The sequence below is a fragment of the Globicephala melas genome, chromosome 4 (assembly GCF_963455315.2).
Source record: "Globicephala melas chromosome 4, mGloMel1.2, whole genome shotgun sequence".
NCBI classification, from domain to species: domain Eukaryota; kingdom Metazoa; phylum Chordata; class Mammalia; order Artiodactyla; family Delphinidae; genus Globicephala; species Globicephala melas.
The window spans coordinates 61,490,081-62,643,513 of record NC_083317.1 but is presented as its reverse complement, the minus strand read 5'-3'; the positions used below and the strand labels follow the sequence as shown (position 1 = coordinate 62,643,513).

Below are 1,153,433 nucleotides of genomic sequence, written 5' to 3'. Positions count from 1 at the left end.
TCTGTCCTGTTCCATTGATGTATATTTCTGTTTTTGTGCCAGTACCATACTGTGTTGATTACTGTAGCTTTGTAGTATAGTCTGAAATCTGGTAGACTGATTCTTCCAGCTCCATTTTCCTTTCTCAAGATTGCTTTGGCTATTTGGGGTCTTTTGTGTTTCCATACAAATTGTGCAATTTTTTGTTCTAGTGCTGTGAAAAATGCCATTGGTAGTTTTATAGGGATTGCATTGAATCTGTAGATTGCTTTGGGTAGTATAATCTTTTTCACAATGTTGATTCTTCCAATCCAAGAACATGGTATATCTCTCCGTCTGTTTGTGTCATCTTTAATTTCCTTCATCAGTGTCTTATAGTTATCTGCATACAGGTCTTTTGTCTCCTTAGGTAGGTTTATTCCTAGGTATTTTATTCTTTTTGTTGCAGTGGTAAATGGGAGTGTTTCCTTAATTTCTCTTTCAGATTTATCATCATTAGTGTATAGGAATGCCAGAGATTTCTGTGCATTAATTTTGTATCTTGCTAATTTACCAAATTCTTTGATTAGCTCTAGTAGTTTTCTGGTAGCATCTTTAAGATACTCTATGTATAGTGTCATGTCATCTGCAAACAGTGACAGCTTTACTTCTTCTTTTCCAGTTTGGATTCATTTTATTTCTTTTTCTTCTCTGATTGCTGTGGCTAAAATTTCCAAAATTATGTTGAATAATAGTGCTGAGAGTGGACAACCTTGTCTTGTTCCTGATCTTAGAGGAAGTGGTTTCAGTTTTCCACCATTGAGAACAATGTTGGCTGTGAGTTTGTTATATATGGACTTTATTATGTTGAGGTAGGTTCCCTCTATGCCTACTTTCTGGAGGATTTTTTATCATAAATGGGTGTTGAATTTTGTTAAAAGCTTTTTCTGCATCTATTGAGATGATCATGTTTTTTCTCCTTCAAACTGTTAATATGGTTTGTCACATTGATTGGTTTGCATATATTGAAGAACCCTTGCATTCCTGGGATAAACCCCACTTGATCATGGTGTATGATCCTTTTAATGTGCTGTTGGATTCTATTTGCTAGTATTTTTTTGAGGATTTTTGCATCTATGTTCATCAGTGATATTGGCCTGTAGTTTTCTTTCTTTGTGACATCTTTGTCTGTTTTGGTATCAGGGTGCTGGTGGCTTCATACAATGAGTTTGGCAGTATATTTTGAAAAAGTTTGAGAAGGATAGGTGTTAGCTCTTCTCTAAATGTTTGATAGAATTTGATAGAAGCCATCCAGTCCTGGGGTTTTGTTTGTTGGGATATTTTTAATCACAGTCTGAATTTCAGTGCTTGTGATTGGTCTGTTTATATTTTCTGTTTCTTCCTGGTTCAGTCTCAGAAGGTTGTGTTTTTCTAAGCATTTGTCCATTTCTTCCAGGTTGTCCATTTTATTGGCATATAGTTGCTTGTAGTAATCTCTCATGATCCTTTGGAATTCTGCCATGTCAGTTGTTACTTCTCCTTTTTCATTTCTAAATCTGTTGATTTTAGAGTTCTCCCTTTTTTTCCTGATGAGTCTGGCCAATGGTTTTTCAATTTTGTTTATCTTCTCAAAGAACCAGCTTTTAATTTTATTGATCTTTGCTATTGTCTGCTTCATTTCTTTTTCATGTATTTCTGATCTGATCTTTATGATTTCTTTCCTTCTGCTAACTTTGGGGATTTTTTGTTCTTGTTTCTCTATTTGCTTTAGGTGTAAGGTTAGGTTGTTTATTTTAGATGTTTCTTGAGGTAGGATTGTATTGCTATAAACTTCCCTCTTAGAACTGATTTTGCTGCATCCCGTAGGTTTTGGTTGTCTTGGTTTCATTGTCATTTGTTTCCAGGTATTTTTTGCTTTACTCTTTGATTTCTTTAGTCATCTCTTGGTTATTTGATAGTGTATTGTTTAGCCTCTATGTGTTTGTATTTTTACAGATTTTTTCCTGTAATTGATATCTAGTCTCATAGTGTTGTGGTCAGAAAAGATACTTGATATAATTTCAATTTTCTTAAATTTACCAAGGCTTGATTTGTGACCCAAGATATGATCTATCCTGGAGAATATTCCATGAGCACTTGAGACAAAGTGTATTCTGTTGTTTTTGGATGGAATGTCCTATAAATATCAATTAAGTCCTTCTTTTTTAATGTATCATTTAAAGCTTGTGTTTCCATATTTATTTACATTTTAGATGTGGGTCATTAAAGTCCCCTACTATGATTGTGTTACTGTTGATTTCCCCTTTTATGGCTGTTAGTATTTGCCTTATGTATTGAGGTGCTCCTATGTTGGGTGCATAATTATTCACAATTGTTATATCTTTTTCTTGGATTGATCCATTGATCATTATGTAGTATCCTTCTTTGTCTCTTCTAATAATCTTTAAAGTCTATTTATTCTGATATGAGAATTGCTACTCCAGCTTTCTTTTGATTTCTATTTGCATGGGATATGTTCTTCTGTCCCCTCACTTTCAGTCTGTATGTGTCCCTAAGTCTGAAGTGGGTCTCTTGTAGACAGCATATATATGGGTCTTGTTTTTGTATCCATTCAGCTAGTCTATGTCTTTTGGTTGGAGCATTTAAACCATTTACATTTAAGGTCATTATTGATATGTATGTTCCTAATACCATTTTCTTAATTGTTTTGGGTTTGTTACTGTAGGTCTTTTCCTTCTCTTGTGTTTCCTGCCTAGAGAAGTTCCTTTAGCATCTGTTGTAAAGCTGGTTTGGTGGTGCTGAATTCTCTTAGCTTTTGCTTGTCTGTAAAGGTTTTAATTTCAACATCAAATCTGAATGAGATCCTTGCTGGGTAGAGTAATCTTGGTTTTAGGTTTTTCCTCTTCATCTCTTTAAATATGTCCTGCCAAGCCCTTCTAGCTTGGAGAGCTTCTACTGAAAGATCAGCTGTTAACCTTATGGGGATTCCCTTGTATGTTATTTGTTGTTTTTCCCTTGGCGCTTTTAATATTTTTTTCTTTGTATTAATTTTTGAGTGATTCATATGTGTCTTGGTGTGTTTCTCCTTGGATTTATCCTGTATGGGACTCTCTGCATTTCCTGGACTTGATTGACTATTTCCTTTCCCATATTAGGGAAGTTTTCAACTGTAATCTCTTCAAATATTTTCTTAGTTTCTTTCTTTTTCTCTTCTTCTGGGACCCGTATAAGTCGAATATTGGTGCGTTTAATGTTGTCCCAGAGGTCTCTGAGACTGTCCTCAACTCTTTTCATTCTTTTTATTCTGCTCTGTGGTAATTTCCACTATTTTTATCTTCCAGTTCCCTTATCCATTCTTATGCCTCAGTTATTCTGCTATTGATTCCTTCTAGAGAATTTTTAATTTCATTTACTTTGTTGTTCATCATTGTTTGTTTGCTCTTTAGTTCTTCTAGGTCCTTGTTAGACGTTTCTTGTATTTTCTCCATTCTATTTCCAAGATTTTGGATCATCTTTACTGTCATTACTCTGAATTCTTTTTCATGCAGACTGCCTATTTCCTCTTCATTTTTTTTGGTCTGGTGGGTTTTTACCTTGCTCCTTCATCTGTTGCATATTTACCTCTCTTCCCACTTTGCTTAACTTACTGTGTTTGGAGTCTCCTTTTCTCAGGCTGCTGGTTCGTAGTTCCCATTGTTTTTTTTGTCTGCCCCTAGTGGCTAAGGTTGGTTCAGTGGGTTGTGTAGGCTTCCCGGTGGAGGGCACTGGTGCCTGTGTTCTGGTGGATGAGGCTGGATCCTGTCTTTCTGGTTGGCAGAACCCTATCTGGTGGTGTATTTTGGGTTGCCTGTGGCCTTATTATAATTTTAGGCAGCCTCTCTTCTAATGAGTGAGGTTGTGTTCCTGTCTTGCTAGTTGTTTGGCATAGGGTGTCCAGCACTGTAACTTACTGGTTGTTGCGTGGAGCTGAGTCTTAGCATTGCGATGGAGATCTCTTGGAGAGCTTTTGCCGTTTGATATTACATGGAGCCAGGAGTTTTCTGGTGGATCAATGTCCTGAGCTCAGCTCTCCCACCTCAGCGGCACAGGCCTGACTCCCAGACAGAGCACCAAGACCCTGTCGATGGCTCAGAAGAAAAGGGAGAAAAAAAGAAAGAAAGAAAAAGAGAGAGAGGGAGGGAGGGACGGAGGGGGTGGAGGGAGAGAGAAAGAGAGAGAGAGAGGGAAAAAAAATAAGTAAAATAGAATAAAGTTATTAAAATAAAAAATTAAAAAAGTATTAAAAATATTAAAAAAAGAAAGAAAGAAAGAAGAGAGTGACCAAACCAAAAAACAAATCCACCAGTGATAAGAAGCAGTAAAAACGGACAGAACCCTAGGACAATTGGTAAAAGCAAAGCTATACACACAAAATCACACAAAGAAGCATACACATACACACTCACAAAAGGATAAAAAGGAACAAAAACATATATATCTTTTGGGAAGTCTGAGGTCTTCTGCCAGTGTTCAGTAGGTGTTCTGTAAGAGTTGTTCTACATGTAGATGTATTTCTGATGTATTTGTGGGGAGGAAGGTGATATCCATGTTAGTCCTCCACCGTCTTGAAGGTCTCTCACACCTTTCTTTTCTTACCTGCTCCCCTAGACCTGGAAATTCTTTACTCTTACTTTATTTATTTGTATTATAAAACACTCTACCAATTAGGCACAGTTCATAAAATCAACTCCATCATTAAGGGACAGTGTTTATTACTTCCTTTTTGTTTTACTCATAGGTCAAAGTACCCTGTCACCATAGACCTCTTGAATAGAAAATAAAATTCTTGTTCACATTTACTTTTTTATGGAAAAGTCTCTTTATTATATACATCATATTGATTAAGACTACAAGTTCCTTGGGGACTAAATTTATGTCTGTTTTAACTACTGCATAAATTAGCACATGTGAAACACTTATGTGAATGTGTGCATTTATAGCTTTCTGGGTCTAAAAGGAATCAGATTTAAACTACAAGGCATAGGAGATTCCTGGTTTGGAATTAGAAACACTTTGAAAGTAACATATAGTTTAAAAATTATTCTCAAATATAGGCTTCTTAGTTTCTATTAGTTCTTCTTAATTTTCTATTATATCTCCTTCCCTGTAAAGGAAGGACACCTATAATTTTGTGAATATCAATAATGTATTTTCAAAGAAGTCCCCTCTACATAGTGATAATATCCTGGAAAAGGAGAATTAGTTTGTAGAGTATAAGGAAAACCCACTTCTGCCACTTCTTTTGTTTTGTCGCTGTTGAAAGCCTACAAGATTTTAAAAAGATCTGTCTCAGGGACCCTTTTCACTACATCCTTTTTCTATATCCTCATCTTTTTGCTACTGCTTGAAAAACACTAGCCTAACTTCTGAAACAGACGTAGGTGGCCAAGTCCTCTGATGTGACACATCCCTATTAATAAGCCAGGGTGGCCCCAAGAGGCAGTCTGGCTTCCTCACCAGGACCCCAAGTGCTTCTGCAGCAGTTCAAGTAGATCTTTGTCTCTCCCCCACCTCCACCTAATGAGCTGACTCTTCCCTTTATCTGGGGCAACCTCAAAGCTCCACTCCCCCTGAGCCACTGTGGGGAATGGCTTTCTTACTATCATTTTTTCCAACGAGGGTGATACTTCTACCTCCTGTGGGACAAATTACTCTCTGAGCTGCAGCATTCTGTCCCTTTCTGTGTCTCAGAGAGCAGCAGCTGCTCCTTAGACGCTGGAATCCATACTGTGTGTCACCACCTCTTATAAAGCTAGACATCCCTCCTCTTTTCTTACTACTTACCACTGGCAGTTTAACTTTCTGTCCTGGGAATATTCAGTGGCACTTTCAGTGAGTAGACTAGACAACATAGTCGAGCGATGCAGTGAGAAGAAGCTTTTTCAGTAGGAAATCACACTCTTTAATCATTTCCAAAAGCATATTTTCATCCTAAGAGTTTCAGCCCAATACAAAATGACCTAGCAGGCTAAATAAGCACCCAAAGCCGTGTGTACTTACCTGTGTCATTCTTCTAATTGCCCTGACATTGGATCATCAATAGATGGAATGAGCCCTAAGGTCCTCTTGTCTCAGCATCCTTGATGCCGAATGGAACAAGAGGAGGCAGAGCGCCGATAACCCTCTCCCTCACCACCATCCTTTAACTCTCCCAGTGTAAGGGAACCCTCTGATTTTATGGCTTAATTCATTTTATAAGTTTCTTTTCATTGGTTAATCAGAAAAGGCAACACCATTCCACACACATGTTCTAAATCACTGTAGTAACCGAGCCAGATTCTTAATGCCATTATGCTGATTTGGGTCTACAGAGTTCTGATTGCAAAGATGGTGTGAATGTGTGTGTGTGTGTGTGTGTGTGTGTGTGTGTGTGTGTGTGTGTGGCGGGTAGAGAGAGAGAGAGGGAGAAAGAGAGAGGGAAAGAGGGAAGGGAGGAGGGAGGAATAGAATAGAGAGAGAGAGAGAGAGAGGGAGAAAGAGAGAGAGGGAGAGAGGGAAGGGAGGAGGGAGGAATAGAATAGAGAGAGAGATAGAGACGGAGAAGCATGCACACGCACTATATGCACATACAGAGACCTGTTTCACCAATTCCTGGTTCTCAAGATCTTCAGAAAGTCTAAAGAGTATGGAAACAGAGGGAAATTACTTGGATTTTAATACTGTCACTTGTTTGAAATGTGTTTGAGTGGAGACAAAAAAGTAAGACAGGAAGAAAGATAAAATTACCTTTTATAATTTCTTACCTGTCATGGATAGGAAGATTGAACTGTATCACAGACACAGGTTATAGTTTTGTCTTGTTTTGTTTGTTTATTTTACTTTTCTTTATGACCCTCAAGCTTTTCAATCCACTGACTTTGGTTGGCTTCAAGAAGCCTTCAACTTGTAGGTAATGCATCAGCGGTGGGATTTGGGCCCAGTCCCTTTTCCTTCCTGCTTGCCATGCTCTAATATGCTCAAATTCTGATCAGGGCAAAATTCAGGGGACCTTTCTTTATGTTTGATACAGAACCAAGCTGAACTTGTCTCTGGGTATTGCACTCATGTTGGGACTATGCTTACATCCTTCTGTACTTCTTTTGAATAAAAGACAGCCTATGAGATGCTGTTTGGTGCATGCAAGAAAACATTTAAAGGTGCTTCTCTGATATGCACTGTGATACTGAGGGTCCCAGCTGGCCTGTGTGTGGTAAATTCTTAAGATAATCACTTTAATTTTTTTCTAGGCAGTGATGTATCAAAGCTTTGTTTCTTTCTTAGAAAACTCCTAGAAGCTCCTCATTACTAATGTTGGTTGATGTTTTAAGATGTTAATTATAAATAAAGGCACATATAAATCATAATTTGAGCCTCCATGTCATTCCAGTCATAATAGCAAAATTTTAATTCTTAATGCTCAAAACACTTAGAAGGAAGTTAGCAAGTCACTTTTTACACAATATTTTCTACCCTAGCCCCCTTCCCCCCACAATTGTGAACCATAACATCAAACATATATAGAATTGGGGGCAAATAAAACTGGGACATTTAATGTTTGAGTTAGTACTCAAAATTATATGTGAAATACAGTTGTTTCTCATTATTCACATTCGTCATGTTCTGTAAAATTGCCGTGAACACTGAAGTAGCGAATATTGAACCATTGCTCCTAGGATAAATACAGGATTAGATTCCCACAAGCCTTTGGTCACAACGTTTCCACCAACTGATCAATATATAATCTTGTTTTATGCGTGTTTCTGTTTAAAGACACCATATTGAATGTATGCTGTTGATTCATTAACACTGGACTTAAAACGACAGCATCATACCTCATGCGTGAATGAAACTTGTCGAACTCACATCCCATAAGGCATATCACAGCCTTCCTGTACTTAGGAACAATAGACAGCCCTTCAGCACTACACTTGGGGGCCATTTTGAACAGTGAAATCACCAATAAAAAACACAAAACTATGAAAAATGTGGCACTAAATACACCACAAAAAGAACATTTATTTATAGTTTGAGAGCTGAATCAGGAAGGCAACTCAGCTGTGAAAGTGTACGTGTGTTGGCCATCTCAAATTTTTTGCTGCTCTGTGCATGTCCACAACTGACTAGGAAAGTACAGCAAGTATTGATTTGGGGATTACAAATAAGGTCTAGTGGGTAGGCCAATTCGCAAATAATGGAATCCCCAAATAATGAGGATCAACTGTAACTTATAATTTAGACCAAAGGACCAGATGATGCAGGCTTCTAGAGAATAGACAGTCCCACCCCATAGATCTCCATGACCTACCTGGTCAATCTCCTTTATCTTCCAGAAAACCCTTCCATGGGGCAGAGACTTCTCCAAATAGCTCTGGAGTAATGAAGAAGGTTCATCAAGTATTAAAGATGACAGTGTACCTGGAACTACCGGTTGTTCTGTTGATGCCTTTGGTTGAACCTGATTCTTATAACGTTCAGCTTTTAGCTTTTTAAAATTCTTTTTAAAATACTTAACTTTCAAAAAGAATACTTAACTACCTAAAATCTTACTTATCATTGCATTTCAGGCTTTGCCTAGTGCTATCTCAAACTTGCTTTGCCTTCCTACCTGAAGTAACCAACAATCAGCTCATCCTTCATGCCTCTAGAAGGGTACCCTTCCCAGCCCCAGGACTCTTGGCACCTGAGCCAAGTGCACAGCTTCATCCTTCCTCAGAGCCTTTTTAAATGGAAAATACACATTTAAAGTGGATAGACGCATACCTATAAACATATACATACGTATGTGCGCGTATTAAGGAGAAGAGTTGTATTTGCAATAAATAGCTCTGAGATTTGGGTTTATTTCAATATTGAATTTTAAAATGAAAACAAAAAATCCAGGCAGTATATCAGTTCTTCCTTCTCATCTTAATAGCTGAACTTAATGTAAAAAAATCAAGGACCCTTTAAAAAGATGATAGGCGATAGGACTTCCCTGGTGGTGCAGTGGTTAAGAATCCTCCTGCCAATGCAGGGGACGCGGGTTCAAGAATAATAATTCTTTTCAGACTTTTAGCCTCGGCTGATATTTCTTGAGTGACCTGAACAAAACAAACACCACTTTCTGGATGCCACTGGTCTTGTAAAAATCTGTCTGTGACTTCCTGTTTCTAATCCGTCTAATGCAGTTCTGCTTGGAATTCTAGGTCTCACATACCTGGTCAGGGTTGTTCCTTCCTTTTCTCCAATAGAACTGTTCTGAAACTTTAGGGAGCATCAGAATTACCTGGGAGGCTTGTTAAAGTGTAGATTCCTAGGCCCCAGTCCTACTTCTGATTAAGTAGTTCTGGGGTGTGACCCAAGAATTTGCATTTGTAGCAAGTTTCCAGGTCCTGCTGATGCTGCTGGCCTGGGGACACCACATTTTAGGTACCACTAACCATAGTACAACAAGCCCTTGGATGCTTTAGTACAAGGCCTGCCACATTGTAAGTACTCGATAAATGCTTGCTCTATATCACTTCAATTTCCTTACTCTCCAATGAATATGCCATTTTCAACCTGTCCTTGTTTAGTTGCCCACACTTTATAAATCTGCTTTTAACCTACCTAAATCAGTCTTCACCTACTCAGATCCACCTTGACTAAGGTAAAATCCCAATCAATTTTCTTAAAAACTTTGAAATCATCACTAACTCTCCCTTTCCTGAATACACATTGACCAATGCAGTTATTTTTTTTATTATCTATTGGCATAAATGTGTACTAATTTGTTTCCTTAGTAAAATTGTTTTTCCATCTAAATGAGGAGGGGTGAGGCCTTATCTTCCATATCTGTTCTATCCATCACAGTGTCCAAAATAACTGTTGAACGAACAGGATGGATTATTTGCTTTTGGGTGCTCACATATGCATCTATTTTGAAGTTTTTAGTGAAACTCATAAAACTACATATTTGGGTAATCAGAGGGTAGATGGCGAGTGCAAATAATTATGCAATTTCTCTTAAAGTACTAAAGAGAGACTTGAAAAAAAAAAACTTCAAAACTCAATTCTATTGCCAACTTAAAATTTGCTTTTTTGAAGTTTGAGTGTTTTGAATCTCAAATCCTACTGCATAGCTGAACCTCTTATCTTCATTATAAATATTTAACATAAATATATAGTGTATGTAATTAGTATTAGTGATATATATATATATATATATATATATATACACACACACACATACACACACATATGTGACTTAAATGCTATAGAGGCTTTATTTTGCTTCCCTGGAGTTCTGTCTCCGTGTCTTACTATTAAAATCAAGCAAAAGGCCTGGAGAAAGACAATTTCAAGGAGGCCCTTTTTGCTGCTCCCATCATTGAGGCCTGAAGTACTGTTAGGATTTCTGGGCACCAAGCCATATTTCATAAAGTTCTCCATAATTTTTTTCGAGAAAGTTGAGGGTTTCTAATAAAGGGATTTCTCAGTCTTTTTCTCATATTTTGAACCCTTTCCTTTCAAAAGAGACATACAGGCAATTACCCATTGAATTAAGCAACTTCTCTTCAATAAGTGCTGACTCCTCTGCTTTTCGATGGTTAACTTGTAGTTAATTTTGTACAGAAAGGAATTAACTTGAACACCATTAGATTTATCAGGTATCTCTCAAGGAAGTAACTTTGGTTTAGAAGAAACTGAATTGATTCATTTGTTAATTCATTCAGTAAACATTTATTGAGGTCCTGTGAGTGCTGGGAATTGTAACAAACGTTTTAGAGGATAGACAGATGCATCACATATGGAGTCTACTTTCAATCAGCTTATGCCTGGTAGAAAATATATGTCCATAAAGACCTACATTTTGAGCAGAAAGAATTAAGTGTCATAAAGGAGGCTAGATGTGATACATTTTGAGAAAGAGTACAAAGTCTCCAGAGGATGTTAGGGGAAACTTTACTGCAAAAGCTGTGTTTGGTTGGGTCAGCAAAGATACAGACGATGTGTGGAGTTGGGGAGACGAACTGCTTTTACTAAACCTGGCCACTCTTCACTCCAGTTGAATTCTGGAGAGAGGGACCTACCAGGGATGGAGGGATGTGAAGACGGCTGGAAGAGCTGGCTGGTGCCATTTCAAGGAGGGCTGGCCAAGGAGGGCTGGCCAAGGAGAATGGGTTTATGCTATGTATAATGGGAAGGGAAATCAAAGGAATCAGTCTATACGTGAACAAGATTACTCTGGCAATAGAGTATAAGTTGAGTTGTCTATAATCTCCCTTCTGGTCTCACATCTGTGATTTTGATGAATTGGTCTCTTTATGGACCTTAACCTCTCCCGAACCTTGAGACTTAAAGGAATTTCTTGGGCAGTGTTGCTTTCTTAAATAAAGAGAGGGCCTAGAATCCATGACCACCTTATTGAAAGGACTTGTCTGGAGGATTAAAGTGGATTAAATAGGTAAGCTTTCTGGAAGAAAGCCTATGGCTCAGTTATGTATATGTATACTTCATGACTCAACAGGTATATCATGGACTTCCAAAAAGTATTGAGAGAACAATCAAGAACTGTCAGCACTCTGCAGAAATATGTAGTTTTCAGTAGCAGAGGTGATTTTTATCCAGCCTTAATTGCTCCAGACTGTCTGAGAATGGAAGAAATTAAGTATATGCACAAGGTAAATATTGACATCCTGCAGATAACCTTCGACTCTCCTATGGGGAAGGAGTCCAGCAAATAAATACTCTAGATATATTATTAAGTTATTAGGTGAGATCTAGAGAGTTGCTGTTTTAGCTTTATATTAATGAATTATGAAGGGTCAGGATATGCATTCAAAGTGAGAGAAAATATGTACTCCCAGAAAACATAATTTTCCTTTCACGTTATTCTGTACCTAAACTAAGGTGAGAAATTAATTACAAAACCAATACAGCTCCCATCAATGTATTACGAGGCTGAGAAACTCAAAGTCAGCTTTCTAGGTCTGTTTTTAAAATTGATGCACATTTGTGGAAATTAGATAGGTATTAAAAATTACAGAAAATAAATGTTGATTAACCCTACCCATATACACTGACAAAATTGAAAAGTTACCCCGTTTGTTCTGTAAACCTAACACACTTCATCACACAAAAAGCTTTTGAGTTTTATGTGTGAAATGTCATTTTTTTTTCGTGCTTCTCAAAGTTGTTTGGGGGCTGCTCTGTGTTACAGGTTTTAGATCTGCCGGGCCCACTCTCCCCTGCCTCCTGGCCCCCTCTTTATCCGTGTGCCCCCTCTCTGCAGATGGCTTGGTGGCTCTTTTCCAGAGGCATTATTAGGTAGGGTATAGTTGCAGAAGCAGAGCAATTGCACCCTCAGCTGGTCAGAGAAGTGGTTACATTCTGAGATTATCTGAGCTTGGGCAGAGCAACCCAGGGGGGCTACAAGCATTTATTTTAAGATAGGAAGATGTGCTTTCTTGTGAATTCTAAAGTTTAGCGATTTCCCAAGGCACACTCATTATTGTCGATATTATTACCCCTTCCATGTTATCTCTGGAATTATCAAGGAAGAGAGAAGAAGGTATGCCGAGCTCCTCAAGGAATACTACTTATCACTGGCATTTTCCAGCCTGCCAGATAAATGGAGTCAACAAAAGTTTAAGTTCCTAATAGGCACATCGCAGGCCTATGATAAAAAATCTCTGTACAGGATAAGTGAATGACTCATAACTATGTTTCATTTGTCTCTCTAATTCACCTGTCTGCTTTTTAGGAGGAAATCAGCATTAAACTGATTTAGTACTTTCTAAATCTAAGGATGGAAATAAGCATTTGATGTTCCCTCCTGGCCTCCCCAGACTCAATGTGAAGAAAGGAAATAATTTTCCAGGGCCCAGGCGGGATTCTGAGCACACTGACAGGGGGTGGGAAGGCCCTGGATATGCAGCCTGGGCTGACTTGCAGCAGCAGCTCAGCACCCTGGCGGTGGCCCTGGAGGGTGTGGCAACCGCCCTGAGGCCTGTGGCCAACCTCTGACCCTAGTCCTCATCCTTCAGCTCCCCACCCCCAGACCCTTTATCCTAACCCTGTCCCACTCCAGTTTTCTCTGAGTGTGCCCCCGTTTCCCTGATGCTAGCAAAGGACATGACCACAGGACCCTCTCAGACTTCTGCATGGACACTTCAGGGGAGTGACAAGCCCCAGATGAAAATTTCCATCATCCTGGCTCTTGGTTGTCAGAGGTGAACAAGAGACAGGGATGGTAGGGATGGCAAAACCACCAACTGCGCTCGGTGGTAGATGGGTGAAGATAGGATGCATGATGCCAACCTTAGATGTCAGCTTGGAGACCAGCAGAGCTACGTCTCAGGGACCGGTGGGGGAAACTGAGGCCCAGGGTGGATAGTTCATTGCCCAGTTTGGGTTCCTCTCCCCGCATACCCTTAGCAGGTCTCAATTCCTCCCTGCCCTCCCCCAAATAAATCAAGCCTAGCTATTTTCCCTGAAAAAAAAGCTGAGGGACCCCAAGCAACCATGTCGGTCCCTTCCACCGAGGAGAAGAGCCACATTCTTTCCACGAGGACTCGGAAGGGACAATAACAGGGGCAGAAACTAGCTCTTTGCCTGTGACGCTCAGCTGCTTTGCAAAGGGCATCTCGGGCACTTTCTTCCTGGGCTCATTGGGTGTAACTGGGCTGTCATTAAGAGCAGCTGGGCATTCAGAGTCTCAGTTATTTACATCAAAGTCATCTGTCAATTGCTAATTGTTTTTCTAAAAGCCATTCACAATTTTAACTTTCAAAAGTGCACTTATACCTTAATTCAGACTGCTGAATTACGATGCATTGATTTGGGCATACAACGTTTCCAACTAATTTATGCAGAATTCTGGTGAGCAAGGGAAGAAATGTGGTAGTAGATGTAAGAGGAGATAGGTCCCCAGTTAGAGCTGTTTTTCTAGCAAGACAGATACGTATATTACACTGCAATTAATTGGTCCTGAGGCTGTGATAACAAGCACACTGTCAGAAATCTCTGAAGAACTGGTATATCCAGCTCTGACCTCCCCCTCCTGACCTAGACCCAAACTCACAACCTCCAACAGGCTTTTTTTTTTCTTTTTTTTTTTTTTGACTTGACCCTCTGTTACCTGAAATTCAGTACTTTGTACTTTGAAAATAAACATTTAAAAATGAGCAAAACAGCTTTATCATCTTCCTAGTGAATCCACTCTCCCTCCCGACTTGTGTTTTCTCTCTGTGACAGCCTATTTTCTCAGTAATAGATTCATTTCTCACTACTCTTTCTTTCGAGCATCTGTTTTCCAAAGAGATCTCTATGCTACCTTGATACTCCTTCAATTTTCTTCCTTTTCTCCTTCTTCCACTCACACTCCTACCACTGTAGTTCTGTCCTGATACGTGAGTAGGTTACACGACAGCACTGGGAGGCAGTCTCTCCATCTGTGGTCCATTCTCACAGGATGCTCACCAACCACTGAAGGAAAGTCGATAAGCTTACTGTGGTTTTCAGTGTGTTCTGGAATCTGCCTCTGGTCTTTGCTGCAGAAGCTCCTACTCTGTGATTTTACTGGTCAGTGTAGCTGGTCCCTCGCACATGCTCTTTGTTAGCTGGATTCTAGGCTTTTGCCATGTAGTTCTCTCTGCCAGAGATACCTTCCCTTCACCTTTCACTTTTTCAAACTATTTCCATCTTTCAAGGACAAGCTCACATCCTACCTCTTTTATGCTAACTTCTCTGAATGCCATGCCAAGGAAGAGATCCTAGAGTCCCCTCACCCAGCCCTCTATACCAAAAAAAAAAAAAAAAAAAATGCGTACTATTTGCCATGCCATACATATGGTGCATATGGTATATTTTATCCTTCAAGTATATTTCTCATTTATTTCCCTAGAATACGGGATATTTGGAGCCTCTTTCATCCTTACGACTCATTCATCCTTATATTCTATCAAGTATCTAAACGTTTAGCACTCTGTACATGACTATTTCTGTTGGTAATTTGAAAATATATCTATTTTGAACATATATTTTTAGGGAAAATGCACTTATAGAGAAAATACTTATACTTAATTTTTTCCTTTATATATCAATACACCACGAGTTTCAGCTAAATACCTTGCTGAAAGAAAAATATACTAGCATCTTACACAGTCATAGGTCTTACAGAGTACTCTAAGGCAATTCTTTAGGGCGATTGCTCCAGTGAACAGGTTAAAATCAAATAAAGTTATATAGTGATCATCTATAAGTAAATAGGTACTTTTTTTTTTTTTTTTTTTTTTTTTTTTGCGGTACGCGGGCCTCTAAATGTTGTGGCCTCTCCCGTTGCGGAGCACAGGCTCCGGACGCGCAGGCTCAGCGGCCATGGCTCACGGGCCCAGCCGCTCCGCGGCATGTGGGATCTTCCCGGACCGGGGCACGAACCCATGTCCCCTGCATCGGCAGGCGGACTCTCAACCACTGTGCCACCAGGGAAGCCCCTAAATAGGTACTTTTAAAAATAACACGTGGAATTTTTTTTCCCTTGATTGTTTTTAAACCCATATTCTGACACTTAACAAGAACAGCCAGTTAAGCTTAGCAAACCCTTTCTTTATAAACACTCCATCCAGCCCATATTCAGACACACATTTTGCAATATTAGATATCAAATTAATAAAATTCTTCTGCATTTCTAATCTTACCTGAACTGTGGTCTCCTTGATGCATTTAAATAGAAATGAGGTACTTGTCATTCAAGAAATATTTACTGAGCAACCAATATGTGTCTGGCCCCAGGGAAACTGGTGGTTAGCAAAACAGACAAGGCCCTTGTCCTCATTTCTAAGCTTTATGCTGGGAATATGCCTTTTCTATTCTATTTTCTGTTTGAAATACCATTTTAGGGAAGTAAATAATTGTTTAGAAAAGAATTAAGGAATGTAAACTGGTTAGCTACATTTCTGTCATCTGCTTACTTCCTTCTAACTTAAAAATGACAGAGAATAGTACCATGAAAACTTATTTTTATTTCTGCTTTACATCAGAAAAAAGTACCTGAAAAGAAAGCTTAATCACCAATGTTATCAGAGAACTTTACTGGGTGTCTCCTGGTTGAATGCATGTGATTCAAACTTTTTCGTCTTCCTCCTCTCTTCAAATCATAAAACATACCAATAATGCATGTTTTGGATAGATGGAGAAACTAAACAGAAAGCTTTATAAAAATTTAAATTTAGAGTTGAAAGGGACCTTTGAGAGCATCTAGTCCACCCACCTCATTTTTCCATAAAGAAAAAGAAAACTCAGAAAGAAAATTCCTTTCTCAAGAGTTTGCAGTGAATTAGTAGTAGATCCCAGACCAGAAAGTCTTCAGACACCCCATTCAGTTTTTCTTCCTCTAAACTACATTGTTCCTGACAGCTACTTTTTTCACTTATTCATTCCAAACAAACATTGTTTTTTTTCTACTGTGTCTAGCATTCCTTTGCAATCGCTGTGGGTAAAGTAACAAAAACCCAGTCCATACTATTAAGAACCTCACAACCTAGAGAAGGAGACTGCCTGCTCTAGAGCAGTTTGTTAAATGCTATAATAGGAGATTGCACAGGTTATTATAGGAGCAAAATGGAAGAGCATCTGACACACAGTGGGAGGGCTAGAGAAGGCTTCCTGAAAGAGGAGAAACCCACTCTGGATCTTAGAAAAAATAGATAAATAATAATTCTGACCACGAGGATAAAGCCATGGGTTGATATTCCAGACAGAGGGAACAGTTGTGCAAAGGCTCAGTATGAGATTGCAAGGCAAAGTGTATAGGACGTAGAGTCTGATGGGCATAGTAAAAGATGAATCTCAAAAGGTAGAGAGCTAGATCAAGCGTCTTGGATGCTTTGCAAAGGAATTTTGTGGGGTTTTTCCTAATAGTGATAAAGAGCTTTAAATTTTTTTCTTTAGTGGGAAGTGGTGGGTGTATGCGTATGTTAAATGATTAAATCTTCACTTTCAAGAGATCATTACTGTAGCAGTGTAGAGGACAGAGGTTGATCAGACTGCCAGCAGAGAGACCAGATAGGAGATTGTGGTAGTAATTCACGCAAGTGATGATAAACAAGCTAAATCTCATTCTCATTACTCATGTTGACCCAAAGAAAATGCAAGCATCGGGCGTACAATCCACAACAATACCAGCCCACAAATCCTAGTCTATGAATGGACTTCAGGAGTACATAAGCCCCTGAAAGTGAAAACTGATTTGGTGCGTGTGGGTATGTACATTTCACTGAAAAGATAGGTATAAAATATTTCAAAGAGGTGAGACCTCCCACCCCCCACCCAGTTTTTAACATCTGCTTCACCAGAAGCCTGAAAGAGCTGAGGCAGTTTCTCTAGTGCCTAACACCGCACCTAGAGAATCCTAGTCTTCCTATAGATAATTAGGTCGGGACTTTACATAGAAGAGAAGTCATTTTTTGAGACATGTATCTTTTGGCTAAAATCGATGTAGTAGATTTGTAACTCTGTAAAAGCAGTGGTAATTATCATGACTCTCCCAGCAGAATTTAGGCAACAATTCATAAAAGTTGAGAGAGATAGAGTCTTTTTCATGGTGGAGGTGAAGAAACATTGAAAAATGCACATTTGGTTGACATCCTTTGGTATAATCAGACTTGCTGGAATTTCTGAGACACAACGTAGCAGCAGGATCCCAGTTTATCTTAAGTCTTAATTTAGATTATTGGGATGTATTCTACACTGGTATAACTCTTTCCTTGTGAGGAACCAAAATGCTATGGGTTTCAGAAAACAGTAAAGATAGTCAACAGTCTCAAAATGACTCAGATTGACTTAATCTGGAGTATGCAGTATTGCTGCGTAAATAGTTTATAATAGATAGGACTCTTCGGTGTCAACATCAAGATTGCCTGATCATTATTCAGAAAAAACAATGAAATGTGTATTTCTTTGATATTGGTACATAGTACTAAATGTTGCATACTGGATACTACAGACATTTAGGAAAAGATGTCAACTGAATGAAATAAAATGCAAATTGGGGCATAAATGCTACCTTCCAAATGCAATGTGCTTATTGATTGCTTCCTATAAAATTAGTCTTCAGTTATGGAGAATTGTAACTGTAGTGTCATAAACATACTGTGTTTTCATATTTGGGGGAAATAACATCTATTAACTGAGATTTTACTACTATTTTGCTTTACTTTGTGTTTAATAATTGATTCATGGATATATACATATTTATGTTTATACTCATATATTTATTACACACACACACAAAAATATAAATTACAAAGTAAAATTTGTAACGAATAGCCAAACTAAGGACTGAGATATTGCCCAAATTTGCATCTACCTATATGCTCCTTTCCTGCTTCACCCCCTTTTCTCTCCTTAAACGTAACCACTAAGCTTACCTATTTTACCTATTGTAAAAATACAATAAATTTTGAATGTATTGTTGATTTGCTTTTTGATAAAATATCTATGTTTATATATATATTTATAATATATATTTGAATATGTATAAATATATATTGACTATATACTGAACATATATTTAGAATATATATACTGAAATAATAAATTACTTTGTTTTACTTGCTTTTAAGCTTCATAACATAATATTAAATATATGTAGTTTTCTGGAACTTTCTCTTTACTCAGCATTATGTTTATTTCTCATCAGTTTATAATATTCCATTGAGTGAATATTCCACAAGCTATTTAACCATTTTTTAATCAGTGGACACTAAAATTCTAATGGTTCCAGTATGAATGTTATGTAAATGTTTTAATTGCATTTTTGCAGATAATTTATTATTCTCATTTTCATCATCTAACGTAACAGTGTCTAGACTCTGAATCTACTTCTCTGTAGATATAGACAGTGACACTCTTTGCCTCAGAACTGACTCTAACTTTTGACCTATTATTTTTCCTTCCCGGAAGTATTTCTCCTATCAGCTGACTTTCTGGCCAGTCACTTATTCCCCTTATTTGTGGAGTAAAGAAAGACCAACTGGGGCTTCCCTGGTGGCGCAGTGGTTGAGAGTCCGCTTGCCGATGCAGGGGACACGGGTTCATGCCCCCGTCCGGGAAGATCCCACATGCCGCGGAGCGGCTGGGCCCGTGAGCCATGGCCGCTGAGCCTGCTCGTCCGGAGCCTGTGCTCCGCAACGGGAGAGACCACAACATTTAGAGGCCCGCGTACCGCAAAAAAAAAAAAAAAAAAGAAAAGAAAAGAAAAGAAAAGAAAGACCAACTGTAGGATAGCCTTGGTGGTATATAGGGTAACCTTCCTAGAGAACGATGTATTAAATCAAAGGCCAAAGCATCTTTCTTTTAAGAGATATTTTTGTGATCTAGAAAAAAATATGCTTCTTTATTGGTTGGGCCAGCAATAGTACTTTTTCACCAGCATGGAAATATTTTTATTATCTATAAATCTACAGAGCACAGGGAGGGCCTTCAGCTCCCTCCTCTGTCTCTTTTGCATGGAGATTGTGGATAAGATGTGAAAGAGGAGTGACCTTCAGTCCACTGGACATTTTTATGAGAGTGTTTTGGGAAGTGTTTACCCTGAGTTTGTATCATACATCTAAGCATCACTAGCAGTACAACTCCAGCATCATCACTCTTACCACCTTCGTCAGAATTACCTGTAAACCTGAGACCTGGTAGTTCTCCTGTTCCTTAATGTTCAACTTTAAATAGAATTCTAGACATTAAGCAACAGTCCAAGTTGAATCTTCAATGATACTACAATTTTTGCATTATGAAATATTATTTATAAAAATATTGTATATTTTGAAAAATACCTTGGTCCTCTGATAAATACAAAGAGATGATATCATCAAACATAAAAATGTAAAAAACATTAACATGACTAACTGCTTCCTTATAAGCGTTATAAGCAGTAACATGACTTTGTTCTTTTTGAGTAAATTGATGGTAATCACAAGTTTAAAAAAAAATTGAGCAAATCTGAAAAACATAGGTATTTTGTCCATCCATGAATATGCTCTATAAGCAGAAATTATTACATTATGATTACATTTTCCTAGTACTGAAATTTTGGTCACTGGTGAATTTAGCAAGAAACACATCAGTGGAACTGTGGTAGGTGTAGGCCAAGTTGGAGAGGGATAAATAATGGAAGGAAGGGAGAAAATTATTCATAATTCAAATTTAAAATAATAAAGAACACTGATGATCATGAATGGGGAGTGAGAGAGTGGGGGACAGCATGGGCTTTTTGTGAAAGACATGAAAAGTAAGACTGTAGCTTGAGGGCATGGCATCATAGTCTCAAGGGTTTGTGTTGGGTTGCAGTGTGTGTTAGAATTTATTTAAATGCTGATGGCATTTAAATGTTTGGTGACATATCAGCAAATGATTAAAAAAATGCATGCGCCCACACACTGTGTGTTGTTACTTGCTTAAACCAAAAGGCAGTATGGTTAACTGGCACTTACTAGAATAGCACTTGACAATACCTCCAAAAGATACGCTGACATAGTGCTGGGAAAATGTTCCGGGATAGACTGGGCTCAAAGATAAATATTCTGAAAAACTCAGAACACTGTATTGCAAGGTAGCTGCTAAATATTGCTTAACATTTATTGTATTTCCTTTTTTAGTGCTATATCTTTTGATAATATACGCAAACCAAAATTCTGAAATTACTCACATATCAGCCACCTACAATTTCCATTGCATTTATTTTGCTTATTCATATGGCATCGTTACCTATATTGGAGGCATTGGCATGTGCTTTAATGGGAAAATACAGTGACATAACAACAGCTTTCTCCACAGGCAAAACACCAGCTAGCAAATGGCACACTTCTCCTTGTCTGCTTCCCATTATCTAAACTACAAATCTGCCTTTACTTATAATTTTATTTCTCTCCTCTCTAGTTACTATGGAGAAAGCATCCCTCCTCCTTCCAAAGGTGTAGCTCTTCAAATTTTCTGACTCTCAACCTCGCCCTGTTTCTGAGAGACACTGTTCCATCTGTTATGGAACAACCCACACACACACACACACTCACTCACTCACTCACTCACTCACTCACTCACTCACTCACTCATACGAGCACACATAGAGTCTCCCAAATCTTCACTTATTCTCTTTTTACTATACCCTCGCCATCAGCATTTAAATAAACTCTAACACACGTGGCAAGCCAACACAAACCCTTGAGACTATGATGCCATGCCCTCAAGCTACAGTCTTACTTCCTTCTTGTCTTTCACAAAAAGCCCACGCTGTCCCCCACTCTCTCACTCCCCATTCATGACCATCAGTGTTCTTTGTTTATTATTTTAAATTTGAATTATGAATAATTTTCTCCCTTCCTTCCATTAATTGTCCCTCTCCAACTTGGCGTATACCCACCACAGTTCCATTGATGTTTCTTGCTAAATTCTCCAGTGACCAACATGTTGCCAAATTCAAGAAACACTTTGCCACCCTCATCTTATTTTACATCTAAGCAGCTTTCAGCACATTTGCTTTTGCCTTTCCTCTTGCAACATTGTTTTCACTTGACTTCTATGACCCCAGTCCTCATGATATTATTCCCATCTTTCTGACTGTTTCTCATTTTCCTTTGTGGGTACCTTTGAATCCTCCCAACTAAATGTTGGACTGCCTCAGATCTCAATTTAGAATCCTCTTTCTTTATTATATTGTCTTACCAGGTCATCTCACCCGCTTTTCTTGTTTTAGAGACCACATGTAAGCCAAGGCACTGCACTTTCTTTCTTCAGCTCCCTTCTGAGCTCCAGATTCACACTTTCAGATGTTATGTGACATGGCCACTGGGATCCAGGGGCTTAGCTGTAGGTTACAGGTAAAAACCCTTTTAATATCCACCTCCGTCAGCAACCACATGAACTACATGAGTTTCAATGGTCAGAACTCTTTGGATAATTGAAGATTTCTATGGCAGGTAGATGGCTAGAAGCACTGTGTAATTTGGAGAGTAAATAACACTGACTAATGATAGAGAATAAAGGGAGAATGGTTCTCTTCTTTGTGCAACTCTACCATTTTCCTTCTTCCTTTTCATAATATTCAGCTATGATGCTGATGGAATTTTTCATAGTTAATGGACCAACTAATAACAGTACCTCTCTTGTAGGTTCATACCTTTCTTTTTCTAATTAGTAGAGGTTGTTCTCTAAGAATTCTTCTGATTATATTTTTTTATTCATGGCTCTTCTATCCACTTGAATGTCTGTTAAAGAAAGTGCTGGCATGTACCTCTGTCAGCCTGAGGATGATATTGGCATGGTATTTCTGACAATGATTGCTGCATGAGGGAGAGCATTCTGGGAAAATTGAGAACAAAGGCCTCTCCCACAACAGGCACACACAGACATAGTCACACAAGAGACATAGACACGAGCTGGGGGAGGGAGAGAAGGAATGCGTGAGTGAGCAGGGGAAGAAAGCAGAGGGAGAGAAAGGCAGAGGAGGGGAGAGGAGGAGAGAAAAGGGTCGCATGGAATATAGAGGTTGTATCCATATGACATTGGGAGGCCAAAACCCAGAGAAGGAAAGGTAGCATGTCAGTGGAAAGACCAATAGAATATCAGTATGAGTCAAAATGGATTGGGGATGCCATCCTCTTAATTCTGTTCTCTGTGTCCCAGCTTAGAACAGGTCTTTTCAAATTCATTGCTATGTGGAGAGTACTTCATCCTGCCTTGTTAGTACTAACCTTGGGAGTTAGCATGCCTCTTAGACTAGCTTTAGGCTCTTGCCTTTCTATGTCAGCAGCGCCCCTCATCCTGCCCAGATCTTTAATTAATTCACAATTTCTCATGGCAGATATTCTTGTGGGGTGCCTGACCCCCTTCCCTGATTCTCCTAGTCCTAAATCTTATCCTTGTTAGGGTGAGGAGAAAGTTAGGAAGATACTTTGTGACTTTTGTGCAGTGATAAAATGTCAGAAAATATAATAGTTTCCAGCCAAGCAAGGTTACTAGGTAGATACATCAGCATCGACACATAGTCAATCTATGGACGTACAGCTAGGTGAAGACTTAGATGGATATTAAGAGTGACTGTGGGTTTGAATCGTTTTCCTCTTCATCGGGATCCGTATATAAAGCATGTCTGTGCTGAAATTCTAACCGTGGCAGAGAATCTCTGACTCAATTGTTCTCTTTTAGTTATTACATGTGACTAAGAAAAACAAATATAAAAACTCAAAGAACTTCAAGGAGAGAAAGAGACCATAGGGAGGGAATGGCAGAAAATCATTACAATAGTGAATTCTCCCCTGCCCCACACCACACCCTATCCCCCACGCTGCCGTTTTTAAACCAAACCTTACTAACTTTTATAGATTCAAATATTCTTGAAGCCTTAGGGGTTTCTAGTGATTTGTTTCAGAATCTTGTTTTTACACTCTCTCTCAAGTGCACCTGGTTTAAAAAAATATTTTAAGGAAAAATGCTCAGTTTAGTTCAGTTGAATTCAACACATATGGATTAAGTGCCTGCTACATATTAGGCATTGTAATAAGTACTAGGGATGCCTCAGAGATCAAGGCTAACGCCATCCTTGCTTTCATGGAGCTTATGGTCCAATCTGCAAGACAGCATTTAAGATATAATTGCTAGAGAGATTTATGTTTTCAAGGAAGAAAATTCAGCTCAAGTGAGATGAACTGTAAAATAAAAATGGCTCTGGTATTTATTAAATTAATAACTATTATATACTTTGCCCTCCCCTGGAGAGTTGTGATTCATATTATCATGTTTGAGACTCTAGGAAAAGAAACTGTTGTAGTCCATTCAAGCTGCTATAACAAAATATCATAGACCGGGTGGCTTAAACAACAAACATTTATTTCTCACAGTTCTCGAGGCTGGGAAGTCCAAGATCAAGGTGCTGGCAAAATCAGTGTCTGGTGAGAACTCAGTTCCTGCCTCATAAGGCAGTCTTCTTGCTGTGTCCTTACATGTTGAAAGGGAAAAGTGACCTCTCTGGGATCTCTTTTATAAGGGCACTGATCCCATTCATGAGAGTTCCACCCTCATGATCTACTCACCTCCTGAAGACCTCACCTCCTAATGCCATCACATTGGGGGTTAGGATTTCAATAAAGCTTGACCCTTCAACAATGCAGGGATTAGGGGTACTGACCCTCTGGCACAGTTGAAAATCTGCATATAACTTATAGTCAGCCCTCCATATCTCTTATTCTGCAATCATGAAATCAACCAACTGCAAATTGTTTATTACTGTAGTATTTATTTTACTATCAAAATCCACGTAAAAGTGAACCCACCCAATTCAAGGGTCAATGGCACTTGAATTCTGTTGTTTAAGGGTCAAAAGTACATGAATCTTGGGGGGATACAAACATTCAGTCCATAGCAGAAACCTATTTGATTTGTTAAAGGCTATTACGGATAAAGAGTTATTCTGATGTGAGACAGTCTGCATTTTATTTTTTACTGAATTTTCATTGGCTGTTTTGTGTTTACAGCACCTTGACCCATGTGCTTTCCTAAAGTGCAGATTATGTTATATCTTAAAGCTTCTAGGAATGAAATGTGCCTCAGACTTGCATCCCATACTTTTGATTGCTCCAGATATTACAAACTCCAGAGTTCCAGTGGCAACACACTAATCCAGAGGTTTCTTATTTCTTTCTTACGGGTATAGTGTATTTGGTGCTATTTTTTCAAGGCAGGTTAAGGGCATGAGCTGTGTTCTCTAGGTTCAAGTGAGTCTGAGTCTCACATATTTATTTCTCTGTGTTGCTAGGTAGTGGTCTTTGTTGTGTAATAAGATACTCCAGAAGGGAGAAACATTAACAATAGAATATGTGGATTAACAATAGAGGAGCTATTGAACTCCGATCGTGAAAGGTACAAAGTGAGAAAGCAGCACCGTCACAGCGTCTTCAAAGGGTTGAGAGAAGGGAGTGAAAAAAAGAGATTTGGAGGAGAAAGATAAGTATGTGTTGAATGGCAGGCTGTCCTGGACAGGAAGTACACAAAGGGGAAGTTTGAGTCCAAGATAGATGGCTAAAGATTAGTACAATCAACATCTATTGAACAGTTACAATGAGTAGTACCAGGGATGTCTCAGAGCAGGAAGCAAGACAGAGGCAGGAAACAGAGCTGTCTCTTCTCTATGTAATCTGGGGGGAAATGAGAGAAGGACCCTGCAATATTGTTTCAGTCCTTTTTATAGCCTCTGCCTCTAACATATTGCCTGATCAGAAAAGATAGCAGATAGATACTTGTTCATTTCAGTATAATTTTTCAAAATTAAGACAAATTCAACTCTTACTGTTTTAGCTACTACAAGTCACATGTTTCTAGTTAAATCCATTGACCTGGTCTTATGAGGAGGTTAGGGAATGAAAATGAAACTAACATGTATTAACTACTTCGAGAATAATTTTCTACCGTGTGAGGAAAAGTTATGTATGTACTGACATATATTTTCTTTTTAATTCTCACAAGCCTAGGGAAGCCTGTTACTTTATTTCCCAATATTAAGAAACCAAGGCTCTGAGAAGTTAATAAACTTACCCAAGTAATACAAATAGTAAATAGAAAAATCATGCTTCCGATCCAGTAAGTGGAAAATTGTCATTTGCACTGAGGTCAGTATGACATGAAAACCCCATCCTTAAATTTGACAGCCTAGTTACAGAAATAGGAAGGAAAAAAATCCTAGATATCTACAGTGAACAAGCACAAAGACAGTAGAAAATAAATGCTAAATTATTCATCATAGATTGTTGATTCTAGACTTTCAGCGAACAGTGGTGTGTGTACATGTTAATTAGATATTATCCTTGGTGCTTACTTCATTAGCCATAATCAGACACTAGTCACAAGGAATTAGCAACTCAAAGCGGGTTAGAACTCACACCGGCAACTAACAGTATGTCCAGTAGAGGGAGCCTCCATCTCACAATTGAGTCTCCTACTACAGAAGGTACAAAATCCTGTTTTCTACAGGGGCCCTGAGATTTCCGGGAAAACAAATTATCTTCAAGTGTATATGAGGGAAGAGTTACTACTATTTTAAAGCCGGTCACTGCCTAGATACAAAGAGGAATGCATAAAATTATTTGCTCATCGTCTAAATTAAAGTTACTGAAATCCAATGGAGTGTTAGATGTTGCCTCTGATTCACTGTATTTTTCAAAGTCTAGAAATGGCCAGTGTTGTCGTGGTCATTACTGAGGAATTTTATTCCCCAGGCTGTGCTGTGGCATCTCCTGGCCTCATTAATATAGTGACTAAAGGTGCCAACCAACCTTCAATAGGTCTCCTCCTCCCATATTCTCATTTCATCTGATTCCTAAAGGAGAGAGTGAGATAGATCAGGGAAAAGGATAAAATAAATAATAAATACACATAGTTCCCAGCTGGGTGGAAATTTGGGAATAAAGAAGTATCCTAAGGTCAGGTAGAAAAAACAAATCTTAGTTTATTTACCTTTTAGTTGCAGTTTATCTAGAAGATTCCCTGATAAGTGAACTTGGGGAGTAGACGAAAGAGGGAGACACAGCACATTCTTTTTAGCCTGCATTTTAAGGGGTTGTTGTTGCTATTGTTATTTAGCAGTTTTCATAGAACTTATTTCCTTGTGACATGGTCCCATCTTTTCCTCTGAATTTTTTGTTGCTGTTGTTTTCTCTGCATTTCACTATTCCATTTTCTTCTCTTCTCTAAGACATCTATTATTTCTTTTCTTTATCTAACTGGTTCATGTTCTACCATTTCACACACAAATTAACTTAGCGAGCTTTTTTACAGAAGCTGTCAGTCTTCTGAGAGTATCCTATATTGTACTGCATCAATTCCATATGATTTGCAATGGTGCAAGAAAGGACCTACCCAAATCCCGCATCCCGTTCCGAAGAAGATGATCTCTAAGAAGGCATAGTAGCTTCTGAGCTCAGGTACTCTTACCAAGCGATGGCTGGGTCACTTGCCTTGCCTCTAATTGGGCAAAGTGGGAAATGGACACAGGGTGCTAGAATTTGATGTACATGAACCAGGGCAGGAAGAGAGGCTAAAACAATTAAGAGGAAAAGATGCAAAGAATGTAGGTATCTGATACTTAGAGAAAAAACCTTGCTGATGGTAAGGTTAAAGTTAGTATAAGAATGCTAACTCTCCTTAACTAGCTGTGTTATTTGATTAGGTCTCTTACATTCTCTAAGCCTCAGTTTCCTTATTTATATAATGGGAATAAAAATCTTCACCCCCACAGGTGTGCCGTGAGAATAAAATAATCAATGTGTATAAAAATGCTTATTAAGGAGCTTGGGTATAACTAAGACTATGGTTTTGAAAGATGGTGTGATGATGTTGAAAGGGCATAGGCTTGGCCAGCAGAGGTTCTGGTCTCTGTAGACACTTAATCTCCTGCAGAACTTAGGGGCAGATGCAAAAGCTGCAAACCCAAGTTCTGCTTCTGACATGTTATGGGATCTTGGAGAAGCCACATAAACTTTTGAGTTTCTATTTCTGTATCTAGAAAATGAGCATAAATAGTACCTGCTTTAAAGTTGACAAGATTGAATATGATGATCTATACGGAAAATTGCTGTAGTCAGGAAGGCAGACTGCTTGTCACCTCTTTTATTCTCCAGCACGACAAAGCCTTGACACCCCTCCTGTTGGGATCTCAATTACTTCAACCTGGCACACAGCCTGCTCTTTCTTGTCATAAGAGCTCTCCAAAATCTGTTCTACCCACTGTTCTAGGTTGAATGTCCCTCCATTAATCTTCTGCTGTACAAAGTGTACCAATTCCCAAGCTTGGAACGCAATCCCGTGTCACAATGGCTCTCCAGGTTCTAAATCACAGTGCATCCTGGAAGAAGATGCAAACACTATTATACTCCTGACTCACCACAAATCATTCTGGCCCTATGGCCAGTGAGGCAGCATTATGTTATCTCTAATAGATGTTCTGGAACCTTCATGCAGAGACTGCTGCAGAACTTTCTTGTCAGTGTCCCAATAAACACCACTTTCAACAGATTTAGCTTCCTCCTTACTCAAATGATGGAGGCCATCTGGTGTAACCACCTCTTCTTACTAATAATTCTCCACCTTTGTGTGTGTGTATGTGTGTGTGTGACACACACACACATATACACATACTTTTCTTCTGTCAACCTAATATCTGACCATTTCTTCTCTGTCTCCTTAATTCTGCCTCCTTTATTTTCTCATCACTAAAATGTGGACATTGTTAAAGACTTAGGCATAAATACTTCTATTCTCCTAGTTTCACTTGGATGTTTTAGTACGTGCATCTATTTTTGTAGAGTCAACAATTTCCTTTGTCTAGGTGACTTAAGGTCAGTACCTCCAGCTTCGTTCTCTCTTACAGCTCCAGTGTTTTACATCCAGCTGCCCTCTGGACATTTCAAGGTTACTCTGTGTTGGTTACAAGATGGTTTAGAAAAACAAGAAATGCATTACCCTGTTCTTAGGGAGTTCATTATTTTTCCATTACTGCTATAACAAACCTAGCAGCTTAAAACTACACAAATTTATTATCTCACAGTTCTGTAGGTAAGAAATTCAGCACAGCATGGCTACATTCTCTGCTCAGAGTCTTACTAGGCTAGAATCAAGGTATCTGCTGTGCTGTGTTTCTCATCTGGAGCTCATGGACTTCTTCCAAGTTCACTGATTGTGGGAGAATTCATTTCCTTCTATGCTCTCCAGGTGGCCTTCTTCATCTTCAAGCCAGCAATGATAGGTAGAGTCCTTCTCATGCTTCCAACCTCTCTGATCTTGTTTTCTGCTTTTAAAGGTTCATGTCACTACATTGGACCCAACCTGGTAATCCAGGGTAATCACCCTATTTCAAGGCCTATTTGTTTGTAGTGTTAATTATATTTTCAAAGTCCCTTTTGCCATGTAAGGTAACATATTCACAACCCCAGGGATTAGAGTGGAGATTCTTATTTGGTGCCAACCATAACTGAAGACACATCTGCTACCTTTAACATAGAAGATTAGAGTTGAAAAGAGTACTACGTTCTTTCCCATTGTAAGTCATTACAAGATATTGAATATAGTTCCCTGTGCTATATAGTAGGACTTTGTTGTTTATTTTATATATAATAGTGTGTCTGAAAAGAATATATATGGGGCTTCCCTGGTGGCGCAGTGGTTGAGAGTCCGCCTGCCGATGCAGGGGACGCGGGTTCGTGCCCCGGTTCGGGAGGATCCCACATGCCACAGAGCGGCTGGGCCCGTGAGCCATGGCCACTGAGCCTGCGCGTCCGGAGCCTGTGCTCCGCAACGGGAGAGTCCACAATAGTGAGAGGCCCGCGTACAGCAAAAAAAAAAAAAAAAAAAAAGTGTACGTGTGTGTATGTGTACATATATGTACATATATATGTGTGTGTGTATGTGTAATGAATCACTTTGCTGTACACCCAAAACATTGTAAATCAACTATACAACAATTGAAAAGGAAAAAAAAAAGATGGGAGAAAAAAGAGTACTGGGACCACTTGGTCCAATATCTTTATTTTCCAGGTAAAGAAAGTTGTTCAGTAGTAAATAGACTTGCCAAGGTTGCAAGTGTTAGTGATAACACTAGTGCTCTTCCCACTACTTCCCAAGTGCGGTACTTCCATCTGTTTCCATAATTTCACCTCTTGAAAACCTCACCATTTTGTGTGTGTGTGTGTGTGTGTGTGTGTGTGTGTGTGTGTGTGTGTGTGTGTGTGTGTGTGTGTGTGTGTGTGTGTGTGTGTGTGTGTGTGTGTGTGTGTGTGTGTGTGTGTGTGTGTGTGTGTGTGTGTGGTACGCGGGCCTCTCTCTCTGCTGTGGCCTGTCCCGTTGCGGAGCACAGGCTCCTGACGCGCAGGCTCAGCGGCCATGGCTCACGGGCCCAGCCGCTCCGTGGCATGTGGGATCTTCCCGGACCGGGGCACGAACCCGTGTCCCCTGCATCGGCAGGCGGACTCTCAACCACTGCGCCACCAGGGAAGCCTTCACCATTTTAAAAATTCTGTTGAAATGATATTCAATCATGACTCTAACATCTATTACAATAACTGTCCATCTCAGCTTTGAAATTTTATTGAATGAAACCGTTAATAAAAACATTCACAAAAATTGTTTTAAGCTTTATGGAGACCTGAGTGAATCAACTAGAGAGAAATCATAATGTAACATGTGAATAATAGTATGTGTGGGCATATGCATATTTATACACACACACAGGGGATGTGGAGTGTAAGAGCTGACACAGAAGGAGTCAGGAAAGTCTCGCTGGAGGTGAGTTTTGAAGGAAGATGAAAACATATTGGCAGAAAGTAGAGAAGGTGCTGTTATAAAGGAAGAAGGCACAGATGTGTGAGTTAACAAGTCAAGAGCATCAAGCAGATTGGATTTCATTTCATGAAATGGAAGAACTCCTTTGAGGAATAAGACAGGGGTGGTTTTGGATCCATAAGAATGAACCATTTACCAGAAAGCTTTGCATCTGAGTCCATAGATCAGTTTTTGGAAAAGCAAATTGAACGATGTATTCCAGCTGGCTCTCTGTCATCCATGGGTAGGATGGAGAGAGACACCAGGGAGAACCAACCAGGGAGTGGTTGCTGGAATCCAGACGTGAATTAAGAAATGTGGAGGGCTGTGGAAATGAAAAGAATGAGCAAATCAGTGAAACATGGGGAAGACTGAGAAGGATTAGTTTGCTGATTTAATATGGTGCACATAAGAAAGAAAATAATTCAAGTATAGGATTTTGAACTGAGACGATCTGGAGGATGAATATGCCACTACCAGAGATGGGGGAATTTGAAAATGGCTTGTTTTCCTTCATTATATGTGTTACCTCATTCCAAGGCTGTCATATGTCAACTTGAAAGACATTAAAAATTGTAGGCAATTACACAAGGCATCGCTTTTATTCTTTTTTCTCACAATAATACCAACCATTTACCCCCTCCCAAAAAAATCATTAAAGGATAATATAATTATTTGGACTTTGTGGTAGGTGAGGAGGTTTCTGATATATATAAAATTAGTGTTGGAAGAACTTTACAGAAAATGGAAAATATTCTTTTAAAAGCAGAGGCTAAGGTGTGACCCTCTAGACGTATTACTATATTCTAATTTGTAGAAGTTTCTTTTAAATTATTTTCTCATTGTTGCCCTGCAATGCTCACATTCCCATTACCATCAATGCCTATGCCTTCCTCTTCAATATCACCTTAACTGCATTTCCATAGGGTTGGCAAGTGTATCTCATCAGGGTTCTCCAGAGAAAGAGAACCAATACTTACTTTTTTGTTTGTTGATATGTGTATCTGTTTACTTACATCTATCATGAGGAATTGGCTCATATAATTATGGAGGCTGAGAAGCCTCACCATCTGTGGTCTGCAAACTGGAGATCCAGGATGGTGTAGTTCAATCCTAAAGCCTGGGAACCAGGGGAGCCAATCAATGGTTCAAATCCCCATCTGAGGGCAGAAGAATATTTGATGTCCCAGCTCAAACAGTAAGGCAAAAACAGACTTCCTCTGCCTTTTATTCTATTCAGGCCGTCAATGGATTGGATGGTGCCAACCCAAGTTGGATAGGGTAATGTACCCTACTGAATTCACTGATTCAAAAGCTAATCTCATCTGGAATTACCCTCACAGTCACACCCGGAGATAATGTCTAATCTGGGCACCTCATGGCCAATCAAGTTGACATATAAAATCAACCATGCCAGTGAGTGAATTGGGATAAACTGACTCCATCCATTATTTTTAATAATCTGACAAAAGCTTCCAAAGTGTGAACGACTGGAGACAAAACTGCCCATAAGGTAGGAAAAAGTTGGAAAATGCTGATTTATATTCTGTCCATCTGTTTATCATAATATGATTATCTCCTCACCTCTGGTTTCTACCTCCTCCATTCCTTTGAGTGAATTTCCCAAAATCTTGCTTTAACATTATCACTTTGTTAAAAAAAAGAAAAAAAATCAAACAACTTTTTAGTTGCTCCTCTTTGCCTAAAGTACGTAACTCCAATTCTTAACGTGGCCAGTTGTCTGAGATGGTATTTTGTTTTTTCTCCCAGTTCTTAATGCTCCATTTCTTCTTTCAAGCAAGTAGCCAGACTCTGTTCTCCCTTTTCTCAGGGGAGGTTTGTGACAGTGAGAAGATCAGAAAGTGCCCTCAAGGTGTGTCTTTTCCTGGCTTTTGTTTCTAGTGGGAAGCAGCCTGCGTAGCACAGGGAGATCAGCTTGATGCTTTGTGACCGCCTGGAGGGGTGGGATAGGGAGGGTGGGAGGGAGGGAGACGCAAGAGGGAAGAGAGATGGGAACATATGTATATGTATAACTGATTCACTTTGTTATAAAGCAGAAACTAACACAACATTGTAAAGCAATTATACTCCAATAAAGATGTTAAAAAAAAAAGTTGGAGAAGTTTAGGATAAATATCTTGGAGGGAGAGGAGAAAAGGCTAAAAAAATACCAGGTATGGGTAACATTTAGAGATTTTAACTGATGTTGAAATCAGTGTGAAGTTGGGCATATGGTAGAGTTAAGTACATTCATTTTTGTATAGTCAAAAATCACTTCCACCCAGGTGAATACAAGGCAGTATCTCCAGCTTTGTTCTCTTTTATAAGCTTCTGTTCTTCATATGCAGTTGCCCACTGGGCATTTTGCAGGGGGAGGATAAAGGGGGTAGATATTTTTGAACAAATTCCTAACTTGCTAAAATTTTGTTATAGAATGTTTATTTCTGTGTTTTTTGAGATAATTGCATATTTGTTGTCTTTTAAATCTGGGAATAGAGTAAATTAAGTCTATAAGTGTATTACTTTCTGATGCCTGAGATGAAATCAACTAGATTGTAGTGTATTCTCTTTTTCACATACTTCTGTGAATTTTTTTATTGGTATTTTGTTTAGAAGTTTTGTTCTAAACAAAACTAATCTAAGGTATGATTGAGATTGGTTTATACTTTTCCTTTTTAATATGATCCTTGCTTGCTTTTGGTATCAGTGTTATCCTAGCCTCATGAAATCAGCAAGTGTTCTTTTTCTATTTACTAGAAAAAAATATATAAATTCACTAGAAAAAAAATTATGTATTAGGTTAGCATGACCTATTTCATAAAAGTTTGATAGAGCCTTCTATAAAACTAAGCTAAATCATTTCTTCATGTGAAGATTTTTAGCTGCTCACTCTGTATTTTAGTGATCGATTAGAGGACTCTTCAAACTCTCCAGTTCTTGAATCAGTTTTGATATGTTGTATTTGTATAGGATGTGTCCAAGCTTCTTAAATTTTCAAATTTATGGGCATAAAGGTATTCACATACTTCTGTTACTGTAATTTTAATTTTTTACATGTCTATTTTCTCTATTTTTCTTAATCAGTTTTTACAAAGTTTTGTCCATTTTTAAGTGTTTTCATAGGAATATATTTTGCCTTTGTTGAATGTCTTTATTTTATCATTATTTCCTATTTTATTAATTTATCCTACTATATTAAATTTTTTTTCCATTTCTTTGGGTTTATTCTGATGCTATTTTTCTATACTTTGAACTGGACATTCAGCTCACATGTTTAAAGAGACCCTTGTAATTTTTCTGGAATACAGTTGTATTGCAGTAGAGGGGTCTCTCACAGTGTCTGGTTTTCTGTACCGCCCCAAATGGAAGTCCTTGAAGTAAAATTTATTGAGCAATCGAGGCAAGAGAGTAGCTCTATTCCAGCTACTCTGACCACACCTGAAGTATCAATATTATATTGAATTCTCTTTACATAATTAAACCATACATTAACAAATGTAGAACGCACACTGATATAGGTAAATAGGGTGGTAGAATGTCTGAGATTCATGACATATGAGAAAATACTGAAAGAACTATTGATTATTTAACCTGGAAATTATAACGGGGGAGAGGATGAGAAAGTCTTCAAAATCTTGAAATGCTGTAGTATGAAAGAGAGATTAGATACTTTTTAAAATTCTAAATGACAATAGTTAGTTTACCAGATAAAATTTAGAAACTAGAGCTGTATTCTAGAACTAAATAACTCCTAATAAGCTACCTGATGGTAGGAAATCCATTATGATAGGAATTGTTCAGAGGCTGATCCACCACATAAGGAAATATTGTAATGGAATGTCACGCATGATTTAGAGTTGAATTTTCCTTGGGATTTTATGATTTTAAGCTCATTGATCTTTGAAAGGAGAGCCTGTAACACCTCCTGCTTTTGTTTCCACTACAGGATTCAAAACTCCCTAAATGAGCTCTATGAATACGGAAAATGAATGTATAAATGAATGAGTGAATCAGTCATAACAGCAGCACATATGATGAGCGGTCTCTCGCCTTTCCCATCTTGTCTGTAGTTAATACAACCATACACTTAAAACAGTGTGTGTGTGTGTGTGTGTGTGAGAGAGAGAGAGAGAGAGAGAGAGAGAGAGAGAGGGAGAGAGAGAGAGAGAGAGAGAGAGGGGGAGAGAGACAAGTGGGAGGAAAAGATAATCTGTTAAAATTCAACCCCTGGAAGTGATTTCTTATTCAGGGTGAGTAAAATCCTCCAATGTTTCAACTCAGTGACACCCTGGGAATGTTTTATGGATCAGGTTTCATCACCTGTTAGCAGTGGGACTGAGCAGTGGAGCTGTTTTTGATGGATGGCCCTTCAGAGTCTGTCTTTAAAACAGTACCCTTGGCTCGCCCCTTCTTAACTATTCCTTTCGTGCAGTGTTCTGATAATCTTCCTTCTGCTGGCTCCTGAGTCAGTATAGGACATCTGCTTTCTTCAGTAAACTCTGTCTGCCTTCCCACCTTCACTGTAAATTACTTATCGGACCTGTAATTCTGCCTGTTTTTCCACGCAGGGAGAGAATTGTATCGTGTATTCTCTGATTTCAGTCATCATCTTCTTATGCCCAGTCCTCTTGCTTCCAGTTTTGTCTCTCACCTCCAATCCAGTTTCTGCTCTGCATCCAGGTGATCTTTCAACAACAAAAATGTTGATGATGAGAAAACAAAATGTTGATGATGTAACTTCCTTGTTTACCCTTGTGCAGTGGTTCTGCATTACCAGATAAAGTCCCAAATCTGTAGCGTAGCCTAAGAGAGGCTGCAAAATTTGTAACCTGAGTCTTTCCTCACTAAAACCTATCTACACAGGCTGTGAAGTCTTTGATTCTTTGAGGCGAACCATTCTCTCTATCTCTTCTCTAGGTGATTACGTAAGTTGTTCCTTTTTGCCTGGAAGCCTCACTGATAAAATGAGTTTCATTTGGCAAAAATAATTCGAAATGATGGAGATGTGTGACCAGGGTAAACATTAGTCAACAAAGCATACAAAAAATTATTCCTTTTTTTTTTTCCCATTAAATGAACTTCATCTCAACTCCAGGCCACAATCTTCCACCTTGGTCAGATTTCCATCAGCACCTTACTCATTCTGTTAGCGGGTTTCTCTGATTCCATTACATGGTATAATACATCCTCTATATTTCTATAAGAATACTTTATTGGCGTTTCAAATATAGTTATGTCGTTCCCATCTTTAGATTCATCAATAGCTCTCTAAAGTCAGTAGTGTAAATATGTTGTGGGCTACCAGTTGTGCTCTCAATATCCGTCCTTCCCTTGATCCTGGAACATTGACTACGTAACTACATTATCTCTCAGCATTCCTTTAAGCTACACCTGGCCCTTTAAGCTCAGGACAATGGGATAATGAATGGAAGTGATGGGTGCAAGTATGGTCATCTCAAGTGCAGAGCTATTATGCTACGGAGTATTCTGTTCCCTACTTACCTCTCTAGTCTCATATATTGCACTTCCTGAAAATTTTATACTCTAATCATATCAATTTGTGGTTCCCAGTCGTGTTGTGTTATTGAATGCTTATGAACTTATTACTCCTTCTGCCCACCTAGTATGAAATACCCTTTGTCCTTTCATTATCTTCAACTTTTAGAACTCCATCTCCTCCATCTTCCTATCTCTGTTCTGGTCTGTGTTAGATACCCGCCCCTGTGAGCTCCCACCATACCAGGTATATTGAAATTTTTAATTTATATATCTAGTTTGTCGATTAGGCTAAAAGTTCCTGAAGAAGGCTACTGAGTTGTATCCATGTCTGTAGCCTTGACACCTAGCCAGGTGCTTCTTTAATGACTTTGATATTGCAGACATTCAGATAGCAGAGACCACTGAAACATGATTGGTTGAATGTGTGTGGTAAGGAACTGGGAAGAATAACGCTCTCCAGGAGATATTGGATGTCTCCTTAACTTGGCCATCTAGAGGAAATCAATTTCCGCTGTAAGGGAAAAGGATCTTTGATTATATGTCTCCATTTCTTTCTGCCTTGGGCCTCCCCAGCGGCATTCGGCATTCGTCATTCACGTACCGTTTTTCTCTCACTCTTTGTCCACATTTTCTTTATTCAGCCTTTTTTCAGAGCATTCTGCCCTCACACTTCAAATTTGCCAACACGAGGAATACATTCTTATCACTGTTTCACAAAGTGTTACAATTCCACTGGGCCAGAGAAAGCAATATAGTTTTAATTTTTTATTTGCTTCAAGTACAGAGAAGTGACGAGATTGGTGAGGTGAGTGTGATTGAGGACAGGGGAGAAGAAATGTTTGGGGGAAAAGATTCCTTTTATGGCACAACGTCATAATGTCATGTCACAGTTGTCACAGGACAATTGTCATTTGCTTTTATATCATTTATTAATCTGAATCCCTAGCTGACTGAGTGACTCAGATTGTTAGCAGTCCATCAGGCCTTCCATCAGGCCTTCTGCTCACAGAATTAAGCTTAGAGTTTAAAGGTTGTCCTCCGTGCTCCCTTTCAGAGGCCAGGGGAGTTTTAATCCTTCATTTTTCATCTCCTCAAATATGACTGATTTTTTTTTGTTTGTTTTGTTTTGTTTTGTTTTGTTTTTTGCGGTACGCAGACCTCTCACTGTTGTGGCCTCTCCCGTTGCAGAGCACAGGCTCCGGACGCGCAGGCTCAGCGGCCATGGCTCACGGGCCCAGCTGCTCCGCAGCACGTGGGATCTTCCCGGACCAGGGCACGAACCCATGTCCCCTGCATCGGCAGGCGGACTCTTAACCACTGCGCCACCAGGGAAGCCCTGACTGATGGTTTTAGTGGTTGTTTTGATAACTCTAATAGTATTGGAATCTGAAGCATTTCTGCTTCATCTTCACACAATGGAGACTGCACACATCTAACTTTCCTATATGCAAATTTTAGCAAGAAAGCTGTTCATTCATGCAAAATATATTTATGGAGTGCTTTCTAAATTTGTGCCTTGACTGATGTCTTAAATTCTTATTTTTTTCTTCTCCCCAACTTTTCTGGGTTTTTTTGGTTTGTTTTTTGATATTCTTCTCTGATAGCAGTCTTCCCCAGAGGCCCTGCTAAACTCTCTAGAGCCTTCTTTCCTTTGCCTCATAAGGGGGTCCTGGTTATTTGACTTGCCCCCTGTGGCTCTAACTGACTACGAAGGTACTGACCCAGCCAGGCTTCAGGGCACCCCCCTTGCCTTGATGGAGAACACAGATGCCTCTTCCTTCCATTCAAGATCTAAGTTAACTCTTAGAGTTTGAGGTTTGCCTTTCAAAGACATGAGGCCTAACAGATCCTCCAATGCCGACCAGGCTCTTGAGCCTGAGGAGAACCTTTCCCTCTTTCCTGCATGCCTTGCGATAAAACTCCCTCTGTCCTTTTATTCCATTGCCTTCCCTCTTGTGTGGCTCTGTAATGAGTGCTGGAGTGCTGGGAATTCATGCTAGTAAAGAGTTCTCAAGAGCAACTTTCCCTTTTTTTTTCCTTCTTCTTTCTTTCCTTTTTTTTTTTTTCTCAAGTGGTTAGCTCTGAAAAGAATAATTTATCAAGTCACTTTTATTCAACTTTGGAGGGAGAAGAAAGAGGAAAAGGGAGGAAGAAAGCCCTTTTGCAGTTTTAATTGCTTTGCAGTGTCTGCAGGAGGCTCTGTTCAGCTTATCAAAGCTCACACAGCCGGGGTCCTGCGTCCCTGGCTCAGCGTGACCTCACTGGAGTGGCTGGGCTCCACTGATGGACCAGATAGAGCCTCAGCTATCTGATGGCTTTGGCGCTTAGGAGGTTAATTCAAGTGATGAACTGAAAAATTTGGGAGGGTGGGAGAAAGGGGATAGAGGCTGTTTTCAGGAGTTTTTAAATTAAGATTAAAAAAATAATAAAGTCCTGTTCCTCCCTTCCTGTTTTCCAGGAATTGATGAGTTTGTATATGTAATGGGGAAAGTAAAGTCTTCTTGAGTGCTAAGATCATAGTATGAATTCGAATATATTGTATAGTTTACCATTATTTTTTTCTAATACTCGGGAACATCTCAGCAGTGTATGTCTCCTTGAGGAAACTGAAAATCCAAGGGGACGTTAAAACCTACAGAAGAGAAGCCTGAGACACAATGAAGTATTCCAGTGAAGACATGTAATAGGTTGATTTAAGGAGATGTTGACAAGATGGTCCCAATGTCTAGGAAGGCAGAATATGGGAGCATATAGTCAGGTTCACTGTGAGAGAAACAGATGAGCTGTTGTTAGAGACTTATAAAAGCAAGTGTTTTAAAACTAGTGGTCACCAGTGGGGAAAGAGAAGGGGGAGGGACAATATAGGGGGAGGGGAGTGAAAGGTACAAACAGGTATAAAATAAGCTGCAAGGATATATTGTACAAGACGAGGTATGGCCCATATTTCTTAATAACTATAAATGGAGTGTAACCTTTAAAAATAGTGAACCACTATGCTATATACCTGTAACTTACATTGTACAGCAACTATACTTCAATTTTTTAAAAAGCGTTTTTTAAAACGGGTTTGGGAACAGCTAAATCACTGGAATCATTAAAAACAGAAGGACTTAAAAATTGATATTTTAGCTGGAGAGGGTGTGGAGAAAAGGGAACCCTCCTACACTATTGCTGGGAATGTAAATTGGTACAGCCACTATGGAAAACAGTGTGGAGGTTCCTTAAAAAACTTAAAATAGAGTTACCATATGATCTAGCAATCCCACTCCTAGACATTTATCTGGAGAAAACTCTGAAAGAAAAGATACACTCACCGCAATGTTCACAGCAGCACTATTTACAGTAGCTAAGGCATGGATGGAACCTAAATGTCCATTGACAGTTCAATGGATAAAGAAGCTGTGGTACAGCTATACAATGGAATATTACCCAGATGTAAAAAAGAATGAAATAATGCCATTTGCACCAACATAGATGGACCTAGTGATTATCACACTAAGTGAAGCAAATCAGAAAGAGAAAGACAAATATATGATACAAATGAACTTATTTACAAAAAAGATACAGGCTCACAGACATAGAAAACAAACTTATGGGTACCAAAGGAAAAAGGGGGTAGGGGAGAGATAAATTAGGAATTTGGGATTAACATATACACACTACTACATTTTAAATAGATAAACAACAAGGTCCTATTTTATAGCACAGGAAACTATATTCAGTATCTTGTGATAAACTATAATAGAAAGGAATATGAAAAATAATATATATTTATATAACTGAATCACTTTCTTGTACAACGGAAACTAAGATAACATTGTAAGTCAACTATACTTCAATTTTTTCAAAAAAGCTTATATTTAAAAACTGGTCTTTATAGGCGGGAATGGTAGTCAAAATTAGCTTGTAATTGTTTTCTTTTTTTTTTTAAGATCTTATGTTATCTTGAGGCAGTACAGTATTTCTTTGTGGGGTAGTATAAAAGCCTGACCAAGCACCAACAGAGAAAAAACACACACCTGTCTATGTGCAGCCCTCTCACTGTACTTCAAAACACTCTTGTCTTCTTCCATAGTGGTTAAGAGTGCCAACTTTGAAACCAAGCAGCCTGGTTCACATCCGTGTTCTACCACTTAATAGCTGTGGCACCTTAGGCATGTTACCTAAGCTCTCTATGCTTCACAGTTCTAATCTGTAAAACTGGGATAATTATAATCACGGCAACATAGCGTTGTCATGAGAATTCAATGAGTTAATATTGTAAAGTGATTGGAATGGTGCCTGGCACACAGTAGGCCCTCTGTGATTTAAGCTGTGTCCATCCATGCCAACCCATTGTCGCAGTACAAAACAGACCAGTTCTTCCTCAGTCCAACTAGACTGAGTCTAGATATGAAGCCTCCAAAGTTCCTAACTCCTTGCACGCAGATGCTGTGGCCAATTCACTATTATTGGTGTTACTAAGGGTTTTGCATATTATTATGGTGATTGATTATTAGTACTATTGTCTGTCCTTAGGTGGGTATAGATACTTGAGTCAGGTCAAGGCAGGCCAGGAGCTATAGAGTATAATAGAAAGTGCATGGACTTGGGAATCCCTCAGACCTGGTTGTGTTCTATCTCAGCTTTTTTCTCTGACTGTGAGTGATTTACTAAACCTTTGTAAGCCCCAGTTGCCTCAATGTAGAAAAACTATCTTGAGGATAAAGAGGACAATGGTGCTGATTTGAAATGCAATCCCTGCCATAGTAGACTCCCTTTACAGAGAAATCAGACAATGCCTACTTCTTACTGCAGAGTCTGGTATTATGGGTAGCTGCAAGGGGAAAGGGTTTTGTGTGAAAGATTTTTTTTAAATAATATGCTTAAATATTTTTTGAATAAGATAATTTATAGGTGTTATGTCTGTTAACCCAGTTAATACACATTTAATATTTTAAAAATTTAAAGAACATTTTAACTACTATTTCACTTGTTTAATTGGAGGCAGAATGCAGGCTTATTGCTTGTCACTTATATCTGATAAAGAACCTGTGTTTTCTGGTTAATTCAATTTCAAATAAATCCCATCACTTTAAATATATTAGGAGAAAGGGGGAAAAGCCTTTCTCTCTTGAAAGCAACAATGGAGCAAGCTATTATTAAATGTAGCAAATGATGCTGATGCAACCTGATGGCTGAGATTTCACAGCACAAAAATCAGGAAATTCAGAGTTCTGTTTCCCACAGCAACCATAACTCTTCTCCCCTTGAGCATATGTAACATTTCATCTTACCAAATATGCTCTTAAATCTAAATGATTACATGTGCACAGTGGGGCCAAATTACAGTCACCATGGGCACCAGAAATGTGAAATTCCTGACATTTGTGTACTTGAGAATTTGTTTCAGTGGTGCTTTTCTTTCTTCTTCTTATTTTTATTTTATATTCATTTTTTTAGAATTCTCTTTTGAAATATTGAAAATGTTGCCACTGCCTGCAGCCTTGAGCTTCTGTATATGGTGCAATATATACGTCAGAAAGTTTACGATAATTAGTTCCTTTGTGCATGAATTGGGTATGTACTACATGTAAAACCCAATTCTTTGCTCTTTACTTGTCCTGCAGTTTGTCCTACTTGGCCCTAAAAACCATCAGTCAGCATTGATTAAGTTCAACACCAAAGTCCACAGTTTTTCTGTTTGAAAGTGGTATTTGGAAGAACTCACCCTGAAGTTTACTATAATTAATATTCATAGCCCATGTCCTATCCTAATGTACTTACTTGATTAAGAAAAACATAACTAGCCATTCAGCTATTAAATTACTTTAGGATATGCTTTTCAACCCCTCTACTATGTCTTCATTCCATATAACTAAAATCCAAAATAAAAAAACAAAAAAAGGAATCAAACAATATTAGTTACTATTAAAAAAATCCATGTAATTCCAGTTTTTAATGATATTCTTCTAGATCAGTTCTTTGGTACTAGAAAGCAATCCACAGGGACATGTAGTCTCTTGCCAACCAGAGGGAAAGGAAGTTACTAAAATAGTCGGGTGCTTAGAATCCAACAATCTTATGGATCATTGTATTATAAATTCTGCTTCATGGAATTTGTCCAAACCATCTAATCAGAGAAGGAAACCAAGGTATATGTGCAGAAACAAGCATCATAGCATACATTATAATGTAAAAAGAAAAAAGTGGAGATGAGAAAAATACCCTGTAATAAAGACTGGTTAACTAACTATTGACACAACACTGTAATAAGCAACATTTAACAATGATAAGTTAGATATACGTTTAAAATTTGTCATGAGAAGAGTTCCATAATCCATTGTTAAAGAAGAAAAACACAAATTTCAAAGTCTGAATACATAACATGATCTAATTTGGGAATATGGATATATATATATAATCATATGTATATTCTCCTATTTATATAGAACTTGAAAAAAATGTCTGGAATAATGCCTATAAAACATTGGCAATGATTATCTCTGGGTGGTAGAACTTCAGATAATATTTATTTTTCTCATTATGTTTGTGCATGAATTTTTTCCAATAACTATATTATCACTTTCATTATCAGAAAAATTAATTAAATTGCTTTAAAACAATTATCTGGTATGCCTTATACATAAATATGTATACATAGATATGTTGACTAATCTGATGCCTTTCACTGTATTAGAGAAAATACACAGCAGCCACAGACAAAGACATGGTCAAAGTGCATACCATTCAACACTTGAGCCTTTGCTTTTGGACCAAATCATGGCAGTTAATCAACCTCAAATAAAAATAGAGTCCTACCTAAAGTCACTTGGGTGGGCATCCAAGGATCATAGATTTAAGGCCCAGATTTTCAAGATATGACACTTTTATATGATGCTGAGTAGAAAGGGACCAGGAAGAGTCCTGGCATTTTGTTATAGCTTGAGTGAAAGGGCACTCACAGGGAGCATGTGAAGGTGGGAGGATGTGGTAGAGTGGGTGCTGTAGCAAAGCAGTTCTAGGTGGATGGGATAGAGATGAGCTGAGGGAAGCTTTTTAGTGGGACATGGACATGGTAGAAGATAAGTATAGAATTTAAGGATACGATTTGAATTGATTAGCAGGAAGAGTGGCTGTCAAAAGCCTAGACTTAGACTATAATTCAATCAGGATTTATTGAATGCTTATTCACCAAAAGGCCAGCCAAGCACTGAGGCAGAGATGTAGCCATCAAGAGCAAGAAAAAGGAAGACATCCTAATGAAATGAAGAGATAATGTGTAATGAATGAGCACCGAGGCCATGCCTAGAACACTAAGAGGCAACACCTCAGCAGAAAATCTTCCACTGGAATTTTGCACATCATCTTCCTTTCTTTCTTTCTCACTGCCATAACCCTCATCTGGGCTGTTATTTTTCTTCAGTCACTCATTCATGCAAAATGTTTGTGTTTTCTGCCATTTGTCAGACATTGTGGCAAATATTTGCATCATGATGACAAATAATACACAGCCCTGACCTTGGAAGCTTATAATCTGATGGGAGAAGCAAACAGGCGCTCTTCACATATTTGAAGTGTAATGACATGGAGAGATACAGTGGTAGCAACTAATTCAGACAGGTGAATAGGTTTTTGTTTGTTTGTTTGTTTTTTCCTATCTTATTTCTAGATTCCTTTAGTGGCTTCCTAATTGCTAGACCTTGTCTTCATTCCACTTGAAGCACCTTAATGCTGGTAATAGATTCAAATTTTCTAAAAAAGGAATTGCATTCTATCACTTCTTGTTCACGAACTTACAATGACTCTGTAATTTCTTTTATGCATATTTTAAACTGTTGAGTTCCTTCCACATTCTGATTGTGTCATACTTCTACCCAAACTCATAGTTCTTCATTCATTCATTGACTTAGCTAAGGTATTTGTTTCCACCACTACGGGGGATACTGAGGTTGCAAAGATGAGTAAGACATAGTCCGTGTCTCTAAGAGCTTATATTCTAGTAATACAGAGTAGAAATATATAAAAATGAGTACAATAAATGTATAATTCTATGGTCAGAGTATATACAGGACACAGTGTAAAGGAAGAAGTTATGAATTCTCTCTGAGCAAAGGAGAATAATATTAGTAGAAGAGGTAGAGTTTGGCTAAATCTTAAAAATGAGATGGAGCTTGCAGATTAAAGAACAGCTTTCTTTGTTAAAGGATGAACATGAGTAAGAACATAGATAAATGAAGCAACCTATGAATTAGAAGAGAGGCTGACATTGAGATTGAACTCAAAGTACATGGAAAACTTAGGCTGTGGAGATGAATAAAGGCTATATCATAATAAGGTCTCTTTATTATACTAAGTGGCTTGTAGTCACTGACCTCTACTGAATGTTTGTAAGAGAGAGTGACATGACCAGATTTGGATTTTTTTTTTCTTTTGCACAGTAGAATAGAGGACATTGAGAGGTGAGATGAGAAATAAGACCAATTAAGAGCCTATTGTAGTTATTTGGACAACGGTACCTCAACAAAGGTACTAGGACAAGTTAATAAAGGGAGGAGACTGATACAAGAGCAGGTGAGGATCTAGCAATAAGAATTTGTGGTATAATTTCAAGATTTTTTCACTTGGTAACTGGATAGATGGTTGATATTCACTATAGAAGAGATTATAAAAGATTATAGGAGGCAGCGGAGGTGATGCAGAGATGTGGGGAGGCAAGATACTGAATTCGGTCATAGGTATGCTGAGTTTGAGATGTTTTGGGGTGATTCAAACAGACAGTTAAATATATGGATTTTAAATCTAGGAGAGAGTCCTAGGCTAGAGAAACAAATTTGGAAACCATATAAAAATTTCAATTGAAATCATAGGAGTAGATCCATTTATTCAACAAATATTTAATGGAAGCCAGTTATAGACCACAGTCTTCTAGGTGCTGAGGATTTAGAGTGAGCAAAAATACAAAACAATTCCAACCTCTTATAGTGCTTGCATTTTTTGCAGAGAGAGCCGAATAGTAGTAAGTAGGTAAAATGTATAATATATCAACTGGTGATAAATAGAGCATGGAAGAGGGCACACAGAGTACAGGGGTGGTAATCACAGAGAGGTCTGCAATTTTTTTAAGGGCGGACTTAAAGGAGGACTTCACTGAGAGGATGGTGTTTAATCAAAGACAAAAAGAGAGGCAATAGCTGCTATAGTCATGTGTACAAACGGTAAGGCTGAAACTATAAGAGAGGAGGAAAACCTAATGTAAGTTTGCAAGTCTCTTTTGAATTTAAAAAATGTTCCAAATTTTTCTATGTAGTTGCAATATATGTTTGGTGATACTTTTAAGTTTAAAATGGAAATGTCATCTGAAGAACGTTTTTATGCCTGAAGTGTAAAATGCTGATTAATTGTTAAAATAATGGAAATTACCACAAATTTGGGAGGTTTACTTAAACAGTGAGAAAGGATATATGAAATTGAGATATTTTAGAACATCATTCTAACATGTAGTTTTTATCTTTATATCTAAATATGCATCTTTCCATCAGTATACGTGTTCAAGTAACTTTGGATCATGTCTTTAAGTTCATACTCTGTGTCTCTAACAAGTCTACACTGACCCCTCACCATGGTCAGGTGGTCATATTAGGAAACTCTACTCCACAAGGGCTGAGATGGGAAGATCATAGAAGAGATGCCTAGAGACTTCTAAAACATACTATCTCCAACACCTTCATGGTTTCTGTGTACCTTTTTAACAAAAACCTCTCATTTTAGATATTTAAGTTTACTAAAAACTGTGTGGACATAGTTTAATCTTTTCTTCCTGGTAACAAACAAAAACAAAATTTGTGTTCATTTGTGATTGATGTCCATAGAGCTAGAATAAAGCATTAACCTTTACTATTTATTTACATATGATTTGCCTGTGTCTGACCAAAACAGTAAGATTAGGAATGCCTAACATGGCATTATTTTAATATACCCAGATACTGTACCTCCTGTCCTAACCAGACAAATTGAATTTCTTGATGTAAGAGAAGATTTTCAGATACATTTATCTTTTTTGCCTGAAAGCATTCATTATATGTTATTCATTCCTGTTAACTTCATTCCTCTCTTACTAATATCGAGATATTTATTATTTAATTTGAAGGTCATAATTTTCTCAAAGTATTTGATGTAACCAATGCACACAACCTTTGAATGTGAGTACAAGTATGAATCTCATCCATTCTCACGATTAGAAGAGATTGGCTGCCCATTGTCTTTATCTTTCCCAGAGATGATACCAAATACCCCCAAGATGCCCCTGACCACTTGTGCTCCCTAGAGCTCAACAGTCTTCTACCCACAGACACTCTTTCTCTATCCACAGGACTGTCATTATTATGGAAATCCAGAAATCTCAAAATTTCCCTTTACCTTCAGATGTAAATCTCTTACTCAGCTGCTTATTTCTTTCTGTTAACTGGATTATTTGTGTGTAGATCTCAGTATTGTTATTCATTATTAAAAAAAAAAAAAACCCTCAAATACTCTGAAGCCGTCCTGTTTAAATCTCCTTTTGCTATTTCCCTCTCTCCCTCCCTCTCTGTCTTTCACATAGCACTTATTTTTTGCTCTCTACTTAGTGGTAGTGGACAATTGGACACAATTATCTAGAAACCAGTTTCACAGGCATGAATAAATGTATTCATTATATTTATAGGGTATAGGAAAAAGTTAGATTAAAAAAAAAAAAAGCAACTTTTATTCTTCCCTGTCAGCTTTTCGCTTTAGCTCAACTCTGTATTATTATCTTTATGGGGGGTATATATGTATTTTCCAGTGTACCTTGGGCATAGTTTCTTACTACCAAGCCATATTAGATGTACACTCCTGGAGTCCACAGAATGAGCCCATGGAAGACCATGACTTGAGTTAAACTACGCATAGTGTTTGAACTTCCCTATTAGCACGCCGATGCTGCCCTTCAGTGGTGTGGAAAAATCAAGCGTTAACTGTATTTGCCTTATGAATATTGTTACCGTAAATCTCCATGTTCTCCGCCTTCTCAAATAGTTTAGAGTGCTTCCTCTGCCAGCTAACTGCAGCTTTCACCCTCACTAAAGATTCTCAAGTTCAGGCATGAGGGAACCAAAGATGGCCAGTAGCCTGCAAGCTCAGGATAAACTACACCATAAATGTACGGCAGATCTCTCACAAAGATACAGTAATTATGCAACAAATACCTCTTTGCTAAGCAATGAATTATAGAGTCCAATATCCTGTAATTACAAACCATTTGTATATCTGCTTAAATTACTGTGGGTGCCACGTAGCATAATCACTTTGGTGATTAATCAAACATTATGTACAATATGGAATGCTTCAGAGTTCACAGGTGTGCATGTTTTTCCAATGCTTGCCCTAAAGTATCAAACTGCAAAGTTGCTAACATTTTATTTTCCCCACATTTTGCAAAAGTTTCTATAATCCCACGTTTTTCTTGAACTACCATGGCTTTATGCTTGCTTTGGAGACATTTGGGAATATACCATCTAAGTTTCAATGGTTAAAATGCTTTGTTTTAATACCTACAGCTTTCAGAACTTCAACATGTAGACACTTCAGGGGGTTAAACCAGAAATAAACTCATCTTGCCAAGGATTTGTTTTGGAGGAAGCTTTAGTGGTGCCTTGAGCTTCTGTTCCCCTGAGCTAGACCTTTCACAGCTTAGTCACGGAGCATTCAAAGAATTGGGCCAAGTGCCTACCAAGGTGTTCCTTGGGCAGGGTACAGATCTGCCCTAAGGCTGCGGATAACAGGGATTAGTCCAGGACTGTTGGTCTGAGCTCTTGCATTTTGCGCTGCCAAAGACTTTGGTTTAATCTTTCTGGCAACAGTTAAGTAAGGGTCAAATTGGATTATTCTAAACCGATATGAGGATAATTTGAGAACAATTGCTGGCTAGGGAGAGAATGTCATGCAACTGAATTACAGTAAATTATACGGAGTCTTGCCTTGGAAGGAATAATTTGATCACAAGACCTGCAAGTAACAATTATTATTGATTGCAGCAGACACCCTTCAGCAGCTCATATGAAAGCATCCTTAGGCAATAAGCTACCTGATCTCTTTGGTTTGTACATGATCCAAATACATGAATCAGTCGATATTATATTATATTATGTTATATTATATTATATAATTAACATTTGCTGTGGCAGGTGCTATCCTAAGTGTTTTACTTATATTAACTCATTTGCTCTTCACAATTACTTTATGAGATACATACTATCATTACCCCATTTCATAGGTGAGGAAATTGAGCATAAATCTTTTCAGTAACTGGCTCATGTCTGCTAAGTGGCAGTGCTGGCTTTTCAACCCAGGCAGCCTGGCTTCTAAGTCTGTGCTTCTAAACGCTATGCTATAGGAGCCTCTCTTCAAGTCTAAAATGAGCCCTGTCTGAAGTCATATTATTGATTTTAATGGTGGTTGCATCTCAGCTGTATTTAATCTCAGAAGTCACATTCTTCCCACCAAAGCTTTTACAGAGCTCTTATTTGTACAACCATGCAGGAGCGTCTTGGAGCGCCTAAATTTTATTACATAGTAGTTTGGACCCAACTCACACTGCTGTGTGCTGTGACAGAACAGATCTGGGATAAATAAGTGGCAGTATAACTTGTTGGTAATTTAGTGTCCGGGCTATCAGGTAATTTACTGGTGGTGTGACTCTGTGCAGTGGGCTCTATCAGCTGCCTGCTTCCTTTTTTTTGTCTTCTCCTTTTTTTCTCCCCTTTTTTTTAATTCAAGAAAAAAAGCATCATCCTTAGACTGTAAATATTAGGAAGTTGAACTCCAGACATTAGGAATTTCCTTCTCCAGCATTAAAAAGGCAGGAATCCAAAATTGAAAAGCAACAAACTATTTGAAAAGACTTTTAAATAAATAAATTTGATATGAAATGTTATAGAAATCCTGGATCATAAAAATAACAGAGAAAAGGAAGGTAAACTGAGGGGATGGAGTGCTAGAAAGAAAAGTAAAAATAAGAAAACCACTGTCATCAGCACTAGAATAATAAAAGCATTCATCTTTCAAATGAATTTGTTCTTGCAAGTCTGCTTTTGGTGAGTGTAATAATAAAGCACCTTTGATTATAAGAACATAAAATATTTACTGGGTCACTGTGGACTGGCTTTATGCAAGGCTGAGGTGACAAGTACAGAGGTATGCTCAGGGGGTAAAAGCAGAGAGAAGGAATTTGAAAAGTAGTTATTAGAAAAGCAGAAAGTTAGGAAACATGGGCAATTTTTTAAGAAACATGAGAATTATTTTAGTATTGTTGAGATAGCAAGAGATGAAGAAATTAACTGCCAACAGGCAGGTAGATTGAAAATGTCTTAAAAGTGGAGAGAAACCTCCTAAGGGAATTTTTTCAGGTCAGGCAGGTTCTGGAAAAGAGACTTGATAAATTGATTAAAAGGTTTACTAGGAAACTCTTGACATCAATTTGAAGTTTGAGTTGTACAGATACAGCAATCCAACTCATTCCTTCATTTGTTCATTCAAACAAATGTATTGAGAATTGATAAGATACACATAAGATACTGTGCTGTGCATAGCCCCTACCCTCCAAAGATCAGAATTCAGTGAAGGCAAGAGAAATAACCTCAACTAGAAGTGGTCTAAAAGTGCTGTATTAGAACACACACACACACACACACACACACACACACACAATCCAAGGGGGTATTGCAAAGGGAAAGGAAAAGATGGTTGGAAAAGAATTAACAATAGAGGTAACTATGAATGGGCCTAGGTAGGTATAATTTTACAAGGAGAAAGGGAAGAGTCTAATATAACCTTTTGAGGACCAGGTGTGACCTTGTGGGTTTGTGTAGGATCTACAGTGCCTAGTAGTGATTCTCCTCTGTTAATAAACATGGACTCATTCAAGACATTTTTTGATGATTTATAGTGAATTAGGCCCCATGTAGTCTACAAAGGACACCAAGAAGATGTCTCTGTTTCAATGGGTTCTGACATAGTTGGGGTGAGATAATACACCAGTAAACAGATAAATTATGATACAACAAGATATGACTGTTAAAAGCAGAGAATTAGGGAGTAAAATCCTGCCTCAAAGTGACATTTGAACAAGGCTTAAATTGGTGGGGAGAGTTTGGCAGGCGAGAGAACACCATGTGAAAAAGTCTGTAGTTTTGCTTTGTAAACCGTAATTAGAAATGGATCGCACATCTCACACCCAACTTCCATTGTTAGTTTTCCTTGCATGGGTTGGGTTCCAACATTGAACCCCTCTAAGAGGAAATTATGCCTAGTTTTCCTATCTTCTGTTGGTTCCTTTGCCCAAATTTAGAAAATGGTACCCTATCTACTAGACCTATGACCAGAATCTTCATTTTTCAGCAGAATTGCATTCTACTGCACCTCTTATTAAACTATAATTTTACATAACTTAAGACAATAGTTTTGAAGTCAGCACAATACATTCTATGTCATATACACCATCTGCTTAGCTCTATCTCAAACTTTGTTTTTCCCTCCTTTCTTTGAGCTGTCAATCTGCATCTCACTGTGTGAGTTTGCAGGCACGCGCACACATGCGTGTGTGTGTGTGAGAAAGAGAGAGAGAGATTCTGCATTTCATATTTTTAATACCTCAAACATTTTAGAAAATCTAAAACATTGAAAAGTAGACAGAATCTTATGTATTGATCAAGTTTCAGCAATTACCAATTCGTGAGTAATTTTGTTTCATCTATATTCCCACCCCATCTCTCTTCCAATAATCTTAAAGTGAGTCTTCATATCATTTAATCTAAACATATTTCAGTACATTTCTCTAAAAGATAGGGGCATTTTAAAACATAACCTTAAAACCATTATCACTCTGTTCACTAACAATAATTCCTTAATATCAAATATACACTCAGTATTCACATTTCACTAATTCATAAACAGGCAGGTAGGTAGGTAAATAGCCAGATAGCTAGATAATCACAGTTTGTCCAAATCAAGTTCTAAGTCATTTCCATTTCCGTTGTGATTGGTTAATAGTGTATCTGCAGTCTCTTTTAATCAATAGTAGGGATCAGTAACAACAGCCTATGAACCAAATACAGCTTATAACCTGCTTTTGTAAATAAAGTTTTATTGGAACATCAGTATATGTGTTTTCTCTGGCTGCTTTCATGATACAACTTTAGTGTTTAATAGTTGTGCCCAAGATAATATCACCTACAAAGCTAAAAATATTCACTATCTGTCCCTGGGCAGTAAAAGCTTGCTGACTCCTAATCTGTGGTCCCCCAAACTCATTTTCATCTCATTTGAAATGCAAAGTTATTCAGGATAAGGATCTTATATACTATGAGTACCAAGTCTGGCTGTAGAAGAAGTGCACCCCCTCCCCTGGCTTTTTAAAAACAAAATGGCATCCTACAAACCATGAACAATTTTGGAGGGATGCAGAAGAGAAGCAGATAAAAGGAGATAGTTTGGCTAAGTCTTCACAAAGTGGAAGTATCTTGCAAAGGTCCCCAACATTATACGTCTTTGCCACTGTCCTCAAAGATGATCAAGTCTTGGGGACTAATTCCCACCTCTCTAACTCAACTTCTTGTCAGCATAATAATTTGTAACAACAATGATAAGATTTACATTTAATTGGAATTCAGGTGTATTTCTAGCACTACTCTAAATACTTTACATGTATTAATTAATTTAATTCTCATGCACACACATTGTTATTAACTCCAGTTTATAGAGGTGAAAACTGAATCGTAGAGAAGTTAGTGGAAGTCTCAGGCTGAGCAAAAATTCATGTCAGCTTGCCACTGCATCTCCTCCTCTATTAGAAAATCTGCATGGGGAGCCAGTTACATTAATCAGAAAGTTGCTACGTGAGCATGGAGCAAGAACAGTGCAATTCAGGTAGATTTTTCTTGGTGGTGAAGTACATCAAGATATAATGGTATAATCTGCACTCCATTCCATCAGTAGATATAAATGTGCCAACCAGCGATCCATGTTTGCTCATCAAGGAACCCTCTGACCTCTATTATGCCAAAGATACACTGACATCATTTCCTTGCCACTTGGCTTCCTTTATGTACCTATGCAAACCATTTTCTTTTTTTTCCTCAGGTTGGTTATAATCATGTGACTGGGTTTCCCCTTTCCTTTTCTAGTCCTGTTTTTGTAAGCCTTTGCCAAGCCATCTTACTTAAACTTGGGTACTTCCAAACCTGCTTAGCTTCACATTTTATAAACTCTCTTTGGCACTTCTACAGATGACTAATCTCTTCTAGTCTGTGTCGCTTCTTGCTAATTTCACTCTCAGTGGGTAAACTGATGTCCATATTCTTGGAGGCACTCTACATTACCTCTACCTACTCACTAAACTCTTGAGAGGATCAACTCTGTCCGATGGATTTTTGAAGACAGTTTATTTAATTTCTGAGTCCACAATACTGTATATCAGCATAGTCAGAATTGTGTCTTCAAATGCTAAAAGTTCACTTTAAGTGGAACTGTTTTCTATTGATTCTTACAGATACTTGCACCCTCCAATATTCTGCAAAATGTTGATTGTTTGTATTACCTAACATCCTAAGAATACCTTGTTTTTGCTTACTTTTCCCTAAGGATCCCTAGCAACCTTTGTCTTGCCTTCTTACTGTGTTTCTACCTTCATTTCTAAAACCTAAAAACCTTCATTTCTTAATTGGAGTGCAACAGAAACACAAATCCTTCTCTTGTCCCCTCTGATCCACCCCCACGGAGCAGAAATGTGTATGCTATACATCCTGTGTTAAATCTTAAGTGTCATTCTTCCATCAAGAATGAGATTCGTAAGTTTATGTTCAATTTTGAGTTTTTATTTTCATTTTGACTGCTGGGCTTTTGGTGCTTTTGAGAACTGCTTTGTATAGGGAGAAAAATATGATCACAGCTTTTACTTATGTCTGAAATGTTCTTACACATTTATTGTATAGCTGTCGATATCAGAGGCTACAATAAAACTTTTTTAAAAAATAAATTTGTTTATTTACTTTTGGCTGTGTTGGGTCTTCATTGCTGTGCATGGGCATTCTCTAGCTTCAGCAAGCAGGGGCTACTCTTGGTTGCGGTGCACAGGCTTCTCATTGTGGTGGCTTTTCTTGTTGCTCAGCACGGGCTCTAGGCACGTGGGCTTCAGTAGTTGTGGCTCACGGGCTCTAGAGCGCAGGCTCAGTAGTTGTGGCACATGGGCTTAGTTGCTCTGCGGCATGTGGGATCTTCCTGGAGCAGGGCTTGAACCTGTGTCCCCTGCATTGGCAGGCAGATTCTTAACCACTGCGCCACCAGGGAAGTCCCTAAAGCTTCTTGTTATTATAGTGGCAACAGAAATGACCACTTCTTATTTTAACAATATATGGTGGGTTGGGGGGGTCTATGTCTTGTTATGGGTGGGTTTCATCACACAATTTCTCTGAAGGCACAGCTACAAGAGCAAAATGCTTAGATGCTTTTTGTATCAGGATGCGTAGCCAGGCTGTAAAGGCAAAGCAGGGCATGAAGCTCCATGGAGGTTTCTATATTGTGCTTCTTCCAGTAAAAAGCTGTAGGAAAATAAACTGTTGCCTGTTGCCTTAAGGACCAGTATTGCTTGTGACCTTCATTGAATATCTCTGCGTTCTTTAGCAACATTGCTGAGTAAGAGGAAGGCATGGATTGGGGAAGCATATTCTTGGAGACTATTGTGCACAGCCTAAATAAACATCATAATGCATAAGTGTGAAAAAACACAAAGCTGCCTAATTGTAAGACTTGAGCTGAAAGAGAAATCTGGTGGCATCAACTGGGGCCTTTGGCTTTGGAGTTGTTGAAAAGGTTTTGTGCAGGAAGCACTGATTGGCGTGATTATGGGTCCAGAAACCAAGCTGTCAGCTGTGGAAGCGTAGTGCTTCCGCCATCTTACCTGGGCTGTCAGAGAGGAGACCAAGTGGATGCTGGGACTAGGAAGTGCATTCAGTTTCATAGCTATTAAAGAAGAATAGGAAAATGTCTAGATCAAAAAAACAGTGGCTGAGACACTGCCTGATTGTAGCTTCTTAGAGTCCTGCTGCTTCACCTCTCCAAGTCATATAGCATTGAAATGGCTGATGAATAGACATGGTGTCTCTGTATATGCCCTTGGTCTGACCCTGGCCAATGACATGTAGCAAGACAATTATCCTTGCATTCTCTGTCTCTGTCTGTCTGTCTCCTTTTCTCTTTCTCCCATTCAGCAGTGCTTCTGCCTCTGCCTGAATGACATACAAGAATGATTTCTAAGCTAAACCAGAGACTCTTGTGACTAGAAGTAATGGAAGTGAATACACTAGGCAGCCTTCTCATATGGTTTTGCTCACCCATGCAGTGGACACTTGATATATTTCTTGCAAAATTATGACACAATTATTATGAAAGATGACCCCACTTATATTACTGACTCTAAGCTTAAGCGCCTGACTGTTTTAAGACACTTTTTCAAAAAACACAAATACAGGGTGCACATTATTGGCTTATTTTTGGCATTGAGGGAGAACTCATCCTCATAAAACATTGTGGCTTGCAAACGCACACAAGGATATTTTCATTTTCAGGAATGGATACCTAAGCAAATGGGCATGTTCAGTTAAAAAGGGAATCTGAAATTGGTAGAAACAAGTGTGTGGTAGGAACAAGACACAGGAACCAGCTTTACACATGAGGCACAGACTAAGTCACAAGTTTCCTTATGACCAGACTGAATCTGAGCACACTTTGGGCCTGGAACACTTAGTTAGCTATAGATCTTGGTAGAAACTTTCTTATGATACTCACGCCACTGTTTTGATTCCTTTTCATAACCACCAACTTTGGGAGTCCATGGATCTTGGTAAAGAACTTAGGGGTCAGCACTGTTCAATGTGGAGTCCTTCACATATTCATTTATTAAACAAATAATTATTTGTGATAGAAAGATTACAAAATGGGAGGGAGACAGAGTCAAGATGGTGGTGTGGGAAGACGCGGAGTTAGCATCTCCCCACAACTCGGGTGCCTGCCAGCTGCTGGTGCAGGACTCTGTTGCCCAAGAAGATGGGAGGAACCTCAAAGTGAACCGGTGGCTTATGGGATCTTGGTTCACAAGCCCAGGATCAGTCCAAAGCTCCTGCAGTGGGAGCTCTGAGTCTGCACCACTGGACTAACAGAGAACCTCAGACCCCAGGGAATATTCATCAAAGTGGTGTCTCATGGAGCTCCTCATCTCAGCACCAAGACCCAGCTCTACACAATAGCCTACAAACTCCACTGTTGGAAGCCTCAGGACAAACAACCAGTAAGATGGGAACGTAATGCCACTCATAAAGAAAAAAAAAAAAAGAGATGGCAAAAAAATATATCACAGATGAAGGAGCAAGGTAAAAACCTACAAGACCAAATAAATGAAGAGGAAATAGGCAATCTGCCTGAAAAAGAATTAGAGTAATGATAGGAAAGATGATCCAGAATCTTGGAAATAGAATGGAGGCATGGATTGAGAAAATATAGGAAATGTTTAAAAAAGATCTAGAAGAACTAAAGAACAAACAAACAGAGCCGAAAAATACAATAACTGGAATGAAAAATACACTAAAAGAAATCAATAACAGAATAACTGAGTAAGAAGGAATAAGTGAGTTGGAAGACAAAATGGTGGAAATAACTGCCAAGGAGCAGAATAAAGAAAAAAGAATGAAAAGAATTGAAGACAATCTCAGAGACCTCTGGGACAACACTAAATGCACCAAAGTTTGAATTATAGGGATCCCAGAAGAAGAAGAGAAGAAGAAAGGGTCTGAGAAAATATTTGAAGAGATTATAGTGGAAAACTTCCCTAACATGGGAAAGGAAATAGTCACCCAAGTCCAGGAAGCACAGAGTCCCATACAGGATAAACCCTAGGAAAAACACACCAAGACACATACTAATCAGACTAACAAAAATTGAATTCAAAGAAAAAATATTAAAAGCAGCAAGGGAAAAACAAAAAATAACATATAAAGGAATCCCAATAAGGTTATCAGCTGATTTTTCAGCAGAAACTCTGCAGGCCAGAAGGAGTGGCAAGATATACTTAAAGTGATGAAAGAGAAAAACCTACAACCAGGATTCCTCTACCCAGCAAGGATCTCATTCAGATTCGATGGAGAAATCAAAAGCTTTTCAGACAAACAAAAGCTAAGAGAACTCAACACCACCAAACCAACTTTACAACACATGCTAAAGAAACTTCTCTAAGCAGGAAACACAAAAGAAGAAAAAGACCCACAATAACAAACCCAAATCAATTAAGAAAATGGTAATAGGACCATACATATTGATAATAACCTTGAATGTAAATGGATTAAATGCCCCAACCAAAAGGTACAGACTGGATGAATGGATACAAAAACAAGACCCATATATTTGCTGTCTACAAGAGACCCACTTCAGACCTAGGGACACATACAGACTGAAAGTGAGGGGATGGAAAAAGATATTCCAGGCAAATGGAAATCAAAAGAAAGCTGGAATAGCAATACTCATATCAGATAAAATAGACTTTAAAATAAATATTGTTAGATAAGGAGGGACACTACATAATGATCAAGGGATCAATCCAAGAAGAAGATATAACAATTATAAATGTTTATGCATCCAACATAGGAGCACCTCAAAACTTAAGGCAAATGCTAACAGCCATGAAAGGAGAAATCGACGGTAACACAATAATAGTAGGGGACTTTAACACCCCACTTACAGCACTGGACAGATCGTCCAAACAGAAAATAAATAAGGAAACACAGCTTTAAATGACACAATAGACCAGATCGGTCTAATTGATATTTACAGAACATTCCACCCAAAAGTGGCAGAATACACATTCTTCTTAAGTGCACATGGAACATTCTCCAGGATAGATCACATCTTGGGTCACAAATCAAGCCTCAGAAAATTTAAGAAAATTGAAATCATATCAAGCATCTTTTCTGACTACAACGTTATGAGATTGGAAATGAATTACAGGAAAAAAAAATGGTAAAAACCCACAAATACATGGAGGCTGAACAGTGCACCACTAAATAACCAAGAGATCACTGAAGAAATCAAAGAAGAAATTAAAAAATACATAGAAACATATGACAATGAATGATGACCCAAAACCTATGGGATGTAGAAAAAGACTTCTAAGAGGGAAGTTTATAGCAATACAATCTCACCTCAAGAAAGAAGAAAAGTCACAATCTAACCCTACACTTAAAATAACTAGAGAAAGAAGAACAAAGAAAACCCGAAGTCAGTAGAAGGAGAGAAATCATAAAGATCTGAGCAGAAATAAATGAAATAGAAACAAAGAAAACAATACCAAAGATCAAGAAAACTAAAAGCTGGTTCTTTGAGAAGGTAAACAAAATTGATAAACCCTTAGCAAGATTAATCAAGAAAATCAGGGAGAGGACAGAAATCAATAAAATTAGAAATGAAAAAGGAGAAATCACAAGTGACACTGCAGAAATACAACAGATTATAAGAGGCTACTACAAACAACTCTATGCCAATGAAATGGACAACCACGAAGAAATGGACAAATTCTTGGAAAGGTACAATTTTGCAAGGCTGAAACAGGAAGAATTAGAAACTATAAACAGAACTATTACAAGTAATAAAATTGAAACCGTAATTAAAAATATTCCAACAAACAAAAGCCCAGGACCAGATGGCTTCACAGGCGAATTCTATCAAACATTTAGAGAAGTGCTAACACCAATCCTTCTCAAACTCTTCCAAAAAATTGCAGAGGGAGAACACTCCCCAATTCATTCTACAAAGCTACCATCACCCTGATACCAAAACCAGAAAAAGATATCACAAAAAAGAAAATTACAGACCAATATCACTGACCAACATAGATGCAAAAAATCCTGAACAAAATACTAGCAAACAGAATCCAACAACACATTAAAAGGATCATACACCACGATCAAATGGGATTTATCTTATCGCTGCAAGGATTCTTCAATATATGCAAATCAGTCAGTGTGATACACCACATTAACAAGGAATAAAAACCATATGATCATCTCAATAGGTGCAGAAAAAGCTTTTGACAAAATTCAACATCCATTTATGATTAAAAACTCTCCAGAAAATGGGCATAGAGGGAACTTACTTCAATATAGTTAAGGCCATAGATGACAAACCCACAGCAAGCATCATACTCAATGGTGAAAAAGTGAAAGCCTTTCCACTAAGATCAGGAACAAGACAAGGATGTCCACTCTTGCCACTCTTATTCAACATAGTTTTGGAAGTCTTAGCCATGGCAGTCAGAGAAGAAAAAGAAATAGATACAAATTGGAAAAGAAGTAAAACTGTCACTGTTTGCTGATGACATGATACTATACATAGAAAATCCTAAAGAAGCCACCAGAAAACTACTAGAAGTAATCAATGAATGTGGTAAGGTTGCAGGATACAAAATTAATGCACAGAAATCTCTAGCATTCCTATACACAAACAATGGAAAATCAGAAAGAGAAATTAAGGAATCACTCCCATTTACCATTGCAACAAAAAGAATAAAATACCTAGGAATGAACCTGCCTAAGGAGGCAAAAGAGTTGTACTCAGAAAAGTATAAAACACTGATGAAAGAAATCAAAGATGACATAAACAGATGGAGAAATATACCATGTTCTTGGATAGGAAGAATCAGTATTGTGAAAATGACTATATTACCAAAAACAATCTACAGATTCAATGCAATCCCTATCAAACTACGAACGGCATTCTTCACAGAATTAGAACAAAAAATTTTACAATTCGTATGGAAACACAGAAGACCCCAAATAGCAAAAGCAATCTTGAGAAAGGAAAACGGAGTTGGGGGAATCATACCCTCTGACTTCAAACTATAACACAAAGCTACAGTAACCAAGACCATATGGTACTGGCACAAAAACAGAAATATAGATCAATGGTACAGGATAGAATGCCCAGAGATAAACCCACACACATATGGGCACCTAATTTACAACAAAGGAGGCAAGAATATACAATGGAGAAAAGGCAGCCTCTTCAATAAGTGGTGCTGGGAAAACTGGACAGCTACAAGTAAAAGAATGAAATTAGAACACTACCTAACCATACCCAAAAATAAACTCCAAATGGATTAAAGACCTAAATGTAAGGCCAGATACTATAAAACTCTTAGAGGACAACATAGGAAAAACACTCTTTGACATGAACCACAGCAAGATCTTTTTTGATCCACCTCCTAGAGTAATGGAAATAAAAATAAACAAATGGGACTTAATGAAACTTAAAAGCTTTTACACAGCAAAGGAAACCATAAACAAGACAAGAAGATAACCCTCAGAATGCGAGAAAACATTTCCAAATGAAACAACAGACAAAGGATTAATCTGTAAAATATACAAACAGCTCATCGAGCTCAATATCAAAAAAAACAAACAATCCAGTTAAAAATTGGGCAGAAGACCTAAATAGACGTTTCACCAAGGAAGACATACAGGTGGCCAAGAGGTACATGAAAAGATGCTCAACATCACTAATTATTAGGGAAATGCAAATCAAAACTACAATGAGGTATCACCTCACGCCGGTCAGAATGGCCATTATCAAAAAATCTAGAAACAATAAATGCTGGAAAGGGTGAAAAGGGAACCCTTCTGCACTGTTGGTTGGAATGTAAATTGATACAGCCACTATGGAGAACAGTATGGAGGTTCCTTAAAAAACTAAAAATAGAACTATCATATGACCCAGCAATCCCACTACTTGGCATATACCCTAAGAAAACCATAATTCAAAAAGAGACATGTACCACAGTGTTTATTGCAGCATTATTTACAATAGCCAGGGCATGGAACCAACCTAAATGTCCATCGACAGATGAATGGATAAAGAAGATGTGGCACATATATACAGTGGAATATTACTCAGCCATAAAAAGAAACAAAATTGAGTTATTTGTAGTGACGTGGATGGACCTGGAGTCTGTCATACAGAGTGAAGTAAGTCAGAAAGAGAAAAACAAATACCATATGCTAACGCATATATATGGAATCTTAAAAAAAAAAAAAAGGTACTGATGAACCTAGTTTCAGGGCAGGAATAAAGAGGTAGACATAGTAAATGGACTTGAGGACATGGGATGGGAGGTCAAAGCTGGGGCGAAGTGAGAGTAGCATTGAGATATATACACTACCGAATGTAAAATAGTTGACTGGTGGGAAGCAGCAGCATAGCACAGGGAGATCGGCTGAGTGCATTGCAATGACCCAGAGGGGCGGGATAAGGAAGATGGGCGGGAGGCTCAAGAGGGAGAGTATATGGGGACATGTGTATGCATATAGCTGATTCGCTTTGTTGTGCAACAGAAACTAACACAGTATTGTGAAGCAATTATACCCCAACAAAGATCTATTAAAAAAAATTATTACAAAATGGTTCACAAGATAGACATGATCTCTCCCCTTTTGGATCTTAGAGTCTAGTAGAAGAGATAGATATTAAACAAGCCAACACATAAAATATATAATCTTCAATTACGCTAACTGTACAAACTATACATTTGTATCAGTTGTGCAATAATACAGTTTTTGTAAGATACATAGGACAAATCCAACCATTGTTTTTTAGAGCAAAAACTTGATGTATATGGCATTAACTGTTAGTTGTTTTTCAATATCTATTCTTCCCTTCTTTTGCAGTAATAGAACTTTTCTCTGGGCACATGGCCACCCAGATAAAGAATACATTTCCAAGCTTCCCTTGCAGAAAGGTATGGTCCAGTGACTACGTTCTGGTTAATAGAAAGTGAGCAGGAATGGTTATGTTCAAGTTTGAGGCTGTTTTCTTAAGAGGAGGAGATATGTCCTTCCTCATTCCTTCTAGCCGAAATGTGTTCATAATGATGGAACCTAAAACATCTTGGATCGTGAAATGGAAGCCACATGTTGAAAATGGCAGACTGACAATACCCAATACCCTCGAACCCAAATCATACCAAAACATACCAAATCAAACCACCATACCATACCTAAGTCATCTACCTAGACTTTTATGTAAGGGATCAATTTCTCTGTTATATATATCACTGTATTTTTCTACTTCTTTGTTATAGCAGCCTAACCTGTAGCCTAACTTATATAATATGTTTCTTCTCCTATCATACTGATACCGATTTTCAATTGAAAACTTTTTCATTGCACGAAACCAAAATGGGCATTTTTGGGGGGCATTTTCCCTAGTAAAATTTGGCTAGAATATTCTTATATTTCTAAATTTATATTTGTCAGCATAATTATAACTAAATACTCAATGTGCATGAAACCCATATGATTTCATTTACACAGTGTTCAAAACGAGGCTAAACAAATCTGTGGTGTTAGGGTCATATTAAAGGAAGCTAGCCATCCAAAGACAATCTTCTAAAGATTTTGGAGAGCAGGGAGTCATATGGCATTGAGGAAAGAGCTGAGAAATCAGGTAGATGCAGAATTAGATGCTAGAGAGCTGAGTTTAGACACCATTTAATCTGGTTTTTTAGGGCTGTGAGATGGCGGAAGAACTTTAAGTAGTGACACCCAGGAAGAAGTCTCAGAAGCCCCCTCCCCATTGTGTAAGAATGTTTATCTCTTTCCTCCCATTCTAGACAGAAGTAACTCACTGGATATATTAGAAGCATTAACTTAATTTAATCTTCATAGAAATTACATTCCAGGACAAATTCTAAAAATTTTTGACTTTTCAATTGAAAGTATATTTCATATGTTCCAAATCAGCTGCACTCAGAAATGCTTTATTGTATTTTTACACTGATTATTTAAAAAGAAATAATCGGGTATAGGAATGAGGATTTCTTGGAATAACTGTGTGCATTTAGCTAACCAGTTTAAATGAAACTCCAAATGACAAATAATGGATAGTGTGAAACACAGCCTATGTATCTTTTCCATCTATAGTTCCCATTAGTCTAGTTTACTACTGATATCATGGGAGACATGCTGTCCACTAAGAAAAATAAGCTAAGAATGGAATCTACCACATTCATGTACACCATGTGTTTCTTGTTTAAAATCTTTTATAAAGTTCAACAAGAAAATAAATTAACAACATGAATTTCATTGCTGAGGTCTGAGCACCAGTCACAAAGCCATTGGAAAGTTTTGTACCTACATCAGAAGAGGCAATAACCTTGAAGCTCCACTTGTAAACCTCAGACCTCCCAATAATAGTATTTTGGCAGCGATTAGGGTCCAAATGAACTTTTGGTCATGAATTAAAGTGAAACCAGTTAGGCTAGCTATATGTTTTTGTTACCCCACCTCCTTCCTGGTACCATTTAGCTGCTCCTCCATAAGCGAGTCAAAGGAGACAGATGGGTTCAGCAAGGGGATGGGAGGTTCTGTGAATGAAGGAAAATGGCGAGGAAGAGAGGTAAAGGCGTTAAGGGTGATTATAACGGTGACCCGTAGAATTTCAGACAGATTGTAGCAGAGCCAAACGTAAAACTCTTCTTCCCAAGCTGCTAGTCTTTTTGTTTGCATGTTTAGCCTACCACTGTCTTTTACTGTTTACAGAACATTTTCATGACTTTAAGACTCATTTTTTCAACGCTCCAATCTTCCTTGAGGAAAGATACCACATCCTGTTTTACTTTTGTTGCATCATAAGAATAGGCATACCGTAGGTGCTCAATAAAGTATACCAAATCGGTGAATTACGGATGCAGATCGGGGCTAAACTCATTAAAAGTTCTCCATTAAAATTATCATCCCACTGCCAGAAACTTACCCAAGAAATATTTATTTAGTGTGGGTATTTACAGATACAGTACAGTGATTTTAGTGGGATTTTAATTTAGGCTTCATGTAGTATTCCCAATCCATCTGTTAATTGCACTGATTACATCCTCTGGCTGATTACACTGAAAATTGCTATCCATGCCTCAGGTCAGGCAATGAGAAAGTTGTGGGTTGAGTTGTGAGGGAGGATAAATCGATGTGAATTGAAGTAACAAGCAACCGAAAATAAAGGCAGGGGATGTTTGGAGAGAGTGTGCTGATTAGTTACCATGCTGAGCATTTCGCCTTCAACAAAATCTAACTCTGTGGGCAGATTGAAAGCCTAAACTGCTGACTTACTGTGATGCCACACTGTCCCTTAAAGTTAAGTTATCAACTCTAAATTGTATTTTATGTTATGTTTAGTAGGAACACACCTTGAAGTCCTTCCATGAGGAATGTTTCTTACTGCAATAGCTGGCCTCAAATCATTGTTTAAATTCCCAAAGTGTGAGTCACTTAACTCTCTAATCTGACCTCCTTGAGTGTCCAGTGAAATCCTCTATGTTCTGAGATGTAGTATAGTGTAGTCCAAGATTTAGGGGGTTTAGAGCACGTCTAACTTAGGCTTGAGTCTTGTCTTATTTGAGTATTATCTTGAGTCTTGGGTATTATCTCTAGGCAGAGGAAATTGGAAGGGTGAGAAACCAGAGTCAAAGTGAGGATTCTTTCAGGTCTGGTTTGTTCCCCCAAACACAAGAGCCTTGCTTAAGGCCAGTAAATGGAAGAGAGAAAATAAGAGAAGATGGAGCATTTAAGCAAATCAATATTTGGCTGATGAAATATACTGAAAGTCTCTATCAATCTGCATTTATTTCTGCTTTGAGCCTCTTTCTATTTGGTAATTTCAGCAGTGATTTGGATAACAAAATAGAGGGCCTGCATATCAAATTTTCAAAAGTCAAATTTGTGAGGGCTATCCAGTACCCTGAATAACAAAATAAAAATTCAGAAGGCTGTCAGCTTAAACGGTGAGCTAAAGTGAACAAACTGAATATCAATGGGAATAAACGTGAAGTCCCACACTTAAATTAGTACTTCCATTGCATGAGACAGGTTTAGGGAAATGTAACTTACTATCAGTTTATGGAAAAACAGACATCAGTTGTTCACACAACATCTGATAAAGACTAGACTGATCTTACAATGAGCTAATAGAAATATAGTCTAGAGAATGTGGGAGATAAAAATCCAAACTTACTCTGCACTGAATAGGTTAAATCTGGAGTCTTATGTTTGGCTAATATATTTTAAAAGAGCCGTTGGAAACAAGATGGTAATCGGATGGTTAAAAAAAAAATCCGTATTCCATCATATGAGATGATTAAACTGGGGAAAGGGCTATGCCTTGGGGATATGATAGCCATCTTTTTATTTGAAGAGTTCCTGCATGGAAGTGAAATTGGACTTGCTCTCCAAAGGCCAAAACTTTCTCCATAAATTAAACTTAAAATTTGGTTCCAAATTAAGGAACTACTTTCCAGCAATTAAAGTTGTTTTGTGAAACCAGGAACACTCCTGCTAGAACAGAACGTGGAAGACAGGCCGGTAGGTTGGATGTGAAGGGCACACTGGCTTTCAGTGGGGGGTGGAGTTGGATGATCTCTGACATCCCTATGGTTCCATAAAAGGGAATTGGATTTGAGAAGTTAAATCTTGATAGTGAAAGTGTGTTACTGGGTATTAGCCGTCCTGGCTGTTGAGTCGGGCACGTGGGTGCTGTTTGCTGAGTTCATTCTTGTTTGATGGACAGGAGTTGTTCCCAGTGAAGGTGGCTCAGCTTTCTCTGTTTTGGTTACTTTGAAGCAGAGGGACTAATCCCCTCTGGAGATATTTGCTTGTTTTTGCTGTCAGAGCAGTCACACTTTTCCCTTTCTGTCTCCTGGCTTGTTTTTTGAAGTTTAGCTTCACAGAGAGATAGGCCTCCGGTTTCTTTGGTGATTCACTGGGTCTGGATGGCCCCTCCTTCACCCCCCAAAACAGCCACTGAGAGGTTCATCATCCTGGTTTGCATTTTACCCTCAGGAAGAAGTTCAGAAGACCACTTTTTGGGCTGAAGCTTAAAAATTCCTTGCAAAAGATATCTTTCAGAGGTCAAGACAGGCCAGAGCCCCTTTCTTTTTCTTTTCTTTTCTTTCTTTTTTTTTTTGCCTTTGAGGTGCTTTCTATATGGCAAAAGGAGGAAATGCTAAATATTATCACTTTATATTTTAGAAATTAATGCTTTCATCAGAAACAAATATAGCAACCCCATATTAACCCTGTTTGGTAAAAGTATCAATGGTCTATATTTGAAACCTTTGCCACTAGGGACAAGTTGACCCTTGTGGCTATTCTTCTACAGAGCCCTTTTCTGAAATAGTATTTTCATAAGGGCATGGATTTACAAACACATTTATAAAAACTGAGCATGAATTCAAAGAAGGAAAATGTTCTAACAACTATCTGTAAATAAAACTGTAAATATCTGTGCCTGCTTCATTACCTGAATGTGTTCTGTTAATGCCGTATGAAATGGAGAATGTAAATCAAAAGTAAATTTTCCCATGTATATGGCCAGTTTGCAGCCATTTTTCCCTGCTGCGTGGTACAGTCAGAATGGAAATGCCCTATGGAGTCTTGCTATTCCAAATGTAGTACATGGACCAGCAGCATCAACATCCTCTGGGAACTTATTAGAAATTCAGAATCCTAGGCCCTAGCCCAGACTTAGGATATCAAGACCTGTACTTTAAGAAGATCCCCCAGTGATTCATAAACACATTAAAATTTGAGACATACTGCTATAGAACATATATGCTCCAGAAACTTGCAGCCATCTAAGATCTAACAGGTGGAGCTGGCTCTAAAATAGATTTCACTATTTTAATGATAGCATTTCAAAAGGGGCTGCTATGCAAAAACCATTACCTGCTAACCACTTCCTTATATTTGGGATAAATTCCGTGGTTTTAGAGTGAAGGCCAATCTTCCCCATTTCTTTACTTTCTCTAAGAACAGGACTTTATATGTTCTAGGTGAAGGATACACATTTTGTGTGAAGGTCCACAAATTCCAGGACAAAGCAAAATTTCTAAAAGCTCTTAATTCTACAAGGAAGACTCTCCTGATGTAGTGGGGAGATCTTTGGTTCTCATTACATTATGTACTTTTGGATTGATTCTTTCACTTCTTCCACATGGCTGTTATGGTTTGGGTACCCTGGGTTTCCTAATGGATAAGAAATGCATCCTTTTTTGTTTCCAGCAAGAACTTGGAAAAGGCTAATAGGAAATCACTTCATGGACGAAGGGAAGGGAAAGGAAAGGAAAAGGAGAATATTGTCCAGACTCTGTGCAAAAGGTGTCTTCATAGCTCATACATATTCCAGTTCATCAGTGTCAGAAAACTTCAGTAGATTTAGAACCAACCTCTAGTTAGAAACAGTAGTATTCACACCTGGTTTATTCTCCATGGAGGTCTCCATTACAGACCTAGCATGTGGTAGGTGGTTGAAAGGATTCAGGAAGCTGAAACCTGGCAACAAAACATAAATGACATCTCTTAGCACATTTGAGCTCCATCTCGTTAAAAATTTGATTCTGTTTATGCAATAAATATCCTTGCAAAGGGTGGGATATCATATTAAGTGCATCTCAACACTGCATTAATGAATGATCTGAGGGCTTCGGTTAACTGAGTTAAGGTCTGAAGCTGCATTGAAATCCATCACCCAAGGGAAAGGGGTAACCAGACACCTGAATCAGGGATCATTTTCACACTGGGTCATCTATAGCTTTAAGAGATTACTCACCGCAAAAATTCCCCCTGGGAGCACTTCATATCTAATCTACTCCAAGAGAGGACAGCAAGAAAACAGGTAGAATGAAGACAGGCCATTGCCTAGAACATCACCTTAAATTCTTTATCTGAACTGTGTATGAGTATACTCTAAACTGTATTGGAATTCTGGAATATAGTGTCGTGAGAGTGAACAGATTGTAAACTCAGGGTTAGAGATGTTTTACTTGTGTCTTTCTTGTTTGCCTCAATAGTATGCATTAGTAAACCTCATCATGTCCTTATTTAAGATGAATTAATAATGGCATAAGGTCATTGTGACATTTGGATGAGGTAATGCATGTGAAAGCACTTGGTAAACTGAAAAGGACAGCACACCTATTATATGTACATGTACAAACAAATACTACTTATTCTCTCCCTTGCCATTTTCTCAACCCTGATGGTAACGTACAAACCTGAGATGCCAGTCCTTTTCTTTAGATTGCACTTTGTAATTTATCAGAAACTGCAATTGATGAGCAAACCTCCCCTCTTAGCATCTCTCTCTCATTTATTCACTTCTGTCCTCTTGCTTGGCTTATTCCCTAGACTATTCTAAAAAGTAACACACCATTGTAAAGCAGTTATACTCCAATAAAGAAGTTTTTTAAAAAAAAAAAAAAAAAGAAAAAGTTCCCTGTCTCCTCTCAGTGTTTACATTCTTCAGATGCTTGTAGAAAGTTATCATACACCACCTCAGCTGTTGCTTTGCCAAGCTATACAGATTTCATTCTTTCATCTTTCCTCATAAGTCAGTGCCTCTATCTCTTTAATCATTTTTCTTGCTGTTCTCTGACTTCCATCCAATTTGTTGATATCTTTCGGGTATGGAGGTGCCAAGAACGGAGTGTACAGCGTGATTAAGGAGCCGTGTCCATCACTTCTCAGCCAGATGGGACGGTTGTTAATTCAGAGGACATTTTGAATGTATATTGGGGCCTGAGATAAAGGGAAAGGAAACAGTAAATCTTTAGAAGGTAATTCTACAATTTGTTGTCCCTAGGGAAAATAAAATAAGCATTTAATTCAAAGATGTGTTTCTGGTTTTGTGGCTAGCAGATGCTATTTGGGTGTGAAAGGCAGAAAATGGCATCATTTAATAAAATAAGAAAACACAGTAACATAATGCCACAAATTAGACACATTCTCACATTTGGGGAAACAATGCTAAACTATGAACAATATTATCTTGAGAAGTGTTTTACTCAAATTTAAAAGCAGAAGGGAAATTTGGATCAAGTAATTTAAAACATTTAGCATATTCCTTGTACCATGCTAATGCAGATAATACCCAATTCATAAAATAATAAATTCTGTAAATGTATATATATATATATACTATTAATTTATACTTTTTCTTATTAGTCATCCATTTTATACACATCAGTGTATACATGTCAATCCCAATCTCCCAATTCATCACACCACCCCCACCCCCCACCGCTTTCCCCCCTCGGTGTCCATACATTTTTTTCCTCTACTTCTGTGACTCAATTTCTGCTCTACAAACTGGTTCATCTATACAATTTTCTAGGCTCCACATATATGTGTTAATATACGGTATTTGTTTTTCTCTTTCTGACTTACTTCACTCTGTATGACAGGCTCTAGATGCATCCATGTCTCTACAAATGACCCAATTTTGTTCCTTTTTATGGCTGAGTAATATTCCACTGTACATATGTACCACATCTTCTTTATCCATTCATCTGTCGATGGACATTTAGGTGGCTTTCATGACCTGGCTATTATAAATAGTGCTGCAAAGAACATTGGGGTGCATGTGTCTTTTTGAATTATGGTTTTCTCTAGGTATATGCCCAGTAGTGGGATTGCTGGGTCATATGGTAATTCTATTTTTAGTTTTTTAAGGAACCTCCATACTGTTCTCCATAATGCCTGTATCAATTTAATTCCCACCAACAGTGCAAGAGGGTTCCCTTTTCTCCACACCCTCTCCAACATTTGTTGTTTGTAGATTTTCTGATGATGCCCATTCTAACTGGTGTGAGGTGATACCTCATTGTAGTTTCGATGTGCATTTCTCTAATAATTAGTGATGTTGAGCAGCTTTTCATGTGCTTCTGTATGTCTTCTTTGGAGAAACGTGTATTTAGGTCTTCTGCCCATTTTTCGATTGGGTTGTTTGTTTTTTTAATATTGAGCTGCATGAGCTGTTTATATATTTTGGAGATTAATCCTTTGTCTGATGATTCATTTGCAAATATCTTCTCCCATTCTGTGGGTTGTCTTTTCGTTTTGTTTATGGTCTCCTTTGCTGTGCAAAAGCTTTTAAATTTCATTGGGTCCCATTTGTTTATTTTTGTTTTTATTTCCATTACTCTAGGAGGTGGATTAAAAAAGATGTTGCTGTGATTTATGTCAAAGAGTATTCTTCCTATGTTTTCCTCTAAGAGTTTTATAGTGTCCTGTCTTACATTTAGGTCTCTAAGCCATTTTGAGTTTATTTTTGTGCATGATGTTAGGGAGTGTTCTAATTTCATTCTTTTACATGTAGCTCTCCAGTTTTTCCAGCACCACTTATTGAAGAGACTCTTTTCTCCATTGTATATCCTTGCCTCCTTTGTCATAGATTAGTTGCTCATAGGTGTGTGGGTTTATCTCTGGGCTTTCTATCCTTTTCCATTGATCTGTATTTCTGTTTTTGTGCTAGAATCATATTGTTTTGATTACTGTAGCTTTGTAGCTTTGTCTGAAGTCAGGGAGTCTGATTCCTCCAGCTCCGTTTTTTTCCCTCAAGACTGCTTTGGCTATTCGGGGTCCTTTGTGTCTGCATACAAATTTTAAGATTTTTTGTTCTAGTTCTGTAAAAAATGCCATTGGTAATTTGATAGGGATTGCATTGAATCTGTAGATGGCTTTGGGTAGTATAGTCATTTTCACAATATTGATTCTTCCAATCCAAGAACATGGTATATCTCTCCGTCTGTTGGCATCATCTTTAACTTCTTTCAGCAGTGTCTTATAGTTTTCTGCATACAGGTCTTTTGTCTCCTCTGTAGGTAGGTTTATTCCTAGGTATTTTATTCTTTGTATTGAAAAAGTAAATGGGAGTGTTTCCTTAATTTTTCTTTCAGATTTTTCATCATCACTGTATAGGAATGCAAGCGATTTCTGTGCATTAATTTTGTATCCTGCTATTTTGCCAAATTCATTGATCAGCTCTAGTAGTTTTCTGGTAGCATCTTTAGGATTCTCTATGTATAGTATCATGTCATCTGCAAACAGTGACAGTTTTACTTCTTCTTTTCCAATTTGTATTCCTTTTATTTCTTTTTCTTCTCTGATTGCCGTGGCTAGGACTTCCAAAACTATGTTGAATAATATCAGTGAAACTGGACATCCTTGTCTTGTTCCTGATCTTAGAGGAAATGCTTTCAGTTTCTCACCATTGAGAATGATGTTGCTGTGGGTTTGTCATATATGGACTTTATTATGTTGAGGTAGGTTCCCTCTATGCCCACTTTATGGAGAGTTTTTATCATAAATGTGTGTTGAATTTTGTGAAAAGCTTTTTCTGCATCTATTGAGATGGTCATATGTTTTTTCTTCTTCAGTTTGTTAATATGGTGTATCACATTGATTGATTTGCTTATATTGAAGAATCCTTGCATCTCTGGGATAAATCACACTTGATCATGGTGTATGATCCTTTTAATGTGTTGTTGGATACTGTGTGCTAGTATTTTGTTGAGGATTTTTGCATTTATATTCATCAGTGATATTGGTCTGTAATTTTCTGTTTTTTGTAGTATCTTTGTCTGGTTTTGGTATCAGGGTGATGGTGGCTTCATAGAATGAGTTTGAGAGTTTTCCTTCGTCTGCAATTTTTTGGAAGAGTTTGAGAAGGATGGGTGTTAGCTTTTCTGTAAATGTTTGATAGAATTCAGTTGTGAAGCCATCTGGTCCTGGACTTTTGTTTGCTGGAAAATTTTTAATCACAGTTTCAATTTCATTACTTGTGATTGGTCTATTTTCTGTTTCTTCCTGGTTCAGTCTTGTAAGGTTATACCTTTCTAAGAATTTGTCCATTTCTTCCAGGTTGCCCATTTTATTGGCATAGAGTTGCTTGTAGTAGTCTCTTAGGATGCTTTGTATTTCTGTGGTGTCTGTTGTGACTTCTCCTATTTGAGTCCTCTCCCTCTTTTTCTTGATGAGTCTGGCTAATGCTTTATGAATTTTGTTTATCTTCTCAAAGAACCACCTTTTAGTTTTATTGATCTTTGCTATTGTTTTCTTTGTTTCTATTTCATTTATTTCTGCTCTGATTTTTATGATTTCTTTCCTTCTGCTAACTTTGGGCTTTACTTGTTTTTCTATCTCTAGTTCCTTGAGGTGTAACGTTAGATTGTTTGAGATTTTTCTTGTTTCTTGAGGTAAGTTTGTATAGCTATAAACTTCCCTCTTAGAACTGCTTTTGCTGCATCCCATAGGTTTTGGATCATCATGTTTTCATTGTCATTTGTCTCTAGGTATTTTTTGATTGCCTCTTTGATGTCTTCAGTGATCTCTTGGTTATTTAATAACGTATAGTTTAGCCTCCATATGTTTGTGCTTTATACATTTTTCTCCCTGTAATTGATTTTTAATCTCAGAGTGTTGTGGTCAGAAAAGATGCTTGATATGATTTCAATTTTCTTAAATTTACTGAGGCTTGATTTGTGACCCAAGATGTGATCTATCCTGCCGAATGTTCTGTGTGCACTTGAGAAGAAAGTTTAATCTGCTATTTTTGGATGGAATGTCCTATAAATATCAATTAAATCTATCTGTTCTATTGTGTCATTTAAAGCTTGTGTTTCCTTATTAATTTTCTGTTTGGATGATCTGTCCATTGGTGTAAGTGAGGTGTTAAAGTCCCCCAGTATTATTTTGTTACTATCTATTTCCTCTTTTAGAGCTATTAGCAGTTGCCTTATGTATTGAGGTGCTCCTATGTTGGGTGCATATTTATTTATAATTGTTATATCTTCTTCTTGGATTGATCCCTTGATCATTATGTAGTGTCCTTCCTTGTCTCTTGTAACATTCTTTATTTTAAAGTCTATTTTATCTGATATGAGTATTGCTACTCCAGCTTTCTTTTGATTTCCATTTGCATGGAATATCTTTTTCCATCCCCTCATTTTCAGCCTGTATGTGTCCCTGGATCTGAAGTGGGTCTCTTGTAGACAGCATATATATAGGTCTTGTTTTTGTATCCATTCAGCAAGCCTGTTTCTTTTGGTTGGAGCATTTAATCCATTCACATTTAAGGTAACTATCAATATGTATGTTCCTATTACCATTTTCTTAATTGTTTTGGGTTTGTTTCTGTAGGTCCTTTTCTTCTCTTGTGTTTCCCTCTTAGAGAAGTTCCTTTAGCATATTTTGTAAAGCTGGTTTGGTGGTGCTGAATTCTCTTAGCTTTTGCTTGTCTGTAAAGCTTTTGATTTCTCCAGCGAATCTGAATGAGATCCTTGCCGGGTAGAGTAATCTTGGTTGTAGGTTCTTCCCTTTCATCACTTTAAGTATACCATGCCACTCCCCTCTGGCTTGTAGAGTTTCTGCTGAGAAATCAGCTGCTAACCTTATAGAAGTTCCCTTTTATGTTATTTGTCGTTTTTCCCTTGCTGCTTTCAATAATTTTTATTTGTCTTTAATTTTTGCCAATTTGATTACTATGTGTCTTGGCGTTTTTCTCCTTAGGTTTATACTGTATGGGACTCGCTGTGCTTCCTGGACTTGGGTGACTATTTCCTTTCCCATGTTAGAGAAGTTTTCAACTATAATCTCTTCAAATATTTTCTCGCATCCTTTCTCTCCCTCTTCTCCTTCTGGGACCCCTATAATGTGAATGTTGTTGTGTTTAATGTTGTCCCAGTGGTCTCTTAGGCTGTCTTCCTTTCTTTTCATTCTTTTTTCTTTATTCTGTTCTGCAGCAGTGAATTCCACGATTCTGTCTTCCAGGTCACTTATCCCTTCTTCTGCCTCAGTTATTCTGCTATTGATTCCTTCTAGTGTATTTTTCATTTCAGTTATAGTATTGTTCATTTCTGTTTGTTTGTTCGTTCTTTAATTCTTCTAGATCTTTGTTAAACATTTCTTGCATCTTCTTGATCTTTTCCTCCATTCTTTTTCCAAGGTCCTGGATCATCTTCACTATCATTATTGTGAATTCTTTTTCTGGAAGATTGCCTATCTCCATTTCATTTAGTTGTTTTTCTGGGGTTTTATCTTGTTTCTTCATGTGGTACATAGCCCTCTGCCTTTTCATCTTGTCTATCTTTCTGTGAATGTGGATTTTGTTCCACAGACTGCAGGATTGTATATCTTCTTGCTTCTGCTGTCTGCCGTCTGGTGGATGAGGCTATCTAAGAGGCTTGTGGAAGTTTCCTGATGGGAAGGACTGGTGGTGGGTAGAGCTGTAAATGTATATTTATATAGAATTTCCAAGAAGGATTTTTAGCTTCTCTTTCAAGATTTAGGTTTACTTATAGGATGAATGAGAGATTAAAGTGTAAATATTTGTTATGTGGAATGCCCATAGTTAATATTTTCTAGTGTTAGACTGAAGCGGAATATAGATATTTCAGCCACATAGTTTATTGAAGCTGAGTTTCCTTGCAGCCCTAATTTATCTTTAGCATTTTGCTTTATGCTATGCTTAAAGTTTTACTGTACTCATTGAACTGTGCTTGATCATTAATAATGGCAGCTATCTTTAATGAGATGCATGTTACCCCCTAGCAGGTGGTATGGTCTAATAGTCTAAGAACTGTATTATGAGTCAGAAAGGAAATACTTCTTATACAGGAATGTATTATAAAATGAGAAAAAAAATACAAGCATCTTAAAAATGGAATAACATTTGAATAGGGAGAATTAAAAAAAACAAAACAAAACAGGTTTTCCTGAATAATAGTTATGTCCCCTTATCCCTGAAAGGAGAAATCGTAATTCACAAATTTCTATTATGAAATCTAGCAGAAGCTTGGTCAATAAAGTGCTGATGTTTTTAGTTGAGATAGCCCATCTGTTACTTTGTGCTGTATGGAGGAGGAAGAGAGAGATGGTTACCTTGGAGCATGTACATTGTCTAGCATTAAAGCTGCCAGAGAAAATAAGTATACATGACCTTACTACTTAGAACCCTGAGAACATTTCTAAAGTTGTATTGGCCTGCATACCCATTTACATTTACACCAGTGGTGATTCTTAAATACAGGTCTAGTTAGAGTGCAGTGTTTAATTATTAATTCATATCTTCTCTTTGGTACCTTTATCTTAAAATGAGGGTTTGGAAGATGAGAATGTAAGGTCAAGATTTACAGGCACCATTAGCAAAGCTCTATAATTGGATTCATAGGAATCAAGGTTTAGGTTCAGTTCACCCAGCAATGTGACATTGGGTAATGCCTTTGAGTCTGTAAATGGAGTAATTATCCATGGTCTCTTTAACTCCCGGGGTAGCTGGGAATTTCCAAGGGGATTATTGCATGGGATAATAGTAAGGGAAGTTCAGTACAGAAGAGTAGAATACCTTATTATTATTTTCCATTGTGTGGTAAAAGTAATCACATCTCCTTACATTTCTTTCATCTTCACTTCACGCTTCATTACTAACATATGTTAGTCTAAAAAATGAAAAAGGATTCAATTCCGTAAACACGTCAGTGTTGCTAGTAAGTTTCAGAGTAGAGAATGGGGAAATAGCTTGCACTGTATGAAAAGTAGTACTTACACTGAGAATCTTCCTTCTTAAGAGATATTGTACTGGGAATTTAAAAAAATTTTAGTAGAGATATAAGGGACAGAATATTATTCCAACTCCAGCTGGGGCTCTGTTATCTCACTGTGTGGTTGTTAACCAAGTACATGGTTACCATCACTTTTCTGATCACTTTTCCATAATGTATTTGGGACGAAGAGGGGTTTGTGCCACTTTCTCTCCCACTTGTTTAGCTCCACTATTCTGGTGGCATTTTCTCTTTCCTGTCATATTTTGCTGTGCCATGGCCCACTGTACACGTGTTGTTTCTGTGTCAGAGAGGTCACGGGGAGCAGAGCCCTTTGTATAAAGCTGAGACCCTCAAAGTGGCCTCCACAGGGGTGGAGGAGAAGGCACGGTGGGTATTCTTTTGTTGTGCCCTTGTCAATTACTTCCTACCTACAATAGTATTCTAAAAAATTATATGAGCATGTATAGCATATCACTGAAACATTGGAAAACTATCTTAAAATTAAAACATGTAGAAAAATTTAACTTGTTTACCAAATAGAGTGTCCATTGTTTAAGAGATACATGCTCAAGAAGTTAGAGTTGGCTTGGGGATTTATCTGTGTGTGCAGACTGGTTTATAACATCACTCTTATTCTTTGATTTCTCCACCTTTAGGAGGGGCCTTTCTTGTTTCTTGCTGTCAAACATATCTCCACCTACATTTAGAACACTTCATCCTCTACCCACAGGAGTCAATCTTAACCATCTTCCAACCCCTATTTCTCTAAGTCTTTAATTTGTTTCCAGAGAGACAGCCCAGGGTAGATTTTGATAGCTTTAGTCTAACAGAACAATATAGGGTGTCATGGAAACTCCATCTGTGTTTCCCATGAGGTCACAGATTATTTCATCAATATGTTCCTTTTTTTTTTTTTTTTTAGTGTCTAGCAGTTAGTTGCTAAGTCAGATACACACAGATATATACACACAGCTACACACTCTGCTTGTGCAAGAAGGAAACACTAATTCTCAGAGACTGATCTTTCTAAATGAGAGTTCTCAAACTAGTAATCCCTTAGCCAAACTTAGCCCACAAATATATTTTATTTGGCCCATAGTTTTTGTTTATTTTTAGAAATTGAACCAGTATTGAAAATGGGCACATTTCATATAAAAATTCAGATTTCTGGCTTTTTAAATGAACATTGTAAGATTTAGATACACTAGACCAACAATTCTACATGGCAAAATTTGACTCAACTCAGTAGGGGCTGTCTCCTTTAGTCAGGACCTGTGGTCTTCATTCAGCCACAGTCTCTACTAGTCCCTGTTACTCCCCTCAACATGGAGGCCATGCTAGTTGTTATTCATCACTACGTTGTTCTACTCTTTCCTGCCCACTTCACTCCCTGGCATTTTCTGCCTCTCCATGATAGACCATAGTCAAAACCCATAATTCTAAGTCATAGAAAATCAATGTTATGTTCTGATTCATGACTAAACCTTTTCAGTGGCAGTAATCACTGTTCAAATTTGTCATTTTTTTATCCATAACAAACTTGGATCTGTAGCAAACTTACAGTTTTGGACCATAAAGTGGAAATGATAAACAAGGAGTAAAACTATAAAATCTCCCTGATCAAAATAATAATTTTAAGAATGAAAATAGGATATCTCTTATAGGTGGAATCTAAAAGAAAGATGATACAAATGAACTTATATACAAAAGAGAAATGGACCCAAACTTATGGTTACTAAAGGGGAAGGGTGGGAGGGATAAAGTAGGAGTTTGGGATTAACATATACACACTACTATATATAAAATAAATAACCAACAGGGACCTAATGTATAACATAGAAAACTATACTCAATATTTAATAATAACCTATAAGGGAAAAAATCTGAAAAAGAATATATATATTCATATATATATATGTATATATCTGCATCACTTTGCTCTACACCTGAAACTAACACAATGTTGTAAATCAACTATACTTCAATAAAAATAAATTTAAAAAATACAGTAAAGAAGGGGTAAAGATGTAGAAAGATATATATATACTGGATAGGTGACCATCACTGATAGCAATTTTAAGTGTTCATGTGTTTTGGCAAGGATAAACATATTCTACTTTTTTTCCCCCCAATTCATAATGTCCTAGAGTAGATGCTACAGACAGATATGTGACAATTATAAAAATGGAGTGGGATTCCTTGAGGGGAGAGAAAACAAGGCAAAAGTCTTATTTTCTCAATTCTTCAGTTGTGAGCTGTCTGGTTGTGGTTGAGAAGGAAGGAATCATGGCATATTAAAGCTGGAATGATGCCTACTAACATTATGTACCTTCTCCCACACCCCAACATTTACAGATGAAGAAACTGAGAATTAGAAATGCTGAATGACCAGCCCATAGTCATACTACTCATCTTTTGCAGTATCTGGAACACAGGATCTTTGACCAAGAGATAGTGCTGCCCTTGATCATTAGAAATTCTCTCAGTACATGCAGTTGGCATTGATCTCTTATATCTGCAGGCTACATGATGTACCTGTTTCAGTAAGACTTAAGTTGGTCGGTGGGCAGGGAAGATGGTCATATCATGGACTAGGGTGAATTAAATTAATGTAGTTTTCATTTTTATAAAATGTTTCACCTCTGTACCTGTTAGGCCGTGAGACTTTATGAACTGTGTTTAATCCATTGCTCTTTTTACCAAGGCAACATAGTGGAGAGAAAGGAGCCCTGGTAATGAAAGACAGACAGCTCTGATTTATATTCTGGCTCTGCCTAGTGTTTAAGACCATGACCAGGAAATTTAATCTTTCTGCATCTCAGCCACTTTATCAGCATGATGAAGATAATGCTACTCAGCTTGGTGGACTGTTAATTTATTATTCATTGAACAAATACATATTAAACCCTACTATGTGCCAGACATTCTTCTTAATGCTAGTAGAGAGTCAGAAAAAAAAAAAAAATGTTCTTCCTTACCTTCCAGAGGGCAAGATGGGTGTAAGGATTAAATACATACCTGCAGTGGTTCTTGGCATAGAGGGCATACTCAATAATTTTCATTTTACATTCTCTCCCCTATTCTTTTACAAAACCAAGCCCTAAGATCAGGAAACCCTTTGCTCCCAAGTTTCAGTATAGAAAACAGAAAAGCATGTAAATTGCCAAGGATGGGACTTTGCACATAACCAGCCACAGTCCAAAATATTTTTTTCCTACGTGCCCAGCCTGAATAAGATAGGTGATATTAAACAAAAGGGTAAGTGCACAAGCACCCCAACTACACACTTCCTCATGACAACATATGCAATCTCGTCCTTATAAAATACAGAAGCAGGCCCAACATTACTTGTATTTCAGAATTTTTCTGTGGCTCCTGGGAAAATATCACAGATACTTGCTCTGTCATTGCTTCTTCACATAACAGTTATAAGGCAAAGTAAACTTCTCCTGCCTCTAATTTCCTACACACTAGAAGTGAGGTTGGGGGTAGGTGATTAATCAAGAAACAAATTCTTGTATCTTCTTTTGATCTTCATCTCTGAAAAAAAGAAAAGAGTTTAAGCAGAATTAGGCTGAGGGGAGGAGATCTTGAAGGCATTCGGGAAAACTAATAAGTGAATCACTTATTTTTTTTTTCCCCAAAAGAATCATTTGTTGATAATTGGGGAAAGAAAAGAGAATCAACACTTTGCTGGGCCTCTTCTATATGTTATTTCATTTAATTCTCACAACATGCAACCAACTAATAAGCATAATATATAATTGGTATAAAACACACAGAGTTTAAGTATAATTTTAGATTAGGCATCTTTTGCCCCTATCTTTCCACTGCATCATAAGTGAGGTTCCTCATACCCCATTAGCAGCTGTGATACAGGTCTGTGTTTGCCTGAACTTTGTTTCATTTCAGTCCGAGGTATACTTTAGTATTACGTAGAGTTATTTGATGTGGTGACACCTCCCTAAGATACCATCGTGGGGTAATGTAGAAGATACTAGGTGAATGTCATCAGACATCAATTTCAGGCCTGCTGCTAACTGGCTGCATGGCATGGCTTGGGCAAGTCATGGGATCTTGCTGGGCCTCGGTTTCCTCACCTGTGAAATGAGATGAGGATTGACTCCATTAACTGTAACAGCCTTGTAGCTCAACAAAGCCAGGTTCTCTAGGGAATGTGTGTGTTTAAATTAGTTTTACTTTGAGATATATGGCTGCCTCACTCTTTCAGAATACTAGAAATATTCTGAATTCTCACAAAAGTAGAGTTCACCTCTCTCCTCAGATACATATGTGTGTGTGTGTGTGTGTGTGTGTGCATAAAATTAATTCTAAAATCCTCCCATACACACCTGTCATTGGCACCTGCTCCAGGTAAGCTGATGGAATAGGAAACAGGAAACAGGTGCCTGCAGTTATAGATCTCCTCTTTCAGAAGCCTGGATCCTGAATTATGAGAATGCTGTCTCTTTCCTAGAATCTTCTTTCTCTGCCCTCTTCTCTTCATCCCTAATCTTACCTCCTTTCAGTTACCTGAGATGGCTAACCCGGGCTAAATTATTTTTGAAAGTTGTGGCCTTATACTTTACATGCCTGTATTGTAACAGAAGAAATCAAAGACTAATTTTCAATTGCAATTTCAAGCCGTAGCGGAAGTGAGGATTGTTCTGGAGGATGGGAAGGTAACTTCAGGGAAGCCAAGCTTTCTGAGCAGCCCACATCCTATAGATGACAACAAACATTCATGGATTTAAGAAATGTAAAGCCCCAGTGGAATTCCTGGTACATGGTAGGAGCTGAACACGTGGTAAATCTTCTTATTCTTCCTCTTCAGGTCAGCTTTGCATATTGTATAATCTACTCAGATCCCTGGTAGGCTTGTCCTCTTTTAAAATCCCCTTGAAGCGTTTGAAACCTGGGACAATGTTTTAGAATTTTACCTAATGTATTAGTTCTACAAATGAACCATTTTTCTCTTGTGCTTTCTTTTATCTTTCTCTGGATCTTGCTAATCCTTTATTTTATACTCCATTGCTCTTTTCTCTCCTTCCTTCTTTTGAATGTGTACCTTTTACATCTACAGAATTGCCATCTCCTATTATTCTTATTATCCAGCCCACCTCGCTGGTGGCCATGGGGTAAAGTAAATTTTCTGGCTTGTGAGCAGGTCTAGTAATGTACAGAAATACCATCCCTGAGACAAGAGGAGAATTTAATATGCTTTCTAATCTCTTCTTCCCCTGTGCCCCTCCTCTGTTGTCCCTTGTATCAAAGTACTGAGAGTCGGGCAATCTTTTTTTTTTTCTTTTTTCCGTTTTCTTTTCTCCTGCCTTATTTTGTTTTGTCAACTTGTAGAAGACTGAGAACCAGGGATGTATGATGAAAGAGCCTGACAGTCTGGAAGCAGGAAACCAGCAGAGGGGTGGGAGGAGCCTGCTGTTGACTCCTGCCCATTCCTGGCATCCTTCCACTTCAATGAACCCTATTTATTTACTTTTCTCTAAAAATGAAGTCAACTACCTGTAGGTTTTTAAAATGAATTTTTATTGGAGTATAGTTGATTGACAGTGTTGTGTTAGTTTCTGCTGTACAGCAAAGTGAATCAGTTATATATATACATATATCCACTCTTGTTGAGATTCTTTTCCCACATAGGTCATTACAGAGTATTGAGTAGAGTTCCTTGTGCCATACAGTAGGTCCTTATTAGTTATCTGTTTTATATACAATAGTGTGTATATGTCAGTCCCAATCTCCCAATTTAAAAGATATGGAACGCTTCGTGAATTTGTGTATCCTTGGGCAGGGGCCATGCTAATCTTCTCTGTATTATTCCAATTTTAGTATATATGTGCTGCCGAAGTGAGCACCTGCCTGTGGTTTTTATTGCCCTCCTTCCCAGGTCTTTGTCTTTTTTATGCCTATTGCTTATTTCTCCCTCTACTTTTTCTTTCTCTCTTCCTCTTTTCCTAGATAACTGTCCTCCCTCTTCTCTAGCTCATACTTTTTTCAAGGACGGCATAAATCCTCTTCATTTCATAAAAGATGGGCTAATCATCAATTATGATAAAACAGAAAATGTGTTTTGTTTTATAAAGTCAGATTTTTTTTTCATTTTCACATTTCCTCTAACTCTTGAAATAACCCTGAGAGGTATGTATTACTGTCATTCCCATTTCACAGGTGACAAAACCAAGCACAGGCCCCACATTACATTGAACTATTAGGTATTCTGATTCCTGATAGTATGCCCTTTGCGCAAAATTTTACTGTCTTTCCATTTTAGTGTGTACTGATCTGTCCCTTCTCCGATTTATTTTAGTACTTGTGCCTGACTGTGCGTAATTTAATATTTAATTATATACCATCTAGGGCTATTCTGAAATGACTTTATAAGTCACTTCATATATATCAGTTTATTCTGTCTAAAAAGATTGTTGGCCACACGAAGATGGTCATTCTATCTTATGCTTCTCTTGGAGTATCTGATTCAGTATCAGTCATCTATGTTTAATAAGTATTTTTAGCTGGTTGATTTGAATACAGAAAAGGGAAGATTTATCCTATCTGAACAAGTTTTATATCTCTTGATATGTCTAAAAGTGTGTGGATAGGTGGTAATAATAATAATGATGGTAAGAATACTTCTTGTTCACAAACTGCGTCAGCTCTATTCCTTCATGAGAACCATGGATGCTTTCGCTGTTTGGATTCCCCCCATTTTACAGATCCTGACCATGGAGCAGACAGTGGCAAAACCACTTCTGCATGTGCTGCCCTTTGTCAAAGTGAATGGAGACTGCCTCCCTTTGGGAGGCATATTACACTCTATGTTGTAAATGTGACTAGTCGTGTAAGCCACGGCAGTATTGATCCAAGAGTAAATGAGATTTTTCTGAACAAAGTCAAATGTTTAGAACAGCACTGCAGATCTGGATAAGCTTAATGCCATTGTGTTATGCTACTCTCACCTTCTGTGAAGTGTGATGTTTATTTAATTCCTTTATGGTTTTGAACTTCTAGTTTTTTGTTTTTTTTCTTTTTCTGGTAGAAATGGTGTAAAGGGAAAGTAAAGAGCTGGCTTGGGATGTTTTACTTCTGAGAGGAGGAGTACCTCTTAAAGGAGGAAACAGGTGGTGAAGCCTCTTCTCTTCCTTACCCTTACATGACTTCTTAATTTTCCCGTCTTCCTAGGTGGCATGAGAGTCTGGCTTTCATGGCTAAGATCTACAGGAAATATTTCTTCCTCAGCTGGAGAAATATTTAGACAGCAGTAGAGACAGACTTGAATCCCCCACCCACAGTAGACCTCTGGTCCCATCCAGTCTTGCACATGAGAAAACTGAAACATGCTGGATGCATTTCTAAAGTTTTAAAATTAATTTTAATAATCACAGTACTCTCTTCCTTGGAGACTGACAGTCTTGTTTATTTTTTCCCTTTCACTAGCTTGAGTTTTGCAGAATTTTGTCATTTACTCTTCTTTTCCTCTTTTTTTGAGGGCAGGTAGGAAGTCCCACTCAAGGTTATCATTCAGGTGTCTTTTAAAAGAGGCAGCGGCACAAAGATGCAATGCTTGCTTCGTAGTCTAACTGGGAAGCGGTGGTAAAGGAAAGGATGCTTTCAGGACAGTGAGTTCATTCTTTATCTGAAAAACAGGTCCGTAAGTAATATTGCAAACATAATGAGCTAAAACAAGAAACAAAACAAATGAGATGATGTTCAAGAAATCCCATAAAAGAGAACATGAAGGAGAAATTGGGGGCACATAGGCAGTGTAGGTATTATTGTGGTGGTTTGAGCTTTCTTAAACACAGGAAAGTGCCACCCTTTGTACTCAGAGTGGGTTCCTGGGATAAGCAGCATCTCTGATGAGCTTGTTAGAAATGCAGTCTTCCCCAGCTCAGATCTACTGAATCAGAATATGCATTTGACAAGAATACCAGGTAGCTCTTAGGCACTGCTATAGGCTTCTGCCTTTTTGCATCTGATCCCTTTACCTCTACCTGCCCCTTTATTTTACCATGTTCTTCCTGAGAATTCTGATTTGATTTCTTGGCTGCTGGATCAAGCAGCCTATTTATAATAAATTGTATAATGCCATAGAGGGGATTAGTATTTAGCTAGAAAAACACAATTCTGATGTCAGGCTAACTACCTCTGGGGGTGCTGGTTGTATATGTTGCTGGGTGCTGTGTGGTTAATATATAATTTCATTCTTGAAAGGCAGAAATTAGATCAATATTTCTTCATTTCCTTGGGTTTAAGAGTAACACATGCCAGGATTAATAGTTCTCAGGTTTTTTTCAAAATATTAAAATTTGTTCTCTGTTGACCGAACAATAAATCATTTACTCTCTGAGTCCTTCATGCTCAAGGAGTAGTGAAACAACTACCGACTCTGGTTGCAAGATTAAACCTCTGAAATGATATTTACTGTTACGTTCTTTGCCAGAAAATACCACCATTTTCTTTGCCAGTTACCATGGGTTAATAATGAACTCCTACAACCGTACCTTTTGTTTGCTATTGCTTTATGTGAAGGAAACACAATGAAAGCATCTAGAAAATTCTCACCAGCTATTCTCCCCAAAATGCCATGACACCAGGTTTGTTCTGTACATTACCATATAATTAAGATTCAAACCTGCTTTGGTCCCTGAGTGTGTTGCTGTGGTGTTGAGGTCTTTCTAGCATATTTTTCTTGGTATTCAGTTACAGAAGCCTGTTTGCTGAAGGTCTTACTCCCATCTGATATTAGAATGGGAAAAACTTAGCATGTTTTTTCCTCCATAGTTGACTACAGAGCCAAACTAAAGTATATTAACTGGTGAATTGGGATAATGTCTGATTCAAATCAAAAGAAAAATCCATTTTGCTTGAGTAGGTTCAACTCTGGGAGAATTAAAATTTCTTTCACTCTGTCATGTCTACCACTGTGACTGAATTATCTATGGTGGCCCTAATTCAGCATTTTTAACTTTTAGTCATTAATTGTACAGCAGAGGATTTGATCAGCCTTGCAGAAATTTGAATCGGTTTTTAATAGAATAAAAAATACCACTTTCTCTATATCAGGGGAGCTTCATGAACACAGTAGGTACTCAAAAATACGTGTTCTATTTCTTAGATTCTCGATAAAGATATTGAAATTCTACCCTGTTCAGTAGTTATGCCTAAAATTAAAGAAAGAGAGTACAAGGGGAATTGTTTCTTTTTCTTAATATTGAAGATAATACATCATGCCAGAAGAAAAATTCTAACATCGATAGTTCTTTAATCCATTTCTAAGAGATATGCCTTTGCCTAGAAGTATGTTGATTGACCTTCGGGGTACTTTTAAACCCAAAGCTCCACGTCAGAATTGGAATCAAACCACATATCTTTCTTGCTGAGCACAATATTCTTTTCAATTCAACAAGAATTTATCATGTGCCCAGCATTATGGTAGGCAAGGGAAATCCTAAAGATAGAAAATATGGTCCCTTCTCTCTATACAGCATATTTATTATTTCACGAACTAGAAGCTCAAAGAATATATAAGTTGGAGACTTGCATTTAAAGATTGTCATTATCTGTTTTCACCAAGCTGATGCATGTCCTCTTTTAGAAAGTAGCACACTAGCTACCCAATTCTCAAACTCAGTTTTATCCTAAACTCTTCCCTTTCTCTTCCCACTATACCCAGTCTATCATCATTCACTTGATTCTACCTCCATAATACATCTTTTTTTTTTTTAAACATCTTTATTGGAGTATAATTGCTTTACAATGGTATGTTAGTTTCAGCTTCACAACAAAATGAATCAGTTATATATATACATATGTTCCCATATCTCTTCCCGCTTGCGTCTCCCTCCCTCCCACCCTCCCTATCCCACCCCTCCAGGCGGTCACAAAGCACCGAGCTGATCTCCCTGTGCTATGCGGCTGCTTCCCACTAGCTATCTACCTTACGTTTGGTAGTGTATATATGTCCATGCCTCTTTATCGCTTTGTCACCGTTTACCCTTCCCCCTCCCCGTAGCCTCAAGTCCATTCTCTAGTAAGTCTGTGTCTTTATTCCTGTTTCACCCCTAGGTTTTTCATGACATAATACATCTTGATTCAATATCTTTCTCTCCGTTTGTTTATGCTGCTAATTTAGATTGGCCTGCATTACCTTTGGCTTGGACCATTGCAGTATCCTTTTAACTTTTTAACTGCTCTCTCTGACTCTGGCTTTCTACCTAACCAATTTCTTAAAACATAGATCTGAAATTGATGCTGCTCTTATTAGTATTCTCTGTCATTCACAAGATAGAGTTCAGACCCTATATTCTAAACTTAGGCTTCCAGTTTTGTTTCTATCAGCCTAGATAGTTATACCCTACATTCCCTCCAGAGCACACTCAGCTGTTTCAGCATCTGGAGTTTTACTCATCAAACTCCCCTGCCTGGAATGATCTTTCTTCTCATCTTTTCTCCATTTGACAGCTAACAAAGCACCTTTCAAATTTTCGTATAAGAAAGTATCTTCCCATCATTTTCCTAAGTAGAATTGACCTTCCTCACCCTTGAGTCCCATGTAGATTGGGCACACTTCCATCCTTATTCCCACTATATCTATTTCCATTTGATCGTAAGCTCCTAAAGACAGGATCCAGATATTTGTCTGTCGAGCTCCTGGAAGAGTGAGTAGAATGTAGCAAGTGCTCATCACAAGGCAAATGAGAGCATGGAAGACAAATGTGTGCTAAGAAGATGAATGGCCAAAACGTGATACTCCTCTGGAAGAATGTCTGTGAAGAGGCTCATCCCATGGATGTCTTATATTGCTGCTGTAACAAGTTGGCACAAACTTGGTAACTTAAAAGAGCATGAATGTATCATCTTACATTTCTGGAAGTCAGAAGTCTAAAATGAGTCAATAGGGCTGCATGCCTTCTGGAGGCTGTAGAGGAGAATCTGTTTTCTTGCCTTTCCTAGCTTCTAGAGGCTGCCTGCTTGCATTGGCCTGTGACCACACATCCCTCTGACCTCTACTGCTGTTGTCACATCTCCTCTCTGACTCTTCTACCACCCTGTTCCATCCTTTACTTACCTCATGGTTATATTGATCCCACCAATGTAATTCATGATAGTTTCCCCATCTCAAAGTCCTTAATTAATCACGCCTACAAAATCCTGATGTCATGTAAAGTAACATATTCACAGATTCCAGGGACAAGGGTGTGGACATCTTTGGGGGACCATTATTCTGACTACCACAGCCAGGATCAAGCCATTTCTTGGATATGACAAATACTTTCAGGCCCATTGTTTTGAAAGGAAGATGGAAAATAACCTTGCAGGGAGGAGATGGCTGGTACTGAAGAAATTAGAAACACACCCACAAAGACCACCTGGGGCTCACAGGCAAGTTTACAGGCTGATACTCATGCCCACATTGAGCATGTATATATTCTGCAGGCTCCTTCATATCCAGTCTTTTCTGACCCATCTCCAAGTCAAGGCCTTCCACAGTGCTCCCTGGACTCCACATTGCCCTTGTGCTTTTTCTAAAAACTTTTTCTGAAGATGAACCTTAGCTTGATTTCCTGTGTTATGGTGCTGGATGAAGGTGATTTGCCTTAGCTGCCACCCACCTAAAAAGGGCCCATGTGGGTAAAAGGTTCTATTTCTACAAGCTCACTTCAGTCTTCTTGACATAGCAAGGGACACTCAGATCTCTACTATTCAGAAATCAGTTGGAGTGCTTGAGGGAAGAATGTGAACATCTTTGGTTTGAGATGGTTGTGATTTTCTGAAGAGTTTCTTGCTTTGTTGTTCCTTTGAAAAGCCTCAGGAAAAACTCTGTCAGACTGATTCCAAGACTCATAGCCTGAAATACAACTTGCCCATTGATATATGTCTGCCTTTAAGATTCTCTGTCACTCCTCTAAGGTCACATGTTGTTTGTCTTAACTTTAAATACAGTTTTGCTCCTGAATGACTGAAAGCTTCTTTGATGCTATTGTTACCCCTTCATGTCCTTGGCTGGTAGACAACTGTGAGTAAGTCACACGACTGTTTAAATTTCTCTGCTTCTTTTCCCTTGAGACCTGATGGCCCTCCCTGTCTGGACTCCTCAGCCCTCTAACCCTTCGCTCTACATTCTCTAAATGTGTGTTTGCACACTTGTGCATGTGCATGTGTTGGTATCCTGAGAGTCAAATGCCTTTTCTCTTCCCACTTAACTGGATTCAGACTGTAATAACACCGTGTTCTGAAATAGCAGCACTAATCCCCTTGCCCTGAAGGGGATGGTGTTTAGAATCTTGAAAGTCCTTTATCAGACTAAACTCTATTTCTTTATAGCCAGGAACCTCCTTCTATCATAAATACTTGTCATGAAAGTGCCTTCGGCTGACAAGATAATGCCTTATCAATCATAAAATCCCCAAATTATGCAGATGTCTCCTTCTATTCTGTTTGTATTGTCATTTGTGTAAAAAAAAGAAGTTAGAAGCATAGAAACAGGATTCAATCAGGTCACTTCCCCCATGTGCTTGAAAAGTCAAAGACTTGTTTCTCACTGGATTTAAGAAACAGATTGTCACTCAGGCAAAATCAATTAATAGTAATTAGATACTCACTTTATTAGGGGGCACTGGGTGAGGGGGAAAAAGTGGCATGAGGTAACTTTCTGGCAAATTCAAGTTCTGCAGTGTTGACTGAATCTGATTTTTGTAGAATGGTTAACAACCCGAGGGCATTATCCAGAGCTGTCAGTTATATATCAAGGAGTTCTCTGAATTTGGCTAAGCTTATTAGGGATAGCATTATCATTTATGAGAAAATTCCATGAGGTTTTTTAAGTACATGGAGTCCTCGAGCAATATGAAAGACACACACGGTGAACCAGGAGATAGGCAGTGCTCAGTCTCAGGAGAACGACAGGTTGTCTTGACCCAGGCTGGATTTGAAGCTGAGGTTCACGTTACTGCGGAGTGGAGTTTTAGATCATGAAGTCCCCTCTGGCTCATCTTCTCTGCTTAGTCTGTGTCATTTTTTTTTTTTTTTAAGTACCTGAATTACATTTTTATGTTGCTCTATAAATAAAGTGCTTGCGACATTTTTAATACATTGACAGTTCCTGTAAGTCACCACTCCTTTCATTTAATTGAAAGGCGGATTGGGTCGCTTGAATTTGGTAATGCGGTATCAAATGGAGTTCAGATCCAACTCGGAAATAAACAAGCTCCTTCAAATTTAAGTACAAATGAAGCTTTAGTGATGTTTAAATCATAACTCAAAAGCAACTTTATTCAAGGAACGTAAATCATTATATAATCTGTTAGAGAAACCCACAACCAAATATAATGAAGCGTTAGCTCTGAAGTTAGTCATCTCGTTTTATTTTTCTTTGTAATTCAGGAAGCCAGTAGATTAGCATGCATTTAATTGTCCATTCACCAAACATTAATTTATGTCTGTTATATATCAGGACTGTTATACAGCCTGGAAATACAGAAATAAATATCACAAGTCAGTCTTTTAAGGACAAATGTATAGAAAGAGTTGTGGGACAATGTGGGACAATCACTTTGCCTAGCCTGGGGAAGGACAAAAGATTGCCTAGAAAGATGATTCCTGAGCTGCGCTTGACAGGGAGGAGGAGGTAGCCAAGGCAAGCACTGGGGATTAGAGGGTAGCCATTCTGAGAAGTGGGAACGCTGAACAGGAATGGAGTTTTCAGTGGGTAGAATGGGAGTGGCAAGAGATATGTTTTTAAGAGACAGCAAGGGGACCAGCATGAAAAGCCTGGTATAACACACTGGTAGTTCTGGTTCTAACCTGAAATTCACAGGCAGCTATTGGGGAGTTTTAAAAACAGACCACCATGTGACTTGGGTTTTAGAAGGATGACTCTGACAACATTATGGAAGAGAGATGGATGTTGGGGAATAGTGCAAAACTGGAAGCGGGGAGACCAATGAGGTTTCAGAATCCAGAAGATGGCTGTCTGATCTAGAGAAGGAGAGGTGAGGATGTGGGATGTAAAGAAAAGGGAAGAGTGAAGGATAACTCTTCTTTCTTGCTTGATCAGCTGGGTGGATGGCAATAGTGTTTGCTAAGAGAGGGAAAAGTGGAGAAGTAGTAGTACTTTGAGGAGGAAAAGAGGTAAGAGATGAGTGCCATGTAGTTTAGGATGATGGTACACAATAATAACATAAATAAAATATTCTTGAGCACCATTGCGTTACCTTTTTTCATTTAGTGGCCCATGCCTTTCAGTTCCTTTTAAATGAAATCTGCTTTAACTGTATCATATTAACATTATAACCTTTTGTGCCTTTTTTCTGTACGTCCCATTTCACTCAACCTCTTATCACATTTTTTTCCCTTTTTTGTAAGGTCCACACTTTTCTGGTGTAACTTTGATATCCCACTTACCTCTTGTGTCTTAGTATCCCTGCCTATGTTACAAGGCTAAATTTTAGCATTAGAGATACACATACAGTCTCTTCCAACCCAAACAATCTCTTATTCCATAATCTTGGGTTTTTAATGCTGCTCACCCATATCAGACCTTCTCTTTGCAAATGATTTGATATTCCTTGGTTGATATCAAGTTGATTACAGGAAGAGTCCAACGTGGGAGCATCTAAGCCAGAACAAATTGCCCAAAGCTAATAACTCACCCCTGATTCTGCTGTGTTTTTCCTTTAAAAAGATTAAGAGAAGGAACTGAATGAGCCTTGGGGCAGAAAGAGCAGCTAATGTTCAGCTTACCACCTGTTTCTGAATTGTAAGCAATTTGAGCATTTTGATTGTGCTAAAAAGCAAGGTTTTCTAATAATTGTGCAGCATACACCTTGATCATTACACAGTAGAACCAATCCCATGACAGATCTGTCCAAAATTCCCTCATTATATACATAAGAAAAAGGAGTAATAAGATAAAATGAGGAAGAGTGAATTGTCCGGAAACAAAAGAGGGGAACTACAAATTTGAGAAAAGAAGGCGTACTTCCAGAATGGAACTTTAAACTCTTCAGATCGATAATTTCCCCCTTCAGTCAAAATCCCTGCCATAAGTAATATAACATGCGCAGATGTGCTTTTTAAGTGTACCTATGAAATCAAAGATGGAGTGTGGTATCTGAGTTTCCTCTCCAGATGTCCACTTGGCTTCCTTCCTTACCTCCGAGCAGTGTTTACTTAGATAACACCGTATCAGGGAGGTTTTCCTGACTGCTTTATTTAAAATTGCCCCACTACCCAATCCAACACTCTCCATTCTTTTTTCTTACTTCATTTGACTCCATAGCACTTAAATCCATTTAACAAGCTACATGTTTAGCGTTTTTATTTTGTTCTATGTGCATCTCCCCATGCCCAAATAGAATTTAGAGTTCCTTGAATCATGGATGTGTGTCTCTTTTGTCTGTTGTTCTATTCACAGCCCGAAGAACAGCGCTTGACACATGGTAGACACTCAATAAATATTTGCTGAATAAGTGAGTGGTCAATTGGTTTAGAGCTATTTTGCATCTCAACATTTTTTTCTACGAGATTTAATGTCATCATTTTTTTCTTACATTTAAAAAATGTACTAAAATTGTTGTATGACCACAAAATTATGAACAGGAGGACTACTATCTTAAGAAAGATGAAAAATATCTTAAGTAGTTGATCCTAGAAGATCTCCATTGACTTTTATTTTTTTTAATGGTTCTTTTTTTTTTTTAATATATTTATTTATTTATTTTTGGCTGTATTGGGTCTTCGTTGCTGTGTGCAGGCTTTCTCTGGTTGCAGCTGGTGGGGGCTACTCTTCCTTGCGGTGCGTGGGCTTCTCATTGCAGTGGCTTCTCTCATTGCGGAGCACGGGCTCTAGGCAAGCGGGCTTCAATAGTTGCAGCACGTGAGCTCAGTAGTTGTGGCTCGTGGGCTCTAGAGTGCAGGCTCGTGAGCTCAGTAGTTGTGAGGCACGGGCTTAGTTGCTCCGCGGTATGTGGGATCTTCCAGGACCAGGGCTCGAATCCGCGTCCCCTGAATTGGCAGGCAGATTCTTAACCACTGCACCACCAGGGAAGTCCCGCATTGACTTTTTTTTAAAGGGAGAAATCTGGTTTAAACAGGATAGATTTAAGGTAACTCTTTTATGATTCTTAGCTTTAGAAAAATGGATTTTTAAAGGGTTTAAAGGATTTTCATACTCTTGTGAAGTATCTTCTGGAAATATGCATATAATAGCCTAAGGGGAGGGGGGAGTCATGTGAATATTTTGCTTCTGGCTTTGGAAGCTTTTCATTCTCATTTGAATCATTTGAATAATAGTCTCTCAGTTGTTCCCCCACTATCTGTTAGATTTAGAGGTTTTGGAGGAAGCTCAGAAATGAATGAGTAGGCACAGTGTTCATTGATTACACATATAAGCAGAATAATGTCAATTTATCAATTTCTGGTTCATGCCTTTTTTTTTTTTTTTTGCGGTACGCGGGCCTCCCACTGTTGTGGCCTCTCCCGTTGCGGAGCACAGGCTCCGGACGCGCAGGCTCAGTGGCCATGGCTCACGGGCCTAGCTGCTCTGAGGCATGTGGGATCTTCCCGGACCAGGGCACGAACCCGTGCCCCTGCATCGGCAGGCGGACTCTCAACCACTGCGCCACCAGGGAAGCCCTCATGCCTGCTTTTAAGGGGGTGGAGAATAAAGACATGCTGTACCCAGAATGGGCTGGTTAAATAGGCAGAAGAGGCCCTGTGTCCTCCCCAATTCAGACCTACTGTGTCTTGCTCAACCTGAGAATTCATGCAGACTTTTATCATTAAATGCAAAACCATAAGGCTGAATGAGGGGAGGGAGGAGAGGTAATACAGAGAAGAGGAGATTTCCTCTTTAGTCAAAGACATAGCTTTGACTTCTTCACAAATCTGAAAACTCTTAGATGTATTTTCAATTTTGATATGTTCCTGTGTTCATTCATTTTTTCAACAAACTTTTTTTGATGCTTGCTCTGTATCAGGTACTGTATTCTATCTAGGTAATATAGGGATTCATTCATTATTGAGAAAATATGTTTTGAGTCCCTACTAGTGCCAGGCCCTGTTCCAAGCACTAATGATAGAGAAGTGAATACATCAAAGTTCCTGCTTCCACTGAGTTCACATAACGGAGAATGACAATAAGCAAGTAAATGAAAACAAGAACACGCAAATATTGCCAGGTGCTAGCAAGTGCCACAGTGCCGAATAAAGCCAGTTAAGTGGAACGGAGCAAGGGGTGGGGGAATGGAGATGAATCTGAGATGAAACACAGGGTAATATTACAAAACAAAGGGTAGGATGGTGAGATGGGGGTTGGTGGTTAGGTATCATTATAATTGTACAGGGCAGAGATGGCAGTGACCATGCTAAGGGGCTGGTAGTGAGGTAAAGAAGAATATAAGTAAATAGATATGTCTTTATATGTATATTTATCTATGCATCATATACGTGTATGAATATATATCAGTATCTCTTATTGGGGCTTCCCTGGTGGCGCAGTGGTTGGGAGTCCGCCTACCGATGCAGGGGACGTGGGTTCGTGCCCCAGTCCGGGAGGATCCCACATGCTGTGGAGCGGCTGGGCCCGTGAGCCATGGCCGCTGAGCCTGCGCGTCCGGAGCCTGTGCTCCGCAACGGGAGAGGCCACAACAGTGGGAAGCCCGCGTACAACAACAACAACAACAACAACAACAACAACAACAAAAAATATATATATATATATATGTATCTCTTATTGTATTTATCTCTATAGGAAGAGGGAGAAACCGAATAGAGAAGGTATAAGCTATGTTAAAAAAAAAAAAAGTAGACTAGGCAGAACTCAGCCACTTTTAAAATCTTTATCGGGCAGTTGCTTAATTTGAGCTGTGTGCTAGACAGACATCTCAGACGCACAGTACATGTGTGTAGGTGCACAGTACTTTATGTAGGAAGGTCCGTTGTTATGTGTAAAACAACATGGACTGTGTCTACCTCAGAGAATACTTAGCAGATTCGTGAACTGAGCCTGTCACGTTTTATGTGTCTTCTCAAAAAAGGTAATTACTTTTTAGAGTGTGTTAGTAAAGGAAAATGTATTTCCATTGTAGAGTCATATTTGTATTACATAAACAACTCTTTTCCCTGCAGGACACAAAGCCTGGTCAGCCCTACTGACTGAAGGTAGTAATAAAGCCATCAGACTCTCAGTAAAGAAACAGTTGCCTTGAGGATGAGAAGTGTTAGCTTATAGATAATTCAAAAATTGACGGATTGTTTCCCACTCACACTACCCCCTCAAGAATTTAGCCACCGATTCCATATACACGTGCACACACCCATATGAAGTAATTTTTAAAGAGGGTTCTCTGGCTCTGATGAGTGTCACTTCAGAATGCTTTCTCTTCCCATTAGATTGGATTACTGAGCCGGAGAGTGGAGGGTTTGTCCCTTTCTGACCAGGACACTGATGAGCCTCATGAATTAAAATTTATGTCTTCCGTTGTTGCTGATGTGCCACCTGGCTCTTTTGAATTATCACAGCCACCAAATGAATTTTATAGTCCATTGGGGGCTGTCCATGCTTGTTAAGGTGATATTTCCATCTCTGGCATAGCACAGAATCTCATCTTCTTGGTGAATAATCACGGTGCCAAATGCCCATCAGCCGTCTTCTGCTTCTTGAAATGGTCTCTAAGTTATGCAACCTCTGCTTTGTAGAAGACCAGTCGAAAGATGGAATTATGATCAAACCCTAACAGCCCTGTTGATTATCTCTATTGTATTATCAGCTTCCACTAGCCTCTGGTTTAGTGACGTATGTTCCCTAGATGGGTTTGTTCTATTTCCATCTGATTTTCCCTATTTCTGTTCTTCTGTTACTAGTTTCTACTATTTTCTAGTTCTGTTTCTTGCCTATTCTGTTAAAATCACTTCGGTTCACTCTGCTGGGAGATTTCCTTACATCATTGCATTTAATTCTTTCAAGAATCTGTGAGTAGGTATATCTATTCCTATATTGCAAATGCAAGAAGGTTACCCAAGGTCATGTAGGTAGTAGGAGAAAAAGCCCGAATTCAACTTGTGATTATAAGATTCCAAAGACTATGTTTTTTTTTGTTTTTTTAATATCCAGTACTGCTTCTTCAGAAAGCCATGTATGTATAGTTCCCTCATTCTGCTAAACCTCACTCTGACATTCTCAGTATCTCACAGCAAACTTTCCTGGGAGAGGAGAACAGCACTACAATATTTACTTCAGTGCCTTTCCCGCAGTTTTCTTCTAAGTCATGAAAGTAATATGAGGAGACAAAGAATATAAAATTTGGACTTAGGAAATATGTTTTTGAGTATAATTCTGGCACCAACTAGTCAGGTGATCTGGGCAAATTCCTCTCAAGTGTAAAATTACATAATAATGCCCATAGGATCTTGAGGTTATGGAAGGATTAAAATGAGACTACTTAGAGGTGTCCATGGCCATCCGATTGACCCAAAGACATACAATGGCTGAAGATCAATGGTTTGGATGGAAGGGCCCTAATGAGATCTCTTATAAGTTTCTGCAAATCAGATCCTGGGGCATGCCTGAATCCCTGTCTTTTCTAAGTTATGTTTGTGAAAAACACTCAATATATTGTTCTAAACCTGGGTTTTTCCCTAAAGTGTTCCAAAGTCAAGTTTTGTTGTGTATAACCCAAGGTATCTGATAAATACGATACCCAGTCTACCATTCCCCTGGAGTCTGATGCCCATGGGATCTCAGTGAGACAAGTCTGAGGCCAAAATGGCTAAATTGAGTAGATCATAGGCAAGGAGGTTGCCTGACAGACTGTATGGTTGTCTCATCTATAAGGGTTTGGGTCCTGGTGGTATCATCATATTCCATCCTCCCCTTGAGAACCGGCATTCCTAGGTTGGCATTCCTAGCATACTCACTAGAGGGAGCCCCAGCGCCAGAGGTAACTCAGACCTGGAGTAAGATTCTGAGAGACAGTTCTAGATGATAAGGATTCCCTGAGCTTTCCTAGCTCCATGGGATGCCCATGTTCAGGGATCCCAGAATGACAGTAACTACTGAAATGGATTGGTAAGTGAAAACCACTTTGATCCTCAGCAAGGCTGCCTCTGTTGATAAGGAAAAGGGAGGTTCATGTTCTAAGTCCTAGGTGTCAGGCAAGGCTGGATTGGCAGAGGTAAAGGGTGACTCATTTTAACGTAACAGACGATGCACATTTGTGACGAAAGCCTCCAAGTCTCTACCCTCAAAGGGCATCAAGCCCCGAGCCACTGAGTAAAACAGGGAAGAAAGAGGTAAAGGTTCTCCTAGGAATTTACTATTTCTCTCTATCACAATGTGCCCCATGAGGAATTCTTTAAAACACTTCCTATGAATATTATTTTCTTAGGGTAAACTTTACATTTTAGATTGGTTTTGGATAAAACAAAAGAGTGTGTGCAGGTGGATTTCATTTGGATACAGCATTCTTCCTGGTGCTGGCTGGTCATCTTGTTACTGCTGTTAACCTTGCTAGAGCCTATCAGGGGGTTGAGTTCATGTATCCTAACCATTACTCACTTACCTCATTCGTTATGTGAGACTTAGGTAATTCATACTTTGAAAGAAAATAAAATAAAAGGAAAGATGTTTGAATCACTTAATTGAAAGATGGTATAAAGTCCAGCATTTCATAGTTTGCTTGAAGAAGAAAATATATTCTTGATATAAGAGGGAATGGAGAAAGGGTAGAGTGGATTTTCCATTTGGGTCCAATGACTGCATGGCTCTCATCCCTTGCCTGCAGATTAGAATCACCTGCGATGCTTTAAAAACAACCAATACCCCAGTCACAATCTAGACCATTTAAATGAGAATCTCTGGAGGGGGAGCCTGAGCATTGATAATTTAAAATAGCTTCTTGGGTGATGCTACTCCACACTCGGAATTGAGCACCCTCATAAAATGCCTATCTCAAGTGACTCAATGATGAGTATCACTACCTCCAATGTTACAGTGTTAGCCTTAGAGAACAGAATGCCTTGGGAGAAGATAACACCTGAAGTTGAACATGCAAACTCTGTGTAATTAAACTTAACCTAAAAATTCATAATCACGCAGACACTCTTATTTCCTCCTAGACATTCTTACCTTCTTTTCATACATATAATAATCGATACTCTTAGGTTGTTTCTTTTTTCTTTAACATCTTTATTGGAGTATAACTGCTTTACAAGGGTGTGTTAGTTTCTGCTGTATAACAAAGGGAATCAGCTATACGTATACGTATATTCCCATATCCCCTCCCTCTTGCGTCTCCCTCCCACCCTCCCTATCCCACCCCTCTCGGTGGTCACAAAGCACCTAGCTCATCTCCCTGTGCTATGCAGCTGCTTCCCACTAGCTATCTATTTTACATTTGATAGTTTATATAAGTTTTTAGGTTGTTTCTATGTTGCATTTCCTTTCTTTTTTAAGAACTACAATAATTTCCAACTATTTTAAATCTTGTCATAGCAGTTAATCCTACTTTAGTTCTTTTGGATGGCTGCACAGCCCACCTAGAAAGAAAACAGCATGTTAATTGATGAGACAAATCAGAATTCCAAATGTCTCTTGAGTCAGGAGCTTCTGAAGATTTTGAAAAAGGTCAAATACATGTGTGTTTGTCCACTGAAATTAGTATTAGTGGACACAGCCAGTCCAGCTCTTCCATGTGCTGGTGGCAGCACTGTCTTTGTGTTCCTCTGTACCTTACGAAGCAGGTTCCTCCTCATTTTATCCTCACTGTATCCGTGAAGTAGGATGGAATAGGGATTATTATACACATTTTATAGATAAGGAAATTGAACCTTAAGGTTGGTTAATGGCTTTTGAAGTGTAATTCTACTGCAACATGATGCTGCTGTAATTGGGATATTGTCTTCCTTTGTATTTATACTGGCATTTGCTTGTATGTATAAAAGCTATTTTTTAATGTATTTTATGCAGCTGTAGTTGATTTATAATGTTGTGTTAATTTCTGCTGTACGGCAAAGTGATTCAGTTATACATGTATACATATATATATATATATATACATATATATATATATATACACACACATTCTTTTTCATTATGGTTTATCACGGGATATTGAATAAAGTCCCATGCGCTATACAGTAGGACCTTGTTGTTTATCCATTCTATGTATAATAGTTTGCATCTGCTAATCCCAAACTCCTAATCTATCCCTCCCCCAGCCCCTTCTCCCTTGGCATCCACAAATCTGTTCTCTATGTCTGTAGGTCTATTTCATAGATAAGTTCATTTGTGTCATATTTTAGATTCCGCATATAAGCGATATCATATGGTGTTTGTCTTCCTCTTTCTGACTCACTTCACTTAGTGTGATAATCTCTTGGTCTATCCATGTTGCTGGAAATGGCATTATTTCGTTCTTTTTTATGGCTGAGTAGATTGTACCACATCTTTTTTATCTTTTCTTCTGTGAATGGACATTTAGGTTGTTTCCATGTCTTGGCTATTGTGATAGAAAAGCTGTTGAGTTTTATACATTAACTTTGCACTCACACTCCTATCAAATTTCTTTACTGATCTAATGCTTTTTCTTTTTTTTCCCCCTCCCTGTTTTTGCAGATTATAAAAATACTATCTCTAAATAATCACAATGTTTCTTATACTTTGCTATTAGTGCACACCTTATTTCTTTATCTTGTCTATTTGTAGTGCTAATTAATTACAGAGCAGTGTTAAATATTTGTGATACTGGGCATTCTATTTTTGGTACTAACTTTAATGAGAATACATTGAAATGTTCCATGTCTAATCATGATACTGGCTTTTAGTCTGACAGAGAGAAATCTCTATGTGTTTTTGTGTTTATTATATATGTGCTTATAAGATATATGCATGTATAAAATGCAGTGTTAACAAGTATCCCACTCTGACAACTCAACAACTAAAAGACAAAAGATCCAATTGAAAAATGGACAAAGGACTTGAATAGACATATCTTCAAAGAAGGTATTCAAATGGCCAATAAGCCCATGAAAGGATGTTCAACATCATTAGTCATTAGGGAAATACAAATCAAAACCACAATGAAATAACTCCTTCACTTCCACTAGGTTGGCTATAATTATTTAAAAATGAAAAATAAGAAGTGTTGGTGAGGATATGGAGAAATTGGAACCTTCACACATTGCTGGTGGGAACTGGAAGTGGTGCAGCACTGTGGAGAACTGTTTGGTGGTTCCTCAAAAAGTTGAACATAGAATTACCATATGCCTCAGCAATTCCACTCCTAGGTATATATCTCAACCTAAAGATGTTGTTATCAACTGAATTGTGCCCCCACCACCCCAAATTCATGTGTTGAAGCCCTAAGCCTCAGTGTGACTGAGGACGTAAGGACATTAAAAAGGTAATTAAAATTAAATTAGGTCATAACAGTAAAGACCTTAATTCAACATGGTGGGTGTCCTTATAAGAAGAGAGGGTTAACAGTGGCTTACATGCACAGAGCAAAGGCCATGTGAGAACACAGTGAGATGGTAGCCATCTGCAAACCAAGGAGTGTGACCTCCGGAAAAAACCAGCCCTGCCAGCACCTTCATCTTGGACTTCTAGCCCCAGAACTGTGAGAAAATAAACTACTGTTATTTACACCACCAAATCTATGGTGTTTTTGTCACGGCAGTCTTAGCAGACTAATATAGATGTTTACATAAAAACTTGTACATGATGTTTATAGCAACAATAATCATAGTAACCCAAAGGTAGAAACAACACAGATGTCCACAAACTGATACATGGGTAATCAAAATGTGGTTTGTCCATACAATGGAATATTATTCAGCCTAAAAAGGAATGAAGGATTGATACCTAATACAGCATGAATGAACCTTGGAAACATGCTAAGCAAAAGGAGTCAGACACAAAGGATCACATATTGTGAGATTTCTTTTGTATACAATACCTGGAATGAGCAAATCCATAGAGACAGACAGCAATTAGTGGTTACCAGAGGCCGGGGTTCAGGGGTGGGGATAAGGAATGACTGGTTAACGCATATGGGTTTCCTTACCAACCCTTGGTAATTTCTATCTTTTTCATTTTACTCATTCTGTTTTGTGACTCTTGCTAAATACTGTGGTTTTAATTTGCATTTTAGGAATGGCTAATGAAATTGAATACATTTTCATATATATTTTGGCAATTTGGAGATCCTTTTCTGTGAAGTTTTGTTACATCATTTGGCCAAATTGTCTGTCTTTTGCTTTATTTTTGGAGTTATTTATATATTATGATCACGATTTCTGAACCCTTTGTTATAAATGTATTACACATATCTTCTCTCACTCTATGGGTTGCCACTTTATCCTCTTTTGATGGTACCATATATCATTTATTTTTCTTTTTTCGTTACTGCTTTTATTCTGGGTCAGTTTTGTCTTACATCCAAGTGTTGCAAGTGTCCATATACATTTAATAAAAGCCTCTTATTATGCTTCTTATATAGTTTTCAGTGTCTGATGTATCTGAATTGCTCTCCATTCTTACTTGTAATTCTGAGTTTCTGTAATTTTTTCTCTTTTTTTATTGTCTAGGTTAACTAGTATTGTATCAGTGATTTATTTCTCAGAAAAGTGGTCCTTGGATTTCTTAGTTTTGAATTTATTAACTTTATTTGACTTTTATCTTTATCAATATATCCCTTTTGTTTCTGTTAATTTTGTTGCTCTAATTTCTTGAGTTGAATAATTAATCCATATATTGTCATTCTTTCTTTTTAAGAGATGTAAGAATTTAATTATATAGGTGTTCTTTCAAGTACAGCTTTCTTCATATACCTTGGATAGAATACATAATGTTTGCATAATTATTATTTTATAAAGCAACTGTTTGTTTAACAAGAGTGGGGATGGCAACATTATTTAGGAACACAAAATCTTTAATTCAGGTAGGCTGTATCAGACCCTTTTTCTCATCGAATCCACCAAGCTCTCTGCCAGTATGGCATGTCTTCATTCTTTCAGGCTCTACCTCCTCGACCAGAACATGCTCCCAGTTAGGTTGGCAGATGCACAGCCCTTCTCTGTGGTGGTTTGGCATTTACCCAGCTGTTTTCAGCTGCCTCTTCCCCATCTTTTATTTGTCCACATTCCAACCTGAAACTCATTCTACCTGCCTCTTGAAGAGATGGCATATATCAACCTCCTGAGTGTTGTCAAGCTGCTTTTTGCTTCCCTCATCCCCAAGGACAGGGACCCAGGATGCTCCTGGGGCCCACATGTGAGATATTCCAATGAGAGGTTTCTGTTTGATCTTCAGGGTCATGCCAACTGCTTCTGAAAAAAAATGCTGAAGCCCAATTGGAGTCTATAGAACTCTGAATCGGCTACAATAAGCCTCCCTTGGTTTGGTCCCAAATCTGCATCTTCATAAGTTTTGGGTTGAAATTTTTGCTATCTGCTGTTTCAGAGAAGATGGGGTTTCCTTCTCCATTTTTCATTTGTGTTATAGCTTCCAAGTGGCTCTACGGAGAGCAGATAATGGTCCCTATCGTGCCATCTTCAATCTGACTTCTGTACTGTGTTAGTTTTACAAGTAATTTTTATTAATGTTGGGTTTTTTCCAGTTGTATTGTGATAAAATTGACATAGAGCTGTGTATAAATTAGTATTATTTTTAACAGAAAGCACAACATAATTATTTTAACTGAATGATTTTAAAAGGTATTGTGTGTTTCTACCTGTTATATTATTATTTAATGAAGTTCTGTCTGCCTCCCTCACTGCATCTCTTTATAAAGCAAGATGAAAACAGTACACAGTGTACACGTTTTTTTGAATACTTTTAATGAGGTGATAAAAGAACATTTGATTAAACAAATCAAATGCTTCCTGACAGCATCTAGTTCTATTTGTTTAAATCTTCCCCAAATCACCCAATAGAAGCCTGGTTCTTATAACAAGTCCTTTCTGACAGCCTCTTACTAAGACACCCCATAGTTCCTCACGGCTTAATTCTGTTTTTACAATGAATTGATAAATCCAAACTTTTTCTAGTACAGGTATTTCTGGTAGTTTTTGGCTATAGGATGTTTAGCAACATATTTCTCTTTAATTCATAAATCTATTCAGGACTATTTATTGAGCACATATTATTTGTTTGATATAAAATAAAGAAACCAATAATAGCTAATATTGTTATATTATGTGTATTGAGTAGCAAGAGTTAATTATAATAACGTGAAGTTTATAGAACATTTCTACATATATTATGTGTTTTAATCTTCAACTACTCTGTGACATTGCCTTTCATTGACAGGTACAAAAGTGGAAGTTCAGTGATAGTAATTGGACATGATAATATTAAATACATAATCTATTAACCTTATGCCATGAAATAGATACTGCTAAGATAGCTACTAATCCTTCTGAGTAACAAATGAGGAAACTCAGGTTCAGAAAGGGCCAGTACTTTCCTAGAGATCACATATTTAGCAAGGGGCAGAGCCAAGGCTCATCTCTAAACCTCATTTTTTAACTAGCTTTATTGAGATATAATTGATATATAAAATTATGTAAGTTTAAGGTGTAAAATGTGTTGATTTGATACACTTATATGTTGCAAAATGAACACCATAGCTTTAGCTAAAATGTGTATCACATCACATAATTACCACTTCTTTTCTGTGGTGACAACATTTAGCATTTACTCTCAATAACTTTCAAGTATATAATACAGTATTATTAACTACAATCACTATGTTGTATATTAGATGCCCAGAACTTACTCATTTTATAGCTGGAGATTTATACTCTTTGACCAGCATCTCCCCATTTCCCCCACTCCCACACCCCTGGTAACTACCATTCTACTCTGTTTCTATGAGTTCTGCTTTTTTAGATTTCACATATAAGTGATATCATACAGTATTTATCTTTCTCCATCTGACTAATCTCACTTATACCCTCAGGGTCTACTCATGTTGTTGCAAATGGCAGGATGTCCTTCTTTCTCATGGCTGAATAAAATTCCAGTGGAAATACATACATACATACATATATATATATATATATATATATTTTAATGTATCTCACACCATCTTTATCTGTTCATCTGTTGACAGACACGTAAGTTGTTTCCATGTCTTGGCTATCGTGAATAATTCTGCAGTGAACATAGGAGTGCAGATATTTCTTCAAGATCATCCTATTTTCATTTCCTTTGGATATATACACAGAAGTGGGGTTACTGGATCATATAGCAGTTCTAGTTTTAACTTTTTGAGTATTTTGTATTTCCCTCGTGATTAATGATGTTGAGCACCTCTTCATGCACCTGCTGGCTGTTTGTGTGTCTTCTTTGGATAAACCTCATCAGTTTTGAGTCCTACACTAATATTCAGAAGCTGAGAAGGGAAGGGTGTTGTTCCCAGCAAAAAAAAGAGACTACATGGTGTTTTTGAGGATATGGGATGCATTTATTATTGCTTGAGTAGATCATTAGTGAGAGAGAAGCTAGAAATGGGGCTGGAAAATGAGCATGGCAGTAGTTTGTGTGTTGGGAGGTGGGTGGGGTAAAGATTGAACTACATTTGAAATAAAATGAAAAGCTATTTAAGACTTAGAAAGGGAAATGCCATGTGAAATTGTGTGTTTTTAAAATACTGCTCTAACTGTGAAGTAGAAAATGGATTTGAGGAGACTAACACAGTGATAAGGAGACCAATTAGGAGGGTATTGTTCTGGGTGAAATATGATGTTGCCTTAAATGACAATTGTGACAGTAACAATGGAGAAAAGTAGAAAGATTTAAGAGATTCATGAGATAGATTCCATGAGATTGAGTTATTGATTGGATTGAGGGAGTGGCAGAGTGAATGGAGTCAAGGAGAACAACAAAATATCAGACTTAAGCAAATGGTGGCAAAGTGGTAAGTAGAAGTAAATTTGTTGGGGGAGAAAATTTTAGCTTTGACATGCTGATTTTCAGAAGTGCCTGTGTGTAAGTGCTTAATTAGCCAGTTGGATATTCATGCCTAGAGCTCAGGAGACATCTGGTGTGTGTGTGTGTGTGTGTGTGTGTGTGTGTGAATCATCTGCATATAGTTGGCAGTTGATGCCATGGGACTAGAAAGAACTGTCCTGTGAAGTTTCTAAGAGCAAGAAAAACAGAAGAACCCAGACCAAACTTTGAGAAACACCAACATTTAAAGGGTAAGTACAGGAAACAGCATGGACGGGAGATTTAAAAAGAGCAGCTAGAAAGGGTCATACCATTGGAAGCCATGAAGTAGGAGCAGTTCAAACTAAGACATGGGGTAAGACAAGAATACAGAGTTACGGAGTTGGATTGGTAGGAAGACCTGCAGATGTGGGAAAATCTTCCTTCCTTTTAACGTTTCCATTGAGACAAAGGGCCTCTGCAGTGTCTTCTTGGATCACCCTTTCTTTTTATATATTCCTTCATGTTTTCCTTGGTCATGGTTTCAATTCCCCAGTTCTGCCAACCTGTGCTGGCTCCATCCAAGAAAGCACATCCCAAGGTCTTTGTGGCCATAAGATTGTCCTGGAAGGGAGTGTCAAATCTTTATTGTGCATCTTTGGTAGATGTTTCTGAAAGAGCTAGACTTCAGAGCAGTACATCTATGGACAAAGGCGTCTTTCTCTTGATAATACTGGCCAACTCACATAGCATTACTTCGATGAGTTATGCCAAAATATGTCTGGCTTCTACTCTGTCTTACTAAAGACACCTTCTACTGAAGGAGTGATGAAGGAAGGACAAAAGAATAAAGCAAAAGGAAAGTTCTGTCTTGTCACTCTGAACACATACGTACATACTGTAGAGAAAATGGACTTTGTGGTTAGATGTGTTCATTCTCCTGCTTATTTATAAGCCACAGTGCTCACAGATGTCATCACACTCCCATCTCACCCCATTAAAGTTCCAGGAACCTACTTCAAATTCTACTTTCAAATAAATGTCTGTCATATTTTAAATTAAAGGAAATTTATTATTATTTTTATCATTATTATTATTATTCACATTGGATGTTTTTGCTCCCAAAAAGCAGATTGAAGCCAGTTCTACGTAATTTTCTAATGTCTAGTTTATATGTACTGAAGTTTAACAAACATTTCACACAATGATGATTTTAACTAAAGTAATGGGACTGTTGATGTTGTTTTATCTTTTCACATCTATGCTGCCTCCCCACCCCTTATTTTTCTTGTTTGCTTCATCTAACTTTATGTTCCTTTACCATTCTGATAGTTCTGATAAATGCAGAAGGAGGTAGGGGTGGCTGATATTGCTACTTTTGCTTCTCTGGATCCTGATTATTTCTCATTTTATTTTTCCATTTCATTTCCATGTTTTTTCCTCCTCCTTCCCAGTCTCGACAGAGAGAGAGGGAACTTTTCAATATGTTTAAAACAATCTTTGAAATGATACATCTCTGTCACTGTACTCTCACTTTTAAAATTATAAACTAAAATAAAAATTGGCATACTGATAAAAGTTTCCAAGACTACTTGCCTGCTGCTTTCTGGTGATTAGGTGTGAGAAAGTGGCCTTTCTCAGTTCAGATAGCAAATATGCAAATGATGATATTTAAACCAAAAATGACAGTGTCCTAGAAGAAGGAGGAGCACACTTATTTCCTTTCTTTTCCGCTCTCTCCCTTTTGTATGGCTATCTAGGAAACTGTTTTATAACTTCTTGGATGAGGAGTTGAAGATTCAGGACAAGTTCATTCACAATGGCACACCAGTTCTCCACCTTGGAAAGCAAACATTCCTGACCTTGGTTCACAAATTCTAAATGGTTCCTTCTTTATTCAGATGATGCCTTAGGCTTGGTGACTCTTCTGCGTGAACAGGAATCTAACATGTTCTTAGCACTTGTTATGGGCCAGCCTTTATGCTGAGCTTTTAAATATAACTTTTTGTGTAATCCATACAATAATCCTCTAAAGTAGGCATCATTATCCTAATTTTCACACCTGAAGAAACTAAAACATGGGGATAATACATATCCAACATTACCATATCTAAGATCACTGACTAGAAAGTGATGAAGACTAGGTCTCTTTGACTCTTAAATTATGTACTGTTGTCACCACACAAGAAAAGACAGAGATATGCCCGGAGTGGAAACTAAGGAATGACCAATGTCTCTGTGCATGAGCACGTGTCTGAGCACAGCTGAAGACTAAAATCAGTTGTCATGTCTGCTTTAATGACTCCCAATCATCGGCATGGATACTATCCAGGAGAAAATGCATAAATATTGTGCAGAGAGTGGAAGGAGCGTGCAGATAACGTTGACCTGACATGCACAGGGACTCTGGCCACTCTGTAGAATTTGAATCTGAGCCTTGAATTTCCATCGTTGACTCTGACATATTTACAGTCAAAGTCAATTTAATTTGTCACCCAATAAACTGATGCAATCATAGGTTTTAATATGTATACAGGCCAGGAATTGGGGTTTTCCAGTGTAAACAAGAATCCAGGAACTGCGACTTCACAAATGCTGTGAATGTTTGGAAACTTAACGGGTAAAGGATGAGAGTGTGAATGTAGTTTACTGCAGACCTTGGCTTGCTATAGGATGTGTGAATTTCTCTGCATGCATCTAGAAATGTGTTTCTCTACACAAAAAGAGGCTGAAGGAAGTACAGGAAAACTGGAATGGGTCAAATTTTTCAAACAATAGCTCTACTTGCTGAGCGAAAGGTAGCCAAATGATTTAAATTCTAAATTTCCATTTTTTAGGATGCAGTTAATCTTAAAGTGACATTAACTGGGATTCCAAGGACAGTCAGCTCTCAGGATACAAGCAATTTTCCTGTAAAGCACTGGAGTCACTCACAACCCCTGCTGGATCCAGAAGCAGGCAGGGGAACTCATTTTCTCACTAGAAAATCTGATACTGACTGACCCAAGATTAATTTTTCTCAAGCTTCTGACATGACTTAAAGATTAAATATTTAATCAAAATGTTAGAGAAAGAGGGGGAAAAAGAAAGAGCATGGTGTCACCAAAGGATCTGGTGTTTGCTCCTTTGGCTAAATGGCTAAATGACTATAGCACTGATACTTCTGATGATGCTTTAAAAGGACCACATGTCCCGCTCATACTTCATGGCCTCATTATTCAGCAGCCTTTGATGAAAATGTCCTTTTATGATTTCTTTTCTCCCAAAAGCTCAATCCTTCAATTGGAGGGAGGTAGCAGTCTATCTCTGTACTTTAGAAGAAAATATTTGACTAGAATCGGACATCTGTGTCTTTTCATTTTAGCCATGTGGAAGAGAAAAAACAAGGAGGAGACAGGAGATGTGGATAGCTGGTGCTCTGCCTATTGTGAAGACCATGGGAACCCCAGCAGCTCCCTCTAGAGACAACACATCTCTTTATTCTGTTATCAAAGAGAATTCATCATGTTGAAAAGCTAAACTCCTTTAGTGACAGAGAGACCTGATACTGCTTTTTTGTCTCTCATCACTCACTACTGTTTGATGTAGGAGGCTTTTGAGAGGTAGGTAGCGTGAGGTTAGGAACCTAATACCATGTTCACCCCTGCCCCCTCCCTCTTTCCCTTCCTCCACCCAAATGCTATGGGCAGAATGAGAATGAAGCCTTGTGAGTCTGGAATATGATTCAGCAGGTTTTATATAAGAGAGAAAATGGAAGTAGTCATCAGGTGTCGAGTATAGCTTCATGTTACTGGCCTTAAATTCTCTGTGAGATACAAACAGATGCCATATTGGGGAAGCTTGACCCAGAATCTACCTAACCTATTTCTAATGCTTGTACTGGCAATGAGTAATCTTTTTGAGGACTGAAAGTACAACAAAGTTACAAGGCTGCCACTGTAGCATTAAATACTCAGAGTTAGTGTCAGACTTCACAGGTTTAAGGCTATGGTCCCCAACAGGACTGTCCTTACTTCAGATGCTAACTGCACATAGGGAATTTCCGGGCCACTCACACTTCTGACTGGCTGGCAAAAAGTTCAGGGTTCTTAGGACCCCCTCAGGTTCAGTAATCTACCATAACACCCCACAGAATTCAGGAGAGTGCTATAGTTATAATTAGAGTTTTATTATAAAGGATACAAATTAGGGCCAGCCAAATGAAGAGACACAAAGGGCAAGGTTTGGGAGGGCCTAAAACACAGAGCTTCGGGGCCCTGTCCTCATGAAATCAGGGTGCATCACCCTCCTGGTACATCCATGTGTCCACTAACCAAGAAGCTCCGTTGAGCCTCAGTGTCCAGAGGCTGTATTGGGGTTTCATTACATAGACACAGTTGTTTATATCGTTGGCCTCATGATTGAACTCAATCTCCAGCCTCCTTTCCCTCCCCCAGAGGTCAGGCTGGCTCAAAATCCAACTCTCTAATCATGCGGTTGGTCTTCCTGCTGCCCAGACCCCATCCTGCAGCTATGTAGGGGCCACCACGAGGATCATTAGTTTAATCCCAGGGGCTCCTGAATAACAAAGACACTTCCATCACTCAGGAAATTCCAAGGGTTTTAGAAGCTTTGTGCCCAGAACCCATGACAAAGACCAAACTTTTTTTTTTTTTAATAAAAATGTCAGATCTAGAGGAATCTTAAATATTATGCAGTTATGAGTGTTAGCTCACCCCTGATCACAAAGCCTGTGTGGCAGAAATCAAATGAGCCCAAGAACTGAGGCTCTGTGGCTGCCTACCTTGTCCTCTGCTTCCCATATCTCTGATGTCACTAGCTTACAGGAACATGCCCTCCTAGAAGTGTCTTTATCATATGTATAAGAACAAAGTAATTCAATATGGGATAGGGCTTTCCTCTCTTCCTGTCTCCCTTCCTGTTTAACAGCCAGAAGCCCCATTACCTCATCAGAATGTTGAGACAGCTTCTTAAAGGTAAACATTTTGAGGAGAGTAGAGCTATTGAAGCATATTTAATGCGTGTTTTTTTTTCGGAAAACGGTAGTCCAACATTCTATTGAGAAAAGTTAAGTTTTTGAATGACCCTTGACAGTTTCTTCCATTTGCCGTTATATGCTCTTCTTATTCAAACCAATAATTCCTATGTACCATCCTACATAATGGCTTGATTTTCAAGAGGATATAGAGAAAATGGTTTGTCCTTGATGATGCACTGTTCTGAGCCGTTTCATCTTTCCCTTCATTCTTCAAGGGAGAAAGACGAACACTTTCTAATTTCCGAGAATCCATCAATCTAGTCCAAATGCCTAGATGAAAATGGTACTTAGCTTGCCCTTTCTGGACTTATCTCTCTGCCTGTAAATGAGAAAAAAAATCTACCTCTTTCTGCCGATTCACCTGCAGGAGACACTTAGGAACTAGCCTTGGTGTTTGCGTTCACAAACACATGTGGCCGTGTTTTACACATTAGCTGGATTATGAGGTTCCTAGTGATCATTTGTGCTTGAAGATCATTGATAATTGTGGCTTATATTCAAGGCCAGTTTTGGCTTGATGTCAATTGTTTCTACTCGCCTACCCTCATTCGGATGCTAAGCCTTTTTCTTGTTTCTCTTATCACCCATTCATTTTCCCTTTTCCTTCAACTTTCCATCACCCCATATATTTAAAGTATAGTAAGAGATTTCAGCTTTAATATTATTAAAATATCAAAATGTTTACTCTTATTTACCCTATATAATACTGCTACTTACTTTTTTGGTTAAATATCACCAATCATGTCATTCCTTCTCAAAAATCTTTTATGATCTCCTGTTAATCTTCAATAACTCTAAAATGAAGTACAATTTTGGCCTGGCATTCAAGGTCTTTCATAACAAAATTTCTCGCTAATCTTATCTTACACTATTCCTTCCACATGTATTTGGTCTGCTTCCCAACTGGCCTATAAAGTGTTTCTTGGATCCCTATCAGTGTTTTGCCAATTGCTTTTGTTATCTCCACTGTCTAAAATAACACCTCCTCAACCGATAAAATCTCATCATCTATCAAGATCCAGCTAAAATGCCATTTCTGCCAGAAAACCATTCATTCTGTCCATCTGAAGTTCTATTTTTCTTTCCACAGACAATACACTTGTATTGATGAGCTACCATATGTTAGGTGCAGCATTAGTTGCTAGAAATACATGGTGAATAATTTATCCATAGGAGTTTCCTGCCTTCAGAATTTTTAAGCCCAGGGAGAAGTGAAAGAGAAGCACAACAATCTGCAAAGGTATATGGAGGAGCCACAGGTTTCTATGGGAACACATAGAAATTGAACTTAGCCCAGACTAAAGCAATGAACGAAGGAGTCTAAGAAAAACTGATATCTATGCCAAGGCTGGAATAAGAATCACCACATGTTAGGATGATGAATAAGAAAGAGGGAAGAAGGCTCAGTACAGATGGAAAAGATATGTGAAGGCCCAAAGGTGGGAAAAGACACAGAATATTTAAGGAATACACAGAATTTCCCAATGATCTGAGCATAGAACAAATCAAAGAAGTGATAAAAGCTGACACTGGGAGGAGAGTAAGGGTTTATAATAGTTATGATTGAACTATTGAATAGGAAAGTTTATCCAGTAGGACATTGGATTTACAAGGAAGGAGAGAGAGATAGTTTGAAATTTTAGATTTGATCATTTTCGGTATACTGATGGTCACTAACTCAGTAACAGGGTACAGTATCACTCAAGACGAGTATGCAGAAGTGAGAACCTAAAACATAACACTGAAGAATACCAGTATTTAAGGAATGGTCAAGGAGTCTAAGCAGAAATGGCCAGAGAAGTAGGAGGAAAAAACCAGAAGTGTGTGATAGCACATCAGCAAGAAATAAAGCAAGGCTTGATCAATAGGCGTTTAATGCTCCTAAGAAGCTGTGTATAATAAAGAATGACAAGTGCCCATTGAATCTGGCCAAAAGGAAATCACTGGGAACACTGGCAAAAGCATCTTCAGCAGACTCATGGGTGGCAGAGCAAGACTGCCTTGAACTGAAATGTGAGTGGGAGGTAAAATGATGACACTGCAAGTAAGAACTATTACGAGGAAATTGGCTATGAAGGAGTAGAAAGAAGGACACTGGTAGCTAAAGGTAAACATAGGTTGAAAAAAGATGTTTTAGGTTATGAAAGAGATAATATGTTTACTTAGTACAGAGAAAGGTCCAGTAGAAAAGGTCAAAATTCAAAATACAGAAGAGAGGGAAAGCTCGTTGAGTAAGTCTCTGAGAAGAAGGTAAAGCGTAACCAAGCATTAGCTCTAGACAGGAGGCTAATTAACTGTTTGTAACAACAGGAAAGACGAAGTTAGATGTGGATTCCCAGTAACGTGTAGGTTTGAGGGGCAGGGAGTTGGGGGAAATCCCTTATGGCTTATACTCTCTCCAAATTTCCATAATATTTCACTTGTGGCCTCTTTTAGCACTTGCCATGTTGTCTCTGCGAGCTATGCCAGGTTATGTATGAGTGCCGTCCAATAAAAATAGAATGCAAGTCACTAATATGAGCCACATATGTAATTTTAAATTTTCTACTAGCCACATTAAGAGATGTTAACAGATAGGAAATTCATTTTAATAATTTTTTACCCCAATGTATCCAAAATACTGTCATTTAACATATAATCTACATAAAAAAATTAATGACATGATTCACATTGTATTTTTTGTACCCGATCTTTGAAACCTGATGGGTATTTAACATTACATTAAATCTCAATACAGACCAGCCACATTTCAAGTGATCAGGAGTCACATTTGGCTACTGACTACTGTATTGAACAGTATAGATGTGGATGGTAAGTACCCAGAGAGAAGACACTACTACCCTGTAGTTTTTTTTTTTTTTTTTTTTTTTTGCGGTACGCGGGCCTCTCACTGTCGTGGCCTCTCCCGTTGCAGAGCACAGGCTCCGGACGCGCAGGCTCAGCGGCCATGGCTTACGGGCCCAGCCGCTCCGCGGCATGTGGGATCTTCCCAGACAGGGGCACGAACCTGTGTCCCCTGCATCGGCAGACGGACTCTCAACCACTGCGCCACCAGGGAAGCCGTACTTCCCTCTATGTATATCTCTCTTGCTCAATCAGTGGTTATTGAACTGAAACTATAATACATAAAATGAGAACATCTATCAAAGTAGTCATAGAATATTCAAGAATTTCTTAAAGAATATTTAATTGACCCAGTAAATAAAAATCAGCAGTGCCTATGTAGTGTTTTTCAGGTTTGCTGCTGGAAAAGTAGTCTTTTTTCTCTTCAAAGGCCTTTGAGAAACTGAGCTCATTTTCATGAAGAGAAATGATGCCATGTTAATTTGAGCAGCATTAGATGGGATTAGGAAGCATTGTGACCAAATCAGGCTCAGTTGCTATACCCCAGGCTTTCCAACTTCTGCCTTCCAGAAGAGATTCTAACTCAGTGAATATAGGTTAATACAGAATTCATCTGATTTGGTATTAGAGCAGTTTGTCTTCTTTTCAGTAAACTCTACCATCTCCCTGACAGGTGAGTGGCCTGGATTGGTGGAGGGACTGGGGAATTGCAGGCTCCTCACTATTGGCTAATCACATTCAGGAAGCAAACAAGCATCGAAAATTTCTCTCCTCTACAAACAGTCCTTGTGCAGGTGGAATTCTACTTTTTCTTAGAGATATAGCCTCCGGGAGCACCAGTGTGCTACATGGATGAACAAGTCATAGAATCATAGGATGTTAGAATTGGAAGGGACCATAACGACCATCTTATTCACACTTCTACATCCTCCTCTCCCAACTTTTTAGTTTGCAAGTAAGGAAGTAGTCATAATACTGCATTTCTTCCAATACTGAAAGCAGAATTGAGGTCTTGCATTAGAAACATATTTCCTTTCAGTGTGTGGTCAGACCAGACTGAATGCATACTATACCTACAGAATAATGCTTGGACATGTGGCTTATATATTTGGAAGTGACAAAAAAATCCCTCTGCACAAATTCTCTTCCTCTAAATAGTTAAGCTTTACGTATTCGTGAAGCATTGAATGTGGCCCTTTAAATGGATTCTCCCATTTATTTTAAATTTCCTAAACTAAAAAAGATCCCTGCTATGTATGGGCTCCTTTGTTAGTTCCTGCCACTGTACTCCCAGCTGTGGCTACTGAAGAGCTCCCGACAGATTGCTCAGCTTTGCCTAATTCCTGAATCATTAAGATTCAGGCCTGGTGGTATATTAGAAACTAATTCTCTACCAACAGGAATAAGAAAATTAGTCTGTAGCCCTATGCCAGGTGTCCCTTTTCTTCCGAGGACTGCATCAGCACCAAGCTCAGCTTTCTTTCTCTATTCACACCTTCCCCTCTTCCTTCTGCATTTCCATTCCATGTTACTGAGCTGCTTGCCCTTCTGGGCCCCTTGCAATGACCCCTAAGCCCAGTCCTTGAGGGCTCAGAGCCTCCTTGGAGCTCCTGCAGACCTCTTCCTCCAGGGTCTAGATCCTACTCCCAGCAGCATTCGTCACTGGCTGCTGCCTCCCTTAAACACCAGTGCATCTCCCTGAGAGCATGGCTCAGTTCCTTTACCCACTGCTGGAGATCAAGTCCGTCCTTCTTTTGCCTTCCCTTGTTTCTCTTTTGTTAAATCAGACCTTTTGGAATCCTGGCCTAAACCTAGAGGATTCCCAGTGTTACTGTGAATCTAGCCATTTGGACTTTAAGCTCTCTTCCCTTGGAGTTATCACATCTACTTTAGGATTATTCCTTCGAGCCTAAATTTCCTTATTTCCAGTTAACTTCCTCCTCCCCACTCCTTTGCTGCAAGGCACAGCATGGTTCAGGCTAAAGTTATGTAAGTTGGTCAGATTCTGGCCAATTTTCAGAAACAGAATAATAAATACTGGTTTGTGTTACATTATCTCATTTCAGTGAGTACTAGGAGTCTTTCTGCAGGGTTGTTATACTTTTAGTGTCTTTGATGACTGCCTTACCAAGAAAAATTAATCATCTATCTAATTTGAAACATCTAGTTTAAAAGGCACTATCAAAACACTGGCTATGTATAGGATCTCATAAAGATGAGAAAAGAGATTCTAATGCTGCGAGTTCTGTTTATGTAGAAAATCAGATTCTCGTAAGAATGGAAACACATGTCATACAGTGCTGTTGACTTGTTTTCTTCTCTTTCTTTCACTTTTTTTTTTTTTTTTTTTTTTTTGCTTTTGAGATGCTGAGAAGAAACCCACAGTACAAAGTCAAGATAGATCTTTTTAGGTATAGAAATCTCTATCATCAGAACTGTGCACACCAGAACACACCCTGGTTCCATATATTAGCCTGCGGAGACGTCATCATATATTAGGCTGCAGCAAAAATGTGTTTATATAGCCATCTTGAAAATTGTCAGACAATATATCACTCGAAGGCTGTCATATAAAGTAAAACATTAAGAAGAATATTTATGGGGTTTTTGTGCTGTCCCAGCATTACAACTCCGATAAATCATTCTACAGCACGTACCCCTCTTTCCCCTCTGCCTTTGTAAAAGTTGGGCAGACTAATAGTTGGTTGGAAGTTGGAAAGTCACAAGCCTGATAGAATGCTGACTTGGAGAGTGGTGATTAAACCGCCATCCTGCAGGTTGTTAGTCACCAAACTGTGAGTGTCCAAAAGCTTATTTTCCCTGTATACACTCTACATACTCCTGGCATGAAATTAAAACTAGCTTGTTATGGGAAAATGGCTGCATAATATTAAAAGCATTCCAACTCTCAAACAGCACTAGAAAACTGCAAATTAAAAAGATACCAAGTGGTACCTGTCAATTTGACAATGTACTGACACCGAGCAGTTAGAGATATCACACTAGCAGTCTGGATTCAGGAAGTGCAATTATTAAGTAAGTAAAGAGTTTATCTTAAAGCAGCTGTGAAGCTTTCCTCCCCCTTCTGGTGCTTTCTAGGTCTGTGTTGATTCCTGTGTCAGGCTCCATGCTGCTCTTGTTGAGTGGTAAGAAGTCTAAGCAAAAGTCAGCAGCTTTCATTCTGACAGACGCCACATGTAAGGGGAAAATGAAATATTGAATAATATTTCCAGGTGCAGTTTCTAACGTTCCATCCATTCATATGGGCAACATTGTTGACATAGCATTTGAAAGTACCTTTTTTATGTTTTAATTTAAGCCTTGGATATATTGTGAGATTGCTGCTGGGTACTTAGTCAGCCAGAGATGCTCGTGTATTCACAACTTAGAAGGAAAAGAAAAAGCAGTGGACGTGGGTTTCGAGTACCATTAATATTCAGTCCAGAGCTTTCACAGTGGGGACCCCTGGACGACATGACAGGCAGATGTGCAGGGCAGCTACAAATCCAGGAAGGGAGGGTGCTGCCCAGGTCCCCATCTTCATTTGTATTTCATCTCTGTACATTAAGCCTTTAAAAAGAGAAAATGATAAGTACCTCTAGTCTTTTATTTCCTTATTCTTTTTCCATGTGTAGCGGTTCACTTATACAGAGATGAGAATGAATGTCCTTCTCCTGTTTGAAAATCTCATATCTTCTCATCAAATTTGCTTGGATAGCACGTACAAAAATGGAAAATGTCACCGCAAGAATAAAAGGAAGAAATTAGCATCATGTGTAAAATATAGCTAAATGTGACATAAATATCCATCCCTTATATTTTACTCTGTTGTTTAAGGAAGACAACACATAAATAAACAGTATTTTTCTGTAATGTTGTGAATGAACATGAAATCCAAGCCACAGATTTGCACTGAGGACATATCATAACTAATCTGTAATGCAGTGTAGTGAGCATGGTCCCTACTGCCATGATCCCATATGAAAATTGTGTATATATTTCTAATTGCTGGTTAATATGCTTACTTCCTCAATTAAAACACATTCCTGGAATCTCCAGATTTCCCCTGATAAAGATGTCCTTCTTTTTAAAAAAAGTGTCATGTATTTCAAACCTACTTCCTTAGATCACATTGCGAATTTAGGTAAGTGAATATTAATATCAAATTTATCGACATTTACCTTAAAAAACAAATTGGTGCAACAGAATTTGCATGTGCAATGTAAAACTGTTCAAATAATCTGAGTTTACGTGCATTTACTTAATTTAGGGCCTCCCAACCCAAGGGCCAGATTTGTGATCTCAGAGAATTTCTTTCATTTTTTTCTGAGTTTGTGGGTTTATAAAATAAAACTCTGATAACAAGTACTGCTACTCCTAAATTATTATAGAAGATTGTGTAAAAAATCTGACTAAATTATTGTGTCACGGTATTACCCTCACACATGTCTTCCTAATGTGTGAAGTTCTTGAAGGCAAAAGGCAAAGACCATGCTATATATTACCTGCACCTAGTATAGTGATTGGTATATCATTTAATAAGTGATACAGATTACTGAATTATCTTGGCTTTGGAGTCATATAGACCTAAGATCAAAAATGGGTATGCCGTGTGTGATCTGTGACCTTAAGCAAGTTCCTCAACTTCATTGTGCTTTGGTTTTACCGTCTGAAAAAAATGAGGGAGAAAAGAGCTACTTATAAGGGTAATTTTGAAATTTACATAAAAAATAACTTACTTTAAAAGAGCTGGTTCAAAACATGTGACTGCTTTCTCTCTGCCGTACCCTCTAGATCAATATGGTAGGAATTGGAATTTAAGTCTTAAGTAAGAGGAACTTGCTAATACATGACTCTCCAATCTTTCCAGCAAAGAGCCTTTCTTTCCTTTGATGTAGAGGTATAAAGAGAATTTGCCTGGCATCAGGAAAAGTGAGTAGGTAGAAGGGAAAGGAAAGAAAGAAGGAAAAATGTTGACTTGACCTTTGGAAATTCAGTGGATTGGGGAGATGCTTGTTTTAGTGCTGATGATAAGTACTGTGGATGTCAGAAAAAGCTGTGAAGCAGGTGATATGCGTCCCTGCATTACTTTGCCTCTTCATGTGGAATCATTTTTTTTTAATTGAGGTATAATAGACACAACTTTATGTTAGTTTCAAGTGTACAATGTAATAATTTGATATTTGTATATATTGCAAAACGCTCACCACAGTAAGTCCAGTTAACATCCATCACCATACAAAGTTACATTATTTTTTTCCTCATACTTGAATCTTTGACAGTTGTTGGTGGGAACTGTTTTGGGTCTAGCTGTTTGGGCCTTTGAGGAACTAAAAACCCTAAAGAGGGTACTCGTTCTCATCCAAAATAAAAACAGCTTTATTTACTCTTTCTGGTCATTAAAGCAATCCCTACACATGTTATACTAATATAGATTAACTATAGGAAAAAAATAAAAGATAAAATCATCTCTTATATGATGTCTCTGCCTATCTAGAAACATCCACTCTCAACATTTTGAATTATATGTAGTTTCAGTGTTTTTCCTTACTAACATAGAAGAAAACTGGATTATATAACATATTTTACTCTCCCCCTTTTCAGTAAATATATTACGGAGAGATTTCTATGTCAACAAAGATAGACCTACATCATCACTTATAATGGCTGCATAGATTTCTATTGTGTGTTAATATCATTATTTGTTCAATCACTTCCTTATTAATGATCATTTTGGTTACTCTAAGTTTTATGTTCTTGTAAACACCACTCATGAACCCTCTTAAAAATACAACTTGAATATTAATCTGATTATATTCTGATATATAATTTTGAATTATATTCTTCATTGAATTGTTGGGTCTAAGAGAGTACATATTTAGAATTATGATTCATTTTTCCAGACTGCCTGATGTTTGAACCATTTTTCCTTTCTACTAGCGGAATGCTTAATGGATCAGGTGCTAATATATATATATATATATATATACACACACACACAGTGTTAATGAAACACCCTTTGGTGTTTGTAAAATGCTTTCACATTCATTGAACATTTGGCCCTTATAACTGTCCTGTGAGGTAGGCAGGGCAGCTATAATGTACATTGAGTAAACTGAGGAACTCCAGGATGTGTGTTTCCTTGATTGTCCAACAACTGCAGCTTCAGTTTGCCTTTCATTACCATCTCTTCATGGAGGTAGGATGAGAGTTTAGTATATTTATAGTTCAGATCGATTATTAAAAAAATCTGTGATATTCGTTACAAGAAGCTAGCTGGTGCCAATTGGCCTTTCATTTGCATATCATTTGCATCTAGTTTGGTGGACGTCATTGTGTACAAAAGTCCTTAGTCCTTATTATCAAAAAACACCATTTGGAGTAAAATTAACACTCACACCTCTAAGGCCAGCACTGTGGAGATACTTTATTACGGAGAAAGAGGAGATGAGCTATCCAACGCCACCTTGCCTCTGAGGCCCACCTTCCCCACAGATTTTATTACTATTAATGCTGCCATTTCAAAAATGCCCATGCAACTTGATTTCTCTTTTAATATCCTTGTCATAGCCTGGATAAATAACCCTTCATTTAATGCCTACACCACAGCTGAGGCAAGTCTGGAATAATGAAGCAACACACTATTAAAGGAAAATCAACAGAGAGCATGTCTCGTTGTTGTGCTTTTAGACATTTGAGAATCTAATATAAATCATGGATTCTCTTACTGATTAAACTACCCATAAACACTCATGTAAAAAGTTTGTATATAAATAAAACGCATGGATCTCTAGAGTCCATACATGAACCACAAATAATAATCTTAGAATATCTGCTGGAGATAATGTGATTGAAAAAACATATCTTACTTTCTTGGGTTACTGCTTATTTCTTCCAAAATAATTGGTTCCTTCTTGAGTCTTTTCTTCATCTTAATAGCCAGCACACAACACTACATTCCTACACACCTAGACTCTCTAAAGTATAGATCAGGACAGGCCAACATGTATTATTAACAAATTCAGGCCCCATCCCCAACACTTGATAGTGTCTTCCCTGACCTCACCTATCAGTCAATGCCCTGGTTCTACACAGACATCAGAAGAATAGCCATGTTTCTATATAATACAGCTATCATGACACACATATGACAAAAAGAGACAAACCCATAGAGAGCTTAGGTGGGGAAGACCTGCCAGCCCTACTCTTATTTTTAGTTTCCCTCAACCTGTTTTTAGTGTTTGATTTTGTTTCCTTTTTATTCACTGAAAGAAAGAATTTAAAGTTCTATATTATTTTGTGTACTAAGGGATTCTATGACTTGAAAAACTCTTTCTGTGTGTATCTTAAACAGTTGCTAGGAGACACTAGCTAAACAACTATAAATCAATAAACCTGTGATCTTACGTTCCATGGAAGTAGAGGGATAGTGTGTCCTTGTGCAGCAGAGAATATACTAGAGAGAGCTGGGCAAGCTACTCAGAGACAAGATCTCCTAGTTCTTAGCAGAGGCTGAGAGAGAACAGAATAACAAACATGATTTTCTGAAGCAGGAACTTCTGAGATGAGATAGAAAACGGGTTTGATGCAGAACTTAAGGTGAGAGTTGGTATTAAAAAAGAAATTGCTTTCTATAAAGCCATGTAAAAGTTTCACAAGAGGGGATGAGGGAGGCTTTTGGTTTAGAACATCGTAACAAGATGCTTTTCAGTCTAGTGCTGTGAAGGAAGGAATGCCTCTGTCTCATTTGGTAATTTAGCAGAGCCACTTTCCTCAGTTTCCCTATTTGAAGTCCAGGGAAAGTTTATTCATTTCCACCCCTCAAAAAATAAACCAGTTGTTTTCTGGGGCTTGGAGTATGGGTTCCCTTTTTATTGCCCCGTAGTTTAGGGCTAAGCTCAAGGAGGTTTTTACCTCCATTGTGTGATTTAGGAGCGATAAAAGGACTACACTGCCCTTCATTCTTTTGTGCTCACTCTTTCTGTCTTTGCCTGAATTTCCTCAATCATAGATTCATTTCCTTGCCTATTAAAAAACTGACATGTTAAGCACATGCCATTTGCAAGCAGGGAAGGGAAGAAGGGAGGGAAGAAGGGAGGGAGGGAATATGGACCCAGATAAAAGGTAATACTTAAGTCTTAAGAGCAAATACCTTAGAGGGAATGAGTTGCTACAGTCTGTGCAGAGGCCTTGGCAAGATGAATGTTTAGATGAGGGTTAAGACCCTGAGAGGGGAAATAGGTTACTTACTTGAGCAGTTTTGCCAGAGGTCTATCAGGCCAGACCTCTAAGGATCGTACAAAGTCTGAGAGGCCAAAAAGGGAATTAAGATATCCAACCTGCGAGGTCAAATTGGGCTGGTCACTTACTCCAGTGCAGAATGAGTGCTCTGCAGCTCTGGTCTCCAAAGGCACATTCCACCCCAGTGACCCCTAGTTACCCATGTTTTTAACTCTATGATTTCTCAGTAGTTCAAGCTCTTGGATAGCATCTTTTCTGAAACTATACCGTGGAAAACCCCATTGCCATACAAACAGGAATGACCAGAGCATTTTTCACAGTTGTCTTAATACAAAGGGTGACTGCTTTGTCTTTCTTGCACTTTCAGTGACAGTTTCATAAAGGCCTGCCTGGGCTTGCTGATTCGCAATGACCTCAGCACCCGGACTTATTTGACCCTCAGCCCCAGGAAATCTCCATATTGCTCTGCAGCGTTGGGTAGCAGAGAATAGTGTTGAGAGTTGTAACCTTGGGAGGGAGCTGGATTTTAGCTGTGGTGATGCACTGTCTAACGTTTTAACTTTGGCAGCTCACCTCCCCCATCTGAGACTGAGTTTCTGCATTTGTACAAGGAGCATTCATTCATTTTTATTAAGCAGTAGCTTGCTAAGGACCTACTGGCACTGGGTACTGTGACTCTAGATAATCCTGAACTCCCTTTCTGTTCTATAATCCTCAGGCTTTGTTTTTTAGTCCAGGGCAGGGCTCATCTCTGAGTTCAACTTGCTGCTGCTGATCCTGATAGGGTCTCTGTATCCAGTCAAAAGGTTCCTTATTTCACAATGAGTATTAGAGGCGCTATATCCAACCCTCTCAAAATCCAGTCTCTCAAAGACTGGATTTTTGCTGATTTCCAGTCCCCAAGTGATCATTAATACTGTGCCCCGACCTCTTAGCGCCTGCTTTTTAGCTGCTATTGGAAACTTTTTTCTTGCTTTTTTTTTTTTTTCCTGCTTAAAAACAAAAACAAAACAAAAACCACTTTGGCCTTTGGCCCAGCGTTCTTGAGATTAGCATCCAGCATTCCCTGTGGGTTGATCAGCACCTTGATCCCTGAATGGCCATCATTCCTATAACCCACCCAGCCCGACTTCCACGCCACAGAGAGGCTCTGCTGGGCACTCTCGATGCTGGCTTTCTCTCAACAGAATGATTCTGCCACATTCTAATCCTCGTTCTGACAGACCTCTGATTAAATACACCAACCAAAAAATAGAAAATGCTTATGGCAAATCATCAGGCAAATTCACCGTACTTGGGTTGGTTTGTTTTTGCTGCTTCTCTAAACAGAAACGCCAAACCACAAGCACTGCCTATTCTGCCTGGTTGCAAACCAAAAGGGAGCAGAGCACCACATTTCTGTTGTCACATCATCCCCTTTTCTCTCTTTTCTTTTACTTTTGATTCTGTGTCAAATATCTGTCTGTGCATAGCCTTCTCGCCTCCTAAGCATTGCCTCTCTTTGGAGCTTTGGTTTTAGAAACATGCACACATATATATGCAATTAAATGCAGGCTTTGACTTTTCGCCTGGGAGACTGGAAGGATAAGGTGAGCTAAGCTTTTAATTACAAGTACCCATTCTGGGAGGCAGGGATTCTGAGCTTCCGACAGCCACCGCTGCTCAGCCTAATCCCATCTTTCAGGGAAGAAAAAGAAAAAGCCCACATGTATCTGTGTACAAAAATGTTGACTTAATATATTCAATACATTTTTTACATTTGCTAAAGTAAACTCTGCTTGAAAACCAAAGGGGGAAAAATACTGTTGTTGTTAAGGTGAAAGCTTAACGTACCTATTATTTCTTGATAGATTATGGCATTGTCCTATTTCTTTTTTGTTTAAGGTCATCTCATGATATACAGAGATACTAGTATTTTGTACTTCTATAACTGCTTTCATCCAAAGTCCCATATCTCTTTGCAAATACAAATTACTGTGATCTAATGTCATTGCAAAGTATGCTCCAAAGAGGTTAAACACTTTAAATCCCGATTTACAAATTAAAAACTAGAATGTGGAAAAGCTAAGCTGCATTTGGGGATTTAAATAGGGTTTTGGTTGAAACAGCTAAAAATGACAGCTGTCAACCCAATCCCTTAGTCCTTGAACTCATTTTGATATCCTTTACTTCTTGAACTATCATATGTGTAGGAAGACAGGTTACCATTGCGAAGTCAGACACTGAAGATCTCTTTTCCTCCAAATAATAAACAATACCTAAAAATATCCTGGTAGAGTGGTAGCATCTTTCCAGGTCAAACTTTAAAATATTTCTTTCTTATGGAAGTAATTTTTCCAAACCAGGGGTTGTAAATAGTGAGGTTATTCCTTCCTTCTTTAGCAATTTGTAGATGTCTACCACTTTGATTCAGTTTTGTAAGTTTTTTTAAAAAAAGAGATATACACATATAAGTATAAACATGTGTATATGTATAGGCATGTATGTGCACATGTATATGTCCTATGTATGTATACATATATATCATATAAAAATATACACGCACACAAAATAGGGCAAAAATTACTCCCATTTAACAATCTTGTTGTGAGGAACGAAGAGATGAGAGTCTCATATGTATTATACAAATATGTTTCAAAATACTTCTAGCCTCCTGTTTCTAAAGACTTGTCTAGATTTAGAGTTTTGGTGAAGCAGGAGGGCATAACATTTATACACATGAGCTAATAGTCTAACTTCATCTCAGTATTATCTTATTATATTTTCCTCTCAAAAACTATTGAGCAAGAGGTGTTTCAGAGGCCACATTGTAAGGAGGTACACGTAGATCAGAAACTGTGTCTAAAGAATGAGGCTGATCTTAAAATAGGTAATAGGTGGCAGGATTTTATTAGGACTTTTTTAGGTAAGATGTAAATAGATGTGACTTGAGGAAATATCAGAGTAGAGACTTGGAGAGTGAGAGTAAGAATATAAAACGTGTCTATTGATAGAGAAATTAGAAGACTGCCATTGGCACAATTTAATTTTTACTGGGGTTGCAAAGAAACCTTGCCAGTGCACCAGTCAAGTGTTGTCTCCTTTCCTCTTGAGCTGTATCCTAGAGCATTAGATCCTTTGTGTCTGAATGCAAGGGACATGTTTTCCTACCTGGATGTGAATAAAACAGTATTTTTAGATGATTCCTTTGGAAGTGGCTGGCATTAAGTACAAGAAAAGATACTGGTTGGTGAATGGATGAGAGACCAATAAAACATTTCATTTAGCTGTCAGAATACTCTTCGTGCTTGTCAAATAATTGAAGCAATTTATTTCCTGTTCACAAACATCCATTTGTTAGAATTTATTTTTAAGCTCTCCCAAGTATCCGTCCAGCATAAAGTGATAATTGTACCTCTCTACCAACAGTTTTCCCTCAAAATTTACTTTTGATTAAAGGATGATCTTGGATTTTATGGTCTCATATTCTACACGTGGAATGCCCTTCTCTAAACTGAACTGATTCCTGCCCAGTCCAACATTAGAAAAATTGTTATAGGTTTTCTACAATTCTACACTAGGTTTTGTCACTGTTTGCAGGCATAAATATCCCCCAACCTGGAGCCTGAGGACTCCAGGGTTCAGGTTTCCTGGATTCTGTCTGATAATTGGATGATCTGGACATAGGTTTTGTGTGAGGATTAATGTGAGTTCGAGCTATGTATGGCTGATGTCTGTATTTATATGTTCACATCTCTCTCTATTTATCTTTATTATATGAGTTAATAAATGTAAAGCACATAAAAGAGATCCTGGCCCATCGTAACTGTTTAATAACTTTTAGTCGTTGCTGCTTTTGTTGTTGTTATTGTTACATACATTTGTTGTTTTGTTGTACTTGTTACATAACATGATAACCTTCCCAGTGGTGTGAACTGTGGTTTGAAGGGAGCGTGCATGATTAGCAACTCTTAGATTAGAGCATCACACACCAACAGACATCCTAACTAACTTTCCCCAGACAGCAGTGCTTCATCTCACTTCAAGGACTGGCATCTTCTACTCTAGAAGGTTTGTCCATGATTGACAGCTCTATATCTGAGGCTGTCTCCTGGAAAGGAGCTACAGGCTATTCAGAATGTGAGCCAATATGTATAACCCTTGACTGATCTTTGAACAAGCACTCTCAGTGCTTAGAGCATGAGTTTTTAGTCTGGCCAGGTATTAGCAGGATTCAGAGGGTAGGCTACTAGAAGACATCCCGGTGATACTCACCTGGGGCTTTTCCTTTGACTTAATAAGGCCCAAGCTGACCCTGGAGATTCTGATACTGTCCCAAAGCAGCAGGCCCACATGAAAGCAGGACCATATCTCAAGTTAACCACCGTTCTGATTAGTGTATAGAGAAAGTAAAATTACATCTGGCTCGGAACTAAGCTTTGTACCAGCATGAACTGTGAGTCATACTCCATAAGCCCAGGGCTGTTATCTATTATCACACAGGCAATAACCTCTCCATCATGTCACTGCCTATGCAGCATCTTCTCTAATTTTTCTCTTCACTGCAGTTCATCTCTCCAGTCTCCAGGCTAGGCAGTTTATCCTACCTGCTACCATCAACGTCTCTCCGAAGAGTGTGTATTATTAACGATGAAATTACCTTTGACAAATTCGTTAAATCTCCACAAATTAATAGCGTTGCTTGGCTGTTTAGATCACAGACTTTGGAATCAGTTTGACCTGGCTTTACGTCCTTCTCTAACTTGCTGGTTGTTTGACCTAGAGAAGATTATTTAACCTCTCTGAGTCTTCCTTTCATTGCCCGTAAAGTGCTTATATTAATAATTACTACTTTATGGGGTTTCTGTGAGGACTAAAAACAATTGTGTATGTAAAGTGCTTGGCACACAGTTTGATTAAATGAGATGAACACACAAAATACTGATATGATATTTTAGCATGGATGAACGCTCAATATATCTTAGCTATTACTAAGATTCGCTTCTTAGCCTTTTCTTCCCTCAGGTCCTTCTTCAACCTCTCCTTCCCTTTTCTAGGTTCTTTGGGATAGAAAAATATAGTAATGGATCATCTCTGTCCTCCAGCTGTGGGGTGTGGGAAGGCATCAGGGGTAGGAATAAAAGTATAAGCAAATTAGTATGGGAATTCTGAGTAGGGAGAAATTGATTCTCCCTAGGGAGAGGGGTGTCAAAGAGGACTTCACACAGCAGGTAACATTTGAGCTGACTTTTGAATGACTCAGACTGACTGCTTAATGGTAAAGAATCAAGGAAGAAGAGAAAGACAGGAAATGTGATGACAGTCAAATACAATTGACCTGCTATCACCTGTCCAGGAAGTAAGTGTCAGGTCAATGAAACAGCAACTGTGGGCTGAGACTCTGGATATAAGAGAAGCATCAGTTTGGAATAATCGGGTTAAAAATTCATTTACTGTTTCTTGATCGTGAAAGAGACCTAAAAGTGAGCAAGAGGAAGACTGGCAGTTAAATTCTTATTTTTGTTGTTGTTTAAAGTCATTTATAAAATCTGCAATGAAATAGATTTTTTTTCTCTCAAGAAGCACATTTTTCTGAGTCAGAGATAAGGTGCTTTGCAGTCTTACTTTGGAGGCACCTGCCTCCACCATACAAACAAATCTATTCACATCTGATACATTTGTTGAATCATAAATAACAATGAAAGTATAAACATTTCTCTTTCTGAATATTAATCATGACTAACCAAAAGTCATTTGGGTTTTTTTAAAACATAAGAAAAAATTCCTTCTTGACAATTCAGTTGCTTGCGCTTACACACATATCATTTCAAAGAGCGTTACAAGAGCCAGAGCAGTTGGTGTGAGACTTAGAGGAGAGACTAGCAGGACTCCATTCCAGAAAACTTGCAATGGTGATCACTTGTCACCTTGTCATTACATATAACTCCTATTGGTTTTCTTGCCTCAGTTTCAGCTCGGACTTAACTCATACTTGAGAAATCACTCTTTACCTTTTCCTCTTCTAGAACTCACTTTATTCATCTGACTGGCTGCCACTTGACCCTGACTATCCTATTACCCACCTTCAGGCTGTCTTTCATTTTCTTCCCTAAAGCTAAAAATGTTATATATATATATAACATCTAGAGCATGTATGCTGCTGTATTGAACGGAACACTTCATATGATGCAAAGCATAAGCAAGGTACTAGGGACAGGCCAGCATGAGTAAAATGTCATTAGATCACTCTTAAAAATGTGTTGATAGAATATTTAGAAATGTTATAATCAGTCATGCCAAAATCCATCCTCCCCAAAATGTGTACTTGGATCTTGAAATAAAACTCTAACCTAGATATTATCTTAGAAAACAGATGTTGTCCTTTTCCTTTTTCAATAGTTTCTTGCTCCATCCTGTTTATATCTTTTGGAAAAAATATCTATTTTGCTATATAGTCAGGCCTCCAAATCCACGGGGTTTGCTTTCGTGATTCAAGCAGTTGGGGATAGAAAACATTGGGAAAAAATTCCAGAAAGTTCCAAAAAGCAAAACTATTTACATAGCGTTTACATTTTATTTATAACTATTTAAATAGCATTTACGTTGTGTTAGGTATTATAAGTAATCCAGAGATTATTTAAAGTATATGGGAGGATGTGCATAGGTAATAGGCAAAAACTCCACCATTTTATATAAGGGACTTAAGCATCCATGGATTTTGGTATCTACAGGGGTCCTGGAACCGATCCCCCATGGGTAACAAAGAGGGACTGTACTCTCAAAATGATTTTTATTTTTTTGCTATCACTTGCTAGTTCCTCTCCCATGTGACTATATGACTTACCCGCCCCTACCCCACATCTACACACTCATTTCTTTCTTTTTTTTTTTTTTTTTTTTTTGCGGTACGCGGGCCTCTCACTGTTGTGGCTTCTCCCGTTGTGGAGCACAGGCTCCGGACGCGCAGGCTCAGCGGCCATGGCTCACGGGCCCAGCCGCTCCACGGCATGTGGGATCTTCTCGTACTGGGGCACGAACCCATGTCCCCTGCATCGGCAGGCGGACTCTCAACCACTGCGCCACCAGGGAAGCCCCTACACACTCATTTCTTAATGGAACTTTGACCTTTAAAATAGCTCTATGAAAAAAAAAAATCTCCATATTCAGCACGAAGATGAGTGTTGGACATATAATGAGATCTCAATGTCAATTGAGTGAATGAATGAATGAAAATTAAAAGCCAGGAATGCTGGGACCTATGACAAAGTAGAATTATAATAGATTCTCGTATTATATCCTTTATATATAATTTTATAATATATATCAGTATATATATATATATATATGTTTTGTTTTGTTTTGTTTTTGAGGGGGAGTGTGTGTCTGTGAAGAAACTGCAGAAAGTATTTTGACTAATGCATTAGTAAGTTTGCCAGTACAAACCTAGGAGCAAACTCACAATTTCTGGTTAAATGGTTAACCTTCTAATGACCACTGAGTTTACTTTCAAATGGTTATAGAATACAGCTTTACATTTGAAACACAATTACCACTGCCTTCATTACTCTTTTAAGAAATGTATCCCTTTGAGATGTTCCACCAGCTCTTTAGGTAGCCTCTCTGAGAAAGATCACATTCTTTCCTAAAGTTCTGCAAGAAAAGGTTTCCCTCACTAGTTTGCCACAGATAGCTATAGTTCCACCTTTCAGTTAAGGAATTATCTCCTGATCAAGGTAGTCAGAGGAGTGGTATTAGCTTCCATTATCAGGTCTTAAGAGCTTAGCCTGGATCTATTCATCATAACCTGGGATATCCTTCCTACTAAAGGACACAGCAGACATAAACTTGAATGGATTGACATGTGAAAAGATAGATTAGGAGTTATGTATTTAACTACAAATGGACCAGCATATTAGACTTGAAGGCAGGCCTGGATGTGGAAGTGCAAACTCAGAGTTGTTTAGAACAGGGGATGGATGGATTTGGTGAGCTGAAGAGTGAAGAAGTCATGAAAATTGTGGTTCAAACAGAAAGGGGGACCTATGAAGATACCCATTTTGCTAGGGCTGAACAAAAACGCTTTGGTAAAGTGAATTACACTTGAACTGTACATATTAATAAGATAAATATGTCCTCACCTGCAAATGGTAGCTTGTTGAAAATGAATAATATCTTCTAGGCAGTAATTTCTACTGATTTCCTATTAAGACAGCATTCCTGAGTAAGCATGATTTGTCTCCTACATGACAGATAATCTTCCCTTTCTGTCTCTGAGAATATACATAGCACTCTTTACAATGATACAGTCAAACAGAGCAGGAGTGACTTCTGAGATCTTTGAGTTCTCTGCTCATATTTACTGCTTCCCTAATTGGAATAAAATGTGCACTTTTTTTTTCAATTCAGGTGATTTTTCCTAACATTTTCTACCCACCTGAAATACAGAAGCTTTTGAAACTCTGTTAGAAAGGAAATTTTTACTCTGTTATGAAACTTTTGCCATAATCTAGATGTCAAATGACAGGTATTTATTGATCATCTAGTATATACCTGGGCATTGGCTAAACCACAAAATTTTGTAATCTGCCGGCATTAAGTAGGCCAAAAGTGAAGACCAGAGAATAGTCTATTTATCTTGTACTACTTAATTATAGGATAACCATGGAAGAGAAAAGCTCTAATAAGTAATTGCTCTTTAAAGTACAAATGACGGCCCTTTGTAATGGTGTTATAATTCTTATATGTGGGTTGCTTATGCTGTCTGGTCCTGGAATCCTATTCCACTTTTGCCTTAGGGTTGCATTATCTTTTTCAGTGTCCGGATGTACACACTGCTTTCAGCACAATTATTGCCCTGACTTTTCATGACTCCTCCTCTCTCCTTAGCCACCCTGTGCCCTGCACTCAGAGAGTGCAGGGGACACCCATACCCAACACATGTTTTTTCTCCTTGTGCTCTTTTAGGTCTTTCCATTAGCCTTGGGCTAATGTCCCCAGGCTCTATCATTTGACAAATGACATCTAAACTCAAAGCCAAGAAGTCAGTAAGGTTAGAGTCCCTATTTCACATCTTCCTCTATCCCTTTTTCTTCTGATTGGGCTATACTTTTTTTTTTTTTTCCATTTATTCTAAATTAAACTTCTTTTCAAGCATGGATTTTACAAGAATTCCTCACTTCCTAAATCTACCATTTCCCAAATCCTTAAGCCAAGTGTTACTTGTCAGTTCATTGATTCTGGCTTGAGAGTAGAGAAGAAGAAAAGCTACCCGCCAGATAACTTACTTGTTCTACGCTCTCACTTTGTGAAAAAAGACACGTCCTGAGCCAGATTTTGTTTTTTTTTTTTAAGAGTAGAACTGTTTCTAAGGATAAAAGCTTATAAGGAATCTGAACTTAGAAGAATTATGCCGCATCAGAAGGTACCATCAGTGCATTTTTGAGGGACTTATATGTGCTAGAACTTTCCCTCATCACAATTCACAGTGAAAATAATTTGGTATTACAGACCAAATCTATGACTCTAGCTAAAGTAGATTAGTTGTTTTAAAAATATCAAAACCCCTTAAGTAAACATAGTCTTACCTGCAAGGAAGTTTCATGGCCAGAATCCTGTGGATAGCCTTAGATGTATCATTATATTTATCAAATGAGCTAATGCAAGTACAGGTTAGAACAGTGCTGGGCACATAGAAAATACTCAGTACGTGTGAGTTTCCCTTCTCATTTTTATATTTGTGGCTTCTCTATACCCTCAGGTTCCTCTCTGTCTCTCTTTTATTTTCTCTGTATGTACATATACTTAAAATCTGCTTAAGTATTCATATTTAAGGTATCATAATTATTTTGCTTTGAAATCTGAGGATATTTAATGACCTGCATGTAGTATATGATATGGCTTTATGAATTTCAAACTTCGAGGTGAGGATCAGTACACTGTGACCTAGATTGCATATGATGAAATAGGTAATGGGAAGCGATAAGTCTCACTCATTCAGGTCCTATAATACACAATAATTTCCAGTAACAATTTGGACTTAGAAGCTAGTAGACATTGGCCCTTCCCTTACATGCTTTTTTTATTTTTGTGGTACGCGGGCCTCTCACTGTTGTGGCCTCTCCCGTTGCGGAGCACAGGCTCCGGACGCGCAGGCTCAGCAGCCATGGCTCACGGGCCCAGCCGCTCCGCGGCATGTGGATCTTCCCGGACCGGGGCACGAACCCGTGTCCCCTGAATCGGCAGGCGGACTCAACCACTGCGCCACCAGGGAAGCCCTCCCCTACACGCTTTCGACTTCAGAATCAAGGACAGTCTCAGATAGAACTTACGGTGTGTACAACTTGGCAGGTCACTCAGCCTGCCTTCATTTTGGTAAGCTTCCTTCTAATTTTAAACTCTTCAAAACTGTGTTTCAGTGACTCCTTCTTGCTTCCTACTGTATCTACGGAGTTTCTAATTCAATCCTTACAACTTCCAGGCTAGCTTTTCTTTTTGGTTGTTGAATAAACTAGAAGCATGTGAAAGAATTACTTTTTTCTTTTGCCCTACCCAGGTACGTGGGGACTTTCTTGCCTTTTGGGAGGTCTGAGGTCTTCTGCCAGCGTTCAGTAGGTGTTCTGTAGGAGTTGTTCCACATGTAGATGTATTTCTGATGTATTTGTGGCGAGAAAGGTGATCTCCACGTCTTACTCCTCCGCCATCTTGAAGGTCTCTAAGAATTACTTTTGTCTCAGGGTTTTCACCGCATTTCTATGAAGTGTTTTCATAATATCCTTTACCTTCCTTCTCAAGTTCCAGTTTCATGTCTTTATCTGCAATATCTATCATCTTCCTAAGAGCCTTTCTTTCAATTGCTATCTTTGCTTTGGTCAATTATTTTGCACATTGTAAAGTAGGGCTGAGGTGAAAGGGACCCACTTCTTGCTAAACTCTTAAAGAAAAAAGTGATGGATTAGCTACACTCTAACGGTCATAATTTAATTTAGAGAAGTAAAATAATACATAATTATTTTAAAAATAAAGCTTTTGCACCGGTCCGGGAGGATCCCACATGCCGCGGAGCGGCTGGGCCCGTGAGCCATGGCCGCTGAGCCTGCGCGTCCGGAGCCCGTGCTCAGCAACGGGAGAGGCCACAGCAGTGAGAGGCCCGCGTACCATGAATGAATGAATGAATGAATGAATGAATGAATGAATAAATAAATAAATAAATAAATCTCTAAATAGACTTAAATGTACTTTCGATTCAGATCCAAAATGTTTTATATCACTAAAATTAGCATTATTATATTACTGTGTTATGAACATGAATAAAGCTTGGATGAATTAATAAACAAAACCCTACATGCTTTACTACCTCTTAATTCATTAGGATACAATTAACAGGTCTTTTAATAACATGGAATAAAATCACTTGCAAGGCTATGATAAAGTAATGTGTTTCTCCAGCTAGAATAGTTGTAAATGTTGCTGAATTTAGCTTATTTAAACTTTTACATGGACCACTACCCAACACACAAACTTTTGCAAAACTCTAGCTGCCCTATTATTAATTCCACATTTATGTAGTTACTTATATTTTCATTTATCCATTCTGTTCTTTGGCCATGCAGTCTGTCTTTTTCAGATTTCATAGCTTATTTTAGGTTTAAAAGAATTATTTATATTGAAGTAATGTTTACTCAGCAAATATTTGTCAAGAACTTATTATATAAAGCACTGTTCTAGATACTGGGAATGAAGAAGTATAAATACAGAGTCCCTGCCTTAATAAGCACTCATTCTGCTTAGGAGAAATATTTGGTAAAAATAATAATAATAACAAATAGGTAAATTTTATAGCAAGTAGGGTGGTATAAAGTGCTGCAGAGAAAAAGAAGGCAATTAAGACGAATGGGCATTCTGATGGTGATGGTACTGTGTAGGTGTGTGTATGTACATGCTTGTGTGCATGTGTGTCTGAAGTTATTTTTAATAGAGTTGGCAGAAAAAGTTTCATGATGAGATGCCATTTGGGTGGACACTAAAGGGAACAGTGGAGCAAATTATGAAGCTCTGGAGAAGGGCTTTCCAGAAGAAGAAAACTGCGGCTATGAAGGCCTTGAGGAGTGACTTTTCTTGATATGTTCAAGGAACAGCAGGGCGACCAGAGTGGTTAGAAGAGAATGAAGCAAAGGACTCCAGCGGAGATGAGGTCTGAAAGTAACAAGTAGGGCTGAGGGCAGGAAGATCATGTTCAGACATCTAAGCCCTTTGTAAAAATGTTGACTTCCTTACAGGGCTACATGATCTGCCTTGTGGTTTGTTTGTTTCTTTATTTCTTTTAATATCAAAGTATAATTTACAATAAACAAAATGTACCTGTTTTAAATTTTCAACAGGAGTCTGGACAATTATGTGTTTGTATATATTTGAATAACTACCACCCAGAACAAGATATATCACACCAGAAAATTCCCTCGTACATTTTTCCAGTCAATTTTCTCCTTTTTCTGTTCTTGAACTTTATATAAATGGAACCATATAGTTTGTACTCTTTTGTGTCTGGTATCTCTTGCTCAACATAATGTCTATGCAGTTCAGTCTTGTTACATATGTTAATAGTCCATTTCTCTTCATTGCTGTGGAGTATTCTAATGTTTATTTGTTTATATTGTTTATATATCCATTTTCCTGTTGATGGAAATTTGGGCTATTTCCAGTTTGGGTTGTTATGAATAGGCTGCTATGGTGTCTTTTTGAGGTCATGTTTTTGCTTGTTTGTTTTGTTTTTATTTCTTTTATTTTTTATTTATAGAGGTAACATTGGTTTATAACATGTAAGTTTTATGTATACAACATTATATCTCAACTTCTTTTTACATTACAGCATGCTCACCACCATAAGTTTAGTATTGGGTATTTATCTGAAGAATATGAGGACATGTTTCTATTTCTTTTGAGTATATACGTAGCTGTGGAGTTGGGTCATAGGGTAGATGCATGGTCAACTTTAAACTGCCAAAGAGTTCTTCAAAGTAGTCGTATCTCTTTATACTCCCACCAGCACTGTGTAAGTGTTGTGGTGGTTCTCCACTGGTATTGTTAGTATTTTTAAAATTTTACATATACAAGTGGGTTTGCAATGGTCTGTCTTTGTTGTTTTAGTTTACATTTGTCTGTTGGCTGAAGATGATGAGCACAGTTCCTGTGCTTACTGGCCATTCCTACATCTTTGTGATTGTCAGGTTTAAATGTTTTGTCATTTTGTAAATTTGCCACTTGTCTTTGTATTGTTGATTTGTGGAAGTTCTTTATATATTCCCCTAAAAAGTGCTATTTTCATACATTTGTATTGCAGACATTTTTCCCAGTGTGTAGTTTGCCTATGTCACTTTCTTAATGGAAACTTTTGATGACCAGAAATTTTTACATTTGGAGAAATCCAGTTAATCATCTTAAAATTTTCAGATCTGTACTTTATGTGTCCTGTTTGGTACATTTTCATAGGTTCACAAAGCTTTTTCTATTTTCTTCTAGAAGTTTATAATATTAGCTTTTACCTTTAGCTTTATTTTGTATCTCAAATTAATTTTTGTATATAAAATGAAGTAGGGATTGAGGAGTTCTGTTCTTTTTTTTTTCCCCTCATATAGAGATCCATATGTTAAAAAGACTTTCCTTTCCTCATTGTTTTGGCTCAGTGGCTTGGTTGAACATCAATTGACTAAACAAGCCTTACATTTTAAAAAGATCACTGCTTCCTGTGTTGACAATATACCATGGGAAATGCAGGAAAGAAAGAAGCAGAGTTAATTATTAAAAGGCTATTGAAATAATCCAAGTAATAGGCTTGAACAACAGTGGCAGCAGGTCTAATTTTGGACCCGTTCTGAAGGTAAACCAAGATTTGTTAATAGATTGGATGTGGTTTGTGAGAGAAGAAGAGACATGAAGGAAGGCTCTGAGTTTTCTGACTTGAAAAACTAGTAGAAAGATGGAAAGATAGAGTTGCTATTTACTAAAACGAGGAAGACTGTGCAAATAACTTTGAATGGCAGTATCTGGAGATACACATATGTGTATTTGGTCTCCACGTGGAGATGCTCACAGATGTGACCAATAGGCATTACAGTTTTTTTTTTTTTTGGAAGTCATTTGTGATTTAGCTTTTAGGTAATTTTTTTAAAAACATTTCCTCAGAGACCTTTAAGGAAATCTAGATTCCTGTGTCCAACTGCCTACTTGAGGAGTACTTTAAGACCACTGTGTTTAAAACTAGACTTAACAACTCACCACATCTTTTAATGGCTGGATGCTGTTCAAGTCAAACAAAAACTGTGGAGTCATTCCAGATGCTTTCCTCCCTCATACTATTATATCTAAGTCGTTATGTACCAAGCCCTAGCAACCTGTATATTAAAAGTATACACCAAAAATGACCTTTCATTTATATCTTTTTATAACTCATGCCTAAGAATTTTTGAGATCACATTCATAAAAATTCCCCCAAATTGCTACCCCTTTCTTTTTACTCACTAAGAAAATCTGGCTCCATTGAAGAGTAGTAAATGCAGCACAAGAGTGACCCGAGTTAGAATCAGGCCTCGGTTAGAATCATTGTTCTACCTCTTCCTAGCTGTATGACCAGGCAAATTGGAAACCATCTCTGTAAAATGAAGACATCATTGGTAATGACCTCATAGGGTCGTTGGGTAGATTAGTTACTAAATGTCAACGGGACTTCCCCGGTGGCGCAGTGGTTGAGAATCTGCCTGCCAGTGAAGGGGACGCGGGTTCAATCCCTAGTCTGGGAAGATCCCACATGCCGCGGAGCAACTAAGCTCGTGTGCCACAACTACTGAAGCCTGCGCTCTAGAGCCCTGCTCTGCAACAAGAGAAGCCACCACAATGAGAAGCCCACGCACAGCAGTGAAGAGTAGACCCTGGTCACTGCAACAGGAGAAAGCCCGCAGCAACGAAGACACAATGCAGCCAAGAATGAATGAATGAATAAATAAATAAATAAGTATTAAGAGGTTAGCTCTTGGCGCAGGGCACTTATTAGATGTTAGCTCCTTAGCTCTTTTTATTTTTATTATTTCTAACTATGAAACACCACAACCTCCCCTTAGATTCAACTTCATCATCTCCCACTTGGAATACTCCTTACAGTATCCTCCTAATGGACACCAGGTGGCAAACTCTGTCAGTGATTCTAGAACCTGTTCAATTTATTCTACTAGATAAAAATCTACGATGACTCCAACATTACCCGTATTATAAATTCTAATACACTGAGTGTGGCATTGGTCACATTCTCTCGCTATCCTTCTCTCTCCCCAGTCCTCACTTCATCCTCTTCCAGTCTCATTTCCTATTGCTTTCTCCCATGGTATAGTCAAGTCACACTGCCAGTTAGTCTCCATTCAGGTCCTTAAAAATGCCTGTTTGGCTCTCCATTGTCCTCATCCTAACAAACTACTGTTTCTTCTGCAAGATTCTGTAAAGTCTTTCTCTTTGTATAACTAACCAACTTGGGCACACTTTCCTTCAAGTGTCCCTTCTTTGTAGACTTCATATGACTCTACCACAGCAAAACAAGATGAAGTTTTTATCTTAAGAGCTGGCACCAGTGTTTGTCTTTGCACATGACCATTATTCAGGGGAAAAAAATGAGTAAGCTTCACTCAGTAGAAGGAGCAACACTGAGTGTCTAGATGTCAGTAGGAACCCAAGCAACAAAGAGCACATAAGCTTCTCTGCTGAGAAATTGATTTTTATTTGAAATTGGATCCTGAGGAAAAAAGAGCCATCATGTGATTAGGGACTTTATGGGTGATGAGCCAGTAGACTTGTACTTTTGTAGTGGAGGCTGAAGGGCATTTGAGAACAGATCTGCTAAAAGTTCAGTATGAAGTTGTTTGCATTTCTTGACCCTCTCCTTTGCCTCCTCCTTACATCTTCAAGAAGTTTGCTACATGCTGTCTCGTATACATGTATGTGTGGGGCAGGTGGGTAGGAGTTCAGGGACAATCAAGGAAGAACTAATATTCACAACAGAGACAATTCAGTGTAAATTAGAGACAACATGCACAGAAAGAGAAGCTCAGATGCAGAGGAAGGAGATGCTGGGGGAAGGTTTCAGGCTCGCTTTATTTAGAGCTCAAGGGGTATGAAGGCTCTTGCTGACAGTTACAATGGTATCTATCCCTATTAGGGCCTCTCACTACTCCTTCACCTAATGAGATCTCTCACATTCAGCTCTCAACCTAAATATCCCTCTCTCAGGAAAGCTGGCTAGGTTAAATCCCTGAATTCCATGATTTCTCAACATTTTGTATTATAGCGCTATGGTTCCCAACTTAGGGCAATATTCTTCCCGGGGCCATTTGGCAATTTTGGCACCATATTTGATTGCACAGCTGCAGGGGATTGGGAGAGAGAAGTACAACTTGCATCTAGTGGGAGTGGAGACCAGAGATGCTGCTAAACATCCTATAATATACAAAGAATTATTCATCTTAGAATGTTAATAGTGTTGAAGTTGTGAAACGCTGATGTAGAGTCTATAATTATATTTGGTAAGACATAATTACTTGTTTCATATCTATCCTCCCCTCTAGGCTGTACCCTCCATACGGAAATATTGAGTTGATTTTGTTGAGCAAATATTTCCCCTGCCTAGGCTAGTGCTTGGCACATAGTAGATAGTCAATTAAAGTTTAAGATATTCACATATTTATTGTGCATGTTATACATGTCTGTTTCTGCACTGGACTGCACTCTCACTGAGGGCAGACCAAGTACCTTTCTATCAATGAGGCAACAACACAAAGCACACTGCCTGACACATGGTTGATGGGACATACTTTTTTTTTCCCAATAAATGAAAAATTTTACAGATAGCAATTTTCAAGAGGATGAAATGCAAGGTTAACACATACTCTCTTTCCTCTTCCAAAATCTCCTTGAAACCCAACTTTTTCTACATTCTTAGGCCAAGAAAACTTAGCCCCCAGGAATAATTTGTCTGTAATGATAATTAGTCCAAGACTAAAAGATTTTGTTTTAAGGCAAAAAAAAAAAAATAAAAAATGCTTTACTTCTCTATAAAATAATTATTTTAAGCCTGATTATTTAAGTCTAAAAAATAGAAGGAGGTGGTATTTTAAAGCCAGTGATCTTTTGCATGCTAGGAATTCACCATCTAGCAGGAAAGGCAGACATATAAACAAACAATCATACTACCATGAGAAAGAGAAGAGACTCTGTTGCTGGGTCCTGATTGCCTCGAATAGTGTCTGGTTCAGAGTAGGTACCTGCTAGATGAATTTAAAAAGACCTAGTAAGCCTGACAATAATGAGGTCTAATAAACGGCCACTTTCTCCTAATGGGTAGAAACTCAGCGTGTGTAAGCTTTTTGTGTGTGTGTATATATACTTAACACTTGTATTAGGTCTTGGCTATGTTCACTGAGGGATTAAGGGATCTCCACGTTATGAAGTTTTGCTGAGGCTCAGTCTGGATTTTGGGAAAGAAAGACAATGAAGGGAAAGAAACCTTCTTTCATTGTTTTTTCCCTAGTATTGGCATAGATAAGCACTACCTTCTGTCCAAACTGGACCAGCTTTAATTCCCAGACCTTATCTCATGGGGCTTCAGCTCCATCTGTTTCCTTCTCATGAATTACTTTCCCTTCTGCTCACCTATCAAAATCTTAACTTTCCTCTGAATATCCAACTCAAAAGCCCCTTCTACCATGAAGCCCAGTAGATCTCGCCCTCCTTGAACCAGCATTGTCTTTTTGGTTGCACTCATGACACCTGATAACAGCTGCTTTGAAGTCCATGATCTGAACACATATCCTATCTACTCAGGTGAAAGGAACCCTCAGTAGTGCAAGAGGCATGAGCTTTGAGGCATGTAGATTTGCAGTCTCAGAAAATTCTATAATTTACTTAAGACTCATTTTCATCATCTGTAAAATGGAGATAATAACATAGTGGATTAAATCATAGAACATCTATAAAAATATATGAGATGTTCAGTAAACTTCACTGCTCTACCATATCCTTTCACTAGATTGTAAACTCCTAGTTTCTTCTTTTTAGTCTAGAATAGCACATAACAAAGTCTATGCACAATATTTTTAATAAACTTATTTTTAGATTTTAATGGAAAAATTGTTAAGATGGTAAAACGTTCCCATTTACCTTGTATTAAATTTCCAATTTCAGTTCCACTATACATATAAAGTTGTTTGAGAACTGTTAACCTGTACCCCCATGGGAAGCAACTTTATCGACTTCCAAAGTTACTTAGTTCATCACCTTTTCCCCCACCCTCTTCTATAAGGTGGCTTCATACATTTGTGATACAGTTAGTTTGTTTTTTGTTTTTTTCACATTCTTTATTCCTTCTGGGATCCTCGACCCTCATAAATACATTTTTTAATTTGCATGTATTAAGGTTCATCTTTTGTACTTTAAAGTTCTGTGAGTTTTCACAAATTCATGGCGTCATATATGCACTATTACAGTATCATACAGAATACTTTCACCACCCTAAAAAACCCATGCTTCACCTATTTACCTCTCCCCACCCAGACTTAGAATCCCTGGAAACCACTGATCTTTTTAGTGTCTACATAGTTTTGAGTTTTCCAGAATGTCATATAATTGGAATCATACAATATGTAACCTTTCAGACAAACTTCTTTTACTTAGCGATATGCATTTAAAATTCATCCATGTCTTTTTGTCTCTCGATCACTCATTTCTTTTTATTGCGGAATAATATTCCCTCATGTGGCTATACCACAGTTTCTTTATTCACTTATGAAGAAACATCTTGTTGCTTCTAGTTTTGGCACAGTCATTATTTTTTAATCAAGGAAATAATGGAAAATAGGATTGAGTGAGTAAAACAGTATCTTCAGCCTCGAAGATTTAGAACATGGAAAGAATCTAAGTCCTTTCATTTGTTTCAACCTCAACTTCTCTGCTGCTTCGTCCTTCCTTGCCAACTTCATGCCTACTTAACTGGGAATTTACTTCCAACTGCTTATCACTGAAGAGTGTAGCTTTTGAAGCAAAAAGAAAATTCTGTGGAACTATTATATATAGCCTAGAATTAATTAGAAATCCAAGAACAAAGAAGGCTGTATTATCATACTGTTTTCCTTGAAGAATGTTACAGATAAAGCCCTTTAGACATAAAAGAGAAAAACAAACATACAGCCGTCAAAAATAATTGCAAAAAGATTATCACTACTATATATATATGTATATATATATATATTTTTTTATTGGGGTATAGTTGCTTTACAATGTTCTGTTAGTTTCTGCTGTACAACGAAGTGAATCAACTATATGTATACATATATCCCCTCCCTCTTGGACCTCCCTTCCCTGCCTCCCCCCATCTAGATCATCACAGAGCACCAAGTTCCCTGAGCTATACAGCAGGTTCCCACCAGCTGTTTTACACATGGTAGTGTATTTGCAAATGAAGCAACTGACAAAGGATTAATCTCCAAAATATACAAACAGCTCATGCAGCTCAATAGCAAAAAAACAAACAACCCAATCAAAAAATGGGCAGAAGACCTAAATAGACATTTCTCCAAAGAAGACATACGGATGGCCAAGAGGCACATGAAAAGATGTTCAACATCACTGATTATTAGAAAAATACAAATCAAAACTATAACTATTATATTTTATCTCAGATGCTATAGTTAAAGTTCCCCATTTCTGGACTTTCATGGACCGGGACTTTAAGGTATGAAAGTTGATAGGTACACAGGAGATAAAATAACTGGAAATGATAACTATATGTAAGGATTTGTTTTTAATAGCAGGTTGATGGAAAATGCATATGTTATGGGTTTTTTGAAAAAAATTCTCTGCTCAAGGAGCCTCAAAACCTCTCCAGATTGGAACGCTACACCCTTTTTATCTTGGAAGCAGGATTTGTATTGGGGAACCATCTCTGAAGCAGAAAAGAAAACACACCATTCTCACTGAAGCATGCCAATTCCAAGGCTGATTCACATTCCAAATTGAGTTGTTTTCCCTTTCTTAGCTTTCCTTTGAATCCGTTTCCAAGCTATAATCTGTAGACAAGTTTTCGCCCACGTACCTGTGGCTAGGGCACTGTGAGACAGCTTTGCCCTTATTCCATATTAAATGTAAAAATTACTTTAATGTAGCACTGAAGTAAAAATACTGTAGGCACTCCAGAAAATAAAAGCCAGAAATTTCTAACTTAATGGTCCTGCAAAAGAAAAGTAACAGCTTCATTGTGTATCCTACGTATATCACAATGTACATTTGACATAAAGCTGAAAGATAAATGAGATAAACCATTTTCACCTTACTACTTGTGATGAAGGATTAGAAAAATATATGAAGGGCAAGCTGGGGTCTTACCCTTCCCTGTGTTTTGCTCTTGTGTATTTCTCTGGGCAGGGAATTCTTAAGTTGGATTTCTGAGATGAGTGCAGGAGGAGGGCAGAGAAGAAAAGCATGCTCAGATGTACAACCTTGTTGAATATGGTCTTTCAGTCATGTAAACTATCAACCCCTTTTGCACTAAAATGGTTCAATATTTTTTTTTAATTGTGAAGGGATCTTTCATTAATTATTTACCGAATGCCTACTTTGGCCATAGAATGCTGATAAATTCTAAAATGATACCAAAATTCTAAGGAGATAGGTCAGATACATTACCTACTTGGAGAAAATAGACTTAGGCTCATAGGATGTTAACAATAAGACAGGATATGGTCAAGTGCCTGATACGTGGTATATATCAGTTGTTCCCATGAAAAAGACACTGGTAGGATTGTGTGAGAAAAATAAGAGGATCTCCTCAACCTATTGGTACAGTTGGAATGCCATAAGACTCGGAAAAAAAGAGTGTCATGGGGGCTTCCCTGGTGGCGCGGTGGTTGAGAGTCTGCCTGCCGATGCAGGGGACGCGGGTTCGTGCCCCAGTCCGCGAAGATTCTACATGCCACGGAGCGGCTGTGCCCGTGAGCCATGGCCACTGAGCCTGCGCGTCCGGAGCCTGTGCTCTACAGCGGGGGAGGCCGCGACAGTGAGAGGCCCGCGCACCGCAAAAAAAAAAAAAAAAGAGTGTCATGAATCAGAGTATTTAAGAAAGACATCAAAAGGAAGGCAACAGAACCAAGATATTAATTAGCTTTGGCTGCATAACAGTCCCCACCAAAGCTTAGTGGTTTAAAACAACTAATTTATTTGGTTCATGATCTTGCGGATGGCTGAATAGTTGTTCTAGGCCAGGTGGGGTTTGCTGATTTCTGCAGGGTCTCTTGTGCATATGTGGGCAGCTGGTGGGTTGGCTGATGGCTGGTATTAAGAAGGCCTCTTTCCCATGTCCAGTGGTTTTCCACTGTAAGCTAGAGTGTTCCTCCATCATGCTAGCTTAGGCTCATCAACATGGTGTGCTCAAGGTTCTGAAGCTGAACCTGACACCAAATTAAATCTCAGAGACAGAGTTTTGGGTGAAGTAGAAAAGAATAACTTTATTGCTTTGCCAGGCAAAGGGGGACACAGTGGGCTAATGCCCTCAAAACTGTGTGTCTCGACCTGCAGGAGGTAGTGAGGAATTTTAAAGTAATTGTTCAAAGAGGGGGTGATCAGCTCGTGGACATTCTTCTGATTGGTTGGTGGTGAGGTAAGCAGGAGTCAGCGTCATCAACCTTCTGGTTTCAACTGGTCTGGGGTCTACGTGCTTGTGGGCAGCATACCATTAACTTCTCCCACCTGGAGGGGGCTTCCATATCTGCAAAACAGCTCACAGATATTGTTATGTATATCCCTTGAGGGGGGACCAGGACCCTGCCCCAAGGCTGCACTGTTTTTTCTTTTCACTGTCCCTCCCTTGTCTCCACATTCCCTCCCTGCCCTAATTAGCAACCGTTTGAACCTGTTTGTTGGAACTCAGGGAAGGTCATGGAAGCTGAATGAAGCCTATTTCCTGTAATCAAGAAATGAGGGACACAGAAAGGCTTTTGTGCCCAGGAGCCCCACAAGGTCCTTCTCCGTTTCAGTTCCAAGTGCAACAAGAATGAGCAAGTCCTAGTGCATGTCCACTTTTCAAGTCTCTGCTGGAGTCATGCTTCCTCTTGTCCCATTGGCCAAAGCTAGTCACAACACAAAGTGGAAAATAGATGCCACATTTTGAATGGAGGAACTACAGGTTCACATCACGAAGTGGTATTCACTTGAGGATGGGAAAAGTCTATGGACATTTTTTTCAGTATATCACAGTATATAAAGCAATGAGCAAAGATGTATCTTCAGTGGAGTAATGAAAAGAAGTGAAGAAATATGGTTGCCACTAGAGAGATTTTGCCAGGGGAAAAGAGAAATGACTAAATTAATGTTTTAGGAATATTAACCTAAAAGTTGGGTTGAAAATAGTTTAAAAGAGAAACCTAGAAAAAAAACATTCAGTGTTTGTGAAAGTAGCTAGCAGTCTCTGGTATTTAGCAGGTGCTCACTAAATAATTCCTGTATCTTAACCTGAGTCCAGATGTAAAGTAATAAGGACATGCACTGTGGTAATGATATGAATGTAATGAAAGTGCCAGATGTGGGAAGTAATTTAGAATGAATTATTAACATCAACATCCCTTGAATACTGATGGACTGGGGGTTTAGGGGCGATAAATAGAAGGAAGTTAAAAAGATAGCATCAAGGTTTCAATCCTTGGGGAGAAGAAGACTGATAATACATTATCAGATTCAGAGGAGGAAGGACTCACTGGAGTAAGGTTTGTTTAGACACATTAAGTTTTATTGGATGGCAGCATATCCCATTGATCATGTTCAGTAGGGCATTGGAAATATGGACACAAAGCTTGAGAAAAGGTCAGGAATTTATGAATAAATCGACATTATTGTCTATCTTCTACAAAGAGATGATAAGGAAATGTGATAATTGTATGCGGTGTCTGAGACAGAGTACAGAGAGAAAAGCAGGGTAGAGATGTGAACCTTAAAGGATGACCATTGGAGGAACAAGAAGAGGAAAGAAGTCAGAAAAGGGTTTAAAAAAGAAAAAAAAAAGAGCAGAGGAAATAGTGACCATGGGACTGGGGAGTGGGGATGGGGAACAGTGTCATAGAATGTCAGAGAGGGCAAAATAGGAAAAGGTTTCAGAAACAAGTGCCTGAGTTTTTATCAGGAGTATTAGAATAGAGAGATCAAATTTTGTTGTTTCATAGGAACAATAATAACAAACAAAAGAGGTTGGCATGAGGTTGTTGTCAATGCAAAGGTGCAGCCTGGAAAGATAGCTGAGATCAAATTTCCAGTTGCAAGATACCTCCCCTGGATCAAGAGGAGGATCTAACCACCAAACCCTCTGTGTTTCAGTCCATCAACCAGGCTCACCATTTGCCCCATTTGAAACAAAGCAATTGGTGATAATGTTATATAGGTCTTATGCACATGGACCAATGTTTCCCTAGGATGTATACCTGGGAGTGGACTTCCTGTGTGTAGGGTTTGAGAATCTTCAGCTTTGCCAAAGTGCTCTATAAATTGGTTTTCCCAATGTACACCTAAAAAAATGTAAAGAAACAAAGCAATTGATCATGAAGATAAGAAAATTCTCTGACCTGGACAGATGCATGGGTAGAGTCAATCTTTTCTTCATTCATTTTTTTCTTCTCATTTTCTGCCTTTTAAAATGATGCCTGAGTTTGTCATTACCTAGTGTTGGATGTGTGTCCATGGTTTGCTCGGCTGCTTGTTGATTATGAGTGACAAAGTCTGTGGAGGCAGGCGGGTCTCAAGGGCTCACTGTGTACGTGGTGGCCCCTTGGATAGGGTTCCCTAGAGTTACGCGGCATAAAATGTATGTGACTGTTTGTGGCAGTGTAGGATGGAAGGACATCATTTCTGAATAATTTACACTCTAATGTGGAGGAAGGACAGGCAGAAAGAAAAGACACAGCCATTGGGAAAAATCCCAAAACATTTATTTCATAGAGAGATGAAGGCAAAGGAATCAGTGACTAGAGAGGATTGTTCAGGAGATTCTGGGAAATTTTTGTTTGGAAGAGGGTGAGTAGACAAAATCCTCTGAAAGAGAGGTCGTGTTGGAGAGAAGGCGATGACAAGGTTTGAAAATCAAATGTGGGGCACCACATGCTAGATTATATAGTTTGGATATCATCCCTAGGCTATGTAGAAGTCTGAGGTAGAAGAGCACTTCCAGAAGAATTCAAAGTGAAGAGAAGCAGTTAGGGGATGCTTTCAGGCAGAATACTCACCTTTATTTTTTATTTTAAGTATTATGTGCATGTAAAACAGCATAAAGTCATCTGATCTGCTTAGCCAAGGTAAATATTCTAAGATGAAGTAAATCTGTGTGATAAGCCCTTCACATCTGTTTTACAATTTATTTCTGGATTCCTAGGGATATTTTGTAAACTGAGTACTTTTCACATGAATTCCTATTTTCATCCTTGTAAGAAACTGAAGTATGTACACTATATAACACTCAACAGTTATTAAAAATGAATTTACAGTGATCAATGCCAAACATATTGTCCTCATCTATTCTTATTCTTCTACTTCAAATTAAATGATATAAGTTAAGACTGTCATAATCTTGTTGACTTAATTTGAGAAACAGAGTTGTCATTGAATTGATATGAACAAATCAATGGCTGATCAGTTTAAATAGCAATCATTACTGAACATATTTATGGGAACTTAATTACTGTACAGTAGTGCCATGTCAAGTGTGAAAAAGCATTAAAATGTACTAGGATATGTCAACAGGCAATGTCAGAAAGTACAATGGACTCTGAACCCATTAAACTTTTATATTTTTAAGCACTTTACTTGGACAAATCATCAAATCTCAGTAATAACTTGCGAAATATGCAAATTAGTAATATTGCACTTCCAAGCAAGCCATGACACATTCTTGGCCTATTTGAACATTCACTGTATTTAATACAATTCTCCATCAGGGTTGCTGTTGTTTAGTTCATATTCCCAGAGTCTTTCATCTGAAATTCTGGTGACGATCTAGGCAGGTGGTGGAAACTACACTGTCTGTTTAAGCAGTTTCATCTAGATCTATCTTACTTCCTTGCAATATCTTGTACTTTATAATCTAGCTTATTTTATTGGACAAACCTGCCTTAGAAAACATGCATGACATAGTGGAAAAGCAAATGTTCATGCAGAGGTTCAGAACTCTGTAAGGTGTTTAGCATGGCCAGGAAAGATTGGGTCTGAATTAGAAGCTGAAATGGAGGAGGTCTGTGAGCAATGAAGGGAAGAAGAAAATTCCTATAGAGATATGAGAGTGATGCAAGGAGAAATATGCCTACCTCAGAGTTCTGAAATCAGTTTAGAATCAGAGATCACAAACATATTGATGGTAGGAAATCAACACTTACTGAGAGATGTTTTTACAGCTGTCAGTTCTAATCCATTTCCCTCATTATGTCTCAGATACAGACACACATACCCCACACACTATGAGCACGTGCACGCGCGTGCACGTGCACACACACACACACTCTTTCCTTTCACGGTTAAAGACGATAAAATCAACATTATTGCTACCCTTATCTTTTCACTACCTCTCAGCCCAAATTCTTCTGCTGAGCTTTTATGAAAAACTCTATTTCAAAAGTCAAATCATCAGTTAGGAGGGAAAATATTATTTTGCTATCAAATGAAACCGTTTAACTCCTATTTTGAATCAAAGGTAAAATAGGAAGTAAACTATTATGACTGTTTCTCTAAGTCATTTTTTTCGTACAGCCTGTGAAGCTTGTTGATAACAACGCTTGTGCCTTGAGGGCTTTTGTTTTGCATCTGCTCTTTCCATAGTTTCTGTAAGAGATGTGATGTTTCTATACATCTCTACCTAATTAAAATGGTGCTGGGAAAATGGGAGGTGTAAGGATGAGGTAAGAAGGGTTCATTTTAGTCAGAGCATACATTTAAAAAAGAGAAACAAATCAACTTGACAGGAGAGACAAAAATCAGAACATGGTGATTGGGAAAGTCAGAAGGAACTAGAATACAAAGGTATGCAAGATTTATCCAAAAACAGGACAACTCTGACTGATACAGGTTTTCTGTTTTCAAGTCTCAGCTGTTCCTACATTCACCCAGAAGTTTCATATCCTTTCTGTTCCCCTGGAGAAAAAGAAGAGCCTCTTGATGAATTGATTGCTGTGACAGTTGCACCCTTAATACAAAGTTCTATGCAAATGGCTGGGGATTACAAACTCACAGCCAAAGTTATATTCACCCAACCTCCTGAAAAAATGGAAATGTAACACCATCTCATCTGTGGACTCATTTTTTGAGAAAAGATATACAACTCTGGGTCTGTGTGCTCACATGACCTATGACCAAAGAGTTTAGCTTATCAAGTATTCCCTCCTCCACTCAAGCATTTCCAAGAGTCAGGCTTACAGTAACACTGTAGGGACAAGGATGTATTAGTCAATTCTACTAAACTACTTAAAAATAAAAGGGAAAGAGTAGTGAGAGAATGCAGTCTCACCAAGCTGGCAGTGCTCAGAATCTTGACTTAGAATTCCCGGACAAACACAGAAGTGATGATTTTTAACATCTACAAAATTTTCTTCCATCAAGGATGCACAATGATATCCATATGAATATTACTGTTAAATATGTGATCAGATAAGTGAAGAAAAAAGAAAAACTCTCTGCTAAGTTCAAAGAAAATGTGCCGTAGAGACTGGAGGATATTATAAGTAATACTTCTTCCAGTATTTTATACAGGCAAAGTGAAGGAAGAACTGAAGCAGCTGGATATTGAAAGTTGTTGATGAAAAAGCTCTGAATTATCCATGCTAACTCTCTAATAAATCAGATTCCCTAGAAAATCATTCTTCCTTCTACTTTCCCCTAAAGATCTGATTCTTGTGTTTTGTCCATTTAATAAGATAATCATTCCATCCAAAGGCAAACAAGCTGACCTTAAAAGCTTCAGACTTGGAAGCAGTCTCCACTGAAAGGAGCTACTGCTGTCTCTCAGACCAAACGTAGAACACAAAATCCATACGGGCTCATTAAAATCCTAGACGTCGTCAGGCCCATCTGTAATGATGACAAGTAGTAATCAATGTGATTGCAATATGTACGTAACGCTTTCATGGAGCATGGTTCGGAGAGGTTGGAAATATTTCAGGATTGTTTTGATCTCTTAAGATTTCAGACTGTATCATGATTTCTATTACACGTTGTAATTGAAATGGGTGATGATCTAGGTAAGAGAGGAAAAGCCGCTATTGTGACTTTTTCCCCTATTGTGGGCTTTTGGGGTTTCAGCAGCCCAACACTCTCAGTCCCCAATGTGATATCCAAAGATACTGAACATGAGCCAAACCACTATCTAGTGTTAATACTCAGAGATGATACAACCAGCAAATGTTTCCTTCTGGGAAGCCTCTGAGGATCCCAATTACTCTGAATCAAGAGAGAAGTCAGTCAGGCTTGACGTAAGGGGCTTGCATTTAAAATCAGCAGAGAGGGGAAAGTGTGATGAACGGATGAAGTTTCTTGGCTTGTCAGAGCTGCTGAAAACGATTACTGTCAAACTTACCATCTCTCTCGTGCCCCTCCTTCTCTATGATGGTATTGATAGGAGATGCAATCAGATCCATTCTTCCTCATCTTCCTGCAAGAGCATGAGGTTGCCTACTGACATTCTCTAAATATCCATCTAAGAAGTTATTTTTCAGGACTGAATTCTGAAGAATCCCCTACATCTCTCCTTATTCAGAATTAAAACCCAGGAGATGCTTCTCGGGGAGAAGAAAAGAAGGAATGTCTATAGCTGTGTGTTTGCTGCCAAAGGACTTAATGAAAGATTGCAGGTACCACATCCTCTTTAATTGAGTTTCAGCTTGTTTCACACATGGGAGTCTGGTTGTCACAAGGGAATTATAAACGGACACACTGTCCTTCCTGGCTGTAGAGGCCAGTGTAGTGGAGGATGAGAAGAAGAGCATTATTCACGGAGGCATTATTCACCCCATGCCTCCTTAGATGGGGTCAGATGGCAGGAGTCCTTGAGCAATGAGGCCCTGGAGCTGTGCTTCCAGGATGAATTTGAGAGTCTAGCAGGCCGAATATTACTCATCCTTTAAACATTTGCTCCCCTAGTAGTCAGTAAAAAGTATATGGACTTTCTGAGTAAATAATTTCTTCCCTGGCTTCTAAGACCAGCTGTCTATCTGTATCTTTAACATGTTTAGATATCTTTGGTCAAGTAGCTTTAGTATAGATTTTGTTCTGTGTTGAAAAAAAATTTTTTTTTAATTTTAACTATGGTAAAAAAGAAAACCCCACATAACATAGAATTTATAATTTTAACCATTTTAAGTGTACAGTTCAATAGTGTTAAATATATTCACATTGTTGTGCAACAGATCTCCAGAACTTTTTCTGGAGATCTATATCCACTGAATAACAATTCCCCATTTCCCCCCAACCTCCAGCCTCTGGCAACCACCATTCTGTTTTCCGTCCTATGAGTTTGACTACTTTAAATACCTCAGATAAGTGGAATCATCCAGTATTTTGTCTATTTTTGTGTTTTTATTCAAATAGTTGATATGTAGTTAACACTGGCTTAGCATGAATTCCACACAAATTGAGTTACTCTGTTCTAGCAATTATAGTAAGTCCTGAGAAAAAAGTTTCAACCCTCATGAAGCTTGCAATCTAGTGGAAGAAACATCTTTGAACAGTCACTACAATGTGATGTAATAGAGACCATAATAGATATATGTGCGTAATATTGCTTCAATAAACCATCTTAATGGTTTTCACCAAAATACTTTCTACCATGTTGCGAGATCAGAAAATTTCGCTTGTGTTTTTGTGTATTCACCACAGGTCTTATTTCCTGAAAACTGAGATCATATTTAAATCTTTCTATTAAAAATCCAGGATCACTTTTAATTTTCCACACTTTGTGTACTGATTTATAGTATCTTAAGTCATAAGTCTGTCACTTTTTATTCTTGGAAAATCACAGTGAAAAATCCCCCCCACACACATGTACACACGTTTGTTTTCTCCTTTCTCAATCAACTCTGTAGTTCTCTATTATAACTGATGTTGTATGAGCATTCATTTTCATTCTCTTAACATTTCATGTCTTCTGCCTAGCATTCTTCCCCACTCTGTGATATGTCCTGTATACTTTCTAGAAATCCATATTTTTGGCATTAAAAGCTATCGTTTGTCATGTTTTCATTTAAAAGACCACAGAGTAATCTTCACTTTGAATATCTACATTCAAAAATCTCTTCCAAAACAATAATCTTTAAATTTAGATGAAAATTCCACTAGCACCCATAATTTCTACTCAGATTTTAGAGTCATAGAATTGAAGTTCTTGAAGGGACCTAAGTACAATTGGCATCAATGCTCTCCTTTTGAAAATAATGGAAACAAAGCCTGGACATAGGAGATACCTTGTCCAAGGTCAAAGTCGCTGAAGACACATTCCAGGGTTCCTCTGGCTCAACCATTTGTTCTCACTTGAATCAACAAAGTGGGTAGCAAATGGTGGGTTTGATGAGTCTTGGGAGGCACAGCATCACCCTTGGAGAAGTGCTCTGGGAAAATAATAAACCCCTCAGTCAGCCTTGTCAATCTACATAAAGACACGTCTATAAGTGACTATGTTCCCATCTTTCTCCTAAGGTCTGTGATAAGATGTCTTGAATTTATTAGTGCCTATAAATCCTCCTTAATAAAATGTGGCTCATGGGAGGTAGCTGCTTCTTCAGCTGCTGTGGGAAAAGACATAGAATAGCTTTATTTTATGTAACACAGATTATTTTTCTCCCTGTTGTCTGTCATGTCCTTCCTCTAAATCTCCTTTACCATTCATTCATTCATTCATTCATTCATTCCACAAGAGATCATTGAGCTTCTAATACATTGCAGCCATTTTATTTGGCAGTGGGCATAAAACAATAGATAAGATAGAATACATCACTTCCTTCATGTCTCTTGCTTTCAGAACTGTTCAGCAAGGCTGGTATTTGTATTTTCCACCTGTATTGTTTCTTCTAGGAGACCTTAAAGATACTTTGCTTTGTAAATAAATGTGAAGGTAGAGAAATATTCCTCAAGCATTTTTACTGTGCCTGTGCATTATTAGGACGTCTCATGAAAGTAAACCACTGTGATAGAGACCCTCTAAGGCACTGAAATGATGAGTTCCTTGTCCATTCTCTGAGATCGTACATGAGGCCAAAGTTCTCTACCCTTAGCATACCAGTGTAAAGTTTGAGAGTCAACTGTTCGTTTCCTTTTTCCCTAGTCCTGTTCATTTGTGGGTGCTTATGCATTCAATAACCCATAAGCTAGTTACACAGTCTACAGATATTAACCTATCTAGTGAAACACTATGCATCCACAGTACTTAAAACCATGCCTAGAACTTAGTAAATAGTCAATATATATTGTAGAATAAATGAAAGGAAAATTGAATGAATGAGCTTCAGAAAAGTACTGGTTGTATGCTGGCTGGTCATTTTCTTCCTCATTCCTAGAACTGACATTGACCTGAGAAAGGTTAGAAACTAGCATTAATTTGCATGAACCTTGCTGTAGTTATAGCCTCGTTAAGGAAAAATTGTTTTATGGCATCTTTCCTACAATATTCAGTAATGTTTCTCCCACAGCCTGCTGCTTCCTTTACTCAGCCTCTTTCCCTCAGGTGGTTGCCATCCTAGAAGCCCTGACACATGCCCCACCTGATGGACCCCACCTGGAGGCATCTTAGCAAGGCTTGCTTTGGGGCAAGTGTTGGAATTAGCAAGGAAGCTTTGCTAGTATAGCTACTATCCACTATCTAGTACATACTTCCACTTTGTGCTTTATTTCTTTGCCTGGGTAATGGACTGTTTTCAAAAAGGCATGAGGCAGCGAATAAAAAATGCATTGGATTAATTTTTTTTTTTCCATTTAGTAATTACTGCACTGCAGCAAACAGAGCTGGGTCTGAGTGAACGGTGACATCTAATTTTCAGGTTTTGAATTGCTCAGAGAAAAGCAGATCTTTCTGTTTTTATCTGCTAACTTTTTACTGTGTGGTAATTATGCAGAACAGAGTATGTTCCTGGGCAATGTTTACCATAGGCAGGTCATAACTAGACAGAAAGTGGACCCTTGCTTTTACGATAGGAATAATTAAAGGCTCATAATTTTGGAGGAGCAGTGGTGATATCATTAACGGGCAGACACAGAGAATTGCATGCTTGAAAGGCATGTGTTTTACCATTTTAGATCATCCATAAACTGTCAACAAAATTTGGAAGCAAAGCCTCTTTTCTATAACTCTTTGTCTCTATCTCTACTAGCAAGATTGTGCTTTATGTACATTCTGTTTATTTTGTTTATTTGCAGTTTTATGTGTATATATTTTTTAATAGGTTGTTTTCCTCAGGTTTCAAATGAACCAAGAAATTGGGAAAATGGGAATCTAAATGGAAAGTAGCACAGAATTGGAATCTTAGGAGTGTAAAGGAGTTTAAAGTCATAATTTAATTCCTTTTCTATGCATTTCAAATAGGGAAAATGAACAGTCTTTTCCCTCAGTGATGATACTGGCATCACTGAAGACAACCAGCCATAGTTCAAGGGCCCCTCTCACATCAGAGCTGCTGGCTATAGGTTCAAGGATTCCCATGACCAACCTCAAGTCTGATAACTAGCTAGGATTACTCACAGAACTCTGCAAAGTGTTATACTTATGACTGCAGTTTTATTAGTATAAACAAATATAATTTAGAACCACCCAAAGGAAGAACTGTGGAGGGAGGAATCTAGGAGATTTTCAAAATGTGAAGTTTCCATTGTCCTCAGGGCCATGTTACCCTCCCAGCATCAATGCATAGCAATACATGGAGCATTGCAACCAGGGAAGCTCACCCAAGCTCTGGTGTCCAGAGTTTTTACTGGAGTTTCATTACATAGGCATGATTAATTGAATTATTGCTTATGTAGTTGAACTCAGTCTCCAGCCTCCCACCTATACCCCCTGAGCACCAACCCTTCAATCACATATTTGGTCATTCTGGAGTGGCTAGCCCTCATCCTGAGTCATCTCCTTAGCATAAACTATCTAGGGACCCCCTTTGAGTCACCTTGTTAGCATAAACTATCAGGTGTGGTTGAGGGGCCCACTATCAATAACAAAGACACATCTATCACTTGGGAAATTTGATGGGTTTAGAACTTGCCTCCCAGGAGCTATGACAATGGCTAAATCTCTCTTTAGCTAAGCACAAATACTATGCATACATGCACAGTCCAGATTTGGTTTGGGAAGTTAGAGGAAAGAACTGGATATCAGGGGAATACATCCTGGCTTCTTGTCCAGGATTTTTTTCCTCACTACCCAAAATGTTTACTAGAATATGAAATATACTTTATAGCATCTGTTACAGTAAAATATCTTGAAAAATCCAAAATGTGTAGGGTAATAGAGTGGTGATTATTGATTTTAGACCTGGAGGCTTAGTTTGCATACCATGACCTCCTCCAAGTGAGGGAAGGAGCCTAATAAATCAGGACAAATGTGTTATTAAAGAGGAAGGGGTAAAGAGTAGAGAGAAAGTCCTGTATAGCGCTTAAGGACTCAAGAGGACCAACCCAAGCTTGCATTTTTTTGTTGTTGGAGGTTAAAAAAATAAGGCGGGGGGGAAGGTGGAGGAAATTAGAGAAGACCATTGTGCTAATGAAACTAGGAAGATTTTGAGCAACTGTAGTTGAAGATAAAGCTAAAAAGTAACATATAGTTTGCTTATCTAATTATTAAGAAAATAATCTACAAATATACTAGAGTTGAACAACTGGATCAAAGACTCCAGAATTAAAGAAGAGGTCAATAAGAACTCTCTTCATCTTGTGTTTTTACACATCTAATGTAGGTAATAGGTATTTGTAAAAATAATTAAATAATAGTAGGATACATTTTATCTTTTTTTTTGACTTGTGTCTTATTTACAAGAAGGTTACTATAAAAGCATATATATCACATGTTAATTTTGTTTAAGGAATAAGGGGAAATAAAATATGCATGTATCTGCTTACTTTTACAAGAGAAATACAGTAGACATAACCCAAATAACTTATATCTACAAGGCACTGGCAGGACAGCAGAGTTAGAAGGGGAGGGGAGGAGGTGACACCTCTCTGAGTATAATTTTTTGTACAGTTTGGGCTTTTGGAAGTTTGTTAATGTTCTAAATATTCAAAACTAAAAAAATCAGTAAGAAAAGGAAGAAGAAAGCCAACAACCGGCTCTAACCAGAAACTAATAATCCCAACCATTTTTAAATGAAAAGCACACTTAAAGGAAAACTAAACAGTAACTAATCCAAATATTTTAATATAATTATATACTTACCAAGATATAATTTACATTCAATACAATTCACAGTTTTAAGGATCTACATGTATATTTTGTTTTGTTTTGTTAAATTTTATTTATTTATGCTGGCTGCGTTGGGTCTTTGTTGCTTCATGCAGGCTTTCTCTAGTTGCGGCAAGCGGAGGCTACTCTTCGTTGCGGTGCGTGGGCTTCTTATTGCTGTGGCTTCTCTTGTTGCGGAGCACTGGCTCTAGGTGCACAGGCTTCAGTAGTTGCAGCATGCGGGCTCAGTAGTTGTGGCTCGTGGGCTCTAGAGTGCAGGCTTAGTAGTTGTGGTGCACGGGCTTATATTGCTCCGTGATATATGGGATCTTCCTGGACCAGGGCTCGAACCCGTATCCCCTGCATTGGCAGGCGAATTCTTAACCACTGTGCCACCAGGAATGTCCCTACACCTATCTTTTGAACAGTACGTTGACTTCCCTCAATCTAGACGGGAAAACTGCCATCAAATCTTAAAGTCTTGTTTACCCTTTGGTTTGGTTTTGGTAGTGGTATGGGTGAAACAATTCTGAAAGTAATTTGTGTGCATTACAGGACTGAACAAATCAGTAAATGTGGTGATGTTGGTGATAAAAGGGAATATGGAACGAGGGAAGGCAAGAAGAACCTTTTGGGGTTAGATTGGAATTGGAGATATCAGTAGGAACGTATATTTCCATTGAAAGCACAAGAAGCAATGACACTTCAGGAGTAAGGAGCACACTTAAAGCCTAGATGTTGGATTCTGAATGTCATTCCCCACTAAAAGGACTGGGGCAAACTGAATACATGGTTGAGTCCAGGGCTGGAGCAGGGAAGGTATAAGATGAGTCTGGAACATCTTACTGTGTAAGAAGTGCTTAAAAAAAAGAAAAACATTTTGAAAGAAAATAAGAGCTAGCTTGAAGGGGCTCCCATTGTATGCATCTGGAATAATTTCAGCAACCAAAATTAAGAAGCATAATGTATTATAACTGAATAAAATAGGAATCCATGAATGTATAATTATAAATAATAGGTAAGCAAACAACTAAATAAATGGGGAAGAAAGGAAGGCTCTTCCTAATTGATGCCAACTGATCACTGTGGAGAGAATAGTGAATTGGGGAAAACATTATTTGCAACCATCAGCAAACAGATTCTTTTAGACAAGAATTATCAACGGATACTAAATCTAGAGGAAAAGTTTGATGAAAAACAGAATATTTACATAATCCCCAACTGTTTCCCCACAGATCACTTATCAGTTGCAAGGGGAAACATAGTTATTATAGAGTGGAAAAAATGGGCAACACTTCGACGTGGTGACCAGAATTAACATCACCAATGAGTGGCAGATGGACAAGGTGCCTTCAGATGTGACACCCTACGGACACATCACTTATATAGTATTCCAACCGGGCATATATTACTTGAATGGAAATAAGAGGAAATAGCAGATGTGCCAACTAAATACAATAAATAACTGTGAACTGCTGGATCTTATATTGGAGGGAAAAAATGCTATAAAAGCCATAACTGGCTGTTTTAATAAAATTGGAATATATAGGCTATAGATAGATAAGCATTGCATTATTAAATTTTGTGAATTTGAGATATACATATATACATTTAATATGCATATATTATATATATATATCAACATTAAATTATTTTATTTTAATGAGAGAGAAAAAAAGGTGGAAAAGTAGTACAAATTGGTAAAACTGGGAAAGGGTATACAGACGTTCTCTATACTTATTTTGCAACCTTTTTGTAAGGTTGAAATTATTTTAGAAAAAATTTTATAAACGATAGAAGGGCTAAATTTCCAAGGAATGAGCCCCTAAAGGTGCTCAAGGTAGGTGGGGAGTCGTTTGTTTTTCATTACCTTAAAGATTCCTTTTTAAATAAGTTCCTTTAAACTCTTTTTTTTCACATTAGATCAGCTGCCTTTCTGGATCCTGTCTCTTGATTCCTCCTTTCCTTGTAGTATAGTGTTCCCAGGGGTAGTGTGTGCACTTCTACATCTGCTTCCCTCTGCTTCCCTTGCATCTGCTTCCCTTGCATTGTTATAATCCAAAGGAGGCACACGTGGGTATGTGTACAAATGCCTCACAGGCTGGGGCAGGTTCCCAGGTCATTCCTTCCTCCAGAGACTCTTTTCTCTTTCAGCTGCAGATCCAATTTTTCACTCAAGGTAAGCAACCAGATGGCTCTTTCTGCCTCCAAGGGGCCCCCATGTAATAGGAACTCACTTTACTTCTTCTATAGATGTTGAGGATTAACAATCGTGACCAGCCAAATTACACATTGCCTCATATTTGTGAAGCCACCAGCAGCTAAAAGAACTTTAAGGACATCATTTAATTTACTCTCCAAAGACTGTGAGAGGTAGAGGAAGGGCGTTCTTCAACAGAAAGAACCGATGCCTGGATATGTTATGTACACTGTTCATAGGCCCAGGAAAGCCTTCTCTTCAGAAAAGAAACACTTCACCTCTGTTTTTTTTTTTCTTTTTTTTGCGGTACGCATGCCTCTCACCGTTGTGGCCTCTCCCGCTGCGGAGCACAGGCTCCGGACGCGCAGGCCCAGCGGCCATGGCCCACGGGCCCAGCCGCTCCGCGGCACGCGGGATCCTCCCGGACCCGGGCACGAACCTGTGTCCCCTGCATCGGCAGGCGGACTCCCAACCACTGCGCCACCAGGGAAGCCCTACTTCACCTCTTTGACAGCAAAGTTTTGCTTTGAAAAATCCCTTTGAAGTTATAAGATAAAATAATAATTAAAAGGAAAGAATTAAAAGTATTATTATTATTAATCCACCTCAGGTCACCACTGATGGAATATCCTCTAGCATCTATTAGAGTTTTCATACGTACCTATGACTTCCAGGCTGTGTGTGTGTGTGTGTGTGTGTGTGTGTGTGTGTGTTTATGTTTTAACTCCCCTACTCATGATCTTAATCTGATTTCTCTCTGAGAAAGATGATGAGATTATGGAATATATCATTTTTGTTTTGGATTTTTCGAAGATTAGATGTTTCCAAATGCTGTATAATCATAGAGCTCAGAAGAACTTGAGATACTCCCACACTGAATCCATTTTCTTCTAGCAGCATCCTTTTTACATGAAGATTACACTCTTCCTTATTATTCTAGGGATTGAGGAAACAGTGGGAACACAGTGTAGAAAGGGAGTCATCACCAATATCAATTAGTACACTTAGTATTAGCAAACTTCCTTTTTTTCTGTATATCTCCCTAGAGGTCTCAAGCATTATTAACTCAAAAAGTTTTGATTCTTCATTTTGTTCATAACTTATGAATAGTGTTGACTTTCTCTCTGCCCTCTTTGACATCACTTTCCTCTTTCGCCTTTTCTTCAGCATGATTCAGCTGCCACACACTTTTATTTCTCAAACACTGGGAGTGTTGTCTGACCCCCTGTATCTTCCTGTATTTTCCTCTGCATCTGCCTTTCCTCCTTCAGATTAAAGGCTGAATCTTTGAATTGGACCCTAAGGTCTAGTGTTTCTTCCTCAACTGACAGTTACTAGATATAACAAGAATGCTGTAATCTTGGAGGAACTTCAAGACTTTTATTTCCAAAGTTGTTAAGAATAGTTATTTTGGCAGGGCTTTAACAGTGTAGTCCTTAAATATATTTCCCCTGTATGTTATGTTGTGAATCCACTTCTTATTTTGTGGCCCCCGATTGTTACATTGAGGTTTATTAAAGGAGTGATTGTGAGACGTTGTCGGTGCTCCAAGGCAAATCTTCTCTTAATGCAGCACACTGCTACGAGTGACTGCTGAAGCCTGGGCTCTGGATGTAGGCAAAAATAACTGAGAGAGGTTGGTACAATTCCCCACTTAACTCTCTTCTGCATAAAGTAATATTGCATACGGCCAACCTCCTACTACAGTAATTCAGGGAAGTTATGGATCTTTCAGTGCTAGAAGTTGAACTACTTGTGTCACCCAGTTTGTTACTTCACTTGACAAGTATTTATTGAGCACTAAAATTACAAAGCACTGTTTTAGCTAGAAACTAGATGTAGGGGATACAGTAGTCAATGAAACACTGCTCTCAAGAAGCTTAACTCCCAAAGGAAAAGACAAATAATACAGTGGTGAACAGAGAATGAACAGGGGAGCTCCAGGTAGTAATAAATGCTTTAAAGAAAACAACAAAAACAAGGGGAAGTGTGAGAAAGTGAGGGGCTGAGGGGGTGCAGCGGAGTAGTTAGATCAGGGATTCAAGGAAGGCCTCTCAGATAAAATACCATCTGAACTGAGTCCTGGATCATAAGGGGGCTGCCACGGAGAGTATAGATACAAAAATCCTAAAGAGGTTGGTGTGTGTGAAGAACAGAAGGAGGACCAGGGTACAAAGGCAGCAGCGAGAGAGAGGTATAAGCTATATAGGTCAGAAAATCTGGCCGCGGCCAGTGGGTGTTGGAATGGGAGGCTGAGACGAGGACTTCCACCACTGACGATTTCATGCTTGTTTTGCATCTGTGACAAGATACATTGGAAGAGGGAAGTAATTGTATGGAGGGGATGAGGCAAGCTGAGTTACCCATCCTGGAGAACAGTTGTGTCATTTAGCCTTACGGCAATCTGAACTTTCACTCAAGCCTTTCAGCTGAAACATCTAGAGCAAATGAATGAGGAATTGTGGGACCCTTTGGGGGAGGTATAGGCTGTGGTTGAAAATGTTGTGTCACCATTTCCAGCTCCAGATGGCCTTGTGATAAGCCAGGGTCCAACAGCCTGCCATACCTTTCCCTCAAGAAGTGTCTGTTAGTAGCTGGTAGACTCCAGTTTTACTTAGAGACCAGGACACAGATCTACTCTCCATTTCTTAATCAGCACAGAACGAATTTTCCTGAAAATTCCTCAGAGTAAAAAAGAGTTTAAGAAAATTCCATTCACCATGCTTTTGGAGGGGAACAGTGATAGTGATGATCGCAAATCCTAATTAAAAATTTTAACTATATTTATTTTTTAAGTGTATTATGTTGGTTTGGCATCAGGTTTTACTGTTGTTGAACCCAAGTTTGTGTGCCCAATGCACACTGGAGCCAAGCAAACCTAAACGTTGGAGTTTAGAACTGAGGAAGGTCATCTTACTGGCTGGCCAGGGTGTAAGGTTTTTAAAGGCTACGTTTGGTGGGAGGATTGCAGGGGCCATAACTTTCTTCTGATTGGTTGGTGGTGAGGTAGCAGGGTGGTGCTCCAGGAATCTCAGTCATCAGCCTTCCAGTTCCAGCCAGTCTGGGGTCTCTGTGCCTATACATGTAGTCACCATCCTTCACCCGGGTGGGGGTCACAGTTCCTTACAGAGCAACGCAAAGACTTGTGTCAGATTGTTGTGTGTATCCCTTGAGGGGGAACTAGGACTCTGTATTATCACTGAACTATTGTTCCTTGAGTGTCTTTCCTTTGTTTCTGCATTCTCTCACTTCCCTAATTAGCAGCTGCTTGAATCTCAGGGAAGGCCTAAGAGACTAAAGACTTTTCCTACAAACAAGAAATGGGGACCCAGAATGGCTTTTATACCCGGGAGGACCCGACATGGTCCTGCTTGGTTCCCATCCCCCCTTTTCTTTGATATTCCTCAATCCTGAGGGGCACGGGGGTTGGAGGTGCACAAGAAAAGGAATAAAGTTTTGGATAGAGAGGTTAATCGTAAACTCGGCAAGGGAACTCAGTTTTAGGGAGACTTGGTTTCATTACCTTGTCAACATTGAGTAGTTGTATCATGCTAGCCAAGTTACTTAACCTCCCTAGGTTTTATTTTCCTCTTCTGTATAACTAGAGTGATAATAGTACTCACCTGACAGCATTGTTGTGCGAATTGTATTAAGTGAGATAATATATGCAAACACTCAGGACAATGCCTGTTACAGAAGGACCACTCCATGCAATTACAGAAGTTAGCGGTAATCGTAATAACCACTCACACTTGCATAATGCTCATATTTGACAAGACATCTTCACATGCATGATGCCATTGGATGCTTACAATGAATCTTGCTCAAGTTCAGTCAGCTTTAAGTAGTCAGAGTTAAAGCGTAGGTATTTTTTAGGAGGAAGGAGACAAGGAAAGGCAGGAATAATGACCTAAAGGCCAACTAAGTGGTAAGGAGATTCAATCTAGGGTTAACATTTTTTTTTTTTTAACAATTACTATTTCACGCATCAGCTGATAGCGCTTTATTTGTTTTTGGCTGCGTTGGGTCTTCGCTGCTGTGCACGGGCTTTCTCTAGCTGCGGCAAGCAGGGGCCACTCTTCGCTGTGGTGCACGGGCCTCTCATTGCGGTGGCCTCTCTTGTTGCGGAGCACGGGCTCCAGGCGCGTGGGCTTCAGTAGTTATGGCACTTGGGCTCAGTAGTTATGGCGCATGGGCTGAGCCGCTCCGCCGCGCATGTGGGATCTTCCCGGACCAGGGCTCGAACCCGTGTCCCCTGCATTGGCAGGCGGACTCTCAACCACTGCGCCACCAGGGAAGTCTGGGTTAACATTTTTTAAAGAATAATCGATAAGATAATGTTTCATACATGGGTAATAAATGGAATCCATTTTGTGTATTAATTACAGTGTCATTAATGCCATGCCTTTCTTTGTGTTGGAGAAATCATGTTAAATATTCACAGCCAAATTGTGTTCCAAACTAGATTCACACACTGTTCATTAAGTGATGAAGTTGATCTGGTATATACCCTGTTTTAGACATTTCTCCGACATGCAGCCCGTTCTAGGAAACAACATGGCCCCTCTTTAACAGATACAGAACTACATAAATGCTTCACATAGGAATGGAAGAAGGATCTCATGCCCTCTTCAGATGGCACAGAGATTTGGGGTGACATCACCAGCAGAGATCTGTAGTTAATGTGCTTCTATGTAGTGGATGGAGTACTTGTAATAAACACTGTAAGTTGTTAACCATTCAAACTGAGATTTGGCTAATTCCCTGGAACACTCCTCCTCCAGCACAGCTGCTTTCTCTCTTAGTGTAGGAATAGGGCCACGTGGACCAGAAGTGGTATTAAATGGATTGATAAGGAAATGTCTGCAGCAGAGATGTTTTCCTGTGCGTTGCAGCTAGTAGGGTGATGAGAATGTTGTGTCTTCATTCTCATCACTCTGCTACCTTCAGGCATTCTCTCTCTTTTATTCGAGGGATATGATTTTACAAGAAAGACACCATCCCTGACAGCCTTGTTATGCGGTCAGGTCAATGCCAGACACACAAAGGTCACTGACTTACAAAGGGAAGAACCGGATCTCGCTGTGCCTCGGGCAAAATATAGGGCTGGAATGGCTCAGTGAGCTGCCTTGTGTTTTGTTTTTTTTCCCCAGCCTGAGTTAACCTAAGGCAACACTGTAAAATACCAGTAGCTGAAGTCTGAAGTTGATCGTTCTATATCCCCTTCCTCTTACTTAGGCTTTTTCCTGTTACTTAGGGCCTACACTGTGCAAGACACCGTGGGGAAGATTATGCAAGGTTCAAAGAGTTACCAGATACTGCCCTCCAGAGAAACGTTTGTGATTGAAATAGCTAATGGTACTATCATTTCTGGTGTGATAGTACCAGTTTAAAATGGGAGGGTATTCTCCAAATTGTATGCAGCTGAGGCCCACAAAGCTGGCCTAGGAATGAGAAGAGCACACTAAAAAAAAAAAAAAGAAAGAAAGAAAAATGAGAGAGAGAGATGGCCTTAATAACATGGCCTGTAGTGATTTGTCTTTGGAAGAGCCACTGGACTGACACAACACACTGAATGTCCTTAGACCCTCACTTTTCTCTGGCATAAAACTCAGGAATTGTAAATCAAGAATCATGATTTTAAAACCTCTGGGCATGACAGGAGTACCAAGCTTACAGCACCTGACTGTTCACAATAAATGCTCTCAAATGTCTGTTGATGATTTTGGTCATGAATGCTAGAAAATTCTAACATAACTTGCTGTATCTCAGTTTGATTTATTTATACATGCGTATAAAGTGGCTGTCTCAATGCTTGCCAGAGTTCAAGAAGATGGGTAACTTCCAAATAACAAATAATGGCCCGAAAGTTATAAATGAGATGGACAATCAGTAGTTTTCTGGGGCTTCCCTGGTGGCGCAGTGGTTGGGAGTCTGCCTGCCGATGCAGGGGATGCGGGTTCGTGCCCCGGTCCGGGAGGATCCCACATGCCGCGGAGCAGCTGGGCCCATGAGCCATGGCCGCTGAGCCTGCACGTCCGGAGCCTGTGCTCCGGAAAAAAAAAAAAAAAAGTTTTCTGTACTGCCCCAGTGAGCAGGGGGTTCACACATGGAAGAGGTCACACTGCTGGAAAGTAAGAGAATAAACCCAGCAGGAGTCAGACAGTGATACACCAGAGCTCTGAGCCCACCACCTGTACCCACACACTTGCACCCCTACCTACATTCCAGCCCTCTTATTTCAGTCTATCTTACACGCAGTTTGCATTACCTCCAGGTTTGGAATAGACAGAATTTTCCATTGCTGGTATTGAAGTCGGGACTGAATTCTGGTTGTCCTTTCCTCTTTGACCCAGGTGCAGTGTATTACAGAGGAGCACCAGGCCTGGAATCAGAACACTTGAGCTTTAGTCATGACATAGCCGTTTATTAGCTCTGTGTCCTTTAAAACATTACCTGTCCTCTCTGACCCTTAGTTTCCTTTATTTAGAAAAAGAGGTTAATTACAGCTTGTAAATATTAAGGAAACAATCTGCAGGTATACAATGCATATCAGAAAACTCCCAGAAAACTAAAATTCACATGTTCACATAATTGTCATGGGTTTAAGTTGAATGGAATTCTTGGCTAATGTTGAACCTTTTTACTTGGTGATTAGACTTGAGTGGGGCTCTTGAACAGTATAAGAGAAAGTTAAGTTCACGTGTCAGTTTCATGGGTTCAGTTGCAAGTAACAAAAAACCCATTTTGTGGTGATTTTTAAAATAAGGGTTTCTTTTTCTCATAAATCAAGAAGGCTAGAGGTAGGAGGCTGTAGCTCTTAGTTCAATAGCTGTTGTTGCCAGGGCTGACATATCTGAAGTATTGTTGGGTTTTCCTTTATGATTGTAGGATGATGCCTCAACTTCAGATATTGGGTTCTATTCAAGGCAGAAAGAAGAGCGGGGTTATGCCAGCCACAAATATTCGTTTTCATCAGTGAAACAAAAGCTTTCCCAGGAATCTCTAGCACATATCCACTTCTACCTCAGGGACAAGAAAAAAGATACTATGGCTGTCTCTTAACGCAAAGGGAACTGAAAAGAATTTTCATCTAAGTGCAATGCTGCTCTGAACCTAATTTGGGCTTTTTAAGCAAGGAAGGAAGGGAAAAAGAAAATTAGTTGAGTAATAGACTAATAAACTGCCACAAAGTAAAACGTCAATGAAATACTTTAAAAGTGAATTATTTTTCCCAACCTGTCACCGATGCTTTCTTTACAATGAAACGTCAGTCATCAACATCTAGCATGTGTAAAACATTTCCATTTACCCAAATTTGCCAGTTCTCAAACAGGATGGCTGCACTTGGTGTTAAACTGGCTTTTCTAATTAGTTACTCTAATTGAGGAACATTCAGCTTCTTGGAACAGAAACCATCCAAACCATGTTCTTTTTCCTGATATGTCAGAAAATAGAAGGAACCAGATCAGCAAAGCATTGACTTGTGCACAAATCTAAGTTTACCAACAGTAGCTAATTAGTAATTGTATCTGGATGAATTATAAAGTAAATGGTGAAAACATGGCAAATTAGCAACTGTGACTCCCATGCAGGCAGCTGATCTTATTTGTGTCCATAAATATGGCAAGGACCACTGTTGTGTTTCTTGTTTTTTTTTTTTTTTAGATGTTGGGGGTAGGAGTTTATTAATTAATTTATTTATTTTTGCTGTGTTGGGTCTTCGTTTCTGTGTGAGGGCTTTCGCTAGTTGTGGCAAGCGGGGGCCACTCTTCATTGCGGTGCGCGGGCCTCTCACCATCGCGGCCTCTCTTGTTGTGGAGCAAGGCTCCAGATGCGCAGGCTCAGTAGTTGTGGCTCACGGGCCTAGTCGCTCCGCGGCATGTGGGATCCTCCCAGACCAGGGCTCGAACCCATGTCCCCTGCATTAGCAGGCAGATTCTCAACCACTACGCCACCAGGGAAGCCCCCACTATTGTGTTTCTTACAGGTCTGAAGAGAAAGATTCATGCTAACTTGTGTGCATACAAATTTTTGAAGGTAATAGAGTCATGCCCTTCATATTTCACTGCATTTATCTGTGAGTTTTGACGGTTTCTATCTGTATCCTTAGAGGTAAATGCAATAACATCCATGTGGTAAGTACGCAGTGCTTGCATGACATAGATTCTGCTCTAGTGACATGCTTTAAAGATGATTTTGAGGAAGAACTAGTATTCAAAGCAGAGGACAGCTAGGGGGAAAGAATGTGTAGAGAGATGTTGGAACAGGAAAAATCAACTATGTTACCCATAGGTCTAGGGTGTATTTCTCTAGTTCCCTTCTTCACCAGACTTCTGCACAGGTGTAGAATGGCAGGAGTGACACTGCACGCAGCTTGAGCTTCGGCATTACAGAGAAGTTAGCCCATGATATTACACTTTAGAGTTCTTAATAAGGAGCATGGACGTGCATGTCCCTACTTGTCTCAAAATATTTGGGTATTCGACCCTATGAAAAGTGAACAATCTCTTAGCAATTTGATTCATAAATAGGAACAAATATCAAAAGCTGAAGACATGTAATGTTAGAACACCTTTATCTTTCCATTTTAATCACCAACACCAAAGCAACATCTGCCCGGCTTGGTCTAGTGTGTTAATTTTATTAAAACTATGTCCTATATTGGATATTGTGGGAAATCCCGGTTAGCATCCTTATAATTTTCTGTAGGACGTCATCCATCAGAAACCCATGGAATAACAGAGTAATTTTGACTACAGTTTACTATGTGATTCTGTTTTTCTAAATTTCAGTTCTAGGAATATTGGAAAGACTAATCCACACTCTGCTAATTCACTTTGAAAAGTTCAAAGACCTTTAGAAGATCTAAAAAACTACACCTCTCCTACAAGCTTAGTTGTCCCCAAGAAACTCGCCAAGCCTACTTGATGGGTTTTTGTTCAGCACTGTCGATGCCCAGATGCCTTGTCCCCATAATTGGTCAAGTGGAACACTGCCACAGTAGACCCATCAGTACGCCAGTCCTTACGCCGCTGGACCACAAGCCACAAGAAGCTTGGAGGACAACACAGGAACACCTTCCCTGTGCAGCTGGAAAGCTTTTTAGCTTAATACGGTAATGAACAACATTAGAAACCCTTGAGACATTTCATCAGGGGATTCTATAAACAAAAACCATCTTTAGTAGTTTCCATGCACCATAACATGAAAACAAGCAGACCGCTTCAATGCACAACAGAAGAAAATGGAGGTTGTACACTAGCCTCCTTAAGAGAAAAGAGATACAAAGCATAGTTCCTAGTTGAGATACAAAACCAGGCTGAGTTCTGGACAGTTATAATCTGATTCACCATGTCTGATAAAATGAAATGTAATTTTTCTGCTTGTCAACCATCCCTCTCTTTAAAGAACATTAGTCCATTCTCTTATAACTCTGCTTGCACCTATAGGCCCGGGAGAAGGTATCTGACTCACAACTGGCCAATGAGAACACTGCATCCCCACCCTGACCACAGCGATTGGTTCAGGAGTGGTGAGGGGACCCAGCCTGCTGACCCAGAGTCCTCATGGGGCCGTATATGAAAGCTACGGGGGTGAAAATGCTTCCGAGAACTGGGCCTAACAGACTTTCCCTCTGTGGGGAAACAAAATGTGCCTGAGAATAAAACTAGTGGCGAGAAAAACAAAGCAGAGGGATCGAAGGAGGCAGGGAAAGAGGGACAAAAGGAGAGAGAGGCAGAGATGGAGAAAGAGAAAGGTTGATTGTCAATCTTTGGAGGAGCTGGACCCTGCTATAGTTAATTCTAGATCTATATTTGGACTTTCATTGCCAAGAATTTTGTTTTTTTCTCTGAAGCTCGTCTAAGTTGGGATCGTCTCAGTTGAAATTTGAGGATACTGTCAAATACACAAACTTGAAATTAAATGAATTCCACAAACTAGCTCGTCCTTTCAAAGGTTTTCAGAATACAGCCAAAATGTCATCCTACAGCAAGCCAAACCAGAAGCTGGTCTAGCTGTGGCCTGGCTGTACTGTCAGTGGGAACTGGAGTCTGGGACTGCTAATTGGAGTCTGGGAATTGGAGTCTGCTGTCCTGCCTGGCTCTTAAAGTGATATCATCACTAGTGTTCCAGATCAGGCCGGCAGCCATCTTTGACCTTATCAACACCTTGCTCTAAGACAACTGGCAGGAGAACGCTTTTCACGGTGATTGGAACTCAGAGCCCAGAGAGTGGTAACATTTACCAGGGAAACACTCAGCAGGAATGAGCAGTTCTATGTCTGTAGCTAGAGGTTGGAATTACTTTTGCTAGAAATACTGAAAGTTGAAGTTACTATTATAGGAAAAAAAAAAAATTCAACTAGCATGAGATTAATGGTCACAATATTTGTGCAGCACTGAAATTTTGCAATGGTCCCTGGTTTAAGGCAGGAGATTTCCTGTGTTTATTCTGAGGACTCTAGTTTGAGGGGAGTAAGTCCTTGGCAGAGTTTCGCTTAGAGACCTAAAGCTGAGTCTTATACCATTGCTTCTCTGCCCCAACCATTTAACCATTAGCAGTCCTAGGTGTAATGACTTAGGTACAAATAGCATGAGATTAATGAGAACCCTAAATTGTGAATATATAATAAAGCCGAAGGAAAAACAAAACTATCTACTTAGTTGAAAAAAAGATGACTCGCAATGCTTCTCTGTCAACGCTTTTAACTAAAAAGCCACAGGACAGAAAGGAAAGAGATGCTGCGGACCAGAGGCTAAAATCCTTTCCAGATCAGGTTCCCTTTGCACCTAGCCACTTGATACACATTAGTACAGTGGGTTTTTTGTTTTTTGTTTTTTTACTTAATAAGCATGTTGTGGCGCTCATCTGGAGACCAGAGCCTTGTACACATTGGCTTTTTAACGGCTCCATGAGGGCATTGATCACAGATACTCTCTGGTTTGAACCTCAGAGCATGGGGTGGGCTTAGTTAAGTGCATTCACTGTCAATATTTCTCCTCCATACATAATGGAGAGCACACGCTCCAAGTGCCAACTGGGTAATTTGGATTTCAATACTTAGGAGAGTGAGGGAAGGAAGATCTCACGTTGTGCTTTATAACCGTTGCTGTTTAACACTTAGATCAAAAGCTTTAAGGAAATCACAACTTTGGTGCATTTTACTTTTGCAGGAGTGGCTGGAGGTGATTTATTTCTATTATAGTTTATTCCGCATGGGAAAGGTAGTAGATGAGTCAGTTGGGGGCCAGCTGTTATGGAGTCAGAGGGTGTCTGTAGGTCTGTGGCATTTTTTTGTCACAAACTGCTGTAGAGTCTATACATTCTGATTTGGCACCAACAGATAACATTGCCGCTGTGGTTTCTTCTTTTAATTATTATATATATACACATATATTCTCTGTGTGCATAGCAAAAAGGACTTGAGGGGCTATTTGGCAAAAGCTATTTTGACCCACTTCATTTTCTGAGTCTTAGTTTCCCTTTCAAATGAAAAATAAGAAAAGTTTGTGTTTGGTTTCTTGCTCTGCGTCAGACACTGTGACAACTAAATCTGTGTTCGTCTCATTGAGCTTTGTGGCAGCCTCACGAGGTAGGCATTATCGTTCCTGCTACATGATGAGGGTGCTGAGACACAGAGAGGTGAATTTTCCGTCTGAACTCACAAAGGTAGAAAGTAGTGAAACAGAATTAAACCCAGAAAATTTGACTTTAGACACATTTTGCCCGTATACTTCTGATACTACTAATTTCTTTACAAGGGTTGTTATAAATGCATAAAATTAAAAGTGTCCGTGGAAGCATTTTGTAAACTGGAAGGTAATGCATAGGAGTGGCTAATATATTATGTTTAGTCATAGATAGGAATCTCATTCCTCCTACTCTTGGTTGATCTCCTGACGTTCCCTAGTGCGCTTGAGCCCTATTGCAGTGACTCATTAACTCTTCCCTGTTCCAGTCTTTCAGAATTCTTCTCCTGGTTGAAGTCTAGCAATGCGTTGTCTATGCTCAGTATATTAATAGTATTTGATACATTAAATGCACTCATTTGTCAACTTAATGTATTCATATTTTAATAGATAGTGCCCCCAATACCTCCATAAAAATGGCTTTCTATTAGATAATATGGTAAACCTAAGGGGGAAGACACCTTTAAGTTAATAGTTTCTTCCCTAAACTTCCCATGGAGAAGTCACCTCTGTGAGTAGGACTTCTAAAGGTCTGGCCAACAGATCACTTGTAATCTGTATGTAATCCAACATGTATGATCAGGATTCAGAGTCCCAGGCCCCACTTAGCGATTCTGATTCAGTTACTCTAACAAAATCTTAGTTGGATCTTAAGCCCACTATAGTTTGATAACCAGTGCTCTAGAGTTAATTATCAATCCCACTCTATAATATCTTCTTGTTTTATACACTAGTAGATATTTCCTATGAGGGTTGTCAGGGCCAGTTTGCTCAAAAGAGTGTTAACTGTCAAGGATGAGCATAACACCAACTTGAAAAAATTTGTGTGCATCTTGCATGAAGGAGTAGAGGGGTTGTGAAACGTAGGGAATCATCTATTCATTAAAAGGGCTCTTTTCTTGGGCGAGGGTCAAATAACATTTTCTTGTCTTGGTTTACATAACACCTTTCCTGGAATCAACCGAGAATGCGAACACACACAGCTGCTCCACTTCGCTGCATTTTTTTGGATGGCTAGTTGATTCACTTGCAACTTGATTTCTAATAATTTTTTTGTTTTCCCTGAAAGAAATTTAATAAATGTGCAGAGATGCTTATTTTAAAAAGTAGATCTTTCCAATGAACCTCTTGTGCACCATATGAGGGATAAGAGACAAAAGAAACCTTCCTCTGTGTCTGACCAGATTTTGAACAGCCAGTGAACAGGAGGGGAGGAGTCACTAGAGGAGTATCTCCCTGACATGGTACTGAGTTGTAACACAGGAACTTTGCCTGTGACTGAAAGGACAGGAAAAAACTCAATCGTCCAAGGAACATTGAGATCTACTGAACTGTGTACTCTTAGCAGCCAGAAAAATCTTAAGTCTCTCACTTCAAAGGTGTTGGGAAACTTTCAAGTGCAAATGCCAGAAAGCTAGGACCCAGAGTTGAAAGAGAGGAGAATGTTTTTTGTCTTTATTTTCAAAGGAGAATGGTGTCTTCTGGAATCACCACAAGTACATTATTTGGAGTGGGGGTAGTTTCTATTTAAGAGTCTCTGAGGCCAAGACAAAGTATATGAAGTTGATGGTGACATCCGAAAGCACACTTGCTCCTGAGGCCCTGTCAGTTATCATGTTCCATGCCCATTCTCTCCCTGCTGTATAAATTGGCCCCAGGGTGCAGTATTTGACACAGAAATCTTCAGTCTCAAAATATTTCTCTCAACCCAATTTTCCTTAAAATTGGTCTGGCTATTAAGTTAGAAGACAGAAAATACAACCTTAGTGAGGAAGATACATTCACACGGACATCTGCCACTCAAAGCAACTGGATTTCCACAGGCAAGTCTGTTGTCCACAAAGCACTGAAATGCTCATGTCCATCGAAGAACATAAGAAACATCAAATTCTGGAGACTGTTCAGAGACAAGTTCATGGAATTTGCTGTAAATTCCTTTGTTTGAACAAATTGGGAGCTGCTCCCTGGGGACCCCAGTCATAGAATTTTAAAGTTTTCACTGAGTTACAAAAACAAAGGGAATGATCTTGTGGTTCAGTGGCTACACTGGTAAATCATTTAGTTACAGGGGCTTATGACAAAAACCCCTTAAAAACCCATAAAATATACACTGCATAAAATATGTCACACCTTTTGGAAATCAGTGCCTAGACTAGATCCTCCGCTAATGAACGCACTTGGGCAGCTTCCGGGTTTCAGCAGCTCTTCCTCCCTCCTGGTAGATGTACATACACGGGAGGGACTGCGCTCCAGCGTGGCTGGTGTTCTCAGTAAAGTCCGGAAATCTTTAGGAACACGTTGCAAACAGAAATCAGTCATTAAAATGGAGTTGTTCTTCAAATTTCTGAATGAATGACCTTAGAAATAGTTCTGGAGAAAACTGTTTCCATGGTCTGGCCGAGCCCCTTGTCTAGGCCAAGTTCATCAACTAAGAGTGTTATTAGGATGTTTGATGGATATTTACTATTTCCCCCTTTGGTCTGTAGAGGTATCTTAAGATATTATCATTTTGAAATATGTTTATGCTTTTTCACTGGATGGTTACTGGCTTGCTTCCAGTTTTTTACGCATATGGTTTCAGGAGAGACTATACTATACCCCCCTTTACCATCTATGAGAATCTAGTGTCTCTCTATTAACTGTTCCATAATATGAGGGACATGTGATTGTGCATAGGGTGGCAGGCTCATATTTGAATGAAATATCAGGAAGAAACTTTCATTCAACAAGTATTTTATGGAGTGTCTAATACATGCTTAGCGGAGTTCTGGATGTGGGAGGACAATTGTGACCCAAAGTGACAAAGTTCCTCCTGTCATGGGGCTTACATTCTAGTAGAAGAAGAAGAAAAAAAGAGGAATTAGACTAATATGTAGTATACCACAGGGTGATATAGAGAGAAAATTAAGTGGGGCATAAAAAGCGATGATGTGGAAGTGAGTAAGTAGGGCTATATTATCGTATTTCATCAAACCAAAGACATGAGTAATTGTGAATATGCACCTATGTTTATCCACCAGTAAGAAGAACAGAAGAGCTTCCAGTTATAATGGGAAGATGCCATCAATTGTCAGGTATGTCTAATTCTCAGAGATGTTAAAGTTAAAAAAAGGAAAGTTCATCTTAAATCAAAGAAATAGTGTGTAGAGTTGGTTTTCAGGAAGGGCTTTACTGATAAAGTGATATTTAAGCAGAGACCCAAGGGAATCGAGGGTGAGAGATGTATGACTATTGGAGGAAGAACATTTAAACAGAGGGACTAGCAGATGCAAAGTTCCTGAGGGGGGACATGCTTTGAATGCTCATGCTTGAGGAATAGCAGGCAGGCTGGTGTGGCTGGAGGGGATAGGCAAGGAGCAACCCTGGAGGGCCTTCTAGGCCATCAGAAGAAGTTTAGATTTTACTTTGAGAAGGAAAGCCAGGGAAGATTTTGAGCAGAGGAGGGACACAGTCTTGATTTAGGCTGTCGAAGAATCATTCCAGCTGTTCTCCACTCTGTGGAGAATAAACAGCAGAGGAAAAGTAGTGAAAGCAGAACAACATGGTCGGAAGCTGTTGGAATCATCCATTCAAGAGACGCTGGCGGCTTTGACTAACGGGTAGCATCCTGAAGTTGATGAGAAGCGGTCAGACGCTTGGTGTACGCCAAAGGTACAGTCCTTAAGAGCAAGAAGCTGTATATAGGGGCTTCCCTGGTGGCGCAGTGGTTGAGAGTCCGCCTGCCGATGCAGGGGACGCGGGTTCGTGCCCCGGTCCGGGAGGATCCCACATGCCGCGGAGCGGCTGGGCCCGTGGGCCATGGCCGCTGAGCCTGCGCGTCCGGAGCCTGTGCTCCGCAACGGGAGAGGCCACAACAGTGAGAGGCCCGCGTACCGCAAAAAAAAAAAAAAAGAAGAAGCTGTATATAAACCAATTTTTTAAAGAATATACTGTTCTCTAGGAATGCCAGTCATGTTTGCTATACAACTGAGCTGGTATCTCAGGGTATTTCTTAGACAGGAAAGAGAAAATTAATGGAAAATCCTAGGAAGGAGTAGAATTTAGAAACAAGAAGATGTCAACGTCTAGGACCTCTGGTGTAGAAGCTCAGAAGGATTCTCCATCAGGCCGTAGATACTAGCTAAAAATTACGGATTAAGAAGCAGAATCTCCCTGGAGGGTGAGAATAGCCTGTGTGCCTAAGTAGTGAATATACTGAAGACTATAGTGAAGAAACATAGAACCAGTTGAGATTGATTGAGGAAAAGTCTTGAGATTGGTCATCCATTCACATTGATGATCCCAGCCCACACTGTTTTATGAACTGTCTTCTTGGCAAATCAAAAATTTTAGTCTATTTTTAATCTATGTTTATAATTGCCTTAAGAGTATGTTGCTTAGCAAAATGCCAACTTTTTATTACTGAAAAGTAAGGGGTCCTAGCAGGTGAGTGAAACAAGTTTAACTTTGGGATCCACATACTTGAACGTAGGCTGCAGCCTCTTTTTTTTAACCTCTTTATTGGAGTATAATTGCTTTACAATGGTGTGTTAGTTTCTGCTTTATAGCACAGTGAATCAGCTATACATATACGTATGTCCCCATATCTCCTCCCTCTTGCGTCTCCCTCCCACCCTCCCTATCCCACCCTTCTAGGTGGTCACAGAGCACTGAGTTGATCTCCCTGTGCCATGCGGCTGCTTCCCACTAGCTATCTCTTTTACATTTAGTAGTGTATGTATGTCCATGCCACTCTCTCGCTTCATCCCAGCTTATTTACCCTTCCGTCTCCCCGTGTCCTCAAGTCCATTGTCTATGTAGGCTGCAGCCTTTTGTTTACCTGAGCTTGGGAAATGGACTTAGCTTCTCTGAGCTCTCAGCACCAACCTCTGAATAATGAAGCTAATAACAGTACCTTCCTTATAGGATCACTGTGAAGATTAAAAATCAGTTTTGACATCTAGCACAATGAGTTGCACGCAGTAAGTTTTCAATAAATAGCTGTCAGCATTATTTGTACCATAAAGTTACACAAATATAAAGAAGAACGTAATGCCCTGGAGACCAACATGGTACCAACGGTCATCCTCCCAGATGGAGAACCAAGAGGAAATCTGCTGGTCTCCTATAGACAGACAAATCTAACTCAAGAGAAGAGTTGAGGAAGAGTTCCAATTGTGGCTCTTTTCCTGCCTGGGTTTTCTTCCCTTCACAACACTTTGTATGACGTACATGGCAACATCGGCTCTCAATCTAGGGTCTGTCTTGAGTTTGTGTCTCAAGTTTGTGTCTCAATCTCAGTGTTAGCTGGTGAGAGTCACCTGAGTTAATTAGGGTGGTAGGTGGAAAATCTAGAGAAATTATAGAACATCTGCTATTGTGGGGTCCTTAGGGGACCTCTTTGGTGCTCACCTGGGGATCATCCTTTGTTGTAACTGTGCACAGTTGCTGGTCATCTCAGAGAAGTCCTGCTGAACTGGACTGGGTTAAATCTGTTGAACTCTTTGAACTCAGTTTGCTGTCTCTCCTGTCTGTCTTTGACTCTTGCTTTTTGCTTCTGTTGCCTGTCTGAGTATCATCTAGTTCCTCTCCTGCCTCTCTCCCTTTCATTTCCCATCTGTCTCTCAGTTTCCCCCATATTGGTTTTTCTCTGCACATTCCTATGGCAGCTCTCCCCCCAAATCCTTAGAGCTCAGCATAGTTGTTACTTAGTAGACTGCAGAGCATTCATCATTGTTTTCATCAAAGGACCAATTGACTCCCTGCTGCCCTTCACCAACCTGTAGCAAGAGGCCATGCTGTTCCTGGTTAGTTTAAGGCAGCAGAGAGCTAATTGTTCCTTAGTCAGTGTGGTGGTAAACTCTTTTTAGGATGTTCACAGGTTCACACCCTGCTCTGAAAAGAACCTAGTTTTTACTAAGTTCCTGGCTGATTACTACCCTGCCTGTAATCCACTTTTATGGCACGAAAGGTGCTGTCAAGGCAGCTCCAGGCAAAGTGGGATAGTACAGTGTTTTTTGACACCTTTCAATGTGAGCTCTGGCTTCCTTAAGTAATGGAGACAGCCTGCATCATTATTTTTAAGGAGAAAGATGTCACTGTGTGGCTGAGTTTGTGTTCACTAATGCACAGATTTGGGAGGCCATCGTTTTTTATTTTCCTTGAATGTATTGTCAAGGGATGGATAGAGCAGAGTGGGCCCTGCCTCACGTTCAATGCTGCAGGGCTTCGAAAAACGTGCTACAAAGGTTGCGGTTTACAAACAGTGTGTTCCTAGGCACACGTGCATTTGTTAAGCCGTAGTTAACACCTGTGTGCAGTGTGAACGAGTATTAGAAATATTCGTGAGAAGTGCTAAATGCAGATAACACATATTTCCAAAAAATCTCTGCAATACTTGTGGAAAAAATCTGCATATTCTTGGTATTATGGAAGCAAATGTGTGCAGTAAAAATGTCATCTTGTTCCATAAAGCCCAATTATTGGTTAGCACCTGCTGGTTCTACATGTACAACATACATCCTGTGATAGAGAAAGAGAGATTTGCCTACCACTACTGAATACACTTGGATGTACAATAAAGATTAAGCTCCTACTACTGTAGTTTATTGAAAGATAAAAGAAAATGTTGTAGAATTTATTTACTGACACTACTTATGAGTATGGTGATTGTTTTAGGTAAGTCACAACACACACACACACACACACACACACACACGCACTCACTCACGCAGTCACAATCCTTTTCCTTTTCTACCCCACCTTCTTCATCCCCTTTCTCCTCCTAGCCCTCCTCTACTTCCTTTCCTAATAGCTGTCTTTTCTCTTGGTCCTTTAATATTTTTTTAAATAAGTTATTTCAATTAGTAAATTTGGGAATCTAATCAGTCCCTTGCTTCAATTCTCTCTCCGTCTCTCTCAAATTCAGCTTCATCTCTAATCTTACAGCCTCTACCTTAGCCATTTACTTTGAGTTGTTGGCCTGCGTCTCTCCTACATACAGTTTATCCTTCACACATCTTCCAGACAATCTTTTCTTTCCCTCTCTACCCTAACCCACCAACATGGCTCCTGAATGCCTAATGAGTAACATTTTCACTCTAAGCCCAGAATTGAAGACCCTCTGTCAACTGCCCACACCATTCTTCCCCAATGGCATCACTTGTTACCCTTCCTTTTGGCCTGCCTCTATTCCGGCCAAGTCCTGTTGCCTCGTACCCCTCAAACTATTGACTCATTTCCTTCATGGTGTTTTGGAAACCTTGTACAGATTGCCCTGTCAGCACCCTGCCAGTGTATGGGCTTCATTTCCTTAGGAGTGGCTCAAACCTCTCACCTTCCTGGAAGTGTCTGAAGATTGTCGTGTATCTTAATATGTGTTCTTGTACTTTGCATCATTTTACTTTATAGATCAACGTAGCCGCCAGCTTTCATCTGTTACTCTGTTACCTAGCGGTCCTTCTTGAGGAATTCTGTATGCGTGTTTTCTTTTTTCCTGTTAAATTATAAACTAATGCTTATCGCTGATCTTGTTTACAAAGTGTTTTTGCATTTTGCTATGCCTGGTATAGAATTGTATACATAATAGACACTAGATGAGTGTTTCTTTTTTTAAAATTTATATTGGAGTATAGTTGATTTACAATGTTGTGTTAGTCTCAGGTTTACAGCAAAGTGGTTCAGTTATACATATACATATACCTATTCTTTTTCAGATTCTTTTTCCATATAGGTTAGATGATTGTTTTTTAACTAATTCTTCTCTCACTTTCCTAATGGTGTATTCCTCGTGTCACTGTTTCTTTTCACGTAGGTGTAAAAAAAACCTCCCTAGCTAGATTATAAACCCCCTGAAACTGTAGATTGTTAACACTTTTTTAAAGCTCTGTATACAGTAGGTAACCAAAATTGTCATCACAAAATGAAATAATGAAGTCAATTAATTTAATTTAATTATTATTTTTCTATTATCTTGCTTTTTTGCTTACTGCTTCTGTAATTCATCTTGGTGTACTTTCTGATTGCTTTGAATATTAATATTATCTTTAAAGAAGAGTTGTAAGCTCCTTTAGGGCAGAGACTTTGACTTCTATCCTTGTGTCCTTATAGTGTACAACACTGAAAAAGTTGAGCTGAAGAATAATTTGATGAATGACCTTAAAAGAAACAAGATTCTTCTGTTCTATTCAGTAAACAGCCTAATACAGTCAGTTGTTAGGAACATGGACTTTGGAGCCAAACTACCTGAGTCTTAATCTGACTCTATGCCTATGAGCTGTGTGACTTGGCTGAGTTACTAAACTTCTCTGTGCCTCAGCTCACACATTTGTAATATGGAAATTGCAGTAATGCCCACCTAACAGGGATGTTGTGAAGATTAAATTGAGTTACTGCTGTAACCTACTGATTAGAAAAAAGCCTGGTACGCAAGAATTGCTAAAAGGTATTTGCCAGTATATCTTGCCCTCAAGCACTGTAGTCCAGTTGGGTAGTTTTCAACTTTCATCTTTGATGGCTAAGATAATCACACTCTGCTTTGGACTTTTTCTTAATAATAAAGAAGTGATAATTTCTTAAATTTTAAAGAAATAATAGCACTAACAGTGTCTCATGCCCCTTTTTTCTGTAGAATGGTATTAGTGATTGATCCTGTTAATATCAGGAAATCTAGGAATGCTAGTCTATAAAATAACAAAAAATGAATAATAAGGTCAAATAAGATCTTCAGAGAACATACACCTACAGGGTGTAGGTGTAACTTGTATTTAAATTGCCACAACAGTGTTCTGAGCTCCTGACGTGAAGGATGTGTATCAATGGGCGTTGGCATTTTGAAGATGATGGCTTTGGAGAGAGGTGCACTTTTAGAGTTATCCTTGGGAAATTGTAATTCAAACTTATGCCTTGGGTAGTTAGATGACTCATGATATATCTACCCTTGGTCCAGAATCCTTTCCCCCTCCCATAACCATTTCAAGCTTTCACTTCCCCACCAGGCAAACTCTTATTCATATTTCAAAACTCAACTCAGGTGTCATTTTCTAATTTTTGTTCCTCCGCCTCTACCTCCACTTCCATAAAATGAATCAGTTCTCAAAGCATCGCCCACAATTTACTCATGTTCCTACCATTGTATTTATTAACTGTGTTCTAATTTATTTGTTTGCATGCCTCTCTCCTTTTGGCTTAGTTACTTTATGGACTGTGGCTTAGTTACTTTATGGACTGCACTTTAATAAGTCCCTTAGCCCAACTTTCCTGCCTAGTTTCTAATATACTTTAACTGTCCAGAGTTTTTGTTTTGTTTTTGTTTGTTTAGATTTTATCAAATTTTAAAGGCATTTTTTAAAATGTTGTAGAGTTGTTGAATGGGGAATCAAATATAGAGTACCAAGATGATAAATCCAAAATTGATAAGAAAAACTCTAACAATAAAGTAGGAAAGAAAATGAAAATATAAAGCAAAGAACAGTAAATGAAGCCTATCTCCTGGAAGAGACATGCAGAGCTCTTTAGTAATTCTGTTGTCTATACAAAGAGTTGGAATGACACAAAGCAGAAAAACCTTCAGCTATGTTTACTCACAGAAAACTAGACTTAAAAGCAGAAGTCAGAGAGCAGAATTGGAAGAGTGTCTGCAGAAGAGGATGGTATAGGATGAACTTTAGGATCAGGTGGACTTGGTTTCTAATTGTGGTTCAGCAACTTGTCATGTGGCTTTAGGAAATTTACGTATCCTTTCTTAGCCTCACTTTCCTTATCTGGAAGATGAAACCTACCTCTGAGTGCTGCTTTGAGGCTTAAGTAACCCTAGCTTAAATGTCTGGTATAAGTAACTGCTGAATAAATGTTAACTACTATCATCATTAGAGTAGATAAGATCCAGGTTCATTACTGGAAGCAATGTAGTGATATGACCATTATCTTAGCAGTTTAAATTAGCAAAATTCTTGAGGACTAAATCCACAGAATTTTGTTTAAATATAGTCATATAGAGGTGCTACTAGAATTCATGCACTTATACATTTGATATTTGTATACATTTCATTTTCTCACTGTATACCAATTTATTATTGCATATAATTTGTACTTTTAAGACAGTAGTATCTTTAGTACAGAAAAGACTAAGTCAAATACAGTGACTTAATGGTGCAAAAAAATAATGATGAACTGTTTTTATTTTTTCAGGAAATTAAATATAAGAAGTAGATGTTTTCTGTTTTAAGTTTCCAATGATTAAGTACTTGTTAGGGTTCTAGATCCATAGCTCACCAATACATTAAAAGGTTAAATTCAGGCTTCCCTGGTGGCGCAGTGGTTGGGAGTCCTCCTGCCGATGCAGGGGACACGGGTTCGTGCCCCGGTCTGGGAGGATCCCACATGCCGCGGAGCAGCTGGGCCTGTGAGCCATGGCCACTGGGCCTGTGCGTCTGGAGCCTGTGCTCCGCGATGGGAGAGGCCACAGGGGTGACAGGCCCACATACCACCAAAAAAAAAAAAAAAAAAAAAGGTTAAATTCAAGCAATACCACTCTTTCTATTACCAGTGGATATGCATGGTGAACTATCTTCTAGGTGAACACAAACACACACAACTCAACCTAGTTGCATATATAAGTAAAAGTTTGAACACTCTGTCAAGATTTGACTGCCCCTCTTTAAGTTGATAAAAGTCCTGAATTATGACCATAGCTTTAGAAAACATTAGACTTATGATTTATTTGCATTCTTCCCTTTCCCCATCCTGGACCCTAGAAAATAAATAAGAATGGTGCTTTTGAAAAGTCCAAGAGTTTCAGAATATCAGTAGATACAGAATTTGCATTTCAACTTTTAATAATAAGGTTATTTTTAGGGGAAGACAATTCAGTATTTTGACATGGTTTCATAAGCAATCTTATCAAAAAGTTCAAGGGACTGAACTAACAAAAACAGAGCAAAATCTGTCTTCAGTCATTTTAAATGTCCACTCGATCAAGAAGGTTGAACAATTCTAAACCTGAAGCATTGTGGAGAGCTGACGGACTGAAATAGTATTATGTTATGAAGATCTACCTCCACACAATGTGAGAACAAAATCTCACACAGTCCCTACTTTAGCATGACTGCAGAGTTTTTTTTTTACATCAGATTATTGCTTGTGTGTTTCTTCATAGCACCCCTGTGTGATAGGTTTTACTTCCATTTTCAGAAAAATCAGGATATCGTAAATTTAGTAACTTCCCCAAACTCCTAGGACAGCCAAGGCAGCAGAAGATTCAATGGACAGTGTCAGAGTGTATACTGATACATTGTAAATTTTCCAGTATTTAGCTAAGAGGGAATATCTAAAAGGTAAAGGAAATTTGTTCCCACATATATAAGGATTAGGAGATATTTGGAAACTTGAAACCTCCCTTAATAATGCAGTTGTTTGTGGACACACTCATTTGTATAGTCATTTATCTTTCTCCATTGCCACCCCACCCTTTCTTTATTACAGAGGTTCCCCAAACATAGTTTCCCCATTAAAAACACGGCCTGTGCCCCTCTCACTATTCTCCTGCTTATATACACACTGCCTTGGTTTGAAAGCTAAATCAATTAATCATTACCAGGCTCCTCCTGGCACTGACAGAGAGGCCCTTTCAGTTGGCAGAAGACTAAAAAAAGAGAAAACAATGTAAAAACAAATGCTTTCGTAGATTAATACTTCATTCGTATTTACTCCTCCCATCCCCACTTAGGAACAGAATCAACTCAGATTTCCAACTAACTAAGATTTCCCAGTGGCATAAAAATGACAAACCACTTTAAAATATTATAATATAGTAATATTTTCTATTTCTACCTAATACAGTGCTCATATTGAAAGAATCTAAGGTAGTTTAATGATTTAAAAAATAAACACAATTTCTCACACATCCTTTTCTGTATAACCTTCACTGTATCTAAGTCAGGATTCTGAAATAGAACTAGCTCCTATGTTTCCTATTCTAGTTTTCTTAAGATTGTTGCTACCTCACTTTAAAGCTCACCAGAGATAATTTCCCTTTCTTGGGAGTAAACATTAAATTCTCCCACAAGAACTTCTAAATGATCTCTACTAAAGTTCCAACTTTTTCCAGTATCTAGGGGGATCTCAAAAGCCCCAATTAGTTATAGGTCTTGGATATCTTCAAACTGGATTTACTCTGCTAAACTAAAGACCATAAAGATAGACTGCCTTCATGATAGATGGAGTTGTGGATGGAGAGGTTCCTTCAGTGTGGGACTTGGTGGACCACTGGATTCAACACTGGAGTCAATGCCCTCTCACATCCAGCAAGAAGTGAATATTAATCTTAATAATTACCCCTAAATTCATACTTAATGTAATGTGTTTCTATATCCTTATTTTCTTTTTTAAAAATCATTTATTTATTTATTTATTTATTTATTATTAGGCATTCATTTTATACATATCAGTGTATACATGTCAATCCCAGTCTCCCAATTCATCACACACCCCCGGCCCCCGCTGCTTTCCCCCCTTGGTGTCCATACATTTGTTCTCTACATCTGTGTCTCAATTTCTGCCCGGCAAACCAGTTCATCTATACCATTTTCTAGGTTCCACATACATGCGTTAATATACGATATTTATTTTTCTCTTTCTGACTTACTTCACTCTGTATGACAGTCTCTAGATGCATCCACGTCTCTACAAATGACCCAATTTTGTTCCTTTTTATGGCTGAGTAATATTGCATTGTATATATGTACCACAACTTCTTTATCCATTCATCTGTTGATGGGCATTTAGGTTGCTTCCGTGACCTGGCTACTGTAAATAGTGCTGCAAAGAACATTGGGGTACATGTGTCTTTTTGAAATATGGTTTTCTCTGGGTATATGCCCAGTAGTGGGATTGCTGGGTCATATGGTAATTCTATTTTTAGTTCTTTAAGGAACATCCATACTGTCCTCCATAGTGGCTGTATCAATTTACATTCCCACCAACAAACAGTGCAGGAGGGTTCCCTTTTCCCAAACCCTCTCCAGCATTTGTTGTTTATAGATTTTCTGATGATGCCCATCTAACTGGTGTGAGGTGATACCTCATTGTAGTTTTGATTTGCATTTCTCTAATAATTAGTGATGTTGAGCAGCTTTTATGTGCTTCTTGGCCATCTGTATGTCTTCTTTGGAGAAATGTCTATTTAGGTCTTCTGTCCATTTTTGGATTGGCTTGTTTGTTTTTTTAATATTGAGCTGCATGAACTGTTTGTATATTTCGGAGATTAATCCTTTGATTATTCACTTGCAAATATTTTCTCCCATTTTGAGGGTTGTCTTTTCATCCTATTTATGGTTTCCTTAGCTGTGCAAAAGTTTTTAAGTTTCATTAGGTCCCATTTGTTTATTTCTGTTTTTATTTCCATTACTCTAGGAGGTAGATCAAAAAATATCTTGCTGTGATTTATGTCACAGAGTGTTCTTCCTATGTTTTCCTCCAAGAGTTTTATAGCATCCGGTCTTACATTTAGGTCTCTAACCCATTTTGAGTTTATTTTTGTGTATGGTGTTAGGGAGTGTTCTAATTTCATTCTTTTACATGTAGCTCTCCAGTTTTCCCAGCACCACTTATCGAAGAGACTGTCCTTTCTCCATTGTATATCCTTGCCTCCTTTGTCATAGATTAGTTGACCATAGGTGCGTAGGTTTATCTCTGGGCTTTCAATCCTGTTCCATTGATCTATATTTCTGATTTAGTGCCAGTACCACATTGTCTTGATTACTGTAGCTTTGTAGTATAGTCTGAAGTCAGGGAGTCTGATTCCTCCAGCTCTGTTCTTTTCCCTCAAGACTGCTTTGGCTATTCATGGTCTTTTGTGTCTCCATACAAATTGTAAGATTTTTTGTTCTAGTTCTGTAAAAAATGCCATTGGTAATTTGATAGGGATTGCACTGAATCTGTAAACTGCTTTGGGTAGTATAGTCATTTTCACAATATTCATTCTTCTAATCCAAATACATGGTACATCTATCCATCTGTTGGTATCATCTTTAATTTCTTTCATCAGAGTCTTATAGTTTTCTGCATACAGGTCTTTTGTCTCCCTAGGTACATTTATTCCTAGGTATTTTATTCTTTTTGTTGCAGTGGTAAGTGGGAGTGTTTCCTTAATTTCTCTTTCAGATTTTTCATCATTAGTGTATAAGAAAGCAAGGATTTCTGTGCATTAATTTTGTATCCTGCAACTTTACCAAATTCATTGATTAGCTCTAGTAGTTTTCTGTTGGCATTTTAGGATTTTCTATGTATAGTATCATGTCATCTGCAAACAGTGACAGTTTTACTTATTCTTTTCTAATTGGATTCATTTTATTTCTTTTTCTTCTCTGATTGCCGTGGCTAGGACTTCCAAAGCTATTGAATAATAGTGCTGAGAGTGGGCATCCTTGTCTTGTTCCTGATGTTAGAGGAAATGCTTTCAGTTTTTCACCATTGAGAATGATGTTTGCTTTGCGTTTCTCGTATATGGCCTTTATTATGCTGAAGTAGCTTCCCTCTATGCCCACTTTCTGGAGAGTTTTTATCATAAATGGGTGTTGAATTTTGTCAAAAGCTTTTTCTGCATCTATTGAGATGATCATATGGTTTTCATTCTTCAGTTTGTTAATATGGTGCGTCACATTGATTGACATGCATATATTGAAGAATGCTTGCATCTCTGGGATAAATCACACTTGATCATGGTATATGATTCTTTTAATGTGTTGTTGGATAATGTTTGCTAGTATTTTGTTGAGGATTTTTGCATGTATATTAATCACTGATATTGGTCTGTAATTTTCTTCTTTTGTAGTATCTTTGTCTGGTTTTGATATCAGTGTGATGATGGCCTCATACAATGAGTTTGGGAGTGTTCCTTCCTCTGCAACTTTTTGGAAGAGTTTGAGAGGGATGGATGTTAGCTCTTCTCTAAATGTTTGATAGAATTCACCTGTGAAGCCATCTGGTCCTGGACTTTTGTTTGTTGGAAGATTTTTAATCACCGTTTCAATTTCATTACTTGTGATTTTTCTGTTCATATTTTCTATTTCTTCCTGGTTCAGTCTTGGAAGGTTATAACTTTCTAAGAATTTGTTCATTTCTTCCAGGTTGTCCATTTTATTGGCATAGAGCTGCTTGTAATAGTCTCTTAGGATGCTTTCTGTTTCTGCGGTGTCTGTTATAACTTCTCCTTTTTCATTTCTACTTTTATTGATTTGAGTCCTCTCCCTCTTTTTCTTGATGAGTCTCGCTCATGGTTTATCAATTTTGTTTATCTTCTTAAAGAACCAACTTTTAGTTTTATTTATCTTTGCTATTGTTTTCTTTGTTTCTATCTCATTTATTTTTGCTCTGATCTTTATGATTTCTTTCCTTCTGCTAACTTTAGGTTTTGTTTGTTTTTCTTTCTCTAGTTCCTTTAGGTGTAAGGTTAATTGTTTATTTGAGATTTTTCTTGTTTCTTGAGGTAGGCGTGTATAGCTATACACTTCCCTCTTAGAACTGCTTTTGCTTCATCCCATAGGTTTTGGATCTTCGTGTTTTCATTGTCATTTGTCTCTAGGTATTTTTTGGTTTCCTCTTTGATTTGTTTAGTGATCTCTTGATTATTTAGTAACATATTATTTAGCCTCCATGTGTTTGTGTTTTTTTCCCTGTAATTGATTTCTAATCTCATAGCATTGTGGTCAGAAAAGATGCTTGATATGATTTCAATTTTCTTAAATTTACTGAGGCTTGATTTGTGACCCAAGATGTGATCTATCCTGGAGAATGTTCCGTGTGCACTTGAGAAGAAAGTGTAATCTGCTGTTTTTGGATGGAATGTCCTATAAATATCAATTAAATCTATGTGGTCTATTGTGTCATTTAAAGCTTGTGTTTCCTTATTAATTTTCGGTTTGGATGATCTGTCCATTGGTGTAAGTGAGGTGTTAAAGTCCCCCACTATTATTTTGTTACTGTCAATTTCCTCTTTTAGAGCTGTTAGCAGTTGCCTTATGTATTGAGGTGCTCCTGTGTTGGGTGCATATATATTTATAATTGTTATATCTTCTTCTTGGATTGATCCCTTGATTATTACATAGTGTTCTTCCTTGTCTCTTGTAACCTTCTTTATTTTAAACTCTTATTTTATCTGATATGAGTATTGCTACTCCAGCTTTCTTTTGATTTCCATTTGCATGGAATATCTTTTTCCATCCCCTCACTTTCAGTCTGTATGTGTCCCTAGGTCTAAAGTGGGTCTCTTGTAGACAGCATATATATGGGTTTTGTTTTTGTATCCATTCAGCAAGCCTGTTTCTTTTGGTTGGAGCATTTAATCCATTCACATTTAAGGTAACTATCAATATGTATGTTCCTATTACTATTTTCTTAATTGTTTTGGGTTTGTTTCTGTATGTCCTTTTCTTCTCTTGTGTTTCCCACTTAGAGAAGTTCCTTTAGCATATTTTGTAAAGCTGGTTTGGTGGTGCTGAATTCTCTTAGGTTTTGCTTGTCTGTAAAACTTTTGATTTCTCCATCGAATCTGAATGAAATCCTTGCCGGGTAGAGAAATCTTGGTTGTAGGTTCTTCCCTTTCATCACTTTAAGTATATCATGCCACTCCCTTCTGGCTTGTAGAGTTTCTGGTGAGAAATCAGCTGTTAACCTTATTGGAGTTGCCTTGTATGTTTTTTGTCATTTTTCCCTTGCTGCTTTCAATAATTTATCTTTGCCTTTACGTTTTGCCAATTTGATTATTATGTGTCTCGGCATGTTTCTCCTTGGGTTTATCCTGTACGGGACTCTCTGCGCTTCCTGGACTTGGGTGGCTATTTCCTTTCCCATGTTAGAGAAGTTTTCGACTATAATCTCTTCAAATATTTTCTCGTGTCCTTTCTCTCTCTCTTCTCCTTCTGGGACCCCTGTAATGTGAAAGTTGTTACACTTAATGTTGTCCCAGTGGTCTGTTAGGCTGTCTTCATTTCTTTTCATTCTTTTTTCTTTATTCTGTTCTGCGGCAGTGAATTCCACCATTCTGTCTTATCCGTTCTTCTGCCTCAGTTATTCTGCTATTGATTCCTTCTAGTGTATTTTTCATTTCAGTTATCATATTGTTCATCTCTGTTTGTTTGTTCTTTAATTCTTCTAGATCTTTGTTACACATTTCTTGCATCTTCTTGATCTTTGTCTACATTGTTTTTCTGAGGTCCTAAATCATCGTCACTATCATTATTGTGAATTCTTTTTCTGGAAGATTGCCTATCTCCATTTCATTTAGTTGTTTTTCTGGAGTTTTTTCTTGTTCCTTCATCTGTTACATAGCCCTCTGTCTTTTCATCTTGTCTGTCTTTCTGTGAATGTGGTTTTTGTTCCTCAGGCTCCAGGATTGTAGTTCTTCTTCATTTCTATATCCTTGATGGAGTAAAATAGATATCAGAGTTCTTATAATAGCCTCATGCATGTTGAGGTTGTTTTCATATAGTCTTTTGAGGTATTAGAGTTTTTAGGGATGAGTAAAAATTTCGATCACTGATTCCTTCATTTTGGCACCGTGCCAAATTCTCACCAACCTGGCAGCCCTTGTGATAGTCTGACTGTCCACTACAGGGAATGGCAGTTTTGTATCTCTCTCCTTGGTCCTGAAGCAAAAGCAGTCACATGGGACGCAACTTTAGATTTAGAGCTGACTACCCTCTAACAACAACAACAAAAGTTTACAATTGCGTATTTGGTGAAAGAGTGTGAATTTTTTCAAATTAGTTTATGGGTGTCTAAAAGAATGGGAAAGAAAGGTAGACAAAGAAGCAATAGAAGTTAATTTAGAAGGTTAATTTGACACACATGCAGTTAGAGCAGATGCTCGGTTGGATACACTATTCAGTGTTAGTTTCTACAGTTATCAAAGTATTTTTTAAATGAGAAACATAGAAGGTAGTGCACATATTCCCTAAATTCATAAATATTCAAAGTACAACAATTAGAAAATCAGATAATTTTACTCATTGAGATGTGCAAATTTTACTTTATCAGTCTGATTTCAGAACCAAAAAAAAAGAGAGAGAAAAAAAACTTAGCTATTTTATAATTGTACTCATAATGTTAAGTAACACTGGATTATGACACTTAATTCAAGGTATTCAAGTGATCACACTTACTATACCAGTGGTAGCAATTCATTGATTCTGCTGCAGGAATGTCTAATGTATCAATTTCAATCAGTTCTGTTCTTTATGGAAAGGGAAAATGAAATAGTCTCCCACAGTACTGCTAAAGAGAAAAGTGCATCCTCCTACCCCCTGTCAGATATCCCAGTGAAGCTGAGATTGTACCTGTTTAGTCCTTAAACTGCACCATGACACTGGCTAAAATTGTATTTCCCACTTTGAGGCTTTCCAAAACATCTCTTTAAGTTGTGCTCCTTCTCTTTCCTTGAAATCTACCTACTGCCCGTCTCTTGGCTTGGCAAAAAATGAGTGTGGGTGAATACACAGAAAGCATCTATGTAATGACATAGAAGAGGTGGTGAATGTCTTCAAAGACTAAGCTTTTTCTTCTTTTCTTCAAAAATGTGGTGCTATTCCTCCTTCTTAACCACAACAGTTTGATTAGCTTCAGAGCTGGAGTGGATTTGAACACAAGGCTTCTTTACATTACTAAAGCTCACTGTCAATGTGTAAAGGAAGAATGGTCTCAGATCCTCTCTGACTATTCTGGAAAAATTCCAACCTTCCAGGGATATCACAGTATTTTCTGAAGAATTGCCAAAAGATTTGCCAAAGAATTGCTGGGGGACACTGACATTATTCTGAATAGATCTATAGAGAAATATTATGTGACTTGTTTGAGGATTTCAAAATACTGACGTCATTATTTACCCTGTGTCTTAGAGAAATGTACACATGTTTTAGGTATTCAGGATTTAAAGGAAAAAAAATCTTTTTTTTTTGCATCAAAATTTCATCTGGAAACATTTACACCTTATCTTTTCTCCTTTGGGTTTTTGTGCTTATGCATCTCAGACATAAATAGCAGAGGGATGCTTTTATAAACTAATTTTTTTCATGCCATTAGTTCATGAAACAGTTTTGCAGTGATGTGATGTCTTTGATGACTTGTGATCAATTTTTTTTCTACAATTTCAAAATAACCACAATACTGTTTTTATTAACCATTATTGAAATTTGAGTTATTTTGGCTCCTTTTTTCTACCCACTCTATCTTACCTACCTGCCAACTGCTGCCACTTTTCCCTCCTTTTCATTTATATCTCCATAGAGTAAGCCCTCACTACCAGAGTCCTGAATTATTACAATGGTCCCCAGACCCCTGTCTCTTTCTCTTTTTCACATGGTCTTCAATCTATCCTGCTCTCCACAGTTGGCACTTTACAATCATATTTTGATGATAATTCACCTCACTGAAAGCTTTTCAGGAGATGCTTTCTTTTGGTAGAAGGCTTTAACCTGACATTTAAGGCCCAAATTTATCTGACCACAGCCTGTTTTCCCCAATCTTCCATTTTATTAATTTTCTACATGAGTTCTTCTTTTTGAATAGAGTGTTCTATGGACTGTCTTCTGGACATTCCATCCTCACCCACTGCCTTCTAGATTTTGCTCATGGTGTGTTCAGGGTCTGGATTGCCTACCTCTTCCCCTTTGCTTATAAACATTGAACATAAGCCCTTCTTCCTCTTCCATGAAGCCTGCTCTACCAGAACTTCTCAGAGTAATTCCATAACTCATGCTTTATCATTCATTCTGTCAGTTAATTATTTTCTCTCTTGGATTATTATGTAAGTATTTCCCCTGTATACCACCTAAACTAAAAACTCTTCAACATTTCCATTTCCCTTGAATTCCCAGATCACCTAGCAAAATTCCATGGTGCAATGGAGGGAATGCATAGACGAGAAAAGATTATCAAAAAAGATTTGATAATGAGATACTCTGATTTCCATTAAAACTGGATTTTCATCCCAATAAACGATATTCATTGTTTAGATGTTAAACATTCAAAACAATGTATCAGCAGTGGGAACATGCATTTTGGCTATTTGTACCTTTAAGGTAGCAAAAATTGACATTGGTTCATACCCATGTTATTTTTCTCATTAAATATGACAGTATCACTTAATACATTGTTACACTGTGTTTAAACTCCTCATTATCATACTCCTATAATCACTTTCTATTATTTCTTTCATTTGTTCCATTTCTGGACGATTTCAAGGTATAGTGGTAGTAAATTACTTGGTATGATCACTCTGTGCCCCCCATCCATGATTATTTTAGCCCCATTTTCCATTCTATTCTGTTATGTAGCCTGAAGGTCCAAGACCCTCCCTTGATCTCCAAACCTGTAACTCCCTATGACGGGAGGATCCCACATGCCACGGAGCGGCTGGGCCCGTGAGCCATGGCCGCTGGGCCTGCGCGTCCGGAGCCTGTGCTCCACAACAGGAGAGGCCACAACAGTGAGGAAAAAAACAAACAAAACAAAACAAAACTTAAAAAATGGAACTTAAAACAAGTTATTTTCTGTTTATATAAATGGCTATTTACACTGAGATATTTCCTCCCAGGTAATGGAGGAATAAAAAAACACAGCATGTTTCAGTGCTGCCTCCTGACATCCTAGTCCCATTGGAAAGGACATGGAGAAACCCTTGCCTTAGTTGACATTAAGGGTTATAGTTTCTGTCCAGTCTAGGGCAGTGCATGCTAATGTTAAGGAAGCCAAGAGTCCTCAGAGAGTTAACCCCCTTGACCACAAGTCAGAGGAAAGAAAAGATGTCTGTAAGGTCCCAGGTAGGTAGAATAGCAGTAGCATGGTCCAGGTGTGCATGTATTTACCTCAGGTTGTTTTGGAGAGAAACCATCAGATCTCCCCTTTTTCATAGGGTCAGCACGATATAGTCTTTTATTGTCAGAGGACAGCATTTGAGTGCCAAACAACCTAGTTTCTTGGAGGGTGACCAGATGTTTAGAGGTGTTGGCTGCTCAGGACTCTGAAGATTATAGCACTCTAAGTAAAAACCTCACTAATGTTTTTAAAACATACAGAATTAGTTCCTGAGTTCAAATTATTTCATTCCAAAAAAAAAAATTGTGTATTCCTCCATATTAAATTCCAGTAGCCAGCTTTATATCTAGAATTTGCAGCCTTTATTTCATGGAATCATCTAATGATCAACAAAGAGAGTCATATTAAACATGGTATTTACTTAAAGGGATGAAGCCCCAGAGAGGGCCAGTTCCAGGACTATTGAGCAAAGCATTGCACTGTTGTCCCCACCATTCTGGTTTCTGCCCCTCAATGACCTCATTCCACCAGTGAGCGGGATAATTGTTCTGAAAGTGTATTTAACATGACCAGGAAAGAGGCCATAAATGATATCTGGGGCTGCAACAGTTGCTTGATCCTTCTTCCCTTTGATTCCATTTCCAAACATGAAAAATATGGAAATTATAAATGTAAACAGCATCTGTCATCAGTTGCAAATCATTCCCTCCCACCACAAGAGACTTTCTCTAAAAAGACAAATTTTCCACATTCCACTTTTTTTTAAATTAAAGGAATTAGTGAAGGGTAATATTAAAGAGCTCTAGATTCTAATTCACTTTGTTGATTTCCCACTTTTGTTTAATAAAATGGGCTGTTAACATAAAGGCTAATGAAGTTTTCTGATGACTATAGTAGCCTGCAAGTGACATGACTATCCTCCTCCTTTAGCCCACCCAAATTAGAATGAAAATATCAGCACACTAGAAGTGACTTTCCCAGTAAATATTAAAAATGCCATCTACACTTTCTGTTGTTAAGAAGCTATTAATACTTTTAATAGTGCAACTAAAATATATGAGTTATATACTAATGTTATATTATTAGTGGCACTGATAGCATCCATATAGATCTGTATCTTCTAAATGAAAATTAGAGGTAAATATGTATACATAGGACAGTTGGTACCAAACACTGCCCTGCTCACAAGTGCGGTCTGTAGTATAAATTTTCAAATCTCTTTATCTTTCTCTGTCTCTTTCAGTCTATCTCTCTCAATCTTGCCTCTCAGTTTCTACGGTCTCCTTCATTCTTGATATACTTAATGTAATGTTGATGTACTAATATGAATGAAAATGCCATGCTGGCAAATGCCTATGATTAACCACAGTTGTTCAATCACACCCCTCCTTATACTTCTACATACTCCACTATGGAATAGTGTGTGTGTGTGTGTGTGTGTGTGTGTGTGTGTGTGTGTGTGTGTGTGTGTGTGTTTCTTGGCAGTCATAGAATATGACAGTGTAAAATCGCTGGTCTGACAAATGACTTTATATTTCTCTTGGGCAAAATTTTTTTTAAAAGTGCTCACATTCATGTTCCTTCCATCTTCTGTTTCCTTCTCCACACACCATGTACTACTGAGTGGTGTCTTTGATTATGGTACATGAACCAGAAAAGAAGAATGGGCTCTTGCTGAAGAGAAGAAAATCTCATTGATAACTCTTGGGTTGTTTGCTCACTTACCTGGAAATGGCTCAAAGTATTTCGGTGTTAAAAGGAATGTTGGAATTTTTTCTCCTGTGTTTCCTGAGCTAGGCTAGGGAATATCAGGTTTCTGTAATCATGATAAGTAAAACTGTTGTATTTTGCCCAGACTGAGATTAAATCAGGAGTATAAAATGTGTTCAGGACCCAGCATAATTATCCATAGTCAGTTCACTGAGAAATATAACAGGTTGAGAGTTATTTGGTTTCCCCTTTATATTGAATCTTTTCTCTTTTAATCCTTTTCTCATTGCTAGGTTTTGGAAATTTATACATTTGCTCATTCAGTGCTGATTTATTTTTTCAGGAGTAAACTGTTACTAGTCCTTTATAATGAGAGAAATTTATTATTCATTTTATCTCACCAAAGCCCCCCCACCCCATAAAAATCACAAAGAGTGAATTAATTCTTAACTCCTATTCACTGTAAAAGAAAAGACAATATAATGTTCAGCTGAGTTTTTAAAAACACAACAAAATCTTTCTCTGTGGTGGTGACCAGTAGGGCACTGTGCATCATTTTGTCCTATAAGGAAGTGTGTCCTGAGGTCAGAAAAGACTCAGATGGGACATGAATGACACTACCAGATTAGGCAAACGGATTCAGTATTTATCATAAATTCATAGGGTACCTTCCTGGGGACCTTATATAAGTACTTAGAGTGTTTTATTCAATTTTCTGACCTTGGAGAATTGAGTTAAACCTAGGAAATACTAATATAGATCACACTGGATATTCATAAAAGAAATATCCCGTGAGTTCATATTGTAGACAACTTGTCCAACACTTCTCTCCTTGCCCTCTGCCACTCTCCCCTAATCAGGAGTAATCAGCATAGTTGGATGCTTAGATATGAGTGTGAATTCTGGGGCTTCAGACATTCATGTGGTGTCATTCACCCTGGCTCGGAGCTAAATGGCTTCCTGAGTAGACCAGGTCATGGCCATAGATTCCCACTAGGTGTCCAACTCCCAGAGAGCAGGGAGCCATCTTTGCTTCTCAAGTGCAGAACACAAACTTATTCCTTGAATTTAAGCTGACTTGCTGAAATGCAAGGGAATTTAATAAGCCTTTCATCTCCCTTCTTACTCCTCCTTTTCCTCCCACCTCGGGCTGAAATTCTATTGTCATTTTGTGATGGAAATGTGATTGGATGTTATGTAAACTTTAATGTGTCCCTTATCTGGGAAGACTAAGTTAGTGTCAGCCATAAGCATATTAGCTCACAATAGTGGATTAGATCTCTGATAAAAAGAAAGCCCCCAAAGAGTAGAGCCAAAAGGATAATGATCTTGGACTACTGCAGTGGTGGCTGAGGCAGCTGGCAGGCAAAGGGATTGGGGAAAGAGAAAGAAAGTATGAAGGCCGTGGATGCCCACTGGTACAAAGCCTGGCTACAAAGGGAGAAGGGAAAACAGATGTGACCTAGTTTTTAATTTTACCAAAGGCGGACATCCTTCGGACTTAGTACTGGAGAATATAGAGACTTGAGTCTTTAGAATAAAGTTTTCTTACAGTAAATATTGGAGAGAAAACATGAGTCAGAGAAGGATTGTTTTACAGCTTTATATATTTATATCATATATATACACACATGCATATATGTAACATATATGTAATATATACATGTATATGCACACATGAATAAGTAATGAGTAGTTCAAAATACTTTTCTTTGAATAGGTGAGAATTTAACTGAAAATAAATGCTAACATGAAGAGAAACAATTTTTGATTAGAGAAGGATTTTCTATGTGGAAGCAAAGTGACTCACAATCAAAATCAGCCATTTCAGACCAGACACTGCAAAAGCATAAATAAACAAGGAAATCAATCAGCTAAACAACTATTTTTCATTCTTGGAGTCTGGAGGTCTCAATAGCCCTTGAGACTTTTACAGAAAAAAAAAATGTTATTTTTGAGTTCTGTTGCCAGTTGCTAGGCATTCTAACCTCAGAAAAAGAGCCCAAGCCTGTTTTCATGTTGTTCATTGGAACCATATACGTAGATATATCTGTTACATAAGCATTTATTGAGTGCTGACGATGGGCAGGACACTGAATGCTATATATGAACTGCACAAATTTCCTGCCCTCCAAAACTTCATACATTTTTGGAAGGCAGATGTATAAACACACATATAAAATAAATAGCAGTATGTACATATGCCAGGCTTGCTGTGTGCCAGGCCTCATTCTATGTCTATGTGCTATATATCTCCCCCCCATATGTATATATTCATTCAGTGCTGAGAACAGTCTTATGTGGAAGGAAACAACCCATCTCACAGAAGAAATTCAGGCATAGAGAGATGAAATTAACTTGTCCGAGGTCACACAACTATTAAATGGTGGAGTCAGGATTTGTACCTGGCAGTTTAGCTGCTGAGTTCCTAAGTTTAACCACAGTGCTAGGATGGGAAGACATGTGGGATACAATGAGGATATAAATGAGGGAAGTTCTGGGGGGATAATAAAAGGTATCCTAGGGCTTCCCTGGTGGCGCAGTGGTTGAGAGTCCGCCTGCCGATGCAGGGGACGCGGGTTCGTGCCCCGGTCTGGGAAGATCCCACATGCCGCGGAGCGGCTGGGCTCGTGAGCCATGGCTGCTGGGCCTGCGCGTCCGGAGCCTGTGCTCCGCAACGGGAGAGGCCACAACAGTGAGAGGCCCGCATACAGCAAAAAAAAAAAAAAAAAAAAGGTATCCTAGAGAGAGATAAACCTGAAATAATTCTTTAAAAAAAAATGTATGAATGAAGGTGGGGGGGGGTGAGGAAAATGAGCCGGCAATTTACTTGCCTGGTAGAGTCATTTTTGTTAATGATTTCTCATTTTACTAAACAAGGATTCTGTACAACAGATTTAGTTACTTCCAGTCAATCAACTACACCTAAGTTAAGAATCAGGGAAGGGCTTCCCTGGTGACGCAGTGGTTGAGAGTCCGCCTGCCAATGCAGGGGACACGGGTTCGTGCCCCGGTCCGGGAAGATCCCACGTGCCGCGGAGCGGCTGGGCCCGTGAGCCATGGCCGCTGAGCCTGCGCGTCCGGAGCCTTTGCTCCACAACGGGAGAAGCCACAACAGTGAGAGGCCCGCGTACCGCAAAAAAAAAAAAAAAAGAATCGGGGAAAATATTGGTTTTCCTAATATACCATGCTTAAATAAATTGAAAAGTATGATGGAGTGAGGGAAATAGATACACTGGTTGATCAATTGCATGAAATGGGGGTGGGGGCGGGGCATCATTGATTTAATGTAATGTAGAAGTGATAAGAAAACATCTTGATGTAAAATATTTCCACTACCAGCCTATTTATGCCTTGACGTTAACAGCATTTAAGGCAGCAGATGTTATCTGGAAGGGATAAGCCCTTTGATGGTCATTAACAGATGAGCTCACATTACATTTATCAGTTCCCTAGCAGAGAACAAAAAGGCTGAGTGCTAGGCCAGTGAGGCAGAGGACAAAGAGGTTATGACTGGTAGAATGTGGAGAGAAGAAAACCGGGTAGAATGGTCCACACCTTAGGGGCTGTAACAGGCCAGGAGAGGCAGCAGTGCCTGGGGCAGGAAGCATGGGCAAGGCCAATACTGCAGTCTCAGCTGTGTAGCCAAATGTTGCATTCAAATGCCCAAGGATGTTTACTAGGAAACCGTTCTAGGAGTTTTTCCACAGTTCCACCATTTCTCTTTCCTGTGAATGGGGAGCTGGGACATTAATTGCAAACTGAAGGGGTGGGATAAAGTGGAAACAAAGAAATCTTTGGGTACAGATTTCTTCCTTGACTGATTATTTGTATAGTAGAGAACATAAGACAGTGTTAGAGCTTACAGACCACCCAGTTCCCTCCAGTGAGTGGCAGGTCTGAAATCCAGGGTTACGCTTGTCAGTTCAGTTGTCTTCCCAATGCGTGGTGTAACTGCCACACTTTTACTGCCCTTGATGCCAAACATTATCCTGAAAACTCTGATAATCTTCCAAACAGCACTGGGTACCTTGGTGCTGTCAAACTAAAGAAGGTAAACTGAGGCAAGCTCAAATGATCAGAAATTGCTTATATTCGGTAATAGCAGAGGAATAGCAATTGGGCCAATGCATGCTGTAGCAAGCTACGGGCTAGTCCTTGAAGGTTGGGGGTAGGCTGTATTTATGGTCAAGGAGTGCATAGAGGGGGAAGTCCAGCCAGAGTCCAAGCAGTAAGTTCCCTGGCTTGAGGATAGGAAGAGATTCTTGGTAGATGTTCACTGGTCAAGAGGTAAGTCTTGGTCTTCTATAAATCAGGCATTTAATGGAAATCAGTATCTGGGCTCTTAAGTTCCATTCTTCTGAGGGTGCATGTGTGAGAGTCTCCATTTCATATCCTCTGTTTCCATTTTAGATTGAAGTCTTTTCACACAGGAACATGCTAACACTTAATGGGATAGGTGCCTCAATACTCCCTCCTCTCTTCCATGAAGAATGGCTTTCCCTTTCATTGCTTTGCTCCCTCTCAAAAATAGACAGATGGATCCAGAGAAGACATATGGCAAGGGTTGCCAGGTTTAGCAAATAAAAATACAAAATATCCAAATTTGAATTTCGGATAAATAATGGTACACTTTTGGTATAAGTATATCCCATGCAATACTTAGGACATACCTATGCTAAAAAATTATCTGTTATTCATCTGAAATTCAAATTTAACTGGATGGCCTTATTTTGTCTGGCAACCCCACACATGGCAGAGTGAAAAGAGGATAGATCTTGGTGTTTACCAGAAGAGGAATTCAAATCCCAACTCTGCTACCTAACTGATGGGTACCTTTGGGAAATTTACGTAGTCTCTCTGAGCCTGTTTCTTCCTTTCAGCAATAAAGATAATAGTACTAAACTATCACAAGGTTGGTGAGAAGATTAAATAAACTAATATATGAACTGTGTGTAAAATGCCTTCCAACTGAAGGGTCTCAATAAATGATGACTCCATCTGGGGTATAGCAGCATTCAGGGAGTCCTATAAAAACTGATAACAATGATTTACAATGGAGTTTAATTTCTCACCTTCTGAAAGGGTTTTCTTGTCTAGATGCATGATCGATATCTAATTTTCATGCAAATGTTGATATATTTTTAATTTCTGAAGGATTTGGGGGAGTTGTTTTTTATGTAAAATATTTCAAAATCTAACTGAAAGCAATCAGAGCCAGCGTTCCTTTGCAAATTCATCCTCTAAAAATTTGCTTGTTGCATGGCTATGTTTGATTCCCAAACTACTACTACTACTACTACTACTACTACTATTCCAGCTACTCTGCACACTCTCTCTTTTTATCCCATTAGCGTATGTGAATTCTGCAGTACTGTAACTCCCTGCCACTGAATTCTCAGTCTCTGTGTCTCTCTGTCTCTGTTTCTCTCTCTTTCTTTCTTATAGAATCTCTCTCTCTCTCTCTCTCTCTCACCTGCCCTTGCCTGGGAAAGAGCCCATTTGTCTGTCTCAAAGAGAAGAGGGTAGGTGTTCCAGAGATTTTTTTTAAATGTATTTTCTATTTAGAGAGGAGAGAGAGAAAGGAGGAGGAAGAGAGATAACCCCCACAAAAGTCAAACTATCTATTTATTTAGTTATGTGTTTGGAGTTGCATTTTGCATTAATCGCCACCACACACAGGAGCCTTGCAATTTATTATTGGTGATAAGTGTGGACAGTAGCTATTATTTTCTCTCCCTGTTCTAAAATGTGGCATAGTGGGACACTTACATTTATGGAACATGCATTATTCAAAACTCTAGTTCTGGGATGGCTCAGCAGGAAGACTCTCAGCTATTTCCATAACCTTTTTTCAAAATTCTTCCTCGCTTGCTTTCTTCGTTTTCATATCAGATGTTAGAAATCACTCAAAACTCAGAAGTGGGAGAATTCATCATGGAAATCTATCGGTACAGTATCTTTCACAAATGGGGGTAACTAGGAAACCTCTATTCTACAAAATCCACTGAAAAGCCCTGGAGGAAGAAAGTAGATTTTCATTGGAAGTAATGAGATGAGCACCTAATTCTCTAGCAAATTCCTTAGGTGTTAAAGACCCAAATGATATAGCCATTCCCCCCCAACCCCGCCCCCAAACTTGAGTGTGCTAGTAATCAGAAATTATTCATCATCAGTTATTTAAAGTTTTTTTCTTTCACTCAATATCTTAGTGTTTCATACATGTGCAAGGTACTTGAAAGGAAGAAAAACAAATTAGATATCTAAGAAAGGTATATCAAAAAATAATTAAGGAACAGAAAATATTTAGAAAATAAAGTATATATATGATATACTGTATTAACACTGATATATGTAATGTAAATGAACTCTCAAATATAAATTGTCAGAGTACAATACTTATAAATGCTAATAGTAATCATCTTTGTATGTATATAATTTTATGAGGCTCTATATAAATTTAAATTAAGCATAATTAAAATATATTCAGCTTGTTGTGGATAAGAAATCCATGTGAAAATGGCTCTGAACTAACATAAGAGGTGGAGGCTCTCACAGGAATGAGTTGGGACACCCACCAATGGGAGAAGGCTGAAAGTGGCGTCTGATGCTATGGTAACCTACAATGAATCAATAGGACAATGTAATCATTGGCTACAAGCAATACAAAAGAGAGATAGATAATACAGAGGTGTGGTTAGAAGCCTGATCTCAAGAGAGCTACCATATTGTTCTAATCCTATTTGACAATTATTTCTCTAGCTTTCAAAAGGTTTGTTTTCTGGCTTTCTTCAGATTCGTGACACTATGCATTTCTTAAGGGCAGAAACCGTATTTCACATTCTGTGGTTCCTAAATGCTTAGCTTTGTACCATCATCCACACTCATTTGTTCTTGTGTATGATAAATAACCATTTACAGACACCTGTTGTATGTCAGCCACCATGATATATATATATACATATGTATTTTCCCCAAGATCTTAATGAATTCTTATATCACCCTGAAGAAATTTTTATTAATACCCCCACCCCTTTTATAGGTGCTTAAAAGGTAGGGGGAAGTTTGGGTGCTGAATTCCTAAGGAATTTCTCAATATTGAGGTGAGAGTGAGGCTTTGGTTCACTGAAACCTGCAATTACATGAGAGTTAATGCATGCTTTGTAAATCTCTCAACTAGGGACTTCTGGTTCCAACCCAGAAACGAAATGGGTTCAGACTGGATCTAAGTTCTTCCGTGTGACCTGGACCCATTTCACTATAGCATAATGGTTAAAGACTGTGACTAGACTGCTTGCAGTTGAATCCCAGTTACGCCATTTACTAGAATATGGCCTTGAGCAAGTTACTCAGGTGGGTGTAGTGGCTGTAACGGTATCATGGGTTTGTGTGAGGATTAAATGAGTGAATAACTATGAAGTACTTAAAGCAGTGCCTGGCATGTAATGAGTACTATGTAAGTGTTATCTTTTAATTACCTGCATTCTTGTGTCCTAGGCAAATTGAGACTCAAGATTTCCTCCATTGGTAATAAACAGGGACCTTTAGACAAGTGCAAGGGAGGACCCCTTCCTTTTATGTTGGGATGGAGAGATAAGGTATAACCTTGCCTCTCCACCGCTCTCTCCTCAGGTCAGTTCACGATTTTCTAGGGAAAACCTGGGTGACAATTCAGGCCATTTGAATATGTTATGATTCTAATTGGAGAGAATGAGAACACGCTACCAGTGAGATAAAACTGAATCCAAGGTGACACCTTAAGTGGCAATCTTTTGAGAAGAGCCTCTTCCCAAGAACTGCAATTTTATCCTTTCACAGCTTATCACACTGTGGAATATTCTACTCACCAAGGTGAGAAGTAACCTTAAAATAAACCCTTTTCTTTCTTTTCTTGTTTACTTGATTGGTGTGTATGTATGGGTAGGTGATTCAGGAAAAGTAAGGATCGGTAGAAAAAGGGAGGAAGCAGGACAATTAAAAGTGTTCTGAAAAAGTCACCTCAATTGTTCCATGTTTGTTTTAGAATTCCAGGTGCGACCAAGACCTCTGAGGTCAATATTGGGTTAAGGAGGGTGGTGAATACAGTGGGTTAAAGAACCTGTTCACAGAAAACTCAAGAAAACTTATTGTCTGGCCTGTGAAATATTTAAGAATAAGCTTAATTTAACTTTAAAGCATAAATGAGTTTCAATTATTGGGGAATAAAAGAATAGATAGGCTGGATAGAAACAGCATTTTAAAAATATAACATGTTTTTTCCTGCTTACACTAGTAATACATGTTCATTGATGTATATGCAAAGCATGTATCTAATTTCAACACCCAGATATAACCAATTTTAACATTATGGTATATAGTTTCTGACCTTTTTTCTTTGTATATATGCACTGGTTTTAATAATACTATTTAACAATTACTGTGACAATAAAAATTAATATATAAATCAACTTATAAATCCAAAATTTTTAGATTCCATTTTATTTTCTAAACATATTCAATTGTATATATTACAAATCTGTTTACCAAGTAATATGAGCCATAGTGCTTGATTCACCCTGGTAACCGGATTCAACAGATAACTGGGTTCCTTTGCTCTCTCAGCTGTGATCTTTTGTTTGATACTATTGCCGACAAGGAAAGCTGTTCCAATCTGCATCATGACTTGACGTAGCAAACCCCATCACACTCTCCCAGTGATATTTCCGTCAAAGTCATAGTCACTGGGTGACTGGGCTTCCAGTAGTTGGAGAGTTTTGCTTAACGTCCATTATATTGTCAATGGCACTTAATTCACTTTCAGCTTCTGCTCACCTAACAGAAATTACAATAAAAATAATCTAGCCTTTAACATAATGTTTGATAGTTTTAAAATACAGTAAACACATTTATTATGGACTGAAACACAAGCATCATTTAATGGAAAGCTATATTTGACTAGATGGAACCTACTCTTTCAGTCCAGGCTTGAAGTGGTACAGTGGCACAATAAGAACTAAGATCTGTTGCTAGGTTTCTTGGACTAAAATTCTTGCTCTGCTGTGTAAGCTCTGAATAATTCTCTTTCTCTCAGTTTCCTGATCCATAAAACAAATACTATATCCAACAGGGATGGTGAAAAGGATACTCGCACATGAGGCTTCCACTGGTTCGCAGTGAAACAGACTCTCACCAGTCCCATCTACCCCTTTCAGTTTCCTTTCTATTGTTGGAGTGTTGCCCGTTACATCAGGGTTTGAAACACAGGTCAGTGCCTGTAGAAGCTCACATTATTCCTTTTCATCTGTTCTCCCCTACTTTCTTGGCTTTTCCAGAGTCCAAGTCTTTCAAAGATGGGCAGATGAGCATCAAATAGGATACTAGGTACCTCCAGGGGTTCTGTTGCTCCCATCAGCAACTGGCTGGCTGGACGGCAGGAAGGATTAACAAGCAACAGTGTTTCCCTGGAAGTGTATACCTGAGGCTCCTGCACTAGTGGTCCTTGAGGGGTACGGCATTTGAGAACCCCAGAGCAGTGGTTATTTACCCACCTCTATGGAAGTATCTTGATATTTTAATAGCCACTAGGACTGTATTAGTGTGCTTGTTGAATAGAAACCCTGTACACATGTATATTTAAGCCCCCATGGTTTTATTAATATTTAATACTATACGGTAAACCTTTTTTAAAAAGCCATCTTATTTAAAGTTATAAAGTGGCCAGAACAAAATTTAGGCCTTCTCTAATTTCCTCAATCTTCTCCTTCCTTTTCAAAGTTGTGGATTTGCTCTTTTGAATTCTGGTGTCAAAGGAGTAAGTCTTCAAAACATTTTGAAAAAAAGTTAGGTTTTTATTTTTTGTATTTTCAACTTTATTAAGCACGTCTCTTTTTTGAGACGTGGAGCCTTATTAGAAGCCAGTATCTGCTTGGAGGGAAGTTTAAACAAACTGAGATTGCAGAAAACACAATAATAACCAAAAGAGAATAGAAAACCCAGAAGAAAAGACGCTATAAGTATTGGGCTTTTCATAGTTCCCTCAGTTTAACTTTTGCGTTTTAAATAGGGAGATATTGTCACAGCCTGGACTTACGGTATGCAAATGTTACGCTATATCATTCATTTGCTTTTTACTTATTGGTCATGAATATGCATGCCATTTACCCTGTAGTTAAAATATAGTCTAGTAATTTACACCGGAATTCTATTACAGCCTTAAAATAGCTTCTCCACTAGGACCTTACAAAGTAACTCTGCGTTATTTAGCTCCTGTTCTTATATTGAATAATAATATTGGCAAAGTCTTGGCCCACCAGTCATCCATCCCTCTTGCTACTTCATACAGGCACTCCTAGAGGCTTCTTCCCATGTTTCAGACTCCTTAACCCTAATGTGATATACAGCATGCTTAGTGAACATCTACACTACTTCCAAACTCATTAAAAAAACAAAGTACAATATAATTTTTTATATTTCTCTACCATATTTCTGTGTTAATGTTTATCATTTTGCAACTTATTTTTCCCTTTCTCTCTTCCACTAATACATGCAGTTGTAGGGAACAGATATTTGTCCGTTTCATGTTGTCATCTTTGTCATTAGCATGGTGGCTTACGTATAGCAAGTATTTAAAATGGGTTGATGTGTGAATGAAAAAGCAAGGAATGCAATATAACAGATGCCACAGTGGATAAAAATATTGTTATCTCAGTGCTTATTTTGAATGGTAGTTTAAAAAAGGGTACGAGGGATGCACTTAGGTAGAAGAATATAATCTTGTTTTTAATTAATGTTTGCTTCAAAGTGTGAGAGCTGTATTCTAAATACCTGTAACCCCCTCTTAAAAACACTTTATGAATCTGTCATTCACGATTTATCTAAATTTTTCTCTATCCTGTATCTCGTAGGGATATAAGTTAGAATGTTTACTATTACCTTTGTAAGGTAGCACACTTCCTTTAACTAGTTCAAAGACAGCCTGTTTCAAACCTCAAAGGGAATGGAATTTTGTGAGTAAGCTCACTTTCATCCAATCCAAACCTTCACTGGTTTGGGGCTCACATCCCTCAGCGACCTCATCGTGGCAGCATGAAAAGTCCTTAGAGTTTGGGTCTGCCATCACAATTGCATGCACATCATTTCTTGCTGCCATTCCCTTGATAATTTTAACCACACACGTGTGTGTTTTATTTCTTGAAAAAAAGATGACAAAAATTTAGTATGCCATTTTAAGTGAGAAAAAGTGTGATTTTGTTATATATAAAATTATGATTTGGATTTTATTTCCAATTCCCTTCTAATGAAGATCATTCTCCTGCTGCTTATATTTTTATCCTGCAGAAACACTAGTTCAGATTTTTCAAGGATTAATCAGAACAGGTTCCCACATCCCCTTCTAGGTTGTACCTGTTAGGCTTACACTTAATGAAAGGCCCATAATCTCCTTCTGAGCATTTTTTTTTTCCCTAAAGGTATTTGAACATGGTCAAATACAAGTTATTTATCAGATACTGTGTACATGTGAAATCAACACACAGTCTTTAAGATCTTTCTGCATTCTAATATACAATGAAGAACTTAACCTGTAAACCTGAAATTTCATTGTCCACCCCATATTCCAGAGCTTATAATAACAGTAGTTAAAATAGGATTTACAGTGGGTAAGTCCACTATATTTTTTCACTCAAATGCATGACCGGTTTGTTTTCTATCTTTATTTTACCTACACCTGCCTCCTTTATCATCATTCTACTTTGTTGTTATCGTTGTTGGATAACAACTTTCAGTTAACTAACAGTGTAAGAGGCTTTAAGAAAATCTATATAAATAATTGTTACTGATTCTTCTTTCATCATATGATTATTTACCTTCTTTCGAAAATGCTAGTTAAAGAACACATGCCTTCAGAAGATTTTACTTATTCAGTGATCCTATACTCCGATAGATATTGCAATTGGGATATGTCTTTAGTTTGCTCTCTCTTTTTAAAATTAGAATTAGAAGGGGTATTTTATAATGAAGAGCAATAATATGAACCATAGCAAGGAAAGAATTTAAAGTAATATTAAAAATAAAAGTAATAACAACAATACCAGCTAGCATCTATGTGTTTTTTCCTATGTATCCATTATTTAAAGTGTTTTCTAAGCACTTTAAATGTATTAAATCATTTGATCTTCTCCACAGCCTTCAATGAAGCCCAGAAAGGTTGAATAACTTGCCCAGCTAGTTAATGGGAGAGTCAGGATTCAAATCCAGAGCATCTGGTTTTAGAGCCTGGGCTTTTAACCATTTAGTGACCCTGATTCTTAGCTCATTTTCTTGTGGTAGAATTGATATACAGATATCTTTGAGTGACATAAGAAGGATTTTTTTTTCCCACTAGGGGAGAAGTGAGACACTTAATACTGTTTCTAAATTTGTTGCTAGACTGTTGAGTCCCAGAGAATTCTTTCGCTGTGATCGATGTCTGAGGGATCCGTTTATAAAGGAGTTATCATCATGTAATAATATCTGCCATAACAGATGTACTTTTTTTAAAACTCAGTGAATGACACATGGCAAAATCTAAATACCTGAACATTAACAATATTTTGATTATGCCTTCTCTTAAGTCTTTGTAATTGTTAATCTTGGATTTTTTTCCTGACCCTAATTCAGAGATGTCTGTCAGGGTCTTTTGTACAGTAGGTAGTCAAGAGTATTTTCAGGAATGAATGAATTTCATAAGTATCAGTATTTTTTTGCATTATTTTAGTGATTTCACAGTTTTAGAAACCTATCTCCTTTGCCTCCTGAGATAATACCACTGTTGTTACAGCACTTTATCATGTGTATATATTTATTTTAACAAAAATTTAAAAAATTGTTTGTAATCAGATAGATGTAGATTCAAAATTCGTGGCTGCCAACTGGGTAATAGTAGATAATCAATTTCCACCAGGCTCAGTTTCCTCATCTTCCGTTCATGAATGGTCATAGTAGCTACTCAAGAGTTTCTGTGAGAATTAAATGAAATAATACATGTAAAGTGCTCGCTGCACTCCCACGTATAGTAGGTATGCCGTTATACTATATAAACCACTCTTCAGCAATAGTAACATTAACTGCTTTTAGATACAGTCACTTAATCTTTTCCCTCACAGTTATATTTCTATTAACTAAATTTGACTAGTGTTAACCTTAAATATTTTCTGTGATATAGCATTTTGTTGGTATATGCATCAGGTCATTGATCAAAAGCTTCTTGCAGAGAATACAATTCTAAGTACCATTAGGTTTATGATGTATGTGTTTATTTTTGATGATGAAGAGTAAAAAATGGTAGAACACATACACTATTGTAAGAAAATATATGTTTCCCTTGATCCTGTGTTTTCCTGTGAAGGATCTGTTGCCTTGGAAGATGTGTTCCCCTTCAGTCCCACGCTCTTTGTGAACCCCACCAATTCTACCTTGCTCCTCTGAGATTGAAGGGCTGTCATCATCATTCTAATACTTGCCTAATTACACATAATGCATGTCCAATCTGCTAGTCTAAATGTGGAGAGCTGACATTCCGGCATGTTCATGTGTGTATCCCAGCCAGTCCTCTAAACCCTGCAGGCACCTCTCAGCACATCTATTGAGTAATCCACAAAGAGCTGTGAGTCAGAAGTGGGTGGGTGAAAGTAGTAGGGGTAAGGGACAAAGGAGCATTTACACTGGGGTCTTTGCTCTGATGTGTACGCTTCAGGGTTTAGGTAACTACAAGAAACACCTGGGTAAAGATTATGTTCTTTTCCCATTCCTGAAGATAACACTAATTTGGGGTCAAGGTAATCATAAAGATATTGTGGCAGTATTTGCCATAAAGCATTATAAGAATGGAGTAGAAGCAAGAAGCTTGGACTTCTATAATGATCAAAATAATGAGCAAGGTACTTGCTCATAACAGTCATAACAGTTCTGCAAGGAAGGTTGCATTTGATCCTTTTGGAGGTGAGAGTTCTGGCCCAGAGATGTTAAGTAGCTGGCCAGAGTTCATATAGTTGAAATCTGAAAAAAACGTTTCTGGATCTGAAGCTCTTGAGTGTTTTTAATGTATAACGTTGATGCCACAGGAATTTTGTGGGTAAGGATGTGTGTCAACATTTAAGGACATAATCAAAGTCGTTAGGGATGACACAGTGAGGAAATGTAAATTTCTGTTCTTTAGATGGTTCTAGGATCCCAGCAGAATGAGGTTACCATTGGACTCCTCTCACTAAAGTCCTCAAGAAAGAGGGGTTGATCTGTGAGTCATGATGAAAGGGAAGGGAAATAGTTGAGCAGTGGATAGGAAAGAAATTTGGTCCACTTGACCTTTTATTGAAAGTTCTCACCTTGAAGTTGTCCCAAGTCTGCCTGAGTAACAAGGGCTCTCATGAAGGAAACTGATAAAGACTGAATGTCTGACACTGACAACAATAACATTTCATCATTTGTAAAAATGTTCCACAAGGGACAGATAATATGCCCAGGGATCATGCATGATTTATTCACATAATGGCAGTGGCTCCCATTCAGAAAAGCTTCTGAAGACAATGGAATATGGGTTGGCAAAGTGTTTCCTCTCCATCAGCAAAGACATCTTTGTCCAGCAGAGAAGCTGATGAAATACACTACTTGAATCCTTTTGTGTGTGTGTGTCAAAAGGTGTAAGGATGAAAGTTCAAGGCAGTTGAATGGTCCTGTGTACTTTTGTGTGAAATATGGAATTTGGTGGTTCTTCTATATATTGGTATGTGAAATAGACTTTAAGGAATAAAAAGCAAGACGATAAAGGTCATTTTGTGTTCTAGAACTGATTGTGCAGGGGAGATCCACTTACATCCCAGGTCATGTGTGGTATCCTTTGAAGATTAGCATAACCACCTGTGGATTCTGTAGAGTCCGAGTGTGCAATGCAATGAATATCTTATCTGAAGAGTTTGCTTTACTTTAAACTTTGTGGAAAAGACACAAAGGAGGACAGTGGCTTAGCTTTATTTAGTTGTCCAATGTACACCTAAACAATCAGACAGTAATGTGGAAAATTTTCTTTTGATATGAGTAGAAATGTAAATTGACACAATAATTTTTAAAAACAAGTTAAATGTACTTATTAAAAGGTGAAATGTTTTCTTTGATTCAGCAATTCCTGTTATAATGCGTTCATACAGAAAGTCATACAAGTACACAAAGATACACATACACCTAAAGATACCCATTCCAGCATCCATCACAATCGCAAAAAATTGTAAATAATCTCAATTAATAAAGGATTAATTAGATCAATTTTGGAATATGAATATAATTGGCTAGTATACACTTGATGTAAAAATATCCAATACATATGAACAAATATCCAAGATGTATTGTTAAGTGAAAAGAAACAGAATAGGAGGTATAGTCTTACGTTGTAAAATTTTAAAAAGATAAATGCATGTGGGGTGCACGTGTGTGTAGACATTGTTTTGCAAAAACAGAAAACTGCATTAAAAAATGAAAAGATATATACCAAATAATTGATAAAATTATAGGGGATTTAAATTTTCCCTATTGTACATTTCTATATCTCTTATTTATTCATAATACATAAACATAACATATATTCATATAAACTACATATAACTTTTATAATCGGAAAAATAGGTACGTATTTATGGAAAACTCCAGAGTAAATAAAGGGAAAAAAGCAGAAACCCAGGCCTAGGGAAGCTTTTAAAGCTACTAGTTTTGGCAGAAGTACATGGGTAATACATTTAGGGTCTCCAGTGTGTACTAAAGACAACACCATAAAACCTCAAAAGCACAGGTCAAAAATACATAGGATTTAGTTCTTTGACATTTCCCAGTTCTCCCTAAATAATTTTCTGAGTGTCTTCATATTTCTCTATCCTATTTCTATGTTTCTTGCTGACTGGTGTTCTTACCCAGCTCTTAATGGATCAGAGGATAAGCAGAATGATCCCCTATAAAAAGAAAGTAAAGCTCAACAGTTTGTTAGAGAAGCCACTTGAGGTTTTGATGCTTGTAGTCCAGAAGTTGAGAGAGGCAGGGGTTGAAGTCATTACACATTTTAGATAAATTTTGAGGGTTAGTACTCTAATCAATGTCTATTTATGAGTTGATGGATGGCCAAGGTTGGTAAAAGAAATTTTTTAGAATTAGTAAGAAGAAATGCAAATTTGTATGTATGATTCTTTTCAGGAGGCTAGTTCTAAAGAATTATCTGCTTGGAAACAAATTTGGCTTGCATTTTAAAATTTTTGTAAAATATATACTGGATTTCTAAAAATGGAAATAATGCCACAATATTTGGGTGAGCTTCTGCGAAAATTATTTCTTGAGAGCATGAAACTTATTCCAAAAATGGTGCAAGTATATTTTAACTTCAGCAAAAAAAAATTAGACGTAGAAAAACAATATTGATTCTGAATTCATAGGGACAACTATGGCATATAATTGATTTTTTAGACATTGTACATGTTTAAAGTGCACAATTTGTTGGGGTTTGACATATATATACACCTACGAAACTATCACCACAATCAAGACAACCTATCTTTCCATCACGCTCAAGTTTCCTTCTGCCCATTTGTAGTACATTCCTCTCCCAACCCCCACCCTTAGCAAACACTGGTCTGGCATCTATTAATTAATTTGTATTTTTTAGAATTTTATCTGAATGGTCTCATCCAGGATGTATTCTTGCTGTCTGGCTTTTTCTACTGGACATAATGATGCTGAGATTTAGCTATGTTTTTGTGTGTATCAATAACTTCTTTCTTTTTATTGCTGAGTAGTATTACATGTGTAGCTATACTGTAATCTGTTAGTCACCTATTGATGGAAATTTGGGTTATTTCCAGTTTTAAGCTATTACAAATAGAGCTGCTATGAACACTGAGGTACAAGGCTTTATGTGGACATATGTTTTCATTTCTCTTGGGTAAAATACCTATGTGTAGAATGAGAGGATCATACGGGAAGTATATGTTTAACATCCCAAGGAACTACCAAAGCATTTTGCAAAATGGTTTTAGCATTTTATATTTTCACCACCAGTGTATGAAAATTCCAGTTGCTCCACATCCTAGCCATTCAATAAGTGTGTGGTGGTATCTCATTATAGGTTAAATTTGTAGTTCTCTGATTACTAATGTGTTGAGCACATTTTTATGTGCTTAATGGCTATGTTCAAATCTTTTGTCTAGTGTATTCAACTTATTATTAGTGCATTGTAAGATTTCTTTATCTATTCCACATACAAGTTCTTTTCCTGATATGTGTGTTGCAAATATTTTCTCCCAAGCGGGGGCTTCCATTTTCTTTCTCTTAACGAAATTTTTTGAAGAATAAGTGTCCAATTTCAGTGAAGTTCAATTTAAAATTTTAGTTCATGTTTTATGCTTTTTGTGTTCTATGTAAGATACTTTCAACTACTACAAGGTCACAAAGCCTATCACTTTTATTTTTATTTAATCTGGTTTTGTATTTTACATTTAGGGTTATGACCTATTTCTAGTTAGTTTTTGTAGATGGTGTGAAGTAAGAGTTAATGTTTTTTCCTATATACCCAGCTGTCCCATCACCATTTGTTGAAAGGACGTATCTTTCTCTGTCGATCTGCTTTGGCATCTTTGTGGAAAATCATTTTATTATGTATGTGTGGGTTCATTTCTGAACTCTCTATTCTATGCCATTAATATATATGTCCATCTTTTCGCAAATATCAAACCATGTCGTTACCACTAGCCTTAAAATTAGTTTTGAAATGAGGTATGGCACATCCTTCAATATAGTTCTTTTAGAAAATTGTTCTGGCTTTCCTAGGTCCATCATATTTCCATCGGATTTTAGAGTTGACATCAATTTCTACCAAAAAAAAAAAATCTCTGGAATTTTTATAGAGATTGTGTCAACTCTAAAGGTAAATTTGGGGAAAAACTGCTGTCTTAAAACCATGACTCAATCAATGAACGTGGTAGATTTCTCTATTATTTGGATCTTTAATTTCTCTAATAAATCTTTTGTAGTTTTCTGTGTAGAGAAAGGCTAAACACCTTTCTAAGTGTATGCTATTTTTGGGTGCTATTGTAAATGGAATTTTAAAAGCAAATTACTTTCCCGTTGTCCCTAATTTATAAGAATACAATTGATTTATATATTAACTTTGAACCCCTCTGATACTGCTAAATTCATTACTTGTTATAGAAATTATTTTGTAAATTTCTTGGAATTTTCTATGAAAACAATCATACCAACTGCAAATATTAGTGTTACTTACTTTTATCCAGTCTTTCTGCTTCATACTGTTAATATGGTAGATTGCTTTGATTGATTTTTCATGTTTCCACAACTTTACACTTCTGTAATAAACCTCACTTATTCATGATATGTTAACATATATGTTTTATATATATATGATTTAATTTGCTAATGTTCTGTTAAGAATTTTTATATCTATATTTATGAGTGATATTGGCCTGTAGGTTTTATTCATTATGTCTTTGTCAGATTTTAAGTATTAGGTTTATACTGGTCTCATAAAACAAGTGTCTGTTCCATCTCCATTTTCTGGAAAAATATGTATAAGACAAAATTTTTCTTCCTAGAGTGTTTCATAGAATTCACTAGTGAAAATACTTGGGTCTGGAGTTTTCTTTTAGAAAACGTTTTTGATAACAAATTAAATTCCTATAATAGCTATAAGGCTAGTCACATTTTCTATTTCTTCTTGTGTTATTTTGATAAATTGTGCTTTTAATACATTTGTCCATTTCATCGAAGTTATTTAATTTGTTGCCTGTTGTTATTGCTATGTTGTTAGTACCATTTTTGTGTATAGGATTTTTGGTGATAACTTATTTTTTTAGTGTTGATATTGGTAATTTGTGTTTTCTCTCTTTTTTCTTGTTTATTCCAACTGGGGCTATGCTGATCTTGATGATCTTTTCAAAGAACCAACTTTTGGCTTTTGGAAACTTTCTGTATTAATTTTTTCTTTTACTGATTTCTGCTATTATTATTACTACCATTATTATTTTATTACTTCTACTTACCTTGGGCTAATTTACTCTTCTGACTTCTTCATGTGGATATATAAGTAATTTATTTTAGATCATTCTTTTTCCCCACTAAAATACGTATTGAAGCTTATAAATGTCCCTCTAAGTACTGCTTTAGCTGCCTTTCACAAATTATTGTGTGCTGTGATTTTAATACCTTTTAGTTCAAAATATTTCATCTTGCGATTTCTTCTTTAACCCATGGTATTATTAATTTGCAGACAGTTGGGGTTACCTAGATATCTTATTACTGATTTCTAATTTAATTCCAAATGTGGTTAGAGAATATTTTTGGTAAGTGTTTCATCCTTTCAAATATATATATATATATATACACACACACACACACACACATACGCACACGAAGCCAAAATCCAATAATTAAATTATCACGTAATTATAAAAATATTTAAACCATGCAAAGAAAGGTTGTGTGTGTGTATACATGCACACACACACACAGTTGACCCTTGAATAATGCAGGTTTTGATTGCACAGGTCCACTTATATGTGGAAAATTTTCAACAGTAAATACTATAGTACTACATGGTTTATGGTTGGTTGAATCTGTAGATGCAAAGTAACCGCAGGTACATAGGGCTGGCCATAAATCATATGCACATTAACCCCCGCATCATTCAAAGGTCAACTGTATATACCATTGCTACAACACTGGCAGGGCACACAGTTCTTTCATATATACAATATCTGTCTACTTAGAGTTAATATTGCACTAGTTCATGTAAAATGTAGAAATTTTGTGACCAGAAAGGATAAATGTCCTGTCCTTCCCTTCTGCTGTCTTTTATCTTACTGAGGTGGTATGTATGATACCTATATACATTGAAAACACCACCAGACAATGTTATAATTTTTCCTTTAAGCAGTAATTTGTATTTTAAAGAACACAAAGAATTATATTTTATATCTATTCATATATTTACCATTTCCTTTTTTTTTTAAGTTGAAGTAGAGTTGACTTACAAGGTTGTTAGCTTCAGATGGACAGCAAAGTGATTCAGTTATACATATATATCTATTCTTTTTTCCATTTTAGGTTATTACAATATATTAAATATAGCTTCCTGTGCTATACAGTAAATCCTTGTTGATATCTATTTTATATGTAGCAGTATATATCTGTTAATCCCAAACGCCCAATTTATCCCTTTCCTACCCCATTTCCCCTTTGGTAACCATAAGCTTGTTTTCCATGTCTGTGAGTTTATTTCTGTTTGAATAAGTTCATTCATGTGTATCACTTTTTAGATTACACATATAAGTGATATCATATGCTATGTCTTTCTCTGTCTGATTTACTTCACTTAGTATGATACGCTTCATTTGTTCCTGAAGTTGCAAGTTTCTCTCATACCATTTTCTTTTAGTTTGAAAAAACTTTCTTTAGAATTTACTGTAGAGTAGGTTCTGTCTGAACCAAATTATCTTAGTGTTTCTTTACATAAAATGTGTTTATTTTGCCTTCATTGTTAAAAGATGCATTCATTGTACAAAGTTTAAAGTATGGATTGTTTGAGTTGCCAGGTTTAAAAAGTATTTTAGATATTAAAGATGTTCCACTGTCTTCTGGCCCCCATTCTTTCTTAAAAAATATATCTATTTAATCTGTGTTTTTTGGAAATATTGCTCCCCTGAATAAAACATGTCGATTTTCTCTAGTTACTTTTAAGATAGTATTTAGCTTTGATTTTCATCAGTTTGATCATGATTTTCCTAGACATAATTTTCTTTGATTTAACCCACATGGGGTTAAGGAGCTAACTGAATCTACAAAGTTATGGCATACACAAGTTGGGAAGGTCTAGACCATTATTAATCAAAATATACATTTTTACTCCAATCTCCTTGTACTCTTGCACTGGGACTCCAGTTACATTTTTGATCATTTTGTAGTGTCCACCAACTTAACTCTCTGTTCATTAAAAAAAAAAAAAAAACCTAGTTTTTCTGTTCTTCATATTAGATCATTTCTTTTGAGAGTGGGTCGTTCTTATCTCATTTGATTGTCATGTCTTTTGAGAATGGGTCAAAATTTTTCTGGTTAGTTATATGTTGAGTAATTTTAAATGTGATGTTGTATAGGCTTACAGTCTTGTTATAATCCTTTGGAGAATGTTCAATTTTTTAGTTTTTCAGCAAGCTGGTTAGACTAAGACTATAAATTTGGATTCACTTGGTGGGATGTTGTACATGTCTTAATTCAATTCTCCCAGCCTATGTTATTTCATGTTAGTTAATACATGTGGTTCATGGTCTAGAGTAAGATTTATATGGGTTCTTGTACAGAAGTTGAGGGTCCCCTTTTGTTGTTCTAATCCTTCCAGGATTTCCTCCTTACTCTCCAGATGCTCAAGTTCCATTCTGTGGTTTCTCTGGCTAGAAAGATAGCTGGGTCTTTATCAAAGTATTAGTTGCCCATAGTAGTCTCCAAATGAGGCTGCTTCCTGAGGCAGAGCTATGAGGGAAAAAAAAAAACTGGAAATTATCTCCATGTAGGTTACCTCTCCAAGGTTTGTTGCTCCTTCACATTCTGCTTGCTTCTGTAGTTTTCAACTCCTCAGATAGTTGGGCATTTTTGTTTTGTCAAAAGTTTTTAGTTGTAATGAGTGGGATGGTGAATACCACTGTTAAATCTTGGTTTCAAAATTCATTAGTTTGTGATATTGGGTAAATTACCTAATTTTTCTGAGCCTTGATTTTATTACTTGTAAAATGGTGATAACAAATTCATTATTTTGAAGATTAAATGAGATACTATGTATAAAATATATACCTCACAGTGTTTGGCACATCATTTTCTTATTCTACCTTTTAAATTATTAGGCCTAAGAAAGGCTGTTTTCTGGAGTTAAACTGAAATTCCTAATTGGCTCCTTCAGACAGCTGCACTGCTTGGGTCCCTTCCCAATCAGCCTTCACTTTTCTAAGTCAGGTCTAGTGTGGGCTCTCTACTATTCTTGAAGAAAACTGTCTGCTCTCTTCTACATGAACATACTTAATTTTGAGTTTTGTATCTCTGTATTGAAAATCAGCAAGAAATAAAATATCAGAGTTGGAAGAAATCTTAGGAACCATTTAGTCAGTCTTCACAGTTTTTTTTTTTTTTTTTTGACTTGGGTAAAGTCACAAATTGATAGGTAGATCTAGAGCTTAGTTTCTTTTTTGACTTGATTTTTTTAATTGAATAAGTTCGATGTGTTACATTGTGCAAGTTTAGTGTACATGTTACTTTGATCCATTTATATAGTTTAATATAATTGCCCATGTAGTGATATGTATCACATTACATAACCACAGTATATCATTACTGTCGATAGTTATTGTACCGTGCGCTAGATCTCTATGGCTTATTTACGATTCAGTTCAAGTTTGTACCCTTAAACCGAGTAACCCTCAGTAACAACTGGTAACCACTATTTTGTTCTCCACTGTCTACAGGTTTAGGTTTTTTAGAGTCCACATATAAGTGATATCATATAGTACTTGTCTTTCTCTGTCTGACTTATTGTCTTTAACATAACATGCCCAAGGTCCATCCACACTGCTGCAAATGGGAGAATATCTTCTTTTCTCATGGTTGAATAATATTCCATTGTGCATAAGTACCACATCTTTTTTTTTTTTGTCCATTCAACTGTTGACGGGCATTTTGGTTGTTTCCATAATTTGACCGTTATGAATAATGCTGCATCAAGTATGGGAATGTGTATATCTTGTCAAAATCCCTTCTTTTGGGTATATACCCAGAGATGGAATTGCTTAACTGTATGGTAGATTTATTTCAAAATTTTTGAGGAACCTCTATATTTTTTTTTCCATAGTGGTTGGACCAATTTACATTCCTATAACAATATATTAGAGTTTACTTTTCACCACATCTTCGCCAGCACCTGCTATCTCGTCTTCTTGATGACAGTCATTCTAACAGGTGAAGTGATACCTCACTGTGGTTTTGATCCACATTTCCTGATGATTAGTGATGTTGAGCATCTTTTCATGTGTCTGCTGGAAATTCTTATATTCTCTTTGGAGAAATGTCAATTAGTTCTGATCATTTTTTAATCAGGTTGGCTTTTTTTGTTGTTACTGAGCTGACTGAATTCTTTATATGGATATGAACCCCTTATCTGATACATGGTTTGCAAAATTGTTCTCCTTTTCTGTAGATTGTCTTCATTTTGTTGTTTATTTTGCTCTACAGAAGATTTTGGGTTTGTAGTCCCATTTGTTGATTTTTTTTTTAAATTTTGTTGCTTGTGCTTTTGGCATCATGCCTCCAAAATTATTGCCAAGACCAATATTGATGAGCTTCTTCCCCCAGTTTTCTTATATCAGGCTTTACATTTAAGTCTTTGATCCATTTTGAGTTAGTTTTTGTAAGTAATGTGAGATAGGGGTCCAAAATCATTGGTCTGCATGTGTTTCTCCAATTTTCCCCAGCACTCTTCATTGAAAGAATATCCTTTCCCCATTGGGTATCCTTGATTCCCTTGTCAAATATTAGTTGACCATATATGCTGGGATTTAATCGTAGGTTCTCTATTCTGTTCCATTGGTCAATGTGTCTACTTTTGTGTCAGTACCATACTGTTTTTATTACTATGGCTTTGTAGTATAGTTTGAAATCTGGAAGCATGATTTTTGATACTATTGTGAATGGGATGATTTTCTTTATTTTTTTTTCAGAGGCTTCATCATTAGTGTAGAGAAATACAACTGATTTCTGTATGTTGACTTTATATTCTGCCACTTTACTGAATTTGTTGATTAACCCCAACAATTTTCTTTTCACAGAGTTTTTTGGCATTTTAAGTTTTGTCTTGCCTAATTGCTCTAGCTAGGACTTAAAGTACTATACTGAATAGGAGTGGTGAGAGTGGGCATCTATGCCTTGTTCTTGATCTTAGGAAAAACACTTTCAGTTTCTCTGAATTGAGTATAATGTTAGTTGTGAGTTTGTTGTATATGGCCTTCAGTATGTTGAGGTATGTTCCTTCTGCTAAGTGTTTTTTGTTTTGTTTTGTTTTTAATGAAAGAATGTTGTATTTTGCCAAATGCTTTTTCAACATCTATTAAGATGATCATGTGATTTTTATTTTTCATTTTGTTGATGTGATGTATTACATTTATTAATTTGCATATGTTGAGCTATTCTTCTATCCCAGGGAAAAATCCTATTTGGTCATGGTGTATAATCTTTCTATTGTGTTATGAATTTGGTTTCCTGAAATTTTGTTGAGAATTAATGCATCTATGTTTATCAGGGATATTAGTTTTTAGTTTTCTTGTGGTATCCTGGGTTTAGTATCAAAGTAATGCTGGCCTTATAGAATGAGTTTGTGTTCCCTCCTCCTCAATATTTTGGAATAATTTAAGGAGGACTGGTGTTAATTCTTCTTTAAATGTTTGCTATAAGTTTCCAGTGAAGCTGTCTGCTCTGGAGTTTTCTGTGTTGAGTATTTTGATTACTGATTCAATCTCTTTACTTGTAATTGGTCTGTTCAGATTTTCTATTTCCTCCCGATTCAGTCTTGGTAGGTTGTGTTTCTAGAAATGTACCATTTCTTCTAGGTTATGTAATTAATGTACTGGCAAATAATTGTTCATAATAGTCTCTTATGATTCCATGCATTTGTAGTATCACTTGTAACATCTCCACTCTCATTTCTAATTTTATATCAGTCTTTTTCTTTGCTTAGTTTAGTTAAATATGTGTCAATTATATCATTCTGAAGAAACAGATCTTAGTTTTGTTGAGTCTTTCTATTGTTTTTCTAGTCTCCATTTCATTTATCTCTGCTCTGATCCTTATTGTTTCCTTCCTTCTGCTAACTTTGAACTTAATTTGTTCTTTCTCTAGTTCCTTGAGGCATAAAGTTAGGTTGTTTGAGATCTTTCTAATTTCTTAATATATATATTTATTGCTATAAGCTTTAGTCTTAGAACTGCTTTTGCTGCATCCCACCATATTTGATATGTTGTTTTCATTTTCATTTGTTTCGTAAGTTTTTATTTCCCTTTAAAAATTTTTTTTTTGGTGTATATAGTTGCTTTAAAATGTCATGTTACCTTCTGCTGTACAGCAAAGTGAATCAGTTTTATATATATATCCCCTCTTTTTTAGTTTCCCTTACCATTTAGGTCACCACAGAGCACTAAGTAGAGTTCCCTGTGCTATACAGTAGGTTCTCATTAGTTATCCATTTTATATTATAACAAACAGTGTATATATGTCAATCCCAATCTCCCAATTCATTCCACCCCCCCCTCCCATGGTTGTTTAGGAGTGTGTTTAATTTTCACATACCTGTACACCTTCTCAATTTCCTCTTGTTGTTGATTTCTAGTTTTATACCATTGTGGTCAGTAAAGATAGCTGGTTTGATTTCAATCTTCTTAAATTTCTAAGATTTGTTTGGTGATCTATGATAAGATCTTTCCTGGATTATGTTCCTTGTGCACTTGAGAAGAATGTGTATTCTACTGTTGCATGGAATGTTCTGTATATTTCTATTAAGCTGTGCTTTTAATTTTATTGAAGCATTGTTGGTTTACAATGTTGTGTTATTTTTGCTGTACAGTAAAGTGACTTATATATATATATAATATATATATATATAAAATATATATTTGTTCTTCATATTCCTTTCCATTATGGTTTATCATAGGATATTAAATGTAGTTCCCTGTGCTACACAGTAGGACCTTGGTTATCATCCATCCTATATATACTAGTTTGCATCTGCTAATCGCAAACTCCCAATCCTTCCTTCCCCTATCCCCTCTCCCCCTTGGAAACCACAAGTCTGTTCTCCATGTCTGTGAGGCTTTGTTTCGTAGATATGTTCATTTGTGTTGTATTTTAGATTCCACATATAAGTGATATCGTATGATATTTTTCTTTCTCTTTCTGACTTACTTCACTTAGTATGATGATCTCTAGATCCATCCATATTGCTGCAAATGGCATTATTTCATTTTTTTTTATGGCTGAGTAGCATCCCATTGTATATGTATGCATGTGTGTGTATTTATATATATGTATACGTATATGTGTGTGTGTGTGTGTGTGTATATATATATATATATATATACACACACACACACACACACCACATCTTCTTTATCCATTCATATGGCAGTGGACATTTAGGTTGTTTTCATGTCTTGGCTATTGTAAATAGTGTTGCTATGAACACAGGGGTGCACATATCTTTTCGAAGTATAGTTTTATCTGGGTATATGCCCAGGAGTGGAATTGCTGAATCATATGGCAACTCTATTTTTAGTTTTTTAAGGAACCTCCATACTGTTTTCCATAATCACTGTACCAGTTTACATTCCCATCAACAGTGTAGGAGGGTTCCCTTTTCTCCAAGCCCCCTCCAACATTTATTATTTGTAGACTTTTTAATGATGGCCATTCTGACTGGTGTGAGGTGGTACCTCACTGTAGTTTTGATTTGCATTTCTCTAATAATTAGCAATGATGAACATCTTTTCATGTGCCTATTGGCCATCTATATGTCTTCTTTGGTCTTTGGTCTTCCTTAGGTCTTCTGCTCATTTTTCAATTGGGTTGTTTGTTTCTTTGTTATTGAATTGTATGAGCTGTTTGTTTTGGAAATTAAGCCTTTGTCAATCACACCATTTGCTCCCAGTTCGTAGGTTGTCTTTTTAAAGTTTGTTTTAAACTGTGGTTCAATTCCAGTGTTTGTTGATTTTCTGTCTGGATGATCTATCCATTGCTAAAGTGAAATACTGAAGTCCCCTAAAATTATTTGGTGTTTTTTGCCCTTCAAATTTGTTATTAAAATCTTAATATATTTCAGTGCTTGGGTGTTGGGAGCATAAATATGTATGATTCTTATATCTTCTTGACGTACTGATCCCTTTTTCATTATATAATGGCCTTCCTTGTTTCTCATTACTTATTTTTTTGCTTAAAGTCTATTTTGTCTGACAGAAGCCTGGCTATACCTGCCTTCTCTTCATTTCCATTTGCTTGGAATATCATCTTCCATCCTTTCACTATGGGTTTATGTGTGCCATTAGAGCTGAAATTAGTCTTCTGTAGGCAGGACATAGTTGAGTCTTGTTTTCTGTTTTCGTTTTATTATTTTTTTTTAATCCATCCAGCAACTCTGTGCCTTTTGATTGGTCAGTTCAATCCGTTTATGTTTAGTGTGATTATTAATGTGTAAGGATTTACTACTGACATTTAATTGTTCATCTTCTGGTTATTTTGTCTCTCCATAGTTTCTTTTTCCTCTGTTTCTGTCTACCTTTGTAAGTTGGTGGTTTTCCATGGTGATTTGCTCAGTCTCTCCTTTAAGTTTCATATCTCTGCTCTAGACTTTTTTCCAGTTTACATAAAACATCTCATAGATAAAATTATCCTTTTTCTGCTGATAGCGATGTATCTTCATTTGCCTATAAAGGTTCCATCCTTTTACTGTTCCCCTTTTATATTTTTAATGTCACAAATTATCTTTTTTATGCTATAATTTGTTACTAAGTTGGAGTATAGTTATTTTTAATGCTCTTTTCCTTTAACCTTTATGCTATAGTTAAGAGTTTAATATACTATTCCAAAAAAAAAAAGTTGCAGTATTCTAATTCTGACAATTTATCATCTTAAACAAAAAGATGAAAGCACAGAAAACTCTGATTAAGCTTTAAGAATTCAACATTTCTTATAAGGCAGGTGTAATGGTGTGGTGAACTCCCTCAGCTTTTCTTTGGGAAAACCTTTACTTCTTCATATCTCAAGAGTATTAGCTGGCAGTTTTTAATCAATATTTTAAATATGTCATTGCACTCTTTTCTGGTCTGTAGGGTTTCTGCTGAGAAATCTGTTCATAGCCTTATGGGGGTACCTTTGTAAGTTGCTATTTTTTTCCCCCTAGCTGCCTTTAAAATTATTTTGTTGACTTTTGAAAGTTTTAATATAGTGTGTCTTGGTTAAGGTCTTTTTGTGTTGAGATAAGATGTTCTTTTAGCTTCATGGACTTATATATCTAGTTCCTTCCCCAGGTTTGGGAAGTTCTCAACTATTATTTATTTAAATACACCCTCTGCTCGCATATATCTTCTTCTTCTTCTGGGATACTCATTCCTAAGTTGGCTTTTCTAATAGAGTCAGATAATTCTTGTAGGTTTTCTTCACTTTTTAGTTCTCTCTCCTCTTCCACCTGAATCATTTCTATATTTCTATTCTCAAGCTCACTAATTCTCTCTTCTATATGATCTGCTCTATGTCTAATGCATTCTTCATCTTATTGAGTTCTTCAGCTCCAGAATTTATTTGGTTCTTTTTTAGAATTTCAACCTCTTTGGTAAAATACTCCTTCTGTTTGTTAATTTTACTCCTGAGATCACTGTATTTCTTAATAACAGCTATTTGAAATTTTTTACCAGTTAGATTACAACATTCCACATCTTTGGGGTCAGTTGCTAGAAAATTTTCATTTTCTTTTTGTGATACCATATTACTGTGATTTTTTATAGTGTTTAGCTGGCAGCCTCTGCTGCCACATGTGAAGTAGCACACACTTTTCTTATTTATTTGTTTACTTTGATTCTAACAGTTCAACAGGTTAGTAGTTAGCCTTCCTTTTGTTTTCCAGAAAGTGGTGCTATAGCATGAGTTTTTGGTTTCTCTTAACTATAGCTGACTCACCATTAAGTTTGGTAGCATGTGCATTAAAAAAAAAGGTGGAGTGGTAGTAGAGTAGGGGGAAAGTGTGTACTTGGCACTTGGGGCTTTGGGTATTCCCATGGCCCGGTAGGGGGATGCTCAGGTTGGGGGTCCCAGAGGTCCATGGGTGTTCCTCTTAACTCCCAGGGCAGATAGCAGGAGACGCTTTCCTTCACTTATCTTTGTCTGACTACTTCCTTTGCCTCCCTCCCTCTGTCTCTGCAGTCTCTCTTTGGAGAGAGCAACTGGTCCCTCCAGCTGCAGTGCATGTGACTGACCCCCACTCACCACCTTCACCCTCCATCTCTTCTGCCAGAAAGGTTGTGCTGGCTCATTGCTGGACCAGCTGCCACCTCTGCTCTCACCATCTCTCCTGGTGCCAGCTCCACTGCCACTTACCTCACTCTGCTGCCTCCGCCATGGTCTAATCTATCCCCTTTCAGGTGCACAGGTGGATGGATCTCTTGATCATACTGATATGCTGTGCAGAGGTGTTTTTTTTTTTTTTCCTTCTTCTGGCTATGGATGTCCAATTAGTTGTAAATCAAAGGGGGAGAAGAAAAGGGAGCTATTCACAGTGCCATGATGCTGAATTCACTCTGGGCTTAGTTTCTCCTTACTCTTCCAACTCCTGTGTCTTTTTTGAAAACCAGTATTTATATACTCATCTTGAGATCTTAAAGGGAGGCAACCATTTCCACTTCAGATCTATACAGATGTGAAGAGTTCTTTGTTAAATTTTATCCAGGGATCTCAGAACTTAAACAGATGTGACAAATTTAGGTTAAGTGTTCTGCCTAATGTGTGTATCCAATAATTAACCAAATCCTGAAAGTAGGCCTAAAAATTGTTCCCATATTTTGAACTTCTCAAAACAGAGGAAAGCCTGCTTTTGTGGGGAGGGCATGTTCCTTTTCTAGATACCCAGAAGTGAGACTGGTGGAGCAGAGTTCTTTCTAATTAAAATGCTGCGCTATGGTTGAGTTACTGGCATTATCAGTCTTGGACCCTAGCTAAAACTCTCTAAACGAAGATTATAGTTTTGGTTGAATGTGTAACAGATAGCTTTACCCAGGCTTTCCATATCTAAGTGCCATGTAAAGAGACTTGTTAGGGTGAATGATTTGTGGTAAGGCTGCTGTAAGGACTATGGTAGCTCTGAATTCATTTTTGTGCACCAAGGGTGGGGACAAGTTGTTATATCTGTACCAGACAGACAGATGTTTAAAGGGGGTTATCAATTACTACTCTGACAGGACCATATCATTTTGAACACAGTCACAGGTAGTTCAATTCAACTATAGTTAAGGTAGTAAATATTTCTGCTTTTAAAATACTGCCTCCCAAAATGTGGGCTGACAGAAATAGTATCTGATGCTATATAAATAACAATGTAGGTCATGTGCTATTTTACTGCACACTCTAGCTCTGGCACTACTCTTGTGATTCTTGTCTCTTTTTTCGTCATTCTCCCAGACAGTCTGTAAGCTCCATGAAGGTAGAAATCATGTACTGTTAATCTTTGTATCCCCAGAGTGTAACTTAATGCCTGGCACAAAGTAGGTTCTTTTATTTTTTGAATTAATTAAAAAAGAGTATCAAAAAAAAAAAAGAGTATCAAAGGCTACAACTAAAGACACAATTAGCCAATACTTCCTATAATGAGTCTGGATGGATTGTGGATATCTGATTTATTCTTCATATTTAAAATCTCTACATAACTTTATATACTAACTGGTTAAAACTACCAGGAAGGAAATAAAAGTAATGCAAGTTTTAGTATCTCCTCCTTAGAAGCTACTGGGAATACTATACAAATCTTTTATAGATTTTGTTTAATTGAATTATGTCACATCCTCTAGTTCTTTGGGGAGAATCTAAATAGACTGTAACCTCAGTAAAGGTAGATACCACACATATTTTGGCAACCACTTTATCTTCAGTGCCAATAATGGTGCCTGACACATAACAGATATTTAATTGTTGAATTAATCACTGAGCCTTTCTAAAAATGATATAGGGAAACATATTAATGGGCACAAGTATAAGATAAATGTATAAAAAATAGGGCAAGGAGAAAATGGGTACAAAGAATAAGTGGAATAAGTTGTAAGACAACTGTACAAAAATACAGGAAATGTCTTGTTAGATATGGGCCTCTTTTTTATTCTTTACTCTAAAAATGTCAATACCAAAACAAAAAATCAAACCAGTAACACGGTAATAGATGCTATCAGTGCTCTACCTATATTGCCTAACCCTTACAGTATGTTCCAGCCAGCATTCAGGTGACCCTACCTGACACTGTTCCTAGGACTCTTTCCCCCAGACTTCAGAAGGCAGAAAGAAATGCTGAGAACTTAACACCCCAGAGAAGCCTCAAGTAAAGACTAGCAGTAGTTGGTATACAAATATCCCTACTCCCCCAACATTTGGGAGTGACTATTGTAAGGTATGTGTGTGTGTGTGTGTTTATTCCATATGAATTTTATTTATGTATTTATTTTTTTATATTTAACATCTTTATTAGAGTATAATTGCTTTACAATGGTGTGTTAGTTTCTGCTTTATAACAAAGTGAATCAACTATATATATACATATATCCCCATATCCCCTCCCTCTTGCATCTCCCTCCCTCCCATCCTCCCTAACCCACCCCTCTAGATGGTCACAAAGCACCTGTGCTATGTGGCTGCTTCCCACTAGCTATCTATTTTACGTTTGGTAGTGTATATATGTCCATGCCACTCTCTCACTTCATCCCAGCTTACATTTCCCCCTCCCGATGTCCTCAACTCTATTCACTACGTCTGTGTCTTTATTCCTGTCCTGCCCCTACGTTCTTCAGAACCATTTTTTTTTTTTAGATTCCATATATATGTGTCAGCATACGGTATTTGCCTTTCTCTTTCGATTTACTTCACTCTGTGTGACAGACTCTAGGTCCATTCAACTCAGTACAAATAATTCAATTTCGTTTCTTTTTATGGCTGAGTAATATTCCATTGTATATATGTGCCACATCTTCTTTATCCATTCATCTGTCAATGGAAACTTAGGTTGCTTCCACGTCCTGGCTATTGTAGAGCTGCAGTGAACATTGTGGTACATGACTCCTTTTGAATTATAGTTTTCTCAGGATATATGCCCAGCAGTAGGAATACTGGGCTGTATGCTAGTTCTATTTTTAGTTTTTTAAGGAACCTCCATACTGTTCTCCATAGTGGCTGTATCAATTTACATTCCCACCAACAGTGCAAGAGGGTTCCCCTTTCTCCACATCCTCTCCATCATATATAGTTTGTAGATTTTTTAATTATGGCCATTCTGATTGGTTTGAAGTCATACCTCATTATAGTTTTGACTTGCATTTCTCTAGTGATTACTGATGTTGAACATCCTTTCATTTGTTTGTTCGCAATCTGTATATCTTCTTTGGAGAAATGTCTGTTTAGGTCCTCTTCCCATTTTTGGATTCGGTTGTTTGTTTTTTTGATATTGACCTGCATGAGCTATTGTAAATTTTGGAGATTAATCCTTTGTCATTTGCAAATATTTTCTCCCATTCTGAGGGTTGTCTTTTTGTCTTGTTTATGTTTCCCTTTGCTGTGCAAAAGCTTTTAAGTTTCATTAGTTCCCATTTGTTTATTTTTGTTTTTATATCCATTTCTATAGGAGGGGGGTCAAAGAGGATCTTGCTGTAATTTATGTCATAGAGTGTTCTGCCTATGTTTTCATCTAAGAGTTTGATACTGTCTAGCCTTATATTTCGGTTTTTAATCCATTTGGAGTTTATTTTTATGTATGGTGTTAGGGAGTGCTCTAATTCCATTCTTTTACAAGTAGCTGTCCAGTTTTCCCAGCACCACTTATTGAAGAGGCTGTCTTTTCTCCATTGTATATTCTTGCCTCCTTTATCAAAAATAAGGGAACCATATGTGAGTGGGTTTATCTCTGGGCTTTCCATCCTGTTCCTTTGATCTATATTTCTGTTTTTGTGCCAGTACCATACTGTCTTGATTACTGTAGCTTTGTAGTATAGTCTGAAGTCCAGGAGCCTGATTCCTCCAGCTCCGTTTTTCTTTCTCAAGATTGCTTTGTCTATTCAGGTTCTTTAGTGTTTCCAAACAAATTGTGAAAAAATTTTTGTTCTATTTCTCTGAAAAATGCCATTGGTAGTTTAATAAGGATTGCATTGAATCTATAGCTTGCTTTGGGTAGTACAGTCATTTTCACAATGTTGATTCTTCCAATCCAAGAACATGGTATATTTATCCATCTGTTTGTATCATCTTTAATTTCTTTCATCACTGTCTTATAGTTTTCTGCATACAGGTCTTTTGTCTCCTTAAGTAGGTTTATTCCTAGGTGTTTTATTGTTTGTATTGCAAAGGTAATTGGGAGTGTTTCCTTAAATTTTCTTTCAGATTTTTCATCATTAGTATATAGGAGTGCAAGAGATTTCTGTGCATTAATTTTGTATCCTGCTACTTTGCCAAATTCCTTGATCAGCTCTACTAGTTTTCTGGTAGCAGGTTTAGGATTCTCCATGTGTAGTATCATGTCATCTGCAAACAGTGACAGTTTTACTTCTTCTTTTCTGATTTGCATTCCTTTTATTTCTTTCTCTTCTCTGATTACTGTGGCTAAAACTTCCAAAACTATGTTGAATAATAGTTGTGAGAGTGGACATCCTTGTCTTGTTCCTGTTCTTAGAGGAAATGGTTTCAGTTTTTCACCATTCAGAACGATATTGGCTGTGGGTTTGTCATATATGACCTTTATTATGTTGAGGTAAGTTCCCTCTATGCCTACTTTCTGGAGGGTTTGTATCATAAATGGGTGTTGAATTTTGTTGAAAGCTTTTCCTGCATCAATTGAGATGATCATATGGTTTTTATCCTTCAATTTGTTGATGTGGTGTATCACATTGATTGATTTGCATATATTGAAGAATCCTTGCATTACTTGAATAAACTCCACTTGATCATGATGTATGACCTTTTAATTGCTGTTAGAATCTGTTTGCTAGTATTTTGTTGAGGATTTTTGCATCTCTATTCATCAGAGATACTGGCCTGTAGTTTTCTTTTATTGTGACATCTTTGGTTTTGGTATCAGGGTGATGGTGGCCTCATGGAATGAGTATGGGAGTGTTCCTCCCTCTGCTATATTTTGGAAGAGTTTGAGAAGGATAGGTGATAGCTCTTTTCTAAATGTTTGATAGAATTCGCCTGTGAAGCCATCTGGTCCTGGGCTTTTGTTGGAAGATTTTTTTTTTTTTTTTTTTTGCGTTACGCGGGCCTCTCACTGTTGTGGCCTCTCCCGTTGCAGAGCACAGGCTCCGGACATGCAGGCTCAGCGGCCATGGCTCACAGACCCAGCCGCTCTGCGGCATGTGGGATCTTCCCGGACCAGGGCACGAACCCATGTCCCCTGCATGGGCAGGCGGACTCTCAACCACTGCGCCACTAGGGAAGCCCTGTTGGAAGATTTTTAATCACAGTGTCAATTTCAGTGCTCGGTCTGATTATATTTTCTGTTTCTTCCTGGTTCAGTCTCAGAAGGTTGTGCTTTTCTATGAACTTGTGCATTTCTTCCACGTTGTCCATTTTATTGGCATAGAGTTGCTTGTAGTAATCTCTCATGATCCTTCGTATTTCTGCAGTGTCAGTTCATACTTCTCCTTTTTCATTTCTAATTCTATTGATTTGAATCTTCTCTCCTTTTTTCTTGATGAGTCTGGCTAATGGTTTATCAATTTTGTTTATCTTCTCAAAGAACCAGCTTTTAGTTTTATTGATCTTTGCTATCGTTTCCTTCATTTCTTTTTCATTTATTTCTGATCTGATCTTTATGATTTCTTTCCTTCTGCTAACTTTGGAGTTTTTTTATTCTTCTTTCTCTAATTGCTTTAGGTGTAAGGTTAGGTTGTTTATTTGAGATGTTTCTTGTTTCTTGAGGTATGATTGTATTGCTATAAACTTCCCTCTTAGAACTGCTTTTGCTGCATCCCATAGGTTTTGGGTCATCATGTTTTCATTGTCATTTGTTTCTAGGTATTTTTTGATTTCCTCTTTAGTCATCTCTTGGTTATTTAGTACTGTATTGTTTAGCCTCCATGTGTTTGTATTTTTTACAGATTTTTTTCCTCTAATTGATAGCTAGTCTCATAAATACCAATTCAGTCCATCTTGTTTAATGTGTCATTTACAGCTTGTGTTTCCTTATTTATTTTCATTTTGGATTATCTGTCCATTGGTGAAAGCAGGCCATTAGAGTCCCCTACTATGATTGTGTTACTGTCAATTACCCCTTCTATGGCTGCTAGCATTTTCTTTATGTATTGAAGTGCTCCTACGTTGGGTGCATAAATAGTTACAATTGTTATATCTTTTTCTTGGATTGATCCCTTGATCATTATGTTTTGTTCTTCTTTGTCTCTTATAGTAGTCTTTATTTTAAAGTCAATTTTGTCTGATATGAGAATTGCTGATCCAGCTTTCTTTTGATTTCCATTTACATGGAATATCTTTTTCCATCCCCTCATTTTCTGTCTGTATGTGTCCCTCGGTCCTAAGTGGGTCTCTTGTAGACAGGATATATATGGGTCTTGTTTTTGTAGCCATTCAGCCAGTCTATGTCTATTGGTTGGAGCATTTAATCCACTTACATTTAAGATAATTATTAATATGTATGTTCCTATTATCATTTTCTTAATTGTTTTGGGTTTTTTTTGTAGGTCTTTTCCTTCTCTTGTGTTTCCTGCCTAGAGAAGTTCCTTTAGCATCTGTTGTAAAGCTGGTTTCATGGTGCTGAATTCTCTTAGCTTTTGCTTGACTGTAAAGGTTTTAATTTCTCTATTGAATCTGAATGAAATCCTTGCTTGGTAGAGTAATCTTTGTTGTTGGTTTTTCCCTTTCATCACTTAAATACGTCCTGCCACTCCCTTCTGGCTTGCAGAGTTTCTGCTGAAAGATCAGCTGTTAAGCTTATGGGGATTCCCTTGTATGTTATTTGTTGCTTTTCCCTTGCTGCTTTTAATATTTTTTCTTTGTATTTAATTTTTGATAGTTTGATTAATATGTGTCTTGGCATGTTTCTCCTTGGATTTATCGTATATGGGACTTGCTGGACTTCCTGGACTTGATTAACTATTTCCTTTCCCATATTAGGGAAGTTTTCAACTATAATCTCTTCAAATATTTTCTCAGTCCCTTTCTCTTTCTCTTCTTCTTCTGGCACCCCTATAATTTGAATGTTGGTTCATTTAATGTTGTTCCAGAGGTCTCTGAGACTGTCCTTAATTCTTTTCATTCTTTTTTCTTTATTCTGCTCTGTGGTAGTTATATCCACTATTTTGTCTTCCAGGTCACTTATCCGTTCTTCTGCCTCAGTTATTCTGCTATTGATTTCTTCTAGAGAATTTTTAATTTCATTTATTGTGTTGTTTAACGTTTTTTGTTTGTACTTTAGTTCCTCTAGATCCTTTTTAAACGTTTCTTGTATTTTCTCCATTCTATTTCCAAGATTTTAGATCATCTTTACTATCATTACTCTGAATTCTTTTTCAGGTAGACTGCCTATTTCCTCTTCATTTATTTGGTCTGGTGTGTTTTTACCTTGCTCCTTCATCTGCTGTGTATTTCTCTGTCTTCTCATTTTGCTTAACGTACTGTGTTTGTGGTCTGCTTTTTGAAGGCTGGAGGTCCGTAGTTCCCATTGTTTTTGTTGTCTGCCTCCAGTGGACCAGGTTGGTTCAGTGGGTTGTGTAGGCTTCCTGGTGAACGGGACTGGTGACTGTGTTCTGGTGGATGAGGCTGGATCTTGTCTTTCTGGTGGGCAGGACCACATCCAGTGGTGTGTTTTGGGGTGACTGTGAACTTATTATGATTAGGCAGCCTCTCTGCTAATGTGTGAGGTAGTGTTCCTGTCTTGCTAGTTGTTTGACATAGGGTATCCAGCACTGTAGCTTGCTGGTCGTTGAGTGGAGCTGGGTCTTAGCATTGAGATGGAGATCTCTGGGAGAGCTTTTGCCATTTGATATTACATGGAGCCGGGAGTTCTCTGGTGGCCTATGCCCTGAACTCAGCTCTGCCACCTCAGAGGCACTGGCCTACACCTAGCCAGAGCACGAAGACCCTGTCAACCACACGGCTTTCTTTGGGCTTAAGCCATGTGTTTTTATCATTTCCCAGAGTTTCTCTGTGAGATAAAGTTTCAGTAGCTCGCTATGGTAGATTTTTCATCTCTTTCCATTTTCTATATTACCTCACCACTGGTTTGCCAGTTTTACTCTAATCCTTGTCTCAGAGGGTGTTTCTGGGAAAACCAAAATAAGGTAGACATACATGTAAATCAAAATGAGATTCCAAATATGACAAGGTTAAAATAAACCATTATGGCAGAAAGAACATTATTGTAAAAAAAGCTTTTTCATGGATACTCCTAGAGTGGGCAGGAAATATGGGGATATATGTATATGTATAGCTGATTCACTTTGTTATAAAGCAGAAACTAACACACCATTGTAAAGCAATTATACTCCAATAAAAATGTTACGAACAAAGAACTCTGATGACACTGATCAGACAATGTCTCTGACTCCTGTGTTCCCGATAGCTTCTCACTATGAGAAGAATTTGAGGAAGGAAAAAGAACATTATTTATTCCAGCTGCTAATAGCAAAGCTTCCTACTTTTTATTTAGGATTCTCTACAAATTAGGATTAGGATTATTCTCTTTGCTAACTTGATTACCATTACATTTTCAGCCGAATCATCATCTACTTTTTTCACTTTGGTTTTACTCATTAGAAAGTTACTGCTCATTAGCTACTTTGTTACAGTTTTGTCTGACATGCTGCTCACTTTCCAAGTCTCTCCACACATTTGGTGTCACACACATTTTCTTTGTAAATTTACCTTTTCGAATAACATTTGTCATGCATGATCCCTGTGAAGATTAGCAGCCTTTCCTTTGTTTCCTCCTGAGAAAAGAAAAGAAATAATAAAGGAAAGAATGACATGGCAACACACTGAATACTTAAGCCAGACAGACACTTCATTAGTGTGCCTAGAAGGTTTTGATCAGGAGTCTGAGGGACAGTGCCAGTCCACTCTGTATTTGCTGCCCTTGGATACAACTAGTTTTCATGTCTCCTAAGGATCTGCCATACAATTCTGGCAAGTAACTATGCTTAACTTGTTATATCCCTGCTTCTCTTACCATACCCTAATTATTCAATAAAAACAGGAAAACTAAATTCCAGAAAAGTAAGAGTTAACAAAGAATTGAATGAAATGAGAGATTCAGGCCGTGCTTAGACAACTGAAAATAAGCAGATTGTGCCATAGTTGGTCTAGTTATTTTAGCTTCTTTCACAGCTTGTTCAGAGTACCATGGTCTAGCTGTGATTAATTGTTTGGCTATCACTTGCTAATATGGCAGGGTAAAAAAGGGAAAAAAAAGAATCAACTATGCTGCTGCAGATTAGGCATGTCATATAAACATAGCAAAAACGTGAGTTTGTAGACTCAAAATGAAATATATTGGTGAATAATTAAATGGTGACTAATCGGTGCAAACCATCAGTGTGAAAAATTCAGTATTTCTCAACACCTACCATCTTCTCTGCTCTCCCTTCCCCCAAAATCCTCCTTTTCACACATCTGATAATGTGTTCGCTTTGGTAGGTACCAAAGTTGTCAGCTTGTTTACATATGGTAAACACTATCTGAATGTTAATGGAGAAACAAAAGTTGCTTCTATCTCATTTAGTTAAGTCAATATCATTCAGAATCTTAGAAAGAAGTAGGTTAAAAGAGTATAGTTCCCTGGGGATAGAGGTCAACACAGTGTTGGAGAGTAGGAGGACTATTCTAGAGGATTTTATTAATAATAAACATTCACTGAAAACTCATTTAGTGTTAAACTCACTACTAAGCCCCCTTTGTACCATTCCTTGCTTAATACCCACAATAATTTTGAGGTTAAAAAAATGTTATTGTCCTCTCCAAAAGAAGGAATTGAGGCAGAGAAACTAGTTTCTCAGAGAGTAAATGGTAGAACTTTAATTTTTACTCAGACAGACTGATTACAGAAACAACAACCTCAATAAAGACCCAGTGTTCAGGGGGTCAGGTGAATGTAGCTCATGGATAGCTCACTGCAAAATGAGAGAAGAGAAAGGGGAATCTAGAACTCTTCAGAAGCTGGATCTGAGGAGAGAAGGATGTTGGTTTTAGCACTTCCAGAATTTCTTACGTTACCAAAGAAGAGATTTCCTAGGAACCCCAAAAAGACAAATATTGGATCACAAATGGCTTGGATCTAGGCATCAAAGTCAATTATTCAAGAAAACCTTTTATATCAACTAAGAGAAGAAACCCATACATGCTTGTTTAGCATCTTATGAATGGATTTCCCAGATGTCATTAGCAACTTAAAAATAGATCCTACATTAAGACAGGTCCTTTATTTTCCTTAACACTAGATTGTTTCTGAGTTGTGAACACACTTCTAAAAGGGTAAGAAAACTAAGGAGTAGGGCTAGCCATCCAGACCATGCTTACCGAACACAGGACATTAAGCCCATTGCTTCTTTTTTTTTTTTTTACATCTTTATTGGAGTATAATTGCTTCACAATGGTGTGTTAGTTTCTGCTTTATAACAAAGTGAATCAGTTATACATATACATATGTTCCCATATCTCTTCCCTCTTGCATCTCCCTCCCTCCCACCCTCCCTATCCCACCCCTCTAGGAGGTCACAAAGCACCAAGCTGATCTCCTTGTGCTGTGCGGCTGCTTCCCACTAGCTATCTATTTTACGTTTGGTAGTGCGTATATGTCCATGCCACTCGCTCACTTTGCCACAGCTTGCCATTCGCCCTCCCCATATCCTCAAAGCCATTCTCTAGTAGGTCTGTGTCTTTGTTTCCGCTCTGCCCCTAGGTTCTTCATGACCTTTTTTTTTTTTCTTAGATTCCATATATATGTGTTAGCGTACTCTATTTGTTTTTCTCTTTCTGACTTACTTCACTCTGTATGACAGACTCTAGGTCCATCCACCTCACTACAGATAACTCAATTTAGTTTATTTTATGGCTGAGTAATATTCCATTGTATATATGTGCACATCTTCTTTATCCATTCATCTGTTGATGGACACTTAGGTTGCTTCCATGTCCTGGCTATTGTAAATAGAGCTGCAGTGAACATTGTGGTACATGACTCTTTTTGAATTATGGTTTTCTCAGGGTATATGTCCAGTAGTGGGATTGCTGGGTCATATGGTAGTTCTATTTGTAGTTTTTTAAGGAACCTCCATACTGTTCTTCATAGTGGCTGTATCAATTTACATTCCCACCAACAGTGCAAGAGGGTTCCCTTTTCTCCACAGCCTCTCCAGCATTTATTGTTTGTAGATTTTTTGATGATGGCCATTCTGACTGGTGTGAGATGATATCTCATTGTAGTTTTGATTTGCATTTCTCTAATGAATAATGATGTTGAGCATTCTTTCATGTGTTTGTTGGCAGTCTGTATATCTTCTTTGGAGAAATGTCTGTTTAGGTCTTCTGCCCATTATTGGATTGGGTTGTTTGTTTTTTTGTTATTGAGCTGCATGAGCTGCTTGTAAATTTTGGAGATTAATCCTTTGTCAGTTGCTTCATTTGCAAATATTTTCTCCCATTCTGAGGGTTGTCTTTTGGTCTTGTTTATGGTTTCCTTTGCTGTGCAAAAGCTTTGAAGTTTCATTAGGTCCCATTTGTTTATTTTTTTTTTTATTTCCATTTTTCTGGGAGGTGGGTCAAAAAGGATCTTGCTTTGATTTATGTCCTAGAGTGTTCTGCCTATGTTTTCCTCTAGGAGTTTGATACTGTCTGGCCTTATATTTAGGTCTTTAATCCATCTGGAGTTTATTTTTGTGTATGGTATTAGGGAGTGTTCTAATCTCATACTTCTACATGTAGCTGTCCAGTTTTCCCAGCACCACTTATTAAAGAGGCTGTCTTTCCTCCACTGTATATTCTTGCCTCCTTTTTCAAAGATAAGGTGATCATATGTGTGTGGGTTTATCTCTGTGCTTTCTATCCTGTTCCATTGATCTATATTTCTGTTTTTGTACCAGTACCATACTGTCTTGATTACTGTAGCTTTGTAGTATAGTCTGAAGTCTGAGCGCCTGATTCCTCCAGCTCTGTTTTTCATTCTCAAGATTGCTTTAAGCCCATTGATTTTCATGACATTTTGCAATACTTCAAAAATTGTTTCAAATCTCAGCTTTAATTTGACCCTGTTGGTAAGAACAGAACAACAACAAAAAGTAGCTTTCTTTTGCTGTGTAATCCAGGTAGTTGTAGAGGAAGTAAGAAAGAACATGGTTAGTATTTTTGAAATGGAGCAGTATCGAACAATGAGCAGAGACCATTTTTATAAGCCAGCGAATGGGGGAGAATATGGTAATTTATGTATTATTATTTTTACAGATGCTTTATAGGAAAAGAAACATTTGAGAATGTTACACATCCTTTTCTTCTCTTGGATATTTGCAATGCATAGTTACATATAAAAGCCCTTCAGTAAAGAAATCCTACTAATTTTGTTTAACTCTCTGTATCCCAAACATATTTGAGACCTAGAATCTATTTTTGAATAACGCCTTTTAATATCTAACTGTTGAATCTTAGATCCCATTTAGGGAAAATTTTATATGATTTAATCACTTCATTTTATATAAGAATAAATTAAGGGGTAATCCAGATGCAGACAAATATTATTTGAGTCCTCACTATGTACCATGCAGTTTTCTAGGTACTTGGTAATGACAAAGATCTCTGCCCTTATAGAGGTTGATCTTCCTCTTGACAGGTTGTCTTCTCTGGCCAGTACTGGCAGAGCAGCCTCATTGATAATCAAGAAACTTCATCCTCTTACTTTCAGAGCCTTCCCAAGAATCAAACCGATATTTCAAAGAGATTAAGAACTGAAGGGAACATATCCATTCAAATCCAAAACTTCAGATTTAATGAAGCCTGTATCAGAATGAGATATAAGATATCAAATTACATTTGTTTAGTCCAACATAGACTAATAAATCAGTCACATTTAATAAATGTTTATCTTGTTTTAATCACTATTTAGTATGTTTCAGTGGTCTCATTTGTCTAAATGGTTCACTTCAATATTTATTAGATATTATTTCCATTTCTAAAGAAATCTATACATCTTCATTTTGACAATTCAAATTTACTTGGACCACTTCTGCAATCTTAATTATGTTTTTCTATCTAATTTTGAAATATAAATTCCTACATCTTCACAATTGAACCATTACTAAGTAACATAATTTTGGTGTTTATGTCCTGTAGTACAATAACAAATTGCAGACATGGTTCATCATTGCTGGATTTGGAAGTTCTTAAAGGTGAGGTGATCTTGTTAAGCTTCCCAATTAAAACAAAATTACATAACATCAGTTATAAAAAGGTAACCAACAGTAATTTTATATTATGTATTTGACAATTCTCAGATTTTAATTAGTAAATGGTAAATTAAAATAATAAGCAATTTCAAGGAACGTCATCATTTTAGAAGTCTAGACAAAGAGCATATGAAGGTGTGGATTTTCAGGCACTTCTGAATTCCAATCTGCTCAATAATTTTATTGTTGATATTATTTTCTAATGAAATGTGTTGGATCTTCATTATTTCTGGAGCACTGATCTGCATTAGGAATGTCTAGAAAATAAGTAGCTATTGTGAAATGAAACCAGATTATTGTAAATCACAACCTTTGCTTTAGATGAATAAGCTATCTGAAGACAAATTCTAAATCAACTCTATTTTTTTCCTATTACAGATTATTTATTGAAATGTAGTTGATTTACAATATTAGTTTCAGACGTACAGCATAATGATTCAGTATTTTTATAGATTATACACCATTAAAAGTTGTTATAAAATAATGGCTATAATTCCCTGTGCTATACCATATATCCTTATTGTTTCTTTACTTTACACTTATTAGTTTGTATCTCTTAATCCCATGCCCCCTATCTTGCCCCTCTCCCTGTCCCTCTTCCCACTGGTAACCACTAGGTTGTTTTCTGTTTATCTGTGAGTCTGTTTCTGTTTTGATGTATATATTTGCTTATTTTTTAGGTTCCATATATTAGTGATATCATAGAGTATTTGTCTTTCTCTGAGTAATATTCCATTGTATATATATACCACATCTTCTTTACCCATTTATCTGTTGATGGACACCTGGGTTGCTTCCATATATTGGCTATTGTAAACATTGCTGCTATGAACACTGGGGTGGGTGTATCTTTTCAAATTATTGTTTTCATTTTTTTCCAGATATATACCCAAGAGTGAACTGCTGGATCATATGGTAGTTTTATTTTTAGTTTTTAAAGAAACCTCCATACTGTTTTCCATAGTGGCTGCACCACTTTACATTCCCACCAACAGTGTAGGAAGGTTCCCTTCACTCCATATCCTCACCAACATTTGTTATTTATAGACTTTTTTGATGATAGCCATTCTGACAGGTATGAGATAATCTGTCGTTGTTTTGATTTACATTTTCTAATGATTAGCAATGTTGAACATCTTTTCATGTGCCTGTTAGCTATCTATACGTCTTCTTTGGAAAAATTTCTATTCGGGTCTTCTGAATATTTTTGGATTGCATTTGTTTTTGATATTGATTTGTATGAGCTGTTTATGTATTTTGGGTATTAACTCCTTGTTGGTTGCATTGTTTGCAAAAATTTTCTCCCATTTCACAGGGTTTTTTCATTTTGTTGATAGTTTCCTTTGCTGTGCAAAAGCGTTTATGTTTAACTAGGTCCCTTTTTTTTTTTAATTTTTAGAGTTTTTTTGCTTTTATTTCTTTTGATTTAGAAGACTGATCCAAAAAAATATTGCTACAATTTACGTTAAAGAGTGTCATGCCTGTGTTCTCTTCTAGGAGTTTTATGGTTTCAGGTATCACATTTAGGTCTTTAATCCATTTTGTGTTTATTTTTTTATACGGTGTAGGGAAATGTTCTAATCTCATTGTTTTACATGTAGTTGTGCAGTTTTCCCAGCACCACTTATTGAAGAGACTGTCTTCTCTGTTATATACTCTTGACTCCTTTGTTGTAGATTAATTGACCATAGATGTATGGGTTCATTTTGGTGCTCTCTATCCTGTTCCACTGAACTATGTGTCTATTTTTGTGCCAGTGCCATGCTGTAGCATTTAGTATAGCCTGAAGTCAGGGAGGGTCGTAGCCCCAGCTCTGTTCTTTTTTCTCAAGATTGTTCTGGAGATTTGGGGTCTTTTGTGGTTCCATATAAATTTTAGGATTATTTGTTCTTGTTCTGTGAAAAATGTCATGGGTATTTTGATAGGAATTACAATCTGTAGATTGCTTTGGGTCATATAGCCACTTAAACAATATTAATTCTTCTAATCCAAGAGCACAGGACAGCTTTCCATTTCTTTATATCATCTTCAGTTTCCTTTCTCAGTGTTTTATAGCAGGGGTCCCCAACCCCTGGGCCACACAGCAGGAGGTGAGTGGTGGGCAAGTGAGCGAAGCTTCATCTGCCCCTCCCCATTGCTTGCATTACCGCTTGAACAATTCCCTTCCTCCCCACCGTGGAAAAACTGTCTTCCATGAAACCAGTCCCTGGTGCCAAAAAGGTTGGGGACCACTGTTTTATAGTTTTCAGAGCATAGGTCTTTCACTTGCTTGGTTAAGTTTATTCCTAGGTATTTTATTCTTTTAGATGTAATATTAAATGGGATTTTAAAAAATTTTCTCTTTTTGATGGTTCATTACTTCATAGAATAGCAACAGATTTCTGTATATTAATCTTGTATTCTGCAACTTTACTGAATTCATTTATTCTAATAGTTTTTTTTTTTTTTTCTTGGTGGAGACTTCAGGGTTTTCTGTAGATAGCACCATGTCACATGCAAATAAAGAAGTTTTACGTCTTCCCTTCCAGTCTGAATGACTCTTAATTATTTCTCTTGTCTGACTGCTGTGGCTAGGACTCCCAAATACTATATTAAGTAGAACTGGCAAAAGTAAGCATCCTTATCTTGTTTCTGAATGCAGGGAAAAGACTTTCAGCTTCAGTTTCTAAGCTGACATCCTTATGGGGATTACATTATATATGACTCATTGTTTTTCTCTTGCTGCCTTTAGAATTCTCTTTACATTTTGTCATTTTAATTATGATGTGTCTTGGTGTGGGTCTATTTGGGACCCTCTTTGCTTCCATAGTGGGATATATCTGTTTCCTTTTTCAGGTTACGGAATTTTTCAGCCATAATTTCCTCCAGTACATTTTTGATCCTCTTCACTTTTTCTTTTCCTTCTGGGACCACCTTATAATGCAAACATTGGTATGTTTACTGTTATCTCGGAGATCTGTTAAACAATTCTCATTTTTAAAAGTCTACTTTTCTTCTTGTTGGTTAGGTGATTTCCATTATTCTATCATTCAGATCACTTACGAGTTCTTCTACATCACTTAGGCTGCTATTCATTCCTTCTAGTGTGTTTTATATTTCAGCTATTGAATTCTTCATTTCTGATTGAGTCTTTCTTAGTTCCTTGCTAAAATTCTCACTGTGTTCATCTCTCCTTCTCCCTTATTAACATTCTTATTACCAATCCTTTGGATTCTTTATCTGGTAAGTTGTTTATTTCTCTTTATTTTTTCATGGTTTTTCTCTTGCTCTTTCAATTAAGCCCAGTTCCTCTGCCTTCTCATTTGCTTAACTTTCACTGCCTCTATACTTTTAGGCAAAACAGTTGCTGATTGCGGTCTTGAAGGGGTGTTTTTATGTGGGAGAACCCCTATGTAGACTGCATGTGCACAACCTATGATAGGAGAGCTAGATTTGACATGGACACAAGTCACCTCTTTCCCCTGAGTATGCTGGCAACTATCACTTTGGAAGAAGGTGGGGCTAGAGCTGCGTGTAAGGCAGGACTTACCCTCTTCTCAGTGGCTGTCACCACCCTATCAGGGGCAAGGTCTGATCTCGGTTTGCTGGAGCAGAAGCTCTGAGGGTTGGGCCAGAGTTGGCTCTGTTTCCTTTAAGTGTGTGCTTTCTCCTCTCCCAGCACCAGGGCCCTTGCCTCAGAGTGGGTGAGTAGAGAAGCAAGGCAGGGGGCTGGTTCAGGCACTCATTCATGTTGCCTTCACACAGGGGTCTGAGCTGTCTCCAATGCGCTGCCTATGCAGGTGCTGGCAACTGTTTTCCTCGCTCCACTGAGATGCAGCCTCAGGTCCAAGTCCCCTTTGTTCCTCACAGCCAATCACTGCCCTCAGGCTCCATTATTCCCACCCTGTTGTGCAGTCACACTGCAGGGTCAGGGGTGCTTCGTGGACTGCTGGTATGCTATCAGGGCTGAGCTGTGGTGTCACAGCCACTGACAATCTGGTATGCTTCTGAGCATCCAATTACATGTGGATCTTTCTTAGAGCCTTGATTGTATAGGAGTTTTTCTGCCAGTTTCCAGTTAGTTTTCAGTGAGAATTGTTCCACATATAGACGTATTTTTTAAACATCTTTATTGGAGTATAATTGCTTTACGATGTTGTGTTTGTTTCTGCTGTACAACAAAGTGAATCAGCTATATTCATACGTATATCCCCATATACCCTCCCTCTTCGGTTGCCCTCCCACTCCCCCTATCCCACCCCTCTAGGTGGTTGCAAAGCACCAAGCTGATCTCCATGTGCCATGTGGCTGCTTCCCACTAGCTATCAATTTTACATTTGGTAGTGTACATTTGTCAATGTTACTCTCTCACTTCTCCCCAGCTCACCCTTCCCCCTCCCCGTGTCCTCAAGTCCATTCTGTACGTCTGCGTCTTTATTCCTGTCCTGCCCCTAGGTTCATCAAAACCATCTTCTTTAGATTCCATATATATTTGTTAGCATACAATATTTGTTCTCTTTCTGATTTACTTCACTCTGTATGACAGTCTCTAGGTCCATCCACTGCACTACAAATAACTCAATTTCGTTTCTTTTTATGGCTGAGTAATATTCCATTGTATATATGTGCCACATCTTCTTTATCCATTCACCTGTTGATGGACACTTAGGTTGCTTCCATGTCCTGGATACTGTAAAGAGTGCGGCAGTGAACACTGCAGTACATGACTCCTTTTGGATTATGGTTTTCTCAGGGTATATGCCCAGTAGTGGGATTGCTGGGTCATATGGTAGTTCTATTTTTAGTTTTTTAAAGAACCTCTATACTGTTCTCCTGGCTGTATCAATGTACATTCCCAAAAACATTGCAAGAAGGTTCCCTTTTCTCCACACCCTCCCCAGCATATATAGTTTATAGATTTTTTGATGATGGCCATTCTGATCAGTGTGAAGTGATATTGTAGTTTGATTTGCATTTCTCTAAAGATTAGTGATGTTGAGCATCTTTTCATGTGTTTGTTGGCAATCTGTATATCTTCTTTGGAGAAATGTCTGATTAAGTCTTCTGCCCATTTTTGTATTGGGTTGTTTGTTTTTTTCATACTGAGCTGCATGAGCTGCTTGCGTATATTGGAGATTAACGGTTTGTCAGTTGCTTTGTTTGTAAAATTTTCTCCCATTCTGAGGGTTGTCTTTTTGTCCTGTTTATGATTCCTTTGCTGTGCAAAAGGTTTAAGTTTCATTAGGTCTCATTTGTTTATTTTTGTTTCCATTTCTCTAGGAGATGGGTCAAAAAGGACCTTGCTGTGATTTATGTCACAGAGTGTTCTGCCTATATTTTCCTCTAAGAGTTTGATATTGTCTGGCCTTACAGTTAGGTCTTTAATCCATTTGAGTTTATTTTTGTGAATGGTGTAAGGAAGTGTTCTAATTTCATTCTTTTACATGTAGCTGTCCAGTTTTCCCAGCACCACTTATTGAAGAGGCTTTCCTTTCTCCACTGTACATTCCTATCTCCTTTATCAAAGATAAGGTGACCATATGCGTGGGTTTATCTCTGGGCTTCTATCCTGTTCCATTCATCTATATTTCTGTTTTTGTGCCAGTACCATACTGTCTTGATTACTGTAGCTTTATAGTATAGTCTGAAGACCAGGAGCCTGATTCCTCCAGCTCCATTATTCTTTCTCAAGGTTGTTTTGACTCTTTGGGATCTTTTGTGTTTCATACAAATTGTGCAATTTTTTGTTCTAGTTCTGTGAAAAATGCCATTGGGAGTTTGATAGGGATTGCATTGAATCTGTAGCTTGCTTTGGTACTATAGTCATTTTCACAATGTTGATTCTTCCAATCCAAGAACATGGTATATGTATCCATCTGTTTGTGTCATCTTTAATTTCTTTCATCACTGTCTTATAGTTTTCTGCATACAGGTCTTTTGTCTCCTTAGGTAGGTTTATTCCTAGGTAATTTATTCTTTGTATTGCAAAGGTAAATGGGAGTGTTTCCTTAATTTTTCTTTCAGATTTTTCATCATTAGTGTATAGGAATGCAAGAGATTTATGTGCATTAGTTTTGTATCCTGCTACTCTACCTAATTCATTGATTAGCTCTAGCAGTTTTCTGGTAGCAGGTTTAGGATTCTCTATGTATAGTATCATGTCATCGGCAAACAGTGACAGCTTTACTTCTTCTTTTCTGATTTGGATTCCTCTTATTTCTTTTTCTTCTCTAATCGCTGTGGCTAAACTTCCAAAACTATGTTGAGTAAGAGTGGTGAGAGTGGGCAACCTTGTCTTGTTCCTGATCTTAGAGGAAATGGTTTCAGTTTTTCACCACTGAGAACAATGTTGGCTGTGGGTTTGTCATATATAGCCTTTATTATGTTGAGGTAGGTTCTCTCTATTCCTAATTTCTGGAGAATTTTTATCTAAATGGGTGTTGAATTTTGTCGAAAACTTTTTCTGCATCTATTGAGATGATCACATGATTTTTCTCCTTCAATTTGTTAATATGGTTTATCACATTGATTGATTTGAATATATTGAAGAATCCTTGCATTCCTGGGATAAACCCCACTTGATCATGCTGTATGAGCCTTTTAATGTGCTGTTGGATTCTATTTGCTAGTATTTTGTTGAGGATTTTTGCATCTCTATTCATCAGAGATATTGGCCTGTAGTTTTCTTTTTTTTGGTTACATCTTTGGTTTTGTATCAGGGTGATGGTGGGCTTGTAGAATGAGTTTGGGAGTGTTCCTCCCTCTGCTATATTTTAGAAGAGTTTGAGAAGGGTAGGTGATGGCTTTTCTCTAAATGTTTGATAGAATTTGCCTTTGAAGTCATCTGGTTCTGGGCTTTTGTTTGTTGGAAGATTTTTAATCACAGTTTCAATTTCAGTGCTTGGCCTGTTTATACTTTCTGTTTCTTCCTGGTTCAGTCTCAGAAGGTTGTGCTTTTCTAAGAACTTGTGCATTTCTTCCAGGTTGTCCATTTTATTGGCATATAGTTGCTTGTAGTAATCTCTCATGATCCTTTGTGTTTCTGCTGTGTCAGTTGATACTTGTCCTTTTTCCATTTGTAATTCTGTTAATTTGGGTCTTCTCCCTTTTTTTCTTGATGCGTCTGGCTAATGGTTTATCAATTTTTTTTTATCTTCTCAAAGAACCAGCTTTTAATTTTATTGATATTTGCTATTGTTTCCTTCATTTCTTTTTCATTTCTTTTTGATCTGATCTTTATGATTTCTTTCCTTCTGCTAACTTTTTGTTGTTGTTGTTGTTGTTGTTCTCTTTCTCTGATTGCTTTAGGTGTAAGGTTAGGTTTTTTATTTGAGATGTTTCTTCTTTCTTGAAGTAGGATTGCATTGCTATAAACTTCCCTCTTAGTGCTGCTTTTGCTGCATCCCGTAGGTTTTGGGTCATCATGTTTTCATTGTCATTTGTTTCTAGGTATTTTTTGATTTCCTCTTTGATTTCTTCAGTGACCTCTTGGTTTTTTACTAGCATATTGTTTAGACTCCATGTGTTTGTATTCTTTACAGTTGTTTTTTTTTTTTTTTTCCTGTTATTGATGTCTAGACTCATAGCGTTGTGGTCAGAAAAGATACTTGATATGATTGATTTCAATTTTCTTAAATTTTCCAATGCTTGATTTGTGACCCAAGATATGGTCTATACTGGAGAATGTTCCATGAGCACTTGAGAAGAAAGTGTATTCTGTAGTTTTTGGATGAAATGTCCTTTAAATATCAATTAACTCCATCTTGTTTAATGTATCATTTAAAGCTTGTGTTTCCTTATTTATTTTCATTCTGGATGATCTGTCCATTGGTGAAAGTGGGGTGTTAAAATCCCCTACTATTATTTTGCTATTGTCAGTCAATTTCCCCTTTTATGGCTGTTAGCATTTGCCTTATGTATTGAGGTGCCCTATGAATGGGTGCATAAATATTTACAAGTGTTTTATCTTCTTCTTGGATTGTTCCCTTGATCATTATATAGTGTCCTTCTTTGTCTCTTGTAGTAGTCTTTATTTTAAAGTTTATTTTGTCTGATATGAGAATTGCTACTCCAGCTCTCTTTTGATGTCCATTTGCATGGCATATCTTTTTCCATCCCCTCACTTTCAGTCTGTATGTGTCCCTAGGTCTGAAATGGGTCTCTTGTAGACAGGATTTATATGGGTCTTGTTTTTGTATCCATTCAGCCAGTCTATGTTTTTTGGTTGGAGCATTTAATTACATTTAAGGTAATTATTAATATGTATGTTCCTATTACCATTTTCTTAATTATTTTGGGTTTGTTATTGTAGGTCTTTTCCTTCTCTTGTGTTTCTTGCCTAGAGAAGTCCCTTTAGCATTTGTTGTAAAGCTGGTTTCATGGTGCTGAATTCTCTTAGCTTTTGCTTGTTTGTAAAGGTTTTAATCTCTCTGTGGAATCTGAATGAGATCCTTGCTGGGTAGAGTAATCTTGTTTGTAAGTTTTTCCCTTTCATCACTTTAAATATGTCCTGCCACTCCCTTCTGGCTTGCAGAGTTTCTACTGGAAGATCAGCTGTTAAGCTTATGGGGATTCCCTTGTATATTAGTTGTTGCTTTTCTCTTGGTGCTTTTAATATATTTTCTGTTATTTAATTTTTGATAGTTTGATTAATATATGTCTCAGTGTGTTTCTCTTTGGTTTTATCTTGTATGGGACTGTGTGTTTCCTAGACTTGTTTGACTATTTCCTTTCCCATTTTAGGGGAGTTTTATGCCTATAATCTCTTCAAATATTTTCTCAGACCCTTTGTTTTCTCTTCATCTTCTGGGACCCCTATTATTCGAATGTTTGTGCAATTAATGTTGTCCTAGAGGTCTCTGAAACTGTCCTCAATTCTTTCCATTCTTCTTTCTATATTTTGCTCCCTGGAAGTTAGTTCCACCATTTTATCTTCCAGCTCACTTATCCCTCCTTCTGACTTGTTATTCTGCTCCTGATTCCTTCTAGAGTATTTTTAATTCCAGTAACTGTGTTGTTTATCACTGTTTATTTGCTCTTTAGTTCTTTTAGATCCTTGTTAAATGTTTCTCTATTTTCTCCATTCTGTTTCCAAGATTTTGGATAATCTTTACTATCATTACTCTGAATTCTTTTAAAGGTACGTTGCCTATTTTGTCTTCATTTATTTGGTCTTGTAAGTTTTTACCTTGCTTCTTCAACTGTAACATAATTTTTTTGTCCTTTCTTTTTCTTTTTTTTTTGATGGGTGGTGCTGTATTCTTGTCTTACTTGTTGTTTGGCCTGAGATGTCCAGCCCTGGAGTTTTCAGGCAGTTGGATAGAGCTGGGTCTTGATGCTGAGATGAGGACTTCCAGGAGACCTCACTCTGATTAATATTCCCTGGGGTCTGAGGTTCTCTGTTAGTCCAGCGGTTTGGACTCAGAGCCACCATCACCACAGGAGCTCAGGTCTAGGTCTGACCTCTGGCCTGGGAATCAAGATCCCATAAGGTTCATGTTGTGGTTTAAGAAAAAAGAAAGAAAGAAGGAAAAAAAGGAGCAGTGCCATATCAAAGATTTAAAGCTAAAATAAAATTGGAAAGATAAAAAAATATATTAGGAAAAATAAAACTATAATTAAAACAACTGTAACAAGGTAAAATAAAACCACAACAGAAAAAAGAAAAAAGGGGGGGAGGGGAACAAGCCTAAAGGAGAGAATAATAAAGTATAAAGAATAAAATAAAATTAGAAAAATAAAAGATTTATTAGGAAAAATAAAAATATAAAAGAATCAACAACAATGAATCAACAAGGTAAAAACAGAACCCCAATGTAAAAGAAAAAAAAAAGCCATGGCTTTGTGGGCAGAGTTTAGGCATGTGTGGAACTTAGGCAGTGGCGGGGTTTAGGGTGGGGGTGCAGCCTAGGCAGGGCAACATTCAAGCGTGAGGTGGGGCCTCTGCTTAGCACTTGTGTGGAAGGGGAGAGGCAGCATGTCGAAAGGAGGGCCTCTGGAGTCTGGAGTTCCGGAGTGTGGATGTAGGGCCCTGAGCGAGGGTATGTGGGTGGGGTTTAGGACCAGCTCGTTGGAAGGGGGTCTCTGAGTGTAGAGGTAGGACCCTGGGTGGAGGCGTAGGGGCAGGGCTAGGGCTCTGTGTGGCAGGAGGGAGGCTCCAAGGTCAGAGTATTAGGCCTGGGAGCCCAACAGGCTTCCCGGTGCCTACGTGGACAGGGAAAGCACTGGCCACATTCCCTTCCATTCCTTTGTGTCCCCCTCCCACACCATCTCCCCCAGGGTCTCCCCTATTGCCACTGGACCCCTAACTGTTGGTGAGTCCTCCTGGGAATAGGAACCCCTCCCCTCTCCCAGCCACCCCTCAGCAGTGCCGGTCCCAGAGGTCCAGCCTTTACTTTTGCTCCCCCTTCCCTCCCTCCCACTCCCTCAGGACCCATGCAGCTGGAGGGGCCTTCGTTAGCAGAGGATCAGGCCCGGGATCTCAGCAGGTTCCTGGCAGCACAGGTGGGCAGGGGAAACCTGGCCATGCTCCCTTTTGATCCTCTGCCCTCCCAATGGTTCCCCAATTTCCCCCTTCGGGTGTGGAATCCCTCTGCTTCCACTTCTCCTCCCCCTTCACTCCCCCCATGCCCTATCCAGTTGCTGGGGGTTCCTCCCATCCTCTTAGGTGTCTGTGATCCCCCACCAGTGCCTCGGAGGTGCCCTCATTGTCTATAGATGTATTTTTGATGTACTCATTGGGGAAGGTGAGTTCCATGTCCTCCTATTCTGCCATCTCGATCAATCTCTGAATCAACTTTATTCCACAGCAAGTCATTTTGTATGAATGGGATTTCAGAAACGTTCGTCAAATGAGTGAATGAATGAACAAACCAATTATTTCACCAGTGCATGCAGTAGAGAATCCTGGCCATCTTTTAATACCCCTTCTCCAAACTTCCAAAGTTACAAGTTTATAAAGTTCAGAATTATAAGTTTAGGCTATGGGATTTATTTGTTTCTTGAATTGCTTCGTGCTGAGAAAAGTAGGTAATAATTTTGCAGGATACTTTGTTGAAACTATAGCCCAGAAAATAGCCATTTCTGTTCTAGGGGCAATGTGCCTGAGAAGATCTCACAAATACATTTCACTCATTCAAGTGTTGTTATAGGTGCTCTAGATACAGTAGTAAACAAATTTAAAAATTTCTGCCTTACAGATTTTAAATAAAGTGGAATGTAGTATAAAGTGTTTTAAATAAAAATAAAGTGGGATAAGAGATTTAGTGAAGGGGCAGCATGTCTAAAACAAGATCTTCAGGGAAGGAGTTTTGATAAGGCAGTTGTATGAGTTGAACTCTAAAGTAAAGAAACAAGCCCCTCAAGATACCCGGGAAGAGTTTTCCAAGAGAGAAAACAGTGGGTAAAACTGCCTTGAGGCAGAAGACAATGACTAGCCAAGAGGCCAGTTTGTCTTGGAAGAGAGTAAGTAGAAGAAAATTAATAGGAAATGAGGTCAGAGAGGTAAGTAGGAGGTGACTAATGCGGGACTTTGTTTGAAATGGGAAATCTGTGGGTATTTTTAAATATAGTAATGAGACCTGACATATTTTTAAAGGATTACTCTGGTTTTTGAGTAGAAAATAGCCTCTGGGCTAGGGAATTCACAATAATACAGACAAATAAGATGATGTCTAGGACACGGTTCATAGCTATGGTGGTTGTAAGAAGTGGCCAGTTTGGGGATATATTTTGAGGAAAAGGATAACATTCTGTGCATTGGTTGAACATAGAGTGTAAAAAAAGAGATATTACTCAAGAATTTTCCCATGGTTTTTAACATAAGCAGCTAGAATAATAGGTTTTTACTGAGATTGGAAAAACCAGGGAAAGATCAGGTTGAATGGTGACAGGGATCGAAATGAAGAATTCTGTCTGGGACACATTGCTTTTGAAACAGCTATTTCATGGAGAGATGGCAGTTAGACAGCTAGAAGAGGTAGATAAAGGAAGAGGTGCTGTGTGGGCATATACATTTGGGATTCATTAGGTAGAATTTAAAGCCTAAAGACTGATGACATTATCTGAGGATTAAGAGTAGACAGAAGAGGGCTTCCCTGGTGGCGCAGTGGTTGAGAGTCTGCCTGCCGATGCAGGGGACACGGGTTCGTGCCCCGGTCCGGGAGGATCCCACGTGCCGTGGAGCAGCTGGGTCCGTGTCTGGAGCCTGTGCTCCACAACAGGAGAGGCCACAGTAGTGAGAGGCCTGCGTACCACAAAAAAAAAAAAAAAAAAAGTAGACAGAAGAGAGGTCAACATGAGGTAGACAGAAGAGAGGTCAACATGAGGTCATAGGGTAATTATTAGCACATATAGAATGATGAAATTTAATTAACACAAAACTAGTAGAACTATTACAGAAACAGTTAACACTAGAGAAACAAGATATAAACTCTGTATCTTGGTGCTCAAAATATAATCAATCCAGTGATATAATTTTTTACCAAAGGAAGGTATTGAAGTTAACTACCACCTTTCAACAAGCCAATTAGTCTGTAACTAGTTTTTTTTGGAAGTTCTATCTATAAAGGGTCTTTCCAATTTGTTTCCATTCATTGGAGTCCTAATAATTATTATTAACTAAAATATCAGTTCTTCTTGAGATACTGAAGCTGTGGAGAGCCCAGGATCCAAAGTCAGATATGGGGTAACCCTTCACACAGCCTATCCAACAAGGTTAAGTTTCAGGAACATAACCCTTGATTGTTCAGACTCCCATTGAGGAGGTAAAGAGTCTTGACGACTGACAGAGTCAAGAAATCCCAGGCTCCACCACCTTTTCTTCTTCTTAAGGTAGTGAATGCCTTCCTTTATGTATCTGAAAAGGAGAACCAAGTCTTCTCTGACTTTTCTCATCTGCTCCTACAGGATAGGAGACACTCTGAAAAATCACATTTAGCCCAAGTATTAATTCTAAATATACCTGGGATTTACTAAGAAAGAACATGAAAACACCCTGTCGGAACTGAGTTGAACATAAAGCAGACTGTCTTGACACTGAGGCTGGTTACCATTCTGAAATACATTATCATTTTCTAAAAATGTTAAACACTTGAAGAGGTTGTAGGCCTCCATTTTTCTACAAGGCTTTCAAAATCATATTTCTAGTCTAGAAATGTTTTACATGTAATTTGGATTGAAAGGCAGTGGTCATTCTAAATTTAAATCTTCCAAGGTCTTATCTAGTATGTGATTTTATTATTTTGTTTCCTTGGGGCAGTTTAACCTCATTTACGTTGGATGCGGCAGAAGCTTTCTTCCAGATGATGGTGCAACCGTTAGATGCATGGTATAAAGAATAAAAATAAGGAAGAAAAAAGCAAAGTACAAGAGAATGAACCAAATTAAACAAATAGATTTTTGTTTGAAGTTATGAAAATCAAACAACTACCTTTTCATTATACTAGGTGGGGAGGATTGGGATCTCTGTGGAAAATTAACTGCCCCCTACCCTGGTCTTCTAATCTAGACACAATTAGCTGTTTGTTACAGTATAAAAGGAAAATAAAGTTACAATTTAGGACCCAAACTATGCAAATACTACAGATTAAAACTTTGGAAGTATACTCAGAATGCAGTAGAATATCTCACTGTGCATCACTGATGAGATAACAATGCTGCTCTATTAGATTATGATCATAAAAGTGTAGCATAGCCAAAGAAAGATCTTATTATAGAAAAAGTATTTCCTTACTTGAGACAAATGGAAATGGCAAACAAGGATTGTCTTCAAGAGCTTCAGATACTTTGAATCTACTTCAAAGTTGTGAAATTTCGTTGCAAAAGAAACACTCACTAAGGCAGATTCCCACTGTTTCTTACCCCTACTATTTATGGTTTTACTAGTTAAAAAGTAACAGCTATTCTAACTCTGTGGGTTTGTTTTGTTTTTTTTTTTCCTTTTCTTTTAAGGAAAATTCTTTTTGCCAGAGTCTCTAAAAAGGTTTTTTTGCCCCATTATTTATTGCATCCCTGTTCCCCCTAAGAATTTACAGAGAACAAATAATAAAGATTTACTATGTTTCCTGCACCTCATTACAATTTTAGTTTTCATTCAGCTTTCTTGGTGCATCATTCTAATCAACTGTCAAGGCCAACGTCTCAGAATTTGCAAAATGTACCAAGGGATTTCTGTGTTTATCCTACAATTAAACATTGACATTAGTTGACATAATAGAATAGCCTGTTTCTTCTTCTCTGTGTACCAATAGCATAGCCAGAAAGTATTCCAGACATACAGTCTTAGTAATAGATTAGCTTTCTGGCTTCATCTACCCAGTCTTTCATTAAGTCCTGAACTACCAAATTTAAAGCAGCAGTCTCTTGGAACCACAGAAAAGTCATCATGGAGAGGTTGCTCTTTATGCAACGTCATGGGTAGAAGAGGTCTAGTACCCAAAAAGTTTCACCAGTCTCCGGACCTTCCCTGTTTTCTGTTTCCTCCCTTCCCAACACCCTCCTTCTCCTTTTATCAATGTCTGTCTATCCATCCATCATCTATTTATAGACCCCAGCTATCATCTATCAATCTTGAGTAGTATGTAATATGCATATAAGTTTGGGAACCCCAAAATTTTGGCATTATCTTTGGTACAAGCTCCATAGAGGCAGGGAAACTGAATTCCTGCAGATTCTACTATAGGACATTGTGTGTCTGAGAGAGACAGAAACAGAGTGACAGAGAGATAGTGGGGGGATATACAGAGAGATGAACTTTTCTTCAGCATCTTTACTCCTTGTGAGACCTCAGGGATTCCAATATCAAAAGTATTTCATATCACTCTGAAGTGTAAGGCTCCATATAAGTCATTAAGAGGCTTCATTTTACAGATAAAAAACCCAGGGCCGAGACAGTTGAGGTGACACTACCTGTTAATAGCGGAGCTTACATCTTATACTCACTCTTCCTGATCTTCAATCACAATCCTTTCCCTTCACTCTAGCTAAAATCCAAAAGTTCTTCCTCTATTAAGAGAAACATAAATCAAATATAAATGACTATAAAATGCAGAAATATTAAAAGGAAGGAAAAATGAAGGACAAGTACAGTTTAAAAAGTTGAAGGTTTTCTTATTTTTCCATATTTAATATTTTTAACTCTTGTGAAGAAAAACAGGATGAAAAAAGCATTTTGGTGTGATTAATAATTTGAACTTATTTATGAACAGTTACAGGATGCATTGCCTATCACAGTAGAGTATTTTGAAAACAAGTTGAAAGTCCTTTGAAAAGTAGTTAAAAAAAAGTCACTTAAGCTGAGGTTGATGCAGTAATATCTATAATTTCATGACTACCATTAGTGTGAGACCTTAGACTAACCACAAGAAGATGTGATGGTTTCTCCTTAGTACTGAATAAATACTGTTTACATTAACTTGTACCAAACAGAAAGTTTCTGTATTGTAGATAAAGAAGTGTGTCCCCAGTTTTTAATCTGCTTTTGTCACCTTGTAGCCAAGGTTGAAATGCCTTCTGCAGTGCAGAAGTACCTGACATTTAGGTGATCTTAGGATCATGACTTTAGAATGACTGTTTTTTATAAAATGAGAAGCTTCCTCCCAAGTTCCCAAATTGGATTATCATAGCAACCTCCAAGGGGCCATGCCTAAGTCTGCCTGTGATTCCTCATGGACCAGTGGAACAAGTTCTTTCATAATGCATTAAGCACACATACTGCCTTAATGCTCCCATCCCCCCTGTATAAAGAAAAACCTCGAAGAAGGTAGTTGTTCAAAGACCTCTAGACAAGGTTGCCTTTAGTTTCCTTTACTTTAAGGACACTTCCAATGCTGGAGTACAATGATATGTTCATTCTGTAAAACCACTGAATATAGGAGCCTTTCCTTCCACCAGTTTTAAAATTTAAAAATTTCCTGATTTTTTACAAACTAGTTAACAAAACAATCTGCCATTATTTGGAATCTCACAGTCTCTGTCCGTGAACAATATCTGATGGATAGGAAAGCCTATTATGTTACAAATACATACATTTTAGTTTACAATTTTGATCTTGTAAATTTATCATTAATTCCTTAAGACTGAAGAAACTCAGCAAAATGTTCAAATGTCTTTAGCAGGTAGTGTTCATTATTGCTTTCCTTGCTAAGGTTTTCAAAGGTAGCTAACAGTTTCGTGATCATGGATCACTTTAAGTGCTATATTGCAGATAAGCTGTGAAACCAAATACCATGACATATTCTTTATGTAAAATGAATGTGTCTGAACTAAATTAGTTATTTATTCATGGTGCTAAAAATAAAGGATTCACTTTCTTGGTTCTTTTTTTATGCAGAAAATTAAATAATGTATGATACTGTTGTTAAAATCTTACCCACTAACATTTGCTTTAGACAGGGGAAGGCAAAATACAGCCCACAGGCCAAGGCCAGCCCACCACCTGTTTTTGTAAATAGTTTTATTGAAATACAGCTATATTCATTCATATACATATTGTCCATGGCTGAATGTATGCTGCCACAGCAGAGCTGAATGGTTGGGCCAGAGACCTTATGGCTGGCAAAGTCAAAAATATCTTATCTTAAAGATGACAAAGGGCTTCCCTGGTGGCGCAGTGGTTGAGAGTCCGCCTGCCGATGCAGGGGACACGGGTTCGTGCCCGGGTCCGGGAAGATCCTACATGCCGCGGAGCAGCTGGGCCCGTGAGCCATGGCCGCTGAGCCTGCGCGTCCAGAGCCTGTGCCCCGCAACGGGAGAGGCCACAACAGTGAGAGGCCCGCATACCTCACAAAAAAAAAAAAGATGACAAAGTAGTAGTATGTGAGCTCACCTTTCCTTACAAAAACACCAAAATCATAACTAACTGCTGAACAACCATTGACAGAAAAATGGTGGAACCTGCCAAAAAAAAAATAATCCTACATCCTCAGACAAAGAAGCCACAGTGAGACAGTAGTAGAGGTGCAATCATGATAAAATCAAATCCCATACCTACTGGGTGGGTGACCCTTAGACTGAAAAATAGTTATATCACAGAAGTTCTCCCCACAGGAGTGAATGTTCCGAGCCCCATGTCAGGCTCCCCAGCCTGGGGGAGAAGGCCCCAGAGAATCTTGCTTTGAAGGATAGCAGGGATGGATAGCAGGAATTCCACAGGACTAGAGGAAATGAAAACTCCACTCTTAGAGGTCGCGCACAAGGTCTCATGCATACCAAGACTCAGGGAAAAAAGCAGTGACCTCATAAGAGCCTAGGCCAGACCTATGCACTGGTATTAGAGGGTCTCCTGCAGAGGCAAAAGGGGGCTGTGGCTCACTGCAGGGACAAAAATATTGATAGTGGCAGTTCCAGGGAGTACTCATTGGTGAGCCCTCCTAGAGGCTGCCATTTTCTCACCCAACAGTCTGATTCCACCCAACAGCCTGTAGACTCCAGTATTGGGATGTCTCAGGCCAAACAACCAAGGGGACGGGAAGACAGCCCCACTCATCAGCTGCTTAAAGTCTTCCTGAGCACACAGGTGCCAGCTAAACACACACCCTGACACGGCCCTGCCCACCAGAGGGACAGCACCCAGCTCCACCCACCAGTGGGTATGCACCAGTCCCCTGCACCTCACCAGGAAGCCTGCAGAAGTCTCTTAGACAGCCTCATACACCAGGGGGCAGACAGCAGAAGAACTACAACCCTTCAGCCTGCAGAATGGAAACCACAATCACAGAAACTTAGACAAGATGAGATGGCAGAGGAATACGGCCCAGATGAAGGAACAAGATAAAACCCCAGAAGTACAACTAAGTGGAGTGAAGATAGGCAATCTATCTGAAAAACAATTCAGAGCAATGACAGTAAAGATGATCCAAGATCTCAGAAAAAGAATGGAGGCACAGATAAAGAAGATAAAAGAAATGTTTAACAAAGACCTCTAAGAATTAAAGAACAGAGATAACCAATACAATAATTGAGATAAAAAAAATACACTAAAAGGAATCAATAGCAGAATAAGTGAGGCAGAAGAACAGATAAGTGAGCTGGAAAACATAATGGTGGAAATCACTACCATAGAACAGAATAAAGCAAAAAGAATGAAACGAAGACAGTCTAAGAGACCTCTGGGACAACATTAAATGCATCAGCATCTGCATTATAGAGTCCCAGAAGGAGAGGAGACAGGACCTGAGAAAATATTTGAAGAGTTAATAGCAGAAAACTTCCCTAACGTGGGAAAGGAAACAGTAACCCAACTCCAGGAAGTGCAGAGAGTGCCAAGCAAGATAAATCCAAGGAGGAACATGCCAAAACATGTAGTTATCAAATTGCCAAAAATTAGAGACAAAGAAAGAATATTAAAAGCAACAGCAGAAAAGCAACAGATATCATACAAGGAAACTCCGATAAGGTTATCAGCTGATTTCTCAGCAGAAACTATGCAGGCCAGAAGTGAGTGACACATTTAAAGTGATGAAAGGGAAGAACCTACAACCAAGAATACTCTACCCAGCAAGGCTGTCATTCAGATTCGACAGAGAAATCGAAAGCTTTACAGACAAGCAAAAGCTAAGAGAATTCAGCACCACCAGACCAGCTTTGCAAAAAATGCTAAAGGAACTTCTCTAGGGGGAAAAGAAAAGCCCACAACTAGAAACAAGAAAATTATAAATGGAAAAAACTCACCAGTAAAGGCAAACATACAATGAAAGTAGGAAATCACAAACAAATATGATATCAAAACCAGCAATTGTGAGAAGAGGAGAATACAAATACAGAATATTAGAAATGAAATGAAAAGACCAGCAACTTAAAACAATCTTATGTATATAGAGAGCTATATCAAACCTCATGGTAATTGCAAACCAAAAATCTACAATAGATCCACACACAAAAAAGAAAAAGGAATCCAAACACAATACTAAAGACAGTCATCAAATCACAAGAGAAAAGAACAAGAGGAAGGGAAGAAAAAAGACCTACAAAACCAAATCCCAAATAATAAACAAAATGGCAATAAGAACATACTTATCAATAATTATTTTAAATGTAAACAGATTAAATGTCCCAACCAAAAGACATAGACTGGTTGAATGCATACAAAATCAAGACCCCTGTATATGCTGTCTATAAGAGACCCACTGCTGATCTAGGGACACATACAGACTGAAAGTGAGCAGATGGAAAAAGGTATTCCTTGCAAATGGGAAAAGAGATTTGGAGTAGCAATACTCATATCAAACAAAACAGACTTTAAAATAAAAGAAAGGCTGTTACAAGAGGCAAAGAAGAACACTACAGAATGATCAAGGATCAATCCAAGAAAAAGACAGAACAATTGTTAAATACATATGCACACAACACAGGAGCACCTCAATATATAAGGCAAATAAAACAGCCATAAAAGGAGAAATCGACAGTAAAACAATAATAGTGGGAGACTGTAACACCCCACTTTCATCAATGCACAGATCCTCCAGACAAAAAATCAATAAGGAAACACAGGCCTTAAATGACACATTAGACCAGGTGCACTTAACTGACATTTATAGAGCATTCCATCTGAAAGCAGCACAATACACATTCTTCTCAAGTGCACATGGAACGTTCTCCAGGATAGAGATCACATGCTGGGCCACTAAGTGAGCCTTGGTAAATGAAAAAAACTGAAATCATATCAAGCATCTTTTCTGATCACAATGCTATGAGATTAGAAAACAACTACAAGAAGAAAAAGTGTAAAAAACACAAACACATGAAGGCTAAACAATATGCTATTAAACAACCAATGGATCACTGAAGAAATCAAACATACCTAGAGACAAATGAAAATGAAAGCACAGCAATCCAAAACCTATGGGACATGAAAGAGGCAGTTCTAAGAGGGGAAGTTCATAGCAATACATTCTTACCTCAGGAAACAAGAAAAATCACAAATGAACAACCTAACTTTATACCTAAAGCAACTAGAGAGAGAAAAAAAACAACAAACAAAAACCCCCAAAGTTAGCAGAAGGAAAGAAATCATAAAGATCAGAGCAGGAATAAATGAAATAGAGATGAAGGAAGCAATAGAAAAGATAAATGAAACTAACAGATGGTTTTTTGAAAAGGTAAACGAAATTGATAAATCTTTAGCCAGACTCATCAAGAAAAACAGGGAGAGGGCTCAGATCAATAAAATTAGAAATGAAAAAGAAGTTACAGCGAACACCACAGATATACAAAGGATCATAAGAGACTACTACAAGCAACTATATATATGCCACTAAAATTGACAACCTAGAAGAGATAAACAACTCTTTAGAAAGGTACAATCTCCTAAAACTGAGCCAGGGAAAAATAGAAAATATGAAGAGACCAATCACAAGCAGTGAAATTGAAACTGTGATTTAAAAACTCCCAACAAAAGTCCAGAACCAGATGGCTCCAGAGGCAAATTCTATCAAACATTTATAGAATGTCCTTCTGAAACCATTTCATATCCTTCTGAAACCATTCCAAAAAATTGTAGAAGGAATACTCCCAAACCCATTCTATGAGGTCACCATCAACCTGCTACCAAAACCAGACAACAATACCACAAAAAACAAAATTACAGGTCACTATCACTGACGAACATACACACAAAAATCCTCAACAAAATAATAGCCAACTGAATCCAACAATACATTATATGGATCATACACCATGATCAAGTGGGATTTATCCCAGAGATGCAAGGATTTTTCAATATCTGCAAATGAATCAGTATGATACACCACATCAACAAATTGAACAATAAAAACCATATGATCATCTCAATAGATGCAGACAAAGCTTGACAAAATTCATCACTCATTTATGATTAAAAACTATCCAGAAAGTGGCCATAGAGGGAACCTACCTCAACATAATAAAGGCCATACATGAAACCTACAGCTAACATCATACTCAACAGTGAAAAGCTGAAAGTATTTCCTCTAAGATCAGGAACAATGCAAGGATGTCCACTCATGCCACTATTATTCAACATAGTTTTGGAAGTCCTAGCTATGGCAGTCAGAGAAGAAAAAGAAATAAAGGGAATCCTAATTGGAAAAGAAAAAGTAAAACTGTCACTATTTACAGATGATATGATACTATACATAGCAAATCCTAAAGATGCCACCAGAAAACTACCAGAGGTCATCAGTGAATTTGGTAAAGTTGCAGGATACAAAGTAAATACACAGAAACCTGTTGCATTTCTCTACACTAACAACGAAATATCAGAAAGAGAAATTAAAAGAAACAATTCTATTTACCATTACATCAAAAAGAATTAAATACCTAGGAATAAACCTACCTAAGAAGGCAAAACTCCTGTCCTCCAAAAAGTATAAGTTGCTGATGAAAGAAATTGAATATGACACAGATGATAAGATATACAATGTTCTTCAACTGGAAGAATCAATATTGTTAAAATGACTATACTACCCAAGGCAATCTACAATTCAGTGCAATCCCTATCAAATTACCAATGGCATTTTTCACAGAACTAGAAGGAAAACAATTTTTAATTTGTATGGAGACACAAAAGACCCTGAATAGCCAAAGCAATCTTGTGAAAGAAAGACAAAGCTGGAGGAATCAGACTCCCTGGCTTCAGACTATACTACAAAGCTACAGTCATCAAAACAGTAAGGTACTGGCACAAAAACAGACACAGAGATCAATGGAACAGGATAAAAAGCACAGACATTAAACCCACACACCTATGGTCAATTAATCTATGACAAAGGGGGAAAGACTATACAATGGAGAAAAGACAGTCTCTTCAATAAATGGTGCTGGGAAAACTGGACAGCTACATGTTAAAGAATGAAATTAGAACACTCCCTAACACCATACACAAAAATAAACTCAAAATGGATTAAAGCCCTATATGTAAGACCTGATACTATGTATCTCTTAGAGGAAAACATAGGCAGAACCCTCTGACATAAATTGCAGCAATATGTTTTTCAATCTTTCTCCCAGAGTAATGGAAATAAAAATAAACAATTGGGACCTAATTAAACTCTAAAGCTTTTGCACAGCAAAGGAAACCATAAACAAAATGAAAAGACAACCCACAGAATGGGAGAAAATATTTGCAAACAATGTGACCAACAAGGGATTAATCTCCAAAAATCTAGAAACAACTCATTCAGCTCAGTATGAAAAAAACAAACACCCAATCAAAAAACAGACAGAAAAAACAGGACAGAAGACCTAAACAGACATTTCTCCAAACAAGAAATACACATGGCCAAGAGGCACAACATTTCTAATTATTGAGAAATGCAAATCAAAACTACAATAAGATATCACCTCACACTAGTCAGAACGGCTATCATCAAAGAGCCTACCAACAATAAATAAAGGCTGGAGAGGATGGGAGAAAAGGGAACTCTCCTACACTGTTGGTGGGAATGTAAATTGGTACAGCCACTATGGAGAACAGTATGGAGGTTCCTTAAAAACTAAAAATAGAGCTACCATATGATTCAGCAATCCCACTCCTAGGCATATATCCAGAGAAAAACATGGTCTGAAAGGATACATGCACCGCCATGTTCATTGCAGCGCTGTTTACAATAGCCAAGACACGTAAGCAACCTAAATGTCCATTGACAGATGAATGATAAAGAAAATGTGGTATATTACTCTCCCATTGAAAAGAATGAAATAATGCCATTTGCAGCAACATGGATGGAACTGAAGATTATCATAAGTGAAGTAAGTCAGACAAAGACAAATATCATATGATATCACTTATATGTGGAATCTAAAAAAAAAAAAAAAGATACAAATGAACTTATTTACAAAACAAAGACTCATAGGCTTAGAAAACAAAATTATGGTTACCAAAGGAGAAAGGTGGGGTAGAGGGATAAAATGGGAGTGTAGGATTGACATATACACACTACTATATTTAAAATACATAACCAACAAGGACCTACTGTATAGCACAGGGAACGCTGCTCAGTATTCTGTAATAATGTAAATGGGAAAAGAATTTTAAGCAGAATAGATAACATGTATATGTATAACTGAATCACTTTGCTGTCCACCTGAAACTAACACAACACTGTTAATCAACTATACTCCAGTATAAAAACATTTTTTAATTTACTATCTTAAAACAAAGTTTCTGTACCACAGCCTTAAACTATGATTCAATGGCAAGATAGCTTTTATAAATCTCCCAACATCTTCTGATTAGATATCTTTGTCAAAAAATATTACTTTTGATATTTCATAAACAGGAATCTGAAGTGCTAATCAAACTTTCAAACACCATGATGTATGTAAAGAAGTATTCTCTCTTGAATCCAATGTTATGCAGTCAGCTTGTACATTAAAAAAAGTTTTAATAATGTGAAATTTATTTCCATGAGAATATGTCATTTGCTTATCATTGTTTTTTGCATCACCTTTCTTATTCTTCCATGGCTTTTAAATAAGTTATTGGATGGGGGGTGGGGTGGGCTATGTGATGAACTGCCCATAAAATGAAAAACTTTTTTCCTTGATTAATTTTTAATACATTGGTTTATTCAATTATCCTGAAAACTATCCCTATTTTTAATCCTTATCAGGACACTTTAAATAGGACATAATTCAAGACTTCACTGTTATTACCATGTGATCCTCTATTTTACTCCTTTCTGCAATTCACAGCCTCTTTATTTTCCATGGCACACTGGCTCTTCCCCAGTACAGTGATGTTTATCCTTTGCATACTTAATTCCATTTGAGTATAAGAGATAAAACATAACAATCCAGGCAGCTCTCTGAGCAAATAGTCCTCCAGTTCTCTTGAACTTCAGAAAAAAAATTTCTCTTAATAGGTCTCAGGAGCTTTGACTTTTATTAACTATTTTAAACAAACTTTCTCTATTGGAAAGACACCTAGCCACACTAATAATATTAATCATTGTTAATATCAACCCACTTCCAAGTGGACATGTCACTGGATAATCTGACACCAATGATAAATTAAGGAATGATGTAACTAGGTAAGTAGGGAACAGTCACCTACATTAAACAAGTCCTGATCCAGATGTTGCAGTAGGAGGCTGTGGAGCTCAACCCCCTCCCCTGATAAAAACATCAAAAATACATCTACAACTCTCACAGAAAACTAACTGAAAACTGGCAGAAGAACTCCTATACAATGAAAGCTTCAAGGATGATCTCCATGTAACCGAGTAGGAGAGAAAAAAGGCACTGGGTCAGGACCTGTGTCCCTGGGAGGGATCTGAAAAGAAGGTCCACATGGGCAGACTCTTGTCCTGGGGAGCAAGCAGATGGAGTCACAATCTGAGATATCCAGTCCTGGCGTCCAGAGTGGAGGAGAATAACCCCCTTGGCTGCTGGGACAGACAGAAGGGCTAGAGAAGCCCAGACTTCACTCTCAAGGAGTACACTCATGCTGCCTTGCCAATAATCAGGCAAAGAGAGCCTTGCATTGGAAGCTGCCACCTGCCCACACTCCTCAAGCCAAATGAGGTGAACACCCTAGACCTGCTCACTCCACACCACAGCATAGCACAGGATCTGGGCCAACCAGCCCTGGGAAAAGAAGGGTCTAGCTACACAGAGACAAACCGGGAGGCCTTAAGTGTGATCCAGGTAGAGTGGTGGCAGCCATTGTCACCACTCTCAGAAGCACACAGAGGTTTGTCTTGCAGCAAGAGCACCCTGGCCCAGCCCACTCCACGCCACAGCTTAGTGCTGGATCTGAGGCCTACAGGTCCTGGGAGAAATCTGCCTCAACGACATCCAGAACTCTGGTGGCAGCACAGACACCTCAATTCCTGCAGTTAAAACACCCCAACACCTAGTCCCCATCTACTCCAAACCAAAGCACTGTACTAGATCTGGGACAAACAGTAGGGGAAGGGATGTGATCTTGGGCTGCTTCTGAGTGGAGCTATGGATGCCTACACAGGCAAAGCATAGATCTTCTGTGAGCAATCACCTCCTTTGGGGCAAGGCATGTTCTCAAGGGCAATGGAGCGTGATTGAGCCTGCCTCTAAGGGCTTCTACTTCAACTGAGTAGTAGACCCCACACCTGACAGGTGACACTGTGGAGCAGAGCAAAGATCTGCCTCTGCCTCACATCTTGAAAAGGCTTTAAATCCTCCCCAAATCAATCACACCCCATATCAGGGGGATAATGACCAAGACATCCTGAGGAAAGACGTGGCTGGTGTCCGTATCAAAATTAGCCTTCTCACCAAAGACAATGGACATACACAGTCTACACGGGGATAATCTCACATAAAAACACCCCTTCAAAACTACGGTGGATAACTGTTTCTCTTAAATTCATAGAGACAGAGAAAATTAAGAACACTTAAAAGACAGAGGAACAACTCTAAATTAAAAGAACAAGATAAATCCCCAGAAAAAACAAATAATGAAACAGATCACACCAGCTCTCAAATAGGGGGTAACAAAAATGTTAACAGAATTAAGAAAAACCATCTACAAAAATGCAGATCAATGTAACAAGGAACTAGAAAATATAAAGAAAACCATACAAAAATAGATAATTCAATTGCTGAGATTAAAAAGCAACCTAGGGCTTCCCTGGTGGCGCAGTGGTTGAGAGTCCGCCTGCCGATACAAGGGACGCAGGTTCGTGCCCCGGTCCGGTAGGATCCCACGTGCCGCGGAGTGGCTGGGCCCGTGAGCTATGGCCGCTGAGCCTGCACGCCTGGAGCCTGTGCTCCGCAACGGGAGAGGCCACAACAGTGAGAGGCCCACGTACTGCAAAAAAAAAATAAAAAAAAGCAACCTAAAAGTAATGAAGAGCTGAATAACAAAACAGAAAAATGAATAAGTGATCTGGAAGATAGAATAATGTAAATCACCCAATCAGAACAACAGATAGAAAGACCAAAAAAATTGGGTTAGCCAAAAAGTTTGTTGTGGTTTTTTTTGTCTGTTTTTAAGTAAAAATAAAAGACATTTTTCATTTTCACCAAGAATTTTATTAAACAATGTATTCTCTAACCAAACGAAAATTTTGGCCAATCCAATAAAAGCAAAATATGTGATCTATGGGGATAATATAAAATGTGCCAACCTATGTATAATATGGGTTCCAGGGGAAAAAAAAAAGAGAAAGAAGGGGATTGAAAATGTATTTGATGAAATTATGGCTGAAACCTTTCCAAAACAAAAGAAGGAAACAGATATCCAAAATATAGGAAGCACAGAGGGTCCCAAATAAGATGAACCCAACAAACCCACACCAAGACATGTCATAATTAAAATGGCAAAATTTAAATAAAAAGAGAGGATTCTAAAGGCTGCAAGAGAAAAAGTCATGTACAAGGGAACTGCCATTGGCTATCAGCTGATTTCTGTGCAGTAAATTTTCCTGCCAGAATGGAGGTCTATGATACATGCAAAGAGTTAAAAGGGAAAAATCTGTAACCTAGGACACTCTACCCAGCAAGATTATCACTTTGAATAGGAGAGATAAAGAACTTCTCAAACAAGCAAAAACTAAAAGAATTAAGCAATACTGAACCTACTCTAAAATAAATATTAAAAGGCTTTCTCTAAATAGAAAAGAATAATATAAAGGAAAGGAAAAATCACAACAGGAAAGGCTCACGTATAGTAAGGGTTGAAGATCACTTAAAAAAGCCAATACATAAATTAAAAAACAATTGAAATTGTAAAAGCATTTATAACTACTATAAAAAGTAAAAGGATGGCATTAAGATGTAAAATAGGACATCAAAATCACAAAATATGGGGGAGATGAGTATAAAAATGTACATTCTTTTTAGAATGTGATTGAATTTGAATACCAGTTTAAAGCAAGTAGATATAGTTATGGGTCAACATACTTGAACTCCATGGTAACCACAAATCAAAAATATACAATAGATTCACAAAAACCAAAAAGAAAGGAACTCAAGCAGACTACAAAAGAAAATTATAAAACCACAACAAGAAAAACAAAAGAAGATATGAACAAAGAAAGAAAAAACCCCTGAAAAACAAGGATTAAAATGGCACTAAGTACATACCCATCAATAATTACTTTAAATGCCAATGGACTAAATGCTTCAATCAAAAGATACACAGGATTAAAAAACAAGAACCTGCAATATGCTGCCTATAATAGACTCACTTCAGGATGAAAGACACACACACTGAAAATGAAGAGAAGAAAAAGGACACTTCATGCAAATAGCAACAATGGGAAAATGGGGGTAGCAATACTCATATCACATAAAATAGACTTTAAAACATATGTCATAAAGAAAAAAAAATGAAGAGCATTATATAATGATAAAGGGATCAATACAAGAAAAGGATATTATACTCATTAATATATATGCACCCAATACAGGAACACCAAAATATATAAAGCAAATACTAAGAGACATAAATGGAGAAGCTGACAATAATACAATAATAGTAAGAGACTTTAACACCCCACTGACATCAATGGGCAGATCATCCAGATAGAAAATCAATAAGGCAACAAAAGTCTTAAATGACACAATAGACCAGTTGGACTTAATTGATATCTACAGGACACTACCTTCCCTAAAACCAGAATACATATTCTCTTCAAGCATGCATGGAATGTTCTCTAAGATAGACCACATACTATCACAAAACAAACCTCAACAGAATTAAGAGGATAGAAATGACTTCAAACATCTTTTTTGAACACAACAGTATGAAACTAGAAATCAACTACAAAAAGAAAACTGGGTTCCTAATCCCACTACTGGGCATATACCCTGAGAAAACCATAATTCAAAAAGAGTCATGGGGCTTCCCTGGTGGTGCAGTGGTTGAGAGTCCGCCTGCCAATGCGGGGGACACGGGTTTGTGCCTCCGTCCGGGAAGATCCCACATGCCATGGAGCGGCTGGGCCCGTGAGCCATGGCTGCTGAGCCTGTGTGTCCGGAGCCTGTGCTCCACAGTGGGAGGGGCCACAACAGTGAGAGACTCACATACCGCAAAAAAAAAGTCATGTACCACAATGTTCATTACAGCTCTATTTACAATAGCCAGGACATGGATGCAACCTAAGTGTCCATCAACAGATGCATCGATAAAGAAGATGTGGCGCATATATACAACAGAATATTACCCAGCCATAAAAAGAAATGAAATTGAGTTCTTTGTAGTGAGGTGGATGGATCTAGGGACTGTCATACAGAATGAAGTAAGTCAGAAATAGAAAAATAAACACTGTATGCTAACACATATATATGGAATCTTAAAAAATATGGTTCTGAAGAACCTAGGGGCAGGACAGGAATAAAGACACAGACATAGAGAATGGACTTGAGGACACAGGGAGGGGGAAGGGTAAGCTGGGACGAAGTGAGAGAGTGGCATGGACTTATATATACGACCAAATGTAAAATAGATAGCTAGTGGGAAGCAGCCGCATAGCACAGGGAGATCAGCTCAGTGCTTTGTGACCACTTAGAGGGGTGGGATAGGGAGGGTGGGAGGGAGATGCAAGATGGAGGAGATATGGGGATATATGTATATGTATAGCTGATTCACTTTGTTATAAAGCAGAAACTAATGCACCATTGTAAAGCAGTTATACTCCAATAAAGATGTTAAAAAAATGAAAAGAAAAATGGGAAAAAACTGAAAACGTGCAGTATAAACAACATGCTACTGAAAAAAAACAATAGGTCAATGATGAAATCAAATAACGAATCAGAAAATATCTCAAGAGAAATGAAAATGAAAATACTTTATACTGTGGGATGCAGGAAAAGCATTTCTAAAAGGGGAGTTCATAATGATACAGGTCTTCCTCAAGGAACAAGAAAAATCTCCAACAACATAACGTACCACCTGAAAGAATTAGAAAAAGAAGAATAAAGCCCAAAGTCAGCAGAAAAAAGGAAATAATAAAGATCAGAGAGAAAATAGAGATTAAAAAAATAGAAAAGATTAGTGAAACCAAGAGCTGGATTTTTGAAAACATAAACAAAACTGACAGACTTCTAGCCAGGCTCACCAAGAAAGAAAGAGTAGATCCAAATAAACAAAATAAGAAACGAAAAAGGAGGAACAACAACCAACAACACAGAGATACAAAAAATCATAGAAGAATACTATGAACAGTTATATGTCAACAAATTGGATAACAAGGAAGAAATGGACAAATTTCTAGAAACATACAGCATGCCAAGGCAGAATCAAGAAGATAAAAGACATTCTCAACCGACTGATCTCTAGAAATGAAATAGAATCTGTAATTTAAACAAACAAATAAACAGTCCTTGCACACCGAAGTCTAGGACTGGACAGCTTCACTGGGGAATGCTACTAAACATATAAAGAACTTATACCTATCCTTCTCAAACTATTCCAAAAATTTATAAAGGAATAAACAGTCCCAAATTCATTCTATGAGGCCACCATTACCCTGATACCAAAACCGAACAAAGACTCCACAAATAAAGAAAATTACAGGCCAGTATCTTTGATGAATGAAGATGTAAAAATGCTCAACAAAATATTACCAAACCAAATCCAACACTACATAAAAAGGATCATACACCATGATTGAGTTGGAATCATCCCATGGTTACCGGGATGGTTCAACATATGCAAATCAATGTCATACACCATATTAACAAAACACAAAACCCACATGATTATTTTAATAGACACAGAAAAAGCATTTGATGAAATTTAACCTCTATTCATAAAAAAAATACTCCCATCAAAGTGGGTACAGAGGGAACACATCGCAATATAATAAAGGCCATTTATGGTAAATGCACAGCCAACATGATACTCAACCATGAAAATGTGAAAGCCTTCCCACTAAATTCAGGAACAACACAAGGATGCCTACTCTCACCATTTCTATTCAATACAGTATTGGAAGTCCAAGCCACAGGAATGAGACAAGAAAAAGAAAAGGTATCCAAACTGGGAGGGAAGAGATAAAGCTACTTGGAGATGACATGATACCCTATACACAGAACACTGAAGACTCCACACAAAAACTATAAGAATAAATGAATTCAACAAGGTAGCAGGACACAATATTAATATGTAGGACTTTGCTGTGTTTCTTTACACTAATAATGAAATACCAGAAAGAATTTTTTTTTAAATCATGTTTAAATTTATGTCCAGAAAATAAAACTAAGCAAAGGAATAAAACTAAGCAAAGACCAAATTTAGATCACTAGAACAAAATGAGAAATTGATAGCATGTTTATATGCAACAGTTTTAAGGCATCTGTTCCTATAGTTCTTAATTTTACAATAGAGAAATGATCACAGATTTTTGTTTTCTGGAGGGTCTCCCACTCAATTCACTTACAACTTTCAATTAAATTCTTAACTACCAGGTGTTAGACACCATGTCTTAGACACAATTGGAGATTATGAAGATCTACTCATTCATTCATTCATTCATTCAATAAATCTCTATTAAGTATCTCATGTGTAATTTGCCAAGGTCAAATATGAGAAATGAAAATGGCTACTCTCAAGTAGGTTGTAAAACAGCTGAAGAAATAAAACAAATGCACTAAGGATTGTGGTACAAGGCAACATGTGATAAACATTATTCAATATAATATTATTGATGCTATAATTGATACATTTCAAAAAAAAAAAAAAAAAAGCCCTGAAAGAAAGAAATCACATCTAGCTGTAGGGATGAGAAGCAGTCCTGGTGGAGATGGCACTGAACTGTGTTTTAAAGTGTACAAATCTAACAGATATAGATGTATGAAATAGAAATTAGCATTCCAGGCAAAAGGAATGGCATAAGCGAGGACATGAACTTGAGGAACAGGAATGTGCATTAATGGAACCAAGTGGCGAAGGTGAAAGTGTATTAATGAATCACTTTGTATGCAGGGAAAGGGTACAGGTGAGTTAAGAATTAAAACTGAGAAATGTGCAAGGTAGGGTTAGATTAGGGAGGACCTTGAACGGCAGATTTAGGTATTTGCTCTTCCAGAGTCAAAGAAAGCTAATGGAAGATTTTTAAGCAAAGGATTTAATTTCATAGATTAATTTGGCAGTGTTTGGTAGGAGAGTAAGGGGAAAGATATGCGATACAGAGCTAATAAGATCAGGCCAGCACAGTGGAGAGACTGTAAGAGAAGAGAAAAATAGTCTAAAAAGGAGTTGGTTCAAGCAAGTGACTCTAAGAACCCACATTTTATCCATGTTATATTCATTTAAACATGCTGGCAATGTGAGGAGAGGTAAAGAAAATGTGGCAAGAGAGCCCATGAGATAAGAAAGAATTAATCCAAAGATGGTAGGTAGGGAATTTTTCATTTGGTCAAAAAACATTTTGCCAAAAAGACATATTCGTTTTTCTGAATTTTAAAATGCATTTTAATATGTTTGTTGAATTTAATACTGCCATATATATACATATATGCATATTACATATAGTATATACACATATATATTGTATATGTACACACATATACATGTATATATACATATAATTTAGGACTCTTAATAGATTTGTCTATACTACTAATTTTTTTTCTATTAAGTTGGTATCTTAGTGCAGACTTCTATAACAAGATACCTCAGACTGGGTGGTTTATAAACAACAGAAATGTATTTCTCACACTTCTGGAGGCTGGAAATACTAGATCAGTTTGCCAACATGGTTAGGTTCTGGTGAGAGCTCTCTTCTGGCGTGCAGACTGCTGACTTCTCATTGTATCCTAATATGGCAGAAAGAGAGTGAGCTTTGTGGGCCCCCCTTTGTAAGGGCACTAATCCCCTTCATGAGGGCTCATGACCATCATGACCTCATAAAGCCCCACTTCCTAATAACATTAGATTGGAGGTTAGGATTTCAACATATGAATTTGGGGGTGGGGGACACAAACATTCAGTCCCTAATACTGTTACGGAAAATGCAAAAGTACTTGTTTTCTATAATCAACTGTATTTAGTTAATACCTATTATCTATTGCATGTTTTGATGGTGGTGATTTGATAATCAATTTAAACAAGTGATGACTGAAAATGTACAGATCTGTGTCTGTTACAGAAGTGTTAGACTTCATTCAGTCCATGAATCAGCCTTGTTTTTTGCCATATATTAGTTCTTCAATAAAGATGGCACAATTTTAGCTGAAGTTTTTCTACTAATCATGAACTTCACAGTCTTAATGAATCTCTATCCTCCTTGGATCCTTATCCCTCTTTGCCTCATCATCTTAAACACAATCAATTCATCTGCAGTGCATTTTACTGCATAATGTAAAGTGTCAGTCTACAATGCCCAGATATTAATCACAGAAAAACAGGGATTGCTTCTTCTTCCTGGGGCCTTGCTCTCAGCAATGTCTTCCTTCCCACTGACTCTTTACCCTTCTTTTGGTTGCTTTCTAGTTGTTTTCAGTAAGTGTTAGAAATGTTCAAATACCTCCCTTCCTTGATGCTTTGGGGACTCTCTGCCTGGATTAAATGTCTCTTCCTTCCCATGGATACCACATCTGACCTTTAAAGGCCCATTAATATCCTCCAACATATCCTAAATAGTGTGTGGAAAAGTAAAGTTTTCCTAAAATTAAAATGTGACTAGGTTTTACTTGAAGAGAAAACTAAGTTTAAATAAAAACAATATATAAGGTCAATGAGAACAAAGAATTTTTAGCTAAAAATAGACTTGGCTTATCTTAGGAAATTGTTGTTTTTCCTCATCTCAAATATACAAGAATTTAATGTAGAGGAATACCCAGCTGACTGAGAGACTCAAACAGCTACACCAAGGTTCATTTGGTCTAACCATAAGGATTTTTGTCTTCAGGCTGTCACATAACCTAGATTACATTTTTGTCTACAGGCAGAGCCTCCAGGGTTATCTCTTTCATTCCAGGTTAGGTGGAAGTTCATGCTTTTTGCCAGGCCTTGACCTTACTGTTTGTTATTTTCCTAACGTCAAACTATCTGCTCTCCTTTGGTTCTCTACATTTGGAAGCCCTTACTCATTGATCTTTTTCCTATTTGATTACCTAACCTGCTGATGGGACTAGTCCTACTCTATGGTGTAGCCAGGGGTATTTACTTCTGCATCATCTGTAAGAGCCTTATTTCCTTGATGGATCAACTTCCTTTCTTGGGAGTAAGTTGGCCTCACATCATCATCCTATATTCCCACCCACCCAACTCCCATAACCAAGTTCCTATCCAATGCAAGAATTTGACTCCTAAGAACCAGATATTAAGGCCACATACTCAACTAACATGGTGTTCCTGCCCTCAAGGTGCTTAAAGTTTAGTGGGAGGAATCACTGTATATTTACAATTATTTGGTTTATTATATTTCTATCATATTTTATTGTACTATCTGAATAGCACCTAGATACCTGTTAATTTGCAAGGCAGAAATGATTGATATTTTCCATTTAATCATTAGGTCTTTTTTGGCTCAGGTTACAAGCTCCTAATACTTCCCTGATTCTCTGTGCTGAACTGCTCTTAATTATCTCTAGTGGGATGACTGTCCAGCATCCCATAACCATAACTGTACATACAGGTACAGTATTAAGATTATTTTACATTTAGACTCGAGGTCCTAATGGGAGTCAAAATTTTTCATGGAAAGAAGACAAAGGTCATAAAATGGAGAATCATGGAATAACTATCTTAACTTTAATGTGCTTATATTTTAAAGTAAATATTAGCCATCTTTGCAGGGGAAGGAGAAGTGTCATAATATGAAATTGAACCAATAATAAAAAGATACTGCTATTCCTGATAGTTTTTAAATCGTTTTCTTTATTATCCACCTAAGCAGGCTTAAAAAATATGAAAAGTTTTATTTTTGATTTGTCATTTCTACCCTTTGTCCCATCCTTTCCAAAACTGCTTTTATTTTCTATTTTAATCTAAATACTATATTTCCATTCTGCACATATTCTGAGAGCCTGTAATACACCAGTACTTTTTATGCAAGTCAAACAAAAATATACAGGGTGGACTCCAAAAGAACATGGAGCTGCAACCCTTCCAATGCCTGCTTCCACAAGCAAACATGAAGTCTTTTTAAAGACACGCAGCACACTATCAAAAATATTTATTCCTGGATTACTGTGCAAGATAGCAGAGTAGAAAGACCTGGAGCTCACCTCTCAGAGGCACACCAAAATCACAACCATTTGCAGAAAAAACATTGATAAAAAAGTTGGGAACCCATGAGTAAAGATACAACTAAAGATCTAAAGAAGGAAGCACTACGAGACAGGTAGAAGGGGTGGAGTTGCATAATAGGCAAATTCCATACTCCCAAGTGGGCAATTTATGAACAGGGGAATAACTGCAACTCTGGAGGCTCTCTCAAAGGAGTGAGGTCTGAGCCTGATGTCAGGCTCCCTAGCCTGCAGGTTCTGCACCAAGAAGACAAGCCCTGAGAGCATGTGGCTTTGAAGGCCAGCAGGGCTTACTTTCAGGAATCCTAGAGGGCTGAGGGAAATACAGTGAAGTAAGCCAGAAAGAGAAAGAAAAATACCTTATGATATCACTTAGATATGGAATCTAAATTTGACACAAATGAACTTATCTAAAAAAACAAATAGACTCTCAGATATAGAGAACAGATTTGTGGTTGCCAACTGAGGGAGGGTGGGGGAGGGAAGGATTGGGATTTGGGGATTAGCAGATGCAAACTATTAAATATAGGATAGATAAACAAAAAGGTTCTACTATATAGCTCAGGGAAGTATATTCAACATCCTGTGCTAAACCATAATGGAAAAGAATACAATAAGTCATATATATATATACACACACACATATATATATGTAAAACTAAATCACTCTGCTATACAGCAGAAATTAATACATTGTAATCAACTATATTTCAATAAAATTAAAACAAACAAACAAACAAAACACTGGCCTTAAATAACACATTAGACTAGATGAACTTAGTAGATATTTACAGGACATTCCATCCAAAAGCAGAATACACATTCTTTTCAAGTTCACATGGAACACTCACCAGGATAGTTCACATGGTATGCCACAAAACAAGCCTTGGTAAATTTAAGAAAACTGAAATCATGTCATGCATCATTTCTAACCACAATGCTATGAGACTAGAAATCAACTACAAGAAAAAAATGGCAAAAACCATAAATGAGTGGAGACTAAACAATATGCTACCAAACAACCAATGGATCACTGAAGAAATCAAAGAGAAAATTAAAAAAATACCTACAGACTAATGAGAAATGAAAACACAATGATCCAAAACCTATCAGATGCAGCAAAAGCAGTTCTAAGAGGGAAGTTTGTAGTGATACAAGCTTACCTCAGGAAATAAGAAAAATCTCAAATAAACAACCTAACCTTATACCTAAAGGAACTAGAGAAAGAAGAACAAACAAAATCCAAAATCAGTATAAGGAAAGATATTGTAAAGATCAGAAGAGAAATAAATGAACTAGAGACTAAAAAAACATTAGAAAAGGTCAATGAAACTAACAGCTGGTTCTTTGAAAAGATTTTAAAGAATTGACAAAACTTTAGCCAGACTCATCAAGAAAATAAGGGAGAAGGCCCAAATCAATAAAATTAGAAATGAAAAAGAAGTTACAACTGACCCCACAGAAATACAAAGGCTCTTAAGAGACAACTACAAACAACTATTTGCCAATAAAATGGACAACCCAGAAGAAATGGACAAATTCTTAGAAAGGTACAATCTCCCAAGGCTGAACCAGGAAGAAATAGAAAATATGAACAGACCAATTACCAGTATTGAAATTGAATCAATTATTTAATAACTGCCAACAAACAAAAGTCCAGGAGATGATAGTGTCACAGATGAATTCTACCAAACATTTAGAGGAGAATTAACATATCCTTCTCAAACTCTTGCAGGAAATTGAAGAGGAAAGAATGCTTCCAAACTCATTCTACAAGGCCAGCATCACCCTGACACCAAAACCAAAAAAGGATATCACAAGACAAATACAGGCCAAAATCACTGATGAACAAATATGAAAAAATCCTTAATAAAATATCAGCAAAACAAATCCAACAATACATCTAAAGGATCACACACCATAATCATGTGGGATTTATCCCAGGGATACGAGTATTTTTCAGTATCTGCAAATTGGTCAATGTGATACACCACAATAACAAAGAATTAAAAAAAAACACATCATCTCAAAAGATGCATAAAAAGCTTTTTGACAATATTTAACACCCATTTATGATAAACTCTCCAGAAAGTGGGCACAGAGGGAACACGCTTCAACATAATAAAGGCCATATATGACAAACGTACAGCTAACATCACACTAAATGGTGAAAAGCTGAAAGCATTTCCTCTATGATCAGGAACAAAACAAGCATGCCCACTCTTACCACTTTTATTCAACATAGTATTGGAAGTCCTAGCCCCAGCAATTAGACAAGAAGAAATAAGAGCATCCAAATTGGAAAGGAAGAAGTAAAACTGTCACTGTGTGCAGATGACATGATACTATACATAGAAAATCCTAATGGCACCACCAAAAAACTGCTGGAACTCATTAATGAATTCGGTAAGGTTGCTGGATACAAAATTAACATACAGAGATCTGTTGCATTTCTATACACTAACAACGAACTATCAGAAAGCAAAATTTTGGAAACAATCCCATTTATCATTGCATCAAAAAGAAAATAATACCTAGGAATAAACCTACCTAGCAAGGTAAAAGACCTGTACTCTAAACAATGATAAGACATTGGTGAAAAAAATTGAAGATGACACAACTGTTCTAAGGATAAACTGTGTTCATGGATTGGAAGAATTAATATTGTTAAAATGACCATATTACTCAAGGTAATCTACTAATTCAATGCAATCCCTATCAAAATGCCAAGCGCCTTCTTCACAGAACTAGAACAAATAATTTTAAAATTCATATGGAAACAGAAAAGGCCCTAAATAGCAAAAGCAGTCTTGTGGAAGAACAACAGAGCTGGAGGAATCACGCTCCCTGACTTCAGACTATACTACAAAGCTACAGTAATCAAAACAGCATAGTACTGGCACAGAAACAGGCATATAGATTAATGGAATAGACAGCCTAGAAATAAACCTATGCCTTTATGATTGAGTAATCTACAACAAAGAGGTTAGAATATACTATGAAGAAAAGACAGTCTCTTCAATAAATAGTGCTGGGAAAACTGGACAGCTACATGTAAAAGAAACTATAACATGGTCTAACACCATGCACAAAAATAACAAAATGGCTTAAAGACCTAAATGTAAGACTGGAAACCATAAAAACGTCTAGAAGAAAATATAGGTGGACCACACTCTTTCACATCAATTGTAGCAATTTTTTTTTGGATCTGTCTCCTAAGGCAAAAAAAAAAAAAAAAGAAAGAAAGAAAGAAAAGAAAACTAAACAAATGGGACCTAATTAAACTTAATGGTTTCCTTTGCTGTGCGAAAGCTTTTAACAAAACAAAAAGACAACCTACTGAATGGGATAAAATGTTTGCAAATGATGTGACTGATAAGGGGTTAATATCCTAAATATACGAATAATACATACAACTCAACATCAAAAAGCAACCTGATTAAAAAATAGGCAGAAGAAATGAATAGAAATTTTTCCAAAGAAGACATAACGATGGGCAACAGGCACATAGAAAGATGCTTAACATCCTTAATCATGAGAGAAATGCTAATTAATGCCACAATGAGATATCACCTCACCCCTGTCAGAATGGCTATCATCAAGAAGACCACACATAACAAATATTGGATAGGATGTGCAGAAAAGGGAACCCTCATTCACTGTTGGCAGAAATGTAAACTGGTGTGGCCACTGTGGAAAACAGTAAGCAAGCTTCTGGAAAAAACCAAAAACAGAACTACCATATGACCCAGGTATTCCACTCCTGGGTATTTGTCCAAAAAAAGAAAGAAAGAAAGAAAAAAGAAAACACTGATTAGAAAAGATACGTGCACCCCAAAGTTCACAGCAGCATTATACACCATTGCCAAGATATGTAAGCAACCTAAGTGTCCATCGACAGATGAATGGATAAAGATGTGGTATATCAACACAACAGAATACTACTTAGCCAAAAAAAGAAAGAAATTTCACCATTTGCAACAGCATGGATAACTTGGAGGGTATTAATCTAAAGTAAGTCAGACAGAGAAAGACAAATACTGTATTATATCACTTATATGTGGAATCAAAAAATAAAACTAGGGAATATAACAAAAAAGAAACAGACTCACAGATGAGGAGGAAAAATTAGTGGTTACCAGTGGGTAGAGGGAAGGGGGAAAGGGCAAGATAGGAGTAGAGGAATAAGAGGTATCAATACAAACTACTACGTATAAAATAAATAAGACACAAGGATATATTATACAGCACAGGGAAAATATCCAATGTTTTATAACTATAATTAGAATATAAACTTAAAAAATTGAGAATCACTTTGCTGTACACTTAAAATATAATATTGTACATCAGTCATACTTCAATTTAAAATAATGGAAAAGATGTACGGAGTGTTTGGTTTATTTTTACTTTCAAAAGTTGACCCAAGTACTCCATGCTGCAAGCAGTCCACACATGTAGGTGCTTAAAAAGTACAGTTCTTTGATCTTGGCATCCCAAGTCCAGTGGGCATCTTTGTTCCTTTAGAAGGCAGAGGCAGTGCCTCTCTTTAATTATAATTGCAAGGTGGTATTCCCTCAGAACACAGTATTGCTCCTACATTTGGCACCTACATCTTGAACATTTGGTATGCCTTTAAGTTTCATTAACGAATCAACCCATTTTTTTATTGTTGTCCCTTTGGACATCTTATTGAATTTCACAGAAGTTCTTAGTATGGGGATACTTTAGCATCAACACTTTTGCTATTTAGGGTTCATTCATTGGATTTAAGATTCAGTGGCCAAGTCCCCCACTCTCTTTCCCACCTAAAATAATGTTTCTCTATGCTCAAAGTATTTGAAAGGCCTATTTTTAATCCCACCTAGAAAATAACCCTTGGATAGTTTACCCACAGAATATACAATAAAGCATGGTAATTAAGAGCTCAGTTTTAGAAGCTGGATAGACTGGATTGAAAATTCACCACTGTTCTCTACAAAATATTTGATCTTCAGCAAGCTACTTGATCTCTCCAGTTCCTTCCTCAATAGTACCACTTCACGTTTATTATTTACATTAAATGAGATAATGTTTGTAAAATGGCATAGGGCCTGGTACGGCTAGGTGCTCAATACAAAATAAATATTATATACAGCCAGCATCTTAGTCCCAAAACATGTTTCCCAAAGCCCTCATTAGTACCTCAAAAATCTTCTTTATAATAACTCTTAGGCTTAAGACACAGCATCTAAAAAAATCATTGAATAGTAATACAATATCACCCAACTAATGTGGTTTAATTTGTTAGAATAGTTGGATTTTACCTCACTTTTGAACATGGCCACAAAGTAATCACAAAAAACAGAGAAGCATTTTAATAAAAAGATGAGGTTGAAGGATATAAAAAGCTAAGAACAGAAATTGAGGATGGAAGAGAACAGGACTTGGAGGCAGTATAGCTGCTGAGTTCTGGCAAGTTAACAAGGCCAGGGTGTCTGGAGTGCAGAATTACTTTCCTTCGTATTTTCTACTCCCACGACTTCTCTTGAAATCCATATAGTATTGCCTAAGCCAAAATATTCTCTTATGAAACACAGGACACCTGATGTTTCTAAGTTACAGTAAGATTCACTCAATGTATTGATGACAATAATCATTCTGAATTTTAACAATACATGTAAATGTACGTTATTATGTGTACATTATTATGTTAATGTTAATTACCTACCAAGTCCCCATAAAGAGTAAAATTTGGATAACACAGGACCTAAAATTAGAAATACTTAACTCTAATTCCGGCTCATCCACATGCCTGCAGTATAATTCAGGGATGGTAAAACTGAGCCTCAGTAGTCTCTCACCGTGAACATTGAACAGCATAATTTTTCCCTTGCAGGGTTTTTATGAAACCATGCATATGAAAGCACAAACTGTATGTGAAAATATGTAGGACAGTGCATGACATGCTGTGCTTATCCAACAAATTCCATTTTCCATCTGTGTGATTCTAAATTTCATACTCTTCTCCTTACCCCATGGGAAGATGCACCATTATTGCATCATTGCATCATTTGTACTTTTAAGTTGAAAAAACAGCTGGTCCTCTTGCATCCTCACCTACACCCGGGACTTCTTTTTATCTGTCTATCCATCTATTCATCCTATTCATTCATTCACTTTTTGATTAATTTGCTATTTACAAACCTGCATTACATTCTTCTTTCACCTTATTTTTTTTTTGGTCAAAATACACAGTATTTTCAAAAAGTGGTTATGAGCATGAAAAGATACTAATTTTCAAAATCTTGGACTTACAGTCAATAACAGAATGTTAGGCTGCTAATACAAGCTCCCTATTCAAACCTGGCTCTTCTTGAAAATGTCACAATAAAACAGACAACCCACCAATGGATATTTCCTGCTTTTTACACTTATTAAGAAATATAACCCAACTAAAGATGGATGTGTAATAGGTAGGACATATTAGACTGTAACCGCACACACCTAAATTGCAACAGTAACACAATAGCCATTCCTGGATAGGTATTCAGGTGAGCAGAAAAATTCCACTCCAAGTATTCATTAAGGGACCAGGTTCCTTCTATCTTGTTGTTTCACCATCCCATAGAGCCATGTCATAATAAATATCCAGGCAGAGAAATAAAAAAAGCAATCACAGAGGAGACACACCACATTTTATAATATGTGTTCATAACATTTGCTCATATCTATTGGCAAGACATAGTCATACAAATACACCTAGGTACAAGGGGAGGTTCCTAGTTACAATCACATTATTGGAAGAGAAAACATAATAGAATTCAGTGGACAGTGAGAGATCACTGCCACAGTGTTTAAAAAAAGGTATATTTCAACTGTATTTTTGTTTACTCTAAAGAGTAAACAACAGTACTGTTTTGTTTACTCTAAAACAGTAACTTTCTGGTCTATTAATACTTACCCCGTTTTTGCTAAAAAATCCCTCAAGGAACAATAATTTAAATTCTGCCTGTTCCCAAAAGGATAACATGTTATTTGGGAGTGTGGGTGGGGTGGCATTAGTTGTAGAAGGGGGATGATCTTTCTTAATGCAATTTTAAGTAACAGTCCCAGTTTAGTGCAGCACCAGCAAAGTACTCAATTAAAATCACATTATTAAAATAAAAATTAATGTTCTGTTGCTGAACTGCTTGGCTGCATGCACCAATTAAAAGTTTTCTTATCTTCCTGACCCTCTCTCCAATTTTTTTGAGAGAGACATTCACACAAACACACATGTACAACTTTCTGACTAAATAAATTGAGGTTAGGACTTTATCAGAATCACACAGATAGCAAAGGGAAGAGCGGAGATAGAATAAAGAATTCTGGGGGGATTGGATCAAGATGGCAGAAGAGGAGGACGGAACCGGGATGTGGCAGAATAGGAATGTGGAGCTTACCTCCCCCAACAAACACATCAAAAATACATCTACATGAAGAAAAATTCTCATGGAAAACTGGAAACTGGCAAAAGAACACCTATACAAACAAAGCAGCAAGAAAGATTTACATGTAACCAGGTACGATGGAGAAAAGGCAAAGGGTCAGGACGTCTGCCAGTAGGAGGGATCTGAAATAAAGAAAAGGTCCACACGGGAAGACTCTGATGCTGGGGACCAAGTGGGCTGAGCCAGACTGTGCATCCCAGTCCTGGAGTCCTGTGTGAAGGAGACAAGCCCCCTTTGCTTCTAAAAGAACCACTGGGACAGACAGAAGGGCTGGAGAGACCTCGACTCCACTTGCAAAGAGTGCATAGATGCTGGCTGGCCAAAAAACAGGGCGCAGAGAGCTCTGCACTGGTGGCTGCCCCCTCGCCAAGCTCATGAACCTAAGTGGGGCAAACACCTAGCCCCACTCATTCCACATCACAGCCAGGCACAGGATCTGGGCCAACAGGGCCATGGGAATAGACTCATCTAGTTACAAAGAGACAGCCAGTGGGCCTGGGGTGTGGTCCAGGAGGGGCGGCAGCAGATTGTGTTCGTGCTAGCTATATCAGCACCCCAGAAGCAGCCCAGGTCTCTGACAGCAGAGCAGCCGATTCAATTCCTACAGTTATAACACTCTGGCCCCCAGCCCCAACCTAGTGAACAATCTGGCCCCACCCACTCCACATCACAGCCTTGCAATAGATCTGCGATGACCTCAACAGGGGAAGGGAAGTGACCTTGGGCTGCTTCTGAGTGGACCGTGGGCACCTACACAGGCAGCATATCAGACCTCTATAAGTGCCCGATCCCCATTTACTTAAGCAGTTGCCTCCTTTGGGGTAAAGGCCCCAGTGCAGAGAGGAGGAAAACACTTAAAGGGAACAGAGTCAGCTTGAGCCTGACCCTCTGGCAGGCTCAAGCAACTGGGGAGCAGACCCCATGCCTCACAGGGTGGCAACAACCACAGAGCAGAGAGGAAGTCCTTCCTTATACCCTGTGCAGGCTTTAGATCCTACAACACTAACCACACCCCTTATCAAGTTGATACCAGCCAGCACACCTGAAGGAAGACATGGCTGGCATTCACATCAACCCCCCGCCACACACACACACCTAACACACTGGGCGTATACACTCTACATAGGGATGCTCCCACATAAAAACACCACTTCAAAGATCACAAAGGATAACTTTTCTCCTAAATTCATAGAGACGGAGAAAGCTGAGTAAAACAAAAAGGCAGAGGAACTACTCCCAATTAAAAAGGCAAGCGAAAACCCCTGAAAAAATAAATAGCGAAAGATAATTATTCTACCAAACAATAAATTCAAAAAGGTGGTAATAGAAATACTAACAGAATTAAGAAAAATTAGCACTATAAGTGCAGAATATATTTTTTTTACTTCTTTGTTGGAGTATAATTGCTTTACAATGGTGTGATAGTTTCTGCTTTATAACAAAGTGAATCAGTTATACATATACATATGTTCCCATATCTCTTCCCTCTTGCGTCTCCCTCCCTCCCACCCCTCCAGGCGGTCACAAAACACCAAGCTGATCTCCCTGTGTTATGCGGCTGCTTCCCACTAGCTATCTACCTTACGTTTAGTAGTGTATATATGTCCATGCCTCTCTCACGCTTTGTCACAGCTCAACCTTCCCCCTCCCCATATCCTCAAGTCCGTTCTCTAGTAAGTTTGTGTCTTTATTCCTGTCTTACCCCTAGGTTCTTCATGACATTTTTTTCCCTTAAATTCCGTATATACGTGTTAGCATACGATATTTGTCTTTCTCTTTCTGACTTACTTCACTCTACATGACAGACTCTAGGTCTATCCACCTCATTACAAATAGCTCAATTTCGTTTATTTTTATGGCTGAGTAATATTCCATTGTATATATGTGCCATATCTTCTTTATCCATTCATCCAATGATGGACACTTACGTTGCTGCCATCTCCGGGCTACTGTAAATAGAGCTGCAATGAACATTTTGGTACATGACTCTTTTTGAATTATGGTTTTTTCAGAGTATATGCCCAGTACTGGGATTGCTGGCTCATATGGTAGTTCTATTTGTAGTTTTTTAAGGAACCTCCATACTATTCTCCATAGTGGCTGTACCAATTCACATTCCCACCAGCAGTGCAAGAGTGTTCCCTTTTCTCCACACCCTCTGCAGCATTTATTGTTTCTAGATTTTTTGATGATGGCCATTCTGACTGGTGTGAGATGATATCTCATTGTAGTTTTGATTTGCATTTCTCTAATGATTAATGATGTTGAGCATTTTTTCATGTGTTTGTTGGCAATCTGTATATCTTCTTTGGAGAAATGTCTATTTAGGTCTTCTGCCCATTTTTGGATTGGGTTGTTTGTTTTTTTGTTATTGAGCTGCATGAGCTGCTTGTAAATTTTGGAAATTAATCCTTTGTCAGTTGCTTCATTTGCAAATATTTTCTCCCATTCTGAGGGTTGTCTTTTGGTCTTGTTTATGGTTTCCTTTGCTGTGCAAAAGCTTTGAAGTTTCATTAGGTCCCATTTGTTTATTTTTGTTTTTATTTCCATTTCTCCATGAGGTGGGTCAAAAAGGATCTTGCTGTCATTTATGTCATACAGTGTTCTGCCTATGTTTTCCTCTAAGAGTTTGATAGTTTCTGGCCTTACATTTAGGTCTTTAATCCATTTTGAGCTTATTTTTGTGTATGGTGTTAGGGAGTGTTCTAATCTCATACTTTTACATGTACCTGTCCAGTTTTCCCAGCACCACTTATTGAAGAGGCTGTCCTTTCTCCACTGTACATTCCTCCCTCCTTTATTAAAGACAAGGTGCCCATATGTGTGTGGGTTTACCTCTGGGCTTTCTATCCCGTTCCATTGATCTACCTTTCTGTTTATGTGCCAGTACCATACTGTCTTGATTACTGTAGCTTTGTAGTATAGTCTCAAGTCAGGGAGCCTGATTCCTCCAGCTCTGTGTTTCGTTCTCAAGATTGCTTTGGCTATTTGGGGTCTTTCGTGTTTCCATACAAATTGTGAAATTTTTTGTTCTAGTTCTGTGAAAAATGCCAGTGGTAGTTTGATAGGGATTGCATTGAATCTGTAGATTGCTTTGGGTAGTAGAGTCATTTTCACAATGTTGATTCTTCCAATCCAAGAACATGGTATATCTCTCCATCTATTTGTATCATCTTTAATTTCTTTCATCAGTGTCTTATAATTTTCTGCATACAGGTCTTTTGTCTCCTTAGGTAGGTTTATTCCTAGATATTTTATTCTTTTTGTTGCAATGGTAAATGGGAGTGTTTTCTTGATTTCACTTTCAGAGTTTTCATCATTAGTGTATAGGAATGCCAGAGATTCCTGTGCATTAATTTTGTATCCTGCAACTTTACCAAATTCATTGATTAGCTCTACTAGTTTTCTGGTAGCATCTTTAGGAATTCTCTATGTATAGTATCATGTCATCTGCAAACAGTGACAGCTTTACTTCTTCTTTTCCGACCTGGATTCTTTTATTCCCTTTTCTTCTCTGATTGCTGTGGGTAAAACTTCCAAAACTATGTTGAATAAGAGCAGTGAGAGGGGGCAACCTTGTCTTGTTCCTGATCTTACTGGAAATGCTTTCAGTTTTTCACCATTGAGGATGATGTTGGCTGTGGGCTTGTCATATATGGCCTTTATTATGTTGAGGAAAGTTCCCTCTATGCCTACTTTCTGCAGGGTTTTTATCAAAAATCGGTGTTGAATTTTGTCAAATGCTTTCTCTGCATCTATTGAGATGATGATATGGTTTTTCTCCTTCAATTTGTTAATATGGTTTATCACATTAATTGATTTGTGTATATTGAAGAATCCTTGCATTCCTGGAATAAACCCCACTTGATCATGATGTATGATCCTTTCAATGTGCTGTTGGATTCTATTTGCTAGTATTTTGTTGAGGATTTTTGCATCTATGTTCATCAGTGATATTGGCCTGTAGTTTTCTTTCTTTGTGACATCCTTGTCTGGTTTTGGTATCAAGATGATGGTGGCCTCGTAGGATGAATTTGGGAGTGTTCCTCCCTCTGGTATATTTTGGAAGAGTTTGAGAAGGAAAGGTGTTAGCTCTTCTCTAAATGTTTGATAGAATTCACCTGTGAAGCCATCTAGTCCTGGGCTTTTGTTTGTTGGAAGATTTTTAATCACAGTTTCATTTCAGTGCTTGTGATGGGCCTGTTCATATTTTCTATTTCTTCCTGATTCAGTCTTGGCAGGTTGTGCTTTTCTAAGAATTTGTCCATTTCTTCCAGGTTTTCCATTTTATTGGCATAGAGTTGCTTATAGTAATCTCTCATGATCTTTGTATTCCTGCAGTGTCAGTTGTTACTTCTCCGTTTTCATTTCTAATTCTATTGATTTGAGTCTTCTCCCTTTTTTTCTTGATGAGTCTGGCTAATGGTTTATCTATTTTGTTTATCTTCTCAAAGAACCAGCTTTTAGTTTTATTGATCTTTGCTATCGTTTCCTTCATTTATTTCCGATCTGATTTTTATGATTTCTTTCCTTCTGCTAACTTTGGGGTTTTTTTTGTTCTTCTTTCTCTAATTGCTTTAGGTGCAAGGTTAGGTTGTTTATTCGAGATATTTCCTGTTTCTTAAGGTGGGGTTGTATTGCTATAAACTTCCCTCTTAGAACTGCTTTTGTTGCATCCCATAGATGATGGGTCGTCGTGTCTCCATTGTCATTTGTTTCTCGGTATTTTTTGATTTCCTCTTTGATTTCTTCAGGGATCACTTCGTTAGTAAGTAGTGTATTGTTTAGCCTCCATGTGTTTGTATATTTTACAGATCTTTTCCTGTAATTGATATCTAGTCTCATAGCGTTGTGGTCGGAAAAGATACTTGATATAATTTCAATATTCTTAAATTTACCAAGGCTTGATTTGTGACCCAAGGTATGATCTATCCTGGAGAATGTTCCATGAGCACTTGAGAAAAATGTGTATTCTGTTGTTTTTGGATGGAGTGTCCTATAAATATCAATTAAGTCCATCTTATTTAATGTATCCTTTAAAGCTTGTGTTTCCTTATTTATTTTCATTTTGGATGATCTGTCCATTGGTGAAAGTGGGGTGTTAAAATCCCCTACTATGAATGTGTTACTGTCAGTTTCCCTTTTAATGGCTGTTAGTATTTGCCTTATGTATTGAGGGGCTCCTATGTTGAGTGCATAAATATTTACAATTGTTATATCTTCTTCTTGGATCGATCCCTTGATCATTATGTAGTGTCCTTCTTTGTCTCTTCTAATAGTCTTTAAAGTCTATTTTGTCTGATATGAGAATTGCTATTCCAGCTTTCTTTTGGTTTCCATTTGCATGGAATATCTTTTTCCATCCCCTTACTTTCAGTCTGTATGTGTCTCTAGGTCTGAAGTGGGTCTCTTGTAGACAGCATATTTATTGGTCTTGTTTTTGTATCCATTCAGCCAATCTGTGTCTTTTGGTGGGAGCATTTAGTCCATTTACATTTAAGGTAATTATCGATATGTATATTCCTATTCCCATTTTCTTAATTGTTTTGGGTTCGTTATTGTAGGTCTTTTCCTTCTCTTGTGTTTCTTGCCTAGAGAAGTTCCTTTAGCAGTTGTTTTAAAGCTGATTTGTTGTTGCTGAACTCTCTCAACTTTTACTTGTCTGTAAAGGTTTTATTTTCTCCATCAAATCTGAATGAGATCCTTGCTGGGTAGAGTAATCTTGGTTGCAGTTTTTCTCCATCACTTTAAATATGTCCTGCCAGTCCCTTCTGGCTTGCAGAATTTCTGCTGAAAGATCAGCTGTTAACCTTATGGGGATTCCCTTGTGTGTTATTTGTTGTTTTTCCCTTGCTGCTTTTAATATGTTTTCTTTGTATTTAATTTTTGACAGTTTGATTAATATGTGTCTTGGCATATTTCTCCTTGGATTTATCTTGTATGGAACTCTCTGTGCTTCCTGGATTTGATTAACTATTTCCTTTCCCATATTAGGGAAGTTTTCAACTATAATCTCTTCAAATATTTTCTCAGTCCCTTTCTTTTTCTCTTCTTCTTCTGGAACCCCTATAATTCGAATGTTGGTGCGTTAAATGTTGTCCCAGAGGTCTCTGAGCCTGTCCTCAGTTCTTTTCATTCTTTTTTTCTTTATTCTGCTCTGCAGTAGTTATTTCCACTATTTTTTCTTCCAGGTCACTTATCCGTTCTTCTGCCTCAGTTATTCTGCTATTGATCCCATCTAGAGTATTTTTAATTTCATTTATTTTGTTTTCGTCATTGCTTGTTTCCTCTTTTGTTCTTCTAGGTCCTTGTTAAATGTTTCTTGCATTTTGTATATTCTATTTCCACGATTTTGGATCATCTTTACTCTCATTATTCTGAATTCTTTTTCAGGTAGACTGCCTATTTCCTCTTCATTTGTTAGGTCTGGTGGGTTTTTATCTTGCTCCTTCATCTGCTGTGTGTTTTTCTGTCTTCTAATTTTGCTTATCTTACTGTGTCTGGGGTCTCCTTTTTGCAGGCTGCAGGTTTGTAGTTCCTGTTGTTGTTGGTGTCTGTCCCCAGTGGCTAAAGTTGGTGCAGTGCATTGTGTAGGCTTCCTGGTGGAGGGGACTAGTGCCTGTGTTCTGGTGCATGAGGCTGGATCTTGTCTTTTTGGTGGGCAGGTCCACGTCTGGTGGTGTGTTTTGGGGTGTCTGTGGACTTATTATGATTTTAGGCAGCCTCTCTGCTAATGGGTGGGGTTGTGTTCCTGCCTTGCTAGTTGTTTGCCATAGGGTTTCCAGCACTGTAGCTTGCTGGTCGTTGAGTGAAGCTGGGTGTTGGTGTTGAGATGGAGATCTCTGGCAAATTTTTGCCATTTGATATTACATGGAGCTGGGAGGTCTCTTGTGGACCAGTGTCCTGAAGTTGGCTCTCCCACCTCAGAGGCACAGCACTGACTCCTGGCTGCAGCACTAAGAGCCTTTCATCCACACAGCTCAGAATAAAAGGGAGAAAAAGTAGAAAGACATAAAGAGAAAGAAAGAAAGAAAGATAGAAAGAATGGAAGAGGATAAAATAAAATAATGTAAGATAAAATAAAATAAAATAATTAAAATAAAAAATAATTATTAAGAAAAAATATCTTTTTAAAGTAATAAAGAAAAATTAACAGACAGAACCCTAGGACAAATGGTGAAAGCAAAGCTATTCAGACAAAATCTCACACAAAAGCATACACATACACACTCACAAAAAGAAGAAATGGGGAGAAAATAATAAATCTTGCTCTCAAAGCCCACCTCCTCAATTTGGGATGATTCATTGTTTATTCAGGTATTCCACAGATTCAGGGTACAACAAGTTGATTGTGGAGATTTAATCCCTGCTCCTGAGGCTGCTGGGAGAGATTTCCCTTTCTCTTGTTTGTTCGCACAGCTCCCGGGGCTCAGCTTTGAATTTGGCCACGCCTCTATGTGTAGGTCACCGGAGGGCGTCTGTTCTTCGCTCAGACAGGAAGGGGTTAAAGGAGCAGCTGCTTCGGGGGCTCTGGCTCACTCAGGCCGGGCGAAGGAGGGGTGCAGATGCGGGGCGAGCCTGCGGCAGCGGATGCCAGCATGACGTTGCACCAGCCTGAGGCACGCGGTGCATTCTCCTGGGGAAGTTGTCCTTGGATCACAGGACCCTGGCAGTGGCGGGCTGCACAGGCTCCCTGGAAGATGGATGTGGATAGTGACCTGTGCTCGCACACATGCTTCTTGGTGGCGGCAGCAGCAGCCGTAGCATGTCATGCTCGTCTCTGGGGTCCGCGCTGTTAGCCGCAGCTCGTGCCCGTCTCTGGAGTTCCTTTAAGCAGCGCTCTTAATCCCCTCTCCTCGCGCACCAGGAAACAAAGAGGGAAGAGAAAGTTTCTTGCCTCTTCGGCAGGTCCAGACTTTTTCCTGGACTCCCTCCTGGCTAGCCGTGGTGCACTAACCCCTCCAGGCTGTGTTCACACTGCCAGTCCTCTCCCTGCACTCCAGCCCCGCCCACCCCGGCGGGTGAGCAGACAAGCCTCTCGGGCTAGTGAGTGCCGAGTGCTGGTCGGCACCGATCCTCTGTGCGGGAATCTCTCCACTTTGCCTTCCGCACCCCTGTTGCTGTGCTCTCCTCTGCGGCTCCTAAGCTTCCCCCTCTGCTACTCGCAGTCTCCGCCCGCGAAGGGGCTTCCTAGTGTATGGAAACCTTTCCTCCTTCACAGCTCCCTCCCACTGGTGCAGGTCCCGTCCCTATTCTTTTATCTCCGTCTTTTCTTTTTTCTTTTGCCGTACCCAGGTACGTGGGGAGTTTCTTACCTTTTGGGAGGTCTGAGGTCTTCTGCCAGCATTCAGTGGGTGTTCTGTAGGAGTTGTTTCACGTGTAGATGTATTTCTGATGTATCTGTGGGGAGGAAGGTGATCTCCGCGTCTGACTCTTCCGCCATCTTCCCCCTCTCCGTGGCTTCTGATTTTTAAATTCGCTTTTGTTCTCCTTTAAGGAGCCTATAGACCAGGAAAAACATCATCCTGGGACCCAGGGACGTCAGCAAGACTTAAACCCTAGATAAATCTTGCATACTCTGCTTTACCACTAGGAAACAATTTCTTTTTCTTCACTAGCTACTTATTATGTCATGCTTTTATAAAAGTGTAAGTGGACTTACATGAAGAAAGTATCCAGGAATCAAAACCAAAGCATATAAAGTCGAACACGCATTCCAGCATCGGAGGAGGAAGCTCGCACCCAGGTTAAAGCTCTTCTGAAATGGCCAGGTTCTGTTCGGCGGCAACCCCGATGGTTCCTCTTCCCAGCGGCATGGCGGCCTCTGGCACAGCGTGCGTGTGGGCGTGGTCACAGGCGCCGCCTGCCTCCTCACGGCCGGGCGGGCGATGCCTCACCCACTCCTGGGCCTGGGGGCTAGCGGGAACCCCAGGCCGCAGAGCTGGGTGTCAGGCAGGACCCCCTCGTGTTGGGGCAGCTGCGCCTGGCCCTTGGGGGCAGTAGCCATGACCTCCCAGGTCTGGGCTCCAGTGCCAGCGAAGCACACCCTCTAAAACCCTTGGCTTAATGGGCCTTTTACAGGAAGGTTTGGATCAAAATGACCCGCACCAGCGAGTCTTGCTGGCTGGAGGGGGGGCCACTTCGCTCCCTGCCGCTGCGCCCTGCTGGAGGGGCCACCTGGGAGTGCCATCAGGGCTCAGAAGGTATGGGAGCGGCCCTCCTGCAGCGGCTCCTGTGAGGACTGGTGGTTAGCAAAGGGCAGCACCTCCACTGACGTGCTGAAGACGCAGCTGCGGGCAGAAGCAGAGGCAGATGGACGCCCTGGCCGCGTGCCGGAGGGCCTAGAAGCAGCCCCACGCAGGTGGGCCATTTCTAGGGGCAAGTGGTGTACATCAACAGGCTTGTGGTCACCTCTGCGGGCGAGTTCACTTTCCTTTAACGCCGCACCTGCTAAAGTCCTTATCCTTCAGTTTCTGGATATTGCCCGCCAGCCAGAGAGATGTGAGTGCCCCGATCCTGGAAGAGGAGGGCTTGAAGCGGAGCCACAAGTTTGTCTCCTGTGGGTCCCAGTGCTTCGCGCCCTTCTAGGATACGGCCCAGGAGCCATTTGATGGGCTTGTACTGGTAGGATGAAGATGAATTCCATATTCAGGCCCAGGTTCAACCACTTGAACATCTTCTCAATAAAGCCCAGCTGGGAGAACGCCAGGATCATCCAGTCCTCTGCGGGCTGCTGGATTGCCAAGTTCTTCATGGTGCACCGGTAGTGGAGCTTGGCTGCAGTGTCCTCCTCAGCTGTGTGTAGTAGATGCAGTTGGACTGCACATTCCTCCTGAGGAAGCAGTGATTGAGGTTCTGTTGTCATTTTCTCCTACTTTAAAATTTACTTTGCCACTCTTTTTTTGCAGGCTATTTCATATCCAAGGTCCCTTGTTAACGTTTATATACATAAATGTGCTCTACCAGACCCTCTCACCTCTTGAGAACCCTACTACAGGTGGGTGTGTTTTAACGTTCATCCACCTTGAAGCAGTTTCTTTCTCCTCAAGATCCCTTTGTGGAGGTAAGAAATATAGGATCTTGGGAAGCAATGAGTTTCCCAGTTTGATCTGGCCGCCATATCCCGTCTTGCTTGAGCCATTTGATCTTTTAGGAAGTTAGCCTTTGCGTTCTAGTGGAAAATTCTGCCAATCTTTCTGTGAAGCTTTGTATTCAGATGAACAGTGATTGTACCCCCACTATTTGTGCAGCACTCTGCACAGCAGTGGGAAAACATGGATCATCACAGCAATTGCTGTAGAGTTGCAAACTAGCTTTTGCATTTTATGTGCCTTTGTACATGCTGATTGATACATGTTTTGCGAACTGCAATGAAGTCAAGTCTCCCTTATTTTAAAAGAACTTTCGGCCCTCCAGAAAACCAAATGGCCAGAATGCTAACTGTTGGAAGTTGTTTTTAAAATAAAGCAAGTGGTGTCATGACTAGTCTTAATTTCTAAATTAATCCCATTTGATATACCTCTGTGATGGAGCAACAAGGGGTGAGAAGGTAGTTATTAAAAAATTTTTTAAATGGCACATGCAGACAGCTATCAGGAATCATCTCTTGTCATATCATGGTTTAGAAAGGAGCAGTACCCTCCTAGGAAATTCTGTCTGGAAAGAGCCAATGATACTGTTCATAAACACAGGTGCATATACATACGTACACACCAGGTATACAAACCCAACACTTACACACCTGGATACAAAGACACCTGCATATGAAGACATGCCACACATCTGTAACACTCCAATTAGAAAGAAATTGGGAAAGAAAACTAAGTAGAGGAAGAGGGCTTGATGGGTAGTCTTGAGGCCGTATACTGAAGCTGCTTCATTCTTCCAAACTTTAAAACTTGTACAGATGTCTCTTGGGTAGTGGCTTTATTGAGGCCACAGCCTAGAGAAAATAATCCCTCATTCTAGGAAACTCTAGATTGAGAACCATAAGGACTGCTTGGGATTATAACTTGAAATGCCTGCAAAACAAGCTAATTTAGGGAAAGAGTTTCTTGTCTCCAGAAATCCTACCCATGGTTAATCCCTTATCTCACATGACATCTCTCTCATTTCTGCAAATGGAACATGTCTCTGATCTTAAAAAGTCTCAATTCATATTTTCCTGTATTTTTTCCTGATATGCTTACCAAGAACACGTTCCCTGACACCTGAAGGCAGGTCATGATGAAATTCACATCCAGTTATTTCAGAGAGCATCATTATTTGTAACAGGAATGTACTAGGCCACCAGAGGCTAGGGATGCTTCCTGGTCAGTCTCCCTATCACCACAGTACAACTTTCAGTCCCTAAACAAACTTATCCATCCCTGACGAATATCACCAACCACATTCAGTTTCTCTATTTGGCCATTTGTAAACAGTTAAATGCAGCCTTTCTCAGGAGGTGGCTCAGTTATTTAAGTCAAAATTAATCAAATTACCTTAAATTAATGCACCTTACTCTTTTTACTTGATGAAATTTACAGGAAAAACTCCGTATGAGGCTTTTTTTTAAAAAAAAAAAGTGGTTTCTGTTAGATTATGGATAAATAATATTTTTTTTTTTTTTAAAGCTGTATGAACAGATTGCTCTCCCAGTGGGAATGAACTCCAAATATCAGGGAGAGGGATGACCTAGAATCTTTAAAAGCTGAAACGTTCCCAGGAGGAGGTGGCCTCTCAGGTATTTTCCTTCTAGACTTTGCATAGCTGCTCATCCTTGAGAAGTACACAGTATTGAAATAGGTCAGCATGTGGAGAGATATTAAAGAGGTGTTCTCTCTACTCTGAATTGACATTCAGTGCTTTATATTATCCCAGAAATGGAGGAAAGGCGAGATCTCATTAGAGCAAATGAGGCCCAAATTTACAAGCATGTTTTGACTCTCCTGTGATGGATTTAGCGTGGAACTCAGATTTAGGTTGAGAGGACAGCAGAGGTTGGGGAGTGGTGAAGGGAACTCAGCAGGCACTCGTTATATATACATAATAATTGGGTGAGTGTTGCCTGAGATAAAATCGAGCATGAGTTACAGGTACTGTTTTCAAGGAGGTAGCAATCAGGCAGGAACAAGGAGAAATGTTAATGTCCACATTTAGTTTGAAGAAATATGTGAGTTAAAGCTGTGCACATATCTGACTCAACCTCTGACATTTATTGAAGGGCTTACTGTATCAGGCATTGTGTATGGATTATCTCATTTAATTCTTGCAAAAATCCAATGATTATATGGTTGGTTCCATTTTTCGGATAAGGAGACTAGAGTTAAGTAATAAGCTCAAGGTTGAATCATTTCTGCACCTCATCTCTTCAAAATTTACGTTTTGCACTCAGTTGCCAGAGAAACCTTCTTAAATAATGCTTTGGTCAGTATTTAACTCCTTACTGACTTTTTCCAATGACCCCCACTGCCTGAATAATGAAGTGATGGATTTGAGACCCTAGAGTCACAGTCTTGCTTTGCTGCCTCATTGGCTTCCACTCTGTCACAGGAACCAGCTGCTTTTGCCTTCTTCTCTTGCTGTCTCTCCACATAACGTCAACTTGCCAATATCTGAGCCTTTGCTCCTTGATTTCTGGGTAATTGGGATCCAGTCTTTAACCTGCCACAAGGCAGAAAAGTCAGTCAGCATGGCTGGATCTTTGCCAAGGCACCTGCTATTTTGTTTGGCTTTTATACTAGGCTGTCCTTCTCCTCTGACATCTATACCTGCACCAGTTGTCTACAAGCCATCTTCCCAAGTTGGTCACCTATGTTAGTTTGCTAAGGGTGCTATAACAAAGTACCACAAACTAAGTGGCTTAAACAACAGATATATGTCGTTTTACAGTTGTGGAGGGTAGAGGTGTGAGGTCATGGTGTCAGCAGCGTTGATTGCTATGGCTGTGAGGGAGATTCTGTGCATTGCCCCTAGCTTCTGATGGTTTTCTGGAAATCTTTGTCATTCCTTGGCTTTTGGAAACATCACCTCAATCACTGCCTTCATGTTCACATGATGTTCTCCCTGTGTACATGTCTATTTCAAATCGTCCCTTTTTATAAGGACACCTATCATATTGGATTAGGACCCTTCCCTGCTAATGACCTCATCTTACCTACATCTGAAATAACCATATTCATAAATATGGTCACATCTGAGGTAGTGGGCGTTAAGACTTCAACGTATGAATTTTGACGAGACCCATAACACTGCTCTGTTATTTATCCAGTGCTCTATTTATGGCCTCCTCTTACTTTGCAACCACTGAATCCTACATTCTTATACCTTTGTTACTTTATGCAACATCTTGTAACTTCTGAATCATAGTAGGAATCTGGGAGATGAAAGCAGTTAGAACAGATCCTAGAGTCAGTCAAGTCTGATAGCCCCCATCTAAGCAACTGCTTCATAGGTCAGGGCCTAGCGAGGAGCAGAGAGAGAATTTCTAGTGACAATTATTTGAAAAGGAGTACTTTACAAAATTCAACTTTTTTGCATTTTAATCATGAACTTCACAGATTAGGCACTATAACTGTCTGCAAAGGCAAAGCCTGATCATATAAGATGAAGAATGGCTGAATAGTAAAGCTGGAACCAAGGAAAATGTCATTAAGTCCCTCCAAATGTCATTAAGACAGTTTTCTGTATCAAATCAGATGGATTAAATGTTTCCTTCCTGCCTCTGGAACAGAAGTGCAAAATATAGCTTTTCAGTGTCTCTTTGAGTTACCATGTAATTCTACAAACACATTACTCTACCCATGTAGCCCATCATAGGGCATCCACAATAACATTAGGACTTCATAGTGGCCACAAATGTGGCCTGTTAAACCAATGAGATATTTTTAGCTTTTGGCAGATGTCACTGTGACTGTGTTCAAGAATTGCTTTGTCCTTTTACATTTCAAACCATTTTTAAAGGTAGGGAGAGAAAAATCTATTTTTGAACCAAGGTTCAGAAAACATTTTAGAAGAGCGTTTTGAGATTTTGTAGCTAAGTTGTACAGATCTGCTGTGATCCCTATTCCTAAAGGAAATTTATCAACATTTACTAGTAATTAAAAAGAAAGAGAATATTTTTAAATGCCACAGGAATAAAAAACAGAAGAGATGAGAGCATTACCTACAAGGTAAGTATACCAAGATTAGAAATTAAAAGTCAAGAAACTGCACATGCGAAGGATCTAGGTTGCATGCTCCTTATGAGAATCTAATGCCTGACGATCTGATGCCTGAGTTGGAGCTGAGGCCATCCCATCACCCCCAGATGGGACCTCTAGTTGCAGGAAGACAAGCTCAGGGCTCCCACTGATTCCACATTATCCCTGCAGGATCTTGGTTCCCAGGATGGATGTTGGGCCTGAGCTCCTCTGGTGAGAGCTCCAAGTCCAAACCACTGGACTAAGAGAACCTCAGACCCAAAGGAATGTTAATTGGAGTGAGGCCTCCTGGAGGCCCTCATCCCAGCACCAAGACCCAGCTCTATCCAACTGATTGCAAACTCTAGTGCTGGACGTCTCAGGCCAAACAACCAGTAAGACAGGAATACATCACCACGCATCAAAAAAAAAAAAAAAAAAAAAAAAGAAAAGGAACAACAAAAAAATATGTTACAGATAAAGGAGCAAGGTAAAAACCTATAAAACCAAATAAATGAAGATGAAATAGGCAAACTACCTAAAAAAGAATTCAGAGTAATGATAGTAAAGATGATCCAAAATCTCAGAGAATGGAAAAAATACAAGAAACATTTAACAAGAATCTAGAAGAACTAAAGAGCAAACGAACAGTGATGAACAACACAATTACTGAAATTAAAAATACTCTAGAAGGAATCAATAACAGAATAACCAAGGCAGAAGAACGGATAAGTGGACTGGAAGATAAAATGGTGGAAATAACTGCCAGGGAGCAGAATGAAAGAAAAAACAATGAAGAGAATTGAGGACAGTCTCAGAAATTTCTGGGACAGCATTAAACACACCAACATTTGAATTATAGAGATCCCAGAAGAAGAAGAGAAAAAGAAAGGGTCTGAGAAAATATTTGAAGAGATTATAGTAGGAAACTTCCCTAACATGGTAGAGGAAATCATCAGTCAAGTCTGGGAATCACAGAGAGTACCATACAGGATAAACCCAAAGAGAAACAGACCAAGATACATATTAATCAAACTATCAAAAGTTAAATACAAAGAAAAAATATTACAAGCAGCAAGGGAAAAACAACAAATAACACACAAGGGAATCCCCATAAGCTTAACAGCTGATCTTTCAGCAGAAACTCTGCAAGCCAGAAGGAAGTGGCAGGATATATTTAAAGTGATGAAAGGGAACAACCTACAAACAAGATTACTCTACCTAACAAGGATCTCATTCAGATTTGATGGAGAAATTAAAATATTTACAGACAAGCAAAAGTAAAGAGAATTCAAGCACCACCAAACCAGCTTTACAACAAATGCTAAAGGAGCTTCTCTAGGCAGGAAACACAAGGAAGGAAAAGACCTACAAAAATAAACCCAAAACAATTAAGAATATGGTAATAGGAACATGCTTATGGATAATTACCTTAAATGTAAATGGATTAAATGCTCCAACCAAAAGATATAGACTGGTGGAATTGATACAAAAACAAGACCCATACATATTTTGGCTACCAGAGACCCACTTCAGACCTAGGGACACATACAGACTGAAAGTGAGGGGATGGAAAAAGATATTCCATGCAAATGGAAATCAAAAGAGAGCTGGAGTAGCAATTCTCATATCAGACAAAACAGACTTTAAAATAAAGACTATTAAAAGATACAAAGAAGGATACTACCTAATCAAGGGATGAACCCAAGTAGAAGATATAACAATTGTAAATATTTATACACTCAACATAGGAGCACCTCAATATATAAGGCAAATGCTAACAGTCATAAAAGGAGAAATTGACAGTAACACAATCATAGTAGGGGAATTTAACACCCCACTTTCACCAATGGACAGATCATCCAAAATGAAAATAAATAAGGAAAAACAAGCTTTAAATGGCACATTAAACAAGATGGACTTAATTGATATTTATAGAACATTCCATCCAAAAACAACAGAATAAACTTTCTTCTCAAGTGCTCATGGATTCTCCTCCAGTATAGACCATATCTGGGGTCACAAATCAAACCTTGGTGAATTTAAGAAAATTGAAATCGTATCAGGTATCTTTTCCAACCACAATGCTATGAGACTAGATATCACTTACAGGAATAAAACTGTAAAAAATACAAACACATGTAGGCTAAACAATATGCTACTAAATAAGCAAGAGATCACTGACGAAATCAAAGAGGAAATAAAAAAATACCTAGAAACAAATGACAATGAAAACATGAGACATGACCTATGGGATGCAGCAAAAACAGTTCTAAGAGGGAAGTTTATAGCAATACAAGCCTACCTCAAGAAACAAGAAAAAGATCAAATAAACACCTAACCTTATACATAAAGCAGTTAGAGAAAGAACAAAAAAAACCCAAAGTGAGCAGAAGGAAAGCAATCATAAAGATCAGATCAGGAATAAATGAAAAAGAAATGAAGGAAATGAGAGCACAAATCAATAAAACTAAAAGCTGGTTCTTTGAGAAGATAAACAAAATTGATAAACCATTAGCCAGACTCATCACAAAAAAAAAAAAGGGAAAAAGACTCAAATCAACAGAATTACAAATGAAAAAGGAGAAGTATCAACTGACACTGCAGAAATACAAAGGATCATGAGAGATTACTACAAGCAACTCTATGCCAATAAAATGGACAACCTGGAAGAAATGTGTAAATTCTTAGAAACGCACAAGCTTCTGAGACTGAACCAGAAAGAAATAGAAAATACAAACAGACCCATCACAAGCACTGAAATTGAAACTGTGATTAAAAATCTTCCAACAAACAAAAGCCCAGGATCAGATGGTTTCACAGGCATATTCTATCAAACATTTAGAGAAGAGCTAACACCTATCGTTCTCAAACTCTTCCAAAATAGAGCAGATGGAGGAACACTCCTAAACTCATTCTACAAGGCCACCATCACCCTGGTACCAAAACCAGACAAAGATGTCACAAAAAAAGAAAACTACAGGCCAATATCTCTGATGAACATAGATGCAAAAATCCTCAACAAAATACTAGCAAACAGAATCCAACAGCACAGTAAAAGGATCATACAGCATGATCAAGTGGGGTTTATTCCAGGAATGCAAGGATTCTTCAATATACGCAAATCAATCAATGTGATACACCGTATTAACAAATTGAAGGATAAAAAACTGATCATCTCAAGAGATGCAGAAAAACCTTTGAAAAAATTTAACACCCATTTCTGATAAAAACCTTCCAGAAAGTAGGCATAGAGGGAACCTACCTCAATATAATAAAGGCCATATATGACAAACCTGCAGAACAACATTGTTCTCGGTGGTGAAAAATTGAAACCATTTCCTCTAAGATCAGAAACAAGACAAGGTTGTCCACTCTCACCACTATTATTTAACGTAGTTTTGGAAGTTTTAGCCACAGCAATCAGAACAAAAAGAAATAAAAGGAATCCAAATCAGAAAAGAAGAAGTAAAGCTGTCACTGTTTGCAGATGACATGATACTATACATAGAGAATCCTAAAGATGCTACCAGAAAACTACTAAAGCTAATCAATGTATTTGGTAGAGTAGCAGGATATAATATTAATGCACATTAATCTCTTGCATTCCTATACAGTAATGATGAAAAATCTGAAAGAGAAATGAAGGAAACACTCCCATTTACCATTGCAACAAAAAGAAAAAAAATACCTAGGAATAAACCTACCTAAGGAGACAAAAGACCTGTATGCAGAAAACTATAAGACATTGATGAAATAAATTAAAGATGATACAAACAGATGGAGAGATATACTGTGTTCTTGGATTGGAAGAATCAATATTGTGAAAATAACTATATTACCCAAAGCAATCTACAGATTCAGTGCAATCCCTGTAAAACTACCAATGGCATTTTTCATAGAATTAGAACAAAAAATTTCACAATTTGTATGGAAACACAAAAGACCCCGAATAGCCAAAGCAATCTTGAGAAAGAAAAATGAAGCTGGAGGATGCTCCTGGTCTTCAGACTATACTACAGGAGGCTCCTGGTCTTCAGACTATACTACAAAGCTACAGTAATCAAGAAAGTGTGGTACTGGCACAAAAACAGAAATATAGATCAATGGAACAAGATAGAAAGCCAAGAGATAAACCATGCACACATGGTCACCTTATCCTTGATAAGGGAGGCAAAAGTATACAGTGGAGAGAAGACAGCCTTTTCAATAAGTGGTGCTGGGAAAACTGGACAGCAACATGTAAAATATTGAAATTAGAACAATTCCTAACACTGTACACAAAAATAAACTCAAAATGGATTAAAGACCTAAATGGAAAGCCAGTCACTATAAAACTCTTAGAGGAAAACATAGGCAGAACACTCTATGACATAAATCACAAGATCCTTTTTGACGCACCTCCTAGAGAAATGGAGATAAAAACAAAAATAAACAAATGGGACCTAATGAAACTTAGCTTTTGCACTGCAAGGGAGACCATAAACAAGACAAAAAGACAACCCTCAGAATGGAAAAAAACATTTACAAACTAAGCAACTGACAAAGGATTAATCTCAAAAATATACAAGCAGCTCATGCAGCTCAATAACAAAAAAACAAACAACCCAATCCAAAAATGGGCAGAAGACCTAAATAGACATTTCTCCAAAGAAGATATCTACATTGCCAACAAACACATGAAAAGATGCTCAACATCACTAATCATTAGAGAAATGCAAATCAGAACTACAATGAGGTATCACGTCACACTGATCAGAATGGCATCATCAAAATATCTACAGACTATATATCCTGGATGGAGAGAGTGTGGCGAAAAAGGGAACCTTCTTGCACTGTTGCTGGGAATGTAAATTGATACAGCCACTATGGAGAACAGTATGGAAGTTCCTTAAAAATCTAAAACTAGAACTACCGTATGACCCAGCAATCCCACTACTGGGCATATACCCTGAGAAAACCATAATTCAAAAAGAGTCATGTACCAAAATGTTCATTGCAGCTCTATTTACAATAGCCAGGGGATGGAAACAACGTAAGTGTCCATCATTGGATGAACGGATAAAGAAGATGTGGCACATATATGCAATGGAATATTACTCAGCCATAAAAAGAAACTAAATTGAGTTATTTGTAATGAGGTGGATGGACCTAGAGTCTGTCATACAGAGTGAAGTAAGTCAGAAAGAGTGAAGTAAGTCAGAAAATTAGCAAATACCATATGCTAACACATATACATAGAATCTAAAAAAAAAAAAAAAGTTCTGATGAACCTAGTGGCAGGACAGGAATAAAGACACAGACATACAGAATGGTCTTGAGGACACTCGGAGGGGGAAGGATAAGCTGGGACACAGTGAGAGAGTAACATTGACATATATACACTACCCATTGTAAAATAGATAGCTAGTGGGAAGCAGCTGCATAGCACAGGGAGATCAGCCCCGTGCTTTACGATCACCTATAGGGGTGGGATAAGGAGGGTGGCAGGGAGATGCAAGAGGGAGGTGATATGGGGATATATGTATACACATAGCTGATCACGTTGTTTTACAGCAGAAACTAACACAACATTGTAAAGCAATTGTATTCCAATGAAGATTTAAAAAAAAGAAAATTAAAAGTCAAAAGTTTGTAGGTAATTGGTAGAGAAGAAGTCTAAGTAGCCTTTTATCTATTTTTAAAAATTCTAACCTTTTCTATTTTATATCACAGCTCTATTATTTGCTATAAAACTATGGAAAAATACTTAAACTTTTAGGAGTGCTTACTCAAGCCTGTCCCCTATTCACCTGGAGACAGCCACTGAAATTTTCAGTCAGAATACTAAAGACTAACTTGTTTTGAACATGATATGCAAAATCAGGCTTATATTTTGATATAGCCAGTATCTCGGATTTAGACTCCATCAATGTAATTTATTCCCAGAAGTACCAGTTGTTTTAGTTAGAATTACCCAATACTTTATGAAATTTAGCTGAAGCTGGTCTACAGTACAGTTTGGGGGATTCTGACATTTGCTGTCAGAGATTTAAGATGTCACTATGACAGGGACATGAAAAGTTGGCAACAGACAGAAATAGGCAGTGGCTTTTAAGCCTTTATGTCAAAAAAATTTAGGCTCATAGTATTGAAAAAATAATGTGTATAAGAAGAGGATTAGGAGAAAGGAGTGCATAGCATACATAGATAAGGACACCATGGAAAAATGACAAATGGCAGAGGGAATCTCCACAGACAACACAGGACAGAAATCTAAGAGGAAGGCAAAATGAGATAGTGTGGGGCTATATGGAAAAATAGCTGAGATTGCTGTAATATTAAAACTTTTTATACATTCAGTTAATAATGAAAAGATTAGAGAACTGTTTATAATTACAGAAAAGTAAAAACTGGGTCCTTTTTTTGCTTCCAAATGAGTACAGCATGCTGTTTTTCTCCCAAGAGGAAAGGGACTTTTTAAAGTTTAAAATGTTACATTTGAACCCTTCTGATATACAGATAGGCTCTTCAGCAGTCATTTAAAACTTTTCAATTGCAGGAGAGAAGGAAGAAAACAAAGAGTAATTCAGAATTGGTAAAATGCCAAAAGGAAGTTGAAGACAAGGAGATAAAATTTTCCCAATGGCATGTGTCAGTCAGGAAAAAATGTAGTGTCCTACAAAATGTATGCTATTTTACAACAGCATACCATAACTTTTTACTACAATTCATTATTTTAAAATGATTGTTTTCTATTATTAAAGATGCTTTTGGGCAGGTTTTGTGTCTTTTCTATCAGATTTTATTATCTCGTGTGGTATGTTATACTCGGTATTTAATCGTTTTTTAATCTGTATTTTCCTTAGATTTCTTATCTATAAAGTATAGATAATACTAGTAACTAGCTCTTTGATTAGTGTTGATCGAATGAATTGTTACCCTAAAGGAACTTCAAACATAATAAATACCTGTTGAGGAATAGAAATAGCTCTTACTATTTATAACAATAATCATTTCTTATATGAAGTAAATAAACCAAAAATATTGCCATTCTCTTATAAATTGAATGTGTTTTGTGTGTGCGTGTGTGTGTGTGTGCGTGAATGTGTGTTGTCATCATTTGTATTTTGTTTTTCTGGAGGATGTGGTAAAGATATTTTAAATCTGTGCTTTACAGTTTTCATGCAATATATTGTCTAAAAATGATTTTCTAACCTCTGTATTTTAAAGGCTGTTTTAGCAAAGGCAGTTTGAAAAGACCTCTGAGGAATATGTTACTAAGAAAAATATAAGGTTAATATATGTATATATACATACATACACACACAGACATCAAATACTATTTAGTAGAATATATCACCACTAAAAATTTCTTTTTTTACCTTCAAACATTCTTTATCTATTTTATAAACACATATTTGAACTGAGGGGAAAAATCCACTTTTTTGATTGGCAAAGGCAGTTCTGTTTGTTGTACCAAGACAGTGTGAGATAGTAATTTTGATTCTGAGCTCCTCCATGACATGGATTAGGTATTACTTATCCAGCACAGTCCCTGGCTCATAGTAAGCACTAATTGCATATTTGTAAGTAAATCAATGAATCAGTAATCATTAAGTGAATATATGCGTGGGAGAATGAAAGGCGAAAGGTTAGAAGCAGAGAGCCACAAAAGGAATAGAATAGTGACCATACTTGTCCTTCCTTTTTCACCAGATTTTTCTTTTAGCTACTTAGGGAGGTCCTGGAAAGATATATTTTTAGAATGCTGAGAAACTATTTCTTAAGCAAGACACATGTCAGTCAGAAGACTATAGTGGTAGTTGGCAGTTTAGAGAGAAGCTAGGTGTACTTTGACACCTTGAATCAAGGACCACTGAAAAGTAAGTCTAAGCACACACTCACAGACTAAATTAAAAAGCTGCAAGAGGACTTAATAAAGAAAAACAATCACACTTGTAATTCTTTCTTTAGTGTCTCTTACACTCTAAGCTCCAGGATGGCGGGACATTCTTCACCCCTCTATCCTGGGCACCTAGACGGCACCTTGAATATATTATTTGCTCTTCATTCAGTCAGTTTTTGTGCAATAAGTTAACGAATGGCATTGATATTGGAAAGAGGTGTTGAGAATGATGCAGAAGGTTAGGGGGTTGTGAGTATAGGCTGACAGAAAAATGGATTGATAGAAGTAAGCTGAAGACTGTGCACAGGAAGAAAGGAAAGGCATTGAGTGGGTACGAAAGAAGAGGTTACAGATTCTAAGAGAAAGTGAGCAGCACAGGTTGTGAAAAGGGGTCTTTGTGTAAAGTTATGGCAATATTGAGGTTTATTTTCTCTAACCAAAAAGTGTTAGCAATTTTAGAGAAAAGCAAAATTCAAAAATTCACAACAAAAGCAAGTTATGTATTATGTTTCTCTCCAGACCTCGTAAAAGAGCAGTTTATTCTTGCATGTTCTCTAAATGTTTACAAGAGAGGATGTTTTATGGGCATACGGATTTTAGATTCCTTCCCATCTCTGAGTCTTACCTAATTCACTTAAGAAAACAAAACAACTTTCAACACCTGGCAAGCTGAAAAGACTTTTCTACTGCTGGGGTCTTCTATTTGAAAATTTGAGTTCTGGGTTGGTCACCCTTTCTCAAAATTAACATAATTGAAAAACCCATTTTAAAAAAGGCAATTAGAGTTTGAATAAAGTCAAGGCTAGTCAGAACTCAGTTTCTCCAAAAATCCCAGTATCTCCAGATTCTTGACTTAACTCAAAAGAAATGGCTCAGTGTGAGTACCACAGAATAGCAAGTGAGGGCAGTTATCATGTAGTGGTCAAGAAATCGGGGCTGTCTTCTCCCACAATGAACAGTTTCCCCTTCAAATTTGTAGCTTCATGATAAATAGATATCATCATTAGTATATGTAATATAAATAAAAATAAAAGTAATAAAAATAAAAGTAGTAGACATAGGGCTTAAAGGTATATTGGACTGATAACCCTTGTTTTGCAGATAAGGATATTAACAATAAAAAGGCTACCCAGAGTCGTAAAGCTAGTCACTGACAGAAATGTTAGTAAAACTCAGGACTCCTGATTTCTTTATCACATTTCTTTATCACACTCCTGATTTTCTTTAACACATTTTCACTATATTATGTATCGAGAAAAAAAGTAGTTGATTATGTTGACAATAAAGAGAAGGATTTAGTTGAGTTCTAAGTCCTTGAACAGCCTAAGAAAAGGCCAGTTATTGGATATTATAATTTTACGAGAGTAGAGTCTTGTTAATTACTGTATCTCCAGTGAGTTGCACGGAATCTGGCACTTGATAGGTGGGCAATATATCTATTTTGAGATGTAATTTACATACAGTAATATGCACAGATCTTAAGCATTCAGTCTGATGAATTTTAGCAATTGTATATACATATATAACCATGTACAGAATACAGCTATTCTATATATGAGTTCTTTGTCAGTAATGCATATTATGAAAACTTTTTCCTAGTCTGTGGCTCACTTATTCCTTTTCGTAGTGATGTCATTTACACTACTCTAGAAAATTTCCTCATGCCATTTTATAGTCAACCTCCCTTTTATTCTACCCACCCACGGAAGTGACCACTTTCTTTTTTTCTTTTTTTCATTTTGCTGTACGCGGGCCTCTCGTTGTGGCCTCTCCCATTGTGGAGCACAGGCTCCGGACGCACAGGCTCAGCGGTCATGGCTCATGGGCCCAGCCGCTCAGCGGCATGTGGGATCTTCCTGGACCGGGGCACGAACCTGTGTCCCCTGCATCGGCAGGCGGACTCTCAACCACTGCACCACCAGGGAAGCCCGACCACTTTCTAATTTCTATTGCCATAGATTAGTTTTATATTTTTTTGGAAATTATATAAATCAAATAATTGAGTCAGTATAATTTTGTGGCTTGTTTCTTTTATTACACATAATATTTTTTTGTTTTGTTTTTTGTTTTTGTTTTGTGGTACGCGGGCCTCTCACTGTTGTGACCTCTCCCATTGCGGAGCACAGGCTCCGGACGCGCAGGCTCAGCGACCACGGCTCACGGGCCCAGCCGCTCCGCAGCATGTGGGATCCTCCCGTCCTGGGGCACGAACCCACGTCCCCTGCATCAGCAGGCGGACTCCCAACCACTGTGCCACCAGGGAAGCCCTACACATAATATTTTTGAAATTTATTCATGATGTTGTATATATCAGTTGTTTCTCCTTTTATATTATGTAGTAGCATTTTATTTCATGACAATAACATTTTGTTTATTCATTCTCCTGTGGATGGATGTCTGTGTAATTATGAATATGAAAGTCGCTATGAATACTCTTACAATTTTGGGGATCTTTTTTTGGGGGGGTGGATAATTTTGAACACACTTTCATACACTTATTGGTCATTTGTATTTCTTTTTTGTGAAGTATCTGTTTAGGTCATAACCAATTTTAAACTGGATTATTTGCCTTTTTATTATTGCTTTATAGGAGTTTTCTATATATTCTAGATTTGTGTTCTTTGTCAAATATATGCATTACGGAAACTTTCTCCAAATCTGTTTTTTGCTTATTAATTTTCTTAAGAATGTTTCTTTTAATGAGATGTAAATTTTAATTTTGATGAAGTTCAGTTTATCATTTTTCTCTTTTAGAGTTATTGATTTTGTGGCCTGTTGAAAACATCTTTGCCTACTCCCAGGTTTCAAATATACTATTCTTGTTTTTTTTTTTTTTTCCAACTTTTTTTTTTTTTTTTTTTTTTTTTTAACATCTTTATTGGGGTATAATTGCTTTACAATGGTGTGTTAGTTTCTGCTTTATAACAAAGTGAATCAGTCATACATAAACCTATGTTCCCATATGTCTTCCCTGTTGCGTCTCCCTCCCTCCCACCCTCCCCATCCCACCCCTCCAGGCTGTCACAAAGCACTGAGCCAATATCCCTGTGCCATGCGGCTGCTTCCCACTAGCTATCTACCTTACTGCGTTTGTTAGTGTTTTTCCAACTTTTTAAAATTTTATTTTCTTCTTCTTTTCTTCTTATTTTATTTATTTTTTACATCTTTATTACAGTATAATTGCTTCACAATGGTGTGTTAGTTTCTGCTTTATAACAAAGTGAATCAGTTATACATATACATATGCTCCCATATCTCTTCCCTCTTGCGTCTCCCTCCCTCCCACCCTCCCTATCCCACCCCTCCAGGCGGTCACAAAGCACCGAGCTGATCTCCCTGTGCTATGCGGCTGCTTCCCACTAGCTATCTACCTTACTTTTGGTAGTATATATATGTCCATGCCTCTCTCTCGCTTTGTCACAGCTTACCCTTCCTCCTTCCCATATACTCAACTCCATTCTCTAGTAAGTCTGTGTCTTTATTCCTGTCTTACCACTAGATTCTTCATGACATTTTTTCCCCTTAAATCCCATATATATGTGTTAGTATACAGTATTTTGTCTTTCTCTTTCTGACTTACTTCACTCTGTATGACAGACTCTAGGTCTATCCACCTCATTACAAATAGCTCAATTTCGTTTCATTTTATGGCTGAGTAATATTCCATTGTATATATGTGCCACATCTTCTTTATCCGTTCATCCGATGATGGACACTTACGTTGTTGCCATCTCCGGACTATTGTAAATAGAGCTGCAATGAACATTTTGGTACATGACTCTTTGTGAATTATGGTTTTCTCAGGGTACATGCCCAGTAGTGGGATTGCTGGGTCATATGGTAGTTCTATTTGTAGTTTTTTAAGGAACCTCCATACTGTTCTCCACAGTGGCTGTATCAATTTACATTCCCACCAACAGTGCAAGAGGGTTCCCTTTTCTCCACACCCTCTCCAGCATTTATTGTTTCTAGAATTTTTGATGATGGCCATTCTGACTGGTGTGAGATGATATCTCATTGTAGTTTTGATTTGCATTTCTCTAATGATTAGTGATGTTGAGCATTCTTTCATGTGTTTGTTGGCAGTCTGTATATCTTCTTTGGAGAAATGTCTATTTAGGTCTTCTGCCCATTTTTGGATTGGGTTGTTTGTTTTTTTGTTACTGAGCTGCATGAGCTGCTTCTAAATTTTGGAGATTAGTCCTTTGTCAGTTGCTTCATTTGCAAATATTTTCTCCCATTCTGAGGGTTGTCTTTTGGTCTTGTTTATGGTTTCCTTTGCTGTGCAAAAGCTTTGAAGTTTCATTAGGTCCCATTTGTTTATTTTTGTTTTTATTTCCATTTCTCCATGAGGTGGGTCAAAAAGGATCTTGCTGTCATTTATGTCATAGAGTGTTCTGCCTGTGTTTCCCTCTAAGAGTTTTATAGTGTCTGGCCTTACATTTAGGTCTTTAATCCATTTCGAGCTTATTTTTGTGTATGGTGTTAGGGAGTGTTCTAATCTCATACTTTTACATGTACCTGTCCAGTTTTCTCAGCACCACTTATTGAAGAGGCTGCCCTTTCTCCACTGTACATTCCTCCCTCCTTTATCAAAGATAAGCTGACCATATGTGCGTGGGTTTATCTCTGGGCTTTCTATCCCGTTCCATGGATCTATCTTTCTGTTTATGTGCCAGTACCATACTGTCTTGATTACTGTAGCTTTGTAGTATAGTCTGAAGTCAGGGAGCCTGATTTCTCCAGCTACGTTTCTCGTTCTCAACATTGCTTTGGCTATTCGGGGTCTTTTGTGTTTCCATACAAATTGTGAAATTTTTTGTTCTAGTTCTGTGAAAAATGCCAGTGGTAGTTTGATAGGGATTGCATTGAATCTGTAGATTGCTTTGGGTAGTAGAGTCATTTTCACAATGTTGATTCTTCCAATCCAAGAACATGGTATATCTCTCCATCTATTTGTATCATCTTTAATTTCTTTCATCAGTGTCTTATAATTTTCTGCATACAGGTCTTTTGTCTCCTTAGGTAGGTTTATTCCTAGATATTTTATTCTTTTTGTTGCAATGGTAAATGGGAGTGTTTTCTTGATTTCACTTTCAGAGTTTTCATCATTAGTGTACAGGAATGCCAGAGATTTCTGTGCATTAATTTTGTATCCTGCTACTTTACCAAATACATTGATTAGCTCTACTAGTTTTCTGGTAGCATCTTTAGGATTCTCTATGTATAGTATCATGTCATCTGCAAAGAGTGACAGCTTTACTTCTTCTTTTCTGATTCGGATTCCTTTTATTTCCTTTTCCTCTCTGACTGCTGTGGCTAAAACTTCCAAAACTCTGTTGAATAAGAGTGGTGAGAGTGGGCAACCTTGTCTTGTTCCTGATCTTAGTGGAAATGCATTCAGTTTTTCACCATTGAGGACGACGTTGGCTGTGGGTTTGTCATATATGGCCTTTATTATGTTGCGGAAAGTTCCCTCTATGCCTACTTTCTGCAGGGTTTTTTTTATCATAAATGGGTGTTGAATTTTGTCGAAAGCTTTCTCTGCATCTTTTGAGATAATCATATGTTTTTTCTCCTTCAATTTGTTAATGTGGTGTATCACATTGATTGATTTGCGTATATTGAAGAATCCTTGCATTCCTGGAATAAACCCCACTCGATCGTGGTGTACGATCCTTTTAATGTGCTGTTGGATTCTGTTTGCTAGTATTTTGTTGAGGATTTTTGCATCTATCTTCATCAGTGATACTGGCCTATAGTTTTCTTTCTTTGTGACATCTTTGTCTGGTTTTGGTATCAAGATGATGGTGGCCTCGTAGGATGAATTTGGGAGTGTTCCTCCCTCTGCTATATTTTGGAAGAGTTTGAGAAGGATAGGTGTTAGCTCTTCTCTAAATGTTTGATAGAATTCGCCTGTGAAGCCATCTGGTCCTGGGCTTTTGTTTGTTGGCAGATTTTTAATCACAGTTTCAATTTCAGTGCTTGTGACTGGTCTGTTCATATTTTCTATTTCTTCCTGATTCAGTTTTGGCAGGTTGTGCATTTCTATGAATTTGTTCATTTCCTCCAGGTTGTCCATTTTATTGGCATAGAGTTGCTTGTAGTAATCTCTCATGATCTTTTGTATTTCTGCAGTGTCAATTGTTACTTCTCCTTTTTCTAATCCTATTGATTTGAGTCTTCTCTCTTTGTTTCTTGATGTGTCTGGTTAATGGTTTACCAATTTTGTTGATCTTCTCAAAGAACTTGCTTTTAGTTTTATTGATCTTTGCTATCATTTCCTTCATTTCCTTTTCATTTATTTCTGATCTGATTTTTATGATTTCTTTCCTTCTGCCAACTTTGGGGTTTTTTGTTCTTCTTTCTCTAATTGCTTTAGGTGCAAGTTTAGGTTGTTTATTGGAGATGTATCCTGTTTATTAATGTAGGCTTCTATTGCTATAAAATTCCCTCTTAGAACTGCTTTTGTTGCATCCCATAGATGATGGGTCGTCGTGTCTCCATTGTCATTTGTTTCTCGGTATTTTTTGATTTCCTCTTTGATTTCTTCAGGGATCACTTCGTTAGTAAGTAGTGTCTTGTTTAGCCTCCATGTGTTTGTATTTTTTACAGATCTTTTCCTGTAATTGATATCTAGTCTCATAGCGTTGTGGTCGGAAAAGATACTTGATACGATTTCAATTTTCTTAAATTTACCAAGGCTTGATTTGTGACCCAAGATATGATCTATCCTGGAGAATGTTCCATGAGCACTTGAGAAAAATGTGTATTCTGTTGTTTTTGCATGGAATGTCCTATAAATATCAATTAAGTCCATCTTGTTTAATGTATCATTTAAAGCTTGTGTTTCCTTATTTATTTTCATTTTGGATGATCTGTCAATTGGTGAAAGTGGGGTGTTAAAGTCCCCTAGTATGAATGTGTTACTGTCGATTTCCCCTTTTATGGCTCTTAGTATTTGCCTTATGTATTGAGGTGCTCCTATGTTGGGTGCATAAATGTGTATAGTTGTTATATCTTCTTCTTGGATTGGTCCCTTGATCATTATATAGTGTCCTTCTTTGTCTCTTCTAATATCCTTTATTTTAAAGTCTATTTTGTCTGATATGAGAATTGCTACTCCAGCTTTCTTTTGGTTTCCATTTGCATGGAATATCTTTTTCCATCCCTTTACTTTCAGTCTGTATGTGTCTGTAGGTCTCAAGTGGGTCTCTTGTAGACAGCAAATATATGGGTCTTGTTTTTGTATCCATTCAGCCAATCTGTGTCTTTTGGTGGGATCATTTAGTCCATTTACATTTAAGGTAATTATCGATATGTATGTTCCTATTCACATTTTCTTAATTGTTTTTGGTTCGTTATTGTAGGTCTTTTCCTTCTCTTGTGTTTCTTGCCTAGAGAAGTTCTTTTAGCAGTTGTAAAGCTGGTTTGGTGGTGCTGAACTCTCTCAACTTCTGCTTGTCTGTAAAGGTTTTAATTTCTCCATCAAATCTGAATGAGATCCTTCGTGGGTAGAGTAATCTTGGTTGCAGGTTTTTCCCCTTCATCACTTTAAATATGTCCTGCCAGTCCCTTCTGGTTGCAGAGTTTCTGCTGAAAGATCAGCTGTTAACCTTATGGGGATTCCCTTGTGTGTTATTTGTTGTTTTTCCCTTGCTGCTTTTAATATGCTTTCTTTGTGTTTAATTTTTGACAGTTTGATTAATATGTGTCTTGGCGTATTTCTCCTTGGGTTTATCCTGTATGGGACTCTCTGTGCTTCCTGGACTTGATTAATTATTTCCTTTCCCATATTAGGGAAGTTTTCAACTATAATCTCTTCAAATATTTTCTCAGTCCCTTTCTTTTTTTCTTCTTCTTCTGGAACCCCTAAAATTCGAATGTTGGTGCGTTAAATGTTGTCCCAGAGGTCTCTGAGCCTGTCCTCAGTTCTTTTCATTCTTTTTTTCTTTATTCTGCTCTGCAGTAGTTATTTCCACTATTTTTTCTTCCAGGTCACTTATCCGTTCTTCTGCCTCAGTTATTCTGCTATTGATCCCATCTAGAGTATTTTTAATTTCATTTATTGTGTTGTTCATCGTTGTTTGTTTCCTCTTTTGTTCTTCTAGGTCCTTGTTAAATGTTTCTTGCATTTTGGCTCTTCTATTCCCAAGATTTTGGATCATCTTTACTCTCATTATTTTGAATTCTTTTTCAGGTAGACTGCCTATTTCCTCTTCATTTGTTAGGGCTGGTGGGTTTTTATCTTGCTCCTTCATCTGCTGTGTGTTTTTCTGTCTTCTAATGTTGCTTATCTTACTGTGTCTGGGGTCTCCTTTTTGCAGCCTGCAGGTTCGTAGTTCCAGTTGTTTTTGGTGTCTGACCCCAGTGGCTAAAGTTGGTTCAGTGGGTTGTGTAGGCTTCCTGGTGGAGGGGACTAGTGCCTGTGTTCTGGTGGATGAGGCTGATTCTTGTCTTTCTGGTGGGCAGGTCCACGTATGGTGGTGTGTTTTGGGGTGTCTGTGGACTTATTATGATTTTAGGCAGCGTCTCTGCTAATGGGTGGTTTGTGTTCCTGTCTTGCTGGTTGTTTGGCATAGGATGTCCAGCACTGTAGCTTGCTGGTCGTTGAGTGAAGCTGGGTGCTGGTGTTGAGATGGAGATCTCTGGGAGATTTTCACCATTTGATATTATGTGGAGCTGGGAGATCTCTTGTGCACCAGTGTCCTGAAGTTGGCTCTCCCACCTCAGAGGCACAGCACTGACTCCTGGCTGCAGCACCAAGAGCCTTTCATCCACATGGCTCAGAATAAAAGCAAGAAAAAGTAGAAAGAAAGCATTAGTAGAAGAAAGAAGGAAAGAAAGAGAGAGAGAGAGGGAGGGAGGGAGGGAGGAGGGAAATTATTAAGTGAAAAAATTAAAAAAACAACAATAACAACAACAACAAAAAATCAGACGGATAGAACCCTAGGACAAATGGTGGAAGCAAAGCTATACAGACAAAATCTCACACAGAAGCATACAGATACACACTCAGAAAAAAGAGGAAAAGGGGAAAAAAATCATAAATCTTGCTCTCAAAATCCACCTCCTCAGTTTGGGATGATTCATTGTCTATTCATGTATTCCACAGATGCAGGGTACATCAAGTTGATTGTGGAGATTTAATCTGCTGCTTCTGAGGGTGCTGGGAGAGATTTCCCGTTCTCTTCTTTGTTTTCACAGCTCCCAGGGGCTCAGCTTTGGATTTGGCCCCGCCTCTGCATGTAGGTCGCCGGAGGACGTCTGTTGTTCGCCAAGACGGGACGGGGTTAAAGGAGCTGGTGATTCGGGGTCTGTGGCTCACTCAGGCCGGGGCGGGGGGGGGGGGGGGGGGAGGGAGGGGCACGGAGTGCAGGGCGTGCCTGCGGCGGCAGAGGCCGGCAGGAGTTTGCACCAACCTGAGGCATGCTGTGCGTTCTTCCGGGTTAGTTGCCACTGGTTCCTGGGACCCTGTCAGTGGCGGGCTGCACAGGCTTCCCGGGAGCAGGGTGTGGACCTGTGTTTCTTGTCGGCGGCAGCCTTAGCGTCTCTGGGGTCCGTGCTTTTAGCCGCGGCTCGCGCTCGTCTCTGGAGCTCCATTAAGCAGCGCTCTTAATCCCTTCTCCTGGCGCACCAGGAAACAAAGAGGGAAGAAAAAGTCTCTTGCCTCTTCAGCAGGTTCAGACTTTCCCCGGACTCCCTCCCGGCTGGCTAGCCGTGGTGCACTAACCCCCTGCAGGCTGTGTTCACGCCGCCAACCCCAGTCCTCTCCCGCGCTCCGACCAAAACCGGAGCCTCAACTCCCAGCCCCGCCCGCCCCGGTGGGTGAGCAGACAAGCCTCTCGAGCTGGTGAGTGCTGGTCGGCCCCAATCCTCTATGCGGGAATGTCTCCGCGCTTTGCCCTCTGCACCCCTGTTGCTGTGCTGTCCTCCGCGGCTCCGAAGCTTTCCCCTCCGTCACCCGCCGTCTCCGCCCGCGAAGGGGCTTCTAGTGTGTGTAAACCTTTCCTCCTTCACAGCTCCCTCCCACTGGTGCAGGTCCCGTCCCTATCCTTTTGTCTCTGTTTATTCTTTTTTCTTTTGCCCTACCCAGGTACGTGGGGGGTTTCTTACCTTTTGGGAGGTCTGAGGTCTTCTGCCAGCGTTCAGCAGGTGTTCTGTAGGAGTTGTTCCACGTGTAGATGTATTTCTGATGTACCTGTTGGGGGGGAAGGTGATCTCCGCGTCCTACTCTTCTGCCATCTTCCCAAGATACTATTCTTATTTTTCTTCTGTGCTTTATGAATTTATGTCTAAGATTTGTCTTAAATTAATATTTTGTTATGGAGTATAAGGGTTAATTTTGTGCCAGCACCATTTGTTAAAAAGACTTTCCTTTCCCCCATTGAATGTGCTCAGTGCCTTATCTGAACGTCAGTTGACTTTATATGTGTGGGTCTATTTCTGGGCTCTATTCTTTTCCGTTGATCTATATATTATATCTTTAAGTCCATGATTGCACTGTACTGTTTACTATAGCTTTATAGTAATTTGGAAGTAGATAGTGCTAAGTTCTCTCACTTTCTTTAAAAGATTGTTTTGACTACACTAGATCGTTCTTATTTACCCAGATTTTAGAATCAGCTTGCCATTATCTTCAAAATGGCCTGTTGGAAACTTGATAAATATTATATTAAATTTATACATCAGTTAAGGAAGAAAAAACATCCTTAAGATACCAGGTTCTGTCAATGAGCATAGGTATGGCTCCCCATTTATGTGGGTATTTTAAATTTCTCACCAATGTTTTGTAGTTTCACTGTGGAGATCTTGCATATTTTTCAATAGATTTTCCCCCTATATATTTAATATTTTTGATGATATTATAAATTATTTTTTCATTGCTGTATATAGAAACACTTTTTTTTTTAACATCTTTATTGGAGTATAATTGCTTTACAATGGTGTGTCAGTTTTTGCTTTATAACAAAGTGAATCAGTTATACATATACATATGTCCCCATATCTCTTCCCTCTTGAATCTACCTCCCTCCCACCCTCCCTATCCCACCCCTCTAGGTGGTCACAAAGCATGAGCTTATCTCCCTGTGCTATGCGGCTGCGTCCCGCTAGCTATCTATTTTACATTTGGTAGTGTATATATGTCCATGCCAAGAAACACTTTTGATTTTTGTTAATTGACTTTGAATCCTGCAATTTCACTAAACTTACATATTAGTTCTTGTCCCTTATTGAAGATTTTATGATGTTTTCTACATAGATAATTATTTATCTGCACATTGCACAGTTTTAATTCTTTTTTTTAGATCTTCAAGCTTTTATTTATTTTTCCTGTTTTATTACATAGGAGGGAAATTCCAGGAAAATATTAAATAGAAATAATGAGAGAGGACATTCTTCTTTGGGAAAGTATGGGGAAAGCATATAAAATTTTGCATTTAGGGATCATATTTGCTGTAGGATTATTTTAGATGTCTTTTATCAACTTGAGGAAGTTTCCTTCTGGTCTTAATTTGCTGAATTTTTATTCAGACTGCAATTCAATTTTCTCAAATGTAGTTTTCTACATCAATTTAGATGATTACATTTTTTTCTGCTTTACTCTGTTAGTATAGTGAATTATGTTAATTGATTTTTGAAAAATAGTTTGAATGACATTTGCATACCTGAGATAAAATCCATCTGTTGCATCACTCTATCACTGTGTATGTGTGTGTGTGTGTGTGTGTGTGTGTACGCAATTTGTTTATATTGTTTATTAAGAATTTTGCATCTGTGATCATAATAGATATTGGTCTATAATTTTTTCTTATAATATCTTTGCCAGGTTTTGATATCAACTTATATTGATTGAATAGTGTATCTTCTTTCTTCATTTCCTGAGAGAATTTATGTAGAATTGGCATTATTCCTTACTTAAATACTTGATAAGATTTCAATGAAGCTGTCTGAGCCAGGAGAACCTTGTAGGAAAATTTTTGATTATGAACTCTATTTTGTATTTACAGGGCTAGATTGCCTTTTTCTTACTGTGTCAGTTTAGATAAGCCTATTACTCAAGAATTTTGTCCATTTCATCTAACTTATAGAATTTAATGGCATAAATTGTTTGTCCTTTTATTTTCTGTAGGATCTCTAGTCAAGTCCCCTTTTTGTTTATAATGTTGGTAATTTTAATTTTGTCTCTTTTTTCTTGATAAATCTTGCCAGAAATTTGTCAAGTTTAGTAATCTTTTTAATGCTTCCACTTTTGACATTTTGATTATCTGTTGTTTGTTTTAAATTTGATTTCTTCTTTTGCCTTCATTATTTCTTCTATTTACTTTGAGCTTAATTTGTTTTATTTTGTCTAGCTTCTAAAGTAGAAGTTTTGACCATTTAAATCATTCATATTTTCTACTATAAATGTCCCTCTAGTGCAGCTTTAGCTGAATCACACAGATATTGATATACTGTGTTTTTGATATAATTCATTTTGTAATATTTTATAATTTCCCTTGTGATTTCTTCTTTGATCTATGGACTATTTAGAAATTGGTTGTTAAATCCCAAATATTTTAGGGTTTTCTATAATGCTTTTTAAAATTAATTCCTAATTTGATACCATTGTATATTTTCCAGAATATGCTCTGTAGAATTACTATATTCCAGACAGAATAATATAAAATTATGATTTTAATTCTTTAATATTTTGAGACCTTTTCTATGGCCTAGTATATAGTCTATTTTGGTGAATGATTCATGTGCACATGTAAAGACTCTATAGTTGTTGGGGTAGAATTATGTACATACAGTTATTGGATAATGGTTATATAAAATCTCTGACTACAAATGTGAATTTGTCTACTTCTCCATTTAATCTGTCAGGTTTTGTTTCATGTATTTTGAAATACTGTTACTGGTTGCATACATATTTAGAATTGTTACAATTTCCTGATGAATCAACTCCTTAATAATTATGAAATGTTCTTCTATTTCTCTAGTAATATTCTTTCCCTTGAAGGCAACTTAGTATGATATTAAGATAGCAACACCATTTTCTTAATCTTAGTGTTTAGATGGTATATTCAACAACAAATTTTAATCTTAAAAAATAAGATTTCTCAATCTTAGTGTTTAAGTGGTATAAATTTTTACACATTTACTTTCAACTTCTCTGTCTTTACACAAAATCTATAAAATTAATTCTTTTTTATACGATCTTATTGCTGGCTTTTACATAGAATTTTTAGTTCATTACCATTTAATATAATTAGTGATATAGTTTAAATCTCGTGACTTCATTTGGTTTTTATTTATCTCATGTATTATTTATTTGTTTGTTTTTCTTTTCTGTTTTCTTTGAGGTAAATCACATTTTTACTATTTTTAATATTTAGATATATGTGTTTTTGTTGTATTTTAGTGGTTTATCTAGAGCAGTGCTATCTAAAGTATCTTTCTTCAATGATGGAAATAGTCTTTATCTGTTCAACCTAGCATGGTAGATACTAGCCATATGTAGCTCTTTAGCATTTGAAATGTGGCTAGTGCAATTTAGGAACTGAGTTTTTAATTTTATCTAATTTTGATTATTTTCTACCTAAATTTAAATATGGACATGTAGCTACTGACTACCCTATTGGACAGTATATATTTAGAGATTACAATATGAATGTTAGATTTATTAGAGACTACCTTCAAATAATATGCCATGCCAGTGTAGTTTTTTTGCCTTCTTCCTGCCCTTTAAGCACTTTGTTTCTTGCATTTTAGTTCTACATATGCTAAGAACCCCTCAATACATTCTATATATTGTTATTATTTTTTCTTTTAAGTGCTCTGCAGTCTTTTAAAGATACACAGAGATAGGTATAAGTGTAGATATAGATTGAGAATTGTTCTGTATTTTTCCAGATATTTACTTTCTGTCATACCTTTTATTTATTCCAGCAGATCTGGAGTTCCGTTGGTATCATTGCTCTTTAGCCTGAACAACTACTTTTAGCATGTCCTGTAGTACAGGGTTGCTGGAAGCAAGTTCTCTAAGCTTTTATTCTTTGAAATGACTTTATTTGCTCTCTTTTTCTTTTTCTAAGGGAGAGATAGAGAGATTTATATATAATACTTTTAGGTTGACTTTTAAAAGCACTTTATATTATTGCTTTGTCCAGTAATATATTGTCCAGTTATTTTTAGTTGGAAATCAGCCATGATGCATATTGTTGTTCCATTCCAGGTAATGTATCTATTGTTACTGACTGCTTTTAAATTATTTTCTTTATATTTTGTTTTCAGTAATTTGACTATGAAGAGCTTATGTGTGTTTTGCTTTATAGCACTCTGCCTGGGGTCCACTGAGGATCTTGGATAGGTATGCTAATGTCTTTCAGTCATTTTGAATCATTCTCTGCCATGTTTCTTTAAATATTTTTTTCTATCCTATTCTCTATGTTCTCTTTCTACACTCGTGTTAGGTTTGATATTGTCCCACAGATCTCAAACACTTCTCTATTTTTACACTATTTTTGCCTCAGTTTTGATACCTACTCTTGACATTTTTTTCCTCATTTTAAACAAGAAGTTTATTTAAACAACAAGATGCTTGGGAATGTCCTGGTGGTCCAGTGGTTAGGAGTCCTTGGTCTCACTGCCAAGGGCCCAGGTTCAATCCCTGGTCAGGGAAAACAAGATGCTTGATGTGAAGGGAAAACTATGATTCATTTCTTTCAGGATAATTTATTCCTGTTTAAAGGCAGATTGCTCTACATGCAAAAAAGGTATAATATTGTCCTTGGTTTTACAATGAAAAAGATTAAAATTCTCCAACTGAACAAAATATGCAAGGATTTTTATGTTATTCTTTTTTTGTTAAACAGTGAGTGTGAAATAACTTACTGGAATATAAAGATAAGAGCTGAATGAACATGCCACTAATGGAGAAAGGGGGGTATTTTCACAGAACTAGAATTTTCCCCTGTCTCCTCTCCATTTGGTGTTGATCAAAGCATACCATTGGCCGTTTAGGTTTTTTTTAAAAAATGCAATATGCTTGAGTATATACAGCAGTGACTTTATGTACAGTAAAGGAATGGGGAGGAGGAAAATGAAAGAATAGAGAAAACTGTACTGCAGTAGTCAGGATGTGGTAGGACCAAATTGGGTTTTCTAATTGAGAACATGTCTTTATGTTCCAGAGGAACGAAGTTCTACAGTAAAGTAGCAGATTCCCTTTTGAGTAGACACCTCCTATCTGCTGCTGGAACACATCAATTGCATCTTCATCTTTCATTTCCAACTGTGCAGGTGTGTCTGTTTCATTGATTGGTTACCTAATAGTTTGGAATCTATTCTGCCTCATTGACAAACCCTGTCATTCACAATAGGCTTCATCAGTTTGCTAAGTGCTGTATGCCTCTTAATCTTAAAGTGCACCAAAGAACCATCCATCCCTGCCATCTTCAAATTAGTATGATCATTGTTCTCAATCTTGACTCCTTCCTTGGGCTTTTCTTCCAGCCCTGGTGAGCGCTTCACAAAAGAGGTACCAGGTCCTTACCTAAGGAGGTGTGCTACTGATCTGTCTTCAAGGATACTTTTCTGACTCCAGTCTGCTGTTAAATTCATCTAATGAACTGTTCATTTATGATATTGATTTTTTTCTGAAAATTTCAATACATTTTCTTCAATATAGTATTCATATATCTCTGTTAAAATCCCCCATCTCTTCACTCATGTTGCCTGCTTTTTCTACTAGATCCTTTAGATTTTTCATTTTCATTTATCTTTATTTGAAGTCTGTGACTGATAATTCCACTATCTGGGCCATCTCTGGGTCTTCTCTCTTTGTATATTCTCTCATGATCATGATTTACATTTTCTTGCTTCTTTGTGTGTGATAAATTTTATGGCATTAAAGGCATGTTGTGTAAACACAGTAGAAATAGATGTAAATATTATTTATTTCTAGAAAAAAATCAAGAGTGAAGAGCTAAATAAATCAGATTTCTAGTCAAGATATGTTTGAACTTTGTTGCAAATTTAGTTTGACCACAGGCTTTACATGTTTTGAAAGTGGAATTAGAATTTACCTCTGGTAGGCTTAGGATCTGAGCACTGGTGAGATCCAGAGATCTGTATGCTTCTCTGTCCAACTACTAGCTTTCTTAAACATGAAGATCTCTCAGCTCTCACAGCCTGGCTTCCAGCTCTTTGTGTTTCTGGGGAGTTTTCTTTGTTCTCCTTCAGTCCTCCTATGTTTAGGGGGATCTGTCCTCCCAGAATGCCTCAGAGCACTTTCTCTCAGTACTCTTGTCTGTCTCCAACTCCTAGAAACTGAAATCCTAAGTTGAAATTTATCCCTCTCATTTCTCCTCTCCTACTTTCAAGCCTTTGAGTAACTGCCCCTGAACACTTACCAAGCAATAGAGTTGGTAAGTGAATTCAGATTTACTCTGCCACTGGGGGCTCAGAATTCAAATCTGTCCCAGCAACCCACACACAGGCCTTAAATCTTTGTTAAAGATTCTGCTGATTTCCTGTCTATGGAGAAGTTTTTCTTTTCCTGCTAGTCAGCCAGGGAGGAGAGCAGCTTTGTATTGATATGTTTTCTCTCCTATGAAGTGTTCATCACTGGAGTTGAGTTTGTTTAGAGATTCTTTGAAACGTCACTTTTTTGCGGAGTTCAGGAAAACAGATTTTGTACCTCAGTTGTTTTGTTTTGTTTGTTATGGTGAGAGTTACGCTTTCTCATGACTTCCTACTTCATAACTGGAGGTGGATCCATCACACGATACATTTGTTGATGGAACAGAGGGAAGCAGGAGGGCAGTCTCTCATGTGTTAAGTTTTCAAATTCCAGCTCTCTTTATAATTTACCCCTTGCTGAATTCTTGAGCAAGTTTTTTTTTTTTTTAACATCTCTGTTTTCTCAAATGTAAAAGGAGGGTAATAAGGATGCCTAATTTATAAAACTTTGAGAGGATTAAGAGTTATATGCAAACTACTTAGGATGATATCCGAAACATAGTAAAAATTATATAAGTGTTTTGTTATTTTTATTTGGAATAGAGCTTTTGTCCAGAAAGCATTAGGGTGTGTTAAAAAATCTCAGCAAGATGGAGAGAGGATCAAGATAATTACCCCTGACTTTGTAGAGGGTACCACTACCAATTATTAAAACAGAAGGTATTTCCATAAATAGAGTAGTGTTTAATCAACCTGAATAACACTTTCTAGTTGCTGGTGAGTTAGGTGCTTCATCAGTGAAATTAGGTACTTAGTTGAGTGAGGTAGAAAATATACTACTACAGAAATTAAAATAATTGAAGGGTTAATCACCCCTCTGGCTTTGACGGCCTGTGTACCTCCTGGAGTTGATGGAATGCCCTACAGAGCAATGCACAGCTGATACTCTTACCTTCCCTTGTGCCGTCCCTCGAGCAGCACTGCCTGGCTATGTCTAGGTCTAGGATCCTGAGATTCCCTATAAATGAAAGAAATAAGCTGCAGATGGAATATTTTTTTAGCTTCCAGTTTTTCCCTCTTCTTAGTTTCTTTCTAAATTCTTTTCCTCTTTCAAAGTCTCTATTTCTTTTTTTTTTTTTTTTTCTGTATGCGGGCCTCTCACTGTTGTGGCCTCTCGCATTGCAGAGCACAGCCTACGGACGCGCAGGCTCAGTGGCCATGGCTCACGGGCCCAGCCGCTCCGTGGCATGTGGGATCCTCCCGGACCGGGGCACGAACCCACGTCCCCTGCATCGGCAGGTGGACTCTCAACCACTGTGCCACCAGGGAAGCCCCTCTCTTTCTATTTCTTATTACCATTGTGGTATCTTCCAATTATCTTCCCATTTTCCCTCTCTGTTCTTCTCTTATATATTAAGCCAAAATAACAATAATAATAATAATCAATATATTATTTCTTAGAGAGATGAATACATTATATTCTTCAGTGAGTATATTTTCTTAATTACTCAGGACTCCAAAACTGTAGAAACATTTTACATATTGAAAGAGGTTCTTAAAAATTAAAAAACAAAAACAAAATCCTCAAACCTTAGAATTATCTAAGTCAGGTAATTGCCTCTCAAAATTGCAGTTTGGAAAAACCGTGGCTCTGATTGACAAACTCTTGCAATTCCTGACACTCAGGGCTCTGTTTCCTTAGGTCTTTTCAGGCTGTCCTGGGTCTCTCCAATTATTAAAAATATGATCAGCTGCAAAGTTGTTGTATTTACTACTATTGTGAGTATTGTACGATGCCATTTATCTCCCAGCCTTATTCTCCCCTAAGACCCCCAAACAACACACAACTCTCAATCTCTCTCCCTCCCTCCCTCCCTCTCTCTCTCTCTCTCCCTCCCTCTCCCTCTCTCCCTCTCCCTCTCCCTCTCTCTCTCTCTCTCTCTCCCTCTACCCCTCCATCTGTCTCTCCTCTTTCTCTCCCTCTCTAGCCGCCCCCCACCACACACAGCTGAAAGTTATGCAATACATATATTCTGACGCACTGTCAGGTTCTGTGAGCACTAGTTCAGGGAGGTATTTTTAGCTAAGGGGCTCTTCCAATATAAACAGCAACTTATATGTAAGCCTGGTTCCATTCCTAATGAATTTGCCTAGAAACAAAGGGTTTTTTTTTTTTTAGGATACAGTATGTACAGTTTCTGAAGGAAAAATTGAAAGTGGGCAACCAGTACTCCTCCCATCTGTCCCTGGGCAATCTGCTAGGTGAGCAACCACCATTGGTTGCACAGTCTGGTCCGTCCGCCCCACTGATGGATTGTTTCCTCTTTGCCTTATTTTCAGGGTTGATACTCTCTGAGACAGATAAGTAGGCAGCTGCAGAGGACAGGAGCACAACTCCCAAATCCTGTAGATAATTGCCAAAGGCAGCTGAGTTCAGGAGCCCCACCTGTTAATGAGCTGCCAATTATTTACATGCTTATAAATCATCTTTTAAACACTAACAAGCACTAATAAGCCTTAGCTGCCAGTTACCATGGCAACTGACCAGTCCCAAAAGGGAAGGAGACTACTGACATATGGACTCTGGGTCAATGGTCCAGTATCTCTTGGGACTGATGTTTTTACTCCTGCACATGAAACTGTTCTGTCCAAGTACAAACGAAAATCACACGAACAGGGAGGCACAGGACATGACGGAATGCCTGCTTTTCCCGTGGCAGCTCAGAGTGTCTAAAGGGCATAGAATTGTGTCCAACTCCCCATGAGCTACAGGCACAAGCTGCCCTAACTTAAGTGGCAGTTCCTATGTACAGCCATACAGCTGGTCTACCCAGGCCACCTGCTGTCAGATATTTTATTCCCCAGAGCTTCCTGAGCTGCTAGGCTCCACCAGTCTGAAGAGGGTTTCCTAATACATTCAGTTTGCTGTTGCAAATAGGTAAGATGATAAGCTCTTGTGGGATGCTCAGTAATATTTAGTGAGATGCAAGGAATGGTTTCAGATGAAAAAGAACATATTTTTGCTCCCAGCAAACTGAAGGCATTTTCTTTCTTCTTTTAAAAGCACAGTGAGAAGGCAACCATCCATGACTCAGAACTCTTTATAGTAAAGAAAGAAAACCACCTTCTGTTTTTAACTGGTTTTCCAAACTGGGTATAGGGAAGCTTACCACGTTGGTGTCAGGTATGAGATGACAGTTCAAAGAAGCTGATGGTGACAGGGCATTAGTGAACAGTGACCTAATCAAGCAATAGAGAAATATAAGTTTAATCATTTCACCATGACTGACCCAGAAATGCCTTTTACTATGACTTCTACAAGATGCTAGTTTTCAATAGAAAGTTGAATTACTGATACCATAAAGAAGTTCCTCACCCTTCAGCAGGTGTTCGAATTGATACCTTTAACCTCCCAACTGCCTGTTGCAGGGCAAAGAACATGAGCTTTAGATCAGGATTCATTAGTATCACTACCATTTAAGTGCCTCCACTCGGCTGGAGGATAAAGGAAATGGAGGCAGCTCTTTGTAAATCTTTAGATTTTGATGAAAATGAAAATTATGGCAGTAGTGGGGATATATTACTCCCTCTACCTTGGGCTATTTTCTGGCCTCTGCATCCATTACATTATAGAGGGGGTAAGGGTTCGAAGGCTGTATGAAATTTAATATATCTATATCTTTTATATATCTAATTGGATATATGCACATGTTACCTTGGAGTTATGCATATGCCAGTGCTGGGGAATTTTCCTTCTCCTGACATTGTTACTTTTTTTTAAGAAGTATAGCATCAGAAACCTTTATTTTGAAAAAGACATTTTATACCATTTGTGGTTCATTCATCTTTAATATTGTAGTACTTAAAATTTTTGCTTTATTTAAACTAAGAAAAACCAAAAACAGTTCACCCATTTCTCCCACCACCCCAACCTCCCCCACCTCTGGCAACCACCAATCTGTTCTCTGTATCTATGAGCTTGGAGATAAGATTCCACATATAAGAGAGGTTATACAGTATTTGTATTTCTCTGTCTGACTGACTTATTTCACTTAGCATAATGCCCTCGAGTTTCATCTGTGTTGTTGCAAATGGCAAGATTTAATTATTTTTTTATGGCTGAGTAATATTCTATTGTATGTAAGTACCACAATTTATTTATCCATTAATCCACTAATGGACACTTAGCTTGTTTCCATATCTTGGCTACTGTAAATAATGCTGCCGTGAACATGTGGGTACATATGTCTTTTTTAATTTGTGATTTCATTTTCTTCGATACATACCCAGAAGTGGAATTGCTGGGTCACATGATAATTCTATTTTTAATTTTTTTTGAGGAACCTCCATACTGTTTTCCATAGTGAATGCACCAATTTACATTTCCAGTGCACAAGGGTTCCTTTTCTCCACATTTTCACCAACACGTGTTATGTCTAGTCTTCTTCATAACAGCCATCCTACAGGTGTGAGGTGATAGCTTATTGCAGTTTTCATTTGCATTTTCCTGATGATTATAGGTGTAGAGCATCTTTTCATGTACCTGCTGGCCATCTGTATGCCTTCTTTGGAAAAATCAGATCTTCTATTCAGATCTTCTGTCCATTTTAAATGAAATTATTTGTTTGTTTTTGCTGTTGAGTTTTATGCATTCTTTATGTATTTTGGATGTAACCCTTTATCAGATACATGATTTGCAAATATTTTCTATGATTCAGTAGGTTGTCTTTTCATTTTGTTGATGATTTCCTTTGCTGTACAGAAGTGTTTTTGATCTGATATAGTCCCATTTGTTTATTTTTGCTTTTGCTTTTGGTTACTTTCTATGTAGAGTATCTACTTAATTTGGCTTCTACCAGTCGTTCTTCAAGTCTCCTATGCTTGCCAGTTTGAATACTAAGATAGGAATTAGAATCTTTACAAAGGGGCAAAAGTAATGTCAAAGGCTTTTGTAGCATATTACATAGGGTTGTCCCCAAAATGAAATATTCTTGGATGAGCAGAGTGACTATGTGAGTAAAAACCCAATAGAAAATAAAATGTAGGACTGATGAGAGGTCCAAAAAATATCAATTATGTTGAAAACATTGTCAAAATGTAAAGGCTGCAAAAATGCCTAGATGAAAGGGCAATCAACCATGTGGATTGTGGAGAAAAGATTATGAAGGAACTTATGGCCCTTTGGTCTTGCTTCAGGTGGGTTGGTGGTGAGGTTGGTAAGGTGAGGGAGTAATTTGTACGTTTATGCATGACTGATTTAATAAGGAACCAAGTCATTTGAAATGTCAAGGGAAAGCAGACAAATCTCCCATGCAGGAGAGAATTTAACCCCCCAGCCCCTGCCCCTCCAAATCCTTCTCTTCATTTGGAGTGGTCAAGTGGAAAGACTGGAGCCTGGGAAACAGGGCTCCAGCCCTGCTTGTGCTTCTGCATAGCTGTGAACCATTAGACATGTTGCTTCTCATTTCTGGGTCTCAGTTTTTGTGCCCTCTTTGTGTACTTCGTAAGGATATTTGAGCTTACACCAACATAGTTAATTTGTAAATCTATGAAAGTTGAAAGTAGACCCCAAATATCCAAAGCAATCTTGAGAAAGAAAAACGGAGTTGGAGGAATCAGCCTCCCTGACTTCAAACTATACCACAAATCTACAGTAGTCAAGACAGTATGGTACTGGCACATAAACAGAAATATCGATCAATGGTACAGTATAGAATGCCCAGAGATAAACCCATGTACATATGGGCACCTAATTTACGACAAAGGAGGCAAGAACATACAATGGAGAAAAGACAGACTCTTCAATAAGTGGTGCTGGGAAAACTGGACAGCTACATATAAAAGAGTGAAACTAGAACACTCCCTAACACCATACACAAAAATAAACTCCAAATGGATTAAAGACCTAAATGCAAGACCGGCCATTGTACAACTCTTAGAGGAAAACATAGGAAAAACACTCTGACGTGAACCACAGCAAGATCTTTTTTGACACACCTCCTAGAGTAATGGAAAAAAAAAACAAAAATAAACAAATGTGACTTAAAAGCTTTTGCATAGCAAAAGAAACCATAAACAAGAGAAAAAGACAACCCTTAGAATGGGAGAAAATATTTGCAAATGAAACAGCAAAGGGTTAATCTCCAAACCATACAAACAGCTCATAGAGCTCAATATCAAAAAAACAACCAATCTAGTTAAAAATTGAGCAGAAGACCTAAATAGACATTTCACCAAGGAAGACATGCAGATGGCCAAGAGGCACATGAAAAGATGCTCAACATCACTAATTATTAGAGAAATGCAAATCAAAACTACAATGAGGTATCACTTCACACCAGTCAGAATGGCCATCATCAAAATATCTACAAAAATAAATGCTGGAAAGGATATGGTGAAAAGGGAACCCTCCTGCACTGTTGGTGGGAATGTAAATTGATACAACCACTATGGAAAACAGTATGGAGATTCCTTAAAAAACTAAAAATAGAACTACCATATGACCCAGCAATCCCACTACTGGACATATACCCTGAGAAAACCATAATTCAAGAAGAAACATGTACCACAATGTTCATTGCAGCACTATTTACAGTAGCCAGGACATGGAACCAACCTAAATGTCCATCGACAGATGAATGGATAAATAAGATGTGGCACATATATACAATGGAATATTATTCAGCCATAAAAGGAAATGAAACTGAGTTATTTGTAGTGAGGTGGATGGACCTAGAGTCTGTCATACAGAGTGAAGTAAGTCAGAAAGAGAAAAACAAATACCGTATGCTAATGCATATATACGGAATCTGAAAAAAAAAGTTGTACTGATGAACCTAGTTGCAGAGCAGGAATAAACATGTAGACATAGAAAATGGACTTGACATGGGGTGGGAGGGGGAAGCTGGGGCGACGTGAGAGTAGCATCGACATACATACACTACCGAATGTAAAATAGCTAGTGGGAAGCAGCAGCATAGCACAGGGAGACTAGCTCAGTGCTTTGCGATGACCTAGAGGGGTGGGATAGGGAGGATGAGAGGGAGGCTCAAGAGGGAGGGGTATGGGGACATATATATGCATGTGGCTGATTCCTTGTGGTGTACAACAGAAACTAACACAGTATTGTGAAGCAATTATACTCCAATAAACAGCTATTAAAAAATAAATATATAAATTACTATCAGTGTGGAAGATAATATTACTAGTGATATTAATGGCCCCTTTTGTCTTTTGGCAGTGGACAACTACTCTCAGAATTGAGAAAACAATATTGAATAAAATACATAGAGAAACTAAGACTGTTCTAGACACAACTGTAAAGTCTTGAAAGAAGACAGGAGAATGGGATAATTTTTAAAAGAGAATAAGTGGATGCCAACAGGATGGAAAGAGGAATTAGAAGAATTGAGTTTAGAGTGACAGATGTGATACTTAGTAGATGAGGGCTCCTCTGGAGACCTAGTTCTAATCCTGGCTCTCTCACTAGCTGAGTGATCTGCAACAAGCTACTGAATCTCTCGCAGGCTGGAACTTCTCATCCATTAACAAAAGATCTTTTATCAGATGAAATTGAAAGTGGAACCTCAGTGTATAAAAGTAGCTTTGAGTCTTGTTTCTTTTGTTGAAACCTTTCTTGACATTCGCTTTACTCCCACTCTACACTGCGCCCTTGGGTCACCTGTTTAAAAATCCAAGAATTTGAGGATCCTAGTGTGAAAACCAGGAAAGTGGATGATATCTCATGGTCTTTCTAATAGTATCATTTTTGCGTTTGAGATTCAAACACTCCTAGAGAAGTTTGGATTCCCTTGAGAAGAGAATTAAATTGGATGTTAAAGATTTACTCTGACAGAAAAGGTAGCTGATTGTCAACTAAGCTTATTGTTGACTGACTGGTTTGAAAACAAACATTTCGAAACAATATTCACCATTAAAGAAAGGCAAGTTAATGGGGAAGTAATGTCCCCCAATCAATACTATTCTAAGAAACAGTTACTTAAGAGTAGGAAGAGGAACTGTGACAATACTGCATGAAAATAACTTGGATCAGAAGACTAAACTTTCCATATTCCATGATAGCCAATGCAGTCTGATCAAGTTTACAACCCAGAGGGGCAAAACATCCCAACACATCTCAGCAAAAGGTTTTTAGGGATTTAATCTCTGCCAGTTCTTTTTTACTTAGACTACTTTGTTCCATCCTATCTCCCTTTCCCCAAAGATTCAGTGAAGATTATATAGGGAAATGCTGAATCCAGTGACGTACTCGTAACAAGAGGCCTCTTGACAGGCATCTGAACAGGTTCATTCAAGCTTTTGCAACAACAGATAAAGGTGGGTTTGGAGGCTAGGTAGGGAAGGAGTCCCCTGCCTTTCCAATGAAGTCATCATTCTCTACAAAATCTTTGCAAAATGCTAATCAACAGTGCTTTCGCAAAAAAAATCACACAACTCTTTTTTGAGTTTCAGAATAGGATTGCTATTTTGGGGGGTTTTAAAGTTTTGGGAAAATCCTAAATGTTTCACTTTTTATTTAAGGCTGAAATTCAATTTCCAAATTTGAATTATCCCAGAGGTCTGTAAATGCACTGCCAGATGGGCTACAGAGTTGAGAGAAGAAATGGAAAAATGCCTCTTTGGGTGGGAAAACACATTTATATGATAGTCTTCTGACAGCCCTCATCTCTATATTGTTGATACAGTAACAAGCCCGTGAAACTTAATGTTAAAACAATTTTTTTTTATCTTGAAAAATTTCTGTAGCACCCACTTTTGTTGGTTTTCAGATCAGATGCCCTCAGTAAGGCTTGTAAATTAGCCATTTGGCTGAAATCTCACTTGGGGTGCTTGATGAGCTTGGAGAGTTAGCTTATTGTATGGCTAATATCTGAAGGAGCAAATGATGAGTATGAGGAACTGGCATTCTAATGTTTTTCAGCTCCTTCTTGTCTAAGCAGTTGAAATGATTTGCCCTGTTCAGACACCTTGAGAACAGTCCCACCTTTGTGTCTTCATTCTTCCTCCCGAAGATGTCTATTCCAGCATCTCGAATTTCTAGTGTGCTAATTTATTAGTTTGAGTAATATTTCCTGTTCTACTAAACTATGAGAGTAGAGGTATATCTAATTCTTCCTTGTATCTCTAGGATTTGGCAAAGTACATGGCATCCAGTTTTATATATATATATATATATATAATATATATATATAAATAAAATATATGTGTGTATATATATATACACACACACTATATTATATACTATTTATACTATCATAGTACTATTAGTGTATATGTATATATAGAGAATATATATGTACAAACACACAGTACTGTGAGAAATCTCAGACTTGCAGAAGGCTCAGAGAATCTAGTTACTTGCTGATTAATTGGATTCTGCCTGTGATATGCTGGATTTTAGGACTGGCTGGCTGCCAAGGATACTGCTGAGAGTATAAAGTAGGGAGAGGAGAGTGGATCTAATGAAAGGAGAGAACTCGTGGCTGGGACACTGAGTCTAGAGTGTGAAGAAATGGCAGTAAAAACCAATGATCACATCCTTCCTCTGTTGAGATGGTGTTGGGAATGAGGCAAGCCCGACCTTCCAGAAGGGGGCTTAGAAGAGGATTGAGCTACCTGGGCTGATTAAGGCAGTGTCAATAAAATGAAGTTGTGGTGACTTTCATGGCTTAAAAAACATTAACTTTACAGAATTATTTTCCTAAGGCCTTTGGGCAGATTTTGATTTGATCCAACAGCAATATCTGCTTGGCTCCAAACTGATGGATATCTGCTAATTTTTCTAACTGCTTTAATCATTTTGGGGGCTCTGTTTTAGAACCTCTCTAAATCTCCTCCTTCTCACTAGTGTTTCAAGTCTTCAAAGTCTATGCCAATTTTAATAAAGGTCTAGAAGGATTACCTTATGTTCCAAATTTAGTATTCCTATTCAGTATTCCATTCTTTGTCTCACTTAAAGTTTCAAAATGCAGAGTGGGGATACTTGAATTTCCATGAGCCAATGACTTATGGAACAAAAATTTGAAATTCAATCTAAGATCACACATAAGCAAAAAGCAATTTGTGTGTATGTCTGCTTTACTGACTACAGTATGATGTTCTTGAGGACAAGGACTTTGTTTCAAATTTTCCCCCAGCACTTAGTATTGTATCTGGCTCCTTTTCTGTTCCTTGTGTCAAAAGCAAATATTTAGGATTAGTTTACTGTTTTCATATTCGAACGCTCCTTTAGCAAGAGTGCTTGGGAACTGAAAGCTAACTGGGAAATTAAGAACAAAAAACCAGAAAATGTTTTTAGTACACATATTAGATAATTTTTAAACTTTCGACTCTCTTTTTTTATGGTCCAGTGTGGGACATGAGGTAAAAGGTGAGGCTAAAGGGAAAAAATGTGATAGTCCTAAAACAGATAAAGGGGTGCAAAGAAGGGACATTTTAGGAACTAAACTGATTATGAACCAGAAGTGTAGGGAAGGTGGGAGAGAAGGTAGAAACAGACAAAAGACAGACAGCTGATGATGGTACATGTTAAAACAGGGCAAACTGTGTGAGTGATCCCCTAATTTCCCCTTATCAAAATCTGTCATATTTCAGCCTGGGGAGGTCTAGATATAGAGTTTAGGATAAATGAACTTCCACAATAAGTCACTGGAGACACAGCTGAGCTAGATAGCTGGCTCTTCTTTGTCTTGTCCTTGAAGGTCTCATTCACCTATTCCAAAATTGTAGCCTTCTCTAAATAATCTATTTATGGCCCTACAGAAATAGATATGATAGTTCAGATATTCCCCAGTAGCAACTCTTCAGGCTAGTGAACAGATCATTAACTTAAACATCACCCACTTAAGATGAGGCCTGAAACTTCAGGTTATCTCTGATGACTTTTAACAGAATAGCTATAAATGCCTGAGAAATATCTTCACACAGAAGGTTTCAATAGGTTATGAGAAGTTGCAGGTACTGTTTCCTCAGAATAAGACTTGGTGGGAAATGTACATGCCAGTGTTGTCTCTGTCTTTCAAGGATGTGGTCCATTTCATCTAGGTTATCAGATTTGTGGGCATAGACCAGTGTTGCTTCTGAAAAAATCGTACGTGACCCACCCTCAACATCCCAAAGTTCTTATTCAAGTTAGGTCCTTATACTTGAGTAAAGTGAAGTGCAGTATGACACCAACTGTAACAGTACAATTCTTAGTTAGAGTAATTACTCTGAAAACTAAGGTTTTTGCTCCATTGGTCTAAATTACATCAAGCCATTTCTGCAACCCCCTGTGGAGCACACACCATCATCAAGCACTGCTCTAGGCACCATGCATTCCAAGGCAAAGAGGCTATGATTCCTATCCTTAAGGAATTCATAATATAGTGATGATAGTTCATAATCTACTCCAGTGAAGTAGACAAAAATATTTGCAAAGAACTGTGATGTGTTTGACAATTGTGCTACCCAAATGACTTACCTGCTTTCCAGGAAGATAGAGCAATGGGCACTGCCTGAGATGGAGCAGGAAGGCAGGAAGAGATGGTGTTTGAACTGAGTCTTGATTAAGGAGAAACGATTGGCTGCATAAAGAAAAGTTGGGGGCAGGGGGTAGGGATATTCTACCCAAGGAAGTAGACTAAACAAACGGACGCACGCGTACAAATACACACTTATGTACACACTCATATGTTCTCCTTTATGCTCTCAGCATATTTCAATTAGAGTTCGGAACTGAGAATAAGAAAAAATGCATTCTCATTCTGGCTCTCCTAGGATCTATGGTGTGACCTTGAGCAAGACTTTTAAAATATCTGGATCTTAGTTATTCCATTTGTAAAATGAAAGGGCTAGATTTCATGCTGCCTATGGCCCCATCCAATGAAAAAATTTGGGAGGTACAGCTAAACCTGTTTGATCTAAATTCATGATTTAGGGGATATAAGAATAGTTTATTTGAGGTGATCTAAGCTAGCCTGTTTTTTGTTTCATATAAAGGAAAACATTTTAGATTCTCATCAATAGGAAAAATAATTACAAGTTAAATATTTATTTGCTTTGTATTGGTTTACTATTTGGTAACGCAGAAATCTTAGATTATAAACTTGAATTTTTTCTTTAAAAATAAGGATACTTCTTCTTAAAATTCAGGCAAGGAAAGGCATTGCTAAAAGTTGGGATGTTGACATATAGTACATTATAACATTCTGTCTGGCTCTGCCTAGGCAAGAGATGATGAAGAATCAGTGCCATACAGAGCCCCAAGTTCCAGGTGACAGTGAGAATTGAATGGCTGAAAATACAGTGAGGATGTACCAAATCTCATGCTCATATCTGAATATCTGTTGGATTGCATTTGTCAAATATGAAAACTTGAGCTCAGAAACTACATATAATACCAAAGATAGCACCAGACATATTATCCTTCCTTCTGTAAACATCTCTCTAAGACTTGGAGCTCAAGGTTTCAGTCTTCAGTTCTCTGGTACCTCATTTGCCCCATCTCGAGTACAACTAAGAAGCAAACCTGAAATTTAAATTCTGCCAATTACGTAGTTAGGTTTTAGATGAATTAATAACGAGTTACTGGACAAAAAAGTAACTGTTTAATAAGTCACCCACTGTGCAGTTTTGGGTATATTTGCGGTGGGCATATTTTTGCATGTGTGCCTCTATGTGTGTGGGTGTGTGTGTAATGTTCCATAGCTTTTCAAATTGGATTTAAAGTGTTTCTTGGGGAAGATGATAATTTAGTGCTGGTTACCAGAGGTAATTTTTTCCATTTGTAAAATGTTTGGATAATATCAGAATATCAAACCGTATTTGCACATTGGAGTAACTATTATAAAATGGCATTTTAGGGACTAGATTTCGTTTCAGTTGTTTACTAGAAAAAAACATCAAACATGTATTTAAACCATTCCCTTCATAAAGGTCCATCATCTGCTAATGATGAAGTTAGAGCCTGTGATGTTAGAATTTCTCTTGGGAACATGGAAGTCCCATTATACATGCAGCAATCATCTCTCTATTCATCTGTTGATGAATCTCTCTAATCATCTGTTGAATTAGTGGCAGGCCTAATGGAGCTCTGGATAAGACAGAAGGGAACATTTGGAGAGGATACCACCCCTCTCCTTCAGGGTGTTTGTCACCTCACTGAGTACAGAGAGATGTCCTAAGCTTTTTCTACACTAAGTTCTCATTATCCTTTGATATTGATCCAAACTACTTAGTGATGAATACAGGCAGCACTCTCCTTCTATTTAAAGGTCTTGAATATCTATTATTATTTTTATGTTTATTATCTTAATACCTGCCATTTATAATATCTTTCTTCTAAAGAGCTCTCTGGCATGCAGTAGGGTGTCAAGTGAAGACAAATGAATATGAAAGCACTTTGTGCTCTACAGATGAAAGGAGAGTCACTCCGGACCTGCTGTTTTCCAGGAAGAACTTTCCTTGCTTCTTGTTTTCTTGCTCCAACATGGCAAACCTTACCCAAGGTGCAACTCTTAGACTCTGCTCTTCTTTTTTTTTCTCACACACACATGCACATGCATTTCAACTCTCACCTTTATCATGATCACACCCCAATCTGTGTTTCACTATTGGATCCTTTATTGAAGCCCTGCTCCATATTTATAGCTATCTTTTGCAAATTTCTTCTTTAATATTTAAACAAATCTAGCATTCCCAACATAAAGCTCATTATTTATTTATCAGTAGAGAAAAACTATTCTATAACTTTGTTTGATATTCAAAATGCATTTTGAAAGTACAAATTTTTTTAAAAATGTCTGGCCACCCGTTAGAATAAAGAAAGGTGTAAGAAGATCAAGGGCAAAAGATTATGATGAACAGTCAAATTCAGTGAGCACAGAATATGCTGGAATATTTTGCACTTTCTAAGAATTCGAGGATGCGATCTAGTGAGAACTAGTAAAAAAAAAATAGGGTTATATTAAACAGAAATTTAAGGACAATCAAACTTTAGTGAGTAAGGGCCACTTTAGCCCAGATGTTATGTATATTTTAGATATGTTCCAAAGCATGTATCACATTTTTAGAGTGGACATTAGAGAATTCTTAATGGTATTTTTATGAGTAATTATAAATATAAGCATTAATACCAAAAGGATCATATGGTTTCCTTTTGACATTTTTCCTTTCTTAATTATGCACATCTGGGAAATTCATACCAATTGAGTTGATGCAGCCAAATGCATTAAGGAGCACACTCCCTCCAGTAGCAGTAGCTAACCAAATGGCAGGCCTGATGGTTAGGAGGGATTAGTCCTCCCCCCACCCCCCCCCTCCCGCCACCTCCCCATCCCCAGTACACTCCACTCTGCTTTTTCAACTCCCTCATCTCTATCAATGATAATCCCATCCTCCAGAAACTCAGGGGAATTCACAGGTCTCATTTTGAATATCTTCTTCTTATCCATTGCATATATCCAGTTACTCAACAATTCTTTTTGGCCCTTTCTTTATATCTCTTACATTTATCCTTCTTCTCCACCCCACTGAAAGGTCATTACCTTTCAAGCCTGAGTTACTGAGATAATATCCTATCTGAGCCCTCCATTTTATACAACTGCTACATCTAATGCCACTTTCAAGAACTTGCCCCCTCAAAATAAAATGCTTCTTGTTTACTAATGCATTAAGTTTAGATTTCTCCCTTCTTGTCTTTTAAGACCTTTATAATCCATCTCCGACCACCCCCCTCCTTATCTGAGTTTCCTACTACTCCCCAGCATGGATCCTCTCTGGGTGGGGAGCACTTTCTTCCCTGCCCCCATGCCTTGCTCCATGATGTTGGCTCCTAACTTGACATGAATCCCTTTGTTGGCCCTCCTGAATTTTACCCTATACTCATTTCCAACTGTTAACATCCCAAATATCCCTAAGGACCCCATCCCCAAGTCCTACCTTCTCTTTTAGGACACATCTCAGTTACCATCTCTTTCAGAAAAGCTTCCCTCCAGCCTGGATCAGGTGATGTCCTTTGTGTGGACACAGTACGATGGAGGTACTTGCATAGTTCATACTTATTGTCATTGCTTAACTATTCGTATCTCTTTCCCAGCTGCTCACTCTTTGAGGGCAAGAATCTTTCCCTGGGCTTCTTTGTGACCTCAGTGCATAGTATCCTGACTGACATATAGAAGGTTGAAGTTATCTCGCTATGTTTGAATTTCTTTGCATTTAGGGCACTTTTCTCAAGATTGCAGACTTAATTATATACAATTTTTGAATCACTCACCAATCCATTTGTCGATCTTTCCCCAACAAGTTTGAAAATTTCTTATTACAGAAGGATCTTATCATAGAGACCGTGCTGAATGGTTCCCATAGATCTTTCAGAATACCCACTTACATAGTAGGTGATCAATAAATTACTTAATTAAATAATAAAAAATTATTGCTAATAACATTACAAACCAAAAATAATGTAATCCAAATTGGTAGTGATGCAAAGAAGTTGTGAATTGTCACATAGTATTGCTCCTTAATAGCTAAGTGATCATTTTTGTCCCAAGGAAAATAATTTTATTCAGTTGCTGTTAATATATACATTAAAACAAGCAGCAGCATTAGACTTATCATATCAGCTGATGGATAAAAATGTCCTTTTTTTATGGTCTGTCATTTTTTTTTTTACATCTTTATTGGAGTATAATTGCTTTACAATGGTGTGTTAGTTTCTACTTTATAACAAAGTGAATCAGCCATACATATACATATGTTCCCATATCTTTTCCCTCTTGCGTCTCCCTCCCTCCCACCCTCCCTATCCCACCCTCTAGGTGGTCACAAAGCACCGAGCTGATCTCCCTGTGCTATGCGGCTGCTTCCCACTAGCTATCTATTTTACGTTTGGTAGTGTATATATGGCCATGCCTCTCTCTCGCTTTGTCAAAATGTCCTATTTTAAGAGATAATTTATCACATTGCAAGTTTCCCTTTACTTCCTTACACATTTTCTTCTCTGATGCCTATGTTGGCTCACATTCCCTCTTCTTCACTTAGGGCTGTCACAGTCCAAATATTCACACCTGCTTATCCTTTTCTCTACCCTCCTACCCACCAAAACAGCCTGGTCCTTATATCCAGGCTAGCTATTGCCTCGATCAAAGCTCTACCTATAATCTCTTTTTCCTGAAACAGTGAATATTACTGGTATCAGCCATTCTCAGTGCTTCCAAACAGCACAAAAGGTTTCTCTAGCCACTTACCAACCTGATTCCATCCTACGATCAATACTCTGTCATGCTTTCTTGCAGTAGAAAAAGAGAGCACCACTAAAGAAAAAAAAGACTCTCATTTTGATTTTGCTACTGAAAACAAAAGTGTGAAAATTTTATCTGATAAATTGTTGGATGGGGTATTGGGAATATTTACCACGTGTGTTGGAAATTGTCTACATTTTGGAATTGTTTATATTTGCTTATATCTGTATATGTGTATTATATAAAAGTTTGCTATATTGTTATTTCTCTGTTCCTCACCAATATCTATTACCTGTCTAAAAACTTTTTTTTAATAGGCACAGTGTGTTGAATTGATGGTCTAAACGAAGTTTTCTTCTGTGTGGAGAGATATTATGATTTAATGGGTTAAGATCATGTAGATTTTTTTTTTTTTTAATTTTAGATCTCTTAAGGTATTTTCACACTTGTTGGCCCAAAGGTCTTTATCTCTTGCCAGTAAGAAACAAGAGTTATGAAAGTACTCTCCCATTCAAAAATATCTTCTCTACCTATTTCACCTATTAGAGTTCAGGAAACTCCCATTGTATAATATCCCTTCAGAGGTTGGAATTTATCAGTCACTTCCACACAAATATAAATTATTTTAATTAGCTTTTTTCTTTTCTGCCAAGAGAGAATGGGAATATCCATTAGGAATGGAGAGAAGTTTGGCGAGTAGGATGTCAGGTGAATAGCCAGAGAGCTGTAGTACACTGTCTATGGAAGGCATATAGAGAGGAAGAAGACAGTGCTCCAGGAAGTCATTGGGGAAGGAATTCCACCCCAGCTCTTCTGCTGACACAATCTGTAATACTCTGGCATTCCTAAAAAATCATCTCAAGCCTTTCCTATGGTTCTAGAGCCCCAGACTGGACAGAGCACAAATCTATTCAAACAGCTAATCGAGGATTGGTCTTTGCCTTATTTTCTGTTTGTCCAACTGATGTACATTGCTTTTATTTTTGTTTCTTACTTGCTTATAAGTTTAACATAGATGTGGATTGCTTGGATGCAATGTATAATGTCTAGCCTTAGAGGAATAGGCATTTCTAATCTAGTCTACTCGTGTACATGTTTCAGCTATGATGTAAAGGATTAACATCCTGACATTATTAGTCAGGCAGCATGGTACAATAGAAAGAGCACTTTTTGAGAGTTGTGCTGTCTTGAATACTAATCTCAGTGATCCTGAATAACCGTGTAAATTCTAAGTTTCTGTATTTCAGCTGCAAAATGGGGGGACTGTGCAAGAAGATCTTCTGGGTCTGTTGCAGCTATAACATTATACAATTATTCTAATTACATATGCTTCCTGATTTTCCTTTAATAGCTCTAATTTCATATGAGAGCTTAATGGCTTGAAATCTCAAAATTTTTTCTGACAAGTGGAGTAATGATACTTGTACTGTATATCTCATGGCGCAGTAAAAATAAAGTATAAAATTATGTGTGTCACTACACATTGTGGACGTCAAAGTCCCATACTTGTGCGTTGCAAATTATTATCAGATATTTTTCTTTCTGCTATTACTCTGGTTTAAAAAGACCCATGATACCTCAATGTGCAACCAGCAGAGGGAGACAAGTTCAGATTGTGTTTCTTCTTAAAACAGAATCAGTTAACTGCTATGTGTACATGTTTTTAAAAATCAAAATGAGATTCATATTATTAGAAAATATGTCACTTAGTGCTATATTTATATATTTAAGTTACAAAAACAAGTGAGAAAAAGAAAACACAAGGAAAAATATGGGGGGGGTGGGAATCTTGATTTGGGGGCTTAGTTTATTACACAGCTCAGAGATAGCCCTCTTTGTGAAGAATGTCATTCCTGTGACAGCTTCCTGAGCATGTCCATCTGGAGGTACAGGCTATTTGAGTACCAGTTTAGGAACCAATCCAGAATTCTAAAAGTAGAATTTCTAAATTTCCTCCCAAACTGGCTTTTTAACTCAACTTTCCCATTTTATCAGCTTGGACTTTGAACAACAACAACAAAAAAAGTAGAGGCATCTTTTTCCTGTCCTTTTTCAACTTCCATATCCAATTAGTTGACAAATCCCATCAGTCTCCTGTGAAATTCCTCTAAAAGTCTTCACCTTTCTTCTCTTTCTACTGTCATTGCCCTGTGGCCTGCTTTTATCCTCTCTTGCCTGTTCTGTTTCAGAAACTTTATAACTGGTCTTCCTGACCTTGACTTGTCCCCGTCCATCTTCGACTCCATTGCTGGCTAGTCACCTTCTTAAAACACTGGCCTGATTATGTCACTCGCTTACTCAAAGCTTTCAATGGCTCTCTTTTGCACATAGAATAAAGCCACACTCATTATCGTGCCTGTCAAGACCCTCACTGACCCCAACTTACAAAAACCAGTTATTTTTCATTCTAACTTTTTTCCATTTCTAGCCCCACATAGTTTCCTACAACTTACCTTTCCCACTAATGTAAAGTCTCTGAGGGAAGGAATTCATTCCTCACCATTATTAGAAAGCAATAGTGTATATAATCGATAACGTTCGTCCCTTTCTCATCATGTCACCAACAACTTTAGTAGTCTCCTAACTAGTTTCTCTACTTCATCTTCCTTCTGACCTCTAATTTCCCATTGCCAAAATAATCTCTCTAAGCTGTCAGTGTCTCATCTCACTCCTCCACAATCTAAAGTAGCCTTCTAAGTATGAGATGATGAGATGATGTGTGAGTCTTCATTCAGGCCTTCAGGATTCTTCCTGATGCAGCGTCTCTCTGCAACCTTCTCTCTCTCCTCTTCCATGCTAGTCAGATGCGTCTTCCTCCAGCTCTGTGCTTTGTTTCACGCTGGTTCTCATGGCCAGGCATAAGATGTTGCTTCCTCCATCCTCCTCTTATATATCTGTCAAGGGCAAGGGTTACTTAAAATTCCATTTTTCTCCAAGAAGGCTCCTTCTTGATCACCTTTTCTGAACCATCATTGTGTTTTGATTCTGCTCCCTGATAGCTTAGCTATCAATTACTCCCTGGTCCATATTATTCTCTGTTCGGTGTGTATTCACTTTCCTTCTCTATCTTGGTTGTGAGTTCCTGGGTTCCTGAATGTTATTATTATTATGCAGTATTTCTCAGCACCAGAGAGGATTGGGCATATGTGGTGATTAATTTTGGTCCTGTTTTACAGTGGAGAGCAAGTTTGAAAGGCCTGCCTTATAAGTGTACAATGATGTTGTTTGGCCCTGCTCTACGGGGGGCTTTCATACCCTTCATTAGATTGCAAGGGGGTAGGGTGTCAATTCTGTACGTTATTATTTCCCCATAGCTTAGCACAATGCCTGTCATATGGTAGGCCTCAAAAATATTATTTTAATGAATTGTTTTGTACATGATAACATGACTGATGAGACACATCTTGTGAATCCTCTTCCTCTTGCAGAGGCAGTGCTCCTACATTCACTACTAAAAGCAGAGAGGACTGAGAATGTGATTTACAGACAGTAAAGAAAGATACCTTTAAGCAGGCAAACTTCTGGGACCCTTTGAATAATGTAATGCCTAACACTAGATTTGCCCTGCAGCTCAATATTGTCAGTAAACTCTTGAGAAAACATATTAGTGTTATTTACATGATTTATAGCCTCAAGGTATTTAACTAGGCATTCCATTTAGATTTAGCTGGATAGCTATTGCCTGCAAAATAAACAGAGATATTAGATATGTAAGAGAATATTTAGTAAAGTTGAGCAGTTAAACAGTGTCTGCCCATCTTGTTAGGCACTTCTTAATCTGTAACAAAACACTTTCTTATACTGACTCTTAATTAACATGTAATAACCATTTAAGGGTAAGCAAAGTTTATACCTGAAGAAAAGCACCAACTGGGACACAGTTTTTATTTGTTTATTTTTTCTCACTAGCTGGTAAAATGACAGTCGACTTGGCATTCTGTCAGGTATTATTGGATGGATGAGTGGCAGTTTCCTGCAAGGAACTGTACTGAACTAGTACAGTAAGAGAGAATGCTGGTATGTGAAAAACATCGATCACTTGTGACAGAACGTAGCCTCTTTGGGGAGGGTCTTCTCATCATGAGCAATACGAGGTAACTCAATCTTCTCTCCATTCCTGTTGCTCCCCCCACCAGGCCAAGCCAGTTGCCACTGGATGACTAAGATTTCCTTCTCTTTGTCTCCTTGCTTCCACTATTGTCCTTCTACAGTCCTTCTTCCATATGGTATTCAGAGCAATCTTTCTAAAATGTAAATCAGATCATGTCAATCCCTTGCTTAAAATCTTTTACTGACCAATCAAGTCACTAGAATAAAAACCTAAATTTCTTACCCTGGGATCTCTTCATTATGATCCCTCCCCAGTGTCTAATCTCACCTGCTTTTTCAGCTATCCCCACAACATACACACAGACCACATGCGCCAATTTTATTGCTCTCGTTTTGATTCCTGGTGTATGACACACCCATTCCTGCCTCAGGGCCTTCGCACATGCCATTTCTTTTATCTGGAAAGGTCATTTTGCTGATTTTGCGTGGCTGACTCTTTACATTTCAGACCATATGTTCCCCTCACCACACCTCCAGGCCATTTTCTCTCTATCACACGTATTTTTCTTCATGGCATTTACTCTCCAAAATAACGTTAATATGTATCTACTTTTTTAGCATCTATCTCTGCATCGAGCTTGTAAGTTCTGTGAAAACAGAATCTTGGTCTGTCTTGATTCACTACCGTATCATTAAAAGCGTATTGAGTGAATGAATGAATCATAAACTTAGTGGGCATATCAGTATATGGAATTGCACATCTGCCTCCACTCCTCCTCATTTTTCCTTGGCCTATTTTCTGATTGTAGGAATCCAAGTCATTACAGCAACCACAAATAGAGGATATAATTGCCTGATTACCTGCTTGCGCTAACATCTTGCTATACTGAAGGTGCTGCTACCGCCATCTTTGCAGATGTTGCAGTGCTCTTCCCATATGTGAGGCCTAGATCAAAAAGAGAAGATGCAGCATTACTTGGCAACTGCCACCTCCTTGTACATGGTGGCAGAGTGGGCAGTCTAAAAAAGAGGAAGGTCCATGGGCCAGCGAGTACGTGTCTATGAGATAATGGCATATCTATGAGAGTAAGTTTGTTGCTGGGGGAGGACCCAGGCAGCTGCTCAAGAATCTCAAAGACCTTGTTAAAACTTGGGCAAACCCAAGCATTGATACATACCAAAACAGAATGAGTACAAAAAGAAGCAGAAGACCAATATGATAACAATGAACTACAAAGGCGTGAACTAAAAGCAAACCATGTAAGAGTGATTTTTAATTGTGCAGAGTATGGATTAAATGCTTTACATCACTGAGGTTTCTATAGTTAAAGATTTGAACAATATTTAACTGACTTGAAGCTGATTGATTTTGTTAGGCAGTGAGACACGTGCGAATGAAGCTATTGTATTCAAAGGAGCTGAGTTCCAAAGGAAGTTCACACAAGATAATACCATTGTTATGAGCATAAACCGACATACTTGAATATTGCTAAATTATGATGAAATCATTGAGAATGTCGTAGCAGGAATCCTAAGGAGAAGTATTGACAATTATGCATTTCTAGTTCATATGGAAATGCTAATTTCACTTATGTGAGTAAAGTACAGGCATGGCGTTATTATGATTAAGACCTTACAACTGTAGAAATGTAGAATGGTATATTAATGATATTATAGACACGTTTAGCATAAAATGCAACCAATGTAGCTAAATTAGTTGTACATTCCAGGCTGCATCTGGATTTCCTGTGAGCCTATTACCTTACAAAGCTAAACAGAAGAATAAACCTTTCATGCTTCTTAGGGTGCTCAGACATTAGCCAGTTTTTGGTTTTGCTGCAGCATTTGTCCCTGGAGAGTGCCAGAATCTTCTAAAGCTTTTTTTAGAAAGGCACTATGTTATTTTAAAGTAGTAGCTAAGATCATCTTACTTGGGTGATGATGGCTGTTTCATATGGCTAACAGCCATACTTGCCTCACAAATAACCTGAAAGAATGTTCATTTTCGCCAGCCATTTTGGAAGAGCGTATATAAAATAGCTTGAATAAATTTCAGTAACACCTATTTGTTTCCTACTCGACATTTCTTAGGAAAGCAAGCAGAGGAATTAATATTGGAGTAGATTTGGGGGAGTGACCGTTAGGATGAGATCGATATGTATAGACTATTGGATTTGTTAGAATGTATTAATCTCAGTGAGAGATCACAGAGGAAAGAAAACCAGAAGGGGTCCATGAGGGAGTGAAAAGGGAAAAGACTCTGAGAGAACATAAAGTTGAAACAAAAGTTTATAGTATACCCACAAATAGATTTATTATCGTGTAAATGATGAGATTAACCACTTGAGTAGGCGTGGACATTCAGTCGTTCTTCTGTTCCTATATTCATCAATTATAGAATGCTCCCGCTAAGCTAAGGGTTGGGTTAGAAAGTGGTACTGAATTGCCATCTGGACATAAATGATAAATATTAAATAACTTACACGATAAACTTCATGATTTTGAAATTGTTCAGAAATTCAATCTGAATTATCCAATGATCTAAATTAGAGAATTTAGAATTAGAAATTAGAGAATAAATATTTATTTATTTAGGTTGCACTGGGTCTTAGTTGTGGCATGTGGGAATCTTTCAGCTGGTGGCACGCGAACTCTTAGTTGCGGCATGCATGTGGGATCTAGTTCCCTAACCAGGGATCGAACCCGGGCCTCCTGCATTGGGAGTGCAGAGTCTTACCCCCTGGACCACCATGGAAGTCCCTAAAAATGTCGTCTTCTTTTTTGCGTTTTACTTCCAGCGCACACAGTAAGTCAGTTTAGTTCAATAAAAGTTGCCAAGAAATGGACTTTATCTAATGAAATTATTAAAAAGAAAAAAAAACTTTAATTGCATTATGTGATCTTTTTCTATATAAATATGTACTTATGATTTTATCCTCTTAAGTAAGTTAGGCATTGGTCTATTACAATTCTGATTATAATCCTGGTTAACTTTATACATCCTTTTCTCAGAGTGATTATGGAGACAAACTCCAGATCTGATTGATTTGCTACAGATTTCACATTCCTATTACTTTGGTGTGAATTATTTTGTACACCAATATGTTAAACTTTATGCTTTGACCGAGGACCGGACAAGTCTTACAGGTAACTTGAGATTACAGGTATAGGCAGTAGTCAACAACCATGTCTAGGCATCTACCGCAAACAATATGCTACCACCCCACCATACTTTCTCCTTGCCCTGGAAAAACCTCCTTCTTTCTTCATTCAAAGTATAGTCCGCTGATGCAAGAGAATTTTCACACCCTTGATATATCTGATCCTTCCCCTCAGTATCTAGTTCTCCTTGCAGGGTCATGTCATTCACCTGCCATCATCAGAGGAAACAGATGTTCTAGTAGCCCCGGTCCTTTTTTTCTTTCTTCCTCCTAACATGGGACAAACACCACCCACCCAAAAAAATGTTATATTTAAACCTTTGTCTAAGCCAACCCTTCATTTCTAAAAGCTCAGAAGAATCCTGCCAGGGATTGTGAAGCTTGTTGGCAGCAGTGGGTGGGGATGGGTGCTCTTTTCCTTGCACTCTCGGCATAGAGTTATGTAATCCTCCCATCTCCATTTGGCACTCGAAGCTCATTTTCCCATTGATACTGGGAACCCCAGAATTATGTGTTTTGTTGTTCAACCAGCACTTAACCATTTTTTTTTCCCTTTGGCAAAATGGGTCCCGAGTTTTAAACAGCTCAGTTACAAATTAGTGGTAAAACATTATTGATTTATTATCTGGGACTCTTTATTACCCTCAATATAAAACAACTTGATTTATATAAATTTAATGCGTAGTAAAAACAAAATTAATTGAACTCCACCAATCTTGAATTTGTGACAGTTTGGATTCCAATCCTTCAAGTTCTTTTCTTAAGAAAACAAAAGGTCTTCCTTCCTTTCCTCACATAATCTGTAAGAGTGAATCTACCTTTTAAGTTGATAAAACGTAGCAGATAAATACTTTGAATATTCTGGTGTGGGCAAGGTAGGTGTCAGCACAGTAAGAGCCTCCTTAGGCTTATACTCTGGTGGAGTTTGATGACGATTCCTAAACATATGCCTTTTTTTCAAATGTCCTTAGCTAATCATTTGTGTAAATAAGAGAGGTGAGCATAATATGTGCGTGTGTGTATGTGTATTTGTGCATTTACTTGTATGGACATGGAATATTTAGGGAAAGATGTGTAAGAACCTGGAAATATTTGCTGCTGCCAAATAGGAGAAATGGGTTGCCTAAAGACAGGGATAGGGGGCTTCCCTGGTGGCGCAGTGGTTGAGAGTCCGCCTGCCGATGCAGGGGACACGGGTTCGTGGCCCGGTCCGGGAGGATCCCACATGCCGCGGAGCGGCTGGGCCCGTGAGCCATGGCCGCTGAGCCTGCGCGTCCGGAGCCTGTGCTCCGCAACGGGAGAGGCCACAGCAGTGAGAGGCCCGCGTACTGCAAAAAAAAAAAAAAAAAAAAGACAGGGATAGGACAGATAACTACAATTCACTCTACAGCATTCTGTATCACTTGATTTTCGTACCATGTGAATGCCTTAACTATTCCAGTAAATAAAATGAAAGGAAACAAAAAGTTTTGGGTTGGTCCATTTCCATCTTTTATGCTCAGCATGGGTTCTGAGGGAGAGGTCTAATCGTTGGGGGCTCTCACATGAGTGACTAACACCCTAGGCCCCTGATGGCCCTTATCACTTGGATTGACTCATGGAGTAGAAGGAATGACAAATGATGGTAACCTGTCTTCCATTCACTGCAGTGCTGTATGCAGCCTCAGTGTCACCCTGTAAGTGACAAGCTTTCTGATATACAAATCTCCTTCCTTGCATTTTGAGAAGCAAGTGTCAGTAAAAATTTGGGAAGCAACGGCAACGTGCCATTGAAACAATAATCCTTAATACCATTCCTCATGTGTGGGACTGAGTAAGGGTTTCCTGGAGAGTGAAGTTGATTTAGGGATCAGGGATCAGCTGCTGAGGCTGGCACTTGGAAAAGACAAACCAAGCATTCACACTTCAGACCACTCAATACCAGCATTGTGTCCAATCCATCTTTCATAAGGGGGCTCCAAGAGGGGGAGGGGATAAAGGAAGGAGAGAAAATAAACCTTATTAATCCCGTGAAAGAGAGAGGAAAGAATGAACAAGACGTGGGTATGAAAAGACAGTTGGAGAAATATTTAGTTTTGAAATCGACTTTGGCTTTTCATCTTAGACTCCACTGTCAAGTTTCTTCTGTTTTGCATTCCTCATCCCATCTTTCAGCACTGGTCCCCCTCCACCCCTCAGGCTTTCCTGTCCTTCTCTGTTTCACTCCCTCAGGCTTTCCTGTCCTTCTCTGTTTCACTCCCTCCATCTGTCAAGGTTTGCCTTGGTGTTCTCTTCTTTTCTCCCTTTTCCTTCTTTCTCACTCTTTGCCTCTCCTTCCCTGGACTCTTTCTCCTGTTGTTTTAGAGCTTGAGTCCCTCTCCTTTTCCCCTTTCTCTTGCACGGTACCTCCAAGCTCCATTCCCTCTTCTTAAGGAAATCAGCCAGGCCTCAGATGGAGCTGTTGTCCTGACAACCTAAAGGCGCATCAGGCTTTCACTGAGGCTGGCGGCTGCTGAAGGGGGCAGTTGTGGAAAGCGAGGGGCCACGCTGAGGGGAGGGCAGAGGGGATGACTCCGAGGGGCTGTTGGAATCCGCGGCGGGCGGGGGAGGTGCCAAGCGGAGGGAGGGCGGGAGGGAGGGACTGGAGGGAGAAACAGGAAGGGGAGGAGGGGGAGGGAGACTCTGGGCTGCTGCCGCTGCTGTGTGGGTTTCTTTACACTCGCTGGCAGGCTGGGTGCCGGCTCCCTCGCCCACCGGGAAAGTGGGTTACGGAGGCAAGAGGCTCAGCTCAGACGCTGGCAAAGGAGCATCCAGCCACAGAGAGACCAGAGAACACCTTCTTTTTGGCCGCCTTCTCTTCATCTTTTCTAGAGGGTTTTATATTTTGTACTCTCTCCTTTCAAATTTTGTTTCTTTGACTTTTCCCCACCTCTTCTCGGGTTTCTGAGGGCTTTGTTGAGTCTTAGAGGCAAAAGAGACTGAGCGAGGGAAAGAGAGAGGCAAAGTGGAAAGGACCACAGATTGGCAAAGCCCGTTACGCCTTTGCCGTGGATGAAAGCCCTCCGTTTGTAAAGCCCTCTCGGCGAGCAGCAGGCCCACGCACGTCCTCCAGAGTAGCCCGCGACCCGCACCTCGGCGTGGCCACCATGGTCGCCAGAGTTCAGCCTGATCGGAAACAGTTGCCGCTGGTCCTACTGAGATTGCTCTGCCTTCTTCCCACAGGACTGCCCGTTCGCAGCGTGGATTTTAACCGAGGCACCGACAACATCACCGTGAGGCAGGGGGACACGGCCATCCTCAGGTAGGGCTTTCGGGCAACTTTTCTGTGGCGCTTAAGAGTGTGTGTGTTCTCCATGAACTCCAGCTCCTGATGCTGCAGGCTTGTGCTGTGTGTGTGCGTGTGTGTGTGTGTGTGCGCGCCTTTTACAGACTGGTCGAGGTATCTGCCAGCAAATTTCAAGGGGATTCTGGTCACTGTCAAGGATCAGCAGGGTTGGTTAAATGTTGTTTCGTTCCTAGGATCTTGCTTCTCTTGCTGAGAAAGGCTAATTTCATCCATGGTGTTAGTGACTTTCGGGCAGTATTTTTGCTTTTGTGATTGCAGATGCTTTGTACTTAAGAGTTTTGTTGGGGTTGCTTAACTGAGAAAGAAGAGTTTGTTGAATTATGGCGCTCAGAGAGTGGTACACAGTATTGCATTCTCCGTGGTGTATGTGTGTTTGTACATGTGGATACGTACGGAAAGGCTCTCGCTCTGCCCCAGCAATAGTTTGGATAGGAGACTTTCCGTAAGGATCTTCTAATTGACATGGAGGACAATAAATCAATCTTAGAACTTTGGTTGATTACTGAGCCTTTTCTGGAATGTGTTTAGAAATCAACACAAGAATGAACAGAAGGAAAAAAAAAAAAAAGGAACTTGCCGAATTGCTAATATTTAAGAATAGGAGTGTTAAGCACAGAGGTTAGGAAAGAATTAACCTGGCATTAAATGGATATTTCAAATTGATTATTGACCTCAGCGTCTTATCTCTATGCAGCTCTGTCAAACTCCGAAATATAATTTGGGATTGAAATTTGGAAAGGAAGAGTCCCAAGTCCTTGGAGTTTGACCCCTGTAAGGGACAGTGAGCTGGAGAAACTCAGATGGAACCTAGCCATAATTCTGTTTCTAAAGAGCTGCTAGCCTGTTTTCCTGTGTTTCTTTTCTCTCTTTCCCCTCGCCATCCACTGCATATACTCCTTGTCCTTTTTTATAGCTTTCCTTGAATTTCTATCAGATACTAAAAATAAATAAAATAAATAAAAAAATAAATAAATAAATAAATAAATGAATAATGAAAGAAAATGTTCTCCTTGGAGATCTTTTAAAATCTCATTTCATCCAAATGAAATGACCTAGTGTCAGTCTGTCTGTCTGGCTAATATTGTTCGTTGTGGCAATAAAAAGCAGTATCTGATAGAAAAGAAGCATCTAATCTGTGTGCAAGGAGCTGATAGTGCATAAACCCTGGGGCATCGGGGAGCCGTTCTATAGCAGAGCTGCCTACAGCAGCAAAGTTTTCTTTCCTTTTCTCAGAAATAAATTTGGTTGGCTGTCACAGTGTCCTGCTTTGGGATCTCTTGCCTTGTTAGAGAGGGATGTGTGGGTTGTGTGTTGTGGTGTGTGTATGTTGCTGCGGAGTATAAAAACTAAGAAAATCCTAATGTGTAAGTGCTCCTGTCTTCATTTCCTGAGCATTGCGTGATTATGAATCCCAAAGATCCTACCATCCGAAGCATATTTTCCCTTCTAGCTCTCTCCAGCCCTGTGAAACCTGCATGTGTGATTTATCCACATGGAGTAATAAGATTTATAGAGTAATTTATCTGTTTGCAGAGGGATTTGGACATGATGCAGAAAATATTTTCGCAAACACATAAGCATGCCATGTCAACTGCTAGCATTCATATTCCCTAATGTCATTAACCCTTTACAAGTGAAGCACTCTATATAAATTTATGCTATTCTTAGCAAGATTTGTTTTCACTGAATTATAAGAATGAATATGGGAAAAGTGAATACTCTGGGTGTATAAGTTTTTATGTTAATGTCCATGAAATGAACTTTGTAAGGTCTTTCTAAGTCAGCATCACCTCTATCTTAAGCTATAGTTATCAAAGAGTTAGATAAGCATGTAAATGTTAATTTAGAAGAAAGAAGGTATTCTTATATTTTCGTACATTGTATGCATACAACTCTATGTCTATGAGAGGCAGTCTTACTACATAAATATCTATATATGATATAGATGTGCTTCTGTGTGTCTATGGCTCAAAAGAAATGGAGTTTTTAAGCATTACACTTTAGTAGACATTGCAGTATGGAAATGGGGTGGGTAGTGAGCACAGAGAATAAATATAGAAGCAGTCATTCCCTGGGAAAGAGAAGATAGACAAACAGAGCATGCAGAGAAGTCACCTGTGAGAGCCCATTGCTTTCCCAGACCTCACCTAATGTGCCCTCTTTTTTGTTTCCTTTGCCTTGGACAAGGCTTTATTTCTGGGTTGGTGGAGCTCTATCAGAAGTAACTATGGAGAGAGTTCCCTTTGTTTTTCGTAGCTGACCTTCTTCTCAGTCTCTTTAACTGAATCCAGTAAGCTTTGTGGGTCAGTTTGCTGGTGAAGATTGGCACTCTTGCTTTCTGTTTACAAGTCTAGCCTGGGAAAGCCTTGCTTCCACTTTATTTTTGACATTTTACTGGGAGCATGAGCTTCCAGGGGAGGAGAGGAAGGAGAACTTGATTCGTTGGAAGCCACAGTAGGTGTTTGGCACTGAGAAAGTGAAATTGGCAAGGGGAAAAAAAATCCTGTCTCAGTGAGTCTGTGGCCCTGAATGATCTGAAATGGCAACAGGAAAGAAGGGAGGTTTGTAATTCTGGTGGTCCAGTGACAGAAGTTTGGCCGACTGTCCCCAAAACATTTACCTTTACTGCCTTACTTCCATGAAACAAGTGTTTTTTGGGGGGAATTGATGCTTACTTTTGTATAATTATGATCTTTGATGTAAATGTGTATCTTGATAGGACAGTATATACTAGTCTTGGGGTCTTGCTCTGTAATTTCTATCTTTTGGAAGAAAGAAAAGAAAGACTCTAGAATGAAGGTGATAAAACTAGGTGGAAAGAAAGATAATCTCATGTATACCAACCTAAGCCTGTTGTTTCCCAGAAGGGATTCTAGATCTTTATGAGCACCTTTATGAGATCCTTTAAGAGTTAAAGGAAACCACAGTACTATCTTCCATCTCAAAGGCAAGGGATCAAAGTGTGATTCACAGACCAGTGGCAGCCGCAGCAGCTCCTGGAGTGCCTTCCTAAATCCTACTGAACCAGAATCTTCATTTCCATTTGTTTGCAGAGTAAAGTATGAGACACAGTTACCCACAGGACTTTACTTGTGTGGAAGTCTCAGTTGCTCTTCTGAACAGAGCCCACCTGCCTCACTGACACCCCCGCACAAGTGTAGTAGTTCATCAATTACTGGATAAGTTTCTAGCACTAGTCCTTCCAACCCTTTATCCTTGTACCCAGGCTCCCATAGGGATTCACTTCCTGGTTAATCTTGGCAGCTTGAAACCATGTAACTCTTGTGATAGATTAAGGGAAAAGTGAAAATAGTCTTCCAATCTGACCTTTAAAATTTCATTTTTAATAGTCCCACTAACTATATTTTCAATATTAGCAGCATATGTCTGGAAAGATCATTATAAAATAATCAATCCCAATATATCTGCTCATAAGGTAACTCCAAAAATTATATATACCTGCATATCTGGACATATTGCGTAACTGCATATGTGGTAAAATCAGAGGGTCCACACTAGTGTTGTGACTTTAAATATTTAAAATTGGGGGCATTGAAGTTGCATTTATTTCACAATTCTGACCCTATTTGATGTTTTCAGGATATTATAATACCTTTTATGGTGATAACATTTTTACCATTTAGATGTAAATGTACCTAATAAGTGTTAGGTATAAGAAACTAAGTACCTAAGTTTAAAATAGTTAAATTTTTAGTTTTTCAAAATCTTTGGTCTTTTATTTCCTTGTTTGTTTCTACAGTAGGAGAAAAAGCAAAAACATTAAAAAGATGTGATTATTTGACAGTAAAATGTAAAAATTTTGTGCAACTTTTAAGAGAAAAATGGCTTCTCTTCTTTAAAGCATCTGGCACGCCTACATTCACAAAGAAACTGTCAACAATCAAACAAACTCCTGACACAGTATGTGATTTTTCTACCACTTATAATTATTCATTATTTGAAAACAAACTTTGTGGGCATGGGTCTATAGGGAGAGTTTGAGACAGTTATGAAGTTTTCTTTTTCTGTAGTTAACTCACTAAAGGTAATCAAAATTTATTTAGGTTATTATGATACTTTAAGGACTGTTCATTGCCCATTAAGTCCTTTATCAAATATACGTGGTAAATAATGGAGTAAAGTGTGCTATATCTTGTCTAAGAATATGGCAGATTGTATACGTTTTTAAAAGGATGTTTATGCACTTAATGTCACTTGCTGTTCATTTATGTCCTGAGGAACACAGCAGACAAATCTCATGTGACAAATACAAACTGTGGTAATTTGTGTGTCTCTAAGAATGAAACACATACATACAACACGTGTTAAGGTGGTTGTTCTAGGTAATTTGACTTCAAATGAATTATTTTTAGAATCGTGGAGTGTGAACAACCAAAAATGACTGACTCATCCACTAAATCAGTTGGTGAGGGTTAAACATTTGTGTTTCTTGAGGCTGGTTCCACATCACAGCAGACTCAGGCAGAAGAAGGATTAGTGCATTTTGCTGTAGTCTTTGGGAGCTCCAAGTACAAATGTCTGTGACTCACCTGGTAGGAGGTTGCCTGATTGTGTGCTGGTACCCCTCACTGTCATCACCTGAGCCCAAGAGAGCCTGCCCTTTCAGGCCACAGTTTATGGCCATTGGCCCTGTTCTCCTGTGAATATCCTGCCTGTTACTTTGTACAACTCAGCAAAGCTAGGCTCTAATTTTGGATCTATCCTTGCATGCTACATGACTTTGAGAATGTCTCTTAAATATTTTGAACTTCAGTTTCATTTAAAAAATGATGAAATTACCTATTTTAGTTACTCTATGGGATTGTTTTAAAGAGCCCACAAGAGGTTAAAGTAGTTCACTTTGGTGAATTGTAAACTGCTACATAAAGCATAAAGTGTTAGTGGTTTTCAACTACATGTAGCCAGTTGTTTAGACTTTAGGGGGCTCTTTTTCTTTAGACCAGAGTTTCTCAAACTTGAAGGTGTATCCAAATTACCTTGAGTGTTCGTGAAAATGAAGATTACCTGGCCCCTACCTTCAGAGTTTCTGATTCAGTTCTCCGGTAGGTGCTGAAGTCTACATTTGTAACAAGTTCTCAGATGATGCTGGTGCTGCGGGACCGAGCCACAGTTTGAGAACCACCAACTCTTGCTGCTACAAGTGTGTTCTGTAGATGAGCATCTTTCATATCATATAGTCATTTGCTAAATTCCAAAATCTCAGGGCCTATCCCAGACCTACAAAATCAGAATCTGCATTTTAACAAGATCCCAAATGATTCATAAGCACATTAAAGTTGGAGAAATGCTGCTGTAGAGAGTTCACAACCATGGCTGCATGCTACACTCTACTGGAGGTCTTTTAAAAAACAATGAAGCCACATATTCCCTACTCTCAGAAATTCTGATTGAATTAGTTTGGGGTGGGGCTTGGACATAGGTATTTAAAAAATGATTCTGATATGTACACTGAGTTGAGAACTGCTCCTTTACTGGTTGAAAAATCTCTTTTACAAACCATGTTCAGGGCAGCACTTACTAGACGTGTAGTAAAAAAATATAGTCATGTGTGTGGTTTGGGAAATATTTCAACAGCAAAGATGTGCAAATTCAATTGAGAGAGAGGAAAGAGATCCTCATAGATCCATTTCCTTACCACACAATCTCATCCCTACAATGTCATGGAAAATGGAGTGGATGTTAAAATAATCCATATTATTTTAATGTGGTTCCAATTTACATAATATCTCTTGAAATAGCATTAAAGCTTGACTTTTTAAATCCTGTTGTTTGTGTTCGCTCTTTCATTTATGTTAGGCAAGACACAAAAGATACAAAACAGTTCTAGATTTTCTTTTTAAAGGGAGAAAAGAGACTATATTTAGTCAAGGAAAATATCTTTGGTCTTATTCAAACAGGCTTACTTCTGTGTACTTATGTTGTCATATCTGCCACAAATATGATTTTCAAAATATTAGCTAGCTGTTTGTAGAATTCATTTCAACTCTACATGATGATGTCTACATGAAACTAATAGTCAAGTGTTTATGTCAAAGATAAAGGATTTTTATCAAGGATATAAGTTCAGAATGTTCAACAAGTAGCGTCGTCCCATGGTATCTGTGGGAGATTGGTTCCAAGACCCCCCTCAATACCAAAATCTGCAGATGCTCAAGTCCCTTGTATAAAATGGCATAGTATTTGCATATAACATATGCACATGCTCTAGTATACTTTAAATCATCTCTAGATTACTTATAATACCTAATATAATGTAAATGCTATGTAAAAAGTTGTAAATAAAATGTAAATGCTATGTAAATAGTTGCCAGTGCTCTGGCAAATTCAAGCGTTGCTTTTTGGAACTTTCTGGAATTTTTCTTCCAAATATTTTCAATCTGCAGTTGGTTTGAATCCGTGGATGCAGAATCCATGGATACAGAGGGCTGACTGTAGTCAGAAGACCAAGATCTAAACATCCTGAAATAGTCTGATCTATTAAATAAGTAAAAGTGATAGTTAACTTGGCCTACTACGCATGCAAGCTATTTTTATGATCAAATGAGATACTATGTATCCAAGTGTTCTGTAAACTATAAAATGTAAGCTCTTAATAAGATTATTATCATTATATTCACAGTAGGAAATAACTTCTATAAAATTAGAAAACAATAAAATAAGCTTTTTATTTTTATTTCTATGGTTAAGTTTGGCCATTTGGTCTAAGATGGCCATTTCTTTTCAAGTCCTTTAAAGTCATATGTATCTTATAGCTGAGTTTGTTATCAGGAGTACAGGATGAGTGAACACATTTTTATAGTCACCTGTAATCAAAACATAATCTCAAGTTAATGAGTGATTAACCTTCGCCGAAGAAAACACTTTGCTTCAGAATTTGTTAATTACTATAGGGTAGATTTGTAGAAACTTAGAAGAGGAAAGTCCTTGGAGATCAGGCAGTCTCATCTCACTTTAAAGAGATGTAACTGACAGGAGAAAAATTTAGTTGGTTGTCTAAAGATTCAAGTGACCATTTGAGAACTAGATTCATGTCTCCTATTTCTCATGTCAGAGATCTTTATTCCAAATAAAGAGCTGAAAATTATCTTCTTGGTTTTCATGTTATAACATGATATGCCTTTTTTTGTTTTGAAATTGTAAGCTATTTTTTAATTTCTTCCTCATGCTTTTATGTTTCCAAATTTTCTATGATGAATAAATATTATTTTTAAAGCAAAGAAAGGAAAGAAAATGAAATATGAGTTAGCCAGTGGTCAATAAATATCTACTGATCATCTACTCAATGTCAGGCACTACATCAATGACATTCAATGCAATAGGACTCTCTTCCTGAAACTTTTTTTTTTTTAACATCTTTATTGGAGTATACTTGCTTTACAATGGTAAGTTAGTTTCTGCTTTATAACAAAGTGAATCAGCTATACATATACATATATCCCCATATCTCTTCCCTCTTGAGTCTCCCTCCCACCCTCCCTATCCCACCCCTCTAGGTGGTCACAAAACACTGAGCTGATCTCCCTGTGTTATGTAAATGCTTCCCACTAGCTATCTATTTTACATTTGGTAGTATATATAAATCCAGGCCAATCTCTCACTTCTTCCCAGCTTACCGTTCCCCCTCCCCCTCCCTGTGTCCTCAGGTCCATTCTCTACACCTGTGTCTTTATTCCTGTCCTGCCACTAGGTTCTTTAGAACGATTTTTTCTTTCTTTTTTTTTTTTTTTTTTTAGATTCCATATGTATTTGTTAGCATATGGTATTTGTATTTCTCCTTCTGACTTACTTCACTCTGTATGACAGACTCTAGGTCTATCTACCTCATTACAAATAGCTCAATTTCGTTTCTTTTTATGGCTGAGTAATATTCCATTGTATATATGTGCCACATCTTCTTTATCCATTCGTCTGTCGATGGACACTTAGGTTGCTTCCATGTCCTGGCTATTGTAAATAGAGCTGCAATGAACATTCTGGTACATGACTCTTTTTGAATTATGGTTTTCTCAGGATATATGTCCAGTAGTGGGATTGCTGGGTCATATGGTAGTTCTATTTTTAGTTTTTTAAGGAACCTCCATACTGTTCTCCATAGTGGCTGTATCAATTTACATTCCCACCAACGGTGCAAGAGGGTTCCCTTTTCTCCACATCCTCTCCAGCATTTACTGTTGGTAGAGATTTTGATGATGGCCATTCTGACCAGTGTGAGATGATATCACACTGTGGTTTTGATTTGCATTTCTCTAATGATTAATGATGTTGAGCGTTCTTTCATGTGTTTGTTGGCAATCTGTATATCTTCTTTGGAGAAATTTAGGTCTATTTAGGTCTTCTGCCCATTATTGGATTGGGTTTTTTTGTTTTTTTTTGATATTGAGCTGCATGAGCTGCTTGTAAATTTTGGAGATTAATCCTTTGTCAGTTGCTTCATTTGTAAATATTTTCTCCCATTCTGAGGGTTGTCTTTTCGCCTTGTTTATGGTTTCCTTTGCTGTGCAGAAGCTTTTAAGTTTCAATAGGTTCCATTTGTTTATTTTTGTTTTTATTTCCATTTCTCTAGGAGGTCATGATATACCATTTTTTACCCCCCTAAAAAATTATGCTAGTCTCCTATGATTTGTCCCTCTTGGAGACCCGACTAGCTTCAGTGAGGTTGTGGTCTCAGTTGGCAGGCTCTCCTTTGCACAGGCTCAAAGGGTATTCTACCCATTGCAGACACTGTAGATTATATCAAATTCTGTCAGGAAGGTAGAACTTTTATTTTCTAATTTGTACAAAAGTTACTTTTGGCTAAAATTGGGACTGATTGTGTTAAATTGGGAGGAACTGGAAATAGATCTAGACCTGTCTCTTGAGATGGCAGAGGCCCTGCTGCAGGTGCCTGGGGAGTTTCTGGTGTGACATGCAGGACAAGGTCTCATGAAGCTTTCTTAGCAGGTGAGCGGCGGAGCCAAGGAAGGTACAACATGGTACACAAAGAAAAAGGGCAGAGCACAGTAAGGGGAAAATAACAGGTCAACAGCTTTTCGTGAGCTCCCCATGGAGGCAGGCAGTGTTACAGGGAGTTCTATCAGCTCCTCGTAGAGACTCAGCCTCAAGACTGAGGCTCAGAGAAGAAACAGAGTCCTTGTCTTAAGGGCTGGCTTGAACAGGGCAGAGAACTCAGTAATAAGGGATATTCCTCAGACGTATTACAAAGATAGGTAACTTGGTCCAGGAGTAAAAGAGAGGGATGTAGTCCCTAGAACTGAAGCTCTGTGTCAAAGCTATTGTAACAAGGGGTGACATGGAGATGCAACTCAGAGTGCTGAGCCCCATCTTTTTAAACTCTTGCTGTATAAGTTCAGGATCATAAAACCTGGTCCAGCTTTGTGAGGTAAAGATGAAGACAAACATCTGAAATGAAGTAGGAATTGACACTACTTAGACCTTCCAGACTCCAGGTAGTTCGCAGAACCATGGACCTGAGCTCACCTGACTATCCCAGACGTGTTGTTTTCCAGTATCAATCTAGAAATGTCACCAGATCCTTCAAAGGCTTCTCATCATCTACAACATGAAGGCAGAACTCCTTAGCATGGATAACTCTCCATGACCTGCTACCTCACTGGGTCCACTAGTTCAGAACCACTTACAGTTGGCGCTCATGAGCATGCTAGTGTGTGTGCACACACAATGCTGGTTCTTACGTTTCTTCATGATGCTCTCTCTGCCTGGAACCTCTTCCGCCTCTCCACCCCTCCCACCATACTTCTTTGCTAGGTTGCCTCTTTGCCGCTCTTTCAAGGCTCAAGGTTAGTTCTGGTGCTCTCTAATTCAAGTAATCTTCCGTAATTTTCCCAAAGTGGGCTAAATACCTTATTTATTATTGCTGATAGCTTCTCTGCATACCTCCCCTTCAGCTTAACTGAGATACAGTTGACAAATAAAATTTCGTATACTTAAGGTGTACAGAAGGATGATTTGATATATGTACCAATTGTGAAATGATTACTAAAATCAAGCTAATTGACATATCCGTCACCTCATATAGTTATCTTTGCGTGTGTGTGTGGTGAGAACACCCAAAATCGACTCTGCTAGCAAACTTCAAATATACAATACGACATTATTAACCATAGTCACCATGCTGTACTTTAGATCCCCAGAAATTACTCATCTTATGATTGAAAGTTTGTACCCTTTGACTAATATCTCCCCACTTCTGCCACCCCTCCAGCCCCTGACAGTCACCATTCTACTTTCTGCCTCTCTGACTTTGACTTTTTTAGAGTCTGCATATAAGTGAGATAATGCAGAACTTATTTTTCTCTGCCTAGCTTATTTCACTTAGCATAATGTCCTCCAGGTTTATTCACATTGTCACAGATGGCAGGATTTTCTTCTTTTTTATAGCTGAATAATATTCCATTGTGTGTATATAGATATAGGTATAGGTTTCATACTTTCTTTATCCATTCATACATTAGTGAATGCTTAGGTTGTTTCCATATCTCGGCTGTTTTGAATAATGCTGCAAAGAATACGGAAGTGCAGGTGTCTCTTTGAGATACTAATTCTGTTTCCTTCAAAAATATACCCAGAAATGAGGTAACTGCAGTATATGCATACCTCAATGTAGCATTTACTACACTTAAAAATTATATTCACTTGTATCTTGCTTCAGATGTACTATCAGCCCTTCAAAGGCAGGTGTTTCATCTACTTTACCTTTCCATTCCAGAATTTAGCTTAGTACCTACAGGTGCTCAGATAAATATTTGCTCACTGAATTGAACAGAGAGGGATAGTCATACTATAAATCAAGCAGAGCAGAAATTTATTTATAAAAGAGGAAATAAATTAGGAGACGTGGATGAAGGAAGTTATGTTAGTGGTGAAATCAACCACCCCTGGAGTGATTGTGGATGTGTGGTTGAAAAAGACATAGTAAAATAAGAGATTGATTCTCTTCTGATCATTAGTAGGGTGGATTAGGGGGTTTGGCTGGAGATACTTTGAACATTCCCTGTTGCAGCTACTCTATTTGAGGATGGCTTTCTAGAGAAGGTCAAATAGGGGTTTTTTTTAGGAGAATCCCAAAGCTTCAGTCACAGGGGCCCAGACAAATTATGCTCCTTCCTCTGACAGATTAGCAGCTCTGACAGAGCTAAGAGTCACTCAGTGCTCCTGATGTGAGGCATGTCCACTGTCTGAAGAGTGAGCTCAGCCTCGCAGGGAGCTGTAAGAAAAGGGGTATACTTTCCGGGAACTGCTGAGACTTTCTCCCTCTAGCGGTGGCTGTGGGCTTTCAGGGGCTAAGTTGGGGATTTGGGAGCAGGATTGTTGTGCAACAGGTATATTCACCTGATCTGTTCTACTTTGTTGTGAAATGAGGCAAGGGGCAGATCACTCACATTCATTTGACTCAGAGTAATTATTCGTACTGAACAATGATGCTTACCTGAGATTTGCAGTGTAGGGTTCATTACTCAGTCCTGGAGAAATTCCAACTTGAATGTACAGTAGGCTTTGTAATAATCCCAAATTCCCTTTTGTGCATCTTGCCATAATGCACAAGGGCATTATTTGTATTAGGTCAGAGGGAAAATGCAACCCAGTTTCTCATACAATAATGCATTAATATCTATTCCTTTATAATTTTTGATGATGCGTTTCTATATTGAATGTTTATATCTTGAAGTTATCTAAGTTAGTAACATCCTTTCTCAAGTTGTGCTTTAGACATGCTAATGTTTGCCACGCTACCTTTCTAGGAACAAAAGAACAACGAAAGTGATGCAGTTCAGTACTAAGTCATGAATAGCCAAAATACACGTGAAAATACTAAATGGGAAAAATAATTGGTTTCCTTATATCTAATCTTTGTGTTTCTTCAGTCACACCTTGTTCTACCCTATCTACATCAGGGCTGTTTATTTTATGGGGTTTAAGCCACATACAGCTGCCAATTTCTGGCTGATCTTCATCTTGAGATAACCAAAGATTGCTGTCTTCTTGTGTATGTTCATGGTGCAATTGCGTGAGCATATCTTACGATCAGCATTTTCTGTTGCTGAATCATTAACTTAGCAGATGAATGGATTTTTCTTTGACTTTCTTGTTGACCTCTATTCTTCTGTGTATCTTTTGTGGCTGTAATCTGATGAACTAATATCTAATATCATCACCATGACAAGGAACTGCCTAAAGTCAATAGGATATTACTAGATTAGAGAAATTTCTAGATTGAACATCAAGAGATTTAGACTTTAGTTCCACAAAACCTATTGTCTATAGAAAGTTGGGAATTAGCCTCCATAGCTTCAACTCCAAAATTGTTATAATTCCTACTTGCCTATTAAACAAAGATGTTGGTCTGGTAAAGTGACATTATGTTTTTGAATATGGTTGAGTAAATCAGATGAAATGCATGATGTTATAAATGAGATGATGATATGCTCAAATTAAAAAAAATAATAAACTCCTACATTATTTTATAAATGTCATAGTTTAGGAAACAAAAATATTTTTGCATGAATGCCTTAATTCTTGTATAAAAATAAAACAATTCAAAATACAGTTCTTCTAAAAATAATAGTATGTATTTATACAGAATCTGTTATGTGTAAACAATTTGTGTCACAAATGTACTTAATCTATATTGTATAGATTTTTATTTTATTTTTAATTTTTTCAACATATATTTATAATTATATATAGAAAGTAAAAGCATACATGTGCCTTTTATATGTACATAAAATTTACACAAAATATAAATGTGAATAGTATTGTGAACTTGGGTCATAGCACACTTTAATAGGAACCTAATTAATTTGATGCACTAATAATTGGGGAAGTTTATTTCAGAAAACCAAATTTTCCAGGTTTTCAAGGATGTGGACAGATATAATATATAAGTATCACATGATGGCTTTCTTAATTGGTTTGGTTAATATGTTTTATTTTTAATTAATCATTATGCAACAGCTAAAATTACCTTGTAAGAGAAGCGAGACATAATATTTCTTGTTTCTATTATATCTTTGTTATCATATAGCCCCTAAAAAGTAAAATCTTATAACACTTTTTTCTACTTGTATTAAAGAATAGAAATTAATACTGTCTTAGCTAAATGAGAAATAACTTAAAAAATTAAAATCAATTCTTTGTGATCTCAGTTCCAGACTAAATTTCTATTTTCTTTCATTCTCAGTCACCAAAAGATCTAGTAATCTGTTAACTAGCATTCCTAGTGAAGATGAGAAACTGGCCACTGAAAGAAGAATAAGGATTTAAATTAAATGTCAATTTTTTATCAAGGAAAATTATCATAATTCTGTTTTTATATCCTTTTCAATGTTAAAGACCCAAGGCATATGAAGAAATGATTAGAGTAATATAAACAAGTTCGGCTATAAGACTCATATGTATGAAACCTAGGTCACTAAAATAACTTGATAGCATGATTGTAGAAATACTATTACTAACATCTGAAAACCTGTAGAAAACAAAAACTGTTTCACAGTATTGGTGACATACAATATTGTCTTAGTTATAAGTAAAAGGGGAAAATAATATTAACTCAGCAACAATGACAGCAAAAGTCTAAATGCTAGAATATTTTGAAAAGCAAGCAGTGATCACTAGGAGCCAACCTGGATCCCCTGGGAGCACACTGTAACATGGTCAATCAATTTCTTTAAAACAAATAAAATTCCATATTGGTACATCAGGGAAATGCCATTCACTCTGAGTATCTGTGTTTTGACAGGTTTCTCCTGATAGACTTATGAACAGATTATGGGTCCATAATGAGCTAGATTTTTGTTTCAGTTGATTGAAGAATCATGACAAAAGGACTGATTGATGGTGGTTGTCTTTGGCCATCTTCAATATTTGGATAAAAACATAGGAAGCAAACTTTCTACTATGTGTATGACACAAAGATAAAAGGATTTTCTTTGTTGACAGGATTATAAGGTGAAAATTGGTGCAAGCTATACGGAGGCAAATCGTAGCTTTCTATGAAAAGGAACATTATTTGTGTGTGTGTGTGTGTGTGTGTGTGTGTGTGTGTGTGTGTGTGTTTATACCATGTCTCATTCAAAAAAAGAGATAAAGGAAGAAAGAAAGAAAAGAGAGATTAAAGAAAAGCAAAGAATTTAAGGTAGTTTATATTTTAAACAGAACATCATTTAAATAAGCAAATCAGTTTGAGTGATTTTTAAAATATGACCTTTTTTTTTTTTTTTTTTAATGACATAATGGAAATAACAAGCTTCTGAGCCAGGAGACCTAACTCCAAGTATCACCTCTATCAATTACCAGCTTTGTAAATATGGGCAAATCATTTATCCTTACTGGACCTCAAGACCTTTATTTATAAAATGAAAGGATAATAATAATTTTTACCTTCTAATCACAGAAGGTTATTATAAGAATAAAATAAGAATGATCTCCAGTTCCTGTTGGCTCTCCATATCTGTGGGTTCTGCATCCATGGATTCAATCAACTGTGGATAGAAAATACTTTTTAAAAATTTCAGAAAGTTCTAAAAAGCAAAACTTGAATTTGCCAAAGCATTGGCAATGATTTGCATAGCATTTACATTGTATTTACAACTATTTACAAAGCACTTACATAGTATTAGTTATTCTAGGTAATCTAGAGATGATTTGAAGTATATGGGAACATGTGTGTAGGTTATATGCAAATACTATACCATTTTTATATAAGGGACTTGAGCATCTATTGATTTCAGTACCCACGGAGGGTCCTGGAACAATCCTCTGTGGATACCTACAGACAGCTCTATATAGTCTACCCTTGAACAATGTGTGGGTTAGGGGCCCTGAACCTCAGCAAAGTCAAAAATCCACCTCTGTGTAGTTGGTTCCTCTGTATCTGCATCTGCAGATTCAACCAACCAAGGATTATGTAGTACTGTACTACTTACTGTTGAAAAAATACAAGTATAAGTGGACCCGTGCAGTTCAAACACATGTTTTTCAAGGGTCAACTGTATATACGTATCTATAGGTATATGTGTGCTTATTTTATAAATGTCATTTGCTATTCTGCCAAGTGGAATAGATTTCCTTGTGAAGAAGTAAGATTTTAGTCATTTTGTATTTAAGCAGAGGACAGGTAACCACTACTGAGAAATCTTATTGTTATTATTTTTTTTAAATAAATTTATTTATTTATTTATTTAATTTATCTTTTGCTTTGTTGAGTCTCCATTGCTGCGCGCGGGCTCTCTCTAGTTGTGGTGAGCGGGGGCCACTCCTCGCTGCAGTGCATGGGCCTCCCATTGTGGCAGCTTACCCCGTTGCAGAGCACGGGCTGTAGGCAAGCGGGCTTCAGTAGTTGTGCCACGTGGGCTCAGTAGTTGTGGCTCGCAGGCTTTAGAGTGCAGGCTCAGTAGTTGTGGCGCCTGGGCTTAGTTGCTCCGCGGCATGTGGAATCCTCCCGGACCAGGGCTCGAACCCGTGTCCCCTTCATTGGCAGGCTGGTTCCCAACCACTGCACCACCAGGGAAGCCCCTGAGAAATATTATTACCAAAAAAACCCTTTATATAGTAGAAGGTTGAAGTTGATTTCTCAATATCTCTACTACTACTATTCTGTGATATTCTGAATTTCTACTCCAGTTTATTTTATGTATGTTTGTATTTTATTTTTGCTGGCATCCCTTTAAAGCTTTGATTGCTTATGAAGAATTCCATTCAGAACTGGATTCTCTAATCATTCTTCTATGGGTTTTAAAATTCATACCTTTACTACTTTCTTCCCACTGGAGGATTTGCAAACATGTCAAGAGAGAGGGGCTGCATTTCATAAAAACAGATCTACTCAGGTGTTGTATCTTCCTATGCTGAAGAATATCAAAATAAGATCTGATCTCAGAAAGATACTTTTGTATTCATGAAACTTCATAGAGTTCGATCAGGTCAAATGGTGACCTCACTGTTTACATCTTTTGACTACCTCTATTACTTTGGCATGCATGTTAACATAGTTTTGCCTGAAGTCCACCCTGTGGCCATCTTGCTGCCATCTGAATTTAAAAATTAGGAAAACAAATAAACTTGTTTACAAAACAGAAACAGACTCACAGACTAAGAGAATGAACTTATGTTTACCAGGGGAGAAAGGTGGGAGGGGGTTGGGGGGGGGGAGAGTGATAGATTGGGAGTTTGGAATTGACATGTACACACTGCTATATTTAAAATAGATAAGGACCTACTGTAAAACATAAATAAATAAATAAAAGAAAAATTTCGAAAACAAGATTTTTTATGTTAACCTTCAGATCTTCACCCTGTCTCAAACTCTTGGTCCACATGGCTGAAATTGTTACGTCATTTGCTGCCTCAAAGAGTGAAACATGATTCTACCTCCAAATCTGTGCTTCCTGTTGGCTCTCTTCCTATACCGAGGCCTTAGATACACTAGGCCTTGAACCTCTCCAATCTGTCTGAGCCCTGGAAGGACTCAGTCATCTCCCCACTAGTTGATGTAAAAACCTTCCCTCTGCTGACTCTGCAGTCTCATTAGTGATGAACTCCACTAGAATGGAAGTGGGGTAGCAGTGACCATGGACTTTATTTGCTGATGGGTAAATCTGTTATTCTGAAATTGAGGAATGGTCACTCCCTTACTTTTCATATCAAGTGTCTTCTCCATAAATGATGAAGCAGCAGAACTTGAACGTCTTATTTTCTGTTCTTATAATTCAGATAACGTCTGCTGTCACTAAATATGAGGTCAGCCAACAAATGGCATCTATAGTTAAAACATGCTTCCACCTCCCGCTGAACCTAGTCTCTTTCATCAACTTCAGTATTTTTGCTTTCTTATTTTTCATAGGCATGTTTCCTTATTTTATCCTGTTTTTGTAAAATGACTACCTAAAAGTTCAACTGTTAAAATACATAAACAGCAATTACCAGGGTATGAAACCAGTCTCTTTCCTGTTGAGCTGACAGGTACTTAGCCAATTACTATGTCATTGCCTTAGCAGTATTTATGGTGAAAGAAGCATTGATGCACGGCTTTGTCTGTGGAACCAGATGACTTTTAAATACATAGTGTGGCATTTTGGGTAATAGTTTTGAAAGCGCTCAGAAAGCCCAAGCAAACAAAAGTGGAGATTTAAAGGGAGAAAGGAAAAGTCAGGCACAGGTTAGGGGCAAGCAGATGAGGGAAGGATCAGGTATCAGGATTTCAGTAGAACACAGATAGCCCCATTTCAAAGTGGGTTATCTGTGTCTAAAGGTGCAAGTATTTCCAAGAATGTCACAGTTTCCCAATGGAAAACCTGTGGATGCTAAAATAAAAATGGAGCTTGTTAAAAGATAATGACAAGGGATCCTAAGAATTATCTAACAAAGTCCTAAATATGTCAGAGTTAATTCCTTTTGGATAAAGTCTCAGTTTCATTCAGCTTTGGTGCCAAGAGGAAAGGTTTAGGCAATCAGTTCCCAAGCCCTAGTCTCTTAGGAAACTACATAATCATTGCAAAGTGTCCAGACTTCCATATATACCTTAAGCATTGTGTAGAGACATCCTATATCTCACGTGCGAATAAACTGCTGTTTTTCAGATCTGTTGTAGACTCTATTATAATGAAAAGTGCATTAAAGATTTTCTGAATATATGATAGTTTAAAATTTTGTTTTACTGGACAATTCCTGAGTTACAAAGAGGCAAGAAAATTTGTTTGATGATAAAAGCATCCTCTTATTTAGAAAGTTTGCAGACCATTCTACACTAGCTAAGGATAGGTCTACTGTACTCAGGTACGTTTGCGCATTGGCAAGTGAATCTGAGAACCTAGTGTTCAGAAATGATCTGAGTTACTGAGGATCATCAACTGTTTTCCTATTAGAGGATACTTTCCATAAAGCCTTGTTTTCTATGCCCCATATATTGCCTGGAACAGAGCTGAACAAGTAGCAAGTGCTCAATAATAATTTTAATGGTAGATACAGAGTGGAGTGTGTTTGTTGCTATGCTCCATTCTGTGGATCCTATATGGCCGAAGGTATGGAGTGACAATAGGACATCTGTTGGACATTTTTCCCTGTCATAAGTAACCAAGAGGTAGTGAAACCTGTAGGGCCAATGAAAACACCAAAGGTGAGCAATTCTTTTGAAGTTACTTTCATGATGATTATGGGTGATAATTGCATTTCTAGAGTTGATGACCTGGCAAAACCTTTTTGATTTAGACACACCAGCTCTCAGTGCCAAGCCCCCTCACAGTAGGCAATTTGTTTAGCTGGGCAGACTCCAGTCTCTTTCTTTTCATTAGTGAAGTTGGCCTCTTAGGCATGGCATTTTCAAGAGTAATGCAAATACCTGCTTTCCTATCAATAAAGCTGTGATTTACAGTATTTAATCTAGTTGAAAGGTAAGTAAAATGGAAGTCTGCATATAGGATAAATGAAATTATAATAAAATGGCATACTCCCCAAAGTTTTCTTAATATGTAGAGTATTAACCTGGCACCCAGCCTTATTTGCCGCATACAGAGCTGCATCAATCAGAAGAATGGAAAGCCTGGTTTTCTAAGACCTCTTATTAGGGTATTGGACTTACTAGGTTCTGTAGATTTTATTGGGTAAATAACATGATATTTAATCCACAATATCTCCTCTGTTGTCCTGTGTAAGACTGAATCTCTATGTAAAACCTAGAGATAGTCCTTATAATTTCTGCCTTGTACTCATCTGAGTTTCACGTTTTACGCACACACTGCTATCCTCTGCATCTTTTTATGACCCTCACTCGGTTATAAAACACTCAGCTTTCATGAGTAAGAGCTTTCCCTGATTTTTTCCCTCCACAGATAATTGCCCCTTGGAGAAGTAGGGCTGTGGAAAATTAGTAGTGTTTTGTCATTAGCTTAGAAATGCTGGAATGAAATTTAAATCTTTCCCCAATGAACTATAAACTGTTCTCTCTTTATCGGTCTCAAAACTTGAGTGTGATTTAATGTTCATTCAGCATCAACAATTTACAGCCACTTCAAAAAAGCATTCTGTTTACCTAGCACTCTAAAGTTCTAAAAACATGTCACGTCCTCTCCCTAATTAGTACTCACCAGACCCTAGTGAAGAAGGAAAAGAGGACATGCACATTATCCCCACCATATACATTGGAAATAAAGCTCAGACTCTTTAAGCAAGATAATTGAAGTCACTGGCCATAGAACATGAGTGGAACACAGCTTCCTGATTCATTCTCATCTAACCAATAAATGATATTACTCATTTTTCTCTATTTTCCCTTTTTAAATCATCTATTTCTGCCACCTGTTTTAGACTCTAGTTCATTCTCATCTTACACTTTAGAGAAAACTGATGCTTTTTGATCTCAGTATATTCTCCATTCCTTTGTGCAGTATTATCATCAGTTCATTTCCTATTCCCTTTCTTTAACTTACGATTGCATTTAAACTTGTTATTGTGGGAGACATCACAGGAAGGAAAGATGGTGAAGACATTAGATGTTCTCTCTCTCCCCCCTGCCCAACGCTAGTATCTTCTTTCTCTCTCTGTTCCTGGTGCTGTGTTCAGTGCAGGCTCTCTGTTTTCATTGAGGCTACAGCTCCTTTGCTGAATCACTGCTTTGTATTCAGCCAGGGACCATGGAGTATTCCCAGTGTATTTATTTTCTGTTCCTGAGCTGAAGGCCGGGTGCTTCTTTGTCCTGATGCCTTCTGCAAAGGAGTTTTAAGAGGTGGGGGACGAGGGTGAAAAAGAGAAGGAGGGGGCGGAATGCCAATAAAGCTTCCTGTATCCCCCAGAGGAATGTGCATAAACATCTTTAACATTGCTTCACTCAGTGTTCTCCTCTCTGCTGCCCTTGCTCTTAATTGGATCTAGACTCTAGAGAAAATCACTTTGTTCATGGGATGGTTAAAGAAAAAGAGGTGGAAGTTGGCTGTGCTCAGTTCTGGCAACTTGTCCTCTTTGGGAATAAAAGTCTCAGATGCCAGATCTGGGGAAGTGATTCTGCTTTCCTGATCATGAGGAAATACCACTTGCCTTCTGTTGCATTTTTTTTTTCCTCTGAAAATGGGAGGTTATTTTCTGTGTCTTCTAAAAATACATAAAACTAACTTGCGAAGAAAATGTTGGCCATCTATTTACTTAGCCATTTATCTATTTGTCCATTCATTTATTTCTTCATATATTTGACAAATGGCTGTTAAACATGTCTTTGTGCCAGATACTGTCCTAAGTTGTGAGAATAAAACGGTAAACAAGAGAAATAAAGTACCTGCCCTCATGGGGCTTACATTTCAATCGAAGAAAACACAATAAACAAATATTCCAGTACATAAATAAGAGTTATAGTTTGTGGTCTTGCTATAATTGAAAATCAACAGGATATAACAACAGAAACTATGAAGGGGGTACTTTGGATAGTGTTTCCAGATAAGGCCCTTCTGAAAGAGTAATATTGAAACTGAGACATAAAAGCTGCTTGTACAAGCTTATCAGCACTATTTATTTTTAGCAGTTTTAATGAGGTATAACATATACCATGAAATTTAGTGATTATTAGCAAATGTACAGAGTTTTGCAACTATCACCACAATGTAGTTTTAGAAAATTTCCATCACCCCCAAATGATCTCTCATTCCCATTTTAGTCAATCCCCATTCCCACTCTGGACAATCACCAATCTACTTTTTGTGTCTAGGTGCTTTCCTGTACATTTCACATAAATGGAAATATACAATATGTGGTCTTTTACATCTGCCTTCTTTCATTTAGCATAATGTTTTTGAGGATCATTCACATTGTAGCATGCTTCAGTAGTCTGCTCTTTTTTTATGACAGAATGGTGTTCCATTATATGGACACACCATATTATATTTAATCATTCACCAGCTGATGGACCCCTTGTGGCTATTATGAACAATGTTGCTATGCACATTTGTGAACCATTCTGTGTGCTAACATATATTTTCATTTGTCTTCCTTAGATACCTAGGATTGGAATTCCTGGATTGTATGGAAAATGTATACTTACCTTTTAAGAAATTATCCCACTGTTTTTTAATGTAGCTATACTCTACTCTTCTACATTCTCACCAGCCGTGTGATTATCTAACAAAGAAATTTAAGTAATTATAAAACTAATTTAACTTAAAAAACCTCATTAATCTATTCACTAAACCTTCCAGAAATACAGGAAATAATCTAATTACTATAACTTCCAAATAAAAGCAGTAAATGATTTATTGAATAAGTAGTTAGGGGATTTAAAAAGGGAGGGAATCACTTGTATCTGGCATGGTCAAGAAAGTCTTCAAAGATGCGTGGCAAATAAAGATTCTCCAAGGATAGTAAGATTAACTTTGTACAGATGTGGGAAGAATAAGAAAGTAGGCAATTCCAGACAGTATACTTTCATTTATTTATTCAATTATCACCAGGTAAAATACTAGAGAGAAAGAAAACATAGAGTACTTTTGGAGAATCCTTGAGTCATCTACACAGAATGGGAGACAAGGAGAAACACTGCTGGAAAGATGACATCAATATAGAATATTTAATATTCAAGTAAATGTTAGCCTATAATGGTTAGAAAGACTAAGGACAGATCTTTCAGGATGAGGAAATAGCATATGCAAAGGCAGAGACACTTAAAGATGTGTGGAGAATTCAGGGAATTGAAAGTGGATTGGTATGGATGAAGCATAGTATGAGTGTGAGCATGAGCAATGGGGTACAAGGTGATTTTAGGAAATGGTGAATCTTGTTTGGCAAGTAGGAAGATTGCACAGAGAAGCAGGGTAGATAAATCTGGAAATGTAGAATGTATCAGTTGTGAGTCACCATGAGTACTAGGCTTAGGATTCTGAATTTAATTTTTTCAGGCAAGGGGAAGTGATTTGATAACTATCGTAGTTGTGGCTTGTGAGATAGTTTGAAGGTGGGGAAAGGCTGGCAGCAGGGGTATCATCTAGAAGTGTATTGTAGTAGTACATGTTTGATGATAAAGGGATAAACTAGAGTACTGAGTGTGGTACCAAAGTAAATAATAAGACATGAGAAGTATCTTGAAGAAATGATTAAAAGCATTTGTGGCTGGGTGACTTCACATGGTAAAGATTAATGAGGAGTAAAAGATATTGAAATTTCAAGCTTGCAAAGAATAGGAAATTAAGAAAAGGGAGCATTTTTGGTGAGGAAAAGATGATAAATTAGGTGTTCAGACCTGCTGAGTTTGAGATGACATTAAAATATCTATGGAGCTTTTCTGCTAGCAGACTAAGATAAATGACTAATTCTTATGAGTGAGATCAGTGGTGAAGGTTGGATTGGGAAGTTTTACAGTGCAGTGGAAGAAAGAATAGTACTTTAAAATAAACATAAATGGCATAAAAATGCCTTGACTTCACTGTGGTTGTACAGGAAAATGACCAAGTGAAAATCTAGGTACCAGTGAGAGGGAGAGAGATAGAATAAACACATATTTATGAAACAAATGCTCTAGAGATGGTACAGCTTTTCAAGATTGCATCAGTGATATCTCAGGGGAGTTTAGGTTACTAGAACAACTGTGATTAGTCTCAAATTTGTCACTCCTGTCTCTGTAGGATGTCATATTTTTATCTCCAATGTACAGAAGTGACATGAGTCCTTGCTGTGCTCCCTCCAGCAGGAAATCCACAAGACCTCTAGGGTCCTGGTACTCAGAGACAAAGGGCAAAACTATTTTACTAATGGAACCTGAAAGAAATACAGGAGAGTCATGTTACCCTCTTGTCATCATTTACTTATCATAATCAGGACTGACAATTGAAACAAAGAGACTCACTCCCTTAAAGCAACAGGAAAACCAAGCCAGTTGATATAAAAAAAATGGCCAGTATGTAAGCCAAACTCTCTTTCCCTTCTTTTCTCATCCCCTTGTCCTATTTCTCATTTGGTTTTCTAGTCAGCATTTCCTCCAACGGATCGATTCCTCTTCAGCTAGTCCCAGTGATTTTTAAGCAAAGAGAGAAGCCTACTCTTTGCAGGTGAGAGATAATCAAATTGAATATTACACAGCCCCTGAAGTGCAGGCAGCTGATAACAAGAGCCAGACTCAATATCCTGACAGATGTTGTCTTGGATTGATTAATCTCTGCTCGCTCTCTGGAGTAGCTATCCTGCAGCGTAGACAGCACAGCCCCTTGGCCCCATCCCAAATGGGTTTCCACGTGGCTGCAGCTGGCTCAGAGGAACAACCCTGTTAAAAACACAGTAGAATCTCTTCCTTCTGAGGAGGAAGAAATTAAACCCCAGCTTGTCTACCTCTGATTTGAAATCCACTGTAGTGGAAGGCCATGTTCTGGGCTTAGTTTATGGCACTCAGAATAAAGGAATAACGATGTCTCTGTTTTGCGTTTTTAGTTGAGCCAAAAAGGAAAAAAGAGGGGGACCTTTCCCTCTTGAATGTCAAGAATTGAGGGATGCACATTTTTACGTTAGAAAGAAATATGGGAGATAGAACAAATAGGATTTAAAAAAGGGAAAATAGAAAAGCATATTACAAGGCTGCTCCCAAATGTAAGTGAAGGAGGGAAAAACAGATTCCTTCATTCTTTCCCTTTTCTTCTTGCCTTCTCTCCCTTCCTTCCTTTGCCTTTTCCTTCTCTACTCCGTATTTCCTACCTGCCTGCTTCTTCTTCATTCCTTCTAATCTCCTTCTTTGATGTTCAACAAAATGTATCCTTTATTATTAAGATACTCTCTAAATGCCGAGGAGACCAAGAAGGGTCCTCATCATGCACATGGCTTCAACTTAACAGGGGACCCAGGAAGTAGATAGATCACAGAACAGCAATGTGAGAAGTACAAAACAAAGTACTGTGTACCATGAGAACAAGAGGAAACTGGGGGAGCTTCATGTAAGAGAGCAGGTTTGTCCTGGACCTTGAAGCATGGCTAGGTGTTCACCTTAATGGCAAGGAAAGGAGCATTCCAAAGAGAAGTTAGCATGTGAAGAAGGAGCATGGTGTATTTGAGGTAGCGTGTCAGCTAAATTCCAGCCCCATTAAATAGCCAGGTCAAAGTCAGCATGTACTCCACCTTGAAAACTGCCGCAGAGTCACCACCACCTGCCTTGCTACACTTAATCACTTAACTCCACTGTCTTCTTACTGCCATTTTGCTTCTATAACTCTTTCCAAATGTAGTATCTCAAGCTAGTGATCTAGCGTTTTGTTTCCTCCAGCTCTAATCCTGGTGTTCCCTTAAAACCCTCTATTTAGCAATTACAGGTCACCACAACTGTAAGTAAAAATGCCTCACTCTTTTTCCAGTCCTGGGACAAAAGATGTATAGGCACCCACCAGGGAGGGACTGTGCACAGTGTGGAGAGCAAGCAGTTAGGTGGGTTGAGTCCTGTAAGAGTAGAGGGACGTGAGTCTGGAAAAGTAGAGAAGGCTGGTTCAGGATGGATCTTGAGGAGATGAGCTCAGAAATATACTGAGGCTTGTAGGGAGTTCTAGGTGTAGGGTAGACAAATAGACTAACCAAAAATGTGAGCTCCTTGAGACCTTGTCCTGCCCAGCTTTGTGGCCCCAGCCTCCGCCCAGTTTCTGGCATGTCGAAGTGCTCAGCGAGTGCTTGTCGAATCATTTCTTTCAATAATGCTGACTGAAGGCAAATGGCTGAGAACCATTCCCCACACTACTTTGGTTTTACAGAATAAAGTAAAGTTATAATCTATGGAAATAAAGCCCATGTGAATTATAACTCTGCTTCTTTGAATTTATGTATGATTTCTATGCTTAGAATTGCAAGAATATACAGTGAAGCCTTTGTGAATGTCATCGCTTTAAGGAAAGTGTTTGAATTGGAATAAACATCTTATTTTAAAATTTACAAAATATACAGAATACATTTGCTCCAGCCCTGCTCGTTTCACCCACATCCCCCACTAGACCACCTGTCTTCCTTCTCTGGCTGCTTTTCACATCATCCTTTGCCCAAAGCCCTGTGACATATTTCAGAGTCTTTCATTTGCATTCTCTGCAAGGGCCTATGTTAATTTGACATCAGCAGCATTACAATGCAGCTTGAAGGGTAAAGCACTATTATTATTTATTATGATGCTTCGAGTTTACTTTACCTGTGGGAAGTTTCAAATGCCTGCATCATGCCAGTCTGCAGTAATCATCTATACACATAATTTGAGGGCATGTCAGCTCTTTCTCCAAGACAGAGGAAGAAAACTAAGACAATCTAGGTAACTCTTCCTGCCAACGTTCCAGAGAACGTTTTGTTATATCATTTCAATGATATAACATTTCTATATCATTTTGTTATACATATTGAAAAGCACCAAGGAACCTATTTCTTGGTCCCAAGCCCATTCACCTACCTATATATATTGTAGCAAATTTAACTTTGTCCTCTGACCTTTGTCAGATTGGGCCACTATATCTATAGCCCTCCCTTAACAATATTGTGAAGCAGGAAATATTTGTCATTACCTAATCCAACAACCATTTTTTTGGACACATCTCTCTATAATTCCTTACTCTACTATTTATGACCTCGACCATCATATGACCTCAGCCACCTCTGAGAGCTTCACTTTCTTCATCTGTAAAATGGTCATAATAATAACTACTGCCAAATAAAAGTCAATCTGGACTTAGATAGGGAGAGACTATTTAAAAAGCAAGACTGTCACAATAGGGAAAACACTCTGATCTCGGAAGTCTGCAGGTGTCTCAAAATCAAACAGAAAAAGGTTTTCTTTTCTAGGGTGAAGGTGGGGCAAACAGATAAGCAGAATCTTTGAGGGGAAGCTGGACAAGCAAGGGGAAATGACCACTGAGGTCTGGCAGGAATGCATCCCTCTGTGGTCAGCCAATTCCCAGGAAAAACTGATGAGGGGGCGAGGTCTGCTTTTTTAATGCTGCTCAGGCTTGGAGGTAAGCAGAGCACAGGGGCCTGTGGGAAGGAGAGAAGCTTGAGTAAAGATGAGTCAGGAAAAGACAAAGCAAAGGGCAAGAAATGGGCAGTTGGGAACGCTTGCTCACTATTGCTGAGGGCCATTGGGGTCATTAAATGGCACTGCATGTGCAAGCAGTCGAGCAGGGTGATTGCAGCCAGCACAGAGTAGAACTCAGACATCACTGAAGTTCCACAAGTCAGTAGAAGTAGGACCCAACAATTCTAGTCCGATTCCTCCCAGGCTCTGATTCCTTCTAGCACCTCAAGGCACACTAAAGAGTCTAGTCAGGCTTTCCTGTGTGAACTAGGTGAGTTTTAGCTGACATATAGTTCCCGCTGAGATGAGAAGGACTCAGGGTTGGATGATTGCTCTGTTTGTTCTAAAGAGTTGAGATGTAAGGTCTTTGAGGTCAGGCCTATATTTTTAATACATGTCTGGTGAATGAGTGAATGAATGAATGAATGAATCAATCAACTAACTTGGAAGGCACAGACCCGGCAGCATTATGAAATGCTGAAGGATTTGTGTAGTAAACCACAGAGGATGGATGCATTATTGAAATCCACTGTACTGCTGGGTAGAACATTTTGAGAAACCGACTACTAAGGGAGTGGGAGATACTTTAGGGAAAGATAAAGATTCCACTGACATTTTTTCTGTAGTGAATACTTCTGCTTTCACTGTGTCATTTCAAACAGTAATAACAGTCTCTAGATGAGCCATAAAATTCAGCCTCCAAAAATATAAATTCCCCAAAATGAAAATTGGTGTGATGATCTGACAACGTACAACAGTCAGTTTAAAATAAAGTTCTCTTTAAAAAGAATAATGTATATTCCTTTTATTGGACATTTTTTACCCCAGTCCCCTTCCCTACCTCCTTCCTTTTTCACCTCCTCGATTAAGTATTAGAGATATAAATGCAATATAAAGAATTAAAAAGGACTAATTTCAAAACCAGTTTCATATATATATTTTTTTCTTTTCTGTGAGATTAGTAAGTGACTGTTTCCAAAAAGCTTTTCTGTCCTTTCCAGAGCCTGACCAGAGTTCCCGATTTGCTAGGGAGGCCTTTGCCTCTTTCATTGGACATTTTTTTCTCTTGAAATTTTCTCTGTGTTTACTTACCTAGGATATCCAGAACAACAATTGATGTCTGAGACTTTTTCTGTGGATGTGTGTCCCAACACTCTTTGGTGCAGAGTAGTCTCTTCCTGCTTGCAACGTGGAAACACGAAGCAGGAGAGGAGGAAGTGCAGGATGTCGGTGCCGATCCAATTTAAAGTATAGTGACCTTGCTCGTGGTGACAGAATTATTTGGTTCAGTGAATGTCTAATCTATGAACAATCAGATTAACATCTACATCCTTCATGACAGGCAAGTAAGAGGGCACATAATCACATGAGGAGAGCACTTGAATATCTTGTATAAATATTTTAAGGATTATACAGATTACCTGTAAAGACTAGGACAGTGCCTAGTATAAAGTAGGTGCTTAACAAATGAGAAAGTGTTTATTTGTGTTTTAATGAAATTTTATTAAGCATTAAAATAGTTTTCAGATTTTCCAAGTAAATTGTTTATTCTTTGGAAGAACCTAGATTATTGTAAGTGAAATATAGAAATGTGATGTTATGTATCTCTATATATTTTATAATACATGTTATTTTATATATATATATATATATATATACACACACACACACACATCAAAATTATACTTCTTTCCTCCCCAAAGTCTTATGAATTTGAGGTCACTGGTAGTTTAATTAATAATTAGGAGTTATAATGGGATAGTCCTGAGGTCACTGAAACCACTCTAGTGATTTTCAAACTTTAGCTTACATCAGAATCACCTGGAGGATGTATTAAAACACAGATTGCTGGGCCACACCACCAGCGTTTCTGATTAAGTAACTCTGGATGGAGCCCAATAATTTGCCTTTCTAACAAGTTCCCAGGTGAAGCTGAAGGGCTGTCCAGGGAACCACATTTTGAGAATCAACTCTAGTCAACGCTGATAGCACACACTCCCTGATATTCAGCTACTTTAATTTTTCCTACCTGGTACATGGAAAAGGTTTTAGTATTAACTTCGAAGAGTGAATTTCTACTTCCTCACCAACACTTTATTAAGTGTCTACACTTCAAATTTATAGCCAGGTTTGTCCCTTCATGTTAGGAATAAAAAAAGACTCTCATTTCCCCCTGATATTTAGGTTTATCTCATTTTCTGTAATATTTAGAAAGTTACCAACTCATAACTATGTTAAATAATGAAGATAGTTATACGTCAATTATATCTCAATACAACTGGGCAAAAAATAATAATGTTAAACAATAAAATTCCCTGTGTTTTGTTTTGTTTTGTTTTGTTTTTACATTTGGGGATTTGTTACCCCTTAAGATCTTTTTTTTTTTTTAACATCTTTATTGGAGTATAATTGCTTTACATTTTTATGTTAGTTGCTGCTGTATAACAAAGTGAATCAGCTATATGTATAAATATATCCCCATATCCTCTCCCTCTTGCGTCTCCCTCCCACCCTCCCTATCCCACCCGGCTAGGTGGTCACAAAGCACCGAGCCGAGCTGATCTCCCTGTACTATGTGGCTGCTTCCTCCTAGCTATCTATTTTACATCTGGTAGTTTATATAGGTCAATGCCACTATCTCACTTCATCCCAGCTTACTCTTCTCCCTTCCCATGTCCATAAGTCCATTCTCTACATCTGAGTTTTTATTCCTGTCCTGGCCCTCAGTTCTTCAGAATCATTTTTTTTTTTTTTTTTAGATCCAATATATATGTGTTAGCATACAGTATTTGTTTTTCTCTTTCTGACTTACTTCACTGTATGACAGGCTCTAGGTCCAGCCACATCACTATAAATAACTCAATTTCATTTCTTTTTATAGCTGAACATTATTCCATTGTATATATGTGCCACATCTTTATCCATTCATCTGTCGATGGACATTTAGGTGGGTAACTTTTGCTTGTCTGTAAAGGTTTTAATTTCTCTGTCAAATCTGAATGAGATCCTTGCTGGGTAGAGTAATCTTGGTTGTAGGTTTTTCCCTTTCATCACTTTAAACATGTCCTGCCACTCCCTTCTGCCTTGCAGAGTTTCTGCTGAAAGATCAGCTCTTAACCTTATGGGGATTCCCTTGTATGTTTTGTTGCTTTTCCCTTGCTGCTTTTAATATTTTTTCCTTGTATTTAATTTCTGATAGTTTGTTTAATATGTGTCTTGGAGTGTTTCTCCTTGGATTAATCCTGTATGGGACTCTCAGCACTTCCTGGACTTGATTATTTTATTCCCCATATTAGGGAAGTTTTCAACTATAATCTCTTCGAATATTTTCTCAATCCCATTCGTTTTCTCTTTTTCTTCTGGGACCTCTATAATTCTAATGTTGGTGTGTTCAATGTTGTCCCAGAGGTCTCTTAGACTGTCCTCAATTCTTTTCGTTCATTTTTCTTTATTCTGCTCTGCAGTAGTTATTTCCACTATTTTATCTTCCAGGTCACTTATCCATTCTTCAGCCTCAGTTATTCTGCTGTTGATTCCTTCTAGAGAATTTTTAATTTCATTTATTGTGTTGTTCATCATTGTTTGCTCTTTAGTTCTTTTAGGTCCTCGTTAAATGTTTCTTGTATTTTCTCCATTCTATTCCCAAGATTTTGGATCATCTGTTCTATCACTACTCTGAATTCTTTTTCAGGTAACCTGCCTATTTCCTCTTCATTTGTTTGGTCTGGTGAGTTTTTAACCTTGCTCCTTCATCTGCTGCATATTTCTGTGTCTTCTCATTTTGCTTAACTTACTGTGTTTGGGGTCTCCTTTTTGCAGGCTGCAGGTTTGTAGTTCCTGTTGTTTTTTGTGTCTGCCCCCAGTGGGTAAGGTTGGTTCAGTGGATTGTGTAGGCTTCCTGGTAGAGGGGACTGGTGCCTGTTCTGTGGATGAGGCTGGTTCTTGTCTTCCTGGTGGGCAGGGTTGTATCTGGTGGTGTGTTTTGGGGTGTCTGTGAACTTCTTATGATTTTAGGCAGCCTTTCTGCTAATGGGTGGGGTTGTGTTCCTGTCTTGCTAGTTGTTCGGCACTGGGTGTCTAACGCTGGAGCTTGCTGGCCCTTGAGTTGACCTGGGTCTTAGCGTTGAGACAGAGATCTCTGGGAGAGCTCTCGCCGATTGATATTACGTGGGGCTGGGAGATTTCTGGTGGTCCAATGCCCTGAACTTGACTCTGCCACCTCAGAGGCTCAGGCCTGACACCTGGCTGGAGCACCAAAACCCTGTCAGCCACGTGGCTGCTAGTGTTGGTAGCAGAGGTGGGGGGCGGCTGTGGCTCACTGCAGGGACAAGGACACTGGCAGCAGAAGTTCTGGGAAGTACTCCTTGGTGTGAGGCTTCCCAGAGCCCAACCCTTAGGTTCTTAATTGTGTGACTGCTTCTTTTGATCCAAGCCAAATTGTAATGTAATTAGTGATTTCTAAAGATGCTACTAAACTAGGAACTTGCTGTCAGTGCTTGTTCATTTCTTGCTTGGTAGTAGGTTATGTTCACATTAAAAACCCATTTGAGACAGGCCCTTGGTTTCTCTAAACTTTTCCTATAAATGAGGAAGAGATTTCAAATAAGTTGACAGAGATGTAGAAACAGTGATCAGTAAAGCAAGTATTTGCAATGCTCTTGGTGTGGGTGCCTGCAATATTAGTACTGTATGTATGTCCTAAGGGAGTTCCAGGCAGGCAGAGCCGAGAAAATCCTCTGTGACTTTTCCTAGACAGTGGATCTTTTAAACTTAACATAATCTATCATCACCTTGCCTCCCTGTTCATTTCATGTTTTCACCTCCATTCTCTCTGTTGGGTAGTGTAATCACATATGAACAATTAGGACTTCTAGCTGTGTCCATCCGCAGGGATAGCTCTAGGGGAGCAGATGAGTGGTAACAAGAGTCTCAGGAATATAGCCTTACAGACAGCCACCTATGGCCTGAAGGGATACAGCTGCTCTAGGGAAGGGGGGATCACTGCATGAAGGAAGGCCCTGTGATAAATTGAGAAAGTCATTATACAGCATTTGCTGCTCATGCTTTGGAAATACAAGCTAGACCAGAGAAAGGAAGTCTTGAGAAAACCCCATCTCTTCTAGCAGGATTACCAAGCTTGGGGAGTGGGGCATGAAGAGAGGAGAGCTGATGTGGCTAGGGAGCTGTCTCAGAATTCCCTGGATGGACCAAATGGCCCCCACTGTGCACTTGTCTGATCACATATCATTTTGCTGTGACCTGAATTTTGCTATGAAAATGTTTGGTATAAAAGCATTCACATGTCATTTTGCTGTGACCTGAATTTTGCTATGAAAATGTTTGGTATAAAAGCATTTAGGGAGGATGTTTCAAAACAAAAGCTAGAAATAGAAGAAAGCAAAGGAAACGTGTGCCAAGATCAGAAAAACGGACTAATTCGGTAATCCTACAACGATTTTACAAACCAGCCGTTACTTTTAGAGGTGAGTTCCAGCAGGTGATGGAGGAAGGTTCAAAGAGTTTCCTCTAACACTAATCCTTCTGCTTTGCAGTGCCCTCCAGCTTTGCCAGAGTCCATGGACTAACATGACACTGGAAGTCTTTGTGTGAAACTCCCTTTTATGATCTCCTCTGGGCACTTCAGTATTTAACTAAACCTCCATTGATGGGGGCTAACAATCAAGGGTCTAATAAAAAAATCTGTCCTTGCTATTCCGTACAGAAGTCTATGAGGAGTGCTAAGAATCCTGTTACTTAGATTTATGATTTCGGTGCTGTATAGAGATTTAGCAACAGATGCAGAAGAAATAGTCTTAATGTGATGAAAATCATATCCTGCTATTGAAAACTTAGGAAGGATTGGAAAGTGAGGTTCACTAAGAGATTGTTCTTGAAAGGTACCATTTAAAGAATCCCTGAGTCCTCCTTATCTTAGCACCAGCCTCAGTGAGAAAGTCCTGGCAGAGCAGGCAGAGAGAGTTAGGAATCTGAGCAGATACTACGTGAGAGCTGGCTTTAAACGCAACAATAATTCTCTTTTTTATTCGGTAAGTTTGTAAATAAGTGTCTTCTTCCATTCAGCTTCTCCAGAGCATTTACAGCTCCTTAATTAGACATATGTCTGCTATTTATTACCATTTAAAAGGGCAAGTGGTTAATGTCCCACTGTTGAAAATTCCTAGTAATTAATAATTAACTAAATAAGCACAGCTCCTTCTCTACCTACCTCATCTTTGGTTGTCTCCCTGTATTTATATATTAATATGTAGTAATTAAATGATGGCAGGAAAAGTGCCTCAGAGCTAGCCAATGGTATCAGCATAACAATGGATTTATTGCTCACCCTTCCAGCCTTAATTAGTGCTACTTCTAAAGGCTAGAATGGAGGAAGTTGATTTCACCTGTTACCTTTACTGCTCCATGTTACAGGACAGTTTCCCATATGTTTAATTGGAGCAGGTGACTTTACCTTTCATCTTTAAAAGGGAAGTAGGATGAGTGAAAACTACAGACCCCATCATGCAAAGCAACGTCCTAGCGCTAATCAAAAAAAAAAGGACTACATAAAGAGATGTTTCATCTGCCTGAAATGTTCCTCATTAGTAAAGAGGTACATGACCAAGGTCACTGTAAAGTGCCTTTGCACCAAATTTGGCCCGAAAAATTATGTGTTGTCCACACCTGTCTTACATTGTGCTTGAGGAGTCAAGTGGGAAAATGCTAAACAAACAGCTGGTGGTTAACCATTTACCGTGTCTCATAACAATGTCATTGATAACCTAAACCTTTGTACTTAAAAGTATCTCTCATCTAAGAAACTTGGAGGGCTTTAGGTGTGATAACTTATTAGAGCTCCCAAAAGTCCTCCAAGGGAACTAGGAGTCAACTATGATCTCTGGTGTACAGATGGGGAAACTGGTGTAAAAGAAGGGCAAAAATGCTTTTTCCATTTCTGCATAATGACTCAGCAGCAGTCCTGGGAATAGAACATATGTCTCCTGACTATAGTCTCTCTGGGTAGGCACTGGACCACATACTTAATGAGGAGTTTTCTGTGACAAAGACTCTATTTACAACTAAAACAAAGAAGGATTTGTGCTTTCATAGTTGTGTATCTGAGTATCAGTAAGCTAACTCATTTTCATGCTGCCAGTTGTGATGCTTTTTTGCAGTTATTATGTTTCTGGTTTGATAGAAGGAGCATTGACTTTGGAGTCAGACAGACTTAGCTACTTAACTAGCTGTGAGATGTTGCACAATCTTTCTAACCTCTCTGAGCTAATAAAATGTAGGAAATACTAGCTATCACGCATGGTGGCTACAGGATTACAGGCCCGTTTTTACTATGCCCATAGTCAGGACTGGATGTGTCTCAATGTGTTGAACATAAATATAAAGTTTATACCAGTCATCCAGGTGTGATTAGATTTCTAGGCAGGAAAACTCAATTTAACACCCACTGCTTCTTATCAATATAAAATGCCCAGTATGAAAGGATGCTAAATATCATTCCTCATTCAGATTTCATTTTCTGAGGTTACACACTATAGATTTGCCCATTTCAAATAAATTCTCTAGTTTAGTGAACTTCTCCTAAGGAAGAAACAGACATTTTTTTCCGCACTTACAGGACAAACACATGGTCTTATCCATCCATTTACTTATTTACACTAACTTTTACTACTTTCTGTTGGAACTCTTTATAGAAATCACAATTCCAGTTATAAACAATATATACTCATTGTATAAAATTTAAATGGCACAGATCTATGTAAAGAAGGAAAACATTAATAGTATTTGGTGTTTCTCTTGTAAGATTTCTTCCATGAACATATTTCTTAAAGAGTCCATGTTTTGTCCTTAATTAGTTTATAAGAAATACTATGACAAGAAGTTTATGTGATGGTTACCTCAATGGCTGTTCCCCAATAAATTCACATCAGGCTCTGATGTTAACTTCTTATCCACCATGGTTCATGTAATAGTATATTTTAATACTATATAAATGTAATAAAACTTATTTAGAGTCTAATTATGTTCCTAGAAGCTTATGCTTGGCAGAATGTCACTAGAATGGGTCCCCCTGCTGAATGATAGCTGGACCTGGAGTTAAGAACAAATACCTTCTGTGGCCACCTGGGAAACTGTGCTTAAGTAGGCACTGTCCTCTGAATTGCTCCTGTCATGTTCAATTTACAAATCCTAGCATGCAAATTCATCACTTTCCATGACAGGGCAAATCAGACATGCAAATCATGCGCCACAGTCATGAAGAGCGATACGTGAACAATAAACAACAATATCCTAAGATGGAACAAGCCCAGGCTTGCCTCCATACATTACCATTTGCTTTTGTGCAAATCCTCAGTCTATACTTACACCTTCTTCATAACATAAATATTGGTTGAAAAAGCCCGAAGATAGGGAATATAGCTTGATTTCTCCTTACTGGAAACAAACAAAAGCAAAACTAAACAAAACTAAGTGGCACAGGGGTTATTCAAAGGCTTGCTACCATTGTGAATCACTATTATTTAAGATTTACAATAATCAGTCTTGAGACTCAACTAAGGGTCATCAGTTGATATTGACTAAGGTCTTTTGAATTTGACGTCAATTTTAATTACCTTCACATTTCTAATAGCAAAGCTATTTCTAATAGCAAAGCTATTTCGTCTTTGTCCAAAATAGCCTCACCTCTGTATCTACTTCACATAGGTGTTTGATGGATGCATGGTTGGAAAGACACATACATAAGTAATACACTGGTATAGACAAGTAGATGGAAAATGAATAGAGAGAGGGATACATGAATGGATGATGAACTGATGGGAATGTACTGTGTGTTCCCTTCACTGACAGATATGCTTGGCTATTTTTTTAATCAGTCTTCTTGAAGAACTTGAAATTTAAATATAAAAAATTCAATTAGTGAAGGCAGAAAGTTAAATTGTCTTCATATTCTCACAGCAGATGCTTTGAGAATCAAAGACAGGTGGCTTAAGAATTAGTAAAAAGAGCCATCACTTGTCTTTTTCTTTCTTTATATCCTTTACTTTCCACGATTTCTCCTAACTTTGCTCCCCTCCCTTTTATTTACCTCTTTCTAGCCTTTCTCTTTCTCTTCTTTACACTTGTATATTCTCCTCCTCTAATTTGCTAATCTTTACTTGCAATCTCCCTGTTTCTCTCCTCATTTTTTTTCCACCTAATGTCTGTCAAAAAATGACCAAACATTTATTTTAGTTTTTGCTTTTTATCATGGGGGTGCAGAGTGGAAGAACGGGAGGAGGTAGGCCTTTAGAGAAGAATATGAGTGCTTTCTAAATTTCCCATTTTTCCTCTCCCTCGCAATGGTAAGCATTTTCTACCAAACTCCTAATCAAAGAATGAGAAGAAGATGCAGAGAAATGGGAAGTTAAATATTGATAATAAACAAGAAAGGCAGGAAGCCAATGTATGTGAGAGAATAATAGAGGGGGTTCAGTGAGGCTTGATCAAGAAGGAAAGCCAAAAAAGGATTCATGATGATGTGGATATCATTCCTCCTGAAAGAGAGCCATGGCTCCAAGAATTTAAAGCTAATAACTTTTCAATGCCACTTACTGATTCCAGGATCTACTTTATATTGTAAGCTTTAACCTACATCTATAATGGGATTTCCAAGGTAGAGAAAGAGTAGGATGTTTGCACAGATCTCTCTGTATGTTAATTTATTCAGCATTGGTATTTGTGGCCTCTGCTGGTTCATGAAGTACATTCCTAGAGTCCCTCCAGCCTCAAATAAATGATTGTTCCAAGTAGGAAAGGATTTTAGATACCATGTTGTTTGTTGACCTTTCATTCTTTTGCAGATATACACTTCCAGATTTTAACCAGAACTAAAAAAGAATATACAAAGATAGAAATTTAACTGCCATGAAAAAATTATATCATTTGAATCTGCAGCCAAGTGAATGTAGGAAAAACACAGAAACCTTATAAATTATCTGATGCCTCGGAGTCCAGATAATGTTTTAGGCCCAGATACTAATAAGAAACTCGAATTTCACTTGTTTCTAGTTTGTCCAACATCGTATAGTTCTTTCTGTCCTCCCCACCACGGTTCACACGTACATCCTTTCCAACAGATAGAAAGGGTGAATTCTACTCTGTCTCAGTTATTAATGACCTGCATGATCTTGTGCAGGTTCCATATCTGTAGATTTAGTATCTTCACCTGAGGGGAAAGAAAGGATTATTCTATACCACCTCTAATGAGCCTTATAGATCTAAATACTTGAGACTCATTAAAAAAGTTCTCCTCTTATTTTATACTTAACATTCTTATTGATCACAAAAAGTGTTCATTTGAATGGAGTTTTGCATGCTCTTTACTTGTTCATTTAAAGTCAAGAAGCAATGCCACCTCTAACGATTTATCATATTGGAAACATTTCAGATTGCTGAAATGTTTGTTACTATCAGTGTGTCAGTCAGATAGAACATCTCAAAGAGTGGCAATTTTGAAACCCAGACAGAGGAGTCCCCGCCACTGTCTGTCTCCCAGACAGTCCCCACCTACCTTCTGCCCATATCAGGAAGATAAGTAAATGGCTCATCTTCCCCATACAAATAATTTAGTAGCTTGTCTGTCTAAAAGGTAATGACATAGCATCCGCCATTCCTGCAATTTTGATAGCGTAGTATAATAGGATATGACGCCCCCAAAGTGCAACCCAGACAGCCCTGTTGTTAAGAGTGGTAAATTACTCTGTTCTCCTACTCACGGAAATATCATGGTCAGCACTACTCATCTCTGCTTGCTCTTTAAGTCTTTTGAGCTGCCTACCTCTAGGAAATAAATGCGGTGTTTTTTAAATATGTATTTTGTAGATAGTCCAATTTGAATAAGAACTCTTGGCCTCTGAATTCAGTGGTTTGGGGCTGTTTTTATTACCATCTCCCACTGATTCATCTCTTCTCAACAAATCCCTGTTTTGTACAATGTTAACATAGTTAAAGTCCTGAGTTGCATTATTATATCAACCTCAGATACTAGAGAATGAGACAGTAAGAGGGAGAGAAATAGAATTGCCATATGTTTAAATACTACTTACAAGACAAGGAGAAAATTACTACTAAAACATATGATCTATCTTTCTCCTGTAAATTCTGAGCATGGCTTGCGGAGCACAGGCTTCGGACGCGCAGGCTCAGCGGCCATGGCTCACGGGCCCAGCCACTCCGCCGCATGTGGGATCTTCCCGGACCCGGGCACGATCCCGTGTCCCCTGCATCGGCAGGCAGACCCCCAACCACTGCGCCACCAGGGAAGCCCGAGCATGGCTTTTGATATTTAATCCAACAAATACAATTTTGCCCCCGTCCTTGGAATCATGTGATCTATCTGAGGTTAGCTGATAAGGAGAAAAAAAGTATATTTTATTCAACAAAATTAGAGTACTTCTTTTGTGATCTATAAGGATACAGAGTGGTCCTCCTCCTCCTCCTCATCATCACCATCATTATTGTAATAATAATGATAGAATATTTTCCTTTTGTACAACTTATTTGCATTCATCAACCCATTATCCCTCCTTCCATTAATTTCATGTGTATAGCAAACAACCCAATCCAAAAATGGGCGGAAGACCTAAATAGACATTTCTCCAAAGAAGACATACAGATTGCCAACAAACTCATGAAAAGATGCTCAACATCACTAATCATTAGAGAAATGCAAATCAAAACCACAATGAGGTGTCCCCTCACACCGGTCAGAATGGCCATCCTCAAAAAAGCTACAAACAATAAATGCTGGAGAGGGTGTGGAGAAAAGGGAACCTTCCTGCACTGTTGGTGAGAATGTAAATTGATATAGCCACTATGGAGAACAATATGGAGGTTCCTTAAAAACTAAAAATAGAACTACCATATGACCCAGCAATCCCACTACTGGGCATATACCCTGAGAAAACCATAATTCTAAAAGATACATGTACCCCAATGTTCATTGCAGCACTGTTTCCAATAGCCAGGACAGGGAAGCAACCCAAATGTCCATCGATAGATGCATGGATAAAGAAGATGTGGTACATATATACAATGGAATATTACTCAGCCATAGAAAGGAACAAAACTGAGTTATTTGTAATGAGGTGGATGGACCTAGAGACTGTCATACAAAGTGAAGTAAGTCAGAAAGAGAAAAACAAATACTGTATGCTAACGCACATATATGGAATCTAAAAAACGGTACTGATGAACCTAGTGTCAGGGCAGGAATAAAGACGCAGATGTAGAGAACGGACTTGAGGACATGGGGGGGAAGGGAAAGCTGGGACGAAGTGAGAGAGTGGCATGGACATATGTACACTACCAAATGTAAAATAGATAACTGGTGGGAAGCAGCCACATAGCGCAGGGAGATCAGCTTGGTGCTTTGTTACCACCTAGATGGGTGGGATAGGGAGAGTGGGAGGGAGATGCAAGAGAGAGGGGCTATGGGGATATATGTATACTTACAGCTGATTCACTTTGTTATGCAGTAGAAACTAACACAACATTATAAAGCAATTATACTCCAATAGAAATATAAAAAAAAGAAAGAAAGAAAACATTTCATGTAAGGCACAATGCAAGGAACCTGGTGGTGCTGTCAAGAAGTTTACATTGTTCAAGCCGATTAGGTCTAGTAATAATTCGCTTATTTTTACTTTATTAGAAAATGCAACAGGACAAGAGGAAGTTAATATTTTGTCTGAGACATAAAGAAATAGAGGGAATTCCAGCTTTCACTGTTAGATTATAAGAACTAGATACTTAAATTTGATTTTGTGGGCCCTGAATCTAAAACTTGGAATCAATATAATCATGGATAGACTATCGGTACCCATTCTTGCTATTAAAAATCCACAATAACATTTCACGTGGTAAACTTTTACCATCTATTTCTTTCTTCCTTTCACTATGAATTAAAACTTTGGGAGAAAAACACTTTTCTATTAAATCTCTTATTTTTAACATGTAAATGATTCTAAGCCAAACTTAAATTTGGAAGTTTTCATGTGTTTAATTAGTCACTCATGAGAGACATCCATGGCATCAATCTTGAGAAAATATGTAAAGTAATAAACCCATATGTATTCTAGACAATTTTTTTGAGAGCATAGAATCATTTCAATCGAGTTTTAGCTAGAATTTATGAGTGTGGACTTGGTTAATGCATGCTTTCCAAGTTGTAGACTGATTATAGTTGGACCAACGGATTTTTTTTTTAGTAGCCTTTGAAAATAAACAGAATATTTTTCAGATTAATTTAGCATCAATGGTTGATACATAAGTGTTCAATAAACATGAATTGTAAAAGCAAACTCTAGGGTGCGTATCTAGGTGTCTAAATGCATTTGTAGTGATTTTTATGGAAGTGAAAATCCATTGTTCGTTGTTTGCAACTCTTTACCAATTCCCCACCCCCAGTTGAACTGCCCCCTGGCTTTGAGTGGCTGCCCTGACTCTGTTTAAGTTTAGACCACCTTTTTTTTTTTTTTTTTTCGTTTTCACTCTCCATGTTAACTCACCTGGCTGCTCCTATTGTTACCATTCATGCAAGTGTAGTTCTCCAGTGCTTGTTCTACCTTTCCTGACAGCAGTTATTGAGATGGAAATGGTATCTGTCCTCATGGAGATTTCATTCTGTTACATGTTTTACTCTCTAAACTGTAAGTTACTATCCCCTAGATGAAATGTCTTTCATCTCCCAAATGAGCACCATTATCTCAAGGAGACTGGTTGTTCTTGTTATAATTTCATAATCATTCACATATGCACATAGTTAATACTTGTGGAAATATGTGTTTTTGGAAGCATTTAAACTTTATAATGAAAATTTACCCATTGGTGCACATGTATAGAAATTATTATTTTTTTGTCCATTTTTGTCATTAGAAACTCAGAGGCAGACTGTGAAGTGTTGAATTTCATGCATTTATTGTTTATTAATTCTAGAAGTATTTATTAAATTTTCATTGGATTAGGGATATAAGAAGTGTATTAAGAAGTTTTCTTGAAAGGAGCCACACTCTGTAATGACCTATATGGGAAAAGAATCTAAAAAAAGAGTGGATATATGTATATGTATAACTGATTCACTTTGCTGTACAGCGGAAACTAACATGACATTGTAAATAAACTATACTCCAATAAAATTTAATTTTAAAAAAGAAAGATAAAAGGAGCCACAGACTTCTCCTGAAATGCTGACTATATGCACAATATGAAATAATAAAATCATAATTCTAGAGGGATCTAGAAGAAATGTTACATAAGTAAAGAAAAATAGAAGAAAAGACAAACACCTGAGCTATATGCCTACTTGTAAATATTTGGAGACCCTTGGATAATTAATTAACCTGTGTGGGCCTTAGTATCCTTATCTGTAAAATAAGGGACTTAGCTAGATGGCCTACAATGCCCCTTTTATTTAGAGTTTTGCAGGTAACCAAACCAAACTCCTGCTAGCTTAAGAAAAAATAATTGTCTCTAGGGATATGAATGTAAATGGCTTCAGGATGCAGAGGGATCTAATTTTCTAACTTATGGGCACCATCTCTTATTTTCTTTCTCTCTACCTCCTATCTTCACCTTTTCTCATTTTTTGCTTTTTTCTTCCAGGCTGCTCATTGACTTTTTCTACATATCAGAGGACCACAGTGTTGCTGGCAGTGCTGGGCTTACACCCATATTTATAGAGCTATGAACATAAAGGAGAGAAAACTTTCCATGCCAACACCATCCTGAAAATCTCTGGGAAGAAGGGTACCATTAGTCTCTGTGATCTAGGAAACTGTCTGCAAGCCTCTTGTCCCAGCATAACTATTAATAACACTCCCTTTCACTCTCATTAAGTCCAGTTTAGGCAATAACTTACTTAAGCACCCTACCTTGGAGGAGACTGATGGACTTGGTTTAGGTTTCATGCCCTCTCTGGAGTAATCACTGTGATCAGAGGAATAAGATACAGTGATTAGCCATATCTGGATCCTATGCTAACAGTTGAGGCCAGAGACTGGGAGTAATGTGTTTGGCAGCTTCCACTTGAAACACAGGTGGATAAGAAAGAAGCAGTCCCTGAAGGCAAGAAGTAGATGAAAAGCGTAAAGATGTATTTAATGCACAAGTGAAACACGCATATGTCCACTAAGTCAGGACAGAGTGCAAGGTATATACAGGAATGCTGAATAGAGGCACAATAAGCATTAGATGGGGTTCTATAGCATCTAGTATTTCACATAATGGATTTATTTTTTAAAACTGAAGGTAATCATAGTACATACTGTAAATAAATCAACTCAGTTATATATATATGTACATATATATACACACATATGTATATATATCCTTAATTTGATGTAATAAATCAATAAATAATAATCTAATTACTTAAATAATAATAAATAAACAATAATCTACTTATTTAAAAATAAGAATAATTTATTAAATAATAATCTATTTAAAAATTAATTTAGGATCATTGTTATGTTTATACTTCTGTAAGCAACTAAAATTACTTTTTTGTTTAAACAAAGATCTTAGGGATACTTTTGCTAGTACTTAAAACAAAATTTCCTTCTAGTCATTGAGGTATTAAGACAAGCTGCTCTTAAATTAGAGTGGTGTAAGTAATGTGCACACGTTTTGTTTTTCCTAGCCAGGCCTGTCCTCAGTCAGCAGTTCTACATGATGACAGTTTTCAGGAAGAGGCAAGATCTTTCTTAAATGGAAAATGATCATTCATCATGATAGAAATGCAAACAGTACCTTAACGAGTGGATGTGCTAACGTCTATCCGCTATTTAGACATATTAGCCTAAATTTGGTTTTTAGCCCTAACATGCACAATCACAAATAAAATATATGATTATCACTTTAAAATAGCATCGTATCAGCTGCTTTTATAGTATATGTAGGTTATGAGTCATCAAATGTTTTCCACAATGACAGAGTGAAGTGTATTATTGAAAAATGAGAGTGGTTGAATTTTCTATTTTAGTTTTCTATATTGGGCAATGGAAGCATGAAATAAGATTCTTCATGGAGTGGCAAGTAGTTTAATCCTTTTCATAAAAATATTAACTACCTACTACATGTCAAGTGTAGTTCTAGGCAGTGAGGACACAAAAATAATGACTAAGCCTCTGATCTCAAGATCACAATCTGCAGAGTGAACAGACTTGTACAACTTTATATATATATGTATACGTATATGATATTATATGGCAGAACATACGTAACCTTTACTTGGCCTCCTGTCCATGAATAGTGAATTAATTACTAGGATGAGCTGCTTTACTCTGAGCTATTCAGAGGAAGAAAAACCTAATTCTGCACAAAACAAGAGTCAGGACCTGGTTAGGTATGATTTGCAAGAGAAGATTTGACATGATTTTTGAAGGATTAGAAGGGATGATCAAGTCAGCAAGGGAGGGTGTAGGGTGATGTAAAAATGCAGAATACAGTGCGACAAGCTTTTACCTAACCAATGTTTCCTGGATTTTGTATGGAAGCTCTTGAGATATTCAGCATGTGATAAAGTACAGAGGAGTATTAAGTGACCAATAATTTATTTTAAGCCCTTACCTTGCTCATGTCCCAGATGTCCTGGAGGTCAGGGGTAGCCAAAGAAAATACAAGGCTAGAGCAGAACTATAGCACTGTTATTGGTGAGTTTCTCTTAGAGGACCTATACTTATATAATTCCTTTCTAAAGGTGAGGGTGAAGAGTTGGGACATTATTTGCTTGTAGGCCCATCCCATGATACACAGGTGACTATAGCAATAGGAGGATCAACCATTGCAGAGATCTAAAGAAAAGCAAATAAATTACTAAAGATGGAGTAAAAAATGGAATGTGAAAAAAAATGCGCCAGAAAAAAAGTGGTGTCTAACAGGATCAAGGTCAAAAGTGGCTAAAGTGGTACTGATGTTGGCAAGCTAGGTGTGGAAGAGCTCCCAGCTTTTAGGATGACAGTGTCAAATGTTGAGACATCTCCAGTGGTGAACTAAGGCTGTTGGAGGAGAGGACAATCTTCTCATCAGAAGATTGTATGCCGGCAATGCAAAGTAAGAACAAAATAAATTAGCCAGCTAGTTTCTTCTGGAATATATGGGGAAAGCAAAGAAATTGAAGACCTTTCTTTGAAATTTGTGGAACGTGTTAGTCCACCCTTAATCTTCAGTCCACAGATTTTCCTGAGTAGTTCTGAAGGAATGAAACATAGAAAAATGATCTGAGCCAGAATTCAGCTTTAATACTTTAATTTTGCATCTTTTCTTTACTCTTCTATTTCCTTTCCTCACTTCTGGCCAGCAAGGAACACATACACCCAGCACTCTTAATGCACAGTCTCTTGCCATATCTTGCTAATTCGTTCTACCTAAATGAGTCCAAGACAAAGTTTGGACGTGAACGGCAATGAGATGTCAGAGTTGGTAATTCACATAGACTGGTCAGTAGATTTTGCTCAGTGAGGTACAAACTCGTGGATCAAAAGGAATTCTTTCTCTCCATGACTCCACAGAGCATGTGACTTCAACCCCCAGAGTCAGAAAGGAAGGCCCAGGCACCGTATTTCTCATGGCTAGCTGGGATTATTCCCTCCATACTGACAAAGCCTCTGTTCTATCACCAGGCCTCATCTGAAGTTTTGCTGGATTGCCCATTTCTAAGTGCTGCGCATCTCCATCTGATCCTAACCACTTTGCCTCATTACCTTTCCTCTGTCTTATGTTTTCTACAGTGTTTCACTAATTTCACTTCTTTAACATCTCTCAAATCTGTCCCCCTTGTTTTCCTCCCCTATCATCCCTACCCATACCCAGACCTATGTTATTTCTTGCTTGTATTATTGAAAGAGGCTTCATCTGGCTTCAGTGCTCAGTATTGTCTTGCTAATCTATTCCACGTACTGTAGGCAGAGCTTTCTAAATGCAGATTCTACTTTAATTATATCATTGCTTTTCTTATAATACTTCAATTGTTCCCTATTATTCTTAGAATAAAAATAGAATTTTAGGCAAACATTCTTTGTAATCTTGCCCCTACTTATCCACTTTCCCAGTCTCATTTAAAATAATCTTCTGCCTACTTTCTTGTTTCCCCTCTGCCTTCCTCTTGCTTTCCAATCCATTTGAGATTCAACTACACTGACCTTTGTCCGTGTCCTCCAATGTGCCATTTTCTCTTTCACAGTTCTTTTTCCAGCCCTTAGTCTGTCTAACTCCAGCTCTTCCTTCAGTCTCTATTCCAGCTTTTACTCCCTCGGGGAAGCCTTCCTTGACCCACCAGTGGTCTCAGTTAGGTAATCCTTATATACTCAACACTGTCTTTTGGATTCATTTAATTTCATTATGCTTCTCCCTCTAAAGATTTCCAGTTCCTTGAGAACAGTGATGTTTCATTCATCTCTAGCATCTAGTTCAGAGGCTGATATATAATACACGAATAGTCCTTTTATACTGAGATAATATTCAAAATGCTTACTTTCTAAATTAAAGACCTCTTCTCTGATTCTATCAGTTACTAAATTTTCTTCTTCACCCTTCTTAAATACATGTTTCTAAAGTTTCTGCAAACACATTCATTCTTTCGGTGATTTTCGTATGTAGTATAAGGATTACATGGTCCAAGGACCATCTTTTTTTTTTTTTTCATTAAAATAAACAAAAATTCTTAAATCCCTCTATCCTTCCTGGAGCCTTATGAGGCAACTCAGTAAGAGACACAATGTCCCTGATCACACTTGGTCATCTCATAGCATCTTCCCTCTCCTCATTTATCTCCTCCTGAATGAGCACTCACTCTCAACAGTAAGTTATATATGTTTTTTTTTTTTTTACTGTCTTTTTGTTCAGTGAACATCTATTGAGCAAATACTATGAATGAGTCATTGTTATTTTATTGAGGATATAACCATCAAGCTCAGGATTATCATGTAGTATTACAAAAGCTAATTTGTCTTTATTGTGTGTTTTAAATGTATGGTTCACAGTTCTTGTTTTTTTTACATCAGATTATAAACTTTGGGATAATAATGATTATTTTATTTACCAATCCTGTATCATATGCCCACTACCAGGTTATAGATTGCTATGTAAGAGAGACATTCAACTCTGTTTAGCACTTAAATATTCACAGAGAAGACAGCATGAGAAAAATTTACAAAACAACATATAAAACCCTCAGGTCAAAGGCTGGCATCATAACAAGTTTACGGATATGTACCCAAGGCAAGAAGAATTCCAGGACTTTCCTGAGGTTATGTAGGTAATCAGTGTCTGAGTTTGGCCTGGAGCCTACCACTCTTAGTCTTGGTGGGGCACATACAGCTATCCATGCCAGAGGAGAAATGCACTTTCTTTGAGTAGTACTGTTCTCTGATATTTTTTTCAGAGCAATTCCCATTTATTTTATACTGTACTAATTTAATAAGGACTTACACATTTAGCAAGACTGTATTTCCTGCCTGTTTATTCATTCGTTCATGTCTTTATCAAAATAATTATTGAGCATCTACTTCTTGCCTGGAAATATTCTAGCACTGGGCATTAGAACAGCGAGCAAGACACACAGAAATACCTGCTCACAAGAAGTTTATGTGCTAGTGGAGGGAGAAAGACAATAATAGAAATAAATAAGTAAACATTTTAGTATGTTAGATAACCATAAGTACTGTGGAGAACAAAAATTAAGTGGAAAGAAGTATCCAAAGGTGTACTGCCAAAGGTGTATGTGGGTGCAATTTAAATAGAGAAAAGCACTCCAGGCTGAAGGAACAGCAAATGAAAAGGCCCTGAGGCATAAGCTTGCCTGGACTATTCCAGGAATAGCAAGGAGGCTAGTGTGCTGAAGTGGAGGGAGTGGTGGAAAGAGAAAGAGATGAGGCCAAAGAGATAATGGAATGCCAGGTCTATAGGGATTTTTAGGTCACTGTTAAGACTTTTACACTTACCCTGTTAAGACTTTGATGCAAACTCTGAAATGTGAGGCCATTGGAGGGACTTAGGAAGATGAATGACATGATCTGACTTATGTTTCCAAAGGACCTCCTGGCTCCTATGTTGAGAATGGATTGCAACGTGCAGGATGGAAGCAAGGAGACCAATTCGCATATTGTAATAATATTATAATAGGAGAGAGATGTTAATGGCTTGGCAAAGCAATAGCAGTGGAAGTAGAAGAAGTGATCATTTTTAGAATTTGTTCTGATGATAGAAGTGATATGATTTCATGATGGATGAGACATGGAGTATGACAGAAAGATGATCCAAGGTGTTTTGGCATGAACAACTGAGAGAATGGAGCTTCTAAAAATTGAGATAAAGAAAACAATGTGAGGGGCAGATTTTAGAGGGAAAAGATGGAGAGTTTTGTTTTGGATATAGTAAGTTTGATTACCTATTAGACTTCCAAGGGGAGATGTTGAGTAGATGGATGTATAAAGAAGTCTAGAGTCCAGTGGGAGATGTCCAAGATGGATTTAATGATAGATACTATAGAAAATAGGAAGTAGCTCTAAAATACTGTCTTCGCTTTCTAGAAATGTATAATCTAATAGTTTGACATGATAGATACATAGAAGTAATTAACAAGCAATGCAATCAGTAGAGGTAGTGTATTTACAAAGTATGTGACTACCAAAATGAGTGCTGGTGAAAGTAGGTACAATATATATAATTCCTCAGAGAAGGGAGATGTACATTCAGGGAAGGGTCCACAGGGAAGACAGGATTTGAAGTAGCTTTGAAGCATTTGTTGAATTTTAGTGGTTACGAAGGGGAGAGGTATCCCGGGCCCAGAAGGTAGGAAGTAGGAACAACACAAAACTCTTCTCATGAGATCTTCTCATGTGTGAGATCTTCTCATGTGTCTAGGATGGTTGTATGGAGAGATCTTCTCATGTGTGAGATGAGAAGGTGAGATCTTCTCATGTGTCTAGGATGGATGTATGTAAATCCCAAATTAGGTCACAAAATATAGAACTGCTGAAGAAGTGACGTGAACTTGACCTGGTAAAAAGTATCCATAGAGATTTTTTGAGTTAGTGAATAGCATATGCAATGCACTGTTTTCAGTAAATGGATCAGGTAGCCACGTTGAATTTATTCAATTTTGCAAATTCAGCTTTAGTACTTCCTCCAAAATATCGTCCATCAGAGCCCTGAAGCCTAATTGATTAAAAAAAAAAAAAAGGTGTCTAATTCCATAGCTTTGAAATACTTCCATTGTTTTAAAATATAAATAGACCTAACAAAGGTATATAAGAACAGCTTATATGAAATGATTATCATGTTCTCAAGTTTATACTTGTGGCCATTAGGAAGCATTCATATTAATGTTATGCCTTTGGATAGTCTGGGGCAAAATATATCTTTTTGCTCTAGGAAGGCTGTCTTTCCACCCTGTAAAAAAATAGGCAATTTTCCATTAGCCAGTAAAAACCATCCTGAAGAAGAGGAAGGTAACAGTAGGAACTAAGGAGGTTAACATAGTTTGAAACTCAAAACATATTTGCCTTCCACGAAGTGGCTATACTTGTCCTGTTTCTAGTCACACCTTAGTTTTCCAAGCAGACTATAATCTTAGTCTTTCTCTGGAGATAATGTGGGATGCAGTCCCCTTCAAAGAAGGGATTTGTGCTTGCTGGCAGCTCCTGAAGCTCTGTTCTGTCTAGTAGTTGAGATCTCCAGAGTGGCTTATGGGCTTTGTGTAATTTCTATCTGCACCCAGACAGCTGGACTTCATTTCATTTTTATTTGCATTTAATAATAAGCCTCCTTTCCTTAGCTGTTAAATTGTGAATTATCAGACACTATCAAATCCTCCTTCCCATATTCTGACTACACTTACTTTGAAATAGACCCATTGGTAACATGCTGGTTCCAGGGAAAAGCTGGGCTTCGTGCCATGTATTTTAGGGTGGGAACTACTCTGATATATTTCTTTCGGGGCTAAAAAATGCAATTTCTGATCTAATGTGAACACTGGGAACAGCAGAGCGAGTTTTGTGGCGGATTCATCTTTAATTATTAAAACAGGAGAGATCATTCATGCCTCTTTGAAGTTCTTATTTTATTTTCAGTAAAGGAAATGAATGTACAAGTCACTACATGTGAAGCAGGGTAGAAGTGAGGGTAGAAAGAAAAAAAAAAACAGAATGACAGAAGGAATAGAAAATAGAGGGAAATAGTGATTATAAAGAGGAAAGGGGGCTTCCCTGGTGGCGCAGTGGTTGAGAGTCCGCCTGCTGATGCAGGGGACACGGGTTCGTGCCCGGGTCTGGGAAGATCCCACATGCCGCGGAGCAGCTAGCCCCGTGAGCCATGGCTGCTGAGCCTGCGCATCTGGAGCCTGTGCTCCGCAACGGGAGAGGCCACAACAGTGAGAGGCCCACGTACTGCAAAAAAAAAAAAAAAAAAAGAGGAAAGGAACTGTAGAAATGAGAACAAAGAATAGAGATGGCCCGCTTGGTAGGAAGCTGGTACCTAGCACTCAGTAATATTTGGAAATAAGTGGATTTGAGCTCTCTTTGCTAAGTCATTGTCAGTTGATAAAAATGCAACTATATGTTGGCAGCCAATGGGCTTAGAAGAGCTAATGATGAAGGAAAGGATGAGGAATGAGGGGGAAAGATTTTGCATATTAAATCTTGCTGAGGGATTATGTCTTCTTGCTGTGGATTTGGGAGGAAAAACACATAATTAGTTCAAAAAACTGAGGAAAATGGAATGGGGTGAGGAGTTGCGAGGAAGAAGGTATCACGACCAGAATAAAAAGTCACTCAATATCCAGCATCAAAGATCTCAGTGTGTGGTTTTTCTTTCTTTCTAAAATTGTCCAGTCCTGGTAATTAGAAAGTGAGCATAATGAGGGGGCTGGGCTGAGTCATGCTTTAATGAGTTAAAATTACAGCAGGCTGGCATCCGTTATACGGAAGAATTTGTGTGTATGGGGAGGGCAGGGGGCAAGGTGTCATTTTTCAGGGGAGAACATTACTAAAGCTCTAGGTGTATTGACAGAATTGGTCTTGGGTCCCAGACCAGTAGTAGCAGAGGGAACACAGGGTTTAGTGCATTAATGGACTCTATGATTATTATTCTCAATGTTATTATTATAATTATGGATAATGTGTACACATATCAAAAATTAATTATCATTTAGTTGCCTCTCATGCTTGAGGAGTTTGAGCCTTTTCTGGCTTACAGTGAAATAACCATAAGAGAAGGAGTGGTTCGGGACTAGGGACATGCGGCTGATAAAGAGACCCTGGATGATTGCTGCTGTAAGAAGCTTCCCGCTTATTTGATTGTCCTCTAATCTGATATATCTGGGATTAAAATGAACTTTCCCCAATAACGAGAGGAATATGGAAAGGAAACAAAAACATTTGCATAAGGGGTAACTTAGAGCCCTGAGCACCTAGAGTCAGAGGACAAGATTCACCAGTCCTCCAGCCGTAATAGCATCAGTTTCAACCCAGGACACATTCATGAAACAGCGCTCCAGTGCAAATGTAACAACTAAAGCCTCGCTTCCTTGCTGTTCCAGGCAAAAATATAAGTGTGTAATCTCATCTATTCTTAATGCCACCAACCTGGCAATACACCTTAAGCTAATTAGAAGCAGATTTCCCATTTCACCATGGCTTTATAGTTTATCAATGAGACAGTTTCTCTACAGATTCACTTTAATAGCTCACAGCTATAAATTAAAAGGATATCTTAGGCTGGGGTCCCCCAAAATAGACCCTGAAATGAGGAATTGTGTCAAAGTGACTTATCAAGAAAACATTCACAGGAAAAAACAGTAGAGGAATAGGAGTGTGGGAATTGGAGGGGAAGAATAGCAAGTGAGAATACAGTATAATGCAAAATCCCACAGTGGGTAAGGCATACCTTCAAGTTGTCCTGACTGTAGCAAGAGGACCTGAGTGTTTATATTCCAGCACCTAGAAGCATTGGTTAATGGCTTTATTGGGGGAGGGACAGAAATTCCGGGCCATTTCAAGAACTCTATATATTTGGGCAGAACAAAAACAAAAACCTCTAGCAGCCTGAGGACAGCCCACTGACAAGGAGCCTCAGGTGCTGGCTGTTCTAAGCGCACCTCATTTGGAGACAATATTCGTGAACATGGTAGGGGATACGAAGGGTTATGGGCAGAGCACTGGCAAAGTCTACTGTGGAGAGGATAGCACTTCACGGGCTCCCTGTTGCCTGCAAAATATGGATATTGTCCTTACTTCATAGCATGGTCCTTGCTTTTTTCTTTCTTTTGTCCATTTCCCTCCCCTATTCCTTTCCAAATTTACAGAACTGCTTCATTATCTCAAATGCACCATGTTGTTTCATGTTTCCTTGTCTTTGTACATGGCTTTCCCTCTCTGGAATGCTCTTAACTCACTTCTTCTCTTTGGCTGAAACTCTTGCCCCATCCTTGAAGATCCTACTCAAGTTTTATCTATGTGAAGTCTTCTCTAATTGATCCTGGAGGAATAGACAATTATTTTGTCATAAAACTGTATCACCTTTAGTCTCTATCACAGGATATACCCCACTGGATTGTAACTTTTAATTCGTATGACTGTTTACTTAGGTTATATTATCTACATTTTTATTTATCTGTGAAAACCAGGAACCCTTGATCTATGTTTGGTATGGGATAGTATCAGTAAATGTTGCTGAATGCAACTAAATGTATATTAAAAAAATGAATGAAGGAGACACATGGAAATTTTGACTTGGAGGATCATTTAGAAGTAATCAAGTCTAAGTTCCCACATAGTGTAAAAATCTGTATTAAATCCACACCAGTGGATATTTGGTCTGTTTATTTTATTTAATGAATTAAAAAACATTTTTATTGGAGTATAATTGCTTTACAATATTGTGTTAGTTACTGCTGTATAACAAAGTGAATCAGCTATATGTATACCTATATCCCGGTATCCCCTCCCTCTTGAGCCTCCCTCCCACCCTCCCTATCCCACCCCTCTAGGTGGTCACAAAGCACTGAGCTGAACTCCCTGTGCTATGCAACTGCTTCCCACTAGCTATCTGTTTTACATTTGGTAGTGTATCTGTGTCAATGCTACTCTCTTACTTCGTCACAGCTTCCCCTTCCCCCTCCCCAGGTCCTCAAGTGCATTCTCTATGTCTGCGTCTTTATTCTTGTCCTGCCCGTGGGTTCATCAAAACCATTTTTTTTTAAGATTCCATATATATGTGTTAGCATATGGTATTTGTTCTTCTTTTTATGACTTACATCACACTGTATGACAGACTCTAGGTCCATCCACCTCACTACAAATAACTCAATTTCATTTCATTTTACAGCTGAGTAATATTCCATTGTCTATATGTGCCACATCTTCTTTATCCGTTCATCTGTCGATGGACACTTAGGTTGCTTCCATGTCCCAGCTATTGTAAATAGTGCTGCAGTGAACATCGGGGTGCATGTGTGTTTTTGAATTATGGTTTTCTCACGGTATATGCCCAGTAGTGGGATTGCTGGGTCACATGGTAGTTATAGTTTTAGTTTTTTAAAGAACCTCCATACTGTTCTCTATAGTGGCTGTATCAATTTATATTCCCACCAACAGTGCACGAAGCTTCCCTTTTCTCCACACCCTCTCCAGCATTTATTGTTTGTAGATTTTTTGATGATGGCCATTCTGACCAGTGTGAGGTGATACCTCATTGTCGTCTTGATTTGCATTTCTCTAATGATCAGTGATATTGAGCATCCTTTCATGTGTTTGTTGGCAGTCTGTATATCTTCTTTGGAAAAATGTCTATCTAGGTCTTCTGTCCATTTTTGGATTCAGTTGTTTGTTTTTTCGATATTGACTGCATGAGCTGCTTGTATATTTTGGAGATTAATCCTTTGTCAGTTGCTTCATTTGCAAATATTTTCTCCCATTCTGAGGGTTCTCTTTTGGTCTTGTTTATGGTCTCCTTTGCTAGGCAAAAGCTTTGAAGTTTCATTAGGTCCCGTTTGTTTATTTTTGTTTTTTATTTCCATTTCTCTAGGAGGTGGATCAAAAAGGATCTTGCTGGGATTTATGTCATAGAGTGTTCTGCCTATGTTTTCCTCTGAGAGTTTTATAGTGTCTGGCCTTACATTTAGGTCTTTAATCCATTTTGAGTTTATTTTTGTGTATGGTGTTAGGGAATGTTCTAATTTCATTCATTTACATGTAGCTGTACAGTTTTCGAGGACCACTTATTGAAGAGGCTGTCTTTTCTCCATCGTATATTCTTGCCCCCTTTGTCAAAGGCAAGGGGACCATATATGTGTGGGTTTATCTCTGGGCTTTCTATCCTGTTCCATTGATCTATCTTTCTGTTTTTGTGCCAGTACCATACTGTCTTGATTACTGTAGCTTTGTAGTATAGTCCGAAGTCAGAGAGCCTGATTCCTGCAGCTCCGATTTTCTTTCTCAGGATTGCTTTGGCTATTCAGGGTCTTTGAGTTTCCATACAAACTCTAAAATATTTTCTTCTAGTTCTGTGAAAAATGCCATTGGTAGTTTGATAGGGATTGCATTGAATCTCTAGATTGCTTTGGGTAGTATAGTCATTTTCACAATGTTGATTCTTCCAATACAAGAACATGGTACATCTCTCCATCTATTTGTATCATCTTTAATTTCTTTCATCAGTGTCTTATGGTTTCCTGCATACAGGTCTTTTGTCTCCCTAGGTAGGTTTATTCCTAGGTATTTTATTCTTTTTGTTGCAGTGGTAAATGGGAGTGTTTACTTAACTTCTCTTTCAGACTTTTCATCATTAGTGTATAGGAATGGAAGAGATTTCTGTGCATTAATTTTGTATCCTGCTACTTTACCAGATTCATTGATTAGCTTTAGTAGTTTTCTGGTAGCATCTTTAGGATTCTCTATGTATGGTATCATGTCATCTTCAAACAGTGATAATTTTACTTCTTTTCTGATTTGGAATCCTTTTATTTCTTTTCTTTCTGATTGCTGTGGCTAAAACTTCCAAAACTATGTTGAATAATAGTGGTGAGAGTGGATAACCTTGTCTTGTTCCTGATCTTCGAGGAAACGTTTTCAGTTTTTCACCATTGAGAACAATGTTGGCTGTGGGTTTGTCATATATGGCCTTTATTATGTTGAGGTAGATTCCCTCTATGCCTACTTTCTGGACAGTTTTTATCATAAATGGGTGTTGAATTTGGTCAAGATTTTTCTGAATCTGTTGAGATGATCATATAGTGTTTATCCTTTAGTTTGTTAATATGGTATATCACATTGATTGATTAGTGTATATTGAAGAATCCTTGCATTCCTAGGATAAACCCCACTTGATCATGGTGTATGATCTTTTTAGTTCGCTGTTGGATTCTGTTTGCTAGTATTATGTTGAGAATTTTGCATCTATGTTCATCAGTGATATAGGCCTATAGTTTTCTTTTTTTGTGACATCTTTGTCTGGTTTTGGTATCAGGGTGAATGTGGCCTCATAGAATGAGTTTGGGAGTGTTCCTCCTGTGCTATAATTTGGAAGAGCTTGAGAAGGATAGGTGTTAGTTCTTCTCTAAATGTTTGATATAATTCGCCTGTGAAGCCATCTGGTCTTGGGCTTTTGTTTGTTGGAAGATTTTTAATCACAGTTTCAATTTCAGTGCTTGAGATTGGTCTTTTCATATTTTCTATTTCTTCCTGGTTCAGTCTTGGAAGGTTGTGCTTTTCTAGGAATTTGTCCATTTCTTCCAGGTTGTCCATTTTATCAGCATATAGTGGCTTGTAGTAATCTCTCATGATCCTTGTATTTCTACAGTGTCAGTTGTTACTTCTCCTTTTTCATTTGTATTTCTGTTGATTTGAGTTTTCTCCCTTTTTTTGTTGATGAATCTGGCTAATGGTTTATCAATTTTGTTTATCTTCTCAAAGAACCAGATTTTAGTTTTATTGGTCTTTGCTATTGTTTGCTTCATTTCTTTTTCATTTATTTCTGACCTGATCTTTATGATTTCTTTCCTTCTGCTAACTTTGGCGGCTTTTTTGGTTCTTTTTACTCTAATTGCTTTAGGTGTAATGTTACATTGTTTGCTTGATATTTCTTGTTTCTTGAAGTAGGATTGTATTGCTATAAACTTCCCTCTTAGAACTGCTTTTGCTGCATCCCATTGGGTTCAGGTCATCATCTTTTCTTTGTCATTTGTTTCTAGGTATTTTTTGATTTCCTCTTTGATTTCTTCAGTGATCTCTTTGTTATTTAGGAGTGTGTTGTTTAGCCTCCATGTGTTTTTATTTTTTATAATTGTTTTCCCGTAATTGATATCTAGTCTCATAGCGTTTTGGTCCGAAAAGATACTTGATGCAACTTCAATTTTCTTAAATTTACCAAGGCTTGATTTGTGACCCAGGATATGATCTATCCTGGAGAATGTTCCATGAGCACTTGAGAAGAAAGTGTATTCTGTTGTTTTTGGATAGAATGTCCTATAAATATCAATTAAGTCCATCTTGTTTAATATGTCATTTAAAGCTTGTGTTTCCTTATTTATTTTCATTTTGGATGATCTGTCCATTGGTGAAAGTGGGGTGTTAACGTCCCCTACTATTATTATGTTACTGTCGATTTCCACTTTTATGGCTGTTAGCATTTCCGTTATGTATTGAGGTTCTCCTATGTTGTGGGTGTAAATATTTACAATTGTTACATCTTCTTCTTGGATTGATCCCTTGATCATTATGTAGTGTCCTTCTTTGTCTCTTGTCTTTATTTTAAAGTCTGTTTTGTCTCATATGGGAATTGCTACTCCAGCTTTCTTTTGATTTCCATTTGCATGGAATATCTCTTTTCCATCCCCTCAGTTTCAGTCTGTATGTGTGCCTAGGTCTGAAGTGGGTCTCTTGTAGACAACATATATACAGGTCTTGTTTTTTTATCCATTCAGCCAGTCTATGTCTTTTGGTTAATCCATTTACGTTTAAGGTAATTATCTATATGTATGTTCCTATTACCGTTTTCTTAATTGTTTTGGCTTTGTTATTGTAGGTCTTTTCCTTCTTTTGTGTTTCCTGCCTAGAGAAGTTCCTTTAGCGTTTGTTGTAAAGCTGGTTTAGTGGTTCTGAATTTTCTTACCTTTTGCTTGTCTGTAAAGATTTTAATTTTTCTGTCAAGTCTGAATGAGATCCTTGCTGGGTAAATTAATCTCGGTTGTAGGTTGTTCCCTTTCATCACTTTAAATTTATCCTGCCATTCCCTTCTGGCTTGCAGAGTTTCTGCTGAAAGATAAGCTTTTAGCCTTATGGGGATTCCTTGTGTGTTATTTGTTGCTTTTCCCTTGCTGCTTTTAATATTTTTTCTTTGTATTTAATTTTTGATAGTTTGATTAATATGTGTTTTGGTGTGTTTCTTCTTGTTTTTATACTGTATGGGAATCTTTGTGCTTCCTGGACTTGACTATTTCGTTTCCTATATTAGGGAAATTTTCGACTATAATCTCTTCCAATATTTTCTCAGACCCTTTCTTTATCTCTTCTTCTGAGACCCCTGTAATTTGAATGTTGGTGTGTTTAATGTAGTCCCAGAGGTCTCTGAGGCTGTCCTCAATTCTTTTCATTCTTTTTTCTGTTCTGCAGTAGTTATTTCCACTATTTTATGTTCCATGTCAGATATCCGTTCTTCTGCCTCTGTTTTTCTGCTATTGATCCCTTCTAGAGAATTTTTAATTTCATTTATTGTGTTGTTCATGATTGTTTGTTTGTTCTTTATTTCTTCTAGGTACTTGTTAAGCATTTCTTGTATTTCTTCCATTCTATTTCCAAGATTTTGGATCATCTTTACTATCATTATTCTGAGTTCTTTTTCATGTAGACTGCCTATTTCCTCTTCATTCGTTTCATCTGGTGGGTTTTTACGTTGCTCCTTCATCTTCTGTGTGTTTCTCTGTCTTCTCATTTTGCTTCACTTACTATCTTTGGGGTCTCCTTTTCACAGGCTGCAGGTTTGTAGTTCCTGTTGTTTTTGGTGTCTGTCCCTAGTGGGTGAGGTTGTTTCAGTCGCTTGTGTAGCCTTCCTGGTGGATGGGACTCGTGCCTATATTCTGGTAGGTAGGGCTGGATCTTGTCTTTCTGGTGGTCAGGGCCACATCTGGTGGTGTGTTTCGTGGTGTCTGTGAAGTTAATATAACTTTAGGCAGCCTCTCTGCTAATAGGTGGGATTTGTTCCTGTGTTGCTAGTTGTTTGGCATGGGGAGTCTAGCACTGGAGCTTGCTGGCTGTTGGGTGAATCTGGGTCATAGTGTTGAGATGGAGATCTGTGGGAGAGCTCTCGCTGATTCATATTATGTGGGGCCAGGATTTCTCTGGTCCTTCAGTTTCCTGGGCTCTCCCACCTTGTAGGCTCAGGCCTGATTCCCGGCCACACAACCAAGATCCTGCCAGCCACATGGCTCAGAAGAAAAGGAAGAAAAAAAGGAAAATAATAATAATAATAAAATTAAATAAATAATAAAGTAAAAAAATATATAGAAAATTTAAAAAATGAAAAAAAGAAGGGAGCAACTAAACCTGTAAACAAATCCACCAATGATAACAAGCACTAAAAACTGTACTAAGATAAACACAAAAATCAGAAAAATATCAGTCGCAGAAAGCAAACCCCAAGTCTACAGTTCCTCCCAAAGTCCACTGCCTTAATTTTGGGAACATTCGTTGCCTATTCAGGTATTCCACAGATGCAGGGTTCATCAAGTTGATTTTGGGGATTTATTCCACTTCTCCTGAGGCTGCACAGAGAAATTTCCCCTTCTCTTCTTTGTTCACCCAGCTCCTGGGGTTCAGCTTTGGTTTTGGACCCGCCTCTGCATGTCGGCCGCCCTCAGGCATCTGTTCCCCTCCCAGACAGGAGGGTTTTAAAGCAGCGGCTGATCAGGGCTCTCTTGCTCACTCAGGCCAGGGATAGGGAGGGGTATGGAAGTCTTAATTGGGATGTGCAGCAAGCCTGCAGCAGCAGAGGCCAACATGACATTGTAACAGCCTGAGGTGTGCCATGTGTTCTCTCAGGAAAGTTGTCCCTGGATCACGGGATCCTGGCAGTGGCGGGCTGCACAGGCTCCCAGGGGCGCGGGTGAGGATAGTGATCTGCGCTTGCACACAGGATTCTTGGTGGCGGCAGCAGCAGCCTTAGTGTTTTATGCCCATCTTTGGGATCTGAGCTGACAGCCATGACTCCTGCCCGTCTCTGGAGCTTGCTTAGGTGGTGCTCTGCCTTCTGTGGGTACATGGGGAAGGAATTCCCTCTCCTTGTGCACCCCGAAACAATGGTCTCTTGCCTCTTTGGCAGGTCCAGACTTTTTCCCTGACTCCCTCCTGGCTAGCTGTGGCGCACTAGCCCCCTTCAGGCTGTGTTCATGCAGCCAACCCCAGTCCTCTCCCTGGGGTCTGACCTTCAAAGCCCGAGCCTCAGCTCCCAGCTCCCACCCGCCCCGGTGAGTGAGCAGACAAGCGTCTCGGGCTGGTGAGTGCTGGTCGGCACCAATCCTCTGTGCGGGAACCTCTCAGCTTTGCCCTCTGCACTCCTGTTGCTGCGCTTTCCTCCAGGGCTCCGAAGCTTCCTTCCCACCACCCCCCGTCGTCTCCACCAGTGAAGGGGCTTCCTAGTGTGTGGAAACTTTTCCTCCTTCACACCTCCTCCCAGAGATGCAGGTCCCGTCCCTATTCTTTTGACTCTGTTTTTTCTGTTTTCTTTTGCCCTACCCAAGTATGTGGGGATTTTCTTGCCTTTTGGGAAGTCTGAAGTCTTCTGCCCATGTTCAGTAGGTGTTCTGTAGGAGTTCTTCCACATGTAGATATATTTTTGTTGTATTTGTGAGGAGGAAGGTGATCTCCACGTCTTTCTCCTCCACCGTCTTGAAGATCTCCACTGGTCTGTTTATTTTTAATAACGTTTCAGTTAAAAGTTTCACTTTTTGTTTAGGCAGGATACAGCAGTAATAATCAACTGTGGGAATGCTTGCTGCTTGGGTCAAAACCTCCACACTCTTCTCTTAGTAATTAGAGTTTATATTGTGCCTAAAATTCCTTTTTTAATACTTTAATCAAAATTTTCATAGAGTTCGTAGTACTTGTGTTGACGATCAACACTTTCTATGTTGAAAAGTCAGTAGAGAACATCAACACAGAATATATATTAAGATCACGTGCAAAGTTGACACTATTCCACCACTGCACATTTCATGGACATGGACATTCACTCTTGCTTGTGTGTTTGTCCCCTGATTGTGTCAAGGGAAGGGTCTCCTCTTGCTCAGTGTTTTCCTGTGACCCTGTCATGCATTTGTAAATCATATGACCAAACTTTAGCAATGCAGTTTCTGGCTTTCAATAGTTTAATGTGAAGAAAAATGAAAAATAAATAATAACAGTGTTTTGTTATATTCAGAAGGACAAAGAAATGTAGAAATTGGAGAAGACACAGGCCTGTTTTAAAGACAGAAATCATGGATGATCTAGAAGAGTTATGAAGTATAACTGATATAAAAATGATTACAATGTGAATTTGTCCAGCATCACTGTAACGAAAGCAGGCCTCTCAGCGTGTCATCCTTCACTGTTAGAAAGTATCTTTTCTGCTCTTTACACAACTCTTCCCCACCCACTAGGACCTTTATCTTCCCTTGCCTATCCTACCACAGCTGGAAGTTGGCTAGCTTTTGGAAAAGATACTAGAGAGCCTGTGTTTGAATTTTCACTTCTATGCCATCTGTTCACAGAATGGATTACAGTTGTTTCCAGTTAAAAAGCAGATTGTCTTGGCCCGAGGTCAGGAGAGAAGTCTCAGCATCCTGTCTGACTGTTGAAAATCTCTTCCCCATCTCTGCAAGACTGGAATGTAACATCTGCAATTAGAACTTGGGTCCCTTGACCGGTTCCTCTGACTATTGCCTAGCAACCTTCTACTGGAAATTTACAAGAGCACCTCTTCTTTCTCTGGTGTGGCCTCCTATTTCTTCATCTCAATGTGTTTTCTTTTAGGCTTATTATTATTCTTTTTTTAAAGATGACTGCTGTCGGCCTTGATTTACCTTCAAATGTGCTTTTGCTCCAAACTTTCAGAACTGTGGTCCTGATGGACATTAGAGCTGGTGAAAGACCTGCAGTTGTCTTTTGCCAAGTCATTTTGGCATCATCTTCAGAAAAAAATTGTGTATGCATTCGTCTCTTTACTTTGTTTATTGGATATCAGGAAGAGAGAGAGAAGACAGTGATGCTGAAAATTAAAACCTTTCCCAGATTGCTGGTCCACCACTTTGTAAGAGAGGTAAAAAGATGTCATATATGTAATATGTATATATATTCTATCTGCCTTCTCTTCTCCAGAGCCCTCTGTTGGCATCTAGTAAAAGAGCCCTTATTTTCATTTTAAAAAAGATTTGCAAAAGTCAAAAAGTCCTTTTGTTAGATCCAGCCAATTGCAAAGTAATGCGCCTTTTGGGCAATGGAGACGGCTGCTGGCGTAAATTGTCCAGAGACATAAAATGGGTTGAGTAATTGAGAATCAAATGCTAAATGAAGAAATACTCAACATCTGTCCTGTTACCTCTACCTTCAGTGAATTGACCAAAAGATTCCTTGAAATTCTGAAAAATAGAGTCAGTGTATGTATCTTCCTAATGACTTTCTAATTTCTTAGTCAAGTGGCCTGACTTGTTTTCTTGATGCTTCTGCAAAATTTGTTCTGCTATGACAACCTCTTTTTCATACCTATTCTTCTCAGATGTTTACCTCCTTCCTCCAAAGGTTTAGCTTCCACCTGTCAAAATTCTAGTCAGCCCTCAGGATCCAGAGTAAATGTTACTTCTCCCATTAAGACTTCTCTGATCACATTAGCTGGAGAGGCTCCAGGATGGAAGATGGCATTTTAGATTAAATGAAAAAGAATACATGGCATAGGACTGTATTGGAATACTGTGGAGGGTTAGTGGGCATTAAGAGTGGCAATGTAAATTATAGCCAGATAGTGGGTTACCTTGAATGTCTGCCCAAGACAGTTGAACTTAGGAAGTAAGAGGGGCTTCCCTGGTGGTGCAGTGGTTTGGAGTCCGCCTGCCAATGCCGGGGACACGGGTTCGTGCCCCGGTCCGGGAAGATCCCACATGCCGCAGAGTGGCTGGGCCCATGAGCCATGGGCACTGAGCCTGCGCGTCCGGAGCCTGTGCTCCGCAACGGGAGAGGCCACAACAGTGAGAGCCCCGTGTACCGCAAAAAAAAAAAAAAGAGATGGAAAATCATGAAGATGTCTTTTTTTTTTTTTTTTTAGAACAGAACTTCAGGGAAATTAACTCTATACCTAAGTATAAGACTTATTGGAGATACTCCTTTTACTATCTTAACCACTGTGCCACACTAACTACTGTGTCATTGACACTTATGGTGTGCTAGGGGCTTTAGGGTGTTCAAACAGACCTGGATTATAAACCTGCCTCTACGGCTTTACTAACCATGTGACTCTGGGCCTCTCTCCGTGTTAGTTTACTTATCTGTAAAATGAGGAAAATAATATTAAGAATTTCACAAAATTCTTTTGAGGATTAAATAAAATAATACATGTAAGGTAATCCTATGGTAAGTACTCAGTAATTTGTATCTATTTGTAATAGTATTAGTATTAATATCAATAATAATAAATATTCCTTGCTTGATTTCTTTAATTCACATTTCAATAAGATCCATGTACACATACTGACTAAAATCACTGACTGCTAAGACTTTCTTTGTTTATATAAAACATTTGTTGTTATGGGCTAAATTGTGTCCCCCCCCAATAATAAAAAACAGAACAGTGCTTCAAAATGTGACCTTATTTGGAGACAGGTTATAGAAGTAATCAAGTTAAAATAATGGTCATTAGGATAGGTCATGATCCATATGAATGTTATCCTTATAAGCAGAGGAAATTTGGATACAGAGGGAGGATGTTATGAAGACATAGGGAGAAGATGGCCATCCTCAAGCCAAGGAGAGAGACCTGGAACAGATCCTTCCCTCACAGCCCTCAGAGGAACCAACCCTGCCAGTACCTTGATCTCAGACTTTTAGCCTCCAGAACTGTGAGAAAGAAAATTTCTGTAGTTTAAGAAGAATTTCTTTAAAAAAGTTAAATAGTCTGTTTGTTATAGCAGCCCTAGTTAGCCAATACACACCCAAACAGTTCCCAAGGCATTCATTATCTTTTAAATTACTTGCTCCATTCAATGTCCCCACATGATAATTGGAGAGGGGTGATCTCTTAAAATAGGCAGCCATGTTAAGTAAAGGCATTTCTAAAATGCAGGGAGACTTACAAGAGTCTCTTAATAATCATGAGACACATAGCCTGAGATCCTTGTGAATCCTTAGGTTTGCAAAGATGAGTGCAGAACAGGAACACCCCACTGTTGCACAGGCTGGATCGGCTTAAAGCTTGCCTACAGCACAGCCTCTTTGGACTTGAGATTCAACTTGGCCTTGGCCAGCTCACATTTTATTATATTCCTTGCACCTTTAAGAGTTCTCTCAAGTAGTGAGGACTATAAAAATAAATCTTTTAATGGCAAAGGTCTGCCTTACATTGCTGAAGGCAGCTTACGTGTCCCCTACAATTTGGGGCTCTAAGAAATTTTCTCATAGAATCGTAACACTTTACTGCTTGCTGAGAATCAAAAGAATTTTAATCAGTTTTCTCATGTGGCAGATACGGAAACTGAATCCAGAAGATGGGAAATATCTTGGCCAAAGTTGTGCAGTTCATTTCAATTCTGCCTAATTTCAATCTTGCTTTTCAGACAGATGGAGAGAGAGAGAGAGAGAGAGAGAGAGAGAGCAAGAAAGAGAGAGAGACATATAAACAGAGTACTTCCTCCTCACCATCTTTCTCTTTGGTTTTGTCTTGTATTATTCCTCCTTCTTGAGTTTCCTGTGGAAATAAAAGGATCCAGATTCCGACCCCATGACTGAGTACAGCTCAGTGACTTACACACACCCCTGCTTGTCCTATAATCCGACCAGCCTCGGAGACTGCTTAGCTCCAAGCATCTCAATAATTCATTTCACATATTCTAGTCAGTGTTATTTTGACATACGCTTTTGAAAGTGAAGGCAAGGAAAGGGAGGGGGAGGGAGCTTTGCCCTGGGTATGCATGCTGGACTTCTTCAAATTAGCAAAAGGTAATCACTTATAAAATCGTGTGAGAGAATTGCACCTTCTAAAATATATGACTCAAAATTAAATGTGTTTTCTGTGTGGGTGGACAGGTGGTGTTATGCAAGAAAAGGGTAAAAAAAATCACAAAATGCCCCCTCAACGTTGCTTATTCTCTGCTTAGGTATGTTAGACTGTTCACATATACTGAGAACCATGCACCATCTCTCACCAATATTGGGAATAAGCCAACTGATCTGTTAACTTTATCCCTCTGTATATCCCACATCACCCAGTACTCCAGGTTAATGAATCTAAATATATATTTGAAAATGCAGTCACTCCCAACCCCCACTGTGCATCAGGCTCATCTTGTGAGCTTAACACAAATAAGCAAACACAGATGCCCAGGTCCCACTTCCAGAAATTCTGAGTCATTTGGGATGGGATGTGGACCATACGTCAGCATTTCCTTGAAATCTTTCCGGGTGATTCTAATGTACAGACTGCAGAGGACAACGGATTTAGTGGTTCCATAGGCCAAGGCAGTTGATGACTGAGATGGATGAAATATAGGAATATACCCTGGACCAAAGACAATAAAGTGAGAGGCAGCCTCTTCCTGAATTGAGACCTGAGATAGCAGCAGCAGCCTAGGAAGTAAGCAGAGAAAATATGGAGGACAGTGCTGCTGGGTTTTGTCCTTAAAATGCATGATGGGTCATCTTAAAACGTGTGATGGGTCATGTTAAAGAGGAAGTCGGTGGATTACTGTGCATTGCTGAGCAGAGATGTACCAAATAATTCTCTGGTTTGATTAATGAGTTTCTTCCTAAACAAGTGAAATGGATTTGTATTTATTTAACAAAGTCCCTTTGCATGGCTTATTTTGAGGTTAGCAGGTTTAGATCTCAGATGAAGGAGGAAAGTGCTAGTTAGAGCGCAGCTCTTAGGCACCAATACGCTAACGAGCCAACTGTGGCATGTAATCAATGTGTGAAAAATGGGTAGTTCTCACTAATGCCCTGCTAATGTTTTCATAATGATCTGTCAAAGTACTGGAGCTAATTATTGTCATGGCAGTTTGGCCCAAGTCACTGAGATAATCCTGGCTTTGGTGAATAAGAACATACGTTGCCAGTTTGCCACCCACTTTGAGTCTTTCTTCCTATTTCTCCTCACGTAGAGATCCTATATGTCATTTTCTACATACTTTAAAATATGTACTTACATATTCCATTTTCTTTCATTTTCTTGTTTTCAAAGCTCCATGTTTAATCTTTTCTTCCTATTTCCTTTTTTCTTTTTTATTGCAAAAAATACTGGATGAGAACTCAAGAGCCCTAAGACCTAATCCTGGTTCTATTATAAGGGCAAGCCATTTCATCTCTCAGTGTCTGTTTATAGGAATAAAGGAACCAGATAAGCCATATAAGGGAACTAGGTAAGCGATGATAATGTCCTTTCAGCTTTAAAATAATAGAATTCTGGATTTCCCTTGCATGTCTGCTCTATGTGTCCACGGCATCATTTTTATCAAGTTTATCACCATGATGACTCATTTTTGAACCATGAGACATCTGAGTAAGCAAGGTACCTACTAGTAATCAGTGGCACAGGAAATGGAGTTTACCTCTATAGGGACTTGAAGGAGGAATAGTGAGCCTTCAGATATGAAAACATACTCCAAAGTACATAGCAAGGTGACACTGCCACCTCCAAACTTTCTCCTAGGATAGTTATTTTTGTGGGATAATTTTTCATTAATAATCTCTTAAGTAATATATTATCATAGCAATGCTGCGGATCAGTATAGCATCTAGTGAAGAGCTCAGATCTCTCTTCATCTCAGTTTTAACATTCCTGTGAGATAGTTGGGGAAGATAATAACTATCCCTTCTTTGTTGATGGGAAGCAGGCAAAAGGAGATTAATAACATTTATAGTCAAAATGAATTTGCATTACGCGTTTCCCTTTTTAAGCAGTCTTTCCTTCAAGACTGTCCGTGTGTGTGTGTGTGTCTGTGTTTGTGTTTCAGCAAATGCAACTCAGCATAGTAAAGCACTGTGTCCTTTTTCACCTTTGAGTCAAATTGAGAAAGAGTGCACTTTTTACTCCCCAAAGAGGCAAAAGCTGTAACAAATAACAAGTTTGGAGATTTTTTTAAAAATGAAAAAAATGTTTAAACATTACCTTAAAGCAAAGGTCAGCAAACATCTTCTATAAGGGATAGAGGGTAAGTATTTTAGATTCTGTAGGCCACATGTCACATGTTCTTTTTTTCTTTAATTGCAACATTTTACAAATGAAAAAAAAAAATTTTCTTGAAGACTTAAAAAAACAGGCCATGGGCCAGATTTGGCCCTTGGGTCATAGTTTGCCAGCTCCTGCCTTAGAGTCATGCCCATATTGTGTAGTCCTGAGGCACTTAGGCCAACAGGAACACTGATGTTCATAACAGGGATGGTAACACATCAAGATGCATTAAATTGACATCTAAGAGGTGACCTCTGTGGTAGTCAACTTAACAACCACTGAAAAGAAGACCCATTTCTTAGAGAGAATAAATTCTCCAATAAGCACCATGAAATCTTGAATAGCAGATCTTCAAATTCTGTCAAAAACTCCTTCGGCTCCAGGTATAGCTTGTTGTCCAAGCAATCTCCAGTTTATACAGCTGATGTGTTTTTGAAAAGTAGTGCTAAAATTGAAAATTTGCAGAGTGAATCTTATTTTTCCTTTTCTTTCCCATATAACTTTAATGACAGCTTCCCCTGGGAAAAATATTTTATTGTAAGACATAATGAAGAGTATGCCCATTATAGTACTAATATTTTCTTCATTTTTAGCAATGAACAATTTGTATTCACTTTGTTCTCCTATACAATCTTCAGTGAGAAAAGTTTAGTCAAGAGATAAACGATATACATGTTTTTTATACACATATAATGCACACATGCATATGTGTACATGCACAAACACACAGTGCTAGATGTGTCAGGTAGTTAATACCTGTTTCATCGGGTATTCCCAATGACCCATAGAACTTGGACATCTGCAATAGAGAATCCTTAGTGGAGAGAGAGACCAAAGGAGATGCTTTATAGGAAAGAACTCAGCAACTTATTAATATCCTTCAGTTGTTTAGATCTGATGAAACCAAAAGGGAGACACAAACAAAAAGGGGGTAAATATCTCCTTTAAAATAAAGCAAACATTAATTTCTATAAGAGTTCTAGTGAAGACTGAAAACTTAAGTCCATTTGGTCAGATTTCAGTTCAATGTACCTATACTACATCCCTGTACGATGAAAAATGTAAAGTAGAAAGTAGCATTTGATTTAGCATTCTGATTTTGATGCATTGAGCCTATCAGTTGTAACACTGTAAGTCCATGCTGTGTTTGTTTACTATAATAATAGTTGTAAGAGATAAAAACAAATTAAAAAAAACAAAGCTATAATCCATCCAAATATCCATCAGTAGAGGAATGCTTGAAGATGATACGGTATATTCATGTTATGAAATATGTTTCAGTCTTTGATAAGAGTGAGTTAGATCTGAATCTATTCATGTGGCAGAATGTCCACGATGCACTGGTAAGTCAGAGTCATTTATATAGTGCAGACCCCACTCTCTAAACACTACCCCCATGATAGGTGTACAGGTTAATATGGGCATGGAGGGATATGAGAACAGACATATAACCAGGCTGTTTAAATTGGTTGCCTCAGGAGGGTACCAGTGAGGGAGGCAGGCAAAAATGGGTAGAGACTGTGATACTTTTCTTTATTCATCAAGTCAACAAAGAAAATAAAGATAGGCAAAAGCACAGAGATAAAGGAAATATAGGGCACGATTACATGAATATATCATTAATCTTAGATAATACCAGTTAATGAGGTATACATCAATTATATGCCAACCAAAATATAAGAAACATTAATTGATTTTGATAACCATAGATTTTATAACTTTAATCTGACATATAAGTAATAATATTAATAATAGCTAATTGTAATTTCGTGTGGTTCAAGTCCTGTGCTTAGCACTTTATATAGACTATCTGTTTTCTACCTATAGCAACCCTAGGAGCAACCTAGGAGGTAGATGCTATTGATGACCCCATGTTACCAATGAGAAGATCATGGATAAATGATGCTGAATCAGTTGCTCATACTCATATGGCCTGTATCTAAAGCCCTTCTTCTCAGCAAAATGTTGCTATCACCCAAAGTGTATGGTGGTTCCCTAAAAAGGCTCCAGGTATATAGAGTTTTACAGATGGGGAAGCCAGTGACTACAGGATGCTGAATCAGAAATTCTGAACACAGAATGCATCTGGGTTTACGACAATGATTAGGTTTCTCTCTCTTAATTCTACATTTGCCTGCACATGAATCCAGATTATGACATTGCATCAGGTTATCCATGTATGACTCTTTTCCTTCCTTGTCAGAATCTTTCTTCTTACCCTGGTTCTTCTGTTTATCACAAATCGTTTTGATTGTGCTGATTATTATGGTATCTAACTGTGGTCAGTTTTTTTTTTTCCTCCTATACCTTCTGATTTCCTTTAGAGGATTCTTAAGTATCGTTTTTAGTTGGACCAACTTTTATTTCTATTCCACATGCCCACTTGATCTGAACAATCTTTTAAAAATTTAAGTCACATCATGTCACTTCTCTGCTTAGAACTCATCACAGTCTTCCCATAGCTTTTAAAATAAAATCCAAATTCCTGCCTCGGCCTACAAACGCCACACATGATCTGGCCTTTTCTTAATTTCCAGTAACATATACTTTATTTTCCATGACTCAGACTAGCTGTACTCACTTATTGAAATGTCCATCCCTGGATCTCTGAATCTGGGTCCTTCTTTTCTTTCTCACCTTCTCAGCGAGGTTGCTCTGGCCACCCAGTCACTTTCTGTTCCAGCAGACTGTTTTATTTCCCTGAATGATACTGAGAACATATAAGGACATACCCTTGGTTAGATCAATTAAAAGTGATCATCTTTACTTATAGTTACCATAGCTATTAAATTTATAGTCAATAATACAATTGGGCTGTTCCTTGATGGTGACTTTTATGTCTTTAAAAACTACCTTATGTAATAACAACATTTGAAATTCCTGCAAACACACAAATGCTTTTTTCAATAAGAATGAACTCCTTTAAATCGGGTAGGATTCACTATTTTTTGGTCTAAGAAATTACTGGTAGTAAAAAGGACAGGCCGAATGTAAATCCTATTACACGTGTTAATTCTGTCATCTACACACTATGTGACCTTGACCAAGGTTAATTTAACTTTGTCAAATTCAATCAGCTGTACATTTAAATAATTTGATTATCTTATGGCCATATCTACCATACAGACTAGGTGAGGTGGTCCTCTAACTGAGGGGTTGGGGGAGTTCTCAAGTCAACCTTATTGCGATGTTTACATGATGATTATTTCTATAATTAGTTTAATTTTTGTCTACACAACTAGACTGCAAGTCTCAAGACATCATGGATACCATCTACCTTGTAAGTCTGCGAATCCTCAGCAACTAATTCAGTGCCACAAGAGAAGACCCTGGATAAATATTTATCAATTTAATTACTTAAGTTCTTATGAGGATCATATTTTATGAATTCTAAAATCCCCTACAAATGTACAGTATTAAATTATTCTCTGCATTATTGCAACCTCTTCTCATTCTTCTTCTTACCCACAGAAGGAAGGCCACCCCTAGGGTGAGTGGGTAACGAGAAAATGTTTTCATAGAGCTCTATCTATGTGGCTGTGAAAAGTCCCCCCAGATTAGTGAGTCAGCACCATTCTGGTAGTTTAATCTCATATATCCCTTGAAGGAGATATCACATCAGCCAGCAGGAGCAGTTCACTAACCAGACCACTCTCCTGGAAGTGGGCCTGGTTATGGGACCCCAGGTTGACCCTGTAGTCATGAGCCTTGGTGCCCTTTAGGACATTTGGTTGACTCCACACAGAGGAGGGCACTGTGAAGGGGAGGAATAGCTCTGCCTGGTTTTAGGCCCTAGACAGAAACAAAAATTCTCAGAAAGGCACTCCAAAGTTTAACTCCACCCCCCCACCCCTTGGCATAGAGGCCAGGTCATGGCTCTGCTTTTGGGGTCTGGGGTAGAAGAGGGAGTGGTGTTGATACCTGGGTCATGGTACACTCACAGATGTGCTGAACTGAGTTGCTGGCTCTAATTCTGGTCCCAATTAACTAGCTATTTTCAAGCTAGCTGCATTCTCTGTTACCTTACTGGTTAAAGAAGACCAATGATGTTTTTTTTAATGTATAAGTATTGTATGTGTCTGTGTGTTATAGGTACACGTATTTTTTATGAAGAAGAAAGGGTTCTACAGAATTTAAGTATTATTAGCAGTCATGAAAATCATGAAAAGAAAAGAGGTGAATGGGCTATGGCGTTAAAGAAAATGTAGCATGGTGGCCAATAAATTCAATAGTGAATCTGTGTGTGGTAGGGGAAATAGTATTTGAACTGGTAGGGTGAAGAAAGGAAGAATACAAGGTAAAAGGTTTGAAATTGTTTTCTTATACTAATAGAGAAGACAAATTATATTGCTGGCTGTCTTAAATACAGAGCTAAAGAGTTAGGGTTTATTTATTATCTGTGGAGAGGTTATTGAACATGGAACTGATGGACAAAAGATGTTTTAGAAAGATTGATTTGGCATTAAGTGATGGATTATATAAATATTGATAGGTGCTAATTGACCCCACAGGGGCATCTTTGCAATGTGTTCTCCTTCTTTAATTTCCTTTAAGTTTTATTTTGACATCAGTAAAAATACCTAATCTGGAAATAGCTGAATGTATAAATCAAAACACCGCTTTTGTTAGTTAAATGTAAGAACTGTTAAATGTAAGACAGATTGACTGATAGTAATGTTCTTTATTTGCATAAATCCAAAGAACCATTAACAACAAAAGTTAAACTCTGGTTTTCATGAAGCGTTCGTGTAGTTTCAAGGAAAAACTGCAATCCCACTCCAGTCCCTAATGTAAGAAGTGTTATTGTTACTGTTTGTTTTGTCTTTTGTTTTTGAAACATCAGGTCAGGCTCTGGTGTGGTCTGTGAAGAGAAAAGAGTTTGTCATTGTAATAAGAAAGAATTCTTCTTCATCACACATTTTATCCAAAATGAGAGACACAAGATTTTTGTATTAGAGAAATAGGTAATGAGATTCAAGAGTAGTTCATCATCAGTATTTAAAATTAATCCACCCAGTGGGTGTTTTACCTTATTATGATTGTATTTATCAGAATTCAGAGTATTCCTTGTAGGGAATTGATAAGACACACAGCATTTAATGGCAGCACCTCTCCAACTTACAGATTGTGTTCTAAAAGTTTGTTGGTTCTGAAGTGTAAATCCTGCTATATTAGTAGTAAAACTCCCTGAATATTAATGAACTTAGTGTATAGTTATAGTCAGATAAATATTATAAGAAGTAAATTTATACCTAGTAAAAATATGTACAACAGTTATTATCCTACGAAGAAAGTAGTCACAAATAATACAAGTTCACATAAATGCCTACATTTTTTTTAATGTATATATAATGCGTGTGTATACACATATAGTTTGTTAAATTTATATGTATATATGTTTTTGAGTTTTTTTATAAATTTGTTTTATTTATTTTTGGCTGCACTGGGTCTCTGTTGCTGCACACAGGCTTTCTCTAGTTGTGGTGAGCAGAGGCCACTCCTCACTGTGGTGCTCGGGCTTCTCACTGCGGTGGCCTCTCCTGTTGCAGAGCATGGGCTCCAGGTGCACGGGCTTCAGCAGTTGTGGCTTGCAGGCTCTCTAGAGTGCAGGCTCAGTAGTTGTGGTGCACGGGCCCAGTTGCTCCGTGGCATGTGGGATCTTCCCAGACCAGGGCTCGAACCCGTGTCCCCTGCATTGGCAGGCAGACTCCCAACCACTGCGCCACCAGGGAAGCCCAAATGTCTACATTTTGAAGCGTTTTTATACAAAGTGAGACTAGTGTATAGAAAAGTGTGTTGTGATTTTTTTTTTCATAGCCCCTTTATTTTATTTTATTATTTATTTTAACATGTTTATTGGAGTATAATTGCTTTACAATGGTGTGTTAGTTTCTGCTGTATAACAAAGTGAATCAGCTATACGTATACATATATCCCCATATCTCCTCCCTCTTGTGTCTCCCTCCCACCCTCCCTATCCCACCCCTCTAGGTGGTCACAAAGCACCAAGCTGATCTCCCTGTGCTATGCGGCTGCTTCCCACTAGCTATCTATTTTACATTTGGTAGTGTATATATGTCCATGCCACTCTCTCACTTTGTGACCAGCTTACCTTTCCCCCTCCTACTAGAGAATGAACTTGAGGACACGGGGAGGGGGAAGTGTGTTGTGATTTTAATCCTGAGAACACTAGAGGATTCAGTTACTAAAGTAATAATTTAGAATGCTCTCAATGTAAATTGTTGATTATATTCAGTTTCTTCTCAATGCTTAATTTCAAGATAATGTTATGATCCTCAGCTATAAAAGTTAAGAAAATGCCTTATAGATATTACACATGAAATCTACGCTTAAGCACTGGTGTTATTATAAATAACAAAAGATGCTTTTGATAAAAAAAGAAGAGAAAAAAGGAAAGATGCAACATTTTATGTATACTCTGATATTCACAGTATAAGACAAAAACCAAACTTGTGCACAGAAAAAAATACCCTTGTAGAAAGGAATAGTAAATGTTAGTATTAAATTAAATGTTTAGCATTATTAAATGTTTAGCATTAAATGGTGGAACTAAGGGTGTTTATATTTACTATTTTTACTTTTTAGGTATTTTATGAATTTGCTAAATTTAATACATACCTTTTCTTTAAAAATGTTTCTAAAATTATTTTTTAGTTAAGAAAGTTTTATTTTTTTCGATTTTATTTATTTATTTCAAATACTGTCCCAGCAACAAACAGCAACCCCAAACAATTCAGCTTGGAACACAGTTCAGAGTTCTTTTCCCCAACAGTGGTTGAAATAGTCTCTTTCTTGTCTCAGTAATAATATAATGATGATCATAATAGTGACAATGGACAAAGAAGACAGAGTAGCCTGAATCTGGAAAGCATAGCATACATTTCAAAGCATTTTTTACATAAATGTACTAATTCATTTCTCATGATATCAATTCTGTGAATTAGATGACTAATTTACCAAAGGGAATCGTCCTTTTATGTTGCCTGGCCCAAGGCAGGAGGAGGATTAAAGAGGCGATACAGCTGTCAGGGGATGCATCTTGCATCTTGTCTGAACGACTATTTATTCAGGTAAGGAAGTAAGGAATATATGCACAACACCATTTTATATAACGGACTTGAGCATCCGAGGATTTTGGTATCCAACGGGGGTCCTTGAACCAATTCCACATGATTACTGAGGGATGATTGTATAGACATCACCACTTCCTTGTTCGCAGAACTTCCATCATTAGAAGTTCAGACCCTAGGGTCCTGGAAAAGCTCAACTTGTGACCTTCCAATTCTCAAGTCTAGATCAGTTGCCTGTAGAGAAATTTGTAGGCTGATTGTAGTTTGGGTAATACCAAAAATTCATCAGTAAATGAAATGTTAACTGTATAGTGGCTTTGAAAAGCAAGAAGTGATTGCCAACGATGATTTTCTGATCATCCTCTGTTGTAGTTTGGTTTGTTCGTTTTTGGTGAATTTCTGTGTAATTTAGGGATAATAGATCAAAATACAATCAGAAATCTAGTAGCTAAGGTGCAGATGACCAGAGTTTGGTTTTCATCTCTATGGTTGACTTGTTTTGTGACATGGAGTCAGACCCTTAACATGCTCATACCTCAATTCATCTCTAGTAAAATGCATTTAATGTTGTAATAATACTTGTCAAGCTTATTAAAACTCTTAGAAGGTAGGTACTGAGTGTCAATACTTGTACATGCACCCCAGTGTACATGTACCCTCCTTCCCCCTTTGGTACCCATAAGTTAGTTTTCTATGTCTATGGGTCTATTTCTGTTTTGTATGTAAGTTCATTTGTATCATTTTTTAAAGATTCTACATATGTGATGTCATATGCTATTTGTCTTTTTTTGTCTGGCTTACTTCACTTAGTATGATAATCTCTAGATCCATCCATGTTGCTGCAAATGACATTATTTCATTCTTTTTAATGATGGAGTAATATTGCATTGTGTATATATACCACATCTTCTTTATCCATTAGTCTGTTGATGGACACTCAGGTGGCTTTCATGTCTTGGTTATTGTAAATAGTGCTGCTATGAACATTGGGGTACATGTATCTTTTCGAATTATAGTTTTCTCTGGTTATATGCCCAGGAGTAGGATTGCTGGATCATATGGTAACTCTATTTTTCATTTTTTAAGGAACCTCCATACTGTTACGCATAGTGGCTGCACCAATGTACATTCTCACCAACAGTGTAGGAAGGTTCCCTTCTCTCCACAACCTCTCCAGCATTTGTTATTTGTAGACATTTTAAAGATGGCCATTCTGAATGGTATGAGGTGATAACTCATTGTAGTTTTGATTTCCGTTTCTCTAGTAATTAGCAATGTTGAGCATTTTTTTTCATGTGCCTGTTGGCCATCTGTATGTCTTCTTTGGAGAAATGTCTTTTTAGATCTCCTGCCCATTTTTTGATTGAGTTGTTTGTTTTTTTTGATATTGAGCTGTATGAGCTGTTGGTGTATTTTGGAAATTAATACTTTGTGAGTCACATCATTTGCAAATATTTTCTTCCATTCTGTGGGTTGTCTTTTCATCTTGTTTATGGTTTCCTTTGCTGTGGAAAAGGTTTTAAGTTTCATTAGGTCCCATTTGTTTATTTTTGTTTTTATTTTCATTACTCTAGGAGGTAGATCCAAAAAGATATTGCTGCGGTTTGTGTCAGAGTGTTCTGCCTATGTTTTCCTCTAGGAGTTTTATAGTATCTAGTCTTACATTTAGGTATTTAATCCATTTTGAGTTTATTTTTGTATATGGTGTTAGATAATGTGCTAATTTCATTCTATTACATGTAGCTGCTGTCCAGTTTTCCCAGCACCACTTATTGAAGAGATTATCTTCTCTCCATTGTATATTCTTGCTTCCTTTGTCATAGATTAATTGACCATATGTGCGTGGGTTTATTTCTGGGCTTTCTATCCTGTTACATTGATCTATATGTCTGTTTTTGTGCCAGTACCATACTGTTTTGAATACTGTAGTTTTGTAGTATAGTCTGAAGTCAGGGAGCCTGATTCCTCTAGCTCCGTTTTTCTTTCTCAAGATTGCTTTGACTATTTGGGGCTTTTTGTGTTTCCATAGAAATTTTAAGACTTTTTTGTTCTAGTTCTGTGAAAAATGCCATTGGTAATTTGATAGGGATTGCATTGAATCTGTAGATTGCCTTGGGTAGGATGGTCAGTTTAACAATATTGATTCTTCCAATCCAAGAACCCAGTATATCTTTCCATCTGTTTGTGTTGTCTTCAGTTTCTTTCATCAGTGTCTTATAGATATTGGAGTACAGGTTTTTTGCCTCGTTAAGTAGGTTTATTCCTAAGTATTTTATTCCTTTTGATGAGACAGTAAATGGGATTGTTTTCTTAACTTCTCTTTCTGATAGTTCATTATTAGTGTATAGAAATGCAACAGATTTCTGTATATTAATTTTGAATCCAGCAGCTTTACCAAATTCAATGATGAGCTCTAGTAGTTTTCTGGTAGCATCTTTAGGATTTTCTATTTATAGCATCATGTCATATGCAAACAGTGACTGTTTTACTTCTCCTTTTCCAATTTGGATTCCTTTTATTTCTTTGTCTTCTCTGATTGCTTTGGTTAGGACTTCCAAAACTATATTGAATAAAAGTGGAGAGAGTGGACATCCTTGTCTTGCTCCTGATCTTAGAGGAAATGCTTTCAGCTTTTCACCATTGAGTATGATGTTAGCTGTGGGTTTGTCATATATGGCCTTTATTATGTTGAGGTATGGTCCCTCTATGCCCACTTTCTGAAGAGTTTTTATTAAATGGATGTTGAGTTTTATCAAAAGCTTTTTTCTGCATCTATTGAGATGATTTTTTTTTTTATTGATAGTGTTTTATTGAGGATTTTTGCATCAATGTTCATAAGAGTTATTCTCTAGTTTTCTTGTAGTGTCTTTTTTCTGATTTTGGTATCGGTAATGCTGCCCTCATAGAATGAGTTGGAGAGCGTTCCTTTCTCTTCACTTTTTGGGAAAGATTTGAAAAGGATTGGTGTTAATTCTTTCTTAAATGTCTGGTAGAATTCACTGGTGAAGCCACCAGGTCCAGGATTTTTCTTTGCCAGGAGATTTTTGATTGCTGATTCAAACTCCTTAGTAGTTATGTCTGTTCACATTTTGTATCTCTTCGTCATTTGGTCTTGGTAGGTTTTGTGTTTCTAGAAATTTGTCTGTTTCATCTAGGTTATCCAATTTGTTGGTATAATCTTTTAAAAATATTTCTGTAGAATTGGTAGTAATGTCCCACTTTAATTTCTTTTACTTATTTATTTTAATTTATTTATTTGTTTATTTTTTTTGGCTGCGTTGGGTCTTCCTTGGTGCATGTGAGCTTTCTGTAGTTTCAGCAAGCAGGGGCTGCTCCTCATTGCAGTGCGTGAGCTTCTCATTGTGGTGACTTCTTGTTGTGGAGCATGGGCTCTAGGCATGTGGTCTTCAGTAGTTGTGACACATGGGCTCGGTAGTTGTGGCATGCGGGCTCAGTAGTTGTGGCATGTAGGCTCTAGAGTGCAGGCTCAGTAGTTGTGGCACACAGGCTTAGTTGCTCTGCGGTATGTGGGATCCTCCCAGACCAGGGATCGAACCTGTGTCCCCTGCACTGGCAGGCAGATTCTTAACCACTGTGCCACCAGGGAAATCCCCCACTTTCATTTCTGATTTTAATTAATTTGAGTCTTTTTTTCTTAGTTTTTCTAGCTATGGGTTTGTCAATTTTGTTTTGCTTCTTGAATAACTAACTTTTGTGTTCTTTTGTAAGTTTTTCTGTTATTTTTCTAGTCTTTATTTCACTTATCTCTGTTCTCATCTTTATTATCCCCTTCCTTCTGATATCTTTGAGTTTGGTTCTAATTTTTCTAGTTCTGTAAATGGTTAAGTTAGGTTGTTAATTTGAGATTTTTTTCTGTTTTTATAATGTAATCTTTTTTAACTCTGAATTTCCCCTTCAGTGCTGCTTTCACTGTGTCCTATAAGTTTTGGTATGTTGTGATTTCATTTTCATTCATCCCTAAGTATTTCCTAAAGCCCCTTGTATTTTTTTCTTTAATTCATTGTAGTTTCTTCTTTGACTGTTTAAGAGTGTGTTCTTTAATTTCCACAACTTTGTGAATTTTCCAGGTCTCCTTTTTTTTTCAATTGATTTCTAACTTTACCCTGTTGTGGTCAGAGAAGATACTTTGTATGATATCTATCTACAGATATTTAATTTGTGAGCTAATGTATAGTCCTTCCTGGAGAATGTCCCATGTGCACGTGAAAAGAATGTGTATTCTGTTGGTGGGTAAAGTGTTCTGTATATGTCTGCTACACCTACTTGTTTTGTTGTATCGTTTATGTTCTCCTTTTCATTACTTATCTTCTGTCTGGTTTTTCTATACATTATTGAGTATGGGATATTGAATTCTCCAAATATTATTGTAGAACTGTTTTTCTGTTTCATTTCTTTCAATTTTTGCTTCATATATTTTGATGATCTGTTATTATGTGTGCAAATATTTATAATTATTATATCTTTTTGCTACATTGAAACTTTTATTGATATATAATACCCTTCTTTTTGTCTTGTAAACGTTTTTGATTTAAAGTCTATTTTGTTTGGTAGTAGTATAGCCACCCCTGTTCTCTTTTAGTTACTGTTTGCATGGAATATCACTTTCCATCCTTTCACTTTCAACCTATTCATGTCTTTTGATTTAGAGTGCGTGTCTTGTAGATAGCATATAGTTTGTTAATTTTTTTGACCCATTCTGCTAATCTGTCTTTTGATTGGAGAGTTTTTATGATTATTATAGACTGCCTCTGTGATACAGATGAGTCTGAGGGGTAAACTTAAGTTTCTTTCCAGTATTTTCTGAGCCTGTGTCTTCCTCTGGGCATGTGCAGTGATTCTCTAATTCCCCTCATACATGTGGTTGCTTTTAAATATCTTAATCTTCAATGCCTGGCTCTCAAAAGAGGAAAAAAGAGAAAAATGAGGGAATAAATGTTGCCAACCCTTTAATGCTTATGAAATTTACTTTAGCCTGAAGGGAAGGAGTTTGCAATAATGGTAGGAGGTGAAAGACCAGTGGCCTCTTCCTCTTTATCTTTGCATCTGTGTTGTGAAGCAATCAGAACACAGATCTGTAATCTTTGGAACACAGGGTCCTTTTTGCTCATTCTGGTTTCCACAAGCTGGTGCAGATCTATTGAAATTTATTTCCTTACAGTTCTGGAGACTGGAAGTCTGAGATCAAGGTGCTGACAAGGTTGGGTTCTTCTGAGGCCTCTCTCCTTGGCTTGCACACGACTGCCTTCTTGTTGCCTCTTCACATTGTCATCCTTTTGTGTGCACGTGTCCCTTGGTGTCTTTTCCTGTTCATAAATGAGGACACTAGTCATACTGGTTATGGACCCACTCTAAAAGCCTCGTTTGAAAATAACCACTTCTTTAAAGGCCTTATCTCCAAAAACAATTACATTCTGAGATACAATGGGTTGGGACTTCAACCTGTGGATTTTGGGTGACACTATTCAACCCGTAACAATCTATATCCCCTAAGATCCCAGAGTCCTCCTGTAACCCGTTTTCTCTTCATCTCCTCTAGATCCCTGTACCACTTCATAAAACAATTCTTCATTCTAGAGATGCTAGAGGGCAAGCCCACATTCCTATTCTTCATTACTTCTAGATCTCCTTTCTTTTTGATAGACCTACCAGGGTAGGGAGAGGGAATACAACCAAAGAATTCCAGAAGGAGGTTTTCCAGAAGGTAAGAGTAATCTCTCCTTGGAATGAATGCTTCTACCCTTTGGCTCAGATTACAGCCAGCATTGTAAATAATATTTTCCTCCTGACCAATCTCTATGTATCACATCCAGACATTTATTAAAACTATTTGCTGCATCTGTCTGCCTCAGCCTGTAGGTTGTAAGGTCTTTGTAGGCAGAGGCTCTGTCTGTATTATTGTATTCCTCACAACCTCTGTGTGAAAACCTTCATATCATAGGATATATCATCTTTTTTCTAGCTTTCTTCTTTATGTTCGTGGAAAAGCTGTGAATCTTTCAGTGTTATATACTTAATAAAATAATTTCTTCTTTAAAACTTCAGGCTGAATTTTACACATTAGATCTTAAGCTTTGTTCTTGAATTTGTCCTTAAACACTACCTGTGTACTTCCATTAGCACAGATTACCTTATGTCAGTTCTAGAATTTTTTTGGTTAATCTCACAGCTACCTAGGTTTATTAAAAATAAGCACTCTTTTCTGATGAGGTAAAATTCTAGTTGGCCATGAATTTATATTCATCTTTTAAAATGCTGCCTGTTTTTGAAATTTTATATAGGGAAAATTTATAGCCAACCTTAGATGATTTTTTTCAGTTAAATCACATATATGTACATATATTATATATATATACATGTGTAAACATGTAATATGCACACATGCATATATATACATATACATACACATACATACAATTTTATATTCATGTTACCTAGGTCTTGAAAATACACATTTTTCTTTAGGCATGATTACATTTCTTATCTTCTGACTTCTGTCTATGATGGCTGAAGCTTTTGTTACTTCTCTGAAAAATAACCCCACAATTAATAGAAGTACTGACCTCTATTATAGCCTGTCTTGATGAAGCGTTCAGTCACTAATGGTTCCTTCACCATTTCATACTCACAGATAGGAAATTCTATTAAAAGTGTCCAACATGATTGTAGGCATTGTTTTTCCTTTGGATTTGAGTGCTTATTTGAACCTTATCTGAAGCTTATTAGACTAGAGCCAGCTTCTCCAAACTAGTCATCTTTTAGAGGAAGCTAATAAAGTACCTTCAGAGCCAGGCTAAATACTATTCGCCTAACTTTGAGCATGTTTTATCGAACAAATCTAAATTAGTTTGCCTCTAGTTGGTCTCTCACTTTGTCTAGACTCTAGATAATCACTGTCAGTTACGAAGATTCATTGTAATTTCCTCCTCGATCTTTTTCTGTATTTAAAAATATGTCTTCTGAGATACAAGTAGGCTATATAAGTATTAACAAAAGTATATAAGGGGGCTTACAGAAGAGTCCACATGATTCCTGCCCACTCTTGGCAGTCCCTTCTTTAAAACTTCAGGCTGAATTTTACACGTTAGATCTTAAGCTTTGTTCTTGAATTTGTCCTTAAACACTACCTGTGTACTTCCATTAGCACAGATTACCTTATGTCAGTTCTAGAATTTTTTGGGTTAATCTCACAGCTACCTAGGTTACGAGTGTCAGGTAGCCTTCAGCCCTGTTTTCTGTGTATTAGCGTGGTTTTAACCTGTCAGGAGAGGTTCTCCGCCTCCTCTGTGCATGGCTGCGGAAGGCATCCCTCTGCGCCTTTACCAGTGCTCTTCTCACACTGTTAATTAAATGAGAAATATTATTACAGCATTTAAAAGAACATATCAGGCAGCTAACATTTTCCACCCACCTGCATTTACCAGAAGCAATTTTGCTCCCACTCACTCACCTGCCACTCATGTCCTTAGGTCAAGAGAATGTTTATTTGTGCTTACAGACCAGCACATTCAGAGATGGCATATAGTCACAGGCATTAGGCCTGGAAGGAATGTGTGGGGAAACAAAGATAAGAGAAACAGTGAATAATTACTCTTGCTCGTAAGCAGTGAGTTTCATGTGACATAAAAGGAAAGGTAAGAAAATGAATAAATGTTAAAAAGGGAAAGAAATACCCTGTTCAGAGATGAAGAAACTTAGGTCAGAAAGATGTGCATTTGATAGAAAATGAGGAGATAGAAGGGACACGTAAACATAAGATATATTTAAGTCTTAATGTCTTCGTAATGGATGGCTGTCTGATTTCTCTTTTTGTGTCTTAGGATGCCTTCAGCACACACATACTCCATGCCCAGCTTAGGAATAGATCAGTGGCACTGTATTGAAGATGACGGTGTTTGTGATTTCCCTAGTTTAAGTCTTTAGATACACATATTCAAGAAATATAGGATCTTATTGGGCTATGTCCATACCTTTGATTCTTCTAGTGAAAAGATCCAATTATCTTACCATTAATCTAATCAATTACTATTGAACAGGTTGTTAATGTCTAATGTGCCAATTGGAAGTATTTAGATAAGGCATAGGAGTAATTGTTTCAGGTACAAGATGTACCAGCTGCCTTACTCCCAAAGTCTGGCAAATCAAATCAGTTCATCCCCTCCCCCACCATTCATATTTTGTGATGGGCTAGGCAGTTCAGACAGCTAAAAAGTGACTCAAGAAGAAAAGGTGGTGTGTGATTGACAAGAAAGATTCAAGAAAATATTATGATATGGCAAAATAAATAGGTCTTTGGTACCTAGAATGATTCCCTAATCCCAGCCACCATTATTAAGGCAAAGCAGAGAGGGTAAACCTTAAGAGCACAGAATTGATCTACCATTTCTGAATTCCAGCCCTTAACACCAAGTAGCTACTCAGTAAATATTTTCTAAATTAATAAATGAACAGATGCTTTGCCTCTCAGGCACTTCCTCTAAACCTCCTTGGAGATCATGTGCCTGGACTTCTATGATCCTTTGAAACTTTCCTCCATGTTTCCTTAAAATTTTTTTTCTACTTATGTAAGAATATGTGTGGAAAGTCCTGAACGGCAATCCTATGTGCAGACAAATATGAATGGCCATTTAAAGACACGGTGATAAATAGTCTGAGTAGTCGGTGCCAAAAACTATTGCTGGAAAAATGCGCTGATTCTCATTGCTTATCAATCCTAGTCTTCACCTTCATGAAAAGTTGACGAGTCATAGAAAGAGATGCTTTTGATAGACATAGAAAGAGATGCTTTTGATAGAGGTAAGATTTTGACCTCAAGGAAAACCAGTCTCTCTTGGCCCACTTCACTAGAAAAACAACAACAAAAATCTTACTTAAGTAAACTTCAGTTTGCTCTCCAGGATATTGTCTTGGAACTCGTCATCCTAAGGACTAAATCTAAGAAGACTCCCTGCCTTCAAGTTCTGTTCCCTGGTGTCTTACTTTCCTAAAGCTTACGTGTTCAAGTCCCACCCAAAAGCTGTTAAGAGTATAGGCTATGCAGTGTTTACACAATGAAGGTACTTGGACCTAGGTCGACCTCTGACACTTATTCTGTGTTACCAAGGCGACATGATTAGTCTGATACAGAATGATTCCATAGTGTTGTGTTGAAGAGAGGAGAAGTCTATATCTTTATTATTTTTGCCATTTAAAAAGCTTCAGCATCTTGATCCTATGTGTTTATATCATACTAAAAAATTCTGTTCTTTCAGGACCTGCTAATTCAAGGGGAAACAATCATTACCTGTTGATTGATGGATTAATTAATTAATTAAAATATGTTATATACATAGTACAAATATACCTTAGCTTAGAGGAGAACTGAACCGATAGTGTCTGTTCTCAATAAGCTTAAAATATAATTTAAAATATGATATTTTATAATAACCACCATTGAAAGGCTCAAATAAACCAAAATTGCTTTCATGGAAACTAGATTTTCTTCAGTATTGCAAAAGAGATTTTACACATGGTAAAGATATCGAAGAAGATGGGCAGATATTTAAATATAGTCCAAAGTTTATAACTGGACTGTTTATTTCTTTACATCCTACATAACTCCAAAAGTGCTCTTTGGTGGGGAAGAATAATTACCAAATACATTTTTTCAAATTCATATTTGTTTTATTAATAATTCTTAGCTTTTTATTTATACATATTACTCTTTTAAAAATTGCACTGAAACCAGTAGCACCTATCATTGAAATATAATATGTGAACATCTCACATTTTTATTTTATAGTAGGGACTTTTATTCAGTCAACATTTTTGTATAGAAGCAGGTCTATGTAAAGACAAAATGTCTTTCTTCTAATATATCACTCATATCAAAGTTTAAAAAAAGCATTCCAACTAGTGAATTGATATTGTATTCTAGCACTGAGCATAATTAATGGGCTTCTTTTTTTTTCTTTTTAATTTTCCTGCCAGATGTAACTTGGCATAACGAAGCTTACCTTCCTTCAATGTAGGGAGGATCTTAGGCTTCTGTGCCATTCCTTCTTGTGTGTCCTTGCAGTTGAGGTTAGTGCCTTGTTCCTAAGGCATCTATGCTGTTGTCATCCAACTACTCTCCTATATTCATACGTCCTTACACATTAGCTCCCTACTGAAGTCCAGCAAATACCTACACTGAATGAAGGCCCACATTGAATGAAGGGATCTGGCCTGCCAGGATCCATTTTTCTTTATTCCTGTACAAGCAACTAGCTTTTTCTTTGGGGAACTGTCACTCCTGCATTCCACCTGTTGTTGTTTAGGCTGTCAACTGTGAAGCCTTCTCCATGTTGATGAGGGGGGTTGGACTGAGCCAGTCTTCTCAGCATTTTGAATGTGGAGCATGCTGGAAGTGCTGGCACATGGAGCAGGCTGGGAAGTGATAGGAACTCATGCATCCTGGAGACGAGACTAAGGAGACTCTCCATGGGTTCCTGCCTCCACGCTCTCTGAACCTTCCCTGGTATTCTGCTTTCTTAAGACCTGGGTGTTCAACTATTTTTTGTTGTTTTTTTTTTTGATTCTCTGTCTTACCGTGTGAAGCCAGTCAGTTCCACTTTTTCCCCTTATGTTAGCCTTAGTGGAAATTTTCTGTTGTTTTCAATGAAGAACATACACTGATATAACATTTTTTAGAGTCTATTTTCACGGTTTATTTATTATTTATTTTATATTAGCTTTGGAACAAGATAATTGGGCCCAGTGGTTGTAAACCTCATCTAAAAATCCATGCAGCATATACATAAAATTGTTCTTTAAAAATACTATTCAGTTTGCATACTTGACCATCTCTTTCAGGATTATACTCTGTATATGGACATTTCACTTTATTGTCTTGTAATGTACAGGGTGAATTATGGTTTTAAATCTCCTAGACCAGGCTTTCGTGAATGATTTAGTTACCACTGTGCATGGTTTTGGATTATCTACTTGACTCGTTAAACCTATAGATGTCATCCATCGTCAGTATTTGGGGTGATTTGAGCAGGATACTCGTTATCTTTTTTGAACTTGAAAAGACTTTGATTCCATAAAGTCTCCAGTGATTTCACAAAAGATTCATATTTGTCAAAGAAAATTCTGGTACTTTACTTTTCAGGGAAAATGTTGAAAATAATTAGTTTTTAAGAAAATATAACCCATTTTTCTATTTAATTACATAGAGATTAATTAAATGAGTGAAATCTGCTTTTATCTTATTATAAAATTATAGTTTTCAACATTAACTCTAAAAAGTAATATCGGGGCAGTCAGACCTAGTGATCATGTTCGGCAATTTGATGATCTTGCTGTAAGGTTAAATTAAGGGCCTAGCTCTTGATTAGGTTTATAATTATAAGAAACTGGGTTTCTATGGAAAAAAAAAATTTAAGAAGATATTTTCATACAGTAATTCCTAATCAGCAGGAAAGCTTATTTTTTAAAAAAATAATTATCTTAAAAGAAAGTGCAAAGCAGACTATATGAATTTGCTTGTTTTCCTTATTAGAGATATTACTCAAATCTTAAAATTCAGAATATATATGCACATATACATATGGAAAACAAATACGTGCTGAACCCAAGTTATCTTTATGCCATGGATTGCATTTTATAGAATCAGTAGCTAATAGAGTCAGCTACTTGTTTGAATTAATATAAAAGCCAGTTGTGTATTATTATGTAAGAAACAAACAACACCCATAGTGGAATGCTGGGGAATTAGTCATGCTATTTAGATATGTGTTATGTACATTTACCCAGTCTTCTGAATCCTCTCTTCCTGAAGGAAATATCACACACACACACACACACACACACACACACACACACACACACACACACACACGGCACTTTTTCTGCAGGCTTAGAATCTATGGCTTTCCCTATCTTCCCTTACAGAATTACAGAGTCACTGATGGTGCCCCCAGTGTCTACCTGGTTCTATTTCTTTAGAGAATGCATGGGTACTAGGTATATGTTTGGTCTTTCCTCTGGCAGACCCTAAGGCAACCTGCTGTAAAATTCTGCATTTACATGAAATGCCCAATTCAGGTTTAAACGTGTAGGATCTCTTCAGTTCCTCTGAGCTCTAAAAATTTTTTTTTATCATTCTGTGATTCTAGGTACAAGGAAATACTTAAGCTCCTTCATTGCCAAGGAAAAGCCACGGGAGCTATGATTCTATCAACTCAGCGAAGGCTAACTCAGCATGATATTTGGTAATTAGCAGATAGTAGTGGAGATAGTCAGGCCTGGAATGCCTAGGCCTGGTGGTCAAGTGTTTCTAAAAAGGTGGTTACAAATAGGATACAGGCAGAGAGGCAGGCAGCGTCAGCAAGGTCTGCAGTTTACATCCAAGTATTTGATCCTAGGAATGCCTGCTTTGAATTTTGATCCAAGGATGGTCTTAAACAGGATCAGGGACTCTGTAATCGTCTGCATGGGAAAAGAGTCTAAAAAAAGAGTGGATATATATATATATATGTATGACTGATTCACTTTGCTGTACACTTGAAACTAACACAACATTGTAAATCAACTATACCCTAATAAAAATTAAAGTAAATTAATTAATTAATTTAAAAAAGGATCAGGGATGTATGGCTGAAAGGGATAGGATTATCAGGTAATTTCAGAATTTGGGTATGAAGGTAAAGCAAGACTAACTATTCTGTTAGCTTAGATGCCTTGAAATGTTCCCTGACCAGTGTTAAATGTAAATGTTGGTGTTAAGTGGCTCCAACTTCAAAGGTTAAAAGAAAAGGGTGGGAAGGGTCCTAGCAGATCCTGATTATATTCTTTTCAGCCGAACTCTACCAGTGATACTCTAGCTGTCAAGTTCAGCAAAAAAAATAAACCATTGAATGGATATGCAGTTGAGGTATCTTAGAAGATCTTCTACAGTAATTTTCATGTGAACGTTCTCTTAATTGAATCATTTGGTTAATAGACTCAAATTATTATTTCCTAAAGTGGGTCTCATAATGTATAATCCACTGCTTTATGTGAATGTGCACATATCTGTAAACTTTCAATGGAATTTATATAACTTAGGCATTCCATTATATTAATATATGGCATGGAAAATGAATTTTATGACTTTTATTGCATAATATCCGATACCCACACTTAAACACATTTCCTCTTCTTTTCTCCCATTTTTGTATTGTCACTGAGCTGGATAGTAGCAGAAATAGGTTTATATTATCCTAATTTCAGCTTAATCTTTAAAGATTCATAAATAACAATTAAATTCAGTGCATGAGTTGTGGCATGTCCTCTACATGCACTGGATTATCTAAGTAGCTGTGAAAAAACGCACATGGTGGGAAGACTTGATCCTTGCCTTCAAGGTGTATGTAGTTCTGGTAAGGGCATAAAACTTGTGAATGGGAAACAATTAAATAACAATACCAAGACAGTTTATAATAAAGTGCTGAATTAAATATCATCAAGTACCATAATTATATGGTTCAAACTCTAACTCTTATGGGCAGAACTAGCCTGAGTTAATTGATCATTTTGAATAATTCAGCGAGAGTAGAGGAATATAATTTATCTTTGTCTGAATTTTCCCAGTTAGGTTACCCAACCCGTTTTATAACTTAGTCACATTCCCAGGCATGTGGCATTACTAACCCTCACTTCCGCTTGGTTTGCCTGCAGCTACATCTCTGTCTCCTGATCCTTACATTTTTACTTAGGTATCATACGCAGATTAACCAGAGGTCAGAGTAGAACTAATCACTATCCTCCAGAAGGTATTTTGAACACAAGAACAAGTAGGGAAGACTTTGAGGAAATAGAGCTCAGCTGAATGAGTTTTAGAAGAAGGTGGACTATACTTGTGATTTTAACCTGGTTGGATATGAAATTATTCCAAATCCTATAAAAAGGTGCAAGCACTTCTGTGTACAGGCAACTAATGACAAAAGGAAGAAACTAAACCAACTTAGGACAGGGTTTGAGCCATTCTACACTGGGACAAATAACCTATGTACATACACTGAGACCTCAAGAAAGTTCTTTCACTGCATCGTATAAGGCAGTAAAACAATTACTGCTTGTTGGAATGGAATATATGTGGATTGAAGAAAATTAATTGACATTTTTATAACTAGTTAACAAGAAAAACTTAAAATGAAAGCATGTTTTAGTGATTAAAGAAATAATTATTTGAATGTATTTTGAATGTTTCAGTTATTTGAATGTTTTACTTTGAGGCATACCACATTCTCTGGAGAGGCGAGGTAAAGGAACTACGACTGTATTTTTATCTAACAGAATATTTCCATATTAGAGCTTAAAACTTCAAAGGAGATTTATTTAATGACCCGCCATTAGAGCATCTCTAGCCTATGCTGTAAAGTAAACAAGCCTGGTTCACCTTTTCCCACTCCCGTCTTCACCTCTGCCTTCTCTTGCTTCTCCTCAGTTTTCCTTTGCACTACTCTTCACGTGAGGCCCCTGGCTCCCCATGAAAATGTCCCCTTTCCACTTGGCCTTGACTGGCAAGTCTCATGCTCTGAAACGGTGTCATCCTCTCCTTTCCCATTCCCAACTCTTTCCTTGTATGCCTATCAGAACCCTGTCCTCTTCCAAAGACCTTGATAACCAACCCCACATTAATGTTAAGTGGTTTTTAAAGGATCCCCTCTGTTGACAATTAACCTTAATGATGCAAATGGAACTTTCTGCTTAAATACCTAGAGTACGTGTCTGCGTTCTCTATCTGTGCGTATGGCGAAGCCTGATTAACCTTTTAACTGAATTTCAAGAGCTGATGAAAAATCATGTCGCAATGTCTGAAGGATTAGCTAAAATTATCTCTGAAGCCGTCACCTGTACTTTCATTCTGTTAAAGAAGATCATATTCACATGTTGCTGATATTGATATATTTAAATAAGGAGATAGTTGGTATTTTTCCCTGAGAAGAAATGAGATAATGTCTTCTGGTTAATGCTGTCCTTGAACATTTCGAGAGCTCCAAGTGTGTTTACCCAAATCCTGTGTGAGCTAGAGCAGCCCGTTTGAAGGGAATGGCACTGGGTAGCAATGACGTCTTTCACACTTCCAGCAGCAATCCAGCTAAACAGACAACAGCTTGTGGGGCTGTGCTTTTATTTACTTATTTAGTTCACCACTGCGATTTATTCTTGGTTTTCAGTGGAGTATCCTTCTAATAAATAGAAAGAGTATGTTTAGTCCAGGCTGAGGAGCTCTGACTCGGTTCATTTGATAAGGGACATAATTACACGTAATGTGAGAGCAAGGATGGATGGGTACGTTTGTAAATACGCTGCTGACTCTGGAAAATTCTTCAGGATCCTTTCCTGATGTAGCAAAGGCCAACCCTCTCTGCAGTCCCCCCGTCAGGTGCTGAAGCCACCTTTCCATTACTTGGGGACTGATGCTGCCGAGGTGTCCTCATTCTGTTTCTTCTCTCTTCACATGTTTAGCTATTGCCCATTTTCCTCTTTCACTGCACCTCCACTGGAAGGTAGGGTATAGAGGAGAAACAAAGGCAAAATTCAAACAAATCAATTGTATTGTGTGTAGGAGACAGCAGGTGTGCTACTTTCACTATCAGCAATGCAGCTCTTTCTTATATTCTCCTCCCCCAAGCCCAAACTCCCACAACCCTCCTTCCTATTTGGGAACCTTTTCAACAGACTGTAAGGCAGTCTTCAGAGCTACAAGAGGAAACTTCTTTACAAAATGTACTGAGGATGTTCTGTAGGTAAATTCCCTGGAGATATATTGGTGTCGAGTACATAGTGTCAGCAATGAGAACTTGTCTGTCTTTAACCAACATTCAACCTCTGTTGGCCTTAGTTGCCTTGTCTGCATAACTCTGGAGAGTTCTTGTGTGATACAAGGACACATTTATACACAGGTCCACCTATGTTTATTGAGCACCTACTGTGTGCTGTGACTGGAAATTTATTAATCTGATTTTTGGTGTTTTTCATCCCTCCATTTACTTCTTTACTTATTTGCTCTAATTTGCTTAATTAATTATTTTAATGTCAAAAGTAACAGTTGTACCAATAAAAAATATGAAAAGAAGATATTAATAACCTTCCTCAACCTTGGTCTCTCCCCATCTGTATCTTTCCAGAAGTTGTTAAATTTAATACCTTGGTATATTCTCCTTTATATGTTTCTTCATGTTCATATGAAATATACAAACATATACACATAATCAGAAAACATAGAAATATACTTTACCTTTTCACATCTTTTTAGGATTCTGCTCAAATGTCTCTTTTTCCCCTGAGACATGTCCTAACCACCCTATTTAAAATTAGGATTTCCCCAACCACCACTGCCTCCTAGGTTCTCCCTATGTGCAACTACACTGCTTGATTTTTTTTTTTCCTATAGCATTTATCACCATCAGACATACTATATATTTTATTTGTTTTTTTGTGGGCCCCTGCCCACTAGAATATGAGCTTCTTGAGGGTGAAATTTTGTGTCAGTTTTTATTACTGCTGTAATTCAGTGCTATAATAGTGTCTGACACTCAGTGCTCAAAAATTATTTGTAGAATGAATATAAATACATATAGAGTGTTTCTTTGGGAATGGTTATTTTGTTTTTTTTAAAAAGTGAGATGATACTGAGCAAATAACTCTACAGTTTGCTTTTCATACTGAACAACCCAAGCAAAGACAATAGATACATATCTAACTCAATTAAAATGTTTAAGTATATCATATTTCACATTATGGATTATATATTTAACCATTCTTATCTTGATGGACATCCAATTGTCTCCATTTTTTCCAGTGGGAAACAATATAATATACTTTCAATATTATACTTTTATGTTGGTCCTTTAATTTCTAAATCATAATAAAAATAATAGCTGTGATTTATTGCTTTTAGGTTAGAACTTTTCTGAGCATGTTACATTCATTCCCTACAGTTTTGTACTGTAGGTTTAGTTTTTATCACATACAGTGGGATACAGCGGAGAGCAGTGAAGTCCAGGGAGTTTAAATAACTTGCTCAGTCATAGTTCTGCTGTGAGGCTGAGTCATGATTGAGACGCCAGCAGTCTGCATCCAGAGCCTGCTCTCTTAACCATTATGCTAATTACAAAAGTGGGATCAGCCCTTCAAAAGCAATACGTGTTTAAATGTATTAGTTACGGCCAATTAATTTCCACACAGGTTTTAGAGTTCATGCTGTCACCAGCAGTGAATAAGAGTGTCTCTTTCCCCCGTCTTCATCAGGAAATTTTTGATGGTTTTGTATGTCATTTTATTGATTTTTAAATTTTTACAGAAGCAAGGGGTTAAAAGAAAAGCTGTTTTCGAAAATAGTTTCTAATGAGGATTAATCCTGTGATTGGGATTGAATACTGATAGTTATATTGCTTCACCAGTAGAAAATGCATGTAACTAATGCCTTCAGTGCAATGGGAGTGAAGGGTAATTGCTATTGTTTACACAGTCACGGTACCTTTAATTTATTACTAAGGACACAGGGATTAGAGAAAGCCTATTCCTAACAATGCTGTTTCTAATTACTACCACCCTTTCCTTTATGTAGGATGAACCACACCTTGAATGTCAGGTGCCTTGTTAAAGAGAAAGGAAGTTGAACACATGACAGTGAAGTCATAATGCCAAGTACACTGGGCTGTTGGTGCATTGGTGCTGGGCTAGGGTTTCATCCAGTCCACCATAGAGAGGTTTCCAAGAACATAACTGTGGCTGAGTTTATTCTGACTGGGATCAAATTCATTCAAACAATAGGCTATAAGTGAGAAATGAGATAAATTTCATTCACTTGTACAACTGCCAAACTATTGAGAGTAATTTCTGTCCTTAGGTTGACCGTATAATTTATTGTTTGAACTGTGAAACATTTGAGAGTGTAAGGAGTGCTACCAATAATTATGCTGTGGCAACAGGTGTACCAAGAAGGCTAAGGTGTATGATCACTCTGCATATCCTAGACTTTCATTTTATACTTCTCCCATATACATACTTCAGTCTACTTGTAAAAAAAGATTGAATAAGTGAAGGACAGTAATGTTTTCCAACTCATTTACCTCTTTATATCTGTCATTCTCTGTCCCTCTTTCTGTCTCTCATTTGATTTTGCTCCATTTTTTTCACACTGTCAAATTCCTTTATCTTCAAAATACAGTATTTCTATTTCTAACTGTTGAGATTATGAATAGGATAAAAAGATCACCTGAAATTTACTGTGAATTTCTTGGGTTCTAAGAAATGGATGGGCCATGGAGCAATGGTCCTATCCTCTTAGTTTTGACTGTATACTTGTCCTTTTGGTACTCTCTCATTACCTGCAATTCCTGTTTTTAAAGTCCATTTTATGGGTTATTTTAAAAACGGAAACTCATGCAATCCATGAAAACAAATATATCTGAATATTTTAAAGACGGAGAGACAGAAAGAGAGAGACCGGGAGGGAGAAAGGGAGAAAGACTGAGCTAGGTAGTAAAAGGAAGGTGAGAAGGCTATCCTGATATAAATGATTAAATCATTCAGCTGCAGTTAGTGTCAGCTCTCTGCACATACATTGTTACTGCCTGACCATGTTAAACTACACCTTAATGAATTTGCCTGTAAGTCTAAAGAGAGCCAATATTTGTTTGCTGAAGCAATTATTTGACTTACAAATGTGAAAATGTTTCTTCAGGTTAAGGGTGAGGGTAAGGAAGAAGAGGCAAGTTCTGTATACAACAGCAAAAGATTGACCTTCATCATCAAAACTCAAATGAGGGGGCTTCCCTGGTGGCGCAGTGGTTGAGAGTCCGCCTGCCAATGCAGGGGACACGGGTTCGTGCCTCGGGCCAGGAGGATCCCACATGCCGCGGAGCGGCTGGGCCCGTGAGCCATGGCCGCTGAGCCTGCGCGTCTGGAGCCCGTGCTCCGCAACGGGAGAGGCCACAACAGTGAGAGGCCCGCGTATCGCAAAAAAACCCCCCAAAAACTCAAATGAGTAGAAGGGAGGATTGTTATTATTATCACTTTGTTCTGTCTTGTAAGTATAAAATGATTAGCACTTTAGTACTCAGTGCATAGCTCTAAGCAAGATTATAAAATGTACTTGCCCTGCATTCTTCTAGCAATACTTTGGGTTTTCTCTGCCTTTGTGGAAAGTTGATTTTCTGTGTTATGGTTTCAACAGAAATTAAAAGCATCACTTAGGGGCTTCCCTGGTGGCACAGTGGTTAAGAATCAGCCTGCCAATGCAGGGGACATGGGTTCGAGCCCTGGTCCAGCAAGATCTCACATGCTGTGGAGCAACTAAGCCCGTGTGCCACAGCTACTATACCTGCACTCTAGAGCCAGCAAGTCACAACTACTGAGCCCACGTGCCACAACTACTGAAGCCTGTGTGCCTAGAGCCCGTGCTCCGCAACAAGAGAAGCCACTGCAATGAGAAGCCCGCGCACCACAACGAAGAGTAGTCCCCACTCGCTACGCACAGCAACGAAGACCTAACACAGCCAAAAATAAATAAATAATTTTTTTTAAAAAAAGCATCACTTCGATGTTTTTCAAAATGGTACACAAATAAATTGTCTTTATTAGTTTATTTACTGAGTCCAGGAGCTGATTTTAGGGGTAGAGGGATTTGTTGTATAAATTATTCTTTCTTTGGTGAGTAAAGGAACATACAGATTTAAAGGTATTGGGAAAGAGGAGACACTTGAGGATATGTCAGGAGACCACTGTTCTAGGATGGGTGTAGAACCAAAACCAACACATGGCAGGTACTTAATGAATATTTGTTGAATGAATAAATTCCCAAGCCTGCCTGAAATACTTACGTGACCTGTGGCAATACTTATAGCCTCCCTGGTTTTCAGTATCCTCCTCTGCAAAATGAAGGTGTCAGACAGTCATCCACATGGGTTGTTTCATCTCTAAGATTCTGTGATTGATCATGATGATTAATAACAATGAAAATAAAAATAGAAATTAGCTCCAAAGGGCCACAGATACTCAGGCAAACTATAGAGAGGTGTTAGAACTCTAACTGATAAGACACAACTAACCCTTAGAAAATAAATCATTTGTTCTGGTTGTACAGCGGGGGGAAAGTCTTTGGGCATACATGGTGCACGTAGAATTTAAAAATTGCATTAGTAGGAAAATCTAACAATGCGAAGTAGCACCCATCTCCATGTCTGTGGTAATATGGTTATTTGCAATTAAAAGGTAATTTCCTTTTTCATAAGTTTTGCCTGAGGTTCCAGAGTCTCTTTTAGGATGTGTATTAATTTTAATAATTTACACTCAGACTTTTTAATTTGCAGAATACTTCTTGGTCTCTTCCTTCATCTCATTTCAAAATGCATTCTTCCTTTAGATTATGTGTATGGAATACCATATTTATTTATTCACCAAGTATGGCATTCATAGTAAATGCCATTGCTCCAGTGGGAAGCAATCAGTAGTTATTAATATTCCTAATTCTGTTTTCTGCTTCTCTGTTTTGTTTTGCTTTTGTTTACATCAACTAGTTAACCAACTCATCTAGCCTTAATTAGTAACTGGACCAGCAACTGATACTGCCATGCTGAATTTTAGGGAACACTTGCTGGTCTTCCTGGGGAGATATCTAGGTATTAACAAAACATTATTTTCTCCCTCAGATCAATCAAAGAAAAAAAGAAAAAGAAGTTCTAAAAAGTAACATTATTTGGAAATTGGGGGAAAAATAATAATCTAAAAACTGAAATTACAGAAATCAATGAAATTTAGAGCACAATTTTATTACTGAATATAACTAAGTATCCATTCCAGTTTGCCTTTTTTTGGAAGTCACTGGCGACATCCCGATTCAATGATTGTCATTCAAATAAGGTAGTTAATTCTCTGCTCATTTACAGAAAAGAGAAGATTGACATACACTTAGTCCTGAACCTTGGGACGGATGTCTAGTTGCTCTTATTTCTCTAGGTGACTCTTGTTCTGAGGGTTTACAGCCCTGCAGAATTCTAATTTCTCCAATTTTACAATAACAAAATTAGTTTATAATTATAGTAATGATGATGATGATGACAACAATAGTATGAGATGGTCAATCTTTCACATATGGTTGATCCCATACATATCTACATATTTCTCTTTATAAATCACTGGGAATCAACTTCCTCCATATTTTAATGCACTAAGCTGCTATTGGGTTTTAAATAACTTTACCTCATCAAGCAGGGCAGGCAGATAGATGGTGATATTTGAAAGCAGAGACCCTGTCAATTGTTTTCTGCATAGTACTTGGCACAGTGCCTAGCACAGAATTATGTGTTCAGTAGATATCTGCTGGACAAATAAAATAGGTACATGCATGTGTGTGCACACAGACATAGGAACCACACTCTATTTGCTTATAGCCTAAAAGAAATTAAAGCAAGTTTTAAGGAACACCTGCAGTTCCTTAAATATAGAGAAATCGGAGAGTAGGGTCTAAATGAACTTAAGGAAACCTATTTATCTCTTTTTCATTGTTTCTCTGCTGGAAACTTTAGTGTTAGCCCGACCTAGTTTTGAAGCTTGAGTACTAAACTGACTTTATAAATATATATCTTCCTAGTTTTCTCTTCTTTAACATCAGAGTAATAACATTTACCTCTTAGGGTTGTTGTATGGATTAAGTATACTTATGAGGCCCCTGACACATTTTGTGTCTAGATAAATAGTCATTGTTCGATTATTATAGAACTTGCATGAAAATTAGAGTTGGGGTCATTTGCAGGTGGGTACTAGATGTTGGCATTAAATGCTTTTCAGATATGATGATTATAGGAGCTGGAATGGAAGAGGCTGGAGGTACAGATTTCTTTAGCAAATATGGTACGGTTAAATAAAATCTCTGTTGAAGGGCTTCTCAAATATCTTTTCAAGTTTGCATTGAATTGAAATATAATGTTTCCCCTCAACTCCACTTTGGCTTCGTAGCCAAATGACTGATGGATATCAGTCTACTTTGTGTTTGGACTTACCTTGTCCCACAGCCATGAATGACTAGGGGAATTCTGGGTTATTATTTGTTTTTCCTTTTACAATTTTACAGTCTTTTTTCCACTCAGATCTTTATGTGTATCTCTTGTCTGTATCTATGGAATCACAGCTGAGTTGGACTAAAAGCTGAGTTGGACTAAAGGTACAGTGCGCTTATGACCTAATACTTGTAGCCAATCCGTATGGCAAAACTACCTTGCATTGAGTGGTACCACTACTCAGATTTGATCACATGTTCCTGCTAATGTGTTGTTTGATAGTTTTTGGTGATAAGCTACATGATGAGCTTATCAGCCTATAGTCCAAATCTCTGTATGTCTTGAAATACTGCTTTTTGCACAACTGTTACCTTAAAATTATGGCAAGGAGATTTTCACATATTATGTAGTTTCCCTTTTACTCATAAATAATAGACTTACACTCTCACGATATCTATACAGTGATGCTATAATTGAAAACTATCTAGGTTCATTTGAAGATATCAGGTGGCTGAAGAATCCCTACCTAGACGCGGTTGAGACCGAAACAGACTCTGCAGGCTGGCTCATCCTGCCTATCTACGCAGTTCAGAGTGACCTGCATTCTGTCTTGAGCTTCTGTTGTGTTGATCCAGGCTGTGCCTCTTGGAAGCTGAAGAAATTTATGAGACATGGCAAAAATAATTCCTGTGCTTGGCCACTAATAATCAACACAGAGAGCCACGCTATCAGTAAACCCCGAGTGACCTGAATCTATCATAAAGACTGCCTGTGGCCAGCAATACAGGTCACTTTATATATGGCATGATGCATTCTACTAACCATGTTTGGCTAAACTGACTGCCTCAGGTAACTATCTTGTTTCCATTAAAGCACTTGTATTAGGAAATTACCTGAAACCTAAGAAACTATTTTCTTTACTATTAGAATATAAATAACAAGTGGACCCTGGTGATTATTTTATTGCTTTCACATTTCCCATCAATCCCTTCGGGCCAGTCAGTGGCAAATCTAGGGTAGGTTTTTGCTCCCCCTGCATTGCCTACTTTCAGGGTCACAAACCTGTTCTCTCTGTAACTTAGGGGTTCTTTAGTGACCCATGTTTCACTGTGTTTGCTCTACAGCAGATGTCTGACTCTTTAAAGTTTCCCCTGAGCAAGATATTCTCTTTCCAAATACATCACAAGTACATACAGGAATTTCACATTTTCTTCCCTTCCACTCCAGGGATCAGTGATGGATGGTCACTGCAGTTCTTTTTTTCTCTTTTTTCCCTTCAGATATCCCCCCTTTTCTTTGCTAATCCTATATCCTTCATCATTCAGTCTGTTCCCAAATTGTATCTCCCTGGTATTGTAAATACTTAACACATAATGGAACAACTTTTCATCTCTCTTTCACTTTCTTTCTCACATTTTCACTTTGGAAGGAATCCATCAGTATTGACTCTTGAATCATGAAAATGATCGTACAGTCACTGAATTATAGAGTCATAGAATGTTAGAGCTGGAAGAGAGCTAAGTTATATTTCTCTTGAATCCATGCTTCCACTAGAGCATGTCCTGGCTCGTTGTAGCTGCATGAAAATTTCCTCCACGCAGCTTCACATATCATAAAGTATGTCACATGCTCTCGATGTTTAAGGTTTTAATACAGAACCCCCAACATCTATTAAATTGAGCCCATTCAATCTCTAAGACTATGCTGCAGCTATTCCGGCAGCTTGAAATGTGCAGGGGGCACTTCCAGATAGGAGCATTTGCCCTTGAAAGCTTAGAGAATGTGATTTGAAGGACACAGAGGTGGTCCACATAAAAAAATAGTCCGCATCCACTGGGCAGAAACCTCCTTATGAGGAAGAAGATATTGTCCCTTATGCGTATATTTGAGAAATACCTTAAACTGCTATCTGACCGATTAGCATCTTGGTATAAATTGGTTCAGATCCTCCATTTTCTTTCCTCTGTTGTTTCACTTAGAAGGGGAAAGTTCCTAGAGATGGGTAATTAAAAGCAAGATTTGATGTGGGTTCTGGAAACAAGGAGGAGGAAATTAAATTTTGACTGAGGAGCGAGGTAATGGAGATCAGTGTTAAAGAAAGACACTGAAACCACATTACACAAAATTGAATTGTTCCTGGTAACAACTCCCAACTGCTAAGTTTCCCTACCATGAGACTGAGAAGAGGATCTGTCCAGAGATCTCCAACAGTAACACGGCAACTGAAACAATTGTTGTCAGTACAGCTGTTACCAGGAAGTGATCTCAACCACTAACTGTATGCTAAGACTATGCCACCCACCTTAGACACTTTTTCATGGTGTCTTAATACCATTGCTATTATTTTACATTTATATAGACCTCTTACCTGAGGAAAATTATACCTTTCAAATGTTGACTTAGTGCTGCCCTAACTCTGTTTGTTATTACTATCCAGACGATACGTACTTAGTTCCTTTACTCTTTTCCCATAAATACATCATTCCATTTCTATAATCATCTTGTGCTGTCCTCTGTACTCAGTCCAATTTCTCAGCACATTTCAAGTGTCCAGAGGCCTGATGCTGTAGTTTAGCCTAACCAGAATCAAGGAAGGTGGGAGTCATTTCTCTGTATTTTCTTCTGCCCCGACATAATGGATCACTGTACTCAGTTCAAAATAGCATCAACCCCTTTGGCAGCCATATCACATTGCAAACTGGTATCTAATTTGTCATCTATTATTAGATCCAGGTCTCCATCAGTGTTACTTCTCTCCAGGTTTCTCCTGTCCATTGAATTATGTTGCTCAGGATGTATTGGTTTTCATTTTTCTAAGCTGAATCTCATTTTGTTATTTTTGAGTCATATCCCTAGCCTCTCTGGGTCCATTTATATAACATCTTAGGAACTTCAGGGTGCCTGCCATACATCTTAACGTATCACCTGCAAATTCCATTAATGAGCTATTTCTACTCTTTCCTTAGCCAGATCATTAACATAATGAAAATAACTCTTCTTCCAGGTCATTTTTACTGTAGGTTTTTTTTTTTTTTTTGCGGTACGCGGGCCTCTCACTGTTGTGGCCTCTCCCGTTGTGGAGCACAGGCTCCGGACGCGCAGGCTCAGCGGCCGTGGCTCACGGGCCCAGCCGCTCCGCGGCATGTGGGATCTTCCCGGACAGGGGCACGAACCCGTGTCCCCTGCATCGGCAGGCGGACTCTCAACCACTGCGCCACCAGGGAAGCCCTGGAATCCTCTTTTCTATCATAAGATTTATGTGCCATGACTTGGATGCACTCTGTTGATTTCCCTCAGTCATTAGGGGTAATGGCTTTGATCTCCACTGAGAAATATCTAGGGGTCGTTGATATTTAGTTATAACAGTAACAAAGATCATAGTAATAAATATTAAATTCTCACTGTGTTACAGGCACTGTGCCAGGCACGTTCTTACACATTGCCTTTCTTAATCTTTACCACAATCCTGAGATATACTTTTCTCTCCAATTTACGTATTGTAAATCTGACCTTCTGAGAGCATGAGCAAATTACCCAAAGCCACACAGGTTTTACATGAATGACAAGGATAATTGAATGACAAAGCCAGGACTATCAGATTCTGTAATCCTTGCTTCACCCACAATGCCTTGCATGATTTCTGTCCATGATGCATGTTCTACTCAAGACTCTGTGAGTCAGGAATTTGGGTAAGGCCTAATGAGGACAGCTTTTTGTGCTTCATGATATCTGGGACTTCACCTGGGAAGACCCAAAGCTGGCAGTGACTCACTGGCTTGGAGTGACTCAGCGTCTGGAGGCATCTGTACTTAGATACATAGCCATTGATGCTGGCTGTTGGCTGGCTCTTCAGCTGGGGCAGTCAGCCGAAACGCCTACAGTGGTGGCTCCCTGTGGAGTGTGGCAGCCTGAGACTTCTCACCTGGTGGATCAAGGCTCTGAAAGTAAGTGCCTTAAGAGAATCAGGCAGAAGCTGTATCATCTTTTATGATCTACACTTGGAAACCATTTAGTGTCACTTCCTCTGTGCTCTATTGGTCAACTGTTTCCTAAGTTAGCCCAGGTTCAAGGGGAGGGGAGGTAGACCCCACTTCCCTATGGGAAAGTATCCGTTTTCAGACATGTTTAAAACCTTTATAATTCAAGTTTTGATGTGGATTCTTGAAGAAATCTCTTTCTTATGGCTTTGGTTTATATACTGTAGTTCTTAACAATGGCTGCAATTCATCAACATTGGTTGATAAACCTATCAGGTTCTGGACTCTACTCCAAAGATTCTGGAACAAAATCTCTAGGAGGGAATCTGTAGTTTTACCAAGCTTCTGGTGATTCTTAGAAAGCTGATCTAACTAAGCACCAAGTTTTACTCACACTGCCTCTATAGGTGAAGATGTTCTCAAAAGCCTTCAGCCAGACCCACTCTTGGTAAGGCTGTCCTAAACTAGTAAACTCCTTGGCCTCTGTTATTATGGCTGCTTGTCTGTCATTCTCATCTCCTCTGTCAGCCTTGGAGAGGTCCCTGAAGCTTTACAGAATACCATCTCTAGATCTGCAAGAGGAATCCTGGGAACTCCCTTCCCCGTCTCATCAGGGATGGATGACAGGACTTTAAGCAAAATCTCTGCTGAAGCTATCACAGCAAGGGGTGTACCAGCTTAAAGCTGTCAGTTGATAATCACTCTACTGTGAATGGTTGAGCTAGTAGCACCCAGTGATTCGATTTGCATGTTTATAACAACGTGTGCACAGAAGTGCCAATTTGGGGTGCCACTGCAGCAGCTCCACTCCAGTGAAAATATCTTCAAAGAGCCTTGTCAGCATCCTTCAGCATTTTTTCCTGAGGTTTAGAACTAGAGGGTGGGTGGCAGTCCACACCTCAGGAGGAACGGCTGATAAAATCTATTAACTCTTTCTCCCCTTAGACATCACATCTCACAGCTGCATCAGCAAACAGTCCCCTCAGTGGGAAGTTGAGCACTGCTTAGATTAAAAATAGAAGAGAGAGGATGCGTCTATTTTACCTGCCTGGTTTCCAGTCTTCAGATTGTCAGGAGTTTCACATATCTAGTATCCATTCATGGAGTGGAGGAGAAGAGACTATAAGGGACCCACTGGGGAGGATGAAGAGATTTGAGGAAAGAGTGCTTGCAAGAGGAGCTTTCTGTAACTTTGAGGCTGGAAGGTACCTGGTAGTTATCTTGAGAAGGAACAGGTTACTAAGGAGATTGACCTGCAATTGAATTAGAGAGGCTATGAAGAGAAACCCACTGCTTTCATCCACTGGGCAGGAAAGTCAAACTCAGCTTGCTAACTGGACCACAGTCCTCCCATATCTCAGCCAGTGCTTCATAACTGTACCTGACGGAGGCTAAAGAGATGCGATCAGTTAGAATCATGTTCTCCAAATCCTTCATAAAGGTGAGAGTCTTTAGAAGAAGAAGGTAAAACAAGCAAAAACCAATGAAAACCATGTCATGTTCTTCACAGGAGTGGGGTAAGGTTGTGGAGGGCAAAAAGCAAACAGGTCACGTTTTTTTTCTTCCTTTCTCTCTTCTTTGGTGCTTTATACGTGGCCAAAGGCCTGGGTCCAGCTACCTGTACCTTCAAAAATGTATTTCTTGAACAGTCTGCATCAGAATCCCTGAGGAGTTTTATAAAAAAATGAAGATGTCTATAACCCACGATAGATCTACTGAATCAGAAAATCTGGGGGTGGGACCCTGGAATCAGAATTAGTAACAAGTTGCTCAGTGACTCTGAAACACACTCAAGTTGAAGAAACATTAACTTGGATCTTGCCATTGGCAGTGTTGGGGGAGCCAGCAAGGGTGTTGCTAAAGGTCTTTATTAACAAGCGCACTCTTTTTCTCTGTCCTTATCCCTCAAGGGGACCCACGGGCACTAGCAGGGTATTTTGAAGTTCGATGGTGTAAGTGGTTGACCTTTATGAAGTAGAGTCTTCTTTGATATTAATTAGTCATTAGGTCAGCAAACATTCTAAAGGACAGGGTTACCTATAGTGCCAAATACTGTAAAGATGACTCTTTGGTTTCTGAATAAAAGTTAGATATCATTTTCTGTATTGGAACCCAGTAAAATTGCTTGTCCAAATGACTACTAAATTTCTTCAGCCCTGGAAGAGCCAGTAGAGGCTGTATGACATTCTAATCAATGTAGAGACCCCACAGATATTGAATTAACTGTATGATGTGCTTTAATAAATTAACACTGTACAAAGATCATATGAAAATTGCCCTGTTGACTAAATTTCTTGGAAGAGTGATATAGAAAAAAGAAATGGAAAGTAGTAATTATTCAGCACCGGATATACATCAAGGACTCTGTTAGGTTACTGACATTCCACATTACATTTAATCCAATGCAAGTAGGCTTTGTATTTATATGTATATAAAAGTATCATTATAAATAAGTTAACCAGATTCTTATTGCTTATTTATTATGCATGACACTAATTGCCCCCCCGCCAAAATACATCACTGAAAGTAAAATGGAAGTGATTGGAAAAGGATTTAGATGTAATGTCATCTAACATTTGAAGTGAAGTTAAATGGTACGTTTGTTCTAGTCCAGTCTTTACCATTATATCATAAAGTCCTCCTCCATAATATTTGGAAAATGTATGAATACCTGGTGTTGGCTGATTTACTATCGAATTTTGAAAATTTGGACACCACTACATTTGTGACTTTTTTTGATAGTTAAGCATTTGCATATATAGCACCACAGAATTTTAGATTTGGCTAAAACACTTAACATTTTAGATGAAGAAGCCAAAATCCAAAGTCATATTTATTAAAAATGTTTTTCCTGCTAACAGTTTTTACTCTTATTCTTAATAGGGAAATATACTTGAATTTCAAAGAATTTCATAAAGCCAGAAATGACTAAAGTTATTTTGGTTTAACAATTTTCATAGAAAAAAATTTAACTGACAGTTAAGAGACATTATATGTGGATCTCTTCACTTATAGCTGATATGCCTTGGGTGACTGTGCTTTAGTTTCTTTAACCCTAAAATAGGAATGAACAGTGGATCAAGTTCATTGGGCTGTTATGAAAACTAAATTAGAAAATGTACATTCAGTACTTAGCATAGAGCTAATTAAAGTTAGATACATGTTTCCAATTATTAATTAAACAAATACGTTTATAACATATATTAAATTCTGCCTACATGCAGATAGTCTATTCTGATTAAAAACTACCCTAAGATTCATACATTTTAGTAAGCCAAAAGTTCCTTGCCCCATGTTACTCTGAATTGGGTGACGTTTTACATAATTCATAGTTATGAAACCATCTTGATGACAATGAAATTCTGCATTATAAAGATCTGGAAATTCAAACTCATTTGCTTTTATTTCTACATACGTCAAGCTGTTGTCCTATATTGTAGAGTCATGGAGATTTATTTCAATCTTAAGAATAATATACTCTTAATTTTATGTGCTGAATTTATATGCTTACAGAAAAATATACATTAGTATTTAAAAGAAAATATCTTAGATAAAAAGGGGCCATCTTTGAAGAAAGATAATTAGCTTATTTTCATCGGCCATGTATAACAGCATCATCCCTTTCCCATTTTGCTTTGGTATGTTGGTGTACAGATGGGTCTTCTTTGTTGACAAGGTACTAATGATGATGCCCCTATCCCTCTTCAGCTCTTCTTATTAGCTGCTAACCACCTTCATTTATTACTTCTGATTCCCTGCATGTTCAGTATATTAAATTTTTTTTTTAACTATTTAGACATTCTTTTTTTTATTCAGCAAATACAGACTGAGGGCCAATTATGTGTACACTGCCAGGTACAAGAAAGATGGTGGTGACATAAGAATGTGAGCTCTTCCCCTGCTAGGTGGTTCTCAACCAGAGCAGTATATTAAATGTTAACAAATGGTTCTCATTTTACATGACAATCCTAATAACTGATGATTATAGAAACATATTAAGCACACAATGCCAAAATATGTTACCTAAACTGTTAATCTCTTATTTGAGTTTCTTTTATGTGTTGGGAATGGAATATGCCATTTAGAGGTCCCAGTAGGAGCACAAATACACCTCTACACCTCTTCTTCTCAATCTTATGTCTGTTACTTTGTGTTAATGAAGAATTCTAAATCTAATTTTCCATTATCAGTCTCAGGCTTGCAGGAAAGATTTCTTAGGCCCAGAGAAGAGTAGCTGAAATTCATAATGGAAAGAGAGGGAATGTGATGAAGGGAAATATTTTTGACCTGGCATCTCTTCAGTGCCCAAGTGGTTGTGGGAGACTGCTTCTTTTATATGATGGATTACCACTTTTCCTTCTATCCAGCTTGGAGAAAGGAAGATGAGAGCAGAGGAGCAGGCCTAGACCCTTCGATTCTCGGCTAATGAGCATCAAGAGGACCATAGAGAAAGCACTGGAAAGGAAAACAAATACAAGAGGAAGGGAGGTGAGGGAACCAGTGCCTCAGAAATAAGGAACAGAACTGACTGACTGATGGAGTCGGTTGCACCACCATACCTCAAGTGTCCTGACCTTTGTAATATCTCCACACAAGTAAGATGGGTGTGAGACTCACTGATGTCCTCAAGGCATATCACACAGACACTAACCTAATCCCCTCTGCCAGTTAAATTTTTTAAAGATGGACTTTCTGGGTTGTTTGTTTTTTGTTTTGTTTTTTGACTTCTGTCACGATCACACTTACTGCCAACTGGGTATTATTTCATAGTAAGAAGCACAGTAGGCTGTTATTAGGGACTGATGTTCTACCTGATCCTCAGCTGCCTGATCAGTCAGGTATGGGTCTAAAATTCATTGTGCTCTTTATACACTACTTAGCTGAGCAAGTATTTACGAAGTTCTTTAGTATACCACAAAGAGTGCTAGAAGCCGGGGGTATAGCAGCTCAGATGGAGTTCTTGTTCTTAATAACTTCAGGGTCTGGTGGGAAGAAATAGCCATAGAAACTTAAACCTCGATGTGAAGGCACTGAAGAATAGAGAACAGGGTTTACAGGATAAAATCCTGGAGAGGATAGTCTTTTGGCAGAGTCTAAAAGTGATATAAATAGAATATTCTAAATGTAGAAATTAGGATGAGCTAAAGCATAGAGAAACCGTTAGAATGTTCCTGGAAACAACAGTTTGGTCTTAACTAGAAGGTACAGTGCAGGACCATGGATAGGACATGTGGTGGGAGAAGCAGGCAACAAATCATGGAGGGTCGTGTAGGACCTTGTTACTCCAAATGTTATCCATCATCCTCAGTGCTGGCCTTGGCTGGAGCTTGTTGGAACTGCTCTGGCCAGACCTACTACATAAAAATCTGGATTTTAACAAGATCCCCAGGTGATTCCTTTGCACAATAAAGCATGAAAAGCACTGGTGTAGCAGAAGTGAACAGATCCAAGGAAAACGTAACTGGTAGCTGAGGGACCAGAAGTTTTTCTCAGCCAGTCTCTACCTTTCTCTTTTCCTCCATCACCAAGAATGGACTCCTTAGAGTAGCTTCAAGTTCACTTTAGGCCTTGAACTCTTGCTTTCTACTGCTTGATTTCAGTGAAACCTACCCTCCCCTCCCCCCGCACCCTTACCATTGAAAACCGTATGGAAAGCCTTGGGTATGTGAGGGTAAAAGGAAGTTGGCAAGGACACTGTGGAAAATCTTGAAGGCTAATGTTAACAACTAATATTTTTTCACTGCATCATGGTTGTCAATTTTTCACATACATGTTCCTCACATCAGCCCTGTGAGATCATGATCAATGCCTCATTCTGCAGATGAAATAGTTGAGACAAATGATATAAGTTGTTGAAAGTCACGTGGCTGAGGAAGAAGCAAAATATAGACTAAACCTAGGTTTTTGAATATGAAGTTCAATGATTCTTCCTCTTCTCTAAGTTGCTCTCCTAGCTCATGAGCTCATGGTGCCCTGGCCTGGTTGGTCCCTGTTGCTGCATTGTATTCTAACATCATTTTGCAACAGAGGATCCAAGGACACTGGGAGTTGGGGTACACTCAAAGCAGAGGTCCACTAGGGGATGGCTTGGTTCACCTATTCAAAGGAATTGAGATTCAGTTAAATGTTAAGGCAAAATGATTCTTTTTACTCTCTAAGCAGTCACCAAGGGATACAGAACAGAGGCAGCAAAAAAGTTAAATTAATTTTAGATTAATTCTGATTAAGAATAGGAATCAAATTCTGATGAAAGCCGCTTTTCTTTACTTTTTCACTGTTCAAGATTACAAAAGACCATGACTTTAGAATAAAACCACTCCACTGAGTCATGACCAGTCTAAGGTTAGAATTCATCTTATTGATTGAATTGAAATGTCTACAAAGATGATTTGATTGATTGAATTGAGATCAGCCAGTCCTTGTATAGTTAAATTGGAAGTAAAGATTCTACAGAGAGATGTCTGAATGTTCAAATGTGGGTAAAGTTTCCCTCTCCTCAATTATTCAGCCTGTGATCATTCATTGAAAACAAGGATAAGGGATCCGTGAAAAAAATCATGAATGTCTTTTGATATGCTTATGCTCTCTTCACTCTGTTTCCTTTGAGAGTTTGGGGTCTAAACCTCTCTTTGGCTGGTAGAGAGAAAGCAGACATTTTTTTATTATCAAAATAGAAGTGATCTGCTGTGGTGGTCCCCAAATAATACTTCATTGAGGGCTCAAAATAGCTCTATATTCACTTCTTTGGTACCTTCAGCTCAGAAGCAAATAGTGTTGCTTTAACCCTGAACCCCTGCATCTGGTATGCATGGGAAGAGAATGTAACTGTTATAAATTCAGAGAGCAGAAATCACAGAGGGAAAGGACAGTATTTGAGAGGTGAGGTTAAGAAAGTAGAGATATGATGCTTAGATATTCAGTTTGTTCCTATTGTACATTAGGTATTTTTTTCAGCTTTGGAAATCTACCTCCCGTTGGAAATAAAATCTTTGATTTATTTCAAAATTTGAGGGACCTTTGTGCCTTCACTGAAATCAAAGATGTTAGCTTTTAAGGGAAATATGTGATTTTCCCTTCTTTCTTGTCATTCACTTTATAAGCTTGGGAACACCACTAAGGGCATAAGTGTGTGTGACTAAGGTGAGATTGGATTAGAGCAGAGGGCAGCTGGAAGAGACAAGTAATGACTCCTCATTAAAAAAATATTTAAACTAGCTGGCTTATGTGCTAACATAGTCATCTGGGGTCAGATCTTCTAGAAATGGTCAAGAAACATTTTTTTAAAAAGTTACCGTCTTAGACTATGTCAGCAAGACATAGGTGTTTATCAATACCTTACTAGCAGGAAAAGCTATGAAAAAGGGCAATACAAAGGGTATGAGAGGCTGAAGGGCCCAATCTAAGCCTGGAGGGGTCAAAAATAAAATATCAATTTGCACAGCCTTTGAAAAAGGAGAGGCGGTTAGAGAGAATATAATTGCTTGTAAAGTCTTAAATGCTGTAGATAAAACTGAGGCACCCTGGTTGGTGTGGGCATCTTAGAGAAGACAAGCTGCAAAAGAGAAAAACAATTTCTCTCAATGCAAGGGAAAATGCTATCCATGCAGGGGCTACGGGCATCTAGCGTGATGTGTAGCAAAAAGATGAATTCAAGGAAACCAACAAAAGAACATCTAGGAGAAAACAGGTCTTGTTCTGCTTCAGGTATCTAAGAGCTCAGAATGCATAGACTATGACACTAGTTTTAGTCATGAAAAGGCTTATTAGCTACATATTATATGGATATCGATCTGTCAGTGTAATCTAAAACTGTCAGATTTCTGGGGTCTGATCTCAATTAAAAACTAAGATGGATAATTTGTGGACTATCTCTATCTGCTTAATTCCAAAGGCAAAACTCAAGGTTTAGAAAGACCTTTTATAGGATAGCTGGATAACACAGAGACAGAATTAGCAGGAAAGGCTGCTTCAGTTTGGAGCTGAGAGTGTGGTGAGAAGCCCCTTGTCACAAGTTTAGTAGATAAATTAAATACATCAGTTGAAACCTATGCTTTGACTCATTTATAACAATTACAAAACATAAGGAAAGCCCTGGAATGTGAGCTGTGGTGCCAACTTGTTTATCATTGCCTTCATTTGTTCATTCTTTCATTCATTCATTCGTTCACTCATTCTGCAAATAACAATTGAATGCCTAGTAAATGATCAGGGAATGTTCCGAGTGCTAAGGACACAATTGTCACCACACAGGCCCCATCCTTGCACTCATGGAGCTTATAGACCTGTAGAGAAAGATAGATTAAAAACAGAAACAAATGCTAAACAAGATTATTTCAGATGGCAAAATTCCTATGTAGAGAATAAGACAGCTTCGTGGAGATTTATTGCTTAGATAAGATAAGGAGGATAGACTGCTTATGTGGGGTGGTCTGGAAAGGCCTCTCTGAGGTGTCATTTGAAACCCATGATGAGAAGAAGCCAGACTATATCAGCAACATACATATGTATAGCAGAAGGTGCAGAATACCTAGCTTATCTCAGAATATACAGATCAGAGATTAAAGAATAATTCGCTAACATGGCAAAGTCCTTAAATTTTTTAAGAGGGGAAGAACTCCCTCTCTCTCTCTCTCTCTCTCTCTCTCTCTCTCTCTCCCTCTCTCCCTCTCTCCCTCTCTCCCTCCCTCTCTCTCATTCTCTCACTCTCTCACTCTCTATCTCTACCTATACCTCTATCTCTCTATCTCTTAAAAATGGAAATTGCCAACTCTTCCTTATGTGTCCTTGAAGGTCATGTGTCTTTCTATCTTCTGGAGTTGCAGTGTTTCTTAAGCACAACAAAAAACGTGTCTGGACTGTTGTAGCCCTTGAAAGACTGGTTTCAGTCCCAACAGAGTTCAAAGAATTATCTTTAAGTTTAATACAGTGCTATGTGAATGGTGGTTGCGTAATGAAGAATAGCTAACATAAGGAATGGAATTTTGTTTAAGAATGGTAGTTGCTAAATATATATGTGTTCGTTAAAAAATGAAATTGAGTTTAATGAGCTTATAGACTAGTAGTCTTTTTCAAAGATGCCAAAATGCTTTATTACTCATTCCACAAGTAACCCCATTCACTTGCCTAAATCAGATATAAGAGTATTAATCCTGAGAGTAGTAACCCTGAGCAGTGATTCATAGCAGTGGTTCAAAGATGAGATTTGACTTAAAGCAACACTTTTGTCTCGATCACGCAAATGACGCTTAGGTAAATAACAATAAAAGGGAGAACATACTTTTATATAGGTTATTTTTTTCAATAGACTGTGAAAGATAAGATAGTAGCCAATTAGTCACGCCTCTTTAGAACCCTAATTCTTAGCACATATGCAAATCATAGATGCTCACTAATCTTGAAGGCTGTGCAATGAACTGAAATAAGGGTGGCTTTAAAGCCAGACAGACTGGTTTGACTCCTGATTCTGCAACTTTCCAGTCCTATGGGCTTAAGCTAATTGGTTTGTTAGCTAAACCCCACTTTTTTCACCTATTGAATAGAGCTCCTACTACCTTTCAAGGTGGATTTGGAGATTAGTGATACTTTAGGCAAAATAACTATAGGGTAGCTATTGATATTTGAAAACAAGAAGAAAAATAGATAGAATGTGCTATTAAGTTCTGTGAGGGCAGGAACGGGAACTGTATCTTTCTGTATCCACAATTTCTGACACAGGAATAGCCACTCAACAAGTACTAGCTGAGTGAGTGAATAAATGAATTTATGTTTGATGATTTGAGATAGGTAAGGAGGTGAGAAATAGTATTATATCATTGTGATTTATATCCAGTGATAGACAGAAAATTGAAGAATTTCAGAACCACAGTAGATGTCATGACACCTTCAAATTTGTTATTGCCTCTAGGTGGAATACTCTTACACTACTGTAGAAAGAAAACTGTCCCATTTATTCATTAAAAAAAAAAAAAACTTCAGAAAGAACTATCATCAATTATGTCTACTTTCCAATAGCAATTCCCCACTAGACAAGCATACAAAAAATTAATCAAATAAACAATACCGAAACACCTCCTCTAATGTTCATTGCAGGAGTTCTCCTGGCCTTTACAAGAATCAGGTGACGTCAGTGCAGATAAATCATTACTGGTTGAACTGTGTTAGTGTTCTGGGTGAAAAGAACAATGTCTCAGCCCAAAGGCCGTGTAATGATTCTTTGAATAATTGCAGTTTGACCCTGGGAAGAGGGGTTGAAGATTGTTTTGGATCTTCAGTTTTTACATCTTCATAAGCAATAAGTGGTGAAGTCAAAGCTAAGAGAATGTTTTAAAGGAAGCAGTTGAGTGGTCTCTGTATTCAGAAAGCAGGACAGTATGTTCTAAGAATTTCTGAGGGCCATGATAAGAGTCTGCAAATGAGTCTACATACCTGTTGGAAGAGTTAGTCTCAACCTAAAGAGATGGTGGAACAGACCTTAGGTAGAAAAAGATTTTACTTTTCCAGGGGCCTAAGAATCTGAGATAAACAGCTCTGTTCTTTACTGTAGATGGTAGAAATAAGGAAAGTTATCAAGAAGAAAGAAAATCTACATAGGTACAGAAATATGCAGATCAGGTGATCTGAGGAAAAGGGTGGCAGAAAAATCTTGCTTTCTCTCCATAGTTGGTTTATAATATTTCAGCTAAACATTTCCACCGTGCTGCCTACAATGAACACAACCCCATCTGAAGGAAATTGTTCCACCCTTCACCTACAGCCTCTGCTGAGAAACTAAGTTATCAGGTTTTGCCCACCTGTCCAAACTATTCTCATTTCGACCATACCACAGTTCACTGACTGAAGTGAGTGTCTGCCGACTGGGATACGAATCTGTTAACTAGCCTAAGGTATAGCCCATGTGAAATAATAAACTGGGCTAAAGAGATTTGCTCAGGAATTTGTGTTGGGAGTGTTACTACAAAATGGCTTAGTTAGCAAAGGAAATTGAAGCTTAATCATGCAGAGAATCCATAAGTTTATTGTCATAAGTAGCTCAAGTTGTGAGAAAACAGAACCTGTGATTAACCAGAAGCTGTGAAGTTGAGAAAAAAGTGCTCCAAAGTAAGGAGAGAGAACTCACAGTCCAGAGACGGAGATTTGTGGAGGGGAGCTAAGTCACATTTGTGGTAGACACATATTAACCAGTTCCTGCTCTTCCTGCAACCTTGTTCTGTTCTAATTTCTACTCTTACTGAGTTTTAGAGTTTTCAGTCTTTCCTGGTTCACTAGACAGCATATCTTTACAATAAGACCCTGTTCTTTGTGGTAAACCGACCCTGTGACCAAAGTATACAGATTAAAACCCATACGATGATCAAGCAGCCTGTTTTCCTTGGCACAGTCTCAGTGTTAGATGAATACCCAATTCATCTAACTATTCAAATCTAGATGAGTACCTATTGTTCACACACAGCCAGGGAAGTTGGTTCTATTCGTGGTTTGAAAAATACGAGTGCTGTACGCTTAGCTGGCCTGATTCAGTTTGCAGAGAATGGGGCAAGAGAAGGGCAGACGAAGGAGGGTGGGACGGATAGAGAGAGAAAAGGAGGGGAAAAAGAAGACTGGCAGAAATAAAGATTGAAAGATTGAAAGCTTTGGATAGGAAGAATATCATCCAATAAGTAGTTGGCAAATTCCCCTGAGTTTGGAGATTAAGAAGGTTTGTTGACCTAAAATAAGTCTTTTAAAGTTACCATCTGTCAAAAGAAATGACAGTCAGTTTCAAAAATTTTTCGTGCCCAAATATATAAGGCTTAAATCTTCTGAGTAAACAGTTTGCCTTCAAATATAAAATAAAATAATGTTAAGACAGGGGTGGTGTTTGCATGTGACTTGTTTACCAAGAATCCACCTACTACTAGTATTTTATTTTTTTAAGAAAGCATAAGTCTACTTACAGAGCCTAGAGAAAAATGTCTGGGTATCCCTGGTTGAATTCATATAAAGGAGGCAGGCATATTTCCATATAACAACTCAATAGAATGGTTATGGCCACTTCAATAATACAATAAAATTTATTTTTATATTGGATCATAAAATTACTATACCAGAAGTGACCAACAGTTTATCAGTTTTCAAAATGGCTAGTGTAGGATGCGACTGAGAAAGGTGTAAAATCCCTCAAATGTGTCTAATTATCCCAAACTGTCCTGCCCAAGGGAAATATTCTCCTGACCCTTTTGGTTGATCAGTTTATGTTATAAAACATATGGGTTGATCACCCTTACAACATAGCTTTGCTTCAGTGAATAATGTAACTATAGGTGTCTTTTATTGTCCTATAAATATTGTCTTCCCTTGAAATGGTTTTGCATTCATCATGTGTCTTTCTCAAATTATTTTCTAGTGTCATTATTTCACATGTTAATTGAACATCACTAATCCTATATAGACTGAATGAATTTTAGAAAACAACTATTAAAATTGACCTAGGCTACAGATCAGGGAAACCTGTTGAAAATAACAGACCAAATTCAGAGTCCAAACCCTCTCTCACCACCAGCTCCAGACTGGACCCAATCGGTTGGTTTTGGAGGAGAAGGAGAAGCTTAGAAGCCATTTACTCTTTTCTCTCCAGGCCCTAAGAATGACTGTGTGCGTGTGTGTGTGTGTGTGTGTGTGTGTGTGTGGAGAGGAGCTCTGCAACATTAACACTGATATGAAAGAGTGAAGGACAAAGTTACTTACATTTGAACCCAGGTTCCATTTATCACTTACTAGCTGTGTGACCTTAGCTAATTAATCTTTCAGCTCATTTCCTCAGCAGTAAAACGTCAATAATAGCACCTGCCTCATAGAGTTGTTGTAAGGATTCAGTGAGAAAGAGCCTGAAAAGCCCCTCCCATGGTCCATCAAAAGCACCTAATGAAGTTGAACCGCTAATGATGACCATGGCTATTCTTTCTGTAGTCACAGTGATTAAACCTGCTCCTATAAGTAGAGAGGTTTCCTTTTTAAATGTCTGCTGTGGCAAGACATCCTCACAAAGAAGTCACTGAGAGAGGCAAGGGGCAGGTTTGGGCCAGGAAGCTCTTGCATGAAAGAATGTTGGAAGAAAAATGCACATCCTGGATGCCCTCACCATGATCCTGAAGGCGGAAAGAGAAAACTCTGAAGACAGATGAAGGAAAAAATGTTGAGAGTAAGTTTACCTAGGTGTGGGATTCTATTCATTGCGTGCTTATGATATGCCAGGCGTGTGCTAGTGCTGTCACTATAATAAGGGTTGGTTTGGAATGGTAAATGGTGAGAGGGAGAGAAAAATCATTTTTTATTGAGATATAATTGACATATAACATTGTATTAGTTTTAGGTGTACAACATAATGATTTGATATATGTATTTACTGTGAAATGATTACCACAGTACGTTTAGTTAACATCCAGTGTCAAGAGAACAGTGGAAAAAATGAAGCAGAGAACAGGGTAGAGAGACGCAGGTGAGAGTGAGGATAAATGACGTTTAAGCTTTGTCTCAGTATTTGATTCATGACCCATCCTGACCATGATTTCTGAGCAACACAACCAGCTGGATGCTACAGCATCCTCAGAGAATCTAGTACTTCTGGTTTGTGCCAACTGTCATGTGTATTGACATAACTGTACGAAGAGAGAAATGCAGGAAAGTTTAGCTGGAGGTACAGATTAGTGCCTTGCTAATGTTATTAATTGCTGCCATTGTTTCCAAGGGCTATGACATTGAAAACACAATAGAAGTTTTCTTGCACATTTTACCTGAAGGGCTTGTGTCTGACATTATTTGGGAGGTATACAGGTTGGGAGTTACAAACACAAAATATTGTTTTGTTGACACATGCAAATGTTTGGAAAGTCTTCCAAATGTAAAGGAGAAAAAAACAAACAAACAACATAAATTGTAGTCAAAAATACCAAACCTTTGTTTGGTTTTTCATTTTCCCTGGGGAGCAGCTGCTGATTTCACTCTAATTTTAGCTGCTATTGCTTTGAGCTAAACTTTCCATTTTTATTAAAAAAAAAAAAACTGAGTCTAGAGGATTACAAGCTCCTGTGCTTTTGATTTTTAATAAAAACGAGCATTTACCTCTGAACAGTAGCAGCAAGAAAGGGAATTAAACCTGAGGCTAGTGAGTTGACCTTTAGAGGGGTGCCGATCCACAGGGAGGTGACGAATTTAACACACATCCCTTTTCTTTCTCATGTACACACTCTCCAGCTAATATTCTTCTTTTTAATATTTATTTAAATGGGAAAAAAATTGATTAAAAACAAACTTTGTTCTATAACGTTTGTGTTTCGTGAATTGGCTAGATGCATGCAAGTCCTTCCCAGTTCTTTGCCAGCTGGCATGGTTGGATTTCCATGTGTAATATGAATAGTGATGGTTCTGATTTAAGATATAGAATAGAAAGAAAATCACATATCCATCTCCATACTGGGCTCTACTGAATGGGGAATCTGGGGTGATGCCTGACATAGTGAAACTAATCAATCCAACACGGCTGACAAACTGTTATACTACTTGCAACTGGGAATGTGTATGCCCCAATTGTAGGGAAATCTTAATCTTTAATCTGTTCAGTTTTTTATAGAGGAAAAGAAACATAGTAAATTTAGTCTAATTTGCATATGACTTTTCTGTAAAACACATTTATTCCGGTGGCATTAAATGAATATCGCTGTTTAAAGAAAAATGGGCCATAATCCATGGATTCAGCTTACAAATTACTGGTCGCATTATTCTCTAATCCTCCCCCAGCACCAATTCTATACAACACTGTTTTGTCTCAGCAAAGGAACTTGCCTACAACTAGCTTAGGACATAAAATGTTGAGCCTTAAACTCGGCCTTTCACTCCTTTTGCTCTCCTCTTTCTCTATTCCTCCTGCCTCTCATGGAAAGAGTGCCAGGCTGATAGAATACCGGTTGGGAGTCAACGTTTCTTTTAGAAATCATTCAAAGCTTTAATTCTGTCTGTCAAATGGATCACTACTCTTACAGCATTTAATTATTTGAATATACTGACTTTTTTCTCCTCAAAATGCCATGCGTTTCTGGACCTATATCCAGAATTCCAAAATTTAACTATTTGTCACAGACCAAAGACAGTACATCAAGGACATGAATTTTGGAGTCAGCGTTTTATCATTTACCAATTGAGTGCTGGCTCCATGTTTCTATTTTCTCGTAAATAAAATGGAGATAATAACAGTGCCAACCTCCTAGAGTTATGGAGAGGATAAAATGAGGAGATAGATAGGCAGGTAGATAAATGATAACAAGACAGACAGATAGATAGATAAAGATATCACTTCATCACTTAGACCAGTTCTTGAAACATAGTAAACACTCAGCAAAATGTTAGAGGCTATTATTATCTTATATTTACATTTGAAATTAACTGTTCTCTTGGTATATGTCTCATTTCTTTAAGCATAACTTCTTTGAAGGCAGAAATACTTAGCCAACAGCAGAACTCTCTATGGTGCTTGTCATATAATGGATACTAAATTGATTGACTGAGGTATTTAACAGATTTTTTTTTTTTTCCATTTGACTCTGTCCCTGCCCCTACATTTTAAAAATGTATGCCACGTGCTGTGGGTCTCAGTTTAACAAGCTCTCTAGAACTAGTACAGTACCAGGGGGCTTTGGAAAAAGACAATGAAGATGAGACTGGGCCCCTATTACATCTGAAGAAACATTTGATCTTTTAAAGCGGCTTCAGGAAGGAGTAGGCATCTGGGTGACTCTTGGGGGCTTGGTAAATAGACTTTGAGAGCTAGAGATTAGGATATGGTTAAGATCAATCCAGATGGAGGGGCTGGAATGAGCAAAGTCTGGAGGCCAGGAAGCTTGAAGAATTGTTTAGGGAAATTGCAAATCATTCAGTTCAGCTGGTGTGGCACAATACTGGAGAGAAAATTGGAAAATTGGAGCAAAATACTTGAGGGTCACTCTATTTAAGGGTCAATGATATTTTTATCTGATTTATATGGCTTGAATATCATCATTTAGTAGATTAAACAAAAAAACTAGAAATTTATATTGCTTTCCATTTTCTGGGAATTGTGAGATTCTTTTTAAGGGGAAATGATTCATTCTTAGGTCTTATATATGGCATGTTTGAATAAGATGAGTTCAGCTTTATATAAATGTTGACAGCTCTAAAAACAGTGGCACTAATGGTCAAGCTAAGCTTTTGCTACAGCAACCCCAGAGGGCTTCCAGAAACAAGTCGGAGAGTTCTGAGTACAAAATGGCGCCTGGAACTACCTTATCTGTCCTTACCAGTTAGACCCATAACTATTTTGTGGAACAGACAATTTCCGTAGACGCCATTGTGAGTTTTGTTTTCCTTTTATTAGGGTAGGCTCGTTTCACACTTTACAGGATGGGAGGTGCTAGGCAGGAATTCTACTCTGAGATTCCACAGCATTTTCTTTTAAACTTTATTTCAGTATTTGACATATTGTACTGTAATTTATCTGTTTAGGTACCTGTCTTCCCCGTGAGCCTATGAGCTCTATCAGGAGTTTCGTGAAATCTTTGCCATGTGTCAGGCATTGTGCTAAGGGTTTTACATGGATAATTTACTGGCCTTCATGACAATTCTATGAGGTGGATACTATTATTAATCCCATTTTACACATAAGGAACTGACGTATATAGAGGGTAAGAAAATTATCCAGGTTGTATAATTAGTAGATGTTAGAGCTAGGATTTGAACTCAGTCTAATTCTAGAACCTGGCTCTTAAATATCATACCATACAAAAATGAATCTCTGTTGATTGAATGTGTGAATAAATGGAACAAATGCTATTATGCACATTTTGGTAGAAAGAACATTGGATAGGGAACTAGGAAACCTGATCTCTAGTCCCAGATCTGCTTCAAACTAGCTAGGTGACCTTGGGCAATTATCTTAACTTCTCTGAGCCTCATTTCTTTACTGGGTTATTTTGAGAATTATGTTATATGAAATGTGTGAAAGTGCTTAGCTCAAGGCCTGTTCCTTTCTGAGTATTTATAAGTGCTAGTTTTCCTTTCTTTCTCACCCTTCTTTGCCCTGAGAGTCCTCTGAACCAACCTTGGCTTTTCTAAGGCACATGACATCCTGTCTCAATCTGTGCCCAGCCCCCATGGGCAAAAGGTGCTCGCCCTCACTTGAAGGAGAGAAAACACGGGCAGCACCAGATGATTATTGAGAGAGCAGAACTGGGCGAGGTTATGCAGCTGCCACTTCAGTAGTGACCGATGATGGCAGGGGGCCATCACATCAGTGCAGGGCCCTGTGTGGCCAGGCTGGACGCATCTGCCTCAAGCCGCTCTCTATCTCTAATGTGAGCTACACGTGTAATTATCCAGGCAGCAGGCTAAAATATCGCCACAGACAGCAAAGTTTCATCAGCAGAAGGGCACACTTTGTTTCATGTGACTCCAGCAGAGCACTGCAAAGTGTTAAAAGCTGCAATGATGAAGGACAAGTTAGAAAGTCATGGAGTAATATGTTGTCCGCATGGCCAGGCCTCCACGGGTTAAGCAAATCAGGAAGTTAAGGAGTACACCTGAGACTGTTAGAAAAAAAATACCCACAAAGTTTTTAGCTATGGGGTCCTCACTAGAATATGCTTTTCTTTCTTAGTTTCTGTTACTAAGTCCTTAATAATTGACTATCACTGCAAAATCAGCTGGGAAGTCACATTTTAGATAAAATTGTGTTGGGGAGCAGTAGAATGAATGAAATGTACATATTCTGTGACTTAGTTGTGTGTGTACAGATTAAAAGACAGGCACGTACAGATCAAAAGACAGGCACATACACATGCTTGCAAAGATACATGTTGGGTGTTGTTTTTTTTTTAAAGATCGTTTATATAATAACCTTATTATTCTCTTATTGTGGTATTATTATGACTTACTTCATCCTTGCCGTGACCTCAGGTTCCTGAGAGGAATCCTCCGCTCTGTGTGTGTGTGTGTGTGTGTGTGTGTGTGTGTGTGTGTGTGAGTCTGGAGACCCACACTGCTTCTTGTGAGGAGTATAGACAGCTGCAAGACCCTGTGTGCTCTGGTGTACCTGAGAAGTGCTTGTGAGAATTGTGGATACGTTAAGGTTAAAAGGCATAGAAAATGGGAGAAAAACATGGAGAAGGGGAAATGGAAAGTATTATGAAAAAATGCAAGGAAGCAGGGGAGAGAGTCAATAAGATCTCAGAGTGGAAAAGCGGGAAGGAGGTGAGCGTGATCCAGGAGGGCTAAGTGCCACCAGCTGTCATGTTTGGTGCTACATGGGGACTGACCCTGTCCAGATTCCTAGACTGGATCTTAGGGTATTAATAATACTCAGGTGTTCTATCATATCCTCTAGAGAGGACAAAGAGAAGTCCAGAGACCATCAAGGTTGCTGAGCCAGTATTTCTAAGGAGGACTTTTTGCCTGACCTACTCCCTTTACTGCCATCTGTACCCAATCCCCATATCAATACATCTTTAATGATCTGGCACAATGGCAATTTTTTTTCAGAAGCTTTGCTTTTCTTGGAGAGGGATGCGGAGAGAGAAATGAGAATGTACAGGGGGATTTAGAGTGATGTAGCAAAAGGGTTTTAGCTGCACGGATCTAGATCACCTTTTACCACCTTATTGATGAGAACGCCAATTGGAAGTGAATCAAAAGCGTTACTGATTGATAGGCTACATCTATCGCTTCCCCTTTTCTACGTGGCTGACCACTCTATCTGAGATGAAAGTTAAATGACTCGGCACTGTTTACTCCTCATATAGGTCTTAGTTATTGCAGAGGGTCTTATTTCTTCTAGATTACTGATATATAGATGGTTTTAGTTTCTTCCTTAGTTAAATCAAAAGGTATTTGTTGATCAAGTACTACCAATACTGTCACTACTACTGCTGTTACTGCTAATACCACTATCCTTCACTACAACCACTAGTTACCATTTATCAAAAACTCGTATTGCTATGATTTACTTATTCATATTTTACTTTGATGTGTATATAATTATACAAGCAACTGGGCCTCACAGAAGTTTTATAATGTGCTCAGGGTCATGTAATTAGTAGTGGAAGGGCTGGAATTCGAAGTGAGATGCATTTGGTTCTAAACCATTGTATAGATCACTATACAAGGAATACTGTTGGGGCCAGACCATAAATAAATAAATAAATGTGGGGTATAAAATGAATCCTTGTCCACTACTTTCAGATTTAGTGGGTGAAAAGACAGGTATAGAAATAGCTCTAAGTCAGTGTAAATGGTATTGAATGTTCTGAACAGTGATTCTCAAATGATGCATCAGCACTACTTGGGGAATTTATTAAAAATGTAGATTCCAGACTGCAGTCAAGGAGCTCTGGGTTGGGACCAAGGAATCTATAATTTTAAAAGACCAAATGTAAAACTTTCCTTTGATTCCAGAGCCCAGGCAACTTTGAGAACTGCTGATAGCCAAGACAGTATGTTACCCCTTATTGTAAGAAGGGGTAACATAGATCCAACCAGAGGATGTGGAGATTATGGAAACCCGTTTGAGGTTGTTTAGTTGACTTTAGAATTTCCAAGGTTATTTAAGTCTTCGAAATCACATCATGATTTATGATAAATAGTTGCCAGTAGCTTTAGACTAGCACCTGCTAATTCTAGAAAGGACTAGCTATAACCCTTGCTGGCTTGAATAGATCTTATGTTTTAAAGTGCACTTACACTGATGTACTTCAGTACCATAATTTGATCTCTGAACCATTCAGTTTACTTATTCTAGTAATCTAGTTACCATATCTATGAAAGTAAAAACAAAAACAAAAACAATTTATCATCATCACCATCATCATTATTTTAAGTTGTAACCATCAACATTTTTGCTTAGACACTATTTGTATGTTCTTTGCCAAGTCATTTCACCTCTCTGGGCCCAAATTTCCCATCTATGTAAAGAGGGCATTGGTAAGTAAACTAAGTAAACTCAAAGTTATGAAAATCCATGAAATTAAGATCTTGGGCTGTCATTTATCAGTACTCAATTACCTTGAGACATTTTTCTTTCTAATTGGGAAACTTGTTTATACTTTGATAAACACAGAATCACAACTTCAAAGGTCAGCTCTGGAATAACTAGGAATCTTGCTGGGTAGATTTGAGGCTTGTGTCTGAAAAGCTATATATACAGAAAGCCTAGAGGATCAAAATAGTCTAGAGCTTTCAGGACTGGACAGCTGATGAGTGGGTAAAGGTTGCCTATGCCTCACTCTGTCAGCTTGTCATTTTAATGAATATCAGAGTCTCTTATACACCAAATTGGGAAGCCAAGGACCTCATCTTGGCTGAGAATGAGCCCCTCCCAGAACCTGGCTTAGTTCTGTGAGAGCAGTTTCAATAGCTATAAGTTTCACTCCCACACGCGGCTGCAAGGACTTGTATTGCCAGAATTCTGTGACCTCTCTTGTCCTTGATTATAATATAGGCAAAAAACTGCCTTGAAAAGATAAAGATATTTTACATGATTTACAGTCTGACTTTAAGATGCTCTTGATGGTATGTCTGAAGGAAAAGAAGGAATGGCTGTTCCCAGACCGGTTGAGTTCTTTCCTTATCAGAAGGGTTAAAGTAAACATTCTTTCCCTTCCGTGCCTTCCCAGTATTTCTCTGGCTGATGAAAGGGGAGATCTGTGTGTTGGACTGAGAGTTATGGGGAAGCAAAGCCAAAGAAATGGGACAAACTTTTCTCTCTGCCAGTACACATGATGTGTGAGTTTGGAGAAAAAGAGAAGGAAGGGCTTGTCAATCAGAAAGGGAGTTGGGGCTTCCCTGGTGGCGCAGTGGTTGGGAGTCCGCCTGCCAATGCCGGGGACACGGGTTCGCGCCCGGGTCCGGGAAGATCCCACGTGCCGCGGAGCGGCTGGGCCCATGAGCCATGGCCGCTGAGCCTGCGCGTCCGGAGCCTGTGCTCCGCAACGGGAGAGGCCACAGCAGTGAGAGGCCCGCGTATCGCAAAAAAAAAAAAAAGAAAAAAAAGAAAGGGGGTTGGCCAGGAAAAGGAGAGTCACCAGAGCAAGGGCAGCAATACCTGCCAAAGCAATATCCAAGGAACATCTTGGCCGATGGACCACGTATTCCAGCAATAAGACCACTTTGTTCTGTAACTGGATGCCCTTAAATGTTTGAATCATCTAATCAGCCTTCTTATTCTGCTTCTATGCCCCCTAAACTAACCTCTGATCATAATGTTCTTCCAACAAGGAAAAGACTCTGGCCATGCGGACAGTCTGTGAGGGGGTTTTCTTTCACATTGTCAAATAATATACCATCCTTCTTTCTAAGTGTTCATTTGGCTAATGAGCAAATCCTCATGCTAAATACAGCGACTGGTTAAAACTGTGCTGTTTAATTTAGTAAGTACCACTAGCCAAATATAGCTATTTAAATTTAAATTAATTAAAATTAAATTAAATTAAAAATTAAGCACCTCAGTCATACAAACCGCATTTCAAGGGCTCAAAAGCCCCATATGGCTAGTGGCTACCATACTGAATAGTGCAGATTATCACGCATTTCTTTTATCACAGAAAGTTCTATTCGGCAGCTCTGGGTTAGAAAGGAATTCTCAGTTCCCGTGCCAGATCATCCTTGGTCATCTGCAGTAACACACTTAGACCCAGCTGTGCCTCAGTTTGTGCATATAATGGGAGAAGGATGCTCTCAACCAAGTAGGAATTATGTGGGCACATTAATGTAATTGCTAATTGATGCTTTATAAATAGGACAAAGAAGAGTGTATATTTAAATATTAATGTGAATCACATTCCTCACTTTAAGTGTGTTCCATAGAACTCTGACAGTTTTAAATCTGTCCATCTTTCCAACAACTTCTCTGTAAAACGGGGCAAAGAGAAATACTGAAAGGTTGTCCTTAATCTTGTCAAAGAATTATAGGCTACTGTAAATATGTAAAATGTCTGCTAGTAACTCTGAACTTCTGAATGAGCAAAGCTTTACCAGCAAAAGAACTAGCAATGATATATTTGTATGCTACCTTTCCAAAATGCTCTCACATGCATTCTCTAATTGATACTTAAAATAACCCTTTGAAGGGCAAGACGTGTATTATCATCCCTATTTTACATTCAGAGAGTTTAAGTTACTTGTTCAAGATCATATGATTTGAGTGTCAGCAGTAGAACCAGGCTTTTGACTCCTAAATTCACTTTTTTTTTTTTTTTTTTTTTCCGGTACACGGGCCTCTCACTGTTGTGGTCTCTCCCGTTGCGGAGCACAGGCTCCGGACGCGCAGGCTCAGCGGCCACGGCTCACGGGCCCAGCCGCTCCGCGGCACGTGGGATCTTCCCGGACCGGGGCACGAACCCGCGTCCCCTGCATCGGCAGGCGGACTTGGCTAGCCTCTGGGATACAGGGAGGAATGAGACATGCCCCAAATTTTGCGGGGCCCATGTTCTGATGGGGAAAGAGATACACATTGATTACCACCCTATAGCATCGATGCGAGCGTAGAGTTTATTACAAAATGCTCTGGCGTTGAAAGGGAAGAGGTGATTAATTCTGACCAAAGGGGGCTGGTTATGCGAAGAAGCTCCACACTCTGTGTAGTGACATGTGGGCTGGACCTTAGATGGAAGGGGAGAGCAAATAGGTTAAATTTTTAAAAGGGAAGTATTTCTAAGTAGAACAAACAGCGTGAGCAGAGTTATGTTGTTTGAAAACAAATAAAAAGAGTAGTCTTAATTGTGCTTACTATGTTTCAGGCATTTTATAAATACATTAAACCTCTCTTCATCCTCATAAAAACACTATGAGATAGGTACTGCTATTATCTGCATTTCACAAATAAAGAAACTGAGGCTCAGAAAGGTGAAGTAATCTACTCTAGGTCAAAGATTTAATAACTGCTACAATCAGGAATCAGATGTTCACAGCCAGATTCCAGCAGTTGTGCTCTTAACCACATAGTGGTGATGATACTTTGCAGTCAATTTTATGTTTCTTCCTTTTTATGGTCTATCATAAGCTGTTTCTCAAGTCATTAAAATTCTCCATAAATGCTATTTTAATTGTACAAGAACCCATCTTGTTGATATATTATAATTTGTTTAACTAGTCCTTTACTGTTGGATATTAAGTTGTCTCCAACTTTTTACTATTTTGAATAACAGTGCATGACTATTTTTGTGAATCAGGATTTTCTTCACAGGCCCAACCTAAGAGAAAGCCCCGTGAGATTTCCTTAGTACTGTCACCAAGAAGGAGAGCAGTCCTAGAAGGCTAGAGCCCACACTAAACACAGTCTATTTTGGGTTATTCTCTGGAAATTATCCCCAGTGTATGGTACGACCCAAGTTGGCTCCTTCTGAAGGGTTGGATTTTTCCAGGCCTCTGCTACCCAGTTAGTATATTCTGAAAGATTGCAAATTAGTTTTAATATTAACCTAAGAAAAATATAATTAAGAAAGTAAATCAGCTGAAAATGTTATTATAAACCCAAATCGAGGTGATCTTTGAATTATCTGCTCTTCTGAATTACTTATTACATCGCTCTGTCCATTTAAATGAGTGCTGGCAGGTTTTGATTGCTTTGCCCTAAGTCAAACTTGGCAGAGAGAAATGTGAAGGTTTAGGTTAAAATGTGAGAATTTTTTTTTCCCCTAAATGAATGCAATTAAAATTACTAAGCTTCACTTGACCCATACTGATTACACATCTCTTTTCTTATTTGGTAATGGCATCCATTTTAAGGGAGAAACCTAGAAATGCTGAGCGAAGAACACACCGTTTATTTCCAGAAGGTTCATTTCCCATCCCTGCTTTAGATGGACAATGAGTTGTAGTTCAAAGGCTGCCCTGCAGGGAAGCTAATACACCCTATAATTTAAAGGGCCTGAGATGCCTCTTGGGAAACCTGGTAAAACATTCTATTTAGAAACATGCCTGCTGATATGACATATATTTTTACAGTTCTACCTCTTTATTGCTGGGATATAAAACCTGTTTTCACTCAAAACGTGCCTGCTTTCAGAAAACGGAGCAAGAGACATACAGAAAACCATGATCCTGTTATCGTGTGTATTATAAGTTTTGTTTTATAGTTCCCTTCTCCAACTCATCTCTTTTCCCGGCAGCTATGAAGTCTGGACAGTAAAGTCTTCTGGACATTTCTTTCACTAAGCCCAGGGATGACTCCTAGGTTACAGACCTAGTAATATCTGCTTTGAAAGACACTTCTGAAGCCCTGATTAACTTTTAACCAGTCAGGCCCTTTAAGTACAAGTGCAACGGAATCATTCATTTAATTCTTCATTCTTTCATTCCCCATTAAAAAACCTTCGACACAATCACCATTTCAGGAGCGCTAGTTCTGTGCTAAGAGTTATGCTAGTGTTGCCAAGAATATACACATGAATAAAAGATTCCAACCCTGCCCTCCTCAACTCTCTCAGCAAATGATCATGCCTTGAAGATTCCTGACTTTAAATATTCTAATCTGACCACACCTTCACTTATCCCTTCAACCTCCCATTTCCTGTTACCGTGGAGCCAGGAGGGAGGGTGTGGTGTGCCCTCTTCTGTCTAAGGAGAGTCCCTTCACTTCACCTCTCCCATCAACCTCCCCTGTGAGGTTAAGGAGTGTATCTGCATTCACAAACCATTATTTCTTCAGGGTCTGGCACAAATCCTGGTACATGATAGTCTGTCAGTAAATATTTGTTGAAAAAATAAATAAATAAATTTTACTCCAGAGGAGCTAATAATCTAATATGGAAGCTTCGACATGTGCTGAGCACAGAATAAAAACTCAAAATATTAACTCAAGAATAAATAAATACTGTCACCAAGAGGGAGAGCAGTCCTAGAAGGCAAGAGCACACACTAAATGCACTCTATTTGGGATTATTTTCTGGGAATTTTCCCCAGTATATTTTATGACCCAAGTTGGCTCCTTCTGAAGAGCTAGATTGTTCCAGGCCTCTGCTACCTAGTTAGTATATTCTGAAGGATTGCAAATTAGCTCTACATACCTAGTACTATCTTCAAGTCTTAATAACACCTTAAGTCGATTACTTTAACTTCTCTCCCTGATCTTCATCCTGGATACTGTAACTCAGCTTGTGCCTTTCTTCTCCTTATCCATAAGGAAATCATTCAGAAGCAGAAAAGTGACATAGTCTTTGCTTTCCATTGTCATGGTAGTATAGATTTCTGTTCCTTCTACTTTAGCATCATATGGGTATCCCTCTTTAGGTACCATTAACACCATTGCGCCTAAGTTTATAAGATGAATGTCTTTGTTTTGTTTTGTTTTGTTTTTTGCGGTACGCGGGCCTCTCACTGTTGTGGCCTCTCCCTTTGCGGAGCACAGGCTCCGGACGTGCAGGCTTAGCGGCCATGGCTCACGGGCTCAGCCGCTCCACATCATGTGGGATCTTTCCGGACCGGGGCACGAAGCCGTGTCCCCTGCATCGGCAGGCAGACTCTCAACCACTGAGCCACCAGGGAAGCCGCACCTAAGTTTAAGTCCTTATCAGCAATCAGCATGATCATTATAATAGGATCCCTAATGTCCTCCATACCTCACACTTACACCAAAATTCATTTCCCCTAATTGCTGCTAGAGAACTCTTTCTGAGATCTACATTTGACTTTCTCATTCACCTGCTTAAAATCCGTTGTTTTGTCTTCATCTTGGATGATTACAGGCATATCATACATGCCTCCCTGCTCAGTTTCCTCTCCCAAAGCTCCCCCACCCCTCACTCCCACACTCATCTCTCCACAAATGTGGCTCACTTGTTTCCTCTTGGACTCCAGGTTGTTTCACAATGTTGTCCCTGTAGTTTCTTTTGTCTGTAACTTCTTCATGTCTGGTTGTTCAGTTGGCTTTCACCTATTAAGAGAAGCTTCCCTGATTATGAGCTTCCCTTCTAAACCCAGGCTCCACATCATTACTTACCCCTTTTCTGTAGACTCCTATATCTTACCTGTTTTTGTATGATTTAAGTATATCGGATGGAACCATTTACGTGTCTGCATCCTCCCAATTAACTCTTGACTCTTTGAGGCAAAGATTGTCTCTTTTTGGTCCTCAAGTCCTCAGGATGTGGCACATAGCAGTAGTTCAATATCTTTGTGGAACCGCGTAGAACATCCTACCAGACAGGCAGACCAAGCAGAGTTAGCAGAGCCAACGAGAGAACATACGTATTATTAACCATGCCGCATTTAGTAAAGTGAAAATTATTTATGAACTGTTCATGATTATTATTGGAAGTTTCATACCTGATTTGCCCCCTAATCTCACTCCTCCACAGGTATATCCCCAGCCCTGTCATTTAATATCCTTTTACCCACCTTCAAGTGATGCCATCCCTTAAATTCCTTTGGCTGTTTCAACACTTCCGTCAGTTCACACTTGCTTTTCACAATGATATAAGATATAACAACCCAAATATCACACACCATGTAAAAGATTGCTCTGTGCACCCAGTTGTTAAATCTGTCGTGCTCTGTGTATGTTCGTGCCAGTCTGCACGTACAGATTATTTGCTATTTGCTTGCAGGGTTAGTGACTGTAACATTTTTGATTAACCTCTCTGTACACTTCACAAGCACTTACTCTGGGCCATGTTCAGATCATGAAGATGCCCTGAATCACTGAGATGTTTCTTGATATCTGTTGGCGTAGTTTTTACCTGTGTGGAATAATTCAGTGTGCCTCAAATTCAAGGAGAGTCAAAATGACATATTTTTCTAGTTTTATTTGTTTCTGCCTCAGACATAATAGACATTGAATTACAAATCAAAAAGAAAGAAAAGAAAAATCCATTGGATATTACTTACGCTATCCTTACATACCAACTTATGTCTGTTTCTAGACATGCATTCAATTATTTGATGCCAGGTTAGCCAATCATTTTAGGGTCTACTTCTTCAATGTTTTTTATTTGAAATAAGCAAAATGATGCAAATCTTTTCATATATTTTCTAAACTTTGATGACATATGGCACTTTTCTCAAAATCTTTATTTCTCCCAAATGTCTTCTACAAGAGGCGTGGCTTCTGTAGTCTGCTTGATTCAAGTCAGAGACAACTTGACACTTCAGCTGCTATTTACCCTCATTAAAAATAAAGCCAGGTATTTGCATGAGACTGAGAAGGGCTCTCTAGTTGTTTCATTTCTCAGTGTTCATGGGCACACATTAATTCCAGAGTTCATGAATAAATGAAGATAAAAACAAAAACAAACTCAGGATATGTGTAACTTTAGAACTTAGGACCATGGAGAGCCAGATGTCAAAATATTCGAAAATTCTGGATTCTCTGATTTAGAAAAATTGTTTATTTATTTGATAGACTGACAAATACATGTATGGTTAACTTGTAGCCTACTGCTTCCCACCTTGTATATCCTAATGGAAACACTGGGAGATAGCTGCTGCTGGGATGTCCGCTTTCTCCCTACAGTGGTATCGGCTGTCCATCTAACTAGCCATTCATCTAAATATTCTTTTTAGCCCACAGCTAGTTATTTACTTCCTACTGTGTTTCATGTATAAAAGGCATTATAGAAGAATCACTTAAAGCAAAAAAAAAAAAAAAAAAAAAGACCTGCTAAGTTTGAATGGCTATTAGGTTTTATCAAATCAAACACGTGGTAAAACGTGATAGCCATTCAGACTTATAAATCAAATACTGTTCATGTTTTTAGTGAGAGGTATTTATGCGGCAGTCCACAAACAGTTATGGAGTATCTCTTATGTGTCAGGCACTACGTTAAGCATTGATGTGCTGTCCTTCCTATTGTAGAAAGTTAGCAGAATGTAGATGGTCTTTACATAAATTGGATCGTGTGAGGAGTTGTTTATAGAGGTGATTGCTGTTATAAATAACTGTTGGGAAAAATTATTTTAAGGGCTTAGAAAGATGAAGGCTGAGAACTAGGTAATGGAGGAAGGAGCAGGTAAAATGAGCATACTTACAGAGGGATAGTGAATTATAGGGGAAAAAAGTTACTTATATACAATTGGTCCTAGGGCTAGGCATGTTTATTTGGAAAGGAACATTTTCTGAAAACGTGCCATGATAAACAAACTGAACACATTATTTACAATGCCGCTGGTAATTACCATAACAAGTGGGCCTTTTCTATTCCATTATTGGGTCACAATTATTGGTGCCTTCATTTTAGAACACATTCTTCCTTCTTGACAGATTGCCATGGTCTCTACAGTAAATGAGGGTAGAATTAATATTCGTAGGCCTTGGGCATTGTCAGTTACAAAAAAGAGACCTGAACTGGAGAATCTACCTATCCTTGTCCAGAAGAGCTGCTGTGGGTGATGGATATGTGGGTAGATTCTCACTGTGTCCACATGGCTGCAATCAGCCATTTTTCTTTAGGAAAGCTTTTCGCTGGGGAGGAAAGAAATACCAATTAGGATAAAATTGCAAGTTCTATCATGATGGCTTTGGGTCAAGGAAATATTTTACTTGCTATCTGTCTTTATAATTTCTAAAATTATAAGTTTATAATTTTATTCCAGTTTTTTTCATTTACTTTATAAAGGCTTCATTTCATAGTTTGGCAGGAATACTCATATATATATACTATGAATATATATATGAGAAATGAGCCCCAGTCATATCTCCAGTGACTCATCCAATGAAATGCGTAAATCTCATGCCATTATTGAAAATACCTTTCAAACCCTTCAGAGTGGACATCTTTCTCAAGAGAACATTTTGGGGAAAGATATAGTCTTGGAAATCAGCAGACAATTTACCTCTCTCTAAGATAAAAGAATATTAAAAAATATTATGGACACAATCTTCTGTCATCTTCCCTTGTCTGCTTCTGTTTGTTGAAGTCTCTATCATTGGTTTTATTTTATTTCCTTTTGTTTGTTGAGGTTGAGTTAATCTTTCTCTTGAGTTCAGTGTCTGTTGTCATTAACAGTGTTTGGTTGTCAGAGGGTCATTTTTCAGCTATGACCTACCTGTAATTTGATGGTCTTATCCTTCAGTCTTGGTGAAATACTTTTTTTTTTTTTGCGGTACGCGGGCCTCTCACTGCTGTAGCCTCTCCCGTTGCGGAGCACAGGCTCCAGACGCGCAGGCCCAGTGGCCATGGCTCATGGGCCCAGCCGCTCCGCGGCGTGTGGGATCCTCCCAGACCGGGGCACGAACCCGTGTCCCCTGCATTGGCAGGCGGACTCCCAACTACTGCGCCACCAGGGAAGCCCAGTGAAATACTTTTAAGTCTCAAGTATATGGGTGTGACATTTTAATTGCATATTTCTAGTTCTGGATTTTCATTTCAATAGGCATATCTAATCTGAAATGATCCTAGTTATGGGTGATACCAAATTTTCTTTTTTTTCCCTGTCACTTCCAAATATTAAAGAGATATTTAAAGTACACTCAATATATTAACTTTTCTTATTTTTAAGTGAAATAATATTCTGAGACATTAGGTTAGTAACCAGGTATTAAAAGATTATTTATTTATTGTTTTTTTGCTTGTTTTTATAAAGACAGACACAGATGATCTGAAAGAGTTAAATCATTTCCGCAAATTGAGTATCCTGTTTCCAAATGTTAGATTGGTCTTTTATTTTATGAATATCACATGCAGTCCTATATCATGAGATAAAGAGTATTATCTCCATTATAGACATGAGAGATCATTGCTACAAATGTGACTCTATGCAAGATACCAATCGAGTCAATGGGAGAACAGAGAATAAACTACAAGACCCCTGAACACTTGCCCAGAGCCCCGCCCATGTGATTATGTGGTTTCTCATGTCATATGCACTCTGGGTTCAAACGCTTGGGATCTGTGGCCGAGCTCACTCTTTTGCTCTCTCATGGCTTTGCCTGATCAAGGGGATAGATGACTGAGGGCTGCTGCACAGCAGCCCACTTTCTCCCTTCCCCTCTCTGCTAAATGGATGTGATCAACGTGTGCCTTAGACACAGGACCCTAAATAATGGGGCTGTGTTTCCTTGTGGAGCTCAGTAATATTTACTGAGCCCAACAGCTTCATTTTCCTCAGTCCCTGCTGCATTAATGTCTGGCTTCAGGGTGGGAGGTGAGAAGGGAGAGAATGAAGAATTGCTGTGAGGGACTCCGGCGACGCGGTGACGCCGTTAATGGATGGCCTTGTTAGAGACACTATCCCTAGGCCTAAGTGAAGCCTTTTTGTCTGAGTAGGCAAGAAGTGGGTCATTTTCCTGAGCTGTCAGGCTCTGTGCTTACTTGACTTGTGGCTATTGTTGCAGCAAGCTGTTGGTTTCCTCACTGGCTTTCGCTTTTCTGAGATATTCTAATGGCTCAGTCTCTCTAGACCTTCCCAGACCAGGACTGGACTTTTCCACAGACCATCTGTTTCTTTCCTGAGCTGTAGGCTGCTTCATAACACAGGCTGCCTCATGTACAGCTAGCTACAGTTAAGACCTTTGAATCTCTGCCCCTAAGGCTGGGCCCAATTCTGAGCTGCTCTGGTGGTCTAGTGGTTCTGGATACCTGGAGAGCCAGAGAAACTTTGCAGAGTCTCAAAAACATATACACACTAAGAAACATCTGTAAGTAGAATAAAGAGCAGCCTCAACTCATATATGTATTGCATATATTTCCCAATGTAACTACTACATGTTATGGTGAGTAAAATTCAAATCCATTTAAAATGGTTCTGAATTTATAGCAACTTCTCATCACTACGTACTTTCTCAATCAGATGGATATTGAAAGAATGGCCAAAGTCCTCTGTGGTTCTGCAGTCTTCCTGTAATATAGTGTTTTCATGATATTTGCTAAGAATTTGCTCTCCATCAATACTGTTCCCGTTATGTGACATTTTGTCTTCTGTAGGCTCTACCTGTCAAAGATTATACATCAGTGACCTTTTATCATATCAATAGTAATCCTTTCCCATCCACAACTCCTGTTTTGGAAGAATTTAGTCATTGTGTTTCTACTTCTCCCAATCCACCAGTTAAGAGCTTATGGGTGGTCATTTCCTAGGGATACTGAAGGGCAGAATACTTAGATGGTCAAAACACGAGACAAGCTATAGTCTCCTACTTAGCTCTCAGTCATTTGGAAAAGGCTGCATTATCCTGTCACTCTTGCTGGTTAAAACTAAAAAAAAAAAAAAAAAAAAAAAAAAAAGTTTTGGTTCCATTCTCTCTCTACTCCCCACACACTTTTCTTCCAAAGTCCCTACATGATTGGCAGATATACACTATATATAAGGGTAGATGTTGCTCAATTTTGAAAACCTCTACAAAGGTAAGTTGTATCTCTTTCTGCTTCCTGCACCAAGAATGGAGCACAGGAGAGGAAACTCTAAATAAACCAGTATCACTAAACAGGCTCTTGCAGATTTAAAAATTCCAAGTGCTTAATTAAGCCTGACTTGAAAATCATTTCTATCTGCAGCATGAGGAAGAACAGGAAATAAAGTGAAACTGCCCTTCGCAATTAGTTCTCAAAACATATATGACGGAATTCCCTGGTAACGCAGTGGTTAAGAATCCACCTGCCAATGCAGGGGACACAGGTTGGAGTCCTGGTCTAGGGAGGTCCCACATGCCATGGAGCAACTAAGCCCGTGTGCCACAACTACTGAGCCTGCGCTCCAGAGCCTGTGAGCCACAACTACTGAACCTATGATCCACAGCTACTGAAGCCTGTGCTCCTAGAGCCCATGCTCCGCAACAAGAGAAGCCACCACAATGAGAAGCCTGCGCACCGCAACGAAGAGTAGCCCCCCGCTCACTGCAACTAGAGAAAGCCCGCGTGCCGCAACAAAGACCCAACGTGGCCAAAAATAAAATATAAATATATTTTAAACTTTATTTAAAAAATGTATAATATACTTTAATTGATAGATAAGGAAATCATTTTATGGAGCTAGGTCCCTCCCCACCAAAGCTGCAGATTAATGACTGCTCTTTTCAGATCAAGAAGTGAACACTTAAATACATTTTCTATTGAACAATACTGCCTAGATTTCTTTGTGCCTCTGTACTCTCCTCCAACCCCCTCTCTTTCTAGAAAACTTCAGAAATCTGAGAAAAGCCTCCTAACTCCAATTTTTTTTTCACTTCTGAACACACATCTCTCAAACATATTCAGACATGCTGGAGGCAGCAGATATAAAGCTGCTGCTTTTAAGTCCACGATTTAGTTGCTAAAACTGGGCATGATTTTGGGCAGAAAATTACAGAGGGGAACAGAAGGAGGGTCTCTCCCTTCTGTCCATGGCTCCGCAGGGATTTCTGTTGGAGCCAGAAGAGAAGAATCAGACAGAAGGTTTCTTTAGCTTCCAAGAGATAGTAAGTCAGTCAATTGTTGCATTATATTTTAGGTAGCTGCGTCTGCAACAAAAGCACAATGGATAGCTAGATGGATATATAGATAGATACCTCAATGGGTGATAAAGAGAAATAGAATGTACATTGAGGAATTGTGTCACAGAATACCTTTGGAAGATTATTTGGCTGCCAGAGATGCCACACATAAAGAAGATAAAGGAGAAAGAGCCAATAAGCCGGAAATCTATTCTGAGTACAAGGTTGGTGGATTTTGGAAGAAAAGAAATGTGGTAGTAGGGGTATCACCGAAGAAGAATAATGTAGATAAAATTAGACAACATGAGCCAAACTGAAAGACTATGCTTTCGCCCCAACCCCATGAGCTCAAAGGATAAATGCTTTTTCCAAAAAGATAATTTCTAACTCTCATATTATAGACGAAGAAACCACTGTTCAGATAAGTTAGTTGACTTTATCAGTTTGCTTAGTGTGTCCTACAATTAATCTCATGGTTTTTACTCTCAGTCTATCTAGAAAGACATTTCCCAGGACAAAGCTAAAAAGAATAAGTTAAAGTGATTGAAATGTAGCATGCTATATGAGCAGACCTAAACTTAACATTTAGAATTTAAGTACATCAGTAGACAAAATCATAGATGGCATCATTACCTGTACAAGAAAAACTCATGGTTTTGGACCCCAAGGAATAAGGTAGAGGCTTTATGTATCAAGTAGACTTTATTTTTTTAAATTATCAAGCAGTGTTTTCTTTAGCAGATGGAATATTTCATACCTCTGATGTCAGCTAGAGCAGCGGCCCCCAACATTTTTGGCACCAGGGACTGATTTCGTGGAAGACAATGTTTCTGCTGATGGGAAGGGGGCGGGGGGATTGTTCAGGAGGTAATGTGAGCCATGGGGAGCGTCAGATGAAGCTTCTCTCGCTCCCCCGGTGCTCACCTCCTGCTGTGTGGCCCCGTTCCTAACGGGCCGTGGACCAGTACCAGTCCGTGGCCTGGGGGTTGGGTACCCCTGAGCTAGAGCTACTCTTTGTTACACAGGGCAGATTTCTTTAACCATGCCAATGATATTGAGTCCTGAGGAAGTTCAGTGGTCTCCCCAAGATTTTAGTGATTCCTATTAGAAGAGTATTGAAAACTCCCGTGGACTTACTCTTACAGTTTTCTTTGCCTGTGTTTTCTATGTGTCTTCTCATCTCTCTTTCACCCTTTTTCAATTTAGATACAGAATTCAATCTCTTCACTAAGATCCACAAGAGATCCAGTAACAACATTTTGTTTTGTTTGTAGGTTTTGCAGAAAATCTGGAAAGAGTGTAAAACATGGTGCTCAGAGTCCTGACGTCTTTTTTTTTTTTTCTTTTGTGGTACACGGGCCTCTCACTGCTGTGGCCTCTCCCGTTGCGGAGCACAGGCTCCGGACGCGCAGGCTCAGCGGCCATGGCTCACGGGCCCAGCCGCTCCGCGGCACGTGGGATCTTCCCGGACTGGGGCACGAACCTGTGTCCCCTGCATCGGCAGGCGGACTCTCAACCACTGCGCCACCAGGGAAGCCCCAGTCCTGATGTCTTTCTTGCTACACTTTTCACATCTACAAACAGAAGCAACAGATATGAATTGTATGAGGGTATTTAGGACATGGGACTTTCAGTTCAGATCTACCCCTGCTGGCTGTGGGATCTGGGGCTTGTCATTTAAGTTCTCTGGATTCTTGTCATTTGAGTTTCTTGTCTTTAAAATGAGGAACTTGGACTATTTTTCCAGGTTATTTCAGATACAGATTTCAGGGGCCCCCACGGCATAAGGGCTATGGCTTCAGTTTTTTTGAATCCCCCATAATGCTTGGTCTAATGTATTACCTGTGGGAATGGATTCTTGGTAGATATTTATGGATTTCTTTAAAAACAATCCTTATTCTGGTATAAGCCTAATACCTGAAGAACTCTCTGGACATGGAACTACCTCCTTTGGACAAAGCAAAAACTGCTACAGTCAAACAAGGTAGTTCTGGACTATTCTCATCAAACCCCTTGGAGTGTGAGTTTGCGGGATATTTTTACAGTAAAGTGAAACCTATAGTGTTTAAATAACCCATAAAGTGTAGCAGTTTTGTCTTGTTCAATACCTAAGAAGAAAGTGTTCTTTGTATTCAAAGTTCAGTAGGTGATTAACTAAGGGAGTAGATAGCAGCTGTAGTACGTGTCCGTTTCATGGTCTTTAGCAGTTGATTTGGTTGTTTACATGTGCCTTGTCTGCAATGACCATACTCATACATACTTATACTCATTGCATTATGTGGCCAGAATGGCTCAGTGCATATAGCATCCACAGACAGGCACCTTGGGAGCTCAGTGGTGCTTGATTCTAAGCTAGGTCTTAATGTCCCATCCAAATTTATGTAAGCAAATACGTGGGTTTCCTAGTGTGCTCTTCTAAATGCACAAAACCCACTCCAGTCTCTTTTTTAATCTGAGGCCTGAAACTTTAGGAGTATATATGTTTCCTCAGACAATGTCTCAGTAATGCATTTATTTTCATAGCAAAATACTCATAGGATCTTCATTTGGGGGGCTTAACGGGGACATCAATATATAATATCCTTTTTGTTGCCTTTCTGAGTTCTGATCCAATTAACATAGAAGACAAGTACATCCTCTGATATGATGAGATGGTGATTTCTTTATTACTGATAAAGCCAACGAGAGAATAAAGCTCTGGAAACTGTGACTAAAAGGATGTGCTAACACTTTCTGTCCCCTCCAACTTCCTCTGTCCCTGGTGTCTAGACCTTGGAACAGATCATGTAATAGAAAGTTTAACTCTACAGAATAGAATACAGAATAGTCACACTTACCTAGATTATAGCTTTATGCTTTTCAAGATGGAGAAAGAGTAAATAAATTTCCGTAGCTTGCTTTTAAATGGGGATTAGCTCCATCTAGTCAAGAAATATGGATCCATGCATGTCACCTGATATTCAAATAACTCTATCTTAGAGAGTCAGAGGCTGAGGTATTCCCATACTGGCAGTTCTTCCAGGTAGACAGTAGAAACCAGAGAAAGAAGGTTCCTCTCAGCATTACTTTTATTCAGAATTAAAAATTCCTCTAGTGTTGGCCAGATGTATGACTCCCTAAGAGTAGGACAATTGTGTGATATCAATTCTGGCCACTTTTTCTTTTTCCTTCAACTAGAAGATGTGATTTTCACGTCCTCTTTTATGACCCTCTTCCCTCTAGTATTCTACCAATCTTTTGTGTTCCACACAGGGGAATTTGTATACCCCCTGAGGCGAGGAGGTAAATGTGTTTCCTATTAGTTTCTGATTTCCCCCTTGTCAATGAGTTTTTTTTTTTTTTGCGATACGCAGGGCTCTCACTGTTGTGGCCTCTCCCATTGCAGAGCACAGGCTCCGGACGCGCAGGCTCAGCAGCCATGGCTCGCGGGCCTAGCCGCCCCGCGGCATGTGGGGTCCGTGGGATCCTCCCGGACCGGGGCACGAACCCGTGTCCCCTGCATCGGCAGGCGGACTCTCAACCACTGTGCCACCAGGGAAGCCCCCCCTTGTCAATGAGTTTTAATTGAGTTTTGGGAAAAGATTGCAGGAAGAACTGTGCAACTGCTGCACTCCTCTGATCTGGCCTGTAGTGAGTATAAATGCTGTGAGTTCTATTGGCAACAAGTAGAATTTTTATATCCTCTGTCACCCTCCCTCACTACTCCCCCCCTACCCCATGTCTAATCACTGCAGGCTTGAAAGTTAAGTGCAGGTTACTTAAGTTATTTGATGTTAATGGTGAAATGGTTGGCCCTATAATATCCCACATCAAGTATTATCCAGAGAACATATAAATTAACCTTTGATTCATAACATTTCTTAATATTTAAATTTAAATGGCAGTCTACGCTTGTAACATTGTATGTTACTTTTAATACCTTGAACCACAAAAGGAAACAATGATTACTATAATGCTGAATCTGTGTGAATAGTATTTAAAAATCACTGCCACACAAACTATTGGGTGTAAGACAGGTTACAAGGATGTATTGTACAACATGGGGAATACAGCCAATATTTTGTAATAACTGTAAATGGAGTGTAACCTTTTAAAAACTGTACAAAAATTAAACAGTAAAAAATGAGTAAATGAGAATATGTAGCAGTTAAAAATAATAATAATAAAAAAAATAAAAATCACTGCCACTATGGTAACCAAAAAAAAAAAAAATCCTTATTCTTTGTTATAAAGAGTCTGTTAAAGTTTTCTTTTTACTTCAGATTGATTTCTACATGCTTTTATTCATTGTGTATAAAATTACTTTTCCAAAATAGAAGTGATTATTTGTTTTGCTCCTTATTTCTGAATCCTAGAATATTTAAATGCTTTAGGAGACTGTAGTAAGATGCAGTAATCAACATTTGAAATAATTATAATAAAATCAGTACTCAAAATTGCATAGAAATATTTTTCCCCAAACCTTGTCCTTCCAGCCTCTTTTATGAAACTCAACCATTAATAATTGGTAATCTTTATATGAGAAATCCATTGTACGGACTGATTGTAACCATTGTTCAACGTCAGGTGGTTGTACCTCAGCTACCTACCATGGTCTGGATTCTTACAAGCTGCAGTTAGTAGGTATGTGTACAGGAAGTGTAGGTTCAAGATGATGATGATGATCATTCTATCATGTATTCAGTTATTTAATCCTTCAACCCCTAAGCTAGACAACTAAACAATTAATGAAGTAACCAACATCTTCTGAGTTCATTGTGCATAGGTTTTATGTTGTAAATCACCTGCAGAGAAAAAAGTATATTTTCTAGTGTGTGTGTTTATGTTTTCAAAATAATACATGCACATAGCTAAAAACATTATAGAATAATCTCCTGCCTTATCCACCCCCAAATCCTACTTCCCACTTCTAAAGTTTGTTTTAATTATTATGTTGATTAGCTCCATATATCTCACTATAATGTTTATAATGATGTTGATAGATTTGTCAATTTTAGGTATTAGGTATTGACGTCATGTTATAATAGATAACAGTTTCGCTCATTCAGACTATCTCCTAATTTCCCCAGCTCAGTATGATTGTAAACCTATTCTCACGTCTCTACCTGGTCACTTCTGTATGAACTGTTTATAGCCAGATTGAAAACTCCATTTTTTGTTCCATGAAGTATAGACAATATTTCTTAACCCCTATGTTGTAAATTAAGAACACTTGAATTTCTGCCTGTCCCTCTAGCTTGCGTCCCGTCTTAAAAAATGTCTTTTAATGAAAATAGGAAGTGAAGCATTATTATCTAGCTTTTGTATAACTCTCGTAGTTTGCAAAATGTTCTAGTAAAGGCTATTGATAGCCTTTACTAGACTGAAACAAAGGTGTATCCATATATGGGTATTAGCCACATCCTTCATTAGGTTTCCTGATGTGGTTACAATCTGGAGGTGGCACTGAATATTGAGTCCTTTGAAAGAGAAATCACCTTGGTGGCAGTGCCAGTACCAAGGGACTTTCAGAGGAGGTGTCCCAACCTCACAGGAAAAAAGCAAAAAAAAGATATAAGATGAACACACTTTGAAGAAGATGATGGTGAGTATAAGGGAGTCAGGGTGTCACAAACAAAGGCCTCTGGGTTGGTATTCTTTCATGACAAAGAAAGAGAATAGATGGAGAAAGGAATCAGTTTTTACTCTCTTTTGTTAAGGTTGACACAGAAGGTTCAAGAGGTAACCCTCCCCTAGGATACAGACTTAAAAAGGTTAACGTGATAGCCTTTGGGTTATTGCACATTTACATTATTCTGAGCTTTACCCTCACTTGCCCTTAGGTTTGCTATATTGTAAACGAACACTTTCAGGACACCAGAGAAACTATGTGAGCGAACCATTTAACCTTGTGAGCTTCAGTTATCTTCTCTGGAAAACGAAGGTGGGGAACCAGATCATCTGTGAAGTCATGTTTTGCTGTAAATTTTATACTATGGATCAGAAGTCAGGAGACTAGATCAAGATACCCTGAGGTTGAGTAAAAGATCTATGAACAATATCTCGCATTTGTAAATCACACTGTAAATTATAAACTCAAATGTTGGCCTTGTCTTATTGATTTCTCAGGAAACCCTGGGAATGCACTGGGTGCATTTGCCCAAGATCTTGCAGTTAAATAATGGATGGGCGGAGATTAGAAACCTGATTTCCTCTTTCCTAGTAGAATTTTTTTCTCACTTACCCTTTGAGGTAGACCACACATAAGGCACATGATGTATTTTTCCATATTCACAATTTATTTCTATCACATATACACAGTTAGTCTTCTGTTGTCACCTTTTGAGAAGATGTGGTTGACCTCATCTTCTTTTCATTCTTATATGCTGCTTTTGTATAGTGAGACCCAGGATTAACGATGGATTGACTTGATGTACTGCCTATTAATATCTTGGGGAGATTAGGGGCTTTGTCAGTGTGATATTATTTCCTACTTGCATTTAATTATAAAATGTACATTCCATCTAAACTGCAGAAATGAAATAAATAAAAGAAGTAAGGGAGATTATCAAAGATAAATTTTAAATTAACTCACTGCTGTGTAGGTCAGAAGAGAAAATACCTTCTCCTGTGCATCTTTTTTGTGAGGGGCATCGTTCTGCATGGATGGTGCTCTCAGAAAGGGCATATTTCAAAAAGTGACACACTATGGGTCTTTCCAGGAATGTTTTTTTTAAACTAGACTTGCTATTACACAATGTACTTTGAAAAAGACTGCTGAGTGGTGACCTTAGAGCTGGGGAAATTCGTAGGGGTGTGGAAGAGAACAAGAAGAGAAATAAAGAAAAACCTCCAAAGAACTGTTGCCTGGCAGATTGCTCATAACAATGGGAGCTCTGCCAGGTACTTTCATGTGTGAGTCAAGGACTGTTTTCCCCAAGAAAACTGTAGATTAATGCAAGTCCTGAAGTCTGGCCTGCAAGTGGTTGTGTCTATTTCACAACTAGGGAACTCTGCCAAAGTTTCAAGTACCCAAGTCTGTCTGAAGCCATGTGAGTACAGGAAGTTGGCGTAGGGAATGAGAAATACCTGGGCTTTAAAGGAGGAAAGAAAGAAACCACTAAAGCTTGATTGTATATCTGAAATGAGGCTTTGGATGAATCCCTATCCCCGAATTCTAACCTAGGTCATTTCCTGACCTAATGTTAGTTGTGGCAAACCAATGAAGGCAACTCATATTAGAATGAAAACATCTATCAAGGCATCATAGAATATGAGGAATTGAAAACACTCCAGGTATCATCTAGGCCAAAGCACTTCTTTTGCTGATGAAGATAATGGAACCCAAGGAGGTTAAGTGTCTTGCTCAAGGTTAAATAGCTTGTTAGTACCATGTCTGGGATTAGAGCTCAAATCTCACGACTACTAGGCCAGTGCTTTTGGTCAGATTCTATATAGTCTGTCCATATGGCCAAGCCATATGGCAGAGTCCTCAAAGACCTAGTTCTGCCTCCAGAAAATCTAAGCTGGTCATTGTTTCCTTTTTAATTCTGTTTCCAATTCACCTACCCATGTATGTCACCCCCAATTAGTAAGGCACAAGTTTATAATTTAGGCCATGTATGTGCAGAATAGTAGGCAGGCTAAATTAGGGTAAAGAGGCAGAGAGGAACATGGCCAGCAGGGAGAATGACCTGAGAAAAGATTTAAACATGAGAATTTGGCTGGTGTCCTTAGCAACCAGTGCAAAGACTAACAGTTTCCTTTTAGACTAAAGGAACACATAAATTTAGAGACATAGTTCAGGGTTAGGATATATACAGAGTCTTCAGTGAAATTTCAGAAATTTCAGAGTTTGGGTGGGATTCTGAGTGCAAGGAGAGATACTGGAGATTTTTGAAGAGAACAATGGCTTGCCTAACCATTATTAATTAGATTAATGCAATAGCAGAAAATAGGATTGATTATATCAGGGAGAACTTACAGGCGTAAAGACCAAGTAGGAAAGTATTTTTATGTCTAGGTTATTTTACATGTATCTTGGGGAAGATGGGAGGAAATTCTTCAATATACAGATTCCAATTTTTAACATCTACTTATTTTTGAATGTGGTACAGCACAGGAAATTACTGTTTCCCTCAAATCAGTGTAGCAAGGGAGCAGTGTACACAGACATGACATTTAAGGAAATTGCTACATATAATGTCTCTTATGAACTAAAATACCTCTAACCCAGTTCCTTCTTATGAAAGCCACTTTAGGCTGCTTGAACAGAGGCCTTTTTGACTAACAGAGGGAGTTGTACACCCAACCCAAAGGTGCCATTTTTAGAATGCGTGAGATCCATTGATATAAAGTCTCTGCACAATAGGGTAACTAATGACTTGCTAATCAATCAGAGTAGTTGCCTCTGGTATTTATCTTAGGAAATATGAGAGGATGAACCAGTAGATAATAAAAAGAGAAGTCAGAAGAAATCCAAAGAGAGAGAGAAATGGGGCAATTCACGAGTTCATACAGCTTCCTTGTACTGTGATACGTTTTTAGTTCAGGTTTAGCTTCAGGCTACACATCTTTACAATAAATCCTCTTTTCTTAAGGTAGCCTGAGTGAGTGTCCGTTCTTTGCAGCAAACGGGTAAGTATACTGAGCTAATTTTTATGTTGCCAAGTTGACAATTAAAAACTTAATAAGTGAAGTTTGTGTAGGAGACAGTGGGCTAAGATTTCCATTAGGATGTACCACCAAGTGACCGCCAGATAGTGTATATGACTTATAGAAAATTACCATTGAGCTGCTTTCAATTCAAACAGTCAGATAAATGCTTTGCCTGGACCTGAGTTGGGAAATGGCGTATGTGAAAGGAACAGAGTAGACAGGTAGGAGAAATTGATCACAAAGTCAGTGGGTCTTCTTCAGCCTTTGTTGCATCGTTTGGCTATTGACCTAACTGACCATTTCCCTAAGTGAGTTGTAACAAACTAGGCCATCCTATAAATGTTTGTGGGTATTCCATTTTCCTGGAAAAAGGCTACTATAAGTTAAATATAGGTAGGAATTGCTGTTTAACAGTTTAACCAAATATAAACAGGTTTTGGGAAAATAGGACTTTTCAGAGCCTTTTATGTCTTATGGTTCATTGTGAATATCTTAAAAAAATGGTACAACGTGCAGTGATTTTCAAATATTCAACAATGCAAACCCCTATCCTTATTTTCTGAGAACTGTTTACTTATGTCTCGGGAATACCAGTATTGATTTGTTCCTGTCTCTCATAAATTGGTGTGTTTTGTGTGTGTGTGTTAGGCCTTCTCTTATTTGCTGTAGATGCTGCTGATTGTTTCTTTCATGGAATTTTACAACACAGATAAACCAAAAAACTCAGGGTTCTAGGAGTTTAGTTTCCATCTCTAAGCACGCACTGTATTTTAGAACAAATCGTTTCAAGCCAACCTAATAAACGCATGGGATTCAAGACTGGAAAAGCACAAATTTATTTTTACTATGTGTGAAATGGCTTAAACATTTATAGAAAATTGAACTTAACTCCACTTCATTTATTCTCAGATGAATCGGACTACTGCTTATTGGTTTGTCTTTTCTTGGTCTTGACATGTCTTAACTACTAGGGTGGTTAATACAAGAGCAGTTCTTGTTGAGGTCACCTTATGAAAAATATTCTACCAGGTGATTTGAGAGCAAAATAAATGTCTCACCGCCTTGCACCAAGAAAATGAATAGTGCTGCGCTGAGGACCCAAGAGATGGGAGTGGGTTTAAAAAAATTCAGCTGGTACATGTTATGGGGAAGTTGGCAAATTGAAACTCTCTCAGTATTTGTAGGGGCTCATCACAAAAAACCTTCAGACTTTGTGAGAGAGAGAACAACAAAATGGAGAGCAGTTTTCAACTGGCTTTTTAAAGTTTAAAGAGAAATTTCAAGAACCCTTACCCTACAGGTCCCCAGTGGGGAATCAACAATGTGAGAGTAATGTCATGTGCACCAGTGAACACATATTTTAATTCACTGCTTGTAATGGTCATTGTGGGGAGGAGGGCACAGGCTAAATGACAGTTCTGCCATTTCTCCAACGATCGTATTGTGTTGCCTACATTTAAACATGCCTCCTTTCATCTGTCTTTTCTTTGGGGAGTCCATGCAGAGAGGAAAACAGAAGAAGCAGAAGGTGAGACAGGGCAGGTCAGTAGGGTTCACGCTCTACAGTAGTTTTCATCCACTCCCAAGAGGGCATTGTGTCCTTCATTGGGCATTTTCGTCTTGCTCTTTTCCCCATTCCCTCCACCTCATATAGATAACAACACCAAGAACACCAGGATCGTAAGCTCCACCTCCTTCCCCTAAAGTAAAGACAAGACATGTAACCTGTCCTTTTTTATATGGTCAGAGTACCCTACATAATTTTCTCCTGCCTCTCTTTGGGGGGAAGCAGCATTCTCTGTTCTCTTCCAAGGTCAAAGTTGTTAGAAATGAGGAGGAAACATCATGCTTCCTGAGTCTAAGCCAGCTGCTTTGGAATTACATAAAATCTGAGGCTTGTGTAGAGTTCTTAGTCAGGGAAGCTGCCCATTAATGCTTGTGGTTGAAGGCAAATTAAGAGCTCTATAAGAGCAAGTAGAAAAATCTGTATCGTGGCGTTAATGATTTGGAACGTGAAATGATCAGACTGGAGGTGGGACTTTGGGACATGCTGGTGATGAGAATGGTAAAGTTAGATAGATGGCATTGCTTTCTGTTTCCATCTTTTTCATCTGATAAGGAAGCAATGTTTTAAAGTTTCTCCCCTTTCCTATATTTATTTTTCAGGACTTTTTGTTTTACTGAAAATGGGTTTTGCTTTCAAAGTCCTTAATATTTAAAGCTTCACCTTCTTGTCTTTGGAAACTGTTAAATTCATCAAGCTGTAGTAAGTGATAGAGCTAGATGTAACACGCACAGAAAGGAATAGACAAAAAAAAAAAAAAGCACACACAAGCACACATGCACTGAATGAGAGCCTGACGGTTAAGCTCTCAACGTCCTTTGACAGAGGGATTTGTGTGGCTTGTAAATTACGGCTTCGTGCTTAGGAGTGCATCTTATCCTATTACAGGATCATGTGGTGAGGGCTCTGTAGGTGAGAAAATCACGGAGGAGTGCTCAGCAGTTCTGACCTCACCTCCAGAATGCAAACCGTACCACACCAGTGTCTTATCTGCAAAGATCAATTTTGGTTCTCTGCACGTGACACCACCCCACTCTCTGCACATAACACACACACACGCACACACGCTTACGTCACCAACACCCAAACAGTTAACTTTTTAAGAACAAATTACACATAAACACTTAAGAAAACATTACAAATTTAAGCCGATTCTGATTATACTATAAGTGGCTATTATGAGGCAAGTAGTGAGAGACTAGAGTGGAATATTCCATCTTATATCGAGATGGGCATAGAGGTAAAGAATAAGGTACTCATAGCTGGTGGTACAGTATCTTTTTATAGACCTTTTAGACCCTAGTTACCTTTTGTTTTTTAGCTTTAGGGATGATAGACACGGTATCAAAGTAGGAAATGCAAAACTGGGAAGAGTCTCTGGCATTAATATTCAACATTAGGTTCTTGTACTGATAAAAACTAGTTTGGTGCTAAACATATTTTTAAAATCACAGATCCCTGTTTTTTGCATGGTGGAGATGATGTATGTAACTTTTGGTCTAAATAGTTTAAAAACTACTAGTCCTTATTGAAAAATGTGATACCAGTTCCTCTGCTAATCAAGGTAAATGAGTCATGGTCAGATAGCTGGAAAGATAGACCAAAAAATGAAAGAAAATAAAAGCTGAAGGCGGGTAGTTAGAGGAAGAGCAGTGATTAAAATCGCAGAAGCTTCATCTGAGGGCATGAGCCTGAAAGAGAACAGCATCGCTCTGAGCCTGAATTACTGTGAGAGCTGTGCCTTTCCATCATTTTTAATGGAATGTTATTAAAGACAAATCTGGAGTAGTGAACCCTTCAGTGCTTTCTTTTCATTTATTTATTTCTGCAGAAGGAAACCCTTTTAACCCTAGCAGATAATGTATTCAACAGCTCGTATCCGTGGAAGGTTGTTTCCTAAAAATTTTATGGGATAAATTTAGTTCAACATTTGCACGTATTTACACATGAGGTCTCCATTTCAAGGTCTTTGGCTGAAGTAAGAAAGTCATTCCCAAGGCAGGATGTCTGCCAGGGCTGAAGAGTAGATTCCATATGCATTGTAAAGCTCCCTTGTTTCCGAGGACATTGCCTCAAATGCCTTCTTCTCTTCTTGGAATTTCAAAGCATGGGCTAGGACTGCTGTGAACCACAGGACACTTTCTACAGTTAAACCCTCTGAGGCATGTCTCAGACCTAGGCTGGCTCCCTCACAGTCTTTGCCTTCCTTTTCTGAAGGCCCTAGAGATGAAGACTGCTTTCCTTTCCTCTTTAAAAGAGCTCTATCCCTTTCAGCTTTTTTCTCCAAGGGAACTACTCTGGAGTAGCACATAACCTTTATTTCTCTCCCAGATTCCTTTATTTCTCTCCCAGATTCCCATTGATAGACTCACACAAATGCACAAGCAGTTTGTCTTTTAAGGGTTTTATAGCTGATGTTCGTTTGGGGAGAAGAATGGCAGAAAGAAAGAGGACATTTATCTTTACCCGCCATTGATATCCAGTGAGCACCTACTACACCCCTGGCTCATTCTAGATGCAGGGAATGCCATGGTGTGGAAGCAGTCACTACTTTCATGACTCTTACATTTTACTGAGATAAGACAATAAATACCTCATAATACCAAAAAATCACCTGATTTTTAATAAATTCTAAGAAGAAAACTGAAGCAAGATAGGGCTTGAGGAATGATGGATATTTTAGAAAGTATACTTTTTTTTTTATCTTAAATATACATTTCTAAGGAGCAGTTACACTAGAGCACAGTCCTAGAAGAAGAGGGAATGAGCCATGCAAAAGTCTGGAGGCGAAACATTCCAGGGAAAAGAAATGGCAATGGCACCAGAAAGATTGGCCTGCCCGAGAATTGACAGTTGGCAATATATCTAAGGAGGAAGAGTAAAGCAGGGGCTAGTGGCAAGTGATGATCTCCTCCTGTAAAACCATCGATCGATAAGGAGTTGTCATTACAGAAGAGTGACGTGAGGTAGTTCACATTTTAAAAGGTAACTTGGTACAACTAAGGGTTGGGAAATTGAAGAGGTTCCCCAAACCACTTAGCCAGTTTGAAGCTGAACCAACGCTAAAGCTCAAGTTTCAAATCCGTCCTCCTCAGGGATCAAAGATTTTGGTCTCAACTTTGGGATCAAGACCTTTACTCTCTTTGTTCCTTCTGGTTTCCATCTTTGAAAGTAGCTAGATCATTCAGTCATTTACTAAGCAAAGATAACTTTACCAAAGAGTAGAATTCTTGAGATATATACTTGTCCCGGTTTATTATATTTTTATAATTGCATCATACTTCATATTTCTTCACATGGCATTGATGAGCAGATAATTTGGAATTATGGATGGATTTGGTCATTTCAGAAATCAAGTATTTGAATTTCAGCTGAAATTGATCATTCTATGGGGAATCTGAAGTTTGGAAACTGTCATCGGGGTTCTTTGGTTTAGGAGCTCACGAGAAGGAAGTGATGCTGCTGATGGGCTGTCTTATATACAGCAGGGTGAGAGCCATGAGGGAGTACACTCAGTAGTTACCCTTGCTTCAGTACCAAAGGCACAATGCCGTGTGCTGGAGTTAGGAATGGAATGCTATATGCGCTTCCCTGCTAGAACCTCCGAACAAGCTCTCAAGGTCCATTTGTAGGCGAACGTAGAGTAGTCAAGCTTCCAAGACTCCAGACACATCCAAATGAGGTGCTGAATGTGGAACACTATAACGATCTCACTTGGTGGTAAGAAAGAAGATAGGCTGAATTTCTCAGAAATGGTTTCTGTGATATATTAACCAAGTAGCCTTGGAGAAGATAAAATTCAGTTTCAAATTGTTGAACCAGAAACAAACAAATGCATTATTAGCAAATTGCATACCTTCTAGGTCCTTTTGAGTCCTAAAGAATGTATACGTTCTCTCCTAGGAAAAAAATTATTTAAAAAACTAAAAGAATCTTAAAAACCATACTGACAGCTTTGTAAGATCAATATATACAAAAGTGACCATTTGGGGGGTGGGTATAGAACTCTGAATTAGAGGACCTAAGTAGTGAATTATTCTACAAGAGGAAACATGACAATAGAGAAGTGATTTAAGGCATGAAACTAAATGACCTTCACAGTGATGGAGCTCTAAAGTCAGACTTCCAATCACCTTTTTCATCTTTATTTTTGGAAGACACAAATATTAACAATGTTTTTCATACACTTATCCCATTTTTCTAATCTTCTTTTCTGACCACATGTAAAATCACAAGCCTATATATAAATAAAATGTTTTGAGTAAGTTGGGACCATTATAATGAGAAGAAAAATAAAAACTAGAGAAGACGGAGGAGGGAGTGTCATTTTCTATGGGGTAGACTCCTCATACCATCACATGCTTTATCTGGACTTTGAAAAAGGAAGGCTCATGCGTTTCATTATAAATCATCTTTAGTTTTGAGTTTCAATATCTCTTCAAAATTCATTCACTGGGATATTTTTCCCCTATCCCTAACCAAGACTTCGCTTGTCACTCAGATAATACAAAGCCCTAAGGTAACTTTAAGTACAAAGCATAGATTTGATTAAAAACTAAACTGTCAAGCAGTATTAGGTAGTCAACGATTTTAAAGATTTCTCCCCCATCTAAAGATAAGGTCTGCTTTAATCAGGGAGAGGGGGTAGCAGCTTCTTTTCTCTTTCCTTCCCACTCAGTAAGTATTATTTTTCCCTTTTACTTTTTTATTTGTCTGGGATTGGGGCTTTGGGAAGGGAGAAAGGATACGGAGAACAGAAAGCGTCTTACCTTATTGGTACTATCAAAAGGCAGTTTTGCATTCTCTAATCCTGGAAAAAGTTTAAGTTAACTCTGTAATGGATACCTTCAAGGAGTCTTAGGGGACCTCATCCATCTCATGGAAGCAGTCACCTGCAGCTCTTTTGACCACACTGAATACATCCTCTTTTTCTTTTAAAGCCTTAGTAATCAAGTTGCATAACTTCAGTTGATGTTTGCTTAATTCTGCTTTCCTCTGCAGGTTACCCTAATGAAAAGGACCTAATGGGACCTCATCCTGGCTCTCTGCCATGTGGGGAATATGTCTAGTGTACAGGAAATACCCCAAGATTCTTGGAAATACTAGGGAGTGAAGACCAAATAATGTAATCACTTTATCTTGGCTCCACTTTTAGTCTATCTCATGCCCTTCTGAACGTTCAGATGGAAGTCAGATGCAAATTCCTTGTAACCCTTAACTGGCTGAAAGCTCTCAGAGAGTCCTGTTGAAGCCTCTCTTGAAGTGTTTGCAGAGCCATCAATCAATTGGGAACAGGGCTCATAGCACAGCTTATTCCTAGGAGTTTCTCTTTTCACATCTTTAAGCTTTCAAACCTTTTATTTATTTATTTATTTATTTTAAAATGTTGGTTAGAGGTTTAAAAGTCTTCTAGCCTAAAATGAAGTCCCTTTGGCATTTCTTTTCCTAAATGAAATCCCTTTGGTATTTGAAATCTCTCTCTACCAAACCTTACACTGTAATATCCTCAACACGTTGTATAACATGTGGCAGGCTGTGTCTTCATTAATATCACCTGGGAAGTTGTCCTTATTATTGCTTCATTTATTGAGGATCCTTGCATAGGTTCTAATACAGCCTTAAATTTTACAGAAGTGTGTACATGGAAGATACTTATTGTAGTTCACCCAACCTACCTGAATGGATAACCTAAGTGTGCATGGTTTTATTTATAGGCAGTTTATCTCTGTGGCATAAAGTTAATGGCTCAGAAGACCTTTATGCTTTTTTTTTTTTTTTTTTTTTTTTTTTTTGCCGTATGCGGGCCTCTCACTGTTGTGGCCTCTTCCGTTGCGGAGCACAGGCTCCGGACGCGCAGGCTCAGCGGCCATGGCTCACGGGCCCAGCTGCTCCGCGGCATGTGGGATCTTCCCAGACCGGGGCACGAACCTGTGTCCCCTGCATCGGCAGGCGGACTCTCAACCACTGCGCCACCAGGGAAGCCCCCTTTATGCTTTTTAGTAACTGTCTTCCTCTATGTCTACCTCTAATAATAACTTATAGGGTTTTTGAAAGTCCAGCATAAGAGAGCATTTGTTTTGAGTTAGAGTCAGAAAACCTGAGCTTGAACCATTTCCATTTCCTCACTCAACACCTATAGGATTTTATTGCTAGTAGTGCAAGATATAACTCTTCTGAATTTTAATTTACTCATTTGCAAAATGTGGTCAGAAATACCCCCTTACAGGCTTGTCATATTGATTAAATAAGACAATGATTGTTTAAGGACAATACAAGCTTAAAGTATTCATCAGATGTAAATTGTTATGACTACTACTGCTACTGCTGTTGTTACTAATACCATTATTACTACCACACTCCACTTGCGGGAGGAGAGCAGAGAGATGCATCCGGCAGCGGCCAGTTGTCACGGAAGGGCAAATTGTTATAGAACATTGATGGGGCCATGGGTAGCCAAAAGCAGGATGAGGGCAATGAGTGGATTGTTGGAAGAGAGGAAGTGGAAGAGAGAGTAAGAGGCATGGAGGTGGAAACTGGTAAGGAGTCTAAGCCAAACTCTTCCGTGAGTTTGCCAGAGGTTTGTTTTGTCTGGAAAAGACATGGGCTTCAGTTTAGATCTCAATGTCAACTGTAAAGTGGGCCATATATGTTTGCTTCTCATATTTCCTTCATAGAAATGTAATTGCAATTCCTGACTTAATAAGAAATCTTCTCGCTGGCAAAAAATAAATCACAACATCCTTGGCTCAGTTACATTCCAGAGCATTTTTGTTGTTGTTGTTCTATATTGATTGCTTAGCACATGGTTAAAATCCACATGCCCACATGCCAGAATATGTAAGTTTCAGAGCCTAGAAGCATACCTGTGTACAGATTAAGGAGCGTAGGAACAGGGTTCATAGCACAGCTCTGTATGATATATGTAAGACGTAACCCTCATTCCTGATATACTGAAACCGTTAAAGAAGTAATATCATAACTTCTTATTTCATAAGGAATAAGGAAAGAACATATTAGGAGGAAAAAAGAATGTTACAATGACAGACTAATGCCACTTAAGTAATTTTTAAGAAATTTACCTCTACCATTGTAAATTGTACCATTGTAAATTTACATAAGTAAATTTACCTCTACCATTGGCTGAAACAACAGAATTGTGGATTTCTCCAAACTATAGGTTGTTTCCAGAGGCTGACTCTTCAAGAGACATTTTGGATATTACTTGGTGTTTTCGTTGTTGTAAAATTGAGGGTGGGAGAAACTAGAGGCAACTGGCTCTAATCCTCACCTCTATCCCCTTCTCTACATCTCATCCTCTCTCCCTAGTTATGTCAAACCAAATTGTCACTATTTCATTTAATCCCTGCTCAGCATGAGCCTGGTCTATGTTCTGAGCATGAAAATTTATCAAACTTATTCTCACTTTTAGTAAAGAGTGAAGATGTTTTTAAAGAGCATCTGGATTTTCTTGTAGAAAATAAATAAAGCAACAGCACATGCATAATCACTTAAATAGCATCACTTTCCATAACAACAGTGAACCTTCTTATTGGCAGCGTCAGAAGGTTAATTAATGAGACTGTTAATTTGAAAAAGGATGTTTTCATTTCAGATTGACGCATCTCAGATGTTAAGTATAACTAACATTTATTGATTAGTACCAAAATATGATGTAGACAATATGGGGAAATACCCAACATCCATAGAAAATTCAAAGTTAGATATCTTCCAGATTGTGGTCGTATTCTAAATGAAATCATCTTCCTCTTAAAAGATGTAGCTAGTGTCTTTAGACATAACAGAGCATCTATCCAACATGAAGAGACAGGTCCTTGGAGTTGCATTTGTGCTAAATAATAGTAGTGATAGCATTTTATTATTTGTGTAGCATCTTATATTTCTAAAAATAGTTTCATATTCAAATTTAGTCCTCACAAGCATCCTGTAAGAAAAAGCGTCCTGTAAGATACCACGATTGTGCCTGTGTTTCAGATGGTGTTTAGTGCACACTAACTGCCGTGTGTGAATCTGGCCACTGTAGAGATGAAGTAGGGCTCTTCTCTTTACATTTAGAAGTTACGATAGCTGTCATTCTTTCTCAACTAATTACAAAATGGATAATTGTCATGAACACTAAAGGAAATGGACTGTCTTACCACCTTTCCTATTATGCATTTCTTTTTGAAAACAGCAAGATGTCAACTCATGTGAAGCTTAAAAAATAGATTGTAAGAGTTTCAAAGGAGATACAAGTTGTCCTCTCCTGCCTCTGCTCTACTCCACTTCCATGCATCTTTAATACCCTCTTTTTTTCCTTCTTCAAACCTCTTTAAAATTCTCTTCCACAAAGCCTCTTCAGTCTAACTTCCTGCACTTCTTTTCTTCCCTTGTTTCAGGAATCTCATAAGTCTCAGGACTCTATTGTTTCAAAGATGTGACTGCTGGTTTTTCTTTTGTATTTATTCCGCCACCTGCATTTTTTTTTCCTCCATTTCCCTTTCCCCTTCTTTCCTTTCCCTTTCATTTTCATTTGTGTGTTTGATGTCTCTCAGTTTCTTGAGGATGGAATGATTTCTTTTACTTATTAGATAGGTATTTTGTCAGGGACAAAAAAAAAAAAAAAAACCACCTCCCCAGGCTTTTCACAAGAGGCAGCATGTCATTCTTATTCCATTCTTTAAATTTGTGTTGAGTGATCACTTCCCCTGGCTAGAGAGTCACAAAGGATAGAGATGAAACTTTTGGCAAGAAAAAGAGGAGCTACAGGATGAGACAGCAGTCACCTAGCAAATGCTGTCAGTTGCCTCCTGTAAGTGAACCACATTCTCAGAAGATGTTTATTTCTAAGTCTATACAAGTTTGTTTAAAAGCCCCAGCCCCTAAGCATCATCCAGTAGCACAGCACTTTAAAAACTTCCTGGCCAGCACCATAGAAATGGATGCCAATACTGGATCTCCTTCTTCAGTCTATTGAATCCTGACCCACAGCCAAGCTGCTTTAGGAAAGTAGAACAATTTGGCACATATGAATGGAAAGTTCCAGTCACCAAGTCCCTGAAAATGCCCCTCTTTCCAATTTAGTACAGGGAATAAAGCAGAAGACTGGGGCTCAGGAAGCTGGGTCCAGGTCCCTTCAGGTACACTCACTGGTCGTGTGACCCTGAAGATGCTTCACTTCTCAAAGCCTCTACGTCTTCATCTCCAAAGTAAAAATATCGGTTGTGCTTTCCTCACTCAGTTTTCTTGGTGGAGAACTGATATGATTTAGGTGAAACATGTGAAGGTTAAAAAGTTGTTATGTGTATTGATTTAATACCATTATCACTTTTTTATTGTTTTGTTTTCTATGATATAAATGTTTCTTGTCAGATAAGTTGCACCAAAACAGAGAGTTTACAAGGATCGTTCAGTAATTGAATCCACCAGTGTTTTTAATTCTTTAAATATAAAGATGTCCCTGTAAATGCCTGTATTACAGACTCCATCTTTGGCCCAAAGTCAGATTTTCAGTTTATTGTTCTCCTAACTAAGACTGGTTATAAATAATAGTAAGTGTTTGGAATGTATTCCTGACATTTACCAGAACAGATGATATTGGAAAAAGGGTAAATGCAGCTAATCTATCATAGTATATGCAAAACTCATTTACAACGGAGTTCAATAATCATTAACTTGTGGAATTTGGGGAAAATGTGTCTCCAGAAATGCTTACCATTTTAGATGAAGTCTTCATGTACTGTATAACAGATTTCCAAAATTCAATACAGATAATATATAGTCAGCAGTCAGCAATATACAAGTAGCAGTATTATTGAGCATAATTTTATTTCTTCAATAATTACAAGCAATAAAATATAATAACCAAGAATGTATTTTCTTTAGGCAAGCACATAATTCTTTTAAAAATAGGAAATGTTTATATAATTTTCCAAGATTTGAGACTAGCACAGGCAAAAATCAGCACAGAGGATCTTTCATGTGACACAGACACAATTACTAATAAGCTTCCTGCTCTTCTACACCTGATTTTAGTCAGAGACCATAGTTAAGCTGAAGAAAAGGTATTTATCTGGAGAGGGAAGTATGCTTTCTGGGCAGCCAAGAAAGCTAGTATCAGGGATGCCATCATTTTGGAAAAACCCATCTTGCATTCAGGTCTTTTGTGGGAAGACCGTTCCGCTTTAGGTGGTGCTCTTGTGTGATTGTACTTTCTTTGGAAGGCAGACTTCTTGTGACCAGTGATTTACTAAGGGGTGACATGTGTATGTTTGAGGGCAAGGAAGAAGGCTCTCGCACTCTCTCAGGACTTCCTCTAGACCTCTCTTTTCCTGAGGACACATGAAGTCTAACATAATTTTAAAATACAGGACCCAAAAAAAGGTGAGCACATTCCTGTGACTCATGTCTGAATTTTATTCGAGTGGCAAGTACTAGCAAAATGAATCTTAATGGAAACCCTCCTACAGTAAAAGCCAAAAACAGGTACAAAGACTTGCTGACAGTTTTGTATACAATGAAACATCACATACACCCTCCCATGGCACTGCCGAATAGAGGTTTCCTCAGCTGTTCCCAGGGGGTGACCCTAGGCCAGAAAAGCTACTCATCTTGTTTGAAGCAGATGAATTAATACAAAAGGATTAACAAAGCATTCAGTTTGGCAGATATCCATTCTAATTCAGTCAATACATGTTTATCAATATCTATTCAACAAAAATCTATTAAGAAACAGCCATTTGCTGGGCTAGGTGTTCGGTGTTGAGTTGTAACTTGAGTCACATCAAACATGGACAACATTGTCATCCTAGGAGCTAATTTTGCTAGATACTTATTCAACAGAAGATGGGTTTCTTACTTTATCCATGGCCACTATTACATCACATAGAAGCAATTCTCAGTAACCTCAAACTCAGGTAAAGTTAAATCAGCAACTTAGAGGTGAAAAGACTCATACGTGTGCCCATGTCTCCCTAGGAAACCCTCTCTTCCTTGCTCTTTCTGCCGTATAAATCCCTCTGTTCCTCTTGCGTATAACCCCCCACTGAATTCATGTTCCTATTTGGTTGCTTTGCAGATAAGTATGGTATCGTGAATTGAGGATAATAACTTCAGGTGGAGAATAAGCGGTAAAAAAAAAAAAAAAAATCAGCTAACAGTTTCATTTAAATGTCCTCAGTACAGTACCATAATGTTCATTGCAACTCCATTTACAATAGCCAGGACATGGAAGCAACCTAAGTGTCTATCGCCAGATGCATGGATAAAGAAGATGTGGCACATATATACAATGGAATATTACTCAGCCATAAAAAGAAATGAAATTGAGTTATTTGTAGTGAGGTGGATGGACCTAGAGACTGTCATACAGAGTGAAGTAAGTCAGAAAGAGAAAAACAAATACCGTATGCTAACACATATATATGGAATCTAAAAAAAAAAAAATTGTTCTGAAGAACCTACGTGCAGCACAGGAATAAAGATGCAGATGTAGAGAATGGACCTGAGGACAGAGGGAGGGGGAAGGGTAAGCTGGGACGAAGTGAGAAAGTGGCAAGGACATATATACACTACCAAAAGTGAAATAGATAGCGAGTGGGAAGCAGCCACATAGCACAGGGAGATCAGCTCGGTGCTTTGTGACCACCTAGAGGGGTGGGATAGGGAGGGTGGGAGGGAGGGAGACGCAAGAGGGAAGAGATATGGGGATATATGTATATGTATAGCTGATTCACTTTGTTATACAGCAGCAACTAACATGCCATTGTAAAACAATTATACTCCAATAAAGATGTAAAATAAATAAATAAATGTCCTCAGTAGTAAAGAGCAAGAAGAGGAAACTTAGACAATATATAATCTAGGAGCTGAATTATTTTCAAATGGAATAATTTTCAGAGTTCCACAGAGTGACAATAGCTCTTAAATCACACGAGGGGAAAATCTTATTTCGGCTTCTGGGTGTGCGTGTGACATTTTTTGCTCCCCAAAGCTAGAATTGCTCTGATAATCAGCACATGGAAGGGGTGTCCTGCTGGGACTAAATTATAAATAAGAGAAACGTTCAGTGCCCTCAAAGGATTTTACCTGTGGTAATAGTGCTTTCCATCTTTAATACACTTCACTTTTATTATAGGCTTATTGCTTTCAGCCCCCCTCTTAAATGTGAAGTTTTGTCAGCGCTATATCTCATACAGATAAATAACATTAAATGAGGTTACAGTGATTATTAAACATTGCAGTGAAACCTCGTACATCACAGTACCAATATTATTTAGGTGTCTAAAAGATAGGACAACTTCTTATATTAAGCAATAAAAATGACTTTCTTTTGTGTGATGAAAGTAAGAATAGGCTGAGTCCATCATGTCTCTCTAAACAAATGGTACATCTATCTTGGGACATTTGCAACCCATATACCAGGTGACTGTTACAGCGCTGACATATGTATGCATGAGTAGGCAGATTGTGGTTACAGTCTTTTGCAGATGTATAAAAACTGGCACAGGAAGAACAAATGAATTACTGTGTTTCAAGCAAATGTTGAACAAGTATTGGGACAAAATAGCCCTGGAAATTCTTGAATCTAGAATGATGCTACCTCCTTAGAAAGTTCAGTGTACTATCTGAATCAACAAGTGTTGACTGATAATATTAGCCACAAGTTAACCATACAAAAGTTCCCTCTAGAATATAATGGTTTATTTATGTTTATAGATCTAATATTGTTTGACCTCCCTTATCAGGGAGGTCAAACATGTTCTATCTCATGTTTCTTGATGATCATTCAAATGTTCATCGATGCACAGACCAAGTATCCAAAGCTGCAAGCCATCTAACTGTATGTCATCTGCTCCACGTATACTAACCTGTGGGTGGACAGCATCTGCCATGACCACAACCATGAACCCATGTGAGGAACATGAGTGCATCAGGGTCCTGTTCATTGGCATCCTATTCATTCCAGAGTCCTGTTCATCACAGTCTTGTTCATTCCAGAGTTCCTCCTTGGTGACCATCGGTGGTCAGCCCATTCAATAATGGACACTCTACGTGGCTGCCTCTCTCAACAGGTTGTCTAGGATGTTCTCAATAAGCATTGTTCCACCAGGCCAGCTCCATGTGTTTGGACTCAAATGCTGTTCCTCATGGGATTTCTTTAGAGACTTCAGTCTTTTAAGCTGAGTATCTACTGCAAACACCCTCTTCTGTTAATAATACCTTATGTATCTGTTACCCATGAAACTTCTTAACTCCTTTTTGAGGTACCTTTATTTCCAGCCTAAACTAACTCTTAAAAGTAATCCTTAAATTCTTATGTTGAGTAATCATGAATAAAGTAACATTTTTAAAAATTTCAAATGTATCTTTTTGAGGGCTTTAAGAGGTACATCCAACCCTAACATAAAGAAAGCAGGTGGATGCATTTACTTTCTAATCCAAGTATTTCCTAGGTATAGATAATGCTCTCTTTGCACCACCTCTTTGCAAGATTAAAAAAGTCCTAAACTATAGAGCAGTTATACTAAATTTTTATATACTATACAGTCGTTCCTCAGTATCTTCGGGAGTTTGGTTCTAGGATCTCCCTGCAATACCAAAGTCCGAGATGCAAAAGTCCTTTACATAAAATAGGGTAGTGTTTGCATATAACCTATGCAATTCCTCCAGTATACTTTAAATCATCTCTAGATCACTTACAATACCTAAAACAACGTAAAGGCCATATAAATAGTTGCCAGCATGTGGCAAATTCAACTTTTGCTATTTGGAACTTTCTGGAATTTTTTTCCAAATAGTTTTGATTTGTGGTTGGTTGAATTTGCAGATGTGGAACTCGCAGATATGAAGGTCTGGCTGTATAAAGAAATATTTCCCTGGAGATACACTTTCCTTATGCTTCCAAGGAACAGCTTTTTGAATCCATCAAATCAGTTAGCTCTAATATTAAAACACAGCTCCTTCTAAGTCTGGCTGCCCTTAAAAATCTATAGTCTTCACGTTTTATTTATTTATTTTTTTATCTCCTTCAGTATGTGCTTATAAATAGTTCAAGAACTTAAAATTCACATAACTTCACCTTTGTGCCTTTGCCCAATTTGGTTTTGTTCAGTTAAGTGAAGAATGATCCTACAACTTATCCTGGCTTCCTCCTGTTTGTCTGTTATGGGAATAAAATTAATCGATACATAGGTCTCAGATTGGAAGAATGGAGGTAAGAGTAAGAGATGTACATATAGAGAAGGGGAGGGGGGAGGGTTTACACCTCATTATTGCTAGTGATGTTTTCTTCCTCTTAAGAAGCAGATTTCAGGGACTTCCCTGGTGGCGCAATGGTTAGGAATCCACCTGCCAATGCAGGGGACATGGGTTCATGGGTTCGAGCCCTGGTCCAGGAAGATCCCACGTGTCACGGAGCAACTAAGCCTGTGCGCCACAACTACCGAAGCCCCTGCGCTCCAGGGCCTGTGCTTCGTAACAAGAGAAGCCACCGCAATGAGAAGAACGCACACCACAACGAAGAGTAGCCCCCGCTCACCACAGCTAGAGAAAGTCCACAGGCAGCGATGAAGAGCCAATACAGCCAAAAATAAATAAAATAAATAAATTTATTTTTAAAAAAGAGCAGGGGCTTCCCTGGTGGCGCAGTGGTTGAGAGTCCACTTGCCGATGCAGGGGACATGGGTTCGTGCCCCGGTTCGGGAAGATCCCACATGCCGTGGAGTGGCTGGGCCCGTGAGCCATGGCCGCTGAGCCTGCGCGTCCGGAGCCTGTGCTCCGCAATAGGAGAGGCCACAACAGTGAGAGGCCCGCGTACCGCAAAAAAAAAAAAAAAAAAAGAAATTGCAATAACATCCTGTTGTGATTTGTTTTCTATTGTCATGTTTAATAGTTAGTTAGATAACTACATTTCTTTAACTTGTAAAGCCCTCTCCCCTCCCCCACCTACAGACACACATTGGATTTTTCCACAAAAATGACTGAGGTCGTTAAACAGACATTTTTCAGATGTTATTTTATGAAGAAGAAGACAGGAAACCAAAATTACTTGATCATGTTCAGAAAACAGCCAACAAATATTTTAAACAGTTCAAAAAGAAAAGCCTATACTGTGAGCAACAGTTTTTTGGATGCTAGTACTTGATGCTCTCCCTATTTATCATAGAAATACACTCATATATAGATATAGATATAGGTATAGATATAAGTATAGATAGCGACATAATGCCAGTACCTGGTGAGTTAACTGAATTTTGCACATTTAATTTGTTAATGCTAAGAAAAAGGACTACAGCAACGCAAATAAATGTCATCCTTTCCTGTAAAAATCTTTTAATTAAAAAATGGTAAAAACAAGCAAAAAGTTAACAAGCAAACAAGAACTTTTTTGCCAACTCTAGTGACAAATATCTTTTGTTTCACTGTTTCATCAGTTTTAACCTCATATAGGCTATGGTTTTAAGTGCTCGAGATATGAGAAAAAACTATTTGTTCAGCACCCCGTAAGTGCTCAGTACGTATGTTTTGAATTAATTACTGAAATTCTAGTACATGGATCGAGGAAGTTTATTTCACGTAGACCAATATTTTTAAGCATAAAAAAGGCATAAGAAAAATGCTTAAAAAGTAAACAATAGTATAGATTTCGGTCAGAGAGCATTTAATACATAGAAAAGCATCAGTTTTATTAACATTCTTCCCTTTATATTCCCAGTTCTTAAAAGCTCCTGACAATTGTTTATTCTTCCATTACCTAAATCCTAGTTAAAGGAGCAGCAAGATAATAATGAAAAAACGAAGCAGAAGTACAAACTACACAGTACAATAACAACTTATTTTTAATCATATTCCAATATAACCTATATGTCTTTCAAATTCTAATACGTGGACTATGTATGGAAACTCAGAGCAAAGTTCAAAGGCAGTCAGAAGGGAAAATGTAAATTTTGAAAATAATATACTAAATGTGAGTCAGACCAGGCAGGAAAACTCTTCTGAGATGATTCACAGTGAAGAGGTGAAGTTTAGTGAGAAAGTAGAAAGGAAGTAGATAGAAAATAACAGAGAAGAGCCAGAGGAGAATCTTAAATTTAGAAAGAATCTTAGTTATCTGGGGCTATTCCTCTAGTCCATGGTAAAACACCTTTTACAGATCCGAGATAAGTGGTCATCCAGGCTCTTCTGGAGAGACAGACAGACACACACACACACACACACACAGAATCAGAGAGACAGAGACACAGACACAGAGACAGAAATAGAACACATTATACATATATGTAATTCAATATAAAAAAGTCATAATTCCACATTCTGAAATAAATTTCTCTGGAGAGCAGTAATTAATTTGTATCTGGAACTAAAACTACAAACCCAAAAGAATTTTTTGGAGTTAATAATTTTTATTTTGTAGACAAGAGTTCTGGTTATCTCTCTCCCAAATACATTTTATATGAATATTCTACTTCTCTCAGTTTCCTTTTTACCTTACCATGAGGATAGGTTTCCATCTGTGACTGGTCAGAGGTTATGCAGCACATCAGTTTAGTGTTAGTCAAGGGTAGGGTGAGGTGGAGGTAGGATTGATAGGGACAGCAGTTTGGCTGGGGTAGCAGGTCACACGTGAACTCACATTTGATATACAGATAACGTCTTCTGTCCTGCTTATCTCTTTCTAAAATTAAGTGCTTCGATGACCTTTTGGGGAACAGTGTGCAATTCTAAGTAGTGTTCAGACAATGAATGACAGCACTTAATAACATCAGAAGGACTCAGGAAATCCAAGGGAACACATTAGCATGTCATAAAGTCCTAGAAATAATTTACCTGCTTTTGAGACATTATTTATACTCAAAGTGCTGCTTCCATGAAAGAGTAGAAAACCAAACAACAAAGAAAGTTTATTATAGCTAAGCCATTTAAATAGCAAACCAAATGTTCTGGACTTTGTTTTCATATTAATCAACTTTTCTACCACCTATTTAGAACAGATTCCTACATATAGAGGATGACATTATATGTATGTGCCTTGTATCTGTAGAGGACAAAATCATGCAGAAAATAATGGCTCTACCAGAGATGAACAGTTATTCCTATTGTCTTTGAATCAAAACAAAGAAGAAACAAGAAAATATGACCAAGAGAAACATAAAACATCAATATAGTTCAAAAGATTTGCTTCAAAATACAAAGCCAACAAAAATTAGGTAAACTCTTTTTTTTTTTTTTTTTAATTCATTTATTTATTTATTTATGGCTGTGCTGGGTCTTTTCTGTGCGTGGGCTTTCTCTAGTTGCGGCGAGCGGGGGCCACTCTTCATCGCGGTGCGCGGGCCTCTCACTGTCGCGGCCTCTCGTTGCGGAGCACAAGCTCCAGACGCGCAGGCTCAGTAGTTGTGGCTCACAGGCCTAGTCGCTCCGCGAGCATGTGGGATCTTCCCAGACCAGGGCTCGAACCCGTGTCCCCTGCACTGGCAGGCAGACTCTCAACCACTGCGCCACCAGGGAAGCCCTAGGTTAATTCTTCATCAAGTAAATACATCTCCTCATTAGCCAGTAGACCATCATACGATAGATTTGAGGAGGTATACTGAACTACCTGTGGCCGTTATCAGACAGTTAGATTGGGAATAATCATTCAACAAATGCAAGAAGACGAATCCAGATGGTTTTTGTTATCAAACAATGGGACTTACCCTGCCCAGTGAAAGAATGTCAATTCAAAGTCTTAGTGTTGTAGGTTTTAGTTTTTATTTTTCTAGTGTTATTTTTGCCTTTCTCTGAATACTTAATTAGTGGCTTCTGTTTCCATGATATAATGGGACTCATGATAAGCCTCTGTCCATGCACAAATGTATCACTAGACAGAGGGTTATTAACACATATATGGTTTCTCTCTTTGTTTTTGTTATGTGCATGTTTATTTGTTTGTGATTTATAGAATCACAAGACATATGTGTAAGTGGTCAATGCAAAGACAAAGACAGATAAAGGGCTTTAGGATCTCCTTTCATCTTTATATCCATCTCCTTTTTCACTCTACTTGCTTTTCTAAAATGCAATCTCCATTTCATCACTGCTTTTTATTTTTTCCTTTCACCATTGAATCTCAGTCCATTTCCTGCCCCCCCATACTCATTTCAGATAGAATATATAGGAAAATACTCCATTGTACTTTCTTATTTCTCTCCTTAGTTTCTAGCTGTCCTTCTCTGCAGCAGAAAGGAGCCCAAGAATCAGTTTCAGTTTCACGACTGGATTTCTCCTCCCACAAAACAGTAATAAAAGTCCAGCTTCTTTTTTAGACTAACTATAAGTTGGCTCATTATTCCTCAGCAAATTGCATTTTTTAAATTAATTTATATTTTTTATTTTTTTAGTAAATTGCATTTTATTCTCTGTCCAAAAAGTACTTCTATGGTATAAGATGGGAGGTTTAAAAAAAATGTTTCCATTTCCTACTGTTGGCAAAGTAGAATGATCTCCTTCAAAAATCCTAGAGCACCTAACGCCAACTGTTTATTAACATAATCCAGTTTTGTTGTTATTTTCCACCTGAAGAAATCTAAAATATGAAGCAAACTAACAGGGAATAAGCAAATCTGGACTATTTCAAATTCTAGCAAACTTGGAGAAGATACTTAATTCCTTTGAGTCTATTTCCTCTTCTGTAAAATAAGGAGTAGAGTTATGTATTAGAGATTAAATTTTTGTTTTTTTGTTTTTGCGGTACGCGGGCCTCTCACTGTTGTGGCCTCTCCCGTTGTGGAGCACAGGCTCTGGACGCGCAGGCCCAGCGGCCATGGCCCACGGGCCCAGCTGCTCCGCGGCATGTGGGATCCTCCCGGACCGGGGCACGAACCTGCATTCCCTGAATCGGCAGGCGGACTCTCAACCACTGTGCCACCAGGGAAGCCCTAGAGATTAATTTTTAAACTGAAAAACATATTATGGTAGTAGTAGCATGATATCTTTACCTGCTGAAAATAAGCTGTATCATATCAGAAAGGCTGAATTTGTTTTTCTATTGGCTTAAGTCTTGAGTGAATTCCTTTCTTGGCCATGGAACATCATTACAACATCCTGTAACATCCTAGGTTTCTATCTATTTGAGGTTTCAAGGAATTACTCCTAAATTGTTAGTTATGAAAGAAATCTTTAGTACATATGGCCCAAATCCTCTAATTTTACACTTGAAGTAATTAGTTCAGATAAGTAAACAGGCTTTGTCTAGATCTCAGAGCTAGTGACTAACGCAACCTGGATTGCGCTTGAAATGTTCTTGACTCTAAGTTCTGGTATTGTTACTGCTTATTATATAGAACTATTCAAGTGGGTGTTTGGATGGGTATGAAAAGGCTGGGTTTAACACGTTAACGTGTTACTTAATGTCTTTTGCAAAGTGGTATTCTGTATTTGCAGCTCAAACAGGATAAACTGGGAGCCCTCATAAAGATCACAGCTGAAAGGTCTTCTGTAACCCTACAACATATGTTAAACATTAAAACTCCCTTAGCAAGTCAGAGTTATCCAGGGTCTAGTGATTACAGTGCCCGGGTGCTTCCAGGAATACATTATCTTGGACCTAAGTGAGAGCAACTTAACCAATGTTTCACTTCTTAATTAGTCCTTGTTGGACACTGAAGGGCCAAGGCTGCTGCTGACGGCACCAGACCCCCCTCTGGTATTACTGAAATCGTTCGGACAAACTCAGCTGCTAAGATAATCACAGTCTAGATCTCAAATGCAATAAAGAAGCTTTGTGGTCCATCTAATTCTACAACCTCAATTGCAGTCAACCCTGCTTGAATTTCATGGGACAGAAGGATGTTAATTCTGTGGCCATCCAGGGACATGGGGTGCTATTTCAGAGGGAAATTGCCCTTTCACATTGCTCAGTGACAGTCCTCTACTGTTTCTGTCTATCACCCCATTAAGAGGACAGCTTTCATCGCAGTAACGGTCTTGTATGACTAAAAGTGTTTTAGGTGACTAATCGACAGATCACGTATTATTAGGACATGTTTCATACAAGACTCTCGCCTAAAAGTGTGTCATACTTTGCAAAACTCAATATAAAACTAAACAAAACAAACTTTAATTTATAAGCAAATAAATTGGATATCAGAGTTCCTGATGGGAGGGTTGATTATTCAGGTTTTCGAATTTTATCACTTTAAAAATGGTTCAGTACTGAGACTCTTTATAGAGTGCTCATGGGAAATGTATATGTACTTTCATTTATTAAAAACCTAATAAACAGAGTTGTTCAGGAAGCAATCCATTGTGCAGAGTAAGGCATACTTGTACAATGTTTGGGGACTTCTCTTGGCTTAAACATTGAGAGAATGGAAAATGTGCATACTTTCACAACTATAGATTCATTTGTGATCTTGATCAAGGGATTAAGCAAAGAGCCATGTGCTTCTTAAGAAGGTGATCATATATATGTCCCTATTTGCCCAGGACAGGCTCAGTTTACATCAGTTGTTTTGAAGTAATTATCAATAGTGTCTCCCTTCATTCTCAGAAGTGTCCTAGTTTAGATTATATGGTCACCTTATTGTTAGGGTTGCTGCACAATGGAGTAAGGTCAATGTTAGCTTAAATACAGAGTGGCATTACACATATAAATTTCAGCCAGGACTCAATGCAGCGCCATTAGGACATTTATTCATTAGTTCATTATGTATTACTCAAATTTAAGCAAATATTTGTTGGGCATTGTGTGTCAATAAATATTTTTGAACAACTTATTGAGTGTTGTGTATAGGATGCCAAAGGTCCAAATGTGATTTGTAAATGGGCAAAGTATATAATATGTGTGTTGTGTATCTCATTTAACATTTAATAAGAGAAGTTGCAATTCACATTGTATAAATGAGGAAATGGGTTTTCAGAGGTTTCATATCTTGCTTATTATTACACAACTCATATATGGCAAAGTTGAAATTTATAGCCACTCATTATTAAAATTTTGTACTTGTCCCTCCATCATTTTACCTTTTAGGCTTAATTGAGAGATTCATGAAAGAACCTTGTGCTTGGTATATGGGAGAGATGGACAGAGATAATGATGAAAAATGAATGGGTAGAGCCCTTCTCAACACAGCAGCTTCCTGAGCTGTTGGGACCACCCAGTGGGAGGGCTTGTCTAGTTTCTACCTAGACAAGGAAATCGCGACTCATGTGGATACACTAACAGGGATAGCATGGCTATCCAGCCCACTGAAAGATCTGTTGTTACATAGATTCTTCCATCTGGTTGGATGGCATTTCATTTACTGGTCAGTCCCCCAAAAGTTAATTCCTTTTCTTTACTCCACAGAAATCCCTACCCTCTTATCAACTCTGTCCTTCAACCTTCAAAAGAAGAAGAATATTTCTTTAGTTTCTTTCTTTCTTTAGTTTCTAAAATTATAAGAGTAAAGTTCAAAAGAAACAAAACAAAAATGAACAGATTGAAAAAAAAACAGTGAAAAGAGAAAAGAAAAATCTTTAGAAATCTTGAAACACACACAAAATATTGAAGTCCAACCATAAACAGAGGGATTCTACACTTCAAGTTTCCAAAAAGCAGTGCTTCTTTCTGGTGGCCCCACGAATTGCAGGGCCCTAAGGATGTTAATGAGGTTGCCATGAACCTCCAGGCTCCCATGTGGCACTAACAGCATATAAATAAGCCTCCATCTACCCCCACGAGATCCTCGGATATAGTTAAGAGTGAAAGAAGAAAAAAAATTAAGTCATGCCTTACAGGAAGGATAGGGTATGGATTTATGCCTAGTCTTTAATTACAGCAAGAAAAAGGAGTTTTGATTATCCAGGCAAGAGACGCATTTGTAGGCGACATGACTATTTTGCTTACCAAAAGGAGTCCCTTTTCTAAGCTAGAGTAACAAGAGGTGGTGGTAGTGTCTTACCTACCACAAAGAAAAATTGTAAATGGCCATTCTTATTAGTCTAGGAATAGTAAGAGGAGATTAGAAAAAGGATGAATTAGTTAGTGTTAGATTTAGCTCCATATTACAAGAAGCCCAAATAAAGCAGCTTACACAAATGGGGGCTTTTAGTTTTCTTTAATGTAAAATAGTCTAGAAGAGATATCCAGGGCTGAAATTATATAAGAACTGCCCTGGGCCTATCATTTGGCTTTGTCATCTTTAATGTATGTCTTCCATCCTCAAGGTTTAAGGACATTTTTGGAGGTCCAGCCATTACATTTCCATCTCTCCTTCAGAGAATGTCCTGGAGGCTCTATCCATTGACTTTTTTACTTACATCTCACGGGGCCACTCCAATTGCAAAGGAGGCTGTAAAAAGGAGGTTTTATTTTTTAAATTTTTATTGTTTTTAACATCTTTATTGGAGTATAATTGCTTTACAACGTTGTGTTAGTTTCTGCTGTATAACAAAGTGAATCAGCTATATGTATACATATATCCCCATATCCCCTCCCTCTTGCGTCTCCCTCCCACCTTCCCTATCCCATCCCTCTAGGTGGTCACAAAGCACCAGGTTGATCTCCCTGTGCTATGTGGCTGCTTCCCACTATTCCTATCTGTTTTACATTTGGTAGTGTATATATGCCCATGCCTCTCTCTCACTTCAACCCAGCTTACCCTTCCCCCTCCCCGTGTCCTCAAGTCCATTCTGTATGTCTGCGTCTTCATTCTAGATGAACTAATTGCCAATAATATAGATATTCTCTTATGGAGGGGGAAGAGAATAATAAATATTGAAGAGAACACAGAGATTTCATTTTTATTATTGAAGTGTACACGATAGCAGGAAAACAGAGGTTCCTTACCCCTAATGAGCACTTCACTGTGGGAGCTGCTGCTCTAGTGACAGTGTCTCTGCCAACTTAACTCTGGGGTTCCCAGGTGGACAGAGATGGGCCTGACATAGTGTCTTCTCCCTTTTGCAAGTAAGGGACTTCCCTATAAATTCGGACTGCCTCTTTTCTTATTTCAGTTGATAATAAGACTTAAGGAGAAAGGGAGTAATTCTTCCTGGCTTAAGGGAAACAGCAACAGAAGCACATCAGGAACATTGTGCAAACACTGGGGGGGGGGGCAGCAAAATACAATTCCTTGCTATGTTAATTCTATTGCTTCAAAATGCATTTTTCTTAATAGAGGTTAAATAATAGATCCAAAATACTTGGTGGCGCTATCATCAACGCATGAAAGCCATTTCTTCTTCTCTGACCTTTATTACTATTCGTTAACAAAAAGCGATGGACCTCCTCAAAGTTAACTTGCACTGTTAACATTCTATTGTTTATGTCCACTTAAATGAATACCGTTATATTCTGGACACAGAGGATATGGACACTTAAAAGATGCAGCACCTGCCTTGCGTTCCAGCTGAGTGTACGCGGTGGGAGTCCATTCTCCTTGATGTACTGCAGAAGTTCTTAGTTTTGAATCTCTGTTTAGAGACTGTGGTCAGAGACACTCTGCTTCAGAACCTTACACTGATCTTATCGTAGTCCTCTCTAGGATGGGATACCTGTGAAATAATGCTTTTAAAGCGCTTAGCAGGCACCTGCCTCCAGGAAAGGAACGCCCAGTGTTGATTATTATTATTGTTAGCTTTAGTGCGGCTATCTTCTTGCTAACATCCCTGCTTCTTCCATTTGTAATCTTTATCTCACAAATCAGACAAAAGTAATTATAAATATTTATTCTTTCCATTTTCTCTCTCTTCATGTATCCCCTTTCTTTCCTCTCTGTACACTTCTCTGCATGCCTCTGACCTCACCTCTGCGTGAAATACCCATCTTTTTAGGCTGTCTTTGGAGGACTTTGAAACTAGTATACTCAGATCTGGACACATGGCACACATACAAGTAACTAATCAGTAGCTCACTTCTAATGTGTTCATTTTCTATCTCTGCGCCACCGAAAATAATAGGGAATGTTTCCCCTTTATTGAAAACCCTTTGCCGTGTGCTCTATACATTCTATGGTTTCCTATAAATGAAATCCTCAGATTTTTTCTGTCTCTTGGTTTCAGCTCGGGTGTTGCTTCCTCTGAGTGATTCTGTTGCCTGACCTTTCTGCCCTCTCTCAAAGTTCTTGGCTTGCAAGCGTCATAATAAATTCCCATCTCACCATCATTAACTGTCAACTGGAAATCCACAGCCAGGTGAAGGGCAGAATAGGAACCCATGTCTTGTCACTAAAATATGCTGGATCTCTAATAGCTCATTAGCATACCATACACAAAAAAATTCTGCTTTTAATTAGTTACGTGGTGTGATAATTAAGTAGTATTTCTCTGTATTTTCCCCTCTGGGGGGAAAAAAGGGAGGCAAGAGGTTGGCTAGCAGTAGAAGGGGATGCTAAATGCTCAGTATAATGTTCTAGGTGGTTGTGACCCTGGAGAAAACAGCTAGCAAACTCTCAAGAGGAGAAAATAAAATTCTTCCCCTATGTTAAACAAATTCAACAGACAGAAGCCTCCCTTTCCCCATTCGTGCTGACAGTTACTTGAAGGGAAAAACTTTTAGAAGTTTAAACCAAAGATAAGAACATATATTGCCTTTGATTTTGATATGAGAGCACAATGTATGTTACAGCGCCAGCCGAGGTCAGGGGAAGAGGGCAAGGAGAAAACAACTGCCAAAATCACAAGCTGACAAAGGAACCTTAGTGGGGTCTTGTTTGTTCAGCACAGAAACATATGAGGAGGGGCCTATATGTAAGTCCCAAAGAGTAACCAAGATAGTTACGCTATTGACTGCAAGAAAGATGCTGTACCACTTCTCCGGACAGTTGTTAATGACATTGGTGTGAGGCAAGGCATTGGGGGGCAGAAATTTCCACTCATAAGGACTCCATCATCCTGGAACAGTTATTTAAATTACCATGGCCAGAGCAGCAGGGCATATAAACTAAAGCCATATTCTGGCAAAGTAGAAACTGTTGTGTTTCTTCTGTGGGGGAAGCAGATGGCAGGGCTCTGAGCCCTCTTTATGTGGATTTGAAGTTACCATATCATCAAAAAGACAGATGTAAACCTGTTATGATATAAAGTACCAAATGCAATTCCACATTGAATCTTAATAGTAATGCAGTCCTGTGATCTCTTGAAAGTCATAACTACCACAGACAAGTGCTAAATTCCCAATTAAAACAAATGTCCAACACAGACTTCAGCTTTTCTGTAGGTGACCCCTCCTCGGGAAGGAAAAAAATGGACACCTCTGGTGCTCCTGAGCAGATACTTTTTCATGCTAAGGATGGTTTTCAGTAAAGTATGTGCAACATTATAAATCTGTTTAAAATGAGAGACTAATCTCTAATGAACCTCCTTCAACTGAAAAGCAATATATAGAGATAAAATAATGCACATGTAGTCATGAACGTTAGAAAACAGTTGTCAAATCAGTAGAGATTGTCAGAGAAATAGATGACTATAAAATAGACTTGGATAAAATAAAATTCAAAAAAAAATGTAGTTTCCCCACCCATAAAAAAAATAAAAATAAAATAGAGACTTGGGAAATGAGTGGATTAAAAATAAATAGAATAGGGCTGATAAGTTTAATGTTTACCCATCCTCGCCTCCATTTTCTCTAGCTCTTCTTTATCTCTTGTTATTCACGGCAAGGCAAAAACACTGAACAATCTCCCTTAGCTCCTGTGAGCGTCCCAGAGTCTGACGTCAGAGGCTGAACTGTGCCAGCCTTCAACGGGGCTGCACTAGAGCTATGAGTTAGTGTCTCGAAAGCCACCCCCTTTTCCCCTTTGGGAAATATCGCAAGGCCATTTCAGAATTGCCTAAGCTTTGGCAGGCGGACGACTCCAGATAACTCTCCATCGTGACCCAAAATGAAGTCCAGATTGAGATACAGATAAAGAATGCAATCTGAAGGAAGAACAGAGGAAGAACTTTCTTATCTCTTCATCCCAGAAGAGTGAATGTTTAGGGTTCTAGTGGATATAGAGGAAGAGACCAGGGAGGCAGCAGAGTATACTGAGCATCTTCCACTTTAATTTGCTGAGCTAGTATATCTAATGAGTGTCTACAGAACTAGCAGATGACTAACTATTAAAAGGTGGCACTTCCCTTTAAAGACAGGCAGGTGGTAATAGCCAAGTACAGGCTGATACGCAGACATGTTCCGTTGCCGTCATGCCTGGTAGCAACACACCATCGTTTTCAGAGGGAGCCTCTTGGAACTGATCTGCACTTCACACTTGCTTCTCATTCTCCCCAGCAGCTGAGTGTGCTCCATTCCTATCTGATTAAAGAAGCCACAGATGACTCCCTTCCACCTTCAGTAAGAATCCTGGCCTCAAAACCACGCTGCCATAATTCCTTAGAAGTCAGAGGTGCAACAAAGTAATGTATTTTTCCATGTAGATAAATATTAGTGATGTTAGTGGATCAAGTCATTAATTGTATAGAGTCTTATAAACACAAGCTAACATTTCTAGAACGCTGTACTTAAAAACATAAAACCATTGATCTACTGAGAAGCAATATAAAAACTTGTAATTTTGATATATGCTACAGAGAAGTATGCTTCACTTCACTGAAGTGAAGCTAAAAATATTGATACTATTTAAACTCAATATATAGTTTCTTACCAAAAATATGGCTACAAAAATATCCATCATTTTATATAGTAGAATAATCAGTTCCTGCAATTGAGAGCATACATAGCTCATTATGATCACCTTCCTAGCTCTGTCCTGATCACATTCTTTGTTATCTTTGTTATTCATAAATTAATCAAGCTGCCTTATACTAACTTTTTTTTTCTCTCTCTTCTACTGAGTGTTCTCTTTGGCCATTAGTGAGCAGACAAGTTTCCCCAGTGAGGATGGTTGGAGTGACGGAGCCCAACCCCTAGAATATCTCCCTAACCAAACCATTGCTTTAGGGGCCTCAAGACATGATCACTGGGCTTTCTACTCACTGGGCACTTGTCGTATCAGTTTCCATGAGTGTATCTGAACCCCACAGTCCCTGCACCTGCCTAATGAGGGACCTAGAAGAGGATTCCAAGCACAGAAAATTGGAAATTATGTGGCTTTCTTTGATTCTGATGATTTTATGCTTCCCCAGTAAATGTCCTTTCCCTTCTCACTACCCTCTTAAGCACATGATATCCTTTTAAACTCTTTCCCTGCTCCCCTAGCAAGATATACTAAGTGATTTATGATCAGAAATGTATTGCGTTCTTTTCTGTGCCATGGTAGCTTTTCTAATACAATAGTCTAAACAAGTTTTAGTAGCTCTATTTTGCATGCACCAAAAAGTGTCTACCATCTCTCTGGTTCCCACAGAGAATATCAGAGTGAATAGAAAGTCATATGCCTTTAGCCCCAAAACAGTATCTCAGACAGGACCTTGAACATTTTGATGAGTCAAAAGTGGCCAAAACATTAACACAAAAAGATGCATTTATGGGAGAACTCAAGACCTCAGTAGGGAGTCAGGAAGGAAATTTATCAGCATTTTTATCACTTATCCCCTAAAATCTAGAGGCTGAAGAAGATTGAAATCTTCCCATGCCACAATGTAGGATCTATAGTTTATGCTTGCTACTTCCTGATGGTTAAAATCAATTGTCACCAAGTGAAAGGCATAACTACAGGTGGTAATTATTGGTTCTGTTTGCATAGCAGGTGGGAGATACTGGAATGTCTTTTTTTTAGCCCAAGTCCTTACACTTGGGTGAAAAACACCTAAATTAGCAAATAAAGTGTGCATATTTCTAACTCAATTTGGGTCAGAAAAATAATAAAATGGTAAGAAGAGGATTCATTAGGATCATTAGAGAAGTGATTTAGTATTTATTACATTCTCAGATTATTCTTCTGTTGTATACATCGACCATATAAAGTATTAAAGTATTTGCTCAACCCTCTCTTCCTTTAATTTAGAAAAATATGTGAACGTAAATATACATACCCAAATGGAGAATAGCAGCGCATTCTTGTGGCAAAGAGACCAATCAAAGTTAGCACATTTTGAAAAGGAGATTTCCAAGATCAGTACATTCTGCAAACCTGCCCACAGTAGACTAAGAATTTTCTGAAGAACCTAATCTTTAGAAAGATTGGATGCAGGACACTATGCTAATTTCCTAGGTAGGCAATTGTTTTTTAAACAGAAAATGGGGCAAACCACAGATCACTAAACTGAGCAAAGCAAAATTGGAAAGAAAATGGAATTCAAAGCTATGAGAAAGACAGCCAAAGTAGAAGGATGACATGAAGAAGAGGGAACCAGATGACAGCTTTCTAAATAGCAAGGTGACATGCTGATAATTCAACCTTGTGTTAAGATAATAAAAATGTATAAGAGCACTGGCTTTATAAACAGGCAAACACTATCACAGAACAGGAAAGCTATAGCCCATGGCCCCTATTTATACAGTAAGGTGAGACTCTATCTGGCATCGTCCTTCTAAGTCTGAGCGCCCCAGGATCAGAAAGATACTGATAACTGGAAACGAAAGAAAAGACCAACGACAAAAATGATTAAAGAGGGCTTCCCTGGTGGCGCAGTGGTTGAGATTCTGCCTGCTGATGCAGGGGACGCGGGTTCGTGCCCCGATCCGGGAGGATCCCACGTGCCGCGGAGCGGCTGGGCCCGTGAGCCATGGCCGCTGAGCCTGCGCGTCCGGAGCCTGTGCTCCGCAACGGGAGAGGCCACGGCAGTGAGAGGCCCGCGTACCGCAAAAAAAAAAAAAAAAAAAAAATGATTAAAGGACTTTAGGACACATGAAGAAAGATGAGAAGAATAAAATAGCCCTAGTTGCACTGTGGTAACTAGGATGGAATATGCATGATCACTATCTACAAGTGTTATATCAGAAAGTTGTAAACACTAAAGAGGCAAAGGAATAATTTACAATACTGTGATACCAAGGTGTGTGTGGCTAAGGGTAATAGGATAGAATAACACCACACAAAACATAATTTGAAAGCTCTGGAATATGCTTCAGAAAAGTTAATTGTGCACAAACTATTTCACATGCCCAGAATGATAATCAGCTGCATCCTCCCCCAGGTGATGCCCTATCTCTACCTGCACCTCTATCCCCATCAGCAGACACTCAAGGAGAAGCACTTCACTAAAGGCGAAGCATTCTCATGCAGGAAGTGCTGCCTTGGACTTTAGGCTTTGGGCCCAGGTTCTCCTCCACAAGGCACAGATGCACATAGTTGGCTTCCACTACGCTAAGCCTCACAAATGTTCATCTGGCGCAGGCCAGAGAAAGTGGGAACAGAGTTAGGAACCTAAGGGTTATGCCACTGTAGCATTGCAAGTGTTACACCCCACCCCCTCCCAGGAGACTCCCCCAGGTGATCACTGCTCCCTCTAAGTGTCCAAATGCACTTGCTAATGGCCTGGCAGATCATGAAGTGGTCTCAGTGGTCCCAAGAGTGTGCACTGAGGTCCTGAAGAAATGATTAGAAATTCTATATTTTTTATCTCATTTTTATTTCTATTTTTATATATTTCCTATTAATAATGTATTAGTATGGTTTATAATATATTAGTAAAGCACTTTTGTATATTATTTGAAAACAAATCTGTATATGTTGAGGTCATGTTCTTAATTATTATTGTTTTAAATCTGTGCATTACTGGATAGGAGGGAGACACCTAGAGGTTAGAGTCCTACCTACCACTAGGGGGGTCTCAGTAAATATCAAATGAAATAAAGGGTGTTTGTGTAAGCCCTTGGGAAAGTTAAAAGTGCTTTACATGTAAAGAAGGATCTTTACTGAAAGGATTAGAAGGAAGGAAAGTTTAGCATCCTTTTCCTTGGTGATTCCATCAATCACCTGAGAGCATCTTCCTGAATGCAAACCAGAGATGTGAACCTGTTTGTGAAGCAAACACTTAACGCTTGAAAATATAACCTCTCAAGCACCGGTCTGTACCTGGGAAGTTGCAGGTAGAAAACTGAGGAGAAAAACTACAGATAAAAAAGGTTTTATTGTGAGATGAAGCAAAATGAGAAAAAGGATAGAGCACACAGCATTGATATTGTAGAGGAAAAGGCTAGTAGTTGGATAAGCTGGGAAGGAGTGAAGAATAGGTGAATCAAACACTCTTTAATATCTGAGGGTATTTGTTACCAAAGAATTTCCTATACACTCAACCACTGGAAGATAAGTGATTACTGCAAGTGACATGACCACATCATTGCACATCACTGCCCATCCCACCACCACCACAACTACACATATTGATGCAGTGCCTTCTCAATTGAAGACTAGTTCCATGCACATCACTTTCATATTGGCTTCTCGTTGTGAAAGATAGAAAAGTAATCCATCAAAGTGTTATAAGCCTTAAAATAGGAAAATACATGTGTAATTTTAAGGAACAATGAACATAAGAAAAAGCTTGGACAACATTTTCCAATTTTCTTTTATAGTGTAGACTGTCAGGAGTGAAAATGAGCCAATCTAAATTCTTTACCATTTGGGAAAATTAAAACTATTGCATACTGTCTTTTACTCACAAAACAATATTAGAACATACAAACCATATTTTATTTGAGTGTTTTTAACTGCTCTCTGTGGACCAATGTGTCATGAATAAGCTAAAATAAATATTTTTGAGTAAATACAGTTGATCAAGGCATGTGCATTGCTGGTAAGATAGCACTGGCATTTTAAGATTGACAAGTTATTGGACAGCTAAATGTATGTTGTGAAAATTTACCAGCTGAATGCTTACCAACTGCACAATTTTTCAGAATTTCAAATTTCTGTTATCCTGATTACTAAATATGCCGAACAGTGTTAGAGCACTAAGGAACTGATACGTTTTTGTTTTAAAAAAAAAGACAATCATGGGCTTCCCTGGTGGCGCAGTGGTTGAGAGTCCGCCTGACGATGCAGGGGACACGGCTTCGTGCCCCGGTCTGGGAAGATCCCACATGCCGCGGAGCGGCTGGGCCCGTGAGCCATGGCCACTGAGCCTGCGCGTCCGGAGCCTGTGCTCCGCAACGGGAGAGGCCACAACAATGAGAGGCCCGCGTACCGAAAAAAAAAAAAAAAAAAAGACAATCCTCATGTAGGGTCATGCCAAATTTAAACATCTACAGATTAGGTTAAATAAAGGCAAGACAACTACATTTATGTGTGAGTTAAAAAAAAATTTTATTGATGAAAAAATCATTACAATAGTTTTCAAGGGTGTTACACATAAACCGTTTGCTAATAAAGTACAAATTTATGCATAAATGTCATTCTCTTCTCTTTTTTCTATTGAGGGGTCCCTTTGCACTGTTATACATGCAATCACTGTATAATAATGAAAAGGGACCACTGTGCTAGCATATGCTCAGCTGAAAATTATAACAATTTTACTGTTAGGCACTTGTGCTCACTTTCAGAAGCAGAGCTAGAATGTTACAATATTTTCTTATGATTTTCCTATTGCGACTGTTGCTTTCTTAATTCAAACTATGAACCTGCGTATTACTTAGAATATGATACATTTCTATAAAAGAGATTTCCATCACCTAATTATAGTATAAGGTTTTTTACAGTGTTGTTTTCTTCTAGAATTCTACTACATTTTAATAAAAATGAAAAGCTTGGAAAAAAATAGTGCCTGACAATTTTTAGTACTTTAAAGATTAAGATTCTCAAATATACTAATTTTTTTAAATGAAGACTTTTACTCAATTAAAAAAAAAGTAGAGAAAAGCTTTCATATTTAACTAAGTTACTGTTGATGCTTAGATAATAAAAAATACTTTAAAGCTACTGAAAATTCAAAGGAGAGATACAAATGGTAAGGAAGATTATAATGAGGGTTGGAAAACAATTTGGGAGAAGATAGATTCATCCTTAAATTTACTCAGTAATTTTGTAGAAAGGCAACTGTGTTAAATCTAGTTCAGGAGGTCATAGAATTGCACATTCTTCATTCTTTTATGAGAATAAGATAAAGTATAAGAAAACAAGCTGGAATCAAAGAGTCAGTCAAAAAAGCGAGCAGGCTTACAAGTTAGGGTCAATGAGGATCCATTTTAATTCCTCCCATTTTACCTGATAATTGTCAGGTTATTAATTGTGCTAATTAATATTACTCATACTTAATTAGGCACTGCAAAATTCTGAGTCATTAGGGAAAGTCAAAGTATGTCTCCATGTTTACTAACGAAGTAAGCAAAGAAATACTTTTAAAAAAATTTCCATAGAAGAGTTGAAATAAGAAAAAGACACAAAGAATAACATTCACTTAACTATTCATTGATTTAACTAATATTTATGAAGAATCTACCATGAATCAGAAACTCTGGGTAATGGGGTTATAGTGATAATAAGCAAGACTAAAAATGTCCCCACAGTTCATGGAGCTCAATTTCAACCAACGAGAAAAATCACATTGCTCTTTACAATTCTCAACCAGATACCTAAGCTGATTCTGTGTTGTTTTGTTATTACTGTTGTTTATTTTATAATTAGCAGCAATTATCTAGAACAAATCTATCATTTATATAGGAAAGTAAAATAACACCATTGTTTCATAGAATCCAAATTTGTTATATAAAATAGTCATACTGTGCTACTCAGGATGCTTCTTACAAATTGAATCCTGCTGTGTACTCAAGAAATTATCTAAAGAATGTTGGAAGGCAGAAAACACAGAAGAGAATAAAAGGAAAGGAAGAGGACAAAGAAAACAGAAGAAAAGAGTAGACATTTGTTATGGACTGAATTGTATTACTACTCCGTTCCTAATTTATAAGTTGTCATCCTAAGCCCCAAAATGATGGTATTAGAAGGTAGGGCTTTTGGGAGGTGATTAGTTCATAGGGATGGAAGCTTCATGAGTGAGATTAGTGCCCTTATAAGAAAGAGACCTCAGAGAGCTCTCTCAACCTTTCCATCATGTAAGGACACAGGGAGAAGATGACCATCTATGAACCAGGAAGTGGGCTCTCACCAGACTCTAAATCTGCTGGTGCCTTGATCTTGGACTTCCCAGTCTCCAGAATTGTGAGAAAAAGACGTTTTTTGTCTAAGCCAGTCTGGTATTTTTCTTGTAGCAGCCTGAAGTGAGAGAGCCCATGATAGAAGAATGCCTTACATATTGTGTGTTTGGTGCCTGCCATTCACTGCTTGTCCTCCCAGCTTTCTGAGGGATGGTATATATATGCACAGATTGCACATACCCCATTTATAAATATGTGCCCATTTAATTAGTCTGTAAAACTTCCCTGTAACTCCAGTGCTTGCCTCTCTGCTATAAAAGGGAGTAGAGAATGTGACTTAACTCCGAGGCTGGAGGGCAGCCTCTGACCTCCCATCCCCATCCTAAACTTCAAACTTGGGGATCTACACAATGAGTGTGCCTTCTTTGAAGAGCACAACCTTTCCTATGGAAACCATGCCCTGGCCGTGCCCCAAAGTGCCCCCAGGGTGTGATTTGGAAGCTGACAGCCCAAGCATGGTAGCCCCAGATGTGGAAGAGCAGGTAAGAAATGCTTGCTGCCCCTGAGTCCAAGTAGTTGAATCAAGGTAAAATGGGGCTTGTTTCCTGCTACTGGGGAACAGTAACTTGTGCCACTCATAAAACGTGACTCAATGGATGTCAGGGTTTAACCCATCAGATTTATCCTTTCTCTCCTTCCTTCTCGTTTGGACTGGAGAAAGTGAGAGGATGAAATGGACTGAATTATTTGGCTTTATAGGAAAATGAGGTGACAAGGACACAGCAGAGACAAGAGAGTACCAAGCATAGGAAAAGTGGATAAACTATACTAGAGATTTAGAGATGGTGAGATATTTTGTATTGTCTTTCAACTCTTCACTTTTTTTTTATTTTTTTTTATTTTTAATATCTTTATTGGGGTATAATTGCTTTACAATGGTGTGTTAGTTTCTGCTTTATAACAAAGTGAATCAGTTATACATATACATATGTTCCCATATCTCTTCCCTCTTGCGTCTCCCTCCCTCCCACCCTCCCTATTCACTTTTAACCATTTACATAATAACCTTTGTGGGTATGTGGTATATAATTACAAGTGACGGCATATTATATTGATCATGTCAGCAATGCACTGTTCTATGACACGCTCCAACCAGTTCTTCAACTTTACTCAAGCTGCAAATCACACTATCAAAAATTAAAGATTTTTGATCTTTACACCTGTAAAGGAATAGCTTGTCCATTCTCTTGAGCAGTACGAGGGAAACCAGTGTTTTCCTTAGTATTTCATGAAAGTGATTTTTTTATTGAGGTAAAATTGGTGTATAACATTATATAAGTTTTAGGTGTACAACATAATAATTCATCATCTGTATACACTACAAAATAGTTACCACTAAAGGTCTAGTTGGCATCCATCACCATACAATTGGCTCCTTCACCCAGTTTTTTCCACCCCTCACATCCCTTCCCCTCTGGTAACCACCTATCTGTTCTCTGTATCTATGAGTTTCTTTTTGTTTTGTTCTGTTTGTTCATTTGTTTTGTTTTTAGATTCCACATACGAATGAAATAATATGGTGTCTGTCCTTCTCTGTCTGACTTATTTCACTTAACATAATATCCTCAAGGTCCATCTGAGTGGTTGCAAATAACACAATTTCATTCTTTTTTTTTATGTCTGAACAGTATTCCATTGTGTGTATATGTGTATATGTATATCACATATTCTTTATCCATTCATCCATTGATGGACACTTAGGTTGTTCTCGGATCTTGGCTATTTTAAATAATATTGCAGTGAACATAGGGGTGCACATGACTTTTCAAATCTTTATTTTCAAATTCTTTGGATAAGTACCCAGAGGTATAATTGTTGGATCGTATGGTAGTTCTTTTATTAATTTCTTGAGAAATCTCCATTTTGTTTCCATAGTGGCTATGCCAATTTCATTCCAGCCAACAGTATATGAGGATTCTCTTTTCTCCACATCTTCTCCAAAACTTGTCTTTTTTGTGGTAGCCATTCTAACAGGTATGAGGTGATATCTCATTGTGGTTTCAATTTGCATTTCCCTAGTAATTCGTGATGCCAAACATCTTTGATTTCATGTGCCTGTTGGCCATCTGTTTGTCTTTTTTGGAAAAATGTCTGCTCAGATCCTGTGCCCATTTTTTTAATTGGGCAGGTTGTTTTGTTGTTGTTGAGTTGTATGAGTTCTTTATGTATTTTAGATATCAACCCCTTATAGGGTATGGGATTTGCAAATATCTTATCCTATTCAGTAGGTTGTGTAGGTGATTTTCTGTCTCCCCACTCTGGTGTGGACAGAGGTCTACACAAATGCTCTTTCCTTGCTGGTTGGTTTTGTACAGAGACAGGTTCTAAATGAACGAGAGGAAAGCAGCTTTTGCTAAATGTTTTATAATGTGTCAAGAAACCTTTATTGAACATTTAATCCGAAACCTGGCTTTGAACCAGGGAGGCATACAATTCCATAATTAATTTTTTTTTTACCTTCTTTTGCTAATCGCTGATAAAAAGCTTAATTCTATTAAGAACTCGACTTGACAAATTGCACTGCTCAACAGAGGCGTTTAGAAATTAATTATGCATTTTATTGCATTAGATCGAATAAACAGGGAAGCACCAGCAAGAAAAAGGAAAACCAGGAAAGAAGGAAAATGGTCACAATATAAACAACCCATTGGTGTCTGACTGTTTCCATTATGATTCAATATGTCATCCAAAAAATAAATTAAATAAATACACAAACCTCTCAAACAGCATCTCCAGTTTAAGTATGGTTTCACCCCTAGGCTATGTTGGTAATGCAAATCACTTCTTTTTTCCTGAAAGCATGTATTTTCCCACTAAAGCCCAAGCTGATTTGGATTCCTAGAGGGACTTCTCTTCAATTGTCATGGAAGCTCAATCCTTCCCCTTATAACATCCTTCAGCTTCTAGTCTTAGGAATCTCAGAGCATGGACTTCAGGGATTTAACTAAGAGTAGCAAATTGTAACAGTAGGTGTAATATTGTGCCACCAAAGTATTAAAAAATGGGGAAATAAAGATTAAATTTGCTTCCACTTCTCTTCTTTATTTGAGGTTAAGTGCTCAAGTGGTCAGAAGACCATATGCAATTTTTATGGTTCTCTTTGTCTATAAATATACATATTTCAAAGTGGCTGTTGATAAAGACTTTCGGCACGTAACCAAACTGTTCTAGCAAGTGTGCTCCCACACTGTGTCTGCTCCAAATAAAGACTTTTACCCTGTAGCAATCTCGTCAATAAATTCATGTTTAAAGCATCCTACCTTTTCTCTCTCTTGTATTCTTTTGCACCTCTCTGGCCAGTCTTCCTTTTCTTAACTTATGTGCTAAAGTATAATTACACTTTTAGATTTTCTTTGAAAATCTAATGCACTCAGTTGTTCTCTTTTTTTCATTCCAGTTCCATTATTGTCATGTTAGTACCTAAGCATGTTATTGAAACAAACATCACCACCAGTGACTGTGGGCGGATCAAGAAGAGGAGGAGGGTCATGCCTCTAAAAACCTAGAATAAAGCTGTTCTTTAAAATTAGATGGAAACAGAGAGAAAATGCAGTTTCACATAGAAGTATTGTATTGGTGTAAAGAAAGACACGTTAAGACCAAAGAGCCAAGGAGAAAGGTGCTTTCCTGATGTCCAATTCAGCAGTTGATGAAAAGCCCCCTCCAATCTGAAAAAACATGAGGATAAATTTCCTATCAGAAATTCTCCCCAGGGAAACAGAAAGGGGGGTGTGTCTGAGAGACTGGACAACACACCGTGCAAAAGTAAATACTCTTGGCAAAATTACGAGTTTTTATCGAGAAAGGTTTGTAGAAGAATACATTTTGGAGCAATTTGGGGATTCTGGGAAATTTCTTGGGAAATGGTGCCAACTGTTAGAGCTTCTTCCAAAAAGATTGAAACTAACAAATCAAATCACTAAACAAATTATAGTCAGAGATTTGTGTAAAGCCACAGGCTGGCTTTCTTCTAGCACTGATGAAGTTATGGCACCTGCTTAAAATTTGAGTCCCAGCAGGATTATGCTATGGCATTGCTGAAGGTGTGAATAGGGGAACTGGTTTTGTTTACCCATGAGAGGCAGAGATGGAGGTAACAGTTGTTTTTACCATGGCGTGTTGGGCTGCCTTCTCTTAATCTTTTTCTTTGTTTTTAATGGTCTATTCCATTCTCATTCTTGCTCTGGCCACAGTATGTCATTGTCCTTTTCTGATAAGTAGGCAGTGGTGAGTGAAATTCTATATAAATCTATTTGTTGCATGAATGAGTATAAGAAGTATTGAATCCAGCTCTAAGTAATGGACAGACTGCTGGTTATAAACTGGATACAGAAACTTTTAGCATCAACAGGTGATTTTTTTTACCTCTTTCTCTGTGTTGGATGGTACAGGAATTGGAGATACCGAGAGCTAATATATCATGGTCTTGGTCCTTAGGGAATATTCCATGTATAATCAGGGTGTATTAAGAGAGAAACTACAGGTTATATGAAATGTCCCCCATGAAGGATGTGCACAGTCAGTGCCACTGGACTTTGGAGGATGGAGGATCATCATGGAATTGTAGGGAAAGGAAGTAATGGGAAGATGCACGTGGTGTTTAAATTGGGAAGAACTTGAGAGTCTGAAAATAAATGTGCGTTTTGTAAAATGTTATGATGATTAGAGAATGATCTTGTCAGGCCTATTTGAGAAAGAAGAACTATCATCCTGACCCATATGGCAGCTTGAATCATAACATTTTACTCTGTTTTCCTGGCATTGTTCTCCGCTCTTAAATTTCTAGCTTTGCTAGTTTTTTTTTCTTTTTTTTATCTTGCTACTCTAAAACTTCTGCGTTCACTGAAGCACAACAGCTCCTGATGTCCAATGTAGAACCAAAAATGAAAATTTTCTATATTTGCAAAAGTCACCTGCATAGGTCCTCCTGAAGATTAGCTTCAGCTATGTGAACAAGCAAGAGAGAATTATTAAGGTTTATTACAGTTACCATTATCCAGGACTCTCTTTTTCCCTTATTTTGGGTTTTTGTGAATTTTCATCTGCAAAGATATATGAAAGATAAGAGACAAATAGTAGTCATAAAACATGCCGTATGAGCCACATATATGCAGTGTTCTGGAAAAAATGGGTTTCTCCAGGGAGTTTAGCTGCTGTTTACAATCACCACAGAAAATCTTTGTTTGGGGATTGGATGTCACGAATGGAAAATACCACCTCCCGTTTTCTGTATTCCCATGGATGACCTGTGATTACTGCAAGTTATGTTATATGGTTGGTTGGTATGTGCAGATGGTGAATTGTTTTATTTCTGTATTTATTCAATTTGAAAAATATATCCAGGACTTCCCTGGTGGCGCAGTGGTTGAGAGTCCGCCTGCCGATGCAGGGGACACGGGTTCGTGCCCCGGTCCGGGAAGATCCCACATGCTGCAGAGCGGCTGGGCCCGTGAGCCATGGCCGCTAGGCCTGCGCGTCCGGAGCCTGTGCTCTGCAACGGGAGAGGCCACATCAGTGAGAGGCCCGTGTACCGCAAAAATAAATAAATAAATAAATAAATAAATGTATCCATTTCTTAGACCCCTTTGCAATAGTGATATAACAAGAAGATCCCTAGCGTTCCCTTTAGGGAAAAAGGGGAGGGGAAGAGCGAGGCCGTGTGCTGTGCTCTCCAAATCCGGAACAGCTCTGGGACTGCTGGTCTAGCTCAAGATCATATTGATCAAAGAACTCTAGAAAGAGATAGACTTATTCAATGTTTAGGGTCCCTTTTTAATATGGTCAAGTATTGTAGACCAAAGAGGCCTCTGTCTTTGTTGGTCAGGATTTATGTTTCCAATCCACCTGAGTTGTCCCCTAATTCTTAATGATGAGCATCACAGAATTGGACTTCCTGGAGGCTGTTACAGAGAAGTAAAAAAAAAAAATCCTTTAAGGTTAACTTTATGGCGACATTTGTGAGGCCAGCTGAAACCTACTTACAGAAATAGTAGCATTGAATGCCTGTTAAGTAGATACTTATTGCAGTAAAGTTTTCCTTGAATTTTTCACATCTATAATGCTAAAATATTTTATTCTCAGAGAAAAATCCAAGTTACTTATTAAAAATATTTAGATGCTTAGAATCACAGAGACTCATGATTACAAGTGCCTCTAGAGACTTTCCAAATGAACCACCTACCACCCGACTGTGTGCCTTCCTATTTTTTCCCACAAACTATGGAAGGAAGCAGCATGGGGGAAAAAGCAACAATGGTGAAATTCTTTAGCTATTCCTGAGGCTGGATAAGAGTCTCTGTCTTGCAGGTCACCAGCTACCTAACGCAGGTCCCTTGTAGCTAACTTTAAATGGGTGACTTAAAAAGTCTCATTTTGTCTGTATTGATTTCCTGAGGGTTTCTTCTTGGTGTGAGATGACGGGGTTCTTTCTCTGGCACATCTGAATTGTCCCCGGCCGTGGTGGAACTTTCTGCCCACTGCCCTCCCCTCCGAAAAGTGTATACTGTCAGCGTGGCCCTCACATTTGCCCCTTTGTGCTGGTAGACTGCGTGTGCCTTTGTAGACACTTGACACAGGATTGGCTGCGTACACAGAGGCTCCCAAAGCCCCCATGTGTTTAAGAACAATGAATGTTAATGTTGTTGCTAGCCAGCAGGGAGAGAAGCAGAGCAGGGATGCTCCTAACAAGAGCTGACACAAGGAAAAATACTGGCTTTTTGTCTCTCTTGTATGTTAAACAATTCATGAGGTTTGGGGTTGAGTGAGACACTTAATAAACATTGGCCGCTGCCTACAGCTGGCGATTTGTCACTATTGGTCAAATGTATGAGAAGCAGAATGAGTTTCTCAGCTTTGTGGATTTAAGGCTTAACAAATAATGCTGTTTACCATCCATTTAAATTTAAAGGTACAACATGATTTAAGTGATAAGCTCTGAATTTTGGTAAAAAAAGCAAGGCTCCCATAAGATGAAATTAAGGTCTTTGCAGATTGAAATCTTTCATAGAATCTTAGCTCTGGAATTGTTGTTCTTAAATGTCATTCAGCCTACGTTCCTGCCCCTCACAGGAATTACTCCTGAGGAATGGGCCAGCTATCTATTCTTTTTTTTTTTTTTTTTCCTTTTTTCTTTTTCTTGCGGTACGCGGGCCTCTCACTGTTGTGGCCTCTCCCGTTGCGGAGCAACAGGCTCCAGACGCGCAGGCTCAGCGGCCATGGCTCACGGGCCCAGCCGCTCCGCGGCATGTGGGATCTTCCCGGACCGGGGCACGAACCCGCGTCCCCCGCATCGGCAGGCGGACTCTCAACCTCTGCGCCACCAGGGAAGCCTCAGCTATCTATTCTTGCTTGAACATTTTGCCCTGCCTAGTTCAGTTTCTTTAAAGGAGCTGCCTTCTACAGTCTTGAAATGAATGACCCACCAGACTGGAACTATCTCGTCTCACCTGCCTGTATCTGAATCTGCGACCTCTCCTTTGCTAATGAATTCACCTGAATTCTGTGTGATTGAGCTTATGGATAAAACACCTGCTGGGTGGCTTTGCCCACCCCCCCCCCATGATCCACAGTTGTTAGAAAGGTTCTCATGATATTCATGTGTTTGTGGCCTCCTGCTCATGTCCGCCTTTTGTACTCACCATGCCCTCCTCAAAAATTAAAACTAAACTTCGTGGCTGAATTGGTAATTTTAGATTCTAGAGATTATAAAATTTGAATGAGGATTTCATCAGAGAAATCGCAAGTCAAATTGATGCGCAAGTCAGATGTTTCTACCTTAAATTAACCATAATTTGTTCCAATAGTTTGTTGTTTCAGCTGATCCATGTAAAAGGCAGGGACATGTTTTATAAAAGTGGAAACTGTTGCCCGAGGCCACATGTGTTTGAAAGGGGGTAAAGTGTCTTTGCAAGGAGGGGTTTGAACAAGATGGAGGTGAGCACATGGACAGCTAACCTCCTGTCCCTTGAAGGAATCCTACCTGAAGAATGAGCTGGCCATCCATAATCTGTTAAAATATTTTGTCCCACCTCTAATATAGAAGAGGGACATTGACAGCAATGTTTTATTTTCCTTCTTTTCTTTTCTTGCTTTCTTTGCTTTCCCTTTTTTCTTTTTTTCATCACAACTTTGAGCATCCAAAAGAGAAGGTAGGAAATGGCTGTGCCAGTGCTGGTAATAATTTATGTTTAACCTCTATACAGATCTGTTTTTTTCTTGGATATTTTCTTGAGAAGGCTGAATTGAAAATGAATGGAAGTCGGAGTGAAGGAGCCAACTTTTTAATAAGGGGAGCATAACGTAATGTGTAGTCAATAGCAGACTGCATTCTTTTAGAGTTGATAGAATGTTCCTGAAACTCCTGGTACTCTGGATTTGACATCGTGTCTCAGGCAGCAAAGTAGATGTTCCCTCATTTGGAACAAGTATTCATAGCAAAATAACAGTACCATGATATCTCTGCTTAAGATTGAGGAGGAAATACAGCATGGGTGTCATTGCCAAGCACCCTGTCATTCATTTTATTGAATTTGATTCTATGTGGCACAGGTCATTCTGGGACAATAAAAGCCACAGGGAGTGGAAGAAGAAGATATCTTGGGTTTTTATTCATTTGTTTGTTTGGTTGGTTTTTATTTTCTTGGGGCACTGCTACCAAATAGCTAAGTGATCCAGGGCAAGTCAGTTATTCCCCTGGATCTCGGCCTACTTGTTTGTAAAATGGGGTTCATAATAATTCTCATCTTAGGGCTCATGGGAGACTTAAATGAGATAATGCACTTAGACATACTTCGTAAATTATAAATGATCATTTTAACGGCAGCAGTTGTTGAAAGTATGATATTATCATCTGTAAAACTATAATAATACTACTAAATTTATGCACAGAGTAGTGTACATGTCCATAACTTTGGCTAAGTATGATCTAAAGGGGCTTGTCAGAGCAGTATTTTCTGGGAGTCTCGTGGGTGTGCAGTGCCCGGAAGACTAGACATTAAAGGATCTTCTACTAATTTCCAGAAGCATCTGAGCACTACTGTCTCCCAGAATTAGACAGAAAACTTTCTGTGTCATCCACACACCAAAGCAAAAATAATATCAGATAAAGGGACTTGATGACTCATTAATCTTGAAGTCAAGGTATATTACTTTGGACATACCTTAGGTCAACAGATCCCCTGATTCTCTCAGTGTCCAAAGGCTTATTGAACTTTAGTCCTTTAAAGACTCTTCTAATGGGGATTGTATCATCCTGAAGAACAAATTCCAGCCTTTCATACATACACAGGCAACTTTGGCCTGGCTTCTTACTCAAGCAATCCTGATGGGGTGTGAGCAGGGCAGGGTAGAGGAGAGCTCGAGATCAAAAGGGTCCAAAGGTACTGGCCTGAAACTTGAGCAGGTTAGCCATGATGTGAAAGACAACTCTGTCTCCTTTGCCTGACTTTTGCCAAGTCAAGCTAATGTTTGCAGAATGGAAGATATAGACCAAACAGTTTATTTTGCCCCATAGTTCTTATCCATGTATCACAGCTGCTTAAGGGCCCTTTTCTCCATTTATAACTATTGAAACCCCACTCATCCTTCAAAGGCCTGAAAGCTCAAATCCTGTTTCCTTTCTGAAGCCGTTTCTAACTTCCCCCGGAAGGCAGGTACTCTTTGTTTCTCCCAACGGAATTAGTTATGTGTACCTCAAACTCTCCTTCTAATCTATGAGCTGCTTTCTAGAGGTAAGATATCTGTCTGCTTTATCTTTGTATCTTCAGAACCTAACACATTACCTGGCACAGAGTTTGGTAACTGTCAATATTCAGGTGATTAATAGTGTCGCTTTTAAAGAATATGTCCTTGAGAATATGTCCTTGAGGTCAACATTCTTTTTGTCATTCTCCTGTGATTTCTCTAGTACACTGCGTGGACTCCAACCCCTCATGTTCCTTAGGTCTCTAGGTGCACACGGCTGTTTCATTGTAATTTGAGGGAAGAATAAGTAAATCGCACTAAACTCTCTCAGATGGGTCAAATTGGCCTGATAAAAATTCCCATTGGTTGGTTTGTATGTCACCTTAAGTTTAAGTACATAATTCAACTGTACTTTAAGTAGTCAGAGAGTAGGTATGAGCATTAGTTACTAAAGACTCTTCTTTCTAGGCCAAAATTCGGTTCCATATTTCCTCCTGGTTTCTATCCATAGAAACACTTTTTCCCTTGAGTACAAACATAACCTCACCCTAGTCCCAAAACTTCTTCCTTTCCAAAATGTCATTGTACACTTTATTCCCACAATTTCTCCAAAGAATCTCCAAATACCTCTATAATTTTGTTTTTCTATGTCATATTTATAGGATTTTCATTCTTAAATCAGCAAAGCATCTCTTGACATGTTAACTTTCTTAAATATTCTTCAGTTTACTTATTAGTGTCTTAGAGGATGACATTGATACCATATAACCATGACTTATTAGTGTCTTAGAGGATGACATTGATACTATTTGCTTTACATATTCACAAACGAAGAGACTATGTGACAGATACATACTGAAAAAGACCTGGAAAGTCTGGAATATAAATAGAAAGGTCCTGGTGTGATAGAATAAGGTAATGAGTTTCCTATCACTGATTGTGGACAAACAGAAAGCAGCTCAATACAGAGGTAGTGACATTGCAGAAACAATTTCAGTGTTAGATAATGGTCGCTCCCAGACTTGCAGTTCTCTCATCCTTCACATCATTTTGTTGAGATCAGAGTTCTATGACCTCACTTCTATGTCTACCAAAAAGGGTATGTGAGCCCTGTATGAATTGTTAACACTACACTATTGCATATAAATTTACCAGTTTATTTTCTAATTATATATTATTTTCTGACCATTTCTTTATTATTGAGATGACCAGAGTCACAAAACAATTGAAAATGGAAACGTTGATATGAGGCTTGTTGATTTTACAATGTTCTGAAATGAACATCACCCCCATCTGTACTCTACCACTCTTCTGCCCTATCATCACCACATCCAGGACACTTGCAAAGTAGGAGAGAATCTTTCTGTCCTGCGGCTCTTTTAGTATTTCTAGGACAGCCCTCCCATTCATCATTTTTAGTGTTCACTCGCTGCCTCTTCCTTCCCCTGCCCTGCCATGTGCATCACTTTTTAAAAAAGTATAGTTGATTTACAATATTATGTTAGTTTCAGCTGTACAAGATGGTGATTCAGTATTTTCATAGATTATACTCCATTTAAATTTATTATAAAATATTGTCTTTATTCCCTGTGCTGTACAATATATCCTGTGTCTTATTTATTTTATACATGGTAGTTTGTACCTCTTAATCTCATTCCGGTATCTTGTCCCGCCCCCTACACCTCTCCCCACAGGTAACCGCTAGTTTGTTCCCTATACCTGCGAGTCTGTTTCTGTTTCATATGCATCACTTTGGATGTGATATAGGGGGCCCACATCCCCTCCCCTCTCTTGCCCTGGAGTGCTTATGGAGCTCAGAGAATGACTTGCAGTTGGGTTGTTTATCACTGTGCTGAAAAATGGAAGGATGGCATCGCTACAGGAGCAGATGGCACTACACACTTGGCGTAATTTTCTTGGACAAACTAGGACTAGGGCTGTGAATACTGGCATTTGTCTGCTATAGTCATCCACATCAAAACATAACAATGAAAATAAGGTACTTTTGTGGAAAAGGTATTGAGATTTTAAATGACATGCATTTAAGTGCCACAGGCTCCTGTTGTGTGCATATAACATGGCTGAGCTTCTGACATTCTTCGTTAAGCAAAATTTTGTATATGACTGGGGTTTTTTTGTATCTATCTTCCTATTTATTCCCATAAATGTTCTTGGGTAGTGATATATCAGAAAGTGACATTTAAGCGTGTAGAGTATGTTTGGAACCAGTAGAAATAATAATAATGGCAGAAAGAATAAGAATGTGTTTTAAATTCTGGGAACTAACAAATGTCTGAAAGAAAAAATGAGGTGATGAGGGGATCATTAATCTTTGTTTTAGAAAATTCAAATTAAGGTTATACTACTTATTAACTGGGTGACTTTAAACAACTCAAACCTATTTGACTTAGAGTTTTTCTCATTGGGGAAAGTGAAGATTTTGGACTGGGTGATTGCTAAAGATTTTTTCTAACTCTAATTTTAGTTGATTTGATATTTCTATGCAAACTAATGAAACAATAAGGCAGGCCACCTATATACCTTTTGGTCTCTGTGAATGCTTTGATATTTATTTATGTATTTGCTTGTTTGTTTATTTGTTTGTTTAAAAGAATGATGGAGGGTAAAGAGAGAGAACACAATGAAAACGGCCTCAGGACTCAGGATGTGTTTTATTTCTGAAGTACATTCCACTTTTTCTTCCCTTTCTTCCTTTTCTCTTCCTTTAGAGTCAATACTTCTGTGCCTCAATTTTTATTTCCTTTGAGAAAAAAAACTCCCAAGAAAGTAGCTCTAGTTTTTCATGTGTTTGAATTAACAAATTCATGTATTCAACAAACTCTGTTGCAGACAGGTGCTAGGCTATAGGGTTACAGTGATAGTTAGAGTATGTTCCCTGCTCTGCAGGAATTGTCAGTCCAGCAGGAGGCATACCGCCTACATATATGTGAACTGTGACGTAGTATGTGCTAAAATAAAACACAGAGGACAGAACCAATTTTACTAAGAAGATGTGGGGAAAATGTCACAAAAGAGGCCACATTGGGGTTAGCTTTTAGAGAAATTGTTATAATTTCTCCAGTGAAGAAGGAAAAGTGCTTTATATAGAGGGAACAGCATATACTAGAACTAAGGGTCACGAAAAGGTCTGACGTGTTTGGAGAAAATTTAGAAATTTTAGATGGCCTGAATATAGGGTATAGATGAAAACGGTAGGAATTCAGGTCTAAGAGGAAAATGTGGGCCAGATTTTGAAGGCTTTGTATTCCTGTCTAAAAAAATTGGATTTTACCTTTTAAGCAATAAGAAGACAGTAGAGATTTTTATGTGCAAAATTAAGTATCACGATCGGATCACTTGTTTTGTAATAGTTATGATTTTGAGAGTAATTTAGAGGATGCTTTATGTGAAGAGACCCTGGAATCTCAGACCATTTGAAGTAGTCTGGGGGAAAAATGCTAAGAATCTGAATTAAAAGAGGCAGGGGAAAAATGTTTCTGAGGTAGGATCAACAAAATTTGGTTCCTGATTGTATATCTAATGGAATCAAGATGTCATTGTTTATTAATTCATTTAATAAATATTTATTGAACACCTATTATGTGTCAGCAATTAATAAGACTGAATCCTTCTTTCCTGGGAGCTTATTTTCTAAGGCAGAGGGGATAGACAATACATGAACAAACAAATGAATGACATTATCCAGTGATGGAGGTGCTCAGCAGATCATGAGCACCGGGATGCTGTGTCAGAGCAACAGGACAGCTGTTTGCAGTTGGTGTGATTAGGAAAGTCTCACTGAAGCAAAGAGGAGAATTACAGGAAAGATCCAGACACACAAAGATTGGGAGGAAGAATATTCCAGGCACAGGGATGGACTTCTATTTTGGAATTTAAATAGATGAGCATAAGGGAAGCAGAGAATTTTTGGAAGAGGTAATGACTTCATGGAGGACATGTCAAGAGTGAGAACATGGATTTGTCTGGTAGGCAGTTGGAAATCTATCTGGCTACATGATAAGTGATTATATCAGTGGACATAGATTTGGGTATAACCAAATTGTAGGGAAAATTTAAGTGATGACTGTGGTTGAGGAAGAGATAAAGGAGACAATATCAAAGAAAGAACCTAACTGATATAAACAATTGCCAGGGGAGTTGAGAGGATAGGACCTATGGCCCAGGGTAGCATAGGACTACAGGGAGAATGGACAGAGTACACCCTTATGATAGGGAATAAGTAAAGATAAATAAAGCTATAATTGTTAAAGCAGTGGGAAGGGAAATTGAGGAAGGTCTCACCTAGAGGAATTTCTTTTTAATGTATTGATATTTGGGATATGGACTTTAAAGCAGAGTGGTAAAAGTTTAGGAACTCAACCATAAGGAGTTCATGCACAAGAGAACTCACTGGGGACAAACTGAAAAAATTACCAAGCAACATAGACTGTTCTACTGAAATTAGACTACCTGATTCTGCTTTTTCTGCCGCTCACCATATTAATAATATAGAAATATACATTTCATAATTGTGATTCTTCAGATAATTTATAATAGACTAAGTTTGGCATTTGAATCAAAAACGCTTGTCATAGGCTTCCCTGGTGACGCAGTGGTTGAGAGTCTGCCTGCCGATGCAGGGGACACGGGTTCGTGCCCTGGTCCGGGAAGATCTCACATGCCGCGGAGCGGCTAGGCCCGTGAGCCATGGCCTCTGAGCCTGCGCGTCCGGAGCCTGTACTCCGCAACGGGAGAGGCCACAACAGTGAGAGGCCCGCGTACCGCAAAAAAAAAAAAAAAAAAAGAATATGCAGATTAGAATATGCAGATTATAACCTGCTGCATGAGGAGGCATAAGCCACCTGAACAGGGACAGCAGGGAGCTCCCTCAGCATCCGAACTCCCACTTTGGGGCAGTGAAAACCCACAGGGTGGTTTTGAGTGAAGACACAGTTTCAATACTGTACACCCACAGGAAGGAAGTAGAGTCACAAGATTTACACCTTACAGATCCTAGAAGTGAGGGTTTATGATGAGTAATGGAAGGGCAGTCCTCCATCTCAGGTCACAAGAGAGCAGGAACTAGAGAGAAGGATAGCAAGCACCTGTTGCTTAGAAGGTGACTGGGGCAGACGTCACTAACTTTTTGCAGGCTTTAACTCTAAGTGGTTATTTTAAAAGGAGCCCCAGGATGGGTAAAGCAGGAACTTATGGTGGGCATCCTAAACTCAAGTCCTTATCTAAATATCCAGACTCTGGGTGTGAACAGGGTAATCGTACTGTAACATACCTAGGCAGCAACTCAGAAAAACAAAAGTTTTTTTCCTGAAAGTTGTTTTTCTCAAAAGTTATTTTTCTCATCACAATTGACCCCATGATGCCTAGGCATTCATCTTTAGGGAAAATCATAGACTGTCTGGACAAGGGAAATATTAAAAGCCACCGGCAGGGTTTTGGTCACCCAGAACGCAAAACATTTAAGCAAAGGAAAAATGGCAATCAACATTATCAGTAGGCAAAGAGCAGTTTGAAATCCTGTCCATAACCGTCTCACCATTTGTTGGGGTCCAGCCAAGAAAGTAAGTAAAAGCCCTTGGAGAAGGGTTAAGGTAGATATTTGATTAAAAACTTGGGTGAGATTATGGAATACTTGTACCTGTTGAGTCATCTTTTGTAAATTTGTCTGAATTTGTGCAGAATTATTGATATACATGCAGCAGGTGGTGCCCTTTACAACGCATACACCTCCTTCCTGGCCCAATAAGTTATCTGGAGCTGAACGGTTATCCCAAGCTATCTGTGCTAAAGAATCATGTTGTTGCATTAGGCTGTGCTTTCGCATAACAGCCCAGTGGGGTTCCTGATCAGTGATTTATAAGGTTAGTCCCTGGGAGACTGAGGTACATTGGTATGAACAGACAGCCCTCCCCAGGGGCCGGAAAGGAGGCACATGCATTGGAGATCGAGGGAGGAAGAAGTGCACGTATGGAGAAACACGTACATGTGACGGTCCTTGGGCACTGGACCCACAGTGGACACCAGCTGCTTGATCAGAGAAACTGAACTAAGTTGGGGTACCCCCTCGATGGCTGGGCTGCATGGTCCAAGAACGTGGGAGCTCCTGCTGGGTGCCACATCCTGTATTGCAGAGTATCCTGCGTAGGAGCAGTTGAGCACCATAGAGAGTGGCCAGGCGAGGGACACATGGGGTGCCTTCTGTTGGGCACACAGGGGCAGGGTCAGTAAAGCAGCTGGGTAGCCCACTGACTCTTTATTGAGCCCAGTAAACTGCCACCATTTACAGGTACCCCCAGCATTAGCTCTGATTTCTGCCTGTTGTATAAAAAGACTCAGGCTGTTGGAGAGCTTAAGTAAGAGGATTGTGGAGCCGTGAGTTGTGATGGTGGGAAGCGTCACCTCAGGGTGGTGGAGGGAGGTGATGCTGCAGCTGTGATCCTGGAGGGTTTCGGGGGGGGATGCCGTGGTGGTGGCAGCATCTGCAGCTGAGGAGGGGTCCTTCCGACAGTAATTAAATTCACTAACTCCCAGTAGGACACATAGTGTGGGCCGGTCTAATGGGTGTGACCGCAAGCAGCTAAGTGACGTGTTTAAAGAGACCCCTGTAAGGTTGTGTACTTGGCACATAGTTTGGCCTTCCACAGCTCAGAGGCGCAGCAGAGAGCAGCTTGGCAGTCCAGGTATCCCCTCACACTCGAGCAGCAAGCATTGGAGTAAGCAAGGGGGCTCTGAGGTAAACACAGTAATCCTGCAGAAGGCTACTCAAGGGGGTCATCAGCAGGGAATTTAGATAAACAAGCAAGTCCTGGGCAGTGCTCGCCATCATCACTGCTGGGTCCTCCTTGGTGTCGTGGCTGCTACCGTGGAAAGTTGTGGAGGCAGCATTCAGGATGAGGCAGTATCACGTGACATCTTGGCCTGGGGCATGTTCAGCTCCAGGGTTTGCACAGGTGGAGGGAGCCACCCAGGAGGGGAACTGAGGGGCCAAGGGGTCTAACGGGGTCACATAGATTCCAAATGTCCTGATTAAGGTTTCCTTGCACTGTCAGGGGCATTTACTGGTTTCAAAGATTTTTAGTAAGTTTTGGAGGTTCCTCTGGGGCTCACCTCGCAAATGATTGGCACTGTTCCCCTCTGAAGCATAGGAGGTTTCCATCCATAAGTAGTAAAGATTGGAGGCACACGTGTAGCCTTGGTTTAAAGAAAATCCAATTATGTGCTCCCAATAATTTAATGTTTGGTCCTGTAGTACCAGAGGCAGGTCTGAACTGCATAAGCCAATTAGGGTTGAAATGAGGGCAATGTAATGGCCAGAGGTCAGGATGTCTTTGACCATTTGGGCAGGGCTGGTGGCCTTTAAACCTTTGTACTGTTGGTCCCACTTAAGACAGAGGGCTTGAATCAGCTGGCTAGTATCCACACTGATGGCGTTTTGTGTGCAGCCCCTCTAGATCTGACTTTCAACACCACTTTGCCCCCCATCCTGGGTTGCAATTATTCCAGCAGCTTTCTGGTGTTGCCTTTCTAGGGTGGAGGAGAAGCTCTATGACCCAGATGGTATAAAAATCACAGGGTAAGGCCAGCAGCAGGGAGCATTTGTATTTTATAGTTTTTTGCTTGCCCACTGAAGACTTCTTATGGGGCCCTCGTGGGTCACTAGCTCATTGGTGGCCTCCTCCAAAGTGGGGTTGGGCAAAGTGTTGTCATTGTGTCGCCACACTGTCTCCTTCTAATGTTGCTGATGACACCCAACCTGAGTGCCTCTTACCCTCTTTCAGAGACCCATACTCTTTCTCAGTGGGTCCAGGTACAATCATTTCCACTACCTGTGGGGAGGTATGGTGAGGAGAAATGAACCATCCACTAAAGCCATTATACATTGGAATCAAGCTGGTAAGTGTGGTCCGGCAGCAGCATGATGGGTCTGTGTTCTTCTAATGGGCCAGGGGGTTGCCAGTGAATATTGGAAGGTGAGATGATTGACAGTTTAAGTCTGTAAGGGGAAAATATATATTGGGGAAAATGTAAATAATATTGTCCTGTAAGACGAAGGCACCAGATACCCCCGTTATAGCAATCATAGGCAGCGTGGCCAGGCGAACTTAGTTGGTAAGAGGAGAGTGGTGGCCATATGGTCTGGAGTTTAAAGTGGTAAGTGCCTCTGGCAACAAAGAAGTCCATTTAGAAGTCCATTTACCACCCTGTAACTTAAGGAGCAAGGACTTTTTAAGACCATAATGGTGCTCAGTAATACCACAGGCCTGTGGCTGATGGGAGATGAAAGTTCCATTGGATGCTGTTGGAGAGACCAGTGGTGTGTTATGTGGGTAAAATGAGATGTTTCGTCTGAGTCAGTGATGTAAGGAAGGCCAAATGGGGGAAGGATACACTTGGAAAAGAAAGAGATTACCTGGTGGGTGTAGCAAGCAGTAAGCTGATAAAAGTATCCACACGTAATAATAGTGAAGTCCATAGTGCCTGCTGACAGAGGAAGTAGCCCTGTGAAGTCAAAGGGCTAAAAGGGTGGTTTCCTTGTGGAACCAAAGCCTGGTGGGACAGTTTCCAGAGTTTGGTTTGGGAGCATAATTTGCAGTTCAATCAATGTGTTTTAAAAGGGCTGCCATAAGCCAAACACCCCTGCCCCAGGCCCAGATGGCAGCATCTCCCTATAACCCTAAGAGATATGGGACCATTCCGCCAGGGAATAAGGAATATGGAAGTGGTGAGTAAGGAAGGCCAGATTGGTGGAGCCGAGTGAGGACTGATTGATGGGGGAGGCTGTGGTTTTGTGGCAGTGGGTGGAGCCTGCAGAGCTCTTGGTGAAGAGTCAGTGGTTGAGAGCCCCGAAAGGCTGGTGAGCTCGATTTGGTCAAGAGCGTCCATGTTGCGGTTAAAGACAGTTTTGTATGTGATGCAACATGAATGACCTCAATGGTGACTGGTACCTGGGTGGTGTACCTCCAAACTGGGGGACCCCAAGTGGGATGGCCTTGAATGTGAAAATCGTCCTGCTGCCACTGGCCCGACCAAAGCACTAGCTTGTTGGCAGCTACCCTTGAGTCAGTAAAAATATGGACAAGAGGCTCGTCATGGTCAGCAGCACTCTGCCCAGCCATTTGTACTGTCACCAGCCCAGCAAGCTGAGTCAACCCCAACTTGCTGTCTCCGATGAGTGTGGTACTGCTGGCAGCATGGTCCACTGCTGCTCTTCAACAGGCTTCACCACTGATGGTGGTGGCGCTGCCGTCTGAGAAGTACACAGACTTCCTGTCTTGTTCCATCGGCTCTCCCCAGGGGCTATCCCAGGTTGCCAGAGGCTTAGGCAATGGGGTACCATCACCAGTTCCTCAAGGCCCATGAGCAGGGGGCTGAGGAGCAGGGAAGCTACATCCTCCTGAGAGTTGGAAAGACCTGCCACGTTAGGTTCAGCCTGTTCCTGAAGGTACCATCTCCATTTTAGCAAAGAGGCGTTCTTAGCTGTGCTGAGTTGCTCTTGGGAGACGTCCCTTATCCACGGCCTCATGGGAATGTGAGTACTCAGAAGAGGCTCCGTTCCTGTGAGCGCCTCTGTTTCTAACAGAGATCAATGAGCAGCAGTCATTCTAAGGGAGTGTAACAGGTGGCTGTGAAGGGCAGCCGTCTAGTCCAGAACCCCATAGGCAGCCAGGAGGAGCTGCGTTTAGTCCTTAGGCTCCAGGACCCATAGTCCACGGTGGCCAGTGTCTCAACCCAGAAGGGGGAGCCGGGGGAACCAGGGCGAGGGCTTATGAATTGACTGCTGTGTCAGCCCTAAGGCTTGCTGTTGAGCCTCCCCCCCAGTAAATGTGGAGGATTTACATGTGACTGCATAAATGGGTCTAAGAATGATGGGTAAGTGCGGTATGTGTTGCTTCCAAAATGTGAAGGGACCTAAGACTTGGGCTTGCCGTCGTGGGAGGCTGAATAGTTAACAATTGATACTTAACTGCAAGTGGAACTTCTCAGCCTTTAGAGGACCACTTCATGCTGAGGAATTTAACAGCGGTGGCTGGCCCTTGAATTTTAGATGAGGCAGTAGCCCAACCTGTATGTTTCAGGTGCATCACCGTCTGTGTTAGAGCCTCACACACTGCATCCTCCAAGGGCCCCTGATTAGAATGTCATCAATATAGTGCCATATGGTGCAAGGGGGACACTGTAAGGGCATCTAGGTCTTGCTGGCAAAGATCGTGGGCAATAGCCAGGCTGTTAAGATAGGCAGCCAGGTAAAGGTATATTGAGTGCCTTTGAATATGAAGGCGAATTGCAGCTGGAACTCCTTGGTGATCAATACTGAATAGGGCATATTAGATGGATCATGGCAAAGTAGCCCCTGGAGCCCTTTGACGTTCTCAAGTAACCATACCGTGTTGGGAATGGGAGCCTTAATGGGGCCACCTGACCATTTACATTTCGGCAGTCAACTGTAAGTCACCACTCATTAGTAGTGGGCTCTAATACCAGCCAAACGGGAGAATTGAAAGGAGAAACGGTGTGCTTAATGACTCTTTCCTATAATAAATCTTGAATTATGGGCCACAGTCCTTCAGGCCCCTGTCACAAATGACACTGGGGCACATTTGCTGTCTTGATCTGGGAGTGGCAGTCCTATGAGCTCCCAATGTGCTGCTCCCACCAGGAAGGCCAGGAATCGGGGTTTTGCTTCAGGTGGCATGGCAGTGCGTCAAGGCATCCACACCTAGAACAGGAAAGGATAGGGCGGAGGGGCCCCTGCCACTAAAAGGTTCTTAATAAAGATTGTTCCAAGAGTGACATCCAATGGAAGCCTTCTACGATTCTACCTGCTATGGCTTGTAATTTAGAGGGTGCCCCTTGCTTATGTTTGGAGAGGTTCCCAGGAAGCACTCTAACTGGGGCTCCAGTGTCCATGAAAGTAGTAAGATGTTGTCTCTTTTGTGTGTCCAGAGGGATATTTAGAGCAGTATATGGAGAAGTGCTTCCTGGAGGAGGGGAACACCCTGGTCCCTAGGGCAAGGGCCCTGGTGGCTGCCACTCTCTAGAATCACAGTACGGGATCCTGGGTCCTGCTGCCAGGGCCGGGGCATTCTGAGAGGTGACGGCATCTGCCCTCACTGGGGCTGGAAGTTTCCTAAAGAGCCTGCGGCCCCTAAGCAAAGGCTTCTCACTCAGCTCAGGCCGTCCTGAGTTGAAGTCATTAGGGGCCCAGCATATCCGGAGCTGCCAATACACCGAGGCCTCTTAGTCACCCCATGAGGGAAGGAGCTGGGTTGAGGCACCACCCCTCCGCGAGGACCAGTAAGGGGCCTGGACACCCTCATGTCCTTTATGGCCCCTCCTTTGGGTTCCTGGCTGAGGGGCAGCAGGGCTGTTTTCACCTTTACCAGCAAACAAGATCTGAGCTTCAGGAAAATGCTCTTCTTCGTGTTTAGCTGCAGCATCGATGCGGTCTAACGCGTATGGTACTGTATCTGACACTTCTATGAATTGCAACAGCATCTTATGAGGTGTGGAGGCGCCATTTAAGAAGAACTCCTTAGATTCTGGTCCCAAGGGTGCCTGCTCCGGACTGGAGATCGTCCGGGGTTCTGTGGGGGCATGATGCTCGTCAAAATGATATACCCGCTGAACTACCCCAATTTCACCTCATCCAGGGCTGTTCGCTAGGAGTGCGCCTTAGTTGTAATAACTGTGACGGATGGTGGGCCCCATGCCAAGCCATAATACCCAGGTCAGGAGAGGGAAGCTTCCTCTTTATCCGGGTGAATTCCAGACCTTGGTGGGACTGGCTCTTCCCCTGAGTCCGTCGCCTTTTTTATTTTGTCTCCAGCCCTGGTGGCTCAATGCATTTGGGAGCATCCTCACTGCAGTGACAAGTCTGGGGTTTCCTCTAGGGTGTCTCTAATAAATTAGTCCCTCAATACCTTGGGGTTTGTTTTTAAACAAAGCATTAATTGGGGGATCTTTGGCCAATCCAGCCAGCTAGTGCATCTCAGCTGCTGGAAGCAATAACTCAGAGCCAGTTCCAAAGACCTGTAAGAGCCAATCAGCACGCTTCTCCTCCTCCCTTTGGATGAATTTTTCTACAAAACCTTGCATTTCTATCCTGGTATAGTTTTATGTCTCCATTTCTCATTCATGCTTGTCCTCATACAACATTTTGGTAGGATGGATAGTAACAGGGAACACCTGGGACAGGGTTGCCTCTTCCCCAACTCATAGGCTCATATGCTGCTGCCTCCCATCCTAGGGTGTCCAAACCAACGTCTGAGGGGCCAGGGTCCACCTCCACCAATACAATGTTATGTGATGTATTGGGGAAAATGCTCCCAAGCCCCAAGAACGTAGCACCTGCGATTTGGCATGTTGATGTGCCACTGTGTGCAACAAGTCCCAAGCCATTTGAGCAGGGGTCTTACAAGTGTCTAGTGATTTTTTGACCTCCTCTGGGAACTTGAGAGGATCTGGTACTCTGAGCTCAGTGGCCCCATCTTTAGTGAGTATTTGTTTTGCTGTACCATGCCGGGGGTGAGACTCCCCATATCCCAGGGGGTCAGGGGGAATTTTGCAATAGCAGCAAGGAATGCAGCAACATAGGAGGCACCTGCCTCAGCAGTGTTTGCCCACCTGAGGCGCCATGATGGAGTTGCCCCTGTCAGGCGTTAGGGCTGGCTCCCCAAGCTCAACACCCTGGGGACACGTTGGGGCCAGCAACCACCTCCCTTATCGACACTAATCTAGGGGAACTCTCCTTGGCTTCCGGGACCCAATAGCCCATGCCCTGGTCCCTGTCTCCCAGGACCTGATAGCCCATGCCCTGGTCCCTGCCTGGGGGATAGGGTCAGAGCCCTACCATCCAGGTTAGCTGGGCTGAATGTGGGGAGTTTTGCATATGATTATAGCCATCACCTCCAGACCTGATACCCAGCTGGGTTTCATTTAGAGACTAATGGGAAACATACCCATCTCAGAGTGAGGCCTGCTGGTTGGTCTCTACAGGGAGTCTGACCTTTAATGGCAAGAGCAATTTAGGGTCGGGATTCCCAGCAACATCTGACAGCAGCAGTATACAGCAGGGCCAGCAAGCAGTGCTTCCTTCCCAGAGAGACTGAGCAGTCTGGGAGAGAAAGTTAGTGAGCCATTCACAGCTCTAAGGCATTGCAAGGGGATACAACCTATGCCCACAATCCCATCCTCCTTGCCAGTTGTGCTGAGAAGCTGGCGCTGGTGTACTGAATTAGGAACATGCAGATTATGGCCTGTTGACTGAGGAGGTCAAGAAGAGACAGCCACACAGGGGCAGCAGGGAGCTCCCTCAGCTCCTTCAGCTCCCACTTTGGGGAAGTGAACCACAGGACTGTTTTGACTGAAGATGCATCTTCAATACCTTACACCCACAGAAAGAAGTAGTCACAAGATTTATTACTCACAGATCCCAGAAGCAGGGGATGCCATGAGCTGGGGAAAGGGCAGCCCTTCATTCCAGGTCACGAGTGAGCAGGAGATAGAGAGCGGGTAGCAAGCACCTGTTGCTTATAAGGTGGCTGGCATGGAGGTCACTAACGTTTTGTGGGCTTAACTCTTAATGGTTACTTTAAAAGGTGCCCAGGAAAAAGTAAAGGGACAGCGGGCACCCTAGACTCCGGTCCTCACCCAAATGCCCAGATTCTGGGTGTGAGCACAGCTATTATACTATAAAATGCCTAGGCAGCAGCTCAGAAAAACAAAAGTTGTTTTCTCAAAAGTTGTTTTTCTCATCCCATGTGGATAAAGAGGGGAGATTTCTGTCTACAAACAGGGTCGTTCTTGAACCCTCACTGTTTCAAAGTAGCTAGTTCAAAGCTAACACATGCATTAAGTAGTTAAGACTTTGAGAACTTAAGAAATTTCCAAACATTTCAGATCTGGGGTCTCAGAGATATTTGAATTCTGTTTCAACCCAGGCACTGACAATTTGCTAACATACGGGAGATGAAAAATGAAAAAAGAGAAGATTCCATTTCCTTCTGTGCTAAAGAGCCGAGTGTGCTGGCCCCAAGGCCATTGCTTCTCAGGTCCATTTCTCACATTGTCCTGCTCCCCTCTCTGTAGCTGGAGTCTGACCTCCAAAGGCTTTGGTTCCAAGGCTCTCCCTGTTAAGCTGGCCTCTTGCTGGGCTCAGTCCGTGGAAGGCATGGTGAGAAACTGGAGGGCAAAAGAAAGGGAACAGCTAGAGTATTTCCCTCTCTCTTCTCTTTACTGCAGTTGGTATCTTGGGCAGCAGCTGACTCTCTTCTGTGACTCCAGATCCCTAGGACAGGCCTGCATAGTTCTGGTGTTGCCTCTGGGTCAACCAGTACCATCTCCTCTGTCTTTATAACAATGTTGCTAATCACTCAGCGTCCCCTGGTTGGCTTCTGATCCTCTCCCATCATCTGTTTATCAAGACCCTACATTAATTTCTTTTTCTTTTAAAGACTCAGAGGATTATGTTTTCTGCTTATACCTTAACTAACAATAAAATTAGGAGCTTGCTTCAGGGTAAGATATATCCTGATATTTTAATCCATATTGGAATATAATTCAATAACTATTTGGAGGTTTTTTTTCTAACTAGATGCAGAACACAGTGAAAGTGCTGGAAATATTTCTTACAAGCCAAATATTAATAGATTTTTTTTCATGTTAAAATTCAAGTTTGGACTGTAAAGATCTGTGCACAAGGAAAGCATATTTATAAGAGCAAAGAAAGTGGAACCAAAGCCTTGGAACAACAAAAAAAAGCAGGAAACGTATTGGGGAAAACATGTTAGAAATGATAAAAGGGCAGCAAGAGAAAAAAAAATGAAAAAGAAAGGAGGCAAAATGGGAAACCAGGGGACCTGGAAAAGAAAAGAGTTAGTCTTTTATGAAAGAAAAAAGATGAAGCTGACACAGAACATGCCTACACTGGTGCTGTCCCACTTCTTCAGGACCTCTGGGCCTGCCCCGAGTATGCAAAAAGCTTTTTAACTTCAGTTCATGACCAGATCTTTCCTTCCCCCACCATCAACCTGCTAATGCTTTTCTAATAATTACCATTTTTGAAACTATTTTGGATGTTAAAAATGTTTCTTTTTAATAAGCTGATTAAAAGAGGCTGCTTATTAGCATAAGCTCTTTGCCGTTCAGCCCTCTTCCTAATTAAAAGCACTCATCTGTGGAGACCTCAATTTTTCCCTTCTCTCTGTGATGAGTTTTTGGATATTTTTCCCTGGCAGTTTGTTTTATCCTACTCTTCTTTCTTTGGTAGTCTTCGGTTCCTGTATTCCATAGAGATAGAAGCCATTGAGCAAAATAACACATGGGAGGGAATGTGCAGTCTGAATATGAGAGAAGAAGGGAAGACCCACCCATGTGGTTCAGTTGAGTCTAAAGAGAAAGTCCTATTCTTATGGTAGTTGTATAGTTGTGTCAAATTTCCAGGCTCTCAAGTTACCAAAAGTGATATGTAAAGGTAAAAAGTGATGAATACAAATCTGCCGTTCTTTGCATAGGATTATATCCCCAACATCAATAGATATGCCCTTGCAAATGTTGCTTCTCTGAAGGTTGCTGGGACACATATTTGGGAGCTCATCTGTGATGCCCTTAGAACATGAAGATGTTCAGGGGATGACATTTATCGATTGCAGATGTAACCACCCCTCAGAAACAGTCCTTAAATATGTGACTAGGGAATGTGAGAAACAAGTATACCCTAAATGCTGTGATGTGTGTCATAATTTTATATATTTTTATGGGCAGTTTTTAATATAAGGAAGAGTATACATTAAGAAATTGTGGGGCTTCCCTGGTGGCGCAGTGGTTGAGAGTCCGCCTGCCGATGCAGGGGACACGGGTTCGTGCCCCGGTCCGGAAAGATACCACATGCTGCGGAGCAGCTGGGCCCGTGAGCCATGGCTGCTGAGCCTGCGCGTCCAGAGCCTGTGTTCTGCAATGGGAGAGGCCACAACAGTGAGAGGCGTACCGCAAAAAAAAAAAGAAAGAAAGAAATTGTGTACATAAAGAGCATATTAACAAAAAGGGTGGCTTGCTAAAACCTGGAACAACGTGAGTGTAAGAGAAACATGTGTGTGTCTTTAAGTTATGTTAGGAAAATAAATTTCTGTACAGATGACATCAGATTTCCTGTTCACTTGGCAAGACGTATTCTTTAATGCTTAACATTGTTTGTTTTATGGACTCTCTTGAGGATCTGATGAAACTATTGCCTTTTCACTCCTGAAAAATAAACATTTGCATATAAATACACTTTTTTCCTTAGAGTATCTTGGGTTTCACAGCTGCCTTAAAACCCAAGAGTCCATGGACATAAGTTAAGAATGCAACTTCTGTAATTGGTGCTGCGAGCTATATTGATCACTTTTCATTTTGGCTTTACCCTGATCTCATGCTCATCAAGTGAACTTCAGTTACACTTGAAGTGAATTTCAATTTTCCTTCTTCTATAGTGTTTTCTCTAGGGGAGAGATTGTGTCAGCCAGGTGTAGTATAAATGTTTTGGTTTACTTGACAGATATATTTCTCAATGTAAATGAATAATATAGCATTCTTACTTACTACAAATCTTTTTTTAAAATTTTATTTATTTATTTATTTATTTATATTTTTGGCCGCACTGCACAGCATGTGGGATCTTAGTTCCCTGACCAGGGTTTGAACTCGGGCCCTTGGCAGTGAAAGCACAGAGTCCTAACCACTGGGCCACCAGGGAATTCCCTACAAATCTTTTTATGGATCTTGCTACTATGGATTCTTCCCCACCACCCCTGCCCCACCCTACCTGGAGCTAAGTCGCAAGGTTTTGTTTTGATATCCCCAAAGCAGCAGATCCAGGTCCGGTGATGTGGTTTTCTCATTAAGGTCTTGTGGAAGACCTTATGGAAACTTATAGAAGCTTCAAGAGACCTGGACTCCACTTGTCTTATATATATCATTCATGAGAGGTATTATTCTTGTTTAATCAATCACTCATTCATGAATATCTCCTTCACAAAGAGAAGATTACAGGATATTTGTTTTTGTAGAGCTTCTTGACTTGTTCTCAGAACACACTTCTTTATAACAACTATTAATTATGTAATTTGAGAATACTTCCTACATTATAAAGATTTTGTAAAAATAAGAAAAAATAATCCCAGCAAGTTATTTTATGGATATCAACAAACTAATTCTAAAGTTTATATGCAGAGGCAAGAGACCCAGAGTAGCCAATACAGTATTGAAGGAGAAGAACAGATTTAGAGGGCTGACATTGACAAACTTAAAGACTTACTATAAAGCTACAATAATCAAGACAGCCTGGTATTGGCGAAAGAATGTATAAATAGACCAGTGGAATGGAATAGAGAGCTCAGAAATAGACCCACATAAACAAAGTCAACTGATCTTTGATTAAGTAGGAAAGGCAATACAACCCAGCCAAGATGGTCTCTTTAACAAATGGTACTGGAACAACCAGAACATCCACATACAAAATACAAACCTACACAAAGACCCTTCACAAAAATTAACTCAAAATGGATCATCGACATAAATGGAAAATACAAAACCATAAAACTTCTGGAAGATAATATAAGGAGAAAACCTAGTTGACCTTGAGTATATGATGGCTTATTAGATACAACACTAAAGATACAGTCCATGAAGAAAAATTTGATAAGCTAGTCTGCATTAAAATTTAAATCATCTGCTCTGCAAAAGATAATATCAAGAGAATTAGAAGACAAGCCACAGATTGGGAAAAAATGTTTGTAAAAGACACATCTGATAAAGGAATGCTATCCAAAGTATACAGGGCTTCCCTGGTGGCGCAGTGGTTGAGAGTCCGCCTGCCGATGCAGGGGACACGGGTTCGTGCCCCAGTCCGGGAAGATCCCACATGCCGCGGAGCGGCTGGGCCCGTGAGCCATGGCCGCTGAGCCTGCGCGTCCGGAGCCTGTGCTCCGCAACGGGAGAGGCCACAACAGTGAGAGGCCCACGTACCGCAAAACAAACAAAGTATACAAAGAACTCTTAAAACTCAATAATAAGAAAACAAACAGCCCAATTGAAAAATGTGTCAAAGACCTTAACAGATATTTCACCAAAGAAGATATACAGATGGCAAATAAGCGTATGAAAAGATGCTCCATATCATATGTCATGAGTGAAACCAATTGTGAGATACCACTACACACCTATTGGAATGACCAAAATCCTGAATACCAACACCACCAAATGCTGTTGAGGATGTGGAGCCAAGTGATTCTCATCCATTTCTTGTAGGAGTGCAAAACAGGACTGCTATTTTGGATGACAGTTTGGTGGTTTCTTATAAAACTAAACATACTCTTACCATGTGATCCAGCAGTCGTGCACCCTGGTATTTACCCAAAAGAGTTAAAAATTCATATTCGCACAAAAACCTGCACATGGATATTTATACCAGCTCTATTCGTAATTGCCAAAACCTGGAAGCAACCAAGATGTCTTTTGGTAGTTGTATGGATAAATAAACTGTGGTACATCCAGACAATAGAATATTATTCAGTGCTAAAAACAAATGAGCTATCAAGCCATGAAAAGACACAGAGGAGTCTTAAATGCAATTACTAAGTGAAAGAAGCCAGTCTGAAAAGGCAACATACTATATGACATTCTGCAAAAGGCAGAACTATGGAGACAACAGAAAAATCAGTTGTTGCCAGATTGGCGTGGTAGGATGAATAGGCGGAGACTGGAGGATTTTTAGGGCAGTGAAAATAGTCTGTATGATATTATAATGATATTTGTCATTATATAGTTGTCAAAACCCATAGAATGTTCAACCCAAGAGAGAACCCTAAGGTAAACTATGGACTTTGGGTGATTATGATAAGTCAATGTAGGTTAAAAAAATGTACCATTCTGGTGACTGATGTTGATAATGGGGGAGGCTATGCATGTGTAAGGGCAGAGAGTATGTGGGAAATCTCTGTATCTCCTTCTCAATTTTGTTGTAAACTTAAAACTGCTCTAAAAACAAAATCTTTTTTAAAAACATGAAGAAATACTTATGATGTTTAGTGGCTTTTTCATATGTAACTAACTGTATATACACTATGATCACAGAAGTGAGAAAAAAGTTGAAGAGAGCAATAGCAGCTAGAGTATGTCCAGTTGAGGGAACGTCACATGTCAAAGTTTGTAAATCATAAACTTGTTTATGCAAGGAATGTAACCTAAACGAATAAACCTAACTTAGAGAAGAAAGACAGGCATGGCTGTCTCCAAATTCATAAAGGACTGGCATGGGAAGAAGGGGTATATTAATTCTGAATTAGTAGAACTAACTCTGCATAGTCAGAACTAGGGCTAGTGAGAATGAGATATGTGAAGGGGGGGTCAGATGGAAAGATGTCAGATTAAGATCAGAATGACAAAGCAAGTAAATCCATCCAACAGAATAATATAGATCTTTTAAATAGTGAGCTCTCTATCTCTGGAAGAGTTCAAGCAGAGGTTAGATGACCATTAGTTAGGAAACTGTTAAAGTAAGAATTACATTTTGAAAATTATTCTAAATCTAAAATGCGTCTCTATCTTCTAGAACTATTATATACCTTGTATTCCACTACTAATTGGAAGGCATACACACACACATACACACACACACTCACACACTTTGGTCCCTTTTAATTATTCTGCAGATTTATCTTTTCTGCTTCAATCAGTTAAAATGTTAAATCATTTCTTATTTATGTTACATGTTAAGTTATTCAATGAATCGAACAACACATTCCCTAATATAGTACCTTGTCTTAAATTTAACCAGGAATTTAAGCATAGGATTCCTGGCTTTCAATAGGTCTTGGTTTCACCAGTCTTTTCTTCCCCTTTTTAAAAAACATACATTCTGGATTGTGTATTCTAGAATTTTTGGAACTCGAGTTATAATTCTAAAGCCTAGTGAGCCAGGAAGTCACTTCACTTTTCTCTAGTTCAGTGAGTGAACTTTATCAGGACAGAGACATATGGCGGTGTGTGTGCACGTGTGTTCCCACTTGAACATTTATTCAGCAGAATACCATGACTGGAACCCCAAGTCATCCACTTTACTCTCCCCATAGAGGACTATATATATTTCACAGTCCTGTGGTGAGGTCAGCAACACTCACAGAAGAGTAACTGGAATAGATTCCCTTTATTATAGACTTGGACTATCACAGGTGACATGACACAAGCACAAGTCTACTACTCATAGTTTCTAACAGCATAACTGTACCTTGCCACATAGGGAGAACTAAGCTGAATTCAGTCTCACCTTGTGAGTCATCAAAACCTTGTCAGTTGGGTTATGGTTATAGAATGTCATGCTGATGATGAATGGGGTGAGGAAAAATAAAAGCACAAAACTCAGTCTGTTTTTAAGACTACAGGTAGAGTGGTTTAGCATTGCTACTTCCAAAAAAAAAAACCCACACATGTCTAGATAGCCATGTCATCATTTCATTTTTTTATTAGGCACATTTTCTACTCAAGTCAGCAAATACCAGTACATATGGGATGCCTTGATATCAGCTTTGTGTTTTCTTAGCTAATTTTAAAGGAAGGGCAGGTGGACTGAAATCTTATGGACTGATTATATTGGGCACAGGGAAGAGAGATTAGAAAACTGACATGACAACATGGGGAAGGGGCTCTAGTACCATCCATTAAATAGGTTTTGTATAAAGGTGTTAGACATAGTTATCTCCTTCCTATCCTTTGTGCCTTCCCTTCCTGGATATCTTGCACCTGAGTTATGTGCCATGGGATAAGTACTCAGAAAGTACTGTCTGCTTAGCCATGGTCCCAAACATGGGTAAGTCCCTCTAGCAGTCAGGGCAGGTATTTAATCAGATCACAATTATGCAGGGATAGTAAAAAAAAGATCAGAAAAAAATTGTGACTAATTTATGCTTCTATTCTAGAATCTTAAACATTTCTCAGAGATGTCAGGCAGAATCAAAACAAAGATGCAGTGACCAAAAAATCTCGATTAGCTTAGAGAAGGCCAAAATGATCATATGGTTTACTGAACCTTTGAGGGAGTCAATCCCTTGGTAGGAGAGAACCAGGAAGGTCCAAGCCCCAGAAGGCCTGTGATAAATACTGGGACCCTGTGGGGATTGATGACTCAGGTGGTCATAGTAAAGACATCATTCCTCTAGAAGACAGCTTCTCAACTTGCAGTGATTTTACCCTCCAGAGAAACAATTGGCAATGTCTAGAGACAGTTTTGGGTGTCCCATCTTGGTGGGGGAAGGTATGGATGCTAATAAGATCTAGTGAGTAGAAGCCAGAGAACCTGTTAAACATCCCACAATGCACAGGGCTGTCCCTCACATTAAAGTATTATTCTTCCAATAATGGCAGTAGTGCCAAGGCTGAGAAACCCTGCTGAAGGAATTTATTTGGACTGGCCTTTGTATGTCAGCCCGCTGATACTCTATCTCTCCATCACACATCTTCTTAAGATACACAGGAGAACTTGGTTTAGTGTGTTGTTGAATCGTGCAGATATAAAACATGGGCTTCAGAGTTAAATGGCCTGGGCTTGAGTCCCAGTCAGTGAGTTGTATGACCTCTGGCCACTCAGAATTCTCTTTAAATCTCAGTTTTTTTTCATATATAAAATAGGGCTAACAGTGTCTCTAAGGTGTTTGTGAGGACTCAATGCTAGTGTGAATGTATAGTAAATAATGGTGAAAATAAATGAAGAGGATGGAAGTAGATATCCTGTAATTACAGTACCTCTCTATTAATTGGCTTAGGAGACTTGTATGAAGCTCACATGCCTAGAACTATGCTAGGTTTCCATTACATACTTCATTACCTTATATGTAATGGCAAAACTTTTTGCTCTCCTTTTTTCCTGCTTTGCTTTGCTACCATAGAGGCTAAGCAAAAGAAGAGAGAAAACAAAGGACAAAATTAACCAAATTGCTAATGATTTGAATGCTGCACTTTCTTTTTAGCATATTGAACAAAGAGTTGCACTTATTAAGGTAAAAGGAACACACTACTTATAGGATCTATATGTTGTTACTAATACTGATGTTAGGCTCGCCTTTTCTTGATTCTTTTTGAAGAAGAATGTAAAGAGTGGAGAGTGGATTTTAGGAGCATGTTGAGTTATGACTAGACCTTGTATTCTAACTAAATTATAATTATACTAATTATAATTATACAAATTATAATTCTGATGGGTTTTGACATCAGCATCAGAAACAAATCTTAGTGTCTTCAATTTTATGTTTCAGATTTTGAAATGGCTTATTTTAAATGGGGAAATTGTGTCTGAAAAAATATATTTTGTTTAAATTGTAGAGACATAGTGTTTTGGAGTAGACATGATCTTTTAAATCATCTAGTATAGCTCTTTTGCTTTACAAATAAAGAACCTACAAAAAAGTTGAAAACAGTCTGAGGTGGCAGCATGGAAAGACCCTGAACACACCTCCTTGCATAGGCACACTGAATCTGAACATACATTTAGAGTGATTCTTCTTGAAGGAGAACTAAGGACTGATTGAATAGCTTCTAAACACACTGGTTTAAAGGGCACCTAAACTATACATGAGGAAAATCCATTTACTAATCCTAGAGTGTCTATGGGGAACTGCTGGAACTCTCACCTGGGTCAGAGATACCAGAGAGTGACCTATTTTGCATTCCGTGTCAACCTTGGTAACACAGATGGGAAGATGATCCAGGCATTTTGGCTGGCCTGCTAAGGCTACCCCAGTGCGCCCCAGGCCCCTGGCCCTCACCAGCTCCAGCCATCCCACCAAGGTAGCTCTGGTGCAGTGTCCCCCAGGCTCCCGCACGCACACCCAGGCCAGCTCTAGTTATCCCACCAGGGCATCCCTGACACAGCATTCCCTGGGACCCCTCTAGCCTACATTCACTTCAGCTCTGGCTATCCTGCTATGGCAGCCCTGGCAGGGACTCTGTAGCCTGCACTCACTTCAGTTCCAATAATTCTGCTATGGCTGCTCCAAGGCAGCATGCCCTGGGACACCCCCTGTTCTGTGCTGCTCCAGATCCAGCCAGCCTGCCAAAGCTGCCAGCACACACAGTCTACAGAGGGGATACTTCTGTGGCCACACCTTCAAGACCAAGAGGAAAACTGCTTCACTTAATTCGTAGAAACAAATGCAGAAAGTCAAAAAAATGAGGAGACAAAGAATATTTTCCAAATGAAAGAAAAAGATAAAATCCAAGAAACAAATCCCTAATGATATGGAGGTAAGTAATTTACCTGATAAAGACTTCAAAATAATGGTATAAAGATGCTCACGAGGGTGTCCCTGGTGGCGCAGTGGTTGGGAGTCCAGCTGCCGATGCAGGGGACACGGGTTCGTGCCCTGGTCTGGGAGGATCCCACATGCTGCAGAGCAGCTGGGCGCGTGAACTGTGGCCACTGAGCCTGCGCCTCTGGAGCCTGTGCTCCGCAGTGGGAGAGGCCACAGCAGTGAGAGGCCCGCATACCAGGAAAAAAAAAAATGTTGCTCACCAAACTCAGGAAAAGAATGGAGGAACACAGTGAGAACCTCAACAAAGAGTTAAAAAATATAAGAAAGAACTAATAAGCACTGAAGAATATAACTAAAATTTAAAAAAATACTATAGGATATCAATAGCAGGTTAGATCATACAGAACACATAACCAACATGGAAAAAGGAATAATGGAAATCACCCAATCAGAATATCAAAAAGAAAAAGAATGGGAAAAAATGAGGATAGTTTAAGAAACTTCTGGGACAACATCAAGCATATTAACATCCATATTATAAGGGTCCCAGAAGAGAATAGAGAGAGAAAGGGGCAGAAAACTTATTTGAAAAAATAATGGCTAAAAACTTCCCTAACCCAGGGAAGGAAACAGGTCCAGAAAGTACAGAGTCCAACATAAGATGAATCCAAAGAGATCCACACCAAGATACATCATAATTAAAATGGCAAAAGATTAATTAATCTTTTTAAATTAATTAATTAATCTTAATTTTAAAGGCAGCAAGAAAAAACAACTAGTCACATACAAGGGCACCCCTATAAGACTATCAGCTGACTTTTCAGCAGGAACTTTGCAGTCCAGAAGGGAGTGGCAAGATATACTTAAAATGCTAAAAGGGAAAATCTTACAACCAGGAATATTCTACTCAGCAAGGTTATCATTCAGAATTTGGAGGGGAGATAAAGCAAAACTAAAGGAGTTCATCACCACTAAACTGACCTTACAAGAAATGTTAAAGGGTCTTCTTAAGCAGTAAAGAAAAGGCCACTATCAGAGCTAAGAAAATATATGAAAGAAAAAAAATCTTACTGGTAAGGGCAGATATATAGGAAAGGCAGTGGATCAGCCACTTAAAAAGCTAGTATGAAAGTTTAAAGACAAAAGTTGTACAATCAGCTATTCTACAATAAGAAATTAAGGGATACATAATATAAAATGATGCAAAATATGATGTCAAAAACATGGGGGGGAGTAGTGAAAATGCATTGCCTTTAGAATGCATTCATATTTAAGCAAGTATCATATAATGTCAATATATATGAACATTACCACAAACCAAAAACCTACACTATATACAAAAATAAAAGAGAGAGAGAGAAAGTAACCTAAACATAATATTAAAGAAGATCATCAGAAAACAAGGGAAGAGACCAAGAGAAGAAGAAAAAACAGAGAACTACAAAACCAACCAGAAAGCTATTAACAAAATGGCAATAAGTATATACCAATCAATAATCACTTTAAATGTAAATGGACTAAATGTTCCAATCAAAAGACATAAGATGGCTGAAGGGATGGAAAAAGATATTTCATGCGAATGGGACTGAAAAAGAAAGTTGAGGTAGCAATACTCATATTAGACAAAATAGACCTTAATACAAAGACTATAAAAAGGACAAAGAAAGGCATTATATAATAATAAAGGGGTCAATCTGAGAATGTAACAATTGTAAATATTTATACACTCAACATAGGAGCATCTAAATATATAAAGCAAATGTCAACAGACATAATGGAGAAGTTGACTGTAAGACAGTAATAGTACAGGACTTTACTATCCCACTTAGATCAATGGATAGATCATCTAGACAGAAAAATAAATAAGGAACATTGGCATTAATCAACATATTAGATTAGATGGACTTAATAGATATACACAGAACATTCCATTCAAAAATTCAGAATACACATTCAAATGCACATGGAACATTCTCCAGGATAGATTACATGTTAGGCCACAAAGCAAGTTTTAATAAGTTTAAGAAGATTGAAATCATGCCAGATATCTTTTCCAATCACATTATGAGACTAGAAATCAATTACAAGAAGAAAACTAGAAAAAACACAAACACGTGGAGACTAAACAACATTCTGCTAAACAACAAATGGGTCAATGAAGATATCAAAGAGGAAATAAAAAATGCCTTGAGACAAGTGAAAATGGAAACACAACTTTCCCAAATCTGTGGAACACAGCAAAAGCAGTTCTGAGAGGGAAATTCAACTTCAAGAAATTAGAAAATGTTAAATAAACAATCTAACTTTACACCTAAAGGAATTGGAAAAAGAAGAACAACCAAAGGCCAAAGTTAATAGAAGGAAGGAAGTAATAAGAATTAGAGCAGAAATAAATGAAATAAAGACTAAAAAATAGTAGAAAGGTAAATGACACTCAGAGCTATTTCTTTGAAAAGATAAAATTGATAAACCTTTAGCCAGATCATCAAGGAAAAAAGAGAGGGCCCAGATAGATGCAATTAGAAATGAAAGAGAAGTTATAACTGATACCATAGAAATATTATACAAACAATCATAAGAGACTACTATGAACAGGTATATGCAAACAAATTGAACAACCTAGAAGAAATGGATAAATTCCTAGAAACATACAGTTTTCCAAGACTGAATTAGGAAGAGATAGAAAATCTAGTAAAGAATTTGAATTAGCATGAATTGTTATGAAAATTAGACTAGTAATCAAAAACTCCCAGCAAACAAGAGTGTAGGACCAGATGGTTTCACAGGTGAATTCTACCAAACATACTTATCCTTCTCAAACTATTCCTCAAAATTGAAAATAAAGCAATGTTTCCAAACTCATTCTACAAGGCCAGCCAGCCCTGAAACCTAAAACAGACAAAGATACTACAAAAAAAGAACATTACAGGCCAATATACTTGATGAACATAGATGCAGAAATCCTCAACATAATATTAGCAAATGGAATTCAATAATACATTAAAAGTATCATAAACCATGATCATGTGGGATTCATTCCCTGGAGGCAGGGATGGTTTACTATCTCCAAGCAAACAATGTGATATGCCACTTAACAAATTGAAGAATAAAAATCATGTGGTCATCTCAATAGATACAGGAAAAGTTTTTTGACAAAATTCAACATCTATTTATGATAAAATCTCTCAACAAAGTAGGTATAGAAAGAAGCATATATGACAAGCCCACAGATAACATTGTACTCAATGGTGAAAAGCTGAAAGCAGTTCCTCTAAGATCAGGAACAAGACAAGGATGCCCACTCTCACAAATTTTATTCAACATAGTATTGGAAGTCCTTGCCTAGCAAGGAGACAAGATAAAGAAATGAAAGGCATCCAGATTAAAAAGTAAGAAGTAAAGTTGTCACTGTTTGCAGATTACGTGATACTATACACAGAAAATCCTAAAGAAGCCACCAAAAAACTACTAGAACTCATCAATGAATTCACTAAAGTTGCAAGATACAAAAGTGATATACAGAAATCTGTTGTGTTTCTATACACTAACAACTATCAGAAAGCGAAATTAAGAAAACAATTCCATTTACAATGCCATCAAAAGATAAAATAGCTAGGAATAAATCTAACTAATGACGTAAAAGACCCATGCTTGAAAAACTGCTAGACACTGATGAGAGAAATTAAAGGTGACACAAACAAGTGAAGAAATATGCCATGCTTATGAATTGGAAGAATCAATAATGTTAAAATGGCCATACTACCCAAGGCAGCCTATCAATCCACTGCAATCAATCCCTATCAAAATACCAATGGCATTTTTCACAGAACCAGATCAAATAATTCTAAAATTTGTGTTGACGTATGTGGGAAAGAGTAATGTTTGGAAGTGAGATCTTAAAGCTAGAAAGTAAGACTCATTTTAGTCTAAATCCCATATAGTATCTGGATTAAAATAATACAGACAAGATTTATCCTTCAGTCCTTTAATCCAAGTGTAAGAATAGAATATAGTCACCGGAATTGTGGAGGTATATTATTTTCTATACTTAGTAAGGCCATATCTTAGATTTACTCTGACGTCTTCAGAGATGATTTTTGCAATAATTATTTTGATAAGTTCATGAAATAACATATATAATGTACCTTTTAAAAGTGAGTGACACATAATTGATGTTCAAATGTCATTTCCATTTTCTGTACTAATATATAACATTACTTTTACTATTACATATAAAAACCAAAGATTTGGAGAATCAACTGTGTACTTTAGTTTTGTCAGTGACACACAACTTGATAGTACATTGTCACACGTCATAAAGGCAGGCAGGAAGTGGGGGGGCGGTGTTTAAATACATTTTCCTTGCTTTCTAATTTCTGACTAATGTAGCGCGAGGATGCTTCTGATTGGTATAGGCCCCTCCCTAGTTTGAGTAGTTCAGCAGCTGCTCAGAAGCCCATCTGACATCCATCAAAGCCCAGCTAGTTTCATTTCACCTAATAGCTCTACTTTCTTGGTGTTTAAGACCTGCGCTCATCTGAGACTCAGGACCTTCCTTGCCTCAGGCAGTGTATCTACCCTGCTGCTAAAAAAAATAATAATAAGCTTCTTAAACTGTCTCTTTCTCAGGCTGAACTAGCTGGAGCTTGGATTGATTTCCCCTATTTGGAAATTGCAGATGCTCTGCAACCAGGCCAAGGCCTTTATAACACATCTGGGCAGCTTCTCTAGGGCTCAACAGACCGTTCCATCTAGATACTGAATGGGCCAAGTGAACATTTTTCTCTAAACACCTTTGATTGAAGGGGCTTTTAGAAATTCCCTTTGCACAAATACAGATGGCTTTACGAAGAGAATATCAACTTTGTTCTTAAACCTGAGGAATCTAATTTTACAACTGGTAACATCTGAGAGCAGACGTTGAAAAAGTACGTCATATGGTCACACTTACTACCATTTTCTTGGAAAGTTGTTACCTGGAGATGCTAGTGAAGTGGCCCCAAATGTGGGATGACTGTGGAATTTGAAGAACTGTATTTAGTGCTTCCAAGAGATGATCTGAAGGCTCCCCAGCATCTCCTGTACAGATTTCAAAACCCACACGGAGAGCTGTTGGTTCAAAGTATTATTTCTCTAAATATGCTCAGTTCATGCACCAAGACTCGGGCCCTAACTTTGAGAGATGAACCATGTAGTGATTCCCATCCACAAGCTGTGGGAATATGTTTCTGGCTGAAAATGTAACGAAGGCATATCAGAGATTAAAGGCTTCCAAAGGTAGAATGGGGCTTCCCTGGTGGCACAGTGGTTGACAGTCCGCCTGCCGATGCAGGGGACGCGGGTTCATGCCCCGGTCCGGGAAGATCCCACATGCCGCGGAGCGGCTGGGCCCGTGAGCCATGGCCGCTGAGCCTGCGCGTCCGGAGCCTGTGCTCCGCAACGGGAGAGGCCACAACAGTGAGAGGTCTGCGTACCGCCAAAAAAAAAAAAAAAGAGGTAGAATGTCCAATGTGTGACAATCTATGGAATACCACACAGAACCAAAGGAGTCTGCCAGTAATTGTTAGAGTATAAAAGAAGCCTCCGAGAGCATTAGAGAAATTCCACAATGATTTACTTGCCGACAGTAGTTTTTCCCTTCCTGACCAATGACTTGAGATAAATAAATATATATATATATATATATAAATAAATTATATGTTCTTAGCCTTGATGAAAATTCTTTCCTCCTTAACTGTGTGCTTTTTTCCTGCTCATTTTCTTTGGCTGATTCTCCCCATGAAGTCATCACTGACCTCCAGACCACAGTGCCCCTTCTTTTATATAAACCCCTTTCACTCAGAGCATCAGAGCCTTTAGGCTTCATTGCCTACTTGTAAGTGGTTCATGCAGCTTGGCTGTGTTTTTTTTTTACTGAGTGTATCAGTTCTTCAAACACATGGGTTGTTTTTTCACTGTTTTTCTATCCCTTGAACTACTGAAATAATCCTAAGGTACACACCAGGATTTCATGAAGCCCATGATTATTGATTAATTGTTGTTCCTTTGTGACATTAAGAACGCTGGTGTGTTACACTAATTTAAACGAGCTGTGCCCCTCAGACAAACTTGGGAGGCTGAATTCAGAAAAATCAGGAGAGTGGAAGGTGATCACGGGGCCTTTTCTTTCAGGATGGGAAGAAGTCAGATTTTCCCACTCAAGCTCTGTTATAATCAATGACTGAATTTGTCAGGACTTGGTCCTATAAAAAGAACCAGACTTTTTTGCTTCATCAAGTGTTAAAAAAAATCAGGCATCAGATCTAATTAATAATCATATAGAAGCCAATTTCACAGCCCATTACTTCAAACAGACCAATAAGGGAAAATTAGAGAGGGGCTTGACAAACATGGACGTTCATGTTTGTGGTCTTCATAGTGACCCACAGCCAAATGGAGGAAAAATGGAACTTCTTGGTATTCCCTCAGCAACTTAATAGTTTTGGGCTCCATTAACCCAGACTGTAACACAAAGGAAAAAGAATCGGGAAAATTTGAAGCCCAGCCTCCTCAGTTTGCTTCATTAATAATGCTGCAAACCCTTAGTCAGGTCCCTCCCTCCCCCCCCCCCTTTCTCTTTCTGTTTCGTTTAACTGAAGGCAATTCATCTCATTTTAATTAATTTTTACTTGCAGCATTATCACCCTGAATATAAAGGCAAAAAGTTTTTCTTTTTTTAATTACAAAGCTAACGGCATTAATTACTAGTGCAGTAGATGCATCGGCGCTGACGAGCCGAGTGGGTCCTAAGAAGCTGAGGCAGCAATTGGTGAACATCTCAACAGCTGGAAAAGGCTTAGTCACAAAGGAGAAACCTTTCTACGGCAACAGTACGAAGGCTGTCTTCACACTGATTGAGCCACTGTTTAACTGAAGATGACATAGCTCACAGACTAGGGACAGCACTATTGCATTATAGGGAAAAGGTTATTCATAGAGTCTCTCTGGACTTCTCGCTGGGTCTACTGTCAGATGGGAAGTCAGAAATCAAACAAGTTTTGAAATACATGAAAACAGCTGCAAGAGCATAGCACTATAGTATATGTGAATATAATACCAAATGTCCTTCTTCCTACCACCCATTTAGTGTTTGCTCCACTAGTTAAGAAGCAGTATCATAATGTGCTAACAAGCTAAAACCCAATAGCCAATACATGGCTAGAGAGGACCGGCGAGCGTTGAGCATTTCTAAGATCATAAGGTTTGCATGTCAGCCTGGTAAAGACAAGCAAAAGTGTTTTACCCGCAAGCATGAAAGGCTTAATAAGTGCATCACAGCAGAGCCTGCTTGGTGTTTACCTTCTTCCAACTTGTGTACACTCTCTGGCAACCAAAATGTCATGAAGAAACAGCCCCCCTGCCATTTTGTAGATAGCTCCTAGAACAAATTGGCCCTGATTTCTGCCCCAGCACTTTCTTAATCTGCTACCAAAGGATTATTCACAACCCTGGACCTCTGTCATTCTCTGCATATAGCTCAGACTTCCTCTAGGCAATCTCCTTTGTTTGCAGACATTTCTGCATGCTTAGTTAAAATCTGCCTCCCCCCACCTCACCCACATCTTGTAATTCACTTACCCTCTCTTTTTCTCTCTCCGTTACATTTTTTAGTCAGTAACTGATGATATGTAAATATGGTTCTGAAAGCCTACCTGTAGCATCTGTAAGATCTGAAATTTTTTAGGGAAAAAGAGAATCTGGCCTAATAACCTCTGAAGGCCTTCAAGATACCTTTAAGCCTTCTTTGGAAATTCTACCAAAGACACCACACCTCTCTTCCCTTTTGAGTTTTGCTATTCTTTTCTCCAGTGCATAAAATTTTGAATAAATATAAAATAATAAACTTTATTCCAGTTTAAAATTTTATTTCACTATTATAGTGTATATTTTAATATTGAAAGTATATATTAATTAGTTTCTTTCTGTAGATATGTTTTATAATGATTTCATGTAAAAGTAGCATGTGTGGCCTTATGTATGAACTTAACCACAAATTATAACTATTTGTATGGGAGAAGCTTGTTGCCAGTTCCAAACAGCTGAATTATAAATGAAATTTTGGAATGCATGCTTTGTATATTGGCAATTGCCTGTAGTTATTGGTATTCAGGAGTGCAACGCAGTGATATCCATATAGTAATTTTATGTCTAGCCTATAAAAATTTAAAATAAGCAGGAATTTCCAGCTTATTTTAGCTCTGTGGTATTAACATTGATCTGAATTTAGATTTTATTCATAACTACTCTGAGAATATTTTATAACTTCTAGATTTCCTTTTGTTCTCTTTAAATAGGTAATTGAATCTTGTGTTGTTATTTGAGGATATGAAAGGCAAATGTTTCTGTTCATTTTTCTATGAATATCTTAATCTGGTAGAATAAAACTGTAATCTCCCCAAGAAAACACTTTCAAAAGAAATTTTGGTATCTTTTGTTTGTGAAATTTCCATGAGAAAGCTAGCTTACAAACAAATAATGAAAACAAATTTAGAGAAAATTAATTGCTGAATTTATTCAGATTTTTATGAAACATGACATTTATTTGGATTTGAATTTGTCAAACGTTTTTACAGCTTTTTTAATCCAGATGTGTTCACTGATTCCTAGAGCAATGTGATAGAGCTGATGTTACCCAAATGGTTCCTCAAGTTATTATTTGAAAGAGCCTGTAGGAAACACTAGAAGAGATATTGAATAGGCTATCTGCTTGCCCTAATGCCCCCAGCTTTCTTCATGAGTAAAGAGGGGATTAATGTTAATCTCCTTTTGAGAGTGCAGGCTGGTTTTCCTATAAGTACCCACATTTGCTTTACTTGACGTATTTTCCATATGACAGCACTTAGAATGGGCTTCCCTTATTTTGCCACATTCTTTTCACATTTGACATAAACAAAATGATCACCATCACTACTGCAACAACATAGTAATACTGATGAGAATCACAGTAATAGTAATAGCTATCATTTAACTGAGTATTTACTCCATATACGTACTACTGTATTACACTAATCAATTTTCAGGCCCATTTAATCACCATATTAAGTAGATATTATTATACCCTTATTTTACATATAAGAAAAGTGAGTCTCAAAGAGTCCAATGCTTTGTCTAAAGTGACTTGATTACTAGGGGTGAAACCTGAACGCAAACGTAGGTCTGTCTAATTCCAGAAAATGAGTTGTAACTATTCTACTGATGCTTATGGTGAACTTATACATTTGGGTGTGTCTCTTTCACACTTGCGTATCTTTAAGAATGATTAATATATTGTTTAACCTTGGCAACATTGATTTATCATCACATACTATCACAGGAGGCTTTAGGAAGGGATGTCTTCTCTGATACTTTGCAACCTCTTCAAGAAAAGTTTTGATGAGTGTGGGGAAAACTATGGCTCACATAAAATAAGGAGGATTAAAAAAACAAACAAACGAAATTTAGAGAAACCAACAGGAATGATGTCTTCCCCCTTTTGAAGGCAGGCTTTACTTATCTTGCACATCTGATGTTTTGCATTTTAGGTCTGGCTTACACTAGTTTTTCCAAAATCCCCAGCTTGTGCTCCCTATGCACAAACATATATCAATGTGTTTAGATAGATACATCTTTGTATATGATGAATATGAATTAGTAGAATGTAGAGTGCTTTATCTTCAGTCTGTTTTGAACCAATACCAGCATCACTGAATTTTGATAAGACTTTTAAAATCACAGCTGTTGGGATGCTAGGCAAAATTATGTGATTGAAAGTTATGACCCTTTAAAATATGAATCAACTCTCATTTTTGTTGTTCATTACCTGATAGTAAGTGGTGATATATCTTCCATATGTGACCTGTCATCCGTAAAATTCATAAATAGGGTGGCAGAGAAGAGAGAAGAAAAGAGGAAGGAGGGTGGGTGAGATGATAGTAAGAAAAATAATAGGAGAGATAGGAGAGGAAAAAGAGAAATAGAGAAGAAGAGGGAAAATCCTATTCTAAGAGAAAAGCATGGGTCTAAAACTGTATGTCAGACATCAGTTAAACAGGGTAAAGATGGACTTTGCATGTATGTTATACGTACTCATTTAATCATCTGATATGTGTCTGGTACTGCGCTAGGTTTATGGTGATGAAGAAAATGGACATGGAGCTTGGAGCCAAGTGAAGGAAGTAAATATTAACCCAAAAATACTATATAAATTCATATTCTGATTAGTGCTACCATGAAAATATGCCTGGGGAATGGGTATTTCGATTGGGTGATCAGGTAAGACCACTCCAAGGAGTGGTTAAATTGAGATCAGAAAGATGAACAGGTTCTACCTATGTGAAGAGCAGTGCAACAGAAGCTGCAGAGGTGTCATTTACAAGCATATGTACAGGTTATTCTGGAAAGCGTTCGTAATGTAAAGTCATTTCATGAATCCTAAACAGTGACTCTGTGAAGATTCAGATGCCTCACTATGAAGGGAGTTGATTTTAGAAGTACTTGGAGCAGAGTGGCAAACCCATGGTTCACTCTTTTTTTTTTTTTTTTTTTTTTTTTTTTTGCGGTACGCGGGCCTCTCACTGCTGTGGCCTCTCCCGCTGCGGAGCACAGGCTCTGGATGCGCAGGCCCAGCCGCTCCGCGGCGCGCAGGATCCTCCCGGACCGGGGCACGAACCCGCGTCCCCCGCATCGGCAGGCGGACCCCCAACCACTGCACCACCAAGGAAGCTCCATGGTTCACTCTTGAGGAGAACACTTTTAATACCTTGGTGATAGGGTACCAGTAGTCAGGATAAAACACTGGTTGCATATTTCTGGGAAAACAAATCCATGACATGAATTTGAAACAGAGTGGAAGGAGAAGGAAGGAAGGGCTGCAAAAGACAATTTAGTTGTGGTGTGTGTGGTGTGCTGTGGGAATGGAAATCCATGGAGGCTGGTTGCTCAGAATCCACTGCAAGAGAGGTTGGAAGAGATAGTCTTCCCATTGTAATAATGCCAGCCAGACACTTTATGAAGACCGTCTGTGACATGTCTACACTACCCAAATAAAGAGAGAACGATATCCTTCAAGGGATTAAACCATCTAATATATACTTCTGCAAAGAGGTGGGCCATAACAGGATGAAGAATAGCCAATACTAGATGTCACTGACTCTAGACAAGGGCATGCCTGTGGTGCAACTGGGGCCTTGAGTGATATTCCAGTGATCAAAAGACAGATTCTGTAGGCCAGAGTATGCTGTCACTGAGAGACAATTAGAACAGCTTCTGGTGATAAAATAGAGCAAATGGACTGCTCTATCGCTCTAGCAAAGATCAGCAACAGCATGAAAGAGATCCAGGGAATACTAGAAAGAAAGTTTCATTTGCTGGGATCACCTAGTAGAAGTAAAATAAATGGCAATTTGTCAGATTTTGATCTTGTGTCTCTGGGATAGACAATCAGCTGTTTTCAGAAGCTGAAGAGACAGGCTATCTTCTGCAGAGGAGATTTGACTGCTAAGCATGATTATCAGCCTGCCACCTCATGGACAGGAGAATGGAAGGAGGCATGTGGAGATTTGGGTTGCTGTTCTGTATAGACGCTTAAGAAGTTTGGGGGAAGAATTAGGGATAGAATTTGGGAGAAACCTATTGACTGTTCACTGGTTAAATCAATAGTTGTAACCTGATCTATATTTCTGTTTTTGTGCCAGTACTATACTGTCTTGATTACTGTAGCTTTGTAGTATAGTCTGAAGTCAGGGAGTCTGATTCCTCCAGTTCCCGTTTTTTTTCTCAAGACTGCTTTGGCTATTAGGGGTCTTTTGTGTTTCCATACAAATTTTAAGATATTTTGTTATAGTTTTGTGAAAAATGCCTTTGGTAATTTGATAGGGATTGCATTGAATCTGTAGATCACTTTGGTTAGTATAGTCATTTTCACAATATTGATTCTTCCAATCCAAGAACATGGTATATCTCTCCATATGTTTGTGTCAGCTTTGATTTCTTTCATCAGTGTCTTATAGTTTTCTGAGTACAGGTCTTTTACCTCCTTACGTAGGTTTATTCCTAGGTATTTTATTCTTTTTGCTGCAATGGTGAATGGGATTTTTTCCTTAATTTCTTTTTATGATCTTTTATTGTTAGTGGATAGGAATGCAAGAGATTTCTGTGCATTAATTTTGCAATGGAACAGGATAGAAAGCCCAGAGATAAACCCATGCACATATGGTCAGCTAATCTATGACAAAGGAGGCAAGGGTATACAATGGAGAAAAGACACTCTCTTCAATATGTGGTGCTGGGAAAACTGGAGAGCTACATGTAAAAGAATGAAATCAGAACACTCCCTAACACCATACACAAAAATAAACTCAAAATGGATTAGAGACCTAAATGTAAGACCAGACACTATAAAACTCTTAGGGGAAAACATAGGAAGAACACTCTTTGACGTAAATCACAGCAAGATCATTTTTGACCCACCTCCTAGAGTAATGGAAATACAAACAAAAATAAATAAATGGGACCTAATGAAACTTAAAAGCTTTTGCACAGCAAAGGAAATCATAAACAAGATGAAAAGACAACCCTCAGAATGGGAGAAAATATTTGCAAACGAATCAATGGACAAAGGATTAATCTCCAAAATATATAAACAGCTCATGAAGCTCAATATCAAAAAGCAAACAACCCAATCAAAAAATGGGTAGAAGACCTAAATAGGCATTTCTCCAAAGAAGACATACAGATGACCAAGAGGCAGATGATAAGCTGCTCAACATCACTAATTATTAGAGAAATGCAAATCAAAACTACAATGAGGTATCACCTCACACTGGTTAGAATGGGCATCATCAGAAAATCTTCGAACAATAAATGCTGGAGAGGGTGTGGAGAAAAGGGTACCCTCTTGTGCTGTTGGTGGGAATGTAAATTGATACAGCCACTATGGAGAACAGTATGGAGGTTCCTTAAAAAACTAGAAATAGAATTACCATATGACCCAGCAATACCACTACTGGGCATATACCCTGAGAAAACCATAATTCAAAAAGACACATGCACCCCGATTTTCATTGCAGCACTGTTTACAATAGCCAGGTCATGGAAGCAACCTAAATGTCCATCGACAGATGAATGGATAAAGAAGATGTGGTACATATATACAGTGGGATATTACTCAGTCATAAAAAGGAAAAAATTGGGTCATTTGTAGAGACATAGATGGACCTAGAGACTGTCATACAGAGTGAAGTAAGTCAGAAAGAGAAAAAGAAATATCGTATATTAATACGTATTTGTGGAATCTAGAAGATGGTACAGATGAACCAGTTTGCAAGGCAGAAATAGAGACACAGATGTAAAGAACAAACATATGGACACCAAGCGGGGGAAGTGGGGGTGGGATGAATTGGGAGATGGAGACTAACATGTATACACTAATATGTATAAAATAGATAACTAATGAGAACCTGCTGTACAGCACAGGGAACTCTACTTCTCTTCACTTTACAGTAGAAACTAACAAAACATTGTAAAACAACTATACCCCAATTACAAAAAAAAAAAAATAGTTGTAACCTGCGAAAAAGAATTTGAAAATGTACCACGAAGAGTGTTCAATTTGATTTTTTTTCACATATTTATTTGGGTATAATTGCTTTACAATGGTGTGTTAGTTTCTGCTTTATAACAAAGTGAATCAGTTATACATATACATATGTTCCCATATCTCTTCCCTCTTGCATCTCCCTCCCTCCCACCCTCCCTATCCCACCCCTCCAGGTGGTCACAAAGCACCGAGCTGATATCCCTGTGCTATGCAGCTGCTTCCCACTAGCTATCTACCTTACGTTTGGTAGTGTATATATGTCCATGCCTCTCTCTCGCTTTATCACAGCTTACCCTTCCCCCTCCCCATATCCTCAAGTCCATTCTCTAGTAGGTCTGTGTCTTTATTCCTGTCTTACCCTAGGTTCTTCATGACATTTTTTTTTTCTTAAATTCCATATATATGTGTTAGCATACGGTATTTGTCTTTCTCTTTCTGACTTACTTCACTCTGTATGACAGACTCTAGGTCTATCCACCTCATTACAAATAGCTCAATTTCGTTTCAATTTGATTTTGAAAGCTGGACAGATAGATGCATAGAACATAGTGTGGAAAGATTAAATAAGCCAGTCACACAGTGTTGAAGAAAAAATTATGGAGGTTAGTGCTTTTCTTTTGGACACTGGAAGATAATTTGTAAAAATTGTCTATTTGGAGAACTGATTGTTATTTTAAAGAACCATATATCATAATACAAGACAGCTTAGGGCAATGTTTATTTTCAGCATTTTATTTAATTTTTTCAAGTACGCAGGAAATAGTAGAATAATATAGTAAATATCCAAATATTTAATTCCTACATTCAACAACTATTAAACGTTTTGTCAGATCATCTATATTTGGATGATGTATTTAAAGTCAGTTGAAGATATGATATATCACCCCTAAATAGTGACATTTTTAATTTCAAAACTTTATATATTTTCCTACATAGCCTTGATACCATTATTACACCTAACACAAATAACAATAATTCCTTTATTCTTTAATACCATCTACTATAAGGTCTGTGTTAGTTTCCTAGGACTGCCACAACAAATTACCACAAACTAGGGGACTTAAAGCAATACAAATTTATTCTCTCACACTTCTGGAGACCAGAAGGCCAAAAGCAAGGTGTGGCAGGGATACCCTTCCTCTGAAGGCTCCAGGGGAAAATCCTTCTTTGCTTCTTCCAGCTTCTGGTTGCTCCAGGCATCCCTTGGCTTGCGGCAGTGTAGCTCCAATCTCTGCCTGTGTCTGCAAAGGACTTTTTCAACTGTGTCTCTGTGTGGTTTCTTTCTTTCTTTTTTTTTTTTGGTTTGTGTCTTCTTCTAAGGACAGCAGTCATTGTATTTAGGGGCCACCTTAAATTGAGGATGATCTCATCTTGAGATTCTTAATTATATCTGCAAAGAACCTACTTCCATAAAAAGTCATCTTCACTGATATTGGGAATCAGGACTTAGACATATACTTTGGGGGCCACTATTGTGCCTACTATATAGTCCATATTCAAATTTCCCCAAAATGTTTTGTAAAGTACTCTTTACAGTTGGTGTGTTCAAATTACTATCAAAGTCCATTCACTGGGCAAAGTATTTCAATTACAAGCTGAGAAAATTTGATTCTGATCAATAAATCAAAAGTAGTGTAGATTAATTTATTTAACAAGTATGGATTGGTACTAAGCACTTACTATAGGCAAGATATACTGGCCTAGGTGCTGGGTAGCAGTGGTGAACAAACTAGATAAGGAGTCACTCGGAAGATCATTCTAGGGCTGGCAGCACTCTCACAGAGCAACGTGGTGTCACACGTGTTGCTTCAAGCCAAATGGGCTGAAGGAGTGTAGCCCTTATGCAGAATATAAGGCTGCCTTTTCCTGTGTGCCTTTTGACTCCTGTAGAGTTGATAAGGCTTTTTCTCAGGTCCTGGCATTTTTGTTATATGTTGTTTCACTGGTTTCATGTTTATTGGTTTCTGGTCTACTTTATAGACCAGAATGATTAATGAAGAGCTAGAAAGTGAATAGGCTTCAAAGATTTTCAGAATAAAAGAACATTTTTGGACCTGGAAAAATATGTCCCCTATATCTCTTTGCCTTAAAAAGATGTTTATTGTGTTATCTATTTCTGGATTCCATATCCTTTTGTCAGATTGCATCGGAATCTGCCAGTGAGTTGAAAAGTTCTTATAAAAAGAAAAGGAAGTAATCGAGGATGAGTCTTTTTTTTTTAAGAAGCCCTTAGAAGTACATTTTAATATTGCTCACCTGTTTCTTGTATGTGTTATGCATATGACTGAGTGAAGAAATCTTGTAAAATGCTTGAGTATCTTCAGGTGAAGGATCTAATTAAGTGAGCATTACCACTTTTATTATTTTCTGGGCATGGTTTGAAATAATTGTGGTTTGATAACATGAATAGTTGTTCCTTGAAATAGCTAACTTGGCAGCCTAGTACGGAGGTTATGATCTTGGACTTGTGAGCCTAGTTAAGTCATTAAATAACAGAGAGCACAGTCTAATTAAATTTGACATCCTCACATGGGGACTCATACCCACAGGTAGTACTACAGCATGAAACTTCAGGAAGGATTTTTTGTTTTAAAGAAAGTTCATTAGAAAGAGACTGAGGGGGAAGGTTTGAAAATGAAATCTGCAAAGGAGCCACTTTCCAATATTACCCTAGAGAAAGAATCAGAGCTGTGAAAGTATCAGCAGTTTCCAAAGGGTTATATAATCTTCTATGTAGTTGGTGCACACAAATGGTCAGAACTCGGGCAGCCACATTGTAGAACTGGCATCACCATGAACCTTAAGAAGTCTCTCCTGTAGCTAAATACTATCACATTCACACAATGTATCATTAGGGAATGACACAGCCCCCTTTTGTTGCTAGACAAAGGTACTATAATATCATCATTTAATACCATCTTCAAAAGGATCACACACAATATCATCACTTTAATAAAAACTCAGGTTTCACTTTTTCATATTTCTTGCAGATCGCTGGCCATATGGATACATAGTTTACATGGTTTGAGATACTAGCGTACAAACCGTTTTATGATTTGCTTTTCTGTTTAACATGATAGCCTAAACATTTTCAGTAGTTTTCATGTTCTGTATATATTTTAATGTGAAGCAGCTTATATATTTTAACATTAAGTAGCTTTATAATATTTGAGTGAATTGATATGCCACACTAGATCCATCTCCTGTATTTGGACATTTATATTGGTTTTAATTTTTGATTACTATAGATAAATTTCAATTATTTTTTGACCAACTCAAATAGTTTTTGGTATTATGATTCAAGTGCTTAATAAATATTTGGTGAAGAGATGAATACTATTTTTGTACTTTCTTGGCTAGTATTACGAGGAATGTCATTCTGATTTTGGAATTTCAGTTACTTATCCAAAGGGTTGTAGATTTTACAATGTCACCAAATTGTATGAGTACCTTTTACTCTCAGCCTCTCCAGTATTTGTTACCCTATTAAACATTTTAAAATGAAGCTAGGTTAATAGTTCCTTTAGTTTGCATGCATGCATGCATTGTGTCCATTATACTAAAGAATATTTTACCCTTTGTGCAATTTATGTACTTTGAGTAGAGGATTTTTCTGGAAAAATCACAGAAGTCTATTCAGAAAATGGGTGAGAAGGTGAAAGGTGAGAAGAAAGAGCAGCTGAGGTAAGGAAGATGTTAAATTCCTTCTCAGAGCCCATACCTGGCTTCTGTCAGTGGGGCACATTGCCTTTCTTCCTCTTCCTTTCCCCAGGCCCCAGTGTACACTGCTCATGGCACACAGCTCTCAAACATAGCTCTTCCTGCACAGACTTCACACCCAGACTAAAAGTCCAAACTACAGAATTAGAATGCAAAATTATGAGTTTAAGCCTTTCCCTACCTCACATTTAAATAGCTGGATATAGAAATGTGTTTATGCCCTGAAGGGGATACTTTAAAAATTTAAAACGAGCACCAAATAAGTAGTTATTAAAAAGTAATTTCATCCATGGCAGGTGACCGTCAGCCCATAGGATGTAGCACTATGGAAATAAAAAAAAAATCTAATTTTTTTGAAGTCATAAAATAGGCATAACATCATAGAATGTCAAAGCTGGAAGGGGTCGTAGAGATCACACTCATTTTATAAATGAGAAACCATGTCCGGAGAGTGGAGAGGTTCCCAAAATCACACGGCTTAGTGTCGGAGCTGGGACTAGAACCCAGGTCAGTGGATTTGTACAACCCCATCTTTTATGGGTCTTTCTTCCAGAAAGAGAAGCAGCCACCAATTCCAAGTGACAGAAGTGAGACCGGCTTCTCAGATTCCACTCTTCTAGATGCTTAATAATTATCTTTTGAATGAATTCCCGCACTGTGAAACTGTGAGCAAACAGTCTTTTGAAGATGAGCAATAGAAAGGGGCCATGTTAGTGTGTTTACCACCTCCCACCTACACACACACACACACACACACACACTCTTGTTCACAGAATGTTACACAGAGGTTTTCAAACTCTCCTCTGCAAAGTTGTATGTTTTCTGGCATCTCTTCATGGTCACAGTGGGGACGGAGGGGGTGAGACACCAGAGTCTTTATTCAGCACAGCTCTGCCAGTGTCTGTTACATCCAGCAAAGTCTGTGTAAGATTTTGTGATCGTGGAGGCTCTGCCTGTCTCTCACACACAGACACACATATACAGACATACACACATTTGTACATATACATACACACATTTGGAAACCGCTGATCTAGATAAGCTAATTTCACAGGCAAACCCCTGGAGGTTTAAGACAGCTGGAATGGCTGTGTGACCTCCCTAGTTAGGTAGGCGGTGAGGTGGGAGAGTGGAGAGGGCTGTAATCTGAAATCCTGGGGTTCTTAGTGCAAAGCCTGCCTCCATTAGTTTATCAGATTTGATAACTTGGGCCAGTTTTTTTTCTTTTTTTTTTTTTTCGGTACGCGGGCTTCTCACTGCTGTGGCCTCTCCCGTTGCGGAGCACAGGCTCCGGACGCGCAGGCTCAGCGGCCATGGCTCACGGGCCCAGCCGCTCCGCGGCATGTGGGATCCTCCCGGACCGGGGCATGAACCCGTGTCACCTGCATCGGTAGGCGGACTCTCAACCACTGCGCCACCAGGGAAGCCCTGGGCCAGTTAATTTAACTTGCTGAGTCTCCATTTTCTTGTTTATAAAGTGGGATAATTGCATTTTTGTATAGGAAAATTTTCAGATGAAATGAAGGAGTATATATATGTCAAAAGGTAATTGCACTATTTGAAAAAAAATGTTTGGATCAGTTGTGTTGTTTCCCTGTTTCTCAGCCTCAGGGTCAGGACCGGAACCATGCTTCCTGAATCCCATTTAATACTCTTTGACTGCAGAATGGCCGCTCATCCTGCCCATGTCAGAACTGTTTCCTGTCCATGGTGCTTGATTATGGCAGCAACTGTGTGGCCCCCAAATCCCTTATCTCCTTCCTCGGTTCCAGTTTGATACACAGAAATCCAGAAACTCCTAAAGTTATGATGTCTGAGAATCCATAATGGCTGCTCCGTAACACAGCAAATGCTGACACCTGATAAGAACAAGAAATGGGTGTCTCACACTGTCCACCTTCCCTAATGCTTGGCAGAACAACATGTCCCTAGATCACAATACTGTCTTTTCCAATGACTGCTAAATTATCCTCTGTTATACATTTTCCCACATTTAGCTTCTGTTCCAACCTCATCTCCTTTCATCTCTTGTCATTGTCCCTCCTCCTCTGGTTCTTTGTTCCTTTTACATCTATCTTGTGTATGTGCGCGCGCGTGCGCGCGTGTGTGTGTGTGTGTATTACACGTAATACGTATTGTATATACATATATGTGATGACACATATGCACACATTCATATATGCAAATAACAGGACAGAATGGCAAGATGCTTTATTAAAATGTATGTTGTTTTTTGCTACTAGGGCTCAAGGCAGAAGCATAAACTGTTACTAATAAAAAATTTGAGCCTACTCAGAATTGACTTAAAAAGCTGAAGACTGATTACACGGTACTAAAAAATGAAAGCAGAAGGGGGAGAGAGGCAGCCCATTTAAAAGAGAAGTGCCTGGTTGTGAGAGGTTATCAGTGAACTCCATTCAGTGCTGCTGGATACAGAGAAGACCTCAGTGCTGTAAAACTGGGAAGCAAATTCGGCAAATCTATGTCAAAAGTGTTGACAGATGGGGGGATGTGGTGGGATAAGGGAGATGCAGGGGTGGCAAGGAGCACTTTTGAACAGTAAAATTGTGGGTATATTCTGGTCACAAATAACTAGGAGAAACCCACTCTTTTTATACCTTCACCAAAGTTCATGGGATAATGCCTGTTCCATTGCACTCCATAGGTAATATGTTGTCGTTTGATCCATGTCATTTCCTCCTGGGATGGATTGCATCATTAGTCTGCATCATCTTTCACTGAAATCCAGTCCATAAGTCTGCCTTCTCTGCCATCTCATGGGCCCTACTGCTCTGGGAAGGTGACTGTGTGGAAGGACGTATTCCCACCCCTCTCCCTCCTCTCCTCCCCAATTCCCCACAGTTGCCTTCCACTCCTGAGCACCAGGACCACATGTTCCGCATCCCCTATTCTTTCTTGCGTTGTCAGATTGTTCAGTAGCATCTTCACGTGCTGAAGGAATTTAAGACTAGACATACTTTGTGTCCATTTTAAAATTGTGCTATCCTTTCCCCTGAACCACTATGGAAGTAAAAGCCTCTCCCAAACCCTGTGAAATAAATATTTTACTACACCTTCAGTTGTGGCCTGTGGTGGGAGCCCCATCAGGGGTTCCCATGGTCCCCTCTCGTCCCCCACTCCAGCACTTAGGCACATATAAGTAGCGTGGTACAGAGGTTGGGAACAAAAGCACCAGGATTAGAAATACTTGCTTTAAATCATTACCTGGGTGGATTACTTAAACTTTTTAATCCTCAGTTTTCTCATTTGTAATTGGAGATACTAATATCTTCATCAAACTTTTGTGCAAAATAAATAAGCAAATACTATGTAAAATGTTTAATGTAGTACTTTGCACGTGACATCACTTTAAAACAAGTAGAGAGAAAACTATAATCCAATGTGCTTCTTCCCACTAGATAGAAACTCCTTGGAGCAGCACTATGTCTTAATATCTGTGCAGAACATAGTAGGCACTTAATTAATTTGGAAGTAATGCGTGCAAGAATGCATGCATTTATGAACAAATCATAAAACTAGAGCTCAGAAGATTAAATAACTTGCCCAAAGTCATCCATTGGTAAAAGAGCTGGAATTGAGGCCAGGTGTATTTTATTATATGCTGCTAGCCAGTCTTCTGTAACATAAATGCTTTCTTTAGTTTCTTTACCTCGTGAAGGGTTAGCCCTTGCTCTTTCAAGCATGATTCCTTGAGCTTTACAGGCTTGGTGATGAAAACAGCCACAAATCCTTGGGACTTGATATTAAAGGGTTTTGGCTCAGTTACCTGCATGAATTGATCTGTTTGGTGAAGGTGTGGGCTCATACCACAACAGCCACCAGCAGTGAGATTAATCTCCTGAGTCTTAATTAAAACAGTCTTTGGAGAATACAACTGCCTCAGGAAGTGCCAGAAATCTCATTTGAAAGCTTCCTGATTGTGATATTTCCAATGTCATATAGCAGATTCAAAAAACTTGGGTGTTTGGAATAAGTTTAGGATAAGAACAGCCTCACTTTAAGTGCTTAACTTAACCATCAAACCATCTGTTCTTCTCCCATCATGGATCTAAACAGTACATAAGAAACAGCGTTCCTCCCTCTGTCCCATTTTACATCTGAACATGATCTATTTCCAAAGTAGCTTATTTTTCTCCTTTCTCCATCATGAAAAACAGAAACTAGCTGTGAACATTTCAACAAAACTGAAAGAATCTTCTTCACCTCTTTCTAATACCTCCTTCCCAACCTCCTCCTTCCTAAATCTCATTTTTAACTCCTAGTTATTTCAGTGTGTTTGCTTTTTTTCCCCCTTCTTTTACTATTAACATCTAATTCATTACTTTGCCTACTATTTTTTCTAAATAATTTCTTGTATCTCTTTCTTCCTTTTCATCTGATGCATTAGATTATTACAAAAATCTTTTTTTTTTCTGTTTCCCTGCTTCTAGATTCTCCCATGCTCATGCCATCTCAGACAAGATGAAAGAGTAATTGGTTTTAGATAATAAAGCAGGGCTACCAGAAAAAAACATAATTTGATCCTATGCTCTATTACAAGATGTACAGTGCCCAAAACAAGGGAAGTGAATGTCACTTTTCTTCTCTGTCCTCATCAGAGCATACCTAGAGTAGCACATTCAATTCTGGGCACATTTAAAGAACATCAACACTGAAGAAGATCCATTACAGAGTGTTCCAGATGGCAATGGACCTGGATGTCATGGGAGGTAAGAGACAAATTTAAAACCCTGAGGGAGTATATTTGAAAATAGAGAAGCTAAAGGAAGACATGACAAACTAAGATTTAAAGGAATGTTGCATATTAGGAGGATTAAACTTTTTTTTTTGTCACTTGCAATAATAAAACTCGAACCACTGACTGGAGACTAGTAGGTTAGTTGGAGTTCAGATTCATCTAAGGAAGAATTTTCTAATGTTTGATCTGAATAAAAAGGGATGAGCATCTTCGTGAGGTAGTGACTTTCCTGTACAAGAAGCTGGTGCATGGATTTGTAGTCCACATTTTGTAGGACATATTCAGTTATAGAGAAGGGAAATAGACCACATGACCTCTTGGATCATCTGCAATGCTAAATGACTGTGATTCTTCAATATTTGAACCTTCTTATTCACCATTTTCCTTATTTTACATTTTTTGTTTGTTTTTTTTAAACTAAAAAAACATTTTTAACATCTTTATTGGAGCATAATTGCTTTACAATGTTGTGTTAGTTTCTGCTATGTAACAAAGTGAATAAGCTATATGTATACATATATCCCCATATCCCCTCGCTCTTGCATCTCACCAAGCTGATCTCCCCATGCAATGCAGCTGCTTCCCACTAGCTATCTATTTTACGTTTGGTAGTGTATATATGTCAAAGCTACTCTCTCACTTCGTCCCAGCTTACCCTACCCCCTCCCCCTGTACTCAAGTCCATTCTCTACATCGACATCTTTATTCATGTCCTGACCCTAGGTTCATCAGCACCTTTTTTTTTTTTTTAAGTTTCCATATATATGTGTTAGCATACGGTATTTGTTTTTCTCTTTCTGACTTACTTCACTCTGTATGACAGACTCTAGGTCCGTCTACCTCACTACAAATAACTCAGTTTCATTTCTTTTTATGGCTAAATAATATTCCATTGTATATATGTGCCACATCTTCTTTATCCATTCACCTGTTGATGCACACTTCCATGTCCTGGCTATTGTAAACAGTGTTGCAATGAACATTGTGATACATGACTTTTTTTTTTTTTAATTTTTGGGTGTGTTGGGCCTTCATTGCTGCATGTGGCCTTTCTCTAGTTGAGGCAAGCAGGGGCTAATCTTCATTGCAGTGTGTGGACTACTCATTGCAGTGGTCTTTCTTGTTGTGGAGCACAGGCTCTAGGCACAGGGGCTTCAGTAGTTGTAGCAAGCAGGCTCAGTAGTTGTGGCTCGCCACTGTAGAGCACAGCCTAGACCCATGCACATATGGTCACCTTATCTTTGATAAAGGAGGCAAGAATATACAATGGAGAAAAGAGAGCCTCTTCAATAAGTGTTGCTGGGAAAACTGGACAGCTATATGTGAAAGAATGAAATTAGAACACTCCCTAACACCATATACAAAAATAAACTCAGAATGGATTAAAGACCTAAATGTAAGGCCAGATACTATAAAACTTTTAGAGGAAAATATAGGCAGAACACTCTATGACATAAATCACAGCAAGATCCTTTTCGACCCACCTCCTAGAGAGATGGAAATTAAAAACAAAAATAAACAAATGGGACCTAATGAAACTTAAAAGCTTTTGCACAGCAAAGGAAACTATAAACAAGAGGAAAAGACAACCCTCAGAATGGGAGAAAATATTTGCAAATGAAGCAACTGACAAAGGATTAATCTCCAAAATATACAAGCACTTCATGCAGCTCCATATCTAAAAAACAGACAACTCAATCCAAAGATGGGCAGAAGATCTAAATAGACATTTCTCCAAAGAAGATATACAGATTTCCAACAAACACATGAAAGGATGCTCAACATCACTAATCGTTAGAGAAATGCAAATCAAAAATACAATGAGGTATCACGTCACACCAGTCAGAATGGCCATCATCAAAAAATCTACAAACAATAAATGCTGGAGAGGGTGTGGAGAAAAGGGTTCCCTCTTGCATTGTTGGTGGGAATATAAATTGATACAGCCATTATGGAGAATAGTATGTAGGTTCTTTAAAAAACTAAAAACAGAACTACCATATGACCCAGTACCATATGACCCATATGATTCCAGTACTGAGCATATGCCCTGAGAAAACCATAGTTCAAAAAGAGTCATGTATCACAATGTTCATTGCAGCACTATTTACAATAGCCAGGACATGTAAGCAACCTAAGTGTCCATCGACAGATGAATGGATAAAGAAGACGTGGCACATATATACAATGGAATATTACTCAGCCATAAAAGAAACGAAATTGAATTATTTGCAGTGAGGTAGATGGGCCTAGAGACTGTCATACAGAGTGAAGTAAGTCAGAAAGAGAAAAACAAATACCATACGCTAACACATATATATGGAATCTAAAAAAAAAAAAAAAAGTGGTTCTGAAGAACCTAGGGGCAGGACAGGAATAAAGATGCAGACATAGAGAATGGACATGAGGACACAGGGAGGGGGAAGGGTAAGCTGGGATGAAGTGAGAGAGTACCATTGACATATATACACTACCAAATGTAAAATAGATAGCTAGTGGGAAGCAGCTGCATAGCACAGGGAGATTAGCTTGGTGCACTGTGTCCCCCGAGAGGGGTGGGATAGGGAAGGTGGAGGGATATGAAAGAGGGAGGGGATACAGGGTTATATGTATACATATAGCTGATTCACTTTGTTACAGCACAAACTAACACACCATTGTAAAGCAATTATACTCCAATAAGGATGTTAAAAAAATGACTAAGTAAAATAAAATTAGCCACACCTAAAAAAAAAAAAAATTTGTATCCTGCTACTTTACCAAATTCATTGATTAGCTCTAGTAGTTTTCTGGTAGCAACTTTAGGATTCTTTATGTATAGTATCATGTCATCTGCAAACAGTGACAGCTTTACTTCTTCTTTTCCGATTTGGATTCCTTTTACTTCTGTTTGTTCTCTGACTGCTGTGGCTAAAACTTCCATAATTAGGTTGAATAATAGTGCTGAGAGTGGGCATCTTTGTCTTGTTCCTGATCTTAGAGGAAATGCTTTCAGTTTTTCACCACTGAGAATCATGTTGGGTGTGGGTTTGTCATATATGGCCTTTATTATGTTGAGGTAAGTTCCCTCTATGCCTGTTTTCCGGAGAGTTTGTATCATAGATCGGTGTTGAATTTTGTTGCATGCTCTTGCTGTATCTATTGAGATGATCATATGGTTTTTATCCTTCAGTTTGTTAATATGGTATATCACATTAATTGAGTTGTATATATTGAAGAATCCTTGTATTCCTGGGATATACCCCACTTGATCATGGTGTATGATACTTTTAATGTGCTGTTGGATTCTGTTTGCTAGTATTTTGTTGAGGATTTTTGCATCTGTGTTCAACAGTGATATTGGCCTGTAGTTTTCTTTTCTTGTGACATCTTTATCTGGTTTTGGTATCAGGGTGATGGTGGTCTCGTAGAATGAGTTTAGGAGTGTTCCTCCCTCTGCTATATTTTGGAAGAGTTTGAGAAGGATAGGTGTTAGCTCTTCTCTAAATGTTTGATAGAATTCGCCAGGGAAGCCATCTGGTCCTGGGCTTTTGTTTGTTGAAGATTTTTAATCACAGTTTCAATTTCAGTGCTTGTGATTGGTCTGTTTATATTTTCTATTTCTTCCTGGTTCAGTCTCAGAAGGTTGTGCTTTTCTAAGAGTTTGTCCATTTCTTCTAGGTTGTCCATTTTAATGGCATATAGTTGCTTGTAGTAATCCCTCATGATTCTTTGTATTTCTGCAGTGTCAGTTGTTACTTCTCCTTTTTTATTTCTAATTCTGTTCATTTGAATCTTCCCCCCTTTTTGCTTGCTGAGTCTGGTTAATGGTTTTTCAATTTTGTTTATCTCCTCAAAGAACCAGCTTTTAGTTTTATTAATCGTTGCTATTGTTTCCTTCATTTCTTTTTCATTTATTTCTGACCTGATCTTTATGATTTCTTTCCTTCTGCTAACTTTGGGTTTTTTTTTTTTTTTTTTTGTTCTTCTTTCTCTAATTGCTTTAGGTGTAAGGTTAGGTTGTTTATTTGAGATGTTTCTTGTTTCTTGAGGTAGGATTGTATTGCTATAAACTTCCCTCTTAGAACAGCTTTTGCTGCATCCCATAGGTCTTGGGTCATTGTGTTTTCATTGTCATTTGTTTCTAGGTATTTTTTGATTTCCTCTTTGATTTCTTCAGTGATCTCTTGGTTATTTAGTAGCGTAACGTTTAGCCTCCATGTGTTTTTATTTTTTACAGTTTTTTTTCCTGTAATTGATATCTGGTCTCATAGCATTGTGGTTGGAAAACGATTTCAATTTTCTTAAATTTACCAAGGCTTGATTTGTGACCCAAGATAGGATCTATCCTGGAGAATGTTCCACGAGTAATTAAGAAGAAAGTGTATTCTGTTATGTTTGGATGGAATGTCCTATAAATATCAATTAAGTCCATCTTGTTTAATGTATCATTTAAAGCTTGTGTTTCCATATTCATTTTCATTTTGGATGATCTGTCCATTGGTGAAAGTGGGGTGTTAAAGTCCCCTACTATGATTGTGCTACTGTCAATTTCCCCTTTTATGGCTGTTAGCATTTTCCTTATGTATTGAGGCACTCCTATTTTGGGTGCATTAATATTTACAATTGTTATATCTTCTTCTTGGATTGATCCCTTCATCTTTATGTAGTGTCCTTCTTTGTCTCTTGTAATAGTCTTTATCTTAAAGTCTATTTTGCCTGATATGAGAAATGCTACTCCAGCTTTCTTTTGATTTGCATTTGCATGGAATATCTTTTTCCATCCCCTGACTTTCAGTCTGTATGTGTCCCTAGGTCTGAAGTGGATCTCTTGTAGACAGCATATATATGTGTTTTGTTTTTGTATCCATTCAGCCAGTCTGTGTCTTTTGGTGAGAGCATTTAATCCATTTACATTTAAGGTAATTATCGATATGTTTGTTCCTATTACCATTTTCTTAATTGTTTTGGGTTTGTTATTGTAGGTCTTTTCCTTCTCTTGTGTTTCCTGCCTAGAGACATTCCTTTAGCATTTGTTGTAAATCTGGTTTGGTGGTGCTGAATTCTCTTAACTTTTGCTTGTCTGTAAAGGTTTTAATTTCTCTGTCGAATCTGAATGAGATCGTTGCTGGGTAGAGTAATCTTGGTTGTAGGTTTTTCCCTTTCATCACTTAAAATATATCCTGCCACTCCCTTCTGGCTTGCAGACTTTCTGCTGAACGATCAGCTGTTTACCTTATGGGGATTCCCTTGTATGTTATTTGTTGTTTTTCCCTTGCTTCTTCCCAGACCAGATAATGAACCCGTGTCCCCTGCATCGGCAGGCAGACTCTCAACCACTGCGCCACCAGGGAAACCCTAATTTTTTAACTTTTAAATTTTAACTACTTTATTTATTTATTTCTTTTTTTCTCGCTTTACTTCTAAGCCACAAGGCTGACAGCGTCGTGATGCTCCAGCCTGGTGTCAGGCCTGAGCCTCTGAGGTGGGAGAGCTCAGGACATTGGATCACCAGAGACCTCCCAGCCCCATGTAATATCAATCGGCAAGAGCTCTCCCAGAGATCTCCATCTCAATGCTAAGACCCAGCTGCACCCAATGGCCAGCAAGCTGGCCAGTGCTGGATGCCCAAGGCCAAACAATTAGCAAGAGAGGAACACAACCCCACCCATTAGCAGAGAGGCTGCCCAAAATCACACTAAGTTTACAGACACCCCAAAACACACCACCGGACGCAGCCCTGCCCACCAGAAAGACAAGATCCAGCCCCACCTACCAGAACACAGGAACCAGTCCCCTCCACCAGGAAGCCAACACAAGCCACTGAACCAACCTTACCCACTGGGGGCAGACACCAAAAACAACAGGAACCATGAACCTGCAGCCTGCAAAAAGGAGACCCCAAACACAGTAAATTAAGCAAAATGGGAAGACAGAGAAATATGCAGCAGAAGAAGGAGTAAGGTTAAAAACTCAGCAGGCCAAACAAATGAAGAGAAAATAGGCAGTCTACCTGAAAAAGAATTCAGAGTAATGAGAGTAAAGATGATCCAAAATCTTGGAAATAGAAAGGAGAAAACACAAGAAACATATATCAAGAACCTAGAAGAACTAAAGAGCAAACAATGATGAAAAACACACTAAATGAAATTAAAAATTCTCTAGAAGGAATCAATAGCAGAATAACTGAGGCAAAAGAACGGATAAGTGACCTGGAAGATAAAAGAGTGGAAATCACTATCACAGAGCAGAATAAAGAAAAAAGAAGGAAAAGATTTGAGGACAGTCTCAGAGACCTCTGGGACAACATTAAACACACCAACATTAGAATTATAGAGGTCCCACAAGAAGAAGAGAAAAAGAAAGTATCTGAGAAAATATTTGAAGAGATTATAGTTGAAAATTTCCCTATCATGGGAAAGGAAATAGTCAATCAAGTCCGGGAAGTGCAGAGAGTCCATACAGGATAAATCCAGGAGAAACACGCCAAGACACATAATAATCAAACTATCAAAAATTAAATACGGGCTTCCCTGGTGACGCAGTGGTTGAGCGTCCGCCTGGCGATGCAGGGGACATGGGTTTGTGCCCCGGTGCGTGAAGACCCCACATGCCGCGGAGTGGCTGGGCCCATGAGCCATGGCTGCTGAGCCTGCGCGTCCGGAGCCTGTGCTCCACCACGGAAGAGGCCACAACAGTGAGAGGCCCGCATACTGCCAAAAAAAAAAAAAAATTTAAAAAGTAATAAAAAAGAAGAAAACCAAACCAATAAACAAATCCACGAATGATAACAAGCACTAAAAACTGTACTAAGATAAACATAAATATCAGAAACAAGTCAGTCCCAGACAGCAAACCCCAAGTCTACAGCTGCTCCCAAAGTCCACCGCCTCAATTTTGTATTGATTTGTTGTTTATTCAGGTATACCATAGATGCATGGTACCTCAAGTTGATTGTGGGGATTTAATCCGCTGCTCCTGAGGCTGCTGGGAGAGATTTCGCTTTCTCTTCTGTGTTCGCACAGCTCCCGGGGCTCAGCTTTGGATTTGGCCCCGCCTCTGCGTGTAGCTTGCCCTCGGGCTTCTGCTCCCGCCCAGACAGGACGGGGTAAAGCAGTGGCTGATGAGGGGGCTCTTGCTCACTCATGCTGGGGTGGAGGGAGGGATTTGGCAGTCATAATTGGAATGCAGGGCGAGCCTGCTGTGGCCGGGGCAGCATGACGTTGCAGCAGCCTGAGGCATGCCATGTGGTTCTCCCGGGGAAGTTGTCCCTGGATCACAGGACCCTGGCAGTGGCGGCGGCACAGGCTCCCCGGGGCAGGGGTGTGGATTGTGACCTGCGCTTGCTCACAGGCTTCTTGGTGGCTGCAGCAGCTGCATTAGCGTTTCATGCCCTTCTCTGGTGTCCGAAATGATAGTTGCGGCTCACACCCATCTCTGGAGCTCGTTTAGGTGGTGCTCTGCCTTCTGTGGGCAGACAGGGAAGGAATCCCCTCTCCATATGCACCCCAAAACAGGGGTCTCTTGCCTCTTAGGCAGTTCCAGACTTTTTCCTGGACTCCCTCCCGGCTAGCTGTGGCGCACTGGCCCCCTTCAGGCTGTGTTCACGCAGACAACCCCAGTCCTCTCCCTGGGATCTGAACTCCAAAGCCCAAGCCTCAGCTCCCAGCCCCCACCCGCCCTGGCAGGTGAGCAGACAAGCGTCTCGGACTGGTGAGTGCTGGTCGGCACCAATCCTCTGTGCAGGAACCTCTCCGCTTTGCTCTCTGCACCCCTGTTGCTGCGCTCTCCTCCATGGTTCCGAAGCTTCCACCCCGCCCGCTCCCTGTCTCCGCCAGTGAAGGGGCTTCCTGGTGTGTGGAAACTGTTCCTCCTTCACAGCTCCCTCCGAAAGGGACAGGTCCCGTCCCTATGCTTTTGTCTCTGTGTTTTCTTTTTTCTGTTGCCCTTCCCAGGTATGTGGGGATTTTCTTGCCTTTTGGGAGGTCTGAGGTCTTCTGCCAGCGTTCAGTAGGTGTTCTGTAGGTGTTGTTCCACGAGTAGATGTATTTTTGATGTATTTGTGGGGAGGAAGGTGATCTCCATGTCTTACTCCTCCGCCATCTTCTGGACTAGTTCTTGTTTGTTTTTATAAACAGCTTTATTGAGGTGTAATTTACATATAAAAATCACTGAATTTAAATGAACATTGGAGATTTTTAAGACATTTTTTAGAGCAGTTTTCGGTTGACAGCAAAATTGAGAGGTACAGAGGTTTCCCATGTACCCCCTGTCCGCACACATGCATGGCTTCCCCCATTATCAACATCCCCCACAAGAGTGGTACATTTGTTACAGTCGATGAACTTACATTGACACATAATCACCCAAAGTCCATTGTTTACCTTAAGGTTCACTCTTGGTGTACTTTTTATGAGTTTAGACAAATGTATAATGACATATATTCATCATTATAGTATACAAACTATTTTCACTGCCTTCAGTTTCCTCTGTTCTCTTCCTGTCCATTCTCCTCTGCCAGCCCTGGCAACTATTGATCTTTTTCCTGTCTCCATAGTTTTGCCTTTTCTAGAATATTATATAGTTGGATTCATACAGTATGTAGCCTTTTCCGATTGGCTTCTTTCACTTAGTAATATTCATTTAAGGTTCTTCCGTGTACTTTCATGACTTGATAGCTCATTTCCCTTTAGTGCCAAATGATATTCCGTTGTCTAGATGTACCCCAGTTAATTTATCCATTCAGCAACTAAAAGACATCTCTGTTGCTATTTGTCACTTTCTTAGTGAACCCTTTTAGCTTTAATCCATTCAGTTATCTTCACCAACCATGGTTTACCCTGATCACTGTACCACTGCACAGGCATACCCACTCCTGGACAATTCACACCCATCATCCCCCTCAAAGTCAGCTCAAAGGGTCCTCTAATTAAACTCCCTCTCTGGTTGGTTGGTAACTGAATTAGTTAGGGTTCAGGCTAAGAGTCTGTAACAAATATACCAGGAAGAAAGAACAAAAAACAAACAAAAAACAGTGGCAGCAATGCAATAGAAGGTCCTCTCTCCCAGGTAACAGCTCAGAAGTAGGCAGTCTTGATGAGGGTGGTTTTGCATGTTTAATAAGTTGCTTCCATCTCTCTTGTCCACGAAATGTTTCCCCTTCTCACCTTCTTGCAACAGCAGGCTCTTGGCAAGGTGCCAACACAGTGCACGTTCAGTAATTTAAAGTGTAAACTTGTAAGTGGTATATATCACCTTCACTCACATTGCATTAACCAGAATTTGGTCTCATGGTTGCACTGACTGTAAGGAAGACTAGGGAATAGAGGCTTCCTTGAATGACCAGAGAGCTGCTTAAACTCAGTCACAGATGAAAAGGAGAATGGATGTTGGAGAACATCCCACAGTTGACCAGGGCTACCCTCAGAATTATTTACTTGGGGTTTGTTGCTTTAATTTTTTTTTCCTTTTTATAACAGTACATTTTGCTTTTCAGAAAGCAAACAACTTTATTTTGAATAATAACTTGCCATTGATTCCATTAAGAGTTTAGTAATAAGTTCATATGTTTAAAATTTAGAGCCCTTGATCTATCAATAATGTTAACATTTGTTTTTCAGTGTGAAGTTTCTGTGCTTTAGAATTGATGTCCCACAGTTCTTCTAAGAAGAGAATTGTTAATAGACAGTGAACCTTCAGAATCTGTGAATATAGTTTAAAAATACACAAATTACAAAGTGATACACTGAAAATTCTCATATTACTTCTAGCTTACTGATGAGACTTAAAATCTTTACATTTTCACACAGGTTCACTGTTAGTGCAGGAAAGTAGCAGAAGTTGCTGCTTAAAGGGACAAAATAGGTTCCCTGCAACCTACTGCTCCCCAGTATATCTACCCAGGGTTACACTCGCCCAAATGATGAAGAGGGAAGAATACTACAAGGGACTAGCACTTACTTACACTTGCAACTCCAAAGCCTGTTTCCATGATTTTTATAAGCTTTAAACATTAGATGGTTATTAAATGCTTAAGTAAACACTTGTAGTATCTAATCAACCCAGAAGGGTGTCTTTGAAGTTAATTTTACTTCTGTAGTTTCTTTGAAGTTTTATTTTGTCTCTAAACAAAATTCTCTAAATTAAATCTCTGCCTTAATAGGATAAATGGTAAAAGTGAAATTGCATCGTTAATATGCTTAGAAAACTGTCAGCCTGGATGGATTCATTTCTCAATTACTTCCTTCTCTGTGCTGTTTAAAATTGGCTTTTCCTTCTGTTCTGATTTTTATCAGGAAATATTTTGGTATTGCCATAAATGGAAAGAGAACTTTTACCTTTAGAATCTTTAAAATTTGCTCAGAGGGTAACTGGTAACTTTCTCGTCACTCCTGAATCATTTTGCACCTAAAACTGAACTTTGTGCACTTTCCGATTGGCTGATCATAAGCATTCTTTCAATTCCAACTTCCATTTATTTGATATCACAGCATACACGGTTCATTATTCCCCAGAAGTACTAAACTGTGAATTGCCTCATGGCTGCTCAACAAACTGTGTCAAGCAATAAAATTCTGCGTTACTGGATTGGGTGAAAGCCTCCTTCCTTGGCATTCTTTTTATAGCCTTTATCACAGTCAGAATCCAATTGTAACCTGACTTCTCTCTTCTATTACACGTGAGGAAGCAAATTCAGAATACTGACACAAATTTTAACCCATAACACCAAGGTCTCCTGCTATGGTCTCTCTCCCCTTATCCCTCACATTTTATGTCTGAAAATAAGGGCTGGCAGGTGGCAGAATCCTCATTAAACAAAAAGTGATAGGGACCTCTTCCCTCAAGATAAATTCAGACCCCAAATTACTTGTCGTTGTTTTGCCAGACTGACTCGTTCTTTTAAGTCCAGGGCCCAAATCTAGGACATCTAATGAGAACTCAGGCATATACACAAAAAATCAGCACATTACCGCCCACTACCAAACTGAAGCTGTGAATAATGGATCAGCCCACATTATCTATCCTCTTTTCAGATTCTGAGTATATATTTGAAATACCCTAAGAGCCCATGGCTTTCCCATTTTGTGGTAGGCTGAGTGTAAAGTCAATCTAGCTTAATATAATCTTGGTTATTGCTTTTTGATAATCTGTCTCGGACGTTACATTCAGTCATTCACTATTAGAAGTTTTCTCTACTACTGGTCTATTCTTTGTATTTATGTTTCCAAATGATGATGATGACCATCATCATCATCATACATAAAACATGTGACACTAAAGCCAAATTCATATTATTTATTTCTAAACAGTTTCCTGTTAAGTGAGTAGTCAAAACATAAAATCCCCAAATCTGTTTATTCAGTTTGAGACTCTAAGGACTAAATGACAGCTCATTGATCCCGTTTGCTTTTCTTTGGGCTCCACCTGAACTCTCCTTAGCTCTCCACAATTAAAGTCCCCGCCCCACAAACACATTTGAACATATACACACACTGAAGCCACAGGGTATGCAGAAGACAGCTCAGTTTGAACCTTACTGCCTTAATCCGACCTGTATGGAAAAAATTGGAAAACTATATGCATGGGGAAAAGACAAATACAAATCCACATGCTTCTAAAAATAAAGTAGAATTTGAAGAGGTACTTATATAAAAATAATTGAGAAAAAGATTTCATAATACATTTTGTAAATTAGGATTAAAAGGAACTTTTGAACCTCATAAAGGAAATCTACTAAAAGTATAGCAAAATACTTAATGGTGAGGTTAAGTATTGCCTTGAAGTCAGTAATGAGACAGAGATTCCTAATATCCTGAAAGTTTCATAGTACAGTAAGAAAAAAGAATAAAAGGCATGAAGATTGGAAATCAAGGAATAAAGCTTTTATTATTTGAAGAAAATATGATTGTCTACATAAAACAAGAGGATTTATACATTATGAGAACTAAAAAGTAGAAAAGTGGTTGGATACGAAATCAATATACAAAAATCAATTGTGTTTGTATACTTTAGTATAAAGAAAACATTTCTATATATCTCCTCAGGTAACTTTAGTCCTGCTTGCCCACAATGATTGGGGCTTGGACGCTTAACTTGCAAAGAGATGGGGACTTCCAGGGCAGGAGGAAAAAGTAGCAGCATCTAGGGGAGTTTATTTTGGGGTAGGAAAGGCTATCTGGAGTGGGAGTTACTGGGACTAGTGTTCAGTATGGGTAGGAATGCGCCAAGGAAAGGATGTGGATGGGTGGGACCAGGGTAGTCTTGACTGAAGAGATACGTAATAAAGAGACGGAGGCTAGGGCAAACACAGAATTAACAAGTGTCAGAGAATAATCAAAGGCCTCCACGAAGGAGGTGAGTTTATTGACTTGCTAGGCAACACCTGTGAAGAAATTCACTGAGTAGTTCCCTGAAGGGAAATGTTACATGTTTATAAGTAATGGAAGGTGGGAATTCATGGTGTTTATGCTAATTGAGGATGAAAAGATAGGACCCTGGATAGGATAGAATGAGTGCCTTGGTCTCTCAACACATTTGGTTAAAGTTCCACTTTTCATTGGTCAGGAGTGAGTCTTGAGTTTAGCCTGGTAAGGCTCTGGGGGTTGGAGGAAAGGAGTCTCACCGCTCACGGTGCTGTAACAGTTCCAGCTGGTTAGATGAGTTGCAGTAAAGCAGCGTTCAGTTTCTGTATCTCCCGGGCAAGTGCTTTAGTCAATGGAACATTTTCCTTTTACAAAAGTCACGTGGGGTGACTGGATCTAGATTAGAAGCCATTTTAAAGGGTCTGTTAACCTGTAGACAACAGGAAGCCACTGAAGTGCTCCAAGAAGAGAACGGCACAGACAGACTTCCGCCTTGGGGGATAGGGGCACACAGAGGAGGGTCCTGATGGGAATCACAGAGAGGAGTTGATTGTCTATGACTCTTCCAAAGAGAAATTAATTTAGTTTTCTGAACAGACACTAACGCACAGAAAATGAGGAAGACACAGTCCCTGCCTTCCCAAGGAGTGTTAACATTTTGAACGTTTGGATGAGCTTGGTATAAAGAGGCCAGGCTGTTTTTAATCTGTGCTGGCTGGTGCTGCCTGAGCTTTACCAGGGCTTGAAGGAGGCTCTGCTGGGAATGGCAATTAACAGTCTAGGCACAAGCTAGGAGCCAATGCATGCAAATGAAAAACAAACAAACCTGAAGGTGGGATGGAGAGAGGGAGGTGCAGGAGGGAGGGCCAGAGAGCAGATGAAACAGTGAACCCGCCCATCCGATGAATTCGTCTCTGCTCTCGTTTCTAAACTGTACAGGCTCGGCTGGGCGTGCACCTCACTTGTTAATCTCCTTTTTGCATCCCTGTTTTTGTGACTGTCAGAACGCCATATTATGCAAATTGGGTTTAAGCAATTAAGGCAATAGTGTTTCCCTTGAAGAGTTTGACAAGGTGGTGGGAGCCTGGACTGAATTATATAGACAGCAGCTTGGATGCTTATTTACCTACAAATAGAAGAGGAACAAGAAAAGGGAAAACACCGCAGCACCAGTCTTACCTGAGCTGTGCTGCTGACTTCCTTGCTTTTCCTTGGTTCCTTCACAGGAGAACAAAGGGTCACCCCACGGCATTAGCGGGTGGTAAATTTAGAACAGATGAACACGTCTCACAAGATACAGAGTTAACCTGTTGAATTCACCGCTGCAGAAGCCCACGGAATCAAGTCTTCTGGCGGACTTTAAAGGGGTCTGGCTGATTTCATGACAAATAACACTTGAAGCCAATGGGGTTCCGTCACCTGTTTGGGGTCATGAGCTGATTGTCTTGCAGCTACAGAGAAGCAAGGCCAGAAGGCTGGACTCTGTCTTCAGTAAACCACATTGGACAGTAAATGAGAGTCACAATTATTTTCCTCTGAAAACTCCACTGTCATTTGGGAACCAGATATGATGCATCAGACTCTTAATTGGGGATAACACGTTCCACATTTCTGTACTTAGAGGAACAATACCCAGATGATGCTGTGCTCAGCCTGAGCTTGTGGCTGAAAACCCCCTCTTACAGCTTGCCAGGAATAGTTTCTAGAATAGCCTTTACTGAAGTTCCTATATATAACTGTGAATATTTCCCTCCTCCCAGTAGTGTGGTTGAGGCTTCCCAAAATGTCAGAGTATCAGTAGAAAACTGTACTCACTCTCATAATAAATGCCTGGCATTTAATAAGTGTTAAACCTCTCATTAGTTGATCAACAAGTAGTTAGAAAATACCTGCTATGCCTTTAGCTCTGTGTGTGTGTGTGTGTGTGTGTGAGTGAGAGAGAGAGAGAGAGACTATGAACAACAGTAAACATATAAGGTGTCTTTCTCCTCATTCTTGATGATTCTATTACCATATCCCTCACTCCTCGTTCCTTATACACACTTTTTCAGTTTCCCTCACGTGGAAATCTTTATGATTTCCCCCAAAATTCCTCGTTCCAAAAATATAATCCCTGTCACCCAATATCAACATCCGTACTCTCACTTTCCCTTAATTTTCTAAGTTTTTCTGAGTATAGTCAATCGTTGCTGGAACCACTTCCTCCCTTCCATACATTCCTCAAAGAATGGAATTCTGATCTCTGCTCCCTTAAATAATTTTCTTTAAACAAAACCAAGCATCCAATTAAATATTTCTTGCCTAGGTTAACCACATCCTCTCCTGATCTCACTCTACTATGGCTCTACAGCATTTCACACTATTAGCCTTCTTGAAACTTTGACTTGCCTTCAACTCATCTTTCTGATACTTCTCTTTATCACTGTTTTTCATTTTATTCATTCATTCACTCATCCTTTCATTCACTTATTCTAGTAGACATGCATTAGATTTCTACTCTATGCTAAGAATTGTGATATGTTCTGGCACTACAAAATTGTGAAGACACAGTCCCAGCTTTAAGGAAACTGTATGTCAATGGAGATAAAATAAGGCAAATGAATCAGCATGATATAGCAAGTTAAGGGTAATGATAGTGCAAATGGGATATGATTGGAGGCAGAGGGAAAGCACAGATAACCAGTGGGACTGAGCATCAGGAAAGGCATCTTGAAAGAAGTGACAACTGGGTTGAGTTTAAAATATGTAAGAACAAGTTAACCTTGTATCTCGTAAAAGTAGATGCTGGGCTTCCCTGGTAGTGCAGTGGTTGGGAATCCGCCTGCCAATGCAGGGGACATGGGTTTGAGCCCTGGTCTGGGAAGATCCCACATGCCACCGAGCAGCTAAGCCCGTGGGCCACAACTACTGAGCCTGCACTCTAGAGCCCGTGAGCCACAACTACTGAAACCCAGGTGCCTAGAGTCCGTGCTCCGCGACAAGAGAAGCCACTGCAGTGAGAAGCCCACCCACTGCAATGAAGAGCAGCCCCCGCTCTCTGCAACTAGAGAAAGCCCGCACGCAGCAACGAAGACCCAACGCAGTCAAAAATAAATAACTAAAATAAATAAATTAAAAAAAGAAAAAATGTAGATGCTGCTGAAGCTTTCCTGCTCAGCCTTCTTCCCACTCAGCGCCAGACTTCCTATAGCTTTAACCCTGGAAAAACACTGATGACTCACTAGCATACATCTCAACGGTAATTTCTAATGAGCTTTGATTTTCTAATAGAAACTCCCACCCAGATTTCTAGGTTCTTGGTGGAAACTTCTCTAAATTTCCTTCTCTACATAACACATCTAAACATTACCCCTGCCCATATATCTGCCTTTTGTCTAGAGTGCCCAATCTAAGTTAATAATACTCTTTCATTCAGGCATGAAAACTTGCAACTGTGGAGGCATTTTGAGGTTCTCATTCTTCTGCTGTAAACTACACAACACATTGGTCACCAGCTTTTGGAGCTTCTCCCTCCCAAGAGAACATGAAATCTATTTTTTCCTTTTTAGCCCTGCAGCCACAATTGTCATCATATCTCATTATGAACAGTGATGTCTTCCCTTCTGATCTCCCTGAATTTAGTCTCATGGAAATGCTTACAAAGGAAAGTCCATGTGTTTTGTTTTTTAACATTTTACCCCCCACTCTTACCTTTTCAACATCATCTTTTCTCATTCTTTCATTCCTGTCCTTCCATACCAGATGGCTTCTGCTTACCTGCATAAGTCATTTTTGTCTGTATCTCCAAGCCATTTCTCACAGTGTTCCTTCTTGTGTAATAACGTGACTGCTTTTTCTGACTGGTGAAATTTAATTTATTCTTCATGCCCTATTTTAAATGCCATCTTCCTGTAATTCTTTAGGAAGAAATAATTACTTTCTAGGCAGTTAGATAGGTGGGTAAATAGATATAAAAATAGAAATATACTTCTGTCTTTATCCATCTGTATATATTAAAACAATAGCATCCATCATTTTATAACAAAGCTGGCCAAGCATGTGTCTGCCCACTAGACTGCATCTACTTGAGAAAAAGGCCTGGGTCTTGTACTAGTGCTCAGGAGATGCCCATATGCCCATCTGGCATGAATGTACGGTTCCCCTGGCTCTCAGTTTCCGAGTGCTCTGAAGAACCAGAGGTTCTTACTATTAAGAATAATCTGAAATAGTTGGTTTAATATTGGAATAGAGGACTTAAGATTGTACTGAGAAGAGAACAATCCAAATGATTTGGTTAGAAAATCTGCTGCCCTGTCTAGGAAGTGAAATAGAGAAGGCTTTGAAGAGTTGGCACAGAGCTTTAAGCAATCTTTAACTTAATACGCTGAGTCTGTAGAGTTGTAGCTTATCCGATCTAGCTGAGTAAGGTGAGTATGTATACTTCATACTAGCTTGTAAACCATGATTGCCTGGCACTGTAATTTAAAAAAATGATGTTGTCTGCAACTTGAAGCAGCTGGCTCTATGTGAATATTGGAGGTGAAACATTTGGAAGGAGGAGTGACAAGGACAAAGTTATAAATTCCATGCCTAGAGTCTGCATTCATGCGGTCCAAAGCCATCCTGATCTTTCCAGGATGGCAAAGGCAAACAGAGACAAGGGTAGCATCAGGGGTGGGTGATGGAACCCAGATTGTGTGTGTGTGTGTGTGTGTGTGTGTGTGTGTATGTTGTATGTATGAGAGGGAGAGAGAGAGAGAGAGAGAGAGAGAGAGAGAGATCTGTCAGAAAACTGCTGCTTAAAAGGACTTGTTATTTGGAACAGAGAAATTTTGAATGGCCTCTAGTCTCCCTTTAATTTCAAGGACCTCTTAGGAGGTGCCGACAGCTGGCCCCCCAGGTTAAGAGAGTAACAGAATGAGAGACAATGACAATGAAAAACCTAGGCAATGGAAGGCTTTTGGGAGGTAATCAAAGTTAGCAAGGATATAGCCAGAATGGGTGTGGGAGCCCGAGAAGGTGAGATCTTGAATGAGGGAGCACCTGGAGAGAGGGTGACTAAAGGGGAAGACTGCTGGGAAGAAGGAACGAAAGAAGGGAGAGGAAGAAAGATACACTTCAACCCCTTTAAAATTTTACCCGAGGCAGGCACTGGCTTTGTATTTTGACTACATAAGTCAGATTCTAAAAAGGAAAGTTTCCTTCTGTTTTTTTGTTCCTAAATTCTCTTTGTGACCCAATATAATTTTCATAGAAAATTGAAATTTTATCCTGGCAACAATATCGGAAATAAAAATCCCTGAAAATGAACAGGATGGCTTAGGTAGTATATTGGGGAGAAATAAAACCAATGCTCTTACTAATTATGATCTACTTGAGACAGTACTCAAATATTTCCATCTGCCCACTGGTAAATTTGCATGAAATTAATGGGTTTAGTAGAATTATTGTCAATTCATGTCAACAAATACTTATGGATAGTCGGACACTAAATTAAGTTCTGTGGATAAGGAGATGGATAAGACAAGGTCATAATCAAATATTTACAGAGGACTTACTAGAGCCAGAAGTTATTCTAGTTGCTATGATAAGATGGAACCTAACACCACCGTAACTATGGGTGGAACTTTTCTCCTCGAGTACCTACTAGTAGCAAAAGTGTTTAGAGTTATAGTTAGATTGTATATATTGGCTATTTAATTTAACTATATTTGTGTTAAATTAATTAATACTAATATGACCAAATGATTTCATTAGAAATATTAACATAGATTTTAATACGAGAAAGTCTGAAAAAAAGATGGTTGAATCAGTGAAGGCACAACCAGGGAAACATAAATCCCTCAAATCATTTGAATAAAGGAAATTAAATCCAAAAAATTTGTTACACAGGTGACAGAATTGTGAGAAGCCAATCAGAGGACATTGAGGTAACCCAGAGATTAGCATCAACTACAGAGACAGTGGGAAGGATTAGGGTTACCAGGGCCAAGGGATTGATCTCTGGAGGAGAGGTAGTTACAGCCAAAGATGGGGACCAAGGCAGAGACAAAGGGTGAGAGACAACCTGACCTCTTCCATGCCCCTATCCTCTCATTTTCTGCCAGTGCTTCTCACTGAATGGATGAACTCAGCTGATAGGGGAGCCTGGGCAACACGGCCTGTACCAGTCATTCCACGGTCACTCAGAAGAGAAGAGGAAGAGTGAGGAATGGCTTGTAGAGTACTTAACATATAACTGAGGCATTTTAAAATTTTAAGAATTTATTTGAGCAAAAATTGATTTTCATTGGGCAGCGCTAAACCAGACGTGGTCAGAAGCACTCCGTCTAATGGAGCTGGAGAAAAACTTATATAGAGAAAAGGCAGAAGTAAAGTAAGGAGGTTATTGATTGGCTCTACCTTGAAACCTAGTACTGCTTGTGATTGGTTGTCCTTAGGTTTCAGTCTCCTAACCTTGATATTTACAGGCTTAGATTTTGATTTGTTACCAGACCAAACTCGAACGCCTTGGCATTAGAGCCATCTCAGTCTAATGGCTTCCTTGTTTAATTAATTTAACAGAGTAACAGAGCCAAAGACCAGCAGAGGAGTGTATATTCCCCCAAATCTACTTTAATGCCAAGAACATTGATTGTCTCTAATATTCTTTATAAGCCCCTTTTTATATTGCACCAAATCTGAACCTTGAACAATGATTCGTTGAGCATAAGGCAAGGTGGAGGGATGGCTGGGAGAGGTCACTTAAGAATGCCCCACATCAGCACAGCAGTTTGATTCCTTGAGAGTGTGGTGCTTGAGAACCACAGAAGTTGAAAAAGAAAATAGCTTTCCTCTGCGTGTCTCTTCAACTGTCAGCATTGTTCCTAGACTGCTTTCTGCATTTCTCTCTTGGTTTCACATGGTGACCATGTGCATTTGGCCATCTTCAGCTTGATATACGCTGATTTAGGCAGTGAGATGTTGTATCCATTTCCTAAGGGCTAAGCTGTCATCACTTCTCATCCCTTATCTCTCTCATTTCCACCACTTCTTCCTAGTGTGATGTGTTTCTTTATGCTGACATCTTTCTAGTAGGAGGGGGCTTGCTTTAACTGGTAAGCTATAGGAAGGGCCAGTTCCAGTTGCAACCTGAATGCAGCTATAAAAGCTTTTCAGCTTTCTGTCTGAAAACTCAGTGTGGCTTAGCTATTAAAGGAAATGCTGTGCACCACTAAAAGAGTGGGTGTGGGATGAACTGGGGTCAGCAAAGAGAAGATTATGTAGCTGGTGATAGTATGACATGTAATTCATGCCTAGAGTATTACAGTTATTATCTTGTTGTTTCAGCCATGGTTTTAATGTTTTGCTTTCATGGTTTTGTATTCTTCCTTTCACCATAATGGCTGGATGGTGTGGGCTGAAGAGTGGAAAGATTTCGGTATATTTTCCTACATTCTGGTGGCCAGGCTTTCAAGTCTTCTCCAGCTTCTGTTTTTAATATGAATTCGAGCTAGTTCCAATCCCCAAATGAAGTATGTTGTTGCAAAAGGGAATCACCGTTATCTAGCACAGAATCTACCTTGTAATAAGCATTCTTTTTGTAAATATAAAATCTTTTTACAAGGTTCATCAAGTCTTTCAGATAAGAAGAATTTCATTTAAATCTTAAAAATCATCACATTACAAGACAAATGATACCCTGCTTTTCCAAGGCAATTAATGATTCCAAGCTTTATGCCTCTTGTGACAAATAACTCCATAGATGGAAACTTTGAGCAAGAGGTTGAGTTCAAAGCCTCCAGTTACCCGAACAACAGAGGAAAAACTGAGACAATCAAGGATCACTTCACCTTTCATGGGAGATAGGAGATTGCCTTATAGTTCCCAGTCAACCTAGAACAAATCAAATGATTGCAAGCTCAGAACTCTTATTTTGTAAAATGTGAAAATAGTGCCTGTAGCTCATGATTTTAATGAGGACTTAGTGAGTTCATGTGTATGAAAGTGTTTTAAAAACACTAAAGCATAAAAATAAAAAAAATTTAACATCACCTTCATCCTCATTTCTAATTGCACAAGAAACTAATTATCTACCATAGGGTTCTTCTGTCACAGCGCAGTGCTTGGTATATCACTACAACAGTTATCTAATTAACTGGTAGTGGAAACACCTCTGGTACTAGTATAAGCCTATTTCATTTACCAGGTAAAAGAAATTAGACTGGCAATTAGTCTCTAGCTTGGACAGCTTTGTTCATCAGCCAGCCTTTCAGAGCTGAAAAGGTTCTTAGTGATCATCTATTCCAGTATCTTAATTGCTTCATAAGAAAACTCCTTGTAAACCAGAGGAGAATGACATAGCACTAACCATTACCAAAGTTGTAGCAGACATGGGGGGTGGGCAGAAACTCTATTTACCCACATTTGCTGACTCATGTACTTACTTCTCTTCGTTAATTTCCCATCTTTCCAGGGGTCACTTATTGACAATATTTTCCCATGCATTCATATTTTCCAACTCATTCTAACTTCATTCCCCTAGCATATTGAGAAATAAAGGGAACGAGAGTGAAACTGGAAAAGAAAAAGACTCAGGTGGAGAGGAGGAAATGAAGGAAAGGTTACTGAAGAAGCTGGAAAAATCTAGGGAGCACTGGAATTCAAAAAGGTGATGAGGATGGTTGGGCAGAGAGGCAGATGATTAAAATGAAGCAGATTGAATGCTAGGGTTAAGAATAGATGTCTGATCATAGAGAAGAGACTTGTGGTTGCCAAGGGGGAGTGGGCTGGGGGAGGGATGGGTTGGGAGTTTGGGGTTAGCAGATGCAAACTATTATACTTAGAATGGATAAACAACAAGGTACTACTGTATAGCACAGGGAACTATATTCAATATTGTGTGATAAACCATAGTGGAAAAGAATATGAAAAAGAATATATATGTGTGTGTGTATATATATATATATATGTACATACACACACACATCCATAACTGAATCACTTTGCTGTACAGTAGAAATTAACACATTGTAAATCAACTATATTTCAATAAAATAAATTAAAAAAACAGATGTCTGATATTTCCTCCTATACCTGTTCTTGTTCCATTTCCTTCCAACTTGTGGTTACTCCTATGTTCCCATCACAGAAAAAAGGTGGTTCTCAAGCCACCTCTCACAGATAGGAACAATCAAAAAGGCTCTATTAAAGCCTTTGTTTGGCTCATGAGTTATTATATTATATTTAGTGTAATGTCATGTGTTCTCATGGATCTAATACTCATCAGGTCACAGAAGCCATGCTAATGTTTTTGTTACAAAAAAAAAAAAACCCTTGCTATAATAGAATATTAAAAAAAGTTGTTTTTTAAGTTTATGTCTGTTATCTCATTTTTCCTCATGGTAATTTAGAAATTTAAACAGATATTTTTGACTCTGTTTTACAGATTATAAAGCTAAAGCCTGTGGCCCTTAAGTACCTGGATATCACACATCAAGTACACAATGTATAAGTAAGTGATGGAGGAGTTAAATCTGATTCTAGAACCAAACAATCAGGATATGGTTGAATAGAATCCAGAGCTGTTCTTTGGACATTTTTAACATTTACCATTCTTTCTAAAGACTTCCATATTTTAGAAAACGTGGCCATAGATGCCCCTGATAAGCCCTGAAATACGTCATTGGCTAACTGCAGAAATATCATGCAGGAATTTTGGGACAGTGAGACAGCAAAGAAAGCCAAATTCAGAGCAGAGCAGCTAAACCAAGAAACCAGACCACAGAGGAATGAGTTTCATTTCTCAAGCTAAGCTGCCAGTTCGCCCCTGGGACTTGGTGAGGCTTGTTAGGATCCAAAAGTTGAGCGGAATCCCTGGTGCAGACCCATTTAGGAATTCCAAAAAATGTGAGGTCATAACAATTCTTTTCAGTAACTATTGCATTCAATCAGGCATTCACAGACTTCCTGAAACCTGTTTATAGACTGTTTCTCAGTGTGTGCCCATTGGAACATGTCATCAGAATCTACTAGGGTGCTGGCTTATTAAAACGCAGATTCGTGGAGATTGGTTCAAGATGGCAGAGTAGAAGGACAGGCGCTCACTCCCTCTTACAACAGCACTGGAATAACAACTAACTGCTGAACAGTCATCGACAGGAAGACACTGGAACTCACCAGAAAAGATACCCCACATCCAAAGACAAAGGAGAAGCCACAATGAGATGGTAGGTGGGGTGCAATCACAATAAAATCAAATTCCATAACCACTGGGTGGGTGATTCACCAGCTGGAGAACACTTATATCACAGAAGTCCACCCACTGGATTGAAGGTTCTGAGCCCCACGTCAGGCTTCCCAACCTGGGGGTCTGGCAGCGGGAGGAGGAATTCCAAGAGAATCAGACTTTCAAGGCTAGAGGGATTTGATTGCAGGACTTCGACAGGACTGGGGGAAACAGAGACTCCACTATTGGAGGGCACACACAAAGTAGTGTGCACATCAGGACCCAGGGGAAAGGAGCTGAACCAGGCCTACCTGCTAGAGTTGGATGGTCTCTTGCAGAGGTCGGCGACAGCTGTGGCTCACTGTGGGGACAAGGACACTGACAGCAGAAGTTCTGGGAAGTACACCTTGGCATAAGCCCTCCCAGAGTCCACCATTAGCCCCACCAAGGAGCCCATGGGCTCCAGTGCTGGGTCGCATCAGGCCAAAAAACCAACAGGAGGGAACTAAGCCCCACGCATCAGAAGACAAACAGACTAAAGTTTTTACTGAGCTCTGCCTGCTAGGGCAACACCCAGCTCTACCCACCACCAGTCCCTCCCATCAGGAAGCTTGCACAAACCTCTTAGATAGCCTCATCCACCAGAGGGCAGACAGCAGAAACAAGAAGAACTACAGTCCTGCAGCCTGTGGAATTCACAGAAAAACAGACAAAATGAAAAGGCAGAGGACTATGTACCAGATGAAGGAACAAGATAAAACCCTAGGAAAACAACTAAATGAAGTGGAGATAGGCAACCTTCCAGAAAAAGAATTCAGAATAATAATAGTGAAGATGATCCAGGACCTCGGAAAAAGAATGGAGGCAAACATCGAGAAGATGAAAGAAATGTTTAACAAAGACCTAGAAGAATTAAAGAACAAACACCTAGAAAAATTAAAGAAAAAACAGAGATGAACAATACAATAACTGAAATGAAAAATACGCTAGAAGGAATCAATAGCAGAATAACTAAGGCAGAAGAAAGGGTAAGTGACCTGGCAGACAGAATGGTAGAATTCACTGCCACAGAACAGAATAAAGAAAAAGGAATGAAAAGAAAGGAAGACAGCCTAAGAGACCTCCGGGACAACATTAAACACACCAACATACGCATTATAGGGGTCCCAGAAGGAGAAGAGAGAGAGAAATGACCTGAGAAAATATTTGAAGAGATTTTAGTCGAAAACTTCCATAACATGGGAAAGGAAATAGCCACGCAAGTACAGGAAGTGTAGAGAGTCCCAGGCAGGATAAACCAAAGGAAAAACATGCCAAGGCACGTAGTAGTCAAACTGACAAAAATTAAAGACAAAGAAAGATTATTAAAAGCAACAAGGGAAAAATGGCAAATAACATACAAGAGAACTCCCATAATGTTAACAGCTCATTTCTCAGCAGAAACTCTCCAAGCCAGAAGGGAGTGGCAAGATATATTTAAAGTGATGAAAAGTAAGAACCTACAACCAAGATTACTCTACCGGCAAGGATCTCATTCAGATTCTACGGAGATATCAAAAGCTTTACAGACAAGAAAAGCTAAGAGAATTCAGCACCACCAAACCAGCTCTACAACAAATGCTAATGGAACTTCTCTAAGTGGGAAACACAAGAGAGGAAAAGGACCTACAAAAACAAACCAAAAACAATTAAGAAAATGGTAATAGGAACATACATATTGAGAATTACCTTAAATGTGAATGGATTAAATACTCCAATCAAAAGACACAGGCTCACTGAATGGATACAAAAACAGGAGCCATATATATGCTGTCTACAAGAGACCCACTTCAGACCTAGGTACACATACAGACTGAAAGTGAGGGGATGGAAAAAGGTATTCCATGCAAATGGAAATCAAAAGAAAGCTGGAGTAGCAATACTCCTATCAGATAAAATAGATTTTAAAATAAAGAATGTTACACGAGACAAGGAAGGTAACTACATAATGATCAAGAGATCAATCCAAGTAGAATATATAACAATTATAAATATTTATACACCCAACATAGGAGCACCTCAATACATCAGGCAAATGCTAACAGCTATAAAAGAGGAAATCCACAGTAATACAATAATAGTGGGGGAGTTTAACACCTTAGTTACACCAAAGGACAGATCATCCAGACAGAAAACTGATATGGAAACACAAGTTTTAAATGACACAATAGACCAGATAGATTTAATTGATATTTATAGGACATTCCGTCTGAAAAGAGCAGATTACTCTTTCTTCTGAAGTACACATGGAACGTTCTCTGGGATAGATCACATCTTGGGTCACAAATTAAGCCTAGATAAATTTAAGAAAATTGAAACCATATCAAGCATCTTTTCCGACCACAATGCTATGAGATTAGAAATCAGTTACTGAGAAAAAAAAATGTAAAAAACACAAACACATGGAGACTAAACAGTACGTTACTAAATAACCAAGAGATCACTGAAGAAATTACAGGAAAGCAAAAAATACCTAGAGAGAAATGAAAACGAATACACGATGATCCAAAACCTCTGGGATGCAAAAAAAAAACAGTTCTAAAAGGGAAGTTTATAGCAATACAATCCTACCTCAAGAAACAAGAAAAATCTCAAACAATATAACCTTAACCTAAAGGAACTAGAGAAAGAAGAACAAACAAAACACAAAGTGAGTAGAAAGAAAGAAATCATAAAGATCAGATCAGAAATAAATGAGATAGAAACAAAGAAACAATAGCAAAGATCAATAAAACTAAAAGCTGGTACTTTGAGGAGATAAACAAAATTGATAAACCTTTAGCCAGACTTATCCAGAATAAGAGGGAGAGGACTCAAATCAATAAAACTAGAAATGAAAAAGGAGAAGTTACAACGGACACCGCAGAAATACAAAGCATCCTAAGAAACTACTACAAGCAACTCTATGCCAGTAAAATGGACAACCTGGAAGAAGTGGACAAATTCTCAGAAAGGTATAACCTTCCAAGACTGCCAGGAAGAAATAGAAAATATGAACAGACTGATCACAAGCAGTGAAATTCAAACTGTGATTAAAAATCTTCCAACAAGCAAAAATTCAGGACCAGATGCCTTCACAGGTGAATTCTATCAAACATTTAGAGACACCCGTCCTTTTCAAACTCTTCCAAAAAACTGCAGAGGAAGGAACACTCCTACACTCATTCTACAAGGCCACCATCACCCTGATACCAAAACCAGACAAAGATACTACCAAAAAAGAAAATACAGACCAATATCACTGATGAATATAGATGCAAAAATCCTTAACAAAATACTAGCATACAGAATCCAACAACACATTAAAAGGATCATACACCATGAGCAAGTGGGATTTATCCCAGTGATGCAAAGATTCTTCAATGTACGCAAATCAATCAATGTGATACACCACATTAACAAACTGAAGAATAAAACCATATGATCATCCCAATACATGCAAAAAAAGCTTTTGACAAAATTCAACAGCAATTTATGATAAAAACTCTCCAGAAAGTGGGCATAGAGGGAACCTACCTCAACATAATGAAGGCCGTATACGACAAACCCACAGCAAACATCATTCTCCATGGTGAAAAGCTGAAAGCATTTCCTCTAAGATCAGGAACAAGACAAGGATGTCCTCTCTCACCACTGTTATTCAACATAGTTTTGGAAGTCCTAGCCACAGCAATCATAGAAGAAAAAGAAATATAAGGAATACAAATTGGAAAAGAAGATGTAAATTTGCCACTGTTTGCAGATGACATGATGCTACACTTAGAGAATCCTAAAGATGCTACCAGAAAACTACTAGAGCTAATCAGTGAATTTGGTAAAGTTGCAGGATACAAAATTAATGCACAGAAATCTTTGCATTCCTATACACTGACGATGAAAAATCTGAAAGAGAAATTAAGGAAACACTCACGTTTACCATCGCAACAAAAAGAATAAAATACCTAAGAATAAGCCTACCTAGGGAGACAAAAGTTTATAGTTTTCTGTATGCAGAAAACTATAAGACACTGATGAAAGAAATTAAAAATGGTACAAACAGATGGAGAGATATACCATATTCTTGGATTGGAAGAATCAATATTGTGAAAATGACTGTACTACCCAAAGCAATCTACAGATTCAATTCAATCCCTATCAAATTACCACTGGCATTTTTTACAGAACTAGAACAAAAAAATCTTAAAATTTGTATGGAGACCCAAAAGACCTTGAATAGCCAAAGCACTCTTGAGTGGAAAAAACGGAACTGGAGGAATCAGACTCCCTGACTTCAGACTATACCACAAAGCTACAGTAATCAAGATGGTACTATGGTACTGGCACAAAAACAGAAATATAGATCAATAGAACAGGATAGAAAACCCAGAGATAAACCCACACATCTATGGTCAACTAGTCTATGACAAAGGAGGCAGGACTATACAGTGGAGAAAAGACAGTCTCTTCAATAAGTGGTGCTGGGAAAACTGGAAAACTACATGTAAAAGAATGAAATTAGAATACTCCCTAACACCATACACAAAAATAAACTCAAAATGTATTAAAGACCTAAATGTAAGACCAGACACTATAAAACTCGTGGAGGAAAACATAGGAAGAACACTGTTGGACATAAATCACAGCAAGATCTTTTTTTTTTTTTTTTTTTTTCGGTACGTGGGCCTCTCACTGCTGTGGCCTCTCCCGTTGCGGAGCACAGGTTCCGGATGCCACAGGCTCAGTGGCCATGGCTCACGGGCCCAGCCACTCTGCGGCATGTGGGATCCTCCTGGACCAGGGCACGAACCCGCGTCCCCTGCATTGGCAGGTGGACCCTCAACCACTGCACCACCAGGGAAGCCCACAAGATCCTTTTTGACCAACCTCCTAGAGTAATGGAAATAAAACCAAAAATAAACAAATGGGACCTAATGAAACTTAAAAGCTTTTTCACAGCCAAGGGAACTATAAACAAGACGAAAAGACGGCCCTCATAATGGGAAAAAGTATTTGCAAATGAATCAATGGACAAAGGATGAATCTCCAAAATATGTAAACAGCTCATGGAGCTCAATATCAAAAAGCAAACAATCCAATCAAAAAATGGGCTGAAGACCTAAATAGGCATTTCTCCAAAGAAGACATACAGATGGCCAAGAGGCACATGAAAAGATGCTCAACATCACTAATTATTAGAAAAATGCAAATCAAAACTACAATGAGGTATCACCTCACACCGGTTGGAATGGGCATCATCAGAAAATCCACAAACGACAAACGGTGGAGAGGATATGGAGAAAAGGGGACTCTCTCGCATGGTTGGTGGGAATGTGAATTGATACAGCCACTATGGAGAACAGTATGGAGGTTCCTTAAAAAACTAAAACTAGAACTACCATGTGACCCAGCGGTCCCACTACTGGGCATATACCCAGAGAAAACCATAATTCAAAAAGACACATGCACCCCAATGTTCATGGCAGCACTATTTACAATATCCAGGTCATGGAAGCAGCCTTAATGCCCTTCAATGGACAAATGGATAAAGAAGATGTAGTACATATTTACAATGGAATATTACTCAGCTATAAAAAGGAACGAAATAGGGTCATTTGTAGAGATGTGGATGGACCTAGAGACTGTCATACAGAGTGAAGTAAGTCAGAAAGAGAAAAACAAATATCGTATATTAATGCATATATGTGGAATCTAGAAAAATCGTACAGATGAACCAGTTTGCAAAGTAGAAACAGAGACACAGATGTAGAGAACAAATGTATGGACACCAAGGTGGGAAAGCAGGGGGTGGGGGGTGATGGTGGGCTATGAATTGGGAAGATTGGTTTAGATATGTATATATATACTGATATGTATAAAATAGGTAACTAATAAGAACCAGCTGTATTAAAAAATGAATACATTTTTAAAAAGATTTAATTAGGCATTTAGAACATAAATAAATAAAGAAAACAAAGAATCCTGATTCTCATCCCTAATCCATCAGAACAGTCACTTTGCATGGAATGTAGGAATTTGCATTTTAAGAAGTCCTACAGCTGATTCTTATGCAGTCTAAAGTTTGAGATGTATGTTTTAGGTGTCCATGGAGCCCAGATAAATCCATACATCTTAGAAAAATAAATTTGAGGCTTCCTAACAAACTCAGCTCTTCCTGCTCCAACCTTAAGCAGTGTTGCCAGATAGCCCATATTGAAGCTAGGATGAACACTGCTCCAGGAAAGCCAGTGGTTCTTGATTCTTGTGTTCCACTGAAAGTATAGGAGAAAGCATCTCATTTAACAGGAGCCTCAGAAGGCATCTAGTGGCTTCCCCATTTCCTAGTGCCATCTGAAAGAGTATTCTAAGCTGTTAAGTTCTGTTTACAAAATGTTATGATCCCATTTATGCCAAAACCCCATCCATAATAACAGAAAATGTTACCTACCTTGTAGGTTTCCACTGTCCATGACACATGCACTTTTCACTGTAACCCTCTGGTTTAGAAATCTGAAGCCAGTGTAGTAAAAAAAGTGAATGAGCCAGTCCTGTTTATTCCCATTAAAATGCAGGTACATACTGTTTGTTTATCTCCCTCTGGGAACAAGCTGGGAAACTGCTAGTGTTGGGGAAAATAATAATAAAAAAAAGTCTTAAGTGTTGACTTCACAATTTCAGGGCTTGATAAGTCCTTCTGAGTGTAGCACTCTTTCACTTTTCTCAGCAGGGTATAAGTACTCATAACTTGAAGGTTTTATCTCTGGGCTGCCTCTAATAAAAAAGGGGGAAAAAGAAGGTAAATCTGTCACTCACTGGCAGTATACATGTTTAATTGAGTATCACATATAATTGTTTTAATCTCTTGTGTAACAATTGCACAGTCTAGGAATCTGGGTTGGGGGTAGGGAGATCATCTAGCTGATTTATGAAGATTTATAAAGTAGGACTTTCTTAATGCACTGTGTGTGTACGTGTGTTTGTGTGTGTGTACGTGTGTTTGTGTGTGTGTGTATGCTTCTACTATTGCACCCGAGTCTCACCCTGGTGATTGGTTTTTAATCTCACATTACTTGATACTCATTCTCTATGGAAACCCTTCTCAGTATTTTTAAACTACGAAATAATATTTCATCCTTTCTTCATCTTCTTTGTGTCCCCTCTCTTGTATAGGTCAGTGTCTCTTGTACCTAGCATTTACATCTGGTGTATCTGATGTAACCTCTTAGGACAATAAGTAGAGAAGGCAAACTGGGGTTCTGCAATGATAAAAAGGGATAAATGTGCCATGGCTTCTTCCAAAAGAATATAGGCCATTTAAAAACCGTATCAAAATGCCTCTGAACTTTTACCCTGGATCCAAATTGCTTTCGAAGTTTCCTGGCATTAAGGTTACAGAGCTGAGGCTCTGTGACTCTCTGTCTCTGTTGGAGATTTTCTCTGGAACAGAGATGGTTCCAGAGGTCTGAGAAGTAGGTTTTTTCTCTGGGTATGTGGCAATGCCCAGACAGAATTTTTCCTGAATATGACCAGGGAAACCCTAATTTGTAGTGTTTGCCGGTTTCCATGGTTTAATACTCCCATCATGGCCAATTGAGGGCTCACCTCTATCCATTCAGGATTTCTTCATGATCCTCAAACTGTCAACATCATTCTCACCTCAGAAATTTTATTATTGTCCCTCCTGATACCAAGAAAATTCTTCCCTTATACTGTCGCCTAGTTCTCTCTACCTTACGCCATTCAGACCTCCACTGCAACGTCACCTTCTCAGAGAGGTCTTCACCAACATTAGTTTTTATCCACTTTTTCCTCATAGCACTTATCATGATTTGAAACTATATGTTGATTTATTTATTATTGGTTTCCTCCACTACAATATAAACTAGGAAATTAGTTGGTTTTCTTCATTATTGTATCTCCAGTACCTAGAATGAAGCTGACATGTAGTAGATATTCAGAAATAATTGTTGAATTAATAAGTAAATTATATGAATAATCAATAGTCATGAGATGAAGACTGCGAAAACTTTGTACAATTTGGGAATATTTTTAACTTTAAATATAACAGGAACTGTCCATTCTACTATGCATTCCCCATTCTGCTTTCATCTTTCTCTCAGTTTCTGTTGAGTATATGTGAGTTTTGTCCATTAGACTGGGAGCCTCTTGGAGGAAGGCACTATTCTCACTTACTTTTGAATTCCCCGTGCCTGGAATAGAGTAGAAGCTCTATAAATACGTGCAGACTGAGAGAAAGAACTCACCATATTTTCTGTTCTTCTTATTTTCTGTCTCTCAGGGATGATTAGCAATACATTTGTAAGTTAGAGTACAAGGGGTCTGTGTGCATCAGTCGGGGCCAGCAAGAACTTGAGAACCAATAAAGAGGCTGTGTTTTGCTCCACAGACAGACTGGAGGGAGACCAGAAAATTACGGGATGGAGTGAATGTTGGCAGCTCCTAATGAGAAACAGCTGAAATCCCTGAGGTCTCAGAGCAAAGCAGCAGCAGCCCTGAGGAGGAACAGATTAATGGCTCCCATGGGAGCTCCAGGAAACATGCAGATGCCAGGCATCCCTAAATATAAGATGTCATATTAGACCTCTATTCAATTGAGCCTCCTATGATAGTCTCAAAGTTAACTATTACTGGGGAGTCTGCCAGAAAAAGGCCTGAGCTTGAGGCTATAGATATTCCTCATCTGCTTTTTCTCATACATAGGTGGATCACTAAATGAGGCAGAGAACTCCTCTAATAAGTGTCCAGAACAGGGAGGGCATTTACAGACATGTGCGTACGATGTTTGACATTAGCAAGGAACTCCAACACACTTATAAAGAGACTATTGTTTTTCTGTGATAGGATGATTTGCATTGAAACAGGTGTACAAAGGTAAGAGTATGACTTCTGTAAGTATGTAAGAAAAAATTCAGGTGTGATATACCTTCGGTGTGTGTTAGGAGGTACTGAGAAGAAGCTGTGTACTGGGCAAATAAGGATGCTGAAGAGTCCAAGGGAAGTTTCCTAACTTAGTAACTTACAGTGTAATAATTACGGAGGAACAGATTACCTCTCAAGAGGGAAAGAAATGGAAAGAATACAAAGCTTTCATGTTCTGTTGAGTCCTTGGTACTTTGAAAAATGCACTGCTGACATTTTGAGGCAATAGAAACACCACAGTAATCGAGAAAGAAGAGTGGGGGTAGGGACCAGGCAAAGAAGGAAGGAGAGGCTGCTTTTCTACCCCCTGGTTTTTAGAGAAAGTTAGTACTGAAAAGCACTTTAAAAGTCCTGAAATCTATTCTCTTCATTTTACTTCACCTTTCTGGGCCAGGCGTTCCATCTGTAGTGTGCTCAGAGCTACAAAGATGGATATTGACATTTAGGGCTTGAATTCAGGAGGTCTTGGGTTTCCCCTAAGCCAGTCCACTTTTCACTGTACTTCACTATGATGTCGAGCTAAACTATCACGGTACTACCTACATACAAGTGCAGTATGGAGAAAGTGTGAAATGGGCCAAGGAGCTGATGTAGCTATAGAAGATAGGAGGGTTAAGACATTTAGAAGAACTGTGAATATCAGAGAGATCAGCGTAAGGGCATAGTACACCTGCTCACTCTGTTGTATCTTTTATTATCCCAGGGAACATGGTCATTGTTATTCACAAACTTCTCCTCACCCAAAGGTGCCCTTCTCCGTGCCCCGCCACCGCCGCCGCCCAGGAATACTCTCAGGGATGATAGAACCTTCCTGCTATGCTAACCCAGCTCTGTTCAAAGCCACAGGCTTGAATACGCTCAGATGCATGTCCAGCTGATGCAAAGCCTGCTGGCCAAATAGTTTTTCCAGACAGAAGGATGAAGTCAAATACCATGGAAGAAAAGGCAGGAACAGAGATGGTACTTGAGGTCTTCTGAGAGTAAAGAGAGAGATTATATGGTATAAGAAGCAAGAATGTGGAGAAATGGATTGCAGTCCTGTAATTTCATTGGACTAATTGTGAGCCCTGGAAGTTCGATTTCCTCTTTATAAGATGAGGGGATTTGTCATGATGTCCTAATGGTGCCACCGTGATGTGACTAAGTTTATTCAAGAAATAATCCTGATCTTGATTAGGTAAATAGGATTTGATTAATTCCACTCATTAACCACCGCATCTCAGTACCTCCTAGCAGCATTTACCCGTTCTACCTAGCATTTCCCCATTTTCTCCCAACAGAAATGAAAAATGCTCCGGTGACCCTCATGATAGAGATCAAGCCAAGATCCAAATGCTTTAAAACATGAAACACTCTACAGATGGTTGTGGTTTGCCTCGCAAGTGGGATGGCATTGGTGGGGACAAGATGAGGAGGGGAAAAAGGGAGGGGGGATATAAAGGAGAGGTTCCTTTAAAACATCAAAAAGTCTTTATAGATCTTTTCTGCCCTTTCATAAAGACTTCATCTGGCAGCCAGATTGCGTTAATGGTCTGCCTAGAAAGACCCACCCTGGCCTGACATAGCCAGACACACACTCTCCAACTTTGCATTGCTTCTTTGATGCTGTCACATGTTCTTCATTTTCTACATTTCATTCATTCTTTGCCTTTAAGCTATAAGGATAAAAGTGCCTGGCATTAAAAATATCAGCTTACATTTTTTAAAGGGGCAGACATTTCATGCAGCCTTTGATTTCCTTCTGGGAAAAAAAATCATTACTTTTCTTTAAAGGAGAAGGTAGAGAGATTTTTCTGCTTCCTTTTCCCCAATCCCATCCTTCACCCCAACTTGTCTCCGTGAAAGTACTTATGCCACCACAGTGAATAAAAAAGCCTGAACATTCATTTACTGCTAAACAACGACAAAAGATAATTAGAATGTTTTAAAGCACTGCACTATACTCAACATCTGTTAAACATTGGTTGAGATAGCTGTTTTTAAAACCAGGTGCTGTTGAGGAGGAAAGATAACCAATAGAGTCTGGTGCTTATAGCCTTTGAAATCTATTAAGAAGGTTATGTAGAGAGGTCTGAAACATTGTGTATGAAGGAGGGTATAAACAGAAACAGAGTAAAAGCCCTATCTTACAAAGGAAACAGTAATAGGAGAGAATTCCTGTGCTTAGAAATACTCACTTAAATAACAAAACGTGGCCATAGGGACATGCTCTAGATTTTCTTGCCAAAATAATGAGCCTGACTTTAAAATATGGAGGGACACAGAGAATCTATAAAAGAAGGATAAGTAGTAATACTGAGGGATAAGAGTTGACCAGATATGGAGTGTCTAAATGCACACATTGGGGAAAAAATAGGAAATGATAAGATTTCCAGATAGGATAAAAGAGTACTTCTGCAACAGGTGTTTAGAATTCAAATGAAAAAGAGATATCTGGAAATGATACTTAGATTTGAATAAGAACTAATGCTGGAGATATATGTGTAATGTGTAAAAACGAAACAAAACATAAAACCACAAACGCTCTTCTAGAGGAAGAGGAAAAATGAAGAAATCTATAACCCAGCTGTTAAACTCCAGGAGCAGAAACCGTGCCAAAATGTGCAATTAAAAAAAAAATTATAGGGAAGATCTGCAAAGTTAAATAAGCCACAAGAAACCTGAAAACATTTAAAATACCTCATTGGAAATTCATGATAAATTCTTTAGAGGATCAAACAGACCAAGAGCTGGTGAAAGTAAAACAAAACTGAATAACCAGCTAAGTTAAAATATCTGTTGTGGGAAGGAGAAACAAAGGCATCTTTGGGAGAGAAAAAAACAATGAGAGGAATTGGACAGTCAACCAACCAGAACAAGCACCAAACACACAAGAAATAAACATAGGAGGATCCCATGAGAGGTACTTAAAATATAATAGTGAAAGTATCTGTCAAGCAGGTAGCCTAACCCTTGTTAGGAGCCTACCTGAAGCTCAACCAAACCTGTATAACAAGGGACAGAATCTTTTAGGGAATTTGAAGCATTGTTTGAAGGTCAGTGTGTGAATTGTGGGCTTAGGAGAAAGAAGGAAAATCAGAAAAACGAATTGAAATATTGGTTTCCTTTATTTATAAAACAGTTCAATAAATCTCTGAGCAGTACCAGTGTTCCATTCAGAATAACTGGATAAAATGATGACAGAATCACTGGCTATCTTACTTCCATACTGGTCTTATAAGTGCCATGTAATCAAAAGACTCAATAAAACTTACAAATCATCCTTTGTTGAGAGAAAGGCAGCACAGCTTCTATAAGTGGAAATAATTTATAGCAAAACTTCTAAGATTCCTCTAAATTTACCACATTTTAAATTAATTTTTTTCAAAATACCTTTAAAAATTCATACTCGGAAAATATTTTGTTCTTTTGATATGGACCAGGATCTTACTTAAAAACAGAAAATCAAACATAAAGATAATACACAAAAAATACTTCTTGTGAAAAATCCAAAAGAGGAAATAATTAGTAAATTCTTTCAAATGGCGCCAGTCTTTCCAGGGCTGTGAAATGACACCTCAATGGGAATAAACTGAAAGAAGCTTTCAAGAGAAGCTGTGATTGGTCAATGAAGGGACACGTGAGACCCAATACGGGCAAGGATAAGGGGCTAACAAGAGTCTAACAGGGGATCTGGAAGTCGTTATATGTTGTTTTCTATTGACGGCATCTGAATTTGATGTTAGTAAAATTATCCATCATCAGATGGTGTCATCAGATGGGAATTCAAAACTAAACACAACGTAACACTGCTGTTGTTCAGCTGAATTGCGCATGGCAAAATAGAGCCACAGAAAGTGGAGATTAAGTAATTTAAAGGACTAAAGGGATGGGAGCCCAGCCTGGAAGGAATGGAACTCAGAAGAGAATTTACTTGAGATCAAACCGTGAAAGTGCCTAGTGAGGACACCATTTGTTAATAGAGCATGATACACCAGCATTATGAGACACCCCTAGAAATTTGAAGGAGGTAATTTTTAGGACAAATGAAAATATGCTTCACTTTGTCTGGCAGATTTTAAATTTGTAGAACTTTTCAGTCTAGAAGTGGTAGATGCTAAATATGTGAATAGCATAATTAAAGGATGTCTATGTATTCAAGGATGCTAGTTCCAAATGGATTTTAGTGGGAAGTGGAAAAATGTGAATGTTCAAACTTTACTGTAAGGTAGTAAACCATACCCTCTTAGATTCTACTCTTTGGCACCTCTGTCAGTTGAAAAATATTTTCTGCTGGCATAGGATTTCACTTTTGTTGTTGCAGGGCTTGAATTCCTAAAGGAGCAGGGGAAAAATATCAAGAGGTCAGATGATCAACACTATGAAGCTTCAAATATACACTTTGTGAAGATGATAAGGACTCATTAACAAGTGAGAATATTTTATGTACTTCTTCCTGTCCTATGACAGCCCCTTCTTCAATCTCCAGTCTTTAAATTATGCTATAAATTACTAAAATGGATAATAATTTTGGACATCTCCCTAGCTTTTTAGTGACAAGAAAGCCAACTAAAACAAGAAAAAATGATTTGAACTTTTTCCATAACTTAATAAATGTGATACTGCAATATACACTTGATAGGACATAGGTAGATGAATAGATAGATCATAAGGTTACATGGTTAAAAGGTGCTAGTGGTGTTTCAGGTAAAGTGGAAGGCTAACAGAAAACGGGTTTTGGGAACCAAAAGTCTATTGATTCAGCTCAGCTCTACAAGGTTATGTTTGGATTGGTTTCTTTGTAGTCCATATTTCTTCTCTCTGTCTCTCTCTTTCTCTCTCCCACGAACACACTCCCACCTTCACTTCTCCCTCTCTCTTTTTTTTTTAAATTTTTATTTATTTATTTATTTATGGCTGTGTTGGGTCTTTGTTGCTGTGTGTGGGCTTTCTCTAGTTGCGGTGTGCGGGCTTGGGCTTCTCGTTGTGGCGGCTTCTCTTGTTGTGGACCATGGGCTCTAAGCACGTGGGCTTCAGTAGTTGTGGCACATGGACTCAGTAGTTGTGGCTCACAGGCTCTAGAGCACAGGCTCAGTAGTTGTGGCACACAGACTTAGTTGCTCCGCGGCATGTGGGATCTTCCCGGACCAGAGCTGGAACCCGTGTCCCCTGCACTGGCAGGCAGATTCTTAACCACTGTGCCACCAGGGAAGTCCCTCGCCCCTCTCTTCTAACACACAGATCTATATTTCAAAATGTTTCCACATGCTGTACATTTACATCTACAAGGATGCCCCTGCAGGTACCTGTGATACGTTCTTCAAACCTCCCCATCAAAAAAGAAACTCTGTCACCCCAAATCTCATATTTTAAGGGTACCTCCAAATCCTAATTACCCCAGCTCAAAACATCTGGGTTATTTTTGACATCCCCTTTCTCCTAGTCTCCATACCCAGTTCAGTTACCTGGTCATATTGATTCTATCATCTTGAAATCACCCTCTACTTCTCTTCTCTTTCTCTAAGATTCAGTGTAATGTGGTGATCAAGAGTGCAAGCTCTAGAGTTGACTCCTTGTCTTTCCACTAACTACATCTGTGATCATGGGCAAGTTACTGGACCTCATTGTGCTTCAATTTTCTCATCTGTAAACTAGAAATACAGTAAACTATATCATAGGATTGTGTTCAAGTTTAAATTAGTTGATACACGCAGTGCTCAATAAATTCACTTGTAATTATGGTGATGTTGATGATGATGATGATGATGTTGATTTCAGAGCCTTCTAATCTTTCACAATCTTCTAATGGGTCTCTCAGATTCCACTGTATATTCTCTCAAGTTCAGTCTTCATACTTCTTTCAGAGTTGGCATCCTACAAGCATATCTGATAATGTTTTCCCTCCTGCTCAAAGCCTTATGGCTTACAGAACGGCTCCCTTTCCTATTAACATGGTATTTAAGGTCCTCTTCTATTAGGACTCTATCAACTCAGTATCCTATCCTATACTTTCTTTCTGATTCTATGTCCATTTCCTTCCCCACCCCAGTGTCCTACTTGTTCTTTCCCAAATGTGTCCTAGATCTTGATATCTCATTATTTTTCTTCTTACTACTATCATTATCAGGGACACTTTTTCATCTTATCTTTGTCTGTTATAATCCTTTCCAGGTCTTCTGGTCAGAAATGTTGTCCATTTACTAAAATCTGAAGATTGTCCCAATATTAATACTAAAATCAGCAACTATCATTTATTAAATGAATGCTAACAGTGTATCAGGAACTCTGTCTTATAAAGTCAGCACTGTCATTATCACCATTTTCAAGATAAGGAAACTTACGTTCTATAACGTAGAGTAACTTGTTCAAAATCACCCAACCGGGAAGTTGCGAAGACTCAGTTTTATGAGTCCAGAGCCAGTATATGCCCTCACTAACCCATTACGCTGCCCTGACAACTGTGTGTGTGTTTATTTCCCACTTAATACTCTCCTCTATTACCCCAAATTAAAATCTTTCCAAGGTCAGTGTCTTACCTGTACATATCTTGTAACACCACATGTTGTGCCTTCTGCACAATAAGCATGTGATCATGGTGAAGTGAATTGACTTTCCCTGGTACAGTCAAAAGTGGGCGTGGCCATGCTGGGGGTGTGGGATACAACTGTGTTGTGTTTCTTCCGTCTTAAATTCAGGGGTCTCCTTAAAGGGGGCATCCACTTAGGAGTTTAGTTTTACCCACACTGACTCAGTCATCTTACCCTACAAGTCACATGTGGATAGTCCCCAACTTTAAAATAATCAAAGTTAATAGCACACATTTACCTCAGTCTAAAGTCCGGTTCTGGAGTCAAATTTGGAAACTCAAGGGAGATACCGATGAAAAGAAGTGCTGTATTTTATGTACTTGTAAACATTCAGAGACCAACAATTAACCTTATGATTAAGTGTGACTATGGACCCTAACCCATCCTGTGTTCTTTGTCTGTTTATAGATCTCTCTCAGTAAATCAACAATAGTCATTGTGGTAATAAGGTCTGAGCCTTTCCTCTTTGTATTACCAGCATATAGCACAGCGCCTGGTATATAAGAAACTCAAGAAAGTATTTTATATTTTATAATTAGAATATTTAAAAATATACATTGCCAAGCTCAATTCCCCCCTCCAAAAACTCCCATTCACTATGTTTAGTGCGGGGACTCAGGCATCTGTATTAACAAATAACAACAACAAAAGCCCAGGTGACTAGTGCCTTTTATCTTCATTATGTTTAAAAATGATATTAGGCAAGATTTGCTTCAGATAGTTTTCTTGTCTTCTCTAATTTTTTTCCCTACTCCCTCTTCACACACACAGAAACACCTATGCTGAAAGAATCAGGTGCCACCCCTAGGCATTTCCATAGCATTTTTTCATAGCACTTGATACCTTATTCTAATTGCTTATTTTAATCAGCAGACTCTTCCATTAGACTGCAGGGGCCGTGAGGGCAGAGACTATTTCCATCTTATTCACTGTCATATCTCTGCTGCCCTGCACCGTGCCTAACATGTATGAAGATACATATATATACACACATACATATATATATGTATATATAAAATTTTTAAATGGAATATTTTAATGAACAAATAAATAAGGCCATTAATTTCTAGAAGGTGGTATCTATTTACTTGTAGAAAATATATTTTATGAGAAGAACCCAAGGAATAACTGAAGTAGTAACTCATGGCACTGGTATTTGGCTGCATCATTGGCTACAGAGGTTTCATTGAACATTCTTGGAGTTGACTAGTATCTACAAGGTTATTTCCATGGGAAAATGATTTCCAGCTGCTTTAATTAAAAAGAAATTTCAAACAAAACACATTCGGGGCCTGCCTGTACCAAGCAGTGTGGCAATTCTCATTGAAGCTGAAACACAACATGTTCTACTTGTTTTTAATAAAATTTGTAACTTACATTCAACTTTTTTCCATGACTATTCCACAACAATGGTTCCTAAATGCAATCATTGGGTAGACTGAAACACAGACACCCAGGGAACTTTACACAAATACAGATTCGTAGGTCCCACACAAAGAGATTTTCATTTGGAAAGTCTGTGGTAGAATCTGCAAATCTAAGGGTTTTTTTCTTCCAGTTTTATTGAGATACAATTAACATGCAGTACAGTATAAGCTTAAGATGTACAGCATAATGATTTGACTTATATACATCATGAAATGATTAGCACAGTAATTATAGTGAACATCCATCATCTCATATAGATACAAAATAAAAGAAAAAATTTAAAAATATTTTTCCTTGTGATGACAACTCAGGATTTATTTTAACAGCTTTCATATGTAACATACAGCAGTGTTAATTATACCAATAATGTACATTGCTTTCCTAGTATTTATGTATCTTATAACTGTAAGTTTGTACATTTTGACCACCTTCATCCAATTCCCCCTCACCTCACTCCCTGCCACTGGTACCAAAAATGTGTTCTATTTTTCTATGGGTTTGTTTGTTTATTTTTTGAAGTATAATTGACCTACAACACTATGTTAGTTCCTGGTGCACAACGTAGTGATTGGTTATTTCTATACGTTACAACATGATCACCGTGATAAGTCTAGTTACCATCTGTGACTGTACTGCATACATACATAATGCATTATTATTGACTCTATTCCTCATGTTTTACATTTCATCACCATGACTCATTTATTTTGTAACTGGAAGTTTGTACATCTCAATTTCCCTTAGCTATTTCACTCATTGCCCCATCCTCCTCCCCCCTGGCAACCACCTGTTTGTTCTCTGCATCTATGACTCCATTTCTATTTTATATTTGTCCATTTGTTTTGTTTTTTTATATTCCACATACAAGTGAAATCATACAGTATTAGTCTTTCTCTGTCTGATTTATTTCACTTAGCATAATACCCTCTAGGTTCCTCTGTGTTGGCACAATTGGCATACTTTTTTTTTTTTTTGGAAAAAACATCCAGAAGTGGGATTGCTAGATCACATGGGAGTTCTATTTTTAATTATCTGAGGAACTTCCGTACTGTTTTCAGTAGTGGCTGCACCAATTTACTTTCCCACCAACAGTGCGTGAGGGTTGCCTTTTCTCCACATCCTCGCTGACATATGTTATTTGTTGTCTTTTTGATAATAGCCATTCTGACAAGTGTGAGGTGATATCTCATTGTAGTATTGGTTGGCATTTCCCTGATGATGAGTGACTTTCAGCTTCATGTGCCTGTTGGCCATCTGTATGTCTTTTTTGAAAAAACTGTCTATTCAGGTCCTCTGCCCATTTTTTAATTGGGTTGTTTGGTTCTTTGATATTGAGCTGTATGACCTGTTTGTATATTTTGGATATTAACCCCTTATCAGACATATTGTTTCCAAATGTCTTCTCCCATTCATTAGGAGGCCTCTTCATTTTGGCGATAGTTTCCTTTGCTGTGCAAAAGCTTTTTAGTTTTATGCTGTCCCATTTGTTTACTTTTGCTTTTGTTTCCCTAGCTTGAGGAGACATATCCAAAAAAATATTGCTAAGTCCAATGTCAAAGTGTGTACTGCTTATGTTTTCTTCTAGGAGTTTTGTAGTTTCAGGTCTTTCATTTAAGTCTTTAATACATCTTGAATTTATTTTTGTATATGGTGTGAGAAAGTAGTCCGGTTTGATTCTTTTGCATGTAGCTGTCCAGTTTTCCCAACGTCATTTATTGAAGAGGCTGTCTTTTCCCCATTGTATGTTCTTGCCTTCTCCTTAGAAAAGCAGACGCATAGACGGGAAATCAGTCTTGGTTCATAGTAGCTGTGAGTTTGGGAGTCTGGTGTATGAACAACAGTGGCTCTCTGCCTCAGGATATTGTGTTGAGGAGTAAAAATAATTTGTCTGAAAGTGCTCTGTGAAAGTAAGCAGGCAAAACAAATGCCAAGTCTTTAGGAGTATGGTAATGTCTTTACTTTGCATCAGTAGATATCAAATCAAATATTTTAAGAACAATTGTGCCAGTTCAGAAATCATTATCAGGGTCCCTTGCATCCACCTTTATATTTGAGGTTGACAACTGGTGAACTATGTGTTGAGTAGCACCTTTCACTCTACTGGAGGGAGCTATCAAAGAAGGTTAAAAATAATGATTTAGGTAAGGGTGCTTGAATTATTGGGCAGTGTTATTATTGTTACAGATAAGTTATAACTGAATGAAGTAGGCTAACTAGGAAACTTCTACATAAATGTCAGACAGAGGGTTTAAATAATTATTTGGAGTACAAAACACTATGAAATGTATCTAGGACTCTTCTGACTTTCAGCAGCGCCCATTTGCTGTCTTTTATTTGAAAAAAATCTCTTAATATTCTACAAATCATATTGATAGAATCACTTTACCCATCTTCAGGATGCAGCCACCTCTGGGGTAATGAGTAATTAGCAGCTGTTTAACATACCAGAAAACACCACATTGACACATTATTCTCTCTTCAGATCTATAAAGGACTTATAATAATAACAATCATAATAATTATGCATTTTATTGTGCTGGTTGCTTTGCCTACTTACAGACCAGAGCATAATTCAGTAACAAAAACATGATAACTTTTATAAGCACCAAAGGAATTAGCCCATAAAACTATTGGTCATCAAATCTTGTCATATTTTGTATTTGCTTCTTCTCCTTCATTTCCTCAGCCCTGAGGATGATTAATTTTTTGCATCCTAAGGGGTTTTGCGACTGTTTCTTTTCTATAACAGCCAAAAGTATTCCGAAGTTTCACCATCCATGTTCTTCACCCTTCCAGAACAGCTCTTTCCTTAGCCATGACAGATGTTGAACTCATTTAGTGCCATCTCTAATGCTGTAGCTTTTAAGAGAAAATATAATACAAACATCTGGGGCAAGAAATCTAAATATCCAGATCTTCATGTCTCCAAGTCCTGGTAATGCACTCTCATAGCATCTTGTTTGTTGCCTGTCTTTCCCTTATCACAGTTGTAATCTTGTGTTCAATTAAACAGTTTTTTGTTTAATGTCTGTCTCCTGTTCCATGTGAGCTCTAAGTTCCTTGAGGGCAGGGACTATGTCCATCTAACCCCGGGATATGTCCACAACAAAAGCATGGTACCTGACACACGTTTGTTATAAGTATTCCTCCTCTCATGTCCCGGGGACTAAGTATATGGCTGTAATCTTAAAAATACTTGTCATATGAACAAAATGATTGATTGAAAATGAATGCACACCTCGAGATCTGAGCCCCAGCTGTTTGTAATTATGCTATTATAAATATATTATGTGCACTTAGAACAGACACTATTTCTTTTGTCAGGTGCAAGCATGTTATTAAAACAAATTCAACAAAGAGACTGGGAGGTCAAAAGTGTTTTTTGCTAGTAGCAATTGGTTAGGTACAATTTTATCACATTTTTCTGACACTAACATCCTTGGGAACTTACGTTCATCTAAGCAATTGTTCCCTTTCTAACCATCTCCACCTACTGACATTTATCTTTCAGTGCTCAGGTATCAAGTGTAGATAGGGTTTTCCCCTGGGAGGTGCTTGAGTACAGAAGGTATGCACCCCAGTGCTCTTACCAGTGTAATTGTTTTTTGAGCTGAAGAATTCTGTGAGGAAGTACTTTCGGATGCAACTGTTTCCAGGAGATACCCTGCAAAGGTTTTTGTGGCTTGTGGGAATTGAAGTTGCAGCCTCAAGCAGCAGGAGCAGACAGGAAGAAACCTTGGTCTATAAGTCTTTGTTTTCAACCTGTTTGACTGTACTCTTGGAGAAATTTAAACTATGATGCAAGCATAGGGGTCATTCTTCAGGAAATGGGAGGAGGCCACTGCTGTCAAGAGGCACTTTTTTTTTTAAAGTTTAAAAGTTGAGTATCTGAGACCCTTACTGGGATGCAACATCTTTTCATGAACTATAAAGTGGTTAAAGCAATTTCATAGAACCCCAAGGGTTCAGACTACTTCAGGAGGAGTAGAGTGGAAAGCAAAGTCAGGAAGACCAGACTGCACTTAAAGGAGCTTCAGGTAGGAGGTTTTTATCAAGAAAAAACTTGCAGTTTTATCGAAAGATGCCCAATACCTTGTTTGTTGAATTTTTTTGTTATTATCTATTTTGGAGGCTAAAATAGACAGTCAGAAGAGAAATAGTTTTGGTTTATCTTGGGCACCCTAGTGACAAGAATGTGTTCCTTTTTCACTGGTAGCCTTCTGTAGGGAAGCAGAATATTTGTTACCTGCATTCATCCTAACCCTTCCTAGCACCCCTTATGTACCCCTAATCCATCCTGTACTTCCCACTCACTCTACCATTTCCCTGGTTTAGATAATAAGGCCCACGTTTATAACCACCTCCTAACTAATCTGCCTACTTTAGCCTCTGCCTTTTTGCAGGCATGTGCAAGTATGTGCAAGTTCACATAAACACACAGATAACGCACAGGACTCTCAGAATGAGTGCCCTTAAAGACAGAGATCACTACGTACCTACCCTGCTTTCAGTGGTTTTTCATGTAAAATCTAAACTCCTCTCTCCTACTTTCAAAACTCTCCCTTGATTTAACTCCAATATCTCTGATAAAACTTAGCATGATTTGCCATATATCCTAGCAACTGTGTTATGGAAGCGTCATCTTCTCCATCTAGATTGTGAATGCCCACAAGTCAGGGACATTCATTGACTTCCACATTCCTATGAAAACTAGGACACAATTTTCACAAAATAGTTGCTCAGTAGCTACCTGCTGAATGAATGGGTGACTGCTTTTAGGTATTTTGAAGGTGAGCTCATCTAGGCCATAAGAAAAACTGGTAAAATGATCACCAACATCCCCTTTTATTTCTCCCTGAGAGATGAATTTTTACAAAATCCTTCAGTGAGATGTATTATACTTCTCATCCCTGGATAATTCTGAAGGAACTGTTTTTATTTTTTTTAATGTTCCTCTTTTATTTACACTTGCTCCTGATCTTGTTCATAATGTGGTATTTCACATCATTTCACATCGTAAAATATACACAAACTCCCTTTGGCTACATTGTAAAAGCTTCCAGGCCTATTTTACAATTACTGAATCTCAAGAGGGCTATATCATGCCTGCCTTACAGGAGTCTTCTTATGTATTTATGTTCGTTATAGTATATGGATTCCTATCAACTTTGATCAGAGTGAGGTATCTCCCCTTTGATTTTGAACAAGTTCCTCTTGTCACTTACAAAATATGACATTCCTTATCCTAAATCTCTGAAACATACTACAATTCAGATATGTCAGCCTTGGGAATTACTGTTCTTTCCTAAAATCAGTTACAAAGCTACAACACAAGTAAGTACACAAACATTGTATCTTAGAACTGCAGTGTACTTCTTGAATCTTTCAGGGCAATGTACTTCTTGAATCTTATCCCGATGACTCTTAGCATTTGTAAAATGCTTCTAAAGATGTTTCCTAATAAGAAAAGCTGCAACTTTTGCCCCCATTGCTTTTGTTATTTTGTATAACTTGGGTTCCAAATATGATTTTATTTTGGAAAACAGCATTCACAAAACAACAAAATTTCCAAAGTTTAAGAAAAAAAGTGAGATCAACTATATTAGGGGATGAATACAAAGGTATGGAAACCTGATACTAAACTTAAACAATCCTTCAGATATTAGAAGATTTTTGATACCCATTTCTCACTTTTGTAATGCCCATCTCATCTGAAAGTCACTTATGGAGGCAGAATGTTATTACTTTCTTTCACACTCACTTCCCCCTCATTGTATGATTCAAGATTGTATGAGTATTTACTGAGTCCTTCTATGTACCAGATATTAGACATGTTGCTAGTTCTAACTAGTTCAAGCCTACAAACAAAAACTACATATGCTTCCCAGTATAGTCTGAATATTTGTCTCCCCAAAATTCTTGGGTTGAAATCCTAATTCACAAAGGTGATGGCATTAGTAGTTGGGGCCTTTGGGAGGCAACTAATGGGAATGCAATTAGTACCCTTATGAAAGAGACCCCAGACAAATTCCTTGTCACCTCCTCAGTGTGAGAATGCAAGGAGAAGTCTGTGACCTGGAGAAGGGCCTTCAGCCAACCATGCTGGCACCCTGATCATGGACTTCCAGGCTCCAGAACTGTGGAAAATAAATTTCTGTGGTTTATAAGCCATCCAGTCTTTGGTATTTTGTTGTAACAGCCTGAACCTGAATGGACTTAGACAGTTACCAACCTTATGTACCTTATTATCTAGTGGGTGTTACATTTTGATATCCATCATCTGTCACTAAGGAAGAGACTTTGCTTGCTTTGTTTGGTTGGTTGGTTGTTTGGGGCATCCTTCATTAATTTGACAGGTAGGATCATGCAGTGGATGTGTCGAGACTGGGCATGATCATGAAATGGAACTAATTGTTCTTAGATATTTGACAGTCTTTGTCAGTGATTCATTGTGTTCCAATTTTAAACATATGTATAGCTGATTCAATTTGTTATAAAGCAGAAGCTAACGCACCATTGTAAAGCAATTATACTTCAATAAAGATGTTAAAAAAATTAAAAAATAAATAAACTTAGAATGATTACGTCTATACCAGCCCCATACTTAACATTTCTTTCATTTTTCTCTTGTACATTTTTTTTTTCTGTAGACTTATACCTTCTTACCTCTTTTGAGGGCAAAGATTATTTCTCATCCATCTGTGAATTGTTCCATTTCCTACTGTTTCTAGTGCAATTATTTACATATATAGGGTACTCAATAATATGTCTGAAAATACCAGTTATTGTATTTCTGCATTTCTGACTCTACTGCTGAGGAAAGTGCTTGAAATATTGCAGGTTTTTTTTTTTTTTTAGCCTTATGCCAAGCTCTATCAAGGTGGAGAACTATTTTTAGCAGGGATATTATATCAGAAATTCATGCATCAAGTAAGGGTTAAACTGGGTGACCTCTAAGCTCCTTCTACTTCTTAATTTTTTATGATTCTATGTTATTGCGGAGGGGTGCAATTTTATAAACAGAAAAAGAAGTTTTCCTTTGGGCGTTAGGCTTTTACATCTTTCAATTTGAGACTTCACTGGCTTTACTATAACCATTAGCACAGTGTTCTTTTTATTGTACTGTAAGTGCTAGGAAACTTGGCTCTGCTTCTCAGCACAGAAATGCCTTCATCATGAGCCAGGCTGCAAAGATGTCTGCTTGCTCTTCTACGACACCAACTTTGACCCAGTTTCCCACCTCCTACCCCAGAAAAAGGGCATGATTCTACGATGTGTGTGTATGAGGTTCTGTTTGGGCATGCGTGAGTGCTGCCATAGATCTGTTCCCTTGGGCGTATACCTCTCACACAGTCATTTAATCAGTGTTTTTTGAGTCCTCCTTGGCTTCCCAGCACTGATCTAGATGCTTTGGTAGAGTCAAAAAAATAAGAGGGTATGTCCTTGGCCTCGCAGAGCATAGTCTAATTGGGGAAACCTAAAAATTAACTAGAGAATGATAATCTCAGATATCTTGGGACAATTTTGATATACTGTGGGAAGTATCATCACATAGGCTAAAGGATGGTTCCAGTGGTGAATTTATTTATTAAGGAAGAATTCTTGGAGTCTAGACTTTTCCTTATATTGGTGGAGAAGCCATTTGTGGACAGAGGATGGGTGGCATTAGCAGAAAGGCAAGATACAAAAAAATAAGGCCACGTAATGGGGAATAGGTTAAAGCAAAGGATAACACACATAGTCAGATTCAAAGACAATAAGAGAAAGGAGAGAGGTGGATGGGCAATTTTGAAAGGAAATTGATAGAGCTTGTATATGATGAGATATACAGCAGGGAGCCACTCTGCATGATTCGGATTAAATGAATATTGTATTTGAAATAGACTTAGCTCTATGTAAAGGAGGACCAGAAAGCTAAGAAAGCCATAAGTCACATCTTTCATAAGTCAGACACAAAAATCCCCCTCTAATGTAATAAGTTGCTCATTATCCCAGTTGTGGAAGTGAAGGAGAAGTGACAAATATGAGATATGACTGGATTTGATGACCGGTAATTTCATAGCGTATTCTTTTGGTGTTTTATAATGAAGTTATCGTGTTTTCTTTACTGAATGATGCCTCTGGTCTATGAGTAGGGCAGAAGAGTGAGCATTATGAAAGACATAGCTATTATGACTGCTATTATTATAAAATCCCCTTGATTTGAAGAGAGAATAATCATCTTAATGTGTTGTTTTGTGGGCCAGTGCTATGTTAAACAGCTATTAGTTTTTACCCTAAGGTGGCTGAGTACTGAAAATGGGTGAAGTGATACCTGGGAATATGGCTTGTAGAATATTTAGGGATCAGCTCAAATAAAAGGTGCCATATAAATGTGAAGTGTCATTACCCACAGTCATAACAGTGTTGGTTGTTATTGTTGTCTTGGGAAGTTGTTACGAGCTAATTGCAATGGTAGCTCATACTGCAGCCATAAGCTGTGAGAAACAATCTTTTGAGTAATAATATTAAATATGTCCAAAGGCAACTAAACAACCTTTGGAAATAAATGAGACTGTTTTGATTTTTACCTGTGACAATGCACAAATCTGGCATTTTCTGATTTGGAAAAGTTTTGAGTCTGGAAATTAAACTGTCAGGGTTTAAAAGTATGGGAATGTGAGGACCAAAAACTGTTTAATCAAAGTGCTAGATACTTTTTCAAAAAGGGTAGGAAATAGATCTTCCAATAACAATGTAACTGTGTGAAATGCATCTTCGAACTAGGATAGATGGAAGAGGAAGAATGCATGAGAAGCCAGAGGTTGCTTTTCCAATGGTTACAAAAAAGAAAGTGTTTCTCTCTCTTTCTCTCTTTCATCTATTATGCCAGCCATGACATCAACTGTTACATAAACTCTATCTTTGCCTTTAGGTAAAACACTTCTTTAAAATTCTTTTATAATCCAATAATCCAATTTCTAGGTTTTCAAAATATTTGATGATAGATCAAAAACGTATTACATATATCAGAGAGAGCGAGAGAGACAGAGAGATTTCCATCTTTAAGATTAAAAAGCTTCTGCACAGCAAAGGAAACCATAAGGAAGACGAAAAGACAGGCCTCAGAATGGGAGAAAATATTTGCAAATGAAGCAACTGACAAAAGATTAATCTCTAAAATATACAAATAACTCATGCAGCTCAATAGCAAAATAACAAGCAACCCAATCAGAAAATGGGCAGAAGACCTAAACAGGCATTTCTCCAAAGTGGACATACAGATGGCCAACAAACACATGAAAAAATGCTCAACATCACTAATCATTAGAGAAATGCAAATCAAAACTACAATGAGATATCACTTCACACAGGTCAGAATGGCCACCATCACAAAATCTACAAGCAACAAATGCTGGAGTGGGTGTGGAGAAAAGAGAAGCCTCTTGCGCTATTGGTGGGAATGTAAATTGATACAGCCACTATGGAGAACGGTATGGAGGTTCCTTAAAAAACTAAAACTAGAACTACCATGTGACCCAGCAGTCCCACTACTGGGCATATACCCAGAGAAAACCATAATTCAAAAGGACACATGCACCCCAATGTTCATTGCAGCACTATCTACAATAGCCAGGACATGGAAACAACCTAAATGTCCATCAACAGAGGAATGGGTAAAGAAGATGTGGTACATATATACAATGGAATGTTACTCAGCCTTAAAAAGGAACGAATTTGGGTCATTTATAGAGACGTGGATGGACCTAGAGACTGTCATACAGAGTGAAGTAAGTCAAAAAGAGAAAAACAGGTATCGTATATTAACGCATATATGTGGAATCTGAAAAAAATTGGTGTAGACGATCTTATTTACAAAGCAGAAATAGAGACACAGACGTAGAGAAGGGGAAAAGGGAGGTGGATGAATTGGGAGATTGGGATTGACCTATATACTCTATTGATACTATGTATAAAATAGATAACTAATGAGAACCTACTGTATAGCACAGGGAACACTACTCAATGCTCTGTGACCTAAATGGGAAGGAAATCCAGAAAAGAGGGGATATATGTATACGTATAGCTGATTCACTTTGCTGTACAGTAGAAATTAACACAACATTTTAAAGCAACTATATGCCAATAAAAACTTTAAAAAAAAGATTAAACAGCCCTAGTCCTGCTCTAAAGAAAATGGTAACAGAAGGTAATGGCAAATAGTTTATATATCTTTTAACTCCTGAGTTATTAGTGGACATTTGGCACAGGACTATAAATTCTAGAGTCACTATTAATGTTCTTCTAATGGATCTTTGTTATCCACAAGTTGATCAGTGTTTAGCCATTTAATTGACACACTGAAAAGGCCACAGTATATATATCATGCTCTGTTATTCCAAAGTTGGGAGAGGCAATTAAAATAAATGCAGTGGGATTTTCCCAAATAGGGGCTTCCTCTGCTTAACTAGTGTTTAGTACAGCTGTCCTGGTTCTTTTAACTAACATAAAATTCATGCATGTTGAAAGAAGTAGATAATAAGATTTTTGAGAAGTTAGTGGATTGCACTATTGTCAATTTACTTCACTCTTTGTACCTTGTTTGAGAAGGTGGCTGTCTTTTATCTCCTTTCAATCATTTCTCCCTATATCCCAGTAGTCGCTGTAGGTGCGGAGACTTTGTTCTGTTTCCTGTTGTGATGTGGGGTGGGAGAGCAGCACTTCACTCAACAATGCCAATAAAAGTAAACTGATCCTCCCTTTGAGGTTACTGAGCAGAGCCTGAATAATGACACACAACCTCAATAACATTAATGATTCTGGAAGCAGACCTTCTTGAGAGAATAACTGAGAGTAACTAGGTGCTTACATTTCTATCCCATATCCTCTCTTTAATACCATCCATCTTCCTTGGGAGTTTTCAGAGACTCCTAAAACTTAGGTTTGAAGTTGCCTCTATTCCCCACTACATTTTCTCTTCTCTATTACAAAAGCTTACAGAAAAAAGTATCAGTTGTTTGGAAAGCCCCAGTAACAAATTCCAGATATTTGTACATGGTTCCTATGTATATTTTTACCTTTAGCAGAAGTCAGAGACATTGATAATTAGCATAAAAGAACTTAAGAGCTTTCAATAAAATTTGAAAGAAAAACCTTAAAACAATGGAATTGCTAATAAACATCGACTTTTACTTCTCACCTACTTGGAATGGTGAAATTTTAAACCTTTTTACCATCAAGTTATGTAGGATTGTGAACATACAGACAGTCAGCTACAGTGCTACATTGTGAGAGGTCATATTTTCTTTATGTACCAATTTGTAACTAGATACCTGCCCAGTACCTGACAGCATGTAGATTGATTGATACTTATTGAATAAATTTAGAGGGAAAGTATGATAAAACTATTTTGTGTCTTTATTTTGCTGGTAGTTACATGACTGTATGCATTTGACAAAATTAATAGAACTGTATACCAACTAAATTAATTGTATTATGTAAATAAAACGTTTTTGAATGTATATGGTACTTACCTCATCAAGGATCCATGCATGCCCATTCATTCTCTTTTTTATTCATCAGGCATTTTTTTGAGGAACTACAATGGTACTGAGCTCTGTGTTGAATTCAAAGAGATACTGATAAATAATCTCTTCCCCTTTCATCTAGTAGCTTCTCCACCTGCTCATTATACTCCTACATCTAATAGTTCCCTTTGATATCACCTTACCTTACTAGGACCCCTGGAGTCATTCCCTAGAGGAAAGGTGGGTTCAAGGGTTCCGGATCCTTTGGGCTCAGTAGACGTAAAATGACTCAAGGCTAGAATGAAGTCCTAGTTCAGTGATATCATGGGTGTCAAGTAGTTGCACAAATATATTTTTTAAATATACTTGCTGACAAAAATATGTTCTATGTTCAAAATAATAGATAAAAATCAAATCATGAGGTAGGACTCACCTATAGTTCAGCCAGTGGATTTTCATTTGGGCAGGAAAACAATGTGGTGACGTTGCTAAAAACTAAGAGAAGTAGTGAGAGTATTAGTGCTTTGAGTGTGGTAATCAGACTTGGTTGCCTACCTAATATAATTCAATTAAAGTTAAGGTTTCTATTCCTCCACATGATTCAATGAAGTGACCCTTTCTGCAGCTAATAAATTAATATAAGCCAATAATAGTAATTTCATTCCTCTTCTCAGTGATTGGTTTAGAATTTAAAATACCTAATACTAATTAAACATTCATTATGTGCCACGTACTTTTCTAAGTGTTTGCTTTGTATTAACCCAAATAAGCATCACAGCAATCCATTGAGGAAGGTAGTATTGACATCCTCATTTTATAGATAGGGATTCTGAGGCAAAGAGAAATAAAGCAATTGCCCAAAGACAAACAGGTATGAGTTGCCATGTTGGGATTCAAACTCAAGCCATCTTATTTCAGTTTTCATGCTCTTAACCAATGTTTTATTCTGCACATGACCCTATTCTGGCCAATGACGTGTTAGAAAAAGTTTGTTAGGAATTTGTTGGAGAGTTTCTTGTGCCTGAGAATTGAACCAACATGGAGAGGAGGGAATAGTCGGGAAGAGCAGAGAAGCAAAGCCAACAATCTAACATGCCACCCTGGAGCCTGCCTCACCTTGCTGTTCTTGTTATGTGACATAATAAAAATCCTCATTGTCTAAATCCTATGTCAGGGTTTTCTCTTTTTTATAGTCAAAAGCATCCAAGCAGTTATTAATACATTGAATGCTAATCCCACTTCTTGTCACTAGCTAATGCATTACATATATTATCTTATGTAATTCTTACAAATTTAAATAGGTTTTATTCTAACCCTCTCCAGCATAAGGGTTAGAGAGATTAACTAATTTGCCACAGTCATATAGCAAGTAAGAGACAGAGGTCAGTGTACTGGACTCCAGAACTCATGTTTTTAAACATTCTGCACAACAGTCTTTCCCCATCATAAAATTATTCCATAATGCCAACCTTTTTATCCAATGCTTGTAACACAAAGCAAGTTTTACATTTTATAATAGGAAAGTCAACTATGTGTCTATCATCTGTCTATCTATCTATATACCTATCTATCTATCTCTATCTAGATAGGTATCTATATCTATGTATCTCTATAGATAGAGATATAATTATCTATATCTATATAACTCTATCTATATTTACAAAGCCTCTTAAGTTAGTCAAAAAGCAGCTACAATAGCAAGTGCATTACACTATTCATCTTATGCCATTAGGCAATTAGGTAGAATCATAAATACTGGTCTCCTCTGATTGGCTTATACAGCAAGTTAAGGCAACTGGTAGCTAAAATTTTGACACTCTTCTTACTTTTTAATGCTTTTAATGGAGGTTGAAAAAAATGTTCAAATCGGATTTTACTTAGTTATGCTTATCATATGGCTAGTCTTAAATATATACTTTTTTTATTGCATTGCCTTGTTGAAGAGGAACTTGAAAAACTTTTGGTGTCTTAAAAATCTAGACATTATAATAAAGCACACAGACAAAAACAAGAAACACAAGAAATAGATTAAGGACTAACAAGGAACCTGGCTGTATGATTTCTCATAGATGAGGTTTAAGGCCATCAATTATTAATAAGAGTGGGCTTTGGCTAAGAAAATTACCAGTGCCCACCGTCGGTGTTTACAGCCTGTAACAAGAGGCACAGGCTTTACTCAAACTCACACCCATTTATTTTAAAAATGTACTGAGTGGCAGGCATTAAAAATAGATGAGTCTAGTTTCACAAGACCAACTGCGAGTAATCAACAGCAGGAGTGGGGGAGAAAATAAATTAGATTTTTAAAACCTATTCAGCAGAAATCATCAGTGGTTCTTCTGATCCTACAAAGAATGGAATGAGTTTAAAGAAATCAAATTATCTTTGGGGGGAATTACTTTTAAAATGTAAAACAAGATGATAAAAAACAAGTTTAATTTCTGGATGGCCTTCCTTCTAAACAGTGATGGCTTTCTCTGCAGAGAGTGGACAGTGCTGTGTTGGCATTGCTGGGCTCCAGACTTCCTGGAAACAGGCAAAAGGACTGTGCTGTTCACCACTACACTTTCATCGTGGGAGGCAGAGAGGGATAAAGGATGAACTGGAAGGGAAACAGGCTCTGGAAGCTTAACCTCTGGTGGACACCTCAGACCCTGTGATCACCACTTGCCTAAGCCTGTCTCTCTCATTTTGTTTTCTGGTCTGGATGTAAAGTGCAAAATAGCAAAGCGTCTTCAAGAACAACTGTTCCACTACTAGGTTCACCAGAGGCAGTTTAGGGGGAAAGTAGCAAGTCAAGTTGTGGTGTTTCTTGCCTTCTTGTTTTTTCTCATATGCCTTTTTCCATCTCATGGGTATAAGGAGTAAAACTATTTGATCAACAAATCAGTTTTAAAGGCTTCTACAGATGTCCCTTTTGAGGCAATCTCCATTTTAGAAAAAGATGCCAGTAAGAGAGCAGAATTAGATTTCATGTTTAGAAATATATAATGAATTGTACTGTGTTTTCTGGTAATTAATTTACGAAACGGAACCTACAAATATCTTATCTAATCCATAATGGCTCCTTGATTTCCCCTAAGCATTAATAACTAACAGTGGACTTTTAGGCATCAGTGGGAGAGATGTTCAAGTCATCAAGGTGGTCCTGTGCTCTGACAGCTCACACCACAGGGGCGAGCACATATTGTGTAGCCAGGGGTATTCCAATTCGTCTTGTCAGGACTCGCTAAGTTAAATGCTCAGGGAGCAGAGTTATACACGGGAAAAGCAGAAGAAGATGCCTCCCACCACGTGACTTTGGGGGGCATTCTTAGAGGTTGTAAACATCAAAATAATCTCATTAAATTTTTACATCCTATTTCTGGGATGAATTTCTATCAAAGGTCCACTTGGCAGTCATGGTGAGGGGTGGGTTGACTGGAACAAAACTGACAATAAAGTGATGGTGGTTTTTTCCCTCTTGTTTCAAATGTAAATGAATGTCCTTTGATTCTTGGGAAGTGCAGCCATAGTTCTGCCACCCGCATGGCACAGAGAGCTCCTCCCCAGGGATGTCGTCTCCTATACCCTAACAGTCCCGTGGATCAATAGAGAAATAAGAGCTCTCAGGCTATCTTCTCAAAACAAACACAGTGGTGATGGGCTGGTGGAGTCCTTTGTATTCTTTAGAAAAAGGAACAATTTTGTTTTGTTTTTAATATTTATTTATTTTCTTTATTATTTTTTTGGCTGCGTTGGGTCTCAGTTGAGGTGCGCCAGCTTCTCGTTGCACCGTGCAGGCTTCTCTCTAGTTCTGATGTGCGGGTTTTCTCTCTTTAGTTGTGGTGCCCGGGCTCCAGGGCGCGTGGGCTCTGTAGTTTGCGGCACACTGGCTCTCTCGTTGAGGCGTGCCAGCTTAGTTGCCCCGAGGTATGTGGGATCTTAGTTCCCCCACCAGGGGTCGAACCCGAGTCCCCTGCATTGGAAGGTGAATTCTTTACCCCTGGACCACCAGGGAAGTCCCAAAAAAGGAACAATTTGAACAGCTTCATATTTCCACTAATATATCTTAAAACACTTTAAAAAAATACTTGAGCAGTTCTACTGGTCCTACATACATGGGATCAGCCTGCTGAGTCTGTTGGTACAAAGCTGTCATTCCTTCTTCGGTTCTACCCCTTCCCCAGGTCCCTTTACTTTCATCTCCTGGCTTCTGACTCTCTGCTTTCATCACACCAGTCCTTCCCTCATTACCCAGTGCCACTTCTTCTGATGGCTGTGCCTCTCTTCTTGCTCTGCCTTTGGTCTTCTCGCTCACACATAGATTTTTCTCTGCCGTGTTTACAGATTGGCTCTACATAATAGCTCTATATAGATGAGAGGTGGGGAGTGTTGAGAACAATGCATGCCACAATGTATCTCCATGGGGGGCGGGGCAGTATTGGCCTTGGTCACTGCTTACATCCCCTGCTTACGTCATGGGCTCATAGCAGCCATTGGATGGATGGATGGATGGATGGATGGATGGATAAATGGAGAGACATATGGGCCAGGTACAAAAGCTATAATACTTCATAAGATTCTGAGGCCTTTCTTTTCTCATTTCAAATTCCGTAATTTGAAATACACACACACACACACACACACACACACACACACACACACACACACACACCTTTCTGTCCACACTTTCAGAAGAGTAGATTTGTGTTAACAACCTCTCAGCCCAAATGATGCTGTAAAGAAATATGTCTTCACTCATAGGCAATACAACTGCATAAACTGCTTAAGTTCTAACCTGAGTGGGTTCAGTGATGTGACTTCAAGTCACAGGACTGTGAATATCTACGCTAGATTTTTTTCTGGTAGCAATGTCTATGTGGTTTAGGAGCCTGTGGTCGGATGCAATTATTAAAAATACATACATACAGACCCACAAACACATATTTGGCCTTTTGTTGTTACTGTTGTTTCGTTTGTGCTGAGTGCCTGTAGTTGCTTACGATAATGATGTAAACTGAGAGACAGTTTAGTATAATCCCTAAGAGCATGGATTCTGGAGTCAAACTGCCTGAGTCCAAATACGAGTGCTGCCACTTGGTAACTTTGTGAATATGGGAAAATCACTGAAGATCTCTGTGCCTCAGTTTCCTCATCTAAAACATATGGATAATAATAGTGCCTGCCTCTAAGTTTCTTGTAGGGATTAAATATGGTGGTATGCAAAGAGCATAGAATAGTGCCTGGTATGTGGTAAGTGCTATATAAAGGGCATCTGTGCTGATATCAATTGGAGTGTTGTTACAATAGCAGAAGGTGCTGAAAATACGGGGGTTTTTTCCTGAGTAGCTTTTACCTCAGTATATCACTTATTCATTGATTTAGCATGTCATTGAATAATGACATATGATCGGTATTATGCTGATTACTGGGACTGTGTAGGGAATAAAATAGACAAGTTCCCTGCCCCCACCAAACACATTTCTAGTGGGAGAAACAAATTTAAAAAAAAAAAAGGAAATGCATGTATATTCTATAGATAGATAGATAGGTAGATAGATAGATACTATCTATTACAAGATGTTTTTAGATGATAAAGGCTCTGAAAATTATGCAACAGGGCTAAAGGGATCAGGAGAGCCTGGACTGGGGTGGGAAGGCAGCTGAGAACTCAGTTGGAGGAAGCTAGTCATGCTTGGAGCAGGGAAAGACATTCAAGGGATCAGCAGTGCAGGGTCCCTGGTGACAAAGAACCTGGCATTGTTGTAGCATAGAAGTGGAGCAGGCAGGGGTGGGTGTGACAGCAGATGAGGCCTGTGGAGTCTGTAGAGCTATCCTGTTCTGCTCTAATTTCCATCATAATTAAAAATAACCTATCTGAACCACCCTTAAATTTCCAAGGCACAGACAGAGCCCACATTTTCCTTAATTATCATCTCCTGTTTAGTGGATTTTTGAAAAGAAGATACACACACACACACAAAAGACATATGCCTATCTTTAGCTGAGCCTCTGATTAATTCAGTCTTAATCCATATACCTAATTGTGCTTTCCTATTTTCTCTTTCTTTCTCCTCCAATTGCTCCACTGGGCGGGGGGTCTGGAGAGCAAACATATTCATTATATTGCCAGCAAACAAGATAGGAATCACACTGCAGGGGACAAAATTAAATTTACAGCTTTCCCTTGTACATGTCATAAACTGTTGATTTAACACGAGAGGAGAAAGCTGCAGTGATGGGGCACAACTGCAATGTGGAGCTGGGCTCTGGCTGTAGAGAGGTCAGTGTTTACTGCAGATAAGCCAGGGCCAGGCTTCTGAAACCAGCTCCTGCCCCCATCCAAAGGGCAGAGGTAGGTAGACTTGCTTTATATGCTCAGTGTACAGAAATTCAACCTTCTTCCATTCTCTGCTCACATATACTAGCTGTATGCCTGGGCAAAGCACTGTGATCAATATGTAGAGGGTAGATTCAGTGAATGTTTACATCTACTATCCCTGGCCTAATAGAGCTGCATGGGATCTTTTTTAAAGTTACAAATGAAGTGACAGACTCAGAGGCAATAATTGATAAAGGCCACCTACTTGTAATAGTCAGAATTAGCTGTTTTCCTACAGGAGGCCTTCGCCAATATCTCAGTACTACTAGGTGGGGACAGTTCCTTCATGTGTCCCTAACGCCATGTACAGGGCCGTTACACTGTCTGCTGGTATTGTTCTCACTAGGCTAGAGGCTCCCTTAGGGCAGAGAATACATCACGTGCACACTTATATCTGAAATGATGAGAAGAGGATCTGAAATATAAAGGTACTCCATGTATATTAGGTGGATAAGCTACCCCATGTTGCTTTCAAATGAAACAAGATTAATTGCGATAAAACATCTTCTCCTCACCCACATCTTCACTTCAAAACCTGTTCCTGATTCTCACTCATTTTCCTCACTATTTGGCACAATTCTTAGGTGATAGAGTCAAGAATGAAAGGGAAGGAGCAGCCCTAGAATTTCGAAGGATTTAAGTAGACCGTCTGTTGCTCTGTCCATCGTAATAGGGCGTTGTTGGGTGTTAAATGATGTGACTATGGAAACCAGATGCTTGTGGCCTAAGTAAACAGGACAGGGATTTAAGAAGCACGGTGTGTAGTTGAGTTAAAAATCACTATTATCCAACATTTGTACAAATATTCGGCATATTCATGATTCAGAGGACCCAACTCAAGCTGAGAAATTTAGTGGGAATAATCTCGAAATGCAAAACAGAAGTCAGTAATACTTAGAAACCTTTTCTAGCAAGCTTTAACCTTAGTGATGAATCTGTCTAGATAACTGAGACTCCCCGGGATGCATGTGTGAATCTTATGTCCAAATGTGAAAGCATTTGAAAACTGTAAAATATACATGTGTGGCCTTCTTCGTGCTTTTATTTTTTCTTTTCATTTTGTTGTTTTGTGTCTCCTCCAAGCTCCTTTCCTTTTATCCACAGACCCGGGAACTTCCAATCATCTGTTGTTCCTTGGTGGGCCAGAGAGCAAGAAGGCCAGAGTGGAGAGGGGCGTGGGGTGAGGGTCTGGACAGGTAGGCTTACCTCCAAGGCAAGCACCATCACAGAGCCTGTGCAGGGAATGCTATAAGAGGGAGAACAAAGCCTAGAATTGCTGCCAGAGCTGTAGGTCACAGAGATTTACCAAGACCAGGACATCCAGCAAAATTACAGCCTTGGAATGCAAAGTATATATACACACATACATATATGCACACCTGTATAGACAGAAAGACGAAGTTGTGAGTGCAAAAGAAACACCCACAACCAGTGGGTACCAATCTTTTTATGTCTTGTGAATGAAATCTGTAAACTTCTTTTACTATATTTTTTAGAAACATGGTATTAAGATAGGGGATAGTGTGGAATTGTAAAATGTGCCTGAGATTAAGCATCAGAAAACCAGGATTTTAATCCCAAACCCAACACACTGATTTATTATATGACCCTTTGCGATAGGAGGTTCCTCTCTTGCATCTATAAAATTGTGATGATCAAAGAAGTTGAACCCACAAAGGGTTGCCACAAAGGAATACTAAGATGACCCATGTAGAAGACAGCTTTTTAAAACATTATAATAGGGGCTTCCCTGGTGGCGCAGTGGTTGAGAGTCCGTCTGCCGATGCAGGGGACACGGGTTCGTGCCCTGGTCTGGGAAGATCCCACATGCCGTGGAGCGGCTGGGTCCGTGAGCCATGGCCGCTGAGCCTGCACGTCCCGAGCCTGTGCTCTGCAACGGGAGAGGCCCGTGTACTGCAGTGAGAGGCCCGTGTACTGCAAAAAATAAATAAATAAAAAATAAAAAAAAATAGGCAAAAGTTTCCCAATCCTTATTACAAAGTGAGCCCTCATGACATCCTGGCATCATTGGGGAAAGATTTTGAGGCATTGGCTTCAGAATCCATCCCTTTATCTGTTTTCTGTCCAGAGCCAGTTTTCTAGCAGAGGTTCTCTCAGGAACCAGGCAACTTCACCAAGCTGCGCAGGTCATGGAATGTTGCCAATACCAACCCATACACAAGACATGTGTACTGTCAATCACAGAATCTCTAAGACCATTTCTCTAAGACGCCTTACTGCCAGCCACATGAGGTTATCTAAGATTTTGGTTAGGAGAGCAATAGTTTGTTATAGACCAGCACTAGAATTCATTTTCATATGCCAAAATGCTAATGTGAATGTGCAGAAAGAACCTTTGTCTCTGGGGGCAGAGAAGGCGGATCCATTAGTGTTCTTTCTTTTCTGCCCTACTTCCCTTTTATTTTCTTTCCTGTTGGGGGTGAGTTATTTTGACATGATTATGCACTTTCATTCCAACATCCCAATCCGCTACTCCCCACCCTCGCCTGCCAAACCCCATCTATTTAGTCTGTGTGTGTCTGTGTGTGTTTGTGTGTGTGCATTTTATAGCTTTTCTAGCTAAATGTTTCTCAGCACAGATTCAGTAAAGATAAGCCTTCACATCTTCATATTCCTGCTAAACCTGACATAGGAATCCAACTAATTTTTGAAGGAGAATTGCTGTGTCATCTCTTTTTAGTGTGTGACTACCATACCCTGATGCTCTTTGAGTCAGTATATTTATTGGCACTAAACCCATCGGTAAGATAGCTTGGAATCTCAGTTTCTTCTGTTGTGACTTTCTTGACAGTCAGTATTTCTAGTGTTTGCTTAGGAAGGAGAGGTCTGTGGATTTGGAGAGTGTCTTAAGCCTATGATACAGCCATTCCTAAAATCTAGTCAAGGCTTATGTGCTTGACCTGTCAGCTACCAACAGAGAAGTCATAAAGCTAACTGGTGGGATTGCCACATGGTCCAATAACATACCTCCTTTCCAGTGTTCGTTATTTTAAGTACAAATCAATAGAGTTAACCACAGATATTTCATGTAGTTCATCTTATGAATATGGCATTACTATTTACAGACTGGGATAGAAATAAAAATGTTTACTCTGAGAATATCAAATCATACTGCTGTATTCACTCATGAATTGAATGGAAGTATCCCACAAAAAAATGTGATTTCATGCTATTCTTATTGCGATATTGTGTCTCTTGCTACCTCACTGTGGTAGGTACAATACAAAAAAGAAAACTGCATGTTCCTTGTCCCAAAACAAAGCACATATATTCTAAAGCTGAATTCTCCAATACGACAGCCACTAGCCACATATGGCTATTTAAAGTTAAAATAATTAAATAAAATCCAACAGTTCTTCACCTGCACTAGCTACTTTTCAAGTACTCAGCAGCCACATGTGGCTGCGAACTACCTCATTCAAAGCACATGTATAGAGCATTTCCATCATTGCAGAAAGTTCTATCAAAGAGCACTGTAAAATACTCTTCCTCTGAATGTGGTCTGTGCGATTATTCCTTCGTTTTATTAAAAAACACAGATTTTTGACCCATTCAAGACCCAGTAAATCAGAATTTCTGGGGTGCAGCCTTCAAATCTGCATGCTAGCAAGCTTCTCAAATGTTTTCTATCTGCAAAGAAGTTTGAAAATGCTTCATAGAGTATGTCCGCACATCTATTATACATTCCCTTATCAGTCACCAAAATGTTACCAAATATATTTTATTTTAATTAGTTCTCTCTTGTTTGTTTCTATTTTGTTGTTTTCTTCTCTCTCTTTTTTTTCACTATTATATATTCCCCCTCCATGTTTTTTGGGGTCATAAGTGATTCCCATCAGGAGAGTAATTTCTAAATGGTTTTGTTGAAATGACTAGAAAGAATCATTATCTGTTCTTTTTGCCAATGACTGCATTAGAGAATAAAGTACAAAGCATAAGAACACCTGGGGAAACTAAAAATTCTCACTGAAAACATCATAAATCATAAAATTCTTCAAATATGCTCTGATGCCCTTCTCCTTTTGTCAGTTCTTTGATTATTACTATCACTAGAATGTATAAAGACAAGTAGAATCAGGGTCTGATGGATGAAGGGACTCTTAGAAATCATCTACTCCATCCTGCTTGAATTATGTCTGTACCATCACAGAATGCTCATGTAGCTTGGGGTCCTACGCTTTGCCTAGCCATAAGGATCACTTGTATTGGGTCTGGGCATGGTTGGGAGGTTCCCCAGATGACTCATAATCTGGCAGGTTTGGAGACCCATTATCTGGGCTATGATTGATCACCTCCAATGGTCCACATTCACTCTCCTTCCTGAGACTGCCTACCCGATCATCACAGAGTTCCAAGAATACCCTTTCTTAAATGGACTTGAACCCTGTCTTTAAAGCATCTATCCACAGGTTCCAAAGCTGCTTTATATATATATATATATATATATATATATATATACACACACACACACATATATGTATATATATACATATATATATCTTTATTGGAGTATAATTGCTTTACAATGTTGTGTTACTTTCTGCTGTGCAATGAAGTGAATCAGCTATATGTATACATATATCCCCATATCCCCTCCCTCTTGAGCCTCCCTCCCACCCTCCCCATCCCACCCCTCTAGGTGGTCACAAAGCATCAAGCTGAACTCCGTGTGCTATGCAGCAGCTTCCCACTAGCCATCCATTTTACATTTGGTAGTGTATGTATGTCAATACCACTCTCTCACTTCGTCTCAGCTTACCCTTCCCCACCGTGTCCTCAAGTCTGTTCTCTACGTCTGCGTCTTTATTCCTGCCCTGCCACTAAGTTCATCAGTACCGTTTTTTAGATTCCATATTTGTGCGTTAGCATACGGTATTTGTTTTTCTCTTTCTGACTTACTTCACTCTGCATGACAGACTCTAGGTCTATCTACCTCATTACAAAAAAACTCAATTTCGTTCCTTTTTATGGCTGAGTAATATTCCATTGTATATATGTGCCACATCTTCTTTATGCATTCATCTGTCGATGGACATTTAGGTTGCTTCCATGTCCTGGCTATTGTAAATAGTGCTGCAATGAACATTGTGCTACATGTATCTTTTTTAATTACAGTTTTTTCAGGGTATATGCCCAGTAGTGGGATTGCTGGGTCATATGGTAGTTCTATTTTTAGTTTTTTAAGGAACCTCCGTACTGTTCTCCACAGTGGCTGTATCAATTTACATTCCCACCAACAGTGCAGGATGATTCCCTTCTCTCCACTCCACACCCTGTCCAGCATTTATTGTTTGTAGATTTTTTGATGATGGCCATTCTGACTGGTGTGAGGTGATACCTCCTTGTGGTTTTGATTTGCATTTCTCTAATGATTAGTGGTGTTGAGCATCTTTTCATGTGTTTGTTGGCAATCTCTATGTCTACTTTGGAGAAATGTCTATTTAGGTCTTCTGCCTATTTTTGGATTGGGTTGCTCCCTGACTTCAGACTATACTACAAAGCTACAGTAATCAAGACAGTATGGTACTGGCACAAAAACAGAAATATATAGATCAATGGAACAGGGCAGAAAGCCCAGAGATAAACCCATGCACATATAGTCACCTTATCTTTGACAAAGGGGGCAAGAATATACAATGGAGAAAAGACAGCCTCTTCAATAAGTGTTGCTGGGAGAACTGGACAGCTACATGTAAAAGAATGAAATTAGAACATTTTCTAACGCCATACACAAAAATAAACTCAAAATAGATTAAAGACCTAAATGTGAGGCCAGAAACTATCAAACTCTTAGAGGAAAACATAGGCAGAACACTCTATGACATAAATCACAGCAAGATCTTTTTGACCCACCTCCTAGAGTAATGGAAATAAAATCTAAAATAAACAAATGGGACCTAATGAAACTTAAAAGCTTTTGCAGAGCAAAGGAAACCATAAACAAGACAAAAAGACAACCCTCAGAATGGGAGAAAATATTTGCAAATGAAGCAACTGACAAAGGATTAATCTCCAAAATATACCAGCAGCTCATGCAGCTCAATATCAAAAAAACCAATGCTGCTTTTTAAGGTTATATAGGATATGCCTAATTCTCCACCTAATACTCCTTTCACAAAACACCCTTTTCCACTTGATGCTACCAATCACATTCCTCTCGAGCGTTCCCTTCTCCTGGTTACATCCTGATTATGACTTGCTTTTTGGAACCATTCTATTTCAGGTATGATATTGTATCATCTCATCATACTGGTCTCTTTCTTCCAAAAGATTTCTTGTTTGCTTGTATCCTTTTAAAATGTAGCATTCTGAACTTTCTTTTTCTGTAAGTAAAGGCTGATCTAATTTAAAATATTTAGTAACCATATTCTCACCACATCATACTTCCTGCCCACCAAACTCCGCCATCCTTTTGTGTGCATCCTTTTATCTTGTTACCCCTCCCAAACATCAAACATGTATTTTTTTAATCTCACCACTGGCTTTATATTGCTTCCTTGAACTCCAACCTAAATTAGAAGAGTTTTATGTGACCTCCTGCATTCTTTTACTCAACTTTCAGGATTTCAGCAGCTATATCTGTTCCTTTCTGTGACAGGTAGTACAAACCTATCTGATCAGTTCTGTTGCAAGTCAGTACTAGGGGTCTCTTTTCCCTTCTTTCATTTTCTTTCCTGCGGGGAGGAATTATAGGTTTGCCACCCCCTGCCTGGAAACTCTGAATGAGACCTAAAGAGAACTGGAATTGTCACCAGTGTCCTAAATCTCCATTATTAAGTCTAAAGGGCACATCCTGTACAGGAAAATTGCAGTAGCATATGGGCAACCCTCTGCACTTCATATGTCATCCATCACATTACAGAGCCCTGCCACATGTTCCTGAAGTGGCCAGGGAAGAACTTGGCTCAGTACTTGCTCAGTAGAGCCTCTTAATCTGTTTTACAGCAAACAGTTTTGCAATTACTGTGAGCATCATGGACCCAGCTGATATTTGAGCTTTGTCCTGACAAGTCTATAGCAAATAAACATATGATACAAAGATAGTTCACTGAAATCAATGGAAAAAGGAACTGGAGGAATGGAGAAAGCATTTATTGGTTACAAACAGAGAAGGAAAAAACCTCAGCTCTCCCTTTGAAGAGCTCTGATTTTGGATAATTTATATATGTATGCACACATACATATGTGTTTCAAATATATATATGTATACAGATATAAGTTTCTAATATATTTACATTTATATGTTTCATACACACATATGCGTGCACACACACACACACCCCCCTCTATATTCATCAAATATTTATCAAAAACTTGCTATTAATTAGGCAACATGTTAGGTATTAGTTTTTTAAAAAAGGGTTATCAAAACTAAACCTCAGTGCCTGCCTTCATGCAAGAATCCAGTGAATGAGAAAAGACATAATCAAATAGTCTGAGATAAATGTAAAATTATAACTACCACAATGTTCTGCGTTTACAGGGGGAATTTTGTGTCAGGCTGATTAATAAAGGGAGGCATTCATGATGAGGTAACAGTTGAGCTAAGATCAGAGGCAGTGACCTGAAAACACTTTTTATACTCCAAATAGGCGTTTATTATGTGTATATTACCTGTATATGGATATTTCAGTATTTTCAAAGCAAAACTTACCTTTAAGTTAGGTAAAAGCAAATAGAAATAAAAGCGTTTTTTTCTCTCTAGTCCCCAAAGAACTGGCTTTCATTCCTGATAAGGTGCACACTTCTACTTTGGAAACCTCTTTTTAGGACTTTTTTTTTTTTCGGACATTGATAAGCTAAGTAAGCAAAAGAAGTAGGAATTGGGGAAGAAGATGTGTCAAGACCTTGAAGGAGGGGGGGACAAGGCATGTTTGAAGAACTGAAAGGAGCCCAGAATAGATGAAAGGGAGTTAGGTCCAGTTAGGTGAGACTCAAGAAGAGCTTAGGTTCCAGACCAGGCAGAGTGTTGTGGAACACAGTAAAATCGTCATTAACCTACCACCAGTGGGAAGCTGTGAAATGTTGAATCAGTAGGCAAGAAGACTCCCTTTGAGTTTTGAAAAGATTTTAACTAATTGTGGAGAATGGATTTTACCAGAGCATGTTAAACCTCGAGCAACTGATTTTGTAAGTGAATGCATCAGTTAAGATAATTAAAGTTTGTGAGAATACTTTTTGTGTTCCAAGATTTGCTATTAAAAGTGGCATTCTAAGCAAATATAAGAAAATGTTAATTGTAGAATCTGAGTGGTGGGTATATGGGTGTTCACTATACAGACCAACTTTTCTGTATGTTTAAATTTTTTCATGTTAAAACCTTGGGAAAAAATTTTTTAAATGCCTTTTTAAATTAGTCAAGCTATGTAATGTACCAAATGGCTTAACACATATAATTGAATCTTTGGCCTCGCAGTTCCTCAAGGTAGACCAATGTATATTTGTGATCAACAATTATCAGGACAGTGCCTATCATCATCTTCATCATCATCTGGATCACATCTCTCTTGCATATTGCTTTATTGCCTGAAAATATATAATAAAACAGCAAGTAAGTGGTTTACTTGCAATAACCCTGTTAATCCTCACACCACACAATGAGGTACATAGGCTCAGGAAAACGATTAAGCTGCTTATGTTATTGGTTATCATTATTCCATGATATGAGCTATTTGGGGAGATTTTTCAATTTTTTGGGAACAAGTGAACACAGATTTAGAATGCTTAGATTGCTAGAGCTCTAGTATGTTCATTGGTTTTGATATTCTAAAAGCAAAGATTTGACAATGTTATATAAAATCTATCTTGGTTTTCCTTTCTCTTATTTGCAGAGCAAATCTACCAGATCTTGCTAGTCAAGGTAATGAATGAGCAGTTGCTAACTACTGTAATTGTTATAATTTAGACTAGATTTTAGTTAAAGGCAGCGTTAAAACTACTTTTAAAGAAACCTCACAAGATTGAATTAAGAGGTGGAGTGCTTTGACTCTCGAACTGGTTCTCAGCGCTAAGCAAATCTGAGAGAAGGACAATTTAATTGACCCAGTGCCAATACTCCTCTAAACAATATGACAGCCCACCCATAGTGTCCTATGAATTTGTAATCACATTATGGTTACCATCTGATAAAAGTCCTATTGTTCTGAATTAAATCCACTATTGGTTTTATGTACCATCATCATTCTACAAAAATTAAAAAAAAATAATTTTATACACCCTGCTATATTGAAGTTGGGAAAATGGACTGCAGTCCATTTAGTAAAATGGGACAATTTGAGGATTCCAGGTTGATCTTATTCTTTCTCCTCAATCACTAGAATCATTATCAGGAAATGTATGTGGCCTCTCCAGCACCAAAGCTATTTTCATCCTTGTTGAGCTCTTTTGCATAGTCAATCTACGAAAGAGATAGCAGTTTGATGTCATCTTCTCTAAGGAAAAAGCAAGCCCTTCATAGCATGTGGCATACTTTAGCGCCATTATTCAGAAGAAACCCTGCAGACCTGAGCTTCTAAAATATGGAATCACTCTCATTTTCCCATAGTTGGGTTGAGTCATTAGCAAAGTCATTGTAGGAACAGTATGAGAAATCCCTTGAGATCTCAGATGGTTTAGAGTGGCCAGAGGTGACAGAGGGGCTTCCGCTTTGGAGGAACTTGAGCAGAACAAGAACTCAGACTTCAAGAACTTTTGCAGTAGTGCCTAAAGTGGTTCTAAACAATCAGAATTTTTTTTTTTAAGAAAAGGATTTTTTTTTTCAGTTTAAACATTTTTCTGATTATTTGTGTATCTTCAGGGTAGGTCCTTTTTAAAGTGTAAAGGGCAGTTTAAAAAAATTATCCATAGTATCATGGAAAAGTAAACACTGGTAATATTTTGGCAAATTTACTTTTAATCTTTTTTAAGCATTGATTCGTTGACTGATTGATCTGAGACCATGCTCAGAGGCTCTTCTTAAATACAGGTATCGTTTATGTGCTTCATAGTATGTAAGTGACAAAACCAGTAGATTGGAATACAGAGATTGGATTTTAGTTCACACTTTTCTAATGATATGTTTATAACTTTAAATAAGTTGTGTGTGTATTTATAATGAATTTTATTTGGGGTCATATTTTCCAGTTTTGCTAAATAAGTATTGGACTTCATGATTTCTGGATCCTCCTACAGGTTGTAGCTCACAAGATCTTCTGTAATTTCAATTACCACCATTAGAATTTAATTTACATAAGAATATCGATCACATGATTTCTCCCCCTGTGTATTTAGATGCCTAAAACAGTGAGCCTGGCAAATAGATGTTGCTCATTCAATATTTGTTGATCAATTCATTGCTACAATAAAGCACCTAAGTAGAGATGCAATCAGTAGCCTAAGGTATACAAGCTCAATTTAGTACAACTTAGGCACAATGTAGCAAAGCAGTTGAGGCAATACAGTGTCATGGTGAAAAGGGCAGACCCTGAAGGCAGATTGCCTGGATGTACACACCAGCTCCTCCATTTACTAGCTATATGACCTTCGGCATGTTCCTTAGTGTCAAAGTTACAGTTTAAATCTTAGAATGTGGGTAATTGATGCAGATAAATTATAGAGTGATTATTAGGAATAAATGAGTTTAGGAAAAGTGCTTAAAAGGGTGCCTGCCACATAGTAAAGCCCTCAATAAGTGTCCGCTCTTAATTCTAGTGTGTATTACAAGTCTAGGGAATGAGAATAAGCCCAAAGAATGTCCTGGCACTGAAAAAATTTAAACATAATCAAATTAAAATAACTTTTGCAACAAAAGTTGATGTCAGACTTGGTCTGGGCCAGGAACTAAACAAGCTTGGTGAGGAAGAACAAAGTCCAAGAATTATCTTAGACTAGAGGTGACAGGTAGGTAGGCTTGAGGTCAAGTCCAGAGAGGTCAGATAAACTAAAAAGGAAAGAAGAAAACAGTGAACAGAAATATAAGGAAATTCTTATTCCTTTGTTCAACTAATTACTGGTCTCATTATGGCTCTAGTCCTGTGTCACTTCTAGGTCTCTCACTTAAAAAGGAATATAATGCACCTATTCAACCTTTTCCATGTGTCTAGAAGCTCCCTAATAACATCAATCTCCCTTCATTCTTTAGGCCTTTGAATGTATTACCTTTGCTTGGAATACCTATTTCATTACTTATGTTGGGTTAACTCCTAAACATTTTAAAAACTCAGCTGACATGTTAGGACCCCTGGGAAACCCCTTCTTACTATGTCCTTTTCACCTCAGCTCAGGCTCAGATAAACAAACATCGTCCTTTGAAACCCAGTAGCACCTTATACATATAGCCACCATCGTCTAATGCAATGTTCATGAATTCCACTGTTACTTTTCTGTGTTCTTCATTTAGTTGTAAGATTCTTGATGCCAATGACTTTGACTTTCAGCTCTGTATGCTCAGAGTAAGGAAGGATTTTGAAATAAGCGTTGAAAATGTGCTGTGACAAGCAGAAACTCTATAAACACTAGTTAAGGATGCAAAATAGGCTGTGGCTATGTTGCCTCTCTCATCTGAGATTCTGTGGGATGACCCTTCCAGTCCTTAAGGCAGATCCAGTAGGGCACTACCTGGAAATGCTTTATGAACCAAAGACAGTTTACTTTACATATGCTAAAGTAGTGAAATTGCATTTCTTTATTACATTTTGCAATTTAGATTTTTACCTATTCAGCAAGTTTCTCTTCTCTCCAAATTAGTAATTTTTATTATCCTATTACACCCTCATATTTTTTCTTTTTATTTTAAATCTTGCTTCTAACATTTTTATGTCAAATTAAAACTGCTTGTTCCCTCTCTTAGGGCATTTTCCGGCCTTCTAGAAAGCCTCTTTTCATCACATCTTTAATCATTCTGACTTCTAGAACTGCATCACTTACCATCAAATTCCTTTTCTTGGCCTTCAACCCCCTTCGACCCTTCTCTTATCTCTAGCTTTTCTTTGGCCAATCTTTTTTATTGATAATAGACGCCATTTTTACTTTTCTTTCTTTTATTTCACCTAAAGCATTCATTTACAGTTAAAAAAAGTCATAATGGTACTGCTGAAAAATACCTCCTATTCTTGAGGCTTTTAAAAGTTTCTTTAAACCCAATGTCAAAGGATATTTAAGTCAACAGGTACAGACATTATACTCAATCATCAAACAATAGCTAGAGTCTACTCTAGGGGAGAATAATTAGCTATTTTATGAATTAGAGATCTATTTATACAATGGGAATTTTGAAAAAGAATTTGTTGACTTAAATAAACTCTAGGCCTTGATTTCTTGTGTTAGTTTAATTGAAAGTGATGACTAAGCTCAGGCCCCTGCTGTGAAAAGCAAGTGTGTGAAATTCTAACACACTCATGAGATCAGAAGAGTGTAATTGACGAATTAAAGCCCACCGAATGGCTTCAGTGAAGTTTGTATACCTTTGAATCAGCTTTGTCCATTCAGTTCAACATTTTGTAAGTCATCTAATAATTGAACATGTTAACTGCAACCAGATTAATGAATGTAGTTATTGCTTTTTCATGTGTGTCCTAAGTAACATTCAATGCTATAATTAGATATTTGCTGTTTCAACAATATATATTTTTTGGTAGCGTGGATACACAAGGCGTTTGCATGTATCTCTTAGCTGCTGAAGTCAGTATGTGTATTAGAAATGCTTCCAGTCGCTCAGAGAACCCCCCTTTTTAAAAGATGATATTTATTCAAGAGCCCCATCAAAAAAGAAGTGCATCACCATCACAACAAAGTCTCCTTCCCTGAGATCTTGCCGAGTAACAGTACATATTCAGATAAATGAACCATTGAATGCTGTCTGTAATAGCAACAGCTGGCACCCCTCAGATAACGCTGAGCTGCCCAGCCCCCATAGATGAGAAAATAGGCAAGGACTAAGTCGAATTTTTATAGATATGAAGTCTGCTGAATACCCATTGAAAGAGAGCAAAATGTGCATTAGACCTCGCTGACAAATGCCCAACGTTCAAGCTCTCAAACAGTTTTGCAGACCAACAAAAACAGGAGTGAAAGGGATTATCTCCATCCTCAAATTTTCAACATGGTCAAAGGGACTGTAAAATCCTTCTGGTGAGCAAGCCAGGTTTAATGGTCGGGAACAAATGCTGCTTTAGTCACAGGCCAAGCCTTTCAGATTTGTTGTAATTTCCTGTTAGGAAAGTATACAGCAAAGGCAGTACACAAACTCCACTCCTATCCCACCCTGCTTTCCAGCCCTTTTCACCAAACTGTTTTCTCCTCCTCTTTCCTTTCCCTTTCTTCCAGCACAGAGCTAACTATACTGCAGGGCCTCCTGGAGTCTGCGCTTTGAGGGCATGAGGGCCATGTTGTGATCCATTCACCACAATTCTGCACCTAAACCCACTCTCCAGAGAAGTAAATACGTACTCAAACTACTAACTGTAAACATAACTGGTGACAAGTGGAAGGTTGGACAGAACACTAACAACAGCTCATTAGCGGCTGAATAGATGATCTTGTGCAATCATTTGCCCTGTAGCTGTTTCTCAGCATAGCAGTGGGCCTCCTATTATAACTAGTCTTTTCATCACCTGCACCATTTTCTCTATTGACTGCTGTGATTGCAGATAGTGGAGAGGAGGAGCTCCTGTCCAAAATCTGTTTTTATGTTTCTTTTGAAACATACTGGAGACTATTGTCCAATATCAGTTACTCATTTATTCTGAGTTTGGAATAGCCCCCTTTCTATTTCCCAGTCTCATGTTAAATTACTGTGACAGATGCATTTTAAAAGGCAAGTAAGTTTAGTCTCTGAGATTACATGGAACAAAGATGCTGGCTGGCTTACCATTATGTTCTGGTGTCATTAACTCACTAGGACTTAGGATGTACATTTTCCATGTGGCTAGAAACTGCCTCGAACTTATTAGATGCTCAGTATCTCCTTCTTAAACACTAGTTTGTGCACCAAACAACTTATTTTGTTTGGAACTGGATGTGACTATAAATGTAATAGAACCAAAGTCCTTTATGTTGTAGCAACGTATAAGGTTTTTGTGTCAAAATGTGGCGAAAATGAAGGTAAATTTCTTGCATTTCTCCTCTCTTTACTAACTTGAGCTCTTCTTAATAGTCATAATCCAGAGAAGGGGAGCAGCCCTCACCTGTATGACATTATCTAAGCATTACTTCAGGTCTGCACAGTGACTCCCCGTTTCATTTAAAAGGAAATTGGATAAATGGTTGATTTGTATAAATAAACTGTCAGTGAATCAAACACAATTCCTTGTTTTCTGTTGTGGTTGTCATTGTTTTTTTAACTAGCTCTGAGGGTACAAATTGAACACCATTTGTCATGAATAGAAGAAGCATATGTTTTTGCAGAAAAAAATATCAAGTATTAGTACATGGTGGAGGAAAAAATATTAAAAACTGTCACAAACCTCTAAGCATAGTGTTTGGAAGTCTTAGGATTAGGTGAACTGTGGGAAAAATTTGTAAGGACAAAGAATTATATATTTGTTTTATTCAAATTAAGTGAAAGAATAAAGAAGAGGTAGGCTCAGACAAAAGGAGAAGAATAGAACCACTTTTTTTCCCATTTTGAATTTTCTGTTTGGGTAACAGAGAAAGATTTTCAAACTGGGAAAGATGAAGCTCGAAACATGCAGAAATAAGGAGAGCATCTAACTCCCTTAAGTGAGTTCAGTTTTCCTTGGCCAGATGAAATGTGCTCCAGTGTCTGCTGATAAAATTTAAAAACAAAACAAAACTGTTTGAGGATTTTTGAAAAATCAAAGACAATGGACTAGAAGAGTAGAGATAGAAAAACTGGGCCCCAATTTTTTGAAAAAGAGTGAGATGGATATCCCAAACCATATAGTATAGGGCCTGTTACCAATTTTTGAAAAATACTACAGACAAATTACTAACTTAATGGTGAGAAAAGAAAGTGATGATCACTATGAGCCGGGATAGGATCACCAAAAATCAGATTATGTCTAACTGAACTCATGTGCTCCTCTGACCATCTTACAAAAAACTGTTGATTAGGAGAATCGCGTATATGTAGCATAGATGAATGTTAGCAAAACGTTGGAGAATATACACCGTGATACCATTGGTGAAAGAATAGAGGGAAAATAATAGAATTTTAATAGAGCTCAGTTCACCTAGAGGGAATTTCTTAAGGCTTATTGTAAGTATCAGTGTTTCTGTCAATGAATTATATGAGGATATAATGCACAGAGATTGGGTGTGGAGCAGAAATGTGGATGAACATATATAAGATACTGAATAGCAGCCCTGGAATTTTAAAAGTTTTCAGGAATTTAGAATAATGATACAAATCTCAGAAAATGAGACAGTTAGAATGTATGTTAAGTTTACCATTTTGGTGTGTGCAAAAAACTTTGGCTGTCAAATTGACTGCAGTTTCAATTCAAATCAATAGTCTGACAAAGTTATATATAAAAAAAAAGGAAACAGGTTACAGTTAGGAAACAGATTAGAATTGGGGGGATAATGATCCAACATTACCTCTTGACCGTGAAGCACTGGAATTCCCAGTTTGGCAGAACCCTGAAAAGTCATCTTGCTTAAACTTTGTTTAATGATTCGTATGACTTCCTCCAACAATACTTCTAATAAGTTGTGTTTCAATCTCTTCAACACCACACAGGCCATTCCATTTTTATATAGTTAAGAGTTTCATAAATGTCTTCTTTTATACCCAAATTGATTTGCCTTGAACTTTTACCAAGTAGATATAATCCTGTTCACTTGAACCACAACAGAAAAGTCCTAATCCATCTTCTATCTGACAACTCTTTTGGTATCTGAGAATCTCCCTTTCATTACACTTGTCAGACTGTATTTCACTGTGAAATATACACTACCATGTCAGCATCTCCTCTTTTGTTAGGATTGCCATTCATTCATACGGTACATAATTACTCTTCCAATCGATGTTTTAGTATTGGTGATGGAAGGAAAAATAAGACGTTTTCTCTGCACTCAAGGAGGCATTTTGTCTAAAAAGGGAACAACATGTATGATTGACTCATATTGGTCTTTTTGTCAGCTAAGATCTCTTAGGCCCCTTTTGTTTCTGCAAATAATAGCAGCTGCTAAGCTATGTCTCTCACCTGTTTTACCCACGCAAATAGTTCAGTTCCAAGCCCACTGAAGAAGAGAATGCTTCATGATCTGGTAATATTAAAGCTTTTTAAAATTTGTAAATTCAAAGCAACCATATATTAGGGACCAATTATATGCCAGGCACAACTCCTGCTCTTAAGGTCACCAGTTTAGCGGTAGATAAAGGTATATAAACCAGGTACCACATTATAAGGTTTACATGTTTTGGAATAGAGACATGTGGTGAATAGTACTGGAATACAGAAGAAAAAGCAGAGACTATTTTTCCGTTTACTATCTAAATGAGAAAAATTCATTCACAATTGCGCATGTGGCATTTGAGGCCATGTTTTTAAAGGCAGTTGGCATATGAGATTTAGTTTTTTGTGGGTTTTTTTTTGAGATTTAGTTGTTAAGAAGTGAAGCTATTTATCTGGAGAAGACTTGAGGAAGATATGAAATCTATCTTTCAAATAACTGAAGGAGAATGACTAAAGTGATGAGGGGACTTTAAGTCATGTTAGAGGGGTCATGATCTGTCTTCAAATGTCTGAAGCGATAACGTGCAAAAGAATAAAATATGTGTATTGTGCTCCCTAAAGAGAGAACTAAGACCGATGTTTGAAAATTATAGATGAACAGATAATCTGTCTTTATGTTGAACTAAAATTCTAGCAGTTAGATCTGTTAGAACATGGGAGGGCTTATTGCTGGAGATGATGCCTTCTTGTCTTTGAGGTGCACACAAACAGACTGGATGGTCACTTAGGATGTGGCAGAGGAGACAGAAGCATCGCATGAGAGACTGGACAAGATATCCTTTTAAGTTTAATTTTAGGAACTTAAAAACTGTACCTACTTTCCAGGTTTGCATAAATGGAATATGCCTGCAAAATAGTTTTCACTTATCCCGTGCTAACTTGTGATTTGCCATAGGCAAATGTAAAATAAATCTCTGGCACGGTCTGAGACGAACAATTTTCAAATGTCTGGAATGAAGGCACTAAGTTCCTACGGTCATTAGTACGCATGCTATGAGTGTTTTACTCCCAAAGAATTCATTCACTCATAACCAACCGATTCGCCGGCTACTAGAGTAGTGAGAGTGATTTGCCTAATGGAGTGGGTCCAGGCTTTAGCAATGGATATTGTATGTGCACTGCCCAGATCCCCATTCTAGACAAGGAATTCATTCCAAGTTGCTGTGAATGCTGGTGGCTTATGGCTCTTAACTGATTCCCTCTCTGGGAATTCCTTTCAACTAAAGGCAGCCACTTGCCAACATCATGCCCTCTCCCTGAGGACAGATCACATTTAATGACTGGTTGATAAGGAGTATTAAGTTTCCTTTGCCTAAAGGCTATACGACTTTGAAAGGCCATTCCAGCTCCAGAGCTTTTGCAAGCAAATCTCAGTTCCAGAGACCGTTTTGTGGGGAACTTGACATAAGGTGGTTCCTTAGGTCACTAGTGCCCCTTTTTTATGGCATGTAGGCTAGGCTGACCACATGAGGACTCCCATGGGACATGTGTATTGCTGTAGTCACTCAGCAGTATTAAGGAGTCATTTCTTTTCCTGCCTTGTTCTGTAATTTAACTTGGGATTTGGGGAAGTAGTAATGAGAAAAGGAGGGTGTAGAAGTAATAATGAGAAAGGAGAGTGTAATGGAAATGGAGGGGAGAAGGAGGGGGAGGTGAAGTAGAGGTCTCTCAAGCGTGCTACGTCTTTTTCCAGCTGTAATTATATTTTCGCCCCTCTGTACTAATACACACCTTTCTGAAGCATCCCTCCCTCCGCCTCTTCTCACCCCTCTCCCATCCCCTTGTATTCACCTCTCTTCAATCTGCCCAGAAATAGATGTAGTAGATAGCAGTTGAATGGTATGTAATGGGGGAACCCTGTTCATAATCACATCACAGCTTTGCCACTTACGGTAAATAAGTTTTAATATAAAGTATATATACCTTCAAATAAGCTATAAATAGGATCTCAATCACCTTGGCAGTCAGCGTATTGGAGGCACTTCAGTAGAAATGAGCGGACCTTAAGCCATCAGCTCTAACAGTTGGGCACTGGTTTGCTCCTAGATGTAGGGATAACTGATTGCTTGAAATAGCTCCACAGGGTTTTATTTGTATGACTCTTGCATTCAGGCCAAGGTAAATCCTTTTTAGTTGTCAAACACCAAACCTATGGAAAAAAACCACTGATCATTTTTCCTTCTCCCTCTTCTTTGTCTCCTATACCCCTTTCCAGTAACCTGAATTCCCTACTTTATTTGGATTAAACATTTCACCTCTATAGTTTCAGTTCCATAAAATCATGACCATTTCAGCAAATGAATACCAAATACTCATTTTATTTGTATTGGTCAATATCAACCGTTGAGCAGATGTGTCTTTTGGATAAAATTACATGAATTTTTTTGGTTATGGATTGATTACCTATTGCTTTAAGGTCTCACGTTGGTGTGTGTTGTTGCCATTATATAGCAAATATGAATTCCATTTTCTACCTTCTCTAGTTCAATTTAGTGGATCCTAAGCTTCAGAGGGATTGCTGAAAATCAGCTTTTCAAACTGCTTAACCACTTTTCTAAGATGATCCAGTCATTCCGGCCTCTTCAGCACAAGATTAACCTCCCACTGCTGTCACTTGAGTCGGTGATCTCATCATGTTTAAATAATTGGAATTAGGAAAAGAAGTTCAGTAACTAGTTTGATTTACTGTTTAAAAACAATCATGTGATTGTTCATTCACCTACCTGTTAAAATGTGGTCCCGTCTTCAAAAACAGGCCTGGGTGCTCTAGAATCAGATTAATTTTAGAAACACTGTCACCTGGTGGTACATTAGAGTTATTGCACTTGGCTTTTCCTCAAGTGTTTTCAATGCCCACGACCATAGGAGAAAGGAATCAGGAGAAAGGAATTAACTTCTAAGAAACTAAACAGTGCATCTTATTTTGCCAAGTACAGTTCAGAGTGAGAATTACACAAATCCTTTCCAGCATGCCAACGTAAGACTGTAAGACTCTAAGACCTAACACCATTTCTCCTTCTGAGAGTCCAACCCAGTGTTCGGGGATCCTTTGTGTCTCCCTTCCTGTGTCTTCCAACACATGTATTTGTAACTTGTAGAAACTTGAAGGAATCTTGGTAACATTTTGGACAGAGAAAACTCTCTCTTTTCTATTGTGCCCCTTTGCTGATTTGTGAAAAGTAGGGCATATGTTCTGTAAGAAACAAAGGCGAGATACTGTAACCCAATAGAAAACTCTGTGTGCAGGCACAATGCTTCCCTTTCTATACTGAAGTGAATCATAGAGCGCCTGGCCGAGGAGAGAACAGAGAGCAGTGTGTTCTCTCTGGCTGCATCTTTCCTATTCCCGCAAATGCAGGAATCATGAGAAGCATTATAGATCTAAAAATAGGCCCCACATGTGCTGTTTTAAACTGGTCAGGATAGGCCTTTAAGGAGGAAAATCAAGCCCCATAGGTTGATAATAAGCAGTATAGCTGTGAATAAAATCCTGCAGCATATATTTGACAGTTAGCTAGTTTGTTTGATCATTGTAGGTAGCAAGACCAAACATTGAATCCGCTATGTCTGCTTTGGGGATGAGGAGATACGGTTAACCTTTTCGAAGACAGAACTTAGTCTTTACTTTATGCCATGAGATTTGGTGATGGCAGTTAAAATGGCCATTTGCCAATCCTCACTGATGCCATGAGGGCAGGTTGGCGTCAGAACCCTCAATTCACTAATGGGTGGAAATTCATATCTAATGTAAAAACTGAATCATCTGTGGTGTTGAATGTTTCTGATCAAAATAAGTTTAAATGTGAATGGTCATCCTTTCATCGTTGGTCACTGAGAACAAGCTGTGTTTGTGAAGCTGCCAGCATAATAGTTGCCCTTTTGTGAGAATTTACTGGGTCAAAAGTCACGATACTGCAACTTGCTTTGAGTCTTCAGGCCTGAAGACGTTCAGGAAGTCAGTGCTCCCTTCCATGGCAGGGCAAGCATGAGCAGATTCCTCATAGGACAAGTGTCCCAGCACTCTAAAGACCCTCCTGATAATGTATTTAATATGTATATCAATGCATATATGTATAATGCTCACTATATATGTTTAGCTGACAGGGCAAACATCTAGACCACTATCGTGTTCAGAATAGTCTCTGGTGGATTCTCATTCAGAACTGGCTCAACGACAATCATAAACAAATTGCCTTGGCTCCTGCCTGCCCATGAACTCCCCCATCTTAACTCAAACCAACATGAAAAAAGAGACAATCACATAAATTTAGACTTCAGCATTCAGGGCCATTACTCTCTAGCACATCTCTTTAGCAGTGTGTAGAATTAAGTTAATTCAAAAACAAGAACATATCGATTTTTCTGGAAAGTAAATGATCTGTTCTGTGAATATTTTATCATCTCATTGTGAATTATCCCTACTCATCATTGCATCTGCTTCCAGCCTAGAACTCACAGTACCATTCTGATTGTTGGTCCCCAAATCCTACCAAGAGTTGTTATTGCCATGGCACATCTCTGAGAGCAGTCCTTAGGAAGGATGCTGCCCTCACTGCTGAGAGGTTGTACCTTTTGGGATAGAGACCAATTACATCAATTTTTAGAAAAATTGCTAAATGTAGATTAATGTTTTGACTATTTATAAAATATTTTATTTCTATTATTTCCCTAATAGTGTTTGAAACAGAAGGTAGATGTCAGATTTTATGCCTGAAAAAAAACAAACAAAAAAAAAACCACAATTAGCTGAGAGAGAAACTCTTGAAACTATGAATTATATTCCATTTATCTTTGTATTTACCATAATTACTGGTACAGAATAGAAGCCCAATGAATGTCTGCTGAATGACTAAAAGCCCTATAATCTTTAGCCTTTGTGACATTACAATTATTTGCCAGCCCTGTTGTTATAGCTTGATTCTCTATAACCATGGTTATATTTAAAGTGTGGTCCTTAGTCATTACCTGAGAGCTTGTTAGAATACAGAATCTCAGGACCTACCACTGACCGACTGTACTAAAATCTGCATTTTAACAAGATCCCCAGGTTTCTCATGTTTTCTTAAGCTCTTGCCCTATGAATGCATTTATTAGTTTTATGTTGATTCCTATGGGATGTTTAATTGAAAAGGACAGAGAGGATCTGTTTATATTCATTGCCTATAGACACAAATATACCCCCTACCCTTTTGTGAGTATTCATTATCCTTTGATAAGGGCATCGTTATCTAGGTTACTATGAACCTGATTTTCTTTAACATAAAACACAAGGGTCTCCTCACGAGAATGTAGAATTTTATAAGTACTTAAGATTTTTCTGTCTTGGTTCAAACTCTTCTGAAGATCAATCAGTAATTCCAAAATAAATTGATTAGCTGGAATATCTATGAAAATCAATTTAAACCTTGCTATATATATATATATATATATATATATATATTTCATCATGGAAGACTGTGTTTGACCATTTCTCAAAAGATGTAAATGTTATATGCAACCTTATTGGAAGGATAAAGAGAAAAGTAACTAGTGTGGATAGTGTCTGATTTCCGTATCATTTGCCACATTTTTATACTTGTGGTTAGTCTTAGAGTATGTATCATTGCCAGATAAAATATGTATTACTTGTTTAAAAAAAGGGACAATCTCAGTATATTTTAGTTAATTAAATTAAAAGTCTATAAATGGGTATAGTGAGTTGAATGGTGACCCCTTCAAAAGACCTGGGCCTTCAAAATGCAATCTTATTTGGAAAAAAGGCCTTTGCTGATATATTTAAGGTAAGGATCTCAAAATGAGATTATTTTAGATTAGGGTGGGCCCTACATCCAATTATGAGTACCTCTATAAAAAACAGAAAAAGCCAAGAAGACCGAGAGAGACAAAGGGAAGAAGGCCATGTGAAGAAGAAAGCAGAGACTGGAGTTTGTCTGTAAAACCGAAGAACACCAGAACTGCCAGCAGCAGCCGGAAGATGGAAGAGGCAAGAAAGGATTCTCCTCCCCTAGATCCTTCGGAGACTTGCTAACGCCTTAATTTTGGACTTTTGGCTTCCAGAACTGTGAGAAAATACATTTCTGTTGTTTTAAGACACCTAGTTCGTGGTAATTTGTTACAACAACCCTAGGAAACTGGCATAATGAGCTAAAGAAATCCATCTTCTGGTGAGGTACGGACTGAGTGGCTTTCACATTACAACTCTCTTACCTGACATCAAACACCCTTGCCTTACTTCTGTATCATCTTCTGATCCCGTTTCTGCAAGTGTAGAGGCACACACTTATGCACAAGAGGTAAGACACATACACACACAATAAAGACTGAGGAAACAGTAAAAAGTGGACAAGAAGTGATGATACTGCCAAGCATGAGGAAATTGGCAGGAAAAGAGAAAAGCAAAGAGTTTTAAAGCAACTTGTGAAACTGTAAGGACAGAAGTTTAAAAGAAACAAAGATGTGGAATAACTGTGTCTATAAAGGGCCATAACCTTTGGCTCATGATATTCCCAATATGCAAAGAAATTAATAAATAGCCTTTACCCTCGAATTCAACAATCAGAGTTTAACCGGAGGGCTTTGAAGTCAGAGTTAGACCATGTTGTTCTGTTGTTATACCTGATTTGACCTCTGTGGGTATGTATGTGAGTGCATGTGTGACGGAGAAATGGGTTTGAAAGCACATTCTTACCTTCTAGGAAGTGTCTACTGTGCTCTTTCATAGCCAAGGCATGGATAGAGCGATAGTCATTGGTCCGGTTGAATGAATACCTGTGTGATTTGCTCTATGCATGTTCCAATCCCTTGCCAAAGCTGCATGCTTACAGAAGGGTGTGAAAAGTATTGATGTATGACGTGTGTGAAAGAAATGGGTATTTTTAAAATAGTTTTCTCCATCTGTGTCACTAATGCGGATGTCGCCACCTTGTAGCCCCAGAAATCAATATCCAAATTCAATGACAAACTTTTTCAAAAGCATAACTCATCAAGCTTTAGTGCTACTTAAGACAAGGACCCTGCCTCTGTGAGGCCATCCAGCACCAATATTGACTCTGGAGGACATTTTTAAGGTTATTTATATCACATTAAAGGTGCTTTATTAGCCCCATCAATCAGGAGAATACAAATTCCACCCTGGAATCGGCTCTGCCTGAGCCTGTGGAACAGGGAAGGATGATAAATTATGGGATGTGGTATCTTCAGTCTCATGTGAAACTTCCTAATTGAAACAATGGACGAGTTTATTGCTTACAAAATAAATGAAGGAGGCAAAACTAATGTCATAATGGAAGCTTAGGCTTCTAGTTGTTTTTCCCTGACTTGACAGAGAGTTGGTAGTTGGCCAGCAGAGTGATTCCTGGTTTCCATAGTTAGAGACACAATGCATCTGTCATTTGACCAAGGTGAATGTGCTGGCCATGCAGTAAGGCTACACCCAGCCTGTACTATAAGGCCCAGCTTTGTAGCACAGGCCTAGACTAGTCATTCCTGTCATCTGTGACTTGGCAAGTAATACTGTCTTTCCCTGGGTCAGGGAAATGGTGCCCCATCGTAGTTAACAGCTCAGTCTCAGGAATCAGACGAAATTGTATTCAAATTCCATCTGACTTATTTGAGCTGAATTTTTCTCAACTGAAAAACAAGGGACCTATATCTTAGGGTTGTTGGGAGAATTAACATAGATAATTCCCTGTGTATGGTAAACACTCAGTAAATGCTCTCCATCTACATTAGTTTTGACAGGTTATCACTTCTGGTTGGGTGTGAGAAGATACAGTTGATGGTGATGTTTGTAAGATTAAGAACACCAGTTTTAGTGTCAGACAGAGTTAGATTTAATCCTAACTCTGCCACTTATGATGTGCGAATTCTTGAGTAGTAAACTTACTTTCTCGGACTTTTAGTCCCCTAGGCTGTAAATGGTTATGAACATAATAATGCCACCACCTCAAAGCTGCTGTAAAGACCAAATGGAAAATTCATGTCAGTAATGTATGTTGAACGCTTTCTATATGCTTGTAGTGCCTAACACACCATAAACATATCATCAATAACATTTTATATGATTATTGAAAGCCTGGCAAAATTTTAGAAATAAATATCTATGTGCATGCCCAGAGAATTATTAATTTCATAGATTTTATAATTTTACTTAACAAATATTTATTGAGTGCCTCCTGCAGCTAGACAGTGGAGATACAGAGAACAAGACAGTAAAATCTCTGCTCACGGACCCTACAGTCTAGATGGGGAAGACGGACTCGTACTCTTGGAAAGTGTACTTGAAAGAGATGTGAAAAGAGAGTGATTGGAGGATGGGAAGAGGGTATTGGTCAGCACGGGCCCCTCTGAAATGATACAGTTTGAACTAGGAGAAAGCAAATAATGCAAATATAGGAGAGGAGGGTGACCACATTTAAGCAATGAGAACTGCGAATGCAAAGGCTCTGAGGCAGAAACTTGCCTGATAAGGAAGGCAGGGGTGTCTGGGGCATGGTAAGCAAGGGTGGATTGAGAGAATATGAAGTCTGAGAGTTAGTTAGAGGCAAGATGATGTAAGAGCTTTGTAGATCATGAAGAGAGCTTGGATTTTATGCAAAACGCACTGAAAAGGTATCAGAAGATTTTTAGAGCTGGTGAGGATGGTCTGATTTCCCTTTTTAAGGGTAATTCTGACCGCTGGGAAGACAGAGATGGTGGTAGCTCATACTAGGACTACAGAAGTGTATACTAGGAGAGTAGCAGCAGAAAGGCAGGGAAGGGAAATAATATGCAATATATTTGGGGAGTAGGATTGCTGATGAATTCCACAAAGAAGATTTTTTAGAAAGAAATCAAGGATGGCTTTAAAAGTAACATTCTAGAAAATGTTTGTCTTTTTTTAAGGCAATATTTTTGCCCTTCTCTTAATCAATTTGAACCAACTCATCTCCCAAATCAGCCCCAGTATTTTATTCAAGGGAATGTTCTGGCTTATTCAAATCATATTTTGGCTCATCCCAAAACCTAGCCCTCCTACTGAGGTTTTTCAAAAACCTTTAAGAGACGGGAAAAATTTATAACATAAAAAAGAGTTAAGAACACCCTAGTTGGGAATGAAATCTCACCTTGGATACCATGTGTTGTGCTAGGCACTGTGCTCTGGCTTTGTTTAAATTGTATCATTTAGTTCATTCAACAATACTATTAAGTAAAATATAAACTCCATTAAAATAGGATTTTGACTATCTTAATCAAAGTGTATCATGAACCCCTGAGAATAATGTTTAGCCAGGTGCTAAAAAATATGTTGAATTAATCAATTAGGTAGGTATTACCATCCTCAATTTAAATGTGGAAACTGAGACTCACTGAGTTTAAGCCAGCTACTCAGATGCTCATGGGTTATACAATTGAGCCAGAATTTGAATTCATTAAGTATTCTTCTGCCCTTCCTGGAGGTGATTGGACAAAAAGGCGAATGCTCATCTTTGAAATCTCCATTCTGAGGCTTCCTGGTATAAAAATGTCTGGTCCTCATTCAAACCCAGAAAAGAGGTTTGGTTATGTCAGGAAACTTTGGTTTAATGATCTGAGGAACCATTTACGATCACATTCTCATTCTATTTTGCCAAACCCTTCCTTGTCCTGTATTTATAGCGGTGGTGGAAGATGCCGTGAAGGAATAGGAAATAGGTTGAAGGGTGGATTGGAAGTTCTCTTACAGGATAAGTCAAGAAAGTGTAGTTGGGGAGATATATGTCCTAAGGCTAAAATAAACTATGAACTGATTCACTGAATCATACTGAGTCATTAATTACTAATCGATTGAAATTTTTTTGTTGTTGTCATTCTAGTTAAGGAGAAAGAAAAGGGCTAAGCTATTGAAAAAGATGTAAGGGAGAGAACTAAGGGAATATAGGAGAGACGAAGAAAAGCGGATGTTTGTAGGAAAACAAAATGAGAGAGAAAACTACCTGACGATTTTTTTCCTCTTAAAAAATTTGGGGGGGGGGCTTCCCTGGTGGCACAGTGGTTGAGAGTCCACATGCCGATGCAGGGGACACGGGTTCGTGCCCCGGTCCGGGAGGATCCCACATGCCGCGGAGCGGCTGGGCCCGTGAGCCATGGCCGCTGAGCCTGCGCGTCCAGAGCCTGTGCTCCACGACGGGAGAGGCCACAACAGTGAGAGGCCCGCGTACCGAAAAAAAAAAAAAAAATTGGGGGACTTTCTAGTCATGAGATGTTCATGAAAGATACATTATGTATTGGAAAATAATACGTTTCATCTTAGTTGAAGTCCTTACAGTTCCTGTTTCACAAAGGAAATATGAAAAACTGTGTCTCATTACAAATAATACATCAGGTGTGGAGCAGTGAGTTGAAGGAACCCTGACCTTTTACATTCTCTTCATACTGATCCTCATTGCCAAGTGTGCTGGTCGAGGCTTATCACAGCTGCTGAGTGTCCTGGGAGGAATGCTATGTGCTACCAGGTTAAAGATTCTTGTCTTTCAAGGCTTCAAAGTATATTAGTTCTGAGGCCTTTGGACTATTTTCTTCACTGAGTAGCTGTAGTGGTACCTTGATATCGAGCTACAAAGGATTAGAGCAGCAGTTGTTCAAAGGGGTCCTTGGACTTGAAAATGTGGGTGCTACTGGTGTAGGACTCAGTTTCCGTTGACCCGTTTGGCATTGTTTATAGGGTGGGTTTATCACTAAGTTTATGAGTCACAGAAAACCTGGCTTAAACTGGCTCGAGCACTGAGGGAGTTTATGTATTGGTTCACATAAGTGGGGAACACAGTGGAAGAGCTAGCTGCAAGTGTCATTTAACTACTTTGTCCATGTCTTGCCTTATTTGCTTCCCTGTGGACTTTATTTCCAGATAAGCTCCCTTCTCATGGTCATAGCTGTAGCAGCTCTAGACCTTATATTCTTTGGGCTTTAAATGCCCTGGGAGGAGCAGGTCCTCTCTTTCTTGTAAATCAATCAAATTCTCAAACTTCCTTATTCCATTTTACTGTCTCTGATTGGGTCACATCCCTGTCTCTGAACCAATAACAGATACACTGCTTGGTTTAGCCTTGGAAAACCTCCCTGCTGTCAGCAAGTGGGTCTCAGCCAACATACACAGACAGAGAGATTGAAAGTGTGTGTCTTTAAATGGATCCTTAAGTGAAGTGAATGGAGCTTGAGTGGCTAAAGAACAGTACATGTTCATTAGAGCAAAACTGTGTATAAGAAGTGGACGGGCTTGAAAGAGAAGTATGATAAGAGATGAGGAAAGAAGGGGTAAGGAAAGTATCTACACAGACATGATCTGTACTTTTAAGTAGGTAATTTTTTTTTATTATTTATGTGGAAGAACCTGTGACTATACTTTATATAAAAAAGAGGACTTACTGTATTTTACTTTAAAAAGGTATATACTTTAAAAGACAAGCTGCACCATACCCTTCACCAAATACTTAAAAAGAGGGACAGTGAGAATAAAAAGCATAAGAATAAATTATTTTTGAGTTTCATCATTATTGTAAGAAGATATCCCTATTCCAATTGTATTTCTAACACACTCAATGATATATAGAAAAAATACAAGTATTCTTGTCCCATTTGTGAAGCTTTATCTTATAAATGGAAACATTTGTAGTCCATGTTTAGTATTGAATAATTATTATTTTTTCCAATCAGGCATTAGGTGACTGATCTATGTTTGAAAGGACAAACCAGCTCCTATAAGAACTTTTGCAACCTACATTTGTACCTATATAGTTGAGATGTAGTCAACCCAAGGTTTTCTATCCAGATGCTGAAAACGTTGGCATTTGTGTACTAAATCACCCTACCAGCTTGTAGGACTCTTCATCAGCCAGTTTACTTTCCAAGTGATTCCCTGGACCATTGACCAGTAGTTTTGTAAATAAGGGAGACGGGTAACAAGGCGGGGACAAAGCAGTGGCAGATATATGAAGTTAAGGGAAAGAGAATGTCAGCTAGATAGAGCAGCCATGTGTTGGGCTAGAAAGCATAGTTTTTGGCACAATTGCCTAGAACATTTGTCTCCTTAAAATATTGTGTTTGAAACTACTGGAAGTGTTCCATGATATGCTTGGGAAAGCTTGTCATCTTTATGTTTGGACTCTGCAGTAAAAGAATATGGGGCTGCTGCTTTTAGAGTTGGTATTCAGAATACAGTGAATATTGAAAGCGACTGATAACCCAGTCCCTCTAATCACTCTCCAGATGAACCCATAGAATCGAGTCCAGGTGTGTTTCTTAAGGTTTTACTTTTCACTGGGCTGACCTCCAGAAAGAGACGGCATACCTCTGCAGGGCTGGCTGCATCCCCAAGGCCATTCAGGCAGAACAAGGAGCATTTCCATGGAAACCTTGCATATGCTCCTGTGTGCATATCCCCACCTGGCATTTGTCCTTCCAGTGACCAAGCCAAATGAAGCAATTTGTGCTATGGCCACTGGAAGCAGGGCTTGCTTCATTAACACCATATCGTGCTAGCAGGGTTATAGGGAAAGGGGTCTTGGTTTCCTTTAGGGAAACTGATTTTCTACTGGGTCCTTGCCAAAGGTCACACTGACAATGTTTTGAGACAAGCTGGGTCACACCCTTCACATAACTGATGTGTGTTCTGTGACCAGGTTCCTTTTTGGTAAATAAAATCTAATATAGCAGAGACCTACTTACCTTGGAGGACGGGGATGCTATTTACCCGAGGTAGGAAATTGGCAGTATATTAGCAGAGAGTATTTTCTGAGCAAATATATAATCAGGACTTCTCCTATTTGTCTTTTTTGGCGTGAGGATGTTCTATGAAATGCAGTGCAGTTCCACTCTTATGTTCATGGTTTACCCAGAGCTTTGCCACAATCTGTTGTGTATGCAGAAGAAAGTGCAGTATTTCTAATTAGATTGTGTACCTAGTCTATTATCTGATAGTCCTCCGAATTGCCAAATAAATTTTTATCAACATTTCCCATTGACAAATGTCAAGGTTCTATGAATTCACATTTTGTTAAGTTTTTCAAGGGATATCATGGATGTAATATAAATATAGTCACATAATCTTCCACAATCTTACCTTTCCATGCACATCTATGAACCCACCAAATTCAATCTATTTGTGATTTTTATATTTTTCAGTAGCCTGAACATTTGTTTTTGACAAACACCCAGGAATGTTGTCACATTGCTGAAAGGTGTTTAGTTAACTCAGGTGACATATGAATGGCATTGAGCAAAAATATTAGTGACATGTTGTTTTAATGTTCTTTATTTTTGCAGAGGTAACATGAAGGTGAGAATTAAAATCTTCCCTCTTTTTCTGCATCGTATTCTTATTCTACTTCTTAATCTTGGTTGAAGAAATACATTGTCTGGATCTCTCCTCTAAGTTTTTGTGCCACACAGTGAGAGAAATACCTCATGCAATTATAATGAGGGTGTGGACCTCACATACAGGGACTATGGTCACTTAGATGATACTGTTCTTTGGAATAATGAAGTGGTGTTCCAATGTGCATTCCTAACAGGTGGCAGCACAGGTGTTTCCTAACTTTGTCCATTATATCACCTGATGCAGACCACAATGTAATTAAGAGAATTTGTTTTGAGGGTAAGTAACATAAACAAATACAGTTAACCTCTTACCCATGAACATGGTGGGAAGTTTTTGGAGTCGGAAACTCAGGTGTTTGAATCTCACTACTACTTCTTCCCAGCTGTGTGAAATTGGCCAAGTTCTCTGAGCATCTTCATTGTTTTCTTGGAAGAAATAGATGAAGAGATGTCTATAAACAGAAGTCTGATTAATCATAGTTGTTCAATCAATATGACTTTTCTTCCACTATACTATGATCTTGTTAGCTCAACAACTATATCTTTACCCTTGCAATCCCCCCTCCACCCTGCAAACTTACATTTCCTGAAAGATAGAAAACATTCCATAAAAGTTTATTGAATGAATAAGTGAATGTTGAAATTTGGCAATCGCAGACAATCATACCAGATCGTCTCCTGAAAATGATTTAAGACTTGCAAATGTACTTCAATAGTATCCGTTTCAACAGTGTTTTCTGCTTTTTTTTTTTTTTCCCATCTGTGGGGCATCCTTTCATCTCACTAAAAAATGCCTTTACTGCAATTAAAAAAAAAGAAGAACATTAGTGGACTCTTACTATTTGACTAAGGTGAATTCTACAGACGCAAAAGACACAGGAAAGATATCAATATCCACAGAAAATTGTTCAAACAATCAGATCAGCCACTATATAGTTCAATGTGTAAACCAACCTTGTTTAGTATCCAAATTAAGTAAACTTTCATAAAGGAAATTAAATAATAAAAAAACCTATGCATTTTGCATTCTATTAGTAGACAATTCTTAGCAAATCCTGGAGTTGCCTACTATATCATTTGAGTTATTCCCTGTAAATAAAACACAAAAATGAATGTAGACATCTGAAAAATTTACAGAAATAATTAAACCATCACTTTTCATTCTAGCTAGATTTCTGTTTCACAGAATGCCTTAAATTTCCCAGAGCAAGAGTTAGTATCCAGGCACATCATGTGCAAGTAGTAAGATTTATTGACAGACTTTCCTCATCTCCCCAGCTGGATTCTTAACCCCTTAAGGGATAGATCAAAATCCTATTCACAGGGCTTTCTTGGTGGCACAGTGGTTAAGAATCTGCCTGCCAATGCAGGGGACACGGGTTAGAGCCCTGGTCCGGGAAGATCCCACGTGCCGTGGAGTAACTAAGCCCGTGCGCCACAACTACTGAGCCTGTGCTCTAGAGCCAGCGAGCCACAACTACTGAGACCACATGCCACAACTACTGAAGCCCATGTACCTAGAGCCCGTGCTCTGCTACAAGAGAAGCCCCCGCTCACTGCAACTAGAGAAAGCCCACGCACAGCAACGAAGACCCAACACAGCCAAAAATAAATAAATAAAATAAATTTATTTAAAAAAAAATCTTGTTCATATCGGCAAGCACACAACGTAGTGCTCTGAGTCTGGACTTAGATGCGTAACAAATGTAAATGAAGGATACAATTCATGCTGCTTATTTCCTATCATTCATGAGATCTTGAACCAACCCTGCTTTACTTCCAAAATAAATTTGGCAGAGGGATTGGTATCCTTTGTGCATGTCCATTGGCAATGTTCTTGAGAAAGGACTTGTGCGCTGGCTTTTTGCCTCCGTATACCTGCAAAATCTCACCGGTTACATTGAGGCAGCAAGGGTGGGTCATGACTCATACTGATCCGTCTGAGATTCAAGTTGAGTTTACAGATTGCCAAACAGAAAATACATTCTGACATCCAGATGTGTTAGCTGCATGTTTGAGCTTCCCTGTTTTTGTCAACAATTTTTCTTCTCATGTAGGCAAAAGTTTAGAAGCTTTGGATCAGTATATTCAAAGTCCAAAGACATGTTTATTTCAATTTCCCAATCTTCCTCCCCCAAACAAACAAACAAAAAACCCTCTCTTTTTATTCTTGGGGTCTGCAGAAGAATCCTGTTTACAAATGGATACAAAATGCTGCAGCATGAAGGTAAAGTCCAGATTCTATCATCCACGTTTTCCCCACAGCTCGCATTCTTTAGTGTGTGAAGGAATATTATTTACTATGAGCCCAGGCACAACCATTGATCCTAATTCCCTAACCCTTACTGTCTTTTCACTTTTGGTCACTAATTATAAATCATTCCCAGTTTTCGTTGTTGCCAGAAGAAATACCATCAAATACACTCTGCCAAGATTTTGTTTGTTTTTCTCTATTATTTATTGGACTGCTCTAGTTTATAATGCCCATTATGAGTACTGGGCTGAAGGTGAATTCAGAGCAAAACTCCTAGGAACTAGGTTGCAAACTGACCCTGCATTTTATTGTTTTTCCAACTGAGATAGAGCAGCAAAAAACTGCAGTCCATCTGTGGGAAACCAATTCCTGTTGAGCTTAGGAAAGTCAAGTTGAAAGAAGTTAAAGAAAAGGGTTGGTGACGGTGTTAAAAAAGCAGAGAGGAGAGTCAAGACAGTGAAGGAGTTTGAATGAAGGAGTGATGCCACTGGATGAAAACTCTTAACAAGGAAAGACAAATTGCAAAAAATGAACATGGACCCCAAGGAAAGATAAAGGAACACACTGAAGAAAAGGGAAAAAGTAGGAGGGGATGAAAACTCCAGTGAATAATTAACAACTATAAAAGAGAGAGAGGTAGAGAAAGGGGAAGCAAACAGAATATCCCAAAAGATGGCATCTCTTGATTATTGTTGGGAAAAAATAGGCACAGAACAAATGAAGTCTCATTTTGTTCCTGTAAGGACTATATCATACGATGATATTACAGAGCTGGCTTTATATAGGGAAATGAGTTTGTCACTGTCTTACTCCCTATAACAGAAACCATTCTCTGCTTTCAAGTGGAAAAGAGACACCAGGAGCTGGGACACCATACACAATGGGAGCACAGGAGACTAAGCCAGAGGTCCCTGGCAAATAAATGACCCTGACGTGCTACAGGGAGGAATTTCTCTAACTCTCTCCCTTCAAAACCCAAAGTCTCTGCATCTTTCTGGACACTGCTGATTTGTCCCCTCAAAATTAGCAAAAGTCAGTCGGTTCTTTGCTGAGCAAGACTAGGAGTGGAGTGTTCAAATGAAAACAATAACCCTTTGTTTGCATGTGCAAAATGAATATTTCTGTAAAACTTCCAAGGATTTGTGACCCCAATTGTATCTTTTGCTTTGAGTATATTTGTGATCATCTTCATGTCTACAGCAACCTGTAACGGTTATAAACAACTTCATTTCTTTAACTAACTCCACTCATTCTGTAGTCTTGAAGTTAAATGGAGAATATTGACTCTCTTTTTTTTTTTTCCTCATATTTTCACATTTTCATTTTGTGTTTTCAGATCTCTCTTGGCCAGAAAATTGTTCACAACTGTAATTTGCTTTTATAAATATGGTTGGTGGCAAATCAGTCTCTAAAATGCTTTCAAAGTTATTTACATTTTAATTAGTTTAAAATGCTTACATGTGAAGGATATATATTTAGATTTGGTTTTCCCAAATGATTTAATTAAAGTAAACTGTTCAAGGTTTGAGACAAAGACTGCACCCTGAAGATTGGATTAGTTTAAGATAAGAGTGTAATACTTTAGTATGTACTTTAGTATGACTTTAGTCATACTAAATACTAATACTTTAGTATTAGTATACTAAATAGTATGTCATACTAATACTTTAGTATGACTCTGGAGCATCTCAGAAGGCCTCAGAGCCCACAGGTCATTTTCGTGAGTGAGAACCAATGATGTCTTTGGTTCTCTGAGATATGAGAGTGGTAGGTCTCCTATTCAAACTGCAAAAGTTTCAGTGGATAAAGGCTTACAATCTTTGTGGGCCTTTCTCCATTTAAGTTGCTCAGTTACTTCTCATTTTTGCACATCAGCGGTCTATGCTGAGTGATTTCATTGTTCTTTCTAGATGAGAAGTTTGTCTTCCACCAGATAATGAAAAGAATTCCATGTTTGTTGCTTTTATGCCTACTGGTCTGACCATGTAAAGTGGTAAGGAAGACTTTGCCCTGAACGTGTATTCTTATAGTTCCTGAGTGCATTGGTGTTTTTCTCCAAATCATATCTTGGTGGTAAGGAAGGTATATGACCCCCTGTTCCAGAGTGGTACTTCTGTAGTTTCTTAGTGAATAGACCTTTTCTCCCAATGATATATATATTATCTGGAATATAATTTAAGTCGTCTCAAAATTTCTGGAACTCTTGCACAGTGTCAAAGCCAAGGCACTTAGGACATATTCCAAAGGTGGATTGGGTAAACCTTACTAGTATCTACTATACTAACAGAGTCTTGGTGCAGAGCGATATATATATGTATTTTATCTCTAAGGTTTAGCATATCAGACCTAGTATCTTGGATTCACTTATTCATTTAAAATAAAAACATAATCCAAGAGAACACTTTTGATTTACAAGGGTGTTATTGAAAGAGATAAAGGAGAGAGTGTAGCAATGAAAGCAGGATGGCTTTAGTTCTTCAAGTTCAATGGTAAATTAGTAATTATTATTAATCTTCCAACTTTCCTCCACATCATAATGTTCCCCATGTGGAATAGCTTTGCCTACTGTTGGCATGCCATCAAAGCTGAAAAACCTAGACTTTCCTTGCTATTTCTTTCCATAGGCGTTGTCAGAAGTACAAGTTAAGTTTCGAATATATGTGGAGAAAAAAACCTATATCCCTGAGGAAAAAAGTGCTTCAGCTGTGCTCTGTGATTAAAGAAAGTGTCTGCTTTCCCAAAACTCCTATTAAGACACAATCAGTAATATCCCAGTGAGAAGGTAGCTCACTCCACCTTTGCTTGTATCTATTTATAAATGGGCAAAGGAGACCTGATCAAACACTAATCATTTACTGCTCTTTTCCTATTATTGCTTTTACCATGAGAATTGCTTTTGTAATTTTGTGATAATTTTCAAAAACAATTGAGTTATTTTGGCTTTTCCATTTGAAAAGTAACTCAGGAAAAGTTAGTTTTTCCTCTAAGTCCCTATACTTTCTATTACCTTTTATGTATCTTTTATCATTACAGAGTTACAGTTGACCCTTGAACACTGTAGGGGTTAAGGGCACTGTCCCTCCATGCTGTCAAAAACCCACCTATAATGTTAAAGTCTGCCCTCCACATGTGAGGTTCCACACCGGTGGACTCAACCAACCGTGGGCCATGTAGTACTTAGCATGTATTTATTGGAAAAAAATCCATAAATAAGTGAACCACGTTGTTCAAGAGTCAACTTGTTTCAAAGTCTTTTAAACTCACTAGATGTGATCTTCTAAGAGCAGGGAGCATCACCTCCGTGATGTCCGTGGCTACCATAGCTCCATGCTACCCAGTTACATGTGATGCTATGACTGAATGTAGGGATGGGTGGAAGGTGAGAATCTGTGAACTTCTTTTGGTTAAATTTGAGGTTGAGATTTACAGAAGTGAATAAGAGGGACATGGAGATTAATTATAGTGGAAATAATAGAAAAGTAAAAACATGTATAAAAATTACCAATGAAAGATAATAAATATTGAAGCGTGTTAGTATGATATAGTTCTCAAATAGAAATATAAAGAGAGCACCTATAGCTGTCTACTTCGTAACAATGAGTCAGGGCAGACCTCTCTGAGAAGGTGACATTCCAACTAAGCTCTGAAAACCAAAAAGGAGCCAGCTGTGCAAAGATCAGGAGAAGAACGTTCTTGAGAAAATAAATAACTACCTAGTTTCCCACCACTTGGTAATTATCATGATTAACATTTTGATATACATCCTTTATTCATGTGTGTGAGTTCCTGTGTTTCTGTGTGTGTGAAGGTATAAATGGCTTTTACTATACAGTGTATTTGCTTTATTCATTCAGCAATACATTGTGACTATTTTATCAGCCCACTAAATATATTTCTATAGTCTAGATTTTATTGACAGTATAGAATTCCATTGAATTCAAGTAATATTATTTAACCAGCTTCCCACATTATTCCCACATTTATCTTGTATCCACTGTTTTAATACATTGATTTTTTTTTTGAGAGTTTACTTTTTTAAAAAATAAATTTATTTATTTATTTATTTTTGGCTGCGCTGGGTCTTCGTTGCTGTGCGTGGGTTTTCTCTAGTTGCGGCAAGCGGGGGCTACTCTTCGTTGCTTATTGTGGTGGCTTCTGTTGTGGCGGAGCATGAGCTCTAGGTGCGCAGGCTTCAGTAGTTGTGGCTTGCGGGATCTAGAGTGCAGGCTAAGTAGTTGTGGCACACGGACTTAGTTGCTCCGTGGCATGTGAGATCTTCCCGGACCAGGGGTCGAACCCATGTCCCCTGCATTGGCAGGGAGATTCCTAACCATTGCACCACCAGGGAAGTCCCCAATACATTGATTTTTATTTTTGCATAGTGAGAGCCTCTGAGAGAGAGTATAGTGAACTAATGAACAGTGCAGGCTCCGGTATCAGCCTGCCTGAGTTTTGACCTGGCTCTGCCATTTATTAGCTGTATGAACTTAGGCAAGTTGCTTCACCTGTGAGTTTTGTCCTCTAAGATGAGCATCATAATAGCACCTTCCTCATAGCATCACAGGAGGACAGTTTCATTGAGATAATACTCGTATGTTGTGCAGAGAGATACTTGGCACCACCCGGCATCTCACTCACTGCAAGCTACCATTTTTACGTTCTAGGGACCTGGGTAGAGAATGAGATCTACTGTGTCAGCTGTTAGTCTAATTATGGGTAAAATTTGTGATTCATTTTTAAAATCCTGCAAGTAAGTTTACATAAGATCAAAATTGGGTCGATTAAACTGACTGAATGAACAGATTTTCATGACCTGTGAAGTTTGTGGTTGTGTTTCCTGGGAAGGTCCAAAGAGTTTCAGACTCATTGCTGGGCCCAGTATTTGCACACTGAGAAAGTGCTTATCTTTTATATTTTATTCACTGAGGTCTGAATGCAAAGCAAGAGCACAAAATTTCAGTTTTTAGCTTTAGGTCTTACAGTAAGCAACTAATTGGGTCTGCAGAAATGCCAGGGAGTTCAGGAAATGAGAAAAGTGCATACAAATGAAACGTGACTGGGATAAAAAAAAAATCGAAGATGTTATGACCTTTGCAGTTCTCGGCCATCACAATGCCCTTAGCCTGAGTGTTCTTAACCTGAGGTTCCCATAATGGGCTTCATGGAGTCTGTCATCCACCTTAACTTGTTGATATTCTGTAATCAGAAGGTCACTTGATGAGCACAGAATTAAAATAAAGGGAGTTCCCAAGAATATCTAAATTGCTCCCAATCTCAGGTTATAATGATAGCCTGATCCATCCATCAAATTGAGTTTGTTTTTTACTTAGGGTCTAAGGAAATCTTTAAAAGGTCTGCAATGTTCTTACAAGCCCTGAGCCCAAATTAAAACTTTGCATGTGTGTACACTTGGAGTTTTTCTAAGTAGAGGTTAAATAGCCTAAGTCATATTTTCAAACCAAAACTGGTCAAGAACCACTCATCTAGCTTGTTGGACTGCTGCAGAAGCTGCAGCCAGCCTCCTGTGAACCTTGCTTTTGGGACTGCCCTTACACTGGGGCCCCAGAAGCTTGTGTCCCTGACTTGTACTGCAAAAACGTTACCGGGTTCCTTGAACTTCAGTCTTCCAGAGACAGGTTTCCACACATTTGTTGCCAGAACTCCCTAATTACACGTATTTTCTTTCATTTCTTTTTTTTGTTTGTTTGCTTTTACTTCTACTGACCACAATGCAGAGCCCACTTAGATTAAGATCTTGTATTTTCAGAGATTTTGGCAACATGTGATATACATTTTTTCAGGCGTGATTTTCTTTCTTTCTTACTCCATAAAGCAGTCCAAACTCCCATCATTCCCCTGGCTGAGTTAATTTCTTCCTCATTTGGACTACCAGCAAACCTTGTACTTCTATTGTACACATTTATTTGAAATTTCTTAGTCTCTCCATAAAACTGTGAGCTTCTTAAGAAAGATTATTTATTTTTATCTCTCCACCATCAGCACCTAAATTCATGTCTGAACAAATGTATATTATCCGGCTTGCCATATAAGATTATTACTCTCAACGTGTCCTTAAAAATATTTTATGGAACATTATATGGCCTCCTCTTTGTGAAAGTAAACCAAAGAAATTGTCTTCTTAGCCATAGTGACTCATGTAAATGACTGTGTATCTACCCATTGTTGTGCTGACTGCCCAGAGACATATTTATGATACACCTGTCATTAGTTTGCAGAAACCATGGCATATATTTTTGTGTATTAACCTTGACATTTGTTTTATTTTATCTTTCTTATCATCAGTTCCCCTTTGCATTGATTTCCTTGTCTCTCTTAATAAGATATTACTAGTGTGCATCGTTAAGCCATTTTAATCAGTTTGGTATAAGGAAGGTTTAAGGTATGGTATAAAAATATATACGAATACATACATGTATGTAGTCTGTAATAATTCCTGGTCCCAGCCATTTCTCCACAGTTGACAATCTTATGGATATTTGATGGAATCTAGTTTCTACTGGAGTAGGTTGACTTGAGCTCCTGGTCCTTCGTTTCCCCAGGACAACTCAACTTGTTTCTATCCAAGTCCTGATTCTGACAAAATTGTTATGCAAAATAGTACCTTTACAAAGAAATAAAGTGTAAAATGACATTTTATAATGCCAGAATATACAGTGCTATAAATCCATTACCAAACATTCTTGCTATACAAGTTTGTGGTTCTTGGACCAGCAGAGAGACAGCCCATCCAGACTTACTAAATCAGAATCTGCACTTTAAGAAATCCCCAGGATATTTGTATGCACATCAAAATTTGAAAAGCACTGATCTGCATGATCTTATGGATGAAAAATTCCATTTTAAATGTTGAAAATACGAACTTTATAATGGGGTGGAAGTTTAGTACAATGTAAAAAATAAAAACTAACTTGGATTTAGATTTGTATTTGAGTCCTGACTCTGCTTCCTATTTTCATTAATGAGACTCAATTAGTATTTACCTCCTGCTCTTTATCAAGCACGTGGGTGGGAGCGATGGGGATGGGGATACAAGGATGAGTGAGACAGAGCCTCTGTCTCATGGAGCTAAGTCTCTAATCCTGATAGTGGATTGAATACACCTCCAATTCCACTGTCCCCCAAACTCTACTAAACCTGCTGTAAAGGGATTTTTTTGTCTCTAAAGACAAACATACAAGGAGAGGTGGGGAGAACAAGATAGGAGAGCACAGCAAAAGCAATTTTGGAAGCTGTAAAGCAGATGGATGAGTGAAACTGATTTAGCAGACATGAAAACGCTGAAGCCTAAGCCAGTAACGAGGAAAGCTGAGAACCAAACCAATTCTTCCCACAAACTGTTCAGGAATTGGCAGCACCATATACCACTGAAAGTAGGGGAAAGATCAAGGTTGAGGTGGAGAAGCAACTAAAATAAGAAAACTTGTTTGAATGATGTTGAAAAGTGTGTTAAATCCCTAGATCCCTTCCTCTCTCCATGCCCCTTGGCTGACTCTCTTTGACTAAACTAAGCAAAATAATTTGGTTTCATTCTCTGGAGGAATTAAAACAGGGTTTTTGTACTAGGGGATACCAAATACAGCTGAGGGTCAGGTGCATAATATTTGCATATTAAATAGCAAGACCCCAACTTGGCCCTAATTTTCCACTGAGACTCCAGTGTATTTACAGCCAGATTTTATCCTCTAATTGGAATACCGTGCAACTCTTTCTTGGGTGCTATAACTAACTCTCAAGGAAAGATCTAAGAAAAGGGGAAGTATCATAAAATAAATATCTATGAGTCCATACTGACATAAATAAGTGATTGAATAAATAAATGAGGGAAGAGACAAATCTCCCATGCAGAAGTACTCTGAATGATCTATGTAGATACTGTGCCTTTCAGGAGGTGGAGAATAACTCCCCACTCCTTAAGTTCAGGCTGCTCATAGTGACTTTCTTCCAAAGAGGAGAGCATGGAAAGGGAAAATAAACAAGTAACTGTGCAGTGGAGAAACCTGACATACACTGCCTCAGCCAGGTGATCAAGGTCAGCGTTAACAGTGACAAGTCAGTGTTGACATATGTACCCTTCTTAGTACAGGGTCATAAAAAAGGCGCTTTACACCCATGGTTTCCTCTCCGAAACCCGTAACTCCAGTCTAATCAGGAGAAAAACACCCGACGAATTCCAATAGAGGGATATTCTACAAAATACCTAATATTCCTCAAAACTGTCAAAGACATTGAAAACAAGGAAAGTCTGGGAAAATGTCACAGCCAAGGGGAACCTAAAGAGACATGACAGCTAATGTGGTATCCTGCGTGCGATCTGGAAGAGAAAAAGGATATTAGGCAAAACATAAGAAACTATGAATAATTTATAGACTTTGGTTAATAATAATAATATGTCAATATTATCCCATTAATTGTGACAAATGTACCATACTAATGTAATATGTTAATAACAGGGGGATACTGGTGTGGAGTTCATGGCAAGTCTATGCTGACTTTGTAATTTTTCTGTAAATATAAAACTGCTCTAAAAGGATAAAGCTTATTTTAAAAATAATAGCTAAATAAGTAAATAAGTATCAGGGGAAAATAGACTGTGTCTTGGAGGAACAGCACAGCCAGATCACCCTGCCATACATCTTCAGTCAAAGAGTCCCATCCACACACGCAGAATCTCCAATCACCATTTTTTAAGTCATTATTCAAATTACATTCATTTTAGCTCACCAGTATTTTAGATATCACCTTGCCTTGTTAGTCCATATGTATCTAATGTTTTGATTATCCCTTGCTGTATAAAATTTATCCAAATTTTAGTGTCTTAAAACAACAATCACTTTATCACATCTCAAGATCCAGGAATTTGGCCAGGGCTTGACTAAGTGATTCTTCCGTTTCATGCGGTGTTGACTAAGGTTGCTCCATGTCATTCAGCCCACAGAGAGAGAGAGAGAGAGAGACAGAGACAGAGACAGAGACAGAGACAGAGAGAGAGAGAGTCTTCCAAGAACTCACTACATTGTATTCTTCATTTTAAATATAAATAGCATGTGAAGGTTACCAGATAACTAAGGAATGCCTCTGACACCAAAGAGAGAAACCAAAAGAAACAAACAGATAAGGCAACTTGAGGAAAAGAGAGAGGAATTTTTTTTTTTTTTTTTTTCAGTACGTGGGCCTCTCACTGTTGTGGCCTCTCGCGTTGCGGAGCACAGACTCCGAACACGCAGGCTCAGTGGCCATGGCTTACGGGCCCAGCCGCTCCACGGCATGTGGGATCTTCCCGGACCGGGGCATGAACCCGTGTCCCCTGCATCGGCAGGCGGACTCTCAACCACTGTGCCACCAGGGAAGCCCAAGAGAGAGGATTTGAACAGGAGAAAACTTTTAAATATTATTAATATTCTTAACTAAGGGTAGGTATTGCACCCATACACAAGAGGTCTTGGAAATTTAAAACATGTTGGTAGAAATGAAAAACTCAATAGATGTATTGACATTCATAGCTGAGAAGAATCACACAGGAAGTGTAGGCAAAAGATGACAAGATGCGAAATAAAAGGAAAAAAAAATGATTACATTACAGGCCCAGTCTAGGAGACCTACTATCCAAATAGTAGTAATACAGAAAAAGAAAGTAGAAAAAAAGGAAGGGAGGAAATCATCAATGAAATAGTTCAATAAAAATTCTCTGAGCTGAAGGATGTGAGTTTTCAGATTGAAAGGATTGAAAGCACGATGGAAGAAAGTAGACCCACCCCAAGGAACTTCACCTTGAACTTTCAGAACATTGGGACAGAGAGGAACCAATAAATACCCAAGTAGGAAAAAGAATGGAAAAGCAAGTCACATTCAAAGGATAAGATATCAAAGCGATTTTGGACTTCTCAATAGCAAAATTGGGATTTAGAATTCAATTGGAAATATCTTCAGAATTCTGGAGGAAAATGGTTTCTGATCTAGAGCTCTCTACTCAACAAAGTTGAGTTTTTTTTAACATTCACATTTGGTGCACAGACATAAAATCCATAAAGTAATTTACATGTTATGTATCTTAATCAAAAAGTTACTAGAGGATGTTTTCCACAAAAAATACCTAAACACAAAAAGAGAAAAATGTGGACTAGAGAAAATAGAACCTGAACCCAGGACAGAGGCAAAGAGAGGTAGCAGGATTATAGCCCTGCAACAAATGTAGAAAGCAACCAGTTTAGAATGGACTAGATACCATTCCCAGCACCATTTATTAACTAAGATTCCTTGAGCAACGTAGTTGACCCATCTGTGACCATTTTCCTTTTCTGTACAATGGGGATAATCAAGAATACCTGCCTTACAAAGATTGTAGGAATTAAATCTAGTAACACATATAAATATATTTGAGCAGTGCCTGGCACAGAGTAAGTGTTCAACAATATTGGCTTAAAAGCAATTTATTGGGTACTTCTGGTTTTGCTTCCTGTTCAGGCTCTATTAAAACTAACGTAAATGTATTGGCTTATTTTAAGGAAAAATAAGTCTCCCAAATGCAAGCCATATTGTTTTCTTTGTATTAGTTTATGAAGTCTGAGCTAGATTAAAGATTCCATTTAAAGTGTTTCCAGAAATCTTCAAAACCTGCAAACAATTATAAAGAGATGGATAATAAGCAAAACAATTCCTTCCACTTCATAAAATACTATTGAACAGCATCTACATTTGCAAGTTATTCTAGACACTAAAAGTCGTGATTATCAACTGTTAACCCAGTGGCATAAAATAAAAGGAAAACATAATAAAATGTAGGGACTCTTGCACCCCACTGACATAATAACTAAGCTGAATACACAAAGAATGCCAAATTCCCAATTTTATGACCCACCTCGAGGAAAAACTCAAAGTGAAGGCAGACCACTGGAGTCTGAAATCTACCTGAGGGGTTCACTTTCAGTATTTTCATTGTGTGACTTATTTGGTGGGTATCATAAGATTATAAATGTTGAGATTACTGTTAGTGTTTTATAAAATCAGAGTTATTTCCCTTAAATATGTGAGTGTAAAAAGTGAAACTGCTGCTTTCTTAAGTGTCTGATTTTATTACATCTCAGGATTTTATGATTCCCTGGGATCTCTGGTTTTCTAATAGCAGTCCCTAAGGCACTAGAAAAAATGCATTTCTGGAATGCATATATTTTGTGAAATGAGGGATAGTATAATGAATAGACTCACATCCAAATGGAAATAAAACCTTCCCTTTCTACCTTCTTTCTGCCATCCCATGGACTGTTCAAGATTGCTCTGGGCACTGCTCCCAGCTCATTCTTCCAAAAGGTAACCCAGCATGGAGAACTTTGTGACACATGTGAAAGAAAAAAGAAACTCGACAATTAACAGAAAATAGTATTCAGGTTACTGCAATCAGAAAAGGGAAGGGAGTCAGGGTTTTATGGGAGCAGGGACTCATCAGAGCCTTACAGAAGTCATGAGGAAGGATGGAGATGAACCTTACCTCCTAAGATGTGAGGACCCAGGGGTCCCTTGTGGTTAGCCATTGCCTGGAACACAAAGGTCGGGGGTGGGGATTTCCTAATCGTTCTTGCTTTCTGGGAGCACAGGGCTTAGACAAAGTTCAGCATTTTCAATGTGGTCTTCTACTATTGTCTTTCTTCTTATTTAAAAGGTCAGCTCAGTAAGTTATGCTTCAATCAGTGTTTTCTTCAGAGTGGATGTTCCTGGGACTCTCCTCATTGCTCCCTGTATCTTGCAATTATTGACTCACTTGATTCAGGAAAAAAAAAGTCTTATATCCCATCCTTCTTCATTCCATTTTTGTGATTAGTAAATATAATAATAGCAATAAAAATGATAATAACAACAATGATAACATAACAATAATATGTAACAGTTATTGTTTTCTATTTCTACTCTAAGGTCTTTACATGTAATGCTCTATTAAGCCCCCAAAACAATCTAATGGGGATACTGAGACTCGGGGAGTTGAAATAACTTGCATAAATTATTATAGCCAATGTGTTGTAGAGAGTTTCTACTTTATGGGAACACCTTCAAGAGTTACTTGGTAGGTAGCTAAGAGGGAAATTATTATTCAGTGATTAACATGTACTACTTGTCTAATATAATAATTTTTAAAAGCAGAGTTCGAGAATATATACATTTATATAAGTGTATAAATGTATAAAATGTAAGCTCAGTGTGATTCCAATTAAACAGAAGTGTGACTCTGAGTTTGACTTTAAATATAAATCAGCAGAATAAAGCATTGTTAATATTCTGAGTGTTTTTATTTTATCTGTACTTTACTGTTTTTTTCTGGACTTCGGATGCCAAACAAGTGTTGTTTATAATCATAAAACATACAGTGAAATTATCGATACATCTAAATTTCTAGACTTTTCTACCCAACATCATTTATTGATCTTTGAAGTTTGCTGTTTTACAGGGAAGAGGGGGGTGGGTAGGGTGGGACTTCAGATGAAAAGAGAGAGCATGACTTAGCATTTCTGAATACAAATATTTGTATTTCTTTTATATATCTTCTACTTTTATATATCTTCTACTTCTGTTCATTCTGAATACCTAAACTAGAATTTCCTTTGACTTTTCACATCAGCACTTTTATCTGACTCTCTAACAGTTGCTTTGCAGCACCTCTCTCTCTCCACTGTTTCTTACACTGTATCACACTGAGTTTGTGTGTGCATCTTTCTCTCTGCCTCACACACACACACTCTCTCTCTCTCATGTTTTTCTTATTATTTGTTGTAGATATAATTCTAATCTTTTCATCTGCCTGAATACACACACACACACACACACACACACACACACACAAAGGCATCTGAACACTGAAATTCCAGAAACTTGAACTCATTAGTTGTTAGGAAACTATTTCAGAATCTTTTCTCAGAGCCACGGAATTACCAGGATGTATATATAACACTGAAACTCTGATTTAAAATCTCAAAAGCTAAAGGCATGACAGTGTTTAGGTAATGATTGAGTAAAAAGTATAAAGAACATTTCACTTGAATCAGTTATCCGTAAATACAATAGATTGTATATTTCTGTTATTGAAATGGCTTGTGTGGAGTAGAAGAGAAATACAGATGTAGATGATGTAAATATCATGGGGTCGGTTAGCCCAGGGGGTTGGATTCACTGGAGAGACAGCATAGGTAACTCCTCTGATGGTTCCCTTCTCAAATCAGACTGTCTCCTGCCTTCCTTCTCTAATTACTAATAATTCCCAGGAGTTCCCAAACCTGCCTTTTGGACGGCCCGGATCCAGCCTTTCTAATTGCAAACTTCCTAGGTTGATTACAATGTCTCTGAAAACTTTAAGATATTATGACGTATGGATCGAAAGATTCATCTATTAAAATACTAAAAAATTGAGTGGGGATTATAACATTTAATTGTAAAATGGTGATTGTTCCTCAGACTGTGAGCCATTCTAATTCCTCGTGTAAGGCCAATTGCCCCGAGGCAGGGGAACTCAATCAGACTCACAGGTTGCATCAGACCGAAACTTTCCGGACCACCCAGTTCCAGAAACTGACCTGGAGACTTTCCGGACCACCCAGTTCCAGGAACTGACCTGGGGACTTTCCACCCGGCCCAGCCTTCCCGCCTTTCAAGGGGCGGGACTAACGGTCCCGAGACTGATGCAACCGGCACCAGATATTGCCACGATCTGCCCAAACCCTCGCCCGGGCGCGACTTCCCTGGCCCCTTTCTCTCGGACCAGTGAACCTCGCCCGGGAGCGTTCCCAAATAAAGCTTGTTTAAAGCTCTCCTCCGTTTCTTGGTGCCGTTCCTTACACCTAGATCTTTTATTACTTTTCCTATTACAGTCATCTGGCTTCTCACTGCCCATCCCATGCCCCTGCTCTGAGTTCTAAGGAAAGGATGTGCTAGCTATTTTAGACTATGTAGTCAGGCAGAATTCTGTTCTTCTCTCCTATTCCGCCCTCCATCATACATTTGAGTCCTTTGTTAAGTTGCCCATATTTGCATACGCTCTGTCACTAAAAGAGTGATTGGTTTTGATCAGTTATGGTTCCAGGATCTACATTTCTACAGGATATCACTATCCTGATCTTGAACTCCATTGTTAAAAGCATTCATAGACCTCCAATTTCTCTGTCCTAACTATTCAGCAGTCCATGTTAGAATGCAACTTTCTGTTTTGTTATCCGGGTAGGGACGTCTTATTCCTGCAAGAAGCAGGCCTCATCATGAGCACATGGCTTCTGTCCAGATAAGTCCCACTGAGTAATTATCTTTCACAGACTGGAGGAGAAGCTGTCTTACGCTATCTAAACCCTCTACTCCTCTCCCTATCTGTGCCTCTGAAAATTCAGTGCAAGTTGCAGAAGTAGAGTAGCTTTTATAAGCGGCCAGCTTATTGCTAGAGTCCCCTTGATTCTGCACCAACATTCATTACAGAGACCACCTCAACTTCACTGAAAACACAGCCAGCCAGTATATCTCTTCCATTAGAAAACTCTTACCAGAAGAGTAGTAAAAAACGGAGTGAATGTCATTACCCAAATTAATTGAAAATTAGCAGAATTAATGAAACAGAAAGGAAACAGTCTTGCAAATAACACGCTAAATAAAATTTGCATAACCTTTGGCAAAAAAAAAAAAAATGATGTTAAAGTGGGGGGAGAAGGAAGGGAAAAAACAAACGAACTATTGATACTAAGATCAAAAGCTGTATCACTTTGTGAGAATCTACTTCCACCTAGGGTATTACAGCTACAAGCTTCCAAGTAGGGACATTTTGAAATCAACATTTTATTAAGTGATTCTAAATAAACTTTGAATGCTCTAATGGCATTGATGAAAATGAAGCATTAACTCCTATCTCGGTACAAATTCATGAACCCACAAGTACCAGGAATTGCCTTCTATTATGCACCAATCAGAGGTAATAAAACTTCATATTGATCAAAGGAAGACAGTTACTACCTGTGCTACCATTTCTCAGTGACGATGCCTGCTTGGCTATACAACAGTCCACAGCCAACTGTCCTACATTCAGCTCCAGAACTGTTTCTGTTGAAAGGGATGTGTCTGGCAGTTAGACTGCATGAGAAGCTGGGAGGTCATTGTGGCAGTTAGTCCTCTCACATCATGCTTCTACTGTGGCTGGGACAGAGTCTCAGAGGATAGGCTGGCAATACTTTTCCTTTACCCTGTACTGGGTATCACCAGCTGAGGCCAAAAAAATGTTTTCCCCAGTTAAATTGAAAAATTTCTCTTCCTTAGCAAAGAGCCCTGTAAATGCTTTCACCTTGCTAACTATCCCACCCCCAGTCAAACGTTCGAAAGTCTTCTAGAAAAGAAATGGCTCTTGTAGATCTGTGTCTGCTCATGTTCAAGACTTTTCCCGCCCTCTTTCTAACATGGAATCTGCTCTGAAAGCACCTGGGCCACCACATAACAGCTCTTCTATAGCTAAGCTCCCATTACGACTGTAAGTAACGTTTTATGAGGACGGCAAGTAAAAGTGTGTTTGTTAAGACAAGAATGAGTCTGGCCTATAGTATTTTCTTAATAGCTTTTCATCTGACATTGAGAAGGAATGGTATAGCTAGCTCTAAGGTCTTTTGGGGAGATTTTTGGCCTGCTCTCACACCCTACCTGCTGGAGAGGTAGGATGAAGAGGCTTGATACTGTAGAGTAACATAACAGAGTTAATCGTGTTTTCCCATTTTAGAGGATATTTAGTAGTTCACTTGTGGGTGGTCAGCAAAGGACTGTAACAGACTTATTTTCTACATTATCTTTGTCCTGTGCAACCCCGGTATCAGACCTTCTATGCTATTTAAAAATGAAGGATTTAGACCAAAATAATATAATAGAAGGGCTCAATAGCTTATGTAAGAGTGTTAATCTCTTCTAAGCTTCCTTGTAAAATAATATGAGCTTTCCTACATGATGGATGAAGACTTGATGAGCCGTGTGGAAAAACAAAAAATGTAGGCTTGGTTTGCTCTTGTTGACTTGTTGAGTGCTTTTATTTTGTTTTTCGCTTTTTTTTTAATGTTGCCTCCGGCAGATTTGCATGTAACATTAGCCTCCCAGAAACACACTTTACTACACAGTGGAGAATGTTCTTCACTTATTTGTTGCTTCAGGCTAACAGGCTGAGCTATTTTGCATTGAATATGTATCTTTTGATCTTGCTTTATTTTTCTCTTGCCATTTTGTTGCAGCTAAGAGCTCATGATAAGGAGAAATCTGTAAGTGAAAACTGCCAAAGGGTTTGAAATGATGAGATTGGATTTACTGGCCAGTGCTCACACTGAGTTCTGTGGGGACCACAGAAGCCCTTTGTAGAACTCAGTGACTGAGAAAGAAATCAGCTTAGACTCACTTAGAGGAAGCATTTACTTAATGAACGATACATTCTTTGCCCTCGTGTGCTCAGATTGTGGCCTCTAATGGCAGATTTTCTAAAGTTCCTGTGTTGTTACCCTCAATCACAGTATCTGTGATTCAGGTGTTATACAGAGGTAGAGTGATCCATAGGAAATCCTGTATCTGAAATGACCTTTATTGTTAGATAACTTTATTAAATGCCTGCAGGCTTTTCATGCACTCAAATCATTTCTGCACTGATATACTTAGAACAGAGAAATTAGAGACTCTCACTTCCTTAATTTTATCGTCTAGCAGAGGTATAATTTTAAGGTGAAGCATCCTGTGACATGGCACTAGGTCGTATCCAGATAGAAGAATGCTCGTAAAGATTAAGGGACTCACATTACATTAGAGCAAAAAGGAAGCACATATAAATAAGCTGTTTTCTTAGATTGATTCATGTTCTCAATGAAAAGAGTGTGACAGACAAAAAGATGAAATGAGAGGAAGTGACATAGAAAATATGAACAAAAATAAATTATTTATACCATGCCTATGAGATTACTACATTCTAGTCTCAAGACAGGATAAATATAGTGCTTAAGACAGTAAAGAGACTAACTATTCCACTTCTGAGGAAAGCCATCCACACCGCTATTCCTGAAGTTTGAATACAAGACCATATCTTCATGAGCTATAGTAGTTACTTTCTTTAGTAGAGTTCTTTTGGAAAATACTGTGATTGAGGGTAAGAGAAGAGGAACTTTAGGAAACTTCTCCTTAGAGGATAAGAAAGAGCAAGATATAAGAAGCAGTAATATATTATTATCCATTTGACTGAGATAAGCTCAGTTCTAAATCATTTAAAATTTTTTATTAAAGCTTATCTTTCTCTCTTTTTGTATTGTTGGGAAGCTTTGATTGATCCTGATTGCTAATTTGGATATTGACATCCAGAATGAAAATATTATATCTTGTAAGAATCAGAGAAAAGAAATGTGGGACAAAATTTACCAATATTAAAGAATGAACATAGTTTTAGATGAATAGGTACGTTGCCTCCTATTGACTGGAAGACTCTAGAATGTAAATTCAATGGCATCCCAGGCAATAAAGGATCAGTGAAGAAAATTCCATTCTATGTACCTCTTTATCACCGTTTCTGGTTGTCTTCTTGGTCATATTATCTTGAAGAAAACAAAAAAATTGCTAATTTCACCGTAAAGTATAGTAGGGATAGAAAAAATTTTTAAGTTCTGTGAGATCAAATTAACCTATTTCACTTGAGATAAACAGTGAGAAAATTGATTATTACTCAGTCACAGACCCTCTATAAACTCACAGAGATTAGTTTATGTCACTGAAGGTAGTTAGTTCTCAGTGCAACGTCTGAGTATGGATTAAAAATGTTCATTTGCATGCTTAAATATGAACGTTAGGACAGGAAACACCAACAAGGTAATATCAAGGTTCATACTCACTGGACAAGAGGCAAGCCACTGTTATATTTCAAAACATCTTATGTTTTCACTATGCAGCATATTTTCAGAAATTATTTGAGTTACAAAGTTTCCACTATGTGGTTTATTTATTTTTAAGAATTTTGTATTTATATATCTATTATAGTGTATCATAGACATATCATTGAAAAGATATTATCATCTCTTCCAGGCAAAGAGAGGCAGAGAAAGTGGTAGCGACAAATGAAGGGAAATCAGATGGCTGATTTAGAAAAGACAAAAGGGCCTCATCCTGCCTCCTTTTTCCTCTTTCAGAACCATGGGGAATAGTAAGATTCTTCCATGTTCAAGATTGTATTAGGAAGAAAACATCTCTAGGAATGTGAGATGAGAGGAGAAAGATTCTTGGTAATATTCATTCATCCGTTGAGTGACTATTGAGAGATTTTATGTGTCAGGCACTTTGTACGGCAATAGAATTCAGAGATTGGGAAGACATGGTCTTGTTTCACTCTTAAAATTGTGATAAGAAGCAGAAAAACAAAGAATTGAAATCTAGCACAAGCAGGCAAGCAACTAGCGAAATTGGAGAATGCTTCACAAGGGAGGGCGCATCTGAGATGAATTCTGTGCATTAAGTATGAGCTTGCCAAATGAAAAATGTTGCAAAGCATACTTTAGATGAAAGGGAAAAAAGAGTTAGGAGGAATGAGATTAGAGTCTGAATAAAGAATAAGATTTGTGGCAGAGAGGGAGTGTGATGTTGAGAGACCAGGCTACAAAGGTAAGTTGAGTTGACTTACACTAATCTATGTGAACTTTTACAAGGAAAAGTGCATTTAAACATGATCAACTTTATGTATGTTCTGTTCTGTATGAAGGATGAATTGTATAGTCGTAGGTAAGAGATACAATACTGGAGGCTAGAATGCCAGTAGGAAGTGATATTGACAACAGATGAAAAGGTCCCGGGCAAGAGTAGTGGCAGTGAGGATGGAGAGTAGAGGCTGATCTCAGGGGAAAAAATATAAAAGTAATATTTGATTACAAAAATGACCTGAAGGAGAAAGAAAGAAACAAGGATAGTCTGTGGCTACTAACTACATAATCATAAGTGGGTTATGATTCTGTTAACTAAGACAGGGAATTTGGAAGGAGGACAAAAGTATGATAGGAGATAATGAGTTTCAACTGAAAATATGCTGTATTTGAGGTGCCTTCAGTTAATCTATGTGGAGCAGCTGAGTATGCCATTTAAAATTTCAGTCTGGAGGAGGAGCTGCCGAAGAGGCAAGAGACTTTTTCTAAATGAGCTCCAGAGATGAGCGCGAGCTGCGGCTATCAGCGTGGACCCCAGAGACAGGCATGAGACGCTAAGGCTGCTGCTGCAGCCACCAAGAAGCCTGTGTGCGAGCACAGGTCGCTCTCCACACTTCCCCTCCCGGGAGGCTGTGCAGCCCGCCACTGCCAGGGTCCCGTGATCCAGGGACAACTTCCCCGGGAGAACGCACAGCGGGCCTCAGGCTGGTGCAACGTCATGCTGGCCTCTGCCACCGCAGGCTCGCCCCACACTCCATACCCCTCCCTCCCCCCCGCCCCGCCTGAGTGAGCCAGAGCCCCAGAATCAGCGGCTCCTTTAACCCCGTCCTGTCTGAGCGAAGAACAGATGCCCTCCGGCGACCTACACGCAGACGCGGGGCCAAATCCAAAGCTGAAACCCGGGAGCTGTGCGAACAAAGAAGAGAAAGGGAAATCTCTCCCAGCAGCCTCAGGAGCAGCGGATTAAATCACCACAATCAACCTGACGTATCCTGCATCTGTGGAACACCTGAATAGACAACGAATCGTCCCAAATTGAGGAGGTGGACTTTGGGAGCAACGATATATATATATCTTTTCCTTTTTCTCTTTTTGTAAGTGTGTATGTTTATGCTTCTATGTGTGATTTTGTCTCTATAGCTTTGCTTTTACAATTTGTCCTAGGGTTCTGTCTCTCTGTTTTTGTATTTTTCCTTTATTACTTAAAAAATTTTTTTTCTTAATAATTATTTTTTATTTTAATAACTTTATTTTACTTTATATTATTTTATCTTCTTCTTTCTTTCTTTTTTTTCTCCATTTTATTTGGAGCCGTGTGGAGGACAGGCTCTTGCTGCTCCAGCCAGGCATCAGGGCTGTGCCAGTGAGGTGGGAGAGCCAAGTTCAGGACACTGGTCCACAAGAGACCTCCCAGCTCCACATAATATCAAATGACAAAAATCTCTCAGAGATCTCCATCTCAACGCCAAGACCCAGCTCCACTCAGTGACCAGCAAGCTACAGTGCTGGACACCCTATGCCAAACAACTAGCCAGACAGGAACACACTCCATCCATTAACACAGAGGCTTACTAAAATCATAATAAGGCCACAGACACCCCAAAACACACCACCAGACGTGGACCTGCCCACCAGAAAGACAAGATCCAGCCTCATGCACCAGAATACAGGCACTAGTCCCCTCCACCAGGAAGCCTACACAACCCACTGAACCAGTCTTAGCCACTGGGGACAGACACCAAAAACAACGGGAACTACGAACCTGCAGCCTGCGAAAAGGAGACCCCAAACACAGTAAGATAAGCAAAATGAGAAGACAGAGAAACAGCAGATGAAGGAGCAAGGCAAAAACCCACCAGACCTAACAAATGCAGAGGAAGTAGGCAGTCTACCTGAAAAAGAATTCAGATTAATGATAGTAAAGATGATCCTAAATCTTGGAAATAGAATAGAGAAAATACAAAAAACATTTAAAAAGGACCTAGAAGAACTAAAGAGCAAACAAACAATGATGAACAACACAATAAATGAAATTAAAAATTCTCTAGAGGGATCAATAGCAGAATAACTGAGGCAGAAGAACGGATAAGTGACCTGGAAGATAAAATAGTGGAAATAACTACTGCAGAGCAGAATAAAGAGAAAAGAATGAAAAGAACTGAGGACAGTCTCAGAGACCTCTGGGACAACATTAAACGCACCAACATTTGAATTATAGGGGTCCCAGAAGAAGAAGAGAAAAAGAAAGGGACTGAGAAAATATTTGAAGAGATTATGGGAAAGGAGACAGTTAATCAAGTCCAGGAAGCACAGAGAGTCCCATACAGAATAAATCCAAGGAGAAACAGGCCAAGACACATATTAATCAAACTATCAAAAATTAAATACAAAGAACAAATATTAAAAGCAGAAGGGAAGAAAAACAAGTAACTCATAAGGGAATTCCCATAAGGTTAACAGCTGATCTTTCAGCAGAAACTCTGCAAGCCACAAGGGAGTGGCAGGACATGTTTAAAGTGATGAAGAGGGAAAACCTACAACCAAGATTACTCTACCCAGCAAGGATCTCATTCAGATTTGACGGAGAAATGAAAAACCTTATCTTTGATAAAGGAGGCAAGAATATACAGTGGAGAAAAGGCAGCCTCTTCAATAAGTGGTGCTGGGAAAACTGGACAGCTACATGTAAAAGCATGAAATTAGAACACTCCCTAACACCACACACAAAAATAAACTCAAAATGGATTAAAGACCTAAATGTAAGGCCAGACACCATCAAACTCTTAGAGGAAAATATAGGCAGAACACTCTATGACATAAATCATAGCAAGATCCTTTTTGACCCACCTCCTAGAAAAATGGAAATAAAAACAAAAATAAACAAATGGGACCTAATGATACTTAAAAGCTTTTGCAGAGCAAAGGAAACCATAAACAAGACGAAAAGACAACCCTCAGAATGGGAGAAAATATTTGCAAATGAAGCAACTGACAAAGGATTAATCTCCAAAACATACAAGCAACTCATGCAGCTCAATATCAAAAAAACAAACAACCCAATCCAAAAATGGGCAGAAGACCTAAATAGACATTTCTCCAAAGAAGGTATACAGATTGCCAACAAACACATGAAAGAATTCTCAACATCATTATTCATTAGGGAAATGCAAATCAAAACTACAATGAGATATCATCTCACGCCAGCCAGAATGGCCATCGTCAAAAAATCTACAAACAATAAATGCTGGAGAGGGTGTGGAGACAAGTGAACTCTCTTGCACTGTTGGTGGGAATGTAAATTGATACAGCCACTATGGAGAACAGTATGGAGTTTCCTTAAAAAACTACAAATAGAACTACCATATGACCCAGCAATCCCACTACTGGGCATATACCGTGAGAAAACCATAATTCAAAAAGAGTCATGTACCAAAATGTTCATTGCAGCTCTATTTACAATAACCAGGACATGGAAGCAACCTAAGTGTCCATCAACAGATGAATGGATAAAGAAGATGTGGCACATATAGACAATGGAATATTACTCAGCCATCAAAAGGAACAAAACTGAGTTATTTTTAGTGAGGTGGATGGACCTAGAGACTGTTATACAGAGTGAAGTAAGTCAGAAAGAGAAAAACAAATACCATATAGTAACACATATATATAGAATCTAAAAAAAAAAAAAAAGGTCACAAGAACCTAGGGGCAAGACGGGATTAAAGATGTAGACCTACTAGAGAATGGACTTGAGGAGACGGGGAGGGGGAAGGGTAAGCTGGTACAAAGTGAGAGAGTGGCGTGGACATATATACACTACCAAACGTAAAATGGATAGCTAGTGGGAAGCAGCCTCATAGCACAGGGAGATTAGCTCGGTGCTTTGTGACCACCTAGTGGGGTGGGAGGGAGGGAGACGCAAGAGGGAAGAGATATGGGAACATATGTATATGTATAGCTGATTCACTTTGTTATAAAGCAGCAACTAACACACCATTGTAAAGCAATTATACTCCAATAAAGATGTTAAAAAATAAAATAAAATATCAATCAGATGAAGTATAATTAAAACGAAAAAAACTGATGAAATATATGAAAACTACTCCATGAGGCCAGGAAAGAAGCAAAATACAATCCTGGAGAACAACAATATATGAAAGGTGAATGGAGAAAGTGGGGCAGATTATGCAAATTGAGAAATAGCAGGAGATTTAGGAGGAGAGACAATAAAATGAAAAACAGATGGTGAATAGTGGTGGAAGCTATGATGCGATTAAATAGGACAAATCCTTAAAGTAAATCCATTGGATGTGGCAGTTACTGGATTAACAACGTCATTCTGAAAGTGGTCTTGATAGAGCCACATGAAGGTGATGTGTCCGTGAAGGAGAGTGGCTATTAATCAATGTAATATCGTCTATTGATATCAACATTATGATTAATATCAACATAATTGATATCAACATTATGTGATTGGTCAACATATTCCTTGCTGCTATTCAGTTCAGGTTCCTGAGCACATACAGAGATTTCAACAGAGTTCCTGGTGCCGTGTCAAAAGGTTTTGACCATAAAGGGTGATAAGTAATCCAGAAGAAATAAAGGAACTATTTCAAAACAATGCTTTATTAGATTTAGCTCTTTCCCTTTCTCTGCCTGTCTTTTCATTTAACAGCCATTTTTTGAGAGTCACTGTGAGAGAAAATGCTTCTTCTATAATACAGTCTCAAAGCTAGAGTGCCCCAGGGACAGAGACGGTGGGAAAATGGAATACAAATGCTCTGAGGCTAAAAAAGATGGTGATTTTGAATCACAGGGGTCTTTCTAGAACTCAGAACGTGACCTTCGCCTCGTAGCATCTCTTTAACTCAGGGTGGCTGTGAAATTTCAGTTAAGTTACACAGTGAATTTAGTAGCACAGGAGGTGATGGCCTTTGGCTTTTTCTCTCTCCCAAGTCCAGACACTGGTTACTTCTGCTCACCTTTACTTCCCTCCCAGGGTCAGTGCTTTATTAGGCTGGGGATTGTGGTTGCAGATACCATTCTCCAGTTTGAGTAGGCTGAGCTCCTTCCAAGACTTCTCCCAGGTTAGCTTTCATCTCAAACTCATCAGCTCTTGCCTTCATGCTGGTTCTCTTGCTAACTTCTGAAGCTCTTTCTCATCACCTGATTCCAAGTCCCATTCATGTCCTGATTGTTGTTCAAGGAGAAGCAGGCCTTCAAGGATAGGTTTATATGAGGGGAAAAAATGAGGGCTAGGGAAAGAAGAAAAACCACAAAAACAGTTTGTCACACAAGGGTGAAGTCCTCATATCACTGTCCTTTGGAAGAATGTGCTGGAGAAAAAAATAAGTTTGGAGACAGGAAACATAGAGGCGAGGTGGGGTGGAATGTGGGTGATGGAAAAAGCAAACATGGAAGTCAGAAAAATCCCTCTGATTATAATTCTCCATGTGAGAACTGTCCTTGTGATTTATAAGCATTCGTCAGTGATCCATCGGCTTCTTCTCAGCCAGGGGAGCGGACTACTACATTTCCTTCGCCTGAGATGGATCTGTTTGATAATATGTGCTCCTTCAATTTGCAGCTGCTAGAGTCCCCTATTTCACATTTGAATCCACAAAGTACATTTAAAAAAATTAAGGGGCTTCCCTCGTGGCGCAGTGGTTGGGAGTACGCCTGCCGATGCGGGGGACGCAGGTTTGTGCCCCGGTCCGGGAGGATCCCGCATGCCGTGGGGTGGCTGGGCCCGTGAGCCATGGCCGCTGAGCCTGCGCGTCCGGACCCTGTGTTCCGCAACAGGAGAGGCCACAACAGAGAGAGGCCCGTGTACCGAAAAAAAAAAAAAAAAAAAAAATTAAGACCTGTTTTGTTCCTTATATTTATCTGCCTTTATTTCTTTTATGTCTACCTCTACCATAAAAGCAATGTAGACAGCAGAGCCCTTTTCTAATGGTAGCTCTGATACACAGTCTCATTGTCTTGTTTATTTACTTACATACTTACTATATGTTAACTCTGTTATATCATACATGCTATATCTATCAATTGTCATATCTTAGAAGGCATAAATTTGATCCAAATTATATCTAAATGCATGTAATGGTGAGTCGTATTATAACTTTATTCTGCTCCAATGATAATGTTTACATAATGCTGTATATGGTAAGGCTATAAAGTAAGGGGCTGGCTTTTCAAATGAGACTTCTGCAAAATAGTCTCCTGACTTTATAGCCATCCATGTCTCATACACCAGAATGTTCATCCTAAGTGCATTATAACTTATTGTAAGCACTTTTATTTCTCCTCACTGATGGAATGAGGCAAAGAGTAAAACCCTTTGTGGTACAAAGCACATTTTTTTCCTTCGAGAACTTAGCATATTTTTTATATTTACTTTGTAATGACTCAGAAGGCAACAACATTTTCTTTACATAGCTGTGGAGTTGTTTTTAATTGCATAGTAAATGAAATTTTTAACTAGAAATCGGAGCCAGGATCCCAAGACTAATTTTATTCTTTCAAAGGTACAACTTAAAGGCAGGTTTTTCTCCTAAATGAGAAAGAAGATTTTTCACAGAGAACAGAGACTCAGAGCAAGAATCAAAACAAAAGCAAGCTTTCAAATTACTTCTCATCCTCACTCAACCAAGTGGGGAGGAAAGAGGAGAATCCACAGTTCAAAGGAGAGCAAAGGGGTGTAGATTCTTGCTACTTCAGTGAGAGTGTAACTACCATTCAGGCACTGAGAAGGAGGAATGAGCCTTGTTCTTGCAACTGGGGGTCCACCTAGCATAGAGTATGCTTCATCTAATCTAGGAGGAACCCAGATTCTGCCCAACAGATCTCAGCAGGTCACAAAGTATAGCACGGACCCGCTGTTGTCCTCTGTCCAGGCTACCCTGAAGAGAGAGTGTGGGTTCTGTCTGATCACAAGTGGCGAGGCATTTAAGGCCTGAGCTCCCTAGGCACATGTATGCCACAAATGCTCTAAGAATGTTCCGGAGATGGCATTAGAGCTTCAGTTTACATGGCTGCACTGTAACATGCTGCATCACTGTCCCGCTTTCAATTGCACGCTTATGGGCTTTAGAGGACCAACTATTGCCCGGAGGGACCAGACACAAGAGAACCTAGGGCCCTAAAAGGTGGTTTCCCTTGACATACCTGTTATTAAGCAAGAAACGGAATTAAACAGCAATATCTGGAGATTGCTGAATTTAGCCCCCAAATGGGATTTCTACAGAACAAATGTCCAAGATTCAAATTATGAAAAGTAATGGGCACAAAAATTTATTAGGCTCTTCCAAAGCTCACTGGGTACTCTTAATACTTTAGCCTGTTTAATAATCACAATCATATGCTAAGTAGTAATTATTCCTGTTTTGCTGAAGAAAAGCACTGAAGCTCTTCAGTAATTGTGGACCCATTTAGGGCCAGGCACTGCTCTATATGTTTAAAATTAACCCATTTAAACATTACAACTGGGTAGTTGAATGAAAATGAAGTTTTCATTTTGCAGATGAGAAAACCCAGGCCCAGAGAGGTTAAGCAAGTGTCCCAAGATCACAGAGTAAGTATGTGATGGAGCTAGAATGCAGAGCAGGAAACTGGCTTCTCAGCCTAAACTTGTAACCACCCACCACGCTACATTTCTCGCTAAGCAACTTGCCTAAAGCTATTAAACTGCAGAATTCATGGCTTTTCCACCCCACCACTGACAAGAAAATGAGGAATCTTGAGTTATGGTGTGATTAGGGTGTTGAGTTATTTTCTAAAGGGACCAAGACTCTTCAAAAGAACCTAGAAGAGCCGTTTCCAACCTCTTATAAATACTCCTGGGACTGATCGGAACTCCAGCTGCGACTGGGCTAGAAATCAGTTTTCTCCTGGTCCCAGTTTAAATTTTCCTTTTAGAATTTTTGTCTTTCTCTTTTTCATTTTCTTTGTAAATATAGAGATGATACAGTTGATGTGGCAACCAGAGAAGCACAGATCGTCCTAGAACTGACCTTTGAGATGTACTTAACCCTTAATTTGGTAGTTCTGCTTCTCCTCTACTTGCCCCTCTCCTCACCTGCACCATCTGCATGGAATATGTGTTTATGCTCCTTCAAGAATATGAACCTGAAAATACAGCAATACATACATCATACATATGCATATATGAGAAGGCATATATAGCTGGACAAGGTGCTCCCTAGTGATAATAAGAGACAAAAAGCCTGTCTAGGGAGTACTTTTTTTTTTTTTTTTTTTTTTTTTGCTGTACGCGGGCCTCTCACTGTTGTGGCCTCTCCCGTTGCGGAGCACAGGCTCCGGACGCGCAGGCTCAGCGGCCATGGCTCACGGGCCCAGCCGCTCCGCGGCATGTGGGATCTTCCCGGACCGGGGCACAAACCCGTGTCCTCTGCACCAGCAGGCGGACTCTCAACCACTGCGCCACCAGGGAAGCCCTAGCGAGTACTTTTTATTCCACGAATGACACAGACTGTCCTGGCTTTACTGTTTGCCACTGTGGATGTTTTGGTTTTTGGTTTTTTTGCTCATATAGATGATGAATTATTCTAACAGGTAGTAACCCAGTCGCAGAAAGGGTGCTTTGTCCATATAGCACATGCAAATGACTAATGCAAATTGAGAATTTAAAGAAATACATGGTTGATCTGATACATATTTAGTGGATGTCATTCTATACAGAGATAAAGTTTTTGAATGATTTGAATAAATCACTATTTTCCTTATAGCCATCCCTGTATATGACTATTTCCTTTTTATCTACCATATTCTACCATGGGAGAGTATAAGCATAGATATTGTTTTACATCTTATGAAATGTTTCAATGTACATCACGTCATTTTATTCATAGAACTATGCTAAGATTTGTTCTGAGAGGCTGGGGAAAGTATCATTAGCTTCATTTTATTTATGAAAAAACTAAGATACAGAAAGACTAAATGACTTACCTGTTTTCCAACAGGAAATAGACTGAAGGTCAGAACCAAAGTCAGTTACCTTCAGGAACTAAACAGTGTATGTCTTTTACCCTAACATGCCATCAATACTATGCAGATTACTGAATCATAGTGACCATCAATAGATTCACATGAATCGGATTCCTGTGCCTTACTACCTCTGTGTTCTCGCCCTTTTGAACATCCAACACTACTGTGTGTACATATATACGTGTGCATCAGGGGCTTGTACATGAATGTATACAAAGGACCTATGGTGGGGGAGATTATCCTATCATATAGATGCTTTCATTGTTAAATGGTGTTAATTGGACTAAAATTCAGGATGAATCTAGGAAAATAAACCATCATGAACCTAGGATCAGTTTCTACCTAAAGAAGTTTAAGAGAGCAGATATGCGCAGGGCTAAGAGAACGAGGCCAAGAGAACAGGCAATGGTCAAAGCCAGAAGTCAAGTCTGAAAAGAAGTAGAGATGGGAGCAAGGCAGCTAGAAAACTGAAACTTCTGCTTGCAGGAAAGGGAAGCAGGAGTGCCTGAGGGTCAGCAGTGAAGCCCCACAATTCTCTTATTTCTTTCTGAGTTTAACCTTAGAACATGGTAATAAAGCAGAGATGATCCAAAATGTTTGATGATTCAAAATTCTTTAAATTTGGCTTTTAACTAATTTGGTGTTTTTTAATGTGTTTGCATATGTGTTGCTAGACTTCATTATACTTAAAATAATATGATTAAGTCAGACTCACGACTTTTGACTCAGGAGAATTTGGGATATTTCTGATTATTTACTGCATCCTCTGCTTAGAACGTTTCCTGATGCCATGCTTTAATGCCGGGAATGCACCGCATTAATTTCCAGACCAAGTGTCTTTCCTTCTAGAGGGAAATGAGTCTATGTTAGTTTTGTTGATTCACTAAGGGTTTTATTTGTAGGGTTAAACTTATAAAGCAAAAAGCATCAAAATAACGGGTCAACACACTCCTGAAGACTTCCTTCCCGTCCATATCTTGAATCAATCCACATCTTACAAAAGAGAGAGAATCACAAATGTGAAAAAAATAGTAAAAGTTAATTAAAAAAAAAATAGCTTTTCTATGAATAAAGGCTAATTATTTCCTTAAAAAGTCAAATTTGCCCCAACTGAGTTGATTGTCCCTTACCTGTCCTAAGTATTACTGACCCATTTTTATACATGGGGAAAAAACCCAAAACAGTAAGGTTAAATGATTTCTCCAGCATTAATTTAGGAAGGAACTAAGTTATAGTTTTCTCCTGTACTATTAACAATGTACAAGAGTATAGTGTTATATAAGTCAGATTCTAAAACACAACAAAGGGGCATGATTCATTAACTACTAACTTACAAACAGGGTACCAGTAGACTTCATTGCAGTGTCTGTGTCATGAACTTATAATTCAAGGACTTGGCTGGTGGCAATTGAGTGCTTATAAATTAAGAAGCATATGCTTATGAAAAAACAGTATTGCACTGTAGATGTTTGACCTGTGCTTCCAGATATTTAAACCAAGAGACCAAGGTCTAACTCGGGGTTTTCAACTTCAAACCTGCCAACATTTTAAATGAGATATGTCTTTGTTGTTGGGCTGTCCTTTGCATTGTAGTATGTTTAGCAGCATCCTTGGCCTCTACCCACCAGATGCCAGTAGCAACCTCCCATTTCCAGTTGTGACATTCAAAAAATGTCTTCAGATATTGCCAAATACCATCTGGAAGTACAGATTGCCCCCAGTTGAGAACCAGTCATCTAACTGTTCTTTCTTAATTGAAGAAACAAATCTCTCACGCATCCAGTTACACTTTCCCCAGTCCTTATAATTAAAAAGTATAAAGATAGATAGCTGGTGAGAAACTAAGCAAAATGTATTTATTTGTTATTCGTGAATAAATACCAGATTATACTCTTAAGAAGCAGAGGAAAGTTTGGATAAATTCTAATACTAACTTGTTCCATTTTTAGCAGCCAGTAATGCTTGTTAAAAATGAGATGTATCTAGTAGCAGTTGAACAGGATTAATATCTGTTAGCTGTGTATCACTTACATCAAGGATACACTGTCAGTAAGTATGCGATTAAGCTATCTATTGGTACACACCAAATTTAGCATTTCTTTTATGCCTTCAATTATATTAATCATTTTGGAAGCATAATCCCCAGACTTAATGCAGTATGAGTGGGATTGTCAATGTACATATTTGTATAAGTGTGCATAATATACTTGGTGTGAAGTACTCACTGAGATTCGATGCTTGGGATTTTTATGGGTGCATTGATTTTTTGTGACCGTTCTATGGATTCAGACATACTGAACAGGGAAGTTAGAAGTTTGTTTGCTTGACTTTCCTGTTATGTTTTTAAAGCTGATTTTTTAAAAAAAATCATAGCTTCATGGTTAAGGCAAGTAACCCACCTGATATTTGTGGGTTCATGGTTAAAGTGGACAACTCACTAAATGTTTATCTAGTGCTTTACACGTCTTTTCACTGTTTTTCATGTGTGATATAGATTATTTAATTCCCAGGAATGATCTTTCTTCACTGGGAACAATTTTTTCTCTCCTTTGATTTCATGTTAATGTCACACTCAATAATTCTCTTTAAATTTTCCTTATGTGTCTGATAATTTTAATCATTACTTAAGAAAAGTTAAAATAGTTATCACCTATCCTGCACCTATTAGATAATTAACAAATATTTGATAATTGATCTAATAGTAGTTTGTTAAATTCAGTTGATTTATTCCACATTTCAGCGAGTGCCTACTGTGAGCACGGTGGATTATGCTGTTGGCTCCATTAAGGTTCCATAGGTGAATTTTTGAGGGTCACTCTCATTAATAAACTTATGAGGAAAGATAAGTACAATAACTAATTCAGTGTGGAGTACAATGGGCTCATAAGAAGCAGCCAAGTAAAAGGATGGGACACTAATCAGAGGAGATTTCCTGGAGAGGTGACACTTTGTATTATATCCCCATGTCCTCAGCTGCCTGCCAGAAATCCCACCTAGAGTGGATGGTCATTCTCTGCCCTCTCCTCTTGGCACCAACATCGACTCTCTTTACCATGTAGTCCTTTCTAAATCCTGGAATGATTTGCCTACCCTGAGCTCCTGAAGGAAAGCTCAGGATTCTGTTAAATCCAAACAACACATAACAATACAGATTTTAAAAATTTATCTCTTTATCCTTTCCCTGCTTTGGCCAAAGCTGACTTTGAAGATAAAGTCACTAGGTATTTAGTTTTGAACTAGAATGTCTGGTACTGAAGCAGCATTGTGGGTGAGGGATAATTCATTACCATCTTACGATGGTGGGGCATGAGAATTCTCATTGACTCCACAGGCATGCCTAATGCACATTTAAGCCACTTACCTTCTAGATGCAAGCTCATGATGCTTATTGGCCAGTCAGTGCATGCTGGAACCTGGGTCTGCCTTTAATCATCATTTCCTCATTTTCGAATAGCTAGACAGCTGTGACTACCCTATATGACTGGTTGTTTTCATTTAACAAACAAAAGTGCTACACTTTTGTGTAATTGAGACTATACTTTGACCACCTTTTTTCTTATGTGCACTTCTTATGGTTTAAAATAGTTGCCACCTTAAATCAAGATTTAAACATTTTTAACGTTAAATTAATTCTGAAATTGTGAGACTTTTTGCTCATTTTTCAGTATGAATGTTCTAGCCATGTTGTAGAAAGATTATTTTCTAGTTTATATAGTTTATACTCTGAACTATTAACTACTTTAAAAAAGAGCCTTTAAATATCTGGAGGAATGGTTTCCTTTTGAAAAATACTACATTGTGCTCTGGTGCTTGGAGTTGGCTAATTGTGTTGAGTTAGCAAAAAGTGTGAGTGTATGTGTGTATGTATATATTCTAGGGTACCTTTCACTTATTTGGAAGTAAAAGAGAAATTACAAAAAATAAATATGAATGAAACACAATGTAAAATAAGATGTCGTGTAGATTATCACAGCAAAATTTCCACATTACATATTGTTTTGGTACATGCATTTTTATGGGTCTGACAATTTTGCTGAAATAGTCAATTGTTTCTTTACATAAGATAGTCCTGAACTCTCTCAGAGAATAACTCCAAATAATGATCTATGTGATAATTACAACTTTTCCAGAGACAAAAATTGCTAAAGTGTCCAAAGGACCCTAAAGATTCAACTTAGAAACTCTACCTTATACTGATAAGGAAATTTGCCCAGTTCATTAGTGGATGCTGTAAGGAGTTGGGACGGGAGGTGGAATATAGGTAACCATATGTCCTATTTCTGCATATATGACACTGTTAGTTCATATGACAGGCATTTACCAGGGTCTATTTTACAGCAGATTAGTGTTTAGAGGTACCATAATGAATAAGACAAAATCTCTCTTTATTTGATATATAGGCTATATTTATGTAAAATATATTATATTTTTTTCAGGATGAACATGTTAGAGCCTTATTCCAGGCTAAACAGCATTCAAGGTTCACCTCTGTGCAATAGCATACCTAGTTACTGCTGTGTTGTGCTGTGTAGATGGTAAAAAAAAAATGCAAGGATAAACGTGATAGAAGACTTAAAATGCTTTTACGGAGAGGAATTTCCATTTTCTCAGTAGAAAAGAAAAACATAGGAGACCTACATCAACAACTTTATTTATGATCTAGAAGAAGACAGCAAATAATCTATTAATTGATTCATAACTGGGTCTAAGTTGAGAAGTGCCGCAAATACCACCAAGGACAGAGACATGATGCCACTAAAGAATAGAAGAGGAAAAGTAAAATTGAGTCTGGAGAGAAGCAATAAGCATCCGTAAAGTGAGCTTTGCCCTCCTATTTAGAGGAGTTTTAAATTATCACACATAATTAATCTCAATAATATCTGCATGGTAGAAAAACACATATTGGAGATACTAAATGATACCTTAATCCACCTATGTTTTTGAAAAGAAATAGGTGGAGAAGAAAAGAAAGACCTTTATATCATGGCACCCAAGTAATTAAATAAAATTCTCATGTTTACTAAAATATGCAATTCACCCAAAAATAATGGAATAAGAAGACCTTTTGTACCATGGGTGAGGTATTTTTAAAAGATTCGTCGTTTCTCCTTCTTCTAAGAGAGATGAGCTGGCCTCTATGTCTTGACAGTGGTCAACCCCGTGGATCACGCATCAACTTCCTGTGCAGTTTAGACTGCACAGTTTAGACCTGAGAGGAAACTTGGATTGGACTTGATTTGGAAAATACAGGGGAACATGGTGCTTTGATTGTTCTGCTGTCATGCTCCTGGCTCCTTCTGTCCATCCCTCATGCCCCAGAGTACTGAGCAGCTGGCTGTGCAGCTGTGAACAGGGTCTGAGATAATCTCCCCGTGAGGCATACATAAATCTTGCCAAAGGGATACAAAGAGAAGTTTTTGCTTGATTTTTCCATTTCCAGATTCTTGCTAGAATTGAAGGAGTATGGTTTTCTCCATTAAACCCTTTTAGGTTTCTAAAATAAGTAGTTATTCAAATAAATATTTTTTCCTTCATGTTTCTTGGAATAAGAACTACAAAATTAGTTTTTTCATCCACGATAAACGATTGAATTCATTCTATTGTGCCAGAAATGCTGGTAGCAAGCTGTCTTGCCAGCAGGCAACCTACTGCCCTCAGCAGATGGAACCAGACTTAGGCAAGGTGATACTAGCTTTGATTTTCTTGATACAATTCCTATCTACTTACCCTTGGACCTGCTCACACGCTTCTCACTCCTGGCAGTGGGCATTCCAAACTTGGAAGGATCAGAAGCAAGTTCTGAAATTCAGTCTAATTCCTACAATGGTGGGGCATAACTTGAATCTACCATCACATAAGCCATTAGGAAATACTAATGAAAGAATAAATGCAGTTCAAAATGGAGTAAATATGCCACATGATCAATTGTCTATTTCTCAAAGTTATTTAAACAAATGGAGTTCTGTGTGAATGACCTTCTCCTAGACAAGAAGAAGATAATCCAGTGGGAAGTCAATATCCATTTAACTCTATTTTCCTGCATTACTCGTACTGATTGTTTATTGCCACACTGGGTATAATATAATGGCATCCATCCATTGGATGGTAATTAGATCTTAAAGGAGAAATAGCGACAGTATTTAGGACTCTAAGAAATGGCATAGCCAGGATTCATCCTGCACATAATTATTTCTCTTGATTGGCCCCGTTGAATCAAATTGCGTAGAGAATGAATGCAGACCCGTGTATGGCTAAGGCTCTAATGTTGTTATTCTACTTTACCAGGTGTGTTGTAGAAGATAAGAACTCGAAGGTGGCCTGGTTGAACCGTTCTGGCATCATTTTTGCTGGGCACGACAAGTGGTCTCTGGACCCCCGGGTTGAGCTGGAGAAACGCCATTCTCTGGAATACAGCCTCCGAATCCAGAAGGTGGATGTCTACGATGAGGGTTCCTACACTTGCTCAGTGCAGACACAGCATGAGCCCAAGACCTCCCAAGTTTACTTGATCGTGCAAGGTAAGACAAAATAAGAAAAATGTGGTAAAGGAGAGGTGAGGCAGAAAATAATCATAACATACAAATACTCGAATAATCCTTTCTGAAATAAAAGAATACCTCCAAATGCGTTACGGCACTTCAGTATGTATTTTCTCTCCAAAAGGATAGACTTCAAATGAGAGAACTAAGGAGGATATAGAAAGAGAAGTCTTGCCACTGTGAGCCAATATCCTTGGTGAGAATATTTTCTTTTAGCCCTGAATATAAAAACACACAGCAAAGGCCACAGCTGTGTCCACAGGGACACAAAACACACAGACTGCTCAGAACCATGTGAAGTGCACTTTATTATACTGTTAGGTACTGGATGCTTTTGCTGAAGATTTGATTTTTATCTGTCCTCAGTCTAAAGAATATCACTAATGATCTGTTTTAATGATAGTAAATGTTATTTGGAAAAATAAAAATTTCCAGAAGCCTTGACATCCTTTCAGCTGACTAGCTTTCTTTGTAGTTTGTATCTCCATTTAATGGCAAGTTATTTGTGAGCAAGTGCAGTGATGGGGATCTGCAAAGTCATCAGGGATAATCTGCTTCCAGATTGGGGTTTCCAAGGGCACATCTGAGTCATGGTTTTACAGGATGAAAATCCTAAATGGCATATGCAAGCCCCCAAACTATAGCTCTCTTGGGTCCCTTTCCCCATAATAGCAGAATGAGAACGAAGCTGATCAGCTGCACAATTTTATTGCAAGTGGAGTCAAACTACCAGCAGTTTCAATGCATCTATCAGGAAGGATCTCAGCACTAACAAATATTAGGGCTGTGTTAATGTATTCTTGATGTACAATTTTATGTAAATTTAATGCAAATTAGGCATGGCCCTAGGGCTCCTGTCAAGATTCCAATGCAGTCAGTTGTATGGCAAAGTTTGACTGTAGCTTCTATTAATGTGTTACGGAATTGATTATTGCAGCATTTAAATCATTGCTCTCCCAACTCCTCTGATTAATAGATTGAAACTGTTTGTTTGCTCTTTAGTTCTTCTCGGTCCTTGTTAAACGTTTCTTGTATTTTCTCTATTCTATTTCCAAGATTTAGGATCATCTTTACTATCATTAATCTGAATTCTTTTTCAGGTAGACTGCCTATTTCCTCTGCATTTGTTAGGTCTGGTGGGTTTTTGCCTTGCTCCTTCATCTGCTATGTGTCTCTCTGTCTTCTCATTTTGCTTAACTTACTGTGTTTGGGGTCTCCTTTTCGCAGGCTGCAGGTTTGTAGTTCCCGTTGTTTTTGGTGTCTGTCCCCAGTGGCTAAGGTTGGTTCAGTGGGTTATGTAGGCTTCCTGGTGGAGCGGACTAGTGCCTGTGTTCTGGTGCATGAGGCTGGATCTTGTCTTTCTGGTGGGCAGGTCCACGTCTGGTGGTGTATTTTAGGGTGTCTGCGGCCTTATTATGATTTTAGGCAGCCTCTCTGCTAATGGAAACTGGAGTAAAATACATCAGAGACTGGTGCAGTGGCGGTTTAGTCATGTGAGCGCTATCTTGGTACATTTGCGATGGCTGACAGCTTCATTTTATTGCTTGTAAAAGGCATGTCTAGGGCTTCCCTGGTGGCGCAGTGGTTGAGAGTCCGCCTGCTGGTGCAGAGGACACGGGTTTGTGCCCCGGTTCGGGAAGATCCCACATGCCACGGAGCGGCTGGGCCCGTGAGCCATGGCCGCTGAGCCTGCACGTCCGGAGCCTGTGCTCCGCAACAGGAGAGGCCACAACAGTGAGAGGCCTGCGTACCACAAAAAAAAAAAAAAAAAAAAAGGCATGTCTACTGACTTGCAAAGTTCCTATCACAGTCAAAGCATAGAATGCTTTCCTTGTAGTTTAGTGGAGAGCACTTGAGTTTCTTTAATAAGAGACACCAGGGTTTGGATATCAGGCAGCCCATTTAAGTGTGTAAACATAACTACTGATGTGTACATATGTAAATGGGTTAATTTATCAGCTCCCTCAAAACACAAGCACACACACACACACACACACACACACACACATTCACACACACCTCAAAACAAAAGAAGTTCTATCTCATTTAATGGCAGAGGGAAGGGAGATAACTAGTTTACTTAAGGCCCCTTACCTTCACAGGCTTTAATATTATTGGAAAGCTACTAGAGAACGTGTATTGTCCTATATTGAATAACATTGGACAATCTGAGTATTACATTCCTTGGTTTCTAGATGAGGAAACAGAAGTTAATTAGATTTAGGTTAGTGGCTGCAGATCACACAGAGAGTTCAGGGAGTTAGTTTGGAGCCAAGCAGACCAGGAATCAAATTTGAAGCACTTTCTACTGGAATGGAAATTTTTTTGCTGTGACTTTTTAAGAACTACCAGATTTATATTTGTCTGAGCTCTTAGCACCAAATGCCCAAAGCCCTTCCTCCTGTTTTCTTATGCATGTAGCACTTTTATAGCTACAAACACAGCCATCTTGAGAGTTAGAGCTAGAACTAGGTTAGATCATACTGCTTATACCTTCATACCATGTCAGCACAAGTGAAATTAACTTAAATTTAACTTAATATTAAGTTATTAAATTTAACTAAATGTTAAGGGATGGAGAAGGACCTATAAAATACCAGGTACTGTTCATTCATTATCTCGTTTGATTCTAATAATATTATTATTAAGTGGGTGTTAATAACTTTATTGTAAATATGAAAAAGTTGAAGTTCAGAAATCATAAGGAGTGTCCAAGGCTGCCTGTTGGCTTACGAAAGAGTTTCAAACCCACATCTGTTTGATTCAAGATATTATAGTGTTTTCTTTTTAACCATATTGCTTTAAAAGAAAAATGAGCAACAAAGCTTGTTCTTGTAAGGGCGATAAAGAAAGGTTGTCTCCTCCTTAAGCCTGAGTTATGAAGGGGGATTTTTTTGGACAATTATATGGATGCTGGCATTTGATATTTCATGCCAGATGGCTGATTCGCTTCCCCTTAGGACAGTCAACTTTGTGATTATGTCAGTTGGTCCACCCCTTCATGCTGCTTGTTCACACTGCTTCCTACTCTGTGCCTCAACTCTACGTGTTTTCACCACATCAAAGATGCTGCCATTCTTCTTTCGTCCAATTCCACAGCACCTTCCTTCAGAATATAAGGGTCTTTTGAATTTTTCAAGTTCTTCCTTGCTCACCATACATGGTTTCCGCAACTCCCACTTAACTAGTCATTAAATAAATACTGTATTCTTTTTCTTTGCCCATTGGTGAGACCCCCTTTAGCTCAGAGATGCTGTGAGATATTCCTAAAGAACAGCAGTTAAGAAAGCAGGCTTCAAATCTCGGTTTTCCTTCTTGCTACTTAAATAAATTTTGGGGTAAACCACTTGATTTCTCTAAGGCTCCGTTTCGTCCTATGTAAAATAGAGATAAAATTAAAATTTTAAACCCTCCTTAATGAATTGTAAGGATTAAATTACATGATTATGTAAGCCCCTAGCCCATTGTCTGGAGATCATGAGTTCTCACCCAATAAGATGATGATGGTGATGGTGATGGTGATGATGATGGTGGTGGTGGTGGTGGTGGTGGTGGTGGTGATGTTGATGATGATGATAACCACTGCCAACAACCACGCTGCTGCTGCTGCTGCTGCTTGAGTATCTCTCATGAGGCTCGCTTTTGCCCAAGGTGCTGCCCAGAGTGTAACAACTCCTTCCACCCATTGCCTGTTACCCTTGCAGAAGGCTCTTTTGCTGTTATTCAGGTCCCTGTCCAGTCCATTTTCTTCAGTTTTCCTTTTCCTTAGCATCCAGTCTTTCACTTTACTTCTTTAAGATTTTAAAGGGCTTCTTAGACCAGCATCACCTTTAAGTTTCTAGCTACATTTATTAAGGATGTCTGAGGACAGCATGCATCAGCAACACATCGAGGGTTTTTGTAAAATTCCATTTTAGATTTGGTGGCTCTCCCCCATCCCAGAATTTCTGACTAAGTAGCTCTGGGGGTAGGGCCTGATCATTTGCACTTCTAGCACATTCCCAGCCGATACTGATGCTGCTGCGGCAGGGACCATACTTAGAGAACCACTACTTTAAAAGAAGTATGTACCTTAAGAATATCTGGGGAAATAATCCTGCATAATTTCATTCAATTTCAGGTAGTGTTAAGTGTTACACCTGCCAATATTCCCAAAACTAATCTTCTTGGGCATGAGACAGGAAAGGTAGATTGATAAATACCTTAACTTTCACGATAACACCTTAGGTCCTCTGCGGCTTCTTACCTAGCCTAGTCCCGTGGAAAGAAAATCGCCTCTCCCCAAACTGTTAATTTTCAGGTATCAAACCTGAAAAAAAAAAAAAAAAGGTTGAGACATGAAACTTCTCTAGACTTCCAAAATCTCAAATTTATAAATGTTTAAGTGTTTGTCCCCCACGTTTCTCCTGCATCCCATTTCCCCTGGAAGCTTACTTTCCTTTTTACATATTCCCACCACATTGGTGACTTTTCAACATCTCCAATATTTTCTCTCTTATTTTGGTGACTATTTTTCAGAGAGAAAGTAAGGTTTTGTTTTTTCTTTTTATCAATTCAAAAGGATCATTACACACAAAATAACCTGTGTCGAAATAAATATGCTGCATGGTCCGCTAAACTCAATCTTTAGCTGAATGACATCTCCAAACATCTGCCTCACGAGGAACACAGGTGAAAGTTCTGCATCAGCAAATACACAAATCAATAATGACCTTTGGGATCACTTGTGATTAGTGATAGTAACTGTTGCATCTGTGGAAGCCAAGTCTATTCAAACATACACATTCGAGATGCTTAATAAGTGATGAGACCCATTTCTAAAGCCAGATATTTTGGTTCCTACACCACCTCCTTTACAGATTCTAAACTCAAAGACTGAGAAAACATTACCCCTAACTTCAATAAAATAAACAGATTCCTCTGGCATCTTTCCCATTAATAATGTCCATTTCTTCTCCATAGGTTACCCTCCAATGATGGCCTTTTTTTTTCTGATCATGCCACAGGTGGAGGCACTTGTGTTAAGGCAATATTTCTTTTCATCTGATCCTTACATAAACTGCAAAAACAGTCAACAGTTTGGTGTATTATACTTTTCAAAATGCCGATTCCTGAGAACCACTTTCAGAACAATTGAATCAGAAGCCTTAGGAATGCAGCCAGAATTTGTGAATACATTATGCTCTGCAAGTGATTCAGATACACGTGGAAAAACCAAGAACTACTGTTCTAGAAATCTAAGCAATCAATGACGGATTTGATGCTGCCTGCCTGCTCATTTTCCCATATGACATGGCATCAAATTATATCTAAAACTCTGCGAAGCAGGTACTAGGGCCTTGTAATAGAAAAATTAAAAGTAAAATAAAATAAACCTGTGTACTCATTGAAAACAGAGATGAATCTCAGCTTCCTGAGCCCTGGGGGAAGTGGCTCCAATATTCTTTTTACCTGTAACAATAAGAATCTCCGTGTGTGGACGTTCCTTAAAACACTAAAAATAGAATTACCATACGACCCAGCAATCCCACTACTGGGCATACACCCTGAGAAAACCATAATTCAAAAAGAGTCATGTACCACAATGTTCATTGCAGCTCTATTTACAATAGCCAGGACATGGAAGCAACGTAAGTGCCCATCAACAGATGAATGGATAAAGAAGATGTGGCACATATATATATGCAATGGAATATTACTCAGCCCTAAAAAGAAACGAAATTGAGTTATTTGTAGTGAGGTGGATGGACCTAGAGTCTGTCATACAGAGTGAAGTAAGTCAGAAAGAGAAAAACAAATACCGTATGGTAACACATATATATGGAATCTAAAAAAAAAAAAAATGGTTCTGAACAACCTAGGGACAGGACAGGAATAAAGACGCAGACATAGAGAATGGATTTGAGGACATGGTGAGGGGGAAGGGTAAGCTGTGACAAAGTGAGAGAGTGGCATGGACATATATACACTACCAAACGTAAAACAGACAGCTAGTGGGAAGCAACCACATAGCACAGGGAGATCAGCTCGGTGCTTTGTGACCACCTAGAGGAGTGGGATAGAGAGGGTGGGAGGGAGACGCAAGAGGGAGGAGATATGGGGATATATGTATATTTATAGCTGATTCACTTTGTTATAAAGCAGAAACTAACACATCATTGTAGAGCAATTATACTCCACTAAAGATGTTTAAAAAATAAATAAATGGTAGAATTCACCCGTGGGGGGAGAAAGAATCTCCATGTGTATGTGAATACAGTGGGCATCCTGACATGATATTTTTTTTAATGTGAATCTTATTTTTAAATATCTAATTTACCATACCTTACAACATTTATCATATTTTCAATTTATTTATTATATTATTCTTGAGTCTGGTACCCATACTAGAGTGGTAATTTCCATGTTGAGTCTTTTGCTCTCTTTTAATGCTATTCTAATTTGGTTAACAATTGTTTTCAAAACGGCCTAACCTGCATATCCTAAAATTGGAGATAATTTTTTCAAAGCATTTTGGAGTTTTTGAAATGCATTTCTTAGTTAATAGTTAAATTTCACTATAGTATTAAATAGAATCCCAGAAATTTTTCTCATCACTCTGACTCAAATCACACACATGGATTGTGAAAATCTCTCCGTTGCTTGTAGGGAACTGTATTGCATAATTACCTTAATCAAACCAATATAACTATGGGAAAAAATATGAAAGTCGACTCGTAAGACCAGACACAACACACTGGGTCTTTCTTTTCAAATTCCCACACTTAAAACACCACATTTCCTGTATCTCATTAATCCTATAATATTCATATTGGCTTATAGCTGTCTGTAGATTCCTTCTTAATTTAATAATTGAAAATTCAAATGTTATGAAACATTTAATTTTTTCATGATTACTAGTCTAGAACTTACTGGTTCTAAGATTTAAATTCTTGGGTGTATTTTGTAATCCTATTAAACATTCCTCATTCTGACCAAAATCTACTACCCCGAACTCCAAGCAGCTGTCCTTTTAATCTCTTTCTTCTTTCCTTCTTTCATTATTTCCTTTGTTCTCCCTTCCCTTCCATCCTTCTTCTTTTCCTTCCTTAATTAGCATCATGTTGCATTGATTATTTTTTCAATAACTTAACATAGCCTACAAAATTTCATACCAAATGTTTGCCACTGCATTCCAATTCAACTTAGCCTGGAGCTCTATACATGTATTAAACGTTCTAATGAAATAAAAATTCAAAACCTTCTTTAGTTAGATTTTATCTGAGGGTTAATTCTGTTGATTATTGAGAATCTTACTGATTACCTGGAATTCTCATTTGGATTTTATGTGCTGAAGTCTACTAATTCTCCTGCTCTTCAGCTTAATTTTTCAGACAGTAGCCTCTTGATTGGCTGTTAACAGGTCAGGTTCAGACTTTAAGGACATCACTGTCCACATCAGCAATCAGACAGCCAATGTAATGGGAAGAAGTGAAACTTTGGGGCTAAAATATTTGAGAATATTACCTCATGTAGTTTTAATTTTGATAATTTGATAGTCCTCCTGTAGGAAGGACTTCAAGTCTTGTCTAAGTCAAGCCCACCCACTCATAATTAATTGCAGTCTCCAAGCTCTGTATATGTATCTGCAGTCCACCTTTTAGTTATTAAAATAAATCCACTATTAACATCCACATACTTTCTGCTCTAACCTACATTTTGTCTTTCTTGAAGATGAGAAAAATAAGAGAAGACAGACAAAGTTATTTTAGTACCCAGAGCTGGCTCAGCGTAAAAACACAGACTCCATGAATGGAAGACACAGACTAATGAATGTTCAGCTGCATTCAAAGATTCAGTATATTCTTGAATCATTACACCAATAAGGATTTTAATACTTTCTGGTCAGAATTTTGATGGTGATTAGGAAGAATTTGGGAGTCGGCATTTATTCTGTATTGGATCTGCATCTGCTAGATAGTTGAGCTACATCCAGTCTATGCCACAGTTATTTTTACTTATATTTACATGATATCTATGTGGCTACTCACAGATGTGCTAGTTTTTACACAGACATTTTACCTATTAAGATAAGGAAAGCTACTCTTTCAAATATTTTCAAATAGTACTGTAAGCTACCATAAATTATCATCATCTATAGCATTTATGTTTTCTATACATTACCAAAAGGACCCCCCCAAAAAGCAAAACAAAAAACCCTGTGTACTCTTAAAAATCTTAAAGGCAATTTTTTGAATTCATATATCTAAAAGTCAAGAAAGATGGCATATATATATATTTTTTCAATATACGGGTACTTCCATCATTTTCAGTTTGCTATAAAGAGGTAACATTTTTGGACAATGAGATGATTTGAGTTTTCTTTAAAATTTGTCAAATCCTAGATCTGCCTCAGTGACAGATAAAATATGCAAAAGACAATAAGTCCCCCTTCCTTCTTTTTAGTGAAAAAACTATTATGCAAGCTGTAGTACAGTGGGAAAGCAGCCCCAACCTGTGCCAAGATCTATCCAAGGAGGGTTTCTAAGGGGATACAACCACTAGAGTGCCCAGGGACCACAAAAGAAGGGCATCTGAGTGGGGAGGCAGTTGTGGAGGGTTAGGACCTTGGCTACATTTAAGAGAGTTGAGCAAGTTAGTAAATATATTGAGGATAATGATAACCGGTTTCTTATTATTGGAGAAAAGAAGTATAAATATAGAAAGGGGAAAGCTAAAATGAGCCCTGTGGTGTTGGATTGAAACTGGAGTTATAAGTGTTTATTCATTGAATTTTAATAGAAGATGGATACATAGAAAGAAAGAAATATAGATTAAATGTGTATGTATATTTCCTAGCTTCACACATTGAGAGCACTTACACACTAGTAGCAATGAGCATACCTATCCTCCAGATGTTGGTTTTAAAATATCACTCTCTACGAAAAGGAACAAGGGCTACTAGAAGAGATAGATGATACCAGGGGTGAGGAAGGAACAATGTGAGTTTGGAGCATCCTTTGTGCCAGAAAGTAAGGTAGTCCTCAAAGAAAAATAAGGTATGTCCAAAGTACACAGAAACCAACTTGAAATGGACTTCCACTGACCAATTCGGGGACAATTTGGGTATTGAAATAAATGATAGCAATACATTATAATATTGATAGTAATAGAAATTAAATGATAGTTATTAAATAAAGAGAATATAAAACTCTTCCTTATAATAGAATTTCAACTAATAAATGTAGAAGGAATGATGGAATTGAAAATTATTTGGCAATAATTGCAGAAATAATTCATTCAGGCAAGAAACATCAATGGATTCCAAAACTAGTAGGTAAAAGTGAAATGAGGACTGAGATTTTTACATAATCTCTAAGTAGCTGCCCACAAAGCATTACAAATTACAAAGGGAAAAAAAGAATTAAAAAGGCTAAAATGTAGAGAAATCTAGCTGACATCAAAGTTAACATTACAAGTAATGGGACAAATTGGCATCATGTGCCAAACGATAGGATACAATGAGCAGAATACAGCATCACTTCTGTGATATTTCTATCAAAACCTGAGTCTAAGCATAAGAAAACATTGGGCACACCCAAATGGAAGGACGTTCTATAGAAAGACTCGCCTGTAATCTTCATAAATGTCAAGGTCATGAAATTCAGGAGAGACAGAAGAAATGCCCTAGTTTATCATAATATGATACTGGATATGTTATCTTAAACTGGATCATTTTGCTAGGAAAGACTTTATTGGGACAATTGAGAAAACTTGAACAAAGTCTCTGGGTGAAGAGTATATGGGACTTTGTATTGATCCTGTAATTTTTCTGCAAATTTGAAATAAATTTAAAATAAAACTAAAAACAGACACAGTAATAGTTAAGGTGAGTATCAGGATTAAATATTAGTGGATAAAATTTAAAATTATATTAAATATTATCTAATCAAGCAGGATTTTTTCTAAGCATAATTCATTATAAAGAAGTATATGAATAAAATATATTACATCAAACAGTCAAAGAAGAAAAATCATGAGATAATCCCAATAACCAACAAAAATGCATATGATATAATTCAACCAGTCTCTATTCTCGATTTTATTAAATACTCACAAATTTCGTGAACTAATTATAGAGGATGTCTTTTTTTATTTCTTTTTGCGGTACGCGGGCCTCTGACTGTTGTGGCCTCTCCCTTTGCGGAGCACAGGCTCCGGACGCGCAGGCTCAGCGGCCATGGCTCACGGGCCCAGCCGCTCCGCGGCATGTGGGATCTTCCCGGACCAGGACACGAACCCATGTCCCCTGCATCGGCAGGTGGACTCTCAACCACTGTGCCACCAGGGAAGCCCTGAGGATGTCTTTTTTAACATGGGAAAAAGATGGGTAGCCTCAACAGTAATTAATTCAGGAATAAGGCAGGAATACCAACAATCATTATTATTATTTAAGATTATTCTGGAGGTTCTGCTTAATGCAATGGGACAAGAAAATAAAAATATTTAGTTGTAACTAACACAACATTGTAAAGCATCCATACTCCAATAAAAATTTAAAAAAATAAAATAAAGCTAATCTGCAGAAAGAATATAAAAAGATTTAGTTGTGGGAAAGGAGAAAAGAAACTTAACTATTTTTCCAGCTAAAGTGATTACTAACTTAAGAAAACACTCATAAATTAATGACCAAAAATATTAGCACTAATAGCAGTTTGATAAGTTGTCCAGTTATCTGAAGAAACATGTAAAATCAATAGTTTTTATATTTGGTTATAATAAGCACTTACAAAATATACTATAAAATGCCCATTTACAAAGCTTTAACAGTATAAAGCATTTAAGAATAAATTAAATAAACAATATGGAGAACCTAAAAGCAGAGATTGATATCACTTTACTTGGCAGGAAAGGGTTTTTTTTGTTTGTTTTGTTTGTTTGTTTGTTTTTGGTCTGTTTTGTTTTTGTTGTTGCTTTAGTGGAAAGAAAATACTTCATTCTTGAATGGCAACACAAATAATGTGAAGATGACAATTTTCCCCAAGATAAATATAATTGTTTTTATATATCTAAAAATTACTTTGAGGGATTTTTGATTGAAATTATGCTAAATTTATCAAATTAATTATAAAGAATAAGTGAGCATAAATAGCCAATACACTTTTTAAAATTGTTTTATTGGGGGCAGGAAGACTTCTAACCTACTTCTAGGTACTAACAGATTTTGTAAAGCTAAACTTATCAAAAGCTGTGTATTTTTGATTTAAGAATGACCAAGTCTGTGGATATAAATGAAATGCATAAAACACTACCACATATACCATACATTAGATCCAGGTTTTTTTTAAATCATGGAGAAAGTGTGATTATTCAACAGATGGTTTTGAATAATTAAAGAAAAAATAAAATTATATTTTTACTGAACAACCCCTCATGTAAATTAATACCAGATCCCTTAAAGATTTAAAAACAGAAGATAAAGGAAAAGGAAAACTGACACTTTTATAACTCCCTGTTGAGAGTGTAAATTAGTGGAAACGTTGCATAGGGGAATGTAGGGATGTCTATCAAATAAAGGAAAAGCCTAAAAGAACCATCAATAAATATGTATCTGAACAGAGTGAGGAAAGCTTTCTCAGCATAAAAACAAGTAAAAAAAAAGCATAAAGAAAAAATAAATAAATACATATATAAATATCTAAAATTAAAAGGAGGAGTAAAGCGATTTAAAAACAAAATATGTAACAGATAAAACCTTAATGTCATTGGTATATGAATAGATTTCAACAGATCAATAAAGAGGAAAAAAATCAATACAGAAAATATGACTAAAATTTGTTGAAGGACATAAATAGGCAATTTACAAAAGGATCCTTGAAAATAACAAACATCTGGAAAACTGTAAAACCTCACTAATAATCAAGGAAATGTAAAGTAAGACAGTAATAGATTATTATTTTTAAACCAATAATACTGGGAAAGTGTTAATAGAATGTGGCTAGCCAGAATTGGCAAGTCAGTAGGAAAACTGACACTTTGATATTTCCCTGTTGAGATTGTAAATTAGTAGAAACTTTGCTAGGGTAATGTAGTGATGTCTATCAAAATTTTTAACTATATTTGTATCGTTTGACCTAGTAATTCCATATCTGTGAATGTGTAGAAAGAAAATCCTCTGAAATGCAAACACGGATTTTTGTACGAAGTGGTCATCACAGAACTATTGGGTTGGCCAAAAAGTTCGTTTGGGATTGTCATGGTATGGAAAATCCAAACGAACTTTTTGGCCAACCCAATATTTTAAAATAAATTCTGGAAAACACCTGAAATACTCAGATTAAGGAATGAGGAAGTAAAATTGGGGTCATTTCATAAGAAGAAATACTATCATAATGGACATGAGAATGACTGGCCAACATTCAAACCTCTTCCCTGTGATTAGGAATTTCCCTCCTTTCAGTACTGTTGGGATGCAGACATTACCACCCAGAGTAAAAGCTGAAATGAAATTCAAATACCCTCAAAACTGGGGCTTGGTCATGAGATCCAGGCCTTGAAACTCCACTGCACCTGCCCCAGGCTCAGAATTATTAATAGACGTTATTGATACAAGAAACTCAGGACCAAAGAGAATCTGTTCAGGCAATTGGTGGCATCCATAGTGAGTTTATCTAGGAATGGCCGTATCCCTAATGTTTCACTAAGGCCTGGATCTACGGCCATGTTGGTGGTGGTGACAGCTGTGTCACCTCGTGTTTACATTCACCAGCAGTCATGCCCCCGGCCCCATAAAACTTTTTGGGCATGATTCTGGTTTAGCACACTTCCGAGTTGCAATGACAGGCACAAGGCAGCCAGAGGTGTTTTCTGTTTTTTCCAACTAAAAATTCCGATTTATGCATCTAAGCAGCTATTAACTATCATACTTTATAAGACATGATTTATAAAACATCTTATTATACAATAAACATATTTGCAATGTATGGTTAATTGAATGGCAGGTTACAAAACAGTATAATCTATAACCTCTGTTTTATAAACTATAATAAATATACAACTGCATATGCATTCATACATCCATTGGAAAAGAAGATAGAATGAAATATACCAAAATAGTTTTTACATTAATTTTTCGAATGTTGTTTTTTTTTGCTGTACATGGGCCTCTCACTGTTGTGGCCTCTCCCGTTGCGGAGCACAGGTTCCGGACGCGTAGGCTCAGTGGCCATGGCTCATGGGCCCAGCCACTCCGCGGCATGTGGGATCTTCCCGGACCGGGGCACGAACCCGTGTCCCCTGCATCGGCAGGCGGACTCTCAACCACTGCGCCACCAGGGAAGCCTTTGAATGTTGTTTTTATAGGTAAAATTATATTATTTAGTTTTCAAATTTTATTGTGTGAGTACATGCATTATATCTGGAAAATCATTATATAATAAATTAAAATAATAAATTCATGATTATTGGAAGGACAGGCTTTCATAAAATTTTTTAGAGAGCAAAATTTCTCTTCGGCAACTTCTGGTGCCATTTTATTTTCCTTTTTATTTATTTTTTCTCCTTCAACCCTCCATTATTCTCTCACCTAAGTGTTCTTCAATCTTTTCTTTTTTCTATGGTGGAAGCAGTCATAAAATCATTATTCTAAAATGATAAGGCCTTAATTTCTTACACCTTGCGAAGGTATATTCTGTCTAAAAGAGATACAAATATAATGCTACACACACACACACACCAATTACAAAGTGTTGGGGAGGAGGAAAAAAGACAGATTTTGTGTGAGAAGGACTTTGTCAGTTTCCTCAGATCAAGAAAGTTGTAGCATAAACAATTTCCTGCATAAAATTTCTAAGTCCCATCCTGATTTCAAAACAAAACATAACAAAAACAAAACAAAACCAAACAAAAACCCTTCTATCTGGATTTCCTAGATGCCACTTTAACGGTGTACTTGTTTCATTTTCCTGTTTACCCAGGCTGGAGTCCACAGTCTGGCATTTCGGTGGCCTCCTTACTGGCACCCTAAATTCCAGTCTATTTGATCTTATCTTGTCTTGACCTCTCCAGCCCCTACTGATGAGTAACTTCCATATTCCTTTTCTCCCTCTCATCTAAAGGTGTATAGGAAATGGGATGTTATAACATTTAATTGAGTATGCTACAAAGTCACGCTAACCTCAGCTGATTCTTCATGTTTTTTGGAAATCCCTCCATACATTACTTGCTGATTTTCAACTCAATTGCTTAAAACAGCTTTTCCTAGTCTTCTTATTTTGTATTTATGACCTCCCACTGCCCCTGCTTTTTAAAGAGCCAGTCTTCTTCTGTCATTCTCTTTGACTTCTATTTAGGCACACTACTAAGGATTCTCTTTTTTCTTGCAATTTCTTTCCTCCTTATTTCCTGAAATAATGCCCTATTCTAGTGTTCCTTCTGTCTCTCAGACTATGTCAGCTTGAAATCCTCTAGGTGTATGATCTTCATATTTCTGTATGTTTCACGAGAGCTATCCTTGCTTCTTCTTCATTTCCACATTTTGTCCATCAATGACCTCATCTTTGATGTAACATCTGTATAGTTTGATTCCATTAACAGCCTTGCCCTTTTTGTGGGGGAGGGAAATCCTACTGTAGAAATACTTTGTAAATGTTTCTTTCTATCTTCGTATTTATTGTGTTCAAGTCAAAATTAATCTTTCCCCCAAAGCATCTTCTCCTCTTCCTTCTGATTTCCTCATTTCTGATGATGGCATACTTGATCTCCCTGAAAACAGGGCTATTTCTAACTTCTCCATCCCCGTCTATCTCTTCCATTCAATCAGTCACACATTTTGTGAATCATGTTTTCTTACCTTCTCTAATTTAGCCCATCATTACCTCTTTCCTATAATTTTTTTTCAAGAAAAGTTGTACCTCTTGCTCCCACTTTTCTGTATTCTAAATTGTCCTATCACTTCTAGATATCTGTGAAATATAGCCCTGATATTAACGTTCCTCATCTCAAAATCTTTCAGCTTCTTACAGCTGCACACAGAATAGTCTAGCCTGGAATGATTTTTCCCAACATATTATTCGAAACCAATTTCTCCCTATGTGTGTACTCGATCCCTGGACAATCAAACTCTTCCCCAAAGTTGTGAAAGTAGAGTTAGGCAGGCATGAAATGTGAGAAGGGGTATTCCAGGCAGAATTAGGGCATATGGCCAATGAGCTGGACCATGGTGAGTAAAGAGGGATGGGAAACAAGGAGACAGCAAAGTTACATGGAGCCTTGCAGGTATGCTAGGGCTTTTGTTTTCCTTTGTTTGGGGCGGGGGAAATGTGTGGATATTCCAAGTGTGATAGAAATCAATTGGAGATTTTAAGCTAGAGAATAACATGTTCCCAAAGAGGTGTTAAAAATCACCGTGTGCCTCTATGTGGAGTGGTTTCTACAGATCATGGCTTATTTGATCTTACCATCCACAGGCAAACTCTCTCTTCTGTAACACTAGAAGTACTTTATTTCTCTTCGAACACATATCACATTTCACTTTATAACATGGCTATTTGAATATACATCTTATCTCCTTTAAAGGTATATACTTCCACCATTCACAGACTGTGCTTTGTTTCTCTTTGAAACCACATAGAACTTCAGAAAATAGAAGGTTCAGAAAGTACTGGATGATGGATTAATGGTCTTACTTTCTAACAGAAATATCCATGTTCACAGGGGAATAACGTCCCCGTTTACACTGGATGATGAAATCATGTAACGAATGTTGAGAGTTGATGAAAATCCTAGTCTTTATTCACTGTGATTCTTCATCACCTTACCTTTGCATGGAAGGAGCAAATCTTTGTAATTATCTGTACCCTATTCCCTCTGTCTTTGAAACAGCAATAAATCTCTTTAAAGCAATAAAACTTCTTTACAAGGGGTGTAATAAACATCACCCAACTAATAATTATTGAGTACTTTAAGTTTTCCTAAGAAAAATATCAGTTTCTCTTCTAGTATTTGCTATGATGAAAAAATGTTAAATCTGAAAGAAAACATTATTTTCTATCAAGTATCCAGTCAGAGGAACTGTACCAGGCCTACAAGTTAACAAAAATGAGAACATTTCAGATAGTTCCAAGGCAGAAGAAGAAGGGTAGGTATAACTTTCCTGAATGCTGATTGGTTGCTGAACAGATAATGATTTATGGCACATTTTAAATTATGCTTCTGGGTGGAGTGGTTTATGAAGGGGAAATGGGATTGTTCTTTAATATCCTGAAGGATCTGAAAACGTATGCAACTTTCATTGATCTGCTCTCTGCTGGATAATATTGCTATTTAGAATCGATGATGTATTTACTTCTCTCGGAATGCCTCTATGGTTGTAAACCATTCTTTGTTGTCTGTTGAGAAGTAAATTTCTTATTCATTTTCCCATTAAACTGGAGTTTCCATAGACGTTGGGGGTACCATAGGTCTATAAATATGTACTATATATATATATTTTCTTTCTTTTTTTTTGCGGTGCGCGGGCCTCTCACTGTTGTGGCCTCTCCCGTTGCGGAGCACAGGTTCTGGACGCGCAGGCCCTGCGGCCATGGCTCACGGGCCCAGCCACTACGCGGCATGCGGGATCATCCCGAACCGGGGCACGAACCCGTGTCCCCTGCATTGGCAGGCGGACTCTCAACCACTGCGCCACCAGGGAAGCCCTGTACTATATATTTTCATCCTCCTCCCCATTCCACTTTCATTTCATAATCACTGTGATAATCATTTCAGGGTCTAGAGTTTTCTGGGACGATAGTCTTCAATAGTCTCTTAAAAAAAAGTGAACAAACTGCTAAACTTTGCACATTTTCATTATCCAAATCCCAGAAGAATCTTTCCTAATAATTTTTTAATAAAGAGAAATGAAACATTAGCTTGATGTTTTAATTTTGTTTTCTTTGGTGGGGGGATGAACAGAGGGAGTATAGATTTTTTTTTTAATGGCAAGATACAGGAAAGGATGTGTCCAGAGAACAATAAACTCCCTATGTTCGACTCAGATCAAACTTTATAGCAGCTTATTTCATCACCTTAAAAAAAGTTATTTGAGTTCAACTGAGTTATAAAGGGGGAGAAAACCTGTTCAAGAATGCAGCCTGGCCAAATGGCCCATGATTGATGGGGCAGCAACAACGAGGGGGTATTTGCCAATTCACCAATGCCAAGTCCTCGAAGTGATTTTGCTGCCTGTGACAGCTGGTGTTCTCTGTTGGAAGGCTGTGTCTGTATACATCTATGATTTGCATGTTTATGTACCTCGGCTGCTGTATGAGGTCTGCATTTCACAGCAGTGTGTGTAAGCTGTGCAGCCTTGTTGCTTGAGTGCCTCTGGGCATAGGATGGTAGAATTGGTTTGGGTAAAATTAGAATTTTAGAGTTTTGTATTTTTCAGCTTAGCCAGTAATACCACATTTTTGTTCATCTCCCTCTTCATCAACTTCAGTAATATTTTTGAAGTATCTCTCTGCATAGGCTGCCAGTTGAGGCGGACACATTATATGTTCTCTAGGAGGGTACAAGCTCAGATATTAAGGCATCATACACAGATAGAAAGGAAGATATTAAAGGAATATATTTAGTCCAGTCAAAGCCTAAAAAGAGAATTGTGGGATTTGGACATTAAAGGGAGTTACTGATGCTTTTCCCTAAGTTGGGGAGGACTTAAGATGAGAATTGCTCTACTAAGGCAGATATGAACTCTGCTAAGACTTCTCTTTTTAAATAGTAATATCATAGGGTTTCTGGAACAGGTGGAATTTCCACAGTTGTTTGGAAGATCAGATATAAAATGGAAGGGGAGACTGTGGAGGGAAAGAAATAGAAAGTCTTTAAAGAAACAGAGTTAGATAAAACAGACCATGAATATGTGGAAATGATCTTAGGAACAGAGACAGTGGTAGGTAATTAGGAGATGTACTAGGGTGAGGATGTCATATGAAGAATTTTAAAGGTAGTTGATGAGAATCTTAGTCTTTACTCACTGTGAGATTGAAAGTTTCTTAAGGTCAAAAGGTGTTAATTTGGTAAAAATGATGGGTGGGCCCTGCAGTGATGGAAAAGATAATCTGAAATAGGATGTTTTGGACGACAGTTTCTGGAAAATATCGTATCAGAAAGAAGGTGTCCAAACTACAATTCTAATGGATGAAAAAGATGGGGCAATGTTTTTAACAGATGAAAACTACATGTCTAGCAGAAATGTTCATATTTTATCAGAAAAACAGTAAAGAGTTGAAAAGTGAACCTAAGTTTCTTCTAAGCATGTCACTAGAGTGGCATCGAGTGTTGTGATAATGCAATGGGCTCCCATTTTGAAGAACCTACTGTATGTACCGGACACATTCACTATCTATAAACTTCACACAAACCCTCTAGCGGGATTATTATCAGCCCTATTACAAGTGAAATAATGGAGACAGGAAAGATTAAATAACTCACCCAGTTCACATGACTAATATGTGATAGTGCCATGATTCAAACTGAGGTCTGTCTGATTCTAGAAGTCATTTTTGTTTATTTGTTTGTTTGCTTGTTTTCCTAGCATGCTGCTTCCTTGGGCAGAGAGAAGCGATATAAAGAAAAAACAGTGAATAGTTCTCTTGGGAATATTTAATTTGAGTTGGCATAGAAATGGCCATCTGGAAATGTTACTTAGATAATATACTTGCTGTGCTTTTTCTCCGCATACCTATATAACGTGTGGTGTTAAGTAATACAGTCTCTATTTGAGGAATGGAGTGCATAAGTGATTTGATTATGATAAGAAAACTAGTTCATGCAAACATTTCTGAAAGTAAGGGTGATCCACATGGCTGCAATTTTTTTTTTTTTTTTTTTTTGAGGTACGCGGGCCTCTCACTGCCGTGGCCTCTCCCATTGCGGAGCACAGGCTCCGGACGCGCAGGCTCAGCGGCCATGGCTCACGGGCCCAGCCGCTCCGTGGCATGTGGGATCTTCCCGGACCGGGGCACGAACCCACGTCCCCTTCATCGGCAGGTGGACTCTCAACCACTGCGCCACCAGGGAAGCCCTCAAATTATTTTTTAATCATCATAATTTCTCTTCTTATTTGGCTTGGCATGGGCATAGTTTGGACCCACTCTCAGCATGCTGGTCATATAGTCCTAGTGAACAACTCTTCACGGAATCCTGTGCTGGCTTAGTCACAAACTCCAAACAGAATGCTGTCCACCTGTCTACAGGAGACATTTCTTTTCTTTCTTTCTTTCTTTTTTTTCTTTTTGAAATGTCATCTTTTAGTGCTGCTGCTGAATTCTGTTCTTATGTATCAGAAAAATGTCCATCTGAAAAACCAGCTTATGCATGGTAAAATTTTTAAATATTTCACCATTGTTATTATCATTAGTATTTTGTATAACCTTGAACTGGACATTTGGAATAAGTACCTGACAAAATCCCAAACTTAGCCATAAAGATTCAGTGCATAATGGCTTAAGAGCATAGGTTCTGAAGTCAAAGTATATGAATGATTTTCTGGTCTGACTCATTTATTAGCTATGTGATTTGGTGCAAATTATGGTATCTTTTGTGATTGAGTTTCCTTTTCTGTAAAAGAAAATGTAAGAGTAACACTCTTATAGGTGTGTGTGTGTGTGTGTGTGTGTGTGTGTGCATATGTAGACATTGAAAAAAAATGTAATCTTAAGTCTTTATCACATTACCTGACATATACTAGATGCTTAATTAACATTAGGTATTATCATTGTTTTTAAAATTTTTTAATCTACTTTAAAAACATGTTAGCCACATCTGGGCTAATCTTTACCGCTTTTTCATATTAAGAAAAATATCTTAAATCCTCATCAGCCTAGATCGCCATAGGAGAAAAAATGTACAAATTCATTATCAAGTTTCTGAAAGTTTTTATATTTACTTTGTATAGGAAATGCCAAATTCTTATGACACTGAAGAGGAGGAGGTTATCCCTCTAAGAATTATTAATGAAGTTTGCTTTACCAAATTACTGATTCATTGGAACCCTCTTTTTCTGAGGACAAACCCTAAAAAGGAAGAAAATATGGCTATAAGCCATTGATGTACTTTTGTACATCAGCACTCATTTATTGTGTTTACCTAGAATTTGACAAAAATAAACAGCAAGAAACAAAGCACATAACAGTGGATTAAAGGATGCGTCAAAGCATGGTGGGGGCGGGGGGGAATCGGATACTTGGAGGTAAGGGGGTTAGAAGAAACATGATAGTTTTGATAGAATGCCATGCCTTCTGAAGAAAAAAGGTTATTCTTACTTTTTTTTGCAATAGATGCCTACTGGAAGGTCTATATTAAATAATCTTTATTTGATTTTTCATAAATTGACATTAAAATGCTTCATTTCTTAATTTATCTTTGATTTTTGCATTTCTGTTTTCAATGCATTGTTGGGCTTTCATAGAGCTGGATACACAACTATTCTGTTTATTTTTCCTATAGGATTGATGAGTATGATATGAATTGAGTTGCCTTTGACAACAGATGAGAATAATCTCTTTTTCTCATTAAACAAAAAACAAAACAAAAACTTAGGTTGGGTCTTGTGTGTTTTGCCTCTTCAGCATAAATGATTTTTTAAAAGAGAATTGTGTGTAACTCAGAGGGATTACTAGAAACTGTGCAGCAATCTCAGTTGTAAATGCTTAATTAGATTTGTCAAACCAAAGATCAGGACACCATAGACAGATATCCAGATTTAGTATTTGGATTAAATTAGACAAATTTGCTCTGATTTCAAGGTGATTATTTGTACACATACACACACACACACACACACACACACGCAAAGTGATAATAAATAAGAGAATTAATTTATAAACAATATTAGTCATTTATTAATTCAGATAATGTTTATCCTTCACAATAGTCTACTCTTTTTAGTATACTCATCTTCAAATGTAATGTTTTCACTCTTTTGGAGAATGTTTTTACTGATAAATTTATGAACAATAAGAAAAGAATTTTTACTGCTTTGAGTGTTTGTTTTGTTTTATTTCTTTACTGAACATAGTATCACCAACCTCAATCACATACTTTCATTATTAACATTGGGATTTAGTTTTGATGAACAAATATGTGTTGCCTTAGTACCAAAGTACCAAGATCTTAGGAGTCACTTCAATTTCTAGAAGTAATTCGAACAATAATTACATTATTGAAGTAAGAATATATTTTCTAAAATAAATTTTCTGACATGCTCATAGATAACTATGCTATACTTATATTTAATTTAGAAATGAAAGTAGTTCTGTTGGCATAATGTAACCATACTAAATATGTCTGTGTAAGCTTACACACATACACAAAAATTATATCCATGTCCTATGATAGAATAAATCCCATTTTATGATCTCTGTTTTTTAAAAATCAGATGATATTATGTATGATCTTCTACCATTTCTCTTCAATTAGATAAGAGAAGTAAAATTAGTGGCCGTTTATAAAACTATAAAACCACACAATGTTAAATGCACTGTCTTCCTCCTTGGGATAAGTAGAAAAATGATAGGAATGTTGTTCCTTGACAATTCTTCACAGATGGCACAAAGCTAAACACATATATTTAAGATGGAGACTTTAATGTCAATTTGAGAGCTGGAACTAAGTAAGATGTGAGACCCTCTGCAGAGTGGAGCTGCTGGAACTGGTCTCCACACTTTAAGCTAGGAGTCAGAAAAGACTTGTCACTATGAGAACTGGGTCTGGAGTAATTCCATCTTCCTGTCCAAGAACCCAGAATAAAACTAGTAGCCCTAATAACACCTGGATCTGAGACTAGGAATATACCAATACCTGCACAAGTCTTTTTTACTTTCAAATTCAGAAATATTTTAAAAATTAATAGATATTGGGCTCAGGATTACCACATTTTGACATTGTTCATTCAAGTGTATGTAAAAAAATAAATTCAAGACCAATAATTATCATATATCTCTAGCAAGAACAATCATGAGACTACCTCATAGGAATATCTTCAACGTAGGGCTTATTTCAGGTGATAATTTCCATTCAAGATGAATTCAAAGATTTAAAATGTATAAAGCTCATGAAATAATTTGATGTGATTAAATATATTGTAGAAGTCCAATATATAGTTGGATTATACTTGAGAAAGTGCTGATTGTAGGACAATCTAAAAAGGGCTTTAAATTATTATGCTTAAATTTTCAAACAAGTTATCCATTAGACAAGAACAGGATATCATGAGAAAAGAATAGGTACATTAAAACAAAAACAAAATACTTTCCATGAAAGAGTTAAGTTCTAAGTTAGACACAGCAGAAGGAGTGTTAAGCAACTGGAAGATAGATCAAAATAAATCACCAAGGTTGAATCCCAGGTTGGTAACATATGAAACATCTGAAAAATAAAATATTATAGGACATGGAACATTGAATAAATTGCAGTATACATCTAATAGGAGTTTCAGGAGAGAAGATAGAAGAAATTAAGGAGACATATTAGTTGAACTAGGTCTGAAAAAAGTTTCCAGAACCTAAAACATAAACCATGCATTAAAAAATCTAATTCAATCAAAAATACCAAGAATAAAAACATTTACAAATTCAGACACATTATGCTGCAACTGAAACACATGGAAGACAAAGGAAAAAAGTCTCAAACCACATAGTAAAAACAGATTGCCTGGGCTTCCCTGGTGGCGCAGTGGTTGAGTCCGCCTGCCAATGCAGGGGACACGGGTTCGTGCCTCGGTTTGGGAAGATCCCACATGCCGCGGAGCAGCTGGGCCCGTGAGCCATGGCAGCTGAGCCTGCGTGTCTGGAGCCTGTGCTCCGCAACGGGAGAGGCCCCAACAGTGAGAGGCCCGCGTACTACAAAAACAAACAAAAACAAACAAACAAACAAAAAACAGATTGCCTACAAAGGAAAAATGGTCAGCTTGATTAAAGACCTTCAGCAGCAGTAGATTTCAGGAAATAATGGAATAACTGTTTTAAAGTGTTGAGAGAAAATAACTGTCAGCTACCTAGAAATCAACTCAGGTAAAGGCATTATTCAAAATTGACAGCAAAATAAAAATATTTTTCAAACCAGTAAAGACTGCAAGGATATAACACTCACACATTTCACTGATACATCTCCTGGGTGGGAAATGTTTTTCAATAAAATAAAAGTTAAACCTAGAAGGAAGGAATAAAATATAAGAAATAGTGAACAAAGCTATTAGCAAGCACTTTGGTAATAATAAATAGGCCTTGAATTAAAAACAGTGGCTAATTTGGGAATTAAAAGTAAGAGAGAACTATTTAATACAACACAGTGATACCAAGGAAGATAAAGGAATGAGATGTTAGTTAAAGCAGTCTAAGTTCCTCGAGTTGTTTGGGAAGAGCCATTTCAGGCTTTATACCACACACCAGACAGCTGTACATGCATACCTTGGAGATATTGCAGGTTCAATTCCAGAGCACCACAATAAAGCTGATATAACAGTAAAGCAAGTCACATGAATTTTTTGGTTTCCCAGTGCATAGAAAAGTTATGTTTATACTGTAGTCTATTAATTGTGCAATAACATTATGTCTAAAACAAAATGTGCATACCTTAAATAATAAATACTCTATTGTTAAAAGTTGCTAACCATTATCTGAGCCTTCAGCAAGTCATAATCTTTTTGAAATAGTCACATCAAAGATCACTGATCACAGATCATCATAACAAATATAATAATAGTGAGAAAATTTGAAATATTGCAAGAATTAGCTAAATGTGACACAGAGACAGGAAGTGAGCAAACAATGTTGGAAAAATGGTGCCAATAGATTTGCTCAATGTAGCGTTACCCCAAACCTTTAATTTGTAAAAAATTCAATAACGTGAAGCACGCTAATTAAGGTATGCTAATCTATAGTCTACCCTTGAGGGAGAAGCAGCAACAAAATTCAGGGCCATTCTATGTCTGAGGAAGAAGCCAAACAAAGAAACAGACAAAACCCTTCTGCACTTTGTGTTTCACACTGAGTATAAATCAGTGGCCATCTGCAATTATGGGAAAGGCAGGAGAGTTGAGATCCATACCCCTAATACCAGTGAGAAAGTATACAAGTCCTGCCTGAGCATAGGCAGAACTGATGAACTGAGAAAAGACCTCTTGCACTCCAGATCTTACATTAAGACCAAGGCACGTCAATCTGTCACTGGGAGAATTTATCCTCAGTGATGTACTGTAGATAACTAAAATAACAAAGTCCAAATTCAGAGCAGCTATAGGCTAGATTTACCCAATGCTCAACATTAACAGCCCCGAAGTAGAAGTGACTGGCCTTTGTTTAAGTACAAATACATTATTTACCTCAGTCTCTACTCTGTTATGCACAATTTTTGACAAGTTATAAACTATCATGGGGTAATATAAGCAAGAAAATAGAATTCATCATTAAGAGATAATACAGTCAATAGAAACAAACCCAGAGATGACCCAAATATTAGAAATACCAAAAAAGACTTCAGTACTAAGATACATATGTTAAAGGATTTAATGGGAAAGATCAGCAACATGCATGAAGAAGTGAAGAACTTAGAGAGATGAAATCTATAAAAAAAGACCCAAAGAGAAATATTAGAAATGAAAAATACATCAATGTAAAGAATTAATTTGATTATCTTATCAGCAGATGGGACACTAGAGAGAAAAGAATAACAAAACATTAAGACAGATATAGGAATTATCCAAGTAAACACATATAGAAAATAAGGAGTTGAAAAAACCTAGAACAAAGCATTCTAATCCGTGTGAAACCATGAAATGGTAAAATTCCAGAAGGAATTCCAGAAGAAATATTTGAAGTGATAATGGTTCAAGAATTTTCTAAAACTATTGAAATACACAAATCTCAGATCCAAGAATTCTAGAACTATTTTAGCCATCAAATTAAATAGATAAATGGTAGATAGAGAGACATGCACATACATATGCATATCCATATATATGTATGTGTGATTTGTACAATGCCTCCTATAGCATATGCACTTAATAAGAATTAGCCATTAATATCATCACTATCACTGCTATTATTATTTCATTGCCCTCTGAAAAGGAAAAGTAGTAACACACTGTTTTTCCTGTATCTTGGGCTTTGGAGAATAAATGAAACTGTATTTATGTCATTTGGATTTTAGGGAATGACTACGTAAAAATATTAATAGTTTGTTTTATCCCAACAAATCCTTTATCTCAATATTTCTTGCTTTTATATTTTTTAATCCTAATGTAGTTTGTGTTTCTCACACTACTCTTTTGTTATGACTGACTGAAAAATCTTTTATTTATTAATTCATTGAGTGCCAATCATATGCAAAGCATGTTGGAAGTTTCTAAGCAAATTTCATCAAGGAAAACAGTAGTAACAGTAAAATAATGAAGCTGATTCTATCTCATTGCCTATTTTTACTTATCTTCTTTTTAATTTTATAAGTAGCTCATGAATATATATGATAAGATTTCAAACAACACAGATAAATTGGAAGCTCCCTTGACCACAATTTCCACTCCCAGTTTTCTCCTCAGAAGAAACAACTGTCTTCAGTTTTGGGTCAGTATCTTATTTCATATAGTCATATTGTTTGTTAAGAGAACAAATAAAATAGGTTATGAAAATATGAATAATATCCTTGAGCTTTTCCTACTATACATACTGCCCCCAAATTAGTGAAGATTAATATATTCAGTAAATATTCATATAATATGTTCTATATGCCTTCTAAATAGAGCAGTGTATGTAGATGTTTAAGAAAAAAACACAACTCTCTCCTCATGGAACTTAGATTCCAGAAAAGGAGATATCCAATAAAGAAGATAAACAAGGAAAATACACAGTACGTCTGATGAAGAGAGTGTTACAGAGCAAAAGGAGGAAAGGGAATAAGGAGTGTTAGCAGTGTCGGGGCAGTGTTTGCAAATTTCTAGAGTGTGAGGAAAAGTGCTCTGGCTCAGGTGACATTTGAGCAGAGACGTGAAGGAGTTGAGGGGCTCCGGATGTACTCACCACCACCACCTAACTCCACCTCTCACCACAAAGACTAGGCTGTATCACACAAGCACCACGTCCACACATGGAGGAAGATGAAGGCCTGACCATGGCAGCTTGCTCCCTCAAACCCCTGAGAAAAAGGGGTTTGTCATAGTTACGTAAGTTTCATTTTCAATTATATTCCATTAATTGAGTTATGCAGAGTTCTCTTTCCTATGTGATATGCTAGAAGGAGCTTGGGCTTTGGAGCAAAGAAACCTGGCCTCAAATCCTAACTGCTAATTACTGACTATGTTCTTAATATAGGAGAGTGTCTTTTTACTCATGTGCAAAATAGAAGTATAAATATTAAAAAGTTCTTGTGAGAATATACTAAGCATTACTACTACAGTAAGTATAAGACGTGTCCAGGCTCTCTCCTAGACCCTGACTCTATTCTCAATGGTTACATTTCCCTTGCAACTTGAGACTGAATAGTCTCATGTCTCCTATATATTCCTGTGTACTAGAAAGTAAACTTCTAAGTGTTATAAATTTGTTATTTTTTTATTTTTCATGGTGGGATTTTGTTTTTTTATTTGGGTATCTCTCATACCCTAGTGCCTTGGATATAAAAGCATTAAAATTTAGTGAATTGGATGAATGAGCTTGTTTTATTAAATCCCTACGTTTTAGTGATCGCATCTCTCAGATTTTGAAACTACCTTTCATTAGTGCTCAAGTTTTCTTAGCTATTATAACATCACTGAGTATTTGCATTGCCTCTTTTAAAGATTTGATGTATTTGTGAGTTTTCCCAGCTTTGTACTTTGATTTGAGAGGAAGGATAAGAGAAAAGTTCCCAAGCAGCTTTTATTTTGCTACTTTCACAACTCTGCTAGTAAAGAAGTGTATTGCTGAAAAGATTTAGGCAAGGGAGAAGGGGAGAAGGGAAAGGAGCGGAGGTGATGAAAGCGGAGGGGAGAGAAGGGACAAAGGGAAGAGAGAAGACAGGCAGAGAAAAACCCAAAGAAAGACTTTGCATTTTCCCAGTCCCCCATAGCCAGTAACTATTGGCAGCATATTCTGCCTGGAGGCATTGCTATGTAACAGAAATCACAGAATGGCTGTGCTCAGCCAGGAACAGGGTTGGGGGCAGGAGAACTCAGGGAGAACCCAAGAGGTGTGGCAAGGCAGCCATTCCTCCAGCAGGTGGGCTGCAGGCTCAGTTGGATCAGTGAGGCTCCCTATTACCCTTCCTGGTGATTCACTTGAGCACCCACTGCCAGGGCAAGGGACCTTTCATCAGAGAGGATTCAGGTGATTTTTCATATCTGAAGTTGAGATGCAGCCAAGTGAGCCAGTGGAAATCCAGACACCTGATTAAAAGACCTCATTTATGTCTGTTTGGTTACTTGCATGTACAAGAACTTTAGGTTATCACAGCTGAGATCTGAATGAAAATTCGTATGTTAGAAAACACTTGCTCTGCCTGGTTAAAAGAAAAAGACTCAGCCCATTGACTCCCCTGGTGGAGCTATGTTGTGCCTTTCCCCAGGTGAACTATGATACTTGATATAGGAAATGCTGGAGGAAGAAGGGAGATAGCTCAGAAAAGTAGAACCAACAAACAAATCCCTTTTACCAGTTTATGAAAGCTATTCATCTGTGTTTAGTTCATTTCTTTGTGGCTAAGAGGCTGAAGACTTGTATGTGTCTTAGAAAAACATAAGTCGTTGGTCTGCAGTCATCTTTATCAGACCTCTTTTATGTCACAGTGATATAAATTGGGTTCATGCTTTCTCTAGTCCTTCAGGGTTCTGAATCTGAGTACATATCTAAAACACTGATTTTAGCTCTCACACTAAGATTTCTTTTTTGATTTCTACATACCATACTTTACACAGGCAAAAATTCTGAGTATCCTTACATAATCAACAGGCTTGGATTAAGTAAAAGCAATTACAGAAAATGGTTATTTTCCATGCGTAGGGTACTACGTTTTTGGTAGAAAGTTTAATTTGGAAATTAACTTCAAAGAGTGTTAAAAGCAAAAGAGACTTAGGGATCATCAAGCCCAGTAGTTTTAAACTTTCTCTCCCCAAATTTTATTTTATTTATTATTATTATTTATTTATTTTTGGCTGCACTGGCTTTGTTGCTGCGCACGGGCTTTCTCTAGTTGAGGCGAGCGGGGGCTTCTCTTCATTGTGGTGCACGGGCTTCTCATTGCGGTGGCTTCTCTTGTTGCGGAGCACGGGCTCTAGGCGCGCGGGCTTCAGTAGTTGTGGCACACGGGCTCTAGGGCACAGGCTCAGTAGTTGTGGCGCACGGGTTTAGTTGCTCCGCAGCATATGGGATCTTCCCGGACCAGGGATCAAACTCGTGTCCCCTGCATTGGCAGGAGGACTCTTCCCTGCGCACCAGGGAAGTCCCAGCCTCCCCAAATTTTAAATCACAGTAACCCTTCAGTTGAAGCTGAAACTTAGTAGATAAAAGAGGTATGTTTAGAGCTGTTCTAGAAAGCAGGGCGGAAGGGTATGGGAGCCCTACTTTGTTGCTCCATCTCACATTCAACCCCTCAAGATGCTCCACAAACCACCTAAGGATCATTAAGTCTAGCGTGAAAGCCACTGCTCCACCCCCCCCACCCCGCCCCATTTTACAAAGGAGGAAATTATAATCAAAGGGCCAGTTGTGGCAGAATTGAAACTAGAACCCAGACCCTCCTTGATTGACTTCCAAAATGGAGCTGCCTTCATTCCTTTTCTGATTTTAAAAGTAAAGCATATACACTGTAGGCAACTCAGAAGACTTTGTCCCTTCTAACTCCCAGTAGAATGCTGTTTCCACTGTAACCATGCCACCCCATTACAGTTTCACTGGAATAAAGGCCGTTCATTCTCAAATACCTGTGTAAACACATGACACAGGAAGGTGCAGGTATATTACATACACAAAATATGCCCTTTTCCTCAAAACAGATTCATTTTTGCCAAATCAATTCTATTTTATTTCATTCATCTCATATGTGTATATGCGTGTGTATGTTCAAACCGTAGCCATGGTCTTTTATTTTTTAGAGTGAATAAATCAATCGCAACAGATCATATCAAAATAAGTTAAGTAGAAAGGAGAAGGTATGGCTCATGTAACTGGGAAACATAAGGGTGGTTTAAGTTCAGGCATGGTTGGATCCAGAAGTTCAAATGACGTCATAAGTGCTCCATTTCTTTCTGTACCTCTTGGTTATGATTTCTTCTATGTTAACCTTCTCTGGGATTTTACGTATAATGGAAAAGTGACCCTAAAGGAGAATCTGTAAATTTCTCTCTCTCTCTCTCTCCCTCTCTTTCTCCTCTCCCCTCCTTCTCTCTTTCTCTTTCTTCAGCCTTGTCAGCCCATGAAAAGAAAGACTCTGATTGGTCCTGTTACAGTCACATGCCCACTCATTAACCAAGCACCCTTTCTAAGGGGAACAGTATTCTGATTGGCTAGCTTGAGTCAGACGACCAGCACTGTATCTGTTGTACAATAGCCCCAGCATGTAGGTATAATTCTTTAAAGAATATGTATAGCTGATTCACTTTGTTATAAAGCAGAAACTAACATACCATTGTAAAGCAATTATACTCCAATAAAGATGTTTAAAAAAAGAAAAGAAAAGATGATAGGCAGGTAAAAAATAAAAGATAACTCTACATGGAGATAAATCACATATGCGTGTATAACTAAAAATACCCAAATAACCTTTTACACACTGAAGTGCACTTACCTATAATCTAGTACCTGGTTCAAGTATTTAAGTTTCTTAACTGTTTCATCTTTTCTTTATTAGTAAAAGTAATAAAAGTAATAAAAGCCAGTAAGCAAAGCAATGTCCAAAGTGAGGGTTCCTAGGAACCAGTGGGTCTGCAGCATTCGCAAATAAACTAGACTGTCAGTGGATCCTTACTTTAGTGGGAAATCTGTTCAGAAGAGTTCTTAGTAGGTGCTATGGTCAAGGTCAGTCTTTGGCATGAGTGATGTGTACTAACTTCATAAAGGCGACACCAGAATTCTTATAGCTCGGTTTTACTCTGCATCCCTCTATATTGCACATCAGGCTGTTTCTCTGTCGTTCACTTTATAAATGTCATATTTGGCTACTGCTAGGTGTGTAGTAGATACTGAGATTTGTTCAGTGAATCTGCAAATCGATGAATACAAACTACTCAGGGGATGATGTATCTAGATCCCTAATGCCTTGGTGAGGATTTGTCTCTTGGTTACCTTTCCTTCAATAACAGAAAAGTAAGGTCTGTGGTAAGCACTTGAGATCTCTAGCAGATGAAGGAGGCATTGACAGAGCATAGAAAATATGAACAGTGGAGGCAAAGGGCCCTGAAATCACATTTTATAGAGTTGCCTTTCTGAACTTGAAGATGACTTTGTTATTAAAAATAATTTTTACATTCAGAGAGTTAATTAGAACTAGTCTTCTTTGAAGAATGTTTGTGTAATATGTTGTGCTCTCTGCTTTCTGTTCATAATACGTACAGTTATGATCTGGGTCAGTTATGTCATTTTATCTGTTGGAATCATATTTTTAGTTATGGTTCATATTCCTACATGAACTGGCTAGCTCTATACCAGATTTCACTTTATCCCAAACGAATTCAACATATATATTTGATCACGGAAGAGAATGGGTAGAAATGAGGATGATCCAATTTTATCCATCCCCAATATGAGAAGGACACAGCCTAATGACTCTCATTCAGTCAAGTACATCATCTTTGTGTTAATATGCAAAACATTATGTTGTTATTACATGACAATTCTATCCCCTAGTTTATATTCTTTTTTTGTGGCAGGTATACATTCCAGAGGTAAAAATAAATAAATAAAATCAGTATCAGAGTGAGGATGGAGAGCCGATATCTTTCTTTGTAATCATGGAATAAGAAATATTATTTTATAAAAGGCAAGCCCCCGGGCTTAATGTAGTTACTGCTTCAGTAGTCCTATCCAATCAAAAAAGCTGTGGGAGAAAAACCAAACAAACATAAAACAGGATTCCTTTTCCATCTTTTGCTTAGTTATAATGTTAGATGTAGTCCTAATGAAAACTCTTTGAAAATAGTGATGAAGTAAGAACAGGCAGAATTTCAGAACCTACATGGAATTTGCAACCTTAGCTCAAAAAATCCTCTCTTGACGTGTAGACTAAGCAGATTTGCTATATAAGTGATTTTAAAAGGAAGCATATGGAATTTACTGTCACTTTTATCCAATCACTCTTTATTCCTTCTACACACGATCGAAGAATGACAAATACGACTGATCCTGAAATAGGTCAGAGAGTGAGCCAGGACTGAGAAACATGGTCCGCAGTGAGTTGCAAAGAGCCCTATTCCTTTCCATTAGTTTACCTGTTAGCTGAAGACACTGTCAAATGCAGTCATTTACGGGTTTTTTTGTATGCGAGGTATAATGCTATCTTCCAAAGGCTGGAACCCCTTTGACATCTTTTTTTTAAAAAAATAAAGTTATTTATTTATTTATTCATTCATTTATTTATTTTTTGCTGTGTTGGGTCTTCGTTGCCCCGCACGGCCTTTCTCTAGTTGCAGGGTGAGTGGCGGCTCCTCTTTGTTGCAGTGCGAGGGCCTCCCATTGCGGTGACTTTTCCTGTTGCAGAGCAGGGCTCCAGGCGCCCGGGCTTCAGCAGTCGTGGCTTGTGGGCTCTAGAGCGCAGGCTCAGCAGTTGTGGCACACGGGCCCAGTTGTTCCACGGTATGTGGATCCTCCGAGACCAGGGCTCAAACTCGTGTCCCCTGCATTGGCAGGCAGATTCCCAGCCACTGCGGCACCAGGGAAGTCCCAAGAAACCCTTTTGACTTCTAGAGAACACTTGCCCACATCATTCTAAATAGATTCCTCAAATTATCACGTTCATCTCTAACCATTCAGCTGTTAAATAAGGTAAGTGAACACAATTTCTGTGTGTTCTCTTATGGCATTGATCACAATTCACTATACTTGTTTTCAGGTTATGCTCGTCCACTCTTGGCTTTAGGCCACATGTTATTATCACTGTATCCCCAGTATAGCACCATGCATGACAAACTGCATATGGCCAATGAATGGACAGTAACGTCCATTAATTTTGAACTTTACTCAAAGGACTTTCACATACACTATCTCTGTTCATCCCACAACATTTCCACAGCATACCTAGAGCCAATATTTTTTAATACTTGAGTAACACACAGGAAAATTGAGGCATGATAATGTTCATTAGTCTGATCCTAATCATACAGCACATCAGGGACCATCATGGTATTTCCCTGAATCCCAGGCCACAAATCTTTGTATTACATTCTTATATCATCTATACTTATATTTCAGAATATATTTTCATGCTCCTGGAGCATGGAAAATATAATACAGAATAAGAAAAAATAACTAAACCTTTCGAAGCTTCAAGCCCTAGAAAGGAGTATCCCAAACAGAGGTCACTATTGTTCTGTGATCTTGGAATGGAACATTACCGCATGATGGTAAATGTGACTATGAATGTCAGACCCTTTGTTGCTAATTTTTCAGGTAAGGACAGAGGAATGATCTTGGTTTTCTAAATAGTTAATCTATTTTTTTGCAAAAATTATTTTTCTCCTTTTTCCATGATATTATATGAATGTAGTATTTTGTATTCTTGTTAAATCTTTATTCGGTGTTGATCAGAAGTGTTAACGCAAAGTGGTTTGAATATATAGGTGGGACAGCAAAATTCTAATTGAAACCCCTTCCTCCCAGGCTCTTTTGATCTGCCGATGAAAAACTATGAATAAGGTCAGTTTCACTGGCTGAAATCTAGGTCAGGTTTTCAGGAGTTTATGCCTGGAGCATCACACTTTACCCTCTCTCTTTATACTTTATACTCTGAGCTAAGTGTGTCTGTGGTAGGCAGAATAATGCCTCTACTCTGAAAATGTTCACATCCTTATCCTGGGAACCTGTGATATGTTATCTTATGTGGCAAAAAGGACTTTTCAGATGTCATTAAGTTAAGGACTTTGAGATGAGATTATCCTGGATTGTCCAGGTCAGCCCAGTGTAATCACCAGGGTCCACAGATGAGTCGGGGAAGGAGATGTGATGATGAGAAAAAAAAGAGTCAGAGAGGAGAGAGATTTGACGATGCTACACTGCCGGTGTTGAAAATGGAGGGGCGGGGGGGCGGATCCCAGGAAGGTGAGCAGCCTCTAGGAGCTGGAAAGGGCAAGGAGTGGATTCTCCCCTAGAGCCTCCAGAAGGACCACAGCCTTGCCAAAACCTTGATTTCAGACCAGTAAGACCCATTTTGGACTTCTGACCTCTAAAACTGTAAAAAGTTACCAAGTCTGGTAATTTGTTATAGCAGCAATAGGAAATCAACACAATGTTCAAAAGTTAAGCATTAAGTGCTTGTTGGATTGAAAGAAAAGCAGATTTAGCAATTTTCTCTAATCTAAAACCCTCCAATCCATCTTGTTATTCAAGCTGCCTTTAAAAACACACTAGTGCCTGTTACTCTTCTATGCAAGAACACTTGAATGATTCTACACTACTAATACCTATTAATAAAGTACCACACTTTAGCCTGACATTCATCTTTCACATGCATTTCCTATAACCTGACATTCCAACCGTGTCTCTTATTACATTTACTTACATTCCCCATGTATGAGTCTTAGCAAGCGACTTGTCTGGAAAACTATCCCTGGAAAACTCATGAACTTTGCCCCCCTGGAACCTTTACACAAAGTGTTCCTCAGCCTAGAATTTTCTCTTCACCCCTTCGATGTTCTTCAGTGTTTCTGTTCATCTCAATGGCTATCTCCTCAAAGAGACTTTTCCAGCATCCATAAGTGGTATGTCCTTCCTCAGAACTCTTATTTTGTTGTTTTTTTCCATGGTGTCACTCATTTCATTGTCCTGTTGCTGTCTATATGCCTGTTTCCTTCTCTGGATTGTAAGACCACTGAGGGTAGGAAAAAAATCATGAATAAATTGCCTGTCTCTCTCCAAAGTGCCTTGAGGTAGAAACTCAATAACCATGATCTAATTGAATAGAACACCTGACCTTTGCAGTCAGGGCTGCAGATCTGGGGTTGGGATATATAGTTCTCAAATATAATGAAAAGATAGATGCTTGAAGTTGTAAATTAAGAATTTTTGCTTTTGATGACAATAAACAGCAGATGACGGACAGTGCCACAGGGCTTCAGGGTGACCGTCTTCCTTTCCTTGCCACTGAGTCAGAGCCAGGATAACATCCTTACTCTAATCTCATTTCCAGGCTTTTCACTCTGCGTTCTACTCTGCTGCCTTTAGTAGGAACAAGTTTTGCTTCAGAACCGGTTGATTCTCGCCACCAGGTTAGAGAGGCCAAAGAGCATGTACAATCAAATCCCATCCAGCTTAGCAATGGGATGTGCGATAAGTCTGGGAGCCCATGAGCCCCTGGAACGATATCAAATGACTTGTTTGCTACCAGAATGCACGAGTGTGAACCCTCTCTGAAAACGGTGTCCTGGGTAATGGAGCCTAAATGCCTGGGAACTGGTAGCTAGCAAGTGAATAACTTCCTCTTAATGGGAGTTTAAACACTAGAACTCTTGCAGAATGTCTTGTTTTGTTGCCCCAGTATCCTTTAACACTGAACTTCTTGGCCTCACTGGCACAGCGTCCACCCACCAGGGACTTGGAGGCATAAAGCTATTCAAGAGTTTTTTGTACAAGATCTTGGGACGAAGCAATCCTCATAATAAATTTGTACAGAGAGTATACATTCTATATGAATGTTTCCTTAATCAAAAATGAGTACTGGGCTTCCCCGGTGGTGCAGTGGTTGAGAGTCCGCCTGCCGATGCAGGGGACGCGGGTTCGTGCCCCGGTCCGGGACGATCCCACATGCCGCGGAGCGGCTGGGCCCGTAAGCCATGGCTGCTGGGCCTGCGTGTCTGGAGCCTGTGCTCCGCAACGGGAGAGGCCACGACAGTGAGAGGCCCGCGTACTGCAAAAATAAATAAATAAATAAATAAATGAGTACTTATTTGTAAAACCTCCAACCCTAGATGTTCGATGGAATAAGAGGGAAGTAAAACAAAAGCCACATGCAATTTCTCTTCTGTTTTCCTCTAAGTTTTTAATTACGATGTAGGTACTGTCTTTTCCCTCCCTTCTCCCCCTGCCATCTCTATCTCCATCTCTATCTCTGTCTCTCTTTCTCTCCTTCTCTTCCTCCTCTTCTCCTTTATCTTTCATTGTCCTTCTTCTTCCTCTCCTTTGTCTTCATTTCCAGCTGTATGCACAGAGGACTTGGTTCACAATCATAAGCTATCAGTCAGGGTATCGTTGTGAAGCATCCGCTGTTGACCCTCTATCTGCCATCCTGAAGTACTTGGATCACTGACCAGCCTGGAGTGGCAATGCTTCAGCTCATGGCTTCTCTCCCTACCACTACCTTTTCTTCTTTTAAATCTCACCTTCCTCTGTTTTCTTTACCTCACTTCACATCTTAGCACTTCTCCTTGTTTCCCTGTGCTTTGCTCAACATTTAAAGAATAAACGGGTGCAAGCCGTTCTGAAGCAACTGGTGGTAGGATGGCAGCTGTTCCACTTGTATTCCCCCAGGGGTTGATTTTACTTCATCAGGAGAGGAAGATGGAATCATTCCCTTCCCCAGCTCCCGCACCATTTCAGCGATCAGCACCTACACGGGCCTCCCAGCTGGCAGCCCTGACATGCCTGGTGCCTTTGTCACATCCTGTGTGGGCACCCAGAGTAGAAGTGGCCTCCCTGTGACTCTACTGGCAGCCAGATCCAGCCAGGAAGCCACTGTTCACAACTCTCTGGGAAGAAGAGGCTGAATTTTTTGCTGAAGGCCAGTGGGAAATAGGCTAGGATAATGGCTTTGGGGAAAGAATGTCCTTTGAATTTTCATTTCCTCCTCAAGTAAAGACTGTTGGATCTGGAGGGTGATCTTCATTTAAAAAAAAATCTTTTTTCCAAGCAAAATTCCGTCATTTAGAGGGGAGAATGCTGTTGCCTTTCCCAGCAAGTTCTGCATTTTCAAAGGGAGAATTGTGCTGCAAGAAGCAGCTTTTGGAAGTCATCTCAGGAGAAGATCCTCTTTTTTTGCCTCACTAATCAGCCCTTTTGTGCTGTCTGAGTCCAGTGACGAGTCACATGGAACCTGCGAGAAAGCTATTTTAAACCCCCATTTTTTGTTCCAAATGTATAGGAGGCTAAAACATGACAAGGGAGGTCACCGTCATTCACCTTGCCGCTCCTGGGCCGGCCTTGATGATTCAAAGCTCTGAGCTATGCCAGGTGCCAAAGCTCTGCTTTCTTTCAATTGCAGATTCCATCCCTCTGGAGGGGAATGAGGCTCCCAGATGTGGCTCTTACTGCTACTGCCAACCAGGTTTCCGCTGGAGGTGGTCATGGAAGAAGATTTCATTAAATCACCATTTAAAATATTTTTGTGCACTTTTTAAAACTTATTTGACACCTTCCTGGAATTTCTGGACTTGTTACTAGAGTCTTGTTGGAATTCTGGACTCCAGTGTACCCTGTGCTGTGGCCTTCCAAGGCACAATTTATCTTTCACAAGAAGTCGTTGATCACACTGCTGATACAAATAAATGTTTATGGCTGTTGGAAAAAAGACAGCATTTCATAGCGACTCATATGTTGGATCTTTCAAAAAAGAAGTCATTTAGAAGTAACTGGGAAATATGCCCTTGGCCTGGGGAGAGCAAAGCTGACTCCAAACCTTTTATTTTGCTATTAAAACCTTGGCTGGGAAGCATACTTTAGTGGGTAAATGTGAACCACATTATAATGGCCAATATCTGGCATGGGAAAGTCATCTGGTTTCCTGGTGTTTTTCTAGGCTAAACTGCCCATTTTCAACCCTATGACTTAGTGGACGGATTTTTTTTTTTTTTTTCTAATTTCCCCAAGGACCATATTCAGGCTTTAAAATAAAGGTAAATATGAATTATAGGGCTTTATCAGTCAGGGTCCCTGCAGGAAACAGATGGCACACACAAATTGGATAATTTCAAAGGCATTTAATAGAGAATATTTTTTAATATTTGGGCAAGAGGCAGGGGGTACGGAAATCACAGGGGATAGTGCAAAGCCCTGGGGCTAGGAACTTCAGGAAGCTGTAATCACCTCTAGGTCTCTGCAGAAGGTAATGGGAGGCAGCAGTTAATAGAAGCCAGAAAAAGAGAGAGCTGTGTGCTGAGAGCCTCTGACAAGAGCTGGGACTGCAGTGGGAGACTGCAGGCAGCCCATGGAGACTCTTCTGCAGGAGCCAGGGCAATAAACACCTAGACCTCCCTCTCCTCTGTCCTTCAAGTCTCTCAGCAGTGTTCCTCACCGGTCAATACCAACTGGAAGCCGGAGGCAAGGATGCCACTGACGTAATTCATATGGTCAGCTTTCCAGGGCACAGAGCAGAGGGAATCTAGCTTGGGAGGCAGTGCACAAAGAATAATCCCTGAGCTGCATGGAACACTTTATCTTTTGTTTAAAGAGACAGATTCCCTGTTAAGTAGGGTAAGTAATCAGGACCTCTGGCTTTCCTCAAATAAAAAACATGTATAGTACCTAACCCTACCTCGCTCTCTGCTCTGATGTTGGTTAAAATATGCATGCAATAGAAAAAGAAAGTGAAAACATTGATATTTTCCTCTAATTTCTGAAGGCTGATCATTGATATTAAAAATTCATTTTTATACATCCAGAGTTCTCCTTCTTCAGGAAAAAAAAAAAAAAGTTAATTGATCCAAGAAAATAAGAGGTCAGAAATAGCTGAGGCAGCTAGAGACCCTCATATCCAGTCAACAAAAGAAAAAAATAGCAGCTTTATGAATAATCAGCAAAGATGCTTATAGAAGTAACCACCCTATTATAACCTCTATTGCAACGACTCTACAGACGCAGAATTTAAGAGAGTTTAAAAGGCAAACACTTTTTTTTAAACATCTTTATTAGAGTATAATTGCTTTACAATGTTGTGTTAGTTTCTGCTGTATAACAAAGTGAATCAGCTATACATATAGATATGTCCCCATATCTCCTCCCTCTTGCGTCTCCCTCCTACCCTCCCTATCCCATCCCTCTAGGTGGACACAAAGCACTGAGCTGATCTCCCTGTGCTATGCAGCTGCTTCCCACTAGCTATCTCTTTTACATTTGGTAGTGTATATACGTCAATGCCACTCTCTCACTTCATCCCAGCTTACCCTTCCCCCTCCCCGTGTCCTCAAGTCCATTCTCTAAGTCTGCGTCTTTATTCCTGTCCTGCCCCTCCGTTCTTCAGAACCACTTTTTTTTTTAGATTCCATATTATATATGTTAGCATACAGTATTTGTTTTTCTCTTTCTGACTTACTTCATTCTGTATGACAGACTCTAGGGAGGCAAGAGTATACAGTGGAGGAAAGACAGCCTCTTCAATAAGTGGTGCTGGGAAAACTGGACAGGTACATGTAAAAGAATGAAATTAGAACACTCCCTAACACCACACACAAAAATAAACTCAAAATGGATTAAAGACCTAAATGTAAGGCCAGACACTATAAAACTCTTAGAGGAAAACATAGGCAGAACACTCTATGACATAAATCACAGCAAGATCCTTTTTGACCCACCTTCTAGAGAAATGGAAATAAAAATAAACAAATGGGACCTAATGAAACTTAAAAGCTTTTGCACAGCAAACAGCTTTTTGTTGGGAGAGGGTGAAGGAAAGAGGTAGCAGATGCCATCAACACCTTGCTACAAAGTACTGGAATGTTTCAAATTCTTTCTTTCCTGACTAATGATCTCTGGGAAGAATGGAACACTTAGGAACGTAGAGAAGATGAACTATCTACTCCCTGGTTTTGCTACAGGCTGGCCCTGAATCAAGCTTTACTGTGCATAAATTCTAACAGCCACTTATGTAGCCAAAAACTGTTCCCAAATTACTAACATGGATGCCTTCTGATTCTATTTGGCAGAAAGCAGAGATAGCAAAGCCTGATCAATCCCATTAAAGCTAGGACAGATGGACACCCCTGGCTTCGAGCTCCACTAGGCCATTGCAATCCTCTATAACACAAGCACTGTATTTGTCTCTGAATCATCGTCTGAGAGTGAACCAAGGGGAGGTTCTGTGCTCAGCTGAACTTGCACAGCATCAGCTCCCATAAGAGTTACAGCAGTGAACCTCACTTCAGCCATTCTTGCACTGCCTTTCACCTCTTCTATTTCAATAGCTTCTCAGCCATCTTTAGTTTTAATTCCTGTGTCTTCTCTGCATCATATTTTATTTTGTCTCATATCATAATGCAGAAAATAAGTAGAAAGTTATTGCATAGTGAAAAGAGTCATGGCCTTGAAACCAGAGAACTTGTTTGATTTGGGTACAATAGCTTGAGATCTGTGACTTGGATGAGTCGTATCATTTCATTAAACCTCAGTTTCTAACCTTTTAAATGGGGATGAGAATACTTTGTCTAAAATAACATAAAAAGACTTGACATAGTGCCTGATATATAATAAGTACTAAATAAGTACTTCAATTTGGTTCTCCCCTCTCCTATCATTAAGATAGTACGGAAGTCAAAGCTGCTTACAGGAAAGACTATTGTTACATTTATATTTATTTGATCTAGTCACAGTGTAGGTCATGTTACTCTGTTTATTTTATATTTCTTCTGGTGGATGGTCCATAGCTAAGTTACACTCCATAGCTAAGTTCTTTTGTGGGTAACTTCTGCATTATCTGCTGTCACCCCACTTTTTAAAATAATTTTTCAAGGTCTCAGATATAATCCACCATAATTTAGTCCTTAAAACTGCACTGCACAAAATACTCCTCCCTTGGTAGACTGGGTGACCATCCAGGACATTATGTTTGGTGACTCTTTCTTTGCCATCTTATGTAAAGAATGCATACATATAACAAAGTTTTTCAAGATGGATAAATTTGTTAACTCTACCAAGTGAGAGATACCTTGTCATTCAGAAGGCCTATCATTGATACTCTTCTCCAATAATGAGTTACTCCACCACCTGCTACCAAAACAGTATATTCAGTGGCAAAGTTTGTTCATAAATCCATCCTTTCAGCAGATATTTATTAACGGCCTATTATATGCCAAGCACTGTGCCAGATTTTGGAAATTCAAAGATGACTAACAATGTAGCCCTGACATCACGGGCTAGATGTTCATGTGGATGCCAAGGAGGGAGGTTGAGGAGAAGGAAGAATAGGAATGCAAACAAAACATTATAACGTGTAACAAAATCTATGGAAATATGAACAAATTCCAGTTGACACACAGAGAGGGAATGACCCTTTCCTCGGAATATGAGGAAGTGTTCACTGAGGAGAAGATACGGGACAAGACCTTGAAAAAAAACCCAGAGTTGTCCAGGTAGTCAAAAGAAAGAGACACATAGATATAGAATTGGCTGGAATGTTCAGGAAATAACAAGTAGGCCATTTTGAATGGAGTAAGAGGAACATAGGAATCTGGGGAGATGAAGCTGGAATAGTTAGTTGACACCAGCATATAATGAGCTTCGAACATGCCGTGAAGGTATTTGACTCTACCTTGCAGACTAGGGTAAGGAAAGATCTTCAGAGCGGAATGAAATGATTAGAGGCATATGTTATAATGGAGGCCAGGAGCTGTGAGGGAAAGATTAGGTCTCTATCACTGATAGAAGTATTTGCCTATATGTAGGATTTTTTTGTTTTGGACTGAGCTGCAGCCTTTTCTTGCTCCGGCTTCTTTGCAATGCATAATGCTGTACTGCTTCTGCAAGAGCATCATAATCTTTCAAATGTATTCATTGGGAGAGTAGCCATCAGTGTAGACCAGCTCGGGGAGGATTTCCTTGAGGGCATCAGATGATTTTTCTGAGTTGCTCAACTGCAAAACATGTCCCAAAGGACAGAAACTGCATTCTGGCATCAGTTAAGTATCTGAGAACAGCTGCGTAAGAAAGAATAAATAAAACAGGACTTATTTCTCAGCCCTTTGCAATGGGGGATGATTTGGACAACTCTGACCTGACTAGCATTCTATCACTTGCCTAACTCATGTATGAGTGAGCCCTGGAATCATCACTGCAATACTGTGTCTGAAATACAAGAATGAATGGGACTCGGTGCAAGAAGAAAAGGAGCATCAACAGGGCTTATCTTTATTTCATGTTTGCTTTGGCTCTGTTGATGTCTGGAGCACCTTTCTTTTGCCCTTGGAAGTTCAGAAAACACTTATTATTTGGGCAAACACAGAAAAGGATCAGACTATTATGCACAACTTCCATGGCTTTCCAGCCATTACTATTTCCTTTCAGGGTTGCTGCAGCAGAAGTATGTGATGCGGCTGGGGTGCTGGCAGACTCTGTCTGTCGTCATTCCTCCATCTGCTCCAGTCTCCCCAAACCAGGCCCTCTGAGCTTTGCTCCCCACCTACTCTGTGCCTTCCTACCTAACGACATCCACTCATGTGTGCTAACAGATGTCTGAGGGAAAATTAGCTGCGGCGTCCAAATCAATTAGACCAGAGTTGCTGTGCAGGAACAATTGCTCTGTAGGCTGTGTGGGCTCTATTTTTTTTTTCCTGTCTCTCTTTTCCAAAGGTGAAGTCATGTGGCCCAAAGTGAGCTTCCCTGCTCCATAGTTTCCACTTCCAGGCAGTCTAACTCAGTGCTTCCTGGGTTCTAATTGGACCACCAGATGGAGATGCCCCTACCAGGTGCAGGCTCCCAGCAACCAGCTTAAGAATAGGAGGGCTGCATCACACCCCAAAGGCAATGCAGCCCATGATGAGAGCCGTGTCAGTTTAAAAAACAAAAAAAAAATACAGCTTTGTTGTGTCTTTTCAATTCTAAGAATTGTTAACGAATTGCTTATATGAGTGTTTAGAGAAAGACTGACAATTATATGGATGAAAAATAGCTTGGGTAGCAACTCACTTATATTATAGCCTATCAAAAGGGATTTCTATTTCCCACGTCCTAATATAAGGATCAAACTGTCAAGAGCAAGAGTAAGTGGAGAAAAAGGGCTTCTACTCTGAAGTTAGGCAGGACTGGACCTTGTAGGCTATGGGACTTTGGGAACCTTAAACTTGAGCCTGGGTTTTTGTCTTATGAGAGTGAAGCCATTTACTTTGCAGCCAGGTTAATCTCTCTGAGCCTGAGTTTAATTATGTGTAAAGTGGGTTTAATGATAATATCTACATCTCAAGAAGAATCTGGTAATTAAATAAGACATTCCTAGAACAAGGCTTGCTATTATAGTACATACTCAATAAATGATAGCTGTGTAATCATCAACCTTTCCAGTCTGCTTCTCAGAAACACTTAAGGAATATCCAAATTGTGAAGAATTCCCACCTTTTGTACTTTTTTACCCCCTCCCCAAGAACAAGCATTCTGAGCTGTCTGTGGTTTTACACACTTTTTACCCTATTATCATGTTCTCCCAGGTTTGCCAAAATATGATCACCAAACCCTCACCACTATTACCTTCACTCCCTACTTGTTTCCTGCCAATGTCTTCTTCAGAGATGCTCATTGTGATTGTCTATGTACTTTTGTGTTGAGAAAATGGACACCTGTTCCCCAAATAGAATCAAATCTCCTAACAAAAGTTAATAAAAGAATATTTGAGAGAAGAAAAGGCAACATTTGGAGGCAGTTGTAGAAAGAAGTCAAATTTTCTCTCTTTTATTCTATGAGCCCGTATTTGGAATTTTATGTTGCTTAATACCACACCACTTATTTATGTATTCCACTTTAAAGCTAACAACATCTGAGAGGCTCTCTTCAGGCAACCCATGTATATACAATAATCCTATATCTAAGAACTTCTGACATCTGCTGTAAAGCTTTTTCAGAAATGACAGCCTGACTTTTTTTTCCCTTCCATTCTGGAAATGTAATCCCACCTGCAAGGCATCTAGTCTCCCAGGGGCAACTTCCACTGCTGGCGGAAATAGAAACGCAGCCTGAGCTCGCATGTTCACTTCTTCTTCTATATACCCAGGTTTTGTTCTCATTACTCTCCCCTGCAGCTTTCTGGATCTGGCCAATCAGGGCTGTGAGAGCTGAGGATTCTGATAGGTGAATAACCTAATCAGAACTAATCAGAAAGTAGTAGGGTTTGTTTTATCTTCATAAGGACTGCTTGTTTTGTTTTGTATTTTTTTTTAAGTACAATTACATTTCTCCTTTAGGTTGCTAGCTGTGGCTCAGAAATAGAGACTTACCAGACTCGCCATCTCTGTCCTCGTTTTGTGCATGAAGCAGTTCCCCATGAGCACACAAATATCACACTCAGCTCTGTCAGATCAGCTTCATGGCCACATTTATCAAAATTATTCCAGAGTTCCTTGCAGAGGTGAATATTAATAGGGTTCATTTAAAACCAAGAGTGTTACTAATGCTTTTTTCTATGTGCTAAATGGGAGGAAACAAGAATTACACAAACAAACAAAAAAAAAGTCAGGGTTGTTAGAATAGTTAATAAGGCGAGGTGAAATCTTTGGGCAAGGGGAAATAATGCTGAGCTCTCAAAAATCGATACATCAATTTACATATTATTATTCCCATTGCTTTCCATCCTGAAAGCAGAGCAGCATTTCTCTCAGTACACAACACACTGCCAGGTAATCAACCCTGAGCATCTCCCCTGAGTACATTCTGTCTGTCCATGTATCAAAGGCATTCTTACTTGAAAATACCAGAACTAAAAGGGGAATAGCATTATCTCTGTCTTAAGTTGATAAAGAGGGATCAGGGAAGTAAAGTAGGGGAACCTTTGAAAGCCTAAGTGGAAAGACATTAAGAATGGATTCTTTCCATTTTCCACGAAATCGTAAAGAGCTATTTGCGCACAGGCCAGGTGTTATTGGCAGGTCTGCTTCGCATAGCAGCGAGATTACAGGGTGATGTTCCTGGTAAGTTTTGTTGGATAGTATTTCACACTGTGATGCTGCTTCAGTGCCTGGGAAGTGCCGTTTGTTGCTTTGTGCTGAGGTGACATCTGCTGTGAGTTTGGGAAATGGTGCTGTCACTTCTCCCTCAAGCAGAGTAGAGAATCACAAGTAACCTTTTCGTGTCTATTGGCATTAAACTGACTTTAATAATTATGTATTAGCCTGCCGGAATCCTCATGGCTCACGTTCAACCTGGGAGAGGTAAGCGGGATGCTCGTCGAGCAAGAACGTACATTAGAAGGTTTTTAAATAATTGATTAATTTGTTATTTAAAAAGGATGCAGTTTCCAGAGATGCATGTTTTTTAAAAGCAATGGTAATAGGTGAAACCATCCTTTATTCCTTTGTATTAAGTGGGCAGCGTCCTAAAGAATGAAATTAATATGCTTTTTAGAGCTGTTTAAGAACCGGACTCCATAGTTAACTTTACTCTTGGACCTGAGACAACGAGAGTAATTTGATTTTAGAATCAATCCTTCTACTGTGGGAGCTACCATTGTCTTTGAGAAAGATAGGCCGTGCCATCTACCTTTACCTGTAGCCTGGTAGATCATTGCCCTTCCTTAGCTTATCCAACACAACCCTCTAGAGCAGTGATTCTCAACCAGGGCTAGTTTTATTCCCTAGGGATGTTTGGTAATGTCTGAAGACAGTTTTGATTGTTACAACTGGCTGGGGGGCGGGAGAAGGGGGAGAGGAGCTGCTAGCATCTAGTAGATGGTGGCCCGGGTGTTGCTTAACATTCTGTAAATAAGGAAGACAACTCCCACAAAAAAGTTATCCATCCCATAATGTCAGTCGTGCGAGGTTGAGAGGCCCTCCACTAGAAAGTTGCGTAGAAAGGTGTAAAATTTCCAAACAGATCAGGGATAGACTGAGAAAAAAGACGTTAGATCATTATCCTCCCCTGGAGCTTCTAGCAGGAGCATAGCTATTTACACAACTCTATGTAACAGTTTCCTTATTTTTAAGGTGGAAATATTAATGGTACCTATCTCCTAGTGTGATAAAGAGGATTCAATGATTTCATAAGTGCAAAACACTTAGTAAGTGCTCAGTAAACGTTAGGTATTGTTATCATACCCCTTCACATCTTCTCACGGTGGGAACATAAGAATAGGTTGTCCTGAACTTGATAGAGTCACATGCCTCAGAATGGTAGTCACATTTTGCTGGTAGTGAAGGTCCTGTTCATCACCTAACATTGTCCATTAACTTAATGTACAATGAACTTCAACAAATCTAACTAAATTGTGTACATCTGTATATATATGCGTGTGTGTGTATATATATATATTATATATATATTATATTATATATATATATACATATATATATATATTCTGCTGTAGCAGTGTTTAGAGGTCTATGGCAAGGAAAAACAAATAATATAGTTTACCTCAAGCATAAGTTAATGCTCCAAGTATACTCATAGAGAAAATGTTCCCACATTCAAGAAGTTTTAAAACAGTTTGCTATATCAAATGATGTATTCCATTTGGAAGTCAAGGTTTACTTTTGTATACTTTAGTTTACTTTTATGGCACTCAAAACATATGCATGACTTTGTTTCCTTCTTACTGAATTAAAATGCAGTAATATCTCAGGAACTGTATCCATTGAGAATACTGAGAGGTTTTTTGTTGGTCTCGAGCACTAGCTTCTACTTCCATTTCTACTGTTTCATTCTTTATGGTGCACATTTCTATGGCATGATCAATCCCACTGGAAAAGTGAAGCATCTGAGTTTTGCCCCCTCTTCTTCCACTACAGGAACAGGCAGAAGAGGCCCCATCCTGGGGGACACTCAGTTTAGTCATTCATTTGCAAACAAACTGAATTTTGAATAGGAATTTATTCACCTGCCTAAACTCAGAGGCCTTTGATTTCATAAAGGAGAGAAACAATTTTGAGACAGCGCTGTTTCATCAATTTTCAGCTAAGCCTGGGACAAGCACATTGGATAAATTGATGTTCATTACCAGACAACTGTGCAATTCAGAAATCACTTATTTGTTGTACACTCTTCTTTTGATTGTTTCCCAGGATCAATTTGCCATTTTGTTGACTAGAATAGGCCTTAAAATCATATGACCTTGTTCACTCCATATACTTTAGAATCCTTAAAACGAAGTCCTTATGGAAGAGCCTACCGTGATCTTTTCCATCTCTACCAAAGATGTTCAAAAGAGGAATTGCCAAGGTAGTTAATAATGATGGAAACAGAGGTGAAGGACCAACCAATATAATAACGCTAGGTACAAAAATAAGTAATGGTGGGCATGTATGTCATGTACATTTCAAGGTTATGTGTGTTTTCATGTAAAGGGGAAATGAATGAATTTTTGTCCAGATGAGCTGTACCCAGAAAGCAGTCATTTCTCCTTGCTTCTCTGAGGCAGGGAGTTGGACAACTGTCACCTCTCTCCATCTCCTTTCAGTGAAGACAGATTGCTGTCATCAGCCTCTCAGTTCTGAATTCTTCTCCTCTGACCTGCATCTCTTAAGCTCCATCCTGGCAGTAGGAACAAAGGCTTTGAATTCTCTGCTATCTGTAGAAATGTTGGAGGGAGGTCAGAGTCCCAGTGTTTTGTGGGAGCGTTCGCCTCCCCTCAGTTGGCGTTTATAAGATAAGACAAAACACACAGTACACATTTGCTTTCTCTCTGGCTATGTTGCTCCACTGTGCTAGCTTCAGTGAGTTTTCCATTTCTTTCTTTTTAATTCCAATACGCAATAAACAGAAGAGGACCAGGACATTTTTTTCCCCAAAAGAAACAGGGTAAGGAGTCACCGTTACCTGGAGCATAGGGATTCAAGATGAAGCAGAGCTTCAGCGATGTCAGTTGAGGGCAAAAGGGAGGACTTTGAAAGGTGAATCTTAGAGAGACAGGCTGGTCATTGAAAACTAAATTGCCAACTTGCCTCCAGTGAACAAATGCACCTGCCATTCGTATTGCAGCCAATTTGCTGTTTCTACTTTTATCTCTCTCACACAGCAAGCTCAAAACTCTCAAAGGTTTTCCTGTGCCACTTTTTGTGATGCCCAAACCAGCAGGACTTTTAGATAGAGGCTTCTGTGTAGCATTTTATTCCCACCTTCTTTCCCACTCATTGCATTAAAATAAATTGAGACAATAATGTTCATAAGAGAAGTAAAGTTCTAGGAGCAACAGCTCTTCCTCCAAACCCTAATGCCACTGGAAACTGTCCAGCTTTTCAGGATGGCACATGGCATCTACATAAAATGCAGGCACTGGAACCCAGCCACCAAGGGAGAGACACTCTGTGCTGTGAACACACACGTTACTTAGGCGTGAAGTAACGCTTTTAATCCCACTCCGATAGGGAATAATAGCTTCTGGAGAAAGACTTCCTTTGAAGGATGAAATTTTGCAAGCAAGATCTCAGCCCCCATACATTTTTTTCCATTTGCAAAAATGTTTGATAATGAATGATCATCAGGTGACTTTTTAATTACCTAAACAGGAGGGAGACACACCAGCTTTCCATGAAAAGAATTCTGAATGGCAAATGTAGATTTGCTTATTTGAAAACCTCCAGTTCAGTCGTTTCCAAAAGATTTAATTATTTCATCATGTATTGTTGAACTTTCACAATAGCTTACATTTCTCAACCCCAAAAGATGCTTCCAGTTACAGACTTCTAACTCTGCCGGTGGTTCTCTGAAGAAACCTCTATACATTTAAATATAGGCTATTTCAAACCCTGGCAGGAAAGACCTTGGAACTGCATCAAATGAAGGGTTTTTTTTTTCCTCTCTCATGAAAACCTGAAGTAAATGATATGCAAAATATTCTAATGCTGCCTTAAGGTAGGTATTTTAATTGCACAAAAGAGAATTTATTCATTTGTGGTATCCCAATCAACTGTAACTCTTAACCAGTGTAAGAGACAATATTAGTCATTAGTCTTATGATATGGAAAATGAACAAGCATTTGGGCAATATTTCTATTCTGGTGCCCTCCCTTGCCTTTCTGATTTGCACTTCTTTATCTTACCTTAGACTTACCAAATGAATTACCTTCAATTAAAAGCAGCAGTGCTATGCAACTGTAGTACACAGCTAGGAAGGGAAGCTGGGCTTTGACTCATATGAGAGCCAAGACATTAGAAATAGAAAGAAAGCATTCAGTATATCCCACTGTTGAAAAAATAAATACTATGTAGATGCTTTAGTCAATTCTTCAGAGACACCACAGATCAAAGTAAATAGAAATTACTGGTCACTATTACCTCCTAAAAGTGTGTTTCTAGACAGAAGTTTTCTGTCCTTCACTAATTCATTCATTCATTCATTTCCTCATGTGTTCCAAAAAAATATTTTAAGCCACTGTCCCCAACATCCCAATCGTGTGGTTCTAACATGTTCCAAGGTCAACAGCATTTATTACAAGCACTTGCTATATTCCAGGCATCAAGTTAAGTATTTCACATGCGTTAATTATCTCATTGAATACTTGAAAATCCTCTGAGATAGGTTAAGTTTCTCATTCTGCAGATGAGAAAACTGAGTCAAAGAAAGACTAAACCGTTTCCCCAAGATTTAACAGCTAGTAAGCTGAGGAACCAGGGTTGGAACCTGCCCGGCTTCAGAGCCCAGTGTCTAGCCACTAAATTATGTGTTATAAATACATGTTAAAAGAGAAGGTCCCTATCCTTATATGTCTTCAGCCATTTCTGAGTTATTCTTTTGTCCAGAGCATTTATCACACTCAAACTTTTGACGTTAGACTCTTGACCTCTTAGATTCATGGATACAGGGAAGGATGAGCCATAGGTCTACGTGGTCTAACTCAAGGAGCACTCTTCCCGATTGACTCCTAAAACTGTCTTTTCCATAGAATAAGCTTACACCACTGAGGTTGGGTAGAGTCTTTTTATACAGGATATTGTTGATCTATACAAGCTATAAAGGTTAATTCCTAAGTCCCTAATTAGTGTTATAACATGTGCTAGGCCAAGTATAACTACAAAGTCATGGGACATATTCTACAGCCACACATGAAAATCAGTCATATTAACTATATAATCCTGACTCGATTTTATCTTCCTTTTCTGATTTCGGAAAATAAATTAAAGTATCTAAGCATATGTATCCAATATACTTTCCCTAAATTATTTAGTTAATCCTTGTATCCATCCTGGAACCTAGAAAATTAGCATACGTTATTTTTGGAGATGAATACTTCAAGGTATGGAGAAGTTTTTGTGGCCTGAAGGAGCCCTACTGAGCGCTACTGGGAGTGAGAGGAAGTATGGGGCTCAAAATCTAGGTCTCCTTGAAGGCTTATATTTAGTGAATGGAGCCGCTCTTAGATAACTGTGTTTACTTATGTGGGTCAAATCTTATTTTCTATTCAGAATCGCACATTTTCAGCATGTCCCCCTCACTATTATCCTGAAATTCTCCTTGGTTGGCCTTAAAAATAACTCCTGTACTAGAAATATAGTCAGTGAAATTCCTTTATGTTTTTCTTATGAAGAAATGATTATGTAATAATGAGGCCTGCAGAATGTCAAATATAGAACAATTTCACTACAGGAAAGCTGAGGACATACTCCTCCTATGTTAGAAACCTTATTTGTTCTGGTAAAGTATGATTTTGTATTTAAGTAAGGGAAGCTAATACAGAGGTCCCTGAGTCCTTGCACTGATTATGTAACACAGTTTCCTTAAATTATTCCTGAGGCATTGTCCTCCTCCTCTAGTGCGGGGGAGGAAAAAATAAACAAAAAAAGAACACAGCCCTGCAGGTTCAAAAGATACCAAGACAGAGGGAAAGCCGAAAATATAACCCAGGACTCATGTATTTCCAGACAGCTGTGCTATTTACTAGCAAGCATATGCAAATAGAGAGAAACTTGGTTATAATACCTGGAGTACAAAATAAGCATTTTTAGTATTATTTTATTATATTATTTTTAGTAATAGTTCCTCAGGAAATTTCTAGAAATTTCTAGAAATAGCTGGTACTGTTTCATTATCTCTATAGTTTTGAATAGAGGTTGTGACTCCCTTAATGGGAAATACCATTTTGCTATTTAACTATTCCTTTATACTATCTTTGCTTAGATTTTTATAAAATACTTTTTTTCACACTATGCATCGTATATGAATTATAAAATTCAAACTTGAGAATACCAAATTTCTAGGATTTCTGACTTATAGATGAAGCGTCTGGAAGCAGGCACCTCCAGGTTCTTGACACCAGAGGCTTATAATCAGAGGTAGGTGTGCAGGTAGAAAACTCCTGATAGGTGGCAAGAAAAAGTAAGGCACAGAATTAGGGAAGGACTACCATTTCTGGCTCATCACTGTGGCCTCCATACCACAGAGCAGAGGAGAGGTCCCTACACCTCTTACAGGCAATAGCCCGTGTCAGGCAGGAGGCAGCATTTGGTCATAAAATAAAAACGAAGTGGATGAGTAGACTGGAAGATCAATTGTGTAGTCATTAGCAATGACCAATCAAAGTCTTCACTGAATGAAGAAGAGGCTTTTCACTCAACAGTCATCAGCATGAAATAGGAGGGACCTCGAGAGAACATCATATCCAGTTTCCAACTTTAGGCCAGTCCACTTCTAAATAGTAGATGTATACTTTGCTCTTCTCAATGATGGTTTTTTTAAAATTATTATTATTAGAGTATAATTGCTTTACAATGGTGTGTCAGTTTCTGCTGTACAAGGAGGCGAATCAGCTATATGTATGCGTATATCCCCTCTCTCTTGGACTTCCCTCCCACCCCCCCATCCCACCCATGTAGGTCGTCAGAGAGCACTGAGTTTGATCAGAGTAATTAATGTTAGCTGCCACAGCAGATAATGTTGAACTCTTGAGGCTTCTTTCTTGCTCATGAAGTACAGTCCAGGTCTGGAAGTCCCCTGCTACATAGCAGCTACATCCCCAAAGTTGCCATTGACAGGAAAGGGCTGGAGTGACACACTGGCTTTTTTAAAGGGCCAGGGCCCAGATGTGGCTTACCTCACTTTCCTCAACACTTTATTGGCCAGACTCCAGTTGTATGGTCCAATCACAGGAGGCTGGAAAATGCGGAGAAACACGTAGATACTTGCTGAGCACTAACAGCCTCCCTTCACAACTCCCAAGGACACAGTGGAATGAATTGGGAACAGCGTCCTGAAGAGGTCTGAACGTGATGAGCACACACATTCATCCCTCGAGGAAGCAGATGGACTAAAGGATGAAGTTCATGATGCCCTGACAGTGTACAAACACACCTGATGTAAGAAATGCCTGCGCAGATGGCTAGCTTAGAAGCCAGAGATTAAATGTTGACGTGTTTGTCTTTGGTTTTGCATTGTGATGTGGAGAATGTGTGGCATTTGAAACATGTTAGTGAAGGACGTTAAATAGAAGGGTAATAAATGGGTCTGCGCTGGGAGATACACACATCCATGTTAAGTGTCTCTTTCATTTTCCCACTGCCTCTTCCTTCCCTTGACTAACTGTTATCATTTTAATAGAGCGATGTGAAGTTCCCTTCAGTGCAGTGTGAGTGAATTGTTCCTATTCCTCCCATTAGGACCTAGAAACTAAGGTGTACTTTGAGTCGAACGGTTTAGCATCTGGTTGAATGAGAGAGGTGACAAAGTTGTTTTGTTTTTTTTTTTTTGCGGTACGCGGGCCTCTCACTGCTGTGGCCTCTCCCGTTGCGGAGCACAGGCTCCGGACGCGCAGGCTCAGCGGCCATGGCTCACGGGCCCAGACGCTCCGCGGCATGTGGGATCTTCCCGGACCGGGGCACGAACCCGCGTCCCCTGCATCGGCAGGCGGACTCTCAACCACTGCGCCACCCGGGAAGCCCGGTTACAAAGTTTTTAATGTGTGAATGCTAGATTCGGGTGCCAGAAATAGCCAGAGCATAGAACATTTACACATGTGAATGTCCTAATCCCTAACGATGCTATCAACCACCAGCACAGCAGATTTCTGTTTGGTTGATAATTCTTCTTCTTTACAGTGTTTTAAGACACTTCTAAAAAACATTTATAATAATTTACTCTACTTTGTAATTCGATTTAGTGATTAGAATCTTGCTCACTTACAGAGTTGTTTCCCTTTAAATGAACGGCACCAGCTGGCTGATAGCTGAAACCTGATCTGACTCCCAAAGCCATCAGAGGAACCAGCATAAGGCAAAGCATAATGTGTTGTGGAGCTTCGTGAGAAGTGGCTGAGGGAGGTGTCTGACATTCTGATATATGTCTTTGTATATATATACATATGTATGTTAAATATGATGGAGGAGATTTTCTTTTAAACTTAAACCTTAGCTACTCTGGGCATACATTCAATTTATAGGACATGGCAAGAGGCAATATTATGTTCTCTCATATAGCCTCTAATCATTAGAGGAAGGACAAATAGCTGAAAATGTGCAGTTTGGACTTGAGCCTCTTGGGCTATTTTACCATCAAGAGAAATATGATAGAGAAATATGATGGCTGTATAATTAATTAGTGGAAGGAAGCACTGGCAAAAGTGTAAGAGAGCAAAGTAATCCCAAGGGGCCTTGAGTATTAACTGTTTCCATGTAATTTTACATATGGCACTGAAGACGCAGTAAGTTATTTGTTTCACTCCCTTAACATACAGTTAATGACTTCTCAGGCTAGGCACTGTGCTCTCATGCTGGTGTGACAGGTATGAGTGAGTCTGACTCATGAAAATCAAAGATCGTCAATGGCCAAAGACTCTCAGGACCAAGTCACTTTCCAGATGAGGTTAAGTGACTTGGCTGAGGCCAGAGGAAAGATGGGTAGAATAACAGACAGAGGGAGCACTTGCCCTTTCCCTGTGGATTGAACAGGGAAAGATGTGGGCTGAAACTCAAGAATAATTCTGGTGGCCAAGAAGCCTGGTTCTCAGTCCATCTGGAGCTGTTTGGAATTGACAAACAACACGAGAATCCTTCTCACTGCTACAGCACGTCTCTGCCTTGTGAGTTCTGTGGCTTGTGGAGAACAAAGCAGCTACCATATCAGCTGCCTTAAGACAGTCGAAGGCAAGTAGACGAGAGGACGGGGCTGGGCCAATGTGAATCCGGTTGCATGACCACCTTTTCCTGATTCCTGCTCTACAGCCTGCCTCGTTTGCCTGTGACAGACATAGGATGGACAGAGACCATGGGCCTGCTCACTTTTCCCCTCTGATACTCATATTTTCCATAGTCTCTATAGAAACTCTAATGCATTTCCATAGGGTTCAGGCCTAGGCCCTGTTACCCCTGCTGGCCACCAGGACAATACCAAATACAGAGCTGATGCAGAGCCAAGCAGGAGAGATCCTTCCTGCTCCCCTCAGGGAAGCACTGATGATTCTCACCTGTCCTCAGTCACGTCTACATCAACTTATCCCCTGACACTGCCCGATTTTCCCAGCAGTCAGTTTTTCTCAATATGAAACCAGAGTTCCACTCACAGTTAAAACCATCTCTTGTTAGAAGACAGGGTCAGTGGACACTTCATGTTGTATAAGCACAAGCATTGTGAGATGGAGACAAACACAGTCGTGGAGGGTCATGCTGCCTCAGAAAGCATTTGCCAGAGTGCTCTGGCCTCACAGCATGTTACCAATAGACTGCTTTTTGCAGGAATTGATCAGCTCTCCTAAACACGGGTGTTGTGCATGTTTACGTGTGAGACTGGGAGCCAGGTGGGGGAGATTTTGATAGGTAGCGTTTGTGTCCTTAGGACATGGAGGTTTGAATAAAACATCATGGTAGGGTACAGAAGCATGAGAAGAGAAACCTTTGACATTTTCTCCATAACATGCCAAGGGCTCTGAACAAACAGGGGGGACCTGAGGCGCCTTCATGTCTAACTTCACATTTAGCTCAAGATTAATGAGACTCACCTCATTCAGGATTCATTTGTAGAAGCAGGGACAGAACCTTTCCTTCTCACCGCCACCGCCATGCCCGCCTCTTGAGTTTTAAGAAGAGGAGAGAGAGAAAAGAGAAATCCCATTTGCACCAGCCAAACAGAGGGAGAGGAAATGTGATACAGACAGTATACAAGGCATGTGAAGATGTCTCTAGTTTCCACTGTAAAATTGTTCAAGTTTTTCAAATTACAGATGTGAATATTATCAGCATTATTTAAAAATACCTTAAAAATCAGAAAGCCAAATTCTTAACTATAGCACATTAATTGAGTTGAAGAATGCAGAGAAAACAAACTAAAGTAAACCAAACTTCCAGAGTCTCTATACAGTCAGTGGCATTTCTGTCACTGTACTCAGGACATCTGTGTACGTATCCAAGTTATCCTGGCTCTACTTGTGCCTGGTTATCGTGGCAACTGTTGAATTCAATCGACATGGCAGCATCTCCCATTTTAGCAGTAGATAATCTAGTCTGTGATATGTCAAGGTCTTCTGGATCTTCTTAACACAATCGGAAGAGCTGGTGATAAATTTAGTACTTTCCCTTTCTAGCTTTGTGACCTTGGCCAAGAGAATGAACCTTATTGAGCTTCAAGCTCAATAATTATCCAACCAATACATAGGTGGGAAGTGGTGGTAGTAAAGATGGTCAAACTATCACACAGGGATCAGTTTTGGATCAAATAAGGCGAGGTATATACCACTGTTTTACAAATTGCATAATATAATACTACCTAAGATATTATTATTATTAATTATCTTTATTATTTTTATTATTTCTCCTTACTTTTCTTCTTGCTTGTATCTTCTTTCATTATTTGATGTGCATTTGCCCTTCCAACAGAGGGCAAACAAAGATGAGATGGAGATCTAACTCATATTCATCAACTTGAGGTTTCATTTTTTATGTTTTTTCCCCACCACAAATGCTGCACACCTACTTACCTCCCTGGAATTTTCAAAACTACTTATAATTTCAGAAAGTATTCTATTTCTCCTAGCTACGTTTAACACTCGCAACAATTACTGTGTTTTCCACCATTGTATATAATTTTTGAAAAATTATAATGGGCATGAATGTATTAATTCACAATAGTAACTCTGTTTAGAAGTAAATAATGTGAATGTTCCATATTCTGTTTGTAATGATTTATGGTAAGCTTTGAACAGGGACAATGCAAAGAAAGAAATTCTAAAAACCTCCTGTCAAACCTATTCTTTGTCTAAATAGTCTAGCTTCTGGGCCCTTGAGCGGTGGCAGGAAACAACTGTTATTATTTTCATTGTATCCTAGGCATGCTTTAGTTCACCCTAGTTGGTTTCTATTAGAATCTACCTCCTTCCCTACATGCAAAGAACACTGTATGCCTTAAGCAACTAAAAACATAGAATTTAAGCTAGTAATATGGGCATGAAATCATTAAGTGCAAGAAATTCTTACAAGCACTATAGTTACCTCTGTGTATTTCTGACTCCCAAAATGCAATGAACAGTAAGTTATTTTGAAATATTCTGAGTAGTTGTGTGGTAAGCTCATACTGGCACTTCTGTTGAAACAATAAAAAATGGCTGATCTAGGTCATAATTGTCATTCTTTTCCCCCTCCTCACTTCTGCCCACGCACTGCACAGTGCATTTATGTGGCATCGGCTCTTGATAAATGTTGTTGGTTTGTATTATTCTTAAGCAGAATAGATGGCAGGTTGGTCTCTGAACCCTTTATATTTCTATTCCCTGATCACTTACAGCTCCTTTCTCTCTGATTTAAAATCCTCTCTGCTTTTGGTATAGGGACTTGTTTATGATATCCCCTTAATAGCTAAAGAATTCATCCATGAGATACAGGCAATGTTTTTCTCACATTTAATTTTTTAAGAGAAATAATGGAACACACAAAAAAATTGATGGCCCATAAAGTATTTTGTAGCTTTTAAGGATATGTCATGGTTTAGGACTAAATCTTACAGGCTTTTCATGGAGTAAGAAGTGAGTTTTTAGTAGATGCCAGGAATACTGCCTGAATTTTCACCTGTTCTAAGAATTATACGGAACATCTCCCTTTAACATGGAAAATATGTCTATTTGAGTGCAAGGGAGGGTAAAGACACACTCTGCTTTTCTCTTACAAAATCTCAAGGTGCCACTTCTCACACCTTGGAAACGATCCAGTTGCTATTTGCCACTTACCCTAGGTAGCCTGATATTTTTCTTTTTATAAATTTATTTATTTATCTATCTATTTATTTATTTTTGGCTGTGTTGGTTCTTTGTTGCTGCTCATGGGCTTTCTCTAGTTGCAGCGAGCAGGGGCTACTCTTGGTTGAGGTGTGTGGACTTCTCATTGCAGTGGCTTTTCTTCTTGCGGAGCATGGGCTCTAGGCGCATGGGCTTCAGTAGTTGTGGCTCGTGGGCTCTAGAGCGCAGGCTCAGTAGTTGTGGCGCACAGGCTTAATTGCTTCGCAGCATGTGGGATCTTCCTTGATCAGGGCTCGAACCTTTGTCCCCTGAATTGGCAGGCAGATTCTTAACCACTGTGCCACCAGGGAAGTCCAGCCTGATATTTTTGAGCTTCCCTCTGCTTAATACCCCATTGCTGCCAAATAACAAAACCATCTTCTCTGGTTGGACAGCATCTAAAGATGAATCTGTAAGTACCAGAAACAAGAAAGCGATTTGGCCTAGGTAAAGGGGAGATGGCAGATTCATTCCTTCCATCTATAGGTTAAGTCAGCTTCTGGGTGTTTTCCCAGATTAGTAAAAACAAATATCCAAACAGCTGGAATAAGGGTCTGGGAATAGGAGATTTTGGAGAAGCTGCTGACTTGCTGTTAAGTGCAGCCATTCGCTCTTGTTTAGTTCCATTCGCTCTTGTTTAGCAAGGCAATGACCCGTACATGGGAACAGTCATTTGATGCCCCACAGAGTATACCTATTGCTGAATCAACAATAGTGGACACCCTTAGCTGGGCATGAATGCAAATGCTGGTGTCTGAATGATTTGTCCCCTTTTAAAACCAGCCCGCACCCTTAGACTCCGGGGTAATTCTGAACATTTAATAAATATAGAAAAATTCCAGTTTAATATACTTTCTTTTTAGGTAGACTAGGGAACTCAATCAGATGCAGATATGCAGGCCACACATGTGTCACCCTAAGTACACATCCACCACTGAGTGGTGTGTAAGTGAGCTTGGAACATTTCCTTGTCCCATGGCTACTGTGTTTGAGTTATTTACAGCAGGCTGACCCATATTAATCCTCCCTTTTGATAGTGCCTACTGTCTGGATGAGTCCGTAGGGACTGTTTTGGTATAAATCTGACTGCCTAGAACAGTGTCAGGAACTCATAGGGCCACTTGAGAATGTTCTATAACATAGAGTTCAAAGGCCCAGAAGAGTGTGTCTTACCCAGCTTTGGCCAACACAGTCAAATGCCAGCTACATCTCAGAGGACTCTGGTGAGTGAAGCTTCAGGCACTTTTAGTTGCATGTACAGTTCAGAATCTGATCCTGTCTGATTAAAAAAGGATTAAAAGAGGATGGCTTTTTCTTTTTTCTTTTTTTTTGCGGTACGTGGGCCTCTCACCGCCGTGGCCCCTCCCACCGCGGAGCACAGGCTCCGGACGCGCAGGCCCAGCGGCCATGGCCCACGGGCCCAGCCACTCCGCGGCATGCGGGATCCTCCCGGACCGGGGCACGAACCCGCGTCCCCTGCATCGGCAGGCGGACTCTCAACCACTGCGCCACCAGGGAAGCCCCTGCCCGTTGTTTTAATATGTCATTTTCATGAGCTTCCTCACTGCAGTTTCCACATTACCAGTCATATGGCACTTGGCATTGCTTTGTTTTGTACGTACATTTTATCTTTTTCTCTAAATTGTTAGCATATCATTCCTCTTTCTTTAAGTTACTTTGTTCATCATTTGCTGCATGCAGAAGTGCAACATTTGTAATCATTCCTGGCAGAGATATTTGAGTAATTGATGCTCATAATGAGTTTCTCCTAACTTCGACTTCATCTGACACTCAAAGAATCTGTAGTTTCCATATTTTCCAACTCACGCATGAAACTTGTATCTAAAAGGAATCATGTTCCTGTAGAGTGCTCCTTTTCAGATACATACTTTGGAGGCTGATGTTTCGTGCTTTATAAATGGATCCTAATAGGAGTGGGAGCTAGTCCTAGTGGAAAAGAAATGATCATGGCTAGCTATTTTATTCTACTGCAAGATCTAAGGCTTCAGAGACTCAAAGTACAGACATGAAACACCTGGCAACAACTGTTGTGTACAAGACATTGCAAATTATGTAAGGGTGACAAAATTTTATTTGGAGTGCTTTTTCTTTTTTTTTTATTTATGCATTTATTTTTTATTGAAGTATAGTTGATTTACAATGTTGTGTTAGTTTCAGGTGTACAGCACAGTGATTCAGATATATATATCTGTATATGTATATATATATACATATATATGTATATATATATATATGTATCCTTTTTCAGACTATTTTCCCTTATAGGTTACTACAAAATAATTGAGCAGAGTTCCCTATGCTATACTGTAAGTCCTTGTTGGTTATCTATTTTATATATAGTAGTGTTTATATGTTAATCCCAACCTTGTAATTGACCCTCCCCCACTTGGAGTGCTTTTTCTTGGGAGCCCAACAGTTAACCTTCTAAAAATTCGGGGAAAACTTATTTTACTTATGCTTGTACACTCTCATATCTTTATGTCACTTTTTGTTGTAGGTATAAAGTGCTAGACATTAACTGAAGGGTTGACATATTGACATAGCTCTGCCCATTAGCAGATAAGAACTGAGTGCATGTCTTTGGGGTGAGTTATTGTTAATACCGGTATTAATGATTAATTATGAATTGTAATAATTACCTATACCTTTTGGCAATAATGGTGCCTGCAGAATTATAATTAGAATACCATTAGCTATAGAAATGTATGAATTCTTTTATCATGTTATCTTATTTTTTTTTAATTTTTAAAATATTTTATTTATTTATTTATTTTGGCTGTGCCGGGGCTTAGATGCGGCACATGGGATCTTCGTTGTGGTACACGGGATCTTTAGTTGCAGCACACGGGCTTCTTAGTTGCAGCATGCGGGCTTCTCAGTTGTGGCATGCACATAGGATCTAGTTCCCCAACCAGGGATTGAACCCAGGCCCCCTGCATTAGGGGCACGGAGTCTCACCCACTGGACCACCAGGGAAGTCCCATCATGTTATCTTAGGAGTTAAGCCAACATTGGTTTTTTTAAGCTAGTTTTAGCATGTAATAAACAATGGCTACACTATAGAACCTCTTGCAGTTTATAGAACAAGTTCATGTGCATTATCATATTTGACCCTAATAGCAATCCTATAACGTTGCCTAATATCAATTTTGCACATTACTTCCAGTTACCAGATGAGGAAATGAAGACTCAAACGGATTTAAATAATAATGTCATTAATTTTTTCATTTACACATTCGAAATGTGTTAAGTACCTGCAATGTGCCTGATGATGAGGATTCAGAAGCCAATATCAGAGAACATGTGATTGCCTCGTGAGGTAGTGGCAGGGCAGGGCCAGAGTCCCCTGGCTCTCAGTCTAGCTCACTGTGCTACATTTTCCTATCCTGTCATCATCCTAGAAACTACCACACCAAGCAGCAAAACATGCTTCAGTGGCATTTTCAGAGGCAAATGCCAGGCTGGATGGACGTTTTAGGTTTCACAAGATGGCATTTATGTGTTATATTGTGTATTTTTATTCTTATTGTTGAATTGTTAGATCGTGCTTATTAAAGCCAAGTGCTGTTCAGAAAACATCCTGTAGATTTCTGAACCCAGCTCTTAGGTATACATGACATACTGTTCCATAGTCTGTTCCACATGCACAAGATAGGGCTTAAGTTTGTCTAGCCTTACGAAAGAAAGGTTAGAAATTAGGAAGTTGACAGTGTTGTGTTTTTAACACCCCCTCACCACCATACACACAGTAGTACATACACCTTGCCCCAACTTTAAATGAACAATAGCTGAGACTGATTTGTTGCTGATTTGTACCATTAGGAATGACACTTTGAATTGAATACAATAACCACTAATTATTTGAGGTTAGGGAAATAAGCCAACTGACCACTTTTCTCCCCTACTCTGGAACTGATTGTTTTCTTTCTGTAGGCTGGTCAGTTAGGGACCAAGGATAAAGGCATTAAAACATTCACAGCTAGAATTAGATGGCCTTGCAAACCAGCGATTCTTTTTATAGCAATGTATCCTGATAGATCAGAACCAATGGTAGCCGTGCAACTAAGTTGGTTTTGTGGGAATCCGACAAGTACCTAAGCAGAGATGACAACAATTTTCCCTCTGTGAAAAGGCCCCTCTTCAGATTTTTGCCTTATTATGACTGTTTTTCAATTTGCAATAATTAGGATTCTTCGGTTTAAGCAACAGAAATTGACCGGCTAATTTTATGTAAGAAGGGGGTGATACATTGGAAGAATATGGACTAGCTCACAGAACCACAGGAAAAGCAGAAAAATCTTGCCATGGAAAGCTCAAAATCATATATCTCTAGGGTTACAAGTTGCAGACACTAGTGAAAAATAACAGTCTTTTCAGGTGGTTGCCCTTTCCTAATATGTATTAGCTAACTGTTGCTGACAAACCAACCAGTCCAAAATTCATGGGCATAAAACAATAATAGTTACTCTTTATTTCTCACAAATGTACACGTCAGCACACTTCTAGGCTGGGCTTCACTACAGGTGACTGTGTTCCTGAGGTTGTCAGATTCATCAATTAAAAACACAGGATGCCCAGTTAAATTTGAATTTTAGATAATAAATAATTTTTAGTATAAATATGCCCCATGTAATATTTGGAACATACTTATACTAAAAATAAGTACTTGTTGTTTATCTGAAATTTGTATTTGAATGAGTACCTTGTATTTTATCTGGCAATCCTATTTACCATTTCCCATCTTCCTTCTCCTGGGACCAAAAGGCTCAGTTCAGCATGTGCTTTTCATGGTGATGGCAGAGGCCGAAGACCAAGTGAGTCCAATTGTTTCAGCACTTGTCAAGGCTCTGCTCATATTACCTATACTGATATCCTTGGCCAAAACGGGTGACATGGTCCAGGAATGTAAAAATGTGTACCACCCACTATAGGAGGGCACAGGCATGGAAAAGGATGTGGAACAGGGAAGAGTGGAAAACTGGAGCCATTAACACAGTCAACTTCTACCTCTTTTAAACTATTTCTTATAAAAACCAAGTTCTGGGCTTCCCTGGTGGCGCGGTGGTTGAGAATCCGCCTGCCGATGCAGGGGACACGGGTTCGTGTCCTGGTCCGGGAAGATCCCACATGCCGCGGAGTGGCTGGGCCCGTAAGCCATGGCCGCTGAGCCTGCGCGTCCGGAGCCTGTGCTCCGCAACGGGAGAGGCCACAACAGTGGGAGGCCCGCGTACCGCAAAAAAAAAAAAAAAAAAAAAAAAAACCCAAGTTCTAAGGAGGGAAAGTCTGAAATGCCCAACTTAGGTAATTTTCTTTGGCTAAGGAAAACAGGTTACCTGATTGACAATCCCAACAAACCAATGGCAGTGGGATGAGAGGTAGTTCTCCAAAGGAAAAGTAGGGTGTCTTGCCAGAAGAAGAAGGCATGGATTGGGGCAGATTAAACTCTCCACTATGTCCCTGACCTTGCCTGCATTTCCACTTTCGGTCATACACAAGAGATGTTAGTTTCATACAAAAGGGAAGAAGGGATAAGTTTGAACCTGGAGAACTGTACAAAAATGTACAGGCAGCTCTGAGTCCACAAAAAACAAGGCAGCCCTGGAGATCTGGTAGAGGTAGCGGGTAAGAAAATTACAAAAAGTGTGAGAAAGGACAATAAAATCATGGGTGCCAGAGCCAGACTGGTTGTGTCATATCTTACTTACTGCTGGTTCATTGCACAGCTGAAGGAATTCATGTATCCAAGTGCAGCTAGATGTTAGCATTATTTTAGAAACTGCCATTCACTTTGCACTGAATAAAATTTTAAAAAAATGCATTTCTTTATCATTGAACATATGTGAATTTCAATGAAAAAGTATTACCTATTTAATCAGATTTTAAAATTAGAAGTGTTGGGTGTGGCATATTCATTTTACATTTTTTTTTTTACAATGGAAACCCTGAGGATTACTTTGAATAATGAATTTTGCTAATGTCCTGAAAGAAGGGTATCTAAATTATGTTTTTCACTCAGCATTTTAGAAGGTATTATTCTAATAAACAATTAATTTTGGAACTGGCAACACCTAATAATAGTGTGGTGTCCGAAAGATTAGTGACTTATATTTTGAAATATTTTGATAAATTACTTGGCATGGTAAGTAAGGCTTATATTTACGTTTCCCAGAAAATATTGCTCTGGCCAAATGGGTAGCACTATATAGGGTAATTCTGAAAACCAAAATGACGTATGCATTTTATATTATTTAGCAAATGGTATTGGGGAAATTGACTAAAAACATATGGGGGAAAATTTAGTTACAGTTCACACCATAAGTAAATCCCATATGATGTAAAGAGTTCACTTTTTAAAAAATGAAACAGACCATTAAAAGGAAAATAAAAGAAATAGAGATAAGCATTTAACTGATCTTATGTTATAAAAAGACCTACTATGCCCAGAAGCAATAGAAGAAATCACAAAAGAAAGATAAATTAAAAAATTAAGACTTCGGGCTTCCCTGGTGGTCCAGTGGTTAGGGCCCCATGCTTCCACTGGAAGGGGGCATGGGTTTCATTCCTGGTCGGGGAACTGAGATCCCGCATGCTGCATCGCATGGCCAAAAACAAAACAAAAAAAAGACACCTACAAAACAAATATGGTCATAAAATTAAGAATAAATTGGGGAAATTGTAAATAACAAAAGGTCAATTCCTTATGGTATAAGGACCTGTCATTAGTTGATAAGCAAAACAAAATAATCCAGACAAACTGGAGAAGTCACTGAAACTGAATAGGCTGAAAACTTTAAATAAATGGTTCATGGCATAAAATTTAGGAAAATATAATAAGTCACATTAATATCCTTTGAGTAAAAATTGTTAGGAAATACTCCAGAAAGAGAAAACCAAAACAAACTAACAAACAAAAACTACCCAGACTACTGTGATGACCCAAGAATTGAACATAAATCAATATTACAGTGATTTTGATAAACAACTTATGTTTGCTGATGCAAATAAGGTTATCATGTTAAACAGTATTTCCTAAGTAGTCATCCTTACTGAGAATTAAAATAGAGTAACAAATACTATTTGGAACCACTTTTGCAAAAGTGAGTGTAATAGAGAGGAAGAGCTAAGTTTGGGAAATCTGTAAGCCTTTGGTTTTGGTACTAGCTCTATAATTCCTTAGCTAATGTGATTTTTACCCATTTATCCCTTGTGTCCACATCTGTAAAATGGCAGTAATCATAATAAAAATACTTTTTACTTCCCAGAATCTTTATAAAAATTTTATGAGTAACAGAAAAAAACACTTTGATTTGCCTATTTAATATCATGTTATCAGTGATGGTATAAATGTAGACTGCATGAATTACTATAGGAAACTAGGAAGGAACTATTTAGAAAAGAAAAAAAGAAGTTAAAACCCTGAAAAGTCTGTAATTGAGGAAGTTGGACACCAAGTTCATCTTGGTTTCTAAAATATATGAACATTTTTCTGCCCCATGGTCAATTTTTTTTTTTTTTTTGAACTGTCTGTTTTGGAGATTAACACCTTGTTGGTGGCATTATTGTATTGCATTTACTTTTTTTTTTTTTTACATGTTTATTGGAGTATAATTGCTTTACAATGGTGTGTTAGTTTCTCCTTTATAACAAAGTGAATCAGTTATACATATACATATGTTCCCATATCTCTTCCCTCTTGTGTCTCCCTCCCTCCCACCCTCCCTATCCCACCCCTCTAGGTGGTCACAAAGCACTGAGCTGATCTCCCTGTGCTATGCGGCTACTTCTCACTAGCTATCTATTTTACGTTTGGTAGTGTACATATGTCCATGCCTTCTCTCACTTTATCACAGCTTACCCTTCCCCCTTTCACTATCCTGAAGTCCATTCTCTAGTAGGTCTGTGACTTTATTCCTGTCTTACCCCTAGGTTCGTCAGCACATTTTTTTCCCCTTAAATTCCATATATATGTGTTAACTTGTGGTATTTGTCTTTCTCTTTCTGACTTACTTCACTCTGTATGACAGACTCTAGGTCCATCCACCTCATTACAAATAGCTCAATTTCGTTTCTTTTTATGGCTGAGTAATATTCCATTGTATATATGTGCCACATCTTCTTTATCCATTCATCCGATGATGGGCACTTAGGTTGTTTCCATCTCCGGGCTATTGTAAATAGAGCTGCAATGAACATTTTGGTACATGACTCTTTTTGAATTATGGTTTTCTCAGGGTATATTCCCAGTAGTGGGATTGCTGGGTCATATGGTAGTTCTATTTTTCATTTTTTAAGGAACCTCCATACTGTTCTCCATAGTGGCTGAACCAATTCACATTCCCACCAGCAGTGCAAGAGTGGTTCCCTTTTCTTCACACCCTCTCCAGCATTTACTGTTTGTAGATTTTTTGATGATGGCCATTCTGACTGGTGTGAGATGATGTCTCATTGTAGTTTTGATTTGCATTTCTCTAATGATTAATGATGTTGAGCATTCTTTCATGTGTTTGTTGGCAGTCTGTATATCTTCTTTGGAGAAATGTCTATTTAGGTCTTCTGCCCATTTTTGGATCGGGTTTTTTTTTGCTATTGACCTGCATGAGCTGCTTATAAATTTTGGAGATTAATCCTTTGTCAGTTGCTTCATTTGCAAATATTTTCTCCCATTCTGAGGGTTGTCTTTCGGTCTTGTTTATGGTTTCCTTTGCTGCGCAAAAGCTTTGAAGTTTCATTAGGTCCCATTTGTTTATATTTGTTCTTATTTCCATTGCTCTAGGAGGTGGGTCAAAAAGGATCTTGCTGTGATGTATGTCATAGAGTGTTCTGCCTATGTTTTCCTCTAAGAGTTTGATAGTTTCTGGCCTTACATTTAGGTCTTTAATCCATTTTGAGCTTATTTTTGTGTATGGTGTTAGGGAGTGTTCTAATCTCATACTTTTACATGTACCTATCCAGGTTTCCCAGCACCACTTATTGAAGAGGCTGTCCTTTCTCCACTGTACATTCTTCCCTCTTTTATCAAAGATAAGGTGACCATATGTGTGTGGGTTCATCTCTGGGCTTTCTATCCTGTTCCATTAATCTATATTTCTGTTTTTGTGCCAGTACCATACTGTCTTGATTACTGTAGCTTTGTAGTATAGTCTGAAGTCAGGGAGCCTGATTCCTCCAGCTCTGTTTTTCGTTCTCAAGATTGCTTTGGCTATTCAGGGTCTTTTGTGTTTCCATACAAATTGTGAGATTTTTTGTTCTAGTTCTGTGAAAAATGCCAGTGGTAGTTTCATAGGGATTGCATTGAATCTGTAGATGGCTTTGGGTAGTAGAGGCATTTTCACAATTCTTGGATTGGATTCTTCCAATCCAAGAACATGGTATATCTCTCCATCTATTTGTATCATCTTTAATTTCTTTCATCAGTGTCTTATAATTTTCTGCATACAGGTCTTTTGTCTCCTTAGATAGGTTTATTCCTAGATATTTTATTCTTTTTGTTGCAGTGGTAAATGGGAGTGTTTTCTTGATTTCACTTTCAGATTTTTCATCATTAGTGTATAGGAATGCCAGAGACTTCTGTGCATTCATTTTGTACCCTGCTACTTTGCCAGATTCATTGATTAGCTCTAGTAGTTTTCTGGTAGCATCTTTAGGATTCTCTATGTATAGTATCATGTCATCTGCAAAGAGTGACAGCTTTACTTCTTCTTTCCTGATTTGGATTCCTTTTATTTCCTTTACTTCTCTGATTGCTGTGGCTAAAACTTCCAAAACTATGTTGAATAAGAGTGGTGAGAGTGGGCAACCTTGTCTTGTTCCTGATCTTAGTGGAAATGCTTTCAGTTTTTCACCATTGAGGACGATGTTAGCTGTGGGTTTGTCATATATGGCCTTTATTATGTTGAGGAAAGTTCCCTCTATGCCTACTTTCCGCCGGGTTTTTATCATAAATGGGTGTTGAATTTTGTCAAAAGTTTTCTCTGCATCTATTGAGATGATCATATGGTTTCTCTCCTTCAGTTTGTTAATATGGAGTATCATGTTGATTGATTTGCATATATTGAAGAATCCTTGCATTCCTGGAATAAAGCCCACTTGATCATGGTGTATGATCTTTTTAGTGTGCTGTTGGATTCTGTTTGCTAGTATTTTGTTGAGGATTTTTGCATCTATATTCATCAGTGATATTGGCCTTTAGTTTTCTTTCTTTGTGACATCCTTGTCTGGTTTTGGTATCAGGGTGATGGTGGCCTCGTAGAATGAGTTTGGGAGTGTTCCTCCCTCTGCTATATTTTGGAAGAGTTTGAGAAGGATAGGTGTTAGCTCTTCTGTAAATGTTTGATAGAATTCGCCTGTGAAGCCATCTGGTCCTGGGCTTTTGTTTGTTGGAAGATTTTTAATCACAGTTTCAATTTCAGTGCTTGTGATTGGTCTGTTCATCTTTTCTATTTCTTCCTGATTCAATCTTGGCAGGTTGTGCATTTCTATGAATTTGTTCATTTCCTCCAGGTTGTCCATTTTATTGGCATAGAGTTGCTTGTAGTAATCTCTCATGATCTTTTGTATTTCTGCAGTGTCAGTTGTTACTTCTCCTGTTTTATTTCTAATTCTATTGAGTTGAGTCTTCTCCCTTTTTTTCTTGATGAGTCTGGCTAATGGTTTATCTATTTTGTTTATCTTCTCAAAGAACCAGCTTTTAGTTTTATTGATCTTTGCTATTGTTTCCTTCATTTCTTTTTCATTTATCTGATTTTTATGATTTCTTTCCTTCTGCTAACTCTGGGGTTTTTGTGTTCTTCTTTCTCTAATTGCTTTAGGTGCAAGGTTAGGTTGTTTATTCGAGGTGTTTCCTGTTTCTTAAGGTAGGATTGTATTGCTATAAACTTCCCTCTTAGAACTGCTTTTGCTGCATCCCGTAGGTTTTGGGTCATCGTGTCTCCATTGTCATTTGTTTCTAGGTATTTTTTGATTTCCTCTTTGATTTCTTCAGTGGTCACTTCGTTATTAGGTAGTGTATTGTTTAGCCTCCATGTGTTTGTATTTTTTACAGATCTTTTCCTGTAATTGATATCTAGTCTCATAGCGTTGTGGTCGGAAAAGATACTTGATACAATTTCAATTTTCTTAAATTTACCAAGGCTTGATTTGTGACCCAAGATATGATCTATCCTGGAGAATGTTCCATGAGCACTTGAGAAAAATGTGTATTTTGTTGTTTTTGGATGGAATGTCCTATAAATATCAATTAAGTCCATCTTGTTTAATGTATCATTTAACGCTTGTGTTTCCTTATTTATTTTCATTTTGGATGATCTGTCCATTGGTGAAAGTGGGGTGTTGAAGTCCCCTACTATGAATGATTTACTGTTGATTTCCCCTTTTATGGCTCTTAGTATTTGCCTTATGTATTGAGGTGCTCCTATGTTGGGTGCATAAGTATTTACAATTGTTATATCTTCTTCTTGGATCGAACCCTTGATCATTATGTAGTGTCCTTCTTTGTCTCTTCTAATAGTCTTTATTTTAAAGTCTATTTTGTCTGATATGAGAATTGCTACTCCAGCTTTCTTTTGGTTTCCATTTGCATGGAATATCATTTTCCATCCCCTTACATTCAGTCTGTATGTGTCTCTAGGTCTGAAGTGGGTCTCTTGTAGACAGCATATATAAGGGTCTTGTTTTTGTATCCATTCAGCTAATCTGTGTCTTTTGGTGGGAGCATTTAGTCCATTTACATTTAAGGTAATTATCCGTATGTATGTTCCTATTCCCATTTTCTTAATTGTTTTGGGTTCGTTATTGTAGGTCTTTTCCTTCTCTTGTGTTTCTTCCCTAGAGAAGTTCCTTTAGCATTCGTTGTAAAGCTGGTTTGGTGTTGCTGAACTCTCTCAGCTTTTGCTTGTCGGTAAAGGTTTTAATTTCGCCATCAAATCTGAATGAGACCCTTGCTGGGTAGAGTAATCTTGGTTGTAGGTTTTTCTCCTTCATCACTTTAAATATGTCCTTCCAGTCCCTTCTGGCTTGCAGAGTTTCTTCTGAAAGATCAGCTGTTAACCTTATGGGGATTCCCTTGTGTGTTATTTGTTGTTGTTCCCTTACTGCTTTTAATATGTTTTCTTTGTATTTAATTTTTGACAGTTTGATTAATATGCGTCTTGGCATATTTCTTTGGATTTATCCTGTATGGGACTCTCTGTGCTGCCTGGAATTGATTAACTATTTCCTTTCCCATATTAGGGAAGTTTTCAACTATAATTTCTTCAAATATTTTCTCAGTTCCTTTCTTTTTCTCTTCTTTTTCTGGAACCCCTGTAATTCGAATGTTGGTGAACTTAATGTTGTCCCAGAGGTCTCTGAGACTGTCCTCAGTTCTTTGCATTCTGTTTTCTTTATTCTGCTCTGCAGTAGTTATTTCCACTATTTTATCTTCCAGGTCACTTATCCATTCTTCTGCCTCAGTTATTCTGCTATTGATCCCATCTAGGGTCTTTTTCATTTCATTTATTTTGTTGTTCATCGTTGTTTGTTTCATCTTTAGTTCTTCTAGGTCCTTGTTAAATGTTTATTGCATTTTGTCTATTCTATTTCCAAGATTTTGGATCAACCTTACTATCATTATTCTGAATTCTTTTTCAGGTAGACTGCCTATTTCCTCTTCATTTGTTAGGTCTGGTGGGTTTTTATCTTTCTCCTTCATCTGCTGTGTGTTTTTCTGTCTTCTCATTTTGCTTATCTTACTGTGATTGGGGTCTCCTTTTTGCAAGCTGCAGGTTCGTAGTTCCCGTTGTTTTTGGTGTGTCTCCCCAGTGGCTAAGTTTCGTTCAGTGGGTTGTGTAGGCTTCCTGGTGGAGGGGACTAGTGCCTGTGTTCTGGTGGATGAGGCTGGATCTTGTCTTTCTGGTGGGCAGGTCCACGTCTGGTGGTGTGTTTTGTGGTGCCTGTGGACTTATTATGATTTTAAGCAGCCTCTCTGCTAATGGGTGGGGTTGTGTTCCTGTCTTGCTAGTTGTTTGGCATAGGGTGTCCAACACTGTAGCTTGCTGGTCGTTGAGTGAAGCTGGGTGCTGGTGTTGAGATGGAGATCTCTGGGAGATTTTCACCGTTTGATATTATGTGGAGCTGGGAGGTGTCTTGTGGACCAGTGTCCTGAAGTTGGCTCTCCCACCTCAGAGGCACAGCACTGACTCCTGGCTGCAGCATCAAAAGCCTTTCATCCACACGGCTCAGAATAAAAGGGAGAAAGGAAGGAAGGAATGAAGGAAGGAAGGAAGGAAAGAAGGGAGGGAGGGAGGGAGGAAGGAAGGAAGGAAAGAGAAAAGAAGATAAAGTAAAATAAAATAAAGTAAGATAAAATAAAATAAAGTTATTAAAATAAAAAATAATTATTAAGAACAAAAAGAAATTTTTTTAAAGAAAAAAAAAAAAAAAACCGGACAGATAGAACCCTAGGACAAATGGTGGAAGCAATGTTATACAACCATTGTAAAGCAATTATACCTCAATAAAGATGTTAAGAACAACAACAAAAAAGCTATACAGACAAAATCTCACACAGAAGCATACACATACACACTCACAAAAAGAGGAAAAGGGGAAAAAAATCATAAATCTTGCTCTCAAAGTCCACCTCCTCAATTTGGGATGATTCGTTGTCTATTCAGGTATTCCACAGATGCAGGGTACATCAAGTTGATTGTGGAGATTTAATCCACTGCTTCTGAGGCTGCTGGGAGAGATTTCCTTTTCTCTTCTTTGTTCTCACAGCTCCCAAGGCTCAGCTTTGGATTTGGCCCCGCCTCTGTGTGTAGGTCGCCGGAAGGCATCTGTTCTTTGCTCAGACAGGACGGGGTTAAAGGAGCCGCTGCTTCGGGGGCTCTGGCTCACTCAGGCCGGGAGGGGTGGGAGGGAGGGGCACGGAGTGCGGAGCGGGCCTGCGGCGGCAGTGGCCGGCGTGACGTTGCACCAGCGTGAGGCGCGCCGTGCATTCTCCCGGGAGAGTTGTCTGTGGATCCCGGGACCCTGGCAGTGGCAGGCTGCACAGGGTCCCCGGAAGGGGGTGTGGATAGTGACCTGTCCTCACACACAGGCTTCTTGGTGGCGGCAGCAGCAGCCTTAGCGTCTCATGCCCGTCTCTGGCGTCCGCGCTTTTAGCCGCGGCTCGCGCCAGTCTCTGGAGCTCCTTTAAGCAGCGCCCTTAATCCCCTTTCATCGCGCACCAGGAAACAAAGAGGGAATAAAAAGTCTCTTGCCTCTTCGGCAGGTCCAGACTTTTCCCTGGACTCCCTCCCGGCTAGCTGTGGCACACTAACCCCCTGCAGGCTGTGTTCATGCCGCCAACCCCAGTCCTCTCCCTGCGCTCCGACCGAAGCCGGAGCCTCAGCTCGCAGCCCCGCCCCACCCGGTGAGTGAGCAGACAAGCCTCTCGGGCTAGTGAGTGCCGGTTGGCACTGATCTTCTGTGCGGGAATCTCCCCGCTTTGTCCTCCGCAACCTTGTTGCTGTGCTCTCCTCCGCGGCTCCGAAGCTTTCCCCCTGCACCACTCACAGTCTCCGCCCACGAAGGGGCTGCCTAGTGTGTGGAAACGTTTCCTCCTTCACAGCTCCCTCCCACTGGTGCGGGTCCCGTCCCTATTCTTTTGTCTCAGTTTATTCTTTTCTCTTTTGCTCTACCCAGGTACGTGGGGAGAGTCTTGCCTTTTGGGAGGTCTGAGGTCTTCTGCCAGCGTTCAGTAGGTGTTCTGTAGGAGTTGTTCCACGTGTAGATGTATTTCTGTTGTATCTGTGGGGAGGAAGGTGATCGTGTCTTATTCTTTCACCATCTTCCCCTCGTCCTCAATTTTTTTTAATTGAGTCAAAGTTGATAGTGAAATAGATGACTAGATGGGTACCTAAAGAAATATTGATAAAAATGTTTTACTGGTTCAGAATAAAAGCTTGCTCCTTTGTGACAAAAATTTAATGAGATGACTTCTTTGAGCTCAGAAAAGAGTTGGAGAGAAAAATTTCATTCATTTCTTTTTTCAAACACACTGACTGAGCACCTACCATATTCCAAGTACCGTGCTCTGTTAAGATTCAGTGGACAAAGGCCTTCCTGTCTGCGTCTTTCAGTTTAGTGACTGGCATAGGTAAATAATCCAGCAATTATGGTTCAGTGCTGTGTGGAGAAACACAGGGTACAGTGTGAGAACACAGGAGGGGCACCCAATATGGAATCAGGAGTGGGCTTGGGGGTAGGTGGGGGATGACAGGACAGTCTTCCTGGAAAAAGTGAGAAAACAAGCTGACAAGTTGAGACCTGATGGAGGAAATGGAAGAGTCACGTGAAGAGTTGAAAGACGACATTCCATGTAGAAAAAAATAGAATGTTAAATGCCTGGGAGTAAACAAAGACAGTATATTACAGGAATCAAAAGTTGTTTGATCTGACTGGTTGACGCAACGCAAAGGGAATAGGAAATAAGGCAGGAGAGAGAAGCAGGGGCTAACCATGAATGACCTATTAAGCCATATTAAGAAGTTTTTATTTTGAGGGCAATGAGATTAATCAGAGGATACCATATTCATATTTGCCATTTAGGGGGAAAATTCTGATTGCAGTATGGTGAATGAATGACAGTGAGCTTGGAGAGAAGAAGACTAGAGGCAAAGAAACTAGTTGTAATGCTTTTGCGGTAATTCAGGCAAAAAAAATAAAAAGAAATGTCGATGGTTGGAACAAGGCTAGCAGGAATAGGAATTGAGAGAGGAATTGAGAGTGATAAATGAATCTGAGAGATATTTAAAAGTCATAAGCCGTAGAATTTGGGGATCCATTTTATATGGGGGCAGTAAAGGAGAGAGAGCCGTCGAGGGAGATAAACTTCTTTTTTGGTTTGGGCAACTGTTTTCATGGGGACACCATTACTGAGAAAGTGATCACAAGATTACAGGTTCTCTGTGGGAAGGAAGACGATGACCCCTGAGTATGTTGAATCCTGGATTTCTGTGAGACATTCAGTGGAGACGTAGAATAGTTTGTTCATTGAAAGTGCAGATATAAAGGTCATGAGAAAAATATGGGCTGAAGTTACTGATTTGGGAGTCATCAATAGCATGACATTAGCTTCTGAAGCTCAAGAGTAGATGAGTAGTGAGTGATCACAGTGAATAATATTTAAAAAGAAGACAGTGATCAAACCTTCAGATGTTTAAGGAAGGGGACAAGATAAGACCAAAAGTTAAATTTGGAAGGTTGGCCAGAAGGGTAAGAGGAAAAGCAGTTGAGTTTGTGACCTAGAAACTAAGGAAAGGAAGAATGAGGTTCCGGTCAACAAAGTCAGCTACTTCAGTGAAAAATAGGAATAATAACAAAAATTTTCATTGGACCTGAAAACAGTATGGTTCAAACAAATTGGTGAGCCTCTTGAGAGCAGTTTCTTTGGAGGTTAATGAGAGAATGCAGATTGCACTGAAGGTTGGAGTGTGAATGGGAAGTGAAGACATGGTATAGAACAATTCCTTCAAAAATTTGGAGTTAGAGAAGTTAAAAGTAAATAAGAAGGTAAGACGGGATTTGGGGAGGGATTTCTTTCTAGAGCAAAAAGGCTACATCATATATAAATGCTTATGGCAAGAAGCTGATACAAAGTACAATAAAGTAGGAAGATAAATGATGGAGTGAAACTACTGGTTAGTGACCCAGAGGAAGGTGGGATACAATGTCAACATGATTGCATTTCTAACTGTTCAACACAAACACTCTGTGTATCTCCAGTGTCTGAGATTCAGGACCTGAATATACTGTCCTTAATTAGGAGAAAGAATATAGTTTGGTGGCTAAAGCATAGCCCTGTAGCTAATTATTCTAGATTTTATTCCCAATTTTATTACTACCTGTCTATGTAATATTGAGCAAGTGACCTTACTTGTGTCCATGTAAAATCAAAGTCCTTAGTACATATATATTCCTCCTATAAAGGAGAGGCAATATGAGTAAATTTTATCATAAATAATAACTCTCTCAGATCTTGGCCATTGGAGATTTTTTTTCTATTTTGTAAATTTACATGTTTATATATTAGGGATATGGAATCTTTCCCCCTCCACTTTTTTTTTTTTTTTAAATCAGAACACATCTGTGTTTCTTTTCTCTACTCTACGTCTGGTCTTGGAGTTCAGAATAAACTTTGAATTGAGTGACGTGAGCTTTTATAATTACTATATAGCTTCCTGTTACAGTTCTTAGATTGTTGAGGGAGGTACCTAGGATGTCCAAGTCTTGTTCTCAAACACCATCATAGGTTGTATTGTAGGTGTTTTTGGACATGTTCAGAACCATGGCTTACTCGACTGGGAATTAAAAACTGTTAATATTAAACAGTAGAACAATTGTACATTCAGGAGCTCTGGGTTCTAAGCCTAGCCATATTTCGTGATGTGATCACCCTTGATAAGCCATTATTCCACTCTGTGCCTCATATTCTTCCCTATTAAATGGATATAACCTTTCAGGTCCTCATTGTGAAAGTCTGGGAGGGTATACTGTAAGTCTGTATGAATATGAGAAAACTACTCTGAACCCAAAGGGGAAACAAACTCTACAAATAGAAGTTGCTAAGTGACAGGAATCAACTACATTCTATTTCTGCCATTGGGTTTGATTTGGAATCACTGGTTCCTACCCAGAGGCCATATCAGATGTCACTGTGAGAAGAATGCCAAGGTCAAGAGGATCCTCCTCCCACTTCCTCCTTGTGACACTCTGACCTGGTCAGCTGCCCAGGTACCATCAATAACTGCTAACAGGGATCTGCAGGGATAATACAGTTGTCAGGTAGCTGCCTCTACAAGCAGAAAATGTTCCTGTTTTATTTGTCATTGCACAGAGTCTATAATGGGCAGGAAGAGTGAGAAAAAATAAGAGTTTTTTTATTATTGAAATACTTCATGCTCTCTTGTCTTCCTCCCTCCCCTGACACATAGTTTTTCAGAGACAGCATAAGCAGCTAAGAGTTAAAAAAAAGGAAAATCACAGTCAAAGCATAAACTCTGCAATTTGTAATCAGTGCATAACCTCTGTGATGAAATTTGTAAGTAATTCACTTTCCACTTAAGCCCACCAGTGTGAGATCTAATGTTGCCACCCAGAACACTAATGAAGGAAGTCAGACGGCAGTGCAGCTAGCCCTTGGGGACTCATTTCTCATATCACGGAGAAGTAATTTCTGTCATTTTTGGCCATCTGGTAGCCTGGATTGTGAAGATGAAGATTCATTCAAGTAGGGCTTAAGAGCTTGGGCCCTGGAGTCTTTTCAGATTCAAATCTGTTTTCTGTTTCTCACCTAGCCTATAACTATAACTTAGTTTTCCACCCATAAATAAAATCCTCATAGGGTATTATTTCCTTATTATAAGGAGTTATTGAGATAATACAATACTTATAAAGTAATCTACATAAGGTCTTATGTATAATAAATGCTTAAAGTTAGCTATTATTAAAATGTTAGTAGTAGTGGTGGTAATAGTATTAGGAGTAATAGTAGTATTTTTATAAAGTCTACCTGTCTGTGACATAGGCCTTATTAATTCCATTTTTAAGCTCTAAGGTACATCATCAGGCCATGTCACACACCAAGATGATATTTAGAGGTTTTCTCTTGTAGTGATTAACCAAGTGTTTCCTTTTGTGGCTAGATTATAAGCAACAAGGTATTACGGCATCTTTAAGACACAACTCTGCAATCCGACATTAAATAGCACTGCTTTTCTTTTCCTGACATTTGGAGTAAATAGTGGGCTATAATCATTTTATACACATAAGAACATAAATGTCGGTAATATTTAGTGATAAGAAATTTATTCTTAATGCGTATAACTGTGCATGTTCTCTAATAACCAAATAAGATCCATTGTAATCAGAAAAGAGCTAAGACATTTTCATTATGTTACTCTGCATACTTCCTACAACACTTGACCATAGTGGAGAGATTCTCACCTTATAGTAAGAACCACGCTTTTCATCTGCTCACTAAGTCTGTAAGGATGTCCAAAAGCACCCAGACTTCTTAATACAAAAATTCAAATGGTTTAAGTCAGAAAAGCACTTCGCTTGAATTTGCCACTTCCTGTTGCATGGACCAGTACTGGAAACCTGCTTTTACTGACATGCTTACATATTCCGTTTGCTTTTGTCTTTACAGTTCCACCAAAGATCTCCAACATTTCCTCGGATGTCACTGTGAATGAGGGCAGCAACGTGACCCTGGTCTGCATGGCCAATGGCCGTCCTGAACCTGTTATCACCTGGAGACACCTTACACCAACTGGTAAGTAACCTACCAGTCCCCCAGATGTCATACGCTATTTAGAATATTCTCATGTTTCTGTGATTCCATTGGATCCAAAAGGCAAGCATGTATATTGTTATTAAAACACTATTACAGTAGTGACATAGGACTTGTTTAGGGTCATCTCTGGTCTTGGCTAATGTATCCATCTCTATAAAGTCTACAACCATGGGGGGGAAAATATATATATTTTTTTGATGATTTATATATGATATATTTCATTTCCAATAGAACACTTCCTCAAGGCAACAAATGTAGAAGCATTAAATGCATTAAATGACTTAGTATTATGTCTGAAATATATGCCAGGTTGGTGCCTGAATGCCTTGGAGCAATATTTTGTGTGGATTAAATTTCCATAGCTCTTTGTATATTTTTTTGTTTTGCTTCGCTTTTAAATATAGTTTCCTTATATGTAGCACCTTGTGATGAAATCTTTTAGGGATAATACACAATTGTTTGTGACTTCTAATATCCTATCCTTAGCATCTGGCTCTGTGGAGGGGCACCAGGCATGGACTAAACTTCATGAGCTCGTTATGGATCCCCAGCTATGGATGCTAATTCAGTAAAAGTCAGAAAATCATTTCTCAGGAAAGTCTTCTGCATTCTCCCCTCCTCCTCCCACTATAACTGGGTTCTGAGGTTCTGCTGCCTTTTGAGCTTCATTTAAATACTTTACCAAATTATTTAGTATTAACTGCATGCATCCTCCCCTACTCGACAGATGAAATTTTCTTATATGCAAAACCATGCCTTTGCGAATGACAGTATTTGTAGAATGGGGCCTGCTATTTCGTTTTTCCAGAAAGAGGAACTATGGATCAATTATTCTTATAAAATGTCATTTATTTGGGTAGCTAACCCCCAACATTTAACTGATTTATATCTGATATTCTTTTAAAGTTTTCTCGTATAAAATCTAGACATCTTGTTTATAACATATTAATTCTGAAATGAACACCATGAAAAATTGTTGTGCAAAGCTAGATAGGCAATGGGAGCTATCCCGAGATACTTCTAAAAGGCCAGGCCAGGGTAGTGTTTGGTTGTAGCATCTTTAAATATTTTGTATTTTGTGGTGTGAGAATATGGGCCTCCCTTTCATATTAGCCCTCAAATTAATTTATCAGGTGAAGTTTAGACTAACCTATGGAATGGTCTTTTATTTAGGTAGCTATTCTTATTAGAGGCTTCTATTTTCTTTAGACAATGTCACTCAAAACCCATTCTATTGTTAATGCATACAGCTTGTCATTTATTGATAATATATAAAAGCAATAAATGAAGCACTTATTTTGGGGGATCAAACTCATATCCTCTCATTCCCATCTTAAACCTCACATGGAAAAAAATACATATGCAGGCTTATCTGAAGTGTGAATATCAGGTAATATATTATCTAGATATGATATACATTTCCCCTGGATTAAATTAAACCTCCAGAGCACATTCTCCTTGAATGGAATGATATTAACCCTCAATACCACAACACCTAGACCTTTCCCATGTAGAAGTGCTTTTACTAAATGACTATTTGGTATAAAAGTTTTGGGCACATATTTAAGGATGTTACAAAACAGGGGTCCCGAACCACTGGGCCGCAGACTGCGACTGGTCCGCGGCCTGTTAGGAACCAGCCCACACGGCGGGAGGTGAGTGGTGGGCGAGTGAGCGAAGTTTCATTTGCTGCTCCCCATTGCTCACGTTACCATCTGAACCCTTGTCCCTACTCTCCCCCACCCCCCGCCCAGTCTGTGGAAAAATTGTCTTCCATGAAACTGCTCCCTGGTGCCAGAAAGGTTGGGGACCACTGTTATAAAAGATATCCTCTAAAATCATTGCATTTTCTGCAATGTTGTTTTTGAGAGATGGTTAATTGTACGACATGGTTTCCTCCGAAATGACACTTTGAGAAAGCTCCTCTTTGTTTTCAATGTTTCTACTGACCTTTCTCTAAGCAATGGTTTGTTTTTTAAAATGAACCCAGTGAGTTTTTACAAATAATCATGAGTCCTTCATCGTATTGACTGTTACCAAACTTAGAGCCAAATTTATGACTGGTCTGTGAAAGAATAGAGGAAATCATATATAAATTACACATTAATGAAGTGGATTTTAAATAAACTATGTGGAATTTTATGATATCAAATCCGTATACAGACACACTCTTGCTTTCATCTTGTTTTCTTACCATTATTTTCATATTGTCTCACCTTTTGTAATTAATTTAAATCTTTATATACATATATTACTTATAATCTCAATTTTTTATGGAATAAGTGGAGATAAAAGAATGGAAGAAGGAAGGAAGATAGATTATATTCAAGTTATAATCAAGAAATGAACTGCATTAATAAAAATACTTTATTCTTTTGGTGTACTATTGACTAGTAAACAGTTTTGGGTTTTTTATTTTCAGGGAAAAATGCTATTGGTGATCTGAACCTAAAGATATATTCTTTTTTATCCCCTCAGTTTAGTAAAGTAATGAGATCAAACCGGAGTTTCTTTTTTATCCCCTCAGTTTAGTAAAGTAATGAGATCAAACCGGAGTTTCAAGGCCTTCTCAGGCTTGTTCTAGGAGTTTAGATCTTCATAGCTAACTCTAGTAGACTTTTTCACGATAGTAAACATATGGTTTGAACCCTGAATAACCTGGTTATCCATGATGTTTCAAGTTATCAAAAGACCAAAGGACAAGCTAGATCTTTCACAATAAAGGCGGCATTTACATACAGTCAGAGAACACTAGGGACTTCAAAATCAACTAGAAAACTTGGTGTACACACAGGGATTCCCAATAGTCAGCCTAGGGATCAGAAAACTAGTCCCTGGGCCAAATCCAACCTGCCTCACATTTTTACCACCTGCAAGCTTAGAGCAATTTTTAAATGGTTAGAAAAAAATCAAAAGAATTCTATTATTTAACATGCAAAAAAAAAATGACATTCAAATTTCAGTGCCCATAAATAAACTTTTAATGAAACAAAACCATGCTTATTCAGTTACACATTGTCTATGGATTTTTTTTTTTTTTAATAAAACGGCAGAGTTTAGTTGCAACAGATATGGCTTAGCCCCTAAAGCCTAAAATATTTTCTACCTGGCCCTTTACAGAATAGTTTACAGACCCCTGCTCAAGAGTATGGCTTGGGGCATAGGTCAAGGATTTTCTGCACTCATCTGTGACTCCATGGGGCTTTGGGGATATCCCCCATTAAATTCCTAAAGACATCTCAAGGGAAAGAACTTTATTCTTCTATAATCCTCTATCTAGACCCTCTCTATGGGTCAAATTCTATTCTGGCGCATACAAAACTAGTTCCCTGCTGCATTCACAGACTCAAGGGCAGACTCCAATTCTGTCTACAACAGGTATTAATTCCCAAGCCTACTCTTTCATCTCTTTCACATCTGACCTAAATAACCACCTGATCATAATCATATTCCTGAGGACAGGAGAGAGAATCTGCCTTTACTGCTATACAGGAAACCAGGATTTTTTGTTTTATGTGTGTTTTTTATTCTTTTCAAAATTTGGAAACAGGGCGTGATCCTTTTCAGCCTATAATGCTAAGCCTTTCATGGAGACACCCAATGAAGAGGCTCTGCTCCCTGTGTGACAGCAAAGCTACTGCAACCCTTAGCCATATGAGCAAAAAACCCCAGCTAGCTTTGTTCAATTATTAATTGTGCCTTCAACAGTACAGAGTGTGACTGCCTTGCAGAAGAAATGTACCTGTAATTAGCTCGACCTCACAGGGACTTTGAGCCCTGAAACCAGGAAGATTTCATGCAGGTTTCACAAGTACCTGATTACCTGTCATTTGATAACACAAGGGGGAGAAAGGAAAGTAGGTGCAAGGTATATTTTTATGAGAAGAATATTTATTACCTCTTAATTCAGTTTTTTAAAAAAAATTTTCATTGGGTCATTTTGTTTCTCTTTCTTTTCACACCTGAAATTTCTTTTTTAAGTATACTGCGAGTGTTTTTAGAGAGGGAAGTTAGAAGAATGGTGAATTTTTTATATATATAAAATCAAAACATATACCTGACATAGATGGAGGAGAAGAGATTGCTGCATTCCATGGTTGCCTCTCTTGTATTTCTGATTTCTTAATTTTTCTCTCCTCTTCAGTTTTTCTATATAAGCAAAATGATGTGTCATGTATGTGGTTGTTAAATGTGACCTATTTTCTCCCTTAATTAAGTTAGACTTTCATAATCCTGTAACTCCCAGAGGGCAATTGCACCGTAACATGTATTTTCTATGGAGTGTTTGATCTCCCTTCTGTGAGCAATGCTGCTCCCATCTTCATTTAACTTTGTTTCTTCTCACATTCCAAAGAAAGCCCCTTTCTCAAGTGTGCCTCATGTGGTGTCAGGATTGTTCATGGTTAGAGTTTCTGTGCATTTCATTTCTACAAAGGTTTTTACATCCTCAGTGACTTTCTATACCTGAAACGCTCAACAGGCACACTGAGAACTGAGCCCCTTAGCCTGAGAACAACTTAGCAGGCACTGTACAATTCTCTTGTCCAAGCCAGAAGCCAGATTGGACATCAACAACCCGTATAGAAAGCTCACGTAAGAAATATTTTCTATTAAAAAAACCACACACACACTAACTTGAAAAGATACATGCACCGCAGTATTCATAGCAACATTATTTATAATTACTAAGATATGGAATCAACCTAAGTGGCCATCGAGAGATGAATGGATAAAGAAGATGTGGCATAAATATACAATGCAATACTACTCAGACATGGTCCCTGCACAGATGGAACTTATAGCTCAACAAGAAAGCAGAGTATTAAACTAATACTTGCATGAATAACTACTTAATTAGATTTATACAGTATAAAGGAAAACTGTAGCTTTCAATAAGACCATAAAACAAGGCCATATAGCAAAATCTGCAAGGCAAGCAAAGCTGCCCTCTGGGGAGCTTATGCTGAGACTTCAAGGATGAATAGAACCAGGCCAAGAAAACAGGGGAGGGAAAATATCCTAGGCAGAGAAAGAGTATACATAATAATGCATTGAAGAATCCAGGCCAGCATCTTTATGTGACACCATGATGTTAGTATTTGGTTACTTTTTTTTTTTAGATTATTTTAATAGATTTAAAAAAAAAATTTATAGATTTTTTTTAAAAAATATTTATTTTATTTATTTATTTTTGGCTGCATTGGGTCTTTGTTGCTGAGCATGGGCTTTCTCTAGTTGCGGCAAGCGGGGGCTACTCTTCGTTGCAGTGCGTGAGCTTCTCATTGCGGTGGCTTCTCTTGTTGCGGAGCACCGGCTCTAGGTACGCGGGCTTCAGTAGTTGTGGCTCGCAGGCTCTAGAGCGCAGGCTCAGTAGTGGTGGCTCACGGGTTTAGTTGCTCCGCGGCATGTGGGATCTTCCTGGTCCAGGGCTTGAACCCGTGTCCCCTGCATCGGCAGGTGGGTTCTTAACCACTGCGCCACCAGGGAAGCTCCTCTTTTACTTTTTAATATTCTTGGTTTCCCTTCTCAGAGAACAGAAAAATAAAGAAAAATCTTGCTCTATTTTCTTTTCAGAACCTTACTTGTATGTTGGTTTTAAATATACAATGTAGTGTATACCAGTGTAGCAGGTATATAGACAGTTATTTTTGTGTGTGAATATGTTAAATTTAGGTCAGGAACATATTCTTTTCCCATGCATATAATTCCATAATAGCCTAATCAAGTAAATACAAACTCTTTTTCAGTAATAACCTTGTCATTAAATCAAATGGGTAATTTAGAAAATGAAGACTACAGAATTTAACTGCATGATTGCTGGCCTCCAAACCTTAAAAATCCTTAAGAGACTAACAATAACTGACACTGACAATCTTTAAGTCATGGGAGGATTTCCACAACCAGATGTGCTGGCCGTTTTGATGAGTGTTGTACAGATGCCCTTGTACCACCAGCACCTCACTCTTGCTCCTCCCAGATGTGTCATCAGATCCCCAGAAAACTCTTCCTGAAGAGAAATGAACCATCCTAGATTTGTCCTTGGGGAGCTAGCTTGGATTTGAGCGCTTCAGGACATTTTGGAAGCTTGCGTGGAATTGGGGGGAGTGGTGGCAATAGCTTAATCACAAACTTTGCACGTGGCCTAGGAGAACAGAAATAGTGTCCGCATCTCTCAGCGTCTCATGACTTCAAATATTTTTTCCGTTATTCCAAATAGTCTGTGTTTTCTAATTTTAAAATAGGTCTAAAGATAAATCTTTGCCAAAGGTTATCATGAGAATTAAAAGCGAACATGTAGGTGAAGTCCTTAGCACAGTGTTAGCTATTGTTGATATTCTTATTTTCAGTATCTGTTTTAATTATTTTTTATCCCTATGTCAGATTTCCATAGTGAAAGTTTGGGGGTGACTGATAATTTTATTGAAAACAACCTCCATGCCATCTTCATTCATTCTAACACAGCAACCAGGGAGACTTTTTAAATGCTCTCACCAAGGCTAGTCTTAAAATGTCACATCTTATATTGTGTCACATTTCAATATACTCACTTGAGGTGTTCATCTTTCAAAAGGGCATGAGAAAAACATCTTGTTAGGGAGAAATTTTCTGGTGTGACTTACTTGTGTGTCCATGCTTCTTCTCCTAGAGGACAGTTTTCCCAGAGTCTGGCTATGTAACAGCTAATACTTTATTAACTGTAGCTGTAGAGAGCCCTATAGGTTGTAAATTACAATGATATTTTTAAAATAAAATTTGTGTACAGTGATACCAAAAAATGACCAACAATTTCTCCAGTTTTCCAGTTGGACCTCTTGCTACTAGGTATTTACCCCTACTACAAAAATACTGTTTCTAAATTTTAAAATGGTTGAGTTAATTTTCCTGCTTGATTTCCCAATTTCCTATTGTCTTTGGGATAAAGTTCAAACTAAGCATGGCAGAACCCTTCATTCAACCTATTTTCCTATCCCTAAACCCCTAATCATTCAACTTTAGGCAGTAGGTAGATTATACTACTTATATTTCAAGAATATGCCTTGTCCACTTACTTTGGGGCCTTCACACATCCTGGTTTTCTTCTTGAAGCATGATTTCATATCTCACCAATATCATCATTTTGCCAGTATAACTTTTTCTTTTGAGGCCTTCAAGACAACACTCCCTACAGGAAGCCATATAATAGAAGTAGTAAAATTGCATTTTAATTATGTGCAATCTCTAGATTATAAGATCCATAAAAGTACAGAAACTTATATGTCCTACTTATGTGTATATTCTTAGCATGTTGCTTGACATATAAGTGCTGAATCAATCAATCAACCATGAGTTGTTCAATTAAGGGCTTTATAAAAATAGTATTGTTGAGAAATAACTTACATCAGGAAGTGGAAACTAAATACACATTGACAAGTAATTAAAGCACGAATGAATAGAAAGCAAACTGCAAATGACACAATAAGAATTATATAACTAAGGCTATCCAACGAATAGTTTCATTAATCTCTTACTGAGAAGGTTTCAGAAATTTCAGGAAAGCTCTCCAGGTCCTGTTCAGATCTGTTTCTTCTTTGTTGCCCTGATGTGCTGGTTTCCTTCTGTGGGACTTTCATCATTATCCACTGGGCTACAGAGAATTCTCTGAAATCTTCATATTTTTGTATCAAATCCTTTGACATTCTCTTTATCACTAATTTATTATCAGAAATTATTCTTCTCAGCAGTTGTCACACTCGGTAATTCTCTTAAAAGTTTATGTTTTTACTATTTTCCTCATGAAAGCAGAGCAGGCACCTACACGTTCTTTGTCCCATTATAGCACCTAGCACAGAGGAAGCGCTCAGTAAAAATTTATTGAATGAATAAATGAATTACTTATTCTAGCTAAATGTCAAACTCGGTTAGAATCTGTTTAAAGTTTAGACTTTAAGAACAGAATCTTCATAACTATAGTTTTTCTTTACTGTATCTTATATATCTCAAATATATAGGACATTGTCTTTCTGTAAGACACATTGTAAAATGCCTAGTGCAGATTTCTGTATCTGGGAAATGTTTTTTTTAATATGTGGTAACAAAGCTCTCAGCACTGTCACACCGATGAATTAGTGCTACAATGAGGGTTAGGGGTTGAGTGGCAGAAGTCCAGGCCCACCCTGGTTTTGGTAGTAGAGAACAGTTCACAGATTGAGTCAATCTGTAAAAGGAACCTCCATTGCCGAGCTGTAAGTTTTATAACATCTCCTACGATTCCCTATAAACCATCCCTTCTGGCTGTAGCCACCTGTGGCATAATTTTCATCTTCACTATTCGATTTCTACATCTGGCCAATCATTAGGATTACCTCGAGGCAAAAGTTTTTAAAAATACAGATTCCCTGCCTCACCCCACACTTAAATTATCTCTTGCTGAATTAGGGGATTCTATAGCATTAGATACTCCCAGTGAGTCAGAGGACCAGCAACATGAGCATAATGATGACTCTGTAAGCACAGGAGGGCAAAAAAATCTGAAGGAGTGATTCTCTGACTTTATTGTACTGGAAAATCATCTGGAGAATCTTGTTAAAATATGAATTCTGATTCAGCGGGATGGGGCCTGAAATTCTGCCTTTCTAACAAACATCCAGGTAATGTTGGCTCTGCTGGTCCATGGACCACATTTTTGGCATCATCCTGGATCTTGAGATCAAAATAGATTGGAAGATACTGGGATGTTATAAATAGCCTAGCACAGAGGAACACCTAGGGAAGTCCCACAATGTACATAGTATTCACCACATATTGTTACAGTGTTTTATAATTTAATTTCTCTGTTTCACTCGAGAGATTCAGAGATGGTTTCGAGAATAGTAAAAGTAATTATGGCTTTGAGAAATAGGACTGACTCTTGTCTATCAAGGTTGGACCATGATCAACAGAATTGGCATCACCTTGTAGCTTTATAGAAATGCAGAATATTGGGCCTCACTCCAGTCCCACTGAATCAAAATCTGCATTTTATCAAGATCCCTGGGTGGTTTGTATGCACATTAAACTTTGAGAAGCCCTAGACTAGAGGTGAAATTCTTTGTATGCAGAGAAAGCTGTTTTCTTCAATATTTGAGGTCTAGAAATTTAAGAATGTTTCCCACTTTCCTTACTAACCAGTAATCCTAAACTTTATCCCCACGTGCATTCCCTCCAAATGTATTCCTACCAAGAAAACAAACAAAAAACCGGTGTAGCGATGGGGGTGGAGTTACTGGGCCATTGAATATGACTTGGAAAGGAGAACCGTCTGATGCTTTACCTACATCAGATGCTGCTGCTAAATATTGCAGGAAAATTTTAGCTTAGTGCATGAAGAAATACTGTCTGAATGACAGTAGACACTTTTCCTATCATGTTTTGTAATGGCTTTATCTACAAAAAGCAGACAATAATATGGTGCCCTGCCTGCCTCATGCTGTTGCTTTGAAGGATCAAATGAGATAATGAACATGAAAGTAGCTTGAATAGCGTAAAGCTCTCTGACAACTGTAAGGGATTAAGAGAAAGAGTGACTTGGTAGAAGAATGCAGAATTTAGAGCCTGGGTTCAAGTCTCTGCTCTTCTCTGCTCTTCACCATTTACTTTTTAGGAGTTTGGGGTAAGCCCTTTAAGCTCTCTACTTTTCACTTGGAAAATACGAATAAAATAATACCTGCTCACCCACCAGGATTCCTGTGTTGTCTCAAGTGAGATCGTGTACATGAAAGTGATTTATTAATGATAAAGCGTTATTCAGGGGCTGCTTGCTGTTACTATTATCTTAGATTCTACAAAACAAAATATAGACTTAAATGACAGTAGTCATTTTGGTTAGATAGTAGAAAGAACTGACTGCAAGGCTATGAAGCACTCCATTTGACCAAAATAAGTACTAAAACCAGAGAAGTGCTTCTCAGAGTGTGGTCCCCAAACCAGCAGCAATAACATCACCTAAGAACTTGTTAGAAATGTAAATTGTCATTATCAAACCCCAAGCCAGACCTACATGAATAAGAAACTCTAGGAGTGGGGCCCAAGGGTTTGTAATTTAACAAGTCGGCCAGATGATTCTGTTGTTTCATAAACTTATACAACCCCTGCCTTATAAAGGATATAAAGAAAAGACATCTTTTTGAGATAGGATTGTATGCTATTTTTACCAAACACGAGTATAGGAATATTTGAGATTCTATGAAATCAATAGGAAACATTGTGATGACCTGGTGTGCGTGTGTGTGTGTGGTGTGTTTAAAACTATTTGATATATAAATGCACTATCACATTTCTATGGCTCGTATTTCTGTCATTTTAGATGAAGAGGTTTAGAAGTAACAACTGTACAGAAATTCCCACTTTGTCTTTTTCCATCTATAGTCTAATGATATTTGAGGCTAACATATCACTTCAAATATGCACATACTTCTGAAATCCTCATCCTTCTCTAGGTATACGTGTTCATTTTCAAGTCTCCCAGCACATTGAGGCTACAGTTAATTCCAGTAAAACACAAAAACCTCAATAGGTTACTCAAATGGGGTCACACTGCCCAGAAAAGACATGTCAATGAAGTTATCCCATGTCACTTAAGAAACGTATGTGAGGGTTTCCCTGGTGGCGCAGTGGTTGAGAGTCCGCCTGCCGATGCAGGGGACGCGGGTTCGTGCCCCGGTCCGGGAAGATCCCACATGCCGCAGAGCAGCTGGGCCCGTGAGCCATGGCCGCTGAGCCTGCGCGTCCGGAGCCTGTGCTCCGCAACGGGAGAGGCCACGACAGTGAGAGGCCCACGTACCGAAAAAAAAAAAAGAAAAAAAGAAACATATGTGAGAAGCATACTCTTTTACCAAAAAAAAAAAACCCCAAAACAAAAAAACCCTTGCCATTTCCTTTATGTGTCATCACCCTCATTTTATGCATCAAATCAGGTATTTTTCTCAAGTTGGTCAACAATTCAAAAGCCCAGGAGGCTCTGTTAAGTCAGATGACTGTTAAATTGTGACGTTGTCTGCTGTTGACTAAAGTGTTAAAATCTGATGAGGGGAAGAGAAAAGGAAAAAAAGGACTTTAATAATTCAGTTGGCAAATATCAATGCAAATCAGATCTAATTCTTCAAGGTATTCTAGTAATAAAAACTGAAATGTCAGTCTTTGAATGACATCAGTCTTTTTTTTTTTGCAGTACGCAGGCCTCTCACTGCTGTGGCCTCTCCCGTTGCGGAGCACAGGCCCCGGATGCACAGGCTCAGCGGCCATGGCTCACGGGCCCAGCCGCTCCGCGGCATATAGGATCTTCCCGGACTGGGGCACAAACCTGTGTCCCCTGCATCGGCAGGCGGACTCTCAACCACTGCACCACCAGGGAAGCCCGACATCAGTCTTTTTTGAAAAAATTTTTTGGCCTGATCACTGAGGCTTTATGCTGTTTTGGCCATGGAAAGACAGATCCAGATCAGGGAATGAGGGATTTGAAAGGCAGATGGGAAAATAGTACAGAAAGTTAGTTCTTCATGAGGCAATCCAATAGATATTTTGTATTTTTAAAAATTCTCACTATTCCAATAAAGCCATGAGAAAATTGCTTTAAACTGCAACAAACTATAAATTCCAAAATTTCACCCTAGAACAAAAGGCAGTCCAAATATAACACATGGTATTGAGGACTTGGCTGCTCATAGCTTAGTGTCATTTGGTGTGGACATAGACATGGGCAATTCTTTGGGTAACTCTGGAATTTAGACAGCTTACTTTAGGAGCTGTCTGGGAGAAGATAGGTAGATTCCCTTGTTCCTTGAAGAGAGAAGAGGTAGACATCTTTTATTTTCACAGAAAGTAATTAATTGTGGTAACTATACTTACTGCCCCTGTAATGACTTCTATAAGCCCACTTATTTAAAATAATTAAGTAAGCCCACTTATTTTTTTTAACTGTCACTGTAGTATATTATTCAGCTTGGGCTGCCATTAAAAAAAAATACCATAGACTGGGGACCTTAAATAACAGATATTTATTTTCTCACAGTTCTGGAAGCAAGAAGTCCATGACCAGGGAGCAGCATGGTCAAGCTCTGGTTAGAACTCTCTTCTTGGCTTGTAGACAGCTGGCATCTTGCTGTGTGCCCACCAGACCCCTTTCTGGTGTGTGCACAATGGAGAGAGAAGGAGCAAGCAAACTCTCTGGTGTATCTTCCTATAAGGGCACTAATCCCACCATGAGGGCTCCACCCTCAGGACCTTATGCAAACCTAATTACCTCCCAAAGGCCCCATATCCAAATTTTGTCACATCAGGGGTTAGGGCTTCAGCATATGAATTTGCGGGGGAACACAATTCAGTCCATAGCATATAGTGTCTGATCTCATGATGCTGACCACCTGGACTCCTGGCTCATCTGTCTTTCTCTGAGCTCCTGTGTCACAGACTTGCAATGGCTCTATCCTCACGTTCTTTAGGACTGGATATATCCTGGAGATAAATCCTCTCTTAAACTCAGGATATGCAGCCATAATCCAGAGACCAAATGGGAATGGCAATAGAACTCTGTTGCTTACTCTCTTCCCTGAGACCAAATGTCCTGTCAATAGAGGAAACACCATTATGTCTTCTCCATAATGCCAAAGAACAAGTAGGAGACTCAAAGCATGTCCCATTAGGTTATTCCTGTAACACACCCAGGCCAGGCTGGAAGGAAAATTTGTTTTACACATGTGTAAGTAGCGGTAACTTCTGCCCTTGGCAGTTCTGTTCCTGATGGTCGCTAGAGGAGATAACTCCCCAGGAACCTTTAAGCACTCTAAGGTCTCCGCAGCAGGCTGACTCAGCTGCTGGGTGTCAGAGTGGATCAGGGGCTCTGCTGAGGCTAGTGTGCAATGTTGCTAAGCCTTTAGCAAAGCATGTGAATCTTCACTCAGGTCTGTTTCTTGTCCACAGTGTGGCTCTACCAAGGAAGTGTCCGGCGGCAGCAGTAACTCACAACCTTATTCTATCATGATGTGTAAGGGTGGGTAACTGGTGACTGGAGGACTTATAAAGGGGTGCTACCGTGGCAGCTTGTCAGCACCCCATCTTGCTTCTGACCTGATCCTAAATAGTGTCTTCTTGTGGTTACAGGCTCGGAGTTCTTTTATCAGATCCAGATATTCCATTTATTAAACTCTCAGCTGCCTAAGGTGGTACCTTTCTGGGTTGGAACAGATTCTCAGTATCCACTGAGACACCAAGATACAGAGCTGGTTCTCTTTCTTTGGTGCTTCTATCTTAAATGAGAGAGTTCCATGAGATTTGGACAAACAAAAATAATAATTTAGGTCTTTTCTCACCACATGTACCATTACCACTACTTTTATTACTACTGCTATCACCAACACAAATAATAACCTCACTAGCTTCAACTACTTCTGTTAATGATGGAATGTCTACCCCATGCCAGTCACGTCCAAGGTATTCAGCGTTTGTAATTGCTAATTTTTATAGGAGATACTGGCCAGTCACTCATGAATGATTCCATGAATTTTCAGAACCAATTCCCAGCTCAAGCCCAGAGCTCAATAGGCAATAACATATGAATAAGAATTGGACCTGAGACCATTGCCAAGGGGCATTCCTGGCTTTGATCAGGGACAGAGAAAAATCTACCAGATATTAATATATTCTCTAAATGAATTTTTCTCCCAGTTGGCCTTTCATAAGAAACCAATCAAACGTAAACAGGTGATCCAAAGATTTTATGTATATTTACATTATTCATATTACATACATTTGCTTATACATATATATATGTATACATATATATACACATGACTTGCTTATGTTATTTGTATGAATTTGATATTATCGGACCTTTTAGGTTTTTAGAAATAAGTATTCCCATACCTTGTGATTTCTCAGTTTACAGCAGTAAGAAACTAAGGCACAAAGCTGCATTCCTAAGACTCAGTTGTAGTCACAAATCACACAATTTCCCTTCATTATGTTTGCCAAACTATCTTGATATCTGTATCATCAAAATATACCTGTGTATTAAGTATACACAGGTATAACTCTGTTACCGCACACATGATGGCTTTATTCTCTCACTGTTCGGAAGTCCAAAATCGAGGTGTCAGCAGGGCCACACTCCCTCTGAAGGCACTAGGGGAGGATCCTTCCTGGCCTCTTCCAGCTTCTGGTTGCTTCTGGCCTTCCTTGGCTTGTGGTAGCATAGTTCCAATCTCTGTCTGTGTCCTCACATGGCCTTTTCTTCTGTGTCTCTGTATCTGGGTGTCTCAAGTCTCCCTTTCTTTTCTCTTATAGAGCACCAGTCATTGGATTTAGATTCCACCCCAAATCCAGGATGATCTCATCTTGAGATCCTTAAATATCTCTACAAAGATCCTTTTCCCAAATAAGGTCACACTCACTAGTTCTGGGAGTTAGGACTTGGACATATCTTTTGGCAGCCACCATTCAACCCACTACAATCTGCTTTGCAGAGAAAAAATAAAAAGAATGATGAAATTCAAGTGTTACAAACCTAAATGACTTTTGAAAGGCAAAGTACAGGAATCTCCGGAGGCTTCCCTGGTGGTGCAGTGGTTGGGAGTCCGCCTGCCGGTGCAGAGGGCGCGGGTTCGTGCCCCGGTCCGGGAGGATCCCACATGCCGCGGAGCGTCTGGGCCCGTGGGCCGTGGCTGCTGGGCCTGCGCGTCCGGAGCCTGTGCTCCGCGGCGGGAGAGGCCGCAGTGGTGAGAGGCCCACGTACCGCACACGCACACACAAAAGTATGGGAATCTCCAAGTATTGCCATATTCAAATTAAATGTAATTAGACTTTGCCTTTATTATCAAGTAATCTGAAGAGAAGAGAGTTTACATACTGCATAATTCTCTGAGTTTACCTATGAAGACAAAGGCCTTTATAGAAAAACATAAAGGAAATATGCATTGTTGCTAAGAGGAGAAAATTGGAAAGGAGGCTAACCCGGGTTTGAGTCTTAGACATGATTTGCTGACTGTGTGATCATGGCAAAATGATTTCCTTAAGCCATGTGATGACCTACAAAATGGGATAATCTGACTTTCTCGTTATCGTGGGAATTAAAGAGATAATGTTCATGAGGCACTTCCCATAGTACCTGGCCTGTTAAGCTCTTAATAAAGAAAGTTGCTATTATTGTTGTACCATTAAAATTTCTAATAGAAAAAGGTGTGATTTGTGTGCAAAGGCACACATTGCTGCCTTTGGTCACACATGGTCACCAATTCACAAGTGACCATGCCTGTATGAAGAATCAAGAAACGGTGCTTTGTGACCACCTAGAGGGGTGGGAGGGAGACGCAAGAGGGAGGGGATATGGGGATATATGTATCTGTATAGCTGATTCACTTCGTTATAAAGCAGAAACTAACACACCATTGTAAAGCAATTATACTCCAATAAAGATGTTAAAAAAATAATAAAAATAGGGCTTCCCTGGTGGCGCAGTGGTTGAGAGTCCGCCTGCCGACGCAGGGGACATGGGTTCGTGCCCCGGTCCGGGAGGATCCCACGTGCCGCGGAGCGGCTGGGCCCGTGAGCCATGGCCGCTGAGCCTGTGCTTCCGGAGCCTGTGCTCCGCAACGCGAGAGGCCACAGCAGTGGGAGGCCCGTGTACTGCAGAAAAATAAATAAATAAATAATAATAATAAAAAAAGTAAAGAAAGAAAAAAGAAAAGAACCAAGAAAAACAACCCACCTAAGAGTGACGCATCTTCATCTTTCCTTTGCCCCAGTGCTTTAGCCATAGAGGACTTTTTCTATGTTTTACCTGGCCTTGAAATGATGGATCTTCTTCCTTCAAACATTGCTTATAATGGATCTTTCAGGTGTTCTATTTAAACCCTAATGGTTTTGCAAATAGCAAGAGTCATGAAACACCCAAATTTGAGGTAAAAATATATATATAGGCAACATAATTCAGAGGCAAGTGGCCAGTGTGAGTTTAGGGCGGAAGGTTAGCAGAGAGGACATTTGTCTACCAGCTGAGAAACAGAAACCCCATCTGGCTCAACCTGTGTAAACTTCCTTTCCGTCTGAACATTTTGTCCACAACAGCTGTAACCTCCACTATCCCCTTGGCTACTGTCTCTCCCATAACCTTAATTATGACTTTCCCTTATTCTCTGGATACATGGGGATATTTTTTCCAAGAATGTGCTTTCCTTTTACTCTAGCAATGCACAGAGGGATGTAGGGTGCATGGTGCAGTGGGCAGGCAGCCAAAGCTGCACATTCAAAAGGCCTGTCAGATGGCATCCATGGCTTTCTGCCTCCTCAGTTCTCCTTCCCAGTCTCCTCTTGTGTTCTCCACTGTCTGGCACCAGGAAAATATTCTCCATCATTTTCTTTCTTCCTTTTATAGTCCAACTTCAAGCTGTTCTAATCTTTAAGTGAAAAGTTTAAGAAATAGAAGTCTAAGTAACTCCCATTTGGGGAGTATAAGGGCTAGTAGGCCATGCATGATTCAGCGAACAATTGTCCACTTTGCCCCTTTCTTGCTGGCTTTGACCTAGTTGGTCAAATATTAGTAGAGATTCTATATGAACTTGCTTCCTTCAACATTAATGAACTTTGGTAATTTTCATTTCGGGATCACCCTACCCATCATGTACAAGAAGAGGCTACTGCTTCGAAATATTCAAAGCCAAAGAGAAACAATAGAGAAAGAAAACATTGTGAATGAGTTATTGTTAAGGGGAGTGTGGTAGACAGAATAGTGCCCCCCCATAATTATATTCTAATCTCCAGAACCTGTGAATATGTTATCTTACTTGGCAAAAGGAACTTTGCGGATGTGATTAAGTTACAATCTTGAGATGCAGAGATTATTCCCAATTATCTGTGTGGGCCCAATCAGAGGTAATCAGAGGGAAGCAGGAGGATCAGAGTGAGAAAGATGTGATGACAAACGCAGGGTTGTAGTCAGAGAGAGATTTGGAGATGCTACACTGCTGGCATGAAGATAGAGGAAGGGGCCACAAGCCAAGGAATGCAGGCAGCTTCTAGAAGCTAGAAAAGGCAAGGACACAGATTCTGCCCTAAAAGCTCCTGAAGAAAGTTAGCTCTGCTGACATTTTGATTTTAAGCCCAGTGAGACCCATTTGGGATTTCTTACCTCGAGAACTAGCTTATTGCTTTAAGACACTAAATTTGTTGCAATCTGTTATAGCAGTAATAGGACACTAATGCATGGAGTGAACTCTTAGAGTAGTTCATAGCCAGGCATGCAGTTATATGAAATTGGCTTGAGCTTTGGGGAAAGAAAAAGATACTAAGCTTATGTCTATACAGAATTACTTGTTTTGGCATAACAGGGAATGGAGGTGCTTTGATCCATGATATCATCACGTTTTGTTACTGGTTACTAATATTCAAAGAATTTTATTATGATAAAATATAATGCAAAAATATGCCAATGGAAACTTGCTTTTTTTCTTCCCTTTTTTCTTTTCTTTCTTCTTTTTATGATCTGCAAAGCACTTTAGGAGCTTGAACTGCCTTGGGGTAATCGTGAACGTCAATTATCATTGTACCACTGAAGGACAGAAACACCTGCTAGTAGTAACATTTCCATGTGATGAACACTAGATAAACCATCATTTATTATGATGTAGTGCCTAGACTATGTCTGTTAAACCACAGCTTTGGGAATACAGCCTAACTCTTTCAGAATTAAAATACTGATTTCAGGTATTTGCCTTGAAATTTCCTGGAGAGAGATAGGATGAGAGAAAGAAGTAGGTCTCCTGGTTACTCTTAAGAGCTACCTTTGAAATGCTCTTTGGTACTAGAACTTACTGGCAGTGACCTCCACTAGAACAGGGATAAGGTAAGCAGTTGTTTTGTTTTAGTTCCACTTGGTGAGCGTGTGGAAGGTCCTTGATTTCTGGTGTCATAAACCTGGTATATGGATAACACTATTTTCCTTCCCAACACTTGATAAAATGTAAGTGACTTGAGGGAAGAGCCAAGAGCTTCTTTTCTCACTCCCCTTCTCCATATGGGATAACTAACTGCACTTTGTAGAATAGAACCAGATTCTCAGCAAGTACTCAATGAGTAAATACGTTAATGCCGAATTCTTTAAATAACTGTGGCCAACATTGGTGCAGCTTTTGGAGTACAGTGTGTTTTCCCACTCGTGCCTCAGCTGACCCCTAGACACGGGATGAGCTGGGCATCATCACTGAGGAGGCATCGTGCTGATGCCTGAGGACTCCAGAGTCGCACAGCCTGGGGTGGAATCCTGGCTCCATCGCCTCCTGTCTGAGGCTTGTGGAGGAAATTTACTTAACCTTCTCAAGCCTCAGTGTCTTCATCTGCCAAAAAAAAAAAAAAAAAAAAAAAAAAAGGAATAGTTCCTGTATAATTGGGTTATTGTGAAATTTGAGAGAGGTGCCTCTTACAATGTGCTCTAGTATGGGGCCTGGCACTTACAAAAAAGTCTACAAATCATAGGTTTCTGCTATTTTCAATGGGTGGAGAAGGAACATGAAAACCAGAGGCATAAAATGACTTACCCACAGACCCTAATAACAGAGTGGAAAATGTGGCTCAAATCCTACTGTCTATACTGTGTAAATATCTGAGTGTTCAGAACTGTTAATCTGTCTTCTTTTTTCTTTGTTGTCTCTTCCCAGCACACACACACACACACACACACACACACACACACACACACACACACACACACACACACACACACACACACATACCCCTGCATCACTGCCTGGCTTCTCATGCTGGGGAGATGCACTGGAGAACACCACATGTCCCTGTCAGGAACCTGCTAATGGCAGATGACAGCTGTGCAATGACAGAAGCTGTGTGCTTCGGGGGCCAGACCCCTACAGAGAGGAGTGCTTTCACATCCAGCCCTAAAAAGGCACTCAGCTTTGTCCTCCTTCCCATATGAGCCTGTAGTCATCTCCCTGCCCACCGACCTCCGTGTTCATACAACGGTTGGTTTATCTGCTCTTTATAAACCCGCTAACTCCAGGAAATCGGAAAACCCTCTCCCAGGCTTCGGCTTCGAAGGAGTCAGGGCTGCCCTAGCGCTCCCAAGGCTTAGAGATAGAGATCGGTATATTGTCAAATGAAAGGCAGCCTTGAGGACTTGAATTACTTTTCTTATCCTTCTTTCGCCTCAAGCTCATCCTGCAAAGCAGGCTCTCTAATTTATGATATCATGGGGCCCACATACTGGGATAAGCACAGCATATTAGCTCTGCAGGAGCTGCCAAAAAGGACAGTAGCTACTTTGTACTTTAGGTTTTAAGGAGAAGAGAATTAGACAAATGGTCCATTTCCCTGGGGGATGAGAAAGCAGCAAGTCTGGGCTAGCAAGAGAAGAGGATGATAAAGACAAGGGGAACACAGACTGAGGCTCAATTTTCCAAGATCTCTCTTTACATGGAGGGAAAAGGAACATGGTTCAAGTTGCAAATCCTGCTGCCTGTGATCCGGAAGATTCCTGTCACCGAATACGTAGCCAAGCAGCTCTCTGAGCAGGGGCTGATCTCAAAGTTTCATCATCACTGCCCACACTCCAATCCTGGCATCATTTTTCAAGGGATTTGTTTTGTATTTTCAATGTTAACACTCAGAGCAGGGAATAGACGCCAGCCCTGTGAGCGGCAGCAACACAGCTTGGTAATTGGTTTTTAAACGCTTTTTTGCTCTAAATTGTTACCATGGGTCTTTAGTTCTTCCTCCCTGGAGGAATTTCAATCTTTTATTTTTTGAAGGGTGACTTTTTCTTGCCCTATGAGAATTAAGGGACAAACTTGCAATTTCTGGCTAAGGAAGGGCTCTAACAGGATATACACATTATCCTATGGAGCAGACTGCTAGGGAGAACCCAGAACCAGGAAATGGGAAAAGTGGGTTTTAGTTCTGACTGCCCCCTGGCTCTCTCTGTGAACTTGAACAGACCACTCTCCCTGTCAGAGCATCTCTTTTCTTATAAATAAAATGAGAAGCTAGCCTAGAGCTGGTTTCTCAGACTTTGACATACATAGCAATTGCCTGGGGGATCTTACTAAAATGCAGATTCTGATTCAGCATGTCTGGGGTAGGTAGGGCCAGGGATGGTACATTTAAGTTCCCAGGTACAGACCATGCTGCTGGTCTGTGAATCTCATTTTGAGCAGCAAAGGTCAAGACTGTTGTTTCTCCAGGTGTGGTCTACCGGCCATCCAAAGTCCTGTTAGGGCTCCTTCCAATACACTTTCTGAATCCAATGTCTTTTTACAATCTTTACTGCTAAATCTATTTCGATCCCACCATTTCTCTGCTATACTGCTTCAGTAGTCCTAGCTTCCACTTTCTACCTCCTCTATTCCCCACCTAGCATCAGAGTGCCCTTTTAAAAACATAAATTGTCTATATAACTCCCCCAATCCCAATTAAAACCCTCCAATGACTTCCATAATCTCTTGGAATTAGATCCAGCAATCATTATAGCCCTATGTGATTTAGCTTTTCTCTACTTTATCACCCCCATCTCGTACCATTCTCCTTCTCCCACTAGCTCTACCATAAAATGGTTTTCAACTAGGACTGGTTTTACCTCCCAGGAGACACTTGACAATGTCTGGAGACACTTTTGGTTGTCACAACTGAGTGGGTATAACCAGCATCTAGTGGGTAGAGGCCAGCAATGCTACTGAAATCCTACAGTACACAGGAAAGCCCCACACAACAAAGAATTATTTAGCTCAAATATCAATAGTTCTACTGTTGAGAAACCCTGTTCTAGCCACACTGACCTACTTTCTATTACTCAAGGTCACCAAGCTTCTTCCTACCTTGGGGCCTTTGCACTTGCTGAACATCCTGTGCCTCAGACTCCTATATGTGCACATACATGCACACATGCTTCTTTTTATCTTAAGGCCTCAGTTCAAATACAGCATTGTAAGGAAAGCTGTTCTAATCACCTTAGCTCAAATATCACACACTCCCTGCTACTGTTTTGCCGTTTTGCTATTTTATGTTATTTTATCACTGTCACTGTCTGAAAGTTCATCATTTGCTTACTTATGAGATTTTAAAATCTGTAGCCCCTGGGGCTTCCCTGGTGGCGCAGTGGTTGAGGGTCCGCCTGACGATGCAGGGGACACGGGTTCGTGCCCCGGTCCGGGAAGATCCCACATGCCGCAGAGCGGCTGGGCCCGTGAGCCATGGCCGCTGAGCCTGCGCGTCCGGAGCCTGTGCTCCGCAACGGGAGAGGCCACAACAGTGAGAGGCCCGCGTACTGCTAAAAAAATAAAATAAAATAAAATAAAATAAAATAAAATAAAATAAAATAAAATAAAATAAAATCTGTAGCCCCACAGTAGAATTAAGTCCCACGATGATGTGTACTTTGTCCATCTTGTTCACTGCCTTATCCTCGGTGATACTGCTATAACCTAGAAGGGTGCCCAGGGAATATTTACTGCTCAAAAATATATGTTGAATTAATTAGCAAATGAATGAACACAAAACTGAATCTACTTGGTTATATATTTTTTTTAATGTAGAATTCTAAGCCTCACTTCAGAGTTACCAAAACAGTCTCACCAGTATGGGGTCCAGGAATCTACATTTTAACAAGCTTTCCTTGTGACTTCTATACATACTGGAGTGTGAGTTCCACTAGGCTAGATAACAAATAACTAACTCCTAGGACTCACAGCGAGGCACTCACTCCCCAACCTGCACAGGGATCTTGCCAACAGACACACTTCTCTTTTGTCTTTCTGGAAAAAGGCCAGGAGTCCTGTCTTTGGTTTTCTCTCTGTGTGTGGGAGATGGGGAGGAAGGTCTGGAGAATAACTCTGACCAGTAATCCAACCCATCCTTAACTTGAGGTTGAATAGACCTGGTTTATTTTTCTTGAAAACTGAAAGGAGCCTAAGGGGTGATGAGGAAATGACCTTTCCTGAAAAAATTGTAATAAAGTGAGAAATGAACAAAGGATAAGGAAAAACTGTATGCATTTAACCGATATGAATTATCATGAGTTTCATGAGGACTTTGGTGGATTTTTTTTTTGCCCAAAGCCATACCAGTGGCTGTGAGATCACAGTCACACAGAAAACGCCTGAATGATTTCACACACAAGTCTAATGAGCCTTCTATCTCCCATCTTGAATTTACATCATTGTTTTTTAATGTCAGGGAAAGACTTTGCATTTATCCCTGTTACATGCAACCTTAGTAGATTTGTTTTATTGTTGAAATATTATAATAAGGCAATGATCTCAAAATTCTTGTTACAAAAGTCTAAATGAAACAGCAGGCCCCCGAAGACTTTGCTTGAAATAAAAAGTGATGGGGGTTTATCTGCATATGTTACTCCAGAATATTTACCCTTTGGATATTATTCTACCATCTAACTATTCCTAACATGTAGTAAATTTCAAAGTGTGATCCTTATTATTACCGTTATTCTGTGGTTTAGCTATTTTAATCTGTTTAACTGATTATAATCAGTAAGTTTGATTATCATGTTCTTTTCTAAGTTCCTCAAATTGACATCAGTCCTTTAATTAATTTTCTGGGAAAAGTTTTCAATCAGTTATGAATTCACTTTACCATTATCCAGTCCACATATTTCAAATGTTTTGCTTAAATTCTAATATATTCTACAGTACTCTTTTAACCAGTTGTTCGGCAATCATAATGGAATTCAGGTATTTATTCAATCCACAGTTCTGATTGTTAATATATTACGTCTCAAGCTAAGCTTTCTCTGATAATTATTCGTATGTCCCCGGAGACAAATCATTGATGCTTCTTGGAAAAATAAAATATACCAATTAAAATATACTGGTTTCCCCAACAGCTCCTAATTAATGCTCATTAATTTAAAGGAAAATTTGATCTTGGGGATAAGTCATTGGTGATCAGTAGTAATGTGTATTACTTTTCTCAGCTTTGCATTGAATAACTCTACTGCCCTATTATTAACATGTAAAGTCAAGTGAACTAAAACATATACCTTCCTATTTTATTACTTTTTCCCCCTCTATAAACCTAGTACAACACTGATCATTAAATAGGTGATAGGGGAAGTTAGAACAATTTGAACAACAAAATAAAGTATATTGGATTATAACTCAAAATATAAAATAAATGTCCATGATTCCATACTGATAGAAATAAATGGTTGAATCAATAAATAAATAGGGGAGACAAATCTCCCACCCCCAAAAAATAGGTGATGGGGCGGGGGGAGTCTGAATCTGTTCCTAAAACTAGCTAACTACCTTCTGAACACCCTCTGGAATATATGTAGCTCCTTAAATTCACTAACAACAAAAACATAAAACCAATAATTAAGGAGTTTGGCGATTCTTAATCAGAGAAAGTAATAATGGTCTGTGGTATGGAATAATTATCACCATCATCATCAACAAATATTCCCTGAGTAGCCTGTACCATGTGTCTAGCAGTCACCCAGGTCCTGAATACTGAGGGGAGGAAGGATGCGAAATTAAACAAAAGGGACAAGGGCCCCCTTATCTGGGATCTGCAGTAATCTCAAACATTCACAAGCAGTTTGGGGTGACGATGTAACAAAGCTCTGGAAGAGGCAAGCTATTGATCATGTGTATTCTTAACTATCTGGCTATTGACAGGAATAATGGTGGCATCACACAGAAAATAGATGGCCTCCTTTCTTTATTAAAATTATGGAAAATTCCTCTAATGAATTCTACGTGGAAAAAGCTGATGAGCTTAAATCAGCAAGACCAGTGATTGTAGGTACACAAGTACAGGGAAGCTTCTGGGAATGCTTTACGTAAACTTTTATTTGCACCCGTCTCTGGAAAAATGGGAATTATGCCATGCCCAGATAACTACACTCTCACTTACACCTGTATCACACTTGCTACATCTGTTTCAGGGAGGGGCGGGGGAAAAGACATTCTCTAGTACATTGTCACCCCAGTATCTCCATGCAAATACCTGTTATTAACCAAATCCCAGTCAGTGTGGAATGCAAAGATTTAGTAGCTAAACTTGACTGTTGTTCCCTTTAGGATCACAAGGTGAAGCTAAAGGAAGAGTGGGGTCACTCTGGCCAAATCTCACTTTAAAGTCTAGTATATAAAACAAGCCTCTCAAAAAGAGGATTCAGTCTTTGTGACTCTATGTTGACTTATTTTCTCTTAACCATACAAATCCCCGAGACATTCCACTACCAGTACGTAGAGATCCCTAACTCTGTGCCTAAATGGAACTGCCTTCCAGCAGTTAAATGTGGCCCCTCTAACGATTGTTCAACAGCACAACACATCAGTTACAGATAAGGACTACATCAATATTAAGAGAAAGTAAGCCTTGTGAAAGAGGCATAGGATCCTGATACTTTTATAATTAAATAATTTTATAACTGATATGACCCACTTCCCAAGTTGGGTAACCAAATAAAGTTGATCTTGGGGGGGAGTGGTTGTTTCAATCATAATTCCCTTCTTGCCTGTAGTGAGTCTATCCTTTTCTCCTCTTTAGAGTCACTCCTTACAAGTCTCCAGACTTATGAAATTCCATCCTCGTCCCTCCCACTTGCCCTGAAACTTACTGCTATTTTTTTTTTCTGAATATGCCACCAGGGGAACAGGTGATCTGGGGAGCTGAAGTCACTGTGACATCCAGGAAGTCACTCTCCTGGTTGTTATTGTCACTGCTGCAATGCTGGGCTGCCGCTGGTCATTTCCAAAGGCCAGGTTCATTTCACAGGGAGGGGGCAGCAAAACAAGAAAAGTTCTTTTGTCCTAACTTCTGCCGTATGGAAACTATGGGACTTGAACTTGTAATTTTTCGACTCTCAAAACAGAACTCAAACCTGGAAAACAATCTGCATTTTTTCTAAGAGTCTGCATTCCTGTGACTTATCAGCACCATTCTTTTCTAATATAACATGCCTCTGCTGAGATAAATCAACACTCTGGTTTTGATTCATACATTTGTCAGGAATACCAATAAGAAAAGGGAAAGGGATGGGAGATCATTTTACATTTTAAAAGACACCTCATTTTTTACATTAAATTAAAAAAAAACTAACCACCATTGCAAAAGTGTCACAATTTTCAGGGCAAAAGGTAAAAAAAAAAATGCACATTAATCTTTATAATGAAAAATAATCTGTTCCTTTAAGAACACAGGGAAAACAGTTATGAAAATAAAAAATCAAATTAGCATGAAGTGTCATGACTTAGACAACTTTCAAGCAACAAGTTATTAGCAAATTTCAAAAGAGGAATAGGTGAATTTAGTTTACATAATCATTAAATGTTAATAAGATTATCTGAATCTATGTAATATAGTCAGAATTTTTGAGAAATTGATTCTTTTATGGAATGCTAAATTCCTTACATCTCCTAGATCCACCACAAATCAGAGGAATTCATGGCCATGGGTTAACATAGCAGTTGGAATGAAAAAAAAGGTGGAATTTTTCCTAACATTTTCAAGGCTGTCCAAAGGACATGTTGGATTTTACACTGGAGCTGAGCCCAGGTTTATGTCATATATTCAAACTGCCACTGGAAAAATTTAGGTGGATTGTTGTTTGTTTCTTTTTTTTTTTGCGGTACGCGGGCCTCTCACTGTCGTGGCCTCTCCCGTTGCGGAGCACAGGCTCCAGACGCGCAGGCCCAGCGGCCATGGCTCACGGGCCCAGCCGCTCCGCGGCACGTGGGATCTTCCCGGACCGGGGAACAAACCCGTGTCCCCTGCATCGGCAGGTGGACTCTCAACCACTGCGCCACCAGGGGAGCCCTTGTTTGTTTCTTTTTATAAGCATTTATTTATCATTTTGTCTCAAGAATCTCTGTGTTCTAAAACATTGGCTTATAAACAATAAGAATATCCCTATACGGTGTGAAGGGGAAATGTAAAATTATCCCCTGCTTACAGGATAGAACACTGAGCCATGCATAGATTTGAGGCCAGATATCTGCATGTTATATCAAGCTTAGAAACCTGAAACCAAGTGCTGGAGAGATTTCCCCCATCCATACAACCAGTATGAGCCAGGTAGACAGGAAGAGAAGCAGAAAAGAGGGTCTCCACCAAGTTCTCAAAGTCCTGTGACTGGAAAGGCAGAGAGCCCTGAGGGAGGTCAGTGTTAACCCGACACAGAGCTTTAATTAGGGCAGCAGATAAATTTATGAGTAGTCACGTCAAGGCAACCTCTTAATTATCCACCTCAAGATAGCTTTGACTTGCCGTAAATTTACTTTTACTTCAAGTTATTCCATTGTTACCCTTTTGTCATCTTTATGAACTATGTCAACATCACGTCATAAACTCCACAAAGGAAGAAGAGCCATCAATACACAAAATAAATGTATTTTTGAAAAGTTTTCTATAAGGAAAACATTTTGCAAAAGAAATCTTTTGGCATTTATTTGCATTATATGAGAAGACGCTAAGGTTTCGAATGACCAGATCCACTCAGTGGTGTCATACTGGCTTTAATACTGAGACTAGAGGAAGGAGGGTGTCTTTGATCATCTTACCTGTAGGAGCCCAAACATCTATCTTCAAAACTCTAGAGCAAGAAGACCAGCAGCCACAGCAGCAGAAAAAGAGTTTTGACCTTGGGGAGAGTCGCAGTTCTGTGAATCATCAGTACATCGCCCTCACCCACCTTCTGGCCCTCATTAACTACAGCTGTCATGGCAAATGAGGGCTTAGGCAGCCATTTTGGTCGGGTCCCCATCTGCGTCACACCAGGCTGCTGCTGGCACAGAGCTGGAGCTGGGGGTCGAGGACATCTAATCTGGAAAAACAACCCAAAGTGTTCTTCAGCTAACATACTTCATAAAGTATGTCATAACAGAATTGTGTGCGCTGCACATTTTCTTCTCAAACTATACTGAACGCAAAGAAAATAACTCAGTTCCTGCAGCCCTGTTATCCACTTCCACCTGTCCCCTTTCAGAACAAGACACTGGGCTATTTTTGAGCAAAAAAAAAAAAAAAAAATCCAATAGCATATGCAAGAGCAAACGTGGGCAAAAGAAGACAGTTCCAAATGATCCGCTTTACTCTAGAGCAGGGCACTGCTGTATTCCTGCCATCTGAGCTTGCAGTGGTACTGCTGGGCATGGGCCAACCTCAGCACATTTAGCCACCTGCAGTGCAATCCCGAGGCATTCCCTCCAGAGTTGCAGCCTGTCGGTCTTTAAATGACACTTTTTTCTTCTCTGGTTCATTACTACTTTTACTTATAGGAGACTAGGTTAGAGAGAGTGGCTTGAAGCCACATTTTCCTTTCCCCAGATAAATAAAGATATTCAAAGATGTTAACATTTCTTTCTGGTCCCTTAATGAGTACAGTGAAGATATAAGATTACCCTGGGTCAAGTACTTTGCTAAGATATATATATCTTATATGTATATATACATAAACATAATTGCATTTAATTTTTATGGAGTTCTATAAAATATATATCACTATCCCTATTTTATAGATGAGGATACTGAGGATTAGAGGGTTAAATAACTAAAATCTAGTAAATGCCATAGATGGTATTTGAACCTACATACTCAGATGCTATACTGTGAGTTATGACCTTGGCAAAGCTTTCCAAAGTCTAATCTCTCTTCACTTTTAAATGTAAATACAAAAGCTCTGTATTGTCTTACTTTCTTTTTTTCCCAAGGAAATAAATGCACTCACACATTCATTTACAAAATAATTTAGAAAAGGGATTCTTTAGAGGAAATGGAGGCATAGGCAGAAAAAAAATTTTAAAGGAAAACCATTCTATCAATGCATTTAGATAAAATACTGAGATATCTTTACCTATAGTAGCCAAACTACCAGTAATTGGCCTTATACAATAATTCTCAAGATGTAGTCCTGTGCTACTTATATGAAAATCACCGGGGTTCTTGTTAAATGGAGTTTTCCGGGGCCATCCTGGACATAATAAATAAGAGCCTCTGAGGATAAGCCCCGGGAATCTGCATTTAAAGCATACTCTCTGGGTTATCCTTATGTCCACTGAAGGTGGAGAACAAATGGCCTAAGATCTTGTGCTGTTTTTCATCATGTCGTGTAACAAGCTATTGGCAAGTGCTTTTGATGATAGGAAAATGGTAAGTTTTAGGTGGACATAGCTTGTGACTTTCACAATATCACTCAATGACAATGGCAGGGCTTGTTTCGAAAGTCCTGGTACATTACCAGCAGCCAATTAGAACCAAGCTACACTTGGAATTCCTGAGGAAGTAGAAGCTGATTGGTGTGTTCAGATTGTTCTAATGGATGACTAGGAAGAGAATAAGCATTTTGGAGAAAACTTCTCTTACTTGGTGACCTTTTCTGCAAGACAACATGCCTACTATTAGGTCACAGAGTTTATTTAAATGAAATGAGAATTTTACCAAAGGTTTTGCAACATGTGCTAATCAGAAGCTGCCTGTCAAGTTGAAGTAGCATCAAGAGGCTAAGAATAAGGGCTCTTGGGCGTTAAATGGTTCCTACCAAATACCAAACCTATTATCATGATTGGCTGTTATAGTCCTCTAAACGGCAAAGTGATTAAATTGGTCATTATGAAACCCTAAAGATGCATAATTATGACAAATAAGACTCAAGTGTAAAGAGATTTCTGTCTCACTGACTGGATTACATGTCAAGGAGGAATCAATAAAGGAATGTTTTTAAAACCATCGTCAGCTGTGTGGAAGCTGCTTAGGAACTGGATTCTCTTGATCTTCACACAAATCTCTTTATGTGTCATCTCAACACACTCAGTTCAGAAACCTCTCTAGATCTTAAGGCTGATCCTAAATGTTCATCCTATGCAAGGACTTTTCTCCACTTACATTACAGCCCCGAATGATGCATGGAATATTCTTTTTGATCATTTTGCTAGGAATCAGGTGCCTCTAACAGGATCCTGGATTGTTTCTGAGTCACTCTAACTTGCTCTAAGTCAAGTCTGCAGCCTAAGTTGATCCACTTATCATTATTAATATTAACTGCTAAAAATTGGGACTACAAAACAAGCTGTCCTATCCAGTCTATTTTACATCTAGGAATTGAAGAAAATAACTCTGGTGTCACGATACATTGCCAAAACAACAACAGTTCCCTCCTGGAAATAGACCTACTACAAACCCTTGTACAATATGCCTGGGTCACTGACAATAAGGATATACCAGGCGGCACCCCGGAATTCCAGCACACAAAGATTCTTTTCTTTAGCGCTATAGAGGAGACCGACTCTCTGAATCTAGTTTCTTGATAGAATACTTTTCAGTTACTAACAGGTTGACAAAGAGCATAGAAAAATAACTCCAACAAGAAGATTTATGTGTCCTTTTGGATGTTAATACTAATGTAGTGTCCAGTATCAAGCTTCATCTGAAGTATCAAGCTTTGTCATTAGTACAGATTAAAAGTACTATTTATTAACTAGTGATATTTGTCAAATTACCAGTATCTTCTTGGAAAGAAGTCCCTTCTAGGTATGTTGCATGAAGTATGATGAAAACTATAATTGTGGTGGTTGTTTCCTTGAAACAGAAAATCACCAAGGATGTAGCCAGCATTTATTTTCTGTTTATTTATATTATACACAGAACATAAGCTATTCACTTTTCCCTTTTTTTCCTGCTTCTTTTCTCTCCCTGTGAATTTCTTTCACTTTCTTTAGTTCTATTTGCCACATAACTTGAACTGTACCCTCATCCTCAGAACAAATCGTTTAGTGTGAAAATTGAATGCCCTTTAAGAAATGAATTGTCTGTTTGATATCACTGTGCACCTCTCATTTAGAGAAATGCTATAGTTTCATTGGAAAGAAGCAGAAACCTCAAGAGAAAGGGAATCAAAACATTCTGCAGGGTGAAAGAGTTTTAATTGTTTTCAAATACATTTTTAGACAGTCATAACAACATAGGAGAGATAACAAAATAGATGGTGTTGATGAAAACAAGCAAGGACATGTGGATGACTTTTTTTGTAACTCAACTAACTATAAGAACCCTTGTCAACTCAGAGCTTACAAAATATTAGCCATGTTGATAACTGAAGTATTGTTTTCCTAATAAAAATGAAGGAAATTAGAAAGCCAATATGTATTTATAGTTCTCTAATTTTCAAGATTATGTTCTTTCTAAAGGATTCATGCTAAATCCACCCACAATTAATCATTATCAGGAAGCCTTACCTTGGGGCCATTCTGTTCTCTGCTTTGATAGCCAGTGTTTGACTTGTTCCAGAAGCAAGCTTGGGAGAACACTCATTGTTTGTTGCTTGCTACTACTCTTTTAAGTATGCTTGTTGTTTCCACGTGTACATGGAACCAAATGAACTACTCTAAGAAGAGAATTAACTGTGTCATTAAGGGAAATATGGTAGCTCAAAATGACAATAAGTTATCCATTTGGGAGCATTTGAAGTGAAAATTTGTATGTGATTTTGTTATCACTAAAATCAAGGCATAAAGAAGTTACCCATTGTAGTGGTTTACATTTATCTGGTTTTCTTGTAGTTAGAAAGCTTTTGGATGAGACGGAGCTTCTCATAGTTGTAGAGGGGAAGGGACGATGTAGACATTATCAGAATGGAAAGTCATCCAGGTAGGGTGTGATTAGAGAGGAAGCGCATATGTAGCTTTAGAAACATCACAGACATACAAGTTCTTATTGCCTTTATGTACAGAAAAGCTTAGAAGGAAAGTAGAAGTTCTGACTTGCTGGAAAAATTTGAAGGATTTGAAGATTTTTATGTATACAAGGATAAGGGAGCCATTCCATGCAATTGTTTAAATAGAAAGAAGCTCTGTATTCAAGAATTTTTTCATTATTGCAAAATATATCTGTATTAAAGATCCCATATCAGAAGTATCATTTTTAGGTATGATGCAGAATTTGATATATAGATAAAATAGGTCCCGATGCTTAATCATATGATAGCATGAACAGGAAGTCACAAATCATCCAAGAAACTTTTCTATAAATGAAACATTGTAAAACTATATTCTATTTGATGAATGTTTCCTGAACTTTGAGGATGTCAATTCTAATTATATTATTTATTTAGTAGATGTTTTTACTGTTCTTATGTGGGGTGGAGAAGAGAGGAGAAAGCTATCTAAATCAGTCAGGATAATTAATCCTAACTTCCACTCTGGTTCCTGAAATCTCAATGGCTTAACACAATAAAAATGTATTCCGCCCTCATATTACGTCCTACATGTATCATTCTTCTGCACCTTGTAGCTCTGCCATCCTATAAATGTGGCCTCCAAGGTCACTGTGATGGGGAAAGAGGGAGTGGACAGGGTAGGCCACAAGCTCATAACTGCCTTAGCCCAGAAGAAGCACACTTCATTTCCACTCATAGTTCATTGGCCACAACTCCCTCTTTTCACCCTACCTGACTGCAGAGAAGGCTAAAAATGTGGTTTCATTTGTGCCGAGAAAGAAGTAAATGAAATGAGATGAAATGAGATAGAAGTAAATGAAATGAGATACAGTAAACACAAAGCATTTTCTCTGCCACAGTCGGCCCTTCTGGCCTCCAGATAGTCACAGACTTCTTTTTTCACACAGAATACCATGACCCCCTCCCTAAGGGAGACAACCCAGTCACTGTGTGCACCTCAGATTCCACAGCCTTACCCATGAGGTCCAGATATTGTTCCTCCCAGTTCAACAAATGAGGACATAAAAAGATAAGTTGTCTCTCTCTTCCCTTCTCCCATCCTGTATACCCCTAATATACAGTGATGGAGTGGAGATGGTATAGTTGCAATACACTGTTTCACTGGGAAGAGGAATGAATGGGAGATAAATATTGGCCATGGGTCCAAGACAATTCCAAAATTCCACTGGCTGTTATATTATAAAAGCCCCATCCCCGCAACCTGGTGGTTGTTGAGCCTCTCTGACTTTGGGTTCTTGCCCACTTTTTTCTCAGTGGCTCCTAAATCTAGCCTCTGTGAGGGGTAGGAGAGGCTATCACTCACCTACCACTTTCTTGATGACATCTGAAGCAGGAATTTGGAAATATGTTCTCTTTGAAGACTACACAACTTTTGAAGCTCAGCTTCTGCTTATGGTAGCCCAAGTTTTTTAAAAAGTATCTAACAATGAAATTCTTCAGCCAATTTCTCAATTACATAGAAATTCAAAAATCACTTTTTTTCCCAGAAATTCTGGCTTTTTCAGTCTGAGCTCATGATTTCTTTGGTGATACAGTTCCCTAAATATCTTTGTAGGTTTCTGATCTATTTTCTTTGAGTCCTCAACTTGTGTTAATAACGATGCTCAATGTTCTTCTGGGGACCTAGCGCTCAAACATGTTTTGTTCCTTTTGCTGTCTAAGCTCTACATCCTCTTCCCACCAACTTAATGGTAGCTACCTTGAGGGCCCACCCTTAATATGAATTTTTTCCCTGAGTCTCTTTAATCATCTAAGAGACTATTGGCCTTTTGTTATTCAAAATCTTTTAAAATCTCATCTCCAACTATTTGTGATCAAGAAGCAGTTGGATTCCTAGTATTAATAGTATAATAAATATTTATTGAATACATAAATAAATGTGAATGAATTGACAAGGATCATTTCTTCTTCTTTCTCTCCTCACCACAGATCTAAGTTCCCTAATTTCTTTGTACCTACAGTAGACCCTCAATATGTTTTAACATTTGTAAAATGGATGAAAAAGGCTTATTCTTCTAATTGTATCTGTTCTCACTGGATAATTCAGTTTATTTACAGCTCCATTTATGTTCTGTGCCTTCCAAGAATTGAACTCCAGTTTAGACCCCTACCCTGAGTTGTAGGCTCATATATCTAACTCTTTGATAAAAATCCCCATTGATTATTCCCAAAATAAACTTGAATCCAATATGTAAAAAATTAAATTCATCATATTTTCCATCCATATCTATTTTTATTCTTGAATTTTCTTTCTTTGTGAGTGATACCTCAACTCACTCAAGACAGAAGCTTGAGTGTCATACCAGACTCTTCCCATTTTCTTACTCCTTATACCCAACTTGTCACTAAGCTTGTGACATATATCTCTTGAATTGTTCTTTTTGTTTTTATCATGTCTTATGTAGGATACTGCAAGAGCATCCTAACTGGTTTTCCTGCCTCCGCTCTGACATTTCTCTAGTTCATTCTCTGCATGGCTATAAAATGATTGTTTTCAGATATAAATTAGCCATGTGCCATTTCTGTTTAACCACCATCAGTAGTTTCCCATTGCCTTCATGTTAATACCTCTGCCTTTGTGCTGACACAGAGAACACTCTGTGGTTCTACCCTTACCTGTGTTTCTACCCTACCACCCTCTCATGTGCTCTGCCCTTCCCTCTGCATTGCCCTTTCTCTGACTAAATGTTAACTGCTTATCCTGGAAAAGCCTACTCTCAGGCAGCCCTCTCTGGAAATATATGTTGATTCAATACATGATCATCAGAAATCTTAACACTGAAGAGCACAAAACCTAAAAGCAAAACGTGATTTGCAAATCAGCCACTAATTAATTTATACTGCTAAATGTCACCTTAGATGATGGGATCCTCCAATAATGACTGAAATGATCCATCTCTGTTTTCCTTTTTGTGTTTCAGCAAGCGAGGTTTTGAGCTGAGATTTTGTTTTTTGTTGTAGCTTGGTTTTGGTGGAGGCAGCAAGAAAAGTTTGGTTTTCCATAACTTCATTTTTAAATAGAATCTCAAATGACCTCTCTGACAGACTATTCATACGTTGCCTTAGACTGGATTAAAAAAAGGAAGAAGAAGAAAGAAAAATGCCTCCATGGGCAATGATTGATTAAGACAGAGAAAAGAGATAAAAATTCACCCACAGGAGGAGGCTGAAGCAAGCAAAGACAGTGACAGGCAGATAAACAGAAAAGGAGGAAGCAGTTAAAAATAAAAAATCTCAGGTACCTGAAAAGCCCTGGCTGAGACAATGAGGAAGATAAAAAGAGAAAGGGGAGGAATACAATCAGCACGGCTGGTAATTGGAGAGGCTGGAGGAATGGGGGATGGAGGCTCAGAGAAGGAAAGAAGGACAAAGAAAGAGGCAAACAATAAAGGGGGAAACTGAACACAGGAAAACGTTGAAAAACTGAGAAACCAGAGTATCGAAAATGGGAATTTGGTATGCCGAGAACCTCTGGGGGTCTCACTTTTCAGTTGTTTCATTAACTTCTGTACCAGAAGAATCATGGGCCATTTGGAGGATTTTCCCTCCTTTCATTTAAAATAAATAATTAAATATTTAACTAAGGAATCTCTCTCTTATGAGACAATGTTCAAAATCAGTGCAAGCTAGCAATAGGCATCCAGATGATTTGGAAGCTCAGTTCCTAAAATGTGAAGTTAAAGAACTTGGCAAATGTGTCTCCTGAACAGGAGTCATACCATCTGCATTTCCTGCAGTTGCCTCCCATCCCTGCCTTTCTGTCTATAAATGTTTTCTTCTTTACGCACAGTTCATCCTTTATGCGCACCCACCAGTTGCAAAAAGGTGTTACTGCCTCTCGTTCGCCAATAACAGTTGATGAAAGCCTCGGAATGTCTCAAAGCTATCCCTTGTCTATCTGCAGAATACATTGGTAATGATGATGAAGTGTTATTCTCTAGCTTCTCTCTCCTTCAAAGAGGAATAAAATGTGAAGGCATTGATGTTTTTTCAATGAGATTGTAAACGCGATTGAAATGAGTACACTTTGAACCTCCAATTTACACTTTTCCATCATTAGTGACATCTTTACCATTAGACACCTAGTCACACAAATGTTGGGCTTCTTTAGATACCTATGTGAAGGTTTCCTTGTGTGATTGACTATGGCACTGCGAAAGTGCCGGAAAAAGAATAATGTAATTTCCCTAGCTGAAGTTCTGCCTTGGCGGTTGGGAGGAAGGCTCTTGGTTAGAATTCTGATGTGTGAATTTGTTTTTTGTTGTTTTTGTTGTTGCTAAATAATGTTCTCAGAAATAAGCGCTGAAAGAGAACATGGGACAATATGGACTAAAGTACAAAACAATTCAGCAAGTGACCTTTGTGCTTCTGAGCAATTAGCCAATCAGATTTCATGGCAAATAGACCATCCAATCAGTATTCATTTCATGTGATTAGTAACCAGTTGATGTCAGAAAATGAATGAAAGGCAACATTCAGGTATGTAATGATTATAAAATAATGGATTTTATAAAGCTACAGAGTTAACAGGCTTGGAAAATATACTTTGCAGCTTTAGAAAAGATATAATATTTTATAAGATCTTACTGTCAACAGTAGAAAAGAAGTTCAAAACAAACAAAAGGGAATTTATAAGGTAATACCCATTGCTTTCTCTTTACCACAGAAGGCTCCACTTTAGGTAAATATCTAATGATTTATCTTGGAAAGAATCTTACTATAAAGCTGTAGTGGATGTTAATTTCCCAAAACCTTTTTAAGAACTCAGCTTTGGAAGGCAAAATGATTTAGCCCTATCCTAATTTTCATTGTTTATTCAGTGAGCTCACTTCTTTTCTTCCTTATAAATGTTTTCTATGATGAAGCAAGTTCTTATGGAACAACTTTCATTTCACACCAGGAATACCATGCCATTGTTGGGTTATAGTTTATGGTGTTTAAAAGGGAAGGGAATTCAGTCTGGGACACTGGCATTGTGACCCAGGGTTGAAACCAACTCTCAGAGGTACTCCCCAAAGCTCTGGTTATCACCAGTAAAATAACAATTCACCTCTCTGTTTTCTTTTACTGAAACTGACACTGTAAGTAACAAAACAGCAGTGAGGTTTCAAAGAAAGGAAAATGACCTTTAAATTTTCTGAAGCCTAAAGGTCACTTCATGCAACAGAGAACAGCAAGAGATACCTGGCCTTAGAAGGTGAGTGAGATGACTCAGATTAGAGGATGAAAGGGGAATGCATCTGGGACATTGGGGCTTGTCCTTTCAGAAGTCACAAGACGAAGGTCTCCTTTAGATGGAAAATAGAAGTGGATGAACCTCAAAAGACTTGGTACATATAATAACCCAAAGGTCTCAATCATTATTCAAGGCATCTAAGAGTTCCAAAATGTGTCAGCCAACTTGATGTATTCCAGTATTTTCCATTATGTTTTTATAAAACCAGGATTGAAGGGAATATGTGTGAAAATTAACATGGAAATGTTTCCTACTATCTGTAGCCTCAAAGTAAAAATTAAGACTATTTTTTTCCCTACACTAATAGAAAGACAAACTCCAAACTGAGGGACCACACTATAGGGTTTATTTTTCTTTTATATAAAAAAAAATTGAGGAAAAAAATTGAAGAGTTGCAAAACATTATCTATTTAGAAGTTCTGAGAAATGTGGACATTTTCCAAATTATAAGAGAAGATTTCAACTGCTAAATTCAGTAGGAGAAAAAAAATTACAATCTACTTTTTTTGATATTATTATGAAACTAAATAATAATGAATTTACAGTTTAAATGAAGTGATCATTTCTTTCTTTCTTTCTTTTTTTCGTTTTTGTTTGAAGTGATCATTTCTTAAGAGGGAAATGAATTGGCAAAGTCTGAAATTTTGAGAGAATATTTTTTTTAAATATCAAAACATCTCCCAATTCTAGGATAAAATCTTGGAGCCTAACAAGGTTCCTTTTTTTTTTTTTTAATTTATGTATTTATTTATTTATTTTTGGCTGTGTTGGGTCTTCGCTGCTGCGTGCAGGCTTTCTCTGGTTGCGGCAAGCGGGGGCTACTCTACATTGCAGTGCGCAGGCTCCTCATTGCGGTGGCTTCTCTCATTGCGGAGCACAGGCTCTAGGCGTGGGGGCTTCAGTAGTTGCAGCACGCAGTAGTTGTGGCACACGGGCTTAGTCGCTCCGCGGCATGGGGGATCTTCCTGGACCAGGGATCGAACCCGTGTCCCCTGCATTGGCAAACAGATTCTTAACCACTGAGCCACGAGGGAAGTCCGTAACAAGGTTTCTTATGTATTTAATATGACAAGCTTAAAATAAGATGCAGTGAATTACAGGTACCATATCTTACTGAAATTGAAATATACATTGGTTTTAGAGCCAAAGAGTATGTGAATTTAGCTTAGTAGAATAGGAAAATAGTGAACAAATATACTAATGATGAAAGGGCATCTTTAAGCAGAAAAATTATAAGCTTCATTAAAGGTGTTTCAATTGCTCCAAAGCCTTAGAATTATTTAGCAAAACATTTATTAAACACCTACTGCATGCAGAGATTAATATTTGGACTAATGGAAAATACACCATGATTAGAAGGAATAATCTCTGTCCTTTTTTATCTATTTAGAGGAGAGAAATCTGATGTATGGTGATCAAAATTATTATTCATGGGATCACAGTACTCAAAGGAACTTCATTGTTTATTCTAGTCTTGGAGATTTTAGAGAATGGAGGTTTGTTGGTCTCCCCTGGAAGCTCATTACAAGGTTATATCAAGAAACTATGTTCTAAACCTCTGATCAGGGTAATAGCCACTATCTAATTTCTGTTTATATTCCTGGGCCCAAAGGGACTGCTGAAGAAAATCATAGAATCATCAAAGCCATGCTTTCTTATATCAACTGAATCCTTGCTGCTGCTAGGAAATACTTGTATCTAACTCTTAGGAAATATCTCATATACATTCCATAATGGATATGCCAAGAATTTCCCATTATTTTCAAGCTTGTAAATTCCACAGTATTCTTGCCTTCTCATTTCCTTCTGCCACATAAGCTTGATTCTTTGGGCATCAGCATTTCCATCTTCCCTTTTCTCCTCTTCAAACTATCCTTAGTAAAACAAATACTAGTACAAGCTAAACAGTGTTCTAAGATTGATGGAAAAGCTCCAATAAGACCAGCTACCTTAGTCTCTTCTTTCCTCCTGCTCTATTTTTGTGCTCTTTTTCCTATCTTCTAAATATTCTACTTTTTTAACCCACTTGTATTGATCTTCTTTTGCCTTTTCAGTATCTATTCATTCTTAACTCTCTGCCTTAAATTCATAAGACAGTTTTATTGGTTTATTTTTTCTGTTTTACAATGTTGCCTTTTCTACCAATAAACAAATACCTTCTTTTGGGCCAGATCTCTCAAAACAGTGGATTTCATCTCCTTAGTCACATCTTTTGCTTTCAATTAAATGTGGCAATCACCAGTTTCTTCCTAATTGCAAGATCAAATCTTGGCATCATATTACTTCTACTTGTTTTATGGTAGTACTCAGTCTGTCAACAGTTCCTTCCTCCTTAGAAACCAAGCCTCCATCAGCAATCCGCTACTAGGCCCTATTTCTTTTCCTTTCTCCTTTTTCTTTGTAACCATTCATCTTTTTTACTTACTGACTCCTTTTCATTTTCCCATCTGTGAAATGCAATGAGATTTTTTTGTCTGCTACCTTGGATGAGATCTTCAAAGGATAGAGTTGGTTTACTTAGTAGGAATACTATTAATAATACCACATTTCTGAGCTTATTTTCTCCTTGTAATTTGCCACTACCATGAAAAGAAGAAAATTTCATACTTGGTGCCAGAATTTTTCAAAAATTCATAGCAAATCACTGATGAATCTTTTTTTTTTTTTTTTTTTTTTTGCGGTACACTTACCTGTCACTGTCATGGCCTCTCCCGTTGCGGAGCACAGGCTCCAGACGCACAGGCTCAGCGGCCATGGCTCACAGGCCCAGCCACTCCGCGGCATGTGGGATCTTCCCGGACCAGGGCACGAACCCGTGTCCCCTGCATCAGCAGGTGGACTCTCAACCACTGCACCACCAGGGAAGCCATGATGAATCATTTTTTATATGGGGGGGAAGGTTATTGGAATAAAATGTTAAAGATCCTGATCATTTAGCCTCATTGACTTTGAGTTTTCTTATCTGCAAATGAGGATTAGGATGTCTGCTTACCTCATTATTGTGATAATCAGATGACAAGTTGTACATAAAAACATCTTGTGAATGTTTAAGTACTATTTCAATCCATCATATTCTTACTGGGAACCAGTGTTTAAAAGATCCACATAATACCAAATTTGTCCTTTACCGTTCACTTTTATAGGGGTATAGCTTTTGCCTCTCCCATAAGAAGGCATTAACTATAACTTCCTTGCCTTAAGGCAGAAAGCTGTGCCCTTTCAAATCCCTTCCAAATCCCAGAGCTGTGTCCTTGGGGATTTCACCTTTCATGACTACTCAAAAATGATAGTTATTGCATCTGTCATAATATTTACCAATTTATTAAAAACCTAAAGTGAATTTAGTTCATTCAGCTCCTCAAGGCTATGAAAATGGTGTTTTCTTTCTATTTTAGTTTGTCCTTCTTTCCTTCCTTCACAACTGCAACTACGGGAACTTGCCCCAGTCAACTATTTATAACAATATTTAAACTTGAAAGAAAGATAGGAAGAGAGAGAGAGAGAGAGAAGGGGAGGGGAGGGGGGAGGAGGGAGGAGGGAAGGGAGGGAGGAGAGAGGAAGGAAGGGAAGAAGGAGGAAAGGAAATAAGACAAAGATTTTTCAATATTCTGTTATGTTCGTTCCTGCTCTTTCATTTAAATACATCATACCCAGTAGTTGGGATAATAAGGAGAAGATGCTTAAGTTGGGAGACATTTGATAAGGAAGAATAATCTAGGTACAATTCAAGCTGCTGGAGTATGTCAGCCAAGGATCATTCCAGGAAAAGATCAGAACCTGAGCAGAGGAATTGAGTTGGGAAGGTATAAATATAAGAGATTCTGAGTAGCCATGTCTGGCAGGAACCTATGGTAAAGTTAAAGGGATTGGGCTAAATCTGCATTAGAAGGGTAGAATCCTAGATACCATGGTTTGGAGGACACCTTAGAGATCATGTGGCTCAATACTTTTATTAATGTTTGAATTAACCCTGTAATATTCTTCTCAAAATAAATTTAAAATATTTGATGACAGAAAACTCACTCTTTCCTGAAGTGACCTAGTGCACCTTTTGACAGCACTGACTATAAGAAACTTCTTTCTACATTGAGCATAAATCTATCTTCTTTTCACCCATTGGTCCTAATGTGCTTGTCTGGGCCATAATATACAAGTTAAATTTCCTTTCTTCTTGATTATTCTTTATATATTTAAAAGACATCTCAGATCCCTCTAAATCTTCTCATTTGTATATAAAACATCATCAGTTTCTTCAGCAATATCCCATATAACATGATATATGATGTGGATTTTAATGACATAAAGTTCTTTCCTTTACTCAACATTATGCTTACACTCCTAAGAATGTTCTCCATTTTTTTCTCTATCCATCTTATAGTGTAATACCTAGTACTGAATGAAATATTCACTATGAATCCTGATCAAATAGGATAAAGTCCTACTGTATTATCCATCCATGAGAGATCATCTTTTTCTAGTATCTTCTGAAATCTTTTTCTTCAAACGAATAGAAGCCCCTTCAATGGTGGTGACCTTTCTTGATTGTTGTTTCTGCTCAGCACTTTTGAGTAGATTGAGTTTTTTGTCATATATATGAAACAGGAGGGAAGGGAGCAGGGCACAACCTTTAAAAGAATGACATGCCCGGAGGACACAACATAAACTGATTAGAACCAAATAGGTCCAAGATGGCAGACAAGTTGACTTCCACTAGACCTTGAGACTCATTATACGCTCATTGTAACACATCATCAATATGAATGACATACCCACAGGCACCATGACAGTTCCAAGGCCGACCATAAATGTCAGAAAAGTGGGTGGTGGCCCAATTCCTGGAAATCCCCAGTCTTCCCCAAAATAGCTGGAATACTCCTCCCACTCATTAGCCTATGAAATTACCCATCCCTTTAAAAACACAACCCCATATCCTGGGGCCGCTCTCGCCTTCTGAGATGGCCCACACTCCACCTGTGGAGTGTGTTTCTCTCTAAGTAAATCCACTTCTATCAGTTTGTCTCTCACTGAATTATTTCTGCAACGATGAGACATCAAGAACCTGAACTTCATTAAGTCTTGAAACCAGGTGTGTGATCTCAATTAAAAGACCATGGGTTCAAGTCCCAATCTGAGTTACACAGTTTCATATATAGTATGCCTCCAATAAAATCAGTTGACTTGGTTTCATAGCTGCTGAACCAGTTACTTCCTCTACCCCTTTCTCCTTGCTATCTCCCCTAATCGTTTTCTTGTGTTCTTAATTGTTTTGAATCCAAATAAGGGAGTTTTAATTCCCTCTGACAAACTGGAACTATTTTATGGAGAATATTTATTGAAAGGCTAATAAATCTGCATTTATTTAAGTAGAGAGTGAAAAGCCACTGAAATTGTTTGACATGATCCAAATTGTCTTTGGATAGACTAATCTGGCAGCTACAAATGGAACAGACTGAAATGAGAAGAAACAGGAATGCAATTTGAAGAAGACTTCAATTGCCCCCTGGAGTGGTATCAAAGGAAATGAAGAAGAGTGTTAAGTGTGGTGGCCAAAGCTGAAAAACTTACTAATGATTAACATGAAAGAGAAGAGAAAATCAAAGTTCCTTGAAAGGTTTCAAACTATAGTAACTTAGTATATTAGTTAGGGTTCCAGAAAAACAGAACCAAGGAATTAGATTTATATAAAGAATTGACTCACATGATTATGGAGGCTTGAGAAAAGTCTCAAGATCTGCAGTCAGCAAGCTGGAGACCCAGGAAAACCAGTGATGTAGTTCTAGTCTGATTCCGAAGGCCTGACAACCAGGAGAGCCAATGGTGTTAATTTCAGTCCAAGGAAAGAAGACTGATGTCCCTGCTTAGGCAGGCTAAGTTCCCTCTTGCCCCACCTTTTTGTTTTATTTACATCTTCAGTTAATTAGATGAGGCCCATCACATTAAGGAGGACCTCTGGGCTTCCTTGGTGGTGCAGTGGTTAAGAATCCACCTGCTTGGGCTTCCCTGGTGGCGCAGTGGTTGAGAGTCCGCCTGCCGATGTAGGGGACACAGGTTTGTGCCCCGGTCCGGGAAGATCCCACATGCCGCGGAGCGGCTGGGCCCGTGAGCCATGGCCGCTGAGCCTGTGCTTCTGGAACCTGTGCTCCGCAATGGGAGAGGCCACAACAGTGAGAGGCCCACGTACCGCAAAAAAAAAAGAATCCACCTGCCAATGCAGGGGACATGGGTTCAAGCCCTGGTCCTGGAAGATCCCACATGCTGCGGAGCAACTAAGCCTGTGCGCCACAACTACTCTGTGCTCTAGAGCCCGTGCCACAACTACTGAGCCCACGCACCACAACTACTGTAGCCCATGTGCCTAGAGACCGTGCTCTGCAACAAAAGAAGCCACCGCAATGAGCAGCCTGAGCACCACAATGAAGAGCAGCCCCCACTCACCACAACTAGAGAAAGCCCGTGTGCAGCAACGAAGACCCAACACAGCCAAATATAAATAAAATAAAGTAATATTAAATTAAAAAAAAAGAGGAGGACCTCTGCTTTATGCAGTCTGCCAACTCAAGTGTTAATCTCATCCAGCAACACCCTTATAGACACACCCAGAATTATGTTTGCCCAAAAGTGTGGCACCTTGTGGCCCAGTCAAGTTGACACATAAAATTAGCCATCACAACTGAGAGAATGGTGAAATGAAGCCAAAATAGAAGTTGCTTTGGAAAGAGGGGACTATTGGGCCATGCTGAGTTTGAATATCAGGTAGACACACATGTGAAAATGACTGTGTAGATGGTTAGAAATGAATGGCTACAATTTAGGAAAAAGACAAGGATTAGAAATAGAGATTTGTGCTTTACATAGAAGGTATTAGTTAAGGACTTTCAGGAGGTCAATAACATAGGATGTTACTGAGAGGTCATCTACAATGATGACTGAGAAAAAGTCAATGGTTTAATGGTTAGAAATCACGTTGGTCAGAAAAATAGGAGGATAACTGTGTGGGCATAAAACTACAGAAGCCAAGAAAACAGTGTTTATTCTTGAATCAGTCATCTTGATCCTCATTCGCTACACCGTCATCTCCTCTCTGTCTCACACTCTTGAACTTTCATTAATCAAGCTCCTGCCTTTATAGATTATTGAAGTTGGTTTCTCAGAAAACATTTTTTTCTGTTTCATTGGCTTCCTCCTTTTGTCTTCTAAATGCCAAGAACCCCCCAAGGCTCTGTCCTCAGTCCTCTTCATAAATCAGAAAAATACCAAAACTATATCACAGTCTCTCTCATTAGTTCCAGATCTGTATTTACAATAGATGGACCAAGATGCCCACCTGGATATCTCTCATGTTTGTATCTCAAGCACAAAAATGTCCTGAGTAGAACCCATAATCTTCTAATAAAATCTCTTTAATGGCTCAGGAACACTCTAAGATGCCCAGGTTGTAAACCTCAAAAACAGCTTTGACTTGTTTCTCTATCTTGCCCCTTACTATCCTCCATTTCCAAGGCCAAATCCTATCAAGTCTACCAAAAAAAATCCCCCAAATCTATACCTTTTGCATTATTACTATCACCACCACTACCATTCATTTCAAGACTCATTATCACTTATGTGTGGTATTAATCTCCTAGATGGACTTCCCACATCTAGCCATTCTCACCTCTTATCTGTCATTATAGATTGCTGCCAAATTAATCTTCATAAAGTCCAATTTAAATCATGTTGCTCTAATACACCAAAATGTTTAATCACTTTTCATTACCCATTGAATAAAATCCAAACTCCTTAAAATAACATTTAACACCATCCACCATCTGGTGATATCCCACATTTCTAGTTGTGTCTTCCATTTCTCCCTTTCAGAAATCCAATACTGCATTCAAACTACAACATGTGATTTTCTTGTTTGTCTCAATCCCTTTGTTCATTCTATTCTCTTTGCCAGTAATGTCCTTTCTAGTCACTCTTCTCTGTGAAGGCTTTGTTGATTGCAAAATGTTTGAGGCTGTATGTTGTGTGTCATATACATTATCATGCTAAATTCTCACAATAACTCTACCACATATCTACTCTTTTCTAAGTTTCACCAGTGTATAAGCTGGTGTTCATATGTGTTTTTTAAATTAGCCCAAAGTAACATAACATAACTCAGCTTTCCATATTTGTCTGACCTCAAAGTCAGTACTCTTAATCTTGATAGAAATATTTTTAAGTTTACAATCACCCCCTCCTGGTAATGAGTTCCATGACTTTACTGAAGCCATAGTAATGGGAGAAAATTTTTAGTAATGACATTATACTTTAAAAAGTCCTTTTTCTTAGTCTGGTTTATCAAAGTATAATTTACATAGAGTAAAATTTACCTGTTTTAGTGCACAGTTCTATTAGTTTGGCATTTATATCTTTATTTTTCCAATTTAGAGTCAGGTGATTTATTTTGCAGTTCTCCTTCATAGTTTGATCTAGTTTCAACAACTTCTGGTTTTCCTTTTACCCTATATTTCTTTGGAAATGCTGTATGTTGTCAACATTATTTCTAGTAACTCCAAACCCTTCTTTATGAACTGATGTAATTTGTTCATGGAATGAGGAGCTCAGTCTATAATTACAGCCAGCATTAATAGATATTCTCCCTTAGGATCTTTCCTATTAGTGTCCTAGACCTAATGAAATCTGTATTCTTGAAAATTATTTTCTTCATCTTTATCTAATGGATATATAGAATTAGTAAGATTTATATAGCCACAAAAAACCTAGAAAATATACATTCTCAAATGATAGTTCAATACAATTCAGAATGAAATCATAGGGGAAAACGTAAACATGGAATCCATTTTCAAAAAGCTGAACTTCTGCTAAACCTATACAAATAATTGATCCATCCATTTTTTCATCCAATAAGCATTTATTAAGCATTTCTATGTGAAAAAAAATGCATCTTTTCCTTAAGCAGCCTACCATCTAATAGATGTTCTAACTGGTTAACTTCATGTCTAGTATGTAAAGGAAATCCAGAGAGTGATAATGACTTTGACAAGAGTTAACGACTAAGGTAATTAAGTGTTGGAATCACGAAAAGGGTAGAGAACCTTTATATTTTTATTAACTTTTAGGAAGAGCTAAGAAGCTAATATCTAGCATATTACTGATGCTCAGTAGCAATGAAATAATAATAATTAGGAAAATAAGATGTATTAAGTCAATTAGTGCATTAAAAATGAGAACTAGTTTTCATACAAAAGTAAGAGTCCTTTTAGTAATATGAAAGCAAATGAGAAAGTATTCCCCTTTAAGGCTTTTGAAGATAAGATAAAGCCATTTTAAAGAGCTCTATCACGAAATTCTAGTTTTTTTTCCTGCCATTATAGTCTAAACACATCATTGTTCTAGTTTAGAAAGTCAACTGAATTTTGACTTCTCTGTTTATTGTGACATTTGGGGAAAAACGGGTATATTTTATCATAATATTTCCCATCAACATTGTATAGTCATAATTTTGAGCTTTTAAAATGAAGAGTAAGAAACCTGTTTTTCACCCTTTTCCTGACTCCAGACGCACTGCTCCACAGCTTCCTCTCCAGCACATATATGCTGCCTCTCCTCCATAGGATTGATTCTCATGCCTCAGAAGTATCTGCATATACCCTTGGATTTTCTGGCCCTGGTATGCCTTAAAGAGGTTGAATGAACGGTTCCCATTGCTCTCTCTGCCTCCCTCCTCGCTCACATCCTCAACTCCTAATAACATCATTAAAATAAAAAGGATTAAATGAATTATAACGTACAGTGATTGCTATTAAAACCACATAATACATACAGCTAATAGATTTCAAGACAACACAAAATACACAGAATTTAGAGTAGGAAGGGTTCTCTCACACAATCCACCTGCTAACCAGCAGTACCAAAATTACCCTTTTAAATAAGTAGGTAGATATCCTATTTTTAAAGAATTTTTACAAGTACAAAGTGTCATACTCTTACCCTAACAATCTGGGTTTTCACACCCCAAAGAAATTTCTACGTATATCTGTGATATATACATTCAAATGCACAGCTAAAATATTCAAATATACATAATAAGTTAAAGCAAGAACTTCTTTGTTCTGACCTAAAAGTAACTCATTAACACAGATGTCCACATAGACAGTTCCAAATACACTGAGGTCCAAGGGCATGAAAGAGCCCTTACTTCTGTAGACTAAGAAACGGATTCATGCAAATTAGTAAGTGAACTTCAAGATATTATTACAAACTGATTGGTACACACATCTGCCAAGGGGAAAACAGCATCTAGGCAGTATTATTATTGTTACTGCTATAATTATTGCCAAAACCATATGACCTTAAAGCTTTCCGGATAAAAGGCTTGTGAGGGAAAAACAATCTATCCTAGGGTTTGCTCTATGGACTTGAAATTACTTTTCAACCTTTTCTTCTTATTTATCCAGCTCATTTCAAAAAATGAAACACCTATTCCAAGGTGAGGAGAGAGGCTTCTGGGGAAAAGAAAAAAGTAAACTTTTTAGGATGGTCTTATTATTTTCTGTTCATTCTCCTGATCCTTTTTTTTTTTCTGCCTATTTCTCTGGTTTTAATTTGTCTTACTCCATTTCTATTCTTTCACCCTCAGTTTTTCAGATTGTCCCGCTTCTTTTCTCTCAATGTCTCACCGTTCTACCTTTCAGAAGTATTGTCATTAATCAGTCATCTATTCACTGTATTCTTCGTTTTTTGTTAATCCTTTAAAACATCTCTATGAATATTGCTTCAGAGGAGCCATGGTACTCATTATTGTAACTGAAGGAGTGACAGTAAAAAATAACCATATTTGAAATAAGAGAAGAAGTATGATGATTGAGAGGACACATTTTTGGAAACAGAAAGGTTTGCATTTGAACCCAGGCACTGCCATTTACTAGCTAGGACAAGGCTTGTTCATTCATTGCTCTGAGCTTAACCTCGAGTAGATCTTATGAAAGGTTAATAATATCTAGCTCACTGGATTATTGAGATAATGATATAAAGCACCTAGTAAAATGCCAGGAACATAAAAGACAATACAAAGTAATGATATCAAGATGGTAGCAATGGTGGAGACAGTTGTGGTAGTGACGATGAGACATGAGCTTTCAGTCTCCTTGCCAGAGGGGTGGTCACCTTCATCCGTTTGGACTGCACGTCCTGGATAATCATTTGCATATTTAAAAGCAGAGAAAGAAGTACTCTCGTCTAGCAACTTTGCTTAAGCCTAAGAGTTATGGTCAGGCTTAAATTTCTTCATGTCCCCAGAGACAGATTTCACACACGCACCTCAAAATCCAAGCACTAGTTTGTCCTCCCTACTCTTTTTCCCACTATTATTGTAAAAATTTTTATACATTCAAAGAATGTCTAAAACATACATTTAGTTAAAAATAATAAAATTAATATCCTTGTACTTAGCTCCTAACATTAAAGAAAAAAGAAAAGCTTATCAATATTTTGAAGCTACCTCTGTGCCCCTCTCTGATTGCAGCCCCTCTCCCCCCAACACTAGAGGTAATGACTATCCTAAATTTGAATTTATTATTCCATTGCTTTTATCTACAAACTGTATTGATGTATGTAATCCTAAAGAATATATTGTTTAAGTTTCCTTATTGAATTTTATAAATTGTACCATGCTGATGGCTTCCTTAGAGACTGAATTTACTCCTAGCTGTGTGTTAGTAGTTTATTGAATGAAAACACTACAATGAATTATCTGTTCTTTCCTCTATGGGCTTTCGGATTATTTCCAATATTTAGTCTTAGAACCATGTTATTATGAACATTTTTGTACATGCTTCCTGGTGCACATAAGGATGTCGTTCTTCAAGGCACATACTTAGAAGAGTAAACTGCTGGGCTGTAGGATATACACGTCTTCAACTTCATGAGATAATGCCAAACCTTTTCTTAATGAGGTTGTATTGGTTATGATTAGGTTAGGTTGCTGTAATTAAAAATCCAGCATCACTGTAGTTTAAAGCTCTGTATTTCTATCTCAGGTTCAAGAAGTCTGGAGAGTGGTTAGTCCAGAGATAGTAAGGCACAATGTCAAAGACCCAGGCTCCTTGTACTATATAGGTCACCTCACATGTACAGTTTTCATCCACAAGGTCATCTCAAGGTCCAAATGGCTTCTGAAGCTCCAGCCAGAATATCCACATTTTGGCTGGCAAGAAGGAGAAAGAAACAAGAAGTCCATAGCCCTTTCCCCAGAGATGCACACGGCACTTTTACTTGTATCGCCTTGGCCAGAACTTACATGGTCGTATCTGGCTACAAAGGAAAGTTGGAAATGAAATCTTTATTTGAATTGGCCAGGAATTCAGCTAAAAATAAAGTTCTTATTACTGAGAGAGAAGAGAAAGACAACTATTGGGGGATAACTAGAAGACTCTACCACACTGATTGTACCAATATATACCCCCATCTGAAGATTAAGAGAAATTTTATTTCTCTGCATATTTGTCACAATTAAAACTATCAGACTTTTAAATTTTTGGCAAAATGATAGGTATTAATATAACACCATTTAAAAATTTGTATGTAATTAATACTAAAATTTCATCTTTTCATATGTTTATTAGTCATTTGGATTTTCTTGTCTATGAGCTGCATGTTCGTATATTTCCCATTTCTATGCGGTTTATCTTATTGATTTTATGAGTTTTGCATTTATTCTGAATAATAACCCTTCATCAGTTATAAAAATTGCAAAAAAAATCTTGTTGGTGTCATAGCTTTTTATTTTTTCAAAATGTTGTTTGATGAAAAGAAGTTCTTTAGTTTATTATAGTTGAATTCATCAGTTTTTTCCATTATGATTTAAACTTTTTATATCTTGTTTGAGAAATTCTTTCTCACTTCATGATTATAAAATATCCCTATAATTTCTTTTAAAAGTTTTGAAACTTTATATTTGCATATATACATTTGAATGGATTAGAATTTATATATATATATATATATATATATTTTTTTTTTTTTTGACCACACTGCACAGCATGTGGGATCTTAGTTCCCTGACCAGGGATCAAATCTGTGCCCCGTGCAGTGGAAGCATGGAGTCTTAACCACTGGACTGCCAGTCCCAGAATTGATATTTTTTATATATGTTAAAAAGGACTACAATTTCATTTATTTCCCCATGGATAACTAAAATAGTCTCAGCACACTTATAATAGTCTAACATTTTCCTACTAATTTAAGATGCCAGCTCAACCTTATACAAGTTTTCTTTTTCCTTTTTTTCTTTTTTTAATTTATTTTTGTCTGTGTTGGGTCTTCGTTGCTGCGCGCGGGCTTTCTCCAGTTGCAGCGAGTAGGGGCTACTCTTCGTTGTGGTGCATGGGCTTCTCACTGCAGTGGCTTCTCTTGTTGCTGAGCATGGGCTCTAGGCACGCGGGCTTCAGTAGTTGTGGCTCGTGGGCTCAGTAGTTGTGGCCCGCAGGCTCTGGAGCGCAAGCTCAGCAGTTGTGGTGCACGGGCTTAGTTGCTCCGCGGCATGTGGTATCTTCCCAGGCCAGGGATCAAACCTGTGTCCCCTGCATTGGCAGGCAGATTCTTAACCACTGCACCACTAGGGAAGTCCTATACAAGTTTTCTTATAAACAGAAGTCTGTTTCTAAGAACTAGTTCTCTCTTCCTTTATCTATACTTTCTCTCTATATTTAAATATCTGTATACATATTTGCCTTATATTTATAAGTAGACTTGCTATCTAATAAATCAGGACCCTCTCCACATCTCTTGGCTTCAGGTATTTCTTAGTTACTCTAGGCTCTTTGTCCTTGCACATACATTTTAGAACAAGTTTGTCAAGTTCAATAACAATAAAAAAATACAGTTCACACTTAGTCTCACATTAACTCTATTTGTCAATTTGAGAAGAACTGACATCTTTATAATGCTAGGTATTCTTATTCATGAATATGGTATGGTTTTCATTTGTGGGTTCTTCTTTTGTCTTTTTTTTGTTTGTTTTTTTTTTGCGGTACGCGGGCCTCTCACTGTTGTGGCCTCTCCCATTGCGGAGCAATGGCTCCGGATGCGCAGGCTCAGCAACCATGGCTCACCGGCGCAGCCGCTCCGCGGCATGTGGGATCTTCCCGGACCGGGGCACGAACCCGCATCCCCCTCATCGGCAGGCGGACTCTCAACCACTGCGCCACCAGGGAAGCCCTGTGGGTTCTTCTTTAATGGCTTTCAATAAAGCTTTATGATTTTATGCAAAAAGGTCCAGCACATAGGTGTTGGATTTATCCCTAACTGTATTACAGTATTGCTGCTATTGTTAATTTATCTTTTTATAAGTATCCTTATTGAGCTGAATTTTGTTGGTATATAGAAATGCAGTTGATTTTTGTTTCTTTCTGTAGCCATCCAGTTTTCTAAACTCTCTTAATTCCCAAAATGTACAGATTTTATTGGGTTTCTATATAGACAATTTTATCATCTGTGCATAATGGACATTTTTGTTTCCTTCTAGTCCTTATACTTTTTCTTCTTGTCCTGCAGTACCAGCTGGGACCTCCCCATAATGCTGAATAGAAGTGGTGATATAAGGCATTCTTGCATTATTCTAATTTTAAAGTAAATGTTTTTTTTTTTTTTTAATTTTATTTATGGCTGTGTTGGGTCTTAGTTTCTGTGCGGGGGCTTTCTCTAGTTGTGGCAAGCGGGAGCCATTCTTCATAGCGGTGCGCGGGCCTCTCACTATCGCGGCCTCTCTTGTTGAGGAGCACAGGCTCCAGACGCACAGGCTCAGTAATTGTGGCTCACGGGCCCAGTTGCTCCGTGGCATGTGGGATCCTCCCAGACCAGGGCTCGAACACTTGTCCCCTGCACTGGCAGGCAGGCTCTCAACCACTGCGCCACCAGGGAAGCCCCCTAAAGTAAATGCTTTTTAACATTTCATCAATAAGAGTGACATTTTATATAAGTAAGTTAGGTACTTGGATATCCTTCTGTATATATGGTTGTTGTGATATATATATATAGATAGATTATATAGAGAGAAATAGACAGATATAGATATAAATAAAATCTCCAGACTGCTCCATAACTCATTATTCAACTACTAATATTAATTGAGTAAATATAATATTCAAAGCTGAAGCTGGTTATGTGAGATTTAAAGAAGAATCACACACAAACCCTGCTCCTCAAAAGTTTACTATCGATAAGAAGTGATGAGCTATATTAAACCCAACACAATAAAACACAGAAAGTAATAGGTACCAGGAAAGAGGTTCAAGTAGGTATAATGAAAGCTCCAAGAACAGAGCAGATCTGCCAATTAGAGACTATCAGCAAAACCTTTTAAATCGAGATGGCGTATAAGGTTTACATTTAACAATGGGCAGGGGGCTTCCCTGGTGGCGCAGTGGTTGGGAGTCCGCCAGCCGATTCAGGGGACATGGGTTCGTGCCCCGGTCCGGGAAGATCCCACGTGCCGCCGAGCGGCTGGGCCCGTGGGCCATGGCCGCTGAGCCTGCGCGTCCGGAGGCTGTGCTCCGCAATGGGAGGGGCCGCGGCGGTGAGAAGCCCGCGTACCGCAAAAAAAAAAAAAAAAAAAGGGTAAGGTTTGAATTGTAGCAAAACATCCTAGGTATAGGGACAGCAGGAGCAAAGGGGTCCATCTGTTGCACCTGTACTCTGAGTGAGGTTAAAAGCCAAAAGCCTCCTAAACAGATTTAAACTAGCTATATCCAATATACCTTCAATCAAATCCAATCTTATAATGGAGTGCAAATCTAATAGCCAAAGTTTTGTCCTAGCACTATCAGTCCCCTCACATGGGCATAGTGGTGATGAGATGGGTCCTTCAAGTGATGACAGATAGGATTATTCTGCTTGATCACCTACCTGAGTAACCAGAGTAGATCCAAACATCTTTTAGCTGCCTTCACATTTAAATTTACCTTCCGCCGAAATTTGCCACTCTTGAGGAGATTCAAATGAATAAATGAGTATGTGAGGGCAATTCTCAAAGAATTCCCTAATTTTTAGCAGTGGCGGCATCATTAGAGCAAGTGTATAAATTCACAAAGTGACTCTTTTAAAGCAAGCGACCATTTGGATGAATTATACATTTGTTTAAATTGTTAAAATTAAATCACGCTACTTCATAGTTGCACTTATATATTATTTCTGGACCCCTTGTTCCTATGAACCATGGGGATCTTTGGCCTCACACAACGAAAGTGTTCAGAACATTTCAGGATGGAAGATAATAAAAAGGAAACTAAGAAAAAAAACCTTTAAATGTACAGATAACCTGAGCCCCCCTCTCATCATATTGCACAGCAGCAGTTTAGTCCCTGGCTAATGTATTACCCATAATTTATTGCAAATTTATTAAACCCCAGTAGCTCAGAAACCTAGTAGCTTATGGCTGATCCTCTAATTAGTGGAATTAGAGGACGATACTGTTTCCTTTGATTAATTGGCACATGTGGAGACTGGGTGCCCTCTGAGGCCTTTCATTTGCATATTAAGTTACCACATATCAACGAGCTGAAATCCAAAGGGCTGGGGCCTCCAACTACTCACCTGAAGTCAATGTCCTGTGGAGCTAATTAAATCACCACACTCTTGCCCTTTTCCCTTTTTCTGCCCACTTTGGTACAGATTTCCAAGAAAGAACCTAAAAGTTAAAAAAATAAAAAAGGAATAAACAATTTATGAATATGTAGAAATTTACCATTTACAAATTCTTTTCACACATACTATCCCATTGAACTTTCTCAGCAACCCTCTTGAGGACATACCACTTTATTCCCGTCTTATAAATATATAGGAGATTGATAGACCTCCCAATTTACAAGGTAGTAATTGAGCAAGCTGGGACTCACACCTGTATCTCCTTACTCAAGGTCTTAACTATCTTCACTATGCCAGTTTGTGCCCTTAGAGAATTATCCCAAATTGTATAATAAAAGACATGAAGAAAATGTTACTTTTCCGGGCTTCCCTGGTGGCGTAGTGGTTAAGGACCTGCCAATGCAGGGGACGTGGGTTCGAGCCCTGGTCTGGGAAGATCCCACATGCCACGGAGCAATTAAGCCCGTGCGCCACAACTGCTGAGCCTGCACTCTAGAGCCCGCGTGCCACAACTACTGAGCCCACGTGCCACAGCTACTGAAGCCCATGCACCTAGAGCCTTTGCTCTGCAACAAGAGAAGCCACCGCAATGAGAAGCCCCCGCGCTGCAACAAAAGGTAGCCCCCTCTCTCTGCAAGTAGAGTAAGCCCGTGTGCAGCAATGAAGACCCAACATAGCCAAAAATAAATAAATAAAATAAATAAATTCAAAAACAATTTTTTTTTTAAATGTTACTCTTCCAACACTGGTCATGTTCTGTACAAACGGCCGTTATACTCGTGGCTTTTGGGAAAAGGGGTTAAATGGAATTAATAAAAAAGTTTAAGCATTTTAAGTGGGAAATGATGTTCAGTGAGAGCCAGAATGGAGGCGACTGTTACTTTTATATTCTCCATCCCAGGATTTCAAGGCCAGACTGGATGGCTACTTGATTGCAATGCTAATTCAGATGTCACACATTCAAATGTGTGATCCGGCAAGTGGATCATTAAGGTCTCATTGCTGAGTTTCTGTGGTTTTAAAACAACACGGCACACATTACTGGGGCAAAAAAAATTTGCAGGTCAATGCCTTTGCTGAGCATTTGTCAGAGCCTGGACAAAAATAAGGGAGTTATTTTAGACAGCAGGTAGTTCCAGTAGCCAAAGCTAAGCAGCCATCTTCTGGGCATCTGCCACAAAGCATATTATCTTTGCTGGATAGAAGTAAGAGAGTATATTTGGAAGGATTTAATAATGGTTCTGAAGGGCCCTATTGGTATAAATGCCTATTATTGTTGTCAGTGTTATTTTAGAATAGCAGGAGGGAGGCATTTCAAATAGAAGTTCAGCTTCTATTCCCAGAAGCCTCTCCAGATCCAGCCCTGCTGTGGTCTTCAAGCAATCTGTGAAACTGGCCTCCAGGAAGGGAGTGAGGGAGAAGTCTGAACTGCCCACATGGTATGCTGGTTGCTAGTGCAGAGAATTGATGGGAGACTGTTTCTCTGTTTAATTACTAAATCGCTTCTCATTTTGGTCCTATTGCTGGAGGTGAGGCTCCCTTCATTGGCAGCTCTGGGGTGGGAGTTAGATCTGCTCCCCAGTGGTGATACACATTGTGAATATGCTTCAAGCCAGACTTGAAGCATATTGTCTGAGAGGGTGAAAAGAAAACATGCTCTTCTTAGTGTTTCTCGCTGTGAATTCTGAAAGCAGCTATAGCCCATCCTGGAAAAATATGGATCTCCATCTCTAAGAAATGCATGGAGAGAAACTGACAGAGTGTCCTTCGGTGTCTGCATAAGATAAAATTGTATGAAGGTGTGGCTAGCCTGCCGTGATTTGGTGCTTCCTAACTCATCTTCCACTGCATGTTCTGATGTTAGAAATTTCTAAAACAACACATCTGCGTAGAAATGACAATACAAGACGATCTTAGGAGAAAAACCCTGTCGCTTAATGGCCTATATCTAGCTTTTCTCCACCACCTCTCTTCTCTCAGCGTCTCTCGGTCCCTCTAAAATAGCATCTGCCTCTTGGTGACGCCAGCTCCCTCACCTAGTTAAGTCGCCGCTGCAAAGGAAACCTGGGGATTGATAGCAGACAGGTTTAATGTGGCTCGAACAGAGCAGTCAAGCTTGGCATGTGGGAGGCTGCTGGGGAGATGTTACCGCAGGCTCAAACGCATTAGCTGATTGAAGTTGCTGTGAACTGACAGCTAATGGGGGAGCTTTCTTTGAGAGCTATTTCATTTGGGGTGCAGCTGGATTAAAAAGAATGTTTTTTTCCTATGGGAAAAGAAAACAATGATTTTTTTTTTATTGTTTGCCTTTTATTAACAGTTGATTCCAGAGGTATTATCTTGGCAGGCATTATATTGTCTGATTAAAACCTTGACTGTTAACTCTTTAAGCCCCTCTTCTAGGTGGTAGGTATGCTAGGCACCAGGGTGTAGCTGCAAAGCAATGCCAACCACGTGCCAGCAGTGCCATTACGAAGACTCTGAAAGGATGGGGTAGGGTGGGAATACCGGATGAAAAGCTGACTGAAATTTGTTGGCTGAAAGAACTCAATGCTAATTTGGAGGGTGCCTAAAAGTTAACCATGTGCCAGTGGCATTCTGCTTAGAAAAAAGGAGGAGTAGAACTGGAATTTCGGGGAATAACAGGCCTCAGACTGTGTTGCATGCACTTAGATGGGTAAAGAAGAGCCACCTTTGGGAATTAAACTAAAATATGAAATCTCCGGGGTTTGCTAGGCTGCCATAACAAAGTGCCACAGACTAGGTGGTTTAAACAACAGAAATTTGGTTTCTCACAGTTCTGGAGGTTAAAAGTCTGAATCAAGGTGTTGGCAGGGCTGGTTCCTTGAGGGCTGTGAGGGAAGGATTTATTCCGGGCCTCTCGCCTTAGCTCATAGATGGCTGTCTTCTCCCTGTGTCATCACCTCATCTTCCCTCTGTGTGTTCTGTGTCCAAATGTCCCCTTTTTATAAGGTCACCAACCATATTGGATTAGGGCCCACCCTAATGATATCATTTTAATTTAAATATTTCTTTAAAGACCCCATTTCCAAATATAGTCACATTCTGAGGTATTACATGTTAGAATTTCAGCATATAAATTTGCTGGGGTGAGGGTGAGTGTGCTGGGGGCAGGCATGACACAATTCAGCCCGTAACAGTAAGGGATACAAGTCTTCAGTTTGGCACGGGGTATGTTCAGCCATCAACATGGCCTAGACCCTAAAAAAAAAACACTGTTTTCCATAGAATCTCTCTCTGTTTCTGTTGCCACCAGAAGGCTTCGTGCTCTGTCTCTCTGTCTCTGTCTCTCTCTCTGTGAGTGGGAGACTTATCATTTGTGGTCAGATCATGGGGTCCCATGGCATTCTACCTAAATTCCAAACTACAATAAGGCAATTAATCCAATTTTTTGGAATAAATCTGTAATAATAGCAAAAGTAATAGTAATAGTAAAATTATAACAGCAGCTACCTTTTAGTGAGTGTTTACTGTGTGCCAGTCTCAATGTCAAGTATTTCTATGTATTATCTCATTTAGGTAGACAAAATTATTACCCCGTTATTATAGATGAGGAAATGAAGTCCAGGGAGGCTAAGCAGCTGGTCCAAATTCAAAGCGTTAGACGCAGAGCTGTATTCTGCCTAAACTGATCGCCATGTCTTAACTACTACACTTTATTGTATAGAACCAACCATTTCCTAAATATGGCTTTGAAAACCGCCTTTGTGTTACAAAATCCTCTTTTTTTCCAACCAAACTCTGACGTTGAGCTCTATTAGATAGCCCAGATATATAATGTATAAGTCAAGAAGAGGGGTACAGAACCCTGTCCGTGCAGCCTTCCCATTTCCTTCTCTTGGAGTATGCACAGATCTGAAAACCACAGCCCTAAATCATGCCTAAAGTCATTATACTTTTGGACTCTCTGCCTTGGAAGCCTTGAACTCTGTCTCATCTGCTCTGATTTCCTTCTCCTCCCTATAAACCTTATATTTTTATATCCTGCTCAAGAAAGAATCTGGGGCTAAAATCCATAATAACTTGCCCAGTGTATTTCATGAAGCCCTTAAACTAGATTATTTGTGGCACCTAGTTATAGAAATAAAGAAATAGCTAGGCCGTATTAACAGCATAGAATATTGTAGATTATTGCTAAGGAGGATTAGAAGCATCTAGATCAAGAGATATTTCTAGAACCTGTGTCCTAAATACAGGATGTGGTTTGCTGAGAAAGGAGAGGGAACAATTATTAGGCCCCCCTCCAGGTCTAAGGCTGACTGCTCAGTGTGGGATTTATTGTTTATTCCCTGTAGCCCATGGGGAAGCCTGCACATCTCCTGGCTTCCCTTCTACCAGCTTCCCTTGACAGTAGGATGGCCCAGAAATTGATCCCATTGAAGGGGAAAAGTTGTTTCATTTGGAGACAGAAATAACAAAAGCGCTTAACGCTTCACTTGCTGAATCCTCTGCAGAAAAACAGCCTTTACAGCCACCCGTCTGCAGAAACGAATCCCGCTATGGAATATTATCTTCTCATCCTCTCTGCCATATGTTCAGGCAATCTGTGTTTCACAGCCTATATTCATACACTGAGTCAGAGGCAGTGGGGTTCACTGGGCTAAGCATCAGCCTGGAAAATGGAGGGGTGTGAGTTCTAATTCTGTCCTTCCCCCCAGCTTGCTGGCTGACCTTCAGGGAGGTTGTATCAACTTCATATTTGCCCTCCATTTCCTCCTCACTTACCACACATGACTTACAGTGTCTGGGCAAATTGAGGAGAAATACAAAGAATGTCGGCGTAGAATTTCACAAAGATCTTTGAAGCTTTTAAATGCCCCCCATTTAAAAACACTGTTCTGCTGCTGCAGTTGTATAACTGAATCACTTTGCTGTACACCTGAAACTAACACCACATTGTTAATCAACTGTACTCCAATATAAAATAAAAATTTTAAAAAGAGATTAAAAACCAAGTTAGAGTAACACTAAAAAAATAAAAATGCTGTTCTGAGCCCATTGAACATCCTTTAAAAATATGACACTACCTTTTAGTCATTTGTCATCTATTTGGAAAATAAAGCATGTAGTTGTAGGATTTGTTATAATATCTTAATACTTACAGATAGTCATTTACCCTCTTAAAATTAAAGTTCTATGAAGAAAACATTAAGGAAGGCATTGTACAGCTCCTGTAACAATGCATTCATGCAGCACCTCAAATTCTTCATAAAGTGTGTGTATATATATATATATAACACATATGAATAAATAGACAAAAAAGTAATTCTTTTCATCTCAAAAAAAAGTAACAGGCTCAGAAATGGTTATTACTACATTCCTGGTAATTGCAGAATCTTTCTTATCCTCTCCCTTTCGGGGACCAGAGGAGCTCCCTCCCTCTCTCACTCCACTCTTGGGGAACCTGAGCAGCACATACCTGAAAATATTGGACAAAAGATGGGAGTGACATAGAGGTAGTAGACAAGGACCTTCTATAATGAGTGATGATTGTTACAGTTGGAAATCATATGGTTTAGGAGAGCATGTTTTTGAGGTCTCTGCTCTATAAGAGGGTCACCATGTTTTCCAGAAAAAGGTATGGTCTTGCTGTGTACACTAAAACCGCAAGGTTGGTACAAGGGCTTTGAGATGGAAGCAGCTGAGTCATTATGTTCACTGAAATTACACCACACAGGCATTTGATGCTGACATGAAAAAAAAAAAATTCCTCAGCTCCTTTGTCCTGACATAGAAGTCACAGTGTAATATGTAATGGCAAGAAAACTGGTGAATTAGCTATTGTCCCCAGTACCCCTTTGAGGGTCGTGTGGTTGTATCCCGTAGGCATAGGTGTATTGGGGTTTAGGTCTTCCCAAAGAAGAGATTAAAATTAAAAAGTAAATATACTGGTGATGGGGCCTCTGGGCACTTAGAATGCAGTTTGGGGCCAGGATAGAATTGACAAGGTATCACTGAATGTTAGGTGGGTCAATGGCCACAAAGTGCTCAAGTTAACAGCTTCCTAAACAGGCTCTGTTTCCAACATAAGCCATGTGCATAGTTGGTTGTACCCCTTGGGAATGAATGTGGTGTAGAATAGACTCCTTCATCTATCATTAGTAGAGCTTTTTGGTAATCTGATATGAGTTTTGACCTTTTTGGTATTCTGATATGAGTTTTGACCTTTATAGGTACTAGACTTCTTCAAGTAAAAATGCCAGGCTTCTAATACCTGTCACGAGTATCTTCACCCCACATAAGTTTTTCAGATAATTTGAGTTAAATTTCTATAAGATATTCACAAAAAGGAATGGAGATAGCATCAAGGCACTCAAAACGAAATTGGACAGTTGTACATGTTTGGGGTGTTAATTTTGACCACAAATGTTTGTTGGGGGTACATTTAGACTGGGTGGGTCTCTCAAAAGGCTCTGAATTAGAGTAGGCTTGCAAGTTCCAGAAGGCTTATGGCATCTGAAGAATATTGGACTGACTTCTTCTTTAAGAAGTCCATAAGGGGAGATTGGTGCTGAAGGTATGAGCATCTTAAATCCAAGGAACATTTGAAAATTCTTATGTGCTAGAGTTAAATCTAGACTGATATATTTTATTGGAAAGTAATTAGAGAATTGCAAAGGTTTTTAATTATAAGTCCCCAACATTTTCTTTCCCTTCTTGCCATTTGGATTTCTCCTATCATGGAAGCAAGCTGACATGGACCTACATCCAAATATTCAGTGAATCTCTCATAAGGGGTAGCTTTAGAACATGAGTATCTTCTACCAAAAAGTACTTCCTATCTAAGAATAGAGGTAGGTGGGCAACCAGCTGGATGTCAAGTCAATTATAGCCAATGGTGCAGAAATAATGAATTTAATGGGGGTAGATACTTAATTGTGCCAGTCTGGCAAGCCAGAGCATTTCTTCTCTGTGCATTCAGGTCATTTGGAAGTGACTAGCCAGACTACAATAGAAGCTTCTCTCTTTTAGGGTTGGTTTTCCAGAATGATGCAGAGTCACTCATTCTTAGATAGCACTCCTACTAGTTAAGATCTTTCTTGCAGAACTCTATATGCAGGTTCAAGCCCCAAACCTCTGATCTCATACCCTACTGCTCTGCTGAATCTTCCTCTTCAGTCAGATTGTAAGTTGTCCAATATAGCTATTTGGAGATAATACTCATGGAAGAGGTGACAAGCTCTTTCTAAAATGTATCATAGAAGGTATTAAGTCTCCAAATGAGGTTCTGGGCAAGGTGTATCATGGTAGTCTACATTTGAACTGGGTTATACCCCTGTTGACCCTGATTCATGACTCAGTTTCAGTTTTCTTCCTTGGCAGTCACTTGAATTTTCTAATAAAACTCTTGAGAAAAAAAAAAAGATCTTATGCCAGCCTAATGAGAGCCTTGGAGATTTATGCATAGAAGTTCACTCCTTTGACCTGTCCAAATAGTTAAATGAAAGAGACCACTCACCTTTTCAGGATCAACAGGACTCGTGTGGCGATTTGTGTTGAAAGCAACTCCAGTTTTGCGCGAGCTCCCTGACCAGCCAAGCAGGCAGGACGTGGGTGCCATGAGAGCAGCAACTTTCTTTTGCAGTTGTCCTTACAGAGTACCTGGCTCATTCCAACGTATGCCTCAGACCTCACCTTAGATAGCATTTCTTCCAGAAAGTTTTATCTGATAACACACACACACAGCTGTGTGTTGGGTTAGCACCCCTTCTTTTCCCATTGGCAATATTAAAATGACTTTTAAAACTATCTGTCTCCCATTCCCCAATGTAAGTTCCTCGAGGGTAAGTACCATGCTGATTTTGTTTACTGGTAGTATAGTGTCTCGCATACAGTAGATGCCTAGTAAATGTTTGTAAATGAATGGATTGAAGGAATGAATGCAGTCTGATATCACTTCTCTTTTCATGGGATGTGAACACGGTCTACTGAGCTATTTTAGTAAAGAATTTATTAGGATTAAACCAGGAACAGGGGTAGAACAATTATAATTCCAGAGAAGCTTCAAGAAAACAGAGAAATCCTATTCAAGATGCAAAGATTGAGCCTCAGGTCAAGATTTACCACCAAGTTATAGATAAAATATCAGAAACATTAGGGAGCAAACAGGTGGAAGGATAATACCAATGTCAAGTACAGAAAGCCTGGCACAAATAGGCAAGGACCAGGTGGATCCACAAGGTCAGGAACCAGCAGAACTCAATCTGGTAACAGGATATGGTGCATTGAGGAGGAAACACTTATAGAGCTACTTTAAAAGACTGAGTCAGTGTCTTCCTCTTTGATTAGAGACTATCTTAAAGGTAGCATCTACTAAATGCTGGGCTCTGGTAAAAGAATCCCTTTTCCTTGCCAGCCATCCTAAAATCATGTGATTTGTTAAAAACACATTGCCCTTTTATGCTAGTCTATATTTGGTCCCAACCTTGAAAGAGCTAGACTGTAGTGCAGCTTAGTGTTCTATCTCAGTGCTGCAGCTGATGTGTCTAAAAGGAATGTATCAGACCCTTGCATTTTCCCCAGTCCTCTTTCTCTCTGCATTTGTCATATCCATTTCAACTTATCTGGCCCCTTACTGAAAAAACTCCCTGCGTGTTTAGAAGTCGGTTTTTCTTGTTCCCCATGGCAATGTCCCTATACCTGTATATCTGGAGGAGCATACAGGTCGATTCATCCTATCACTAGATCTCACAGAACTAAGTACATGAATGTCCAAGGGTGGGGGAGTAGAGGCAAGGCCCTGAGGCCCATTGTGTGTTGTCTACAGTAAAACTGTGATCCCAGGCTGGCTGCCTAGGGCAGCCCCGATGCCAGAGATGCATGGGGAAAAGTTGTAGACCCTCCAAACAGGGAGCCTCAGAAAATTTAATGAATGAATGAAGGAAGGAACAAACAAACCTTCAACAAATATTCATCAAGTACCTTATGGATATAACATGCCAGCTGGGAATAAGGAAAAGGGGTTGGGGGGGGGTAAGGCAGAAAATAAACAATTAAAAAGCAAATGAACAAGATATTTTTAGATTATTATGTGTGATACAGAAGGAATAAAATCACTAGGATGATGTAAGAGGAGGTCAAAGGCTCAGGAATGATTACTTTAGCAAAAGAGCTCAGGGACCACCTGTCACAGAAGGAGACATTTGACCTGAGACCTAAAAGATAAGAATAGAACAATCATGGGAAGAACTGGGCAAAGGGCATCCCAGGCAGGGGGACCAGAAGAACCAAAGGAGCCTCCAAAGCAGGCAAGGGCTAAGGAAACAGAAAACTGGACAATGTGGATAAGCACAGTGAGAGAAAGCCACCCTACCATAAGAAGACTTTGGGGAGGTGGGCCGAGGCCAGATTCTTCAAGGACTTGTAGACCATGGTAAGGAATTGTGCATATTTCATGGTCTTCCTATTTTATTAGGATACCTTACAACCTTACCCTTATAATTTTTAAGTCCTTCTTAGGTCATGTTTATGGCGGCTCTATTGGTGCCAGAGTTTTGCTAGCCAGAACACTGAGCTGAGTTATCCTGATGAAGGACAAGTTCAGGAAAGAGAAAGCCTGACTGGAGAGAGCGTTGCAGAAAACCCCAAAGTACTGCTGCAAAGGGAGTTTATTTGGCTTATCATGGATACATGTGTATATAAAAATAGACTACACTATTGTTTCATCCCATTAAATTTGTCTCACTGATCAGTTTTGCTAATTAACTTTGGTCTGATTCCACTACACACATACATATGTGACTGGGATGTGCAGAAAATGGCTCTGGATAAAAATTTGCCACGGAAAATCAACCCGATAATCAAAGTTGTTTACACTCCTTTTTCAAAGATAAAACAGAGCAGGCATGTATGAGGGAAAAAATGAGCAGGAATTGAATGAAGGGATCTGAGAACCCAACAAAAGGAACATCCCCTATGGCTGTCTCTGCTGGAGCATAGGTGAGATATAGTGCTTGAGAGGCTCTGAGTCACGCTGAAAGAAGGTCAAATCCCCTCTACCAATTACCATTCATCTTTATAACTTTGGGTAAATTACTTCAGTTCTCTAAACCTCACTTTCCTCATCTATAACATGGGGATAACAATGTCTTTTGCATAGTGTTTTTGTCAAGATTAAATTAAATAATAAAGCATTTTACACAGAGACAGTATACAATAAGCATTCAGTAATGGCTTTTACTATTATGGTAGTTTTCTTTATATCTCAGATTTATTTTGTCTGTTGCTCTTTGCTTTTACATATCTTGCTGTCACCTTATCCTCTTATAAATCCGTTCCACAAGAGATCAGACCCTAAAAAACTTATTGAGCTGAGAAAACACCAGACTTTTTTTTTTTTTTTTGCGGTACGCGGGCCTCTCACTGTTGTGGCCTCTCCCTTTGCGGAGCACAGGCTCCGGACGCGCAGGCTCAGTGGCCATGGCTCACAGGCCCAGCCGCTCTGCGGCATGTGGGATCTTCCCGGACCGGAGCACTAACCCGTGTCCCCTGCATCGGCAGGCGGACTCTCAACCACTGAGCCACCAGGGAAGCCCCAGACTCTTTGAATAAGCAGAAAAGAAGACAGGCAAAAAATGAACTGGAAGCCAGATGAATGAAATCTCCATTCAGTAAAATCTTATCTTTGTGATATGTTTCGTTACTTATGAGGATATGTATTTGAAAATTCATATCATTTCAACTAGGCCATCTTTACTCTTAAGACCTGATCCAGAGGAGACTGAAATGCTTTTGGACTTGACTATCTGGGCCCAAGATTTTTTCTATTTTGCACTCAAGTGCTAGAGTAAGATGAACATCGCCTTTCTGCAGAGCTTAATCAAAGGCCCTACCTATACATAGATGTCTACTTTCTCTCTGAGCTCTCTCCTGAACACTTTCCTAAATGCATAGTCTTTGGACAGATCCCTGACAGTGGCCCTCCCATCAGTCAGCTCCCAGCTTGGAGACGCCTTAGTAAGCTGTTACATGACAAGAATACACAGAAACACAGCTGGTAGTATGTTACCTGTTGAGGCTGGCTCATTCCAAGTTCACCACTCAGTTTATTCCACTCTCCCACCGGTTCATTCACAAATTTGTATCACATTTAATTGCCAACTTGTTGATTTGAATCTAAGCCTGTTACATGCATGAATTACTAGGCAATTAGTTAAAAAAAATTTTTATAAACTTTTAATTAAATTATAATGTGCCTACAGTACAGATTAAAAATCTTATGCATTTTGATGACTTTCCACAAAGTGAACATACTAGTGTTACCACATCCCACATCAAGAAATAAGACATGAGCAGAAACCCTGACACCTCTCTCTTGCCTTTCCTCAGCATTTCCCCTCTCCAAAGTAACCACTGTCATGACTACTTCTTTCACTAGAAAGAGGTTTTCTTTCTGTCTTTTTAAGTGAAATGGGATACCATAATATGTACTCTTTCATGCTTGGTATCTTTCACTCAGTATTATGTATATATGCCATTTACACCATCATGTCATCTGCAGATAATGACAGTTTTAGTTCTTCCTTTATAATTCTCATAACTTTATTTTTCTTGCTTTATGGCATTACCTGGGAGCTTCAGTATAAAATGATTAGAAAGGACAGAAGAAATCCTTGTCTCATTTCTTATTTCTAAGGGAAAACTTTCAATATTTTGTCATCGAATGTAATGTTTGTTGTAGATGTTTGGTTAACCCCCCTATTCAGATTGAGAATATTCCTTTCTATTCCTAATTGCAGAGTTTTTGTAACGAGTAAGTATTAAAATTTAACAAATCCTTTTTCTGCATATATAGAGAAAATGATACAGTTTTTCTTTATTCTGTTAATATGGTGAATTACATTGATTTTTTTCAAATGTTAAACCAACTTTGTGTTTCTGAGAAAAAAAATCTAACCTGGTTTGAAATATTATCATATTTAAATAAGATATTATATATGATTCTAATGTGCTGATATTTTATTTTTGCATCTACATTTATAAAAATCTGGCTTAGTATTTTACTTTCTTGCATTTTTTGTCAGGCTTTGTTATCAAAGTTATAATGACTTCAAAAAATTGGTTTTGGAAATATTTCTCCCTCTGTTTATTCTCTGGAAGAAGTTTTTTGGTTTTTTTTGGTTTTTTCTGTTTTTGTTTTCATTTTTCCTGGCTTAAATGTTTGCAAGAATCTTCAATGAAGGGCCTATAGTTTACTTTGTGGGAAGATTTTAATTATGCCTTAAATTTCTTCAATAGATATTGGGCCGTTTAGATTTTCTGATACCTCTTGTGCCAATTTTGATAAATCATTTTTCAAGAGATACAGTATTTTCATCCAAGTTTTTAAAGTCATTAGCACTAAGTTGATTACACTTAATTTTTATTCTCTATAAATTCTGCAGTATCGTACACATCTTCATTCCTAACATTCAGAAGTTTTGGTGGGCTGCTTTTTGCAAACAATCTCACATGGGGTTTATCAATTTTATTAGTCTTTCCTAAAAACTAATATTTGGCTTTGTTTATTTTCTTTATAGTATATCTGCCTTCTCTGCTTTGTTAATGTCTCCCTTTTATTATTCTTTATTTCAGTTTTATTTGCCTTTCATTTTACAGCTTCTTAACACAGATTCTTATATCATTATTTCTAGACTTTTAAAATTTTCTAATATATTTAAAGATATAAATTTACTTCAAATACTAATTTAGTTGCATCCTTATACCTTGCTTTTACTGTTACACTGTTTAAAAAATTTCTAATTTCCACTGTAATATTTTTTGGACTTATGGCTTATTTAGAAAGGTGTTGCTTAATTTGACATATTTGGGGCTTTTCTAGTTACTTTTCCATTATTGATTCTTAGGTTAATTTCACTGTGGTCAGAAAGCATAGTCTCTGAAAGATTTCAATCCTTTGAAAGTTATCAAATCTTACTTTATGGCCCAGATTATGATAAATTTTGGTAAGTGTCCTAGTTGCACTTGAAAAAAATACATGTTTTATACTGTGGTTGTGTGGAGTGTTTTATGTAGATCAATTAGGTCACTATTCAATTAAGTTTTTCAAATCTTCCATATCCTGATAAAATGAGGAAGGCTTTTTTTCTTCCTCATTTTATCAGCTACTGAAAAAACATGTTAAAGTATTCTACTTTGTGGATTTTTCTATTTCTCCCTTTGGTTCCAATGATTTTTGCTTTACATATTTTGGGATTGTGCAATTAGATGTATCAAAATTTAGGAATGTATATATTGTTTATTATTTTATTATTATGAAATGTCTGTTTTATCTCTATAGTAAACCTTGCCTTAATTTTTCTTTTTTAATTATGGTATAGCTACATGAATTTTCTTTTATTTAGTGTTGGTGTGGCATGGCTTTTTCATTTTTTTTTAATTTTCAATCTTTTTGTGGGTTTATATTTAAGACGTATCTCTTTGCAGCAGCATGTAATTTGGTATCCAGTCTGACAACTTATATCTTTTAATTGCAATATTCCATGCATTTATATTTAATATAAGTATTGACATTTTATGCTGTCATATTATTGTTTCCTCTTTGTCCATCGTTTATTTTTGTTTTTGTTTTTTGGCTGCGTTGGGTCTTCGTTGCTGTGCGCAGGCTTTCTCTAGTGGTGGCAAGTGGGAGCTACCCTTCATTGTGGTGCTTGAGCTTTTCATTGCGGTGGCTTCTCTTGTTGTGGAGCATGGTCTCTAGGCACACAGGCTTCAGTAGTTGTGGCGCGCGGGCTCAATAGTTGTGGCTCACAGGCTCTGTAGTGCAGGCTCAGTAGTTGTGGAACATGGGCTTATTTGCTCCACGGCATGTGGGATCTTCCCAGACCAGGGATCGAAACCATGTCCCCTGCATTGGCAGGTGGATTCTCAACCACTGCACCACCAGGAAAGTCCACCCTGTCCGCTCTATTTTTTTATTCTTTTTTTTCTTTTTTCATACCTTCATTGGATTAGTCATGTGTTTTTTTTAATTATTGCACATGTTAGTTTGTTCACTATACGCTTTTAAAAATATTCTTTTAATGGTTACCATAAAGATGGCAATATGCATCTTTGACTTATTAGAGTTTACTTTAAATTAATACCTTTACCAATTCCCAGACAAAACAACCCTTCAATTCCATTTACCCACCTCCCACTTTATTCTATAGCATATTTTAATGTAACATATATCTTCAACACTGCAAGATGTTATTACTGTTTTAAACTGTAGATATTCAGTTAGGTTAAATTCATCCTTTAGGATGTTCTTTATTTCTTTTGCACTACTGTGATTCTATATGGAATCATTTGACTTCTTCCTGAAAAACTCCTGTTTGTATTTTATTAAGGTTTAGTTTTATTCTCCTGCTGATAAATTTTCTCAGTTTAGTTTGAAAAAAATTGCATTTGCCTTCATTTTTTTTTTTTGAAGATGTTGGGGGTAGGAGTTTTTATTAATTTATTAATTTATTTTTGCTGTGTTGGGTCTTTGTTTCTGTGCGAGGGCTTTCTCTAGTTGTGGAAAGTGGGGGCCACTCTTCATCGCGGTGTGCAGGCCTCTCACTATCGCGGCCTCTCTTGTTGCAGAGCACAGGCTCCAGATGCGTAGGCTCAGTAGTTGTGGCTCACGGGCCTAGTTGCTCCGCGGCATGTGGGATCCTCCCAGACCAGGGCTCGAACCTGTGTCACCTGCATTAGCAGGCAGATTCTCAACCACTGTGCCACCAGGGAAGCCCTGCCTTCATTTTTTAATAGATTATTTCACTGGTATAGAATTCTAAATTGAAAGATATTTTTCTTCAGCATATTAAAGATGCCATACCATTGTCTTCTGCTTCCATATTTCTGCTGAGAATATGTCTGTCAGTCTTTTTGTTGCTCCTGTGATGGTAATGTCTCCCTACGAAGTGTTTTAAAATTTCTATTTTCCTTTGATTTTCAGTAGTTATAGCATGATATGATTAGGTGTGGTTTTCTTAAATATACCCTTCTTAATGTCTATAGAGTTTCTTGAATTGATAGTTTGATATCTTTTGTTTGTTGGGAATTTCTTGGTATATCTTTAAATAGAGCTTCTGCTCTATTTTCTCTCTCTCCTCTGCTTCTAGAACTCTAATTCACTTACTGTAAACTTTCTATCATGTTTCATGTATTTTGTATATCCATTGCTGTATTTCCTTTCATTAAAAAAGTTTCTCTATGCTTAAATCTGGATCAGTCTGTCTTCTCATGTCCCTACTCACTATCATATCTATCTTTTGATTATTAGCTCAAATTCTGAGATTTCTAGTTTACTGTTTTTTAGAGATTACATTTCTTTGTTAAAGTTGTCCAAGTTGTCTTCTATTTTCTTAGACATATTAAGTATAAGGTGTTAAAGTCTACATGTGATAGCATCAATACTCAGGTCACATATGGGTATGTCTTTCTGTGGAATGTTTTTATATATATTTTACTTAGTGTTTCGTCATTGAATCCTATTTCTGAGCATGGCTGGTAATGTTTTACTGGATACCAGAAATTGTGTTAAGCAATATTATTTAGAGACCTGGATCGATGCTGTCTTCTTCCAGTAGGATTTGTTTTCTCATCCTCCAGCAGTCAGAGCATGGGAAGATCAACTTGACCCAATCAAAGCTAGTCTATCTCACGGTTGTTATTACACTTCGGACATAGTCTTTCAAAGATCTCAGCTGAAAGTCTGTTCTATTTAACAGTACCCCTTAGCAAGTTTACCTTTAATTATCATGGCTCAGTATGATGAGAATGACAAAATATCTGCTTAGATTTTCTGGCCTCTTAGAAGCTCTTTTCTTCCAGGTTCCTTGGCATCTTGCCCTGTGCATATACATCTTGGAAGCTGACATATGCCTTAGGGAAAACTTCTTGCAGATCCCACTATTTTCGCTCTTCATGTCCTAGATGCTTTGGTAGCACTATTTATGTATGTATGTGTATATATCTCTCCAGTTCAGGGACCTCTGCTTTCTCTTGGCCTCTTTGCCCCATACTTTGAATCAACAAATATTCTAAAGGGAAAAAAAAAAAAAACATAGCCACAAATATGGGACTTACCTCAATGGCTGCCCTCCCTTCTGGGATCTAACTCCCTCCCCCCCCCACCCCCTCATTTCCAGCTGTCTTGATTGCTTTCTGATGAATTCGAAGAGTCTTATTGGGTGTTTTTAAACCCCAATTTTATAATTTTTCTCAAGCAGAGAGCTAATGTAATACCAATTACTTTGTCATACATAGACACTGGAAGTCTCATGGCATTAATTTTCATATTGACTATGAGGCTTTGTTCAATCAAAATGTATTAAATATGTAGAGTTTTCAGAGAATGTTCTTTTTAAGAGTTTGACTTTAAAACAGTCTTTTCTTCAAACTCTCACTGTATTTTAAAACTTCAGAAGAAGGGTACACTAAAGTTGCCTTAACAAAGGATTTAGCTGAATTGAGTAGGTGATAATGTCAGTAAGAACTCCAAAGCAAAATTTGTTCTTGATGATCCTTCTGTGAATAATTGAGAGGTATCTACTTGAACAAAGAGTTTATATAACAGTAAAGATTCTATTAATTGAAACTGTTTTTTAAAAAGCTATTAAGTAACTTTATTCCTTGAAGCTGAGGTCTGACTTCTTCTAAAGTTTTCAATCACATTTTGAGAGAAAAGTTGTTGGACTCTAGGACCAGAAATATTGATGACAAAATATTTAAAATATCACTGGTCATTCTGTTTGTGTCAGCATAATGTAGCAAAAAGAATATTGCACTAGCATGAAGGTGATATGAGTCACAGTTCAGTGTCTCTGAAGCTTCAAAGTTGTGTAACCTTCGTTAAGTACTTTCTCCTGACGCTCATCCCCTACATCTTTACACTATCTGAAGCCTGATAGAGCCTAGAAAGTTATATGACAGCCCTCAGTCCTCCCCACGGGAGACAGAGACCCATAATTCCAGGCCTCCATACCTAGTAGGACAGATACTTAGTGTGAGCCTTAATCCAGATTAATCCTAGAAATGCTTTCAGCAAATTACATTTTATAGATACTTATTGAACATCCATCGTATGAAAAATATTTGATTAAGTCTTTCAGGGCTGTATGTAAAGCAGAATTTGAGAGTTTTCAGTTAAACAGCCAGTTAGAAGGAAGCTGCAGAAAATACTCAAAAATGGAGCCCATATCTGGTTAGAGGAATGTAGAAAAGAGGAAAAGAAAATTAGGATAGTCATTATAGAGAAGATGGTACTTAAGATCAGCATGAATAAGTATATATTCTTTTGATAGGCAGATATGGGGAAGGAAGGGAAATAGGGGACCTAACTCATCAGATAGGCAGATATGGGGAAGGAAGGGAAATAGGGGACCTAACTCTTCAGGTGACACAAATAGTCTGAGCAAATGCACAGTGAGAGGTAACATGGATGGGCCCAGTAGAGTAGAGAGACGCACTGTACTACAGAGGTTAAAAAGGTCTGGCTATGGAGTCAGATAGGTTCAAATTCTGACTCTGCTGCTTATATATGTGTCCTTGAACAATATCTTAACTCTGGGTTTCAGTTTCCTTATTTGCAGGATTTGGATAATGATAGTAACATAAAGCGCTATTACAATTATTAACGAGGAAAATTTATAAAGTATTTGTCCCATAAACACTCCCTAAGTGGTAGCTCAGATTACTTCAGTATTGGCAGAATGAGGAGCACTGGGGTCTCAAAGCCCTTGAACCCACCATTTTTTGTTTCCATTAGGAACAATTAAACTATAAGAGGGTAGAGTTGCATGAGCTGAAACTTAGTTTATCAAGTCCTCTTTAAAGTTTGAATTGACAGCCACCCAAGCGTTCAGTGTGAAACATGAGGCTGAATTTCAAATAGGCAAAACTGTCATTTTATTGATAACAATGCATGTATACAAAGAGATTGTCTTTAATAGCCTATGGTCGATATGTTCTTACTTTCAATGAGAGCTAATACCTCACCTTCAGTCCTTCATCTCCTCAGCAGCACCAACAAGGACATTCCTACTGAAAAGAGTTTAGCACAAACTCTAAACACCTCAGCCAGCAGCAATTCCCTTCCCCAGAGGGCCCCTGGCAAGAGTATACAGTCAGAAATGCATCATTACCACCAGCTGTCATCCTCATTAAGTACTGTGGAAAAATGATATTAATGATTGTTTTTCATACAGCACTAGAAGTCTGTGCATTTGGTTATATATCATTTTCTTCTTAAGTAATCTATAGATTTTAAGCCACCAGAAGGAGAGCTTCTAGGAACTTACTCCTAAATAAGTCTGTTGGAAGGAGATGCATTCTTCCTCGGGGTGAGAGAGAAGCAGTCAGAAGACAGTTGGGAATTTCCCCAAAGACTTGTTTAAGGACTAGTTCAGACATTGTTGAAAAAGTAGGATCCTCTAAGAGCTACCCACAACTCCATGTCCTGCCAAAGGCTCTCCAGAGGCAGCAGTGAGGACAGATGAAGAGCAGAAAGCTCTATATCTCCATATGTTCAGTCTAGTTCGGGTTTCAGATGACACCTGAGAAGATGAAGAAGCATCTTCCAGGCAAGTGCCCATTTAACTGAGAACAGCTTAATCAGAACTTGCAGCTGCCTATTACTTAAGGAAAATCCCCTCAGTGGAGGCTTCAGGAAGTAAGATCTCAGGGAGTTAAGAGCAGACAGCCTGTCAGGTGCTTAGGGTCTAACTGATTTTAGGGGATAATAGTCAGTTTAACAATAGGAGCAGGATAGTAAGAAACCAGCATGCAACTTGTTCTTTCATTGAGGGTCATCTCCTCAGTTAGGGGGCTTATGTTGACTTTCCAGAGAAATGGGAGGGACTGCCAGCTCCCAAATTCCCTAGAAGAGTATGTGCGACTGGTCTAGAGGAGGAGCCAATCCAGATGAAGAACTTCTGATGAGAAGTCAGAGCCCAACCAAGGAAGAATGAGAATAGACCAATAACCTAATTCTCAGCCCAGCGGACCTCCCCAAATTCTCTACACTCTCTGACCTGCATCCTGTGGTCCTGCCTCACTGCCTCACCTGCTGCACCACAGGTGAAATCTTCGTCTTCCAGGTGTTTTTTAAATAACCTGCTCCATTACCGAAATGCTTTTCTCCCCAACATAAATGCTCGCCTTTCAAATCTCATTTCAAATGAATTCATCTCTTGAACCTTACAACTGAAAATTATTTTTTCTTCATCTGAGCTCTTCTTAACTTATGTTATTCATCCCTGCAATTCACTCAGTACTTCTGTACTGCACTGTATTATGCTCATTTGAGTCTATGCTCATCTCCTTCCCCTGGGCTGTAAATCAATCTGTGAAAACGCTAATGTTGACAACTATATACAAGGAGGCTGTTAAAGCCGTGGATGCTAGTATGATTCTCTTTTCATCTTTAACATAAACTGAAAAGTTCAAGATAGGTCTTTATCCAAAATTTCCAAAATGTGGTCTACAGATTATTTGCATGAAAATTTACTGGAGAGCATTCAAAATACTCAATCCTAGGCTTCACTACAAAACTACTGAATCGGAATCTTGGCAGAGGGCGGGGTGGGCTGGAAAATGCATTTTAACAAGCACATTGAGAGTTTCTAGTACATATTAAAGCAAGGTATGGAATCATTGTATTTATGATGATAAGATGAAGCAAAAACAAAAGATGTGAGTGAAACTAGAAACATTATAGTTCAAATGTTGTGTCCAAGACAGTGGAACGCTTCTCTGAATGTTGCGCCCTCTTAAAGTACATATATATTCTCCACCACATAATTACTTCTATAACAGTGAGATAATTATCAGCTTATAGAGGAGAAACTGACTCAATCATCATGCTCTAGCCTTGTCTGAGTTTTTAACCTTTTGCTCCTCTGGATACCAATAGAATTATGACCTTGGTGATGAGAAATGCTAGAGTTTTTCAAGGGAGCCAAGTTTTCATATAAAGGAGAAAGTAATAAAGACATACACTGAAGCTGGACAACACTTATGATGGAGATCAAAAGTGACATTAAAATTGTTTTCAAAGCTATTTACCTCTTTGTTTTCTTTCCTTAACCTATCCTTCCATTTCTGTCTTTGTATAGTGTGTAATCTACTATTTCTTCTTTCATCAACTAGCCATATTATTGGTTCTCTTTTGTAGTATGTTCATTTTAGTAACATTTAATAACAAGTTGCTACACAACTACAAGGGAAAATGTAATGGAAAAATAACAAGATAATTTTGTAAAAGAAATAAAACATTATCCTTTAGGAAGCAATCTGATATGGTGAAAGGAACATGATGCTAAATCCTGAGATGAGGTCAATGCCTGCTTGTTTTGTACTATTTTAGGTTATATACATATCCTCCTCACTTTTTATTTTACGTCTTTTTAAGATGGGGAAGCTAAGACTGGGGCTTCATCAAAACTTATATCTCAATGCTAAATTTGTTTTATTATTTGTGAGTGGGACATATGTATTCACATACAACAAACTAATCTTGTGATGTGTCAAGTCATTTCATGACCTCCATACCATCTTTTAAGGTCAAAGAACATTCCCTTTGTTATTTTGTTCCTGTATATACCAAAAGTCATAAACCCAAAATCTGAAAGTCAATGAAACAGAATAAAAACTATCAAGTTATATGTTCTTATAATAAATTAATATTTACTGAGTACCTGCTGTCCTGGTATTAGAAATTAAAAAAAAAAAAAAGGCAGGTACTGAACTGGATGAACTCAATGTCTCAGAAGGAATATATTCACAGAAACAAAAAAATGAATTTCAGTTTGAAGGGATGTTTGTACAAATGTTTGTTTTGGTAGCCTTATATGACTGCAGTTGTTCACATATTGAAAATCACTATTAATCCTTCTATATTGACATGTCTACCTTTAATAACATATATCTGGACAATTAAATTGTTGTCTGTTATGCGTCTTTTATGTACCTGCATTTTATACATTTTTTAAAACCTTTTATAATTGAAAACTCACATTTTTCAGGTCTAATTCTACCAAATATGGCAAGGATTGACATTTTGCTTAGCTGAAGTGGCTCTTTCATGTTATAAGAGCATAAATACTGTTTATAGCTTATTCAACGTGTCATCTGATATAATAATTCTTGACTTTTTGTTAAATATTTGGGGAAATACTCATTACTGAAGGAACCTGATATAATAGGAAATCTAAATGGTTAACGTCATTGGAAACGTTAGTTCAAACATGGAAATCATCAAAAAATACATCCCATCAATATTTCAATGTATACAAATAAATGTATACCCTTATCTCTTGATTTAGGATCATAGTATTTTGTGAGTGTAGGTCTACTCATTAGAGTTCAATGTCATTTTTCTCTCATAAACCACATGCATAATAAATTTTCCTCAGGTTCCTGTTTTATATTATTTTAAGTGCGGTGAAACCTGAATGCAGTAGTTTTACGGTTGCTTTTCTTCTTTTACAGCTGTCTTGCCCACATCCGATATAATAATACTTTTTAAGCAACTTTCCTTTAATGAATATTTCCAATATCTTGAATATAGTTTAAATAATAACCTTTTCTTTCACACATGTATTTTAGCAGTCTACACAATATTAAGTTAAATTTCTTTTTATTTATTTATTTATTTATTTTTGAGGTACGCGGGCCTCTCACTGTTGTGGCCTCTCCTGCTGCGGAGCACAGGCTCCGGACACGCAGGCTCAGCGGCCATGGCTCACGGGCCCAGCCGCTCCGCGGCATGTGGGATTCTCCCGGACCGGGGCACGAACCTGTGTCCCCTGCATCGGCAGGTGGACTCTCAACCACTGCGCCACCAGGGAAGCCCTAAGTTAAATTTCTTAATTGCAATTACTAATACAACTGTGAGAAATAGGTTTGATAATAAACACAACCATGTCATTGTAAGCATATAACTTAACTGTGGAAGAAATAGGTAGCCATACAGTATTAGCCAATACCATTCAGCATGCTGTGGGCATCCCTTTTAACACAGGAATAGAGTGTTAAGTAAGGCAGATGTGGTAAGGTGGAAGCTGATTAAGAGATCAGCCAGGGCTTCCCTGGTGGTGCAGTGGTTGAGAGTCCGCCTGCCGATGCAGGGGACACGGGTTTGTGCCCCGGTCCGGGAAGGTCCCACATGCCGCGGAGCGGCTGGACCCATGAGCCGTGGCCGCTGAGCCTGCACGTCTGGAGCCTGTGCTCCGTGACGGGAGAGGCCACAATAGTGAGAGACCCGTGTACTGCAAAAAAAAAAAAAAAAAGAGATCAGCCACTGTACTTTAAAATTTGTATATAATGCAAGACATTACATTTTTTATGCCACCATATTTTAAATATTTTTAAGTTACAATTCACTTAAAATTCTGTTGCACTGAACTATATTCTCTATTTGTTGTGCCTAAAATTCCAGAATTCGATTCCAGGTGCTGCTGTTAATAGTTTGGTAGGTAGAAATTTTTCTTTCTACTCAAAGAAAAATTTTATATAAAAACGATAAAAAGTAAACAAATAGGGCACACGTTTTCAGATTACCTTATGCTTTGTGATCTAAAACATCTTAATGATGAATATTATTTTAGCGACATCTTTAGTATAATACATGAGAATATGAAAGAGATACAATGCGGAGAAACGGTAAAATTAATTAAAATTTCTGAATATAGCTTATGTAATTAACTAAATGACAACAACTATTAATTACAGCTTTGTCAAATGCTGAAGTTACTCAGATCTGGTTTGCACAGTTCCCTAAACTTCCTTCCTGGGATGAGAATTTCCCTGATATAGCTAATTTTAATGTGGCAACTCTACTATATGATCTATTATATGTGTTACCTGGATCTAGACCTGTGCCCAGAATATTGTAGGATCTTAGTATAATAATGTTAAATGAATGAGTTGAATACATTAACTTTGGACATGACTTTTTCCCTGGCTTAGAAGTCCCCCACCCCTACCCCCAGGCTCTCAAAGGCTAGTTTTCTAGATTTGCTGCTTTCCCTTATCACCTAGGAGTCTCACTTATCCTCCTTAACTCTGGAGACTAGTGATAGGTCTTTGTCAACTCCCTGCAAAGTCAGAGCAAAAATGACCTATCATCACTCCAATTTTCTGTCAAGACTAAAATCAAAAGGAGTCTGTCAAACATATCTTCTGTTGGTTTTCTGACCACTGACCTCAAGCAAGAAGATATTATTATTTTGGCAATAATATTGCTGCAGTAAAAATGTTGTCATTATCTCAAGCAAACTAAACATTTGAAATGCATTTGAATAAAGAGAAAAAACCAGTTGTTACACTTAATGGTTTTCTCTTTCCATATATAAAGGACATCATTTAATGACCAATGTATAACTGATATAAGAGGAAGAATTGATCATCTAATGTGCTAGGTATTGTGTGACAGATCACAGATGTTACTGAATAAGGAGCCCAGGTAAGATCAAGTAATTTGTCCCGAATCCCACGACCAGTATATGGGCAATCCAGGATTCTTCTTCCAGGACACTTCACTCTTTTTGTGTTTTCAAAATAGTGTCATAAAAAGCACCCAATTAGTAGAGGCGTGAAGCACTCAAACTGAAGGATTCATTTTGGTTTGATTTCTGAAGTGCATGTGGCAGCAATTCAAATCTGTGGCCATGTTAGTCTTGACTTACCATTTAAATCTAACCTACAGAATCTTTGGCAGAACCTACTGTCCTGACTTGAGTAAAGATCCACATGAAATCTAGTCTCTTAGAGTTCTCAGCTACCAAGTAATACTGCTCTTTAAAGCAAACCTGAGATATTTTAAGTAGCAAAACACTGAAAGATACTGCAAGTGTTTTAGAAAAGTGTGGTTCTTTGAGACTTCCAGTTCAATTTACTTGTTTAGAGGGGTTTGGATGTGACTTATAGAGAAGGTTGAAGACCTTGCCTGGTGGGTGTTCAATAAATGTTAATTGAACTGAATTGAATTGAGACCCAAGTTCAAATCCAATTTAATACCAAAATAGTGAAGGTTCGGTCAGATCATAAAGTCACAACTGATGGGATTGCCTGGGACAGGTATTACAGCATGTGTGGTGAGAAGCAAAGAGAGGAAACTGGCAGGACACCTCGAATTACATTTCAGGTTTTGAAAGAGTGCTATTTACAGCCAAGAAGTGTCATGACACCTTGCTAGCTTTTACAGATACTAAAACATTTTGCTATTTCTTGAAATTGTCATGTTGTGAAAAATCCTTGTCTCTTCCTTTCCTACTACTCCAAAGACATCCTCTGTCCTGCCACTCTGAGATGGGAGTCTTTTCTCATATAAAATACAGCGGGTGCGGAGATGTGTCTCAAAATCAGAAAGGAATGGAGTGGCAACTACCCAAACCACTCCCAATGAGAGAGGTCTTTTGACATCCTGTGCCAGGGCAGGGGAGAAGGAGATGAAGAGATAACTTGGTAGAAAATAGCAGAGCCACCTGTCTTAGTCCATTTGGGCCACTATAGCAAAATACTATAATCTGAGTGGCTTATAAACAGCAGATATTTATATCTCACAGTTCTGGAGGCTGGGAAGTCCAAAATCAAGGCTCTGGCAGATTCGGTATCTGATGAAAACCTGCTTCCTAGATAGCTGTCTTTTCACTGCAACCTCGCATGGCAGAAAGAGTAATGGAGTTCTCTAGCGCCGCTTTTATAAGGGCACTAATTACATTAATGAAGGCAGATTCATCACCTAATCACCTCCCAGAGACCCCACCTCCAAATTCCATCACCTTGGGGGTTAGGATTTCAGCATCTAAATGGGGGGCAGGGGGTCCAACATTCAGACCATAGCACCACCTATAGCTAATGGACTTCCATTCTGCTGGGACCAGCAGTATGTGAAGTACAGCACACGTGCACTGTCCACTGCCTCCCGAGAACCATGAAGGCAAGATTGCAATTCTCCATTGTCTGTGATTCTTTCCACTTGACTTTCTCAAGAGGCTCTTTATCGCACATCACTTTCTCAGAAAGCAGAGAAGTCATCTCTGAGGGCCCCTCATGCCCCCAGTTCATTCATGTTCCTCAGAATCAAGATTTTCTTCCATCTGAAGCTTAGCACGGTGACAAAATTGCCTGTATTAAATGAGCTTCACTTCCTCTGTTTCCTTCTTCCCTCTCTCCCTTTCTCTCCTTTCCCATTTCCCAAGTAGGATACAACCAAAGAGTCTGGCATGTGTCTGGCAAAATTATTATAGGTTGGAAGACTACTACATGGATTCTTATTCATTAAGCCAACAGAAAACCCTTGTCTGGAAGTACAGTAGGACCACATAGAGAATTATACTTCTAGATTTATTTATCGAATTACCCTTTTATTTTCTTTTTCAAAATTACATTTAATATTCCAGAAACTGTCTTCTCTTTTTTTCCCCCCATTGGTGAATTTTGTATATTTTGGTCTCATCCATGTCTCACCCTTATTTCCAAATAAATAATTCAGTGTTAAGTTTTTGAAACTTTTTCTCTTAAAGCCTGACCAGTTTTCTAATCCTACCCATCACATGTACATAAGGTTTTCAATACGCTCCCCAAGATACAGCTAGAACAAGGAAGGGAAAACATAACATTTTCTAGCTGTAATTTTTTCAAGAAGTTGACTCTAGAATCTTTATTTTTAGAAAGTGGTGTTGAGGCCCATATAAGGCAATTAATTTGTCCCAGGCTGCAGAGCTGGTCAGTGACACACCCAGGACCATTACCTACACAGTTCCTCTATATGTGGAAGCAGAGCCAGACTTAAGTAATCTGTGCAGAAAAGAAAATAAATTATTTGACTTAATGTCAGAACACATACTCTATCTGCTCAAACCATTAGTTCATTAAGTACTTCTGTTTTACATAATACACTGTCCAATTTCTCATGGTCCAAAGGTTCAAATAAAATATAGTATACTTTTATTTTACGTAGAACTTTTATTCAGTTCAAAAATACTTTTAAAACACAATGTAAACTATTTAGATACACTAATGTGTATAAAATAGATAACTAATAAGAATCTGATGTATAAAAAAATAAATTAATTAAATAAACGTTTTTTAAAAAGTCAACAAAACACCATGTAAACTATACATTTAAGGAAACCATTTTGAGGAACTATTTTAGGGTGAATAAGTATAAGCTTTTGAGTTCCAAGGCCATATCCAAAAGACATTGGTAGAATTATGTTTTCCATTGTAAAAACTTCCCTTGAACACTCTGCTAGTTCCTCAAGCTACTGCTCCATCTTTCTCCTTTCCTCTCAGTGCCCACATTGTGAAAAGAATGGATTACATTTATTGCCCCTGCTTCCTTGGCCCATATTAATTCTACTCGCTGACTTCTGTCCCAAACACTCTACTATTTCCTCCCCAGAAATTTATGAGCACCAAATGGCACATCCTCATTAACAGCACTGCATCTTCTGACACTGTTGACTCTCCTCTCCTTGTCCTGTAACACTTTGCCAAAGGTTCTACTAACTCCTTAGCTGGCTGTTCATCTCTTTGTCATCTGAATATAGAGATACTCCTTTTCTGCTACTGTTCTCTCTCTACATGTTCGTCCAGAGCTGCTCTTATGTCTTTAGAGTCCAGAGTTTAAAAGCAGGTTGTTCTGAGCTCTAGACCTGAATTTCCCTGCCTGCTGATTGTTTTACTTAGATGTCTAACAGGTACCTCAATTTCAACATGGCCAATGGATCTTTAGTATGACAACTAGTTTCTTTTAATATTAATAAGTCTTTCTCTACTCATCTAGTATTACCTTGATTCTTCTTTTTCCTTTGTTCCCTAAATTTAGTCATCCACAGAGCCTGTTGTTCTTCTCTCTGTGACAACTTTCAACCTATCCCATCCTTTTCATTGTCACTATCATGACCACTTACTCAAGCCAGAGCTGCAGAGTTTCACCTGGTCTTTCCCACTTCCAGTCTCAAGCCAGAGCTGTAGTTTCACCTGGTCTTTCCCACTTCCAGTCTCTCCGGTTCCAACCCATTCAAAATTATCACTGCAGAGTCAAATTTTCTGATGCTCTGATGCTCTGCTACTGTCACTACATGATGAACAACCTTCAGTGGTTTCCCATTGCTATCTTAGTAGAGGCCAAACTCAGCTTGGCATGCATAGCCATGACGGAGCCTTCCCATACTTATCTAGACTTGGATCACTCCCTTTTGTGAGTTCTGTGCTCTAGCCCTCCTCGCCTGCTAGCTCTCACTTCACTCACTCTGATTCTCCTGGCTTATTTTCTCCTTCTTCCTTCAAATCACTATCAGCTGAACGAATGCTCAAGGACTAGTTCACTTTTTCCTCCTTCCTCTAATAGCCATGTCAGCTCCTGTGTCCACTATATGCCCACTCTTCAGCATGGAGAGTTATTGTGCCAGTGCTTTACCTCTTCATTTGAATTGAATTGCATTTCTTCGATTTAATATGTGTTCCTTGGCCATTCCTCTCTTATTTAACCAGTGCCTTGCACATTGTTAGTAATCAGAAAACATTTTCAATTGGATGAATATTCCACTAGTAAATGAAGTCATGATTTTTTTCAATGACTACAGTGTTAGAAAAGACTAAGAATTAATAAACATAGAATATCTAGAGATGATCTACAGAACTGTCCCATGTGTTTTGATTTTTCCTCCAAATTGAGCACCCTATGATCTTCATAATATGTAAGTTGTACTCTGTGTGCAAAATAGGATCTGGGTAATGCTTCTTTAGGCTTTAGCTTTAGCAATGAACTGTCTCACCTTTCTATCCATAATTGACTATTCAGTGATTCTGGAATCCACCTTGAAGGCTTATCCCACATCTGAGCCTTTGTACACATTTTTCTCACTGCTTGAAATGACCTGCACGCTCTTTCCCCCATAAAAAAAAAAAACTTTTCTTATAAAAAAAAAGTATCAATTCAGGCGCAGCTAAAATTACAAGTACTCTATAAAGTTTTTCCCTGTCAGTCAATTAGAATTATGTAGAAGTTAAGAGGGTGGCACTGTGATCAGAAGACTCAGGCTCACAATTTTCACATTCTTCCTTACATTGTTTTTTGATAACTTAAGTTTCATGTCTGTCTCAACCACTACATTGTAAGATTTTCGAAGCTACAACCTGGTCTCTTTCAGCTTTGCATCCCCCACATTGCCCAGCTCAGTGCTAGGTATATATTACTTGCTGTTTCTTAGGGTTTGAGCTCATAAACTTTGGAGATGAATGAAACTGGGTTGAAATCTCCACTCTGCCACTTACTAGCACTCTGTTTTGGGGCAAGGTACTCAACATTTCTGAGCCTCAGTTCCTCCTTGAATAAACTTGGAATAATGATAGTTTCTACCTCATGGGAATGAGCACAGGAATGTGTGTCAGATGAGCTACATGCTCAAAAGAATAGCTATATGTTAGATATTCTATGAGTCTTTCTTGAAATCAATTCAAGTATTTGCATGGGCAATGCTTTCTACAATTTTAAAGGTCAGTCATGACAAGGAGAAAGGAGAAACATGAGGGTGGTGGGGAGGTGCTCTCAACAGGATCCTGTCTAGTCCAAGAGCTCATTCGTACCTGCAGTCTGACCCTGTGCCTCAGAGCATAAGGATTACTTTGATCCAATCCCCTGACACTTGATTTCATTCTTCTCTTTGTGAAACAACTCATTAGAGAAATCGTGCTGCTGTGAAAGCAGGTCACTCAGCTGGGGGCAGGCAAAGAAAGTCTTGCTCGGCTTAGTCATGACCTCCATGAAAGTGAAGTGTTAGTGAGGGGCCCTGGGATTTGCAGCACGCCATGGCCAAGGTTTTCACCAGAGGCTGCTGGGAGTTTGGGCAGAAGGAAGAGTAATGAAGGAGTTGACTGAACTGTGGCAGTGGGTGTTAACATCAATTCTCCCATCCTGGTTAGTAATGAGCTCTCTCCCCATCTTGTGGGAAATCCCAATAGAAGGAGGAAGCGGGGTGCTGCCAAGGGTGATACTGGCAGTGATATATTTAGAATAAACACCCAACTGGGTTGCCCATCATCTGCAGTCAACATTGACCTTATTGCATTTTCTGCAAGAACAGAAGTGTTCATTAAAAAACCTGGGACTTGCTTCGATTTAAGATATAATTTTTTTGTCTTCTTGTCTTTATAAAATGTAAGGCAAAAAAAAAAAAAAGCAACAAAATATGCCCTTAAGATTTTCAGGCTCACATTCTCATCCCGTGTATCTAGACCTGGAGGACCAGGTGACATCCTAAAAACAAGCCAGGAAAAGCCCCGTGGTATCAAGGCGTTTAGGAGGAGAAACTTCCAAAGACAGAGGAAGTGGAAAATGCAAAGTGGAAAATGCAAAAGTTGAGACCTAGGCCACCAATGAAATATTTTGAGATATCTAAAGTCCTTCAAACCAAAAGATTCACAAAGCTTCATTGGTCTGTGTGCTGCTCAATGATACAAAGTTAAGAAATAAAGATAAAAATGCTAGTCCTACTCAGCTGGAGTGGGTTTTCCTCCTTCATATATATTTCTCCTTTTACTTTTTGTAGACTGGGCTTCCCAATCTGATCTCCCTAGGAACGTACTGACTAGGAGACTGTCCTAAGAAATTCTCTCCTCTCTCTGCTAGCAAATTAGACACATAATAGCCATACTGTTGCTCTTGACTCTCCCAGCATCCCTCCTAGAGACGGTGCTCAGATAATAAAAGTGACAACAGAATACCTAACACTCTGCCTGACCCATAATAGATGCTTATTAGGCATTTATTCCTTCTTTTAGCTGTAGAGCCACAAGATAAAAAGACTGCATTCTGACTCTCAAAAATAAACCTGTAATTTTGACTGGACGAGTTTTTTTCTTAATTCAACATGCATCAGTCCCAACTGTAAAATGGATGGAGCTGGTGTTGGAGTCCCATCCCAAGGCACTGATTATGTAGTTAACTACATAACTAATTCTTTCCTCCATTCTAAACTCTGTACCCATAGGTCCTCATACCTCACAAGACCTATCTTACGTGTCACTCAATGAAGGATCTGGCAAATATATAGCTCTGGTATATAGACATTTATTGTGTGTATCTATTAGGTGGCAGGCATTGTCCCTTCCAGGAATGCTGGTGTCTTTAAGGTGACCACTGGAATAAAACTATACTTAATCACAAAAGGCTGACACCAAGGGTAGAATTTCAAGGAACTAGAGGGTGTAGGAATGGGGTGGAGGGACCACTTAGTCCTTTCAGTTTCTCTTGAAGTTTACTGCCGAGTCACAGACCTAGCCCTGTATAACTCGGGGTTTGGGTGGGGGGGGCTCTGCTCTTTTCAGCCTTTATGACATTATTTTTCTTTATATAACAAATTCAGAATTTCATAGCATTTTTGCATAGGAAAGGAATTTATAAGCCACCTATTCCACAGGTGAAATTTACTTATCTAAGATTATATAATCAGTCAATGGCGGAGCTTCTGCAGAACACCACATTCTTTGACCATCTGCCAGGGTATTTTATAAACTATACCATGTGTGTATTTTCACCTACCTTCTCAGTAGACCTAGATGTTTTCTCTTCGGAGCCACCACTATGAAACTAAGGGAGGGGATGTCTTTACATTCTCACTCACTCCACTTCTGTGCAGAATATTGTCAGTTCAAATACCCACCTGTTTGAGGATTGAGGCCTGAGGTTTGAGATAATGTCACAAGTGCAGTCCCACGTCACCTCATTAGCTTGTCCAGATTTATAGCTCTCACCAGTGATTACAGACCCTCCTTTTTCTAAATGTTCTATGTTTCTCCTCCTGATGTCAGGGTTGAGGTTTTGGTTTGTTTTGTTTTACTAGGCTGCCATGCTTTCTACTCTCCACTCCTGAGTTAATTGACTACATTTATCTCTTCATTTGGGGCACTAGAATATTAAGATGCTTTCCTGGTAGGGCTTAGGGACATCCCTTCATCTAGTTATATTCATAGTCCACGTTAATCATCCAAGATTCCTGTAGAATATTATTACAGCTAAGTGGTAGCCATTTTCAACTTCCTACAGTATACAGACATGGATACCACAAACCTGCCTAATAAATCATAAATCAACTAGGGCACAGAGGCACATTAACATCCCAACATTCATGGCAATAGTCCTCTCACATTGTAAATCCTTGCTTCAGTATTCCTCTCCCTGCCCTTAACATCTCAAAAGAACATAGCTTTACATTCCTTCAGGGTTCTCCATTTCCTTTCACTGGCCTATGACCTGAGATCCACAGTTACAGAGTGTAATTTATACATCCTTGGGTTAGTTTTTCTGGATATTCTGGACTCATTCTTCTTTCTCTTACCCTTCTCCTGTATGCCCCTCCTCCCCATCACACCCTTCAAACATCTCCCCACCTCTGTGGCTCACCGTGAGGACAAGGGCATTGGCAGCAGAAGTTTGGGGAAGTACTCCTTGGCATGAGCCCTCCCAGAGTCCGCCATTAGCCCCACCAAAGAGCCTGGGTAGGCTCCAGTGTTGGGTCCCCTCAGGCCAAACAACCAACAGGGAGGGAAGCCAGCCTCACCCATCAGCAGACAAGCAGATTAAAGTTTTACTGAGCTCTGCCCACCAGAGCAACACCCAGCTATATCCACCAGTCCCTCCCATCAGGAAACTTGCACAAGCCTCTTAGAGAGCCTCATCCACCAGAGGGCAGACAGCAGAAGCAAGAACTACAATCCTGCAGCCTGTGGAACAAAAACCACATTCACAGAAAGATAGATAAGATGAAATGGAAGAGGGCTATGTACCAGATGAAGAAACAAGATAAAACCCCAGAAAAACAACTAAATGAAGTGGAGATAGGCAACCTTCCAGAAAAATAATTCAGGATAATGATAGTGAAGATGATCCCGGACCTCAGAAAAAGAGTGGAGGCAAAGATTGAGAAAATGCAAGAAATGTTTAACAAAGACCTAGAAGAATTAAAGAACAAACACCTAGAAGATTTAAAGAACAAACAAACAGAGATGAACAATACAATAACTGAAATGAAAAATATATTAGAAGGAATCAGTAGCAGAATACCTGAGGCAGAAGAACAGATAAGTGACCTGGAAGACAGAATGATGGAATTCACTGCTGTGGAACAGAATAAAGCAAAAAGAATGAAAGAAAATGAAGACAGCCTAAGAGACCTCTGGGTCAACATTAAACGCAACAACATTCACATTATAGGGGTCTCAGAAGGAGAAGAGAGAGAGAAAGGACCTGAGAAAATATTTGAAGAGATTATAGTTGAAAACTTCCCTAACATAGGAAAGGAAATAGCCACCCAGGTCCAGGAAGCGTAGAGAGTCCCAGGCAGGATAAACTCAAGGAGAAACGTGCTGAGACAAATAGTAATCAAACTGGCAAAAATTAAAGACAAAGAAAAATTATTGAAAGCAGTAAGGGAAAAATGACAAATAACATACAAGGGAACTCCCATAAGGTTAACAGCTGATTTCTCAGCAGAAACTCTACAAGCCAGAAGGGAGTGGCATGATATATTTAAAGTGATGAAAGGGAAGAACCTACAACCAAGATTACTCTACCTGGCAAGGACCTCATTCAGATTCGATGGAGAAATCAAAAGCTTTACAGACAAGCAAAAGCTAAGAGAATACAGCACCACCAAACCAGCTCTACCACAAATGCTAAAGGAACTTCTCTAGTGGGAAACACAAGAGAAGAAAAGGACCTACAAAAACAAACCCAAAACAATTAAGAAAATGGTCATAGGAACATACATATCGATAATTACCTTAAAAGTGAATGGATTAAATGCTCCAACCAAAAGACACAAGCTCCCTGAATGGATACAAAAACAAGACCCATATATATGCTGTCTATAAGATACTCACTTTAGACCTAGGGACACATACAGACTGAAAATGAGGGGATGGAAAAAGATATTCCATGCAAATGGAAATCAAAGAAAGCTGGAGTAGCAATACTCATATCAGATAAAATAGACTTTAAAATAAAGAATGTTACAAGAGACAAGGAAGGACACTACATAAAGATCAAGGGATCAATCCAAGAAGAAGGTATAACAATTATAAATATATATGCACCCAACATAGGAACACCTCAATATGTAAGGCAGCTGCTAACAGCTCTAAAAGAGGAAATCGACAGTAACATAACAATAGTGGGGGACATTAACACCTCACTTACACCAATGGACAAATCATCTAAAATGAAAATAAATAAGGAAACAGAAGCTTTAAATGACACAATAGACCAGATAGATTTAATTGATATTTATAGGACATTCCATCCAAAAACAGCAGATTACACTTTCTTCTCAAGCATGCATGGAACATTCTCCATGATAGATCACATCTTGGGTCACAAATCGAGCCTCAGTAAATTTAAGAAAATTGAAATCATATCAAGCATCTTTTATGACTACAACGCTATGAGATTAGAAATGAATTACAGGGAAAAACACATTAAAAACACAAACACATGGAGGCTAAACAATATGTTACTAAATAACCAAGAGATCACTGAAGAAATCAAAGTGGAAATCAAAAAATACCTAGAGACAAATGACAACGAAAACACGACGATCCAAAATCTATGGGATTCAGCAAAAGCAGTTCTAAGAGGGAAGTTTTTAGCAATACAAGCCTACCTCAAGAAACAAGAAAAATCTCAAATAAACAATCTAACCTTACACCTAAAGGAGCTAGAGAAAGAAGAACAAACAAACCTCTCCCCACCCTCCCACCCCCACCTCCCACAATTGCTCTGTTGCCACAATTCCTTTCCTTCCAGAGGTCTTATCACTTTATAGTATTCAACAAATCCTGTAAAACAAACCCAGAGATTCACAATACGCACTTAACATTTTAAAGGCAGCTCCCATCTTTCCCCCAAATCCCTGATTTCCATTAAACATATGTAATAAATGTAATAAGGCTATTATATGTCTCACATTTACATATTAGCAAAGGAAATGTGGTGTTAAGCTTCTTCATAACCCACAGTCTTTAGTCACAGGATATTCATATCAACGTGTTCCTTCATAGCTGCATTGCAAGCCACTCAGGACTGTCTTCTCTTGATTTTGCCTCCTTCAAGAACACAGTGAGGTCTTCCACACACAGTGGTGTTAAGTGCTTTTTGAATAAATTAATCATTAAAGAAGAAGAACAAATCTGAACACAAGGTAGAATCTGAAGTCAAAATGATCAGGGGTTCCCAAGTTCTTTCATTGGGTGAGAATTGTTAAGTGAACTCTGCTGGATTTTATTTAATTTTAATATATCATTCACTCATTTTGCCATTCAACACATATTTATTAAGCATGTACTATATGCTAGGCACTCCTCTGCTCATGGAGAATACAACTTCAAACAAACTTTGCTCTCCTTATGAACGTTCTAGTATGAGGAGTTGTGGAAAGGCAGATCGTCAATTAGACACAATAAATAAAATTTAAAAACATATTATCAAGCAAGGAGTACATGGAACAGTGAAAAATATGGAGCTGGATAATGGTCTCAGGAGTATGTGGAGAGGACAAGATTGTTATTTTAAATAGGGTTGTCAAATCAGACTCACTGAGAAGGTGAGATTTGAGCAGAGACTTAAAGCAGAGGAGGGAAGGAGTCAAGTGGCCTCTGGAGGAAGACCTTCTAGGCAAAGAATGCAGCCAGTGCAAAGCCCAGAAGAGGGGACAGACCTGGTATGTTTAAAGAAGAGCAGGAAGACCAGTGTGGCCCAAAAGAGTGAGCAAGGGCAAGTAGCAGGAGAGGAAAGAGAGGAAGACAAAGAATTAAGGGAAGGAGGCATGCAGATGCTTTTCTTCAAGAGTGGGATAATATATGACCATGGTGTGGTGGGGTGAGAGTAGTCCTGTCTTTGGGAAAGAGGAAAAGGGCTTTCTGGGAGTGGATGGACAGGCAGCAAGCTGCTGTGTAGGGGAAGCAGGTAAGAGGAGAAAGGCATAGAAAGCAGCAGATTACAAATGCTCACACAGATCCCTCAAAGCACATCTGTTATTTCAGAGTGTGGTGACTGTTTCAACAAGTCAACTGCCATAGCCAGCTTCTCAGCAAGCTGTTTCACTCCAGTGCTCTCTAGTTCCTTCTTAATTCTGCTGTCTTTTATGCCAGTTCTCTCCTTTTCTTCTTCACCATCCCCTATGTAATCTCTGGGGCTGGAAAGAAACTTTTGAGATCAACCTTACATGTGATGCATGATTTGCCCCAAATCGTCCTCAGAAAATGTGGTCAGCCAACCTCTGCTTGAATAACTTCTCTGTGGGGGAGGGATGAGTTCTCATTCAATCTGTCAATCAAACCATCAGCCAATCAACAAGCTCTCATTCATACAGTTTCTACTCATTAATTTAACAAATATTTGTTGAGCATTTGTGATTTTCCAGGCTTTATTCTAAGCCATGAATATGCAGTAGAGAGTAAGACAAAGTCACTCTTCTCATGGACCCTATATTCTAGTGGGTGGCAAAGAGACCAATAGACAGATAAACAAATAGAATTTCAGATAAGGAGTAAGTACAAAAAAGAGAAAGAAAACAAGGCAAAGAGAAGTGATGGGAGAATGGCAGATGGACCTATCTTAGATCTGAGTGAAGCGAGGCAGCAAAACTTTCAGAAGTCTAGAGAATAATATTCTAGGCAAAGAGAACAGCAAGTGCAAAGATTCAGAGTCAATAAATTAATAAGATTTTAGCATGTACCAGGCCTTGTATTTCACAGTAGGACAGTGGTTCTTGACTCGTAATGTACATCAGCACCCCTCTGGAACAATTCAGGACTTCAAAGGAGCCTGGTAAAACCACCTAAATCAAAATCTCTGGTGATGGGAGTTAAATATGCCTATTTTTTCAGAAGGCTCTGCCGGATGTTCATCCATGTTTAACAACCATTATACTAGTGATCCAGCCATGAACACAGCAAATATTTTCTCTGTCCTTATGGAACTGTGTAGGTGAGCTCCCAATGCTAGGAACTTGTTTATATATATGTTCATTCAAAACCTATTTCCCTGTGACTTCCTGTCCTTTGCCCTTATGTCCTCTGGAACCACAAAAAAGTTCAGTAGCACTTGCATGGGGCGGTCCTTCAGGTATTTGAAGACAACACCTTTTTTTTGATCCCTCTGTATAAGAGGATATCTTTATCATCCCAGTCACTCTCATTTAAACATGCTCCAATTGCTCACATTCCTTTTTAAGTTCAGTGCCCAGAATTAACACAACATTGCCCATGGCCATGGAGGCAGCATCTGTTCATCTCCAGGAACCTGTTTTCCACATTTATTCATACATTTCACACAGTGTTCAACACACCCCCATGCAAATTTTTCTTTTCAATGCACTCTAGGATGTACTGTGATACTTCCGTTATTTTCTTCATTATCTTATGCATTTACCATTTATATTGTTCAGTTCTCTTTCATAATTCTGCCCTTTGGACCTACTGTTTTCCCTAAAGCCTGGTTAAATGCATCTGGTTTGCCTTATGAAACCCCTCCCGTTGATTCAGCCTCTCCTCCTGTTTTCCTGCATTATTGATGTCAACATCTTCTATCAATCCATAAATAATATTATCCAGAAAAATGTTGATTGACCCAATTAACTGGAACACTCAATCAGTGGCATTCCACTTTTAGAATAAAAAGCAAAATTTGAAATAAACGAGCGAGTAACTGAGAGTTTAATTAGGAAGAACTTTCAAGGTATGTTTCAGGGTCAGTTCACATTAGCTACTCCAAAAATGTTTGCAATGTCTCTAATCTAAATTGTGGTCAGGTTGCAATTATCAAAACACATCTAGTGTTTTTCATGACACTTAATACTTACCAAGGCAGGCAAGCCCTTCCCTAATGCTGGGTCCTGGAGCAAAAATGCAAATGGAGGCTCATAAAAGATATATATTTTAAAGCTACAAATCAAGCTTTAAAAAAAAGTCTATCCTCTAACTTATAAAATTATTTTTTAAAGGCCTTGAAGCCAAGTGTGAATGAAAATTCTTGAATACGTCAGAGTTCTGTGCCAGAATATGGTGGTGTTGAGAACTGAATCCTGGATCCTGCCTCATAGCCCATCCCTCTCCTCTTTCCACACTTCGCTTTGTCTCATAGCACAAGCAGCCTTCTGAACATATGTGTGGATACCCCGGCCCATGTGTCCAAGATCCATACATACTCCCCATAAACAGTTGTCTCTTGTCTACTGCCTGGGTTTAGGAATACACACACCTGAGACATGGCCTACCCTCCAAAGAATGGACTGGGAAGGAAGCCCAGGCAGAGCCTGGGAGCAGACTAGGAGCTATTTGGGCAGGGGATTTGGGAGTTCTGTATACCTAGAGCATGGCTTAGAAGGTTGTGGGGTAGACACTGGATGCAGGAAGGCATGCCCCATTAGTCCCATGGATTCCTTGTCTCATGAGAAGGATAACAGCCAGAGAAGGGCCAGAATAGAGCCTGCTGAAGTGTAAGACCCACATCAGGGGATTCCCTAGCCTGGCTCTAAGTGCAGTACAGACTAACAGAGAAGAAGTAGAATTTTATGTTTTAGAAGGATTTTAGTTGCAAGGACTAAATTAAAATGGGTTTCTAGTTAACATCAATTTGATCCAACATTTATTCATGCATAACTTCTAATGCAGTTTTTTTTAAGTATTGTATTCCCCTATTACACCTTCCTAAGAGACTTAATGAAGGATTCTAGAGAACAATAGCAACAGAAAATTTGTCCTACTTAATCAGCCTAGGTAATGTTCAATGAAATAATCTTTCAAAATTACCTTCCACCCAAACCCAAAATGAGGAAATGTCTTCACTCTTTCTAAAAGGCTAAGCGACTTTCGATAAGTTGCTTTCTCCCTCTAGCAAATGAGAGGCAGCGCTGCTTGGGCAATCTGTAAGCTTCCTTTCTATTTTAACATCGTCTTTGCCATACTTATACATTCACTGTTCTAGAGCCATATAGAACAAGTCCATTGACATTTCATTTTGGCTGAGAATTTTAGTCAAGGCCCAAAAATTCAAATTAAGAAAGAACAAAACTTTATTATCTCTTGCTAATGTGAAACTGAATCAGGTTTCCTGGAGTTTCCAGGAAAGCAGCATGGCTACCCTATACAATTCAGTTGGTAAATGTTTAATAAATACCTCATACCAGTCACCTTGCTAGATATGGGACAGAAAACAGAGAAGACAGGTGTCAGGAATAGAAACACAGATCAGTTTAGATAGTGCCCCTCTCCTGAAGAAGTTCCAAGACAGATAATGCTGAAACCTATTATGATACTATGTAGTATGGGTTTTAAAGTAAAAATGAAAAAAAAATACTCTGAATATTTTAGAAGTTGTTTTTTTGTTTGTTTGGGTTTTTTTTGTGACTCACGAGGAGCATGACATTCAGACTTCTTCTAGAAAGCTAAGTAGAAGTTCACTGAATGGAAAAGGAAGAAAAGGCCATTCCAGGCAGAAGATACAATATAAGACATGGAAGCATGATGTGTTCAGTAAATAGTATAAATGTTCTGTAAAGTAGAAGATGATTATGATAATCGTAATAGCCAATGGAATATATTGGGCACATACTATATGTCAGAAATATAGTTAGCACTTCACATAGATTATCTCAGTTAAGACTTATAGAGGAGTGATATTGGCAAGATGACAGAATAAGAAGTCCCAACCCTTGTTTTGCCCCACAGAAACACTGATTTAACGATAATATATGAACTAAAATACCTTTCTGAGAATTCCAGAATCCAATTAAGAAGTTTCAGTACCCCAAGTGAGCACAAAGCCAAAAGCAGTGGCATTGAAACAGATAAGAAGAGTCATTTTATCTGCATCAGCCCTTCCCCCAAGCTGACCCAGCTCTGCTCTAGGAGAGAATGCACCACCTTGCTACTTCTCCCTCGGGTGAATGAGAAGAATATAGTATGTGTCCAATGTTCCATCTTGTTAGAGGGCTGCCTGAGGAACTAGTTTCTGTTTTGCTCCACCTAAAGTGCTGATAGAAGAGACAAAGTTTGGATGCCTGAGGGCCACTGAGAATAAAGGGTGGGAGGGGTGTCTTGCTGTGGCTGGCACGGCTCATCATGATTGGGAGAAAGCACCAACTCAGGACTTCTCCTTTGTGAGGGAAGCAGAGGAGTGGAGCATATGTCCAGCATTCCAGCTTTTTGGAGGGATGTTTGCAGGACTAATATCTGTCCTGACTCTGGGTGTTGATGGGAACCAGCTGACTTTGGATGCCTGGTGGCTGCTGACTATAAACTCCTGGGGGTGGGCATGGGGGAGTGAAAAACAGCATGTCTCTCTAATTGTGAAATTGAATACACAAACTCAGAAACGTTGAAACCTCCCAAAAAAGGTTTCAGAGGTCCCCAGAATCTCTAGCTGGGCTGATTGGTGAGGATCTTCCCTTGTACAAAGCCATTCCATAAAGACTGGAAAGGGTAGATGTTTTTTCAAATTTCAGATCACAAGGCAAAGTTAGAGACACACAAAGAAGATAGGAAACATATCCCAGTAAAAGGAACAAAATAAATCTCCAGAAATTGATCCTAAAGAAGTGAAGATATATTAACTTCCTGGCAAAGAATTAAAAATAACCATCATAAAGATTTTCTACAACCTGAAGAAAACAATGTATGAATAAAATAAGAATATTAACAAAGAGATAGAAAATATAAAAAGATACAAACAGAAATTTTGGAGCTGAAAAGTAATTGAATTGAAAAATTTGCTAGGGAGTTCAACAGCAGACTTGATCAAGCAGAAGAATCAGCTAACTCAAAGATAGGTCATTTGAAATTAACCAGTTGGAGGAACAACAACAAAAAAGAAGAATAAAGAAAGTCTAGAGGCTTCCCTGGTGGCACAGTGGTTGAGAGTTTGCCTGCCGATGCCGGGGACACGGGTTCGTGCCCCAGTCTGGGAAGATCCCACATGCCGCAGAGTGGCTGGGCCTGTGAGCCATGGCCTCTGAGCCTACGCGTCCAGAGCCTGTGCTCCGCAACAGGAGAGGCCACAACAGGGAGAGGCCCGCGTACCACAAAAAAAAAAAAAAAAAAAAAAAAGAAAGTCTAATGGACTTTCAGGGTACCATAAAGCAGACCAATATTTGCATTATGGGAATCCCAGAAGGAGAAGAGAAAAAGGAGCAGAAAGCTTATTTTAAAAATAATGGCTGAAAACTTCCCAAATCTGGGGAAGGAAATGAATATCCAAATTCAAACCTAACAGAGTCTACCTGGGAAGAACTCAAAAGAATCTACACCAATACAAACTACAATAAAATGGTCAAAAGTTAGAGACAAAAAGAGAATTTTGATAGCAGCAAGAGAAAAGCAACTTGTCATATACAAGGAAACACCCATAAGACTATTGGTGAATTTCTCACATAAGCCCTGCAGACCAAAAGGGAATGGGATAATATATTCAAAGTACTGAAAGAAAAAAACTGCCCACCAATAATTCTATATCTAGCAAAACTACCCTTCAAAAATGAAGGCAAAATAAAGACTTTCCCAGGAAAACAAAACCTGAGGGAATTCATCACCATTAGACTTATAAGAAAAGCTAAAAGGAGTACTTCAAGTGGAAATGAGAGAACACTAAACAGCAACACATAAACGTGTGAAAGTATAAATTTTGCTGGTAAAGGTAAATATATAGTTAAATACAGGATATTGTAATGCTGTAATGGTGGTGCATAAATCATTTTTACTTCTGGTGTAAAAAGAAAACAAGCAAAAGTGTAAAAAACAACTATAATATAATAACTAAAAATAATGGGTACATAATATATAGAGAGGTACTTTCTGACATCAATAACATTAAGTAATTGTGTGGAGGGACAGAAGCAAAATTGTAGAGAATTTATATGCAATTGTAGTTAATTTTTTATCAGCTAAAATAGATTATTATAACTATAAGATATTTTATGAAATCCCCATGGTAACCATAAAGAAAACATGTATAGAAGATATATACACACACACAAAAAAATTAGGAAAGGAGTCAAAGCATTAAAAAAAAAAATCAATGAAACACAAAGAGAGCAAAAGAGGGAAAAAAGTGCTACAAGACAGATAGAAAACAATTAACAAAATGGCAGTAGTAAGCTCTTCCCTGTCAATAATTACTTTAAATGTAAATGGATTAAACTTCAATCAAAAGACAGAGTGGCTGAATGTATAAAAAGGCAAGATTCAACAACATGCTGTCTATGAGAGATCCACTTTAGATTTTAAGGACATGACTGAAAGTGAAAGGATGGAAAAATATATTTCATGCAGATGGTAACCAAAAGAGAGCAGGGATGGCTATATTTATATCAGGTAAAATAAACTTTAAGTCGAAAACGGTCAAAAGAGGGGCTTCCCTGGTGGCGCAGTGGTTGAGAATCTGCCTGCCAATGCAGGGGACGCGGGTTCGAGCCCTGGTCTGGGAAGATCCCACATGCCGCAGAGCAACTGGGCCCGTGAGCCACAACTACTGAGCCTGTGTGTCTGGAGCCTGTGCTCCGCAACAAGAGAGGCCACGACAGTGAGAGGCCCGTGCACTGCGATGAAGAGTGGCCCCTCTCACCGCAACGAGAGAAAGCCCAAGTGCAGGAAAGAAGACCCAACGCAGCCAAAAATAAATAAATAAAATTTATTAAAAAAAAAATGGTCAAAAGAGACAAAGAACATTATATAATGATAAAAGAGTCAATTCACTGGGAAGATACAATAATTATAAATACATAAGCACCCAGCATCAGAGCACTCAAATATATGAAGCAAACATTGATAGAACTGAATGGAGAAATAGACAGCAACACAATAATAGTAGGGGATTTCAATATCTCACTTTCAGCAGTGGATAAAACATCCAGACAAAAGATCAAGAAGGAAACAGAAGAGCTGAAGAACATTGTTGAACAAATGACCTAACAGATATATATCAATAGAACATTCTGCCCAACAGCAGTAGAATACACATTCTTCTCATGCACACAAGGAACATACCTGGGCTAGATCACATGTTAGATCACAAAACAGTCTTAACAAATTTAAGATCTACTAAATAGCAAATAACTAAATTAAAATGGACATATCTCCAAGAAAAACTAATGGCCAAGATGTATATAAAAAGATGCTCAACATTATTAACTGTCAAAATCACAATGAGGTATCACCTCATGCTTACATGCCTATTAGGATGGCTACTATAAACAAAACAAAACAAAGCTGAAAATAACAAATGTTGGAGAGGATGTGGAGAAATGGGGACCCTGTGCACTGTTGGTGGAAATGTAAATTGGTGTAGCCAATTTGGAAAACAGTGTGGAGGTTCCTCAAACAATTAAAACTAGAACTACCATATGATCCAGTAATCTCACTTCTGGGTAGGTATCCAAAAGAATTGAAATCAAGGTCTCTAAGAGATATTTGCACTCCCATGTTCATTACAGTAATATTCATAATAGACAAGAGGTGGAAACAATCTAATGTCCATCGATGGTTGAATGGATAAAGAAAATGTGACATATACGTACAATGGGACATTATTCAGCCATGAAAAAGAAGGAAATCCTGACACATGCTGCAACATTGTTGAACCTTGTGGCCATTTTGCTACGTGAAATAAGCCAGTTACAGAAGGACAAGTACTGCATTGCTCCACTTACATGAGGCATCTAAAGTAGTCAGATCCATAGAAGCAGAAAATCCAGTTGACCCTTGAACACCACAGGGGTTACGTGCACTGACACTGTGTAGTCAAAAATCTACTTGTAACTTACAGTCAACTCTCTATATACATGGTCCTTCTGTATCCACAGATTCAACCAATCATGAATCATGTAGTACTGTAGTATTTACTATTGAAAAAAGTCCCTGTAAAGTGGAACCACGCTGTTCAAACCCATGTTTTTCTAGGGCCAACTGTAGAATAGTGGTTGCCAGTGGCTGGGGGAAGGGAGAAATGGAAGTGTTGCTATTCAATGAATATATCAGTAGTTTCCATCATGCAAGATGAAAATGTTCTAGAGAGCTGCTGTACAACAGTGTGCTTATAGTTAACACTACTCTAAAAAGACTTATGATGACCCTGCAAATAACTGTTACTATCTTTAATTTTGCAGATGAGGATTCTGAGGCTTAGGCGAAATTTTTACAGGGTCTCATAGCTAGCAAGTGATGAAGTTGGGATCTAAACCCAGTTAGTCTCCAGGGTACTTTAGACTACTATGCTATTCTTTTCTCCTTCTTTTAAATGACTTTTTAAAAGTATGTTATGAAACCTCTCATATACCTCCCTAAGGAGTTTGCATTTTTCCAGAATCATTGACTCTTCAGGTTGAAGCAGACTTAACTGATATACGTGTGTGTATGTGTGTGTGTAGCAAGAGAGAGAACATTATACATAATATATATGAAAGAGACATTTTTATTTTTCAGGAATAAATGATTATAGTACATTCAATTTTTTAATCCCAGATCTGACCACTCCAGAGATTCCACCAACTTCGATCTATATCAGAACCTACCTCTTGCAACCTGGGGTTTCTGTGGAAATTGAATGAATGGAAAAAAATAACAAAATCTGTAGCATTTTCAGGTGCAAGAAAGAAAGAAGTAAACAAAGGAGATGCTAACTATTTACATCTCAGACCTCCCATTCACACTCATTCACAGATATATACCACATATAGCCATACATAAACACACACACACAAAAACCCACAACAGCCCTCTAGAATTCAGACACACACACACACCTCATGTGCATACTTAACCCACAACAGCCCTCTATAATTGTAGTAAAATACAAAGTGTTGGCCAGCAGAACTCTGGCCTGTTATGAGGCAGTTATATTCTTCTTTCTGAGCTGATCTGGTCAAGCTACTTTAACTATATGTATTTTTGAGTCTGGTAAGCACAACAAAGAAAGGTCACCTGCAACATTTTCCCTCAAGGCTAAACTAACCCAGTGTATAGAAACACGATTCAGAATGGATCGTGTTGGCATTTAATTTCTAGATTCAGAAAGCTAAATATAGAATGTCCTATTGACAACCCAGCATCAAGCAGGACAGTTGGGAAAAAAATAAATAGCAGAATTTTTCAAGTTCTGTGTGGTGTGTCCTACAGGAAGTAGGGAAGCATCAGCTCTTCTGGGGCAGATAATTCACCTCTTCTCACCTATCCTGGGAGATGATGTAGATTGTGTTAAGATTGTGAGATTAAATTAGATAATGCATGTAAGGTGTTTAACACTATGGTTGACGTGTAGAAAGCACTAAATAATTGGTATCTATTATCTAATCTGGTTAAATTTAACTCATTCCAAACTACATTTGAGGCAGTTAAGAGTACCCACCCCTATCTCTTTGAGCTATAAGCACCATGGAAATAGGGACGGAATGCTGTCTTTTGGAATCTTGTCCCAAATCTAAAAGTAAAGCCATGTGGCAATTTACTCTGAGCAAAGCAACCACTGGCAGTTTATCATCATCCAGCCAAAGCCACAGTCAGGGCCAGAATAATGCTGTGACTGTGGGGCAGCTCCTGTGCCTTTCATCACAGCCATGCCAGTAGAAGACTGATGTAGGTAGGAGTCTTGGCCAGACACAAAATAAAAAGCCCTCCCCCACACCTCAAAATTCAGCAGGCTATTCTAAGAGATTATCATGATCTCAGAAAGTGTCCCTTGAATGATTGAATCGAGATCTGTTTAACTAAAGGAACACATAATGTCATACCAGATAACATCACTCATTTCTCAGCTTTGAGAGAAATCTTTGAGCATTTGATTTCACTTGGCGATTTTTTTTTTACCATGGCTAGGAAGAATAATCCCCAACCTTTGCATTGCTTGGAATAACGTGATCTTATCCTAGACCTGTGCTGGTAATGTTCCTACGTAAGAATCCACCAACAGACCTGGGGTCTTAATGGCACTCAAAGAATAAAACTGCTTCTTTGTCCCCTGCTAAGAGTCAGTGACCACTGACCTGAATGATCAGAGAGGTGGTGAGGTCAGCAGATAGAAATGTGTAGTTGAACTTGACCACTGCCCACAGCCACAGTGTTAGCTGCAGGTTCTGCTTTGCTTCTTTTGCAGCTTTCACTGAACAGTCCTTGCATTTTGAAGATTTCATCAGTTTGGAACAGGAGATGCTCTTAGGAAATAATAATATGTAATTAAAACCCCGCGGATAAACAGAGATAATTTTTATATTGAGGGAAGTTGCCAAGGCAGCAGATTTTTAGTCATTAGCATATTTGCAAGGTTAATATACTGTACTTAATAAAATAAATAGTTTTATAAATGTTCAGGCAAATTGTAAAAATGGGAAAAGTGAAGAAAATTTCATTCCATTTTGAATATCCAATAAACACCAAACTAACCCTTTTTCCTACTGGGGATACTATTCTTATTCAAAACAAGCTTTCAGATATCTAGTAGTTATGATGAACATGAAAAATGTATTCACTAGATTAAAGGAGTGCTTAGTAGAAGGAGAAGGAATGGAAAAAAGTATATGAAAAAATATAGTGACCTTTAGGGATGGTGCAAAACAAAGAAACATGGGTTATGCAGTTTTCAAGGATGGGAAAAAACAAAGGGTAATATGTTTTAGAAGTATCAGGAAGGAAGAGAGGGTGGTGATAGCACAGCATGCGACCTACCTCTGGAAAAATGATGAAGAAGAAATCACTGAGCGACTGGTCCTGTTGCTAAGATCCCTGGAGTGAAGTGTTTTATTTCAGAAGGCAGCAACAATATATGAGCAAAGGCAAGTAATAAACAATCAGCTAAAGTGGTGGAACCAAAGGTTTGGTTGCAAGTTAGAAGTACGGAAGCAAGTGTCCAGGGATTGCCCAGGGCTACTGAACATTTTTTAATGTCCTAGTTCAACCCTTACCTTAATGTTTTATTTTTCTCTTAAGTTTTCCAACCTGAGAAATACCTGAAACCATCCACACTACGTTACTGTGTGCCCTGGGATGCAATCATTTCCTTCTTCCCAGCTGCAAGCCCCAAGCAAGCTTCAGGAAATCATTAGAAGAGCCCCTTGTTCCTCTATTCAGTATTTGGCAGAACTATGAGTCTCTTACTTAGACTTTTTAATAATATACACGTTGGGGATCTCATTCATAGAAAAGTAAAGCTACCGTTTATAAGGCGAATATTACCACTTTTTCTATCTCTCTACTTTCTATCCTTATCCTCCCCAAGTCTCCAGACATATAAAGATACACATGCAATGCAAGGTGTATAATGCTTTGATGACAGACAGACCTGGATATAGCTTCTGTCCTTGGGCAAGTGACTTACAATCTCAGAGCTTTAGTTTTCCCATCTGCAGTATGAGAATAGCATGTACTTCATAAGATTGTTGTCATGAGAAATAAATGAAATTACATTCATTCTTTTCCTCATCCTAGAAATATTTTTAAGTTCCTACTATTACCTAAAATGCCTGGAAAATTGCATTTTAAAGGAATGAATGGATGAATGAATGAAATTAATGTAAGAGAATGAAAGTCACTAAAAGAGTAAACCTTAAATGTTCGCACCGTAACGACAGCAAACTGGTGACTATGTTAGGTGAAGGATGTTAACTAACCTTATTGTGGCAATCATTTGACAATATATGTGTATCAAATCATCACACTGTATTACAAAATATTCTATGTCAATTATATCTCAATAAAGGTGGGGGAAAAAAGAACATATGTTAAACAAAAATGAAATTAGTGTAAGGTAAAAAAGATTACCACTCAACACTGTAGAGATTTTCCTTAGTTTGATACATCTTATACACCAGTCTTATAAATGATTGAATGGCCTTTATGCTCTTGATCTGAGCTATACAGAACAATTAAGGTCTGTTAGATGATAGGAATTTATACTTGAGAGGAAGTGGTGATATTTGACAGACATGTTATAGAAAGTTACATTTCTGCATGCTTATTGTATATTTCAGATGTTTCAGCTTCCATACAGTGAACATCTGTTTACTTTGTCTCTCGGCTGTTGAGCCACTTGAAGCTCCTCATGTCTTTTCCATTCTGAATCCCTGCCGTTCAAGCCCCAGCTGATGAAGCAGTGGGCTTTGAAGAGAAGAAGCAGGTGGGAGGCATCCCTGCGAGCAGGGCCAAGCATCCTCTGTGGCCTCTTGCATTTGCTTGTATCTACTTCTCTGTTGGATGATAGGTGTTGGACCTTAAGCTTTAATATTCTACATTTCAGATGTGCTTAATTCATCTATAAAGTGAAAACAAACCAAAAAGCCAAAAAAAACCCACATCTCGTTCATTCCCTGTCAAATGAGAATGACTGGAAACACGATGGTCTTCCCAAGGTATTTCTGGTGACTTGTACTTTAACCACCCTCCCTTCTGGGCCAGAGTTAGCATAATATTCTAGGGGTTGTATCTAGCACAAGGTTATCTCATCACCAGATCACTTCCCAAGACTAACATTTAAAGGCTTCAGCAAGGTGACCTCAGAAGTCTTTCATACAGTGATGGAGAAGAAAAAGCTGGGAGAAAACTTAGATTCAAGATCTACCCCAGCTATTAATCAGCTGGATGATCTAAGTCATATTGTTTCACCTCTTTAAACTTCTTTTTCCTCATCCATAAAATAAGGGAGGAGTTGACCTAGTTGATCTCAAAGGTCTTTTCCAGGAGCAAAATTCTGTAGTCAGCCAAACCACTTAGAAGTAGGCAAGCAGACACCGGAGAAACACCATCTCATTTCTCCACTTCTAAATTTATCACTTGAGTCATCAACAAGGCATTGCCCAGTATAAGGGAGCTGAGTTAGCCATAATTAGTAGCGTAAGAGTTGGCTCAGCCAACTTAGGGACGTCAAACTTTCATTCAGGTGTTTGGTCACAGCTGAAGAAAACCAGAGAATGGAAAGGTGCAACGAATCCTGGGTGTCCCAATTCCAGCTTCACTTACATAACAGCAAGGAAAGTGTGAGAAGACATCCCTTTTCAGACAGTTTCTTTCTTTCTTTCTTTTTTTTTTTTAATTTTTAAATTTAATTTTATTTATTTTTTTATACAGCAGGTCCTTATTAGTCATCAATTTTATACACATCAGTGTATACATGTCAATCCCAATCGCCCAATTCATCACATCACCACCCCCACCCCCCTGCTGCTTTCCCCCCTTGGTGTCCATACGTTTGTTCTCTACATCTGTGTTTCAATTTCTGCCCTGCAAACCGGTTCATCTGTACCATTTTTCTAGGTTCCACATATATGCGTTAATATACAATATTTGTTTTTCTCTTTCTGACTTACTTCATTCTGTATGACAGTCTCTAGATCCATCCACGTCTCTACAAATGACCCAATTTCGTTCCTTTTTATGGCTGAGTAATATTCCATTGTATATATGTACCACTTCTTCTTCATCCATTCGTCTGTCGTTGGGCATTTCGGTTGCTTCCATGACCTGGCTATTGTAAATAGTGCTGTAATGAACATTGGGGTGCATGTGTCTTTTTGAATTATGGTTTTCTCTGAGTATATGCCCAGTAGTGGGATTGCTGAATCATATGGTAATTCTATTTTTATTTTTTTAAGGAACTTCCATTCTGTTCTCCATAGTGGCTGTATCAATTTACATTCCCACCAACAGTGCAAGAGGGTTCCCTTTTCTCCACACCCTCTCCAGCATTTGTTATTTGTAGATATTCTGATGATGCACATTCTAACTGCTGTGAGGTGACAGCTTGTTGTAGTTTTGATTTGTATTTCTCTAATAATTAGTGATGTTGAGCAGCTTTTCATGTGCTTCTTGGCCATCTGTATGTCTTCTATGGAGAAATGTCTATTTAGGTCTTCTGCCCATTTTTAGACTGGGTTGTTTGTTTTTTTAATATTGAGCTGCATGAGCTGTTTATATATTTTGGAGATTGACCCTTTGTTGATTCATTTGCAAATATTTTCTCCCATTCTGAGGGCTGTCTTATCGTCTTGTTTGTGGTTTCCTTTGCTGTGCAAAAGCTTTGAAGTTTCATTAGGTCTCATTTGTTTATTTTTGTTTTTATTTCCATCACTCTAGGAGGTGGATCAAAAAAGATCTTGCTATGATTTATGTCAAAGAGTGTTCTGCCGATGTTTTCCTCTAAGAGTTTTATAGTGTCCAGTCTTACATTTAGGTATCTAATCGATTTTGAGTTTATTTTTGTGTATGGTGTTAGGGAGTGTTCTAGTTTCATTCTTTTACATGTAGCTGTCCAGTTTTCCCAGCACCACTTATTGAAGAGACTGTCTTTTCTCCATTGTATATCTTTGCCTCCTTTGTCATAGATTAGTTGACCATAGGTACGTGGGTTTATCTCTGGGCTTTCTATCTTGTTCCATTGATCTGTTTCTGTTTTTGTGCCAGTACCATATTGTCTTGATGACTGTAGCTTTGTACTATAGTCTGAAGTCAGGGAGTCTGATTCCTCCAGCTCTGTTTTTTTCCCTCAAGACTGCTTTGGCTATTTGGGGTCTTTTGTGTCTCCATACAAATTTTAAGATATTTTGTTCTAGTTCTGTAAAAAATGCCATTGGTAATTTGATAGGGATTGCATTGAATCTGTAGATTGCTTTGGGTAGTATAGTCATTTTCACAATATTGATTCTTCCAATCCAAGAACATGGTGTATCTCTCCATCTGTTGGTATCATCTTTAATTTCTTTCATCAGTGTCGTATACTTTTCTGCATACAGGTCTTTTGTATCCCTAGGTAGGTTTATTCCTAGGTATTTTATTCTTTTTGTTGCAGTGGTAAATGGGAGTGTTCCTTTAATTTCTCTTTCAGATTTTTCATCATTAGTGTATAGGAATGCAAGAGATTCCTGTGCATTAATTTTGTATCCTGCAACTTTACCAGATTCATTGATTAGCTCTAGCAGTTTTCTGGTGGCATCTTTAGGATTCTCTATGTATAGTATCATGTCATCTGCAAACAGTGACAGCTTTACTTTTTCTTTCCGATTTGGATTCCTTTTATTTCCTTTTCTTCTCTGATTGCTGTGGCTAAAACTTCCAAAACTATGTTGAATAAGAGTGGTGAGAGTGGGCAACCTTGTCTTGTTCCTGATCTTAGTGGAAATGCTTTAAGTTTTCCACCATTGAGGATGATGTTGGCTGTGGGTTTGTCATATATGGCCTTTATTATGTTGAGGAAAATTCCCTCTATGCTTACTTTCTGCCGGGTTTTTATCATAAATGGGTATTGAATTTTGTCAAAAGCTTTTTCTGCATCTATTGAGATGATCATATGGTTTTTATTCTTCAATTTGTTAATACGGTGTCTCACATTGATTGATTTACGTATATTGCAGAATCCTTGCATCCCTGGGATAAATCCCACTTGATCATGGTATATGATCCTTTTAATGTGTTGTTGGATTCTGTTTGCTAGTATTTTGTTGAGGATTTTTGCATCTATATTCATCAGTGATATTCATCTGTAATTTGCTTTTTTTGTAGTATCTTTGGCTGGTTTTGGTATCACGGTGATGGTGCCCTCATAGAATGAGTTTGGGAGTGTTCCTTCCTCTGCAATTTTTTGGAAGAGTTTGAGAAGGATGGGTGTTAGCTCTTCTGTAAATGTTTGATAGAATTCACCTGTGAAGCCATCAGTCCTGGACTTCTGATTTTTGGAAGATTTTTAATCACAGTTTCAATTTCATTACTTGTGATTGGTCTGTTCATATTTTCTGTTTCTTCCTGGTTCAGTCTTGGAAGGTTATACCTTTCTAAGAATTTTTCCATTTCTTCCAAGTTGTCCATTTTATTGGCATAGAGTTGCTGGTAGTAGTCTCTTAGGATGCTTTATATTTCTGTGGTGTCCGTTTTAAGTTCTCCTTTATCATTTCTAATTTTATTGATTTGAGTCCTCTCGCTCTTTTTCTTGATGAGTCTGGCTAATGGTTTATCAATTTTGTTTATCTTCTCAAAGAACCAGCTTTTAGTTTTATTGATCTTTGCTATTGTTTTCTTTGTTTCTATTTCATTTATTTCTGCTCTGATCTTTATGATTTCTTTCCTTCTCCTAACGTTGGGTTTTGTTTGTTTTTCTTTCTGTAGTTCCCTTGGGTGTAAGGTTAGATTGTTTATCTGAGATTTTTCTTGTTTCTAGAAGTAGGCTTGTATAGTTATAAACTACCCTCTTAGAACTGCTTTTGCTACATCCCGTAGGTTTTGGATTATCGTGTTTTCATTGTCATTTGTCTCTAGGTATTTTTTGATTGCCTCTTTGATTTCTTCAGTGATCTCTTGGTTATTTAGTAACGCATTGTTTAGCCTCCATCTGTTTGTGTATTTTACGTTTTTTTCCCTGTAATTCATTTTTAATCTCAAAGCGTTGTGGTCAGAAAAGATGCTTGATATGATTTCAATTCTCTTAAATTTACTGTAGCTTGATTTGTGACCCAAGATGATCTATCCTGTAGAATGTTCCATGCGCACTTGAGAAGAAAGTGTAATCTGCTGTTTTGGGATGGAATATCCTATAAATATCAATTAAATCTATCTGGTCTATTGTGTCATTTAAAGCTTCTGTTTCCTTATTTATTTTCCTTTTGGATGATCTGTCCATTGGTGTAAGTGAGGTGTTAAAGTCCCCCACTATTATTGTGTTACTGTCAATTTTCTCTTTTAGAGCTGTTAGCAATTGCCTTATGTATTGAGGTGCTCCTATGTTGGGTTCATATATATTTACAATTTTTATATTTTCTTCTTGGATTAATTGCTTGATCATTATGTAGTGTCCTTTCTTGTCTCTTGTAACATTCTTTATTTTAAGGTCTATTTTATCTGATATAAGTATTGCTACTGCAGCTTTCTTTTGATTTCCATTTGCATGGAATATCTTTTTCCATCCCCTCATTTTCAGTCTGTATGTGTCCCTAGGTCTGAAGTGGGTCTCTTGTAGACAGCATATATATGGATCTTTTTTTTGTATCCATTCAGCAAGCCTGTGTCTTTTGGTTGGAGCATTTAATCCATTTACGTATAAGGTAATTATCAATATGCATGTTCCTATGACCATTTTCTTTAGTGTTTTGGGTTTGTTTTTGTAGGTCCTTTTCTTCTCTTGTGTTTCCCACTAGAGAAGTTCCTTTAGCATTTGTTGTAGAGCTGGTTTGGTGGTGCTGTATTCTCTTAGCTTTTGCTTGTCTGTAAAGCTTTTGATTTCTCCATCGAATCTGAATGAGATCCTAGCCGGGTAGATTAATCTTGGTTGTAGCTTCTTCCCTTTCGTCACTTTAAATATATCATGCCACTCCCTTCTGGCTTGTAGAGTTTCTGCTGAGAAATCAGCTGTTAACCTTATAGGAGTTCCCTTGTATGTTATTTGTCGTTTTTCCCTTACTGCTTTCAATAATTTTTCTTTGTCTTTAATTTTTGCCAGTTTGATTACTATGTGTCTTGGTGTGTTTCTCTTTATGTTTATCCTATATGGGACTCTCTGTGCTTCCTGGACTTGGGTAGCTCTTTCCTTTCCCATTTTAGTGAAATTTTCAACTATAATCTCTTCAAATATTTTCTCAGGTCCTTTCTCTCTCTTTTCTCCTTCTGGGACCCCTATAGTGCGACTGTTGTTGCGTTTAATGTTGTCCCAGAGGTCTCTTAGGCTGTCTTCATTTCTTTTCATTCTTTTTGCTTTATTATGTTCCTCAGCAGTGAATTTCACCATTCTGTCTTCCAGGTCACTTATCCATTCTTCTGCCTCAGTTATTCTGCTATTGATTCCTTCTAGTGTAGTTTTCATTTCAGTTATTGTATTGTTCATCTCTGTTTGTTCTTTAATTTTTCTAGGTCTTTGTTGAACATTTCTTGCATGTTCTTGATCTTTGCCTCCATTCTTTTTCCTAGGTGCTGGATCATCTTCACTATCATTATTCTGAATTATTTTTCTGGACGGTTGCCTATCTCCACTTCATTTAGTTGTTTTTCTGGGGTTTTATCTGGTTCCTTCATCTGGTACATAGCCCTCTGCCTTTTCATCTTGTCTATCTTTCTGTGAATGTGGTTTTTTTTCCACAGCCTGCAGGATTGTAGTTCTTCTTGCTTCTGCTGTCTGCCCTCTGGTGTATGAGGCTATCTAAGAGGCTTGTGCAAATTTCCTGATGGGAGGGACTGGTGGTGGGTAGAGCTGACTGTTGCTCTGGTTGGCAGAGCTCAGTAAAACTTTAATCCACTTGACTGCTGATGGGTTGGGCTGGGTTCCCTCCCTGTTGGTTGTTTGGCCTGAGGCGACCCAACACTGGAGCCTACCTGGGCTCTTTGGTGGGGCTAATGGAGGACCCAGGGAGGGCTCACTCCAAGGATTACTTCCCAGAACTTCTGCTGCCAGTGTCCTTGTCCCCATGGTGAGCCACAGCCACCACCTGCCTCTTCAGGAGACCCTCCAACGCTAGCAGGGAGGTCTGGTTCAGTCTTCCCTGGGGTCACTGCTCCTTCCCCTGGGTCCCGATGCGCACACTACTTTGTGTGTGCCCTCCAAGAGTGGAGTTTCTGTTTCCCCCAATCCTGTTGAAGTCCTGCAGTCAAATCCCACTAGCCTTCAAAGTCTGATTCTCTAGGAATTTCTCCTCCCGTTGCCAGACCCCCTGGTTGGGAAGCCTGACGTGGGGTCAGAACCTCACTCCAGTGGGTGGACTTCTGTGGTATAAGTGTTCTCCAGTCTGTGAGTCACCCACCCAGCAGTTATGGGATTTGAGTTTACTGTGTTTGCGCCCCTCCTACCATCTCATTGTAGCTTCTCCTTTGTCTTTGGATGTGGGGTGTCTTTTTTGGTGAGTTCCAGTGTCTTCCTGTTGGTGATTGTCCAGCAGCTAGTTGTGATTCTGGTGTTCTCGCAAGAGAGAGTGAGAGCACGTCCTTCTACTCTGCCATCTTGATTCTAGGACCCAGACAGTTTCTATATCACAGCAAGGCACCAGACTCTTGCTGCTCTCTGGCTTCCTGGTAAATAAAAGAAATAAACAGTCCCCACTTTCTGCACCGCTCCCCTACTTTGATCCTTTCAAGGTGATTTTTGTCTCACCCCATTTCAAGTCAAACCCAGGATACAGTCCTTTCAAGACAAGAATAAAAATAAACTTCCTAGTTGTTCCTTCAACTTGCAAGGAACAAGTTGAAGTTCCTTCAACTTGCCAGCAGTGCAGAAGAATCCTAAGAGCCTAGGAAAAATGAAGAAGTTTTGAGTCTCTGTGCCTGTGCCCCATCCTCCCAAACACTATACGTCAGATTTTATGTGGTATGCAGCTAAAAAGCACAGATCTAGGGGTAGCTATAAGAGAAATGCTTATCTCTTCAGTTTGTCCAAGTTTAGGGGTAATAAAAAGAAATAAGAGAGAGAAGCAGAAAAGAAGCTGCCTCCAAAGTTCTCCTCTAGATATAGAGTCTGTTAAAGAAAAACTTATTCTGATATTGTTAAAATGGTAAGGAAGACTTTGTTCAGAACTGTTGTGAAAGTTATGAAGACTACCCCAGTAAGGCACAGAGATCAAGCTTAACTCCCAATACAACAAGAACAAGTGGGGATTTATGGCCAAGGACTAAGTTGGTGCAGGGGATTGGGGGGGTGGGTAGAGGCTAGCAGATCAAAATTACTAAGAGGTGACATCAACGTTTAAGAGGAATTTCTTAACCTTTAAATTGACCTACCTGGATTCTTGCTAAAGGCAGGCCAGGATGATCAGATATCAAGGGTGGCATAGTGGGGGATAAAGAATCTGATCAGATATTGAGGGTGATCAGGATAGAGGGATTCTGGCTAAAGTGACTTAGCTAGATTCTTGCTAAAACTGGGTTATGCAGCCCCAGCAAACACAGAGGCCAAGGTTGAGGTCTTATCTGGAAGATGGCTCAGAGGAACCTGATTGAGGTATGAGCAAGGAGAGAGTGACAAAGAGTCTCTTGCTGATCAAACTTTGGTCAAGCTCTTCTGAGCTCACATTTTGTCAAGGCTCTGACTTTTGGGCTTCCATGTTCATCTCTGTATTGTCCAATCTTAGCAAGAATCCTGGCTAAGTCAATCAGTTAGCCAGAATCTCCCATCCTCAATATCTGATCATCCTTGACAGATCAAGTTCCTCATCCTCCACTGTCCCCCAGGTAATGTCTGATCACCCTGGCCTGCCTTTAGCAAGAATTCTAAAGGTTGTTTTAACCAGAATTCCCCATTGCCTCTTACCAATTTTCCATCCACTGACCCCAATCCTTCTCCTTGTCTATAAATTCCCACTTTTCCTTGTTGTATTCAGAGTAGAGCCCAATCTCTCTCCCCTACTGCAAAACACCATTGTAATGGTCCCTACACTTATCTTGACAATCAGAATAAAGTCAGCCTTACTTTCTCTAATAAGTGTCATGAATAATTTTTTCCTTGACAAGAGTTTTTGTCAGTTCTCTGAATGTTCTATGTCTCTGGGGCCTATATTTTTTAAATCACTAATCATTCGAACTCTTATATTTGCAGAGCTGCCTTAGTTGCACAGTGATTCTGTGAAACTTATTGGTTTAATGGTTTGTCTCTCTTTTCTTCCTTTCTTCCTTCCTTTCTTCCTTCCTTCCTTCCTTCCTTCCTTCCTTCCTTCCTTCCTTCCTTCCTTTCTTTCTTTCTTTCTTTCTTTCTTTCTTTCTTTCTTTCTTTCTTTCTTTCTTTCTTTCTCTCTGCCCCCCTTTCTTTTTTTCTTTCTTCTTTTGAAATGCTTTTGGATTTATGGAGTTCAGTTCCCTGGGCATTCCCTTCTCAGGGTCTCTATGGCTTTACACATGATTGTGGCTCAATGTGACATAGGTGGATTTTAGCCTATACTATGTGCCAGGGACCATGCTAGGAGACATATGTGAAGAAGGCACTCCTTATGGAAAAACTGATGTTTTGTGGAAGAGCCCACATTAGTTATGCGTCACTCACTTTCCTCTTCAATTTCCATGTCAAAGGGAGATCCCTCATCAGTGGAATAGGGAGTTTACATAATTTTTTTTCCTTTTCTGAAGATAATACTCAGACTCAGCTTCAAAAGAGCTTTGCTGAAGAAAGGCATTTCTAGGGTAGTTTTTTAACCTAAAACACCTGTGCACCCTTCAGCTGTCTGACAGTCCTTGCTCTAGGGAGGCTGAAGGGCAAAGGACACTGGCTGCTGCTAGCCTGCTAAGCACCTAGCACAGGTCTCTGCCCCTGGGGACATTCAGTAAATATTTGTAGACTGACAGAAACCTGTAAGTCAGTAAGGATGTGGCTTTGTCATGCTGCCAATGAGCTGGAGATGTCAGTACAACCAACTGAGTGGGATGGAGAAAAAACACGGGAAAACGAGTTGCTATCAGTCTAGAGGACTATAAAGTCAGAGAGAAAAAAATGGTATCAATTATATTCTCTGCCCTAGAGGTCATTAAATGGGTAATTACTCAACTGATGAAGATTAGTTTTTCTCTCTCATTTTTTAATCATCAACATGAAACTCCTGCAATTTATTGAAGCATCTGTCCTCCATATATTTTTGTGCTGTGGACTTTGAAGAACATATTAAAATAATACAGCTTGCCTGCCCGAATAAACATGACATATTTTCTAAACCATCAAGTTCTACTTTAAAGTCAAATTGAGGTACATACACTTCTGGAAAGATGGAGTAGACTTATTTATCCCTATTCCTCCAACAAAATAGAATTACAAAGTCCTACATATTACATATAAAACAAACATAGAAGACTCTAAAAATTGGAGAGAAGAGGCAAACTAGGTCAGGACCTTGGGATGCAGGAAACAACATGGTCGTAAGTTCCCTGTGGTTTTGTTTTTGTTTTTTTTAATAAATCCCAGATTGGAGTTGCAGAAACTGGCAACCTGGAAATGCCAATGGACGGAGACCAAAAAGGCCTCAACAAAAGCCTGCTCTCTCTAACTAAAGGACCAAGAAAGGGGCTTAAATATAAAATATGAAACTGTAAAGTTTTAGAGAAAACAAATCTTCACAACCTAGGGGCTAGACAAAGTTTTCTTAGACTTGACACCAAATGCATAATCCATAGAAAGAAAAAAAAGATAAATTTGACTTCATCAAAATTAAAAACTTATGCCCTGAAAAAAAAAACCTCTTAAAAGGTTTTTTATGAAATGAAATGAAAAAAATGAAAAATGAAAAAAATTAGAGAGTGGGAGAAGCTACTTATTTGACAAAGGACTGATATCTAGAATATATAAGGGACCCTCAGTACTCAACAGTAAAAAATAAACAAACAAAAAAAACCAACTCAGAAAAATGAACAAAAGAAATGAGCAGACATTTCACTGAAGAGGATGTATAGACGGCAAATAAGCATGAAAAGATGTTCAACATCATTAACAATTAGGGAAATGCAAATTAAAGCCACAATGAGGTATCACTACTATCTAAATGGCTAAAATAAAAAATATTGAAATACGAAATGATGGTGAGGATGTGGAGAAACTGAATTACTCATACATTGCTATTGGGAGTGTAAAATGGTATAGCCACTCTGGAAAAATTTTGGCATTTTCTTAAAAAATTAAACACACAACTACCATATGCCCCAGTGAGCATACTCCTAGGCATTTATCCCAGAGAAATGAAAAGTTATATTCACATAAAATCCTGTACACAAATGTTTATAGCAAATTTATTTAAAATAACCCCAAACCAGAAACAACCCAGATGTCCTTCAATGGGCAAATAGTTAAACTGTGATATATCCATTCCATGGAACACAACTCAGCAATAAAAAGGAATAAACTATTGATACACACAGCAACACAGATGATTCTCCAGTAAATTATACTGACTGAAAAAAGCCAACACCAAAGGTTATATACTCTACAATTTCATTTATATAACACTCTTAAAAGGACAAAATTATAGAAATGAAGAACATACTAGTGTTTTCCAGGGCTAAGGAAGAGGTGGGGACAGGTAGGCAGTATTATGGCCATAAAAGAGGAACATGAGGGATCCTTGTGGTGGTGGAATGTTTAATATCTTTAACTGTATCAATGTCAACATCCTGATTGTGGTATTGTGCCATATTTTTACCACTGGGGGAAACTAGGTAGAAGGGATTTCTGCATTATTTCTTACAACTACATGTGACTTTACAATTAACTCAAAATTTAAAAGTTTAATTAAAAAATCAAATGGGAGGGTGGTACAGTTAGAGGAGGCATTGCTTACCTTAAAACACATGCTGATGTATTACAGAGAGAATGCAAATTTTGCCTGAATTTTTATAGAAGATGAAACATAAAAGACGTTTTACATTTGCAGTAGACTTTTGAAGCTATGTTGTAGACCCTTAGGAACAAGACTCTGCACGACTCTGTTTCCCAGTGTACTTGAGTGAAAAGCCTTGAGAAGTGCTGGGTGGAAAGAAGGAGGGTTTAGAGAAATACCTGAATTTCACTTTTTACTAGCCCTGGGACTCGAAATATTTTACTTAATTTCTCTGAGCTTCTGTAAACTGAGAATAATAAAAATGTTTTCTTACTTTCTTCCCAGGGTTATAATAAGATCAAATGAGAGAACATGGATCTGTAATGTGAAAAGTATTGTTATTATTAAGACAAACACTAATATGAGCACAAAGAATCAAGGATTTAGATGTGTCTTTACAAGCAAAAAATAACTAACCTAAACATAGTAGTGCCAACAGGAGGATAAATATATTTGTGTTGGCTTTTTAGAAGAGTAAAACACAAGTACTAGAAATTTATGTAGAACAAGCTAAATGAAAGCAAAATTATCTCCTCTCTAATATAGCAAATTTTTCATTAAAAGTGTATTTATCTTGACTAATGTCTTCCTACTTTTGTCCCAGAACTGATGGAATGCAGATGATATCTCTTTAGCTCTTAGAACATTTTAAGTTTTACCCTTGTGGCACCATCTCCCCAAAATCAAACACACTGAGGCCTTCAACCTACTGAGCAGGTACAGCCCATCCTAAGAAGTGATGCATTTCTAAATTTAAAAAGGTAGGAAATAGAAACTGACAGATTGAGTCAACACCTAGAAATAGGAGTTTCCAAGACAAGGTGTATTTATAGGAGGTGCAGGGGGTGGAAATCTTATATTGCTCCTGAAATAAAAACAAGAACTTTTGTAAGCTAGGTGAGTGACTATACCAAGGGAACAGAAATAAACACCTGGCCACTTAACACTTGAATCATTCATCTGGAGATCTTTCAGCTGGTTTTACACTTATATGTCATGACAGAGACAAGCCAAAAGGACCACTTTCATAACTGTGCAGACTCAGAGGAGCCAAGATGGGGAACTAGCAGAAATATGAGATCTGACAAGTGAGCAGAGAATCAGAAATCTAGAACCAAGATGCTTGGAATTCCAGACTGCAGTTAGCATCAGAAATCTGTGTTATTGGGATGGCAAAAGAGAGATCAAGGGTAAGGAAGGATGAAGTGAGTAGATGGTCAAAAATAAGGTCACTCCCCAGTCCTAGACAGATACTGAATCTAGACAGCCATTAGGATAGGGAAAGTGTATATAGAACAACACAAGAATCCAGTTTTTACCGGAATTAGGGTTTAAGTTGAGACTTTCAGGAAAAGGTTAAAATTATACTATTTATATTTAAGTACAAGGTCATGGGAGACAAAACAAACAGCAAGGATGACTTGGTTTGGAATCCTAAAGAATGAATTAGAACATCTTATGTCACTCTTGACTGTGGGCCTGAGGGATTCAGTGCCTGGGTCAAGGTTGATCTTCTAGGTATGTTGGACGTGAAGACAGGCACGCTGTAAGTGGAGAGGACTTCAGAAAGGAAGCTGTAAAGTCTCTGATGTAGATTTATTTCCTGCAAATTCCTCGTCTAAGATGACTCAAAAATAATGCTTTTTTTGCACTAAAAGACATAAATTAACAGCACTCAGCATAGTAATGCTGTCTCTTGTCCTTTGGTTTTTATATTTCTCTTTTGTGTTCTGGTCATAGTAGAAATAAATTCTATATAAATATCAGAGGCTGAATATCTGAAAAATTATAGAAGAAAGGTCAAGCTATGAGCAACTTCAAAGTTAGGCTTATGGAAGATCTAAACAGGAGTTCATCTCATCCTTCGCTTTGATAAATACCAAAGTCGGTCCCTGGGTTCGAGTTTTGCAAATCTGCCCGTCTGCAATGTTTTATTCTGATCCTTACAGATGGGCACATTATACTAGAGATTTCATGTTAGCAAGATGATAGTAAGATAAAGGATAAGTCTGTAATTGACTAAGCTTGGTACAGCATAATTTTCTAAGGTATGGAGTAACCTAAAATCATTAGATTCGATGTGCGGGGGTAGGTTTTGAGTGATGGTTCTTTTTCTTAAGAAAATATAAGGAAAGCTTTCTTATCTTCCCTTTTTGGTTAACACCAAGATTTCATAGACTGGCCTCAAATCTCTCCATGAATTAAGTATAGGTCACTAGCACTCTTTTAACATTAAAAATCCATCTACAGACAGTTGAAGTCAGCAGTGACATGAGGCAAACTATGTTGTCTGAGTGGAAACTGCCCACTCAGTGGAAACTGAAGATCGTGGTGATCTTCAGAATACGAAGGCTTTGAGTGGCCCCCCAAATGTCCTGTCTTACCCAGCAGCAGCTGGACCTGCACCTTTCCTTTTCCTCGGCAAAATGCTTCGGATACAAATCTGTGATTTTGCTTTGATTACAAGCTAAATCATTTCACTGAAAAACCTTTTTACTGTTAAGTTTCTATAATACTCACAAACAAGTACCCAATTATTTGGGAGCTACCTTTTGTTATTTTACTCTTCCCTGTGAATTTTCTTTCATGTGGAGTCAGGCAGATCTGATTGGGGAAGTAGCCTACAGTGAGCCTGAGGGAGAGCAGAAAGTCAGAAGATGGATAAGATAGAGAAAGAGGAATGAAAATTGGAGCCAAGGTCATAAACTAAAGAGGAAATAGATCCAAGTGGGAGCAAGCTGGAAGCAAGCAACAAGACTTGAGGGTGACTGTAGCAAATTCCACTGGGTGTGTTGGCATTAGCAGTACAGGACTGAGATGGGAAACCAACCCACTGGTGCAGTTTTTGAAGGAAAGGGAGTTTGTTTTACATATTACAATTATTCTGATTTGGTACTAACATCAAATTATTAAGCTTATTGTTTACCTCTTTACCTGGGCTTCTGTAGGTGGAACCTTACTAAGAATTCAAATCAGCCCCAAAAAGGTATTTTGCTCATTCTTTGAAATCAAACTAGCAAAGGTATAATTAGCTGACTCTAATTCAGTTTAATATGTAATACCTGATTATTGGACCACATCTTATCTCTGAGCTCTCTTGGAAAAGCATGTCTAAAATAAGGAAGAGGACTTACCATGCAAGGAGCACCTGCTGTGTGCCAAAAACTGTGCCAAACTCTTTATGCATAGTAATTTATTTAAAGCCTTCAGCAAACAAAGCTATTAGCTTTACTTTACAGATGAATAAATTAAGGCTTTGATGGTTGAAGTGACTTGCTCCTGGATATGCAGCTAAAAGGAGAGAGAAATGGGATTCCAAAGTTAAAGCTCTTTCTGCTCTTCCATGCTGCTTCCCTCTTTGGATTACAGAGCTGTGAACTGCTTGCTCTTTGAAGTTTACTCTGCAGATAGCTACGTGTTGCAGTAACTATGATAACATCTAATAATAAAGTTGATCTTGTGGCAGTACCTACACCCAGACAACATCTGATTCATTTAAGTCATTTGCTCTCCAGTGCAATATTATTTTCCCCAAGACTTACATGAAAAAACAATAAAAGAAGACTGAGGGGAAATCAAGCGTAATCTCAGTACCATGCTTAATAAATGCTGGTCTCAGATAGATGAAATAGAATAAATAAAAGTAACTTCGCTTAGTTACCTCTTCTCTCCCAAAGGCAAAGTGACACATGTTATAAATGGCAGAACTCCATCATTGAATGCATTTCTGGCATAATACTGAAGGAAAGCCAGAAAGTGAAATTCCCTGGGCTGGTAACCTCATCAGCTCTTTTTTCCTTTTGACATTGGCAAAAGCCTGTAGTCTGGATGGGAGCTCTAATTGCTTTCCATAAGGTTTCAGCACCTGTTTCCAGGGTCCAGTGGTCAGATGAACAGACTGAATGCCAAAAGTCGTGTTTGCCGTTTCCAGTTCCGCCATAGCCTCATGACCTGGGAATTCTGACTGACCTCACCTCCCCAGCATTTTGCAAAACAGGAGTACCCAGTATTTTCTCATTCCCAGAACCCCTCATAAATATTCTGTAGGCTCTTGACTTTCTGACACCCTAGAATGAGAGATGATCCTGAGGGGCAGCCAGGATGAAACTTTCTCTTTTGCTGAGAACTACAAGTGCCAATGCAGCTGAGGGAAACGAGCATCTTGGCATCTTCTGCCGGGTTCTCATGCCAGGCCTTTGATGTACTGTAAACATCTGACTTCTCTATGTAGGGCTGTATTTTCTATAGTACATGTTCCCAAGTAAGCCCTACACAGCTGCACAGCCTGTGACTTTAATAATTCTCAAAGCCTTTTCCAGGTTTTGTGTTACTGACTCACTAGCAAAGGATCAATTTATATTAAAGGCCAAATATTAAAAATTCTAGGGAGGACTCTGGAGTACCTATTTTGGAATTTAATTGAAATCAGTGTAATATTCACAGATGAAAAACCGAACAGGTGTATTTTGGAGGCTTGTAATGATAGCTCTGTATTGTGAAGTGAAACCCAGCAGGGAGGAAGGTAAAACATTGATTTTTTTCAGGATGCCATGTGTCTGTGCACTAAAGAATGCTTCCCAATGTCATCAGTATCTCCTATTAGAGCACCTGTGAGCTTCCTGTCTTTTGAAGTACTTAGGAGAGAAAGATGATGCTTTTATTGTCTCCCCATATCCCAAACTTTTGGGAAACTTTTCATAACTAATAGAGATGATGCCAACCTACAGATACAAATGGATTGTATTCCAAAAGTGCATTTTTGATTGTTCTTTGTACCCTGGAATATATTTTCCCACAGAAATAAGGTTCTACTTGATGATTAAATTGCAAAACAAGCTATACAGAAAAGCATTTCATCCATGATATGCTGAAATATGCCAGTCATGTGCTGAGCCCTGAAGACCCACAAATTCCCTTAATAAATTCACATTATCGTGAAAAAGACAAACTATTATCGAAAGCAGGGTTCAATATGGTTAGGTAGGTGCTGTGAAGAAGACATACAAAACTGCTCTGGTGGGGGGGGGTCCAAAGTAGGGACCAGCTGAATCTAGTTTTGAAAGACAAGAATGTGAAGTCAGAGAGTGTTTGAGTGAAGAAGCAGAGAAGTGCAAAAATACGGCATCTTTGGAAAAGTGCAACAAAAATGCATGGGGAATGATGAATGATGAGGTTAGAGAGGCAGGCGAGAGATGAGGTGAATGAGGAGACAGGATACCAGAGGAAGGAGCTTTGATGGTTTAGCCTGGTGGTGATGAGAAACCATTGAAAGAGTGTCCCCAAAGGATTGGCACGATCAGATTTCCATTTTAGAAAAATCATGCTGAGAATGAAGGTTAGATCTGGGAGAAGTGAGAGAGGAGACTAGGACACAGATTTGGAAATAATTTCAAAGTTTTTCTAGCCTAATAAAATTACTTGTAAAGTATTTCACATGTTTATAAATGCAGGAGTGGTAAGATAAATTTGGATTGTTTTTCTAAATCAGTTTTGATAAGTTATATTGTTTGGAATTTTTAAAATTCATGTAAAATTTTTTAAAGCATTTGACATAAATTTTTCTAATTTCCCAATAAATAGTTCTGAAAATATGTATAATAGTTCATCATCTTTTTCATCTGTAGTGACATTCAATTTTTGACTAACATCTGTAGTTCTATCTACTTTTTTAGTCCTAATATTTATTTGTTTCTTTTCTCATTTTCTTTTTTTTTGACCACTCTTGACAGAGACTCGATAATTTTTTATTTTTTTTAAGAACCAACTTACAGTTTTGTTGATCTTTTCTATGTTTATGTCCTATTGTTCCATTTTATAATATTTTAGGGTCTTATCTATATTATCATTTTCTTCTACTTTCTATGAGTTTATTATGTTGTTCTTTTGGTAACTTCTAAATGTATATGCTGAGCTCATTAATTTTCAACATCTTTTTCTTTATAACATAAACCCTTAATGTCATAGGTCACCCTCTAAGAGCTGTTTTAACTAAAACCCAGAAGAGTTGGTTTGTGTATTTTTATTATCATTCATTCTTATTTTATTATGATTTATACTGTTGCCCTTGAGTTATTTAGAATTTCTAAATGGACAGGGTTTATTTTCCCTAGTTAAATTTTGTCACCGATTTATAATTCTAATTGCGTTTTGACCAGAGACTGTGATCCGTAAATAACAGTCCTGTTTATTGAGACTTGCTTTTTTATTCCTGAATGTGTCCAGTTTTTGCAAATGATCCATATGTATTTAGGAGAATTTGTGTTCTCCACTTCTTAGGTATGATATTCTGTATATCCTGTAAAACTAATTTTAGTAGAAATGAGTTGCCTTAATGAGATAAGATAATGTGCTCAACTAAGGCCATGGTGATGGAGAAATGAAGAAGATGTATCGGAGCTATATTTAGATTTTACTTAATAATTAATTGGATGTTGATATTATGGAAATTGAAAACTTAGGATGATTTAACAATATTCTGACTTGGGTTATTGAGGGAATTTAGATGCCATACATTGAGAGAAGAAATACAGGGGGATAAGCTGGTTTGTGACAATAGGATGAAAAGTCAAGTTCTGACACGTTGCTTTTGAAATGCTGGTGTGACATCCAGGTTAATATGTAGAAAATAGTTGAAAATATGTATCTGTAGCTCAGCAGAGAGATCTGGCCTTGAAACACTATTTTGGAAGGCATCCACATCAGGGGAGTAATTGCAGCCCAAATAAAGTAAGTAGAAGGAGAAGAGAAGGCAGCCAAGGACACACCTCAAAACCTATTAAAATGTATTATTATACATACGCCTTCCTATCTAGTATTTTGCTGCTAAATTGGCAAAAGGCAGTGATTATGTAAGTTACTCTTAGCTGCCATCACTGACAGTTTAAACCCAGATGCTCAGACCCAGAATGTTTCTTGTAGCAGAGACTCCAAAGGTTTGTCCAGAGAAGCCATAAATGTGCTCCGGCTGCTTCAGTTTTCTCACCAAGCCTTTAAAGAGGAGCTTGCTACTCATGACAAGAGCAGAATTGAATGCAGGGGGGTGGGGAGAATATGTGTGGGTGGGAGATACAGAAATTTTTTTTTTTGCCTTGTCAAAATTAGGAGAGGAAAAAGTAAAAATTTCAGTAAAGAAGAAATCTTTCAAATAAATAAGAAAATAGTGTATACTACACTAGACATTTTTGACTCCAGGATCTATAGCCATAAGCCAAAATCAGCTGTTTACACCTTGATGCAGAATCCACTGTATTAGTGCCATGGGCCCAGGAAGCACCTAACAAGAGAATATTATTTTTTTCTAGCTCACCATTGTTATTTTACTGTCAGTTTTTCCCTTGATACTGAAGATAAAAAACAGGAGTCAAATCACTGGGGCAGACAACTTCTCTCCTGGTTGTACATCTGCTCTTTTACCCTTCCAACTCATCTCTATGCAGAAATTAGTAAATGTAGATGATCGTCAAATCTTTGGGATTTAGGGTCGGAGTCTGTAGGAAATGCCGGCTCTGATATCAAATAGCAATTGGAGTTTAGATGAAGCTCTTATTCTTGTCCCGCTTCAGTTTTCTCATCTGTAGAATTTGGGTTTAGAAAGTAGCATCTCTAAGATCACAACCCACACTGAAATTCTCTAATCTGTCAAGCTTAGGGAAGAGTAGTCATGAAACAGATATCCTCAGGGTAAATATTTAAGTATAATTCCACATCCAAATTGTTTATCATGCTTAGAGCGCCATTGTGAGGAAGTAAAGGATTATAATATATATATATAGCAGTCCTTCATTGTCTTTCTGCCTTTCACATTTTAAGAAAGCAGGACATTCCTATTGGTCATCAGGAAGACCATATTTCAGTTTGGAAACTGGGTCTGTCCCTCTGAAATAAATTAGATGTGAATAAATATAGACTCCAGCGCCATTTTTAGAGAATCCTGTTGTCGTTAGTAAGCACAATTTAAAATGGAGCCAGATGCCATGTCCCCTTCTTGGGATGTTTAAGAATCTAGATTGTTGCTGACTGTGCAAAGTGGATGTTTGGACTATGTATAGAGATAGATACCAGATCATTCTAATCAACAGAATAAAACAACATCATATTTAGATTTCATGGCAATTTGACAAATAAGATTTAGTGGATGTGCCAGACTGAGTTATTGAAATAGTTCACTCTTCACCTTTTATTGAATACTCATTGTGTTCCAAGGACATGGTTTAAAAATAGGCATCAGACAGTTATGCACACAAGGGTAATCACAGCTCTCCTAGTAATAATTTTTTAAAAGCACCTTTCTCTTAGTCACCAAGGAAAGTAGACTCGGTGATTTATAGGAACAGTGAATGCACTGCTCGGCCTCTTTTTTCCAGAGTAAGGCATCCTTCCTTTATGTAATCCCTTTTCTGGAGTGTTTCCTAGGCAGGCTGTACCCTCTGAAACAAACAGGTGTTAAAGTAAATCTGATGCAAATAAAGGCTCCTGCTGTCACAGAGACATGCTTGTACCTATATAAATGCATTTCTCAGAAAGCTCTTACTGTTGAGAAAGACTGAAAGGAAGCCGAGGCTAGCTAAAAATGTTATTCTTTGTACTCTGAACTTATCTGCTTCGGCTTCAGACTGGCTGCCTTAGATACGTGTTTTGTGTTTAACATATTAAATGAGGCTTCTTTTTTCCTTTTCCATGATTTCAGCACAATTCTGTCCTTTGGGTTCTAGATACTGAACTAATTTGTCTACATTTATATTGTGGTGACATCTGAGATGCCCGTGGCTGTCCATGTCAATGCATGGCTTCAAATGACCATTACCTGACAGCCCCTTGGCCTCTGTAGCCCACACTCAAAGTGCACTCCGAGTGGCCAAAGAGAACTTTACACACACTAGTTCCTCTCTTGCCCTGCTTGAGCTCCCTTTATGTCTGTTTAGTGGGGTGGTCATCACTGCAAATTTCTCACAGTTTTCAAATAAGAAAACATCATGTTCCCCACGTCTTGAACTTTCTTCTAAGTGAGGTCTGCCTGATTCAGGCACAGTGTGGGAGGATGGACCATTAGCTGGTTACTAGGTGGGTCTCAATCTATTTGTATCTTATTAAGCTCTCCCTTTTGGGTACCTGAATGTATACAGCAACCTGCAGACCCTAGGACAAATTTACGGAATCATATATTGGCACTAAAGTGGTCTGAGATGCAACCTAAATAGTTTTGTTCGGACTGAAATGGAATCTTCAGCTCCATTTCCTTGGCTCTTCTGGGAGTTCAGCTCTCCCTAGAAAATCCTTAGGAAGCCTAAGTCAAAAAGAAAAGTCTGTAGGTGGTCCTAGAACAATATTCTCCAGAGTGTGCCTTGTGCCTTATCCTGTTAAACACTCTGAAAAACAGTTCCATGGTCAAACAAATTTGAGGAATACACTGCCTTTACCTTCTGGAAATTCACAATACATGTTAACATATTAAATGTTTTAGGAACTTATACATTTAAAATAAGCTGTTATTTTTTTTTTAATCCAGGGTGTCCCAAAGTTATTTTGCCAGAAAAACTGTTTTTTGCATAGCAGTTATCATCATTCAAAATTGAGGTAATGCAGCCTCAGAACACTCATAGAGCGAAGAGCTCCCCCTCACCGCAGGTTCCTGAACGTAAGTCCGTAAGCCGGTGGTTTTTCTCGAATTTATCTAAATTCCTAGGACACCCTCAGGAGGAATATGATGGGACAGAGATTTGGATCTGGAGTGACATTTGAATCTAGGGTGGAAGGCCAAGCTGCTCAGAGCTGGACACTCACACACTGCTCCCACGTGAAGTGGTACTTCGCCTACCAGCATGGTTTCCTGGCTTTGTTCCTCTCATAAACCAAATTTGCCCTCCTAATTTAATTAATGTAAGAAATCAGAGGTGGAAAAGCCAGAGACTTTTGCCAGAGGAACTTCTGAATCTATTCCAGCAGGCAGTGAGTCAGGTCTCATCTTTTCACTTTAAAGAAAGTCCAGACACTCTTAAAACGTGTTCTGTTTCTAACAAAACACTATTAAACTGTCACATACTCTTCTTCTGTTTTCTTCTCCACTGCTACTGATGGTGACCAAGATATTTGTATGGGAATAAAAGCTGTGTCTTTTATATTCAACTGACATGTCTATTTCCCTGATATTATTATTTTGCATTTCTATAGCCTTTATCTTTCAAAAGGCTTTACAATCATTCATTAGTTATTCCTCACAGCCTCCCTATTAGGTAGAACACTATGATTTGCCACTTTTACCATTTTATCTTCCTCTCCTCAGTCCCTCCCCTCTTACACAGGGCCTACTGTGTGTCAGGCTTTTATATCATGTAATCACCATAATCCCTGGGAGTGGTAATATTTCTAGATGGGGTTGAATTAGATTCATGCTGCTCTGCCCTCCTCCCTCCAAGTTTGCAGTAGAGAAAATTATATGCAACAATAAAACCGACCAAATGAGGGAAAAATTATTGGCTTTATAAATGGCTGGACAAGCATCTGAGGAATACCCCTCCACCACCCCCTCTGCCCCCCACACACACCATAGTCCAACCCTATGCAGTTCAGGGTTTCTTAGGTAAGAGGCATCAGTGGTAAGCTCAGACTTGGAGTCATAAGTAAGGCTTCTTACTCATTCCCTTCCTATCCTACCCGCACCCACCCACATACACATATATCTAAAACTCTAGGTCTGCATTTACCCAACCAGTGGCAGAGGCAAGGAGTGGGAATAGAAGCAGACATGGAGGTCCAAACCCAGATGGCAGGCCTTGCTCAGGATCTGTTTCCAGGGAAGGCAAGAGGCCCCCCCATGCATGAGCACAGAAGTACCAGGTTGAACTGAGGAAACCACCTTCAGGATATAGAGACTCTGCACTTGTGAATCATAACCATCAAGGACTGAGGTGCTGTTCCTTTAGAAGATCCTCCATTGAGGCTAATGAGGTGCGGATCACATGGAAAAACAGACGACACTGAATCCTTTATGAACAGTTTAGAAAAATGACAGCAGCAGAAATATTCCTCATTTCCCAAAAGTGATATTAATTATCAATATCATTTTACAAATGAGAAAACCAAGACACAAGGTGATGAAATGAATGGTAATACATCATATAAGCTGGTGAATGGCAGACCAGATGATCTCTCTATACACTGTTTCTGACGGCCCCAGTGTCTACTGTCCCTTGGACCCAGAATCACCTACCCTACAGATACTGGTCCCGTGTTTTTCTACCTTCCTTTCTACCAAGATAATTTTTACCTCAGGCACCACTGTGTATATATCCAGAGGCAGAATATTACATCTTACATTTCAACCTGGGTTAGATAAGTGCCCACCTTATAACCATACCTAGCTGGTACTAGCTAGCAGTCAATTTGAGTAGAATATCTATGTGGCAACTATTTTGACAGCTTATGATCATTTTTTTTTTTTTTTAGCTGTTAATGCACTTTCTTCATAGGAGAATCCATTAGGACCTTAATATGGGGCTCTTTTAAATTTCACATAGTCCTAAGAGCTGAATTTAGTGCCTTGCTGTCTTATTTTTAAACCTTAGGAGATAAGGAGAAACAAATTGAAGGGAGAAAGAATTTTGGAAAAATTAGAAAAGAGGAAGAATAGCAGTTAATAGCCTGACCAGGAGAAGACAGAAAAACAAAAGCAGATGTGAAAATTGAAAACTCAGAGCATCATAGAGATAATATTTAGTGTAAGGGCAAATAGTCCAACAGATCCATCAATGAATTTTAAAGATATTAAAATCTATTATAATAGATGCTCATGATTATAACCCTGGCTCTTCAAGGAAAGAAGTTGAATGAATAGCAGTGTCTTCTGTTTAAACTGGTAAGAATATATGTGCAACACATTAAAAAAGATTTCCATCCAAAGAAGTTAAAATGTAAAATATCTTACTGCTTAAAGATGGAATTACCCAGCTATTAAGAAACAAACAAACAAAAAACTTGGCTCTCCAGAAGTAATCATTTCCAAAGAGTCTTGGATAAATATGGTCTTACAGATAGATTTTTATTCTGCCAGGAATAAATATACTGAAAGGGAATTACAAGTTTGTCATATGTCCTTATCATGTATTAAACACATGCATCCCTTCTCATGTTACTTCCATCCACCTGCTCCTCCCACATTCCATAGATCCATTCAAAGAAACGTATTGCCTCTTGATACACTCCCAGAAAAGGGGTTTTATATAAAACGTGATGTGTTACTTATCTGAAATTCAAATTTAGCTGGGCATCCTGTATTTTTATTTTCTAAATCTGGAAACTGCACTCAGGAAGTTCTAATGTTCAGCCAGTTTGTGTAACCAATGGAGGTTCTGCTGTTCCTGCCAAGACACCTTGCTCCCAGTACTCGGAACTTGCTAGCAGTCATCTGACTCCATCTGTCCGGTCCTTTGAAGAGCATTTGGTCTCTTGACTGTCAGTAGAAATCTTTGACCAACAACATCAAAATGATACATCCCCAAAGTTCTTAAGGATGGTCCTACCCAGCCTCTAATACCCAGACCCTGTAATGCATATTCAAGAGATTGGGCTGCTTTGATGTCAAGAGCTGTTGCTTGTGAAATAGAAAAAAGGACCACAGAAGAACAATCTGATAGTTAAAGCCTGTATTTATGCCTGATGATCCTGGGAATTGTCATTGGGAAGAAGCATAGCACAGGTTTTTAAAGGCCATGAATAAACACGGTTCTCCTTTTTTTTTTTTTTTTTTTTTTACATTTTTCTGAATTTAGCAAGGTGTATTAACCCTTAATTTGCCTTCCTTTTCATTCTTTTCTATTCATCTGCATTTGGTTCTCTTGAGAATAATGAAAGGAAATCAAAGTGCCTTTGTGAGTTTTGACAGCCAAGTGCAAATAGGTTGATTAAAAACATGGTGTTTCTTTTTTTAATTTAAATAGAGGAAAGATTTGTGGGTAATATGCATAATATGTGTTCGCTGGTAACAAGCTAGCAGTGGGAAGAGGGAGAAAATATGGAAGCTTTTAAGCACGAGATTGATTTTAAATTTTTCCTCCATGTTAGTTCCATTACAGGCAAATTAATCCTTCTTTCAGTAACTTGAGACTTTTTTCTAAACTCCTTTTGGGAAAAAAATATGTATCAATGGTTTTCATTTTTCATGAACAGTGAATTAAATCTGAATGCTGAGTTGGTGATCCTAACTCAGAAGATGGTAATTTTAAATAAGGTGGTCTGCCAAAGAAGCCCCTTACTTTTTACTTTATTGTGTTCTCTGTCTCTCCAAATTCCAGCATAAACGTAGAAAGCTCAGAATAAGCTCATTCTCTCTCCTTACTCATATAACGTTTCAATGTGAGGATATTCATTCGTCCAAAGGGTCCTGGATAGGCTCATGGATGGTTAGCACATACTTTCTTTCCCAGCTTCTCACCTTTTCTCTTAGGTGCTCTTAGGGACAAAGTGGAAGTGCAGAAGGGAGTATTAGGGTATAGACAGCGACCAGAGGCAAGGGATTGTAGGTGGTGAGGAAAATGGTTAGGATCAGCTGGATGAATCAGAGATCTGGATATGATTGCCCTACGTGAAGTAGCTGCATCATAGACCTTTGTCCGATTGCACTAGAAGAGAGATGTCTAAATTCTTGGGCTAGGGCTGGTGCAATAAAGAGGTATCCATGCATACGTTAATTCAGATTACAGTACATAATGGGTCTAAATTAAGAATAAGAAAGAACAGAAAGGGAAAGTAGGAAAGGAGAAAAGAAGACCTGACTGACCTGCAGCATAGGAGGAGTTAGAAGGAGGAAGGGGGTTTGAAGCAATGACATCCTGCCTGGCAGGAGACAACCCTGCAATTAGGGCACATAGCTGTGGAATATGCTTGGTGATTCCCAGCATGAGCCTCTGGGTTCTGTAGGGCTTAAAAGTTCCATAACTTGGGAGTCCTCTTGAAAAAAAAGAATACAGTTTGGTTATAAAAGTCAACTTTTATTTAAAGTAAAACTAGGTGTTGCAATAAATTATACACTAAAAAAACTGGTACATACTATAAACATAACAAAATCAAGAGAATATCATCATTTTATTAACTGCTGATATACATCTAATACTTTTATCCCTCCTTTTTCTGGTTGTATATATTTTGATGGCTTCTGTATAAGACTATATGTTTGTAATATTTTCTATAGACTATGTATAAAGACAATTTAATTTCTCCTTTGCTACCAATGATCAAAGTTTGTATAATACTATTGATAATTTAAAAAATTCCTTTGAGTTTCACAACTGTTATTGGCAATATCATGCAAATGTTTCAGAATGTTTTCAATTTGGAAAAAAGGAAACCTCTATTGGGATCCTCTCATCTTTGAGCTATAAGATATAAAGGCATTTCAAGTTTTCTTATACAGTGACTACTCTTAAATATTCTTTGAGTTGACAACAATCTTTAACCAGAGTGTTGCCAATGTTTTCATTCTAGTGGCAAACTAAGAGTTTTATGTTATCTTTGTTGGTTTTAATGTTTTGCATAAAGTTGACAAGAAATTTAAGTATTTCTTGATTCAGTGATATGGTGGGATTTTATAGACAAGCTTCCCATACCACCACGCCCAATATTTCTAGTAATGTGATGGATTACTTTCCTAAAAAGAAGAATGCTGATAAATGCCTCCAGTTTACATAAAAAATAAAATATATGATTTATATATATAATAAACATGATTATATGCACTGCATCATCAATATATTCCTAAAAGGAAAAGTTTTCCATCTTGGTGATAGCTGAATCTCCTGTTTACAATATTTCAAATGTTTCATTAAGGTAGAAACATGAAAAGTGCCCCTTTCATATTTGTATGACTCAATGAGCTTTCACAAATATACTTCCATGAAATAGATCAAGAAATAGAGCACTATTGTAACCGGAGCATATGTTCTTGTCTCATCACAGAAAGAATTCAGAGATGAGACATAGAGGTCAAGAGAACAAAAATGAAAAATTTATTAAGCAATAATACACTCTCAGGGGGAGAGCGGACAGTCTCAGTTGAGCAACTGTCCTGAGTTTCTTTGGCAAGCTGGTTATGTGCGGTGTGAAAATGAATAAGCGGAATATTCATTGAGGATGGAGGGGTTTGGGGTCGTATCTCCTGATTCTTATCCCATCTCCACCTTCCCAAGGGGAGGAGGGATTTTCATCCTCGTTTAGCCTTGATCAGAAGTGTCATGGCGTCGGTGCAGGATGGGTACTTCTTATCTGCAAGGCTAATTTTATTGTAGTGAGGGCATAATGAGCAAAAGGTTACAACCAGATGCCAGAGATTCCTGCCTTTTCCCACCTTTCTTTGTCTGCCACCAGGACGCTTGTTGCCCCAAATGCATGGTTTCCTGTCAGTCTGGAGGTTCCTGCTTTTCTTTGTCTGTGCAAAGTCCCCCACTGTTCACAAGATATATGGTTGCTTGCCATTTGGCCCATGCCCCGCTTTCTCTGCTCACATCTAGCTATCTGCCTGCTCTAACACTATCAGCACTCCTCTTGGCTTCCTCCAGCCACTACTACCCCCACAAGAGTAGCCACTGTTTGTCTGCTTTTGTATATTACATAAATGGAATCCCTATAATACTCTTTTTTGTATTTGGTTTCATTCCCTTAATGTGTTTGTAACATACACGTAGTTTAGATAGTTTATTCTTATGCCATAGAGGTTTCCAATGTGTGAATATACCACGATTTTTAAAATTTTATTTATTTATTTATTGATGGACATTGGACAGCTTCTAGTTTGGGACTATTGTAATTAGTTCTGCTGAGAACATTCTCCTATATTTCATTTAACAAAGATGTGAACCCATTTCTGTTGACTATGTTTTAGGAGTGGAATTTTATGGTTATGTTGGTTATGTTTTCTGGACTGGGTTCTAGGGTAGGTAAACATTCTGCTTTAGTAGATTCTGCCAAATAGTTTTCATAAGAGGCTGAACTACTCTGCTTAAATTTTACAGGTCTGATGTTTGGAAGAATTTTCCATTCACTATCTTTTGGCTTTGAACACTTTAAACTTTGTCCTTCACTACTCATGTAATTCTGGTATTGGGTGATATAAGTTATGTTCATATTATGCTACAACCTTTGTCCCTACAATACTGTGTAAGACAGCACAGTGGGAAGAAGGTACATTCTTACACTAGGGTGCTAATAATAACTTACCTATTCAGGGAATCAGCTGTGAACCTCATAAACATGTCCCATTCAACCTACCTATAGGCAGCACCAACTCAATTTCTCTTTAGCAAGATTCCCAAGATAACTGAAGCCACTACAATACCACCCACAACTAGGAGAAGTGTGATGGAGAAGAGGGGTGAAAGGAGGAAACAGTTGTAACCTGCTGTGATTAAAATATCATATTTTTGCAAATTTTGCAAAATATCTGGCCAAATTGAACACACAGCTAAAGCCTCTCCGACAGGCTTAGAAAGGGACCTTGGCAAGTAAGAGACCCTGAAACTTAAGCTTCATTAGCCTATCCATTATCTGTTGCTTGAATACTGCTATATAAAAAAGAGCTACAACTCAGCAACATTCAACAATAAGCCTATTTGCTCATGTGTGTGGGGTAATTGGCAAAGTGGTTCTGCTGATATTGGCTGAGATCACTTGTATGTTGAGGGGATCAACTGATCTAAGAAGGCTTTGACTGGCATGACTTGGGATCACTCAGCTCTTCTCATGTCCCTCACCTTTCATCGTGCCAACCCAGGCATGTTTCTTCTCATGGCAGTAGCAAAAGGCATGAGCAGAACAAGCCCCAATGTGCATCATTTTTGCTAAATCTCAATGATCAAAACAAGTCACCTGGCTGAGCCCAGAATCAGAAGTGGGAGGAGCCTAAAAAAATTCATAGTAACATAGCAATGAGTGTGGATAAATGAAAGAAGGAAGATTGGGTCCATTCCTGCCACCATTCCATGACAGTTAGCTTGCCAGTAAATCCACCTCTCGTTCCCGGCCTTCCCTCCACACACAATTGGGAGTGTCTTTAGGAGTAAGGCAGGGTTGGATGAGAAAAGTATACAGAGGGCACATGGTGGTATAACTTGTGTCATGATGGAAACACCCCTCCCCCTTCCCAAAAGTCTACCTTTGTCCTAACTGAGCTTCCCACAAACTCTTCACATCAAGAAATGCATGGAAAATGATGATATCTTTACAGCTTACTAGACTGGGCTGCTCATGATGAGGGAGGAATTGGGTAGGTTCTCTGAGGGCTAAGGGGCTCCATATCTCTGCATACCTGGAACCAGTTCCTATTACATTTGTGTGATCCAGCACACTAGTTGGGAAGGACTTCATTAGAGGACTAAGGCTGCTCAGGCTTTCGCCACTAGATACTTATCCCTTTGGTGTGTGAAACTCTTTGCATATGGAAGCATCTCTGGGGAGATGTAATACAATAAGCCTCATCAGTCATTTACACATGAGTACATAAGACTTAATCGCTATATCTTTTACTGAAATTTCATTTTTGTTTGTTTGTTATATGGGAACAAGAAAAGATAGACTGGTGAAAGGCTTTACACAGGCAAGAGCAGGATACGTGCTCTGGAAATATAGAAAGGAAACAGTAGAGGGAATTCCCTGGGGGTCCACTGGTTAGGACTCTTGCTTTCACTGCTGAGGGCCCGGGTTCAATCCCTGGTTCGGGAACTAAGATCCCACAAATTGTGCAGCGCAGTGTGGCCAAAAACATAAAAACAAAAAAACAAAACAAAAAACAAACAATAGAGAGGAAGCAAGAGGGCTCCCTCATAATTTGGATTCAACCTCCTCTACCTGGGATAACATCTTAACCTTTATTGGAAAAGTGAGGCATATTCTCATGCCAAACTACTAATGTACCCTGGAAGAGATGCCTAACCTGAACTACTAGTGTCATGTTGTTTCACAGAGAGTTTAGATATAGTAGGAAAGTAAATCGTTCTTGGTGGATTATCAAGTAGAGTTATATGACTGTTAACCTGGAAAGTCGTTAATAATTATGGAGCATTATGGGTGGATGCTCCATACCCTGTCTACAAGTTCAGGGAATTATTTGCAGAATGACCCAGAGAGAGAGTGCATTAACGTTTTCTGCATCGGTCCTGTCTATAGAGCTATGGATGCTTTTAAGACTTAGAAATTCAGGTAGAATCTTATTATAACCAACTTGAAGAGAGATCAAAATCTCTGTGTTGAATCCAAATCTCATTAAAATTGAAGTGTACTGCTACAGAGTGTGAAGGAATATACTGATTATTGAGTTTTTTAAAATTTGTTTACATAAAACAAGTGTTAGGTATGCACTAAGTCTACAAACAATAACAAATGGGAAAGATGCAAAAAAGGATGTTCTTGCCAGTTCCAAGGGAGTACCTAAACTTATCTCTTCTACTGTAACTATATTTAAATGCAATATAAGATGCTTTTAATATGATTTGTATGTTTTTCACATTGCTTTAGTAGCGATGGAAACATGGACAGAGTTTCTCTCATGGTGTTCAATTTTTAAGAGTGTGTCTTAGGCAATAGCCTGGTAGAGATGCCTAAACAGAATTCCTGGTGTTATATTGTTTATAGAGTTCAGATATAATAAGTTATTCTTATAGGATTATCATATAGAGCTATAGAATACTAATCCCTAAGCCCATTGCCAGTTTTCACTCTCATTTCACTCTCTAAGGCCTTTTCATAGATACTCTAATGCCACTTTATCCATTTATGAGTTACATCTAATTGGGGGCCAAACCAGAGCTGAAAATCATGCCTTCTGAGACTTAATTCAATGATGTGTTCATATGAGAAATATCAGTTTTTCTGGGACTTGGATCTACACCCAGACTTTGTAGTTTGACTCCCTCTGAAGTTCCTACACCTCATCTAAATATAACCCCAGTCTGAGCACTGGAATCCAAGTTTCATTTCTTAATAACCATGACACACACACACGCACACTAACCATGACACACACACACACACACACGCACACGCACACACACACGCACGCCTAGCAGTGCACAGGACTCTGAAAATTCACCAGCACAACATCTGGCATTAAGGATATTTAGATTACACCGCTATTCAACCTCATAGTTTACACTTAATTTCAAAAGAGCAAGATTTCCATTAGGTAGAACTTCAATACGGTTTTCAACAGAGGGAATGTTGCCCATCCTCAAAAGCAACCTTTCAATTCCAACTTACTGTAGGCAGAGTGGAAAGGAGGACCTGTTTATTCACTCTGTGTGCTAGAAGGCAGAGTCTAGCCCTGAGAGGGACTGACACCCTTAGTGCTCAGAAGGCTGGTGTGGAGTGGCTGTCTCTTGTTCTCCCACATTCACTCATTCCAGCCAGAGAGTTAGGACAAAACTTCCATTCCAAATAACCTCAACAATCCCATTGTGCCACAGAGAGTTGACTCTCCTCTTTTCTAAACTTATCATACTTCCGAACAGTCTGAGATAAGGGTGGTAGAGAAGGGACTGTGAAGGAAATAGAAATCTGTTCAACCTGTGCATTCTTTGCTTGAACTTTTCAAAACACCAACAGGAAAGATGGTGAGCTTCAAGAGACCAGGCAGTAAGCATGTAAGTCTTGTTCTCAAGGAGAGCAGGATTTCAGCAGAACAGTGGATCAGGGATTGGAGTGGACGAGGATCAGTTTGACTATATTCCCTGCTTCTCTTTAAGTCTATTAGGAAGATATGGATTTGAGAGAGAAAATGGGGAGATGTGGAACTCTGAAGAACAGAAGGGATTTATACCAGAAGACACTGAGACACTGGCATAAGGTCAGATGTTGTGTAGAGTAGCAGAGAGATGTTAAAGAGATGATTATCAACTATCTTCTAAATAAAAGCTAGGTTTTGGAACAGATGGGACTAGAAGCAGCAGAAAAGGCCCGGGGTGGTGATAGGAAGATAAACACAAATGTATTAAGAGAAGTAGCGCATATCACAGCTAAGTCAATGACAAGATAATTAATTGGCACTTAAGAGCTTCTACTTCTTTTAAGTCTTGTTGTAGTATTTCATAGTTTATGAGAAAAAAATGGAATAAGGATTTTTATGCTGCTTTCTAAATCAACAGGATTGTATAAATTGTATAATTAGTTGTACATTATACAAATTAATTGTATAAATAGCCGTATACTCATCCCCGCACATACATGTATTTTGAGTGAGAATATGAAAGGATAAATTTTTTTCTTTCCTATTCATCAGTGCCTAATCTAAATCCAATCAAATGACAAGACGAATGTCACTGTACTTTCCTAAGAGAATGTCTCCCATTTAGCCCGTGATTGCTTCAGTCGATTCAGGCTTAATACTTGTGTCAGTTTTTGGCGCAACAATACTGTGTAACAAACCACCCTCTAACTCTGACCTTTCAAAAATAGGCGTTCACTCTCCTATTCATAGACTTTCAAAATAACCATGTCTCAGCTGATCTAGGTGAGGCTCAACTGTGTGAATATGCATCAGGCTGCAAGTCAGGTGGGCTTAGCTTCTGGCTGCAGTTTGGGTTCAAGTCAGCTTTACATGTGTTCAGGCTGGAGCCCAGGCTTCAGCAACAAGACGTTATTCTCAGGGCAAGTGGAAGGAGCCCAGGAGAGTGAGTTGAAATACGTGAAGACTACATGTATAAAAGTGCTTAGAGTACTACACAGCATGGATTAAGCAGAGCAAGAACTCTTTACAAGCTTAATACAGGGATACCTCCTTTTATTGTGCTTCGCTTTATTGCATTTTTTTTTTACAGACTGAAAGTTTGTGGCAACCCTACTTTGAGCAAGTGTATCAGCGCCATTTTTCCAGCAACATTTGCTCGCTTCATGTCTCTGTGTAGCATTTTGGTAATTCTCACAATATTTAAAACGTTTTCATTATTATATATTTGGGGTTTTTTAAATAAATTTATTTATTTATTTATTTAATTTATTTTTGGCTGCGTTGGGTCTTCATTGCTGCACACGGGCTTTCTCTAGTTGGAGCGAGCAGAGGCTACTCTTCCTTGCTGTGCATGGGCCTCTCATTGTGGTGGCTTCTCTTGTTGCGGAGCACGGGCTCTATACATGTGGGCTTCAGTAGTTGTGGCTCATGGGCTCAGTAGTTGTGGCTCACAGGCTCTAGAGTGCAGGCTCAGTAGTTGTGGCGCACGGGCTTAGTTGCTCCACATCATGTGGGATCTTCCTAGACCAGGGCTCGAACCCATGTCCCCTGCATTGGCAAGTGGATTCTTAACAACCACACCACCAGGGAAGCCCAGTATATTTGTTATGATAATCTGTGGTCCGTGATTTTTGATGTTACTATTGCAAAAAGATTACAACTCACTGAAGTCTCAGATGATAGTTAGTGATCTCTAGCAATAAAATGTTTAATTAAAGTATGTACACTGCTTTTTTAGACACAATGCTATTACATACTTAATAGACTACAGTATAGTGTAACATAACTTTTATATTTGCTTTATTGCAGTAGTTTGGAATTGAACCCATAATATCTCTGAAGTACACCTGTATACTTTTTATAAGTATTTGGTACTTACCATTAAATTCTTAATAGGATTGGCTGTATGTTTTTCATATGTCCACTCTTTAATCTAAATACAGTATAGAATTTCTTTGATTCAGTGAACTGCCTAATAATCACATTCTAATTTCCAATGTACTATCATGATTTTCTCTGGGTTTGGTACAGTCACCCTACATATCATGAGGATTCATGGCCCTTTGCCTCAGATAAAATTTGTAACAATAATGAAGAACAATCAGTATCTTTTACCTCACCACAGCCCTCTCGGCATCAGATGGCTGCAGCTGTAAGCAAAAAAGATGCCAGAAAAAAATTCTGATCTGTGGGGCCTTAAGGCCTTAGGTGTTTCCTCCATGTAGAGCGAAGACCCTTGAGACATGGGATAGGTGGCTTCCCTTACTGCCCATGAAATAGGTCAAGATTTTAGATTCAATGGAAAAAGGGCGTCTTATGGTACTTACTGCATGATAAATATCACTCAGCACTTCACTCTGTGGTTTCCGTACATGGTTAAGCTTACTGCCAGATGAAGCATGTTTTAGTTGACCTGCGATTCGCAAAGCAGAGTACATAATTTGCCAGTCTCTCTGTGGTCACCTACTCTAAATTCCTATTTTCTAGCCACTGTCTCCTTTGTCACTTAAAATATTGTGGATATGTACAGATACCAAATGCTTCTGAACTGATGATTCATTAAATTTCATTGGCCTCAGCTTCTGTCCCTGGCTCTGAAAAACGTAACACATCCTATCCCTACCCCCAAAACTTGTTGTAGTTTGGAGAAATGGGTTAAAAATATTTGAAATATTTATCTTCCTACATGAATTTATTTAATATAATTGTTCCACTTAATGAAAAAGCAGAAGGGCAACATCTGAGTTAAATGAAATTATTAGATGGTGATATTTATAAAAGCATCTCATTCGTTTTATCAAGAGCAGTGAAGTGGTTTTAATATATGCAGAACTTTGCTTTTTGCTATTTATTAAAATAAAATCTATCTTTACTTTGATTTATATTCTAAGATAAAAATCAACAAGCTGTTCTTAGACTTTCTGATACTTGCATAAATGTATGGACATAATGAAATTATACTAATAATATACATAATGGAAAGGAGGAAGGTAGCTCTCATATGGTCACCATGCTAATCATAGTCAGCTCTACCATAGAGTATGTATTCAATATTGGAAAGCATTAACAGCACTTAAAAACTAATTTGCTGAAAGTTTGATAAAAAAAAATTATTTGGGTTCTTATGAAAGCCATTCCTGTCTATGTAAGCTATTACTTTGCGCCATGTTTTAAGGTCAAAGTGGTTCAAAGAAAACCTGTTGTTCTAATACCAAGAACATATATAATTCCTTGTATGTTAATTATTGCTGATGCTGGCTTGGTATTTGTATTAGGCCTTAGTCATGGGAGAATGGTTTTTAAAAAATGATTAAGGTTGAGCATATTTATCTGAGGGAGCATTATTGCTGAACTCTGTTTACATAGACAATGAAAGATTCAGCAATTCAAGCAAAAAAGTTGACTTGCTATCTAAAGGTGGTTTCCAATTTCCAAAATACATAAGAAAGGATAACGCATTGTTAAACTGCAAATGACATCCCATCCTTTGAGACAACTGCTCCATTTTATCCTGGGTCATAAATGAAGTGGGTTTGTGGAGATGAAGCTTTAGCCTATTCAGCCAGTGCCATTTGCCCACTTTGTTTCTGACAACCACTCAAAAAGGGATTAGGAATAGATTAGTTAGAGACACTGAAAGTCAGAACTGAAAGCAGCATTAACAATTTTGTTTGGGGAAAATCCAGCTAGTATTTCAAGTGAGAGGGAAAAAATGGAGAATTTAGAGTTGAATTTTGGACCTTCATTTACTTGGACATTTACTTCATCTTTCCACTCTATACCCATCTTTGGCTGTTCTAGTTTCAAATGGTACATGTTGTCATTTACATTACTGCTACTCAAAGTGTGGTCCATGAACCATTGTCAGCTGGTAAAATGTTCACTGTCTATGAATATGCATTGTGCTTATATAAATATGTATATATTTGTGAGATAAATATAGAAATAGAGAGTAAATGTTTGGATAAGGATACTTACCTGGTGAACCAGTAAAAAAATCCACAGATCACATTTGGAGTAGTAGTGATGATTAGCATGTAGTTTAAGAGAAAAACTGCAAAGCAATAGGTGTCTGAAGATTTAAATTTTAATTGGAGCTACTGTCAACTACTAACTTCACCTTCTGGTCTCAGTTATCTCAAATGTAAAATAAGGGCTTAAATTAAATCTTTAAGGTCCCTTCCATAATTAACATTCTATGATTCTATTGAATATGCTTTTGACTTTTGAATATGCTTTTGTAATATTTCACCTTAACTTTTCTTCATTCATTTATCCATACTAACCTTTTAAGTTGATGCCTGCAAGACATCACAAAACATATCATAAACAGCAAATATCTGAATTACCAACATTTTGCCTGCTGTTTGTTAAAATAAGATTCTCCTTTACCTTTCATTTTGTGTTATAAGGAAGAAATTAATAAGCTGTCTTATAGTTTTCATTTTAATATTTTAATATATGGACATAGTAATGTTATAAAATATTCAATAAAAATAAGGAAGGAATGGGCAGATATTGTATATTCACCCTGATATTCATGTTCAACAGTAACTCCTTTGTTCTCTTTTAAATAGTTCCTTTACCAAGAGAGATTGAGTCAAAGGAGAAGACTTAGAAAGGATCTGTGCTCTCAAAAAATAAATTTCCACCAGAAACTAAAAGACGTAAAGAGTAAATTTCTGCCAAAGACTTAGAAAAACCAGTCCTCCATTAAAAGCCATATTTGGGCAGACAAAGCCCTGTGTCAAATTAAAACTCCAAAGTTACTCTTTACTGGGTACTTTAAGAACTCAGTGTTTACTTTGTAGTGGAGGGCGAGCTTTATGGGATGACAGGGCAACCTAGTCTTCAGGCCCTCAGGCATAGTGGGAGCTCTCCATGGTACTGCTTCAGATCCTGGCAGCATCAGCCTGAATGATTCTTGGTTCTAACTTGGGCCTTCCTTTTCTAAGTTGCTTCCAATACCCTGTTTGATCAAAAGAACCTAAATGAGATAAAGGAGTATCTTGCGTTACATGACAGATAGTTGCCCCCCCAAAATGTTGTTATACCTTCCAGACTTGACCTGTGCCATTTACCACATAACTCCTTTATGAGTACAACCTCGATTTTGACCAGCCACTCATTCCTATAGCTGATGTTAAACCTGTCTTCTTCAATCCACTTTTTATTTCCTTGGTCGGTATAGCCTCACATCCCCTCTAGTCTTCTAGTCTTTTCTTTAGAACTGAAAACCATGGAATTGTAACATAGAGAAGGGAATTGTAACATAGAGAAGAGAATTGTAATTATCTCACCCAACCACTTAACATAATCATAATGGATCTTGGGTCTCTGCCCACTCTGCTGTTCTTTCTACTATACCACATTTACAACTTCTAAAATTCTTGAATACAAGGCAGATTCTGTTGTATATAAATCTCTCTCCCAAAGAAGAGTAAAACACTGAAGAACAGGAACAGATGAATACAAATTCTGCTTTATCTACTTACTTATTATTTATATATTTATTTATTTCAGAACACCACTCACATTGCACTGCACATTGCAGACGTTAAATTTGAGTACTTGTTGAATTGAGTTTGCAACATTCTTACAGCTTCTGCATCTCAGTTTTTGCTCTTCTGTAAATTTCCTCATTTTTGTATATTTGGATCATAAAGATATTCAGTTCAATTTTGCATGTTTCATATACTTATGTTTGAGCCTTTCTTAGTATTTTTCACATACTGGGTGTTACATAACATTTCTTTTTTTATTCAATTTTCCTGTGTTGTATCTACAAGCACCTCTCTGACCTTTGAAGGGTGCTTCCTTATGCTCAGCATCTAAAAGAACAGCTCTTTGTCTATATTTGCTGTACTCAGAATACACTTGTGTTTCTTATAATCATTCATACTTGTTTTCTTTTTCAGTGTTGCTGATTTCCAGGTTCATATCTTCTTATTGAATAAATGTGTCTTTTAGCTTGTTTTCCCCTCTGCTGGAACATTTATTTTTTTCCAAACTCAATCTTATTTTAGCTGCTTTCTGTCTATATTTGTAAGTGTGTTTTATTTATCTTCTGTTCTCTGACATTTGCAATATTTTTAAATCTATGTTATCTTTAATTTCTCCAAAGTCATTCTTGTATACAATGATGAAGCTTATATTACCCTCTCGAAAGAGATCATCAAAACTAGTTCTCTGGTTATCCATGATAAATCTTTACTAATTGACAAACTAATAGCATTAAATTCAGACTGAATTTGAATTGAATTAAAATCTTTGCTATCTATTTCATATTTATTGAAATTGAACTAATGAGTTGTCCTGTGTTGACTTTTTTTACTTGCTTATGATTCCATCCACAATAAAGCTATCAGAAATGATGTCTACCATTTCTTCTTCTCAAGATAATATTACTTACCTGTCATCTTGATGTTTAAGATTGTTCTCTATGAACATCTGTTCCTTTTAAAAGCTGCTTAAGTCAGCCTCTGAAATCATTCTCTGTACCCGTTATGAAGATGATTTCCATTCATCCATTATTACTACATCTTTTGGACATACATAGAGCTCTCTCTGTTCTTCATACATTTGCAAAAATCAAATTCAATCACTGTGACACTCATCAAGTCAACTGTAGGCATCATATACCCAGAGTCACTGATTTGTTAATGTTCAAATCTTCCAATTATTCCATTGTCTGCTTTTAGGAGCTGCTTTTGCAGAAACTTAATTATATCCTAATCATACACAGTAATTGTTTTCTTATTAAAACAAGATTTAAGAAATTAATTGAGTCTCTCAGCCATTTGGACTTATCATTAATGTCATGTCCCTCATTTATATTTGACTTCATTCACTCAGTTATTTTCTCCATCCTTATATCCCCTCATGAGGTTTCAAAAATACTTCGTTTTAGCTTTAACCATTTGTGCCAACACTGACTCATTCTTCTTTTGTAGTATTACTTTTTTCACTTCTAAGTTACAATATCCTACCATTTCTTTATGTGAACAGTGGCTTAATAGTCAGTAAATAGGGAATAGCCAGGATTACTACCCAACACTTGATTCAGATCCAAGATTTCTACAGAGCCCCAGATGTGGACTCAGTGCTTGCTCGGGGACCTAATCAGCTACACTTTGGACATGATTTCTATGCATACACTATCCCCATACACTACCAATGCTATCTACACTACAGGCCCAATCATATGCCCATCCCCTGCCCATGGGGTACACACACAGTCTTGTGATGAGTATTTCCCAGCCCTAGTTCCTTCAAAGTGCAATCACATCACGACTCTCTTCTCCCAACCACTTTTCTTTCATTTACCTTTCTAATTATCCTCTTGCCTCCTGACCTTCATACTTCTCATCTTTTTGAATCACTTCTCTATTCTTTTACCCAAATTCAGTCTAATAGACTACAGCGTAAAAAAGTCCTGTGTTTAATCAAGATATTCCTAAGTCCTAGCCAGTGGTCTTCTTGTTTCCAGTGGCAATTTATGAAAGAGGGTTTTAGGAACTGAAAAATTGTGAATAATCCTTTGGAATTTAGTGAAATAGGAGTTAACTTTGGTTCGCTTCCTCATTCAGTCTCTACCTTATTCTTCTTATATCATGTACAAATTCTTGCTTATAGCCATTCCACCCACATGCCCAGCATAAAGAAATAAGGGAAAAGAGCTGGATTTGATCAGCATAAGGTAATCTCAGCAGGATGGAAGCATTGGGGCCAATATATTACAACCATAAAAAACATTTGGAATGGGAGTCCAAATGTAAGAATGGGGAGGCGGGGGGAGAGAAACCATCAGTAAACTCCTTTGGTATTAATACATTACCCAGTAAAGCAGTACCTTCTTTATATTAATGTGATATAATGGAATTCAAATTTCAAAGTAGAGAAATTTCATGATTATTCAATTTGTGAAGGGATTAACAATAATGCTTTTAATTGCATACTCCCCTATGCCACTTCAAATATGCCTCTATTTAGAGAAACTCTATGACATGATGTTTTAGGAACATGGGTCTTGATTAAAGTAAGTTGTATCAAGAAGGTATTGATTCAGAGAAACAGGAAATTGTGAACCAAGAAAATCATTTATTTGGACTTGCCTGGCAGTCCAGTGGTTAAGACTCCATGCTTCCACTGCAGGGGGCACAGGTTCGATCCCTGTTTGGGAACTAAGATACTGCATGCCACACAGCATGGCTGGCCAAAAAGAGAAAAAAATTAAAAAAGAAAATCACTTATTAGATCAGCAATTATTGGACCAGAATGTGTTTGGAGAAATCCATAGAAGAAATAAACCTTAAGTACTTGGGGGTAAGGGACAATGTCTTATTCAAATGTTTATCCATAGTACCTGGCACAAAGTAGGTGATTGCCTTAGGTCAGATTCCTTAGGCACAGAGCCTAAGACAGGGATTTAGGGTTATGTGATTTGTTGAGGAGTGTTCCTCAGGAAAAACCTATAAGAAGGAGGAAAGTGAGATAAGGAAGGGGAAAATCCAAAAAGAATAGTGCCTGAAGAAAGCTCTCACCTTGTCTTGGTCTGTGGTGAGGCTCTGGATTGTGAATAGTATTGCAGTGTTTTCCCACTTTGAGACAGAAGGGCTAGGCTTAATCCTGAATCAGTACGTCATTAATCACTTGGGAGTAGATACGTTGCAACCCCAAAGTTTCTGGACATCTTAGTTCCCATCCACCAAAAATTCTCCAGAGAAGGCCACAGCTATAAGCTGGTAACCACAGTTCTCACAGCAGCTAGGAAATAGTTACACCCTTTGGAAAGGGAATCTGGACTAGCTACCTAAAGCACAGACTGCAGTAATCAATAAATGTTTATTAGGTGAGTGAAGAGATAAGCATGGCCCAATCTGACTCTAACTTCACATTTTACAGGAATTGGATATTTTTCCAATTTTTCTTTATGGCCATTAATTTCATTCAGCATACAACACATGTCCCATCTGGCTTAATCAGTGTCATTTTAGAACTCACGTTTAAGTAGCAAGTGAATATAAACAACTACCAAGTCCAAGCACACAAGTCAAGAAACAGTAAAAGAAGAATGTTTGCTCTTAAGATAGCTCTCATTGGCAGGGTAAAGGCAACAAGATTCACAAACAGCTGGATGGGTGAGATCATAAATAAGGTGAGCAGAAGACATACTAGCAGAGCACGTTAAAGCAAGGTCCCAAACAATGCAGAAAGGCTCTATAATTTTGGGTAAAAAGAATAATTGGAAATGCAGGGGAGGCAAGTGATACCCAGATCACTTGAGTGTATGGATTGCTCTTTCTACATAGCCCTAATGCAGGGCCTCAGATGATAGAAGGCAGAGGGGTGACAACTTAACTTACTGACCCTGGGAAAGTTTTCAAGGATGCCCAGGCTGACAAAGAGTGATGGTTATGTGTTAATCCTTTACCAGAACACAGGTATACAGCCACCTTTAGCAACAACATCTGTGAATGAAAATGGTAAGACTATTACTAAAATGTTACTTGTTCAAGTATGGCATTAATAACTTTAGGTGTAAGGGTGATGCAGTCTCACTGGAAATGGCACATAAAGCACTATGTACATTATTTTAACACAGCAGATTTCAAATGTTTAGGCTTCAATCTGACCATGATCATTTTTTTCTAAATATTTATTTGGTTACCCCAGGTCTTAGTCGTAGCAGGTGGGCTCCTTAGTTGTGGCTTGCAGGCTCCTTAGTTGCAGCTTGCCGGCTCCTTAGTTGTGGCACGTGGGCTCCTTAGTTGTGGCATTCAAACTCTTGGTAGCAGCATGCATGTGGGATCTAGTTCCCTGACCAGGGATCGAACCCAGGCCCCCTGTATTGAGAGTGCAGAGTCTTAACCACTGCACCACCAGGGAAGTCCCCTGACCATAATCTTTTAATGTGATTTTCTAACATAAAAAAATATTCTCTGTTTACTACTAAATGATTACATAAATTTTACTCATAGTCCTGACCTTAGATTATCCTAATGATTTAGAAGTTTTGGTAAGTAAACAGAATTGTCAGTGTGGCCCTTTATTTTTGTAGAGACTCTGAGTATCTTATGAGGAAAAGTTGGTTGTTGAGTATTTATCTCTGTTAATGTTCTTCAGTGGTCAGCAACAGAAGCTAACTGACCTAACAGGACAAAACAGAATTTATTAGAAAATTTCAGGAATAAATCTAGACTTGAAGGAAAAGGTGAAAATACATCTGTGGTAAAATGGCCATAGTGTACTTTTGCAGATTGTATTCTGTTAGGGCTGGCTGGTTTCAGGTTTATCCCACTGCCACATGCACACACACACACACACACACACACAGTCATGCTGTACCATGACCAATGGAGCAGACTTCATGTTGGAACATGGCCTCATGGGCAGATGCTGTTGGAAATGAAAGAAGTCTTGAAGGTGACTTTGGTACAGTTTGATCTCCATTTTACAGATGACAAAACAAGACCAAGAGATACAGCTATTTTTTGCAAAATCAAATTTATTGAAGGCTGACCAAAAAAGAAAATATGTCCTTGGTAAAGCAAAAATAAAGTGACTCTTAAGCAGAAGGTGTTTGGGGGCTTTCTCTGTAGCATGATGCCATCAATGAAACATCTCATTCTGAGACTCTCCATTCAAGTTTCACATTTCCAGGAGAGAGTTTATTAGTCTAGCCTAAGTCATTTCCCCCCCTGGAATCAGTCAGCCTGTCCAGAGGCTGGTGACACAGAAACAGTCACCAGAGAAATCACTGATGTCCAGGCAGCCATCCAGTTTATGTTGGCTTAAGCATTAGAGTTTGTCCCTTGATATCTGTGGTCATCAGTGTGTCCAGATCTGTAAGAGCTTTTAAATTTATTTTTATTTATGTGTTCCTTTAATGGGTCTAAATGTTTACACCTAATTAGGACTTTTTTTAAATGTAGAATTAAATAAATTTAAATTCACATGTACCAAGATTGTGTTTAATGCTAGCATCTTAAATTCAAATTAAGCGTTTGATCTGTGATACAGGGACTGCTATAAATACCTCTTTAATGAAGGATCAGAAAAAAAAAAAAAAAAAGATTGTATTTGTGGTGTCCGATGCTCATATGCAATGGCTCTTAGTTTTACCTGGGCTTTCTTTTTGAAAAGTTGGCCTCTTTCTCAGTGAGTTGCCATTATTTCTCATCTACACATTGGCTTAGCCAGTCAGCCGAATCAGTTGCTCAAGGCTTTCTGTCTAGTCTGAAAATCATCACAGACTTGAGCCCCAGAAGGACAGGAGCCCTGCGCTCCATCTGTATAGCCCCATGCTTAGTGGAGCATATTACAAGTACTAATGTTGTGTTTGCTGAATGAGTGAGTGAATGAATGACTACATCTCCTCTTCCTACTTTATAATGTCAGCTTTTATTTATTACTAGCAATATAAACTAGTGTGTACAAGCTCTAAAGAGGTATATAAAACCCACATTGGTCAGATTTTCCACCTGATAATAACTAATAAATGCTTCAGTGATGGAGGTGGAATTTGAAATTTTTTAGCCGTATAAAGTTTGAGTTTTATCTTTGGGTTTCATTTACTCATTTATCTTCTCTAAGCATCCAATGGCTTGGGTAATTTGAAATTGACAATTTCCATTAATTTTGTTAAATGCACACACTTGTGGACCTGCATCATGGGCAGCAGAAAAGGGTAGAATAGTGTATCCTCACAATAAATCTGAACCCACTTAACCTGCTTGGCTGGACTTGTACTTCTTGGATCATAAAATTTGCCCTCTGTAAGCCCAAGGAATAGTAATAATGATGAAAACTTGACTGAACTTACAAGCCCAAATGCAAGAGAGTTGTTATTTAGGGCCTATCATAAATACAATGTCATGTAGCTTTCATCAAAACTTTGAGAAATGGGTACCACAGATTTGGAGTAATGTCTTCAACTTGCAGATAGTGCAAATACCAAGGCTTCAGAAGCATCAGTCTCTACTACTCAATTTGACCCTGTAATTCACCAAAGCTATTTGGATTCACCAAATCCTTTTCGGCTGCCACACTTGGAGATCCATCCCCAAGTAATTCTCACTTACTTCTGGAGTTGGTGATGTGTGCCACCATTGTTATTATTATTACAACTCTATTACAGAATAACTTGTTCTCAAAGTATCAAGTAAATCTTTTATTGGTTAATGAGGAAGGTGAATTCTTTTGCCTCTCTCTTGTTTGTCACTCTTTATAACCAGAACAAAAATGCTTCCTCATTGCGTTTTATTTTATTTTTTAATACACAGTTGTATCCCATGACTGATGAAGGTATTAGGCTTGTGCAAAGTGTCCTCCATCATCTTTTCCTAGCACCCTGTCCGTCTTAGATTATCTCAAGCTGAGACACACCGGTGTTCTGAAAGGACACTCATGAAGAGCCCCACTTCCCTGTGAGATGCTCTCTTCTAATCATGATTGTCTCCCCATGACTCTATGGATGTCAAGAATTGTCATTTTAGTACATCAGCCTTGGCAGCCATGCACCTCATACCTGCTATGGAAAACGGCACCTGTGGGTATGGCCCAGTGGGGTGGAGCTCATTGGCCTGATTGCACACATCCTATTCCGTTGAGTTGAAAAACCTGAATTGTAGTAGAAGATCCAAACACCTCAGTTCCAGCATGAGTACAGCGTGTCCTCATCATCCGTTTGCTTAGCTGTCTCTCCAATAGCCTATGATCTGCCTAAAGGTGGGAGCACACATTTTATTTATTTTTACAACTCCTCTCCCTCAAATAGTACAGTGTGTGGGACACAGTTACTGATGCTGCACCAAAGGATTGGTGCAGCTGACCAAACTGACCAAAGGATTTCCTTGCTGAAGTAGATACAGGGCGTGACCATAGGATTGGAAGCCTTAGCCACGAAGTGACACACTGGTGGCAGCAGAACAAAAATACAACAAAACTTCAAAATGGGTGGAAGGAGAGAGATGTGTTAAAAATCTAGAGACTTCTCTCTGCTGCCAGTCAGGAAGGGATGCCTTTTATGGAAGAAAATACTATACTCTGGGCTCGTGTTCTTGATGAGATCGGCACATAATACTGATAAGATCAGAGCTACATTGTCGTTCCTTTCTTATTTTTCATACATCGCATTCATGTATAAATGTTTGAAAAAGAAAAAAAAAGCTACTCATTTTGAAATGTCTGTGAATAAAATATGTACATGTATTCAAGACTCGGTTTGACACTACAACAGTATATTTAAGATAAACTATTTATCTTCCACAAACACATTTCACTGTTTTAACACATCCATTTGTTTCTGGAATGAAGGCAGAGGCAGGAGGGTGGGAGGAAGCGGGGGAAGGAGGGCGGCAGGAAGGAGAGGGAAACAGTAAGGGAGCTTTGTGTTGTGATATTTCAGCTTTCCTCTTGACAGCAAAATCCTAACTGGAATATGGTTTTGTTATCCCCGATGTCAGTTCACAAATCATGAATTAAGCAGCTCAAGCCAAGTGGCACCTAGCAGTAAAACTGGCATTTCTCAAAATATTGGCAGATCGAGCGAGCAACTGTTGATTTTAAATGTTTAATGAGCAATATGTTACTTATTCCGGTAATATTGTTGTGTTTGCCTAACCTTTCTCAGACTGCCTCCTTCTGCTTTATTGCTGGAAAGCTTCCAAAAAGGAAGGGGTGAGTTAGGGAGGGGAGAGAGTGTGGACAGAATGAGGAAGAACTGTAAGAAGAAAAAGCTAATTAAAACTGCTCTCCTGATAATGGGGAATGATCCGTGTCTCCTCAGTTCATAACTCAGGGACTTTATGAAATCCCAGCCTGTTGTTCCTCACATGTTTATGATCACAACGGAGTGAAAAAGATAAAGGAAGAGAAAAAGAGAACGGAAGAAGGACAAGTAAAACTGCCGGAGTGGTTGAAATGAGCAGTCCAGGGTAACTGGGAAGTCCTGGGTGAGATCTTGAGAGCGAGATCAGTATGGAAGAAACGTGGGTGAAGTCACTACACACGTTTGTGATGCAGGAGTCTTGGTCCAGAGAATGGACCTGTGACAGGATTGCAACAGAAATCAAATCAATGGAGCAAAGGAATAAGAGAAGAATCGATAGTAACTTCATACTGTGTGGCAGAAAGCATCTGGCTTCTTGGGCCCCCTTGTAGTTAAACACTGCCAAAGCATGCTCATTTCTTAGCAGCACCGATTGGTGAGTCTGAATGCATAATTGGTCAGTATGTGTAAAATGCCTGGTGGACAGTAAACCTTCTTCCAGGTAAGTTTAATGAGCACTATGAAACTCTGCGTATCATTTGTTGCTCAAAAAACAATTAGCTTTCTTTATCAGAATTATTTCTTTGAGCAGAAGTGAATGAGGAACTCAAGACATTACTGAATAAGTTTGAAATCCTCTACGGGGCTAAGATAGATAATCCCTGCAAAAGATCTGGATCAGTAGGGGTGTGAGAGTGGAGATAACCATATGACTGATTAGCATAAAAACTTAGCTACAGAGACAGATCTCCCAAACAGAGCCCTCATTATAGTTTGGAACAAAAAAGAATTCCTCAGCGCTCTAAGAATTCAAATGAAAGAAAAAAAATCAATCACCTGTTTGTGGACTTTAGGGGAGGATTTAACCTTTATACAAATATAGCAACAGCCTGTTATCATGTTTCTTACAGCATTAGGAATATCGTTCCTAAACTTCAGAAGAAAAACACTGTTGTATAAAGCTCATCTGGGGTCACATTTTGTAAAGTTCCCTCAAAATATGTGCACGTTTGCGCTCTTCCCTGGTGGTGATCCTGTAGAGAGGAACTGTAATTTTCCTTAATGCAGTCATAAGGCCAATTTTTGGCATTGGGTTCAAAAACCCTGGGACGGATGCTAATGAGGTCAGAACAAGGACAGTTTCCATAATCTAGTGAGCTTCACTTTGTCCTCTGACCACAGTATTTAGCCCTAGCAGTGAACCCTCAAATAAATATTGTCACAACAGCAATGGCTTGTCACAGAAAAATCAGAATCATCAAGTCATCATTTATTGAGGATCTACTATGTGTCAGGCATAGTGCACAGTGATGTTTGGGATAATATTAAATTATTCTGGACCCTCTAGTAATAGGTGTCTATTTATAGAGATATGGCTACAACCCATCATATTTGATAAAATGAAATACTGCAACCACTTATAAAAGCCATACTCCAATCTCTCACTCAAATATTTCAGTACAGATTGGTGAGGGTATGAAGAAATCTTATTTGGGAACTGAAGATTAAAAATACAATTGGAACAAATAAATTCAAATGATAGATTAAGATTACTTGGCTGGTTTTCTCTGATAGAAAGGAAAAGGATAAAATCTCTTCTGAGAAAAATATTGGGGGGAGGATCTCCAGAATAATTTATGATTTGGACTGCAAGTAGACAGTTCGTGTTACATTTGACTCACTGTCTAATTTCTAATCTGTCCATTTTGAAGTTGTTATAAAAAGAAATAAAAGCAATAATATTCTCTTGTACGGTTGTTATGAGAATTACTTGAAATAATATATGTGTGTATAGAAAACCTTAAGTAAATAAGTTATTTCTATTAATCTTATCTTTTTCGTTTGAGGAGGCCCTTCATTCATTTTTTTTTTAATCACCTACTATTTTCTGTGAACTCCTTACTTGTTAATAAAACATTTATTCTTGAGATATCAATTTAAGTGTCTTTTTCTTAGGCGATTTTGCCTTCTTAGCACTGAGCAGGGTTGTAACTTAGATTTAATCAAATAATCTCACGCACACACACACACAAACACATTTGAGAGGCAACCTTCATGATCATGAAAATGGGCTGGTTTTATTCACCTCTCTGTCCTTAGCACTTAGCACAGTGTCTAGCATGTGGCAGGTATCCGATAATATATTTAGTTGAAGGTATAAGTAAATGTACAAGTCAATGAACAAGGTGGGGTCAGAGATATAAAGATAAATAGGTGTAGAGACCTAACTTTAGGAAATTCATAGTCTGGTGAGGGAGACAGAAATGTATACAAGTGAAGTCAGTACAACCTGATGTAGGCCACCATAATTGCATGAACAAAATTACTGGAGAGTATAGGGAGACCAAAAAGAATTTAGGCTGAGAATAGGGGTAGTTTCAATCAAGCATTAGGAGGAGGAGACAGAAGGGAGGATGCTGAGAAGGACTTCATTACGGAGCTGTCACGTGGACTGGTTCTTGAAGGCTGATTTAGAAAAGGCCCAGACAGAGAGGAGAGGAATGTCTTTCTGGAGGAAGAGGGACAGCACGTTTTGTTTGCATTAATCTGTGCAATGAAAACTAAAAGCTCTGACTCCATATGTCAAACAAAACAAACGGACGTTTTACAATAGTCAGAGGCAGTATTCAAAGCTTGATTAGATTTAAATATACAATAAAAAATCTGAAACGTCTCCAAGAGGAAAGAATAAACCTATAAGATGGCAGAAGCTCAGAGTGTAAAATATTTCTAAGTACATGCACGCTTTGGCACATACAAATGGGTAGTGGTCAGCTCCTTTGGGCATGTACCTTTACTGACTGATTACTATGTGGAAAGTGGAATCCTGGGATAAACTGTAGAGGGGAAAAAGGAGCAAGCTGGAGGCTTTCCAATAGCCTAAGACAAGAATATTATGAAATTTAACTGTGTTCATTTACTTATAAAGATATAGTACTTGGTAATTTGCATATATTACCTTTTTTGAACTTCATGGCCATCTTATAAGGTCATCAAGAAAGGTATTATAACCTTTATTTTACAGATGAGGAAAGTGAACTTTGGAGACTTTTAATCACTTGCTCAAAGTTAACGGCAAAGCTATAAACTCAGGATCCCTAAATTCAGTTCCAAGATTCTGTTATACTTACTTATTTTGTAAAACAGAATGAAACAAAACCGGTAAAATAAGGTAGAATGACCAGAAGCATCAATGTAAATGTTAAAGTAAATTTTCTGAATCTCTTGCTATATCAAAAAGTTTTAAAATCTAATCTATTTGATCTACTCACCAAATATCTCATATCTTAGAATACATATCTCTCTTTTCTCTTTATTTTCTGGATTTCTTCTCTTTCAAGCTATAGATCTTTTTTTTTGTGTCTGGTCTCTTTTCCCTATTTCTGAAACAGAATTGCTGCTCTAGTTAAAAAAGCATGAACTTCAGTGCCAGACAGAGCTGAATTCAAATACTGATTCTGTAACTTATTTTCTTTATAATCTTGAAAAACTAATTCTGGTATCTCTCTGTGCCTTACCATATCTCTAAATATATGTACATGTTATATATATGTTATATATGATATGTATAGATCATATATCTATATATACTATATATGTTATATATGGATGTTATACTTCCTGAATTAACAAGTTAATATGTGTGGAATTGCTTAGCACATACCTGGTTCACAGTAAGCTCTCAATAAATATTTGTTCGGTGAACCAATATTAGTTCTCTTCTCCTTGCCCACTATCAGTGTGATCTTAGGCCAGATACTTAATAACTAACTCTGAGCTTGTTTCCTCATCTGTAGAGATAATAGTACTTGTATTACAGAGTTTTCAAGAAGGTTAAATAATATAATTCATGTGAGAGTCCTTAGCACATAGTTTTCACTCAATAAATGCTTGTGACCTTTCCTCTTCCTTTTTTAATTTGCATTTTGCACACCATTTAAACTCTTCATTTTTCAGTCCTCAAGAATCTCAATTCTGTTTACTTTCCCGCCTTCTATTGTTGTCCTTCTCCTGGTTCTCATACCTTTCCTCTTTTCCAGGTTTCTACTTCCTCTTTTCTCCCTCACCCTCTTCTGTGGTCCCCCTTCTTAATCCCTGATTCCTTCTCTCTTGCCTTTGCCAACTCTTCGAGAGCTAAAGTAGAGACCAGGTGATGTCTAAAGGTGGCAGATGGAGAAATCCCACCTGCCCAGAGGACTTCTCAAGCTGTTCCAAGCACTGAAGAATAAATGATTTAGATGTCTTTGATTTGGGAGAATGGAGAAAACAAAATGTATTGGACAGAAGCGATCCTCTTATTCCTCTACTTCCACATTTGCATATGCGTGCGCACACACACACACACACACACACACACACGCCTGCATGAGCCTACTCCAAAAGTATGCATGTGATCACTTCCTCACTCATTCTTGTGAGTCCTTTTATCTTTGTATTTATATTGAATTTTTCTTCACTTATTTTCAGGACTTCAGAAATAATTGAGTATGTAAATCAATAGAAATCTAAGAAGAAATAAAAAAGGACATAAAAAGGGAGATGCTGAGATATAAACAACAACTAGACATGAACATTTTAATACTTTTAGAACCAGCATCCTCTTAGCTGTATCAGCCAAGCTGCACACTTGTCTCTCTCTCTCTCACACACACACACACAGATATTACTTTCATGTTGGTTTTCTTTGGGTAGAGTTGCTCTTTGTACACTGGAATAGTTTAAACAGGGGTATCCTGTCTTTATACCTTCTTTATTTCAGCACAGCACTACTAACATTTTTTTTTCCTTTAAGTCGCTGCCTTTCCTGAGACCTTCTAGGGACTTTGGAATCTTCTATAGTAAGGATGATTTCCCAGGGCTCCACCTTTCTAAGGTTGATTGTCTTCTGATTCCCTGTAGCCATTCTTTCTCTGTCCCTGCTGAATAGGCTTCATCTTAGTCTTGAGCCTTGACTCGGGCAAAGAGGACAATTTAAAAGGGGGGAGGGGATGAATATCTCTATGTTTCAGGGTCTAAACCATTTGGCCATTCCAGGCTGCCGGTCCCTATGAAAATGTCATGCCATTTCCGACATGGTCCATCAATTTTAAGAACTCCCAGGCAACATAAAATGAGAAAGAGGTTTATTGTGAATTTGGGATAATACTATTCTCAGTGGGGAAAACTTTCAACTCTTGGAAATCTAATTTCTAGTTTCATAATTTGAAAGCTCTGTGACCGATTCTTGACCGTTTCTCTCCCATCTTGTTGTTGGGCGTTTGTGTGTGATTTCATATAATGGCTTTTCTCTGTTGTGAAAACCCAAATTCTGTGTACCTTATGGGCTTGCGATCACTGTCTCTCCAGCGGGCAAAAGAAATGCCTGGGACCTCTTCAGGTTTTTTGGAAAGAAACAAGTATAATGCTGTTAGTCTGATTCTAACTTTTACTGCATTTCTCCTGGGAGCAGCTCCGTGGCAAGTGCAGAACTCTCTTCCCTAGAAAGTCTTAGGATGCAAGATAGAATATTTCTGTTCAGACCTGCAGCCAGAGCTTTGAAAGCTTTTTTCACATCGTGGCTGGTTTGCTGATCCGGGGCAAAGGAACCTGTGAACCGGGGTGCCTTTGTAAAGCTTTTGCAGTGAGAGTGTACATCTGTGTAATCCTCACAGTGTTAAAATGCAGATTCCTGGGGCTCACCGCAGACCTACTGGACTGGAACTTCTTGACTTGGGCCTAATAGTCTTCCTTTTTAAGGCATTCCCCAGATGATTTTTTTCTAGTTTGGAAACCTCTGGTTTAGAAGGATATTTAAGATGACCTAAAAAGGAAAGTGTGCTCATCAATACTGATACTGCAATGATTTGAAAATAATTGCTGTACTCCTAGATCATAGTACATTTCTGAAATATAATTTTTCTGTCATCTACTACATTCCCCAATTTTTTTTAAATGGGAAACATAACAGCCCAAAGAAAAATGCAGTTCTCCAGACTTACATGTTAGAATTTGTTCCTTTATACTAGAGGTTGCCAAATATTTTCCATAAAGGACCAGGTAGTAAATATTTTAAGCTTTGTAGGCCATATGATCTTGTTGCAACTAAACCCTGCTGTTGTGGCTGATAGCAGTCATAGACAACAAGTAAATACACGGGCATGGCTGAATCCCAATAAAACTATTTATGAACACTAGAATTTGAATTTCGTATGATTTTCGTGGGCCACAAAATATTGTTTTTGTTATAGTTTTTAAAAAATATTTTTTTTTTTTTTTTTTTTTTTTTTTTTTGTGGTATGCGGGCCTCTCACTGCTGTGGCCTCTCCCGTTGCGGAGCACAGGCTCCGGACGCGCAGGCTCATCGGCCATGGCTCACGGGCCCAGCGGGGCCCGGCTGCTCCGCGGCATGTGGGATCTTCCCGGACCGGGGCACGAACCTGCGTCCCCTGCATCGGCAGGCGGACTCCCAACCACTGCGCCACCAGGGAAGCCCTAAAAAATATTTTAAAGTGCAAAAACCACTCTTAGTTATGGGCTAGAAAAAAACAGGCACCAGGTCAAATTTGGCCCATGGGCCATTGATTGCTAACCCCTTCTCTGTACCTCTATTGGTTCCAATTTAAGACAAACTTGAAAAAAAAATAACCACAATCTCAGGAAATATGTTTTTCAAAAGTATTTTTGGTTATCAATAAAATAATAGGATATATATAGATATAGATGTCTAGATATATGCCATCAATGAAAGAGTTTTGTTTAGGAAAGACATCTGTGTTAAATCTCCATTCTTAAATTTCATAAGTGGTTCATCAGATATAGGGCAGGTTATGCAGAGTCTAAGAGGTAAAAACTCTTTTTTTTAAATTTAAATTTTTTTTTAACATCTTTATTGGAGTATAATTGCTTTACAATGGTGTGTTAGTTTCTGCTTTATAACAAAGTGAATCAGTTATACATATATATATATATATGTCCCCATATCTCTTCCCTCTTGTGTCTCCCTCCCTCCCACCCTCCCTATCCCTCCCCTCTAGGTGGTCACAAAGCACTGAGCTGATCTCCCTGTGCTATGTGGCTGCTTCCCACTAGCTATCTATTTTATGTTTGGTAGTGTATATATGTCCATGCTACTCTCTCACTTTGTCCCAGCTTACCCTTCCCCCTCCCCGTATCCTCAAGTTCATTCTCTAGTAGGTCTGTGTCTTTATTCTCATCTTGCCCCTAGGTTCCTCATGACCTTTTTTTTTTCTTTTTAGATTCCATATATATGTGTTAGCCTACAATATTTGTTTTTCTCTTTCTGACTTACTTCACTCTGTATGACAGACTCTATGTCCATCCACCTCACTACAAATAACTCAATTCTGTTTCTTTTTAGGGCTGAGTAGTATTCCATTGTCTATATGTGCCACATCTTCTTTATCCATTCATCTGCTGATGGACACTTAGGTTGCTTCCATGTCCTGGCTATTGTAAATAGAGCTGCAATGAACATTTTGGTACACGACTCTTTTTGAATTATGGTTTTCTCAGGGTATATGCCCAGCAGTGGGATTGCTGGGTCGTATGGTAGTTCTATTTTTAGTTTTTTAAGGAACCTCCATACTGTTCTCCATAGTGGCTGTATCAATTTACATTCCCACCAACAGTGCAAGAGTGTTCCCTTTTCTCCACACCCTCTCCAGCATTTATTGTTTGTAGAGTTTTTGATGGTGGCCATTCTGAACGGTGTGAGATGATATCTCATTGCAGTTTTGATTTGCATTTCTCTAATGGTTAATGATGTTGAGCATTCTTTCATGTGTTTGTTGGCAATCTGTGTATCTTCTTTGGGGAAATGTAATTTAGGTCTTCTACCCATTTTTGGATTGGGTTTTTTGTTTTTTTGATATTGAGCTGCATGAACTGCTTGTTAATTTTGGAGATTAATCCTTTGTCAGTTGCTTCATTTGCAAATATTTTCTCTCATTCTGAGGGTTGTCTTTGCATCTTGTTTATGGTTTCCTTTGCTGTGCAAAAGCTTTTAAGTTTCATTAGGTCCCATTTGTTTATTTTTGTTTTTATTCCCATTTCTCTAGGAGGTGGGTCAAAAAGGATCTTGCTGTGATTTATGTCATAGAGTGTTCTGCCTATGTTTTCCTCTAAGAGTTTGATAGTGTCTGGCCTTGCATTTAGGTCTTTAATCCATTTTGAGTTTATTTTTGTGTATGGTGTTAGGGAGTGTTCTAATTTCATTCTTTTACATGTACCTGTCCAGTTTTCCCAGCACCACTTATTGAAGAGGCTTTTCTCCACTGTATATTCTTGCCTCCTTTATCAAAGATAAGGTGACCATATGTGCATGGATTTATCTCTGGGTTTTCTATCCTGTTCCATTGATCTATATTTCTGTTTTTGTGCCAGTACCATGGTGTCCTGATTACTGTAGCTTTTTAGTATAGTCTGAAGTCGGGGAGCCTGATTCTTCCAGCTCCAGTTTTCTTTCTCAAGATTGCTTTAGCTATTCAGGGTCTTTTGTGTTTCCATACAAATTGTGAAATTTTTTGTTCTAGTTCTGTGAAAAATGCCAGTGGTAGTTTCATAGGGATTGCATTGAATCTGTAGATTGCTTTGGGTAGTAGAGTCATTTTCACAATGTTGATTCTTCCAACCCAAGAACATGGTATATCTCTCCATTTATTTGTATCATCTTTAATTTCTTTCATCAGTGTCTTATAATTTTCTGCATACAGGTCTTTTGTCTCCTTAGGTAGGTTTATTCCTAGATATTTTATTCTTTTTGTTGCAGTGGTAAATGGGAGTGTTTTCTTAATTTCACTTTCAGATTTTTCATCATTAGTGTATAGAAATACAAGAGATTTCTGTGCATTCGTTTTGTATCCTGCTACTTTGCCAGATTCATTGATTAGCTCTAGTCGTTTTCTGGTAGCATCTTTAAGTTTCTCTATGTATAGTATCATGTCGTCTGCAAACAGTGACAGCTTTACTTCTTCTCTTCCGATTTGGATTCCTTTTTCTTTTCTGATGCCTGTGGCTAAAACTTCCAAAACTATGTTGAATAAAAGTGGGCAACCTTGTCTTGTTCCTGATCTTAGTGGAAATGGTTTAGTTTTTCACCATTGAGGACAATGTTTGCTGTGGGTTTGTCATATATGGCCTTTATTATGTTGAGGAAAGTTCCCTCTATGCCTACTTTCTGGAGGGTTTTTATCATATATGGGTGTTGAATAAGAGGTAAAATCTCTTAAAGATTGTTGTGACAGAAAGAAAAAGAGGAGAAAAGGAAATTAACTTTTAATGAGTATCTACTGTCTCTGGGCACTATTCATCAGATTCAAAAACAAGGAAACTAAAACATCCCAAAGTAGTGAATATCTACAGTTAAAGCAAATTTGTTATTATTAATTAATTGTTATTAGTATAATGGTTTCGTAAATAGTTACGTCCTCTTTACATTTTAGTATTGTCTTCTTATGCTTTGTTGTATCTTGCCAGCACATTGCCGTTGGTGTAATACCTATCAAATTAAATTCTTTACTATATTTTTTATTCTGAGGAGCTGGTACTCATTACAAAGGGGAGGCACCCTTCCTGTATTTGTTGTCTCTCTCTCTCTCTGTAGCATGAGATAGAGTTCAGCTTTATGAAGAACCTAAGGATGTCAATTGCCTGATTGTATTTGGCTTTTCACTTATTAGTCCTTTGGAAGCTCTTCAATGGTTTTGAAACTATGTGCTAAAGAACACTGATATTCCAGAAACTGAACTTAGTGGTTCTGCTGCTAAAATAGAATATTGGCATTCTTTTACTGATTCGTAGAAGGAAAATATTACTGAATAAAATATAATTTTATTGATTGAAGGTTGTCCCATAAAAAATTCTCAAATTTTTTGATGTCTACACCATTTTTTTCTGAATTAAGATCTAACAATCCAATATAGGTGTAGGATAAATACAAAATCACATAATCAAATATTTAGCTTCTTATATTTGGATTATATTATTAGAAAAAGAGTACTATGATTATCCAGTGCTCTGCTACCTGAAAACTTTTGAGAACTTACATCCTGGATTGTAATTTGGAAAAGTTACTTGTGTCTTATCCAGAAAGGAAATTAAATCTATACAATTAAATTTATTGAAATTACTTTTAAACTTTCCTTCAGCTAAACTTCATTTTGAATATGTTTGCCTCAAGTTTTATATTTTCAACTTCTTAATGGAAAATATATTTTTTCCAGGTTAGGGAATAATTCCACGTTCCTGCTAACCCAAATTCTGTCACTTACCTTTCACCATTTGTCCCTGAATATATATGTTTTACACACACACACACACACACACACACACTCTCTCTCTCTCTCTCTCCTTTTCTTCCAAATACCTTTCATTCTTAAGATGCTTTAAGATATTCCAACTCTGACTCCTTTATGGAAAGAGGGGTAGATTGCTCAGTGACCGGTGATTGGATTGTGGAAGGGGGACGTCAGACATCTGACAGTTTTGGAATTGTGTTCTTTTGATTAGCAAGAATCTAATCTTGCCATGCTCTAACCAAGGTATAATTAGAACATGCAGTTCATATGTAGCCAGCACCCCCTTTTCCCAGGCCAATGGCTGATAGCTCTCATCTGTGACAGCGTTTAACAGTCCTCTAGGTAGACATTTCATTAGATAAGTGTTGAACATAGGGACAAAACTTTTTCATTATCCCTGATGTGCAGAGAGTGATTTGATAACCTGCCCTTAGACCACCTGGAACTATATCAAGACCAGGGATATTGGTTAAAAAAACTAAACTAAAATAAAATAAAAGGTTTTAGCCTCCAGTCTTTTAAAGAAGACTAAAGTTTATTGCTATGTTGTCAGGAATGACCACTCCAAACTTTTGTGACCCTTAATCTTTCCGATACCCAGCCACATTTGCAGTCATATGCTCATCTATTCACTTACTCTCAGAAGTATAGAAAGATAGGTAACCGCTTCTCAGCATGGTGATTTTATGTCACATCCGAAGGAAGTCTTTTTGTGAATAGGCTTAGGTTCAACCAACCAAAACGAACCTGTCTGCCCTGACTGCCAACAGACTGATTTTTGTAGGTATCTGTGAGTCTACTCTAGGCTGTTGTAATTCTGATATTTTCTTCCTGCTCTTTTTCTTCCACATGGTCTGATTTGATGGATTTCTGCCTATGATCTCCATGTGCCACACTCTATTGCCTTCTTGTTTGCTACATGACTTCCTCCCCATGCTTTCCTGCCTTCACATCTTCCCTGTGGTCTCCTCTGCCCCTGAACACAGCAGGTCGGACAGTGTTGCCTGAGAGCCACTACTAAGTTTGCCTTCAGATGAAACCATCTGTCCAAAGGTGGTGATTTGAGGTGCTTAACTTTTTTCACCTTGAAATAGCAAGGTCTTCTAGACCAGGAACCTAAAGTTTCATCAGTACATGTTATGTTGAGATATCAATATAATCGGGTTTAGCGTTCTGGAAACCAACAGTATTTTAGAATAATATGCAAGGAAGGGGAGGCTGAAGAGATGTGAGAGCCTAGTGATTTTTTTGAAGACATTCCAAGACCTCCTGCTTAGAATTTACCCAATTATCTTCTGAAAACTTGGACATTATTGCTCTCATCAAGATATGGATCAGCAAGTTTAAAAGACCACCTAACATGACCTCAAGTGAACCCAAAGACTGTTAGCGTGTTTTATACCTATTCCAAGATTGACTTATTTATAGATATCATAAGCCATGACCTTTTAATCCCTATCTGCAGCTAATTTCACACCAAGGCTTAGATATTGGTGAGAATGATTTTCTGTCTCAGTGTTACCGCCAACATTTAGACGCACTAAGCCAGAGCGTATTCAGTGTGGTATTGAACTGTGACTCCTCTTTCCCTAGCAGTGCCCTTTTCTTCCAGTCCAATCCTTCCAGTTCTTCAGAACCTCTTCCCACAGCTACCTATCCTGATTGCCTGCAGGCTGACAAGTCCCTTAGATGTTCATTGAGAATTAAGACATTAGCTGATAAAAGGTATAACCACGTGCATTGATATTTACATTGTAAAAGGAGTCTTAATGGGAAAATAATTAAGCTTTAATGTTTGATATCTTTGAGACAATTTATCCTGCCTGGCAGCCTGTCAAATCTCACCACACAGGCAGCCCCTGCTTTGCATCACCTTATCTGCTTACACCTCATGCTGGCCACATGTAATTTCAATGTAACTCTACAGCAAGACTACGAGATTACGGGGTAGGATAACTCAGAATCCTATGTAACATGATCCAAAGAAATTAAGTCTCTCATCTGTTTACAAATTAATTTTACTCTTAGAAGATCTTCTAATCCTTGATAAGGCCAGCAGCCATCCATCTGTCATTCTTCAAGTTCATGGATAGCTTATCCACTGATCAAAAGTGCTTTTATAATAAAATTCATGCATAATGGAGGTAGGAAAGGCAGTTTGCATTTCCTTGTCCAACTTTGCATGTAAATGACCTCTTCTTTGTGATTTTTACAATATGAAAATCTAGCGATCATGCCAGGCAAAACACAATGAACTGCAGGAGAGAGAGAGGAAAGTAAAGGACAGCAGACAATTGGGCTGGGACCTAGGCTTTTAGAGTTCCAGGCAGGCCAGCAAGTAGTCAGCATTGGCTTTTATCAGGAACCTAGTATCTAGTACTTCTACGCAAGATGGAAATTAGTCCTAGGAAGAGAGCTGAGACTTTTAAAATATGATCTAATGATTAAAAACACTAGGGTCACACAGACATCTTGGCTCTGCCATTTACTCTCTGTGTGATGTTGAGCAAGTTTGTTAACTTTGCTAAACTTAAGTAGCTTCATTTGTAAATAAAAATTAAAAAATATGCCTATGTAGACAGATGAACTAATGTATGTAAGGAGCCCGAGTGTCACAAAGTGGTACTAACAATAAGAGGAATTGTTAGCTCAGTGATGGGACTTGAGTGTCAAGTTCAATGCAAAACATTGATTCTTCTCTTGATAATTCAGCTTTTCCCCTTCGATCTCCCCTGACGTAAAAACTGGATTGATCCCAAATCCCAGGTGAAGGTTAAACCTGTCAGCTGCAGTTAATTGAAGTCCCTTGAGAGAAGAAAGGGATGTGCCTCTGAATGTCAGACTACTAAGATCAGCTGCGTGGGTACCAAATGTAGGTGTGCCCAAGCATCACCTCGGGAGCTTTACGCACACATGGATTCCTGGGCCTCATCCCAAGCGGTTCTGACTCATTAAGTCTGTGTAAGGGCCCAGTGATCTGCCTGTATAATAAGCTCCCAGGATGGTTCTTACATAGGTGGTCTATGGATCACACTTTGAGACACACTGGAATAGATGCTGGCAGGAACTGAGATAAGCTGATCACTACACCTGGGCACAATATTTGCACAATTTTTCTAAAGTGAAAACAAAAGGGATAAAACATTGATTCACATAGCTATTTTTTTAATTTTAAAAATAGCAGCAAGAGTTTAAAAATTTGTCGAGCAGACATGATCTTCTGCAAATATCTGATGCACGAGGCCATTTGGAAAGGGTATTGAGTAATGTATTTGACAGCATATTTGACTGAAGTTTATGAAATACACAGAAAATGTGTTCGAAGAGGTAATTTTTAATAGTCTTTATAAAAAAAGTCTATGGTCTCCCTTCAGTGAAGCCATTTCTAGGTAATAATTATGGTCCAAGTCACCTGCTTTCTAAATATGTGATCCTTGGATAGACTCCAGAGCCTCTTAAATAAATGGATAGTAGCATACTGAGTAGAGAGGCTATCTCAGTCAGTTCAGGCTGCTATAACAAAGTATCAAAGACTGGGTGGTTTAAACAACAAATATTTATTTCTTATAGTTCTGCCATCTGAGAAGTCCAAGATCAAGATGACAGCAGATTCAGTATCTGTTGAGAACCCATTTCTTGGTTCATAGATAGCAGTCTTCTTCCTGTGTCCCCACAGAGCAGAAGGGGTGAGAGAGCTCTCTGGGGTCTCTTTTATAAGGGCACTACTCCCATTCATGAGAACACCACCCTCATGATCTAAGCATCTTCTAACGGCCCCACATCCTAATACCATCACACTGAGGGTAGGATTTCAACCTATGAATTTTGGGAGGACACATTCAGTTCCTAACAATATGTCTTGTAATTATCAAGTGTTTTCAACAAGCATTTGACAGTTTTGAGATTGAAATCCCTTAGCAACTGAATTTCTGTATATACAGTTATCTTGTGTGGTTGCAGTGAGATCCTTGTAAGAATGGGAAGTGAGGGAGGAAAACCTTTTAAGCAGACTGATCAGCTTCCTAGAGTGAGACGAAATGGCTTCAGCACAGGGCTGGGAAATTGTCTGATATAAATAAATGATTGAGTACATTTATGTGCTTGGTTGAGATACAAAGTTCTGTGCTATATACTGTGGAAAAAATTACTGAGCCTAATATTTTTTATATGACAGGTATTAGTACTTGCTCTCTCCATCCATAAAAGGTCTCTATATAGATCCTATAAATTGTATACTTTTAAGGAAGTAATTTTGTGGTTCTTACCTGTTAGGCCCTGGGAGGCCTAAGCCAGTAGTGAATTTAGAAGTTCCCAGGGAGAAAAAAAGATAAGCTGAGTTTTGCTTGGGCTAAAGGAATATAAAAGAAGAAACACACTAGAACAAAGGATGGGTTCTTTCTACCTGATACCTGAGACTTCCTCACCTCTTCTGGAAGACTCATAGTTCATATCATTATGGAAAATCAGGTTGGGATTGTTCTCAGAATATGCAGATCCGATGGCTGTGATGATAGCAGGGCACAGAGATTTCTGGGTAGTGGTGCTGCATCAAGGCTAGTAGGCTATTAATCAGTGATAGAAAGAGAGGATTTAGAAGCCTCCAGCCTCAGAAGAATGGAGTTATTGACAACTAGATTATGGGTCAAGTTCATAGTCTAGCCCTACTTTAGCTCCAGCTGGGGACTGGAGTGCAATCTGAGTGCCAGCAACAAGGACCAAAGAGCAGTCAAGCAAACTGGTACATAAGGTGGAGAACAGGAAAAGAAAAGGTATCTGACTGTGCATACAGGTGCCTTCCACCTTCAGGGTCAGCATGGAAGTCCAGACCCCTCTCAATAGTGGGCAGAGAACTTCTAACAATTGGCCAGGCTCGAGTCTCACTGCTTCGGGGCGGAGTGGGCTTGCAGGTCACAATTCTTTAATAGACACAGTGCAGGAGGTAGAGTGAAACAGACAGTACCCACGTACAGTCATTAAAACTCCTTATTGCCAAGCTAATTAGAGAATTGCTCTGATTTTATGTGGTATCAACTTCCTTTCTACCATTCCTCCTGGCATTTGGTATTGGTATCTTATTTTCCTATTAATTCTTCTTTCATTATGCCAGAAATAGAAAAATCTCAGAGATTTTCTTTTTCATTATGAGAAACCTGCCCTGAGGATACAGCCACAAGGGTGGGTATGTCTTTCCCCTGTACTGAAATTATTAAATCCAATTCCATTTTTAAGAAACTTTTAATATAAAAGTAACATATGATCTATGTCAAAAATTCAAGCAGTATAGCAGGGCATAAAATGAAGAGAAATTCCGACCACACACTTCTGGCTCTCCTAATTCCATAATCCAGAAGTCAGACTGTTACTAATATTGGGTAGACATTGTGTATATGTAAGCAAATGTGTTAAAAAGCATATATATGGAGATTAATCCTTTGTCAGTTGCTTCATTTGCAAATATTTTTTCTCATTCTGAGGGTGGCCTTTTTGTCTTGTTTATGGTTTCCTTTGCTGTGCAAAAGCTTTTAAGTTTAATTAGGTGCCATTTGTTTATTTTTGTTTTTATTCTCATTACTCTAAGAGGTGGGTCAAAAAAGATCTTGCTGTGATTTATGTCAAAGAGTGTTCTTCCCATGTTTTCCTCTAAGAGTTTCATAGTGTCTGGCCTTACATCTAGGTCTTTAATCCATTTTGAGTTTATTTTTGTGTATGGTGTTAGGGAGTGTTCTAATTTCATTCTTTTACATGTAGCTGTCCAGTTTTCCCAGCACCACTTGTTGAAGAGTGTATCTTTGCTCCATTGTACATTCTGGCCTCCTTTATCATAGATTAGGTGACCACAGGTTCATGGGTTTATCTCTGGGCTTTCTATCCTGTTCCATTGATCTATATGTTTGTTTTTGTGCCAGTACCATACGGTCTTGATTACTATAGCTTTGTAGTATAGTCTGAAGTCAGGGAGCCTGATTCCTCCAGCTCCATTTTTGTTTCTCAATATTGCTTTTTCTATTCGAGGTCTTTTGTGTTTCCATACAAATAGTAAAATTTTTTGTTCTATTTCTGTGAAAAATGCCATTGGTAATTTGATAGAGATTACACTGAATCTGTAGATTGCTTTGGGTAGTATAGTCATTTTCACAACATTGATTCTTCTAATCCAAGAGCATTGTATATCTCTCCATCTGTGTCATCTTTGATTTCTTTCATCAGTATCCTATAGTTTTCTGCGTACAGGAATTTTTGCCTCCTTAGGTAGGTTTATTCCTAGGTATTTTATTCTTTTTGTTACAATGGTAAAAATATACAAACAGCTCATGCAGCTCAATATCAAAAAAACAAACAACCCAATCAAAAAATGGGTGGAAGACCTAAATAGACATTTCTCCAAAGAAGACATACAGATGGCCAAGAAACACATGAAAAGATGCTCAACATCACTAATTATTAGAGAAATGCAAATCAAAACTACAATGAGGTGTCACCTCACACCAGTCAGAATGGCCATTATCAAAAAATTTACAAACAATAAATGCTGGAGAGGGTGTGGAGAAAAGGGAACCCTCATACATTCTTCGTGGGAATGTAAATTGATACAGCCACTATGGAGGACAGTATGGAGGTTCCTTAAAAAACTAAAAATAGAACTACCATATGACCCAGCAATTCCACTACTGGGCACATACCCAGAGAAAACCATAATTCGAAAAGACACATGCACCTCAATGTTCATGGCAGCACTATTTACAATAGCCAGGACATGAAAGCAACCTCAGTGTCCATCAACAGAGGAATGGATAAAGAAGATGTGGTACAGATATACAATGGAATATTACTCAGCCATAAAAAGGAACGAAATTGACTCATTTGTAGAGACATGGATGGACCTAGAGACTGTCATGCAGAGTGAAGTAAGTCAGAAAGAAAAAAACAAATATCATATATTAACGCATGTATATGGAATCTGAAAAATTTGGTATAGACAATCTTACTTACAAAGCAGAAATAGAGACACAGACTTAGAGAACAAATGTATGGATACCAAGGGAGAACGGGAGGGGTGGGATGAATTGGGAGATTGGGAATGACATACATACACTATTGATACTATGTATAAAATAGATAACTAATGAGAACCTACTGTATAGCCCAGGGAACTCTACTTAATGTTCTGTGGTGACCTAAATGAGAAAGAAATCCAAAAAGGAGGGGATATATGTGTACGTATAGCTGATTCACTTTGCTTACAGTATAAACTAACACAATATTGTAAAGCAACTATACTTCAATAGAGAAAGCATATATATGAATATATGCATTTATGTATGTATCTAACTTAACACAAAGCAGATGTACTATACATAGTATTTTATAACAAATATATCTTTTATATGACTAGATAGCATTATATTACATGAATGAAATTTTCTTAAGTGAATGCGTTTCTATGAAAAGCATGACACATAGTAAGCACGTAATAAATACTAGATATAATAATGTGAAATATTTTGTGATCATCTTCTCCTTGCTTTGGTTTGTAATTTTACAATTATACAGCATTCATGGGGGAAAAAAATAGGTTAGTTTTGCTTGTCTGTAACTTTCATAGGAGAGGATTTATACTGTATTGATTGTTTTATTTATTTCACACCATATTATATTTGGGAGATTGCCCATGTTGCCACATAGAACTGTCGAATTTTCTTTGCTATCTGGTATTCTGCTATATGAATATGCCACAATCTATTTACCCTCTACACAGTGTGGGTGCTTCCAGTGCTGCTACGAATATCTCTGCACATAGTAGTGGAATTGCTGGATCATACGCACATCCTCAGCTTTAGTAGATATTGTCAAACTGTCTCCCAAAATAGTTCAGCCTGCTGACTTTGAAATTTCAACTTTTTAAGGAGTTTGGCCCTTTTATGTGATATATATTTTAAATACATTTTTCATCTTATTATTTATGTATTAACTTTGTTGATGAAGGTTTTGTACTGTGGAAAATTTTTTACTTTTTATAGGTAATCAAACTAATAAATCTTTTTTTCTTCATGGCTTCTGTGTTTTATGACTTGCTTAGAAAGGTGTTCCCTTCTTCAAACTTTTTTCAAACTTTTATCAAACTCTAGCCTTTTCTTTTAATACTCTTATAGTTTAACTTTTAATTTTGAATCACTTGACTTACCTGAATTTGTTTTGGTGAATAATATTTTTTTTTCAAAATTGGAATAGTCTGTTGTTTCCAACACGATTCTAGCAACAATAAGAGAAAAGATAATTCAATAAGTAGTTAATGACAGTATTGACATACAAAACTATGTTTTTTTCTAAATGTGACTAATACCAGTTAGATAATGACAAAAGAACCCTATTCGCTAGAAATAAGAAAATATAAAATATATGAGAATAAGCCTAATGCAAAATTCCTAAGACTTAGGAAGAAATTGATGGATAAAGAAGACTTAAATGTGGTATCTTATTCTTGCATAGAAAGAATCAAGATTGTAAAGGTATAGATTTAACCTATAAATCTAATGTAAACCCAATAAAAGACCAAATATTTAGTTTTTGTTTGATTTAAAAGATGAGTCTAAAGTTCATGTTGAAAATGATAGGTGAAACCAATCAGGAAAATACTGATAAATGACTATTCATCTCTTTCATTAAAATGTATTAAAAGCTATGGTAATTAGCATGGTAAGAGATTGGCCTAGAAATAGTCAAAAGGAATCCAAAAACAGAACAGAATCAAGAAACAAACCAAGTTGTAATTAGGAGTAGCATTTAAAATCATTGAAAAATAAAATAAAATAAAATAATTGAGAAAATATGATTAATAGTATTACTAGAACTAGTCCAAGTATATATGAATATAATTCCTGAAGCCTTTAATCCATTTTCCACTCATGTGCAATAAAGTCAACTCTTTCCAGAGCTGTTTAAATGTATCTATCCCTGATGAGAATGTGAGTTCCATAAGAGTTAGGAATAATATCTTTCATCTACTTCCTCTGTTTCTTGTACTTCCTGTTTAAATTACTGGCTGGCACATGGTAGCAATAGGTACTTGTCAAATGACTGCATATAAATGTACTTGGAAGCCATGCTCTACTCTTCAGATCATAATCCACTTGCATATGTATTTTTAAGTATTTAGGTCTTATTATACCAAAAATGAATATTTTGAATTGTTATTCTTATTCAGCATTGAGTTGCCCCATCTCTATCCCCTTTACTCCCTTGATGTTAATTCCTACTTTTTGTCTATAGTTATCTTCTTCCGTTTATAAAGATCTCAGAAAATAAATGAACAGGTAAAGAAATGAAGTGTTAAAAAATAAGTAGTTTTATTCTTCATCTATATCCAGTTGTTTAGAAGAACTCTCCACTTGCATGTCCTTTAAGCATTCAAATCCAACATATGAAAACTCATTTTATGACCCACCTCCCCACCACATAAAAATATCACCCAGTCCACAAATCAGTCAAACCAAGAATTTCGGGGGTCATCCCTTTCCCTCACTTGCCACTTTAATTAGAGTTCAGTGTGTGAAAGTAGCGCCCACCCATCAGGCTAAGGCAGTCTTGTGGGCTTTCTTCATTTCAATCATTTAAACCACTGTGGTGGCCTTTTTCTCTCCCCTTGTTTTTATTTAAAAAGAAGTGGAGGAAACATCCTTACGCAGTGCTTTTTAAATGAAGTGACTTGTCAAGTCAGAGGCTGTGGCAGTAATCTGAAATGCAGTAAATTTAGCGACTCTCACTTGCACTGACAGCCTGTCATGCGCTTGAAACGTAAATAGCAGTGGAGACAAATCGCTGCTGTTTTCTTATTAAGCGTTGGCCCACTGGCCTGGTAACGTAGCCTTCCAGGAGCGCCTGGGCCCAGCCTGGGAGGGCGAATGCTTTCCAGAGCAGGCGCAAGGTGCCTCCAGGTCTCTCCCACTCCACCTCTCCAGTGTACCCACAACGTTGTAGCCAGGACCCTCACTCCCACTGCAATCCATCTGCTTCACAGAGAGGCTGAAAAACCCCAGCCAGGATTGACGGGTGCTGGTCCCCAAACTGAACGTTGATGGGGTAATTCCTAATTCATACACTTTGGTCGAAAAGCAAGAAACAAATTGCCAGGTTCCTTACCTGCTTAAACTATTTTATCTCTTTCTTTTTTCTTTTTTTTTTTCCATTTTCATCTTATTCACTGGGTTTTTATTTTTTAATTATTTTCTTAATTGAAATATACTTGATTTACAATGTTATGTTAGTTTCTGCTCTTCAGCAAAGTGATTCAGTTATATATATATATGTGTGTATATATATATATATATATTTTTTTTTTACATTCTTTTCCACTATGGTTTATCACAGAATATTGAATATAGTTTCCTGTGCTCTACAGTAGGACCTTGTTGTTTATCCATTCTACATATAACAGTTTGTATCTTCTAATGCCAAACTCCCAGTCTATCGCTCCCCTCCTCTCCCTCCCCCTTGGCAACCACAGGTCTGTTCTCTGTGTCTGTAAGTCTGTTAAGCCATTTTCTTTTCTGGCCTACCCCAATCCCTATCCCCTATTTTTCTCTCCATTACTTGTTTACTGACTCTAAGCAAGAACAGGTCTCTAAACTGGATCGAAAGGTTCTTTCAGCAGTGAGGCTAGCTGAAGAAGTGAGGCTGAGATTTGGGGGGGAGCCCCACTAAGGTCACTGCAACATCAGGCCTGGGATGAAAGGACAGAGGGCCAGATGGGGTCATCACCTGCTTTCTTTTAATTACCTTTCAAAGGCTTCTCGGCAACCACAAAATTATGCCCAGCAATCCTTGCACAGTGCAATTGCCCTGCTGAGTTTAACACATTCACTTACAAAATGCCAATTGATTTATGTGACTCTTGAAAGCAGCAACTGCTGCTCTCATCTCTCTTGATATTTAATCCTCAGCCATGGCAGAATCGCTAATGATAGGTCGTGGAAGACCCCTACAGTTCTGATGACAATGGTGGAAGATCTTGTTTGTTGCTGCCTCTGACCAGCAACTCTAATCTCTGCCTCACCCCCTTCTTGGGAAATAGTCTAGAAAACAATCAACACCTGCAGGAATTTTTATATCTATTTTATTCCAAAGGAGTCTACTAGGTATTTTGGGGGTTTTTTGTCGAGTTTTACCTCTTTGCCTCTTTTTCCCCTCATCCCAGAATAATAAAAAAGAAGACAGTGAGGGCTTCCCTGGTGGCGCAGTGGTTGAGAGTCCACCTGCCGATGCAGGAGACACGGGTTCGTGCCCTGGTCCGGGAAGATCCCACATGCCGCGGAGCGGCTGGGCCCGTGAGCCATGGCCGCTGAGCCTGCACGTCCAGAGCCTGTGCTCCGCAACAGGAGAGGCCACAACAGTGAGACGCCCGCGTACCGCAAAAAAAAAAAAAAGAAGACAGTGATTCCTTGCTTTATGACATGATGCTACATGATACAAATGTTCTGTAGTCCCTACTATGGTGGCTTGAATTACTACCAATGTATATATTCCATGTTTAATCTACATTTAGCCCTAGTCTTTTGGCAGCTCCATATTTTTGAGTGCCTATGAAATGCACTCCCCGGGATATTTCAACCTGATACCAACCATGTCAAGAATGAAACTCATTATCTTCACTCCAAAATAAGCACTCTATCCTGATTTTCCGAATGGTACAAACTGCATTCAAACCCAGGAAGTCACTAGCTTTCAACATACATGCTGTATTTAGGATACATTTCTTTATACCCAAAAAAACTCAAGTGGACTACAAGAGACCCCAGGGTAAGTGAGGGTCCAAGGATGTGCACACATTCCCTTCTCCTGCCCTCATAGACATTGCCACTCTTTCCCACTGAGCCTAGACTCTACCTCAGCATCCTTCTCAATGTCATGCTCCAGGTAGCCACTGCCAGTTAGTCAGGGTTGATGATGACTATTTGACAACCTTGAAGAGCCATCTCCATTTTCACAGCAGTTCACAGGGCAGCTTATTACAATACATGTTGGGACTCAGTGCCAAGAAACTCGCACAAAGAGTTAGTGGTGTTGATATACAAAGGACTTTAAACAAATAAAATTTCCATGGAATTCCATGCTTACACACCCTGTTTTCTCAAGAAAGGAAGTAAGGAAAGATGGAAGGAAGAAAGCTTAAAACAAATTTTTTTTAAATTTTATTTATTTATTTATTTAATTTATTTTTTGGCTGCATTGGGTCTTCATCGCTGTGCACAGGCTTTCTCTAGTTGTGGTGAGCGGTGTCTACTCTTTGTTATGGTGTGCGGGCTTCTCATTGCAGTGGCTTCTCTTGTTGCAGAGCACAGGCTCTAGGCACGTGGGCTTCAGTAGTTTCAGCAAGCCGGCTCAGTAGTTGCGGCACGTGGGCTCTACAGCACAGGCTCAGTAGTTGTGGCGCATGGGCTTAGTTGCTCCACGGCATGTGGGATATTCCTGGACCAGGGATCGAACCCAGGTCCCCCACATTAGCAATCGGATTCTTAACCACTGCACCGCCAGGGAAGTCCCAAATTATTTTTTTAAATGTCATTTTACTCAATACCTTATGAGAGCCAGAAGGCTCCACTGTGTCTTCACTGGGATGCAGAGATACTGAACATAGCAAATCCAGAATCTTCACACCACCCCTCACACACTAGCCTATGTCCTGCTGTCATATCACGCTGCTCATTTCTCCTGCATGGAGAAGTCTATTTCAGGCAGGATAACCAGATTGCCACACCCTTTTACAATTTGCTGGCTCTGATTCTCTCCACTTGTGTTTTTCAACTTCCTGAAATTTCAGTCCTCCCAGTAAGTCTTTCCTAATATAAGTGCATTCTACACCGTTCCTGTAGCTTCTTTGCTGTTTGTTGGCATTCATGTGCAACCATCATTTTATATTGTTTTTGGAGGGACCTCTATAAAAAAGTGAGTGAGTCTAAACTTTTAAATACCAGCTTTTTTCTCATGTATTGCTTTATTTATTTCTCTTGATGAGGAAGTTAAGTAGACAAATCTTATAAAAGCTGAAGGCTACCTTTTTTACTTTCTTTATGTATAACTGAGCTACACTGATTTGGAAATTCCCCAAGTGTCCCATTCTCAACCTCACATGTATATTCAGAAGACAGAAATAGAGCAGATTCTGAGAGCTAAGAATTCAGCTAACTAGAATCTCTAATAATAAAAATAGTCATGCCAAGTTGGGAAAATGGGCTCCAAAAGTCAACAGACCTGGTTTAAACCTGTGCTCTTCCTTAATATCATTATAAACTCAGGCAAGTTCCTTAAAGGTCCTCTCTAAACCTGGATTCCTCCTCTTACTGGTATTGTGAATTAAATAAGATAATGTCTGAGTCATTTAGCAAAGTACCTAGTGTGTGTTTATTAAGTGGTAGCTCCTTCCACCCTTCCTCTGCAAAATTTCTTGAGCACTCCAGCATCCAGCATCATGCTGTGCACTAGGGGTACAATGATGAGCAAAACCAGATGTGGTCCCTACAGTGGAAGGTTAGCTGTCATCGATAGAGTTCCCCTTCAGAGACTAAACATAGGGGATCTTGATTCCAAACCTAGCATCTACAAGGGCAGAACAGTTTCTGAAAACTGACACCAAGTAGGGGATAATGGTTAAGTATGAGTACAGTAACAAAATGCCATGGCCCAGGACTGAAAAGGATGTGTGGATGGCAGCTTCCGGTTGGATGCCGAGCTCAAACTATGTCAGCTAGCTGACTTTTTTTTTTTCTTGAGGTACGCGGGCCTCTCACTGTTGTGGCCTCTCCCGTTGCGGAGCACAGGCTCCGGACGCGCAGGCTCAGTGGCCACGGCTCACAGACCCAGCTGCTCCACGGCATGTGGGATCTTCCCGGACCGGGGCACGAACCCGTGTCCCCTGCATCAGCAGGCGGACTCTCAACCATTGCACCACCAGGGAAGCCCCAGCTAGCTGACTTTTTGCATGTGAAAGCAAAAACACAAACCATAATGAATTGGATCTTCCTGGATGCCAGGACGTTCTTCATTTGGCCCATATTCATTCATAGAGCCAAAGCCAGTTGTGAATCCTTTCTGGCATTGTGCTTGCCTCTGATTTCTGGGTACTAACTACACCCTTTGGGGCTACAGAAGGCATGGGGCCAATTTGCATAATCCACACGCTGTTGTGTCTTACTATTCAAATAGGGAACATTTCTACAGCAGAGTAACCAACCCCCTCCCTTCCATGTAGGCTCAAATATCTTAATAGTCAAATGCCTCTGTCTCTAGAGAATTCTCTATTATAATCATCCTCATTGTATCACTTCTCTCAGTCTTTTCCCCCTCATTCTCTTCAATACATTGCTCTCCCCTGTGTCTCCTTATTCTCCTGTGATTGCTGCTCTGACAACTGTGTCCACTGCCTACCCCTTCCTTCTTTCAATCATGGATCATTTACCACTCTTCACCCCTCCCTTGATGGGTGATGAGAGGTGGGGATGAGAAGCGGTTTCCACTTTTGGACAGAAAAGTTGTCAAACGCTAAAGGGTCTCTCAGGTGGGATATGACACCGAGAAACAAAAACTTCAAAGGATCTAGAGAGAGACATGGCTGGAAATATAAAAAGTACCTCATCGCAAGTATTTTTTCTAGATTTCTTGTGTTTCTTTCTCTCTCCCTTTTTTTAGCATGTCTGTACAGAACGTGATGTGCAAAAAAAGTAGGGAAAGCAAAAACGGGAACAGGTGAGTATGTCCTTAGGCTAAAAAAAAAAAAAAGAACGAAAACATGAAATGTACTGTAAGAACAGAAACTTGTTACAGTATTTGAAGTTAGCATAGGAAACTTCAAATGGCATCATTGATTTGCGATCCTTTTTTCTTTTATTTTTAGAGGTAGAAGTTCATAGCTGGCTTTTTCTCACCCTCTTCACCCGTCTTTCCGACCGCAGACTCACAAACACACACGTACATACATATATAGCCTACAAGACAAGTGCCACTTCTTTGCTTTTCATTCATCTGTATATGTGTTTGTATTTATAGCCAATGTGTTTGCAGTCACTTATAAAATATTCAAATTTAGGTGAGTAAAGGAAATGTCAACCCTGTTTAAAACCCATGCTCCCTTCTGTAAAAGGATGATCTACAAAGACATTATAAGACTCTTCTCAGAATAGTGGAGAAAAAATGCTTCATCTATTTCCTAATATATAAGAATCCTTGGGATTCGACTTTAAAGTCATAAAACACTCAAATTTAACAAGTTTTCTAAATTGCATTTCCTGGATCTCAGATAAAGGAAAAGAAAGACAGATATCATAATGATTATTAGGGTAGCAGTCTTTTTTTTTTTTTTTAATTCCAAATAGGGTGTTGGATGTCATACCCTGGAGAATTTTCAAGAATAAGCCTGCTGTGTTTAGTGAGCAAATATTTGGGTGTTAGTGAATTGACATGTTGTTTCCTAAAAGTTAGAGTGAATGGTTATATGTAAATAAATAGCTGTTTGTATGTATGCGTGTGGTTGGGGGAAGGAGGCGGCAATGGGAGAGAGAGAGAGGAGGAAGAAGGAGAGAATGGGAGAAAGAGAGAGAGAGACACAAAGGAAAGGTATTTAATTTCAAATGGCTGCTTGCTTCCAGATGCCTCGTTAACTTTGGAAATCTAAATAAATCGACATCTTGGATGTGAACTCTACAGGTTTCACCAAAGCACGGTCCTCTGAAGGCACTGTACTCAGAAGGTGGCACCTGGCATACTTTAATTGGCGTTATTCCTGGCTGATTTGCCTCTACATCAGGAAACACAGAAGAGAACACTTTCCTCTTGCCACTAGCTCGAGGCCCTTCTTTCTGACTTATGAAGAAATATTAAAAGAACTAATATGTAGAACTTGAGTAAACAGTGGCTAAGAGGCGATATGTTAATTATGTGAAGCGTTTGAAACGTGCATACACTTAGGAGGATGAGAAATTATTTAGCCTGGTAGCTGAATATTGCCAGGAGACACAAAAGCACAGTAAGCAAAGGGAGATTTAAACTAAACACTAGATCCCAGAACAAATATAACACTCGGCGACGTGAGCAAGCTTGTGGAAACAGGTTGAGATGTTTAAAATACCAAAATATTGAAATTTGCATTTCAGGTAAACATTTAAATAAGGGCAGAAAATAATAGATAGGAACAAGAGAAGGGCCCACGTTAGCCATACGGCTTTATGCCACCAGAGAATTTACCAACAGGTTGAATGTCAGATTCTGGCCTAAAAGTCTTCTCTTGAGAGAGTATAGGGAGATGGTGACAGGACCCCTGGGTTGAGAACAGCTAGTCAGAGAGAACTGAAAGAATGGCAAACAGGTGCCCTGATGTGGACAGATACATGGGAGCCAAGGGAGAGGAGCAAGAGGACCTGAATGCATTTTAAAATTCTGCGACTCAGGGGCTTCCCTGGTGGCGCAGTGGTTGGGCGTCCACCTGCCGATGCAGGGGACACGGGTTCGTGCCCTGGTCCGGGAAGATCCCACATGCCGTGGAGCGGCTGGGCCCGTGAGCCATGGCCGCTGAGCCTGCGCGTCCGGAGCCTGCGCTCCGCAACGGGAGAGGCCACAACAGTGAGAGGCCCGCGTACCGCAAAAAAAAAAAAAAAAAAAAAAAAAGAGGCCCTAGGTTCTATTGGGAGCCTAGTTAACAGACTGAGCTGACATATTTAGGCAGTGAATTTGTCTCTGTGCTGGCTGGCTGTTACGTTGATTTGGCCATCAGGCAATTTCCAGAAAAGGAAAACAGCTTGTGGCCTGCGAACAGAGCTTTTAATTGGTACCATTTAGTGTAGGATGACCAGGAGCAAGTTTTCTTCATGGTGGCAGGACTGTGTTATTTAGCACCCTTCCAGCTGCTCTGTCCTAACCCCACAGCAGTGGGGTTTGTAACTTGAGGGTGAGGGAAGTTGAATTTAGCTGATGTCTATAGGCCTTTCTGGCCAAGCTCTTCCCTGCTCAGTCCCCTTTCCTCTTCACTTTCTCTTTCACCTTTTTCTCCCCCTGACTCTCCACCTCCATGCCTCCATTTCCTCTCTCTCTCTCTCTCTCTCTCCAGAAATAAAGTCTTTTAATCAGGGGAATTAAACAAGCCTGCCTATCTTGACATTTCTTTATGAAAATGGAGACATTTTTGTGCAACTTTCTAAAAAGGGCCTCCAGACCCCTAATCCCAAGTGGTTACGCCAATCATATTTAGCTCCCTAGCCCTCCCACGTGACAAAATGCACCATCAGCAACACAATCTCTTGGATCTGGTCCAAGGCCTGAAAGTCTCATTGGTGATGTAGTTTGACACTGAGCAAGGAAACCATAACTATAAGACAGGGTTTCGAACATGACCTTCGTGAAGAGAACTCCACATAATCTGGGGGAGAAGAGTGACAGTTTCTCGAAGGGAAGCCACGTGTCCTAATAACAACTTTAGTTGAAAGAGTGCTTTGAAGCATGGTCTAATCGATGATTCAGCACTTCAATGGCTGCCCTTCTGACCCCTCTACAACTTGCATGCCCCTCGCCGCGACTCCCACTTTGCTCTATACCTTTAGCCAGTGACGGAGGAGCGTGATGTATAAACACTCCAGCTTCTTGATTCTTGGTCAGCACAACTTTGAAGTGGGACCTGTGCTGTGCCCAGAGCTCCCTGAGGGATTGAGCTGAGTTGCCATCTGTGGGATGAGACCTGGTGTTGCACCCCAGCTTGGCTCCTTTCTCTGCCAGATCCCATTTTCCCACTCCCCTACCAGTTTTTCCTGAGAACATTTCCTTCCTTAATCATCTTCAAATGACTTTTTGCCTTGGAGTCTGCTTCTATAGAACCTGACCTCAGACAAAGAACATTGTCAAATTATTGAAAAGCCATGTGGTTCTACTGCTTCTCAAAAGAAAAAAAAGAGATGATCTCCTGCATATTTTAAACTTAAAAAAAAAATCATGCAAACCTCTGTTTTACAGGAAGAGAATTTGAAGGAGAAGAAGAATATCTGGAGATCCTCGGCATCACCAGGGAGCAGTCAGGCAAATACGAGTGCAAAGCTGCCAATGAGGTCTCCTCGGCGGATGTCAAACAAGTCAAGGTCACTGTGAACTGTGAGTATGGCAGGAGCCAGCAGGTGCCACGTGCCCAGGGCCCATCTCCACCTCCAGCGAGCTCTAAAGAGCCTATATCAAAAGAACATTGCATTTCAAGCAGATGCTCCTCTAGTCAGGGATGCACATTTGTACACTGGACATATCCAAGGGCAGGACTTGGCCCTTGAATTTGATAAATCAACTGTACCAACTCTAAATATAACCTATAATGCATTTAACAATACGCTCTGCCTTTTACTTAGACTACAGAATTAAGAAAACATGATCAGACCGCACTAGCACTTTAGGCCATCACTCTTCTAGTCTTTGTGGAGACCAAGGTCATACCACTTTGGAAAAAAACAACAACTCATAACTGCTTTAACTGGAATTTCCACCTTAATGTGTTGTTTGTCAGAAGAGAATAATTCAAGACTGTATTTTATCCTCCGCTATTGAACTAATTGGCCTTGGGAACAAATTTAAGCCACTGTGGTCAGATACCATGTGTCCCCGGTGGCTACGAGGGATACCTGATGAGTTAATATTGGTTATCTATTTGTCCCAAAGTATGGGCATTAGAAAGGAAGATTTCACTAAGATACATCGGTAAGTGGGCAAACTTTGAACTTCTCAGATGAAAGGATCCTTAGATGTAGTTCAAAAGGATGGGGGGCGGGGGCGGATCCATGTGATGTGTCACCCAGCCAAGGAATAAAGAGAATTCATTTACCTTGTTCGGTGAGGAGTGACTGTCCACATCATTCAGATTCAAGTTCCAGATCACATCATTGTGGCTAGTGACAGGGATAAAAGGATGTCCTGACAGTTCTTCCTTCCTGTGTGTTTAACACAAATACACACACAAATACACACTCTACACATATACTCACGTGTGCACATATAACATACAGACACACATGCACAAAGGCGCACAGACACACATGCACATACATCTTAACCCATGTTTGAAAATATGCTTTGGATGGTTGTAAGTTACTTTCCATTATTTTAAGCCTTCCATGGAGTTAAACTGTGTGCCAGTGATACTGTATAAAGTCCCTATCAAGGTAGATATAATTGACTCCATTTTAAAGTTTGAAACACTAGAGCCCTAGGAGGTATAATTGCCTTTCCAAAATGACACAGAAAGCAAGAGTAAGAAAAGGGATGCAGACTCCAGCCTGTTTGATTCTAAAGCCCATGCTCTCAGGAGAAAGAGAAAGAGAAGTTTTCGATTCTTCGTACCTACTATGTGCAGCACTGATTAAGGGATTTACATTTGTCATTTAATCCTCACAGTAAACTCATGAGATCATCTTTAGTCTGACTTTAAAAATTTGGAAACTGAGGCGCAAAGAGCTGAGGAAACTTGTCTTACGTGACCCGGTCAATGCTGGACTGCACTATTTCCTGTGGTCTTGCTCCAGCCTGGCAGCCTTCTGAAACAGAAAGCGAAATCCCCTTCACACCCGACCTAGAAGAATCTAACAGATAGGATTCTGCTGTAGCATTTATGGCACTCATTTCCAAGAACAAGGGGATGCATTTGATGAGATCCGAAGTGCTTTTATCCTGAAGTGCGATTTTTTAAGTAATAGAGTTTTGAAATGCCAGTATTACTATTCTTTTCCAGTTCTGGGTGTGTTTCAAAGATACGTTAATGATCCCAGTGTTATAAAATGCTTTAGGACCTTTTTTTCACATGAAAGGCAATTTCCCTCGGTGTTTATATAAGTTTATAATTAGGTTAGTTAGCTTTTTTTTATGTACACACAGCCATGCCATCATCTACCACCTCTTCTCTGACTTCCGGAGTTAAGATTTTATTTTCTCTTAATCGACCTTCATCTTCATTAGATTTCTGAAAGTCCAATCATGGAGTACATAGAAAATATTTATGCTTCCATTGTGTGAGACGTCAAAGCGGTCCGCATTGCAGATGGTTCCCAAGATCAAAGCCAGCCGCCTGGGTCCTATTATTATTAGCACAATTATTCTGACATTGCTCCTTCTTGACTGTCCCCAAAGTGTAACTTAGAACAGAAGAAACTACTGATAATTTTCAAGAAAAGCCTTTTATAAAAATGTGAGCTTTTCCTCGCGATGAGTGAACCACAGAAGAATATGGACAGAGACTCAAGATTCTAAAATGACGTCATAACAAATTACATAGAAAACTCTAATGAGCTTAGTCAGACAGTCTGTCCTAACCAGCAGCATCTAGCACATACCTGACCTTGTAAAAATTGCTCAGTAAATGTTTACTGAATGAATAGGTGAAAGACTAACAGATAAACTCTGCTCTTGTAACATTTCTCCAAACTTTGCAAACTGATGTATGCCACAAATCAGGAAGCATGTTCTAAATCAATGCCCTTTGGAATCACCTTTTTATCAACGCTTCATAAGCTTTGTTTCTATTATATTAAAACAACTAGCCATTGCACCTGTTGTCCTATTCAAACAATTCACCCTACTTAAATGTAATTGTATCAAGTAGATGTAGTCTCCAAGATTAAATTATAGAACCAGGTCTGGCCAGCAAAACTCATGCAAACTGAGAAATTTCCAGTTTGTCACTTCATATAAGCCTGCCTACTATGAAAATGCCCCATTATTTAAGCTGATTCCTCTTCCTTTTCAAGACACAAGGTTTGGAATTAGGTCAGGGGATCAGGATGGCTAAGATAATTAATGGCTGAATAGATTATCATAATGAACAGATCCACAATACCACTAAAAAAAAAAAAAAAAAAAAATCCCAGTGCTGGTTATTTTCTCCTGCTAGCATCTCATTGACTCATTTACTCATTTGCTGACAGATATTTGTCCCAGGGCACTGAGAAGCTAGAGCAGTAAACAAGAGAGACAGAACAGTTCTTCCTGTTTAGCTTGCAAGCTGGATTCTGCAGTCTCTCCTTTTTATTTCTCTTGGGTAATCCTTCTCCACAGTTGGTCTACAGTACTGTGCATAACCATTTGACATGAAAAATCTATTTTCTAAGTGGTAGGATGTCCTGGAGCTTACAGAAGCTAAATTATTGACCCGAAATCTCCTCAACTAAATAAGCTTAGTAAAATTTTGTACAATAGGCAGGACTTCTGTTTTCTTGTATCTTACAGGATAGTTGCTAATTTCTTCCAGATTCCAGCCCTAGGGACAAGTTTCCTTTCATTTACAGGTTCTAGGTGTAATCCCTCAATATCAGTTCTCATAGTGCATTATAAGTAGCTACTTCTGGGTTTGTCTCATTCTAGTGCCCAGTATCCCAAGCATAATGTCTAGTGCATAGTAAGTGTTCAGTTAGTGAGGACTTAATTTTATTTGGACTCTTCTTATACTGGAGACTTTTCCTATTCCTGGAGAAATTCTCCTCAAAAGCTGCCCCCAGCTCTCAAGCCTACCCCCAAACCCCACTGACCAGCTAATATTTCTGCCTTCAGCTTTCCCACAGCTCTCTCTCCAATTAGGTTCACATTGTCACGCTTTATTACTTGTTTTCCTCTTCTCATCTCCCTTTCAACTCAGCTGTGCCTCCACCCTGGTGTCCAGAGCTAACCAACCCAACATATATGCTGGGGGACATGGGACTCTGGCATTTCTAAAGCTTGCCCTTACATTTGAGAGCCATTTATTTAGAGGAAGCAGAGGTTACCTACCATAGATTCCACAGTTGGGACTGGAGACATCTGTCGTCTCCAGATAATATTACTGTATCTTAACTGGACTTTTCAGTACTTTGATTCCAAAATCACCTTGAGGAAAATAATGGCTCAATATGGAACCAAACTGGCTACGTTCTCTAACTATTCATGACTACACCTCTCCATTCTCCATGCCAACCTTTAGTTTACTCTTACATCTTTATTGATGATATCAATAAAGACACATGCTAATGTTTATGAATCTATTATGGGATCATCAGAGGAACTATTCAATAAGAATCCAGAGTACTGCGATTTGCTACTATAACTTTGCAATGTGTACAAGAACCATCATTTTCTGAGTATCTCCAGAGTACCAAGACTCTATTAGAAATTTTGTATGATTCACCGAAATCATCACACCAACAGTGGCCAACCAAGGAAAGAGACATATGGGGCCCAGCCTGCCCCAGTAGGAGGAGTATTTACTTTATCACTAACTTCGTTTGGTATGTTTGGTTTAGTATTGCTGGTACATGGTGATTTTTTTTTTAAAAGACAGCTTTTAGTTAGGTTTATTATTGTTTTTAAATTCTCTGGATACAATGTCTTTCTTATTGCCTGTGTTCTCTGCCTCCACCCCGTCGGTCCACCATCACACACTAACCCAGGAGATAATCAAATCATCTCCGTGCAGAGGACAAAAACAAAGCTCAGAGAATGTAAGCATTCTCTGCCACAAAATCAAAGAACCTGTGAGTGGGAGAGTTGAAACTCTGTCCAGGTCTAATCCCAAAGCCCTCTTTCCTTCCGAGATACCATGTGAGTAATAGTAATAAAAAATAATAAATGTAATCACTTCAGGTGTTAAATGTGCTCTGATATATGAGATTTCATTTGACCTTTATATCAAACCTGTGAGACAGGTAGGCAAGGCCTTATCACCTACATTCAAAGGTGAGGGACTCCAAGAAGTTAACACGTCACCTTCAAGAGGTGACAACGTAAGTGGCACAGGCAAAAATTGAGCCCACATCTCCTGATTTCTAATATGGGTTCATGTCCACTATGCCAGTGCACGTTGTGCCATCTTGGGTACCTTTTAATAGCAGAAATACGTAACATTTGCCTTTTAAACTACCAGCATACTCCCCTAAATGTTGTTTTCCCTTATTAGGAATTAATTTCTCTCTAAAGGAACTCACTCAAATGGAAACACAGGGAGATTCAGAGCATGGGCTTCAGAACATGGGTTCCAATATAGACTCCGTCAAATGCTGGCTATGTGAATTTGCACAATTTACTAACCCTCTGCAAATCTGTCTTCTCATTCATAATATGGGGTTAATAATCCTTGTTTCCTAGGGTTACCGTTTGGATGAAAGAATAAATAAAGCCTAGTAGAGTGCTGACACATGGTAAATGTCTATATATTGAATCTTTTATTAAGAATTTTTTCCTTTATACTATTATTCCAAACATTAGGAAGATTAAATGAATGATATTCTGTTTGCTAGGTCACTGTCATTGTTATCCTATTCATTCTAATTGAAAGAGTCTTATTATTGGTGATATAAGAAGAAAGCCCTTAATATTTTCAGAACCCAGAATTTTGAAGTAATAAGAACTGGAAGAGTCCTCTGACAATTGTAAGCTATTGCAAAGTCACGTAAAGAATAACAATGGACCTCTGTATAGCATTTTTATTAAGCCACATTTTAATTATAACCATATTTTGAGCAAGGACATCTATTATTTTAACTCTACTAGGCATGCCACAATACGATTTATAATAACTTTTCTTAGCCTCACCTATGCAGAATTCATTACAAATGAATTTTGAAATGTTCATTCCAATAAGCTGTGGGACAGACCTGCACCACTGTGTCATTTGAGAAATACTGGAAATAATGAACGCTTCATACATTTATCATTATCTGTGACTATACCTTGGTACGAGAAACTTCCCAGATTTTCAAGGAAAGGAGCAAGTGTTTGGTCTTTGTAATTGACCAGCGTCATCCTGCCCCAAGATCAATGCATTTGAAAGTGTTCAACCCTAGCTCACTGTCATCCTTCCCATGCGGTCATCTCTGAGGTGCTAATAAATAGTACTACTTAGTTATTCAGGTTCTGAACAAAATGAGAAATAAGTTAAGGAGACATACACGAGGCCCAGTTGACCCCATTGTCAGAGATCAAGATGGTTAGAGGTAGCAGCTTAGTGTAGCCAACCTACCTTCCCAATCATGGCAGCCCTGGATGGAGACAGGCCTGCCCACATGAGAGCAGGAAGGAAAGAGCCCACATAAGACATCAGTGTGGAGAACTAGAGGAGAACCTCTGCTCCCTGACAGAAGTTTGGTCCCAGCAGGAAGAAAGGGGAGAGATGAAGCAAACAAACCGAGTTTGCTCTTCCCTAATTTTTCAGTTAGAAAAATCACCCCCTGGGTTCCAGAGCAAGGAGGTTTAATAAATAAGCTCCCACCACATAGAAGGAAGCATCTAGAGTGAGGAAGGACTCACCCATAAAACTGTACAGCTGGGACTTGTGTTCCTGGTCCCATGGCGGAAGGGCTAGAAGACCGCCACCATGGATTATTATGTTGAAGTGCCCCAACTATGAGCCCCAGAGGTAGAGGTGATGGAAAATGTGGAGTCTGGCCCAGATTGGACCTGGTTTAGAAAAGTGGTGGTTATCATTAAGGATTTGTCAGTCTTAAGCATGCGGCTCCAGAAACTCACAAACACTGTTTAAAATTCATTTTACAAATTGAACAAACCAATTGAATCACAAGCAAGATCGTCCCTCTGGCCAACGTGCTACAGATGGTAGAGTCATTGGCAGTTTAAGAGCCTAGCCTAATACAGTGAAGAGGTGAAGACGGGAAACGAACATTTATTCAGTGGATGGCATCACTTAGATGCCCACGCTGGAAACATGGGTGTGATCCTTGACACTCCTCCTTCTTTCCCTCACTGTTCACATCTAATCTTGTCGATTCTGAGGCTCATATCTCTCAATCTCAAATCTGTTCATTCCCTTCCAGCCCCTTTATCAAAGACCTGGTGCAGGCTATCTCTGGGTTCCTTCAGCAGTCTCCAAATGGACCTCCCTGACTCTGGTTCCAGCATTTTATAGATGAGGAAATTGAGACACTGTGACTCTAGACGAAGTACTGAACTCTCTAATGATGAATGATAGTGAAGGACATAGACTGGATTTGAGCTCAGGTCTATCAAACTTTAAATCCAAGTTCTTAACCTCTACTCCATACCCCATCTCTATACAAATAGCTCCCCCATCCACACCACTACCACTAATCATTGCATTAACCATTGAACTAATGTGCTCTAATGATCTATATAACCAATCATAGAATGAAAGGATTTAAAATGGAAACTTGGTGATCATTTTAAGCTAACTTCTTCTTTTAAAGGATGAGAAAGAAAAAGCTCAAACTGGTACAGACACTTGTCCAGGCCACAATTCTGGTTAATAGTCAAAATCAGACCTATGGTGTGCTGTTTCCGACTTCTAGTCCTGACTCCCAACCCATGTATTAGATAAATGAGTTACAATTTTGAATTTAGCAGTTTAAGGGTTAAGGGCTAAAGGAGTTATGGGTATAAAAATACACTTGGGTCCTAATGCTACCAACTGCCCATTTGTGAAGAATGGGCCATTTTGACTAGAATTGGTTTGGTGTGGGGGTTTTTTGCGGGGGGTGGCCACGCCGTGAGGCATGCGGGATCTTACTTCCCTGACCAGGGAATGAACCCGTGCCCCCTGCAGTGGAAGCACAGAGTCTTACCCACTGGACTGCCAGGGAAGTCCCCTAGAATTGGTATTTTTTAAGTTGGAAGGGATGCTATATAGATCGTTAATGTGTGGTGCCTTCATTTTACAGATAATAAAACCAAGGCTCAGAAAGATAAAGTGTGTGATGGCAAGTCCACACAACCAAACAGAAACTAAATTCCAGAGCTCCTAGTTTCCAGTCGAGGGTTCTTTCCACTCATCTTGTTGCCTTTTTCCATCTAAACAAAAATGAGCAGCTAAGTCTAAAGCAAAACAGCCACGCACGCTGGCTCATGTTTACACACGGGCTGGTGGTGGTATCCAAATGTACCCTAACTCCCCTTCTCTGGGACAGTGATTTAAAGATGTCCAAGCTGATGTGAAAATCAAATGGGGGAGAAAATTGCAGACGAACCTGATGACGCTTTTGTACATCCTTTTTAACTAGGAGGATCCAGGTCTTCTACAGGTAGAAAACTTGGAAAATAGCTTTTGAATATGAAGACAAAAACCCAAAAATAAGTGAGCTGAACCAGGTGCTGAAGAGCCGAGATGTCAATGAATTTCGTGTATTAGAGTTCACTTCACTAATTTACCTAAATAAGCTTTTTCCTTTATAAAATATAAACAGATGGTTTGGGTCTATTGTGTCCATGTACACACAGCCAAGTTGCTGTTTTCTGGCAAATAACCTTTGGACAGAAGTCTTTTTCTCCTTGAGGGGCCATAACCTGCACAGACACAGCATCATCAAGCCCAAAGCTCAAGTTTACCATCGTCGCTCAGTCCTGTGGACCTGTAAACACTTGTTCCACTTTCCATGGGGTTGTTTGAAAGAATCATGGCAAATTAGAATGTGTTTCTGAGCTCATTTCAAGCCCATTACAGTTTTATAGACTCAGTCCTAAGCAGGAAAAAAATCAAGTGCACAACGACCAGAGAGAGGAGAAGACTGGTACCCCAGGAAGGTGTTTATGCACCACGATAGACTTCAAACTGCACCCTCACACATAAAAGCAAAATTGACCTGGGTCATAGCAGTAAGGGAGCACAGAGGAGGGAAAAAAGTATAGCAATCATCTGACATTAGTTTGTTTTCCTGGATTGCTGCAACAATATCAGGCTAAGCCTGGCTGACAGGACTTTGGTTCTCTATTATTTTCATCAGCTTTCTTACTGCCATCTCCAAAGGTAACAATAATGATAACGATGATGGTGAAAAAGAAAAGTGCTCAAATTATACACTTAAAATCCCAAGTCCTTTAGTATTACCACTCAATTTATGAAAAGCAATAAAACTATGCAAGCATTATAACCTATGATTGGAATAACGAATGGTCTCTTGGAAGAGGGAAAAAGCTATCCTAGGTTTCATTTCCATAAAGCCCCGTTAAGTGTCCTGTTGAAGTAAACCAAGTCTACAGTTTCATGAATCTCTTATTTCTATTTAGTTTTCTAGTGATCCGTGCCATTCAGTGGATCACATAATTCTTGTACATGGAGCTTTGAGACCATTCCTGTCCTGCCTCTCTGCAATCAGATTGTCCTTCCTCATTCCTTCTTGTGTGGAAACTCTGGAGCATCGTCCAAAGTTCATGTAAACTGTGTGTCTGTCCTTCCTACAGATCCTCCCACTATCACGGAATCCAAGAGCAACGAAGCCACCACCGGGCGGAAAGCTTCTCTCAAATGTGAGGCCTCGGCAGTGCCTGCACCTGACTTTGAGTGGTACCGGGACGACACCAGGTATGTGCCAAACCTGCTGCACCTCCACTGCTCCGCCAGGTCTCCCCTGCTCAGCAAGGGAAACCAGAAGCCCTAATGACAAAGCCAAGTCCGGCTGTAATTAGGTAGGCCTATCCGATTAGACTCTTTATTTTCCAAGGTTTTTTACCAAGTGCTTTGGGGCTGTAGCTCTTTTTGTTGTTGTTCTGCGGTACGCGGGCCTTTCACTGGTGTGGCCTCTCCTGTTGCGGGGCACAGACTCCGGACACGCAGCCTCAGCGGCCATGGCTTACGGGCCCAGCTGCTCCGTGGCATGTGGGATCCTCCCGGACCGGGGCGCGAACCCGTGTCCTCTGCATCGGCAGGCAGACTCTCAACCACTGCGCCAACAGGGAAGCCCCAGGGCTGTAGCTCTTAAACTGAACCCCAAAGCACTCAGGTTATGTACATAGGGTGAGGCAGGTGGTTCGGGGGTAGTGTCCACCTGCGTGTCTTTCTCTCCTAGAGCAGAAACCAAAGCCTGATGAAACTCATCCATTCCCGAGTCTTCTCCATCAATGGACTTTGATCCTGATACTATGGGATTGCATGATTAAAATGAGGAATTGAGCAGTAACAACAAGCTCTGCCTACTTCCTTTCTCTCCTTTTTCGCCAATATAATGATGAAAAAGAAATTACTATACCAAGTCTTCATCAGTGTTTCTCTTTACTCTTCTGTCTTTGAACCCTTAGGATAAACAATGCCAATGGCCTTGAGATTAAGAGCACGGAGGGCCAGTCCTCCCTGACGGTGACCAACGTCACTGAAGAGCACTATGGCAACTACACCTGCGTGGCTGCCAACAATCTGGGGGTCACCAACGCCAGCCTCGTACTTTTCAGTAAGTATGCCAAAGCAGGGAGCTGCCTGGGAGACCAAGTCGATGGAGTTCTCCTGTGGAAAACTCGAAAATCATTCCCATATCTTTTAAAGGTAAACTTAAACAAAAATCAGTGTATAGCCACTGAAACAAAAACACAGGTTCACAATCCCTCTGCGTAAAATGAGATTTACAAGTGAATACCTCTCCTCTCTATTCCCTGGTGTGCTTTTGATAACTGCCTTGTTTTTTTGTTTGTTTTCTTAGTTTAGTTTTTTTTTTTCTTTTTTTCCTGGTTGGTTAAACTGTAAGACTATTCAGAGAACAAACATCTCTTTGGGGATGGTCTCTTTAAGGAGCAGAGATGGTGTAAGATCATGGAAAGTGGATGACACTTAAAAAATGGCAGTGATGGGAGTGATTGAGGGAGAAATATTCAGTGAGGATGGATAAGGTGCTGGGAGAAGGGAGAGGCTGTAAAAAGAAAGTGTATTTTTAACAACACAAGAGGAAGAGTGGAATGAATGATTAAAACATAATCTAAAAAAAAAAAAATAATCTAAAATCTAAGGGAGGAAAAACGTTGCAGAAAGGTTTCCATATGACAGCAGGAAACATTACTTGTCTGATATATTTTTGGAAGAGAGATGGGATGGTGAGAGAGAGGACCAAAGCTGCTTCTGCTGGAGACCAAAGAAGGTCCTCAAGGCAGACTAAGGAAGGACAAGTGATTTTAAATTATTGGTATTAATAAGAAAGCTCACCTTAGAGCCTTTCCCTTGAGCGGCATGTTGTAGTCAGATACCTGACCCCCTGCCTTGTTGGTCCGGCAGCTATGAGCACAGAGTCAAATGCCTCCTGAGAAACAGAAGTACGATGGGTGAGATCAGGGGAAATGATGACACTTAGAATAGGAAAATGTTTATCAGAATGAGTAAAACAAACAAAAGTGATAGCATGTGCTGGGCTAGACAGTTCATTTGGACTAAAAGAGAAAGTCCAACAAATTAATTATTTTGAAATAATAAGCCACTAGGAATTTGTTTTTTTTGTTGTTGTTGTTTTTCTGCACAGGCTGAATTGGAAAATTTAGAAATACTATGACCAGGATAAATGTCTCCATCTTGCTTTATTCAGTTTAGATGAGCCTTCAAGAGAAACGTTTTTAGGAGAAAAATTAATTTAAGTGATAGTTCCCTCAAAACGTAGTATTAAAGCCATTTTCCAACTGCTCAAGATCCAATCCACTTATTTAAAAAAAACACCACAAACTATTCTAAATTCGTCCTTCAGTTTCTCATTCATAACTCCCGTTGACTTCAGTCTGTACGTGTGATGGGATACAGCTATGCTACAAATGCTGCATCATTATGAAGTTTAAAATCCATATCCCTGTTGACTTGTCTCCAAAGACCAAACATCAGTGCTCTTTACTTAACCTAGAGACATCGATATCTCAGAACACTTGAGAAGATATTTATTAAGAAATGTACTTACCTGTTTCGTTCTTGACGTTAGGGATTCCATACATAGGGGGGAAAAGAGCCTCAACTATGAATTTGAGATTCCAACAAATCTAAGGTGAGCTGATTAAGCAGAACAACATACACTTAACAAGAGGTTTTGTAGGGATTGGAAAAGAGAAAATGGGATAATTGGATTAGTTAGAGAAAGTGAGCAACTATAAATTTGCATTAAAGTATGCAAATTTTCTTCTCTTGTTATCCCACCCAGAAAAAGGACTGTGCTAATGATATTTTTCAAATAATAAATACAATGATACCCATAGACTGAGAGAGAGGATGGGGAAGAAGGATAGAAGGACGGAGTAGGCTCTATGATAGCCTATTTTTCACAGGTGTGAAAGGAAGAAAGAGACAGAGAGAGAGAGAAGGGGAGGAAGAGGGGGAAAGGAAACATTTGAGGAAGAGAGGAAGAGCATGGACTAGGTCAAAAATAATAGAGATACTGCTGGTCTGCTGGTGGTGATGAAAGGTGATCTCAAGCCCTGAAATACCATGGTCCTGTTCACAAAAGTCCACTTCAAGTACGCAACCCAGTAAGACTAAGAAATGTCAAGAATCTTAGAGAACTTCTGTTTGTAAACTAAGAATCAAGAAATTGGGCAAGTATATTATGGTCATATTGCCCTTGATGATTTCATAGAAGTTACCCTCATTATACCTCTGAGAAGAGTACAGGGCTGTGATTAATGATGTGCTACTTCGGTGGGCCCTCTTCGAGGCAGCCCGCACTGGCACCAGCTCTGCACACCGCCGCAGGCAGAGGAGAGGAAGCACATGCCTCAGCGTTCGGCTTAGAATTGATTTCCCACCTGACGGGAAAGTTAGGAGGCGTAATACCTACAGAAGAATAGAATACAAAAGGTCACTGGACTTTGAGGGGATAAGAAGCTATTAAAATTGTCAAACATTAGTGAATCTACTGTCATCCTGTTTCTTCGACATTTTAAGGAGGAAGCTCTGCTCCTTGTGTAACAGGAATGGCAATTCCACCACAACTGCCTTGCCACCATGAATTGGGTTTGGGAGATGTGGAGTTACAGCCTTCATAGCTGGATCTTTAAGAATAAGGCTGTATGGTAACCAATTTACACAGGTAAAAGGTTGGGAGGAGAGCACACACAAGGGAGAGGAAGAGAAAAAAATGAAGAAAAAGAAAGTACGTGTGTGAACAGATTGCCCATCACTTAGATTCAAAGTAGATGGGTTTATTGGGAAGAAGGAAGACACTGCTGGTGGCGGTACTTTTCCACAGAACAGGGTCAGGAGGGGAGAGATGCTTGGGAGGGGCGGCCATGGCCAGCACCCGTGACAGAGAGCATTATGTGGGCAGCGGGATGCTCTGCTGACCCAGCCGGTCCAAAGCAGACGAGCCAGCTGGTGAGCTGCTGCCAGCCAGAGGCAGCAGCAGGTAGAAACCCAGAGCCGGAGCCCCTGAAGAGTTCATGATTATCCATCTTCACTGGTGCATCAGCACATTTTCCATGTCCACCGCAGTGACGTGCTGACTTTGTACAGTGTCAGTTTGCGGTCACTGATACATCTTGTCCTCCATCACATACATACATATGCTTCTTCACTCTCTATTCAAATATTATCTTCAAAGGGGTCAAAATGGGGGCTTCCCTGGTGGCGCAGTCGTTGAGAGTCTGCCTGCCGATGCAGGGAACACGGGTTCGTGCCCCGGTCCGGGAAGATCCCACATGCCGCGGAGCGGCTGGGCCCGTGAGCCGTGGCTGCTGAGCCTGCGCGTCCGGAGCCTGTGCTCCGCAACGGGAGAGGCCACAACAGTGAGAGGCCCGCGTACCGCAAAAAAAAAAAAAAAAAAAAGTGTCAAAATAATTGAACGAGAGTGCAAGAATACCTTGTATTCATAGTCATTTTTCCTAAGCCAATGGAAGCATTCCTTTCTCATTTGTCTTGTCCTCCACACATTCTAGTAACTGTTTATTAAGGATCCATTCCCTTAGCCTATATATCCAAGTAATGCCTTTTATATCTTTTTTCCGTCCTTGGCAAAGTGTTACATTATATCATTTCTCTGTACACATTAATCCATGGTACAATGTATACAGTCAAGGATTCCGCTCCTTAGTTTTTGTAAGATGTGGGAACATGTATCACATGGGTGAAGACTTGGACTTCTGCGTTGTCAGCATGTGTAACGTAACAGAGTCCGTGTATCCACACTGGTGACAGCAAAGCAGCCGCAAAGGAAACCTTATCTTGTTTTATTGCTGGCACTGAGTTATTTTTAAAGCAACAGGTAGGGAGGAAGAATAAGGGAGATGATTTTAACGTCATCACTTCTTATCAAGTGAGTATGTACAAGGTACTCTGCACATGTGCCGAACACTTAACATACGTGATCTCATTTAATCATCAGGACAGCCTTATTAGGCACTCGTATTTCTCCATTATACAAAGAGGTTAAGTTAACTAGTGCAACTAAGTAAGGCTGCTGGGATTTAAATTCGGGTAATCTCCTTCCAGAGTCCAGGCTGTAAACCAACACGTTATCTAGATTTGTATATGTAGGGAAAATGTTAGGACATGTATCTTTGGTAGTTTGGAGGTGAAAAGACATCTAACTTCTTTCTCCTTTTTTCACTTAATGATATTTTTCACTGACTAAATATTGTTATATTCCTTCCCACCGAGGGGCACTACTTCCACCACCTCCCACTTCCATTTCCATTAACCCTCACCAGCCTGAGTCCACTAGATTAGTGAGACTGTTGGTTCATCTTTGGCACATTGAGATTTTGAGCAGAGAGTCCAGCCTACTGCTCAGCTTTTGACCCTAGGCATGTCAAAAGAATGCATTCGTGGGCTTCCCTGGTGGCGCAGTGGTTGAGAGTCCGCCTGCCGATGCAGGGGACACGGGTTCGTGCCCTGGTCTGGGAAGATCCCACATGCCGTGGAGCGGCTGGGCCCGTGAGCCATGGCCGTTGAGCCTGTGCGTCCGGAGCCTGTGCTCTGCAACGGGAGAGGCCACAACAGTGAGAGGCCCACATACTGGAAAAAAAAAAAAGAAGGCATTCGTCATGTTAAAGGACAGTCCTACTGATCAGTTACCTTCTACTTTAGAGAAATGTGTGGATCGGTAAGGTATTTTGAGGCTACTGAGTACAAAAGAATAAAAATACAAAGAAACCTACACTGAGCCATACCACATCTGTGTGTAGGAGGTTTAAAATTTTCTTTTTAATTTTGAAAGATCATTAACCTATAAACCTATACTTGATTAAATTTTAAGAACAACCTAAGCAACCCAACACTGGAGAGAGCCCTTAAAATCAGGGCCTCCCTGCTTCTTCAGAAGTCATTTTAAGTGATTACCTTTGAGGCCCAGCACTTAAATATACACCACGTGATGATGCTAGTTAAGACTTGGCAAAGCCTCTTAACCAGCTACTACTGGATGCCGTGTAATAAAGCAGTTCGAGCAGCTATTTGAACACTATCTATATGTAGTTTGAAAGCCCTCCTTCTGAGGGCTCTCTGTGGATACAGTAGGAAATAGATGGGCACCAGAACTAGTTTTAGATTTAAGAGTGTAGGCATGGAATACACCTACTTCCAGAGAGACCATTGACCATATCCAATACCCACTGGAAAATAAAAGAAAATCATATCTGAGTTAATAAATTACCTCTCTCTGTACACCCTACTCTCAACCCCAGCTTTTGTCATTTAGGTGCTTTTAATTCAGAGGGGTTTCTTTCAAAGTGTTACCTCCAGTTTAACTGTTTTTTATGGTGTCTGAGCAGAATCAGCCAATAACACCCTCCACCCCATTTAGCAGATAAGAAACCAAAGCTCAGACTTACCAAGAGCCACAGCAGATCGTATTGGGGTAAATCTTGCATTCCGTTCTTAAAACCTCCCAATCAATTGATAAGCTATGTTGACCTCCTCAAATACTAGCAGGAAAAAGACAGAGCACAGAGCACCAAGGTTCCTGCTCTCCCCTACGTTTAAATGTTAAAAGTCGGAGATTTCTTTTTCACTTTAAGTGGTATTTACTTCACTTTACAGTCTTACAGGAGCCCATAAACCCTGGCATAAACTACAAAATACAGCAAAATGATGGTGGAAGAATAAGGATAAAAAGCTAGGATGGGGAAGCATCTAAGAAATGATAAGCCAGTAGGATGAAATTAAGAGAACGAGAATAACTAATGGGGTGTGATGGGGCTAAGATGATGATAACAGGGTGGGAAATCATTGAAGAGGCAATGAGAGGGGGGTGGATGAGATGTTTAACAATATAAATGGTCTTGTCGAAATGAGGGCAGAGTGCATTTACCCAGCTGTGAACAGTGTGATGAGAAAATATTAAGCTGAGTCATTTAAACTGTCTGAATAATAATTGTAATAAGAATAAAATAAAATAGATACAGTATAACATGGGACAGTGGTCTCCAACTGCTCTATAAATGCTGAAAGCAGTTTAGCTATTTATTTTCAAAGCTGGAAACTTAATACCAAATAACCAGTTGGAGGTTTAAAGCATTTTTCTCCTTGACACTTGTGTAACTAAGACACAGTTTTTCACTGTGCTGTTATTGACTTGTCCCATCTTAACGCACTTAGAAAACTTTGGCATTTAAGCCACACCTTTCATCCAAGAAAGGAAAGCTCACTCTTCAAGGAGACTGGGTTTTCTTAGTGTCCAGATGTATTGAGTGCCCAAATTCCAGGCAAAATCTACTCTTCTAAGCTCATGACACAAGATGGCAGGCGCATCAGATTTGAATGTGCACATATGCTTTTCTTTTTATGGTTTTGATTTTTGTTGATTTTCATTTATCACTGGTCTTTATCTAACCAAGCTGCTAGGAGGAATGTAGAAAAGTATTATGATTACATTACATTATAGGGTTTGGGGGTAGCAAGTAATGCATCCTATCCCTAATGCAACATTCTATCTTTCTGAAAGAGCCCCGGAAGAGGATTTAGAGTTAAACCTGGGTTTTGATGAGACAAGTAGAGGATACCTTAAAGCCTGAACTCTTTCAGCACGTTCAATTTATGGTCAGTAGCTTGGGGATGGGACTGCGAGCGACTCATAAGCTGAGACTCTAGAGTTTAAAAGAAAAGCACGTCTTACTGCTGAACAGGATGTGTCATCAAGCAAATCTGACTGGTGATCAAACTTAAGATGAGATTGTATTATCACAGGGGGGTGGGATGAAAGAAAAGACTAAAAATCAGATTTTATCATGCCAAGAAGCTTAGTGTCTTTGCATTACTCTTGCACTGATATCAGTAATGTGGAAGGAAAAATCTGAGGGAAAAATTGAATTAGTATTTACCAAAATAAATTTTCTAGATGCTTGGCTAAAGCTGATATGAACTGTAGGGCTTAAAGGGAGGAAAGGAGTCTTTAGTTACCACAGGGTCATCTGTCAAAAGTTAAAGAGCCCAGAACCAGGGCCAAGATGCATGACCTGAATTTGATCACTACTAATTTAAATACCCACAATACCAGCACCCCCCAAAATCTGTAATCTTGGTGGATTTTCCAGAGGAGGGCAGGATCCTGTTTGCAGGGTTACCACAATAAGGTGTTATCCCCTATTCTAGCTAATTTTTTTAAAGACTTTGGATGTTAAAGTTTACTAATAGCTCTCTGATAATTTAGTGTTGGCAGGAAGGACAGACAAATACTTTACAGGAGATATGATCCCATAGGCATGAAAATTCATCTGTTTTATAATTGTGAAGCTAAACATGAGTAAGATATATCTATATCTATCTATATAAATTCTCCATGATGCTTACTATTTTTTCCCCTTTAGAGCGTGTTTTACCCACAATCCCCCACCCCATTCAAGGTCAGTATGATTTTTATCGTTGTAGTTCTGTTGCTGGGTCATTCTCCATCACCTATAATGTGCAAAGCACAAAAAGGGGGAAGCACCTTGACAAAATTCGCATACAAAAGGAATCATTTTTTTCTTTAAACCTTCAAAAAAAGGTCAATCGATTGCCCTCACACTAGTTGAAAGGCAGGTAACTGGTCTGTCTGTACCTGACCTAACTTCAAGTTGGTCACTAACTGAGGAGACAGTGCTAAACTCAGACAGCAATTTTTTGTTCTATTAATACATATTACAGGTAACTATGAACTCACATATTTGGAACACAGCCGGTTAAATTCTGTAGCTCACAAAAATATGAATCCTGTAACTGACCACCTTATACAATCCAAATCTGAAGTCATTTGTATTACTTGTAAAAATGAATTTATCTATTACCAAAGGTTGAACTCAGCCAGATTACAAGGACATTACCTTTTTTTAAAATCTTGGCCAATTTGGGGGCGTTTCCTTTTAAACATAACTATTTCAGAAAACACAAATAAGAAAACAAGGTAATCATTCCATATTCCTTCTCACAGAAATTTCTACACACTCAAATTAAATTTTGCCTTCTACATCACGTTTAGCTGCAAGTGCAGTGCAGCCCCGACCTTCTAGCTTAAGGGCATTTAAAGGCAAATTGGCAAATAAAATTAAAACAATAAAAAAACCTGAAATGAAACCAACCTACCATTGAAATTAAATTCCAGAAAAAGTGATTTGCAAATAACACTCAAAGACTTGAGAAAAAATGGAAAGTAGGCCATGTGGAGCCTAGTGTGGAAAAAATAAATCCAATTAAACAAGATTGTCGTATACACTCTGAAGGAAATGTGCTCAGAATTAAAGGTAGGAAGCTGCTGTTTTATAAGTTTGAAGACGGATCATGTTTCATTAACACTTGTCCAAACTAAAAATTAGGCCAGAATTGGGTGTAGATATGGAGAGTGTCAATAATGTGATGTTTTGCATATGTATGTATTCACATATATGCAAACTTCCTTTAATTACATTAGAAATGAGAATTGCACGGTTTCAAGGATCAACTAGACAGATTAATAAAAGAATTATTCTTAAATTTGAAGTAGGGGCCAGACTATTTTTAGAAGAACTCTGTTGAATAAAATTCTTCCCTAAAACATTGATGAAACCTGTTTCTTATCCCAGTCACTAAAAATAAGACTGTTAAAATGTGCCTGTTTTTTAGACTTGACAAGAAACTCAGTGTTCATGGAAAGCATCCCATTTTGAATTCCTGACATGCCACAGTCATTTTAAAACATTTATCTTCTACTGTTGCTGCAGAGATTGACACCATTTTATCATGTTGCCATCTTGCAAATATCTTGATGTGACAAACATGCACATATGCGTTTGTCCCAGTGGGTAACATTTTCAAAGAGGTCATGCTCCATCCAAGATGGGCTTTGTACAGTGTCACTATTACTCAAGGTATCCTTTGTGAGAGCAGTTCTACAGCCACAAAGTCAAATATTTTATCTGATCACTCTTTATGATATATATAACATTGAACAAAATGAAGCCAGACACTTCACAAAGGACAGCTGTTTGATATTGAAAAACAATTTGGACCAGGATGGAGCATGTGGGATTTTGTTGAACTTGTTATTTTCCCACAAACGGAACTGTTGATTGGAGAATGACCCTAGTTTGATTTTACATTGTAGATGGACTGTTGTAGATAGCTTCCATAGATCCAGTAGTTTTAGAGAATATAGTTTATCTTACTACTAATACTTAGGGCTTCTGCTCGTAGAAATTGAAAAGCTGTTCATGGAGACTTGGGGTAGCTGGTGAGAGAGGTCGTTAAGTTTCCTGTTCCTTACAAGGACTTTTACTTTCTAGAATCAAATCTGTTTTCTTCTCTTCTTTCCAATCAAGATGGCAGCCCATGGAAAAAAATACTAACATATGGGATCCTTAACCCTTTTTATAGTACCGAAATATCTAAGAAAAGCTGACTGCCTCACTGTGGTCATAACTATAACATGAGACACCTTCATTTAATTATTATACATTGTCATCATCTATGTGCAATCCTACCTTTCCCTCCTAAAGTGTGAAGATGTCTATAAGCAGATGGTTGATGCAAATGGCTTGAAGGATTTTGAGCCAAGTAATTTTCATAAGGTGTTTTGAAAGTAGGAGAAAGTCCCCAAGCTCCTTTTCTCTCCTCCCATCTTAAAAAAAGAGAACTTTCCCTCCTACTTTCCAATAACAGGAACACATGTTTAATTTCAGCTACTTCATTGTTAATATCTCTCTTTGGAGGGTCTCCCCTCCTACCCCCTCTCTACATGGCCCATCAAGGTGATTGGGGATAAACAGCAGAGTTGCAGCAGGAATGTAGTCCTAAACCTCTTCAAGCTGTGATTAAAAAAACACAAGGCTCAGTAAATCAAATGTGTTTCCCTTGGGTTTCCTTCATCACATTGCTTGATTTTCTGCAGTGATAATAATAATACTGGAATTACACCAAAGGACAATTTATATTGTCTGCAGCCAATCAGAAATTTTCAAACTTCCTTTCCTCTTATGCCAAAAACAAAACAAAACAAAAAAATCAGGGTGCTTCCCTGCTCCTTAATTTAAAAGATAAATGAATAAATAATAAAATAGTGTGCCATTTTTTATCTGTTTCTGATAGGTGTTTTTTTCCATTAATTTTAATTTAGGTTTATTTATTCTGAAATGAGTCCTGAATTGCATATATTTTGCATAACTACCCCTGACTACATCGCTGCAGAAAATCCACTGAATTGTAAAATGAGGAAAGAGCCAGCTCTAAATGTTTGAGGGAACTTTTCTCACTTTGTTAGTCTCAAATCATTTCCTGAGGGCTCTGAATACTGAGAATCGGGTAACATTGCTCCCGTCTCCTCCCTACGCACAGCCCCTCATGACGGACGTGCACCAGAGATGCTCTCACATTTAGAAGGACCGCAGGTGCAGAATGAGGTGATGAAACCAGCCTCCCGAAGTAAAAATAAAGGGAAAGAAGAGAAAAGCACAAGAACAAACCACCGTTGTGTGTTTATCACCCTCAAGTGAAGAATTCCCTCGAGCTCAAGGCTCTCTGGCCACAATTGCTGCCACTTAAAAAAAAAAAAAATTAATAACCCTGGCATCTGTCTACCCTGTTTGCCTCCTATCTGATTATTTATTCCAAGTGAACAGCCTTTCCATTCACTAACCCCGTGTGGCTAGTAGGTTTGGGAAATGTTTGAGATTATCTTCCAGGTTCAGGCACTGCACTGGGTTTGTTCACAGCTGCTTGCCATTCCGTTCCTGTTTTTCCATTGATAAAACACATTGTGCATGGCTGGGTTTGCATGATTAATACAGCTGTCTAAAGCTCACTCTGAAAACAAAACACGCCCCACAATTAAAGTAAAAAAAAAAAAAAATTAATGTCCACAAACAAACCAGGCTTGCAGAAATCTGCACTCCTCCTGGCCTGCTTCCTCCCACAGGGAGACTGGTGTTGCTGTGAGTGTGCCTGACATCTGAACAGCCAGATTTCTATCTCTAGAAAGAGGAGATGTACCTGTCCTCAACTGGCACTCCCAGGAATGGGTTCTCAAATCAGACTCCACTGGCAAGGAAGGAAAACAGGGAGGAAAATCCTACAAAGATCCCATGCTGTGAAGGTGGCTGGACTATATCCCTACAGCTTCATTTATTTTCTGTAGGATATAATCCCAGGGATCAATGAGAGAATACTTCTTTTCAGCTCCTTATTATAACGGCAGTTTTACCTTGTCTAATAAAAAATGGTAATATTAATAATAATAATAATAATAGCCAATATAGATAGTGGGCTTCTCATGTAATAGAGTTCTAAGGGCTTTTGCATGTATTAATCCAATTAGTCCCTCCACTCCTAGGAAACTAACATGCACCTTCTCCTACACTTTTAATCATGAGAGTACACCCAAATTCCAATCTACTCCTTGCTGCACCCAGGCACATATATAAATCTATAGTACATTATAAATAACAATTATGTATGCATTCATGGTCATTAGATATGTATTATATATACCCGTCTAATGAACTTTAAACACTCATCTAATTTATTTTATGTATTATAATTCTTATAATGTATAATACAGTTGCCTTACAATCCATACACTTTTACAAAGTCCATTTCCAGACCCATTCAACACACAGAGTTGTATGCCCAACTCACGCAGAGATTTGAAAGCTTCCGTCTTTAAAAAACATGAGCGGAGCTGTCTGGCATCGGCACATCTAATTTCACACACTTATTCAGGCTGATTTACATACACACCTCTATTAATCATGGATAATTACTAGCATTGTTCTCTTTAATTCAGTTTTTCCAACTGTGAAATGGGAAAGAAATTATATTTTTCATGCCTACAAGCTCAAATGGTGTTTTAAATAATATATAAAATAGAACTTCAATTTCCTAGAAAGAAAGCATATTGAATGCAAAATGATCATATTCAGATACACATATGTCTTATAATTTTTAAAGATGTACTTATAGTTAAAGATGTACTTGTATCATGTGTCACGTTGCCTGGATATTAGTTAGATAAAAGTTCGGTTTGGCTTCATTATAGTTTGACGTATTTCGGATTCTAGGGATGTCTGAGATGCCCACACTGCTAACAAGTTTAAATAGAGAAGTATCCCAAGGTCAGAGAAAGAAGACTTTTCATTATTTTTTCACCACCATCATAATACTACACTTAAGAGGAGCTGCCAGGTACACAGTTCCCTACTGTGTGACACACACTCATACACTCATGCACTTGCTGTCGATGCCCGTATGCACATTGCCACCTGTCACACTAATCCATAATGATCGATCTAAAGAACCTGCCCTTTATTTCTGCTCAAAGGTGTAAAGCATGTCCTAGGAAAGCCTTCAGTGTTTAAGTACATTTCTCCTTTCCCACTAGGTGATGGAAACAAGGGTCTTGTTTTTTTTAATAGAACTTAGGTAGCCACGTCAACACAAATTTACAGCAGAATCATGGGCCCTGATTAACACAATGAAGATGATTAAGAGTTGACATGAATACCTGACAACCACCCTCTGACTCCTTTAACGGGAACAGGAGTCTGACTTCCTCCTGGTCTATCCCAAGTGGGATATAGTTGTGCCAGTACTTCACCTAGAATCAATACTGCACCAGCCAATTCAACGATTTAGACCCAACTGTAATAGGTAGCCCAAACCACTGATTTAGACCCAGTTGTAACAAGCACTTTCTCTGTTGAATCCACTTCTGTGTTTTGCTCTTTCACCTTTTCATTCTTCCTTCTGCCCTGTTTCCTAAATGGTTCTTGTTCTCTCCCTGTTAAAATTTTCTAGCAAGAATAATTCTGAAATTTATTCACGCTCTTATTTAAATGTCCAACAGAAGCTTGGAAGTGTTACCTCTCTCAGAATTTACATTTAGCTTCAAGCTAAATGGCTAAAAATCCTACAGCATCAATTTAAAGGAAGGAGAATTTTTAGCCCTGGGACTCTTTTCTGATGCCTTTTCCTATTTTCCTAGTCTGGATCTGCCTACATCAGTCAGCCTTTCCTGGTGATCTCCCTGTATTTATGCCTTGCTGTGCTATTTAGATTTCTAGAGCCAGCAGGGACTTGAAGATGAATATTTTTTTTTTTACATCCAAGCTCCCACTAAATTTTAATTTGATGGAAATATTTCTCTTCTATGAGCTATATGAGAAAAAAAATATCTTTCAAAGTAACAATTACATTTTGGGATTAAGTTGGAGTAATTGACAGTCTTGTCTTTTTAATTAAAAGAAAGAAAGCCGCCTAAGAAGAGCTCAGTGAGATTTGCAGCAGAAAATGTTAGCATGCTGCCCCAAAGGGGGAGAAGACCAGGATCCTGAATGGACAGAAAGTGCTGGTGCAGGTCCCTCTGGTCTTTAGAGAGCTCGCCTCGGTGTTTGCCAGAGTGTGACATTTAGCAGGAGGTAGCAGTGTGCTGTGAGGAGCGTTGCTGGGTGTAGCCAGGAAGGAGGTCCTTTCACTGGAAGCTTCGCTCTAGGTTCAGAGACATGATACGGATCAAGAGTCCTTAAAGGAAGTGGCACTACTTAAGAGTTAAAAAAGAAAGAATACATATTCTTCCAAGAATTCAATCATCAATGCAGTCTCAGCCCCTGACAAATTTCATAGTATAGCCCTGCAAACGTATAATCTTTAATTTTCGTCTGCCCCGTGGCTCCCTCTTTCCTTTTCACCTGAATTTCTTATTCCTGTTATCTGTATTACTTGATCTTCTTTTTCTCTACATTTTCCACCATATTCACCTTGCATTATGCATACACTCTCTCTCTGACATCCTTCAAATAAAACCATAGAAAAAGTTTTGATGTTGTTAACATTCACTTCTAAACACTGGTTACCAGCCATGCAAGCACCACAAAGCCATTATCCCATCTATCTGGAGGAAACATCTACTTCTGAAGAGGCAAGATACAAATTAACCTTAGTAACAACTTCTCTTACACAGTCACTCCGTCCCCACAATGTTCTTTCATCAGCACAAGTCATTTGTAGGTATTAAACAAGCACTTCCATAAGGGAAAAAAATCAGCTTAAGGGGTCCCACCTTACATCTCCCCTTGTATACTGTGGTGAAGAAACACACCTGCCAAGTCAGAACACAGCATAACATAATGAGTTTGGAATTCCAACTTAAGGTGTTCATTTGTACACAGATATATGATGGGAGTAGGCAGACCCCTCACTAGGACTCCACTGTGAAGTGTCAGCTATAGCCACCGCAAATCAGTAGGGGGGAGAGACCTTACAAGTCATTTATCACGCTTCCTAATTGGACCCTGGGGACGTTGACTGCACTATTTTACTCATCACAATGCTGATTGTAAAAGAAAACACTTCCGACATCTCTGTAACACATGTGTACGTTTCAATACCTAGACATTACCATTAACAGAGTGTCTTTGCTATAAATCACAGCTATCAGTCCATTCTACTTTATCTGCCCCATCCTCACAAGGGAGATTCTGCCTCAACCACTCACGTTCCAAACCTTGCAGTTCCGGTAGGACTTTTAACTGCCTAAGAGGATATTGTTTGGGGCAACAGTAGCGTCCTGTGCTTTCACAAGATAAAAAAAAAAGCAGTAAGAGATACCTGGGCCTTGAGATAACTGAGCACCCATTCTGTGCATCATCCCATCCCCTGTAGCCCGCACGGCACCAGCATCCCCAGCCATGTTCTATGTTGGAAAGTCTCTTGGCCATTGTAAAGCGCTTTCTCAATTGTCCATGTGAATGTTTGGAGGGCAGAAGCGACTAAGAAAAAAAGGAAAAGCAGTAGCTTGCACTTCTCTTTGTTGAATCGCAAGTTAGAGAGTAACTTGGGAGATTTGTTCTCTTTTCTTCCCTGGAGTTCCTGAATACAGGTAAGTTCATTGTTGAAAGCTGCTTACTTCGCGTGGCAGTGCTGTAAAAGATGGCATGCGCTCATGCATTGGAGGTTGGTCTTCCTTAAGGACCAGCCCTCCCATTCTGTCATTAAATGAATAGTGTCGCTTGTTCTGCATTTAGATGTACTCTCCACTTGCTTTTGCTTTGTAAAGTTCCTTTTAGAGTCCATGTTTTCTTTTCCTCTGATTTCTAACCATGAGGAACACAAGAAATAAACTTCATTCTCAATGGGCAGTGCACACTAGTTTCTGGCCCAGATGAAGTTCATTTAACAATACACGGTATTTTGATTACACTGTTCATTCCCTCAAAAAAAAAAAAAAAAAGTACTATCCTAGTACTTTTTATGTGCCAAGCTCTCAGCTGGATCTTGGGAAACACTGTGGAGAGCAAACCAGACACGGCCTCAGCACTAATAGAGCTTACAGACCAGACGGGGCAGTAGATCAGATGAATTAAGCAACTTTGCTATGTTGAGGAAACCTGTGTGGTATATGGGGAGCACAGAACAGGGGCACCTTAGCTAACCTGGACTGGTCAGAGAGGCTTCCAGGTGAAAGTGAAGTTCAAAATTAAGGCAGAAAGGAGAGAAGGGAGAGAGGAGCAGAACATCCCAGGAATGCAGAGATCTAGAATCCAGAGAGAGCTGAACAGTATGGTCTAATGAATTTTTAAAATCCGAAAAAAAAATACATTTTTCCCTAATAGTGTCTTACTTTTCCTTGTTTGTGTCTGGCCTGTTTAAAAGAAAAGTGATAAACCAGTGGAGCTAAAAGAGAGGAGATGGGCATTTCTGCCCCTGTTACACATTTAAGACAAGAAACAGCACCTGTCCGCCTGATTGTACAGATATGTACGGATAGCGTATACTGTATGGTAGGTGGTGTTATAGAGGTGAGTTTCCTGGAGGACGCTGAGAGCCTATTATCTAGCAGAACATCTAGAGAAAACTTTCAGCCTCTCAACAAGGAGGTTTGATAGTAGGTTTTTATTTTAGTTGTAGGAACGGTCAGGTTGCATGGCGCCATTTGCGTTTTCCAGCAGCTGCTCTAGAACCTGGCGATGATGCTATGTTTGGAGTCGGTGACGCAGCAGGAATGACAGATAAATCACTGAGGCATCCTGGCGCTCCAAGTAGTACAGTCACTGCGAAGGGCCCAGAGCAGAACCACCGCCTTCACCAAGTTCTGCCCTGCGGCGGTCAGTGCCGCAGATGCAGGCCCTAGGGTAACTCTGAGCACACCACCTTTTTTTAATCCCTTATCTTCCCTTATTTCCAATAAATAATCCCTTATTTCCAAGAGCCTTAACATCCCAGGAAATCTCACAAATTCACTTGTTATCTCTGCATTCAAATGCCATAGGCTAGTTACCTTGTTTCATGGTATTTGAATGTTTTTGATTTTGAAACTTGCAAAATGAAAACACATCTTACATGGATTAAAGGCCATCTTGAATCCCTTAGAATTTAAATCTAAAATGTATTCTAAAACGGATCTGCAATTCACAATTTAGAGCATAGAAGTAGAGAGAAAGAAAACCAGACAGGAGGAAAATCTCTAGCGACCGACCCAAACCTGTACTTTTTAAATCCTTTTTTAGCAAGTTAAATACATGAAGGCACAAAAGGCTTCAAATATACATAAAATGTATATTTTTAAACACGGAAAATATAATCTACTTTGCCCCAACAATAAGTAGATTCAGGGCTGGGAGATAGCCCTTTATGAAATGTGATGATTGTTCTTTAATTCCATCGAGGGGCAAAGGCCAAGATTTTACCCACAGGTGCAATGGGCGTGTTCCAGGCACAACGGCAGAAGTACGTGTTTCTTCTTTAAGACGGAAGGTTCATGTCTGGCCCTAATACCTTACTGATAGCTGACTGAAACAAATTTGCTTCTGGAGTTTTTCTATCTTATGCATATTTTCAGGTGGAGTGGCCCAGGGAAACTCCTTTATTAAACTTAGCCCATTGGGCATTCTCTAACATTTTAATTCACTGATTATTAAAAATTAAACCTCTCAGGCTAAAGAAGAAATCTGCAGGATTTGCGAAGGCTGACTTTGCTGTAAGAGACTTAATGAAACCCTCTCTTTATGTCAGGAGTGCTTAGTGAGTCTGTACTCTCTGGAACCATCCATATCACAACTGAGCAGAGACCGTAGCAGTTAAAGTTAATTCGTGCATCTCTACTCACTCTACAGGGCAATTACTTCAAGCGTGCAGTCAGAAGGACCTCATAGACCCATATATTACATTTCTCATTGCATTGTCACTTCATGCTGTAAAGACGATGTTCCTTATAGAAGTCAGACCTCACCTATCTTAGCTTCTCTTTAGTTTTACTGTATGATACCAGCCAACTAAAAAGTGGAGGAAAACATTCATTCTCTTTGTAACGATGTCAACCCAAAGCTAAAGAATCAGAAATTGATTATTTTCTTTTCCCCAGATTTAGAGGTTTTTTTAAAAAATACATTGATTTGTTTTTATAAATAGTTTTCCATTCTGATAATAAATGTTATGTATTCTCATTATGGAAGAATATGAAAATATATGAAACTATAAAGAAGAAAATAAAGATTATATATAATCTCTCTCCCCAGAGATAGCACCATTAATAATGATATAAACAAGTGTTTCATCTGAATGTTGGAGCTGTCAGTGTACTGTGAAATATTCAGGTTAAAACACCTAACCTGTTCTCCTTTTTCTGCCCTCTCTGAGGCTGGGCCTGTTCCTGTGGCTTGCTCAAGGTCACAGAAGAGGCAGGTCCAGGAGCAGTGTTCCTGCCCCCAAGCCAGTGCTCTCTCCACAGGCACAAGCGCTCTCTCAACTCTTCCAGGTCCTAAGTCAAACCTGACTCGTTTTACAAGCGATTTCCCTTGTGGATTTCCTGGAGCAAATTCCCTCCAGGATTTCCAGTAAAAGTCCTCCTTTCAGATGTGGGTCCTCCTACGCTCTCTCTCTAAATTGGGGTATTAATACAAATTTGTCTTTTTTGAATGAAATGACCTTTCATTGTAAAAATATTTTCTCCAATTCTCTTTAGTATCGAATGTTTAGTTAGTAGAGGGTTGGTTCACTAATTGATGAGAATAAGGAATGAGTCTCAATTATTTTACCATATAATGAGAAATTATGTCAGCATTAATTCTGATTTGGCTTTACTCATTCATTCACCACGGAGCTCTCACCATATGTCTAAGGTGGCAAAAAACTTGGTAAATCATTCATATCTCTGACTCACTCCAAAACAGCATCAAACATCTGAAGTTCATTCCTGGTCGCAGTCAACTCTAAGAGGAAAAGCCCCTAGGAGCATTTGAAAGTCAAGTGTCGGATTCCTTTCTGACCCAAATCTAGCTAAGGGGGACGCCAACTTCCTTTCTCAAATATTGATGACATGTTAAGACTTTTTAGTTTTCCCAGCCAGTTTGATGTATTTCCCTAGTAGTCAGGATAATGATCAACCTATGATATAACTAAGAAAACAGGAATAATCTTAAATGTTGACTCTTAGAACCATTTCTGTATGTTGGCTTTTCCCCTGAACTAGACGCAGAATGATTACTGTGATTCTCAGAGAACATTACTCTAGAAATACTAGGCATTAGGGTTTACAAAAAGTGAATATAGTAAAAGAGAAAATTTAAAACTCTAACAATCCAAATAGAAATCATAGGCATATCATTTTCCTATGTAAAAAGGAAAATAATAATAATATGTAAGTAGAAGTGCTAACCCCTAAAGCCTCCAGGTAGAGCAGAGAAACCATTGAGAAAGAAATTAATGACTTTCAGAGTGTGGCTTTGAAAATTGAATTAATAAAAATGTCCCCCTTTTAAGCTACTATAATAAAAGACTTTATTTTTCAAAACCTTGACCAAAAAAAAAAAAAGAGCACAAAAAATCATAAATTCCCACGGAGGACACTTCACAAATGTCATGCTTCAGGTCCTCAGCATCAGTGAGGGAAGAAGACGCATCACGTCGAATATTCTTATACATTAATTTCATTAAATTTCTTAATGGTTTTAACTCTGTCCCTCGCTTACTTTTCCCAGGCAACTGGAGGATTAAATCTGTTGAATTTGGACCCTCTGTCTCCCCTGAACATACACTCTTATTCATTCTGGCCCAGAAAAAAAGTGCGATTAGTTATTTTAAGTCCTCTAACATGTCATTTTCAAAACTGGGACATATCAGAAGATTGGCCTCATAGAAAGAGTCGTGCCATATGCAACAGAGAATGTCTCCTTGCTCAAATGGCTGTGGTGTATTGAAAAGTGAGCCGTTTACGTTCAAGTAAATACTCTGGAATTAGAACAATTGCACGAACAGTATAAACCGCTAAACTCTACATATCCTACCTGTGAATTAGAATGAATGCTTATAAGCATAGGATTAGAGATAAGTTGTTAAGAGTCAAAGTACTGAAAATCAATTCTTCTCCTCATGGATTCGTTGTACCCTCACCTCCTCTCCCACATAAAATTCAAAGAAGGCAAAATGCCAAAACAGCTCATAAATATAGATACGGAAATTTCCTCAGGTACTAAGGGAGTTACCAAACTGTAAACTCTAGAGCTTCCAGTGAAGCATCCCTCACCTTCACAACACTCATACTAATTACAGAGAGAGAGAGAGAGAGAGACCTAATTATACCACATAATGGCAGATGAGAGGAAAGACTAAATCTTCTGGCCTTTGAACAAAAGAACATCTTGGGTCTTTATTTTCTAAGGTTTAAATTTCATGAGTTCTTAAATAAAGCTTAGCCCTCCAGAAAATTTTCTACCTGCCAGGGATTTGGGGACTAATGAAAGGACCTCCCAGCCCCATATGGTTCTTTAAATGACTGTGAATTCCCAACAATAATTTTGCCTTCGTGTTAAGGCATAGTGGTTTCAGAGAATAAAATTTCCCCCTACCTAGAATCTTAGGGAGGGCAGCTCTTAAGGTATTGATTGATAAATTCATTCACTCAGTCACTCATTCATTTATTCATTTATGTACTCAGACACTTATTCAGCAAATCTATTGAACACATACTCTGTGCTAGAGAAATAGTGAGCTGAGGCTACAGTAGTGAACAAGGAAGACATTGTCTATGCCAATGAGAAAAGCCCAGTCAGCTCTTTCTGATGATGCACGTTTGTATAACACGGCTGGTTGTAAAGAATCTGGAAGTTAAAAGTCAAAGAGAGATTAGCATAAATAAATTTGTCAAGGCACTTGCTTTTTCTGGTATTAAATTATTTTTCCCATTGCCTCCTTGTACGCCTTCATCAGGAGCTGAGATCTAAGCATATGACAATAATGCTTCCGCAGAAGTCTAGAACTGCCTCTATACTAGAACCCCCCAAAATTTTGTCCATTGTATTGCTGCAGTAGATTTATCTGTTTATTTTACTATTTAGACTGGCACTGCCATGCTTACTTTTTAAGTGTGTTTGCTAAAGCAAGATCGACATGTGTTGAGAAGTCTTCGAGAGGCATAAAAATGATAGGTTTCAGGTATATTCTAATGGGTATGTCCAGGGAATCCCTACAGAATTGGTATCCCTGGCAAGGCAATTTTACTCAAGAACCTGAGATTTCCTTCACGTTGGAAAAGAAAGAATAATTGTCAGTTGTTAGGGACCAAAGAAAATTTTTTTTTCTTGCCTATAATAGGAGACTCCTTTTTGCAAATAACATTTCATGCCTGCTCTGGAAAAAAAAAAAAATTCTTTCTCACTACTGCCACCTCGTGGACAAAGGTGATTTACTTTAGACGGCGCAAAGGAACATGTCTTAGTATTACCACAAGATGGCAGCATACAACCAAGTTTTCAAAGAGCACCGCTCAAAAAAGTCCGGGATTTTGCTCCTCAAAAGAGAATGTTCTATTCCAACAGAAGAGGATGAGTAGGAAATAATTGTACAAAATAAGCACTCTGTTCCCTTTTTCTAAGTACAAGTGGAATTCCAAGTGTTAAGATCATTAGTATTTCACAAACTAGTTCATTTATTGCAATAGGGAAGACTTCCTAAAATTTAACTGGTAAGCTAGTTTGCTTTTTAAAGATATTTTAAACAAGTGTATATTTTTGTCTGAATTTTTCTGACATTTTCTTCATAGAGTGTAGTATTTGAGTAATGTTTTTTAAATTATTTTGTTGAACTCTTTTTAATTGGTTAGTAGGGTAGTGTCTGTTCCCTAAGAAATCCATTTAGGACATATAAACTTTTGCCCAAGCCTGTGCCAGTGACTGGTTAACCCATTGCTAGTTTTCTCCTGACCAAACTGCTGCCTAATCAGCCTGCATCCCTATCACTTCAGTGTGCTAGCATTATTTTGTTTTGTTCATCCATAGTGTTGCAGATTTTTAAAAAGAAAATTTTTTTGAAACTGTACTGCTATGGCTTACTTTTAAGATCTGTTGTTCTCTTTTTCTGCCAAACTTTAACTGACAATCTTTCCTAGAAGGGATTTTTACCATAAACCTGACAACAATAACTCTTATTTATTGAGCATTTACTATGTGTCTGGCAGCATTCTAAGCATAGTATGATAATTAATTTAACCGATAGAATAAATTTATAAGAAGCATTTGATTAAACTTATTTTACAGTTGATGAAACTGAGGCAAAGAGAAATGAAGTGATAATTTATAGCTTAAGCAGAACTATTGGTTTCCCTGCTTGCCCAGGTTCCTGAACAATTGCTTGGAATTATTCCATGAGGCCCGGGATGGAGCAGGGAAAAACAAGTGTTCTTTACATGAAGATGATTCCATCACGGATCTAAGCCCCTTTGGGTGAAGAGCATCACTTTGTGACCTTGAGAGGTCCTTCTAAATTCTGAAGAATGATAAACCAAAAGGCTTGACCAAAGAAAGAAGTTGTACTTTGCACAGAGCAGAGCCAAACTTTCCCCAGTCGATATTGACTCATTTAAATGTCCCAGTGATAGATAACCCTAGAGTTATATAAGCTATGCTTACTCAGCTTTGCTGTCATAAAAATTCCAGAAGGGTATAGTGAATAATGTTCAGAGTTTTGGCTGGAGAACCGGGAGCCCTGAACTTCAGTCTCAGCTCTGCCTCTTGCTGTTTGTGTGACCTTGGAGAACTGATTAGCCTCTCTGGGCCTCAGTTTCCTCATATCATGATAAGCAATTCTCTACAGTGCCTTTTCCACAAATTTTAAGGTGATATGCTGATTTCAAAGAAAAGTGGTGAGATCAGGTGTTATGAAAGAAAACAGATGTCAGCGTGTTTAATATACAGTTGAAACGTTAGTGGTCCGATGATCAGTGTGGTCAACAGGTGGAGACTGGCGTTTTATATCTTGATAGAATCTTGCTTCACTTCTAAGGTGAGAGAGACATCAGTTGCTGGCTTCTGCTAGGAGAGGAGCATAAATCTTGCTCCAAGCTTCTGAATGGACTTCCATCCCGCTACAAGTAATGGACTAACTCTTCAAGGATAGAAGGGCAGGTGCCGATGGAATTGAGTGTCTTCGGAAGTGCACCGGTACTCATGGTATAAAAGAACATTCACATGGGGCTCCCCACCAGCCCCCACTCCACACCTGACCAGTTTAGGGAAACTGTCCTTAGATGCACACACAGTCCAGCTGATACTAGTTTTGCTAACGCTGCATTGTAGCCAAACATTTTCAAGACTTCAGACACTAGGATAATTGTGCCCTTCTTCTTGGCATCATAAGAATGCTAGAAAGCCCCGTGCTGTTTGAGAGCTTCTCGTTGTGGTCTCCTTTGGACGGGCAAATGGAAAATCGGGGAGGGAGAGGTTTAGTAGATTGCTCTGAACCTCAGAAGCTTTGCAGACATGATTCTGAAGATCTGACCCCTTTGTGCTAAATCAGAGAATAAAGAGTTCAGCTACTCAGATTCTCTGTTGTCTTAACAGAGTCTCAGATCCTCTGTTAGGAGGATGCCTGGCATACCTTTATTTTTCTCATACTTCAGTGATTCTGCCCGTTCTGTTTTGGCCCATTTTGCACTCAGAGTGCTGTCGTGCATTTGCTGTGCTAAACAGGGAACAGTAACAGACTCAGCCTCTGCTTCCATGGAACTCAAAGTTCACTAGTGAAGGTAAGCATTAATCAAAACCTCAGACAAATGCATTTGAAATTAAAACTGAGATGAGTGTTATGAAGGAGAACAGAGCTTATAACAAAGGGACATAATTTTACCAAGGAGTCAAAGGAAGACATCTCTGTGGAATCTGTAACTGAAGTTTGAATGACGAGTGGGATTCCTAGCAGAGATATCATTAAGCCATAGGCCCCACAGCAGAAAAAACATGGTACCATGGAGCATCAAGACGGCTTGTGGGCTGGAATGCAGAGATGATAAACATTAATGAGGCTGGAGGGGTGAAAGGGCAGAGCCATGGATGTCATGCTAGGGATGTTAGCCTTTATCCCGGAAGCCATAAGAAAGCATAAACAAGTTTCAAGCAGGACAGTGAGGAGACTGGATGTCCAAATCAAAATCATCTCTTTGGCTTGAGAGTCCAAGTCACTTAGTGAAAGCATACCATTCAGGGATGCAGGGCTACATGCTGATCTTCAAAGAGAAGAAAATCCCTATCCAACAGCCATGGTTTGGGCTCCTATATCTGAGCAGTCATTCAGCTGGTCCTGAGATTCAAAGTATCCTATGGAAATGTTCCATATTTACTCCTAGAGATCTAAGTACTGTGGTTTAATTGATAAGGATACTTAAAAGGGAAGGCAAGTATTTGACCTATAGAAGCTCTTCCAACCCTGAGATTTATTTATACACTCGACAAATATTTATTGAGTACCTGCTGCATGCCGGGCTCTTATCTAGGCCCCAGGGATACAATGGTTGACAAGACATGCACTGTCGCTGCCTTCGTGGCACATATGTTCTAACAGAGGAGATCAACTCTGAACAAGCAAATAAGTAAGTGTATGACATGATGCCAAGTAGTGATCGGTGCTCTTAATATTAGTAAATCAGGGTAAAATAATAGGAAGTAACAGAGGATACCATTTTTGAGAAGGTGATGAGAGAAATCCTTCCTGAGTTGTTGACATTTCAGCAGAAACCTGAATGAAGTGACTGAGTAGGCCAGGCAGAGGTCTGGGGAGGAACACTCCAAGCAGACGAAACAGCAAGTGCAAAGGTTTGAAAGTTGGAATGGATCGAGTGTATTAGAAGAAAAGGAAGAAAGGCGAAGGAAGAAAGGCAATTGGCTTGAGGAAAGCAAACCGGGAGCAATATGGTAGAATGCGGTCGGGGGCCAGACACATCCTATCATTCCCCTAAATTGCGGTCAAGTGTACTTTTACATGTCATACTCAGAGTTCTTGTACTTGTCTGCGCACATCACATGTTACATCAAGTATTCGTAGTTGCAAATTGTTTTTTGCCACCTCCAACTGCACAACATTTGTTCCAACAAAACAGTCTCTTTCCATGTGCCTTTCTTTCCATCTCTACCCATATATGTTCCTCTGAGAGTGTTCTTCCCACCCTTCCTCTCATGCTGCTTTCAGTGGAGAGTACCAGACTACCTTTGTGCTTGTTCTCAATTGATGCAGAACTTTTTACCTGTTTTTATTTTGCTAAATGTTTCCCTTTTAGAAATTGGCACCACCATGCACTTCAAGCAAAAAGGTATGGTTCTTATTTCTGATTACCTTCTGTATGTTAAAATTAAGATTCTACAGCAATGCATCGGGGCCTTATACACTTTAGTTCATTTCAATAATCTGTGATAATAATTTCCATAACACATTTGCTACTCTTTTTCCCAAATTGTAAACTTTCTCATTTGCGAAAAACAGCCCCTGATCCAACCCATGACCCCAATATTGCTTTTGAAAGCTATTCATTTTTAAATCTCTGGAACTGAGCAAGTTATTCCCCCTCCCACTTTTCTTAAGTGCCCATGGTTAATTCTTGCAGAGCTGCACTTTGGGAAACGTTCACTGCCCAATGACAGGGCTCTCAGAAGAGCCAGAGAGTCAACTTTACCATCCCTTGTTGGCTGTTCAAGTAGATATATTGCTAAAGGAGATAGAACAGGGTCTCCTAAAACGAAGCACTTGAGCATTTAATATCTCCTCCTGCCTGAGCGTTCTCCCAGGTCTTCATATACCCTCACCCTGCTACACTATACCCGGGCTGCTGGGATATCCCAGTATTTTGTGCCCTCCACCTGCCCCACATAACTTCGTCAGCCACGTGGCATATAAATTGTATACTTTCCCCTACAAAGACAGTGCCATCAGTTCAAAGCTTCAGGATATGGACCCTAAGATTCAAACAATTTGCCAATTCTGAGGTGTCATCTTCACAAAACCAACAGAAATCCCTAACGGTGTCTGTCCCCAGACCAGAGTCATGGAAAAATCTGTTTAGCAGACACCACCCTCCATAAATCTTCATGGTCACCCACTTGGATTGGTAATTGTCTCCTATGAAGATGTCTTCTTCTCTGAGTTTCAAAGGGGATGAGACTACCAAGATCATTCTCAATAGTGAGAACCTGTTCTTGTGGTACTTAGAGCCTACCAGTGAAGCACCTCAGAGATTGTGGACACTTTGTTGGTTACACCCAGGAAAGGTCCAGCACCTTGTGTATGACCAGTGCTAGCAAGTCCTCACAGAATGCAGCAGGGAAGAGGTGACCAAAAATATGTACATAGGACCAAGATTATTTGGGGCAAGAAATATAAACTACCATTCTCTTCAGCCCTTCTTCCCTCTCCAATGCCATTATTATCAATTACATTTGAATCTTAAGTAGCTGGTGTTAGTAGAACGTAGTGATACCACAGAGCTTTGGTGTGGAGGGAAAAATAGGGCATAGGATTTTTTTTTTCAAAGACCAACGAGAAAAATTCCTCGTGTCATTCAAAGAAATTCTAAGTAGTGGCCTAAAATTTCAAAATTTTTCAAGTCAAAATATTTGATGCTGTTTTGATGGAAAAAATATGATAATCCCACTTCACTGTGAGAATACTTCAGCCTTACCCAAGACTCACTTTATAGAAAGAGGAGCTAATGCATAAAGAATTATGGAGAAGGAACCCAAATTTAATTCTAAGACACACGGGTCAAAGAAAATATTAATATATCCCCTCTTCCAATCTGCCCCAGCCTGGAAATTATAGACTGTCATCTCCAGTGGATTCATTCACGCAGAGAAAGCTGTACTGGCGGAGAGCGGAAAGCAGGTGGCGCCAAAGTCAGTCTTTTTCCCTTTAAACATGGCTCCCAGGACACTGAGGGGGGCCTCAGTCTGGGCCTCTAGATACTGAGACATTTAGGAGATTATTTTTCTCCTTTGCTTAACAGTTGTTTTGTATATCATTTATATTTTTGTTTTCTTTTTAGTCAGTCAATCCTTAGTAATTCTAAGAAGAATTCAAACTGAAACTCATCTGGCCCTTCTTTTCTTGTATGGCTGAACTATGTACAGGAATACAATTATAAATGACCTGGACACCTTAGTGGCTGGAAGGAATGCCCAGTGATCACTGAGGGTGTGGTTAATGATTATTTTGAATAAATCTGGTCCCAAATCCTGGAAAAAAGCTCAAAGTATTCAGGAGAAGCAACAGAAATGTTGGCCACATTGAATCACAAAGTGTCTCCAAGCACACGCTCTCTAAAGCAGGTGCTGAAAGATCACCTTGTCCTTTCCTTGAGATTTTACTGAAAGACAAATCAGTTGGTTTAGCATCCTGCATCAGATTTGTAAGGTAAAGACTTGCCCCCAAATTCTCAGATCCCGAAATTTCAGGATGTTTTATCCATCTTGCCCTTAATCACAAATTCCCTTTGATAAGCATTGTCATGGCAAAGTGTGGTCCGGCTTCGACCCTGATACAGAGTCTCACCTCTCATCCTGGCCTGGGGCTGAGAACCTTGACCTGGTGTGTTGACTCAAGATTCCCAATCCTGCGGCAGCTAAATTTCACACCTTCAGGTCAAACATTAAAAGCCTTGATCCGGTTCACAAACCAATGCCTTTGATTGAGGTATTTCATGCCTTTCTGTAATCCAGACTTCTAGAGTTAATAACAATAATGATAATGCTACTGCTTATTGAATGTTTCCTAGATAAACACATATACACATATAGGATGTGGCTAAATACCAAGATATGATTTTTGTCTGTTACATGAAAAACATGTAGCAATTTTTGAATTGTGGTTCTATTTGCGCATCTATTCTTAAGGCTAATTTATGTTTGCAGACTCTTGCTTTCATTATATCTGTCAGTATATAAAAGCACTTGCTGAGTGTGGCCATCTGGCGTGGGAAATAAGATTTATTATTTGCATTTCCACAAATAAGCAGAAATTTCATAACTATGAACTAAAACATAATTAATGATTTTGCTGATTACTCTTCCCTGAAATAGCCATTAACTGAAATAGTCTCCTATGCAGTCATGTACATGTCTGGAATTGCACACACATTTGTGTTGGTTCCACAACTATCACCCGTTTACCCTTGTACTTTTTCAAGCCTATTTATTTTTTCTCAAAACCAATTATGAAAAGAGGAAGTCATATAAGCACATCAAACAGCTATATGAGAGCGCTTAATGAATAGTAATTGATAGAGATGAAAATATCTTTAACAGATCCACAAAATACATTTCAACTATGTAATAATAATTTTATTAGAGATAAAATTAAAGATTATTAGCACAGTTGTACTGGGATTCCCTATGTATAACATAGAATAGCATGTGAAAGTAACAGTGAATTTTCAATTATGTGTATTAAAAGACCTACAACATATGTGTATATATAAGTATGCATATAACAAATATACTTCTCTTGGTATCTGCATATATATGTGTGTACATACATTAGCAAGAGCGTTATATATGAAATGTTTATCTAGGTTCATATATGCATATATATTTTTCAATGATGGCATTTTTGTTTTTTCAAATATTTACTACCCTTCAAATAAAATGGTAACACTAGACTTTTCAGACTCCCCCAGGTACCACTCAACTCCAAGACGTCTGAAAGATAATCTAGCCTGTCCCAGCACTAAAAATGAGATTAATAGGCAGAATTGAGTCTTTCTGAAAACTTTCTGTTTTCATACTATCCCTAGGGCAAAACAAAAATCATTCTTGCTTAACCCCGTATGGCCTCAACTTGCGTGTAGACTTTGTTTTGGAAGCATCACTGACACACTAATCCAAACAAATGTGCCACAGAGCTCATGACGTCTAAAGCCTAAAGAGGAATTAAAATGATAGGGAAACACATTGCCATCGTGCCAGAAGCCCTGGGGAGTTACCGTTAAAGGAGCTGAAAGGTCCCAAAAGGCCAGAAAGAATGGGATGGGGGGAGATGAATTAGGAAGAACATTGAGTTAAGACTCAGAACACTAGGGCCTGGTCAACAATGACTAATCAGGTGCTTTGTGCAGGATGTAAAATCTTCCTGAACCTTAATTCCTCACGAAAAGCGTGAACCTGAAGGTAGCTACAGTGCCTTTTATTAATAGGATCCTACAGCCATTCAGAAAAATTAAATCGATTGAATATTTACATTGTTTATTCTGTGTTTCCATAGATAAACATATAATAACACTCATTTTATCCTGGAACTATGCTGTTCAAACTTTGTATATATTCATATTTTTATATTAGGGGATATTTTTAATATTCTCAAGAAGGCATTCTAGTAAAAAAATCTTCTAATGAAAATCATTTTTTCAAAGATAATGGATGCCTTCCTGTTGTTTTCGTTGTTCTGGGCTACTGTTTTAAACAAACCCAGATTTTATTTGCCGAATATTTGACAAGGGACTCACCAGCACCCCTTCACTGTGTAACCTCACTGTGCAGTGGTGACAGGTGAAGTCTCTGGAGCCAGCCACCTGGGGGATCCCCAGCTCCTCTGCTTACTAGCTGTGTAAACTTGTGCGATGGATTTAACCTCTCTGTGCCTCCCTTATCTCACTGTAAAACAGGGTTCACTAGAGTACCTGCCTCATAACATGCTTGTGTGCTTGTATCTGTAAAGCATTTATAACAGTACTTGTAAGAACTGCTACATAATTGTTCCTTGGTTGTATTTGGTTGTTGTTGTTCCTATTATTATTCACATAAAACATAGATAAGAAAACATTTTTGAGTTCAACATTTTCCGTGTTATTTTACATCTGATCTGGTATGTTTGTAGACAGTTTTGGAAACGTTTACATACCAGAGAATGCTTCCATTGCATTTGCAAACCATCATAGGTTTAAACACACACACACTCATTCACATGTATTGATCTCCGTATGTGCCCTCAAAACTTCCAAGTGACACATAATTACAGTGACACCAATTTCTCTTTTGAATGTCATTGTCTAAGCATACAGTCTTTTTTTAAAATTTATTTTAATTTTTTTAACATCTTTATTGGAGTATAATTGCTTTACAATGTTGTGTTAGTTTCTGCTGTAAAACAAAGTGAATCAGCTATACGTATACATATATCCCCAAATACCCTCCCTCTTACATCTCCCTCCCACCCTCCCTAACCCACCCCTCTAGGTGGTCACAAAGCACCGAGCTGATCTCCCTGTGCTATGCAGCTGCTTCCCACTAGCCATCCATTTTACATTTGATAATGTATATATGTCCATGCCACTCTCTCACTTTGTCCCAGCTTACCCTTCCCCCTCCCCATGTCCTCAAGTCCATTCTCTACATCTGTGTCTTTATTCCTGTCCTGCCCCTAGGTTCTTCAGAACCTTTTTTTTTTTTATAAAGATTCCATATATATTTGTTAGCATACGGTATTTGTTTTTCTCTGACTTACTTCACTCTGTATGACAGACTCTAGGTCCATCCACCTCACTACAAATAACTCAATTTCATTTCTTTTTATGGCTGAGTAATATTCCATTGTATATATGTGCCACATCTTCTTTATCCATTCCTCTGTCGATGGACACTTAGGTTGCTTCCATGTCTTGGCTATTGTAATTAGAGCTGCAATGAACATTGTGGTACATGACTCTTTTTGAATTATGGTTTTCTGAGGGTATATGCCCAGTAGTGGGATTGCTGGGTCATATGGTAGTTCTATTTTTAGTTTTTTAAGGAACCTCCATACTGTTCTCCATAGTGGCTGTATCAATTTACATTCCCACCAACAGTGCAAGAGTGTTCCCTTTTCTCCACACCCTCTCCAGCATTTATTGTTTCTAGATTTTTTGATGATGGCCATTCTGACCCGTGTGAGATGATATCTCATTGTAGTTTTGATTTGCATTTCTCTAATGATTAATGATGTTGAGCATCCTTTCATGTGTTTGTTGGCAATCTGTATATCTTCTTTGGAGAAATGTCTATTTAGGTCTTCTGCCCATTTTTGGATTGGGTTGTTTGTTTCTTTGTTATTGAGCTGCATGAGCTGCTTGTAAATTTTGGAGATTAATCCTTTGTCAGTTGCTTCATTTGCAAATATTTTCTCCCATTCTGAGGGTTGTCTTTTGGTCTTGTTTATGGTGTCCTTTGCTGTGCAAAAGCTTTGAAGTTTCATTAGGTCCCATTCGTTTATTTTTGTTTTTATTTCCATTTCTCTAGGAGGTGGGTCAAAAAGGATCTTGCTGTGATTTATGTCATAGAGTGTTCTGCCTGTGTTTTCCTCTAAGCGTTTTATAGTGTCTGGCCTTACATTTAGGTCTTTAATCCATTTTGAGTTTATTTTTGTGTGTGGTGTTAGAGAGTGTTCTAATTTCATTCTTTTACATGTAGCTGTTCAGTTTTCCCAGCACCACTTATTGAAGAGGCTGTCTTTTCTCCATTGTATATTCTTGCCTCCTTTATCAAAGATAAGGTGACCATATGTGTGTGGGTTTACCTCTGGTAAGCATACAGTCTTAAATTCAAAAGTCTTTGGTGTGAAAAATACTACTATTTTTCTCTTGTAATGAATCTAAATGAACAGAACTATATAAAAGGAGAAAATGCAACAGGCAAAGCATAGGAGACAAGCTCTTTGGACCTACATTTACTGCCTCAATTCTCTTTGTGTCAGCACACAAATCCCTTCCCCACTTTCCTCTCCATTCCTACACCCACATCCTCCAAATGGTGTCCACATTGGGAAAAACTCAGGTGGCACTGGGAAACCCACAGACGGTCCCTCCAGGATGAATTCTGGGCAAGTTCAAGCCTCAGTTCTGCTTCTGGTTTGGACCTGCCTTGCTAGGCTTTTTTGTTTTTGTTGTTATTGTCTTTAGTTTTTATTTTTAAAGTGTCAAATGAAGACTTTGAACCAGATGACCCCCTGCTGCTGCTTAAGATTCCACAATGAGTTGACTTATTTCTGCCTTGCAGCTAAGGTGCCACCCAGCCATAAATGTTACTTTGAAACAATTCCCCTCCCCATTAACAAATAAATAATTGCTGCTTCCCCCCGAGAAAGGAGAGAGTCACAGATTGGTTCCATGTTTATTGATGGAGATGCTGTGATGAATCAGCTGGAGGAGCCCGTGTCTGGCTGCTGAAGGACACTCACCAATGCTTGGAATCTTAATGAGTGCTGGCATCGCAGTGCTGTGCAGAGCAGGGCATGCAGGATGAAGTTGGGCAAAGAGGAGGCCACTCCTCCATCACACAAGATAACCCTTAAAATACTTATAGCTCAAGGAGAAGGATTTAGAAAAGATCGTGAGCCCTTCTTGGGCTGCATATAAGTGCCCTGACTTTGAGATGCTGGTACATGGCCCAGTCTTACCTCTGACACAGTCAGCTGTGAGCTGTGACATAGAGTGGGCCAGATGTAACCATTCTCTTTTCTCTCTCTCTTTTGCACTGCAGGACCTGGGTCGGTGAGAGGAATAAACGGATCCATCAGTCTGGCCGTACCACTGTGGCTGCTGGCAGCATCTCTGCTCTGCCTTCTCAGCAAATGTTAACAGAATAAAAGTTTAAAAATAATAATAAAAAAAACACACAAAAATGCGTCACACAGGATACAGAGCGAGAGAGAGAGAGAGCGAGATGGGGGGAGAACGTTTATTTCACAACTTTGTGTGTTTATAAATGAAAGGGAAAATAAGAAAACGAAGAAGAAAATACAACATTTAAAACAATTTTAAAGTCCATCAATAAAAACTGACGTATAATTCAGGGTGGGAAAAGTTCTACCAAGAAATGTGTATTTCTAAGCAAATGTATACTGTGTAAAGACTCCATCATGGTAAAGAGATCCAATGTTGTAATAATAAGACAACTGAAGAAGTACCAGATGGATATTAACCCTCCACCACCACCGCCACACACACACACACACACACACACACACACGCACACACACACTTTATCCTTCCTTCATCTTTTTTCACTTGTGGGGAAAGAAAAAATACTGTCTTGCAGGTCTTGCCTTTGGTGTTTATACTTCCATCATCATTTTATTCTGATTTTTATTTGAGCTGACTCATAGCCATTCAGACTATCAATGAAGTCCTGCCCTGAGCCTTACCTGGCTTTCCTGCCTCCACTCTCTCTCCAACTTTTAAGACCATCTCCTTTCCCTCCAGTGTGCTCTATCTCCCCCACATCTGTCCGGGATATGCCCCCTTTATCCTCCCCCCGCCGCTTCCCTTCACTCTCCCCCGCCCACCCCCCCAGCACTGGTCACGCCGCAGATGCTAGGAAGCGCCACTCTAATTCTCTCCACTGCGCGCGCGCGCTGTTTCTCGCTCTCAACGTGGGTGTACGTGTGTGTGAGCGCGTGCGCCTCTCTCTAAAGCATGCCGAGGGAACGGTCCATGTGTACATAGACTCATTGTGCTGTAGATACTGTCGCTCATCGTAATCTTGAGATGCGGCTGTGACAAGGGGCTGGGGCCGTGATGGGAAGGAGGCCAGGCGCAGAGCTGCTCCCCCATCCACGGCTGTCACAGGACCTGTGTGTATCAGCCCAAGCTGGGCCCCGCCTCCGGGCAGAACCTCATCTTCCTCCCAGTGCAGTCGTCAGAACCCAGTCCAGAGTCACTCAGATTATCACTGTCAGTGAAAGTGCCTACTATTGATGGGGTGAGCAAACAGCAAAAAGAATCAGTGATGCGTATGAGGTGACCTAAGAGAGAAGGTTGACCGACTTCACTCTTGTTTCCCGCGTCTGAGGGATTCATGTATTTCCTGGCTTTTTGCAGACTCTTGGTCCTGCTGTGCCACAGGAATGAGTAGCATGTGTGGAGCAAATTCCCAGAAGCAGGAAGGTCTCCAAGTGTTAAGTCCTAATGAAAGGATGAAGAGCCATGTGGAGATCCTAAGCAGCCCTGGTTTGCCCCCTGTCCAATCTTCAAATAACACTGCATTTGCCCCGTGGATTTCCCTGAGCAGAGATTTCCCCTATTTCAGATAAAATACAGTGAGCATAAGCAAGGCGGGAGAAGTACAGGTGCCCAGGTCCCTACTCATATGGTAGAAATACTATCACAGCCCCAATACAAAGCACTAGCCATAACAAAAAGGACCCCCTCCTTGTGCTCCTTTGCAGCTCTCTGTCCTGGTGTTTTAGGCTAATACTTTGGTGGTCCACATCATCTCCCTTCTCACCCACTGATGGTGTTTGCAGCACCACTGTTCACAGTATTCCATCATTATCTTAGGGCTGGCCACTCCACTGGGAACGGCATTATATTCCATCTTTCCTGCTCAGTCTTGGCTTCTAGTCTCCTGAAAAAGATACAGTGGGGGATATAGTGTTTAAGTTTACATCTACAAGAGCCATCTTGCCATTAACACTGAAATGTGAGTTCTTAACCAGAAGAGCTGAGAAACTTGTAATCATTTAGGCAAAACTTACATACATACCACAAAGCTTGGCATCACCACCACACCAGAAGGATTTTCTTAGGAAAAGCCTTACAGAGAGATCTGGCTCTCTGTGTGTAGATATCTTTGTCAGGAAACCAACCATTGCTTTCACTTAGGTAGGAGGCATTGGAAATGGCTCAGTTAGTGAAAGGAGAGAGGATTGTTACTGAGGTCATAATTGAATGTATTTCAGCAGGGCCAAATATGGTACCTCACCAAGTCTTAGAACCTGGGAAATAGCTGTTATGTGATGTAAAACAGGAAACTTCATAACTGTAAATCAGAAAGGGAAGGAAGGAAGGGAGGAAGAAACAGAAAGACAGGGAGGGAGAAAGAAAAAGGAAAAAAGAGGGAGGATGGAAGGAAAGAGGGCAGGAAGGAAGAAAGAAAAATTAAATAAATATGAAATTTATCTTAATAGATTTTATTAATTGAAGGCTCTTTGCAATGAATCTCATCTTTGAAGGTAACGATCTCCTTGTTGAGCAGTAATCTTAATCTCTGCTAGGGAATTCTGTTGTTTGTTTTAAAAGCTTAGCACCAGACTTCTTTTATGATTTTGCAGTTTAGACATGAAATAGAAGGACACATTGGGCTTGGTGGTGGGTAAAAGTATTTGTCGCAGATCCTGACGTAGGGCTGACATTCTTATCCAAGGTGGTAGCTACTAAAGTATAGAGAAGGCGAGCCATATTCCTATGCAGCATCAAGTTATTGACAATCAGGGATTTCCCTAACAGTTTAGTCTTCTTAGTGCAGGAATAAAAGCTTATCATCCTTGATGATCAATATTTCCCATATATTGAAGAGTCAGCCTCATCCTTAAGTGGAAGCTGTAGTGGAGTGCATGCTAATTTAAAGATATATAAGAAGAGAAAAGTAATAGGAGTTAATTCTGATTAGTATCAATTTCAGGAACAGATCCCCATGGCACGTCACAGAATTTAATCATACACCTAGATTTCTTATTGTCTCTACCTTATCCTAAGGACAAGGTCTTGGCGTTATGGAAGGAGATTATCCATTGAAAGGCATGTCTTTGCCATGTCGGCACCATTTGTTCCCTGAGTTTTATTATGATCGTCCGTATATTAAACATAATTAAACATGTATTGAATATTGTGGTGTTTGCTTATATCTCTGGTAAGATCTGGGTATTTTGTCCTGTCTCCTGTTTCAGAGCAATCATTGACCCCAGAAACCTCAGAGGTTTGAGGATGTTTTTAAACAATGTGAAAAATGGAAGAAAACGTAGTTTGGAGAAAGGTCAGGAAAAAGGTAGAAGCCAGAGAACTGACACCAAGAGAGTAAGTTTAAACATGGGACTTCTTGGAATTTAGTTCATCACAGTGTGATAAATCTCTTCAAGAATTTTGTCCATTGGTAATCAAAGCTTGAAACCCTACAATGAAAAGAACCAACTGGTTGGAAGCAGTATACTGAAAGGAGTGAAATACATCAATTAAACTGAATGGCTAATATATTTAATGTCCTTTGTATGCAAAGTAAAACTCTACCATTCATAGAATAAAATCCTTAGACCTGATTTGCACTTAACTAAAGCGGAAATGACCTTGACCAAGGGCAGTTCCTGAAGAATGAAAACTGTCCTAGGTTTTACAATTGCAGAATTATATCCTCTGTGCAATTGTTCACCAGAACGTTTTGCCTTGTTGGAGGAACCGTCTTACTAGTTTTGAGACATAAAATCCCTCTGCTGTAAAAGAACTAAGGCTTAGGGAAAAGTCCTTTCATTTTCCGCTGGGAGGAATTGTCCCATTGACCTTTGCCTTCTCTTCCAAATCAGACAGATGTCACCCTTGCCCTGAGCATTTTTTTACTACATCTTCAGACAATTGGGGCTATTCATAGAGACCTTGTAAAAGTACTCGTGATTTTCATGTTCTTGGAGGACAGAAACAAAAGTCTGTTTCTCCTCCAAAAATGGACTTACCTCCTTTGCACACAAAAACTAAACTCCTCAGCATGAAACTGTTTCTGAGTTATTACCTACTAAGTTATTAGCTTCTTAACCGTTCCAGAATCATAGATTCCATCCCCAGGTTAGTTGTGGTTTGACTGCTTCTGTTGGCTTGTGTCCCAGAATTTCCCATTTTGTTTTTTGCAGGTCTTGAATTATTTGTGGAAAAATAATATATATGTGTATGTATTTTTTTTAAATCTTATCTTTACAGATGCTATATTTACAATATTGTATGTATTATAAAACAAATCTAGAATAATGATTTAAAGTTAAAAGGAAGAAAAGTACTGAATTTGGTTTTAAAAAAAGAGCTATGCTTCATTTAGAAAGACATGGAGCCCCGTTTTTCTACTTTGTAATGATTTGTTTAAAAGGAATTTGCTTATGGACCATGTTCCATGGGAATAACCATGGCCTTATTTTTCTCTTCAACTTTAAACCTTTCAGCCTGTATTTAGTCTTGGTTCCTAATAACTATCTTTTTTTTTAATAGAAATATAAGTGCAATGCTATACCTGACCTACAAAAACTATTACTATTTTGAAGACAAATATTAAACACACCACAAAAATTGTTAGATAAAAACCCTGAGTTAAGAAATGCAAATCCAATTTAGGAAGGCTCCTTTACTTAAGTGTTTAAAATATTTCTTCTCCAAAGACTGCATTTGCTCCAGTGGTGTAAATTTTCCAGAGCGGTTGGCATAATATCTGTAAACGTCTCACTAAAGGCAAAATGGAGTTTACATTTATGTGCATAGAGTAGAAGAGAAGTAAACTATTCTCATTTGCAGCTATGTTGTTAAACGTGGCCAACTGATATTCAAGAAAGAATTTTTCTTCACCCAGCAACGCACATGACTTTCCTGTTGGCAAGCAAGCTGGTGTTAATGTTAGGGGTAGGTTTAGCATTTACACCAGCGTAAATGTTTATGGATATCATGGAAAACTTATTTTAAAATCTTGATTTCCCTTCAGCGCATTTACATACTGTGTGCTGATTAATAAATTAGGCACCAATCATGTGTAAATCAGTAGTTTATGTACATAATATAAACTATGTAAACTTCATTTTTCATGCAGGGCGCAAGTTCAGCTAAACCTATGAATCTGAAAGGAAAAAAAAAATTAAATAAAAATAAATAAAAGCCAAAGCATGTCACAGGTCAGAATGGGAAGGATGACTAATTGCCCAAACATGAGGTTGTCTCAGCAAAAGGAAGCAGACCCACAGAACTGTTAAAGGTTCACATCCTGATCAGGTCACAGGAGGCCACCTCTTTGTTCCTTCAGGACCTAAGTGGGGTCTCTCCCAACTGTTGCCACAGTTTTCTCACCTGACCCCAGAGCAAGGGAAATGGAGAGACAGGAAGGACGGACTTCTAAGCGCTCATGTGTCTGTTACATCAACTCTCAAGTGTCTTCTTTACCTCTTACTTACCACCTAAGAAGTCTCATTTCAACAGCTCCAAGGAAAGTAAGTTACCTATACCTTGATGAGCAAAATATTATTCAGTTTTTATTTTCCATCCAACAAAGTCATTGGGAGAGCTTCTTTGTCATCTCAATCCTAAGAAATTGAGGGGTGTTAAAAAAATATGTTATATCCTTGAGAAATATCTTGCTAAATCACCCTAGGAAAGAACTACTCTTGCTTACTCTGGTAGATCTATTTTCTATATATCTATCCTGACTGTTGCAAATGAGGACAGAGTCATTTTGATCGGGAGTATCTCTCTCAGGCACGTTCTCTTGAAGTCTTTTTGAAGTGTCTGTTGTGTTTAACAGAATGACATATACATGTCTTCTGCAATCTGCACAGCTGATACATAAATAGTCATCAAAGAGATCACTACAGGGACCACATGAATTTTCTGCAAAGACGGTTATCAAAAGAAATTTAGGTCAAATTAATATTACGCTTAAAGTACTCTCCTCTACCCAATATAAATGACAACTTTATAAAGTGAGGTAGGTGGAAGGTGGATTGGGAGTCAGGAAAATTGGGTCCTAGCCCTGGGTCTGTACTATAAGCAAGCCATGTGACCTTAGATAAATTAGTTAAACTTTCTGAGTCTTGGTTTTCTCATCTGGAAAGTGAGAAATTTGAATGACATCTCTAAAACTTCAGTCTTCTCTAAATTCTCTGATTCTGAATAAGAATTTAATCCTCCTGTAGAGCTGTGCCCACCTCATCATTCTAAGCAGCTATTTGTCATCTCTGGTTTGATCACTTTGATCTAGTTTGATCTTCACTTCTCAGAACCATCATGCCAACATCTTCATCTCCAAAGCCAAAACTTTCTAGAATACAGGGTCCCTGGACTGGTTGTATAATTCTCTTCTGATCAAAACTTCTTAACAATGTAGAGAAGGGACACATTCAAATTATGCTGCTGACATTGAGAGAGCTGGAGTTGTTTCCTTAGTTAAAATATGATAAAATCTAACTGTTGAACTATATTCTAATCATCTTTCATAGGGAGAAAATAGCCAGATTAGGTATTAGGCATGTAATAAGTGAGGAAGTTGTGCATGTGAAGGGAAACAGTTGTTTCTCATCCTGGGCCAAGTGCCTCATGATAGTAAATGGTTGTCCTTGAAAACTCTTTGCTTGTGCTGGTGACCATAAGCATGTGGTCCCAGGCAGATTCAAAGGCTGTTCTATGAGAAATGAACAAGATAATATATTTTGTTTTGGAAGGAACTTCTCATGGCATAAGTTTCCCTAAACTTGACTTATAGGCTCTGTAGTCAAGTAAATGGATGGAGAGAAAACAAACCTCATTTTCAAAAAGTACAAATCAGGACCATTTTAAAAAGACAAGTTGAAAATAGGACAAAAATAAACACATTTTAGCAGGTTATAGAGCTGAATATAGTAAGAGTTGTGAAGGCCAAAATCAAATGTGAAAGTTAAGTACTCTGAGCAGAGCATAAGTAGAGAGGATGGTTTCTCAGACGATTAATGAGGAATTACCGTGTGCCATGTTCTGGATGGATTGAGCACAGCTGCTCCTGTCTTGACCCAACAAAGTATAGCCCCATGCTATGCTAGATGCTCAACTTAGCATCTGTCCAATGGTAGCTTTTCATTCATTGCTTAAGAGAACAGAAAGAATCCGAGTCTCCTGTGCACTGAAAAGCAGGGATTATTCATAACTTCCCAGCATTAGTATCACTTTAGATAGATAAGGATTTACAATGTGCTTAGAGTATGTATGAAACTCCCTTTAAGTGGGAAAATGACCTGCCCACGAGACAACTCCCCATTTCCAGGGTGATTTCAGAGGTGCCTCTTTTTGAGTGATGCTCCTGGGCAACTCCCACAGCTATGTTCTTCTCTGAACAAGCCCTCTCTATGTAAAGCCAGGTACAGAGTAAAAATCTGCTTCTTGCAAATGAAGAAAGCCCTTGGAACCACTAGCTTCCTGGCATACGGCAGTAATTCTAAGCTATCTGGAGCCTTTTTAAAAAAAAAAAACTCACTTCCCTGAGTCTTTGCTCTTCACCAGAGAATGTTAAAGGTTCATCCTGGTGAATTACAGCCAAGTTCTGCTCCCTAAGTGTTTACTGGGAGTGGGAAAAGGGTAAAGTGAGGAAATTACAGAAGGAGAGAAGCATGGGAGAAAACCTCCAGCTTCCTTCCCCTTCCACCTTCCTTCTCACTGCTCTATTGAAGGGTGTATAAATTCTGCTCTTGGTTAGAATTCTCCTTATTAACAGTGTTATATACATATAAATATATATATATATGAGTATATTCCTTTTTTCATCCCTCTAGACATAAACAAAACTTTCCTTGATGACAGAAACTCATGGCCATTTTTCTGTTTGGGTTTTTTGTTGTTCAAGGCTTTTTTATATTTGTTTATTGGGTGGATTTTTTTTCCCCCTGGATACTAGCTCTGTGAAGGAAAATAAAAAGCGTAGTGTGTGTTAAAAAAAAAAAATTAAAATTAAAAAAAGCTTTTTTCCTTTTCTTTTTAAATGTATTTAAATTCTGTTTCTCTGTTCTGTTACTTTACACTTATGAATGCTCTGCTCTTCTGTGATCTTAAAACAAAATGAAATAAACGTGAAAAGGAGATGTGTCTTTATTGACCTGAGTCAGTGATCTCATGGTTGACTGCACTGCTTCTTGGAAGTTTTTCATGAATAAGATAGGAAATGAAGCCAATGATAATGAAAACTATGTGAAGAAGGGGTGGACCACACACGGAAGAATCACTTGCAGGCCCTCTATCAGTGTCTCTTCTATCACAGAAGGTAATGTGGTATTTACAGTAATTGTCTTCATCTAAGCAAAGAGAGTCTCTGAAAATTTTTTCTTTTTCTCCCTCAAGGACTCATAAGAAATAAGCAGAAATTACCATTGAAAAGCTACAGATAAAGCATTAAGAATTTTTGATTGTTAGACTTGAGTGAGACCTTAGGACATGATACCAAAAATCATTAGGGAGTATATCTCCATAATAGGGGTTATCTTTAAGGTTGAGTTTTAATAAGTTCCAACCTGGTAGCAGTAGGAGGAAATAAATTACCTTCTAAAGCCACTTTTTTTTTTTAAACTTATTAAATAAGCAGTTTGTTCTCTATTCTTGCTGAGAGCTGTTACCTTCACAATACGTTTTCAGAATCTCTATAGAATCCCCATAGCATTGCCCAGGATAGACAGGACATAGCAGGAGGAAATGAGAAATAAGCAATTCGAAGAGGTGAGGTTGACTAATTGTGCATCAGAAGTGATTGGGAGGGTCTGAAGTTTGAGCTGCCAAACTGGGTCAGAAAAAAATAAGAGAACTGATCCCAAATCAGGGTGGGTGGCTGGGGGAGAGGGTGAGGGAATGAGCACTCATGATCGCCTTCAATAATCAGCAAAGGGTCTCGGACAGAAGCAAAACCTCCTCTCCCCTCCGGTTCAAAGAGATAGTTTAAGGGCCCAATCTCCCCAAATTTGAATTTTATATAAAACTCTTGAAAGTGCCTTCTTCAATGAGTTTGCCAAACTCAAGGTTAAAGACATAGTTCTCAAGTAAGACAGCCCTCACATCAGACACCAGCCACAAATTCAGGCCCCCCCATTTCTGATCAGCTGGCTACAAATTCAGGGGTTCCCACTCACCTCTCAGATTTAATAGTTTCTAGAATGACTCACAGAACTCAGGAAACTGTAATACTTATGATCACAGTTTTATTATACAAAAAGATACAAATCAGAATCAGCCAGAGGGAGAGACGAGTAGGGGGAGGTCTGAGCGAGTCCCAACATGAAATTTCCATTGTCCTTTACCTGTGGAGTCAGAACACATTACCCTTCAAACACACTGATGGGTGACAATGCACAGTTACCCACCCAAGCTGTGGTGCCCAGAGGTCTTACTGGAGTTTCATTGCTTAGGCATGATTGATTGAATCACTGGCTACACAGCTGAACTCAAACTTCCAGGCTTCCTCCCCTGACAAGATGTCAGGCTGATATCACCACCACGTGACTCAGAGCCCCAGTGCTCTAAACACATGGCGGTCCGTCTTTAGTCATCTTGTTAACATAAACTCTCTAGGGGCCCACCGTGAGTCCCCTCATTAGCTAAACTATCAAGTGTGGTCCAAGGGGGCCCGACATGAAATAACAAAGAAACTCCTATTACTTAGAAAATTCCAAGGATTTAGAGGTTACCTCCCAGGAACTGTGGGCAAAGGCTAGCCAAAGTCTTTATTATGTCCCTCCCATTACAAATCTTGTGAAAACCCACCTGAGTCTCAATTAGCATTGTCCCCAGCTGGCTTGAGATTTTATTTCCTTTAAGCCTCGGAAGCTTCAGGGTTAAAAAATTAACACCAGCTTGAGGCTTTGCTATCACTGGTGGCTCAGAAGAAATTCCTTCTTGTATACCCCAATTTTCTACTCCCTTTATACCCATCTATTTAGAAGTATGTCCAAAACAGTAGGTGAGATTAGGAAGAAGGTGAGTCTGTGATCTCTTAAGGAAAGGACCATGTCTTTTCCACCCTTGTGATTCTTTCACATCTAGCACGATGAAAGGCTAATGGCTTAGCAAACATTTTTCAAAATAGAATTGAGTTGTGTTTAATGCAACCGACAAATTTACTCCATGTGGAATTCTTTTCTACCAATCACTATAACCTCACCACAGCTGTGGAAGATGTCTGACTTTAAATCTTTGGAACAAAAGGCAGATCCCTCCCTTACATATACACAAAACTGTTACACAAATATGGAAAACTTGGCTGCCCATAATCCCAAGACTGAAGTCTTAATGGTCTTTGCTGTGAAGACAAAAAGGTCCTCTTTCCACTCTCCTACCTAAGTTGTTCTCTTATACTCGCTAGACTGGAGACTGGCCAGTTGGGGTAGATTTCCATTAGTCAAAGCTATTTCCTGACCAAAGAATCTCAAACTATTGAGGATCTATAGCGGACCCTGGGAGTTGTATGGGAGAACATGCATGGTGGGGGTGCATCATCTAACTGAACCATCTCTCATAGACCCAACCGTTCTCAATGAGAAGGTGCTGGCTGACTTGGCATGTATTTTAAAACAAGACATTAAGTTTTCCCTCATTAAGATAGTGTGAAATTTTGACTGGCCATGTTATCTTTACTTTGTGTCATTTCCACCTGCTCACCCTGCCCCTGTCTAGCCTCCCAGATCAAACTAGACATCCGCTGATCTAGTAGCAAAGGCTCCTATTCCCCAAAGAACCTCTACCTTAGGTTCTGTGTGCCTGGAGAAGATGTTCCTACTAATGGGAGCAAATATCAGAGGTAGATCCTGATCAGAAACCCAGGAATGGGGAAGGATGCTGATCCGGTTAAGAGAAATGGTACAGTTGTAGCCCCAAGCTGCTCCAGCTTAAGAGTCAGCAGAAGCTCCCAGGCAATGGTCAATGGAAGAAGCACGGCGGCAACCACAGGCTCCACCCATAGACCTCTATTCTGTTAACACACTTCGACTTCAAATCCTTGGACTATGAACATGCCTCTCTACCCTTCTCTTATTTTCTGGCTCCTAGATGATTAGCCTAACTTGCACTACTGAGTTTTTGCCTTAATATGTAAACTCTCAAGATCTGAGCCAGCAATTCTGAGATTGCGTAGCCTTCAAGTAGCATCAGTTCACCCAGATACATTATTATTTGAGTAAATTCTGAAAGAAAAAAGAGAACAAAAGCTCCCAGAACCAAGAGGACTCGCCAGGGGAAGGCTGAAAATTCCTTCTGGCTGGAGTCACTTCCTACAAGCAAGGGAGCTGGATTGTGCACTTTGTGCTCCCCAGGTCTGGCCAATCCCTCCCCACGCAGCCCTTCCCCAGCCTCTACCAGTTACACTGCCCTGCACTGATTTAGCCAGGCTTGGAGAGCTATGTAGCCCAGTTAAAAAGACAGTGAGTCGAGAGGAGGCCTAAGTCATTCCCATTAAATACACATGGGCTCTCCCAAGACACAGACATCCCTCTACCCTACCCCCAGTCACCATGCAGCCATGTTCTGAGACCTGGAGAATGTGTCTCAGGGCATGACTAGTGATACAATGGAGAAAGGTACAGAGCTCTCCCTGGGAATCCATTAATCCTTTGTTATACAAATTCCATCTTCCTGTAAGAAAGCCCAAACCAGGCTTCTTGACATTCGGGAAGGATCAGATCCTTATTCCTAAGTAGCAACATCCTGGTATTTTTCCCTCTTTGATCCTAATTTGTGATGGAATAATGGTATTTTCAGGAAGACAAGATAGTTGGGTATCAACTAGTTGAACTACCATGAACCCCAATTACCCAGTTCTGCCTCACATCCTAAATGAACATTGAAAAGAAAACAGAAAAATGCAAACACAGGAGAGTTAGTTTCCAAGTATGGTTAGTGTTAACAATGTAGGCCTGCAGTCCCCGGGCTGCTGTGATACTGACCTTCCTGTGAATCCTTTTTTGTTGCCCTTGCCTATATACACTGCCTCTGAACTACAATGAACTGAGCTTTCCTTTTCTTTTTTTCCTGTTTAAAGCACCTTAAACAGGAAATAAGCTCCTCACCTTCCCAAAGTCCTTTTGAAAATAAGAAGTAATAAAGCAGAGGTTAAAACAAAAATTCCTGGTGGATACAGTCTCTGTTTTCATTAACATTTTAAATGGTTATTTCTAATGGTACGTTTAACTAAAGTTAACTTATCCATGGGAAGAGAATGTAGCCATTAAGATCAGCATCTGTTGAATAAACTGAGCTCCACATCCGGTGATGCATGATTATAACACCAAGAATATTACATGTTAACAGCAGACTCATTAACATTAATTGCTGCATTTAGTCCCACTTAAAACTTCCTGCATATATAACATTTGCTAAATACATTATCCTTTTTGAAATAAATACGCCCTAAAACATCATCACATAAATAACAAAGGAACTAAATGGAGATTGGCTTGTGTGATGTGCTGATGAGAAGAAAGGAGAGCTAATGAAGACATCCATGGCCAGATGAGGTGGAGAGAGAAAGCTACCATTTGTTGACACGGTACAAAATTCAACCTGAAAAGGGAGACTCATGCAGAAGGGGGTGGCAGCTACCAATGCAAGGTTACTGCTCAGTAATCAACAAGTTGTTCAGTGCGAGTGGTAGAAAAAAACTCTGGAGAGGTGTGAAAACACAAATGCCAAATACTGTGCTATTTGGTTTTCATGAAGAGGCTATAGTGGGCCAGGCACCATGCTTAATTATTCACTTGCTCCCTGAGGGCAAGCTCATGTCCGTTGGAGTTTCTGTCAGTTTCTGGCTGGAAAGAAGATATTTGACAGTGATTTATAAGTCACTCCTTTCATGATGCAAATATGGCATTTTAATGACTCTTTCAGTGTTAGACCTGCGCGGTCTCCTAGGAGTTTCGACTCGCCCAGGAAACAACAAGAGTCGGAAGTCGATGCAAAACGCAAGAGGTTTATTGAAGGCCGGTGCACCGGGGTTCCTTGGTCCTCACGCAGGAGGTCGAAGAAGGAACCCTTTTGGGCGCGAATATGTCAGTTTTATAGGTTCCCACTTCCCCGTATGTAAATTATAGATTTGGTTGTGTTCTCCTGCTGATTGGTCCCGGCTTAGGCTCGGACCAGAGAGGGAACTTGTCCCCAGCTGCCTGATTGGTCTTTGACAGACACCTTTTTTACATTTTGTTATCTCCCTCCTTCTCCCCAGCTGTCTGATTGGTCTTTGACAGACACCTTTTTTACATTTTGTTATCTCCCTCCTTCTTGGAAGGGGGCCGGACATCCTGGAAATTCACCCATTGTCTAAGAAGCCCCTATTGTCTGGAGAGTTCTTAATCATTAGCTGGAACAATGTCCCTCGAGTCCCACATCAGAGTCCTGTCATTTGGCCAAACAGACTATGAATGGCTAGAGCTGAGTCCAAGTCGAACTGGGATCCCTAAAAGATGGGCCTGTGAGCACAGTTTATAAATAGAAGGGGTAGCTTTTCAGAAGACTGTTATGTGAGATGAAGTTGTGGCAGCAAATCAACACTGCCTATTGGAAGAAATGGGTATGACGCTCGTGTGTGATATGACATGGGATTGCTCTAACGAAGAGGAGATGAGTCTGAAAAGAAAACTCATGAATGCTTTTTCCATCTTTACAAAGGCACAGAGCTCCATCCCCCTGAGAGCTGGTTAGGGGAAAGGAGGAAGAGGAGAGAAAACCTAGTGAAGAACAAATCGCTGTCATTGGCACAAAAGGGTGTCATAAAGATTATTCAGGAACCCCAAATCAAGAGTAAGGCTGAACTCCATTTGGAGGTTAAGGTGGTGTGGGAAAGCGCAAGGGAAAGACTTTACAGAAACACATTGTTGACAGTGGTGATAAATAAACAATTTTCAAGCCCACACATTTTGTATGTATTATTTTCTCGAATCATCATACGAATTCTGTGAGATTGTTTATACTATTAGTCTCATGGTATATAGAAAGAAACTGAATCTTTCAAAATTAAATGATGGCCCAAAGGAAGTGAATAGACTGGAATCCAAACTCAGATCTGTACACCTCCACAGGCACCACTCATAACCACAAACTCTATCTCTGAGCACAAAGGAAAGGTATCAGTTGGAAGATTCACTGTAAAAGTACTATATATTGAAGCAGCATATATCATTTCACAGAACTTCTTTACGTAGTTATCCCAGGGCCCAAATAGTAATAATAAATGCAATGAAAATTAATGGTGGGACAGTAAGAGTTAGTCCATGTTTCATAGATAAGAAAACTAAGCCTCAGAAAATTAACTGCCTGGCCAATGTTACACAGCTGGCTGAATAGTGGCACCCCAGGTCCTGATCTCTAGGCCTTCTGGTCTAATATTAGTGTGGTTTCCATTACAGACCTCTCTCCCTGTGGAAACTGGAAGAGGACACTCAGTGGCCAGCTTCCCTAGCCCATGTGAATCTGTTTGGAGGGGATTATGGGCTGAATAGTGGTCCCTCAAAATTCATAGTTGAAGCTCTAAACCACCCCCCACACCCCCACCCTGGCCCTCCAGAACCTTAGAATATGACTCTGTTTGGAGATAACGCCTTTAAAGAGGTAATCAAAGTTAAATGAGGTCATAAGGGTGGGGCCCTAATCCAATATGAATGGTGTCCTTATAAAAAGAAGAGACACCAGGGATGCAAACACACAGGAAAAAGAGCATATAAGGACACAGCAAATACATGGCCATTTGCAAGCCAAGGAGAGCCTCAACCCAGCTGGCACTTTGATCTTGGACTTCTAGCCTCCAGAACTATGAGAAAATTAATTTCTGTTGATTAAGTCACCAGTATGTGGCATTTTGTTTCGGTAGTCTCAACAATCCAATGCAGAGAGCAAGCTTATTGGTCCATGTGAGATTTTGATAAATGTTTTTACTTTTCAACCCTAGGGTGACAATTACTATAGGGACACGTATTTCTACTCTCACTCCAAATCTGAAGGCAAACCACTGAGGCTTATAAAGTGGTAAATTTGGGGATAAGTGTAAGAAACATTAGTATGTATGTGTGTGTGTGGGGGGGTAATATACATACTGTGAGACTCTACACACACACACACACACACACACACACACACTACATTTCCACTCTCAATAGAAAATACAGTTAGAGAGGGACCCACCCCAGCTCCACAGCACAGATCCACAGATTCATCTGAATTCTGTGAGACTAGCTCTCATTATGGCACAGCACTGAGCATGGAACTGAGAAGCATGCGTTGACCACTACTGTAGACTCAGCTTGTCACAGCTTCAATGAAACCCAGTTAAAGTATGAGATCCTTGGCTGAATCTCTGATAGAGGATGGTAAGAAAATGCACTAAGCAGATTCAAGCAGAAAGAGCTGTCAAAAAGGAGTGAAAAGGAAACCGAGGAAGTGAAATGTAAATGTTCAAATATTAGGAAGATAACTAAACAATTATTTAATGATGTGAAGGTATATCATTGACTGTTTCTGAAAAACCTATGGCTTTGAAAAACCTACGGTTCTGAAAAACATGCTTCTCTACAGTGTTATCTTGCCTTGGCTCTGGGGAGCATATTTTGACCCTCAAAAGTTGAGACAAGAGTAATATGTCTCCCCATTTGAAAATAACCATATTACAAAAAGTGTTTGCACTTTGAGGGCCCAAAACATTTTTCTCTTCCTATTTCTTATCTGCATCACAATCCATTAAGCTCAATGAGAAATATTTTATCTCCAAAGTGCATTCCTAGAATGTCCCCAGCATGTTCCAGAGTAAGGGTCAAACACCAAGATGGCCACCCTGCTGAGAGCTCCCTCTGAGTGACCATGAGATGGCCATCCTCCCCCCTGCCCCACCATTCAATCATACAGATAGACAACCACTCCTCACATGGCAAAATAAGCTGTATTGACCAAGACATTTTCATGAGACCATTTGTTGTGGTGAGTGAGTTTGGACATCTCTGCCCACGCCCATATGCATTGATTTATCTCCTGCCAAAATAGTTTTTAATCATCCTATCCAGTCTTTCTAAATGTGACCCCCATCCCCCAAATCTGGAACAAGATTGGGTAATGTTGGCAAAATAGTAACTGAGACTGGGATAGGGAAAATCCCTTTCAACCTTCCCACCGCTTGTACAAGCTATAGCTAGCATAGACCTCGCAAAATCTCCCTTCTTCTTTTGTACTTCTAGAGAATATGAAAGGGATTAGGTCAGGAGTTACAGATATGATTCAAAAGAACTCATTTTTGAAAGTATATGTTGCTGTTGGGCTTTGCTTTGTTTGTCGATGAGTAGGTGGCAGAAGCCTTTTCAAGAGTGTTTGTCATGTACATTTGGATTCTGAGCAGCTACTGGTCTATTTCCCAAAGGACAAGCTAGCCCATAGAGGTCAGTGGAGAGAGAGTGAGCATGAAACCTGGATCAGATAACAAAAGCAGATGTGGCTGATGGCGCTGGGCAAGGCGGGCGTTAATAAGCCCGCATGCACCTGGGGTTCTGTCAGACAGGAATGTATGACATAATTGTTTCTGCCTCTAATGATCTAGTGATGTGGGAGACATGAGAATACTAAAACAAGACAGAAAAATGGAAACTCATTTCTAGCAGCTGCCAAACAAAATGGGATGTAAAATAGGAGAGAAGTATATTGAAATGTTCACAAGGTTCACTTCACCAGAATGAAACTTTACCTCTCACAGATGTCAAATCCTCCCCTCTTTTTCATGCATAAGTCCCCTCCCATTCCCCATCAAACTGTTGCTCCCCGCGTTCTTTCTGCATCCTTTGCTGTCATTCTATTCCCACATCACTGTCACTTTGCCTCTCTCGCTTCTTAATTTCCTTCATTCTTTCTATTCCTTTCTCTCCTCTCCATTATCCTGTCACAAACATGCTCTTATAGTTTCTATCACTCTCTCTCTCTCTCCCTCCTTCACACACACATCCTTCTCATTCATTAGTAATTAACCTGAGAACCACATCTCCTATGCCCAGCAGCTGAATGGAGCTGTAAAAATGCTCCCTTTGAGAATCACCCAGAGATGACGGGGGCTGCAGGTGGGCGGTACGGTAGGCGCTGCTTGCGATGCTCGCACCCGCCACGAGGGGACAGAGGTGCGCTCCCACGGCCGAGCGCCCCCGCCGAGCACACCCCAGAGTGCTCGGGGAGGCGGGCTCGGAAGGTCGCCTCTCGGGCGAGCACAGCTGGGCGCTGCGAATAAGCAAGCGATTCCTGATGAGTGCGGGCGGGGTGAATTCCGCCTCGGGCTAGTACAGATATATCATTTCCAGAAACAAAGGCGTGAGTCACGCTGCCTCTGATAAGGGAAGGAAAAGAGGCAGAGCTGGGCGAGCCCGCTGGGCGCCCCCGCAGTCGTGCGTGTCACCGACGTAATTGTTTGCTGCCCTCAGTCTGGGCCCCTGTGGCCCCCGCACCCATTCGCGCTGCCTCTAGTCCCCTCCCCTGGTAGCTGGACGTTTCACCCCTGTCGCCAGGTCAGGAGAAGATTGATTTGCAGCCCACAGGGGCCAGCCAGGCGAGCAGCCCTGCCCTGCTAGTGCGGCTGTGAGCAGTGACAGTTTGGAGAACTGGACGACAGGTGGCGGTAACGCCACCTGTCAACCTACAGGCTCCTTGTAGCTGGAATTGGAGCTCTGTGAAAGCGTCATAGGTCAGCCCCCGACACACACACACACACACACACACACAAACACACACGCACTCCTGGTGCCCTGCTGGGATTCCACTCCTTCTAAAATATTCCAAAATAGGGTGGAGAGGGGTAATACCATTAATGAAATAGTAATAATAAACATTTATTGAGAGCTAACTATGTGCCAGGCATGTACTGCTTTTACGTGAACGGCAGTAAAATAATAACTAATAGTAATATACCAACAAAACGTTGATTGAGAAATTAATTCAATCTTATTTCCGTGGTTTCAGGTAGAGAGTATGAGAGGTTTTTTTTCCCTGCCAAGAAGGTAGTTAGGTCTGGGGTCTTCCTTCCTCCGGAGGAGCTAGAAGCCTTACTTATTTACTTTTAGAGAAGCTAGGGTTATTTGGCTACCTTTAGGCGAGATTCAGCCTCCAGAGTTTCCTCCAGAACGTATTTTTGTAATGGAAATTTTCATGAAACCACCCAGATTTATAGCTTCCCTTGAACAAGTAGAACATCTTCAGACACTGGTCCTAAAAGGCAACCATTGGTGGGAACCGAGGAGCAGGGTCAAGTTTGCCACAGTACCTGCCTCACCCTATTGTCTTACACTCAGCTTTTCACCTGCATGGCCTTGTGAGGCATCTGACCATGAGACTCCAGGGATCATAAAAGCTGAGAACTGAGCTACCAGAGAAGAAGGAGCCTCGATGAGGAGACTCCTTTCTCATGAAGAGAAAGGGAATGGCTGATCTGAGGACTGAGTTGGATCCAGGAGCCTGGAAAGTACAGCCTGATAAAGGGTATCACAAACAGATCAGCACTCTGCTTCCACACAGTGCCCACCATGTGAGCTGGATCAAGGAGATGAACAGAGATCACCTACAAGAAACCTCTTTAGGGAGGCCCCTGATCCCCTGGGATTCTTGTATGATCCCAAGGGAGGTGGAAAGAACCCCCCCTCCCAAAAAAATGATGGAGGAAAGTTTACTTGCCAATTTTGATATGTGAGAGCTGAACCATCACTTAATTTGTCTTAGACAAATAAAGAAATGTAATTTTTTTCCAGCATCCATATATTTGTAACACTAATATTTACAGAGGGCTTCTTATGCTAAATTTGATTCTTATAATAACCCACTGAAGTGGACACCATTGTTATCCCCACTTTCTATCTACGTGGAGACCTAGATAAAACGCTCACAGCCATACAACTAGTAAATGGTGGTGGCCAGTCTTAAATGCAGATGAGTGTGTGACTCTAGTTCAGGAATCAGCAAACATTTTCCAGAACGGGCCAGATAGTAGATCTATTATAGACTCTGTGGTCATATAGTCTCTGTTGCAGCTACTCAACTCTGTATTATTGCATGAAACAATGCATAAATGAATGAGGATATCTGTGTCCTAATCAAACTTTATTTATGAGCACTGAAATGTGAATTTCTTGTCATTTCTACTTGTCACAAAATATTACTCTTAAAATTTTTTTTCAACAATTAAAAAATGTAAAAGCCATTCTTAGCTTAGCTCTCAGGCTGTACAAAAACAGTCAGGGAAAAAAACCCAACAACAACAGACTAGATTTGGCTTGTGGGCTGTAGTTTGTCAACTCCTCCCTAGGGTCTACACTAATCTATACACTTTGCAGGCACTCCCTGACTAGTGGAGAAAAAACAGATATTTTCCCTACTCACGTTTCAACAAGCATAAAAGACTGTCTGCTCCCTAAACGAGTAGCTCTTCAACTCCAGCCCGTCATTATATCAAGCTTATAATCCACGAGGGAGTATGATATATTAGAAAGAGCAGTGGACTTGATGTCAGAAAAGCTGGCTTCAAATTCCAAGCTGTGTGATTTTGAGCAAATGACCTAAGTTGTCAGAGGTTCAATGTCTTTATTTGACAATCGCAATGCTTGCCTCAAAGATTAACTATGGGCCATGCTCTAAATCAGAAAAGGCACCTGAAATACATAATATAGACAGGAAAATCCAGAATTTGGGGTGCCTAAACTTTATTCAATTTAGAGAACCTTATCTAAAAAAAAGAATATAAAATTTTTATTAAAGAAGTAGCCGCTGACAGTAAAAGTTTAGAATTTGGGGTGGCTAATCTTATTCCGTTTAGAGGACCCTATCTCGGGACAAAAAATATACAATTTTTATTAAAAAAGTTGCTGCTGAAAGTCAATGTTTATTTAGAATGAGAAGAAAATCCCAACAAATAATAGAAGCCTCCGACATTCAGGTTGTTTTCTTCTGAGATTTCTTCAGGCAATTTACCAAAAATGTTTACATGCACAATTGTCCTAATTATGACTTGGCTTTCCCTTCCCATCAAAAGGTGCCAGAACCCCCAGCAACTCGCAGCATTCATAGGTGTCTGTGCATGTCAGAGGCCCTGAAGCTCAGTGTCACAGTGTGGTGGCAGCAATGGGAAAGTAGTAACACGGAGGGGAATTGATCAAATAAATAAACATATTGAGGGTAATGGGAACTAAGTTTCTCATTGTCAGAAAAGGAAGGGGGGATATTGAAAACAGAATGAACTCTACTGTGACAGGATGGAATCAGAGGTACTGGTGTGAACTCAATTTTCGATATAGGCAGATACAAATAGAGATGATAGATAAATAGATAGATAGATAGATGGGAGTAGATAAATGTAGATGTAAATGTACGCACATGTATGTGTGTGCACACAGCCATAATCCTAACACTGTCCTCTAGGAGCAGCAACAACACAAAGTAATGAGCTCACTCAGTTCCCGGAACTTGCTTTCTAAATACCATTCTCCAGTAAAAGGAACCGGGGTCCTTGGAGAGAGAGCTGATTCCAGAGTTGGGGCAGAGAAAGTATAAAATAAACCTGGAGCATTTTACTGTGTCAAAAAGTTTTTTTAAAGAAAAGCTCAAAGAACGGGAGAGATATAGGAAAAGGTCAGAAGCCAGCTTGAAAGCAGTATCACTGGCAAAATATGGGCTAATGTGAACATTAAAATTAAGTATGATAGCAACAGATTACAAATCACTGAGTAAAATAGGTGAGTCCACACTGATATAAATAAATCAATGAATAAATTGACATTTTAATGAGGAGGGAGATATTTACATAGTTTCAGGGTAACCCCTATCCCACCTCTGCGACACCCACACACACCATGAATACTCACTAATCATAAAGGGAAAAGAGGAACTATGCAGTGGAGAAGTCTGGAAGACACTACTTTCATTAAGGGATCAAAGTGGACATCATCAGTAACGGGGCAAATCAAAATCATGGACTCCTGGGCTTCCCTGGTGGCGCAGTGGTTGAGAGTCCGCCTGCCGATGCAGGGGACACGGGTTCATGCCCTGGTCCGGGAAGATCCCACATGCCGCGGAGCAGCTGGGCCCGTGAGCCATGGCCACTGAGCCTGCGCGTCCGGAGCCTGTGCTCCACAACGGGAGAGGCCACAACAGTGAGAGGTCCGCGTACCACAAAAAAAAAAAAAAAAAAAATCATGGGCTCCTGACAGGATGCAGAGAAGGAGCACAGCATCACTTCTGTGATAAGCATAATCATGAGGAAACAGAGATAAGCCCAAATTGAGAGGCATTCTACAAATTCTTGACCTACAGTCTTCAAAATTATCAAGGTCACGAACCAGGAAAGACTGAGGAACTATTCCAGATTGAAGGAAACTTGAAGAGACATCATCACTAAATGCAACGCATGTTCTGAACTAAATCTTTTTCTATAAAAACCAATGTTAGGATAATTGGTGAAACTTGAGTGGGATCTGAAAATAGGATAGGAGTAAAGTAACAATGTTAATTCCTGATTTGATGATCATAGTGTGATTCTGCAGAATACTTTTTTTTTTTAAATATACAATAACGGACTCAGGGATTATGGAGCACTGTGCTGGTAACATTCTCTAATGACTCAGAGGAAAAAATAACTTTGTACTAAACTCAAAGTTTTCTGGAAACTTAAAAGTGTTGAAAAATTAAAGCTGCATATTAAGCATAAGAAGAAAACTATTAGATTATAAATTTCATGAGGCCAGGAACTATGTCTTATATTTCTTTTGAATCCCTCATAGAAATTCATAGATCTGGACATATTGTAAGTATTCAGCAAATGCTGTTGAATGGAAATTTATTGAATGAAATGGGCAATGGGACATTATTTAAAGTGTCAGACTACCATAAATGTGGCCTCTAGTATTTTTTAAGAACTAAGAAAGCATTTATACAGGGCAAACCATCTCTGCTTTATGGAGGCATAAGTAAAATTTGATGTTGAAAGCAAATAAAATGCACAACAAAATTAATGTACGTTAATTATGAAAATAAATATTTTTGTTTCTTAATGGTTTGACATAGTAATAATCTGAGAAATACTAAAAAGGAATTTAAGTACTCTTTTTATAATTATTTCAATCCACAGAAAATTTTAGGCTTAAACATAGAGGTAAAAACATTGTGATCTGATACATAAATCAAAATGGTAGTGTAAAAAAATTAGTAATCTTTTATACTGTATAGAAATCCTAGCTATGCAGCACTGCACTATGTATTTATAAGTTACGGTTCTATTGGAGAAGCAGAACCACCATCATTGACACAGAATCAGGAATTTATTATACAGGTGATTAGTATGAATATTATCCCCATATATGTAATTATGGGAAGGAGTTAAGCAGTCCACTGTCTCTGCATCTGCTCTTGGGACTCAGCAGGTCAGGAAGGATAGATGTATGTGAAATGGGTTGAGCAGGGACAAACTGGGACCCTTGCCCGTTTTCTGTGGTCCTCATCAGAGTGACTTTCAGGATAAACCGAAACTCTTCCTCACAGAGCTGTACACACAGCCCAGGATTCAAAGAAGCTGAGCCAGCAGACCGGCACCAACCTGTGTGCACTGTAACCACACCTGGGCCTGCACCCACCTTCAAAGCAGAAGGATGGCTGTGCTTCTTTTCTGCCTTCAAAATATCATACACTTTTCTCTTGTGGCCAGCCATAACCTGGAAATGAGGGAATTCTTGGAAATGTGGTTCCGTCTTAGCCAAGCAGACATAGCACAAGGCCACCGGACATATATAGGAGTCTTTATGATTGTAGCATAAAGTTCACTGTATTTTTTGCTTGGGAGAAAGCAGTGCATTTTGAATATTCAAAAATAAATCACAGATCTATGGGCTCCAACAATATATTTTCCAGACACTTATCAGATTACTTTCCTAGTTTGGGGGCTATGGAGATTCAGTGGGAGAGAGATGAGGAAGGAGGAAAGTGCTCTAGGTGATTTCAGAACATGGACTCCAGAGAGGATGACAGGCCAACTTGGATGGAGTCACATAGTCCAGGCCTTTCAAAGGAAATCAAGACAAGGATGGTTCACTAAGGTCCTACAAGATAAATACAATATCAGCTTCAGGAGCCATCCCAAAAAATAAGATGTAAGAAAAATTGCCTATTGCCATCTGTCTGGCATAAGTGGCAAATTCAGAAAAGGCCAGCCACCAAATGTGATGCTGAATGATGCTTAACATGTTGAAAATTGTACTTTAATTTTGTCCTTCACTCTAAACTTTCACAGTCTGCCCCTCTTCCAGATGTCTCCATTTCTGAACTGACCCTCGATCCACCCCATTTCTTAAGGCAAAAATCTAGGTGTCAATCCTGATTTCTCTCTTTCCTTCATCCCGTCAACTCACTTTGTCAATTCTATCACCAAAACACATCTTAAATATTTTCAACTCTGTTGCCACCTGCAAAACACAAGCCTGATCCACTGCTAGAGCTTTCTAACTGGTTTCCTGCTTCCATTTTTCCTTTTCTAATCCACTCTCTGTACCACAGCCAAAATGTTAATAAAAAAGATGAATCTTACTAAGTATTCAGTTCATAATATCTATATTTATGAGCACTAACCTGGGTGTCAACACGAGGTTTCTGAGCAGATCTAAATTACTGAGAGGAAAGGCGCTATGGCAGAAAATGCATGGGCTTTGGAGTCAGAGTCATGGGTTCAAATTTTTACTATTTACTTGCAAGGTAACCTTATATGGATGAGAATCCTGAGGCTCTTAGGAAAGGAGTGACTTGTCTAATGATATTAATGCCAATTTTATAGGATCTTTGTAAGAATAAAATGGAAAGTATTCACCTAAATATCAGGGCCCTTCCATTCTTCCCATACCCATAGCCCTCTATCTCCAGTCCCTTACACACCACTGAAATAGTGATCCTTGAGTCCTCTGGGCTCTCAGCCTCACCCAGTTCAGCAATCATTGACCATCTGCATATATTAAGAATTTTAATACACATGAAGGGCCTATATGCTACAATTCCAAGGCATGCGGTACATATTATCTAATGGAGTGGTCACGAAAAACAGATGCCTGCCTTTCTGGTTCCCTGCTCAAAGGATACCAAGGAACACTGTAAGCTGATATAAGCTGATACTCAAAGGCTGGACCTCACCCTGGGTTGATTATGAACTTGTTGTTCCGAACTTTCTGATTCAAAATTAAACACGTAAATAAATGACCATAATCCAATCTGTCTCCCAGTGTTTCATATGAAATAAATATTTAAATAAAGGGTGAGTGGTTTGAAAGCATAATGTGCTGAATAGTGTAATGTGCTATGGGACCAGATCTTTATGAAGACATTAGAGGCAGAATTGGCCACAGGCCCAAAATGGGAACTATTCATCTTTCTCTAGATATAAAAACCATACTGTAATGCCCGTTCATTGGGATTTCAACACCAGTGGGCTCCAAACTTTAGATCATGTACCCAATCTAGAAAATAACTTGAGCATGAACCCTCAAACACGTATATTTATATGTAGCTGCATTTCTGTACTAATGTGTTGTACATAATTTAAAATATAATTTAAAATGATAAATCTTTTTAAAAAGTGAAAGAAAATATACAAATAGAAATTGTAGTATTTTCTTTTTGCACTCGATTGAATCAGCTGGTACTGTGCTACTTCAGAGACCACTGATTAACTGAATAGATCTATTTATTTTAAAATATTTTAACAGATAGAAAGGTTAATCCTAAATGTTAGAAAATGTGCAATTAAACAAGTAAGTTACCCTGGGCTTTGGTATGACCAAGAAGGGATGAGAAAGGAACAGTGGATCTATGACCTCTCTCGCCACCCCTACCTCTATTACCCACACTGCAGCTAGTACAGAAGGTACAAAAAAGGTAAGATGGGCAAAGACCGTACACCAATTCCCTTTGGACATAAGGTACTTCCTCTTTACATAACCAGACAACGAAAAGGTCACCTAGTTTGGAAAAATGGGCTAAGGACTGAATGATGATAAAAATGTGTGTCAGGACTGTGGCTACTCCCGCTGCTTTTGGACTTAAATGAAGCTGCAGGGCATGGCAGCACCTGGGTAACATAAATTGTAAGTGTGGGGTAACTACTACTCTCTGGGGCTAATTTTGACGAAGGGGAAACAAGATGGAAAAGAACCAGGAGATACATCTCTTTTTTTTCCCCCTAGAGATTCTTCTGAATAGGTTTGGACCAACCTGCCCTGTCTTGAAGACATCCCACCCCACATGACCAAGCAATAGGCTATTTTCTTAAGAAGCATGGCTAGCTAGGTGGCATGCCACATTTGAGTGATGGTCTGGTCACCTTTGGAACCTCTCCCCACTTATAACTCTTATGCTGAAGTGTCACACCTAAGATCTGTACCAAGTGTCCCCACACCTCTAGACACACCCTTTTGACCAAGAAACACTTGACTCAAAGGTCATTTCTAACCTTTGAACACTGGACAGCTGCCTGTGACAGGTCAAAGAGAAGAGCTGGGTCAGGTTCCTTTCCTGGGATTTTGGGTTTGGGCAATTCAAGGGAATGATGTTTACCATCCGTGGCTGCTGAGTGATTAACTCTGAGGGCTGGAGTAGCTGCTTTGGGCCATGGTGGAAAAGCCTCTTCAGAGAGAAGAAAATACCGGATACAAAATGGAAACACAAATTGGTGGAGATGACGAGGTAAGCCCAGAGAAAGAGCTAGGTAAATCAGCTGCTTTTGTTTCTTTGCAGTTCCCAGATACATTTCCCACAAAGCCCAGCTGTTCTTTATTTCTCATATTTAAATTGTGGGAGTCTTCTCTGTATCCCTACATCATTTTCTTGTACCAGCGATATGGGTCTCTGTTCCCTCCAATGAACAGTGTCCCTGACTATAGCATGACTGCTGCCCAATAGCCATCACAAGCTTAGCTGAGAAGAGCAGGTAAAGCCTGATGGTTTGCAGTACATCCATTTCTCCAGACACTGTAAAACTCTGCCTCTGGATTAAATGAAGCCAACAGAGCTGCTAACTTGATGGATTTTGTATTACCAACCCCTTTCCAAGCCCTCTAGAGTAGCTTTTTCAACATTGTATCTGTTATGATATCACGAGTCTTTTTTTTTCTTGAGGGACTTTTTAAGAAGCAGCCCTACAGTATGCAGTGCCTCAAACATAAGAATATTGTTGAGGAATTTGTTCCTGATAATGTGGCATCCTTTTTGTAAAAACCCTCAGGATAAATGTTTTTATAGTCTAAGAAATAAACCTACTCCTCGCTAAGAAAAACTTGTTTCCTAAGCCCTTATAGTGTTAGAATTTATATAAATGGATGCTAGAAAGCTTAGAATAGGAATCTGTTCTTGCATTAGTTTCATTTCTGATTCTAATTTATGTCCTGACACAGTGTTTAACTTTTCTCTTTCTCATTTGCTTCTAATTTATCTTATCTTGATGTATGGCATGTGTCCTTGAAGCCATCTTAAATCTTTCCTGGAGTAATGCAGATGTAACATAAAATATCCCTGATACTGATAACCCAGAAAGCAAAAACTGTGATGTTATTTATGATAATACACTTGAAAAAATTCGAATGGTTAAACTCACACAAACTATTGACTAATTTTTAGTGTAAGACAAGCAATCTAATGTAACAAGTCCAATAAATTGGTTAGGTTTCAAAATTGTTGTATATGTCTACAGCAGAGAGTCATCAAAGGCACCACCCAGTACCCAGAGAATCATTACAGAATAAACTCACGGAGAACATCAAGAACCTAGTGACAATCCGTCACAGTTTGTCTCTCATTGATCTGGAATTTTAACATCAGTCTGGGACTCTCATAAAGCATAACAGCATTCAGTAATAAAAAGGAGGCAATGTAGAATTATTTTTATCAATATAGCCTGGCTACAAAGCTGCATTCGCTAATAGAATTGAGTGGATATAGGAAGCCCTGTTAACGGCTAATCTGAGTACCCCTTTCTTTTTCTTTCCCAATACTTAAGGGAAGGATCAAATTGACCTTTCTGAAGGCTCTCTAAATTCACAGCAGAACCAATGCTTTTTATATTTCCTGTCAATTTATTGACATCCCTCCCTGCTTTTCCAATTATCCTCTGTAAATTGTTCTCCTCTTTTCTGTCTATCACCATCTTAGAATTATTTAAATTCATGGTACCAGGAGAAGGAACTGTTCCTGGCCTCTAATTTTATTGCTACCTACCCATGGAGGACTGTACAGTAAAGGGAGGGAATCCTCACAGCTAATCCTATATTCTGTATCTGATTAAAGACAAAAAAAAATCCTGTTAACCTGTCAATGCCGCTACGTCCATATTTGAGGCCATCATTCTCCCTGATAAACCCTTTCCTTTCTTTTCCTATTTTTGATTGGAGACAATGGTAAAGAATGGGGAGGGAGAATCTGGCTAATAAGTTCCTGCGTCCTTTTCAGCCGAAGCAGCTCAAATTATGAGTATGATTTCATGAGAGGAAAAGAAAAAGTGGCCTCAGGGGGTAGAGTTTTGAAAACCACAAAGCTATGTATACAATGGCATGGAAAGAATCAATATGTTACCAATTCATAGAATCACAAAATTTCATGAGTGAGAGATGCCTTAGAGACTATCTAATGTCCTTTTACAGATGAAAATACAAGCTCTAAAACGTATGACTTCTCCCCTCCCCCACCAAATCGCAATTGGTTGGAAACTGAAGAATACTAGGCACGTGGGAAAAGGTCCAACTTCTTCTGCAGAAAGTTCAAGGTATGGACGATCTATGCTCCTATGCCTTTTAAGCCTCATTTCTCCACACATACAGTCTACACACCAGTCTCACAGAATGCAACATGCACATTCAGACTTCTGAGACTTTGCTGATTCTGTTCCTTCAGCCAGGAACACTCTTCCCTCTTATTTCTGCCTATTAAAATCTAGCATCTGATTTAGATCAAATGTCCTCTTTTCTATGAACATGCTCCTGATTCCCCACTAAAATTATTCTGATTAGGGGAATAGAATGGTAGTTCTATTCCAATTAGAATGGTAGTTAAGAGCAGATCCTTTCTTGAGAGGAAACAAGATATTTTCATAGTCTCAAAGTACATCTCCCAAGATACTTATCAATTACAAAGGAAAAAAACAGTAATTTTATGGTAGGGAAGTCTAACAGACATCACCTTAGCCAAGTGCTCCAGAGTAACATCACTAATCATAAGATATATGGACTTTGTGTACCCCCTGAAATGATGTACTGAGAAGGATACACCATCACTTCTGTGATATTCATGTCCAAAAGGCATAACCTCCATTTACTTGTGAGAAAACAATAGACAGGCCAAAATTGAGAGACATTTTACAAAATAACCAAGCAGGACTCTTCAAAAGTGTCAAGTTCATGAAAGAAAAGGAAAGAATGAGAATCTGTCACAGATCGGAGGACACTAAGGAGACACAAAAACTAAAGGCAATATGTGATCCTGCATCCAATACTGGACCAGAAAAAGGACATTAGGGTAAACATTGCTTAAATCCTAATAAAGTCTGTAGTTTAGTTAATAATATTCTAGCGACATTCATGTCCCAGTTTTTCATAAGAGTGCTATGGTTATGCAAGATGTTAACATTAGAGCAAGCCAAGAGAAGGGAATATGGAAACTCTTTGTACTATTTCAGCATCTTTTCTGTAAGTCTAGAATTATTTATAAATGAAAAGGTTTTTAAAACTTTTTTAAGAAGAAAAGCACATCCCCTAGAAGCTGTCTCCCTGTATGACCATGGGCAAGTTATACTTCTGGCTCTTGATTTTCTCATCCTTAAAACAGGGGTAGTCATAGTGTTTGCTTCATTGAATGGTTATGAGGATTAAATGAGTTAAAACATATTAGTGTCTTTAAGATTATGCCTAGCAATTAATAAGCTCAATAAGCTTTGGTTGTCTAATCGTTTTGAGCAGCTATTCCCCGTTGCCACTTTTAGACCATTCTCCTTTCCTTCTCTCTGAAACTCCCCCAACTTTGAATCCCATGACATTAGGTTATAGCCTCCATTACCCTTTACATCTACCAACACCTAAGACATTTTCCTCTCCTTTCATGAGTGTTTGTACTTTTGGCTCATTGTAACTCTCTCTAATAATATGATTGCATTTACTCTTCATGATTTCTTAATAAGCAATTAAAAATATTTTTTCTTTTATTAAAATTTATTTTATTTTTGGCTGTGTTGGATCTTCATTGCCGCGTGCGGGCTTTCTCTAGTTGTGGTGAGCGAGGGCTACTCTTCGTTTTGATGCGCGGGCTTCTCATTGAGGTGGCTTCTCTTGTTGCAGAGCACGGGTTCTAGGCACACAGGCTTCAGTAGTTGTGGTACATGGGCTCAGTAGTTGTGGCTCGCAGACTCTAGAGCGCAGGCTCAGTAGTTGTGGCTCACGGGCTTAGTTGCTCCACGGCACGTGGGATCTTCCCAGACCAGGGCTTAAACCCGTGTCCCCTGCATTGGCAGGCAGATTCTTAACCACTGTGCCACCAGGGGAGTCCCTCTTCATGATTTCTCTATGCACTGAGATGATCCTTCCAATACCCTCACCTCTCAGTTTTTTTTTAACTCTCTCCCTCCAAGATATCTTGTTCTTCCCCAACTTCAATCACTTGTTCTCCCATTATTTTTCATTACCAATAACTGCAGATTCTCAAGAACCTCATCTTCTTGCCTCCCATTCTCTGACCTTCATTTTCTAAATTTCTGGCTGAATTTCCTCTAGTATCCCAATCTGAACAATGCTTTGCTTTGGTGAATCTCCAGATTTTGGATCCTACCACTCTGTTATTGCTTCCTGCCCCCTTGTTACCCTCACTCTTCTCCTTACCCACCTAAGTTCTTCAGCCATTAAAATCACTCTCTTAGCTCTCCACTTTTTTTGTTTCCTTGTACATGCTTAGTTAAATTCCATGCTGGAATCTAACTGTGTTTGCTCCAAACTGCACCTGTGCCATTGAACATAACTAGAGAAAAATACACAGCCACACTAACTTTACATTTATGATCTTGAATCTGAAGCGGGCTCTCACCAATAGCAAGCAATCAAACTGTGTGATTCACTTCTTGCTCCCAAGCTCCTCTACAACTATTCAGATTTTTTCTTTTCTTGCCTCCAACATCTCCTTGTCTCACCTGATGACTTATTTCCCACCTCCCTGAAGAAGCTGAAACAGTCAGTGGAAAATATCCAACTACACTATCATCTACCAGCATCTGTACCTACGTACACCTCTTCCCTCCTGTTACAATAGGTAATTCCCATACTCTTATCCAAAGCTAATTTCTGCATTCGTGAATTAGATTCTATTCATTCTTGTCTGTTCAAAGACATTGATCCAGCAAGTTCCCTTTTCTCTCTCCTAATTCATCAAATGTTTGCTCTCCACTTATTTGTTCCCATAGGCATATAAACATGATGTTCCTACTCCTGTTCAAATTTCCAAAAGAAACAAGGATGAATGGCTGAGCTTGGATTGAATGTCCAACTATGGTGAAGGGAGCAAGGCCATGTAATAGAAATCTGGCTTCCAGGGGATTAAGAAGAAAGGCCTGCTTAGATTTGACTAATACATGTATTGCATGACTATTTTTCAGGAAAGAATTTGGTTATAACAGAGCATGGGAGGTTTCAGGAACAGGATGATTAGAAGGAAGCATGGTCTAGCAGGTGCCACGTGACTAGACAGTCAGGTTCCCTAGTCCAGGAAGTCAAGGAGAAGTGTTTAGGAATGACGTATCAACTCGACACTGATTGGCAAGGGTCAGGGTCTATAACGGCTGGGAATAGCCCCCAAATAGAACAAGTGGTAGAATCATAGCAGAAATCTTTAATATGATTTCGACAGAATTAAAGACATCTTGAAGAGACTGATAAAAATAAAACTTGAATTAACCAATGTATAAGTGATTTTTTAAAGTAAGTTCCAAATATAGTGACTCTTAGAATCCAAACAATATTTGCTATCAAATGAGACTTCTTCCACGGAGACCTCTGATGCTGGAGAAATTACTACAACAACCTGCCTCAACACTGGTGCACATTATAACTGCAAAACACTTGAAGCCCATAATTCAGCAGGCTCCTCTAATACACAAGACAAGAGAAAAAAACATTGTTCTGCAGTACAAAACAGTACAAATAGTACAAAACAGGATCCGTGAAAATAGGGGGAAAATGAGTTTCAGCTTGAATCATCTGGGGAAAATATCCAAAGCACTATATACTCAATAAGCAGGAGCACATGGAACACTAATGCTAATGAAAGAGACCTTGAGATGACTGTGGGTGGAAAATTCAATGTCAGCTGGCAGTCAGAAGAGGCTTGGTCCACAGGACACAGGAGGAGAGGGAACAGGGTGACCCCTCCAGTCCACCCAGGGAGGTTGTATCACCCACCGCTAAACCGGGGTCATGGGATTACATTGTTAAAATAAGAGAAAAATTGGGTCTTGGTAGAGAGGCAGGGGGTAAGGTGAAGGCAGTAATCAAATGGGGACTGAAGATGGAAGACTTAGTTCAATGCCCCAGAAGTCTTTCAATTTGTTGAATTGGTTTGCCCCTAAGTAGAAGTGAGAGACGGTTTTTTCCTTCTTCTGAAACAAAACAGAGGACTGCCCTAGTTTTCCTCCCCTGAACTATTTATGTAAAGATCCGATAGATCAGAAGTTGTTTCCTGAAATTCTCTTGGCACTTTCAGATGGCAGAATTGCTGAAAGTTGTTCTGTCTTTGAGATGAGGGCAATTATGGAAGTGTAGATAAAAGGAATGGCATTGAAACAAATGGTTAGGAATGTAAGAAAATGAAAGTTGAGGGCCCTTCTGACAGATGGTGTGAGAAATGGCAAGATGTATTTCAGGCCTGGCAAGAAGGCTAATCTGGCTGTCCCTAGGGAATATTTATTAGTCAGGGGCTGTTTAGTTACAAGAAATAGAAATTCACTCAAGCTAGCTTAAATTAAAGGGTATTTAGTCTAAGTACTAGAGTACTTCATGGAACCCAAGAGCAGGAAGGCCGGCCAAGCCTCATATTTGTGTAGAGCTAAGAGCAGGTATGCCTTCAAGAACCAAGGCATCTACTTTTTTTTTTTTTTTGCATCTACTTTTTAATCTCTCTCTCTCTCTTTCTGGGCCTCTTATTTTTGCTGTTTTCTGGATTTTGTCTCTGTTTACATGCTTCTCTCTGCAGAGTGCTCCTTTTATCCAGTTCTTAGCATCCATGGGCCCCAAGTAGCTGTGGCAAAGTGACAGTCACACACTCTTGCATCCATGTTACCATCTAAGCCCAGTAATATTACAAAACCAACTGAGTTGTTGTGTCGTAAATCCAAATTCTCTGGACAGAGAATCCGATAGGTCTAGTTGGGTCAGTTGTCTACCCCTTGTCCAATCGTCTGTGGTCAGATGGCTGGAGCCTAGGGCTACTCAGGAAGATCTGGCATAGTGAGCTCAAAGAGCTTTTGCAGAAGGAAATATAGAGGCAGGTGGGAAATGATGGATCAAAGGAGGGTTAGGAAAAGGTAACTTGGGCCTTTTACATTGAGGGCTGTAAATGCTGGGCTGAAGGGCTTTTTTTATATGATAAATAATTTAATTCATTTATTTAAGCCAATCATTTAAGCCATTTAAGCAAAAGAGAGTTAAACCAATAATTGCTATTACAAGATTACTGTAGCAGCAGGGGAAATGGAAGAAAAAAATAACTGAATATACAAAGACCAGGATGAAGATGGCAATAAGCTTCGCTTGGCATAATAAGATTTTAAGCTGGGTGATGGCTGTGAGAATAGAAAGAGAAAGAAGGATTTGAGAGAATCCTGATAGCATTTGTTACACCCCAGTTGCAGGAATAGAGATAATGTACTATATGAATTCATGTTAAGAACAGAGAGGAGCTATATAAATGTAACAATAAATGTATCTGAAAATAAAGACTGAAATGCATGATGATGATATTTTGCTAACAGACACCATGCATCTGAAGGAAATTCATGCCATAAAGTCTGACAAAATCCTGGAAAACAGGCCTAGCAAGCTGAGGAGAGAGTACAGGTGGAAGACAGGGACAAAGGACAATCCTCCTGGACTTGATTGTAGTAGAAGGGAACGTGGGAGGGTTTCCTTTAAAAGGGCTGGTTGGGAACAAAGGAGCATCTAAGGGAGGTAACATTATTTTTATCTGTTTATAAAATAATTATAAAACTCCTTCCTCTTACTTTCTCTTCTAAAAGAATATAGGATCTCTTTCCTGGCTTGATCATGAGACTTCAGCTCGGAAGCAAAAATCTATCTTGCTGGCCTTAAAGTGATTCCTCTCATCCGCACAAAAGAAAGAACGCGTATGACCTCACATAGCTGCCGTTCATGGTGCTTTGCTAAATTTTTGATTGTGTAATTTCCCTATTGCCAGATGATTATGCATGGCAGACTGATTCAGAGGCCGTTGTCTGTTTTGTAATGAACCCCTAGAGTGCACTAATGGGATTTTATGCCATTAATGCTGAATAGAGTGGGATGAGAAATCGCTTTTCTGATCTGTCTGCTCCTTGGTCTTGGGGCTCAATGAGAGCACAAGTGGCTACCATGAGAAAAAGAATTCACTGAGATGTTGGTGCCTTCATCCTCTTCCCAAGCTCCTGCCATGAAGTAATGTGGCTTTACCTTTCTCATCTTTTTATCGTTTCTGGTTTTATTTAGGACACCGAGTCGTCAGCTCCAATTCGTCAGGGTGGGTGAGTCATCTATCACCTTCTTTATAGCCCACATCATCCAGAATAAAAAGCCTTGTGCTATGGAGACATTTAAAATCAGAGACCATCAGTTTTGTAGATCAGACCTTGTAATGTTTTTTTTTTTTTTTTTAAGAGAAGAATTTTCTTTGCAGATTTTCTGTCTCTGGTCCTTCTAAGTCTTTGAAGAATCCACCATTTTTTGGGCCCTGTGGTCAAGGAGGAAGGTGAGCTGAGCCATAGCTGAGCCGTTTATACTTCTTTTGTCTTGCCACCATGAAAATTGTCCTCCAGCTCTATCCTACAAGAAAGAAACCTGAGAGAGGTTGAAGCTCAGAGCAGAGTCTGGATGCCTCTTTCTCTGCAGGACAGCTTTTCAGTTATTAATTTACAACTGGGGCTCAGCCTGCTGCTCCTCTTTTCTGGCAACAATCTAGAGTGCTTGTTTTCAGTACATCAACATTAACAAAATCCCTCTGCAACAGAACAACCACACTGCTTTGGCGTGTTTCTTACAAATTGGTTTTATCTGCATCATCTTTCCCTCTTGCTGTGGGGGACACCTGGAAAAAGTAAAGAGGAGCATCTGCACCTTCATCCAAAACCTTTGGTGAAAACTAGTAATCTATTGGGACCAGCAAGGAGGGGGGAATTGCAGTGCTAGAGGGGTCAGTGTGTGGGAGAGCTTCAGAGACTAGCAGAGGAGAGATTCTGAGCACTGCTAGGACCTGAAGAACCAAGGCTAAGTCCAATGACTATTACTCCTACTTGCAGAGCTCCTGCTTCACTGGCACAAAAGCCATCTCTCTCCCTTGTAGTCCAGCCATGCTGAACAGGATGAAGATTCATGTCACCCTCCCTCACATGTCCTAGAGGCGGTGAGAGGCTCTGAAGTAACCTCTAGAAGGTGTTGAATTTAATCCCAAGATATAGGCATTGTTATTACCAATTTACAGATATGAAAACTAAAGCTAAAAAATAGTAACTTGGCTAAGGTCACACAGTTACTAAATGCAAAAGAAGTTTAAAATTCCAAGCTTTTTGTGTCTCATACCCTTTCTACTACACTACACTGATTTCAAGCTTTTTTAAAATTAACGTAAAATGTTATATGTAAAAATTGAAAACTTGAGGAAGAGATAAGTTTTAATTAGATACAGATAACAAATGCTAATTCATGGAGATCTTTAATTATAGAATTTATACATGCAGTTTTCTGAATTTTATTAAATAATAGCACTCATTAAGCCCTCAATTTTATAGGCAATGATCCACGTGCAGGGGGAATTTGAAATAATACTAATATTAAGACAATTCTATTTTAGGGTGGGAAGAGTAGTTGATAAATTGAGGTGGGAAGTAGAAATAAAAACCTGTCTCTCTCCTTTTTATGTTTTTCCATATCCAGAGTATGGTAAAACCAAGGTAATATATTTTGTGTCTATAGGAAATTGAATTTAGGAATTTGTACCACCACAGAGTAAAAATGAAAATCGGACTCAGAATTAATACCCTCATAAAATATAAAACTAAATCTATGTGCTGAATGTCACCTGGAAGGGAACATTTCCACCCCTGTGGACTAAAGCACTGTGGCAACAGTGGGAGTTTACTCTGCTCTCCACCAGGAAAGTGCAGCCTTCTGCCTGCTCTTCGCTGTCTCCAGACAACTGCTCCAACCATGCGGCTTCCGGATGGCTCTGCATCTGGAAAGGCAGGTGGACAGAAACAAGACACCTCACTCAACGACATGCCCCTGTAGAAAGATCTGTGGGAGGCATATGAGTACCTGGTAGTTGGGATGATTCTGGGCACATTAGGATGATTTCATAGTAGCATGGCACAATCTGTGAACACTTTGATAAACATTTCACTCTTGCAAAGTGCGTACACAGTCGGATGAATATTTTCATGCTACAAATAAATATGTGAATGTCGTGGCCTCCACTCCCACCCCACTCTGCTACCTTTCAACCATGCTACGAGAGGAGGGAAATGTGTATATGTATATGTATGCACATATGAATGTTTATTATGTATACAAATGTATATGTGTGTATATAGGTATGCATGTATATGTACTGATATATGTATAAATACACATACACTTGCTCATCCATATAAATATATAGTTTGCTTAGGAAAAAATAAAAGAAGAAGAAAAGACTTTTATATCCTAAAATAGAGGTTTAAAATAAATCTTTGAAATGATGAGTTCTGGATCCTACCTGTAAACAGGGCAGGCTAACCCCCTGGACATCTCTGTAGTCTTGAATTAGTCTGTTTTGCTGTTAAACGTCAGGGGGACAGGTGATCCATTTCAGACAACTTGGTTGAAACTTCAGCTGTCTCACACAAACATCTGCCAACACCACCATTCCCTCAAATGTTCTACATTGAATCATATTGTCCCTAAACCTCAGAGAGGATGACATCTAGGTAAATAGTAGGCAGTTTAAACGGTACGACTGTAGCTCAGGAGAGGTGTCTTACCTCAAGATACAGTTTGGTTTTTCTTTAACTCATTGACACACAGGAAGTAGATGAAACAATAGACAGGAGGAAATTGTCCAGGGAGGCTGTATAGACTGGGAAGAGATAAGAATGGAGGACAAAATCTAGAAACATTAGCATTAAGGAATAGGTGAAGGAAAAGAAGCCTTGAAGAAGACTGAAAGTGAACTTTTTAGAGGTGGAAAGCAATCAAAAGAAGCCAAGAAGAGAGAGTTTTGAGAGGGTGTACTGGCTAGAGGTCAAGTATATTTTTTTAATTCTTCTGAATAACTAATAAAAAGAGAAAGCATCTTAGTGAAAAATGCCAAGGGAAGTACTAATATTTTTGAGTATCCACTGCGTGAGCTAATCACTTTGCATATGTGTTAGAATACGAAAACATTTCCTGAACTTGGATTTTATGGATAATAATTCAACATTTAAGAAATTTTTAAAGTGTGGAACTATAAGTACATTTTCTGAGGAATCATGGATCCTAATTTTATTGCTGCCACAATTGCACAATGACCTGGAAAAAATCACTTTAACTTTCTGAGATTTTGTTTTCTCATCCATAAAATAAAAGAGAGGATTTGGAAATATCTCTAAGTTTCTACCCAACTCTACATATACGCTGATTCTGGTAAGTGGCATTACAGTACATTGCAAGCTACATATAGCAATATACTCTAGAGGTTGAGTCTATCAGCCAAAGATCCAATCCTGACTCCACTGCATTTATTTACTTATTTGTTGAGGGACCTTTATGGAGATTATTTAACTTTTCTGTGCTTTAGTTTCTTCATGTGTAAAATGCAGATAATAATAATAATAGCTCCTACATTACAAGGCAACTGTAAGAATTAAATAAGTAAGTCAATGCTTATAAGGCCTTAGTACAGTCCCTGCAATATAGTAAGTGTTCAAGAATTGTCTTGTATTTGTTGTTGGTTATATTGTCATAATCATTACAGATAAGGTAATTTTGAGCATTAATATCTTTAAATTCCTATTTCACAATCAAGACTCAGCAGGAAAGAACCAGTCCAGTAGAAGAGTTGTTTCAGCCTGTGCTTGATTAATTAAAATCACAGCTTTAAAAATGCTTAGTTATCAGACGAGTTGGCAAAAATTTTAAGCATCAACCTGTGTGCTGTGTTCTTTCTCTTCCTACCCTTGCTTATGTTAAGGAATTATATTAATCTAGATTTCAAATAATAAGGGAAGGTGGTGGTATGGGACTGCACATAACACTGCATTAGTGATAATGATGACACTTTAATTCATCAAGGCATCTACTCATGGTGATGTTTGTAGAGTTGGCCATTGTCAACCAGGACTAAAACCATTTAAGGCTATGGCAGGATTGCTCTTTGTTCAAACTAAGATTCCTCATCAAATACGTGCTCCAGTCACAGTTATAGACAATGCACTTAATGCACTGTGAAAAATACTCCTAAAATAAGTGCATATTTCTAAAAAATATGTGTAGAATATGTGTAGAATGCCCAATGGTCAAATCATCCAAACTTATGGGAGAATTTACTGTGTTACCAATTTAAGAAGGATCTGGCCAGATTTCTGCATCCCATGATTCCTTCTAGGCTGCTGATAAATGATGTCAATTGAGCTACAAATCTTCCTGAAGAGTAGGTAATTTGGACCATCATAGGGAATGTTAATGACCACATGACACACACCTGTTTTATTTGATTTATTAAAAGCTTTTTCTTATTTAACTGGAAATGGTGTTGCACAGCAGAATTTAGAGTTGTGGTTCTCAAACTTGGCTGCACGTTAGAGTCACCTGGAGACGTTTTAAAAACCCCAGCGCCCAGTCCATACAATATAGCAATTAAATTAGAATTTCTGGGTCTGAGACTCAAGCTCAGTTCTTAAGGCTCCCCAGGCGATTCCAGTGCGTGGCCAAGCTTTACAGTCAGAGCCTTTGAACCTTGTCACTCATTCTTGCCAAAATCTGATTCATGAATTTTTATGTGTAAATATGTGTGTTTGTAAACTATTGCATAGTTTTAGCTGTAGCATTTTTCCTTCCTAATTCAACTGAAGGAGACTTTATTTTTAAGTCTGAGATTATAGTTCTATGTCTATGTCTCTAGCTAGACAGAGATAAGTTCACTCAAAGTGTGGTGTGTACTTTCAAGTTTGAAAAGGGCTGTCTTAGAGCATTGGTTCTTACCAGTCATTGAGTCATTTGAGGAGCTTGTTAAACATGCAAATCCCATGTCCCTTTACTTCTGATTTCTGATTTAGGCCTGAGATAGACCCTAGAAAAGTGCATTTTTTAAGCTAACATCCCAGGTGTGGAGCTGGGATATTATAAAGTTGCAGAAGCCTGTGTTCCATCCCTATGTCTTCTGATCCAGAGGATCAGGGTAAGGCTTAGGATATCACTAAGTTCCTGTTTCATAATAAATCATCCCAAAACCTAATAGCTTAAAACAGCAACCATTTACTATTGCTCTGAAGTCTATGGGTGCTTCTTTTGGTCTCAGTTGGCTTCAATCATGCATCTCCAGTCATCTGGGTAAAGGCTCTGCTGAAGTTGGATGGATTCCCTCGCTGGTTGGGGGTTGGCTGTTGGCTCTTTGTTGCCTGGTTGAGGACAGCCTTGGTTCTTCTCCATGTTTCTTTGACACCCCTCCTGCAGGGTAGCCCAGGCTTATTCATGGTAAAAGCAGCAGGACAATAGAGAGGGCAAAAGTCTGCAAGATGCACCATCTCTTCTGCCACATTCTACTAGCCAAAGCAAGTAGGAGGCCAGTTCAGATGCCCAGATTAGGAAATAGGCACCACCTCTTAAGGGGAGAAACTCCAAAGTCATATTACAAAGGACATGAACACACAATGGGCTCAAGAACTGCAACCATTTTTGCAATAGACTGACCACATCCGGGCATCTATTTTGTTAACATTTTTGCATATATTATTTCATGTCATTGTCACAGTAATCTGAGGAAGTATGTAGTATTAGCTACATTTCACTGAAAACAAGGGACCAGAGGGATCCAGAAGATATAAAATGGTTGCTAATGTTATGTAGGGACAGGCTGCAGGTACAATTTGCAGATAAATATTTTAACTTAAATGAGCAGCAGATGATGAGGTCATTACCAGTTTGGCAATGAGATTGTCTTAAAGCGTAAATGTGCTGATTTTGTGAGATGGAGGTATTTTATGAAAGAAGAGGTTGGCATTCAAGATTCAGTTTCATTTCACTCTCACAGCCCTCTTTTGGACCCTAATCCTGATGTATTTTATCAGATTCTGACACAGTGGGGCATATGCAGTTGAAACCTGATGCTTATGTTCAGCTCCATCTCAGGCCTTAGAGATGGGCAACTGGAGGATTCTACTCATTTGACCCTTGTAGAGAAGTTGACTGGTGATCTACTTAACTGAGGTGGCAAGGAAGACGCCTTGGAGGCGGCTCTCATCCAAGAGAGCCTTGGAGTTATTTGATTTCTCTCAGCCTCAAATTCCTTCTCTCTCAAAGAGGATTTACTTGACAAGATAGTTATGGTACCTGGCACATAATAAAGGACAGTAAAGGACAGCTGTTAAAAGAGCTAGACTTTGCTCTAGAAAGGATTCATGTTTGGTAGATAGGCAGTAGTATTAAATGAAAGCTACATATATATATATATATATATATATATATATATATATTTCCTGTTTTCACTTTAGTAAACCAGGATTAAAATCATCGAGGGTCCGTGCTATGTAACTGTATGAGGCTATGTTACTCCTATGACTGAGAGACAACAGATGGATGATAGCAGGGAAAGGAGCTGGGTGAACAGGTCTGAAGGTGGAACAGGGGCCCCAAGGTGGTGATGCGAAGGCGCCCTCTTGAGAAGCGTGAGGTCCATTCATGCTTTAGTCTTGTTTGCTGACCCTTCACCAAGCCCTTTCATGGAGGCAATTCCTCATTATTTGATCCCTGGTAGACTCTTGTTTAGTGGGGAGGGCAGACTCAGGCAGAGAAAAGACATAGTCAAACGCCATTTCCCAGAATGCGCCATTCCTCACTCCCTTTCTTTCAGATCTGGGAGAGGCTGGCAAGATCCCTGGGGGGATGAGCATTCTCTTTCTGCTCCTGGACCTGGGAGTAGGCCCCTGCCACACATGCACACACCTCCTACTGTGCTGCTTCCTCTCAGCTGTCTCCTCCAAGGTCTCTTCCCTAATGGAGGAGAAGGTGAGCATGAAAGAAACTGTTAAAGCCCATGAATATTTCAAAGGGAAAAGCCAAGGGACTCCATTAAACCTTGTACACTTTTCTGTAAATGGAGAAGGAGCTGAATAATGAAATGCTCAGAGGTACTAAGGTGATTTCAGAGCAAAACAGGCAGAGACTAAATAAAATGCTTCTCACAGTGACAAAATCTCCATTTCTTCTCTAGCCTTTCTCCCTCTAGTTTCTCTTGGCCAATTCTTTTCAGACATCCAACATCCTTGTGCCTATCAGCACGAAAAGGCACAGAGAAGCCAAATAGCAAGTGGTTAAAGATAAACCTTTCTCTTCCAAGAGTCCTGGTTTCTCACATTGACTGGCATTATCTTGAAAGGCATTTTATTTCCATGTTAAGATGAAGAAATTCAGGATCAGGGAGAGAGTGACACAGCACTGATTTTATTTATTTATTTATTTTTAAAAGTTTTTTTTTGATGTGGACCATTTTTTAAAGTCTTTATTGAATTTGTGACAATATTGCTTCTGTTTTATGTTTTGATTTCTTGGCCGCAAGGCATGTGGGATCCCAGCTTCCTGATCAGAGTCAAACCTGCACCCCCTGCACTGGAAGGCAAAGTCCCAACCACTGGACTGCCAGGGAAGTCCTGACACTCACTTTAGAATAGTGTGATGAGACTTAAACATGGCAAATCACATGCATCTCAGAGCACAGATTAATCACTTATTAAATGTTCCTTCTTTTTATTATGTATTCCTCTTCCACACTTTTTCCTATATTCGTAGAAACTCTCTTCTTTACCCAACTTCTTTCCAAACCACAGCTGTGCACCACCTCAGCCCCATCGGTCAAGTCTGCAGGCAGGCCTGGCGTCTCCGACAAGCAGTCACCGTCGGCCTGACAGACGCATATGTCATAGCTGACCCAGTCCTCTTTCTAATGGCCCTGGGGAAACAGGGCTTTTAAGCCCACACATGCATACGACAAGCTAGAAAGCCTTTATTAATGTCAGGACCAGTTAATTCAGTAGGTGTATAATAGGGGATACCTTCTGCTTTCTGGTCTGGTGGGAAAATATGCCTCTTTCCCTTTCTTTAGTCCCCTCCATACAATATAAAAATCAATTCTGAGTTGTCAGACCATCCATGTTTGTCATTATCAATTCAGAGCCCAAATGGGTGTCTATTTTGAACTCTGGCATTACTGGAGTAGGAGAAATGGGAACTCTTTTCCCACTGATGAGCTCTGTGTAAACTCCTCAAGGGTAGAGATGGCCTAGGCACTGACCAAGATGTTTTGGAATCAGTTAATCTGTAAAGTATTCTCCAGATTAAAGAATTTTCTCTAGGCCATTGAAAAGTACCGCAGTTTCTACTCGCAAACTATCCTAGTCAGTTCAGGCTGCTATAACAGGATACCATAGACTGGATGGCTTATGAAAAATGACAATTTATCTCTCACAGTTCTGGAGGCTAAAAGTCCAAGATCAAGGTGCCAGCATGGTCGGTTTCTGGTGAAGACCCTCTTCTGGGTTGCAGACTGCTGACTTCTCCCTGTGTCCTCACATTGTGGAAGGAGCTAGAGAGCTCTGTGGGGCCTTTTTTATAAGGGCACTAATCCCATTCTTGAGGGCTCCACTCTCATGACCTAAACACCTCTCAAAGGCCCCACTTCCTAATACCGTCACATTAGGGATTAGGCTTTAAGATACGAATTTTGGGGAGACACAGATTTTCAGTCCACATCACAGACATTATTGCGTGACTACTGAATCATCAGCCTCAGCATTATATGCTGGGTGTGCAAAACACACTTGGTCCCTGCCCTTAGTAACCTAGAGTCTAATAGATAACTGAATTTAACATCTAATCAGCAACTCACTGGGTAGACAATTAAATGGGCGATTTTAATGTTAATACAGTGGAGTGCTAGCAGAGAAGTTAAGTGCCATGGTAAGAGGAAACTTAAAGCAGATGGGGAGAGTCAGGAAAGACCTCTCAGCAGTGGCGGCATCTGAACTGAGTCCTGAAATATGAGTAAGAATTAACCAATTGTCTGATACAATACATAATTTGTAGTTTCATCAGAGCAAATTCTTTCAGACAAAATGCTATATACCTGATCTCAAATTTCGTCTTTTTATGAAGACTCCTGCTTTACTCTCCTATTGCAAATTAATCTTACCTGGTTTTGATCTTCTGTAGCTCATTCCCTTATACCTATAATTTAGAGCTTAAACAAAGTCCAAGCTTTCATTGCTGCTTTACAACTATTTCAAGTCTTTTCACTCCCATTGAATTTGTAAGCTTCTCAAGAGTAGGAGTTCTATCAATGTGAATTATATATTTCTAACATTTCCTGTGTGGTTTTGTCAAAGGTCAACTATCTGGAAGGCAAAAACCATGGATTCTACTCCCAACTCTGAAAATTTTTGCATAACTTGCTGAAGTTCTCATGGATATAAGATGGGGATGATATCCCTCCCTCAGCCATTTCATGGGATTATGTAAGGTTAATGAGAGAATACCTCTAAAATTCTTCTTAAAGAGTAAAATACTGTAAATTGGGCTTATTGAACATGCCTCCTGATAATTGCCTTTTATTGAATAGAATGCTAGACATTCTATCCATTACTGCCTCTATCAGTCAGGACAGGTGAGATTAAGCTGCAATAATGAACATCCCCCAAATCTTAGTGAACATCCCCCAAATCAACTAAGGTATATTCTTAACTATTTAACTTGTCCCTCCTAGATTGCGGCTGGGAGGTGGGATCTCTGCTCTGTAGTCTCTCAGGGACACAAGCCATTGGCCACCTTGAGTACCACAAGTTGCAGAGATGGAAAGAAAGAATTTGAGAGTTTCACATGGGCACATATTTGCTTATGTCAGGAAGCCACTACTACTTATAACTCAGTGCCTAGAGCTAGTCACATGACCCAGACACAGCCACAAGGAGAACAAGAAGTACAACCCTAGCACGTGGCCAGAAGACAGAGAGCCATGAAGAGTTGGCGAATAGCAGGAGTATTCTGGTGGTACAGGTATTAATGGTCCACAGCTTTTGAGTATCTCCCAGTGTAGTGAAGAAGATGGAAACATAAAGACTGCACAGTGATGGTGAGAAGAGGTGACTTCACAGAGCTAAGGGACACAGTGGACCAATTTATTCATTCAGAAAATTTATTGGGTGCCTACACTGTGCCTGGAACCAGGGATCCCAAGAACCCAATTCCTGCCTTCAAGGAGCACATGATCTTGACAAGATAAAGAAAGAGACAAGAAGAGCGTTAATTAAGTGCCACCTTTGTGCCAAGCTCTGGGATACCTGTCTGATTTAATCTTCACCACAATCCCACAGAATCGCTAGTGTCCCCATGTTACACGTAACCTAGTTATCTCTGAGTTCTCTGTGTTATAGTGACAGAGCGGGATTGGAACTAGGTCTGTCTATTCCAAAGCAGTGCTCTTTTCACCATGCCGTGCTGACTCATTGGTCAAAGAGAGAAAGTATATAAGCAGCAAATTACAGCATGGGAAATATAGCAGCATGACCAGTGCATGCACTGTGTACTCTGTGGGCCCTGGAGAGGCAACTAAATGCCTGGGGAGTGTCTGAAAGGTTTCTCCACGGAGGTGACATTTTAGCTGGGGCTTTTGAAAAATGGGTCAATATTTGCCATGCAAAAATCAATTCAGTCTAAGTAGTAATAAATGGGGCTTAAAGAGGCAAACAGCCAAGTTGTTTATCTAATGTCAAATGTCCCTGCGATCACACAGTTCCATATGTCTTCCTTGCCACCAGCATCATTCTAAATTCTCACACTGACAACCAAACAGCCACCCTCAATTTCTCTCTCTCTTTCACCCTTTATATCCTGTTGGCAATCTATCACCAACTTCTGATAAATTCTTCCCTGTGTTATTTCTCAGGAGTCCACTACATGACCAAATCCCAAAGAGGGTGGTTTCCTGGAGGAGAGGAATGTTGCCCAGAGTAATCATGGACCTCCAGTCTGCTTAAGTCACAGAAGTAGACCTGTCAGCAGAGCTGGAGTCGATATTGTGGGAGTAGGGTAAAACTGTTTCTCTCACCCCACTTCAGCACCTGCCACTTTAGCTCTGCTTGGTGCTGGCAAAGAAAGAAGAACGATTGTTTCTGAAGGTGTAATGTGAAGCTGGAATAATGGTAAAGGGAACCCTACTTATAATAATTATGCTTCAGCATTTCCCTGCAGATATTTCCTTCTTTTAGCTCCTTACAGAAAAGTAAGAGAAGATTTCTGTCTTTCTAAAAAAATTTCCCCTTTCGTTTGCTAAATAAGCCAACTTAATATGAGAGAGATGAAAAAAGAATCAGCATAGAGTATTAATATAGATTTTGAGGACTCTGGATTTATGCTCTGCTCACTCTCTTGACTATTCAACCTGGTCATACCAATCAGAACATGTTCTTTTCTTTTTTCCAGTCGTCAGCTTTGTAAATTTTACCATCAGCAGAAAATCCAGCTCTTCTTTCTTTTACTTATGACGAAGTCTAATACAAAGACAAAGCAATTAGAAATGATCTGGAAATTTTGTCAGTGATGCATGATTCAGCTTGCTATTACTTTATATAACTTGAGATTGCTCTCAAGGTAAGGGCTTACCCGTGTTAAGGAAGATTTAGCTGGCAGATGCCAAAGCCAAGGAGGGAGGGGCCATTTTGCAAATGACATTATATTTACTCAAGTTTTCTAAGCAATTTCATGTTAATTGAATATAGAGTAGTTATAATAAACCTGGAAGATGGCTTCTAAACTGGGCTGAAGATGTTTGAAATTGAGATTTTGGGGAGTCTTGGGTAACAGGAGAAAGTGTCAGTTCTGAATCTACATAGGAAATGGAGTGAAAAGGTCCTCTCTAATATATTTGAGAAAGATTTAGGGAGGAACTGAGAGGCAGGAGGTCCCTGAGTGCTAGGACAGTCACAACCTGGAAGGTAGACAGTTTGAAGATGGGTACAGACAAATTATGTTTTCTGATTCCTAAAATGTGGATTTTTCACATGTTAATATTTCTAAAATGAGATTCATCTTCAAGAAATGTATATACCTAATGTGATACTGTTCCTTTATTTATTTAGTTAGTTAGTTAGTTACTCAGTCAGTTAGAAAAGAAGCTGTTATTTAGAATTATTTTAATGGCTATTGTATGAAAGCTCTGTAAAAATCTTTTGGTGTTTCATTGGATCATTTACATATTATATACATTTTATAGATCTTATATGTACTTTTACTATTGAGTTGTAAGAATTTTCTTTCAATATTTGCCTCAATGTGTAGTTTGTCTATTCATTTCTTTTCTACTGTTTGAAAGATCAGGTGTTTCAAACTTTAATGAGATTCATTTTATCAAATTTTTCTCTTATAAATCATGATTTTTTTGTCTTATATAAGAAATCATTGCCTATCCCAAGATTACAAAGATTTTCTCTTATATTTTTTAGATGTTTTATAATTTTAGCTTTTACATTTAAGTCTATTACACGTAGAGTAATAGACTCTACGTGTAGTAGACCATGTTTGAGTTCAATTTGAGTATGAGTTCAATTTCATATATGATTTGATGTAAGGGTTGAGGTTTATTTTATTCCATACAGTTATTCATTGTTCTAGTGCCTTTTATGGAAATAACTATCCTTTTCCCCATTGAATTATCTTGACTCTTTATCAAAAATCAATTGAACAAGGCCTTCTCTGGTGGTGCAGTGGTTAAGACTTCGCCTTCCAATGCAGGGGAAGTGGGTTTGATCCCTGGTTGGGGAGCTAAGATCCCACATGTCTTGCGGCCAAAAAACCCAAAACATAAAAGAGAAACAGGGCTTCCCTGGTGGCGCAGTGGTTGAGAGTCCGTCTGCCGATGCAGGGGACCCGGGTTCGTGCCCTGGTCCGGGAAGATCCCACATGCCGTGGAGCGGCTGGGCCCGTGAGCCATGGCCGCTGAGCCTGCGCGTTCGGAGCCTGTGCTCCGCAACGGGAGAGGCCACAACAGTGAGAGGCCCACTTACCGCAAAAAAAAAAAAAAAAAAAGAGAAACAATATTGTAACAAATTCAATAAGACTTAAAAAAAATGGTCCACATCAAAAAAAAAATCTTAAAAAAAATCAATTGAACATATTAACTGTGGGTCTACTTCCTAACTTGGTTTTCTTTTCCTTTGACATATGGCAATACATATTGTCTTGATTCCTGTAGATTTATAGTAAATTTTACATTTATATTTATAGTAAATTGTACAAGCTAATCCTTTCCCCAAATTATGTTGCCTATTTTAGGCCTTTTGCCTTTCCAAATAAATTTAAAAATCAGCTTGTCAATTTTTCCCAATAAAGCTTGCTGGGATTTTGATCACTAATCAGTGGAAGACAAATTACAAGCACAGTGACATACCTCTACACACCCACTAAAGTGCTAAAATTATAATGACTGACATTATCGGGTACATTGGTGAGGGGCGATTTGGAATAAGTGGAACTATACCGCATTGCTGATTAGAATAAAAAATGGTATAACCACTTGGGAAAACAGTTTGTCAGCTTCCTAAAAAATTAAATATTCACTTACTGTATGATCCAGCAATTTCACTTTTAATTACTTACCCAAGAGAAATAAAAACGTGTTAGCACAAAGACTTGTACGTAAATGTTAACAGCAATTTAATTCATAATCGCCTCAAACTAGAAACAATCCAAATATACAACAATAGGTGAGTGCATAAAGAGATTCTATTGTATTTATACAATAGAATAATATTCAGCAATGCAAAGACATGAACTACTGGTACGTTAAACAAGCCGGATAAACCTCAAAAAGATGCTGCTTGAAAGAAGCCAGACACAAAAGCGTACATACCATATGATTCTTTTTATGTGAAAATCTGGAAGGGACAATTCACATATATAGTGATAGAAAGAGGATCAATGTTTGCTGGGAGTTGGGGTAGGGTTGGAAATGGACTGGGAAAGGGCAAAAAAGAAACCTTTGGAGGGGTAATGAAAATATCCTGTATCTTGACTGTAATGAGAGTTACACAGGTGTATACATTTATCAAAGCCTATTGAATATATAGTTAAAATACATGCATCTAATTATATGTATATTATACACCAATAAAATAAATTTTATATTTAGTACAGTGAACCCATATTTCCTTCCTTCTTGAAACACTCCTCTTTTTCAAGAATTTTACACTTTCATGGCCTTTCTCCTGACTTTCTTGGTGTTGCCTCTTGGTTTGTTTTATTAGTTCCTCTCTATGAGTTTCCCAGGGCTTAGTCTTCTCTCTTCGGTTTGATTGAAATACTATCTACAGCATTCAACTTTTATAGCTCCAGCTCAGCTCTTTCTTCTATGTTAGAGTTCCATAAATTCATCTTCCTACTTGACATCTCCAATTAAATGTATCATACGCATATCAAAATTAACATATCCAAGCTGAACTCATTTAATCTTTCAAACCTGTTTCTCCCTCACTCTTTGCTTCCCCAGTGAATAGCACCATTGTATACCTAGTTATTCATGACAAAAGTTTGAGAAACATCCTGTATACCTCCCTTTCTCTCGCACTTCAGATACAGTCTATCAGCAACACTTAACCGTACCATATGTATTAGTTAGTGTTCTCCAGAGAAACTGAACCAACAGGATATGTACATAGAGGAAAAGAGGTTTTATTATAAGGATTGGCTCACATAATTATGGAGGCTGACAAGTCCAAAATCTGCAGGGTGAACTGGCAGACTGGAGAAACAGAGGGGCTAATGTTCCAGTTTGAGTTCAGTCTGTCTACTGGAGCACTCTCTCTTACTTGGGGAAGGGTTAATCTTTTTATTTTATTCAGGTCTTCAACTGATTGGATGAGGTCCAATCACGTATTTTAGGGTGATCTGCTTTACTTGAAGCCCTCCAATTTAAATACTAATCTCATCCAAAAACACCCTCACGGAAAACCTAGAATAATGTTTGATCAATTAGCTGGACACCATGGCCCAGCCAAGGGACACATAAAATTAGCCATCACATCATATTTAACCTCTCCCCTCCTTCTCTACCATCATGTCCCCTGTCCTAGCCACCATCATCTTTCAGCCTCCCACTTCCATTCTTTTTTGCCTGCAATCCTCACTGTACACAACAATCAGAGTTTACTTTTTTTAAGATAAATCAAATCACACTGACTCCCTTGAGTTCCTAAGCAGCCTCCTGTTCTACTTAGGGTAAGGTGCAATCTCCTTATCAAGGCTACCATGACCCAGTGACCTGGCCTATTCTACCCTGGCAGTCTCACACTATCCCACTCTCCCCGCTAATCATCACCTCTAGCCGGACTGCTCTGCTTTTGTTTCCTAGAACACAGCCAGCTCTTGTCCACTTCAGGGCTTTGCACATGCTGTTTCCACTGCCTCATCTTTTCCTCCTCACTTCTTCCCACAGCTTCCTTCTTCTCACTCTCATTTCCAGTGTTTCTGTTCATTCCCCATCATATCTCACCTAAAGAAAAACTTTAGCCTCCTCTCAAGAGGCTTCACCTTTTCAACTTCTTTGTACTCTGCAGTATTGTCAGTTTTCTTTTTTTTTTTAACATCTTTATTGGAGTATAATTGCTTTACAATGGTGTGTTAGTTTCTGCTTTATAACAAAGTGAATCAGTTATACATATACATATGTTCCCATATCTCTTCCCTCTTTTTTTTTTATTGATTACATATTCCATATTTTATTCTATTTTTAACATATTTTTTGGAGTATAATTGCTTTACAATGTTGTATTAGTTTCTGCTGTATGACAAAGTGAATCAGCTATACGTATACATATATCCCCATATCCCCTCCCTCTTCCATCTCCCTCCCACCCTCCCTATCCCACCCCTCTAGGTGGTCACAAAGCACCGAGCTGATCTCCCTGTGCTATGCAGTTGCTTCCCACTAGCTATCTATTTTACATTTGATAGTGTATATATGTCAATGCCACTCTCTCACTTCATCCCAGTTTACGCTTCCCCCCACCCCGTGTCCTCAGATCCATTCTCTACGTCTGCATCTTTGTTCCTGTCCTGTCCCTAGGTTCTTCAGAACCATTTTTTTTTTTAGATTCCATATATATGTGATAGCATATGGTATTTGTTTTTCTCTTTCTGACTTACTTCACTCTGTCTGACAGACTCTAGGTCCACCCACCTCACTACAAATAACTCAGTTTCGTTTCTTTTTATGGCTGAGTAATATTCCATTGTATATATGTGCCACATCTTCTTTATCCATTCATCTAAATCTAATTTTTAATCAGTTTTGTCTCATTGACTCACAAACAATTCTCAGCTAGCAACCAAGCTTAGAGGGCATGCTATGCTACTGATGGTTTAGGATACACTCCTTGTGCCATCTGAATGTGAGATATGAAGAGGAAAAGCTCAGGACCAACACAGAAGAGTCAGAATGTTATATGTCTCTCCATTCAAGAGTTTGAAACGCTCAACACCCACAACAACATAATCCTTTCCTAAGACTTAACACCTACCATTTTTAGAAATTATTTGAAGTATTTTTTTTTTAACATCTTTATTGGGGTATAGTTGCTTTACAATGGTGTGTTAGTTTCTGCTTTATAACAAAGTGAATCAGTCATACATAAACATATGTTCCCATATGTCTTCCCTCTTGCATCTCCCTCCCTCCCACCCTCCCTATCCCACTCCTCCAAGCTGTCACAAAGCACCGAGCCAATATCCCTGTGCCATGCGGCTGCTTCCCACTAGCTATCTACCTTACTACGTTTGTTAGTGTGTATATGCCCATGACTCTCTCTCGCCCTGTCACAGCTCGCCCTTCCCCCTCCCCATAACCTCAAGTCCGTTCTCTAGGAGGTCTGCGTCTTTATTCCTGCTTTACCCCTAGGTTCTTCATGACATTTTTTTTCTTAAATTCCATATATATGTGTTAGCATACGGTATTTGTCTTTTTCTTTCTGACTTACTTCACTCTGTATGACAGACTCTAGGTCTATCCACCTCATTACAAATAGCTCAATTTCGTTTCTTTTTATGGCTGAGTAATATTCCATTGTATATATGTGCCACATCTTCTTTATCCATTCATCCGATGATGGGCACTTAGGTTGTTTCCATCTCCGGGCTATTGTAAATAGAGCTGCAATGAACATTTTGGTACATGACTCTTTTTGAATTTTGGTTTTCTCAGGGTATATGCCCAGTAGTGGGATTGTTGGGTCATATGGTAGTTCTATTTGTAGTTTTTTAAGGAACCTCCATACTGTTCTCCATAGTGGCTGAACCAATTCACATTCCCACCAGCAGTGCAAGAGGGTTCCCTTTTCTCCTCACCCTCTCCAGCATTTATTGTTTCTAGATTTTTTGATGATGGCCATTTTGACTGGTGTGAGATGATATCTCATTGTAGTTTTGATTTGCATTTCTCTAATGATTAATGATGTTGAGCATTCTTTCATGTGTTTGTTGGCAATCTGTATATCTTCTTTGGAGAAATGTCTATTTAGGTCTTCTGCCCATTTTTGGATTGGGTTGTTTGTTTTCTTGTTATTGAGCTGCATGAGCTGCTTGTAAATTTTGGAGATTAATCCTTTGTCGGTTGCTTCATTTGCAAATATTTTCTCCCATTCTGAGGGTTGTCTTTTGGTCTTGTTTATGGTTTCCTTTGCTGCGCAAAAGCTTTGAAGTTTCATTAGGTCCCATTTGTTTATTTTTGTTTTTATTTCCATTACTCTAGGAGGTGGGTCAAAAAGGATCTTGCTGTGATTTATGTCATAGAGTGTTCTGCCTATGTTTTCCTCTAAGAGTTTGATAGTTTCTGGCCTTACATTTAGGTCTTTAATCCATTTTGAGCTTATTTTTGTGTATGGTGTTAGGGAGTGATCTAATCTCATACTTTTACATGTACCTGTCCAGTTTTCCCAGCACCACTTATTGAAGAGGCTGTCCTTTCTCCACTGTACATTACTGCCACCTTTATCAAAGATAAGGTGTCCACATGTGCATGGGTTTATCTCTGGGCTTTTTATCCTGTTCCATTGATCTATCTTTCTGTTTTTGTGCCAGTACCATACCGTCTTGATAACTGTAGCTTTGTAGTATAGTCTGAAGTCAGGGAGCCTGATTCCTCCAGTTCCTTCTTTCGTTCTCAAGATTGCTTTGGCTATTCGGGGTCTTTTGTGTTTCCATACAAATTGCAAAATTTTTTGCTCTAGTTCTGTGAAAAATGCCAGTGGTAGTTTGATAGGGATTGCATTGACTCTGTAGATTGCTTTGGGTAGTAGAGTCATTTTCACAATGTTGATTCTTCCAATCCAAGAACATGGTGTATCTCTCCATCTATCTGTATCATCTTTAATTTCTTTCATCAGTGTCTTATAATTTTATGCATACAGGTCTTTTGGCTCCTTAGGTAGGTTTATTCCTAGATATTTTATTCTTTTTGTTGCAATGGTAAATGGGAGTGTTTTCTTGATTTCACTTTCAGATTTTTCATCATTAGTATATAGGAATGCCAGAGATTTCTGTGCATTAATTTTGTATCCTGCCACTTTACCAAATTCATTGATTGGCTCTACTAGTTTTCTGGTAGCATCTTTAGGGTTCTCTATGTATAGGATCATGTCATCTGCAAACAGTGACAGCTTTACTTCTTCTTTTCCGATTTGGATTCCTTTTATTTCCCTTTCTTCTCTGATTGCTGTGGCTAAAACTTCCAAAACTATGTTGAATAAGAGTGGTGAGAGTGGGCAACCTTGTCTTGTTCCTGATCTTAGTGGAAATGCTTTCAGTTTTTCACCATTGAGGATGATGTTTGCTGTGGGCTTGTCATATATGGCCTTTATTATGTTGAGGAAAGTTCCCTCTATGCCTACTTTCTGCAGGGTTTTTATCATAAATGGGTGTTGAATTTTTTCAAAAGCTTTCTCTGCATCTATTGAGATGATCATATGGTTTTTCTCCTTCAATTTGTTAATATGGTTTATCACATTAATAGATTTGCGTATATTGAAGAATCCTTGCATTCCTGGAATAAACCCCACTTGATCATGGTGTATGATCCTTTTAATGTGCTGTTGGATTCTGTTTGCTAGTATTTTGTTGAGGATTTTTGCATCTATGTTCATCAGTGATATTGGCCTGTAGTTTTCTTTCTTTGTGACATCCTTGTCTGGTTTTGGTATCAAGGTGATGGTGGCCTCGTAGAAGGAGTTTGGGAGTGTTCCTCCCTCTGCTATATTTTGGAAGAGTTTGAGAAGGATAGGTGTTAGCTCTTCTCTAAATGTTTGATAGAATTCGCCTGTGAAGCCATCTGGTCCTGGGCTTTTCTTTGTTGGAAGATTTTTAATCACAGTTTCAATTTCAGTGCTTGTGATTGGTCTGTTCATATTTTCTATTTCTTCCTGATTCAGTCTTGGCAGGTTGTGCATTTCTAAGAATTTGTCCATGTCTTCCAGATTGTCTATTTTATTGGCATAGAGTTGCTTGTAGTAATCTCTCATGATCTCTTTTATTTCTGCAGTGTCAGTTGTTACCTCTCCTTTTTCATTTCTAATTCTATTGATTTGAGTCTTCTCCCTTTTTTTCTTGACGAGTTTGGCTAGTGGTTTATCTATTTTGTTTATCTTCTCAAAGAACCAGCTTTTAGTTTTATTGATCTTTGCTATTGTTTCCTTCATTTCTTTTTCATTTATTTCTGATCTGATTTTTATGATTTCTTTCCTTCTGCTAGCTTTGGGGTTTTTTTGTTCTTCTTTCTCTAATTGCTTGAGGTGCAAGGTTAGGTTGTTTATTCGAGATGTTTCCTGCTTCTTAAGGTGGGCTTGTATTGCTATAAACTTCCCCCTTAGAACTGCTTTTGCTGCATCCCACAGGTTTTGGGTCGTTGTGTCTCCATTGTCATTTGTTTCTAGGTATTTTTTGATTTCCTCTTTGATTTCTTCAGTGATCACTTCATTTTTAAGTAGTGTATTGTTTAGCCTCCATGTGTTTGTATTTTTTACAGATCTTTTCCTGTAATTGATATCTAGTCTCATGGCGTTATGGTCAGAAAAGATACTTGATACAATTTCAATTTTCTTAAATTTACCAAGGCTTGATTTGTGACCTAAGATATGATCTATCCTGGAGAATGTTCCATGAGCACTTGAGAAGAATGTGTATTCTGTTGTTTTTGGATGGAGTGTCCTATAAATATCAATTAAGTCCATCTTGTTTAATGTATCATTTAAAGCTTGTGTTTCCTTATTTATTTTCATTTTGGATGATCTGTCCATGGGTCAAAGTGGGGTGTTTAAGTCCCCTAGTATGAATGTGTTACTGTCGATTTCCCCTTTTATGGCTGTTAGTATTTGCCTTATGTATTGAGGTGCTCCTATGTTGGGTGCATAAATATTTACAATTGTTATATCTTCTTCTTGGATCGATCCCTTGATCATTATGTAGTGTCCTTCTTTGTCTCTTTTAATAGTCCTTATTTTAAAGTCTATTTTGTCTGATATGAGAATTGCTACTCCAGCTTTCTTTTGGTTTCCATTTGCATGGAATATCTTTTTCCATCCCCTTACTTTCAGTCTGTATGTGTCTCTAGGTCTGAAGTGGGTCTCTTGTAGACAGCATATATAAGGGTCTTGTTTTTGTATCCATTCAGCTAATCTGTGTCTTTTGGTGGGAGCATTTAGTCCATTTACATTTAAGGTAATTATCGATATGTATGTTCCTATTCCCATTTTCTAAATTGTTTTGGGTTCGTTATTATAGGTCTTTTCCTTCTCTTGTGTTTCTTGCCTAGAGAAGATCCTTTAGCATTTGTTGTAAAGCTGGTTTGGTGGTGCTGAACTCTCTCAGCTTTTGCTTGTCTGTAAAGATTTTAATTTCTCCATCAAATCTGAATGAGATCCTTGCTGGGTAGAGTAGTCTTGGCTGCAGGTTTTTCTCCTTCATCACTTTCAGTATGTCCTGCCACTCCCTTCTGGCTTGTAGGGTTTCTGCTGAGAGATCAGCTGTTAACCTTATGGGGATTCCCTTATGTGTTATTGTTGTTTTTCCCTTGCTGCTTTTAATATGCTTTCTTTGTATTTAATTTTTTACAGTTTGATTAATATGTGTCTTGGCGTGTTTCTCCTTGTATTTATCCTGTATGGGACTCTCTGTGCTTCCTGGACTTGATTAACTATTTCCTTTCCCATATTAGGGAAGTTTTCAACTATAATCTCTTCAAATATTTTCTCAGTCCCTTTCTTTTTCTCTTCTTCTTCTGCAACCCCTATAATTCGAATGTTGGTGCGTTTAATGTTGTCCCAGAGGTCTCTGAGACTGTCCTCAGTTCTTTTCATTCTTTTTTCTTTATTCTGCTCTGCAGTAGTTATTTCCACTATTTTATCTTCCAGGTCACTTATCCGTTCTTCTGCCTCAGTTATTCTGCTATTGATCCCATCTAGAGTACTTTTAATTTCATTTATTGTGTTGTTCATTGTTGCTTGTTTCATCTTTAGTTCCTCTAGGTCCTTGTTAACTGATTCTTGCATTTTGTCCATTCTATTGTCCATTCTATCTCCAAGATTTTGGATCAACCTTACTATCATTATTCTGAATTCTTTTTCAGGTAGACTGCCTATTTCCTCTTCATTTGTTAGGTCTGGTGCATTTTTATCTTGCTCCTTTATCTGTTGTGTGTTTTTCTGTCTTCTCATTTTGCTTGTCTTACTGTGTTTGGGGTCTCCTTTTTGCAGGCTGCAGGTTCATAGTTCCTCCTGTTTTTGATGTCTGTCTCCAATGGCTAAGGTTGGTTCAGTGGGTTGTGTAGGCTTCCTGGTGGAGGGGACTAGTGCCTGTGTTGTGGTGGATGAGGCTGGATCTTGTCTCTCTAGTGGGCATGTTCACGTCTGGTGGTGTGTTTTGGGGTGTCTGTGGCCTTATTATGATTTTAGGCAGCCTCTCTGCTAATGGGTGGGGTTGTGTTCCTGTTTTGCTAGTTGTTTGGCATAGGTTGTCCAGCACTGTGGCTTGCTGGTCGTTGAGTGAAGCTGGGTGCTGGTGTTAAGATGGAGGTCTCTGGGAGATTTTCACCATTTGATATTATGTGGAGCTGGGAGGTCTCTTGTTGACCAGTGTCCTGAAGTTGGCTCTCCTACCTCAGAGGCAGAGCCCTGCCTCCTGGCTGGAGCACCAAGAGCTTTTCATCCACACGGCTCAGGATAAAAGGGAGAAAAAGTAGAGGGAATTAGTAGAAGTATGAGGAAACAAAGAAGGAAAGGAGGGTAGGAAGGAAGGAAGAAAGAAAGAAAGAAGCAAAGAAGGAAAGAAGGCAAGAAGGAAAGAAAGGAGGGAGGGAGGGAGGAAGGAAGAAAGGAGGGAAAGAAGGAAAAAAGACAGAAAGAAAGAAGATACAGTAAAAATAAAATAAACTATAATAAAGTTATTGAATTAAAAAATTCTTATTTAGAAAAAAAAAAGGGACGGATAGAACCTTAGGACAAATGTTGGAAGCAAAGCTATACTGACAAAATCTTACACAGAAGCATACACATACACCCTCACTAAAAGAGGTAAATGGGGAAAAATCATAAATCTTGCTGTCAGAGACCACCTCCTCAATTTGGGATGATTCGTTGTCTAAAGGAGGGAAGGAAGGAAGGAAAGAAAGAAAGAAAGAAAGAAAGAAAGAACGAAGGTAAAGTATAATAACGTTATTAAAATTAATTATTAAGAAAAAAAATTTAAAAAAAACAAAAAACATGGACGGATAGAACCCTAGGACAAATGGTGGAAGCAAGACTATACAGACAAGATCTCACACAGAAGCATACACATACACATTCACAAAAAGAGGAAAAGGGAAAAATCATAGATCTGGCTCCTAAAGTCCACTTCCTTAATTTGGGATGATTGGTTGTCTATTCAGGTATTCCACAGATGCAGGGTATATCAAGTTGATTGTGGAGCTTTAATCCGCTGCTTCTGAGGCTGCTGGGAGAGATTTCCCTTTCTCTTCTTTGTTCTCACAGCTCCCAGGGCTCAGCTTTGGATTTGGCCCTGCCACTGCGTGTAGGTCGCTGGAGGGCGTCTGTTTTTTGCTCAGACAGGATGGGGTTAAAAGGGCCGCTGATTCGGGGGCTCTGGCGCACTCAGGCCGGCGGGGAGGGAGGGGCACCGAGTGCGGGGCAGGCCTGCGGTGGCAAAGGCCGGCGTGACTTTGCACCAGCCTGAGGCGCGCTGTGCGTTCTCCCGGGGAAGTTGTCCCTGGATCCCGGGAACCTGGCAGTGGCGGGCTGCACAGGCTCCGCGGAAGAGGGGTGTGGAGAGTGACCTGTGCTCGCACACAGGCCCCTTGGTGGCGGCAGCAGCCGCCTTAACGTCTCCCGCCCGCCTCTGGGGTCCGCGCTTTTAGCCGCGGTTTGCGCCCGTCTCTGGATTCCGCGCTTTCAGCCGCGGCTCGCGCCCGTCTCTGGATTCCGCGCTTTCAGCTGCGGCTCGCGCCCGTCTCTGGGGTTCGCGCTTTTAGCCGCGGCTCGCGCCCGTCTCTGGAGTTCCTTTAAGCAGCGTTCTTAAACCCCTCTCCTCACACCCCAGGAAACAAAGAGGGAAGGAAAAGTCTCCTGCCTCTTCGGCAGGTGCAGACTTTTCCCTGGACTCCCTCCCGCCTAGCTGTGGTGCACTAACGCCTCCAGGCTATGTTCAAGCCGCCAACCCCAGTCCTCTCCCTGCGCTCCATCCGAAACCGAAACCCGAGCCTCAGAGCCTCAGCTTGCAGCCCCGCCCGCCCCGGCGGGTGAGCAGACAAGCCTCTCGGGCTGGTGAGTGCCGGTCGGCACCGATCCTCTGTGCGGGAATCTCCCCGCTTTGCACTCCGCACCCGTTGCTGTGCACTCCTCCGCGGCTTCGAAGCTCCCCGCTCCGCCTCCCGCAGTCTCCGCCCGCGAAGGGGCTTCCTAGTGTGTGGAAACTTTTCCTCCTTCACAGCTCCCTCCCACTGGTGCAGGTGCCGTCCCTATTCTTTTGTCTCTGTTTTTTCTTTTTTTCTTTTGCCCTACCCAGGTATGTGGGGAGTTTCTTGCCTTTTGGGAGGTCTGAGGTCTTCTGCCAGCCTTCAGTAGGTGTTCTGTAGGAGTTGTTCCACGTGTAGATGTATTTCTGGTGTGTCTGTGGGGAGGAAGGTGATCTCCGCGTCTTACTCTTCCGCCATCTTCCGCCTTCAACTCTATCTCTTCCCTCTTGCGTCTCCCTCCCTCCCACCCATCTAGGTGGTCACAAACCACCAAGCTGATCTCCCTGTGCTATGCGGTTATTTCCCACTAGCTATCTATTTTATGTTTGGTAGTGTATATATGTCCATGCCACTCTCCCACTTTGTCCCAGGTTACCCTTAGTTTTCTTTTTAAACCACAAATCTAGTCTCTAAAATATCTCTAATATAAAGTTCTTAACCTTTTTTGTTCCATAGGTCCTTTGGCAGCTGACCAAGAATCAGCACTCATTATTCTCCTTCTCAGACTATTGCCTGAAAATAATCAAATAGTATGCATACAATTACAGCACAAATTATTGTGAAATAAGTTACCGAATTGTTTCAAAAATTTGTGATACAGTTATCAATGTGCTTCTTTGTTAATAACATGATATAGCAGTAGATCTCATCACCAAAATTTTGAAGATGAGATTAGCATAAACATTTTAAGGTATCTGTAACAACTGTAATATGATATAAAAATACCTAATTTCTTCTGATAACAGGGTCACAGGTATTGCTAGTACTGCAACCAAAAGTGGGATCTGGCTGCTCACAGCTCAAAAGCCACTAAAGAGGCCAGGTTGGTGGAAAGGAAAGTTTGCTTTATTTTGGATGCCGGCAAATGGGGGGGAGGGCGGACGCCTGCCCAAAGGCCGACTCCCCTCCCATCAGTCAGGGGGCAAGAGCTTTTATAGACAGAGGGAGGGGGCTACATGCAGAAATAATACAGTCAGCTCTGACAGTCATCTTGAAATTGGTCATCAGTGGTCTGACCTGCATCATCTTGATTGTTTTAGGTACAGTTAATCTTCAGTTCCAGGGCAGGTTTGTTTCCACTTCTTTGAGGCCAATTCTTGGAACTGTGGCAGCTTATGTCATGGCTCCAGCCTGGTCATCATGTAGTTAACTTCTTCCACTTGGTGGGGGGTTTCAGTATCTATAAGACAGCTCATGGGATATGGCTCAGAATATTATCTATAGCCCTTAAGGAGGAACTAAAGGTCCTTGACTATGCTTAATGACTAAACTACTATTATTTGGTCTCCTTTGACTGTTTTCCTTTGTTTCTGCATTTTCTCACTTGTCCAATTAAACTTATTCTTTGGCTAAATTTTTTCCACAGACAAAAGGCAGGTTGAGGACATGGGGGTGGTGGGGGAGGACCATAGGGTCCTGCTCTGTTTCAGTACCACTATATTTTGTTAGTTACATTAATAATTGAAGGTGTTATGACTCAATGTTTCTTTCCCCCCCAAAAATTCGTAGACTAAAGCCCTAACTCTCAACATTACAGTATCAAATGTGAGGCTTTGGGGAGGTAAATAGATTTGGATGAGGTCTTGAGGGTGGAGCCCCCATGATGGGATTAGTGCCCTTGTAGGATGAGAAAGACACCAGAGCTCTTTCTCTCTCTGCCATGTGAAGATACTGCAAGAAGGTGGCAATCTGTAAGCCAGGAAGAGGGTCCACATCAAGAATCAAATCTGCTATCACCTTGATCTTGGATTTCCCAACCTCCAAATCCGTGAGAAGTAAATGTCTGTTGTTTAAGCCATTCAGTCTATGTATTTTGTTTTAGCAGCCCAAGAAGACAAAGACAGAAGGAAACACTATAATAATTATTATTTTACATAATAATTAGTAAAAATAAAGATGTATTTTATTTTCCACCTAAGTTTACAAACCCCTTGAATTCTATCCCAGATGGCTTCTAGTAGTTGAGTCCCTATATACCAACTATTTTTACAATAAAATCAAAACTCCTTAGTTTTCTAAACAATTTACAAATAATTCCAGCACTTTTTTCCAGCCTCATCTGTATACAAAACCACATATCCCCTTATAATCTAATATCCAGACATACAGACCTCTTGCCATGTCCAATTCTATCAAGTTGTTTTGTGTCTTTAAATCTAAGGGTGGTCTCTCTGGCTGGAATATCTCTCTCCAACTTCTTCACCCAACAGTCTTCTTCATTACTTAAGACTAAGCATTTCTGACTTCTTCCTGTCCTCCAGGAAGTCTTTATTATTCTCTGCACAGTTTAGGTACACATCTACCTGGTTCTCACAGAACTGTTTATTCCCCTAGAGCAGCCCTCACAACCCTGCCCTGCCCTTGTTTCAGGTCAGCATCCTTTAACTGTATGGAGCACGTCTTATTTCTTGCGCTATCTCCTGTGTTTAGGGCAGTGCAAGGGTTTAATACATTTCTGTGGAATCAATTGATGTCCTGAAACTGTAGCAGCTTCTAGGCTCCTGTGGAGTAGTCAGAAAACAGAGACTGAGCATGTATAACTAGGAGAAGTGAGTCCATCTGAGTTGCCCTGGTAATGGCTTTAAAGTAGCAGGTAAGGATTTGAACTTAATAATATACAACATGACACAATAGCACCAATTTATGCATCACAAAGACTATTTGGAGAAAAGGCCAGCAAAGAGGAGAGGCAAAACATCGTGACTTTGCCTGTTCAGGAATACGATAAAGCCCCTTTCCAGAGCAGGCCTGGGGTGCTCGGTAATCATCCCTATTTTAAGTGATACCCTGGTTAAATGAGTTCTTCCTATATCCTGATTCCTTTAGAAAAAATCCAGGATAGATACTAGTGACAACTGGTTTTATTACAGCTGTTAAGGTGAGGCTCCAGTGTTTTAGTTTTTATTTTTGTTTTCAATTTTTTATTTCTTATCTCACTTTCTACACCTTATCAAATTATTATATACACTTATATATATATATACACACACACACCATACACATATTAAATATGTATGTATGTATACATGCATATATACTCATTTACATATATGTGTGTATATCATGTATAAATATATATATATAGTATCTTTCTAATCTGGCAAAAAATTATACTATTTTTTATGTTATTAAACACCTACTCTATTGCAGCATAACAGTAACATACCCAGAGTAAATATTTAAAAATATTTGTTCAACATAATTTGCTAATAGGAAAGGATCCATGTTCATTAAGATGTATAATTACTTTCATACCATATGCTGTTCTGTTGTAAAATAAGGTTTGATACTTAAAGGTGATACCTATGATTTCAAAATTAGATCGCATCCAATATCCCACTCTTCTAAACATACAACATGCTTTATGACTTTCACTCCGAGTTTGGGGGTGGGGAAAGTGTCATTGCCATCCCTGAAACTCACTTCCAACCTTGGCTACCATGTTTTTCTCCTCAGTAGCCATAATGGTATTGTCTCTCAGCATTTTCAGTTTGTTAGTTAAATCTTGAAAGTATCAAACCAACATGTGAGGGAAGAATGAGGATATACTATATACTTTGGACAGAAAATCACCATGCTTATGCCACAGATATTGTGAAAATGTCCAGGGGCCAAGGAACCAGGACCAACTGGGTGGAAGGTTACTGGAGCTGGGGCAAGAAGGAGGGACTGATGTATCAGGAATCTTTTACATTGTACATGGCAGAAGCACCATTCAAACTAGCTCAAGCAAAAACGGGAATTAACACACATAACTGAAAAGTCCAAGAATAGTACTTGCTTCAGGCATTGTTAGAACTAGGCGACCAAACAATGTTACCAGGACTGTGTCTCTTTCCATTTTGGGGGTAGCCTCTTTCCATGTGGTGAGAAAACAGTCATCGTCTGTGAAATGCATTCACTTGTCTAGAAATGCTACCAGGAAAAAAGTTTTTTTCCTGCTATCTCTGGCAGAAAATTCCATGGGAGGACTGGCTTAATCCAATCACTGTGTCCAGGAGATGTAAGGTCTGATTGGCCAGGCTTGGTTCTTATATCTATCCTATGTTGAGGAGGAGAGGAAAAGACTCTGAGTCAGCTCCATTAAAACTAAACAGCATAGATTCAACGTAAGAAAGAGGTAGTCTATTGTCAGAGGAATGGAAAGGATGTCAGGTGGGCAAGAACAACAGATGTCCACTGCTAAGTAATGTTATGAGACACTGCCCTATGGATAACTCTATTGTTTTAAAAGTGATAAGGTCAAAAAGCATGTGCCAAATTTAAATAAAACACTTAAAGTAAAATTTGTGATTACAGTTTTGAGAGAGAGTCATTCATTTCCATTTACTGAGATGCTACTAAATGCCAGGCAGTGTCTTAAGAGCTGGAAACAGAAACAAAAGAGAGAAAGTTCTTAATTTCATGAAGCTTATAGTCTAGTGATCTAGTGATGGAAGATAGGTGAATAAAGCAATTGAGTAAAGGATACAGTATTTTAATGTAGATAAGACTTATCTCTACTTGAAATACTTTCAGAGGAAAGAGTGATAGAAAATATTGAGCAAGCCGCTCTTGGGAGGCTCTGATGAGAAGATGATGTTTCAGAAACGACTTGAAAGAAACACGTGGATCTCTAGGGAAGAGCATTCAAGCAGAAGGAATAGAAGGGGCAGAAGTGGCAATGGAGGACCAAGATACAATGTCAGGAGTGGAGCAAGCAGGGACAATGAGGAGGCTGCAGCGGATGGAATCTCTCAGCCACCATTGAGTGACTGAATCAAGACTTGAGAGAGTCATGTAGCCATTGTTACCCCAAGTTCATCATTGGGTAGACACATGAGAGAGCTAGGTTCTCAGGCAAATGCTTCTCTCTCTTCTCGGACAAGGGGCCTGAGTTGTACCTTGGAACTCCCATGGGAAGTTTGCAAAACTGAAGGAAGGAGAAAAGAGTTAGAGAGTGACAGGCAAGAATCAAAGCCCTTGTATTCATTTATTCATTCGTCCATTCGTGCATTCTTGAAGCATTTATTTCGTATCTGCCTGCTATTTTCAGACACTTGGGTAACCAAAGTATAAGACTAAGTAGGACGAAAATTCTACACCTAAGCAGTTTGCAGTCTGGCAGGAATCGTTTATGCAGACAGGGTGGGCTACATCAGAGATGGTAAGGCAGGATTCCTAGGTCCAGGCTGGCAGGAGCTTAGAAATTCGGCGAGGGCAGCACTGCAGAGCACTGTTGGTGACCCCATTGCTAAGGCAGAGGCTGCCTTCCCTCCTGGGTGGAAGCGATACTTAGAGCCTTCCCTGTCTCTTGCTGCTGTAAGAGCTGAGACCCAGGTGCTGCTTTCCTCACCCTGCCACTGCCTATCCCCCCTTGCTTAATTAACACTCCTGGGCTTCTAGGCGCTACCCTATTCTACTTACTAAAGGAAGAAGGGGGAAGGACCATGAGGGTAGAAAAAAGAAAAAAGACTCTGCATCATTCTTTCCCTAATATGGTGGGGAATTTTTAAAAAGTATAATTCTTCCCTCCAGGCTTAAAAAAAAATTCCAGGGGAGAGAGATACCTTCTTTTTACTTCACTGCATAAAATGAAATATCCATCATCTTCTTATCTAGAGTTTAAAAATAAATTTGTACCAATGGTGTACAATCAATGAGCCCTTCATGAACATGAGTTTTGAACTGACTGAGTCTTGCTTTATAACCGTGCTCTCCCCAGCATAGAGATAAACACAGCTGGGACGGGTGGTGAAAGCCCACCAGGCATCGCAAACTGGTGGTTTGGTTTGGCAGCCCTAGATGATTCTTGTTTATTTTTGATTTATTTTCAGAATGTTAAGGTAGGTCATGAATTCTTTACATTTATTTATTTTATTTTTGGCTGTGTTGGGTCTTTGTTGCTGCGTGTGGGCTTTCTCTAGTTGAAGGGAGCGGGGGCTACTCTTCATTGCGGTGCACAGGCTTCTCATTGCGGTGGCTTCTTGTTGCGGAGCATGGGTTCTAGGCGCAGGGGTTTCAGTAGTTGTGGCTCACGGGCTCTGGAGCGCAGGCTCAGTAGTTGTGGTGCACAGGCTTAGTTGCTCCGTGGCATGTGGGATCTTCCCGGACCAGGAATCGAACCCCTGTCCCCTGCTTTGGCGGGCGGATTCTCAACCACTGTGCCACCAGGGAAGCCCAGGTCATGAATTCTTCAGTTCGTCCCAGCCCTGACCAACTTGGAACTACTCCATGGTGTCTATATCTGTCAAAAGCAAGGAAACTTTTGGGAATATTAGACATTTAATTCTCAGGTCCTGATAGGCCAACCCACTCTCAAGCCTTACAGTCCCTGGGTATCACCAAGACCTCACATAATCACAGCTGCCCAACCATCATTAGAAAATGTTTATCTAGAGAACACGATTCTAGCATTTCCTTTGGGAGCAGCAGGGCCAGGGTTAGGGTGAGGGTAGTGAGGTATATCAAAAAATGAGTGATCAAGATAAATAATATTTAATGCAATATTTTAAAAATCAAAATTAATGTAAAAATATCTATGATAAACAGAATATTAAAATTTCAAATAAAAAATTTTGTTTGTTTCATGACCCTATATTATTGCACAATGGCACCATTCCTTCCCCATCAACCCTCAGCTCCCTGGCCAGGCTACACGGCCCATGTCCACCAGCAGGCGGGTTTGTGAGGGCTGACGATGGTGTGCCAACTGATCGGGCAATGTGGAGCTTTCTATATAGTTATGTTTTTTATTGTAGAGCTTTTATTAAACTTCCCATTTGGTTCAAAATACAGAATGATATTTTAATAAGTGTATACAGAATTGCACACTTTTCCTTTTACCTCAGGCTTCACTAAGGCACTGGAAAGCAGACGTGGAAACCACAAGGTCTTCTCTTATTTAACAGTCTAAATGAAAATGTCTGCAGTGTGGAAAGCAGTTTACAAAATTATATGTACAGCATGAGCCTACTTTAGCTTTAAATATGTATCTATATACACATAAGAATATAGCTTAATAGATAAGTGGATAATATATGGGAAAGGAGGAAGGCAGATAAGCACACAGACAGTCAATATGAAGATGTATCTCTAAATGGTTAGATGCTCAGTTCTGGGTGGTAAACTGTAGATTATTTTTAACTTCTTTTTTAAATTTATATTTTCTACCTTTCTACAATGAAAGAGTATTATTTGGGTAATTAAACAATAAAATTATTTTAAGGTTCTAATGACACTCCCGTGTGCTTTCATAGCCTGATTATATACAAGGCAATGTTAATTGGCAACATTTTTCTTTGTATGGAGGCATCTCGCTTCATCAAAGATGTACTTAGTAAGGTACCATCTGTGACACTAAATATGCTGTATTTACCAACAAGGACGCACACCTGTAAAAAAAAAAACCAGGTAACCAATCTGCTAGAAAGTGTACATTTAAAATGTCCTTGCCACTTTAATAAAATTCTCCAAGAACATTTAATGACTCATCATTCTCATAGCTATAATCTTGCCCTCATTCCTTATGGCTGTGAATTTCTTTCTAGGAAGGAAGCACAAAATTGCAGTTATATACAAGTAAATATGTGACTGAAAGAGATGGTGAGTATGGATGCAGCCTTTTCCTACATGATAGGCAGGCATGAGTTTTAATCCCCTAGGGAAAAAAAGTGAGTTTTTTTGAAATAAAGAAAGCCCACAGTTTTTTTGCGGTACGCGGGCCTCTCACTGTTGAGGCCTCTCCCGTTGCGGAGCACAGGCTCTGGACGCGCAGGCTCAGCGGCCATGGCTCACGGGCCCAGCCGCTCCGCGGTATAGTGGGATCCTCGCGGACCGGGGCACGAACCCACGTTCCCTGCAACGGCAGGCGGACTCTCAACCACTGCGCCACCAGGGAAGCTCCAAAAGCCCACAGTTTTAATATTCATTAGCTAACATTTAGCTAGAAGGGTCACCAATCATTAAATTATTTTCATAGGCAGCTTAGCAGAAGCTGTTTCCATGACAACAGACAATGTATGGAAGGTAAAAAAAAAAAGTGAATGGACTTTGTGGTGATCTTAATAATGCTCTATGAAAATCATTCATTAATCTGATTTTCCTGTTGCTCAGGATTCCGTGCCAACTGCAAAACCAGCTTTCCTGGAACTGGCTGATGTTGGAAATAATGCATTTTTGAGAGCTCCAGTGTGCCTTTCTCTAGGGAGTTGAGATAGAGAGTTTGGTAATCCCCCCTCAGTCTCTCTTATGAGCTGAATATGGGAAGAGACTACTACTAAAAAAACAAAAAACAGAAAACCTTAGATCACCTCAAAGTAACTACGGAAAGTGTAGGTTTGGTCAGAACAGCAGGCACAAGTTTTATCCTCATTCTCTTTTGGAATCAACATCAGCAGGTTTGCTCATGAATTCAATGTTATATGAGAAAAAGAGGAATCAGGCTGCTTTCTAGATTTCTGAACTAAGCCACTGGGTGGATGATGGTGGAAAAGTTTGAAGGATGAGCAAAGTGTGTGTAGGGCAATGGGAATAAAAGGTTCTATTTTAGAAACCTCTTCATCTCCAAAGAGATCAAATGTATTACGTCATGCCAGAACATTTTAGACCTAAATAACATAGCTTGGTCCAAAGAGTTTACTTCATGCACAAATGGCCATGGTTTTGCTATAAATTGAACATTGGGCCTGGTGCCCAGAATATGATCTTATTACCACCTGAAAGAATCACTTGTCACTGTTGAGGGATTTTTAACTTGTCCTCAACCTAGTTTTTATTTTTTAAACAGTAATCCAGATGTAGATGTTTTGGAGTCATCAAATTCTAAACAGAATTTAGAATCTATTTGTTTTTGTATCTTGAATGGTCCATATTTCCCAGTATCACCTGACTTTGTGTGTGTTGTGTATATATTTGAGTCATATTGTTTTGCACCAGTGTGAGGGCTGCAGTTATCCTTGGCATGTCCTTTAGGATCATTCCAAGCCTCTCTGATGTGTCTTCCTCCATTTTTATAATTCTATTAAGGAGACAAGATTTTAAAAATCAAATAAAAATAGATATTCATAAGTAAAAACGAAATTCCAACTCTGACACAACTAGTAAGACCACTGAACAGTGTATGTTAATATAGACTTAAAAGGTCATATGCTATTATCTTCTATGAATATGGATTCAGTGGAAGAAGTTTTGAATTATACTTTGAAGGAGTTGAATTGTGTCAGGTCACAGGAATGTTGCTTTGCAGGGTAGATTTGGGAAAGAAATGAAAGCATTTATCCGACCAAAAAACTTTGGGGTAAAACAACTCTTACAGCAATATCCTGCCAATATGGCTCCAACCCATGGATAACATTTTTCAACACCTTTTCTCACATCTGATGAGACCATAATCCGAACAAGATTGAGTCCCAGATACTTGCAAAGTCTTCGGTGGAAATCATACCAACTCAGAATAAGTTCAAAACTCTTTAATTGTTTTAATATGTTATTGATGCTTTCCTTTTGACCTTTTTATGCTTTTCCTTATAGACCTTTTTCCTTGTGATTTCTTCTTCCACTTAGTGTCAGTGATGAGGAAAAAGCCCTTGATCCAGTAAGGACTCATCTTTCATGTGACATCAGCTTTCTTCAAAGCATTAACTGGGCACCAGCTCCACACAAAGCTGAGGAGAGTTCCCGGGGTGTAGGTTGTATCTCCTAAGATCACTTATTTCCATGATCTTCATTATTTTGAAGGCTTTGACACAATTTTCTCTTCCTTGTTGGGAAATTCTATGTGCAGATGAATGCAGAAAGCTTAAGGGAGTCCATTGGCAATGCTTGTCTATGAGAATCAGGGTCAGGACAGAGTATGACATGTTAAGAATTTGTACCAGGATTGACTTAGGAAATTTAGAGGGAGAAAGAACACCATCAGATGCTTCAAGATTTAGGGACATTGTTTTGTTTCTCATGGGAACTGTTTACCTTCTGGTAGAGGGTATTAGAAAACAGAAACTGGAAGGAAATTTGAAAAGGATAGATGTGCTAAATATAGACCTTTTCTTTGTATACTATCACCATTGGCAGGAACAATGATTATGACTAATCAAGAGTCTGTCAGCTGCCTTGTGTGGGGATAAGTCTAAGAGAAGTTAATAAACTGAAAGAATTAAATGGACCATGTCAATACTTGGGTTAAAAATAAATTATCTAAACAAAAGCCTGGGGGTTTCTAAGAGTTATGCATGTCTTACATTATTTAACTAAGCAAAACCTAGAATAACTTTCCATTGGATACTTCTCCTGAGTCATGAAAATATGCTGAGTGATTTTAGTAGAAGCAAGTCTTAGTGCCTGATATGGGTTGAATTGCGCCCCTCCTCCCCCAATTCACATGTTGAAATCCTAACCCCAAATACCTTCAGATGAGACCCTATTTGGAGACAGGGATTTGACAGAGGTAATAAAGTTAAGGTGAGGTCATTAGGGTGGGCCCTAATCCAATATGGCAAAAAGGGGAAATCTGGCTATTGAGATACCCAGAGACGATGTGAAGAGATGTAGGAAGAAGATGGCCATTCACAAGCTGAGGAGAGAGGCCTGGAACAGATGCTTCCCTCACAATTCTGAGAAGGAATCAACCCTGCCAGCACCTCGATTCTGGACTTCAAGCCTCCAGAACCGTTAGCAAATAAATGTCTGTTGTTGTTTAAACCACCCAGTCTGTGGTACTTTGTTACAGCAGCCCTACAAAATAAAATAGCACCCAAGAGCCCCATCAAGGGCCTACGCCATTGGTTCTGACTGAAGCCTTATGGTTTCATCCATCTTTTCTTTGTCAGGGTGGTTGGTGTCAGACTGGGAGGCCAGAACAAAGATAAAATGTAAGAAGCCCAGTGTGTCAAACCAACTCATGAGAAGATGGAACAGAAACACAGAGCCATTGGGAGTTTGATTACTCTCATGGTTTATTAATATTCAGATTGAAAAAGGAGCCTTAGAGCCGCAAGTTAACGCTAATTGGCACATTTGCTTTATTTCTTTATTTTCAAAACAAACTGGGTTTTGAATTTTTTCCTTTTTGTTCATTCCATCACATTGAAAAGGAGGAAAAGAAAAATGGTTTTGAATTCACTCGATATTTTGGACTCCTCAGATGAACGGAACATTGCACACACACTTGGAACAGAGAGAGATAGAGAGGAAAGTGGACTCCCACAGGGCCACACGCACCAGATCAAAAAACTTGGATACAGTGCAAGAATTTCCCAAAATGATTGGATCATCATTACCAAAAACTCGCCATAACAACACCAAGAAACAAAAAATGTTTAAGCCACACTGTTTGACTTGGGATCTTTCCTGCTTTTTTTTTTTTTTTTAAATGTTTGCCACACAGAGAGAAAGAGGGCTAGTGGGTGGGAGAGGACAGACTCACAGACGTGAGTAGGACAGGAAGGGAAACTTCAGAGAGGAGTTGAGAAGAGGGTGAGGAGCAACAGGGTTCAGGAGAGGGGAGAGTGGGGATGTGGAAAGCCATTTCTTAAAGTTCAGGCATGTTCTTGGTCCGCCTCACGTTCTTCTCCTTTACCCTCATCCTGCCGGGCACTTTCCTTAGGTTTGGTTTCGTCTACAGCTTCTGAGGAAGAAAACAGATGGGGTTAGGGCAGGGGAAGCAGAGTTAGTATTTTGTCTCATCTGTTCAGATGATAGTGCAATGCATTTCTTCTTTTCATACCACTTCATAAAAGATTTAAGATAAAAAGAGATTATTGCTATCTCAGTAATGTAATTTCCAGGTTCAGAAGAGCTTACCCACAGGAAATTGTTCAGTGACACATGGGGAAGAGCTCAGGAACAAAGCTGTGATATCGTGGGCGAGGAGTTCACTAAAGAGAAACTACTATGGTCTTTAATCTCTCAGCCTTACAGTTAAGGTATCCACACATGGGGGGTCCACAACGATCATGTATTTCTTTTGCATTAATGTCAGACTTATCATGACAGATATTTTATGTGGATCATTCAACATCCATTCCAACTCTCTCACCCCTTATTTCTAATATTATAAAGGCTGGAAAGTGAAATACTTGCATTTTCAGCTCCCCTTGGAGCTAGGGATGTCCATATCACACAGTGATGGCCAAATCGGTAGAGACAGACTTCCCTGGGAAGGCTCCAGAGGAGGTGTTTGCTCTTTACTTTCTCCTATTCCTGATGACTGTGACATCAAACTACCTGGTAGTGTAGCAGTCACCTTGTGACCACGAAGATAAAAACTATACACTAAGAATGGTGAAGCAGAAAGATAGAAAAAAACCTACTTGTGACCGACCATACTACTCCTGGACACTTTTCCTCAGACTTTTTCTTATTAATGTGAGACAAATAACTAACTTCTTTAAGCCACTGTAGTAGTTTTTAGTTTCTGGCAGTCAAAAACATTCCAAATGAGTACACTTATCCGTAGGGCAAGTGTGTTTTGCTTAATAAGAAAGACTTTGTTTCTTTTTAAAGATCATTTTTGTCCTTAGGAAAGAGGTGATTTTCTAATTACTCTTCTGCCTGGTTTCCTGCTAGAACTCAGTCAACTGATTTCATACTACAGACAGCTTACTAGTATGCCAGCTAATGGAAAGAGAATTTGCCTTGACATCACATCTGTTATTAAACTAAACTCCTGTATCAGGGTCCCCAAGACTCCCCCCAGATTCAGCGATTTGCTAGGAGGACTCACAAGACTGAGCATATAGTCCTACTCATGGCTACCATTTACTACAGTGAAAGGATATAAAACCAAAAAGAGCAAAGGGAAAAGTTGTATGGAGCGATGTTTGAAGGAAATCAGGCACAAGATTCCATGAGTCCTCTCCTCATGGACTCATACAAGATGTGCTTAATTCCTCCAGCAATGAAATGTGACATGTGTGAGACGTCATAGACTAGGGAAGCTCACCTGAGCTTACAAGTCCAGGGTTTTTATTGGAGACTGGTTGTGTAGGCACCCTCTACCTAGCATGTACCAAATCCAGACTCCCAGGAGGAAAACAGATGTCCAGCATAAACCACATTGTTGGCACAAAGAGTTTAGGCACAGTGAACACTCTTAGTTAGGAAGTGGTGAGAACCCTCTCAAAATTCAAGTTCCCGGATGCCAACCAAGGGTCAATACACAAGTATTTCTAAGACTTGAGAGATGTTGAGACTAGAGAAATGGGGAACTTTTAGGAGACCATTAGAAGAGCTCATAAAAATGTATGTTTCTTTGAAATCAGTCAGCTATATATTTATATTCAGATAAAGCTGAACATTTATATCCAAACAAGACCACTGCCGCTAAATATAATTTTTGGGATTCCTTCTTTGGACACCTATCTATTAATATTCTTTTAAGTCTCTTCAGTAGCAGAAAATGCTTATCGTTTTGAAAACAGATGTGTTTTTTTAAGAATCAAATGAGGCTGGTCTGGTAAATAGTAACTATGATAGGTCATTTTATCTTAACAATGACTTGTTTTTGATCAAAGTTTTTAAGTCTGATTTATTTTGTGGGATTTGCAACAGACTGTAAGTTACTTTCAAAATGTAGTTATCCTAGTGAGGCTATCTACTACTACTCATAAAGAATTTTTTTAAGGCTAGATCCCTCCAAGGTGATCATTATTAACTCTTGAAGAACCAGCACACTGATCACATTTTCCAACAAAAATTTTTGGGTGAAACTAACTCAGTTCTGATCTTCATAATACTCTATGTACCAGCAGTGTTCCTCGTGTATTATAGAACTTTGGTGCGCTAATGGATCATTCAATTTTCTATCAGAAGAAAGCGTCCATATTTGTTAGATCTTTTTACAGTAATTTTCAATTCTTTCAGATAATTTATTTATTTCCCTAGCTATGCCCAAATTTTGGAGACTACAGGTATGCCCACAGTGGTTTATCATCTTTACCAGTTGCAAGAAACCACCTATTTAGTGCCCTCTTCAAACTGCAAAAGAAACAGAATATTGATTTAAACTGTCTAGAAGAACATAGAAGGATTAGCTACAGGAGCAAGAGAAGACTTCAAACCTCTCTTACTAAATAAAAACTTCGGAGCTATTATGTATGATTTGAAGGAGATTAGGAAACTCAAGAGAAAAGGTGAAATCAGGCTGGTTAAGGTGAGAACAGAGGTATATTTGTGAAATAAGGGAACACAGTTCAAAAGGAGAAAAAGAAGGAAAAAAGATCCAGATAATTTTAAATAGCCACAGTTTCTGTCCACTTCTGGAGTGGAATCAGGTTAAATCCTTCCAAATTCCCCCACTTTCTCTTGTCATTCTTTGCCTAGGCCCAGGAGAAACAGTGAAACTTGACATGCGTCTGTTTATTGTGACAGGAAGTCATTGCTGTCTGTTCCTTATTAAAAGAGCTTCAATATCTACATATTCTTTCTCTCAAATGCTTCTTTCTCTCAAATGCTTTCAAGTGTTTGAAATATAATTATTTATTCATTTAGTTGTTCTATAAATTGGTATCGAACACCTGCAATGTGCCAGACATTCTTCTAGGTATTGAGAAGAAAAGTGAGAAAACCAGTAAATACTCTCGCTCTTGTTTAAGCCTTTTGTAATAAACATTTAATAGGCAATGGAATCCATAATTATAGAATATTGGCAGTGAGAGGGACCTCTAAGATCACCCAGTGACTAAACCATAAGTCTTCAAGGGTAACGACAGTATCTACTTTTGTACAACTTTGGATTCCCCATGTCCAGCACAGAACCTCGTGCAGGAAAGGCCTTCAATAAATACTTGCTGAATGAAAGAATGAATGGACATCCTCATTTCATAGAAGAGGAAACTGAAGTTCAGATAAAGAGATTTTTCTCTAAATCATGTGGTTTGCTCATGTCAAGCCAGGACTAAAATCTAGGTCTTCTACTTGTCCAGGTTTCCCCATTATATCAGGTAGTCAAATTCGACCAGAGAAGGTCAAGAAGGTCTTTGTGGAAAGAACCATAAATTGTAACTTTCCTGACCCCTTGTATAAAGTGTTTAGCTATAGCTACCATATTTGAGTCTTTCCTACATGTTTAGAACAGTTCTAAGTGCACTTGTGTCATTTGATTAATTCTCACAGCTACCTTTATCATCCCAGTTTTATAGGCGGGGAAGCTAATGCACAACAAGATAAAGGAACACACTCTCTGTGAATGGCAACAGTGAATTTCAACCTAGGACAGAGCCATCTAGGTAGCATCTATTTTACATTGCTCTCCCAGCTCATCCCTTTGCCCAAGAAGGGTGGATGGGCTCAGAGTAGGAGCTATAGCAGGGGGTCCACAGGTATGTAGGCCTGGAGACTATGAAGTCTAAAAATTGGTCTTTGTAAAAGCAGTTCAGAATGGAGGGAAGAATTCTGATTAGTCTTGAATAATATGAAATCTGGTCTTGGCCCTTTCTGGCACTAATTACATAATTTGTAAATGCTAGAAATGAGTTCATATGTATTCTTTTTAGTATTTTATGCAAAACCTTTGATCATCATGGTGAGTTCAAAGATGGATGAATGCTGAGGCCAGCTGGGCACTCCAGTGATCATGATCCAATTAGAGTAAATAATCACATTCCCCATCTAGAGGCTCAGCCTCTCTCTGAGACAGCTGTTGCTTAAGAAGAGGCTGTGGAAGCTAAAGACTGAAAGGGATTTTCAGTACCAAGTGACATAAAGCAAGTGAGGGAAGTAAATGGGCCCGGAGCTGGCGAATGAGGAAAGCCTGATGTGACAGCTGAAATCCAGCAAGTTAAAGAACAGAAAGTGTTTTCCTTATTTCAGTTTAGCTCTGAATAGTACTTTTACTCATATTAAATATGAAAACCTAACATTAATACTGTTATTTTGGTTAAGGCATTACAGGAAAAGAAAGATCACAAAGCAAATCACAGTTGACCCTTGAACAACAACTGGGTTGGGGGCGCCGACCCTCTGTGTAGTTGAAAATAATCCATGTATAATTTATAGTGGGCCCTCCGTATAAATGGTTCATCCATATTTGCAGTTCCTCTGTATCCAACATCCAACGCCACAGATTCAACCAACACGGATCGTGTAGTACTGTAGTATTCACTATTAAAATGAATCCACATATAAGTGGACCCGTGCAGTTCAAACCTGTGTTGTTCAAGGGTCGACTGTATATATCTCGTATCTATGTGTATATATCATGTGACTAGTGAGCATCCTCACTAGGAATCATTATTATTCTACCTAGGATGGGTTTCTTCCCCAAAATCAGTCTTCACCCCAGAAATCAACCCTGGAATCCAATTTTATTATGATATAGACTATGCCCCTAAATAAATAAGTAAAACAAAAACTGATGATGTGTTTTAGCAGTTTGGTCTAAAAGGGGGAAAAATTTGCCTCTTAATAAAATAAAATTGAGCAATTTTAATAAATATTATTTGTATTAAATAAATTCTCAAAAATCACAGTCAATTTGAAGAGATAATGTTAGAATCTGATAAAGAGCTATACCCTTCTCCAGCCGTGGCATGTTAGCCTTGACAAAAATATTACTTCTTCTGGGCCCAAAGACCTCTTAGAAACAACTATGTTCACTAGCAGCTGCCATGAATTTTATCATTTCTATGTTACTTTAAAAAGAGAAAGTTAACATCATGACAGTAAAGCCATGTATTCTTCATGTTCTAGAGTTGAAGGTTGCTTCCAAAGGGAAGAAAGAAATGTGTTCATTAATTCATTTATGTGTTCAGTAAAAGGTCCTGGGCCTTTACTACATGCTACACACAGTGCCATGCATTTCTAATAGTTTTTTTTTTTAATTTAATTTATTTATTTTTGGCTGTGTTGGGTCTTCGTTTCTGTGTGAGGGCTTTCTCTAGTTGCGGCGAGCGGGGGCCACTCTTCATCGCAGTGCGCGGGCCTCTCACTGTCGCGGCCTCTCTTGTTGCCGAGCACAAGCTCCAGATGCGCAGGCTCAGCGGCCATGGCCCACGGGCCCAGTTGCTCCGCGGCATGTGGGATCTTCCCAGACCAGGGCTCGAACCCATGTCCCCTGCATTGGCAGGCGGACTCTCAACCACTGCGCCACCAGGGAATGTGCCACGCATTTCACTTGATCTTAGCCAAAAGGCCGAGAAGCGATATGTGCCATGCATTTCAAATGCAATGCAGTGCAGTGGTGATACAACTATGAAAACATCAAGCAAAAAGCACTGCCTTCTTGGAATTCATATGCTAGTAATTATTGTTTGTGGGAGAAGGGGTGATAAAGGAAAAAGTAATATCTAGACAAGAAGAGCTCAGCCCAAAGGGGCATATTTTCTCCTAGGCCACTTCTCTTGGATTTGCAAAGTTGAACGTCTCTAATGAATTTCATAAATTTTGAAATATGGAAAACTCTAGTCGTTTTCTTATTCTTGACCCACAACTACCAGTCCTAAGAAAGATCAAGACCACATTAAGTCAGCAATAAAAATAAAAGTCATTTCTATATCCATTTGGAACCGGGTGGTAGGGGACCCCGGTGGATGATTTCACAGTGGTCCTTGAAATATGTGACTCTAACTGGCTCTCTGATTCTTGCTGAAATAGATTCTGGAAGCAGCTCTTCTCTTTATGCATTCCATTCATTTCCTCGAAAGGGTGAGAATAGCACGTCTGCACATTCTGTTGGTGAGCAAATACCAGGAGCATATGCAGCAGCGGCTGCTTGTGTGCTCAGCCAGGCAGCCCGGCTGCAGTGCTGCTGGAGAGATGGCGGTGTTCCCAGCTGCCATCGCCTACACTGAGCTCTAATGGCCCTGTTTACTGGCACCGGTCCAGGCCCCTCCACAGCCCTCCATTACTGAAATTAGGTTGAGTGGATTTCCCAGTAAAACATTACCTCTTGGGACCTGCCCAGCTCTCCCCAGCCTTGTCAACATTGATTAAATAGAAGCTGCTATCATCCTGGGGCCATGCCCACAATTACTCTACCAATCACCACTGGGCTGGGCTGTTTGCTTCCTTTCCCTTTTGATTTTCACTTTTCTTGAATATTAAGCATCATTACCTCAAAGGCTCAAAGGAAAGTAATAAAAAAAACATTCTGTAGCTACCTCACATACGTCCCTTTGTTACTTACATGGTCTTCCTCTTGAGCTGTGTACCAGATATCAGTCTGGAGCCTGGATCATGGCTTTGGGTGGTCACATTTTGCTATTTTTTGTTTTTCATTTTTACCATGTTTTCCATTTCAAGTCCCTCTCAAAACACTGAGCCAGTATACAGCATTTTGTGTCAGCAGAGTGGTGCAAGTGTCACCTATGCTCCCACTCAGTGCTTTCTGAGACTTTGAAAGCAAATAATCCTATTGCTTATCACACTACTCACTTGAGGATTTCAAAGAGTAGCAGACAAAAACCTAACCAAGGAGAAAATTCAGAGGCGAAGTCCCAGTGATATCTGAAACATACATATACAAGTTTTCTTCTCTCCAAAGTTTCAGCCTAGGACCAAGCTGATTTCTATCTAGGCTTGCTACCAATTAGTCATCTGACCTCAGAGAAGTTACTTTTCCTTTGCCTCCATTTTCTAATCTATAAGAAGTATGGATAATAATGACTGCCTCACCTTATTGAAGGAAGGTATTTAAAAGCACTTTATAAAATTTAAAGTGCAGCATATAGTATGTTGAGATTTTAATCCAGCCTGTGGGATTCGGAAAAAACATCCATTAAGTTTAACAGTTTCATCCCAGGAGGAAAAAAAGCAATTTCCCACAGGAAAAAAAAAAAATCATCTTTCTCAGATAAACGACTAAGAGGACTTCTCCCCTATAATGTTCCTATAAAGTCTCTAAATAAGAATACAAGTGATTTATTAGTTAAATAGATCTGCTCTGTTACAGACATGGAGAACGAATCTAGGATTTCTAACCTTTGGAACAAAATTTAGTGTTTTATTCTGAAACACAAATGACCCAGAGATTTTAAAAAATTAAAACAAAAGTCAAAGATGGTACAAGTTGGCCTTGAAAACATCTTAAACATTCTCTCTACAAAATGTCTATCAAACCATCAAAAACGAGTGTCCTACCTTCTTCCTCCATTAGAAACACACAGAAAGATCAAAAATTACAATTTATGTGGCTTGCATAGTTGCCTTAAGTCATTTTTTGGAACAAGATGGGATAAACATGTAAAGCTGAATGGAGTTAACATGACCTCTTATCATTATTACAGTGAATAAGTCAACTTTTAAAGGCTGAAAATAAAAATAAAAACTTGGGGGGTATTTCCACTCTAGCATAAAAGTCAAGTACACTCACTCCTTCATCCCTCCCCTCAGCTACATTGTGCTGAGCTGGAAGTTGAATCTGTAGATCTTCCGAGGCATTCCGTACGGTTAGGATGCGGGAGGAGTGGAGGAATGGGGAGTCAGTACAAACAATGACGGCTCCTATGACACTGAGACATTTTGAGAAGGGCTGTGTCAGGGATAGAGAAGTGATGTGATATAGTGTGCTGCTAGTAGTGACTATCCGAAGACGTTCAGCCTAAAATTTGTCTTACCCTCTTCTGTAGATTATATATATTTTTAAAAATTCAAAATCCCATCTGACCAGAGTTCAACTCTGCATCTCCCCTTTCACCTCATAGTATCCCAGGTGAGGAGAATCTAGCTAGGAGAAAATCTTAGCTGCATCGCTCTAAGCCTTTACAAACTCAACTGTCTACGGCGCCAGGCAGCTAATGTGAATGTGAAAATCTAGCCATAGGTAAAATCCAGTGGCGGGGTCAACGGAGGCCTTGTAAGAGCAGGTATTGCCTAAAGGCATTTAAAAATTTTAAAACATTATCACTGGAAAAATAAAAGGGGAAGGAGTGTCTGACATAAGACTCTTAAATTATACCAGGAAGATACATTTCTGGACTCTGACTTCAAAATGGAAGCAGTTCCCTTTAATCAGAATAAAAGATAGTCACACTATTTGTCTTCAAGAACTAACTCCAAATCAGGAGTCCTAACTAACAGTGCGAACTTTTCCATTTTGCTAAATTTAAATTACTCACATCTCAAGATTTTTTTTAGTGAATGAAGTAAAAAATAAATAATGACTATGGCAGATATTATAAATGGCCCACCAAAGCAGAAAGAGATACCAAAAAATCCAATTCTCAATATTCTCTCTCCCCTCACTTGCCGTTCAAATATTCTCAACATCTCTACATCCCTACCTATACCTTCCAGTTGTCCTAGGCTCCTTTTACAGATGTTGCTGGTGACATTCTCAGATCCCTTTTACCAGGCTCATGTCCCCAGCTCCCAGCTGCTGGAGGGGTTGGCTGCCAATGACCCACACCTGCTCCTTGGGTGGGGGATGTAAACTGAATCACCTCAACCTGAGGTGCCTGAGAGGTCATGCCCCTTCTGCCCCCTGTGACTCCAGACACAGACAATCTCTGTCTGTGATGCAACTTGTGCTTCAGCACAAATTGTGGGATTAGGCTGAGACCGTGCTTTTCCTGAACCCATTTTGCTGTCTTCTTCCCCTGGCTTCTCTTCTTTCTTCATTCCCTTATGGATTTCCACCAATAAAGTATTCGCACAGGAGTCCCTTCTCAGGCTCAGATTCTGGGGAATGGGACCAAAGTTATTCCTTTAACCAAAAATCAAGGACTGGAGATGGGAGGCAGGCCAGTCAATTTCCTTAGTCAATGTACATAGCAAGTCTTCAAGGTTTGAATCATTTGGGTTTGCAGCTTAGCCCTCACGACCCAGCTCAATTGTTGTTTCCATACCTCCAAACCTATCCTACATGGAATTAATCACTTCCTACTCTTTCTTTGTATAGAAATTATATCCCTTGCATTATATCCTAGTTTGTGGTATCTTTTCTAGTCTTCTTGACTGTGAACTAATTTCTCAAATGAAAAGTCTGATACATTTGCCATAATTTGAACTCCACAGAGGCAGAGATTTTTTATTTTGTTCACTGATGAATCCCAAATGCTTAGAAAAGTGCTGGCAAATATATATATTTTTAATGAATCAAGGCATCTATATTAACTTCAACTCCTAGCGTCATGCTTGTCACAAGATAGGCATTTAATATTTATAGGAGGGATGAAAGTGATGAAAAAAGGGGACAATTCCAAATATGCTTTGTGTCATGTAGATAAAACCTTGATTACCTCAAGCCTAAAAACTGTGGACCTGTATTGTCATGACCAAATAGCAGAGGTATGCCTGAATATCAAAATATTGTATTATGAAAAGGAAACAATATTATTCTGATTTATAGGCATCAGGCATGGAAAGAATTATTCCATCAACTTCCTTTCTTTTTTTACTAATTTTACTTTTATGTCTTCTAATTTTATAACAAATTATTCAGATATAAAAAACCCAAATGTAAAAAATAGATATCTACTATAAGCATCACTATTTTTAGATGTCACAGGGTAGGGGTTAGGACAGCTGGCTCTGGAGTCAGCTATTTGCATTTAAATTCTATCTCTGACACCATGACTTGGAGTGAGTTATTTAACCTCTTATTGCCTCACTTTCCTTATCTGTAATTGGTATTAATATTGGTACCCACCTCATGGGGTTACTAAAACACTCAAATGTGTTAATTATTTAAAGTACTTAATAATGAATGGCATGTTTCAGTAAACTGCTCAATAAATATTGGCGATTATTATTAAGTGAGTGGGAGGGAACTAACATTGGTTTAATGTTTACTATGTGCCAAGCCCAGTGCTAAGGGCTTTCACATACTGGCGTTCAATATATATCATCCGTGCTCTCCTAGTCCTTTGTCAGTAAAGTGGAAGTAATAATATCTACCTCATAGATTTGTGATGAGTATTAAATGAGAGGAAAAAAAAGACAACCTCACACAGTGTCACTCCCTTGCTCACCTACGTGCCTAATAAATGAGAATTATCTTCTCTCTCTCTCCACTAATTCATGCGTATCCACTCTTAGACTATAGCCAAAGGGAAACTTTCTTCAAGTATCCTGAGAAAGGGAAAGAGAAGTTTGTCCCTTATAAAGTTTCTGCTCGTAGAGTAAAAGAAAAATAATTCTTTGAAAAAAAGCTTTGAAGTCAAGGTCTAAAGTCCAAAAATGATCACCAGGGCAAAGCTGACTGTTGGCCAAACTTGAGAGGCATGATTCTATGATGCAAGAATCAAGGCTGCTAAATAGTAATGTCTCAAAAGGCAAGAACTTCTCTGCTATTGCCTCTACTTCAGAAGAGGACAGTCTTCTCTATTTCACACTTAAATAGCAGTCAGTTGATTTCAAAGGAAACCACCTTATCCTTGGGCTTCGCTCCAATGGATTCCCTCCAGTTTGTAGCAAAAGTACATTTACTATACTGACTCAGCAAGAACCAAGGAACCCCTTGCCCTCAGATGTGTCGTCAATCTTGTTCCAGTAGGCAAGTTACAGGGGGGATGGCAATTACCCAGGCTTAAGACAGTACATCCAATTTTAATAAAAATGCCCTGATTCACTATAATTACTGAACCCAAGACTTGAAAGAAACCTAGGACTTTTTGTCCCTTAACCTTAAGGAAAATGATCATTTACAGTGAAAATTTTCAGCTTTATTATGAGAAAGAACTTTCCATTTCCGGAAAGGCTTGCAGTCCTCTGTGGACAAGGCATGTTTTGGGGGAGAAATCCCTAGGGCTGTGTGGAAGACTGCTCTGAGGGGGTTATTCCTTCTGCCTATGCACTGTACTGTCTCATTTCTGGGACTTCTCAAGCATGGAGTTCCAGCAAACCTTGAAGAGTAAAGAGATTAAAGATGGAGTAGGAAGTGGCCACTTTCTTACAAGAATTACAGGCAAAGAAACGCCATACTTCTTTTGGAATCTTGATCAAACATGATTGAAGTTAGCATTGTTTTTCTCCACTAAAGTTTATTCATAATTCCTCTTCCTGCATTTCAGAGAAAGTTAATACTTTTCTAAAAATCAAACTTCATGTATTTGATGTTAATTATGTAGGTCCATACTTAGGAGATGAGGAAATGTCGGACAGGCTAATTGTGTTTGTTGGTCATTTTTCACTGAATCTCCTCTCTTAGCTATTCTTTCTTGAAGTTTTTCACATTTATCGAAACAAGCTGCTTAGGTATTATACCAGCCATTTCAAACAATTGTGTTTCCTTAGATACTTCTATTACGCTCACTGTTTTCAACAATGAGTCATCCTAGATCTTATCTAGTGATCAGTTACAAAAGTGTAGTAATTTGTGTTTGTCAGACCTTGAGAAAGTTAGTGAACTATTTTCTAGATTATACTGGTTTTAAAAATTCAACCAATGATTTGTAATGTTTTAACATATATTGAGTTAACATGCCGTATTACAAAACATATTACAAATATTTTCAACATTTGTCTTTAAAAGCAAAAGCAGATCTAGATCTGCCAAATCTCATGATCTGATATTTGATTACATGATTTGATTATCTGACTCCACAGTTAAAATATAGAAGCCCGAACTAGAAATAATTCTAACTCTATAAGGGTCTCTCCAGTAGTGACTACAGCTGCCTAAAAATTTTTCCTACATATGAATATCTATTGCTTGGATAACATTTAAATTTTAAAAGAGAAGCACTATACTTATGAGTCATATTCAGCTCATGCCTTGCCATGTCTCACCATGATGTGTTTGGGTAGTAACTGAGATTAGCTAAACAATTATTTATCTGTGTTGTTTAATTTTCCCTTATGGCTGTATCTACACAGCACAAAGAAAACTAAAGACTTGGCAGTTGTCTTGCTAATTTTATCATTGCAAATGGATAAACCACATAATTCAGGACAAAAATACAAAATCTGTATATATTGTTACGGAGTGAGCTCCTAATTGTAAAATTACAGAATAATGAAAGCTGAAGGAGATCTTAGAGATTATCTGATCTCAGCCCCTCACTCTCTCTGAGGAAAACTGAAGGTAGAGCATTTCTGTGACTTGCCCAAAGTCTCACAGCTAATGAGAATTCAGTGATCCTCCCATAACACCATAATGTCTCTCACAACCTTTGGGGATGATGAATTCCACTGCTTGATTTTAAGTGGCATCTCTCTCCAGTAATCCTAAATGCACTGTGTAAGTCTGTTCCTCCCTCCCTCCTTCCCCCTCCCTCCCTCCATTCCTTCTCTCCTTTGTGGAATAAAAGGTAAACTCAATATCATTTTACTTTAAGAGCTACCAGAAGTAATTTTAGATACTCTGGAGGCTTGCAGAACCAGGGATTACTGTTGCATCAAACTTCAACACATTATGCACAACTGGTGAGAGGTGATGTGAATATTCTATACAGAGAGGGGAAAACATGGGGACCTCTAAAATTGGTGGTGTAGGCTGAATAGTAATCACTGATTATGGCAGGTTTCATAAACTCAATGACTAAAGAGTTGCTGGGTAATGAAAGTCCAGAAGTAGCTGAAATTACTACAAATGCTGTCATACCTAGAAATCTCTAAGAGATCAGTACTATGTCCTGATAAGAGCAAATAAAAGTGCATATCATTCCCCCATCTATCACCCCCTCCACTTCCCAATGAAAGCAGAGTGTTCAAAAGCCCACTGAGAAGGTTAACTCAATTTTGAAATTAATTAAAAAAATATTATTGTAACAAGAAAGCCCTATAAAAGTTGTTTGTTGTTATATGCTTGTGTGCAGGTAAATAGATACAATCCCCATCTCTTGCTGGGACAATTCATTTTGCACTCATTGTGTATTTTGGCTTCCTAGGGCCTGTCAAATTATGGCACTGCCTTTGAATGAAAAATTGCTTTAAGAATCAATAGTACTCAGTGGAACACAACCAGAACTATATCGAAAAAGTAATATTCATATTTGTACTGATTTCTCTCTTTTTAGTGACGATCTCAGAGCTCTTATATTTAGTGGCAAAGAATGTAATAGTCTTGGCTATTTAGAGACATTGGGACAATTAGCAGTTAAAGAATAAAGATTCGTGGTGAGTCTATAGCTTACCTTAGATAGAACCATAGAACCATATGTGTCCTGCCCATCCTATAGCACTGCCATCGGAAAAATCATCCTGCTGAAGGCTTTCTATCTTCTCCACCCAGTGTTTTTTCTCCAATAAAACTATTTTCTAAGACATACCTTATGTCTAGAATCTACCTCCTACTCTCTTCTTTCTTTCAAAACCCTATTTATTTGAAAGTAATCAGACTGCATACAGAGAACTTAGAATAGAAAGGGGGCTCTGGAGACCTGCCAGCGACAACTCACCTAATACAGGAATCTCCCAGAATCCTCCTAGCAGACAGGCAGACTCTGCTTCAACAGGCCACTCCAGCTCTAACTGTAAATTCTTCCTGATAGTCATCTAACACCTACCTCTCCTAAGTTTTTATGGAGTTCTTTCCTCTAGAATAACACAGAACAAAATATGTCCTCAGTATGTTTTCTTTTGTACAAGACAGTCCAAAAATGCAAAGATAACAGCCTCTTTCTTCAAGAAATTTACCAACCTGTTCTTTTTCTCTTCAATCAACAAACTTCATGAAAAAATAAATTCAAATTACACCTTTTCTTCATCTCACCTCTCTTAGTTCTCTAGGATCTGACTTCAACTCTATCATTTTTCTAACAGTGCTCTCCTCAAATTCAACCCCTCCCTCAAAATTATATCCACATCATAAGGCCTTTTCTCATTTACCATTGCTCTTGATCTTTTTCTGACTACTCCTTTTGACAGTGTTGACTTTTATTTGAGCTCTATGCTCCAGAAAATAGGGGCAGTTAAGAAATTCTCCCAAACTTTTGTTTTCTGAAGTCTCCCCATCCTTTTATGCGCTAGGAAATGGCTTACTGTAAATACTCTTCTCCATATGATCTGCTGTCCACTCTCTCTCATGACTCCAGAAGACTCATGAGTGACTCCCTTGTTTACCTGTAACAAGGCCAAACACAGATCTTTCCTCCTTTGCCTTGAACTTTCTATTCTTTGTTTCATGAATGAGGATAGAATTGTTTGTCTCTTTGAAACAAGGTAGACCAGTGATAAATAAATCTTGTTCAGCTAACTGACTAGACTTCCCCTGATTGCAAAATAACCTCATTTGTAAATCACCCCACCTGTAATTTGTCTACTCCTCCTATAAAAGTCTAAGGAAAAGCTACCCTGCCAAGACACTGTGATCTTGGGAGCTGGGGTCCCTATTGCAATAGTTTGAACAAAACCAACTCCTTAATTGTTGGTGTATTTTTGTTTTTGACATCTTCTTAAAATATTCCTTTTTTCTTAACTTTAATGAAGACCATGTTCTGGATCTGTGTTTGCTGTTTCCTCACTTTTCTTTGCCATTCTGGGTCTAGTGTTTGTTCCTTATCCCCTAACAAGACACAATCCAAGATTCAATTCTACATTCTCTTTGCAGGCTCTGCGTCAAATAACTCATTCTCTCTAATGACTTTGACCCAGACCCCATAACCAGGTAACCACCACATTTATATTATCATTGTCATGTTGTTAATCCCTATACATCACTGTAAGCATAGTACTTTCTTTAACACAAGCTTTAATGACTCCTGGCCTCGTATACATCAAATTCCAATTTCTACTGCCAAATATTTCTCTACATCCTTGACTCTACTCCTGGCTCCAATTCTATATCTCAGTCTATACTGGACATCACACAACCGCTATCGCTACAAATATAATGAGATTGGCCTTATCATTCTTTCAGAGATCCAAATTTAAAATCCTCCCTCTCTATGTGCATCCATCTGTGTCTATTGATTCTCCTTTCTCAGCAACACATATTTCCAATTGAGGCCATGAAATGGAAAAAACAATTAAATATAAGTACTGTACTGATATACTTGATGAAAAATGTGTCAAACTCACAGGGAAAAGAGACTAGCAATACTACTACAGCTTGGGCATGGAGCCAGTAGTAGTCAGAGGAAGGAAGGACAGGTGGGTAATAATAACACAATATCTGAAGTATATATGGTTAAAGGCAATAGTCAAATAGAAGGTCAACAGCAAGGATAGTCAACAGGCATTGGAAGCTGATAGAACACAGCAGCTAGAAAGAGGCCAGTATAGATAGACCATGGACATGTGGGCAAGTTTCTCAGCCAGCAATAGGGTCCCCTAATCATGGGACCAAGAACAAGATTCCCATCTCTAGGAGACAGGATGAGAATAAGGCAGGGTCTTAGTCTCAAGAGAAATCAGAGTATAAATGAAATGAATGAGACAGGGACCTAGGTAGAGCAAAACCAAGATGAAGTTTAGTTAGTAGAACTGTTCCCAAGTGAGAGACCAATTATTGGTGTTTGGGCACAAGTTGACTTGAGGCTGAGTCAATTGTGTGTAGGGCTCTTTAATTCTTCCTAGTCTAGGAATGAGAATGACATTGATTCCAGAACCAGACATAGAACTCAACTTGGAAAACAGATGGCAAGTGACCTCACTGGTGTGGCCTAAAGGGACACAGGACAGTACACCAGGCTAGCACTTCAGGGGGTGGTGGCAACACTAACGTCTGAGCCAATAGAGCCACCTCTTAGCACATCTTTCTGCCTCCAAGGTGGCCCTCTTGCGTGCTCCTCCGCTGTCCCTGATAGGGGTAACTATAATAGTTATTTAAAGCCTACAGATGATAATGCGAAAAGAAAGAGGATATAGCTGCTGTCCCAAGAAACTATTGTACATCACTGAGTCTAAAAGAGGGGACATGACTTTCCTTGCGATTTAAATGAAAGTGTACTAAATAAAATTTTTTGGTCGTAGTCTCACTATAATTTGCTTGGACATGTTTTATGTCTGCTGTCTGACCCTCATGTCTTTGCCATCACTGCTAAGTTCATTGAATTCCCAAAGGCTTTTAAACTCATCCAGGGACCTGGGCCTTCTTGTCCAATGTTGAGACCAAACACAAGAAAATACTAGGGATAGGAAAAATAAAATAGCAGTTAATTTTGTTTTTTAGGTTAGATTTTTATGAGATCTTAGAAGAATTGGTGAACTCAGGGAGAGTTAGTAATAAATTTGGGGATAAAGTATTGAAAATATTCCAAAAATGTGGGAGAAAATGACTTTTTTACTGAAGCTAACTTGAGTATAAATTATAATGTAGAAAGAAATTTTATGTGGCAGAGTCTCGCAAAAGACTACTAGAAACATACCCATAGTTGAACACAGCTTGGTCTATTGACACGTCACAGCTAGCGAGAGCACACAACATGGAACCATGAGGAATGGCAGTAAGAGGGGGTTAGAAAGGACTTATCTGGGCTTGTGCTACAGGATTTGGAGGTAGATTCAAGGAAGCAGAGCTTTGCTCTTTATTGGATGCTATCACAAGATAGGTGTCATTTTATGATTGGGCATCTTTTTTTTTGGCATCACTTTTTAAAAATTATTTTTAAATTTATTTATTTTTGGCTGTGTTGGGTCTTCGTTGTTGTGTTCAGGCTTTCTCTAGTTGTGGAGAGTGGGGGCTACTCTTCATTGCGGTGCACGGCCTTCTCACTGCGGTAGCTTCTCTTGTTGCGGAGCACAGGCTCTAGGCACGCAGGCTCAGTAGTTGTGGCCCACGGGCTTCCGTTGCTCCATGGCATGTGGGATCTTCCCAGACCAGGGATCGAACCCATTTCCCTGCATTGGTAGGTGGATTCTTAACCACTGCACTACCAGGGAAGTCCCTATGATTGGTCATCTTAATAAATATTATCTAGAAGGAAGGAAGAATGAGGTAAGCATTATCATTCATACAGCCAGGCTAGGGAAATATTTGGCCATTTTATGGTTTAGACAATGTCTATACTTAGTCCATGTTCAGACGTGATTACAGGGGTCTTGCTTTGTCTGGAACCATCACACAAAGTCCAATGTTGTGTCCTCTGAAACTGTGTATGTTAATAGGAGAAGACTAAAGCCCACCTGTGGGTGCCAGGCCAGATCCTGGCTGTTAGGAGCTGCTTTTCTCTTTCTTGGGAGAAACGGGAGAGATTAAACATAACTTTTCCAGATTTGAGGTGTCAGTGTTCAGGTCTTTCCTTGTAATTGCCTGTATCCCCCTCCAGAGTTCTCCCTCTTGTCATACTTAACGAATGTGTGATTCCCCTGAGCATAGAAAGAGAAATTACATTGATTGCCCAGAGACAGTGAAAAGATTCTACCTCAGTCCAGTGTCATCAGCCGAAGCCCTATCCTGAAAGGTTTTACTGGCTCTTAAAGATGCTGATGGCTCCCAATGGACTAGTGGCACTCTTCCCTAATTTAACATATTTTAATTAAATAAAATCTTTCCTGAGGAAGAAAGAGTGAGCCACATCGGGTCTGTCATTTCAGTTGTTTTCTCACTTCCCTGATATGACGAGACAGCAAGTTTGAGTTTTTCACCCTCTCTCTCTTCCCCTCCTTCCTTTAATGGCCTGTCAAAAGGAAACTCCATCCTGTGTTGGCATTACTACCTGCTGTAAATAAAGAGGAAATGGGAGGAAAGAGGAGGTGGGAGGGGGAAGGGTGTGTGTGATAGAAGCTAGATCCACAGATCAATTGCAAGGCATCTCTCAGAGTGTCTAGACACCAGCTGCCTGGTAACCATGGAAACCCACAACTTTGACTGATGGGCTGAGGAGTAACGACTCTCAGGAGATCCTGTTGGGAGTTTGATGGCGGCAGGGAGAGGAAGGAAGGTTGGGATAATGGCGAGAGAGTGTGAGTAATAGGGGAGAGAGCAAGAGGAAACACAACTCTCTGTGAAATGGGGGCATTACCCCGCTTACCATTTTTCTCATGCACATTCCACAAGTGGTGACAAGATACAAATGTGCCATCCCCAGCAGGTGTCAGGACACAGGTTGCTAAAGATGAAGAGCTGAGTTGCAATGATTACATTCCCTTCAACTTGCTCAGTAAACCAAAGCTTTTGACAGTAAACAGACATGATCAACAATTGCCTGAGGCAGCCTTGGGAGTGGGAAATTCCGGTCCCCAAGAATGGCTGTCACTTTTACAAGCACTTAGAGATAAAGAATACTCACAGCTCTGTACATGAAGTGTCCACCCTTCCTGTTGCTCCCATTTTCCTTTGTCCTAGGAAAGGGTTAGGATGCTGTTTAAATAGAGGAGGTTGGTGGTGGGATTGTTGAGGGAATGAGTAAGAAATGAAGAGATACCAGTTTAGGGCCAAATCATCTGTCATATAAATGTATTTTGTTCTCTTCTTCATAGACAGATGCCTATCATCAGAGGTTTCCAATCCATAGATTTTCAAGTGTTACAGTTGCTTGCTGTAACCCTGGTCCCTTCCCACCACACATTCTTTTTGGATGGAGATTTTCAGGTAGCCTTGTCACCCCTCCCCTCCACCCCTCTCACCACCTAATTTTGTACCCATTCCCAACCCCCAACCCCATCTCTCCACTCCACTTCCTTGACCAAGCACCACCACATACAACACCCACCCCCAGGGACCCCCAGACCCTTTGGTGATGCAGAGCAGCCCTTTCTCACCAAAGTTTGTCTACAGCTATACAGACTACATTTATTGTCTGTCTCACCGTGTTTTGCCTTTACTCAGGCAATCTTACCCATCACAGTTAGAGTCTAACAGAAGACCTGCTAACTTTGTTGGTGTTATCTGGGTCACAAAACTGTTTCCTAAATTGTGCAAAGCTAATAGATGGTGTGAGAATTAACCCTTGGACTCTGACTGATCAAAACCAAGAGATGTGTGTGTATATATGTGTGTGTGTGTGTGTGTGTGTGTGTGTGTGTGTGTATACGTTCTGTACATTTTTATGCAGTGTTTCCTCTGAAGAAACGCTCCTGTATGAAAAAATGTTCCAACCATATTTAGCTATAAGCAACATGTAGGCAAATTCAACATACTCAGAAAGGGCTACTAATAAGTAAATACTGAGTTAACTATCATTTGTAATAAGTAGAACATTTTAATCCACCAGAGACTCCTTATTAGACATTAAAGCTTTCATGACTTTGATTTGATGACTTAACCTGAGAGAAAGGCAGCTCCCTCCTAAGCAAAAATGTGTTTATGTCATCTATTTTCAGTCAGGGCAGAACTCCCAGTGGTCTGGAATTGCTAAAATGGTCCTCTTTTAGAGATGGATACTTTGCATGGGGAGATGAAACCACTTTCTTCCCTATGATTGTGTTCCATGTAGGGAGTGACTATAACGCAGTGAGACTAGGACACAGATCTGGTCCTCTGGTGCCACTGACAGCCCGGTTATAGTCACTGCCCAGCTGCCAACATCTTCCAATCCCTAGGAGGGATGGTATTACATGTAAGAATTATAGGAGTCTCCAAGGAACTTGCAAAGGAAGAGGAAGATGGAGGAATGTCTGTCCAGGAGGCAGAGGAGAAGTTCCTTCAGTGGTGATAAGGAGTAACCAACTGAGTGTGAGAGGGACTTTGGGTCACCTTTGCCACCTATGCATTGACCATCAGCACTGACTCAGCTACTCTGTTTGACTAAGGAGGCACCTTCATCTTCACACTTCTACTGAGCGTTCTGTTCCTATTCTAGTTGCTGGGGTATAGCAGTGTACAAAATAATAATAAAGCAAACAATACCCTGTTCGTGGAGCTTACATTATTCTATAGATGAACAGGTAAAATATATAGCATGTCAGGTGGTGATAAGAGCTATGAAAAACATAATGTGGGGAAGGACAATAGAGAGTGATGGAATGAGGGTGGTGTGACAATCTCCGTCAGAGGGAAAGTCTCGTTGAGACGGTGACATGTGAATAGAAGCTGAAGAAGGTTAGAGAGTGGAATCTATGAGGATCTAAAAGGCGGGGGTGGGGTGGGGTGGTTCTAGACAGAGGGACCAGTAGTTCAAACGCCCTGGATGTGAGCACATGTGGTTTGCCGGGGCTGTAGCACAGGCATTATGTTGCTGGAAGGGAGCAAGAGAGGGGCGTGGAGAAAGTGGACTTCAAGTGGTGACCTCCATGGGACGCTAATCATGGAGGGCTCTGAGGCCATGTTAAGACCTTGGCTTTTATTGAAATGAGATGGATGCAAGAGAAAGTGAAATTGTGCTCAGATTCTAGATATATTTTGAACGTGGAGCCAACAAGATTTGCTGACAGATTTAATATTGGAAAAGACAAAAGAGTTGGGGATAATTCCAAGATATGTGGCCTGAGGTTCAGGAAAAGGTGAGCTTGCCATTTCCTGAGGTGAGGAGACTCAAGAAGGAGCAGGTTCAGGGAGAAAAGATAGGAGTTTGGTTTTCAAAATGTTTAGCTTGTGGTGTCTATTCGATACACAAGTTGAGTAAGCGGTGGTCTGGAGTGGGGAGAGAGGTCTGGGCTACGGAGGGATCATTGGGATTTATTAGGTTGTAGGCAATACTTGAAGCCACGAACTGGGAGCAATCACCAAAAGAATAAATGTAGATGGAGAAGAGGAGGTCCAAGGCTGAGCTGTGAGAGACTCCAACAATTAGAAACCAGGGGATGAAGAAGCAAGGACAAGAGAAACTGAAAAGGAATAGCCAATGTGTTAGCAGAAAAACTCAGGAATAGGTAATACGCTGGAAGAAGAGTAACTAAAGTACTTCAAAGAGTAGAAAGCGATCAACTATGAAATGCTATTGGTAGGCCAAAGAAGATGAGCCATGGAATGGACCACTGGATTTTAGCAATGAGGAAGTCATCTGTGACTTTGGCAGAAGTTTCATTGGAGGGTGAGAGGGTAGGTGTGATTGTCGTGCATTCAAGGTTGGGAAGAAACAAATTTGAGCCACTGAATGTAGACAGCTCTGATTAATACAGAGTCAGGAGCTTGACAGCCTGAGTTTGAATTGAGAACCCACCACTTCCCAAATGTGATACTCTGAGCATGTTATATAACCCCTCTGTACCTTGATTTCTTCATCTACTGAATGGGGATAGTACCTACCTCATAGGATTGCTGTAAAGTATGATAATATAAGATGCTTAGTCGATGTGATCAGTAAGTATTAACTTGAACAGCCCTTATCATCACTTCTCTTAATCCTTAATAAGATATGGTCCTTGTGAACAAGTTCTATTCCTGGTTCTGGAGACTAAAAGCATAAAAAAAATTGTTTGAGCAACTATAATGAAAATTCTGCCAACCTTGATCCACTCTCACAGTGCTCTATGGCAGATTTGGATGGGACCACCTCAAGGGAGTGTCATATTTCATTTTCCACACAGCGTAAGGTTCTGGTTTAATAAAAACTTAGTCTGGGGATCCACAGTGTTTAATGAGTTTGAGGTTTTCCAAGCACTAATATTCTTTAACTCTGAAAGACCCCACAAGATTTTTTTCTGATCACATGGAGCTTCAGTGGTGGTTCACATAAAGTACTTTGAAATAGATAAAGTTCAAAGTGCTAAGGCATTGATATCTCTATGTCACAAAAACAGTTCATCCGTCATGCTGTCAAACAGGCATCTTTATCAACTAACACTTCTGCGTCACAATAAAAATTGACATTCGTATAATGGTCCTGAAGCATTTTATGACTATGCTTACTATACTTCTAATGGCGTATATATTTTATTACATCCCAAACCTTTCCCAATTGGAAATCCAATAAACAAACATATGATGGCAAATATTAATCAAAACATTTGATTAGCCAGAATGTCCCATTCCCCAATCACACTGGAGAACACAGAATTTACTGGAAACGCGCTGCTCCTTTTCTGTCTTGAGGACGCCAAATTAAATAAAAGGGGAGAATAAAAATAATTATATGCAGGGAGCAGAAATGAGACCCTGATGTATTCACACTCACTAGCCATGTGACCTAAGTCGTTTAAGTTCTCTGACTTCTGTAAAAGGGACAATGATACCGCTCATCATAGGGTCATTACGAGGCTTAAACAAGGAACTCCATGTAGAGCATTTAGCAGAGAGCCTGGCACAAGACAAGTAAGTGTTATTTATATTGTTATCATCCTCAGTATTACTGTTGCTATTGCAGTTACTCTATAGTGAAGACTTAATAAGCGAACACCAAACCAAAGGCTGAGTAATTCAAAACTATCTAATATGCATTAGGCTGGCTTCACATGTTAATTAAGACTTGAGTTAATATTAGTAATATAGAGTCACCACTGTCTTTGTGAGGAAGCCTCAATTAATTACAGGAGCTCAATAAGCATACGGGGCTTGTGATATATTCATATGGATTTATTCCAGATGGATGGCTTTTGGGGTGGGGCTGGAGAAAACAATCTCCATTTCGATTTCTGCAACAGCGGCCGTTGCCACTCAAGGCTTCAAGAGCCACTCACACAGCCTGCTGTACGGCTGCAGCCCCCTAAGTGACAGGGGGACAAATAGCTGCTGTCTCATCATACATCTCCCCTTCCCATCTCCTCCACCCTCCCGCCAGCCCGCCAGGCACGTGGCAGCAATAAGCTGCCTGCCTCACTGGGATCCTCAGCTCCATTAATAAGCACAGCAAGGCTGATAATTGGGGATTTGCGGAGCCTGCAGTCTTTCAATAAGCCAGGTTGTTATGGAAACCAGAGGCAGCCCTCCATGTCCAGGCTATTGATCCTAAAAAAATAAAATAAAATAAAAGTGGAGTATTGGAAATGATCGTTTCAATCTATCCTCTCCTTCCCCGTGCCCATCATTTTATTTTAGAAGTTTGCCTCCAATTTCCACACATGAGAATTCACAGCTCTTCGCTCTTTTGGGTTCCTTCTCAGCACTCCCCTACCCCTTTCCTAATTATAATTACAACTGATTTTTTTTCCCCTCTAGCAAAAAATCAGCTGAGCAGGGTACTACAGGAACACCAGAGTAGGCACTCTAAATCTAATTTAACACCATGCCATTAATTCTGATGATCTGAGCCAGGAAGTCAGCGATGAATTTCAATGTGCTTTCCCCGCCATTAAAAGAAAACAATAATTGAACAGGATAAAAAAAATGGCCTCAGAGTCTCTCCCTGGCCTCTCAAGAGGTATTGTTTGGTAGCAAGATGGCCACCACCCACCATGAGTCATGGTATTGTGTTCAGTGAAAGGAGGGTCCAGCTCTCAAACTGCTGGGGTAAAAGGGGACAGTTTTCTTGGACTATTTTAAAAAACTAGCTGACAATTTCCTTACAGTAAAAATCTGATTACTCCTGGTTAATGAATTTGGGCATGATGCCAGAGCATACCTGACTGGGAAGTCTGTAAATAGCACTAAATGAATCCAGCCTGGAGGCTGCCGTGGGCCCAGAATCACCGACTCAGCCCCTACAGTGCAAAGACCAGGACACCATTGTTTCCTGCTGAACTTCCCATGTTCTCCCAGCAGAGGGCACCAGCGTAATTCCGTTCCCAGCCTGGAAGCCTGGGTGGAAGGCAAAGTCCGGAATCACTCTCCAGGAAGAAAGGGCTTCGGGCAAGTGACAGAGCCATGCAATAGGGTTGGAACCGCCTATTGTGACTGGATTCTATTTTTAAGCTGCCCTGAAATTATTTTTTATTTTTCAGTCCTTCCAAAACGATTGAAAGCTCAGTCTAAAACTGTTCATTGGAGCTCCTTTAACGAATAAGCTAAATTATTAGTACGTGTAGATTGTGCTGTGTGTAGAACTTGTAGAAACATCGGAGTCATTCTTGGAGCAAAAATAATATAATAAAGTAAAAACTTCAACCACCCTCTATTCACCCTCTATTAACTACTACACTGAGGGTGAAGTCCTCTGACCACTTTAAGGCTTCTAATAAGTAGGTTCGGCATATCCCATCCTCCCACACTGACACGAGCTACTGGGCCAGCATCTTCACCAATCCACCATAGAAATGTTCATTTCTTTCCTTAGGACACTACCCATCATCCCAACCTCAGAATTCCTTCTTTGCAATTACAGACTGCAGCCTGCAAACTGGTACTTCCTTACATTGCTCTTGACTGGTCCTGGATTTGTTTTTCTTTTACGACCCTTACTTTTCTTTCTCAACCAGATTGTAACTTCCATGATAACAGATATTCACTTTTAAGCATGGATATCCCCCACAGTGCCTAGTGCAGTATGGAAATTATGCATATTAATAAATAAATACAGTCTTTGCGACTTCTGGGTTTATCTCCTCTATTCTGATCCAAACTCAGTGTGTGACCATGGACAGACCGTGCAAGCTGGATCCCAGAGCATGTTTCATCTTTCATTAAAACACACCACAATACAACATCTCCTGGAGGGTGTCCGAGTACAGTGGATCTTAATCTTTATGTGTCATGGTCCCAGTTGAATATCTGATAAAAGACAAGGACACCAGAATATCACCCATATTCACACCCAGTATAACATTTTGCAAATAATTTCAGGGGATTAAAGGACCCTTCTGAAGTCCACCCAGTTCCCATGTCTAGGAGGTTTTTAAGTTTCCTTTTAGGTGTAAGTTTGTGAGATTGAAATCCAAGATGCGACAGTTTATAGTTGGTATCTACCTAGAAAGAGTTTATTAGTTATTTCCCTTAAGGGACCCCAACATTTTCTGTTGAATCCCTAGATCGCAGTTTCCCAGGGACCAATTACATGGAGGCTAAATTAATCCTAACGTCACTACCTGGTGGCCTTGGCTGGCTTCCAAGCTCAATCATTACTGATAATGTAAGGACTTGGTAATCTTGCTGAGCTACAAGGTAGGCCAAATAGAATAGTCTCTGACTCCCAGAAGAGGCTGCAAATTATTACATCTCTCCTTTTGGCCAGAAAACACGTCCTATTTGCTCATCAATTTCCTTTATAAAACTAGAAGTAGTACCAAGGGAAAAAAAAAAGTTTCCCAGTAGCTTCAATTGAAAGAAACCAGAAGCAATGGTGACTTTCTATCAGACACTTACTATGTGTTCAATAAAATACCACAGTAGGCACCTTACATGTGATCTAATTAGTACTAGCAACTACCAAGTTCAGCAACGAAGATATTATATTATTTCAAAGACGACAAATCTGACGTTGAGCTAGTGGCATAAAGCTGATTAGTGACCACTAATTAGTGACCACTGATTAGTGACCACTAGTGATTCAAACATAGGTAGGTCCAATTCTAGCACCTGTGAGCTTTCCCTTGCACTGCAGTCTTCCAGGAAGAGAGCTGGCTAAAGCCACGGCTGTTGCAATTCTCTGTCTACTGTTGCAGCATCCACTAAGTAATGCATTTTTCTTTTGTAGTACTTGATACTCTTTGAGATATTTTATTTTGGGTCCCCCCCCCAAAAAAGGTGGTTATTTATTTACTGAATAAAAGAATCTCTTCTACTAATAAATGTACATATGAAAGGATGATAGAAGATCCTTGCTTTCACCCTCTTCAGTTTGAAGATCTGTCCAGAGGATTTCCATATGGGGAGAGGGGAGTATGAGAACTCCTTATTTCAGATTATCAGAAAAAAAGGTAAAGCAAAGTAATGTTCTTTGAAGACCTACCGTGTACCAGGTTCCTTAAATATGTTAAATTATTAAATCCTCACAGCATCTGTTTGAGGGTGGTGTTATTATCTCCATCTTATAAATAAAGAGTTTGGGGATTAAACAAATCATGAGAGCCACACAGTGAGAACCCAGGATAATACAGTTCCAAAACTGTTTCCCTGTGAGGCATTCTAAGTAAAGAATGTTTCTGATACGTGCCTTGGAGTCCATAATGTATTAGGATGAAAACAGAGCTCCATCTAAACTTGTGGGGCAGTAAAGCTCACCTCCTCTTTTCTTTTCCTGCCTGGAAGCAGGCAGAGGCAGCATCTCTCGCTTTGCTGAGGCTGCACTGGCTGCTGAAGCTGCGTTGGCTGCGGACTGATGCTGCAGAAGGGCTGGAACAATAGTGAGCCTTGGGGGTGGGGAGGGGGGACGGGTCTGTCCTTGGGGAGCCGAGCCCCATCTGCCACTAAGATCTGCTCCGAGACAGAAAATCCATTTGCCAGAGAGCCTTTTAGGGCCTGCTATTTGTGCAGTAGAGAATAGAGAGTGCTAGACAGGAAAGACACCTTCCAAACCATATCCTCTTACCAGAGGGGAAGGTAAATGTGTCCCGCCCACTCCAGAGGGTGTGCTGGCAGCAGAGTTACAGGGACCCACAGCTCTCACGCCTCTCCTCTGCTCTGCCCATCACTGCCCCTCCAGTCCTGCTTTCTCCCCTTTCTCCTTTCATCTTCTCTTCTTTCTGTCCCCTCTGATATTTCCACTGCTGGACTTTTCTTCTCCCTTTTTCCTCTGCCATTTTCTACCCCATTCTTGCACCCTTCTACTTCCTCTTTCGTCTTTCTTCAGGGCAGAGTTCCCACCAACACCTCACCTGGTTCTTCCTAGGGGTCCCAACTTCTTTTCACACTCAGACCAATTTCCCTTCTGAGCCAAACACCCTCCTCCAGATGCAAAGTGTCTGCTGCCTGGATGACAAGTCATGGAAAAGAGGATCCTGATTTATGAAGTCTATGAGAGTTTGGCTGTAAGCAATAAAGTTGGACCCTTGCCAAAAAATTCTTAGCTTTTTTTGCGGGTCTTCACATTTCAAAATTAAAATGATATTTTTCCTTTCTCAAGTTGCTTACGAAGAAAAATCTCTCCATAGGTGAAATTCATATTATTAATCAATGATGTCCATTGAGGGCTATCTACATGCTGGGGTCCATTCTGAGCACTGGGGATGCTGTGCTGAAGGATGCCACATCCCTGCCTTCAGGGAACAGAAAGTCTAGTGAGAGACAGAGAAGTCATTTTAGGTAGATAAACACAGTCATTTTAGACACTGAGAGTGATAGTGAGAACACAAATTGGGTAGAACTGATGGGGCTGGCAGGTGTGGTGCTGTTCTTGTCAAAACAGTCAGGGAAGTCTTCTCTGAGCAAGTGGTATCCAAATGGAGACCTCGGGGCTAAGAAGTAGCTGTGGGAAGATTGAGGGAGAAAGCAAATGCAATGGTCCTAAGTAGGAACAAGCTGAGTGTGTTCAAGAGACACTAAGAAATGTGGGATGGCTGGAGAAGAGTGAGGAAGGGCAGAGTAGGACATATGATCAGAGAGAGAAGCAGAAGTCAGATCATATGGGGCCTTGTAAGTCATGGTTATAAGTCAGATTTCATTCCAAAGGTAAACAGTGGAAGGTATTGTGTAGGGTATTTGTATGGATAGGTGTAAGGTATTTGTAGCTTTGTATGAGTGGTCTTCAAGTTGCCTGTTAGAAATGACAAGTCAAAACCCCTCTAACCCTAAGCCTAAGATTATCTTGTCGTTATTGGATCTACTCCTTTTTACCCAGCTGGGCTGTTTCACAACATGACGTTAATCATTCAAGTGACATTTAGGATGTTAATCTGCAGAGTTAAATAAGAACTGACTGTTGCACACGGGTATTTCACTTTCGGCATCCTTTTAGACAGAGGCACAGACATCCATTATTCACTGGGATTGAGGAGCAGAAGAAAGAAAGGTGACAGATTTTTTAGAACTCGAGACAGTTTTGGGGCTTTAGCTTTCTAGAAATCTTATTTTTGTGGCTATTTCACAATTACATAGACGGAATTCCTTAAGTGGTATCTCATCAGAGAGAATGTTTTGTTTATACAATTATGTTGCAAATTGGAGTAGAACTAAAAAATATTGTTGCATTATTAGTCTGTTTCCTTTTGTTTAAGACTCAGAAGCTATGGATGTAGTAATCTTATTTAGCCTTGGTAAGTAACCCTGGGTGAGTCATCCAACTTCCATTTTTTAACAATTTGAATAAGAAACAAATTCTTATAGAATCTGAACAATCCGAACAATTCCTATTTGAATTTGAACAATTAGAATTTGAACAAGTCCTGTATCTGGGAAGATCATCTGTTTGTAAAACAAACAATTGAAGCGGAGCACAGAGTGATGCCCGAATTAAAATATGGGTTCCCAATTACATTCAGTTGACTTTTAATCATGCCAAAACTCAAAGACTGTTTTTTTTTTTTTTTTTTTTTTTTTTTTTGCGGTACGCGGGCCTCTCACTGCTGTGGCCCCTCCCGCTGCGGAGCACAGGCTCCGGGCGCAGGCTCAGTGGCCATGGCTCACGGGCCCAGACGCTCCGCGGCATGTGGGATCTTCCCGGACCGGGGCACGAACCCGTGTCCCCTGCATCGGCAGGCGGACCCTCAACCACTGCGCCACCAGGGAAGCCCCTCAAAGACTTTTGAAATGGCCTTAAGTTGACAACAGTAATTTTCAATTATTATTAGTTAAAATGCCAAAGTTTTACTAAGATCCAGAAATAGTCAGTGGAGGAATAGGGGATTGTGGGATGGTAGAGGACCCCGATGCCCACCAACCTGGCCTCTGTGAAACAGCTTAATTCCCAGAAACCACTTCTGAGGTCCTACTCCCTGAACTTCAGGGCTCCAAGGAAAACGATTCAAAATTCACTGAGTTAGGATTTTAAAACAAGGTTTCAGAAAATAAAACTTGGGCTTCTTGTTTATAAAATAAATTTGCATGGCTTTAATATTATTTGGAACCACAAGAAAATAGAACATAGTTTAATGTACCTAACACCGTGCCTGGAGGTTACTCAGACCAATCCTATCTATGACTAAACAGTTGCACTACAATATGGGGTGCGGGGGTAGTTCTCTTCACCTTCTAAATAATATACAGAACCTACTACTTAATCAGTGTGACTGCAGCCATTCATACTCATTTTGAAGACCACTACAGTGAGACTGACAGGTTCAGATCTGACTTGACCATTTTGCTGGACATGTGTAGAAAGTCAGTACCAGAGAAATTCCTTAAATTTATATTTTTCAAACTATACTTCAGAGCCCAGAGAAGGTCCATTTAGACGGGAAGGAGAGAAGCAGAGTAAAAGGAACTCTGGGCCTCTCCAGCCATCGCCATTTCCCCCTACCATTCTCAACCAGATCAGCTCTGTTTGGGGGATTAGTATATATATTTGAAACTTATTTGAACAAATGATGCCCAGGCCAAAAATTTTGAAAGCTTCACTCTTCAAAAAGTACTCCCTAATCTGATCATACCATCTGTGAATTCATTGTTTCACAATGCTCTGCCTAGAATTAAAAGCATCATCTGTGGGCTTCCCTGGTGGCGCAGTGGTGGGGAGTCCGCCTGCCGATGCAGGGGACGCGGGTTCGTGCCCCGGTCCAGAAAGATCCCACATGCCGCGGAGCGGCTGGGCCCGTGAGCCATGGCCGCTGAGCCTGCGCGTCCGGAGCCTGTGCTCCGCAACGGGAGGGGCCACAGCAGTGAGAGGCCCGCGTGCCGCAAAAAAAAAAAAAAAAAAAAAAAGCATCATCTGCACTAAAAATTACTAGGAGGAAAGGAAAGAGGCAACCCTCCCTGTGCACTAGAAATTAGAAAAGTCAGCCATGGTCACAATTCATTCCAAATGCTGAATTCATCTCTGAAAAGATAAAAGGCCTTTCAATTCATTAAAAAGATGTAGCTCAGATCACTTTTGAGGGCATATATCCATCCATCCCTTCAGTAGTAATTACTGCAATTCTAAACTTTACCCTTTTTCTAAACCTTTATAATAAGGGTACAATGCACAACAGAATTCACTGCAAATGTTAAAACTAGTTCTCAAGGCCTCACATGCATATGTATATAAGTAAGTGAATGTTATAAATTGATATTTGTGTGTTTCCATACTAATACATTGTTTGGGAACTGATAATTATTGTTCCAGTATTTTAGTTACCAAAAGTAAAGTTTATTAAATTATTAAAATATATTGATTTGGGATACGATGGAGTTGGCTCCCACTGGCTACTGAGAGCAAGCTGTCAGCCTCGCTTCCCAACTGTGTGTTCAGTGGCAACACATGGGTAGCCTGAAATCAGACACAATGGGTGTATTTGCAACAAACACTACAGATCAGGGCTTTTTGAGTTTGGGGTTTTTCGTTTGTTTGTTGTTTTGTTTTGAGAGCCAGTTTACCAACACATTACTGCAGATATCTAATAAAACCATCAATCATGAATGATTTTTATGTTTTGGGGTTTTTTGTTTTTTGTTTTTTTACATTGCAACATATACCCATGTATAGTCACAATCATCATGTACCTCAGGGCAGATGGCCAGACAGTGACTAAGAGAAATATAGGGAGAGGAGTGGGAAAGAGAAATATTATTCAGTAGTATCTGAAAGTGTGATAAATGCTCATTCTAACTCATATGTCAAACTAACCTTTTGGTGGAGACTCCTAATGGGATAAACACGTAACCAGAATTCCAGATTAATCTTGAACATGCAAAACAATTTCTTCACTTATTGTATGGCACTCTTACAAAAACCTGCTCTATCAGGATGTTAGGAAAACAGAGAAGGGTTCCTCCTCCCAGGCGTTACGTACTTTGACAACTACACCAGCCTTGTATCCAGACCACTCTCCATGTACTACAAATACAATGGTACATCTTAAATGTCTACTTTTCTGCTGGGGTAAAAAGCATACATAAACAGCCAATCAGAAAGTGACAAGGTTTTGCTTCATTTTTTTACCCTCTGTTTTTCCTTTTTTAAAAACAGGCTAGAAAAAGGAAACCGGCTTGTATCTTCCCATAGAAGCCAGGTTCTCTTCTCCACCTACTAGAGTTAAGCCACCTGTATTGAAGGAGAAGGAAGGAGGGAGACAAACATCTTTCATAACTGCTTTTCTTTCTCACAGGATCTGATTACAGCACTGGGGAGAATGCTATAATCACATTGCTAAACCTGGCCTTTCTTAGCCCTTTAAATTGAACTAGAGTAGTTTCACAAAGAGGAGTCCTTTCTGTCTTTTTATCAAATACATGAGAGTTGCCGCAAGTTACAGTTTACATGCGGCAGGGGGAATCTATTCAGCCTCCCAGTCCAATGTCCCCTGTGGTCTGCAGTCTGAACAGCTCACAAGCTGTATGCAAATTATGTTTACACTACTGTGGAAAAGGAGAATCAGCAACGGGAGTGGGAAAGACTATTTTCTGGTCTCTGTCCCAGCGCTGTTAGTTTGGGAACATATTAACAATTCACCCTATAGCAGGGGCACAGCAGGTTCAGGAGACTCTTAACACCCTGCAAAGATTACTTAAACGTGTCAGATGAGGAAAAGGTGCCAAGGAAACTGGCAGATCATTCCTTCCCTGGGTGTACCTGTCACACACTGGCAAGAGCCACACAGGTCACTCATGGGGCTGGAATGAAATTAATCACCTGCTTTCAGAAGGGAGCAGCTTTGGTTTCCTCTAGTTTTCAATATGTTCCTGAACATAATGCAAAATGCTCACATTGGTCTCTGAAGCCCTAAGTGGTGTGGATTCTGGCTACCTCGAGGATGATGTATGCCCCTGAGTAACCACAGAACTTTCTGGGAAGCTTGTGTATTCAGCTTCCAAAATACAAGAAAGGGGGACAGCGGCACAGCTTTCTGTTTGAGCAAGTGTCTGCGTCCCCTTGTCACTTAGAATCTGCAAAGAAGTTGGAATGTGTCATAATGGGCATTGTTGAGCTATCTTAGAAATGGTAGCTATCTTAGAAACGGTATCTTAAAAATATCTGTCCAACATTTTTGTTTTATGAAAGGGTAAACTCACACTCGAAGTAATTTGAGTGCTTAAAGTTAGAATTAGGTTAAGGTTAGAATCCAGTCTTTTAGGTCAATTTTAGTACTTTCTCTACTGTGATAACATTGTTCATTCATTCTTTTTTTTTTTAATGATTTTTTTGATGTGGACCATTTTTAAAGTCTTTATTGAATTTGTTACAATATTGCTTCTGTTTTTTGGCGGCGAGGCATGTGGGATCTTAGCTCCCTGACCAGGGATCGAACCCTCACCCCCTGCACTGGAAGGCGAAGTCTTAACCACTGGACCACCAGAGAAGTCCCTGTTCATTCATTCTTAATTCATTCAGCAAATACTTACTGGTTGCCTTCTATTTCCCATTGTTATAGGGGCAAGAGTTTCAACAATAAACAAAACACACGATGGAGCTACTTTTTCCACTGATGGTTAATCTTCGAAAGCTACTGCTGAATTATGACATGAATTAAGTTATCTGTATTTTTGTGTTAATTTGAATGAAAGGCGGTTTCTCGAGTTTTTTTAAATAAAAGATATCCCTTTTTATTACATACATCTTGTCCTTCAAGATTCAGCTGCAGTAACTCTACACCAAGAAGCCTTCCTGGACTCTCTCTCCCTAATTAGCCTAATCAGGACTTTAATTTTCATACACTATAAATTTCATCATAGGTAGCCTTAATCCTAATGCCTAGCTCTCCCCATCTCATTGTAGATTGACAAACATGTCTCAATAACACAACCAGCAGAGAAAAGAGCTTTACTCTCCCCACACCCCCTCTAAGAGACAGAGAGATGTGCCTGGAGCCATTTTCCACTTCTTGTTGGCCTGAAGAGTGAAAAAATTTAGATTTTCTCTAATGGCCTGAACCTCTGAACAGGCCTTTCCCTACATATTGAATCTGTGTGTGTGTGTGTGTGTGTGTGTGTGTGTGTGTGTGTGTGTGTGTGTATGTGCTTGTGAGTTGGCAGACAATTATGCTATAGTCATGGAGACGGTCCTAAAACATATCTAAATTATATTCTTCACTTTTTCATACCCCAAGGCAAAGAGAATATTCTTGTGGATCTATCAAAATGTTCATCTCCACTCTGAGAGACACACAGAAGGGACCATTTAGGCGAATCGTTTCTGGTTTCTATTCCGAATTCCAAAAGATTCTACCAACTCATACTGAAAAAAAATAAAAACAAAAAATTAGCCTCAGGACTTACTTGACCATATATATGCCTCCAGGAAAGAACATTAATATTGAACATGATTCATAAGGAAAGGCAAATAGCCCTCCTAGGGTACTTTCTTTTCCCCTGAAGATACTGCAGTTTCCATTCCAAATAGAATGGTGTGAGATGATCGAACTAAAATATTTTATCTTCCACAGTCTCCTAATTTGTGATTCAAAACGTGACAATACATGTGAGAATTGCTGAGTAAGCATATCTAACTTGGGCATCATCTACTGCATCTTTTCTTGGGATGTACAATAACCGAGTTCCAAACACTTGGGCCTGTTAGTCAGTTTCACTGATGGTCGAAGATCCAATTATGCGACTGTACAGTAAATAACAGAATTGGAGGAAAGTCGTATTAGGCCTATTCCTATCATTCTTATGTTTTAATGAAGGTCTACCGACAAAATCTTTGAAAAGCTTATCAACCACAATTGTCTGTCAAATGCATCCATTGCTCTACACAAGAATCCAAGGCTTTATATACCCTTGAAGCTGTTTAAATTACTTTAATGAAATAATATGGGTATTAAAAAATAAACTAATAATAAATTAAGTCTAAGATGAAAGTGAAACTATTGACAGGAAATTATAGCCACTCGAGCCGTAGTTTTCCATCTCAGGGAGGTTAAAAGCAAGTCTAACCATATCTGAAAACATCATTGTCAACTCTTTATTTTCAATCTCAAGTGTAAGGTGGGTTAGAAAATTCCACTGAGATTTCCTTGCAGTCTCCTGGGCTTCCAGTGTAACCATAAACTTTCTTAGTGCTGTCTCTTCGTGAAATCTTCGCCCGTCCATCCAGACTTCTACTATCTGCCCTGTCCCCTAAACCCACCATCTAATAGTTTAGAAAATAAGGCACTACCGGGAAGTGAGAATGGTTGAGTAAGAGGCCATATGCCCACTCTTCCAGATGCCTCTTTAGTCTACCACTGCACACTTGCCTTCTGAAGCTAGAAAGCAGAGAAAACCTAGTTGAACCCATTTACTTTGAAGATGTTGAAACCAGGCTCCTCTAGAGGGCAAAAGAGCTGGCCTGAAATCACCAGCAGAATCTGAACAAGAATCCAGGTCTCTTGACTATAGGCAGTCTTTAGTCTATTATGCTGGAAATACAGAGCATTTGCTCTATATACTTCCTACAAGATACTGGATCTATTAAAAAACATGATGTTATTCATCATCCTTGTGAAAACAATTTATGGGCAATTCTTTTAAATAAGCCTCAAAATAAATTATTTGCTTAGAGAGCCAAGCTTTAGTGTTGTGAGATTAACAACTGGCTAAAGACTTTTTGAAGAAAGCAGTGACTCAAATGTTCCTGATGATATGAATTGGTCTGCGGTTCAGCACCTGATTCAGTCATTTTCTTAGGGCACAAAATTAAAACATGACTAAGACGGCTGGCAAAACTTACACATCCTTCCAAACCTTTCCCTCCTCTGTGCATACTGTAAACCGTATAGTCTTGGGAGATCTTCAAGGGCTCCAGTCTTGCAGCTTTAAGCAGCATTATTGGTTTCCTTCTTCCCTTCCTTTTATGCCTGGTTATAGAAAGCTTTTCATTCTTTACTTAATGAAGCTATGATTGTGAGGACAAAATAAGAGTAACGACCACTCAGTGCTTTCTAGTCCATTAGATCGGGTGTTCTGCTCTCTCCCCATCTTCAGCCAAATGGACTGACTATGTAACTCTTGCTACTCTTGGTTCTTCCTCCTTGTAATCCTTTTAGAATTGGGTAGATATGCATGTGTGCGTGTGTGTACGCAGAGAAAAAAGAGGAAAAAATATTTGATAAACATGCATCAGTGTCTGAAAAATATTCTACACTTTAAGAAATATTGTTTGAGTTTCACTTCCAAATATAGTTTCACCACTTTAAAATTGGGGGAGCTACATGCTTTTCTGTTTATTGGCTTTTTTAATAAGGTGATAGTAGTTATTAAATATGAGCTATAAAAGAACGGATAAAAAGCCTCGTAATATGAGTTTCTTGACTCTAAATTACGTCTCTTCCTATCTTCTGTCTGCTTAAATTTTTTGTTTGAAGAGACAGTGATTGCTCTCCTATCTGTTCTACCTATTAAGTTCTTTATACTATTCTAGTTATAAATATAAAGGTATCGGGGGTCCTTTGGAAATGTGCTTGCCAAAAGGGAGCAACAATATAAACAAGAATTTTGAAAGATACTAATTCTGATAAATTTAGGATAGAAATTGTCTAGAATACATGAAATTGCTTTCATCTGATTGAACTCCGAACATTTCAATTTCTAAATTTCAGCTCTGGCATGTTTAATGGAGTCAGCAGTACTCCTGTTAAGAACAATCAATTTTAACTGATCTTACAGCTCTCTGGGGCCTAATCAAACAGCACTTGAAGGATTTTCAAACTAAGAACTCAAGACTCAAAACCAGTTTAATACCCCCAATAACTCTGGGGTGATGGAGCTGTGAGAAAGTTATGACCAAGGAGTGTGGTTAGTTACTGGATACCCGCCTATAAATGCAATCATTAATGATTCCCAGACAAGAGTCTGGAGTATCCAATTATACAAATGAGGGGGATGGTCTTAGACTAGGACACGATGCCTGGGTTCTTAGACATTCCTCTCATCTTCATTTCTCCCTGGGTGTCAGGGTTCAATGTATGACCTCGGCAATCAAGCTGCCGGGGTTCAGCTCGTGGTTTAGCTACTTGCCAGCTGTTCATGCTGATGACGTGCCTCAATGTCTCTTAACCTCAGTTTCCACATCTGTAAAAGTGGAAGGGGAAATTGAAGCACTTACACCACAGAATGGTTCTGATGATTAAATAGGATAATCCCCACATAGCACTTAGCACAGGGTCTGACACTTCATAAATGCTCATTAAGTGCTACCTATTATAGAAACTATATATTTTATTATTTATTTACTTGGCTGATTTTTTTTTTTTTTTGAAGTTTATTTCTTAAATTTTTTATTTTTGGCTGCATTGGGTCTTTGTTGCTGCGCGCGGGCTTTCTCTGGTTGCGGCGAGCGGGGGCTACTATTTGTTGCGGCAGTGCGGTGTCTTCTCTTGTTGAGAAGCATGGGCTCTAGGCGCGCAGGCTTCAGTAGTTGTGGCACGTGAGCTCTAGAGCGCAGGCTCAGTAGAAACTATATATTTTAAACCTTAAAAACCAACTACCTTAACCCCTTCTCTTAATGAAGAGACAACTGAAGCCCAGAGAGAAGCAATTACTTGCCTCATATCACACATCTCATTAGTAAAATTATTGAGGCTATACCCCTGGTCTCCAGCATTCTTTCCTTGGTATATCTTACTGGGCATGGAGGGCACAGAATGTCCTAGGACCTGGCTAGTATTTCCTGACAATAATCAGAAATTTTCACAACTGCTAAGATAAAGAGAAAACGCAGGAATTGAGATAAAACATAGCACCTTAAAAGAGAGGTAAAGAACTGCAAGGCCAAGATTAAGGTGAGGGTTTAGGGGGTCTATCAGTTTGACCCCTACTTTGTCACTGTGTCTGTGGGCAGAATATCCATTTACTTTGCCCCTGTTCTCAGAATGTAAAAGCAGAAAGAAAAATATTATCGAATGCCACTGGAGTGTTTTCAAGAAAAGCCAATAAAAATGATTACTAGAGCAATATAAAAGTGCTCTATAAAAGCTTAATAATCAACAGTATTTAAGCAGCGTGCTACTGAGTAGCTGACAGGGTGCTCCTGTTTTATAGATAGCATTTATGGACTTTCACACCCCAAATTTTCACTCTTTATGAATTGTGTATAAACTTGGGAAGTGGTTGAAACCACATATCAAATCAAAACTGCTTCTGAGGCACTGTGTCAAATAAGTGTAAATATCCTTGGTTAATCTCACATGTAACACAGAGTGTGGTGGAAGTGGGTCTATCCTCTGGAGAGCTAAGAATATCATGGATGGTTATCTTGGGCCTTTGGAACATTTTGTTCTGGGGAAAGTGAAGAATTTCTCCAACTCCAAAAATGTGGGTTGGGTATTTCATTTTTTTACACATAATTATCTTTCCAGAAACTATAAAATTTGCATTATTCTTTTGCTAATAATTTGGCTATAGAGGCACACATTACATAAAACCTTTTTAGCATGTAGCAAACTGCAGAAGCACTGTCTCATCCATATTTTGTCCCACAGTATATTGGCATATAAAGATACTCCATATCTTTTTGTAGAATTTAACTGAGTTGAGATTATTACTGTGATAGTTTTCAAAACCGCTCCCTGAATTTCATCCCACGCCTACTACCAAATCAGAACTCCTTAAGATCAGCGACCATCACTAATGCATCTTTGTGACGCTAATGACTAGCATGGTAGAAAGTTAATATAAATGAAAGGGAAAAAGGAAAGAACAAAGGGAGAGAGGAAGAGAGGGAGGGAGGGAAGAAGAAGGAGGAAGAAAAAGAAGGAAGAGAGGTAGAAAGATACTGAGTTTCTATTCAGAGGAATGACGAATAGAACTCCTCTCTTTCCTGGATCGTTATTGATGGCCTCAGTTAGAAAAGGGTAAAGAGACCACGAAAATAAAATGCAGCCAAAATCAACATACAGAAAATCTAGGATAACCCAGTTACACTTTCTACTAGTGCTAGTCAAGTACCCTGTGAGAGCTACCCAGTCAACATCTCTGATTTCTAGCCTCCGGGATGTGTTCCCTTGGTAATACGACATCACTGAATATAGCCAGAGCAGAAGTTTTGGAGTCCTGTACTAGGGAAAGTCAGCGGGTTATCATGGAGAAGAAGAGCCATAGCAGAGAATTCTTTTACCGTGAGTCCAATGAGCACTGTCCAATGAGCACTATACAATGAGCACTATCCAGCAGGAGACACCAAAGACATTATCATTCAAAGAGGCTTGAAAGTCCTCTCCTCATGGCTGAAAGGAGGCAGTACCCTAAAGATACCACAAACACTTCTCCTCCTATAAAGGAATCATCATCAGAAATGCATGGAAGTTTTTTGGCCATAGACATATGCAGAGATGTGCAAACAGAGTGCCAAAGCAGAGACAGGAAGATATAGTTGGAGGATTAAAAAAAAAAATGAAAAAAAAAGTTCCAAATGTCCTAATGCAAGTGGCATCCACCTGTAATAAACCCACTAATAGTAAAGGAAGTAAAATAAAGAAAACATTTATAATTTAGAAAGAATTCCTGTTTGTATTAAAGTAGTGATCAGAGTGGTCCAAAATTCTGACCCTCTTACTGACAGCAATTTTTGTCTTGAATCTCTCTTTTGGCTTGTTCTGCCCCCCAATCCTACTCCACCGTATCAGACTGTCTCTACACCCCTCCAGGCAGTCACAGAATCCTAAAGCCACCCAGGGTAGCCGTCCATTCCCAAACAGTAGTGCTCAACTGGGAATATTGTTCTTTTAACCAGGATTAGAATGAAATCCAATACGAGATAGATGAAAATGTGGTACAGGGCCCATGGGAATTTGGGCTTGCTATGCTGTGACAGATCTCCTTGTCACCTGTAGCTTCTGTGATTCCATAAGACTCATCATATTTGGGTAATTTGTGCTTGTCACCTATAGCAGGCAAGGCTAATAGATACATCGGTCCAGAAAGAAGCTATAGGCAGCATTTCAAGATCTAACCAAGAGGGCAGTACCTACCCAAAGCTCAGAAACAATGTAAAATAAATTGCCCTTTGTGATTACCTTCAAGTTGAGCTTCATTTATACTTTTCAATTACCTTTCAATGTACATATTAAGCTCAGACTAACTGAGGCATTTTTTAGTCAGAAATTGTAAGATTTAGGACAGAGCATGATCCCTATTGCTTTTACTGACCAGACACATTCTTAATTAAATAAGTGAATGGAGTAAGCAAGGCTGCACAAAGAATATATGAATGAGTAAACAAATTATTATCTATAAATTGAATCTGTCCAATTTTCATTCATTCATCACTTGACATTTATTGAGCATGTACTACATAAAATAGTTCATTGATTCATTGGAATTATCATAACTTGAAAAATAATAAAACTGAATTTCCTTTAAAATATATTATTTTTAGACTTTCCATTGATTTAAGCAGTCTTCCTTTCTATTACTCCAAATCATGAGCATATACCTAAAATCACATTATGTCTTTCTGTCTCTACTTACAATTTCAGAAATCCCAGTTTAAAAATATGATCTGAGTAATGTCAAATATTTTCTATATTTAAAATCATGATTAATTTCTAAGATTTATGAAAATTACCAATAGGTAGTCGGTCATATGCAAAGTGATTTCTAGCCATTGTATCTAAGGCTGGAACTTAAACCTAAAGAAGAGTAGTTAACAAGGTTTGTTTTGCTGAGTAAATTAAAACCAAAACCATTCTTATCACATGCCTTACCTTTTCCAGGGAAATATTCCCATCTTCTTAACCTCAAGGTCTGGCCCCTGGGGCAGGTATATAGTTAGAATAAAGATTTAAGATGAGCCACTGGTAGAAAGAGGTGTGTGCTTTATCTGAAGTTAGATAATGCTAATAACAATAATAGTTAATATAATCTGGCTGTTTACTCACAGAATTTGGGGGGTAAAATGAAAGAAGTAGACCAGAAAATATCTAGAATAATCTTCCACTATCCTGCAGTATCTAATGTGGAGAGATGGATATCATGGCAAATACTCAATAATTACTTTCTCAATCTAATGGTCAGATAGCAAGGCATTTCCCAGAGCATCCTCATGGTGTAGGTGTTTTCCCAAGGGCACAGTGTGGGTGTGTGCCCAAATCTGGGTCCTTGGACACATAGTGGGTTAAATCACTAAATTCTAAAGGAGTAAACCCAACCTTTCCAACTGGCACAGAAGCAATTTTATCTTTAATGTTTGGGGCTGAAAGGTATTCATGGGTCACACTAGGCTAGAGAAAGACCTTGGAGACCATTGGCCTCCTTCACCACTATGGATGGGTTGGGGTGGAGGGACAGATCTAGTGCTGAGGGGTGAAGTTCCCTTAAATTTATCTTGTACTGTGAATGCTCTATTCCAATTCTGCACAGGCTCTTTGGGCAATAATAGTGAAAACACTCCAGGTTAGAGCGCTAAACCAAAGAGAATCTAGTAACTTTTTAAAATCACAGTCAACCCTCAATTATGTATGTGTATGGTAGAAAGTAGTGTCTTTGATAATAAAATGATAATTTATGTTTGACTTCACAACGTGTTCTATATTTGGGGTTTTTCTTTTGTTTTTGGCAACATCAACAGACTTATTTTCCTAATTAGTCTGACCCCGATTAACGTTACAATTAACATTCTCTGAGCGTACATACACATACGCACACTGCTCACCAATTGATGGGGGAGAACGCCCAGAAACACATTGTGGGCTAGGAATAGGTGGTCTGAGAGTATGTTTTAGCTGCTGGTAATTCACAAACTACATCATCTGAATCAATAGGGAGTTGGCTGCATTTACACCAGGCACTTCCCAGAGCTAAATAATCACATTAGCTAATTCCCATCCATAAAATATATGTAGCCTCAGTAATTACTTATTAAACTAAGTCTATCCAGCACACAGAATATTTTTTTCAACCAGGATTACCTAGTTTTACTCTTTATGCCAATCCAGTTAACAAGGTAATTGTCAGACCTGTCTAGTACCGGCTGCTACACAAACCTGCCCAAGTTCTTTCTCAGGCTTGGAGATATTTGGGAACGTAGTGGCCAGAGTTAGCTCTCAGCCCTGCCACTTTGGGGAATTCAGCGCAGCTTCCCTTGATTTCCTGAATACACCTTCTAGAAATGTCCCCTCTCCCTTTAAGGCACAGGGGGCCTGGCCTTCCACATAGGCCCCCAAGTACAGGTGGCCTGGCCCCCCAAGGCGTCTGACTCTGGAGGTCGCTCACCTATCTTCTCCTCCGCTTGGCTGCTCTCCGCAGTCTCCGATGGAGGCTGGGCTGTTGCCTTGGCAGCAGCATCCTCTGCAGCAGGGGTGGTGGCGGCAGCAGCAGCAGTGACAGCAGCAGGCACGTCGGCTTGTTTAGGCTCCTCCTTGGCTGGCGCGTCTTCGGCCTTGGAGGACGGCGAGTTGTCAGTGGAAGCTTTAGTGGCACTTTCTGTCTCAGCAGAGCCGGCCTTCTCCTCCGAGGGGGCAGGAGCCTGGGGCGCTGCCTGCTCTGTGGCAGCCTCGGGGGCGCCCTCCCCCTTCTTCTCCTCGAAAGGAGTTTCGCCCGCTTTGCCGGTCTCTTCCGGCTTGGGGCCGGCGGCTGGGGCCGCTTCAGCGGGAGTGGAACCTTCTCCCTCCTTCTTCTCCGCACCCTCAGCGACGGGGGCTTCATCCTTCTCATTCGCCTCCGCCTCAGCGGCTGGGGCATCACCCTTCTTCTCTCCTTTGAGCTTTTTCCTCGTTATGTGTCCACGGAAGCTAGCCTGAATTTTGGTCGCGGCCTTATGAGCTTTATCTTCTGGTTTGATGCCATCTTGTTCAATCTTTTGGTCCTCATCATTTTTTTCAACCTTTATGGAGAAAAGGGGGGGAAAAAAAGAGAGATGGAGCAATGTTCTTTTCCTTCAAATCACAGCATTCAATAAATGCATACTGAATGACTTATTCTGTGCCAGGCTCCATACTTGGAGTTAAGAAATCAGCAATACCCTGGAAATTCACACCAAGCCCCCTCTCTTTCTGATGAAGAATTTAGGAGAGAACACATTAGTTTCTGGGAAAATTAATGTCCTTCTGGCCTTCCAGAATCACTGGCATTATTTTATATGTCTTTCTTCCCCCAACTCAATGTCTCTCCTTTGCTAAACTTAAATCAGCCTTTTTGTGGATGTACTTTGACAACTCAAGTCCACCCAGCCTAGGTTTTCATCAGTGACCTCTGAAAGATATTGGTTTTCCAGGGTTTCTGAGAGGGTCCCTGTGAAAAACTTATGATTTAAAAAAATATTGTGGAAAAGCCTATTTGTTTCCCCAAGATTTCAGGTCTCATCAGGAAACCAGTAGGTTCGGGGCAAAGAATATGGTTCAGGTTTAAACAGCAAATTCCATCAGGGTCTTGTGCAAAATGCAGATGAGTTCCAGGGCTTTGAGGGGTTTGTTCAGGATGTGACAAGTCAGAATGCTGGTCACAAAATGACGTCTGCTTTCCTCTGTGTGTGGTCCAACATCAGTAATGAACATACCAGGCCTTCAAAATTTGAATTCAGGAAATGGTCATTATTCTTGAGTTTTAAAAAAAGAGTGGAAAACACTGCTTCCGCTTTCGAAAGAGTGGCATATATTCACTAAATCACAATTTCTTATTCCCAAAGCAATTTAAACTTAAAATTAGTTTTATATTATCATCAACAGAGCCATCCTAGCACTGAAGGCAAGAGACTAGAATACAAAATTTTTACCATTTGATCATGTTACAACGTAACATAGGCTGCAAATAACTTTTTTCCACATGGAAATTAAATCACAGGATAGGAATAGAAGGTATAGTCATGAAAAGAAATGCCTAGGCAAGTACTCAGAATTCTATATAGCTCCGTTGCCCACTATGGTGCCCCAGTGTGGTCACTTATAGTCCCCATATAGCCATTATATTAGTTTCAGGTATACAACACAGCAATTCAACATTTGTATATATTGCAACAATAAGTCTGGTTAACTTCTGAGAACGCTGTCTTAGCAATAGGGAAATACAGCAGTGAACAATGCAGCAAAAGACCAATAATTAAAGAATGCTTCTCATGTACCGAGTCCTCTGCTTGGCCCCAGTCTCGACCTTGGCCTGACCTTGGCTTTTGCTCCAGTTTAGGATGCAAATCACAGCAGGCCAACACAAGGCATGCTTTCCACCTGTCATACAAGCTCTGCCCGAGGGACCCAGATCCTGTTCATCATGATGTAGACCTGTCTGACATTCTTTGGACAAGCATATGGGCCTGTATTGCTTAGGTCCATCAACATGCTAGTGAGTATACAAAGGTATTTTTGAAAATAAGCTGCATGTGAGAGTAAAAGCAGGATTAATAAATTTCCAGTAAAACTCAAGGCAAGTTTCTCTTCTTCCTCAGTTAATGGTGTATGTATCCATACAAAAAGTGAAGGAGTGCATGAAAGCACTTTGGAAGGGCCCATTCTGCTGCCTCTTCCCGGTGCCATGCTGCCACACTGCTCAGTGCTCTGATGCACTACCACCTTCCCGCTCTCCTACTGCTCTCGATGACTCCTACTGGGATGCACACAACATGATCTGGGGCACGGGAGCAGCTGTCCCTGCCAGGAGCTCTCTGCTCAGAGATGGCAGCATAACCCTCTTAAATTAATAGTTGTGAATGGAGCATGCAGCCAAGATGTTGTTAATTTATCTTACTCTATCTTGCATTTTCTGAATGAGGCACCATCTTACATGATAGGACATCTGTACTTGGGCCTTGATGCGCAGTGGTTCTTTAATACAAATACTGCTCCTTGTGAAGGTAAATAGAACAATTCTTTCAGAGTAGGCAAGTGGACAGAAAAAACCCTCTGGTGACTCAAGAAAGCTACATCACCCTTTTCTCTTTAAGAACACAGAGAAAAGGAGATGAAACTTAAAACGCTAGAAAACATAAAAAGAAGGAAGCCAAGAGTCTGAATGACATAAAGAAGATACTTTACAAGGATAAAGGAAGAGCCCCTCTAAGTTCTTTACACCTCCAACTCCAATCTCTCTCTCTCTCTCTCTCTCTCACTCGCTCGCTCTCGCTCTCGCTCTCTCAATTTCTCAGATCATCTGTCACTGTAACTTTCCACGTGATCAGGACTTAAGCTTCTGTGCACCACCTCTATGTTGAAATGACTATTTAGAAAGGCTCAGACTAGACTTGGGTGCCAAGATTGTGGGATCAGTCTCACCTGAAAAATCCGAGAGTATAAGGGACACAAGACAGAAAGGTGTGGGCAGGAAGGGAGAGAATGTGAAAAACCATAGTTAGGAGAGAAGTGAGACAATCCTGCAAGAACTGGGTACCCAAGTAGGTGGTCAAAGTACCCCCACAGGCATGCAGCTTCTCCAGGAGGAATTGCTGGGCCACTTAATATTATTAGAGATTTAGGGGAACTGGATTTTAGAAATTGGTTGGAAATAGACAACTAATATAAATTGTAAAGATAGAGGGAAAGAGACAGAGACAAAGAGGGAAGGGGACGAGAAGGGAAGAGAAGGAAGGAAGGGGAGAAGGGGAGTGGGAAGGAAGGGAAGGGAGGGAGGAAACCAGCCTAAGATGAGATGATTGAACAGAGGTATCCAGAAATAAGAATATTTTAAGTTAAAACTGGGTCTTAGGCCAGACGATTCTGGATGTGTCTGTGTGTGTCTTTCTTTTGAACCTGTAATTAATTCCATAAATATGGCTTAAACTATAGGTTATTTTCTGGTAAAATTCCTTTCACAGTGCTAGAGGTAATTGCATTGGGAGTGTATTTTGCTGAGAGAGGTGACAATAATAAAGAGAACATTTCCCAAGACTGGCTGTGGGGGAACCCCAAGATGTTAGGCTACATAGACCTTTTCCCAACTGGAAATAGAAGAGCTTGCCTAAAACAAAAAGCATGTGAGCCCAGAGAAACTGGAGATTACTCACTACATTCAGCACAACCCTTTCAGCTTCTAAAAGGGAAAAACTGTGCCCTGAAAAGTTGTCACTTGTTTCACTTGATAGCGTGAGTGAATCAGTCAGTGGCCCCATTTGTATTTGAACTCAGGTCTTCTCCCCTCCCACCCAACCCCAAGTCCAATTTTATTGCATCCGTGACCCAGAACAACTTAGTCTTTCTTGTAGCCGATTGTGCGTAAAGCATCATGTCAACATCCTGATTCATCTATTCATTTAGCAATACTGAGTGCCTATGCTGGTACCACAGACACACTAGGGAGCAGACAGAGACTGTATCTATCCACACAGGACTCTTTTTAAAATACACTTAAAAAAAATAAGCTCATAGTATTTAACAATCAATAATTTCCCAGGAATTCAAGGAGACACCCGACATTACACCTGTCTATAAAGCAAGGCCAATAGTCTAAATATGTCAGTTAGAGATGGACGAAGTCCAGAAAAAAGAGGATCCTGGTACTTAATGGCTAAAAAGAGTTAGTTCATAGTCTCATAAAAATAGATTTATTTTTTAAACTCAGTGTTGCCACAAACAAGCTTTGTGCTGAGCTCTGATAAAATTCTTTCATTTTTACATGGAATTGTTGCTATCCATGAATTAACTAATGTGGACATGCCAATGCACTTCCTTACGTGTAGGAAGAGGATCATTATTAGTTGCCATACTTTTTTTTTCCAGGAATCTTCATTGCTATAGTTTAGAATTTTTACTGATTAATTCGTTCAGGAACTCTGTAATTTATGAAGTCTTAAAGGAAACAAAGTATGGGAAATGTTAACTGTTCAACCAAGGCTAAAACCTTGGATGAATATTGGTTTGAAGAAGATGAAAGGTGCCATTCTACTAAGTTGCTGGGATCTGGTCAAATTTTAAAGTCCATTAGGTGAAAGGGCAATACTTTTCATCAACATTTAAGAATCACAGATAAGAAAGCCAAATGTAAGAAGTACTATTTCATACCCAACATTGTTGCTCTGGTTAATAGTTTCCTTTTCCTCTTGGGGGAGGAGAGAGTGAACAAATTAGGATTCAGTCTAAGATGTCCAAAATTTGCATTTATTATGTTCCAAAAGAGCTTTGGGCAAAAAAATCTATAAATGCCTAACTTTCAGGACTTAAAATAGCATCATCCATTCATCTGGGACACTTCAATTCATTTAACTATTTCTAATTATCATAGGAATACTTCAACCTTCCAAGCACAGAAAAATGTGGCCCTGAATCTACTTCTGCTAGCTCTAAACACTACGATGATAATACTTCAAATTTTCTCTGAAACAGGATTGAATTTTAAATGCTTTTAAAAATCATTAGTGTGCACCAGTTCTTCTTTCTAAGAACATCTTTAGTAAACCAAAATATTTTCAATTTGATTGAGCAAAAGATATTTCCGAGAAGCAAAATTGAAAGGCCAGGGATATCAGAACCAGAATAAAGTGTGGATGGATATGTACGAATCTAACAAATACCTACTTATGGCTCACTCTAGTTTTTATTAATAATTTAGTGAGGTGAAATTCACATAAGAAAATTTCACTCTATTTTTCAGCTTAGTTGGCTTTGAGCACAGTTGAAAGCATATACTTTAGGAGAAATGTCCAAGAATTAAAGAAGCTCCCAGTGGAGCTTCTGTACCTGCTTTGAATCTAGTCAAAGATCAGAAGTCCAGAGAACTGCCCCTTATGGAGGAGCCAAAGGAGGATGCGCAAACCTTCTCCAGTTCTGTAGAGGAAGTGTCTTCAGGTTTCTGGGCAGTTCTAGGGAAGAAGGTGTCATTTAAAAGATGAATAGGCACAGCTGGGATACAGGGGTCCCTTAACACTCAATGTGGTTTGAAAATCCAACTAACAGTGTGAGGGGATGGGGGGCAGGATGCAAGTAGGTATAATGAAACAGTTGTGCATTTGCCAGCAATGGCCACCATTTTTTAAACTCTGATTTTCAGTCCAGTGAAGAGTCTTCTTTTAGTTCCTGGGCAGGTGGGAGCACTGACATATGACAACTGAGCAATTCTCCAGGGGAACGTGAGACATCAAGAGTGACTTTGCAAATCCTGGCACAGTGGTAGCGAGGGGATTCTCTTTTCCCCTTCAGATGAAGTGTGCAGCATAACGCTGCAGCTCCACAGTCCTAATTAAGCGGGCAAGAAATGCTCATTGATTGGCTGACTATATAGAAAACCAAATATCCCACACTGGAAACTGGAATAGTAATGTGAACTTTTCAGAAAATAGCTGGTGATCAAAAGATGGGTCTTCAGCTCACTTTCATATATTATTTATTTAACATGTACAGCCCAGCTACTTCCTAAAGAATATGAAGTGGCATATTCAACCCAGTATAAAGTACTACTGGCGGAGAACTCAGTTTCCATTCAAAAGACTTATCTTTTATTTTATTTTGTATATGTAGAACTCTAGCTGTCCCACAAAGATGGAGATGAGGCAAAGAGCATATTATCATTGGCACCTTCTAACAGACAGAAGTCAGCAAATGAAACACTTTGTCTATTTCATTCATAGAATGAATTCATAGCTGAATCTCCAATTTCTAGAATGGTGTCTGGCATATAGCAGATGCTCAATTAATATTTGTTGAATGAATCCAAAATTTGAACCTCTCAATTAGTGCCATTTCAGAAAGATGATGATAGGCAAATTAATATGGGATTCCATTTTGTCAACTTTTAATACCCTTCATTTCCCAGTGATGGACTTCAAGAGCATCTGTCTAAGACAGGTATATGTTTCCCCAACACCTAACTGAGGAACTGACTTCATGCAGTGAGGTTGAACAAAGAAGCCAATTATGGAAATAAAGGTACAGGAGTCAGACAAGGAGAGAAGGCACAAAATGACATTGATAATAATAATTTTAAAAGCACTTGGAAGTAAATCTAAGATATAAAAACTGACATTCATTTTCTCCATGCGTTGTCTGGAATCATAGCAATCAAATTATTTTTCTAATATATATCTCTGCTTCTTCATAAGTTAAAGAGGTGAAAATATTCATAGAGGATTGTTGGAGACTCTCTCCTTCCCTCTGTTTAGAGTTGATCTGTATAATGAGCCCCATGTCCTAAGGTTGTAGGCTGGAGATGACTAGTCCCTTAGATATTCAAGGAAGGAAGCCCCTCTTCCTCAGATGGGGGCTGGGGAGATGCACATACTTATGAGATGAGGCACATACTTATGCTGGTCTATCTCTCAGGACTCATGCTAGACAGAATAATTTGACTAAACTCTTTCAGAAAAGCTTTAGGTATGGCAAACAGAGATATAAGTCACCTAACTGAACAAAGGGTCAAAGTCAGTGATGCCTAAGCAAGTATCTGCTGAGAGTCAACTCTGAAAGGAAGGGGCTCGACCGTTGAGCAGCAAAAGCAGACCCCCCGATGAGAGTTGCTGATTGTAGTTCACTACCTCTGCTAGTGTTCACTACGGTTACTAGTGTTCACTACCTCAACAAGTCGTTCACTACCTCTTAAGTGGCACACTGGAAGGAGGGAGAGGTGGACAAGGTGAGGGGATAGTAAACCTTGCTCTGGGAGAGGTCTCGGTGCCTACAGTGGCCACTGAGCTGGGAACAAGATAGAGGGACTCCCTATCAGGCTGCTGAAGAGGCTGGACTCACACACCAGACTATGAGAGGGACTGTGAGGCTTTTGCTAACAACTGGGGAAAGACAAGAGAATAGCAGGCAGCCAGTACACCTGGGAAAAGATAGAAAAGCCGCCTAACCAGCAGACGGCCCATTGTACCACCATCACAGGTGAATTCCACCCAGTTGAGCATTCCCGAGAGCTGCTGGAGAAGGTGCTCAGAGCCAACCAGCAGGAAGAGAAGGCCCAGGTAACTCTGCCAAAAACTGCCTTCCTTTCAGGTATGATGCCACAAAATGTCTCTGGTTGGATGTTCAGGAATATAAAACATGATGAGATAAATATTTAATTAAATTGCCATTTCTTCCTGCTCTACTGAATAGTGATTATTGATTTATTTTTTCTTAATTAAACCTTTTTCATTATGAAATGTAATTTATTACATTCTAAGTCAGCAGTACCTGATACATTTTGTTCAGTGAACAAGTGAGTGAGAGAGACATTCCTCATCCGCTCTACTATATGCCTTTCTCCAAATATTGTCACTGTTGGTCTGTTTATCTTGTTTTTCCTTCTCTGTGCTTATATTCTCCTGACTTATATTTGTATTTCATTTTTAACTGACTCTTCCCCTGGACTATAAACTCTCTGGAAGCAGGACCTTGTCAGTTTTGTACAATCCTCAAAGCCTTGGTGGCTAAAACAGTGCTGGCACATGGCTGATGCTCCAGAAATATTTATTTGGAGCTGTTGTTAAGTAACTATGTGCCGTGTTATGTTAGTGATCAGAGAGCACGTAAATGGGCAGTACACAGCCAACTGGCTGGGTATCAGTGCTTCTCTCTGGGAAACTAATGCTCTGGGCCTTCGTCAAACTGTTCTCCAGCAGCCATATCCCTCTCTCTTAATTTTTTTTTTTTTTTTTTTTGCGGTACGCGGGCGTCTTACTGTTGTGGCCTCTCCCGTTACGGAGCACAGGCTCCGGACGCGCAGGCTCAGCGGCCATGGCTCACGGGCCCAGCCTCTCCGCGGCACGTGGGATCTTCCCGGACCGGGGCACGAACCCGTGTCCCCTGCATCGGCAGGCAGACTCTCAACCACTGCGCCACCAGGGAAGCCCCCGCCTCTTTCTTTTATAATGAGTATACCACATATAAGTTAGTATTTCAGTTCAGTTCTCATCATAACCATGTGAGGAACACATCACTGTGCCTGTTTTATAATCGAGATAAATTAGGAAACAGAAAGGAGCTCAGTGTGATCCAGCTTCTAAAGACCAGGCCTGCCCTCAAGCCCACTCCTTGTTTAGTGCTTTTTAAAATAGATTGTAGGAAGCCAATATTCCCTGGTGGGTAAGAACATGGGCTGTAGAGTTAGATATGTATAGGTTCAAATCACGGCTCTGCCACTTAATTACCAGCTCTTGACCTTGGGCAAGATAACTTCAGTTTCTTTACCTGTAAGATGGGGGAGTAACAGGGCTATCTCACTGGATTGTTGTGAGGATTATATGAGTTAATGTATATAAAGTACTTAGCACAGTCCCTGACATACTTTACGTGCTCAAAAAGGGACAGCTAATTTTCTCATCATAATCATTGTCATCATCACTCTCATCTCAGAGTAATTTCTACATTACCATTACTGAGTCCACGAGAACTTATTCATCCTCAGAGAGATACGCAAAAAACCATCTAAAGTATGCCACATACTCAATCTAGTTCTTCCCTATCCTTGGGAAGGGGGCAGATCTGTTTACATTGTCAAGGATAAATCCCACTCTTCTACCACCTAACACACACCAACCCTCTCTAATCTTATCCATGTCTAAACCTCTACCTGGTCCAGCAACTTGGTGATGGAAATTCACTTAGACTAGAAGTCTGTTCGTTCTCAAAATATATACCTTTTACCTGACATCCCTCATCCCACACAAAAAAATCTCATATAGCTACTATGTCATATTTCTATCTCACCATCTGGGTATATCCCTTCCACATTCAAGAAAACAACTGCCCTGCAGGTTCTGAGAGCTCCTCTATTTACACATCATTGGTAAAAGCTGTGGATGCAGATGCCAGATACTTTGTGGGGAATTAGCTTAGGAGCATGTGGCCCTGAGGAAAGAGGGACATCGAGATTTGGGATTTCCAGCTCTACCCAGTGTACCCCCATTGGCTAGTTAGTGAAGTCCCTCCGAGTGTCAGTGTACGTAATATGCAGGGGGGTACATAACATGTCATCAGAGCGCACGTCATCATGAAGCCTAGCTGATGGGAGCTGGAGAACTCGAGACGCCGTTTGCTTTAAAAAAAATGACAGTAACTTGAATTTTTATATTCCAGGTTATGAAGTACTTTCCACCTCATAAAAAAGTTCCTCGAGGAATTACAATGAAGTAGGCTGAGCAAGTGTGCTATCCCCTTTGTAAAAGGAAGAAACCAAATCCCGGATTGATGGAAGGCCCCACAAATGCTAGAACAGGTCTTAAACCTAGGCCTCCAATCTCCCTACATTTTAAGGCACCTAACAGAGAATTCAGTCTAAGAATTGAACACTAAACACTCAGAAAAAGAAAGAAGTGTCACCGAATATGTAGCAATCCTAATATCAGTACTGAGACTAGTTGAATTACTTTTTAATGAACAGAATTGGTCTGTATTTCTGATCTTATAACAGAGGCGGCTCCAGAGACTCTATATAGGAGGAATCAGGGGCAGGAACATGTTTGAAAAGGGGAACTAGGTGATTTTTCTTGAAATTGCACTGGCACAGCAAGCATATTTCTTTGTACAATATGCTTATATCTAGGAGGTGGGATGATTTTGCAGAGACATTGCTATCTGTCAACAATAGTTTGCAGATGCCTTAATGGTCTGTATCAATCACCAGGTAAGTGATTGCACGTTTAGAACAGTACCTGAGAAATCTAAAGAAAAAAAAGAGCAGGTATGTTTTCTTTCTGATTCTACAAGATATGTTGTTTTATTCTTCCATGCGTGGAAAAAACAATTGAATGTTTTTGGTGGAAAGAGGTGAGGATGTCAGGTAAATGGCGTACAGTTTCAAGAAAAATAGACTTATTTCCATTTTAACTGGATTTCGATCCCCAAGCTGTTGGATAGTTGAAGGGCAAATACACAAAACCCTAGAAAAATCTGTAAATCATACCTGAGTCTAAATTTGCTAATGTTGTTATTCTTGTCATTCTTCTTTTCTTGCCTCTCCCTTTGTTTTTGGCATCAAATTCTCTCTAAGTCATCGGGCACTGACATTCATTGATTACACGGTTTGGCATAACTTTTGGCTCAATTTGAGTTCAAATTCTGGTTCAGCCATGGCTCAAATGTGTGACCTGGAATAAATTTCTTTTTTTTTTTTTTTTAACATCTTTATTGGGGTATAATTGCTTTACAATGGTGTGTTAGTTTCTGCTTTACAACAAAGTGAATCAGTCATACATAAACATATGTTCCCATATGTCTTCCTAAATTTCTTAATTTCTTTACAATTCAGCTTCTTCATCCCTCATACTGGGATACTAATACTTACTGTGCAGAATTTCTTGAGGATGAAAGAAAATAGTATTTTAAAAATGCCTGGTATTTAAGAACTCAACAAATAATTGACTAGAAGAAGACAATACAAGTGAAGTGAAAATTGCTGCTTTCTGGAGACTAGGGATTGGGTGCATTATTTGATAAATATTTTATGGTTTTCTATCTCTGATAGCTTATGGAGGAATTTTTCAGGACTATGCATATTTCATAAAAATAATAAATGATCTCCTAAAAAAAACCTCTTTAAAGGTACTATAAAATACCCTCAGATCCTTGCAGAAAATAATTCTAATAATAAATTGAAAAATTATATAGTACTATGTGCCAACTACTCTTCTAAGCACTTTATTATATGCTTTATATATATACACACACACATAGATTTATTAAATTTAATTCTAGTGAAGCTATGCAATGGGTACTATTATTTTACAGGTGAAGGGACTTAGGCACAGGGACATTAAATAACTAAATCACACAGCTAGTAAGTAGCAGAGCCAGGATTTGAACTCAGGTTGCACGTGAGGTAAGATGACCTTAGGAAGACAGGGCTGGTCTACTCTCTGTAGACATTTTCTCCAGGCTCCCAGGCAGGGTGAAAAGTGGAGTGCAGGCTGGGAGAATCCAGAGCATGACTTTGTCACTGCCAGTGCCTGCCAAGGCTGAGCTAGTTACCAGTGTCTAAAAGACAGCTTCAGAGCTGTCACCCCAATTTCATCTTCCCCTGTCAAAATCTCTTTACAGTAGAAAAGTACAAATACATTTTCAAAGCAGGGACTGTGGTATCATGACCTCATCACCCAGGCGATGCTGTGACTCATTTTCCTTGTGAAGATCTTGACAGGGAAGATTCACACTTGAGACGTTGAGAACAGCCTAGAGACCAGGTTTGCTATTAATTCTGAAAGCAGGAGCAAGAAAATATAAGACAGCAGAGAAAGCAATACTGGGGGAAGTGTGGGGGGAGGGCTTCAGGTCAGGAATCATGACTATCTAATTAAATGAGAAAAGCAGATGAATAAACTGGAGTCACTCTTATGCTTATCAGAGGGAAGGGGCTGAGCAGGTGGTAAAGATTTATTCCCGAGGCTGAGGATTTAAATCCAGCCAGAGTTCCTGAATTAAACACTGCCTTTTTCTTAAACCAAGTATTCCTGTTACTTGACTCACAATTGTACTGAGGCAGATAGGGAAATCTATCTAGAACTGTTCCATGGACGTCATACTTGTTGCTCTGACTATATTCTCAAAAAATATCATACTGGGCTTCCCTGGTGGCGCAGTGGTTGAGAGTCCGCCTGCCGATGCAGGGGACACGGGTTCGTGCCCCGGTGCGGGAAGATCCCACATGCCGCGGAGCGGCTGGGCCGGTGAGCCATGGCCTCTGCGCCTGCGCGTCCGGAGCCTGTGCTCCGCAACGGGAGAGGCCACAGCAGTGAGAGGCCCGCGTACCGCAAAAAAAAAAAAAAGAAAAAAAAAAAAGAAAAAAATCATACTATTTATGCCACACAGCTCCTTGCAGGAGTTTAGTGACGGTGTTCATCATGGCACAAAGAACCGGCTTTGTGGTTCTGCAGGGGGAAAACACTGCACCCCTTGAAGCCATCAAAGAGAGAAAATTCCCTCTTATCTGTTTTTGAAACTAGGTAAGCAAATTCTCCAACTTCTGGATTAATCCAGATGAACTTACCTTCCAAGGATTTATGATAACCTGATCTTTGAGCCAGAACAATTAGGCTGGGTAATTGGGTAAAATTAAGGAGGTATTAAGTCTGATTCTGAGGTCTTAAAGTCAATGAAAATTCCTTTCCTTTCTTCTTGATGCAGAGACAACTATGAGAGGCGCCATAACCCTCTACGACCCAAAGAGCCGCACAGAACACCAAGTTCGTGCCCGGCACTGTGAAACTCCAACGGGGGGCTTTACAGACGTGTAGTAACATGGGGAAGCCCTGTCCTGAACTCCAGAGTTCCAGGAAGGTAGGATGATGCAACCACTCTTCCCACAATTCTGATTTACTGATCGGAAATCAATGATACTCCTACGTCAGCTCAGGACTAGACCCAAGACTAAGATTAAAGATTCCCAGGGCTATTCAGTAGCTATCTCTCCCTTTGGTTGGGCCAACTTGATGGCTCTAGGTTAGAATAATTCCCTAGCTTCTCCCAAAGCTGAAGTCATAGCAAAAGTCATATCAAACCCTGGTACCTGCCTGGTACCTCTGCAGCCTCTAGTAAGTGGGTGCACATCAGCCTGGCTGTGCAGCCCAGAAACATACAAGAGAAGGTTTAAATCACTGGAGAATCAAGGTAATAACGGCATAGCTGGTGGCAGCAGCGGAGTGGGTGTACAGGAAAGACATAGACAAAGATTCTCCTTTTACCAAATGTCTGAAATTCCACCTTGGAACATTATTCCCTTATTTTAAGGTTTAAAACAGACACTGAAAGCTAACACTATAGAAGCTCTCTTAATTGGTCTGTCTTCCACTCTATGCTACATAATTGTATGAGACTAAGCTAAAATAGAGTTATGGTTTCATCATAATGTGGTCTCCCCCTCCCCCTAAAAAAATCTTTAAATATTTCCACTGTTTAGCAAGCTAAGAATATACGCATTGCTTCAGCATTTGAGAAATTCATGGAATGGACCCAGGCTGCCCTTCCTGCTTCTCTCATGAGCACACCCGTTACTTTAGCTAAGTAGATCTGCACACTGAACACACTCCTCACTCCAAAAGTCTGTGACCTCACTTACAATTTGGCCCTCCACAGACATCTTTCCTTCTTGCATTTCTGCTGAAACCCCACACACCCTTCATCACTCTGTTTATGAAAGTAGGTAAGCAAATTCTTACCAATCCTTACCTCGTTGGCTGGAGAGTTTTCTTGCATCCTCCTAAACGGGCAGTCCAGAGATCAGCAAACTGTTTTTGCAAACGGCCAGGTAGTAAATATTTTTGGCTTTCTGAGCCATAAGGTTTCGGTCACAACCACTCAAGTCTGTCACTGTGGCAAAAATAAGCTATAGCTGCTACCTAAATGAATGAGCATGGCTGTGTTCCAATAAAACTTTATTTATGGACAGTGAAATTTAAATTTTACATAATTGTAAGGGATCATGAAATATCATTACTCTTGATTTTTTGTCAGCCATTAAAAAATGTAAAAGCCATTCTTAGCCTGAAGGGGTACTTTGCCAATTTCTGGGGCAGGGTTTACCTTTATGTTAAACTCCTCAGGCGGCTCACTAAAAACTGCTTTTCACTCCTTGAGTTGTGACTTTTTTGCATTGTAGTAATGGATGTACTTATTCTTCAAACTTTCCATTACTCTGTAAACTCTCTGAGGACAGGAATATTGTCATCTTAATAGAGGCTGTGATATTGTGATTTATAATAAAATAATATATTGATCTTCATCCCTATTTTTGACACAGAGCCCTTAAAGCCCTTGGAATTTCCTTTAATGAGAGCAATAAAAGTGTCTTTTGTTATATTAATGAGGTGACTGGGTGGGAAAACCAACCATGTGATTAGAGTATTGGAACTTTCAGTCCCACCCTCTGACCTCCTGGGAGAAGAGAAGGGCTGGATGTTGAATCAATAACCAATGGCCAGTGGTTTCATCAATCATGCCTGTGTAATGAAGCCTCCATACAAAACCCAAAACAGGGTTTGGAGAGCTTCCAGGTTGGTGAACATGTGGAGATTTGGGGAGAAAGGCACGCTCAGAGCGTGGAAGCTCCTCACCCTTTCCCCATACCTTGCCCTAAGCATCTCTTCCATCTGGCTGTTCTTTAGTTATATCCTGTTATAATAAGCCAGTGAACTAGTGAGTAAATGGGCTTCCTGAGTCCTGTGAGCCACTCTAGCAAATTAATCAAATCCAAGGAGGGGGTCATGGGAACCTCTGATTTATAGCCAGTCTATCAGAGGTACAGGTAATAACGTGGATTTGCAATTGGCATCCTGAATTGGAGGGGGTCGTTGGAACCTCCAATTTGTAGCCAATCAGTTAGAAGCACAGGGAGCAACCAGGGCTTGTGACTGGTGTCTGAAGTGGAGAGTGTCTTGCGAGACTGAGCACTTCACTAGTGGAATCTGCTATCTCTGGGTAGATTGTGGTGGAATTGAGTTGAATTGTAGGACACCCAGCTGGTGCCTGGAGAATGGCTGATGGTGTGGGACACCTCCCCACCACCCCGCCACGTTGGATTTGGGTTCAGGACCATAATTTTAGAGGCTAACATTTATTGATCACTTTGCTAAGGCACGGAGCTAAATGTTTTGCGTGGAGAATCTCATAACAAACGCATGAGGTAGGTATTATGATTGTTATAATGTATAAGTGGTATTATTATTTTTACAGGTGATAAAACGAATACTTGGGGAGGTTCCATATTTAATAAGTGTAGAGCTATGATTTAATTATTTAGGCAGTCAGAGCCCAGAGCTCACCTTCTCTATCACTCTACAGACTCCCTACCCCTGTTTCACACAGTAAGGGCTTAGTAAAAGTCTGGTGAATGTGTGTTATATTTTGGATTAAATTGTTTCTCTCCTGAGAACAGCTGAAGCTGATAGTAAGAAAGAGTGAAAAAAAGCTCACAGAGCAACTTAAAGAGCCACGGCAGAGCACCTCGGAGGCAGGCAAGCATCAGAGAAGTGAGAAGTGGGTGCCACTGAAGCTTGCCTGCCTTCGAAGGGTCTTGCCCTGTCGTTGCTCAGCTGTTTGCTCAACTCAGAGTGTGCACAGAGGCATTCAGACCTGAATCCCGGTATCACACGCAGCTGGAGAAGAAGTGCAGGACAGAAGCAACCCGTGGGGAAATGCACCCAGACCTGCTGAGCCCCAGGGGCCGGGCCATAGTTTTCAGCATGTAGCACGCCAGCTGCATTCCCAGAAGGAGAGAAATGAGCTGCAGCTGGGAGGCCACTTGTGCGAGAGAAAAAAAAAAAAGACTTTTTTAACCATCAGATTTGAGCAAGTTGCTTATGTGTGAAAGGTTTTGTTGGAAGCAAGTTAAATGGTGCTAAGTCACTAGACAAAAGATCACACCCTCCGGCTCAAGATGCCTGTCTCTAGGGACTGTTTCTAACAGTCTCAGGTCTGGGTGAGGACAAAGCAGTGAAAGACATCCAGATTAGCTGAGGGAGCACAGTGACCTGGTAACACGAAAAACAAGGGCTCCTGAAATCCCCAGGGCTGTTCTATCAGTGAGAAAGGAAAGGCAAGGAGGAAAGGTGCTGGCCACAGTTTTGCAGCTCAACACTTATGGAGTGGCTGCAACCGTACCTCCAAGAGCTGGACAGCAATGCGCTCTCACCCTGCCCCAGATCGTCAGGATCTGCATTTTCACAAATCTTTTGCACATCACAGTGTGAAATGTACTGGCCTGCCATGCTCAGACTAAACACACCTGTCCTGGAAGATCCACAGTTCCTTTTGAATATCTCTTCAAAAGAAAGTATGATTTCAGGGGCTTCCCTGGTGGCGCAGTGGTTGAGAGTCCGCCTGCCGATGCAGGGGATGCAGGTTCGTGCCCCGGTCCGGGAAGATCCCACATGCCGCGGAGCGGCTGGGCCCGTGAGCCATGGCTGCTGAGCCTGCGCGTCCAGAGCCTGTGCTCCACAACAGGAGAGGCCACGACAGTGAGAGGCCCGCATCCCGGAAAAAAAAAAAAAAAGAAGAAAGAAAGTATGATTTCAGAGGTGCCTGTATTATGAAATTCAGAGAAATAAGAAGCAGCAGGTAAACTAGCCAAAGCCCTGAATTTGCAATCAGGAGACTAGGGTTGTAAATCCAACAGGTCCTATCCCAACTGCAACCTCATGGAAGTCTTTTCGCTTCTCTGGGCCTCAGTTTCTGTGTCTGTACACTAAGGGAGTTGACTAGGAGATTCAAGACTCAGACATTCAAAGTATCAAAGTCCTAATTTTGTGCAAATGTATATATGTTCCATTTTTCTATTTCCCTAAATAAAGAAAGCATCAAAGCTGACTGTGACCTAATCCTACTCCTGTATGGACAGCGTCTCTCCCATACACTTTAACCTCTACTGTCACTTACCTTTAAAAATTAGTTATATAGTACATTGCACATATCATGAGACTAAGATCTTTCTCAAATGTGCCAGTCCCCAGAAAGAATCACCAAAGTGAGTGAGCACAGAATTTGTCTGCTGGCCAGAATCCTATACACCAAGACTCTTGATTCTGCATAGTTCAAAATGCCTTTACTTGTATGCTCTGCAAACTAGCAAATGACCCACCTTATTAGGGAAGCAGACACCATCTTCCTTTAAGCACCTAATTCCAACCCTCTCAGGATGCACGAGCACGTCATTTATCAGTTAGCAAAAAGCTGTGCACCTTCCCCAAAGCCTTTGTATGAGAGAGCAAAGCCTTCTAAAGGAATGCCTTACTTGACATTTTTTAAAGCCAACTTGTCCGTCTGTATGGAAAATCTGAATAAAATCTACTGTCCTAGTTGGGGAGAAAAATAAAAACCAAGACTGCTAAAAATAAATAAATAAAATATGCAAATCACTCATCCCATGCCACAATTGGCTTCAACCTATTTAAACAAGAAAAAGAGGTCAGAACACAGGGAGAGAAAGCTCTAACTCCCATCAACTCCCTACCCTTATCGCTTGCAAACGGGGTGGGTCTTCCTTCCTCCGCATCTCCTCAGTTCTCCCAGGTCAAGATAGAGCCCATCCTGCCCAGGGTGCTAGGTCAACAAACAGAAATTTAGATAATTTTCGTGTCCTTGCAAATGATGCGTTTGACCAGAAACAGTGTAACCAGTCAGCCAATCTGGGCTCTATACTTACTTCTTTGTTCCTTATTCTTTATCCTATAAAAGCATCCTGCCTTCTGCCCCGTTTTGCAGGTGTTTGGGCCCTTGAGACCAGAGACTGCTGGCTTCGTGAAGTGTTGAATAAAGTTTGCTTGTATCACCTATACTGTCTTCTTTCATCATTTTTAAACAATGTTACTGAATGAACGGAAAATACATGCTGGTGCCATGTTTCCAGACTAAGAAAAAAAGCTCACCGCGGGGTAAATTTGGCCACACCTACACAAGTCATCTCACTTCCCATCTGCTCCATTTACCCTCCTTCCCCCCACGCCACCCAAAAGTAACTCATTTGCAATTGTCCGTGGAGCCTGTATTTCATCGTGAGAAATGGAAAGCTCAAATAAGGAAGCCTGCTTATCTTTTTTTTTTCAGTGATGAAGGATCATTGTCCCTGGCGCTGACCTTAGCTGATTTTCTCGCCTTTGTTGTACGCTAAAGACAAGGTATTCCTGTTTAGTTTCCAAAGGTCTTTTCCTGCCGATACATAGAAATCTTCCTGCCCGCTGCTCCGCGTCTCCCCACCGCCTGTCCTAGAGAAACAGGTGCCAACAGCCAGAGCAAAGCTAACGTGCTCCTTGTAGCCCCCAAGCAAGGGAAAACTGGGAGGGACAGGAGTGCGACTTGCAATTGACCCAGCTTTCTCTCCTCTGCCTTCCCACCCGCTGTGTAACCTTGAGGTGACAGGGGGCTCGGTTCCTGGAAGCCCTGCGGCTGTGCCGCTGCCGGTAAGAGGTGGTGACGCCCGCAGACTGACGAGAGCGAAGGAGGGAGCCCGCGAATCACGCCCCCGCCGCTGCTCTGCCGCCGACAGGCCTGGGGCGCCGGCTTATGCTTTTGTTGTCCGAGCCGCTGAAAGAAGCAATTATCTCTCAACGAGAGTTTGTGGATGTTCGTTAAGATAAAACAAAACTCCCCGTGTTCCGGGGGCGCAGGAATTCTCCCCTGAGGTTTGGATCGTCGCAGGAGGGGCTCCCAGGGCGGCTCTCGGGGCGGCGGGTCGGAGCCACGCCTTGCGGTCCCCAGGGTCCCAGCGGCCGGGCCACAGCCGCAGCCGGGGATGAGGGCGTAGGGAGGGGCTGACGGGCGAGACAAAGGGATGAGGTCACCCTAAAGAGAGGCCGGAGGGAACGCCTAAAGGAGGCAGAAAACGAGTCGCGAAGAGGGACTGTGGGACGGAAACTGGAGTCAAAATGCAGGGGGAGGGGCCGGGAGACAAAGGCCGAGCGGCTTGCGGAGGAGAGACCTAGCTGTCAGTCGTCAGCTGTCTGCGCTTGACAGAAACCGGGGAGACACGAATCAGAACCAGTGCTGCTTAGGGTAAATAAGAAAGTTTGCTTAAACCCTTTCCGCTGCTTCCCAGAATGCTGTGCCACAAGCTCCCACGATTTGTGTCAGTTCTGTGAATGAGATAGACAGATAGATAGATAGATAGATAGATAGATAGATAGATAGATAGATAATAGATGATAGATAGATGGTAAGATAGATAGATGATACATAGATATATAGATGATAGATGGATAGATGGATAATAGATGATAAGATAGATGATACATAGATATATAGATGATAGATGGATAGATAGATAGATAATAGATAGATGATAGATGATAAGATAGATGATACATAGATACATAGATGATAGATAGATGATACATAGATGATACGTAGATACATAGATGATAGATGGATGATAGACAGATAGGTGGTAGATAGATGGATAGGTAGATAGATGATACATAGATGATACGTAGATACATAGATGATAGATGGATGATAGACAGATAGATGGTAGATAGATGGATAGGTAGATAGATGATACATAGATGATACGTAAATACATAGATGATAGATGGATGATAGACAGATAGATAGATAGATAGATGGATAGATAGATAGATAGATACATAGATGATACATAGATAGATGATAGATATTAAGGCTGAGATGGTCTAAGAATGGGCTTCAAGGTGTCCCTGAATCTGAAGTAATATGCCTTGTACTTTGTTTACATGATTATTTTGCTGTTGAATGTCCACAGGTTTTCCAAGAATGTCAGAGGTATCCAACACCCAAAAAAGGTTAAATGTTGCTAGGCTTTGGAAACACTGTGGAAAAGGAAAAAAACAAAACAAAACAAACAAACAAACAAAACACAAACACCAGAAACCCAACAAGCTTACCTAAAATGCAGATGATATCAGAGGTGAGGAATTCTGTACCACCTCCTCTCTAGGTTAATCCGATTAATACCCGACATCTAGACAAGATAAACATTTTGAAGGCAGGAGGCCAAAGGCTAGTACGTTTTTATTTGAGGAAAGACTGAAGCCTGGATCATGAAAGACCAAGGGGCGGGTTGGAGGGAAAGCTGGGAGGCAGTCTTCCAGGTGTGGGCAGGTTCGTGGAGAAAAAGAAGTACTGGCTTCATGTATCTTTGGTTTTGTCTGGGCTGACATTGAGGCAAGTCACCAGAGGAGAAAGCCTGTACTTCACTATGTAAGAAGAATATTAACTAATACTCTAGGGACATTCTTGTGCCAGTTTAGCTTTCCCCCCCAATCGTAAGTTCATTGAGGGCAGGGACTTTGTTGTGTTGGCCATGTCAACATCAGTTCCTAACATACTTCATGGCACAGTGGGCACTCAGTAAATATTTGTGGAATGAATGAATGAATTACCAAGCGATGCACATATTTTTCTCCCTTTTTCCCAATAAACTGACCAGTAGCAAGAGGCCTGGGATCAATTTCGCCATCTGGTGGTAACTATTGAATTGACAAAATCCCTTACCCACTGTTCCTTTCTTCTGCCTGGGGTAGGGTTGGGGATGGGGGAGGGGCGACCATACATCCAACAGGTTCTTCTCCTTAGACCTAAGCAACTCACCTCTCCTACACTTCCACTCAGGTCTTCACCTGCTCACACAAACCACTCATTTCCTCTTTAATGTCCTTTTTCTCAGTCTACCCCCTGCCCTGAGTTCACTTCCCCACAATGGTACTTCTCCTTTTGCCCAATGGGCATGGGAAATTTCCTTTTTATTCATCCCTCTTCTCATTCCTCTTGAGAATCCCAACATGATACAAAGTTACCTCATAAACAATAGTTTTGCTGTAATTTCCATTCTGGCTACTGTTGAATGGGGCTAGCATAACACCTACAGATCAGAAAAGGGAAGTTTTAAGGGTGTGTGTGTGTGAAATTCGATATAAAGAACTGGTTCTATTACATTCCCAAACCCGATATTATTATTGTTTTCTCGTATGTTTTCACTGCAAATGTTCAGAATTCCAGCTACATTTGAGATCAACCTGAATTTTATAGACAGGTCTGGAAACATTAACACCATTTTATGTTATTTCTGTGGCAAAAGTGTCTTAAGTTTCAAGTTTATTTTTGAAAAACAAGCCATTCGTAACTAAGAAATTGCTTGCTCTTCTAAGAAGCTGTTTTCTAAGAGGCTGTCCTACTAAGATACTAACACTTTCTGGGAAACAGGAAAGATGGATAATGTTTCCATTATTATAAAACTGAAGTTTAGGGTGGGCTAATGATTTTCTCCCAACCAAATTACAGATGAGCAGAAAAAGTGCTCATTCACCTAGACGAAGGATTTCCAACTTCAGCTTGTGTATTTTACCCCCAGGGTTCTTGTGTAAAGCAGATTCCATGACGCTGACTGAAGAAGCCTGGCATAGCACTACAGAGGGCCTGAAATGCATTTTAATAAGTACCCTAGTGGGCTTAGACCACAATAAGGATGATAAGCTGAGCCACATTCCTGTTTGGGAATAGTTTCCTTGATTTTACTGAAAATGTTTATATCAAGCAACAGTCAGAATTTTCTATTCCTACCCCATTGCCTCCTGCTTTTAGAGATAGTTGGAGCTATCCCACACATATGACCAAGAATTCCTGTCTTAAATTTCCACATGCATAGACTCACTTAGCCCAACATGTGAGATCTAGGAGAAATCATCAAACCATGTTCTTTCATAGCCATGGAAACCAAGGCCTAGAGAGAGAGTGATGCAACCAGTGATAGAGCTGAGGCTAGGCCTCCTCACCTCCTGTGTTTTCCTTTGAGTCCCTAGGGCCACAGAGAAAGAGAAGGCTGAAACTGGGACAAAGTAGATAGCTGAATTAGATCATTAGTGTCAAAAGGCACACTTTAGCCTAAGGCGCTTGGCAGGTCTCTTTATTATCAGTCCATTCTGGGCCTGAAAGATTCAGATTAGCAGACTAGATTGCTCCTCTGTTACATTTCAATCACAGACACCCAGTTTGGTGCTACTGGGTAGTTTATATGGTATCATGAAAAGCAGAAAAGCATAGCCTGGAAAAAGAAGATTACACTTTTTTTGCCCCAGAGGCAAAATTCCAAAGTTAGGCATAATGTCATGGCATATTATTGTAAACAATGTAAATGCAAATTAACTTCCAATGTTTCATCACGATTACCCATTTATAGGATACATATTGTCTTCTGAAAAGTTTTGGTACATGTGAAGGCACAGATAGCCTTGGTTCAGGAGAAATCGCATCCTTTAGGCACACACTGGATCTCTGTATACCATTCTGCACATGATATATGACATAGATTAGATTTCATCTAATCCTTCTTGTTACATCCAAGGTAACATTGGCATTTAAAATAAGGAACCGGGCTTCCCTGGTGGCGCAGTGGTTGAGAGTCCACCTGTCGATGCAGGGGACATGGGTTCGTGCCCCAGTCTGGGAAGATCCCACATGCCACGGAGCGGCTAGGCCCATGAGCCATGGCCGCTGAGCCTGTGCGTCCAGAGCCTGTGCTCCGCAACGGGAGAGGCCACGACAGTGAGAGGCCTGTGTACCGCAAAGAAAAAAAATAAATAAAATAAAATAAAATAAAATAAAATAAGGAACCATTGAATTCTAGTTTTCAGGAGAGGACCAGTGACCCCTGATCCCTGCCAGACCCTGCAGTGGTGAGTTTAAGAATATTTTGGTGTTCACAGGTCAAAGTACGATACCTTGATGCAATCTGACCTCACTGAAGTCTTGTTATAGGTAGGACGCAGAGACCTCAGGGGTGTGTGGAGCATCAGAGTTTTTCTCATTCGATTCTCTTCTCAATACCTATTTCTTGCCTGGAAAACTTTAGAATCAAAGACCTTCTTGGACTATGGAGATGTGTCCAGTATCACTAGGAATTTTTAAACGCATCAAATGATCTGCATCATTTTCTAGGTGCCCCTGGACTTTTCTGCTAGGTGTCGCACAGAAATCCCATATATTTGAATGTAAGCACATGCAGTTACAGACACTAAAGAGACCTCTGCACAGAATGTTACAGCTGCATTGCACTGTGTACATTTCTGGAAAGTGGACTTGGCATTATTTTCCCCCAAGAAACCACCAATTTCCACATCTGTTCTTTACATCAATGGATATAATTACCATGATGTTGTTTGTAGACACATGACCCTCTGAAGGGGCACTGGTTAAACATCTGTAAACAGGAATAAACATCATATTGTGTCTCTTTCTCAAGTAATGGGAGCAATTTTTGCTGGAGGAAAAAGAAAACCATCTTTTGTCCAGTCAACATTCAGCAGTATCTACCTTTCTGAGAGTGTGACACTGTTGAGATTGCTTTTGCCCCCAGGAAGGCAGATTTTGCTGAAGCACTCTTTTGACTTAAGAACGTAGTGATCAAATAAAATAGGGCTTTTAAAAAAAGACTGTGAGAGAGGTGTGCTGAAGTAGTATTGGGTTTGCCCGTCATTTTCTCAGATCGTCCTGGGAAGAGCTGGGCTCTTCAGTAAGGAGAGTTTATATTTCCTGAGTCTCTTTCTCCAGAGAAGAACTTTTCAGATAAACTCTTGTAATTTGCTGTTTCATCCTCTGTAGGTAGATAAGTGGACAAGTAGGGGAATTGCTTAGGATCATACTAAAAACGAGTATAATAGTCAGTGTTTGAAAAACTTTGTACTTTGCTCTGAGCACCAATTCTGTTTTGTACCTATGGTGGCCAACTGCTAAATTAAACTAAAACCATGGAATACATGAAATATAGACTATTTTACATCAGAGAAAATAACTTCAAGCTAATGAGAGGCAATTGAACTAAGTTTTCCAGCCTTAAGAATGGCAGAATCACTGCAGAAGCAATGCATAAATTCTTATATGCAGTGGATTTGGGGTAGAGGGAGGAATGGACAGGGAGAGATGGAGAGTGATATTTCCTCCCTACTATTGTTCTATATATTCTGAAAACTCTTCTTTAGGACTAATTTTTAAATTTCAAATGTTTAGTGTTTGGAAAGTGAGAAATCAATCTATTTTTTCATGGGAAAGTATCTACAAAGTGGAAAGTAAATAGTTTTTCGTGGGAAAATTTATTAAATATGAACAGGGCAAAAAAATGTTATTTTATAATATAATAGCAACATTTCCATTTGGGTAGAATTACCCAAACTCTAGGGCCAGTACAAATTCAGGGCTTCAAGGATAAGGCCCAGAGGAAGCAAGTCGCATATCTCTAAACAAGAGGTTTGAACTAGATGGTCTAGTTCTTTCCAGCTCATTAATTCCGAGAATCTGTAAACCTAGTCCTGGGAGATACAAAAGTTTAAGAAGTAGAGGTTACCCTTGGTAAACTAATGGCCTAAAACACAAAGTGAGAGCAGAAACTATTCCTCAAGTCTTTTTCTAACCTCTAACACTGAAAAAACTTCCTTATGTTTTGGTCAATAAAAATTAAGAAAATGCATATTCCCTGCTGTCAGTATTCTCCCAAATGAGGTGTAGACATCCAGTTTTTGATGTTTAGCTCAGCCTTACCTCTCATTTGGATATCTGCATAACCTAACCTAACTCTAGATTCTTCCATTTAACTCAAAATTTTTTTGACTTGTAGCTTGCTCTATCAGAGGTTCTGAATAGCAGGACACATTCAGTGCAAACATGTATAAGATTATACAGAACCCACTGTTAACACTGCTAGAGAAAATCTCTTATCAGTAAATTTATTAGCTGCCATTTTGTCTCAAGATTGTGGTCTGAACCACAATTACATCTTCATAGCTATTGATTTTCATCAAAATCTGTCAACTCTTTCAAAAATGACCACAATAAGAGAGGTATATGCAAAATATTAGCAACTTAGTTGAGACATCTTAACAATAAAAATCATTTATTGAATACTGGGTAGCAAGCAGAAATATAGAGATGTAAAAAATGCAACTCTTGCCCTCAAAATATTTATGATTTATGTATGGTAACAAGAAATAAAATTAAATAAATAACAAAGTAGCATAAATTCAGAGTTAAATGGGTGGTACAGCTAGTATGTGCTTTAGAAATTAAGATGAGAAAATCATCACTGAGACTGGAAGAATTAACAGAAAGGGGAGAATTCAAAGGGGAAGATGGATTTTGGAGAAAGGTGATGAACTCAGTTTCAATTACAAACATTTGGAAGGGGGAATCCAACTAGAGATGTAAGAAGCATTTGAGTATAGGAAATACAAACCTGGGAGATATATTTATGGAGAGATGATAGTTGAAGCTATAAAGGTGGATGGGATTTCTGATGAAAATTAGAGGTAAAAGGTCAGAAAGACTAAGATCTTGTTCTGGGGAATATCTGCATTTAGAAGACGAAAACGGAAAGTTGATCTAGTGAAAGCCAGCCTAGACAAGGAGAGTAAGAATTGAAAAGGGCCAGCATAGGAGCCAAGAGAAGAGAGAATCAATGCCAGGAAGGGGTGTCCAGCAGAGTCCGGTGGGTGAAAATGTTAAGTGAACACCAAGAAAAGGACTTCGGAAATGGAAATGAAGAGGCCACTAGGGACCTCAGAGGGAGCAATTTTAGAACAGTGGGCGGGGGAGGGGGTGGGGGGGAGGTGTGGGAGTGGGGAGGACCAAGTAGAAGTGCTTAAGAAAAGCATGGCTTGGGTAAAAATGGAGAAAATTACTATACTCTTTTGAATATATCAGTATACTCGAAGAAAGAGAAACTAAAACCTCCCATTTCTGCTTTGGTGAATAAAATGTAGAGAAAGGAAAGAAAAATATACAATTTACATATGAAATGAGCTTAGGGTATGCTTACTCTTGTTGACAGGGTCCAATTTAATGTTGTGGCATTCAATAGTCACCCCTTCTCACCCTAGGCAACTCATAGTAATTTTTTTTTTTCCAAACAAACAAAAATACCAACCAAACGAACAAACAAACAAAAAATTAATGAGATAATTTTCAACACCAAGCCTAACTTTTCAAACAAAATAAAAAGAAACAACAGCTCTTTTGTGTGTATGAGTGTGTATGTGTGTGTGTGCATGAGAGAGAGAGAGAAACTGAAACTTCACTTAGCAGGAAACCTAATGCTACAATTTACAGAACTCCATCACTTATGCCTATGCTTCCCTATTGTGGGCCTCCTGACGTATGAGTCCCAAAGAATAAAAGGTACCGCAGTGTGGCAGAATTGGATTTTACTCTCTTCCACACTTTTTATTTCCCCTTTACTCTTTATGAGGAGTGAAGCTAGATTAAGAAACAATGTTTTTGATACATAACAATATATCAATGTAATGCTACAAGAGGTAGTCAAGTTTAGCAAGCAAATGTCAGTGAATCTTCTCCACGTGCAGCTTTTAAAGCTCTAGGGACCAAACATCTGAAGCTTCTAATGCTGACCCTCTAGGACAGAACATGGCACAATGCACAGGACTGTAAAGATCTAACGTCCCATCTGAAGTCTAGGGGGGTAGGGGTGGAGGGGGGACATAAAAGTAGAAAATGTGGGTTGGGGGAAAGAGAAAAGAAAGGGAGCCCAGAGAGAGATGGGGACACCCAGATGCCTACCTGAAGTAAGCTCTTAATGGACTGAATGGAAATTCAGTGGAAAAAATAACTGGTTTATATCATCTAAATTTCACGTGTGCACATGATCAGTATTGAGGCTTTCTTTTTGGTTATAGATATACCTTAATGCTTTCCCATTTATTGTGGATCTAACCAAGAACTCATGCAGGTTTATGCTGGTGTGAGTTTTATTCTCTTTCCCATGGAAATACACCTAGTGAAAGGAACACTGTCAGGGATGTGAAGATTAAAATGGCCACAGGATGAGAGACGTTGGAGCTTCTTGCTAGCTTCCTAAATTAGACAGTGTTTTCAAGATAGTTCCACCTCCCAACAAGGCACTGGCTCCCAAATTTGCATGCAAAAGAATCATCAGAGGAGCTTGTAAATGAAGTCTCTCCTCCAGGAAACTTCCTTTTTAAAAGCCTCTCTAGGTGATACACAGTCAGGTGATCCATAAACCACTGGGGAACATGCTGCTTAGTGTTGCTTAGTAAACTCCCCTGAAGGTGTTTGCTTCCCCATTTTTACTCTGAGCATCCGATCAAAGTTCTTCGCCTAGGAAAAAACGGGAGGGGGTTCAGAATTTTGGCAGGATCTCCTGCATATATACCACCCCAATTCAACAAACCTCTCATCCACTTCTGTTTCCTTTCTATTTCAAAGGGGTATCATTTTCCCACAGGGAACCCTCTTGAAATCTAAGAATTTGAACCCATCCCTTCACTGATGTGACATTTATTTCCTCCTTCAGCTTTTCAGTCTACCCTTCTCTATGCTTTCCTCCTTTTAACACAGGTCTCTCCCTAGCTTGAAAAAAACACCCTTTTCCTACAATCTCATTTCTCTTCCTCTGTTCAGTGCCAAAATTTTAAAATGCATGGCCTCTGCCAATTGTCTGCATTTCTTCCATCTCTATCCCTCCGAAGCCCCTGCTATCTGACTTTCAGCCTCACCACTCTACTAAATTGTCCACCCAGAGGTTATTAATAGTCATCCTACATTCTCATCCTTGTGCATCACTCTGATTTCATAGTGTCCACCATTCTATTTTGAAGCTTTTTCCTTACTGCCTTCTCTGACTCTGCTAGTTCTTCTACTGATTTTTGTTTCTTTTAATGAAGTATCTTCTGCCATTGAAGGGAGACTAGGCCCTTCCCTCTGCTCTTCTCTAACTCTCCTTCGACTGAAGCCCATGAAGATGAATAAGCTTTCAATCTCCCTTTGAGTCACTTGCACCTGTTATCTCTCCCTCCACTTCTGAATCTTCAGCTGGTCATTTCTGGATGCCTCATTCATACTGATCATGCTGGAACTTAAAACCATCATCTTCCTTACAAACCAGCTCTTCCTTTCAAGTGTATGAATTCTGCCCAGAGTATTTCCACTCCACTATCTAAGCTGGAAATCTTACAATCATATTTCATTTCTCTACCTATCACAGGGCAAATTGGGGGAAATTGGCCTGGCTTCTAGAGTTCGGTGGGTTTGAAATGGGGTGATGGAGTTCCATGCTAAAGATGGTGTCCAAGACTAGAGAGGAGAGTAGGATTGAGAGTCCAGTGTCCAGGGGATCCCCAATCTCAGAGGCCCAGAAGGAATATTTGATGGGGTCCACCTGAAGGGGTCAGAAGCAGAAAATAAAGGTGGGATATAGAGTTAGCAATCCAAGAACTAAGGAAATGAAAATGAAAAGCGAATAGGTCTGCAGAAGGGCCCATAGTAATTGCCTAAAACAGGGATTACTTCTGCAACGTGCCTTGTCATACTGCCTATACCACATGCCACTTGATCAGAAAAATTAGAAGGGTCACAGACCACAAGTATTGCCAGAGACATTTCTTCATGCCCCATAGGAACTGAAAACAGTCCATTTTTCTCAAAAGGTCTGCAATTAGTTTTACATTTCAATTCCAGTTGTGAACACCCTAGTTCAAGGCTTCTTTTGCTCATTCTTATTTTCTTTAAAAATAACCTTGTAACTTGCTTTCCTGTTTCCAGTCTCCCCATGCAATCCGGCATGCCTATGTACCATAAATATCTCTTTCATCATGTCTCTCCCTTAGTCAAAAGCTGCTCATGGCACAAATTTCTTACCACAGCAGGCCACTTTTGTTTTCCTTTATAGCTAAGCCTCATCTCCACTCCTATTTCGCCTCCTAACTCTTACAATCAAACAGTCTTCACATTCTTCAGAACGGTCTCCTCAAGGCTCCACAAGAAGCAGCTGTGCCAGCCCACTTAGCTGGAATACTGTCTCTTCTCCCTCATCTTGAACACTCTCCTACTCTTCCCACCCTTAAAGCCCTCAAGTTCCTCTGCCTCCTCCAATGACCCCTCACTGATCTCTCACAGCGCTCATTTCCTTTAATTGCAGACTGCCTTGTTTTGCTATTTTCAAGAGTATTATTCTTTAGTTTGTACATATTTCTTAAACATCAGCCTTGTTTCCCCTTCTTGATGGTGGGGTTTATATTCCCCTGCCCATCCCAATATGTCCCATAGTACATATTAGTAACAGAGTTAGGTCCATAGTAGGGGTTCAGGACACATGAGTTGGTTGTTTAGTTTCCTGGACAGAGATACATAACATATAAAACAGGATGAGAGAAGGGTTTCTGACACACAATATGGCACCAAATTGCAAATAATTCTCAGTGGAGGGGTCTCTTGTGGTTGAGATCTTTCCTGATTATATCCTCTCTAGAAGAAGTGGCAATCTACTAATTTAGAGCACTGCAAATAGTTCTGAGGGTATGTGCTTAATTCAGAATAGCTGCAGAGCTTCCCCTCTTTTGTCTTAGATTATTTCTATTTTCTTCCATTTCTTCAGAATGATTTGAAGCATATGTGTGATCGCCCCCTCATGCTCTTTCATTAGACTCTTTCTGAATCTCCACCTATAGTAACCATCCCTGAGTCCTTGCTCCATCATCAAGACACTGTGCAAAATTAAATGCTGTAATGTTCAGGTCTTGCCCTTCAACTTCTATTCTTGACCAAACTCATGGGTTAATTGAATCTTTCTTGGCAAAGAAAGGAAAAAAGAAGGAAGGAAGGAAGGAAGGAAAGAAGGAAGGAAGGGAGGGAGGGAGGAAGAAAGGGAGAGAGAAAGAAAGAAAGAAAGAAAGAAAGAAAAGAAAGAAGAAAGAAAGAAGGAAAGAAAGAAAGTCCCAACACAGTAACAGCTAGTTGTATAAGCAAAGCAAACCTGGGAATGACAGCTTTGGAAGTTGCCACTGTGCATATAAACAGTTGGCATAAGCAGAGACGCTTGCAGGAAGAATCTTTATAGGTCACAAATGCTGGACAGATTGGTGGCCTAGGCCATACAATCTGTTTATCTAAGGCTGACTTACCCTTGGCCCTGAGTTTCTGGACCCCGACAGTGAGGGAATATTAGAAGAATCTTAAATCATGGTTTAAGAATAATCTTATCAAGAAGCATAATCTAATATGTTTTGGTTTTAGTAGCACATTTAAAAAACTTTAAGTTAGTCCTCTGTTCAATTTCTTAAAATTGTTATTAAACCAAAGTTCCGACAAATGACAGTTGATCATCACCTTAGACCCAAACTAGAAATCTCAAAAATCCCTAAAAGTCCATAGTCTGGGTTTTGTGTACATGTGTATATATTTGCATGCCATTTTATTTTTCATTTTGTGGGAACTCTTAATACCTAAATTCTTGCCAAGGCCAAATGCTGAAAAGCCTCAATAAGTGTTTTTCTTGAGATATTTCAAAGCATTTGACAACTGTAGGAATTTCATTTTAATGCTCTAGATTTATTCCAAAGCTTGATTTTTCTGTGCAAACAAAACTAAACTGAGCTGATGAATCTTCATTCATTAAGAAGCGAAAGTGTTCTGAAATACATTAAGAGGTCTGGGGACACAACAGGGGACTTCCCTGGAGGTCCAGTGGCTAGGGCTCCACACTGCCACTGCAGGGGGTGTGGGTTTGATCCCAGGTCAGGGAACTAGGATCTTGCATGCTGTGTGGCAAAAAAAAAAAAAAAAAAAAAGAGGTTTGGAGATTTTTTTTGTGGCAACAAGAGAATAGAACTCATTGGTTACAAATATCCAAATTTGGTATTTAGCTCCCATCTCTGGAATGAGCATGAAGAATGGCGAGGCACAGTGAAGTTTTGTCAGGGATCAAGACAAGAAGACAAAGGTGAATGAGTTCACTAAATTAACTGTCCAGAGCTTCACGTATTCGACTTTGACTTCAAGCATTCTGCATCTGACTTTTTGAATGATGGCGGGTAAGCAAAGTTTTGGTTGGGCCCTGCTACCCTTTTAAGTGAGGTTAACCTGCTTTCTCTCTATTGAGGAGTGCTATAAATGAATAGCAACAACACCCAAAATGTTGGAGATATTCCAGTGAAGGCTGAACTCCGACCTCATCATGATGTCATGGAGAGGAACTCATGCATCCTATAGAGGGGACAAGCATATGTGCTTCGTTTTTTCAGTCTACATCCTTTAATTTATAGTAGACACTTAATAAATGTTTCCTAATGAATAAATCAATGATTTCATAGACAAGATGACTTCTAAAATTGCTTCTAACTTTTAGATACTATGAAAGTGATAGGTGATCTATTGATAGACCAAAATAATATAGGGGCCAGCCATACATGCACCTTAAAGATGTCTCTCTTTGGGGAGAGAATGCCAGGGGATTAGGTTTTGATTCAAGATCAGGTTATAACCCCAGAACCCAGTGCCTGGCCACTGTGCCACCATTTGCTATTCTGCATTCTATTCTTTAATGCCCACAAATCAATTGTTCTCTTAGGATGTTGGAATGTCTTGAAATTTTTCATTTTTATTTAAATCTCCATCAGATTATAAGTTACTGATGCTGAGAAAACGTAGATGCAGAATTCTAGCTGCAGCTACAGCCATGTGGAATCACGGCACACTCAGTAACCACAAAGGATTTTTCTTTTTGCCTGGCAACTCAAATCTTTTCTAGAAGATCTTGCTGGTTTTATCTTGGAATGTTTTTGCCACGTTGACTCTTTGAAGTGTAACCTGGAATGCAAATAGGACATGCGATGGATGTTCTATCTTATTCAGTGTTTAGAATGCCTCCTGGTGTCTGACTTATTGCTACAGGTTTGTTATCCTTTCTCAACCAGTGTTTGAACTCCTCCCACTCTCACCCATTCATCACGCTGATAGTCCTGTCCAAAGACTATCAGGTAAAATACAATAATCAGTCAAAGCCAGATGGTGCCAGTGGCAAATGCAAGCATTTCCCTTACGGCACCTGCCTCAAATAAATAAATAACACCATCATATTTGACAATTTAATGAGTATAAATTTACCACAGCAGGAAAATCCTCCCCAAATACTTAAACAGTTAAAATGTAAAAGGAGAGATAAATAAGCATTTTTGTAGTGGTATAATGAAAGAGAATAAAGAAGGAGAGAAAGGAAGTGTGGGGGGGGGGTCTGCTTTATATAGGATGATGAGAGAAAGCCTCCTTGAAGAGATCTACACAGGTGAGATTTGGGCAGAGCCCTGAGGAGGTAAGGGAGCAAAAGTCACTGAGAATAGGTGTGAACGAAGCATTTCAGGCAGAAGGAACAGCAAGAGCAGAAGCCCTGAGGCTGCTGCCATAACACAGTGAAAAATATTAGTAGCTTTGGTCTGATTTCTTGAGTACAGGATTGTACCAGTCAGATTCTTGCGTGCAAGCATAGAAACTAGACTGGATTCGGATAATAGCAGAGCTCAAATTATTGATGGGAAGGCCAGAGAACAAGACTCAAAAAATAGGCAGGAACCAAGGAAAGCAAGCTGGATCCAGGAAACAGAGTCAAGGTGAGACCCCTGACTGGTTAGGACATCAGTTCGTGGGTACCACAGACCCCAGACTCCAAATGCCACCATCTCTGAGAATAATTTATCATTGCCATTGCATCTTTACATCATTCCTTGAAGATTCAGAGTGGCTGAGTCTAGGTCTTGAGATGCTCACATTCCAGTTGCCTGGAAGCGATAAGCCTCTGTACCTTCTAAGTGTGAAGGAAACTTAAACTTCTATTCTTATTTTATTGACCACATCTGTAAGATAGGCTAATTATATCTCTGAGTTCCAGACTCCAAGAACCAATATCTATTAGTCCTAAAAACTATTGAGAGCACAGGGTGGGCAAAATTTAAATCAGAACGTTAGTATCTCATTTCTCAATTAACCAATTGCAAGTTCCTTAAACCTTAGACATGTACACACACACACACACACACACACACACACACACACACACACACACACACAAAATCCAGAAACTAGTCCTTGAAGAATTCCTACCAAAAAATACTTGACATATGATTCCTTTAACATAGACCCCAAATCATCACCATCAACAACATCAACAATAACAAGCAATAGCTAACATTAGTGCTCACTATATGCCAAGTATAGTTCCAAGTATTTTACATATATTAACACATTTAATCCTTAAAAAGCCTCTGGCTTTGCAGTATTTAAGTCTTAATACCTATGAATGTTCTCTTATTCACAAAACTCACCCTCCAGGTCTCCAAGGCAGATTGGATAGTCACATCTACATGAGAAGAAACACTAGTGCATTCCTACAGTGGAAAACATCCCTGAACAATTAGGAAAATACACCTGAGATTAATAAAATTATCCAGGAGCACATTGTAGAATACACACTTTGAAATAGACATAGAGAGGTCTACCACACTATACTGTGAGCTACTTGAGGGTAGAGAGTGTTCCTTTTTCTAAGAAAATTATTTCTATATTTCCAGTATTCTGCATAATTTCTGGCTTAGTAGATGGTTAATAAATGTTTATTGAAAGAATAAGTGACTTTCATATAACATTTGAGGAAAATATTTTCTCACAAAGTTAGTCCTGATAAAAAAAAGACTAATTGAAAAATAAGATAAATGAGTCAAAAGGTGGAAAACACAAAAACTTCTAGTCTTCATTTGTGAAAGAACCCTGTCCATTTATGAAGCACATAAATGCTGACTTCACAAATTTATAATACTTAGGGATATGTACATCCAGAAACTGAAAGCATGATCCTCTTTTTACCCCTCTGAAAGAAGTGGCACCGACATAGGAAGAAATTCCAGCTCAGCCCTTTCTGAGCTGAATACCTTAACTTCCCAACATCCGCACCATGAAGGATTGGACATAGATCAGTGTTTCCCAAATTCTGCTCCCCAGGCTTCCTCAGAGGGGCCTCAGAGCAGAGAGGAGGGGACTGACAGGACAGAAGGCTGGGCCACCAAACTCTGCTCTGGCCAAATAGCACCTTTTACCTATTTTATGTATTTGGATTCTGAGAAATATCTGGGATCAAAAGTTCTGTGGCTCAAAAGAAGTTTAAAAAAAAACAGCTAGATAATCTCTAAGATCCCTTTACCTCTACTAATCAATGATAATTATTACCATCAGGTATATAGTGAAAGAGAATGACAACTTTTCCCTGGGAGATTAAATAAAAAGGTAGTTAGTAGGAAGCCTTGAACAGTGCCTTGTGAAATCTGGAACAGTGGCGAACCCAGGAATGAAACTTAAGCAGTGTCTAGGGGAAACAGAAAAGGACAGTAAGTACAAAACACATAAATGCTCTTTCTCTTCTCTCTTTTCTCTCTCTCTCTCTCTGTATGTATACATATATATGTGCAACATATACACACACACATAAACTATATGGGGGGAGAAGACTTACTAGGGAGGTTACTATAGTGATTGCAGCATGGATCCAGACGGAGAATGAGGAAAGGTCTGGAATGATTTTATAAAAGAGGTGATTTTTCAACAGAATTTTTGGAGGCAAAACATAGTTTGGCAGATGGAGGAAAGAAAGCATTTCAGGTGGTGAAGATAGAACCACTTAATGTTAGGAGGAAATAAAAGCTTATATGGATAGAGTGCCTAGTAGAGTTTGTTATCCTCTAGTCTATTTAGTCTATTCTCTAATCTTTTTGTACCATCTTAGGCCTGACCTGTTGACCACCCACTGGAATCCAAGGAAAACTCCCTTCTTAGTTCCAGAGAATTAGGCTGAAATTTTGTTTAATCAGAACAACCCAGATTTATTGGCTATTCCTGGAGTATGATAAGGTCATTGGCAACTTAAAATTTACATCTTCTAGAAATGGCTCCAAGGGTTCCACCCATGTCCAGTGGGTCTTTTAAAGTTCTACCATATCCCACCAATCCAACTTCTCCAACATTGAATACTTGCTTCTGTCATCTACTTTCTCAGCAACCCAAACTACTCATGTATCTTTTCCACCTCCCCTGTAATTACTGAAATAAAAAATGTACAACTGAGAAAAGTGACTCATTTTTTTCAGCTGAAGTCTGCTTCAGCTTGCCTTCCTTATGCTCATCCATTCCCTAAACTGGAAAATTATATTCTTTTGGTTCTTCCCAAATTTGATTTTGGAGTGAGCATTACCCCAACCTATAAATGAGATTTGTTTCCAAAGTTTGTTTTGCAAGTTAGCAGCTTGAAACTTAGAATATCATTTCCTGAAGAAAGAAATCTAAAAGAGTGTTTAAGTTTCCAGCCAGACCAAAAAAAGTATTTTTAATCTCTATGTTATATAGCTTTAGTTCAAAGGGACCTAGCTACCTAATGACCATGAAACATTCTTCTGTTTTCTTGATTCTCATATATATTCTTAAAAAGGAAACAGACTACACTGAAGATTATTTCTCCCTCTCCAGAATTCCAAGGGGGAATCCATTCCTCCTCAGCTCCACTCCCCAGAACGAATATTTTTGTAAGAGACATATGCTAGATATTGTTAAGTCAATGATTACCCGGCCATTTGTTTCTTCCTTCCCCTGTAGGAAAATTTTTCCTTTTGTTTATCAGTTTGGGCATAAACAACATCAGACAGGTGGATGCTTCCATAGCACATAGACAGTCACCAGAAAAAACAACAATTAAGCATCATAGTGCATATATTTTTTTTCTAATTTGAAATTAAAGAGAGTAAAAGGAGTAAGAGAATGTGTACATGCAACTACAAGTCATATCATTAACAAAGAGGAAGGGTGTGAAACTTCACCAGGATTCCTCTGGGAGGGGTTTCAGAAGTCAGCAGTTTTAGATATTATGAAAAGGTTGAAGGTTTAGCCCCTAGCTTGGAAGGCATATTAATGGGTTAAAAATATATAACTTTAAACTGTTCTTCATCCTTAGCCCAAATCATAAGAAGTTTATACTGTCAAGTATGGCTATCTTTCCATGTTGAAGTATCTCTCTACAAAATGGGGACTGTTATTTGCTGAAGCAACCAGCTGGCACCATTTGGGTGAAATCCAAGTCTGTGCAGTCTTAGCTCTGTGTGAGATATCTATCAGGTGCCTAATTATAAAGTGTGCCAGAGTGGGCAGGTTCCATGATTAATTGGTGGGAAGTGGGCAATGTTTGCCTTAGACTTAACCAAATTTTGCCATCACATACAACTCATTAGACACTGATATTTGGTCATATGTGTGGGCTCCATTAACTCAATTTCTATTTAATGGGAGCCTATTATGTGCAAAGCATTGAACTAAGGCTATATACATAAGACAATAAATGAAACATGCTTCCTACACGAAGGGAGATTTTAGAATAGCAAAAGAGACAGACGTGTAAATTAATATTTATAATAAAGTCTGTGGAATGTTGCAGCATAGGCATGTACTAGACACAATGATGGCACAAAGGAAAGATCAACATATGTGCTTGGAGGATCAGGGAGTCTCCACAAAGAAAAAAACAACTCTAGCCACATTGTGGAAATACATTAGAAAGGTGTTACGTAGAAAAGAAGGGAAAGGAAGGTATTCCAGGCAAAAGGAATAGTGTTTAGAAAGGGGGAAAGGATGAAGTAACATGGGTTGTTCCATGAAATTGTACAATTACAGTGGAGTGTGGGATGTGAAGAGGGGTAGATTTTGAAGTTTGAAGAGATAGGCAGGGACCAGAAAATTAGCAAGTAAATTTTTAAAAAATCAGATTGAGAACAATTCTTAAAGAAAACAAAAGAAGTGGGGTGATGTGTTAGAAAGTAACCTGGGCACCACTCAGATGGATTTGTCACAGAAGGTGTCTCAAGTAAAGAGTAAGAGAAAGAGAATTCTGGGTAGAGAGAGTAACACACACAAAGGCTTTGAAGAGGGAATGTGCTTGGTGTGTTTTAAAGACTAAAAGGAGGCCAATAGACTTGGTGAGCAAGAAGTGTTTGGTTATAAGAAAAATTCAGAGGAGGGGACAAGTCCTGGATTATGTAGACTTTTATAGGCCTTAGCAGTAATGAGTTTGGTTTTGGTTCTATGTGGAATAGGAAGCTATCAAAGGTTTTTAAATAGTGGAAACACATGATCTGATAGAAACTTTTTAAAAGACCATTCTTTCTACTGAGGGGAGAATGATTATAAAAGGTTGAGGGTGAAAGACAGGAGATTAGATGGGAAGGCTGTTGTGTCAGTCTCCATGAGAGACAACTGGGTTAGAGATGATAGTGGAGATGAAGAAAAAGGGACAGAGATGATGTATTTTTGAGGTAGAGGGTGATGGCAAAGGAAGAACGAATGGCTATTTTGTTTGTTTTCTACTTATAGAAACTAGAAAAAGTAGTAGCATCTAACAATAAAAGGAAGACTGGGGGAATTAATCAGGGTTCCATTTCCATTTAGATGACTGGATGCGAATGGGGAAGAGATTTGGGAAAAAGAGTTGAAGACTTACTTTTAGGACATGTGGAGATTGGGCTCCTGTGGGTCATCAGGACAAGATTTCTAGTGGACAGTTAGATACAAAGCTCTAGAGCCCGGGAAGTAGACTTGGCTAGAGAGCCTGGAGAATTTGAGACCCATTCGTCATGTAGGAGTTGTGGGCACAGATTAGATTAGTCTTGGAACTTCTGTTGACTAAGAACTTGCAAGAATAAGGACAAAAGCCTGCATAACAACAACTTTTCAGGGGCGGAGAGAGAAAGAGGAGCCAAGGGAGAAAAAAAAAGAATGTGAAGCCAAGGATAGAGAAGAGAAAAAACAGCAGAAATAGGTGTTATGGAGCCAAGAAAGTAAAGAGAAGGCATGTTTCATGGTTTCAAATGTCCCAGAGAGGTCATGCAAGATAGCTCCACTTGTCTTTCTGAGAGTTTACAGATCCATCTATTTGTCTTGTAAACTCCCTCAGAGACAATCAAATGTGTTTCTTGAGCCAGGCTCTGAACTCGATACCTTACCTTCAAAGACTTTGCAAACTAGTTCGGGAAGATCAGGTACATACAAATACCAATGGATAATCAAGTAGGGCTCTGTTTAGTGAAGGCTGAATAAACAGGACCAGTAGCATGTGACACTGAAGATCTAAGAGGGGAAGAAGTCACTGGCCATCTGGAAAGCCTTCACAAATGAGATAACTCATGATTCAGGCCTCAGAGTGTGGGTGAAATTGAATTCGGCACTAAGGGGACTTTCCAAGTAGTGGAAATGACAATAAACAAAAGTATAGGGACAGTAATACTTAAATTCATGCTAAGTGTGGCTAAGACAAAGTGCCACAGTGGAGGAGGAGCTTTGCTATAGAACATGCTATTCTATAAGTTGGAAAGCCTTAGAGACAATTTAGTTCAATACTTTTATTTTATATAGAGGGAAATGATAGCCCAGAGAGATTAAATTTGTTTAAATTCACAAGTCTAGTCAATGGCAGAGCCAGTAGGAGGTAAGGCAAGAATAGGAGATTGGTACCAGATTCTGAAAAACAATCTGAAAAACAATTATAAATAAATAGATTGGTACCAGGTTCTGAAAAACAACTATAAATAAATAAATTAGAATTGATGCTCTAAACAAAGAAAAACCATTGAAATTTTGAGAAAAAGGGGATTGAAAAGTAAGATTAACCAGCAGGCAGTGTGCAAAGATGATGCCAAGAAAGCAGGGAATTTTGGTGACTATCCAGCCTTTCTTACCTGGGGTTTCTCATGTGAACCACAGAACCCTTAAAAAAATGATTTGAGTGCTTCCTCCATTCTGCAAAGTATGGTGTGTAACTAGTACTGCTCTAGATGTACAGGAAAGAGATTAATTCATTACCTACAATTATGGGCTTTAGGTGTTAGGGCTTGGTTCTCTTGTAGAATGCTGGTTAAGAAAGGCTGGCAGAAGAAGGAAAAAGACATAAAAGACATTGCAAATAGAATTTGGTAACTGACAGTATGGCTTTCATGAGGGAAGATAGAGTATTTCCATATTATGAGCTGCATAACTAGGAATGTCTGGTGTCTCCAAAAAGATATTGTCAAGAGTAGGGGAGTCAGAGGTCTAATCTAGGGAGAAGATAATTAGCTTAACATGACACTTTCTGAGGTGGTAACAAAAAAATAAAAGAAAAAATAATAATGTTTTTAATATCTGCAAATCTTGGATTATGGGAAAGTTAATTTTTCTATTGGTTTTCCTGTGGTTCTCATAGTTTGGTCCTTTATGGATGGATTTTTACAATATACCTAAGTTCAGTAAAAATAGCAATTTTGATAAGACATACTTAATAAAATAAACTTCAGCTTATACATGAGCCAATCAGTTTCCAGTGACACTAGAATGAGAACATAGAATTATAGAGGCTACAGGAAAACCCATAATTACTGAAAGATACATAGTCTTTTTTTTTTTTTTTTTTACCAAGAATCACATTTCTTTTCACTTAAGTGAGGATAAAAACTGAATTGGGTCCTAAGTATGCTTAAGTATACTTAAGTAGACTAGTGCCCACACTTCTTGGATTCTTTCCTAAATACTCTTATTCTTGGGCTTACTGTATCTTCCAGATGATGTTCAGAAGTGAAGTCTGAGCCATCTGTGGTCTTACGTTTCCATGACAGTTTTCACTGGAGGGCAATGGCCCAATTCCAAACAGTAATTCTATTTTATAACTCCTCCTCCCTTTTCAAGAATAGTCCTCTTCATTTCTTCTTCTATACTGGTTTCACTCCAAAGGGGTAAGGTATGAAGTTCAAGATGAAAGAAAGTATGCAAGAAACTAGATCTTGTTGATGTTTTCTATACAGCTCTCCAGTTAACTGTCCATAAGTATGGAACACAAATCTGGCTGACTTATCTAAAGCTATCACTCCGTATTCTCAGTCAAAGGCAATCAAAGACATGAAGAGCACTGAATTTAGATTAGCATGAAAGATTTATTCAAATGAATACTAAATACAAACCTGATTTCTCCAGAGTAGCTTTCCAAGGCCATAAAGAAAACAGAATCGCCTTCTCTTTCATTGGAGTAAAAAAGTCCTTGGAATGCAGTGGTTAAGGGAAGATTGCAAATGGTGCTTACTCTTCAGAAAAAACTAAATAAATTACCAAAACGGAATAAATCAAACCCCCAAATCAGATTCACCTAAAGAAAGAGCCAATATTTTTTAAGTGAGATAATATTTTCTCTTTCCTTTTGAAAATCTCAGAAATTTTTAGAAATATTAATCCAGTAAAACTTTGGAAGAAAAATTCTCCAAATGCCTAGCTGAAGATGAAATGGAGGATGTTTAAGGTGGATGACTTATAAAGTCTCATTATTCCTTTACATCTCTCAAATAAAGATTTAAAGAAAAGGGCTTTGAAAGGCAATGCCCACCCTAAATATACTCAATGCTTATGTCCCTTCCCCCATTAGAACCCCACAAGAGTCTGGATAGCCAAAGTGGGGCTGCCCTCAATACAATATGGATCTAGAAATCTAATTGCAAGTTAGGTATTTAGAAACCAATAATTTCTCTTTAAAGAAATCCTGCCTTGCTTTGTGTGTGTATAAATATCAGAGACAATTGCTGCCTCTACTGGGGTTTGAGTAGAACTGTGCAATGCATCTTTTAGACTAGCTGTTGAGGATCTAGTTTGGCTATTAAGAAGAGCTTTGCCTTCTCAGTTTATACTCCAAATTGGTAAATTGGTTTCTGAACCAAAAAGCAAGTAGGAGTGGGAAGAGGATTTGCATTTTAACAGCTCCTAGTCTAGGCTAGTTCCTAGGCTGGTTGTGCTGACTAAGAGGTTCTGAAGCCATTTAGGAAAGCAGCCAATTCCTGAGTTTGCTTAACCTTTGGAGATCATTTCATTTATTTTTTCTTTACTTCATCTAGCTCTTTTATATAGTCATTAATGGGAAGACATTAGGGTCTTTCAAATTTTCATTTAAAAATAACATTTTGAATAGTTATTGGAACTGAGATTACAAATAATGGATGTAAAGCTAATTACCAAAATTCTACATTTAGAGCAAACTAGTGCATATGGAGACAACAGCTCAATGTTTTAGAAAGTGCCAATTTGCTAAAAATAGATAAATATGATGATTACTGCTGGAATTAATTTAAGGGCATTCAAAATGAGATGACTAATATCAAGGAGTAGCATTTCTCTGATATAAATTCAAGGGAGATGTTTTACACCCGTTATTGCCCAATCCTTTTGCAGAAACAATCCCACAAACCAAAAAGGAGAAGTTAGATCAAAGTTATACCATGCCAAATTAGCAAGAGCATATGATAGCTGATATCCCTCTTAGTCAGGTGGAACCTGCCAGAGTCCAGCTTCTGGAAAAAAGTGAAAACAATGCTTGTCAACTCTAGCTGTGGAGATTTGCCCTAACTTTTCTTTTTTAGGTATAAAACCTCATGAGATCAGTTATCCGTGTGGTTACTGCTTCCTTTCCGAGTCATCGGTGGTGATAACCCTACCAATAATAAGCATATATAATACAGGCTAAATGAAAACAGCCAAAGGGAAAATAGTGATCTGCTGCATTTGAGGTAAATCCCTCCTCATCCGGTAAGCTTCCCTATTATGGACATACAGGAGACTCTTTCTCAGCCAGTTTACTCTCCCCCTAGATTCACACGTGTGAGTTTCCAGAAATTGTCTAAATCACGTGATCTGGCCCTTCATCCAGTTAGAGATGATTGTTCTGTTGGTAACTAGCTGAACTGAGAAGGACCAGTCAGGTTCATTCAGTCTCATTCTTTCTCTCATATTCCCTCTCTCTTTTTCTCTCTCTCTGTGTATGTGTATGTACATAGATACATTTCTGTTTCTTAGCTAGAATTCCTAATTGAGAGCCAGAGAAGCTGGGGTTGTTAGTAACTGAGTCTTTTAAATGCAGGGCTCCAGAAGGAAAGTCTATGAATTCCTTATGTTGAAGTTCCCAGATCTACCCTGGTTCCCATAAGCTTGGCTGTTCAGCTTCTTAATTTCATGTGATATCTAGTTTCCTTTCAATAGATCTCTTTTCTAGACCATTAAAAGTGGTGTCTGTTACTTGTACCCAACAAAAGGAGACATAAATAATACAAGTACATGGGTGTGTGTGTGTGTGTGTGTGTGTGTGTGTGTGTGTGTGTAGAGAGACAGAGACAGACAGACACACACACACACAGAGACAGAGGCAGAGCGAGACAGAGAGAAGTGGCTAGAGTGAAAGATTAAAGGTGATCATTAACCAACTGTAAATATAATCCAAAAAATAATTGCTTCCCTCTGGACACCTGCATATTTGCAAATTTCTAGTTAATGTATCTTTCTATCAAACTCTATATAAGCCCCCTTTATAAAAGTAGTTTTCAAAATATCCATGATATTAATTTTTCTATGTTAAACTTCTGGCTTCTAGGAAAAGCAAATCTCTTAGACAAACTTGATCCCATTGTTATGCTTAAAAATATTTTCAAATATTATCCATACACTAAGAAATCAGATCCTTTGGGTTGCAAGAATTTATTGCTTGTATGAGAATTGGATAAATTTTGTATTATTAAATAGATAACATCCCAATTAACCAGGGAGGCAGGAGAACTGAAATGCCCTTTGTAGAGATCCTGAAAGTTTAGATTATTTATGGTATTAGAGTTGAGTTGGAAAAGGCTCAGGACTGTATACCACTTCTGATCAAGGTTAATTCCTGATGCAATGAGAAACCCTGAGGTTGTACGAAAATTGTGCTCAGATGATCATCTTTGAACAGTGCTTTCCCCAACCAGGCTCCATCCCCATTTTCAATCTCCCAATCAGCCCCACATTCCCTCTCTACTATTCTGCCTGACTGGGTTCTCATGTGATTGATGTGAGCACAGCATGCCTGGTAATCTTAGTGCTGAGAACCCAGTTTGGAAGTGAGGTGAGGGGGGGGGAGGATGGGGATAGGGGAGAAGCAGCCAATTTAGCAAGTGGGAAGAGAAATTTAAATGTGCAGAACAGACTAAAACAGAAAAAGATAAAAAGAAAAATAGTGCATATTTCTGCCTTTGAACTGATCGTTGGGGTCGCATGACAATTCGAATATCTGCTTATTTAAGTTCTGTCACTGACGTTTTCGAAGGAAATGATAAAGATAAGCTATGCTCCCATCCATTAGCACGTTTAGGTTAATATTTACTCTGTAGAGAATAGGAGAGGAGGGGTAGGAATGGGAAATGGATGTATATTCTATACAGAGAGCAAGGGTACTTCTTGGCATAGAACTGTGAGTACTTTAGGTTTCAATACGTGGAATTCCTCAGTTAATAATACTTTACACTTGAAAAACACATCGTTTGCAAAGCACTTTTATTTTTACCACTTTATGTGAGCCTCACACCAGCCTAGTAGAAAAGGCAGGTTTGGATCTGGAGTATATTCTTTTTATGTGCCCACTTATATAGATGAATAAACTGAGGCTCAGAAAGATGATGTTACTTACCCAAGGTCACACGACAAGCAATTGGCAGAGCCGGGTCTAGAACCCAGGGTAGGGTTTATTCCACTACAAAGACATGAAACAGGACATTAAACAAACAACATCTAAGAAGATAAGATCTGTAAATAATTAAGGATAGGGAATCTGGAGGGTCACACTCCCATTCTACAACCTGAACTCACTGCAAGGGTATCACTCTGTTCTAAGCAGACAGGAGCTGGAATTGTAACTTTGACCACCACCACCTTGAGAGGACCAACAGAGCTGAGTGTGTATTTACACAGAGCCACCTCTCAACAGGTACATAGCTATGATCTTCTGTACCAAAACATATCCCCTAATGGCCCATCATGATGATCCCTCCCTTCCTACATTTATTCCCTCAATAAATATTTTTTGTTGAGAGGCTACTATGTGTCAGACACACCTTAATGTACCTGTTTTGCCTAAAATACCTATTTGGAAAGTTGGAAGGGACACACTTTTTCTTAAAAGTCTCCTGTTACGGTCTCGCCCACTAAACACTAGAATGAGCTGGCATTACTTAATTAGACAAACTCCACTTGGACCAGAGGGGAGGAGAAAAAAAAATAGGACAACTCAAAGAAAGAGATCGAAAGAGATTGAGAGCCATGAGCAAGATATAAAATAAGGGTGTGGAGACTGCGAAACACTATTCAACTCCACCAATAGATCATTTTGTCTTACTGTTCTCAAGGCCATGCCAATTTAGTCAGAGAAAATCCACCACTTAGGGTCTGGCAACGAGTATTTTCAGGTAAAGCTGTAGCCACAGTGTGCCCCATATTGGCCACAAGAGGCCTAGCTCAGAATCCAAATTCCTTCAGCCAATTCAAACCTAAGAAAGATAAACCTGACCTGATTCTCATTCATTTAACAGACATTTGAGGGACTACTTACCATTCAACCTCCCTTTACCTTCATGCAAGATTTCACTTTGTGGAATATTATCATGTGGCTAGTTCGGTGGGCAGAAAAGATACCCAAATGAAACTGAAATTAATCCTTGGACGTGGGCCCCTGAGCACAGGCCAACACTACAAGCATTTTTTAAAGTTTGTGTGATCAATGAAATAACTAAGAGTAGTGAGGGATTGCGTCAGGGACTATTTGGAATAGCTGTGCAACAAAGCAATAGGTGTAAGCACTTGGGGCCCAAAAGGAAGGGCACGAGAAGATACAAGATGATGATAACTGTGTGTCTAACCTGGGACTCTCCTACCCTCAGAGGGTGCGGCTGGTACACTGGTTGGTGGACATCAAAGGGAGGTTTTCAGATAGTACCAGTTATAATAGTTTGGAGCAACACAGTATACTTGGGCTCATTTTGTATTTTGTGTCTGCTTTCATTAAAAACTGATCGTTTTCCTGCTGTATAGCACAGGGAACTCCACTTCGCTGTACAGTAGAAATTAACACAACATTGTGAAACAACTATACCTCAATTAAAAAAAAAAACTGATGGTTTTCATGTCTATACGTCAATAACAAGAATCAATGATGATTAGCTCCACTTCAAAATTTGATGCCAATAGATTAAAAAAAAATCTAGTAGTGGTCCATCCATTTAGACATGCCACAACTTATGGAAAGACTGTAAACCTAGTTCTGTATTCATTTAGCAAACAGAATATCCACAGTTAAAATCCGTTACTTTATGTGCTAAGCATTGTGGTAGGCACTGGCGATAGAAAAATAATCAAGATTTCACCCTTTCCCTTAAGCAGCTCACAGTATGGACACCAGTATGTGAAAAAACAAATGTTGTATAGTGTAACAAGTGATATAATAGTGATTGTACAAACTACAGTGTGGTCACAAAGAAGGTAGAAGAAAACTTAACATCAGGCAGGACAAGAATGGCTTAAAAGAGCTAACTCTTATGGGAGGAGTGGCAATTTTCTATTCTGAGAGGGAAATGAAATTTTCTAGGCATAAAGCAAAGACATCAAGGCAGGCCTGAAATACTGATGTAGTGTCGTTGAGAGAAGAGGTGCTTGAAGATGGCACTGGAAAGATAGTCAAGACTAGATCATGCCGGAAATCTCTGGCAGTCCAGTGGTTAGGACTCCATACTTCCACTTCCAGGGGCACGGGTTCAATCCCTGGTCAGGGAACTAAGATCCCGCATGCCTCCCAGCACGGCCAAATTAAAGAAAAGAAAAAAAAAAGGAAGACTAGATCATGCAATCCATGCTGAGGAGTTTGTATTTAGCTTACTGTTAACAGGGAACCATTAGAAGATTGTCAGGAGGGAAATAATCTGATCAGACTTGTGTTAGGTAAAGATAAGAGCAATGCTATTTGCAAGAGCGGAAGGAGAGGAAGATGGAGGCAGGGAGTCCATGTAAGAAGCTATTGTCTTTGTCCAGATGGGAGGTAATGAACGTCAGAATCAGCTTATTTGTGGTGGAGATGAAAAAGCAGAGGATGAATTCAAAATCTTTTTAACTGGAATCAAAGAATGTCTTAACTAGATTTGGGGACTGAAAGAAAAGAATACTTTTAGGATCACTCCCATTTTCCTAGAGTTTGGAAGCTGGATAGATGGAGTTACAGCAATAAGGGTGGGAATTTGGAGGAAGACTAAGTGGTACAAAATGGGAGACACTGCGTTTGACTTTGTTCCTAAGGAACATAGGTGTCTCTGAAATCTAGGGATCAGAACTCGGGTGAGAGATCCAGTCCACAGATTTGGAAATCACACAGGTGGTTACAAACTCTGGAGGTGGATGAGATCACCTAGAATTAGAGTGTTGAATAAGAAGAGAAAGGCATCAAGATAAATAACCAGGAGATAATTGATATTTGGGGAGGGAGAGAGTGAAAGAAGCCAGCAAAGAAGAATGGAGAAGGACCTATCTGAGAGGGAGAAGAGAGAGGGAACTATGATGGGGCCAAAGGAGGAGACAGTTTCAGGAAGAGGAATGGGCAACAATACAAAATACCAAAGACATGTCAGATGAGATGTGAACTAAAGAGTCACTGGATATGGTGTCTTTTTCAGAATATGTTTCAACGGAATTCTGGGAACAGAAGCCTTATTAAAGTAAATGGTATAGTGAATGGGGAGTGATGAAGAGGAGGAATCAACGACAAGCAGAAGGAACTACTCTCTAACAGGAAAAGGAAGCATAGTAGGCACTTGACATTCCTGAAGGACTGGCAGTTTCTAAGCCAAGACTCATGTTGCAAACCTCAGAGAGAAAATTTTCTTACATTTGTATTGACCTTTGTTTTCATATCAGTTTTGTTTGGTCCCTACAAAAACCTTTAAGGTAAGCATGCTGGGTTTTTTGTTTGTTCGTTTTCTTTTTTTTTTTTTTTTTTTAAGTCTCCATACTATAGGGAAATTGAAGCCCTAGATTATGTGATTCAGTCAAGGATCACAGAATCAGTCAGTGGTATAAACTAAGGACTCTCAGTACAGTGCTCTTCCCAGTACCACAGAGAATGTTCTGAAGATTAACCAGGGGCAACCAGACCACACTTCAGAAACTCAGAAGGGAGAATTCCTGCCCACAGTCACTTCTTTGATTGACAACAGACATGATTGGTTGCCTAAATGCCTCTATGACAGCTAATAGGGAAGTGATTAGGTAAATGCTGTATCTTCTCTTTTGATGACCTGAGTATGTGCATCCTTTGAAATGCCCCTTTAATATTAGAGGAAGATTTCAGACTTGTCTTACTTTATCAGTATGAGCAAGGGAAACATTTGGTTAATATATACACCTACCATTGCCTCAAAGACACTCCCCCCCCTTTCCTTGTGGAGCCAGGTAAAACTGAAGCATGTAGATTCATCAGTCCCAGTTTCACTATGATGGAGGCGAAGGAGACCCTAAGCTACTCTTCCTCTCAGTGAACAGGAGTGCTGCCCTTTAGCATAAAGCATGAATGGTTTTCTGTAGTTTTGCCAGCTCAGCAAGAGAGAAAGTTAACCCTATATTTTCTTATCCCAATTGCCTCAGCATGGGTGGGAAAGGAAGGGAGCAGGGTTACAGGCTGTCAGCATGAGAGAGCAGGGATCATTGTGTATGCACCTTGGCATGGGTTAGAAGGCATTATAGAGTCACCAGATATTAATGCATTTCTAGATTCACCATTAATTCTCTAAGATTCTCTGCGAGTCTAGATAATTTGGCAGAAAAAAAATGCCCTTTAAGTGATTTCTTCTTCTGTTTAAATTTGGAAATGTGTGATAGAAATCACCATTTAAAAAAGAAAAAAAGAACAGTTTCAATTAGCGTAAGTACGATGCTTCCATTTAATTAATTCACTTAGTCCCTGGGTGACACTGGGTGTGGCTCGGTGAGATTCAGGAGGAATCCAGTTTATCACTAGGAGGAATCTGCACCAAGCAGCAAGGCAGCATCCTTCCACACCTTTCCAACACTGCAAGGGAAAAGCGCAGCCAGGTTGGAATTCTGAACCACAGATCCCGCTAAGATGAGAATTATTTGTTGTATGTGGAAAAATGCAGATGTTGATGGGGGTTGAAGGCTTGAGGGCTAGAAGGGCTTCTTGCTTGCGCTGGTGTCTTTTTACTTCGATTACAAATTAAAGTCTTTATTTTTAAACAAAAGAAACACCTCGCAGTTTTCTTGCTTTGTGGACACAGATCTTGCAAGTTTTTCATCATCTGTAAAATGCATGGTAATTAAGCTATTTAAAGTTAGCCTCAAGACATTTGAAAAATGAGAAGCCAATAAAATGTCAGGGATTCTTTTATCTTATTCCTCCTTTGACCACTCCTTTACCATCTTCTCCTCTCCAGCCCACTCTCATTCTCTTCTTTCTGCTATAATAATCTATAGTGGTAATTAGTGGCTAATAAAGATCATTTATGCTTTCTTCTCAGCCATTCGCAATGTATTACAACTTGGAAATCCAGGACGGCTTCTTTATGTAGCTCAAGTGGAAGAGGAAGGAAGTGCAATCCCTCCAGCCCCCTCCCACGTTTCTGCTGGGTTTCATGGGTGTGGCAGAGTTTAGACCTTTGCAGGTTTTTGCCCTGGTTTTATTCCCTATTAAGGGCTAGGGTTATGAATAGATGGCAGAAAAAAAGATAAACACAGTCGGATTCTGCCATGAATGATATAGGATCATTTCACCCACAAGCACAAAACCTGTGTGAGATCTAAGTACTCAGGCTATAGAAATGCCAGTCAGTGTAGTGTGAGCCCACGCCCTGAATACACCATTTCCTTTAGTCTGACTTAATGGCATCCTAAATACTGACTTATGTGAATGATACACAGCAGTGGTCAGTAGGGGACATGACCATTTCACACAGAAGTACACATGTATAAAATTTATGGCAAAATAGGATTATTTCTATACCTTTCAATTTTCTGTCTTGAATATGAATTATGCAAAAACACATGCCGGCATATGGAAACCACACAGAGTACACACATGACTGTTGTACGTAAAGTATGTGGATACTGTACACATTTACATGTGAATTTCTACAACTCCCTAAACACACAATTTCGGCTTCATCACTTTGCACATATCCTAGTGAATACTTGGGGCTGTCAGTAAGAAGACCCAAGTGAAGGCAGCTGTCCCCTTTTGGGGAAGGGAATTTCTTTAGCCTCAATTCCCTTTCGAAAAATCATGCTTGGTTTCCTTTGTCAGAGGGGGCATGTGTATACATGTATATGTATACATAGGGTGGCAAAAAGTTGTAAACCAGCATATTTTTTTCTTCCCCCAAATTAAAGCTTTTTTAATGAACAGCATTGTCTTCCTTAGGGCTCCACCTTCCTAAATTTTATTTCTGCAGCTCACCAGGTGGGCAACCTCAGAACATTTCCTTGACAGTGTGCTTAACCCAGCCACCTGTATCTACTGCATTTATGCATTAGAATGAAGGAAGGCAAGGAGAGGAAATGTCCTGGTTTGAAAAATGAGCCAGCGGAAGCATCAATCTCCGGAATCATATAGCAGTTTAGGGAAGTACCACATGTAAGACTCTCATGCTCTTCCCCAAACACCCTTACACAAACCACTCACAAAACCCCAGGTACCTGATACTTTATCTATCTATCATCTATCTATCTCCCTATCTATCTATCATCTATCTGTCTATTTGTTTTTGCCCTGCCTCTCCACCCTCTCCACTCACTGCTCTGAGATTCTGCTTCTGTCTCCCTTCCCCTTCCTCTTCCTTCTTCATCCTCACTACCCCGCCCCCTGCCCTCCACCCCCAGCCCCGCTTCCAGGGCTCTGGCTAAATGTGCAAAGCTGGCAGCCTGTTCCTTCTCCACTTCTCCCTCCACCCCCTTCGAATTCAGCGAGTGTATTACAAATTGCCCCCTATGCAATACCTGCACAGGAATAATGTCCATATCCTATCTCTTGCACCCCACCCCGAAAGCAATCAACGTGCAAAGGTCTTTTTTGACCAAGACCGCCTCGCCTCGCAGGGAGACGCACACACACGTACAAGCACACACTCACCCAAATCTCACACCCATTTTTCTCCTTAACCTTCGCCAATATCACTCAAACGTGTTCCGGTCAATGTTTGAAAGCTCCCTTTGCAGAATGCCGCGGCACTGTCGGTTGCTGCGGAATACCGTACTAGTCATTCTTCCCCACCCCTCACCCCAATCAAGTTTCTAAAACGTCTTTCAAGAAACAAGTGAGCAATTTGAAATGGAAGAAAAACCTGAGCAGTGGGGGAGGGGGAGGGGACTCTGATTCTTGCTTATCTTGTTTGTGTCCTTCTTCCTGATGAAAATGAGTCACCATGCTTATTATCCGGAATGTTAGTCCGTCTTTGGTCACTACAATTCCAGGTAGGATGCAAAGGAAGGGCAGAAGAGACCTGATTTCCAACAGGTAATACTCGGCTCGTCTTTCCCATCCCATCGGAGCTCGAATCTCCTAGGGGCGTGGTCCACCCTCTCCTCGGACCAGCTGGTGCACAATCGGCTGCTGGTCTTGGGAAGGGGATTTTCCCCTTCTACTCGGCCAGTTTCTCCCCCCCGCCCCCAGCCCCAGTTATCTCTAGATTCTCTTAAAAAAAAAAAAAAAAACTCCCAAATTACAGTTTCATTCATTCATTGAAAAATAAATAAATTAATTAAACCTTCACATGTGTTTCCATTAATACCTGCACCCATGTGAAGCTCATGCATGTAGGAAATAAGGCTTCTTCCGCAGCACATGTGAAAAAATTGTACGATAGAACAAGCAATACTCATAACTGAATATTATTCTTTCAACCTTGCTTTTTGCAAATAATATAAAGGATTGCCTCCCCATCTTGTAGGTAGAGCTCACATCTTCTCCTCCACACCCATTTCCATATCCACATCCGCAAAACCAGAGACCTAAAACGCTGAACATTTACTAATAGCCAAAAAAATCTTTTTTTTTTTCTAGCCAAACAGGCGTATTTTTTCTAACCTCATCCTAATTAGTAGCAGCATTCCAAAAGCAGACTGTGAAAGAATAGAATAAAAGCTGGGATGCAAGCATCAGTTACCATATGCTAAGGAAACGCAAGCACCATGGCCAGAGCAGAAGCGGTTCAAATATTTTTTCTACCTTTACAGGGAAATATTGCACTCTGGTAATTTCACAACAGCAAGAAGTAAAAATCTTTAGGTCTACCTGTTTGGTTCTTCTCATACAGCACAGCATGGTCGTATCGTCCCTCGCCTTCTTCCTGCCTTCTCTCCTTTCCTCCTCTCTTTCTTATTCCCCCCCTCTCCACCTCTTTTCTGCTCGCTTGCTCACTCGCTCTCTCGCGCTAGCGCACTCTCTCTCCCTCCCTCTCCCTCCCTCTCCTCTCTCTCTCTCTCTCTCTCTCTCTCTCTCTCTCTCTCTCTCTCTCACTCTCTCTCTCTCTCTCCCCCTCACACACACCAGGGCAGTTAGCAGCAACTGTAAGGTCCACAGCTATTGCTCACCGCACATGCTCTCTCTCTCTCCTCTTCCCTCTCTTCCTCTTTTCTCTTCTCTCCACCCACTCGCTGCCTATCCCTCTTTTTCCTCCCTGTCTCTCGATCTCTTTCTCAGAATTGTTCACTAGCTTTCAATGACTAATCACTTCCCCCGGCCCCACCCCCATTCTAGACAGTCACCCCCTTCCAGTCCCCTGCCAGCCTCATGAATATTTAAACATCTCCAATCTGGACCCAATTACCCACCGACTTTCCCACTGCATTGAGAGGGTGATGGGGTAGCTGCAGAGAAGGATATTCCAGACCGTTCAGGAGAGTATATGGAATATGTTTTAGAGAAGCGGGGCTTGAGGAATGCTTCTATTTCTTTACTAACTCTTTTCTCTTCCCAATATCATAAAAGCAAAGAACGGCTATTCTGAATGAGTAGTCAGACCTATACAGTATGTTATATCTGCTATTTAGATTTTATGCACAGTTAATAATTGTGACGGTTAAGCTCTCTCAAAAAATGAAATAACATGTGAATATCATATCCTGTATGTACACTGTACTCAGTACTCATATAACTTAAAATAAATACATATGTATAAAACTTAGATATGCACAAACATGTCTCATATATGCTCCAAAATACTTGAAAAATCCACACGAATATACTGCATTTTAAACATTCTAAGCACCTGGGTGCAGAAATAATAACTAATGTTTAGGAATTAGCATCCATATCTAAAATCACATGGTAGTTGTTTTCTTAATGCACATATACCCGTTGGAAAATTGGAGTTTCTTCTAATTTTACTGAAAAAGCTGAGCACATTTGAACAATAAATCTGTGTAACATGAATGGTGCCAGTTGACTGAAATAAAAACGTACAGTGTGAGAGCTCCGAGTTTCAGTTTTACTTGGGGACTTACTGGGAACTATAGCCTGGAGACATCCTCGCAGATAGCTCCGAGGAACTGCTTCAAAGAGGTAAGGGGGAGGTCTGCACATATGTAATTTTGGAGAAGGGGGTGAGTGCAACCAGCACTTACCCCCTTGGTAGAAGATTACTGCTAGTCACAAGCAGCAAATATCTTGGTTAATGGTTTTAGTGCTTTTCTAGGTATGGGAAGATGCAAGAATCCAAGTTCTTTAAAAATTTCTCCTGAAAATATCTATCTGAAGGCCTGTCCTGCCAGTTTGCCCAGAGTACAGTGCGCCTTTTTCCTGTTTTCCACCCTGAACTCCTTTCAGGGTGTATTAAAGTTGAGCGACTGCAGTGGCTAAGGATGTAATCCTCACAGAGCTGGATGGCTAGTGACATTTCTTTAGTTGGCATGCCCAACATGATATCTTACAGTTTGGGCAAGAAGAATAAAGTAAATTCACCTGTTATGAGAAGAAAAAATATATCATGAAGCCTATTTCTTCAATTCTTTCTATGGTTCTTCATAATTTGGGTACAGGAAAATGTGACTTTAAAAAAGGTGTACATAACATAATTTTTAGATTTATAGTACTGTGTGATCTTGGGAATGTTACTGAATCTCTCTGCCCTAGTTTTCTAATCTGTAAAATAGGGATAATAATATCAACCTTGCCAACATGTTGTGAGGACCAAACAATATAATGTATGCAAAGCACAATGAAATCATTCTCAGTACATAGTAGCTTTACCTCAGATACGGTACTTATCTGAAATTTTGGTGGTATTTTCAAGTAAATATCTCAAAGAACTTTTCAAACCCTTTCTTGTTGATCATTAGTGATGACAAGCATCCCCAATTAAATAGCACATATTCTTTCTAGTCCGTCCCAGATATGAGCCTGTTTAATACCTGTCAACCAGACTGCTTATTATCATACTTATTATCAAGGTCACTGAGCTTAATAGGTGCTCTATACATTTTGACAAAATTCAAGGTACATCTACCTCAGAATGGACTATCTCAGACAGATACCCAGGGGGTAATGTGTTTTAAATTATCCCCCGAGGTCTTCCTAAGCATGAACTGCTTCAGATCCAGCCTTACTCTGTCTTTTACTCCTTTCGGCTTGCTTCTTAGTTTTCATATTTAATGATAAAAAGAAGGATTAAGTTCTGAGTTTAATTTTTTTTTTTTTTTTTTTTTTGTGGTACGCGAGCCTCTCACTGCTGTGGCCTCTCCCGTTGCGGAGCATAGGCTCCGGACGCGCAGGCTCAGCAGCCATGGCTCACAGGCCCAGCCGCTCCACCGCATGTGGGATCCTCCCGGACTGGGGCGCGAACCCGTGTCCCCTGCATCGGCAGGCGGACTCTCAACCACTGCGCCACCAGGGAATTCCTAAGTTTAATATTTTTTTAATGTTGTAATGAGCCCAATCTGAGCCAAGCTTTCAAAAACAGCCGTCTATGTACTTAAGCGATAGAAGAGGGCAAAGAATGGGTAAGAAATAGCTTCCTCAGAGCCATTCCTGCTGTGGACTAGGATCCTCCTACCTAGCCTGCTGGGGGCTGGAGAGGGATAAAGGGAGGAAGCAGAGGGGATGAGAACTGGAAGCAAGAGAGAAAAAAATTGCTTATTTGGGTATTTAAACAGATTCATAGATAAGGTCACTTCATCAACTCTGCGGCCTAACTTAAGGAACATAGCTGGCTATGGAAAGGGGCCAACTCCTTTCCCTTTCAATGCACTCCCCTCAGCCCCCATTTATATCTTCTTTATCCCTTTATTTGTTGGGAGGAAACTTGGAAACAATGTGGCATAATTAAATCACAGTCTAGAGCTCAAAACCAGGCATAGGCCTGGAACTTTGTGACTTAACATGTTAAACCACCCCTGTTAACATCAGTTTCCTCAGCAGTTTACATATATTATTTCACCTAATATTCAAAGTGAGATAGGTGCAATCATTATTTTCATTTTGATGGGAATACGAAAGCTAAGTAAATTAAGTACTTAGACTGGGACACACAGCTAATAAGAGGTAAAGTCACAACTCCAAACCCTGTTAACTACTAAAATACATTGACACTCAACAGGCTTCTACACCTCATTACTTCGGTCCTTAAGAGTTTAGACTCTGCAGTGGAAGTTTTCATATTGAAACGAAATCAGCATTCTGAAAGGTCCACCTATTAGGCCCAGCCCTTACCCTCAAGAGCCACGAAGATTACGCTGATACCTGCATCCAATAGCAAGCCCTTTGTACATATATTTCTGACCAAACGTTAGCTACTTCAACCACCCTCAGGTGCCTCAGTGTTTAGAGTCCTCACAATTTTGGATGCTTCCCTCTGGACATACTGCATTCTGTCAATAAGCCTCTAAAAACTGCTTCCCGGAAGGGAGATCAAGATTCCAAATTTAATTTGAATAATATGGAATAAATTCTAATATATTATTTTTCCTCTGAGCACGCAAGGTTATAGGATGGCAAAAGCATGAGGAAGGAAAAAAGCACACACTGATATGATCTTGGCAAAAAATATATATATAAAATAAAAATAAATTAAATAACCAGTATTGCCCTGATCCCCACCAACTAACTCTTCAATGGACTCAGTAATCTGTATACCCTTATAACTAATCCCAGAAAATGCCTAAATTTAGACCCTTAAAGAATTTTAACTTAATGATTAATTCATGAGAACATCAGGTAACTTCCTGACTATAGGTTAGGTAATAACATCATTCTAGAAGAAGGTGAAGAGAGGTGAAGGCCAAGTCCCAGTTCCATTCTCAGAGCTCTTTGAATTTCATACTAAAGCGATGCTGCTTTTCATAACAAACTCAGAAGTTGCTAGGCTTTACAAATGGTTCTGTCACATAACCTGCCATTTTATGACTGGAACTTGAGAAAAGAGTGTCATCCAATCAGGTAGAGAATATGTTCATCTTTTCTCTCCCCCTTGCAGGAATTTATTTATTTATTTTTTAACTCTTAGTCTTAGCCTTTCACCTGCTGTATTAGCATGGTATGGCTGCCATAACAAAATACCACAGACTAGGTGGCTTAAACAACAGAAATTTATTTGATCACAGTTCTGGAGGCTGGAAGACCAAGATCAAAGTGTTAGCAGCGTTGGTTTCCCCTGAGGGCCATAAGGGAAGGGTCTGTTCCAGGCCTCCTGTCCTTGGCTTGCAGATGGCTGCCCTCTCACTGCCTCTTCCCCTGGTGGTCCCTCTGTACACTTGCACCCCTGGTGTCTCTCTGTATCCAAATTTCCTCTTATTAAAGGACATCAGGCCAACTGGATTAGAGCTTACCCATATGAACTTATTTAACCTTACTTACCTCTTTAATGGCCCTGGCTCCAAATACAGTCACGTTCTGAGGTACTGGAGGTTAGGGCTTCAACATATGACTTTTGAGGAGACAATTCAGCCCATAACACCTGTGTTCTCTACCAGTACTTTCTGACTTCATTCACTTATACAACATTTTCTATGTTGCAAAAACATCTCAAGGACATACACACATGTGAAAAGTAAAACAAGTGCCTTTTGAACAAAACAGAACTCAATGTCAAATGCATGTTTTAAGAATTCAGAATAGGAGAGAAATCACTGTGGACTTGGGTACGTCTTTCATTTCATAATTAGGAGTTGAACAAGTAGAGAAGACACAGTGAATTTCAGAAAAGGATAAAGGATTATGTCAGAAAAGACAAAATGGACAAATAACCATCACATGATCACAGGACTGTCAATATGCAGAGGAAGGGGAGTTGTAAAGGAGAGTAGTAAGAGAGAACCTTAGAAGGATTGGCTACACCCAGACTAAGAAGGACCCAAGAACCAGGCGAAAGGAGTGTATTAGTGTCCTAGGGCTGCCATAACAAATTTCCACAAACTCAGGTGCTTAAAATACTAGAAATTTATTCTCTCACCTTTTTTAGGTCTGAGTTTAAAGTATTGGTTGGATTAGTTCCTTCTGGAGGCTCTGAGGGAGAATCCATTCCATACCTTTATCTCTAGTTTCTGGTGATGGTGGGAAATCCTTGCTACTCCTCAGTTTGAAGAATGCATCACTCCAATCTCTGCCTCCATCTTCACATGGTCTTCCCTTCTTCTTATAAGAACACCTGTCATCGACTCTAGGGTCCACTCTAAATCCAGGAGGATCTCATCTTCCTTAAACTAATCACGTCTTCAAAGACCCTTTTTCAATGCCAGGTCACATTCATATCCTGGGGGTTAGGACTTGGATACAGCTTTTTGAGGAACACAAGTCAACTAGCTGCAGGGGATTAGACATAAGGCTTGTGAGTAGGAACACTGTAGAGCATGCCTATGGTGACGTTGTATAGTATGGAATGGAGAGAGAGAAACAGTGGGGCTCAGTGAGAGGAGCATGGAACTGTTCTAATGCCCAGAGCAGGAAGAGATGGTAGAAGAGAAAGTGGACTGTCACTTGTTGAGTGCCTAGTATGTTTCAGGTATCACATATTTTATGCTTTACATATTCTGTCTCATTTATCAATACCTCACAGAAGAATATCAAGAGGGAAGAGAAAAATGGAAGAACTAAAAGTGGCTTGGAGATTGAACTTGGGCAGCCTGGAGAATGAGAATACAAAGCTCAGATGTGAGAAGGTCCAGAAAGGGACCTGGTATTGTAAGGGAGGTGATGTGTCAGTTTTGAAAGTGTTCATTTTATGGAAGCATTAAAAAGTTCAAGTGCAACACAGGATCAGATTGTAAGAAAGAAGACTCAGAAGTTGTCTGAGCCTGCCAAAGTCTTCCAGGCAGACAGGCTACATCTGGTTCCAAGGAAAGGTGACCGTCTATGATGTGATGTCACCATATTAATTAGGCTGATAGCATTTCAGTATGGCCTCATCGCCAGAATTCATCCTGTTTCCTGCAGGCAGACAAGAGTCCGAAGCCAAGACCTGGATCATTTTTAGGACCCTCTAAATCTTCGTCTGTCTTTCCAGACTTGCTGCCAATCCTCTCAGAGTTTCTCCTTCCAGCACACTCTGGAGGCCATCTGAATCTCTGAGTAGCCAGTATCCCAGAATGAGGATATCTTAGGAAGGGAAGCATGTGCCGGCGGCAGAGGAAGAGAAGATGAAAGACATGTAGCCTATAAGCTAAGACTCAATAGCCACACAGTGACTAAGTTTGAGATTGCCTGCATGAACAAATTGAACTCAGTGGCTTACTGAGTGTATTAAGCAGCTGAGGTGAAAAATTCCATCAAATTATACAAACCTCTGCCACCGACACATCATAAGAGGCTGAAATTAGAGCACTTCATCTAATTTGATCATTAAAGGAGCCACAGAACTTTTCACACACCTCTATTCTATTCCCTTCAAACTATTCACTTCCCTCCTCCCTGGAATGTACATTTGTGCATGGCAAGCACCATTTCTTAATTTGTTTAAAAAAATTGTTCTGGTGTTTCCTCCAGGGGCATATATGGGTTTTATGGGACCTAAAGCTTATATGATTTGGGGAAGGCTTCTTTAAGAGAAAGAATATAAGTTAAGTATGAAAGGGAATATTTATTTGAAATAAGAAATCATAAGTGATATATTTCAAAGATTGATGTATACCACATCACAAAAGTCAGAAAAATAAATATATTTTTAAAGAATTGATACATCTCTATAATTCTTTTTTTTTGACTGCATGTTCTTTGTTCATCTCTTTGTATGACAATGACTTTGTATATAATATTCTAAAGGAGAATGGAAAGGATAATCTAGTTTAACACAGTTGATTGGATTTGTTTTTATTATTGATAGCTGGAGGATTAAAACATGAGATTTGGGACTTCCCTGGCGGTCCAGTGGTTAAGACTTCGCCTTCCAATGCAGGAAGCGCAGGTTCAATCCTTGGTCAGGGAGCTAAGATCCCACATGCCTCGCAGCCAAAAAACCAAAAACATAAAGCAGAAGCAATACTGTAACAAATTCAATAAAGACTTTAAAAATGGTCCACATCAAAAAAAAAAAATCTTTAAAAAAAAAAGTGAGATTTCACATACAGATTTATTTTCAGTGTAGGGCACTACCAGTAATACAAAACCACAGGAATTCTGTGAAATTCTATTTCAAATAATTGCTATGGAAAGAAAAAAATATGTACTATACATTTATAATTGAATTATGTGCCATTATCAAATTTATTCCTGACAGAAAAGAACTTCGGTTTTGGTCAGACTCTGGTAAGAACTTAATCTCCCACTTAAAAATGAGCATAGCTGATGATTGGCAGATTGTCCCACAGACTAGCTTCTGACCTCATATATTTCCAACCTTCTTTCTCATCTTTACCACATGACTGAGGTGCCACATGATATAGGCCAGGTGCTGTTTATATTATAATTCATCCTCTGGTTCTGCACTTCAGGATGGCATGTCTGGTGAGTTGGCACACGGTATTCCTTGGGGCGATGGATGGCTAGCATTAACTTAACTCTACACGAATAAATATAAAATATGTAAATATATCCCATTAAACCCAATAGAAATGTAACACCAATGCAACTTCATCTTACCTGGTTCCCAAAATTGCCCACAGCCATTCAGCACAACCTGATATGAGGGGAAGTGTTGCAGAGGGAGAATTTGAGTGGAAAGAGGTAGTAGTCTTAATGGATTGGTATTAAAATATCTTGCTATTTCAAATTATATAGAAACACACAAACATGTAGCACGTGGCCCATGCAAGTGAGGAAATCTGGAGGAATTAGCATCTTGGTAAATTTGCTTCTGGTTTCCAGTATTGAGTATAGTAGAGCCATTGAGTCTTGAATACATAATTGTTAAAGAAGAGTAGGAGGGTGGGAGAGAAGGAGAGAAGAAGGGAAAAAGGGAGGGAGGAAGGTTGTTAGAACTAAACATTGATTTTCAGGATCCCCAATGGTTTTAATCTGCAGTTATTATTTTCTACACAGACGTGGTTATGTTTCTCATCATTTCCACTCATATCGTGATTTTGTCCCATTCTAATTTCCTTCTGGAATGTACAGGGTTGGAGAAATGACAAAATGCAGCTTCCTGGTGGTCTCCAAACATGAAGCTCCCCATTTGGGTTCCATTAAATGTAAACTGCTATCATGTGGGGAATTAGGCAAGTGTCCTTCTCCAAAGACAATATCCCTAATCTAATCATGTTTTATGTTCTCCCATGTCTTATGATACCTCTTTTACTATGATACTTTACTACCTCCTTCTAAAATGCACTGTTTTCTATAGACCAGGGCAGTGTTGGGAGGTTTTGTATACTATACATTTTTAGTTGGATAGTAAAAGAAATTTCAGATATATAGCTTCATATTACTTTATTTACTCATCTTGGCTTGAAACCTTGACAGGTTTTAATTAAACATTATTGATTTCAGTTCTCAAAGAGGGCATAATTCAACCCTTTGTGTTATTTTTCCCCCTTTTCCTTTTCTTCAGTCCATCATCATTCTATCAAACCTAGAACTGAGTGTTTTTGCTTAACAAACTTGGTCATTCTTTGTCTAAAATCCAAGTCTACTTTTCTTTACATTAAACTTATTCACAGTGAAGCCATCCAAAACACACCTACAGTGTCTAATGTACTCTGTCCACAGAATTTTCTTGAACATTCTCTGTCCTAAAGGTTCTGGAATATATATTCCCTATAATCCTCATCTGATCTTCCTTTAAATCCCTCCTAGTACCTGCAAGATCCTCCCAAACTTTTTGCTGATTATTTAGTTTTCTACTTCCAAGTTCTTTATTTCTTCCTTCATTTCAAAATCCCAAACTTCTCTAAAATTCAACAAAAAAATTCCATCATTTAGGCTTCTCAAGATTCTTTGTTGATTAAAATCTCTCTGAATTTCCCAGACAAGATTAGCATGTAATAATTCTCCCAGGTTATCCACAAGTGCACTATACCCTAGATCACACCATGGTCTCTCTAATTCACGTATAAATGTTGAACACTAGAAGGTAATATTATATTATTTCATATTTTTTAATCCAATTCTTTAGATTATACAGCATTGAAAGATTGGAATTATAGAAATTGGAGCTCAAAAATGTTATCTTGTCTATCTCCCTGATACTAACTAATCAAAGTTTTATTTGCTTTTTCTTTAATTGAAGAAATCTCTGTAAGGTTTTGTCATCCTCATTCCTAACATCTGATGTATTAGGAGTCTCTTTCCCTCACATTAGCAGATTGTCATCTTCTGCACCTTCATCAGAGTAGATGTGTTTAATGGTCTGATGGACAACGAGGATATATGCTCCCTCTTAATAAGTCTTCAAATAATTAGCTTCACAGAAGTCGGGCCCTGCACACCTTCAGTCATTTGCATTGCCTGCCCCTGAACTTCAAAGATCCCATGAGGTTGGATGACACCTGTAATGTCATCTCGCCCAAGCTCTCCATTTGCTGTTTCCAAATGTTAAAACATCCTGTGCTTGAAAGAAAGCATGTTACTTCCAAAGCTTTTCATCTTTAACTTTTGACAACTGTTGGGATGGTCTTTCCTATAGAAACTGATATTTGTCTCCCTCTAAGGGCCCCCTGATAGTCCTGTTTGCATTCCCTGGGGACACCACAAATATCTCTTTCACATATTATTCCAGCAAATGTTGAAAAACCATTCATCCATCCTCCCTGATTCTTCTGCACACTTTGGTTATGCTCTTACCTCCTCAACTCACTACAATTTATTTATATTCCTTAAAATATAGCATCCCTAACTGGTAATTACGCTTGAGGTGAGAAAGGAATAAATCACTGCCGTAATTTTAGATGTTAAGTACCAATTAATACATCACAGGACTGTAAGAGCTCTGTGTGTGTGTGTGTGTGTGTGTGTGTGTGTGTGTGTGTGTGTGTGTATGCGTGTGTGTCCCATCACCATATCGAGGAACTGTGAACTGGTGTTCACTAGTGTGCTGGTATATGTTTAACAACTGGCTCTCCAGGGGCTAGGGTGGGGGAGACATGATTTGTAGTATTTGCCAACTTTCTTCGTGTAAATATTCCTACCATGGCATTTTTCAAACTGCAAATGTGGCATCACTGAATGCAGAGCTGGGGAGAGCTGCACAGCAAAATAACATGGTATAGTACTTTCACCAAATAGATACAATAGACATAAATAATCTCAAGAGCATAGATAATAGTAAAATCTTTAAAATTAGGAAGCGATTTGTTTTGAATATTTATTATTTGTTTTTAATATAATTTAATTTTTAGCTTGAAATTAGTTGAATTTTTAATAGTGCTGTGTTTAACTACTGGCTTACAAAATTCCTGAAAATTTAAGTTAGTTTGCAAAAGCTCATCCAGCCATATCTAGCACATCACTTACTTACTCCAATTTGAAACCTTTGTTTATGTGTGACCCTGGTAAACCAAGTACCCTTCACGCCTTCCTGAAGTTGTCTAGTTCTGCTGTTAACTTTTGTTTTATTTTTTCATCTGGATAAATTATTGTATATGTATTCTTGTTTATTTTCATCTTGTTAAAGTCAACCAATCATCTCACCCTGTCAATAATTCTTTAGATCCTAATTCTGTCATCCCACATTTCTGTCATCTTTATCCTTTCTGGCTTCATGTCTTCTACACATTTGACGAGCAAGCCTTATGTATCTCTAGCTGAGGCACTGAATTAAAAAAAACACCCAACAGGACAGGGCCAAGGACAGAATCCTTGGCCATGCAAATACAATTCTCCCTCCACAAAAGCATTAAACCATTCATCAGCATTGCTTCAATGAGGTATTTGTCTATTGAATTGCCTTTGTATCCAGTCCAAATTTCTCTACCATGTCTCTAAGACTCTCAAGAGATTACTTATGAAGCACATGACTAAAGACCAGAAACTCTCACCTTCTTTCTTCCCACATCAGAGAAAAAGACTATACTCCTCCTATGCAAAGCTGATCACTTTCTCCAGGATTCCTTAATTATGCTTACTTTCTTTTGTCTTTTCAATCTCTCTTCTTCTACCTCCACCTCACTAGCATATAAACGTAGCACAGAAGCAGTGCTGGAGAATCTTTGTTTCTCCACTCTGCCCTTTTCCCATTTGGAAGATTGCATATTTCATTTTTTTCCACTTATTGGGGCTTATTATTCCATCTGTCCCCTTTATTCTCAGCATGAACAATACCATGTCTTTGCTCTCACTTTGAAAGTAGATGCATTCAGGCAGGGACTCCACCCATCGGCTGTTTTGCCACCTTCAGACTTACGTGCACCCAAACCTGGCAAAGTGGAGAGGAAAGTTTCCCCTGCATGTTTGGAAGACCATCTCATAATTCCTCAGAGAACTTAGTCCTCCTATTCCTTCTCCTGTAACATCATTTTCTTCCTCTCAACTGAATCTTTAGCTTCATCTTTTAAAAGACTCTAGCTTCTTCCACCTCTTCATAAATAAAATACTCTCTTTTAACCCTACCTCTGCATCTCATTGTGTCCCTCTGCCTACCATCTTCACTTCTTCACCTCCTCTCCAATTCTCAGTTCTTGGTGATTAGCCTTTTGTGTTCACCAAGCCATTGGCTTTAATTAGGTCACCAGGAACCTCATAGCTGTTCTCTCTCTCTCTCTCTCTCTCTCTCTCTCTCTCTCTCTCTCACACACACACACACACACACACATACACACACCTTCTTATTTCTTACCTTATAAGGCTTCTCTGCAGCTTCAAGACTAACCACTCTTGTTTAGTTTTTTCTTTAATTTCTTTTTATCTTTGTTTCAGTGACACTTCACTCGCCTAATTCCCCTTCTCCATCTCTAAATTCCTTCTCTTTCTTCTTGTTAGGTTTCTCTTCCCCGGTCACCACTTGCCTGGGCATCCTCAGCACGGCCCACAGCTTTCACCACCACCACATCTTTCTGTACGACTCCCAGTTCTGTATTTTCAGCTGAGAACTTGTTGCAATTGTGCTTCAAATGCAGATCTCCATGTGCATGATTCACTCTCCCAAAATGAACATCTATCTTCCCCCCACATCTTCGTACCGAAATATGTACCTCCTCCTGTAATCCCTATTCTGGTTTATAGGACTAGCCACTCACCCACTTGCTTAGGCCAAAAATGTGCTGGAAACCTCTCTCTTCCTCTTCTCCCACATTCAGTATGTCATGAAATCCTCTAGATATTAATAATTTAGGTTCTTGTTTCTTGCCTGATTTTTTGGTGTGCATGATAGATTTCTAACTTCTATTTCCCCTGTCTGCAGTCTTACTTCTTTAATCGATCCTCTACCCACTGCCAGAGTCATCTTTCTAAAACAACTCTCCCAGATCATGAACCTCAACTGCTTACTCTCCCACAGTAACTCCCAGTTAACTGCAGGAAAAGGTCCAAATGCTTCACCATCACCTACCTACCTACCTCTCCAATGACATCCCTAAACACCTAATACACTGCATTTTCCAAAGAGGTCTATGCCTTAATTATCTCCACGCCTTCACATGTGCTGACTACAATTCACAGAACTTTTTCCCATGGTTTAGTGAAGTAATTCCCATTCTTCCAAGTAGCAGCTAAAATAAATTCTTTTCTGTGAAACATGACCACTCTCCTCACACTACCTTTTCTCATATGTTACTATTCTTTCTCATTCAGGCCCTTGAGAAGCACTTATCACACATTGTTGACAGTATTTACTTACCTGCCTATTTCCGTCATTATACAGAAATTAAGAAACCAACACATTTCTTAAAGAAAGGAATTGAATTTTATTTATCTTTGAATCCCCACTTCTTAGCACACAGCCCAGCACATCCTAGGTAACTCAGTAAATTTTCCAGAATGAGTAACTTCTTTCTTTAATACTTTATATCTCAGTCAAAGAGAGTAATGTGGAAACTAGCATGAATTTCTCTTGGTGAATTAATGCTGGCTTTTGGAGTTCAGTACTTTTACATCGATATTCTCAATCCAGACTTTTGATATTCAACTCTAGGTAAATACACCAATATTACACTCATTAATTCATGGGATAAACATTTTTCTCATTTTAATTTTTGAAAGCAGAAATAAAATATTACCA

General features: G+C 38.9%; 2 protein-coding genes and 1 non-coding gene across 5 annotated transcripts; 1 reads left to right on the top strand and 2 right to left on the bottom strand.

The window, feature by feature from the left end:
* Window positions 1–80,015: 80,015 nt before the first annotated feature.
* On the bottom strand, window positions 80,016–80,121 carry LOC115857623 (U6 spliceosomal RNA). Its single transcript, XR_004041313.1, has one exon. It is a non-coding gene; the product is annotated as a U6 spliceosomal RNA (small nuclear RNA).
* A 256,514-nt stretch (window positions 80,122–336,635) lies between these two features.
* Window positions 336,636–987,021, top strand: LSAMP (limbic system associated membrane protein). 3 transcript variants are annotated; one of them, XM_060298096.1, is made up of 9 exons: window positions 336,636–337,249; window positions 688,625–688,857; window positions 764,292–764,417; window positions 937,046–937,180; window positions 946,238–946,358; window positions 947,072–947,220; window positions 954,530–954,565; window positions 971,704–971,736; window positions 978,923–987,021. In XM_060298096.1, the coding sequence occupies exons 1-9, from the start codon at window positions 337,095–337,097 to the stop codon at window positions 979,018–979,020; spliced, it is 1,086 nt and encodes a 361-aa protein (XP_060154079.1). In that variant the 5' UTR covers window positions 336,636–337,094; the 3' UTR covers window positions 979,021–987,021. The 3 variants fall into 3 exon arrangements, with proteins under 3 accessions (XP_060154079.1, XP_060154080.1, XP_030712954.1); XM_060298097.1 differs by lacking the exon at window positions 971,704–971,736; XM_030857094.2 differs by lacking the exons at window positions 954,530–954,565; window positions 971,704–971,736 and having other exon boundaries at window positions 336,637–337,249.
* A 60,313-nt stretch (window positions 987,022–1,047,334) lies between these two features.
* GAP43 (growth associated protein 43) lies at window positions 1,047,335–1,140,307 on the bottom strand. The gene is made up of 3 exons (XM_030857075.2): window positions 1,140,152–1,140,307; window positions 1,089,110–1,089,719; window positions 1,047,335–1,048,024 (listed from the first exon to the last, which is right to left on the bottom strand). Exons 1-3 carry the CDS (start codon window positions 1,140,179–1,140,181, stop codon window positions 1,047,936–1,047,938), a joined length of 729 nt encoding a protein of 242 aa, XP_030712935.2. The 5' UTR covers window positions 1,140,182–1,140,307; the 3' UTR covers window positions 1,047,335–1,047,935.
* Window positions 1,140,308–1,153,433: the final 13,126 nt, after the last annotated feature.

Bases quoted from the DNA above. Each gene is read 5' to 3' on its own strand.
- LSAMP (XM_060298096.1), top strand. From the start codon at position 337,095: ATGGTCGCCAGAGTTCAGCCTGATCGGAAACAGTTGCCGCTGGTCCTA. The intron at 954,566-971,703 runs GTCAGTATGATT...TTTCCCTTTTAG, and splicing joins AATCCCCCACCCCATTCAAG to AAATTGGCACCACCATGCAC. The intron at 971,737-978,922 runs GTATGGTTCTTA...TTTGCACTGCAG, and splicing joins CATGCACTTCAAGCAAAAAG to GACCTGGGTCGGTGAGAGGA.
- GAP43 (XM_030857075.2), bottom strand. From the start codon at position 1,140,181: ATGCTGTGCTGTATGAGAAGAACCAAACAG. The intron at 1,089,720-1,140,151 runs GTAGACCTAAAG...TTCTCCATAAAG, and splicing joins GTATGAGAAGAACCAAACAG to GTTGAAAAAAATGATGAGGA. The intron at 1,048,025-1,089,109 runs GTGAGCGACCTC...TTTCTTCCTCAG, and splicing joins CCAAGCGGAGGAGAAGATAG to AAGCTGTAGACGAAACCAAA.